General features: G+C 39.7%; 4 protein-coding genes, 4 long non-coding RNA genes, 1 other non-coding gene and 1 pseudogene across 23 annotated transcripts; 7 read left to right on the top strand and 3 right to left on the bottom strand.

Annotated features, from left to right (window-relative positions):
* Positions 1-2,132: 2,132 nt before the first annotated feature.
* Positions 2,133-45,630, top strand: SPC25 (SPC25 component of NDC80 kinetochore complex). Of its 3 annotated transcripts, XM_055379123.2 has the most exons (8): positions 2,133-2,271; positions 3,269-3,415; positions 3,511-3,576; positions 15,305-15,451; positions 16,528-16,632; positions 19,021-19,119; positions 21,152-21,286; positions 45,276-45,630. In XM_055379123.2, exons 1-7 carry the CDS (start codon positions 2,133-2,135, stop codon positions 21,274-21,276), a joined length of 828 nt encoding a protein of 275 aa, XP_055235098.1. In that variant the 3' UTR covers positions 21,277-21,286; positions 45,276-45,630. The 3 variants fall into 3 exon arrangements, with proteins under 3 accessions (XP_055235098.1, XP_063551037.1, XP_004032787.1); XM_063694967.1 differs by lacking the exon at positions 45,276-45,630 and having other exon boundaries at positions 2,134-2,271; positions 21,152-21,812; XM_004032739.5 differs by lacking the exons at positions 2,133-2,271; positions 45,276-45,630 and adding an exon at positions 2,350-2,482 and having other exon boundaries at positions 21,152-21,812.
* NOSTRIN (nitric oxide synthase trafficking) lies at positions 45,622-124,136 on the bottom strand. Of its 12 annotated transcripts, none has more exons than XM_055379119.1 (22): positions 123,977-124,136; positions 123,495-123,565; positions 122,556-122,743; positions 113,401-113,522; positions 112,412-112,479; positions 109,405-109,542; positions 107,934-108,133; positions 98,991-99,076; positions 85,944-86,027; positions 82,440-82,502; positions 82,159-82,240; positions 79,103-79,165; positions 76,310-76,408; positions 67,518-67,643; positions 59,454-59,552; positions 59,232-59,357; positions 55,182-55,290; positions 53,855-53,943; positions 50,984-51,109; positions 49,702-49,816; positions 48,564-48,653; positions 45,622-45,843 (listed from the first exon to the last, which is right to left on the bottom strand). In XM_055379119.1, the coding sequence occupies exons 7-22, from the start codon at positions 107,958-107,960 to the stop codon at positions 45,707-45,709; spliced, it is 1,521 nt and encodes a 506-aa protein (XP_055235094.1). In that variant the 5' UTR covers positions 107,961-108,133; positions 109,405-109,542; positions 112,412-112,479; positions 113,401-113,522; positions 122,556-122,743; positions 123,495-123,565; positions 123,977-124,136; the 3' UTR covers positions 45,622-45,706. The 12 variants fall into 12 exon arrangements, with proteins under 12 accessions (XP_055235094.1, XP_055235092.1, XP_018878254.3 ...); XM_055379117.1 differs by having other exon boundaries at positions 122,556-122,696; positions 123,977-124,129; XM_019022709.4 differs by lacking the exon at positions 113,401-113,522 and adding an exon at positions 59,630-59,788 and having other exon boundaries at positions 122,556-122,696; positions 123,977-124,076.
* A 31-nt stretch (positions 124,137-124,167) lies between these two features.
* Positions 124,168-135,777, top strand: LOC134756650 (uncharacterized). The gene is made up of 3 exons (XR_010129604.1): positions 124,168-124,256; positions 126,574-126,666; positions 135,673-135,777. It is a non-coding gene; the product is annotated as an uncharacterized lncRNA (long non-coding RNA).
* On the bottom strand, positions 135,490-458,328 carry CERS6 (ceramide synthase 6). Of its 2 annotated transcripts, XM_004032744.5 has the most exons (11): positions 457,889-458,328; positions 362,712-362,817; positions 348,970-349,100; positions 279,425-279,482; positions 219,287-219,337; positions 215,323-215,415; positions 195,253-195,381; positions 192,405-192,511; positions 144,827-144,983; positions 144,234-144,257; positions 135,490-141,127 (listed from the first exon to the last, which is right to left on the bottom strand). In XM_004032744.5, the coding sequence occupies exons 1-11, from the start codon at positions 458,056-458,058 to the stop codon at positions 140,975-140,977; spliced, it is 1,179 nt and encodes a 392-aa protein (XP_004032792.2). In that variant the 5' UTR covers positions 458,059-458,328; the 3' UTR covers positions 135,490-140,974. The 2 variants fall into 2 exon arrangements, with proteins under 2 accessions (XP_004032792.2, XP_018878159.1); XM_019022614.4 differs by lacking the exon at positions 144,234-144,257 and having other exon boundaries at positions 457,889-458,324.
* On the top strand, positions 171,636-177,226 carry LOC134756651 (uncharacterized). The gene is made up of 3 exons (XR_010129605.1): positions 171,636-171,741; positions 174,838-175,052; positions 177,025-177,226. It is a non-coding gene; the product is annotated as an uncharacterized lncRNA (long non-coding RNA).
* On the top strand, positions 303,758-303,864 carry LOC115933802 (U6 spliceosomal RNA). Its single transcript, XR_004069657.1, has one exon. It is a non-coding gene; the product is annotated as a U6 spliceosomal RNA (small nuclear RNA).
* A 4,052-nt stretch (positions 458,329-462,380) lies between the features above and the next one.
* LOC129531896 (uncharacterized) lies at positions 462,381-484,172 on the bottom strand. The gene is made up of 4 exons (XR_008677345.2): positions 484,021-484,172; positions 479,264-479,425; positions 478,362-478,540; positions 462,381-462,569 (listed from the first exon to the last, which is right to left on the bottom strand). It is a non-coding gene; the product is annotated as an uncharacterized lncRNA (long non-coding RNA).
* Positions 484,173-485,394: 1,222 nt separating this feature from the next.
* On the top strand, positions 485,395-493,171 carry LOC129531895 (uncharacterized). The gene is made up of 4 exons (XR_008677344.2): positions 485,395-485,483; positions 486,777-486,958; positions 489,226-489,468; positions 492,986-493,171. It is a non-coding gene; the product is annotated as an uncharacterized lncRNA (long non-coding RNA).
* Positions 493,172-668,015: 174,844 nt separating this feature from the next.
* On the top strand, positions 668,016-961,333 carry STK39 (serine/threonine kinase 39). The gene is made up of 18 exons (XM_004032736.5): positions 668,016-668,389; positions 733,797-733,909; positions 748,484-748,592; positions 752,001-752,142; positions 753,942-753,997; positions 775,024-775,133; positions 775,393-775,494; positions 777,562-777,695; positions 786,015-786,063; positions 786,167-786,232; positions 840,527-840,649; positions 840,749-840,778; positions 850,360-850,422; positions 852,170-852,240; positions 898,349-898,401; positions 902,726-902,794; positions 950,643-950,707; positions 959,785-961,333. The coding sequence occupies exons 1-18, from the start codon at positions 668,179-668,181 to the stop codon at positions 959,857-959,859; spliced, it is 1,641 nt and encodes a 546-aa protein (XP_004032784.3). The 5' UTR covers positions 668,016-668,178; the 3' UTR covers positions 959,860-961,333.
* On the top strand, positions 681,392-701,813 carry LOC109025827 (PHD finger-like domain-containing protein 5A; annotated as a pseudogene).
* Positions 961,334-962,567: the final 1,234 nt, after the last annotated feature.

Genomic DNA, 962,567 nt, shown 5'->3' with positions numbered 1-962,567 from the left:
CAAGTGTAACCTGGCATTGACTCCACTTTGTATACTGTACTTTATAGCAATTGTCAGAAAACTTGCTTTCTTAAATCATCTATTGCAGTGTTTGACACAGGCCATTCAGAAATCTAGAAGATTGAAAGTTTCTGTTCAAGAATCTTTTCATTTTCAATATTGTAGGTCCTCAACCTGGAATCTGCAAGAAGAGACTCCTCTTTTGAATTCATAGTAACTTTTAATTTTTCTAATTTTCTCAGTGAATGGATGTTGAAAGTATAAATGTGAATGTCAGCATAAATGTGAATGTCGTAAAGAGAACCTTATACTTACAGGTGGGGAACTTATAGTCTAAACCATGGCATTATTCATGACCATTCCTATCTTTAGCTCTGCCCCCCAAGATGCAAAGTATCTACCCAGCAAGTGTATGTGCAATAGAGGACAATGATCTTTTATCCTTATACCCCATTATCATTCACCCATTGGAGAAAGAATTAAGTTTTCAGGGGAGGAGCAATGGAGCGTTCAGTCTGAGCAAGACTATAACCACCATCCAGAAACACCTCCAGCCTGGGAACATGTGGCATCTGTCTATTCCCCACCCTGAAGAAACCCAACCCTGGGTCACAGACCATATATCCCAGAGAAGGCAGTGCTCAGTTTAGTACCTGGCACAAAATAGAAACTCAATAAACCCTGGTTGGTTTGAAATGAAAGGTATGTAAGTATGGTGGTGGTGGTCATGGTGGAGTTGTGTGAATAATAATGGGTCGGGGGGACTGTTTTCCCCTTTTTAATGCTGAGAAAGCTGAAGGCCCTATTCTGTGTGCTGAGCAGAAAGAAGAGCTGGTTGTCTCTAGCTATCCTTGGGGATTAGAGAGAAATTATTCAGCCAGTCTTTCGGAAATGAAAATTTTGACAAATGACAAACTTCTTCCTCACATCCTGGTTGGGGAGGAGCACTCAAAGGATAAAAAACAATAGACACCCTGAGGCTGCCCTAAAAACAGCACATTGGTAGGGCAATCACTCCCCTCAGCTGAAGACCCAAAGAGAGCAAGAATCTTCACTGAACAGTCTGATAAAGACCAGTGTATAAACCCAGTGAGGAATTCATCAACATGGTGCCAAATCAGCCCTCTTCCATGAATCTTCTTAAATACTGTCTTCACTAATTTGGTACTGAGAAAACCCTAAAAATGAGTACCAGCACTCAATCAGCTGAAGTTCTGAGATGCTCAACTCATAAAATTTTGCTTTAAGGTAAATAGTATCAGATATATAAAATTAGAAGTTCTTGGGAAAATATTTGGAAATGAAAGGAGATTTATCATAGTAAACTCTATGTCTAACTGTATTAATAGCAGTCTCTAGGCTGCAAGGTGACTTTTGGGTATATTGTGAAGTGTTAAATATTCATAATAACTTGTCCTGATTTCATAGGTCTTAATTTAGTTCTTGGATAAAGAATGGCTAATATCTGGTCCTCTGAGAATGTTTTTTACATATTTACTTCTTGTTGGTGTTTGTATTGTTGATGAAAATGAAAAGAAACTAGTATAGTAAAGAACTTTTGGTGTATAATAAGAGGCTTTATTTTCACAAACATATCATAGTCTAAGATTAAAATAATAACTTTGACTTCATTATTTTAGCCAACTTTATTTTCCATTCTTCAGAAAGCATATTCTCTAGGTTCTTTCCCTAGTTTTCTTTCTTCCTCAGCTTTACCAAGAAGGATTCAAATACCGAATCTATGTCACCTTTCAGAGTTTCTGGACAACGCTGATTCCCTGCAGCTTGTCTACTCTGGCAAATCCTAGTTGAATACCTTGTGCCTCATTCCTGTCCTCAAGGAAATAGCAGGTGATTTTGATAGTGCTCTAGTTTCTTCCACTTCTGCAAGATAGTAACATAGTGTTCTATTAGGCCTCAAAAACATTGTTAGAGAAGCTGGGGGAGTAGAAAAGAAGGAATATTTTTGTAAGCAGTAAAAACCTATTCTGAGGACCATCTGAATGTTTCTGCCCACTCACAATTGAAGTCAACTTTACAAGGTGAATACAAAGAAGAGGAAGTATTTCTTGCAAAAGATACGATTAAAGGTCAATATCTATATTTGTTCCAGAAACCTTTATTTGAAGCCGATGAATGACTTGTCGTGGGCGAGCCCTTCGGGTGCTATTAATACTTTCGGGTCACAGCGGAGACTCTGGCTGTTGTTCAGAAAAGAACTACGAATCCCAGAATGCCCTGTTCCCCCATTTTCCCCGCGAGAATCCAAGGGTGAGTTCAACCAGTCCTGTCAAGGAGAGCCTGTGCTATCGGCCAATCAGAAGGCGAGCCTGCGCCTGGAGGCGGGTGGCGGGAAGTGCACTAGGTTTGAAATCGGAAAGTTGGCGGGGCTGCGGGAGCTGAGCCTAGAGTCCGGCTGTTGGCTAGAGTGGGCGCGGATCTGGTGTGGGGAAGGCGGCGGGACTCAGGCCTGCCTGCGAAGGTAAGGGAGTTGGGCGCCGAGCTGGGCTCCTTGGCCCCCCTGTCGCAATAAGGGAAAGTGAATTTGAGGGCGGAATGTGTGTATTTGCGGCGGCGTTTGTGAAATGCGCATCTTGTTGCTGTTTGGGCCTCACAGCCTGGTGGGGTGGGCAGCTGCGAACCCAAAGCGTTCTGGGTTTCACTGCAGGAGGTATCTTTGGTCCTCCTGGGAGGGTTTTAGCGTCGCAGAGTACTGGTGGATCCAGGATTCTCCCAGGACCTCCTTTTACAGAGGATACTGCGGCCCGAGGTGACTTGCATACATCCTCGACGGAACCTACTAAACTCCCACCTTAGTCCCTATTTTACTGTTAACTTTTACTGTTCTGAGGTGGAGGAGAGAGACAGGATGGATGTGTGGGGTCTTATTCTATGGGAGGGTGCCGGCCACCTGGCTATCCTGATGATCTCTGTTCAGAAAGGGTTAGAGTTGGAAAAGGGCTTTCAGAAGTCAACAGTTTTACTTGCGAGAAAATGGACCCAGGGTCATGGTGCGTGTGAGTGTCCTGTGCAGTTACACTTACCTACTAACAAGCTGCTAGAAGGTAAAGGTGTCCTGAATTATTGCTGCACGTTAACAACAGTTAAGCCCAGGTGGCTTGATCTACCCTTGAATACCTAGAATTAAAGATAAGTTGCTATTTTCTAGCAAAGGACAAATTGCCAAAATACTGTATACCCGATTGGAATATGTGGGTGATTTGATTTCAATAACTCTTAAAAAATGCAATATGTATTCTGTTTTTAGCATTGTCCTACATAATGGTAGAGGACGAACTGGCACTATTCGATAAAAGCATAAATGAATTTTGGAATAAATTCAAAAGTACGGACACCTCCTGTCAGATGGCGGGACTAAGAGATACCTACAAGGATTCCATCAAAGCATTTGCAGGTACCTAGTGTTAACTTGTAACATGCTGGTTTTGCTGTTCTAGTTTATTTTTTAGTGTTATTGCAGCTGAATTGAAAGTTCAATTTCTCTTTCAGAAAAGCTGTCTGTGAAATTAAAGGAAGAAGAACGAATGGTTGAGATGTTTCTGGAATATCAAAATCGTATGTGAAAAAGTATAAATCATGGGGTTTTTTTTAGATAAAACATCTTTATCATGAAATCTCTCATACAAGTAAGACAATGTATTTTGTGTACACAAGTGTGTATATGTTGTGTGTATATATATATATACACACACACACACACACACACGTACATGTAGTGGCTCATGCCTGTAATCCCAACACTTTGGGAGGCCAAGTTGGGTGGATCCCTCGAGCTCAGGAGTTGAAGACCAGCCCAAGCAACATGGCGAAACCCTGTCTCTACAAAAAATTTAAAAAAAAAATTAAAAATTAAAATATATATATATACATATATATAGACACATACACACAAATACATACACATTAACACATATACATGTGCTTATATATAGGAATAAACATTGACATACTATACAGTTTAAGAAAGAACATCCTGTGTTACACCTTCTCCCACCTTCCACAACTAACCTATCAATATATTGTTTAGTATTGTGGGGGTTTTTTGTTTTATTTTTTGAGTCAGGGTCTCACTTTGAGACGGAGTCTCGCTCTGTCGCCCAGGCTGGAGTGCAGTGGCGCGATCTTGGCTCACTGCAAGCTCCGCCTCCTGGGTTCACGCCATTCTCCTGCCTCAGCCTCCCAAGTAGCTGGGACTACAGGCACCTGCAACCACGCCTGGCTAATTTTTTGTATTTTTAGTACAGACAGGGTTTCACTGTGTTAGCCAAGACGGTCTCAATCTCCTGACCTCGTGATCTGCCTGCCTCAGCCTCCCAGAGTGCTGGGATTACAGGCGTGAGCCACCGTGCCTGGTGACAGAGTCTCACTTTGTCAGCCAGGCTGGGGTGCAGTGGCATGATCTAGGCTCACTTCAGCCTCGACCTCCTCGGCTCAAGTGATACTCCCACTTCAGTCCCCTAAGTAGCTGGGACCACTGGTGCACACCAGCATGCCTGGCTAATTTCGTATTTTTTGTAGAGATGGGGTTTCACCATATTGTGCAGGCTGGTCTTAAACTCCTGGGCTCAAGCGGTCCGCTCACTTTGGCTGCCCAAAGTGCTAGGATTTCGGGTGTGAGCCACCATGCCTGGCCTCTAGTATTGTGTTTTTGAATGTTATATAAATGGCATTCTCTTGTATGTCTTCTGTCCATTTTTTCACTCAGCACTATACTTGTGAGATTTGTCAGTGCTAAGGTATAAATGCCAGTATTTTTTAAAAGATGAGTTTGTTTTCACGTTGGAAATCACAGCCTGGGGATTGAAAAGCTAGAGTTCTCTCAGCTCTGTTAGTACTCTGACAGTGTTTTTCTCCATATTTTTACTACTATTCTTGCCATCTTATTTCTACTATTCTCCAGGTTGTCCAGAGTAAACCAGTAGTTTTTACTGAATTCTTACACACAGGACACAAACGTGTGTCCACAGTTCAAATTCCACTAGAGATACTTGGTTTAAAGGCACCATGTTTTAAACAATATTAGACTAGAATGTCCTTACATGGGGCATATGTTCTTTCATTTGCAAAATGGGTAGCGTTGACTTACCCACTTTACTCATTGTGTGGCCCATGAAGGCATTTGACTTTGTTACCCCAGTAGGTTATTTGCTACACTTTTACCCATGTTTACTTTCTTTCTTTATTTTCTTTCTTTCTCTTTTTTTTTTTTTTTTTTTTTTGAGATGGAGTCTCGCTCTGTTGTCCAGGCTGGAGTGCAGTGGCATGATCTCGGCTCACTGCAACCTTTGCCTTCTGGGTTCAAGTGATTGTCCTGCCTCAGCCTCCCAAGTAGCTGAGACTACAGGTGCGCACCACCACGCACCACTAATTTTTTGTATTTTTAGTAGAGATGGGGTTTCACCATGTTAGCCAGGATGGTCTCAATCTCCTGACCTCAGGTGATCTGCCCACCTTGGCCTCCCAAAGTGCTGGGATTACAGGCGTGAGCCACTGCAACCGGCCTACCCGTGTTTACTTTCTAATCTGCCCTGAAGCTTCCATGCCCTTCACTGCTTCTCTCATTCCCTCTGTAACCATAAGCAAAAAGGAAAACCACTTTTGTTTGCATGTGTGTGTGAAAGAGTGATATTGAGTTTGGGTTCTTTAAAACTTCTTTGTAGGATCCCTAGGCATTAGAAAATTAAGTTTGGAACTGTCAGTTTTACTGCTGTGAGTCTCAAACTGTGCTCTTAAAGATTATCTATAGTGTGAAGTTATGCTTTATATAGTCTAAAATCTAAAAGCATTATCAATATTTTTCTTTTAAAAATCAGTTTATACTTGGCCGGGCGCGGTGGTTCACGCCTGTGATCCTAGCACTTTGGGAGGCTGAGGCGGGCAGATCACGAGGTCAGGAGATCAAGACCATCCTGGCTAACACGGTGAAACCTTGTCTCTACTAAAAATACAAAAAATTAGCTGGACATGGTGGTCAGCGCCTATGGTCCCAGCTACTCTGGAGGCTGAGGCAGGAGAATGGCGTGAACCTGGGAGGCGGAGCTTGCAGTGAGCCCAGATCGTGCCACTGCACTGCAGCCTGGGCGACAGAGCAAGACTCCATCTCAAAAAAAAAAAAAAAAAAAAAAAAAAGAAATCAGTTTATACTTGAACAGAAATACAATTTACCCAAGTTTAATTAATTCAATGAACATATGACTGCTATTGCCCACCACTAAGGAGACAACAGTGCATAAAGTATAATCTACTGACAATATTGAGGGGGATATAGATAGGGAAACCACAATTAAAATATATTGTTCCAGGCTCGATGGCTCAAGCCAAAGTAATCCCAGCACTTTGGGAGGCCGAGGCAGGAGGATTGCCTGAGTCCAGGAGTTCAAGACCAGCCTGGGCAATATAGTGAGACCTTGTCTCAATAAAAATTAAGGAAAAATTAGCCAGGTGTGGTGGCGGGCACCTGTATTCCCAGCTACTCAGGAGGCTGAGACAGGAGGATCGCCTGAGCCCAGGAGACTGAGGTTACAGTGAGCCATGATCATGCCACTACACTCCAGCCTGGGCGACAGAATGAGACCTGTCTCCAAAAAGAAAAAAAAAAAAAAGATTGTATTCGTTGTTAGAATAATGTAATAGATGCTGTGTGAGGATAGAATCTGGAGGGTTTGATTCTTCCAGTGAGGAATGCAGGATATTTAATAGCTAACCATTACCTTGTATACCATGTGCTAGGCCCTGTTCTAAGCTCTTTGCATATATTGACTCATGAATCCTCACAACAACCCTAAGAGGTATAGATACTGCTTTTAGTCTTACATGTTAGATTTTTATGACAAAATAAGCACAGAGAGGTTAAGCAACTTTCTCAAGGTCAGATAGCTGATAATGAACAGAAATATGATTTGAACCTACAGTCTGATTATACCACACTACTTTGGAGAAAATCACATAAAGGAGGGTTAGGGATGTTCAACAGAGTCAGCATTACATTCTGGGAAGAGGGAACAGCACATGGAATATGGCAGGAACATGAGAGCTTGTTAAGTTCTGGGATGGCTAGAGTACCCTGTGGTTGGGGAGTGGTGGAGAAGTGGCTGGAAGAACTCGTTGGCCAGATGATGGACATTCCATGTTGTGCAAAGGGGGTTAGACTTTGTATTTCAGGAGATAAAGAGTTGCTACAGGATTTCAACCTGGAAAATGATATTGGATTTATATGTCAGAAGAAGCAATCTAGTAATCATGCACAATAAACAGGAGGGGAGTGAGATTGTTGTCCATAAAGAGACCAGTTAAAGGAAAAATTTAGTGTAATAGTACAGGCACATAATGAGTATGGCTTGGACCAGTGACAGGTCTGAAGAGTTAGACTCAAGACTGGGCCTGAAGGTGAGAGTATGCTGTGGTCTAGGATGATTCCTTCTGACATGGAGTATGAATCAGTGGCGATGCATTTACTAAGTGAGGGATTGTAAGAGAGGAGGAGCATGTTTTTATAGGTGGGAAAGAAACATATGTGGGTTCAATTTTAAACATGTTGGGTGAATATGCTGAGTTTATTGTGCAGCAAGTCTTCAGGTGGCGATATCTGATAGGCAATGGATATATTCATCTGGAAGCCAGCCAGAAAAGTGGTCTTTGCTGAAGATAGGGATTTGTGAGTCTTTAGTGTATTTAGGGGGTTGAAGCTGTGGAAGAATATGTAGAGTGAAAGAAGGTAGCCTTGGTTAGTAATAATATTTATTTACTCATTACTGTGTGCCAGGTACTGTGCTAAATGCCTTACATTGACCACCTCCTTCAGTCCTCGTGATAGTTCTCCAGGGTTGGTATCATTTATTATTATTGTTCCTACTTTTCTGATATTACAGTCCCAGAGAGATTATGATTTGCCCCAGATCATCAGATTAACTCCAGAAGACTTACTCATCTTCAGAACATTACATTTCCTCTCCAGTTTGAGAGAGTTAAATGGAAAGGACCAGGAAAGACAGAATTAGTAATTGGAGAACAGAGGAAGTAAGAGAGAAGGTCACCAAAACTAAAAGAGGAGAGAAATAATAAAGGGTGTTGTCAACACTGTAAGTCACAGGTAGATCCAGTAAGGTAAAGATTGAGATAGATATTTTGGGAACAAGAAAGATGGAAGGAATTCATTCACTGACCAAATACTTTTTGAGCTACTGCTGTATACCAGGTAATCTTCTAGGAAAATACTGCAGAGAACAAAATAGCCTAAAGTTCTGGAGCCATAAATTCTAATTATCACAAGAAGGAAGATCATCTATTGAAAGTGAGAGGTATTTACTATGGGCAGGCTTTTAAATTATAAATCCTGAAGTCTGTCTAAGACAGAGATTATCCCTGTTTTACAGATGAGGAAATTGAAGCTCACTGAGGTTAAGAAACTTGCCTAAGGTAGATAGAGGATCTAGGATCGCAATGATAGTGTCTGTGCTCTTTCCATTGTGCTATACTGACGTGCATTGGAGTGAAAATGCAAAGAAGGGTTCCTCAGGTGTGTAGGAGTGAAAGTTTGAAATGTCGGTCCTGGGAATAAGACAGCCTGCTATGTACACATGTAATAATAGTCACACAGCAGGCCAGGTACGGTGGCTCACACCTGTAGTCCTAGCAATTTGGGAGGCCGAGGCAGGCAGATCATGAAGTCAAAAGATCAAGACCATCCTGGCCAACATGGTGAAACCCCATCTCCACTAAAAATATAAAAATTAGCTGGGCGTGGTGGCGGGTGCCTGTAGTCCTGTCTACTCAGGGGGCTGAAGCAGGAGAATTGCTTGAACCCAGGAGGCGGAGGTTGCAGTGAGCTGAGATTGCACCACTGCACTGCAGCCTGGCGACAGAGTGAGACTCCATCTAAAAAAAAAATAGAAAAAAAAATAGTCAAACAGCATCGAGGACTCCTATATTTGTATTGGCCACAAATTCACACAGTTCTTCAAATGTTATAATAAAAACACTCTCATATGTGGTATTTATGTGTCACTAGTTTAAAAGTTTTTGTATTATTATTACTGGATACTCTAACCCCAGTGAATGGGGTAGCCAATGTTATCCCCATTTTACAAATGAGGAAAAGAGTTTCAGAAGTCGTGATTTTGACCAAGATCTTTGGGTAAGAACTGATGAGCTGAATCAGAGTTGAGACCTTTGACTTTCAATCTGGATTTCTTGTGTAGTACAATTCTACTTAATTTTTTTCTTTAAATAGTAGCATTTTTCTTTCTAGTAAGATGTTTATTTTTAAATTATACTTGACATAATATATGATTATGTTCATATTCTTAGAACATACAGAAAAGCAAAAAATATCACCTGTAATGTTGAGAACCATATTTAACAAAGCAACTTTCTAGCTTTAGTTTTTCATGAGCTATGTAGGTTTTTAACGTAATTATGTTCATGGTATCTATATAACTATCTTTTTTTTTCAACTTTGAGAATATTTTACCACATTGCTAAATTGTTTTGAAAATACATTCCATCTTATCGATGTACTATATTTTAAAAATCATTTGCTTGTTAGCCATTGAAGATGTTTTCAGTTTTTCATTATAAATACTGAAAAATAATTTTTATATATAAATATTTGCACGTATCCTATTTCCCTAGGGTAACTTTGTAAAAATGAAATTGCTGGGTCAAAGGAGGTAAATATTTTTAAGGGTCTTTTATTTTACAATGTCAAAAATATTTTCTAGAAGAACCCTAGCATTTTGCATTCCTCTCAATATTAGTTGTTATTTCTGTAAACATTGTTGTAATAAATGAAAATTGAAATCTTACTGTTTTACTTGCATTTCTGTGATTAATCTGAGGTTAAATTATCTTTCATATTTATTAGCCATCTGCATTCTGTGTTTCATCTGTTTATCCCTTTGTCTGTTTTTTTCTTAGGAATTTGTATTTGTGTCTTCCTCTTGAGATTAAAATGGTAACCCATTGTTGGAGGAGGATAATTTAATGGGCAAAGCATTGCCTTTGAAGTCAAGACCTGAGTTTGAATGCAGTCTGTCTGTCTGTTTATTTATTTATTTATTTATTTTTGAGACAGGGTCTCGCCCTGTCACCAGGCTGGAGTGCAGTGGCGTGATCGCAGCTCACTGCAACCTCCGACTCCCTGGTTCAAGCTATTCTGCCTCAGCCTCCCTAGTAGCTGGAATTACAGGCACACGCCACCATGCCCAGCTCATTTTTGTATTTTTAGTAGAGACGAGGTTTCACCATGTTGGCCAGGATGGTCTCGATCTCCTGACCTCATGATCCGCCAGCCTGAGCGTTGCAAAGTGCAGGGATTACAGGCGTGAGCCACCATGCCTGGCCCTTATTATTTATTTTATCCTAGCAAATACAGCTTTGGGCAAGTTACTGAGCTGCTGAGTGTTTTTCCTCTTCTTTTAAAAAAGTAGTAAAAGACGAATTTATTTTGGATTTCAGCACTGTTTAGAGAATAATCTACCTCTTGAACATTGATTTGATATTTCATTTATCATATTAACTTCCTAACTGTGCCAACGTTTGTTTGGCATGTCTTTTATAATATTTAGAAGCATAAAATATCTCTTCATATATCCAGATCAAATATGTGTCTCAGACAAGCTTTGCAGTTTTTTTCAAACAGAGCCTACATATTTCTTGATCTAGGTTGATTCTGAATTTTCTGTTTGTTGCCTCTATAAATGAGATTTTCCTATTGCCTGAGGAATGCTTGTCTTGAGAGATGTTGTTCAAGCACTGAGAATTCCATGCTCACTTCAATTTGGGAAACAGATCATAGTGTATTTCTCTTTTGAAGATTTATGGTATTTAAAGTCTTCATAAATTTAGTGATGGACTAACTTGTTTAACTTTGAGAAAAAAATTACTCATCCTTGGAGCACATATTTACTTGTAATTATGATACTGGAATTAAATGACAGTATAGATAGTTTGGTTTATTTGATACATTTCTAGACTACTGGCATTAATTGGCATTCGATTTTAAAGTGTTTAGATTTCATTTAAGTATTAGTAAAACTAAATCTTTAATTCAGAAATTCATAAGCACATTATAAAGCACCACTTGAGCTCTACTGGCTCTGCTTATTTGACCTCAGTAGCCTCTGCCCTAAGAGCTCTTATGCTTTTTGTGCCTTCCTGCTTTGTCTAGCCCCCTGATTGGCATTTTGGGGACACCATCTCTGTGCAATGGGCCCCAAGTAGCAGCGGTTGTATCTTTCTTCCAACAAACAGAGGAAGAAGTGGCCCTGCCAGGGTTATTCCTTTCCCAGCAGAGAGGTTTGGCCAGGTTTATGCATAGGCATTGTTGTTTTTATTTTGAGCATGTGTGTGAGAAAGGGGTGGGTAGTTGCAGAAGCTGAGTGTTTAAGAGGGCTAGGGCAAGAAGAACTTGTACAGAGAGTGACAGGGACATGGGGAAGGCAGCGAAGGTAGAGAGATTAAAGCCAAGAAGGAGTAATGAGGTGCTGGCCAATATGTGAGACAGATGTAAAAGGCCAGTATTTTGGCACATGGATACCTTCTTTTATTGCACTTCGCTTTATTGCACTTTACAGATATTGCAATTTTTACAAATTAAAGGTTAATGGCAACCATGTGTCAAGCAAGTCTGTGGGCACCATTTTTCCATCAGTATGTGGTGACTTCATATCTGTCACATGCTGGTAATTCTCACAAGATTTCAAACTTGTCGTTATTATATTTCTTGTGGTGCTCTATGATCAGTGATCTTTGACGTTACTATTGTAATTGTTTTAAGCACCATGAAAGACACCCATATAAGATGACAAACTTAATGGATAAATGTTGAATGACTTCTGACTGCTCTGCTGACCAGCCATTCCTGTCATTCTTCCTCTCCTTGGGCCTCCCTAGTGTCCAGTATTGAAATTAGGCCAATTAATAACCCTATAGTGACCTCTAAGTGTTCATCTGAAAGAAGGAGTCATAGGTCTCTCACTTTAAATCAAAAGCTAGAAATGATTAAGCTTAGTGGGAAAGTGTGTCAAAAGCTGAGATAGGCTGAAAGCTTGGCCTCTTGCGCCAATTAGCAAAAGTGCTAATTCAGTGAACACACGAATGGTAAGAAAGAGAAATAGCCTTATTGTTAATGTAGAGAACATTTTAGTGGCCTTAATAGAAGAGCAAACAAACCACAACATTCCCTTAAGCAAAAGCCTAATTCAGGGTAAGACTCTAGCCCTCTTCAGTTCTATGAAGGCTTCAGAAAGATGAGGAAGTTTCAGAAGAAAAGTTTGAAGTTAGCAGAAGTTGGTTCATGAGGTTTAAGGAAAGCAGCTGCCTCCATAAAATAAAAATGCAAGATGAAGCAGAAGTGCTAATGTAGAAGCTACAGCAAGTTATCTAGCTAAGATCATTGAATGAACAGATCATTAAAGAACGGATTTTTGATGTAGATGAAAAAGCAGTTTTCTATTGGAAGAAGATGCCGTCTAGGACTTTCATAGCTAGAGAGAAGTCAAGGCCTGCTTTGAAGCTTCAAAGACAGGCTGACTCTTTAGTGACTAATGCACCTGGTGACTTTAAGTTGAAGCCAGTGCTCACTTGCCATTCCCCAAATCCTAGGGCCCTTAAGAATTATACTAAATCTACTCTGCCTATGTTCTATAAATGGAATAGCAAAGCCTAGATGACAGCACATGTGTATATAGCATAGTTTACTGAATATTTTAGGCCCACTGTTGAGACCTTCTGCTCAGGATAAAAGATGCCTTTCAAAATATTTCTGCTCATTAACAGTGCATCTGGTCACTCAAGAGCGCTGATGGAGATTAGTGTTGTTTTCATGCCTGCTAAGACAACATCCATTCTGCAGCCCATGGATCAAGGGGTAATTTTGACTTTCATGTCTCATTATTTAAGAAATAAGGTTATAGCTACCCAAATAGTGATTAACTCTGATAGATCTGGGCAAAATAAATTGAAAACTTTCCAGAGAAAGGATTCACCATTCTAGATGCCATAGAACATTCATGATTCACAGGAAGAGGTCAAAATATCAACATGAACAAGAGCTTGGAAGAAGTTGATTTTAACCCTCATGGATGACTTTGAGAGGTTCAAGACTTCAGTGGAGAAAGTCACTACAGATGTGGTGGAAATCACAAGAGACCTAGGTTTAGAAGTGGAGCCTGAAGATGTGACCGAATTGCTGCCATCTCAGATAAAACTTGAATGGATAAGGAGTTGCTTCTTATGGATAAGCAAAGAAAGTGGTTTTACGGAAAGGAATCCACTCCTGGCGAAGATGCTGTGAACATTGTTTAACTGACAACAAAGGATTTAGACTATTATATAAACTTAGTTGATAAAGTAGCAGCAGGGTTTGAGAAGACTGACTCCAATTTTGAAAACAGTTCTACCACGGGTAAATGCTGTCAAACATCATTGTATGCTGCAGAGAAATCTTTCATGAAAGAGTTGATTAATGCAGCAAACTTTATTGTTGTCCTATTATAATAAATTGCCACAGCCACCCCAACCTTCAGCAGCTACCACTCTGATCAGTCAGCAGCCATCAACATCAAGGCAAGACCCTCCCCCTGCAAAAGTTTAGGACTTGCTGAAGGCTCAGATGATTATTAGCATATTTTAGCAATAAAATATTTTTAATTAAGATATGTACATTTGTTTTTTAGCCGTAATGCTATTGCACGCTTAATAGACTACAATATAGTGTAAAATAACTTTTCTATGTACTGGGAAACCAAAACATTTGTGTGACTTGCTTTATGGCAATATTTGCTTTATCACAGTGATCTAGAATAGAACTTGCAATATCTCCAACGTATGCCAGTACTTAAAAATAGCACAGAATAGCAAAAACTAATAAAACCAATAAAAACAAAGAACAAAAACGAATATTGCAGCTATTAATATTAGTATAAACATCTATTCTTACCTATGTATTAATCACTGGTGTTATGTACAAAAACTATTGATTTTTTTGGTGTGTAGTACCACAAATTCTGATAGGTTTTCAGTAGATTTTTCTGAGTATTCTAGATAGATGTCTATTGTCTACATATAATGAAAAATAGTTCTTGTTTTTTCCTTATAGTTTTACCAGCTAAATATCTTGTCTTGGCCAGAAACTTCTAGGGAAATATTAAATAACAGTGCTAACTGGCATCTATTTTATTCCTTTTGGAAATGCCAAATATATATTATGAGATTTGAAAGGTTTTTGATTTGTTTCTATCATGTTAAATGTCCTTCCATTTATAGTTAAGAATAGTCAGGAGTGGATGCTGAATTCATATGAAATATCTCTTCAATTCTTATTCATGTGATGGATTTTCCTAATATTACACCTTCACTATATAAAATCCTTGGTATAAACTATGTTTGCTCTTAGTGGATTATTTTTAATGTAACTTAATATTTTATTGAGCATCTTTGCACCTATGTTTTTAAGTGAGATTAGTTTATATAGTTGTGGGTAGAGGGCCAGTGCTATCTTTAATTTTTTGTTTTAGCTTTAGAATTATGCTTACATTGTAAGCTTTGCCTGCCCACCTGTCTTCCTTCACTTATTTCTGTCTTTTGGTATGTTCCGGAATAATTTATATAGCATTAGAGTGAGCCTTTTCCTCAAAGCACTGTTTAAAACCATCTCCTAGAGTTTGGTTGTTGGCCAGGCGTGGTGGCTTGCACTGGTAATCCCAGCACTTTGAGAGGCTGAGGTAGGAGGATTGCTTGAGCCTAAGAGTTTGAGACTAGCCTGGGCAACATAGTGAGACAAAAAAATTTAAAAATCAGCCAGGCGTGGTGTGGTGTGTGCCTGTAGTCCCAGGTACTTGGGATGCTAAGGTGGGAGGCTGCAATGAGTAGTGATTGTGCCACTGTATTCCAGCCTGGGCAACAGTGAGACCCTGTTTCAAAAAAATATAAAAATAAAATAAATATTAGAGTTTAGTTATCTTTGTTGGTAGTTTTTATTTCTGTGCTTATTTGGAGTGGGGAGCTGCAAGGGTCATGATCTTTTGATTTTCTGTTTCTTGGTTTAATTTGGTATTCTCATTTTAAGAAGCTTTTCTGTCTCATTTTTTTTTAAAGATGAGTAGAAAAGAATAGATTAGGTTTTTTTTCTTTTTTGTCTTTTATAATTTTGAATCATTAGAAAATGCTTATCAGTCAAAAGATTCTTTATTAATCTTTATGAAAGTCAGTAAACTTTGGCCCTTTCTTAGATACATGTCAGAGAGCCAAGCATATTCTAGCTAATACCTTGTGCTTCTTACAGAGATCAGCAGGCAAAATAAGCTCATTCAAGAAAAAAAGGATAACTTGTTAAAATTGATTGCTGAAGTAAAAGGCAAAAAGCAGGAATTGGAAGTACTGACTGCAAATATCCAGGATCTTAAGGAAGAATATTCTAGGAAGAAGGAAAGTAAGTTTCCTCTTATAAACATACTGTTCTAAAATGGAAAGTGGTGACGGTTCACCTTTATTAAGTACATCTTGCCTGTTCCAGTTCATTGCTAAAAATGGATTACAGTACCCCAGGGCATAACCAGCCACTCATCTCTGCAAGATGTCATTAAAGTTAACTAACTGGGTTTTATTTTCTTTTGTCTTACTTAAAGGGCCTTCTCTTGTTATTTTTAATATAATCAGTTATAATGAAATTGATAGGAGGTTTTAATTAAGCAGAGTGAGAAATGGTGTCCCTAAATAAAATTTGCTTTGGACAAGCCATAGTGTACTTTATGCAACAAATATTTATTGACCATACATTCTCTGCCAGGTAATGTTAAGCGTTCTTTTTATGCTGCAAAATCTCTTATGTATAAAGAACTTTCATATTCAAATGAATGCATCTTTTAGAAAGGAGCCTTGTTTGCTCACAAACTAGGTAATCTATTCTTCAAATCTGAAAATAGCAAAGTTTGTTTTGTAAATGCTTTTTCTTGTGGAGTTCTTATCCAAGTCTAAATTGTGAAATTATTTTTCTCATTACTTAGGGACTATTGTGCTACTTTAAAGTATATTTAGGGACTATTGTGCTAACTTAAAAAAAAAGAAAAAGAAAAAACTAAACTAGCATGAAATAAGGCTGACCTCTCATAAGAAATAGTTATGTTTAAAGGAAGAGAACATTTTCCCATGAAGCAATTGGTTATCTAGAAAAAAAGCACAGTAGTATAAATGAAGTCTATTTCTATGCCAGCCATACAAATCCCTGGCCTATTTACTTATGCTACTACCTAATAAAGTAAGACAAGGCTTATTCTTCTATCTGTATACATTTTCCTGAGCAGTTTTTCCTTCCAACTTGAATGAACAGAAGCTTCTTTTAGCCAACTTCTTTTAGCTTCTTTTAGGTAGATATAGAAACAATAAATGGAAGCAGATTTATAGGCTTGGCATCATTTTATAGTTGATTTTAAGTTTAAAAAATTAACTCAGTGAGCATTAATTTGCTATTATTTAAAACATTTAATATTGTGTGTGTTTTTTAATCAGCTATTTCTACTGCTAATAAAGCGAATGCAGAGAGGTTGAAAAGGCTGCAGAAATCTGCAGACTTGTATAAAGATCGACTTGGACTAGAAATTCGAAAAATTTATGGTAAGTTTGTTAATATAAATAAAATACAGGAGATTACAAAAGTATGTCTTTTCTTAAGTAGAGGAAAATTTTAAAAATATTTTCAACTAAAATAATGACCACATTAACTTTTTAGAAAATAGGAAAAAATTACAATTTTTAAATTATTCTAACGTAGCTACTGATGCTGTAGTTATTTATCATTCGGTATTTTAATAAATGTATTTTTGGCATGATTGTCAACATGCAAATAATTTTTGTTGTTCCTATCAGCATTGTATTCTGAGCATTTCCTCAGTTGCTGTAGTCTTCATAATGGTAATTTTTAAGTAGTGATGTAATAATTCATTCTATTAATATAGCATAATTTATTCAACCATTTACCTATTGTTTAGCACATATTTTGCTTCTACCAACATTGGGATTCTGCCATTTTTTTCAGTTTTAGAAATACAGTCATCCCCACTTATTCACGGTTTCTGTTACCCATGTTCAACTGTGGTCTGACGATATTAAATGGATGAGTATGGTACAATAAGATATTGTGAGAGGGAGAGAAGCTACATTCATATAACTTTTATTACAGTATGTTGTTGTAATTGTTCTGTTTTATTATTAGTTGTTGTTAATCTCTTTCTGTGCCTAATTTACTACATAAACTTTATCATAGGTATGTATGTATAGGAAAATACATAGTATGGACAGTCCCTGACTTATGACAGTTCAACTTACAATTTTTTGACTTTATAATCAGTTTATCAGGGTGTTAAATGCATTTTTGCCTTACAATGTTTTTGACTTTTGATGTGTTTATTGGCACATAATGCCATTGTAAGTCAAGGAGCATCTGTTTACATAGTGTTTGGTACTATCTATGGTTTCAGGCATCTGTTGGGGTCTTGGAACATATTTCTCCCTGGTGGATAAAGGGGGACTATTGTAAACCAGTGAGCATAGACTTTCCCATTTTCTTTGTATGGTTTTTCATAGAATTGTTTCCCAGAGAGGAATTACTAGGCTAAAACACATGAATATTTTGATGCCTGTTGCATGTATATCACATGTACATCGCTAATGTATGGCAATGTCTGTTGTGTCTGGGCTTCCCAAGATCACTCTCAGGTTTGGTGATTCACTAGAAGGAATTAGCATATAGTCATATTCATAGCTAAGATTTACTGCAGCAAAAGGATACAGAACAGAATCAGCAAAGAAACAATAGCACGTGGGGCAAAGTCTACAGGAAACCTGGCACAAGCTTTCAAGAGTCCTAACCCAGTAGAGTCAAACAGGATGTGCTAATTCCTTCAGCATCAAATTGTGACAACACACGTGAAGTGTTGTCTACCAGGAAGCTCATTAGAGGTTCTGGAAGCTTGTGCCTGGTTCTCCTTGGACTTTACTCCATGTACCTTTTCCCTTTGCTGATTTTGCTATATCCTTTTGCTGTAATAAATCATAGGCCTGAGTATGGCCATATGCTGCTGAGTGAATCCTATGAGTTCTCCTAGTGAATCATAAAAAAGACCACAGCAGCCAAGTTCATTCCATTTTATGGCTGAACAATGTTCCATTGTATGTGTGTACTATATCCATTCATCTGTTGGTGGGCACTAGGTTATTTCCACTTTTTGGCTACTATGAATAATGCTGCTATGAACATTGGCATACAGTTATCTACTTGAGTCTCTGTTTTCAATTCTTTCAGCTCTATACTTAGCAGTGGAATTGCTGGGTCATATTGTAATTCTGTATTTAAACTTGTTGAGGATCTGCCAAACTGTTTTTCACAGTGGCTGTACCATTTTACATTTCTACCAGCAATGTACTAGGGTTCCAGTTTCTCCACATCCTCACCAACACTGTTATTTTCCATTTATTTATTTGCCATCCTACTGGGTATGAAATGGTATCTCATTGTAGTTTCGGCTTGCATTTACATAATGACTAATGATGTTGAGCATCTTTTCATGTACTTAATGGCCATTTTTATATATTCTTTGGAGAAATGTCCTTTCAGATTTTTTGCCCATTATTGAATTGGGTGGTTTTTAGTTGTCGGAGTTTTAAATACATTCTATGTATTCAACCTTTATCAGATAAATGATTGCAAATATTTTCTCCCATTCTTTAGGTTGTCTTTTCCTTCTCTTGATAGTGTTCTTTGAAGGACAAAAGTTTTTAATTTTAACAAAGTCCAATTTATCTAGTTTTTCTTTTGTTGACTGTATTTTTGATGTCATATTGAAACTATAATATATTTTAAAATGAATCTGTAACTTCTGCATTTGGAAATGTTGGTTACATGACTGTATATACTTAGGAGTGCAGATATTGATCAAAGATGGAGTAAGAAAGGGTATCTCCATTGAAAGCTTTGACACACTAAATAGTTTAATCTCTTTTCAGGTGAGAAATTGCAGTTTATTTTCACTAATATTGACCCTAAGAATCCTGACAGCCCATTTATGTTTTCCTTGCATCTCAATGAAGCAAGGGACTATGAAGGTATGTACTAATATCTCCTAACTGGTATTTAAGATTGGCATTCCAAAATGTTATTTCAATCAGCATATAAAGTAATATGGAGGAAAGTAGTAGCTCCAGACTCTATTGCTTCCTTTTTCAGTCTTGCTTCTTGGAGTATAGTCTTCTAAAGGAAGTGAATATAGTCTTGATTTATAGATATTGTCTAAGATCCTTAATAAGTAGCATCTCTTCAGGATGGCACAGTGCCACAGTGTCTGAACAATCTAAAAACAAAGATCATTGCATTTATGTGCAAATATGAATTGTCCTTTTAGATAACTTTTTTAAAAGGTGAAGCTTTAAAGAAAATGGCTGCTTAAATGTGAATATTAGAATTTATCCAAGTAGTTGATTTTAAAATCAAATGTAAAGTCACCAGAATTTAACAATTTATTTTCCCAAAAATACATTTTTGAAAAACGAATCCTGCAAATCTCACACATTGATAATAAAGGTTAGTTACTGATTCTGCAGCTGGCCAAAAGGCCTTTGATTTATAAGGAATATATATCATTGATAATAATGTGAACAAGAAGAGAATAGAAATATATTTATCTCTTGTTTATTCTTCTAATGCCCCTGTACATGTAATCCTTAATTTATTGGAATTCATAAAAATGGTTCTCAGCTCATTACACCTATGCTATCATCTTAAAGCCTTTGTAGCTGACAGACACTCAGGTGAACTGCTGAGCTGGCACAGCGCTGTGCCCTGGTGACTCAGTTCCTATTTCTGGGGAATTTATATTTTGAGAATCTGATTTCTTATACAGATGTTTGGGTTTTTTTCACTCTAGATAAATATCTTCCAATCTAATTAGTGCTAGATTTTAAAAAGCAAGCCCCAAAAACCTCTTATCTAGCTTTTCAGTTTTCTCTAAATTGGATATTCTCTTATGGTATAATCTGATAGTACATGATAGTATATTAAAATAGAATATACAGGATACATTTTGGACCAGATGCCCTTTGCCGTTGTTTCTCTGCTGTGGTCATGGACCTTGTTTCCTAAGCAATCTGTACAAGAGAGCTGGAAATCTGATAATGGGTGAATTTCTTTTCCTTTGACCACCTTCACTGGAGACTTGTCCCAGTGTACCAGCTGGTACAACTACATACAAGGACAATACTGTTATTTGTGACTTTGAGTCTCATTTGATTAATAGCCCCTTTAAATACCACTCTTGGAATAGCAACCACATTTTCTAATGCCTGCCATTTCACTTGGAAAATTCTAGATATTTCTTTCATAATTGTAAGTTATTAAGGCTGGGCATTGAAAACTGTTCTTTTTTCAGGCTGGGCATGGTGGCTCACGCCTGTAATCCCAGCACTTTGGGAGGTAGAGGCAGGCGGATCACTTGAGGTCAGGAATTCAAGACTAGCCTGGGTAACATGGTGAAACCCTGCCTCTACTGAAAATACAAAAGTTAGCTGGACATGTTACCTATAATCCCAGCTACTCAGAAAGCTGAGGCAAAAGAATTGCTTGAAGCCAGGAGGCAGAGTTTGCAGTGAGCTAGTATCTCACCACTGTACTTCCAGGCTTGGTGACAAATCAAGAATCTGTCTCAAAAGAAAAGAAAATTGTTCCTTTTTTTTTTTTTTTAATTCCAGTGGTCAGAAATGAAAAGTCAGTCAGACCAAAGTTTTGCAGATAAAAATGACTTAACAGTTAAAAAAAAAAGTTTAAATAGTTAAAACAAAATATATAAGTTTAAGATGATGGGCAGGGTCATTCTGTGTCACTAAACTCTTCGATCCTTGAGTGCCATCTGTTTAAATTTAAAGCAAGATTATAGTACTTAAGATTTGAATATTTAGAGATTAAACGAAGGAAAGGTCCAAAAGATATTTGGCATAGGAAAATCAAGTGTATCCTTTTTTGCTCAAAGAATTTCATTAAGATGGAATTGACATTCAAACCAGATGAGAGCATCTAAATTAGAAATACTTCTCTGCCATAAAAAAACTCATTCTAATTGTCTTTGATTTCTTTTTTTTTTTCTAGTGTCAGATAGTGCCCCTCATCTTGAGGGCCTAGCAGAATTTCAAGAGAATGTAAGGAAGACCAACAATTTTTCAGCTTTTCTTGCCAATGTTCGGAAAGCTTTTACTGCCACGGTTTATAATTAACGTACAAATAGTGCGTATAAAAACGGTTTATTTTTCTTCTCTATTACGTATCTCTTTTTTTTTCTTGTTTTTATTATTATACTTTAAGTTTTAGGGTACATGTGCACAATGTGCAGGTTTGTTACATATGTATACATGTGCCATGTTGGTGTGCTGCACCCATTAACTCCTCATTTAGCATTAGGTATATCTCCTAATGCTATCCCTCCCCCTCCCCCCACCCCACAACAGTCCCCAGAGTGTGATGTTCCCCTTCCTGTGTCCATGTGTTCTCATTGTTCAATTCCCACCTAGGAGTGAGAATATGTGGTGTTTGGTTTTTTGTCCTTGCGATAGTTTGCTGAGAATGATGGTTTCCAGCTTCATCCATGTTCCTACAAAGGACATGAACTCATCCTTTTTTATGGCTGCATAGTATTCCATGGTGTATATGTGCCACATTTTCTTAATCCAGTCTATCATTGTTGGACATTTGGGTTGGTTCCAAGTCTTTGCTATTGTGAATAGTGCCAAAATAAACATACGTGTGCATGTGTCTTTATAGCAGCATGATTTATAATCCCTTGGGTATATACCCAGTAATGGGAGGGCTGGGTCAAATGGTATTTCTAGTTCTAGATCCCTGAGGAGTCACCACACTGACTTCCACAATGGTTGAACTAGTTTACAGTCCCACCAACAGTGTAAAAGTGTTGCTATTTCTCCACATCCTCTCCAGCACCTGTTGTTTTCTGACTTTTTAATGATTGCCATTCTAACTGGTGTGAGATGGTATCTCATTGTGGTTTTGATTTGCATTTCTCTGATGGCCAGTGATGGTGAGCATTTTTTCATGTGATTTTGGCTGCATAAATGTCTTCTTTTGAGAAGTGTCTGTTCATATCCTTCGCCCACTTTTTGATGGGGTTGTTTGTTTTTTTCTTGTAAATTTGTTTGAGTTCATTGTAGATTCTGAATATTAGCCCTTTGTCAGATGAGTAGGTTGCAAAAATTTTCTCCCATTCTGTAGGTTGCCTGTTCACTCTGATGGTGGTTTCTTTTGCTGTGCAGAAGCTCTTTAGTTTAATTAGATCCCATTTGTCAATTTTGGCTTTGGTTGCCATTGCTTTTGGTGTTTTAGACATGAAGTCCTTGCCCATGCCTATGTCCTGAATGGTATTGCCTAGGTTTTCTTCTAGGGTTTTTATGGTTTTAGGTCTAACGTTTAAGTCTTTAATCCATCTTGAATTAATTTTTGTATAAGGTGTAAGGAAGGGATCCAGTTTCAGCTTTCTACATATGGCTAGCCAGTTTTCCCAGCACCATTTATTAAATAGGGAATCCTTTCCCCATTGCTTGTTTTTGTCAGGTTTGTCAAAGATCAGATGGTTGTAGATATGTGGGATTATTTCTGAGGGCTCTGTTCTGTTCCATTGGTCTATATCTGTGTTTTGGTACCAGTACCATGCTGTTTTGGTTACTGTAGCCTTGTAGGATAGTTTGAAGTCAGGTAGCATGATGCCTCCAGCTTTGTTCTTTTGGCTTAGGATTGACTTGGCAATGTGGGCTCTTTTTTGGTTCCATATGAACTTTAAAGTAGTTTTTTCCAATTCTGTGAAGAAAGTCATTGGTAGCTTGATGGGGATGGCATTGAATCTATAAATTGCCTTGGGTAGTATGGCCATTTTCACGATATTGATTCTTCCTACCCATGAGCATGGAATGTTCTTCCATTTCTTTCTTTGTGTCCTCTTTTATTTCATTGAGCAGTGGTTTGTAGTTCTCCTTGAAGAGGTCCTTCACATCCCTTGTAAGTTGGATTCCTAGGTATTTTATTCTCTTTGAAGCAATTGTGAATGGGAGTTCACTCATGATTTGGCTCTCTGTTTGTCTGTTATTGGTGTATAACAATGCTTCTGATTTTTGCACATTGATTTTGCATCCTGAGAGTTTGCTGAAGTTGCTTATCAGCTTAAGGAGATTTGGGGCTGAGACAGTGGGGTTTTCTAGATATACAATCATGTCATCTGCAAACAGGGACAATTTGACTTCCTCTTTTCCTAATTGAATGCCCTTTATTTCCTTCTTCTGCCTGATTGCCCTGGCCAGAACTTCCAACACTATGTTGAATAGGAGTGGTGAGAGAGGGCATCCCTGTCTTGTGCCAGTTTTCAAAGGGAATGCTTCCAGTTTTTGTCCATTCCATATGATATTGGCTGTGGGTTTGTCATAGATAGCTCTTATTATTTTGAGATACATCCCATCAATACCTAATTTATTGAGAGTTTTTAGCATGAAGGGTTGTTGAATTTTGTCAAAGGCCTTTTCTGCATCTATTGAGATAATCATGTGGTTTTTGTCTTTGGTTCTGTTTATAAGCTGGATTACGTTTATTGATTTTCGTATGTTGAACCAGCCTTGCATCTCAGGGATGAAGCCCACTTGATCATGGTGGATAAGCTTTTTGATGTGCTGCTGGATTCAGTTTGCCAGTATTTTATTGAGGATTTTTGCATCAATGTTCATCAAGGATATTGGTCTAAAATTCTCTTTTTTTGTTGTGTCTCTGCCAGGCTTTGGTATCAGGATGATGCTGGCCTCATAGAATGAGTTAGGGAGGTTTCCCTCTTTTTCTATTGACTGGAATAGTTTCAGAAGGAATGGTACCAGCTCCTCCTTGTACCTCTGGTAGAATTCGGCTGTGAATCAATCTGGTCCTGTACTTTTTTTGGTTGGTAAGCTATTAATTATTGCCTCAATTTCAGAGCCTGTTATTGGTGTATTCAGAGATTCAACTTCTTCCTAGTTTAGTCTTGGGAGAGTGTATGTGTCAAGGAATTTATCCATTTCTTCTAGATTTTCTAGTTTATTTGCATAGAGGTGTTTATAGTATTCTCTGATGGTAGTTTGTATTTCTGTGGGATCGGTGGTGATATCCCCTTTATCATTTTTTATGGCATCTATTTGATTCTTCTCTCTTTTCTTCTTTGTTAGTCTTGCTAGCTGTCTATCAATTTTGTTGATCTTTTCAAAAAACCAGCTCCTGGATTCATTAATTTTTTGAAGGTTTTTTTGTGTCTCTATTTCCTTCAGTTCTGCTCTGATCTTAGTTATTTCTTGCCTTTTGCTAGCTTTTGAATGTGTTTGCTCTTGCTTTTCTAGTTCTTTTAATTGTGATGTTAGGGTCTCAATTTTAGATCTTTCCTGCTTTCTCTTGTGGGCATTTAGTGCTATAAATTTCTCTCTACACACTGCTTTGAATGTGTCGCAGAGATTCTGGTATGTTGTGTCTTTGTTCTCATTGGTTACAAAGAACATCTTTATTTCTGCCTTCATTTCGTTATGTACCCAGTAGTCATTCAGGAGCAGGTTGTTCAGTTTCCATGTAGTTGAGCGGTTTTGAGTGAGTTTCTTAATCCTGAGTTCTAGTTTGATTGCACTGTGGTCTGAGAGACCGTTTGTTATAATTTCTGTTCTTTTCCATTTGCTGAGGAGTGCTTTACTTCCAAGTATGTGGTCAATTTTGGAATAGGTGTGGTGTGGTGCTGAAAAAAATGTATATTCTGTTGATTTGGGGTGGAGAGTTCTGTAGATATCTATTAGGTCTGCTTGGTGCAGAGCTGAGTTCAATTCCTGTGTATCCTTGTTAACTTTCTGTCTCGTTGATCTGTCTAATGTTGACAATGGGGTGTTAAAGTCTCCCATTATTATTGTGTGGGAGTCTAAGTCTCTTTGTAGGTCACTAAGGACTTGCTTTATGAATCTGGGTGCTCCTGTATTGGGTGCATATATATTTAGGATAGTTAGTTCTTCTTGTTGAATTGATCCCTTTTCCATTATGTAATGGCCTTCTTTGTCTCTTTTGGTCTCTGTTGTTTTAAAGTCTGTTTTATCCGAGACTAGGATTGCAATCCCTGCCTTTTTTTGTTTTCCATTTGCTTGGTAGATCTTCCTCCATCCCTTTATTTTGAGCCTATTTGTGTCTCTGCATGTGAGATGGGTTTCCTGAATATAGCACACTGATGGGTCTTGACTTTTTATCCAATTTGCCAGTCTGTGTCTTTTAATTGGAGCATTTAGCCCATTTACATTTGAGGTTAATATTGTTATGTGTGAATTTGATCCTGTCATTATGATGTTAGCTGGTTATTTTGCTCATTAGTTGATGCAGTTCTTCCTAGCACTGATGGTCTTTACAATTTTGCATGTTTTTGCAGTGGCTGGTACCAGTTGTTCCTTTCCATGTTTAGTGCTTCCTTCAGGAGTTCTTGTAAGGCAGGCCTGGTGGTGACAAAATCTCTCAGCATTTGCTTGTCTGTAAAGGATTTTATTTGTCCTTCACTTATGAAGCTTAGTTTGGCTGGGTATGAAATTCTGGGTTGAAAATTCTTTTCTTTAAGAATGTTGAATATTGGCCCCCACTCTCTTCTGGCTTGTAGAGTTTCTGCCAAGAGATCTACTGTTAGTCTGATGGGCTTCCGTTTGTGGGTAACCCGACCTTTCTCTCTGGCTGCCCTTAACATTTTTTCCTTCATTTCAACTTTGGTGAATCCGACAATTATGTGTCTTGGAGTTGCTCTTCTCGAGGAGTATCTTTGTGGCATTCTCTGTATTTCCTGAATGTGAATGTTGGCCTGCCTTGCTAGATTGGGGAAGTTCTCCTGGATAATATCCTGCAGAGTGTTTTCCAACTTGGTTCCATTCTCCCCGTCACTTTCAGGTACACCAATTAGATGTAGATTTGGTCTTTTCACATAGTCCCATATTTCTTGGAGGCTTTGTTCGTTTCTTTTTTATTCTTTTTTCTCTAAACTTCTCTTCACGCTTCATTTCATTCATTTCATCTTCCATCGCTGATACCCTTTCTTCCAGTTGATCGCATCGGTTACTGAGGCTTGTGCATTTGTCACGTAGTTCTCGTGCCATGGTTTTCAGCTCCATCAGGTCCTTTAAGGACTTCTCTGCATTGGTTATTCTAGTTATCCATTTGTCTAATTTTTTTTTTCAAAGTTTTTAACTTCTTTTGCCATTGGTTCGAACTTCCTCCTTTAGCTCGGAGTAGTTTGATATTCTGAAGCCTTCCTCTCTCAACTCGTCAAAGTCATTCTCCGTCCAGCTTTGTTCCATTGCTGGTGAGGAGCTGTGTTCCTTTGGAGGAGGAGAGGCACTCTGATTTTTAGAGTTTCCGGTTTTTCTGCTCTGTTTTTTCCCCATCTTTGTGGTTTTATCTACCTTTGGTCTTTGACAATGGTGATGTACAGATGGGTTTTTGGTGTGGATGTCCTTTCTATTTGTTAGTTTTCCTTCTAACGGTCAGGACCCTCAGCTGCAGGTCTGTTGGAGTTTACTGGAGGTCCACTCCAGACCCTGTTTGCCTGGGCATCAGCAGCGGTGGCTGCAGAAAAGCAGATATTGGTGAACTGAAAATGCTGCTGCCTGATCATTCCTCTGGAAGTTTTGTCTCAGAGGAGTACCCGGCCGTGTGAGGTGTCAGTCCGACCCTACTGGGGGTTGCCTCCCAGTTAGGCTACTCGGGGGTCAGGGACCCACTTGAGGAGGCAGTCTGCCCGTTCTCAGTTGTCCAGCTGTGTGCTGGGAGAACCACTACTCTCTTCAAAGCTGTCAGACAGGGACATTTAAGTCTACTGAGGTTATTGCTGTCTTTTGTTTGTCTGTGCCCTGCCCCCAGAGGTGGAGCCTACAGCAGGCAGGCCTCCTTAAGCTGTGGTGGGCTCCACCCAGTTCAAGCTTCCCGGCAGGTTTGTTTACCTACTCAAATCTGAGCAATGGCGGGCGCCCCTTCCCCAGCCTCTCTGCCGCCTTGCAGTTTGATCTCAGACTGCTGTGCTAGCAATGAGTGAGGCTCCATGGGCTTAGGATCCTCCAAGCCAGGTGCAGGATATAATCTCCTGGTGTGCCGTTTGATAAGCCTGTTGGAAAAGCACAGTATTTGGGTGGGAGTGACCCGATTTTCCAGGTGCCATCTGTCACCCCTTTCTTTGACTAGGAAAGGGAATTCCCTGACCCCTTGTGCTTCCCAGGTGAGGCGATGCCTCGCCCTGCTTCAGCTCACGCACAGTTCGCTGCATCCACTATCCTGCACCCACTGTCCGGCACTCCCCAGTGAGATGAACCCGGTACCTCAGTTGGAAATGCAGAAATCACCCGTCTTCTGCATCACTCACACTGGGAGCTGTAGATTGGAGCTGTTCCTATTCAGCCATCTTGGCTCCACCTGTATCTCTTTTTAAAAGAATTCTCATCCGCTGTCTGCCTGTCGTTCTTTAGTATTTTTGTAACATTCTGTGTGGCATACTTCTTTGAATCACAGTAGTCCATCCTTATCTGCAGTTTTGCTTTCTACAGTTTCAGTTACCGACAGTCAACTGTGATCCAAAAATATTAAATGAGTAGACTGCAGGACAAGATATTTTGAGAGAAAGAAACATTTCATATACATAACTTTTATTACTGTATGTTATAATTATTATATTCTATTATTTATTGTTGTTAATCTCTTACTGTGCCTAATTTGTAAATAAAGTTTTATCATAGATATTTATATATGGGGAAAAATAGTCTATCGGATTTAGCATTATCTAAGGTTTCAGACATCTACTGGGGGGTCTTGTAACGTCCCCCACAGGTAAGGGAGAACTACTGTATTTTAATTAAAATCTTAGGGAAACATAAAGTAAAATATGTTCTTTTAATTAATGAAAGATAATTAGTTTACTACTTTTTTTTTTTTTCTGTAAGTGTCAGGCATGACTAACTTATGGCGGGCACTGGGAATGGAAATTTGTTCAACCTGCAGTGTGTTTCAGTGGTCTCCAAGCTTTTGGACCACTTAATATGGACTCTTAATATTAAAAAATTAAAAGGACGGGCCCAACCTAAGGTTGACAGTTTTTAATATGTACTGGGCAAAATAAACTCTACTATCTTACTATCAACCTAATGTCAAAAAAGTAAATATTTTTACCTTACACCAAGAGAGATCTATAATTAGAATAAAGGACAGTCCTTCACATCAGTAGAAAGTTGGCAGCATTTTGCTAGGATATATTTTTGAAGATCTAAATGTAGAAATTCATTAAACAGTTTCCATTTTGTAATGTTTACCGTTTAATTGTGGTCTGGATATAAGTTGGTCATCTTGGGAGTCTGTTCACCACAGACTAGAGTTCAAATGTCAACTTTTTCTAGGACTTTTTTTTTTTGTCGTCATCTTTTCTGTGTAAGTTTGATGGCATTTAAATATGCTAGCTGTAGTGAAAGCTACATAATACTGTTTCAGTATATCTTGAGCACACCTGAAAGCCATAGAACAATGGCTTCCTTGCCTTCAGTTGCTTCTCCTGCCTTCTCCCTGAATAATCTGGGGGAAAATTCACACTTGTTGCCTGGTTAGTGAGAGTAGGAAGGGAGTTTTAGAGCAGCCTCTCTCAGTGGCTGCCATAGAGGCAGAAAAATGTGATACATTTCCTCATCCATCGTAAGGGTCATAGCCAACACTCCTATAGCAAAACACAGGTTAACAAGAGAAAAACACAACAAATTAATTTAATCCAAGTTTTATGTGACATGGGAGCCTTCAGAAATGAAGACTCAAATATGCAGGTAAAACTGTCTGTTTTTATGCTTATGTTTGACAAAGAATGGAAGAATGGACAGCCATGTAGAAAGGTGATTGGACAAACAGGTGCGATGTAGTGGTAATAAACTGAAGAAACCCGCAAGGCCTGTCTGTTCAGGTCTTTCTTGGTCTTTCTGTGTAGCTTTCCTTCTTCCTGGGCATGGGGCAGGACCCTTATTGAAGGAGGGTCTTATGATATAGAGAGGGTGGGGAAGGTTGGAATAATATTTCTAGGTTTTACGGCTTACTTTGGAGAAGAGGGGAGCCAGAAGCAGGAAGGCAGGAAAAGATCAGAGACCTTGGTTCTGAGGCTGCTTCTGAGGCCTTCTAATCTCTCTTAGTTTAAAGTACTCAGCATGCTAAAGCACCATACTTTGGGGTATCATGTTCTAAGCCCTAACACCACTCATACCTAGGACTTGGCTTAAGGCTTTGCTCATTGGCATATAGTAGTAGAACTTATTTGAGAAGAATGCTATAGCCTGGTGGAGATGTTATCACTGACACGTGCCAGTGTGTAGACCAGCTTTTAGGGACCGTTGATTGGTATTTTCTCTGTAGAGATAAAAGGGTAATAAACTGCCCTGGTGATTGAAATGGGTGCTACTAGCAATAGACCTATCCTATTTCAGCATGGGCTTGTCTGAAGGGAGTATTTTAACAGAGAGAGTACAATAAGCAAACTCCAGTTTTTCCTAGGCAGACTTTCACATTTCGCCTTATTTTTTATATACGTATTTAAATGAACACAAAAAACCATATCAAAACCCAACATCGGTTTTTGTGAACCTAGCTTGATTTGGAGCTCAAATTCTATCAGCAGGATCTGTTTCTTCTGGATTGAGGCTCTACGTGGTAGACCACAGCAATTTCAAACTCATCCGGTTCCTGTAAGTTAGTACAGGTGATCAAGGAGCTAAAATACATGCATTGGGTTATACTAGATTCCCCCTGAAACCCATCTATAAGGGCAGATTAACCTCAATAATTGTGCTAAGAGTGGGATGTTATAGTTCTACAAAGGGAAAGACAGCTTAGATGTTTGGCATTAAAAACATTAGATGACTACCTACAGTGAGTATGTGTTGACTGAATTTCTCCACTTGAAATATATCTACAGTGAACAAATATAACAAAACTTGAGGGAAGGCGTTGTCTCAAAGAAGACTAAAGAAAGGCCATATCTCATATTGCAAACTCGATGACATAATGTTTTAAACGACACAGTAAGAAGGCACTAGGCATTGAGCCAGCTTGCCTAAGCAAGAAGAAATTCTGAAGGATCTCTTTCACCTGCAAGTTGGAGAAATGAGAATTGGGGATGAGAGAAGAAATGGGTAGATCCCCACTTAGGGTCCATTTTTCCTCAAGGAACAGCCATTCTTCACTTCTAACTGGCGGGTGGAATGGGGTCAAGATCTGAGAATGAGATTCCATAGCAGGAAATTCACAAGAGTATAACATAGGAACGACCAGGCACAGTGGCTCACAGCTGTAATCCCAGCACTTTGGGAGGCTGAGGCGGGCGGATCACGAGGTCAGGAGTTTGAGACCAGCCTGACCAACATGGTGAAACCCCGTCTCTATTAAAAATAGAAAAATGAGTTGGGTGTGGTGGCGGGCACCTGTAATCCCAGCTACTCAGGAGGCTGAGGCAGGAGAATCGCTTGAACCCAGGAGGTGGAGGTTGCAGTGAGCCAAGATTGCACCACTGCACTCCAGCCTGGATGGCAAAGCGAGACTCCATCTCAAAACAAAACGTAGGAACCAGCTTTGCTACTGGAATCCAAAGTCAAATGTACAAAGAAAAATACATTATTATAAATAGAGGGCCTTGGGCCATAGAACATTAGACTGATTTGTTTTCTCAACAGGGAGGTTGATTAATTCCAAGATTGGGGATTATTCTGACAAGCCTGGTGAGCTGGCCATCTTAAAATAATGGTTAATACTTTTTTTTTTTTTTTAAGCACTTCCTACATGCCCAGCACTGTTCTAAGCCCTTTACCTCCATCTACTCATTTACATTCTCACAACAACCTGTGAGGTAGATACTATTGATATTTTTGTTCTACAGATAAGGAATACAATGTACAGAGTTTAAATGACTTCAAGTCACTGCTGGTGAGTGTTAGAGCTGACATTCAAACCCAGATGACAAGCTGGCAACTGAATCCATGAGTTTCACCTGGATCTAGATGATGCCTTATTGCCTTTCTATACTCTATTACAGGGAAAGTATGCAAAAACAAAGTTCTTAAAGATTCTAAACAAATTTGAACTTGTATAATATGAGTTTTGTTGTTTCTGTAGAAGTATGATTAAGAAAAAAAACAAAATTGTCTTGAAAGCGGAGGAGGACTATGCTTTGTCTGGATCCTTAGGAAATAGCCTCACTAAAGTGGCAAAAGAGCTGCAGCTCTCAGGGAAACAGTGAGCAGAGTATGAGGTGTTTAGAATCCCAGTGGCTCATTGAGAACAGTCACTAGGGATGCAGACTGCAGTCATCAACCCAGGTCTTTTTGGAATGGTGTGTGAGAGGGCTATTAACTTGTGCATAAGTTTTTAATCTGTTCAAGCAAATATAAAAGCCTTAGGCCGAGCACGGTGACTTAATGCCTGTAATCCTAGCACTTTGGAAGACTGAGGAGGCCAGGAGTTCAAGACTGGCCTGGGCAACAAAGCCAGACCCCATCTCTAAAAATAATTTAATTAGCCGGGCATGGTGTTACGTGCCTGTAGTCCCAACTACTTGCAAGACAGAGGTGGAAGGATCGCTTGAGCTCAGCAGTGAGCTCCAGCCTAGGTGACAGAGAAAGACCCTGTCTCTTAAAAGCAAAACTTAAGTTTTGAAGTTTACTATATACCCACCTAGGGATATTTTGGAGCTGATACTAATATATTAACTTACATTTTAAAGTTGATGCATTATGAAAATTACACTTGAGCTGATTAATAATACATATAAAAGGCAAACAGCTATCTTAGTATACTTGCTTTTTTATATATTATGTTTAAGATGATGTGTCATAAAAATGTAATAATTTTAAACATTTAAAATCTTCCTAATGTGGAAATAAAGCACAAGATACACAGATAAGATATTTTCTTAAGTGGGAAAATATAGGCACAAATATAAGTAACACTGATTGAAATGGAATCCAAATGGGGTCACTCATCTATTCCACATTTTGTAATAAAATGGTACAGGTCTCTAAAATTAAACTCGATAACAAATTAAGTTAAAAAAAAGAATCAGCACAAAATCTACTACAGTGTTCTACTAATAGATCTAAAGTTTCAATTTCCAAGCTAATGAGAATTAGTGTTGGTTATTTTTTCAATTCAGAAAATCCTGTACAGACATAATTAGTTACGTTTCAATTTGTGTACCATGGCGACATTTAGCTCTCTCACCTAGCAGTGTCTGGGACATAGAAGAAGCTTAATAAATACTTATTAATGTTGAACACATTATCAAGACTCAACAGAAAATTATTTGATGGGGAATCAAAATTGCACTTTGAAAAACAGGTGGCTTGTTCAACAATATGTGCAGGCGTGTTGCTAAGGTGTTTGAATATTTTTGGAAGTTAAAGATGGCTTTGCTATTTTTTGAGACAGGGTCTCACTTTGTCGCCCAGGCTGGAGTCCTGAGTAGTTAGGACTACAGGCATGCACCACCACACCTGGCTAATTTTTGTATTTTTTGTAGAGATGGGGTTTTGCCATGTTGCCCAGTATGGTCTCAAACTCTTGGGCCCAAAGGATCCACCCACTTCGGCCTCCCAAAGTGCTGGGATTTCAGGCATGAGCCACCACACCCGGTGAGCAATTCTTGACTCAGTAACATGCTGACAGAGAACAAGTTCCTTTCTGAATAAAGATAAGAGTTTCATCTAAATAGAAAAAGAGTCTATCAGTTAACAGGAGGATCTATATGCTATATAAAATCAGCCCTTTCTTGGTATTGTTAATATATTGTGGTGTGAAATATGAAAAGTGTATGATATGGTGTGAAGAATGTTTCAAGTTTAGACACAAATTTTCCTTTTTCCTTAGCAGCTAGGCAAGCTGGAAGTAGCAGCTGAGGATAAGGTCTAGCAAATGGAAAAACTTCAAGGGAGAAGTTAATGTTTATGAGAATTTTGGAAACAGGCAATGTTTGAGATTCAAATAAATGTTATCTATCTAATGGCAAATCTTGAATATTTTAACTTGTTTTGCAAAAAGCTCTATATTCCGGCACCAACATGGTATTGTGGGGGAAAAAAGTTGAGAATTAAGATGCAGGCCAGTCTTTGCTCTACTACTGAAACTGATACATGACCTTGCGCAAGTTAGTTACCCTTTTTGAGGGTCACTTTTCTCATCTGGCCATACTCCACTATGTGTGGTTTCCCAGACTTGGGGGAATTGAAGAAGATTTTCTTTTATTCCCAATTAACTAAAAGTAATTATCATGAATATTTGTTGAATTTTATGTTTTTCTGTACCTATATAAATTTTCATCTTTAACCTATTAATGTGATTTACATTAACAGGCTTTTGAAAAAAAATATTGAATTAACTTTGCTTTCTTGGAATAAATCCAGTTTAGTCATGTGCAGTCTTTTTTTTTAACACAGTGTTGGCATCAGTTTATGAATATTTTGTTTGGAATTTTTACATCTATAGTCATGAGTAAGATTGGGTTATAATATTCCCATGTATATTTTTCTATTTCCTGAAAAGGTTTGAATAAGATTATTGTTTTTGAACTCACTTATAAAACTATCTGGTCTTCTGGGGATTTTTTTGTAGGAAGAGTTTTTAAAGGTACTCATTGTATTTCTTTAACAGTTATTAAATCATTCAGTTATTGTATTTCTTCTAAGTTTTGATCATTCATATTTTTTGAGAAATTTGTCTTTTTCTTGCTTTCAAATTAATTGGTGTAAAGAATTCATAGTATATAATTTTATCTTTTAGATATCTGCTACATCCATAGCATCTACTTAATTTTTTTTTTTTAAGAGGCAGGGTCTCCCTGTGTTGTCCAGGCTGGTCTCAAACTCCTGGGCTCAAGTGATCTGCCAGCCGTGGCCTCCCAAAGTGCTGGAATTACAGGCATGAGCCACCGCACTCAGCCTACCTTTTTCTTATAATGTTTATTCATACCTTTTTTTCATCCTCACCAAGATTTGCTCATTTTATTAATCGTTTCAAAGAACCAATGGATAGCCTTGTTCATATTCTTCTATTTTGTTTCATCTTTCATTTCTTTCGTTCTTTCTTTCTTTCTTTCTTTCTTTTTTTGAGACAGAGTCTCGCTCTGTTGCCCTGGCTGGAGTGCAGTGGCACGATCACAGCTCACTGCAAACTTCGCCTCCCAGGTTCAAGTGATTCTCCTGCGTCAGCCTCTTGAGTAGCTGGGATTACAGGCATGTGCCACCCGACTAATTTTAGTATTTTTAGTAGAGACAGGTTTCACCGTGTTGGTCGGGCTGGTCTCGAACTCCTGACCTCGTGATCCACCCACCTCTGTCTCCCAAAGTGCTGGGATTACAGGCCTGAGCCACCACTCTCGGCCCATTTCTTTCTTCGTCCTTTTTTTTTTTTTTTTTTTATGTTCTTTACTTTGGGTTGATTATGCTGTTATTTTGATAAAGTTGTAATTAGGATGCTTAGTTTATTAATTTTAGCATTTCTTATTTCCTTGTAGGACTTTTTTATAGCTGCTTTCCCGAAACTACAGGTTTTGATAAATAGTATCTTTTTCATTTTTTATTTCTAACATTTTGTAATTTCCATTAAGATTTCTTCTTGGACCATGGATTATTTAGAAGTACGTGTGTATGTGCATACATGCATGTGCATATATGGGTGTGGGCACACATACGCGTTCTCCAAATGCACAAGGTTTTTTTTCAGTTACCGTTTTCTTAATGATTTCTACATTATATTATGGTCAGATAATTTCCAGATACTTTGTGGACTGCTGCCTGGTCAGTTGTTACAAACGTGTACTTTCCAATGCTTAGGTGCAGTGCCTTTTTCTCATCTGCCTTTAGCACTTACCCAACCCATCTCACTTGCTTAACTCCCATGCAGCTCGGACTTTCCCTGATCTCCTCGATCCTGATTGAAAGCTCTCACTCCTAAATGTCCTCATTACCTCTTGGCATGCTCCTATTACAGCGTTTATCGTGGTGTCTTGTATTTATTTACTGCTCTGCCTTCCTTACAAGAATAGAGACTGAGGGCTGTTTTGAGAAAAAGGACTCATTGTCCTTAGACCTAGTATTTAAGTGGCAGATCTTTTGTTTCTCAACCTCTCCACATGGTAACTTCTATTCATCCTTCAAAATCCAGTTCAAAGATGATTTTTTTTTTTTTTTTTGAGATGGAGTCTTGCTCTGTCACCCAGGCTGGAGTGCAGTGGTGCAATGCCAGCTCACTGCAACCTCCGCCTCCTGGGTTCAAGCCATTCTTGTGCTTCAGCCTCCTGAGTAGCTGGGACTACGGGCATGCACCACCATACCCGGCTAGTTTTGTATTTTTAGTAGGGACAGGTTTTTGCCACTTTGCCCAGGCTGATCTTGAACTCCTAACCTCAAGTGATCCACCTACCTTGCCCTTCCAAAGTGGTGGGATTACAGGTGTGAGCCACCATGCCCGGCCAAGACTACTTCTGGTGTGAGGAGTGTGCTGGTCCAGACACCACACTGGAAGAATCGCTGAAGAAAGCAATTCCCATTTGCCCTGTGTGAGGAAAACTCAATTTCCCCATATACGTGGCACGCTTCTAGGTGCTCCTTGGTATGATTCCTTTTGTTGAGCCAGAGCCCTCCGTTAGTCCTGAGCTTTAAAACCAAAGTTTGTCTCCAACCAGTTCAGTTTGCTTCCCCTCCTAGGTCTGCTTCTCCAATTCCATAGTTCCTTTGAGAAAGAGGTTTTCACCCTAATTCTCTGTAGGTCCATTTACTCCAACCTCAGAGCAAAGCTACTTTCCTCCTATTCCTCTGACCCCCTGACCCAGTTAGTATCCCTTTGGCTCTGCCCCTTCAGCAGGATTTCCCTGATCTCAAACACCCATACTTCCCCTTAGTTTCCTGGAACTGACCTCATATCTGCATAAATACAACCTGGATTCTCTAGCTCACTGGTTTTCTCAATCCTGTCTCCATTGCTGCTCAGCAGAAAGTCCAGGGATCCAGATCCTCCATGCTGGATCACAGCATCCTGGGACCTTTGACATTCCCCTCATCCATCATCTTCAGCTCTATCCAGGTAAGCTCCTTTCTCTCTGCAAAAGGTTTCTGTTCTTCTCTGCTGTGTCCCCACTCTTTGATCCAAGTCTGAGTCCCACCTTCTCATGCCCAGTCGGAGTCCCACCTTTTCATGCCCCGCAACTCCAAGCTCATCTTCCTATATGAGATTGCAGAGGAAACTAGGGTGTGCTGCCATTTGATTTAACCCACTTCTCTTTCTCCCAGCCAGGCTGATTACCCCTCAAGGCCATCAGGGCTTTGGGAGGGGACGGGTTTTATCTTGGGGGAGAACAAAATTAAACTGTGCTCAAATTACTGATGAGTTAAAGTTTTATAATACTATACAATAACATTTATCCCAAACAGAATATTACATTTTTGATGAATCATAAGGCACTTTAAGTGATTAAAATGCCTTTTGTCATTAGGCATATTAATTATTATGGGTAAGTGAAAATGCAAAAAAATGAAATTAGTAAATCTCTCTGGTTGATAGCATGATGAATATGTCAGCTTTTCCTCTACTAGAAAGGAGATAAAATAGAGTAACATCAATGTGCTCAATATCAGCCTCTATGGCCTATATTTCAGGTTGGTAATGGTACTAAAAACTTCCTGACATACAAAACTTATTGGAGTATAATTATGAAAGTCCATTTAATAGTTGTAAAGCACTAACATTAAAGTTATTCTGTATAGGAGAATTCAGCCCATAATTAATGTTCATCACAATATGCACTAAATCTTTCTGGAGTATCATCCCCATCTATCTAATCAGAAAGTTCTTGCCCTACTAAAAAGATACTGAGCAAATCCGCTATATCCAATTATATTTGTATTTCATCTAGTTTATAGTATTTCTTTGAAGCTTAAAAGTTATACGTCAGATGCAAAAAGAATTTGCAGCAGCATTCCAAAACAGGGGAACCATTTATGTTTTCATAAAACACAACTGATGTTTGAAGAAAAAAAAAATCTCTTTCTATGAAAATAACTTTCAAACAGTTTTAGGGTCCAACTACCATTATCATGATTTTCTCCACAGAAAATGGTCTGATGTAGGCTGCAGTCAATTGCTACATAATTTTTTATCCATCAAGGCTTAATGGAAAGAAGTAAGATGAAAAGGAAATATAAATTTAAAATCTCTGTTCATGGTCTAATGGCCTATTATCCAGCCAACTTTCTACTTGCAGAAAGCCTTCATTAAGACACCATTAAGGATGGCATTAAAACTTCTGAGCTTTTCTGGGCTGTAAGTTACGTCTCACATAACAAATTTTACTTGCGCTCCTTCCGCTCTAATATCTGTATGTAAATATCTGTTGTGTTACTTATATCCCGCCATAGGAATGTAATGGTACAGACTTGCAAAATATAGTCCTCAGTTTGAAAAATTTCTTCTTGAAAGTATAAAATTTGATGAATTTTTTTAAAAAAGAGGTCGTGGCAGGAGAGTAATGGGATGGATTTTAATTACTCCTTTAATGCCTGTATTGAAGTTCTAAAGGACAGCCTATTTGGCACAAGAGTAAAAACATACCCAGCACTTTCATCAAGACCATGACCTTCCAATCAATGGAGTGTGTGATCTCCAGGCCAACTTAGGTCATTTTCTGAAAGAAGCTGCTGTAACATTTCTCTCCACTCTAAACTGTTCCCCTTGGAAGTAGTTTCAGGGCCTCGCCTCTCTCATTCCCAACGTTTGCCCATTATGGGTCATTTGAGGAAGTACCATAAATTTTCTTCACCCTAAATATTCCGTTTTGATAGTGAAGATTGGTTTCCTGAACTTTTGATTCAAACTAGAAATCCACTATCATTTATTTATTTATTATTTTTTATTCTTTGAGACAGAGGCTTGCTCTGTCGCCCAGGCTGGAGTGCGCTGGTGCGATCCCCGCTCACTGCAAACTCCGCCTCCCGGGTTCACACCATTCTCCTGCCTCAGCCTCCTGAGTAGCTGGGACCACAGGCGCCCGCCACCATGCCCGGCTAATTTTTTGTGTTTTTAGTAGAGACGGGGTTTCACCATGTTAGCCAGGATGGTCTCGATCTCCTGACCTCGTGATCCGCCCGCCTCGGCCTCCCAAAGTGCTGGCATTACAGGCGTGAGCCACCGCGCCCGGCCGAAATCCACTATCATTTAAAGTCCTTTCATTAGGAAGCTGCTTAAGTATTCCGTCCATAATGATTTAGTTGGGAAGGACAGAATTCCTTATTTCTGAATTGGTAAATGAGGTTTCCAAATGGGCAAGAAGGCATGAAATTTGGGGCACTATCTCCCTCCTAGCCCTTTCCTGTCCACTTTGCTCTTGTTCTCATATCTCCAGCCATCTCTGGCTCACACTTGACCTCACTCTAAGAGCAGCTCTGGTGTTGGGAAGGGGGTATATATAAAGCAACTGCCTGAGAAGATCATTGGCTCAGGATGAAGCCGCATTCTGCCCTGAGGCCCTCAGCCTAGGAGCTAGACCTTTGTCTACAACCCTTTCTTTGGATCTTGTTTTTTTCTTTTTTTTTTTAATTATTATTATACTTTAAGTTTTAGGATACATGTGCACAACGTGCAGGTTTGTTACATATGTATACATGTGCCATGTTGGTGTGCTGCACCCATTAACTCGTCATTTAGCATTAGGTATTCTCCTAATGCTATCCCTCCCCCCTCCCCCAACTCCACAACAGTTCCTGGAGTGTGATGTTCCCCTTCCTGTGTCCATGTGTTCTCATTGTTCAATTCCCACCTAGGAGTGAGAACATGTGGTGTTTGGTTTTTTGTCCTTGCCATAGTTGGCTGAGAATGATGCTTTCTAGCTTCATCCATGTCCCTACAAAGGACATGAACTCATCATTTTTTATGGCTGCATAGTATTCCATGGTGTATATGTGCCACATTTTCTTTTTTGGTCTCTGAGGTATATGATTTGTTTTTATTTCTGTTTATGTAATGCATTTTATATATTATTATCAAATATAAACATATTAAATATTATGTAATATTTATGTTACATATGTATTTATATTACCAAGTCAGCGTTGGATGGGCTCCAGTGTTTTTGGTTACCTCAAGTGAAGTCTCTCTTCTTTCTCTTTATTAATGTCTTTACAAGCATTTCTTTTTTTTTTTCATTTTATTATTATTATACTTTAAGTTTTAGGGTACATATGCACAATGTGCAGGTTTGTTACATATGTATACATGTGCCATGTTGGTGTGCTGCACCCATTAACTCCTCATTTAGCATTAGGTATATCTCCCCCCACCCCACCCCACAACAGTCTCCAGAGTGTGATGTTCCTCTTCCTGTGTCCATGTGTTCTCATTGTTCAATTCCCACCTATGAATGAGAACATGCGGTGTTTGGTTTTTTGTCCTTGCAATAGTTTGCTGAGAAGGACGGTTTCCAGTTTCATCCATGTCCCTACAAAGGACATGAACTCATCCTTTTTTATGGCTGCATAGTATTCCATGGTGTATATGTGCCACATTTTCTTAATCTAGTCTATCGTTGTTGGACATTTGGGTTGGTTCCAAGTCTTTGCTATTGTGAATAGTGCCGAAATAAACATACGTGTGCATGTGTGTTTATAGCAGCATGATTTATAATCCTTTGGGTATATACTCAGTCATGGGATGGCTGGGTCAAATGGTATTTCTAGTTCTAGATCCCTGAGGAATCGCCACACCAACTTCCACAATGGTTGAACTAGTTTACAGTCCCACCAAAGTGTAAAAGTGTTGCTATTTCTCCACATCCTCTCCAGCACCTGGGTTGTTTCCTGACTTTTTAATGATCTCCATTCTAACTGGTGTGAGATGGTATCTCATTGTGGTTTTGATTTGCATTTCTCTGATGGCCAGTGATGATCAGCATTTTTTTCATATGTTTTTTGGCTGCATAAATGTCTTCTTTTGAGAAGTGTCTGTTCATATCCTTCGCCCACTTTTTGATGGGGTTGTTTGTTTTTTTCTTGTAAATTTGTTTGAGTTCATTGTAGATTCTGGATATTAGCCCTTTGTCAGATGAGTAGGTTGCAAAAATTTTCTCCCATTCTGTAGGTTGCCTGTTCACTCTGATGGTGGTTTCTTTTGCTGTGCAGAAGCTCTTTAGTTTAATTAGATCCCATTTGTCAATTTTGGCTTTGGTTGCCATTGCTTTTGGTGTTTTAGACATGAAGTCCTTGCCCATGCCTATGTCCTGAATGGTATTGCCTAGGGTTTCTTCTAGGGTTTTTATTGTTTTAGGTCTGACGTGTAAGTCTTTAATCCATCTTGAATTAATTTTTGTATAAGGTGTAAGGAAGGGATCCAGTTTCAGCTTTCTACATATGGCTAGCCAGTTTTCCCAGCACCATTTATTAAATAGGGAATCCTTTCCCCATTGCTTGTTTTTGTCAGGTTTGTCAAAGATCAGATGGTTGTAGATATGTGGGATTATTTCTGAGGGCTCTGTTCTGTTCCATTGGTCTATATCTATCTCCGTTTTGGTACCAGTACCATGCTGTTTTTGTTACTGTAGCCTTGTAGTATAGTTTGAAGTCAGGTAGCGTGATGCCTCCAGCTTTGTTCTTTTGGCTTAGGATTGACTTGGCAATACGGGCTCTTTTTTGGTTCCATATGAACTTTAGTTTTTTCCAATTCTGTGAAGAAAGTCATTGGTAGCTTGATGGGGATGGCATTGAATCTATAAATTGCCTTGGGCAATATGGCCATTTTCATGATGTTGATTCTTCCTACCCATGAGCATGGAATGTTCTTCCATTTCTTTCTTTGTGTCCTCTTTTATTTCATTGAGCAGTGGTTTGTAGTTCTCCTTGAAGAGGTCCTTCACATCCCTTGTAAGTTGGATTCCTAGGTATTTTATTCTCTTTGAAGCAATTGTGAATGGGAGTTCACTCATGATTTGGCTCTCTGTTTGTCTGTTATTGGTGTATAAGAATGCTTGTGATTTTTGTACATTGATTTTGTATCCTGAGAGTTTGCTGAAGTTGCTTATCAGCTTAAGGAGATTTTGGGCTGAGACAGTGGGGTTTTCTAGATATACAATCATGTCATCTGCAAACAGGGACAATTTGACTTCCTCTTTTCCTAATTGAATGCCCTTTATTTCCTTCTTCTGCCTGATTGCCCTGGCCAGAACTCCAACACTATGTTGAATAGGAGTGGTGAGAGAGGGCATTCCTGTCTTGTGCCAGTTTTCAAAGGGAGTGCTTCCAGTTTTTGCCCATTCAGTATGATATTGGCTGTGGGTTTGTCATAGATAGCTCTTATTATTTTGAGATATGTCCCATCAATACCTAATGTATTGAGAGTTTTTAACATGAAGCATTGTTGAATTTTGTCAAAGGCCTTTTCTGCATCTATTGAGATAATCATGTGGTTTTTGTCTTTGGTTCTGTCTATATGCTGGATTACATTTATTGATTTGTGCATGTTGAACCAGCCTTGCATCCCAGGGATGAAGCCCACTTGATCATGGTGGATAAGCTTTTTGATGTGCTGCTGGATTTGGTTTGCCAGTATTTTATTGAGGATTTTTGCATCAGTGTTCACCAAGGATATTGGTCTAAAATTCTCTTTTTTTGTTGTGTCTCTGCCAGGCTTTGGTATCAGGATGATGCTGGCCTCATAGAATGAGTTAGGGAGGATTCCCTCTTTTTCTATCGATTGGAATCGTTTCAGAAGGAATGGTACCAGCTCCTCCTTGTACCTCTGGTAGAATTCGGCTGTGAATCCATCTGGTCCTGGGCTTTTTTTGGTTGGTAAGCTATTGATTATTGCCACAATTTCAGAGCCTGTTATTGGTGTATTCAGAGATTCAACTTCTTCCTAGTTTAGTCTTGGGAGAGTGTATGTGTCAAGGAATTTATCCATTTCTTCTAGATTTTCTAGTTTATTTGCGTAGAGGTGTTCGTAGTATTCTCTGATGGTAGTTTGTATTTCTGTGGGATGGGTGGTGATATCCCCTTTATCATTTTTTATTGCGTCTATTTGATTCTTCTCTCTTTTCTTCTTTATTAGTCTTGCTAGCTGTCTATCAATTTTGTTGATCTTTTCAAAAAACCAGCTCCTGGATTCATTAATTTTTTGAAGGGTTTTTTTGTGTCTCTATTTCCTTCAGTTCTGCTCTGATCTTAGTTATTTCTTGCCTTCTGCTAGCTTTTGAATGTGTTTGCTCTTGCTTTTCTAGTTCTTTTAATTGTGATGTTAGGGTGTCAATTTTGGATCTTTCCTGCTTTCTCTTGTGGGCATTTAGTGCTATAAATTTCCCTCTACACACTGCTTTGAATGTGTCCCAGAGATTCTGGTATGTTGTGTCTTTGTTCTCGTTGGTTTCAAAGAACATCTTTATTTCTGCCTTCATTTCGTTATGTACCCAGTAGTCATTCAGGAGCAGGTTGTTCAGTTTCCATGTAGTTGAGCGGTTTTGAGTGAGTTTCTTAATCCTGCATTCTAGTTTGGTTGCACTGTGGTCTGAGAGACAGTTTGTTATAATTTCTGTTCTTTTCCATTTGCTGAGGAGTGCTTTACTTCCAAGTATGTGGTCAGTTTTGGAATAGGTGTGGTGTGGTGCTGAAAAAAATGTATATTCTGTTGATTTGGGGTGGAGAGTTCTGTAGATGTCTATTAGGTCTGCTTGGTGCAGAGCTGAGTTCAATTCCTGTGTATGCTTGTTAACTTTCTGTCTCATTGATCTGTCTAATGTTAACAGTGGGGTGTTAAAGTCTCCCATTATTATTGTGTGGGAGTCTAAGTCTCTTTGTAGGTCACTAAGGACTTGCTTTATGAATCTGGGTGCTCCTGTATTGGGTGCATATATATTTAGGATACTTAGCTCATCTTGTTGAATTGATCCCTTTTCCATTATGTAATGGCCTTCTTTGTCTCTTTTGATCTTTGTTGTTTTAAAGTCTGTTTTATCCGAGACTAGGATTGCAATCCCTGCCTTTTTTTGTTTTCCATTTGCTTGGTAGATCTTCCTCCATCCCTTTATTTTGAGCCTATGTGTGTCTCTGCAGGTGAGATGGGTTTCCTGAATACAGCACACTGATGGGTCTTGACTCTTTATCCAATTTGCCAGTCTGTGCCTTTTAATTGGAGCATTTAGCCCATTTACATTTAAAGTTAATATTGTCATGTGTGAATTTGGTCCTGTCATTATGATGTTAGCTGGTTATTTTGCTCATTAGTTGATGCAGTTTCTTCCTAGCCTTGATGGTCTTTACATTTTGGCATGTTTTTGCAGTGTATGCCACATTTTCTTAATCTAGTCTATCATTGTTGGACATTTGGGTTGGTTCCAAGTCTTTGCTATTGTGAATAGTGCCGAAATAAACATACGTGTGCATGTGTCTTTATAGCAGCATGATTTATAATGCTTTGGGTATATACTCAGTCATGGGATGGCTGGGTCAAATGGTATTTCTAGTTCTAGATCCCTGAGGAATCGCCACACCAACTTCCACAATGGTTGAACTAGTTTACAGTCCCACCAACAGTGCAAAAGTGTTGCTATTTCTCCACATCCTCTCCAGCACCTGGGTTGTTTCCTGACTTTTTAATGATCTCCATTCTAACTGGTGTGAGATGGTATCTCATTGTGGTTTTGATTTGCATTTCTCTGATGGCCAGTGATGATCAGCATTTTTTCATGTGTTTTTTGGCTGCATAAATGTCTTCTTTTGACAAGTGTCTGTTCATATCCTTCGCCCACTTTTTGATGGGGTTGTTTGTTTTTTTCTTGTAAATTTGTTTGAGTTCATTGTAGATTCTGGATATTAGCCCTTTGTCAGATGAGTAGGTTGCAAAAATTTTCTCCCATTCTGTAGGTTGCCTGTTCACTCTGATGGTGGTTTCTTTTGCTGTGCAGAAGCTCTTTAGTTTAATTAGATCCCATTTGTCAATTTTGGCTTTGGTTGCCATTGCTTTTGGTGTTTTAGACATGAAGTCCTTGCCCATGCCTATGTCCTGAATGGTATTGCCTAGGGTTTCTTCTAGGGTTTTTATTGTTTTAGGTCTGACGTGTAAGTCTTTAATCCATCTTGAATTGATTTTTGTATAAGGTGTAAGGAAGGGATCCAGTTTCAGCTTTCTACATATGGCTAGCCAGTTTTCCCAGCACCATTTATTAAATAGGGAATCCTTTCCCCATTGCTTGTTTTTGTCAGGTTTGTCAAAGATCAGATGGTTGTAGATATGTGGGATTATTTCTGAGGGCTCGTTTCTGTTCCATTGGTCTATATCTATCTCCGTTTTGGTACCAGTACCATGCTGTTTTTGTTACTGTAGCCTTGTAGTATAGTTTGAAGTCAGGTAGTGTGATGCCTCCAGCTTTGTTCTTTTGGCTTAGGATTGACTTGGCGATGCGGGCTGTTTTTTGGTTCCATATGAACTTTAAAGTAGTTTTTTTCCAATTCTGTGAAGAAAGTCATTGGTAGCTTGATGGGGATGGCATTGAGTCTATAAATTACCTTGGGCAGTATAGCCATTTTCACGACATTGATTCTTCCCACCCATGAGCATGGAATGTTCTTCCATTTCTTTGTATCCTCTTTTATTTCATTGAGCAGTGGTTTGTAGTTCTCCTTGAAGAGGTCCTTCACATCCCTTGTAAGTTGGATTCCTAGGTATTTTATTCTCTTTGAAGCAATTGTGAATGGGAGTTCACTCATGATTTGGCTCTCTGTTTGTCTGTTATTGGTGTATAAGAATGCTTGTGATTTTTGCACATTGATGTTGTATCTTGAGACTTTGCTGCAGTCGCTTATCTGCTTAAGGAGATTTTGGGCTGAGACAGTGGGGTTTTCTAGATACACAATCATGTCATCTGCAAACAGGGACAATCTGACTTCCTCTTTTCCTAATTGAATGCCTTTTATTTCCTTCTCCTGCCTAATTGCCCTGGCCAGAACTTCTAACACTATGTTGAATAGGAGTGGTGAGAGGGAATTCCTGTCTTGTGCCTGTTTTCAAAGGGAATGCTTCCAGTTTTTGTCCATTCAGTATGATATTGGCTGTGGGTTTGTCAGAGATATCCTACCATCCCCTAATTCGGGTTGATCTCATTGGTGTCTTTATTGCCTGTCTTTCTTCTTGGAATTGATCTGTGTTCCTCATCTCCCAGGCTCTGCTTGACCCCCTCATAGGCCTGCTGTGTTCTGTTGCCACCCAAATCCAGAGGGAAAAGACATCTAAGTAAGTCCTCACTGCTGTTGTCTACCAGATAACTCTGACTTCAGGCAAGCAGCTGAACCCACCTTGGACTCCGTCTGTTTCTGTGACACCAGGGGTTATACTGGATCATCTCTAGGGTCTCCTAGAATTTGGAAACTCCTCTAGGAACCAAGGAGCCTCTTCCTTGTCTGTCTCCACCCATCCATCTTTTTTCTGACTGTTTGAAGCTAATAATCATGAATGCAAAGTGCTGTGACATGCAGGTAGAACTCCATCCATTTCAAAAGAAAAACATGTAAAGGTAAGAGCACTTTATTCTTATTTGAACCACACTGTATTGTTGGTTACCGAGTGTGAAGGTAGTATGTTCAGAGTCTTGTTTTATGCCTTTGTAGCTGTGTTGCCAGCATTTGAAGGTAACTCCTCCACATAAGCGGCAGGAAAATGGCCTTTTTTCCCATTCAAAGATCCAAACCACCATCCTTCTTCTTTTTTCTCGTGTATAATCACAATGTCACCTGTGAAAACACAGTTAGACAAATGGGTCTCTGTGATGTGAACACATGCCTCAGCCCGATTGATAAGAGTTTTAAGGAGGTTCTGCTACAAGGATTTACTTGGTAGTGTCATTTTCTGCACTTGATTCAGATGAAGCCAAATGTATCGAACACCTGTCTATAAAGCAGGCATAATCCAGAGGATACTAAAAAGAGTAAGATAATGAACAAGTGAGATATATCATAAAATAATTGTTTAAAGACAGGATTGGCCGGGCGTGGTGGGTGACGCCTGTAATCCCAGCACTTTGGGAGGCCAAGGCGGGCGGATCACAAGGTCAGGAGTTCGAGACCAGCCTGACCAACATAGTGAAACCCCCTCTCTGCTAAAAATACAAAAATTAGCTGGGTGTGGTGGCGCACGCCTGTAATACCAGCTACTCAGGAGGCTGAGGCAGGAGAATCCTTGAACCCGGGAGGCAGAGGTTGCAGTGAGCTGAGATCATGCCACTGCACTCTAGCCTGGGCAACAGCAACAGGGCAAGACTCTCTCTCAGAAAAAAAAACAAAACAGGATCACAGCCAGGCATGGTGGCTGACAGCTGTAATCCCAGCACTTTTTGGGAGGCCGTGATGGGCAGATTACTTGAGGTCAAGAGGTTTGAGACCAGCCTGGCCAACATGGTGAAACCCCGTCTCTACTAAAAATACAAAAATTAGCCAGGCATGGTGGCACACGCCTGTAGTCCCAGCTATTTGGGAGAGTGAGGCAGGAGAATCACTTGAATCCAGGAGGTGGAGGTTGCAGTGAGCTAAGATCACACTGCTGTACTGCAGCCTGGGTGACCGAGCAAGACTCTGCCTCAAAAAAAAAAAAAAAAAAAAAAAAGATCACGTTGGATCATATATCCTTATGCTGCCTGGCTCACTTTCTATTTCTAGGATCATATATCCTTATGCTGCCTGGCTCACTTTCTATTTCTATGTAGCTGATGGATTGTCACGAAACTCTTTCTTGGTGTCCATACTTTGAGGGTTTCACATGCTGGTGTTTTTTATTGTTTGGCGTGTTGGCTGCTATAAGTATGTCTCACCAACAGTCTTAAGATCAAGACAATGTCTCTGCATTATACCTGATTTCACAGGCCAAAAGTTTAACTCACAGCTTTGCACAGAAATGTAACTCCCCGTTCAACAACTTAGACAACTTTAATACAACATCAATTTGGAGACAATATTTTTTAAAGCAATGATTCAAATAAAGAGAATTCCATAGAGAATTGGACAAGAAACATGGCTCTTGTCATAAAAGTAGAAAGATCTGCCCCCTTCAGGATCCAAGAGCTACTTTTTCTTTGGCATCATTCTGAGGTGATTTTTCAGTCTTCCTTTCACTCTTTTCCTCAGCAACTTTCTAAGACAAAGGAGATTATTAACTCCTTTTCTATCTTTTCTTAGTCATAAATCACTATTCTTAAAGGAGATTATTCTCAGTCTCTAAGTTCTGCGTCAGTAAATTGACACAATCTATTAACAAGAATTCAAACAAATAATGATTTAAATAATGATTTCAAATTGTATTGCCAGCTTCCCTAAGCCTCCAATGTCATGTTTCATTTAAAGAAACTACTTAGAATATAAAGTATAAGTAGGCTTTGCAACCAACAGAGAACTGAAAACAAGATAATCAATTTATTGTGAATGATGTAACTTAAATGCTGCATCCATGGGTTCTAGGTGGCATCTGGGAAGTATGTCTTTTATTCACATAAGAAGAAAAGTAATTGCCTGGAGAGATATGACTGGCAAATGCTGCAAAGGAAACACCCAATAAATAGCAAATGTGTGGTGTCCCTGTCATTTGGTACAAAATGTATCTTGATTTTCCATTGGCTCTGGGAGCCATGTCCTTGTCGTGCATAATATTCTTTCTCCCATAACGTTACCCTTTCTCACTAACCCTTCCGTTTCCAGATCTCTCTCTGCATTAGCGCTAACATTCAAACATGGTTTCTAACTGGACACATAAAGAAGGTTGAGGCTGGAGACTTTCTTCTTTAATAATGTTGTGGTTTACATTATAAAGCCACTACATTAATACCTTTCCATGTTAAGTAAAACTCTGTGACACAAAGAAGGGGGTCTTACTCTTTAGACTGGCTGTAAAAAGCTTTTCTGAGAAGTTAGTGAGACCAGCACTAAGCTGGGAGTCAGCTGACCTAGGTTCTAGAATTTGCACTTACTTACACTAAGTTGAGAGAGGAAGTCACTTCACATTCCTGAATGTCTAGCTTCTAAAAAATAAAAAGGTGGGGTACACCTCTAATCACTTTCCATCACTGACATTCTACCCTAGTGTGCACTGTGATTAGGAGCATGACTGTGTTTCCAAGTTCAAATCCTGTGTTGCCACAGCCTGTGACATTAGCCAAAGCACCTAACCTTCCTGTGTATCAGTCTCCTCTGCTATGAAATGGGAATACCAATAAAACCCTCCAAGGGTTTCATGAATATTAAATTGGACAATAGGCCTGCAACAATGTCTGACACACAGTAAACAGAATAAGCGTTAGCTATTATCATTATGCGAGCTTTTGTTTTAGATGTGCTTATCTTTCAAGAAGAGTGAACTGATTTGACATGGTAGTAACTCTTAAGGCTGCCACACTAAGACAGGGTTTTATTCATGCTAAGAGTCTCAATATGGGAAGGCAATTAAAATATTTGAGAATGATTCTTACCCTTTTCCAAATTCAACTCATCATCTTGCCTGGCTTGAAAAGAATATAAGGCCTTGCAAAGTCTGCTGCTGAGCTGGGCTGCACCAGGGGCTGAAATAGATAAAGCTGTAATTACTATGCTGTGTTAGCAGGCAAATGAATATGAGCTGAAGCTCTTTGGTTATTTAACCGTGTGATGCAGAGTTTCAATATATTAAATTTTTCTCAAAAGGAAAGTTTGTAATTTTATATAATGTTCATTCCTTGATTCAATAACCATTTATGATGCACTTTCTATATGTATGGACTGCATATGTTATATAACCAAAAACTATATTATAATACATGAAATAGCAAGTCTAGAGAAAAACATCATTGTATAATAATAGTAATTGCATGCATGTTTTGGAAAACATTCACCAGTTTTGCCATTCAGGTATAAATACGGGATATTTGGGGCATGTGCATGTTATCATCATCCCTAGCTGTGTATGGAACTGTTTCTCAAACAATGCAACAGTGACTCCTTAATATATTGTGTGAACCATAATGTCCTGGTTTTACTGAAGTTCTTTTTTTTTTAACCAATTTCTAATTTAAAAAACTAGACAGTCAAGATTATGGTAATTATACTTGAACATGCAGGGACAGTGACACGTGTGTGTGCTGAAAGATGAAGAGCAGTGTGGTGTGTGGGTGCACGAATGACTGAAGTCAGATGGCTGCTAACAGGAGTTTGTAGGCCATGAGTCCAAACCCTGGCAAACCACCTGGATCACCATGTGTCTCGCAGAGAGGACAGGCTTCTTATGGGAGTTTGGAGGAGGCTATGGAGACAGAGCGACAAAGCTCCTCACAATGGTTTAGGTGTGATTATGTGGATGGCAAATAACAGGCCATTTGAATAAGGTGGATGCCAGTCATCTGATATCTGAGGCAACTTCTCATATTATAAGATACTTTCCCAACCCTCTACTCTTCTTAACTTTTTCCCATTTTTACATAAAGCTACAGAGTCTAACAAATTAATCAGTCCCAATGGAAACATAAATTTCCTTAAACAGATACAGGTCAAAGTGGCTCTGAAACTAAAATTTAAATGTAGCAATGTGCCCTGCCAGTAGGACCCAGGCCAAAATGATTGTGGGCATAGGATTACCTGGAGTTGAAGAACCTGGATTGCTCTGCCCACCAGAAGATGCCTTGCTCACAATATTCTCTAATCTCTTCATTAAAAAAGGCCGAGATATTTTCACATAGCTATGAGTATGCTCCTGTTCAAATGACATAAAAAGTCAGTCATATTTTATAACACGATTATCATAAACATTCATGAAAATTAACTCTTCTGTAGCTGTTTTCCTCAAGTTGTTTTTTCTGTTTTTTCTTTTTTCCTTTTTTTTTTTTTTTAGACAGAGTCTTGCCCTGTCACCCAGGCTGGAGTGCAGTGGCATGATCTTGGCTCACTACAACCTCCACCTCCCGGGTTCAAGTGATTCTCCTGCCTCAGCCTCCCCCGTAGCTGGGATTACAGGTGCCCACCACCATGCCTGGCTAATTTTTGTATTCTTAGTAGAGACGGGGTTTCACCGTGTCAGCCAGGCTGCTCTCGAACTCCTGACCTCAGGTGATCCGCCTGCCTTGGCCTCCCAAAGTTCTGGGATTACAGGCATGAGCCACTGCGCCTGGACTGGAAGTTTTTAAACTGAGGGGTATAAATAATTCAAAGATTTCTAAGCCCTACTGTGTTTCAGTTTTGAGTTGAAGCCTTAATATTTTCACAATTACACAATTACTATACTTTATAGCCTGTGTTTCCAATTCTAACCTGTGTGTCGTCTAGGTCAAATAGTAACATTCATAGCATTACTTTTACAAATACAACTTTAGTTGGCTTAATGCAAGTGAAATGATCACAACCCTGTAAATGATTGAGATTGTTTTCGAGCTCTTGAGCCTTAGAAAACTGTCCCTTCACAAGATGATTACAGTTCCCCCTTCTGATCACTAATAAAAATAGCTACAAGCATTTCAGAGCTGTACTGATGCATTATCTGCATTAGGCACCATCTTAAACAGATGAGACTAATACATACCACAAAATCTTATAATTTAGGTCTGAATGAATATTAAAATTTCAATTTAATAGAAATTTTACTGTAAAAGCACATCCAAAGGATGAAATTCAGGTGTGATGAGAAAGAAGAAATCAAAAGTGTTTTTTAGCTTCTCATAGAAGTTTGGTGTACACAGAATGTATTCGGTTGTGTCTAGCTCTTGTTATTGTGCTCAAAAGAAAAATAAAAACATTTATCTTCTTAACTGCATGAATATTAATGTCACATAGAATTCCTAACACCTTTTTTGCCCTGATGCTACTTTAAGCCACTCCACCCAGCAGGCCCAATCAAGAAATTACAACCAGTCTCCTTAAATGTTACCTTTTCCCTCCACCTGAAGATGGAGTTACTACAAGGATGGCTGGGTTGAGGTCTTTGCTCAAGTTCTGCTAACACTGATGACAGTTTGTAGGAGTTCGCTTCCAAAAGGTCTAGTTTCAAATTGTTCTGTGGATACATCATTTGGCCATGTGAGCAAATTTCTAGTAAATGAGGCACAACTGGATAGGAGTATCAGAATAACTTTCAAAATAACAAAGGTTAGAAAAGTACACATTTAACTCATACAGATATTCACAGAAAATGCCGAAGGAAAAAAAAATGGAGGAATAAACTCTTTAGGCAGTCTAGAGGGAGGTTTTAGTTGTTGAGTGTGTCTCATTCTGTACTCTGGGGGTAAACAGGAAACCTTGGTAATATATTAGTATTTTATGGCAATGAAGAGGTTTTACTCAATTTTCTGCTGAGGGACAAGAAAGGGGATAAATGTTGATTGTAGAAAGTAGATTTTTTGGTGGTCTGCAAAGAAGAAGGTGAGCCATCAGTGCTCAATATTGTGAACACAATTGAATTAACATCAATAGACTCAAATGAAATTGAATGTAAGGTTTGTTTGTTCTTTGAGAAGGTGAGGTCTTATATTACCCACAGAGTTTACAGGAATACTTCTGGAAACTGGGAACAATATTCTAGGGCATTTGAGTATAAACAACATAATAAGTCAAGCTAAAGATACACTCCTAGTCTCTGTCTGTTCTTGATGTGACCTTGAACTAGAAACTTTATAATTACCTCGTCAGGCTGGGTCCAGCCAGGGTGAATTAAATAACAGAATCTAAGCATTGGAAGGGTCTTGCTTATCCAGCCCCCTCCTCACCATTATCCCTCTCTCCCCCACACCTCCAGCGTGGGAATTCCTAACCCTAATATCCCTGACAGGGTGTCACAGCCATGGACAGAAGACGTCCAATTGATGGAGAAAGTCTCTAATCATTGGAGGAATCCACTGCATTGTGGGGCAGGCTTACCTAAGACAAAACTAAAAGCTCCCCCATGCTTTCTACCATTAGACCTTCATTTGATAATCTCATAGAGCACATCTATTTCCTCTTCTATGTGGCCCTCTTTCTGGTCTTTAAAGACAGTATTTAATCTAAGTGCCTCCAGTTTTCTCAACAATTTTTCTTATGACACTGCTTGTGAACATTCTTGATTCAAATATGGCACTTCAAGGACCAAGATACAATGAAATAAGGAAGAATGTAAATAAAAGTTTCCTCATCCTAGAAACCTTCTGTGGGTGACACAAAATCTACCAGTATCACTAGTTTCTGTCTACCCAGATGCAGAGCATGCGTAATGAAATCATGTGGATATTTGGCATTCATCACTTAAAGGTTCATAGTTGCTCCTTCACCAGATCATAAACAAACACCGGAAGTTCCAGGGTCAGATCCTCTCTCTCCTTGTGTCCTCCACTGTGTGCTTCAGGTGAGAGGACCCAGATGATCCTAATACATGTATGCTGGTAATGACAATGACAAAATTCTGTGCAAGGACAGCCAAAGGAATAAATGTATAACCCAATGGCATCAATAGTTAACTAAACAGTTTGTGCGGTCACAGAAAATGTCCTACAGTCTGTTTTATAATTTCATAAAAACTGTAGGCACGGGTCATTGCAGGTATGTTAGACCTCTGTTACCCAGTGCACACAATGCAGGCTATTTTCTTTTACAAGAAGTGTTAGGCTTGTTTCTGCAACAGCACCTTACTCAAGAAAGCCTATCTAAAAACTAGGTCAGCGATACCTCACTGCATCTGTCTTCTTTCACCAAAGAACTATTGAAATTGCCAATCTGGGTACAATTATCAGGTACTTACCTTCACAAGAAAGCTAGGCTATAAGCAAGAAAAACAAAACGCCCAGATTCCTGTACCTTCAAAATACTGCTAAAAAATTTATCTCCTTAAATGATTCTCAGATTAACCCCAGTCCACTCCTGATCTCTAATCACAGCAGAAACCCATATGTTGCACACTGGTGCTATATATCTGTTCATTTTTATTCCTGTGTAAAATTCATCAGCTTTTTGTTAACTATCCCTTTCACTTCCTCTGAAGTGGCCAAAATGTCCATCAATCCCCACGAATGTCTATGGGGCTAGAGTTCACACACTCAGCACAAAGGCCAGGAGGCCCACCTCCCTGCCTCTTCTACCATCTCCCCACCCCAATTCCCACCCTTAAAGAACTTTGCCCTCAAAGTTGCTCCTGGTTTCCCCAGATTTTGCCTCACACCCCAGACTATCCTATTCCCTCTGCAACCACGTCTTTCCTTTCTCCTGTTATTCTCCGATAACCCTGAGATCAGCAGAGGGATGAATGGAAAATACCATCTTAATAAAAATTACTAGTTTTTGAGCTCCTCCTGTGAGCATTGTGCTAGTATTTACTAAATAATATTTCACCCTCACAAAAGCCCCATGAGGTAAAGTACCAATATCCCCATTTTGCAGATGAGAAAACTAAAGTTGACCCAGGTCCCTGTAAACAGCAGAGCTAAATCTAAATACAGGCCTTTCTGAATGCAGATCCTTTGTTTCCTGTCGCTTTTCTTAACTGGGTTAAAGTGCACATGGTTTCTAGGCCCTTAAAGAACGACTCTGTTTGGAGAATACTATTTTAGACACAATTCTTTTCCTAGGACACCAAAGCAAACATTTCTAGGTAGTTGGATTTTTCCAGATCCCTCAAATGACTTATGAAGCTGACCCTATAAGCTCCCCCACTAGATTGTTCTATGTCATGAGAAAGGAAAGGCAAACGAGGCCAAGTGGACCAGAAACAAGTATTCTAAAAATAACCCTTTTCATCACTACATCTAGGAAACTGCACTCTGCAAACATTTACCTCATCCATTAACGCTGCTGTGTCTTTCTGGCTCTTTGCATCAGAGAAGGAGGAGGTGCTGGAGTACGTTTTAAGCATTCGTTCCAGGCCTGAAAATGAAATCATGTTCTCAGTCACCTTTCACACTGTCTCAGTGGGACACAGCCAGGAGTCAGTCGCTCTCAAAGGGAGCCTAGAAGTGATACCAGTGAGATTTTTTTTTTTAAGACGGAGTCTTGCTCTGTCACCCAGGCTGGAGTGCAGTGGCACGATCTCGGCTCACTGCAACCTCTGCCTCCCAAGTTCAAACAATTCTCCTCCCTCAGCCTCTTGAGTAGCTGGGATTACAGGTGTATGCCACCATGTCCGGCTAATTTTTGTATTTTTAGTAGAGACACAGTTTCATCATGTTGGCCAAACTGGTCTCCAGTGCCTGACCTTGTGATCCACCCGCCTTGGCTCCCCAAAGTGTTAGGATTATAGGCGTGAGCCACAGCACCCAGCCACCAGTAGGGTTTCTTAAATGGCTGAGGGAGTCTCTGCAGGTAGTTCTTAATAAATTTGACTGAATGATAAATGAACTGTTTGTTTACCTTTCTCTTCACTTAATGAAATTTGAGAAATGCTGGTGCTTTAAAGCATCTTGATTGTTATTTTTCCAGATGAGATTTTGAAATTCTTTCAGTCGACCCATTCTAGCAATTGCTAACAGTTACACAATGTTGGCTTCTTCTTCATTATGGTATTCACATCACTAAATATTTTCTATCTTGAATTTGCTCTCTAGTATTCCACTGCAATGAGTTATCGTGGTCCATATAAAACAAGTTACTGTGTAGACATCAGAATCACAAATGTGGAGTCGTTTTTGTCATCCTTGTTGCTTTAGAGCTGCTTCACAGTCTGTCTGACATGCCTAACTTCTACGTACAGAATTTAATTCGAAAGGTTTTTACATTGTTTCAAAAGTCAAAAGAAACAAACCAAAAAACTCATCCAAAACTCTCATGCACAGTTGGTTGACCATGTTTTAAACCAAACACATTATCTCTCATTCTAGCCAATTTCAGAAACACAGTTAAAATGCTACATTTCTGAAAACAGTAGTATAATACTTATATAGGTTTCATAAATAGACCAAAATGTGATTTTCCTTTTTTTTTTTTTTTTTGGCATTCTTTTTTCTTCTACTTTTTTTTTTTTTGTTCACACAGCTGAAGTTTGATATATGGTTCTTTAAATGAGAAGACCCCTGCCAAATAGCAAAAGCGATTAATCCTAACTCTGAATGAAACCTCTGAGCATCAGATGGTCCCTTTTCTGGCCATTCAAAGAGATGGTTACACACCTTCCTTGTCTTTTGAGGCTTTTTCAGTGTCTCTCTGCAGTCTCAATAATTTTGGTTTTAGTAAAGACTTTCGTCTCTCTTTATCCATTGCACTGTTAGGATCTTCTTCCTTTAGGAAAAAAGAAGGATGTCTAACAAGGGAGAAGAAGTAAGAGTTGCTATTCCCTGTCCATTCTGATACTGCCACTGGCTGCATTTAATTTTAACTTTATAAAATAAAATTTTTAAGCAGGATAATCTTTAGTTTTACACACATTGTTCTACCTGTTCGAGACCTGATGAATAAGAAAATATTGTCTTGTTCACAACTTGTAAGTCACATGGCCAAGCCCTTTTTAATAGAGCAGATTGTTCTTTGAGGATGGACCCTTGCTATAGCTATTTCATTTTCTTGATAAATCTATTTGTTGTATACTTACTGCTTCCTTATTTACCTTTGTTCAAGTTAGAGTCCTTTAGTGGCCCAAATGTAATATCATGTATGTGTTTCAGGCTATGACTGCCTCAGGAGTGGAAGACATTTTGACTGAGTTCTGTGTTGGCTCAGTACTGGGAAGATGTGAGCTAAAACACATATGCTCTTTCCAGAATGGGTTTATGATTTAGTTAGGCCTTGAAGCATAACATTAAAGAAACTAGCAATACAAGACCACATGCATTCACGAATGGTACAGACACCACGAGTGCAGGCAGCTGACAGCTTCGAGGAGGCAAGAAGACGTAACTGTCTAGTCAAGGAAAGATGGCAAAGGGCACTCCAGGCAGGAGAAATGGCGGGAGCAAAGGGCTGGGGGAGGACTGTGGGAAATGTGTCAGGAACAATAAAGACACCTGTTGCATGAGCAAAAAAAATAGGGGAAGAAAAAATTGTTCAGGGAGTTGAGGCTAGATTTTAGGGCTGATGTAGGAATTTTATCACATAGGCTATGAGGAATCATTCATGATATCTGAGCTTTCACATGCATTATTTCAAGGATTGAATAAAAAAGAACAGGATGGTAGAGTTGGAGTGAGGAGGTTGCTAAACATGAGTGTGGCAGAGGGACAGAAACCCATGGAGAAAGAGGGGAAACTAATGACTCAAGGTGGGAGGGGAGGATGCAGGCTTCGCTGATAAGGAAGGAGAAAAATTAGGATCCCGGCTGAGAGATTACCTTTAGATGGAGCTTCACAAACAAGAAGTGTGAGGATTTAGAGCAAAGGGAATAGCCTCTATAAAAACATATACAGATAAAACTATTTACATATTTTTCATTGCACATTACAAAAGTTTCTTTATATTCTAGGCCAGGTGTGGTGGTTTCCCACCTGTAATCCCAGCACTTTGGGAGGCCAAGATGGGTGGATCACTTGAGGTCAGGAGTTCAAGACCAGCCTGGCCAACATGGTGAAACCCTCTGTCTACTAAAAATACAAAAAATTAGCCAGGGTGGTGGTGTGCACCTGTAATCACAGCTACTTGGGAGGCTGGGGCAGGAGAATCACTCGGACCCGGGAGGCAGAGGTTGCAGTGAGCTGACATCGTGCCACTACACTCCAGCCTGGGCCACAGAGCGAGACTCCGTCTCAAATAAATAAATATTTCTTTATATTATTTATTACATGCAACTCCTGCAACTCAATGGTTGGTTTTATTTTCCTCATTTTACCTGTGACACAGATAAAAGAAGGCCCAAGCTGACCCCAAATGCTCTACCACTCCTTCACATGTCATCCCACAGCTGAGGCGCAAGCTGACATCACACCCCCAAGTAAACTCTGACTAAACTGCTAAGACACCTAGCTAAAACCATTATTCCTTCCCTGTTGAAGGAATGCAAGTCATAACATAGCTCCCATACCAGTCCAAGGCTTCCCTTGGTTTGTCTGGGGACATCTATTGTTTAAACATGTATTTCCAGGGATAGATTGCTCCTGGGTCAATTTCAGGATGGGGTATATTGCCATCATTTAACTCTTACATTTGTCCTTCTCTTCTAAAGATTTGTTAGAAAGAAGGTCAGTACTGGAGGAGGCGTATAAAATTACAGATAACAATCTTTTGAACATGGCATTTATGGTAACCTTACAAATATTTTCACCAGGTCACCAAGCCCTCCAAGTTTTGCACTCAGATTGGTCTCTTTGTTGTCCCTGGTCCATGTAAATTTCATAACACTGGATAAAAACCAGCCTACACTTATTGACAGTGACTATAAAGTCAGACATTGGGGTGCTTTGCCTTAAAGATGTCAAGAAAATACTATTCACTCATTTTGAGACACAGTCCTTTCTCTTAGACAACAGATTCATGGTTGTGAGTTCTGACACAGTGAAGTTTTATAGAAACCAAAAATTTCCCTGAACATGCCAATAAATGAGAAGTCATCATGGCTGCCTCCTTGCACTTTGGTAGAACCCTAGTCAAATTTTCAAGGAGAATAATCCTCATTTTATTGACAAGTTATTTAATAGGGGCATTTTTATTATTCTTCGTAAGAAAATAGATTTATTTTATTGTACATTTTTCCATCTCAGGCCCTGCCTACATTATTTGAAAGAAAAAAAGCGCTTTCCCCATGTAATCAAATCATTTCCACTTCCATTTCTACCTTGTTTCTGCGTTGAACAGACATCGATATTGCTAATATACGTCTCCTTTGCCAGGGTAGGAAAAAAAAGACTCAGTAAAAAATAGCTGGTCATTTGCTGCTGTCTGAAGGATGGGGAAAGGGAAAGCCAATCAGGGTTTACTGCAGTGCCTGATCTAACCACCTCTGCCTTCTACCCTCTTGTTGCCTGATCAGAGGTCCAGGGAGGTCAGCTTTGGCTGTACTTCTAATCCTATGGAGGACATGACCAGTGGGCTTGTTCTCCATATCAGAGAAGAGTGACACCCCTAATCTGAAGTTTGAAATCCTGAATAAAATATGGCAGAGGACCCAGGGAAACGCTATCAGAATTCTTTCTGCAGGTTTTGGTAATTAATAATCAGTTTCTAGAACACTACAATTAAGAATATCAATAGGGGAGCAGAGGCCAAAATCTTTGAGGCTTGACCCAGAAGGACAAATAATTTGCCCCAATATAGCAAAGGGGCAACATGCTTGGGCTCTCACCAGGGACACTGACCAGTTTTCAGCAAAAACACCCACAGTAGAATCACTCAAGTACCCTCAAAATAAGCCTCCGATAATCTGGTCCAAGGTTTTCAAGAGAAGGGACTATGAAAAATACTGATAGTGACTCCCACTTCCTAGAACCCATGCCTTTGGGTGATCTTCCCTCACACCCACCTTTGAGTATGGGCTGCACTTATTGACTTGCTTCTAGCAAATAGAATATGATGAGATGTCACTTCTGAGATGAGCTTACAAGAGATTATAATTTCTTGGGCACTCTGGCTCTGTCTGTCTCGATCACTCATTTTGCGGGGAGTAGGCCGAGACATGGAAAGACCCATATGGCAAGAAAATGATATCTCCAACCAACAGCAGCGAGGACTGGAGGCCTGCCAACAGCCCTGTGAGTCAGCTTGGAAGTGAGTCTTCTGCAGGAAGAGCCTGGAGATGTCTGCAGCCCAACCTGATACCTTGATTGAAGCCTTGGGAGGGGTTCAAAGACACCTGGCTAAGACACAACGGAATTCCTGACCCACATAAACTATGAGATAATACATGTTTGTTTTAAGCCATTATTTTGGTGGGGGTGGGGAGCGGTAATTTGTTGCACAGCAATTTGTGCAGACAACCAATTTAAGCACCACGTGATATACAGTGATTAATTATAGGTCATTGAAACATGTCTGCCTGGCACTACTTTTATAGAAGACCGAATATGACGATTCTGTTTAAAACCCTGCTTGACTTTCTTTACTTCTAGAAAATAAAGACATGTTTCCATTGTACAGTTTGTAAACTAGAATGCTGGGTTTTTAAAATTTATATGGGGTATGAGAAATCATTTTCATTGATAAAACATGATATTTGCTTTCAATTTTTTCAATGTTAAGTCCCTCAGTACCTAAGATTCTCCATTAATGTAACTTTTTTTTTTCCATTTCATACTCACAAAGTAATCCGTTAACAGGAACTCAGATTTGTTTTCTGTAGATAAAATTGCAGTTTCTTCCATTACAGCCTGGATATCTTTTTCAATGTCAATCTTGCTGATGGCACAGTGAATCTGCGTGTGGCACTGCAATGCCAAGGGGAGCAGAATAAGGTTGTCGAAGAAAGGTTTCTGCCCCTTCTTACCAGGCATACCAGAAATGGAGAGATCATCTCTACTCACTGTGGTCAGGGTTTGGCCAAAAAGAGAAATATGTTGGCTGTACTGGTTTAAGTTATTGCATAAAAGTTGAATTCTTTCCTTCTCCAGCTCCAGAATGCTCTGAAAAGAATGAAAATTAGGGTAAGATCAGCCAGTTGTTACGCAAAACGGAAGTCACTCATCAAACACTGACACACCTGAAGACAGACTGAGCAAAGTCTCATGATTAGTCTCTTGACTATGTCATATCCAAACCATAGTGGAGGGAGATTTCCAGGAAGGAATGTGTCTTGGTATCTTAAATCACTCACACACTTTCCCCAGGCTCTTTTGACCCAAAAGATGCTGTGGGTTACCTAAGTTTACGAGGAAGGGGGAGAAAAGAAGAAAAGGAAGCATTTGAGACACAATCATGGATTCCAGAGAATTTCAGTAGAGATGGGGTTTCACCATGTTGGGCAGTCTGGCCTTGAACTCCTGACCTCAGATGGTCCGCCCATCTTGGCCTCCCAAAGTGCTAGGATTACAGGCATGAGCCACCGCACCTAGCCAGGCCTTGTTTTTACAAAAAAAAAAAATTAATTGGGAAGAATTCCAGAGGGTGAAGCCCAGGAAAGCCCATATCCATGTCTTGGAAATGCATTGAGACACCCAATAGTTTTAGAATTGTTTATAGTACATTCAAGGCATTCTGCTAGTCTGCAGGGAAGAGAATGACAGGCCACAAATTCTCTGTTTAAGGAGGTTATTTGACAAGAGAAGAATCCCAAAGTCTGACCAATTTATAATTCTACCTAAAATTAGGCCTGGGAGTCAGAGTCCACTGTTTGCAGGTAGACACATAGCCTCTTTATTTTGTGTGAGATGACAGAAGTTTCATTATTAGACTCACGACTTTTAGATAGGAAGGGTAAATAAGAAAGTGAGGGGAATCACATTTGCTTTGTTAGCTTTTAACATTTTAGAGTCCGGGCACAGTGGCTCATGCCTATAATCCCAGCACTTTGGGAGGCCAGGGCGGGAGGATCACCTGAGGTCAGGAGTTTGAGACCAGCCCAGCCAACATGGTGAAACCTTATCTCTACTAAAAATACAAAAATTAGCCAGGCATGGTGGCACGTGCCTGTAATCCCAGCTACTCAGGAGGTTGAGGCAGAATTGCCTGAACCCAGGAGGTGAAGTTTGCAGTGAGCCGAGATCATGCTACTGCACTCCAGCCTGGGTGACAAAAGTGAAACTGTCTCAAAAAAAAAAAAAATTAGAAAATGTTACTTATTAGACCCATGCCAACTGAGTTGCTGACTGGTGGTTTTACAGAGGGCAGAAAGGTTTAGCAACTAAGCATTGTTATAGAAGGCTGGGTCAGGCAGAGTATTCAGGGAGATTCCAAGGCCATGTGGGGGCAGTGTAAGGCTGCTGGGTATGTGCCCAGGGGAGTTTGGGCTTTGATGGAGATGGCAGGTGTCCAAGACAAAATTCTTCCCATCTTTTTTTTTTTTTTTTTTTTTTTTTTTTTTTGTAAAAACAAGGCCTGGCTAGGTGCGGTGGCTCATGCCTATAATCCCAGCATTTTGGGAGGCCAAGACGGGTGAACTACCTGAAGTCAGGAGTTCAAGGCCAGCCTGCCCAATGTGGTGAAACCCCGTCTCTACTAAAAATACAAAAATTAGCCAGGCATGGTGGCGGGCGCCTGTCGTCCCAGCTACTCAGGAGGCTGAGGCAGGAGAATCGCTTGGACCTGGGAGGTGGTGGTTGCAGTGAGCTGAGATCATGCCACTGCACTCCAGCCTGTGCAACAGAGTGAGATTCCATCTCAAAAAAAAAAAAAAAGAAGAAGAAAAAGAATGAAAGAAAAAAAAAAAAAAGCAAGGCCTGGGCATTCATCCTTTTATCCAGGGAAGTCCAGCTCAGTTGCTCTCATACCCACCATCCCAACTCCTCCATCCCACAAAGAGCACCAGCAATCATCTTTCATGAACAAGGCTTTGGAGAAGTTGGTGGGTAACACGACCATAGGGAAGAAGAAAGATTGGGTATGTCTCAAGGCCCTTGGCAGTGCAAGAGAGGTGAGAATGGAGAGTCACAAAGATCACTGGGTTCTCCTTGCTCACCTCTTGAAATTCCTACAGGAGCCCATTGGCCTGATTCAGTATGGTATTCCTCTATATCCCTGTGTTGTTAATTCATCTATGGTATATGGTGATTAAAATTATTTTAAATTTCTTTATACTTTTAATTATGGTAAAATTTACATAATATGACATGCCATTTTATCCACCTTAGGCATCCATTTCAGTGTCATTAAGTGCATTCACATTATTGTGCAAACATCACCATAATTCATCTCTAAAACTTTTTTCATCTTGCAAAAGTAAACTGTACCCATGAAACAACTTCTCATTTCCTACGCTCTGCATCCCCTGGCAACCACCATTCTACTTTCTGTCTCTACAAATTTAACTACTCTTGATACCTCTTACAAGAGGAATCATACACTACTTGTTCTTTTGCATCTGGCTATTTCACTTAGCATAATGTCTGCAAGGTTCATCCATGTTGTAGCATGTGCCAGAATTCCCTTCCTTTTTGGCTGAATAATATTCCATGGTATGCATATACCACATTTTGTTTTTTGGTATATAGTCGTTTGAACACTGCTTGTAAATGAAAGTAGTAAAAGGCTCAGGCAGTAACTATGAACATCTGTGCCAATCACATGCAACTTTAGCTTTTGTACCAAGTGTCCTGACATTTGGATTGGAAGCCTGGAGCCATGCCCCCATGGCAATCTTCTTAGTTGCCTCTGAAGCTGCCCAATTTTCATACGTCAATGGGAGTCAAATGGATTTGTTTACGCTGGCAGTCCCCTGAGGCTTTCACAAAATTGCAGGCACCAGTCATTTGAATGTGGCTGTCTGCCCTTCTGTCTCCCAGATAAAGGATTAAAGACACAGAATAGCCTATCAAATGTTTTGCTTCTTAAAGGGCAGAATCGATATGCCTCATAACAAATACGTAAAACAAATTCTGCTCAGTTGTTTGGATCTCCTATGTGACAATCTTCAAAAAGAAGAAGTCCTTACCCTATAGAAAAAGATCTAGAAATCAGCTTTTCTGTTTTAGCCTATGAGCAAGAGACAAGAGAAAATAAAAGCCAGGTTTTAGAACATATTGCATCCCTAGTGGGCAGGTGTTTCTTTACTTTGACAAGTGCTGAACCACTAGCATCAATCTGAGACTAGAATAACCAGTGTTCCTTAGCGACATGGTAATGCTTAACAGATTTTAATTACATTTCAGGGAAATCATTAAAATGATCTATGTTTGCTCATAAAAAGAGGAGGAAATAAATTCCACTGTGCAAAGGAGAGATCCATATCTCATTTAATGATTTGTTGCTTTCTATTATCTTGTTCTTTTTATATAAAATAGGTGGTAGAGAAGCAAGGTACTCTGGAGGACCTCAAACTGTCCTCTTGAGGTTCCACAATAGTATATATGAACAAAGTGTGGTCAAGGAGTTATCCAGAAAGATTCAGATTTCAGCAGATTTAGAGCCTGTCTGGGGCCCAAGCATTATGACAATTTGTTCTTCATTCGTTCCTTCCAGTTCTTGCTGTCCTAGCCTTTGGGCTGGTACTACAGGAAGAAGTCAAAGGGATTTTGTTTTCATTTAAATGACTCTCATAGAACTGATAAAAGAAAGATGCTCTTTCTAGAGCAGGGACTCTCAAACTTTAGAATACCTAGACCCCTCTTTATAATCATTCAGAGGCTCTGATTGATTTAGAGGCTCCCAGGTCTAGGGAGGTGCTCAGGAATCTGACTTTTAAGCACCCCAGGCGCTTTGAGACATCGTCCTAGGGCCACAAAGGCCCACAAAAAATACATTTTAAAATCATAATTCTTCCACCCAGAAGTGACTGCTACTAACACATTGATATATTTCAGTCTAGGTATGTGTATATGTATGATTTTATCTTCTAGTTATCTATCAAATTATTCAAATTTGAAATTCTGTTTTTTCCACTTAACTGTACATGTGAACAGTTTCCCATGCCATTAGTCTCTGAAAATACCACTTTAATTATTTCATAAGCATCCATGGTGCAGACGTGTTTATTCACTTAGTCATCCCTTTAATGTTGGACATTTGGGATGTTTGCTGCCTTTAACATGTTTCAAATAGAAACCTGTGTCTGGTTTGTCAGCTACTTCCTCAAGACAGTTTTATAGAAAGGAAATTACCTTTTTCAACAGAGTCCTAGGAAAGAATGAAGCCCTACTGTCCTGAGGCGTCCATTTTATGTAATGAGTTGTCATTCGTCTCATCTAGAGTGGGACTACTCAAGTGCCATCCTTGGGAGAACAGAGAAAACAGCCACTCAAATCATTTTCTGTGTTCTGGGATTTAGAGGAGGAACACTGGTTGAGAAAGGGAATATTTTTAAGGCTCTTGACACATATTGCAGATGGCTTTTAAAAATAATTCCTTGAGTAAGTACTTCAGTACCAAGCATTTGATTCTTTGTAATTCTTGGTAGTATGGTTATTATTGTGAAAAATATAGGTTATTTCTATCATCTGAATTGTTTCTTCTTGGAGGGTAGGATGTGGCTAGAATACAGTATGATTGTGAAGTAATAAGACTAATTTTGACATGTGGTTTGTGGAATTGGTTCCATTACTTATAGTCACATTTGAGGCTTTACAGTATTTCTCACAGTATCTACTACACTGCCTTGAATGTAGTTCAATGCATGTTCTCTGAAGGAATTTGTAAATCCAACCTGTAGAGTAAAAAGGAATAAGAGAACACTTCGTAGGACCCTAAAATGAATTTTTATATTCAGTTTGTACAGAAGAATGGTGAAAGAATGGAGAAAAAATGAAACTGAGAGACCCTAACTGTCCCATTTCCATCTCTCACACTTATAATAAAATTCCTCTTTGAGTCAATTCAGGCTGTTTTTGTTATATGTCTTCATGAATCTAACATTTGACACTTGAGTGCCATAAACATACACAAAATGTGGCATACAAAGAGTAATATGTGAGTCAATGACCTGCTGGTATAGACTGAGTATACACAAGCCCAGGAAATACCAACAACTAAGGGCATCATTATTGAGGGTTCAAGTGAAGCAAGAGTGACTGGTCAGAAGTCGTCTCACGTTGTGGCTAATGGGCTTGAGATGGCTCTCAGGAGGCAGAAGAGACCTCAGAGGAAGGTGGGGTAGGAGAAGCTGTATGAACTAAAAAGGACACGGACTGAAACACTGGTGGCATCCAGCATAGAGGTAGCAAAAATCCAGGATACAAGAGGGGAGAAAGAAAATGCTCTTCCTCAAGGACATTATGATGAGTAGATATTCCATGTGACTTGGATTCTAACAAAAAAAAAAAAAGAAAGAAGGAAGAAAAAAACTAAACTAGGTCTTAAATATGTTTAGAGCTGAAGTTGAAAAATGCCTTTTGAAATGTAAATGAATGTATACCTTGTTACCATCAGGAAGACTGTAAGAAAAGAGATAATTTCCACGATGCTTCAACATAAACACTGGGAATGCTGAGAAGGGGGAGTGGTGGTTGTAGGGGAAAGATGTAGAGGATCTTAACAGGAGGAAAGGAAACTGAGATGAAGGAGAGGCGTAGCAAGAGCTTCTGATAATGAAGATAATCATAGCCTTCCCTAACATATATTGAAGAAGGCAAGCTAGTTATCAGCTACACCAGGTAGGACCCATTTATCTCCCATTGCTGCGATGTAGGTAGAAGGGTGATGAGGATAGAGACACTGAGGTGAAATATTTTTCTCATAGCCCTTGAAGGGTGGGTGCCTGGAAGATGGAGTGGGAGCAGAAATGTCTCTCCCATCTCCTAACAGGGCCATCCAAGGAAGCTGAACTCAGTGGAAAGACCACGGCTTCATCAGGAAGTGATGAGGTGAGGTGAGGCAAGATCAGAACCCAGGTTGCAGAGCCAGATTTCAAATGAATCAAGTTAGAATTTAAATCCCTGACCTTTTCTCATCACCTTCATCTAAAATCTATCTAGCATAAACAAGTAGAGTACCAGGAGCTTATGTTCAAAGGTGTAAATTAAGGAATTTTTTCTCATTTGTTCCTCTCTTTGACCCAAGTTTTCATCTCTCCTTTAATTTCCCCTTTCTTCTCTAATTCTGCATCTATCCTGCTCTGAGTGGTTGAATTGCAAGAGATGTAAATGCAGCCGTTGGGTTTCTGCCTGCCATATAGCCTTTGCTCTCCCAGTTTTCAATGGGGCATGAACATAGTGCAGAGGTCCAGGCTGAATCTTTTTTTTTTTTTTTTTTTTTGAGACGGAGTCTTGCTCTGTCACCCAGGCTAGAGTGCAGTGGCGTGATCTCGGCTCACTGCAAGCTCCACCTCCCGGGTTCACGCCATTCTCCTGCCTCAGCCTCCCGAGTAGCTGGGACAACAGGCGCCCACCACCACGCGCAGCTAATTTTTTCTATTTTCAGTAGAGACGGGGTTTCACCGTGTTAGCCAGGATGGTCTCGATCTCCTGACCTCGTGATCCACCCGCCTCTGCCTCCCAAAGTGCTGGGATTACAGGCGTGCCGCCCAGGCAGAATCTTAAACCATCTCAGGCTCATTGCTTCATCTTTCCAGCCTCAATGTCCTCATAATGTCATGATTAATACAAAACAGAAGCACATGAATGTGCTTAGCACAGCCTAAAAGAGGAGCACTGAGCACCAAGTACTTGTTCCAGGCTGGCCATCAGATCATGGCTTTCTCCAATCGTATCTGCTTTAAACATTTTTTTATAAACTTAAAACAGGTGGGGAAAAATAAAACCAAAATATTCATGTTCTTACTCTCCAGAATTGATAGTTATTTAATTTGGTCATATTTATATAGAGCCTGGGGTTGTACTGCTTCACCAGGGGCCGTACATAAGCTGCGTGGCTGTTTCTGGCAGTTCTGTTGTATTCCCACCATGGGCTCCATTTCTGCCACTGAACACAGGGACAGTCTCCATGTATAAGTTTACAAACACACACATATAAACTCAGTATAGTTTGCGCATGAGTTTAAAAGAATTTTGATTTACACAGATTGTGTAAGTGGTATATTTCTTTTCCTCAACATCATGTTTTTCGAGGTTAATTCATGTTTAAATATAGTTTTAATTAACTTTTCATTGATGGATATTAGTTCACTTTCCAAACGCGAGCATATTTGAAGAGTAATTTTTCTCTTGATGGGTATGAAGATTGCGTACAGTTTTTTCTCACAAGCAATTATAAACAATTCTGCCATAAACATTCTTGTGCATCACTCTTGGAGTACAAATGTACATTTTTCTGTAGGATATATGCCTAAAAAGGGAACTGCTGCAGTAAGTACATGCTTATTTTAGTTTCACTAAATATTAAATTATTCCCCCTACAGGGGTACAATAATTCTTGTTTCCTAACATCCTTACCAACACTTGATATTGTCAAGTTCTAATTTTTGCCAAATAATCTAGCATTGTTTCATAGGTTTATTGATGATTTTGATTTCTCCTTTTGTGATGTGCTTGCTGACATATTTTGCCCATTATTATCAGATAATTTGCCACAATGCCTTCTTTATGTGTCTACTTTTGCCACTGAGATGTACACATCTCAAGCATTGAGATGTTACTTTATTCAGTGCTCTGTATCTCCAGTGCCTAACACAATGCCTGACCTCCATAAGCAATCACTGTATGAGTCATCGCTCATGCCTAAAACTAATTTTGAAGCACCTAACACTTAAGCCTTAATTTATGCTTCACTTTGACAGCACTTTTTGAAGTTAGCTGGGTGCTATCCTGTCCACTAAGAATTAGGAGCAGAAACTCTGGCCAGTGAAATTCAATAAATTGTCACTGGTAATTGTATCCATGGAGAAATTGAAACAATGAGAGGAAATGTGGTTTGTCTAAAGTCACAATATGTGTGATGCTCATAGCTAAGACAGAGGGCAGGTCTTGTCACTGTAATCTGACCTCCATCTTCAAGGTCACACAAAGCTCCACAGAAGAAGAAAAAAATGTGAATATATAACTTACCTGGTAGCAGTTCTCTAGTGTGTTTTCCCATTTCAGTCTGGTAGAATAACCCGCCATGTTTTTTTGGTAGTAATTTTCATCTTCCTTTTCCAACTTTTCAGTTGATTTTGTCAGTTTATTGAGGAGCTAATGTAAAACATCAATGTCACACATTTACTAACACATTTTTGAAAGCCCTTTGTAATTCCATAGTAATAATTATATGTGGCTCAATGATATGTTTCTCACCTCTCACGTAGAGTCATAAACAGTGACTATAGTTGACAAAACCAAAGATCTTTATAAGAAAAAAAGGCATGGCCAAACCTGAAGGAAACCCAAGGGCCTTCCAGTATGATTCCCCCAATTTTACACATGAGGAGATTGAGACCCTTAAATAGGAAGTGATTTGTCTACACTCACACAGTCAAGGAGAAGGTCAAACAACACAGCTTTTGAGAATTGACAGTACAGGTCAAGACTGCAATTGGCTGATGAATCCCATAGTCTTATCTGGTAAATCTTTTGGGCTCCTGCACTTCTTACCAGGTTAGGTAGAGACTTGTGGAATCATACAATTTTTAGAACTAATTTTTAGAATGAGTCTGGCTACTGTCCTATCTAGCGATATTATTTTACTTTTACTATATAAACCCAGAAGTAGAGCTTTGGAATCAAACTTCCAGGATAAGAGTCCTGGTCCTAGCTGCAAACAAGTTACTTAACCTTACTGAGCCTCAGTTTTCTCATCTCTGTGATGGGGATAGGTAATTAATATATACTGGGTTGCTTTGAGAATTCAGGCACATCTTGGGACTCAGAAAACAATACCGCAAAATCAAGGCCTCAGAAGCAGCCTCAGAAGTAAAAGTTTCTCTCTGACCTTCTTCTGCCCTCCTGTCTCTCACTCCCATTCTCCCCTGAGGCTATTGGTAGAAACCAGAATACCTCTTCCCCAAAGAAGGTCACAGAAACCAGAACCTCTTTTCTCCAAAGCTAGCCATAAAATCTAAAAATATTACTCTCACTTTCCCCCTGCCTTTCTGTGTAAAAACTGTCCATAAAGAAATTATCTGACCTACCTTGTCTGACTGTAGGTCATAAGACCCCTATTCCAGAGAGGATCCTGCCCGATTCCCAGCAGGAAGGAAGCCTGCACAGAGAGGCCAAGAAGACTCCAGAAAGACAGCCTTACTGGGTTTCCCCACACAGTCTATTAGCATTAGATTACACCCCTTTTGTACATAATATTTGTACATGGATGTCCATATTTTGTTAAACCTAAGCATAAACATAGACAAGTTCCCCTGTATATTTGGAACTTCGTTCTGAAGGCTCCCATGTCACATAAAACTATGATCAAATACATTTGTATGCCTTTTCTCCTATTCATCTGTCTCTTGTCAGTGATTTTCAGCCAAACTTCAGAGGGCAAAAGGGAAGATTTCCCTTGGCCCTGACATAGGTAACACAGATAAGGCAAATGGCACACTGCCCAACACCTGGCATAGCACTCAAAATTTAGCGAGTGTAATTATTGCCAGTGAAAAGCCTGAGATACATGCCCAATGTTCACTGCAAGTTATGGACAGCTTGATAAGATGGTTTCCTCTCATCCTGCTCCCCAATGATCTGCTGCCTTACAAAGAACCCCCCTCTTGCCCATCACCAAAATTTGTCATTCTGATTACTAAATCTTCTGGAAAATCAGTGTACAGTAATATAAAGCTCCCTGGGCCAGGGTAGCTGAAACTGACTCTCAAAATGCCCAGACAAGTAATTTCATGTTTCTGAGAAACAAAGAAGTTGGATTGCATGAATTATTCTCCAACTTTATATATATATATTTAAAGCATTCAATATCTTTCTTTTTCTTTTCTTTTTTTTTTTTTTGGAGACAGAGTCTGGCTCTGTCACCCAGGCTGGAGTTCAGTGACAGAATCATGGCTCACTGGCTCACTGTAACCTCCCTGTCCCGGGTTCAAGCAATGCTCCCATCTCAGCCTCCCAAGTAGCTGGGACTAGTTTTTATATTTTTTGCAGAGGTGGGGTTTCACCATGTTGCCCAGTCTGGTCTCCAACTCCTGGGCTCAAGCGATCTGTCTATCTCAGCCTCTCAAAATTTTAGGATCATGAGTGTGGGCCATCGCACCCAGCCGATTCTCCAACTTTACTCTATTTAGAAATGACCTGAAATGCTTGTAAAAATTGCAAATTCCAGAATTCTACAAGTAGCAATACTTATTTCATACATCTGTAGTGGGATTAGAAAATCTGAGTTTTGACTATAGCTCCCCAGATGGTTCTGATGCAAATGGTCTTCAAACCATTCTTTAAAAAAACGTCAAAGACCCCCCCGGACTTAGTAGTTTAGGAGTTTCAAGGACAGAGACAAAGGCTGTTAAAATGGACTCTCTCTATTTAAGGGCATTTTGACTAACCTTACAATCATGAAAAACATTCATCCAAAATGTTGAACGTTAATACCATTCACTTTATTATTCCAATTGATACGCAGGCTATACAACTGTCCCCCAGCTCTGATGCATGACCTACACAGGACATATCTGTTTTTTTTTTTTTTTTTTTTTTTTTTGAGATGGAGTCTCGCTCTGTCCCCCAGGCTGGAGTGCAGTGGCACGATCTCGGCTCACTGCAAGCTCCGCCTCCCGGGTTCACGCCATTCTCCTGCCTCAGCCTCCCGAGTAGCTGGGACTACAGGTGCCTGCCACCATGCCCGGCTAATTTTTTGTATTTTTAGTAGAGACGGAGTTTCACCATGTTAGCCCGGATGGTCTCAATCTCCTGACCTCGTGATCTGCCCGTTTCAGCCTCCCAAAGTGCTGGGATTACAGGCGTGAGCCACCGCGCCCAGCTGACATATCTGGTTTTGTATCAAGTTTAATGAACCACATCTGTCTGTAGAAACTCAAGCTTGTGAACATTAACCTGGCAACAGTTCAATGCAAGGACTCAAAGAGAGTCATGGTTATACTCTGCTAAATCACTGTCCTCGGATTCTTATTGAGAATGCTCAGCACCCCAGGAATGAGAACTGAGTTGCTTTTGAGATCACCATTAATATTCATCAGCCTGCACTATAGAGCTGTGGACTAGAATTTTCTGCTCGGCAAATTTACAGCAGATAGTTCAAGTATATATATGAAAGAAGAATGTATACTCATATACACACACACACACACACACACACACACACATATATATATTATATATATATTATATATATTATATATATATATATATTTTTTTTTTTTTTTTTTTTTTGAGACAGAGTCTCGCTGGTCGGCCAGGCTGGAGTACAGTGGTGCGATCTTGGCTCACTACAACCTCCGCCTCTCAGGTTCAAGCGATTCGCCTGCCTCAGCCTCCCGAATAGCTGGGATTACAGGCATGTGCCACCACGCCCGGGATTTCACCATCTTGGCCAGGCTGGTCTTGAACTCCTGACCTCAGGTAATCTGCCCACCTCAGCCTCCCGAAGTGCTGGGATTATAGGCCTGAGCCACTGAGCCCGGCTGTAGACTCCTGTGTTCTTACTTAAGGAACTTCTCAGAAACCTTTACTAAAATTTGTCAAAGATTGACTTCTTTTCGTTTTGTCCCTTTTTTTGCTCTTGGAACAAACATCGCATTCATTTATTCACCAGACATTGAGGGCCTTCCGTGTGTCATGTGCAAGGCTTTAGGAATAGAAAATGGAACAAGACAGGCTCCCTCTCTAGTCAGGGACCCACAGACCATTACCATCTTGTGTGCTGATAGAATTAGGTAGGTACCACTGGAAGGACATCAAGAGAGGCTTCTAAACTAGCCTTGAAATTAAAATGACATTTAAGCTATAATTTGGCTCATAGTAAGTGCTCAAAAAATCTATCTCCATATGAATAAAACTAAAATGAAAGTAGGAGTTGGTGAGGCAAAATAGTATGGCAGGATACAGAAAGATATTTTTTGGTGAAGTTGGATCACACAGCTTACGACGGAGAATGGGGAGAGGTGACGTTGAAGAGATTGGCAAAGTTCAAGTCAGGAAGGGTCTTACAGGCCACATGAAAGAGTTTTTCCTGGCTGGGTGTGGTGGTTCACGCCTGTAATCCCAGCACTTTGGGAGGCCAAGTCGGGCAGATCACTTGTGGTCAGGAGTTCGAGAACAGCCTGGCCAACATGGTGAAAACCTGTCTCTACTAAAAATACAAAAAATTAGCTGGGCATGGTGGTGAGTGCCTGTAATCCCAGCTACTTGGGGGGCTGAGGCAGAATTGTTGAACTTGGGAGGCAGAGGTTGCATTGGGCCCAGATTGCACCATTGCACTCCAGCCTGGGCAACAAGAGCAAAACTCCGTCTCAAAAAAAAAAAAAAAGAGTTTTTTTTTTTATTTATTCTGAAGTCATTGGGAAGCCTTTGAAGGCTTTCGAAAGGAATGATATGCTCAGATTCGAGTTTAAGAAAAGTCAGCTTGGCTTGTACATGGGGAATAGATAGGAACAGGCAACACTGAAAGCAAAGAGACTGATTTGTTGGTTACAAAAAACCAAGCAAAAGATGATTGCGGGCTGAGAGAGGATGTCAGCAGTGGAGATAGACAAAAGCAAAGATATTCAAGAAGTATTTGGGGCTGGGCACGGTGGCTTGCGCCTGTAATCCCAGTATTTTGGGAGGCCGAGGCGGGCGGATCACTTGATGTCTGGAGTTCGAGACCAGCCTGGCCAACATGGCAAAACCCCATCTCTACTAAAAATACAAAAATTAGCCAGATGTGATGGCGCACGCCTGTACTCCCAGCTACTTGGGAGGCTGAGGCAGGAGGATCACTTGAAACTGGAAGGCAGAGGTTGCAGCGAGCTGAGACTGTGCCACTGAAGGATCTGGTTTGAGTTAGAATTGGGAGGATAGGTGGGTGATGATATTCAAAGACACAGAGAACACAGGAATAAAGATTATCTTTGGTAGAAAAAAGTGATGGTTGGATTTTGGATACTGAGTTTAAGGAGTCAGAAAGCAGTTTACAGACTGGTTTGGACTGGAGATATAAATTTGGGTATTGCCAGCATTGATACTGTAGTTGAATCCTTGAGAATATACTTATTGAGTATGTATTATTTATCGAGTACCTGATATCAAGAGTACTGTATCAGACACTGGAGAGACAATGGTGAAGAGAACAGAGTGAGGCCCAGAAGAGAAATCTTCAGAAACTGCAATATATAAAGATCAGGCCAAAAAAGGGAGCCCATAAAGAAATCTAATTTAAAATTTACAGAAGGTAGGAGGAAAATAAAAGCATTAGTTGTTACTAAAGTTAAAAGAAGAGAATGTTTCTAGAAAGGGGAAATAAACAATGCTTAATACTTCCGAGAAGTTAACTAAGGTAGACTTGGAAAGTACCTGTTAGCTTCAGCAATGAGAAGACATTGTTTTCGATGGCAAGAACACTCTTAGTGGAAAGATGGGGAAAGCTTGATTAGGGTGATTTGAAGAGTGAACAGAAGATGAGGAAGTGGAAACAGAGCAGATACCCCTTTCACTAAGATGTATTGTGACCGGGCCCGGTGGCTCACGCCTATAATCCCAGCACTTTGGGAGGCCGAGGCGGGCGGATCACGAAGTCAGGAGATCGAGACTATCCTAGCTAACTCGGTGAAATCCCATCTCTACTAAAAAATATAAAAAATTAGCTGGGTGTGGTGGCGGGGCCTGTAGTCCCAGCTACTCGGGAGGCTGAGGCAGGAGAATGTCATGAACCCGGAAGGCGGAGCTTGCAGTGAGCCGAGATCGCGCCACTGCACTCCAGTCTGGGCGACAGAGCAAGACTCCAGCTTAAAAAAAAAAAAGATGTTAAAAAAAATGTATTGTAAAAAAAAAAAAAAGATGTATTGTAAAAAGGAGACATGACAATATCTGGAGAGGAATGTGAGACCCCATAAATAAGCGTTCCTGTAACTTTCTTTACTCTTGCAAGATGGGAAGAAGATGCAATAGACTATTGGTGCCCTCCCACCAGATTAGGCCATTAGGGTGGAACCCTCATGAATGGGATTACTGCCCTTATAGAAGAGGCCCCAGGGAGCTTCCTTGCTCTCTTTCCACCACGTGAGGATGCAGTGAGAAGTAGCCGGTCTGCAACCTGAAAGAGGAAGCCTCACCAGATAGCACCTGATCCCACACTTCCAGAATGTCTGTTGTTGAAGCCACCTCCATCTATGGAACTTGGTTATAGCAGCCTGAACAGACTATAAGACAGGGGGAGTTATAGAAGGCTGGTGGGGAGGAATCATTAGGGAGGGGGCTGTCCAAGATATGGGAAATATGGGATAATCAAGAGAGGGCCTCTGGGAGGCAGAATGGGATGAGATTAGAGCACAGGATGGAGAACTGGCCTCTCCATTGCAGATATGTAAATGCTATTACTTCAGTAGGCAGGTGGCTGTGCTGACTTCTATTTACTCTGTGAGGTAGGAGGCAAGATACTGTGCCAGGAGTGTGTGGATGGAGGTGTGAGGAGAACGGAGGTTTAGATCAGCTTCTGGTGAGAATCAAGACTGCTGGGCAGGAAACCAGGAGGAATTTGCTGAGCAGCACAGAGCATCAGCTCAGGTGATCATGAGCGCTTCTATGTGAGATGAGAAAATGAATGCCCCCCCTTGGGTGTTCAGCTTCAGGATTAACAAAAGCTGCCAGATTAAGCAGTGAAGATGGCATGGGTGTGTGACAGAGTAACAGCCAAGGTTATGGTTACCAGCTGGAGGAGGGGAGAGAGCACTGTGGACCTTTACTTCCCAGGGAAGCTGCTGATGGGGGTAGGAAGAGGAAATTCACCACTTAGCTGCCATGCTTTTTTCTTTATTATTGCATGACATCAATAAAGAATAGCTTCTAATGAGCACTCAGAATGCCTAGGCAGGTCCTGGCACTGAGTATTTTAACAGACTGGGTTCGCCTCCTCGGAAGCTGCCTCATTATTTAACACTTGTTATGATCATTTCCAACTGTGAAGATTGACATGGAAAGAAATAAGAATCTTGTAAAATCTTGCTAACAACGAATTTAAGTTATTCAATGGATATTTCTTCAGATGAAAGAGCTACTGGTGATGACAATTTTCTCTTCCTTTGTAAGGGGTTTGCAGTGGTGCTGGTTGCATTTCCTTAGTGGGGACTCATCTTTTGTAGAAGATATCGACTATTTCAAAGGTTTTCAATCTGGGACACATACCACAAGAGGGGTGCAAGATAATCTATTGGGGTGTAAGCAGAAAATGTTCATTTTGTTCCTGTACCCCAATATTATTCGTGTTCATTTTGCCTGAAAACACAGTTGTCAAGCTTACTCTTATTTAATATATGAGCCTACACTGGTGCTCACACATGGACAGTTGTGGATTCTGATATGGCCTGGGGGAAGGGTGGGGATTCTGCAACCTGAAAAGCTGCCCTAGGCCCTCACTGTGTTTTCCCTTCCAGCATCTGGGACATGTGGCCATTGACATATACCTGGGCCATGTGATTTTACAGACATTTTCTGGCTCCAGTTAGGTTAACATACACAAAATGCACAAATATCTTAGAAGATTTCTGCCAAGAACCTGTGGATTGATGTTACTACCAACAATTTAACCACAAAGAATCCACAGCAAAATGTCCAAGCTGATGCTCCCACCTCTCCTGGTTGTGAGTTTGTTACTACCCACATGAAAGGGCAAACACTGAAATGAGATCTGACAAAAAATTTGATGAACAAATTACATTATCGAGAAGGCTGGCCAGGGGCGGTGGCTCATGCCTATAATCCCAGCACTTTGAGAGGCTAAGGCAGGAAGATCTCTTGAGGTCAGGAGTTCGAGACCAGCCTGGCCAACATGGTGACACCTCGCCTCTACTAAAAATGCAAAAAAAAATTAGCCAAGCATGGTGGTGCACACCTGTAGTCCCAGCTACTTGGGAGGCTGGGGTGGGATAATTGCTTGAAGCCTGGAGTGGGAGGATGCAATGAGCCAAGACTGCACCACTGCCCTCCAGCCTGGGCCACAGAGTGAGACTCTGTCTCAAGAAAAAAAAAAAAATTATCAAGAAGACTATTAGAAATATGCATTTAAATTTACTATAGTTAAGGCTGAACCTTGCTCCAAGTATACATTTTTCCTGAAAACATTACTTAATGATTGTCTAAAGACATCATGGTTTGCTAATCATTTAAAATATTATTTCATCTTTATCTCATCCTGGAAACATTTCTACTTTTATGCTTTATAATGTTCATAACATATTAACATAATACATAAAGTACTATATGTAACAAACAACATATATATAGTATTTATTTTTACTTATTTGGGGTATTAGCTGAGAGGTTTTTTTAAGATATTAATAGAGTTTCCTTTAAAAAAATGTGGGCATCATTGGTCTCATTTGTCATCTGTCAATAATATTTTTTAAAAATACATGTGGTCCAGGCAAAGTAGCATGCTCCTGTAGTCCCAGCTACTTGAGAGGCTGAGGTGGCAGGATCCCTTGAGCCTAGGACTTTGATGCCAGCCTGGGCAGCACAGTGAGATCCCTTCTATTTAAAAGAATTAAAATAAAGTTTAAAATGTATGTGGGGGGGGTGTGTGTGTGTGTGTGTGCGCGTGCACGCCAGTAATGATTTGGAATCCCCTTTTATGCTCTGTCAAGCTACATCTCTGCAGGAATCCCACAGAGAAGGAGGAATCAACCCGTTCTCTTGTGTTCGTAGCTAAGGGTAGCAAGTCCATCCCTCTCTATGGCACATGCACCCAGCCAGCCATGACAGCTTACCTTCCGCTTCTCCTTCTCAGTCATAGATTGCTTGGAGCTTTCTACAAGCTGGAAAAGTGCTTCATGTTTCTTGGTACTAACCATTAATTTCTTCTTGGCCTAGAGTAAAAAACATACAAACAAGAAAAAAAGGAGCAGAGGCTGATGCCAAGAGAAAACTCTCCTCTTTTGGAACAAAGCACATTCGTGTGCTAGCTTTAACAATTATGTATCCTAGAATCCTCCAAAGGCTGAAACAAAAATGTGTACTTTTAGTTCTTCATTCCCATCCTCACTTCAAAATGTACCTAAAACATCAGAGCAGCTAACACTTTGTCTGGAGAACTCCTGCATACTTTTTCATTATATCGGGTACCCTCAAGAGGATTTTGAATTTTGCTAAATCATCAAAGGCCTGCAAGCCTCCAAAATAATGTTCTAGTGAGCATAATGGTTTTACCACAGAAAATATCACAGCAAACACAGAAGACTGTCTGCATCATTCTTTACATCAACCTAGGCCACGATTGAGATTGTTTTAAGATGTTCTCTTAAAACGTGCAGCAAGGGTCACAATTCTGCTCCCTGATGGCCAAGCCTGAGAGCTGGGCATTTGTCTGGCATCTTGTGAAATGCCCTGCACTTGCTAGAGTTGGAGAAGTAGAAAGAAGTAGGGAAGGAAGGAGCACTCAGAGTCTCCCTACCCTGTTCATGCTGACCCTTTGGAGTGGGTTAGGATTTAGGGGATAATTTCCTAGTCTACATAGTTGAATTTAACTGAAGATGATGCTCCAGAGATAAATTATGCGAACAGAATTTGGTTTAAGTTGGATTTAGCCTGTTCACGAAGTAGGCTGATTGAAAGACTTCGGCTTTTTGCCTCAAGGTTGCAAGGACTGTCAAACCAGATAGTAAAGGAGAGGTCTCTCTTCCTTGGCTTTTTAGCTTGGGAATCAAAGGCAAAGCCTTCTGCCTCCCTCTAAACGTGGGAAGCCTCTGCAAAGGAAAATTAAAGAAATAAGCTCATGGCCCTCTTTCTCCACCTCCCGTCAGCCACATGCCTGCTGGGAAATGAGATTGTGAGGCGTGAATATTTGGTCCTTTAAGGCTTTTCATTAGAGTCTCCCAAATAGACTACTTCATTACTGACATGCTGAATCCCTTGAATTGTAACTGGGGAGAAAATTATTATAGCCCAATAATTTTATGTTCTCTAATTTCGCTGTCACTCTTCATTTAAAAAAATGAAATCTTTTATTTAAAAAAATGACTTGATAGAAACTGGGAAATGATAAAAGATGTTTTTTCTTGGGAGCAATTGCAGCCTCTCAGCATTATTTCTGGCTTTTGATTCATTGTACTGAATTCCTGTGAAAGCTGAATATTTAAGTAAAATGGATTTTTAAAAACAAATCCTTTTAAAGGCCAGGTGTAGTGGCTCATCCCTGTAATCCCTACACTTTAGGAAGCCAAGGTGGGCAGATCCCTTGTGCCCAGGAGTTCGGGATCAGCCTGGGCAACATAGCAAGACCCTATCTCTATTTCTTTAAAAAAATACAAAACAATTCCTTTTAAAGAAAACTCATAAAATCCATGGCAAAACTAAAAAGCAAATGACTGGATACTGTTTCTGGGACTTTACTTTTTATAAAAGTGATTCTCATGAGCATCCTTTTACCATTGTAACTACTGTGGATATAGAAATTCACTTATATCAAACACTTTTTATTAATGTCCTTGGTCTTATGGAGTCAGTCCTCAGTTTTGGCAGAAGCTTTGGAAGTAACACCAAGTTTGCCTGTCTCTGAGTGCGTCTGTCTCTAGTTATTTGGCATCAGTGGCTGTTTACTTGTAAAGGTTCTCTGTGGGCACTAACGCTTTGGAGATGAAAAAGGATTTCAACACTTAGAGAACAAGTCTTCTCAGAAGGGTTCATTGAATCTTGTTAGTAGATTTACTGCTAGTCCTTTCTACCTGAAATGAATTCCTCCTATACTACATTGTTCTAGAATAATCTTCTGTGCATATGGATCCCATCTGTTATTTTCTCTGCTTAAGAACTCATACTGATATGCTCTAGCTTCCCACGCCAGATCGTAATTCCTCTCCTTAGAATGTATTCCCTATTTCCTGCACATATGTCATCTAGCCAACTAAATTTTAAATTACTTGAAAAAAATTATGTCTTAGAATAGTGTTGTGCACAAAAAGTGGACTCCACATACTCATGAAATCGATATATGCATCCCCTTTTACATATCACTACCCACCCCTCACTGGGCCACTCTCACTAATGATGTAGAGATCACTAACACCTTTCTACAAATGAAAAAAACAAAACCCAGGTGGTGTTTATCATTTGCTGTAAGTTACAAATTATACAGAAAGGTAGTCAGTATAATGGAATGATTAAGAGCAGTGACCCTGGAACTCAACTTGTGACAACCATTGGTTCAACCATTAACCAGCTCTGTATCCTTGGGAAAATTACTGAAACTCTCTGTGTCTCCATCGCCCAATCTGTAAAATGGGGCAATGCACAATGACATATGACATTGGGTTGTTGTGATGATTAAACACATAAATATATAGCACTTAGCACATAATAAGTGCTAAATAATCATAGTTAGAGCCACGCACTTCCATTGGTTTGGTGAAAAATATATCTATGTAACAACCAGGTAAAGAAACATTTTTCTCTTCAGTTAGCACTTGAAAGTACTAATGCTAGAACATGTCATCGCATTTGTATGAAAGCAAAACACTTCAATTCTAAAAACTGAGTTTACACAAATGGTATTTGTGGATACTTGCCTTAATTTGCTGATTCCAGTTGCTAACGACAAGATTTGCTGTCTTTTCAACTTCATTGTCAAGCTATTGAAAAAGGAGAAAGGAAACAAAGCTTTGCTTTCTTCTTGTTTAGTTGCTGCAATAGACTAAATGTTTGTGCCCCTAAAATGTATCGATTGAAACCTATTCCCTCAATGTGATGGTATTTGGAGGTGGAGGCTTTGAGAGATGATTAGTTCATGAGGGTGGAGCCCCCATGAATGAGATTAGTGCCCTTATAAAAGAGACCCCAAGAGCTGCCTAGCCCCTTCTGCCATCTGAGGTTACAGTGAGTAAATAGCCACTGATGAACCAGGAAGTGAGCCCTCATCACACAGCTAATGTGCGGGTGCCTTGATCTTGGACTTCCCAGCCTCCAGAACTGTAAGAAATAAATTCCTATTATTTATAAGGTATCCAGTTTATGGTACTTTGTTAGAGCAGCCTGAACTAAGACAGTCACAGTACTAGCTTATCAATCACTATTACAATTCATGGGAATTTCAAGATCCTACAATGGACATATTAGCCAAATTATCTTATCCCTGTGTCAAGTAATAGGACTTGGTAAAATAATTATTTCTAATCTATAAGAATGTAAAAAGCATGTAAACATGTGCAATCATGTGTAAGAGGCCCTTGCATGAGCTGATATTGTTGCTAGTCCCATCACATCATCTTCCACATCAATCCATACAGCAAAAACCTCAACACAATGAAAACTGGTAACAGTCCTAACTGCCAATTTTACTATGTGTCTCCATTACCCCTGAAGTGAATATTGCTTTAATTTCAAAGATATTGAACTCTTAATCATAATTAACTTTTCCCCTTGCTTTTAAACAGCCAAAGAGACAGTAATAATAATGATGAAAATTATCTAGACAACTTCCCAGGGAGATCTGATGTAAGTTACAGCAGAATGTTTTTCCCTGGAACACAGACCCAGCAGATCAGCCATTATTCAACCACTCTGAGATCTGGCGAATGCTACACTTTCATTTTTTTCCAGTTGGTTAAATTTAGAGTATATGGTTCATTGTAACAGACATAATGAAAATATTTTATGTACTATGCCACTTTTGATTTCACATATGTGTCTGGAATGTGGAACAAGGTCACTTTAGAAAATAAAATCTAATCTTTTATATTTTGTGAGAGAGTGGAGTGGGGTGGTGGGGTGCAGTGGAGAGGGGCAATGCAGAAAAGAAGAAAAACAGGACAAGCATTTCGGGGGTGCTCATGACATCCATTAACTAAAGCACTGTGATTAATTGTCACAGCACTGTCCCTCATTTACGGTAAATACTAAAGAAATGCTAATGACTATCATATTATTATGCAGTGTGAAAAATATTTTGTAATCAACGAAATATAGACTAGTGATTGGTTTTTATTAAGTTGGCTTGCAAAGGCAGAAGGTTATATTGCTTGCTAGCAATTCCTATCAAGTTCTGTCCATCACCCAAAACTCTGAATAGAGCATCCATTCTGGTAAAATACACCTATGTACATACAAACATCAATTCCACTTCCTGACCCAGCTTAATGAGTTTGAATAAAATTTTTAAAAATCATTTCTCCTCCATCAGAACTTTCACACCTCTCCTTATCCTTCTGACTTGCCACTGAGGATGTGCTTTATCTGACTGTATTCCCTTGAAACTCCCCCTTAACCACTGCCCCTTCCCTTCACAGGGACCACCTACCACAGCTTACAAACATCTTACCTGCACCTGGTCCTGAAACAAACAGTGACCATAACCCCACCCCTATCAGAGCCAAGCAGTGTTTATTAAACACCCAATTATGTTGCCTGGAAGTAGAGTATAAAGTGCTTAACTACTGAATACTACACAATGAAAAAGAAAAAGGAACACAAATGAAACTGTTCTAGGCTGAGGGCAGTGGCTCATGCCTGTAATCCCAGCACTTTGGGAGGCCAAGATGGGCGGATCACCTGAGGTCAGGAGTTGGAGACAAGCCTGACCAACATGGCGATCCCTGGTCTCTATTAAAAATACAAAAATTAGCCAGGCGTGGTGGCAGGCACCTGTAATGTCAGCTACTCGAGAGGCTGAGGCAGGCAAGTCACTTGAACCCAGGAGGTGGAGGTTGCAGTGAGCCGAGATGACGCCATTGCACTCCAGCCTGGGTGACAAGAGCAAAACTCCATCAAAAAAAGAAAGAAAAAGAAAGAAAGGGGGAGAGAGAGAAAGAAAGAAAGAGAAGGAAGGAAGAAAGGGGAGGAAGGAAGGGAGGGAGGGAGGGAGGGAGGGAAGGAAAGAAAGAAAAACTGTTCTAGAAGGAAAGGCACAGAGAAAGAGTAGAGGATCGGCTATTAGAGGACCAGGTGCCCCTGAAAGGATTGTTTAATTATTTTTCTGTAATTTTTAGGATATTTGAGGATTGTACTCTTTATTACCTTTACATAATACCAAGCTAATAAGCATAGAAAACATCTTTGTAAAAATTGTGCTTATCATTCTCTTATTTATAAATAGAATAAAATTGTTTTAAAAATGCAAAAAAGTATAAAAATGAAATAAAAATAACCTCCAATTTCACCATCTAAAGATCATTCTTATTAACATTTTGAGAAGCTTCTTCCAGTTTTCTCTATACATATATATACATATTCATTTTATAAAGTTGAGATTGTATAAATTAGACTTTTTCATTCTGCTTTATTTAGCAGTATACTGTGAAAAAAATCCCCATGTGATTAAATTCTTCTACAATAAGATTTTGAATCGTTGCAAATTATTCTATTGCTTGAATTTATCACAATTTATTTTGAATGCTTCAGTAGTTTCCAGTTTTTCACTATTATAAGCAATGCTCTAACAAACATCCTTGTACATAAATCTTGGATTTGTATTTTTTATTATTCATTTATTTTAAAATAAATAAAAGTATTTTATTTTTAGGATAAATTCCTGAAACTTGGTACCACTTTCAGATCACCTTTTCCTTTTTTGGGCTAAACACAGGAATCTTGCTTTAAACAAGAAGAGTAAAGAAAGGTTTGGACTCACTGATTTTCTCTTCTTCTCTTGTACATTTAGGACTTGATAAGTCGGTTTTATTGCTTCCAATTCAATTGCTTTGCCAAGTTTTCTGGAAATAAAACAGAAAAGACACATAAGCATAATATCAGGGTTTACATCTACTTTCCAAATTACTTTCTGGGGAAATAAAATAGTGTGTTATGGAACATCTATTCAGTGCAAGTTGGAAGTGGAATATTTGTAGCACACCCACTTTAAATATTTGACTCCCTTTGGAGTTGGAGAAAGGCCAGGGTGGGAGAACTCACTGATGCAGGTCCGCTGTGGATTTCATTCCCTCTGAGGCCCAGGCCCAGGCACTGCTGACACAACTAAAGGCAAAAAAAGTGGGGAACAAAGGTGAGTGTCATTTTCCTAGGAAATAGGATGTGCTGGCTAGAAATACAGCATCGCATCTGATTCACCACATTCAACAATTGCATTCACTTCCCTAACCTTATTTCAATTTCTCTATGAGATTACATTCTGCCAATACATTTATTTGCACTATACTCATTATATATACTGCTTTTTTCCCAGTCATTTTTCATTTAGATTTTCATTTCCTATTTCATATCTGTATAAAATAGAGGAAATGGCCAGGTGTGGTGGCACTGCCTTAGCCTCCTAAAGTGCCTGTAAATCCCAGCACTTTAGGAGGCTGAGGTGGGAGGATCACTTCGGGCCACAGGTTCGAAACTAGCCTGTGCAACACACACAGCGAGACCTTTTCTCTATGAAAAACTTTTTTAAATTAGCCAGGTGTGGTGATGCACGCCCATAGTCCTAGCTACGAGGGAGGCCAAGGTAGGAGGATTGCTTGAGCCCAGGAAGCTACAGTGAGCTATGATCATGCCACTGTACTCCAGCCTGGGCAACAGAGCAAGACCCTATCCCCTGAGCCTCTCTCCCTTCCAAAAAGAAAAAAATAAGTAGTGAAAATAAAATAAAATAGGGGAAATAAAATAGCCAAGGGTGAGAACAGGTTGGTCATAGGACACATAGATATGAAAAAACTGAGACTCAGAAAAGTTAAGTGATAAAGGGCTTGAGAGCTCTGCTCATGTCCTGCTGCTGCTCTTGGGGTTGGAGTCCAGTTCCTGTTCCCTGCTGGGTTTGAGGAAAACAGCTCAGATAGTTAATGGTCCTATGAGCAGTATCTCACTTTAACACGAAGGATAATGCTACCCAGTCCCTCATGGCATAGCGGGAGGATTACGGAGTGTGATGTCATTTTTCTTCCACCGTGGCCCCATGTAGTCTGCCTTCAACAGTCAGGATAGTAAGTCCAATCACATCAAGAAACCTCAGGTACAGAGGCCTGTGTAGATTTTGATGAAGAGGAATGGGGTGGATCTGCATCCTTGCCTTAATCAGAATGGTACAGAGGTTTTGCCTCCAAATGCCTTAGTTTGCATCCTGCAGTCTAAGAATAAGAGAACTAGACCAAAAGATGCCAGATTTTCTGCACATCCAAAGCCAGATACAAGCTTAGGCACAAGAGCATACCTGCTATATACTTACAATTACAGGAGATTCCAGAAAACAATAAATGAATCTCTATTGACAGGAAGCAGATCAGTGGTTGCTTGGAGTTGGGTGGGAAGGAGTGCAAACAGGCATGATAAATGTTTTGGCGTGATGAAAATATCTATGTTTTGATTTTAGTGGTGGCTACACAGGGTATTTACATATGTCAAAACTGATCAAATCATATGCTTAAAATGGGTGCTTATTATTGCATGTAAATTAAAACTCAGTAGAGCTGATTTTTAAAAAAATGAAGTCAGGCACATTTCTGGGTAGAGCATCTGACATTTGCCCCTTGGAGGAGCTGGGTCTCAGGACAGGAACCAAGCATGTGGCCTCAGTCTGTGTCTGAATGGAGATGCTCCCACTTTGTTTTCTGCATGACCTTGGAAGAATCTCTGGCCCTCACTTAACTGATCTTTTAAAGTAGAAGTAACTTGGTGAACACCTGTGAAAAGGCAGGGTAAAAATGGAAAGAGAAGGAAGGAAGGAAGCAAGGGAGGGAGGGAGGGGAAAGAAAGGAAAGAAAGAAAGAGAGAAAGAATTAGAAATAATGAAGTAACAGGATATCTGTAGTACCTAACACAGATTTCGGTATGGATAAAAATTCTCTAATGTTTACTGTTAAATACTGTACTAATCCCAGTTGACCTAACATTCTGGACCTGCCAACTCTTTGGTAGTATTCTGCTGGATGACAGAGCTGCAACACAATACACACACCCCTACACCCCTATACCTCTCATTCCTTAGGAGGCAATTCGAATCAAAAACATAATGGACATTCACAGAGCTTTCGTTCCCTGCCAGGTACTCTGCTAAGCACACGTCTTATATTACCATATTTAATTCTCACAGCAACCATAAGAGATAGGCTTTACTTTTACTTTAAAGAGATCTTGAGAGGTAAGATAAATTTTCCTAGGTCACTCACCTGTTAAGTGGTAGAGTTAGAATTTAAACCTGGGCAGTCTATCTATACTCAACCACTGTGCTATACTGGCTTCACTGTAGTCTACTAAAATACTGTCCTAAAAATAAAAATAAAGCTAAAAGAGCACTTTCAAAGCCACCATTTGTTATTATGGCTGATGCCTAAAGAAGAGTGGAAATTTGAGCTCCAGAAGGCTTCTTTTTTTCCTTTCCCCTTCTTATCTCTTTCATCATCAAAAGAGACCTCTACAATGGCACTGTCAGTTCAAGGGCACGTCTGCATGCATTAGTCAAGAATCTTTGTAGCAAATTACCACGAATGAACTATTTTTGGTATACCAATATCTTTCTTCTCTCCCCCTAATAAAGGAATCTACTTCATTCTTAGTGCTGCAATATATTGAAAAGAATGTGAACCAACACCTTTCAGCACCTAATGTGCTAAGCTCTCCACACACATGATCTCATTTAATATGCCTACACACACACAATAGAGCACATATTATTACTCTGTCCAACAGAGGAAGAAATAAAGGCACACAGAGGCCAGGTTACTTGTCAAAGGTCATAGAGTAGAGAAAACATAGGATTTACACTTCCTGACTCCAAGACAACCTGACTTTAACAACACCACTTCCCAAGTTAAATATCATTACCAAGGCCTATTATGAATGTGGCCTTAGGAGTCATAAACACTGAGGAAGAATCCAGCTATGCAACTCATGATCTGGGTGATTGGGGGAAGTATCTTGAACTTTCTGTCTCAAGTCCTTATCTGTAAACAGGGATAACAAGACCTCTCAAGGGTTCTTATGAGGATTAAATGGGAGTATCAGTAAAGCATTAATACAGTGCATGCACACAGTAAGTGCTCAAGAACTGGAAGCCATGCTTGATGTTATGTACTTGCCATGTTTAGAAGAGGAAGCTGGAATGGAACATGTCACTTTTTACTATTTTTAAGAATGATTTTGCTGGGTGTGGTGGCTCACACATGTAATCCCAGAACTTTGGAAGGCCAACGCAGGAGGATTACTTGAGCCCAGGAGTTCAAGACCAGCCTGGGCAACATAGTAAGACCCTGCCCCAACACAAAACAAATTTAGGGCATGGTCCCAGCTACTCTATATGGGAGGCTGGGTGGGAGGATCACCTGAGCCTGGGGGATTGAGGGTGCAGTGAGCTGTGATTGTGCCACTGCACTCTAACCCAGGTAACAGAGCAAGACCCTGTCTCAAAAAACAAACAAACAAACAAAAAACAAATGAAAAAAAGGGTTGATTTTGCCTTACCTCTGCCACAATACTTACCTTTTTCTCGTGTTCTGTAATGCTTTGCTCAGCTTGCTTGCCAGTTTCTGAAGTCCTTTGGCATAGCTAATTTCCAGGTTTGCCCTGTTAGAAAAGGACTAGTTAAATACGATGTACTGGGCTGGGCACAGTGGCTCACACCTATAATCCCAGCACTTTGGGAGGCCAAGGCAGGCAGATCACTTGAGGCCAGGAGTTCAAGACCAGCCTGGCCAACATGGTGAAACCCAGTCTCCACTAAAAAACGAAAATTAGCCAGGCGTGGTGGCAGGCGCCTATAATCCCAGCTACTTGGGAGGCTGAGGTGCGAGAATCGCTTGAGCATGGGAAGAGGATGTTACAATGAGCTGAGATTGTGCCACTGCACTCCAGCCTGGGTGACAAAGCGAGACTCCATCTCAAAAAAAAAAAATTGATTATGCTGGCTAGAAATCAAGCAAACCAAACACACACACAGATGCACACATGCACACATGTATGCATGAAGGAGAGGTCAGGCTGAAAATGTAATGCCTATGTAAAGAAGAGATGATTTGTTTACTACAAGGATCCTTTTGTCTTTAAGCATAATCCTGAAGGGTATCCAAGAGGATCCTAAAAAGACAGAGGTTTCTGTTTTTGTTTTTGTTTTGAGATGGAGTTTCCCTCTTGTTGCCCAGGCTGGAGTGCAATGGCACAATCTTGGCTCACTGTAACCTCCACCTCCCAGGTTCAAGTGATTCTTTGCCTTAGCCTCTCAAGTAGCTGGGATTACAGGCACGTACCACAATGCCCGGCTAATTTTGTATTTTTAGTAGAAATGAGGTTTCAGCATGCTGTTCAGCTGGTATCAAATGCCTGACCTCAGGTGACCTACCTGTCTAGGCCTCCCAAAGTGCTGGGATTATAGGCGTGAGCCACTGTGCCCAGCCCAAAGGAAGAGTTTTTAACTAAGCTTCTTTTACATCATGCTAATGGGTTGAATTGTGTCTCCCAAGAAGAAGTTGAAGTCCTACTCCCCAGTGCCTGTGAATGTGACCTCATATGGGAATAGGGTCTTTGCAGATGATGATCAAGTTAAGATGAGGTCATCAGGGTGGGCCCAAACCCTATAATGGATGTGTCCCATATAAAGAGAAAATTTGGACATAAACAGACATGTACACAGAGAAAAAGCCATGTGAACATGAAGGCATAGATCTGAGTGGTGCATCTACAAGCCAAAGAATGCCAAAGATTGCCAGCAAATCATCAGGAGGCAGGACAGAGGCACAGAACAAATTTTCCCTCACAGCCCTCAGAACACACCTCTGACTGCCAGCCTCCAGAACTGTGAGACAACACACTTCTGTTGTTTAAGCCACTCATTCTGTGGTACTTTGTTATGACAGCCCTAAAAAGTAATACAACTGGCCGGGCGCGGGGGCTCACGCCTGTAATCCTAGCATTTTGGGAGGCCGAGGTGGGCAGATCACAAGGTCAGGAGATCGAGACCATCCTGGCTAACACAGTGAAACCCCGTCTCTACTAAAAATACAAAAAATTAGCCAGGCGTGGTGGCTCACGCCTGTAGTCCCAGCTATTCGGCAGGCTGAGGCAGGAGAATCTCTTGAACCTAGGAGGTGGAGGTTGCAGTGAGCCAAGATCGCACCACTGCACGCTAGCCTGGGCGACAGAGCAAAACTCCATCTCAAACAAAAACAAAAACAAAAGTAATACAACTAGTAAGGAACAGAAAACTGTCCTACTGATCTCGGGATATTAGCACTAATCAGATTAGCTCTAGATTATAATCGTTGGCAATAAAATAAATTACGATTGGATTAACCAAGCAGAACTTTCTAATGGGAATCGGCAGTGGTAGCCAACACCAGATTTAGAAAATGAATTTCTATTACTTTCTTTGCAGCACAAGGCTCAGTAGGAAGTCCGGGCATGCCCTCCAAAAGCAAACCCCTTGGTTCTTTTGGATAGATTGAATCATTCTCATCTTAAACCTATTTTACCATGTCCTATTTACAGACCCATCTATAGCTAAAATGAGGGCATCTTCATATCACTTTTGACTATAGAGAATAAAAATGTAGGGAATTAAGTTCAATTTATATTATGTTTTCCTTTTTAATATGGATCCTAAGAGTTTTCATTGCATTTTTCAGTCTGTTAATCCATTTTTATTATATTTTAGAATTATTTATGATGTTATTTCATTTGGGCAGAGCTTTCTAATAACTAGTCTAATACCTGCATCTTTTCACACAAATTAACTCCATGGCATAGACTGAGCAAAGAAAGACAGCCCTCTTCTATAAAATGAAATTCAGAGATGATGGGCTATTGATCTATTGCTAAATTACTATTCATTTTTTTTTCTCTTAGTACAGCTGTGCTTTAAGTTGTTTTTACCACTTTTTGTAAGAAAGTCATTGCAGAATGTATGCTAAGGCCTAGCTGCAGAAAACAACCATTTGGTGTCAGAATTTGCCCAGGCATAAGGAAAGGCTAAGGCAAGTATTTTGAGACAATGAAGCCAGTCAATAAATATCTCATCACACTTAAAAATAGATTTCTCTGCTCTAGGAATATGTCCCAGTTGATGGAGAGGAGAGAAAAAGAGTGCTGGTTAACAGCCAGCTGGGAGAGACCATCACCCTTGATGAACTCAGATGCTCTGGAACCCCAGGAGATCTCTACCATTCAGTGGGGGTGGCTTCAGGTACTGTTAAAAAGAAGTTACATGACCTACTTAAAGAGGGTTTTATGAAAATTAAAATGTGTTGAGAGCCCAAGTCTACTAGGGGTTCAATGTCTGGAACGATTGCTGCTGACCTGCAAAGCTCTGCATGATCTGACTCTGGCAGCCTCTCCGATTTCCCTTCCTGCCAGGCACCACTTGGCTGATTCTACTCCTATTCAGTGGCCAACTGCCATCCTGCCTCAGGGCCTTTGCACTTGCTGTGGCCTCTGCCGAGAGCTTCTGCTACATAACCACGTGGTATTCTCCTTTGTGTCATCCCCAACAGGAGCTGCTCGAACATCACTGCCTCAGAGGTTTGCCCCGTCTAAAAAAGGATCCTCGCCACTCTCCCCTTACAGTTTTATTTATGTCTTACTGTATCTTGTATCACATTATAATGTTTTAGTTTACTCTGGTGAACACCCCTCGGATGTGAACAGTTTCATAAGGGTCAAGAATGGCTTTGTTCATTGCTATATCCCTAGGCCTAGAAGAGTGCTTGGCACATAACAGGCACTCAGTATGTATGTCACAAATGAATGAATGAATAAGTGAATGGACTTCCCACTAGGTCTTGGTTGGAATTCTTACTGGTCTCTGCCATAGGTTTGTTCTCACCTCACCACTTTTGAGAACTGTAAATTAACAAGCTGTTTAAATGCAGTCTCTCTGGTTTGGGTGCTCAGCCCCGATGTTAGAGCACACTGCTGTCAAGCACTTGAAATAGCTAGACACATAAACCCTTCTGAGTCCAGGAAAGCTAACCAGAGGGCTTTTTAGGTCTTTTCTTTCCAGCATCGTATTCTTTCTTGGAAGCAGCACAAAGAGCATTAAATAGAATAATGCTTTTTATAATGTTCAGCTCAGTGCTAGGCACAAAAATCATCCTTAATAAATATTAATTCTTCTAATATGATTATTGTGTATCCAGAAGAAATACACAGCGGTGGGGATGGTGTGGGAGGAAGAATCCCGTTTTCTTGTCCGTTGGCTCCAGAACAATCCTGAATGGTTTTTAGCAGGAAAGGTAACACTGTCAGTCACAGCCTCTTCCTCAGAATTCAATTCTACTTTCAGAATGTTCTTGCAGACTGTACAAGGTGTCTCTGAGGCTAAGCAGACCTAAAAAGGACACCAAAAAGAAGTGCTGCTTTCCTTTATGTTGTTAAGTTTATTCCACTTGAGGAAAAAAAAGTTGGGCTTTGGTGGTATGAAAAAGGGGTCCTTGTTCACTTTGAGGTGATTTGGGGCTTTTTTTTTTTTTTTTGGCCAGCTTTTCTCCTGTGCCCCAGTGTTTCTGCCGGCTTTCTCTTGAGCATGGTAGGAAACCAGCCTAAAGAGGTTCAACTACCACACAGCACTTCTTGTGTTGGGAGTCTTCTCTTTACAGACAAGTACCTTAGAAATCTTCAGCAGGGCAGATTTGTGGGTTTATAGCATGGTATACAGGTTAAAAGTTCCTGTATGTTGCACCTAAAGAGACTGTCCAAACAGTGGTCTCCTGACAAAGGTGTTGCCTTACCTTTGTGACATGCTGATGCTTGACCTGTGTTCTCCCTAGGCAAGAAACAGGAACATCCAACACTTACTGGACACTTACAACGTGCCAGGCGTCATTCTGGGTGTTACAGGTATATTTCCTCATTTAATCCCTGATAACCCATGAGGCAGGTATACTCTCTCTACCCATTTCATGGAACGGAACACCAAGGCACAGAGAGTTGGGTCAGTCACTAGCCTGAGGGCACATAGGAAGGAAGCGACGGTCACAGACTTGGATTCCAGCCCTGGGCAGTCTGGCTGGGGAACTGCCTGCTTAACCACACCTCTTTCCTACCTCTGAAGTTTTGGGGAAGAGATTGCAGATGGAGAATTGTGGGAGAAGTGGAACAAAAGGGCTTTCAAAAATTGATACCGCCTCTCACTTCACCTTTAATTGCAGTGTTCTGAATCAGCACAGCTCCTGGAGGCTGAGTAGCTGGAGTCCCAATTCACAGCAGCCTCGGTGCAGACATAACGAGCTTCCAGGCCTGTTCCAAAGGCATCTGTGCAGTTGCAAGGCATTTGGGGGATAAGGAGTGGGGATGTTGAGGGTCTGGCAAAGTGGGAAGGATGGGGACTCTGACAGCAAATGTCACCGAGCTAGCCCTCTGGGCTGGAGTGAGTTGGATGTTGCCTCTCTGAACAGCACGATTGTACCCTTTCTCTGCCTGCAACTTATTGATGACCCCAAAGGGTTTAGAACTAGCATTCAAATCAACCAAGCAAAGCAGGCTGCAATCATCTACTCTTGCATTTTAAATCCTAATGACCATTTTGGGAACCTGAGCAAATTACTCTGCAAGACAGAAGGAAATGAAATGTGATGGGGAGATGGGTGTGGGACAGTGTCACTGTGCACTCTTTCTGCGCAGTTATAACGAAACCTCTCCCAGGCCTCTAGCGCTGAATGGCTTTTATCTCAACAGATGTTAACGGTTAAATTCTTCCCCTGAGAGAATCGCTCTTTTATAAGAAGCCATGTTCCAAGTGGCAAGTGTGAAGAAAGCTGTTATTTTTGTAAGTCAGAATGTTTGCAAATGGAAACAAACACTTCCATGCTTTTCTGTGCACACTTCCACGGCTCTTTCATGCTTCTGGTCTAATGAGGCAGTATATGTATCCTTTCAGGATTCCTGCTAAATAGAAATGAAATGACCTGGATGTTTTCCCAAGGCAGAGGCAGCAAGGCACACCCCACTTAGAATGATTTCTTCTCATCTCTCAAAGGGAGGTGCTTTATCTCGGTTCAAGCTGAAAAAGTACCACATGCAAGGGGAGTAGAGAGAGCTAATCTCACACTGAGATGTGAAATTTTCATTCCCTCATTAAAATAGTCAGAAACAAGCTTGTAAAGACATTGTGCTTAATTCTCTAGCCCTTTCCCATTTTTTTCTTTCCATTCTACTGCCACCATAGCTAATACAACTTAAAATGCCTTCTCCAAGCAATTGTCTTGGCCTGTGTGAAATTGGTGATGCATATATATTTTGATAGGCAACGCAATCTCAGAATATTCCAGTGGTTTTAAAGATTCTGGACCCTGCCCTGTAAATATATACACCTACTATATACCCACAAAAATTAAAAATTAAAAAAAATTTTTTAATATGCTAAAAAAAGGTTCTGGACCAAGGAAGTGACATGCACTGACTTTTAATCCCTTTATATTCGAATTTTCTCTCAGCATGCAAGGCTGCTCAATATATTTTCATTAGTAATAATGAAGGCCAATTGATAAGTCAAAGACTAATGTTTGACTTAGATTTTAAAATAAATTATATTTTTGAAAGAAAAGAGAGATGGAAAATATGTGATTTCAGATTCAATATTTTAGATAAAGCGCTAATTAAAATGTAAGAATGTTACCATGTAATCAATTTTAGACTATCCTGCTTTTGTAAAACTAAGATAATGAAAAGTAGTTTAAAAAACAAACTGTAGTTGCCCCTGTGTCTATGAGGAATTAATTAAAATGGAGTTAAGGCCAGGAGCAGTGACTTGCACCTCTAATCCCATCTACTCCAGAGGCCGAGGTAGGAGAATCATTAAGACCAAGAGTTTGAGACCAGCCTAGGCAACATATCAAGATCCCATTTCTACAAAAAAAATTTGTTTAAAATTAGCCCAGAGCAGTGGCACACACCTGCAGTCCTAGCTACTTGAGAGGCTGAGGCGAGAGGAGTTCCTGAGCACAGGAGTTTGAGGCTGCAGCAAGCTATAATTGCACCACTGCACTCCAGCCTGAGCAGCAGAATGAGACCCCCATCTCTAAAAAACATAAAATAATAAAATAGGGCTAAGCCCTTCTCATGCTTGAAAGAAGCAGGTGACAGAGTCCTCCCTTCATTATAAATTAAGAAGGAATTTTAGTAACCTCAAATTCTTCTGTTGGGATATCACCCATCTTTTAAGTTCCTACTTAGGACCAGCACCAGCTTCCAGTTTGGGGGTGGATGTGCTGATATTTTCTATCCAAACTTCATTGGTATGTCTTTTGAAAGACCATCACAAGCTCCTCTTACAAACAGATTGTATTTAAAGTTCATTACCGGCAACTTGAAAGACATTTTCATATTGAAGCTCTGTCATTGGAGTGGCTGGCTCACTTGCTAGCCCACTGCAGCATTATCGATTGTCTTAATTCTGCTTCCTGAGAACAGTATAAAAAATGCTGAAATAGGAGGATAAGACCTGAATGATGCCCTTCTTGAGTGTCTAGTTTGGGAGTCTCACTGAGCCCCAGCTCACTCTGGCCCAGGGAAAACGTAAGCGATGGCAGCTCTAGAACTTCAGAGCCTAAAGTGTGCATTCATTCCTAAGCTTAGTGCATGTGTGTGTGGGGTCGGGGAGGACAGGGAGTACTGTGGTGAGAGAATTCAGGTAAAGTGGACAAGAAAGGCAGTTTTCCAAGCTTTTCAGCAGGGAAACAAAATTTTATACAGAATCCCACTGTATCATATAAATACCAGTCAAATTGATCTGATTAAAAGGGAGAAGGAATGAGGAGGAAGCAGAGCCCTGCCCACTTAACCTCCTCCTCACCCCCTGAGGTAGCCCCTGCGGGCTCCCCACAAACCCCTTGAGCTATAAGGTTTGAAAGCCACTGGGCTTCATGACTGCTGCTGTCCCTTTCCATAGAGGACCCTAAGACTCTGCAAAGGAGGCTGAACCAGGACTCCCTGAGCATGTTGGGTCACCCAGGGCAGTGCCCAAAACTGCCTATCCACTTGGGGATACCCTGGCACTGAGCCTGGGTTGAGCTGGGTAGGAATCCAAATGTATCATCTTTTCCATATCCCCATCTGTAAATCAGAAATGGAGAGAAGTATGTACGCTGTGGGTTGTGAGATAATTAAAGAGATCAAGTATAAGACACATTTAACACAGTGGCTGGTCTATGGGTTGTACTGAATAAGTGGTCTCTCCTGTGATTTTATTTTTTCTAGCTTTTGTTCAAAATAATATGCTACATATTATGCCAGTAAATGTTTTTGACATACCCACTTATGACTCCTCAAAAATAGCCTAACTTGATCTTCATTAACGTTATGAGTGCCTTCAAGGCACAGTCACTCAAACATGAGTGCCTTCATTTACTCAGTGAGCATCTATTGAATGCCTACTCTGTGCCAAGCCCATGCTAGTCACGTGGGACACAAAGACCCTCAAGGAGTTCAGCCTCTAGGGAAAGAGACAGGCAAGTGAACAGAGAATTACAGTGCAGGGTGTAAGAGCTACAACAGATGCAAGCACTAATTCTGCACATAGAACTGAGGAACATTTTTTTGAGACTGGAGATTGGAGTTAAGGAAGGCCTGCCACAGTGGGATGACTGGATCTTAAAGAATGTGTTGAATGGAGCCAGGCAATGAAGGTGATGAAACATCTACCAGGCAGGCGATACAGCCTGTGCAAATGCAGGGACCCACGTGTGGTGCTGGTGGTGATGCAGGAGTGTGAGTGGGGTGCAAGTGGGGTGGGATTGCAAGTGGCTCAGTAAGGAGAGAGGCAGGGATCATGGGGAGATGGAAAGAGAGAAAGTAAACAGGAAGGCAGAGTTCAGCTCTCGAAGGCCCTTTTATAAAATCATGAGGGCTAAATTTTATCCTAAAGGTCATAGGAGTCTTTGAAGCGTCTTAAACAGGGTCATGGCTACAGAGTGAAAGGCGCATTAAAGACAGGCACAGGGCCTCAGCTAGCCCACAAGTTCAGGTAACTTTGCTTGGATTGGAAACAGGGTCCTCTAAAGGAGCACAGCTCTGTCAGAGTAAAAGGCTTAAGGGGTAAGAGTGGATTAGATTTCTGCCTCCATTCATCCCACTCAGCCATGTGCCTTTGTACAGCATACAAACTCCACGGCTATAAGGCAGCACTTCTAGGCAGAATAGTTTAAGAGAGTTTTGCCAGAACAGTGGAAGAGGCCATAAAATAAAAAGAAAGCTGTGGATCTCAAAGGGGTTTCAAAGAGAGAAATATGGTCTTGGTCATGAGTTGAGATGGACAGAATCATGGATACAGATGGTCCCAGGCATTGAGCTTGATTGGCTGGGCAGCGGTTCCCAGAAGGAGGACCAGCTTTGGAGAAGAGTGGATCAACCCTGTTTTAGACATATTGACTTTGTGGTTCCATGGGACTTCTAGGTGGAGATGTCCAATATGCTGTGATCTATATGGTTTGAAGTACAGTTTAGACATGTTCCTAGTACTGCACATTTGTAAATCATCAATATGCAAGAGAGCTAAAGCTGTGGGAGTTAAGGTCACCCAGGATGATGGTAGAGTAGAAGATTATTTTTCAAATATTTAATTTCAATTTTTTATTGCTTTGTTGACAGTGTCCGCAATGAATCATGGATTGCACAAGTGGCCAACTATACCTCCTTCTTTTATTCTTTTCTTTTTAATGTCCAGAGCAGCAGTTCTTGGCATTTGAAAACCTGATCTTAAACTCCCTTACAGAGGAACAATTGATTTTCCAGTCAAAGCCTGTTTAAACATTAGCTCTGAGGATGCAGGAAGCCAAACATTCACAAAGTGTTTCTGAGAATGTACCTTTGTCTCTTTAAATCTGATCTGTAATTGTATTAAAGTGAATCTGATAACTTTGGCATTAGGCATTCTAGGAGCTACTATGTTTCTCTGGCTAAATCTGTTTGCTACTGCAAAAAAAGAAGCTGAAGTAGCTAATTGGATAAAAGAAGCTAAGCATGACCATGAATTGCAGAATATCCAGGCAAAAGAGTGTTTTAGTAACAACTGTACTTTTCTATCACCACCCAATTAGAATAAGTGCAAGAGGGCAGCTGAGTTTGGAAAGGAAACATTCTCTGGCCTGGCAGCTTGACTGTGGTGCTGCCTCTGGTATCCAAGTGCTAATACAGAACTCTGTCAAGCAGAACCACATTCCAGGAGCTCTTAAGTAAGGGGTCTGGAAATGCATACCTCCAAGGACAATAAAGGCCTTCTTCTCATAATGTAGATATAATAATTTTTAAAAACCCTTAACTATCTTTCATTTATTTAAAAACATTTGTTTATGAAAATAGAGATGGGTTGTGCTTTGTTGACCAGGCTGGTCTCAAACTCCTGGCCTCAAGCAATCCTCCCATCTTGGCCTCCCAAAATGCTAGGATTACAGGCATGAGCCACTGCACCCAGCCCATTTATTTATTTATTCAGTCTGCAAGTATTTACTGAATGCATTTTAGGTGGCAGGTACCCCTCATTCAAAACCCCATGTCCTCCCCTTCACTGTATCTTGAATTATGCTGGCCACAGATTTGCCTTCATCATTGTCTGTCATAACCCTCAATGGAAATGCCTACTGAATATATTCCAAGACTACCATTTTACTTGTCTTATTGGGTTTCCCATTACTTGTCTGTAACCTTAAGTAACAAGATAGTTTCTTTTGAAGAGTAATGGCTTTCCAGGTATTTTTCTAATTCAAGGGAAGGTTACCATTGGTTCACATGTAATAAGCCCACCTTTAAGAGGAAAATAAGGGCAAGGCGCATTTCTAGATAGCTAGTGGGAATCTGCCTTCTATCCAATGTATATCTAGAGGAGGAATTTCTGACTTCACAGAATGGGGAGAGTCAAGGCAAATGTAATCCCAGCCATGCTGTGACCATCCATCCTTGTTGATATGGTTTAATAACCATAACCAACATAATTGTTGACTCAGTTCAAACACACTAGGAAGAGGGAGTGACCTCAGAATCACATCACTGTGTGGGAGAGAAATGATCCAGCCCTGAGAAGTGAAGTGGCCTATATCTTTGCCTGCTAATACACAGAAATGCTGTCTAAAATTATACAATGTGCCACAAATTCATAGATTAATAGAATATTTGTGTCCATTAGAAAAGAGTTCTCCCCAAATGCCATCTCTTTTAGTGTGGACAAGCATCCTTCAGGTTAACTACATGATCTAAAAGCTGAGCAAGGGGAGGAAACTTGAAAGCTCAAGACGAGGAGACACCGCAAATGTACATTTACCAGGAATCAATACAAAGCAACTTTAAAAATGGCTTCTTGGCTAAGGGGAAATAATTGTAAAAGTTTAGCTATAGAAAATGTTCAGAAAAGCATTTATTACATAAATGACCTAATATGTAGCATAATTTTTTTGATCTAGGTAAAATATTAGATCTGTTCTTTGTACTCATACTATACTGTTTTTGTGCAGGAATGTGCTTGTAATTTTGCTAACCAGTAGACTCTTGAGATGTTCAAATTCTAAATTCTTCTCTATAAGGATGTAAAGCTATGAGGGGAGATATCTTTAGCTACCCAAGTGTTTCTTCCCCACTGGATATATTTGTCACTCTAGAATAAGTGAATGGAGGGTTTCACACATTAATAGGTCCAGGGCAGATGGCAGCCCTAGGAAGAGACTTCAAGAAAACAAAAATAAGAAATGAAGGCTCTGACTGTATGAAGAAAGTGGATGTCGGTGGCAAGGTGGGGATATGGAGCGATCTAGAAAAAAGAAAAACAGTGAGACAGGCTTCAAGCAGAGACTCCCTCAGAGTTTTTCAGTTCACTGTTGAGTCTGTTTAGCAGCAGGCATCATCTATTGCCTGTCTTCTGTCTTCACAGCTCTCTACCAGGCACTAATTTTGAACTCTCAGACACCAAATAATTAATGCCCAGATGACTACAACCCACGTTACATGCCTGGCTGATACATGCATAGATTCTTCCTGCTCTGCAGGCACAAGGTGGCTTTCTAATCTGGGTAATGAGTTGAATTCATAGGATTCATACAAATAACGGGCCTTATTTTAAATAATTTCCTTTGGGACTGATAACAATATTTTCTTACAGAAGAAATTCCCTCTCAGATGGCACCTCCCGCTTTCTCTGTCATGGAACCAGAGCCATTTGGCTGTTAGGATAGAAGTTACTTCATATTTAAAATGTTTCTCTTTTTGACTCCTTTTGATAAATCCGGTTTTGTTCTTTATAAAAGTCTGTTTCAGCTCTCTCATATCTTTCTTTGGCCTCATTTATTTGGTGCTGATAAAGCTAATGTTTTCCTTTTGTCTTGACCTTGAAGGAAACCAAAATATTCCTCTCAAAAATGCTGCGGGTTGTTGAGTTTAAAAAAGGTTAAAACAAAGGGACACACTCTGCCCCTCTCTCTGCCTTTCCCACCTAAAGACAGTCCAACACTTGCTTATCTGCTCAGAGATAGTGGTGCCAGAGGATCTAGGAGCAGACTTTACTCTTCCCGTATATTTACCTTCCCACATTTTCCTGCCTTTTGGAAGCCCAAAGATGCTATCTTCTTTGTCCCTGTTAGGATTTCTGGCTCTTTAGTGAAATACTATTTAAGCATGACCCCTAAGCCACTGCCTTGAGAGAGAAATACTTTTGAACTAAGGCCTCTCCCATGTGATGGGTATAGCATGTGTTAATAAGTTTCTGCTTGTTTTTCTTTTGTTAATCTAACTCGTTTTCAGAAGAGTATCTCAACTAAGAACTTGAAAAGTGAGAGAAAAGAAATTATGTTTTCTCCCCTACAACCTACTAATTCAGGATGCAATCAATCCATGGCGTCTTTGGTCTTACGGCACACATTCATTATTTTAAATTTGAAATGGTTTAAACAGTCTTCTGAAGGTCTCTTTAGAGTTGCTTATTACGGAGCTATCTAGAAGTAGGGAAAAGGCCTAAAAGGTCCCTTATAACCAAATTCACTCCTTGGGTTTTCTCATTTCAAGCAGGGCTTTCATAACTTTCTTGACTGAGTTAAATGTGCTCATTTCAGCACAGTGAACAGCTTTACACATGATCATACCTAGTATTAAGAAGACGATGCTGAAAATGGTGAGTTTTCATTCATCCACCTGACAGTGACTAAGGAAATCAAAAGGCCAGGCTCTAAGAGGTCAGCATACAATGATGAGTAAGACTGCCTCTGCCCTTCTAGGGGAGAGAAAAATGTAAATAATTGCTGTCGGTGTGAAAAGTACAATAATGAGAGTATGCATCAGATCCAACAGTGGGCCCCAGGAGAGGGTAATAAACCCAGTCTGAGGAATCAGAAGAGACTTGACTGAGCCTTCCTAAGCTGAATTACTTCCTGCTGTTTCTTGATTTTTATGGCATCCAGTTGATAAATGTGCAATAGGGGAGAATCATTCTTCAAGCAATCTCTTGAGTACCAAAATATAACACCACATTCTGGAAAGTAGGACAGCTTGTAATCACTCCTCCAGTCATATCACTTGCTACAACTAAAGAGGAAGAATCATTTATTGCAAACGTGCATTTTGTACCTTTGCTGAAGAACAGATGTGACCTGTTTGCAGAAATTCTCTCCATTTTGAGAAAACTCCTTTAGGTTCTTGTATACTTTATTATACTGAAAAACAAGAACAATAACAAAAAAAAAAAACAATGAACAGGAAGATTACGAGCAACTCCGAAGATAGAGCACCTATAAATTCAGAAAACTACTATAACCATGACTGTCATTATAAAGGATCGTGCAGCTACAGGCATTTATACCTTTTGGATGAGTTCTTAAAATAAAGATGAAGTCTCTTCTACCTGGATATGAAAGACCCAGGAGAACTTTTCAAAAATGAAGCTGATCTATTTCTCCCCTTGGCCAAATGCAAACAATTCAGCAGTGGGGTGCATTTGGAGTCTGGTTTCCTGTCACCCCTATTGTTCCCAGGAAGGACAAAAAAATACATTCTGAAGGACACCACGTAACTATTTTATGTCCCCTCCTGCACATATAAACTTCAAAATAATATTTCTGGGGCTCATGACAAACCATGAGCCATTAGAGTGAGCCTTTCTTGTCTGAGATATGAAACTGTCAGTAAATAACCTGGTAAGAAAACTTTGTCCTAGTCCTCTCTCTGTCTCATTTAATTCCAGTGAGAAAAATGTTATCATAATGAGTTGAACATTTTGGTTAAACCAAACCGTTATAAATTTATTAATTACCCTTTAAAAATTCATGTATATTTGAATTTATCCTGTGGACACGAGAATTTCCAGTAAAAGTTTTTGTCATTTGATTTAGAACTCCACAGTGTCTTCCTGGAAACTATAAATGTAGACATTGATGACAACAGATTTTAAGTGCCCAAACAGAGAAGTTAAATGTCCATTGATTCTGCAGCTTTTTCTGACACAGAGCAAGTGAATTAGATGATGGAATATCCCAGACACACTCTCTCATGGTTTCCATCTGGGAGGTGCAACAGCAGATTGCATTTTTCAAAATGAGATTTTACATAAGAGAACCCAAATTCAGTATGGATTGAGGGCTGTGCTGTTCTTTGCTCATACAATGAGCCAGCCTATTCCAGTGTTCAAATATCGCCAGCATTCAGTTGGGCACCATATTGAGAAGAGAAAAAGGAAGGAAATTCACATTTACTGAGTGCCTCTTATTGCAGCAGGCACGTTCACAAACACACAACCCCTCAGGGCCCAGAAAGCCATTCAGTCAGCAAAGCACTTGGTATGTGGTGCTAGCAGAGTATCAAACTAAGGACATAGGGTGACAGAGGAGGAAAGACCTAAAGAAATGAGGTAATCCAGGTCCCTACCTTTGAGGATGGAACAAACCAACGCCTAGGATACAGGAACAGTCTTACCATATCCATTTACCCTTATGCAGTAGTTTAACTTTCCTGTGAATTTAACACAGAAAGCTGTGATAGGACTTGGTAGATGTATATTAATATTAGCAAACCACTTCCTTGAAACTGCTTGGGACACAAGGAGAGTGGTGAGGGTGCAAAGCTTTAATGAGGAAATTGCTAATTTCTGAAGCAGAGTTTGTAAAATCCTGTGGCTGCTGGCACCAGTCAGGCACCTGAATGAGTGAGGAGGAGGGTGAGGACCGTGAACTGGTGAGGCAGCTGCTAGAACCATTCTGGCCCATCACTGCCACCTGGAATGTGGCCCAGGAAAGCCAGATCTCCCACTTTGTCCAAAAAAGCTGAAATCAGGATTTGCATCCGAAACATGATTTTTTTTTAATGGTAGCAAACAATTCACAAATTAAAAACCTCTCTGCAGTGTAAACAAAACACACTTGTAGTGAGGTTCCAATTTGTAGCCTCTCATGAAGGAAAAATAATCCTCCTGTCAGAGTCATGAAAGTAAAATCACTATTTGGCAATCAAGCTTTCTAATTTTTACTTCCAATAAATAACTTGCCATACATGAATGGTCTGATACTATTAAGGCCTCCTTCCTCCCCTTACAGCACACTGGGAAAGTTTAAGGGAGTATTTTCAAATTGTGAGAAGACCTGCAGTAAAGAAACTTGTTTAACCTCTTTGTTTACTCCTATGTTACCTAAACATTTCCACTAGATTTCTCCCTAAGCCTTTTGTTTTCTTCTATAATACTTAATAGCATCCCATGAAACACACCTCAGTGTCATGAGAAGAAAATGCCTAAATGTTTAGTGGGGTACATGCTCCTGAAATAAGGTCATTTCTCAGCCTCCCTTACCCTTTGATCTATAACCATGTGACTGAAAGCCATCCAAGGAGATGTGAGGGAAGGTTTTGTATGAGGTTTCAGTAAAGGCTTGTTTGCCCTCTTTTCTTCCTTCTGGACTTGAAAATGAAGGCCAAAGCCATAAAGTGGTATTGAGATTGGACATAATGCATTAAGATCATAGAGTGGAAAGAGAAAAAGAGCCTGGGTCCCTGATGGCTGTGAAGAACACCACACGAGCCCTCAACTCTCTACTTTTGAATTTATTTTATGTGTAAGAAAAATACAATATTGTTTTTTAAAGACATATGTATTTGGGGTTTTTCTAATATGCAGCTGAACATAGTTCTAACTCATACAGGGTCTTTTTGCTTTGAATTATGAAACATTTTTATGTTTCATAACATAATGATACAGAAAATAATAATACACATTATGTACTCACTACCTAAGTTATAGAGATAGTAACACTTTGCTTCTGCTCTCTCTTTAAACAACTATTTTTTTCCTTTTCATAATTTATTTGGCTATTCTGAGGCATTTATTCTAACATATGAACATTTGTCTAATTACATTTCTTTTTAAATCCCCGTTGGGATCCTAATTGGAATTGTATCACATACATATATCAATTTGGGAAAATTGACTTTTTAATGGTGTTTAGACTTTCTATCCAAGGACATAGTAAGTTTTTGCATTTGTTCAAATTTTATTTTATGTTCAATAAAATTTTATGATTTTCTTTATAGGTCCTGTGGCTTTCTTATTTGATTTATTTAGAAATATCTCACAGTATTAAGCTATGGATTTTTATGGATTGTCTTATTGACTTCTCTCCAGCCCACAGCAAAGCAGAAAAAAAGACTCAACAAAAAGCCATGGGGCCTTGTGCAAGAGAGAAAGACCTGGATGCACGCTTATGGAGTAAATTCTTCTGCTCTCAAACACACTATAAAGCTGGGGCTGAGGATGGGAGAAAAGAAAGCAGAGAGATGGATTCGAGGGATTTAGAGTGGGAAGGAGAAAAAGAACCTCCCATTAGGGGAAGCAGGAGTGGAAGGAAGGGACTCTGAGATGAAATGTCCTAAGGGAAAGGCCCTACCAGTCCACCATCACCACAGGATAGTCTGCATGTAGAAGTTACCTGTGGGAGAGAATAAGGGACCCTGGACATCAAGTGTGGGATGGGGGCATGTAGAGAAAACTCTGCTCATAACCAATGTAGAAATGAGTAGAACCAGTTGAGAATTTTTCTATGTGCTTGGGTTACAGGGGCTGCTGCATTTCCTAAACTTGTCAAGCCATCAAAACTCCCTAAGACACATTTTTAAATATTGTCTCAAGGGAACTAGTTTTAGGAGGCTAGACCATGCTGAAAGTTTATAAGCCAGTGATTGAAAACTCAACTGCCTTCAGTGGCAGTGGTGAAGCCTGTGGCAAAGGCATTCACATTCAACCTCTTAAAGTAAGGGGCTGCTGGAACAAAGCACAGTCTATGGCTTCCATTGACCCTTGGGCTACCAGGTCTAGATTTTGGGAGATGATTTTCTGTCATTTCATAGACCAGTACTTTCTAACTTTTGTCCCAAAATGGTGCACATAGCAAATATTTGTACTGGAAGAGTGTGGTAAATGGACAAAATTGTTCCAGGAAGAGGGAACTGGCCCATGGCTTTGCCTTGTACCTCGCTCCCAGCCATACTCTGCCAATTCAAGGGTGCAGAGGATTTGTGTCTCAGGTACACCTGTAACCCACCCTCAAGCCTCAAACTCCAGTATGCCCAGGCACATGCAAGTTGAGAAGATCTTCATACTTGTTGTTAATTTAGCGATCAGATAAGAGATGTGCTTATAAGAGCAATGGAGAGAATCTTTACCCTTGATCCTATATACTATACGCCAAAAATTCCCCCAACAAACCTTGATCCAGATTGAGATAAAGGTGACATCAATAAATAAAAGATTTGCTAAGAATATTTTCATTATCCCAGCATAAACCCTTATTTAGAATCAATGATTCTGTACTTTTCATTATGTACCATCTACTGAGACTTGGAGACAAAAACTGTGAAAAGCAGACCCACTGAAATGCTACAGCAGACTTCCAGAGACCATATAGTTCTCTCTCTCTCTCTCTCTCTCTCTTTGTGTGTGTATGTGTGTGTGTGTGCAGAAAATCTTGGAACTTACCTGCTTTGTGGGGGTGAAATCACTTGACTTTAGTTTTGGTTGTCTCACTCCTACCTTACCACACTCCCACCCACCAGAGAGGACTCTGAAAGGGTTCCATGGAGCACAGTTTGCAAGCCACCAAAGTCTAATTCCCTTATTTACAGTTAAGACCCAAAGAGATAAGGATAACCTAATTAGTTAGAGACAGAGTTGTGATTAGAAATGTTAGGTATGAAAATCAATTAGAGAATCCATCAGAAACAAATACATTTATAAATGGCTAATCTGTATAATCACACTAAGTTTACTCCAAGTTACAGTAGCCTTTAAGTGTTATGTGCAATACAGCTGGCTTCTTGATGTCATTAACCAGCACAAGAAGAAGGGCTTGCTGAGAAGAAGTGCAGTCAGGTGGAAGGCAATTTTGGTGTTCTTTTCCTACCCATCGAGCTTTTAAATATCCTAACCCCCTATCAAATATTCATTCCAGGGAATAATCTACTATTGATTCTACATCTCCATATGAATTCATATTAATATGCTGCTTCTCCTGGGGACCATTAATTATTGGGAAAAAAAACATTATGAGGTTTTTCTCCCCTGATAAAGGGATTTCAGTCTGGTAGTGGAATACCTGGGATCTTCCTGAGCCCCTAAAAAAATAATAACCCCTTCTCAAATAGACAACTGGTCTATCTGACAGACGTTTCCCATTCGGCCATTAGGAAAATGTTTCTTCCCAGCACTTGTAAGCAAATTCTGTTGATAAATATAGCCATTACAAAAAACATTTAGTAATCCAGCCAATCAGCACATGAAATGTTTAGACAGGTGACTTGTAAAGATTATAAAGTGCCTATATCAAGCTTGGCCTACCTGCTCTTTCTGCTTGAATGATTAAGAGGGTTAAATTTAGTTCTAGAAAAACTTATAGAAAAATTTATTTTTATTGATGCTAGTACAGAAGAATTTTTTTTGATTAGTGATGATCCTCACAGTGTTAAAGAAACCATGATATTCCACTTAAATTTAACACAATGAACTTTGCTGACTGCCTTTACTATGCCAGGCACTGTGCTACTGATATCATGTGAGTTCTGATTCACTGGGGGTGATGTTTCAAAGCACTGCCCCTCTCTGAAGGGATTCCATGTACTTGTTCACCATCTGCGTAGTATTTGGAATCCCTGTGGCAGACTGTCATAGATTACGGGATATGGAACATTAAAGAGCATAGTCTACTCCATCCTTTCCTCCTTTTACTTTACACACGAGGAAACAGAGGTCCAAGAAATGTGGAATGGCATGTTACACATCTCATTGATGCACACTGGGGAGGCTGTGGGCCACATGACACCCATGCCATATGCAGCCTCCTTCTGTATTTTTGCAGTGAGTCAGATTCTCCTAGGAGCTACGGACCACGGCACCGGCACCATCTGAGTTAGTGACAGTCATTGTCTGATATCCAGGCTAAGCCACCAAGATGGGAAGCTCAGGTTGGCATCTGAGCCAGGTTACCAACCTAAGGAGCAGCCTGGTGCCATTTCAATGGCCGATGACATGCGGGGAGGGGCTGACTGTGTGGCGCCCAGAAGACTTGCTTTGACAAACCCCTTCCTGGATACTGTATGAGTGTGTAAAAAGCAAAAATTTGGCTACAGCTTGTTACTTGTCCTTGATTTCTATGTGATTGTTTAATAGGAAGGTGCTATTAATACTTTCTTATGATCGGATTCTTTCCTTTGGAGATAATTGGATCCTACTTCCTCGCCTTTCTTGCACATGGATTTGAAGATGAGTTCCCTAGACATATTTTTAGGTTTAAGAGCTAAACCTAAACCTTCATAGGCAATGAAACATCAAGGCCCAGAGCCAATTCTTTTCCTTGTCAAAAACAGAACTTTAAAGATATCTTAAAGATATCTTTTTCAAATAAGTTCTGACACTCTCAAGATTAATCCTACACAGCATTTAGGCAATCTTATGCCACCCTGGCGACAATTTGAACTCAAACACTGACCTTGCTCTTTGAGGTTGAAAGGCCCAGCTATCAGTCTATTTTGCCCATTAGAGCTTGATCTAAAAGAGATTTTTAAATTTTCTCGTACCATGAGCCCTTTTTGTAGTCTCATGAAACCTATTTGATTCAGAATAACATTTTTAAGTAGCGTAGGGTTACAAAGGAAATGAATTATATATTTTTTAGAGTGTATTTTTAAAATTATGATATTATGTGCTTTTTTATTAACATACTAAATTACATGTCTTAAGTATTACCAACATTTTGAAGTCAGGTTGAATGTAAATATTTCCAGATATGTGCAACAACTGTAATGTTATTATAAAATTTCTGATTTTTATTGGTTACAAAGTCACAGACACTACACAGATATTACTAATAGTATTGGGGCTTGTTGCCTATATTCTGGATTGAATAAAATTCTAAATTTCAGTTAGAAATTAGTACAAATAGAGATTTTTTTTCACTGAAGTTCACGCAACCCACTGAGTTCCATACATGGGTACATTGGTGTGGGCCCGGTTAAGAACAGTAGCTAAGCTAATACTTTATGAATTGTGCTCTGTGCAACTCTAGGGACTCGTGGAAGGGGACATTTTGCAGGTGGTTAAAGCTTTGGGTTCTTTTATAAAACTACTTAAATATTTCATGAGGCACTCATTTGCAATCCATTTCCTTGTCTTATTTTGTTCCCAAACCGCAGATTCATCTTCACATAGCATTGTTCCCCAAGTACAAGCTAAGAATGTGCCAGGAAATCAACTTGAACACTTGATTAAGATGAAACAATTGCAAATAAATAAATGTTCTGTGACTTTAGGGGTTTGGAAACCCAGGCTGAAGGGATATCCGCCCTCCCCATGACTCCCGGATACTTTTGGTGGCAATGAGCCCATACAGATGACCTTCAAAGTTTTAGACAAGGACAGGAGTCCTTGGCCCAGCATAGCACAAGGAACTATTCAGCATGCCAGGGAGTGGAGCTTTAGGCAGACACAGAAGTGTGGTTATGGGTTGCCTTGGGGGCTGCTGAAAGAAAACATTTCTCCACGTCTGAAGACTGACTTTGCTGCCTACAAAAAGGATGTTAGACCTTCAGTTTCTTTTTTATGGATTTATTTCTTCTTCTCTTTTTAAACTTAATTAAAGCTGCCCACCATTTCCCTGTCTTCTGTCCATCGCACCCTTCCCTGGTGTTAATTTTCTTCTTTGGTTACTATTAGTGCCAAGATTTTGCTGCCACTTACCCCATCCCTGTCCTGGCCTGCTGCCCCTATACAAAAACATTGAGGTAGGAGTGTTGAGACAGGAGAGGATTTAACAGTTTAGTAAGGGAGCAACCTCAAGGAGAGAAAAATAAATGATAAAAGACTTTTTAAAAATTATTCACAATTAACAATGGAGAGAACACTGAGATTGAAGTAATTAAAGGGGGAAGTTTCACTCTTAAAAATCTATATATAACCATATCATTGGAATTTGTTTCTACATTAAGCACAAGTTATTTCTGTATTTAAAAAAAGGAAAATTAGGCAGAATTGGCTACTATGTTGTCATTATTAAAATTACTAGTCATTTATGAGTTCATCTCATTTAGCTCATCTGATTTTCTGCAATAGTAACTATAGTTCCATTTTTTCCAACCATGTGCTTTTCTTATCCATTGAATAAACAAAAAGGAAATCAATAATCCTCTGCTGATCTTTTTCTTTATGACTTTATCTCAGTGCCCATTTATCTGCCGCCCCACAGTTTGTGTTATCAATACATGAAGGATGACTGCAACCTCCTGCTTATGATGTCACCAATCTTAGCTTTTCAGCCCCATGTGTTGGGATAAAACACTGACCCTCCTTAATTACTTTATTTTCAAAGTAAACATATCCCCCCCTTTATTTTAGCTGCTTCTTATCTCCTAAATTACATCTCTGCTATTGCCGCCAGAGACCTCACAATGTCTTTGGACTTCTGACCAAACTTATATTTTTGGTAGTGCTCCAAACGTTACCAAAACGAACAAACATGGAACAAACATGCTGCTAAACCAGTCTGAGAGCCACTGCAGGCCAGGCAGAGTGGGGAGTCTATCCCTCCTCCTGCAGGACTTGTGATGCTTGACTCCAAAAAATGAGGGTGAAAAGGCACAAAAACTCTCCTCCCTCACTTTATTCTCAGAGCCAAAAATTGGCTGCAGACATTCTGTGTGTTTTTGTATCCACACCACACATGATGTTGGCACCATGGGTGTACGTCTTAAGAGTGTTTTCCAAACAGCCACCATCTGGATCCAAATATGAGGCTTTACTTACTCAAAACTTTTTCCAAGAATATGAGAAGGAAACATGACAATTACCTGCCCTGTCATTTCCTAGAAAAAGCTCTGTTTTTAAACTGAACCAAAGAAAAACCACAAACTTTTGTACCACAGCCAATATCTAAATGTGTTTGGTTTCTGAGTGTCTCAAATTTCTTAAGTTAAAATCCATTAATATACGAATCCACCCTCCACCCTCCTCACACGCAGGCACACAAACCACACTGAGCTACTCACCGGACAATCTGTCAGTGGGTCCCTCATGTTGAAATGTGTCTGGCTTTTGTCCTTTCACCTACGCTCCAGCATTCTGGACACTGTAATCAAGGTTGGGTGTGTCCTGGACTTCCGGGATTCAAAGGGCCTAGAGTACGTCAGTCCTTGTCAAACATTCCAAGGAGGAAGTCCCAGCCCTGGACTTTCATCCCGTTTGTGTCCTGAGAAAGTAAAGAACTGCTCTGGGTCAAGACGGCCAGGGTGAGATAGTGAGAATGACTTCTGTAAACCCTCAGAGGGCAGGATCCTGAGTCCTGAACAGCGTAACATTGAGAGAAGGCAGAGAAGCTGTAACATGTCTCCAATAATTCTTGCGCTTGGTCTGACAGTGCAGGAACACATATCCTCTCAGCCTGCAGTATTAATCATGCTTTTTATTTTCTGTATTGTATGATGCTTTGACCTTTGGGGACCTCATGGACTTGGAGACAGACTGCCTCTCTGAGGGTTAGCTAATTCCTAGAGAGAGCAAACAACTGGCCTGTGAGCACTCCTTTAATATGCAAACCAACAAATCCAGAGCCCAAAACCCCATCATCTCCGTTACCCAGTTCTCAAATACCAAGCCCATATTCCCCCACCCCCTAAATCCCACAGGGCCAGATACCAAACAACTAAGAACCTACACCTATAGAACTATAACTATAGAATGTTCAGAAACAGCTGTCAGGAGCAAAGTGTACATTAACCACTTCTCTGAGCCTAACTCCACACTAGCTCCAGCCCCAACAGGATCAAGAGGCTAAGCTTTCAATGTAAAGAAAAAATTGCCTAGATCTGGCCTCATTTTTCATCACTCAAAAGGGTAGACAGAACAAGAACTCAACCACAGCTTGAGTTCTATTGCATTCTCTGTACCTGTGGTCCCAGTTGCCAATCATTAGATTTCCAATGAATGGCCTATTGATGTATGACAGCCATTTGCTAGACTGTGAGCAGTTCTGTTTGACTGGCAGGCAAGGGCAGGCCCCAGTTTGAAAGGAGCTCCATCAACGCAGTCCAGTGGAACACTTCAGAGTTTAAAAGCATTCAGTTTTCACCTGACTGGCTGACTGAGCCTCCATTCACCTGCCCCTGGTGTGCAGGCTCCATTCAAAGTCCCTAGAAATAAGCCAGTTGCAGTGGCTCATGCATGTAATCCAAGCACTTTGGGAGGCAGAGCCTAGAGGGTCACTTGAGGCCAGGAGTTTGAGAGCAGCCTGGGCAATATAGCAAGAGATTCCTATCTCTATAATTTTTTTTTTTTTTAATTAGGATGTGGTGGTATGTGCCTGTAGTGCCAGCTACTCAAGAGGTTGAGGCAGAAGGATTTCTTGGGTCTAGGGGTTCAAAGCTGGGCAACAGAGTGAGACTCTACTTCTAAAAAAAAAAAAAAAAAAGCTTCCAGAAACAACGTAGAAGAGTCAGGGGACAATTAAGGAAAAGAACTTGCCTTGCAACAAGAGTGGAGAGGAGGGGTCTTTTCCACACACTTAATGTCCTCCCTCTTTGCTTATCCAAAGAAATTGATCACTGGAGGTTACAACAATCTTGGGTAGCTATCACAGGGCTAGAATTAGACAAGGCAACTCTGTATAATAAAAGAAATTTAGGTCAGGCACAGTGGCACACACCTGTAATCTTAGCACTTTGGGAGGCTGAGATGGGAAGACTGCTTGAGGCCAGGAGTTCGAGACCAGCCTGGTCAACATAGCAAGACCCCATCTCTCTCTCTTTTTTTTTTTTTTAAAGAAATTTAGAGACAGGATATAGACTGAGGTTAATAACATGTAACTCAAATTCCCACTTGAGGGGGCTTCTCTGCCCTCAGAGATTTTAGATAAACTTATCCGGAGCCACCGTTCCAGGACTCGGGACAGCTCAATGTTTTCTCTGTGATTCCTGCCCCATTTTTCTTGCTGTTCTGTGTTTCATTTCAGTCCCAACTGAGTCCAAACTGAGGAAATTGGCCTCCCTTGCCAGTTTCCATAAGAAATGCTGTCACACAAAGCCTACTGTGATCTTTGTATATGAATTATAGATTGGTAGGGCACTCCTATCCCCAAACTCCTCATGTGTGCCGTTCCCAGTGGGCTGACTAGCTTTCCCTCAGACCTCCTGGACATCTGCTGAATTAAAATCCTTCCATCTTGCTCCTGTCTGCCACCGGGCTGTTGTAAGGGCAGCAGGGCATCCCGGCTGAATCCAGACTGAGAATTAGAATTTGGCTATTTGTTGAGCTTCTCGGAGGAATGTTTGAATGTGCAAAAAGCCTTGATTTTGGAGGTCAGAAATAGGTTGGTATCATTTATCCTTTGTCACAATAATGCTGTGTAACAAACAGAAACCCAGTGGCTTCAAATGACAGAGACTTTACTTGGTTCGCAAATCTGTAGTTTAGCTGGGTGGATCTTCAGGTGTCCCCTGACCTCACTCATGTAAAAGCAGGTCATCTACACAGGGCTTGGCAGAGCCATGCATCTGGCTTTTCTGGGCAGGGGGCTGGCTGGGAGCTAGCTGTTGGCTGAGGCCGTATTTCATCAGCTGGTAGTCTAACCAGGCTCTTCTCAGGGTATGGCAGAGGAGCCACAAGAGTGAGTGGAAGAGCTCGAGGCCTCTAGAGGTACAGCTTAAAATGGACATCCCATCATTTCAGCCACATCCAGCTGATCAAAGCCAGTCATGGGCCAGCCCAGATTAAAGGGGTGAGGAGAGCTTCCACTTCATAATAGGAGGAACTTAGTGTCCCATTGCAAAGGGCATAGAGACAGAGAGGGGTAGACAATTGGAGTTAGTTTTCCATTCAATTTACTACAATGGCTGCTTAATATTTGTTCTTGAATGACTAGAGAGAAAGCAGCAAGGACAAGGAGCAGGTGGCTGGTATATGTCTTTCTTTCCCTCTCCCCAATCCAGCCTGGGGTGACACGTTTTGAACCTCAGCAGACTGGGGTTAGGAAGAGAAATAAGAGGACCTAAATCATAAAAGACTCTAGACGGATAAGGGCTGTTCTCTCCTCTGACCCCACATTCCACCCTACACATACTCTGCTAAGGAGCACAGCGAAAAGCACCTCTCCTGGGTATGGGTTGTGAGGAGGCAGCAGCAGGGAGAACCTGCTAAGGTGTCTTCAGCCACTGAGGCTCAGGTAGGTGAGGCATCTTGATGAGAAGGATACAGCAGACCGCAGTGAGCACATTTGTCCCCGAGCATGTGAGAATTCCTCCAGTCCCCAAAAATGGCCCAAGGGGACTTTGGGAGGAGGAGACTGAGTTCCCATGTGAGTAAGACGAGCAAAGAATCTTGTAGTTTTGGAATTAACAACCTCATTTGTACCTACAGGTTGATGAGAATGTGAACCTAAAGGAAAAAACAACTGAGGCCAACTTAATATAAGTAGAGTATTTACTTGGGCCAAGCTTGAGGGCTGCAACCCAAGAGCATAGTTTCAAGTGGCGCTGAGCATACGCTCTGGTTAGCAGCAGGTACAAGTAGGTTTTCAAAGGAAAAGAAGAGGAAGAGGAAGCTCCTGAGTTGTTTGCCAAGAATTTCCATGAAAATAACACAAGCTATTGATTGGCTATACACTGTTCTGTGTATCACAAATTCCAGGACCATAAAGATAGCAGATGAGGCAGCTAGTCAGGAACAAAACGCCTTTACATGATTGCTTCTAGGCGTGGGTTCAAGGAGGCAGAGCAAGACTTGAGCCCCATACTCCCCTCTCTGGGCCTGATAAATTTTGCATACCTCATATAGCTCAGACTGCTCTAAGCCATTTTTCTTTTCTCAGGAACTATCTTCCGTCTGTCTGTCTGTCTGTCTGTCTATCTATCTATCTATCTATCTATCTATCTATCTATCTATCGATCGATCAATCGATCGAAGCATCTCCTCCAAGAAGGTATGCCATTCACACTTTCTGAAAATTTTAATGCACAAAGAGTCCTTTTGAGTTCTCTGTTCTCAGATTCGTCTCTGGTCCTACATTTCTGACCCGCACTCATACTCTGGCTGCTTTCCAGCCTGGCTTCCGGTTAGATTTACTGTCTGACCTCTCCTATCCTAATCTTCCTGCTTTCTTTCTCAGTCTCTGCTCAGCATGTGCCTTCCTGGTGTGGCCTCTCTGCAGAAAGAAAACCTGCAACGGATTCCCTTCCAGGGTCTGGCCTGGAAGCTGCTCTGCTGGACTCCAACTTTGACATTTTGTGCTGCCTCTAAGGGGAGTTAACAACATGAGTACGCATTTATGAAGTATTCACAAACAAATATTGGGTGTTGGTAAGCTAGTAAGAAAAAGGAGCCCAAATGTAATAGAAGCTAACGGCAATTCAAAACTGGCCTTGGAAGTTTCTTTAGTAGCCAAAGCGTGCAAAGAATTGGCAACAGCATGAACATCATCAATTGAGACCTAGTTAAATACTTTATGGTAACATGAGCCCACATTTAAAGGACATACCATGTGTCAGGCACCATTCTAAGTGTTTTACAAATACAATTGGCTCTCCATATCCCTGGGTTCTGCATCTGTAGATTGAAAATAATAATTTTAAAAATAACAATAAAAATACAAATAAGTATTTATGACTATTTATATAACGTTTACATAGCATTAGGTATTATGAGTTACCTAGAGATGATTTAAAGTACATGGGAGGATGTGTGTAGGTTATATGCAAATATGACACTATTTTATATAAGGGACTTGAATACCTTTGGATTTTGATATGAGGGGGTATCCTGAAACCAATACCCCATGGATACTGAGGGATGACTTATTAACTTATTTAATCATCACAGTTATCATTTGAGGTAGATATGTATTATTTTGATCCTTATAATACCCACAGGGCAACAGAGGCACAAGGTAGAGATGGGGTCTCACCATGTTGCCCAAGCTTGTCTCAAACTCCCGAGCTCCAGTGATCCGTCTGTCTTGGCCTCCCAAAGTGCTGGGATTACAGAAGTGAACTACCACACCAAGCAACATTAAAAAAAAAAAAATTTAAGGGTAACACTTATGCTAACTTTAATTTTAAAAAAAGAACTGATAGTTGAGATGATGACATGTTATTTTTGTATCTCTAGGATTTTGCTTATGCTGTCCCTTCCAGTGAGAAGTCCTTCTAGCTTTATGTTGGCCCAGCTGACTTTTACTTATTTCCAAAGTCTAGCTTGTGTTGCTTTCCCCAGAGAGAGTGAACTCTTGCCTTTGTACTACTGCTATCCATTGCACACACCTCTTTTACTCTGCTTATCTTATTGTGTTGAAAGTATTAGTTTAGGCTGGGTGTGGCATCTCATGCCTGTTATCTCAACACTCTGGGAGGCTGTAGCAGAAGGGTTGCTTGAGCCCAGGAGTTCAAGACCAGCCTGGGCAAGATGGTAAAACCCCATCTCTACCAAAAATAAAAAATAAAAAAACCAGTCAGGCATGGTGGTACGTACCTGTAGTCCCAGCTATTCAGGAGGCTGAGGTGGGAGGATCACCTGAGCCTGGGGAAATTGAGGCTGCAATAAGCCGTGTTCATGCCACCACACTCCATCCAGCCTGGGTGACAGAGAGAGACCTTGTCTCCAAAAAAAAAAAAAGAAAAGAAAAAAGAAAAAGAAAGAAAGAAAAGAAAAGTATGAGTTCAATGGTCTGCCTCCCACAGTACTCAGTGAGCTCCTCATAGCCAAGTATCTGGAACAAAGTAAGTGTTCAATAAATAATTGCTTTCATTTGATTGAATTAAATACTGAGAGAGTGACTTCATTAGCAAGTTTCTCTTTTTTGGCAAGGCAGGGGATATTGTTTACGGGTAGGCCCATATCCTCAGCTATCAGGAAGCAGAGTTCAAAACACTGAGACAGAAGATAAGTGTGACCTTCTAGGCAGGAACTCTAAAATGGGAAATGGCTCCAATGCACTTGGGAGGCTCTGACACTGATTAAAATGGCCTTGACAAGCAGGAAACGAAGTAGGATTCCGCAAGAATCCCAAGGGGCCACTTAGAGAACTTTCTTGGAGGTTTGTTGGTTAAAAGATATAAACAGATGAGGTAAGGAGAGTCTTGGGACTGAGAATAAAATCGAAGAGTGCCCTAATGTTAAGAATAAGTTTGGGAGAGCTGGAGTCTAGAATGAGCAGAGTTCTGACAAGTTTGCCAAGAACATCTAAGAGAATTTTTGCTATATTCACAGCAAGATGACCGTAAAGGGACAGCCCCTGGGCTTGGGGCAGCTGGCCTGCTGGTATTGAAGACCAAGTGAGCAGGAGTACTTAGCCAAGCTGCTGGGGTCCAGCAGTTAAGGGGTCAGGTGGGAGCAGCTAGCTGTCAGCAGGCCACATCTTCAAGAGCGCTTTCTTCCTAGGACTAGCTATGACATGGGTGACACGTCTTGACACACCTTAACATGTCTTCCGAAGGCCAACTCCCGGTTCTGAGTCCTGGACGACGCCTAGTCCTTGGCCTGTTTGAGCTGACAGAGGAGCAGCAGCTTTCCCTGTTGTCACTGCATGCACATGAGTGCCATGGCAGTGTTTACCAGACATGACATCACTTCCACCAATCACCCTCAGATGGAAGTGTAGAAGCAATCTCATTCTGATTAAGTTACTCTTATTTTCAGTCTGGGATCATTGCAGTGATTAGTTTTCTTAATTTCCATATCTCTCCAAAGCTGAAAGATACATTTCTGAAGCCTTGCCTTAATGCACATATTTTTTAAAAAAATTTTTAAGGGTTTTGGCCTTTGCCCAAAGCCTCAGGATGGAAAAAAGAAAACTATCCAACTTAGAAGCGCTTATGAGTACTTTAAACTGTGGCAGAAGCAGTGGGGACAAACACTATTGCTGTTATTGTTAATAGCCAGCCTAATTTGTAGCATCTAAGGTAACTTTTATGCTCTGTTTGTACTAATTACATTCTGGTTGTAAAAATTGCACAAAATAAGCTTTTTGCCTCATAACACTGCATTGAAATTACTTAATTTTTAAATCTGAGCCCAAATGGTCATAATTAACTTATTATATACATGCAAAACTGTCTTATAGTCAGTGTAATAGGGTTTAATTTTTATTATGCATGTCCAAATTTCATATAATTTTAAAACTCCAGGTGTTAATGGAGAAAGAAGAGGAAACCAGATAGATTAATTTGCATAAAACAAATTAGTATAAATTTACTTTCCCACAATAAGCCCTAGGAAATGAAGACTAATGGACAACTAATTAACAGTCAAGTCATCCTATAGCTGTGATCTATGGCTTTAACTTCCAAAGGAACGCATGAGAACAAGGACATTTTACAAATGCAGATTTGTTCAAATTACATTATATCTTCATTTAATCACCTGTGTTAATATTTATATGCCATTACTTCCATTAAGCTCATCTATGATCAGTCTTACAAATCTCAATTTAAATGTACACTAGAATGTCTAGTATAGAGTCGTTTTAGTCTCCAGGGCACATTATGAGTTGGGCATTTTTGCATATGTAAATAAAGTGCCAACAGTGGGATTTATTCATCTTTTCCACCTTGGTCCCCTCTACACTTTATAAGTAATGGATTTATAGTTATTTCCTATAAATCATTGCCAGGTTATGGAGATGGAGTCTTAGAGAAGAAACAAAAGCATGCCAAATGGTTATTTATTGTGATTTTTTCCTGTGGCAGCAACTGAGAGGCTGGTGGATGGGTGTGGGAAGTGATAGAGCTTTACTCTTTACTGGATTTCCTTTTGCACTTTTGAAATTTTATATGCTGTGCTTGCAATACCTGTTAAAAAGTATTTACTAAGAGCCAGGTGCAGTGGCACACCTGCAATCCCAGCTACTCAGGAGGCTGAGGCAGGAGGATCCCTTGAGCCCAGGAGTTTGAGACCTGCCTAGGCAACATGGTGAGATCCCATATGAATTTTTTAAAAAGTATATATTAATTTTTTAAGCCATTTTACACCCCTGAGACTGAGGGCACCCTGTCCACTCGAACTTAGGTTCAGTCAAACAGCCCTCTGAGTACTTGTTAAAAATCATCCCCTGGGCTGGGCGTGGTAGCTCACGCCTGTAAGCCTAGCACTTTGGGAGGCCGAGGCGGGCGGATCACAAGGTCAGGAGATCGAGACCACCCTGGCTAACACAGTGAAACCCCGTCTCTACTAAAAATACAAAAAATTAGCCAGGCGCGGTGGCGGGCACCTGTAGTCCCAGCTACTCAGGAGGCTGAGGCAGGAGAATGGTGCAAACCTGGGAGGCAGAGCTTGCAGTGAGCTGAGATCGTGCCACTGCACTCCAGCCTGGGCAACAGAGCGAGACTCTGTCTCAAAAAAAAAAACAAACTCATCCCTTTTGTCTTCTTACTCAAATTCTTTAACCTGTAAGTCAGCTCCTCTCACAACTCTTCTGAAATGGTTCTACTGAAAAACATGAGTTCTTTCGTTTTGCCTCTCTGTGGCATTTTACACAATTGATAATTCATTCATGTGTATTCATCCGTTCACTCATTCATTCCGGCATGTCTTGTGAAGCACCCTCTTTGTTCCAGGTATTAACGAGAGATCCAAGGAGGAACAAGTGCCAATCCCTTCTTTCAAGGACAGCTGTTTGATGAAGGAAGGTTATATTACTCTATGATAGATTATGAAGATTATGATAGATATGATGATAGATATGATAGATTATGAAGATATGATATAGAAGAGGTCTTTACAGAAATGTAATGGGAATTACAAAGAGGTATCCAACTCAGCCTAGTTGGGAATGAAGGGAAACACAGAAAATGCTGGTAAGAGATAGTCACACTTGCTGACACTTGATATGCATGTATCAGTTGTGTTTACATAACAGAAACGATTCTGTTGTATCCAGAAAATTATAAATCTCTCAAGAATGCTTTGAGCACACAGTTTGCATGGGACCTTATAGTTCATGAGGCTTGGAAGATACTCAGAGGCCAGATAATGGGATGACTCCAGTGCCATGTTTTAACTTTAACCAAAAGGTAAATAGAGTCACAAAAGGGTCTTTCTTCTCTCCACATAGGAACTTATGCATATTTGTGATATTTAGATTTTGTTTTGTTTTCTTTTTTGAGACAGGGTCTCACTCTGTCACTCAGGCTGGAGTGCAGTGACACGATCTTGGCTCACTGCAACCTCTGCCTCCCAAACTCAAGCAATCTTCCAAGCAGTTAGAGCTAAAGGTGTGTGCCACCGGGCCAAGCTAATTTATTTTTTATTTTTTGTAGAGATGAGGTTTCACCATATTGCCCAGGCTGGTTTCAAAGCTCCTGGGCTCAAGCAATCCACCCACCTCAGCCTTCCAAAGTGCTGGGATTACAGGTGTGAGCCATGGCGCTGGCCAATATTTAGATTTTAGTTTTAGACTCTTCATTCTGATGGTAGTGTAGAAACTCTAAAGAGAACTGAGATAAGGATTAGGAAGAGTGGGGAGGCTGTTGCCAGGAACCAGGAGAAAAATGGTGAGGCCTTAACTAACCCAGGTGGCAGTGGTAGAGTTTTAAAATGGAACAAGCAAGACTGGGTGATGGACTGGATTAAGGATAAGTAATGAGGGAGTGGGAGGAATCTAGAACAAAGCCTAAGTTTCTGGTATCTTCCTCAAAATTCCCTTCTCTATGGCTTCCATGGGAGGGACTAAAGAACAGGAGTTAATGATATAGGCTTTGGAGTGTTGAGAAGTCAAAAGTTGGCCACACTACGAATTAGTATGCTAACTCTGGGAGAAATTTCTTAGCCACTTTGAGTTTCAGTTTCCTGTTATGTAAATGGAAGTAATACCATATATTTCATAGCAGAGTATACATAACGACTGTTCAATAAACATTTACTGTTATTACTGTTATTGGGATCACTTTATTTTTTGCAGAATAAAGATATTAAAGATAATTTTATGGCCAGGTATGCTGGCTCACGCCTATAATCCCAGCACTTTCGGAGGCCGAGGCAGGTGGATCACCTGAGGTCAGGAGTTCAGACTAGCCTGAGCAACATGGCAAAAACTGTGTCTCTACTAAAAATACAAAAAACAAAACAAAACAAATCAAACAAACAAACAAAAAATTAGCTGAGTGTGGTGGTAAGCACCTGTAGTCCCAGCTACTCAGGAGCCTGAGGCAGAAGAATTACTTGAATCCGGGAGGCAGAGGTTGCAGTGAGTCAAGATGGCACCACTGCACTCCAGCCTGGGTGACAGAGCGAGACTCCGTCTCAAAAAATAAAATAAAATAAAGATAATTTTATATTATACATACAAAACACTAAAAAATATAACTATTCTAATTCAAAAACTTACAAAACTCACATGACTACTCACCAAACAATTTAGAATTCTCAAGAAGTTTTATTTAATGCATTTTTTCTTTCACTAAATTTTTCCTTTGATAACTTGAGTCACTTGTAACACTTTATGACTCTTGAAAGTCATAGATGGCATCCTCATTTTAAAAGAATAAACATTTTGCATCTAGAGATCTGAAAATTTTACTTAGGACATTAAGATTTTGAAAACAAATATATTTACAAAAATTAATTCAAGATGGATTAAAGACTTACATGTTAGACCTAAAACCATAAAAAACCCTAGAAGAAAACCCAGGCAATACCATTCAGGACATAGGCATGGGCAAGGACTTCATGTCTAAAACACCAAAAGCAATGGCAACCAAAGCCAAAATTGACAAATGGGATCTAATTAAACTAAAGAGCTTCTGCACAGCAAAAGAAACTACCATCAGAGTGAACAGGCAACCTACACAATGGGAGAAAATTTTCGCAACCTACTCATCTGACAAAGGGCTAATATCCAGAATCTACAAAGAACTCAAACAAATTTACAAGAAAAAAACAACCCCATCAAAAAGTGGGTGAAGGATATGAACAGACACTTGTCAAAAGAAGACATTTATGCAGCCAAAAAACACATGAAAAAATGCTCACCATCACTGGCCATCAGAGAAATGCAAATCAAAACCACAATGAGATACCATCTCACACCAGTTAGAATGGTGATCATTAAAAAGTCAGGAAACAACAGGTGCTGGAGAGGATGTGGAGAAATAGGAACACTTTTACACTGTTGGTGGGACTGTAAACTAGTTCAACCATTGTGGAAGACAGTGTGGCAATTCCTCAGGGATCTAGAACTAGAAATATCATTTGACCCAGCCATGCCATTACTGGGTATATACCCAAAGGATTATAAATCATGCTGCTATAAACACACATGCACACGTATGTTTATTGTGGCACTATTCACAAGAGCAAAGACTTGGAACCAACCCAAATGTCCAACAATGATAGACTGGATTAAGAAAATGTGGCACATATACACCATGGAATACTATGCAGCCATAAAAAGGGATGAGTTCATGTCCTTTATAGGGACATGGATGAAGCTGGAAACCATCATTCTCAGCAAACTATCGCAAGGACAAAAAACCAAACACCACATGTTCTCACTCACAGGTGGGAATTGAACAATGAGAACACATGGACACAGGAAGGGGAACATCACACAACGGGGACTGTTGTGGGGTGGGGAAAGGGGGGAGGGACAGCATTAGGAGATATACCTAATGTTAAATGACGAGTTAATGGGTGCAGCACACCAACATGGCACATGTATACATAGGTAACAAACCTGCACATTGTGACATGTACCCTAAAACTTAAAGTGTAATAATAATAAAATTAAAAAAAAAAGAAAACAAATATATTGATTAAAAATACTCTCAAAGTTACAAACAAATTGCAAGTTCATTACAAGGATTTTTTTTCCTTTTGTCCTGAATAAGTTGCCAGTCTAATGCTCTTTCACCTTCTAATATTTTAGTGTGCATTTCCTTCAAACAAGGATGTTCTCCAACAAAACCAAAATACAACCATCAAAAGCAGGAAATTGAAATGGATTCATCACTACTATCTAACCCTGAGTTCCACCAATTGTCCTGCCTAAGTTCCCCATAGCAACAGGATCCAGTTCAGTATCGTGCCTGGCATTCAGTCACTATGTTTCTTTAGTTTCCACTCTGGAATAGTTCTTAGCTCCTCCTTGGCTTTCCTGCCATTGACAGACTTGAAGACGACCAGTTAATTATTTTATGTAACGTCCTTCAATTTGGACTTATCTGATGTTTGCTCATGATCAGATTCAGGTTTCGTATCTTTGGCAGGAATATCACAGAAGTGATGCTGTGATCTTATTGCATTCATTCACGTCACTCATTTCATTTGCCCCATTACTGATGGTGTTCACCTGATTAGGATGGTATCTGCCAGGCTGCTTCGCTGTAGAGTCACTACTTTAACCTTTGAAGTTAGTAAATATTTTGTGGCGACGTACACCTTGAAACTAGGCAAACACCTTGCTCCTCATCACATTTTCAGTTTATTATATATTAATTTTATCATATGAACTCATAGTTTCCCATTTTATTCAATGCATTATAATTTATTACTAGTATTATCTTTATGGCAAAGTTGCCATAGCATTTTATTATTGCTACAAAAGACAATCAATCATATTTTCAATGAAATATACTCACTGAATGATGGTTCAACACACGAGGCAAAGAGGGATGTCTTTGGAGAAAGCACTTAAAGTAGAACATTAGCAAATTTTACTTCTTGACTAAAACAAGAAAGCGCTAACTCGATCTGTCTGGGGGCCTGTTAGGACTGTTCCTTCTCACTGTGGCCTGACTAAAAACCAGCGGCATTAAGAAAGCATCACATTTCCCATGACCTGTGGGTGCCCCAATGAGGTGGTTCTGCTCTCATAAGCTCTTTTATGAGACCAGTTTTCCCAAGTACTTGTTCAGAAAATATGCTCAGAGCTGGCAGAATGGTTCAGAAAGCTTCTTGAAGGCCCTTTGTTTCTCGGTCTGACTTTCAGTTTGTACCAGCTACTTTAAGCAGTTTCAGCTTCCCAAGGTTACTAGCAACTTCTACTTTTCCTAATATATTTGATTTTCCATGGCATTGGTTGTGATAGTAGTAGCCTCCCAATTAACTGCACCTCCACTTCATACCCTCTTTTTGAATCTGGGCTGGGCTCATGACTTGTTTAATCAATAGGAGGCACACTCCAGCTGATATGGTTTGGATCTCTGTCCCCACCCAAATCTCACCTTGAATTGTAACAATCTCCACATGTTGTGGGAGGGACCCAGTGGGAGGTAATTGAGTTATTGGGGCAGGTGCTTCTTGTGCTGTTCTCATGACAGCGAATAAGTCTCATGAGATCTGATGGTTTTATAAAGGGGAGTTCCCCTATACAAGCCCTCTTGCCTGCAGCCATGTAAGATATGCCTTTTGCCTTCGGCCATGGTTATGAGGCCTCCCCATCCATGTGGAACTGTGAGCGTATTAAACCTCTTTCCTTTATACATTACCCAGTCTCGGGTATGTCTTCCTTAGCAGCGTGAGAACAAACTAATACATCAGCTTATTAATTTTAAGGCACAAAATATCCTAGATTTTAGTTGGTTCTATGTCCTCATAACATTTTCCCATCATTCTTTAAGTACTACTTTGCTTTCTGGCCCAAAAAGATATTCCACACCCAGCCTTTGCTTTCCCTGCCCACCTCTTGGTTCAGCTACTTCTTCAAGGAGCCCTGGTTCCTTTAGTGGAGAATGGGTTTAGGATGGATTTAGAAACCAAGACCTGGGGCGCTAGGTGTGCTCAGGAGGAGCTACTGAGGAGGCATTCTAGGCTCTGAGGTGGACGGTTATGAAATATCTATCATCTATCTATCTTTTTATCTGTGCGTGTGTGTATACGCACACATACTCACAGGTAAATGCAGATACACACTTACATCTGTGTTCATTTTGATATCTACCTATTAAAAACCATACATGGATACTTACAATTTTAATCCAATACTACTAAGTTCATTCGGTTTTCTCCTCCTCCATATTTACACTTCCCTTTTCCAGCAGTGAGAAACTGGCTCCCCTTATTGTTAATATATTTACTCCTTTGATCAATCCTCCCCTATGTAACCCATCTCCCACTGCTTCCACTCTGACTTTCCGTGCTCTGGCTTCTCATGCCAGGCTGCCCCTCTGCAGGGATGGCCTCATCACCCTGCTTGGGCTTTGATTCTTCATGCTTCCTCCTCCAACTCCTCACTCCCACCTTGTGTGGATTCCTCTTCACCCCCACCTTGGGCTATGATTCTGCCAGCTGCACTGTCCTCCTGGGCAGACATCTCCATGCCCAATTTGGCCCCCATCATTCCACTCTGGGCCACAGTGATTCCCTCACCTAGCAGAGATATCTGCTCTGCTCTGTCCTATTTGAGGTGTAGGGACTGAACAGTTCAGGAAGAGAAGGGAAAGGAATGGAAAAAGAAAAAGGAAGAAGAAAAAGTCATCATTATCATCATCTTTTTTTTTTTGAGGTAGGATCTTACTCTGTCACTCTGGCTGGAGTGCAAGTGGCACCATCATAGCTCACTGCAGCCTTGAACTCCTGGGCTCAAGCATTTCTCCTGCCTTGGCCTCCCAATGTGCTTGAATTACAGGTATAAACCACCAAGCCTGGCTGTCATCGTTATTATTTACATCATTTTTTTTCTTATCACTTACCTTTCTTATCACTATTTTCTTTGCTGATTTATGTTCTTCCTCTCATCCCCCAAACATGGATATTTCTCAAGGTTCTGCTTTGGCAGGCAGTGCAGAACAGATCAAAGCTTGGACTAAGTTCTTTGCATCACCACTTTCTGGCTGTAAGACCAAGGACAAAGTTTTTACCCTCTTGTGCTTCAGTTTATCTGAAAAAAATAAAAAAATTAAAAAAAATGAAAATCACAACAGCCTCCAGTATCAGTCTTCTACCTCCAATTTTTGTTAGACATGTCCACATGAAACGACTCTCATCAGCTTAAATTCAAAATGTAAAAATCAACCCATTTTTCCTTTCCAAAACTGAGGCATCTTCTCACAGCTCCTCTTTCTGTAAATACATATTCATTCTACAGGAATTTATTGGGCACCTGCTGTGTAGTGGACACTGTGGCTGATAAGGATCAGCTATAAAAGGTAAGGCCTTTGCCCTCAAGATGATTCCAGTGAGTCCAGTGGGGAAGGCCGTGTGATAAGTGTTCTGATGGAGTTAAATGGTTGTACCTTTTCTTCTCAAGGAAGAGCACCAAATTCCCAAAGGCTAAGGCTTTCTGGGAAGACTAACTTCTAACACAAATTAGTCTTCAAGGCCAAGTAAGAGTTAGCGACATGTAGAAGAGGAGGAAAGAGGTCTCTGTGGCAGTGTAAGCAGCATGGCCAGAGTCCTGGAGCTGTCACAGGCATGGCACATTCTGAGACAGTGTGCATGGGGAGGGATGAGGATGGAGTGGAAGGTCAAGGTCAGACCACTAAGGGGGAGAACAGGTGGTAGGGAGTGGGATGGAGGCTGCCTCACTGCTTCACGCTATGCCCTTTGTCTCAAATGCCTTTCCTCTTTCCACTTGACTCATTCAAATACTATTCATTCTCCCTAGCTTTCTGCTTGAAACCTTTTCTTACCTGATCCCAGAAGCAGCTGTTACGAGCAGCGTTAATCCTTATGGGTCTGCAGCGAACTCAATTCTTAGCTCCTTAGAAGAAAGAATTTGGGGCCGGGTGTGGTGGCTCACGCCTGTAATCCCAGAACTTTGGAAGGTTGAGGCAGGTGGATCACTTGAGGTCAGGCATTCGAGACCAGCCTGAACAACATGGTGAAACCCCGTCTCTACTAAAAATACAAAAAATTAGCCAGGTGTGATGGCGGGCGCCTGTAGTCCCAGCTACTCTGGAGGAGGGAGGAGGCAGGGAAGAATTTGACCGAGGAAAAATAAGGCAGACTGAGAGACTGAGGCAAGTTTCAGAGCAAGAGTGAAAGTTTACTAAAAGATTTTAGGGCAGGAACGAAAGGAAGTAAAGTACACTTCGAGGAGGGCCAAGCTGGCCACTTTAGGGATCAAGTGCCTGGCTTGACCTTTGACTTAGGGTTTTATATATTGGCATACCTCTGGGATCTTGCATCTCTTTTCTCCTGATTCTTCCCTTCTGGTGGGCTGTCTGCATGCCCAGTGCCCTACCAGTGCTTGGAAAGGGCTGCATGCGCAGTGGGTTTACGGGAGTTATACGCATGCTCACTTGAGACGTTCTTCCATTACCAATCTAACGTTCCTAGAGGAAGGTCATATACCAGTTAAACGCCCCCATTTTGCCTCATAGTGCGCATGCTTGAGCCCACTTACCTAACACCTGAGATCTTATTGGGACGCTGCTGATAACCAGTTTCAGGTTTTTTCTATCTGTCGGGAGATTGCCTTTCCCTCGTGCTGGCTGTGACTAATTATTGTTTTAGAGAAATAATGATTGTAACAGTGTAACAACCACCTGACCATCACTTGATGGTCGTCTGACATTCCTGGTTGGGCGTGCAGCCCTCTCCTGGCCTGCTGATGTCTGCCTGACTACTATAACACAACCTCTCTCTCCTCTGAACTTTTCTGGCAATTACTATTCTCACAACATATTTGATATAACGATGATACCAATGTCTTATATCTATAGATTTTATTTTTATTTTTAAAAGCCTTTTGCTGGCCGTGTGCAGTGGCTTATGCCTGTAATCCTAGCACTTTGGGAGGCCGAGGCAGGTGGATCACTTGAGGCCAGGAGTTCAAGACCAGCCTGGCCAATATGGTGAAACCCCATCTCTACTAAAAATACAAAAAAATTAGCTGGGTGTGGTGGCATACACCTGTAATTCCAGCTACTCAGGAGGCTGAGGCATGAGAATCACTTGAACCTGGGAGGCAGAGGTTGCAGTGAGCTGAGATCCCGTGCCACTGCACTCCAGCCTGGGCAACAGAGTGAGACTCTGTCTTAAAAAAAAAAAAAAAATTCTTTAGCGCTAATAACTTCTGCCTGTGGCCTGCCTCCCTAACTGTATTGAGACCCTCTTCAATGTAGCAGCTTTGACCCTGACTTCCTCATACTCCTCACAAAGCCTAACGTAATGTCTCGAACGATTGGTGCTCAATACATTTATTGACTTAATGTTGATGTGCATTTTACTGCTTTCATTAGTGTTCTGGCTCTGTGGGTAAACAATTTGGTACATGTAGCATAGTGTAAACTACTGGTTAGCGTAGTGCAAACTATTTTATAACTCCTCAGAAATGACTTGTAAGTGATACAACTAACAAATGGCAGCAGTAGAAGTGTAGTACATCAGGGCTCAGTTCTATGTACCATCTAGTACCCTCAGCTGAGAGAAAAACAATACTCATTGCTCTTAAAAACTCTAGGGACCCTTTTGAACTCATCTTTGGTGACATAGCTCCAATTAGTCTGAAATCTAACATAGGATTGCTTGATGGCTTGCCAGACAGTAACTAGCACTCTGGGTCAGGAACTTTAGCCAGAGCCAAGAGTTCAGTCCTGATGAATCAAATTAACAGCTATGACTCAAAAAGAGGAGGGCTGGTAACTGCTCTTTTATTTCCTATAACTCAAGTTACAGAAAATAAACTCGCTTTGTAGCATTTCATCTCTCACCTACTACCCACCCCTGGGACTATTTCCCTATGAGTCTTTCAGCCCATTCTTAAAACCCAGATCCCTAAAAAACTAGCGTTACTACCTAGATTGCTTCCATTCTTCAGTCTGCAATGTATTGAATGACTGAACTGCTTGTACTGGTTCTTTTTGAACCTCTGTTCTGGGTTATGTTTGCCCTTGCAAGTTCCCAGGGTTAGATTGAGGAAGGAGATGTGCCCTTTGTGAATTAGACTGATACAGTGAACTTGAAAAATTGAGTTCAGTTACTGATGTATTTGATTTATTGGGGGTCTTCCCCAAGAAAAGCTTCCAATATAGTTGAAAGGACTATACAATATGACGCCAAAAAGAGGGAAGATAGAGATGAAAACTACAGGAGGAAAAACTAGATCTGTAAGAAAAATTAACAGAGGTAGATGAGAAAAAAAGCCAATGGAGAATTTGAAACAGTAGAAATCTTGGCAGCCCACATCTTCAGAAACAAATGCAAACACTGGAATATGTGTAATGAACCAGAAAGAGTACGTGTAAGTTTTGGAATCACTCCGGTCTGGGGTCAAATCTTTACTGTGCTGGGGAGTGTTTGCCAACTGGCTCATCATAAATGAATAAATAAATAAATAAGAAAGCCCTAATTTGCAGCTTTTCTTGCTAATTATACAGTTATTAAATACATGGTCTAGGAAAGTAATGTCCCTGAACACAGATTTGTGAAGAAATGCACAACAGCACATACAAATACACACTTGTATCCCTCATACAAATACAATAGATGTAAATAACTTCAAGAGCATAGATAGTTGAATATAGGGAAATCATTAAAATTGACGTTTTTGGGTATTTATTACCTGTAAATATGTATTTTTTTGAGGCAGGGTCTCGCTCTGTGCCCAAGCTGGAGTGCAGTGGTGTAATCACACCTCACTGCAGCCTTGACCTCCCAGGCTCAAGCAATCCTCCCATCTCAGCCCCCCAAGTAACTAGGACTACAGGTGTGTGCCACCATGACTGGCTAATTTTTGTTTTTTTGTTTTTTTTTTTTTTTTGATAGAGACAGGGTTTTACCATGTTGTACAGGCTAGTCTCCAACCCCTGGGCTTAAGCAATCCTTCTGCCTCGGCCTCCCAAAGTGCTGGGATTACAGGTGAGGGCCACTGTGCCTGGTCTTATTACCTATATTTTAAAATATAATTTTAATTTATAAGTTTATTTAATTTTTTAAAATGGCTGTTTAATGATCAGCTTGCAGAATTTCAGAAAATATAACAATCAGCCCATGCAAGCTGGTATGAGCTGCTTCCAACACACCACTGATGAATGATGATACACTTGATCCTTATGATTGCTGGATTCCATATTTGTGAATTCACCTACTCTCTAAAATTTATTTGCAAACCAAGAATCAATACTCAAAGCATGTGATGGTTAATTTTATGTGTCAATTTAACTGGGCTACAGGGTGCTTAGGTTACAGGGTGCTTAGGCTACAGGGTGCTTAGGTTACATACAGGGTGCTTTAGTTAAGCTATATTCTTGGTGTATCTGTGAAGATGTCTTTGAATGAGATTAACATTTGAATCTGTAGGCTGAGTAAAGTAGATTGTCCTTCCCAGTGTGAGTGGGCCTCATTTAATTCTTAAAGGCTTGAATTGAACAAGAAAGTCTGAGAAAGGAAGAATTTGGTCTCTCTCTGCTTGACTGTCTTTGAGCTGGGACATTGGTCTTCTCCTGCCCTTAGAACCAAACTGGGACTGGAATGTACACCAACAGCTCTCCTACCTCTCAGGTCTTTGGACTTAGACTGGAACTATACCATCAACTCTCCTGGGTTTACAGTTTGTAACCGAAGATCTTGGGACTTCTCGGCCTCCATCATCTTGGTGTGAACCAATCCCCATAATAAATCTCTCTCTCCTTCCCTCCCTTTCTCTCCTTCTCTCTGCACACACACACACACACACACACACACACACACACACACACACGCGTATTTTATTGGTTCTGTTACTGTCGGCAAATCTGTACAGGCCTGCAGCACCCTCAATTCTTGCCTTCTCAGAAGAAAGAATTTGACTGCGGGGGCATAAGGCAGAATGAAAGACCAAGGCAAGTTTTTTAGAGCAGGAGTGAAGTTTATTTAAAAGTTTTAGCGCAAGAATGAAAGTTACTTGGAAGATGGCCAAGCGGGCAACTTGAGAGATCAAGTGCCTGGTCTGACCTTTGACTTGGGGTTTTGTATGTTGGCATACTTCCGAGGTCTTGCATCCCTTCTCCCGATTCTTCCCTTGAGGTGGGCTGTCTGCATGCGTAGTGCCTGCTAGCACTTGGGTGGGGCTGCACTCGCAGTGTGTTTATTGGAGTTGTATGCATGCTCACTTGAGGCCTTCTTCCCTTACCAGTTGAATGCTCCTAGAAGGACATTTAACAGTTAAACTTCACAATTTTGCCTCTTAATAAGCATGCTTGAGCCTACTCACCCAACTCCTGAGATCTTATTGGGAAGCTGCTGATAACCAGTTTCAGGTTTTTTTCTATCTGTTGGGAGACTGCCTTTCCTTGACACCACGTTGACCAATTATTGTTTTAGAGAAACAGTGTAACAACCACCTGACTATCACCTGATAGTCGCCTGACATTCCTGGTTCGGGGGTGGCCCTCTTCTGCCCTGCTGATGCCTGACTAGCTACATACTGTAACAGTTCTGCTTCTCTGGAGAACCCTGATGAATACATGCAGCTTTTATAGTCATCTATGGTGAAAATTTTGAGTCACTCGATGCACACATTCTCAGCTGCGGCTGAACAAGGCGCCATTCTGCCTTCTTCATTCAACTCATGCTGTAAACAAATAATTTCCTTTTTGTAGTCTGTCTAGTGACACAACTTTTGCATCTTTGTGCTTTTTGTTGGTGATTTTGCTGTTTAAAATGGCCCCCACGTGTAGTGCTAAAGTGCTGTCTAGGGTGCTTAATTGTAAGAAAGCTGTGATATGCCTTATGGAGAAAACGAAACCACCTTTGCAAAATAACAGTGAGAAAATTACAACAGTGAAAGAAATCTGATCTAACTAACCCTCATCTTGCTTTTAACCTCCAAACTGCCCTAAATCATTCCTTGGGCTTGGGACAAGCTAACCTTGGGAACATTTAGTTTATAGTTTAAATAATACCCATTCCCCAAAACTAAACCACCCTTTGTAAAGCTAATGAAAGACCACCAGGTTAGGAGAATGAGAGGAGCCTAAATTCTGCTAAGGTGTAGACATAAAGGATTATAAACCATTATTCTGGAGTAACCTCCAGAAGATTTGCAACTTCCCCAATTACTCTTGCAGATAACATCTGTCTTATAGAACCTAAGATTGGCCTTTTGTGATGTCTTTTCAGGTTTTTGCATTTCTGATGACCAATGTCTCCACCTGAACCTGCCTGTGGCCCCACCCAGGTGGTGTCCCTACCCAGAAGTGAATTGAGCACTCACAAGGACCATTTTTCACACCTCTATGATTGCATCACAAACCCATCAGCAGCACCCATTCTCTGGCCCACCAGATTATTCTTGAAAAAACCCTAGCCTCTGAATTTTCAGGAAGACTGATTTGCATAATAATACTCCAGTCTTCCATTCAGCCAGCTCTGTGTGAATTAAACTCTTTCTCAATTGCGATTCCTTTATCTTGATAAATCAGCTGTATCTGGGCAGCTGGCAAAGAGAACCCACTAGGCAGTTACAAAAATGCATGTGTTGATAAGCTTCATTCAGGAATGAGTTATAGTGCAGTTGGCTATGAGTTCAATGGTAATTAACTAATAATACAGATTAAATAGGAAGTCTTTAAACAAATACACATAAAGCAAGGTTATGTATTAATCAGTTGATGAAATGTGACCAGAGGGTCCTGGAAACCTAACCCTGTATTTCTCCTAGGAGTAATGATCCAGCATTGGCTAATTCAGCGCTTCCAGTGACTTTTTAGAACATAACTATCATGAATAACAAGAATAAAATGTATCTACATTTCAGGGGATAAGTGGCTTGACTGAGGCAGTTTTGCACCCAGCATTATGCCTGACACACAGTAGGAAAACAAGGTTGATTCTCTTCTTTATCTCACCTCCCTGGGTAGTGGTGTGATGCTAACCTAGGCAGGGTCACAACTAGCTGTTGTGAAATCTACAAACAGTGAGTATTGCCATTTTTGGCTTCTCTCCTCCTCCAGAGAGGTGCTTTGGAAATTGTTCTCATCCATCAATTCACAGTCCACTAGGTGCCTTTGAACTACATACAGAAAGGTGTTAACAAAACAATGGAAAAGAACTGCCTTTAGTCAGGAAGTTTGCCTTCCTACCTAAGGATCTCCTCTGGCTGATGATTGCCAGTTTCTCATATTTTTTTCAAGTTGCTTTCCTTGAAGTGACCTGGAGGCATTTCCTGTCCCAGATCTCAGCATACTTACAGCAAAACCTTCCACCTCTCATTCTCCATCAGGACTTTGACTTTCTTGCTTGAGGGTTAAATCTTCAGTAATATGTAATCCTTTATATCCTCCCATGGCCATGTGCCCATCTTCCTGCCTTGTCGTGCAATGCAGACACTACTGACACACTAGGAGTTTAAGAAGGCTTTTTCCAGTTATAAATACAAATTTGTATTTGTTCCATTGTTTAGCTCATGTCCTTTCTCTTATTAAAGATGACAACCAATAAGATTACGCTACTCCCTTCTCAAATCCCTGAAATGTTTCCCACTACTCTTAGCCTAAAACTTGCCCTCCTTACCACGGGAATAGGATATGGGCCCTATATGATCTGTCCCTTGCTAACTTTTCAGTCTTATGGCCTGCGCCTTCCTTTTGTTCATTATGCTTCATCCACACTGGCCTTCTTGTTATTCCTTGAATTTAGAAGCACAGTCCCACCTTGCAGCCTTTGTCTTTCAGGTTCCCACTGCCTCTGTCTGGATTGCTCCTATGCAAGATTCCCCCACTGGCTGCTCCTGTCAGTAAGGTCTTAGCTCAGATCACCTGTCCATAAGGTGCCTTTAACCACTCAATCTGAAGAGCCCTGGCAATCACCATGAAATCACCTTATTTCTTCATTACTTTTGTCCTTTTGAGATGGGATTGTTCCCTTGACATTGACCCCCTTTTTGGGCAGGAACTGGCGTGGCTTGTTTCACTCAGCCTGCTGAATGCTGGAACTAGCTGGTTGCTCCTCTCTGGCAAAAACAGGCTTTGTGTGGGCCCTGCAGTGGCATCCGAGTCCCTGTCCTCTTGGCACCCTGGTTCTTGTCCGGCATCCAGGAAGAATCAGGTCATATAAATGGATTGAAGGGTGGTGTATGCGCAGAGGATTTTATTGGTCGATAAAAGTGGCTCTCAGTGGGATGGGGAGTTGGAAAGGGGATGGTGCAGAAAGAAGGTGATCTTTCCTTGAAGCTGCACCGTCTGAAGTTAGTCGCATCTATCTGTAGTCTCCAACACTCTTGTTGCTGCTTCTCTGCTTACCACTCAGCCACCTGTATCCCCGACACTCAGCAGCTTGTATCCCCAACGCTCAGCTGCTTGTGTTGCTCTGCCAGCTGAGTCCTTTTATGGGCACAGGATAAGGGCATGGCAGGCGAAAAAAACAACATTTGGGCGGAAAAATGGGGTCAGCTGTTTTTACTTAGGGCCGAGGTTCCAGGCTTAAGGGTGGGGTTTAGTGGGGAGCTCAGCCGTGCCATATCACTTTGTCACTATGTGAAATTGCCTTGTTTTAAGGGCTGAATTGTGTCTCCCTCCAAATTCTTGTTGAAACCTTAACCTCTATTGTCTCAGGAGGTGACAATATTTGGATGTAGGGCTTTTAAAGAGGTGATTAAGGTAAAATGAGGTCATATGGGTGGGCCCCAATCCAGTATGACTGGATTCCTCAGAAGAAGAGATTAGGATACAGACATACACAGAGGAAAGACAAAGTAAGAAGGAGCCATCCGTAAGCCAGGAAGAGAGGCCTCAGGAGAAATCAATCCTGACAGCACCTTGATCTTGGACTTCTAGCCTCCAGAACTGTGAGAAGATACACTTTGTTATTGAATTTATTTTCTCATGGTTCTGAGCCACCCAGTCTGTGGTATTTTGTAATGGCAGCCCTAGCAAACTAATATTCCTTGTTTATTTTTTAAAATAGACTTTATTATTTTAGAGCAGTTTTAGGTTCACTGCAAAATTGAGAGGAAGGTACAGAAATTTCCCATAACCCTCGTGCCCCCACACTTGCATAGCCTCCCCCATTATCAACATCACCCACTAGCGGTACATTTGTTATAATTGATGATCCTCCATTGACACATAATTATCATCCAGAGTCCACAGTTTACATGAGGGTTCACTCTTGGTGTTGTACATTTTATGGGTTTGGACAAATGTATAATGACATGTATCCACTATTAAAGTATCATTTATAGTAGTTTCCTGGCCCTAAAAATCTATTCTGTTTATTCATCCCTCTCTCGCCTGCAACCCTTGGCCACCACTGATCTTTTCACTGTCTCCGCAGTTTTGTCTTTTCCAGAATGTCATATAGTTGGAATCATATAGTACATAACCTTTTCAGATTGGCTGTTTCACTAAGTAACATGTATTTAAGTTTCCCCATATATTTTCTGTGGCTTGATAGCTCATTTCTTTTTGGCACTGAATAATATCCCATTATCTGGATGTACCACAGTTTGCTTATCCATTCACCTACCGAAGGACATCTTGGTTGCTTCCACGTTTTGGCAACTATGAATAAAGCTGCTATGTATGTATAAATTTCATCCATGTATGGGTTTTTGTGCAGACATAAATTTTCAACTCCTTCAGGTAAACTCCAAGGAGTATGATTGCTGGATCATACGGGAAGAGTAAGTTTAATTTTACAAGAAACTGCCAAGCTGTCTTCCAAAGTGTGTGAACCATTTGCATTTCCACCAGCAATCAACAGAGTTCCCCTACATGCTTGTCAACATTTGGTGTTGTTAGTGTTCTGGAATTTGGCCACTCTGTGACATTTGTAGTGGTATCCCATTGATGTTTTAATTTGCATTTCACTGATGATATATGATGTGCAGCTCCTTGTTTGTTTTTTGCTTCCCTTTATTGTAAGTTCCATAGAAGTAGGAACTTATCTGTCTTATTTATCATTCTGTCCTTAGTGTCTACAATAATTCCTGGCACCTAGTGGGCTCTCTATAAGTATTTTTGAGTGATTGAATTATGCAGCCAGGGAACTGAGCCTTTGCTGTTTATTTTTGGCTCTGCAGATATTTTCTATTATTCAGTAAGTTAAAAAAAAATAAACTTCTTACCTGAAGATGTGCTTCAAAACTTAGTCATGAATGCTGGAGCATAGACCTTCTTGCCTTGTTTCACAACTGTTTCATTCATTCTCTAGTTCTTCATGTCCTCTCTCTTCAGTTCCTCTTAGCTTGTTTCTAGCCACTTCTCTAGTCTCAGTCCTGCATCTCCCTCCCGTGATGCCTGGACTTGGGATGCTGGTGTCAAATCCCCTTATCCAAGCCTGCCATAAAGCCCCTCAGCTTCTGTGCCTGAGGCACCAGTGAGAGAAGCGGAACCCACACAGGGAAATCCTGAGTTCAGAAAGAGTTGGAGACAAAATACTGTCTCCTGCTTGTTTCCTAATAGATGGAATGTTAATTGCTAACAGCTCCCACCTTACTAGTTCTCTTGTAACTGGGTTCATTTGTTTCTTCGACAAACATTTCTTGTGTCCTATTACATGCCAGACTCTATGGGAGGCTCTAGGAATACTGGCTTTATGCTGCTTATTTTGTTTGCTCTCCCGCATCTATTGTCTGCTGTGCACCATGGGAAGCTGAACCCTGTAGCCTATGTCCCCCAGGCTCCACACTGTCAGCTTTCTGCTGAGTCCAGCCAATGCGTGGTATAACAAGGCAGGAAGAGAGAGACATTGGGGTATTTTCTTTCCATCCAGGTTTGTAGCCCCCAAAGAGTGGCCTCTCTTCCATACTAGCCCTTCTCACTGGCCTCTGGTTACAACCCAGGGGTGGTAAAGGCTTCCCATACTTGTTAGCCTCTGGGTGCCTCACTCTCCCTTGTTTGATGTAATCCAGCCCATGCCTCTGTAAAGTCATCCTTTTATTAGTTTTTTCAACTTAACCATCTGACAGTGACTGTTTCCCACCTGGACCTTGGCTAAGGCAGGCTTTATATAATTTTTAAATTTCAGGCTGGGTGCAGTAGCTCATGCCTGTAATCCCAGCACATCAAGGCCAAGGTGAGAGGATTGCTTGAGGTCAGGAGTTTGAGATCAGCTTGGGCAACATAGCAAGACTTCACCACTATGAAAAATTTAAAAAATTAACTGGGTTTGGTGGCGTGTGCCTGTAGTCCCAGCGACTTGGGAGGCTGAGGTGGGGGGGATTGCTTGCGCCCAGGAGTTTGTGGCTGTAGCAAGCTATGATCGCAACACTGCACTCCAGCCTGGGCAACTGAGAGAAACCCTGTCCTTAATTTTTTTTTTAATTAAAAAATTTAAAATTTTAATGTTTAGAAATAATATAACTTTTGTTTCTTCGTGCTCCAGCACTTTGAGAATAATTAAGGGTGTGGGTCCCAGGATCCAGTTACTGTGCTAATTGGTTCTGAGGGACCACCCAGCATCCCAGTAGTTCTTGGTACACAGCTCTCCCCCTTTGTTGTCCTATCATCTCTCAATGTTGTTAGCATTGTTGCCACTGTTCCCACTGAAGCAAGTGCACGGCTGGTGGAAACAGAATTAGGAGGCAGGAATAACAGATGCTTAGGTTGGATATGGCAGCCCCAGTAGTAAGCAATGGGGCCTAGAGAAAAGGGAGTTGCATTTTGGCTACTTGGGAGAGATACTGCTATAGTTTGAATGTCCTCTCCAAAACTCAAGTTTGAAGGTAGGACCTTGTCCTTATGCATGAATGAATGCTTTTATTTCAGGAGTGATGAAAGGATGAGTTTGGCCCAGTTTCCTCTGTCTAGCATGCTTGCTCTCCCATGTGGCACCTTCTGCCATGTGATGACCTTCACCAGTTTCCAGCACCATGCTCTTGGACTTCCCAGCCTCCAGAACCATGAGTCCAATAAACTTCCATTCTTTATAAATTACCCAGTGTGTGGTATTCTGTTACAGCAGCAGAAAGCAGACTAAGACAGATGCTTATAGCATTAGATTATGCTATGTTTATAGAACTGAAGAATTCATGGATTCCAAAAAAGTATATTTTTTCATAGTCTGTATTTTTGTGTCTCAGAGGAATGTTGGTGGTTTAACTTATTAGAATAACTCATGCTTGAAATCAGCATGAGTTATTCTATTGTTGGGGGTGGTTATAATGTTTATAAGATTTTAATAGGGTATCTGCTTTATTTTTTATAATACTTGTGATAGTGGTGGGGTGTCTGGTTGAATTTCAGTGCTATTTTTACGGCTTTTGAGTACTAGATGACCTAAGCTTAGAGCAGAAGAGCAGATTGAGAGACGGTATTTCACAGGAAAGACGGAGAAAGATGGAGAGAAGTTCTAACAAAGTGAGGTACAAACCAAGAGAAGATGATGTGGGCCAAACTCCGATGAGGGGTGCATACACAGAGAAGGGAAGTTTTGTGTTGTGCTTTGGGTGTTTATCCTAGGTGCCTCTTTTAAAATTTTTTAAAAAATAAGCATAACCTGATATATTTCAGATGATCTCTATAAACCATTTTTTCCAGAATAAAGTGCTACATAAAATTTAGCATTGAGGTTTTAATCTTAATTTTCAAAGAGATACTACAGTCTATCCAAGTTCTTTCTCAATGATCACAGTGATACTGGGGGTTGACGAGGCTTGTAACAATCTATGGGATGATGTGAGCCTTTATTAACCTCATCAGGTGAGATGTGATGTTTTACCCACATGAGCTGGTTAGCATTTACAGTAAAGGGCACTTACACTGCACTCTTAATACTTATCTTTATTATGAAAGTGTTTCCAAAGTAAAATGATCCTCATAATAATGATTGCTTCCAGAGATCAAGAATGAATAATTATATTTTCATATAAAAATCAGCAAAACACAATAACAATACATAAAATAATTCTAATTGGCTAACAGTATTTCATTCCATTTCTGACAGAGATGCTCAAGCACTGAATTGTCTTAAGAAAACAAGTAAGGTTTTGTCACCTATCCTATTTCTCACTGCAAGTTGAAAAAAATCAAATCCAAACACCACCACCCCTTCTATGACAACAAACTGCTGTGGAGGTAAATGACTATGTGGGCAAAGAGTTGATGAAAATCATGAGCTTAGGGGCTTTATGAAACTTTGGGAAATCAAACTCAGAGGTTGTTTTCCATTCTTAAAGTAATGAAGCTCTAAGTTAAAGTTTCAGAATCATCACATAACTGTTCCTATTCCATAACTCATTTCTTTTTTTTTGCAGGTAATCTTGTTTTTTTAAGGGTAGTTTCATGATGACAGTTTCAAAAAATTACTGTGGATAAAGAAAAAATTGTCTCAATGAAATAGAATTTTTCACTGAACACAGAAACCATCTCAATAGTTGCTGCTCCCTGGTTTCTAGGCCATGCAACAGACATCAAACTAGGAAGCCAAACTTTCATGGACCTGTGTTAAGAAAAATACACATATATGGGCATACTACTTTTTTTTTTTTTTTCAGAAAAACGGAATTAGGCAGAGAAGGAAGTGTGGGTGTACAACTGATCCACAAGCTATTGGGAAATCAATAGCTAAAAAATGTCAACACCCTGGCTTCCTTTTATCAGGAACTCCAGGAGGCTGAAAGGAATGTGAGTGCATGAGATAAGCAAGACAGATCTTAACGGTCCCCTCACATCCCTTTCTGGGCAATCTCCAGAATGCCTAGTTTTGTGGAGACACCATGTACTATCTGGCTGCAGAGACTTTCTTAAGCCCCGTGTTAGACCCCATGGGGTCTTAGCATGTGGCCATGTGGTAATGAATTCCTTTCAAAGGCTTTGGGTTGAACTCAAGTTGGAAATACCTGGAAAAGACCAAGCTTCTCCTTTGCGTGTCTGCGGATCCTATTAAAAATATTCATGATGCTTTATGTTCTCCAATACAATTTTCTCCATGAAAACAAGCATCAGATATACTACCTCTAAGTATTTATTGGAGGGGTTCCAACAGCCTCGTGGACAGGCCTTCTCAGCAGCTACTGAGTGCCCCCTAGGGGTGGGGAGGGGCCAGTGCACACAGAGGCAAACCACAGAGCCCTTTTGTGGCCTATTATTATGAAGAACTAAAATGTGGCCAGTGAACCAGTCAGTGCTCATCACTACGGGGTACTTTGAGAATGGCACAATTTCATTTTACCAAAAGAAACCTTCACTGGCTCTGGGGACTGCAATATCTTCATTTTAAAATATTTTGCTGCGTTTTCTTCAAGGGCGGCTTGTGACAACTGAACTGCTGATTATTCCTTCCATGGACAGCATGGTAGTGGCAAGTGCAGTAACTGGGCTCATTGCATTTTCTCTTTCCATACAAGTTACTGCAACTGCCATGTGATCACTTTTCCAGCAGGCTGACTTCGATTTGATTTTTTTCTTATTTAAATGTTAGAAACATCTCAGGGCTATTATTATTTATCTACAAAGCAGAAATCAGCCAAAGACAAAGGAAAAAAAGTAAGCTAATCAGAACCTGAAGACCTGAAATACCACATGAAATGTAAACATTTAACTTTTTATTTCCAAAGGATTTCTTGAAGCCTCTCTGGAGATAATGACATCACCACACATACTGATAAACAATCTTTTAATACCTTTGGAATTACTCTTTATAATTTTTATACTTCAAATTAAGAAAACCGCCCAATGTTCAGGCAACTTTGGCATTAACATTTCCAAGAAAGGGACAAAAACAACTACTAATGCAACATCATGAAGAGATTGGGGACAATTGTGGGTGTCTATAAAGCTCTCTTTGAAAAGCTCTTTAAAGCGAACTCAGGTAAACGGAAATGAAATCTGACTTTTTACTTAGGCCAAATAACAATGAGGTTTGAATATAAAATGGAAGATTCAGGCCCTTTCTACCTAAGATGAAGGCATTTAGTTTGCTCAAATTCAAACTCCACCAAATACTCTGAATGGAAAGTTTGGCAACAGAACTGGACATGTGGAGGTTCACCAACCATTTTGATCAAAGGTGATCTGATTTTATCTCACTTCTTGCCTAACCTTTCTGGCTTGTTTACCTTGACTAGATGCCTGTGGCATTATATAATGATGCAGCCCAGCAGAAGTAGGATGCTAATAAACCCTGGGGTAAAGCAGCAATCATCTGCATCTTTACCACATACACTTGAATAATCCAAAATACTGAGAGTTGCTTCCCTATGCTCAACATCCATAGGACCAAATTTGGAAAGGTGAACTGTAGTTGGCTTATTTGCTGGCCTTAGGTGCTCTTATGACCTGTGCTTAGCCATATTTAGCTCACTGGCTAAGAGGCTGAAAAGATTCTACCACCTTCAGGTGTGTGGGGAACATGAACAGGAGGCTGACAAACGAGGAGGGAAGTTTCTGTTGTACCTGGTGAGTGGGTTTTATGAAAGGAATATGGGTGGGGACGAGTCAGTGATATTTTGGTTTTATCACTTTTTGGAGAAACATACATATATATACATAAATAGAACACACGTTTTTATATCATTTATTGACCTGAGGCCAAATTCTACTCGATTTTCTACTTTCCCCCTACTAAGAGATCCAGAAAAGCTATAAACATTAGAGAATAAAGTATTACTTCTTCTGGAATCCTTCCTACATACCCCTTTGTACTCTGGGAAGGTTTGAATGTGACCAGGAAGGAGGAGATATCAACACAGGCTAAGTTAATTAACGAAAAACAGCATTCTGACTAACCTATAGTTGAATTTACAAAATACACTTCAAAGCTATGGCCTGGTACCGGGGGAGGATGAGATACTGCACATATTTTTCTCTCTCAGCCTTATCAGGCTACCACGGGAAAGCTATAGACAGAGATATATTATTCTTCACCATAAAAAGCCTGCAAACCCCATTTTAATCAGCCCTAAAGAACTGTGCCCTAAAATGTAAAATGAAATAAAAAGCTCTGCATAACATAGAGGACTGTGTGAAGTGAATGCCATCAGTTAGAGAGACCCCAAGTGTTCCCAGTTCTCCTTCTAAGTAACTTCTGGGGGGAAAAATGATTGCTTAGATTTGCCTTTGCTAATGACAGACCCCATTTACTACGTTTTATGCAATTCTTCTAAACCTTTAATTTACAAGCTGACCTCCTTGAAATTATTCTTCTGTGCTCGAGTGTCACATGATCTAAACCTGAACACATGGATCTCTAAAGTTAATTTTAGCCATTGAGAGGACTTGCCCCAGACACTAAAGCAAGCTAAATATGTTCATATTTTAATTAAGAAACTTTTACCTTCTCAAAATTTTCAGCTGTAATGTGCTATTACCTTATACATATACTTGCATTTTAGCAGATGTTCTGAAGACTAACAAGTCCTTTTATGATTGTTCTTACAAACTCAACCATCCACAAATTACACTCCTAGACATATGCCTGTTTTGTGAAATAAAATAACAAGGCTCTAAAAGCAGAATTATTTGCATCGTTTTCTCAATAAACAAGCAGATGTATTTCTAAGCCTCTTCAGTTATTACTAAGGACCATAACAGAAACATATTATTTTGTAAATAAGTAGGGAAAGATATAATATTACAGTAAGAATTTTTTGGTTGGGAGCATTCTTTTAACTATTAACCCACAGATTGCAAATTGTGGGCAAAAAGCTTTACTTTTTTCAAAGAATTGAATTAAATGTGAATGGTTCTGAGCAGGATACGCACTCTCTGATGTTTCTGCACACTTGTTAGCATTTCTGCTGTTGTCTTCACAGCCCTGATTCACACATTTATATTATGGCATTTTTGTTTGGGGTTCGTTTTAAGTGATGGCCTTCTTGATTTATGAAGGGTTTTATAATCCCTTTTTCCTCTTACTAAAAGTTAGAAGAAGAGATAAAATCTTTGGCCGACATATGGTTTTCTTATCTGTACATAAATAACACTGCTGTGTAGGAGACTTATGGAAACTTATTCTTCAGTAATTTTCCTCATTGTTGATATTGCCATTGTCCAATAGAATTTTTCATTTTTCCAGAAACAGCCCCATTTGAAAAAAAATTCCTGGAAACCAAAGAAGCATTATAGTGTAATGCTGCTCAGTGTCTGGTAACAGGAAAGTCATCTGGATTACATTTAAGGAGAAAAGCAAAGGGTAAAATAGTCTTTCTCCCATTGGCTTTATTTTGCTCAGCAAAATAAAAACATCAACATCAAGTACTAGATAGGGCTTTTTCTTGAAAGCTGGTTGCATTAAAGTGCTTTGCACTGCACAGGTAATCTTTATCAACTCTTGAAAGATTTTTTTGTCCCCAAATATACTTAACTTCTTTCTTTTATAACATAAGACTGCACTAATTATAGGGTAGTGGCAAAACCTGGCTGAAATCAGTTGCTCTCTTTATGTTATTCCCAGAACACAGGACAAATTCCCATTCTTAACAGTGATTTCCTTGTTTATAACTATGAGCTTCAGTGAATATCCTCCTTCAAAATCAGAGCACTGACCTCATCACAGAGAAAAACAAACAAACAAACAAACAAATACACTCTGCAACCTACAAGGTTAACCCTCAACTAGCTCACACCCATTTAAGAAATCTTGGCTGTGTGCACAAGAAATGAAATCTATTTCAAAGCAATTTAATACAAAACCATTCAAAAAAGTTCTCCAATAACCATCTTCTTTAATTTGAACTGCTAATTGAACATGAAGAGTGAAAATTAAACACCTAGTTCGTCCGGTTTAAATGGTCACTAAGACTGTATAGGCAATTTCAAAATGGGCACTGTAACTAAAAGAAAGCAAACCTATTTAGAGCTGAACGAGAATCTTGCACTGGGTTTTGCTTGCTCTAAGTGACAAAGTAAGCTGATGCTCATAGCACATTGGACTACAGCAAGAGAAAGGGGGAGAAGCAGATGGAGCATCTCCTTCACTGTCATGAGCCCAGTGAGTAAAAGGAGTGAGGAAACCCTCTTTTGTCCACAGATTTACAAATACAAAAAAATAAATAATATTCTAAGACAGTACAAATGCAAATACTGTTCCCTTGTGTCAATTACATACAGCATGCCTACAAAGAGAGAATGGTAATTCTTCTTCATTCACAGACAGGACACATGGCAGTGCACTATTCAAAATGCTTTGATAATCTTAATTTTTGTTTCTGGTGCTGAGATATTATGAAAGGAACTGCATTTGCAACTTATTAAATACTTCCAGGAACAAATAGTTCACTTTGCTTGGGACTTGTAGTTTTGAGTAATTAATCATCCATGGAGCAGGAGCCAGTCAGGAGATACCCGTTGGTACCACTGGTCCCATTGGTGGTTGTCGCAGTGTGGGGATTCTTCCCCGGAGGTTCTGAGTCCTCCTCATCTGAGCTAGACTCAATATCACTTCGATCATCCTTGGACACCTGTGGAGTAGAAGCAGGTGAGTATAACCAGCACCTAAGAAATCATCAAGGTATGGCATGCTAGAAGCACATGCAGTCATACACAAGGGGAAACAGATCCCAATGTTAAAAAACTGAAGAGGATGAGAACATTGCCATAGCAATAAGTTCCCCTTCATTGGAGAGATAAAATGTAGGCGACAAAGTCATTTATGAAGGAATGCAAGTATCATGGAGGGCTAGACTTCTTGACTTCTGTAAGGTATCTTTCCATATTGAGAACGTACTAGACCATGAATCCCACTTTTAATCAAAAAGTAGCATACTGTGTCACTGGAATGGCGTCATAGGAATTTGGTACAAATGGATCAATTTACTCATTGATGATCACATTCTCCTTGAGAATAATTTAAAATCAGCTCTCAATTAACCATAGCAATGGAGATAGTCACTAACTCAGAACATTGAAAAAAAAATTCCTATTTGGCTTTTTCATGCATTGTTTTATGATTACATTTCTATTTTTTGTATGCTATAATTAATTAGGAATTTTGTTTTATATGTCACACAACAAATGGCAGCAGGAGATTTTTTTTTTCTTTTTTTTTTTTTTTTGAGTCAGAGTCTTACTCTGTCACCCAGGCTGGAGTGCAGTGGCGCGATCCAACTCACTGCAACCTCCGCCTCCTGGGTTCAGGCAATTCTCCTGCCTTAGCCTCCTGAGTAGCTAGGATTACAGGCATGAGCCACCATGCCCAGCTAATTTTTGTATTTTTAGTAGAGACAGGGTTTCACTATGTTGGCCAGGCTGGTCTGGAACTCCTGACCTCAGGTGATCCACCTGCCTTGACCTCCCAAAGTGTTGGGATTACAGGTGTGAGCCACCGTGCCTGGCCAGGAGGCATCTTAAGAACCTGCTGGGTGGGGTGAAGCTTGAAATATTTCCTGAGGAAAATCCACTGACCAGATCATCAAGAACTGGCTCCCAGCCAGGCGAGGTGGCTCATGCCTATAATCCCAGCACTTTGGGAGCCTGAGGTGGGTGGATCACCTGAGGTCAGGAGTTCAAGGCCAGACTGACCAACATGGAGAAGCCCAGTCTCAACTTAAAAAAAAAAAAAAAATTAGCCGGGTGTGGTGGCGCATGTCTGTAATCTCAGCTACTCTGGAGGCTGAGGCAGGAGAACTGCTTGAGCCCAGGAGGTGGAGGTTGTGGTGAGCCGAGATCGCGCCATTGCACTCCAGCCTGAGCAATAAGAGTGAAACTGTCTTAAAAAAACAAAACAAAACAAAACAAAAAAAACTGGCTCCCATCCTGCCAAGGCTCTTCAGTCCTCCATTCAATCTCATAAGTCACATGGAGGTCAAAATAAGGTGAGAAGATGTAAATCTATACATTACCATAAACGATGAGAAAAATCCTACTATTTAGCAAGGAAGTAGTTTTTGGGGCACATTAAGAAAATACTGCTTTTAAGATAAAAATAGTTTGAACCTCCTATTCTGTAAGTCTAGATTATGGTAAGCATTTTTACCCAGAAGGCCTTAAGATTCTTGAGTAACTCATCACCGCTTACTTATATTTTTCAGTGGTGTGACAAAAGAGACCTGGTGGCCTCCCTTCATAGGAATTTTCCCAATCTGGTCCTCCTGTGATTCTCTAGGGGGTGGGCTGGGGAGGTGGCAAAGTCTCCTGGGAGGTATGGCAGAATTAACTGGCGCTTTCCCACATCACATCCTGTCTATGCTACCACTACACTCTAACATGAGAATCCTGGACTCCCTCCACCCCTCCCAACTTGAGAAACTACAGTTCCTGTGGGAGAACGTCCTCTCTCTCAGGTGGGTGGGGTCAGGAGAACGTGAAAGCTGAGAACTACTGCTTTATGCCAACCAGTGGTGATGAAGTAAATATCATAAAAGTGAACCTCACTCCAATACCCTTTGAGATGGGACTGAACTCACACAGGCCATCTCCAAAAAGATTTGAATACTAAGAATCCAAAATGGCTAAAGATAATTGAACTTAAACATTGTGAGTCACAAAGCCAGCATTATAGTAAAGTTCCACTATGTTGATAAGTCCATTAGTCATAAATAGAAAACTCCAGTTTTACAAAGTGATTAATTTACATTTGCATGCTCAGTCAGATTTTTTAAATTGCACTTAGAAAAATCTATACTTACGTTACCTTCAAAGAAAGGACAATTTAGAATATCTCAAAATAGCCCAGAGGAAAATAACTCATGGTCAAGATGAATCTTACTATCCCAGGTGAGAGCCTCAAGGGCAGCTAAGATATTCTGAAGCCTGAGATCTAGAATAAAATTAATCATCATCTCTCTTCATAAAGTAGAAGGAATAAGTTGAAGAGCAGGCAACAAGTCTCGTAGAAATAGCAATGCAATTAAGGACACAAGTAATCTAAGCAGCATTCTTGCATATTTAGTTATTGTTATCATATTGACAGTTTTGTGCACGTTGATTAAATTTGTATCCAAATGAGGACAAGGAGATTTTAAAATAGAAATACATGTTCATTTCAAAGAGTGAGAGGTCACAGAGAAAAATGAACTTTAGCTTCTGAACAATTAATTGATCAAAATAATTAGGATTTCTACTAGAGCTGGTGCTGAGAAGTGGCTTCATAGTACACGACTAGATGCCCCGACTTCCCCTGCAGAACAGGCCAGCTCTGTTGACCTTGATGAGTCAGAGTGGTCAGGTGCTGCCATATGGTCCCAGGCAGGTCAGGCCCACAGCTGATGCTCAGGCCTCCATTCTGCAATGTGTTGATCCTCTCCCCCTCCAACTAGTTCTGTTTCTCCTACTTTACTTTGGTCTATTTCTGTCTTTTAGCCAACACATTAAACACCAGTGAAAGAAATTCTTCTTCTCTGTTGGATCATGCAACATTTAGCAGAATACAAGCTCACACCAAAGGGCCCTAACAGAGCTGTCTCTAGTGTCTCTTGCAGCTCACAGAGCTACAGCTCACATGAAGCCTCTAGACAGTGCCAATAGGTTAGACAGAACAATATGCGTGGAAACAAAAGCATCTGAGTGCCCCTCCAACAGGCAAGAGGCACTCAGGACAGGGATAGAGAGAGAGGAAGAGAAACTTACATGTAAAGGGTTCCACTTCCCAGCCTTCCAGGGTAGCAGAAGGAAGAGAACAAACAAGTAAGAAAATGTCACAGAGAATGATCTGGAAAAGTCTCTGCTCTACACACAGGGTGGGGGCTGAGGCTTAGGAAGCTTTATTCGAATCAACCTCAAGTCCACTTTTAACCAAAAAGATTTAAATCTTGTTGGAAGTCATGAACAGATTTGTTTTTCAGTTTAAAAGAGAGGTTTGTTTAAACCGGCATACTGCACCAATCGACCCTTCTCATAAAAGGAAAGAAGTGATTAAATTTCTGTTCAGTATAAATATAATCAGAGGAGGTCCAAGGTTGACAGGAAGAGGGAGAGCGAACACAACAAATAATATATTATTAAGTCTAAAATTACAAATGCATATCATTGGGTGCCATCGCCAGCAAAGGAACACTGAAGACTTAAAAAATGAACTAGAAAAGGAAATGACTCAATTTTTGCTCAATTCTGAAGAAATACTACCAATTTTGATGAAATATGAAATAGTAAATAGTTGATCCAGAGAAATTACAAAAACAAAATTTTTTAAGACATATTGGAAAAAGTGAGTTGTAGCTTACCTTGCCTCTTGAAACAGCTTTGCAAGCTATTTTCACAATCAAGTAAGACCAGAAGCAGTTCAACCCTTGTACTAGCAACAGCAGTAGGTTAAAAACCCACCAGGAAGGGTAAGGTCCAACGATCTCCCAGCTTTCAAATAATGTGGTATTTAACACCCTAAGGCAAAGAAGGAAGTGATTAGTGAATGTGGCATTTTCCTTTGCTTTCCAAGGAACTCTAGTCACTGCATTAAAGCACAAGGTCAACAATATCTCCCGACTACCCCCTCTCTGGCAGGATGGTGTGAAAGCTTGCCAGGTACTTAGAAATGTCATTTCCTGAAGAATTACCCTGGTGGTGTGACTTTCATTTGGTTTTAGGTTAATTAATATATTTTTTCCCTATTCACTTCTTTAAAAATGATAAAATAAATATAACATAAAATTTACCATCTTGACTTTTAAGTGTACGGTTCACTGGCTTTAAGTACATTCACATTGTTGTGTAACCATCACTGCCATACATGCTCAGCATACTTTTCATCTTTCAAAACCAAGATTCGGCACCCATTCTTCCAGCCTGCATCAACCACCATTCTCCTTCCTGTCTCTGTGAATTTGACTACTTTAGGTACCGCATAAAAGTAGAATCATATAGTATTTGTCCTTTTGTGACAGGCTTGTTTCACCTTCAAGGTTCATCCATGTTGTGGCATGTGTCAGAATTTCCTTCCTTTTTAAGGCTGAATTATAATATGTATAAGTCATATTTTATCCATTCATCCATTGAAAGGGAACTTGGGTTGCTTCTACCTTTTGGCCATTGCAAATAATGCTACTATGAACACGGGTCCACAAATATCGCTCTGAGTATGTATCTTTCGGGCATATACCCAGAAGTGGAATTGTTGGATCATATGTTTCCCCCTTCACTTTTGCCATCATTTCTTTCATTAATTTTCATTCATTTTTTTGGTTGTGATTCCTATCTACTTGTAAAAAGGCCTGTATGATCTTTGAAGTTGCTTTTGGGCTTTAAATAAGTGTGAAGAATGCCATTCAATGCCAATACACTGCAAAAAAAGAGATTAACTCCTAAACATTACTTAAGTACAAGCCATATGCCTAGCACAGGGAAAAACACAGTGGAAGTGAGAATATGAGTGAGACCTAGGCTTATATCTAGTAGGAGAGTCATTAGAGGGTCCTTAATTTTGTAAGGTTTCCCCTGGAAAAGCACTGACAATTGAAATACATCATTTTGATGATGCCTTGAAATGAGTATTGGAAGGATTTTTGACAAAAATGATTAGAGAACAATGAATGCAGTCCGGGTGCCGTGGCTCACGCCTGTAATCCCAGCACTTTGGGAGGCCGAGGTGGGCGGATCACGAGGTCAGGAGATTGAGACCATCCTGGCTAACATGGTGCAACCCCGTCTCTACTAAAAATACAAAAAATTAGCCGGGTGTGGTGGTGGGCACCTGTAGTCCCAGCTACTAGGGAGGCTGAGGCAGAAGAATGGTGTGAACCTGGGAGGTGGGGCTTGCAGTGAGCAGAGATCGTGCCACTGCACTCCAGCCTGGGCAACAGAGCAAGACTCCATCTCAAAAATAAAAAATGAAAAAAATAGAGAACAATGAATGTATTTAGTTTTAAGAGTATGTAAGAGTATGTATTTGAATTAGGAAAAATTATTTGAGGTAACTGGTTCTCTCTGTAATCTACCATCAGAACTAGAATGGAACAGCCACCTGGAGCAGATACATAAAAGGCTGGTTTTAGTGCTTTGCTCTGGTCCCTGCCTGTGTCTGCTCCTAAGCACTTGGAAATTGACTCATGTCATCTGGACTCATACTGCTGCCACAGAGAAGCACAGCACCTGCATAATTTTGGAATCATTCTTACTCTCTGCTCTCCTCCTCAGCTTACCCCAGGGATGGTTTGGAGACACACAAGAAAACTCACCTAAGTGCATTTCTACCGCCTGCCACTGCAGCACTTCGCTGGGACAATCTGATTCTACAGGAGAGGCTAGGTGGATAAAACTTACTGGCTAAAGGGAAGGGAGAGAAAACTCTCGAATTTAAGACACAGACCACTCATATAAAAACATAAGACAAATAGATAATTTAAATAAAATAAATTGTGATGAGAGCTTTAAGAGAGGTTAGAAAAGTACTTTGTGAATTAGAAAAGAAAAAAACAGGCCAGGCACGATGGCTCACGCCTGTAATCCCAGCACTTTGGGAGGCTGAGATGGGTGGATCACCTGAGGTCAGGAGTTCAAGATCAGCCTGGCCAAGATGCTGAAACCCTGTTTCTACTAAAAATACAAAAAATAAAAAAAATAAAAAATAAGCCGAGTGTGCTGGTGTGTGCCTGTAGTCCCAGCTACTCAGGAGGCTACAGCAGGAGAATTGCTTGAATCCAGTAGGCAGAGGTTGCAGTGAGCCAAGATCGTACCACTACACTCCAGCTGGGGTGATACAGTGAGACTCCGTCTCAAAAAAAAAAAAAAAGAGAGAGAGAGAGAAACAATTATTGCAGCTGGAATAAGAGATAAATAAAAAAGAAAAAAGGAGAGGCTAGGCACTGTGCCTCACTCCTGTAATCCCAGCACTTTGGGGGGGGCTGAGGTAGGAGGACTGCTTGAGCCCAGGAGTTTGAAACCAGCCCAGGCAACACAGTGAGACCCTATCTCCATATAAATAAAATAAAAATTAACCATGTATGGTGGCACATGCCTGCAGTTCCAGCTGCTCAAAAGGCTGAGGCAGGAGGATCACTTGAGCAGGAGTTGCAGGTTACAGTGAAGCTATGATTGTGCCACTGCACTCCAGCCTGGGCGACAGAGTGAGACCCTGTCTCAAAAAAATAAAGGAAAAAGGACAATGAAAAATAAAATAGACAAATAGGTTCTTCCCCACCCCCGATTTCTGCAACTCCTACTTATAGACTAGAATGAGACTAACAGTTTGTCTTCCACCCTGCCATATTAGTTGTCTTTAAACAGTAATACATAATACACATATGTTAAAATTCTAAAAACAATAGGATAGAGTTTAATGATTTGAATTTTACAAGTCATTAAAAGAATAATACCTCATGAAATTGTTGTATTCACTCTGGGGAAGGGGGAAAATATTAGGAAATCTATTAATATATTATATACATAGGCTAAATTGGTATAAATGGAATGATTTCAACAGCATCAAAGACATTTGGTAAAGTTTAATTCCTCATTGTTGATGTTTAACAATTAGAATACAAAGGACTTAGTGTGATTTTTGTAACCCTTTCAAATCAGCATATTAATAAACACCAGAGTTACTTCCTTTAAAATCAGGAAAACCATGGAAAGCCAGTATAACCATTATTATTTAACACTATTCTGGAAGCTCCAGCCATTGAGCATGGCAGGGAGTCAGAGACTTAATTTCAAATACATAGACATAAAATATCTATAAGTATTTTAAAAACAGCAAACAACCAAAATGTCCCATAACAGGAAACATTAAAAATTAAAAAATTAGTTTTCATTCTTATTCCAGAAATTATTTTTTTTTGCATTTTAAAAATTTATTTACTATAATTTAAGTTCTGGGATACGTGTGCAGAATGTGCAGGTTTGTAACACAGGTATACATGTGCCATGGTGGTTTGCTGCACTCATTCACCCGTCATCTAGGTTTTAAGCCCCACATGTACTAGGTATTTGTCCTAATGCTCTCCTTCCTTTGCCCCTGACCCCCTGGCAGGTCCCAGTGTGTGATATTCCCCTCCCTGTGTCCCTGTGTTCTCATTGTTCAACTCCCACTTATGAGTGAGAACATGTGGTGCTTGGTTTTCCAGAAATTATTAATAAATATTTATTAATAAATACAAGTAATTTGTAAAAATGACTAAATTAGGATAATGCCTATATTCCTGCCTTGTTTATTATCCGAAGAAGCAGTTATCTCTTTAAACATCAGTTTGCAGGCCAGGGGACAACAAGGCTCAACTCTGTCGTGGTGTGGGAGGACTCACACACCTTACACTTTCCTATCTCCAGCACCCTGCAAGACACCCGGAAGTAACATGCTGGCTAGACACGTTTGTTGATTGACCACGTGTTTGCTAATCCAACAATCCAACACATATGAAGAAGAAAGCTCTGGAATAATAAAAATAATTTTATTTCAAAACTAGCTCTGCTTCTTGACATACTACACATATTGATATTCAGAGAAACTTTAGTTCCCTTTGAACAGAAAGAGGTTCTGTGTAAATAGCAACAATGACTGCATTATGCCATTCATTATAAGTTAACCTTTGCTGGATTATAGACTGAGAAGCTTTCTCGCCATTGTGATGCTAGGACTGATGCTACCGCTTGGCTTAATTTGAACAGGATGTCAGAACAGTCGTTGGCGACATGGCATTCACATTAATTTCTGAAACACTATATCAGGATTTATAGGCTTTGCCATGACAATCAGTGGCACCTCTGATTACTTTTGAGATGCTGCTCAAAAGTAATGGGATTTCTTTGAAAATCGACTTGGCTTTCTGTAGAGACACTTGAGAAAATACAATCAGTGCACCAAACGGATATATCTCTCAGTGAGAAGCATGGTAAGAAAAACAATATAGTAGGAATTTATACTAGGGAACAGAGAGAACATATGACACCTGGACTCTAATAAACAGTAAACCCAGGAAAGAGCCTTTGTTTGGCCCAAGAATGTTACAATTGAGGAAACTGTTCTTTTTTTGGACAAACTATTAAAATGGTGACTATAGAATCTTATTTCTGGGAGGTACTTTAGGAGTATGTACTTTAATGATGCCATCACGAACCTATGGTGACAGAGTTCAGGATAGTGGTTGTGATAGTTAATACTGAGTGTCAACTTGATTGGATTGAAGGATGCAAAGTATTTATCCTGGGTCTGTGAGGGTATTGCCAAAGGAGATTAACATTTGACAGCGGGCTGAGGAAGGCCGACCCACCCTTAATCTGGTGGGCACAATCTAATCAGCTGCCAGCGAATGTAAAGCAGGCAGAAACATGGGAAAGGCGAGACTGGCCTAGTCTCCCAGCCCACATCTTTTTCCCGTGCTGGATGCTTCTTGCCCTCAAACATCAGACTCCGAGTTCTTCAGTTTTGAGACTCGGACTGGCTCTCCTTGCTCCTCAAGCTTGCAGCCAGCCTACTGTGGGACCTTGTGATCATGTAAGTTAATACTTAATAAACTCCTATATATACCTCCTATTAGTTCTGTCCCTTTAGGGAATCCTGACTAATACAGTGGTTATCTTTGAGGGAGGACTGACTGGGGTTGGGGGGATCTGAGGGAGGCTGGACACTTCTGTATCTTGATCTGGGTGATGATCACGTGGGTTATACATACATACAAATTTATCGAGCCATATACTGAAGATTTTTTGCACTATATTGTATATAGGAATTATACGCCAATAAAATAAAATGGAAGACAGTACCCTGTGGGCCAAACAAAACACATATGTACAAAAAAAAAAAACCACACAACGTACAGCTTTTGGCTTTAATAATTACTATAATATCAGTGTTCTCCTTAGATGCTTAGATGCAAATGGGTATGGCCTTAAGTATCTTATTTAAGACTACTTTGTTTTTGCTTCACAAAAACAGTTGTAAACTGTTCTGCATAAATGTGTTTATCCCCCACACACATAATAAAGAACTGTATAATAGTTCTATGATAATCAAAGTTAAGATAAAGAACCCATAAAAGGTAAGAATGAGCTAAAGTAAGTACAGGGCATGGCCAAATTAAATCTTACGATTCATTAAAATCACCCGCCAAGGCTAAGCAATTGGGGTGGTCACAGATGAATTTGTATTCAACCTATGGCTTCTAAGAAAATAAATTCTTTTCTTTCCAAATAATAGCATCGAACCTCTACTGTTGCCTAATGGAGAGTACAGAGGCAGAAGGGACCTGAGACCATTTTTCTTTTCATTCATGTTAGGCTCACTTAACCACTAGATGGCATATCATGCATGAACAGTACATACGCACGCGGGTTTGTTCTGCCCAAACCTTTTGCCAAGGGTGAGTCCCAGTACAGAAAACACTTGATCTCCAGGTTATACCCCTCATTCTAAAAATCCCATCAAATGAATGGGCATCCCATCAAATGAATGAAGAGGCATCAGTCTGACCTTTCTTCATCCGGCATTTGACAGAAATGCACCTACAGGGCAAAGCTGTGCTCCATGCATTTCACTGCTGATGCCCTGATACACCTGTGACCACCCCAATATCTTAGCCTTGATGGGTGATTTTAATGAATCTAAGATTTAATTTGGCCATGCCCTGTAGTTACTTTAGCTCATTCTTACCTTTTATGGGTTCCTCATCTTCACTTTGATCATCATAGACATAAGGGATATGTGTGTGTGGGATGCATACATTCATGCAGAACAGTTTACAATCTTTTTTTTTGTGAGGCAAACACAAGGGAGTCTTAAAGAAGATACCTAAGGCCGTACCGATTCGCATTCTAAGCATCACTGTGACTTAAAGCATTATGCTTTCCCCTGCAATCTGAGGACCGCGGTCTCATAATGTCACAGAGCGCAGTGTAAAAAGACCTTCACTGGCATCTTACTCCAAAAAACCTACCTCCAATGCTCAATTTCCCCATTCTCATGCGACTTCCAAGTAAGAGTTTAAATCCATTCTCTGTAATATGTAAAATTAGATGAACATTCTTTCAGACCTGTACATCTTAAATACTCCAGTGACATACAGGCAGCAGCACATAATGGTAATCAAGACGTTAACAATGGCCCAGGTGATCTTACCGTATGAATGGGTTACAGGTGCATGTTTTTGATGATACCATGGCCCTTGGCCATGTCAAGTAACCGCAAATTTGCCTCTGCCGCTCCTCCCCTACCTTAACCAAAGAGTTCTATCTGAGCCTTGGGTTGTATGTTTTTGGAATGATCTCTAAAAAAACCCACAATAATAATTAGACCCAAGTCAAATATCCAGAGCCAAGATTTCTTCTCTAAGGAACAGAGTCAGGGCCTCACTTTAAGGAGTGCTACAGAATGTCAGTGACGATACCTTGAAAAGTAAAATGAACTTTGTGGTCAAAATTAGGGTGTGGTTTACTTCAGAGCTTTTGAATGGTCTTGACTTTGCTTTCCCAGACAGACCTCAGTGTATTTCATGATGTGCGTTTCTCTGGCATATATGTTCATTTGACCTACACAAAACATAAATGAAAGTAGATTCTACCTAAGATGACTAATCTGCTAGCACGTTTTGTCCATTTTAACGTAGATACTGATAGAAATGCATTTAAAATTCACTCTGAACAAAAAACGTGGGCATTTAAAACCTGAAAGTCGGGTAATTAAGTCATGATTACAAGCAACCCTCGTTGTGCTGGTTTTCCTAAGGTAATAAAAGCTCCAGGCTTAAATAACATCTCGGTCAACATCAAGACTATTACAAGGCTGAGAACGATGTTTGCAATTTCCTTCCTTTTAACAAGACTGCCCCCCGGCTGTAGCTTACGTTCTCCACAATACTGGTGTTGATATCAAGTTCCCAGTTTTGGGAGGACAGCTTCTGGGTAGCTTGCAGCATGGGTGCCTAATTATTAGTCACTAATCTATTAATCTGTAGCAAACATGGAAGTTAACTATTTTCTTAATTTTTTTGTAGAGACAGGGTCTCACTAAGTTGCCCAGGCTGGTCTTGCACTCCTGAGCTCAAGTGATTCTCCCACCTTGGCCTCCTAAAGTGTTGGGATTACAGGCATGAGCCACCATGCCTGGCCAGAAGTCATTTCTTTATCCCTGGACAGGAATCTGAACTTGAACATAGACAAATAATCTCTCTTTCATTTAGCAGTGCACATTATAGTTCTATCTGTATCCTTAGCCAACAGGACATGGGGCCAGTGAATTTATTTTTACTTTTAGGTCATAGCCAGGCCAGACTTAGGAACTGGTCTCTTATCACAGGAAGTTTGTAATTGGTGACTTCCTGGCTGGGGCAGATGTTTTTTTTTTTTTTTTTTTTTTTATTCCTCCAAAAGTAGTTGCTGCCCTATTTGCTGTATGTCTGCCTGCATTCTTAATTCTGCCACTGCCTGGTCTACTTACTTACCTACGCTCCTGACCTCCCAACCTGAGTCCTTCTAGGCAAGGCTGTGTCCTTCGGGATGTATCCTGATTCCAACATGCTTGTTTTCAGCCCTCTAGTTAGCTCTTTGTTGCCTATGTGTGCATAAGACAGACTTTTGCTTGGTTCTCTATAACGTCTCTTCCTTGAGTAATTACTATGTGTTAAGAGCTGTGCCAAATATGTTACATATATTGCTTCATTTTGCCCATTCAACATCTCTATAAGATCCTCATATAGCAATATTAATACTAGTTAATACTTATTGAACATTAACTATGTGTTAGGAACTGGGCTTAGGCTTTGTATGTTAACTCATTTAATTCTCATGAAATAAAGCCTATGGGATAACTTCTATTTCTTTTTTTCCACAGTGTGTCCTGTTATTATCCCTATTTTTCATATGAGGACATGGAAGCACAGGGATGTAAATAACATTCCCCAAGTCAGATCGCGTTGGTGGGGGACACTGAGACTTGAAGCTACCTGTCTGCTGGTCTAGGCCGTCAGGCTCTCCCATCCCTTTCTCCGTTCTTCACCCAGGCTTATGCTCAGAGCCGATCCGTCCCCACATTATGATGGAGGACACACATCAATATCTCTGTTCAGCATTTCTGCAGATCTTTCCCTTTGGCCTGTAATTCCCTGCAATGTGTTATCCCTTGGGCTCATAAGCTGGTTTCTGGTAGCCATATGCCAGGCCCTGCCTGCTTAAATAACCCATTTGGTTTTATTTATGTGGTTTCCCCACTTTGGCCCACCCCACTTGACCCTTAAATCCCAACAGAATTGTCTCCATTACTGAAAATTATATAATTCCTTTCATTACTACTTTGTCATGTACACAAAATACTCAAGACACAAAACCAAAGATCTTTTTAAATTCAACTGGGAAATGGGAGTGCCAGCCCTGTGCCCTTTTCTTTGCTTTTCTCTTTGAAAGGACTGAGGCAGATGTGTACCTCTAAATATCCCTTACTTTAAGAAAAGGATAGATAAGGCTGACTCCTGCTAGGCAGGTAGAAACCTAAGAAAGACTCAGATTCCAGGGGTTTACTTTTCCAGTTTTCTAAAAAGAGTATAAAACCAGCCTCCCATCCTCATAGAGGCAGGATGGCAGAAATGGCTCTGAAACCTCCCTACACTTGTGTGCTCCTCCCTGAAGGGCTAGGTTTGCTCATTTCCATTGTAGGATCACTCCTAGCAAGGCCAATGGCAGGCCAAGTGCTCCTGGGCCCAAGTGGGGAATGCTGTCAGATTACCATGGGCTTCCTTACCTTCTTCTCCTTTTCCCCTTCCCTTAGAGATTTCAATGGTATGTTTTGCAGAGGTGAGAAAAACAGAGACCAAACACATACCAATTTGAGGCTCTGGTTGTGAGATTGTTTTAGCTTCAAAGTTTCTGGGTCTAATCAATTAACTCAGTTAAAGTAGAAAATCTTGGTCATTCTGATAATTCACTGAACTCATCTCTGAGGGACTCCACTGACAAGTAGAGAAGGAATTTCTAGCTGCCTGGCAGAAGGAGCCTGTTTACAGGATGGCTATTTACAGCAGAAACACAGAGTGGCTGCTATAGTTACCTGCTTCTTGGGAATAGCTTCCATTTTGGCTTCCTATTTGGGTAGTTGCTGAGGCTGGGACAATTTGTATTTTCTCATTTTAACAATTTAAATAGCAACCTATGGGTGGGATAGGTTCTTAAGCCAGAGGGGCCTGCAGTGGGGTGGGGGCGTGGTTATTGCACTGATCACAGCCCACAGGAGTGTGTGGTTTTGCACATTCCCTAGAGAAGGAAATGAGGCACACAGTATCCATCTTTATGCCTCCATGCTGAGAGTCACACACATGGAGATTTAAAATGAGGATCCCTAGAGATGACTAGAAAGCATGAGTAAAATATGTTCCTAACTAGTCCATTGAAGCATTTAAGAGAGCTACAGCCATAGTAATATTTCCTTCTGTTTGGAAGATGTTCAAAGACTTCATGTTTATTAGATTCAGTCTCATTATTAACTGTAAAGTTAGCAGATCAGATACAATACCAACTTTTTGGTCAGGAGACCAAGATCCTAAAACAGTATTTAATTATCCAAGGTCACAAGACAGAGGTTTTGTTGTTTCTAACCAAAAGATATTATCTTTAGGAATCCCTCTCTCCTTCTTTTAAAATTTACATTAAAACAGAGAATGTGGGCTGGGCATGGTGGCTCACGCCTGTAATCCCAGAGCTTTGGGAGGCTGAGGTGGGATCGCGTGAGCCTAGGAGTTCAAGAATACCCTGGGCAGCATAGTGGGACCTTGTCTCTACAAAAGTAAAAATTAGCCGGGTGTGACAGCACATGCCTGTAGTCCCAGCTACTGAGGAGGCTGCGGCAGGAAGATCACTTGAGTGCAGGAGGATCACTTGAGCACAGGAGTTCAAGGCTGCAGTGAGCTATAAGCATACACTGTACTTCCATCTGGGCAACACAGCAAAGGCCTGTCTCAAAAAAACAAACAGAGAATGTATAGCCTTGAAACAATTTTTAGCAAATAAGAGCTAAAAGGGAGGTTTAGAAGCGATCATGTTCAGGCTGGCAAGACAGGAAGAATGCTTCCCTCTGCTGCCTAAAAATCTCTCGAGAAGGTTCTGGTAGGGTCTTGGCTCTGGGAGAATCTCAGTATTTAACTCTTCAGGGATCAAATTCCACCCATCTTATTTAGCTTGAAGGGAGTCAACATCACCTTAGGCATTGTGTGTGTACTCTGGGTATCAGAGCTTCAGGTAGGCCTTACCTCATCTGCACTGCAGGCCTGGTTGTGAGATGTCTCTACCACATCCAGGAAGCAACAGTTTTCCTAAAGCAATGTATTAACTAACAGGTTCATCTGTGATCATGAAAAAATTTCTGAAAACTGAATATTATGTATTATTTAGTTATGTAAAGTATATATACTCACCTGCATTATGTCCTTTGACCCTCGAAGAAATCCAGGCCCACGCACCTTGAACACACCAACTGGCTGGTGGGTCCAAGAGTTATGCTAAGGAGTATGCTGCTGTTCCCAGGAAACAGACCCTCCTTCCTTCCAACCTCCTTGTTCTCATCTCTCATGTCTTATCTCTGAGACACGGACCCATAGTGCCTCCTGGCTCTCCGGACTCTGATACTTAACACGGGGAGTGGTATTTGATGCCTGGCTTCTCACCGCCCTGACTTCCCTCATGCTGTCTGCTCTAGGGGTCCCTGTCCTGACACTGTCCCCCAAATTCCACACCCCACCCCCCGCATCAAGCCACACCAACTCTTTCCATTTGCACACAGGTGGAGAGGGAGGATGGGAGCAGTTGGGCATGGGGTGGGCGGCAGGAAAGAAGGGGATAAGAGATAGTGTTTTACTCTTAGAGTGTAAGAAATTTCTCCTCTAGCTAGCTGTGTGTGTGAGGATGTGATTTGGCATGGAATTCTAAACATGTATAGATTCTACTGGAAGTGTTACAATACTTTAAAATAAAGGTCTGTTTTTATTTAAATATTGACAAGATTAAGTCTTCACTTTAATCTTAGAAAAATATCCCTGAAAATTTTGGAAGTGCTGCTAAAAAGAGAAAAATGTATCCTAGGCCTGCAGTCTTGAGAGAGATTCTGCGTCATATTATCTTTAGGTTGGCAAGAGAGAGATGGAGTAAGTACACTTTTAACAAAGAGTTGCGCCCTGTGTGCCCCACAAGTTAAGTCAGAGTTGTGGAAACTGAATTGTAAGATGCTCAAAATCAAGGGGGAAAAGAACCCAAATAAACAACAACAAAAAGCCTTAGGAAAGTGAATGCAGATTTAGATAAAATTTTGCTCTTGCAGGCTTCACAAGCATGAAAGAAAAATAACACACATGAAACTATATGCACTGAATAATAACTGATCAAGACAAACATAAACATATCATTCTGTTTAATCAACAATTGAAATAATGTTAACTACTAGAATCATTGCTATAGAATACGATGGCTGTGCCTGGGAATATGGGTGGGAAGTGAGCTTACTCAGAGAACTGACAGTATTGAGTATTACATTTGAACTAGAAGTCAAAACACCTGGTCCTGGGCTCAGTTCTTGCATTCCCTAGCTCTGTGATGCGAGTTATCTTATTTCTCCAAGCCCGTTTCCTCATCCACAAAATAAAAGCCTAAGACAAGATGTTTACTAAAGGTTTCTTAAACTCTAACATAAACGACCTTATGAATTTTTATGTTTTCAGATTTACTTAAAATTTCACTTGTTCTGATTGTTTTCTCCATGGATAAAATACCCCATTTGTATAGACGCATTCTTCTCCGGTGAGTCTTCATTGTTTCTCTGATTTTTAACCTAACAACGAGCAAAACCAAAGGAAAGGTTTTGTTTTGTTTTTACACCTAGATGTATGGGAAAAAGTAAGAAAGTAGAAAACAAGAAAAAAATACAAGATCCCATCTTTGGGAAGGAATCTATGAAGGATACAAGGCCTTGAGCAAATGCTATATTTATGAGATCAAACCACTGCCTCCTGAGCACACTGAACAGTGTGCAGAACCTCAGCTTTCAGCAGCAGGACATTTAAGTCGGATAGCAATGGCTACGGAGATTGCTTAGCAAGCCCTCAGTTTAGGTATACTGTAGCTGCCAGCTACGTGCCAAGCTCCTTGTTCGCACCCCATCACCAGCTTCCACAGGGAACCAGGCAACCAGGAATATGAATACACAAGGACTGGCTGGGTGTGACCTGGCAGTAGACGGGAGAGTCTGCAGCCTTACCTTATATTCTTGTTCAATCCAGCAAAGCTGAAAGCTATCAGCAGCACATTTTGCCATGTTGCTGTCTTTAATTTTCAATTTGCGTGCAAGGCTTGAGGCATGGACTTTATATATAACTTGGTGCCGCTGGACACATTCCAGTGTCAAACTTAGCCTCTCTCTCTCTCTATATATATATATACACACAAACACACACACACACACACACACACACACACACACACATATATGTATTTATTTTTTTAAAAGATGGGGTCTGTTGCCAAGGTTGGCCTCAGACTCCTGGGCTCAAATGATCCTACTGCCTTAGCCTCCCAAGTAGCTGGAATTACAGCTGTGCCACCACCACATCTAGCATAATCCACATGCTTAAGATATTTTCTCCCTGTGACCAGAATATTAAACACAAAAATGACATCTAAAATGAAGCTATCTGGGTACTCCCTCCCTAACCAATGCAATTGTATCCCTGAGAGAGATTTTAAGATAGATAAGACTAGGTACCTACACTCAAAGAGTCTACAAATAACTGTAGGAGACTCAGACAAATACACTGATTACTAAGGTAGAATTATTAAATATAATAGGTGTTCCAAGCAAAGGGAGCATTTTGAGCAAAGGCATGTACAGGCCGGAAAGCAAAGGGTATACACAAGGGATCATGCATAGCTGGACAGGGTACCTGCAAGGCAGCAGTTAAAGGAGAAGTGTTGGCATAATTTTGTAGAAGGTCTTTCTTGCTGGGAAGAAAAGTTTGAACTTACAGTGGAAAACAAAGGAAATCCTGGAAAATTTGGGAATTGGTGGGGGGGACTAGATTAAGGCCTTGATTTAGGAAGAATGTTATGGAAACTGTGGGATGGTTTCCATCAGAGGAGACTGGAGGTGTGAAGACGCTGCATAGAGGCCACTGCAGTTATCTTGGCAAGAGGACATAAAGATCAAGAGCAAGGCTTGAGAAACACAGCTGCTCTTTAAAAAAAAAATACTGCTCAGTGATTATTATAGTCCATGGAAACATGTACTCCAGAGAAGTGTGGAGCAGTGAGAGAGAAGGATAAACAGGAAGAATGAGATTCCTCAAGAGAGAACAAAGCTTGGTTTATTTACTGCAGTGGCACAGGCTCCCATAGCAGAGTTTGCACCCACCTCCCCCTCATCCAGTAGTGCTCTGTCTTCTGGTATCATATCTGGGTCATAACAAAGTATCTGATACAGCCCACACCCCAAACCACATCCTCAGTCTCTTTTCTCTTTAGAAAAGGTGATCAACTCATTGGCACAACTGGTTGCTAGTATTGCAGTAAATAAGTTTCCAGCCATATTCTAGCCTGCAGATTCTTTTAACCTGACACTTCCTGCTATAACCTCTTACTTGTGTTTAGGATAAGTTTTGAGGTAACATGGCTTTTGATCAAAGTCACTGCTATCATCAATATTTAGCTCAGTGACCACACCTATCTTTTGCATCTATAGCATGGAAGCAAGTGAAGGTAGCAAGGGGGAGACAGGTTAAATATTTGGTAATCAAGAAAGTTAAGTGGAATTAACTTTATTTTTATTAAGTTTGTACTGTATGCCCAACACTTCCAGGAGCTATGGAGGATACATAATAGTGAACCTCAAAGAACTTACTATCTATTTGAGGAACTGGGGTTGGAATATAAATTGGCACACTCTATTTGGCTGATAATGTTACAATATGTGTCAAAATGTGCACATCTAATGAACCGTGATCCTCTTTGCAAACATTTGTCCTATGGAAGTAATCAGGAATCCGTGAGAAAATTTGTCCATGAAGATGTTTATTTCAATATTATTTATAATAGCAAGCCACTGGAAACATCCTAATTAATGCCCTAAAATAGGGCATCAAATAATGACTTTTTCATATGGTAGATACTCTGTAGCCAATGAAATTATATTATAGAAGAACATTTAATGAAATGGAAAAATGCTGAGAGTACAATGTTAAATTAGAAAAGCAAAGTTATAAAAGCAGTATGTGCAGGATGATCTTACTTTGGTAAAGAAAAAAGATGTAATTTTAAACACACAAAATGTTAGAAACAAAGATATCAAACAATGAACAGTGGTTATCTCAGAGCTATAGGACTGTAATTTTTTCTTCTTTGTGGTTTTAATTTTTCTACAAAATTTCTATAATGAGTATTTAACTATAATTAACATGTATGTAATCATATAAATATTAGCTTAAATTAAAATTTGAGGAAGCCACATGAGAATGATAACATACAGCCAAGCATTAACAAAAGCCAATAAAGGTCTTAACTGGGACAAAGAGTGCAACAGATTTTCACAGGGCTGGATGCAAGGTAGAAGGTGGGGCTCAGATACCGGACCAAATTGAGAACTAGCTAAAATAGGGCAAGGGCAGAAGCAGCTTTCCATAGGACACGCACCAGTGTGCCATGTCAGTTCGCCATTGCCATTGCCAAGCCAACACCTGGAAGTTAATTGCCCCTCTCCATGACCTGAAGACCCAAGTTACTATGCTTTCCCTAGAAATTTCTGCATAAACTGCCCCTTAATGTGAATGTAATTAAAAGTGGGTATAAATATGACTGCAAAACTGCCCTGAGCTGCTACTCTCTGCCTAGTGGGTAACCCTGCTCTGCAGGAGCACACACAGAGCTGTAGCACTGCCTCTTCAATAAAGCTGTTTTCTTCTACCTCCGGCTTGCCCTTGAATTTTTTTCCTGGGCAAAGCCAAGAAGCCTTGTGGACTAAGCCTCACTTTGGGGCTCACCTGCCCTGCATCAGGTGAGTTTCCAGAAAGCCAACTCTCCTAAGTCTCAGAGCTGCAGAAGGGCAGCCTCACTTAGCCAGAGTCCCAGCTTCCTGCTCCAGAAAAGAAGACAGCTGCCGGAATCACTCCACTTCCCCCATCTGCTCAGACTGTCAAGTTTTATGTGCGTTGAATAAGGGGTGGAGACAGCTCTCAATGAGCATGTGGCTCCCTGGGAGTGCTGAGAAGACAGGAGGCCAGGGAAAAGGAGGGCATACCTGTCGGGGAAAAGGACCTGCCTATATGGGATGGGCTTGCGCATTTCTCACTCTAAAACTGATTTTTAAATTCCGTCTGAACAAAAGAAGCAGCACTCAGATTCATCCATGGTTATGAGTGTGGGGATTCAGATAGCGAAGAGGGGTCAACTTAAACAAATAGTATGCATATTTGATATCCTTTGCCCCTGGAACGTGGGTTTGTTGGCAAGTTTGGAGCTGTCTTTGTCAAGGTGCCTGATATTTAGAGCTTAACAGCTGCCTAGGGACTGTGAAATCTGCCTGGGTTCTGCACTCTTCTGTTACTTTCTTATGTCATGATTTTGGAAGATACAGGAGAGAGAGTGCTTCTGGAAATGATGGGTACAATACCTCAAACCTTGTCTTTTGGGGAAAGGAGGAAATGGTAAGACAGAGGGGGAGGAAGGGATGGGGGAGGCAGGAATCAGGGGGTGGGAAAAGGGCAGACAGAAAGGACACAAGAGATCTGCTTCCCTGGGGCACTGCAGGTGCCTATACCGTGAACGAAGAGCAGGCCTTGCACAAACTCAGCGTGGCATTTAACACCTTCCCCCCCCCCCCCCCCACCCCCGACCACGCCATTTCTGGGATTAAATGTTATACTAATAAAAAGACAAACAGATGTGCCGTAGACCTTGGGAGAGGGAAGTCCCTGTGCAAAACTCAGAGCCTGAGATCTGAAAGCCTTTTCCACCTGTAACTGCCAGGCTGGAAATCTGCCTGATGTGACCAATTTGCTGGCAAGCCTTGGACAGGCACACACAACGCTTTACTGAGGAAGAAAGAAATACAAACACAATTTGACTGAAGCAGTCCCCAGGCCAGCCATTCGGTGGGGGCGTGCAGGTTCAGGAGTAGGACCACAATGAGTTCTTTTGCAGAAGTCACTGCAAACACTTCCAAGTTGTGGCTTTAGAGATGGTGGTTTTATTTAGTAAAATTATTTTTCCAATACTCAAAAGACAGTATACAGAGTCTCAGGGGGTTTCATCTAAAAATAAATTTTAAAAAATTATTTAACTAACAGCACAAGGCACTCTCTTGTGTTTCCACCAGTTATACTGAGTTTAACTGTGCTTATCCATTCAATGTTAATTACTTATTTCCATAGTCTCTGATCATAAATAAAATGGTTACAGTCAACAAGCCGAAGGTAAGACTTCTACTTCTCACTGCAGAAAGAGCAATAGCCAAGGCCACACCTTAAATTGGAGAGGAAATTTATCCTACACACCATTGGCCATCTGAGTGTACAGGGCCTAGCTTCTTGTCAGAAGGTTAGGTGGCATCTGGGTAGCATCTGATGCAGCTTTCACTCACAGATATCACAGATTTTGATGAGAAAATCACAACATATTCAAAGAGAAAAGTGGGCAAAGAATATGAATACAGTTCACAGAAGAAATACAACTGGCTTATGAAAACATGAACAAAATGTTCTCCCATATTAATAATCCAATAAATACAGAGTAAAACAGGATACATGCATGTTGAAGTCTTTGGGCTGAACTGTCATGATATCTGCAGCCTAATTTCAGATAATTTGGCAAATGCGTGTGTGTGTGTGTGTGTGTTTATGTGTGAGCGTGTGTAGGAAGTGCTATTGGTATCATAAGGGCTAACGGTGAGTGCAACTGGGGGTATATGCATATTTACTGTATTTTTTCAAATTTCCTGTGGGTTTGAAAATGTTGAAACTAATAATTAAAAGAGATAATATTTAAGCTATATGATAAAATATACATAAAAAAGAGAAAACACTGTGTTATCAAAAAATAAAGTGAAACCACTCAAATACTTAGTTTGTCAGGGTACAAGTAGGTGAAATCTTCATAGAAAATAATTTGGCTATATATATCCAGAATATCTTAAAATAACTCTCTACCTTCAAAGTCACTTTTACGGTTATCTATCTTTTAAGAAATAAAGGTTACCAACAAAGATTTAAGTTCAAGAATGCTTTCTCAAGACTATTTCTAATGTTTTTAAAAAATGATTAAAAATCCATATCTATAGTGGTAGAACATTATTCATATATTAAAATCATGTCTTTTATCTAGTGACATGAGAACATTCTCACAACTTAATGAAAAGTGACAAAAGATTAAGAAAAAATTTGTTGAGACAGGGTCTCACTCCATTGCCCAGGATGGAGTGCAGTTGTGCAATCATGGCTCACTGAATCCTCCACCTCCTGGGCTCAAGAGATCTTCCAACCTCAGCCTCCTGAGTAGCTGGGACCATAGGCATGCACCATCATGCCCGGTTAATTTTTTTAATTTTTATTTTTAATAGAGACGAGGTCTTGCTATGTTGCCTAGGCTAGATTAAAAATTACGTACAGTATAATCTCCAATTTTCCTTTAGACATTTTACACACATATGTATAAAACATGATTTAAAGTGCGATTAAATGAACATATGCCAAAATGGTAATTAACACTAGGTACTTCTGATTCCAGGGATTTAAAATGTTTTCTACATTTTCCAAATGTTCTCTAATGAGTACGTATTCTTATAATTAGAGAAAATAACATACTTTAAATCTATATAAATGCATATAATCATTTTTTCAAAGATGATTTTATATATATATATATATATATATATATATATAAACCCTTTACCCTTTTAAATCAGTTTGGAAATAGCTATTTGTGTTCAACTCTCAGGTGCAGAAGAGGGGAAGCTGCTTCAGTGCCAGGGCTGAGCATCTTTAGGATTGCACAAGGTGTACCAAGGGGATAAAACTCAGAATTTGAGCCTGTTGTTAGTTTTGGTGTTCACATTCCTATGTGTAAGTATCCTTAGTGTGTCACTCAGATAGTACCACAGAAACAAAGTCAAGCAGAAAAACACCAGACATCAGAAGAGTCTCATCATATCCCTCCACCCAAATCTTCCTTAGATGGAGACCACACTTGGAACGTGATGGCAGAGGGGTGGGATGTGTGCTTTTCTGAAGGTCTGTTAGTGGAGACTGCACATCTTCTTGCATGATCAAGGGCAGTAAAGTAAAATAACAAACTTATCAAATAAGCAGTTGATGATAAGTAGCAATAAAATTCTAAAAGAAAACCCCTTTCATAAAGAACCCAAATTGTTTAGATTCTGTAATTCTAAACCTCATTCCTGCTCCAGTCTCTGGCTATAAGTCAGGTTGCTAAAACCTACTTCTTTGTGTTTCTACAAGGTGCTGGGTGGGGCCTCCATGGGCCCAGGCAAGAGGGGGCAGCTCTGGTCTTTCTCTGGGCACATAGCTCCCATGCGGTGAGGGGCATGTGAGGTCAAGAGGATGTGCCACTGGGAGCCCACTCAACCCTTCTACCAGGCTCTGGCAACGTGAATCTGGGGATTCCTGACCCCTCTTTCTGGGTTTACATTTGCCTCTTCTCTGAGGACCAGATGCGGGTATGCACCATATCCAGTTCATTTTTTACACTGATGGGCCTGGGAGGTGACCCAGAGGCCAGCTAATCTAAGAGGGGAATGTGGCATCCCCACGGGTGAGTATAAGCCCCTCAGAGTGCTTGATGACATTGAAGGTAGGAAGAGAAAGAGAGGGGCTGCCTGCTGGGGACTGGACGCCCACTCTCCCTGAAGCGCCACATTGTGGGGAGGACTCTGGGAGAGATGGACATTCTACACTGAACCCAGACTTCTGGATCATTATATAGGCATATTTCTCCAGGTCTGAATATACTTGATTTAATAGTTGTTAAGTTTGAATTGTAACACAAACATTTAGACATACAGTCTGTGGGTTTCCATTTGTTCTCTTATTCTGGACCTTCCAATTTTAGGGTTGAAGGTCTTGAGTGAAGCATGTAAGCTTTGTTCTACATTTTAAAAAATATTTGGCCGGGCGCAGTGGTTCACGCCTGTAATCCCAGCACTTAGGGAGGCCGAGACGGGCGGATCACGAGGTCAGGAGATCAAGACCATCCTGGCTAACACGGTGAAACCCCGTCTCTACTAAAAATACAAAAAATTAGCCAGGCGTGGTGGTGGGCGCCTGTAGTCCCAGCTACTTGGGAGGCTGAGGCAGGAGAATGGCGTGAACCCGGGAGGCGGACCTTGCAGTGAGCCGAGATTGCGCCACTGCACTCTAGCCTGGGCGACAGAGCAAGACTCCGTCTAAAAAAAAAAAAAAAAATTTTTAAACTGATAAACATAACATGAGATTTTGGAGCATGTACATAATACATAAAACATGCCTACTGAGATGATTCAAAAATCAACTTTTATTCGTAATGGTGCTTTCCACTGCAAAACTCATTTCCCTTTATCTGAATAATTCAGAAATCTGGTTTCTCCACTTCCCACCTGTGTCTCATATGTTTCAAAGAGCCTGTTCAACAGGCTGATGGTTCCCAACCTGCCTGCTCACTTGAATCACCTGCGGAGCTTCAAAAGCAATGCCGCTTGCCACATATCTCCAGAGATTAAAATTTAATTATTCTGGGGTGGAGCCTGGGCATTGGAATTTTTAAACAATCCCCAGATGATTTCAATGTGTAAACAAGTTTGGGAACCACTTCTGTAAGCTTTTCCCCCTTTTGTTCTCTATTTCCCATCAGTACTCATTTTTAAAAAATCTCTAACTTTGAATAACAATTCTGAATAACTTTCTATTGATCCATTCCTGCTCTCAGTAGAGACATGATGATTATGGGTCATTTATGATTGTGTGTGCCTGAATGATATTTATCAGGCAAAATTCAATGTTTTAAATTTTGTCCTCCTCCTCTATCCACTTTATTGAGGACAGCAGAGCCTCAAGCTTTAAAATCCTTAACTTTTGAGGTTGCCAAACATCCCAACTCATAGATACTTCAGGGACCACTCTTTCCTCACCCTCCTTTACTGAGAGCTGCTCAAAGCTTACGCTTATCCTCCCAGGATTTTGCAGACATTGTCTTTTGAAGTGAGGGTCTGAAGCATGCGTTTGTAAACTCCTTCAGACAATAAGTAAAGCCCAACAAAATGGGGGCAGTGTGTTCGTGGGAGCTGATAGCCTGAAAAAAAAAAGGTGTACTTATCTCCACCCACATGTAGTTCATATAAAGAATGATTCCTAACCAGAAAACAGTAACAGGCCGGGAGCGGTGGCTCACACCTGTAATCCCAGCACTTTGGGAGGCCGAGGTGGGCGGATCATAAGGTCAGGAGATAGAGACCATCCTGGCTAACATGGTGAAACCCCGTCTCTACTAAAAATACAAAAAATTAGCTGGGCGTGGTGGTGGGCGCCTATAGTCCCAGCTACTCAGGAGGCTGAGGCAGGAGAATGGCGTGAACACAGGAGGTGGAGCTTGCAGTGAGCCCAGATCCCGCCACTGCACTCCAGCCTGGGCGACAGAGCAAGACTCCATCTCGAAAAAAAAAAGAAAAAGAAAAAAGAAAACAGTAACAATACAATTCCTAAAAATTATCTTTTTTTGGTGGTGGTGGGGGGTGGGGTGGGACAGAATGTGGGGAATCAAGTAAATTTCTATTCAAATGTAAATGTATTTTAAAAATTTTGTGGCCCACTGTATGTTCTAAGCACACACTTAGTTGGATCCTGTGCTGGATACCTAGTGAGTGAATGTTTGTGATTCGTAATTCAGTTACAATGACCTGGGTCATTTAACATCCATGTTGTTAAAGAGAGAGCAATGTTGATTACAGACTTTTACTTAACAAAAATATTCCCCTTTAGATTCAGTCAATACCATCAAGTTTCCTAAGATGTAGCATCAGGCTTATTATGTTTAAAACACTAGAGAAGGTTAGATAAAATATTTTCATGTCAAGTTTTTAAAAAGCAACTCTTTTTTATTTTTTTGAGACAGCGTCTCGCCTCAGCTTCCCAAGTAGCTGGGACTACAGGCATGTGCCACACACCTGGCTAATTTTTCGTATTTTTTGTAGAGACAGGGTTTCGCCCTGTTGCTCAGGCTGGTCTTGAATGCCTAGGCTCAAGTGATCAGCCTGCTTCAGCCTCCCAAAGTGGTGGGATTACAGGCGTGAGCACTGCGCCCAGCCAAACAACTCTTATATATAAAGCTCCAACTAGTAATTCATTCTTGCTTTGCCTCAAGCTGCCTCTTCTGTCAGGTGTGTGTGTATATATACATACGTGTATATATACACACACACACATATATATACACACAAACATACACATACATATTATATATATTATATATATATATATATATATATATATATATATATATGAATATAGACAATAATCTTCCATCTTAATCACTCTTTAACTGGGAGTGTTAGGGTCGGCCCCAAGTAGTGTGAGGCTCTGGAGCAAACTATACCTTCCTTACCTAAGATATCGATTCAAGTGAAAAATCAGTCCATGTGGAAAAGCAATCGAAATTCCAAATAAGCAATCATTCCGAGGAGATAAATATCAAAAGACAGCAGGGACTGGTTCTACTGTTTAGCGATGCTGAAAAATTTCAGGGACGCTCATAATCATTAGAATCAATTCTTCTGCCTTAAGTCTTCTAATGACCCCCCACTGCAATTAGAATAAAAACTCAAACACCGTATACAAAGACCCACAACACACCTAATCTGCTCCCTCTTCTACTTCCCCAGCCTCAATGCTTACATTCTCCCCTCCTGTCCATCAATCTTTCTGTTCTAGGGCTAGACCAAGGCCATTCCCACCTGTGGGTGTTGGTATTAGTGGTTCCCTCTGCCTGGCCTCTTTATTTTCCTTTATTGTGTGTCTATTTCATTTTAGATATTTGCCCACAATCTTACTGCCTCCCACTTTAAAGCATAAGTGCAATAATCGCGTGCATTTGACCTGCTTTGGATCTGCCAAGGCACTTATGTACTCTTTATCAAATAATAGGTGCTGATAATGGAGGATTCCCATTCCAAGCAAAAGGACAGCCAGCAGAGCTCACTTCAGCAGCCCAGAGTGTCCCTGGTGGCTATACCAATTGACAAGCATAGACCAAACAGGGCTATTCCTCACATTTCTCTTGCAATATTTATACCCATACACATAATTTTTGAGTAAACTGTTCCATGATAATTGTATTTGGCCTGTTTACTGCCAAGACTTTAGTTTTAGCAAAAACTTTAGACATGCAACAGAAAAAAGAATAAGAACATCAGGCTCCTGAAAATAAAGTTATTAGAAAGGCAAAAAAGGGGATGAAACATCACATTGAGACTAATACAAAGTGACTTTAGAAGCCATTTAAAGTGAACAACATAACATGCAGAACTGAAGCAAACTGCAACACCAATGAAATGTTAACGCAATGTATTTTTATCATTCACTGTGATTGTTTTCTCTCTGCAGAGTAAGACAAACAATAGTCACGTCAAAGCTCAAATCTTTTCCCCTGAATACTCTGAAGTTGGGCGGGACCTCAATGACCGTGGAGCTGCCAGCGACATGCTCATTTTTTGAAATGAATACTATACTGAAACTGATGTTTTCAGATGCCACCTGCATAACCCTGGAACTTCTGTTATTTCCATGCTTCCTGCACCAAGGAATCAATACTCAGAATGCTACTGTTGCTGCTCTCCACATGTGGACAGTAACATCTATGGTCTTTTCATGTGAATAGCAACACATCTTTACAGCATGCCTGCCTGAGCTAGGCCCTGTGGCTCTGAAATAAACATTTTCCTTACTTATTATATATATATGAGCTCTGGTCTCATTACCAGCATGCTTCATCACACAGTCAACATCATGCTCATGATTCTCTAATTCGAGCTTGTCCAACCTGTGGCCCACGGGCTGCTTTGAATGCAGCCCAACACAAATTCATAAACTTTCTTAAAACATTGTGGGATTTTTTTTAAAGCTCATCAGCTATTGTTAGTGTTAGTGTATTTTTTGTGTGGCCCAAGACAACTCTTCTTCTTTCAAAGCGGCCCAGGGAAGCCAAAAGATTGGACACCCCTGCTCTAACTGGTTTTCTAGCTAAGTTTGTCTTTTTTTTTTTTTTTTAATTCTCCAAATCCATACATATAACTGCCTGCTTGGTGCCTCCTCTTGGATATTTATGAAGCAACTCCAAAATCAAACTCATATTTCCCATAAACCCTATTCAAAATAACACCACTATCACTGCTATTATTAATCATCATAGCTCCAGAGATACACTGTTGCTTTTATCCCCAATTTTGCAGCTCAGTAAGAGGTTAGAGCGAGTAGATAATTCGTTCAGTCATATAGACAGAATGGTAGAACCAGAATTTGAAGGCATACAGGGTTTATCCAGAGTCCACGTTGTTAACCACCATCTCCTTACCACAGTTCATGGCTTCAGCTCTCACTGAGTTACTTAAGTCAAAACTGCAGCATCACTCTTTCTACCTCTATCTCCTTTACCCATCCCCTCCATAACCAATGTGGCTACATGCCCTGTCCATCTCCTGAATTCCTCTGGAAGCCATTTACTTCTGTCTACCACCACTACTACCACTCTACTCTAAATAATGACCAACTCCTACTTAGGCAGTAACTGCCATAGGCTTCCAGTCCCCATTTAGACCTTGTTTCAAAGTGATCATAAACAAAATGACAACATGAGCAATGAAATCATGTGGCAATATTTTGTCAGAAGGTGGTCATCCAGATAATCTAGAATATGTGTATTTAAAGAAACTAGACTACTGTGAACAATTTCAGAATTCTTTCTTAATTCCTCAGTAGGTCTGTGATGCCCCAGGCGCTGAGTTAACCCAGCCTCATTCTTCAGACAGCAGCTCCAAAGTCATTCATCAGGGAAGAAGCATTGCCTGACCCTCAGAAAAGGTTGGATGTTAACAGCAGTTGATACGTCTTCATAATGCTCACCACATTGTAACCAGGTGATTCATGTCTCTGCCCTCCTAGATAGAAAGCTTCATAAGGGCAAGGACTGAAATGTGTGTCTTTCCCATCCTGGTCTCAATTACCTAGTAGTGTTTGGCAAACAGTGAGTTTTCAAATATTTGTAGGATAAATGGAATTTTTCTATAATTAGAATGGCCTTAATATTTTCTAACTCTGAAGATAATACATAACATGTATTTATACAGAAAACGTTAAGAAAGTAAAGTCATTTCTATTTTTTCTTCATATTGTGCTTGGTGAATATTTATTTTCACCTGCTGTGTAACAACTTTGTGTGAAGTGCTGTTAAATAACATGTATCTAATGAAAAAATCCATGGAATTTTCTCTCATTATGCACCAAATATGCATCAATTCTGGAAAAGACTCAGCACTAATTTTTCCCTTGCTCTTTTTTTTGCCATACTGAACTTTACAACATCAGCTCCTAATTGGACCTGGAGAGCTCAAGGAACATCCCCTTAAATGTTCCTTTCCAGGCTGGGCGCGGTGACTCATGCCTGTAATTTGGGAGGCCGAGGCGGGTGGGTCACCTGAGGTCAGGAGTTCGAGACCAGCCTCGCCAACCTGGTGAAACCCCATCTCTACTAAAAATACAAAAATTAGGTGTGCGGTGTAATCCCAGCTACTCGGGAGGCTGAGGCAGGAGAGTTGCAGTGAGCTGAGATGGTGCCATTGTACTACAGCCTGGGTGACAGAGCGAGACTCTGTCTCAAAAAAAAAAAGTTCCTTTCTTCTTCATACCACAGAAGGCAGTGGAGTCAGTTGCATCATGTCATAATTGAGGATTCCACTATTTATGCTTAGCAAAAAAATAAAATGGAATAAAATAACAGCATAAAATAACAAGAGTAAATAAAAAATAAATTTAATGTGGGAGACTCCATCTGCCACTCCTCTTAACTCACTTGAAATAGGGAACATGAATCTTCTGCACCCTTGGCTTGTCTCAGTGCTGACCTTGCTTACCTTTCTTAGTGAGATCATCTTGTTGCACACATGGTAAATTTAGGAATTTTCATGGAAATTTTTAATATGCTCAATTTTTACCACATGACCAACCTTAGACTCTATTCCCTGAGTAAGATTTTGTTCTGCATTGTATCCTGTTCTTCCCTCTCTGCTTTTGCTCATGGTGTGAGCTTAGGGTGGATGTCCTTCTTCCCATTTACTATTTATTCATTCTTCAAGGCCCAGCTCAAATATCATTTTCTCAGTTAGACCATCATCACTGCCTGGCTCAGAATTCATCAAAACTTCTACTGTAGCCTGGGTGCAGTGGGTCACGCCTGTAATCCTAGCACTTTGGGAGGCCGAGGCAGGCGGATTACCCGAGCTCAGGAGTTTGAGACCAGCCTGGGAAACATGGTGAAACCCCGTCTCTACTAAAATACAAAAAAAAAAAAAAATTAGCTGGGTGTGGCAGCATGTGCCTGTAGTCCCAGGTACTCGGGAGGCTGAGGCAGAAGAATTGCTTGAAGCCAGAAGGTGGAGGTTGCAGTTAGCCGAGATAGTGCCGCTGCACTCCAGCCTGGCGACAGAGTGAGACTCTGTCTGAAAAAAACCCCCAAAACAAACAAACAAACAACTTCTACTGTAAAATTTTCTACCGCTGTTTACCACTTCTGGCTGTCTGCCCAATGTTAGAACTGGACTGCAAGCTTCTGGAGCACGGGTACTACATTCATTTTGTATCCCTGTTGGTTAGCCCTGTGCCTAAGCTTTTTACGATTTACATTTGGTACTTTAAAAAATCATGACATTTTCTTTGACCAACAACTTATAAAAAATCTGTGATGCAAACTCCAAGTTATAATGTTCCATTTTATGCTTACTTAGAAGTCTATCCCTCAACAGACTACTTACTTAATTTATGTAAATTCTAATCAGAGGAATGAGAGGTAACAATATGATAGAGTTTTAAATTCTCTGAAGTTCTAAACTTCCATAGTCTTAAGCACTGTTCATCTACAACAGTGTTAAAAAAGTCATTATATAACAAGAATAATTCAGACGCATACCAGAAACATAAAGTGACTATTTTCTGTTTGGTTCCTGGTAAGTTGCCATTATTTATCATTTAATAATCACCACCATCTGTGATTTAAAATCTTCACACCATCCACCAACACTGAATCGCAGAGCCAAGCTGATTCACACCTCTTCCTGTTGGTCACATGTAACAAGCCCTGTGCTAATAGCTGTAAGCAGAAAGCAAGGCCTGGACTACCACGCCCAGCTTCATTTGTCACAGAGGGAATCCTAACTCATAATTTGAGTCTCTCACCCTGTATATAAAATAAAACTATTTCATTTAAGTGTGTAACCTTTATAATTGAAAATTTCAAATATACCCACAAATAGAAAATAGAATAACAATTGACCTATTCAATACACATTCTTCAGCAGCTTTAATAATAATCAACTCATGGTCAATGTGTTTGCATCTATACCTCTCTCTCTATATATGTACAGATATCTCATCTATACATATTTCAAACTCTTAAAAAACACTCACCATAATGCCATTATCACACCTAAAGAAAATAACAATAGTTCACATTCACCTGTTGATGCCATCGTGAACCTGCTGCAGAAATGGCTGTCACTAAATATTTCCCAATAAATAGCTCAAAAGCTGTTTATAAACTGTACATATGATGTTCAACTATTACAATGGCACTTTTAGGACAAAAGAAAACTGCTCATTCCCTGAATGCTGCTTAATATTGAATTCAGTTTTTGAAAAGAAGATGCACATTATATTTCTTTATTCACATACAAGACACAGAGCAAAATCCTTGGCATCCACGCTCGCATTTCAAGCTCAACAGACACTCTTCTTTTTGGTCCCTGCCTAGAGTCATAAGCATGGATAATTTCATGCAGGATTTCAAATGTGTATCGGAACAAAAGGTTTTAGACACTGCAGCCCTTCATTTTATAATTTCACGTCACCCCTAATGAATTTCCCATGAATACTGGTATTAAAGAATTTGAAAGAGGTAGCACTTTTTAAAAAAGCGAATGTCAGATTTTCAAAAGGATGCCGCAGAATTTTTTCCTTACACGTTAGAGAAAAAGGACATTTATGTGACTAAGTGTCTTTCTGCAAGCCAATATTGAATTTTCCATTGTTGGTGGCTCAGTCTCTCCTGGGAGGCACTTAATTGAATCAGTCTTGAAAGGTTTTCATTGTGTTTTTCCTGAGACCCTCTTATGTATTACAGACACAACTGTAGTGAGTACAGCTCTAATGGAAGATGCTGTCATCCTAGTCCTCAGTCTGGCCTCTATCACAATTGCTTGTGCCTCTGAAGAGGCTGGCATGCTATCAGGAAGAGGTCAAGGTAGACAGAAGCAGGAAGCAATAGCTCTTCACAGGAACGGATAAAAAGTGGTGGAGACAAAGAGATGGTACAGCCACCAATGGATCCCCTTAGCACAAATTCTAGACAAATCCACCGAAAATAGAGTCAGATCCACACATTTATCAGACAGGGACCAGAGGCGAGAGAGCCTAAGAGAATTTCATCACCGTCTGTGAGGGCGAGGTAGGGTGAGAGTAAAGGGGAAGGGCAGGCATGAGTGACATGCTGCCAGCAAGCCTGTCGTGCACTGCCTGCCATGCCAGGGCTGTCCTTATACATGCGTCAGCTCCATCTGAAAACCTGGAAGGAAAATGCTAGCCATCACATGATTCTCTCTGACTAAATGTTGCAGCTGGATTATTCTTCACCTTCCCTGTTCTAATTTGAACAGTCAGACATTTCTCAATTTAAGCCTTTTTCCCTCAAAGAATCCTCCTCTATGTAGGTACCCTTATCTAAGGCCCACCTATGGCCAGGCACTGGAGGCTGAGGCAGGAGGATCCTTGAGGCCAGGAATCCGAGACCAGGCTGGAAATCATGGTGAGATCCTGTTGCTACAAAACATTTTTTTTTCTTAATTAGCTGGGCACAGTGGACACGCCTGTAGTGCCCGTGCTTGGGAGGCTGAGGCAGGAGGATCCCTTGAGCCCAGGAGCTTGAGGCTGCAGTGAGCTATGATTGTGCCACTGTACTCCAGCCTGGGCAACAGAGCAAGATTCTGTCTTTAAAAAAAAAAGCCCACTTGGGTCTGATAAGCCTCATTGTGTACATATATCAACCATCGCTTTCAAATGAAATAGACACAGTGCTATACAGTGCTTTAAACCTTGAGATACTTTCATGTGCATATTTACTTAATATACACAAAAACTCTTTACCAAGGAAGGCCTTATTACACTTACTTACAGTGATGGTAACAAAAGTATGAGAAGAGTGCTGATTTGATCAAGTTTACTAAGAGTAAATTAATACCAAAATCAAAACACCACCATGCCTGGTTAATTTTTACAGTTTTTCATAGAGATGGGGTCATGGGGTCTTGCATTATTACCCAGGCTAGTCTTAAACTCCTGGCCTCAAGCAGTCCTTTCGCCTCAGCCTCCCAAAGTGCTGGGATTACAGGTGTGAGTCGCCCCACCCAGCTGCCTAGAAAAATATTTCTTTCTTTTTTTTTTTTTTTTTTTTTTGAGACAGGGTCTCCTTCTGTCTCCTAGGCAGAGTGCAGTGGCACAATTACAGCTCACTGCAGCCTCAATCATCCAGGCTCAAGTGATCCTCCTGCCTTAGCCTCCCAAGTAGCAGGGACTACAGGTATGTGACATCACGCCTGGCTGATTTTTTTTTTTTTAATTTTTAGTAGAGACGGGGCCTTACTATGTTGCCCAGGCTGGTCTTGAACTCCTGAGCTCAAGCAATCATCCTGCCTCTTCAGTCTCCTGAAGTGCTGGGATTGTAGGCATGAGCCACCGCACCTGGCCAAAATACTTCTTAAGTGCTGTTGGTGACAAAATCTCACCAGCACTTCATACTCTGTACTCGGAAACGGTTTCATGTCCAAGGATCACACTCATAGAGCCCTGAAACGGTCTGATTATATTTCCACAATCTAAACAGAAGAAACAGAATTAGGGTGTCAATCACACCCTCTTACCCCAGAAAAAAACTGTTCTTGTATAAATTTTTAGGAAGCAGAAATGACTAAGATGGGTACAATTTATAGGCCTAAATCTAGCATTAACCTTAATGGATCAGTTGCTTATTAACTTTTTTTTTTTTTTTGCAGGGGTGTGGAAGTAGTCTGTTAAAAGTATTAAATGGCATGAAGTTGTATCAGCACTGATAGCTGCAAATGAGCCTGGCACGGAGTTAAAAAGTCCTACACTGAATGAATAATCAAAGTGCCAATACTGTTCAATTGAGGAGGGGTGAGACATAAGATTAGTCTTGCAAACCTAAAGGACACATACTCAGTGAAGAACTGGTCCACTTGAGAACAATGTATGTGTTTAAATGCTTTGAATCTGTGCTTGGATGATACTTTATTTTTAACTCCTGTGGCCTAATATTTATTTCTTAAAGATTGTTCTACCTTATGCTTAAGGAGCTGAAACTCTATAGTGTCATTTGTCAGGACAGTGATTATGTGCAAGTGGGAGAGTTTTTTTAAGTCAACAATAAATGTCTTGCACTGTGAAAATAGCAGCTTGACTCCCACATTCATTTAGTAGCAGAAGGCATGAAATGAATTGGCCTTTTTGAATTATTTCCGAAATGTGCTCCAGATGCATATAGATAGAGCACTAAATATAAACCTAGTTGCTTTTGTTTTTGTCCCATTGCTAAGCAACTTTTAAACCAAAGTGATATAGAATGAGTTCATCATCACTGTTCTTCAAATTTAAGTCTGTAAGAAAACAAAGCCATGTATGTTCCCAATATACAGTCTGATTAACTGTTGACTACTGATAGATGGCCAAATACAGCCATGCTGATGTGTGTGTGTGCATGTGTGTGTGTGCGTGTCTGTCTGTCTTTTGTTCCCGATGGATTCGTTCATCAGGTTCAGTGTTAGCTTCCTATTTATAGTGGCATAAATGGTTCAATGTTAGCGTCCTATTTATAGTGGCATAAATTATACCAAGGACGTGTGCCACTCAGATCTCCCTGCAAGACATTTTATCTCTCAGCTGTGATGGGCACAGTTAGCTGACAGCCTCCAGCGGCAGTGCCCTCAGAATCTGCCCCAGGGTGTGAGCCAAGGCATGTCTTTCCTGGGCATCTCCCAGCCAATAACTGATGGTCAGCTTATTTTTTTTTCCTTCTATACACTGCAGCCTTTTTAAACAAGTAGTCTACGTCCACTATCTCTTTTTGCTCACGGCCCACACCTCCTATACCAGAATCCCTTGCATGGATAATTCTATACATTTTTTTTTTTCAACTAGAAGGTCACCAACCCCCTCATGATTGCCAAAGCATAACATCATAAAACTTTTAGAGCTTTTAGCTCTAAAACTTTTAGCAACTGAGATTTATTCCAATTCTCCCATTTTATGGATGAAGAAGAGAACATGTACAATTTCACAGCGACTGGTAATTTCATTTGCCTTCATCTGCTCTGCAGTGTTTGATACTGCTGACCCCTCCATTTTGAAGCAAAGTATTGGCAATCTGATTTTTCCCCTTAATGGGTTCAAGAGAAGGCCTGAGAAACTTTCCTGACGATAAGCCACATTACGCATGGGAAGTGATCACTATCACATGTGTCCATTGCAATCCAGATTCTTGGGCAAGACCCTTGTCAACCTTTACCTGCTCCTCTACCATCATCATGTTTCCAGAATTGTCAGAGGCTTTTGTTACGACTGGAAAAACTCCCTAGAAACCTATTCAGTCTTCCTCCTGTGCTGGAGTTGAGCTGCTTATCTCTTAACTTTATATACTCGTCTACTGTAAGATACGCATTTGGTTAAATGACGGCTCTAGTAACTGACATACCTTACTTTCAAATTTTTCTCCCTTTTCTCCAATAAAAGTGCATTACTTTGTACTGCCAAGAAGTTTTCAGATGTAGAAGCAATAAGGAGCAGCAAGTTGTCGCTGCATACTGGGAACAGTGTTAACATGAAGGAAAATTAACTCTCTTTCCTCTTCACTAAGGGGAAAACAATCTCCATCTGTTCTCAGGTGATGTGGAAATCCACTTAGCTGTTTTTCAAGGTTCTCAAGATACTGGTCCAGAGAAGCGTATCCTGATTCTAGTTCTAAATGATAACATGAGAGTTTTAAGGCCTATTTGTTGTACCAAGACTCTATAACCACAAAAAGTGCCAGCAAAATACAGTTTCAATGAAACTGTTAGGTTTTCACGTAAATGCAATGAAGTTGTTTTGTCTGAAATCTCAAAACCATTAAAGCCCTTATTTATGTGATAAACACATTCCATTTTATTCCTTTTATTGTTTTGCAGCAGGAAGCAAGTGATAATCTCTCCACATTTAATTATGAAAAGAAGCCCCATGAACTCATGGAAGCCACTGGTGTGATACTTATCTGATGTAGATCATAATAAGCACAACTCGGCATCACTGTATGTTTTTTTTACATACGTAAATATAGCTATTTGATATATATATTTATCTATCTCTTTGCATTGTTAACACACAACCAAGCATCACTTTATTTGACTTCTTTCTGGAAAAAAAGCAGGCCAGAAGATAAAAATAAACAATGACCCTACTTGTGTATGTAGTTATTTTCAGAATAAAGCAATCTTTCATCATCTTCCCCAAACCTTTGAAGGATGGATAGAGAGCAAGTTTTAAAAAAAGGGAGAGAGAAAGAGTCAGAAAAGCCACAAGTCAGTTATGTCTGGTATGGGTTGCCCAAAGGCCAGTCCCCTACATACTATGCCTGAAAGAGAGTTCAACCCAGACAACAGCTGTAAGGGACAGCATGTGGGGTGAGAAAATAATAGAATGGAGGAGAATTGGGTAGAGTATGTGTGCTCAGGAGAAGAGAGAAGTTAAATAAGTATTACTTTGGCATTCAGAATATTTTTCCTTGATTTGGGGAGAAAACAGTAAAAAGGGTTATACTATATTAGATTGAACTAAGTAAACAAGCTATCAGTCTGGGGAGGGCCATTTATGAAGGTGAATTCGAAATTAAGATGCAGAATAAATCACACAGATGAACTGCAAGAGGCACCAGCACCAGGTGCAAGGGACTGAGCACATAAAGGGAGAATGAGATGTGGTCCTAGCCCTGCTGGAACTCACTCTTGAATGGAGAAACGTGACAAGGAAAGGAATGATTACCAAACAATTCCATTATAACAGTGCTTCAGGAAAATGCCATGTGACTGCTACTGAGAGTAGGGAATTTAACATCTACTTAAATTTTTTAATGGGATGGGGGAGACACAATTTGAAATAAATGCAATCATATGGCTAGGAAAGAAGAAGGGGGTCAAGTGCCATGAATAATTCATTACTTAGAGAGACATTCAAGCTCTGTTTCTTCCCTACCTCTTCTCAGCAGCTTTAACCTATTTTGTGAAGCAACTGACTTATTTCTCCGATATATTGTAGACTTAATGTATAAGAAAGGGTTCTGACCATTTTTTATGACATGCTGACTTGGCAAATTGTGCTCCTAACATAATGCAGTGTTCTAGGAAAGGGAAGTAATTTAAGGAACTTGTACACAAAGAAAAATTCCTTCAGTGCTTCACACATCTTCTGAATTCACTGAAGAGACAAGGAGTTTGTTATGAATTTGAGGTTGGGCACCTAATTGACAACACAGTAAACCTGATGAGAAATCCCCAAGGGTGGCTGGGGATGACTCACCAGGTCCCTCATGCAGAATTTAAAATCGTTATGCCAGAACTCTTCCTTGGATGACTGCATGGAAGGGGCAAGATAATTCCCCACCTCCTGCTACTTCTCCTTTGTCCCTCCCTTCCCATGGTCAAATGATATTTGAACATCACCTTGAAGTATTCATTGCTGTATGATGATGTTTTCCCTTCAGTAGCATACAAAAGATAAAATACCCTTATATTTCCATGAGATAAAAACTAGGAAATGTGGTATACTAAAATCTTGATTAATGGAAATACTCTGGTTAACTCAGTGATAACTAGAAATTTTTCCTTATTTTGTTTTGTTCATTTATTATTAGTCAAAAGGTATAATAAAAAGTCACTGAAAAATATTTTACTATTATTTGATGGTTCAACAGTCTTGTGCTGCTTCAGATTAACATCAGTTATGACTGCAGAGCACGACAGAATTAGCAGGTAGGAGGCTCGTTTGGAACAAAAGTGACTCAGGGCACTCTCTGGATGTTATTTTGGGAAACAATCCCAAATATTTCCCTATTTAATTAGCATACACTACTGGGTAGCAGAATTACAGCTAACAGACAATTCCATTTCATTAGATGCATTTTGCTATATTTATATTTCAATTACAAAGACCATCTAAAAATATTAAGTGATTAAAACAGTACTTCTGTATCTCTCAGAATTTAAAAGCATTTGGAATTGTTTCAGTCTGGTCATTCTTATATGGAATGTATGCAGAATCATTTCTTTGAACATGTTTCCAATGGCCTTTTTGAACAATTTTAATAAATATTTTCATGAGTCCTAGATTCTACATTGCTTCATAACTTCGGAATAACTCATAGATCACAACACAATGTATTAGTCGCCAAACAAATCAAATTAAATATTTATTTTGCAATGTCTCTTTAATGCATGGCTGCAGACTGTGTAGAATATAAAGTAGTCCTAAGACACAACTGTTCGTGAAAATTATATGTGGGTTTATATGCTGTCCTTTCAAAAAAGTACTTAAGATAGTTACATTGGGTAGCTGCAACTTGCCCTGAGAGACATGGAGCTTGTTACGAATTTGAGGTTGGGCACCTAATTGACAACACAGTAAGCCTGATGAGAAATCCACAGGGTGGCTGGGGATGACTCACCAGGTCCCTCATACAGAATTTAAAATCTTTATGCTAGAACTCTTCCTTGGACGACTGCATGGAAGGGGCAAGATAATTTCCCACCCCCTGCTATTTCTCATTTGTCCTTCCCTTCCCATGCTGCCCTCTCTCTTTGCTTCACTCAGGAGCCAACATACAACACACAATCATCAAAGCCTCAGACCAGGCTGCTGGTCACAGCTAGCCAGAGTTTGCATTTTAGTAGATCTACTTGTTTTGTGATTTTCTTTAAATACATTTGATGCTTGTATTTCCAATTCACTGACAATCTACTTTATAAACTGAGCATTTCTGTTTTATGACCAGTTGTGGATAAAGGCAGGACTTATTAAACTTACTAAAGGCAGTACTGTTTCCATCTGATCTGTTTCTATCTGATCAAAACAATTCAGCGGCTGGGATGCTCCTGCTTTTGAAAGCTACTAAGTCACTGTTGTCTTTGTCTTCTTCGACTGGGCCGATTCCGTATCATAAGGAAAGATGCACATGGGCTGCAAAGTCTCAGTCGTCATTGTGCCAAACTGCAGGGGAAACGCTAAAATTTCATTCTCCATTTAACAGATATTTATTGACGGTTTTTTAGTGCTAGCTGTTCCTGGGCACATAACCTAATCAATATCTACATCCCCAACACCCACACTGTGCCTGATGCCCAGCAGGCTCACAGTAACGTGTGATAAGCAGATCGATAAAGAAGAAATGATTCTTTATCTATGAGGAATTTATGAAGTGTTTGCTCTCTTGCCTGGGAAACAAGACACAAAGATATCAAAAGTTAAATGATAATATATGATAAGACATAGCCCCACAAGGAACAGAAGGATTCTAGGGATGCCAATGATCCTGTGGTTCCGTCTCCTTGGCAACACTGCCATCAGAGGCATGGAAGAGGTTCTGCCAATGAAAGGACACAGCCAGCGTGGCCTGCTCTGATAGCACCACAGAACCCTGCACTCTGGGATTCTGCAGGGAAGGTTTCTAGGATGGTTCTGGTACTGGTCCACACAGGAAAGAAGGCAAAGGACAGGCACATGGCAGTCCAAGGCTGAGCTTAGGACAGTTGGGAGGAAGCTCAGCATGGATGGGAGTGGAAAGTTGGCAGGAGAGACCCAAGACCAAAGTCAGGGAGGTGATGGGAAGTGAGGATGGAGAGCACTAGCCTGGTATATAACTGTGCTGTATAACAGCCTAAGCAAATAGAAACATAGTTGACGACGGTTCTTCATCTGCTCTAGGATTTTCCATAAAACATCAGTTCTCTCAAGTAAGTGAGATGCCTGGTCAAATACACAATTTTCAAATCTCGGTCCTAGCATGAGACTTTATTACGACACTCAGATATTTTTAAAACAGATGAAATGGTCATAGTGAATTTTCTCCCTAGATGGTAAACACATCTTGTAATACCTTGAGCAAACAATCTTTTTATTTGTTCTCTTCCTCCAGCAAAGGCTTCTCTGCAGGGACTGGGAAGGAGGGAAGGAACACTTAAGACATTAATTCTGTGTAGAGAGCGTTACTAGGACAATGCACCTTTTTTTTTTTTTTTTTTTTTTTTTTTGAGACAGAGTCTCGCTCTGTCGGCCAGGCTGGAGTGCAGTGGCACAATCTTGGCTCACTGCAACCTCTGCATCCCGGGTTCTGGCAATTTTATCCTGCCTCAGCCTCCCGAGTAGCTGGGATTACAGAGGCGTGTGCCACCATGCCCGGCTATTTTTTGTATTTTTAGTAGAGATGGGGTTTCACCATGTTGGCCAGGCCAGTCTCGAACTCCTGACCTCAGGTAGTCTGCCCTCCTCGGCCTCCCAAAGTGCTGGGATTACAGACGTGAGCCACTGCGACTGGCCGGCGACAATGCATTTTTTTGTTGATTCAAGTCACAAAAGGAAAAAGCCTACTTAATCGAGAGCATATTCTCCCTTCCCAATATTAAGAGTAATTGCCTGAGGTCAGGAGTTCGAGACCAGCCTGGTCAGCCTGGTGAAACCCCATCTCTACTAAAAATACAAAAATTAGTTGGGCCTGGTGGGTGCTTTTAATCCCAGCTACTCGAGAAGCTGAGGCAGGAGAATCACTTGAACCCAGGAGGCAGAGGTTGCAGTGAGCTGAGATCGCGCCATTGCACTCCAGCTTGGGTGACAGAGCAAGACTCCATCTCAAAAAAAAAAAAAAAGAGTAGTTGCATGTTTTTTTTTTTTTTTGCCTAACGTGGACAACAGTTTTAAAGACTATTCCAAGTCTGAATGTATTTAGTACTTCACTCCACCCACACTGCCTTATTATTACTCAAGAGACTAATTTTTAATGGCTTAGCCAGAGAGTTGGCAAGTCTCTTCTACAAGAGACCAGAAAGCAAATACTTTAGGCTTTCTGGGCCATAACCCTGTCACACCTACTCAGCCATGCCACTGTAGCATAAAGCAGCCAAAGACAATATTAATAGATGGGCAAGGCTGTGTTCCAATAAAACTTTACTGATACAAACAGACAGTGGGCTGCTTTGTCCTACAGGCCATACTTTGTGGACCTCTGGTCTAGCCCTTCAATCCTGAAATTACATTAAAATTTTTATGTTCATCTGAAAGAGACATCTCAACACACATTATTTCCATCTAACCTCTTTCACATCCTGTGAAGGTATTAAACAATGCTGATAGATGTAAGAATTACTAAAAACACACCAAAATACCTTATGCCCAAAAGATATCAGGTTTCATCCTTCAAATCTTTCTAATATATTTAACATAGACCAGCACCAAGGCAAATTTCAGAGCAAATTTGTCAAGGGATTGCATGAAATGTCAGGTTTCTCAAATGTGTGAAGTCTGAGACTAATCTGTTCCTTATCAACAATTCAGAAAAGCATATAAGCCATGCCACTTTGGTAAAATACATTTTGAAAAATAAATCAGATAAAAAGCTAATCTTCTCCTATATGTCTAGATGAATTTCAAATCTTATCATGGAAAATGGTAAAAGGATGACTGAGTCTCCTCTGTAACTTTTTTTTTTTTTTTGAGATGGAGTCTCGCTCTGTCTCCAGGCGGGAGTGCAGTGGCGCGATCTCGGCTCACTGCAACCTCCACCTCCCAAGTTCTAGTGATTCTCCTGCCTCAGCCTCCTGAGTAGCTGGGACTACAGGCGCATGCCACCACACCCGGCTAATTTATGTATTTTTAGTAGAGATGGGGTTTCACCATGTTGGTCAGGCTGGTCTCAAACTCTTGACCTCGTGATCTGCCCACCTCGGCCTCCCAAAGTGCTGGGATTACAGGCGTGAGTCACCATGCCCAGCCAACTTTTTTTTTTTAATTGTAGAAATCTTCAGAGAGAACAAATCCACAGATAATTCCCCTACTTTTCAGTGAAGAGAGCAACAGAAAGCAACATTCTGAGAAGGCAGATGCTTCTGTCTGAACAGTAGCTGACCAGTAAAGGTATGTATTTGACTCTAACCCTCCTGTAGCCAAGGCCTTGGCACTTCATGGGACATGACTGGAGATGTGGAAAATCATTAACTGGCCACGGGAAGAGGTTCTGGCGACAGTGGTATGCCCATTCACTTGGGATTTGTGAGAATATGGCAAACTGGTACAGTTTCAATATTACATGCTCACTGAGTACTGAGAACAGAAGCCACTAAAATGAGACAGTTTAAGCCTCATAATTGGACAGACCATTTTAGAATTTTATTTCAGATGTATCTGTGGTTATGATTCCTTAATATAGACTAGTAGGAGGTTATAAAATGTAATAAGAACTTCTGACCACTTGGCTATAATGGGAATTTATATCTTTAACAATAACAGCACATTTTGAAAAATGCCTAATATTTATAAAGAATTTTATAGTTTATAAAATACTATTACACTTGATCCTTAACATTTTTGGTAAGGTAGGTAGAGTATTTACCATTATTTTACCGATGAGGACATAGGTGCAGAGAAATCACACATCTGGTCTTCAGACACTGTGGGAGGAGAAATGTGACTCAAAACAAGCAGCCTTTCTAGCCACTGTACCATGCCACTTCTCTTTCAGCATCTTTGTGAATTTTCTCCTTTCTTTACCGGATTCTAATGTATCACTGATAGATGATAACGTTTGCAATATGTTATCTTGACTGGGGCAGAACGACAGAGGCAATCATTTTTAAATGACCATTTTTTATTGAACTACCACCAAAAATGTATCTCATCAAATGCTTTATGGCCTTAAATAAGAGAATATTGTATTGTAGAAAGGACAAATGGAACATAGTAAGCACCTGTTGAATTGAACTGATATTAGGAGACCAGAGTCCAGAGAGCCCGGTGAATCACTGACTAATTGAATCTGCTTTCTCTGTGTATTAAGGGAGAAATTGCACCTATCTTTCTTCGCAAAGATTTAAGGAAATCAACTAAGAAAATGGACATGAGACCATTTATAATTAAAGAGTACCTAATTCACTTAACAAATACTGAGTAGCCACTGTAAGGCACTGTTGATGGATGTTACAATGAGTTTGAGTACAATCTATGCCATATTAAAACCACAGCTTTTACGGGAAATTGTTAGGAACGTAGAGATTACACATAAGTGGACTATGAGAGAGAGATGCAGATCAATGAAAATTGTAACAGCTTACAATGATGGGTAGATTTACTCTCAAAAAGGATCAGATCACTGACTGTGTGACTACAAAGTAAAGGCTACAATGCATAGATTTTTGAGTTGAGGAGAGCTAACTAGACATGACTTTCCAAAAATTTAAATACAAGAGAAAATATTTAAACTTTTATTTAACACTTTGAGTGATGGCAAGTAGGTGGGGCACCAGTGATTGCTTGTTTGATAATAGTAGTGCAACATGTATCCAATATATACCATTGAAGCTTTTGAATACTGACTACAAACCCAAATCTTTAAAAGTATATGATAAATAAAGACTTGGCTAAAATTTGATCTTGACTACATACAGCACCATCTGGGAAAAATAAGTATTTGAAAAAGATATTGATATGAAAGTCTGTTGTTAATTGTATCAACAGTGAAACTACCTGATTCTACAGATGTCATTTAATAAAGGAACAATCAAATTATTTAAGGATGTGTTAGTGAGAGGTGACAGCGTGCTGGCAGTCCTCACAGCCCTCGCTCGCTCTCGGCACCTCCTCTGCCTGGGCTCCCACTTTGGTGGCACTTGAGGAGCCCTTCAGCCCACCACTGCACTGTGGGAGCCCCTTTCTGGGCTGGCCAAGGCCGGAGCCCACTCCCTCAGCTTGCAGGGAGGTGTGGAGGGAGAGGCACGAGTGGGAATCAGGGCTGCGTGCAGCGCTTGCAGGCCAGCTGGAGTTTCGGGTGGGTGTGGGCTTGGCGGGCCCTGCACTTGAAGCAGCCGGCCGGCCCTGCTGGCCCTGGGCAATGAGGGGCTTAGCACCCGGGCCAGCGGCTGCGGAGGGTGTACTGGGTCCCCCAGCAGTGCCAGCCCACTGGCGCTGCGCTCGATTTCTCACTGGGCCTTAGCTGCCTTCCTGTGGGGCAGGGCTTGGGACCTGCAGCCTGCCATGCCTGAACCTCCCACCCCCTCCGTGGGCTCCTGTGTGGACGGAGCCTCCACGACGAGCACCACCCCCTGCTCCACGGGGCCCAGTCCCATCGACCACCCAAGGGCTGAGGAGTGCAGGCACACGGCGCCGGACTGGCAGGCAGCTCCACCTGCAGCCCCGGTGGGGGATCCACTGAAGCCAGCTGGGCTCCTGAGTCTGGTGGGGCCTTGGAGAACCTTTATGTCTAGCTCAGGGATTGTAAATACACCAATCGGCACTCTGTCTCAAACTCAAGGTTTGTAAACACACCAATCAGCACCCTGTGTCTAGCTCAGGGTTTGTGAGTGCACCAATCGACACTCTGTATCTAGCTACTCTGGTGGGGCCTTGGAGAACCTTTATGTCTAGCTCAGGGATTGTAAATACACCAATCGGCACTCTGTATCTAGCTCAAGGTTTGTAAACACACCAATCAGCACCCTGTGTCTAGCTCAGGGTTTGTGAGTGCACCAATCGACACTGTATCTAGCTGCTCTGGTGGGGCCTTGGAGAACCTTTGTGTGGATACTCTGTATCTAACTAATCTGGTGGGGATGTGGAGAACCTTTGTGTCTAGCTCAGAGATTGTAAACGCACCAGTCAGCGCCCTGTCAAAACAGACCACTCGGCTCTACCAATCAGCAGGATGTGGGTGGGGCCAGATAAGAGAATAAAAGCAGGCTGCCGGAGCCAGCAGTGGCCACCCACTCAGGTTGCCTTCCACACTGTGGAAGCTTTGTTCTTTCGCTCTGCAATAAATCTTGCTACTGCTCACTCTTTGGGTCCACACTGCTTTTATGAGCTGTAACACTCACCGCAAAGGTCTGCAGCTTCACTCCTGAAGCCAGCGAGACCACGAGCCCACCGGGAGGAATGAACAACTCCAGACGCACCGTCTTAAGAGCTGTAACACTGACTGCGAAGGTCTGCAGCTTCACTCCTGAGCCAGCGAGACCACGAACCCACCAGAAGGAAGAAACTCCGAACACAACCGAACATCAGAAGGGACAGACTCCAGACACGCCACCTTAAGAGCTGTAACACTCACCGCGAAGGTCTGCAGCTTCACTCCTGAGCCAGCGAGACCACGAACCCACCAGAAGGAAGAAACTCCGAACACATCCGAACATCAGAAGGAACAAACTCCAGATGCACCATCTTAAGAGCTGTAACACTCACTGCAAGGGTCCGCGGCTTCATTCTTGAAGTCAGTGAGACCAAGAACCCACCAATTCCGGACACGTTAGGAAGGAATTCCTACCAGATAAATCCTGAGAGACCCACTAAATATTTGATTATTTGATAAAACTGGTAAAGCAGTAAGACTCTTGATATAGTAAACCTATTCATATGTTTGCTCAGGTTTTAGCAAAAAGATACGTAATTACGGAAGAAGAATGTTGTTACAGAGAACAGGAAATACAGACATTATCTTGGCTTCTAGGATGGTCATATTATGAAGTTACAATTTCAGAGTTTCATATGTTAGTAAAATGTGAGAAGATGATGCTTCTACAAAGATTACCATCACGCGTACCTAGAGGAAACTCATAACAGTATTAACAAGATTATTTCACAGTCATTACATGACATAATCATACAAGTACTGATTCAAAATAACAAGGTATTATTAAGACAACTGGTAGAGAAAACTACATTTTGAAGAACTGATGTAATGTTCCCAGATGATTTGATACAATAAAATTCAGAATCAGAAAAGACAAGCATGAAAGCCAGAGAAAAATGTGACTGAAGGAATTTACAGTGTTTATCTTGATGAAGATAATAGGAAAGGGGGGAGTAAGAATTTTTGGATTTTTTTGTTTTTTGAATACTTGCTGGGCTGAGGTACAGAACAGGAATTAGACACTGTGTATCGTTCCAGGGTCAGAACTAGGACAAAAAGGCAGAAAGTATTGGGAGGTAAACTGTGACAGCCTGGGGCGGAACTCTCTAATAATGGCCACTGTGTGCAACTGGAAGGGACTGTCTTTAGAGGTGTAGGGTTTCCTTCTACTGGAATTATTCATGTGGTAGCTGAATTATTTGACAACAAAGGTCTCTTCCCCCATCATATTCTACTTATCTCTCAATCCTGGAAAGACTGTGAACAAGAAAAAGCAAAGCAAGGGATTCTGTGGTGAGGCTGTGGGCAGTGTAGTGATGGGCAAGAGGAGGAGTTGCCACTTTCTTTATCCTCCCCTCCAAAATAGGGTCATTAAACAGGTCAGCAGGGCCAACAGCAGCACAGAGTGGATATAAAAATTGCACTTTCTGGGGTAAGCCATGTCCTAGGAACAGCAAGGCCAGGCATTGGCTGGAACCATCTACACAGGGATGCCACAGAGGACAGTGATATCATCAGGAAGGAAGAGTGGAGAGATCAGTTTTGGTGACCTGTGTGTGGGAGGGTTGCATCCCAGATGTCCTCTGGACAGAAATAATCAACACTCCCTTGGATAGCATCCCAGCTTGGAGAGGAGAAAGGGCTGTGCAAACGTGTCTCACCTCCTGGCTTATTAGACAGGATGAAGAGTTCCCAGGCAGGACGAATGAGTCAACTTAGGAAGCAGGCCACAGATAAAATATAGTGTGATTCCAAGAGGTGGAAATGAATGAAAGCCAGTAAAGGGCATTAAATGAGGAATGTGACAAACATAAGTTCGCTTCGTTAGAGTTACGTGCTGAAGATGATCATAATAAAAGCAATAGCCAATCGAGAAATGGTGTGGGGATGACTGAATATCCACACACACAAGAATGAACTTGGATACCTACCTTCCACCATACACAAAAATCACCCCAAAACACAGCATAGGCCTAAATGCAAGAGTTAAAACTAGAAAACTCCTAGGAAAAAAAAATACGAGTAAATCTTCATGACCTTGGATTTGACAATGGTTTCTTACGACATCAAAAACACAAGTGACAAAAGAAAAAAAATAGACAAACTTTATCAAATCTAAAAGCTTTATGCTTCAAAGGACATCATCAAGGAAATGAAAGACAACCCTCAGTAAGGGAGAAAACATTTGCAAATTATATATTGGATAAGTCCTTTATATATAATATACATTATTATATTCATCATTCAGATATATAATCGTGCATAAACTTTTACAACAATGAAAAGACAAATAACCAAATTACAAACGGGTAAAGAATTTGAAATGCAAATCAAAACTACAATAAGATACCATTTAATACTCACTAAAATGAATACAATACGAAAAATCGTAAGTGTTGGCAAGGAAGTAGAGAAAGTAGAACTCTCATACATTGCTGGTCAGATGTAAAATAGTGCTGCAACTTTGTAAAAGAGTTTGGTGGGCTGGGTGCATTGGCTCATACCTGTAATACCAGCACTTTGGGAAGCCTAGGCTGGAGGATCCCTTGAGGCCAGGAGTTCAAGACTAGCCTAAGCAATGCAGTGAGACCCCGTCTCTACAAATAAATAAATAAATCAGCTGGGTATTGTGGCACATACCTGTAGTCCTAGCTACTCAAGAAACTGAGGCAGGAGAATCACTTGAGCCCAGGAGTTCAAGGCTGCAATGAGCTATGATGGCACCACTGTAGCCCAGCCTGGCCAACAGAGCAAGACCCTGTTTTTTTTTTTTTTTTAAACACTACCAAATGTTCTTTTTCTTTAGTTTTTGTTCTTTTTGTTTAAAAAAAACCAAAAAACAAAAACAAAAACTAAAGAAAAAGAACATTTGGTAGTTCTTCAAAAAGTTAGAGTTACAATGTAATCCAGCAATTCCATTCCTAAGCATATGCCTATGAAAATTGAAAATGTGTGTTCACACAACAGCTTGTATACAAACATCAATAGCAGCATTATTCATAATGGCCAAACAATGGAAACAATCCTGAAGTCTGTCACCTGATGAATGGATAAATAAAATGTGGTGTATCCACACAGTAAAATATTATTCACCAATAAGAAAGAATGAAGTACTGATACAAGCTACAACATGGATAAACCTTGAAAACATCAGGAAGCTGAAAGAACTGTTACAAAAGATCGCATATTGCATGAAACCATTTATATAAAATGACCACAAAATGTAAGTTCACAGAGACAGTAAGCAGGTTAGTGGTTGCCAGGGGATGGTATGAGGGAAGAATGAGGAGTGACTGGCAGCGCAATAGGTTTGTTTACAGCAGCATCAACACAAATACATCAGTAATGAATGCATTGTGCTATGATGTTGTCATAGGAACTTTTTAGGTCCATTATAATCTTGTAGGATCACTGTCATATATGTGGTCCATCACTGGCCACGAAGCATAGCTATATGGTACATGACTGTATTTCGGAAGCTACAATTTGCTTATGGTGAGGTTAAATCTTTCTATAATTTTGTCATTTATATTTTTCGAACCGTACTTATTCAGAGCCACTCCAAATACTTCTATTGAGTTACTGTTCTTTTTTTCTTACTCATTTCCTAAGAGGTCTCTCTTTTCACGTTAAATAAATAATCTCACTTAACAAGCCAATACTTACATAGCAATTACTATGAACCTGACATGTTTCTTAGCTCTATAGAGACATAAAATCACTTAGTATTTACAACAATGCTGTGAGTGGGCATCATCATCATTCCTATTTAAGAGATGAAGAAACTTCAGCACAAAGGTGTTAAGCAGTGGAGGCAGGATTTGAACCCACACACACTGGTCCAAACGTCCCAGCTAACCAGTATACTATCCTTACTTGTACGGACGCAGCAAACAGCAGACTTAAGAATGTCAATCAAGATACTCGGACCCCAGAAAATGTGTCGAATCTGGTTACTGTGATAGTTGTTCTTTTCTGGAACTGCACTGTCCAATAAGCTAGCCACGTGTGGCTACTGAGCACTTGAAATGTAGTTAAACTAAATCTAGATGTGTGGTAATGTGAAATATACATTGAATTTCAAAGATTTAATATAAATTAGAAGACTGTAGATACTCAAAACATTTTAATATTAATGTGTTGATACGTTAAAATAGTATTTTGGGCCAGGAACGGTGGCTCATGCCTGTAATCCCAGCACTTTGGGAGGCCGAGGCAGGTGGATCACTTGAGGTCAGGAGTTTGAGACCAGCCTGGCCAACATGGTAAACCCCGTCTCTACTAAAAAAAAAAAAAAAAAATTAGACCGATCCTGGTGGTGCATGCTGTAGTCTCAGCTACTTGAGGCTGAAGAATCACTTGAACCTGGGAGGCAGAGACTGCAGTGATCCAAGATCACGCCACTGCACTCCAGCCTGGGCGACAGGGAAAGACTCTGTCTTAAAAAAAAAAAAACTATTTTGAATATACTGAGTTAAATATGTTATTTAAATGGATATCACCTTTCATCTTTAAAAAAAAAAGAACTTTTAGTATGGCTACCAGAAAATATTGTATTACTATAAAGCCTGCATTATATTTCTTTTGGACAGGGTTGTTCTAGAAGGATGTATTGTGACTGGAAGAGAAGTCTGGAGGAGCAGTGCATGGTTCTTAAAAGGCTAATCATGGTGTATGCTGTCTTTGAGGACCATGGATTGCTGATATAACAGAGAATAAGCCAAGTGTTACTAAACCCATCAATTACCAATATTCTGATGACTCATGATGAATTCAAATATAGTCAAGAGGAACCTGGAAGGTATTGTTGGTGAATCCAAAGAAATGGGTTGAAAACAAAAGGAATATAGGGCAGGGGAAATAATTTTGTTTCTTCTACCTAAAGCACAGTCTTTGAAGGAGAAATAGGTCTATGAAATGCTTCTTAAAACTAAAGTCTGATCTACCTCCATTACACCTTACCCTCTACAGGTGAGTCACTATTTCACACACACAAATATATTTGCTATAATGTAAAATTTAGCCAACAGAGCTCCTCAGTAAATACAACAAAACTATTTAAATATTGATAATCCATCTATATTACCTATGTCCAGTAAATATTTGGGAAAAAAATTTATAATCTCTGGCCTCCCCCACCCCATACCCCAAATTATAAACTGGAATATTAAAAGGACCTGTAGGAATTCAACTGTAAATGCCCCAAGGGCAGCCCTATGTCTAACTGAATTATCAGCATTACCAGTACCATCCCAGTGCTGGTAATGCAGCAAATGACCAGTAAATTTTCACTAAATACACACAAAAAATGGCAGCTCACTGGAATTTTAAAGTCCACACCTAAACAATATGGAAAAGGCAAAGAATGGATATTCTAGACTGGTAAGCTTACTGTTGTAGATGGCTAATCACACAGATGGGGGCAAGTACTTAGAATGAAGACCCAGGAGTCAGCAAAGGTTTTCTAAAATCTGACTTCACATTCTTTTTCTGACTCTGCCTCTACCTGTGCAGGGAGTGACTCAACAGAGTAAATCCTGAATTCCTTAACACCTCTGACAAAGCTCTTTTATATACCTTAAACAAGGTGGGGAAATAGCAGGCATGACGATCTAACAGTTAGAAGGCTTAGTAATGAGTAGAAAAATCATACAGGAAGATTGGTGTTTGGGGGACTGAGGTCAACCTAAAGAAATTCTTCAGGGGTGGACCAGGAATCCCTCTTGGTCAACATTTTTCTTCAGTAAGTTGGAAGAAACATGAAAAGCATCTATTTGCCAAGTAACACAAAGCTGGAAGAGACTTTGGATATAATTCAAAAACTCTATTTGGTTAGAATGGTATACAGCTAATGAAAAGAATTATTTAGGATAGTGGTTTTCAAACTTTAACATGCAGCAGAATCATCAGGAAGGCTTATTAAAACACATTGCCAGGACTCATATCAAGAGTTTCTCACTCAGTGGGCCTGGGGTGGGGCCAAGAATGTGCATTTCTAACAGGTTCTTAGGTGATGCTGCTACTGCTAATCCAGGGACAACCCTCTGTGAACCCCTGATACAGGAGATTCCTGTCATATACTTGTTTGCAACACCACTGTTTCTTTCTTAATTCCAACCTTCACAGCTGAGGTTCTTGAGTCATATTCTAGACTAGTGCCTTCTATGACAGATGGCTTTCTGTGGCTTCAGAAGCCATGCAAGCCACATCCTTTTCCAACTATCCTGTGGAAATCATTAGTAAAGAGTGCAACCCTCTTCTGGAAGAAGAAATCAAGCAGCTTCTTGAGGTATTTCCCCTCCCCCCCAATATATTTCAACCTGTAAATATTTATGGTAAAATTCAAAAGGAAAATGGTTCAGAAAGCTTATTTGGAAAGGGTGGCTCTATCAGGAAGGAGACTGGCATACTCACCAGAGAGGAAATATACCCAGTCGTGTGGTGATAAAAACCACGGCAAACATAACAAACAGGAGATCACACATTTTCTGAAACTTGGCATAATTTGCCATTTTGGCAGCCTATGAAAGAAAGGAATATGATATATTAATGTAGTTAAACTGATAATAAAAAGTTTCTTTCAATATGCATGAATCTCCTATAAGATATACTTACCAGATTCATAAAATTGCCTGCATTTTTATGCATTTCAGCCTGCGACTGAAATGTCATACATCATGCACCAGTATTTATAAATTACCCATAAGTTGAATGAAAGGCAGCATTAGCCATAAGTAGAATTCCTGACTGTTACAGATTTAATAAAATATTCAGCAACCTGAAAAATTCATTTGTATGGTTGATTTCAGAAAAACAGAGAGAAAAATAAGAGATTCTTGCATCATAGATGACACTAGCAAGCCAGAGACACCAAAACAGAAATCTGGCCTAACAGTTCAAACAGAAGTGCTGGACAATCCTTTAAACCTTTTTATGAATCTCAAATACTGGGGCCACAAACTTTATATAGAATATATGGAGCCTTTCTGCGTTTTTCTTCCTTTCTCCTTAAAATTATAGGTTTTCTTTAAACAGGCACAAGGAGTACTCTGGGGAGATGCTTTTCTGGCTTATTCTCATGAACTTAGAAATGAAGAAAGTGTCAAGATCATGTCATTTCAACTAATCCATTTAGGTAGAATTTTCAAAGTTACATGAATGGGTCATTTTTAGATGAAAGCCACTAATGTTCAAAGGGTCTGTGAAAAGTACTCTCATAATTTATGACAGTGATTTAAGTGAAGACTTTTTATATTATAAATTAGTCTAGGGAAGAAATCACATCCCTTTCTCTACCATCTACTTTTTTTACAGATGATTCTAAAAACAGGTGAGACTGAAAACAATTTTGCTTAATCATCTCTTTTTACATTTTTGCATAGAATTCACAGCACCTACACACAGGGTTATAAATTGATGATGCCTTCTGAATTTATAACATTATTTTCTACTTCTTGGAAACTTAAATTAACTGAGTCAGATTTGAAAAGATTGTTGACATTATCCACAGAGGCTATAATTTAAAAGCTTTAAATAAAGCACAAAGCTATGAGAGGAATGTATTCCTAAGGGGAAATATCTATTAACTGGGTGGAAGTTAGGATTATAAGCTTTTAATTTCATGAACACTTCAGGTGTAACACCATAAATTATGTTAAAAGGTACCTTCTACCTTCTCCTGGCTAGGTAAATCATGAAATTTTTCTTTTATATTTTTTCACCAGTATTCAAGAAATAAGCTTTAAACACAAACTTTTCAGAAATGTCTAGGCCATAAGATAACATGTTGAGGAGCTGACAGGTAACCTATCTCATTAATTGAATACTCTACGTGTTATTTATTTTATAATGTTAAAGAGAATCTAGGTGATGAAGAACATTTGTTTTTAAGCCACATGACTGAGATTTCTGAATTTTTTTTTCTGGATACAAGTGGAACTTGATTAGAAATTTTTTGAATCATGGCACTACCAAACATCATGCCAGCCATCTCCACAGGCAATGAAGTTGGCTAATTGTATAGGATTGATTGTACAGCCTTAGGTTGCAGCATAAATTTCTACATTCAAGCAAACTTCAGATTTAACCAAATGGTAACTCATTTCCAGGGGATTGCCCTTATACTAATTATATTTATCCTACTAAAAAATATGCTGAATAGAGGTTAGCTTGAATCACTTAAAAATCATAGCAACAAATTATCGTTGGACTTACCTAGCCCATTAGGTCTATTTTTCTGTTTCATAACACTAAAGGACCAGAGTTTTTAACAAAATGCTGCATATACCTCAAACCTTAATTGCCTTTATGGTAGATTCAAATTTTATAGCATAGAATTCTGCTTATATTGCAATAACAGGTCATTATTTGAGGGCATGTCTAGTCTACATTCACAGTATAGTAAATGCTTCAAAGGTGGCAAAACAAAGCACTTAAAGCAAAACGGTGAGCCTAAAGGAAAAAAAAATGAGAATTCAGATCAGATTGTAAGAACCATTTCTACATAGGCTTTGTACTCTTATAAGGTAATTCTGACCAGTTATATTAATTTCTTAATATAAAATGCAAAGACTTTAATTATGAACATTAGTGAGTATGACTCTCCACAGGAGCCACAGTTAAAAGTAAATATCACATCACAGTTTTCCTTGGGATTTTACCTTTTGAAATATGCTAGAACATATTTATTTATTTTACCACTTTAAGAATTCTAAATAATAGTAACCAATTCATATGTAACCAATATTTCCACAGATATTCCTTATACTTACATATATAGAAAACATAGTTTCTACATAAAATTTGCAATTCATATGCCCTTTTCACTGTAAAAACCTTAGGTAAATATGTATTGGCAATAAAAACGATGACCCCTACTTAATTTTACTGGGATGTATAGTTTCCATTAGTAACTAAACTGAGTTTTACAAAATTTCCCAATAAATCAGGTTAAAAGTTACAACACACAAAACAAAACCTAATCAAATAATGATTTTCCTTTGTAAAATCATTCATTTCTTAAGTATAGAACAGTAAAGGTTTTCAGCATTTTATTAACAACTTTTTTTTGTATAAAAGTTTACATACTAATTTAGAATCTCATTTTCACCAGCTTAACCTACAAAGAAATACTCTGCAGTTTCAATGTAGTTCTTTACTATTGTACCCAAGCACTATCTAGCATAACATTGAAGAGCTAATGAGATTGGGGACTTCCTAAATTTTGGATTTTGTACTCTTAAAGATGAAAGAAAACTTTTACCTCCAGAAGAGCATCAGCTGAATCATGAAGACAAAGGACCAGCGTTCCTACTCGGGCCATATTGTTGACATATGAAAAGGTAATCAAGAAAATAGATACAAGGTGGTGCAGGAACATAATGCCAAAGTCCTTGAGGAAAGAAGAAACATCCATATTAGAGTTTAGCAACATCACATTTCCATTTAGCCATTCAGCCACTGAACCAGTATTTACTGAGAACCTCCACAAACCTAGCACTGAGGATGAATAAGGTATGAATAAGGTATAACTCTTATCCTTCAGGAGTCCATCACGTGTTGGGAGAGACACATAGGAGATCAGTGGAAGCCCAAGATCAAGGCTCTGGCAGATTTGGTATCTGGAGAGGGCCCACTTCCTGGTTCACAGATGGTGACTTCTAGCTGTGTCATCATATGGCAAAAAGGGCAAAGCACTTCTTTAGGGTCACAGGAGATAGGAGGACATCAGTGACTACCAAGAATGCGATAAATGCCAGGACAAAGACCATATCACAAAGAGTGCTTTGTACCAAGCCAAATAATTTGAAGCTAAGTGAGAAATCACTATATAATTTCAAGAAAAGAAGGGCACTACTTGCATTTGAACTTTAGGAAGATCTTTGGGGCAACTGTACAGGTTTAACTGGACCACTTCTCTGACTACTAATGAATGGGGCTTCGGAAGGTATTGGCTGTGTCTTTGACCAGAGTGTGGCATCTATGAAGGGACAGTAGGTTAAGGTCAGAGGAAAAGGGCATCGTATGGCTCCCAGCCTGGGCAGTCCACTGCCTACAGAAGGGTTGATAAGCCACATAGCAAGGTTTAAGGTGGTGCTGTGGTCTAAATATTTGTGTGCCCACCAAATTCATGTTAAAATCTTAATGCTCAAGGCGATAATATTAGGAGGTGGGGTATTTGGGAGGTAATTAGGGCATGAGGCCAGAACCCTCATGAATAGGATTAGTGCCCTTGTAAAAGGGACCCTAGAGAACTGCTTTGGCCCTTCCACCATACAAAGACACAGCTATAAGGCACCATCTATGAATCAGGAAATGGGCCCTCATTGAATACCAAATCTTCCAGAGCCTTGATCTTGGACTTCCCAGCCTCTGGAACTATAAGAAATCAATTTCTGTTGTTTACAGGACTCCAAATCTACAGTATTTTGCCACAGCAGCCCAAATGGATTAAGACGGGGGTGATTGTTTTCTGTTATCTCAGATTTCTTGGAATGTGCATCTCAGTGTTAGCATCCTTCTCCCAGAATATGCCTGTTGGGATACTCAAATAAGAATCCTACCATGTTGGCTTTTCTGATAGGACCTACACAAACAAGCTCTGAATTTTTAAAAATTGTTTTATGTTAGATTCAGGGGGGTACATATGCATGCTTGTTACTTAGGTATACTGCATACTGGTGGGGATTGAAGCCCTGAATTTTAATCATTATCTGTCCATAGACATTAGAAAAAAATATATTTTGCAGAAATAACAGTAAATTGACCATCCTTATTTTGGTCGGCTTCAAGGGAACCTCGTCTTGGCCTCAGTGAAGATTGTTTTTTTCTGATATTATCTCCTGACCATCTGGACATGGTTTGTTGTGATATGGAATTTCTGTTGCTTAGAAATATAGTATCTCTTTTACTCATACTTTTATCTAATCTATATATCTCTCTCAGAGTAAGTCTGAATTTCTTTGAGACTTAAATGCCAAGACTGACCCTAATGTTGCTCTATTTGAAGCCTCTGGAGGAAGAGGACTATTCCCCATAGACTCTTCATCTAGGGTAGATTTATTTGAATCTCTCTCTCTCTAGGGGAGACAGCAAGAAAATGAAAAGCATATCCGAAAACTGACGTATGAGCACATCGTGATTATGAAAAAGCGCAACATGTAGGTTAAATCTAGGGGAGTAAACTTAAATTTTTATCTTGAAACGTCAATATTCATATGGCCATTTATTCATTAAAAATAGTGATTGAGCATTTACTATGCTCTAGACAGTTCTAGGCTTTGAGGATGAATAAGTAAGCAAACTAGACAAGTACTTTTGCCCTTGTGGAACTTGTATATTCTAGTAGGGGAGAACAGACAAAAAATATAAGTAAATGATCTCTTATAGTAGAAGGTAAAAATGTGCTATGGGGGAAAAAGAAGCAATCATGATAAGAAGGGTGAGGAGTCCTGGTTGCTGGGGGAGATAGACTATAATAGTACACAGAGGGGCTAGACCAGGGCAGGCTTCTCTAAGAAGGTGACTTAAAGATGATGAGGAAGCTAGTCTTACAGAGAGATGGGGAGAAAATATTCAAGCCAGAGAAAACAACCAAGGCAAAGGCATTATCTGTCACACTCTTTCTATCCTGATGTATTCAAGGAATAGTGAGGAGGTGAGTGTGGCTGGAGTCAAGCAAGAAGGAGAGACGTGTAGAAGCCAGAGCAGCAGCATTACAGATTTTAAAAATTAGTAGCTTCTTCTTATCTATTACCACTATTTAAAAAAGATATTTTAACTTTGTTGAATAAAAAGTAATCACACTACTATTTAATCCCTGATATGTAACCGTTCTATGTAGCATTTGTATTCAGATATAAATTGGGAAGTTAAGGGTCAAGAATAAAATTATTTCTGGGGTTGTAAGGACTTAATTTTATCTATCATATTGGAATAGGTACAAAGCACTTATAAGTACTCTCTAATACTACTCGTAGTCATGAAAATGAAACAGGGCTAGGTTTTTATTCTTACAGATGTCTTCATAAACTCCTTCCCACAACATTCCCTTGGGACTATTCCTGTTTGTTCTGAGAATCAGTGTGGGTGACAGTGCTAAGGTTGGTGGATGTTCAGCCAAGCTGAACATCTGGTTTACAAAGGCAACAGAAACTAGATTAGGTAGACTTCTCAGTTCCTTGTGAATTGGACTTAATCTTCTACCCAAGGGGAAGGAGGAGGCCCCTAGTGGTGTCTCTTTTTCTGAACTGCCTTGTACTTTTCCTCTGTAACCCTTTAGCTCTCATGGCTCCTGCCCTGGTTCCTGATTCACTGGGTGACAGCCACTTTCTTCTGGACCCCCACTTACCTATCCTGTACCCTCACTTACCTATCTACCTTTCCACAACTCAGAGAGGCCTCTGTCTCTAATTTCTATTCTCCAATTCAGTTATTATTTTTTTGTTTGGTTTGTCTGTGGTTAAGGCAATTTCTATTTTAAACATAAGTGCAAGAATGTTAAAACCAGGGTCTTATCGACAGGACCAGACTACTGAAAAATGTAGGTGTCTTGAACAATTATGGAACACCTATTTCATAAGAGCCAATCTGTAATCCAACTCTTATTAATTTTGTCATTTTTGGTAGGGGTAATTTCCTAACTATACATTTTTTTTTTTTTTTTTTTTTTGAGACAGAGTCTCGCTCTGTCACTCAGGCTGGAGTACAATGGTGGGATCTCAGCTCACTGCAACCTCCGCCTCCTGGGTTCAAGCCATTCTTGTGCCTCAGCCACCCAAGTAGCTGGGATTACAGGTGTGAGCCACCACGCCCAGCTAATTTTTGTATTTTCAGTAGAGACAGGGTTTCACCATGTTGGCCAGACTGGTCTTGAACACCTGACCTCAAGTGATCCACCTGCCTCAGCCTCCCAAAGTGCTAGGATTACAGGCGTGAGCCACTGAGTCTGGCTATCTATACAATTAAGAGACTGGATCAGGTTATTTTTATCCTGTCAATTCTATAATTCTAGGCTTCATAGCCACAGTGATTAAATAATACTTTAAGTCTTTACTAATTTCATATTTGTGTATATGTGGCAGGGAGCGAGTGTGGGAGAGCCCACACATGCACCCTCTTTACTTAGCAGCTGATTAGCTGGTGATGTCACTACAGGTTGGTGTTTCAAAAGTCAACTTCAACTACTTTAATTGCTTAAATGATTCTGTCTACAGCTTAGTGAACATGTCCAGAGGTTATTTTCTACCCTGGAAAGTGCCTAACATTTATGGACAACCATACATATTGATTTACTGCTAGGATAAACAGTATATTAGTTTCCTAAATGAGGTCAGATAATTTAAGAAATGAAGTGCAACGATTTCTCTTATTTTCAATTAACCTAGTCTCCAAACAGCATGACACATTGATGGTAGATTCCACTGTCAGGGGAAACGTGCGTCTTCCAACAGTTAATTCTAACTGCCCATGGCAGAACTGAGCATTGAGAATGCAGTGGCCTAAGAACCTACCACTATATTCCTTCCTCTAGACTCACATTTACATCTAGTTCTCAGCTCACTGGCAGAACAGAAATGATGACCATACTCTGAGTTTAATAAGTGATTATGTACAGGTGCAACTTACCAGTTTTACCTACTTCTGCAATTCTGATGTCTTTGCAGCTAGTACCTAAGGTTTTCTTAAGTCATTAAAGTTAGACAATACCAAAATGCCTTAGACATACAATAAAAATTGTACTGATAACATTTTCCACTGAAAGATAAAATCTGTTCTCTCCAAGCTGTTATTAGATTCCATCATGTGGAGTATAGTGTTCTACCAGATAATAACTACTTCAAAACAATGGATTCATTAACGTAGAGCTTACCTTTCAACTAATATTTTAAACTGTTTCCTAAACATAATCAAATGAAAACACAAACTGCTTAATTCAGAAATTCACTGAGTTTATATTTGCTATACTTAATACACAGATTTCAAAGTTTAACCAGCTGAATACCTAAAAAGAACAATATTTTCCATATCAGCTCTGAATGATTGCTCTTGGCTCACTGAAAGAGAACAAGGGTTTTTCTCTATTTAATTTTAAAATGAATAAATATAAATTGATTAAAACACTTATGGAGGATTAGTACCATTTTATAATTAAGTTTCCTGAGATGTATCTGATATAACGTCAGTAAAGAACCCAATGGTCTTGCAAATACAGCACGGCTCCTTCAAAAACAAGAGCCTTGTTTTTTAGACAAAATTTGCTTTGTAAAGACGTTTTTTGCATATAAATCACCTGGTCCTAGAAAACATTTGTTTTATTACTGAAGGACTCACAGTTATGCCCATGGCAGAAGACCAATTTTCATTATAGTCCTATCTGTATGAATATGAAAAAAGAATGAATAATGGATGTCACCTTTTACATTTCTGCTTCAGAATGCATTATACACAATAAAATACCTTTAATAAAGGTCATGTAATCATTATTTTGTGTGTTACTCACATCCTCCTTACCCAACACATTTCTTTGAGTAGGCACTGAATCTGGTCCAAATAACCATTTTTAAACAAATTGCCAATTTGGATTTTATCAATGCAGGGTGGAAAACTTCCGTCCTTATATCTGCAACTGCTGAAAGTGATTAGTGCACACATAGACACAGTCATGGCTGAAAGAACACTAGCATTTTAGGTTGAAATGTTTTCCTGCATTTTCTATAACTGCAATTAAAGAGAGAGACTGTGATTTCTTATTGGTCTTCAGACTGAAGACTGATGCCAAAGCCTTTATTCAAAACAGACTGGCCTGGACATGTGCTTTACTTGTGTCCTCAACCTCCTGCCATTCTACCATATTGTTTCTGGACATATTCACAGCCATTATCAAGGGCTCCTTCTAAGTTCCCTGCTTGATATTTACCCTAATGTTGACCTTTATTTCAGTAGCTTTGCCTATGTTAATTATCAGAGACAAGGGGGAAAAATCAAACATGGTCTTCACTCAAACTTAATTAGAAGTCTCAAATAAAAGAATTCGAGGAAGAGACATCCATTTTAGTATTAAAAGCTGGTGAGTTAACGTTGTTTTTTCCTTATTACATTTTCAAATAGCATTTAGGGAACCTAGGAAAGTTTCTTAGTCTGTTCTGTGTAGCTTTCACATCAGAAATTCCTGGGTACAGGTAAAATTCCAGCTACCTGGGCTCCATCCCCAACTGTTAGAATGAAAATCAGCATCGTTAATTCGGTTCTCTAGGGGAATTTTACGTACAATAAAATATTAGCACCAAACATCCAGAGGGATCTACCTCTCATTGAGACACAGATCTGAACGTCTATATAATGGAACTCCCTTCACAATGATCAAGCTGTATAGAATCTCTGAAATAATATTGTTTTCAGGAGGCACTACAAATTCATCTTGATGTACATGCCTTTACAAAAACAAAATTCACCCATTTTTCATTAAAAATAATACATACACATACATAAACAGGAACTGTTCCCCAAATTCTCATTGGCTGGATAATACATTAATTTTATGCAGTGTCTTTTGGGAATAATTTTTACAACTGATTAAGAAAAAACAGTGAACCTCTTTATAAAGGGAATTTAGAAGAGCAAGATTTTAATTAAAGGCTGATTTAGATGTGCACAGACATGAGGAATATGAAATACTTCTGAAGTGCAAGAAAAAAGGCTCTTCTCCCTCAGATGCAAATGACGCATATTAGGTTCCCTGAATTTAATAAAATTAATAAGTCTGTAATCTAACTAATATGAATAGAAGTCAGGTAATAGCACCAGGTTTACTCAATGAACTGATTTTCAGACTGTCTAGGAAACAGAAGAAGAGCAGCATAGCTTAAAGCTGATTTCATTTTATGGCAACTGCAGTAATAATAGAAACCCCTCATTAAAAAACAAACAAAAAACAGTTCTCTTATTTGAAATTTCAAGGCACATACAAATGTATATGAATTCTTACAGAGTAACATGCTTTTCTTTTTAGGGATCAATAACAAACAGTTTTCCTTTCTCTCTTGTGATTTTTCTGCCTTGGCATAAAACTCAGAATGCTGGGGTAGAAGTGGACTTTAAGCATGTAACTTGGCAACATGCAAAAGAGAGTAGCTACTCAGTCTCCATCTCCATTTTAGAATGAATAAACAGATGGAGATGGTGAGGATTTCAGACAAAATTTACATACACCAAGAATAATCATAAGCAGCTTTTCCATTAAGGGAATATAAAAATATAATAGCTTCTCAGCCTTTGGAGATGGGTAAAGTCCTGATGATCAGGATGAATATATATAAAACCTCTTAAACAAAGAAAACCAAAACCCCCAAATGGTATACTAACAATCTTAATATTAAAACTAATGTGTGCAAATAAATCACAAAATACGTCCTTAAGGCAAAAATGAAATGTAGTACCAGAAATTCACATCAGAATAATTTGCTGCTTTGTCCTGTCTTACGGTGGTTTCTAGAATAAATAGCAGTACAACTTCTAAAGCTTTAATAATTTGGTTAAAAAACAAAACAAAGAAATAAAGGACTAAAAAATTGTGTAGGGTCTTAAGACAATGGCTAAATAATGAAAGTATATTTGGGGTGATTTATAGAAATCAGTTGATTCTGGGTCTCTCCCCATTAGGCAATTTGAGGAGAATCATAACCATCTCTTACCAACTTATGATGTGAAGAGTTCACATAATGTACAATCTCCCACAAATTATTTGGTTGTTCTATTTCAACTGGCTTTGAATTTTGGCTCACTATAAGAGAGTTGGTTAAACGGACCATTTAAAGAAAGATATTTCACATAAGGCTCTTCGAAACTCTAACTAGAACTCACTTTTTTCTTATGTATAGCCTATGTACCCTAAGGTAAATATTTACAGGAAAATCTGGAAAGGAATGAAGAACTGTGACTTGTTTGGGAAATGTTTGTTCCATTATAAGGTGGAGGAGTCCTGGCAGGAATGAATCAATTATTCCCTTCTCCAAAATTCAGTCTGTGAATAAAACTTCATTCACATTAGATCTAGAATTGAATCTACTTCAACACTTTTTTCCCAATAGATTACAGATTTTTCTCCCTTTGGACTAAATGTATACACATTTAGGTCCTTGAGGGGGATAACTGTAACGCACAGACTTCATTTTAAAAACACCAAGTGCCATGAAATTAATTGGTTTAAAGATGTTGAATTTACTATGGTTATTATCAAAATGTTTTTAAAATGTATACTGATGTGATTTAAATATCTCTACTAGCCATTCTCAAATCTGACATCCCCACTGTTCATCAAATATGCACAACAGGCTATCCTACTTTACAGCAAAGATAGGCAAAGGGCCAGATGGCCAGATTTGGGTTTGCAAATAAAGTTTTACTGGAATACAGCCACGCCCATTTATTTTCTTATTGTCCATGGCAGTTTTCTTGCTATAGTGGCAGAGTTGAGAAGCTGCAACAGAGATTACATGTCCCTCAAAATTAAAATATTTATTACCTGGTCCTTTACAGAAAAGCTTTATGCCCTGCCTTAGAGTCACATCAAAGGACATATGGGAAAGCATCATATTGGAAAAGTCATATTATCTAAGATGTGGCAATGGCATAGGCTCATGGCTAACTTCAACACATTTGGGTCAGACCAAAAAATGTGTCAAGAGATTTAATTTTCATAGCTGTCCTGATGTAATCCATTAAATATTACTCTCAAAATTCAGATAAACTATAAAGAAAGAGAACCATCAAAATTCTCATGATCAAGTATAACCACAGCTTTAAAATAATTTGAAAACCAAGGAGACTTCACAAGCTTTTAAAAGTAAGATGCTTCTTTGGATTCAGTATTATTTTCTCTACTGCTAGATGTGCCATTACTTTATGGCTTCTAGAAACATACAGAAATGAAATAACCATTGTATAAGCAGAGTTTACCTAATCTTTCTCCTGTGCAACATTTATGGCCCCATTTCAAGATCAAGAACTCATAATCTTGTCTACTGTGAATTATTTAGTTAATATTTAATCTTTAATTGATTTTATCACCATGGAAAAGGACACAATAAAATTTTATTTGCACAATAGAAAACAGTAAGATAGTGCTGTTGATTAGCTTCTGATGGGCCTGGCCAGAGCATGGAGCTTGATTTCCAATGCCCTGGAGTCCTCCTTCATGCCTCCCTTCCTCTCCCCATCAAAAGCACACTCTCCAAATGCACTCTGCTTTCAAATGATGTAGATAGTTTTCTTAATTGTACATATGTCTTTCTATTCATTGAACTTTAGATCCTCAGAAGCTCTCTATCACTACGAGCCTTGCTAAATCACAAGTGCCTGGAGATGAAAGTCTTTAGACACACCTTCTGGGTTCTGTTTAAATTACCCTTGGCTCAGTCACACTAGTTTGCACAGCTTTTAATGGGGAAAGGTCACTTCTGAGACATTTAAAACATACTCAACCTAACAGTCTTAAGTGATGCAAGGGTTAGCAGAATTAACTCTCCATTTTTTTGCTGTTGTTGCAATAACCCCTGGAACAGAGACATAAATACCCTTTATGATATCAAATAAACCCATTCAGGCTGAAAACATCCAGAATGATCAGCAGGGGGAAGATTGTGTTCTACTAAAATCAGAAACATCCCAGGACTCAAAAGCCATCGTCCATTTACTGTAAAGGTCTCGAGGCCTAAATTGACAATGGGTAACCAGGGACTCAATTTTGTGCTTTAGACAGAAGATGGGAAAAGTCTCCTTCAGGTCAACCAGGTTGGGATGGTATGTAAATTGTCAGGAGGGGTTTGGGGAACTCTTGTCATCATCCTCAGCCTTAACCTCCACATTCTAACTCCTCTTTCTTCAACTGCCTGAGCTTCCTACTCCCAACCCCTCACAAACATACAGAATTCTAGCTGCAGAATTTCCTGGAAGCTGCTTCTTGTCTCTATGCAGACCTCTGGCCATGCAGGTTTGTTTTTGTTTTCTTCTGGCTGTGATGCTTGCGTTTTCTCCTCTTTTGGCTCCTGGCCCCATCCCACCTTGACTACCTGGTGAATTCCTATTTACACTCTGATTTGCCTAATTCTCATGTGCCAAAGGCTCTTCTTTCTGATATTGTCATTTATTCTTAACAACAACCCTATAAAGCAAGTATGACTTTGAAACTCTATTTTACATAGAAACTGAGGCATGGGAATGCCACATCATTTTCTCTAGTCACACAGTAAGGATGGGCTAAGCCAGCTCTAAATCCAGTTGTGTGTGACTCCAGAGCTCAGGTATCTAACTACCATAGCAGGTTGCTTCTCAGAAACGGACGTGTGAGGAAAATGACTCTGAGGAAGGAGGGAGGAAAGAGGGGACACTTTGGAAAACACATATAAGTGAGAGACTAACAAACAGAACAAGGTCTACTCCTGGAAGACAGGAAGAGATGGGGATCAAGAACAAAGGTGCAGCCGGGCGCGGAGGCTCACGCCTGTAATCTCAGCATTTTGGGAGGCCGAGGCGGGCAGATCACGAGGTCAGGAGATCGAGACCATCCTGGCTAACACGGTGAAATGCCCGTCTCTACTAAAAATTAGCCGGGTGTGGTGGCACGCGCCTGTAGTCCCAGCTACTTGGGAGGCTGAGGCAGGAGAATCGCTTGAACCCGGGAGGTGGAGGTTGCAGTGAACGAAGATCACGCCACTGCACTCCAGCCTGGGCGACAAAGTGAGACTCGTCTCAAAAAACAAACAAACAAAAAGACCAAAGGTGCAAGGGTGAGCCTTGAGTGGAAGGGGTGCCTCTTTTCAGAGGCCAAAGGGAAGGACAGATGAACGGGTTTGTTCATATTTATGGGGATGGAAAGTGAAGGAGTTCACCACTTCAGGGAGAGAGACAGAGCTATAAACAGCCAAAGTGGGTGTTTTCCCAAGGCCCCTAGAATTGACTTGAGAGAAACTCCCCATGAGAAGCTGAATGACCAAACCTCCCAAGGGCCAGCAAGACCTCCTGAGAGAGGTGGGACTCCTGAGGACCCGAATTTATGTGCCCAGAGCCCGAGACCAGCAGCACCGCGTGGCTCTCTGTAATGCTGCAGCCCTCTGCAGCACACTGGAAGAAGAGGCTCCTGGTCGTCACTCTTCTGCACCCTGAATTGCAGTATGTGGCTGAGTCTATGAGAACCAGGGCTGACTAGTGGCTGGTTATCTGACCATGAGATCTAAAGATGTCTAAGAGCCTCTCCTTTGACAAGGCACTTGGATGCTTGATTGCCAGCGTAAGCCACTACTGAAGGCAGCCTTTGAGTAAAATCCCATAAAAATTACCCCATGAAACACTTCTTTTCCAGACAATAGTTCTATTGTTCTTCCACCAGTCTGCACATGGTACTGGCTTGCAATACTTTGATCACAAATGGTAGCTTATTAAAATGAGCTGCTCTTTTTCCCTGCTTATATTCTGAAGACACAGCAGTGAGAAAGAAACAGGACACAGGCCTAAGATTTGGGAATATCTACCTCAGAGGAAACTGAACTTCAAGGGCAGAATATTGCAATTCCAATCATGAGAAGTTGCATAAAAGAGCAACTTTGCACCTTTGTGAAAGAGAGGTGAAGCGGCCCTCCTGACTGTGTCTATAGGTAGCAGGAGTGAGGTTACAAGGAGAGAAGCCTACATCAATCCCCATCCCTGCCAGGGTGATCCGATGCCATCTGGTGTGATTTTAGCTTTTCAAGCAAAGAAAGGATATGCTGATGCAATGTGAGGCACTACCTGGGAGTCACTTTTTGTTTGTTTGTTTGTTTTTTGAGATGGAGTCTGGCTTTGTCTCCCAGGCTGGAGTGTAGTGGCGTGATCTTGGCTCACTGCAATCTCCGCCTCTCGGGTTCAAGCGATTCTCCTGCCTCAGCCTCCTGAGTAGCTGGGATTACAGGTGTGCACCACCATGCCCAGCTAATTTTTTGTACTTTTAGTAGAGATGGGGTTTCACCATGTTGGCCAGGCTGGTCTCGAACTCCTGACCTCAAGTGATCCGCCTGCCTCGCCCATCCAAAGTGCTGGGATTACAGGCATGAGCCACAAAACCTGGTATGGGAGTCACATTTTTAGGAAAGACTTAAGAATATTCCAGAGCAGCCATTCTCACACATTTTGGTCTCCTCTTCAAAAATTATTGTGAACACCAAAGAGTATTTGTTTATGAGGGCTATATCTATCAGTATTAACATACCCACTGTTAGAACTGAGAAATTTTTAAAAATATTTAAAACACATTTATTTATTGTAAACAAACTCCATTACATGCTAATACATTTTTACTAAAAATTACATTTTCAAAAAAAATTGGTGAGAAGAGTGGCCTTGTTTTCCATTACTGCAAATCTCTTTAATGTCTGGCTTAATACTAGAGAGTTGGATTCTCATAACTGTGTATACATTTAATCTGTTGCCAGATGTTGTTTGGGTTGAAGTATTTGGTGAAAACCCAGTACCATGATAATACATAGCTGGAGAAGGAAGAAGTACCTTAATAGTACTTTCAGATAGTTATGGATATTCTTCTTTGGCACCATACTAAAATTTGTCAAGTCAGATATTCTTAAAAGTTGGTTGTAATATGGAATCTAAAACCATATCAATAAACTTTTTATATTCTGCTACATTAAAATCCATTGGTCTGTGAATGGATCTTTCACTCATGCATGATTTTATAACATCATGCATTAGTTATCTGGAAAATATTGGTTCACTGAGTAGTGATTTTTTAAATAAAATATTTTTGAAAATCACATTTGTTAATATCACTACCAATCTCATCAGAAATGTAAAGGATTGACAGGCTGTCAAGCTCCTGCTGGTACACATAAGCTTTCCAAAAATCTAATTTTTGCTTGAAAGCTTGAGTTTTATCACTGACCACAAATAATGTCAGTTGCTTTCTTTGAAACAACGTGACAAGCTAATTTTGTGCATTTTCTAGACAATGTCTGTCAAATACACAAGTTGGAATAACCACAGTTTATCATTCTTTCAAGTAAAAATGGGGTTCTATGAAAAAAAGTTCAGTTCAAAAGAAAAAGAACTGTGTTTTTCTTAAGACAGACACCATTGCATACCTATTTCCAATTTCATCACACACAATATTCTTTTTCAATATATACTCAAGAAGAGAGGTTTAATAAAATTAATACTGTTGGCCCTCCATTATCCATAGGTTCTGCATTCATGGATTCAACCATGAATTGAAAACTTTTTAAAAAATGGACGGTTGTACCTATATAAATATAAAAATAGATGGGTGTGTCTGAATAAGAAAAATGGATAGTTGTGAACATGTATAGAATGTATAGACTTTTTTCTTGTCATTATTCCCTAAGAAATACAGTAAAACTATTAACATTGCATTTACCTGGCATTAGGTATTATGTAATCTAGAGATGATTTAAAGTATATGGGAGGATGTGCATCGGTTGTACAAAAATATACAATTTTATTTTATTTTTAATTATTTTTATTTTATTTTTTAGCGACAGGGTCTTGCTATGTTGCCCAGGCAGGTCTTAAACTCCTGGGCTTAAGCAATCTGCCCGCCTCAGCCTCCCAAAGGGCTGGGATTACAGGTGGGAGTACCACAACTGGCCAAATACTACACCATTTTATATAAAAGACTTGAGCATCCATGAATTTTGGTATCCTCGGGGGCGGGGGTTGGTGATCCTGGAACCAATTCCCCATGGATACTGAGTACTGAGGGACAACTATAGTTTTTACTGCTTCATCAAGAACATTCTCAGGTGAAACTGACATTTTTTTCTTTCTGCAAGAGTGTGGCATGAAGAGTACAATGACTACTATTAGTAGTAGTTTGGTGCCACCATCAGCAATTTTGCCCATGATTACTTTTGCATTCTCAGTGAAAATTTCAACACTGGGAGAAAGGCAAATGACATCTTAGCACTATTATAAAAACAGTTTTGCCCTTGCAGACCTCCTAAAAGGGCCTCAGAGATTGTCAGGGATTCAAAGAGCATATTTTGGGAGGTACTGATTAGACAAATTATTTCCAAATATTATCCTAGGAAATGATAACTAGCCATATTATTATTAACATCTGTGCCAGTCAGGATAAGCTAAGATACGCAGCAATTACAAAGTCCTTAAAACCTCAGTGGTTTAAAACAAAGGCTTATTTCTTACTCATTACATGTTATCATTGGTTGGGGGCCAGGGACTCTGCTTGCCTGAGGCACTAAGAAACCCAGGCTGACGGAGCAGCCCCCATCTCCAGTGTTACCAATCACTGTGCTAGAAGTGGGAGCCCTAGAGAGTCCATGCCGGCAACTATAATACTCCAGCCCAGACGCGGCTCAAATCAATATTGTTCACAGCCCACTAGTCATATGGCCCCACCCAATCACAAAAGAGGAGGTTGGCTGAGAAGCACAATCCTGGTGTGCCTGAGGGTGAAGAGCTGGCAGTATCTGGAGTGCCTTAATGACTACAAGGAAAGGCTACATTTATTGAGCATTTATGATGTGCCAGGCACTGTTCTAAGTACATGTACTACTTATTTACTTATTTACACTTAAAACACACCCATAAGGTAGGTTATGTGAACTCCATTCTTTGGATCAGGAAACCAATGTACAGAAAGGTAAAGTAACTTGCTCAAGGTCACATCGAATTAGGAGTGGTGCTGGGCAGGTAGACAAACTCCAGAGCTCATGCTTTTAACCTCTAAGCCATATTGCACCCATAATAATGTTTTCCCCAGTCTAGGACAAAATGACAAAAATAAGGACTTTTACTTAATGATAAATTTAAAGGATTGTCCTTTATTACAATATGTAACCTTTCTCCCTTTCTTCTATGTGAAAATGCCCTTTCCTTTATGAATCAATGGTGTTCATGGTAGGTGCTTTTTGACTTTCCTTACTGGGTCGTTATGTGCCACGTACTGTCTAAGCTCTATTTGTCAAGCACCGTACACTACATAGTTTCACGCACATTATTTTACATAATTCTGTTCCATGCTGCTTCCTCGTAAGATTAAAACATGCATTTTCCTTTCCCCTAAAACTAACTGAAGCAGGCAAGATCTGGAGCATGACACGGCCCCCAAAGGCATCTAAAGCACTTACAGTAATGGGCTCCAGTTATTCTCCGCAAAAAGTCAGCAGAGAGCTAACACAAGCTCATCAATAAGTTTCTTGCTAGACTTAATCATACCTCTCTCTGTCAGGAATCTTTTATAAGATGTAGTGTTTCTCTCGGGTTTAAGACCAAAAGGGCAACAAGTTGATTTCACCAGCTGGGCCCTGGAACTCTGCCAGGGATGCTTCCCTGAGAAGGACTCTGAACATGAGCAGAACTCATTGGCCAAAGGCCCAGGCCTTGAAGCCAAACAGCAGCTTAGTTAAAAGGGACATAGGGCTTAGACATAAGCAAGCTGTTCTGAGCTCCATCGCAAAAATATTTATTAGCTTCCTTTGGAAATTTTAGATGGCAGTAGAAATGTTCATTGTGAACAGGTGCTAAAGGATAAAATTTTAACAAAAATTAAGCCTTGGGAAATAAAAGATGTTTTAAACATCTTTTATTTTTCATCTAATCTTCCCTTTGGGAAGATTAATAGTATTTCTCATCACTGACCAAATAAGTACCAACTCTGGAAATGATTAAAAGTGAGGCAATGTGTTCTGTCACCATGAAGATGAAAAGTTCTCCCCTCATTTTTAAACTTCAGATTCTATATGGAAATACAGCAATTTAAAAAAAAAGGTGCCAAAAAAGAAGAGTTTATGAATACAAAAACCATTTTAGAAAAATTCATGAACCAAATAAATCAAAATAAGTGATTGTCAAACCTATTTAAAGTACTGATTCTAGAAGTCTGAGGCATGCATTTGGAGCCAATGTTTATAAATCCTGGTCCCTGTTTGAAAATGGCCATTGACACTCATTGTCATTTAATATGGGAGCCAAGAAACATTGTGATAACTCTTCTATTAACAACCTCATGAACGTCTTCTGAAGTTGATTTCCAGACTGTATTGCCAATGGGTGTCTTCAAACATCCCTATCCCATCATAAGGAAGCAGGCTGTTTTTAGAGGGTTCAGTTAATAGTTCCAATACAGAAGGTGGAGAGCGCATCTGGCAGACAGAATGTGCCGTAAATCCTCACTAATGGCTAGAACAGCAGGTCTTCCAAATGGAGGCGTAATAAGGATGGAACTGCCAAGGACCCATGGGGCCATTCAGCAAGATGCAAAGGGGAAAAGCAAGCACTGCAGCTCCCTAATGAGAGATGGCAGCAGAGGAAAAGGCCTTCCTAATTAAAACCTGTGCCAAGGAATAAGCATGCCTGGTAGCGGCCAAATTCCCATTTTTGTGCAAGAAACAAGAATAAACCAGCTGCATCAGGAATGTACAAATCTAATCTGACCAGCAGAAGACAAGAGGAGCTACCTATCTAAAACATTCTATTGATATTGACTAGCAAAAAATATACAATCGATTTCTAAACACTGACAATATATACAGACCTAGGATCAATTCCACAAACTTTACTATAAAATTATCCCTTTTACAGGTGTTTTCCACTGATGTTATATATGTTAAAGTAATACAAAATGATACACTTCAATCCCCCAAAATAATTCACCTACGAAAATTATTGAGATAACAGTCATTTGGCTTAAAGCAATTGATATGGTTTGGATCTGTGTCCCCTCCCAAATCTCATGTTGCAATGTAATCCCCAAATATGAAGGGGCCTGGTGGAAGGTGATTGGATCCTGGGTGCAGTTTCTCAACGTTTAACACCATCCCCCATTGGTGCTGTCATCGGGATTGTGAGTTCTCTTGAGATCTAGTTGTTCAAAAGTGTGTGGCACCTTTCCCTCTCTTTTGCTTCTGCTCCACCATGTAAGACATGCCTTGCTTCTCCTTCACCTTCTGCTATGATTATAAGTTTCCTGTGGCCTCCCCAGAAGCCAAGCAGATCCCAGTATCATGCTTCCTGCACAGCCTATGGAACCGTGAGCCAATTAAACCTCAAACCTCTTTCCTTTATAAATTACCCAGTCTCCAGTGTTTCTTTTTTTTTTTTTTCCTTTGAGACAAGGTCTGGCTCTATCACCCAGGCTGGAGTGCGGCGGTGCCATCTTGGCTCACTTGGTGCACAACACCATATCTGGCTAAATTTTGTATTTTTTATAGAGACAGGGTTTCGTCATGTTGCTCAGGCTGGTCTTGAACTTGTGAGCTCAAGTGATCCACCCACCCACCTCGGCCTCCTAATGTGCTGGGATTACAGCCATGAGTCACCATGCCTGGCCACAGGTACTTGTTTACAGCAGTGCGAAAACAAACTAATACAGCAATAAAGACATCTTGAGCCCTGCTGGCTCACTGCAAAGCCACATTCCACATGTGATGAGAAAGCTCAAGCTAGTGGAGGGACTTGGTTACTTTTGGTATAGCAATGTCTTACTAGGACTAGGCTTCTGGAAGCCAAGGACAGCTATTCCTGCTTTTGACTCTGGATGGCACCTCTAGTTCTCACTAAGCAAGAGAAGGACTGATAAAATGGCAAAGAGCTGTTAAAAGCTGACTACCTGTAATGTCAGGAGCATGGCAAGGCAACGATTATGTATGTGTCTAATCTAAGAGTGAATCACAGGGCTCTGCTTGGTAAGCCTAGCCCCTAATTCATTCCTATATTGCATGGCCTTGAGAAACTTACATAAACTCACTCTGTGCATCAATTCTCCCAAGTTAAAAAAAAAAAAAAAAAAAAAGGAAGAATGTTCTAGCTCTCTGTTATATAAGAGTTTTACGTGACTACCTGGACAAAAGGTCTCCTCAAAAAAGAAAATAAAATGCAACATGAGCCTCGCACAGTACCTGGCACATAGAAAATAATCAGTCTACATGTATTGACACTACATGACCAAAGAAGGCTCCCTCATGTCTTCTCTTCTCAAGGGAGAAGAGACTCCCTTGACATACCATCACTAAAGAGTCCGTAAATGATTTCAGAAACCTACTCGGAGTGTTGGGTGCAATGAGTAAGGGAACCACAAATTATGGGTGTCAAAGAGTCATCTGTTATGCCCAAGCTCGCTTTGACAGAGACCACCTACTTCTGAGAATCAGCTGATATATACCATATTAAGGGCCTTGTAGCCGTATAAGTCAGAAAAGATAGCTTTTTGCCAGCCAAGTAAGCCACTGCTGTAGGATGGTGGAAGGAGCATATGTGGGGAAAGGGGACTTGGGTAGTAAGTAGTAGGCCCACAGACTCCCAAATGCTTTTCAGCTGCCACTTGGATACCAGTTTGCAACTTAGCAGATTACTGATTTAACCAAGAAATGATACATTACAGTACTGTGCTCCATCATAATGTAAAGGAACTGATTTTGCTTATTCATTTACCCTCAACTTACTGATTCCCACGATGAGCAGCTACACTGATAGTCATGGGGGTGCAAAGGCGAACATATCTTGCTTGCTGGGGACTAAATGCTTGTGTCCTTCTCAAATATATATATTGAAACTCTAACCCCCAAAGTGATAATATTAGGACATGGGGCCTTTTGGCAGAAGCCCTTGTGAATGAGACTCATGCCCTTTCACAAGGAGGCCTCATAGAGCTGTCTTGCCCCTTCTACCATGTGAGGACACAGTGAGAAGGTTGTCATCTATGAGAAAGTGGGCTGTTGCCAGACACTGAATCTGCTGGTGCCTTGATCTGGGGCATCTCACCTTCTAGAACCGTGAGAAATAGATTTTATAAGCCACTCAGTCAATCTGGCATTTTTTTGTATTAGCTGAATTGGATTAAGACATTGCATTTTATCCTCCACGTATTTGAACTTTGTCTTGAAGGTTTTAGAAACATAATTCTTAGGCAGCAGATAAACAAGAATGACTACTTAGATAGGAAGACTGTTTAAGAGGCTACATAATAGAGTGGGCAAAAGGAGAGGGAACTGTAAGTTTGTCAGTGACATTAAGGAAGAAGGTATACAGAGTGGCAAAAACGAGAGCAAAGGAAAACGTCCTGGCTGACATGACTTTTGGTTCTAAGGGTTACTGGAGAAGAACAAGACTAGAAGAGCATGTCTTCAGTCAGGAGCACTTTGTATGTAAGGCTTAGTTTCATCATTCATAAAATAAGCATAAATAATAAAATAATCAAACTGGACCTCTGATTTGTTGTCAGGACTAAATGATATAATGTACAAAAATAACACAATATACGTTGTGTATCCCTTACCCCAAATGCTTGGGATTAGAACTGTTTTCTTTGGATTTTGGAATGTTTGCATTATGCTTACAGATTTGCATCCCTAATATAAAAATCTAAAATGCCAAATGCTCCAATGAGCATTTATTTACTTTCAGGATCATGTTAACACTCAAAAAGTATCAAATTTCAGAGCATTTTGGATTTCCAGATTTAGGGATGTTCAACCAGTACTATCATCTGTGACTACAGATGTGGAAGTATGGACCCAGAGAGAATGTGGGGCAGAAGAGAAACATTTCAGAATTCATGGCATGTAGGTTATGGTTGGAAGTGTCAGGAAGTATCAACTCAATCATCCAGGGAGATGGCATCCTGTAATTCAGGTCCAGAACTCTGGTGCACCCAAATATGTAGAGCATGGGGCATTAAGACAAAGGACAGCAAAGTGACTTTGAGGGATTAATACAAATATGGTGTCACAGAAAAATAAGCAGTAAAGAGCTAGAAGTGCCAATTCTGCCCAGAAGCTGGTAGGACGAAAGCCAGAATAAGTGGATTTAACACGTAAGGGGTCACACAAAAGCGATTACAGTGGAGGGGATAGGTGGAAACCAGATCACAGTTCACTGAGGAATGCTGCATTTCCGAGACATATTTTGACACTGGACAACCCTGCAATTGGGGAATTAATTCTGTAGGGTTGAAACACTGAGACTTTACTCTCTCCCAGGAGCTACAAATAGAATTCTTGCTTTTTATTTAATTTGGAGAACAGAGGAACTTGGGAATTAGATTGAGAGAAAATCATTTCTATGGGGATTCATTGCTACATTATTACATGGAGAAAAGAAAGCTGAGTTTTAGGGGATGAGCGAAGAAACAATAGAAACAAAATATAAAACAGCACAAACAAAAATAGAGAACTTTCTGTAATAACGCAGCAAGTCGTACTAACCTAGGGCTGCCAGGAGAACAGGGGTGAGTGCCTTTGAGAGTCTACACCCACCTGCTAAGGGCCATTAAAGATGCATGCTTGCAAGCACTTTACGACATAACCGCTCTTACCTTTCTTTTGATATCAGTGAACTGAGAAAACATCAAAGACCAATAAAACGACAGCTCCAGGATGTAATAGTAGTGAAGGTCAGTTGTGAGTGGCTGAAGGTGAAAGAAAAAAAAGGAATGATTAGTAGTTAATAGGGAACCCAATTTGTATCCCAGACATCTCAAGCTCACTGCTCAAAAGTAACATGGTCTTGCACCTGCACAAAGGCAGTTCCTGTCCTATTCTCTTGGTAGATGATAGGGCTTTGAGGATAACTTTAATCCACAGCTTGATGATATTACTCTCATTTCATCTCCGACTCAGAAAGCATTAATTAGCACGAACATTTGGGACTCAATTCATTATTCAGTTTAACAACAGCATTTATGATTCTTTGTCACAAGTATCTGCAAGATTCCTTAAGCAACCTGAAAAAAAATTCTAATACAGACAAAGAATAACCCTGGACAACTGCTGCTAGTATAGGGACAAGACGGTAGGTGATAGGAACTGGAATGCTGTATGGGTCACCGAGGCATAGATTTAAGTTCCGCATTAATCAGAAAGCTCTTTTTTTTTGTTATTAGAAAATGTTCAGTACATTTCAAATATCAGAAAGAATTATTCAAAAATATTTACCAAAAGGTCAAAGGGACAGGAAGGCTGCCAGGAGATACCAGACTAGGCACCCAGCCAGGATATCGGATCACGTCTCAGCTCTACAGCTTAGCAGGTATAAAACTTGGGTCTTAGTTTACTTATTTGTAAAATGGGAGTGATACCTGCTTTAACTGCCTCAGAGGCTCAGGGTCGGGGGGAAGCTCAGAGAGGCAGTGGGAGTCAGGAATATTTATTTTGCACATAATCCCACTAAAAACAAGAGAGTTTTCAAAAAACATTTTTGATGAGTTGTTTTTAATTGTTATATTGAGTTGTAATGAAATGTCTTGCTTTATTGAAATGAATGAAAAACATTTGAAACTCATCACACAAACAAGTCCATACCCCTATACACAAGACAATACCATATATGGTAAATATAATTGAAATGTAAGTGTCTTGTACACCAATAGCAGCATAATGAATGACTATCAGGAGAAGCTGGCACTCACCCACTCTACGCATGGGAATCACGGAAAAGTTGTCCTGCATAGATCTTTGACAACAAAATACACAATGGGACAGGATACTAGAACCGGCAATCCTAAAGTCTAAATGACAATGAGCACTACTGTGGACTGAAAGTTTGTGTCCCCCTAACATTCATATGATGAAGCCTAATCCCAATGTGACGGTATTTGGAGGCAGGGCCTTTGGGAGCTAATTAGGCCATCAGAGTGGAGCCCTCATGAATGGGGTTAGTGCCCTTAGAAGAAGGGATATGAGCTCTTACGGTATTCTCTTGTAGCAGCCTGAACTGAGACCTAAGCATCAATTCAGCATCTCCCTGAGTAGAATACACTTCCTACTGAACTGTCCTTGTAAAACTTGAAGGCATTAACGATGAAGAATGGATATTCAGGGCAGATGGATGGCTGAAATGAAGTTTAGAAAATCGGGCCCTGGCTCAGGACCCTTTGAGCCAAGGGTAAATTTTAGTTTTAATGATATTCTCTTACTTCCACATCACCACCTGGGGAAAGGCCCCAGAGGAATTATAAGGGCAAGTCAGAGAGCATCTGGAAACCACAGAGTTCATCCCATTATAATAATTACTATGTCCGAGGAGTGCTTTGCAGTTGACAATGCTCACTCACATGTTAATTTCTTTGATTCTCATAAAAATCCTATAAAATTAGTACTATAATTCTAGACCTAGATTGTATAGTTGACAGGAAATTGCTGTCAGTTAATTCAGGTTAAGAGGCTAAGCCTAGGTCTCATAGCTAGTGAGGCCCCATGACCACCAACTAGGGTATCTCATGTCCAACTTGTGCTTCTTATACCAAGCTGTACAAGGTTCAACTGAATGCAACTTCACATTATTTTAAACTTAGAATATACACATGTATATGAAATTATTTAATATGTAACAAATAATATATGTACTTATATAAAATAAGTGTATCCTTAATAAAATTGAAGTAGACCACTAATTTTTCACCTAAATGTCTGTTCGATTATCTATTTAACATATATGCTAAAGATACCATAAATATGTCTCATAAGCATGCTCAGTCTTTAAAAGTGCCCTTAAGGCTAGAGACTGACTTGGAACAGGAATCTATATATTTACATAGGCATGCTTACACACAAAGTACTATAACTGCATACATAATAATTGTATGCTATTTAGTTCCCCCCCCACACACACAAAGAAATTAGCTAATATTCTTTATTACTATACAGCATTTTCAAAGATGCACCGTTCCCATGAGAAACCATCAATTTGCCCTACATTTTGGGGGCTATATGCTGAATCATACAGAAGACAATCTTGATCTGAGTCTCCACAGATAGCATCTTGCCTTCCATACGCGTGGTGTTTCCTCTTTTTAAAAACATTACTATCTCCCAGACCCCCCAACTTTCATGTTGAATCTACAGTGCTGTGAAACCCTCTGCAGCTACAGTATAGACCATAGCTCTAGCAACTCATTTTCTCAGAAATAAGCAATTTCTCAGCTCCAGCCATGAACATGAAAGTTATCTGGACTAAATTACAGTTAGAAAGAAGAGTAGGTATTACATTTCATTTGGCACTTGTGTGTACTTTCATAAACAAAAATGTAGACATACATGGATTTTGCTACTCACTATACCATTACAGGACACAAAGAGCCTTATGTGACAATGTTCCAAGTACGGTAAACAGCAGTTGGGCCTGAGGATTACAATTGTGTAAAATAAGCTATTGGTGTCAACATTGCTTTAGTCTCTATCAAATATCCTCTGAATGCTCAGCTCTCTTGCCATGTTCTATTGCTTATTTATAGTGTTTTCTAATGTGAATAAACCACTCGTAAGAGATGAAAATGCCAACTGGAATTCCATTTCAATGTGTCCTTAACATTGAACTAGCTCAAGGAGTATCCAGTGCCAGTCCCCACCCTCTGCCATGACGCTAGGTGTAACAAAGAAGACACAGGGCAAGCCTGCTCCCCATAGGACTGTGCACGCCCCAAAGACCAAACACCTCAACAGACAACCCAAAGAAACCCCAAACAAAAAACCTGAAGTTGCTTATTATAATGTTTAATATGTCTCCTCATTCTGTCACAAAATACCTAGCTGCATTTGCTTCTCTTACATAATATATCCCAACTGAACATGGAGTTATAGAAATTTCCCAGCTAGAAACTTTCAGACAAGTCCCAGCTTTTTAAACGGATCTGGGGATCCCAACAACACATGCTTATATCACTGAATTCATGGAAAGATGCAAAGGTATGCCAGTGGGCAGAGATCTAAAATGCTTCCTTTCTGGGATATGATTTTAATCTCACTTTCAATGATGCTGTTTTTAGTTGCAGAAATAATCCTTCCACATGTCATAGTACAAGCCCATTTTTCTGCACTCAAGGAAATGGTGCTTGATTTACATATTTGGAGGCTGCTTCTAGGTCACAAAGTGAACTGAACTCAGTGTACCTGCTCTAGCCTCACACTTGATCTTTCCCACTTGCTGTTGAGGCAGGTCTGCACTATGTCAACAGGATTCCAGACTTACCTCAGTGATTAGAAGCAGATCAGCTGTTAGGAGCAGGAATTTTCCACCAGTTGAACTAATTGATCCTATTCCCTTGTAAATGTACTTTCCAAGCTGACTCCATCTGCTAGGGCAATCAGGCCTTGATTCTGAACTTCACTAAGAATAATGCAAAAATTACTATCCTCACTAGATCATGTCCAGCACTGATCAGCAGGAGTGGGGCCAAAAATGAAGGTGGTTGTCCAACCTGTTGGGGCCTGCCTGAGACCATGAAATTGACCGAAGGTAGATACTTAATGTGTGTAAAAACCCAGACGATAATGCCTCCTTACCTGATAGGGGTAGTTGTACCAGCAATGCCTCGTATTCCACAACCAGGGGGTCTGAAAAAAATGACAAAAAAAAGTTTACATATTTTAGAACATGGATAAGAGGATAAAAAAGGTTTACAACAGGCTCTTGCCCTAATATTTTTGGATTTCAATAATTTACCTGTGTGAGAATTGACAAACTTTAAAACAGCTAGGCATAGGATATTAAAGCAACTAGTATCATACAATATATTCTCTCTTGGTAAGTTAAACTCAACTGGTAGTATTTTAGGCTGCTTTTGGGATGCAGTTCTAGCTGGTGTTTTTTCTATTTTGCTGGTCACTTAGACATATTCCTGCTACATAACCAGCCTCAACAGCAGGGCCCTGCAGGGGTCTCACAGAAACCAGATATAAATCCTCCATCTCACTCTTATCTATAAACATTGATGACAGTTAGTATAAACCGCCCTGAAACTCCTCAGACTCAATGTTTACCAAGCGACATTATTCATGCCTTGACCAGGGTTCAGTGACATGCAGGTATACTTCTTAAGAAGGACACTTAAGACTAACCCTCACAGCACATGCCAACTCCTGACCTGTGATCCACGTCTTTTTATGACAAAAAAATCATTCTTAATTTGAGGGCAATTACTTGCCTTATGACACAGTATGATTAGGAAAATCTAAGTGTACACACAGATTCCAAACATTTGTAATAATCAGGGAGGGGTTGGTATGAATTCAAACAGACAGCCGAATTATCCAATAAGACAGCACAAACTTTCTCATAGTTTCAAAATAATTTCAAAAGAAGTATTAATGTTATAATTCTTTTGCATCCCTTATCCACAGCTGTCAGCACTTTCTGATATACATCTATATACATTTGATATACATCTATATGTTTCTTAAGATTAATCTGCCAACATCTTCATCAGCCCTGTATCATAGGAATGAGGACAATTAGCTTCAGGTGGCTAATATCTGCTGAGTCCTCCTTATGTCCTATATACTTTTAAAGGCTCCTACACATATTAACTCATTTAATCCTTATAGTAGCTACTAGTATTTTTCTTATTTTATAGATAGGTAAATGGAGGCCCCGAGTCTGTGAATAACTACCTAGGTTCAATAGCTAGGCAGTGCCAAAGTTGAAAATCAAACTCAGACTCTTTGGTCCCAAACCCAAACATAACCACTGTGCACCCTGTCTCTGAGTCTGATCAAACTAAACCCAATCTCAAGGTAGGGAGTCAGATTCCTGTACAAAGCCATGCACTGCCCTAAACCTAACTATGTTCCAGAATCTTTACATTTCCCTTTCATTCAAGCACTATTCATTTTCTTTCCGAGATCTTAACTAGGCTCCTGATTTTGCCTTTTGCTCCCTGTTCAACACTGTCTGTATCATGTAATTTCACTGCACTTAACTTCCTCAGTGTCTGAGTTGTCTGTCTCCTCCATTTCTCTCAACTATAACATCAATGTTCATTATTGACCTCACAGAGTGATTGTGAAGATCAAATGAGAGAGTGTGCATAAAACTACTTGGGAGGCTTCCTGTGTTTTTACAGTTAAGTCAGCAATATGTGTCCATTGAGGAAGATGTAAAAAATAAAGAATAAAAAATAAAAATAATTTAAATTTTCATCACCATTAACATTTTGATGTATAGCCCATTTTTGGTCTTTTGTTCCTATGTAATATAAACATGATACAGATCAATTTACTTTTAAATACCCATATATATGCAGGTTTTTAAAAATGTGGGTACAACACAGCAACATCTATTTTAAAGTACAAATGTTAGTTATTGTCGTTCTCTCTGATAAAGTTGATTATCTCCTCAATTGAAAGTCCTTGAAGGAAAGTTAAGTCATATGCATGTTTATCCTCGCACCACAGACTTCCAAGTTCACAGTTCAGCACTCATCTACTGAATGCTAATGAAAAGGAATACAGAATGGAAATGCAAGGCCTCATGTTCATCTAAATTTATCAGTCCCAAGACCATTGGGCATGTGTGTGCTTGCCCCTAAGGATGCAGCAGTCATCTCTGCCACTGTGCCCATCCCTTCCAGTGACAGGCAGGAGGGCAAGGTATAACTCTAAATGATGCAGAAAAATCCGTCGTTCAGAACTTCCCTTCCTTTGTGAGCTTCTTGGCTGATTAGTCTTCTAAAACCCAGGCTTTTCTCTGTGTGCATCAGATGTGCATCCCCTAGATCTGCTTTCATTGCATGCCCGATGCCTGACTGAACTGCAGAAACAGCGTGTAAGTGTCTGCCTCTTTTTGGGCTCCTGTGCACCGGAGGCAGGGGCGCAGACCTGGATACCATGAATCTGATGAAGCTACCAGGGCCCAAGTTCAGCTCACAAGTTTTCTGGCCAATCATTTAGGAATATATTCTTTCATACAGAATGCATGTTCACATATACCCCTCACTCTGACAACGTCAGGTATTAATATCACCTTCCATATACGCACAGTACATTTTTCTAGGATCTTAAATTAAGTTATACCCCCCAAACACTGTGAGACAGCAGAACAAATATCTTTCCCAATTTATAGATAAGAAAACCAAAGTCCATGAGTTGATTCTCCTGATTTCTTATAGCTCAACACTGGTGTATGAATCTGGATTGGCTGTTTATAATTTGGGGGCATAACTTCTTCTTTTTTTTTTTTTTTTTGAGACAGAGTCTCACTCTGTCGCCAGGCTGGAGTATAGTGGCGCGACCTCTGCCTCCTGTGTTCAAATGATTCTCCTGCCTCCATTGATAAAAATTTTCCAGTTTTTTAGAATCATTTCCACATTCATTTGATGTCAAAATCCATATATTCTATCACACAAATTATAGGACAGTAATGTAATTAAGAACTTAAAAAGATGAAATATTTAGACATCGTAGAGGAATGGTGATTAAAAATACACTAAAACCCCTCAATTTAGAAAGTTAGGCCTAGCATCTCCCTAACTAATAATAAAAGCTCTGTACCTAGGAGGTTGCATGGCAATTCAAGCACATTCTCCAGAAACAGAATGCCTTTTTCACATGACGTTACAGCATCAAGGAAGTTTATCAAGGTTGGAAAATCTGAAACCAAATTTTGGGTCAGTCATTGTGGCTCACATCTGCAATTCCAACACTTTGGGAAGATGAGGTGGGAGAACTGCTCGAGCCCAGGAGCTCAAGACTGGCCTGGGCAACACAGTGGGACCTCATCTCTACAAATAATGTGAAAATTAGCTAGGCACGGTGGCATGTGCCTATAGTCCCAGCTACTCAGGAGGCTGAGGTAGGAAGATTGCTTGAGCCTGGTGGGGGCCAAGGCTGCAATAAGCCATGATTGTGCCAGGCATTCCAGCCTGAGCAACAGAGTGAGACCCTGTCTCAGAAAATAAATGTTGTTCTTATAACCTATGATTCACATTATTCCTTCTCACACATGTACACTTAAATCATGTTATGAAACATTTCACAGATTTAAAGTATTTTACACGTGTCATCTCATTTAATTCTGACAACAACATTGTAAGCAATCAAGATAACGTCACCAGCAGAGGCCAGCAGACACCATTAAAGATTTATAAAAGAACATGCCAGCTCAGAGCTTCACCAACTGTTAAAATGCAGGCTGAGGTCTGGGCTTGGGGATGAAATTCTGCATCTCTAAAGCTCCCAGTTGATGCTCATGCTATTAGGCCATGGACCACACTTTGCAAGTAGTAAGGTACTAGGGAAAAGCAAGAAGGCTGATTCCATCTTTTTGGTATTTACCATGTATCAGGCACCTTGCTAAATACTTTGTTAAGATATCTCACAATTCAATATAGATAAATGAATTAATGAATTATTTCTAATCTTTGCGAGAATCATTTGAAGCAGAAGAACCACTGCTAGTAAAGCAATAGCTAAAGATAAGCTTCTCATCCAGCCTCCTTGGCTAGTACAATTCTGGTGGGAAGCTCTGGTGGAAGCAAAGTTTGTGTGTGTCACTTGGGGATGGTGCCCCTAAAAGGTCAGTGTATGAGTTCCTCTCACCCTTTCTCCATTCCTATTGAAGGGAGATAATGAAAACTGAAGCAGTCACCACTGGCCCTGAAATGGAAGTTTCTATGGAGTCTGGTATCAGAAGTCTCCCACCAGCCCTGATCTGCTTCCCTCTGGATTGCATGTATGAGATAAATAAATTCCTATCATTTCTCTCATATCTAAGCTAGTGTGTTTTGCTTTACTTTTATATACAGTAGCATAGCCTGTATTCTAATATTAATACATGCATCAAGGTAAGTATCAATTATTTTGTAGACAGTCTCAGAGAGGAACTGTAATTAATTAAAGGCTACGCAGCTGATAAGTAGAGAAAGTGGAAATCAAACCTAGGCCAGCTGGGCTCTTCCACTGTGCCTTCCGCTGGGTACTCTGGGTGAGGAAGAAAGAGTAATGAAAGAAAAACATCACAAGCATTTGGAATAGATTCCCCCAAATGAGCTATTACCTAGAAACACTGAATTTTAGGTTTAGAAAGGACCTCCAAATCCTGTAATCTACAGAACAATCCACAGGTCCAGATGGGTAACCAGTTCTTCTTACTATTACATAACTCAATGGTTATCTCACTGACAAGATCCCTTAGGCTTCCTTCCTTAATTTTTTTTTTTTTTTGCCTTGGTTAACAGAAATTGCGTCTTTTTATTTATTCATTTATTTATTTTTTGCATCTGCCCTAATCACTAACATGACTGTATTTGAAGATAAGGCCTTTGGAAGGTAATTAACATAAAAAGAGGTCATAAGGTTAGAGTCTTAAACCAATAGGGTTGGTGGCGTTACAATGAGAGGAAGAGAAAGAGAGAGATTTCTCCCCCTCCATGCGCGTGCTCAGAGGGAAGACCAAGTGAAGACCGCAGTGAGAAGGTTGCTCTCTGCATACTCGGAAGAGTGCCCTCACTAGACGCCAGTCCTTACCAGACCTTATCTGCAACTTCCAGCCTCTAGAACGATGAGAAATTTCCGTTGCTCAAGCCATCTAGTATGCGGTATTTTGTTACAGCAGTCTGAGCTGACTAACATAGCATCATAAGAGAACTCCTCATAAATGGTGCTTACTAGCTATTAAATGACACGTCAACTAATTTCAATTTAAGAAGACTTATAAAATGTCTGAAGAAGACTAAGACAGGATATATCACAGTGGATGAGAAATTACCTCCAACTCTCTCAATCTAAGCCACAATGTATAATGGGATTTTTCATTAGCTTATGTGCCTCTTCTCCCAGAGGCATCAATTGAGACATAACTCAGCAGCAAGCATATCCATCAATAACATTCCCTTGGGAGGCATCTGTGGCTGTTCTTACCCTGAGCAAACCTGATCCTGGCACCAGGATAGGAGCCAGAAGTGCTGGTGCAGGTCAAGCCTTCATCGACATTTTGACCATACACATAAGAATCGAGTGCAATTTATTCTATGTTTTTTTTTTAAGAGAAGGGTAAAGAAGCATCTTTAAGTGTCAGTAAATCTGCTCTTTCATCCAGTATCTTCTTTTATTGGCTGCATTACAGAGGTTTCATTGTGAACAGAAGTCAGAAAAACAGATAAGGTCTGATACTTTACCATCTGCAATTATCATGTTAGTGCAAGCCTAAAGAGATAGCGATTTTGAAGCAAGGACCAGAGAAAAGGATATCTGATTAACCAGGCAAGTGGTCAATGGTTAAATAGAAACATAAATCACATACATACATACATGTGCTTTTTTCCCCTCCAAGAACCAGTAGGTATCTGCAGCTGAATAAACAGTAGTTTCTTTGAATTAATAACTATTTTGATTTAAGAAAAGAACAAGAATCATAAAACATATTAAAAACATTTTGTTGCCTCATCAAAGATGTAAAAGGTGTGTGGGCATTTACTCGAAATCAGCATCTTGAGGCAAATTTCATCTTTTGCTATTTCCGTGAAAACTCTTACCTAGCTTTCACAAAGCCCAGCTGATGCAACTAGCAGTCAAGGAATATAGTCTAACAGACATGTGTTCTCTATGTAGTTGGATTATGTTTAAAAATACCAAAAACCTAGATTCTTAAACTACTTTGACACTACTTTCACTAAAACTACTCTGAGAAAACACTCACTGAGTTATATTTAAACCTTATGCCTTTTGCTTACATTGAGGATTTACTCTAAGAAAAAAACATAAGAAAAATGCTTCCATGAATTTATACTGGAAACGTTTACCCTAAGTCCAATGTCTAAGTTCCACAGGACATTTTTGCTTCAAATTTAGTCCAAGGCAGGAGGAAATACTTCCTTTCTGTTAATGCTTAGCCTGTTTCTTTGTGCCAAGTGATAATTATGTTTCCCCATTGTTATTAATACTTTTCCACCCTGGTTTTGAGAAGCTGAGATCTAATTCTAAAGCTCAGTCATAGCAAGTGTGATCTGTGATTGCCTCTCAACATCTTTGCTTATTTCTCTTTTCATGTGTAATTTTCAATGTTCAATATCTATATTAATTTGTTACCTAAATATTGAAGATTCTTTTAAGAAAGTGTGTTATTAATTTAAATGAATGTAAATCAAATCAATTTGAGATGATAATCTACAATTTTAATTGGATACACATTATAAAATAACTTAGAAGACAAAGAAATATTTCATATTTTGTGACTTTACAAAGATATAAATAAATTGTGTTTGGGATGAAAAGAATGAAGCCAGAAGTCTCTCAGCCTGAAGAAACTCCTGATTAGTGGTGAGCAGCCGAGAGCACTCCCAGAATGCAAGAGGTGCCCTTTCCTCCTTTCCTGGGACAGTAGACATGTGACTATAAATCTACCAAGCACAGCAGTAACCCCTCCCTAGAGGCCTGTGGCATCTGCATTAGCCTTGAAAGTTCTCCTGATGTGGAAATGTAATTTGGACTTGACCCCCTGGCATTCATTACATAAAGAGTCCTTCATATTGATCAGGCTTTAAAAAGGATGCTAGTCCTCTAGACCTGGTCTAGCATGTGCCTTTACCACATTCTGCAATCAATTTAGTAAGTAACTTTCAGATCTGTGAAGTATATATAGGTAGAAAGAGTTTTTTGGAGATGGGCACTCAGGTCACAGGATTTCCAAGAGGGTTCTATCATAGAAACAAGCAGATGGAAAATGTGAGTGGCATTTCCATGGCTTCTTAAGCCTTTCAGCCAATAGTTCTCAACTTCTGCCTCTTTTCAGCTGAGGGTCTCCACACACATCTAACAGTCACCGTGGTACACTATGCACACTACAGCTCAGGGTAAGAACGCTGTGATTCTCAAGAGTCTGGGGATATGGCGCTTGAAAGACCACCTCTCCCATTTGTTCTGATGTGGACTCTCCTCTACACCCAGCAAGAATCACTGCAAAGTAAAAGAGACCAATCAATTCCATGTTTAGAACAGGAATTAGGGAGAAAGAGACCAGGTATAGAAAAGAAAAGATGAATGAAAAAGAGGTAGAAAGACCTAGAGGGAGGGAAACGGTGAGAATGTCAACACACGGGGAGAGAGATGTGCAGGCCAATGTAGAATCTGACAATGAAGCCAGTGACAGTGGCTATTAAGAAGCACAAAATTAGTCAAAAAAACATTTTAGAGAAATGATTGACAACAGACAAAGGATTACTATTTCTAATATGTAAAGAGCTCATAAAAAGTGATTAAAACATTTAAATATCCAATGAGAAAAATGGGAAGAAGATACAAACAGGCAACACATCAAACAAAAATATGTGACCAAAAGCACATGTAAAAATCACAGATTAAAGCTAGACAGAATTTTTTATCTGAGAGTCTGACAAATATTTAAAAAGGTTCATACCCAAAGGTCACTTATATACTTACAGGAAAACCAATACTCTGCAAACTGGAATAACCTTTCTAAAGGGTAATTTGGTAACATATATCAAGAGTCTTTAAAATGTACATATCTTTGACCCAGCATTTATTGTAAAAAATTAACTAGACCCATATATAAAGGTATTGATACATAGATATCTATTATAATTCTATTTACAATAAAAATTAAAAACATATCCTTGACTTAGCATTTATTATTTAAAAATAATTAACTAGACCCATATGTAGAGGAATTTATACATCGATATCCATTATAATTCTTTTTATAACAAAAATTAAGATAAATCGGATTGTTCAATAATACAGGGTTGACGTTTTCTTAATTTGGGATTCTCTAGAAAGAGTCACTGAGATAAAGACCCGGATGTAAGCTGCTTTGGAGAAAGTAAGATAGACAAAGGAGAAAAACCAATACAATTTTCAGGAATGAGCTGGTTACTGCTGCAGGCAACTGCATGGGGAGCCCCTGCAGAACCACATAGCATGGATCTTGTAACTGTCTCAACACAGGACAGGGATGCCGCAGCATTTATCCACCAACTCCCACCCCCCATTGTGAGAGTTGTAGTATTAACTCCCCCATTTTTCTAGGTTGTGTCTTCCTGTGTCTAGATGACCTCTGCAGCTCTGGAGAAAGAGCAGAAATATGGCCCAGCTTGTATGTCATGCGGCATACTGTCAAGGGTGCATGCAACTGCTCACTACCGCTATGCTAAAACCAGATGAGCTACGGAAATGTTAACAGGCACATTCATATTTTAAGTTAAGATCTGGTTACAAGAAAGTATACAGTGTACTTTACGTTTAAAGTAGATATATATTTAGACACACACACTAAAAATGCCTGGCAATATATTTACCCAAAATTGCTTAGTGGTAATCTCTGAGTAATAATTATTTCAGGGGATTTTTATTTTTTCTTATGTTCATATATTAACTATTAAATTACATATTGTCATAGCTGTAATTTTTCTGCAATGAACAAGTCTTATCTGGATAATAAAAAGTCAAGTTTATGTAGTTTTAACAGGTCTTATTTCAAAAAACACACTGGCAAACTAAAAATAGAACTACCATATGATCCAGCAACCCAACTACCGGTTATATATCCAAAGGAGAGAAAATCAGTATGTCAAAGAGATATCTGCATTCCCATGTTTACTGTAGCACTATTCACAATAGCCAAGATACGGAATCAACAGATGAACAGATTTTAAAAATGGTATGTATACACAATGAAATACTATTCAGTCATATAAAGGAATGAAATCCTGCCATTTGTAGCAATATGAATGAGTTTGGAGGATATTACTTTTAAGTGAAATAAGCCAGGCACCGAAAGACAAGTACCTCAGGTTCTCACTCATACGTAGAAGCTAAAAAAGCTGATCTCATAGAAGTAGAGTGTAGAATAGTGGTTACTAGGGGATGGGCAGGGTAAGGGGAGGTGGTTAGCCAGAAGCTGGTTAGTGGATACAAAATATAGCTAGAAAGGAAGAACAGTCCTAGTACTCTACAGCACTCTCAGGCACCTATAACTAACAACAATTTATTGTGTATTTTCAATTAGCTGGAAGAGTGGGTTTTGAATGCTCCCAACACAAATAAATAATACATGTCTGAGGTGATAGATGGCTAACTACCCTAGTTTCATCTTTATGCATTATATACATGTACTGGACTATCACACCGTACCCCAAAAATATGTAAAATTGCATATCAAAAATAATAAAAGAATGAGAATAGTTTTAAAAAACCCAAATTGCTCTATATTTATAAACAACATTAATAGTGTTAATAATACATTGCCACCCTCAAATTATTCAATAATTCTAATTAACTTGAAACTAATAGTTAGCACAGGATATAGCTGCTTATATGTTGACAGTGATATTTCAAGTACAAACAAATCATTAATAATTCTAAATTCCCAATTAAGAGAAAGTAGAATGAGAGAAATAAGATGAGCAAATAACAGAGAATAAAACCTTGTACGCAGTAGAGTGATAATTAACTATTCTGCCACCCACCCAACTTGCTCTCACCTTCCAAGATCCCCATCAGTCCCTTCCTTAGTACTTATCAACCCATTTGCCTAGGCCTTAATCTATTTGTGCTATTACTGCACGCTTCTCATTCACACATTGTTTCAAGTATTAATTGAGTGCCTACCATGCATCAGGTACTAGGCTGGACATGAAGATGCAATGGACAAGCTCTCCATTCTCAGGGAACTTAGCATCTCCTGGGTAACCAAAACAATTACATTACATGCTACAGCAGGAATAAACACAAGTGGTAAGGACATAGTACATGAAAAGACGGTCCACTTTGTGCTGCTATAACAGAATATCACAGACTAACTTGTAAAGAGCAGAAATTTATTCCTCAGAGGTCTGGAGGCTGTTAGTCCAAGATCAAGGCACTGGCATTTGGTCTTGTGAGGGTCTTCTTGCAGCATCCTCACATGACAGAATGCTGAAGGGCAAGCTACCCAAAGGCTGTGTGAAGCCTCTTTTATAAGGACCTAAATCCCATTAAGGAGGAAGGAGCTCTCATGGCCTAATCTCTTCTTGCAGGTCCCACCTCTTAATCTCATGTGGCAACACCTGAACTCTGGAGGGGACACATTCAAATCACAGCAGCCTTGGAGGGTGGGGTGGGAGGGGAAGGCTCCATGAGGAGGGGCCGGGTAGTTATAGACAGAGGACAAACAGAATGTAGTCAGTGAGCAGATGGAGGAAGGGAACTGCCAGATGGAGGGAAGAACCTGTGCTTCCCTATAGCTCATGGACCAAGTCATTTCTCCAACATCATCTTTTTCCTTATCATCCCTTTCCTTGCATTATTCTCCAGATGAAAAAAGTTCAAATGCGTCCTCCCTATTTTCAGCTGAGAAGGTGAGACGCCTGTGCCTGGATTTCCAGGCTCCTGCCTGCTTGGCAGACCACTGTGACCATGCACGACTAAGTCCACTCTTCCCAGCCAGCATCCCCTACTCTCCCCAGGCCAACTTCTTTGTGTTCTATTCATTCCTATCTCCTTGCCGGAACTACTCAGACCCCTCTGTCTTTCTGCCTCTTGCCCAATCTTCCAGGCTCCAATTTGCTGGCTTTCTGCCTCCAAAAATGATTTTAAGCATTTGTGAGTCTTTCTCTCCACAGAACTCCAGACTCTTTGAAAATGCCGTAGTTCGTAAATTACTTCCAATATTTAAGAAGTGCTTATCATGTTTCCCTGCAGTTTCATGCTCTTTGGTATTGATTTTCCTAATCAATCATCAATGTTTAAAAAGACTTCTAAGCACATAGGAGGCTGCAGCTTAAAGGATATTGCTCATAAATAAGAACAATGTGGATCAGTGAAAAGAGGCAAGTAACCAAAGGGTAAACTAATATTTATTGGCCCTTTTCTTGATGTCAGGCACTATATAAGTCCCACTTGTAGTTTCAGGCATTGCTGTATGAGATGCTCATCGTAAACCTCATAAACACTATAAAGAGAATTGACAGCGTTGGCCAATGACCTGATTCCAAGCCTCTCTGAACCATGTCCTATCTGTGTATGAGCGAGGTACTAATCTCCCTGAACAATATTTTCAAATAAACTGTTTTTCATGACTAAGATACAGTTTTGTCACACAGAGCAAGAGATTATGAGTAGAAGCCACAGATGAGAAAGAGAGAAAAGATGGGGAATTCTATTTTAACAACCCCTAATAGACACATCTGGATATACATACAGTCTCTTTATTTTTTAATTGACACATTGTAATTGTACATACTTATGGAGTACAATTTGATGTTTTAACACGTGTAGATATTGGATAATGACCAAATTAGGGTAGTTCATATATCCATCACCTCATGCATGTAATTGTTTCTTTGTGGTGAAACCACTCAAAAGCCTCTCTTCTATTTTGTAATATACAATATCCTACCGTTAAGCATAGTTGCCCTATTTTGCAATAGAGCCCCAGAACTTATTCCCCCCATCTAACTGTAACTTTACACTTGTTGACAAACGTCTCCCCACCCTCCCTTCCCAATCTCTGGTAACTACTGCTGTAATCTCTGCTTCTATGATAACTTTTTAAAATAGATCCCACACGAATAAGATCATACAGTATTTGTCATTCTGTATTTGGTGTATTTTGCTTAACATGATGTCCTTCAGGTTCGTCCATATTTCTACAAATGACAGGATTTCATTCTTTTTCATGGCCAAATAATATTCCATTGTGTATATATGCCACGTTTTCTTTATCCATTCATTCAATGGACACTGAGGTTAATTCCATATTTTGGCTATTTTGAATGTTGCTGCAATAAACATGGGAGTGCAGATATCTCTTTGACATACTGATTTCCTTCCCTTTGAATACATACCCAGTAGTGGATTGCTGGATCATAGGATCTCTTTACTTTTAATCCTATGAAAACGTCAATTATTCCAAGGAGTTGATGCATATTGTCTTTCCAATTAGTGACTAATACAAAGGTCTGTCTAAAGAGCCTTTGTGTTCCTCCCAGGGATTTTTACGAGGGCTTCTGGAGCCATGCCACCTCCTCAAGGCTCCCAACCCCCACCAGGAATGGAGAGCTGGCAATAAAAGTGTAATTACTGTGTACAGACAGGTCTTCTCATTCCTATATTGAACAACTACTCAGGGGGGAAAGAAACATATTATAAAGGTAGAGGACACATGAAAATAAAACAATGGACTTAAAACAATAAACCAAAATCTTGTTCTTCCCTTGTTCCAAGGTAATGGGTTTTTCAGCTGGAAGTCTGACGATCTAGCCAGCCAGTGCTTCTCAGCCCCCTTGCAGTAAGAAGCAGGTGTGCTTCCTCCACATTTCCCTTTCCAGCCAGTGGGAGCTCAGATGAGGAAGGAATCTAGCTCCAGTAGGCCTGACAGTACCTCAGGCAGCGATTCGCGAAGGGCCATCTGCAGATTTTTGAGGGTCCCTGAATCCAATTTAGGAAGGTATGAAGTCAAAACTCTTCATAACAATAGTAAGACGTTTGCCTTTGTCACTGTGTTGATATTTGTACTGATGGTAAAAAAGCAATGGTGCTGCCACACTGACTTCCACAATGGTTGAACTAATTTACACTCCCACCAACAGTGTAAAAGCGTTCCTATTTCTCCACATCCTCTCCAGCACCTGTTGTTTCCTGACTTTTTAATGACTGCCATTCTAACTGGCATGAGATGGTATCTCATTGTGGTTTTGATTAGCATTTCTCTGACGACCAGTGATGATGAGCATTTTTTCATATGTTTGTTGGCTGCATAAATGTCTTCTTTTGAAAAGTGTCTGTTTATATCCTTCGCCCACTTTCTGATGGGGTTATTTGGTTTTTTTCTTGTAAATATACCCAAAAGATTATAAATCATTCCACTATAAAGACACATGGCTGGGCACGGTGGCTCATGCCTGTAATCTCAGCACTTTGGGAGGCCGAGGTGGGCAGAACACCTGAGGTTGGGAGTTTGATACCAGCCTGACCAACATAGAGAAACCCTGTCTCTACTAATAATAGAAAATTAGGCAGGCGTGGTGGTGCATGCCTGTAATCTCAGCTACTCGGGAGGCTGAGGTAGGAGAATCACTTGAACCTGGGAGGTGGAGGTTGTGGTGAGCCAAGATCGCGCCATTGCACTCCAGCCTGGGCAACAAGAATGAAACTCCGTCTCATAAAAAATAAAAAAAATGAAGACACATGCACATATATGTTTGCCGCAGCACTATTCACAATAGCAAAGACTTGGAGCTAACCCAAATGCCCATCAATGTTAGACTGGATAAAGAAAATGTGGCACATATACACCATGGAATACTATGCAGTATAAAAAAGAGTGAGTTCATGTCCTTTGCAGGGACATGGATGAAGCTGGAAACCATCATTCTCAACAAACTAACACAGGAACAGAAAACCAGAGACTGCATGTTCTCACTCATAAGTGGGAGTTGAACAATGAGAACATATGGCCACAGGGAGAGGAACATCACATACCAGGGCCTGTTTTGGGGGGTGGGGGAGAAGGGGAGGGATAGCGTCAGGAGAAATACCTAATGTAGATGATGGGTTGATGGGTGCAGCAAACGACCATGGCACATGTATACCTGTGTAACAAACCTGCACATTCTGCACATGTATCCCAGAACTTACAGTATAATTAAAAAAAAAAAATCTCCAAAAAAAGAAAAAAGCCCCAAAAAACAAAGCAATGGTGCGTAAAACTGCCGGAGGCTTAGCAGGAAACAGGACAGTGGCACCAAACTCTACTCATGGACACTGTCTTCTTCACCAGCAGACAGTCGCGATTAGAAGGAAAAAGTTTCACTGATGACTATCCTTGATGAAGCATAAAAGTCATTAACTTCATTAAACCTCTACCCTCGAGTAAACATCCAGATGATGGAATGAGAAGTACACATGCAGCACTTCTGGGGCAAAAAAGTGGGAAGAAACTTGTGTGATTCTCATTTGAGTTGCAGGCTGAACTAGGCACTTTTTCATAGAGCGCCATTTTGATACAAAAGTATGACTGACAACGTGTGGTTTTTCCGAATTAAGTACTTGTAGACATTTTCTCAAAAATGGACAAACAGAGCCTTTCACTTCAAGAAAATCAAATGACAGTGTGTGCTGCCAATGATAAAATTCAAGCTTTTAAGTTAATATTGTTAGTATTTTGGAAAACATGTACAGTCCACTATGAACCTTACATCTTCCCAATAGCTAAAAATTTTTCTGAGGGGATCAATAAAAACATTAACAAATGTGGGTTTTTAATATTCCATAATGACATGTGTAAACACTTGCAAGATCTCTGTACCTCACTGGACCAGTAAGTTCCAAATGACCAACGCATGATAAAAAACCGTGTATGGGTGAAACAGCCATTCAAAGGAAGAGATAGATTAATAGATGTTAACATTAACTGTGTATAAAAAGTCCACTGACATTAAAAAAAGACTCCTTGTTGGCTTTTGCTATAGTATCAAAGAAGAATATTTATAGTTTTCTGGAAAACACATTAAGATACATCTACCTTTCCCAACTACATATCTTTAAGTCCAGGTATTCTTCACATACTTCAACCAAAACAACACATCACAACAGACTGAATGTAGAAATAGGAATAAGAACCCAGCTGTCTTCTACTAAACCATGTATTAAGAAGAACTGCAAAAATCTCTAATTTTTTGTTTTAGAAAATGGTTATTTTGGCCGAGTGCAGTGACTCACGCCTGTAATCTCAGCACTTTGGGAGGCCGAGGTGGGCAGATCACAAGGTCAAGAGATTGAGACGATCCTGGCCAACATGGTGAAACCCTGTCTCTACTAAAAATACAAAAATTAGCTGGGCATGGTGGCTCGCATCTGTATTCCCTACTACTTGGGAGGCTGAGGCAAGAGAACCGCTTGAACCCAGGAGATGGAGGTTGCAGTGAGCTGAGATCGCACCACTGCACTCCAGCCTGGCAACAGAGCAAGACTCCATCTCAAAAAAAAAAAGAAAGAAAATAGTTTTTTCCAAATGTCATTTATGTTACCATGTAAAACATTTATTATTATTTTGTTGTTGTTGTTGTCCTTGTTTTTTGTTGTTGTCCTTGTTTTTTGTTTTGTTTTGAGACAGGGTCTCGCTCTGTCACCCAGGCTGCAATGCAGTGGCATGATCTTGGCTCACTGCAGCCTCGGCCCCCTGGGCTCAAGCCATCCTCCTGCCTCAGCCCCCCAAGTAGCTGGAACTACATGTGCATGCCACCATGCCCAGCTAATTTTTTGTGTTTTTTGTAGAGGCAGGGTTTCACCATGTTGCCCAGTCTGGTCTTGAACTTGTGAGCTCAAGTGATTTAACTGCCTCGGCCTCCCAAAGTGCTGGGATTACAGGCATGAGTCACTATGCCCGGCCTATTGTTGTTATTTTAAAATAAGGTCATGTAAACTGGGCGCGGTGGCTCACGCCTGTAACCCCAGCACTTTGGGAGGCTGAGGCAGGCGGATCACAAGGTCAGGAGATCGAGACCATTTTAGCCAACCTGGTGAAACCCCGTCTCTACTAAAATACAAAAAATTAGCCGGGTGTGGTGGTGTGTGCCTGTAGTCCCAACTACTTGGGAGGGTGAGGCAGAGGGATTGCTTGAACCCAGGAGGTGGAGGTTGCAGTGAGCCAATTACGCCACTGCACTCCAGCCTGGCGACACAGCGAGACTCCGCCTCTAAATAAATACATAAATAAATAAATAAGGTAATGTAAATTCCTCAACTTTAATTGTTTATACAATAAATACCAATAGATATGACAAATAGCTAACATCAATAACATAAACAAAAGCTATTTAAGATCCTGTATAATTGTTACAAGAGTAAAGGGTTCCTGATACCAAAAAGTCTGAGTACCACTGCCCCAAGGATGGCAAATCAAGAAAAGAAAAAAACCCGTCTCTGAATATCATGTGGAGCTGAGCTGCTCTGCTGGCCTAGGCCATTCAGAGTGGGGCTGTGACACGAGGCAGAAATGAACTTCTCTGTCCCTTAAGCCACTGTGCCGCTACGTTTCTTTGCTACATTACTGATTCATCCTGACCAATTCAAGGTACATATGGCAAGAACTCCAATTCTCAAGATGTAAGTTCCTTCAAATATATTTGCCAAATAAATAATATTCAGAATGTGCAATGTCACATCAATAGTATCCGATACCCAATTAATGTACACCCTCCCTCAAACTTCCTAGCCAAAAGCCAAAACTAGTATCAAGAAGCCAAAAACCAGTCAAATCAAGTTGAGTGTGGGAAGACTCTTTTTGTTAAGGTTAGCAATACAGAAGTTTAATTAGACAATCCTTAGCTGTGGAAGAGGAAAAGGGATGGCCTTTGAGATAATACAGCTTAATCAACCTTCAGGATTTTCACAAGTCATCTATTTTTAAAAATGAATTTATGTTGAGTTAAGGTCTAGCTATTTTAAAAAATCATCATCCTGAGGACACTTTGAAGCAATTATATAGGAAAAGATTGAAAAGCCAACTCTCTCTCAAAAACATATTAGACACTCTTGGCTTGACTTTTCTTGCATATGAAATTTGACTTGCTTTTTTAAAATGTTATCTTGTCATTATGCCTGGTTACTACATCTGAAAACCCACACGTAACAGGTCACAGTGTATGAATCATGACTCCAAACATATTAACAGTTCTCTATTTCCCAAACTCATATCCTAGGAGAAACTCCTAGTCATCTGCTGTCTAGAAATGATCGCATATGGCCATGGAAGACATATTTTACGTAAGTGAATATATTAAAAGAAAAAATGTTATGCTGTTATTATTTGAGAATGCTACAGGAAAATACAAAATTCAGACACGTGCAAAGCAGCCAAATACTGGTAACATTAAATTATTTAAGCAGTGAACACCTCCTGTATGAATGGCAGAGGAATCCAGAGTAGAGAGACAAAAGTTCCTTAATTTCCCAATCCCTGCAATTACTGAAAAAGCAGGGAATAGGGAGGAGCAAACCAGAAAGGACACTGGAGCCCCACTCTCAGGCCTTAGTCTGCCATTAGCCAGCTGGGTGACACTGAGTAAGCCAATTCTCCCATCTGGCTGCTCATGTATAAAATTAGAGGCTGGACCAAATAATTTCTAGAATTACTTCAAGCCCTAAATTTCACCACCACCTTTTTTCTCCCAAAAGACAAATCCTGGTTTGTCATGCTGACCGTGGTACTGACCGACCCCACGAATGGAAACTTGACATCACAGGGAGACCTCCCTTTTCCTTTTTTTTGGTAATAACCCAATTTATCCAGTGTAATTTAGACTTTTTGAATCACTGATAATATTAAGCCACTTTTATTAAACACAATCAGGGCATTATTAGTAATCAGGACAATAAAAAGCTCGTTTTGTGCAATTTTGTAATGTTGGAGTAAAACTCATAAAGTGAGTAATTGCTTCTCAATGTGTCCTCTATCTGTGAGGCTAAAGTTTTATATTATGTTTGGTATTAAAAAATAAAATTTTCTGAATTAAACACTGATGAAAATTTGATGATAATAATTTAGGAAATTAATACCCACCCTCTTCATAGCTACTTTCATATATTAGAATTCAGAATGAAATCTTAATTTGGTTTATCATTACTCAATACTAATAAGACAACTGGTCAAACTATGTCCTTCAAATAAACAGCACATCCTTATTTATTGTTTATCCCCTGATTTAGGATAGAGAAATTATCCTTTGAGTTGCTCAGTTAATTACAAGGAAGGAATTGATCTCTAGGCAGTTACGCTTTGATAATCAGTTTCTGATTTTAATCAAGCTTGTTTTGCTGTTTTCCCAGCTTCTCATCTTCCAAAATTGTGTAATCATTTTTTGGGGGAGGAGCTGCAAGATACAAGTAGGACAGATTAACGCAATTGAACTATGTCAAGAGGCTGAACCAGCAATACAGAAGAGATTTGCTGAATGTAAGATAAAGCTTCTCTCTGAATGAATCAAGAGAGCTCTTAAAAACACTGAGACAGAAAGCCTTTGTGATTAATGAAACTAGGATGATATAGAAAATGTGATCTCAAGTTATTTCTCCATTTACTTAGAAACAAAAACTAGATGGCCAAGTAGCCACAGTCTACCACTGACCAACCTATATCTATGAAGTAGAATACACTAAGTAGAACTAGGCCTCTCTTTATCTTCTGTTGTATTTTTGGAACGCTTTTTTGTTTTGTTTACCCCAACATCTAATAAACTTCTGACTTTGCTGATGTCTACAATATTAGCCCAATAATGTTTACATTCTTGTAGTTAGGCTCATACTCTCATGGGGTTTCACTTATTACTTGCCAAATACCTGATTCTTCAGGTATATATACTATACTTTTCAGAACCTGCCTGTGCAAACAACTGAAAAACAAGATTATTACTGTATAGAAACTGGCAATGTTGGAAAAGGACATGAAGTTGAAACAAGCTGGAGCCATCAGCCTTTAGGCCAAGGTATACAAATGACTTCATAACTTCAATCTATACTTCCAAGGGCTATGATTCAGAATGTATCCATGAGGCAACCATTAAACGGGAAACAGGCAAGAGACAATGACACTGTACTCACTCCAACTGAAACAACTTTAGTAATTGAGCTGAGATGACACACTGTTCCATCAACTTTGAGAAGTATTATCTAGAAAACTTAAATGAAGCTAAGGTGTAATTCCACTTAATAGATGCATCATTGAGTTAAATGACAATGCTATTTTAGACCTTCAACTAGCATTTCTAAGATACTCTAATTGAAGGGGTTTTGCCACCATAAAAATATTTTCGACTGTATAGAAATAGCCCAGTTTGGAGTGCTTAAATATTACTAGTCACCAATTCAATAAATATATATTTTATAATATAAGCTGGGTGAAAATGTATCAATTTAGCTTCTGAGTCTAGGACATACATCCTGAAAGAATGACCCCATTTTCATATATCATGAGTTGCAAACAGAAATAACAGATATCTTTTACCTAACAGTATAATAGGATTGTATTATATGTAGCTACTGTGCCAGCAAACAAATTTTAACCAAAGATAGAAATAAATCCACTCATTGTAATATCAAACTGTTTTATAATGAGACTCACGATTCACTGTAATTTTGTGCCTGGAAAAACTAAGAGGACACCCAAGAAGAGGAAAATTACAGTCTAAACAGGAAGTAATCAAAAACTGTCTAAATATAGGGAAAATTGGCATCTATAACAAGCTCCAATAGTAACAAGATGTAACTAGCTATACCATGGATTTCCTTAAGCTTCAGATTATATTTATTTAAATGACGCCACTTTAACAAGTGGTATAAAAATAATCAAACTGAACGCTGGGACAATTAAGTCCCTAAAATATTCTCACTTACTCATTCAAGAATATGCATGTGGCCGGGCCCAGCGGCTCATGCCTGTAATCCTAGCATTTTGGGAGGCCGAGGCAGGTGGATCATGAGGTCAGGAGATGGAGACCATCCTGGCCAACATGGTGAAACCCTGTCTGTACTGAAAAAAAATACAAAAATTAGCTAGGTGTGGTGGCATGCACCTGTAGTCCCAGCTACTCGGGAGGCTGAGGCAGGAGAATCGCTTGAACCCAGGAGGCAGAGGTTATGGTGAGCTGAGATTGTGCCACTGAACTCTAGCCCGGCAACAGAGCAAGCTTCCGTCTGGGGGCGGGGGGGGGGGGGGGGGGGGGAAGCATGTATCCAGCACCTGCTCTGTGCCAGGCAGCATTACAGGTACTAGGAATTTAGGAGTGAACAAAACCAAACAGACAGAAAATCACTGCTCTCACAAAACTTATTTTCTAGTGGAGGAAACTGCCAGTAAACAAGAGAAATAAGCAAAAACACACAGTATTTTGTAATATAATGAAGGCTAAGGAGGACAGCAGGTAGCAGGAAAGGGGCATATGAAATGTCAGAGGGTGTGCAGGGAAGATGATATTGATAGCATAGCCAGGAAGGCATCACTGAAGTAGTGACCTTTGAGCAAAAGCCTGAAGGAAATCACTATCATTGTAACTTTCACTTTTCTGTTTTGACTATGTCGTTTTCTAGTTTCTACCTTCATTTATATGTAAATAAGCCATCCACACAGAGGAAAGAAGGCATGAATAAGAGAAGACAAAAGGTAAACTTGCCTTTTAACTGGCAAAAAGTTCACCACTGCTTTCTCCATTTCTAAGTTTGTGTGTCACCTTGTGAGTGCTAAGTCGCATCCTTAGGTGCAGTCTTTGCTAATTCATGGGTCCTGGAAAGAGCTCTGGGATGGGGATAATTAGACCTAGGTGGTGGGGGAAGGGGATGTGACTAGAATTCAAATTTCTCAGGAGGCTGGTATTCTCTGGTAAGTTGGAAAATGAAAGGGAAAAAATGCAGACAAATTGTTTTTCTGCATGAACCCCTTAACTACTCCTTCATTTAAATTGACATCATATCAGCTTAAAAAATAGTGTGATCTTCTATTTCAATTCTCTGCTCTATAAGATAGCCATGGTGATTATCCATGAAGTTTTATGAAGTCAAAAAGAGCAAGAATTTTAAAAGTAAAAACACTGTAGGAATAGATGTCATTGATTTTATTCTTTAGATCATCCCAATTGCAACATGTTTTGATAACAGAAGACAAACAAAGTAATATAAAAATGAATCCGATGGATTATACTGATAGTATAATCAGGATTCTGAAGCTCTGTTTTTACATCCAAGACCCATATGATAAACACTTAATTCTTCAATATGTTTGACCAGTGTGTCTAATCATTCTGGTCTTTGAAGAAAATCTGCTGTTCCTATAAAACACATTCTTCTGACACAGTCGTGTATGTTAAGATATATGAGTTCTTATGACAATCTCCTAATTTATGTCTCAGAGTAACCTGCGAGTATATAACTTTATGCAGTGGTTGTTATTCCCGGGAAACATTTGATCAAATGCTATAAATTCACAAGGGCAATGATTTTCAACTAAGGTGTCATATGAGAATCACTTTTACTTTTTTTAACTTACAAGTTCCTGGGTATCTGAGACATGAGACACCCAATAACACCAGTAATAACAGGTTTATTTTGCTCAGTATGAAGAGGGTGGCTTTATCTATCTTAAGCAGAGCTGCTTGTCCTCCTCCTCTAATTGCCTACACCAACATCATTCTCCCTTCTCTTCCATAATTATAGAACCCCAACATTAAGTTGAACATACTGTCTCCTGAAAAAGCAAAGATGACAATTCTCAGCCTTCTTGCAGTTAGATAGGGCCCTGTGACTCAGTTCTGGTCTATGAAGTGAAAATGGTGTGTGGAATGTCCATAAAGGCTGTTTAACAAGAGATGACTTAGCTGGATAACAACTTTTTAGCTATCTACCTTTTCCTCCTTTTGGGGAATTGTTTCATTGATGTGATGGCTGGAGTTCCAGCAGCCATCTTGCACCAGGAAATAATCTGGAAGATAGAAGCTGTGTACCAGTGTGGTAGAGCATAAAGACACAGAGTCCCCATATCCTTAATAACATAATGGAACCATCATATCAGACTTCAGACTTCTTTAACATGAGAAATAAACTTTTTTCTTGTTTAAGCCACTATGACTGATTGACTGTTATGTGTTCCAGACCTAATCCTAACTAATGTACTAGAGAGGAACAGCAAGGGACATACAAAGTCAGATAAAGATTTCAATGGTTTACAGTACCCATCCTGTGAATTTCTAATGCACTGACATTTTCCCCCAATATCTCAAAAGTCATGCATATGTATAATTCTAGCATATAAAAAAAATCTAATAACATTTCAGCCCCATATGCTGAAGAAATAAAGTAAAATAATTCACCTGAGCTCTGTATACTAAATAATAATTAGCATAGTTTAATACTTCTAAATTGATAAAAGATTAGAGTTGCAGCCTGGCACGGTGGCTCACAGCTGTAATCCCAGCACTGTGGGAGGCCGAGGTGGGTGACCTAAGGTCAGGAGTTCAGGACCAGCCTAGCCAACATGGTGAAACCCCATCTCTACTAAGAAAAATAATTAGCTGGGCATGGTGGCAGGTACCTGTAATCCCAGCTACTCGTGAGACTGAGGCAGGAGAATTGCTTGATCTCAGGAGGCAGAGGCTGCAGTGAGTACAGATTATGCCACTAAACTCCAGCCTGGGCGACAGAATGAGACTCTGTCTCCAGAAAAAAAAAAAAAAAAAAAGATTGAGTTGGAAGTGGAGTGCAAGCAATGAACTAAAGCTCCATTCACAGAAGGACTTCTTAGGACATGCTGTCTTGTTGACCATGGAATAATGGATAAAGAGGAGGTAAATATGATCCCAAGATCTCTAGCTTGGGTGACTGCTGCAGATGGCGAGACCCATAGATAAGATGAGGAAAATCAGAGTAGGAATAATGGGGTTAGGAAAGAGAATGAGTTTGGTTTTGCCATTGAAGAGCATTTGAGATTACCTATGGGATACAATGCAAAGTCAAGAAGAAAATTAGAAAAGACACTGGTAATCCAGGTTCACTTGTTCTTCTGCATTTGAAAAACATCTGATGATTCCACACCAATTACTCAATAAAGCCCGGGCTCCTTATCATGATTTCAACGTGAAATCGATTTACAACTTACGATCTGCCCTCCACCTACTTTTTCAGATTTGTCTGTTAACATCTCTGTCTCTGCCTACAAGGCCCCACCAAATACCAATATTATGCTCAAGTCACACATGACTGTTCAGAGGTTCCCCCAAACAAGCTTCACAGAAGGTCCCTCCATGCATATTTCTTTCACAATATGTATCCATTTTACTTTAAATATCTGTTTACCTGTCTGCCTCCCATACTAGACAGAACTATTTGAAGGTCTAGCCTATTATCTTGGATGTAGTACATTAAAACTGATAAGCACACCAATACTTAATTAACAGAGGCTCACACCCGATACCTATATTTTTGCTTCCTCCATTTTCCTTATCTGGAACACAGAAAGGAATCAATGATGACTCCGAGTTGTCAGGGCTGGGTGAATAATGCAGTAGTGTCATCCATTAGAGAGAACATATTAAAAAAAAAAAAAGATAGAAAAAAAACCGCCAAATAGCCAACAGAAGCAGAGAGCTTTATACAAGAAAAGAGGAACAAATACACTCAAGTCTCTGATAACTTTTATTTCATGTGACAAAACATATCGAGTGCAGAATTGATAGCTCACATTTGGTAAAGGCAGGCAGGAGAGTGTGACATGGAAGAAGGCTCAAGAGGCAGGGCTGGGCTTGGATGGATAAAGAAAAGCACTACAGGAAACCTCTCTAAGCCACCAGAACACAATGGCCACTTTACCTATAAAACAGAGCTGAGGTGCTGTGCTACTTGTTCACCCTCGCCTGTGCAAGAAACTGACAAAGTGCACAGGCAGATAAGATCTGGGGTTTTCCTGCTTAAAGGTTTTCTAAATGTCACTAGGACAGCATGGATCATCCACTTGTTCAACACAGAAAATCCCAATCCGAAATATATTGCTTTGCTTCTCTAATCTATAATGAAAAGAAAAAATAAAATAATGACAAGCTATAGTGTAGAAAACAGAGGAGCCTTATCCATGTCATATATGAAAACTTTTGCCAGCTTTTTGTGACATACATCTTATTTTTGGTGAGAATTAACAAAGATTATCAAATGTATGTAGATTACCTCTTAACTGGCATGATATAGCACAATATAAACACAAGATATGCATTATTAATATTACGACATGCTGACAGCATGAGAACTCGTTTGAGCCCTTGAGAAACAGTGTCTTCTTAGTTTATGAATATCTCAGGCCTTTTATACACAGCATTGGAATATGGTTTTAGGAGACTCCAAGAGAGGAGAACCTGAAAAAGGAAACGTGGCACCACTCATGTATGCCTCACTCAAATTTAAACTGCTTCTCAATGTGGGTTCTCAATGCAGGCCGTTTATAAAGACACAATGAAAATGAATATTGTTTGACCTAGCAATCACACTCCTTGGTATTTATTCAAATGAGCTGAAGACTCAGGCCCACATGAAAACATTCACACAAATGTTTATACCAAAATATTGAAGCAACCAAGATGTCTGTCAGATGAATACACTGTGGTATATCCACACAATGGAATATGATTCAGAGGTAAGAAGAAAAGAAGTGAGCCATCAAGCCACAAAACAGACATGGAAGAAGCTTAAATGCATACTACTAAGAGGCCAATCTGAAAAGGCTACATATTGTATGATTCCAACTATATGACATTCTGAAAAAGGTAAAACTTTGGAGAAAGTAAGAAGATGAGTGGTTGCCAGGTCTAGGGAGGAAGGAAGGGATGAATAGGCAGAGAAGAAAATTTTTAAGGCAACAATGCTACTCTCCATGACAGTGTAATGGTGGATGCATGTCATTATACATTTGTCCAGATCCATAGAATATACAACACTAAGAGTGAACCTTAATGTAAACTACGCACTTTAGCCAACAATAGTGTTTTAATATTGGCTCATCAACTGTAACAAAAGTACCACTAATAATGCAAGATGTTAATAAAAGGGAAAACTGGGGAGTGCAGGGGTCAGGGGGTGATGATGGCAGGGTGAAGGGTATATGGGAATACTCCATATTTTCCATTCAATTTTTCTCTAAACCTAAAACTACACACACACACACACACACACAGTCTACTAATTTTTTAAAAAAATTCTTAAAACCTCCAAGTTATTTAATAACATCACTTTGTCAACAGAAAATGTGAGCAGCTTGGAAGATAATATGCCATAATAATTCAGAGTATATAACTTCTTGAGCTAGACCTCTTGGGCTCAAATTGTAGTTCGTTCACTTACTAGTTGCATAATCTTGTTTTAGTTCAGTGAGAGTTTACTGACTACTGTATGTCAGTCACTGTGTAGGTATGTGGTATACGGCAGTGAACATGTAAAGATACTTGGCCTCACAGAGCTTATATTTTACTGTGCAGAGCAGGCAAAATAAATCAACAGATAAATACAGTAAGAGAGAAGGTGATGAGCATGTTGGAAAAATGAAAATGGAGAGAAAGTTAAGGGGGAGATTAGGTTACTAGGGAGGGCTGGGGAGTATTTCCTCATCTGTTAATGAGAGATACAATAGTTCCCACCATCTGAGGGTGCTGTGTGTTCCATGAGATCTCCCATGGGATGAGCTTCCACAAACAGCACTTACCTGGCTCAGTCAGCAAAGGCAGCCTCTTATTACAATTATTGCTAAGCAAAAACTTAAGTAATTGGTAGTAAATGTTTCAATAACTTATGTTATACCCACCGTATTTCAATTCCTTATTTTTTTTTTCATAAAATGCTAGAGCAGAAGCTAGTATCATGGGAAGTCTAAAATTTAAATACCTTAAGAGACTCATACACTTCAGGATAAATGAACACTTGTAGAATTTGTGGCTGTTTACCAGTAAAAACCATCTTTTCATTTACCTTTCTCTTCACTTCTGCCAAGAAATCTCATATATGATTGTTGAAGGATCCTAGAAAAGATGTCGCAACTGTGTTTGTGTAGGTTAGATTTGGCTGCAAAGAACAGAAAAACTCAAAGAAACAGAGGCTTAAGACAAGGTAGGCATTCATTTGTTTTGTAAAAAGCCTGGAGACAGTGATCCAGGGCAGGTATCATGGTACCATGATGTCATCAGGGACCTGGGTTCTTCCTGTCAGAGGTGTGTGAACCAGAGTAACTCCATCTTAAATAGGAGCTGGGTAAAATGAGGCTGAAACCTACTGGGCTGCATTCTCAGATGGTTAAGGCATTCTAAGTCACAGGATGAGATAGGAGGTCAGCACAAAATACAGGTCATAAAGACGTTGCTGATAAAACAGTTTGCAGTAAAGGAGCTGGCCAAAACCCACCAAAGCCAAAATGGTGATGAGAGTGACCTCTGGGCATCCTCACTGCTACACTCCCACCAGCACCATGACAGTTTACAAATGCCATGGCAACATCAGGAAGTTACCCTATATGGTCTAAAAGGGGAACCACGAATAATCCACCCCTTGTTCAGCGTATCACCAAAAAATAACCATAAAAATGGGCAACCAGCAGCCCTTGGGGCTGCTCTGTCTATGGAGTAGCCATTCTTTTATTCCCTTACATTCTTAATAAACTTGCTTTCACTTTGCACTGCGGACTCACCCTGAATTCTTTCTTGCACAAGATCCAAGAACACTCTCTTGGGGTCTGGATTGGGACCCCTTTTTTGTAACCCTCCCAGCTCACTGCCCTGCCACTCTTTAGGTGTAGACTTAGTCCCTAACATCCAAGGAAGCTGCTAGTGCCATCACATCTATGTGGAAGGTGCAGGAAGAGATAAGGAAGGGCCTCCTGCTTGCCTCTGAGGAGACTACCCAGAAGGCCATCCCCACAACACTTCTCATGTATGTTATTAACCACCAAAACATCCTAGCCCTTGGCTGCAGTAAGGCAGGGGTTGTCGAGTTGGCAGCTGGGTGTGCAGCTAAGAAAAAAAGGAGAATGGGCTCTGAGAAGTAATAGCAGCTGTTCAGAAGGGCGAAACACAATGGCCATCCCACTTATCTGGCTGAATGGAGCACCCAGAACTCCAATGGAAATGCAGAAGGAGCCTTTCTGTTTGCAACATTTTTATATAGTTGCTGGGAGAAAAGGGAATTGATGTTAGTTGCTGACATATTACTGAAAAGCAGTGAAGAGCAGCCATTTTTTTTAACTGACCCAAATTCTACCAAAGACCAAAAAACAAAGCAACAAACAAACAAACAAACAAAAAATCACCCATAACCAATTCCAATAGATTTTAAGACTGAAGAAAAATTTAGAGATTTTTTTAAAGTGTATATTACATATAACACTACAAGAATACCTATGGCGAATCTACATAATGTTTTTTATGTAACTGTTGAAAAATTTTTCAAATACCATATAATAAGTGAAAAAGCAAAGTACAATATAATGTGAACTATACAATATGTATATGAATGATAGTAAAGAAATCAACCCAATTTTAGTTTTCAAAATCTCTATATAGAAAATGTGAATTTAAAATTATAGGGGCTGGGCTCTGTGGCTCATGCCTATAATCCTAGCACTTTGGGAGGCTGAGGCAAGAGGATCACTTGAGGCCAGGAGTTCAAGACCAACCTGGGCAACACAGTGAGACCCCTCTTTACAAAAAATAAAAAATAAAATTATAATAGTTTTTTTAAATTCTGCATTCCAGTAGTAGTTCTGAACTGCTTGACTGCCTTTATATTTTCCTATGACCTTTTGTGTATTTTAAATTTATAATCTTTAATCATACATAATTTCAAAAATCTAAAAGGCATGAATCATCAACTGAACTAATAATGCATTTTTAAAAGTACTATCATTTTTAAGTTTGGAAAAAGAAAAAAATACACTGTGTTTAACTGGATGGTGATTTGGAAACAAGAATGAAAAATCAGTAGCTCAAAAGCATCAGGTTCTCAAAGGAAGAGAACCACATGGTGCTAAATGAATGCAAAACAACATAAACCTCCTAAAGATCTGAACTCAAGCGGGTCCTAGCTTTACCAAGATACTAAAGGTCTAACAATAGGCTCCATTCACACTGGATTCCAGGCTTTCATTTATGACTGGGATAAGATAAAAAGAAAAATCTTCAGCCTTGTTTTGATATTTCTGGTTATGCCTGACTTCTCTTCATGGCAAAGATGAATCATTTTAATAGCTACTAAGTAGTTACTATATGCCAACAAGATGTTTGGCAGGAAGCTGCAAAGACTTTATACCACATATTGTACGCTGTGGGAAGCTAGGCTGCTGGACCCCAGCTCTCTGGGTCTAGCTTTCTTTCCGGGGTTCGTTTGTTTGTTTGTTTGAGACAGGGTTTCGCTCGTCGCCCAGGCTGGAGTGCAATGGCGTGATCTTAACTCACTGCAACCTCCGCCTCCCGGTTTCAAGCGATTCTCCTGCCTCAGCCTCCCGAAGTAGCTGGGATTACAGCTGCCCGCCACCATGCCCAGCTAATTTTTTTGTGTTTTTAGTTGAGACGGGGTTTCACCATGTTGGCCAGGCTGGTCTTGAACTCCTGACCTCAGGTGATCTATCCACCTTAGCCTCCCAAAGTGCTGGGATTACAGGCATGAGCCACCGTGCCTGGCCCTTTCCAGGGTCTTTGTAGGTACAGCTGTTCCCTTCAGACACTGCCTGTCTCCAGCCCTCACCAGTGATACTCTTCCTTTTACAGCAACCCCTCCTCTCTCCATTTTATTTAACTGTGCAATTGTACTAGCCAAAAAAGACTACTGTATGAAATCCAGAAATTGTTTAACATAAAATATAACAAAGTATGTGAAATGTATTGGCTCCAAAATGGTTTTTAAGTTGGTTAGAAAAAGTATATTCCAATTAGCAAAAATAAAAACAAATGCCAGGTTTATAGGAACGGAAAACTGTACAAAATTTGAAAAAAAAAAAAAAAAAGAGACAGCCTTGAATGGTATACCAGGGCTCAAAGGTCTCAGCTGAAGATAATTATGACCGAACACTCAGTATTGTAATAGTCTGTCCTGATGCTCTGTCAACCATCTATTAGAGCACAGAATACTCTTATTTAAAAGAGACGGCAATATGTCTGTAAGCCAATCTACTTTCATAAATCTTTTGGTATAAATTGTCTAAAAGTTATCCTTTGACTCTTAGCAATACAAGAAAGAATCGTTTCTATCAAAATGCACTACCAATGTAACATTTCTATCCAGTACAGCTGCAAGTAGCATTCCTTGCAGACATTTGCACTGCATCCCAGTGGGGAGCCCGGGAGCCAGGCAGCTTTAATGCTTCTGTATCTTGTTACTTTGTGTATCTGGCTCTCCCCAGGGATCCTAGTTTTCAAAGGTGCTAGTGATTCTTAGTTAAATACCCCTGTCAACTTTACATTGCTTACCCTGAATGCATGAGAGAAAGACAAAAATCTACTTCTCAATCTTGAGAGAAAATATCAGGCACTAAACTTGCTCTTGGAAAACAATACCCCTCTGAACTACTAATGAACCACTGGAGGAAATATAAACAGAAGATAAGAAATGTAAAGTGTCTTCCCATAACCTTAAATGAGGAGAAAGGTTTTGTCGGAGATGAAAAATGTGATTATGTGAATCACTGTGCTCCTTTCCACTTATTGCCTATAACTCATAAATTACAGCCTGTCTACGAATGGTACATTTGGTACTTGGGAAATTCTTTATAATTAATAGGCCTCATAATTCTCTAGCTGCTAGTCTAGCAGGTAATCTTACATGCCTAATTGAAATGACTTCCTAATCTTCATTCCATTTAAAAATATAATTAGGAACATCAATGATAGTGAGTTTAAATAAGCCTTTTCCTAACATGTTCATTCTTAGGATACAACTATACTTGGATTTCGTTTGGCTTCTCTTTTTCCCTTTTCTTGAGTCACATGTACATCCTCCTGGGACACAGATACTGCTAAACTGCTGATGCTAAGAAGCAACTCAGGCTGTCCAGGCTGTGTATGAACTGCCCCACCCCCTCCCGTCTCTCTGCTCCCCGCTGCCACTCCAGATAGTAATTCCTAAGGATTTGTTGTCCGCACATAAAATGCACACTTCTTTGTTCTGTTACATTAAAACCAGGAGGCATTTCTCATTATCATGCCTCTATGTTTAAACATCACATCTCAATGCATCCAAAGTATACTCTAGGAAAGAGATGATCAATTTGGAAATTGCTTCTGGGCCAAATATTTTCTTTCCATAGTGCAACAAACTTACCTTTAAAAAATGAGACACAAATTTTCCTTTCAAAAGGATTCAAAACCAAACTGAAGCCAAAAGAAAATAATAAAAAAGACTATGCGATAGCAAAAAATTGTGTGAAATTTTTAGAGGAAAATGGATATCCAAAGATAATGATGGCACTGCTACTGTTTTTCTCATAAAGAAGACATGTTATTTAAGTTTTTTTTTTTTAATTCCAGTGAACATATTTTAAAAGTCACAGGTAGTGGTCAAAATATATTTGGAACAAATTTTTTCTTACCATATGTTTGTTCTGTATTTCTTACAGAGTTTAGAAGAGTGTGAAAACATTTTTCTATTTCAGCCCTTGGGAAAAAGCAAAGCATCACTGTGACAAAGCATTACAACTTCTAGGTGAAAACATTACCAGGGCCCTTATAAAAAAAGAGAGACTGTTAGAAAGCAGGAAAAAACAATGCCTCATTAGGTGATAATTAGCTAGGCATGGCATGGTAAACAAGGTGAGAAGTTTCTCTAGAATCTCCTTTATTTGGAGAGGTGGGAAGGGCAGAAGACTGGAGATAAAGCTAGGTTTTAGATTCTCTTATATTTGAAAGGTTAAGGGCAGAAAGCATAACTTGATGGCAGTGTCCATAGAGCTCAACCCAGTGCCCCTACATACAGGCCGCTTGATAGATATCTGTTGAACGTTGTGCTGAGTAAATTTCTCAGCCAGCCATGTGAACATGTAGAGAATTTTCATTTATATTCCACAGTCACTTAAGGATCCATGTCCCTTGCTGTTATAGTGGCAACAGAAAGCATACACTCACTCCAGGCACATTTCCACGTTTGTATTCCATTTGAATTTTCTCCTCTCTTTAGTATAAAATAATCTGTTTTCTTGATTTTGCATCATAGTGCAATACTCAGGATCAATTTTAGCTTTTTAATGGAATATTTCCTACAAAGAAAATGGCATTAATTTCTTCATCTATGTGTTCTTCCATCTGGGTGATTGACTTAATTTTATACTGAATGCTTGCTGTGTGCTAGTCAGTGTGTCAGGTACCAGGGACATTGTAATGACCAAGCCAAGCCACCATCCAACTTTGCAAAGAGTTCATGGCTTAGGTGATTAAAAAAAAAACAAAAACAAAAAACAGACAATACAGACAATATGATCAAACGGGTGTTATAACTAAGATAAGGTACCATGGAAATATACATGTGGAGTGTTAACATTGGATACATTGAAGAGATGGGAAATAATGGTTGGGGATTAGTCTTAACCTTTCTTTTCTTTCTACATCTTATGATAATTTACCTAGTTAAAGTAGAAATTTAAAAATAAAAAAGTAATCTGATGAACAATATGTATTAGCATGATTCCATTATTTAAAATAACATACATATATTTGTTTATGCATAAAACATTTCTATGTATACAAGAAATTAGATTTCTAGAGAGAAAAATCTAGGGGTAGGAAATCGTGTGAGGGAGAGAAAAGGAGATTGTTGTTATTTTCATGCTCTTTTGAACTATTTGAACATTTTCCCACATGCATTAATAACTTTAACTTAAAAATGACTTTTAAAATATGGAATTAAAAGAAAAGTGAAGGTAGTGACAAACTGAAGGCAAGGTTGACAAAATCATAATAACAAACCAAGCATGGGATACAAATATGATTATTAGCTTTCTAGTGGTCAACTGTAAAGAAGAAAATTCATAATGTCTAGGAAATAAAAGCAGAGCAATTCGCTCAGGGAATTTACCTATTCTTGTCATTCAGAGCTGAGAAAAATTTCTCCTAGAAGTCCTCACAAAGAGGATACTGTGTGATACAGGGTATCCTGATATTCTCACGATATCCAGTGACAGGTTTCACAAGACTTCTTCTCATAATTGCTCTCGATAGAAGCTGATGGCACCATGCCAAATGTAACTCACAGAAGCATTTCTGAGGGGGCCCGTCTAATGTAAAAGACTGGGACACCCTGTTTAATAGCATGACTCTGGAACCAGACAGCCTGAGTTCAAATGATGGCCCCACCACATAATGTGCTGTAAGAACTCAGGCGAATTACTTGACTTTTTTTCTGCCTCAGTTTCCTTATCTACCCCCTAGGGTTTGGTGAGAAATAAATGAATTAATACATATACAAATTTTAGCACATTGCCAGTCAAAGGAGGCAAACACTCAATCCATGTTAGCTATTTACACAATTATGCTTGACTTTTCTGTCATCTGAGGCTTTACTCGGTCATCAAGCACGCCTGATGCTGGGGATGACTATGGTCTTTGCTGGCTAGGTGCAGACTCCCATGCCTTGGCAGAGAGTTCCCTCTTCTGTGGAGGGTCAGGAGCCTGGCACAGAGCAGAGACTAGAGAGGATCACCTACAATCTAAAGAGAATAATGGAGTAATCACAACAAAGCCAGGGTATTTCAGACAAGTGCTCTGAATGTGTTCTATCATAACAACGCAAAGGCCACAGAGGCCTCAAAATTTGACCAGGCAGGGGAGCCGAAATCTACTTCCTTGGGATCTCGTCAAGGACCCTAAAAAAGAAAACCTGTTGTATAAAGTTACTGATACTATGTTTACATTATTATTTATATTGAGTATAAACTAGGACTAGGTAGGCATTGCTCATTGAATTCTTAAGAATAAAGCTCTTAGGTAGGTCCAATTATTATCTAATTTTACAGATAAGGAAACTGAGGCACAGAGAAGTTTAGGTAATTTGCAACACGTCACACATCTAGTAAACAACAGAACCAAGACTCAAAAGTCCAGCCCACTGGCTTGGCACACTATCTTAATTACTATATTGTATTATATTGAGAGGTGACAGCGTGCTGGTAGTCCTCAGAGCCCTCGCTTGCTCTCGGCACCTCCCCTGCCTGGGCTCCCACTTTGGTGGCATTTGAGGAGCCCTTCAGTCCCCCACTGCACTGTGGGAGCCCCTTTCTGGGCTGGCCAAGGCCGGAGCCCACTCCCTCAGCTTGCAGGGAGGTGTGGAGGGAGAGGCACGAGCAGGAACCAGGGCTGTGTGTGGCGCTTTCGGGCTAGCTGGAGTTCCGGGTGGGCGTGGGCTTGGTGGGCCCCACACTCGGAGCAGCCAGCCAGCCCTGCTGGCCCCGGGCAATGGGGGATTTAGCACCCGGGCCAGTGGCTGCGGAGGGTGTACTGAGTCCCCCAGCAGTGCTGGCCCACCGGCGCTGCACTTGATTTCTCGCCGGGCCTTGGCTGCCTTCCCACGGGGCAGGGCTCGGGACCTGCAGTCCGCCATGCCTGAGCCTCCCACCCACTCCATGGGCTTCTGTGCGGCCCGAGCCTCCCGAACGAGCGCCACCCCCTGCTCCACAGCGCCCAGTCCCATCGACCACCCAAGGGCTGAGGAATGCGAGCGCACGGCGCAGGACTGGCAGGCAGCTCCACCTGCAGCCCCGGTGCGGGATCCACTAGGTGAAGCCAGCTGGGCTCCTGAGTTTGGTGGGGACGTGGAGAGTCTTTATATCTAGCTCAGGGATTGTAAATACACCAACCAGCACCCTGTGTTTAGCTCAAGGTTTGTGAGTGCACCAATCAACACTCTGTATCTAGCTGCTCTGGTGAGGACATGGAGAGTCTTTATATCTAGCTCAGGGATTGTAAATACACCAGTCAGCACCCTGTGTTTAGCTCAAGGTTTGTGAGTGCACCAATCGACACTCTGTATCTAGCTGCTCTGGTGAGGACGTGGAGAACCTTTATGTCTAGCTCAAGGATTGTAAATACACCAATCGGCACTCTGTATCTAGCTCAAGGTTTGTAAACACACCAATTGGCACCCTGTGTTTAGCTCAAGGTTTGTGAATGCACCAATTGACACTCTGTATCTAGCTGCTCTGGTGGGGCCTTGGAGAACCTGTGTGTGGAAACTCTGTATCTAACTAATCTGATGGGGACGTGGAGAACCTTTGTATCTAGCTCAGGGATTGTAAAGGCACCAATCAGCGCCCTGACAAAACAGGCCACTCGGCTCTACCAATCAGCAGAATGGGGGTGGGGCCAGATAAGAGAATAAAAGCAGGCTGCCCGAGACAGCATTGGCAACCCGCTCGGGTCCCTTCCACACTGTGGAAGCTTTGTTCTTTCGCTCTTTGCAATAAATCTTGCTACTGCTCACTCTTTGGGTCCATGCTGCTTTTATGAGCTGTAACACTCACCGCGAAGGTCTGCAGCTTCACTCCTGAGCCAGCGAGACCACGAACCCACCAGAAAGAAGAAACTCCGAACACATCTGAACATCAGAAGGGACAGACTCCAGACACGCCACCTTAAGAGCTGTAACACTCACCGCGAGGGTCCGCGGCTTCATTCTTGAAGTCAGTGAGACCAAGAACCCGCCAATTCTGGACACAATGTCACATACCACATCAGTTAAAAGCTACAAAACTTTCACCAAAAAATTTATAAAGCTTACTACAGAACAGCCTTGCTCTCTGACAAGGTTTAATTTAGGCCCCTTCTAGATAGTAACACATTAACTCCCTATAAAGGAATGCCTGTTCCACATCATTAGATCAATGACTTCCTTGGAGTAAGTGGCTGCCACCATCCAGGCAGAATCTCTTCCTAACCCTCTAGGACCTATTTAGGAGGAAAGCTTTGAGAAGACTAAAGAGCAACAAGCCCACAAAGAAAGATGTGGGCTTTCCTCTTGAAGGTCAAAATGCATACTATCTGTATTTATTTTTCATAAGTTTATCATGTAATATTTGAGGTTTACAACATGATGTTATGGGATACATATAGACAGTAAAATGGTTACTACAATGAAGCAGATTAACATATTTATCATCTCACACAGTTTCTTCTTTGTGCATGTGATAAAAGCAGCTAAGATCTACTTATTTAACAAAAATCCCTAATATACTATTAATAACTACAGTCCTCATGCTATACATTAGGTCTCTAGACTGGTTCATTCTACATATCTGCTACTTTGTATCCTTTAACTTACCTCTCCCTATTTTCCTCCTCCTACCCACCTACCCCCTGCTGTTTTATTCTCTGTATTTGTATATTTGAGCTATTTTAAAATTTCACATAAGTGAGATCATGCAGTATTTTTCTTTCTGTGTTTGGCTTATTTCACTTAGGATAATGCCCTCCAGGTCCACTCGCGCTGTGGCAAATTGCAGGATCACCTTTTTAAGGCTGAATAATATTCCACTGTGTGTACATACACATTTCTTTACCTATCCACTGACAGACACTGAGGTTGTTTCTATATCTTGGCTATTGTAAATAATACTGCAAGGAGAATGGGAGTGCAGGTATCTTTATGAGGTGGTGATTTCATCTACTTTGGATATATACCTAGAAGAGGGATTGCTGTGTCATAGGGAAGTTTAATTTTTAATTTCTTTAGGAAACTTCACACTGTTTTCTACAATGGCTGTACCAATCTACATTCCCAAACCAGTGTACTAGAATTCCCTTTCTCCATACCCTTGCCAACATTTATCTCTTTTCTTTTTGATAAAAGCCATCGTAAGAGGTGTGAGGTGGTATCTCATAGTGGTTTTCATCTATATTTCCCTGCTTAGTGATATTGAGCACCTTCTCATATGTCGGTTGGCCATTTTTATGTCTTCTTTGGATAAATGTCTGTTCAGGTCCTTTGCCCACTTTTAAAAATCAGGCTATTTGTTTTCTTGCTGTTGAGTTGTAAGTACTGTCCTTATTTATAAAGGCTTCTGTGCATGACTGTACTCTACTGGCCTAGCAACTAACTTAGGATAAGAAGGCTTAGGTTAAAGTCCTGGTTGTACATGAGATGTATAAAGAAGAGACCTTGGTCAAAACAAACTTCCTGGTCTTCAGGTACTTCATCTACTACAGTGTTCTTGAGATTATCAATAAGACTATATTGCCTTGTTGTAAAAGTTAAGTGTTCTATAAAACCATGAGATAAGCATTGGGATCATCATTTATCTTCAAGTAATAGGACTCGAATAGTCATGATATAAAATATTACTTTTGTACAAAATTCTACTATTAACCGATGGCCAGAGAATATTTAGAGCAGGTTTTGCACTGGTGTGGCCAACATGATTCAACATGGCCAACAAGATTCTATATGCTTCTGTAGGTCTTACCTTGTGAATTACAGTATACATTTTTGGGTTTTTTGTTTTGTTTTGTTTTTTTGAGACAGAGTTTCACTCTTGTCACCCAGGCTGGAGTGCAGTGGTGTGATCTTGGCTCACTTCATCCTCCACCTCCCGGGTTCAAGTGATTCTTGTGCCTCAGCCTCCTGCGTAGCTAGGATCACAGGTGCACACTACCATGCCCAGCTAAAATTGTATTTTTAATAGAGATGGGGTTTCACCACGTTGGCTAGGCTGGTCTTGAACTCCTCAGGTGATCCACCTACCTCGGCCTCCCAAATTGTTGGGATTACAGGCATGAGCCACCGCACCAGGCCTACGACACACATTTTTAAAAAATATACAGTCAGCTCACAGGCCCTCATGACAGACACTACCTATAGCCTTGACTTTAGCAACACCTATTTTAATAACTAAAAACAAAATCTAAATCATTTTACCTAATATTTTATAGGATATTACTATATCAACTTATAATTTCTTTTCCTAGGTGCTGATGTCTTTTGATTCCTGAGATGCATGAGGAATCTCAGTTTATCAGTTTAAGTGCTTAGTAATCTAAAACCAAAAGTTTCAACTTTGAAATTCATTAGGAAGATTATATATTGAGGGAGACGCATTACAGAATGGCTGATAATCAGCATCACCTCAGCCCAAGGTCCTTTCTTTCCAATATTAATATGGTGCCAAAAAGGCCATCTGACTAGCACTTTCAAGCAGATGATTTTCCAACTATTTATTAAAGAGAAATATTTTCCATGTCCCAGGGCATATTGCTAAGACAGGGATTTGTAAGTTCCAATTCATTATTGGTTTTGGCAGAATTTTACTGTCACAGTTGTTAGTGTTGCTGGCAGCAGATACCATTTCTCTGCTGCAGCAGTCCATAGAAGAGATGTCCTAGATTAGCAATAAAAATGAAGGGAGGCAAATAATAGAAATGGAGATTTAAAGGCAGTCATGTGGAGCTGATAAACCTCAGGATGGAAGAGATAATTGAAAACAATAACTCACACATATCTAAGATAATTAAACAAACATAGCACACCAGAAAATATCCTCAGGTCATGTAATTTTAACATAAGGTATTTAAATCTTAAATCTCTTTCAAAGGAGAATTAGAATCCTTCATTGTGTTGCAGGAAAAAAAGAATTCTAGGTATGCCTGAATGTCCTTGTTTTATGAATAGTTCCCTGATGCAATCAAGATGGCCATTATCTGTGTCAGAGCCATCTAGTTGAAAAATGACTCCTATCAAGAAAAGTGGAGCAGCCATTGGAAATGGTAGCTGTGGAGAGCCCACTGGGGTGCAGCCTGAGTTTAAATCTCTTCCCTTCAGGGTTTCAATTGGAAAAATAGTCATTTACAAACACAATGTCAGCATATTCTATTTTTCTTCGGAGGGACCTGCAGACCTTTAAGTGATTTTAATACTCATGACAATACTGTTAAAAACAACAACAGAAACTTTGCTTCATATTTACTGTACTTCCAATGACCTGATAAGACTATTGCCCAGCTACCTTTAGAGAAGCTAGACTTCATGTGCATATTATTCACTTCATGTACCTGAATACACGACACGTATAAATGCTGATTGTTGGACAAATATATCTATGGAAAAAGAATACAGTCAACAACTTGCCACAGACTTAAAATGGGTATCCTAGTTATCTCTTCAACATGACTCTTCATTTACTTTTACAAGGAATGAAACTGAATGAATGTGAAAGAGCACGTGTCTGTGCATTGGTGAGGCTTCCAGACGTGCATGAGGAAGATCGTGATTTTTTTTAAGACAGAAGCAAAAAGCTCCTTAGTGGGGAAAGGGCCAGATTTCCCAGGATGTTTTTGTTGTTACTATGTAGTAATAAATTGGTTTATTCTTGTCTCTTATTTTTCCTACTTGCAAATAATCAAATCCGATTAAGCTTTAAATACAAGTAATATAAGGAAAGGTTAAAAAAAAAACAACAATTCATTAATTTTTCCTTTTTTTTTTTAACACTTTTCCCCCTTGGTTTTAAAAAAACTACTTATTTATTTAGCAGCTAAGGGCTTAGGACTTAGAAACCATTAATGAATTATGCGGTTTATGTTTGAGTTTCCAGATTGAAAACAAAGGAACACAGCTCAGGTGTTGGCTACGTGGCTTAATCCCTAAGATCAAGCAATAAATTAGTAACTGAACTAACATTTAGCTCTTGAAATTAAACTTAGAGTTATTCATAAACTTGTTCCTATCATTAGCTGGTACTCCATTTTTAGAGGCAATATTTTGAGAACCAACTTGAACAGAGGCAAAAATCCGGAGGTCAACTGGCAGCAGGGAGGGAAAATTATGAAATTAGTGAAGCTTCTGGCCACAGACCCACTAGTGACCCTAACGACTGATTTCCTTGAACTAAGTTTGCTTACTTGATTAGAGTCGTAACAGCCCATCAGCAAATGTGACTGCAATTTACAATACTGACAAGCTTTTTTTTTTTTAAGTCTTAAGGTCTAATTATGTAATGGTTGTTGTGAAGCTGCCAAAAAAAAGGGAGTGGGGGGCAGTGAGAGAAAGAGATAATGTATGAAAAAGAGATTTGTAAACAATAACACATAGCACACATGTGCTTTACCAGCTAATAAATTATCAATCACTATTGTAGCAGGGCCTTGCCTTATGAACTGCCTGGTAACTGAGATACTAGCCACGCTTTCAAAAGATACATAGTTGGAAAAAGTGATGAGGGCTTAGATATGCTAGGCCTGGCTCAGATTAAAGTTACTGATATGGTTTGGCTCTGTGTCCCCACCCAAATCTCATCTCAAATTGTAATCCCAACATGTCAAGGGAGGGACCTGGTGGGAAGTGATTGGATCATGGGGTGGTTCCTCCCATGCTGTTCTCGTGATACTGAGTGAATTCTCATGAGATCTGATGCTTTAAAAGTGTCTGGTGGTTCCCCCTGACACCTCTCCTGCACCATGTAAAATGTGCCTTACTTCTCCTTTGCCTTCAATTATAATTGTATGTTTCCTGAGGCCTCCTCATCCATGTGGAACTGTGAGTCAATTAAACCTCTTTTCTTTATAAATTACCCAGTCTCAGGTAGTTCTTTATAGCAAGTATGAAAACAAACTAATACAGTTACAATCTTCTATTTCCCCTTTGCTTTAATTCACAGAATTAATGTGTAATATAATTGTCCCAAAGGCTACAGAGGATACAGTTAACATGAACATAAATGACTACTTTGGAAAATAAACATATGGCTTGGTTCTAATAGTTCATCCATCTTTAGTGACTAAACAAGAAAAGGAGGAGGAACTGCTACCTTCACAAGACATGAAAACCTAGGTAAAAATGGAGCTAAGATTGCTATGTCAAACTGCCCACTGTAGCATGCATCACTGCACACCCCTTTGTAATCTCAAGTGTTCCTATATATAAAAAGTTAGAAAATCTAATTATCACCATTTAAGAAAAATTTCAGCACAGATTTACTGTTTGCCTTAAGAAACCCTCTTCATTCATTTATAACTAGAAACTTTCTCTCCTGACTTCCCTTTCTCTCACCACCCAATCTCCTCAAAGCTACCCCTCACACTCCTGCCCACTCTCCAACTGACAGAATTTCCACAATCCTAAAAGCAAAAGGAAAACTTTTTACTTCTATATTGTTCAAGAAGAGTAATGCTGATAAAAATGGGATATAAGAAAACAAATAATTGTTGATGCTTTTATAAAGACAATATTGTATGACAGTAGGAAAAACAAAATGCATATTCAAAACTGCACAGAAATACTGTGAAAGATTTTAATAATAATTGAAGGGGTATATGAATGCACCATGTAGCTGCCACCAGCGCAGATCTAGTGGACTTCTGGCAAATTTCATTTAAAAAAAAAATTTCACCGGAAGTCAGATAAGATAGATAAAAGCAATCAGATACTGCCTTTGGAGTGTAATAAATAGACAAAGGGGGCTGGGAGAGTACTTCAAGTTGCACGAAGATCTCTCTATGAATTAATTTGGTAGTAATTTAGAGGCTTCAGGAGTTGGGCTATTTCATTTAAAGAAGGAATCAGTATTTGTTGATAGGGCCAAAGAAATGTAAAGGATTTAACAATTGATGAGCCACTCTCAATGTTCAGAGCAGGAGGGAAGGTTGTAGTAATAAATTCCCAAGCTCTGTCAATGATGTGCTGGTGAATGGACAGAGAGTAATAGAGTGGAGCCACCTTTCCCTCCAGCTCCCTCCTGGGACTGTTGGACACTCAGGCATTTGTGATTCCTGTCCTTCCCCTCCTCTCATGAGACACCAACTCCGGTGTCTGCAAGAAAGCAAAAAGAAAAAACAGGATATACCAGACCCTACCCAAACAGAGGTTTCTTTGGCTTCAGCTATCTATTCCCCTGATGTCAGAATTAAACCTGGAGCAAGTGAGCAGCTACAGGTAAAGCACTGCTACGTGGAACAGCAGCTCCTCCTCTGTTTTTGTGTTTGTTTTTTTTAAGTCTCACTTACCTATTTCTTTTTTCCTCTCTCTATTTGTTAAATTTGTCTCAATTCTCAATATACCTTACTTAACATGCCATCAGTTTAATATCATATACCTCTTAGATAAAAAGCAGATCTAGTTCAACTATTTATAGAGTATTGATGTCCAGGAACCATCCTTGAGGGGCTTACAGTAAGTTTGGGGAAGCAAACAGGGAACCCTGTGACAAGTACAGTCACAGACTCTTCAGAGTCCTCTACAGGGGAAAAGAGTGTGATGGGGTAGGGGAGGGCAGGAACTTGGGATAGCCCAGAGGGAGGAGGGGAGGGAAGGGAAAGGAGGATGGAATGTGAACAAAGACTTGTGTAATCAGAGGGGTAAGCCAAGGTAGGAAGGGGTGATAGCACTTAGGTCTACCAGTGGCAAAACAGAGCTGCTACCGGGGGATAAAGCAAACCTTTCCCATAACAAAGTGAAATATTATTCTTTCTAGTACAGCCAAAGCTTTTCTTGGTTAAAAAAATACAGAAGGAGAATTTCTGGACACTGCATACTACATAATTTTAGTAGAAATTAAATACTTTAAAGGCTAAAAATATTTTAAAAATCATTCCTTTCCCATCTCCTGCCATAAATTATCCACATTAAGACATAATACAATATCATGGGATTGGTTTGTTTTTTAGGGGTTGACTTCACACTGAGATGGAGTATTTTTACCAAGAGAGGTCATTTGACAGTGATGAATGTGGATAAGGAAGCCCACGACCTGGGGCTGATGCCAGCTCTGTCACTTAAAGTTATATCACCTCTCTGAGACTGTTTCCTTCTGTTTTAAGTGGAGTAATAACACAGACCTCGGAGGGCCAGGGAGAGGATCAAGGAAACATCACGCTTTAGGACTAAGCACAGTACAGCTTGAGGCAGTATCCTGAGGAAGCCCATGGCTGCTGCAGCTAACGATCCATCTTTCTCTAAAATCAGTTTCCTTCTCTCCCCTAAGTACCATACAACTAAAGTATATTTAAAATTATTTGTATTAGGATATTCAGCGCCTAAACTCAACATTGGACCAAATGAATCTGATAGAGTTCTACAGAACTCTCCACCCCAAAACAACAGAATATACATTCTCCTCATCATCACATAGCACATACTCTAAAGTTGGCCATATAACTGGTCATAAAACAATTCTCACTAAATGCAAAAGAACCAAAATCATACCAAACATACGCTCGGACCACAGTGCAATAAAAACAGAAGTCAAGACTAAGAAAAGTGCTCAAAATCATGCAATTACACGGAAATAAAGAAATTAAGGCAGAAACCAAGAAGTTATTTGAAATGAATGAGAACAAAGATAAAACATACCAGAATCTCTGAGACACTGCTAAGGCACTGTTAAGAGAGAAACTCATAGCACTAAATGCCCACATCAAAAAGTTGGAAAGATCTAAAATTAACAACCTAACATCATAACTGAAAGAATTAAAGGAACAAGAACAAATGAACCCCAAAGCTAGCAGAAGACAAGAAATAACCAAAATCAGAGCTGAATTAAAGGAAATCAAGACATGAAAAGTGATTCAAAAGATCAACAAATCCAGAAGTTGGTTTTTTGGAAAAAATTTATAAGATACACAGGCCACTAGCTAGATTCATAAAGAAAACAAAAGAGAAGATCCAAATAAACACAATTAGAAATGACAAAGGGGATGTTACCACTGACCCCCTCAGAAATAAAAATAACCATCAGAAACTACTAGGAACACCTTTGCGCACACAAACTAGAAAACCGAGAAGAGATGGACACATCTCTTCTGGACACATATACCCCCCAAGACTGAACTAGAAAGAAACTCATTTCCCGAACAGACCAGTAACGAGCTCTGAAATGGAATCAGTAATAAATAGCCTACCAACAACAACAACAAAAAGCCCAGGACCTGATGGATTCACAGCCGAATTCTACCAGATTACAAAGAAGAGTTGGTACCGTTCCTACAGAAACTATACCAAAAAATTGAGGAGGAGAAACTCTTCCCCCAAGTCAATCTATGAGGCCAGCAATCATCCTGATACCAAAACCTGGCAGAGACACAACAACAAAAGAAAACTTCAGGCCAATATTCTTGATAAACATCAACACAAAAATCCTCAACAAAATACATGCAAATCAAATCCAGCGGCACCTCAAAACGCTAATCCATCATGATCAAGTAGGCTTCATCCCCGGGATGCAAAGTTGGTTCAACATACGCAAATCAATAAATGTGATCCATCACATAAACAGAACTAAAGACAAAAGCAACATGATTATGTAAACAGATGCAGAAAAGGCTTCTGATAATATTCAACACCCTTCATGTTAAAAATTCTCAGTAAACTAGGTATTGAAAGAACATACCTAAAAATAATAAGAGCCATCTATGACAAACCCACAGCCAACATTATAATTATACTGAATGGGCAAAAGCTGGAAGCATTCCCCTTGAAAACTGGCACAAGACAAGGATCTCTCTCACCACTTCTATTCAACACAGTATTAGAAGTCCTAGCAAGAGCAATCAGACAAAAGAAAGAAATAAAAGGCATCCAAATAGGAAGAGAGGACATCAAAGTATCTCTGTTTGCAGACAACATGATTCGCTATCTAGAAAACCCAAAAACTTGGCCCAAAAGCTCTTTCAGCTGATAACTTCGGCAAAGTTTCAGGATACAAAATCAATGACAAAAATCACTAGCATTCCTATACACCAACAACAGTCAAGCCAAGAGGCAAATCAAAAAAGCAATCCTATTCACAACTGCTATAAAAAGAATAAAATACCAAGGAATACAGGAAGGTAAAAGATCTCTACAATCATAATTAGAAAACATTGCTCAAAGAAATCAGTGAAGACACAAACAACAAAACACCCTATGTTCATGGATAGGAAGAATCAATATAATTAAAATGGCTGCACTGCCCAAATCAATTTATCGATTCAATATTATTCCTATCAAACTACCAATGACATTCTTCACAGAACTAGAAAAAGCTATTTTAAAATTCATATGAAACCAAAAAAGAGCCTGAATAGCCAAGGCAGTCCTAAGCAAAAAGAACAAAGCTGGAGATATCACGTTAACCTGATTTCAAACTATACTACAAGGCTACAGTAACCAAAATATCCTGGCACTGGTACAAAAACAGGCACATAGACCAATGGAACAGAATAGAGAGTCCAGAAATAAGGCCACACACCTATGACCATCTGATCTTTGACAAAAACAAGCAATGGGGAAAAGACTCCCTATTCAATAAATGGTGCTGAGATAACTGGCTAGCCATATGCAGAGAAGACTGAAGCTGGACCCCTTCCTTACACCATATACAAAAATCAACTCAAGATAGATTAAAGACTTAAATGCAAAACACAAAACTATAAAAACCCTGGAAAACAACGTAGGTGATACCATCCTGGACATAGGAACACACAAAGATTTCATGATGAAGATACCAAAAGCAATCGCAACAAAAGCAAAACTTGACAAGTGGGATCTAATTAACTTAAGAGCTTCTGCACAGCAAAAGAAAATATCAGCAGAGTAAACAAACAACCTATAGAACGGGAGAAAATATTTGCAAACTATGCATCTGACAGAGGTCTAATATGCAGGATCTATAAGGAATTAAACAAATTTACAAGAGAAAAGCAACCCCATTAAAAAGTGGGCAAAGAAAATCAACAGGAACTTTTCAAAAGAAGACATACATGTGGCCAACAAGCATATGAAAAAAAAAAGCTCAATATTGCTGATGGTTAGAGAAATGCAAATAAAAACCATGATGAGATACCATCTCACACCAGTCAGAATAGCTGTTTTTGAAAAGTCAACAAGTAACAGATGCTGGCAAAGTTTCAGAGAAAGGGGAACACTTACACACTGTTGATGGGAGTGCAAATTAGTTAAACCATTGTGGAAAGCAGTATGGCAATTCCTCAAACAGCTAAAAGCAGAACTACCACTTAACCCAGCAATCCCATTACTGGGTATATACCCAGAGGAATATAAATCATTCCACCATAAAAACACATGCATGTGAACGTTCATTGCAGCACTATTCACAATAGCAAAGACATGGACTCAACGAAAATAGCCATCAATGACTGACTGGATAAAGAAAATGTGGTTTGTATACACCAAGGAATACAATGCAGACAGAAAAAAGAACAAGAGCATGTCTTTTGTGGGAACATGGATGGACCTGGAGATCATTATCTTTAGCAAACTAACACAGAAACAGAAAACCAAATACCACATCTTCTCACTTATAGGTGGAAGCTAAGTGATGACAACTTATGAACACAAGGAAGGAAACAACAGACACTGGGGCCTCCCTGATGGTGGTGGGTGGGAGGAAGGAGAGGAGCAGAAAAGATAACTATTGGGTACTGGGCTTAATACCTGGGTGATGAAACAATCTATAAAACAAACCCCTGTGATAATGAGTTTACCTCTGTAACAAACCTTCACATGTAGCCCCAAACCTAAAATATAAGTTAAAAGATTTTTTTAAATAAAATTATTTTTATTTTATACTAAGCATAACTTTTTTAAAAAGGCAAAATAAGGAACAGGCTTTTCTCTCCCTCTCCAAAAGCAAACTCAAAAAACTATATTCATTATCTTCATTAAAATATGGATGTACCTTTTTTCACCCCTCTCCTGCTAAGTTAGAGACTCTAAATGAAAAAGTGCTTTCTCATCTCTGTGGAAAAAGGAAATCACAAAAAACCCCACAGTTTTGCCAGTTAGTGAGTAGTCATTCTTCTTGGGTAAGGTGGGATGGAGGGAGAACAGAATAAACCTTTTAAAAAATTCCCCTGTCTTTTCTCCCCCTTTAGAAGTTTCTCTCTCTCTCTCCCCCCCTCCCTCTCTCTCTCTCTCTCTCTCTATATATATATTTTAGATGCAGTCTCGCTCTGTCACCCAGGCTGGAGTGCAGTGGTGTGATCTCGGCTCACTCAACCTGCGCCCCCAGGTTCAAGCAATTCTCCTGCCTCAGCCTCCTGAGTAGCTGGGATTACAAGTGTGCACCACCATGCCTGGCTAATTTTTGTATTTTTAATAGAGACGGGGTTTCCCCATGTTGGTTAGGCTGGTCTCAAACTCCTGACCTCGTGATCTGCCCGCCTTGGCCTCCCAAAGTGCTGGGATTACAGGCATGAGCCACCGCGCCCAGCCTAGAAGTTACTTTTAATACGTTGAGAACATGCTGCTTATCTCTTCTTTCTCTTTTTAAGTTCAGTCTTACCTCTTCAGTGCCTGGTAAGTCTTCCTAACAAGGAGGAAATTGTTTACCTGCCTGAAACTGGCTGTCAGCTGACTTTTCTTGGGTATGCCTAACAAAATCTGCAAGTGATACACAAGAAGCTGTTTCACCTGCATGTGGACCAATGCCAAGGACAACAAGGAGCATGGCTGCTACAGTGGCTAACACAGATCTCCTTGCCTCCAGTCTTTGTGAATTTTAATTCATTCTGCACACTGTGACCAGCTTTCCTTTCTCCAGCTCAATCATCTGTCATTTCTTTATGCTTTCCCTACTAAACAGAAGTTGAATGCTTGACCCAACCTTTGTTCATCTGCCTCACTTGCCTCTCATCATTCTCATATCTGCTGCCTCCTCTCTTCCCCATCCCCAAACACAACTCTTCCCACATTCCAGACTTACCACTTTCTATTATTCCCCTTCACCTCCTTTCTTCATCTTCCTGAGCTGAAGCTTCCTTCATCCTCAGTCACATGCTCAGTTCAGACTTCCCTGAGCACCCTATCTGAAATCCTCCCTCCCTCTTCTGTAATCCTAGACATCTATTTTCATCATCACTACAGCACTTACCATGTGCTGCCTGATGCCAAAAATACTTGCAAGCAAGTCATATCTTCTATTAGCCTGTAAGCTGTTTAAGGATAAAGAATATGTGACCTTTCCACAGAAAGATTTTTATGCTATATCAGTTCTTAACAAAGTGGCATTTCCCTCTGGATATACTAGCGAATGCCTTCTCAGAGATCAGGAGACACCAGTAGGAGACCAGTATGGTATGGTAGGCTGAATAATGGCACCCAAAGATATCCACATCTTAAATTCTGGAACTTGTGAATGTTACCTTATATGGCAAAAGAAACTGCAGATGTGATTATGGACCTCGAGATGAAGAAATTATCCGGGCGTACAGAAAGGAGACAGAGGGAGGTTTGACTACAAAAGAGAAGGCGATCTGATGACAGAAGTAGAGATTAGAGTGATAGATTTTGAAGATGGAAGAAGCTGCCATGAGCCAAGGAATACAGGCAGCCACTGTGAGCCGAAAAACGCAAGGAAAGGAATTCTCCCTCCTGAGGGAGATGGCAATAATGATCAACTGGTATCAAGACGTAAACTCTAGTTTTAGTTTCTACACTCCCATCTAAAGGGCTACAATAGTTATAATAAGTGATGTATAGAATGGTGCATTTTTGGTGGTAGCATTCAGTAATCAGAATCTTGCCAGTCTTTGACAAAACATCATGCTATCAACACTTCTTGTACTACATAGAAATCAAGTAGAGGAGTCCATTCTCTAAAGTCAAACAACTGGCCAATAAGAAAAGGTAAGTGGGGAATCATTTTCCTGCCTAGCCCCACCCAACAACAACAACAACAAAATTATAAATTAGGTTTATAGGGCTCACTCAAGTTGTATCCCATAGCATTTGGTAATTTTGTTTTTACAGTTTTTTTTTAATAATTCACATGAAATCAAACTAATTAGCAAAGTATCACTTTATCAATTTCTTTATAGCTTCAAGTACTAGCTTAAGTAAAAATTGAGGTGAGGATGGAAGGGGCTGTGATTAGGAGGAACAAAGTAAACAGAGCTAGTTCTTGCTTCATCCTTCAGATAGCAGTGATGCGTGCACATACACACATGTGGGCGGAACACTGCGGTATAGTTATTACCTCCGCCCATTCGGATCTAATAGCTAGTGCCAAATATAACTCTTCCGCCAATACTGAACATCATGCATCCTATTAAGAAACTGTGCACATGTACCCTAAAACTTAAAGTATAATAAAAAAAAAAAAGGAAAAGAAATATTAAATAGCCAAGTGATCAATATACAGGAAAAAAAAAAAAAAAAGAAACTGTGTTATGATATCACATCATTTACTCTTAACCCCCTAATCAAGGGTCTGCTATGGAGAGGAACATGCATCCACAAAGTAGATCCTGACAATTCACGACAAGGCTATCAGCTGTGGAAACAGAATACGTTTACTTATGCTGTTTTTACTAAGTGTCCTCTAGTATGCAAGTCATTATAAGCACAATTCCTAGAATATTATCAATTAATGCTCCCAAGCAATATGGGCCTTTACTGTATGCTGGAAAGAGAAGGCAAGTGAAATGCTAAAATGGTTATGCTCCATTCTGCAACTTTCATTATACTACCAGGAAAGCTTGTGTTGTGCCAGGGAGAGGCAAGAATACCTGATCTTCCATTTTGAGGGCCCAAGAGTCAGTCTGATACTCCCTGATTACTCTGTTAACACTGTAGTAATGGAGACATCATGAAGCATCCTTCACTCACTTCTTAGTGGTGGGACCCTGGATATCAGCCACCACAGCTTCACTAACCAGATCACACATGTATAAGTGTATGTACACACACACTGTCCTTTAAACACAAGACAAAAGACAAAAATACTGGAAAATTCCCAACTAACCAACTATTCAGAACTAACATTCTGAGGGTAGATCTTTTTTGTGTTTTTGAGACAGGGTCTCATTCTGTCTCCCAGGCTGGAGTGCAGTGGCACGATCATAGCTCACTGCTGCTTCAACCTCCTGGGCTCAATAGACCTGCCCGCCTCAGCCACAGTGTCTGGCTAATTTTTATATTTTTTTGTAGAGACGGCGTTTTGTCACATTGCCTAGGTTGGTCTCAAACTCCTGGGCTCAAGTGATATGCCTGCCTCAGCCTCCCAAAGACCTGGGATTATAGGTGTGTGCCACTGCCCCCTGTCTACAGTAGATCATTTTTACTGCTAATTCCACATACATTTTTTAAAAAGGCAAAGTAATGGGAAATAGGGTAACAAGAGATAATGAGAATTCTCACTTAATTACTATACCATACTTGATTTTAGTCACTAAAGTTCTTTTCCCCAAAAAATTTTTAACAAAATTATTACAAAATAGCAAAGTGGCATTTTTTTTTTTATTCCATTACTCAAGTATGAACCATCTATTTGGCTGGATATCAAGCGCTATAGGAGATTCATGCGGGGTATGAGGCCCTGCTGTGAGCAGCTTACAAAACTGGATGGAAATAAATTTGAGATGAAAGCACTCAGACATGATACTTCATACTTAAGTACTGAATTATACCGTATGATAATAATGATAATTCCTATTTATTGAACACCTCTCGTGGCTCAGGGATGAAACAAGGTGCTTTACATATATGCAAAACAACCTTCCAACCTATACACTAGAGATTTAAAGGGCTTAACATTATAGGTGCTCAATGGTGAGGGGATCCACAAAGAACCTGGGCTGGTAGGTTTTAGGTAAAGGTGAGGACAGTCATTCTATGTACGTGATGCTACATTAGCAAACCCTGAGGAAGCCATGCATCCAGCTGCCTGGGACAGGAATGTGTGGGGCAGTGGAAAGTCTAAAGACTAGGTGACAGTTTTATGCTTCATTTGCTTTTGTCAAAGTTGCTAACGTCCAGAGGAAAAGCTGGGGACTTTGTTCGGTGCAGTTTCTATGGGAAGCCAGGGAAGAACTCTCAAGAACAAATTGGTTAAACTGATTACAATCAGTTTAATTGAAAGACACGTCTAAAAAAAAATGACATTTCCGGTACAGTAATACTCATCTGGTATTTGAAAGTAAGGCAAGTGGTGCAGAGAAGGGTGAAATGGGGCGGCTGGGAAGGACAAGTGGTCTGAGCAATCATGTCGCCTGTGAAAGGGTTAAATGGTAATGAAGGAATAGTGACATCAGCATCTGGTGGTTAAGCTCTGCTGGCCAGGATTAAGGATGTAATTTTACAGCAATCCATGGGTGGATTGGGCCAAGGGATGGAGGAAAGATCTGAAATGACTCTCCACCATCATCTTTAGTTCCCAACTCCACTCAATCACCACTCTGGGTATAGGGAGGAAGATGGAAAGAGAATACAGACAAGACATGGGTTAGTGGTACAGAATGAGTTAATAAGATGAGAGACTATATATTAAGGTCAAGGAGAAGGAAAGTGAGGAAGCCCTTTCCACACAAACACCAGGTATCTTTTAGAATGAGGACAAGCAGGAAAACTCAGCCTTCTTTGGCTAAAACGTCCCATCTCCTTAATGCAACATTCCACTTATCACAAAGCCTCATATTATGTAAGTATTTTTAGACAAAGCTTAACTTCTCTGCTAGATTACAAAATCCCTGAAGGCAGGAGCCATAGCTTCCTACATCTGACACCACGTCTTGTGCATAGATGCTTAATAAATGTCTGCTAAATTGAATTAGGCTCCCATGTTACTGATGATACCAGGGAAAAGAAGAGCAATAATAGCCTTGGCACCACAAGGTTAGTGTCTCAGACTGTTTCATCCATGGTGCCCACAATCACTGCTGTCATAGGATGGGTGCTCAACAGATACTTAAAGAAAGAATGAACAAATGAACAGAGATCAGTATCTCCCACCAGTATGAACAGAAGCTCTTTGGAAATAGCCAGGAATGGAACACCCTTTAAATCCCAGCTTTTCCTACTTTAACGCTTTATGCCCACATTTCCATTCAGCAACATGCAGGGACTGCTTTGTATGGCAGCTATAGGATTAACAGACGCTATTAAGTTGTTAAGGTAAAGTACACGGTTCTAAGGGCACAGAAATTTGATGCATGTCTAGATATGTAAATACTTACATCACTATCCATATCGAGAACATTGCCAGCACTCACTCCAGCAGGCTCTCTTTACCCCACTCAGGTAAAACTACCTCTATCAATATAGATTAATTTCTAACAGGGAAAAAGTTATTTTATCCTTTTCACTCTTTGCTTCCTTGTAGAAGCCTACATTTCTTGGGCACAAAATGGTCATCTTGTCTGTGCTTTGGAATAATCATTCCAAGATAACTAGTATCACCAGATTTTTGACTAATAAATCCTAAGCAATGACAGCAACGGCCCCTGTCAAGCAGGCCTATTCTCATGTGCATTAATAAATGAGAAGGGAGGCAAACATAAACAAAACAAAGCACACACACTAAGCCATTTGTCCCACCTGACAACAGACCCAGTACCAGATACTCCCTGAACTAGAGTTCCCCTGGAACCACACACAGAGCTATAATCAGAGCATGAGCTGGTCCGATCGGAATTCCTGCTGCTCTGCTCCACATCAAGTACTTGTGCTAAGCACCCCATCCCCATCCCAAACACACCCAGACAAGATGAGGCCCTTCCCTGCTGGGAAAGAACATTGGCTTCACAAGCAGAAGTAGAACATCTCATTACTTCCCCCAGAAAGCTGTTCTTAAGCAAAGAACATCTGGTTTGTTTCACTATTGTTGTTGATGAGGAAAATGTTCTATTATGGTGATCATTGTATGTGAACACCATTAGCTTTCAGATTTTAGAAAAAACACACTTGAGTAATGCTTTCCTTGCTAAATTCAGTAAATCATTTTTCTTTCTGTCTCAGAGAGGTCTCTGATGATGGTTCAGCTAATGCAGAGTGAATGTGCAGGTACAGATTTTGATACATGGATCAATACTTCCTATCAAATTACCTGAATCTTCTGGGAGTTACTAGTTTTCTATTTCCCATGGTAGAAACAGGAGATGAATACTAATGCAATTCCCTTCTCAGGCACTGCCTCCGGCCAAAGGAAGCCTGTAAAGCTAGTTTTGTCACAGCATATAAATTAGACCAATGTTTTTCATAGTCAAGTTCAACTCTAAACTTTTGAGTAGAAGTCTATGCCTTTAGGGGACTGTCTAATAATGAAAATCATATTTAAGTGTTATTTTGGTAGACTCTGACATGCGTTCTTTTTTTTCTATTTCTAGAGTTTCTACAAAGTTGCTATGTTATCAAGTGAGCTGAAAAAATAAGATTTATGGTTTTATAAAACACCAAATCCAGAAACTCTTGTATAATTACAAAAGAGCAAGAACTCAGAAGGCAGCAGCCACCATTTGCTCTTGGAGTTCAAGGAATCCCCAATATCTCCCCCAAAAATCTATATTTCGGCTTTATGAAGTCCTAAAGTCTGTATACCTCACAGCCTGAAGAAAGCTGTCAATCTGAAATGCCATTCTCTCAAGACACAGCCTAAACACAATGCAGCGACAACATGAGGAAAGGCTTCTCAATGCTCTTTACAGAAAATTTTATAAAACCAAAATCAAAGTATTGCATACCATTAAACAAGAAGCCATAAGCAATAATCTCAGTGCTGATGAAATACCTTTATCATCTGAAAAAGTTTTTAATTTATCCTGGGCAATAGACAATGTCAAAGTACATTTCCTTAAATGTCAAAATATAAAGTCCAAATTAGCTTCAAAAAAAATCCCTGAATTGAATTTTTGTTTATATATTTTAATTGATATATAGTAGTTGTACATATTTTGGGGGTAATGTGTTTTATTTTTGATACTTTTTTTTTGATACGATGTGTAATGGTCAAATCAGGGTAACTGGGATATTCATCACCTCAAACATTTTTCTTAGTCCAACCAGTTTCTTAACGTGAATAGTATATAGATGGTCTGCTAGTTACATTGCAGAAAATAAATTCATAACATAGAAGGAGAGAAAAAATTGTTCTGTGGAATGATATCAACTTGTGTAAAAAGGAATTTCTATACCCAGTCTGAAAATTAGGAGACGATTTCTTATGAGATCCAAAACTATCAAGAAGGCAGCAACCACAGATTCTCAGCTTTGCTAGTATGAGTTCAGCTGAAAGTAGTAGATAAATAAAGCAAAACAGTGAGAACTAGGCAAACATAAACAGCTGAATTTTTTTTTTTGACCAAACATTTCTATTTCTTCACCGTTTAAATGGAATTCGACTTTTAATTTTTATTTCCTCCTCTTTAAAATTCACAACCTCATGTTCTTTTATGACCCAGGTATACCTAATCCTATGTATGGTCTTTTCCATTCCAATTCCTACATTTTAGAGTTAATTTTATTTAATAGAAAATAAAGAATTAAAGATATATTGAAAAAAACCTCCAAATTTCTACCTGTAAAAGGAGTCTTCATTTTTACCTACTGCTGTGATTTACCCATTACATTACTACCACAGTAAAACACATACATGAGATTGTTACTTTCATGTAACATTCTACTAAACATTTTAAGAATAGTTATAGTTTTTCTCAAAAAGATTGCATGTCATTTTGTCACTTTGATAATTTAATTAAAATATTCTTCTAATATGAGACATTAAGTTCTGCTTTGGATTTGCTATTTTATGTATGTGTATATATTCATATACATTTAGTGAATATCCATCACCTCCACATTATCCCAAGTTGTAATAAGCAACTTCACACATTCACACATCCATATTTTGTGTTCCTGTGTAATTTTTTCTTTTTTTTAGACAGCATCTCACTCTATCGCCCCAGGCTGGAGTGCAGTGGCAGGATCTCAGCTCACTGCAACCTCCGCCTACTGGGCTCAAGCAATTCTCCTGCCTCAGCCTCCTGAGTAGCTGGGACTATAGGCGTGTGCCACCAAACCTGGCTATTTTTTTTTCTGTATTTTCAGTAGATACAGGGTTTCACCACGTTGGCCAGGCTGGTCTTGAACTCCTGACCTCGTGATCCACCCGCTTCAGCCTCCCAAAGTGCTGGGATTACAGGCGTGAGCCACCGTGCCTGGCAATTTTTTATTAAGGATAAGTTCATAGGAGTTGGAGTGCCAGGTCAAAATATAAGAAGATATTTAAGGTTATTCTGCATTACCATGCCACCTTCCAAGGAGGTGGGACCAGCTCACCATACTTATGAGCAATTTCAAATTCTTTACTGAATTATGGGATATGAGCTGAAAGCCATTAGTTAGGATAGTCTACATTACTGATTTTAGAGACGAAGCAATTAAATCCAAGAGAGATTAAGAGGCTTGCGTAAAGGTCACGAAGCTGATTAATGGCAGAATTCAATAACCCAGGCGTTCTGACGGCCTCTGCAGGGCCTCACAGTCACATTATCCTTGGTTTCTCACTGGCCTTGGAATGCCCTCTCAGATAGAATGCCAGCCACAAGCCAACACAGAAGGAAAATGAGGTAGGGTAAATGAAAAGGACGAGGAGAATCAGAACATATGCAAGAGGGTAGATGTAGGTAGAAGAGGGAAAGGAAAATGCAATAAGCAGCAGCACTGAAGAATTTGCTTTCATTATTCAAGATCTTTTTGTTGCAGATGTTTACCTATTTGTAAGCATCGAAGCACAGCCAGGACAACGGGTCTTACGGAGTAGGAGGCAGCAACAGAACAGTATTTTTCATGTGAAGGGATGACAATGGACTTACACAAATAATTCCCAGCAGAGACCACCTCTCTTTTCCCATCTTACAGATGAGAAAAATGAGCTTTCAGAGAGCAAAGGTTCCATTAAGTATAATGAGCAGGGTCAAGACTGAAATCTCAATCTTGACTTCCAACTTACCATTCTATACTGATGTGACTTTTAGTTTGCATTAGTAAGGTAAATTTACTAATAAAAAGTTACTTAAACTGCTAGCTTTTTAAAACTTATCTAAGTTGTTGTTGTTGTTATTGTTTTTAACCTAGACAGTCCAAAGACAGCAAAACAGGCTTCCAGTTTTGCTTCGGGCAAGTCAATTCATCTTTCTGAAATTGGTTTTTGTTTTCTGAAATGGGAAATTTGGGATAGGTGATCTTTAGGGTCCCTTCCCAATGTTAGTATTATATATCATGTGCACTTCTTATAGAAGTATTTCATGGGGGTCATTTTCATTAAAACCAAATTTAAAGCCTCCTTAAACAGCAACATAGTCCAAGCAATTTTAAGATTTTTAAAATGACACAGAGAACAAAATCTTAAATGGACTCATATTCTAATGGCTAGACAAATTCTATTTTCAGTCTCAAAATAGGCAAAAAAAATTACAATCTTGTTCCCATTTCAGAAAGATTCCAAACTAAGCAATAAACAAAAGAGAACATCTCAAAGTATGAAACCAGGGAACACTTCGTGGCTTTGTGTGTTGAATTTGAGAACACCGCATGAACAATGAAAGGCTGCACCTTAGTTCAGGTTGGATTCAGAAAGTCTAAGGGAATGGGCAAAGGACTCAGTCTGATGGGGCACTCCCAACCACAGGTTTTCACCCAGCAGTTAGTCATGAAGTCAATGTAATGGGGCAACCTTCATGTTTTAAAAATGTAACAAAATAGGTTATAATAAGATTTATCAGAGTACATTTCAGAATGCAGCAATATGAGACAATTGGGCTAGTTATTGAGATACTGCTGCCGGTCTCAGAGCAGAGACTGTGCAAGCCGCACTTCTGCTGGCTTTAAGGAGCTGGTGCCTTGCCAAGTTGAGCTTCTTAGAAGCACTTGAGGAAGGCTGGAAGGCTGCAAGAGGAAGATAGGACTTGCTCCTTTCTGTTTTGCTTCTAGTTCTTGTCATCACGTTCATCCCCTGCCTCCACACCCACCCAGCAGTGTGTCTTCACTCCAGCAGTAGTAGCAGTTCATTCCAGCAGCAGCAGCTGGTTCCAATTTGTAGTTTTTCCACATTCCCAGAGCCAAGCCCCTCATGCTCCCTCAGGGACACCAGCTGGTCAGTGTCCCCTTGTCAGAAGTCTTCTCTGGCTCCATGGCTCTTCCTTTGAGCCTCTATATTCTGTAATCCCCTTGTCCTCACAGTGGCAGTGCCTTCCTGCTATTACTACCTCCACTATACCTCAGTGTGGTGCTAATGGGTGAGGGCCAGTCCTTGAAATGTCTGTAACAAGTCCACAACAACATAAGGAGCTTACACTCGAGGTAAATTAACTGGATCACTAAGCACACTGTTTTCAGCTAACTTTTCTTCATAGATAGACTTTTTCAAAAATCAGGAGGAGCTGCTTTACATTCAGGTGCAAGCTTCTTATCTCATTGCAGACTGGTAGTAAACAGTAGATCAATTTACTTTGAGCAACACAGGCTTGATGGTTCCCTCTGGTTAATGATTCTTTATATTACAGTCACTCCTAAAATTAACTTCTGGGGTTTCTATCTCCTATGGACCCCTGACTGATATTGAAATTAGACATAGGCATATCTTGAGTAACTTTTCTTTTACATACATGCGTGTGTGCGAAATGAATTGTGATACAAAATGTACCACATGTGTTGGGTGTGGTGGCTCACACCTATAATCCCAGCACTTTGGGAGGCCGAGGCAGGCAGATCACCTGAGGTCAGGAGTTCGAGACCAGCCTGACCAACATGGTGAAATCCCATCTGTACTAAAAATATAAAAATTAGCCTGTCATGGTGGCACACGCATATAATCCCAGCTACTTGGGAGGCTGAGGCACAAGAATCGTTTGAACCCAGGAGGGGTAGGTTGCAGTGGGTCAAGATTGCACCACTACACTCCAGCCTGGGCGGCAGAGCGAGACTCCATCTCAAAAAAACAAACAAACAAACAGACAAACAAACAAACAAAAACCCAACATGATCAGACATGTAGTTTATAAGAAAAAATAGAACCTAGGAAAATGTGTTAATTTGTATGCGTACACTGTCTGCTAGGACTTCAGAGCACCTTAAGTATTTCTAGGTCTTCTTTAACAAAAGTATTTGACTCTGCTAATTATAATTATGAGCAGACTCTCTTATATACAGCAATTATAGAAGAAGACTATATTGTCAGGCTTACTTTCAACTGCTTAAATATTTCCTACCAACACAGCAGTAACTTTACTGAATAGTTCACTAACATGTCTGTAAGGTTGTTCTGTAGTGTCTACTTCCCTATTTTTTAGGGTAGAATAGGTGCTTATTAAACCACCATAGAAAATGAGACACAACAGGCTCATCTGACCTAAAGACAGAAGAAAACCGATCAGTGCAAGCTGTCAGGGATTTTTCTAACAGCACATGTAATAATCCATATTTTTGATTCTAGAAGTAAGAGGCAGCTGTAGCCTCTAACCTCTTAAAATGGATCCTGGTATTATGAGAATTTTCCTACTATACTTTTTGGAAGAATCTGAACACAAAGACAAATTTATGCTGTATTGATAGAACTATGTGCTTCTTATTTTCTGAAATTTAAGGTATTATACAGATTTGAATTACCTTGTTTTGATTATTTCTGATGCAGCATCTTTAATTTTTTTTGTCTCAGTTTAGATGGGCAAACATATTGTCCATTCCAAGAAAGTTAATACAAATATTTTAAAAATATACATTAAAAGAAGTATTTAAAGTTCTACAAATAAGCAATAATGATTCAGCTAGGTCAAGTCTGCTACCCAAAGAAGGAAGTCACTCAGAAATCATGCTGAGGTTAGGGCAGTTAGGGTAGGCTTGCCAACTGGAGAGAGCTCTGGAATAAGAAAGAGGAGCATGTGTTTCTTGTCAGGTTCAGCCTTTAATAAACTGTGTGACCTTCTGAATGCCACCTACCCTCTTCTGGATTTCTGCCTCCTGAGCTGTGAAATGAGAGGGTTGGACAAGATGGCTTATGAAGTCCTCCAAAGCTATTTCAGTCAGATGAATTCTATGTATGCATTTCTACTTCACATTATGATTAAGACTAAACTACACAGCTCATCAAAAATTGAATGCTGCTTGGATGGAATTAAAGAAAGAAATTCCCACACAAATTAATTCAACAAGAAGAACAATGTCTAGTTCTTCTTTCCTTTCTTTTTTTAATTTAAAAAAAAAAAGCATTTGTTATAACCAGAGGCAGTTGAAAGGAAATTGGCATAAAACTGGTCTAGTTTAAGAAAAAATAATTTCCAAGGAAACACTCTACTGACAGTTCCTCTTACTGCCTTGTGCAGACTCATTGAGGACTGGTGGATAAAAATTATTCTCATTCCATTCCATTTGTTTAGGGACAGAGTGAACCAGAGCTAAGTGTCAAAGTGTTTCCTGTTCTGATGACAGATAACCGCATTGCCGTATGAGAGCTAGAGAGGCTATATCCAGCAGGCCTAAAGGAAAAGAGCAAAAACGTGCTCATTCTCTCTTTCCTTTCTCACCAGCAAAGCCCCTCACCAACAGAACCAGGCATGAATTCCAAACCTTGACCTTAGTTAACAACCTGACCTTCCCATGAAGCACACCTCCTCCACATCAGCTGAAATTCCATCCAAAGCTGTTTCCTCTTCCAAGGTAGTAAAGTTATAAGCACAAAAGCTCTATAGTCATTCTATTTTTTCTAGATAAGTAAATCCGAAAACTAGAACAGAATTCCAAAATAAGCCGTTTAAACCATGTTTATTTACTCCAGTTGAGAATTTCTTCATACACAGAAACCCCGCAGAGTAAAACTCATCCTTATAAATCGATTCAAATGGCCTCTGGGCCATATGGTCTTATTAAGTGAAAATAAGTGCAGTTACCAAAGGAAAAGACTACAAGTAAAAAACAATCCTCTAAAAAAAATATGATAATGGGAAACAACCACTATTTATAATAGAATTCACCACAGTCGGACAATATTTGATAACCCAGATTTTAAAATCTTAAATGTATTTAAAATTTCCATGTCAATATTTACAAGATTAATAAGGCATGAAATTTGGTGCATTCCCAATTTTAAAAAAAATTCTGTAATAAATAAAGATAACACTGATATCACTTTGGAGGCTAATACTATAGAGAACTTTTAAAAATAATTCCCCATGTTATGCCAAATCACTATTGTTAATATGTGTACGACTATAAGAAGATAGGCCTTCATAGGGTTTTATTTAAGGAGTCTAACCCGATAGTAGTTCCAGTAAGAACTGAAATAACCTGGAAAGACTATAGCAGCCACAAGGAATTACTTTCATAGATTCCGGTCCCTCAGTTCATGCAGGATTATAGTAAAAGCAACAGCAGGGGAAATGATCTTATGAAAGAAATGAAATTTTCCACCAGCAGTTAGGGCTGCCCTGTTAGTAACTAGGCGAGAGAGAGAGAGAGACAGATATTATATATATCATATGTAATATATAATTATATAATATATAATAAATGTATAATATATAATATATATTATATAATACATAAATATATAATATATAATATATATAATATATAATTAATATATAATATATAATATATAATAATTAATATATAATATATATTCTATATAACAAATATACATATATTATATACAATATGAAAATATTTATATATAATTATGTTATATATAATATAAATATATAATATATGATGTCATATATAATATAAATATAAATATAATATAAATATATAAATATAAATATAAATATAAAATATGCTATATATTATATAAATATTAAATATATATTATATATTTAATATATATATAAAATACATTATATATTTAATATATAAATATTAAATATATATTATATATTTAATATTTATTTATATAATATATAGTTTATATATTAATATATATATTTTATATAATATATATTATATAAATATATTTATATATTTACATAATATTATATAATATATATTTATATATTTACATATTATATAATATATATTATATATATTTACATAATATTATATAATATATATTATATATTTTTATATATTTACATAATATTATATATTATAATTACATATATACAGAATATTATATAATATATATATTATATAATATATGTAGTTATTTCTACTGGTGAAGAGTACAGTGGTAATACATGCTGCAACAATTCATGTTTTCAAATTGTGTGATGTAGAAACTCTAACTTCTTTCAAAGCATCAGATGGATTTTATAAGCTTCCTAATGCCTGAAAAGTAATAAATAACCCACTGGAGTGAATATGGGACTTAGCAACATCCAAAATATTTTTGTAAGTCAAATGAAAATGCACAAATAATTCTTAGGAAGCCTGATATGATTACCTAAAATATTATTACAGTCACACATTAAAAAAAAAAACCAGGATATAGACATACACTTACATAAGAATTACGTAAAATATTTTGAGAGAACCTACCTTTTTCAGGAATCTGACTCCGTAGGTAAATACATAAAGGTAAAATGAAAATCTCCACCTGTAGAAGGTTAAAAAAAAATTCTGTGACATTCAGTTTATATATTCACAGCATATATTGACATATGTAAGGGAGGGAAAAGAGTTCATTAAATTAAATTTGTCCCCCTACCTCAACTAAGGATTAAACTTAATGAGCAATTTCAGTGCTAGCTGAAGCCATACACTGGTATACATGGCTTACAGAAAATATTTTGAGTATTATATTCATAACTTAATTTTTTCATTGTTAATTGCAATATTTGCCCAATTGCTCATCTTCTCATTCTCCAACATGTGAACTTCTTCTTGTTTATCACTCATGAAGGGATATGATTTGATAATATGAAGGTATAATATCTGAATCAGACAAATAATTCAAAACTAACAGCTGGAGTTAACTGAAGTTCATATTTGTTTTAAAAGAGTGAATATTTTAAAATTAGGTAAGAATTTCACTTTGTCTTTTAACAACTATATCAATATCTTTGTGGATGTTGCTAAAGGAAGGCATATAGAATCTAAATAAATCAAATTACAACTATAAATGACAATTTTATACCATGCCAAACTTATGGTCTAGCTGTGACTTTCGCTTCTAATGAAGAAAAATGTTTAAGTTTTCTTTTGATTTTAAATGATGGAAATGTTTTAAGTCTTTTAAAATATAAGATATGTGTGTGTGTGTGTGTGTGTGTGTGTGTGTATACTTATTACAAAAAACTCTTACTCTAGTACTAAATTCCCGATTTTATTTCTTGTACTTCTGAGTATGAATAGCTACGCCTTTTAAAGTTGGCTGGATGTCACTAAATGGCATTCCTGATATCATAAAAAAAAAGTTATCTTGTAAGAAAAGACAATTAACTTATTGTAGTATAATAGTTAAGGGCTGGGCGTGGTGGCTCACACCTGTAATCCCAGCACTTTGGGAGGCCAAGGCAGGTGGATCACAAGGTCAGGAGATCGAGATCATCCTGGTTAACACGGTGAAATCCCGTCTCTAATAAAAATACAAAAAATTAGACAGGCGTAGTGGCGGGCGTCTATAGTCCCACCTACTGAGGAGGTTGAGGCAGGAGAATGGCGTGAACCCGGGAGGTGGAGCTTGCAGTGAGCCGAGATCCCACCACTGCACTCCAGCCTGGGCGACAGAGTGAGACTCCATCTCAAAAAAAAAAAAAAAAAAAAAGTTAAGAACTTAATTTTAACTCCATCTCCATTACCAATCTCTCAGTGGTTATGGGTGAGAGTGATAACAAGTTTCTGTTGGTTGTACAAATTCTAGATCAAAAATTAAAACCAGGGATATCTTCATGGGTGTGTGACTTAGGCAGTCACATAAGACTTCATGCTTGATTTAATGCTTTGTTACCATCTTGAAATTCTTAACAGTTGTTGAACAAGGGACCCAGCATCTTATTTTGCATTGGATTCTGCAAATTATGTACCCAGTTCTGGTCAAGACAGACTCAGCTAACTTTGGGCAAATCTGTTAATGTCCTTTGATCTCAGTTCCATCTCTATAATGGGAGAGTGGGTTTGTGCTATAATGATGCCTCAAGGATTTGGTAGCACAAGTATTATCTCTACTTCTCTCTAGTCCCTCCCAATCCTTCCTGTATGGAACTAGTCTACTTCATGCATTTGCCTTGTCTGGCCCCTGGAGGCAAATGAATTTGCCACTCCGAGATTAGATTATTTATAACAGCTGTTTCAGTTCTAAGACCCTTGTTAGTAGGTAGTGATCAGGCAGTTTTTATGTATAAAAAAGTTTTACAGAAGTCATTGGAATTCCTACCATCATTTATGTATCTACATTTTATTTAATCACTAAAATGACCCAGTTTTCATAACACATAGATTCTATTATAGGAACACTGATGCCTCCATCATTTGAATAGCAACTTGTGATGAATATTTACGAGGCAGAGTTTATTTCCACAAAATATCTGCAGAAAGCAAAATTTTCAAGCATCTTGCAACTTGAAAAAGCACTTCTTTAAGTTGTGGAGTTTCATATGTTATTGTTTTAAATGCTAGCTACCAGTCCCTGATATAGTCCCTCCCAATCTTCTACTAAGATACCTGTAAAAGAGATAAATAATAAAGTTCATGCGACCATGAAAAGGAAGATATGACCTTCAACCTACTGCTAGAATCAGGGAAGAATTCTTATAACAGAAAAATAATGAAATTAGATGTAAAAAATGTGATTAGCAGCGAAAAGCCACAAGCCTTGAAGGAAGTAGGGAAATCTTCATCTGCATATCACCCTGTCTCCACTTTCTGCCATCTTGTATAGAAATGCAAAATCTGTATCAGTCGGAAACTTTGCCCTTTACCACAAATGATTACGTACATTTCTTGAGGCAGCAACAGAATCTCCCACCCCATATCTTAGTGATGGCTACTTTCAAAAGCCAACTGGGAAGAAGGAGATGCACTGTGAAATCTGGCAGTTTCAGTGACAGAAAGGCAGATTTAGGGACAAGATGACCTATGAAGGTACTGCATTCTGGAGGTTGGCGTTCTTACACAATCCACATATAAAGCAACAAAGAACAAGGCTATTGGAGATAGCTGCTTTATATGAAACTTTCACTGAAAATGGGGCCAAGTCTATAGACATCAACCTGCTTCAAGGTCAGAGATCTAAAAGAGGACTTTTACTAACAAACAGGAGGAGAGAGAGTGGGGCTGAGGGCAATCCACACATCCCCTCTGTTAGCACATCTAGATGAATATCTCTAAATTCGGGAATGAAAATAACAGCTCAGTGTCAGCATGGGAAAGTTGTAAGTCAATAAAAGACTGCTGGGTAAGATAAAGAGATTATAGGTGGAATAAAGGAGCATTGCACAGAGTCTGAAAAATGAAGTGCAGCATTATTATCCACTGGAGGGGAGGAACATAGATACACACAGTATAAAATTAAGTCATTTACATAGAGGGTAAACACCCCCATAAGGCCAGAGAAATGAACCAAAGATGAAAAAAGATCCTAGATCTGGAAGACTAGAAAACAAATCTAATTATAGTTGTTTCTGAGGAAATACAAGAACTAAAATAGAATAATCAAAGACAAAAAGACTAAAAAAAATGTGAACTGAAAAAAAAGACAGACAACTAAATTGCATTCCAAACAATATCAATTCAAAGCGATGTTCTGACAAAAATGTTGAATCCTAGGTTTAAAATAAAAAAAAAAACTTCAGTGTTCAAGCATAAAAACAACAAGTCAACACACATAAATCAAATGAAAACAAATCACCACCAAAAGAACAAATACCCAGTTGGTCTTACAGTTCTCTGCTGTATTATTAAGTGCCAAAAGAAAGGGAAGACTCAATCAAAGAAAGCTTCTGCCAGGCAAACTTCCTCTCATTTGCAGAGGAATATATGAAAAGTATTCTCATATATTCAGAGGCTCTAAAAATAATTATTCATTAACCTTTATGAAAAAATTACTTCAGCCTATTCTGACCCACCAATATACAAACAAAAAATAATATTTCAAAAAGTATAATTCTAGCATAAAAAGACTATGGTTAGCAACATAAATCATTGCCCTAAATTTCATTGCCAAATTAAATGCTCTTGTTTTTAAGGGATAATTTAATACAAAATATTTAGCAATAATAATCAAGGGATGAATTCTTAGATTAATGAAAATGAGGAAAGGAAGCATTAAATTCATTCTTACAGGAAAATTTCAAAAGACTTCTTTTGATAACAGAAATAGACTAAGACTAGTTCTTTAAACACTTAAAGATTACTCTTGGTTAAACAAGGTAAATTAAACACATAAATTTACCTCTGTGTCTTTATGAAAGTACCACTAAACGGGCAAAAGAGGGATTTTGTTCAGTAAAGCACAAACTCCCAGGGACACAAAACTGGAGTGAAGACAACCACCCTGTTTCAGGGCCTGGCAAGCTGCAGGAGGGGAGGAATGTTAGCTTAGCTGTGGAACCAGAAGTTGAATCCTGAACGATCTGTGGAGGATGCTCAGAAGGACCACCAATTCCCAGAAAGACTCCATATAAGGAAGCAACTTTGTAAGACCAGTATTGGAAAAAGAAGCCTAGGGATTAGCCTGTCCAAAGCCAGACGCCTGGTAAGTGGAAAAACTGGGACACAAACCTAGCAGTGACTCTAAAGCCCTCTCTCAAATTCTACAGAATTAGAGCACCCTGCTTTGCCTAGAGACGTCAATGTGTTCCACTACATTTGCTTGGATATGGAAGGCTTTTATATCTTTCAAACCTGAAAATTAGAATAGGAAGCTAGTAAAAACTACCACCCACTGAATCTGGTTTATTGTCCTTACACAACAAGGTTGAACAGGGCTCTTTGTTAAAATCAAGACTACTAAAATGTGCATTTGAAGCAGGAAATCAGAGCATTGAGGTCTCAGGTCTTGTTGCCAGGTGTCACCCAAAAGGCAAGGGATTGTAAACTACAGAGGCAGCAGAAGCAGGGGAATCATCCAGAGCAGCCACCACCCCGCACGACTCAGCACATGTTCTAGGGAGACCAGGGCAGGCATACGAGGGCCATTTGATTTACAACTTTTATATAGTACTTCCTCTATCCCCTGAGTTCTTCTAAGCACTTTACAAATAGGAAGTCATTTAATGAAACTGTTCCACACAACAAGGTAGGCACTATTATCAACATCTTTATTTTTTTTTCCCCTGATGAGGAAATGAGCACAGAGTGGGCTTAATTACTTGCTGAAGGCCACACAGCTAGTAAGAGAGAAAGTAGGAATTGGAAATTAGGCTGTTTGGTTCCAGCATCCAAACTCTTAACCATTAAGCTATGCTACTTCTTCCTGATTTTATACCTAAAAATGGAAGACAATGTATTCAGCTAAAATGATGTTTCTAACCTGGTGGATATTAGTGGATGCTGCATAATTGAGAACTGTCTCTACCCTGATGAATGAAAACTGACTGCTTGCAAATCTGGGGATAGAAGAGCACCGAAAAGACGCTTCTTTTCAATACCAAGGTAGCTAAAACAATATTAAGCTTATTAACAATTATTACCCAGAGGGTTTTTCTCTGTCCTACTCACTCACCTCTCTCTACCTGCTGAGCCACTGTGGCTCCTTCAGGATTTATGTCAAATTCTAGTTGTTCCATAAAGCCACCTTTTCTGGATGCTGCAACATGGAAAACACTGTAATTCTGACTTGTTCTTTACCTCCTCTCCTTCTCTTTGATTACAGCCACAAGCCTTTGAATTGCTTGTGAGTTCCAAGTAGAGTAAGACTGAGTTTTATTTATCTTTGCATTTCTGACCACAAACAGTGGCTTGCAAAGAATAGTTCCTAAACTGACATCTAAATTTTTATTAAGAGTACGAGTGCTCCTTTTATTTACTGACTTTTAAGTATATTTAAACCACAATAGATTGAATAATTTATCAACTACTTCCAGGAACTGTGCAAGTATGAACAAAAAAGGGGAGAGAGATGACATATATTGCCAATCCAATTTCTAACGTGATCAATCAATCTGATAGAAATTTGGAATAAAAAATAGTCAACTCTGGAATGGTATAGCTAATGAAAAAACTGTTATTGCGTATAAAACTAAGATACATTGCTAGAGCACCAAAAAATCAGTATATGGTTCTTTTGATTCTGAAATTGATTTTATTAATTGAGACATTCTCATTTCAGCTTTTCCATCATCTAAATAAAAAGATTAACTAATTTATTATCAAATACATGAAGAGAGGTGAAGTATGGCTTATACCTATGACATTAAAATTTTTCTTTCATAAAATTTAACACAATATAAATCACTGCGCTGTATCTTACAAATTATTACAAATGAAGTGAAATTATACAGTTGGACAAATGAGCAGAATATATTTAGGAACAAATATAGACTTCAATCTAGTGTTACTTTAAAATACATAAATCACTTTACCTCTAAGAACAAAGTAGATTAAGTGCCTATTTTTCCACTCAAAACTCAGAGCTTTCATGAGATACGAACAAAGCTACAAGATAGACATATTACACTCATTTTTATCAGTTTTCCAGTCAAGTACAATGGAATTTATGAAAACCTTCCAATGAGGTTTCCGTATTATATGTGACACATTCCCTTCCACAAAGTTTGGACATGAAGTAATTGTGGATTCAAGTTTGATAGAAGTAGTCATCTTTGTGAAGTCCTTTTACTTATAGTAGGTTCTCTTGGGGTTGGGGGTGTCACCTATTTATTTTTACAAAACAGTAACAGCTGGCATTTCATGGGTACTTACTTTATACCTGATACCATCACAAGAGTCTTACATATATTAACTCACCTATATTTTGTAAGAACCCTGTGGGATAGATACACTGTGCCACTATCATTCCCATCGTACTATAAGATGGCAAGTTTAAATTACTTGCCAAAGTACATGGTGAATTTGGGATTCAAATCCAAGCAATTTGACTCCAGAGATCATGATTTTTACCACTAAATATTAAAAATTTTAGCACATAAATTAAAATCTTATTTTGACTATAAATACCATTACTCTGCTGCTACCATCTCTCAGTTCCTTTTCTATGCTAAGGTAGGAGGGCAAATAAGACTTTGTTTACTCTTCATTTCTCTAAATAATGTAAAGCACACACTCAATGTGAAATGACTTAGCTAAAATCCTATTCAGAGCTGGTGTCATGAATGTATACTAGCAGAAAAACAGCTCACTGAATGCAATGATTCGGTCTTACAGGTGTTTTACAGGAACATCAGTATATTTCTGTCCACATAAATCAGAGGCATCTAATCCTGCACTCTTAAATTTTCTTGAAGCAGACATTGTTCTTAACAGCCTAGGTAGGGTCCCTAAGAGCCCATCTATGACCTTATTCTACAGATAGAAGACCCATGGAATTGTAAACTTTTCTACATTTAACAAGTAACTTTGTGAAAGAAAACAGGTGTCCCCATTTTTCACACCAGGTCTCCATCGACATCTTGGGGTCCTGTGACCTTAAAGTCAAGACTAGAAATGGGTAACTATGCCACAAGTGTCAGAAAAAAACTCAGATACCTGATATACTGCCTATTTTTTGAGTATAGTATTCTTTAGTGTATAAATATCAAATTTTACAGATTAAACTGACATCTAAAGTTCTTAGAAGTCACCAGCTTCAGCCTTTGTTTGTTTAGGTAGATTGGTGAAATTTTGATTTGTGGAACAAAATATTCAATTATTTTGCATTTAATAAGTCTAACAAAGCCATCAGACATATTCAAGCACATTAATGATTCAGATACAAAATTCTTTCTCGTCCCATGAGCTTTTAGCCAAAGTGTCTCTCTCCAAAGATTGTAACACGGCATTTTTTTTCCTGCTTTACTGAGGTATAACTGAAAGAGAAAATTGTATGATGTGAATGTGTACAACATGATAATTCATATACAGATACTTGGTGAAATGATTCCCATAATCTAGTTAGTTTTAAACCTGGGTCACCTTACTGTGCTACATATTAGATCCCTGGAATGTATTCATCTTATAACTGCAAGTTTGTTATCTTTCAACCAACATCTCCCTCTTTCCCCCACCCCTATCCCTGATAATCACTATTCTACTGTTTCCATGAGTTCAACTGACACCACATTCTGAAGGGAGGAACGGGCTTGAAGTCTTGGTTAACTGATTGGTTTCATCTGCAAACACTGTTAAAAAGTTGTCACATGATTTTTAGGTCAGTAGTCTCCTTTTCGAGCTGTTACTGAGACACTGACTTTATTACTTGAGTTCAATGGAGATGTTCATCAACTGGGGAGGAAGCAAATTGACTGTAGTTTGAAAAACATCCCATATGTCTTAAACAATAAAATAAAGGTGAGATGACAGATTCCTTTTTGGAAACTCTGACATAAAATCTAAATTTCTAGAGTAGCTTTCAAGCTTTCATTAGTTTAAAGAAACTAATGTCCAAAGAAATATGATAGCTAGGGGAAAAGATGTTACTCATCCGTTAGACAGGTTATGCAGACTTGAGTTCTTGCTTTAAGACAAACATTTCCTGAAACTATTTCCACCTCCATCAATAATTAACTCTGTAACTCCAAATAGTTTTCTTCATTTGCTTAAGGCTCAGCTCTTTCTGTTTGAAAGGGAACAGAATTATCAATGCAAAGTCTTTGAGGTTGGAGGTAAGTCAAACCCATTCACCTATTCACTTTTCATTCTCCAGTCAAAGGTGAACTTAATTTGGGTAGAAGAGTCTTCATTAAATCATTGATTCAAAAAATACATTAGGCAGTTATGGAAAGTCTGATGATTTGCAAAGGAATGCTATATGTCTCTCATATATATGCATATATATAAACACACATATATGTAGTATAAACACAACAAGAAAATATAAACATTAAATTCAGGATAGACATTACTTTTGAAGAGTAAAGAACAGAGAAGGTATACAGCAAGCTGGTCCAAACCACAGCCTGCAGGCCACATGCAGGCCAGGATGGCTTTGAATGCGGCCCAACATAAATTTGTAAACGTTCTTAAAACATTATTAGATTTTTTTGTGATTTTTTTGTTAGCTCAATGACTATCCTTAGTGTTAGTGTATTTTATGTGTGGCCCAAGACAATTCTTCTTCTTTCAGTGTGGCCCAGGGAAGCCAAAAGATTGGACATTTCTAGGGTATATGGGGAGCTTTAGCTGATTCGGTAATATTTCCATCCTTTAAAACAGCATCAAATATTACTGGGTGGGTTTTTATTGTATTAGTCTCTGTGCTTGTTACATTTTCTCTGTACTGTAAAATATTTCATTATTAAAAGACTCTGTACACAAGAATTATGCTCACTCAGAATGTATTAAATGACTACTTCTTTTCCTTCTCTCATACTTAGAAATGTCATATGACTTGTTCTTTACACCATCATTCCAACCATCCTTTTCTAAGCATCATAATTAATTTTCCTGTTTTCCTGTCATTGTATTCATGCTTTTAGGGCTAAAATTGCCATTGGAAATGTATCAGATATTGTATGCATATATAGTTCTAAATCCACCACTATGTTCTATTTCACAGATTTAACTTTGATTTTGTTTTTTAGTGCTTTGGTCATAGGCTCCATTAACAGCTAGCCCATATTGTTCTTTACTGGGATCCATTCTTTTCTCTCCAAGTTGACTACCCTTGTCAAGCACCCAGCAAGGTAGAATTCAGCACCAATGGTATCTGTCCCTTCCCATTAGTCTTCCCAACATCAGCCCTAGTCCCTACAATCTATTCAAAATACATCTGCAAAAAATTCAATGTCATTCTATTAGGTGAAATTCTGCCTATAAAATACCCCTCATTACTTCTAGAATTCCCCTGAATATACACTAATCTTATAATTGTCAGCTTCAAGTCTATTTACACTCATTTGAATGACGAAAATTTGTGGGAATCAGAAAAAGATAAGCAAGAATTTTCCAACTAACAATTGTCTAGTGTAAGGATAAAAAAGGGAATAAAATATTGATCTATTGTGGCCAAAATTAAATTCAGTCAATATGACTTCGGAGCATGCACTGGCAAAGGTCACAATTCTTTAGTGTGTGCTTCAAGCAAAAGTAGCCAAATGTTTATTATTATTTAGAGTCAAACTAATGTCATGTGTCCCTTGAACATCAAGGCTCTATGCAATTTTTTTCTTATCTGAAAGCAGACTGAAGACAAAAAGTCACTTCTTCAGCACTGATACTGTGATTGCAAAGGAAAAGAGAAAACTAAAGCCAAAGTTCTTAAGTTTTCAAAAAGCATGTACATTTGATTTTAAGAAGTGAATTTCCCCAGCTGGGCAGATTGCTTGAGCCCAGGAGTTCAAGACTAGCCTGGGCAACATACTGAGACCCCATCTCTGCAAAAAATATAAAAATTAGCCAGGCTTGGTGACATGTGCCTGTAATCCCAGCTACTCAGGAGGCTGAGGTGGGTGGATCACTTGAGCCCAGGTGGTCAAGGCTGCAGTGAGCTGTGATCACACCACTGCAATCCAGCCTGGGCAACAGAGCAAGACCTTGTCTTAAAAAAAAAAAAAAAAAAAAAAAGGTGAATTTCCCCTTCTCTATTACCCTGTTTGGTGTCAGTTTTCTGCTGCAGGCTCTACTACATGTCTCATAACAAAACACGAGACTGAGTAACAGAACTTCCACAGGGATGAGGTAGAATCCATCACTTATTACTAAATCCATATCTATTAACAATAGAGTAAAATGTCTTTAGTTTCTTTATCTGACAATGGGGACTAAAATACCTAATTCTTAAGGTTGTTAGGGGAATTCGATGAGAAGAAAAAATTAAATTAAATTAACATGAACAGGAATGGATCCTAGTTGGCTGAGAAGGCTCATTCTATTTTTTTTCTTTTTTAAAAAAATTTTTTGTTTTCATAGGTTTTTGAGGAATAGGTGTTACTTGGTTACATGAGTAAGTTCTTTAGTGGTAATTTGTGAGGCTTTGGTGCACCCATCACCCAAGCAGTATACACTGAACCCAATTTGTAGTCTTTTATCCCTCACCCCCTTCCCACCCTTTCCCTGAGTCCCCAAAATCTATTGTGTCATTCTTATGCCTTTGCATCCTCATAGCTTCCACTTATAAGTTAGAACATACGATGTTTGGTTTTCCATTCCTGAGTTACTTCACTTAGAATAATAGTCTCCAATCTCATCCAGGTTGCTGCAAAGGTCATTAATTCATTTCTTTTTATGGCTGAGTAGTATTCCATCATATATATATAAATATATATATGTGTGTGTGTGTGTGTGTGTGTGTGTATGGGTAGTGGAACCAGCCCAAATGCCCATCAATCAACGAGGGGATAAATAAACTGTGTCCACTTGTTGATTGATGGGCATTTGGGCTGGTTCCACATTTTCACAATTGTGAATTGTGCAGCTATAAACATGAGTGTGCAAGTATCTTTTTCATATAATGACTTCTTTTCCTTGGGTAGATACCCAGTAATCGGATTGCTGGATCAAATGGTTCTACTTTTAGTTCTTTACCATAGTGGCTATAATAGTTTACATTCCCACTAGCTGTGCAGAGGTGTTCCCTATTCACCGCATCCATCTCAACATCTATTACTTTTTGATTTTATTATGGCCATTCTTGCAGGAATAAGGTGATATCACATTGTGGTTTTGATTTGCATTTCCCTGATCATTAGTGATGTTGAGCATTTTTTCCTGTTTGTTGGCCATTTGTATATCTTCTTTTGAGAATTCTCTATTAATGTCCTTAACCCACTTTTTGATGGGATTGTTTGATTTTTTTTTCTTGCTGATTTGTTTGAGTTCTTTTTAGATTCTGGATGTTAGTCCTTTGTCAGATGTATAGATTGCGAAGATTTTCTCCCACTCTGTGGGTGCTCTATTTACTCTGCTGATTTCCTTTTGCCATGCAAAAGTTCTTTAGTTTAATTAAGTCCCAGCCATTTCTCTGTTTTTTCTGCATTTGCTTTTAGGTTCTTGGTCATGAAAAACTTGCTTAAGCCAATGTCTAGAAGGGTTTTTCCAATGTTATCTTCTGGAATTTTTATAGTTTCAGGTCTTAAAGTCCTTCATCCATCTTGAATTGAGTTTTGTAGATGAGAGATGAGGATCCAGTTTCATTCTCCTACATGTGGCTTCCCAATTATCCCAGCACTATTTGTTGAATAGGGTGTCCTTTCCCCACTTTATGTTTTTGTTTCCTTAGTTGAAGATAAGTTGGCTGTAAGTATTTGGCTTTATTTCTGGTTCTCTGTTCTGTTCCATTGGTCTACGTATCTATTTTTATACCAGTACCATGCTGTTTTGGTGACTATGGCCTTATAGTATAGTTTGAAGCCTCCAGATTTGTTCTTTTGCATAGTCTTGCTTTGGCTATGTAGGCTCTTTTTTGGTTCCATATAAATTTTAGGATTGCTTTTCTAGTTCTGTGAAGAATGATGATAGTATTTTGATGGAAACTGCACTGAATTTGTAGATTGCTTTTGGCAGTATGGTCATTTTCACAATATTGATTCTACCCATCCATGAGCATGAGATGTGTTTCCATTTGCTTGTGTCATCTATGATTTACTTCAGCAGTGTTTTGCAGTTTTCCTTGTAGAGGTCTTTCACCTTCTTGGTTAGATATATTCCTAAGTATTTTATTCTTTTTGCAGCTATTGTAAAAGGGGTTGATTTCTTCATTTGATTCTCCACTTGGTCGCTGTTGGTGTATACGAGAGTTACTGACTTGTGTACATTAATTTTGTATCCAGAAGCTTTGCTGAATTTTTTATCAGTTCTAAGAGCTTTTTGGAGGAGTCTTTAGGGTTTTCCAGGTATATAATCATATCATCAGCAAACAGCCACAGTTTGACTTCCTTGTTACTGATTTGGATGCCTTTTATTTCTTTCTCTTGTCTGATGGCTCTGGCTTGGATTCCAGTACTATGTTGAAGAGAAGTGGTGAAAGTGGGCATCCTTGTCTTGTTCCTGTTTTCAGAGGGAATGCTCTCAACTTTTCCCCATTCAGTATTATTTTGGCTGTGGGTTTATCATAGATGGCTTTTCTTACATTCAGGTATGTCTGCTGAATGCCAATTTTGCTAAGGGTTTTAAACATAAAGCCATGCTGGATTTTGTCAAATGCTTTTTCTGGGTCTATTGAGATGATCGTGTGATTTTTGTTTTTATTCTGTTTATGTGTTGTATCACATTTATTGACTGATGTATGTTAAGCCACTCCTGTATCCCTGGTATGAAACTCACTTGATTATGCTGGATTATCTTTTTGACATGTTGTTGGATTTGGTTAGCTAGTACTTTGTTAAGGATTTTTGCATGTGTGTTCATCAGGGATATTGGTCTGTAGTTTTCTTTTTTGGTTATGTCCTTTCTTGGTTTTGGTATTAGGGTGACACTGGCTTCACAGAATGATTTAGGGAGAATTCCTTCTTTCTCTATCTTGTGGAATAGAGTCAATAGGATTGGTACCAATCGTACTTTGAATGTCTGGTAGAATTCAGCTGTCAATCCATCTGGTCTTGGACTTTTTTTTGTTGGTAAGTTTTTAATTACCATTTGAATCTCACTGCTTGTTATTGGTCCGTTCAGGGTGTCTAATTCTTCCTGATTTAAGCTAGGAGGGTTGTATCCTTCCAGGAATTTATCTATCTCCTCTAGGTTTTCTGGTTTATCGGTGTAGAGGTGTTTATAGTAGCCTTGAATGATCTTTTGTATTTTTGTAGTGTCAGTTGTAATACCTCCTGTTTCATTTCTAATTGAGCTTATTTGGATTTTCTCTCTTCCTTTCTTGGTTAATCTTGCTAATGGTCTATTAATTTTCTTTATCTTTCCAAATAACCAACATTTTATTTCATTTATCTTTTGCATTTTTTTTGTTTCAATTTCATTTAGTTCTGCTCTGATTCTGGTTATTTCCTTTCTTCTGCTGGGTTTGGGTTTGGTTTGTTCTTGCTACTCCAGTTCCTTGAAGTGTGATCTCAGAATGTCCGTGTGTGCTCTTTCAGACTTTTTGATGTAGGCATTTAGGGCTATGAACCTTCCTCTTAGCACCACCTTTGCTGTATCCCAGAGGTTTTGACAGGTTGAGCCACTATTGTCATTCAGTTTGAAGAATTTTTAAATTTCCGTCTTGATTTCATTTCTGACCCAATGATCATTCAGGAGCAGGTTATTTAATATCCATGTATTTGCATGGTTTTGAAGGTTCCTTTTGGAGTTGATTTCCACTTTTATTCTGCTGTGGTCTCAGAGAATGTTTGATATAATTTCAATTTTCTTAAATTTATTGAGACTTTTGTGACCTATCATATGGTCTGTCTTGGAGAAGGTTCCATGTGCTGATGAATCAAATGCATATTCTGTGGTTGTTGGGTAGCATGTTGTGTAAATATCTATTAAGTTCATTTGTTCCAGGGTATAGTAAAAATACATTGTTTCTTTGTTGACTTTCTGTCTTGATGACCTGTCTAATGCTGTCAGTGAAGTACTGAAGTCCCCACTATTACTGTGTTGCCATCTATCTCATTTCTTAGGTCTAGTAGTAACTGTTTATAAATTTGGGAGCTCCAGTGTAAGGTGCATAAATATTTAGAATTGTGACATTTTCCTGTTGGACAAGGCCTTTTATCATTATATAATGTTCCTCTTTGTCTTTTTTAACTGCTGTTGCTTTAAAGTTTGTTTTGTCTAATATAAGAATAGCTACTCCTGCTCGCTTTTGGTGTCCATTTGCATGGAAAGTCTTTTTCCACTCCTTTACCTTAAGTTTATGTGAGTCCTTATGTATTAGGTAAGTCTCTTGAAGGCAGCAATAGTTGGTTGGTGAATTCTTCTCCATTCTGCCATTCGTATCTTTTAAGTGGAGAACTTAGGCCATTTACATTCAATGTTAGTATTGAGATGTGAGGTACTATTGCATTCATTATGCTATTTATTGCCTGTATACCTTGGATTTTTATTTTTTTTTCCTAAATTGTATTTTTGTTTTATAGATCCTGTGAGATTTATGCTTTAAAGAGGTTCTGTTTTGATGTGTTTCCAGAATTTGTTTCAAAATTTAGAGCTCCTTTTAGCAGTTCCTGAAGTGCTGGCTTGGTAATGGCAAATTCTCTCAGGATTTGTTTGACTGAAAAAGACTGTATCTTTCCTTCATTTGTGAAGCTTAGTTTCACTGGATACAAAACTTTCGGCTGATAATTGTTTTGTTTGAGGAAGCTGAAGATAGGTCTCCAATCCCTTCTAGCTTGTAGGATTTCTGCTGAGAAATCTGCCGTAAATCTGATAGGTTTTCCTTTACAGGTTACCTGGTGCTTTTGCCTCACAGCTCTTAAGATTCTTTCCCTCGTCTTAACTTTAGACTACCTGATGACAGTGTGCCTAGGCGATGATCTTTTTGTGATGAATTTCCCAGATGTTCTTTGTGCGTCTTGTATTTGGATGTCTAGGGCTCTAGCAAGGCCAAGGAAGTTTTCCTCGATTATTCTCCCCAATATGTTTTCCAGACTTTTAGGTTTCTCTTCTTCCTCAGGAACACCGATTATTCTTAGGTTTGGTCATTTAATGTAATCCCAGATTTCTGGCAGGCTTTGCTCATTTTTTCTTAGTCTTTTTTCTTTGTCTTTATTGGACTGTGTTAATTCAAAAACCTGTCTTCAAGCTCTGACACTCTTTCTTCTGCTTGTTCGACTCTATTGCTGAGACTTTCCAGAGCATTTTGCATTTCTTTCGTGCATCCAGTATTTCCTAAAGTTTTTATTGTATTTTATTTATGCTGTCTATTTCACTAAAGATTTCTTCCCTCATTTCTTCTATCATTTTTTTTTCATTTCGTCAAATTGGACTTCACCTTTCTCTGGTGCCTCCTTGATTAGCTTAATAACTGACTTTCTGGATTCTTTTTCAGGTCAATCAGGGATTTCTTCTTGGTTTGGATCCATTGCTGGTGAGCTGGTGTGATTTTTGGGGGGTGTTAAAGAAACTTGTTTTGTCATATTTCCAGAATTGTTTTTCTGGTTCCTTCTCATTTGAGTGGGCTATGTCAGAGAGAAGGTCTGGGGTTCAAGGCTGCTGTTCAGATTCTTTTGTCCCATGAGGTGTTCCCTTGATGTAGTACTCTCCCTCTTTTCCTAGGGATGTGGCTTCCTGAGAGCCGAGTTGTAGTGATTGTCATCTCTCTTGTGGATCTAGCCACCCAGCAGGTCTACCAGGCTCTGGGCTGGTGCTGGGGGTTGTCTACACTGGGTCCTGTAATGTGAACCGTCTGCAGATCTCTCAGCTATGGGTACCAGCTCCAGAGGAGGTGGTGGGGGGGTGAAATGGACTCTGTGAGGTTCCTTAAGTTTTGGTTGTTTAATGAACTATTTTGTGCTGATTGGCCTCCTACCAGGAGGTGGCGCTTTGAAGAGAGCATCAGCTGTGGTAATATAGGGAGCATCAGGCAGTGGATGGGGACCTAGAACTCCCAAGAGTATATGCCTCTTGTCTTCAGCTACTAGAGTGAACCAGTAAGGACCATCAGGTTGGGGCAAGGCTAGGCACGTCTGAGCTCTGACTCTCCTTGGGCAGGAGTTGCTGCAGCTGCTATGGGGGATGGGGGTGTGGTTCCCAGGCCAATGGAGTTATGTTCCCAGGAAGATTATGGCTGCCTCTGCTGTGTCATGCAGGTTGGTCAGGGAAGTGGGGGAAAGCCAGCAATTACAGGCATCACCCAGCTTCCACACAACCCAAAAGGCCACTGTCACTCCCACCATGCACTCCACAACAGCACCAAGTTTGTTTCCAGGCAGTGGGCAAGCAGGGCTGAGAACTTGCCCCAGGCTACCAGCCTCCCAGCTGTGAAAGCCAGCTGGGCTCTTTCAATTGCCCTGACATACCAGTCACACAATGCAGACATTTAAAATCATGCCTCATCTCCTGGAGTTTTAAGTTGTTTGTAAAGAAAATACAAGTATGTGTAGACACAGATGTTTATACATGTGTATATGTTCACACATATGCATATGTACATTTTGAAAATATGTGTATACACATGTTTGTATGCACATATGTATGAAAGTCAAATCCATGTATGTCAAAGATCTCCCATCCAATTGAAAACAAATGTAGTTGCACAGACTTCTGACCAATAATTTGTATTTAATATTTGAGAAGATGCTCTTGTTCCTTCCTCACTCAGTGAAGGGGCCATAATCAGCCTAACAATCTGTCAATGCTTAGATTTTTCCAATAAATGCCAGTGAACTTGCACTCCTGCATAAGAAAATAAGCCATTTCACAAAACCCAACCCCATTACAATGCACACAATGAAGTTCTTAGCTGACTGGCTGATGCCATATGAGCTGCATGCTGATTGCAAGAGTTGTGAGTTGCTCACACATCAGCTATATTCATACTGCAGCACCTCATGTTCTAAATAACAAGGGCCCTTTTTTCACTAAGAGCATGGGAAGACAGTGAGACTGAGCTGCCCACTTGAACCGAGCATCATGATTTCTGGTCCTAGCCACTATTACATGGTATTACATATTGACTGTAAAGCTATACTTAGAAAATGAGCAGCATGAAACAATGGGTGAACATGAGATCATGAGGTTGCCAAGCAGGAAACACTGTAGCCACAGTGTTTACACCTATGATACTCACAGGGTGATCCTGGGCAAGTTTAAGTGTCTCTTCTGGAGAAACAATCAGACCATTAAGTTCTCTTGAACTCTTATATTTTGAGTCCAAGTCCTATATTAGTTAAGTCTTGTATCTTGATCCTGCAATATTTGACACAACTGGCCATTCCACCTTGTTTGAATCACTGCTGCTGTGCTCATTCCCTTTCTGTCCCAACCCTCTGCTTCTCTTGCCTTGTGCACAGACCACCCTTGGTCTGTCAATGCCAGTGACACCTGGGGTTCCATCCTCAGCCTTCTTTTCACACCACGTGCTCCTGCTAGGTGAACTCACCCACTCCCTGTATGCTGGGCAATCACTGCCTCTAACCATCTCTATATCCCTGGACACCCAATGTCATTTGGACACCCAAACGTCGGCACCTGAGGCTCAAAATCCAAAAACAAACAAAACATATTATCTTTCTCCCAGGAATCCACTGTTTCTTCCTTCCATCTCTGTCAAGGACACTATTCTCCACTCAATGTCCCAGGTCCTTCAGTCTTCCTTTGCCTTCAACCCCCTTTATCCCAGGCATCAAACCTCAAAGTTCTGCATTGGAAATATCCCTTTCATTTACTTCCTTTGCTCCATTCTCTCAGTCTCTTCCCTAGCCCAACACACCTAGTCTTTACCTTTCTTCAAGAGGTAGGCTGGCATTAGCTGAGTGCCACAGCCAGACCTGTAAGCCAGGCTGTCAATTGATTAATCATGACAGAGCAGTCACAAAGTCCAGACTATTTGCTTTGACATGAATGAGAGTTACTCCTCCTGCAGAAAAATCTACATAAGAGGTTGCCTGCAAAACACAGAAAAAGAACAAGAGGAGTTTGAGATCTTAAGAAGTGCTGTTCAGACAGATGGCCTAAGGCACTGTCACCAAAGAGCAATTCTTACATATCCAGAGGCCAACACTCCTAATCCCCCAGTGCTTTAATATTCTCGCCAACCTGAAACTCAAAATCTCTGCAATAGGCAACCCATATGATGTCTCTGTGCCTCCACCCTTTTCTTAGCTGGGTAAAGCTAATCAACTGTTGCTCTGGCCTAGCCTGGGATAACCTCTTTAGGGAGACTAGACAAATCTCATTCTTGTTTCACCATATGTGAATTAAACAAAACAACACAAAAAAGCCTTAACCCTGAGTTTTCTTCTTCGTCCAACTCAACCTTTCATGATCCTCCTGCAGTTTTCTCTGGTCTCCACCTCCCAAGAAGTGTTTATCCCCATAAGATATTGTTCTAACATTAAGATAACATATGTTATTAGTCATCCTTTAAGTGACCAACAATCAGTTGGAAATTTTCAACTCTGAGTGAAAGATCTGTGTCTTAAATCTTCTACTCAGGACTGGCTCTCAGGAAGCTATGTTCACTCAGCCTGGGCATGAAGACTTCCTCCACAATTTCACACAGTCTGTTTGATCCTGGGCACTCCCTATGCCTCTTTCTCATCTGCAAAATGAAAATAAAACCACCTACATCAAAGGGTTAGAATGAGGATTAAATGAGGCAATACTTGTAAAGTATGTAGAACAGCATTCAACACATGGCAAGGGCTCCGTAACTCTTAACTATCATTACTATTTTTATATAGCTGGCTTATGACGTGCACCCAATAAATGACTTCAAGTTTCATGAGTATGGGCCAGTGCCAATGGCTAGACAAACTACCAACTACAATATGACTCTAGGACAGACATCTCCTATTAGATTTGAAGAAGACACAAGTGTAGAATGAAGGAGGGCTTCATTCTTACAAAGTGGTTAAGCGGTAGGTCACGTAAATGAGAGACTCTGTGTTGCTTTTTTGTTAAATTTATGTGTCAGGATTTGGCTGACTTCTTACTTTTCCCTTGTTTGCATTTTTAAAGTTATTTAATGTTTAATATTATAAAACCACTTGAGATTGCTACTAACTAAATCTGTACTTTGTACAAGCAGCTCTGAAAATGTTAAGTGTAAAATTTAGTAGGGCTGGAAAGTGAAAAGTACAGCAGTGAATTTCCATGGCAATGTGGTGTTATAAATAAGACATGATACACAGATAAATCGACCAATGAAGATGTACAGATGAACAAAGTAAGTATGTTTATTCATGGGTTTTAAAATCTTTTTGTATTCTGGTATTTTATAGCCACAAAATTAAATAATCTAACCTTCAAGGTCATCATGTAAGACCTTTAAACTGAGTCTCTAAACAAAAGTTGCAAACTTAAATCTCTACAGGGTCTAGTCAGGTTAAGGCAATTGAGGAGCTGGTTAAACTTGGCTCTCAGAGTACTGAGATGAATGGTTATTGGCACACAGTTTCTATGCTGATAATGCCGGGGAATGCGGCTATTTCAATACCCCACTGAAATAAGGGCTGGTCAAATGTCAAGAAAGAAGGCAAACTCAAGTGTTGTCAGATTTTCCCCATTTTTTCATAGAAAGCTGAAAATCTGATGTTTTATAAGACATCAGACTTTTTAGATGCTGGTGATTAATCCTATTAAAAATAAAAATCAGGCCAGGCACACTGGCTCATGTCTGTAATCCCAGTACTTTGAGAGGCTGAGGTGGGCATATCACCTGAGGTCAGGAGTTCGAGACCAGCCTGGCCAACATGGTGAAACCTCGTCTCTACTAAAAATACAAAAAATTAGCCAGGTATGGTGGTGTGTGCCTGTAGTTCCAGTTACTCTGGAGGCTGAGGCATGAGAATTGCTTGAATCTGGGAGGCGGAGGTTGCAGTGAGCCAAGATTGCACCACTGCACTCCAGCCTAGGTGGCAGGGCAAGACTCTGTCTCAAAAAATAAATAAATAAAAAATAAAAATCACACAGGCCAAATCGTGCAGGCTAGATTCAACTTGGGGCTACCAGTTCACAATCTGTGCTTTAAACTCTTTAACAGTATAACTATAGTATGTGGCAGAGATGGGTGGGATGGTCTACTCTTCTTACACTCTAAACTATATTCCATATAGAATGAAAGTCTGCTTTCCTGAAGCATAGAATTTTCATAGGGAAAACTCACTCTTGCATTAAATTATTAAATAATAATCTAATGAACTTTTGCTCAGTTCTCAGTCTGGAAAATATCTACGAAATAAAAATGAAATCAAATCAAATAAATTCTATTTGTTATTATGCTAACAACTGGATGGCCATTCATTAAGATATACCGAGGATTTAGTAAATACCAAGACATACTACTAGGTGCTGGGAATATAAATATGAATTAAGTCAAAGTCCTTCCCTCAAGGGGCTGACAAGCTAATCTCCAAAGCTGCTTCCCGATGGATGGGCAACAGCTGTAAATCTAAGGAAGCCTTACCTATTCTAAAAAAATCAGTTGGCCGGGAGTGGTGGCTCACGCCTGTAATCCCAGCACTTTGGGAGGCCGAGGTGGGTGGATCACGAGGTCAGGAGATCGAGACCATCCTGGCCAACATGGTGAAACCCTGTCTCTACTAAAAATACAAAAAATTAACCAGGCGTGGTGGCGGGCGCCTGTAGTCCCAGCTACTTGGGAGGCTGAGGCAGGAGAATGGCATGAACCCGGGAGGCAGAGCTTGCAGTGAGCCGAGGTCGCGCCACTGCACTCCAGCCTGGGCAACATAGCGAGATGCCATCTCAAAAAAAAAAAAAAAAAAAAACAGTCACATCTTTTGTCTTCACTCCCAGCTTGTGACAATATTTGGAGTTACCTCTATTTTCAAGGTCAACCTGCCCTAGTGTCACTGGGAAAAAAATGCCTGGAGAACTCAGTCTTTCCACATCAAAACTGTTAAGCCCTGTTAAAACAGAGATGGTGTCCCTTCTCACCCCTTCTCTGGGTAAGTGGCAAGGAAAGAGTGGTTGAGTAGAGAGGCCGAAGAGAACAAGGCAGAATACAAACCTCAAAGAAAGTTCCTGAGAGCTAAGTAGTTTTCCCAATGTCCAAATCCTCTCAAGACTTTAGAGTAACACAGAGCAGGAAAAAATGGGCAAGGCTTCGGTGGCTCTCAACAGGGGACTGTCATTAAAGGTATGAAGGTCCCCACTCCATGGCAGTGGAGGAAGAGCTCATGGACATAGGAGCTGAGGGTGACCAGGCCCTTTCTGGTATTGTTCTGAACCTAAAAAGGACTTGGAGCGAAAAGATTCTTGACATTATGAAACATTTATCAAGAATGAACTATATTCTTATATTTATCTTTCCTCTTCTAGTAAAAAGCACAATAAAGGCAAATCAATGTTCATACTTTGAGAAACAACAAAAAGGAAATGTAATCCATCCCACTGTCAAAGATTTCATCATAAGATTTTTTTAAAGTTTGAAAACTTATAAAAGAAGGGAAGCCAGGGGTGGTGACGACTCACAGTCCCAGCTACTTGGGAGGGTGAAGCGGGAGGATCCCTTGAGCCTAAGAGTTTAAGACTGCAGTGGGTAGGTGGGGAGGCAATCAGTAAGAAATTTCCAGGCTAGGCTTGAGATAGAACCAACCATCCAAGATAACCTCTCCCTACTGATGCCTTTGAAGTCACCTTTGACAGATGCACCCTAAATGGAAAATGAAGTAAACAGATACAGGCAGCAGGTAAACCTGGCGCTGCCTAGAGCTCTAGCATTGTGTGGGTATCCAAAATATTCAAACTACCTAAAGAGGTGACTAACCCTGACAGTGACTCATTGGAGGAGTTCCACAAACTCCTACAAATCTCAGCTTTGGAATAAAATAATCAACATGAGAAAAAAATATTGGAAATCTCTTCTATGTTACGAATTCATAACTCATGTTTCAAAATGCATTGCCCTTCAAAAGATACCATAAATAAAAGGCAAGCCATAGACTAGGGGAAAATGTTTGCAAGTCATTAAATCCACAAAGGATTTGTATAAAGAACTCTTAAAACTCAATAGTACAAAAATAAACACAACTTTAAAATGTGCAAAAGATCTAAACAGATATCTACCAATACATAAATTACCAATATTCAAATGATAATGCAACATCATTATTCAAAAGGGAAATAAAAATTAAATCTATAATGAGATATCACTTCACACCCCACTAGAACGGCTATAATTGAAGAGATAATAGCAATGTTTTTGAGGATGCAGTGAAACGGGAACCCCAATACACTGCTGGTGGGAAGATGAAATGGTGCATCTTAGAAAGTTTGATAATTTCTTAGATATTCATGTTCATATTTCATATCTCTAAATGTGAATTTATCATATGACTCAGTAAGCAATTTCTCTTTTAGGTAGCTGCCCAAGAGAAATGAAGACATGTCCAGGCAAAGGCTTCTATCTGAATGTTCACAGCAGCATTATTCATAGTAACCAAAAAGCAAAGACAATCAAAAATACCCACTCAATGGTGAATGGATAAACAAAGTGAGGTACACCCATTCAAATGAAGTACTCATATATTCTCTGAGCTGTATGAAACTCAAAAGCATTATGCCAAGTGGAAGAAGTTAGCCACAAATACCACATATTGGGTGATTCCACTTATATGAAATGTTCTGAAAAGGCAAATCTATTGCGACAGAAAATAGATTAGTGGTGGTTGCCTGGGACTGGGAGTACAAGGGAGTGAAAGCATATGGCCTGTCCACAGTTGCTCTGTTTGCTCCACAGGGAACTCAGCTCACAATTGAGGTTCTCTCTCTGATGCATTCAGAAGGATGGAACATACATTAAAGAACAGATAACTGATACTCAAGATATTTCATGATAGAAGCAAACACTGAGGTAATGTTCCATTCCATGTGAGCCCAGAGCCAACTCCTTCATACGGGGAGGGTATTCTGTAATTCTCTTCTCTTTGTATGCTTCCAAAATAGATTGTAATGACTACTGATTGGTTTAAAATTTTGCAGCAAACCTTTTATACTTTCTTTATTAACCCCTGAAAAGACTGCAAAAACATAAGACATTTCTATTAAGATATACTAGTTTTGGCCTGGCGCAGTGGCTCACGCCTGTAATCCCAGCACTTTGGAAGGCCGAGGCAGGCGGATCACAAGATCAGGAGATCGAGATCATCCTGGCCAACATGGTGAAACCCCGTCTCTACTAAAAATACAAAAATTAGCCGGGCATAGTGGCATGTGTCTGTAATCCCAGCTACTTGGGAGGCTGAGGCAGGAGAATCGCTTGAACCAGGGAGTTGGAGGTTGCAGTGAGCTGAGATCATGCCACTGCACTCCAGCCTGGCAACAAAGCCAGACTCCATCTCAAACAAATAAACAAACAAAAAAAAGATATACTAGTTTTGATTACTGAGAAGAGTAACTTAAAATAGTTTTTTTAAAAAGTAATGAATTATCTCTTATAATCAAAATAAGGAAAGATGTTGCAACATTATTCCCTAGCAAGGGTTAGTAAATTTTTTCTAGAAGGCCAGTTAGTAAATATTTTAGGATTTGTGCACCAAGAAGAAAAACTAAGGATATTATGTAAGTATTTATATAACCATTTAAAAATGTAAAAACCATTTAAAAATGTAAAAACCCGTTGTAATAGTCCATTGTTGCATTGCTATAAAGAAATGACTGAGACTGGGTAATTTATAAAGAAAAGAGGTTTAATTGGCTCATGGTTCTACAGGCTGTATAGGAACCACAGCAGCATCTGCTTCTGGAGAGGCCTCAGGAAACTTACAATCATGCCAGAAGGCAAAGGGGATGCAGGCACATCTTACATGGCCAGAGCAGGAGCAAGAGAGAGAGGGGGAAGGTGCCACACACTTTTAAACAACCAGATCTCATGAGAACTCACTATTGCAATGACAGTACCAAGGCAGATGATGTTAAACCAAGAGAAACCAACCCCATGATTTTCTAATCACCTTCCACCAGGTCCCACCTCCAGCATGGGGATTACATATCAGTATGAGATTTGAGTGGGTACAGAGATCCAAACCATATCAATCTGCCCCTGGCCCCTTCCAAATCTCATGTTTTCCTCACATTTCAAAATAAAATCATACCTTCCCAACAGTCCCCCAAAGTCTTAATTCATTCCATCATTAACTCAAGACCACAGTATGAAGTCTCAACTGAGACAAGGCTAATTCCTTCTCCCTATGAGCCTGTAAAATAAAAAAAAAACTTAGTGTGCTCACTTTGGCAGCAAATATACTAAAACAGGAAGGATCCAGAGAACATTAGCATGGCCCCTGCACAAGGATGAGACACAAACTCTTGAACCATTCCATATTTAAAACCAACAACAACAAAAACAAGTTAGTTACTTCCAAGATACAATGGTGGTATAGGCATTGGGTAAATACTTCCATTCCAAAAGGGAGAAATTAGCCAAAAGAAAGGGGATACAGGCCCTATACAAGTCTGAAACCCAGGAGGTCAGTCATTAAATCTTAAAGCTCCAAAATAATCTCCTTTGACTCCATGTCTCACATCCAGGGCACACTGGTGTAAGAAGTTGGTTCCCCAGGCCTTCCTTGGGCAGCTCCACCCCTGTGGCTTTGCAGGGCTCAGTCCCCATAGTTGCTCTCAAGGGCTGGCAATGAGCTCTGCAGCTTTTCCAGGTGCAGGGTCCAAGCTGCTGGTGGATCTACCATTTTGGGGTCTGGAGGACAGTGGCCCTCTTCTCACAGTAATGCTAGGCAGTGCCCCAGTGGGGACTCTGTGTGGGGGCTCTAACCCCACATTTTCCCTCTGCACTGCCCTAGTACAGGTTCTCCATGAGGGCTCTGTCCCTGCAGCAGGCTTCTGCCTGGACATCCAGGCTTTTCTATACATCCTCTGAAATCTAGGTGGAGGCCCCCAAGCCTTAACTCTTACACTCTGTGCACCTGCAGGCTTAACACCAAGAGGAAGCTACCAAGGCTTATGACTGGCAGCCCTGAAGCAACATCTCAAGCTGTACCTGGGCCCCTTTGAGCCATGGCTGGAGCAGCTGGGATGTAGGGAGCAGTGTCCCAAGGCAGGGAAGCAGGGTCCTGGGCCTAGCCCAGGAAACCATTCTTCCACTCCTAGGACTCTTGGTCTGTGATGGGAGGGGGTGCCATGAATGCCTCTGAGGCCTTCTCCCCATGGTCTTGGCTGTTAGCACTTGGCTCCTCTTTATCTATGCAAATTTCTGCAGCCTGCTTGAATCCCTCCCCTGAATATGGGCTTTTCTTTTCTACCACATGGCCAGGCTGCAAATTTTCCAAACTTTTATGCTCTGCTTCCCTTTTAAATATTACGTAAGTTCCAATTGGATATCATTTCTTTGCTCACACATATGAGCACAGGATGTTAGAAGCAGCCAGGCTACATCTTGAATGCTTTGCTGCTTAGAAATTTCTTCCACCACATACCCTAAACTATCATTCTCAAGTTCAAAGTTCCACAGATGCCTAGCAGCATCACAATGCCTCAAAGTTCTTTGCTAAAGAATAACAAAAGTGACCTTTGCTCCAGTTCCCAATAAGTTCCTCATATCCGTCTGAGACTTCATCAGTTTGGCCATCTCTGTCCATATCACTATCAGCATTTGGATCATAACCATTCAACAAATCTCTAGGAAGTTCCAAACTTTCCTCATCTTCCTGTGACTTGTTGAACTGGGTAATGGGCAGACATTGGAACAGTCTGGAGGGCTTCTTCTGAGAAGCCCATTACCCAATTCCAAAGCTGCTTCCACATTTTCAGGTATTTTTTTATATCAATACCCCACTCTCAGTACCAATTTTCTGCATTAGTCCATTCTCACATGGCTCTAAAGAAATACCTGAGACTGAGTAATTCATAAAGAAAAGAGGTTTAATTGGCTCATGGTTCTACAGGCTGTACAGGAAGCACAGTGGCTGCTACTTCTGGGGAGACCTCAAAAAACTTACTATCATGGCAGAAGGCAAAGGGGAAGCAGGCACATCTTACATGGCCAAAGAAGGAGCAAGAGAGAGAGAGGGGAGGTGCCACATACTTTTAAACAACCAGATCTCATGAGAACTCACTGTAGCAATGACAGTACCAAGGAGGGATGATATTAAACCATGAGAAACTGTCCCCAGGATTCGGCCTCCTCCCCAGGCCCCACTTCCAGCATTGAGAATTACATTTCAACATGAGATTTGGCTGGGGACATAGATCCAAACCACATCACCCTTCTTATTTCACACGTCATACAAAAACTGGCAGCAGGCCAGATTTGATTGACTGACCCTAGTTTACCAACCCCTGACCTACACACACTTTAAACACACACACACGTATACAACTGCTCAACTTCAATCTGTCTCTGTCACACACATACCCTACCCTACAAATATTTTTGAACACACTTTCCTGTGGCAATGTAGAATTATACCCTTGCAAAAGTTGTGTTTTTGAAAAGCATAACCTTTCAAGTAGCTAAAACCTACAGTGGAAATTGCTTATAATTTTCAAGTCAGCCAGGAAATAGGGTTAAGGGAAAAGGACTAAAATCAAGTATATCTTAATTAAGGATGGCTCCAAGGAATGTAAAAATATTTAAATCTTTGTTTTGTCTTCTCTGACAGATTGAGAATGACTCCCTCAAACATATTTTTCCTTCTAACACATTTTCATTTGAATATCAAATCATATCTAATAACAGTTCTCCATAATTCCACTGCAGAAGTAAACCAAAAATTTTTATTGTTTCACTACTGATCTCAGGCTCTAGGTCAATAAGATGTGGAGATTCAGAGCTAGAGACAGACTTGGATATAGACTACGGACTAGAGAGAACATAATCAGCCCACAAACTATGCTCAACTGCCTAACTCCATTTCTTACACAAACCTGGCTTTAGGACCAAGGGGCTCCTCAGCAGACTCTTCAAGCTCCTAACAGCCATGTTTCTTCAGGCATTAGGCCAACAACTGTAGCATAGTTTTAGTTTTTAAAGACATTGCATCATGGAAGCTATAATTACAATCAGGTCTCCCACTGGCAGCTGTAAGAGAACAGGACCTTCCAGGAGGCTGAGCTACACCTGTAGCCGCATCTGAAAGATGTTAAAAGAGCATTGGAATGCCTGCTGGGAAGGCTACAGCCAATGCACAATAAATGGGCTTCGGTGAAATCTGGTATGGCCAGTTTAATCATGAACATTAAAATCTCTTGTAAAATCAGGGCATTATTAAGCTAAATCATCCTTTGATTTTTCAATTGTTTCAGAATCAATGCCCAGATGTTCATCTACCTACATACCTATTGATCGTCATTCTCTGTAGTTATTTCCCATAAAGGCTGCAAATATTCATTGGGTTGCCTAGCAGCTCTTTCAGATCCCTCACTTACCTCCCTCACTGCACAAGTAGCCATCTAAGTCACTCAGGGTTATTCCATGGGGCTGCTAGAAAGGGAAATGTTCAAATATGAAAGGAGAGTCCCATTTCTTCCCATCACCAATGAGGCCTTGGGGCACATACCACTTCTCTTTTTACAAAATGACAAGATACTCAGCAAAAATATCATGGTGCTACAAACATCACCTGACATTTAAAGGGCAAACCCAAGGAGCAGCAACTGAGTAATAAAGAAATCAGGAACTCTGAGCTTCTGTTTCTCCTTCCATGGAATGAAAGATCATTGTTACAGGCTCACTACACAGGGAAGCTGATAATTGAGCTATGTAGAGGCAGATAATCTATACATTTCACAAAATGTTAAGTTCATGGAATAAATTAGCTGCAACATGTTTCATGCTGGTTTGGAGACTCATCAGTGCCCCCAAAGAATTTCCCTGAAATGATGGCACTACAGGAACCTGTATTTTTGAATGGTGACCTGTTCAGGACTGAGAGGCTGGGGCTGGGAATAAAACACTGTCCAAAAACCAAAGAGTGGCTACTCAGGTCAAACCCCAAACCCCATTCCTTTATGCACACACAAATAACCACCAACCTGAACTTCGCTTGATCAGATTTTTCCCTGTTTTTGATGTCAAATCATGAGGTTAATGAATTCAAGTTCATTTATACCCACTGACCACTCTGCATGCATAGATACTTATTATTCTTCTCTTTCCCTGGGAGCAAACTACATATCTACATTATTCATTTAAACTCTCTGAATACTAACACTGCATAATTCCGGCTGCTCCAAAATGTAATTTAACTACGTGTTCCTGTGTAAAAAGTCTATCCACATAGGTAGGTAGATCTGGGTGATTTTTTAAAATTTATTAAAGCTGTAAAGACTTGGATTAAAGCTATTGCCTCTATCAATGGGCCAACATCATTAAAGTACTTATACATTTAGCAAAAGTACTAAAATTATAGACAGAGTCCTATACCAGGCAAATATTTCATGTATCTTTATCTTAGTTGCACTCAGACATATTTTTTAAATACTTATATGTTCCTTAATTTTTGCTAAACTGATTTTTAATATCACTTGATCTGAAAAAAATACTGAAAATCAATTCCCTTACATTTTCTAAAAGAGAGAAAGAGAAAAAAGAATCGGCCAATGCTTATTTGTGCAATACCCTTGCTATCTGCAACCCCCACTTCTTCTATTACTGCTGAAATACGTGTACAGCATAGTGACTGCCTCTCAGAACCCTGTCTAAATTAACTTTATTGACTTGGTGTTTCATTTAAGGTGTTTATGATTTTTGTGGTCTCAAAGGGCAGTAAATTTTACTTCATCTGTGCTTCCTTTTCTAGAAGTCATGTAAAAATATTCTACTTCTGTATTTTCAAGTTCAACACTGCATGCAAATATAAGATCTATGAATAAAATTTGTTTTTTAAGGGTATTAAGATAAGGCCAAGAGGGCTGGGCGAGGTGGCTCATGCCTGTAATCTCAGCACTATGGGAGGCTGGGGTGGGCGGATCACCTGATGTCAGGAGTTCAAGAACAACATGGCCAACATGGTGAAACCCTATCTCTACTAAAAATACAAAAATTAGCCAGGCATGGTGGCACACACCTGTAGTCCCAGGTACTCGAGAGGCTGAGGCAGAAGAACTGCTTGAACCCAGGATGTGGAGGTTGCAGTGAGCCAAGATCACACCACTGCACTCTAGCCTGGGCGACAGAGCGAGACTGTCTCAAAAAAAAAAAAAAAAAAAAAAAAAAGATAAGGCCAAGAAACTAGCGTCCACCTGAGAATGTTCAACATTCTCCTCTATGAAATGAGATGGCTGGACTATGAAAACACTAGTGCTAGAAACTGTTTAATCAGAATTCATCATTGGTCTTTGTCTTCAGAAAGCAGAGGTCCACAACCAGCAGATGAGCATGCAATACTATTGATAAATGCAAATTAAGTTTAATTTAAATCATGAGTTAACATCACAGAGAGAAACAGATCTGTTGTACTGAGAGTCACAATTATACAGGGATAGGTTCAAAATTGTTTCCCAGATTAGGCCGTGACCTTATGTGGGAGACTGTGTCAACATTTTTTATGGAATTCTAGGTGGTAAAAGAAAGCCACCTGTTATGTCAGCTGACAATGTATATTTTTATCTACTTTTGTGAAATGGTGCACATCTATCCAATTTGCCTGGTTGAATCACAGGGCGTAGGCTGAAGTGTAATAAGTACTGAGTGGTGGGGAGTGTGAGGAAACTGATAGAGAAGCCTTGGATTCTATGGTAATCATTCTGCATTGGCTCTAGAGGGTAGTGGACATCAACCCATGAGGTCTGTTAGGATCTAATACTTTTAGATGCACTGAAAATATTTTGTAGTTTATTGGTAAATAGAAATCAGGTGGTGGTTAACTTTGCTCAATACCATAGAAAAGTAGGAACTAGACTTGGCTACCACTTACATGTGACCATTACCAAGGCACTATTAGATCAATTTAATTCAATCCTAAGATTTAATGAGTACAAGCAACTGCATTAGATACCATAGGAAATGGAAAGATGCCTTTAAGGAATGTTTACAGTCTAGAATCTCCAGTCAAGAAGTGAGATGGAATAAATATACAAATAACCACAACTCAGGAAAACACACAAGGTAAATATTATCAAGGTGTCTTTAGGTTTCAGGGTGAGTGAGATGCCAAGGGGTTGAACTGCAGAAACACTTCTAGGTTAAGGGGATATATGAAAAGGGTCTGGGGCAAGGATATAGATTTTCAGGGATTTTCCTCTTGCTTTAAGAGAAGTATGGTAGGCCGGGCGTGGTGGCTCACGCCTGTAATCCCAGCACTGTTGGAGGGCGAGGCGGGCGGATCATGAGGTCAGGAGATCGAGACCATCCTGGCTAACAGGGTGAAACCCCGTCTCTACTAAAAATACAAAAAATTAGCCAGGTGTGGTGGTGGGTGCCTGTAGTCCCAGCTACTCAGGAGGCTGTGGCCGGAGAATGGCATGAACCCGGGAGGCGGAGCTTGCAGTGAGCCAAGATCACACCACTGCACTCCAGCCTGGGCGACAGAGCCAGACTCCGATTAAAAAAAAAAAAGAGAGAGAGAGAAATATGGTAGTTTACAGCATAATAAGTTGGATAGTTTACCCACGACTAAGCGGATACTACTGTCACCTATAATGTTTATGGAGAGAAAGGAAAGGAGGAAGGGGGAGGGAAACCAGGATATATTAGAGCCTTCAGCGTCCAAGTTACAAATGCTGCTGTAACAACCCAAGGAGGTAAGCATCACTGTATCACTGTAACCATATCATCAGTCAAATGACTCTTAGGTTTATTAAGGGGAAGTCAGATTTTACCCCCAGGTGATTCTGACATCAAAGGCCATTCTGGTCTTATGCTTACTACTAGTGTATCAACCTCCTTGAAGGCAAATAGCTCATCTCTACATCACCAGCCCTACTTCCTCTTTATATTTGGAATTCCATAAATATTTGCGACATTTAAATGTCCATAGTGAAGCTCAAGACAATATTCTTAACAAATTAGGTACTTTATAACCTGGAAGGATTGATAGATGGTCCTCAAACTATATATATAACCTCAAGCATATATAAAACCAACATAAAGCTCTCAAATGTTACACAGATCTCAAATGAATGTCAGCAAATGATCTCTTTCCTGAAGTTATCTCTCAAGAACAATGTTTTCTAATCGGGGTTACTAACCTACTTAAATTCAGAAGTCTTTCAGGACAAGATAATAAACCCTAGCACTCACAGTTGGATTTACTCCGACAATGTTCTTTTTAAAATGAGTTGATATTTCCTTTGTTCTTTAAGTGTACCTGCATTCTTATTTTGGGCCAGAGAAAAAATGCAAATAGAAAAATACAGAAAGGATAAGAATTTACTGCCCTTCTTCAAAAAGAAACAAACTATGGGAAGCATTTCTAGGATAATCACCTCAAAAATACACTCATAACTATGTTTTAGATGTCCCTGGAAGGAAAAGGAGTGAGAAACAGGATTTGAGAGGATTTGGGGGGAGAAAAGAACCACACAGAGCACAACTGTACCAAGAATATTCCTCCACCCAGAGAAGCAGCCTATTTTCTCATGCTCTGCAAGGTAACCTGAGTCAATTTGCTTAACCTTTCAAAGCAACATTTCCTTAAATGTTGAAAACAGAGTTGGCAGAAGAGTAGGGTATGCCTCTAATGCCCTAGCCTACATCTCAGAATTGTTGTGAAGATGGAATTAAACAATGCTCACAAAAGTTCCTTGAAAATCACAGAGCTACACAAATGTCAAGTGCTGTTATTACCACAGCCTGCTTCCTCTCCTGAGCCTCTTCTGACACGTGTTTCTCTTGCTAGAGAGGCAGAAAAGGTCTCCAGAGAGGTGAATTAGTTGTGACCATGTTCCAGTAAGATTCTTCTATACCTGCTCTATCCAAACTTACCAGATTCTAAAAAGAAAATGTTCATATTAATTGCTCTATGTTGTATCACTGCAATATCTGACACCACTTTAAACAGAAATTAAGATTAAAAAAAGATTAAGGGATAGCTCTATATTGCAGAACTGAAGATTGAAGACAATCTTATAAGCTACGTTATTAAATTTTCTTTCTGTACTGGTTGGGGAATTGGGACCTTTTTTTCATTAATCCTGTAGTTTTATTAGATATGATGGCATTATATTCTTGGATTGCCACATATTAATTATTTAGGGTTTACGAGTACCATGTGATAATCATTAGGCTATTTAAATTTCCCATATTCCAGTAAACCACAATTTTTTTGCCCCTTGCCATTATTTTTTTTACCATCAAAAATATATAGGAATGCATAACAAGGAAATAAACAATTTGGCCAGTAGATGTGGAAAAGAAAAAAAAAAGAAAACTCTCTGGTTAATTACTATGCCACGTATAAACTGAAGATATGTTTTCTCTTCCCCCCAAAAACGAGGTTGCCATATATTCAAGTCATTACAGTCTCTTATTTATAGACTACTCTCTCAAGCACTTTATTTAGAACAAAGAAGTATTCTTTGAAGACACTCAAATCTGAAACAACTTCAATCAATGCCAGTTTGAGATGCTCAAGAAGGTCAGCTGATGCAAGCAGCTATTCTAACGGAGCAAAGAAATTTAACAAATAATTAAGGCATTATCTCTAGGGTGGTGACTTCATAATTGTTTGTATTAGATGTCACTGTAAACAAACCTTTTAAAGATCCCTCTTAAGGGGAGGACAGAAAAGAGTTACACGTGGAAGATCCTCAATACACACCTATAGATAAAGGACAAAAAAAAAGTCTGAAAGAGAGGCAAAGAGTGCTAAGGCCTGAGTTAACATTTACAGAAATAACTTCTTACATGGATTCCAAACACAATAAAGTCTATGCAATTTAGACGGGAAGGAAGAGAAGGCACTCTGGCACACTGTCCTAGATGACTCTGAGGTAGCTCCTCTGACAAAGACATGATGTCAAAGGTGCAAATACAGGCTTTGAATAAATTATTTCATGAAAGTAAATAGGAAAAGCATTATGTCTAAATAAACATATTAATGTTATTAATATACATATCAATTGTTTCATCTCTAAAACTTTACATATTCAAGGTGGCCCAGAATATTTTGTATCATTGGGAAACCGGAGGATGTGTCTTATAGCTAAGGGCACCCTACCTTCAACCATCTATGGTTATCTGGGAATTGAAAAAAGTAGAAGCTTGTATGGCAGATGCACCTGATGGCAATATCTTAAGCATACCCTGAGAATGACCCTGTAAGGCAGACACACCTGAATGTGTCTTCAGAGTTCTGAGCTAAGGAATCCGGGAGTGGCCATCCGACAGATTCATTACTTATTTATGTGGAACATCTGAACCCCTGGCCTGTCCATGGAATGCGAGTGTGCAGGGGAAAGATCCTCTTTGTTTTGGATTAAGTGGAGGTTGCCAGGCAGAGGTTGTTAGAGGCTGCTTTAAATATTATATAAATTGTATACTTTTTACAAGCATGCAATTTATATAATAAATAATGCTCTACTGTCAAGCCTGCTGTCACCAGACTGTCCCTGTATCTAAGTTCCCTCCAATAAAACCCTATGTCTTGTTCACTGGCTGCAGGTCTCTTCTTCAGCCTCAAACCTGGCGCCATCCCTACTGAAGTCAATGGGGGCCTGACACGACAAAGCTAAACTCATAGCAGTGTGAAAGTGAGTCAGAGATTAGTCAGAATATTGACTTCAATGTTCACCAACTGGAGTTCAAGAAGCAGGAAAGACGCCATGAACACAGTATTGTATTTTTAGAGAGAATAGGTAGAGTATATGCACTTTTGCTACAATAAAAGGATTCTTGCACTCAGTTTATATTAGAGCAAACAAAAAGTTTCATGAACTCTAAGAGCATTTGCTCTTAACTCCAAATTTTGTGCATCAACAAAGGGATGGGAGCCGGGCATGGTGGTTCACACCTGTAATTCCAGCACTTTGGGACGCCAAGCGTTCATGATCAGCCTGGCCAACATGGTGAAACCCCATCTCTATTAAAAACACCAACAAATTTGCCAGGTATGGTGGCACGCACCTGTAATCCCAGCTACTCGGGAAGCTGAGGCAGGAGAACCACTTGAACCAGGGAGGTGGAAATTATAGTGAGCCAAGATTGCACTACTGCACTCCAGTTTGGATGATAGAGTGAGACTCCGTCTCCAAAAAAAAAAAAAAAAAAAAAAAAGGGATGGGGCCCTGAAACAATGATTTAATGAATGAAGGCAAGTAAAAAAGCCACTGTACTGAATATAAGCTTTTCTTTTAATCTCACATTTTCCCACTCATGTTACGTTCTGCCAAAGCCATTCATCTACATTTCCCTGAACAATTTCTGGAAGGAGGCTGGGAAGCCCAGTAAAAACTGCACCAAGAAGACAACAACCCCTCCCCCCAATCCCCCACCCACACACATAATCTGGTCTCCACCCTATTGAGGTCCCATTCCACATGACCCTGTGATCAGCAATAAACTTGGTACCCTCAATAAGATCCAAAACCAAAGCCACTCATCTTATAACCACAGAACCTCTTCTCTTTGTGGTTCATGACTAGGATCCAAGTCTACTAGCCAGATGCATAAACATTTACAAACAAATATTGAATTTTGGCAGTTTAATAATAATTTTTATTTTTATGCCTTTTTTTTTTTTTTTTTTGAGACAGGGTCTCGCTTTGTTGCCCAGGCTGGTCTTGAACTCCTGGGTTCACATGATCCTCCTGCCTTGGTCTCCCAAAGTGCTGGAATTACAGGCATGAGCCACCACGCCTGGCCTAATAATAATTTTTAACGTCTTGCCAATTTGGGCACCTTTCCTTTACATCTGGGAGAAAATATGAAGTCCGCTTAAGTCTACTTACATTGAACAATAAGATCTGCCAAAAAGAAAAAAAACATACAATTCTTCTTTTTGATCTCCACAAATCTTAAATAACTATGTAAACAGCAACATAACTTTTTTCCAATTATAAGGCAATATTCATGTGAGTCAAACATTAGATGTTATTTGATGTCTGTATAAAGACAAGGTAAAGATGATATCAATTCAAACCATTACAATTTGCTGCAATACATCTGAATGTATAATGAAAATGTTAAATGAGAGATACTCTTCATAAGTACCATCAGCCTTAAATTTAAGTTTACATTTTAATGCTGTCACTAAAATCAGCAAATTAAAATTGGTATTATACATAATCCAATGTAAGGAGATTCAGGATTAAAAAAAGAGAATAAAGAGATAAAGGAATGAATGCAATTGTGGTATTTATACCTTTTCTTTCAATCACTGATTTTTACACTCCCCAAAGTGTCTCAACATTCAATCTAACCTTGGTCCAAGAACTCTCAAGCAAAAACCACATGAAAGGGAAGTGTGGGCTAAAAGCTCAGACTAAACAATAAATAATACTTTCTTCAGACTGAAAATATTCTCCCAAACATCTCACCATCTGAAAGTCAGGAGCTGGGAGTGGAATTATTCTGTAGCACTGCATAGGATACATGTGCTCCTTGTCCTCTTACGTAATGCTTCCCCCAGTAAAAGCCACAGAAATTGGGCCCTGCAAACTTTTTAAAAAGCAACCATGAAATGCTTTGAGTGTTAGGGTGCTTCTGTCTCTTCAAGACAGAGGGCTAAACTCCAATAGAGGGCAATGGTCACTTTCCTTCATGATGCCTTCCTGTACCTGAGAGTCAGCTGCAAGTCAGTGCACCTGCATCCTCACAGCCCTGAAACAGCACTAGGCAATTCTCTTAATCTCAAAGAAAGGAAGTGTATTCCTCAGATTCACTTTGAATCAATCAGCAAACCACCATATATTCACTGAACATAGCCTGAATACACAGGCAGTCTAGCTGGGGGAAAAACAAACACTAAGATACATGAAACAAGTAGAGAATAATTCTAAAGAGTGGCTAATGGCTAAAATTAGCAGTGCTCATTATTAGTTCCGCAGGGGCTCAGGGAAGAATCTCTGGAGAGATTCACGTGAGAAAGAATAGTAGAAAGGGCTCATGGTAATAACATGACCTGAGTTGGGCTTTGAAGGGTAAGTAGGACTTACACTGGGGTGGAAAGGAGGTATCCCAGAGACTAGACAATGCTTGGGGCAGGCAGGCATGTAGTAAATATTTTTTAAATGAATAATTTTTTTTGAGACAGGGTCTCACTCTGTCATTGAGGCTGGAGTGCAGTGGCATGATCACAGCTCACCACAACCTCAACCTCCCAGGCTCAACCAATCCTCCTGCCTCAGTCTCCCTAGTAACTGGGACCACAGGCACATGCCACCATGCCCGGCTAATTTATTTGTTTTTGTAGAGACAGGAGTCTCCCTATGTTGCACAGGCTGGTCTCAAACTCCTGGGCTCAAGCAATCCACCTGCCTTAGCCTCCCAAAGTGCTAGGATTACAGGCATGAACCCATGAATGAATTTAACCATTATAACAAGTATCTTCATTTGATGAATGAGTCACTCAACAAAGAAGCACCAAGTAATTTACATAAGATACTAATAATAAAGGATCAGGAAATTTTATAAACTCTGCTTTAGGAATAACTCTTATAAGTATAATAATAGTATTTTCACAAAGCATAATTACTCTTAATGGGAAAGTATTCATGATGTTATCTGTATATGAAATGAAATAATCATGAATATTAACATAAGCCCAAAGATACAGGATCTAAAATAATTTTGAAACTTTTTAAATAAAACAAAAACATTACATAGTTGGTAAAAGTTGAAAGTACAACCAAAACCAATGTAGCAATATCATTCCTGGTGCTTGTTGTCACACAAAACAGAGTAACACAGTATTCATGGTCATGGTTAAGGCTGGTTCAAGTTTGCCTGGCAACAGGCATTACTGTGCTAAGACAAAGGAGACCTAGTTTAGGGTTCCCATGAAACGCTAGAAACTTTATGCAAACTTAGGAGATAAATACAGGTTATTCTAGGAAAAATGTTTTATTAGGCTCTAAAAGGAAACTAGAACCTTTGAAAAAGTTAAGATGTTTTAAAAAGTTTTGTACTATCAAAAAAGGGGGAAGAAATTTCCAGAATCTCCTGACCTGTCAAAAATTCTTCACAGTTAAACGGCTTATAACAAGTGACAGAGAATGGGCTAATATCTTCTATTATGTGCACAGAAAGACTACTATCTTAACAGGGAGAAAACAAAACAAAACAAAACACTCAGAAATTCAAAAGTTGGAAAGAGGCAAGTGATGATCATGACAGCAGGTACATGATGCCTCTTTTATCCCCTTATTTAAGTCACTTTGCCACTTACGGGATTAATCAAGAAAACTGCGGTTTCCAAATTGAGAGTACTTGCAGACTGGGCATTTTAATTCCCACCAGGTACTCATGACAAAAAAGCTGTGGTCAAATGATGTGGCAGGCAGAGCAATGGCCCCAATATATCCACATCCTAATCTCCAGAACCTGTAAGCATATTACCTTACACGGTCAAAGAGACTTTGCTGGTGGTGATTAAATTTAAAATTTTGAGATGTGATATTATCCCGATGTTTCGGGTGAACCCAATGTAATCACAGAAGTTCTTATAAGGGAAAAAAGGAGGCAACAGAGTTAGAGGAAATAGGAGTGTCATAGAGAGAAAAAGATTGGAAGATGTTATGCTGCTAGCTTTCAAAGTGGAGGAAGGGTCAAGAAGCCCAGGTGGACTCTAGATTAAACTAGAAGAGGCCAGGGAACAAACTCTCCTGTAAAGTAATACAGCTTCTGCAGAAGTAACACAGCTAGGTTGACACCCTGAGTTTATCCCAATGAAACCACTTGGACTCCTGGCCCCTAGAACGGTAACAGAATATATTTGTGTTATTTTAAGCCACTAAGTTTGTAGTCATTTGTTGTTACAGCAGTAGGAACTAATATACATAATAACACCCAAAAAGGGCCACTTTCATGAAGTTGTTATTAGAGGAATGGGTATTTTTTGTCATAATATTGATGGTCTCCCAATCCCTTCTTCCAACTCACAGCAGCATAACAGCTGAGGAAAATCCACCCCTCCACCCTGCTGCACAGGGGTAAATGCCAATTAGTCACTGGGCACAGTGAGCTTCCACTGTTCCTGAAATTGCTCCTCCCCACTGCCCCCAGCCTTTCATTCCTGCTAATTCTGCAGGGCACCACACCAACAGCCTGCCTCCACCCCACGCTGCATGCTGCTGGTTAACCTGCTTGATTTAATCTCCTATCAAATACCTTTCCTGCTCAAAACCCTCAGTGACTGTCATGGCTGCCCCGGTTAAGGTTCTGCTGCTGGCTTCCAGAGCCCTCCCCACTTGGCCCCATCTGCTTCTCTAGCCTCACCTCCCTTTCCCCACGTCCTGAGCTCCAGCCAGTGGGGCAGCTCAGGCTCTCCAGTGCTTTCCTGGGCTGTGCCTCTGCCCACAGCTGGAAGAGTCTTTCCATTCACCATTTTCTGCTACTTAAAATTCAGTCCACTCTCTCCAGTCTTTCTGAAACACCACCTCCTCCACTAAGCTCACATATCCTTAAAAACATTGTTCACTCACCCCATTTGAAGCCCTATGGCTTCTGGTAAGTCAAGTACGTGTAATAATACACATTCCTCCCATTTGGGGCATTTATTTTATTCTCATCCCCCCTCCTAAATCCAAAGTTCCATCAGAATTGTCTTATATGCAATTCTTTGATACTCAGTTGAAAGTTGGCAACACAACAAAATGAAGAGTTGGGCACCCTGAGGCCCAATTATGAAAAGAATGCCTCAATCCTGGTATTCCCCACTCTGATCTATCTGGTAACCCAGCATTGAGGGTCCATGCGGAGATTCACTCTATTCCATTAGAAAGGGATTGTACTTCTCCCTCCACAGTCCCCTTCTCAAAAATCTAACGAAGTTTGAGAAGGTCCAGGTTACTCTTCCTTTTGAATTATACTCCTCAGAAATCAAGAATTCCGTACTTTAAAATATTTCTAGAATCTGTTTTTATGCATCTTTATAACAATCAAATTAAACCAAGGAACACCCCAAAGGTGAAAGAAAGTCTTTTGCTAGGGCACTGCAAGAGCCAATAGTTAAAATAAAATTTAAATGTCAGTGAAAAAGGAAGCTCTACTATGAAAAACAATGAATTTTCTTCAATGAAGGTTTTAGTGAATAAATAATGTTGACTTGAAGATTAAGTCTAATGTTAAAACTAACGATTGTGTAAACATTAGTTACTCAGTATTTCAAGGGTGAGACACACATTGTATGCTAGATAGCACTATTAACCCAAGTTATTTAAAAGTATGATTTTGTTTAAATGCCAGTAATCTCAATTTGGGTATCAAACTCTCATTCTGTCAGTCATTTTCTGCAGCTAACAGTCTAGGGAAAACATGAAATTTCATGATGTGGATGGTGAAGCCATTTGGGCTATCTTCTAGAGACAAAGAGAAATAGCACTAACAGTACTATGTAGAGAATTTTGAATAATTTAAAAGTCATCTTTATCTTTTTAAGAAGTTTATTTTAATCCAGTAATTAAATTACTTGGACTCTATTACAAGGATAGTCCAGAATACAGGGGGAAAATATACACAGAGGTGTTTACAGCCCTATGACATTTGTAATAATAAAAGACATATTAAGACTAGTCCTAGATAATATTATAATAGTTAAATAAACCTTGGGACCATCCAATAGATGCAAATTATACAGCTATTGAAGCAAGCATATATAAAGAGATGGCACTAACATGGGGTGTCAATGCCACACGAGGCAGCAAGATGCAAATCCCACCTGTCTCTCTATAAGCAGAGAACATGACCAATTATCTGGATTCAGTGTTTGTGGTAATTCACCTTCCTAGTTATGGGCTTTGGGCACGTTATTCCAATTCTCTATTTCTCAGTTTCCTTGTCTATAAAATGAGAACAAAAACAGAACCTACCACAGATGGGTACTGTAAAGATCACACAAGTTAATCAATGTATTAATAGGATGCTTAATCCAATGTCCACCACTAATAGTACACATTTAAGTGTAGTGCTTTACAGGAGACAAAATTGTATACGTAACATGACCCCACAACTATATTAAAAAACAAAATTATACATTGAAAAATGCTTTCACTAATTATACTAAAATAGTCTTATTTAACTTTATTTTCTAAAATTCTCTAACTTTTATATACTCTTACATAATGGTGGTAAAAAAGCAATTTTACTTTGAAACTTCACTTCCAAGTGGCTTACATTAATAGGAATATCATGTCCCTGACATACACTAGAATTACCCACAATGTATATTTATAAATACATACATACATACATACGTGTATATAAGTCTGATAGTTTATTTCAAATATCGTTTTTATTTGGTAGTAATTTTTCTCTGATAACATTGTTTACATGATAGCCTAATTTAAATTTGTTACTGAACCTAAGTTTAAAATGGCCAAAAGATCAAATTAAAGCATAGCCTTTAAACCAAAGGAGAGGCTTCACTCTTCTATTTATTTTAGCTATGACCATATCCTCTCCTAGTTGCCCAGGTGAAAGGAATTTCACAGCAAGAACACACTTGGTAATCTGGACAAATGCAGTGGGTCAAACATCTAGCTGATATCTTGGGTTCCCTGAAGCAGGCTATGCCCAGCTGAAACCTCTCTTATCAGTCAACTGAGCACTTCTGGAGTCTTCTCTCAGGTACTGTACTGGTTTAACGAATTTCAGGCAGCCAAGGACTTTTGTCTAGCTAGGTCTTCATTAACTCGTGGTCTGTGTGAGTCAGCTTTTCAGTAGAGGCTCAAACACAAAAAAAGTTCATTGCCTTTTTACCCGGCAATACCATTTCTTGGAATTTATTCTGAAAAAGGAACTATAAAATATGCACATAAGAATGTTCCTTGAAGCCCTCTTTCTAATGGTTATACCAATAAAGCAATAATTAGCAAGTTAAATTTCTGCCAAATGCCATCACAAGTTAGAATGAGGTACATCTATATGTAGTGGACTAGAATGACATCTTTAATAAATTAAGCAGAGTAGAAGAAGTAGTATTAGAACAAATGTAAAGCATGAACTCTTTAAAATTATATTTAAAAAAATACATGTAAAAACTAGAAATACACCCAACATTTGGAAGGAAAGACACCAACATTTTCAGAGATTAATTAGAAGGCATGCATGGTATTGGAACTGGGTAAAAAAGCTCACTTGCTTTCACAAACATTTCTTTATTGTTTGAACTTGCTGCATTGTTATATAACGAGGGAGGCAGTCAGAGCAGGGGAGTAGGAGCTCAGATCCCAGAACCATGCTACCTGACTCAAATACCAGCTCCAATTCTTAGCAGCCAACACCTTTATACCTGTTTCCTCTTCTTTCAAATGGAGATAACATGACCTATCTACCTCTTATAATTTAACAGACGAAATAAACTAGTACATTTAAAATAAAGCCCGAAACTCATAACTATTAGGATGTCTATTATAAAAGAAAGAGAAGGAAGGAAGGAAGGAAAAAAAACAAAGTAAAAGGTACGGGCAAGAATGTACAGAAATTGGAACCCTTGTTTACTGTTGCTGGGAATGCAAAATGGTGCAGCTTCTATGAAAAATATGGTGGTTCTTGAAAAAGTTAAATAGAATTTCCATATGATGCAGCAATCCCACTTCTGGGTATATAACCAAAAGAACTAAGCAGGGGCTGTGCGTGGTGGCCCACAACTGTAGTCCTAGCACTTTAGGAGGCCAAGGCAGGCAGATTGCCTGAGCTCAGGAGTTGGAGACCAGCCTGGGCAACATGGCAAAACCCTGTCTCTACTAAAGATACAAAAAAATGGCCAGGCGTGGTGGCACATGCCTGTAGTCCCAGCTCCTCAGGAGGCTGAGACAGAAGAATTGCTTGAACCCGGGAGGTGGAGGTTGCAGTGAGTGAGATCCCACCATTTCATAATAGAACAAGACTCTGTCTCAAACAAACAAACAAACAAAAGAACTGAAAGCAGGGTCTTAAACAACTATTTGTACATCCAGGTTCATAAGAGGATTACTCATAGTAGCCAAGAGGTGGAAGCAACCCAAGTGCCCATCAACAAATAAATGCATAAACAAAATGTGGTATATACATACAATGGAATATTCAGCCTATAAGAAGGAAATTCTGACACCAAAACATGGGTGAACCTTGAGGACATTATGCTAAGTGAAATAAGGCAGTTACAAAAGGACAAAAACAGTGTGATTCCACTTATATAAAGTACTTACGGTCATTAAATTCATAAAAACAAAGTAGAGTGGGGGTTATGAGGGATCTGGGAGAGGGAAAAAATGGGAAATTAAGTGTTTAATGGGTATAAAATTTCAGTTTTGCAAGATAAAAAGAGTTCTGGAGATGGATGGTGGTGATGGTTGCATTGTACAACAGAGTGAATGTACGCAGAAGCCACTGAATTGTACACTTAAAAATGGGTAAGATGGTAAGTTTTATGCTATGTCTATTTTGCCACAATTAAAAATACAAAAGGCCAGGTGCAGTGGCTCTTGCCTGTAATCCCAACATTTTGGAAGGCTGAGACAGGAGGAACACTTAAGGCCAGGAGGTCGATACTAGCATGGGCAACATAGAGAGAGATCCCATCTCTACAAAAAAAAAAAAAAAAAAAAAAAAAATAGCCAGGTATGGTGGCATACATCTTCAGTCTGAGCTGAGGCCGGAGGATCACTGAGCCCAGAAGGTCGAGGCTGCAGTGAGCTATAACTGCGCCACTACATTCCAGCCTGGACAACAAGAGTGAAACACTGTCTGTAAAATATAATGAAATAATAAAGCACCTAGAGCAGTACTTGCCCAGAGCAGGAGTGCAATAAATTTTGGCAAGAATAACAATGTTATACTACTATATCATTATGATGTTCTACTTGTTAAAATGCAATTTAAGAAAACCATACATTAAAATGAAAAGCCCTCAACTTCTTTAAAAACTTACTATATTATATATTAATCATATTATATATTAATATTTATATGTTAATTGTATTACATATTAATCACACCAACTTTGCCTGTATACCATATGCCTTCACTGAAGCATTTTTTTTCTCAAACTACTCCTTCCAGAAAGGCAAAGCGGGTTTTTCACAGCCAGGAGCTGACACTTAGCAACTACCTCTGGCCAAAGGAAACAGAGAAGAAAAAGCACTTAACACAATCATCACTTGACATTGAGGCAGAGGCCAAGAAAACGTTCATTACACAAAGGCCCTTGGCAAGGAGCAGCACTGCTCTGCGCTTATTTTCAACTCCATCTCTGGCTCCTGAATTGGTGTAACCAACACATCATCAAAATAATCATGTCATACCACTTGGTATGCTACCCTGTTCAGTAACTACCACAGGATATGATCTCCTCAGGTCAGCCCTGGTCATTTGTAACACAATTTCATGAAATCCACAGACGGGCAAATCTCAAAGTGTAATATGCATCTGAGAATGAAGAAACCAGACATAATGATTCCATTTCAATAAACTTTTATTTTGTTTTACTTTATATTTTATTTTATTTTATATTTATTTATTTTTGAGACAGTCTTGCTCTATCGCTCAGCCTAGCGTGCACTGGCACAATCTTGGCTCATTGTAATCTCTGCCTTCCGGGTTCAAGGGACTCTCATGCCTCAGCTCCCCTACCCACCGCATAGCTGGGACTACAGGCGCACACCAACATGCCCAGCTAATTTTTGTATTTTTAGTAGAGACAGGGTTTCACCATGTTGGCCAGGCTGGTCTCAAACTCCTGACCTCAGGTAATCCGCCCACCTCAGCACCCCAAAGTGTTGGAATTACCAGCATGAGCCACCATGCCTGACCTCAATAAACATTTATTAAGGACCCCTAGTATATATCAAGGAATGTGCCAAGAAATTTAACACTTTATATTATTTAAATCTCACAATGGCCCTCTGAAATATGTAACATTCTTCTCACTTTCCATGACAGGAAATTTGCTTAAAAAATTAAGGGATTTCCTCAGGGACATGTGCTTATCAGGGGTACAGACAGAATTCAAACCTGAATTTCAGAACCGTAAAGCCAATGACAACGTGTGAAACTTATGGACAATAAAATGAAAAAATGGACCCCAAACAATCATTTTATCTATGTGTCTAGTGTTGGGTAACTCCACAGTTAAAATATTTCCAATAAACACAGTCTTTGCTATATTTGAAGATCAGACAGCCTTCTGAAACTTCCCTCAAGGTACACAAGGAGGAAAAACAATAAAATGCACACCTCTTATATATACTTGGGCAAAATCTAATTTGCAATTATCTTCATTTCCACTGAAAATAACATGGCTTCCACCAAAAAAATAAATGAGGCATATTTTATACAAATGCTTTCAAAGGGTGTTTTATAATGGGCAAAGGAAAGAAATGTTGTTTTAGTACTGATTTTCTTTAATTGTAAATCAAAGTGTCATCTTCGACTATCTAAAAGACAGCACTACAGATGGTAAGCTTCCTTTTTCCTTTTTTTTTTTTTTTAAGGTATCTTACCAGCCCCGGCAATATCACAAAACTCCATCTCTAAAAAAAAAAATACAAAAATTAGCCAGGTGTGGTGGTGCAAGCCTGTCGTCCCAGCTAACTGGGAGGCTGAGATGGGAGGATCACTTGAGCCTGGGAGGTCAAGGCTGCAGTGAGCCGTGATTATGCCACTGTACTCCAGCTGGGGTGACAGAGTAAGACCCTGTCTCAAAAAACTAAAGTATCTTAACCTGCCATTAGCAAGGATGGCACTCAAGATAACGTATATTGCAGAATCTAAATGCCCTAGTTGTGCAACATTTCCCTCCCTAGTTGTGCAACATTTGAACTTAAAGAAATCAGGTTGAAATGATGCCCGGAAGGGGAAAGATGTCACATAGGGAGACGTGGCCCAAAATTTGTGAAGGACCAGCCCACCTATTTTTCTGATGGACTTCTACTCTGTCTTTATGAGCTTCTGGTTCTTCCTTCTGGCATATCCATGATCCACATTCTTCCCATTTATTTCAAACACTTTTCTTTTTTCCTCAAACCCTACGGTCAGAATGTAATCATAACAATTAGAAAACTTCAGTGGTGCTAGGTAACATCTATGGAGCATCTGCCACACCACAGGCATGGTGAAAAGACCTTTCCCTATATGATCTGCCTTCCACCTATGTTGTACATGAAGAAAGGGAGTCTTACTGAGGCAGAATTGGCTTGGCCAACATCAAACATCTGGTAAGCAGAAGGCTTTAGTTCAGATCTGTCTGACTTCGTAGCCTGAGCATTTAATCATTAGACCATACTTTTCAGGGAAGAGACAAGGATAGCAGAAGAATGTAGAACATGAGCTCCCTGGGGAATGACACCATGCCTTGTCCATCACTGTCTCCTGCACCTATTGCCCAGCATATGTTATGTGCTTGATGAATACTGTTAGATGAATGAGTGAAGGAAGGAGGGTGACCAAGAATCTGGTCTTAAACTCATTCTATCTGGGCCCAGGCAGGTGCTGTTCATTCAGCAGCCTGTAAGCATGAATCTCCACTGCTATCAATGGCTGGGCCCCAGAGAATCAGTGAGTTGTGTGTTTCCTGACATGGGTCAAGGAACACAAACCATTTGCATGCTCAGTACCACTTCAACTGGAAGAATCAACCACCTGTTATAGCTCAGCAAATATGGAGTTGGCATTTCTTTTTGTTAAATCCTTAAGATAGGAGATAAAATCCTGCTAACTCTTTCTGCCATCTCTTTCAATGAGAGCTCAAAAATTGACAATGAGTGCAGCCATAAATCCAGAGATAATATTCACTTACATATTTTCTACTTCCTCCAACCATTTCACAGGAAACTAATCCAAGCCTTGCTCCTAACTACTTTGTGTCATAAAACAAAACACAAACAAAAAACCCCACAATTTCTTGCAGCCATTTTTGTTTGTTGATGTCTAGAGTTAAAAAAGGAATTTGCCCCAAATTCTCCATATCAAGTTGCCAATGAGTACCTCTCAATTTCAGTGAAAGGATGCCTTGAAGTATGTGCATAGATTTTAATTCAAATAGTGTTATCAAACTCCAAGTGATTGGTGGCCCACCATTATCTGTTTTGACAGAGTCGTTGGGATAAACTGATGTTAGGGAAAAGGTCTACAGTGAAACGGGGAAATTGTGTAAAAATAAATTAGGGAATGTGTGGCCAAATTTAGTCTCAGTGAGACCCACAGAAGCTGTGTGTATGTGCACATACAGTTTGGTCATGGCTTACTAATCATGACAGCATTATGTCTGTCTTTCTCTCTCTCACACATATTACACATACAGATTCCACTGTGAAGTTTTTCTATGTAGATAGATATTACTGAAAAACCAACAGCAAAAGGTTTGTTAATTTCCACAGAGGGGTATCACGTAAACAGCAAAAACATGGGAGTTGAGAAACCTAAAAAACATTTTTCTTTTAAAGATACAGTTTCACTGCAGCTCACTGGCAGTATTCATTATGTCTGTGACTCAGCTATAAAAAAGGCATGAGCAATACCTGCATCTTTGGAGAAAGTTAATCTTAAAAGCAGCTTTGATTACTCAGGAAATTACTTAGGAAGCATAGGCATTAGGGCCAGTCACACACAGATCCTGACTCTCACTACATATCGTGGGTAAACTGCTTAACCTTTTAAAAATTAGGGTAAAATCATCTACCCAATGAGAGTGTTGGAAGGATTAAATAAGATGACTAAGGAAGCGATCTTGGTACATTCTAAGTATTCAGTACATGTCAGTACATGTCAGATGCTGTCATGATGGCAAAAGGCCAGGTCATGATGGCAAAAGGCCATTACAATAATCACCAAACAGAGAATATTCACAAGGCCTCGAAAAGCAGCCAGCACAGAGTCAGCATTCATTTTATTGAATGATAGAATGAATTCCATATCCATGGATGACAAATAATGATACATCAGAGCAGGAAGGCAAATAAAATTACAGGAATAAATGGACCCTGTAGCCTTTCAACTAACTACAAACTCCAGACAACCTAGTCCTCTAAAGGTCCTGCTTCATGCTCATTATCTTCTTCTCACAGTTCAAACAACCCTGACAATATTAAGGGATGGCATTTTAAAATTATTCTCTAAAAGCCTAATGACTGGTTTGGTCTAAGACCCAGGGAGGCCACCCAAGAGGCCTCAGCTCATAGCATGTGGTTAAACTGCAATCTACTCCTCAAATTCAAAAGAGAAAGCAAATGAAAAAGAAGCAAGGAAAGCTAAAAAGATTCTGTAGTTGGCTGAAAAATGATCTGCAGTTAGGCTTTGCCCCTATCCAAATCAGAGTGGGGCTGTTTCTTGAATGTCAGAACTGAAGTGTCTTCTTCTCTCACACTTTTCTTAGCTCATTTCCCAATCACTTTCTTGGTGGAGTCTCTCTTTGCCAAAAGGACATGCCTGTCAATCAACACACACTACTTATTTGTACCTGTCTCGACGCCCTCCCCATCACTATCTATTCCTACACCACACTGTCATTAGTGCATATTTCTAAGGTTCAAAATTTTACAAGATTCTTGTCCTATAAGAGCGATTTTCTGCTTAACACTACCAAATTGATCAGTCTGTGCTGTGTATATCAACCATTCCCTCAAGCCAGCCAAATTTGATTAAATGTACATTTGTCTATGCATTATTTTGTGACCGCAAGCCTTGCCTATGTTGTTTTCCGGCGCATGTTAGGCAACTGTCTGTTTGTCAGTTATTACCTACTACATACCAGACAACAATATAGGCTAATCTATAGCTTTCATGTCTTTCAAAGGCCATGCCCATCAAGGCCCCTCTATACCATAACTGTACACTGTGGGTGCTTGGAAAGGATGGCTATTTCACTGGCTCACTATGAAATCATCAGCTATTTCACTAGCTCACTGTGAATCCAGGCACCTAAAGCTGTTGTATGTAAGCAATTTCAGTAAACTGCTGCAGTCAAATTTGGGAATTGCACTGGACACAAGGTCAAACTGACCTTGTTTAACTTCACATCAATATTAAAATAATGCATCACGTAAAATAAAGGTGTATGAAAATTCTAGTTTTCAAAATCCTGACTGACCACATTTGAAACCTTATGTTTGCATAGCACACATTTTTTTTCAGTACTAGATGATAGTTATTAAATGATTTCAGGTCTTATTAATACTTCCTTTCCCAGACACAGCAGGCTAGGCTAGTCAGACAAACCCCTTGCTCTCTATTTAAAACAACTAAACTTCTCAACTTAAAAAATATCCTTAAAAGCATCAGAGGTGACAAGATAGTAAGAAGCTCTCAGGATAAAAATCTAAGGGAAACTAGGAACCGAGAGACCTAACTAGAACACCACAGTTCCTTCTGGCCCAAAGGCATCTCCACCATGAGTTAATCTGAGTTTCTGTTTTGGCAGCCCCTGGAGGAAAGGGGGAAGAATCTAAGCCCAGCGCCTACCTAATGTGGAGGATATTATAGAAGACACTGTGCATATTAAGCTGGGACCCCAAGATATAACATCCATAGGATGAGTGTGTCCCATACATAAACCCTACCTCTACCCCCAATTCTGGGAAACTTCAGGGATGGTTGCCTTGACACTAAGCAGAAGAAGAGAAAAAGGGAAAGGAAAATAACACCATGAGAAGTTGTGGTAAGAGACCCACAACTGTGATCATGACCAAGGTGGTTACAGTCATGGGGAGTTAGCCCAGGTGGGCCTGGGAGTCATGGTAAGTCATGTGCTTGGTCTGGGGTGATCCTGGGCTGGGGTATCATCCATGCCGGACAGGAGCATAAGCATAAACTCTCTGAGAGAATCATCATCTTCCTAGGCCTCAAGATTCTCCCTCCTTAATATTTCCTAAGAACAAAGAGTAGTACACAATTAAGCACACAAGGAAAAACAGGTTCCATGAATCAGAATCAGAAACACACCCACAAATACTGGAACTGTCAAATACAGATTGTAAAACAACTATGCTTCCCCTATGTAAAAAAATAAAAGACCAATAAAAGGTATCTGCAAAGAACAGGAAACTATGAAAACTGAACAAGCAGGTTTTTAAAAGATGAAACAGAACTTTTATAAATAAAAATATATATTAACCAAACTAAAAACTAGAAGGAGAAGATAATAAACAGAAATAGTTAAAAGGGAATTAGTGATTTGAAAGATATGTCAGATGACATCTAACATATGGCCAGAGAAACAGAAACAATGAACAACATGGAAGGGAAGTTAGAACTCACGAGGGTAGTGAGAGGATCTAAAATACATTTAACTGTAATTACAGAAGACGAAAATAGTGAGAGTAGAGAAGAAGCAATATTTAAAGAAGTAATGACTGAGAATTTTCCAGAACTGATAAAGATAGCAATTGGGCCAGGCATGGTGGCTCACGCCTGTAATCCCAGCACTTTGGGAGGCCGAAGCAGGTGGCTCACTACAGGTCAGCAGTTCAAGACCAGCATGACCAACATGGTGAAACACTGTCTCTACTAAAAATATAAAAGTTAGCCAGGTGTAGTGGCACTCACCTGTAATCCCAGCTACTTGGGAAGCTAAGGCAGGAGAATTGCTTGAGCCTGGGAGGCAGAGGTTGCAGTGAGCCAAGATTGCACCACTGCACTCCAGCCTGGGTGACAGAGTAAGACTCCATCTCAAAAAAAAAAAAGATAGCAATCCATAGATTCATAGATTTAAGAAGGCCCAGAGAATCTCGAGAGGAATACATATATTTTTAATTGCAATACAGAAAGACAAAGACTAAGGGGAAAATCTTGAAGCCTACAGGGATAAAAAGGGCATTATCTTCAAAGGAATGAGAGTGACTATCGCTTCTCTGTGGCAAGCATGTAAGCAAGAAGACAGTGCGATGATATAATCATTATACTGAAAGGAAATAACTGCTAGACTAGAATTCTATACTCAGAGAAAAAATCTTCAAGAATGAGGAAGAAATAAACTCATTTTCAGACAACAAAAACCAAGAGATTTCATCTCTAGCAGGCCTCAAGGATCTTCAGACAAAAATTAAAGTGATTCCAAATGGAAGGTCTGGGTACAAAAATGAATTAAAAACAAAAAAAGTGGTAAATATGTGTGCAAATCTTTAAAAAATTGTCTCTGTTGTTTAAGGTTAATAATGTCTCTAAGATTAAAAACACAGAATAAAAGGCATGACAAAAGTAACTTAAGTCAGAAGAGGGAACATGGAAATAAAATACTCTAAACACCTTGGATTTTCTAGGAGGGTAAAAGAGGGGTCAGCATTGGATTTTGATAACTTAGGTATACCCATTGTAATTTCTAGGATAGCCACCAAAATAACTAAAAATTGAGTCTATAATTTTCAAAACTAAAAGGGAAAATGGAATCAAGTCAAGAAAAGGGAGAGAAAGAACATAAAATAGGCAAAAATAGAAAGCACAAAACAAGATGAAGATGTACAAGCATTTAAAAATGATTATATTAAGCACATATGAAATAAGATCTGCTGGAAAAAAAAACAAATGTGTCCGGACTGAATAAAACAAAATCCCACCATATGTTGTCTATAAGAAACACATCTAAGCACATTCTACTTGTATTAGGTTTTTAAATAGGCAAAACTAAATTATAGTGTTTGGGAATACTTGTTAAATGGCAAGGATGTGAGTCAAACTAAGACAATGATTAGCGCAGAAGTTGGCACAGAGTATACTTCTTGGGCGGAAAAGTGGTGTTGTGATTATCAAGGGGACTATGGATTGGGGGGCACTAGGGAGATGCAGAAAGTTGAAAATGTGGAGCAGAACGTTCCAGGATGATGGGAAAGCAAGCGCAAAGGCCAAGAGGCAGGAACGAGCCCAGCAAGCAGAGAGCACCTTGACATCACTGAAGCGCAGCGAGAGGAGCTGGGAGAGATGAAGTCAGGCAGGTCCACAGCCCAGATCTGGACCATGAAGAGCCCTGCAGGCCAGGGTTTCCAGATTGGATCTTAATCCAGAGCACAGCAGAGAGGGGGAGGGTTCTCATGGGAGCTCCAGGTGGGTATACCTGTGCCAGGCAAGGGTTGGGGTGATGAGTAGAAATCTCAGAGGAGAAAGGGTGCCTAAGCTAGACTTCAAAGAAATGAGTAAGAATCAAACGTAGAAGAAAAGGGGGTGTGGAGGTCCCTGGGGTGGAATGCACAGAGAACTCTGAGCAGTTCATTCTTACTAGAGCATGGCACGCAAGGAAGGAATTGGAAAAGAAGTATTGGTGACTCTGGTGGACTTGAGGCCACAGAGAACTAAGAGACGGGATTTTTTAAAAAACAACTTTGCAAGCTCTAGGTCTCTAACTTGAAAGCCCCAACCCATATTAAATACATTACCTTGAATCTATATCCCATATGTTCTATCTATAAAAAAAAAGTGAGGGCTGCTCTCCAGTGCCCCCCCCAACTCCATGGGCTCCTTGACAATCACACCACCACTTTTCCTCCCAAGAAATATACACTATACCAAAGTCTTCAAAATAATTTTTACAACTTTCCCTTTAAGAATTAATATCATAAGAAGATGGCAGAATGTGTACCATTGTCAAAGCTGTATGATGGATACATGGGAATTCATTATACTATTCTCTCTTCTTTTGGGCAATCAAAATTTTCATAATAAAAATAACCGAAGGAATTATTTTGTTCCTGTTCAGATTAAACCTTTATTATATTTAACCAAAGGAATTGTTATTTTGTTCTTGTTCAGATAAAAACTTTATTATATTTATATATAAGTCTCTGATTTGAGTTCAGCCATGAAATCATATCTTGTAAACAGAGACATTTAATAATGTTAGGAAAAAAATTTTGAGATAATTATCAGAGGCCGAGGATTACTTTTTAGGCACCAAGAAAATTTACACCCATAGGATTTTACAATGCATCCCTTATGGTTTTTATTTGCTTATTTGGTTGTCTTTCAAGTAAAACCTTTTTTTTAAAGCAAGAAATCTGGATCTAAAACACCTAATGAGGATATAATATGCAAAGTATAAAGAGAAAAAACTAGAAAAGAAATAAAAACATGCTGCTTTTTTTCTTTTCTCTCCTTTCTCTCTTATTTTTATACAGCTTTAGAAAACTGTCTGGTTGGCTGCAGGCATATCTGGATGTGCTTCCTGAAATTAAAAGCATAAATTAAATAAAAACATCTAATGCATCAAATCATCTAAAACTCAAAAGAAATTCATGTGGCAGCTTAAGCATCTTCAGTATGTGGCACAGAATTTCTTAGGAGAGAAGGGAGTTTAGAATGGAACATCATCCAATTTAACAAAAATTTACTACCTCAGCAGTTTACTGGATAATGAACTAAAAGACACAAAAGTACTTTATGAACATGGTAACGTTTTCCTTCAAGGTAGTCATATGCAAAGTAGGCTCCATAGGTTGGTTTTACATCCTCAGTATCTTCAAAAGCTACAGACTGACTGAGGGACATAAGAGACCTGCCCTCTCTCTTCCTGTAAACAATGTGGAAATGATAAAAAAAAAAAATGTTTACTGGTTGATATCAGTTCCACAGTCTGGTCTGACAAATGCCTGCAGCTAATCTGCACCAAATATCTGAGCGAGGGCTCCAAACCTCTCAACCCTGCTTTCAACCTAGTTTCCCATTCCTATAGTGATTCATCACGCTGTGAAGGTTCCACCCCACTCCTGGGCTTTTGAACTGGGACACAGTGACTTGTGAGTGACCGCATCCTACGGGCACCTACACCTCTTATTCCCCAGAAACGACAATGTACTTGTGTCCCTCGCCCTCACTATCTGCCACCCACATGCAGATAGACATGCCAAACAAAGAAATTAATCAATACACCTCCAGAAAATTGTTTCACACTTTCTCCCCACTCCTCAAAATGCTAATACTTCCTCCTCCCTCTTCACTCTCCTCAGATGCCCGTTTCCTATTTCACTGGGATGACGGAGACAACCAGGAAAGACTTACCTGACTCTGCCTCCCTATGCCCCTGTCTGGACTTCCCTCCTGTTACCACAAATGAATGCTCCGTGCTCCTCTCTAAGGCAACTCCTGACTGTGCTCCACACCCCAGTGCCTCCTGCCTGGGCAAGGCTCGGCTCTTGCCATTTCTCTCCTCTCAGGCATCATCCATTTTTCCCTCTTTGCTGGATCATTCCCATCAATATACAAACAAGCCATCATTTTTCCCTTGTTAAAAAAAAATCCTTAACCCCAAATTCCTCCTCTAATGACTATTCTCTTTTTCTGGACCTCTCTTTTATAACAAACCTCTCGAGAGTTCCCACATTGCAACTTCTCTCCTCCATTCTGTCTTAAGACCTTCCACCCAAACTGCTCTTGGCAGACACCAAATGACTTGCATGTTGCTACATGGACCGTGAGTAGTGACACAGCCAACGATGTATGTCTTCTTCTCTTGGCCTCCTCACTCACCTATCTCCTTCACAACCTCCTTTATCAGCTCCTCCTCAATTCCATAACCTCTCACACGAGGCTGTCTCAAGCCTCCATCCTCAGATGTTTCCTCTACTTACCCTCACTCTCTTTGAGATCTCGCACCGTCTTGAGGCTTTACATGCTATCTATTCACCAACAACTGCCAAGTCCACACCTCCTCCCTGAACTGCGCATTCACCTATCCAGCTGCCTACAGCACTCCTCCGCATAGATATCTAATAGATACCTCCAGATTCACATGACCAAAATCAAAATCCTGGACTTCTCCCCAGGTTTGCTCCTCCCTCACGCTTCCTCAACCCACTCAAGGGCAACTCCTTCTGTCTAACTGCCTAGGCTAAAACCCAAGCGTCATTCTTGAATTCTCACTTTCTCTCATACCACACAACCAATCTCTCAGAAGATTCTGTTTATCTTCAAAATAAAGTGTAATCTGAGGCCTCCACTCAAACAGTTCATGAAAAACATATGTGTATGTATGTATGTGTGTGTGTATAGGTGTGTGTGCACACTTGTACAGAAGGAACAGAAAAAACATCAGAGCAAGTATGGCATCATGTTAACAGTGGTGAATCTGGGTGGGTTTATACAGGATTTCTTTATACTATTCTTCAAACTTCTCTATAAGTTTTCAAAATAAAAAAATTGTTTCAAAACAAAAAAATTAAGAGAAATTTAACGTACAAATCTTGATTGGACTGTATCTGGAAAGAAATAGAAATATAAAAGAAATCGAAGGGAAGATAATGGGGAGAACTTGTCTACTGTGTCCTTCCCCAGTGAAATGTAAACCATATCCCAAGCACTTACAAGACCGCTGGGCATACAGTAGGCACTCAAAATGTATTTGGGCAGTAAATGAAACAAAGACATTGCAAACCAAACCTAGGTGCTGGGTTCTCAAAAAAGGATAAGACTGGCTCTTTGTCATGAAGGAATTTACAGTCTGCAGATAAAAAAGAAATGTTAAGTAAGAGCATTGGGCTGTTGCCATTACTATTAAAGGGGCACACAAATGAGGGGACCATCAACTCTGCTTGGGAAAAAGAGAATGGGGGTAGGAGGCATCCTTCATGGAGCAGGGGAGGCCACACAGCTTATGATTTGCTCTCCTCTGATGTCCCTGTCTCCTATTTCACTGGGATGATGGAGACAACCAGGAGAGATTTACCTGACTCTACCTCCCTATGTCCCTGCCTGGACTCCCTTCCTGTTACCACAAATGAACGCTCTGTGCTCCTCTCTAAGGCAACTTCATTAGACACTAAGTACCGTTCCTGGCATAGAGTCGTCACCCACTAAATATCCACGGTTTCCTAAATGAAGGTGAACTGAGTCTTAATGGAGAAGCAGGTATTTGTCACAGTAGGGGAAGGGCATCCCAGGTTGGGGCAGGTGGGCAGAACTTGAGCAAAGGCCAAGGGGTGAGAAGAAGCATGGCAGCCCCACCTGACAGCACAAGCCAGAGAGAAATGGATTGTTATAAATTCTCATAAAATTCTTAGGAAAAGAATAAAAACTTGTTCAAGAAGGGAGTCCACGCAGAGAAGGCCCTTCTTTGCTTCAGAGGCAATCACAGTGCTACTATAGTGCTATCACTAGTATAATAGCTAACATTTATTATGTGCTTACAAGGTGATATGGTTTGGCTCTGTGTCCTCACCCAAATCTCAACTCAGAATATAATCCCCACATGTTAAGGGAGGGACCTGGTGGGAGACAATTGGTTCATGGGGGCAGTTTCCTGATAGTGAGTGAGTTCTCACGAAAGCTGATAGTTTTAAAGAGAGTGAGGAAGTGGTACTTCCTCACTCTCACTCTCCCCTTCCACCATGTAAGACGTGCCTGCCTTGCTTCCCCTTGCCTTCTGCCATGATTGTAAGTTTCCTAAGGCCTCCCAAGCCAAGAGAAACTGTGAGTCAATTAAACCTCCTTTCTTTATAAATTACCTAGTCTCCAGTAATATCTTTATAGCAGTGTGAAAACGGACTAATACATAAGGCACCAGTGCTCTATGTGTTTTGAACAATTCTAATGGCCCCATTTTAAGTTCAAGGTACTATTTTGACTCAGGTTAAGTTTCAAGAAATCGAGGCTGAGGAAGCTGGTCAGTGCTAGAGACAGGCAGGTAGAGCTGGCAGTCAGAGCTGTCCTCTTGGCCTAAGATAGAAACCTCCCAGTTCTACCACAAGGACCTCACCCTACTGTTTAGACAAGTAAGGAACCACAGTTTCAAATTACATGCCACTTTAAAAGTCAGAAAGCCAGAAAATCGTGTTCTCAACAAGAAGCTTTTCTTTAAAGAAGGAAAAGAAGAAGAAAATAAAACTATGAGCTTTAACTCCTCCAACAAAAATCATCATATCAAATCTGCCAAATAATCATACCTTCAAACATTTGGGGATTTAATAGAAACAAAGCCCAGATAAAAGGCATGGTACTAATGTATACCCAAGAGTATTAAGCAAGCTTAGAATGGTATTATTTGATTAGGTAGGTGAATTCAATTCATTTTGGCAGCCCTTAATACTAATTGAATTGATCAAAATTAATTAGTTTTCTTGAGCTCTGACTATGTGTTTGGCAATATCACAGGTGCTTTACATGAATCATTTTATTTAATCACTATATTAAATAACAACTTTATCAGGTTTTTAAGGTTATTGCCTTGTTTTATGGATAAGGAAATGAAGGATTGTTTGTTCATCCTAAGGATGATGATAAAATAAAGAGATATTACCATTTACGTATCAAGGGAAGAGATCCTGTTTTTCCATCTAGCAGCAAATACAGAACCCAGCAGATAGTAAATGCTTTACACACACACACACACACACACACACACACACACACACACACACACACACACAAAAGCTTATTGAGCCACGTAGTATTGGAAAGAAACAGAAAGAACAACTTACTGTCATGGAGTAAGAGAAGCTTTTGGGTTTTAATACGCCAAAGATTTAGCCAGGATTCATGTAAACGCTTCATAATTCCAGATAAGACAATATTTTATTTTTAAATCAATCCAGTGGAAATGATGCACATAAGTTCAAGTCTTATTTCAGAACTAGAATCAATAAGAACTGAAATCAGTTCAAGTTGGACACATTTCCCCGACTAAAATGGGAGAGAAAACAGTAGAGCAATACTATCTCAATGAATAATGGAAGGGAAATACGAGTGTCCACTGAAAAGTACATCTAAAGGACAACGTTAGAAGAAATTCTGCATTTGGCTACTTCTGGAGATCTGTTTGGACCTATCAACTAGTGCTACAGGTGCAGTTTTAATCCCTTCCTACCTTCTCATAAAATACTGCATAGTCTACATTCCTCATACACTGAGAATTTCTCACTCAGTTTCTATTTTTCTGCAAACCGTATCCCAGTCTTCAGATCACTTAGTGGGACCTAACACAAGCCAAAACCACTCCTACTATTGGGGCCTGCTCCAACCCCTCACCTACTCCTGCTCCACCCCCAGCCACCCACAGAGAAGGAAAGGAGAACTGAGAGAAAGTTCCATGACAGATCTGCATGAAAGCTGGGTTCCACTGATAATGAGCACCAAAGGTCCTAAATAAGGCATTTCCAATCTCAGTGACTCCCGGCACCTAGAACAATGATAAACACTGCAAGGCTTAATGGTATATGTGCCAAGGTTGGAATGTCTGGCAGAATCCTACTACAAGATGGTCACTTGTCCCATGGGTATCACTAGATAAACACTGTTCCTTTGAAAAATAAAAATAATATAAATTGTAATATAACCCACTTAGCCTATATACTTCAATAGTAACTCTGTCCCCCAAATCTATCATAAAATTTATTCACAAGAAGCTCTCTACATTGACCACTTCTTAGATTTGTTGATTTCAAATCTGGTTTGCTACCCAACAAGTACTCACTCATTTGCAATATGATGACTCAGCCCTGTCCCCAGGGAAAGCTAGATGCTCCTGTTGCTGTCTGCTAAATTATTGTGCCTGATTCCTCTTTAAACTCTGAGCACCAGAAAACAGTGATTTTATCCTTTTTTTCCCCATAGGTTATTGGGGTACAGGTGGTGTTTGGGTACATGAGTATGTTCTTTTGTGGTGATCTGTGAAATTTTGGTGCCCCAGTCACCCCTTTTTTCTCCATTTGGTCCATGTAACCATCATTGAAAATTCAGCAGTGTCACCTCCTCCAGAAACCCTTTCCTGCCTCCTCCTTCCTCTTCTCAGTCTTCCCTAGGACCATTTGAAAGAATAAACTCAAGCTTTCTCTAATTAGAGTCAGGCCTCTAGTCCCTAGAGATTCACTTCAATCCCTGAAGTCCAGTTAATTGACTCATTCACTGGACATTTTGGGGGGCCTTACAAAGCACCAGACATTGTGCTGAGTGGTGGGGATGAAAAGATAAATAAGACACAGTCCCAGAACTCAAGGCATTGACAGTCAAACAGCAGAGATGGATGCAAACAGCGAACACGGCAAGTCTCCAAGCGCTCTAGTAGAGAACAACTAAAAGTGCAATATGGGCGGCAAGGAGAAAGCAACAAATTTAACTCCAGCCCTTCATAAGTTGGAGGTGGAAAGGAAAGAGAAAGGAGGCTGTCATGAGCAAATAAAAGACCAAACTGCCCCCTTTCCATGTTTGCTCTGCAGGCAGTAAAATAATACATTATTTTCTATTATATAATACATAATATTATATATATATATATAAAATATTATATTATTACTGAATTTCTCTAACATTGTGCTTCAGCTGGGTACAAATCCCAGCTCTGCTGCTTAGTAGCTGTGTGGTGTTGGGTCAGGTATTCCACCTCTCTTTACTTCTCTTTATTCGTGGGTGAGAAGAACTTTTAATATCTAATATATTACAAAGGATTGTTATTTAAATGTAAAGTCTCCATCACAGCATCTGAACTGTATAAATACCTCAATAAATACTTCTTTCCCCTCCCTTCTCAGGGTCTAAGTCTCCTGCCAGCATTAATGGCCACTACATCTGCAAGAAAACCTATTATACACTAATATGTAAGCTGAAAATACGCAACTTCATTACAACTGTGGCTAAAGGCATACAGGAGTTAGAGAACTTTGCAGAACTAAGGAATATGGCCAAGACTTGAGCCTCTAATGTCAATTCTGCTGTTAACCTTGGCCTGTGTGTCATGGTGTACCAAGTGTTTAATGCTGCGACATCCCCTCAATCACAGTATATCCTCCATGGAACAGTACACTAGCTTTTCTACACAGTTGAACCCTAACAGCAGTAAACAGCCTCCCTTGTTCACTGCTAGGACATTGTAAATAGGCAATATAAAAAATAGTGCCCAAGTCTACAGTAATTTGCCAGCAGCTCACCTTGCAGTCAATAATAACTGAATTGTAAATTTAAAAATAATTAAAAGAGTATAATTGGATTGTTTGTAACGCAAAGGATAAATGCTTGAGGTGATGGATACCCCATTTACTCTGTGATCTGATTATTACATGTGGCATGCCTATGTCAAAATATCTCACATACCCCATAAATACATATACCCATTTATGTACCTACAAAAATTTTAAAAATCAAATAGAATAAAAGTAGTTGGCTCCAATTGCTTTTAGTTAAGTTTCCTATCATGTGGAGGGCTTATTATGAATTTGGATATGGGAAGGCCTACAAATAAACCTCACAAACCTACTTCCAATAGTCAATTGGAATCTGCTCAAATCATTCCAACTTGAGAAGTGGCTTGATACCCTGTTACTTAGTCCAAATGCCCATCCTCCACTACCACCATCTTATGCACAAACTCCTTCACCTTACATTCCTAGGTGTTATATTCAAATATCAGGAGCCATGTGCAATGCGCCAAGTTTTAGGACAAATAGACAAATTAGCAATGGTTGAAGATTCTTTTAATCCTTGCCAGGATGTGGTTACCATGAGCTAATAACCGCAAGGCGAATAGCCAGGAGGAAATCAAACACTCCGGCTCCAAGCAGAAGGCACCTACCCCTATGACAATGGGAAGTGACTGCAAAGGAGGGAGGGAGGAAGCATGAAAGAGAAGGAGAGCAAGAGAGGGCAAGCCAGACGGGATTCCCAAGAGGAAGTAACAGAGTGCTTCCTTTTCAACAATCTAAAATGTAATTCTCTTGATGGCAAAGTAAGATACAAGGCCCAGAATAACCCATAACTGGAGCCATAAGGAAGGGGCCCTAGAAGGAAACCACTTTGCTTGAGTATTACAATTGATGGCTCCCTGTAAGATATTAAATAACTTTACCAATGCGCAGAATCAATTGTCCCTGTGAGTTCTGCAAGGTCAGAAATTGTTGCTTACTCAACTTTGCAACCACATTTGAAAGGGAACCAAGCACTGAGAGATGCACATTAGACAAACATCCCCTCACTTAATCCCAAATGACTTTATAAATAGTAGCTATTATTCTCCTTTCACAGAAGAAAAATCTGGGGCTTGGCAACATTAAAGGACTTGCTAGGGGTAACAGAGCTTGAGCCAGACCATGAACCAGGTAAATTCGATTCCCACTCTCAAATTTGTTCAAGATCAGTTGCCTCTTGTACTTCTCCTGCACACAGGAGGTAACCAATAAATATTACATTTAAGAGCAAACTCCTGTACCCAGAAGTCACGCTGACCTCCTAAGGCTGATCAGACTGTTCAGGCCCCAGCAGAGGTGGCTTTACTAGAGCCAGCACCACAGAGGACCAGGCTTTGTTCCTCTGTCCCTCCTGGTAGAGGCAAGCTGTGTCCTCTTCAGAATCACCTGGGTAAATTTAAAATCTCTGAAGTTCAAAGACATTCACTGTGTATTCTGACATTTCTCATGTGGTGCTTCAAAAGCCCTGGCTTCTGGAGGCACAGTGGGCATCACTCCCTACTGAAGTAGGACACCTTTCTTCATCCACTTCTGCCACATTGCTACACAGTAGCAAGCCAAAGGTGCTGAGGCTCTGAACTCGTGTTGGTTTTTCATCTTTTTCTTGTGCGTGAGTAATGCCCAAGTTGATAGTCCTGTGAATCCACATGGATTCTGCCTCCTTAGGGTTCCACAGAATCAGAGCTTCATCCTAAATTGAGAATCTGCTCTCCTTGCATCTTCTTGGATCTCTCCTCCTCAAAATGATCGACATCAGAGCCACCTCTCTTAGGTAGCATGCTTGTGGCTCTGAGGAAGCCATGTGGCCAGGGCATGGCTGTGACAGACTAATAGCTGTTTGCTGCTGCTCCTGATACCCCAAAGTGAGTAACAACAGAAACCGACGACCTTCAGGCAGCTGACACTCACTACCCCCATACCATGGGCAAGACATCTTTCTAAACACTTTATTTATATATATTAATTCATCTAATCTTCACAACAACCCTATGAAGCAGACACTATTAATGTGCCCATTTTACGAATCCAGTGGCCAGCAACCCTCCCAAATACCCGAGAGGTTTTTATCAGAGAGAAGACTCCAATGCAGACTCCCAGGCTCCACAGCCCACTGCCTTCACCACCATACTGACCCACTGGTCCTGCTATCAGGCTTGTGGTAAAAGTGTGAATGTCTTCTAATGTGAGCCTAACACGGATTTCATATTTGCTTATATCTGATTTTGTCTGCCAGAAATACTAGGTGAACACAGAAAACTGAACCAGGCTGAACTGAATGGCCTAGGAGTATATATGCACACACACGTGTGCACGCGCACACACACATTCACACTCTCTTCAAATATGTCCAAGCTACCTTAGTCACACCAGTTATGAGCCACACCCATCTGGTATTGCAACTTTCCCTCTGATTTCAGGTCTTCCTCCTTCCAGCACTTCACAATAACTCACCGCCACCCTTCTGACATTGTTACAGACTGAACTGTGTGCCCCCAGAACACATACGTTGAAGCCCTACCTCCCAATGTGACTGCCTTGGGAGATGAGGCTGTTAATAAGGTAATTCAGGTTAAATTAGGTCATAAGGGTAGGACTCTTCCAATATGATTGGTGTCCTTATAAGAAGAGGAAGACACACCAGGGATATGCACACACGGTGGAAAGGCCAGGGAAAGAAGGCCCTGGAGAAACCAAACTTATGTCACCTGGGACTTTTAGCCTCCAGAACTATGAGAAAATACATTTCTGTTAAGCCACACAGTCTGTGGTATTTTGTTATGACAGTCTGAGCTAACACAGCAACAGCCACTACAAGCAAATGTTAGGTCTATTTCAAGGTCAAGTGCCATATTTATTGTAGTAGCTATGTATTTCTTAACCATTTAATGTGTATAAAACTGCTCCTGTTTTTATTAGGTTCCTAGCTTATTTTCAAAGTGTCACTGATGAAATTTCCGAGTGTTGTGTCCCTAACCCATTCTTCTCACAAACCCTAAGTTATTTTGTTTTGTTGTGCGATTTTGCACAGCGTGGCCATTTTTAGGAATGCAGCATATGTCATATGACAGCACAAGTGACTATACTACTGCCCACAGGTCAATGACTTACAGATCCTGAAGATGAAGCATAAAACATAACCTTTCTACAGCTGTCTTCAGGCACTCTGATGAGGCTGGTTCTATTAAAAACATTTCAAGAAGGGCAGGTGCCAAGTACAGACACACATGATGTGTAAGCATTGGTGTGGGCACCTGTATAAAATACGACACTGTATAAGCTGTAAATGATAAAGGATGTATTTCTGGATGGTATGCTTTGAAGTCTTTCCCCCTACAATTCTGTATGAACATTATGTGGACTTTTATAAATCCTCTACAATCAAAATCAATTATAAGGATTTGCATGATTCTGCTCTAAATCAGAAACAAATAACAACTTTTAAAATACATTAAGCAACAACAAGAAATAGTACGTAGGTTCAAAAATAACAGACTGGGTTAAATAATAATATGAGGCCTTAATAAATTCAGTTATTCCTCTACATTCTGTCCTCTTTATTGCCATCCAATTCCATGTTGAACAAAATTATTGGAAAAAAATATTATTTAAAAAGCCTTTAGAAATTTAGACTTTACATAACAACTAACAACTCAAATGTAGGCAGACCACAGCAGTAACTAATGTGCAGCCAGCCTGACCAAGGTATGGCCTGTCTTATATTTTTAGCAAAAATCTCTTTTCCTTAATTAGCCAACACACATGCATTAGAGGCCTAGCCATATGCCATCAAGGAATGTGTGAGGCTTGTTCTAAATGGAAAACCTGAGTTCACCGGCCACAGATGGTAGGTCTAGAATAGAACGAGGGGGACAAGGTTTCAAAGGCTCACTCGAGGCAAAAGAGCAGACTGTCCATAGTCCGGTTCATCAATCTTCAGAATTTCTGTAATGAAAGCAATGCTGCCTTGAGGATACTAACAGCTTTGAAGAGTGCCTGGCTAGGCTAAATGAAACTGCACACCATCAAGGCACCATATCCCAGGAATACTGGAGACAGGCACACCAATTACAGAACTATTCACATTTTTCTATTAAATGGCAAAACTCTGAGAAATGGATGACTGTGCCTAGCACTAGGAGACTATATTCTCTTCCTTGAAACTCTGAAAGAACCACAAATAGTATTATAACCCTAAAGCAGGGTTCTGCAAACTATGGCTAGAGGGCCAAATCCAGCCTGCCATCTGTTTTTGTATGGCCCATGGGTTAAGAATAGCTTTTATTTTTTGTAATGTATTTTTTAAAGATAATACTTTACGACACATGAAAATGACATATTCAAATTTCAGTATCCATAAATACACTTTTACTGGAACACAGCCATGCACATTTGCATCATCTCTGGCTGCTTTTATGCTGCAGCAGAATTGTAATTGCAACAAAGTCCATATGATCTAAAATATTTATTTCATGGCCATTTATAGGAAAAGTTTGCTGACCTCTGTCCCAAAGCTAAAACTGACCTGAATACATCCCACAGATATAAAACTGTTTAAGGTAATAGTCTTGCACACCAAGACATTCACTGAGCAGTAACTTGGACTATAACAATGTACTTTGAATGACGGAAGTTGTTCTCCAAACCAGGGACTGTTTTGTATTAATGGAAAATAACCACAACTATCACCATAACAGAAACAAAACAACTCAACCCTGTACTTTTCAAGAACTAGAGACTGTCCACCAATTTTATGATTTTTTCCCCAGACTTATAATCAGCATCTACACACTGCTGATCATGTATCCTAGTACTGAAAAAAGAAAGATGCCATTTCTCTAGAAGATAATAGTTTCTTATTCCCCCCTTCAAAAACTGCATTCATTATGAGGAGAATTTTGGCAGTAAATTTTGTAATTGATGCTCATGTCATGGTCTGATAGAGAAAATAATCAAAATTGAATTTTCTCTCTGGCAAAACTTTGTCCATCACCAGAGAATGGAATATATGGAAATGGTTTACAAATATTCAGGGTTTTTTTTTTTTTTGCAAGTAGGTGGCTGTTTATGAAAACATGTTGAACATATTCCCCATACTATTTCCTCAGATAAAAGACTGATCTGAAATAAAGGAATATGAGAGACTCAACTGCTTGTTTCCTATATGACCTCACTTCCCTTCCCCTGTCATCAATTATTAGGCTCCACTTTCCATGAAGGTCGCAAGATAGCACTGATAATTTATAAACAGCTGTAAAAACTGCTATTTAGATTCAAGGTGACCAAGTTAGTAGCATGAAGGCAATTGGTTAACCCATTCATTTTTCAATGATGAATTAGCTCGCGTTCAATGGAATCACAAACTAAGAAAAATCACAGGGCTTCTTTGCAGAAATAATCACAGTTTCGAAAGGGTCCCAGGTTTTGATGAGTCTGCTGCCACTATACAGAAGCATACAAATATGGCAGCATTGGGGGAAAGTTTTAATCAGTATCAATTCTAAAATGGAATTCCTAAAGAAAAGGGAATCTTAAGCTGTCATCTTACTCAACAAACTCCGTAACTTCAGCAGCACAGGGAGTAAGCTGCAATTCAAATCACTGAGTAGATTTTCAGATTACATATGGGAGATTCATCTTTCCAATCTTTGAGACTGCTTAAATAAAAGCCCTGTATTATATTTCCTCCCAGACCCATGCTATGAAATGTACTGCACGATACTCAAAAATGATGAGCACAGGCAGGGTCCAAATGAAAGGAATGCCATTTATTCTGACATCTTATCTCTGCTTCTTCCCGTTACATCCAGCAAATATTTTTAATATCTTATTTATTTTATATTATCCTGAGTGATAAAAACCCACCACTTGGATGCAATTGTCAGAGAAGGATGATACAGCTTCCCCCAGCCCAAAGGCATAATCCCAACCGGCACCTGCTTCCATTCGGAACCAGTTGCTTCTCAAATGTCTCACATGACATCTCATTTTTATAAATTCTTCATTCTCTCTTGAAATTCTCTATTTCAGTTGCCAATAAGAATATGAATGCTTCTGGAAGAAGTATTCATCAAAACTGACATGACTGTGAATGACTGACTTCAAGCAAGAGAAAAAAAATCATGTCAATGTATTAGCATTTTACTCGCTAAACAGCTTCTACTCATTCCATCTGCATGTAATGTGTGTGCCAGAAATTGGACATGCCTGCAGATGCTTACAAGCTTACAAGCTTACAGTTTGGCTTGCATACTGGTGCTATTCCACACTGCTGAAAGATGAAATACAATTATCCTGAAGGAATTCTATATTTTGAAAAATAGGAACTTATATAATAGAAAAATTATATAGATTCTTTACATTTTGACCCTCAGGCAACGAGCTCCAAATTTGTGTTCTCGTTTACTAATTTCACCTTTTAGTATTTCTGAACAGCAACTGTCTTTCTTCTTAACCAGGGATGTGTGTCATAAGCACTTGGGGCATTTTTTTCCATGATATACATGTTCAGACTCCACCTGAGTCATCATCCTGACACCCTGGGATGGGGCTCGGGCACATGTATTTTGAAAACATCACTAGGTGATTGCGAAATGCATCCTTAGTTAAGAACAACTATTCTAGATCTTTTTTTATATAGGTAAGTAAGTATGACACACACATTTGCATACACAGACCACTATAATTCTACTTTATCCCTCACGGTGTTCTCTAAATGTTCTCCTTTGCCATCCCATTCTTTCCTCTGCATTTCTGTCTTTAAAATTGTCATGGAGCTTTCCATAGTCAGGTAATTTTCCTAGACAAATTTTATGCTAAGGCAGTATACATTAGGCACTCATTTATAAGGGCAAAGTGACAAATGAGATCAGCAACTCTTTCCAAAACAATGCCATTTTAACACACAGTCATAACAAATTATTTATTTGGCAGAGTCCTGTTGAGAAATGAAAGAACAAGATGTGACCCTGTGGTCTTCAAGCAACACAGAATTGGAATTGAAATAGATAGGCAAGTTAAGTAACCACATAAGGCAGCATGTGATTCAGGGTTAAATTCCTAGTACTCTAAGGATGCAGGGGTAGCTGTGCTCACTCCAGCCCCAATAGTCAGGCCACACTTCAGAGAGGGCCTGGGATTTGAAGAATGGTGAGGGGATAAATGCATAAGGCAGAGGAAGTTCCTGGCCTGGAACACCATACACAAGGCAGGAAGGAAGGCGGCACAGACAGTAAAAACACAACCCTCTAGAAGGAAGATGTCATTTGGGTGACTGACATTAAACAAGCAAAAGACAGGTTCTAGTTATCAGGCTCAGGGACCTAATATTTATCCTATAGTTGCCTTAAAATCATCAAAGTTTTAAAGTGTCACAACATGGGGATAGTAGTATTTTAGAAAAATAATTTGGGATTTTTGGTAGCAAACAAAATGTCTATGTGTATGCAAGATAAAAAAAATAAGGAGACATATGAAAGCATATTGGGCTATAATGGCGAATTTACAAAGAATTAATAGAACTCAGTGGCTGATTGACTTGAGTTTCCAGCCTATGACAAAACGGAAGCATAAAAACAATAGGAAAGATAAAGTCAGGAGTGGAAGCAAATTAGAACTGCCAGTTGGAGCTGGCAGAACGATGCCTTAGAAGAAACATCTGCACTGTACACATGGCTTTGGAAGAAGCTGGTGAGAGGAAATGATTTTAACACACAGAATGGAAGGTAGAGTAAGGAAAATATGAGATTGAAGACTAAATCTGGAGTGTCATTAACACATTAAAGACCACACAGCAAACACAGAATAAATGATGCAAACAAAAGACCTTGGAAAGGCAGGAGAATCTAGTGGCAACTCAGAAACCAAGGAAGAAGAGAGTTTCAAAACAAAACTTCATCAATACTATATCATACAGCAGAAAGATGAAAGGCCACTGACACTGACCCAATTCTAATCCCAGCAAACCCCCTGTGCACCCCAACCTACAGTTGATCTTTTTCCTTTAATCTTCACTGACTATCCATATCAATCCTACAACACACATATCTGGTTATTTTCTTTTTTTGAGATGGAGTCTTGCTCTGTTGCCCAGGCTGGAGTGCAGTGGTGCAATCTTGGCTCACTGCAAGCTCCACCTCCCGGGTTCATGCCATTCTCCTGCCTCAGCCTCCCGAGTAGCTGGGACTACAGGCGCCCACCACCACGTCTGGCTAATTTTTTGTATTTTTAGTAAAGACAGGATTTCACCATTTTAGCCAGGATGGTCTCGATCTCCTGACCTCATGATCCGCCCGCCTCGGCCTCTGAAAGTGCTGGGATTACAGGCGTGAGCCACTGCGCCTGGCCCCATATCTGGTTATTTTCTAATATCTATCTTTGACCTACACATACTCAGATATTATGTCTTATTTCCATAACACTATTACAAGTTTCTTGAGGGAAGAAATGATGTTATTTTATGCACCATCTCTTCCCCATCATTGTGCCTCCACATTGCCATACCACTAGTAATCATTTAGAAGCATTTTTAATTGATTATAACTATGACTGTCTTATTTATTGTGGTATGCACATAATGACCTGTTGAATTCACGGAGAAGAGAGAGACACTGCTCTAATGTTAGTACTTGCTACACAAAGTGTGATCTATAGACCAATGGCACCAGCATCACGTGGAAACTTGTTAAAAATGCTGCCATCCCAGACTAAGTACATCAGATTCTGCATTTTAACAAGATCCCCAGGTGACTGATGCTTATCTTAAAATCTCAAATACAATAGTATTTGAGAGAAACTGGAGTAGACTCAGCATAGTAGGGGCTGGCACCAAGTTACCAAAGAAGTTAGTCAGAGGAGGGAAAGATGGCACATGACTTTCAGCATGTAGACATGTGCTGAGACCCAACTTCACCCTTGCTCAGACTCGTGGCTCAAAGCCAGAGCCCAGGCCCTTTGGATATATGGCAGGGCCAAGCTGGGAAGCAACTGTGGCTTTTGACCAGGAGCCCAGATACATAAATCCTTCTCCCATAAACTGCCAGTAAGTTCATTTATTGAGAGGGCTTTGCTGATTGTATCCACCAGGTTGGAGATACTGGAAGGCCACTGTCTCCTGCCTGCCCCTGGGAACTGAATGTCTCAGTATAAAACCCGACTATACATTTGTTCAATTCTGAGATAGGAGAAAAACCGCCCTATGGTGGAAGGCGAGACATGTTTGCAGCAATGCTGCCTTGTTATTCTTTACTCCACTGAGATGTTTGGGTGGAGAGAAACATAAATCTGGCTTACATGCATGTCCAGTCATAGTACCTTCCCTTGAACTTAATTCTAACATAGATTCTTTTGCTCACATGTTTTTTGCTGACCTTCTCCTTATTATCACCCTGCTCTCCTACTACATTCCTTTTTACTGAAATAATGAAAATAATAATCAATAAAAACTGAGGGAACTCAGAGGCTGGTGCCGGTGCAGGTCCTTGGTGTGCTGAGTGCTGGTCCCCTGGGCCCACTGTTGTTTCTCTATATTTTGTGTCTTATTTCTTCTCTCAGTCTCTCATCCCACCCGACTAGAAATACCCACAGGTGTGGAGAGGAAGGTCACCCCTTCACACTGAAATACTTTTTTCACATAATTGAAAGCCAAAGCTGAAAATGCAGCTCCAACCCAAAGAGAAAGGGCCTGCAACTAAGAGAGTTACGCCGAAAGCACTATTGTTTAAATGACCAGATGTCAGGAAAAAGCTCCCGAAAGAAGAAATTGAGGAACTGTTAGAAGACATAGGAACAGTTACACCCAAAAGATGAAGACCACATACGGTAATGACTCTCCAGGCACATCTTCCCTTTGTTGGGGATGTTCTCGATGTTTCAATGTATTTTTCTCTGGTTTTCCTATAGGTAAGTGCATGAAGTATCACTACTTCAAAATATCACTGTGCTGGAAGAGCTCTCTGTGGGTCCTTTAATATATTTAACAGCTTTACTGATATATAATTTATACACTATATAAAGTTCACATTTCAGAGATGGAAGAGACTTCAATTCCATCCCCCAACTTCAAGCAACGCTTCATTAAACTCACCCAGAAATATAATATAGCCATTTCTTAAATCTCCAGGAATACAGAAGATTGTCACGACCCTCTGATAATATATCCTAATATCTCAGTTTTTATTAGTAGGAAGAACCTAAGTTGCCTTTGCCTTTATTAAAATTCAAACTATCCACATCTATAAAAGTAACGACTTTTAATGCTGTATTTCAAAGATGACTGATTAAAAAGACCATTGTAGATCCTTTTATAATATGCTTACTTTGTAAAAACTCCATTAAGAAGTGAACTTTATTTACTGTATCCAAAGTGGAAGTCACAAATTCTTACAAACTACTGTTTCCTGTGTTTTTCCTGAACTATTTTCCCACCAGACTGCAGCTTTTTAAGGGCTGCTGAAGCCTGCACAGATCTGTTATTTTTCACCTCAGGGTTGGCATGAGTACTTAGGCCTTTTCTTTCAAAAAGAAAAACAGCAACTTACATGCTCTCACAGAACCTCGTCAGCGTGCTTGGCTTCTCCTGATTGCGTCTTTGTCGAAACCAGCGCTGAATGCTTCGAACATCCCAGTCCAGTTGCTTGGAGAGGCCTTCCAATCTCTTTTCATCAGGATGCTATGAAACAAGGTACCAGAAAAATAATTTTCAATCCATTTTCATTTTCACTATAAACAGATCTGCCCTTGTCTATATCTGAGAGGTTTTTTTCCCCCTATTGTTTACTATCTGCTACTGAGATTTCTATATTTACCTCTGAGGACCGAGGCCTTCTACTAGCAGCATGAACAAAAATAACCACTAGGACAAAAGAAGTTACTCATGAAACAACATTTAGAAACATGAATCTTGCTCTAATGCTTGCACTTCTCCTCATCAGCAATGTGCTTCCCGAAGGGCAACAAAGATTCAATGGAACATCCAACAAGCTGAGTCAGCCTCATCAGCCTTCAAAGGAAGGGAGTCCATTGAAGGTAAGTTTGCGAAGAGGTATCATTCAAATATCTCACTTTCTCAACAACAACAACAACAACAAAAAATGCCACCCAATGATCACATATCAGGATAATGTAGTAGAGACAAAAAGCATGGAAAAAAATCCCAAAGTGCCTTATTTAAGCCTAACGTACCATTTTATCAAACACAGTTTATCTTTCTTCCCCTTCTCATATCCTTTGTCCCCATTTTTCACACATTCCTCTTCTATTCGTTTTCTTGGTCATCCCTTTTTAACTGTATCCCACATCAAGTCTTTTACTAAGACTATGCATTACTTGAAAAAAGTACGCTTGGTGAAGCGGCAAGAGATGGCCCTGAAATGACAGGCACTTGTTCAATTCCTCACTCCATTGACCTCTCTGAGCCTCAGTTTCCTCATCTGTAAAAAAAGAAAAGGTTGTTTACCAACCTAAATTATATTGCAACAAGAACCAAATGTGAAACTGTATGTACAACTCAGTAAATGTTAATTTTCCTCTTTCCCATCTGATATGGTTTGGCTATGTCCCCACCCAAATCTCATCTTGAATTCCCACGGGACCCAGCGGGGGAGGTACTAAATCATGGGGGCAGATCTTTCCTGTGCTGTTCTCATGATTGTGAATAAGTCTCACAAGATCTGATGGTTTTAAAAAGGGGAATTTCCCTGCACAAGTTCTCTTTTGTCTGCCACCATATGGGACATGCCTTTCACCTTCCGCCATGATTGTGAAGTCTCACCAGCCATGTGGAACTGTAAGTCCAACACATTTCCTTCTTGTTGTAAATTGTCCACTCTCAGGTTTGTCTTTATCAGCAGTGTGAAAATGGACTAATACACTATCCCTCCCCTCTATTCAATGTGTTAGAGAATGTCTAACCAACAATCACATGAGGGTGATCTACTACCCAACAAAACTAAGCCACGTGAGCTCCATTCCTTTATTATATCTTTGCTTAATATTAACTATGTTTATTTAATCTTTCTTTGATTTGATACTAATGCTTTAATGTTAGTGATCAGGAAAAATAGGGGTAAGGAGAAGGCACCATGACCAAACTTCAAGTAATAAGGGTGAAATATATACATATATATATATATATATATATATATATATATATACACACACACACATATATATATACACATATATATACACACACACATATATATACACATATATATATACACACACATATATATACACACATATATATATATATATACACACATATATATAAAAAATACCTTCCTAAAAGCAGCTCAAGCAGCTCAAGGGGTCAGTGCTATGGACTGAATGCTGAGCTCCCCAAAATTTGTATGTTGAAACCCACATGCCCATTGTGATGGTATTAGAAGCTGGAGCCTTTGAGAGGTAATGAGATCATGAGGGTGAACCTCTCGGATTAGATTAGAAGTTATTAGAAGAGACACTAGAGAGCTTGCCCATGCTTGCATGCTCTCTGTCTCTCTCAATCTGTTCCATGTGAGGTTACAAGAGAAGATGGCCATGTGCCAACCAGGAAGAGGACCTTCACCAAGAGGTCAGCCACATCTGCATGCTGATCTCAGAATTCCAGCCTCCAGAACTGTGAGAAATAAATATTTGTTGTTTAAGCCACCCAGTTGATAGTATTCTGTTACAGCAGTCAGAACTGACTAGAACAGACACACACCCAGAAAACACAGCAAATCACTTTAGGGTACAAAATGTGCTGACCTTGTGCCTATGTTATTTGCCAACTTTGGGGTTTTTTGGGGTTTTTTTTTAGTAGTAGTAACGACACCATCTACACTCACCTTTGATGTCTCTCTTAATCAAAAATACGGGAAGGAGAAAAATCATTGCCTACAATATACCCTGGCTACACCATTATCCTAATGGAATTCATTTTTAATTTCAATTTATTTTCTTAGTTTATTAATAAAGAAAAAATTCATATGGTGCAAAAATTTAAAATTATCCAAAGTTTCACCTTCCAACTTTGTCCTGGCTCTTTCAATCCCTATTCTCCCCTTCTTGTCAGATAACCACAGTTATTATTAAATCAGTTTCTTATCAGATAACCATAGTTATTATTAAGTCAGTTTCTTTTTTTTTTTGTGACAGAGTCTTGCTCTGTCGCCCAGGCTGGAGTGCAGTGGTGCAATCTCTGCTCACTGCAAGCTCCACCTCCTGGGTTCACACCATTCTCCTGCCTCAGCATCCAGAGTAGCTGGGACTACAGGCGCCAGCCACCACACCCTGCTAATTTTTTGTATTTTTAGTAGAGACGGGGTTTCACCATGTTAGCCAGGATGGTCTCAATCTCCTGACCTTGTGATCCACCCGCCTCGGCCTCCCAAAGTGCTGGGATTACAGGCGTAAGCCACCGCGCCCAGCCTAAATCAGTTTCTTTCCAATATTTATGCAAATATAAGCAAACTTGAATATATATTTTTGTATCGCCCCTTGTCACAAAAATAGTTCCATACTACAGACATTTTTCTGGGCTTTGGGTTTTTTACCTTACAATGTATATTGCAATATTTCCTTTTCACTATATATAGAACACCCTTATTCTTTTGTACAGCTGTAAAGATATACCATAATTTACTTCTCCATTCTGCTATTAATGGACATTTTGCAGCTTCTGAGCTTGTTCTATAAACAATGCTACAATAAATAACCTTACCTGGGCCATTTTATACATGTTTCTCTCTAAGTTCCTGAAAGTGAAAGTTGTAGATCGAAGGGGTCTATGCATTTGTAATATAATTTTGAAATTGAAAAGTTATTCTTACTAGTGATTTTACCAATTTATACTCACAAGCAAGAGTGCCCATTTTCCAAAGCCTCTTCAATAGACTATGATATCAGACGTTTCCATTTTTTCCAGTCTAATACATAAAACAGGATCTCAGTTTCAATTTCCTTTTTATGAGAGAAGCATTTTATCATGTGTTTCAAAAATCAACTGTATTTCCATTTTTTTATGAAGAGTATATTCATATCTACTGCCTATTTTTTCATGATTCCTTGGTATTCTCCTTGTTGATTTGTAAGGCATCTTCATTTGTTAGGGTGATTAAACCCTTCTCTGTACCAAAAGCTGCATACTTTTTTCCAGGATGTCATTTGCATTTTAGAATTTGCTTATGATGTTTTTTGCTTGTTTTACTTCCAGAAATTTGATAAAAATATATTTGAATTTATCAATCTTTTCTGTTATAGTTTCTACATTTGGAGTCATAATTAGCAAAGCCTCCCTCATTCCCAATGTTCAAAAGATTCTCCCAGGTTTCCTTTTAATAAATGTAGAGTTTTGAATTTTATATTCAAATCTTTAGTACATTTGGAATACATATTGGTATTGAGTATGAGGAATGAATCTAACTTTATTTGTTTCCAGATGGCTACTCATATACCATTCATCTTTTCCATCAAAAATCCAAATCTTTTCTTCCATTGGTCTCTTTATTAATGCGCCAGTACCAGTACTATACAGTTAGTTTTCTCAGAAATCTTTATACTTTTTCTAAATGAATTTCAGAATTAGCTTATCTATTTTCAAAATAAACAAATGGTCACACAAGGAACCCTGTTAGTATTTTCAAGAAGATGATACTATTTCATTAAGATCATAACATAGGGTGAATTAACATCTTTATTTAATTTGTCTTTTGTGTCCTTCAAGAGTGCTTGAAAACTTTCCTCATCCAGGTCTTGCACATACCTTGCTATGTTTATTCCTAGCTATATTATTCTTTTAGGTTTCTACTGAGAATAAGGTACTTTCTTAATCTATTATTATTTATTTTATTTTTTGAGATAGGGTCTAACTCTCTTGCCCAGGCTGGGTACAGTGGTGCCATCACGGCTCACTGCAGCCAGGATCTCTCCATGCTCAGGTGATCCTCCCACCTTAGGCTTCCAGGTAGCTGGAGCTACAGGTGTGCACCGACATGCCTATTTTTTTTTTTTTTTTATTTTTTGTAGAGACAAAGTTTCACCATGTTGCCTGGGCTGTTCTCAAACTCCTGGGCTCAAGTGGTCTTCCCACCTCAGCCTCCTAAAGTGCTGAGATTACAGGTGTGAACCACCATGCCCAGCCTCTTAGATCTTTTAATGCTTATTGTTTGCTTTTATATATGTAAGCTATTGGTTTCTGGTTATTAACTTTGTACTAAAATTTTATATCTGTGGTAGTTTTTCACAAGATTCCCTGCATTTTCAGGTACATAATAATATAATAGCATATTACTGAAATGTAGGCTCCACAAACAAAATAAATTTTTAGTATCCTTTTTCACTGATTCCTAGATTATAGCAAGACTCAATAAATACTTCTTTATGTATGAATAATTCTTCACAATAGCAATAGTTTTGTCACCTACTTTCCAATTTTTATGACTTTATTTTCTTTTTCTTGCTAGTTCAATGTAAAATTTGGCACAATATAGAAATATAGATATAGAAAGTAAGGGGCAAGGTTTGGGACTATGATACAAATACATCTGTCATGTAGCAGAAACCACCTATCCCCACTTAGACAATTTATTTTAATCAAAAAGATGTCAGGTTTCAGCATCCATGGAGTGTGATGTATTTTTCTCGTTAGATCTACTCATAAAATGAATTATATAGATTTTTATATCCAATTATAAATAATTCTTTTAATGTGTTACTAGGTTCAGTTCACTAATTTTTTATTTAGGATTTCTTTATCAATATTAACAACAAAATTTGGTCTCTAGTCTTGCTTTTGTTTTTTAATGAAATTTTTGTCAGGCATTGATGTTAATGTCTTATTGTTACATTAAAAGAGAGCTGGATGGGTTTCTTAATTTTCTATGCTTTGATACAGTTTAAGAGAATTATCTCCTGTTAAGAGTGTGTTAGAATTTTTTGTGAGATGACATATTGATTTGCTTGACTATAGTAACCATGTCACCATGTGTAAATATACTGAAACATTGTATTGCACATCTTAAATATTCACAATAAACAAGGAGAAAGAGCACATATCATTTTTGATATTATAGGTATGAATTTAGGCCTTTATATCTTTAAAATGCTAATCACCTGGGCAAAGAAAAAAATATATACCTACATGTTCAATAAATGCTTTGGGTTAATGAAAAACAAAATCTTTTGTGAGAGCATCTGAGCCTGGTACTCTTTTGCAGTTTAGTTCTTTTAATTTGATCTTTACATACACACACACACACACACACATACAGAGTCAATTATACTTTCCTAGAATAAATTTTTTAGTCAAGTTTTTCTATTACATCTGCCCCACTCTCTTAATTTTCCTGTTTCTGTGGTTATTGATCATAACGTTTATTTGTGCTTGCTTTTTTTTTCTTAGTCGATTTAGCTGCCTTTGGTAAAACAAAAATAAATAAATGAAGGATTTGGGGATTAATTTTTTTTATATAAGTTAAAATTATAGTTTTGCTAACTCATTGATTTTAGCTTACCGTTATTATTTTCTTCCTTCTGCTTATCTCCATTCATTTTGTTGTTCTTGTTCTAATGTTTAACCAAATGGCTATTTTTTTCATATCTGTATGAGTTTTCAATGAGCACTTTTGCAGCATAGCACATAAAGATAGCACTTTCATTACCAATGTTTTCTAAATATTCTGAAATTTCAATTTTACCCAAGAGTTAATAAGACAGTATTTATAAATTTTCAGGAGGAAGAGGTTTTGTTTTCTGATTTTTCTGTTTTCTAATTTCTGGTATTAAATCATGCCTAATTTTTAAAAATTATAGTTTTTTAACATAATACAGCATCAATTTTTGTAAGTATTTAATAGCTACTTGAAAAGAAAGTACAGTCTCTACATTCAGAATATAGGATTATAAATGTACCCCCTTAGATCTTCCTAATTATGCTCCTTAGAATTTCTATATTCTATTTTATATTTTCTCACTGACTCTATCACACCTCAGAGGTAAATCAGAATCTTTCTATTGTGTTTCCATTTTTTCTTCAATTCCTTTTTGTGAATATACAGACACACTAATATTTAATACATATATGATTCATAACTATTTTATCTTCATCATGAATTGTATCCTCTGACAATAAAAAGCCAATTCTTCCTTTCATTTAATGCTTTTACAAATCCTACTTTGTTATTTATATGTGCCTGTATACCTTCACCTATGCTCTTATTTTCAACATTTATTACTACTTTGTCTTAAGGTGCTCCTCACATGCTTTTTTCATGACTGCATTGTTTTTCTATGGCTGCTGTAACAAAGTTCCCTGAACAACAGAAGTGTATAGTCTCATGGTTCTGGAGGCTGTTAAGTCCCAGATGAAGGTGTTGAATGGTTTGCTCCTTCTGAAGGATGTGAGGGAAAAATCTGTACCAGGCCTCTCTCCTTGGCTTGCAGATGGCTGTCTTTTCCCTGTGTTTCTTCACAGCATCTTCCCTCATGCCTATCTCTGTGTCCAATTGTCCCGTTTGTATATGGACACCCGACATATTGGATTAGGACCCACCATAATAATCCCATTTTAACTAATTTACCTTTGTAAAGATCCTATCTCCAAATAAGGTTACATTCTGAGGTACTAGGGATCAAGACTTCAATGTATACATTTTGGGGAGGAAAATAATTCGACCCATACCAATAACCAAAGCCTGAATTAGTTTTTATTAGATGAATTAAGTCCATTTATGTGTATTAATATGATTATAAGTTTGTTTATTCTTTCTAATTATGTTCTACTTTCCATTTTGATGATTTTAAAAAACATTTCACTACATGTTTTGTTTTTTTTTTCCTTTTGGGAGTAATTTTTGTTCTGGTGGTTATCCATATGACTCTCTCTTTTCCATCTCTAATAATTCAAATGAGCAATATTTAAAGTAGCCTTATTTCCTCCACCTCATCAAAGTAGCCTTATTTCCTTCTCCTCCACCACCCAATACTACAATAGTCAATAATATTATCTTTCTTAGCATTTACTCTGGTACTATTAAATATGCGTATACTTGTAATGATTTGCCAGCTTTCACTGATATGCTTTGACTCCCAACTCTGAGAGATCATGCAATCAGTGAACTGATTCTGCCTCCCACCTTCTTCCCCTTCTACTCAGTTATTGCTGTATCATTTCTACACTGTGAGAACCCAGAACATTAACATTCTGTCTGTCACCATTCCTTAGATTTCTTTCTTAGTACTACAGTTTAAATATATTCAAAACTTACAAACATTCCAAGTGATCTCTTGGTCAGCTAAAATTAATGATTTAATAGAGTCTCCTCAAGAAAGACTCATGGAATAATATCCCTAAATTTTTTCATGTTCAAAGATGTCTAACATGATGTCTATAACCTTTACAGAGTAAAAACAATTTGGCTAGATATAAAATTCTTAGTTCACATTTTCCTTGGGAATATTGAAAATGTTACTATAGAAAGGCCTACAATCACATAACATTTTCCCTAAAAAAAGAGATCTGATTTTTTGCCCAGCTGCTCAGTGAAGTATTTCTTTACTTATTAAGTCCAGCAACTTTAACAATGTAAGTTTTAGTGTTGAACTTTCTGGGCCCATTTTCACTATATTTTTATTAACATATTAAAATAAACCTCCATTTATCTTAGGAAAAAATCTTGAATTATATCTCAGAAGTTGTTTTAATTCATTGTTTTATTTTGCTTTTCCTTAAGGGATTCCTATTACAGAGATGCTGGATCTGCTTGGCCTATATATCCATTTTGTTGCTCTTTTTGGTTTGTTTCATTTAATTCGGTTTTATTCTTTCTATCTTCCATATTCTTTGCTGAGTTTTCTGCAGTGACTAGTGTTTCCTGCCTTATTCCCAATTTTGTCTTTTTTTCTGTGATGGATTTGGTACTTTTCTCTGAACTCTACCAGCTCACATTCCACCTCCTCTTGTTGACCAACTATTTCTTTCTTTAGTTCTTATATTTCTTCTTTGTGATCTTCCTTCACAGAGTTACTGCTTCATTTTTTTTAATTTATGGTAAAATATTTAATCACAGTTTTCATTTGCCTCTTTAGCCTCATTATTCTAGTGAAAATTTTGTTAACAGGAGTTGCTATACTTTCTTTTTATTGTCTTTGATATTGTGTGAGTTGCTTCTTTATTAACCATCTTTGAATTAGTTGAATTTTCTTGACCTGCTACTTCCAGTATGGGGAGCAGGAAGGATGCTCTTCCAGTCTGGCTGCCATGAAGGGAGATGGACTCCTGAAAACATACCCTCCACGTGGCTTTATGTGTCCCTCCTCCACTCTTGCCAGCCTGGCTCACCTGTTCCTGCACCTATTGTTGCAAACAGTAGGTGGTTCTTTTGTCTTCTCAACTCTTGAGAAGTGCTTTTGTGCTGGCTTTACTGACACCCACCCCCACAGGGCCCTCCAGACACACTTCACGCTTTTCACTTCCTCATACTTGGTTTCTGCCCAATCTAGGTAGCCTTTATATGTTTTGAAATCTAGAGATATGCATCTCCTAATTTGCCAAATAAGACATTTGTGAGATTTTCTTTCATTTTTTTTCTTTCTTGCTCTGTGTTTGTGTGTGTAGTGTGTGTGTGTGTGTGTGTGTGTGTGTGTGTGTATACTCTGTATGTAGGGTGGGGGTTTCTTATTGTTCTTTCCTTATTATTCTCCGTAAGTTTTTTTGAAAGATTTCCAGGCAAAGAAATGAATAATGGAGACTCACATAAACATTCATATATTACAAACACCTAGGTTAATATTAATAACATTAATCTTAACCAGTACTGGGAGGTGAAGAAGGAAAGTATAAAATAAAAATGAAAAGAAATAGATTATTGAGGAGAATTAGGAAAAACAAATTGTAGGAAATCTGCCTATCACTTTAAAATTTACTCTAACATACCAAAAGTTAATTTTATTATTTCCCTGGATCATAAAACTTGGCTTTATACCTGACATATATTCTCACCCCCATGGCTTAAGCACTGATTTGATTAGAAAAGTTAGGTAGTTAGTATCATAGGTATGTACAAATAATATGGTAGGAGAATCCCCAAAAGTTAAAAGCATATTTACCCAGATAATTCTGAATATAACCAGTTAAGAAACAACATAACCAGTTAAGAAACATGAGCTCAAAAATATTAACTAAAGAGAAATAATCATTCTGTTCATTTGAATGGGTCTGACAATCCATAATTGTAGAAGTTTTGGTCCCATTCCAATACAGTTGAGCAGAATCTATAGAAACATGACGTAACACTCTACATTTTAACCCTCAGGTAATCTTAAATGCAAATCAAAATATGGGAACCAATGAGACAAAAGATGCTATATCATTTACTGAATGATTTACATGATTATTTAATCCTCATGAACGCCTGTGAGATGGTTATTCAAAGATTTTTACAAATGAGCTTCATGATTATTTAACCCTCATGAACGCCTGTGAGACGGTTATTCAAAGATTTTTACAAATGAGCTATCTACAGCCTAGCGACGTTAAGAAACTCACCCAAGGCCACAATGACGGGACACAGCAGAGCTGAGGTTCCAACACAAATATCCAGGTGTAAGTGGCTCAAACACCAAGACTTCTAATTGACATTTACAATAGGAGTAGTTTCTATAAAGTGTTTATAAAATTTTAGACAGGGGATGGGGGAGGAGAGAGAGACAGGCAACAGGAAGACAGGTGTTACTTCAAAAGGAAAGACTGCTACAGAATATATAAGGGTTCAAATTTTTCAGCTATTAATAATTTCACAAAGGAGAACCAGACAGGGCATGTGACCTGTGCTGTCACACAGGGACCCCCATTCAGAAGGGTCCACATTTGGGGTTGGAAACCCTGCAGTCACCATCTTGAAATTCTTAACAGTTTTATCATGGAATTTGTGCTTATTATAACGAAGTCCAATGGGGCAAAGGAGCATGTGCCAGGAGCTTGGATTCTTGGCTCAAACACAGTCCCACCACTTCCGCCAGATGTGTGTGTGGTTGCCCAGTTCCTCATCCCCTGGCTTGTAGCACCCACCAGCCTCCCTGTCTCCCCACTTCCTAGTGACTGCTGCTGCCTTCAGCCCCCAGTAGAGGGCCGAGTGCAAACACAGAGAGTGGGGGGTCGAGTTTCAGAAAGGATAGAGGCAGCTACCCCAGTGCATGTGGTGGGCGACTCAGTAGGGCTGAGCCTTTTGTGTACCCCTGGATCTGGGCATAGAGGTTGCAATGCATTTGAAGGTCACTCATCACCCATGGGTTGGGGCAGTGGGCCTGGAGAGAGGCCTGACTGTATTTCTCTGCTCCCCTGACCAAGGTACAGTGTGTCAGCCAGTGGCTGGAGAAAAGGGAAACCTGGCAGCTGGTGGGTCATGTGCACACTAAGTCACAGGGTGGGGCCACCAGCTACCTGTGAGGGTCTGCCCTTTCCCCAAGAGTCTCCCCATGCCACTAGGGAACATGACATTACACGACAAATAAAAAACACCTTGACCAGGCATGGTGGCTCACAGCTATAATCCCAATACTTTGGGAGGCTGAGGCAGGAGGATTGCTTGAAGCCAGGAGTTCAAGACCAGCCTGGGCAACATAGTGAGGCCCTATCTCTACAAAAAACTTTTTTACATTAGCCAGGTGTGGTGGCCCACACCTGTAGTTCCAGCTACTTGAGAGGCTGAAGCAAGAGGATCATTTGAGCCCAGGAGTTTGAGGCTGCAGTGTGCTACAGTTATGCCACTAGACTCCAGCCTTGGCAACAGAGTGAGACCTTGTCTCAAAACCAAAAACAACAAACAAAAAAACACCTTGACAAGTAGAGAAAGACTGAGGGAGGAAGGAAAAAGCTTTATGTTTTTGTATGCTTAATGGCACTTTTTTTTGTGCTTTTTGAACAAGGGGTCCCACATTTTCATTCTGTACTGGGCCCCACAAACTATGTAGCCAGTCATATACAGAGATTTTAAGGGTACGTCTCTCACACTTGAAGGATTATAATCATGCCCTTCTACAAAAAGGCAGCTCAAACCATGGTAAGGCCAGGATACTGGATGATCATTCACACACACACACAAACGCACACTTTGTTCAAGCTCTCCCAAGTCCTGCCCCTTCTATTCCAGTCAACTGACTGGTTACATTTCATATCACAATTAAGACCGGAGAACTACAAAGAATACAAGGGAAAACAGTTCCAACTTTTGCTGCATTTATATTTTACATGACGCTTCTGTTTTAATCATGTAAAAACCTCCAAAGGACTCACCTTGGAAACTAAAAGAATATGATCATTCAAATTAGCTAGAAGCAAGTATTTGTTTTTGTTTGTTTGTTTGTTTTGAGACAGAGTCTTGCTCCATTGCCAGGCTGGAGTGCAGTGGCGTGATCTGTGCTCACTGCAACCTCCGCCTCCTGGGTTCAAGCCATTCTCCTGCCTCAGCCTCCCGAGTAGCTGGGACTACAGGCACCCGCCACCACGCCTGGCTAATTTTTGTATTTTTAGTAGAGATGGGGTCTCACCATGTTGGCCAAGGTGGTCTCGATCTCTTGACCTCATGATCTGCCCGCCTCAGCCTCCCAAAGTGCTGGGATTACAGGCGTGAGCCACCACGCCCAGCCAAAGCAAGTATTCTTTAGAAAAGTCAACCTGGCTGCAAAATCTTTTTATTACCTTTATGGAGGAAATTTCTCCAGTAACTGTAAAAAACATAAGGCAAGGGAAGTGAAACATCCACTGCAGGATATTTAAGGAGAGGCATCAAATGTGGAGAAAACAAAAAACAAAATTAAAAAAAAAAAAACCTCATTTTATTATTCATTTAGAATACTGTACATTTAATGTACTTAGAGTAGTTCACAAAGAGACTCCAAATATGTTATAATCACACTTACAAATGAACCTGAGAAGTCCCTACACACCTGCTTTTTTAAGAGGGAAAAAGTTGTTTCACTTAAGTAATTTGATACACTAAATGAAAATGCAAGCTTTTTCTTTATATTTTTTTCTTTTAAATACCGTAAGATATGTGTCCCTTCAGACAGGAACCTGGCAATCTGAAATTACCCCATAAAAACCATCAAAAGAGCTTTTCCTAAAATTCCATTCATTCTTCTCTTCTTCCTAGCAGAGATATGAAAAACACCTGGTACTTTCTTAATTTTTTGAGGGAAAAACATTTTTAAAAGGACAGAGGGAAAAACTCTAGAGAATTTTGGAAGAAATGAAGACCATAAAATAGATAAAAGTGTTTGGATATCTGAATTAATAGTTGTAAGACGAGATAGCTAGTACAAATGGCTAGAAACACAAATACCAAGAAAAGAAATAGAATTTGCTTAATTCTGTCAAATCACATCTTGGAAGTCTGGGTAATTCTCCCAGAAAAATGAAAGGGAGAAAATGAGCCATTTAATATATGAACACACAATACTTCTCATAGAATGTTGTATTTCTCCTGATCTTTTCTTCTTTCTTGTCCAAACAAGAATGAGGTAAGATACATAAAAACTCGGTAATTTGCTTTATTTTCCTATGGCCTTCAACTGAGGGTTTCTGACTTCCAGCTTTCTCCTCCCTCTTTGTTCTGAAGGAGATCTGAACTTGGGACGGGGGCAGAGGCAGGAGACGTGGTCTCTTCTCCCCGCTTCTCTCCCGCTCCCTTCTTCCCACTCCTAGTTTGGGCTTCAGCTCCCACCAGATTGAGTATCTCCTCCCTTTTCTTCTCCACAGTGAACCTATCTCTTCACTTAAGACTCTCCTGACCCTCCTTCTCCATAACTTCATGGTACAATCTTTTATCCTGCAGTTATGCCTTCTTGTTGTTTTTGTTTACATTTGTCTACTTATCACAGCTCCTAGAATCTATGGACAATGCTACAAGCCAAGAGGTCCCTTTTTTCGCACACACATAAATCACATTCTTCAGCTCTACCCAGTCACCTCCACAAAGTCCCTCCCAGCCCTCATCTTGCTTCTAGTCACATCTTGCTTCACATGTGATTAAAAGAGGCACAGAATTAGACTAATCATTATTTAGTCAAGACTATTCTCAGGTAAGCTACTAAAAATCAACTTGAGCGTAAACTACCAGGTCTAAGACAAGCCCATCTTCATTCCGCTTCTACTATGCTTGCATTCCTTCTGACAACATCTTCTCCGGCATAAGGCTAGGCAAAAGTTCATTCTCCAAACCCAGAAGGGGACAAACTGAATGACAGCAGGCTGAGAATGGTGACCGGGGACAATCTATACCCCAGGAAAGGACAATCCTACCTTTGTAATTGCAGTGAAGACCTTTTCCAGAATGGCATTGGGCGGAGCAATCTGTGGTCCATTGGCCTGAATGTTGAGGGCTATGGCGCACGGTTTGGCTACAAATCTAAAAATTACAAAAAGAAAAAGGTAGAAGGTCAGAATTTATCCTTTCTATGTGATTCTTAATGCCACCAGTTACACATTACTCAATTATCCCAATAAAGTGTTGGTAGGATTTCATGGGTGTACATTGTCAACACTCCTGTCAGTACTGTAAGGCAGACTTAACCGTTTTTCTCTCTGTTAGCCCCCAGCAGTAACATTAAAAAAGAAATCCTTTTAAAACATTTAAACCCTCCAATCCTCAAGTTCTAATGAGACAAAGCTAGAAAGACTATGAGATGAAAATATAAGTGTATAAGATAGAAATAAAACAATGATTTCAAAATGATATAACTTATACTCTTCTTACACAGAGCAATAGTCATGTCATATTTTTACTGTGAGAAAACGTTTACTAAGCATCTAATTATGCATGCAGAGAGAGCGCTTTGACCACCCGTAGTCATAATCTTGGCAATTTTCGTCTCTATAATCAAAGTGTGCTAAATTCAGCCCCAATCCCTTATGGCTTCTTAAAATTCTCTGCTTTGTGGTTATTTGCTTGTTTCTCATAAAGAGTAATGAAGGATGTCAAAGGGCATGATGTCCCAGACAAGATGAAAAGTCGCAAGTGTTTATGAACATCCACAAAACTGTTTTTATCCTAAGCCAATGCCTACGTCAAGAGGAATGGGAGGACTGAGGCTTCTTTCTGGTCGCATTTGCTGTGTGAATGAGGTGCTGAAGGGGAGCAGGTGAAGTGCATGGGGCCCCAAAGGTGTGGGGACATTGCTAATAAAACTGTGTAAAAAAAAAAAATTAAAAGTTGTTTTAGACTAAATGCTCAAGAAATAAAACTCTGTAAATATTCATTTTCAGTAGTAACATTTAATATTTTCTACCAATACAGAATAATTTCATATCATGTGAAAGTATTACCCAAATTAATTCACTGTTAGTCAAAGGCAACAATTGATAAATATGCAAAACAGACCATAATTAAATCTTAGATGAAGCTTCCTTAATAATAGTTGATGAGATTAAAGAACAGTAGACAAAGGTTTTTGTTTTTAAAGTAGGACCAATGAAACTTACATATAAAGTACCACATAATATCCTACTGGGTCCTATTTCAAGTAAAAGTGAAGAAATTTATTTAAACAGGAAAATGGAACACTGTACACGTGCAAGCCTAAACCAGGAAAGATAAGACACAGAAAATGCAGCGTAATACCTGGCACACTGGGCTCTCTGGGACAAAGTTGGGAAGAAAGAAGAATCACCCCTTCCCGATATACAAATCCTCTAGAAACTGGAGTTTTCCCCAAATTTCTACATTCTGAATTCTGTTTAATGTAAAATTTTCTGAGCTGCATTACCTACATCCCTACCTTCTTGGCAGTAAGTATAACCTTTTCCTAACGACTCTGGCCCTTCTCTATAAATGATAATCATGGGGCTATGGCTATAGTGATGAAAGAAGGAATTTAGTGGGCAATGACCACAAGACAGAGTCTAGAACTTGTTTCCTTGACAAGGTTTCCTGCTTTGTGGTTATTTGCCCCTCATCATAAGGTACAACAGAGCGGGGTGAAAAGACATACGGTCCAGCAAAAGCAAACAGTAAGACCACAAAATGCATTTGGTGTGAAGGACACAACTGTTCCAATGGTTTCCTTCTAGTCTTTCCAGTTGGACTCCTCCCCGCCCTCCCTCATCCTCCCCTTCCCACACCTCTGACACATTGTGTTCACATTCCCTTCCGACTTTGTCATCATCATCCTTGTAACAGCCTGCTGTTCCAGTACAGTCTTCTTTCTTCATCCAAATAGCACAGAGTCTCAATGCAGAAGCTGATCATTTCCTCTTTGTATGCCCTGTGACAATGCCTGTGCATACACAGGAGGGGGTCAAGACATTTAATCAACTGGTTGTCTTCAGTAAATATGTTTCGTTGTTGCTATCATGGTGTTGAGTGCTGCGGACAAGTTAGCAGACATTCTCTGTGTGCCCTGTCACAATGCATGGGCAGGCAGTAGGGGAGTCAAGAAATTTACTCAACACTGTCTCTTCAACTTCCTCACCTCTGTTATCAGCCAAAAAAAAAAAAATCAAAAAAAATTTTTAGTATTTGTTATACAACATAATGTATACATCTCTCCTTCTCTTTTTAAGCTTCAAACCACTTTTAAAACTCTATTTTCTTTAAATTCCAAGAATGAATGCAACAGCATACCACTTAATTGACAACTTATCAAATTTCAATAATCAAAATTATCAAATAAATATGATACTTTGTTAACATATTTTTACAGCAATGTCCAAAGGATAGGGTGGGAATTATTTCTGCTGCTATCTGGCTATGGAGACTTAGCTACAGGAATTAATCTCTCTCTGCCTTAATCTCCTCATATGTGAAAAAATTATTATAATTATATATGTACATGTATGTGTTTCTACAAATACATGTATGTATTTAAAAATCATATCATAGAGTCTCTTTGCCTAAAATGTTTGACAGGAGCCATGGGTAAGGTTTCATATCATAGCATTTACAAACCATGACTTTCCTGGGCCCAGCGGTTCACCAGCCTCAGCTACACTGAAACAAGCCATGTGTATTCAAGTTGTGAAAGTATACCAAGCAGAAGCAGAAAAAAGAGACCAGATGTCAGGATAGGCACTGAAAAAAACCAGGCACATCTGGTCGAGTAACCACTTGCCCCAGTTTACCCTTCGTCCAACTGTTCCCAGCACCAAGTGCACTGACAAAAGTGTCCCCCGTCTGGTATTTTGCCACAGTTAAAAGGAAAAGCAGAGGGTACCATATGGACATAAAATTGTGGTGACTCTCATCCTCAAACCCCAGGCCTGGTGCTGGTCCACAGTGAGTCCACACCAGCAGTGTGATCGGGGTCTAAGCTCATCAACACCTGGCCTTCTCTAAGGGCCCAAACCTTTCCAGCTCCCCTATCCAACCCAATGGCCCCCCAGAATGCTGTGGCCACACTTCCCACAGAAGAGTTGGTGTAACATGTGCATCCCTCTCCTGTGTGTGGGGCCCCCAAGTGAGCAGGACCAGGCCTTAATGAAGTCCACATCTCCAGAGCCCTGTGCACAATCTCATTTAATCCTCCCTCAACCAGATGAAGCGGGATTACCATTATCCCCACTTTGCAGAGAGGACCAGAGATGTCAGTGGTCTCTACTTCCAGGGAAATGGAAGCAGAAGACAGTATATTTCTTTCCCAGAAGGGTCATTGTTATAATCAGCTCCCCACTCCGATTCATTGGACAGGCTAAGCCCCAAAATCTGAGGATGCAGAAACAGACAGTGAGAGAGAGAGAGAGAATAACAGACAAACTTAATAGAATTTAACTCAATTTAAATGTTGAAGTCCGTTAAAGTTTAAATGACCCATGGTAGGCATGTGCATAAATCATCTTTCTTTGAACGATGTCATAGCATCTTTTCATTTATATGCCTGGCACACTGTGGGTACTCAGTGAGTATTTGATGGATGAATGAATGAATAAAACAATCAAGTAAAATACAATGGCAGGTGCCCTTACTATCTTTTCCAAAGGGGCTGTGCATTTTAATTTCCTTGAATATCCACATGTACTCAGGGTCATTTGGGACCCAGAAGGTAGGAGACTGACCACTCCAACTCAAGAAGCCACTTCTTTAATACTTATTGTCCCTAGAATGTCAAAGTTGCCTGTAAGAGCACTTGCGTAGGCTCTACCAACTCCTCACTAGGTATGCTCTTTTTCAACATAACCCATACTGGGAGCCAAACACTTAATTTACAAGATTTTTTTAAAATTGCATAAGATAGGCAGAAAAAGTGAACCCCAAATGAAAGAAGAAAAAACAAGAGCATGTAATTCTTATCAAATAGGTATTACTGATTATATGAAAATATAAATTTTGTGTTTATTCTCCAAAAAAAGGTGTGAATCACATTTTTTTTCAGAGAGCATATTTAGATACAAAATAAGATCCATGACACAACTACTATAATTTTATCACTGACTATCATGGTCCATTAGACCATGTAAAAAACTGGATTTTTTTTTTAATGCTGGTTCTAACATAAATAAGTTCACAAAGGCTGTCTTTCATAACATTTTGAAAGAAAGAGATAGAGTCAGAGAGAGAAGCAGATTGATGGGGGATGGGGGTAACACAACAACAAATGTAATAGTTGAAAGGAAATATGTGCTTTCAAGCTTTGATGGTTACCTCTATAAGGAAATGCTCACCTAATTACTTTTTTAATCAAAGGCGGCAACACCACCTTCAAAAGATCAAACATCTATAAAGTACTTTCATGTACTATATTTGAAAGTAAACATAATAAGGATGTAAACTTTGAAAAATACTAGTCTCAGTTAAAAAGCAGAGAAAAAACCTAAGACACTGCTACTTTTCAATTCTATTTGGCAACACGTATTTGTATTTTAAACATGAGGTAAACATCTCTGCACAAAGTACTGAAGAAAGTACTGGGCAGTAGTGTGGTGAGAGATATAGTCAAAACGTAAAATGGGCCAGATACAGTGGCTCACGCCTGTAATCCCAGCGTGTTGGGAGGCTGAGGCAGGCAGATCACATGAGGCCAGGAGTTCAAGACCAGCCTGGCCAACATGGTGAAACCCCATCTCTACTAAAAATACCAAAATTAGCCAGGTGTGGTGGTGCACACCTGTAATCCCAGCTACTCTGGAAGCTGAGGCAGGAGAATCGCTTGAACCCGGGAGGCAGAGGCTGCAGTGGGCCAATATTGTGCCACTGCACTCCAGCCTTGGCAACAGCACGACTCCATCTCCAAAAAAAATAACGCCCCCCAAAAAAAAGAAAACCATGAAATGAACCTTGTTCTCAATGAAATTTACAATCTGGAAAGGTGGTTATTAAAAAAAATAAACATATGTCATTGTTCTAATTACTTTAAAATATTTAATCATCTCAAGTGGGTAGCATGGCCAGAGACTTTTAGTCCTTTCAAACTGTAGCACTTCCTATGCTTTCCAAAAATAGTTGGGATGCTGTGATGGTGGCTACACAAACCTACACATGTGATAAAATTGTATAGAATTAAATCTCACACATATATAAATGAGTACAAGTATTAATAAAACTGGGGAAATCTGATTAAGATCGGAAGATTGTATCAATGTCAAAAGCCTGGTTCTGATACCATACTAGAGATTTATAAAATGTTACCATTATAGGTAACTGGGTAAAGAGTACATGAGATCTCACTGTATTATTTCTTAGAACTGTATTTGAATCCACAACTGTCTCAATAAGGATTTCAATTAAAAATAATTGAAAGGGACATTCTCTTTTTGTTGTGTAGGAATGAGCTAATGGATTTCACAACATATGAACACCACACTCTCTCCACCCTAACAAAAACAAACAAACACTACCTGAGGGCTCTGGAGACTGAAAAAAAGGAAACTGACTTTGGGGAAGTGTCCAAGTTGGAGCAAGCAACCAGTAAAGAGTGACCTCTCTGTTCATTTATGTATTTATTCTGCAGCTCTACCCTGAGATCAGACACAGACAGAGCAGCAAGCAAAATTTTGATAGAAAAACACAACCTCCTTCTAGCTGCAGGAACCAGGGAAAAAAGCCTGGGGAAATCAGAGAATGACTAGAGAACTATAGAAGAGACAATGCCAAAGAAGCAAACCCTAATTCTGTATATAAACTAAGCATGATTCTAGCTGACTTCTGAACCATGAATGTACAAGGTAAACTGAATGCAGATAGGAGCTAAGGTTTAAAGAATTTATCTGAGACTAAAGCCACTGTCCACTGCAAGCATGACAGGCTACAATTTGAGTCTAAGTAAACTGCCTATTAACAAAACATCAACATTTTTGAAAGCAATGTAAAAAAATCCACCATCTCCACAAAATAACTCTCACCATGCCCAGGATACATAATCTAATAGGTTGATGAAGAACAAGTAAAATATGATCCACTCTAAGGAGAAAAGACATGCAAAGGAAAAACTCAGTGAACCTGAACCATGCAATCTGAAAAAAAAAAAAAAGAAAGAAAGAAAAAATGGAGAAATAAACAGACTTTGAAGACCGGTAGAACAATTGTTCAAAGTCTAACACGTGGGTAATTAGAGTCACAAGGAAAAAGGAGACAAACTAGGGGGAACAATATTAGAAGAAATAATAGTCTGTAACTTCCAAAATCTGGTAAAAGACATAAACATACTGTTACAGTTTGGGCGTTCCGTGCCCACCAAACCCCATGTTGAAATTTGATCCCCAATGTGAAAGGTGGGGCCTTCTGGAAGGTGTTTGGGTCATGGGGGCAGATCCCTCATAAATGGATTGACGCTGTCCCTCAGGGGTGGGTGAGCTCTAGCTCTATGAGTTTCCACAAGAGCTGGTTTATTAAAAGAACCTGGCACCTCTCCCTGCCTCTCTTGCCATGTGATCTCTGCACATGCCGGCTCCCCTTCACCTTCCATCATGAGTGGAAGCAGCCTGAGGCCCTCACCAGATACAGATGCCTAATCTTGAACTTTTTCAGTCATCAGAATCATGCGCTAAATAAACATGTTCTTTATAAACTGCCCAGCCCCATCAGATATTCCTTTGGAGTAACACAAAACAGGCTAAGACATACAGATCCAAGGAGCTCAAGAACCCTACAGAGAAGTAAACTGTAAAAGAAGAAAACCTACACAAAATACAGTCAAACAGATGGAAACCAAAGATAAAAAGAAAATATTGTAATTCACCAGACAAAATGGCTCACTATATACAGGGAAAAATAATTTGAAATACAATGCTTTTCTCATCAGAAATTATGAAGGCTCAACGACAGTGCAATAACATCTTTAAAGTACAGTTATGCATCACTTAACAATAGGGATACATTCTGAGAATCACATGATTAGGTGGTTTTGTCTTTGTATGAGTATCACAGTGTCCTTACACAAACCTAGATGGTATAGCCTACTACACGCCTAAGATATATGGTATTGCCTATTGCTCCAAGGCTACAAACCTGTACAGGACATTACCATTATTGTAGTGAATAGGCAATTGAAACAGAATGGTACTTGTGTATCTAAACATAGAAAAGGACTCCATCTGTCCTGCTGTCCTGTGAAGAAGGTGCCTGCTTCTTCTTTGCCTTCAGTCATGATTGTAAGTTTCCTGAGGCCTCCCCAGCAATGCAGAACTGTGAGTCAATTAAACGTATTTCCTTCACAAATAAATAAACATAGAAAAGGTACAGTAATCATAATCTTATAGGACCACTATTATATATGTGGAGTCCCCTCCAACCCTCCACCCCCCATAATTAACTGAAATGTTGTTATGCAGCTCATGACTATACTGGAAGCGGGAAAAAAAAACTGTCAGCCAAAAATTCTATGTTCAGCAAAATATCCTTCAAAGAATGAAAGTGAAAAGGAAACTAAGGGTATTTGTGGCCTCCAGATTCCCATTTCAAATATGCTAAAGGAAGTTCTTCTTTAGGTTGAAAGGCAACACAACCAGATGGAAACTTAGATCTTTACAAATGAATAGAGCATCAGAAATGACAAATATATTGGTAAATACAAATTGCTTGCAAGGTCTTTGAAATTAACCACAACCAATTAATAACAGATGAAACAGTTAAATCCAATTATGAGAAATAACATATTCCCACACCAAACTGTGCCAGAAAAAAACCTATGCATAAGTAAAAATTCAATAAAGGAGAAGTGGGGAGAGGTAACTGAGTCAACGCATTGCTGAACTACTAACACGTCCTTGGTTACCAATATTCGTCAGGAATGGTGTGCCGTGGCTAGCATCAGAGTAAGTATTATCAATTTAAAACTGACCAGAACAATATAGACTGATTTTGAAAGCTAATATGCAGGTGCATGTTTAGACATACACACGTGCATGTGCCTGAGTGAGCAGGCATAGGTGCATGACTGTATATTGTTAAATCCTACCTAAGACAAAACTGTTTCAAGAAAACAAATATTTAGTGGAATGAAGGCCAGGATGGAGAAAGGGGACTGCTATTTATTGACAGATACTATATGCCAAAAGCTTTGCAATGTTTAATTCTTTTTTAGATCAACAATAACCCTTTGAATTAAATATTTATTTCATTTAACAGAAATATAAACTAAAGCTCAAAGAAGTTAATGAGGGTGCCCAAGGTCTTAAAGGTAGTTAAATAGCTTAGACAAAATTTAGATCCGATCAATCATAACATAATCTATTAATAAAAACAATATTTTCCACACTCCCTAAAATAAGAAAACTAAATTAAAGAGGTATTGTTAAAATACTTGTGATACGGTCATACACTCTGCTCAGTAATCCCACTTTTAGGTATTTATCTAAGACAATCTGTCAGACAAAGAAGAAAGGCCACAGATGTAAAGATTTTCACGCACAATTATCTGCAGAGGGAAAATGGCAAATAGCTTAATGAGTCACTACAAAATGACTCAGTGAGCATCTATTATGTATCAGCCCTGCTCTAGGTGTTGGGGATGCTGCAGTGAACAAAATCCCATTTTTATGGAGCTTACATTCTAGCAGAGGGAGATTAAAAATAAACCAAGCAGTGTATGCTATGCCAGATGGTTAGAAGTGCTAGAGAGAAAAATAAAGCCTGCTAAGAAGGACAGGGCTACCTAGGTAGGGCTGTCATTTAAAACAGATTGGCCAGGGAAGACCCCAATGAGAAAGTACATAGAATCCTGAAGGAAGTAAGGAAAGAAACTAGAAAGATAAGTGGGGGAAGGAACAGCAGCTAAGGATGAAGGCTCTGAGAAGGAGTCTGATTGAGATGCTGAAGGCATATCCAGAAGGCTAGAGAGGCTAGTATAGAGTTAGTCAGTACAGGAGGAGTGAAGTGGGGTCAGAGAGCAGCAGGCAGCCACACACAGTGCCTTCTAGGCCATTTTAGGGACTTTTTTTTTTTTTTAGTTTTTACGCTGAGTGAGGTAGGAAGCTTCTTCAGGACCATGTGAAGAAAACCTAATTGATTTATTCTGTCCTAAGAGAATCACTAGCTCCTCTGTTGAGAGCAGACAGAAGGGGAACAAGGATGGACACAGCAAGGCTAACTGGGAGGCTGCGGCAATTATCCAGGCCAGAGGTGGTGGCAGCAAAAGAGGCAGTGAGAAGTGATCAGATCCTGGAACCATCCTCAAGACTGGACTCACAGGATCCAGTGATAGACTGAACATGGATGGGATGAGGCAAGAGAGGAATAAGAGGTAACAACAAGGTTTTGCCCTGCCATGGGGGTTGGGCTGAAGTTCATGACTTCAGTGTGAGGCCTGGTAAGTCTGAGGTTATGCTTATTAGGCTACTAGGCTTATAAATGGAGATGTCCAGTAGGCAGTTGGATATGCTAGTATGAAGTTTAGGCTTGGGCAAGGGATAGAAATTTATTTTCATCAACATATAGATGACATATAAAGCCATAAGAACAAGGAAATCACCTGGGAAGTGAGTATAAATAAATATGGGAGGAGATTCAAGAATAAACCCTAAGGTGACTCCAATGTTTAATGTCTGAGTACAAAGAAACCCCTGAAATATTATATAGCTACTGAAAAGGATATTTACATAAAATATGCAAAACATGAAAATCTATAATACACTGATTTTTTTAAAGCAGGCTATTTTATAAAAACTATAAAGTATGTGGTAGAATAAAATCTGAAAAACAACACTTGCTGTACCGGAGGAAATTAGCCACTCTCCCTAAAATAAGAAAAGTAAATTAAAGACGCATTGTTAAAATATTTGTGATATGGTCATACACTCTGCTCAGAAATCCCACTTTCAGGTATTTATCTAACACAATCAGTCAGACAAAGAAGAAAGGCCACAGATGTAAAGATTTTCACGCACAATTATCTGCAGAGGGAAAATGGTAAATAGCTTAATGAGTCACTACAAAATGACTCAGTGAGCATCTATTATGTATCAGCCCTGCTCTTTATACTTTGCTTTACACTTTGCTCTTTCTTTATACTTTGCTTACCATGTTTTTATTAAACAAAACTGCATCATACTACATGTATTTATATTTGTGTTTCCTTTGTTCTTGAGTAATAATAAAGCCCATGTGGAAAAAAGGTGGCACAGCTTATAAAGGTATAATTAATCTTGTGGTGAAAGAGAACTATGGACAAAGCAAAGGCATTTACAAATAACACAATAGTCCATGTTCTCCAAGAACTCAAGAAATGTTTATTGCCCATCAAAATTCTACTATTTTCATTTTTGTAATTTTTGTGAATTTTAAAAGCAGTGTATATTACATCAAGTGTAGAAGTAACAAAAAGCACTTGTAATAATATTAAAAATCACAAGGAATGCTATCAAAGACAACCATTATTAACATTTGAACTTTTTTCTGCTATCCCTCCCCCACATGCTACCAGATCTTTCTTTATACTTTGCTTACCATGTTTTTATTAAACAAAATTACATCATACTACATGTATTTATAATTTGCTTTACTTTCCTACTGTGAATATTTCCCTCAGAAAATTACATATCCTGGTAAGGCATGGTATTTAATGGTTACAAAGACTTACACTGTTGTTCTTTTTTTGTTTTATAAATTTTGTTGTGTATATTTGAGGTGTGCAACATGTTATAGGATACATATATAGTAAAATGGCTACTATAGTGAAGCAGATTAATACATCTATCATCTCACTGTGTGTGTGACAAAAGCAGCTAGAATCTACTTATTTAAAATAAATAGGTTTATTTATTTTATTAAAAAATCTCCAAAACAACACAATGTTGTTAACTCAGGCCTCATGTACATTAGATCTCTACGTGTGTTCATATTATATTGTTGTTCTTATTTCTTGCTATTGGGACTATTCTCTAAGAAAATAGCCACTGGGCCCTTTCTGACAGTACAGAACTCTGATCAAAGTCCCACCATGTTGTTATGATATCAACGATACAAGCAAAAGTGAATCTGAAGAATTAAATTATTTAGGTTGACCACTAAAATACTCTGTCATCATAGGATAACTATCCATTCTTCCAACTGCATTATCTCTGCCACTTGAACTTAGGATCACTTTTGCTAGCTAAAGCTTCAAGAAATTAACCATAAAGTTTTGAAGACGAAAATTTCCAGACTCTTCTACATCCTAGATTTTCACATTTTTAAAGATTTTTGATGATCAACAGAAAAATGGGCAAAAGACGTTAAGTAGGCAATTTTCAAAAGAACAAATGGAAACATCAATAAACATACAACAAGATATTCAGCCACATCAGGAAAATGTACCAAGACCATTTCATGCCCATCAGGCTGAGTTTTATAATGTGAAATATAGCCAATGATTTGGAAAAATAAGAATACCAATAAATTTATCATGTCAAAGTTTAATTAAAAATGCACACGAGATATAAAAAGGTAGTATACAGAAATAAGTAACAAATGACCAATAGACATATGAAAAGATGGTCATCCTCATTCAAAAAAAAAAAAAAAACTGGTATCAAAACATTGTTGGGCAGGGCCAAGATGGCCGACTATAAACAGTGGCGATCTGAGGCTCCAATCAAAAAGAACCATAGTAAGCGTGTGAATCCTTCACCAGCAACCAAGGTATCCACGTTCTCTCATCAGAACTTACTAGGAGGCTGGCATGATCCACGGAGAGGAAGGAAGAGCAGTGTGGTATGGCGGCCCACCTGAGAGCCAGGAGAACCATCTCCCCCCAGCCAAGGGAAGCAGTAAGTGAACATGCTACCCAGCCAGGGAATCCGTGCCTTTTCCACGGAATGGTGCAACCCATGGATCAGAAGATCCCACTCGTGAACGCATTCCATCAGGGCCTAGCATCCCAACTCCAGAGCCACACGGATTCTCAACAGCCCTTCAGCTGGAATCTGCTTAAGACTACTGAGCTCCCAGGGGGAAGGGTGACCAGCACCACAGCTGCGGCTGCCTGCTGTCTAAGCCATATGAGCTCCTTAGGGGAGGGGCAGCAGCCAGCACTGGGACTCACACTGCTTAACATGCTAAGCTCCCTGGGCGGGAGAAAGGCAGCATCTATCACTATAGCTCCAGGCCATGCTTTTCCCCTGCTGGAGTCAGGGAGGCTGGACGGCTTGTGTCCCCGACAGCCCAACACAGCGGCTGTGGCAGACTGCAGCCAGAGTGCCTCCTCAGGCCTGATCCTCACTGGGTGGGGCTTCCCTGCAGGAACTCTAATAACTCCAGCCAGAGGCTCAGGGACAGAACACGGATCTCCTTGGACCTAATCTCCTAGTGGGAGGGGTGGCCGCAGTCTCTGCGGACCAGCAGACTTAGCCTTTCCTCCTGGTAGTTCTGAGGAATCTGGGCAGCCCAGATGACTGTGTTTCCCCACAGTGAGGCACACCCCTTCCACCAAGGGACAAAGTGCTTTGTTAAACGGGTCCTGTTGTTCCCCATGCCACCCAACAGGGTGAGACCGTCCAACAGGGGTTGTCAGGAACCCTTTACAGGAGTGATCCTACTGGCTTGAGGTTGGTGCCCCTCGAAGTCAGAGATACCAGAAGAAGGAGCAGGCACCCATCCTTGCTGTTCTCCAGCCTCCTTGAGTGACACCTCCCGACACGGGAGCGAGCCAGATGAATAGGGCCTGAAATGAACCCCCAGGGAACTGCAGCAGCCCTGCAGAAAATGGACCTGACCATTGAAAGAAAAACAAACAGAAAGCAACGACAACAGCATCAACAATTAAAAAAAAAAAAAAAAAAGCCCCAAAAAAACTGCATCCAAGGGTTAGCAGGTTCAAAGATCGAAACTAGACAAACTCACGAAGATGAAAAAGAATCAAGGAAAAAACACTGAAAACCCAAAAAGCCTGAATGACTCTTCTCCAAATGATCGCAACGTCGCCCCAGCAAGGGTGCAGAACTAGACGGAGGATGAGATGGACAAATTGACAGAAGTAGGCTTCAGAAGACGGGTAATAAAAAACTACACTGAGCTGAAGGAGCATGTTCTAACCCAATGCAAAGAAACTAAGAACCTTGATAAAAGGGGAGAGGAGCTGCTAACTAGAATAACCAGTTTAGAGAGGAACATAAATGACCTGATGGAGCTGAAAAACACAGCACAAGAACTTAGTGAAGCATACACAACTATCAATAGCCAAATCAACCAAGTGGAAGAAAGCATATCAGAGTTTGAAGACCGCCCTACTGAAATAAGGCATGCAGACAAGACTAGACAAAAAAGAATGAAAAGGAATAACAAAGCCTCCAAGAAATATGGGATTTCGTAAAAAGACCGAACCAATGATTGACTGGAGTACCTGAAGGACATGGGAAGAATGGAAACAAACTGGAAAACACACTTCTGGATATTATCCAGGATAACTTCCCCAACCTAGCAAGACAGACCAACATGCAAATTCAGGAAATACAGAGAACACCACTAAGATACTCCACAAGAAGATCAACCCTGAGACACATAATTGTCAGATTCTCCAAGGTCAAAATGAAGGAAAAAATGTTAAGGGCAGCCAGGGAGAAAGGCCAGGTCACATATAAAGGGAAGCTCACCAGACTAACAGCAGACCTTTCAGCAGAAACTCATCATACCGAATGGGCAAAAGCTGGAAGCATTCCCTTTGGGCACAAGACAAGGATGCCCTCTCTCACCACTCCTATTCAACATAATATTAGAAGTTCTGGCCATGGCAATTAGGCAAGAGAAAGAAATAAAAGGTATTCAAATAGGAAAAGAAGAAGTCAAACAATTCCAATCTATTCCAAACTATTCCAGTCTATTCCAAACTATTCCAATCTATTCCAAACTATTCCAATCTGTTCCAAACAACAGAAAAAGAGGGACTCCTCCCTAACTCATTTTATGAGGCCAGCATCATCCTGATACCAAAACCTGGCAGAGACACAACAAAAAAAGAAAATTTCAGGCCAATATCCCTGATGAACATTGATGCGAAAATCAATGCAAGATATACAACAAGTATAAGATGCAAGATACACAACAAGTATAATATTCCACTTGTGTAGGTACTTTTAAAATTTGTTATCAGGAAGAGTAGTGAGAAACTGTTAAAGGCAATAACCTTTTAGGGTTAAGACAATGTGTATTTCATACTTTTCTGTACTACTTTAAATTTGTGCTTATATACACTTTATATTTATTTTAAAGGTAAATAACTTAAATGCTTTCAATGAATATTTAGTAACATAAAAAAATGCTCAGAAATGAGAGAAAACAATGTCTATCTGGTCACTATTTATTTACATATAAATTTCTGCCATATAAAAGAAACTGAAAATATATTAAAAGGTTACCTGTATTTGTTGCCAAACAATGGGATTATGGCTTACTTTATATTCTTTAAAAAATGTTTTTCTGTATTTTTCAACGTCTTAAAATGAGAGTTCAGATTTTTAATGCTAAAAATTAAAAGTAAGTATTGTTAAAAATAGAGATGAACAAGATGGTCTCTATCCCAGGTAAGACTCAAAACCTCAATGATACAAAAATCTAACATGGAACGCCCTGAGACAGCTACAATTTAGCTAACTCCACGGGGCTCTTCTAGCAAAGGGCTCCACTGTGACTGAGACAAAGGAGAAAACAAATGGAATAAAAATAAAAGGCCATTTTTAGTACCTGTTCAGATAGAAAAAAAAAGGATGGCATTCAAGGCAATGAGAACACCAAAAGACATGAAACTATGCAACTAGATGAAATTACTCCAAAAAAAGTGTTATCAACACTAAATAAATATAGTTAAGAGAATCTCTGATGCCACCAGAAAAGAAATTGCTTCTTCCTGGGCCTGGAGACACCACAGAACTTCTCTATTTTCTCATCTACATAACGAAAATCATAATTACACTCTGTTTCATGTTGGGATTTTCTAAATCACTGGCACCTTGGGAGCAACTGGAATGGGACAGAGATAGGGGAGGATGGCATGCAGAGTAGTGTGCAGTAAGAAGACAATTTTCTTCTTAGGAAAAATATGAATTGTTCTCTAGTAGCATCATATAGTAGAAAGAACAATTCCTCTGGTGCAAACTCATATCCCAGGTGCACCTACTCTGAGCCTAGATTGTTGGAAAGCAGTTTAATATTTCTGAACCCTAGTTACTATGCTTACAAAATGAAGACAATAAAATCTACCTGGCAAATTTTGTCTGAGCACCTCTCACAATGGAGCCCAAATTTGGAAAATATTCAGCAAGTGCTGGTTCTCCTTAAATTTTGATGACAAGAAACATACTTTTCACACATCAGAAGGTGCCCTCGTCTGTGGTGGTCACTGACCTTTTTTTTTTTTTTTTTTTTTGAGACAGAGTCTCGCTCTGTTGCCCAGGCTTGAGTGCAGTGGAGTGATCCTGCCTCACTGCAACCTCCACCTCTCAGGTTCAAGCAACTCTCCTGCCTTAGCCTCCCGAGTAACTGTAAGTATAGGCACCTGCCACCATGCCTGGCTAATTTTGTATTTTTAGTAGAGACGGGGTTTCACCATGTTGGTCATGCTGGTCTCAAACTCCTGACCTCAGGTGATCCACCCGCCTCGGCCTCCCAAAGTGCTGGGATTACAGGCGTGAGCCACCGCGCCCGGACAGTCAGTGACTTTTAATGGGAAACATGTTATGGGAAGAGCATAAGATGCACAGATTTGTGAAAGAGCCAGAAAACTTCCAGCTTACTATGTCATTTGGTCCAACTGCCTTTCTCCAAGCCAGATTTTTCTCTAGAGAGAGCATTCAAAAACTTCCTTTAGGCATGAAATCTCCCTGTATGTTTCTTTGCAATTTCCTGTGAATCTATAATTATTTCAAAATAAAAAGTTGTTTTTTAATCTTCCCTAAGTGTCCTATTTTAGTTTTTCATCATACTCAAAATGTTCTTCCTGTGTCATTCCTTCTTGCTGAAATGTAAACCCATTTCCTCTTTTCTCAGTCCTCTAGAGAGATGGTGCAGTCTATAACCTCCTCAAATATTTCAAAACACAGATTAAGTCATCTTGCATTCTTCTCTCTTCCAGAATAAACAGCCTGAATCCTATAAACCTTTCCTCATCCATCTTTTTCTTTTCTAACTTTAATTTTTTTAAATTAAGGATTGTTTTCTGAATCTATCTTCATTTTATTATTTTTAAAAAGTGGAAAAGACCCTTAGACAGTGGTTGCTTTTATTAATAAATAACCATTGGCAAAGGCTTTTTGTGGTAGTAGTTAAAAACGATTCACAAGAAACTTTCTAAAAATCATAGCTTAATCTTAAATAGCAGTAATAAACAGATCAGTCAGTCTAGTCCATACCAACCTCATCTGAGGAGTTGATCACTTCAGATCAGAGACCAAAAGGCCATACCAACCTCATCTGAGGAGTTGATCACTTCAGATCAGAGACCAAAAGGCCATCACATTCAAAACCTAAGAGCTGGGATCCTTGGAAAGTCCAAGGTAATATGAGAAATGTCAAAACTGCCGCTCCTTGCTACACATTTCCAGGATTCTAGGAAAAAGTACCCTAGACTTAAGATATTTCAATATGAGTTCACTTCAACTATTAAAGAAACACAGAATCTAGCTGTTAAAGGATGAAGCTCATAAAATTCAAACAAATTATGTCTTCATCTTAAACAATGAAACATATGTTCCTGTATTTTGCATAAAACCAGATGTAAAAAAACATCAAATTGTAGAAGAACAATTGCATGGTATGTATTTATATATGAAAATACCCTTGTCGAGAAAGTCTTTAAGACATTACCACTATATGTTAGCCAATATTTGCACAGTATTGTGGTACTTGTAAAATTACAGTAATTGTCAATGAATCTTTTGGGAATCTGTAATGTCTGAGTAAGGCAGTATCTTCTCTGCACATGGAGAATGATACTGTCTGCCCCTCTCATGGAAGGATATAACTGCACCCTCACAGAATTTTGCTGTCAGCCATGCCACTGTACCTCACTGAATGCGATTTGGCAACTCCATCTCTAACTGCTGCTTCCAGCACAGCCTGTCAGCTTTTGACATGTCACACAAATCTGAAGTGCCCTAAAATTCCCTTTAACCATACCCCTCGGCATTCTTACAGACACGTTCCCTGTCACTGCCCTCAGGCAGCTCACTCTGTGTGGGGGCCTGGGGCTCCCTTATCATTCGTCTTCCTCAGATGACCAGCCAAGAAACACATAGCTGCGAGAAGCAGGCCTTCAGCGCCTCTACACAGACTGTCTTATAGGCCCCTGTGACTGCTGGATTTGTCCAGAAATCCCCAAATTGCCCCTGAAGCTAAATGTCAGGTCTTGGGGGTGGGGGTGGGATTCCAAGCCTTCCTGTAATGCATTAATCCTTTAATTCCATTATATTTTCTAGGTGCCTTACAATTCACCAAGTCCTTTCACATTTGATCTCAGTCAACCCTCAAAATGTCCCTGAGGAATAAGCAAATAGATATTATCATCACTGCTTCACAAATGAGGAAAAGAGTCTAGTGTTTCAGTAACTTGAACTAAAAACTGAAGAGGTGAATGCCAATACAGATTCCTGTCATTCTGCTCCAAGGACTGAGCCCTCTAACATTTCTGACTTTGTTGAGTTGGTGACACATGTTTATGAGTCTGTGAACATTCCTTTTGGCCTAGATATTAACACTACAAGGGATTATCCATTGGTGCCTCAAAACCCACAAAATTTGGTCATCAATGATCAGTACCTGGTTTTACTCCTGATCTACCACAGAAGACTTTTGGTTGTATGCAGAGTTTAATGAGGATGAGGCCTTTTATTTTTCTGGTGGATTACTGATAACAGAATGACTTTATAGAATTTCAAAAAACAGAGTCACCAACTCCATAAAGGTTTTCATTAAAACTCATGGTCTCTTAGTATGCTAAAACTCCCCCCAGAAGAATCTGACAGCCTAACACCACTACTTACCATGTGCCTGTTTCACAATCGAGGACGACTGGGAACAACAGAAAGAATGAGACAATGACAGTAGAATCCTTCACACTGACAGAAATGGAGAATAATTAAGAAAGTTGATTCTCAACATCAACAAACTAGTTTGTCCACTATAAAATGGTAAAGTTGAATGAGACAGCACATGCTCCTGGAACAATGGATGCCATGACAGAGTGGCCCTCATGATGGCTTGGTCTCCATAACCCCTCACCCTATTATCACTTAACAACCCCTACAGTCCCAGCAAACTCCTTTATATAGACAGAGATCAAGTCTGATGATGGCATTACAATATTATTTCATTGTCACAATCATTTATTTGAATTCAAGGCCTTATACTTTTTACAAGTACTTTCAATTCTCTTAATTTCATTTAACTTCACAATCACTATTACCTAAGATTTAAAGGTGAGGAAACTGAGGTCCAGAGAAAGTAGTACTCCCAAACCTATTAGAAAAGCTGTTGCTAGAACACACAGCTTCTCTCATTTGGCTGCTTTCTCCTGTTTTTTGTTTGTTTGTTTTCCTCATATTTGACATGCTATCCCAGCAGTGACTCATGCTATAAAACTATGAACCTAACAAATTTGTTTGCAAATTCCTCTAGTTCTTCTACAACTTCTGCCTAACTCCCTTATGTCAGCACTGGGCAATATCTGTTCACAGTACATGCTTCAATGTAGCTTAGAGGTTACTCTCCCAAAGAGTATTGGTCAGGATCTAGTCAGGAAAACAGAAACCACAAATTATTTTAACAGACAGAATTTAAAATAAGAAATAGTTAAATTGATATCAGAGTACTAAAAGACACAAAGGAAACCCTCAGATGTCACAGAGGAGGTAGGAACAGCCACCTAGGGCTGGGAGGAAGAGTAGGGATTGGGGAAGAACCCAGACCCCTGATGAGGGGGCAGCCCCCCACTAGAGATGCCTTTAAGAGATTGCTGGGGAAAAGTCAGAAACCAGATCAATCACTGAAAACAAAACACTCCTGCTGGGTGTAGAACAGCTGCTGATGAAATAATTTTTAGGGCAGTGAAACTACCTTCTGTAATACTATAATGGTAAATACATGGTGCAATGGTTTGAATGTGTCCCTCAAAATTAGCGTATTGAAAACACAATCCCCAATGCAACAGTGTTGGAAGGTGGGGACTAATGGGAGGAGTTTAGGTCATGAGGGCACTACCTTCATGAATGGGTTAATGTCATGTAAAAAGGGCTCATGGAGGCTGGGCATGATGGCTCACACCTGCAATCCCAGCATTTTTGGAAGGTCTAGGTGGGCGGATCACTCAAGCTCAGGAGTTCGAGACCAGGCTGGGCAACATGGCAAAATCCCATCTCTACAAAAAATGCAAAAATTAGCCTGGTGTGGTGGTGCACACCTGTAGTCCCAGCTACTTGGGAGGTTGAGGTGGGAGGATTGCTTGAGCCTGGGAGGTGGAGGGTACAGTGAGCTGAGATAATGCTACTTAACTCTAGCCTGGGCAATAGCACCAAACTCTAAATCCAAAAAAATGGATGGCGGGGGGGCCCTCAAGGAAATGAGTTCACTCCCTCTTGCTCTTCTGTTCTTCTGCCATGGGAAGAACGGCATTCCTCCACTCCAGAGGATGCAGCCTTCAAGGTGCCATCTTGGAAGCAGAGACTTGGCCCTTACTAGCCACCACACCCGCCAGTGCCTGATCTTAGACTTCCCAGCCTATAGAACTGTGAGAAATAAATGTAATTCTTTGCAAACTACCCAGTGTCAGGTATTTTATTACAGCAGCATAAAATGGACTAGGACACATGGCATTATAAATCTGTATAAACCCACAGAATGTACAACACCAAGAAGGAACCCTAAAGTAAACCATGGACTTTGGGTGATAATAATATGACATAGGTTAATCGACTGCAACAAATGTACTCTCTGCTGGCAGATGTTAATAACAAAGGAGTCTACACATGTGTAGGGACAGGGATATGGGAAATCTCTGTACTTTTCTAATTCAATCTTGATGTGAACCTAAAACTGCTCTTAAAAATAAAGTCTATTTTTAAATAAAGAAGAAAAATCCACTGATGCTAAGGGGATACTTTCAGGAAAGGAGGCAAACAGGATAAGCATGTCCAGTCTTCCTCTTCCAGCCAAGCAGCCTCCCTCTAGAACCTTCGGTTGACAGAAACTATAGGGAAGAAGCCGGCAAAGGAGAAACATGGTTTTAGAGCCTCAGCCCCAGTGTCACAAACAAAATATGAAGGATGGATTTGGAGCCAAGAGATGATGGCTTAATAACCAGCACAGAGTGTTCTTCACGTGTTCAAACGCTTCAATCTGGGGATGCTCCTGCCAACTGGGCATCTATCTTCACTTGCTTTTTATAGCACAGGCTAATACAGAATTTGTTGAAGGCTGCTGGATAAGAAACTAAAGAGATACTAACTGACCAGGACATTTATTTTCTCCCTCTCTCATTCAAAACCTTCTGCTGTCGGGCCACTCGCACAGGGTGTGGAAACATCTGCATTCCAAACAATTTACTGTTTGTATTAAGAAGCCTCATTGTATAAAAAGCAGCTAAACAGCTTTAAAGGCAAGCTGTCATAGGTTCAAATCCTGATTTGATCACTTACTAGCTGTGAGATATTAGGTTAGTTTACCTCCCTGAGTCAGTTTTTCTGTAATACAGTTATATCACCTGGACCATATGGCTGTTTAAAGAATTAAATGATACACTGGTGTGAAGTGCCTGGCACATATCCAGGCAAATGCTGGTATTCTTCTCTTTGTATGAGAAAAATAACATATCAATAAGTTAAAGAGCTATTAATAATCAGCTTTTCTTTTTTGAGCTCTTCATCGTGTACTTCCAGTTGGTCTATGAACTGCTTGTGCTTCTAGGAGAATATCCCCTCAATGCCAGAAAACCTAAACAGCAATGGAAACTCACAGGATTAAAATCAAAGAGAAGCTCAAATAAGAAGCCTTAGAGAGCAAACTTTGAAGCTAACAAAGGCAAAACACAGCTTACTCATAAGGAGCAAATAGGAGAAAACAGAATGAAATATTCACTTGGCTCTTAATAAGGAAACATGCATATCCTCTTGGGGGACATTTTGTTTTCTTAATGCAAATTTGCATAACCCAAACAATGGATATAAATCCACATTATTTTTTAAAAGATTAGTATTCTCTTGATTTATTATAATCCTTAAATGGCCACAACCCTAGGGGCATCATTAGAAAGCACACTGAGTGGACATAATGGTATTAAACTCTCAAAATTCTTTGATAGGAGCATTTATGAGAAATAACCAAATGTGCAAGTAAATATCAAAGCTCAATTAAATTTTTAAAATGAAGGTCATTTCCATTTAAAGCTCAGTGGTAGACTCAATCAATGAGGCATTTTCCTAAGGGGCAACAGCTCATAGAGTGACTTAAATGAGTTCTTATTTAAAGACCTGCAGAGAAGGGTCATAAAATGCTAGTAATGATGGCGTGATAATTGTAAGAAAAGGGCATTTTACCATAAACATTTTTTTGAAAGGCAAAAGTCAACTTTTTCTTTGTCCCCATTAGGGACTTACCAAAATAAAATCATTTCACAGGGGCTTGGCGTTGTATAGGACTTTGAATACCCTCTGGCCCAAAAGCCCATTGAATGTTTATATTTCCTCAAGCCTCGTCATCACTGACAAGGGATTATTTACCCCGTTACACGAATTGTGACCCAAGAACCACAAGCATTGGTATTTTCTGGTAGATATATTAAAAATGCAGACTCTCAGGCCCAATTCTAGGCCAACTCAAATCAGATTCTGTGTTTTAACAAAAATCCCCAAATAACTGCCACACACAATGCAGTTTGAGATGCTGTACTTCGTCCAGTGTTTCTTAAGGTGTAGTCTCCAGACCAACAGCCTCAGCCTGAGAAGCAGATAAAAATACAAATTCTGGGGACCTGTCCCAGCCCTACTAAATCAACAACTCTGGGCGTGGGGCCTAGCAACCTGGGTTTAACAAGCCCTCCAGGTAATCCCGAGGCATGCTGAAGCTTGAGAACCACTGCCTTGGCCTGGACTTGAACAGACTGGCCTTAAGGAATGAAGGAATTCTCTAAAGCAGCCCACACTGCACCTGTGGGCAGCACCCTAAGGAAATTCTTCCTTAGAACTGAATCTAAATGTCTCTCCACAGCTCTGCCAACTGAGCCTTTCCTACCAAGAGGAATAAAGACAAACTTTCTTCCACATGACAATCCTACAACATCCAAAAATAGCTATGATATTATGCATCTTTTTTTCTTCAGGAAAAATGTCCACATAGCTAGAGATACAGACATAGACACAGATATATAGTTTAGATACATAATACACAAGGAATATAGTTAAAATATATATTAATATATACTACAATTAATTTTATTAGCTATTATAATGGCATAGTCACCGTGTGAAATAAATCCTTTTTAAAGAGAGATGTGTAAGTACATATCACATACATAAAACCCCGTATTTACTAAAAGAAGAGTAAAATGATCATCTGTCTCATTCTAGAAGTCAAATACCAACGATCAGAGCTACAGACACTAAGTTTTTAGCAGCCACATCATTCACTAGGCTTATCTCATCCCAATCCCCTGAGTGCTACAGCAACAATAATATTATTGTTTATCATTTTGTTACACGGATTTTCTTTCCACAAATGCCCCTTTTTGAAAGGTGACTTGGGTGTCTCAATTCCGTCTCTATCTGAGTCTCCATTCTCATTTCAGCTTGACCCCAGTATGGAGCAGCACTGAGCTATCTGGATAGAGACTTCAGAGAAGACTGAGACTTAGCTCCATTCCTTTCACAATCACCACGTCTTTTTCCTTAATTTCTTCCTATATAGCAAAATTAGCTCAATGACTTCTCTAATTGTATGGAAAATAACTTGGCATGGCTTATTAAACATCATTCAAAATGAAACTAATGTAAGTCATGAGCATTCTAAGCCTACCACAGTTCATTAAACTGCATGATATTATCACATCACACTAAGAAAGTTGGAGCTGTGACTCAAGGTCCTTTGAGACTTCCTTTTGCATAAAACACACTACCTGCTTCTATAGGTTACAAATAACAGATGTCAGACACACACACGTACTCAACATTCAACTTTAAATGCAGTCCAGGGTGGCCCTTGAATGAGTGGAACATGAAGGGGAAAAACATCAGCATGTCTACTGGAGAAGATAAGTCTATTTGCAGGAGCGTCCAGCACTGCAACTGGCACAGAACAGACAAGTCTGAAGAGGACACTAAGTTATATTTTCATCCATCTACTGCTGTCTAATGCAGCATTGCAGCAACCACCATGGCATGTGTGGGCTGCAAATACTTCCCAATATGCCCACTGATTACTCTCCTAGGACACCTGCTATACAAACGCAGGGCTTTAGTCTTTGCAGAGGTCTAAAGGCCACTGCCTGTCCATCTACACCTATTGAAAATGTCAGTGAATATCACAAATAATATCTTCTCCAAGATTTTCTTGAACCTCCACGCGTCTCTCCAAATCTTCCTGTAATAGTGTTGTATTTGTCACCTCCTTGACACTGTAGTTATTCCACAGATCACTACAGCCATTTGGTTATTGGCCTTCTCTCCACCAGCAGGTAGTGGGGTCCCTAACAGCCAGAGCTTGCTCTTTCTACTCTAAAAGTGCTGCACGTGCCACTGTCGTACACAGTGCGGCTCTTCCACCCAACGACCACCTCTCTTTCATTCATACAAACAAAACACCCCTTTTATTTGGAAAGGGTAATTCTGAATTATGATTCATCTCAGACAATCATGAAAATCAGATTCTTACTCTCTAAATATCTGTTTTCTCTGTTTCCCTAGCAGGTATGGAGAAGTTTACTGGGGGTACTAGAAAGGACTGAAAATAATCTTCTTCCCTGATAAGAGAACAACTGTTCATTTTTCCACTCAGCCTTTAACTTCTGCTTCCTTCCTTGCTGTAAAAGATAATGTTGTTTGAAGCAGGGATAATGGGATCAAGAGGTGACAAGCTTAAGGACAAAACCCAAAATGGTAGAGCAGAGAGGCAGAAAGGCTCTAGGTCTCCATGGCTTTGTAAAGCTAGTGCAGCAAAACCAGAACAACTGACCTACATGCTTCTGTTATACAAGATCATCAGTTTTCAGCTAGTCAGTATCAATCAGGTACTGTTACTTTCAGCCAAAAGCATTGCTAATACAGCTATCAATAGTATCATTGCTGGCACATAATAAATGTTTGAATATTTATTCAGATATAACTATCTAATTGAGTTTCATCTACTTGAGTAGTTAGAAAACACACAAAAGTTCTTGTTATCTCATTGCCACCATTTTCTCTCCCTTTATTCAAAATTTCAGGGGCCAGGCACAGTGGTTCACACCTGTAATCTCAGCACTTTGGGAGGCCAAGGCATGAGGATCACTTGAGCCCAAGAATCCGAGCCCAGCCTGGGCAACAAAGTGAGACCCTGTCTCTACAAAAAAGTAAAAATTATTTAAAAATTAGCCAGTTGCAGTGGTACATGCCAGTAGTCCCAGCTACTCAGTGGGAGGGGAATGAAACTGGAGGATCACTTGAGCCTGGGAGGTCAAGGCTGCAGTGAGTCATGATTGTACCACTGCACTCTAGCCTGAGCAACAGAGCGAGACCCCGTCTAAAAAACAAAAATTCACCTAAGTTACAAGGAAGAGCCAATTCCTAACTTCAATGAATGCTAACACTTTTAGCTTACTAACTAAATTATTTTTTAAATAACAGGGAAATTTGTTCAGAAGAAATTACACTTGCAGTAACAAAGAGAAAAAAATTTTTAATGTTCAGTATTAAGTGAGCCCTGCTTTAAAAGGTAGTTTATAAATTACAAAATAGCCAATAGTTTATCCTAAATGAAGTAGCTGGGCTATATTAGAAACCACATAAAAACCTGCAGTTCTTCAGTTCTCTACCTGCATCCACCCAGTTCTCTACCACCTGTGCCTACTACACAGATCCCCAAATCTGTGTAAATTATAATTTCCATAGGTTTGTGACTCATTTTCAGTATTCAAGACCAATGCTATAAAACTATATCCAGACCTATATAGTCTGGTAAAATTTTCCAGGAATCAAAACCAAAGTCACAAAAATATATCATTTGCGCAATAAATTTTCCCACTGTGTTCTCAAATCAATCACTACCCAGGCACAGGAACCTTAAAGATACTACATTTACAAAAATAGGCTTTCAATGATGGAGGTGGAAAGGCAATAAAAACCTCTACATGCCTCTATTTTACTTTTGAAAAACTGCTTCTAACAAATTATAAACTTATATTTCCATTCAAAGACAATTATGTTCAGTGAAGCCCCTTAGGGCCTGAAGGTTTCTAAAGGCTATTCCATTTCTAATTTAGATCTTTCCACTGTTCCTGTCAGAAATGAAGGCTCTCTCTTGGCTCGCAGACCTTGGAAATCTTTGCAGGGGAAGCTCCCAAGCTACTGGCAGAATTATTTTCAACTTCTGGCCTTGCTAATGTCACTTATTAGTTTAACATGACAACTTCTCATCTTTCACCTCTGACTCAGTGAGAAGAACCCAAGACGTCTGTCTGGAAGTGTCTCATTTCAAATGCACCCTAGAAGCTGCATTAGGAACTCACTGAACTGCCTGGCGCAGCTCTGTTACTATCACCATCTCCTGCTCTGCCCCCTCCCTCCCCTCCTCCTCCTCCTCCACTTCTTCCACCTGGAACTTGGCCAGTTTTTCAAAGCCAGGGACACACCCTTTATCTCATGGGATCTTCATGACAAATCTATCAACTCATGACGAATCTATCAAGCTTACAGGGTAGGCGTTATCTCTCTGTTAGAGAAGAGAAAAATGCAGTCAAATTTGAAAAGTCAAATCAATAGGAACAAAAAAAGGGCTCTGGTTTCCCCACTGTCCCACACTGAGCATTAAACTGTAACGTTTCACTTACAGAACATAACTCTATCAGGCTTTATTAGGCTGGTCCTGACCCCAGCTTTGGAAACCATCTGGGGTCTCTTCTGTTACTTTCCAGTATTATCACTGTACGGCGTTGTCAGTCTCAAATTCTATCAGCTCAGATTTATTCTCTGAAGGTAGAATCATTAAACCAATTCTACCAAACTTGACTTAGTAATCTATCAAAAACAGAAATGTATATGTCTATAAGAAATAGAATACAGCATTTTCATGCTTTCATAAACATAAGCAAACAAATAATATTAATGTTGCAGGGAGGAGAAGAGTATAGAAGTCTTTCCAAAATTTATTTACAGTATTTAATTCAAAGTATACCAGTTGAGCGTGGTGGCTCACATCTGTAATCCCAGCACTTTGGGAGACTGAGGCGGCAGATCACTTGAGGTCAGGAGTTCGAGACCAGCCTGGCCAACATGGTGAAACCTCTTCTCTATTAATAATACAAAAATAAGCTGGGTGTGTTGGTGCGTGCCTATAATCCCAGCTACTAAGGAGGCTGAGGCACAAGAATCACTTGAACCCAGGAGGCGGAGGTTGCGGTGAGCTAAGGGTGCACCACTGCACTCCAGCCTAGGCAACAGAGTGAAACTGCTTCTCAAAAAAAAAAAAAAAAAAGTATATTGTAAATGTTAAAGAGTTAAATGTAAGAATTTAAACTATAAAAATCCTAGAAGAAAACCTAGGAAAAAGTCTTCTAAGACATTGGTCCAGGCAAATAATTTATGACTAAGTCTTCAAAAGCAAACGCAACAAAAATAAAAATTGACAAGTGGGATCTAATTAAACTAAAGAGCTTCTGCATAGCAAAAGAAACTATCAATAGAGTAAACAGACAACCTATAGAATGGGAGAAACTATTTGCAAACTATGCACCCAACAAAGGAGTAATATCCAGAATCTATCAGGAACTTAAACGAATCAACGAGAAAATAAAACAACCCTATTAAAAAGTGGGCAAAGGACATAAACAGACACTTCTCAAAAGACATACAAATGAGCAACAACAAACATATGAAAAATGTTCAACATCACTAATCATCAGAGAAATGCAAGTCAAAAACCACAGTGAGATAAGATCTCACACCAGACACAATGGCTATTATTAAAAAATCAAAAACTAACAGATGTTGGTGAGGTTGCAGAGCAAATGGAATGCTTATACACTATTGCTGGGGATGCAAATTAGTTTAGTCCATGTGAAAAGTGCCTGTGGAAAATTTCTCAAAGAACTAAAAATAGAATTATCATTTGACCCAGCAATCCTACAACTGGGTAAATACCCAAAAGAAAATAAATCATCTACCAAAAAGACACCTGCACTTGTATGTTCATCACAGCACTAGTCAAATAGCAAAGACAAATCAACCCAGATGCCCATCAACAGTGGATTAGAAAAAGAAAATATGGTATTAAAAGTAATGGCAAAATCCACAATTACTTTTGCACCAACCTAATACACATACACCATGGAATACTACACAGCCATAAAAAAAGAATGAAATCATGTCCTTTGCAGCAACGTGGATGTAGCTGGAGGGCATTATCCTAAGTGAACTGTCATGGAAACAGAAAACCAAATACTGCATGTTCTCAGAAAACCAAATACTGCAAGTGAGAACTAAACATTGGGTACACACAAACACAAAGACGGGAACCATAAACACTGGGGGTTCCAAAAGGGGAAGGTGGGGAGGAGGGCAAGGGCTGAAAAATGACTTATCCAGTACTATGTTAACTACTTGGGTGACAGATCATTAGAAACCCAAACCTCAGCATCACACAATAGACCCATGCAACAAAACTGTACATGTATCCCTTGAATCTAAGATTTTAAAAAAATTTTTAAAAGAAAATTATATCATAAATGTCTATTGCTTTTTTATTTAAGACCACATCCCTTTAAAAAGGAATCTCCTACTCCCCAATATATTTTTCTATATATGGCAGAGTATTGCCAAGAACCAATATAATTTATGATATATGGTCAGGAAAACAATTTGAAAAATGCTACCAAGGCCAGCATTCTAAGGAATATCAACCAGCACCAAAACATTAACCCATATTTATGACGTACATAAAATTACTGTTCAATTAGTTAAAGATCCTTATTGCACACCTACAGCAGTGATCCTCAACACTGCTCCACAACACAATCTCCTGGAGGATTTTGAAACATATTATGACTCAGCTCAAGTGGGACCGGGGCACTGACTTTGTCAGGAGCTCCCCGGGCAATTCCAGTGTGCAGCCAGGCTGGGAACTGCTGACTGTGCAAAATGCTAAGGAGGTGGGTGGGCGGAGGGCCATGGGGAACAAAGACACTTGGGAGAGATGCATAAAGGAGGAAGAGAATACCAACGGTCAGCCTCAGAGATGCACCCATCTGTTAACAGAGAAATGCAACTTAGAAAGACATCAGCTCTGCAGGGAGAGAAACCGATCCATTTTCAATGTGTCAGTATTAGTGACAGCTGGAACTGTGGTGGCTGCAAAAAGACTAAGTGGTCAAAGGCCCCTACAGACACAGCTGTAGGAACACTAGGCAGAGAGGTATTGGTTGAAACCAAGGGATCATGTCAGAGAGCTTGGAGAGCTCTGTGTGAGTACCCAGAACTGAGCCTGGGAGACGCCAGTCATATAAGGGCAGGAAAAATTAGGGAGTGGGAGGAAGGAGAGGCAGGAGGCAGGAAGAGAAGAAGACAAACATATACATAGAGATTTCTAGCAAAGTACGGAGTAAGTCATTTAAGCATTAGCTATGAAATATTCAGAAATCCCATAGATTTCAAGAATCATTTATTACACATAGGCAAAGCTATTTTCCTATGCTTGGGTGAAGTGCTTTAATGACTATCTTCCTATATAAGTAGTTCAAATACAATTTCAGAAGACACTGAGCCTATGCTATTGTTAAGAGAGGAATAAAAAAGTATTCCCCCACCTTCTAGGAATTTATAGAATTGCAAGTACAAACAACCAAAAAACAGTTTATAATCAAATGTTAGGTTGTGTAGTAGAGCCAGCTCGGTTTTACAGCACAGAGAAAGAAAAATAAAACTTACTTTCAGATTTGGGCCCTAAACTAGATTCCCAGCGAAAAATAAGTGAAAGATAACAATGTAAACAACAATGACTAAATTATGACACATCCTTTAATGTCCTTTAAAACGGTTATGTATTTTCAAATCACCAACAGTCACTCACTGCAGAATTAGTCATGAGAAAAATCTCTGCTGTATCGCCATCATACACTATTGTGCCATTTCAATGATTAAGGGCACGCATCTTAATTTTTTCTCTAGTCTAAAAGGAATGTGCCATCTGTATATATCCGCCAAATAAAATATGAAAGGAATACTTTCCCCTCCAAAATTTTAGAGGTTGTCTTCCAACAAATAATCAAAAAGGGAGTAATCTCTTACACTCTCAGATCCCTGCAGTTTATTTTTATGGTTTTTTAAAATTAATTCCAGTTCCAAGAAAAAATTTTGCAGGATTTTTAAGTTAAAAAAGATAAGATGCCTGTGTCTCTTTTTTTCCATGGAAGTTGAGGCTACTTTTGCCCCACTAGCCAAAACCAAGAGGCATTAAAGGCTTCAATAGCCCTTTTAAAACAGTAGAGACAGCTTTAGTTCCACAACCACACCATCCACTTGTTTTTACTTTTATTTTTTTATGTTTATTTTATTTTATTTTATTTTTATTTATTTATTTTTTTTTTTTTGAGGCAGAGTCTTGCTGTATCGCCCAGGATGGAGTGCAGTGGCATGATCTCGGCTCACTGTGACCTCCGCTTCCTGGGTTCAAGCAATTCTCCTGCCTCAGCCTCCCAAGTAGCTGGGATTACAGGCACGCCCCACAATGCCCAGCTAATTTTTGTATTTTTAGTAGAGGTGGGGTTTCTCCATGTTGTCCAGGCTGATGTCGAACTCCTGACTTCAGTTGATCCATCCAACTCTGCCTCCCAAAGTTTTGGGATTACAGGCATGAGCCACTGTGCCCGGCCTCTGCTTGTTTTTATAATCATCCTCTAGATCCCAACAGTACATCCTCCTAAGAGTAACCTTCCCTGAGAAAATAAACTGTTTCAACAAGAGACCCAGTTCTGTCCATTTGGGCTCCTATAAGACTCTTCCAAATCAGGTGTTCCTCTTTTCTCCAAATCATAAGATTTCCAGAGTCCAAACAACACCCATTAAACATTTGGCTCAATATCCTAACATTAATGAGGGGAGGAGAAAGCCTCAATGTATACTTTTTCTTGTCCATTTTAGGACAAAGCCCTATATTTGGACAGACTTGTGATCAAGAGTGCAAAACTAAAAGATGCCAGAATCCAACTGAATATAAAAAGAGACTTCCACAAGAATTGTTCAGAAACTAAATGGGCTGCTGTGACACAAAGAGGCAACATGTAGAAAGCATAAGAAAAGGTAGAGGCTTCACACATGGGCCGGTTTGGTTTTCAGTCCCAGCTCTTTCCAGGCCTAAGGTCACATATCAAATAACAACTCTTAGCTTACTTTATTTCTAATATGGGAATATTTACCGTAACAGCTCCGGGCTAGCCGCTCCGCCAAGAAACTTACACCTAGCAATTCGTTTAATCCCCAAAATAACTCTAAAAGGCAGGTACTGACTACAACATTTCTCATTTTATCAATGAAGGCACTGTGGCACAGGGAGATTGAACAACTTGATTTCAAAGTCATATGGCAAAGAAATATGGCACTGAGATTCCTTTAGTCTTGCTCTAGAATCTGCTCCCTTAATCGCTATACACTCAAAAAATTGCAGCCACTATTGTAATTTATTATTACTGACATCAAATAACATTATTATTTATTATATGATATTACATAGTATATAAAATTGTTATTAAGCTGCCTGATGCTGGACATGTTCCAGCAGAAGTTGGAAACTCCCCTAAGTGATCTATAGGGTTCTGTTCTACTCTATGACTTGATTCCATGGTGGGTCAGTCTGGTTCTCTGAACTGCAGAGGAAGATGTTATGACATCTTAGCCCTGTGTTCTTCCCACAAGCTAGGCCCACCAATCCCACTTCCACGTGGCAAACCTCTATCCAAGGAAAATGTAAGTGGTTTTGAATATTCTGGAAACTACCTGCAAGAAGGAGACTAAAGTATTGAAAATGGAAGCTTTGGCCCAGTGTTCCAAATTTCAAGATGGAGCTTAAGCTGTCAATACAAACATTTGCTGAATTCTGACATTCCACCTCCATTTGGAGAATGTCCAACAGAAAGGGTTTGAGTTCTTTCTTTTCCATTCTTTTATACTGCAAGGCACAGACATCTCTATGAGCTGGTGCTTCTCAAAAATGTCACCAGAGATAGGATCCCAGAAAGCTACAGAGTAGTGTCAGCTACAGTACAGACAATTTCTCCAACAAAATTGCCTCGTTACAGATTCTCTTCTTGGCACAACAAGTACTTTCAAAAATAGTAGCCCAATTTCACAAGCAAGTTGGAACCCACTGATCCTGACTTCTAAAATACCGCATTCCTTCTGTTGCTAGTAATGCTCAAAATATGCCTCTTAAAATTACTTGTCAAAGTCTCCTTTTAACAGGGCCAATTACTTTTCTCCTGAGACAAAAGCCTGAGAACCAGAAGCCTAGGAAAATGAATTGATCATGATCTTGCTGGCATGTTTAGCAATGAACTTAAAGTGGTCCCCACTTTCCACATCAATTCCCCTCCCCACTTGGTGATGAGAATTCAAATGTTCTCAAAGATTCTGGGCCAGGACCATCTTTAAAGTTTAAAGAATTTTCCTTTTTTTTTTTCCCACAGTGACTACATAGTTAAATTACCAAAATTACACTTACGGAAAAGGTCAAAAGTTACTTTCTTAATTTACATGCCGGGCTTGGACATAGGTGATTAATTTGAGCAATCCAGTTATGTTTTTGTGTGTTAATATGTAATTGGCAAAAAATACATAATTGTTCATTCTTAACTATTAAATTGTGGAATATGTTCTCTTGCAATTCTTAAAATATAGACAACTGAACTATTCAGTAAAATAATTACATGAGTCCATGTTCATGGCAGTAACAATTTTAAGGGTTAAGGAGAAAGTCTAAAATACTAAAATCTCATTTTATTCCTATTATCTAGCTTCCAATATCAAAAACCAATTACAAAGAAATTATTTTCTCATTACACACATATGCGTGTGTGGATACATACATTACTGGAATCCACTCATCATGGTGGAAGGAGCTCAGAACTAAGACCCAGGTAAGCTCTGATCTGTTTCAGATGGTGCTGCAAAGTCAGTCTTGTTATGCTGGCCGAGTGAACTATATGATTCAACTTCTTCAACTGTGAAAATAAGGTACTGGATGATCTCACAGGTCCCTTCTAATTCTATAGCCATTCTTGAAAGTTCTCTATCTTCACCAAAGAAATTAATTTCTACTGGAAATGGACTCATTTTCACTTTCTAGTGCTCATTGCTCCTCTTTATCTGAGCAGTTGTTTTCTAAAGAAAAAACACCCCAAAGAAGTATGTCTAACCCAAGGGAGGCAAGTTCTTCTCTCTCGTCTATAACATCTGATTTAGTGGTTTGGAGGAGCACATTTGGCGAGCAATGAACTCTTGCTAATAAGTAAACCTTCCCCAAAGCCACTTGAATTTGCAATCATGTCCCATATTCTAAGGCTTAAAAAGGAAACCTTATGTAGTGTGGGGGGGGGAAGGTGGGGTCCCCCAGGACTGACAGCATGTATCTCACCTGTGCCTTTTTCTTGGCCCTATCCTGAATTACTTGTAATCAATAAATGGCTATTATAGATGGTTGGATCCAATTAAATCTAGGAAAAACAAGCCATATTAGAGGTGAAGCTGACAGCAATGTAGAAGGAACAGAGACACACTAAGGAAGGGGGCTGGCATGAGGGAGCAAGTCTGTCTCTCCAGCAGTACTCAGATAACTACACTTCTTTGGGAAATTTGTAAGGCCATGGGGAGCAAAGAAGGGTTTAAAATTTGGCCTGACAGACTCTGACTATTCGTAACTAAACTGTCAAAAAGCTTTCAGAAAAACATTTAATTTTTTCCAGACTCCTCAAATGAAATGGTCAAGAATGAAAATGGCAAATAACAACACCGTAAATTACTATCATTTATTTCCCTTTTCTCCATAATTTTTAGAAATTGTGCTTGAGCATAACAAGGTAGTGTCAAGCACAGGGTTTTTTTCACTTTGTATTTTGGGCATAACACTTCCTAGGGAGCAGCAGAATAGGGACGAAGAGAAGGCAAAGCCGAGGGGAGGTGGTGAGATTTGGAAGAATGACCTTTTCTCTCTCTCCCTAGCTCTGGTCCAGCTCCACCTCGCAACCAGTTCCAACGGCCTCAGGAGCAACAATAAAAGGGAAAACAGAGAGAGTAAGAGACAATGAAAGGTAAGGAAGAGAAACCATTCCTTAAGTGTCAACTGCTATAGTGATTTCTTCCCAAAGACTGTAGTATGGAAAGGGAGGTGGTGCTAACTTTAGAGCAGAGAAACCTGGCAAACACTGCATCAGCCAGGTGAGCGGGGTCAGCATCCACGGTGGTATATGCCCTCGACATGATGGAGTGAGAATGGCGTGTCACCTCTGTGGTCTTCCTCCCCAAACCCATGATCTGAGTCCAGTCATGGGGAAAACATCAGACAAACCCTAACTGAGGGACATTCTACAAAATACCTGACCAGAACTCTTCAAAACTGCTCAAGTCATAAACAAGAAAAGTCTGAGACACGTCACAGCCAAGAGGAGCCTAAGATGATGTGACTAAATGTAATGTAGTACCCTGAATGGGACCCTGGAACAGAAAAAAAGACATCTGGTAAAAACTAAGACATTCTGAATAAAGTATGAAAGTCATTTAATAACAGTGTATCAATATTGGTTCATAAATTGTAACATGGGCTACACTAATGTAAGAGGTTAACAATATAGGAAATAATTAGAAGGATAAATGGGAACTCTGTGCTAATGTTACAAATTTTCTATAAATCTAAAACTATTCTAAAACTAAAAGTTTTCTAAAAAACTCAACAGACCTCATTCTTGTACACACAGCTCACAATTAACATTTTAGTGCCCCAATCTCAAATATACAGGGTAACCAAGGAGAACTGAATATTTGAGGAGAGACTGCAGAATTAAAAATGAGAGAAAAGTATAAACCAACAATAAAATGATCCCCAGAAGAAAATAACTGTAGAGGCCAGGCGCAGCAGCTCACACCTGTAATCCCAGCATTTTGGGAGGCCGAGGTGGGAGGATCATGAGGTCAGCAGTTCGAGACCAGCCTGGCCAACATAGTGAAACCCCATCTCTACTAAAAATACAAAACTTAGCTGGGCATGGTGGTGGGCGTCTGTAGTCCCAGCTACTCTGGAGGCTGAAGCAGGAGAATCGCTTGAACCTGGGAGGCGGAGGTTGCAGTGAGCCAAGATCATGCCATTGCACTCCAGCCTGGGTGACAGAGCGAGACTCTGTCTTTAAAAAAAAAAAGAAAAGAAAAGAAAAGAAAATAGCTGTAGAAAAAAATCATTAATTGGTACTCTCATAGAGACTCAAGAAGATACTGCATCCATGATAGATGAGAAAGGATCTTTGAAAAAGGAACAATCAGAATACATTAAAATATCTTGAAGTTTTAAAAAAGATTATGATGACTGAAATGTCACAAGAAACCAATAGGTTTGGAAAATAAAGTAAAGAAAAATCTCAGGATATACAACAAAAAGATGATGAAGTGGTTTTAAAAATATGAAAGAAAAAGAATTTAGGGAGATATGTGATGAGACTGTCCTGTATCTTTTTTTTTAATCGTGGTAAAATACATACAGCAAAAAATTTACTGTATTAACCATTTTTAATTATACAGTTCAGTGATATTAAGAATATTCACACTATTGAGCAACCATCACCACCATCCATCTCCAGAACTCTTTTCACCTTGCAAAACTGAAAACTCTGTGCCCACTAAATAGTAACTAACCATTTTCCTCTCCTCCTAGCTCCTGGAACCCAGCATTCTACTCTCTGTCTCTATGAATCTGACTATTCTAGGTACCTTATATGAGTGGAATCATACAGCAGTTTTTCTTTTATGACTGCCTTATTTCACTTAGGCTAACGTGCTAAGGGTTCAACCCTTGTTGTAGCATGTATTCAAATCCCCTTCCTTTTTAAGGTTGAATGATATTCCTGTGTGTGTGTGTGTGCACGCGCACGCGCATGCACACATATGAGTATGTATGTGTCACATTTTGTATACCCATTCATCCACTGATAGACAAGTGGGTTGCTTCTACCTTTTGGCTATTGTGAATCCGTTATCTTAATTATGGTGGTGGTTACACTACTAAATGCATTTGTCAAAACTTATAAAACTGTACACTAAAATGAATAACTGTATGTAAATTATACTCCAAATTTTTTAAACTTTAAATACAAACGGAAAAATAAGAAAAACAGGATTGAGAAGTTCCAACAAACTAGAAAGAGTCCATTTTTAGAAAAAAGAACAGAGATTATAAAGACATTTTGAAAGAAGTAACACCAGAATATAGCCCAAAGCTGAGGTTTCTAAGTCCTCAGCCTAAAAAGGCCCACAAATGCTCAGCACAATGGAAAACAAAACCAACTCTTGTCCAACACTGGGAAACTTCAGAACACCAATAAAACACACAGGAAAGAGAATCAGACAGGGAAGACTTCTCCTCAACCACAAAGGAAGCAAAAAGACAACACAGCAATGGCTTCGAAGTTTCAAAGGAAGGAGGATGATTTTCTGCCCAGAATCTTCCAATTAGCCAAACTATCAATTCAATGGGAGATGATGGATAAGAAAAGTAAACAAAAGGAAAAAATACAAAAACCCAGAACATTTATTTTTTAAACTTCCTTTTCCAGGAAGTTATTTACAGATGTGCTCTAACAAAATGTAGAATTAAATCATGAAAGGAGAAGGTACAGGATGGAGTAAACAATGGATCCAACCAAGGAGAAATGGAGACTTAAGAAGATGGCTGTGTAGCATATGCAGAAAATCAATTACTCCAGATTGGGACAGGAGAATGGAAAGAGGCAGCAAGAATAAAGGAGATTTGAGAAATTTAGCATTCTGAATCTGTGGAGAGAGATATTACAGCAAAGTGATAAACAGTGTGGGCGCTATATCCACACAACACAGGTTCAAATCCCAGCTCTACCACTTAGTGTTTGTGTAGCTGTGGACTTTGCTTAGCTTGTCTCGATTCCTCAATATTCTCATCTAAGGTTATTGTAAGGTTTTATTTTATTTTATTTTACCTTTTATAAAATTTTATTTTATCTTTATTTTATTGTAAGTTAGTTAATGCACATAAAACAGTTAGAAATTACCCAGCACATTGAGCCCTTAATAAAAGTTGGCCAAGATGATAGTAATGATAATGGTGCAGAAAGCAAACAATATAAATTTTAAAAACTCACAGACTCCAGGAAAAAGAAAAAAACACTGAACAAGAAAGGAAATGTAATCATAGCTCTTGGTTTTATAAAACAAATACTTATTGATGACAACACAGTCACACTTCACTTAACGATCAGGGCATGCTCTGAGAAATGCACTGTCAGGCAATTTTATCGTGCAAACATCACAGAGTGTACTCACACAAACCTGGAAGGTATCGTCCACTACACGTCTAGGCTATGTGGTCTGCCCTATTACTCCTAGGACACAAATCTGCATAGCACATTACTGTACAACACAATGGTATCTGTGAATCTAAACACATCCGAATATAGAAAATGTATGGCAAAATATCTGCTTATAAAACATAAAAGATGGTACATCTGTTTATAGGGCACTTACCGTGAATGGAGCTTGCAGGACTGCAAGTCGCTCTGTTGTTTTATCAGCAAATTATCTTCTAACAAGCCTCTGGGTTCTGTTAACTAAAATGTATAGACTAAAACTACTGTCTAAACCACTTAATCCTTATGGAGGAATAAAAATGCTTTTTTTTAAATACTTGGGATCAGATTCTAGGCTTTGCCAGAATCTAATCCTATGTATCAGATAACTTGGTTTTTTTTTTTTTTTTACCAATTATTATAAAATATCAAGTACTGCACCTAATATACTACTGATTTTTAAAATTTTTCTTGTGATTATATTTTTTGGGCATGTTATTGTTACCTGCTTTTTATACATAAGGAAATAAAGAGATAAACAGTTTGGAAACTAAAACAACACAAATCTAAACATAGCTGTCTTCTGTGTTTGTTTGTTTATCGTAGAGACAGAGTCTGACTGTGTTGATCAGGCTCGTCTCAAACTCCTAGCCTCAAGTCATCCTCCTGCCTCAGCCTCCCACAGTGCTGGGATTACAGGCGTGAGCCACTGCACCTGACCCTATTATTGTCTTCTGAAAGAAAGCCGCTGGTCTGGCCTTAATGCAGTCTTTCTTTATGTTAAACTGTACCAGTATACCAAATACTCTACAAACACTGAGATTCATCATCTATTATATAATTTCATCCATTATTTAGAATATATAGACCACAAGAGCTAGACCTCAGACATGATTAACCCGACATTCCCATTCATAGATGAAGACTGAGAACTAGAACACAAGTTTCTCCCAGTGCCAGAGCTACTGAATGATGGAGGCAGGAGAGAATGCAGGTCTGGCCACCGCTATCCTTCCTAAATGTCACCTGATTCATAGACCCATTGTTTTTCAATATAAAAACTGGAATAAATGTGGGGAATTTAAGTGGAAAATTAGGGCTGTAAATATTCACAATGTGCTCAACAATGAAACTGGTTGTCTTAATGGCATTAACTTAAAGGTGATTTTTAGCTTAGGTAATTTTACAATAAAAAGAAAATGGTTATTGCTCTCCATGGGTTTTACTGCTGTTGTCATGTTATGAAAAGTAATTCAGGATACATCATTTGGGGTGATACTGTTTAAGAATGTTTGAATTTGTGTCCAATAAATGGAGTATTTGGTCAAATCAGCAGGGACCTTTAAGAAGTCAACTGAGGGTATAGACTCAACCCTTAAATTAGAAGAGAGATTCTGCCAAGAATGAATTAGTCTGAACTCTTCTGTAGCCAGTATGAGTACACAAAAACTATGGCAATAGAGAAAATGGGATTACCACTTAAATTACCATCTGAAAAGTAAAACTCCACAATTAACTCAAGATAGATAAGAGACATAAAAAGTCACCTAAAGGACAAATTGGCCCCCAAATCTAAAAACACTTAACAGTAATCTGACTTCAGACACTAAGATACTTTTTAAAATTTAATTTATTTTTATTATACTTTAAGTTCTGGGATACAGGTGCAGAACGTGCAGGTTTGTTACATAGGTATACATGTGCCATGGTGGTTTGCTGCACCCATCAACCCATCATCTACATTAGGTATTTCTCCTAATGCTCTCCCCTCCCCTACCCCCAACCCCCCCGACAGGGCCCGGTGTGTGATGTTCCCCTCCCTGTGTCCATGTGTTTCCATTGTTCAACTGCCACTTAGGAGCGAGAACATGTGGTGTTTGGTTTTCTGTTCCTGTGTTAGTTTGCTGAGAATGATGGTTTCCAGCTTCATCCATGTCCCTACAGAGGACATGAACTCACCATTTTTTAGACACTAAAATATTTTAAGAAGGGGTGCACTGAAGGTGCTTAATAAAGGATGGAAGATTAAAAGGAGAGGCAGTGGCTCCAAGACAGAGATAAAAGTGTTCACTCAAGCCTGATCTAGGGAGAAAGTGAACTTGACTTAAGAGAATATGTTGGCCTGAGGATGCAATTAACCCAACCTTTTACAGATCATTCATCAATTTTTAACTTAGCCCAACCCAACTGTTTCAACCTAGGAGGCTTTGCTATTTTACCCAGATTTTGCTGATTCTTTCAGGGAAGCAACACTAGGTGCCCTAAAGTTATACATTTATTCAAACACAGAGTTAGACAACCCTATTGTAAATCAATGTTTTCCAAACTCTGGCCATCAGTTGCTGAGAAAGGATTTACCAGCTTACAGCATCATCCTTTTCCACTGTACAATTAGAACTCAGTGAATCAGAAGCAATCACAGAATATGGACAGACAAAAGCAAATAAAAAATCAAGAACTCCCTTCATGCTCAGTGATACAACTTTAAATAGGTAACTGTCTAAGAATAGATGGCATGACTCCCATATCAGCTCATTTTTAATGTATGTGTTAAATATACTATTACCTATGCTTAAGGTACAGTTAGCAATTTGAAATATCTAATGGTTATAAATCTGAAAAAAAACTTTCCCAGAGAAGAAAGAGAATGAGGAAGGGAGGAAGAGAAGAGGAAAGAAAGATCTTTCTCAGAAAAGAATGTCAAGTAATAAATGTAAAAAGAATGATGAAAATAGTAGAAAGCATCATTTTGCTATCATCTTAGGGTGGTTGATTCAGGTGGAAGTTGTCATTGGATGTGGGTGGAGAGAGATTTGATAAGGAACAAGATGTTGGCAAAACCTTGGAAGACCTCCCCACAAAATACTAATCAATTACAAAGAGGGAAACAGTAAACCTGGCATACACTAGCATGACCAGGTGATCCATATCACCACCAAATGGAAGGACAAGTCAGCATCTTGTGCCTTCAATGCAATGCTCTTAGAGGAACACAGCATCATTTTTGAGCATTCCACCAAGAATGCATTAACTGAGCCCAGTCATGAGGAAACACCAGAAAGATCTATATCCTACTTAAAGGCCTATGTGCTTTAAAACTGTCAAGGATACAAAAGACAGAGAAAGACTAAGGAACTTTTCCAGAATGAAGAAGTCCAAAGAGACATGAAAATTACATGCAATATATATTCCTGGGCAGGATCCTGGACAAGATAGGAAAAAGGCCTATTGTTGAGTTCACAATGATGACATTATAAACTGAATGACAGTGATGTACCAATGCTTATTTCCTGATTTGGACTGTTGTATATACTGGTTATATAGAAGAATATCTTTGTTTAGGGAAAAAAGCATACTGAAGCACTTAGAAGTGATGGGACACGATGTCTACAGCTTGCTCTCATAAGGTTAAGGAGCAGACTAAAGATCACACACACACATGCATACACACACACACACACAGTGCACACATGGGGCAAATACAGTAAAATGTTGATAACTGGGGAACCTGGGAATACAGGAATGCTTTGTTCAACTTGGCAACTTTTCTGTGTTTGAAATCGTTTTGAAATCATTTTAAAAATTAATCCACTAGGAAAATATATGTTATTATAACCTATGCCATATATTTAATTGAAGAGAAGGATATCAATATGAAAACTGGCCAAATTTTTTAAGCCACGAACATTTAATAATATGGAAAGTTAGCAATCTAATTGCTACAAATCTCCTTTAAATGACACAATGCTTTACTGCTTGTGAAAGTTACTACATCTCTAGCCTGCCAATCAGATTCTCTTTACTGAGAAGTTTGAATGAAGACAAAAAGTGTCATTTGGTTAACAGCATCAGAAGCAGCAAAAGTGGGAACAGGTTATCATGGAGTCCCTATGAAGTCTATTCTACGAAACGTGTGAGTCTCTCATCAATGGGATTCAGAGCTTTGCAAGGGCAGGAAGTTGCTCCCAGTCTCTGTGCTGTTATATCCTGATGTGTCTCACTCAATTGTAAAGTACTCTGTAAATAGCATGCTACCAATAGTCAAATACCAAAAGGGGCTACTATTCCTTATAGAAAGTCCGTAATACATGTTCAAAAAGATGTACAAAATATTCATTTAACAATAAGTAAATGAACAAATAAAACATCATAATCATAAAACAGAACTGCTCTACAGGAGTTAAAACAAATAACTTTCACCCATATCAAAGGATGAGAAAAGCAGGTTATACAATGATATAATATGCATCATTTACGTAAATGTTAAAAACTCTAATAAAACAATACTATATTTAATTCATGAATATAATAATAGGCAGAAGTATAAGAAACAGACTAGAAGGAGAGGCACTGAATCCATTATGAGTGTTTGAATGTAGAATAGAAGTGGGGAATCAGACTGGAAATGGACCAAGTAAATCTTATCTGTAATGTTTCATTTCCTTTACAAAAATAAATAAATAAATAAACAGACCTAAAGTAGCAAAATGTTAGCAATTTTTTACTCTGGATGGGGTACAAGATGCTTGTTATATAATTATGTTGTTACAAAGGGGCTTACTCATAATAACAACCTACTGAATCATTTCCAGGCTATGCAATTTAACAAAAAATAATGGCACATGCCTAGGGTCTAAAGTTAGTCCTGACTGTAGAGTTAAAAATTGTGAACTGACATGAGCTAGCAGAAACTTCACATCGAGAATTCAGTTCCTGCAGTGTCTGATGGGAGATTTTTAAATGAATGTAATTCTGTTAAATGATTCGAAACTTTGCAAACTGTTGTTAATTTTTTCAAAGTAATTTATAAAATTAAAATGATTCATCCACTGCTTTCTTCTGAAAAATAATTGAATAAGTAATTGGCATGCGTCAGTTTCCACAATGACAAGCTAATGTTTAAAATTGTCCAGCAAATATAAAGACAGCCCTCTAGATTTTAGCCTTAAAATGCTAATTTAGACGCTCTAGAGCAAGAGGCATGATTGGCACCTACTTAATTTTATTACCTACATAAACTACCACACTACACTCACCACGTACAGAATCAACCTACCCATAAGCACATATGGTGCAAGTGCTATGTGGCCACTCCAGCTTATCCTTTATTGGAAGGCATAGGTTTATATAAATAATTACCTATCACTATCTTATTACTACAGGGGACTTACAGCACTATAATAAATGATCCTTGACTTAGGATCTTATCACCTGCTATGGCTTGAACGTTTGTCCTCTCCAAAACTCATGTTGAAATTTTATTGCCACTGTATAAGTATTAAGAGGTGGGACCATTGAGAAGTAAATAGGTCATGAGGGCTCCACCCTCAGGGGTAGGATTGGTGCTATTAAAAAAGGGCAAGTTTGCCCACCCCACTTGCTCTCTCTGTTGTCCTTCTGCCTTCTGCCATGTGATGACACAGCAAAAAGGCCCTTCCCAGATGCTAGCACCTTGATATTAGAATTCCCAGCCTCTAGAACTGTGAGCCAATAAATTTCTGTTCATTATAAATTACCCAGTCTCAGGTACTCTGTTTTAACAGCACAAAACAGACCAACACTTCACTTACTTGGAGAGATTAAAAACACATAAGAATAATTGTGTGCTAAGCGACAAAACTGATTATAAGGGCAACCAGTAATTAAGTAAAGAAGAAGTTCGTAGTGGAAACATGATGAGAGAAAACTGGCAGAGAAGATAATGAGGAAATTCCAGATAGCAGGAAGCGTATAAGCCATTTACAGAGGCAGAAATGAATATAAGTGATAGAAGACAGGAGTTGAGCCTGATACACACAAGCAAGTTTATGGGACATGATGGGATATATGGTTGGCCAGGTAGAACTGTAGAGATTGGACCAAATGCTAAGCATATGGTAAGTCTTTAGTTTTTAAGATGGGGTTTGACTTGAAGATAGGGTTTGACCTGATGATAGTAGAAAAGTAGGATAATACAACTTTCTAAGGGCTCACCACATCACTGAGGGTAAAATCAAAGTCATAGAATTACTACATGATCCAGCAATTCCAATTCTAGGTATATACCCAAAAGAACAGATGCTGGCACATCCATGTTTATAGCAGCCATCCATGTTTATAGCAGCATTCTTCTCAATAGACAAATACTGGAAGCAACTCACATGTCCAACAACAATGAATGGATAAACAAAATGTGGCATATACATACAATGGAATATTATTCCATCTTAAAAAGGAAAAAAATTCTGGATATATGCTATAACACAGATGAACATTAAGGACCGTATGCTAAATGAAATAAACCAATCACAGAAAGACAAATATTGTAAGATTCCACTTATATGAGCTATCTAGAATAGTCAAATTCATAGAGGAAGAAAGTAGAATGGTGCTTATCAGGAGCTGCTGGGAGGGAGAAATGGGGAATCACTGTTTAATGGGTACAGGGTTCAAGTTTGGGATGCTGAAAAGGTTCTGGAGGGAGGACAGTGGTGATGTGGTTGCACAAAATTTTTTTTGATTTTGCTTTTTTCTGAGACGGATTCTTGCTCTGTCTCCCAGGCTGGAGTGCAGTGGCACATTCTTGGCTCAGTGCAACCTCTGCCTCCTGGGTTCAAGCAATTCTCCTGCCTCAGCCTCCCGAGTAGCTGGGATTACAGTCACGTGCCACCACATCCAGGAATTTTTTTGTATTTTTAGTAGAGATGGGGTTTTATCATGTTGGCCAGGGTGGTCACAAACTCCTGACTTTAAGTGATTCACCAGCCTCAGCCTCCCAAAATGCTAGGATTACAGGCGTGAACCACTGCATCCAGCCACATAATATTTTGAATGTACTTAATATAACCTAATTTTACATTCAAAAACTGTTAAAATGGTAAGTTTATGTTATGTATTTTTACCTCAATTTAAAAAAATAAGTTAAAAGATGTCACCTTTTTATGAGTTCTTCCTAACTACTTCACTTTAAATTGCAGACTTTCTCCCTAACTTCTTCCCAATCTAGCACTTCTTACCATCATTCCTCCTCTGCCATTTTTTTCTTTTGCTAACAACAAACATAGATATTTCTCTACTTATTTAGTTCGCTGTCCACTTTCCTAGAACGTAAGCTCCCGAGGAGGCAGGCAGCTGCCTGTTTGAATCCCCAGTGCCTACTACAGTGCCTGGCATATAATAAGCATTCAGTAAACATATGCTACATAGATTGTTTCTGTTATGCCAGAAAGACTGGAGTTGAGAGAGGCTGGAACCAAAGTTAGCCACTCTTAGGCTATGGCTGGAATCCAAGAATAAGACAGCAAGGCTGGGGATGTGGAATATCTGTTATAAGAGATAAGAAAGTCCCAACCTAAAAGATGCCTTCCAAAAAAGGATCTATAAGAATTTGCAAACAGGTTGGGAAAAAATGAAACAGAAAAATGTGTCAGGATGGATTTTATTTTGAAACAAGAAGAATGAGAGCACCAATAAGATAAATAGGGACATGGAGCCAGTTTTAAGAAAATATAAACCAACACAGAGTAGGCATGTCAGGCTAGAGGTAAGGATCTGTGACCCACACCAAAGGATGGCTTAAACCAAAGGAGTAACAAATTCACCAAAAGAAGATGTACTTAAAAAGAAAGAAGGGCAAAGGGTGGCGGGCATAACCTGGGTGAACACTGTGAACCTAAGATAAAATTCTAAGCCCCTAACCACTGAATGAACCTACTGATGGCCAAAGGGACCCCAGAGTAACCTTGAAAACTGAGTTCTCAGTGGTTGGCTGATATCAGTGGTAGAGTCTTTTGAAAGGGCTGGTTTCTGTTTAGCCTTTAGGGAAGAAAAGAGGGAGGGAGAGAGGAAAGAAAGGAGGGAGGGAGGGAGGGAGGGAGGAAGACAAGAAGGAGGGGAGGGAGAGAGGAAGCTAGCCCAGGAGGATTTAAATCTTTATTGACCACAATGGGGAAAGTCTGACATGCCTAAGCTAGTTTATTTGTGAGCACGATTAGAACAGAGAGGGTTCCAGACCTCTCAGAAGCAGTGGAAGGCCTTTTTTTAATTGGTATTACAAGAGCTCTAAATGCAGTCAGGACTCTGATAGCCTCCTTCAAGGAGACAAACTGAAAGTTCAAAGAATCCAATTTGAAACTTGACCAGTGTATTCAAAAACTTGAGAGCCTCCCTGAGTTAGATTCTAACCGTGAGATAGAGAAAGATGCCTCATCTCCTATCTTCCCCTGCTACTGCCCCTTCTAGGCTGGCCACACCTTCTCCTGCTCTGCTGTCTTCCACTCTTTCTGAACTTCCTTTCTTCTCTTCTATCCCCGAGCAGCCCCATTCCTTTTACCCTCCCTTGAAATTTCTTACTGCTGTCTTTCAAGCTGCACAAAATACCAGAGCTGGGGGAAAGGGGAGACCTATTCCCTTCCTCCTCAGTCTAAAACTGATCTCATATCTATTGTCAAAAACTTCCCAAACCCCAAGACAAACTCATTTGAATCTGAACAATATTTTAGTTTAATTATAAATGTCTATCAGCCAGAACTTCCCAATGTTTATCAGCTCATTTTAATGTTGGCGGGAAACATTTTAGCTAAAGAATGGATAAATCAGGTGGGTCGGACACGCCTGGACACTGATCTAGTTTACAGAAGAATAGGCTCTTAAAAAGGCTGAGGAAGTGATTACAGAGCTGATTAAGACTATCTCAGTTAATTTTGCCACATCAGGTCGACTGGAAGACTATTCAAAGATGTATTCAGAAAAGGGATGAGCCGGTCTTTGATTTTCTCAATTGATTTGAAAAAAAACTGTCAGACAGAATTCAGGCATCAAGGATTTAAACAATCACAGCCAAGCGTTTCAATTTGCTTTTTCTTTCACAGCTCAAAGAGACCCTTAGAACTCTAGTTCAACAACAAGATGCTGACTGGACCTCTAGAAGGCCGCATGAATTGGCATCCATATCTGACCGCCTCTCAAAAAGAATAGAAAAGGAGAAAGATATTCAGGCAGCGAGGACATTCAAATGTCAGGAAGAAACAGCAAAACTCATGGCCCTACACATAAAGCAGCTCAGGAGCCTTCTGCCAAATAGCAGGCCCAATCTAAGGGGCAAAAGACACAACAGTGCCTGATACAAAAGAATGCTCTTTATTATTTTTGCAAGGAAGCTGGTCACTTTAAATGGGATTGTAATAAATACAAAAAACAGCTCCTAAAGAATAATCCTGATTGAGCTAGAAGAAACCAATTATTTCCCCAAAGCAGACTGACACCAGACCAGTTCCTTACTTCATTACAAGAATAGGGGTACTGTGGGGAGACAAGGGGAATTTTCCCTCTAACAAATTAATTTAATTGGGAGAAATTGATCTTTAATAATTGAACAGTCTGAGCCCTAATAGATACTGGGGGCCATGCTTTCAGTACTTAATTCCAACTCTTTTATACATCCCCACCCAGGAGTAACCAAACCATATAAACGGTCAGGGTCACTCATCAACCTATGACCACTTTTAAGTCAGCACTGATCACTGATCTGCTGGGTCCCCTTGCAAGTATCACAGTATCTTGCTTGTTCTCTCTGCTTCTATCTATCTGATAGGGAGAGATTTCCTTGAGCAGCATCAGGCTCATATTTCTTTTTTTTTTTTTTCTTTTTTTTTTTTTGGAGACAGGGTCTCGCTCTGTTGCCCAAGCGGCAGTGCAGTGACACAATCACAGCTCACTGCAGCCTTGAAATCCCAGGCTCAATCAATCCTCCCACCTCAGCCTCCCAAATAACTGGGACTACAGATGCATGCCACTATGCCCAGCTAATTTTTTTTTGCATTTTTTATAGAGACAGAGTTTTGCCACGTTGCCCAGGCTTCTCTCTCTAAATCCTGGGCTCAAGGGAATAGCCCGCTTGGCCTGAGCCACCACAGGCGTGAGCCACCACATCTGACCAGGCTCATATTTCTTTTTCTCATTAGGGAGATACCATTCTGCAGGTCTCTCCTTCAGAAACCGTATCAATTGACCTTACATGTCTTTCCCTTGTCTGTCGCTAATTACTCAGTTGCCACTCAGCACCTGGCTGTAAGAGAACTGCCTGATACACTTGGCTAAATCTAACACTGATGTAGGTCTAATTCACTCAGCACCACCTATTACCATACATTTAGACCCCAACAAACCTCTACCTAATGTAAGGCAGGGTCTCCTCAATCCTGAAGCTTTGGCTGGTAGACAGCCCATTATTAATGATTTCCTCTCCAAGGGATTCATAGTCCTTTGCACTAGCCCCTGCAGCATGCCCATACTGCCTGTCCAGAAACCAAATGGAAAGGGATGGAGGTCTCAAGACCTAAGGGCCATTAACAATATTGTTATACCTCAGCACCCCACTATGCCAGACCCACATACAATCCTAACACACCTTTTGACACTTGATGTTTCTCAGCTATTGATCTCAGTGGCACCTCTTTCAGCATCCCTGTCAACCCAGGAAGTCAGTTTCTCTTTGCCTTCACGTGGAAAGGCAAACAGTTCACCTGCACAGTCCTTCTCCAGGGATACAGACTGCCTCACTTGTTTTTCTCACATTTTACAAGCTGATTTAAGGGCATGATCTTCCCCCACAACTCTACCCTGTTACAATGCATTGATGATTTCCTTTTTTTTTTTTGTTTAAATGGGATCTCACTCTGTCACCCAGACTGAAGTGCAGTGGTGCAATCTTGGCTCACTGCAGCCTCAGCCTCCCAAGTAGCTGGGACGGTTGGTAGATGCACACTAAAGATCCAGCTAATTTTTGGAGAGATGGGGTCTCCCTGTGTTTCCCAGGCTGGTCTTGACTCTTGAACTCAAGCAATCTGCCTACCTTGGCTCCCAAAGTGCTGGGATTACAGGCATGAGCCACCATGCCCAGCCTGATGATTTACTTTTATGCCTCACAAGACACTCGTCTTACTGACATACTTCACTTGATCCACCAGCTAGCCTTTAAGGGACACAAGGTCTCTAAAGACAAGCTGCAGCTTTGTCTGGATTCTATTAAGTTTCTTGGACACACATTAACCCCTTTAGGCTTAAATACTGACCCTTCTCTTTTCCTTTCCTCTCCAGACCCCTAAGAAACAGCTTAGAGGGTTTCTTGGACTTGCAGGATACTGTAGAACTTGGGTCCCCAACTTGTCTTTGATGGCACAACTTCTATATGCTTTGTTTAAAGTTTCCTCCCCTGACTCCCTTATTTGGACCCCAAAAACTAACAGGCCTTCAAAGACCCAAAAGGTCAACTCACCTCACCTCCCACTCTAGGACAGCCAAATTATGATCTCCTCTTTTCCCTTCTTGTCCATAAACCAGAAGGAAACACCATGAGAGCCCTAACTCAGCCCCACAGGAACAGCAAGCGGCCAAGTGGGTATTACAGTCAACAAGCAGACTCCATAGCTCAAGAACTGCCACCTGTTTGAGGGCAATTGCTGCCATTTCCACCCTCATTAAGGCTACCAAAACATTAATAATGGAATTCCCTCTCACTATGTATTCCACATTCTCACCTCTCACCACACTAAGCATCTTTCAGCCAGTCAACTAACCTGCTAGGAGATACTTTTCTTCTCCTCCTCTTGTAACCTAACCATAGTTTGTTGCAGCCTCCTTAACCCTCTTATCCTCTTGCCTTTACCTGAAGAGGGTATCTCCCATGACTCTACTGCTTTCACAGACACTGTATTAGTCCATTTTCACACTGCGATAAAGAACTTCCCTGAGGCTGGGTAATTTATAAAGAAAGAGGTTTAATTGACTCACAGTTCCACAGGGGCTGGGGAGGCCTCAGGAAACTTAGAATCATGGCAGAAGGGGAAGTAGGCACATCTTACATGGTGGCAGGCGAGAGAGAGAAGCAAGAGCAAAGGAGAAAGAGCCTCTTATAAAACCATCAGATCTCATGAGAACTCACTGACTACTACGAGAAAAGCATGGGGGAAACCACCCCCATGATCCAATCCCCTCCCACCAGGTCACTCCCTCAACATGTGGAGATTATGGGGATTACAATTCAAGATGAGATTTGGGTGGGGACACAGAGCCAAACCATATAAGACACCCTTCTCTCACCCTGCATGGACTTTTAAGAGACTCCCTTATCCAATCCAGATTTTATCTGGTACACTGATGGATCTTTTTTCTCAGAGACCGTGCTGGTTCCTATTGGGCAGGCTATGTGGTGGTCTCTCTGATAAAGACCACTGAATCAGGCCCCATGCCAGGGGCCAGATCTGCCCAACAAGGGGAACTACATGCCCTCACTTGGGCCTGCCTACTGGCCAATGATAAAATGACTAATATTTATATAGACAGCAGATGTGCCTTTGGAGTTGCCCATGATTTTGGCATGCTCTGGAGACAGAGGATTTTTAAGTTCCTCTGGACAGTCTATTAGAAACAAAGATTTTGTTTTGGCCCTCTTGGATGCCATTCAGACTCCTTGAGCCCTAGCCAATATCAAAGTCTAGGGACCTTCCCTTGACAAGACAAAGGACAACAAAGACAACCATGCTGCAGATGAAGCAGCCAAAGCTATCACTTTAGCGATAACCTGTGAGTGACTTCTTCTCCATTTATGGCTACTTGACCATCTACCTCTCTTTCTACCTCTACTCCTCCTCTCCCTTGTTCTCTTCCTTATCTAAAGATGTCCTTTCCATACTCTGACTGTCTCACAAAAGACAGTTTCAGAGTCTGAAAGACGGAGGTAAATAAAACAAAATTGTTCTTTCTACCCCCGAGACAAAATTATAGGAAGGTCCAAATGAACATCCAATTTTAGCCAGCACTCTGCAAAGACAGATTTTAATGTGACCCATTGGAATCCAGACAAAATGATCCAACAAGGTAGACAAAACTATTGGGGACTTTGCCCAAGTGTCGTGTCTCAGGTATACAAACTTCGCAATGTGTTGCCCCAGTACAACCCAGGTAAGTCCCTAAAGCCCCCTCCAGGCCAATTCTCACTCCCCAATGGTCCACTTGCTATCTGGCAACTTGATTTCATTCAGCTACCATCATCCCATAGTGATATGAAAACAAATATGTGCTTGCAATGGTTGACATGTATTCTCACTGGGTTGCAGTTTTCCCTTGCCAATAAGCCACAGGTCTGCGGGCGGCCAAAATACTACCTAGGAAAATCATTCCTATCTGGTGTGTTTGAACTTTGCAGTGATAGGGGAACTCGTTTCACCAGCCAGGTACTGGAAAGAGTTTGAAAAATCTGGCCCATTCTACAGCATTTTCACTGTGCCTATCACTTGCAGTCCTCTGGGCTAGTTGAGCAGATTGATGAAATCATTAAGACAGCTGGTCTGGCAAAAGTCACAAAAACTTTTAATTTTGTCCTGGCCTAAAGCCATTTCACTGGTACTACTGATTCTGCAGTCCACTCCTACCAGAGAACATCGACTCTCTCCTTTTGAAATTGTTACTGGTTGGTCCATTCCCTCAGACCAAGGAATATTTCTTCGACCTCATTATAGGGGGAACTCCTGGCTTATTGCCAGGGGCTCATAAAAGCTATAAGGATCAACCACCACAAGGTGGTAGAGTCTTCTTACAGCTTCCATTCAGGCCAAAAACTGCAGCATCACGACCTCCAACCTATTGACTATGTATACTTGAAAAGGTATCAGTTAAAAGACTCCCTCCAGCCCCACTGGAAACAGCCTTATCAAATATTGTTAACTAATCCTTGCGCTGTTAATTTATAGGGAGTTGACTCCTGGGTAAACATATCTCATCTGAAAATGGCACCTACCCCTGCTGAATCACGGATATTGATGCTGGTATCTAACACCAAACTCAAGTTAACCAAAGCCTCATCCTTGGGCTCAAAGAAAAGGCAACAATGACAGTGAACTGCCTTCATAAGACTCTGGCCAGGCCTGTATTCAGATAAACACTTATACTCCCCTTCTATTGGCTATCACACTTGGTGTTTCAGGTTTAGGAATTTTTACAATTATTGTTGCCTTATGTAAACGGGGAAATACCCACCACCATCTTCTAAATGCCTAGCCCTACATCTACTTTATAATCGCTTTAATTGTTATAAAGGAATTCTATATATGGTAGGCCACATTGTGGCAACCCCATAAATCCCAACATTTAGATACCCACAGTTAGTTAAAATACTTATAAACTCCCCCCAACACACACACTGTCAAAATTAGACAGGATTCATGACCCTTTTCTCTGAGGACACTGTTATTTCATTTCTTGTAAGTCAGGTGCTCTTTTACTTCAAAGATAATCCCCAAAGCTTGTCTGACAGTTCCCTTGAGATTGTATGGAACCTGCGGTTTCTCCTTTGGTTTGAATTCTTTAAATAGTTTTAATGTTTGTTTCCCTTTCTTCCTTTGCTCTTATGGCATTAACAGCCTTCTCCCTCCTCCTTGTAATTGTCCCCCTAACCCAATATATGAAATAGCATGATAATTCTCTGGTTAAACTGTCCCAAAGTGTTGCCACCAGAGGAAACATTGGATTGTTGGATGTGTCCACAGGCTTCCTAAATCCATTCACAATAAACATCTGCCATTAATAATATCCATCATGGACTTTTCCAATTTCCCTGATGTCACCAGTTACCTGGACCAATTCCATTCCTTGTCAACTTTCTGGGTACAATTGCTTGCACAGCCAAATATGACCACCCCTTGTTTTAATTTGTCTCCTGTTACTAATGCTGTACATTCATTCTATACCTTGAGACCCTCTCAATCTATGAATTACTGGGTAGACAAATGCAGTCTAGATCAAGCAAATAATGTAAAACTTCATCCCCATTATGCCAACAATACTTATATTTAAAATGTCATATGAATGGATTTTGGAAAGCTTGTGAGAGAAGCGACCCATTTTTTAATTTAGTATTGTAGGCACTTCCTATGAATGAGTCCATCAAAGAACATACTCTTGGGGGTATCACTTGTGATCCCCCAGATTATGTTTATAAGTGGCATAGGATCTGACCCACCCACACTAGGGTAGCACACTGCTGCTCTGACAGCCTGTACAAAGGTTCTTGTTTGTTGGGATACTGAGCAGCCCCCTTCTCCATCCAGCCCAATAATGAGAGGTTTCCTGCTTTCCACAGACTAAAAAATGAGTTACCAGGAGGATATCAAAACACCTGGTGGCAGAGCCTTTCTGGGTATAGCAGTTCCCAGTTACGGGGTTTATGCAAATAGAGACATGATAAGAAATCTATTGGCCACCCTAGGAAAAACTGCCGATGAAACCACAAAACGTATTGCAGCACCACAAAAATTGAGTCAAGAAATTTAACTCAAGTGGTTTTAGATCACTGGGCTGCATGAGATTTTCTTCTAGCCAAACAAGGAGTCTGTGCAGTGACTCAAACCACCTGTTGTACGGACATCAACACCAGGTGAGGTAGAAACCTGTACAGAAAAAATTTCCAAACAAGCCAAAGGGTTACAAGGAGTACCAACTACAGATTACAGACCCCCTCAATGATCTTACAGCTGGCTCCCTACATATTTGGAAATTGGTTTGGATCCACCTTGCAAACCCTTGTCGTAAGTGTGGTAATGTCATAACTCACCACTTTGTTCCTTTTTCTGATGATCAAAATGCTTGTGTTCTATATAACTAATTATTGCAAGTCTGTACCTAAAACCAAGTTTATGGTGGCTCAACATGAAAAACATATAGATAAGTCCATTTCGTAACCTTGCCTTTTGGCTTTGGTTTCGGCTCTTATATCGCTCAAAAAGTTTTAAGGGTTACTTAGTGCCTGCCCACCTCCATTCCAGTCTGGCCTACAATATTTAATTGGCTGTAGGTCTTTTGGCTCTAAGTCCCTTGACCATAGGGGTCCCATCAAGGGACAGGACCTGGGGCAGGTAGCCACATCACTCTGGCAATGTTACAGGACAAAATAAGTTTGGCCATCACTGTTGCCTCTGACAAATCTCAGCCAAAAGGGGGAGAATGTAAACCTAAGATAAAATGCTAAGCCACCACCCTACTGAATGGACCTCCTCTTGGCCAAGGGGACCCCAGAGAAACCTTGAAAACTAAGTTCACGGTCATAACGAGATGTGGGGGGGAAGTCAGACACACCTCATTATACCCCCTCCTCACTAACCACAATTAGGCTTTCCTCCCTCCCTACGGGCTAAATAGAAACCAGCCCTTTCAAAAGACATCCCCACTGATAATGGACCAACCACCTGACGCTGCCCATCCCTTCTGCGTTTCAGCGCAAGGACTGACCAGCACTCCTTCCTGGTAAGAGACCACCAGCCACGGCATGGTTCTGGCCAGTCTACGGAGGACGCACACAAATGGCTATTGTGTCCTTTGCTTCATCTTTTGATATAAAGAGCCTAACTGTAATATATTTACATGTTAAGTCTCCACTCCCAGGTGACCGTGGGACACATGTTGCATACACGTTAGCCTACTGCACACGTGCAGGCCACCCTCTCGTGAATATTCATAGCTCTCCCATAACCTGCTGAATATGTATACCTGGCCACCCTGCTTGGTGTAAGTTCCTGTTCCTTTTGCCCCTCTTTGGAAGCATTGCTTTTCAGTTTCTGCCAGAGGCTCTGCTTCCTGCCTGCAGGTTGTGGTACCCTCTTTTAGAAATAAAGCCCTCCTTTCCAAATTTACAGATTTGTGATTTTTTTCAGTCAACAGCACATACCAAAAGGCCAGGATTCAGGAGAAAGAGAATAAAAATCCAGCATTAGGATGACAGAAGTCCAAGAAGATGTGGAGGGGGATTAAAAAGGAACAAGTGCCACTAAATTCGACAAAGAGGTTATCAATAACCTTAGAAAAGGGTTTTAAATGTTGGCAAACACTTTAGCAATATGACTATTTTGGGGATTGTGGTGTTTACAAAACTGAAGCTTACTGATAACAGCGTTTTACATTGTGGTTCTTCTGCCAGGTAAGAAATGGGGCCGTGAAGATGCTGGCTAGAATAGCCTATCAGGAAGAGAAATGCAGGAGGCTTGGTATCAGGAGTCTTCCTTTGAAGATCAATGGCTGTTTTCCATTGTTATTAGTAAGGGTCTGCCTAACTGGTCTTCTCCACTTACCCAAGCATCTTAAGGTTCTGATATTTCAGAGCCACCTTCATCTCCAGTCTCGATTTTATAGCAGTCTCCTAACTGGTTTTTCTGCATCTCCCCTCTATGCAGCAACCAAGAAGGGAGCTCATGTCACTCAATTGCTCAAAACCTACTAACGGCATCCCATGTCACTCAGAGTAAAAGCCAGGGGCTTCCCAGGGCTTCCCAAGGCCCTCTGTGATGAGCCAGCCACCATGTCACCAACTTTGCCTGCTCCTGTTCTCCACCTGCTCACCCTGCTGCAGCCAAACTGACTCCCTCTCCTTTTCCTGGAACAGATTATGCAGGTACTGCCATGGGGCCACTGCACTTACTGTTGGCTCCCTCACCTCCTTCAGGTCTCTGCTCAGAGGTCACCTTACCAGGGAGTTCTTCCCTGACCACCTACATGCAAGCTCACCTATGGTATTCCCATTCCTCTGTACATACAAGTACTTAGGTATCTATCTTTCTTTCTTTTCTTTCTCTCCCTTCCTTCCCTATTTATTTATTTATTTATTTATTTATTTATTGCTGTGGTATTTATCACTACCTGACACATTTTATTTTCTCATAGTTTACTAACTGCCTGAAGCACACAGAAGGTGCTCAGTCAGTATTTGTTGAATTTGAAAATCCAAGTTAATTCCTTCTAGTCGGACTAGACAAAACTGCTTCTAACACATAACTCAGTCACCACCATTATACTTTGAATATCCCTTCTGTCTACCACACTTTCTTTTTCTCTAAGAGAGTATTCTACTCCTTTCAGAGTGATCCTTTCCAGGCTACCCAAGCCCCCTATGAACTGTGGTTCAAAGCAGTTTACTTACACTTGAGACACAGTGATGAATTATCCAGGTCTGCTTTTCCTGCCTAGGCTAGATTAGAAATGGCAGAATGGATAGAAGACTTTTAGAGACAGGTATATTGATGGCATTATTTAAAAGCCTCACTATCTAACACACATTTTTCAATGTTGATAGTGACGGCTGCAAATTGTCAGAAAAATGTTAGACTAGGTACATCAAACTCTGCTTGTTAGGCATGAAGCTGAAAGTAGAATTTTCATTTTAGAATTAAATGGAAGCCCCAAACTAATCTAGAAAATTCCTACATCAATCATGTTCACTGATCATGCTAGAGATTCCTTTAAAATCTAGAGCTACTACTAGAAACAAGATGAGCAACATAATATAAGTACTCTACAAATAATGATGATATCTTCTATCTTGTACTTTCAGGTTTATTAAAAAAAATTAAATATATTTCATGGGACTCCCACAGCAACCCTGTGAGTAGGCAGGTAAGAAAGTGTTGTGCTCACTATCAATTTGACACAGAATTATAGAGCTGAACTCTGTGTGCGGGTGTCCCAGGTGCTGGTGATAGTGTGGGGACCCAAAAGACAAGAATCCCCTCTCACGGAGCCTGATGTCTTCCTATCATTTTCGCCTTAAACTCAGACCACCCGCTTATATCTAAGTATAAGGCAATCTCTACTCTAGCTCAAATCTTTAGTTGTTTTACATACAATATGTTACCATTTTTTTCTACAAAAAAAAAAGAATCATGACTTCCAAGTTCTCTGTCAACCAAATAGCTTTTAAAACTACTATACTAATGTCATTGTATAGGTATCAAATGATATATGTACAAGATTATTCACTGTAACAGTCTTTGTATAGGAAGATACTAGAAACAACCTAAGTATCCTTTAGTGGGAGATTAATTAAATAAGTGAAATACTAAGCAACTGATATATAGCATGTGGCACATGTCTGTGTGCACCAACATGGGATAATCCTCAAGATACACAAAGAGTGAAAAGAACCCAGTTCAGAACAGCATCTATTGTGTTGCATGCAAGGTTGCAGTGGGGACCAAATAAAGCATGTGTGCATGTGCTTGTAACTGCAAAGGACACAAATAAATAGTGGTTGTCCCCAGGGAGATCACCTGGGTAGTTGGGAGACAGGGTGGGGATGGAGACTTCAGTTGTGGGGAATACCTTTTTGTACCTGTTGAATTTTGTAGCAGACAAATGTAAATAAATAACCACTGTACCAGATAGGTGCACAAGGGCAAAGTCAAAATGGAAACAATCATGCCCCCCCCGAAAGGAGAATGAGACAGATATGACACTATATGTGAAAACACACTGGAAACTAGAAAGGAGCATGCACACATGAGTCATCACTACCTTGGGGAAATAACTGCCATTTAATTTTCTCACTTTCAAGTTTCAGTGCTCTTTACACTATTGTCCAAATGCAAAAATACTGCTAGATGCCCCAACCACGTTCAAGACTTACAAGGATTGGCCCTTCACCCTCCTGGGAAGTTTTGTTTGTTTGTTTTGTTGTCTTTGTCATTTATTTGTCTTAACAGGTTTGTGTTTGCTTCTCCACCTAGACTTTGAAGCAAAGATGGAACCAAGTGGACCTGAGAGACAGGGACAGTCTGAAAGCAGAAAACTGCACTGTGCATTTTTACAACTCCGACCAGTCTTTCTGATCCCTGTCAAGCACCCAAAAATTTAAACCTCAGGTGACTATTGTTTTGACTTTAAATAAAACACTTTACTTTTGACTGAATGTTGCACAGGTTCAGCGGAGAATGGTAGAATAGAAAGGAGTTCAATTTTTTAACATACTCCTCACCGCTTCCATTGCTCTATCAATAAACTGCTATTAATGACTTTGACTAGGTACAATTCACAAACATGAGAGTCAGACTATCACAAGTATAAAGCTATGTTTTTTGGTTAATATGTTCCCAATGAGGACAATTTTGTTCATGGGAGTTCAGCCATCCCTTGGGCCAAACTATGTGTCAAAGCAAAGGACTGCAATATTCTACCCTGCATGGCAGATGCACCTGACAGCAATAACTTAAACATACCCTCAGAATGACCCTATGGTCTAAAAAGAATGTGTGTTCAAGGTTCCAAGCTAAGGAATCCAGGAGTAGCCAACCCAGAGATTCATTCCTTATCTATAAGGAACATCTGAACCCCTGGCCCACCCCACAGAATGCAAGCCATACAGGGAATCAAAGCCCTTTGTGTTGGGTTAAATGAAGATTGCCAGGTGGAGGTCACTAGGGGGAGAATGCTAAGTGAAAAAGCTATCGATATTCCATGCTTTTAACAAAGGGTAGTGGTTCTCCTATCCAGCCTGCCACCACTGGAACACCCTGTATGTAAGTCCCCTCAATCAACTCTATGACTCGTTCGCTGGCTCTGGGTCTCTTCTTCGGTCTCTTGAACATGGTGTCATCCCTAGTGAAGTCGATAGAGAGCCAGCAGGACACACTCAGCTCACTGGAAAAGGCTGACAAAGACCCATTTATTTTTTCCTTTGAAGATATTGAGAAACTGTTATTTATTTAACAAGCATTTACAGTGTTAGATATATGTTTTAATTTAAATACTAATTTATTTGATCCTCATCATAACCCAAAGAGATACACACCATTTTTATCCTCATTTCACATATGATGAAACTGAAGCACAGAAAGGTTAACTAAGTAGCCCAGGGTCGAAGAGCTAATAAACACGGAAGCTGAGGCAGTCTGAGTCCAGAGTTCGGGCTCTTAACCACTACACTCTATAAAAGGCACAGAGCTAAGCACTGGGAATCTACCAGGGAGCAAGACAGACCCCATCTCTGTCCTCTCTGGATCTTACCTGCTAGCCAGGAAGGACTGGTAAAGAGCAGACCATATTAACAATGTAATTACAATTGCCAAAATGCCACAGTGGAAAAGTGATGGGGCAGCTGCACTAACACAAGGGTGAAGGACAAGAGAAACATTCCCTGAGCCCTCGACGATTCCTCCTACAACACTGGAAAATAACGAATAATATTCCATTGTAGAAAGGAGGCTCTTCTGGCTTAGCAAGAAGAGGTGAAAGACAGAGGCAGAATTCATCCTTAGTCTGTGCAGTCTTGACACCAGTCTGGCTGTTAGAAAAAACTTTCTCCTAGATCGCTTCCACCTGTCGTCATTGTCATCTTTTTGCATTATATGTTATATATAATATATTGATATATTAATGTATATTATATTAATATATTACATTAATCTGTATGTTACATTATGAAAGGTTTAGGTATTTGTATTTATGTGGGTGTCTCACCAAATGCAGGAGCCTGGTCTTATCACTTTGACAATAATCACCTAATACCAAGTACTCGCCCACAATAAGACTGTAATACACGTGGGTTATTGGTGTTCATCTAAAATTGATTCCTATCATGGTTGATCTGAAGGCCATATTACATTGTTAATATGGTCTGCTCTTTACCAGTCCTTCCTGGCTAGCAGGTAAGACCCAGAGAAGACAGAGATGGGGTCTGTCGTGCTCCCTGGTAGATTCCCAGTGCTTAGCTCTGTGCCTTTTATAGAGCGCAGTGGTTAAGAGCCTGAACTCTGGACTCAGACTGCCTCAGCTTCCGTGTTTATTAGCTCTTCGACCCTGGGCTAGTTAGTTGATCTGCCCTATCTTGGTAGCTGAGGAGTTAAAAAAGTGAGTAGACAGGAGGCAGAAGAATAAACATACATCTCATGACTTCATTCCAAGAGCCTGTTAGGTGTTTTCACAAGTTACTTTATTTAAGTGGCTAGGAGAGATCAGATGTTTCAGATAAGGTGGATCTGAGAAGCTACTGGGGCTGATTTGAAAGAAAAAAAATTTTTTTTTCATTTTAAAAGTACAATAAGGAAAATGGAATGCAACCAAAACATCCAGTTTCAAAAGAAGAGAAATTTAGCATAAAAAATTATGTTTGCAAGGAGTTTGTAACAAATGGAGAAAAATTTATATTCTAATAATCTTCACATATTCAGAGAAAGAGCAAAGAATGACAGAAGTATACATTCTAAAAACAAGTAATAGTACTAATGGATCCCATTAAGAAATAAAAAGAAGAAGATTAAGAGGAAATTTTAACACTCATTGTATATCACTCAATTGTTTCCTATACATAATTTAAAAATTAAAACAAAATTACATTTAGAGTCATTATGTATAAAAATGGTGAAAATGCTTAAGCTATAAAGTTACTGTGACAGGACAAATTTTTTAATACAAAATAATTTTAACTACATATTCCTCTCCCAATAAAAGAAACTAGAAAACTTAAATGTAAGACCTAAAATCATAAAAATCTTAGAAGAAAGCCTAGGCAATACCATTCAGGACATAGGCATGGCCAAAGACTTCATGACTAAAACACCAAAAGCGATGGCAACAAAAGCCAAAATCGACAAATGGGATCTAATTAAACTGAAGAGCTTCTGCACTGCAAAATAAACTATCATCAGAGTAAACAGGCAACCTACAGAATGGGAGAAAATTTTTGCAATCTATCCAGCTGACAAAGGGCTAATATCCAGAATCTACAAAAAACTTAAACAAATTTACAAGAAAAAAACAACCCCATCAAAAAGTGGGCAAAGGATATGAACAGACACTTCTCAAAAGAAGACATTTATGTGGCCAACAAACATGAAAAAGAGCTCATCATCACTAGTCATTAGAGAAATGCAAATCAAAACCACAATGAGATACCATCTCACACCAGTTAGAATGGCAATCATTAAAAAGTCAGGAAACGACAGATGCTGGAGAGGATGTGGACGAATAGGAATGCTTTTACGCCGTTGGTGGGAATGTAAATTAGTTCAACCATTGTGGAAGACAGTGTGGCAATTCCTCAAGGATCTAGAACTAGAAATACCATTTGACCCAGCGATCCCATTACTGGGTATATACCCAAAGGATTATAAATCATTCTACTGTCAAGACACATGCACATGTATGTTTACTGCGGCACTGTTCACAATAGCAAAGACTTGGAACCAACCCAAATGCCCATCAATGATAGACTGGATAAAGAAAATGTGGCACATATACACCATGGAATACTATGCAGCCATAAAAAAGGATAAGTTGATGTCCTTTGTAGGGACATGGATGAAGCTGGAAACCATTATTGTCAGCAAACTAACACAGGAACAGAAAACCAAACACCACATGTTCTCACTCATAAGTGGCAGCTGAACAATGAGAACACATGGACACAGGGAGGGAAACATCACACACTGGGCCTGTCGGGGGGTGAGGGGCTAGGGGAGGCGATAGCATTAGGAGAAATACCTAATGAGTTGATGGGTGCAACAAACCACCATGGCACGTGTATACCTATGTAACAAACCTGCACGTTCTGCACATGTATCCCAGAGCTTAAAGTATAATTTTTTAAAAAAAGAGAAGCTAGAAAACTTGAACACTATTAACCATAGTTCCATAGTTAACCCTAAGGAGTCAGTTTCTACTTTCTTACTTTGTCTACTTTCCTATTGTTTAAAGTATTTACAATAAGCATTTATCACTTTCATTATTGAAAAAAAACAAAGATTAGAAAAGAACAAATAGCACAGAAAATATACTAATATGATAAGTGGCAGGATTACAGTTGTTTTGCCGACTCCTAAATATAAAGTCAAATATAAAGAAGCCAAGATTGTCACTTGGAAATGATTAAGTTCAAAGTAAAAACTAAGACTCTGCTTTTAATGAAAAACAGCCAAACGTGGGCGCAAAGCCCTACATGAACAAAGGAAGAAGCACTCCTGAGTTTTAAGTATTTTTAACCTAATCCTCTTTCCTTCCTCATATTCTTCTTTTGCAGACGTGGTAACCCTGTTTTCTTTCAAACAGTCATTTGGAAAGAGAAGCTGACAACGGCAGTTTGCTGGAGCCAGGTCACAGACTCCATCCTCAGCGTGACTGTCAACTGCCTGCAGACGATGAGGCTCTTCCCTCACCTCTTTGGCACTCCTTGCTTCTAGGCTTCCCAGTTCTTTTGGGACTTTCGTTTTTCCCCTCAGAAAATGTTACCTGCCTCCCCAAAGTATGAATACAAAGTACATCTCACAAAACAGTGAAAAGAAGAAAATTGCTGTTTTAAGTTAGCCCGATGTCAAAGTGTCACTTGGTAGTAAAATATGGATCTTCTTTGCAAACTCTGTGGGAAGGTCTGTTGACATTATACACACTATCATCATATATTCTCTCCTTTGAGGTATAGACGTACTTTGTAAAGCAGAAACAAAAGAAAAGCAGGGAGCCCCGGTTCCTCTCTGATAGTAAGCCCAGTAGAGCCTCTCTCTCTCTCTCTCTCTCGCTTTTTAAAACTAAAAGCTCTGGCCACAAAAAGAGCTGAGTGCCTGGGACAGAGATGAGCAACAAAGGGAAGTATGGGTTGTGACCTGAGTAAGAAAAGTCATATCCTGTAAACTTAGCAGAAGCATGTGCTCGATACTCAACAGCTACCAAAATAATACAAAGAGCAACAACTGAGGACTGAAATGTTAACAAGGTGAATTCTGGAGGAGTCAAATGTAAAGAAATGATCTACAAGGATATGAGTTTCCAGTTTTATTTTTTTTGTTTTGTTTTTTCTTTTATTCTGGCAGCTATGTCCTGGAGCAGGACCCAGTCACAGAGCCCCACTATACAGCAGAGCAGCAGGACAGCAGCCTGAGCCACTCATACTCCAGGAAACCCAGTCTTTATGACCACAGGAACCTAGAAAAGGAGCCCTCACAGACCAAAGAGGATGGGGGAATCACGGAGAGAAAGAAAATGGAGAAGGGAATCCCCTAATTCTGAACATGAATCAGCACAATTCCTGGCTTCACCCTAAGCTGTGCATGCATGACACAGATCTAGAACAGTATAGCAACAGCTGTAAGAACTGAACTAAGTCTAGAAACCACTGCCCCTGAGAGGCACACACGGGACAGACCCAGAGTTGCATCGCAAAGGCTTTGAAACCTGAACTGAGATTAGTACCACTTGCCACAAGAAGGTGAGACAGAAATACAACCTGAATCTAGCTGGGTTTATTGCCTGCTAAAAGAAATTTTAAAAGATCAACATTATTCAGAAGATTAGAACAGGACCCAGAATCTATACCACATAACATACACAATGTCCAGGATACAATCCAACATCATTCCACATATGAAGAACTAGGAAAATATGATCAGTTCTTAGGGAAAAAAGCAATCAGATTCCAACTCTGAGAAACCCAAACGACAAATATTATAAATATCCTCCATGGTGATATGGAATGAATGGAAAGACAGAAGTTCTCAACAGAAAAATTAAAACTAGAAAAACAAGTGCATACTGTGGAAATAAAAATATAATATCTGAAATAAATTCATGGGATAGCTCATGTCAAAATATATATATAACCGAAGAAAGAGTAAGTGAACTTGAAGAGTCAGTGAAATGATCCAATATGAGGAACAAAGAAAAAAAATTTTGTTGAGACAAATGAGCTGAGCCTCAAAGACCTGCAGGAAAATATCACAAAGTTCTAGCATTCATGTCACTGGTTTTCCAGAAAAAAAAAAAAAATTGGTGGAGAAACTATTTGAAGAAATAATAGCCCAAAACTTCCAACTTATTAAAAGACACAAATTTACAAATGCAAGAAGTTCACAAACCCCAAACAGAATAAGCTCAAAAATAGTCACACTTAGCCAACTGCTTAAAAGCAAAAATAAAGTATTCACAATGGCTAAAGTTACACATTATTACAGAGGAAGAATGGTTTGAATTACTGAAAACTTCGCATCAGAAACCAAGCAGGCAAGAAATCAATAGAAAAATATCTTTAAAATGCTGAAGGAAAAAAATCCACCAACCTAAAATTCCATATCCATCAATAACATCCTTCAGGAAAGAAAGCTAAATAATGGTATTTTTAGATGGAGGAAAATTAAAAGTATTCATTTTCAGCAGACTTGCTCTACAAAAAGCTAAGGAGCGTGCTTTAGGCTTAAGGGAAATAACCTCAGAAAGAAATTGGAATCTTCACAAAAAACAGAAATAATAAATATCTCAGTAAATATAGAAGACTACTTTCCCTTAAGTTCTTTAAAATTTATATGATTGCTGAAAGCAAAATGTGTAACACTGGTGGGGTTTCAATGTATGTAGATGCAATATACATCATGATTATAACCTACAGGTAAGTGGGGAAGGATAAAGGAAACTCTATCATAAAGATTCTACATTTTACTTAAAGAATACAACATTAACTCTTGAGTAGAGTGTGAAAGTTTTGGTGTATTATATTATAATTCCCAGAGCATTCACCAAAAAAAAAATTTTTTTAAAGATAGCAAAATAGCTAATATGGAATATTAAGAGGGAATACTAAAAAGATTCAAATAACCCAAAAGACAGAAAAAGGGGGAAGAAACAAATAACTGAGGGAATACACGGAAAACAAATAACAAAATGGTGTGTCTAAATCCAATCATGTCACTAACTATATTAAACAAAAATGATCTAAACACACCCATGAAAAAAGATTTTTCAAAATTACAAGAACCAACTATATGCTGCCTACAAGAAACCCATTTTAAATACAAGTCCTACACAGATTAAAAGTAAAGGATGAAGAAACTATGTTATATAATAATCAAAATAAATCTATTAATACATTAATATATAGATTGGCTATATTAATTTCATCCAAAATCCTATTCTTGTTTTTCCCAATTTTTCATTCCTCTATGCTAACATATTTATACATAGTGGCTATTCCTTCTTTACTCAGAAAACCATTACCAGAGTATTAAGCTGTGTTCATCAACAATTTATAAAATATTATCAACATATCCCTTCACTTTATGAACTTACCATCTAAGACAATATTAATGCAACAGTTATTTTAAAAACAAAAGCAAAATATAGCAAATAGATCTAAAACACTGCATGTTTGACAAAGGTGCTAAATTCCTATATACCCAGGATTGTATAAGCTTTAGGAATGGCATGGCATCCTCACTAACAGTTACAACTGGGCCAGGGTAGTGGTTAATGCCTGTAATCCCAGTACTTTGGGAGGCCAAGGTGGGAAGATCACTTGAGGCCAGGAGTTCAAGACCAGCCTGGGCAACATGGCAACACTCTGTCTCTACAAAAAAAAATTAAAAAATTAACTGGATGTCATGGCACACACGTCGCCCAGCTACCTGGAGGCTGAGGCAGGAGGATTGGTTGAACCCAGGAGTTTAAGGCAGGATGATTGGCTGAGCTATGATTGTGCTCCAGCCTAGGTGACAGAATGAGACCCTCTCAATAAAAATTAAAATTAAAAAATTAAAAGTAATAGCTTATGTGGTTTAAAGAATACTAAGGAAAACACATAAAAGTAGCTTAAGAAAAAAATATATTTTCAGAAGCAACTAAATGTAGATTTTGGGTAAGCAAGCCTAAAGTAAGCATAAGGTTATACAGTATACAGATAAGCCTCTTATAATTGTATGAGACTTATAAAGATTAGCAATAGCATTAAATGGATCACTGAGTCTTACACCTTGACGAAAATAATGTTTTGGGGGTTATACTTGACAGATGTCCTTCCAATTAATATTTTGACCCAAATATGCTCTCTATGAAATTGCAGCCTTGGAGGCACTCCACCTCTCTGCCAGTCATTTCTTTAAAATAGTAGAGGAGAGAGACAAGGAGATTAAGCAAGGGAAGGAAAATTCTACAATGGAAATTCATCAGTTGTCTAAGACCCATGGATCAGAGTCTTCAATGAAAACTGCAGTTATAGTTAAAACTAGAGGAATAGATAAACAAGGAGAAAGAATAAAATGAAGACAAAGAAAAGAACTGCACCCTGCAGTACAAGTGGATCATCAATACCCTTCCTCACCTTGTGTGTTTTAACATACATTTTGTGATGTGATTTAAAAACAAAAACAAAATCATTCTGCTGCAGGTAAGAGGAATATTATTTCTATTTTATAAATGAGGCAACAGACAAAAAGTGCTTTATCAATATAGCACCCCTCACTTTTATGATGCAGTTCATTCCTGGAAGTCACACTGAAAAAAAAATCATTAAGTGGACTATATGGAATTTATTAAATTCATTTACTAAAATAGGTTTGACATTAGCAGTGAAAGCTAGCAATGAATAAGTGGATAAGGACAAGGAGATGTGAAATGCTGGTCCTTCCTTTCACTGTGTCACAAGGAATGTTTGGAGGAGTGAAATGCTAACTACACAAACAAGAAGAAACCTTCAGTAGTCATGGGTATAAGCACTGACCTATATTATTAAGATAAGGAGGATCAACACAGGAGGAACCCAAAGCAAGTACTACAAACTTGCAATTAAAAAGTAAGGCAGTAGAGAGTCTAGAAACAGACCCACACAAATACAGTCAACTGATCTTTGACCAAAGAGCAAAGGCAATTCCGTGGAAAAACAATTGTCTTTTCAACAAATGGTTCTGGAACAATTAAACAGCCATATGCAAAAAAAAAAAAAAAAACAACAACAACAAATCTAGACACCTTTAACAAAAATCAGCTCAAAATGGATCACAGATCCAAACATAGAATGCAAAAACTATAAAACTCCTGGAAGATAATAGAAAATCTACAAGACCCTGAGTTTGGCTTTGACTATTTAAAATACACAAGACCAAAAGCATAATCCAAGAAAGAAAAAAATCAGTAAGCTGATCTTCATTAAAATTTAAAACCTTTGTTATGCAAAAGAGAATAAAAGGACAAGAGAGAAAATCTTTGCAAAACATGTACCTGATAAAAGACTACCTGGTATCCAAAATATGCAAAGAACTCTTAACAATAAGAAAACAACCTAGTTAAAGAAAGAATGGGCAAAAAATCTAAACAGACACCTTGCCAAAAAGGACATACAAATGGTAAGCATATGAAAAGATGTTCAATATCATATGTCATTAAGAAAATGCAAATTAAATTGATAAGATACCACAGCACACCTAATAAGCTAAGATCTAAAATACTAAAACAAAAAATGCTGGTGACAATGACAAGCAATGGAAACTCATGCACTGTTGGTGGAAATACAAAATGGTACAACCAGTTTGGAAAACAGTTTTGCAGTTTCTGATGAGACTAAACATACTCTTATTATATGATCTGGCAATCAAGCTGCATGATTGCCAAACCATGCTAGGTATTAACCCAAATGGGTTGAAAACTTATGTTCACAAAAACCTACACACAAACATTTATAGCAGCTTCATTCATAATTGCCAAAACTTGGACACAACCAAGACGTCCTTCAATAGGTGAATAAACTGTGACTTGTTTATCCGTAAGGTGGAATATTACTCAGCCATACAAAATGAATTATCAATGGATGAAAAAACATGGGAGAACCTTATTGCTAAAGTGAAAGAAGCAAATCTGAAAAGGTTACACACTGTATGATTCCAACTAAATGAAATTCTGGAAAAGACAAAACCATAGATATGGTAAAAAGATCAGTAGTTCCAAAAGTTCAGTGTGGGGGGAGGCATAAAGGGATAAATAGATGGAGAACAGAAGGTTTTTAGGGCAGTAGAACTATTCTGATAGTGTAATGATGGATATACCTCACTATACGTTTGCAAAACTCATAGAATGTACAACACAAAGAGTGAATACTTATGTAAACTATGAACTTTAGTTAATAATAATGTATCCATTTGGCTCATCAACTGCAACAAAAGTACACTAATAAAAGATGTTAATAATAAAGAAAATGTGAGTGTAGGGGAGTAATGTGGAAACTCTGTACTTGCCATTCATGTTCCTGTAAACCTACAACTGATTAAAACAATAATCTATTAACTCTTCTTAAAAAAAAAAAAAAAAAAAGCAAGGCGGTGTGTCACCTTTTGTGTTTTTGTATCTTACTTAAGGGTCAAGATTTTTAAATGGCACCAAAGGACATTTTCATTTTCTCCAATTTCATAAGCCTGAACTGTATTATGAGGCAAACAGCTGAAATAGAAAACCACCTAATGAGAGCCTGCCTACATTTTCTATGCCTTCTTTTCTCATTAACTTCCAATATGCCTAGTTATTCATTTGTTTATTTTCATAAAGAAGGTACATTCTGTTCCACTATGAGAGAATATGAAGCGTTATTTCAGTCCCCAGAGATTTATCTGTGGAAACAGCCCTCTTCACATCCCCTTAAAGCTGGACCCAGGGCAGCTTCCAATGAGTATTCACAAGGCTGAAAATACCAACATATCAGGACTTAAATGCTAAATGCCTCTAATGAGAAAAATTTGGAATGAAAAGACACTAAAGCCCCTGTTCTAATCTGAAGGGAAAAAAACCCATACATACTTACGTTAAAACACAAGTGAGCATAAATTCTCCCCACAAAACACCATCAACAAGCAGTTCAGCATTTCCAGCTGTTAAACAGGAAGAGCACTCAGTTCAGGACACTTAATGATTATGTGTTTATGAAGGTACATGTCACCTTACCAGTGTGGTTACAGTAGACAGTTACTTTCTTCCCTCCTCAAGATTTGGAAAAAAAAAAACAAAGCCAAGCGCAGTGGCTCAACGCCTGTAATCCCAGCACTTTGGGAGGCCAAGGCAAGTGGATCACCTGAGGTCGGGAGTTCAAGACCAGCCTGACCAACATGGAGAAACCCCGTCTCTACTAAAAATACAAAATTAGCCGGGCATGGAGGTGAATGCCTATAATCCCAGCTACTCGGGAGGCTGAGGCAGGAGAATTACTTGAACCCGGGAGGTGGAGGCTGTGGTAAGCTGAGATCACGCCATTGTCCTTTAGCCTGGGCAACAAGAGCGAAGCTCTGTCTCAAAAAAAAAAAAACAGAAAAAAAAAAGAAAAAGAAAAAAATTGGTACTAAAAACAACAGCATTTTTGTTGTATTCAGTGACATGTAGAACTTCCTCTTGATTGTGCTTTTAATAAGCACAGTCTACCTTTTAGCTTTGAACATACTGGTACAATATTTTGAATACACAGAGATATTCTATACCAGTAGTTCTCAAAGTGTGGTCCCTGGACTAGCAACATCAGCATAACCAGGGAACTTGTTAAAAATGCAATTCAAATCCAGAACTACTGATTCAGAAATTCTGGAGGTGGGACCCAGCCTTCTGGTCTCATGAGCTCTCCAGGTGACTCTGATGCCCAGTGAAATTTAAGAGCCACTGTTCTAGATGTTCATAAATATTTTCTCATTAACTTCCAATACGCCTAGTTATTCATTTATTTTTACAAAGAAGGTGCATTCTATTCCACTGTGAGAGAATATGAAGCATTACTTCAATCCCCAGGGATTCAAAGTTGACTGGACGAAATTTTTGGTGAAGTCTGGCTCCAGGGAGCTCCTCGTGCTCATAATATTAGAATGGCTAGTTAAGTATTTCATCTCTTGATCCCTGCTTCCCTACCATGCAAGGGCAGGACATTCAAGTGTTCCTTTAAGTCAGGAGAAAGACACATATTTGATGCCAACTCTGAACCAAGTCTGTTTTCTCGGTTAAAAAAAAAAAAATCAAAGACTCCCTCTAGAAAGAGATTGGCCCTCCCTCAACCTCCCATTTTGCACAGAAGAAAGCTGAAACTCGGAATTTTGAGTAACCAGTAACCAGTATCCAGTCCAAGATGAGTCAACCAATAAGCACACAGAGCTTCCACTCTACACTCCAAGCAAAGCGCTATAAGCGTCTTCAGAAAGAAAAAAAAATAGCTATGTAATCGTGGATGAGTTATTATACCTCCATGAGCCTAATCTCCACATCTATAAAAAAAGAAGTAAAAATAGTACCTACTTCACAGACTTTATGTGAGGATTAAATGAGATAGTCTATGTAAGGCTCTAAGAATAGTGAGTGGCAGTAGCACAGCTACAATAAATGTTAACCATAATCTTTGATACTGACACCACCACCACTACAGCTATTAAAACACTACTGCCATTATGAACTGGGCATTTTTAAACCTATTACTGTTTCTCTTTACTCCTGCCTTCAGACTTTTTATACTGTCCAGACTATCACATGCAAGAGACATGAACTCATTATCTTTTGGGCTATGATGGAATTTACAAGAGATTAAACCACCAGTACTTAAGAGATGGCTATTTTATTAGCAGCTATTCCAATCATTAGACACTTACTTTTTATTTCGATTTAGAGATGAGCTCTTACAAAGATAAACCCAATAATTCTAGTACACAGCCTTCATCCTGCAGAGCTTCTAGAAATTCAAGGAAAACAAAAGGCTTAAAAATAAGCCTGCAAACTGAAAAACTGCCTTCAGCTCCGTGCCACTGCACTAATCAAAGATAATGTGAGTCCCCCAGTTGTATAAATGGAAAACAGAAACTTTTCTCTCAGCAAATCCTTCCAGATAGATGCCTGATTGCAGCCCTTTGAAGTTGACGCAGTTGAAATCAAATTTTTTGCATGAATTATGCGCTACAGCAGAACAGAAGCAAGACCACTCATAATATGCCTCATTGTGTGAGAAAGCTGAAGGCACAACTTGTACTGTGCATTTTCTGGGAAGCCAACATTCCTGAACTAGGTGAGAGGCACATGGTGAGAGGTTACTTTAGCTTCTATGGCTACACAACCCACAAGAGCTAATGGCTTCAACAACTGCACAGACTCACTCACTTGTCTTTTAGTGGCTTTGTTCCACTAACTTCCAAGTCCATTGATCTAGTCCACCATAACTGATTTTAATCCAGTTAGTAAATGGGAAATTAGCATGCATTTAAATTCATTTCAATTAAATCAAGATAAACCCAAGAAAAGCTATTTTAGTTTCTAAGGTCCACTAACCATCATCATTCAAGATTTGTCCAAGTCCAAATTTAAAACCTCATTTAATTTTTTCCCTAAAAGACTATGATTCAAGTTTAAATGCCATAATTTATTTCAGCACTTGTGCTCTAACTACAAATTCTACAAATCAAAATTGTTCATATTTACTGGATTTATAAGGGTTCCATAACAGAACTGTTGAAAGTCTTTGAAAAATGTTTTTAAAGATTTCCTCTGAAGTTATTCAAAAATTCAACCTAAGCTTAAATTGCTGTTTTCTAAAGGGAAATAACTTCTAAACCAAAACTACTCCTAAATCAAATGTATTCATGCTGGAACTATTTCAAATTCATCAAGACACAAGAGGATAATAGATGTTCATATTTACATAGGAATGATTTCTTAGCTCAATAAGTAAACCCACATTTGGGAGAAACAACTGGTCTTTCAGCTAAGCCATGATTTCAATGTTATTCCTACTTACATAACAGATTAAGCATTTATTTCTCAATACTAAAGTCAAAAGAAACATTGGGCATTGAAGAGCTTTATGATATTCTAAAGGCCAGCTTCAGATCTGGAGCTAATGAAGACGGGTCAGGAATTACCCAGGAATTACTTTATTCACTCTATTCAGTGTTTACACCTAGAAGCCCCAATCAGCTGCAAATGATCCGACTTGACCAGGAAATCAAAAACTTTCTGAGCACAGGCAAAAAAAGTTGCTCAGTTGCAAAGTCAGCTTGAGGCTGATGACCTGTAACTGTCCGTTTTTTTTTTTTTGAGATGGAGTCTCCCTCTGTTGCCCAGGCTGGAGTGCAGTGGCACAGTCTCAGCTCACTGCAAGCTCCGCCTCCAGGTTCACATCATTCTCCTGCCTCAGCCTCCAGAGTAGGTGGGACTACAGGTGCCCGCCACCACGCCTGGCAAATTTTTTGTATTTTTAGTTGAGACGGGGTTTCACCATGTTAGCCAGGATGGTCTCGATCTCCTGACCTCGTGATCCGCCCACCTCAGCCTCCCACAGTGTTGGGATTACAGGCGTGAGCCACTGTGCCCGGCCAGCCTGGCCAACTGTCCCTCTTTCAAACCACAAGCTCCTCAAGGATCCTCTGCAGATGCCTCTCTGCGAGTCAAGCCCAGGTTGGTGCCCAGCAACTTTCAGAGTGATGTTTCATTTCCTGCATGCTTTCTCTACATAGCACCAGTAAGCCTGGACTTCTAGCCCATGATAGAAGCATGCCCCTAATTCCCGGCTATCTTTCTAACATGGACTCCACATGCTACTCAAGACTTCTACCCACAATTTATGTCCTCAACAGACTCTGGCTTGTCTGAGGGTTCCAACATTTCCCTTTTATTCTGACTTAGATATATGTCTACTCTATTTCACATAACTTTCCCCAGTTCTAGGTTTTCACCCTAAATTTAGTGGCTCAAACCCTAATATCTGGCTTCAAAAAAACTCAGCAGAAGTTCAAAAGCATTTCTATTCCTCCAAGCTCATATGTTCTTTTTCCTACACTAGGCTGAGGTCCCAGATGTCAGTTCTCAGACACATTAGTGGCTCTAGATATGCACTTAAAGCAAATATAACCTTTAACGGTAAATAAAGAACCCGGAACTTGGAATTAACATATGCGTTTCTGATGCTAGCTCTGCCACTAAGATCACACCACTGTATGATCTTGGATGAGTCATTAACTCTCTAGGTCTGTTTTTTTCATCTCTAACATTAAGAGGTTTTATAATTTCAAAGTTCTCTTCCAGCTATGAAATTTTATTATTATATTCTGCAAAAGTAATTGTCAGATTAATTCCTAGACATATAAAGACATATAAAGGTTTAACACATTATCTATTGTTATTTACTCTGCCATTTCTCCTCTCCATTCGTGTGGACAACTGAAAGTCAATTACGTATGCTAAGGCAAAGACATTGGGGAAGATTCCCTATACTTTTACTCCACTGGCATATCTAGATGAACAACTTAGTGCCCTGCTGATTAAAGGACTCAAAGACTCATCCATATCCATTTCTCTCACAAGTTTAAAGAAGCAAAACCCATTGGCTCCTACCTACTATGGGCCAGGGATCCAGTTAAGCACTTTACTGCCTTAATTCCAATCCTCACTATTTGAAAGGAAAAAATGATCACCATTTCACAGGATCAGAGTGGTTCTTTAGCTTACCCAGCATCACAGCTCTAACAAATGCTGGTGGAAGAATTCAAATGTAAAACCTTTGCTTAGGACAGGCACGCTAGTAAAGATCAGAAAAGGTATTAAGGCCGGGATTCGTGGCTCATGCCTGTAATCTCAGAACTCTGGGAGACCGAGGCGGGCGGATCACCTTAGGTCGGAAGTTCGAGACCAGCCTGACCAACATGGAGAAACCCCGTCTCTACTGAAAATACAAAATTAGCTGGGTGTGGTGCCACATGCCTGTAATCCCAGCTACTCAGGAGGCTGAGGCAGGAGAATCACTTAAACACAGGAGGAGGAGGTTGCAGTGAGCCGAGATCGCGCCATTGCACTCCAGCCTGGGCAACAAGAGCAAAACTCTGTCTCAAAAAACAAAACAAAATAAAAAAGAAAGGGTATTTAACATCTCAGGCTTGGGCACAAGTGATCGCAACACTCAACCTGCCTGCCATACCATAAGCATGCATTAAACTTTCTATTGCATTTAACAGTACTTACATTGTGCCCTTCCCAAAAGATAGAAAGAAACGGATTCTCCTAGGAACGGCTTCAAATTTGTCATATGTGAAAAAAGAAAATAAAGTCTATAATTTAAACATTATATATACACACACACATGCATATCTACTTGCTATATTTAAAAATCTAGTTAGAAATGAAAATATGTCAATGACCCTATCATTTTGAATAAGTAAACATAAAATGGAATAAATAAAAATACAGATGAAAATAAATGGGAAATACAGAAGTCATTTATTTTAACTCAGAGTTTTAAACTCTGTCTCTAAAAATGAATAGAAATTAGTACTAACTAGTAAGATAAATTATAAAGTTACAATAATTAAAATTGTCATCATATGCTAGAAATTTAGAATATGATCGAGGTAGCACTTCAAATCAGAGAAAAAAATATGGATTATTTAATAAATGATGTTAGGACTATTTGCCAGCCAACTGGGGGAAGAAAACAAAATCTGGAGTTCCCATTTCTGACACCAAAATTAACGAAGTTCTCATCTCTCACACTAAAATTAATTCAAGATGGCTCAAAAATTTAACAAAAAACATAATGAAATATTCAGAGAGAATTTTTGTTAAACATAATAAATAAAGTAAATGTTTTTATCTCCAAGACCTCTTGAGACCTAAATCACTAAAGATTAAATTAAACAGGGTAAAATTCTAAAAGGACTAATGATGATGATAACAGATAAGAGATGTCACCCAAGACAGAAGGGCCAGGGTAACTGATTAAGCCAAGTGGAGATAGCTGAAGCCTAACCAGCGCCAGTGATAAAAGTCTCCAGGGATGGAAGTCAAAGAAAGACGTCTTACACTTTCACATGCACAAGAATCACCTGGTGATGCCCAGATTCCAAGTCAACAGATCTGGGGTGGAGCCTGAAGTGCTGCATTTCTAACAAGCTCCCTGGTGATGGGGCAGAGGCTGATGGTCTATGGTTCACACTTTGAGTAGAGAGGCTTTAGACTAGAGAATGCCAGAAATGTTTGACAACTGTAGGCACCAGATACCTCTGGAGGGCAGGGTGTAAAGTTCAGCTGGAACAGGATACTGGTCCAAAGTCTGTACAAGGAACATGAACACCTCCAGATTGGGTCCCCGAAACCAGGTGACTGCTCTCCCCAGCCCCAGCAGAGAGGGGTGGTTTACTCCCGGGAAGGTTGAATCACAGAGGACCTGGCTTTTGGGACACTGAGTACAGTGACCAAAACAGGACTAAGATAAATCTTCATCTCACTGCTCAGCTCTCAGAACAGTGGCGGCAGGCTTATAACCGTCAAGCAGGCTAGAGAAAAGCTGTTCTCTGGGGAAACTGACTAGTTCAAGAGAAAGTACTCTGAGGAAAAAACAAAACAAAGCAAACAAACAAAAAAAAAAAACCCTGAATGATCAGACTACATAAAACTTGAAATCTTCAGCCAAGGAAAAATATCATGAAGTCAAAAGACAAAGCACATAAGCAAATATTCTCAGTATACATGAAAAAGAGCATATTTCTTTCTTTTTGCATAGGAAGCCTTTATAAAACAATAAACACTCCCAAAAAAGACAAAAACATTAATTCGTGGAAAACTAAATACAAGTGGCTTTAAAACATATAAAAATGTGCTTAACTTCACTTTTAAAAAGCGCAAGTTAAAATAATACCATTTTTCACACAGTCAATTGGCAAGCGTTTGCAAGTTCAATCATACTGTTAGAAACTTTCCTTCAGTGAGCAGAAATATATAAACAAGTACAATCCCCTAAGGGGACAATTCTCCAATATCTATCAAAATTCAAACAGACCCAGCCACTTCACACTAATAGAAATTTAAGGTAATTCACATGGAAAGAAAGATAGACATACAAAAGTTGCCACTGTGACATTGCTTTTAATATAATAGCATATGATTGGAAATGATCTCAAGAAGCACTGATAGGGGAGTGGTTAAATTATGATAAATATATGCATTTTATATGCTATATAAAATGTTAAAAATTCTACACAACCATTTACTAGAAAAAAGTTGACTTTTCAATATTTCCGTAAAAAGATGTTCAAGATATAGTAAGTGAAAAACGAAGTGCAAATGAGCTTATATAGTTGTGTTAAATAAAATGTAGAGATACATTGCTATGGACTGAATGTTTATGTCCCCCCAAACTTGTATGTTGAGGCCTACAACCCCAGTGTGATGGAACTAGGGTGTAGGGCCTTAAGAACCACCATGAATGGAATTAGTGCCCTATGAGACTCTCTCTCTCTCTCTCTCTCTCTCTCTCTCTCTGTCTCTCCCTCATTCATTTCCTCCCTCACTCTACCATGTGAGTATACAAAAAAAAAGACAAAGAGCCTCTGCAAACCAGGAAGAGGTGCCTCACCAGACACTGCATCTGCTGGTGCCTTGATCTTAGGCTTGTCTCCAGAACCATGAAAAATAAATTTCTCTTGTTTACGCCACCAGTCTATGGTATTTTGTCATAGCAACCTGTGATGGTTAATTTTGGGTGTCAACTTCACTGGATTAAGGCATACCTAGAGAACTGGTAAAGCATTATTTTGGGGTATGTATATGACTGTGTTTCCAGAGGAGATTAGCATGTGACTCTGAGCAAATTAAATGGGGAAGATCTGCCCTCAATATGGGCAGACACTATCCAATTGCCTGGGGTCTTGGATAGGAAAAAAACAGAGGAAAAGGATTTCCTGTCTCTCCTGGAGCTAGGACACACTCTTCTCCTCCCGCCTCTGGACATCAGGACCCCAGGCTCTCCAGCCTTGGGACTCCAGGACTTACAAAAGCAGTCCCCACTATGTTCTCAGGCCTTTTCACTTAGACTGAGCCAAGGTACTGATGCTGCAGGGACTCCAGCTTACAGACAGCCTATTGCAGGACGTCTCAGCCACCAAGATCATGTGAGCCAATTCCTCTAATAAATCTCCTATCTAATCTATCTAACATATTTATCTATCTATCATCTATCTATCCATCCATCCTATTAGTTTTCTCTGGAGAACCCTAAGACACAACCCTAAGACATATATACTTGAACATGCATAGAAAATATTCCAGAAGGCAGTTGCAAATGGTTGTCTCTGAGGAGAGAGTTTTATCTTTCATGGTATACTCTATTTTATTGTTTGACACTTTTTTACAATATGCATGCATTGATTTTTTTTTCTTTATTAGCTTCCTTCTCAAAGAATTACACAGAGCAAGGTGATAAAAGGGTGATTAAAAAACAAAAAGAGGATGCCAGAGAGGAGCATAATTAATGCACTGGCTGGAAGCTGCCATTCCTTGTTCTGTCCAAAAACTGGTTTGAGGAGATAGGCTAACCTCTTTTGCAACTCTTTCTCTGTACCTCAGAAACAGAAACAATAGTAATAATACACAAGTTTATTTTAGTTTGTAATTTTGAACCCTTCATCTATTGTGATCATTTATTTCATAAACATATGTCATATATTTGAACCTTTTCCAACTTAGTGCCTTAGGCTTACCTAGCTAACAAAAATAGTGAGCCCAGACTTGCATGTGAGAGGGTAGTTGTATTCGACATTAACAAATGTCTGATTCTAAGCCTTGAAGCCACCATGTTGCAAGACCAAACACGACCCACAGAACACAAACACTACCACACTGGGGCAGGAGCCAATAATCTTGAGAAAGTTTGCCTGCTGTAACTAAGCCTAACAGCCTGACCTATGAGCCAATGTGCTTTATATCAATTTTCTAAAACCAAGAAATATTATTAAGAAACTAGCTACTTCTAGTAAACTTAACGGTTTCCCAATTCAAACCCTTGGATACAACTTCCATAAAATACCAATAAAAATATTATATATAATCACTCCTTTTTCACTAAACTATTATTACTGCTAGCCTTATTGTTTATACATCCATTAAATTTAATCATTGATTCTACATTTATGGTCTTCCTCTACCCTGTCATTTCACCAAATCCATACGCAGTAAGTTCTCTACCACTTTGAAGCTGTACATTTTTATGAGAAAAAATAAATCCCACGATATAAAATTGCTTTTCAAAAAGTTACTTTTAAAAAGCCATCCTAGAATGTCTTTATTCTTAGAGACATTCTAGGATGGCTTTTTAAAGATCCGTGCTCAACTACTCACTGGTGATGCGTCATAATAGCTGCGATTTACTTTGCATGCTACAGAAAAAATATGATAAAATGTTAATAATCATTGAATTCTGGTGGCAAGAATATGAGCGTTCGTGGCACTTTTTTTTAGCTTTTCTCTATATTTGAACATTTTCATAAAAGTCAAAAAATGTTAATACATGCCATCCTATTGGTATAAAAAAATAACTTTTCCCAAGTAGACAAGCACAATGAGATAATATGATGACTAAAAGGTAGGGCGGGACAGGCAATCAACTGTACTGAAGAACAACCTAGTTCTAGATTTAAAGTCTTTTTGAGTTCTCAATTCATAGTTGTTGCTGAATCTTGGTTACTTGTTGCTTGTTTACATGCTGAATGAAAATGTTTCTACCATCAGAATAGCTTAATCATAAGGTAATTCTTCTGATAATAAATTATTAGGAAGCCCCATACAAGGACAGATATTCTTCATTAGTGATTTCTTGTTCAAGGTAACTTATGGTTGACTTTTATTTGTTGTAAAGGAATATAACACAACACTCACCATTCCTGTTAGCTAAGTAACCCTAAGGAAATGAGTTGGGAAGGATGAAATATGTTTGTTAAATAAATGTTTGCGATAGATGTCGCAAAGTTCAAAGTATAAACTTCAATTTCTCACTGTATTTTATGATTATCATTCCCATTTCTTTAAAGAAAGAGTGGCAAAATGTCTTGTTATGGTATTATTAAATTTCCTTCCTAACCAGCATCCCAACCTTCTGTTCTTCGGAAAAGTCATCATGTTAAAATAGTTGTTTTCTTAATAGATTAAGTTTACCAAAATTACATTCTATTTGCTGCAGGATAAGTCATGGTTGGGAGGACACGAGGAATGGGTTTCCTCATACTGCGCTGGTAGGGATGTCAATTGGTATAATTCTTCTTGAAAGGTTTTCAATGCATTTATCAAAATTTTAACTCTGCACATTCTCTGATCCAGCAATTCTACTTCTTTATGTCAGTTTAGGGAAAAATACCTAAATACAAAGAAGTCTGTATAGGAATGAAGTTACTGCATTGTTTCCTATAGCATTTATGGAAAAGCCGTTAAATCAACTAGGAAACACCCACATAACTAGGGGATGCTGTGCCACCACATTAAAAAGAAAATGGCTCTACATTCACCAACATTGGAAAATCCCCAAGACATGGCCTTACGTGGAAAAAAGACAAATAAGTTTCAGAGCAAGACTCAGAATATACCATTCATATTTTCTTTTGTTTTTTGAGAGACATGATCTCTCTGTGTTGATCAAGCTGGAGTACAGATTCACAGGTGCAATCATAGCTCACTGCAGCTTTCAACTCCTGGCCTCAAACAGTCCTCCTGCCTCAGCCTCTTGAGTAGCTGGGACTACAGGTGCGTGCCACCACACCTGGCATCATTCATGTTTTAAACAAACTTTATCTTTCCATATACATACATATGTAGGCAAATCATTGAAAAAGGTCCAAAAGGACATGTATATCAACTATTAATACTGGACACATCAGGGAAGAAAGTGAGATAGAAGAAACAGTGAAAATGGAGAACTGGCTGTGTGTTTTTTTTATTTTTTTATTTTTTTCGTGTATTGGGAGTTTCCTAATGAGACTATAGACATATCATTAGTAATTTTTAAAATAACTGTTAAATCAAGAGGTATCATATTCTAAATATTTCAAACACAATTTTGTAGCATTAATCATGTTAGATATTGAAACATTTTTTAATCCACAAATTAAAATTAATGCCCTAGAAACTAACAAACGGTTACTGCTGACACAATAATGCACTAAGATTTATTATATATTGTGTCATTACATTTCTAAGAAAACTGAAAAGAATTCAGAATTTCCATTTAAAACTAGCCTGAAAAAACAATCATCTTAAACATGAATAATTTGGAAGAATGTTGTTGTGCCCTTTTTGTAGCGATATTAGGACTTAGTAAAGTGATTATAAAACTGAAAAAAATGCAAACTGAGATAGCAGCACAATAAAAGGGTAAATTTTTTTAAGATTACAGAAACATTAAGAACAAAAGAAAAAATTTAAACAAACGAGTGAAAAGATACATGGTAGGCAGGTGTGAAAAAAATTAATAAAACCACATGGAAAAAACTAATAATATTAAAATGATTATAGACAAGATGATAGACATGAAAGGCAGACAAAGGAAATCTAACATATGTATAACTGATATTCCTGGAGAAGGATAAAAGGAACAAAAGATAGATCCAAAGACAGAACAAAAAGCTTAAATAAGAAAAATTGAGATGAAAAGATATATGTTTTTAAGGTGAGCATAATGTTTCAAATGCAAGCACTGCAAATTTTAAAGACATTATTTGCAAAACAAAGTATTCCAATGTCACAAACCAATACTTTGTGTTCAAAATATCTGGTTTTTTCAAATCCAAAGTATCGGATACCTTTGTTTCCATTGTCTCAAATGACAAATTGAGTGAGACCATCTATATTCAAGGAACAAGATCCAGTTTGTCAACAAACTTATACACCTATCCTATTTAACATCCTTAATTTATCTTTTAAAAAGAAAAAGATGTAAAGATACTGTATTTTTGTCTCTTTACTAGCGCCTATCCTTATAAAACAGTATATTAATCAAATAAGGTGGAAAAGAAAATGGATGTTCTGACTATGGCCTTTCTCTTACTTTCTCACATTCTGACATCCTCTTCCCATTCCTTTTTCAGTAATTTCTTTATTAAATTCGATGGCCAAAATACCAATCAGATTTTGTACATAAACACACACACACATATCTAAGCATGAGCACAGACTTAACACAAAGAGAAGAAAGAAGGTTCTATTGGTAATGACAAGTACCAGAGCTTCTGTCGTCCTCTATAAGGAACCTACTATTCCTTAAGTGGAATAGTGAGTTTTGCTGCATAAATTAGGCCTTTCCTCTTCATACTGCAAACGGTTTTTAAAGCTTCTGGGGTACCAGTAATGTTCTGATCCTTGATCTCGGTTCTGATTAATGAACACATGGTGTATTCACTTTGCTGTGATAATTCAATGAGCTGTACAAGAAGGTATACTTTTATGCGTGTTTCAGTATGAATGCTATACAGGGAGATTAAAAAGTCTGCTTTAGAAAAAAACATAGCATTTTTCTAACAATGCCATAGGAACATTTGCTAAGCAAGTTTGAGTGCTGGGGTTTAGAGCTAATACCCACTAGGGTATAATGGTGACTGAGTCAGCGTTTCTCCAAGATGGAATTTTAAGCCCAACTCAGGAATCTATGCTCCCTTTCATTGTGCACACATGGGTCAATCAGCGTCTGCACTCACACTCTCATCTACATCTCTCCCTCTCTCCACAGATTCGAACTGGGCCTCAGAAACAAAAAGACTATGTTCGACTTTACCCGCAAAGATAAGTGTAACCTCTTCTCAACACCCAAAATACATAATCATATACTATTTACTTACTTTGGCAGTTCTCATTCAGAGCAGCAGCCGGACTCTTAGGTTGGCTTTTAAAGTAAGGTGGAAGTTTCTAGCAGCTAAGCACATTCAATTTAGAAAAGCTTTAGACAATCTGAAAGGAAAGAAATTCCTTATATTTGACCCCTGAATAAAGAATTAGTTATTGGCTGGAAAGTGGAATGGCGATTGATGGAGAGAGCGGCTACCCAGGTCTGGTTCTGCTTTAAATGCAGTATTTTTGTCTCATCTTTAACTCTGACAAAGGGGGAAACAGCTTACCAAAAAATAAACAGTTGTTTTAAATTGTGGAACCACAATAACTCAAATTTATTTCCTTTTTAGAAATCAGAAAAACAGCCTAAAACCATGACGTTATCTTTGAGAACAGAAAGAACATTTATTTTATGCTATTACATAGTTTTTAAATGCCAAAAAACTAAAAAGTAGTATGTAATAAATAACATTAAAAGAGTAGCAAAAGTTGAGGTGAAAGCTCTTATTATATATGCAAGTGGATTTGCCCCAAATTCATTATTACCCTGGGAAATGTGAGAACAACAGACCATCTGGTAACCAGGGCTCAGGGCCAAAAGGTAAAAGGGATCCCCTTCCCAATGAGGAGATTCCTTTTACCCAGGACATTTTTAAGACAGAGTAGGTTCTGGCAAAGAGGGGAAGGTAAGAAGATGTGAAAGCACTAGGCAAATAGGATTCAGCAGTCAAATAAGCGGTAAGCCACGGTCCTAAATTGGTTTACTTGCCTTCTGCCCAATCTTAGATGGCTTGACACTAACCAGGTGTGGACAGCCTGGGGCAGGGACATCACAGGTATTGACACTGGTAAGCCTGTTTGCCTGCTTAGAGACCCACAGCTAACGCCTGCCTCTGAGGGAGGCAGCCTTGGGAGGAGCTGGAATTTCCTAGCACTGTTCTCATTAAACTCTAAGATATAGTTTACTGGCATGTTTATTTCAGGAGCCTCATTCTTCCAAATAAACTATACCTAATGCTAGCAAAAGTAAGCTTCACACATTGTAAAACTCAAAACTATGAACATAAAACACATACACAAAACCACTTGACTGCCTGAACCCTCCTTAGAAATCCTGTCTGGTTAACAACCACCACCTGCATATCTGTTTTTGTTCTCTCCCTAGTCCCTTTGCAATTCTGCAAGCAGCCATTTAAGTGTGGGAGCTTAACAAGCAAGACTTAACACACACTGGGTGAAGGTAGAAGGAAAACAAAAAAGTTTATGGTCTCAGTAACACAGGCATGCTAAGGATGAATTAGCACACCAGGAACTGACCCTGGCTATCTACAGACACAGTTCTGCCCTCAGAAGCTCCAACCCACACTTAATGGGGAGCCTTTTAATCACCTTTTTAAAAAGCCATGAAATGTGGCACAGGGACAGTGGGGGCAGGCAACACCCCTCAGTCACCAAGGAAGCTTCTTCCCACAAACACTCTAAGTCACCCTTAGGGCGAGATAGAGAAGCCATTTCTTATGGTGCAATCATAGTTCATTGCAGCCTGGACCTCCTGAGCTCAAGCGATCCTCCCATCTCAGCCTCTGGGGTAGCTGGGGCTCCAGGTGCATACCACCATGCCCAGCTAATTTTTTTTCTTTTCTTTTTTTTTTTTTTTTTTTGGTAGAGTTGGCAGGGTCTCACTAGGTTGCTCAGGTTGGTCTCAAACTCCCAGGCTCAAGCAGTCCTCCCAAAGTGCTGAGATTACAGGCATGAGTTACTGTCCTGACCTCAGGATGGGTTTAATAGGCTGAGCAGTCAGGTAGAGTGACCAGCTGTTTCAATTTTCCCTGAAATGGCATTTCCTGAGACAATCTCAAATCAGGATGAAATGGTTACTCTATAATGGCACTGCCAGGGTTCCAGGTCAGCCAGGCTCTGCCAGGACCTGAGTGAGTGGCAGAGCACAAGTCACTTCATTCATCTCTTTAGGCTGCGTATCTTCATATCCAAAGTGGGAGGTGGAGTAGTATTTTTATCTCTGCCAGTATTTCTCAAAGTGTGGTCTTCTGGTCACCTGTGCCATGAAAGTGTCTGACAGTGGTATTGCAGTTGTGGGGGTGGGCAGGAACAGTGTACCCTGGTAGGGAGGAGTATTTTATCACTTCTATCAATTCTGTGTTAATAACTGGCTTCACATGGTGCCAATAAAAGACTTTTAACCAATTTTTTTTTAATTCTCTACAGCTAATACATCACCTTACTGTGTGTACCCAAAGCAGATCACTCTGACCATTCCCCACTTCAGGACACCACTGTTGTCTGACCCACAGTGGACTTGTAGATCTCTGAATCAGTAAGTTTCAATTTCCATTTTCAGTAGAAAGTCTATGACCCTAAATGATGACTGAATTAAAACAGGGGCAATTTTTGGTAATTTGTCGTTATACAACATTGTGGTTTCATCTTAGCCTTACTTCCTCATTTAATAGACAACCCACCACAAATGTCCTCTTTCATCACCCTAATATGTCTCTAACAAAGCCTTAAGAAATGAGCAGGTTTGTTAAATTATTTACATGGCTAACTACTTACAAATTATATTTAAACTATGCAGAGCTGGAAAAGTGCCTATAGTTGAAAGCAGGTGCAAATTCCTTCTGAACTAATTTAGTCAGGCTAGGTTCGTCACATTCACACCAATGGAAGTTCCAATTTGGGGGTGCAGGTTTATTTCTCTTAAAGAAAAAAAATACATACATATATTATTTTCAGCTAATTTTGAATGTTTCCATTTTCATAAATGTGATCCCAATGTCACTAGACTGAATTTCTTTTTTCTTAAGGATCAAATTAAGATAATCCACTAGGCTTAAAATTCTGAAAGAAATCAATAAATGTCTGTCTTGAGGCTGTCCTATTTCTGGGAGGCTCTTATTAGGAAAAATGTTTCTGAGCTGTCTAAATATTAATGTACACCCTCAGCAAAGTGCATTACATGAGTGTGAAGTGGACAAAGCCCCATTCTTCACTTAGCTGCTAGGGGTGTTTTCTGCCAGCTACAAGAAGAAGAATCAACATCTTCCTCAGAGGAAAAAAAGAGACAGAAGGGAAAAGAGAATAGGGAAAGTAAAACTCTGTACACAGACAGCCCTAACTAGGGAAAATGGGGATCTATGCAGGAATGAGGTCTATGGTACATGTCTGTGATGTAAAGGTAAGGCCAGTGAAGTCCCATTTCTGAAAATAAGAGTTCCAACAAACACTCAGAAAGTGATTGTGTGTGTGAATAAACCTGAAGAACAAGTAATCACTATTTCACTGAGCTAGGCATTGCCCTAAACACAATGCAAACATTATCTCATTTAATCCTCACAGCAACCCTATGAGTTTCAGATGAAAACTGAGCTTGCAGAGGTTAAGTAATTTGCCCCTAGACCAGTAGCTTGCAAGTGGCAGGGCCAAAACACAGCCCAGGTCTTAAGTCAATATAAATGCCAAACTTGATGTGTGCCCTTACCAGTGGTCAAATACCCAATCAATTTTCCCTTGAGACTGCGTGCAATAAACAACTATCACTGGGGCTAGACCAGGGGAAGTAGGTGGAGATATCTGCATATCACTGAAAGGCAGCTTCCAGAGAAAACTCCACCCAGAGGGAGACCATCTTTGGGGTTGGGGTCTCTCTCCAAAGGCACAGAAGCCAGAGCACAGGCCAGGCTCTCAGTGGCACACAGCGGCCCCCCACTTGTTTAACACTCCACCATTAGAAATGGTTTTCCACAGGTCCCCAGTATACAACCCACATCATTAACTGTTGAGAAGAAAAGGCTTAAAAGCATCCTCCTCCCTAAACCGGCACAATGCTGAAAAGATTGGGGTTTCAGGGCCTGTCTAAAACTCTAAATATTTACTCTTCAACAGAACAAGTAAATCCTCCAGGTCCAGCATCAACTGTGTAAACAGGCCCTACTGCTTCCACAAGTTGTACCATGACCCCATGTCCTTGGGCCCCCCCACACATATACCCATTTATTTTATTTTAGAAAATCAAATTACAGAACAGTATTTCTCAAGCAGGTACTAAATACTGTACTCTGGTATCAATTATTTTCTACACAACGTGTATTTTTAAGAACCAGGTTTCACTGAATCCCCTTATGTACATTTTTGCAGAGAGTGCTCAATACTGCAAAGTGGCATATTCTCCATTTTACAAGAGAGGACACCAAATTTGAGAGAATATGTTGTCTATTACTGCACAGGTGATAAACAGCACTGTTTGAATTTAAACCTGAATTCTGTAATCTTTCTGATATCCCACCCATTTTCCTTTCAATTCTAGCTAGAAATAAATATACATGTCTATTAATTGCAATAGATATACAAAAGAGCAACACAATTTAAATATACTGTTATCAAGTCTATCCATGCAAAGAGGTACACACACCCACTGACATACAAAGCCCTTTTAGTCTCCCATTTTCCATAATGCCCAAATGACTGATTGCTTCATTCTCAGTTTTTCTTCACTCAAGCTATTGTGTGCAAAACTGCCACTGCTTAAACCACTAAGTCACTTTATTCTGCTTTGAAATGGTGAGCTATTAAAACAAGATCTACAGAGCCACTTAGACTAGCTGGCAGCTTTTACTCTGATACTTGCCAAACTGTGTCCCTGGACAAGATTTTAGATGGTTTTCTAAACACCCTCCCCCACTCTTAACTCTATGCTGCTCCTCTTCTCTCAGACTTCCCTGTGTCTTTAAGAAAGGGTCTGTATCAGTAATAATAAGAAAGGAGGAAGTGACAAAGGAAGAAGAGAGGGAAGGAAGGTGGGGGAGGAATCGAGGAAAAGAAAGAAAGAAAATACAATCTTAATCACAGCTTCAGGAGAGCAACGGTAGCTTTGTAACCTGAAAACCTCAAAGATAAGATGTGACATTTATGTAGACAATGGCGAGTTACAAACAAATGTTATTCTTAGGTCACTGTGTGCAAAAGGTTACCTAGTGAAGGAATGCATCTCTCCTGCAATTAAAAACCATTTGTGTATCTCTAACCTCAACCTTGTCAAAAACAAGCCCCACAACCAAATTCTAAGTTATAATAGTAAAAGCGAAAGTAGGAATAGAAGGCAGGAGTGGTCCAAGAGAAGCCCACTTTGAAGACCAGTAGAGAGAAAATGGAAGTTCTCCTTTAAAAGAAGAAAGAAGAAAAACAGCACTGCCCAAAACATTCTTACAGATGAATTACGGAAAACAGTATTTTGTACAATGACCAAACATTAAACTTCAAAAACTACTGTTGAATAATATGTACCTGACTGCTTCTAATCAGATTGTTTTTATAATATGCAGCATTTGAGAAATATCATCTTTAAATACTCAAGTGTTTGAATCATTTGCTTGTAAAATGCATGGAAAATTCAACTGAAAGCTAGGGAGGAAGGTGAAATCTGATCTTCACTCACCCAGAGCTTCCATAGGATATACCTGTGGCCTAGGCTGCTAAGGAGAGTTTTATCTCATTATCCTGGTTTGCTTTAAATGGATTGTGTACTTACCAGGGTGACTTGACTTTAATCCTAGGCTCCTCTGAAACTATGCAATGTGCTTTTCTACAGACACTTTGCTCTCCTCTTCTACACATGCAGCCAGTTTACTATTATTAAGTTGTCATATTAACAAATGGACTTGAAATGATATGCTCAGTTCAAGTGCCTTCTAAAAAAAACGGGATACTTAAGAGCTCTCTGGGTTTAAAACCTTCCTTCTATCACCCCTCGCCTCCCACCCACCTCTGCCAGACGATTCTGGAAAGAAGAGGTGCTCTCCTATATTTGAGGGGAATTAAGCAGTTTAAAAAAAAAAAAAAAGCAGTGCTTGATGAAACTGAGATAAACAGAACTGGGATGATGTTCCTAACTAGAAAAATGTCAAGCCAAGAAAATGAAGGCAGTAATTTCTAGTGACCTTTCAAGTCAGCAAATCTTCTATTTTTTTTAATTGTGGTAAAATACACATAGCATAACACTTACCATCATAACCATTTTTAAGTGCACTGTTCTATGTCATTAAGTACATTCACATTGTTGTGCAACCAGGACCACCATGCAGGACTCTTTCCATCTTGCAAAACTGAAACTCTGCACCAACCTCCAGCACCTGGCAGTCATCACTCCACTACCTGTGTCTATGAATCTGACTACTCTAGGTACCTTATATAAGTAGGATCCTACAGTATTTGTCTTTTTGTGACTGTCTTATTTCACTAAGCATGTCTTCAAAGCTCATTCATGCTGTAGCAGAAATTCCTTCCTTTTTAAAGATGAATAATATTCTATTGTATGTTGCTATGGTCTGAATGTTTGTGTCCCCCCAAAATTCACGTTGAAACCTAATAACTAAGTGTGATGGTGTTAGGAGGTGGGGCCTGTGGGAGGTGATTAGGTCACAAGGGTTGAACCCTCATGAATAGGATTAGTGACCTTAGTGAAGTGGCCCCAGAGCCACCTTGCCCCTTCCGTGATGTGAGAATACAGTAAGAAAGTGCCATCTGTGACCCAGAAAGTGGGCCCTAACCAGATAGTAAATCTGTTCACACCTTGATCTTGGACTCTCCAGCCTCCAAAACTGTGAGCAATAAATTTCTCTTGCTTATGAATTATCCAGTCTACGGTATTTTGTTGTACCAGCCCAAACAAATGGAGACATATGTATATGCCACATTTTGTTTAGCTGTTCATATATCAATAGACACTTGGGTTGCTCCCACCTTTTGGCCATTGTGAATGATGAACATGGGTGTACAAATATATCTTTGAGACCCTGACTTCAAATCGTTTGGGTGTACACCCCTAGAGGTAAAATTGCTGTATCATATGGCAATTCTATTTTTAATTTTTCGAGGAACCTCCATAGCAGTTGCACCATTTTACATTCCCACCAACAGTGCACAACAGATCCAATTTGTCCTAACCCTAGCCAACACGTGTTATTCTGTTTGTTTCTTTGTTTTGACAGCAGCCATCCTAATGCGTATCTCATAGTGGTTTTGATTTGTAGTTCCCTAGTGATTAGTCTAATAATAAGTCTTTTTTTGTTTGTTTGGTTTTTTTGACATGGGGTCTCACTCACCCAGAATTTAGATAATCCATTACAGGAGTAAAGTAGTTTTTTTTTTTTTTTAGTTTAGGCTCTATCCCTCTTTCCCTCATAAAGACCCATTCAATCTTGATGCCTCAGTCTTCCTCCCAGCCCTTTCTCTCTGCCTCACTCTCCACAATAAAGTGTTCATATCAGTCACTTCATCATCCTCTTGAGTGTATTCCTTCCACTATTTAAAATCTGAGAAGCTCCCTTCCTGATGATGGTGACTTAGCATGTGGGGAAGAGTCGGGAGGAAGAAATAAATAAAAGAGTATAAGGCCAGGTGCAGTGGCTTATGCCTCTAATCCCAGCACTTTGGGAGGCCAAGGCGAGCAGGTCACTTGAGATCAAGAGTTCGAAACTAGCCCGGCCAACATGGTGAATCCCCATCTCTATTAAAAATATATAATCCCAGCTACTTGGGGGGCTGAGGCATGAGAATCGCTTGAACCTGGGAGTCAGAGGTTGCAGTAGCTGAGATCACACCACTGCACTCCAGTCTGGGGTACAGAGTGAGACCCTTGTCACACACACACACACAAAAAGTATAAATATGTGACCAGAGAAATAGACCACGATAAGACCACTCCACATTAAGAAGTAAGAAAAAACCTGAAGCCCACCAATTTCTTACAGAAAAAAGATAAAAACTACATCTCCTCATCCCCATATGAAAATATACCTGAATTCACAGAAAATTAAATACCAATTATTAATATTTGAAATAAGTTTATCATAAGCAATATAAGAACACACATTATAACAGTAACATTTTTTTCAATTCAAAGCAAAAAAATTTTTTGTTTTGAGACAGGATCTTGGTCTGGCGCCCAGATTGGAGTGCAGTGGCGTGATCTCAGCTCACTACAACCTCCACTTCCCAAGCTCGAGTGATCCTCCCACCTCAGCCTCCCAGGTAGCTAGGACTACAGGTGAGCAACACCACACATAGTTAATTTTTGTATTTTTTTGTAGAGACGGGGTTTTGCCATGTTGCCGCAGCTGGTCTCAAATTCCTGGGCTCAAGCAATCCAACCTCCTCAGCCTCCCAAAGTGCTGGGATTACAGGCATGAGCCACTGTGCTCAGCCTCCAGATTTTTTCCAATGATAATAATCTGTATTCTGATAAGGAAATACGAATGGGTATAATCTTTCTGGACAACAATTTGGCAATTTGTATCCATCAAGAACACTAAAATATTTATCCTTTTGGGCTCAGAAATGCCACCTCTAGGAAACATTCCTTAGAAAATCATCAAGAATTAAAAGACTTATATAAACTGGAAATGCCCTAAATATCCAACAAAAATATGAACACTGGTTAAGTAAATTATGGTATAACCATAGTGTAGAATAGCGTATAGTCATTAAAAATATTTTTGAATAAGTTCAATTACATGGAAAGTATTCAGATTATATCATTAAATGGCAAAAGGCTAAATATAAAACCATATATATACAGTATGATTTAATGATATTTACTTTAAAATAGGAGACACCAAAATTGTTAGATCAAGAAACCTAGTTCCAAATTCCTACACTGCTATTTTAAGTTATATAAAGTTAAGTGTATTTCCTAAATTCTCAATCCTAAATTTCATCCATAAAATGGGGAAAAATTAGTATCCACCTTACAGGGCCTGACAGAGGATTAAATAAAGTAAACCATGTAAAGTAATAAACTCATTAAGGAATAAATATTAGTTGTTACTATTGTTTTCAAAATTTTAAAAGTTGTTCATTAAAAATGGCAGTCATTCAAAATAGTCAAACATCAAACAAAATAAATGGTAAGCACCAAGTCATAGCTTCAGACCATGCACCCAATCATCCACAGCATTAGTAACAAGAAACCCCAAAAAGACATTGCAACAATCACCCTGACCGGCTGCAGTGACTCACACATGTAATCCCAGTGCTTTGGGAGGTCGAAATGGGAGGATCACTTGAGGCCAGGAGACCAGCCTGGACAACAAAGCAAGACCCCATCTCTACCAAAAAAAAAAACTAAAAATTAGCCAGGCATGGTGGCACCCACCTGTAGTCCTAGCTGCTGGGAGGATGAGGTAGGAGGGTTGTTGGAGCCTCAAGGCTGTAGTGAGCTAAGGTTATGGCACTGCACTCAAGCCTGGACAATGGAGTGAAGCCCTGTCCCAAAAAACAAGTAAGTAAATAAAAGAATCATCGTTTTGTGTTCAATCATGCTACAGTATAGATGTCAATAAAGATTATGGTGTCAGGAAAGAGAGACCAAAAAAAACTTATGAAATCATTTTTAAAAGGTGGCCAGGGGGAAGAAACCAAAGAATAAAATCTTAAGAATAAAGATTCTCAAGGCATTGCTAATATGAAAGGATCACTGTGCTATACGAGGTGATCCTGTTTACCTTTAAAAAAAACGAAATGAAAAAATGGTTCCTAAGAAAAATTAAGTGACACAACTAGACATACAATCTGGAACCCCAGTATTCTGACTCAAAAGTGTTTAAGAAATTAATCAAAAGAAGATAAGCAAGGAAAAAAAATAATAAAATTTTGAGAGTCCCGAATATGTAAGAAATAAATAAAAAATCTGGTTTCACCTGGTGATAAGAGGAAGAAATGTAAGTGTATGCAATAACATTTGAAATTTTTAATATACAACATGGGCCTAGGTTCTAGTGTTCACCAACAAGGTTTAATCAGGTTAGTAAAATACAAGAGGGCAGCCTGAGGATGGTGCAGCAATGTCTGACAAAGCCATGGGACTGGTATGCTGATGGAGGAAACTCACCTGAAATCCCATTTTCCCTCTGCTGCCACCTGTCCTTCCCCATCACAGAAGAGCAACCACTTCTGACACACTTTACAACTAGGAATCCAAGAGAAAACTAGCCCTGTCCATAGAGAATTCAAATATTTTCAACAGAGAAGTCATAAGTGAACTCAGGGTATTAATTTCATAATCCTAGATGACATTACATCATTGTGATAATTTAAAGTTATCTCACCTACCTCCTCCACCATTCTAAGGCACTGCCCCTTAACAGTAATGTTATGCCTTTTACCCATAAATTAACCTATAACAAATAGCCAAACTACTTCACTGTGTAAATTCAAAACTTTTTATTTTACTAGATGAGAAAACTGTACTAAGTTCTGCAAAGAATGCCAACCCTCTGATTTTAGGTTGTTCTCCAACAAAACATCCGCTGTCATTCAGAAACTATGAGAAGCTATTTATGTCTGCAGACCACTTTTTTTTTTTTTTTTTTTTTTTTGAGACAGGGTCTCACTCTGTTGCCCAGGCTGGAGTGTAGTAGTGCAATCACAGCTCACTGCAGCCTCAGCCTCCCTGGGCCCATGTGATCCTCCCACATAAGCCACTGCACCCGGCCTGAAGCCCACACTTGCCTCACACACTAGTCTCTGGCAAAGCAGGTATCCATAGTTTTAATGTGAATATTGCCATATAACTTAACAAGCTAAATAAGGAACACTTATAGGGTTAAACATCCAGCACTGATTGCATGAGAAAACCATGGTTGTATGCAAGTTGTTCCCAGTCTTTTAAAATATATCAGATCAGTCTCTTCATTACAAGGTACACTATAGGAACACTGAGGAACAAATTCCTTCAGTAATGAACCTCACCTGACACCCCCACTGTTTCCTAGTAGTCATTCACTCACTCCCCTCCTTTCCCCCTAAGTACCAGCAACCAGGAACACGCTCTCACACTCTCTCTCTCGCTCTCTCAACTATCCTAGAAGTCCTCACCCAAGGCTAGTGGACAATAAATCTAAAAGAAAAAGCCTGCTGGCCAGACATTCCCTCAGACACAACTGAGACCCTGTCGTTTCTTGAAGGTTTGGGACAGCAGATCATTCTTGGGCTGAGTGAGTGAAGCCAGACTTTGCTGTCAGCCTCCCAAAGGATGACACTCCTCACATAGCCTAGCATTTTGAGAGCCAGTCTGGCAGGAATTAGCTTCTCATTCTTACCCAGTCATCACAAGAGGTGCCAGGCCTACTCTGGGTTCTACCTAAAAGAGGTCTAAGGAAACGGAACAACTGCTTTCTCTATAGAATCTTTGTTGGTTATTCTGAAATACTGTAGCTTTTTGGAGCATAAATGATAACAGCCCAAATGATTCTTTTGACTCAAAACACAGCTGAAAAATACAAGAAACAAAACCATTGACTACAATATTTCTGTGGAAAAAAAAAATCTCTTGACCAGGTGCAGGGGCTCACACCTATAATCCCAGCACTTTGGGAGGCCAAGGTGGGCGGGTCACTTGAGCCCAGGAGTTTGAGACAAGCCTGGGAAACATAGGGAGACCCCATCTCTACAAAAAATTACAAAAAATTAGCTAGGCCTGGTAGCATGCACCTGTGGTCCTAGCTACTCATGAGGCTGAGATGAGAGGACTGCTTGAGCCCAGGAGGTGGAGTTTGCAGTGAGCCATGATCATGCCACTGCACTCCAGCCTGGGTGATGGAGGGAGAACATGTCTTAAAAAAAAAGAAAAGAAAAAAAAAGACATTCAGCTGCTTCAAAGTTTCATCAGATAATAATTAGTAATCTTCAAGCACAGACGATCCACAGGAATCAAAGAATCAGGAGGGTGAAAACAATAAGTTACAAAGGCCATTTGCCTCAACACATAAATGAGAAAATAAACAGAGATAAATTAGGAGGCTGCCCCAGTGTAAGTTTTGACTAGAATTTGAGTGTTCTGATTCCCGATCTATACTTCCTGCATCTCTCCTAAATCCACAGCATTAAAGTTAACATTTGTAACAATAACCCAAAGAATTTTTATTTCTAAAGAGATTCAGCACAATTTCCACATTTATAAATACCACAGCAAAACACATTTTTGAAAAAGTGAAGTTGGAAGAAGCATTTATTATAGTTCCTGAGAATGGCTTACTGAATCTAAACAAGCATTAAATCAAGAAAATTCATCAAATAGATGACAATGCTATATTATTAATAAATAACATTTTGTTCTTTGTGATCAAGTTAACATAATATAACGGTATACAATTTTTATTCTAAGAGAAACAGCCCAGTTGGGGGGAAAAAAAAAACCCACATACTTTACTCTGTCAATCAATTGGTCGCTACAGTGGTCCTGGTCCTTACCCGGAGTTAAGTATGGTATAAAGGCTATGCTAAAAACCACCAAGCTTTGAGATCTTCACAGACTCAGCCAAAAGTCATTGACCTTAGGCTGCCCCATTTTTTACCAACCATGCTGGGCTTCCATATTGCTGTCCATATGCTGTCATAAAGTGACATGTTCTGGTTACCAATGCCTCCACTATCAACACCACAACAGCCAGGATGAAAACAAAAAGAAAGGACTGTTTAACTGGGCAAAGCCCATTTCAGTCAATTCTCTGATGTTTCTCTTCGTAGAGAGAAATACCTAAGACTGAAAAGAAGGCATTCAAATTCACGATTTTAGCCTCAACAAGGACATTACTGACTTCACTTAATGTAAAATAAAGACTTGGATAATCGGGTATTTCTTAGGTATGGTCTCAGCTTTGAAATAAATGACAAAGCATACAAAGAGAAGAATCTTGAGAGAATTATTCCTATTACAAAAGCATTTCATTCTACAAAGGGATTCACAACAGGCTTTTAAAATCATCGTATACATTATAGAATACTGCAAAAGAAAAGGATGTATATACAATATGCTAGAAGGCCATTGAATGTGAGTTGTAGCAGTGATGATACTGAATGGTTCTGTTTTATTGATTCAGGCCCTTGATGGATGCTACTGAGATGAAGGTCACAGGTTGGATCCCAGAATGTGTCATTTAGTTTTGAGAAGAGGAGTAACATGCAGAACTTCTAACTCTAGATACAACTAAATTGTGGATTTTCAGAGAATTGAGAAGGTCTGAATGGTTAAAGACAGAGCTATCATAGGAAGAAACAAAGTAGACAGTCTTCCAAAAGTCAGTAGCATTCTGTGACATATGTGCCATATTGGATTATTATTCTGAACATTAACCGTAAACTTTCACTTTCCATACAGGCCATTAAATCTCTTCTATTTAGATCAATGGCCTGAAGGAAACTGACCAACTCACTTTATATCAATATGAGGACATTTGCTGGGACTGACTATTGAAAGCAGCTCACCCCTCTATGTAAACTGTAAGTCGAGTCATGGGATTATGGAAAAAAAGAAAATAAAAAATGTTTAGAAAGAGGAAAAATGAACTTCCAGTTTTCAACTATCACATTAGTGTTTATCTTTTTAAAGGCAGAGACAATCTAAGTACAAAGCCATCTCCATTCTAACAACTTAATTTTTTTAAACACAGTGAACAGCCTGGAATCAGCATAGAGAAGGAGGATGTCAGAAAATTCAGCTTTTTGTGCACAGATCATGCTTTTGTTCTCCAACACATAAGACTGCACATCTCTTTCAAATGCATTATCTATCTAAAAGTGAGCCCAGCCAGAATTTATCAGACACAATTTATCAGAATTCAGCAATTGTGTGTAGATCCCCTACTATGTGCCAACATAGAGCAAACCTGCTATCCCTGAGTCTGCTTGTTTTTGGAGAGCCTGCAAAACTGTATAGAGTTCATATTTTCTGTAACCAAACATTTGCTCTAGAGGTAACTCTACACCTGCAAACACACCCACTTTTTCACAGCACTGCTGTGACTTTTTTGATCCTTTTTTGTATAGGATCAATGACACATCTGTATTAGATTCCAATAATTTAAACATAGGTCTTTAAGTCTGTTGCTTTGTGCATGTCAATTTCTGCAGGCGAACAGCTGACTTCGTTTTCAAGCAACAATACTGTCCGGTGAAAAATACACCTTCCTGAGACAAAAGATACTTTTTGTCCCCATGAAGCTTTGTTGCCTCGTCCAGCAGCAAATGACTCAAAAGACGCGTTCTGCCACCCTCAACAGTGGTTTTCAGGCAAAGAGGAACAGCAAATGAGGTACCAGCAAAAGCTTAAGAAACAAAACCAAGGTGAGTTGAAGGCGGGGAAGAAAGGCGGAGTGGAAGCGAGAAATGCAATCTAAACTCTACTTTATGATCTAAGAAATTCAGCCTTTACTGATGAATTGGGCAGAGGAAGGGGAGGGTACAAGAAAGGGGAAGACAATATTTTCTGTTACGAAAAAAAAAAGTGTGCTGCTGTCCTGGTTTTCTTTCAGTAGCACCCAGAGAATGCATGGCAGGCACAATCTAGTTTCGCGACGAAAACGAATTCCATGAGAATAACACAAGTTTGTATGTGACACAATGGAGATATCCAACCAAACCGAGGAACTATACAATTGCATGACAATTCCTCAAAATTTTAAGTGCCTTCGAGTACCAAAAAAGAAGTTTATGATTATTCACAGGACAGGGTTATTAGTTTAATATCACCATTTTGCAGGATGTGGACCCGTCCTGTCATATCCTCTTTTAAAGAAACCGCTAATAACCTGAAATGCTATTATCCCCTATTTGCCAGGACTGTGGGCCTGATAGTTTCACGGATAAAAACCAAACAGCGACCAGAAGCCAGGAAGTCCCTGGCGAATTCTTTTGAAGCACAACCCCTACAATCCGTATGCCGGAGCATAAAGATTGAAGTGTGCGCGGTTCCTCCTCCCTCCGGGCCGCGCGTCCGGAACGTTCCTGGCCGTCAGGTGGGTGGCGCGGGCCCCGGCGGGAAGCCCTGCCTGGCAGCCTTGCGTGGCGCGCCGGCGGAGAGGGGCGAGCCCCGCGGAATGCGGCGGGTCCCAAGCCCGACCACCGCTCACCTTTGTTCGCCTGCCCTTGCCGGGAGGAGAGCAGGGCCCAGGAGGAGGGTAGGGGGCGACCCTAACGCTCCGCGGCTCCTCCCCGGCGCCCGGGAGGAAATCCGTGGCAAGCCAGACCCTTTCTGGCTCCCAGAAAGCCAGCGGGGCAGGGGGGTCAGCAACCCCTCCCCGAATACAAAGGTTGGGAGGCGTGAACGCGAGCGTTGGGGGCGCGGGGGCGTGCGCCAGAGAGCGCGCGAGTGTGTGCGCGCGTGTGTGTGCGCAGGGGGAGGGGAGGAGGGGCTTCAGCCCTTCTTACCTCTCGAAGATGAGCCGCACCATGAAGATACAGAAGGCCAGGGGAAAAGCGAGATAGAGGTCCTCAGCCTGCGGGAAGGTGGCCTCCTCCGTGTTCTTCAGGTCCGCCCAGGTGACATTGTGCGGGAGCCAAAACCTCTCGTTCCAAAACCAGGCTAAGATCCCTGCCATCTTGCTTTGTCCACTCCTGTCCTGCGGCACCCGCAGCCCGCCAAGCTCTCCACCGCGCAGGGCGCCCGGGGATGCGCGCCCGGCTGGCCCCGAGCCTGTGCCGCTGCCGCCGCCGCTGCTCCCGCCCGCCGCCGCCGCCTCCTCCGCGGCCGCTGCTCTCGAAGGCTCGCGGCGAGCCCCGGTTCTCTCCTCCCTCTGGCCGCGCTGGGGAAAGGGGCCGCCTTGCCCGTCACATGGCAGCTCGGGCCGCCCGCCCTGATTGGTTCGTCTTCGCGTCAAACAGCGAGGCACACACGCGGCCAACTCGCCCACGCCCGGAGGGCAGGGCGCAGTCGCTGCGCCCTGGGCGCAGGGGCACCGCTCCGGGGAGTGTCGCCCGCCCCTGCTCTCACCGCTCTTTCGCTTTGCGCTTAGGGCGACGACCTGAAGTCGACCCCCCAAATCCGCCCTAGCCCCCTGGCTGGCTCGCACATGCTCAGAACGCTGGCTCCTGCCCCGCTGGGGTTTCAGGGCTCTCAGTCCTCTTCCCGTGCGCCCGGAGGCGGTGGGTCAGCAGGTAGGGGCTGCCGCCAAGCTTCAGAACCAGCCCTGCTCCAGGAGGACAGCAAAAAAAAAAAGGGGGGGGGGGGGGGTAGGGGCAAAGAGCAAAGGAGGAAGTGGGAGGGAAAGGATCCTCCACTCCCGCGCTTGGAGAGGCAGGGTGAAAAATCAGGAACTGAGGCAGGATGGTTTGGCAAGAGCCTTCTGCCTCTGCCCCACGCCTGCCTTTCCCCAATCTTTGACTTTCCGGCCTTTTATACTGCCGCTTCTCATCAAAGTAGCTCCCCCAGGGAACAAGCCCCCCTATATTGATTTATGAGGTGGTACAAAAAATTAGGCACTTAATTTCTATTTGATTATTAATTGCTACTTGATGACGATGATGATGATGATGATGATGATGATAGCAACTGCAGCGTTCTGTAAAACCACCCCTCTCAACTAACCTCTCTGAAAAGGCTGCTAGACCACATTTTGACCTGGCACATCATGAGAACCTCCACTGTGCTACTCGGCAGGCTCATTATTTCTGCCTTTTGAATCTGAAACCTTTAAGGCATTAGGCCTGTGAGGCCTAACCCAGGCACCTTCCCTCCCGCAATGCATTTCCCCATTGATACAGAAGCCATGTGTGAATTCATTCCATGGCCCATGTATACATGGTTCTGAGGCATTTTTGTTCATTTTTCTCACATTCATTTTCTGCCTGGTGCTGCCAGTAGGCTATACTAAACCTTTCCAGTGGGCATATAACCGCACACAGACACACACACACACACACACACACAGAGTTTCTTTTACTCTTCCTTCCCCTCTTTCCACTCTATCTCTTGAAAGTGAAACTGAAGAATGGCCTATACTGGTGCTTCCAATTTCTCTCCCCTCATTTTCTTTTGAACTTCCATTTGGACATTTGCCTCCTCTGCTGCAGTGAAACTGCCCAAGGTCACCTGTGATCTTCATGCTGCTAAACACAAAGGTCAGTTCTTATCTTAGTCCAGGCTGCTTAGACTAGGTGGCTTAAACAGCAGAATTTGTTCCTCACGGTTCTGGAGGCAGGGAAGTCCAAGATCAACATGCAGGCAGATCCAGTGTCTGGCAAGGATCCTCTTCCTGGTTTGAAAACAGCTGTTTTCTTGTGTATCCTCACATGGCAGAGAGCACAGAAAGAGGAAACACAGATTAGTGCCCTATCTTCTTATAAGGGCACTAATCCCATTCATGAAGGTTCTACCCTCATTAGCTAATTACCTCCCAAAGACTCTGTCTCTGAATACTATCACATTGGGAACTAGGATTTCAGCATATGAATTTTGGGGGACACACACATTCAGTTCATAGCAGTTCACAACACCTCTGTCAGTAGCATTTGGCCCAGTTGTCAGGTCGTGTGTCTTAAAACATTCTTGACTTGGCTTCCAGAAACCTCACTCTTCTGGGTTTCTTCCTCCTTCATGGCCATTTCTTCTCAGTCTCCTTCCTGGTTACTCCTCACTTTCCTAACCCCCAGAAGTTATAGTGGCCTAGGAGTCAGTCTTTTTTCCTCTTCACTTTTCTATCTGAATGTATTCATTTGGTGATTTTATCCAGTCTCGTGGCTTTTAATGACATCTGTATGCCCTCCAATGTCATGCTAATAGCTCCCATATTTATATCTCTAGCCATGAACTTTTTCCTGACCTTCTGACTCTTAAATCCACTGTCAATTTAACACCACCACTCAGATGTCTAAAAGCTATCTCATGACCAAACTATTAATCTTCCCCCTGAAATCTCTTCCTCCTGTAGTCTTGGCTCAAGCCAAAAATGTGGAGTCATTTTTTCCCCTTCTCTCTTTCTCTCATACCTCCTTTCTAATCCATCCCAAATCCCGTCAGCACCATTTTAAAACCATAATCTCACCATCTTTCACCACCTCCCCTGCTACCATCTTGGTCCAAACAACCAATACTTCTAATTCACATTACTCCAGTAACCTCCCAACTCCCAGTTTCACCCTTTGCCCCTCTACAGTCTATTCTCAGCCAGTGTGATCCTATGCAAATTTGTCAGATCACCTCTGGGGTGAAAACCCTGCTTCTTCCTCATCCCTCCCAAGTGAAAGCCAAATTATTCCAATGACCTGTGATATTTGGCTCTGTATTAACTCTGACTTATTTACTCTTCTCTCTCCTTCACTCTGCCTGAGTCCGCACTGGCCACCCTGCCCTTACTGGGACACACCAGCTATGTCTTAGAGCCTTTGTGCTTGCTCTTCTCTGTCCCTGGAACTCTTTACACAAACATCCATGTTTGCTCTGTCCTGATGTCATTTTCTCCCTGAAGCCTTCCCTGGCCACCCTAGTTAATCTACATCCCTCAATCCCCACCACCACTCTTCCTATCTTGCTTTGTTTTTCTCCAAGACACTTACCACCGTCAACACAAGATATATTGTACCTATATCTTCATCAATCGTCCACACACACATGCACTAAAATGTAAGCTTCAGAAAGTTAAAAGATTTGTATTTATTTTATCAACTGTTCTATTCCTAGCACTTAAAAAAAAAACTGCCTGGCACATAGTAGATACTCAATAAACTATTGAATAAATGAATCAACATTACTCCAACCCCAAAAAGTCTTCTCAAGGAGAAGAAAAAAAACCTGAATAATTGTGTTAAATATTTATATATCCATGTTAGACTCGTGTGTAGAAGAGTGTGGGCATAAAGAAGGAATTGGTCAATTCTGGGGTGAGGGAGGTGAGGTGTCATTGAAGTGAGTCTTCATTTGGGAGTAGAAGTCGCCATCACCACTCCAGACCATGTGGTGAGCTTCTCAGTAACACTGGAACATGCCTTGGCACCAGCTGCATTCTCGTAGGCCATATACAGAGGTTTGTTAAGACCTCTCACCACCTTTGTGTCCGAAAGTCATGTCATGACATGTCATGACACGTCAGAGCCTGGCCTTCTGGGCCAGCCAGACTTCTTCTGTGACTACCCCTGGTTTCTCATGTCACTCCTTCCTGTATGACCTGATAGTACCTTGCTTCCTACTCCATAGCTTCTGTGCTCTCCAGCAGCTCCTTCTATGTCCCCAAGCATGTATAATACTGTTGGTGAGTTAATGCCCTGGGATCTGACTTTGATCATGGGCAATGAAGACAGTAAGTACATTTTTATTCCTTTCCTCCCTACCCCTCGGACACACACAATGGCTTCAAACAGCCTCTCTGAAAATAATCCCCTGATACAAACCCATCATTTTATTTCAAGGTTGTGACCCACTCAGTAATTCACCCCCTTATATTTCCTCTCCTCTTTCCCATCTCACTCTCCTTTTCTCTCATTCCTGCTTCCCTGAAACTACACTTCCCTGGAACTTAGAAGCTAAATAGGAGAACAAAAGATAATGTGGCTCTCCCATTCATCAACTTTGAGAAGGTGGTGGGATTTCAGGAACATTTTGAAGGGTGAGTTTTGTTGGACAGTAAAAGGAGGATTTAGTACTTTCTATGAATCTTCCATAAGTTCCTTTGTTTCTAAGAGCGTGTTAATACCCTCCTGTGTGATTTGTGCATCAACAGTACCTGTCTTGCCTCTGTCACTGACTGTCATGAGGCTCACATAAGATAACATATGAGAAAGGGCTTGTAAACTATTCCTCTCTATACCCATGTACAGTTCAGCAAACACCTACTCCTCATCTGTCTAGTAGAACTCCTCCAGCCAATGCCCCTTCCTACCACTTTGCATCTAAACGTTTACGCCAGAAACATATTAGAGTAAACTATCATTCCAAATATGATCACATTTTATTGATCCAGGGATGGACAATTGGCCTAACATGGCAATAAAAGCCTTTCTCAGGTGTTGTGAGTCGGGTCAAGACAGTCTTTCTCTGGATGCTTAGATTCAAGGATTCCAACTCAGAAGCTGTTGGCCCCCTTGCTTCATTACACAGCTAGAAAAAGCAGAAGCTAGTCTACAACAAGAGAAAAAAAATAAAGCAGACCTGTAGAGTTAAGACCTGTAGAGTTAAAGGTAAGAGACACACAGGGAGTCCTGTTGGCATTGGAGCTCCAGGTTCCATTTAATATCTAGGGGCCAACTACCTTCTCATCCTTAGGTTCTGTGAAACAGCCTCATAGCTTGATAAATTCTGCTTTTGGGTTGAGTTGCTGCTATTTCAATTTGCAAAAAATCCCACTATCCAAGACATTACTGTAAGAGCACATGTCTTTTTTTTTTTGAGAGATGGGGTCTCACTATGTTGCCTAGGCTGGAGTGCAGTCCCACTACTGATGAGCATGGGAGCTTTGACCTGATCAGTTTCCAGTCTGGGTCAGTTCACCCCTCCTTAGGCAACCTGGTAATCCCCTGCTCCTGGGAGGTCACCATATTGATTCTGAACTTAGTGCAGACACCCATTTGGCATAGTGCACTATAGCCCAGAACTCCTGGGCTCAGGCAGTCCTCCTGCCTCAGCCTCCTTCCCAAATAGCTGGACCACAGGTGCATACCACTGTGCACAGCAAGAGTACATTTCTTTAACACTATCCTGAGCTCGGCTGAGGCCCCAGGGAAGTTAGTCACAGGAGGGGGATAGCACAGCATACCTCCCAAGAAAGCTACTTTGTAAATGTACAGGAAAGACTTCTAATTGGTGCCCCACGAAACCAAAATACAATTTATGCATCAGACTAATATGTAGCCCAGTGAGAAAGTAAGTAGCTGGTCGGTAAATACAAGGGACAAGGCAAGAGAAAAGGGGAGAAAAAAAATGTGTTCAGGGGAAGTGACACCAGTTACACTGCATATTAGGAAAGCATGCTTTGTTTTCTGAATAGAAAACATCACCTGAGAATACACCCTGATTTCCAAGCAACTGGAAAATATCAACAAAGCTGGGCTTTATCTCTCATTCTCAGGTCCACACCCAGGTCTTAATTTGAGTTCACATTGTAAGCAGTCTCCACTTTTTTTTGTTTATTTTGTTTTGTTTTGAGACAGAGTCTCACTCTGTCGCCCAGGCTGGAGTGCAGTGGCGCAATCTCGGCTTACTGCAACCTCCACCTCCCAGGTGGTTCTCCTGCCTCAGCCTCCTGAATAGCTCGAATTACAGGCACGTGCCACCACACCTGGCTAATTTTTGTATTTTTAGTAGAGACAGGGTTTCACCATGTTAGTCAGGCTGGTCTCAAACTCCTGACCTCGTGATCTGCCCACCTCGGCCTCCCAAAGTGCTAGGATTACAGGCGTGAACCACCGCGCCCAGCTGCAATCTCCACTTTTTAGATGCAGGAGATCAGCCAGAAGTTTGGATGAATTTCCACTATGGGTTGCATAACACAAATTTATATAGTACTTGTTCTACAAAAAGAACATAAAAGCTATTTGGGGAGCAGGATGTGCTCACATGAAAAGCTAGATACCAATACATGCCAACACCACTGAAGATGGCCCTCAACAGTATGTGACAAGTGTGCAAATACTGCAGACAAGAAGCGCTTCCTGCTCAAAGGAGGAAGGAGACATTCTGTTTTGAAGAGATCAAGGGAACTTCAAGGAAGACACAAAAATGAATCAGACTTTAAAGAATAAGTAAGATTTGAAAAGGCATGATCAAAGGTAGAAAGTGAGGAAGATTTGCTGAAGGACAATAAACAAAACATTGCTGGCACTCCAGATTACAAATGGCCTTTAGGATGAGGCAAAGGAATACTTCTGTTTATTTAGTGAGAACTGTATTTTATCTCTGATCATAGCAATAAGCATGATGCCTGGTACACAATACACACTCAACTATTGTAGGTTTTAAAAATATATACAAATAAAAGTTATTTGTTGCTTAAAACACCAGGAAAATACTAAAGGTAAGCACTCAGTTTAAACACACAATTCATTGATTTTAAAGGAACCTGGTTGTCACTGAGAATAATATGGAAATATTGCTAAATTTTATTTGTACAGTTGTTTTTCATAAGTGTAAAACCTCCTTGCTGTGGTTGGCAAAACTGTCTTAAATCTACACTCATTTTTGTGGTCCATGTACTAATCTCTTGAGTTTTCATTTATACAATATTGAGTGGGAGGTGGGGAGGACTGGTTTGGGCAAGAAATAAGCAGGATTTAGCCCCACAATATGAAGATCACTGATAGCAGTGCAGAAAACGCAGCCTCTCCTGCCATCTTAACATAAGGAAATGAGTATTTAACTCACAGCATTGGAGTTAGGCTGAGTTAAGGTCTGTAACCCAGACGGGAATTGAGTACATGTTATTGCTGGAAGTTCTCCAGCAGGACTTGCTCCCTCCTATGTTTGCATTCTTTCATACAACCATGTCCGATGTTGAAGATCTTTCTCCTCCCTCCTTTATCTTGACAGTTTCTACCTCTGGAAAATCTTTTCTAATACTGACAGCCATCAATTACTCTGGTATTTCTCACTAAACCAAATCACTGGCTAGATTTTCTGACTTCTCTCTAATAATCAAAATCTATTTAAATGTTAATGTTCCCCTTGCAACTTTCTTCAACTTATTAATGTTGTGTTAGAATCACATTAAAATTTTAACCATGCCAAATGTGTTGCAAGACTACCAAAGAAAAGTGAGAAACAGCTAGGTTGATCTGACTGTGGGCTATCCAGTTAGAGATTAAATTCACCTAGTTATATATCTGTAACTTTATGCATATGTTCAACCACCTGCTAGACATAATCGGCAATGATGGCATTCTCTGCATATACATATAGGTAAATAGCATTTAGGGGGCAGGTGTCTTTTTCTGTTTCCTGCTGCTATAACATAATACCAAAGACTGGGTAATTTATCAAGAAAAGAAGTTTATTTGGCTCATGGTTCTGGAAGCTAGGAAATCCAAGAGCATGGCACTGGCATCTGGTGAGGGTCATCGCATGGCAGAAGGGATCACATGACAAGCAAGCACATATGAAGACAGAGAGAGATGAATGGGGCTGAACTTACCCCTTTTTAAAATCACGAATCCACTTTTGGCAATAACTAATCCACGCCCAAGACAACAGCATTAATCCAGTTGAGGGCAGAGCCCTCATGGCCTGTTCATCTCTTAAAGGTCCATCTCTTAATATTGCCACAATGGCAATCAAATTTCCAACACACAAACTTTTGGGGACACATTTAGATTTATGAGCCAGAATGCCTAAGTTCTACTTTCCGTTATGCAAAGGTTTTTATAATCAAAGAGAAACAGAAAAGCAATTATCTGGCCAATTTATGGGAAGAGTAAATAACCTGAAATATTGCTTGAAATTATTGACTTTATATAGAAAAAGAATTTCAGGACTGGAAGGGACCTCATATACCAATGAGTACAATTCATCTTTTGTGATCATCTGAGCTATGACTAAACATCTCTGATGGCAAGAAGCTCACTACCTCACAGAATGACCCATTCTATTTTTCACACCTATGACTATGAGAAAATCTGTTAATAAAGACAATGATCTTGCAAAGCCCAGCAAAATCATCTTAGTTTTCAAATTATAAAATAGGAATAGTATTTTTGTGTTGGATAGATGGATCTAGAATTCAATGACAGGATTCACGTCTAGTATCATCACCTTGAACAAATCACAGCACTATGTATTTGACTAATCACTCCTACATGAAGATATTAGGAATATCTCTGAGTTATACTCCATGTCACCCAGGGAATCCTTGCCTCTGAACAACAACAACAACAAAAGTCTAACTTGCCTGCAGAATTATCAACCATTTGCCTAGTGAGTTCGGATGAATTTTGTGCTATTTTTGGTCAGTTATACTTGAATTTTTTTTGGTTTGGGTTTTTTTTTTTTTTTTTTTTTTTTGCAGTGATGGAATCTTGGCTCAATGCAATCTTTGCCTCCCAGGTTCAAGCAGTTCTCCTGCCTCAGCCTCCCAAGTAGTTGGGGTTACAGGTGCCTGCCACCATGCCCAGCTAATTTTTGCATTGTTAGTAGAGATGGGGTTTCACCATGTTGTCCAGGCTGGTCTCAAACTCCTGACCTCAGGTAATATGCCTGCCTTGGCCTCCCAAAGTGCTGGGATTACAGGTGTGAGCCACTGCTCCCAATCTTGAAAAATTTTTTAACAGATAGGCATCATAGAAATCATCAATCAGCAGTGTTGATTCAGAGAAAAGTGGAAACTTCTGAAGTTTAAACTCTAAGATCTTCATGAATTCTACAGAACATGAATGACCTTATAGCATATAGTTTTCTGTATAGAATAAAAAATGTAAAGACAAATAGAGAATAGAAAGGTCATGTCATATGTAGAAGCTGGGTAGTTTTCTAGGCGCACTCATTTGCTGAATTACTTTATGCCAAACAGTAGTTTTAGAGGACAGGCAATTCATATTCATTCCACAGCAAGGTTAGAAGTTACCATAAGTCATAGACCTATTGGGTTGCTCGGGAAGGATTATAACTGTAACTATCAAATCCTTGGAAGCCAAGAATGTGCCATGTTATTTAAAAGTAGGGATTGCAAACTCAGATGACTTCAGGAGCCAGACAGGAAACAAAATAAACAGGCCAGGTAAAAGAAAATATTCATGAACTGAAGATTTTACAGGGATTCAAATTCTCGTTTCTTCTTCCTTCTTTTTATCTATTGGCCAGTGTTTGCAAACTTCAGTTACTTCCTTGTGTTCATGGCTAAAGACTGTATTCATTTAGGAGACCATATTTTTAAAGGAACACTTTTTGTTTTAATGGAATTTATCCAATGAATAACAATCACAATGGTGAAGGATGTGGAAATCCTGAGGAGATGTTTAGTAACCATGTTAAGAGTACCAACTTTGGAGTTAAAAAGAAAATGTAGGTTTAAGGGCCGGATTTTGCCAGTAGTAATGTATTTTTCCTTATAAAATCTACTCCAGCTCTTGAAACCTAGGGAATCATATTGTTACCACCTGGGCTTAAAGTAAGATTAAATGAGATAATGTAACATGTTTAACATTTAAAAGGAGGAAGTTATTGTTATTATGTATTGTAACAAATTGGTGAACATTTCATTGTTTTAGGAAAAGAAGACCCAGACTTTGTTGAAATAATCTACCTTTAAGGTAGGCTGAGCCTTTTAAATCTGGGAATGAGTGACTGTTATTTCTGAGATGAATAGAAGAATTAGCTTTTACTGGGCAGAGAAAGTGAGGAACGAAGTAAGGAAGGGAGAGATAAGGGGATGGAGGGAGGTTTCAGAAGCCCATGCATCTACTGTGGGATTCTTCAGGATGTTTTTGCCACAAACCTACTATAAACATCTTAAACACAAACTGCTTAGCTCCAGTGTCATTTTGTGGAAACCTGTAAAGAGACTGGGTTTTGATATTGGCAGTTTATACAAACAAGCAAATTAGAGAATGTAACCCGAAGAAAATTAGAAAAATTATAAAGCTGGATTTTGAATCTCAGGAGACCAAGAAACTGAATTTGAGCCATGTGTAAGGAATAGGTGGGATCCACAGGGACAGCTGTATTCCAGTTATCCTGGGAACCATGGAAGAAACTAGAGAATAAAAGATTCTTGGGAGACCTGATATGTGTGTTCCAATATTGTAAGGTCTCTTGGGGGGTGCAATTTTACCTAGTCTCTATAGGTGGAGAGGGCAGACTTTAGGACAATTTGCTGATGTAACTAAAAGGCTAATTTTATCTTCATAGAAGAAATGTGCAAAGCTGGCCAAAAATGAGTCAGCAGCTACATCAACCAGTAAATGTCCTGTCATGTGAAGTGTTGAGGTAGAGGTTTAACTGTTAGACATGTGGGGGAAGAGGTATTCCTTTGTAAAAGTGACTTGGAAATAGACATCAACTAAGTTCCCTTTAATATTTTGGAGTTAATGTAAAACACCATGGAGGCCGGGCGCAGTGGCTCATGCCTGTAGTCCCAGCACTGGGAGGCCGAGGCAGGTGGATCACAAGGTCAAGAGATCAAGAACATCCTGGCTAACACAGTGAAACCCCGTCTCTACTAAAAATACAAAAAATTAGCCGGGCGTGGTGGCGGGCACCTGTAGTCCCAGCTACTCCAGAGGCTGAGGCAGGAGAATGGCGTGAACCCAGGAGGCGGAGTTTGCAGTGAGCCGAGATCGTGCCACTGCACTCCAGTCTGGGCGACAGAGTGAGACTCCGTCTCAAAAAAAAAAAAAAAAAAAAAAAAAAAACACCATGGAAAGGAGGGCAGGAATACAAAACAGAATCTGGAACTCCTTCTGTTGGGAGGAAGACATGTACCCTAATAATTTCCTTTTTCATGTGCCCACGATGTGGAAATTTTAATCTGCATGCTTTTGAAGTTGATCCTGTTCAGCAATTTTATTCTAGGGATGCTTTTCTCATCCTCAGAGACTTTTCATTAACCATCTCAAAAGGGAGGAGATTAAGAGCCTAAAAGAAAAATAAAAGCATGCAAGAAAATACAATAAAAAAGGAGATACAGGAAGCAGTACAAAGAAATACTATTAAACTATTATTGATCTATCATTTGAAGGTAACCAAAATGGATTATTTTAATAAGATTAAAATTACATTTTAAGATTATTTTATACCCTTATGTAATAGCATCATATAATGACTTAATTTGTAAGTTCATATGGGATCTTTGAGTAATTTTAAACAAATTCTTTCAACACACATTTATATCCTTAGAGAATGACTAATGTCCTTCAGTAGGCATCTCTGGAACAAATTTAGATTATTTGAAGGGGGCAAAAATGAGGAACATCTATATCAGAATAAGCACTGCTGTGCCACAGAATTGAAAAAAACAAACTTTCTCTGGCTTGATGCATGAAAAGGTTGTTTCTCATTCATACTACATGTCCAGTGTAGATCATCAGGGGTCTCATTTTAATCAATCAGAGATTCAGGGTGGCAAAAACTCTATCATCTCAGGATGCACTTTCATGATTACCATTATAGAAACAAGAAGCATGATAAATCATGTACTGGTGCTTAAAGCTTCTACCCGTAAGTGACATTGCTTCTCCTGTTCACATTTTATTGGCCAAAGCAATTAACATGGCCAGGTCTAACTTCAAAGTGGGACATGGATATTCAAAAGAGCTACTGAGAAATCTCAATTTAAATGGATTCATATCTTGGTGCTGTGGCTAACAGAGAACACAGTATAATTTAACAGTTGAAAGCATGGGTTCTCAAGTCAAATGCCTGTGTTTGGAGTAAGGGCCCCTAATCACTAGTTATGTGACCATTGGTAGGTAAAAATCTCTATGCCTCAATCCCTATTAAAGAGGTTCAAAGAAAACAGCACCTACCCGGTAGAATTGTTGTAAGTTTCAAATAAGATAATGAATGTAAAGCACATAGTGTAACACCTGGCACGTGGTCAGTGTTCAGTAAAAAGTGGCGTCAGTCATTTTGATGATGAGAAGGAGGAGGAAAAAGGAAGATGCAGAGGAAGAGGTGGAGGAGTTGTGTTTCACCTACAGATCCTGGGCTGCAGTGCTAGGATGGACTTCAGTCTCAGAATTCATTCATTCATTCAACAAATATTTACGAAGCTCAATGCCAAGAGTTAAACATATAATACTGAGCAAAAGAGACACAGTGCCTGCTGTTTTAGATTGTATAGTCCAACCAAAATTCTATGAAAAGATATGTAGCTGAGGCAGAAGTATCCCCATTTCTAAGATGTCGTCATCAGGGCACTGTCTACTGTTTCATGCTTAAATCATCTTGCCTTACATATGTCTGCCTCTTGCCCTCTGATTGCTTGTATAATCATACCAAAGGCTTACCATGGCATTCCAGAACCTTTATTGCCTACTGTCTCTACCTAGTGGCAGGTTTGCTTATAAGCCTAGATCCCCATGGTATCACACTTCTTGGCATTGCACACATGGCCTAGCCTCTTGCCCTTTTCTGCCCTGTTCTGCTGCTACCCAAAAATTTCTAGTTACACAAATCTCCAATAACACAAACTGGGCAATGCACTAATACTTTAGGACATCTTCTGTCCTATGTTTCTCCTCTCTTAGAGGGCAGATGAAACAAAGATGAAACGAAAACATGGAGAAAGAAAAGACAAAGCAGGAGGCAGTTACTCTCAGACAGAAGCATGCTCAAAACTTAGAGAAATTTTAAAAGCCAAAGAAATAAGTCACTTTTTTCTTTATCCTACATCAAGTCCTAAAGCATCCAAAAGGCCCTATCATACGTTCCTAGCTGCCTACAGGATCTCAGTGGGGGAAAAAAATTAAAGGGTTCAGGCCATATAGTTGTATTGGCAGTACCTGTTACTTGCCAGCTTCCCTTCCTTGCACTTTGAACATTTCTGTGCTATTTTTAATCAAGGGAAGTTCAACACCAGAAATCACTCTGCAAAGTCTGAGAACCAGTGATGCTAAATCAAAAGACTATATTCTTCCTTTCCCTCAATGGTTGATAGAGTTCAAGCCCATTCTCGTGTGGATCCAAGAGAGTAGAATCTCAAAGGTAACTTTCCCTTGCAGTAATCGTTCATCATTAATGTTGCCTTCAGAAGTGCATCTTAGGCAAATGTTCATATCTAAGTCTAAAATAATCATTACCTGGCAATCATTAACACATATGAAAGTAATCTCTACGTGCTCATATTTGAAAAGCACATATAATTTTTAAAGTCTTCCCCTAAAATTAAAAAATATATTAATCTACATAATAGCCAAACAGATTAGCCCACTTTCATTGTTAAATTAAATTCAATGTAGCATAGATACTTTAATAGGAGAATCATATCGTAAATATGCCAAAGGATTAATTGATCTCATTTAATTGAATCTGAGACCCATAAACTATAATACCTTGTGCTGCCCTAATTGCATGTGATGTTGTAAACGATCAACTCCATGTGATGGATGTGTCTAAGCTGAGATGTATCTATTTGTCTGGCATTTTTATGATCTCTAATTTCACTTAAACTTTAAAATGCCATTAAAATACAGCATAATCAGGATTTGGGAAAAAAACAAGCTTTCAAAACTCTGCACAGATGTGGGTTATTAGGTTTAGGCACTCTGAATTTACCAGCTATATATTCAGAAGACTTCCCCAGTGATTGCCACAGAATTATTAACAAAATCCAGAGGCCCCGGAGCTTCTTAAATGCTTATGAATGATTTGGCTTAAAAGGCTTTTGCAGTCCTCATTTGCATAGTAAAACTGGCTTCAGCTATAAGTTTAGGGAGAAGTTTTAGAAGCTCTGACATGGCAAGTTGCCATGAGAATATTTTCCCTGTGGGGAAACAAAACTCGAATGTGCTAATTAAGGGTGCTTAATATACTTCAAAATTAATTCTTTGTTACCTGCGGTGGTTTAATTATTCCCTTATGGAAAGCTTGAATATGCCCTGCATCTTTAAGTACCAGTGGGCCACACATTGATACTAAGTCAACAGCCACTTTGAAAGTATTTCTTCCACTTATTGACTACAGGGCAGTGGCAACAGAGAAAAGGACTTTAGATGTCACAATAAAACAGTAAGACAAATCTCCACTGGTGGTTTGCAAAATCGGTTTCATTGATCTCATCATACCTCAAATAAAAGAACCTTCCAGAAAAAAAGGTCTTTATAGCAATAAAAATGAAGGGAAGGAAAAAGTTGTGATTAACACCAGGCAATTCTAACTAATCTCCAACCAGCAGGAGCAGCCAGCCAACCCTGACACTTCCCCACAAGCAAGTAGCCTGCCCTGTCCACAGAAGAAAAAATCAGACATTCTCGGAGGATATTGGTTGGACTCAGAGATAATTAAGCATATATGAGAGTATTTATCTTAAGTAAGAGACTTGAGTATTACCCAGGTAACTATTGTTTCTTCTGGAATTCTTGCATCAGGGAGCTCTATATAGTTATGGGACACAATAAAAAGCTCTAAATGTTCAGCTCTAAATGTAGGTACAAGTCATGGGCTCAAACATGACTTCCTCTGGCGGCAAACTCTGACCATATAATCTAAAGTTGCTACCTAATCTATCAAATTACCCTATGTTATTTTCTTCACATAGCTCATGGCCATCTGAAATCTTCTTGTGGGTTTAGTTATTTACTTGTTTGTTCTTGTCTTCCCACCACAGCATGTGGGCTTGGGGACAGCAGGGCCTGTCCTGGTCACTGTTCTACCCCATGCTTTGGGCAGCCCTTGGCAGCTGGGGCTGTTCAGTTAATCATTGTTAAACGAGTGAAATGCAGGGTTATTGGGAGGTTTTTTATGTGAAACTTACTTTTTTCTAACAATCAATAAAGATTTATTCTGGAAGCTGAGCTAGGACAGTGGCTGGATATCCTGTGTAGGCAACACGGGCCTCAGGTATTTAATCAGAATAACTGTGTGTGGACCCAAAGTCACACGTACACAGGCAAACTTTCGCACTAAAACTGGCCATCTTAGGTGAGTTGGGCCAGAATCAGTCAAAGTGTAGTCGAAGTTGAGCATGTGGCAGGATTAGCTAACAACACTTGCAGTGTTACTCATTTTCCTAGGCTGGAATCTTCTCAGCTCAACCCTCATGTGTGCTGTCTCCACACAGAACCTTCTCATTTTTGGTAGATTTAACGAGTGCTCATAGACTACCCCTTAAATACTTTAAGAACAGGAAAATTCTACAAAGCTGGGCTTGGTGGTATGCAACTGTAATCCCAGCTACTCAGGAGGCCAAGGCAGGGGGATTAGTTGAGCCCAGGAGTCCTGGGATGTAGGGTGCTATGCTGATCAGGGTGCTATGCTGATCAGGTGTCTGCATTAAGCTTGCTTCCAATATGGTAAACTCCCTGGAATGGGGGACCACCAGGTTGCCAGAGGAGGGGTGAACTGGCCCAGGCTGGAAATAGAGCAGGTCAAAACTCCTCTGCTGATATAGTTTGGCTCTGAATTCCCACCCAAATCTCATGTCAAATTGTAATCCCCAGTGTTGGAGGCGGGGCCTGGTGGGAGGTGATTGAATCATAGGAGCAGTTTCTAATGGTTTAGCATCATCCCCCTAGTGCTGTCTCATGATAGAGTTCTCATAAAATCGTGTTGTTTAAAACTGTGTAGCACCTTCCCCTGTCTATCTTCCTCCTGTTCCTGCCATGTAAGATATGCTTGCTTCCCCTTCACCTTGCACCATGACTGTAAGTTTCTTGAGGCCCTTCCAGAAGGAGAAAACTGTACAGCCTGCAGAACCATGAGCCAATTAACCTTGTTTCTTTATAAATTACCCAGTCTCAGGTATGTCTTTATAGCAGTGCAGGAATGGACTAATACACCGGCTGATCAGCAGTGGGACTGTGCCTGTGAATAGCTACTGCACTACATCCTGGACAACATAGCAATACCTGTCTCTTTAATAAAATATTTAAAATTTTTATTACTAAAAAAAGAAAAGAAAATGCTATAGACTGCTTCAGGGAAAGATGGACAGCTCAGTCAGCAGGACCTAAAATGGGCAAGCTTAAGTACTGACACACATATAATTCATGTTAATGCACGCCAGTTTTCCAAACCTGGAGGTGTTTTCCTCTATGGCTGGGACTGAGTAGACAAGTTGAGGAAGCTCCATAACTTCCTTATATTCAGAGTGCAGGGAGGTCAAGTGAGGCTGCATTTGTAGGTACCTAGTCAGGCATGAGCAGGGCAAGAGAACGCTCCCCACCACCACCAGGAATGTCAGGCAACTATCAGGTGATGGTCAGGTGGCTGTTACACTGTTTCTCTAAAATAATAATTGGTTGCAGCCAGTGCCAGGGAAAGGCAATCTCCTAATAGATAGAAAAAACCCGAAACTGGTGATCAGCAGCTTCCCAATAAGATCTCCGGAGTTGGGCCAGAGAGCTCAAGCATGCTGATTAAGAGGCAAAATGGTAGAGTTTAACTGGCATTTGACCTTCTAGGGACATTTGGCTGGTAGGGGAAGAACACCTCAAGTGAGCATGTGTACAACTCCAGCACTGCACATGCTCCTCTCCCAAGTGCTAGCAAGCCACTGCACATGCGGATAGCCCACCTCAAGGAAAGAATCACAGGAAAAGGAATGCAAGACCCCGGAAACATGCCAACATATAAAACCTCAAGTCAAAAGTCAAACTGCACACTTGATCTCTCCAGTCACCAGCTTGGCTGTCTTCCAAATGTACTTCCTTTCATTCCTGCTCTAATTTTTTTAATAAACTTTCACTCCTGCTCTAAAACTTGCCTTGTTCTCTCCTTCTGCCTTACACCCCTCAGTTAAATTCTTTCTTCTGAGGAGGCAAGAATAGAGGTTGCTGCAGACCTGTACAGATTTGCTGCTGATAACATACTTTAATTCTTTGAGGCTCCTGGTATATTAAAATAAATAATAACAAAATGGCTCTACAGAATTACAAGCTGGCCATTTTAGAAACTTCCTAATTAACATTCACACACACAAACACAATGCAATATAATTGTGCCATCATCAGACAATTATGAAATCTATTTAAAACACACGAATTATAGAGCACAATGGGTAGTATAGACTAGCACATACACTTCAGGCTGATAAGGAATGTCTTCTCCCTCTAGAGCTGTCAGTGATTCTCGGGAGTTCTAGGACCCATTCCATTTTGACCTACATTGGTAGGGTCAAATGTCTACATCTGAGGCACGTGGTAAGCTTAGGAAGTCTAGGCCAAATGCCCTGCGCAGGCGTCTACCCTGGCCCCTGGGCCGACCTGCCTCCTAATGTACAGAAGTCATAGTTGCACTCCAGTTACTCTCTTCTTCCAAACAATGTCAAAGTGTTTCTTCTACAGGCTTGGTGAACAGTTTGCATAGGTTTGCATGTAGGTATTATCTCTTAACTTACTTAAACATGAGGATATGGTTTTCTATGCCTTCTATAACCCCCCTAATTCAGCAGTCAACCAGTAACTGTTTTGACCGGTGGACTAACTTTTAAGCTGCACACCAGAGCTACTCAGCGCCTGAGGGTAAGCATGGCAGCCCACACGGAATTAGACAGTTTATAGGCTGTTGTCAGTTTGAAAAGAGAAATTTTCACTGAGGTAGAAAGCCTGCTTTATTTTCTCGCAATATCTGATTCCACCTACTCTAATCTAGTCGGCAGCACAGACAGAGGCGTCTGCTCAGGCTTTACAAGGTTAGCCAAGGTAGAGATTATATGGGCATTGCAGCGATTACTTTTCTGGACTCCAGGCCATTCTCACAAAGGCTACTTAACAAGGATGAGTGTCTTCATAGATCTCAGTGAAGAAGACCTCTACAGTATCAAAAAAGAATAACAAATCATTTGGAAAAATGTCATGTCTTAGGCTTTCCATAAAGAGAAATTATTTCAATTGTATAAAGCTAAAAATACAAAGATAAGCAAATGTAATTGAAGAGGCCAGGAAAAGGCTATAACTGTGAAATAACCCTTCTCCCCACCCTTCCCTCTCCCAGGTCACTTTCAGGACTGTAGTGGATTTGCTCTTCTCCCACACACTTTCTCCCCTCTTGGAAACCTTTGCCTTCCCTGAGAATGGCTGCCAGTGGTCACCATCTGGCCTCTGGTTGAGAATGTAAGCACAAATCTCAGCCTTTTTCCCCACCATTGGAATATACCTAAGTAACATGAGAGCCACATGAAAGCCAATGCCACTAAAAATCCAACCCAAGGAAACGAAATAGAGCACTGGAGGTGAAAGATGAGTCTGGCCCTCCCTTTGGGGTGCCCCAACCAGCTTGGAAGTATGCAAGGTGGATCCAAAAATCCTGTCCGCTAGAGGGGGTTACAGGAGCTACGTGGTATTGAAAACACCTAGATAATTCTGCCACTCTGCACAAAAGCCTCTGAATGGCTCTCCCTGTCCACAGGACAAATCCAAACTCCTTTTGGACAAGCGGGGCCCACCACAACTGACTTCCCTTCTCTCTTTCCTGATCCATCTTTTGAGGCTCTCACCCAAACCACCTAACTTTCTATCCATCTCCTGACAATTCAACCTTCTTCTCTCCATACCATGCATTTTAACAGACCATTTGTCCTCTTTTTTCTTAATATGATTTCTCCGTTTAGAATGTCTTTCCCTTTTTTTCTTTTCTACCTATCAAAATTGTATTTATAAGTTATTTCCATTGCAAAAACCACATTCTAGAATTTTCCCTAGATCACATCAGGGTTAGAAGTAATCCCTCCCTACTTGGTGATCCCAGAGAACCCTAAGAGCCCTCCCTACCATGCATGTTGTCTTCCCTATTGAACCCCTGGCTTCCTCAAGCAGGAACAGGATCTTATTCCATTTCTATCATCCCAGGACCTAGCGTGGATTTGTGCACACAGTGAGTGTTTAATAAAGTTTGGGCTAATTGGATTTCTTAGGAAAACAACAGCTAACAGCTAATTTGAAGCTGGAGACAGTTGATATAAATTATAGAAGAGTTCAGGAGTAAAAATACTTGGGTCTATTAATAAATCCCAGCTTCACGTCTTACAAGCTGTGTGGACTTGGACAACTCTCAACTCTCAACATCTTTAAACCTGAGTTTCCTTATCTGAAAAAAATGGCATCTTTTCATATACATGCCTAACAGTATCTACCTCATCTAGCTGTTGAAACTAGATGAAAGCATTTAGCACTGTGTTCAGCACTTAGAAAGAATTCAATGCATGTTACTTCTCTCCTCCTGCACCTTCTCCTTCTCCCTTTTCCCCTCCTCCTTCCCCTTCTCCTCATTATTACTATCACTACTATTACTAGTAGTATCCTAATCCCATGAGGGAAAGGCCAGCTGTGGAATGTAGAGTCTTCTGCTACCTCCCCCACAGCTGGGCTCCCATATTTGAGCTACATCTTAGCAAGAATTTTTCTTCTTGCAAAGAGTTCTGAAGCTGTGGTCTTGTTATCTCACTAAAGTAGAAAGAAGCCTGGGAAAACTTTTTTTTCACAGCTTTGAGCAGTGTACAAAAAGAGAATTTGTTTTTGAGTTAACTCCTCTTTTGTTTAGGGAAAACTACCTCACTGTTCTTCGAGACATCCAAATGAAAAGGAAACGTGCACCCATTGTTTTGGCAGCAAAGTGAGGTCACCTATAACCAGAAGACCCGTGTTTAGCCCTAGAAGTCAGAGGTTATGTTTGGTACATAAGTTCTTGTGTTATGAGCTGAGCTTTCCCTGTAGACTTTGTTGCAGTTTTTTGGTGGAAAGGAAAAACATAAGTCTTCCTAACCCTTGTAGAAGTAAGTTTGGACACCCAGGCTGAATTATGGCCTGTCCTAGATAGCATAAGGATAGGATGGGGTGGATTCATTTGTTTTTTTTTTTTGAAACAGAGTCTTGCTCTGTCGCCCAGGCTGGAGTGCAGTGGCGTGATCTCAGCTCACTGAAAGCTCCGCCTCCCGGGTTCACGCCATTCTCCTGCCTCAGCCTCCCGAGTAGCTGGGACTACAGGCACCTGCCACCATGCCTGGCTAGTTTTTTGTATTTTTATTAGAGACGGGGTTTCACCGTGTTAGCCAGGATGGTCTCGATCTTCCGACCTCATGATCTGCCCACTTCGGCCTCCCAAAGTGCTGGGATTACAGGCGTGAGCCGCCGCATCCGGCAGCTGCTTTTTTTTTTTTTTTTTTTTTTTTTTTAAAGACAGAAATTAGCATCAGTGAAAGGAAATGAGAATGACGTGGAAATGAAATGGAAGGATCGGCTTCCATGGACCCTGTCATTCTCTGGGAAAGGCAATGCTACTTCTCTGCCTAGGTGACAAGAAAAAGTGTGGCTCAGAGTTGGTCTTTGTTCCTACCTTTGTGCAAAACCAGTTCTCCTCTGGCTCCCCCAGCTGCTCCTGTAGCGAGAAGACCCAGCTCCCTTGTCACTGATGATCTCAGAAGTCCCACCATTGGCAGAGGAAACAAAGTCAGGGTATCTGTCTCGCAAAGGACAGATAGGTTTGTAGGCACATAAGACACACCTCTTTAGGAGCTATAGAAATAGCGAGAAAGAAATTTTAGGGAAAACGGTAAGATCAAGGACTTGAATTATTAGAGGCTTCAGCTCTTGTAATTTGGACATTAAAATAATCGTGATCTTGTATTACCACCCCCACTCCAGGTTTATGAAGTCTGTGGCATACTTTCTATAATAGAAATTGAAATCTATTATTTTAAATTTATCATTTCTTTAAAAATTTAAAGCTGGAAAGAATTTGGGTGGGATATAGTATAACACTGATTTTTTTTTAAAGCATGGATTCTGGACACCAGTAGATTCCTATCTTGGCTTTTCTTTTTACCAGTTGCATAATCACAAGCAATTTATTTATACTCTTTAAGCCTCTGGTGTTTCATCTATAAAACACAAGTGTGTGGCAGTTTATATTTTCCAAAAGACAGCTGCACCAATATATATTTCGTGCCACATGCTAGTCTCATGAAGTGATGTTGATATTCCTTCATCAAGAGATGGGGTCTGTATTCCTTTCCCTTGAATCTGGGCTGAACTTTGAAACTGGCTCAATAAAAGGATGTGGCAGAAGTGATGACTTCCAGCCAGGGCTTCTGCGTGGTACTTTCTCTCTCTCTCTCTCTCTCACACACACACACACACACTCACACACATTTGCCACTGAAACCCAGTCACTATGGTGTGAGGAAGCCCAGGCCACATGGAGAGGCCACATGTGGGTGTTCCAACTGATATCCCCACCTAGACCCGTAGCTGATAACCAGCGTCAACCAGACGTGAGTGAATGAGCCTTCAGAACTTTGCAGTCTTCAAGTTCTCCAGCTGAGCCAGACCTCATGGGGCAGAGATAAATTATACTTCTTATGTTTCATCTGAATTCCTGACTCACAGAAGCCGTAAGAGCTAATAAATTAATAAATAAATTTATATTTAGTAAATAAATTAATAAATAAATTTATATTTAGTAAATAAATTAATTTAATAAATTAAACCATATCTAATGCATGGTGGTATTATGAGGATTGAACAAATAGTATATGTAAGTGCTCAGTAATGTTAGATATTATTATTATTATAAAGGCAGCTACTAAAGGTAAAACTTGGAGGTGAATGGGGGCTGTCAATATATACCCTTTTCTGGCTCTCTTAACAGATAACTGGGGGAAAGAGAAGTTGAAATGGAAGAGAAACCAAGTTAGAAGATAGTTGCCTGTGGGGTTTGTGCTCGAATCAACAGTCATGTGTAGACTTTGTTTTCACTCCTTTAGAAAAGGCCATCTTAAAGCTCCTGTAACCAGAACCTCAGGATAGAAGAGAGAATATATTTGTTTGGGGCCACTATCATGTCTGGGGGCCTCACAACTCTTAGCCCACCATCCGGTGGCATGCACCAGTCTTTAACAGAAGCTCACTTCTGTATGAAATTATAATGATCTCTCCAGTCAGTTACCCTCCAAGTAACCTATCGTGCTGATCTAATATTAGTTTCCTGGAATATTTCAGTAAGATATCAGCATGCCATAAAGCCCTTCTGTAAATCCATATGGCTTTAATGGGAACTTGGCCAAATGCCAGGGAACTTGGCCATATGCCAAGCTTGTCTTGCGTCACTTGGTAATTGCCACTCTGTCATCCTCAGAGTTTGGTCTAGTTTCCAGAGCCATCCATAATTTTGATGTGGATACATGTGGACCATTGAATATTTTGGGGAGGTTCACAGTGATTAAGGATTTCAATCAGAAAACGAAAGATAATGGTCCATTTTTACTTCTAACCTTTTATTTCCACATGCAAAAAAAAAGGTTATCAAATGTTAGAAAGTCATTTATGGAACAAGGACAATGAAAATCAATTGGAAAGTATAGTTTTTTTCCTCTGCTCATGAATATGTACTGTGTAGAATCTGGGATTCATTCAGATTATAAGCCATTATTTTATAAGCAGTGATGCGAAAGGAGAGGAAAGGCTTTGGTGGTGGTGTCTCTGGCACAGTAGCTAAGGAAATGACTTTTAGGTTAGATGTCATTTTAACATCCCTTAAATCATCCTTTAACCTTGCTGACGTTCACATCCTAGTAAAATTAGATACCGCTTATTAAGTGCTTTTTCTTGTTCTAGGCACTGTACTAATTTATCATAAGAGTTGAGATGTCATCCAAAGCCTGCCTTGCCCATTACACAGCATTGCCTCTCTGCTGCTGGCTGAGATCCCTTCTCCACTCTGTGTGTCTAGAGGCTGCCACCATTCAATGCTTAGCTCCAGTGTCACCTCCTCTCAGATGGCTTTCTGTCCACCATGCCTCTCTGTGTCTGCCCTACCACATATACAGGACATACTCCCCCACTCCTCTCTAAACTTCTATAACAATGCTGCCTAATAGAAATAATGTGAGCCAAAGATGCAATTTTGAATTTCTAGTAGCCACGTAAAAAAAGTAAAATGAAACAGGTGAAATTAATTTTAATATATGCCTATTACTTAACCCAACATATCCAAAATATTATCACATTAACATGTAATCAGTATTTTAAAATTGAGATGCTTTGCATTTTTTTCAGTAAATCTTTGAAATCCAATGTGTATTTTACAATTAATGGTGCATCTCAATTCAGACCTCATTTCAAATGCTCAATAACCAATTAACTGGCAATTATTCTATTGGATGGAGCAGTTCTATAGCATTCAGCACGTGTTATTTCCATCTTATTTTATGTACGTTTCTCAAGGTCAAGAAATGGGGGAACTCTTTTATGTATTTCCCAACATTGCTAGAGTACTATGCCTAATAAATGTCTGAGTCAGTGTGAAAGTCAAGAAAACAAGTTATTGTGCCATGCTGAATTTCTAGAAGGGAAGTATCTCTACCACATCAAGGCACAGGTAGTTCTCACAAAACGAAAAGCATTTTTGCACAGCAGAGCCTGGGAAGCTGCAAGTTGCTCTGTGGGCTGAAAAACATCCTTGAGGTCAAAGTTATGAAACTGACAAGGACAAAAAAGAAAGACTGCACTGGGGGCTGTGAAAACAAGGAGACAGAGACAAAGCACCCGGCCACTTTCTTGGTTAGCATTTAAAAAATGAAAATGAGATGAACTGACAATGATGAGAGGGTACTCAGCTGCCTGAAAAGAACAGAGAAATAATTGACACTTCAATGTAAAAGGATTCTTTAAAGCTCTCCAGTGTGGCAGGCAGTTGAATCACATCTTGAGCAAATATTTCCAGCATATAAAGGTGACATATTTGAAAAAAAAATACTATTCTTTTTGGTCAACTATTCCTTTTGGTCACTCAGATTATATCTGGTTGACTCAAAATAAAACAGGTAAAATCCATTTTTTAAAAGAAAAGTTATTAATGAATGTTCTAAAAAGTTGCCCATTATTTTCAGTTTTTTCTTTTTTGCAATGAGCAGCTGTTAAACTATGAGAATCCAGCTTCAGAGTATATTTATTGTATTGTTTGCAAATTTGTATTAAACATTGCCCTGGAGACTACGAAAATTAGTAACATATCCTAAAATACTTTATGTGGGACTTCACTGTTCACTTTTATATGCATTATCTCATCTTGATTAAAATCTCCAGAACATTTTCTGTCACTCCCATAGATCTTCTGTCAAGGATTCTTGAGTTGATAAAATCAAAATTGCAGACTGTTGATTTGAAACTCATGTTAATTTATACAGTTTCAAAATGATGAAAACTCAGTCTTCTTTAAAACCATAGCTCCCCTTTTCTATACATACATCTTTTAGTACACACCGGTCGATTCAATGTGGAAAATCCTCAGATGCTGGCTTTGCATGCTGAGATAATAGGGTTTTGAAAGGGCATTTGACTAACGCACTTTGATTTCCAGCAAAAACATGTAGTACGAAGATTGTCACCAGCCAAGGACCACTAGTAAAATATGATAAGGTTCAGTTTGTTTGTTTGTTTTTTAAAGTCAAGGAGCATTCTAACCCCAAAATGTCATCCTCAGAATGACTGTCATTCAAGAGGAGGCCTGAAACCAGTAAGAAAGCCTTTAGGCACTGTTGTCTGGACACTGAGGCTCCATCTGCAATATGCACATGAGCTGGCTGAGGACACCTTGTCCTGGGGAGTCTTTTTGTGTTCTCACCACGAGGCCAAGTAGCTCACACTGCCCAAAAGTTCACCAACTGTAATTTGATGATTGGTAACTGAAAAAATAGAGTATGATGGTACTTCTTTTCTCTTTTTCAAATCTTGTGCTAATTTATATTTAAATCCTTCTAAGTATTCAGAGAGATAAAGCAAAGCTCTCTTCCCTCACATGGCCATTAAGAGCAGAGTGTGGATTGCCTCACTATATGCTTTTTACACCCAATAAAGCTTAGAGAGAAACTGAGTTCCCAGGAGCCTGAGAGTTGATAGTTTTAAAACCCCTCTCATCAGCATTTGAAAGGTGCCATTGAATTTTCAATCAATATTAACCCAAGATGTTATGGTTGTGAGAATACAGTCATTTTCTGAGGGCATTTATGTATATAACTAACAGGAAGGAAAGTATTTTATCTTAAAAAATTGAATAACGTTGAAAATTCCACACTGATGGATCTTTAGTAACAGGTTTGGGAGGGGATAGGCTGAAAGACTGTGGGAAAATAAGAGAGGGCTTTAAGGTCATGGTCATGGTACTTGTTCATTTTTATAACAAGTAATTTAGACTGTCACCATGACTATCTTGAAATAAAATTTAAATGAACTTAAAAAATTGAATATACTTTCCTAATGGTAATATAAAGGAGAAATAAAAGGGAACCAATTTGAGGAATACATAAAAATATGTCTACCATATACAAGTGCTTGGCCAGGAGGACAGTACAAAATACACAATGAAGGAGTAAGATGCTTGTGGGACTCACAGAATCTGGGAAATGAAGAGGGTAACACTCAAGCTCTGAACCTCAGGTGTTGCCTTGACAACAACACATGCACCGTTGCCATCTTTAAAGATGTGACATCTCTAAATAGCAAAGACCCTTGGGGGAGCTCCAAACCAAATGCAGTCTTCCCTCAAAAAGTCCCAAATATTTTGTCTTTGTATGTAAAACAGAGTCAGATTCTAGACTCAGATAATTATAAACAGTGTTTTTTTAACCTGGGGACATTTTAAAACGACAGGAGATGACAGATAATTTTTCATTGTGTGTGACTGTCCTGTACATTGCAGGAAAACTAGTATCTCTGCCCTCTCCCAAATGTCAGCATTGACTCCCAAACATTGCAACATCCAAAAATATTGCTATAAATTCCTCTGTGGGCACAACCTAGGAAGAAAGAAGGCCCACTAACCACGGCTGGAGGCAAGTTTCTAAAAAGACAAGCAGTAAGAAATTCCCAGAGTGGCCTTGTATTGCATTTTAAGCAGTTACTATGCTGAAATCTCCTATTTTTGGCCCTAAACCTTCAGCAAAGCTGGAGAATCAGTCTTGGAGATAAGTAGCCATAAGCAATGCCCCATATCACACCGTGAAGTTTGGTGAAGACTTTGCCACTCCTACCACAGAGCACAGACCAATCAGTGTGCCTAGTTGCCACTACTGCTAGACTTTCTGCCGTCATTGACTCAGGAAACCAAACGCAGCTCCACAGGCATCACCCTCAACTGCCTCACGACTGCTGGGTCTCTGCTTCTCCACATCCCTGGCGTCCACAACCAAGTGGGTTGAATGCATCTGATTGGCTCAGCTTCTGTCACGTGCCCTTGTCTTAACTGCAGGGGAGGCTGGGAAAATGTTCAAGCTTCTTCAGCTTCTATAGGCAGGCTCTGCTTCCCTCAAACTTAGGAAAGGGCTTCAGATGTGGAGCAGCCTAAAAGAATGGCACATGCCCACTCTAATTAGCTGGCCAAATTAGTTCTACAGAAGAGAAGTACCATGGGATTTTGGAGCAGAAAGTGATGATTCTGAGGAGGCTTTAGAGGAGGGGAGATTTGATCAAGTCTTGAAGGATGAGAAAGTTGGTAGGGTTGTAGGTAGGGATACGAGAAGGATTTCGAGAGACACATATGGAATGACAATATTAAGAATGCTGAACTGGGGAAAACAAATGCAAGGTTAGGAATCCAAGTTCACCAGAGCTGAAAGGTCAAGGGGAGTCGGTGAAGGACAAGACTGGAAAGGACAGGAACAGCACTGGGGAGTTACGGAGGGTTTGACGACAGTGCTAGGAGGTAGCTCTGAGCTGCTTGACAGGGGTATTTGCATATCTTTTGTATTCACTTGCACTGCTTTATCAAAAAATAATGTCCTTGGCAATTTGAATCCCAGTCTTTAAGATAACACATCTGTGTTTATGAATTACCAGGAGTCTTTTTGTTTTTTGTTTGTTGCTTTTGTTGCTGCTTGTTTTTGTATTCTTTCTGGTAATGGGACTAACTCCATTTTACTTTGAATTTGTATTACACTGTATCCACAGAGAAATTTCACAAGTGTCTTTTACATTATTTTAACAATCACCCCCCCACCACCTACAACTTTAAATTAAATATCATGATCCATTATTTCCAGCATTTGTTGCCCACCTAACATGTGCCAGACTCCTTATTTAATGCTTTCACCAGGATATTTAATTTCATCTTAAAATTATCCTTTAAATACAAAGACATAGGATCTGAGAGAGTAAGTAATTTGCCCAATGGCACCCAGTTAGGAAGTGGTGGGATAGGGGTTCTAACTCAGTTCTGCCTAATCTAATTCCTGATTGTTTCTCCCAATCAGAATGCAGTCTGAAATGATGCTCTTTTTTAGCTCTGTGCTAGCAGGAAGGTCTGTGATGTTTGCAATAAAGCCATTATGAAGTCAAGAATGGAGGTTCCATTTTTAAAGAACTCAGAGAGGGTAGATCTTGATTGACATCTCATCTGGGGTCACCTGGTCTTCAACTGAGAGATCTTTTGGTTCGCCACGGATGCCCCTTGCAGTTATGGAAGGTAAGTATAGTCTTTAAGCCATTTTTGCTTGGTTGTCCCAACAACCCTGCCTTGAAGTGATATAAACTACCTTCCTTGGAACAACCTTGGTGGTACCAGGTACTCAGGTGCTGCCTATTTGGTGCACCCTTGTGCAGTAAAGTTACACCTGAAGGAATCTACTGCACTCTTGCCTCATCTTCTGAACCAAGGGCTCCAAGTCCTCGAGAGTAGTAAGACAAACCAACATCCGTGGACTAGAGGTTATGATGGAGAAACAAGGGTAAGTGGAGTCCAATAATAACAAGCTATTTTTGTGCCCGCTTCATCCTCACCCCACCAAAGCTTGAGCAGAAACTTTATGATGTGGTCCATTCAGTTTAACCTCTAACATTTGGTTTCCCTTTTTTTTTTTTTTTCCAGTTCACTCTTTGAGAGAGAGATAAATAAACATTAAAATGTAAAAAAAAAAAAAAAATCAGCAATGGAAGGAAAAAGGAACAAAAAGCAATCCATTGGCATCAAGCTTGACTGGACCACTCCACTGCTCTGCTGCCATTAGTGAGCCTGACCCTGCAGCAGGAGTCACAGACTCACCACTCACCTCAAGTCCTCACTCCCTGGACCCTCAATCTACACATCACTTTGTCTTTTATTTCCCTGAGAAATACAGGCCATCAGTTTGCAGATCCCTCCTTTCCCCTTACCCTGCAAATCTCCATCTATTTGGAAAAGTGTGCCTCCTACATTCCAAAGCTAATCCCTCCTCCTCTATCCCTAATATCAGCCCTACCTGCCTTCTTCTGTAACTTGCTCCATTAATTACCTCCCCTCTCCCCCAGGTCTCCCTGCCTATGAACATATTCAAGGACATCATACCTTAAAAACAAACAAATGTCGGGCACAATGGCTCACACCTGTAATCCCAGCACTTTGAGAGGTCAAGGCAGGAGAATCACTTGAATCCAGGGGTTCAAGACCAGCCTGGGAAACATAGGGAGATCCTATCTCTACAAAAAATATTTTTTTAAAAAATTAGCCAGGTGTGGTGGTGTGCACCTGTAGTCCCAACTACTCAGAAGGCTGGGGTGGGAGAAATATTTCAGCCCAGGACGTCACTGTGCACAATCGCTTTACTTCTTTTTCCCTTGCTATGGACTTGTTGAAGAGTAAGCCTTCATGTACTGTTTCCTCACCTTACATTCACTCTCAACTGGAGACAATATAGAGTCTTCGCAGATGCAGCTTTCTCCAGACCAACAATGTGGTTAGACATCTGGTTTTTCATTGTTGTTGTTTGATTTCTCTGACTAGCTTCCCTGACCAGAGGTCGTTTTGAGTTTCCTTCTCTGGAATTTGACCACTGAGCAGAGACACATAGGACAGAAGTTGTGAATGCTGAGTCATCAATCAGCATCACTGGGAAGAAAAAGCCTCTCAGTTTCTTCTGCTGGGACTCCCAGAGCTGGAGTATTTTCTGCTCTTCCTAAGGCCTGGTAATTCAGCTCTTTGTGAAACTGTGAGCTTTACCATACCGTTCCAGTAGCAACCTTCTTCTTTTTTAAGTTCATTGTGGGGAATAGGGAGTGATGGCTGATGGACATAGGGTTTCTTTTTGGGGTGACAAAAATGTTCTAAAATTAAGTGGTGGTGATGGTTGCACAATTTTGAATATACTAAAAACCGTGAATTCTAAAGTTTAAATGGGTGAATTCTGTGCTATATAAATTGTATCTCAATGAAATTACTAATATTCTAAAGCCTCCCAAGTGCCTTAGATGTTCAGTGAGTGTTGAAAGCCAGTTATTTATCACATCCTTAAGTCCTGCTACCTATCTCTCACTCTCTAAGTTCAGTTTCCTCTTTGGTTTGACTTGGACCAATCTGCAACAACTCTTGATGTTTCTTGTAAATTCTATGACTAACTCCCAGAGCTTCTGCTGTCTATCTGATACGCATTTAGCTTCTCCTTTCAGGCCTCAAACAGCATGTTTAGAACAGAACTGATCTTCTCCCCAACCTGCTTTACCTTTTCTATTTCTCACTCAGTTACTGGCACAAACTTCTCCATATATGTTTAAGAAGACCTCTACTTTGACTTTCCCTGCTCCCTCTAACTTACATCCAATTAATCAAAACGTTGTATCAGTTTTATTTCTGAAACAATCTCTCCCATCTTCCTTATCTCTTCATTCCACTGCCAGGTCTGAGTCCACCCTTTACTATTTTCTGTTGGATTAAGGCAAACCTCCTGTAAAGAACTGCCCTGTCTCCTGCAGTCTCATCCTCCAGTACCCCTTCATGCCTACACTGAAGTCCTCTTCCTAAAACAGGAATAGGGTTACCTCACTCTCCTCCCCCAAACCTGTTAGTGGCTCTGCACTGAGTACTGGATCAAGTCTAATGTAATGAGAAGGCCCCATTCAATCTGGGCCAAACTTTCCTTCTTAGCCTAGTGTCCTCCTATGCCCCCTGCACAGACCTTAGCTCCAATCACACTAACCCATGCCATTACCTGGACACACTGTGCTAGTCTACACTCACGTGCCCCCAGCTCACACCTCCCCTTTTCCTGGAATGCCATGTCCATATGGCCTGGAGAATGACCTAAAGTTAGTGCCAGCAGAGAGCTTATCGGTAGTGGGGCAGATCACAGGGGAGAGCAGGTTTTGGAGCTAGGGTGAGGCGTCAATGAGAAGAAGGGTGATTTATTAAGAAGTAAGCTCATTTCAAGCCATACACCTGAAACCTGACGCCCAAAGAGGAGGCAGAGAACCAATCAACTACTGATACAGTTTGTGAGGCTGGAGACTTGAGAGAACAATAGGCTGAGGCAAGTGTAACCAATGGATTAATTCCTTACCAATCTAGGATTCCTGGAGCGTGGAGTGCTCCAGGCCTGGTGGCACCAAGACTTTAAAAAGAAAAACCATTAAACAGTGAGATTTGGTCTCTACACAAAATTTAAAAATTAGTGTGGTGTGGTGGCACACAACTGTAGTAACAGCTACTCAGGAGGCTGAGGTGGGAGGATCGCTTGAGCCCAGGAGTTTGAGGCTTCTAGGAGTTTGAGGCTTCTAGGAGTTTGAGGCTTCTAGGAGTTTGAGGCTTGCTATGTTGCTCAGGCTGACCTCCAGCTCCCGGGCTCAAGAGATTCTCCCGCCTCAGCCTCCTGTGTTGTTGGGACTACAGGCACGCACCACCATGCCCTGCTGGTTAGCTGTTTTTAAAAATTATTTTTAAAGCATCATTAAATTGCTCATACTGAAAAAAATGGCTTGGATACTTTAAGAAGAATAAGACAGATTTGAGCATTCAGCAATAATAGCTGAACTTCCAAAGAGACTATAGCAAGCTGGTTACTAGGGAAATTGTTTTTTTCCTTACTGAAAAAAAATCCTGTGTTAATATATCATTTTAGATGTGTAATGTTTAGGGGTCCTTATTGTTCAAGGAATATAAAGTAAGAGGGGCAGTCTCTCATTGTATAATATAAAACAAAAAAGAAAAAGTATTGATCTCAGAGAGAAAGTAAAGGTTACGATGGCAATTAACACTTCATAGTAGACAGGTGAGTGCTATGTGGGTTTCAGCCATTCAACACCTGGAAAATGTGGCTATCAAATGTAGAACATAACTTCAACAGTTTCCTGAAAGCAATGAGGAGAAAGCTAGTTGAGTAAAGATTTATAATACAGGGGCTTTAGAGCAACGTTTACCGGACTTGTAACTTGGTGTTTCTTCTTTATTCATGTTGTTACAGCATGGTATTAAACAATTTATTTGGATATAAAATCAGAGGACTGGGTCTTATATCCCTATGCTACTGCTTAGTACTTGTGTGACCTTGGCCATATCACCTAACCTTTCTGTCATCTGTAAAATGCGGCAAATAAAGACACCTGCCCTGCTAACCTCAAAGACCTATGGGGAACATCAAAAGAAGTATTATAATAATGTGAACATATTTAATAGCAAATTATAAAGCAGGATGCAAATATTGGTTGTGAGTATGCAAAATTTACTGATTAGCAAATGGTTAAATGCTTTATACAGTCACTTATTACTTAACGACTGGAATACATTGTAAGAACTGATTTTTGTCATTGTATGAACATCATAGAGTATACCTACACAAAGCTAGATGGTATAGCCTAGTTTAAATGGAGGCTATATGGTCTACCCTATTACTCCTAGTCTACAAACTTGTATAGCATGTTACTTTACTGAATACTGTAGGCAATTAGAATACAATGGTAAGTATTTGTGTATCTCAACATATCTGAACATAGAAAAGGTATAATAAAGATATAATATTACAATCTTATGGGACCACTGTTGTATATGTGATCCATCGTTGGCTGAAATATGTGGTGCATGACTATATTTTAAGGATATGTTTTTATAGTGAAAACAAAATTCACTTCATCAGAAATTTATTTAAAATAAATAATATTTGTAAATTATGGGCACCAGCCTTAGGCACCACCTGATGGCAGTTAAGAATAATGCAAGTCCATTGCCTTGCAACAACACAAGTGCCACAGAAAAGTAAGGTACGTAGAATATCAGATTCTGAGAACCCCAAACAGAGGCTTAGACTAAAATGAGCTGAAATGGGAATTGGCATACCTAGTATTGAAGCTAGAAAATGCATCTAGGATTTGGTGTTCTATGAGCTGCAGCAGCCAAGCCACTGCTTGGCTCAATTGTAGCTAAATTAGAGGAAGAAAATCATGCCTTTTATTTATCCTTGACTCCCCACTGACCAGCACAGTGCTCAAGAAATTTATTAAATGAAAAAAGAATCAGAAAAAAAATTAAAGGAAGAAAAAGAGGAAGGAAGAAAGTTAGGAAGGGAGGGAACATATCTTAAAAGAAACTGTAAACCAGTCTGTTCTGTTTTTTTTTTTCCCCTCCTAGTTGCCAATTGAAGTTTCTTCTTAAAAATAACCCTATGTCAACTGAACTGAGTTAAAACGTGCTAACCTGGGATAGATAAAAAGAAACATTATGTCTCTATAGGTTCTTTGTGATGAAACAAATCCGCCTCAACCCAGAACACTAGCAAGGCGTGGGGTAAAGCAAATAAGACCTAAAAATTTTGATGATTTGTAGAAGATAGAAGTTCACAGTTCAGCAGTTCCTTCTTGCTTGGGATGATCTTCACAACACCAGCCCCCAAATGGAAGGGTAACTAACTGCTCCAGTTCAGTTGGCTACCTTGTGAGGCTGGCATCCATTCCTAGCAAAAATGGGCAGAAATGGGGAAATGCCTCACCTTAAGACCATAGCTTTTCACCTTGACCTTCCTCTATTTTATCTACTCCAGAAGGTCTCCACCAAGCTCCCAGCAGCACAGCATGCTCAAAACCTGACATATCCATGATAACTTTTCACAGCAGTGTGATGAAATTTGAGACACAAACCAGAAATGTAATGTGATCACCCACATCATATCAGCCTCACAGGCAATCAAGAGCTTGGCTTCAATTACAAAATGAACTCCAGAAATCTTCCAACAGTTAGTCAATCCCAGCCTTTCACATGAAAATGTATTTAATTTACATAATACTGTGAAGAAGGTATTGTTATGATCCTCACTTTGCAGCCTATGGAAGTAGGGATTAGTCCTTGATGAAGAGTAAGAAGATATATGTACTTTCAAAAGTGATTTAATATGGAAACTGGAAAAAAATTATAAAACATGTAATGGAATCCTAAATAGGATACTGATAAGGTTTGGCTCTGTGTCCCCACCAAAGTCTCACCTTGAACTGTAATAATCCCCACGTGTCAAAGGCAGGACCAGGTGGAGATAATTGACTCATAGGGGTGGTTTTCCCCATACTGTTATGATAGTGAGTTCTCATGAGATCTGATGGTTTTATAAGGGGCTTTCCCCCTTTTGCTCAGCACTTCTCCTTGCTGCTGCTGTGTGAAGAAGGATGTGTTTTCTTCCCCTTCCTCCGTGATTGTAAGTTTCCTGAGGCCTCCTCAGCAATGCTGAACTGTGAGTCAATTAAATCTCTTTCCTTTATAAATTAACCAGTCTTGGGTATGTCTTTATTAGCAGCATAAGAACAGACTAATACAGATACCCAAAGTCATTGGTATTAGGACAAAGGAGCAGAAATTCATAAAGGAAAGACAGAGACACATAGAGATGGCTGACTTTTTTCTTAATGCCAGGTTTTAGAAATGAAAGTATTTAAGGCTTTGATAATATATATTATCAAATTATATTTCAAAGTGTGGTAATAATCTACAGTCCTTCCCAAAAGTCCTGAAAATGTTTATTTCATTTCATTAGATATGATACATTTAAAAGTCCTTAAACCTTGATACACAAGAGTATATACAAATAATTTTGCACTTTCTTCAACATTTTCTTGTATGTGTGATAAATACATTTCCTATTCTGTGTATTATCATTATGGTTTTTATACTTATCATGTTTTAATATTTTAAATTATTTTATAACAAACATATTAACCTTTAAAAAGAAGACAAATGTAGACTGTTTTTAATTACATTCTGCATTAGAAACCATAAATATTTTAGCATTCAAATTCATGCAATCGAGAAGAGTCTTGAAAAATTCTGTAGGTGTTCAAAAGAAAATATAAAGAGATTGGAGAAAAACTGATCTCAAGCAAGAGAGAGAATAAAAATCACTCATAAGAAGTATAGGTGTTCTCATGGCTAAATTTGGCAGTGGTGGTAAAAATGGGAGGTGTAGATGAAAAGATTTCAAATAGAAGAAATAATCAAGAATATATCCTTAAAACGCTGAGTTGTAACATAAAACTGAAATACCATTATATAGGTGATTCTATTTTGCAACCAGAGTTGAGAACCACAGATCTCATTGATTTATGCAGTCCTTTCCATCAAGAACCCTCTCTGACTTTAAATTCAATGTATCAGTACATTGATATTTTATCACATCCACTTCCTTTCTGTCTGTAGTCACTTTGGATGGACAGTTTACACAATAATTTGTAGAAATAATAATAATAAAATCATGTGGAGAAGAGTTTCCACAATAATTTTTGGAATTCAATGATTTTGACATTACACATAGTCTTAATGGTTTGATAGAAACAAATGTGTGACTTGATAAAAGATCAGCTGATCTCATGAATTCTTAAACACAGCTCTTTAAGGAATTTTTCCTTTTATAAGGAATCATCATCTTAGAAAAACAGTTAAGCTTTTAATATCATTGGGCTTGCTATTATTTTTAGTTCATGAATTTTTTTAAAAAAATTAGAAGTGAATTAAAATTAATGGCAGAAATACCTTCAAATACTTTCACACTGACTAATCTGAATGGGGTTAGGGACAGATGACAGCAACTCAAAATGACACAGAGGAAGAAACTTCAGACTTCCTGGGGATTTTCTGGTAAACTCTGACTAAAAACTAACTCCTCTGATTGTGCAGCAATGTTCCCCGCTAACATAGCCTTCCTTTTGGACTACCAGCCTTTTTTTTTTTTTTTTTTTTTTTTGAAACAGAATCTCACCTTGTCACCCAGGCTGGAGTGCAATGGCATGATCTCAGCTCACTGCAACCTCTGTTTCCCAGGCTCAAATGATTCTCCTGCCTCAGCCTCCTGAGTAGCTGGGATTACAGGCGCCCGTGGACTACCAGCTTTTTAAGTGGACTTTTTAGCCAAAGGTCAAGGGAAACTACCCTCTTCCTACTGGGGTTCAAATTGATTAAAATGGTTTGCTTTGAGTTTTGTTGAAGTCTCTTTATTTTCTTTTTAAGATTATGTTAAATTATAAGCCACATTGGCTTTCTTTTTACAGGTAAACTTTTTCTCTTCTAGATTTCTAGACGGCCTTCCCCCACTTCGCTTCTTTCTCTGCCATTTTCCTCCCCTCTCCCGCCTCCCCAAGTTAGAAGAGGCTGACAAAAAGAGGCTCATCAAAGTTAAATGTTGCCAACATAAATTGGTCCCTCTTCTCTTCCTTGATGTGACTGGTCTCTCAACCTATTGATGGCATCCAGTTCCAACTTTCCTCTTCTCATTTGGGACATTGGGAGGAGAGTAGTCTCTATTTTTAATAACAAAGTAGTAAGTATGTAATGCCTCTCTTGACTGTGCAAAAGACCAAAACTGGAGAACATTTTATGCTTTGATTTTCTTTCTCTTTGTTATAACTTAGATAAATTATCTCTTGGGAATGGAATGTTCCAGGCCTTTCTGTTTCATCCTCTCTTAGTAACAGTGTATCGTTCTGGGTTTACAGGTGAAGAAAATATCATCAAATGACAAATGGCCATAAAGATCTCTCACCCAGATTATGTAATGGTTTTACTTATGCACCAAGACTGGAGGCTCTGACTTTTTAGAGTTTTATAATCCTTTTAATAACACTTTTTTTCATTTATAGAGAACTACAATCAGGCAGGCGGAGTATTTTCTGATTGGGATGAGTTCATAAGACGTGTACATTATGGGAATTATAAGATTGCTCCACCTGCGTCACATCTGGACCACCTCTGGACTGAGCTGTAGGGATGCAGGGAAACCCTGCTAAGTGTCAGGCTGCACCCTGTCCTGCTGGTGCCCACGCCTAGACCCTCATTCCATTGTTCACAGAATTCTATGCCTTGGGATTTTGTCTCTACTTGTCCAGAACTCCTAATTCCTTCACTCTTCCACATTCTAGGTCCTCCTCTATCAATTTAAGTACCAGATCCCTGTCAGCTGCCTTCCCCAGACTTTAAGTCAGGAGCTCAGTTTGATGGCAGGGTGTATGTTTCCAGGTATGGAAGGGTCATGGGGGAAGCCACCACTCTCTCTGAATATATTCCCCCCAAATGGCGATTATTCCAACAATTTCTCAAAGTATATGTTAACATAATGATTTTTAAGGCTTAGTAGAAAAGCCCTTAAAGAAGTGAAATATGAGAATGAAACACGGCAATGAGATCATGAATTGAATAGAGAAGGGAGTTGAAAAGTTCAGCCAACCCATCCCTTCTGCACATCCAAAAGTAGGGTTCAGTCTGGGGGACTTTGTGTGCTTGGCTTCACACAAGAAAGAAGTCAAAAGCGATCTGACAGAAAAAAAGCAAGAGGAAGTTGAATGAAATAAAGAAACAAAGGGAAGACTGCTCCATAAGCAAAGTAGGGCTACCCCATAGGCAGAATAGCATTGTGGGCTGCTCACTGGTTATATTTGTGATTACTTCTTGATTATATGCTGAATAAGGGATTGATTATGCATGAGTTTTTTGTAAAAGGGGCAGGGAACTCCCAGAACTGGGGTTTTCTCCCCAGTTTAGACCATTCAGGGTAACTTCTGAGTGTTGCCATGGCAACTGTACACTGTCATGGCACTGATGGGAGCGTTTTTTAGCATGCTAGTGAATTATAATTCGTGGATAATGAATAGTGAAGGTCACTTTCACTCCACCTTGGTTCTAGATGGTTTGTTTATTTATTTATTTATTTTTGAGACAGAGTCTTGCTCTGTTGCCCAGGCTAGAGCGCAGTGGTGAGATCTTTACTCACTGCAACCTCCACCTCCCAGGTTCAAACAATTCTCCCGCCTCAACCTCCCAAATAGCTGGGACTGCAGGTGTGCACCACCATGCCCAGCTAATTTTTGTATTTTTAATAGAGATGAGGTTTCACCATGTTGGTCAGGCTGGTCTTGAACTCCTGACCTCGTGATCTGCCTGCCTCAGCCTCCCTAAGTGCTGGGATTACAGGCATGAGCCACTGCCCCCGGCCTGGTTTCTTTATTGTTATCCTCTTAGCAGCAGGGGCTTGTGACCTGTTGTTTACTATCTCCTGTCTTATCAGTGGGGTCATGTGGCCTGTTGTCTTGGAGACTATGACTGCCAATTCCTATCTCAGTTCTGTGGGCTGCCAGGCTCAGTCCAGGGTGGATAGACCAGGTACAAGGGTCTGCTCTGAGCATCTCACCTGCCCGAACTCATGGCATCTTCCTACCCTTCCCTGCTTTACATCATCCTCTCTGAACTTGCCTCTTCCATCCTGTTGACTTGTGGTATGTGCCATTCCACTACAAATCCAACCAAAGTCACACTCTTGTTCCCCTCAACCTCTTGCCCCACAACTCATAAGACACAGTCATTCCTTTAAACTGGGCTATAGTCTGGTTGGAAACCCCCATGAGCAGAACTTAAAACAAGGAGGGCAGGAGAGATGGCAAAGGAAGACTGTTTGGCCCTGACTTCTTATTCACAAAGAACTCATAGATTTTTAGCCTGATCTTTTATTGCGGCATTACATACAACCACAAAGATAATGACAGGATTAAAAGACAAACATATTCATCATAGAAATTTACATTTTTGTCTTTCATATGTCTACTATGATTTCATATCTTTCATGATTTGTAGCTGATGACTAGCATACTTACTTTTATTATAATTTGTATCAAAAGCCTATTGTTAATTGTAAATAATATATAATCGTTGTAGGTCTATTTTGCTATTTCATCATTTTTAATATGCTAGAGCCTCAGAAAAAAAAAAAAAGAGGCGGCCCAAATTTCTCTTGTTTTCTGAGTGGCTCTATAATAATATGACAATATATGATGAGCACTATTGCTACTCAGAATTTGAAGTTAGCATGGACTGGCATAACAGAAGATAAAATTCAGGAGAGATGAACTTTTGTCTTTCCCTCTTCTACTGTTATTATGCCTTACCAGAGATTTTCACCTTTTTGGCCTCTTACACAAAAAGAATGTAGTATTTTCTTACCACTGACATCTTACCTAAGCCTCAAGGGAACTGGCACCTCTGCTTCATTTGCTATTTACTCTCGGCTCACTAATGCATCATGCCCATGCTCTGTTAGCTGGAAGAGTCTGAGGAGTTGCAGGAAGGAGTCTCTCGGGGTAACTTTTCTCTGTCCTCTCTCCTACCCACCCTTCCACCCCCACCACAACCAGAATCAAGTCTTTCTAAAAGAACTCAAAGAATTCCCCACAATGAACTTGGCTTTCAGACCCTCTCTTCTGTTTTTCTTTCCATACCTAACCAGTGCTGTTCAGAAAAGTGATCTGATTATTCTAATCAGAGACCTTTTAGAAAAGAAAATTCTAAAGACACTTTGGGCATTTGATCTGCATATGTACATTGTATGAAAGCAATTTATAAGTACCTTTTTAAAACTTTGCTTAACTGTGAGAGATTCAAAGGGAAAAAGTTACAAAGAGTAATACAGCAGATGTCTTATTTGGCTATTTTGAATTACACATTTTAAATATTTTGTCCTGGGACCTGGCATGGTACCTCACGCCTATAATCCCAGCACTTTGGGAGGCTGAGTTGGGAGGATTGCTTGAATGCAGGAGTATAAGACTGCAGTGAGCTATGATTGCACCACTGTACTCCAGCCTGGGTAATAAAGTGAGACCCTGTCTCTATAAATCAATCAATCAATAAATAAATATGTTGTCTCATTGGCTCTTAATCTTTTATTTATTTAAGAAATAACACGCTACATATATAGATCAGTGTTCTTTAAACCCTATCTCCAGGATTATTCCCTCCCCACTTTCCACACCCTTCTCTACTTGTGTGTTTGAAGAGTTGTCTGTTTTCTTCCAGTCTATTCTGGAAGAGAATTACATTAATCTCCATGTAGTTTTACATATATCTAAATATAGATATGTATACCCATACTTATGTACACATATATACTATGTCTGCATTTTAATGCTATGCATAAGATAAAAATACATGTAATATTTTCTTTTTTTTCTTTTCTTTTTTTTTTTTTTTTGAGATGGATTCTTGCTCTGTAGCCAGGCTGGAGTGCAGTGGCACGATCTCGGCTCACTGCAACATCCACCTCCCAGGTTCAGGCAATTCTCCTGCCTCAGCCCCCCAGGTAGCTGGGATTACAGGTGCCTGCCACCATGCCTGGCTAATTTTTGTATTTTTAGTAGAGACAGGGTTTTGCCATGTTGGCCAGGCTGGTCTCGAACTCCTGACCTCAAGTGATCCAACTGCCTCGGCCTCAAAGTGCTGGGATTACAGGCGTTAGCCACCGCGCCCGGTCATATTTTCTTTTATATATGGTTAATATACATAAACAGCATCATCTTGAATGTATCAATCTCTATCTTGCCTTTTTCAGCATTGCTTTTGGTGTCTATTCATATTAATATTTATAAAGTTAAAGACCTTTTAAACTACCACTGAATATTAAATTGCATGGATCTAATACATTTCATCCCTTCATTTCCTCATTGATGGTCATTAAGGTTTTTCCATTTATTTACTGTTAACAGTGCTTCCATGAATATCCTTGATGTTTCTCCTTTTTGTAATATCTGTGTTTTTCTAGAGAGTGTACTGAGACATAGAATTAATGGATTACAGGATATGTATATTTTTAAGTTTACTAGATGCTACCATGTCATATTCCAAAGTGTCATACCAGTTTCCGCTCCAGTTTCTATTGTCTTTTTAAAATTAATCTGTAGGACTTCTATATACGTGACGTGAATATTAATCCTTTGCTAATTATTGTGCTAAAAATACTTTTCCCAGTCATTTGCTTTTCTTTCAACTTTTTTCATAGTGTCTTTAACTATGTGGACGTTTTAATTTTAACATAGTCCAACTTATCATATATTTTTCCTTTTGACTGATGGTTGTTGTTTTATTTAAGAAATATGTAACTGTTACATTTCTTATTCAAAAATTGCCTTGACTATTCACGTACTTTGACTCTTCTTTATGAATTCTGGAATTAGCTTGTCAAAATTTCTGAAAAATTATTTTGTAATTTTTATTGGAGCGTATTGAATTTATTGATTAAATTGAGAAGATATTTTTAATAATAATATGTCCTTTCAGTTTTATTTATTCAAGTTGTCTTAATATGTCCTTTAAAAAAGTTTATAATTTTCCTATAAAAATCCAACTTTTGAAAAATTAATTTCTTGGCATTTTATACTTTGTGCTGCTCTTTGGAATGATTTGGTGTAAAGAAGTTGGTATAAAAATACTATCGATTTTTTTAAAATTTATTTTTTATGTTTTAAGTTTTGAGACAGGGTCTCGCTCTCTCACCCAGGCTGGAGTACAGTGGCAAAATTATGCCTCACAGCAGCCTCAACCTCCTGGGCTTAAAGGATCCTCTCACTTCAGCCTCCCGAGTAGCTGGGACCTCTGGTACTCACCAACATGACTGGCTAATTAAAAACTTTTTTTTTGGTTTGTTTTTGTTTTTTAGAGTTGGGGTCTTACTGTGTTGCCCAGGTTGGTCTTGAAGTCCTGGGCTCAAGTGATTCTCCCACTTTGGCTTCCCAAAGTGCTAGGATTATAGGCATGAGTCACCACATCTGGCCTCACTGAGAAAATTTTGCTGAGTTATCTTATTCATTAAAATAGTTTTTCCACTTCTTGTCCTGAATCTTGATAAGATTATCATATCATTTGCACATAATGACAACTTTGTCTCTTTCAGAAATGAACAATGTGGTTAACTTTTAAATTTCCAAACCACAATAAATTGAATAATGCTTAGTCTAACTGATACATTCTCTAATATTTTTACTGCTTATTTTCTACATTGACTAGGACTCCTAGGACAGTATTGAAAAGTTATGGTCTCCTCACTCTAATGGAACTACTTTAAAAGTTTTATCATTAAATCTATTTGCTGAAGGATTTTTAAAAAATATTCTTCTCTTATTAGGTTAAGGGATTTTCTTATTTTCCTAATCTGCTAAAAAAAAATTCTTTTCATGAGTAAGTGTGTGATATGGTTTGGCTATGTCCACCCAAATCTTATCTTAAATTGCAGCTCCCATAATCCCCACATGTCATGGGAGGGACCTGGTGGGAGGTAATTAAATCATGGGGACAGGTTTTTCCCCAGCTGTTCTTGTGATAGTGAATAAGTCTCACAAGATCTGATGGTTCTATACAGGGAACATGCTCTTTTGCCTACAGCCACATAAGACATGGCTTTGCTCCACCTTTACCTTCTGCCATGACTATGAGGCCTCCCCAGCCACATGAAACGATTATGAGGCCTCCCCAGCCACATGAGGCCTCCCCAGCCACGATTATGAGGCCTCCCCAGTCCATTAAACCTGTTTGCTTTATAAATTACCTAGACTCTGGTATGTATTTATTAGCAGTGTGAGAACAGACTAATATGGTAAATTGGTACCAGTAGAGTTGGGTACTGCTGTAAAGACACCTGAAAATGTGGAAGTGACTTTGGAACTGGGTTACAGGCAGAGGTTGGAACAATTTGGAGGGCTCAGAAGAAGATAGGAAAATGTGTGAAAGTTTATAACTTCTTAGGTACTTGGAGGGCTCAGAAGACAGGAAGATGTGGGAAAGCTTGGAACTTCCTAGAGGCTTGTTGAATGGCTTTGACCAAAGTACTGACAGTGATACAAACAATAAAGTCCAGGCTAAGGTGGTCTCAGTTGGAGATAAGGAACTTGTTGGGAATTGGAATAAAGGTCACTCTTGCTATAGAAAGAGACTGGCGGCATTTTGCCCCTGCCCTAGAGATCTGTGGAACTTTGAACTTGAGAGAGATGATTTAGGGTACCTGGCAGAAGAAATTTCTAAGCAGCAAAGCATTCAAGAGGAAGCAGAGCATAAAAGTTTGAAAAATTTGCAGGCTGATGATGCAGTAGAAAAGAAAAACCCATTTTCTGGGGAGAAATTCAAGCCTGCGGCAGAAATTTGCATAAGTAGCGAGGAGCCAAATGCTAATCGCCAAGACAATGGGGAAAACATCTCCAGCACATGTCAAAGATCTTTGCGGCAGCCCCTCTCATCACAGGCCCAGAGGTTTAGGAGGGAAAAATGGTTCCTTGGGCCAGGTCCAGGGCCCTCCTGCTGTGTGCAGCCTTGGGACTTGATGCCCTGAATCCCAGCCACTCCAGCTCTGGCTAAAAAGGTCCAAGGTACAGCTCGGGCCATGGGTTAAGAGGATGTAAGCCCCAGGTCTTGGTAGCTTCCACATGGTGTTGAGCCTGCAAGTATACAGAATTCAAGAATTGAGGTTTGGGAATCTCTGCCTTGATTTCAGAAAAATGTATGGAAATGCCTGCATGTCCAGGCAGAGGTGTGCTGCAGGAGTGGAGCTCTCATGGAGAACCTCTGCTAGGGCAGTGTGGAAGGGAAACATGGAGTGAGAGCCCCCACACAGAGTCCCCACTGGAGCACTGCCTAGTGGAGCTGTGAGAAGACAGCCACCATCCTCCAGACCCCAAAATGGTAGATCCACCAACAGCTTGCATCATATGCCTGGAAAAGCTGCATACACTCAACACCAGCCCCTGAAAGCAGCTGGGAAGGGGTCTGTGGCAAAGCCACAGGGGCAGAGATGCCCAAGGCCATTGGAGCTCACCTCTTGCATCAGTGTGACCTGGATGTGAGACATGGAGTCAAAGAAGATGAGATCATTTTGGAACTTTAAGGTTTAATGACTGCCCTATTGGGTTTTGGACTTGCATGGGGCCTGTGGCCCCTTTGTTTTGGCCAGTTTATCCCATTTGGAGCGGGTGTATTTGCCCAACACCTAAACCCCCATTGTATCTAGGAAGTAATTAACTTGCTTTTGATTCTACAGGCTCATAGGTAGAAGGGACTTGCCTTGTCTTAGATGAATCTTAGATGAAACTTTGAACTTGGACTTTTCAGTTAATGCTGAAATGAGTTAAAACTTTGGGGTACTGTTGTGAAGGCATGATTGGGATTGAAATGTAAGCATATGAGATTTGGGAGGGGTCAGGGGTGAAATGATATGGTTTGGCTGTGTCCCCACCCAAACCTCATCTTTAAAACTAGCTCCCATAATCCCCATGTGCTGTGGCAAGGACCCAGCAAGAGGTAATTTAATCATGGAGACAGGTTTTTCCTGAGCTGTTCTCATGATAGTAAATGAGTCTCATGAGATCTGATGGTTTTATAAATGGCAGTTCCCCTGCACATGCTCTCTTGCCTGACACCATGTAAGATGTGCCTTTGCCCCTACTTTGCTTCCTGCCAAGATTATAAGGCCTCCCTAGCCATGTGGAACTGTGAGTACATTAACCCTATTTTGCTTTATAAATTACCCAATCTCTGGTATGTCTTTATTAGCAGCGTGAGAACAGACTATACAGTGTGCTTTATAGAATGTTTTTTCTATAGCCATTGAAATAATCATTTGAAAAATCAACTAATTTCATGAACAATATTGATAGTACATAGATTTCTGCTACTGATCATTATTTTATTTCTGGAATATATAGTACTTTATCATCAGCACATGTTAGATTCAATTTGCTTATGATTTATTTAGAAAGTTTGCATCTGTCTTGTTTATTACAGAATTAAAAGCAGTGCCTAACTGTGTTCCATTTAAATATTTGCCTTTAATTTTGCTACTTTGACTTATTACGGATCTGAGAAAATAAATAAAATATCATTTCTTCAAGGAGAACTTCTCCAAACTCCAGCCTAAATTAGATCCCTTTTAAACCCTCTCATAGCACCCTGTATTATAATTATACACTTATCTGGAAAGTTGTTTATTGACTGGGTTATCAACTAGGCTTTAAGTTTCATAACAACAGGGGATTCCATCTATTTAATTCACTGCTATAATCTTAGTGCCTAACCTGTGAACAGTATGAGGAAATTTCAAATTGAAGTTTCTAGGAAAATTGAATTAAAAGTAGATCCGGGCAAGATGGCCAAATAGGAACAGCTCCAGTCTGCAGCTCCCAGCAAGATCAACACAGAAGGTGGGTGATTTTGCCATTTCCAACTGAGGTATCCAGCTCATCTCATTGGGACTGGTTAGACAGTGGGTGCAGCCCACAGAGGGTGAGCAGAAGCAGGGTGGGGCATCGCCTCACACAGGAAGTGCAAGAGGTCGGGGAACTCCCTCCCCTAGCCAAGGGAAGCTGTGAGGGACTGTGCTGTGAGGAACAGTGCATTCTGGCCCAGATAGTACGCTTTTCCCACAGTCTTCGCAGCCCATAGACCAGGAGATTCCCTTAGGTGCCTACACCACCAGGGCCGTGGGTTTGAACCACAAAACTGGGTGGCCCTTTAGGCAGACACTGAGCTAGCTGCAGGAGGTATTTTTTTTTCAAACCCCAGTGGCACCTGGAGCGCCAGTGAGACAGAACCATTCACTCCACTGGAAAGGGGGCTGAAGCCAGGGAGCCAAGTGTTCTAGTTCTGCAGATCCCACCCCCATGAAGCCCAGCAACTAAGATCCACTGGCTTGAAATTCTCACTGCCAGCACAGCAGTCTGAAGTCAACCTGGGATGCTTGAGCTTGGTTGGGGGAGGGGGGTCTGCCATTACTGAGGCTTGAGAAGGTGGTTTCACCCCTACAGTGTAAACAAAGCCACCAGGAAGTTTGAACTGGGCACAGCCCACCGCAGCTCAGCAAAGCCGCTGTAGCCAGACTCCCTCTCTAGATTCCTCCTCTCTGGGCAGGGTATCCCTGAAAGAAAGGCAGCAGCCCCAGTCAGGGGCTTATAAATAAAACTCCCATCTCCCTGGGACAGAGCACCTGGGGGGAAGGGGTGGCTGTGGGCACAGCTTCAGCAGACTTAAATGTTCCTGCCTACTGGCTCTGAAGAGAGCAGCGGATCTCCCAGCACAGTGCTCAAGCTCTCCTAAGGGACAGACTGCCTCCTCAAGTGGGTCCCTGACCCCCATGTATCCTGACTGGGAGACACCTCCCAGCAGGGATCGACAGACAGCTCATTCAGGAGAGCTCTGGCTGGCATCTGGCAGGTGGCCCTCTGGGACAAAGCTTCCAGAGGAAGGAACCGGCAGCAATCTTTGCTGCTCTGCAACCTCCACTGGTGATACCCAGGCAAACGTGTCTGGAGTGGACCTCCAGCAAACACCAGCAGACCTGCAGCAGAGGGGCCTGACAGAAGGAAAACTAACAAACAGAAAAGAATAGCATCAACATCAACAAAAAGGACATCCACACAAAAACCCCATCTGCAGGTCACTAATGTCAAAGACCAAAGGTAGGTAAATCCACAAAGATGGAGAAAAACCAGTGCAAAAAGGCAGAAAATTCCAAAAACCAAAACGCCTCTTCTCCTCCAAAGAATTACAATTCCTTGCCAGCAAGGGAAAAAAACAAAACTGAGAATGTTTGATAAATTAACAGAAGTAAGCTTCAGAAGGTGGGTAATAACAAACTCCTCCAAGCTAAAGGAACATGTTCTAACCCAATGCAAGCAAGCTAAGAACGTTGAAAAAAGGTTAGAGGAATTGCTAACTAGAATAACCAGTTTAGAGAAGAACATAAATGACCTGATGGAGCTGAAAAACACAGCATGAATACTTCGTGAAGCATACACAAGTATCAATAGCCGAATCGATCAAGTGGACGAAAGGATATCAGAGTTTGAAGACCAAATTAATGAAATAAAGCATGAAGACAAGATTAGAGAAAAAAGATTGAAAAGGAACGAACAAAGCCTCCAAGAAATATGGTACTATGTGAAAAGACCAAACCTACATTTGATTAGTGTACCTGAAAGTGACAGGGAGAATGGAACCAAGTTGGAAAACACTCTTCAGGATATTATCCAGGAGAACATCCCCAACCTAGCAAGAACGGCTAACATTCAAATTCAGGAAATGTCTAACATTCAAATTCAGAACACCACAAAGATACTCCTCAAGAAGAGCAACCCCAAGACACATAATCATCAGATTCACCAAGGTTGAAACGAAGGAAAAACTGTTAAGGGCAGCCAGAGAGAAAGGTCGGGTTACCCACAAAGGGAAGCCCATCAGACTAACAGTGGATCTCTCTGCAGAAATCCTACAAGCGAGAAGACAGTGGGGGCTAATATTCAACATTCTTAAAGAAAAGAATTTTCAACCCAGAATTTCATATCCAGCCAAACTAAGCTTCAAAAGTGAAGGAGAAATAAAATCCTTTACAGACAAGCAAATGCTGAGAGATTTCGTCACCACCAGGCCTGCCTTACAAGAGCTCCTGAAGGAAGCACTAAAAATGGAAAGGAAAAACCGGCACCAGCCACTGCAAAAACATACCAAATTGTAAAGACCATTGACACTATGAAGAAACTGCATCAACTAATGGACAAAATAACCAGCTAGCATCATAATGACAGGATCAAATTCACACATAATAAAATTAACCTTAAATGTAAATGGGCTAAATGCCCCAATTAAGAGAGACTGGGCCGGGCGTGGTGGCTTATGCCTGTAATCCCAGCACTTTGGGAGGCCGAGGTGGGCAGATCACAAGGTCAGGAGATCAAGACCATCCTGGCTAACACAGTGAAACCCCGTCTCTACTAACAATACAAAAAATTAGCCTGGCGTAGTGGCGAGTGCCTGTAGTCCCAGCTACTCGGGAGGCTGAGGCAGGAGAATGGCGTGAACCCAGGAGGTGGAGCTTGCAGTGAGCCGAGATTGCACCACTGCACTCCAGCCTGGGCGACAGAGCAAGACTCTGTCTCAAAAAAAGAAAAAAAGAAAAGAGAGACTGGCAACTTGGATAAAGAGTCAAGACCCATTGGTGTGCTGTATTCGGAAAACCCATCTCTGTGCAAAGACATACATAGGCTCAGAATAAAGGGATGGAGGAATATTTACCAAGCAAATCGAAAGCAAAAAAAAAGCAGGGGTTGCAATCCTAGTCTCTGATAAAACAGACCTTAAACCAACAAAGATCAAAAAAGACAACGAAGGGCATTACATAATGCTAAAGGGATCAATTCAACAAGAAGAGCCAACTATCCTAAATATATATGCACCCAATACAGGAGCACCCAGATTCATAAAGCAAGTTCTTAGAGACCTATCACACGATAATAGTGGGCGACTTTAACACCCCACTGTCAATATTAGACACATCAAAGAGACAGAAAATTAACAAGGGTATTCAGGACATGAACTCAGCTCTGGACCAAGTGGGGCTAATAGACATCTACAGAACTCTCCACCCCAAATTAACAGAGTATATATTCTTCTCAGCACCACATTGCACTTATTCTAAAATTGACCACATACTTGGAAGTAATTTAAAATAATTACTTTTAATATAATTTTAAAATTATTAAAAAATAATTTAAAAGAACTAGAGAAGCAAGAGCAAACAAATTTAAAAGCTAGCAGAAGACAAGAAATAACTAAGATCAGAGCAGAACCGAAGGAGATAGAGACATGAAAAACCCTTCAAAAAATAAATGAATCCAGGAGCTGGTTTTTTGAAAAGATTAACAAAATAGATAGACTGCAAGCCAGACTAATAAAGAAGAAAAGAAAGAAGAATAAAATAGGCACAATAAAAACTGATAAAGGGGATATCACCACTGATCCCACAGAAATACAAACTACCATCCAAGAATACTACAAACACCTCTATGCAAAATAAAACTAGAAAATCTAGAAGAAATGGATAAATTCCTGGACACATACACCCTTGCAAGACTAAACCAGGAAGAAGTCGAATCCCTGAATAGACCAATAACAAGTTCTGAAATTGAGGCAGTAATTAATAGCCTACCAACCAAAAAAAGCCCAGGACCAGACAGATTCACAGCCAAATTCCACCATAGGTACAAAGAGGAGCTGGTACCATTTCTTCTGAAACTATTCCAAACACAGAATCCTCCCTAACTCACTTTATGAAGCCAGCATCATCTTGATACCAATACTTGGCAGAGACACAACAAAAGAAAATTTCAGGCCAATATCCCTGATGAACATCGATGCGAAAATCCTCAATAAAATACTGGCAAACCGAATCCAGCAGCACATCAAAAAGCTTATCCACCACGATCAAGTCAGCTTCATCCTTGGGGTGCAAGGCTGGCTTAACATACGCAAATCAATAAATGTAATCCATCACAAAAACAGAACAAATGACAAAAACCACATGATTATCTCAATAGATGCAGAAAAGGCCTTCAATAAAATTCAGCACCCCTTCATAATAAGAACTCTCAGTAAACTAGGTATGAATGGAACGTATCTCAAAATGATAAGAGCTATGTATGACAAACCCACAGCCAATATCATACTGAATGGGCAAAAGCTGGAAGCATTCCCTTTCAAAACCAGCATAAGACAAAGATGCCCTCTCTCATCACTCCTATTCAACATAGTATTGGAAGTTCTGGCCAGGGCAATCAGGCAAGAGAAAGAAATAAAGATTATTCAAATAGGAAGAGAGGAAATCAAATTGTCTATTTGCAGATGACATGATTGTATATTTAGAAAACCCCATCATCTCAGCCCAAAATCTCCTTAAACTCATAAGCACCTTCAGCAAAATCTCAAAATCAATGTGCAAAAATCACAAGCATTTCTATACACCAATAATAGACAGAAAGCCAAATCATGAGTGAACTCCCATTCACAATTGCTACAAAGAGAATAAAATACCTAGGAATCCAACTTACAAGGGATGTGAAGGACCTCTTGAAGGAGAACTACAAACCACTGCTCAGGGAAATAAGAGAGGACACAAACAAATGGAAAAACATTCCATGCTCATGGATAGGAAGGATCAATATCATGAAAATGGACACACTGCCCAAAGTAATTTATAGATTCAATGCTATCCTCATCAAGCTACCATTTATTTTCTTCACAGAATTAGAAAAAACTACATTAAATTTCATATGGAACCAAAAAAGAGCCCATATAGCCAAGATAATCCTAAGCAAAAAGTACAATGCTGGAGACATCATGCTACCTGACTTCAAACTACACTACAAGGCTACAGTAACCAAAACAGCATGGTACTGGTACCAAAACAGATATATAGACCAATGGAACAGAACAGAGGCCTCAGAAATAACACCACACATCTACAACCATCTGGTCTTTGACAAACCTGACAAAAACAAGCAATGGGGAAAGGATTCTCTGTTTAATAAATGGTGTGGGGAAAACTGGCTAGTCATATGCAGAACACTAAAACTGGACCCCTTCCTTATACCTTATACAAAAATTAACTGAAGATGGATTAAAGACTTAAACGTAAAACTTAAAACCATAAATACCATAGAAGAAAACCTAGGCAATACCTTCAGTACATAGGCATGGCCAAAGACCTCATGACTAAAACACCAAAAACAATGGCAACAAAAGCTAAAAGTGACAAATGGGATCTAATTAAACTATAGAGCTTCTGCACAGCAAAAGCTGTGAACAGGCAACCTACAGAATGGGAGAAAATGTTTGCAATCTATTCACCTGACAAAGGGCTAATATTCAGAATCTACAAGGAACTTAAATTTACAAGAAAAAAACAACCCTATCAGAAAGTGGGCAAAGTATATGAACAGACACTTTTCAAAAGAAGACATTTATGTGGCCAACAAACATATGAAAAAAAGCTCATCATCACTGGTCATTAGAGAACTGAAAATCAAAACCACAATGAGATACCATCTCACACCACTTAGAATGGTGATCATTAAAATGTCAGGAAACAGGCCGGGCACAGTGGCTCATTCTGTAAACCTAGCACATTGGGAGGCTGAGGTGGGTGGACTGCCTGAGCTCATGAGCTCAAGACCAGCCTGGGCAACACGGTGAAACCCTGTCTCTACTAAATTACAAAAAATTATCTGGGCGTGGCAGTGTGTGCTCGTAGTCCCAGCTACTTGAGAGGCTGAGGCAGGAGAATCACTTGAACCTGGGAGGCAGAAGTTGCAGTGAGCCAAGATCGTGCCACTGCACTCCACCCTGGGTGACAGAGCAAGACTCCGTCTCCAAAAAAAAAAAAAAAAAGTCAAGCAACAACAGATGCTGGAGAGGATATGGAGAAATAGGAACGCTTTTACACTGTTGTTGGGAGTGTAAATTAGTTCAACCATTGTGGAAGACAGTATGGTGATTCCTCAAGGATCTAGAACCAGAAATACCATTTGACCCCGCAATCCCATTACTGGGTATATACCCAAAGGATTATAAATCATTCTACTATCAAGACACATGCACATGTATGTTTATTGCAGCACTATTTACAATAGCAAAGACTTGGAACAACCCAAATGCCCATCAGTGATAGACTGGATAAAGAAAACGTGGCACATATACACCATGGAATACTATGCAGCCATAAAAAAGGGTGATTTCATATCCTTTGCAGGGACATGGATGAAGATGGAAACCATCATTCTCAGCAAACTAACACAGGAACAGAAAACCAAACACCACATGTTCTCACTCATAAGTGGGAGTTGAACAATGAGAACACATGAACACAGGGAGGGGAACATCACACACTGGGGCCTGTCGGGGGGTGGTGGGGTAGAGGAAGGATAGCATTAGGAGAAATACCTAATATAGATGATAGGTTGTTGGGTGCAGCAAACCACCATGGCACGTGTATACCTATGTAACAAATCTGCATGTTCTGCACATGTATCCCAGATCTTAAAGTATAATTTAAAAAAAAATTAGCCAAGTGTGGTGGTGCACGCTGGTGATCCCAGATATTCAGGGGGCTAAGGTAGGAGGATCACTTGAATTCATCGAGGTTACAGTGAGCCGTGTTTGCACCACTGCACTCCAGCCTGGGTGACAGAGTGAGATCTTATCTCAAAATTAAATTAAATAAATAAATTGAATTAAAATTAAAAAATATGAACTTCATTTGTCAACATAAGTTAGTCAAGTTTAATCCATTATTAACTGAAGAAAAATGGGTGCCTTTTAAAGATTTGATAATAAAATGAAGTCCAAAGGAGCCAAATCAGGACTATAAGGTGGATGCCTAATGATTTCCCATTGAAGCCATGGTAAAATTATGTTTGTTTAATGAGAGGAGTAAGTAGGAGCATTATTGTAGTGGGCAAGGACTCTACAGTGAAACTTTCCAGGCATTTTTCTTCTAAAGTATGGCTAACTTTCTCAAAACACTCTCATAATTAGCAGATGTTATTGTTCATTGGCACTTTAGAAAGTCAACAAGCAAATGCCTTGAACATTCAAAAAACTTTTGCTGTGACCTTTAATGTTAATTGGTCCACTTTTGCTTTGACTGAACCACTTCCACCGCTTGGTAGCCATTGCTCTGATTGTGCTTTTTCTTCAGGATTATACTGGTAAAGCCATGTTCCATTCCCTGTTACAATTCTTCAAATAAATGCTTCAAGATCTTGATCCCACTTGTTTAAAATTTCCTTTGAAAGCTCTTCTCTTGTCTGCAGCTAATCTGGATGCAATGATTTTGGCACTCGTCAAGTGGAAAGTTGGCTCAACTTTAATTTTTCAGTCAGAATTGTGTAAGCTGAACAAGTTGAGATGTCTATAATGTTGGCTTTTATTTCTGCTATTAATAGTTGGCTCTCTTCACCTAAGTCATGGACAAGATCTTTTCTTTGTAAATTGATGTGGATGGTCTGCCATTGTGCACTTTATCTTCAACATCATCTCATCCCGTCTTAAAATTATTCATTTGTAATCTGCTGATTTATTTGGAACATTGTTCCCATAACCTTTTTGTAAAGCATCAATAATTTAACTATTCTTCCACCCAAGCTTCACCATAAATTTGATGTTTGTTCTTGATGTTTGTTCTTCAAGTTTAGCAGAATTCATGTTTCTCTGATAAGGGCTCTTTTAAAAGTGATATCTTAACCTTCTTAGTGCCTAAAACTAGATTCTCTTTAGCCATGCTATAGCAAGTTAGTATGAGTTTATTTTGTTGCAAAAAAAATTAAAATCCATGCATTATTTTTTCATAATATTCATTTCCCATGAACTATTTGAAGACCCCCTCATGTATAATAGAAAGCTTTAAAAGTATTTGTGGAACACATAAATAAATAGCAATTTGAAATCTGGTAATGTGCCTGGGTCTTTCTCGGTTTAAAAATTTCCTAATGCTCCTATAACAACCCAATGTCCCTTACTTACTCCATTGCTTTTCTCAAAATATCTTTACCTGCTTGAACTGACATGCCAAAGGGTATGTTTGAAGTCCTTAAGACTGGATAAATTCCCCGTGATTCTCCTCCTCATCCACTGCCCTAGCACATCATAAAAAAGTGGGGCGTTTTCTAAAATTAGAAACCAAGTGTTACTCAAATAAATGTATTATCCAGAGAGTATTTTCTTATAGTTTTCATCCAAAAGAAAATGTATAGTCACTGGCTTAAACAAGTCCTCTAAACCAAAGCACAATGAGGCAACAGTTTGTTACCCAAGAGCTGCCAAATGCCAACTTTTCAAGACCAAAGATAAGACATGCTAAAGGTCAGTTCTGGGTGGGGAACTCCAGTTCCCTGGGGATTTCCATAATCAAATATAGGAAGGTAGTTTTTCACATCCCAGCTCTTTGGAAGGGCCAAGAAACTCTATGAACAGGAGTGAACAATTCCTGTTTTTCTGATTCTCCTTTCCCACCAAAGATTCCTAACTTTCAACACAGTTGCTGAAGCTTAGGTGAGTTCCAGTGTTTAACAGGATACTAAAGGTAATCTCATTATTTGCCATCAATTACATCTTTAAAAAAAAGGTTCCAAGGAATTGTCAAGACATATTTTTCTGATTTCTTAAAAATATATATCTCATAATGAAGAAAAGGAACAGTTACATTTTGCCTATAGTGACATTTTAAAATTAATTAATTTTACTTTACTGTATTTATACTCAAAAATAATTTAAGGTACTTACAAATTTGTTTGCACCAATTATTAGGCTACCAACAGTGGTTAAATCTATAAAATGCACTGATAATATAGTATCATATTCAAAGTTTGTCAATTTTACAATTTAGAATTTATAATCGAGTGCTCAGTAAGTTTCCATTCAAAGGGTAATTTTTAATGAATAAATTAACTTTGTTCATAGGCAAAAATAGAATTTGAACTGGGCACAGTGGCTCATGCCTGTAAACGCAGCTATTCAGGAGGCTGAGACAGGAGGATCCCTTGAACCCATGAGTTTGAGGCTGTAGTAAGCTATGATCGCAACACTGCACTCCAGCCTGGGGGACAGAGTGAGATTGTCTCTTACAAAAAAAGAGAATTTTGTGACCCCCGCCCCTGCCCACCAGAGAACAACCCCCTTTGACTGTAATTTTCCATTACCTTCCCAAATCCTATAAAACGACCCCACCCCATCTCCCTTCGCTGACTCTTTTCGAACTCAGCCCGCCTGCACCCAGGTGAAATAAACAGCCATGTTGCTCACACACACACACATAAAAAAAAAAAAAAAAAAAAAAAAAGAGAATTTGCTTATTAAAAAATTTGCCCTTTGAATTACAACTTATAGAGGACTTACAATGTGTTGAAAACTATTCTAGGTGCTGGGTATATAAATACATAAAGAGAATATATTCCCTGCCATCATGGACTTGAGAGACTAAGAAGGAAAGGGATAGTTTTGTACTGTGTTATCTTAGCTAAGATGAAACCATATTTCTCAGAACTTTCTTTCATGTATAATTTTGGTTTCCTGATGATCACAAGGTACATCAGTTTGAGATTTGGAAGGTAAAGGGAAGGGAAGCAAGAGCACTGAAAGTCAGTACTGGGTACCAGGGGCTGCTGCAGCTCATACACATTGTCACTGAGCTGCTGGCTCACCTCGTTGGTAATGGGGCAGCTGGCCAGCATCCCCTCCAGTTTCTGCCTGATCTCCTCCTTCAGCTTCTCTTAGTCCCACTCCTTGCCTCTGGTGGTGAGCAGATGTATGTGCATTTCCATGGTGAAGGCCACCGGATTCTTCTGCAGCTTTTCCCCATCAAGTTTGCAGATAATGAGAGATAGGCGTGGGTTTCAGTCTCCTCCTGGGTTCCTGCTTGCCCTTGGTCTCCCCAACTTCATGCCTAAATTTCCTCCTGACTGCCAGTTCTGCTGACCCATGGAGACCTCAGGCTCACCACCAGAGGCAAGGCAACAGCCTTCCATAGATTTCTTCACCAGCACACCCAGTGGCATAAGGTTTAATCCCTATAATCTCTAGATATATATCAAGAGAGTAGGGTGGTTCTACCTCTCTGATCAAATCTGATACAAGGAGATAGACATTGATCAAAGAATCATACAGTGTACTATACAATTACCAATTTTGTTAAGGGATTTGAAGAAAGAGTATAAGCTGGAATGAGACAATATAGATATAGTGCTTTTAATTGGAAAGAGCATGTCAGGGAAGACCACTTTGAAGGAGTAATATTTTAGCTGAGTTTGAGTAGATATTAGCTAAGTCATGAGTTATACAAGAGGAATGGTGTGTGCAGGAGTTCTGAGGTCTGCCCCTTTGGGGGAAGTAAAAGAGTATCACAGTAGCTAGGGTAAGGAGAAGAGGCAGCATGTATTAAAGAAAGCCCAGGCCATTGGGTTCCTGTAGTTTACTGTCTTGAGGCTTCAATCAAGGGGGATTTGACAGGATTTGACAGAAACAGGCTTTCTGTTTTTTAAAAGATTACTCTGCCTGCTATATAGAGAAAATAATCACATATATTTGAAAATTAAGACCGTTGAGAATGAAGCATTTTCTTTTTTTTTTTTTTTTTTTTTTTTTTTTTTGAGACGGAGTCTCGCTCTGTCACCCAGCCTGGAGTGCAGTGGCGCGATCTCGGCTCACTGCAAGCTCCGCCTCCCAGGTTCCCGCCATTCTCCTGCCTCAGCCTCCGGAGTAGCTGGGACTACAGGCGCCCGCCACCACGCCCGGCTAATTTTTTTGTATTTTTAGTAGAGATGGGGTTTCACCATGTTAGCCAGGATGGTCTCGATCTCCTGACCTCGTGATCCGCCCACCTCGGCCTCCCAAAGTGCTGGGATTACAGGCGTGAGCCACCGCGCCCGGCCTGAGAATGAAGCATTTTCTATAATGAAAAAGAAAATTCATTGAGAATTAATGAATTGGCTATAAAATTCAGCATTTCTCTGCCTCTTGAAATAAAAATTACATACCTGTCAAAAACTCACAACATGCAGGAAAATAAAGAACTACCCCAGAGTACTCAAAGTCTGATCACCAAATGTGTGAAGGACGGTGGCTTAGTTGTTATTCTTGATGAATCATATTGCCATATCATAGATGCCTTTTTCCCTTCACACTTTTGGCAAAGTCTGAGATTTTGAAACAAGGGAGGCAAACTACAGTTTAAAGATTCTGACTACAACAATGAATTAAAAAGAGAAGGTTATTGGAACCCATGTTAAAAAAAAAAAACATGGGAGTCTCATTCTAACAGACCTCTTTTCAAATATCACTGGATCTGTCTCTTTCCATCAGATCTTGAGTTAGCCACATGCTGATTATTGTGCCTGCAAAAAAATAAATCTCATTCTCACAATTAGATGCTTTTCATCACCTCTGTTGCACTTCAGATTTTTCTTATATATTTTTATTCCTTCTCAGAAAGGGGGTTTGGAGCCATAATTCATCAGTATCAAGTTTGAAAACTATATTACAAATTGATTCTTTGCTAGTTTAAGTGGCCAAAAACTGAGTCATATAAGGAAAAATTAACAAGGGTGGTGATGATAATGATGATGATAATAATAATGATGGAATCTGGAATTGCTAAGAGAAGGCTGGCTTAAGAACAAGTTTTACAAGTGGAAAGGCTTAAAGAAAACACAATTATGAGTTCAGGTTGTTTGGTTTTCCCAAGGGAAGAAAACTGATAATAAAGAAGTCTGATAAGGACTGAAAAATAAAGAGATAAGAAGGAGGAGGTTATTACAGTGGGACAAATGAGTAAAAGGGGTGTGGCAGTGGGAATAAAAAGGAGAGAAAATGCAAGTCTTTTAAGAAGTAAAGGTGAAACTTGGGACAAGGTGGCCATCTAGACACAGCCAGGAAGAATTTCTCCCACTGAGAGAGATCAGAATATTGAGCCGAATGACATACTCCAAATAGATCTTCAGAGACAATGTACTAAGAGTGGAGAGAGAAATGATGCAGACACCAGGGTTGAAGCTGGAGGAAGCTGGGAATTCTGCATGGGGTTGCTGAGCACCAGGACTTGTTCCTGACCTTGAACGGCTCCCAAAGAAGGGGCAAGTGAAATAAATGTGGAGCATCCCACTGACACCACAGACCTCTGGGATCCTAACTACAGGAAATCCCATGACCCCAGTGGACATTTGAGTTGGCAGGGGGCACTGCCTGGAGAGTAAGCAGAGACCGAGCTTGAATCTACACAAAGCCCAGGTGGTTTGGTGCAGGGACAGCTGCAGCAGAACATGGCCATAGATGCCCATCCCCCAAGGTTCTCCAAACTCCTCTAGGTGGTCTTGGTCTTTATTATGTGCTAGACGTGAAGAGAGCAGGACTGTCTTTCCTGTGGGAATGGGCTGAGTCTGATCTTCCTGCCCCCCTGTCTGCTGGTCCCTCCTAGAGCGCCTGCCAGGCTGTGCTAGCTCACAGCATAGATTCAGTCATTGTGCTGAGCACTGTTGCCAGCAGCCCCTGCTGCCCTACCAGAGCACTTTTACTGACAACCCCTGCCACAGCATGTTCACTCATGACCCCCACCCTGCCCCACTGGAGTGCATTTGACTGCAGTCCCCAACAGAGCACTGTTGCCAGCAGTCTGGGAGTACCTTGGCCGACTCCAGCACAGCTAGTGCTTGACCTCAAGGGGCCAAAAGAAAAAACCATAGGCTCAGTTCCAGCCCCCTTGTGTTAAAAACTACACAAGCCAGAAATGCAAAGCTGAGCTTTGGGTCTCTAAAGGCATCCAGAAATGAAGCCTTTTCGCTATACCTGACTTGCCCACATTCAAACACTCAAGGACAATAAAGATCACAAAAATAGAAGGCACCATCCAAAGGATAACAACTTCAAAGGATAAAGGAACATCAGCCCTCACAGAGGAGAAAGAACTAGTGTGAGAACTCCAGAAACTCTAAAAGCCAGAGTTTCCTTTTCCCTCCAAATGATCACAGTAGCTTCCCAGCAATGGTTCTTAAGCAGATAAAAAATGTCAGACATAGAATTCAGAATCTGGGTGGCAAGGGAGCCTAATGAGATACAAGAGAGGTTGAAACCCAATCCAAGGAAAACAGTAAATGATCCAAGAGTTGAAAGACAACATAGCCATGTTAAGAAAGAACCAAACTGAACTTCTGGACATGAAAACTTCACTATAGGAATTTTGTAATACAACTGGAAGCATTAACAAGAGAATATACCAAGCAGATGAAGGAATCTCAGAGCTTAAAGACTGCTCCTTTGAAGCAACTTAGGCAGACAAAAATAAAGAAAAATACTTTTTAAAAATGAACAAAACCTCCAAGAAATATGGGATTATGTAGAGACCAAAACTATGACTCATTGGCATTCCTGAAAAAGAAGACCAAGCCACTTGGTAAACATATTTGAGGATATAGTCCACAAAATTTTCCCCAATCTTGCTAGAGAAGTCAACATGAAAATTAAAGAAATTCAGAGAACCCCTGTGAGATACTATACAGGATGACCATCCCCAAGATGCATAGTCATCAGATTCTCCAAGGTTAACATGAAAGAAAAAAATCTTAAAGGCAGTTAGAGAGAAGAGGTAGGTCACTTAAGGGAACTCTATCAGGCTAACATTGAAGCTTTCAGCAGAAACCTTACAATCCAGAGGAGATTGGGGGCCTATTTTCAGCATTTTTAAAGAAAAGAAATCCCAATCAAGAATTGCTTATCCACCACACTAACCTTTATAGGAGAAGAAGTAAAATCCTTTTCAGACAAGCAAATGCTATGGGAATTCATTATCATTAGACCTGTCTTAGAAGGGGTCCTAAAGGGAATGTTAAACATGGAAACGAAAGAATGATACCTGCTACCATGAAAACACACCTAAGAACATAGCCCATTGTTACTGTAAAACAATTATACAATGAAGTCTACATAACAACCAGCTAACAACACAATGACAGGATCAAATCTTCACATATAAATATTAACCTTGAATGTAAATGGGCTACACGCCCTACTTAAAAAGCATAGAGTGGCAAGATGGAGAAGGAAGCAAGACCTAACTGTCTGCTGTCTTCAGGAGACCCATCTCTCAAGTAACAACATCCATAGGCTCAAAGTAAAGCAGTGGAGAAAGATCTATCAGGCAAATGGATAACCAAAAGGAGCAGGAGTTGCCATTCTTATGTCAGATAAAACGGACTTTAAACCAACAATGGTCAAAAAAGGACCCAAAAAAAGGCATTACATAATTATAAAATGTTCAACAAGAAGACTTAACTAGCCTAAATATATATGCATCTAACATTGGAACACCCAGATTCATAAAACAAGGTCATAGAGATCTACTAAGACATTTAGATAACTGCACAAGAATAGAGGGAGATTTCAATACCCCATTGATAGTGTTAGATCATTGAGGCAAAAATCTAACAAAGGTACCCTGCACTTAAACTTGACACTTGACCAACTGGACGTAATAAACATCTACAGAACACTCCATCCAACAACAGAATAAAGATTTTTCTTATCTGCATATGGCACATACTCTAAGATTGACCACATGCTCAGCCATAAAGTATATCTCAATAAATTTTAAAAAACTGAACTCGTACCAACTACTTTCTGGAAACATAGTTGAATACAAATAGAAATCAATACCAAGAAGATCTCTCAAAACCACACAATTACATGGAAGTTAAAAAACCTGCTTCTCAATGACTTTTGGGTAAGGAACAAAATTAAGGCAGAAATCAAAAAATTCTTTAAAACTAATGAAAATGGAGATACAACATGGTGGAATTTTTGTGGCATGGCTAAAGCAATGTTAATTGGAAAATTTATAGCACTAAGCACCTACATCAAGAATTTAGAAAGATCTAAAATTAACAATGTAACATTACACCTAGAGGAACTAGAAAAACAAGAAAAAAAATCCCCAAAGCTAGCAGAAGAAAAGAAATGACCAAAATCAGGGCTGAAATGAATGAAATAACATACAAAAGAAATCAGTGATGACACAAAATAGAGAATCATTCCATGCTCATGGATAGGAAAAATCAATATTGTTAAAGTGGACATACTGCTCAAAGAAATTTACAGATTTAATGCTATTCCTAACAAGCTACCAATGTCATTTTTTATAGACTTAGAAAAAACTATTTTAAAATTCATGTAAAACCAAAAAAGAGCCTAAATCACCAAAGCAATTCTAAGCAAAGAAAAGCCAAGAGGCATCATACTACCTGACTTAGAACTATACAGCAATCAAAACAGCAGTATACTGGTACAAAAACAGACACATAGACCAATGGAACAGAATAGAGAACCTGGAAATAAAGTCACACACCTATAACCACCTGATCTTCGACAAAGTTGACAATAACAAGCACTGGTGAAATGATTCCCTATTCAATAAATGCTGCTGGGATAACTGGCTAGTCATATGCAGAAGATTGAAACTGGACCCATTCTTTTTATCATATATAAAAATTAACTCAAGATAGATTAAAGATTCAAATGTAAGACCTTTTAAACTATAAAAGCCGTAGAAGAAAACTTAGGAAATACCATCTGGACATAGGTCCTGGCAAAGATTTCATGATGAAGATTGTGGCAAAAGCAATTGTAACAAAAACAGGAATTGACAAAGAGGCCCTAATTAAACTAAAGAACTTTGGCACAGCAAAAGAAACTCTCAACAGAGTAAACAGACAATGTACAGAATGGGAGAAAATAGCCACAAACTATGCATATGACAAAGGTCTAATATCCAGAATCTATAAGGAACTTAAACAATTCAACAAACAAAAAGCAAATAATCCAATTTTAAAATGGGCAAAGGACACGAACAGTCACTTCTCAAAAGACGTACATGGAGCTAAATACATATGAAAAAAATATTACCACTAATCATTAGAAAAAATGCAAATCAAAACCATGATGAGATACCATCTCAGATGAGTCAGAATGGCTATGATTAACAAGTCAGAAAACAACAGATATTGGCAAGCTTGTGGAGAAAAGGAACATTTACACACTGTTCGTGGGAAAGTCAATTTGTTCAGGTACTGTGGAAAGCAGTATGGAGATTCCTCAAAGAACTTAGAACTACCATTTGACCCAGCAATCCCACTACTGGTATATACCCAAAGGAATATACGTTGTCCTACTAAAAAGACACATGCACCCATATATTCATTGCAGCACTATTCACAATAGCAAAGACATGGAATCAACCTAGATGTCCATCAACAGTGGACTGGATAAAGAATATGTGATACACATATACAATGGAATACTATGCAATTATAAAAGCAAAATCATGTCCTTTGCAGCAATGTGGATGCAGCTGGAGGCCATTATCCTAAGTAAATTAACACAGAAAGGAAAAACCAAATCCTACATGTTCTCACTTATAAACAGAAGGTGCACAATGAATACACATGGACACAAAGATGAGAACAATAGACACTGGGGACTACTTGAGGTGGAAGAGTAGGAGAAGGGCGTGGGTTGAAAAGCTACCTCTTGGCTTCTTGGCTACTATGCTCACTACTTGGGTGACAGTATTATTCATACAACAAATCTCATTGACATGCAATCTGCATGTAACAAACCTGCACATGTAACCCCTAAACCTAAAATAAAAGTTGAGAGAGAAAAAAAAAAAGAAGTAAAGGCAATATGACTTGGAGTCTGACAGAACATGAGCAGTATAGGAGGAATATGTCTCGGGAACGACGATAAGGGTGAAACAGGAGAACGGAAGAGATGTTTTTTATTTCAAAATAATTTCAAATGTAATGTTACTAATAAAGAAGGTGCTAACTCCAAGTGTTTTCTGGAGGTCAACAGATGAATGGAGACTCCTTTAAAAATATAGCTAATTTCTATTTTTTTAGGCATTCAGATGCAGTCAAACTAATTCAGCCTAGAGATTACTGAAACCTCAGATACCTGAGAAGGAGAAGGCTGTATTTTTCAGAGTAGAACAACACAGGGACATAGTCCCTTAAGGCAGGATAGGAGTGGCTTTTAATTGGCTTTGGCTTTTCCTTTTTCTGTTATGTTTGTGGCCCTGGTTTAATTAATGCAACTCAGAATGGAGTTGTCTTGATAATAGCATCACTGGTACTTTGAATCTTTGTATTCACTTGAGCACACACGCAATTATATCTAAGACAAATAGTAGTATACGAATATGATCATGCACTTGGGTATTCTCTCTGTTGAGAGTATTCCTTTGATATAAACTGTAACTTGGTTTCCCCTGAAGGCACATGTTCTGGAGGAGGAAGGGGGTGAGAGAAGGATGGTATTTGTTGCCAGCCTCTACCTACTTCCTCTCTCACTTTGTACCTCCTGGAATTCTCCCTAACATGTCTGGGCCCTTCTCGGCTCTTGAACTCTGTAAATAGGAGAAAAGATTCCATTATTTATGTAGTTGGCAAGAGAAAAATAGCAATTATTATCTGTGATGAGAAACTACTCAGATGGGGGAGCTGTGAACATTCCATTACTAAGAGTAATAAAAGGTTGAAAAGCTAGGGCTACAAGTCATGTTTTTAAATTGTAAAACATATTATTCTGTAGTTTGTTTGGAATCAGTTACTGAGGGATTATGGCTCTCGACTTTGGGTCCCAGAGAGGAAGCCTTAGGGGCTGGTAGAATGTGTTCTACAGCACATGCTCTGATTCTACAGAGTTCCTGAAAAGGGACTTTATTGGCACTTCCAAATGCTAGGCATTTAGGTTATTTTCTTTGTCTTTTAACACGAAAATGGTTATCAGTTCCAGCCCTAATTCTCTTGTAAGGCTGCCACAGATGTTGAAAATCCTTTTAAATATTATTAGGTTGGTGCAAAAGTAATTGCAGTTTTTGCCATTATAAAGAATTATCAAGTAGCTTCTTTCTATTCTCACATTTTTCCCTTCAACTAATACCTGCACAAATCACTATGTTGCCTTAAAATTTTTTTTTATCTTTGGAAAGACCAGAACTCTAGAAAATCTGGGAAATTCTTAATCAAGAATATACGAAGAGTTAGAATTTAATGGGTGCAAAGCTTCAGTTTGGGATGATGGAAAAGCTCTGCAGGTGAATGGTGGTGATGCCTGCACAACCATGTGAATAGACTTAATGCTACTGAATTGTACACTTAAAAATGGTTAAAATGGTAAAGTTGATGTTATGTATATTTTACCACAATTTTAAAAAGTCAAGCCCATGTTTGCTTCAGGAAGTTGGGAGTAATTTGGAAAGGGCCCAGCATTACTCTATTTTTGTTCTAGTGATGTTCAGTCTGGACAGTAATTATTATGCTTACCTTTGTTTTATTAGAGCATGTAATTGTGTTATATTTTCCAATAAAAAAGGTTAATTAAAAAGTTTTTTAAAAGACTGTCCTAAGTGGTAAGAATTATGAGGCTTTGGAAAGTCCCTTCTGCTCTGGGCCTCATTTTTAATGTAAGATGAATGAGTTAAACTAAATGATCTTAGAAGCCTTCCAGGGGCTAACATTCTGTAATTGTATCAAATTACTGCTTGTGAATGAAATAACCACAAAAAGCAGAAACCGAAGAGTATAATTTATTTTGGCTGTGTTTTCCTTCAGAGAAATTGAAAAATCAAAGGAATAAAAAAACTGAGGGCAAGAAAACCCACTGGCTAGTAAGAAACATGAATTTGTCTAAAATATAGCCTAAGTAAAGTTGATTGCTCTAAGATACAGAAAATGAAGTGAGAGGAATGTTTGTCACTTAATCTAAGGCAGCAGGGAGAAGAAAGCTCCACACAAGATTAGATGGGGTGGAGAAAAGAGTCAGGCATGCCTGAGTTGGAGCAATGAGAAAGGCCTTGCGCCATCTTGGAGGAAGAGGCATTGTAGCTGCAAGTATTTGCACTAATCGCTTTCAAATGCAGAATTTCTAGTGCCAGCTTTCCTTCCACACAAAACCATCCTCCTCTCCATAAATCTTTATTTTCCAGATTCATCCAAAAAACCTTGATCCCTGATGGATCATAAACCTAAGTGATGTCTTTCTTATAATTTTCCCATTTTCCAAAAATCCTACTCGTCCTTTGAGGCCCACCTGAAGTCTTCCCCATCCTTGGAAACTTCATAATCACACCATCCCTTTTCTTAGGTTTCCATGACACTACTGTCTCCTGCTTCTCCTTCTCCTTCCTTGTCCCTTCCTCTTTACTTCTTCCTTGACTCCACTTTCTTCTCCTATCTCTTACCAGTGCACCTAATGTCCCAAAATCTCATTCAGAAATATACCATGTATTGTCTCAGAGTTTTGCCAACCCAACAAAAGGTTGGCAAAAGAACCATGGCATGCAGCCCATTAACTGTTTTTATAAATAAAGTTTTATTGGAACACAGCCACATTCTTTATGTTTTGTCTATAGCTGCATTTGTGTTTCAATGGCAGAGGTGAGTCATTGTGACACATACAAAGCCTAAAATATTTACTATCTGGCTGCTTATAGAAAAAGTTCCCCAACTCTTGCTCTAATGAATTAAACTGTTAATATTTCTTTTCAATCATCATCTTTTATTGTCTGTGTTTTATTTCTCCAATTTGAGGACAAGAACCATGTCTAATATGCTTTTGTGCCCATTCAGAGCCCTTCTCACTGCCTTAGACTTTGTACAATCTCCACAAACACTTATGACGGAGGGATTGTAAAACTACCAGCGCTTTTGCTGTTGTTGAAATAAAATTGTCTGAGGTGGAATAATACCTTCTCCTAGCTCTCCCCTTCAGGATAGCTTATTCTCACCTTTCCAACCTTCCAAAGCATTAGTATAGTATGGTGGTCAGGCATGGGTTCAGGGGTCAGAGAGCTTAAGGTTTGCATCCTGATTCTCCATCTTGCAGCCATATGACCTTAAACAAGTTCCTCAAATTTTCCAGGCTTCACCACTTTATCCATCCATTGGTAATAACAATAGTAGCCTATCATAGTGTTGTGATTTTTTAAACTTTTTTATTTTTAATTTTTGTGGATACATAGTAGGTGTATATATTTGGGGGTACATGAGATGTTTTGATACAGGCATGCAATATAAAATAAACACATCATGGAGAATGGGGTATCCATTCCTTCAAGCATTTATGCTTTGAGTTACAAGCAATGCAATTACAGTCTTTATTTTAAAATGTACTGTTGTGAAGATTTTTAAATAAAATAATGTAATGTATTTTTAGTGTTAGGTATGATTTCTGGGACATAAATAATCAGAATATGGTTGACAATTGTGATTGTCCTATTATAATTACATCTTGTCCCCTTCCCCCACCCTTTTTGCCCTTTTCTCTAATCCAGTTTTTTAAATGGATGTGTTTTCTCTATATTGCCTGTTTCTTGAATTATACAGTTAGAAAGTTGGGGTTCTCTTGGCAGCAAAGAGAGGCTGGCAATAGACAGATGGATTCCCGTTGACTTGCTTATCTTTTTTTTTTTTTTAATTGACAGGGTCTCACTGTGTTGTTCAGGCTGGAGAGCAGTGGTGTAATCATAGCTCATGCAGCCCTGAACTCCTGGGCTTAAGCGATCCTTTCACCTCAACCTCCCAGGTAGCTAGGACTACACGTGCATACAACTATGCTTGGCTAATTTTTTGACTTTTTTGTAGAGATGGGGACTCACTATGTTGCCCAGGCTGGTCTTGAACTCCTGGCTTCAAGTAATCTTCCTGCCTCAGCCTCCTAAAGAGCTGAGATTACAGATATAAACCACCATGCTTGGCCTGACTTGGCTTATCTTAATTCTCTTGCCATAGAAAAGCAACAACTGTTTTTGCTTAGTAATCATTTCAGAAGCTAAATAAAGTTAATGAATGGTTATTGAAAAATGGTAGCCTACTAGGGGATGAATGAGGTGTGATGACTTAAGAAGATGAATAGCATATTTTGCACTCAATTTGTGAGAAAATACAGATACAACAGAGCTAAAATAAACATTAAAAGCAAACTTGAGGCCGGGTGCGATGGCTCACGCCTATAATCCCAGCACTTTGGGAAGCCGAGATGGGTGGATCACGAGGTCAGGAGATCGAGACCATCCTGGCCAACGTGGTGAAACCCCATCTCTACTAAAATAAAAAAAAAAAAAAATTAGCTGGGCGTGGTGGCACGTGCCTGTAGTCCCAGCTACTTGGGAGGCTGAGGCAGGGGAATTGCTTGAACATGGGAGGCAGAGGTTGCAGTGAGCCAAGATGGCACCACTGCACTCCAGCCTGGTGACAGAGGGAGACTCCGTCTCAAAAAAAAAAAAAAAAGGAAACTTGAAGGAAAATTAAGTCTCCAAAAGCCAATGGAATGGGAAAAGCCAGTGAAGCAGTATTTCATTTTGATGATAGCATTATTTGACAAAGTTGACTACTCTATTAATAATAATTTATCAAGCACCTTCTATGCGCTAGGCTTTGTTTCAGACGCTATGCATACATCAACAAAATTAATCAGATAAAAATCCTTGCCTTTGCAGACATACTTCTAGTGAGGAGAAAAGAGAGTGAGAAAAGAGAATGGTATGTTTGCATTTTTAAATAGGATAGTCAGGTGACATTTGAATAAGGATGTGAGAGTTCTGAGAGAGTGAACCACAGGAACATCTGGAGGGAAAACATTACAGAGGGAACATACTGTACAAATACCCTGAGGCAGAAGTATATCTGGCTTGTGCAAGGAACAATAAGAGACCAGTGCACAGGCTAGAAAGAATAATTATATATAAAGTAGCTAATCTCTCTTGAGCCTTTACTCTGAACATTCTTCTAAGCACTTTAACAAACCTAAACATTATTACATATAATCTTCAAAAAAGTCACGTAACATAGGCAAAGTTATTCTTTCCATTTTATAGATAAGTAAATCAAAAATGTTAAACGGTTGAACAATTTGCACAAGATTACATAGCCAGCAACTGTTGGAGTCAGATATGTCTGATTCTAGTGCTCATCTCTTTGTCGCTATATCTTTGCTGTCTCGGAGGTCAAAATGGAATTAGCTCAATTCTGTTTCCCATCTGTCCAAACTGCTTATTTTTTTGTTGTGACCTCTTTTAATCTTTAAAATACCTTTAGATTCATTTTAAACTAAATTCAGAGCTTAAAATATTGGCCAGCTTTTTCCATGTCCCCTTTACCACCTTGCAACATTTCTGGATTCTCTCCTCTTCTTTCCCATTTTAATTTTCCATTATTTTAGCAGCGCTGCCTTTGAGTACAAACCAGTTCAGTCTTAAGGGAAAATCTACATACCAGAGAACAACCACATTTCTAGCCTTCTTCCTCCAGAACAACTGATGTAAGGTGGAGCCTTTTGAAATATTTATTATTTTGTGAATATAGGACATTTTTGGATAACCATACATGGAGACATCATTTTTGCAAGTTATTTTGGTATATTCCTTTTCCTTCCTGCTTTAAAAAAAATGTGGTTTTGAGGATTCACTTCACCCTTTTACAGTGTTACTTCAAAAATGTTATATTCTTAACTCTGCGTATCCCCTTCTTAATCAAATGCAAAGTCTATTAATAACGAAGCCAAGAAACAGTACTGAAATTTTGAAAGTGTGTTCACCTTCTGTCCACTAATGAATTCTTTTATCAGAATTTCTATGAGCATCATACCTGTCCAAATTAAACCTTTCCTTCTCTCTTCAAAGAAAACACAAGAGGATTGAACTACTTCTTTTCCTCCTTTGACATATATAAAAGATTTTCTCCTGGCAAAAGTGTATGTCAAATTTCAAACCAAAATCAGAAAGACAGAATGTTCATTTCTCTAGCAGGTTATAAAATCTCTGAACTAGAAAGACAAGAATCATTACAAGAAATACATTAATTCTTTTGCAATCGTATCTGAACTGAAACAGAGAAAAGAGTAGAAAACTTGGATATTTTCCCCATAAAGAATACTTAAAATTAATAGTTATCCAGGTACAGGTATTGTTGGAATGGGCATTGAAATAGATAAGAGTAGAGAAAACTGTGTTTCAGGAGTACTGTTTTTTTTTTAGTTTAATTTTATTTTTAATTGATAAATAGTAATTATACATATTTATGGGCTACAATGTGATGTTTTGATATGTACATACATTTTGTAATTATCAAATTAGGTAATTAGTATATTTATTACCCCAAAGAGTTATCTTTTTTTTTTTCGAGACAGAGTTTCACTCTTGTTGCCCAGGCTGGAGTGTAATTGGTGATCTCGGCTCACTGCAAACTCCACCTCCCGGATTCAAGCAATTCTCCTGCCTCAGCCTCACGAGTAGCTGGGATTATAGGTGTGTGCCACCATGCCTGGCTAATTTTGTATTTTTAGTAGAGACTTCTCCGTGTTGGTCAGGCTGGTCTCCAATTCCTGACCTCAGGTGATCCACCCACCTCGGCCTCCCAAAGTGTGGGATTAAAGGCGTGAGCCACCACGCCCAGCCTAAGATTTATCATTTCTTTCTAGTGAAAATATTCAAAATCCTATCTTGTAGCTATTTTGAAATACATAATACATTGTTATTACCTATAGTCACTCTACTGTGCAATAGAACACCATATCTTATTCCTCCTATGTAATAGAAACTTTGTACCCATTGACCAACATCTCCTCTTTCATTTTTTTAACCCTCCCTCCTAGCCTCTGGTAACCACTGTTCTACTCTCGGCTTCCATGAGGTTAGCTTTTGTTAGAGTTCACATAATATGAGTGTGAACTCATACCATAAGAGAGAATGTGGTATTTGTCTTTCGGTGCCTAGCTTATTTCACTTAATGGCCTCTAGTTTCATCCATGTTGTCACAAATGATAGAATTTCCTGGTTATTTTATGGATGAATAATCTACTGTGTATATATGCCACATTTCTAAAATTCATTCATCCAGTGATAGACACTTAGGTTGTTTCCATATCTTGGCTATTGTGAATAATGCTGTAATAAACATGGGAGCTCAGATATCACTATGGCATACTAATTTCAATTCTTTTGGATATATACTCATTGGTGGAGTTGCTGGACCATATGGTAATTTTATTTTTAGTTCTTTAAGGGGCTTTCCTGCTGTTTTCCAAAATGGCTGTACTAATTTAATTCTGACCAACAATGTACAAAGTTTCCCATTTCTCCATATTCTTGGCAACACGTGTTATCTTTCATCTTTTTGATGATAGCCAGTCTAACAGGTGTGAGGCATTAGCTCATTGTAGTCCTAATTTTCACTTCTCTCATGATTAGGGATGTTGAGCACTTTTTATTTGTCTGTTGGCCATTTGTGTGTGTTATTTTGAAAGCTATCTCTTCAAGTTCTTTGCCTATTTTTTAATAGGATTATTTGTTTTCTTCTTGTTGAGTAGTTTGAGTTCCTTGTATATTTTGGATATGAGCCTCTTACTAGATGTAGGATTTGCAAATACATTCTCCCAATCATGGGTTGTCTCTTCACTCTATTGATCATTCCTTTGCCATGCAGGAGCTTTGTAGCCCAATGTAATCCCATTTGTCTATTTTTGCTTTTATTACCCATACTTGAAAAAAATTATTTCCATAGGTTATTGGGGAACAGGTATTGTTTGGTTACATGAGTAAGTTCTTTAGTGATTTGTGAGATTTTGATGCACCCATCACCCGAGCAGTATACACTGCCCCCCATTTGTAGTCTTTTATCCCTCACCTCCTTCTCACCCTTTCCCCCTGAGTCCCCAGAGTCCATTGTGTCATTCTTATGCCTTTGCATTCTCATGGCTCAGCTCCCACTTATGAGTGAGAACATATGATGTTTTGCTTTCCATTCCTGAGTTTCTTCACTTAGAATAATGGTCTCCAATCTCATCCATGTCTCTGTAATGCCATTCATTCATTCCTTTTATGGCTAAGTAGTATTCCATTATATATATATATATATATTATATATATTATATATATATATATATATATACACCACGGTTTCTTTATCCACTTATTGATTGATGGGAATTTGGGTTGGTTCCATGTTTTTGCAATTGTGAATTGTGCTGCTATAAACGTGTGTGCAAGTATCTTTCTCGTATAATGACTTCTTTTCCTCTGGGTAGATACCCAGTAGTGGGATTGCTGGATCAAATGATAGTTCTACTTTTAGTTCTTTAAGGAATCTCTACAGTTTTTTGGTTTTGATTTGGATTTCCCTGATTATTAGTGATGTTGAGCATTTTTTCATATGTTTGTTGGCCATTTAGATATATTCTTTTAAGAATTGTCTATTCATGTCCTTGGCTCACATTTTGATGGAATTGTTTGGTTTTTCTTGCTGATCTATTTGAGTTCGTTGTAGATTCTGGATATTAGTCCTTTGTCAGATATATAGATTGTGAAGATTTTCTCCCACTCTGTGGGTTGTCTGTTTACTTTGCTGATTGTTCCTTTTGCCAGATGAAAGCTTTTTAGTTGAATTACGTCCCAACTATTTATCTTTGTTTTTATTGCATTTACTTTTGGGTTCTTGGTCATGAAATCCTTGCCTAAGCCAATGTCTAGAAGGGTTTTTCCAATGTTATCTTCTAGAATTTTTATAGTTTCAGGTCTTAGATTTAGGTCTTTAATTCATCTTGAGTTGATTTTTGTATAAGGTGAGAGATGAGGGTCCACTTTCATTCCCCTACATGTAGCTAGCCAGTTATCCCAGCACCATTTGTTGAAAAGGGTGTCCTTTCCCCACTTCATGTTTTTGTTTGCTTTCTCGAAGATCAGTTGGCCGTAAGTATTTGGGTTTATTTCTGGGTTCTCTATTCTGTTCCATTGGTCTATGCGCCTATTTTTATACCACTACCATGCTGTTTTGGTGACTATGGCCTTATAGTATACTGTGAAATCAGGTAATGTGATGCCTCCAGATTTGTTCTTTTTGCTTAGTCTTACTTGGCTATGCAGGCCCTTTTTTGGTTCCATATGAATTTTAGGATTGTTTTTTCTAACTCTGTGAAGAATGATGGTGGTATTTTGATGGGGATTGCGTTGAATATGCAGATTGCTTTTGGCAGTATGGTCATTTTCACAATATTGATTCTACCCATCCATGAGCATGGAATGTGTTTCCACTTGTTTGCGTCATCTATGATTTCTTTCAGCAGCGTTCTGTAGTTTTCCTTGGAGAGGTCTTTTCCCTCCTTGGTTAGGTATACTCTTAAGTATTTTATTATTATTTTTGCAGCTATTGTAAAAGCGGTGGAGTTCTTGATTTGATTCTCAGCTTGGTCGCTATTGATGTATAGAAGAGCTATGGATTTGTGTGCATTAATTTTATATCCAGAAACTTTGCTGAATTCTTGTATCAGATCTATGATCTTTCTGGAGGAATCTTTAGGGTTTCTAGGTAAACAATCACATTATCAGCAAACAGCGACAGTCTGACTTCCTCTTTACTGATTTGGATGCCCTTTATTTCTTTCTCTTGTCTGATTGCTCTGGCTAGGACTTCCAGAACTGTGTTGAAGAGGAGTCATGACAGTGGGCATCCTTGTCTTGTTCCAGTTCTCAGAGGGAATGCTTTCAACTTTTCCCCATTCAGTATAATGTTGGCTGTGGGTTTGTCATAGATGGCTTTTATTGCATTGAGGTTATGTCCCTTGTATGGCCGATTTTGCTGAGAGTTTTAATCATAAAGGGATGCTGGATTTTGTTGAATGCTTTTTCTGCATCTATTGATATGATCATGTAACTTTTGTTTTTAATTCTGTTTATGTGGTGTATCACTGTTATTGACTTGCGTATGTTAAACCATCCCTGCATCCCTGGTATGAAACCCACTTGATCATGGTGGATTATCTTTTTAATATATTGTTGGATTCAGTTAATTAGTATTTTGTTAAGGATTTTAGCATCTGTGTTCATCAGGGATATTGCTCTGTAGTTTCCTTTTTTGGTTATGTCCTTTCCTGGTTTAGGTATTAGGGTAACACTGGCTTCACAGAATGATTTAGGGAGGGTTCCCTCTTTCCTTATCTTGTGGAATAGTGTCAATAGGATTGGTACCAATTCTTCCTTTAATGTCTGGTAGAATTCTGCTGTGAATCCACCTGGTCCTGGACTTTTTTTTGTTGGTAATTTTTAAATTACCGTTTCAATCTCACTGCTTGTTATTGGTCTGTTCAGGGTATTTAATTCTTCCTGATTTAAGCTAGGAGGGTTGTATCTTTCCAGGAATTTATCCATCTCTTCTAGGTTTTCTAGTTTATGCACATAAAGGTGTTCATAGTAGCCTTGAATGATCTTTTGTATTTCTGTGGTGTCAGCTGTAATATCTCCCGTTTTGTTTCTAATTGAGCTTATTTGGATTTTCTCTCTTCTTTTCTTGGTTAATCTTGCTAATGGTCTATCAATTTTATTAATCTTTTCAAACAACCAGCTTTTTATTTAATTTATCTTTTTTATGTTTCAATTTCATGTATTTATGCTCTGATCTTGGTTGTTTCCGTTCTTCTACTGGATTTGAGTTTCATTCATTCTTGTTTCTCTGGTTCCTTGGGGTGTGAGCTTAGATTGTCTGTGCTCTTTCAGACTTTTTGATGTAGGCATTTAGGGCTATGAACTTTCCTCTTAGTATGGCCTTTGCTGTATCCCAGAGGTTTTGATAGGTTGGGTCACCATTGTCATTCAGTTCGAAGAATTTTTAAATTCCCGTCTTGATTTCATTTTTGACGCAATGATCATTCAGGAGCAGGTTATTTAATTTCCATGTATTTGTATGGTTTTGCAGGTTCCTTTTGGAGTTGATTTCCAGTTTTATTCCACTGTGGTCTGAGGGAGTACTTGATATAATTTCACTTTTCTTAAATTTATTGAGGCTTGTGTGGCCTATCATATGGTTTATCTTGGAGAAAGTTCCACGTGCTATTGAACAGAATGTATACTCTGTGGTTGTTGGATGGAATGTTCCGTATGTATCTGTTAAATCCATTTGTTCCTGGATATATTTTAAATCCATTGTTTCTTTGTTGACTTTCTGTCTTGATGACCTGTCTAGTGCTATCAGTGGAGTACTGAAGTCCCCCACTATTATTGTGTTGCTGTCTACCTCATTTCTTAGGTCTATTAGTAATTGTTTTATAAATTTGGGAGCTCCCATGTAAGATGCATATATGTTTAGGGTTGTGATATTTTCCTGTTGGACAAAGCCTTTTATCACTATATAATGTCCCTCTTTGTCTTTTTTAACTGCTGTTGCTTTAAAGTTTGTTTGGTCTGATACAAGAATTGCTACTCCTGACCCACTTTTGGTGTCCCTTTGTATGAAATGTCTTTTTCCACTCCTTTACCTTAAGTTTACGTGAGTCCTTTTGTGTTACGTGAGTCTCTCGAATGCAGCATTTAGTTAGTTGGTGAGTTCTTATCCATTCTGCAATTCTGTATCTTTTAAGTGGAGCATAAGGCCATTTACTTTCAATGTTAGTATTGAGATGTGAGGTACCATTCCATTCGTCGTGCTGTTTGTTGCCTGTATACCTTGGTTTTTCTTTTTTTTTGTTTGTTTTTTAATTGTATTTTCATTTTATAAGTCCTGTGAGATTTATGCTTTAAAGGGGTTCTGTTTTGATGTGTTTCTAGGATTTGTTTCAAGATTTAGAGCTCCTTTTAGCAGTTCTTGTAGTGGTAGCTTAGTAGTGGAGAATTTTCTTAGCATTGTTTGTCTGAAAAAGACTGTATCTTTCCTTCATATATGATGCTTAGTTTCTCTGGATACAAAATTCTTGGCTGATAATTGTTTTGTTTGAGGAGGCTGAAGATAGGGCCCAAATTCCTTCTAGCTTGTAGGGTTTCTGCTGAGAAATCTGCTGTTAATCTGATAGGTTTTCCTTTATAGGTTATCTGGTGCTTGTGTCTTACAGCTCTTAAGATTCTTTCCTTCATCTTAACTTTGAATAACCTGACAACAACGTGCCTAGGTGATGCTTTTTTCTATGCATTTCCCAGGTGTTCTTTGTGCTTTTTGTATTTGGATGTCTAGGTCTCTAGCAAGGCGGGGGAAGTTTTCCTCAGTTATTCCCCTAAATATGTTTTCCAAACTTTTAGAGTTCTCTTCTTCCTCAGAACACTAATTATTCTTAGGTTTGGTTGTTTAACATAACCCCAGACTTCCTGGAGGCTTTGTTTATACTTTCTTATTTTTTCTTTGTCTTTGTTGGACTGGGATAATTCAAAGGCCTTGTCTTCAAGCTCTTTTGTTCTTTCTTCTAATTGTTCGATTTTATTGCTGAGACTTTCCAGAGCATTTCGCATTTCTATAAGTGTGTCCATTGTTTCCTGAAGTTTTGATTGTTTTATTTATGCTGTCTATTTCCTTGAATATTTATTCCTTCATTTCTTGTATCTTTTTTTTTTTTATTTCCTTACATTGGGCTTCACTTTTCTCTGGAGCCTCCCTGATTAGTTGAATAACTAACCTCCTGAATTCTTTTCAGGTCAATCAGGGACTTCTTGGTTTGGGTCCACTGCTGGTGAGCTAGTGTGATTTTGGGGGGCTGTTTATGAGCCTTGTTTTGTCATATTACCAGAGTTGGTTTTCTGGTTTCTTCTCATTTGGGTAGGCTCTATCAGAGGGAAGGTCTACGGCTGAAGGCTGTTGTTCAGATTCTTTTGTCCTGTGGGGTGTTCCCTTGGTGTAGTACTCTCCTGCTTTTTACTATGGATGTGGCTTCCTGAGAGCTGAGCTATAGTGATTGTTATCTCTCTTCTGGATCTAGCCACCCAGCAAGTCTACCAGGCTCTGGGCTTGTACTGGGGATTGTCTGCAGAATCCTGTGATGTGAAACATCTGTAGGTCTCTCAGCCATGGATACCAGTACAGTGCTTGGGGTGTCTCCCGGGTCCTTCAGGAGCAATCCACTTCTTTTGGAGGGTCTGTGGGTCCTGTCAGGTTTCCTGATTTATTCCTGCAGTCGTTTGAGAGAAAAACCATGATGCCAGCCTCCACATGCTGCTCTGTCCAGCCAAGTCAGAGCTGCAAATCTTGCCTGTACTTTTGAGGTCTTATCCAAAAAGTCTTTGCCCAGACCTATGTCATGGAGATTTTCCCCTATATTTTCTTCTAAAAGTTTCATAGGCTTGTGTCTTAAATTTAAGTCTTTAATTCATTTTGAATTGATTTTTGCATATGGTGAGAAATAACATTCTTCTGCATGTAAATATCCAGTTTTCCCAATACTATTGAAGAGAGTGTCCTTTCTGCATTGTGTGTTCTTGGCACGTTTGTCAAAGATGAGTTGGATGTAGATGCACAGATTAATTTCTGGGCACTCTATTCGTTCCATTGGTCTACGTGTCTGTTTTTATGCCAGTACCATGCTATTTTTGGTTATGATAGCTTTGTAGTACATCTTGAAGTCAGGTAGTGTAAGGCATCCAGTTTTGTTCTTTTTGCTCAAGATTGCCTTGCTTATTACAGGACTTTTGTGGTTCCATGGGAACTTTAGGATTGTTCATTCTATTTCTGTGAAGAATATTATTGATATTTTGATAGGGATTGCCTTGAATCTGTAGATTGCTTTGAGTAGTGTGAACATTTTAATGATAGTAATTCTTCCAATCCATGAAGATAAAATATTTTTCCATTTATTTGTGTCTTTTTCAATTTATCTCATCAATAGTTTATAGTTTTCAGTGTGGAGATATTTTACCTCCTTGGGTAAATTTATTCCTAAGTATTTTACTTTTTTGGCTATTGTAAGTGGGATTGCTTTCTTGACTTCTTTTTCAGATAGTTCACTATTAGAGTATAGAAATGCTACTGATTTTTGTATGTTGATTTTGTATCCAGCAACTCTACTAAATTGATTATTTCTAACATATTTTTAGTGGGGTTTTAGGGTTTTCTGTATATAAGATCATGTTGTCTGCAAACAGGGACAATTTAGCTTCTTCCTTTTCAATTTGGATGCCTTATATTTCTTTCTCTTGCCTGATTGCTCTGACCAGGACTTCCAGGACTACGTTGAATAGAAGTGGCAAAAGTGGGCATCCTTGTCTTGCTCCAGATCTTTGAGGAAAAGCTTTCAACTTTTCTCCATTCAGTATGATATTAGTTGTGGGTTTGTCATATATGAGTTTTATTGTGTTGAGATACATTCCTCCCATACCTAATTTGTTGAGCGTTTTCATCACGGAGTGATGTCGAATTTTGTCACATGCTTTTTCTGCATCTATTGAAATGATCATATGGTTTTTGTCTTTCATTCCGTTAATGTGATGTGTCATATTTATTGATTTTCACATGTTGAACTATCATTGCATCCCTCAGATGAATCCCACTTGATCATGATGAATGATCTTTTAAACATGCTATTGAATTTGGTTTGCTAGTATTTTGTTGAGGATTTTCACATCTATGTTCATCAGGAATATTAACCTATAGTTTTATTTTCTTGTTGTATCCTTATCTGGTTTTGTTATCAGGGTAATGCTGGCCCACAGAATGAGTTTGGAAGTATTCCTTCCTCTTTAATTTTCTGGAATAGTTTGAGTAGAATTGGTATTAGTTCTTTAAATGTTTGGTAAAATTCAGCAGTGAAGCCATCAGCTCCTGGGCTTTTCTTTGATGAGAGACTTTATTACTGATTCAATATTATTACTTGTTATTGGCCTGTTCAGATTTTTTATTTCTTCATGGTTTAATATTTGCAGGTTGTATGTGTTCAGAAACTTACCCATTTCTTGTAGGTTATCCAATTTGTTGGCATATAATTGTTCATTTTACTCTCTTATGATCCTTTGTGTTTCTGTGGCATCAGTTATAATGTCTCCTTTTCATCTCTGATTTTATTGATTTGAGTCTTCTCACTTTTCCCCTTAATTATTCCAGCTAAAGATTTGTAGATTTTATCTTTTAAAAAAAATTGTACGTTTCATTGATCTTTTGTATTTTTCCGTCTCTATTTCATTTATTTCTGCACTTATCTTCATTATTTCCTTCTTTCTATTCATTTTGAGTTTATTTTTTATTTGTTTTTCTAGTTCCTTGAGGTGCAATGTTAGATTTTTTTATTTGAGGTCTTCCTTCTTCTGTGATATAAGCATTTGTTGCTACAGACTTCCCTTTTAGAATGGTTTTTGCTGTATTGTGAGTACAGTTTTTGAAGGAAATTTTTCTTTAAAAAAAAACTGAAAAGACTTAACTATGTTGACCAAATTTTTGAGATTGATGATATGAATTTAAATGACAGAAAGTCAATCTGTGGTATTTGTTTCCTTCAGAAGCTAAAGGTACATTTTCTTTTAAAATTATATAGAAAAACCAGGCACAGGGAGTAACCAAGATCACTGAATCATTTGCTAAGTGGGAGCAAAGTGGTTCTTTAGTCATGATAGGCAAGATGCCTATGGAGATGATCTGGCTGAACTCTTCATTGGAAACCATTTGAAATTTCTTTGCTTTCCTAAAGGGATGAAATTATTGAGAGATATTCCTGAATAAATATGACTTTATACAATTTCTTCTTCATTCTTTTACAGAAATTTTCAAATAAATACAAAATTAGAGAGAGTACTTTAACCCTCAGAACTCATTATCCAGCTTCAACCACTATCAATGCATGGCCAATCTTGTTTTATTTATACCTCACCTTCTTAATAGCCTTCCATATAATTTTGAATCCAATTTAAGACAGCAATTCAGCTCATCTGTGAATACACAATTTTTTCTTAAATTTAGAGTTGTCATCTGAAACATGCAGTAAATTAACATTTAAAAAAGTGCTGATGGTCCCTTTTGTATTTAAATGTGTTTCCTGGTTCCCTTGACTCACCATAGCTTCTAATGTTAGTCCAAGAAAGATAAGGGCAGTTTCAACCAAGACTACCCATTAGTTTTTTGGAGAAAAAGTTAAGAAACTAAAGATTCACTATCCGATGTAGTGGACATATATAATTATTTTTGTCCGCCTATCATATGAATACCCATTTCTGTCTTTGGAGACTTCTTCCCTTTGAGGGTTCATGGAAGACAGAGTCTATTTCCTACTGTAGGAGCTGAAAATGCAGAAGACTCTTGTTCCCAGCTCCCTTGTATGTAGGGCCATGGCCATAATTGAGGGTTAGCCACTGAGACACACCTGCTCCAGATTTTATTTTTATATTTATTTTATTTTTTGAGAAAGTCTCACTCTGCCACCCAGGTTGGAGTGCAGTGGTGTGATCATGGCTCACTGCAACCTGGACCTCCTAAGCTCGAGTGATCCTCCCATTTCAGCCTCATGTGTAGCTGGGACTACACGCATCCACCACCATGACAGTCTAATCTATTTATTTATTTTTTTATCTTTTGTACAGATGGGATCTCACGTTGCACAGCCTGGTTTCAAACTCCTGGGCTCAAGCAATCCTCGCAGCTCAGCCTCCCCAAAAGTGCTGAGATTAACAGGTGATATGGTTTGGTTCTGAGTCCCCACTCAAATCTCATCTTGAATCATAATCCCCACATGTTGGGGGAGTGGCCTGGTGTGAGATGATTGAATCATGGGGGTAGACTTCCCCCTCGCTGTTCTTGTGATAAATCTTTCACAAGATCTCAGCTAGGTGTGGTGGCTCATGTCTGTAATCCCACAACTTTGGGAGGCTGAGGTGGGTGGATCACCTGAGGCCAGGAGTTCAAGACCAGCCTGGCCAACATGGCAAAACCCCATCTCTATTAAAAATACCAAAAAAAAAAAAAAAAAAAATTAGCCAGGAGTGGTGTCAGGAACCTATAATCCCAGCTACTTGGGAGGCTGAGGCAGGAGAATCGCTTGAACCTGGGAGGCAGAGGTTGCAGTGGGCTGGGATTGTGCCACTTCATTCCAGCCTGGGCAAAAGAGCAAAACTCCATCTGAAAAAAAAATAAAGGAAAGAAAAAGAAAAAGAATTTTCACAAGATCTGATTATTTGATAAGTGTGTGGCTTTTCACCTTCACACTCTCTCTCTCTCACCTGCTGCCATGTAAAACGTGCTTTGCTTCCCCTTCACCTTCCACCATGATTGTAAGTTTTCTGAGGCCTCCCCAGCCATGTGGAACTGTGAGCCAATTAAACTTCCTTTCTTTATAAATTACCCAGTCTCAGGGTATCTGTATAGCAGTGTGAGAATGGACTAATGCAATGGGCATGAGCCACTTCCCCCAACCCTACTCCAGATTTTAAAGGGGAGTGGGTGACCCAAAACAGTGGAAACAGAGAAGGCTTGCTGTGGAGGCAGTGGCTTTGGCAGCCTTGCCCATTTCTTGGAGGTGGGACTGGAAAGAGCAGAGAGGAAGCCTTGCGGGCAGAAAGTGGCAATGGTGTGAGTTTGATGTCAGTGTATAGACTAGTGATAAGTGCTCAGCAATGAAGTCAGTCAGAGACCAGTTTTGATTACAGCTGGGTGCTAGCTGAGTGGTTTCCCAGTAGGCTTTTCAGCTCTGCTGGCCATTCTTTAAGCTATCCAATATCCTGTGACTAAATTATTTTCCATGTAACCAGTAAGTTTCTGTTTTTGCTATCAAGAATCCAGACTGATACACTTGGGAGTTTGTGCAAAATTTTAAGGCATCATCTCAAAGGCACCCTAAAACATAACATATTTATTAAAGAAGAAATAAAGAGAAGGCCAAAAATTACTCAAAGGTCACCAAAAAAGCCAGTACAAATACATCCCGGTAGCAGTCTGAATAGTCACAGAACATTTTTAAAGAGGCCATAAGGTTTTCCCACTGCATTTCACTTGAACTTTTTGGTTCAGAGCATTGTTGATGTGTAAGGATGTTCATCAAATGTTGACTATAGTAGTATAAAAAATGGGGAAAAGGTCACCTTAAATATCACCAATTGGATTGGCTACATTAAAACAAACTATTCAACAATACCTGTCCTCATTGCCACAAAAGTTAAAGGTGAAAATTCATATGCAGGCTTTAGAAAATTGTCAATGACACAATGTTAAGTTAAAAAAAAAATCAAGTTAGAGAGAACAGTAGTCCAAAAGGTAGCCCCATTGCTTCAAGTTGTGTGTTTGTGAATATGTATAGAAATAAGAACACAGCAGAATTTGCTGTTGACTCTCAGTGGGGGGGTGGGAATAAGAAGATAATTTGTTTGGCTTTGTTTTTTCATTTTTTAATTTTTGTGGTTACTTAGGTGTATATATTTATAGAATGATAAATATATTTATACATGAGATATTTTGATATGGGCATGCAATGTGTTATAATCACATCAGAGTAAATAGGGTATCCATCACATCAAATATCTATTCCTTGTGTTACAAACAATCCAATTATAATCTTTTAGTTATTTGAAAATGTACAATTAAATTGTTGTTGACTATAGTAACCCTATTGTCCTAGCAAATATTACATCTTATTCATTCTTTCTGTTTTTTGTAACCATTAATCACCCCTTCTGGTCTTCCCCCACAAAACCCCACTATGTTTCCCAGCCTCTGGTAACCATCCTTCTACTCTCTATCTCCAGGAGTTCAATTACTTTAATTTTTAGCTCCCATAAAAAAGTGAGAACTTACAATGTTTGTCTTTCTATGCCTGGCTTATTTCACTTAACATAGTGACCTCCAGTTCCATCCATGTTTTTGCAAATGACAGGGTCTCATTTTTTAATAGCTGAATAGTACTCCATTGTGTATATGCACCACACATTCTTTATCCATTTATCTGTTGGTGGACACTTAAGTTGCTTCAAAAACTTGGCTCTTGTGAATAGTGCTGCAACAAATATGGGAGTGCAGATATCTCTTTGATATACTGATTTCCCTTCTTTTGGGTATATACCTAGGAGTGGGATTGCTGGATCCTATGGTAGCTCTATTTTTAGTTTCTTGAGGAATCTCCAGCCTGTTCTCCATGGTGATTGTACCAATTTACAGTCGTACCAGCAGTGTACAAAGTTCCCTTTTCTCCACATTCTCGCCAGCTGTTGTTATTGCCTGACTTTTAGGTAAAAGCCATTTTAACTGGAATGAGATAATATCTCATTGTAGTTTTGATTTGTATTTCTCTGATGATCAATAATGTTGAGAACATTTTCATATACCTATTGGCATTTGTATGTCTTCTTTTGAGAAATGTCTATTCAGATATTTTGCAATTGGATTATTAGATTTTTCTCTTGTAGAGTTGTTTGAGCTCCTTACATAGTCTGGTTACTTAGCCCTTATCAGATAGGTAGTTTGCAAATATTTTCTCTCTTCCCTTTGTTGATCATTTCCTTTGCTGTGCAGAAGCTTTTTAATTTGATGTAATCTCATTTGTCCATTTTTGCTTTGGTTGCCTGTGCTTATGGGGTATTACTCAAGAAATCTTTGCCCAGTCCAATGTCCTGGAGAGTTTCTTCAGTGTTTTCTTAGAGTAGTTTCATAATTTCAGGTATTAGAGTTAAACCTTTAACCGATTTTGATTTGATTTTTTGTATACAGTGAGAAATAGGAGCTTCATTTCATTCTTTTATATATGGATATATATATCCATGGATATATATCCATATATCTTTTATATATGGATATATATATCCATATATAAAATGCATCAGCATTTTATAGTTTTCATTGTAGATATCTTTTATTTCTTTGGTTAATTCCAAGGTATTGTATTTTATTTGTAGCGATTGTAAATGGGATTGCTTTCTTGATTTCTTTTTCAGATTGTTCACTGTTAGTATATAGAAATGCTATAGATTTTTGTATGTTGATTTTGTATCCTTCAACTTTATTGAATTTGTTTATCAGTTCTAAGAGTTTTGTGGTGGAGCTTTTAGGTCTTTCCAAATATAAGGCCATATTATCTGAAAACAAGGCTAATTTGACTTCTTCTTTTCCAGTTTCAATGCTCTTTTTTTTTTCTCTTGTCTGATTGTTCTAGCTAGGACTTCCAGTACTATGTTTAGTCACAGTGGTGAAAGTGGGGATTCTTGTCATGTTCCCAATCTTAGAGGAAAGGTTTTCAGTCCCTCTTCCCCACTTCAGTATGCTACTAGCTATGGGTGTGTTATATATGGTTTTTATTATGTTGAGACATGTTCCATCTATAACCAGTTTTTTGAGGGTTTTTATCATGAAGGAATGTTGAATTTTATCAAATGCTTTTTCAGCTGAATTAAAATGATCAAATTTTTTTTCCTTCATTCTGTTGATATGATGTATCACATTGATTGATTTGCATATGTTAAACAATCCTTGCATCCCAAGGATAAATCACACTTGGTTATGGTGAGTGATCTTTTTAACATGTTGTTGAATTCAATTTGATGGCATTTTATTGAGGATTTTTTTGTCAATATTCATCAGTGATATTGGCTTATTGTTTTCTTTTTTGATGTGTGTCTGTCTGGTTTTGGTATCAGGTTAATATTGTCATGATATAATGAGTTTGAAAGTATTCTCTCCTCCTCTATTTTTCAAATAGTGTGAGTAGGATTGGTATTAGTTCTTTAAATGTTTGGTAGAATTCAACAGTGAAGCCATTGGATCTTGGGATTTTCTTTGCTGGGAGACTTTTTATCATGGCTTCAATCTCATTACTTGTTATTGGTCTGCTCAGGTTTTGGATATCTTCATGGTTCAATCTTAGTAGGTTGTATGTGTTTAAGAACTTATCCATTTCATCTAGATTTTCCAATTTATTGGCTTATAGTTGCTCATAGTAGTAGCCTCTAATGGTGCTTTGAATGTATGCAGTATCAGTTGTAATGTTTTCTTTTTCATCTCTGATTTTATTTATTTGAGTCTTCTCTGTTTTTTCTTTATTATATTGGCTAAATGTTTATCAATTTTGTTTATCTTTTCAAAAACCCAGGTTTTTTTTCACTGACCTTTTGTATTGTTTCATTTCAAATTCATTTATTTCTACTTTGATCTTTATGATTTCTTTTCTTCTACTAATTCTTGGTTTTGTTTGCTCTGGCTTTTCTAGTTCTTTAATATGCATTGTTAGGTTGTTTATTTGAAGTTCTTCTCTTTTGATTTAGGTGCTTATAGTTATAAATTTATCTTTTAGTATGTTGTGTTTTCATTATCATTTTTTTCAAGAAATTTTTCAATTTCCTTTTTAATTTCTTTATTGACCCACTGGTCATTCAGGAGCATATTGTTTAATTTCCATGTGTTTGTATAGTTTCCAAAATTCCTCTTGTTGATTTTTGGTTTCATTCCATTGTGGCCAAAAAGAATTGATATTATTTCAATTTTTAAAATTTTTTTTATACTTTAAGTTCTAGGGTACACATGCACAATGTGCAGGTTTGTTACATAGGTATATGTGTGCAATGTTGGTTTGCTGCACCCATCAATTTGTCATTTACATTAGGTATTTCTCCTAATGCTATCCCTCCCCCAACCCCCCACCCCCCAACAGGCCCCAGTGTGTGATGTTCCCTGCCCTGTGTCCATGTGTTCTCATTGTCCAACTCCCACCTATGAATGACAACATGCAGTGTTTGGTTTTCTGTCCTTGTGATAGTTTACTGAGAATGATGTTTTCCACCTTCATCCATGCCCCCACAAAGACATAAACTCATCACTTTTTATGGCTGCATAGTATTCCATGCTGTATATGTGCCACATTTTCTTAATCCAGTCTATCATTGATGGACATTTGGGTTGGCTCCAAGTCTTTGCTATTGTGAATAGTGCCACAATAAACATACGTGTGCATGTGTCTTTATAGTATGATTTATAATCCTTTGGGTATATACCCAGTAATGAGATCGCTGGGTCAAATGGTGTTTCTAGTTCTAGATCCTTGAGGAATCGCCACACTGTCTTCCACAATGGTTGAACTAATTTAATTTTTAAAATGTTTTAAGACTTGTTTTGTGACATAACATATGGTCTATCCTTGAGAATAATCCATTTGCTGAGAAGGATGTGTATTCTGCAGCTGTTGGGTGAAATGTTCTGTAAATATGTATTAGGTCCATTTGGTCCATAGCACACATTAAATCAGATGTTTCTTTGTTAATATTCTATCTAGCAGATCTGTCCAACACTGAAAGTGGGGTGTTATCTCCAGCTATTATTGTCTTGCGGTCTCTCTTTAGCTCTAACAATATTTGCTTTATATAACTGCGTGCTTCTGTATTTGCTGCATATATATTTACTGTTGTTATATCCTCTTGTTAAATTGACCCCTTTGTCATTACATAATGACCTTCTTTGTCTCCTATAGTTTTTGTCTTGACAGATATTTTGTCTAATTATAGCTACCCCGATCTTTTTTTGTTTCTATTGGCATGGAATATCTCTTTTTATATGCCTTTATTTTCAGTCTATATGTGTCTTTATAGGTGAAGTGTGTTTCTTGTAGGGAACAGATCACCAGGTCTTGTTTTTTAATCCATGCAATCACTCTGTGTCTTTTGATTGGAGAATTTAGTCCATTTACATTCAATGTTATTATTGATAGGTAAGAACTTGCCCCTGCCATTTTTTATTAGTTGTCTTTTTGTTTTGTGGTCTTCTCTTCCTTCTTTCCTTCCTTCCTGTCTTCTTTTCAGTGAAAATGATTTTCTCTCTTGGTATGATTTAATTTATTGCTTTTTATTTTTTTGTACCCATTTTATGTTTTTTGATTTGAGGTTACCACAAGGCTTACAGATACTATCTTATAACCCATTATAAGCTGACATAACAACTTAACACTGTGCATAAACAAACAAGTAAAAAGAAATCTAATAAAAACTCTGCACCTTAACTTTGTCCTCCAACTTTTAATAAACTTTTTGTTATTTCTATTGCAATCTTATTTTACTATCCATATCTTGATAAGTTGTTGTAGTTACTACTTTTGACTATATCATCATTTAGTCTTTCTACTTAAGATAAGCTTACACAGCACAGTTACAGTGTTATAATATTCTGTGATTTTCTGTGTTCTTACTATTACCAGTGAGTTTTGCACCTTCAGATGATTTCTTATTGCTCATTAATGTCCTTTTCTTTCTGATTCAAGTACTCCCTATAGCATTTCCTGTAGGACAGCTCTGATGTTGATAAAATCCCTCAGCTTTTGTTTATGTGGTAAGGTCTTTAACTCTCCATGTTTGAAGGATATTTTCACCAAATATATTATTATAGGGTGAATTTTTTTTTCCTTCAGCACTTTAAATATGTTATGCCACTCTCTCCTGTCCTGTAAAGTTTCCACTGAAAAGTCTGGGGCCAGATGTATTAGAGCTCCATTGTATGTAATTTCTTTTCTTTTGCTGCTTTTAGCATCCTTTATCTTTTACCTTTGGGAGTTTGATTATTAAATATCTTAAGGTAATCTTTTTTGGGTTAAATCTGCTTGGTATTCTATAACCTACTTGTACTTTGATATTGATATCTTTCTCTAGATTTGGGAAGTTCTCTGATATTATGTCTTTGAATAAACTTTCTACCCCATCTCTCTATCACCTCTTTAAAGCCAAAAACTCTTATATTTGTCCTTTAGAAGCTGTTTTCTAGATCTTGTAGGCATGCTTTATTGTTTTTCACTCTTTTTTCTTTTGTCTCCTCTGATCGTGTATTTTCAAATAGCCTGTCTTCAAGTTCACTAATTCTTTCTTCTGCTTGATCAATTCTGCTATTAAGAGACTCTGATGCATTCTTCAGTATGTCAATTGCATTCTTCAACTCCATAATTTCTGCATCATTCTTTTAAATTATGTCAATCTCTTTGTTAAGTTTATCTCACAGAATTCTGAATTTCCTTGTCTGTGTTATCTTGAATTTGAGTTTCCTCAAAACACTTATTTTGAATTCTCTGCCTGAAAGGTCGCATATCTCTGTTTCTCCAGGATTAGTCCCTGGTATCTTATTTAGTTCATTTGGTAAGGTCATGATTTCCTGGGTTGTCTTGATCCTTATAGATGTTTGTCTGTGCCTGGGCATTGAAGAGTTCGATATTTATTGTAGTCTTCACAGCCTGGGCTTGTTTGTGCCTGCCTTTCTTGAGAAGGTTTTCCACAGCTTGAAAGATATTGTGATCTAAGCTATATCTGCACTTGAGGGCACCCCAAGCTCAATAATGCTGTAGTTCTTGCAGACTCCTTAAGGTACTACCTTGATCATCTTGGATAAAATCCAGAAAAATGTTCTGAATTAGTAGGCAGAGACTCTTGTTCTCTTTCCTTACTTTCTACCAAACAAACAGTCTCTCTTTCTCTGATCTGGAGTTGGGGGTGGGGTGACACAAGCACACCTGTGGCCACTACCACTGGGATTGTGCTGGGTCAGACCCGAAGCCAGCACAGTACTAGGTCTTGCCCAAAGTGCACTGTAACCACTACCTGGCTACTGCTCATTTTCTCTCAAGGCCCTGAGGCTCTACAATTAGCAGATGACAAGCCAGCCAGGCTTGAGTCTCTCTCTTAAGGGTGGCAAGTTCCCTTAGGCCCCAGGTAGGTCCAGAGGTGCCGTCAGAGAGCCAGGGACTGGAGTAAAAAGGCTTAGAAGTCTACTTGGTGTTCTATTGTATGGTGGCTAAGCTGGCACTCAAACCATGAGGAAGAACTTTTTGTTCTTCCTTCTGCTTTTCACAGGCAGAGGAGCCTCACCCCAGGGCCATCACCACCACAGGCCCACGAGAGTACTGCCAGGCTACTGCAGATGGTCCTTTAAGGCCCAAGGGCTCTTCAGTCAATTTATGTTGAATGCTGCCTGGGACTCACCCTTCAGGGCAATGGGCTCCCCTCTGTACCACAGCAGATCCAGAAATGCTGTCCAAGAGCCCAAGGCCTGGAACTGGGGACCCCCAAGGAGCTGTTAGGTGCTCTGTCTCACTGTGGCTGACCTGGTACCTGATTTTTGGTTCTTATAAAGGTAGTTTTTTGTGTAGATCGTTGTTAAATTGGTGTCCTTGCAGCAGGGGCATGATTGGTAAAGCCTTCTATTCTGCCATCTTGCTCTACCTCTCTCTCAGGAGATAATTCTTGTTTTTCATAAGCTGTGTGTTTCCTAATGCTGCTGTAAAATTTGCCACAAATTTAGTGGCTTAAAATAATACAAACATATTCCCTTATGATTCTGGAGTTCAGAAGTCCAAAATGAGTCTTACTGGGTTAAAATCAAGGTGTTGTCAGGGTTGTGATTCTCCTAGAAGCTGCAGGGGAAACTCCGCTTCCTTGCCTTGTCCAGCCTCTAGAGGCCACCTGTAATCCTAGAATCATGACCCCTTACTCCCTTTTCAGAATGCATGACTCTAACCTCTGCTTCTGTCATCACCTCCCTTTTTCTGACTTGGATCTTCTTGCCTCTCTATTTCAGTAACCCTTGACATTACACTGGGCTCACCTGGATGATGGAGGATAATCTCCCCATCTCATGACTCTTAATTTAATAATATCTACAAAGTCCCTTTTTCCATGAAAGGTAACATATTCACAGATTCTAGAGATTAGCATGTAGCCATCTTTGGAAGGCCATTGTTCTGTCTACCACACTATCTGAAAAACAACGTTATTAAGAATATAATTTTTCTAGTAGAAGTCCTTGTTATTCTTTTTTATTTTTGAGATGGAGTCTCACTCTGTTGCCCAGGCTGGAGTGCAGTGGTGTGGTCTCAGCTCACTACAACCTCCGCCTCCCAGGTTTAAGCAATTCTCCTGCCTCAGTCTCCTGAGTAGTTGGGACTACAGGCACCTGCCACCACATCTGGCTAATTTTTTGTATTTTTAGTAGAGACAGGTTTCACCATGTTAACCAGGTTGGTCTCGACTCCTGACCTCGTGATCTGCCCACCTCAACCTCCCAAAACGCTGGGATTACAGGCGTGAGCCACCATGCCCGGCTGAAGTCCTTGTTCTTAATAGTTTAATAGTTTATTTATAGGCAGAAATAATTCCCACAAAGGTTCAGGCAGAGTGCAATGTTTAAGCCAAGTAGATTAGATGATTACTTTTTGTTGCCTTTTAAAAAAAAAAAAAAACAACAATGTTTATTTCAAATCCAAGCTAATTTTGGAAATAAGTGAATTTGTAGTCCTCTGTATCTCCTTTCTTTTCACCACCATGGCTTTTTTCTACAATAGTTACATTTTTTTTTTATTTGACAAAATGTTGTTCGATACAGTTATGGTTAACATTTAACCCATTTTCTCACTTGTTAAAAATAGACACTATGCTAAGTGTAGCTAAACATATGACAACAAAGCCCATTAAAAATAAATAACAAAGGTGATAACTTTTTAATGATAATTTACCAAATTTTAGTATGTGCATTAAATTAAAACAAGAAAAAGCTGAGAAACTATAGCAGATTGGAGGATTCAAAGGAGACGTGATGACTAAATGCAATGTGGTAACCTGAATGGGATCCTGGAACAGACATAGATGGAAAAAGTAGTAAAATCTGAATAAACTCTGTAGTCTAATTTAAAAAAAAATTAATGTTTGCATTAAACATACATTGCTTTCGATGCCTTTAAACCTTGACACCAATGATAAATAAAAGGATGATTTCTACTTCAAGTGTGTCTTGTATTTGAAAACAAATTCATGATCAATGTATTTTTGTTCAACTACCTGTAAATGCTAATTGTCAGGAAGTTTTTCCTGCACTGTGAAAGGATCCTCAGTTTTTGTTGAAATAATATTAAATCTACTTGCCCTGATTTGTAAAATACTTCACAGAAAAATACTGATGATAACCTCTAGAGTCAGAGATGCTATCTACAAGGATGAATGTGATTAACAGGCCTGGGAAATCACCCAGCTAGGAAAAAAAAAAAAAAGACAACATAGCATTCATTTGTCAACCCACCTTAAAAGCAAATGACAGGAGCAATTTCTCTTACTTCTTTACTAGGCCAACATGAATTCATGCTCATTAGCGGGTTGAGTGCGCAATGCCTTGCAGGTGCTCTTTTGTAATACGGGAATATTAATTAAGTCTTTGCACAATATCCAGTCACTAATTACTATTTAGCTCCACTGGTTCATATCTCAGAGTCTGTGCGTTACTGTTTTCTGGGTTCAGCCAGCCTCCTTTGCTTGGCAGTATTTCACATTTGCCTTCACCTTGTGTGTTTCTAACCATTTCGCTTGTGTGGATTATTTTTCAGCCTTCACAAAACCTTAGCTGTATAGTGGGGATTATTTTGAGTACATTGAAAACCTGTTAAAAATTCTCTCTCCACCTCCTCCCACCGCCTACCGTTTTCACGTTGTTCCCAATGATATCTCGCCAACATTTTAGTTTCCTGGGAAACTTTATGAAGACCCTTTTCTGAACTATATAATCTTGGCAGACATAATCATAATGTTAGTAGGTGGGTCTGCTTATCTGAGAAAGAAATGTAGGGAATGGTTTAATCCACAGGAGAGAATGTACTTGTACAAAAGATTTCTAATTAGAACATTTTCCTTCCAATGGTAGAGTAGTTAGGGGGGTCAGGTATATATAGAAGTGTAATTCCTTGAAGATTATTGCTTCATAGTTTAGGCTATCCCTGTGTACTCTAAGCAACTAACCAACTGGAATGATTTCAGAGCTCTGAAAAGCTACTGGCCCCATATATTTTTCTGACTCAGGTTTAGAAGAACTGCTTCTTACGGGCTTTCTGGTAAAGATGTTGTTTTTGGACCACTAGCACATTTAGTGGTACTAGTTAAACCTATTACCATTCATGGTTATCAGATAAAGAGTAGCTCATAAGGGAATGAGAACTCATGACAGGTTATTTTTTGATGGAAAGGACCTATTGGGGGAAGTAATAGAGAAAACTCCAGAAAATTCCCAGGGGTCAGCAGAGTGCAATCAGGTAATCTGGTCGTTCGAAGTTCCTTTTAAAAAAGGGGGATGCAGGAAAGTTTTAGAAAATGCTGCACAGTTTCCCATATAAATATATGTATGCATCATCTTACAAGGGTTCTTATTAAGTATTTATTTGCTTATGGTCCTATTAAATCATTTGGTGTCAGTGACCTAAAGCAGTTTTTCACATTTTTATTTTAGTGGTCAAAATCTTTTAAATTAAAAGTTGAAGAGATTCCCAGTGTGCAAAGCAATTGAAAACAGCTCTTCTGATGGAAGAGGGTTGGAATATCAGACTATTACGCCTCCCCACAGCACTCGGCCTCTCCCTTGCATCCCAAAAATCCCTGAGGCGGCTTCCTGATTAAGTGCTATTAAAGTAACAAACATCCTTTGAAATGATTCAGTGTATTCAATAGATTCATGACTGGAACTACCATTTTGGAAAGAAAAATCACTCTTCATTAAAGTTGGCAAAGATGAGAAATTGCTGATAGACCCACAACATTAATTTATTCACTCATCTATTATTTCAAAAATATTGATAACTTGCTATATGCCAGACACTTGGCAAGCCCTGGAGATACAACGTGACCAACTAGACATGGTCCCTGCCTTGTGGAATTTACATTCTAATTAGGAATAAGCTATGTGCAGCCACATGCATTGTTTGAAGGGATCCTTTGCACAAGTTGTTCTCCCTGTATCCAACCACGCTTTACTCAAAGCAAATTTTTCCACAGATAATATTTTAGATGTGTCTTATGATAACTTGCTCATGCTGTACAAAGTTCAAACAGTTACCTAGGTAGGGGGAAAGACAGCATTTGAGAATATCATTTGCAATATGTTGAAAGATTGCCAAAGCACGGCCCAATCTCAAAGCACATTATGATTCTGTGGTCAAAATGTTCATGATTAAAGGGAGTTTTCCATTCATCCTACTTAATATTTCTCAGTTCAGTTCATCTACGAAGTTCTTTGGGACATTTAAAATTTATTCTCTGAATGAACTCAAGCCACCTCAACAGCTGTTTTCTTTTAAGCCTTTCTCTTCTCTGTCACCAACAATCATAGAAAAGTGGAGACCCAGGTTTCCGTACACTATGATCTCAGGATGCTGTACCAGGCAGGCACACTGGCTTTCATCACCGCTGCTGTGTGTGCTCCCAGGGTCTGCTCCAGGAAGACTCTCTCGCTCTAGGAAGGTCCAAGCACTGCATCTTTCTAGAGTTGCCAGAGTCCGTATTTTATGTCATGCCATTCCTCCTCGCCACGGACTCTGCAAACCCACACATTGCATCTTTTGTTTCAAAAATGTTCCATAATTTTTCTTTTCTTTTTTGAGAAAAGGCCTCACTGTGCCACCCAGGCTGGAGTGCAGTGATGCAATCATGGCTCACTCCAGCCTTGACTTCCCAGGCTCAGGTGATCCTCCTAACTCAGCCTCCTGAGTAGCTGGGACTACAGCTGTGTGCCACCATGCCTGGCTAATTTTTGTATTTTGTGTAGAGACAGGGTTTTACCATGTTGCCTAGGCTGGTCTGGCATTCCTGGACTCAAGCAACCTACCTGCCTCGGCCTCCCAAAGTCCTGAGATTACAGGTGTGAGCCCCATGCCAGGCCCTGAATTTTATTTTGATAATCTCTGAGATTGCTAGAACCACTGGAAACTGCAGCACCACAGAGCCAGAAAATCAGTGGCATGATACCAACTAATGTGTAAATAACACTAGTTTACAATTAGTTATCCACTATTAACTTGATTTTCACGGCAACACAGTGAGGAAGACATTCTCGTGATTCCCATCTGACAGATGGAGAAACCGAGCTTCAAAGATGTGAAGGATGTTTAAAGTCAGATTTAACTGGGCCTAAACTCCAAAGCTGGTTTTCTGATATCAGAACCTAGTTGGATTGGTGCACATGCCTGTATTTCTGGACATTTGGGATCATCCCAGGCCTCAGGCTTCCATACTTTCCTACTTTGACACTCCTGAGAAATCTCATCCGAAAGAAACTTCAATCTTGGCTCTTAAAAGAGAGGGTAGGGTAATAAGAATAATTAGAAGAGTAATTAGAATTGCGCCATAAGAAAGAGACAGAGTGGTCTGTTCACACCAATGGCTGGCTGACTTGAACCGTAGAGTGGCACTGCTGCTTACTGCCCCTGTGCAAGGACACGCTCTGCCTCCCCTGCCTCCTACAGCATGTGTCAGCTGCACAGACCTTCTTTCTGTTGCTGCAGCATACGAAAGCTCTCTCCCACCTAGGGGTCTTCACACGGCTGTGCCCTCTGCATCCCGGGACCTTCTTGCCAGCTCATTCCCATTATTCCTGGTCCCATTCAGATGCCAGCTCCTCAGGATGCCTCTTCTGCTCACTCTGTATAGCCCAGCCCATTACACTCTGTCCTGTCACCTTTGTTTATTCTCCTCAAACTACTTACTGTCTTTAAAATTAGCTTATTACTTTTTTTAGAATATACCATCTTAAGCATTTTAAGAGTACAGTTTAGGCCAGTGGTAGCTCACACCTGTAATCCCAGCATTTTGGGAGGTCAAAGCAGGTGGAATGCTTGAGCCCAGGAGTTCAAGACCAGCCTGAGCAACATGGCAAGAGCCCATCTATACAAAAAATAAAATTTTAATTAGCCAGGCACAGTGGCATGCACCTGTGAGCCCAGCTGTTCAGGAGGCTAAGGTAGCTGAGGTAGGAGGACGGCTTGCACCTAGGAGGTTGAGGCTGCAGTCAGCCATGATTGTGCCTCTGCACCCCAGTCTGAGCAACAGAGTGAGACCTTGTCTCTGAAAGAAAAAATGAGTGTACGTTTCAGTGGCAATAAGTACATTCACATTGTTACGCAACCATCACCACCATCCATCTCTAGAACTCTTCATCTTGCAAAACTGTGTGCCCGTTAAACAAAAGCTCCCCATTTCCCAATCCTCCTAGCCCCTAGCAACCACTCCTATACTTTTTGTCTTTATGCACTTGGCTGCTCTAGGTACCTCATATAAGTGGAATCATGTGATATTTTTCTTTTTGTGACTGGCTTACTTCACTTAGCATGATGTCCTTGAGGTGCACCATGTTGCAGCAGGTGCCAGAATTCCCTTCAAGACTGGATTGTGTTCCATGGTATGTATGCACCACATTTTGTTCATCCATTCACCCGCCAATAAACATCTGGGCTGCTTTCATCTTTGGCTATTGTGAATAATGCTGCCATAAACATGGGTGTACAAATATCCCTTTGAGGCTCTACTTTCAATTCTTTTGAGTATATACTCAGACGTTGAATTGTTGGATCATATGGTAATTCTATTTTTAATGTTTTGAGGAGCCTTCACACTACTGCCGCATTTTACATTCCCATCAGTGCATTACGGTTTTGATTTCTCCACATCCTTCTCAACATTTATTTAGTTCTGTTTTTTTTTTAATAGTAGCTATCCTGATGAGTGTGAGGTGGTGAAATTAGCTTCTCATCTACTTGTTTATCAACTATTTCTATTTACTAGAATAATAACTAGGAGAGCCTTATTTATGCAACAGTGTTTGGCATGTAGACGATCAATAAATATTTTTTGACAGAACATAGGATGATCAGCATACTTTTTCATTTAATTTTTAAATGAAAATTTAAAATTTATATATATACGTGTGTGTATATATGTATGTTTGTGTGTGTATATGTATATATATGTGTATATATGTATATATATACATGTATATATATACATATGTATATACGGAGAGAGAGAGAGAGAAAGAGTAAGGTTTACTTGACAGGTAAGTCTCTCTCCCCTTGCCCCCAGCTACCTAATTTATTTCTTCAGAAGCAACAACTTTTACTAATGTCTCATGTCCCCTTCTAGAAGTGTCCTATAATTATAGTCATGTACACTCTTTTTTTCATACAAATGGTAGCTTACTGATTTATGAGCAAAATGTGGATTAGGAGCCAGACTAATGGGCTAATTCTAGGGACACAGGCCAGAGTTCAGTCCTCAAAGTAAGAAAAGAAACCAGTAGATCAGAGTCAGGAAGGTGAAATTGCACCAAGGCTCAGGATTAGAGGCCAGAACAGGCAGTTGTTCCCAGGCAGAAAGGAAGATTCTTGCATGTGTCACATACATCCCTGCCTGCAACTGGCAAAGTCTTCTCTCTGTCCCTTGTGTACCAATTTACTTCTAGATGTCTCCCCTACCTGCCAGAGAGCAAGCCCACATGGCAGGATGTGCTGTGAGCACATGGTGACTTTGGTGGAGGAGTTTGAGGTCATGGCACAATGTTGAAGTGGAATTATCCAGTGATGGGGATGGAAGTGGTGAGAGTGAGTCTTGACTAGAGTTAATGACTTGGGTTGTCATCTATACAGAGGGGGTGGGTGCTAAAGTTTATGGGCAACAATGAGCCTTCTAAAATTAAGTGTGATCTGGGCATGGTGGTTCATGCCTGTAATCCCAGTGCTTTGGGAGGCCGAGGCGGGAGGATCACTTGAGGCCAGGGGTTTGAGACCATCACTGGGAACATAGTGAGATCCTGTCTTTACAAAAAAATAAAATAAAATAAACCAAAAATAAATAAATAAATAAAGTGTGTTAAGAGAGAAGAGCAACAAGCAAAGACTGCACCCTGCCAATGCCCACTGAAATCAGGAAGTGAAAGAGAAATTGTTGAAGAAAGAGGAATAATCCTTATCACCCTCTTGGCATGGGCACAATGGTGATGTTTCTTCATTTAAGAATCTCTAAGTTCACTCTGAATCACATGAGATTTCCTTTTAAGTATTTCCAGTAATTTATTCGCTAATTTATTTGCACGGAAACCAAATGCTTTCCTGGAAAATTGGTCTGTAAAAATACGTCACTCTTCAGGACAGTTGATCCCACAATTTGCTAATGAGGAGCAAGAAAGAAGTAGTGTGCCCCCTCCACAAATTGTATTCTTAACATGTTCATCTGCCCAAGTACTTGCCGTATTTCCATTTTTTTCAGTCTTTCTTTTATTCTTCAACCTATTTTAAAATATGACCTTTCTCTTAGGACTTAACTACTCTTTTTTTAACCTAAACCAAGAGTTGCCCTATCCTCTGCATTGCAATGTCATTTTTATCTCTGTAGGTGGGAAAAATCAACTCTCTAGGATGTTCAATTAAGTTTTTCTTGGTTTGCCTATAAAAGCTATTTGAGGGTTTCTCTTAGGAACACCATCCACAGTAGCTTGCTTATACCTTAGAATAAAACCTCTGAGCTTTCAAACTTCTCTTTCCCCTCTGCTCTCCTGTTTCTTTCAGCCCCAAATATGCAATACCGCCTTCTGAAAAGCAGGCAAGTCTCTCATGTGACACCTTCAAATAATGCAAGAAGTGATCTTTTGCCCTAAAAGAATAAAGAGAATTCTGATTCTTTTTGCTGTTTTACAATGAAATTTCACCCTTTGCTTTCTATTTATGGCTTACCAAGTCTCAATGCCATATTGTTCTTTGAAAGAGAGCAAGAAGGTAATTCTGAATCCTAGTAAGCCCCACATAGCACATATTCGGCCTGCAAACTCAAGTTCTAGGATCTAAAACCCATTAAACATAAGTCTGTGACATACAGAGAAAAGAACAACAGCAAAAAAAAGGAGCCGAATTATTCTCAAGAAAATACAGCTAGGGGAATAGTTTTCAAAAATATTTAAGTTTTCATATGCATCTATACCATCTTATTTTTATTCAATCTGCTCTTATTGACTATTTATCATGTGCTAGGTACTTTGTTAATGCTGGACATATAGAAATAAATAAGTTTCATAGAATCCACCTGGTTAAATAAAGAAAATGAGCTTGACCTTTCCACGGAGTAAAGTATGTATGATACTATTGGTGTTACGGAGTCCCAAAAGGATAGAACTGTCAAGTGGAATGGGGCATTAGAAGGGAAATCTAGGTCAGAAAATCAATCTAATGGAAGAAGTATGTCAAGAAGGTATAAAACTCTGTGTGAAATTCAGAAGGACATTGTGGCAAGGTTATATTTAGTAATGGAGGGTTGGCAATTCCTACTTCTGCTAGAAGTGCCATTCTTCCCACAGGGGAGTATCTAGTAAATCCTTGGCTTAGTTTATTGACAATTTGTCCTTCATTAAAGTAGGGAAAACAGTGAGAAAAACAGCTATGCCAAACATGGTTCTGGCCAGCATAAAAGACTGGCTGGGGGTATGGAAGAGACAGAAGCCATGAGGAAAAATGACCCTGTCACATAATGTTAAGGAAGGGGTAGGAATTTTTGGTGGGTAGACATTTCCTGGGACTTCCCTGAGGAAGTAGCTCAAAGGATGTTTAAAAGAAATGGAGGCATGATCCATTGCCTGAGACTAAGAAGGAATATGGCTAAAGAAAGATTGGAGGTTCTACAAAGCAAAATGTTGACAAGATCATCATAAATGATCTCAAGTAGAAAGAAAATGGAAAGCCAATATAGAGACCAATGCACGTACATAGGTACTCTGAAGAGTTCTGTTTTTGACAAGCTATCTGGAAAAAAAAATGCAAGCAGGGACACAAAACGAAGGGCACCAAAAAGTGACACAATCTTGTTAGGGAAATAAGAATCAGCCTACAATCTGATAGGGCAAGATACCAATTTGATACTTTAACTCTGGTGTCTCCCCACCTCAACCCCCCAACCCCCATAATTGTTGCCTTGTACTCCTCCCTTAACAGCAAGCTAGACACAAGGCACCTGCCATCTCAGCAGAGGACCATTGAACACAGCATACAACCAGGAGAAAAATTAGTCCTATCCTGGGGCCTACATTGTTTTAGAGCTTGGTCAAGATGAGAGATACCCCCAGACCCCATATAATGATTGCCATATTTCTATGAGAAATTCCTATGTGTGGTGAGGGGAGGAGTTGGAAGTGGGTAGGGAGTGGTCTTCCAGATTGCATCTCCACTCCCAACTCCTCCCCCACCACACACAAACACACAAGAACTCCACGGCCATGGTGAAGAGACTGTGCAAGAAATCAAGGTGTTTGACTTCTTTTATTAAGAGCCCTAGGGCAGAAATGATGGGCTATGGAGACATCACCACCTATCACAAGTCATTTTAGATAGTTTCAATGGGAAGGTCCCTCACTGTGCTTTATTAAACCACAAATCAGCGTAAATTCTAGACAAAGGAATGTCTCATAGAAATGTGGCAATCATTATACAGTCTCTTCTATTTTTGCAACATATGGATGTTTGTCTTCTGGAAAAGGGGTTTACAGATCTTACTATGACCTACTTTAGAACGATAGTCAACATCATAAATTGATGTTATTCTTTTCCCAAAAAATAAAACCCTAATCATATTAATTGTGTAATAGTTTCTCTAGACTATTGTTCAAAGAATGAAGTATAATTGGCTTAAGACATTGATCCTTCCTTCACGCAGAAAACAGAGCTCATGCCCAATAATTGCACATGGGCTGGATTTGCACTGGTTTCACTGTGAAAGAGAACTACTTAATGGTTGGATGCCAATGTGAAAAGAAGCGTCTAGTGGTATCTCAAAGGAATTTATTCTATTTTTTTTAAGTTTAACAACGACTGGGATAAAAACATGGAAAGCATAAAGAACTGTAATATACAAGCAAAATAAAGCTGGTGGGAATTGCCAATATTGCAGACAGTAGAATCAAAATATTAAAATGTCTCAACTGATTGGTAAAGTGGGCTGAAATAAATAACAACTAAGAAAAAAACATAAAGTCTCACATTGAGGCTAGAAAAAATACATTTTTTTCAAATCCAGATCGTGTAAAAATATCTTAAGAGCAGGTCTCATGAAAAAATGCTAGGTGTTTACATTGGCTAGAATGTAAACATGGATGAGATCAAAAAGATCTATACATTTTATTTGCAGTGAGAGGGGATCAATGCACTTGAAAGGTACATTAATGGAATACTGATGTCCACATCCAGGGCAGTACTTGTCTCAACTGTGCTTTACCATGATCACAATTCATTGGGGTGTTGCATTTAATTCTTTGTACCTCATTTCAACATTGACAAGCATTTAGAGTTGGGCAAGTAGGATTGCTAGGAACTAATTTAGTCAATTTTTATATACCCACAGCCACTCTGTAAGAAAGGAACAGCCCCTCTCCGATTCCATGTAGTCCTGGTGAGATTATCTGTCATTGTACTCACTCTAGCCTATTCTCCAGAGTGATTGCGCCAGGCACTGAATGTGACTTATGGATATTAAAGGCTCCAGAGTTTTTCATCATTGTTATTATAGGCTATAAGATGTAGGCTTGGGGCAGCCAGCCATAAACTTTCTGGCCATAAGGAGCCTGTTGCCAGCAGAGGAGAGTGAGGTCAACATGCCTGGAGAAGCCAAGATGGTGGTGTGCTGAAGCCAACTCATATTGGCTCACGAGCATCACCTGTTAAATTTTCAGGAAATTTTATGAGCTGGTCATTAAAGACAGCCATGATTAAAAAGCAAATTATATAAACTTACAACTAAATAAATTATAATAAAAACAAAGATGGTACATATTCAAAACTCATTTCCTAACTATTTGACTGCATTTTATTATTATCTATGTTCCTGGGGTTAGTTATGCCTTTTGTTATAAAACAACAAAAAAAGTTTTTTTGGAACTTATGTAGTATTTTGGTGGAAATGCTACATAATGGTGTTTTACTGCACAATTTTTTCCAGTTCTGTGTTCAGTGGCATTTACACTGGCAGCTTGAAATTACCCATAGTGGGAATATTTATACCATGAAAATTTTCAAACACTACAAGGCTTAATTTATTATTTTGTTGGTTTTCTAAACCAAAGATCCACAAGCTCTTTTTGTAAAGGACCAGACAATAAACATTTCAGGGTTTTCAGGTCATATAGTCTCTGTCAGAACTACTCAACTGTGCCATTGCAGTGCAAATGTAGCTATAGACAATACATACACAAAGTCAGTGTGGCTGTGTTCCGATAAAACTTTATTTACAACAAACAGACAGCAAGCCAGATTAGGACCACAGGTCATTTTGCCAATCCCCTATCTAAAGTTAACAGTGATGGAAAAATTGTTAATAATGCAGATTAAACTTTAAAATGTATCATCTCTAAAGATGCTACATAAATAGAACAAAAAAGAAAGAAAATCTTCTATTATCCAAACACTATTATCTGGTTGAGCAAAGTTATTAGTCTTTGCAAAAAAAGTAAAGTTCCCATATATATCTTTATTGTTTCACTTTCTTTTTTAACTGTGTGAGTCTCTGTGGGCCATAACAAAATATCATAGACTGGATGGCCCAAACTACAGAAATTTATTTCTCATGGTTCTGTCCAAGACCACAGTGGAGAAAGGTAGGTTTCATTCTAAGGTCTTCTCTCTTGGATTGTAGGTGGCCTCCATCTCATTGTGTACTCACTCAGATGACTTCTTCGACTCTGAGAATTCTCTCTCCCTCTTCCTCTTCTTTTAAGGCCACCAGTTCTATCAGATTAGGGCCCCACTTTTATGACTACCTTTAACTTAATTACTTCCTTATAGGCCCTATCTACAAATACAGTCTCCTTAGGGGTTAGGGCTTCAGCAAATAAATTTGAGGGGGACACAGTTTAGCACATAGCATTGTCTTGCTTGTAAATGAAAATATCCGCTAACATTCAAGTCAGAATTATACTGGTTTTTCAATAACAACCATATTTGTTTATAGATACAAGAGTTGAGCAAAAATAAACAAAAGTATCCAATGAGAATAAGTTAGCTGTATCAAATTTACTTAGAGTATTAGATATTATTCTTTGTAAATTGTGCTATACATTCCTCATATTAGTAAAATTTATAATAACTTTGTGTATGTATGTACGTACATACATTTTTCCCCAGAGACTTAGTTGTTAAACATTTACCAAACCAACACAAGCAGAAAACAGTAAAGAGAAAGATGAGGAAAGAGCCCATGAAACAGCATCTGAGCCCTTGTTTGTAATTGGCAGCTCCACCCTTGTACTTTCCAGTTATATGAGCAAGTAAATTCTTTTCATTGTAGTTTCTTAAAGCTAATTTTAATTGGATTTCTGTCAGTTGCCTCCAAGAATCTTGACTAACACTATGTGTCATAGACAAGTTCAGGGAACCAATTTTTTTTTTTTTTTTACTTTCTCTCTCCTCTCTCTCTCTCTTTTGAGTGCTGAGAGAGGTTTCTGTAGGCTGAAGATCCAGCCCACATTTTTAAAAAGTCAGATAAGTCTTTAAGTATAAGAGATTAATAAACTCTATCCTGAAACTCTGGATTTTGCATTGCTAGCTCTACTGCTTCTCTGACTCTGCACTCATTTTCACTTTCACGAAAAGGTTCAAACTAGGTGTGGTGGCCCATCCCTGTAATTCCAGCACTGTGTGAGGCCGAGGCAGGAGGATCTCTTGAGCTCAGGAGTTTGAGACTGGCCTGGGCAACATAATGAGACTTCATTTCTACTAAAAATTTTTTTTAAATTTTTTTGGTTAATGCCTCAATAAAGGGTCACTTCTGAGCCTTGATTCTCATTTTTCACCCAGTTCTGCAAATGAGTATCTTCCCGTTCTTGCACCTGATTGACTTGCCTGGTGCCAGTACCTTTAGGACTGGCCCTGCCTTTTCCTTACCAGATGCTCCTGGATGTGGCATTTGCACCCGAGACTCAGCTGCTGGAAGACAGTATGCCCTGTGCTGCCAGGTCCATTAGCTTCCCAGCAGCCTGTTTCCAATTTCCCATAGCAGTGCTTCTGTGGGGATGAGCTCTGCTGGTCCTCTCTGATGTAAATTGCTGTTCTCAACAACGCCCTCCAATCTGTAATGTGGCCCACTGGACACAGGATTCTGCCTGCCACAGGAGACCCCTTCCCAGAGTCTGCGGCTCAATGGAGCCCACCCAGCTGACTCTCCCCAGTAAGGCCCTTCCTTGCAGAGCCAACTCCTCCCAGGCCCCTGCAGCAGCTGGTCAAGCCAGGCCCTGACAAATCTCTTTTCAAAACTGCAACACCTGGTGTCATCTTGTGCTGAAAACAGAATCATATGCTGCAGTTTGGAACCCAGTTATGTGACTGCCTTTAACTTAGGACTGAGAGTTCTGCTTGAACACACTGAGAATAGTTCTGCCTGTGAAAAAGACAATTTTAATATTCCCTAAATTTGTTGTTAAAAAACAAATTGGGCTGGGCGTGGTGGCTCATGCCTGTAATCCCAAATATTCAGGAGGCTGAGGCAGGAGGATCTCTTGATCCCAGAAGTTCAAGACTGCAGTAAGCCATGATTGCACTACGGCACTCCAGCCTGGGCAACAAAGCGAGACCCTGTCTCAAAAAAAAAGAAAAAAAAAAAGATGATGATGCTGGGAAAAAAAATTTTCAATAAAAATGATGCTGAAGGGGGAAACAATCTTTAACGGATAAGACTCCTTCAAGATCCACAAATATAATAATGTAATTATTACAATTGAGAGTTTCTTTCTCAAGCCATATAGGATTTCCACTGGGGATTTCCCCACAGTAATGGGATTTCTCTTAGTTTTTCCCTGGAGCAGCTGTGCTCAACCTTTTTTGTACGACAGCTTACTTGATAAATGATATTTAAATCTGCAACACTCCCACAGGCATGTCCAGATTTTAATGAGTCAAAAACAATTTGTGTGTGCAGAAATAAAGTGCTACAATGATTTTTAATGGCCGGAGCTATTAAATGTAGATCAGTAATAGACAGGCAAGACTATCAGCTATGTGTAATTTCTGATACATTAGCAATCATTCCATTTTTTCTCCCACTCAATAAAGCATTATGGATTTTATTATTATTATTATTATTATATTATTATTTGACACAGGGTCACTCTGTTGCCTAGGCTGGAGTGCAGTGGCAGGATCACAGCTCACTGCAGCCTTGACCTCCCCAGCTCAAGTGATCCTCCCACCTCAGTCCCACAAGCAGCTGGGACTACAGGCACATGCCACCATACCCAGCTATTTTTATTTTTTGTAGAGACAGGGCCTCCCCGTGTTGCCCAGGCTGGTCTCAAACTCCCAGGCTCAAGCGATCTGCCCACCCCGGCTTCCCAAAGTGCTGGGATTACAAGAGTGAACCACCGCACCTGGCCAGGCACTATGGATTTTAGATTATTGAGAGTTGTTATTCTGCAGAGTAACCTTGAATCCATTCGCATGTATCTTTTTAAGTAAAATATTTGCAAGCTTGAGAACTCTGGCTCCCATCAGTTATACTAGTCACTGTGATGCACCTCACAAGTGGCTGAGAGTCAGCCTTGGGACATGGGTCATCACATAACAAAGGGAAAGAAGGGGAAAAGGAACAAAAGCCATTTTGTAGGAAGTAGAACAAGGTGGGGAAGAAAATAGGGGGTAAAAAAGAAAAAGAATTTGGAAGGAGATGTGGAATGTTACAGCACCAGATCATTTGACTTCCCTCAATTTAGCAGCTATGGTTTAAAAGCAAGAAAAGCAAATCGACTTTGTCCTTTATCCAGAGGAGTCACAAGTCTGGGCGCAGGGTGAGAAGATGGCCTGAGTTGGGGCCAGCAAGTCCTAGAACTTCTTGTGAGTATGAAAAGTAAAAAAGAGAGAAGACACACTTTTGTCAGCCAGTCTTAAGTAGCTAAAATGCTTTCCTCCACCTACTGAGAAAAAAGTTAGGATTCACCATTTTAGCATAAAATACCCTCACTTATTTTAAAATACATTTTCTAGAAATTCCCCCTTTCAAAGCAAGACATCTAATTTGAAAGACTCATATCACAACTTTCAACTATAATATAAATTAAGTGATTTGGTAGGAATTTTAACATTAGAACACGGGTACATTTGACAATACTGGCAGGAAACAGCTGGCACACTCAAAGGGGTAATGAGAGAAGTTTAACAAAGGGGCTATTCACAGAGGTGGGAGCAGAGTCAAGAGGAAAACAAGGGGAGTGAAGCACCATGAATTGGCAGCACTGGGCAGCCTTCACCATCATGAAACCGAAAGGGACCAGGGGAGGAGAATTGAGCCGATCTTGAGCACAGCTGCAGAGCTGTGGGAGGGAGGGGGTGCCTGGCTGGAGCCATGGCTGAGAGCAGAGCCCTAGCCAAGAACAAACAGGCAACGAGGGTGCAAGGGGTGGTGGAAGAGGGGCAAGATTCAGGACCTCATGGTGCTCACCATTGGCTAATCCCAATCAGAAGCCAGAGGGCAAGAGAACCAGAGTGATGGAGGCTCCGTAGGCCCTGAAGAGATGGAGAAGACAGAGAACGTGTTTGAAGATGGAGAATAACCTGCATAGGGAGTTTCTGCATAGCCTTCTCCCAATTCTTCTTCCTGCCTCTTCATCATGCTGAACAGTCATTGACAGTGTGAGTGGAAAGGAAGAATTGGCAACCTATGCTCTCTAGAATTTGCAACACTCACCATTCTGATTTGGGGCACACTGCTCTACTAAAGGGGAAAAAAATTACACACAAAATAAAGATATCAGTAGGTTCAAGAGGTAACCTAGGCAGTCTGGATCAAAATTTGGTGCCTTGTTTCTAAAGCATAAATGTGGTCTAGACATATGGTTTTGAATAGAATCTGCTTCCTACAGACAAAAGGCCATGAAGATCAACAAATTGTTCTTAACTACTTCCACTTAACTTAATTGCATGAGGCCGCATAATCTACACAGCTGAAGAGAAGAGATCTACTTACAACTTGGATATGGCTTTCTTTGTTCATCAACTTTGAAAAGGCTTAGAATAAAGATTGTTTTTTTCTTCCAGTGAATTTCAATATGTCAAAGAAGAACTCAGCTTGAAATGAATAAGCCCCAGTAGGTTTTGCTTCAATATAAGAATTAAATGATTTTATTCTGATACCTAGGCAATCTATAAAGAAGTCGCAATTTGATGCCTCGTGCAAAATTTTACTTTTTTAAGACTTGTTGTTCTACTTGTATCTTTCATGATGCTGAGAGAGCAAGTAAAAGGAGGCTGTGCTGTTATCCAGACCTGACAAGTCTTAATTCAAATTTCGTTAATTACACACATAACACATTTTTATTATAAAGTTTATAATATCCAGTAAAAAGTTGTAGGTGAAAAAACAAGTTCTAAGTTCAAATATGGTTAGGATGTACTTGATTAAACAAATATAAATGAATTTGTTGCTATAGAATTTCTCATATCTGTCATATTCTAACATGATGTATTTATACAAGGGGGCTAACGGGTGCAGCCTTCCCAGGCTTCCTTGACCATCAAACACTTGTGTCACACATCATCTTGTAAGACTAATGTTTCATAGAATTAATTTTTGAAGCACTCTCTTAACAGGAGGTCTCCAAGTTCCTATTTCTGTACTAACAGTGTATAAATCCTGGCATTATTAGTGGTGAGACTAGGTTTTTAGGAATGTCTATGGGCTGATGGAAGCATCTCCTGGCTGTAGAATCAGAAGAATTAAGTTTATTCCAAACTTAGTTGCACTTGATTGTACTACTCACTAGCAGAGAGACACTGGGTAAATCAACATGACTTTTCTGAGACTCAAATTTCCTCATCTCTAAGAGAAATGATCCTAACCTCAATAGGTCTTTAAGGTTTTCAAATAGCTTAGGACTTCCACAAAACATTAAATATACCCCTACCATATGATAAGACTTTCTACTCCCAGGTATTTATTCAAAGAAAGAAAGGCATATGTCATATAAGAATGTTCATGGTAGCTTTATTTGTAATAGCTAAAGGTAGAAATTACTCAAATGTCCATCAACACAGAATGAATAAACAAATTGTGGTATATCCATACAATGGAATATTACTCAGCAATGAAAAGAAGTGAACTATTCATACACACAACGACATGGATGAATCTCAAAATTTATCACCAGTGAAATAGGTAAGACAAAAAACATACATACTATACAATTTTATTTATGTAAAGGTATAAAAAAACTAAACTATAGTAACAGAGAAAGGATCTGTGGCTTCTGTGGTTGCCTGGGGACTAAGGGAAAGGGGGCAACAGGAAATGGTGGGAGGGGAGAATCACAAATGGGATTATGAGTAAACTTTTGGGAATGACAGATGTGTTCACTATCTTGATTGTTGTGACAATTTTGTGGGTATATGCATAAGTCAAAATTTTTCAAATTTTACATTTTAAGTACTTGCAGTATATGAGAGTTTGGGTTTCTCCACATCCTCCTCAATATTTGGTGTGGTCAGTCTTTCTAATTTTGTTAATTTAATGGATATGTGGTGATATCCATGATAGTTTGAATTTGTATTTCCATAATAACTACAGATGTTGAACATCTTTTCCTGTGCTTATTTGCTACCAATATACTTTCTTTGGTGAAGTGCCTATTTAAATTTTCTTCCTTTTTCATTTGGTTTTTTCTCTTATTGTTGAATTTTGAGAGTTTTTAGATATTTTTGATAAAAGTTATTTATCAGATACATGATTTGCAAATATTTTCACCCAGTATGTGCTTTTGGTATTTTGTGCAAGAAATCTTTGCTTAACCCAAGGCCGCAAAAATTTTATCCTATGTTTTCTTCTAGAAGTATTATAGTTTTTGGATTTTACACTTAGGTCTATTGTTCACTTTGAGTTAATTTTTGTATATAGTACAACATGTGGATCAAAGTTCATTTATTTTGCACATAGATATTCCTTTTTTTCCAGAACCATTTGTTGAAAGGCTACATTTTTGTCCAAGAACTGGGTTTTAAACTTTGTCAACAACCAAGTTTTCATTTATGTTTGGGTCTGTTTCAGGACTCTATTCTGTTCCCTTGGTCTACTTGTCTAACTTGACTCCAGTACCACAGTATCTTGCTGTAGCTTTATAAACTTTGAAATCAGGTAATTTTTAGTGTTCTCAACTTTTTCCTTCTTTTCAAAATTGTTTTAACTAGTCTAGGTCCTTGGTATAGCCATATAAATGTCAGAATCAGCTTGTCAATTTGTACCAAAAAAGTGTGCGAAGATTTTGATTGAGATTGTGTTTAATCTATAGATCAATTTGAAGATAATTTTAACTTAGCAATATCAAGTCTTCAATACCATGAAATCTTTATTTATTTAGATCTGCTTTAATTTATTTTGGCAATGTTTTGTAGCTTTCAGCATATAGGTCTTGCACATATCTTGTCAAATTTACATCTATGTATCATATTTTTATGCTACTGTAAGCAGCATTGTTTTATTTAAATTTCTGATAGTTTGTTGCAGGTACATAGAAACGCAACTGATTCTTGCTTGCTGATCCTGTATCCAGCAACCTTGCTCATTTATTAGTTTTAGGAGCTTTTTAAGATTTGCTCAGATTTCCTTTGTAAGCTATCACATTATCTGGGAATAAAGGGAGTTTTACTTCTTCCTTTGCAATCTGAACATCTGTTATTCTTTTTTCTTTTTTTTTTTTTTTTCATTATTGGCCAAGCTAGAGTCTCAAGCACACTGTTAAACAGAAGCGGTGAGAGCAGACATTCTTGTCTTGGTCCTGACCTTAGTGGGAGAGTATTCAGTATTTCATCATTAAGTATGATGTATGCTACAGTTTATTTCATAGATTCCCTTTATCAGGTTAAAGACATTCCCTTCTTATCCAAATTTGCTGAGAGATTTTTAATGAGAAACAGATGTCATGTTTTGTCAAATGCTTTTCTGTGCCTATTTGGTCTGTTTATATGGTGAATTACATTAAGTTGATTTTCAAATGTTAAATTCTTGGATTCCTCAGATAAATAGCATGTGGTCATGTTGTAGCCTCCTTTTTCTAAATTATTACATATGATTCCCAAAGTGGTTTTTGTTTTTTTTTTGTTTTTTTTTTTTTTTGAGACGGAGTCTCACTCTGTCGCCCAAGCTGGAGCGCAGTGGCCTCGCTGCAAGCTCCGCCTCCCAGGTTCACGCCATTCTCCTGCCTCAGCCTTTCGAGCAGCTGGGACTGCAGGCGTCCGCCACTACGCCCGGCTAATTTCTTCTGTATTTTTAGTAGAGATGGGGTTTCACCGTGTTAGCCAGGATGGTCTCGATCTCCTGACCTCGTGATCCGCCCATCTCGGCCTCCCAAAGTGCTGGGATTACAGGCGTGAGCCACCGCGCCTGGCCAGCACACACCTCTGTTTTAAAGTAAAAAGCACAAAACAAAGTAAATCCAGAAAAGGATTGCTTTCATGTGCTTTCTACCCCATTTCCTCCCTCCCTATATAAGAGGTAATTGTTTTTGTCAGATTTTGTCTCATCCTTTCATTGTTTATTTTTGAAAATATAAGCAAATACAATTATATAGTTCCTTAACCAAAAGATAGCACACAATAAACACAGTTCTGCTCTGCTTGTAGGTTAGAATTTTGATTCCTGTTAAATTGCAACTCTTCTAGGAAAAATAAGGAGGTGCATGTTAGATAAAGAGGTCCATGTTAAACTATCACTAGTTTCACACTTCAGTAGAAATTAGTTTCCTTGTCTTTTTTGAGAGCTGGGAAGTGTCTGAATGAGATTGAAAAGTTTCCTTTGAGAATAGGGATGAATTCAGGAATCTCGGAGCGTCACAGGCAAACTTCACTTTTACTTGGCATCAGAGGAGTGGGAAGGCAGGTGCTGGCAACCTGTTGAGGTGGCAAGGCTGCATGCATGAGTGCTCAAGTGCTGGCTTATACAGTATAAATCCAGCTACTTTCATTGTTATAAAACTTCTGGCCATTGGAGGGGGTAATTAGAGTTTTATGTTTTAGTTGGACTTCCCAGCTGAATTAAATGTGGTAAGGCTGTGCTTATCACTCTTGTGAAAGTCATTTCTACAATATTTACACAAACTCTATGAGACTTAAATCTTTTATTGATTTTCTGTTTGTCTCTGATAATGTTTCACTGAGAGGAAATGACTGAGATCTTGGAATTTGCGACTTTATCACATGACTGTTCCCAAAGTCATGAGTTGTTGTTGTTGTTGTTGTTAACAAACCTCTTTATTTCCTACAATAAGTATATTCCATCTTGCATTTGCTTTAATAGATGAGAGTTTCCAATGTCATTAGTGATTTTTAGCACTTTATAGCACCATCATATTTTTATAACCAAGGCCAGGGAGATGAAAGGGGTATTGACAATATTTGTTGGCATTTGTTGTTGTCTTTGTAACCAGAACTGCCTCTTTTATTCTGTGCTTTTTCTAATTATTTCTGGTTATGATAATGTTTTTCTTTGGCTTCTAGGGGGAAGTATGTAATGATGTTTGTGACAAAAATAAATGTGATCAACTGGTAAAAACAGCCTGATGTTGTGTCTTCAGTGAATGTTCCCACTAGCCAGGCCGAGCTTAAGGTTAGTGATCCCATGGCACACACAACCTTCAGGTAAAGCCAACAAGGAAGAAACGAATTCAAAACAGTGTAAAATAGTATGGAGCCAGCACTTTCTATTCTATAGAGAGAAGTAACCTCAGAAAAAGACTATGGCAAATGACTAGGGCAACCCCTTATGTCTTCACATCGTATTCCATCCTCTATGATGAAAGAGCAAAGTTACTTGAGAATGGAGCATAGTTAGAGGATGGAAAGAAATTTAAGTGTTCCCGTTCAATGCTGCTTTACATACCTGCATTTAAAGGGTCTCGAGACTTTTGACCTGCTGTAATGATTACTGTTCCAGTCTAATTGGTTGACCACTAACATTTGCGACCTACTATACTTACCTGGATAACAGGATCTAAAATAATGGTCCCAAGCCACAGTTTGTCTGTAGGAGCTATTGTGTTACATAATATGTGTGTGCTGAGTTAGTTTGGTGATTCATGTATAACTGATTGTGGTTATAATCTAGTAGGAGATTACCAAAGGCATAGGATTTGGGTCATAGAGTGGAATGAAGAGTCACCATATTCTCTTCTCAAAGATAATTTAGAATCAGAGAAGCCAAGTAAAACATCTTTAGAATCAAACAAACCAAGTAAGAGCAGAGAATCTGTACTAGAGACCAACAGCCTCCAAAAGAGACGACCAAAGTTCTCCCTGACATGTCAGAGACTTGAGAATGAGTGCAATTCATACAAAAGAATTGGCATCCCATGATCCAACCTAAAGACAGGAAGTCAAGTCCTATCTTGTCCACTTACTCTTGTGTGTCCTTGAACAAATTGCTATGGAGACAATAATCTCTGTCTATTTCACACGGCTTTTGTGACAAAGAAAATGTATATGAGAGAGAAACGCTTTACGCTGTAAAGTATTACAGAACTAAAAAGACTACCTGAATGACCAGAATGTGAAGGAAGGGGAAGAAGCATTTTGAGTATTCCTTTTTTCCAACCAATATATTCTGTTGATCCTAATGACAACTCTGGTGCTCTTAGCTTATTCTTGCCCCACAAGCACAAAGAAACAGATTTAAGGGTGTGGGATAGTTCCCTGAGCCCAGCCTTCCTTACAGGAGGTCCTTAATCCCTTAGGTGGGAACATTTTTTCAGAAAAAGACTCTCCTGAACATTTACTGACTTTCCCTATGGCCTATTAAGTCTTAAATACATATACTGTGGGGCAGGTCAAACATTCCCTTAAATTCTTTCAGCTTCAGAATTATTTAATGTGACAGTCGCCATGATGGCATCATAGAGCCACCCAATGCCCACGCTGACTGGACCTCACCATTCCGCAGCTCTCTTTAGCAGCTTCCTTTAATAGCTTAAATCTACCCCTCAGGAACTCCCAACTTCCCTTTAAATGTGATTAAATTTTGTATTTAATTGTTTAATTATTTTTAAACTAATTTCTGCCTCTAGGTGTGTGGTCAACTAAACAATCCAAAAACCATGTAGCTCCACAATAATCAGAAATTCTGGATCCAGTAAAACAAGTCTCCTTTAAGACATGGCTGAATGCTGGAAGAAAGTAAAGAAAGTTCCTGGAGTCAAAAATGAAGTGAGAAGGAAAAATTAGAGCACTGAGTACGTGCATGTATGCTAGAGCCACTCAGGGTGGGAGTTGCCTGGCTTGGCCACCTAGAGGCTTGGATTAGAATGCTCAGGCCAGGGCAGAATGTGAGGCCTGGAGATACAGAATGCTGGGTGTTGGAACTGCAACCCCTGCAGAAATCCTGGTCCTCGGAAGGGCTATACTCAGAGTGAGGGAATGAATCAGGAAATGCAGCCATCGGCTCAGGGAGACAATAAAGGTGATTTTCTATCTCAGTGGTCTGGGCTCTAGGGGAAAAGTTTCCCTTGAGAGTTTGTAATCATGGGTCTGTCATTCCATTGGTTCTGAAAACCTCTAAACTGAGAAATAAACATAAACTGAGATGGGGGCAGTAATTCCCCTCGGGCAACTAACAGAAACAAGGGCAAAACCTTCCTGATCTAGAGGATTAGGGTTGTCCAGGCCCCTCGGGATTCCCTCCAGCCGTTCCTGCATTTCAAGATGCATGCTCTTCAGCTCTTATTCTCATACTTTTCAGTTCCAATGACAACTCTTTCAACAAATTTTTATAGGAGTTTCCAGAAACTTCATCCTGCTCATTTTTTTCTGTGTTCTAACATGTCATGTTTCATTTAAAATGTATCCTTTTCCTCCAGTTCAGACCTAAAGGTAATACACCAGAAATTGTCTAATGTGTGGTATAAAATAGGACCATGATAAAAAAAAACCAAAGTAATAAAAAATTATATTACTGTAATAATTTATTAACGTCATATCACTATAATAAAACTTTTATTATAATAACAACTACAGTTGAGTATGTCTTATGTGCCAAACACTATGTACTAGACACGCACACTCCTTTTTAATCCTGAGGAAATCCTGGGATAGGTTCTAACACTACCCTCCTTCTACACATGAGGAGAAAGAGGCTTAGTAACTTACCCAGGGTAAAGGAGCTGGGAAGTGGTCGCAGAGCTGGCAATGTGTTATCACCAAAGCCAGGATTTAAACCCAGCCCTATCTACCTTCAATGCCCTTGCTTTAAGCCACTAATCCTCCATCTCTCTTAATACTAGTCCTGGTAGGGCTAGTTCCCTTGTTAGTGACTATCACGCGCTTGAAAGTGTTTGAAGCGACCTAATATTCCTAGGATCCTTACTTCTATAAACATTTAAATCACAGTTATTTTTCCCAAAGATAGATTGTCATGGGAGAGGGGAACAAAGACTAATGAGGAAGGCACAGGCAGGAAGCGGGCAGAGGACCAGAAACAAAAGCAAAGATAGGAGTGGGTGGGGACACGGGAAATTTCTTTTGCTTACTTCACAAGCTTACAGCCGACCTGGCCTGGCAGGTGACAAGGTGCCTCTGGATGACACAGCCAGGGATTCTTCTAGGCCATGAAAATGTTCAGTTGCTTTTGATTTCTTACATTTTTTTGAAGGTAATACTAGATTTCTGAAACGGCTCTCACCGACGCGCCTTTGTTTCTCCTGGAGCCGCGGCTCCGCAGCAGAGGACACTTGTGTTTGGGAAGCCTGCCCCCTCCTGGATTAGTGAAATCTTACAGGCCAGGTTTCCAAGCTCTCCAGAATTAGATCTACTGTGTGAAAATGTTTAAACTGTCGTTCAGAGATTTGAGGAAAACAAATAATTTTTTTCATATGATTTCCCTGAGATTTTTGGATTCTTCTCATATAAATCTTTAGGTGTATTTTATGGATTTTGAAATAATACCCACCTAAAAATCCTGAAAAAATGTTTTAAGGACCCAAAGAGATAATAATAACAGCAATAATGGTAAACATTATATTCAGTGATTTCTATGTGCCAGCACTGTGCAAAGTACCCTGTGAATAATGCCAGTTGCAGCACTCACCACCACCCCAAGAGACAGGTTCTCTGCATTATTACCCCCCACCTTACAGAAAGCCTCAAAGCAGCAGTCCCCAACTTTTTTTGGCACGAGGGACCATCTTCGTGGAAGACAATTTTTCCACAGACCAGGCAGGTGGTCGGGGTGGGAGTGGTTTCAGGATGAAACTGTTCCACCTCAGATCATCAGGCATTAGATTCTCATAAGGAGTGTGCAACCTAGATCCCTCGCATGCACAGTTCACAATAGGGTTCACGCTCCTATGAGAATCTAATGTCACTTGCTGATCTGACAGGAGGCAGAGCTCAGGCAGTAATGCTCATTCTCACCAGCCGCTCACCTACTGCTGTACGATCCCGTTCCTAAAAGGCCACAGACTGGTACAGGTCCGCAACCATGGGGACCCCTGCAAACTGGAGATCTTCTCTACCGCCACCCTCACACACCCAACCACCCGTAGGTTGGGAGCCCCTGAAATTCTTGAACTGTCATGCCATCCTATTGACCACACTTGATTGAATCAGAAATAATCAACCAAGCTGAGTTACTTGGACACTTTCTCCTGGGAATTTGGAAGCAGAATGAAAATAGCCATCAGTCTAGGCTTGTCACTTGAATGGAGGTCATCAAACATCAGGAGCCCACTGTGGAAGAGCATGTGCTGCCACGTGCATGGAGAAGCAGAAAAAGATAACCAGAAGAAAGAGAAAAGAACAAAGGGGAAGCACAGAAAAAAGACAACTTCCCTTTTCTTAGTCCCAGTACCCCGTGCGGCTCCCCTGCTGGTTACACTGATCTGGCTACTTGAAATAGGTTTGTTTTTGTCTATCAAAAAAAAAAAGTGTATATAACTAAGTCGTGTGAGCGGTAATATGTAAAAGTGAACCAAATCTACTGTTATAATGGAATAAAATCTGAAGTTAATATGGCACATTGAATGATGTGCATAATTTTATTGTACTCCATGGCAATTAGGCTCTAATAGGGAGCAATTAATGAAAATGACTATAATTATTATCATGTCAACAACACTAAGCCAAGTAATTCCAAAGTCAGCTGTAGGGAGGAGGAATTGGAGACAGCAGGAAGTTGTTCTGGGGTTCCTCGGAAGAACCTGGGATTTAAAAACCAGGAGACGAAGTCCCCCACCTTGCCGCTCACTTCTCTAGCAACCATCACCCAGGAGGACTCCGGAGGTCCCAGCTAAGAAGCTGTGAGCCTCTAGCTACTCCTCGCCACTCTCCTTTCCCTACTTCTTCCCTTGCTGCTTCTCCAAAGAGGAGTCCTGAGGATGATGGGTTGTGGGGGAAGGGCTGCATCTGCTTGAGAGGCTGTCTGTTCCTCAACACTGGATTGGTGAAAGCTGGAGCACAGAGAATTGGAAGCTGTTTTAGAAGAAGTTGCCAGCCTACTTTCTGTGGTGCATGCCTCCTTCGGTCTATGTCTACCCTTGGCACAAAGCATCATCAACATGGTCCAGAATAGCTCAGCTGGGATCTGTGTTGAGGATGGCGATGAAATCCTCATGGCAATAAAATGCATGCAATGGCCTGGCTTTGCTCTCTGTTCCATGGGCAGCTGCGGCTAGGAGTGTGACACATGGTTGAGGTAGGACTGGATTGGGTTGTTGAGACTGCTGCATCCCAACCAGATACCATCATCTCAGTCTCTTTTCCATGGACGTACAACTAACAAAGACCCCTCAGAACAGTCAACGAAAGCCAGATCCTAGACATCTAGGACATCCTAGTTTGACTTAAAGTAACCAGCACTTAGAAAAATCCAGTGACTGGAAGTATTCTGTTTTCCTCCTTCCACTAAACCAGTACCTCAGTCTGAACTTCCACCAATTTGTGCATTTGTGTTAGTAAGCAAATAAGTATCAGCTATTTTACATGTATTACTTCCTTGAAAATGGTTGTTTTTTTTTGGTTTGGAGGTTAATTAATATAATTAATTAACTGTGATCCTGGCATAAGAGTAATGGGAATGGTATGGAAAGAACCAAGAAAGGTTTTTCTGGAGTTATTCAGTACACATTAAGTACCATGTGTTAGTCATTGTGTTAGGTCCTGGAGGAAAAAAATCACAAAACAGAGCTCTACTTTTTTTATTTTCAGATGCAGTCTCACCCTGTTGCCCAGGCTGGAATGCAGTGGCACCATCCTGGCTCACCACAACCTCCACCTACTGGGTTCAAGCGATTCTCCTGCCCCAGCCTTCCAAGTAGCTGGGACTACAGATGTTTCTGTATTTTTAGTAAAGATGGGGTTTCGCCATGTTGGCCAGAGTGGACTCAAACTCCTGACCTCAGGTAATCCACCTGCCTTGGCCTCCCAAACTGCTGGGATTACAGGTGTGAGCCACCACACCTGGCCAGAACTCTACTCTTCAGGAACTTAGTGCATCAGGTACTCAACAGTAAGTAGCGTGATGACTTAGGGGCAGGAAAAAAGGAGGCTGTTTCTATCTTGGAACATTTTAATAACCTCCGAACATTTTATACGGATAAAGCTGGGTTAAAACAGATATTAAGAGGTGCCTAGGAGAGAAAGGATCGGGGTGGGAACTGGAAGAAAATTGTAGGAAAGGGGAGGGTTGTTATCTTGGAGCTGGAGATGGCTTCGTCCTAGTGCATCTGAGGGCTGTTTTTAAATAGTGTCTGTCTGAATCATTCCTCCACCCTCCACCCTTCACTTTCCACCCTCCACCCAACCCTCTTCCTGAGTCACCCCGGCTGCCATTTCTCATTCTGAAAGGAGAAAGAGGAAAGGATATAATTTGTATCAAATCCCTACAAGCTGCTAGGATACATTGGTGCATTTCCTTTGGAACATTTCATCTACACATACCACAGTGCAATGGATGCGAGTTCTTCTGTGTAAAGATGGGGAAACTGAGGTGCAAAGGGGTAGGTAGCATGACTCTCCCCTTATTACACAGCTGGTAAGAGAAAGTGCCATAATGCAAACTCACATTCTAAATTATAACTTTATCATTAATAACGACTAGAACATGCATGCTGCTTTTTTTTTAAAGTTAAAAAAAGAAGCAGGTAAGTGTGAAACATAAAAGTCTTTCCTTCTCTACATTCCAAAGTGTTTGGGGACACATCCCTATACAGTTTTTCTTGCATCCACAAATGTGTACTTATATATGTGACATATAACTGTATATGTGAACATGAAAATTTTGACATAAAAGGGCATTCTAACCATATTGCTCTACAAATCACTTCTGTCACCTAATGCTACATCATGGATATCCTTCCATAATGTCCACATCTTTACATTTACTTCATTTTTCTAAGATCTATATGAAATTTAATAAATATATATTAGGTAAGCATTTTCTTATTGATGAAGACGTCTCTGTTTTAAGATTTAATATTAGTGCAGTATTTAATACTAGTTAAAGTATTCTCTGTATCTGAGTTTTAAAATTTACTCAAATGTAATGCACAGGAATTCTGAAATGGAAATTTAAGTATCCCTTTCTCTCACCCTCCATTCCAACTTCCATTCCCCAGAGTTGCGATGTTGCTATTGTTGCTTTCGTGTTTTTCTTCTAGTACTTAACATTTTAACTTTAAATACGTATAGTTCTTGATTTATCTGTTTTAGAACGTATCCGTTGTCTTGCCTCGATGACAGCTGAGTTTACCATACTTTTTTTTTTTTTTTTGAGAGGGAGTCTCACTCCATTGCCCAGGCTAGAGTGCAGTGCCACAATCTCGGCTCACTGCAACCTCCGCCTCCCAGGTTCAAGCAATTCTCCTGCCTCAGCCTCCCAAGTAGCTGGGATTACAGGTGCCCGCAACACGTCCAGCTAATTTTTTTTATTTTCAGTACGGACAGGGTTTCACCATGTTGGCCAGGCTGGTCTCGAACTCCTGACCTCAGGTGATCCACCCACCTCGGCCTCCCGAAGTGCTGGTATTACAGGCGTAAGCCACCACACCTGGCCAAGTTTACCATACTTGTGCTATCTCTACCTCTTTCTTTTAAATGTTAGTCATATTTATAATTTTTAAATTATTCAGTTTAAATTTGTACTTTTCTATAGATATGTCGTGTGATTTGTCAAAAAATTTAAATTTTTGACAAAATGTCTTATGTACTTTGTCAAAAAATTTAAATTTTCAAAAAATGTAAAATCCAATCTCAAAAAATGTATTCTGATTATGTAAATATTATATACTATAGTTCCAAGAAGTATGATAGGATCCATAGGAAAGGAGACACTGTCCTCTGTCACTTAACCATGCTGGCTGCTTGAAGGAGAAGGATTGAGATCTAATGGCTTATGCTTTCATTTCTTTTCAGTTTCCTCCTAAGCCATACTGGGCTGCCACTGTTCTTCATATATCAGGTTCAAGCTGATGGATCCAAGCCAAAGGACTCCATATTCTCCAAAGCCTATAAGCAGAATGCTGGTGTGGTGTGGGGGGGGAGGAAGTTCCATTGTGTCCCTACTGAAGGGACACAGAAGTACCAAAAGGGTCACTGAACTGCCAGGTACCAAGTGGTACCAGGTGCCACGAGGCTGCCAAAGGCAGAGATGGGCCAAGCCATCAACTTCAGCTGAGGTTGAGACATGGCATCCATAAATGCCAAACAGGACCATACTCTATGCAGAGAATAAGGATCAGAAAATCAAGTGCAAAACGGGAAGTCTCCCTAGAAGCCACATGTGCTGATTCAAGACACCCTTATTCTCAAGCCACAGTGTTACCTATTCCCTTGCCCCGAACACCCAGATACCATTTTGGTGAGGAACAGGAGAAAGGAAAAGGAATACAATGTAAAAGGACTGTTTGAATCAGAAGAGACTGACATATTGATATTTGTCCAGTTCCATGGTTTCTACCCCACACCCAATAAGAAAGAGGCTTAAGAGGAACATTAGTTCATGAGACTAACTGGCTGTTCATTAAACCCACAGCTGGACTACATTTTCAGCCTTCCTTGCAGTTAGGTGTAACCATGTGAATGGATTCTGGCCAATAAAATGTGAGTAGAAGTGGTAGATCCCATTTCCTGACCTGTTACACAGAGACCTCCCATGCATTATCCTTTATGTTCTTCTCTTTTCCACAGTGATCTTGGAAACCATGTATTGAAGATGGTGAAGCCACAGATGGAAGGCACCTGGATCCAGATTTAAGAGTTGCCTGCCAATCAGGAACACCCTTTTTGAGCTTTGGGGATGTGTTTTAGTTCTCATATTCCTGCATAACAAACTACTCCAAATTTAGTGGATTAAAACAACAATTTATTATAATCCCTGTAAATTCTGTGGATTGACTGGGTTTAGCTGGGTGGATCTCACTTGGGGTGACTCATATGATTGCAGTCAGATGTGGGCATTTTTCTTTTAATTTTTATTCACTGCCTAGATCCTTTACTGGGCCCTGGGAAGTACATTATTAAGAATTCATATTTTTGGCTGGGCACGGTGGCTCACGCCTGTAATCCCAGCACTTTGGGAGGCCGAGATGGGCAGATCACAAGGTCAGGAGATCAAGACCATCCTGGCTAACATGGTGAAACCCTGTCTCTACTAAAAATACAAAAATGAGCCGGGCATGGTGGCGGGAGCCTGGTAGTCCCAGTAACTTGGGAGGCTGAGGCAGGAGAATGGCGTGAACCTGGGAAGCAGAGCTTGCAGGAGCCGAGATTGCACCACTGCACTCCAGCCCGGGCAACAGAGCAAGACGCTGTCTCAAAAAAAAAAAAAAAAAAAAAAAAAAACATATTTTCAGGCTGTCTCTGTTTCCAGGACCTCCATCCCGCGGGATTGGAATAGTCTGGAGATATGCAGCTTAACCAGCACTTTTAGGAGCTTTATTCCTCTTGTTAGTTCTTCCCATTTCCTAAATCCCTAAGAACCTAGAGAATAAAGGTCAGTCTCTTTGTAGACCTAATAGGTCTAAAACTCAGCTCAAGTCAGAATGGCTCCCCAGGAAACTACCAGTATCCTTTTAAAGATGACACTTTCCAGATTCTGCTTAATGAAGTGCCTGTTTCTCTTCTATATTGAGCACACGCCATTGTTCTGATGCTCTGAGCTAGGTCTTCACATAGTAGCAGCGATAAGACTTCTCTCATTCATTCATTCCACAGTCTTTTTACAAGAGTGTCCGGAGCATCTGCTTTGACATTTCAGATTTTCTGCTAGGAGCACAACGTGTCTCCCTAGTTTTACCTGAGTGTAAGCATGACCTGGGTTTTGTGTCCACTGGGCACATTTATATAATAAAATCTTAATATAAAACTTCCAAATATATTCATTTCCTGAGATTTATCTTTCGCCTTAAAATATCAGCATTCTTCATATCCTTCATGCACACACTAGTACTTCCCCTTGAGCAAAGCCTTTCTTTAGCCTGTAGTGATTTCTGGAAAGTGTTTGGTGCAAAACATTCTCTTCCATCTGAGAGGCAAAGAACCTTTGCATTTAGTCTCACTCTGCCCAGCACTGTATTTCACCACACATTTAGGAGACCTACTGCTTTACGAATCACTAGGAGTTTGAGAAGTCCATTGTGTCCCTTCAACCCTACCCTCCAGAGAGGATAAAAGTGAAGCTGCTTTATTCAGGTGAAAATTGATCTTATTTCTAAAGACCATTCGGGAAGAAAAGTGTGACAATGAGACTGCTCAAACACTAGCATCATCTTTTGCTGTGGTTGTATTAATTAACTGATTGACCCACAATTTTTCAAACCCAGAATCCTAATCACAGAATACAACCACCTCCCTTATTTTTGGCTGCTTTGATCTTAGCCACCCATTCTTCAAACTCTCCACAGGAGCTCAGCTCCCTTACTTAAAATTCCCAGCTCATGTTTTTTTTTACGAATACTGCAACAGTGATACCCTTTGCCTGGATGTATTTTTCCTCCCCTGGTCATGCTCCATTTTTATCCTCCTTGAAAACAATGCTAAAACTGATCTGTCTCCAACAGCAAACCATCCAGGGAGGAACAGGAGCTGAGGAATGAGCAGGAATCTGTTCAAGATCTGGTTAGCTGCTGCCTGGCTGTATTACCAGACAAGCAAAGACCAGAAACCTACTCTTCATTTCCTTCATCTGCAAAGTAGGATTCGTGCAAATAACAGAGCCTACCCCACTGGGCTTGTGCTGCAGGCACACTGGCCTTCTTTCAGTTCTTGGAAGCATCCTCTCCTACCACAGGGCTCTTGCAAAAGAGCTGTTCCCTCCCCGTGGAACATGGGGCCCTTCCTCCATCCTTTACTCTGGTGAATGCCCTTTTTTCCTGGATCAATTAAGTTGACACTTCCTCAGTGATGAGGCCAAATGTCCCTTTCATGCCACTATGTTCACTCTCAGGGCACTGATCACAGTTCCAAATTTATATTGATTTGTGAGATTATTTAATTAACAGCATTCTTCTATAATAGACCATGTGTTCCATGAGAGCAGACACATCTGTTTTCTCTCACCAGTTTATCTCCAGCACACAGCACTCAATAGATATTTGTGGAATAAATGAATGAACATAAATAAATGAGTAATAGTTGTGCAAATAAAGGAGACCGTGCAGGCCAATCATTAGCACTGTATTATTAATAGTATCTTTTCCAAAGCAGCATTTATAATAATAATACCAACTATAAGGATCACAAGGACTACAGGGGTAAAGTATATGAAAGTTGTTTTTAAAATATAAAGCACTAGACAAATGTTAGCATTTTGTAGTCATTGAAATCTCATAGTTCTTTTTCCTGCAAACACCACAGTGGTTCCCTGCACAGCCATCTAATGCATATCTACACATGGAGATGCCTGTGCTTCTGTCACCTGTTATGTGCCTGGTTTGCCTATTGAGTAACTGTCCTCATAAACAAATTATAAGCCATACAGCAATGGCACCACTGTTTGAAGAGGTGACACATTTTAAGGAAGTGGCTGTCTTAGAACTCAGACACTGCAGCTCTTGTTATGGAGTAGGCTTTGTCGTGAGAGAGTGAGGCAAGGAAAGAATTCTTGAAATTCTTGAAAGGATGCAGGGCTGGGGAAACTGAACTGGTGATGGTAAATTTTATGTGTCAATGTGACTGGGCCACAGTGTGCCCAGATACTTTGTCGAATACAATTCTAGGTATTTCTGTGAGGGTGTTTTGAGATGAGATTAAATCAGAAGAGAGAATAAAGCAGGTTGCCTTCCCTAAGATGGCTTCTTACAATCAGGTGATGGTTTGAATAGAACAGAAGGCTGACCCTGCCCTGAGTAAGAGAGAAATCCTTCTGCCTGAGTCCATTTCAACCAGGACATCAGCTTTTTTCCTGCCTTTGGACTTGAACAGAAATGTTTGCTCTTCTGGACTCTCAAGCCTGCTGGCCTTTGACAGAAAGTCCACCATCTACTGTCCTGATTCTCAGGCCTTCAGATGTGGACTGGAACTAGACCATCAGCTCTCCTGGGCTTCTAGTGGACCTGCCATGCAGATCTTGAGACTTGACTGCCTCCATAATCACATGAGCCAATTCTTTATAATAGTAATGATCATAATATACATACAAATACACACACACACATAATTGGTTCTTTTTCTCTGGAGAACCCTGACTACTACAGCTGGTCACAGATGCTGCTCCCAGGAAGGGCATTTGTGAAGGCCAAGCTCAGGACCCAAAAGCAGAAGCTCATGAGAAAGGGTTCAGAAGTCATCGGCACTGGCGCATGATCTGGTAGATGCTGCGGCATGAACACAAATGGATCAGGTTCAGCTCCATCAAGTTGCTCCTAATGATTCAGTCAACCACAGCAGGACTCTCACCAGTGGTTGAAGTCACAGGGACTTTAGGAAAAGGGGTAATTGCACATTAGAGATAGCCTGAAACTCTGACAATCCTCCCATGAAGAGATGGAGTCTTTGTCCCCTCCCCTTGAAACTGGGGCAGACTCTGTGACCAGTAGAATTTTTCAGAAGTGATGTTGTGTCAGTTTCTGAGCCCAGGCCTTACAAGACTCACAACTTCCAAATTCTGTCTCTTAGAACATTCTCTGAAGAAGCCAGGGACCATGTAATAAATCCACCTACTCTGAGACCTTCATGCATAAGACCAAGCCGTGACTAGGTCCTGAAGGGTGAGCCTAGGTTGAGAGAGTGAGACGGAGAGGAGCCAAGGGACACCAACGTAATGGACATGCGAGTGAAGAAACCATCTGAAGCCACTGCATTTGGGGGCAGTAGGTTATGTAGCAACAGATAATTGAAACAGGGGTTAACTGGCAAGAGACAGGAATCCAAGCCCAATCCTGCTTTGATAAGGCTGGTGAGGTTCAGGAAACTCTATAGACCTAATGGGAGATTGGTCTTTTAGGTAAATTCTCAGGCCGACCACTAAGGAGGAAAAAGCTAAAAAGATGACCCAAGGTTACCTGGCACTCGCATTTCCTCAGACTCTGGATATGCAGTTAACACAAGCTGGCCAGAAGGTGGGGCTAAGCCAGTTGCTGCACTTCCTGGCCATGCAGGTGAGGAACTGTTAGAGACTGAGCTCAGCTCAAGGTAGAACCAATCAGGATGCCAGCTTGGAGTGAGGAGGAGGAGGGAGGTAGAGAGAGAGAGCACGAGTGAGCGCGAGAGCGTACAGGCATGGGGCATTGTATAAAGATTAGGGGAACAATATTAAGATCTGTGAGTTCCAATAAGCTTATTAAAATAAATTAGCCAGGGCGTAGTGGCGGGCACCTGTAATCCCAGCTACTCAGGAGGCTGAGGCAGGAGAATCGCTTGAACCCTGGAGGGGGAGGTTGCAAGGAGCCGAGATCACGCCATTGCACTCCAGCTTGGGGGACAGAGCAAGACTCTGTCTCAAAATCAATCAATCAATCAATCAATCAATCATGTTTATAAGACTTGGAATATTTATATATTACTACTAATTCTTTTAAATTACTAGTGTATTGAAGGCAACAATTATACTTAGTCTTTTTATATCCTTCACAAGGTAGAGTTCATATGTTACAAAGTTGAATGTGATTTTGTTACCAAAATCCAAGTTTCTTTTGTCCTCTCTGAGCATCTCCTTGCTTCTGAAAGTCTCAGCAGTGCGTGAGACATGAAACAGAGAAGTGCAGGCCACTGAGATCTCAAGGGATCAAGTTATTTATATGAAGAGCAGGAAGGGAGAGAGACTAGTTTAGTTCACAGTATTAAATGGAACTAAGAAAAAATAAAAGTTTTTGTGCAGCCAGCCTGGATTATTTTGTTTACTAATCTACTATAGTCGTTTTCATAAAATGTTTAATTACAGCAAGACACAAGTCTAATAACATTTAAAAGTAATATAAAATTAGCCAGTCCGAGATTCCAGATCCAATACATGCCAGTTCTGTGAAGAGTCTGGTTTTCGTTTTGTTTCGCCTGTCCTTGTTTTGTTACAAACCAAGTTAAAAATACAGCAAGGAGCTTGCCACATTTAAAACATTAGAACTCCTTAGAAAAAGAAATGAAATCATGCATATCTCACACTTAGGGAATTATTTATTTCCAGCATGAAGACTCTGGAGACTTAGGGGTAATTCTCCTGGATTTTCACGGGAATGTACCTTTCCCGCCAAGCACTACTACCTAGTTGTTTCAAGTAAGCAAATATTACTGTGTTTACGAGACTAGAAGATTCACAAAGTCAGGCTGTATATACATTAACTTTTTAGATGTTCATCACATGACCTAGTAGAGTAAAAGAGACTATAAGAACTTCATTAACTTGGTTGAATCAACTCAATTTCAAGGAAACCCTTTATAAATCACTGATTGTGATGTAACTATACTTTATCACAGTAGCTAAAATATGCTTTTCAAAAATTTATCTATTTATTTATTTTGAGACAGAGTCTCACTTGTCACCCAGGCTGGAGTGCAGTGGCGTGATCTCAGCTCACTGCAACCTCCGCCTCCCAGGTTCAAGCAATTCTCCTGCTTCGGCCTCCAGAGTAGCTGGGACCACACACGCACGCTGCCATACCCGGCTAATTTTTTGTGTTTTAGTAGAGACGAGGTTTTGCCGTGTTGTCCAGGCTGGTCTTGAATTCCTGAGTTCAGGCAATCTATCCACTTTGGCCTCCCAAAGTGCTAGAATACAGGCGTGAGCCACCACGCCCAGCCTCTAAAATATGTTTTTAAAGAGTAATTTTTCTCTTATTTTGAGCCACATAACTGCATAAAATGAGACTTAATAATTCTTGCACTGAACAATATTAATGATTTTTCTTGTTACCTGAGAGTAGTACTTCGATCATTGGGGTTTATAAAACCTCACTAAAAATATATGCTCACCTCTTCCACCCAATCAGATAAACAGGCAATAGCATTTGATCGTACTTTCAAATACAGTTAAGGTCCACGATAATTCAGCTAGTTCTCCTTGGTAGTAATTGTATGCATTCTTAAAATTCTGTGTTTTATAAATACAAAAAAAGGAAAAGTTGAGGAAAAACAGAAACACATTCTTTGAAATTAACTATATAGAGTTTACTAAAAACTAACAAATATGTATTAAAGATTAAGTTTCTCTCCTCCTCTGCAATGATTATATCCTTACAGATTCCTAAGGTAGAAAAGTCACTGCAAATAAGAAAGAATTTGATTTTAAAGTTTTAAACGATTTTGTGAAGTTCATGAATTCTGCGGATCAGGAATTCAAAAACCGTTCAGCAAGGATGACTTTTCCCTCTTTGCAATGTCTGTGGCCTCAGCTGAAAAGACTCTTATAACGGGGAGCTGGAATCATCCACAAGCCTGTTCACTCTCACACATGGCATCTCAGCCAGGATGACTAGAAGCCTGGGTCCAGCTGAGGCTGTCGTCAGAGAGCCTCTTGACACGGCTGGGGCTTCCTTATATTACAGCAGCCTCAGAATGCTCAAAATTCTTTTTTTTTTTATTTTACTGATACGTAATATTTTACATATTTATGGGCTACATATGAATATTTGTTACATGCATAGAATGTATAATAACCAAATAGGGTATTTGGGGTATCCATCACCTTAGATTTTATTTCTATGTGTTGGTAACGCATTTCAAGTCCTCTCTTCTAGCTATTTTGAAATATACAATATATTGTTTTTAACTGTAGATACCCTAATCCGCTATCAAATATTAGAACTTACATCTTCTGGCCGGGTGCACTGGCTCACACCTGTAATCCCAGCACTTTGGGAGGCCGAGGCGGGCAGATCACCTGATGTCAGGAGTTCGAGAACAGCCAGGCCAACATGGTGAAACCACATCTCTACTAAAAATACAAAAAATTAGCTGAGTGTAGTGGCGGGCACCTGTAATCCCAGCTATTTGGGAGGCTGAGGCAGGAGAATCGCTTGAACCCAGGAGGTGGAGGTTACAGTGAGCCGAGATCACACCACTGTACTCCAGCCTGGGTGACAAGAGTGAGATTCCATCTCAAAAAAAAAAAAAAGAACTTATATCTTCTATCTAACTGTATGTTTGTACCCATTAACCAACCTCTATTCATTCCCCCTCTCCCACCCTCACATGTTCCCCTATCCCTACTATCACTCTATTTTCTGTCACCATGAGAACAATTTTTTTAGCTCCCACATATGAGTGGGAACATGTAATATTGGTCTTTCTGTGCCTGGTTTATTTCACTTAAGGTAATGACCTTTAGTTCCACCCATGTTGCTGCAAATTAACATGATTTCATTCTTTTTTATGGCTGAATAGTATTTCATGGTATATATATATATATATATATATATATATATATATATCACATTTTCTTTATCCATTCATCCATTGACAGACCCTTAGGTCAATCCCATAGCTTAGCTGCTGCAATAAACGTGCAAGTGCAGGTAGCCTTTGATATATTGATTTCTTTTACTTTGGGTATGTACTCAGTAATGGGATTGCTAAATCAAATGGTAATTATATTTTTAGCTTTTTTTTTCATTTTTTAAAGAAACGTTCTTGCTGTCACCCAGGCTGGAGTGCAGTGGTGTCATATACTTCACTGAAACCTCAAATGCCTGGCCTCAAGCAATCTTCCTGCCTCAGTCTCCAAAGTAGCTAGGACTGCAGGCATGCACCACCACACTCAGCTAATTGTTTTACTTTTAGTAGAGATGGGGGTCTCACTAGGTTGCCCAGGCCAATCTTGAACTCCTGGACTCAAGCCAACCCTCCCAAAGGGTTGGAATTACAGGTGTGAGCTACAACACCTGGTCTATTTTAAGATTTAGTTTGCTAGTATTTTGTTGAGGATTTTTGAATCTATGTTCATCAGGGATATTAGTTTGTAGTTTTCTTTTTTTGTTGTAACCTTGTCTCATTTTGGCATCACAGTGATACTGACCTCATAGAATAAGTTAGGGAGAATTCCCTCTGCTTTAATTTTTTGGAATAGTATCGGGATTAGTATTGGTTATTTATATGCTTGATAGAATTCAACTATGAATCCATTTGGTCCTGGGCTTTTCTTTGTTGGGAGACTTTTTATTACTGATTCAAGCGCACTACTTATTATTTGTATGTTCAGGTTTTCTATTTCTTCCTGATTCAGTCTTAGTGGTTTGCATGTTTCTAGGAATTTATCAATTTCCTCTAGGTTTTCCAGTCTGTTAGCATATAGATGTTCATAATTGTCTCTAATGATCCTTTGTATCCTTGTGATGTCAGTTGTAATGTCTCCTTTTTCATTTCTGATTTTGCTTATTTGGATCTTCTTTATTCTTTTCTTGGTTAAGGTGGCTACTGGTTTATCAATTTTATCTTTTTGAATAATCACCTTTTCATTTCATTGATCACTTGATTGTTTTTTTAGTCTCTATTTTATTTAGTTTTGCTGTGATCTTTATTATTTTCTTTCTTCTGCTAATTTAGGGTTTGATTTGTTCTTGCTTTTCTAGTTCTTTAAGCTGTATTATTAGGTTAATAACTTGTGATCTTTCTACTTTTTTGATGTAGGCGTTTATTGCTATAAACTTTTTTTTTTTTTTTTTTTTTTTAGACAGAGTCTGGCTCTGTGGCCCAGGCTGGAGTGTAATGGCGCAATCTCGGCTCACTGCAACCTCCGCCTCCTGGCTTCAGGTGATTCTCCTGCCTCAGCCTCCTGAGTAGCTGGGACTATAGGTGTGTGTCACCATGCCCAGCTAATTTTTGTATCTTTAGCAGAGACGGAGCTTCACCACATTGGCCAGGCTGGTCTCGAATGCCTGACCTCGTGATCCGCCTGCCTTGGACTCCCAAAGTGCTGGGATTACAGGCATGATCCACTGTGCCTGGCCTAAACTTCCTTCTTAGCACTGCTTTTACTGCATCCCACAGATGTGGGTATGTAGTGTTTCATACCAAACATTTCCATTTGTTTCAATACTTTTTTTAATTTCCATCTTAGTATCTTCATCAACCCAATGGTCATTCAGGAACATGTTATTTAATTTTCATGTGTTTGTATAATTTCTAGAGTTCTTCATGGTATTATTGAGTTTTAGTTTTTTGCTTTGTTTTTGAGATGGAGCCTTGCTCTGTCACTGCGATCTCGGCTCACTGCAAGCTCTGCCTCCTGGGTTCACACCATTCTCCTGCCTCAGTCTCCTGAGTAGCTGGGACTACAGGCACCCACCACCACGCCCGGCTTTTTGTATTTTTTTTAGTAGAGACAGGGTTTCACCGTGTTAGCCAGGATGGTCTCAATCTCCTGACCTCGTGATCTGCCCACCTCGGCCTCCCAAAGTACTGGGATTACAGGTGTGAGCCACCGCACCCGGCCAAGTTTTGCTTTTATTCTGTTGTGGTCTGAAAAGACACTGGATATGATTTCAATTTTTAAAAATTTGTTGAGACGTATTTTTTGGCCTAACATATAGTCTATCCTGATGAATATTTCACCTGCTGATGAAAAGAATATATATTCTGTGGTTGTTAAATAGGACGTTCTGTAAATGTCTGTTGGGTCCATTTTGCCTCAAGTCTAGTTTAAATTCAATATTTCTTTGCTTTCTGTCTAGATGATCCGTTTATTGCTGAGAGTGGGGTATGAATCTGGGTACTCCAGTGTTGAGTATGTATTTATTTAGAATTGTTATATCCTCTGGATTGATCCCTTGATCATTATACAATAAGCTTCTTTGTCTGTTTTTTTAAACCTTCTTGACTTAAAGTCTGTTTTCTCTGGTATAAGTACAGCTACTCCTGCTTGCTTTTGGTTTCCATTTGCACAGAATATCTTTTTCCATCCCTTTACTTTCAGTCTGTATGTGTCTTCACAAGTGTGTTTCTTGTAGGCAGCATATAGTTACATCTTTTAAAAAAATCCACTCAGCTGTCTATATCTTTTAAGTGAGGAATTTAATCCATTTATATTTATGGTTATTATTGAGATATGAGGTTTTGTTCCTGTCATATTGTTAATTATTTTCTGGTTGCTTTATATATTCTCTGTTACTTTCTTTTTCTCTTATTGCCATTGTGATTTAGTGGTTTTCTGTAGTGGTACCTTTTGAGTCCATTATCTTCCTCATATGTGTGTTTGCTTTACCAGTGAGTTTTATACTTTCATGCTTTTTTCATGATGGTAAATATCAGTCTTTCACTTACAGGTTTAGCACTGTCCTTGAGCATTTCTTTTAGGGCCAGTCTGGTGGCAATGAATTTCCTCAGCTTTTGCTTGTCTGAGAAAGACTGTATTTCTCCTTCATTTATGAAGGATAAATTTGCTGGATATAGTATCTTTGGCTGGCAGTTTCTTTCAGTACTTTGAATATATTACCCTATTCTCTCCTGGCCTGTACAGTTTCTGCTGAGAAATCCACTGTTAAGTCTGATGGGGATTCCTTTATGGGTGACTAGATGCTTTTTTCTCCTGCCATTTTTTAAAATGTTCTCTTTGTGATTGACTTTAAACAGTTTGACTATAATGTGCTGTGGAGATTACTTTTTGCATTGTATCTGTTTAGGGATCTCAGAGCCTTCTGATCTGGATATATAAATCTTTTGCTAGGCTTAGGAACTTTTCATTTAATTAAGTAGGTTTTCTAGCCTTTCATTCTCTCTTCAAATTCTGGAACCCTGATGATTAGAATATTTGGTTGCTTTATTGTGTCCAATATGTCATGAGGCTTTGCTTATTTATTTATTTATTTATTTATTTATTTGTCTAACTGGGTCATTTAAAAAGACTTCTCTTTAAGTTCTGAGATTCTTCTGCTTGATCTGGTCTATTGTCAAAACTTTCAAACATATTTTGTATTTTATTCAATGAATTTCACAGTTGCAAAATTAGGTTTTTTATTTTTTATTTTTATCTTTTGAGACAAGGTCTCGCTCTGTTGCCCTAGCTGGAGTGCAGTGGCATGGTCACAGCTCACTACAGCTTCAACATCCCAGGCTCAAGTGACCCACCCACCTCAGCCTCCCAAGTAGCTCACCTGGGACCACAGGTGTGCACCACCATGCCCAGCTAATTTTTGTATTTTTTGTAGAGATGTGGTTTCACCATGTTGCCCAGGCTGGCCTCAAACTCCTGGGCTCAACAGATCTGCCCACCTCAGCCTCCAAAAGTGCTGGGATTATAGGCATGAGCCACCATGAGTGGCCCAGAATTTCTGTTTGGTTCTTTTCTTATGATCTCTTTGGTTAATTTCTCATTTATATCCTGAACTCTTTTTCTGATTTCTTTATATTGTTTTTCAGAATTCTCTTGTATATCACTGACCTTCTTTAGAATCAATCATTTGAATTCTTTTTCTGGGATTCATTAATTTCTTTTTGATTGGGATCTGTTGCTAAAGAATTATTGTGTTCCTTTGGAAGTGTCATATTTTCTTGCTTTTTGGTTCCTGTGTCCTTATATTGATATCTGCACATTTGGTGTAACAGTTGCTTCTCCAATTTTTTTGAATTTGCTTTCATGGGGAAGGACTTTTTCCTGAAGATGTATCCATGATGTTGGTTGGGTAACACACTGTCTTTGATTCTTGGTGTGTGCAGTAGTTTAGTCTCTGTATGATTTCTTCAGCTGTAAACAGTATTAGTAGTATCTGTAATTTCCTCCATGGCTTAGGGTGCAGTTATTACTGGAGACTGTGGTAAAGTTTTGCTGGGGCCTGGGACAGCAGGTAGGCCAGTCTTTGAGCCCCAGGGGTGGCAGTGGTGGGTTGAATGCACCTGTTCCTGGATCCCAGGGCTGCATATACTGGCACTTATATTAGTGGACCAAGGCAGCCCAATTTTTGGCCTCCAGGTGGCTTACTTGGATGCTGGTAGTGGTAGCAGTGGACCAGGCAGGTGGGTTCTTTAGCCCTTTGGCAGCCAGGATGGTGTGACAATGATAGTAGCAGTGGTATGATGACCACTGGATCCCAAGCTGTGTGTGATAGTGTTGTCAGTGGCTGAGACGGGCTGGGCAGACCAGTCTTTGGGCCCACAGGTAGCACATGCAGGCAGGTGCCAGCTATGGTGTTAGTGGCTCAGTGAGTAGGTCCAAACTTGGGGTTTAGTGAGGAGTGTTCTTGTTCCAGTCATGTGGACTGGCGTGGACAATACCCTGGTCCCTGGATTGTGTGCTCTGGCACAGTGTGTTGGGGGATCTAAGCTCAGCCAGATGGGCTTGTCCTCAGGCTCTCTGATTGTGTGTGCAGGCACCAGCCATGGTAGGCTGGGGCAGAGCAATGCCCAGGCTACTGGCAGAATGGTCTGGTATGGACCACAAATGACTGCACTGCTGCCCTGCCACTGGGGAGGGTAGTGCTGCCTTCAGTGGTGAGTAGCGTAGGCCAGCAGGTGGAGAATGCACACACCACTCATGCCAGCAGTGCCTGCACCTCAACACTTGCTGCAGAAGCCAGTGCCTCACTCACATCTCAGTTGTGGGTGTTGTAGCTTGCAGTTGCTTATGCCTAGGCCTTGGGGGCAGCAGCCCATGCTTCACTTGTTCCTCAGATCTAGCGCTATTGGGCCCCAGGATAGTACACAGCCCACTGGAGGTAGGGCTCTCAAATGACACCTTGCTGGAGCTGCTTATGTCTCAGAGAGTGTGTGGGACCCAATGCAAGCACCCCACCGTGACCCAGGAGCCAGGAGCAATGCCATCATACAATCTCCTGGCAACTCCCTATGTTAGTTTCAGGGCTCACAAGAGTCTAGGGGATTTCCCATGGCTAGGATTGCAAAAGTCCAAAGCAGAAATGTAGACCACTGAGAATTTCTCATTTACCCTTTCCCAACATTGAGGAGTCTCTCTCAGCTTCTAGCCAATTCCAGTTCAGCAGATTGCTTCACTTTCTTCTCCTTTCTTGCTTTAGGTAGTTCCTGTCACTTTTCCATTGAATTCTAGTGTTCTCTCTCGGATGATCTATTCCAAGTGTAATAATCTCACAATTTTGGTTCTTCTTAGTAGAAGAGGTGAGTACAAAATGTCTCTAGTCAGCCATCTTTGAGCCCCTCCAGAAAGAGCACTGTATTCAGAATTTATACATGGCTCCTCAGGGCTCCAAGAGTATGTGTTCATTGAACAAGGTGAAAGCTGCATGACTTTTATGATATAGCCTCAGAAGTTTCACAGTCCCACTTCTGTCATACTTTTTGATCCAAGCAGTCACAAGCCCACCAAGATTCAATAGGTGATGACATACTTGTCACCTTTTGATAAGAAGAATGTCAACAAATCTGTGACCTGTTTGAAAATCACTACGATCATGTTTTTCCTCCCCTTACTTAAACGTTTAAATATCTCATCTGCCACCTATATCAGTCAGGATACTGCAGAGAAACAAAGCCAATAGCATGTATATATGTGTATACATATACGTATGAAGAGAGAGAAAGGGATTTATTATAAGGAATTGGGTCATGTGGTTATGGAGACTGGCAAGTCCAATATCTGCAAAGTGGCTGGCAGGTTGGAGATCCAGGAGAACCTGTGTCCAGTTCGAATCCAAAGGACGGTAGGCTGCTGTAGAACCAGGAAGAGCTGATGTAGATGAAGTCCGATCTACTTCCTGTAGAACCAGGAAGAGCTGGTTGTAGATGAAGTCCAAAGGAAAATCCCCGCTTGCTCAGGGAGGCCATTTTTTGGTTCCACTCAGGACTTCAACTTACTGGATAAAGCCCACCCACAACCTGTTCTAATCAAAGTCCACCAATGTAAATGTTAAGTTCATCCAAAAACCCTCACAGAAATACTCAGAAGAATGTTTGACCAAATATCTGGGTACCCCATGGTCCAGCCCAGTTGACACATAAAATTTACTATCCCGCCACCTCTATATCACATTCCTAGTTTTAAAAATACCTTAAAACTCATTTTATTTTATTGCCATGTATCAATAATTTGCATATTGAGTTTTTTTTTTATTCCTACCTTTCTGGTTTCATTAGAGGTTGGAGTCATGCTCCCTAAATTTCTACTTGGAGTGACTAGAGAGTCACATATACTCGATCTTATAATTCTTAGTTCCAAAAGAGTTCACAGAAATAAATATACTAGAATTATGTAATACACAAGTTTAAGCTCTGGAGGAATAACCTCTGCGGTCTCCAAGGTTAAACCATCAGAGAGCAGCTGACATGATATCTCCACTTAAGGTCCTAATGCAGACCCTTGTTCACATTTGTTATCCTGCTTCCGCCTCTTCAACCCCCATTATCCTCATCTCTAGTCTCTTTTGTTTTCTGCAGGACTATTTCCTGCTTCACATTAACTAATACTTATTATAGAGAGCTCTCAGTCAGTCAATAATTGTACAAAGTTCAAGTCATAAAATTCAGGCATTCTGCTTCAACTACACAAAGTTCACTTTCTGTGTTTAAGTTGCTCTTTCTACTTCTGCTTCTAGTAATTATTACAGAAAACATCCAATGCAAGAATTGCAGGAGAGTAGACTCTCTCATGTAGCTGTCTTTAAAGAATGTACAGAGCCCCAGATGAAGGCTTCTGTTAGGCTTTCTTGCAGTTACAGCAATGTCATGAACATATGGTCTTAGGTAGGTACTGATCTAAGTGGTACCTGGAAAACTCTCCTATTAAGCAAAACCTTACTTCCTGTCTCACGAAAGACTTTACTTCAGAGGGCTATTTTTCCCTAGAGCTGAGATAGAGTTGTTTGTCCTCTAACATCTTTGGAATGCCCTGGGCTAGATATTAAAGTGCAGATCCCTGGACCCCACCTAGACCAACTGAATTGCATTCTCTAGCTGGAGGGCTGCTTCAAGAATTTGCTTTTCTTTTTATTGTGGTAAAGTATACATAACAAAAAATTTACCATTTTAATTTTTTTTTTCTTGAGATAGAGTCTTGCTCTGTCAGCCAGGCTAGAGTGGCAGTGGTGCGATCTCATCTCACTGCTATCTCTATCCACTAGGCTCAAGGGATCCTCCCACCTCAGCCTCCCTAGTAGCTGGGACTACAGGTGTGCACCACCATGCTCAGCTAATTTTTAATTTTTTTTTTGTAGAGATGAGGTCTCACTATATTGTCCCAGCTGGTCTCAAACTCCTAAGCTCAAGCGATCCTCCCACCTCGGACTCCCAAAGTTTTGGGATTAGAGGCGTGAGCCACCATGCCACTCATACACTATTTGTTCTTTTGTGTCTGGCTTATTTCACTTAACATAATGTTTTCAAGTCTCATCCAAACTGTAGCATGTGTCAAATTTTTCTTCCTTTGTAAGGCTGAATAACATTCCATTATACGTATATACCACGTTGTGTTTATCCATTCATCCATCAGTGGACATTCAGGTTATCTCCATATGTTGGCTATTGTGAATAATGCTGCTGCGAAAATGGGTGTACAAATATCTGTTAGCATCCTTTTCATTTATTTTGGGTATAAACCTCGAAGACATTGTATATTTTTAACAAGCTTCTCTAGTAAGCTTCTTGCCCTAAATTGTGATAGCCACTAGTTTAGAGGCTTTGCTAGTTGTTTTGTCAAATCCTGTATAGATATTTGTTTAAATTTATTTTAGTTTAAAGGAGAATAAAACAAGTGGGGTTTTGCACCATTTTTTTTCTTTGGCTAGTCCTTTTTCCACATCCATGTTAAGGATCTAAAATCTTGGGTCTTGCCCACTACAAAATCTCCTTTGAATCTTATCCTTTTCCAGGTTATTCTCAGCACCAGGGTCAAAGTGTCCTCCCTAAAACACCTCTCTCATTTCTCAAATCTACCCCACCTTCTTTAAAATCCATTCGCAGTTTTCACAGCCTAAACAGTAAAACCAAAACTCTTTAGCATGACTTTCAGAGCTATTCACCATGAGGAGGCTCCACTCATCTTCTCAGTCTCATCTTCCTAGAAATGCTACATTCTTGCCTAGGGTTCTCAAAGTATGGTCTGTTAGAAATGCAGACCCGGCCAGGCACAGTGGCTCATGCCTCTAATCCCAGCAATTTGGGAGGTTGAGGCAGGGGGATCATAAGGTCAGGAGTTTGAGACCAGCCTGGCCAACATAGCGAAACCCTGTCTCTACTAAAAATACAAAAAATTACCTGGGCGTGGGGGTGGGTGCCTGTAATCCCAGCTACTTGGGAGGCTGAGGCAGGAGAATCACTTGAACCTGGGAAGCAGAGGTTGCAGTGAGCCAAGATCACACCATTGCACTCCAGCCTGGGCCACAGAGCCAGGCTCCGTCTCAAAAAAAAAAAAGAAAAAAAGCAGACCTATTTCATTAGAAACCTTGAGGGCGGAGGCAGCGAGGAGGAGCAGCCAGATGTTTTTAATAAGCCTTCAGGTGACTCTGGTAGCCAAACCACTTGTAATAGTCGTCCCCAAACACTTCTCTTACCGCCAGCTGAATTTCTTCTCATATTATCTCCGCCTGCCAGGGATTACTCTCCCTTTCTGCCCATTCAGATCCTGTGTGGCCTCCAAGCCCCAAGTCGTTTGCTACCTTATTCATACAGCCACTGCAGAATTTCCTGTTAGAAATCCCTTTCCCAGCTTTGGACACAGATGCGTCCCCCTACCCTTTTTTTTTTTTTTTTTTTGAGACAAGGTTTCACTCTATCAGCCAGGCTGGGGTGCAGGGACACACTCACTGCAGCCTCAACTTCCTGGGCTTTAGCAATCCTCTCACCTCAGCCTCCCAAGTAGCTGGGACTACAGGCATGTGCCACCACACCCAGCTATTTTTTTTATTTTTGTGGAGACAGGCTCGTACTATGTTAGTCTCAAACTCCTGAGTTCAAGCGATTCTCCCACCTTAGCCTCCCAAAGTGCTGGGATTACAGACATAAGCTACTGCGCCTAGCTGGATGGTTCCTTTTCTATGAGCCATTTGGCCATTTATCCTGCACTAACTCCTCTGTGTCTTGCACATAACTGGTAACGACTAAATTTTATTGATCTGAGTAGATTTGATTTACCGCTACTGGATTTAAAAGGCAGCTGAGGAACTCAAACTATAGCCCTGGTCCCTTCAGACCTGCTGAAGCTCCATATTTTTAGTATACTCCCAAGTTATCGATAAGGATAACAAGACACTTCCGACAGAAATGCAGCCGTGATTTACCAGCCCTGAACCAAAGGTGGATAGTGTGAAACGGTGTGAAAGTCAATTAGGTAGCACCCAGATGAATGTTCATTTCAGGAAATGAGTGAGGCTCAGCTGTAGCAACAGATGAGGAGTAGGGTGGAGAAGACAGATCCTGCCTGCATCCACCAGAGGGAAAGGAGAGAACTAAAACACAGGTGCGAGCCTTTTGTTCTTTGGCGCATTCCCTGTGGGTTTATGGAGATGTCTGGGAGCACTTCCTTTTTCTTTCAAGCTTTATGACACACATAATCTAAAACGATGGGGCAGCTTCCTTGCGATGACTCAAAAAGGAATAAGTAGTAAATTTCATGTAGGAGGGTCGGCTAGGTTCAGTTAGACTTGCTACAAAGCCTGTGAGAAGAAACAGTGGGAAAGTGAGATTTCATTTTTCCCCGAGATGCTGAAGAGTCTCCGTATCCCATAGGGAATGCTGTAATGTGTTCGTAATGGGAATATCTATCTTTATGTTCAAGTGTTGCCTAATTCACTAGCAAACAGGGAGGGAAATGCTTTTCTACACATAACTCGATAAGAGGATTCATTAGAAATACTGTTTTAGAATTAATGAAATGCTGAATGATTTTCCATCCTTCTTCTTCCTAATAGTTGGTTAATGAGGATGAAAAGCAATTATTTTTTATAACACATTTTCATGTAATCGGTGGCTAAGTGTACTCAGTAGAGAATAATGAATATACCAGTTTGCAGTGAGTTTCTTTGAATGGAAACAGTAGAACTGGGAAGACTGTGGAAAATTTTACCCTTTAGGCTACAAGCACAAATTTTCCTCCATCAATCATTATATGTGATTTCCAATATGTTCAGTATTGAAAGTGGGTATTATTATTCCTTTAAAAAGGCATAATTCTTTGAGATCTCTGCATTTGGGATGAGTTTATAGTGTTGCTGCAAATTTGAAGGCTGAAAACAGTGATAGGAAAAACATGTTTGTTTTTTAAAGTTGGCTATTTTTAGCTATGTAGGCTAAATGAAAAGGCAATCATATTTAAAATTATGCTACCATGTTTTTCTTTGATGTATGAAAGAAAGCTGTTCACTAAATGAAATTCACAACTAGTCAGTGCAGGTGGGGGCAGGGAACTTTTTAGTCTAAGAAAATGCTTCAAATCTTCTGGCCAAGATGCTCATGAGGAGGACAATCTCCCAGTGTTTACAGACTGTGATCACAACTGCCAATAATCATTTGGAACCTTCTAGGAAACTACTCTGGTTTATGTCCCTGAAGACTAATTTCTAGCTTCTAGAAAAAGGTGTCAAATGTACACTAGAATATTCAGACCACTTACTAGTTTCTGTTGATCTTTTTAATATAACTATTTTCATAATTACATTTATATCACTTTAAGGCTCTCCTTTCACCCTCCCCACCCAGCTCCAATATTCTCTTAAAGTTCTTTCTGCTGTTGATGGAGAGTATTCTGCCTGGGGAAGCTGTCTGATTCAAAGCCAAGTTTGGAGTTGTACAAAGGAGGGTCCATGGGTGTTTACTGCAGATGTAGGGGTCAAGGGAAAGCTTCTCCTCTGCCTTCTGAAGGTTTGCTGAAAATAAACTCAAAATAGGCAGATTAATCGGAGAAAAACCTGGACTGAGTAGTTTGGGTTTCATTTACTGAAAACAGCTTCCTGTCATGCATCAAAGAAAAAAAAAGTGTAGCATAATTTTAAATACAAATTTGTGGATGTACATGGACACAGAAGCCTTGCAAATATGAGACTCAGAGAAGGGCCAGATTATTGAGGCTCAAATACCCTCTTCATATTGTCACCGCCTTCACAATATCGTGACAGAGAAATCTGACATAGCCGACTCCATCTTGCTTCTAACCTCCAAGCTGTTCTTATTCATTCCTGGGTGTAGATCAAACTAACTTGGGGAGGGATTTAGTTTTTAGTTTAACCTTAAAGCAAGGATGATAATAGCCCTTCCCAAAACTGCCCCCTTCTTGTTTGGGGACCAAAACCACCTTTATAAAACCAATGAAAGGCTACAAGACTAGGATTATGGGAATGGCCTGAACTCTGCTAAAATATGGGTGTAGTTAAAGGATAACCAGCCATTGTTGCCAGAGGTCACATCTGTTTCTGTAGATAGCATCACTATTTTAAAACCTAAAATTGGTGTTTGAGGTATTTTTCAGACACTGCATTCTGATGGACCAGCTTTCGCCACCCATACTGGTAACCCATACCAAGAAACTGGCTTATTTGGTCTTCTGATCCCACCCAGGAATTGACTCAGTGCAAGAAGACAGCTTCAGCCTCCTATGATTCCATCCCCAACCCAACCAATCATCATTTCCTACCCCCTAGACCCCTACCCACCAAACTATCCTTGAAAAACCCTAGCCTCTGAATTTTCAGGGAAGCCGATTTGGATAATAAACTTCCGTCTTCCACATGGCTGACCCTGCATTAAACTCTTTCTCTGCAGCAATATTGCTTCTTCAGTAAATTGACTCTATCTGTCTGTGCAGCAGGCAAAAAGAACCCATTGGGTAATTACAATAGAAGAGAGAGAAAAGAGGGAAATGTGGCAATTTTAAAAGGTAATAAATAACTTTTAGAAAGAATGAATGGACTCAAGAGGCAGATGTTATCTTGGAAATGATTCTCCTAATAAACTAAATGAGACTGGCAAGTTATGGGAAGGTGGGGGGCAGAACTGCACTGTGAACAAAGGGTGTCTTATTATATAGATAAAGTCTCCCAGATAATCTTTCAAACCTTCTCTTAGAAAAATAAATGAAAAGTCTGCCAGGGTGTGTGGACAACTGTTATTAATAGTTTCTTCTCTTCTCTGGTGGCGAATTTTTCCTGGTTATTTGACAAGATTACTAGGGAGAGGGTCTTAAGACAATTGCATTTCTTTTGGAAAGAAATTTCCTTAGACGAAAAAAATTCCAAAGAGAACCTCTCCCTGTGCTTGGGGTGGGGGAGGAAACGAGAAGATTAGAAAGTTTTTTGATTCTAAGGCAGCTTCTAAGGCCTTCCAATTTCTTTTCATTCAAAGTAGTCAGCATGCCAAAGCTTCAAACTTGGAGGTATGCTCTCTCTACCACAACATAGGTGATAACAGAACAGCACTGGCACTGGTTTCTTTTCCTTCTAGAAGGGAAAATGGATGACTCCAAGAACACTGGGATTGCCAGATTGTCATTTGAAGATATCAGACCTTCTTACAAGGTCTCAATTTGTATTCATTCTTTCTATGCAGTTTTGCAAAAGAGAACATAAGTTTGTTAACTTTGTGAATTAATTCCAATAATGTTAACTTGAGTTGTTTTCTTTTTCCTATTTAAGAAATAATTTGAATTTCTTTCTCCCTCCAAATCTTTTTTTATACATCATTCTTATCTGCTTTTCCCTTTAGACATGGCCATCTCTGATGACAAACAGTCCTGTAATAAATCCTCTGTTGGTCATCAAATAGGAGGATTCAGAGAGACTCTTACCGGGCCAGGTGTCAACCTGCTGCATTCCAGCAGCCTGAGAATCTTAATTCCAGTTTGTGAAGTTAAAACTTGACAGTGACATTGTGAAATCGTGTTTTACTAATGACTGTATTGGTGATTCATTTGGTTCCTTGCATTCATGTGCCCTGCTTTGCAAATGCAAATGTACTTTTCATAACAATATGTTTACTTCTTTCTTTAATATTAATAAGAAGGCACCTGGTCCCTTTCCCTGTCTCTATCTTTCAATTACCATAACAATCTTTCTAACTTAGACCACATTTTTTTTTTTGAGATGGAGTCTTGCTCTGTTGCCCAGGCTGGAGTACAGTGGCACAATCTCCGCTCATGGCAACCTCCATCTCCCGGGTTCAAGCCTGCCTCTGCCTCCCGAGTAGCTGGGACTATAGGCGCATGCCACCACACCCACCTAATATTTGTATTTTTAGTAGAGACAGGGTTTCACCATGTTGGTCAGTCTGGTCTTAAACTCCTGACCCCAGGTGATCCACCCACCTTGGTCTCACAAAGTGCTGGGATTATAAAGCATAAGCCACTGCGCCTAGGCTTCAGACCATTTTTGTTTTTCCCTTTGTACTGCCCCCACCAGCATGTCCCATATATTCCCTCTTACATAACGCTCATCAAATTAATCTTCCTAAATTGAAGCTCTGTCATATTTTCCTTGCTTAGAAACCTTCAGCTACTCTCTCTCTCGCCTGATATACTTACACTGGTATCTGCGTAATTGAGCTTTAACCAATTTTTCCAATATTATCCCCAGCACACTCCCCCAAAACTTTTACTGCCTTCAGCCAAAGGAAACACACTAGAGCTTTCCACATCCTCATTTTTGCTCATACTGCCTAAAACACGGGTCAGCAAACTATGTCCGGTGGGATTTGATCTGCAGACTGTTTTTGTACAACCCATAGGCTATGAATGGTTTTTACCTGTTTAAAAGATGAAGAAAGTGGAAGAGGTAGAAGAGGAGCAAACTAAGAATATGCAACAGAGACTGAATGTGAGCCATAAACCTTAAAATACTTATTATCTGGCTCTTTACAGAAAAAGTTTGCCAATACCTGGCCTAGAAAACACCCTTCCCTCTCCTAGTGCTGCCATTAAAATTGCATTTACTATTGTAGGCCTGTGCTAAACACAGCCTCACACCATCCTCCTTCTACTCAGCTGCCTAAATGTCTCCTTTCTTCAAACCCCTTGGGGCCTTTTTGGGCTCTTTTAGACTTCTTACCTTTCTCTGTTGTGCTATAATTATATGTGTAAGTTTTTATTAAGTGAAAGCTCTCTGAGGATAAAGACTGTTTCTCATATTTAAAAAAATATCTTCCAGTATTGTAGCGTCTAGTAAAGTGAGTTATAGACCAAATAAACTTGGTAAATATTTGTAATTGAATTCAGTTAGGGTCAAATATAAGCCATTCCCTGGGTTCCTAAAAATGAGTACAAGTTTTCTTTTTCCCTGGGCCTCAGTTTGTGTTACTCCAAAGATCACCATTCACTGAACCAAGGAGACCCAGGATACAACATGAGGGTGAGCCTGGAATTGAATGAAACCACAGGTACTGCCTGAGATCTGGCCAAATGAAGAACAAATGCAAGTTGTCAATATAAATTATAGCAGCTCCTAGAAATGTCACTACTTACTCCAAAATGCTGTTGTGTTTCTGAGTTTACTACTGTAGAGGCAGAAAGGTGTGATACCTTCCTCACCTGTCATAAGGGTCAAGGCCAACACTCCTATAAGAAAGACAGGTTAACAAGAGAAAAGCATAACAAACATATTTAATTAATGTTTTACATGACATGGGAACCTTCCGAAATGAAGACCCAAAGACCCAGGGAAAACTGTTTTTATACATAGGTTTGTTGAAGGATGGACAGCCTTGTAGAAATGTGGTTGGAGAGAAGGGTGTGATCTAATGGTAACAGACTGAGAGGGGAAACCCAGCAAGGCCTGTCCAGATTCATCTTGGCCTCTCTGTGTAGCATTCCTTCCTCCTGGGTAGGGGGCAGAAGCCCTCTGGAATGAGGGTCTTCAAGAGAGAAAGGAGGGGCTGGCTGCTGTAGCTCATGCCTGTAATCCCAGCACTTTGGAAGGCCCAGACGGGCAGATCACTTGAGGTCAGGAGTTTAAGACCAGCCAGGAAAACATAGGAAAACCCTGTGTCTACTAAAAATACCAAAACTAGCCAGGCATGGTGGCATGTGCCTGTAATCCCAGCTACTCAGGATGCTGAGGCAGGAGAGTTGCTTGAGCCCAGAAGGCGGAGGTTACAGTGAGCTGAGACAGCGCCACTGCACTCCTGCCTGAGTGACAGAGAAAGACTCTGTCTCAAAAATAATAATAATAATAAATAAAATAATGAAAAAAGAGAGAGAGAGAGAAAGGAGAAGGGAGAGAGTGACCTTTCTAAGCTTTATGGCTTGCTTTGGGGGAGGAGAATTCTAGTTTCTATATCCTACAATGGGGAAGAGGAATCTGGTTCCTATGTCTCGCTTCCAGGAAGAAAGAGGGGTGGAAAACAGGAGGATGACAGAAGGTCAAAGATACCTTGTTTCTGAGGTCCTTCCGGTATCCTTCAGTTCAAAGTACTCAGCATGCCAAGGTGCCACACTTTGGGGGTATCATGCTGTGAGCCCTGACGCTGTTTAATAACAAGGTAAAGGATTTGCTACACTTGATGTAAGTGATTGATTTAGATAACTCCTTGAATTTTATGTTGGAATTTGGAAGTTTAAGTCATGGATTTATAAGGATCAAAAGTTTACTAAACCAGGTACTCCATGAAGTACACTCTATTAGACAGTAAGTTATAAAAATATTTGGTAGGAGTTATGGCATAATTTGATAATATACAAAGCCAGAATATACAAGTGGGAATCTGAGGTTACGTGACTGACAAGTTGTTAAAGAGATATGAATGGGGCTGACCTTCCAAGCCAGCATAAGTTTGGTCATTCATTGGATTCAGTGCATGTCAGTCATTTCTGCTCAACCAATAAGTATAGGAAGCATCCTTCAGATAGAAAACAAACATAGTGAGTGGTCCAAAGAGGGACATGGACTTTGAAATAAGAAAAAAGAAGCTGACATGTTTCAGACAGATTTCAGGGAAGGCAACATGGTAATTAATATGAAGATCTAATCTCATGTTAGTGACAAATCCATCAAGGACACTACATACACACAACCAAGATGTGAGATCCAAAGATAATATGTTAGGAAAACATGTCATTTAGGCAGAAGCGGAGCTTATATTATAGTTGAGGAGGAAGAAAATTGTTGAAGCCAGAAATATAGTGCCCAGTTTCAGGTGTAAGGAGTGAAACAATGCCGTCATCAGATAATAGCATCAGAAGTTAGAAGGTTGGCAAGATCTTGATAGTTAGAGGGTGGGGCAGGACAAGATAAGTGGATATGGATGAGGGCTATGCTGGTATGAGGGTGTCAAACATATGGTGTCACCTCCACGGGAAAGAATTTGCAGACAAAAATCATTACTGCTATGGTTTTAGTGTCCCCACTAAAACTCAAGTTGAAATTTAATTGGCATTGTAACAGTATTGAGAGGTGAGACCTTTGAGAGGTGGTTAGGTCATGAGGGTTCTGCCCTCGTGAAAGGATTAATACCATTATTGCAGGAGTGGGTTACATATCATAGAAATGGGCTCCTGATAAAGGGATAAGTGTAGCCCCCTATCACACTCCCTGTCTTCCATGTTCTCACTTGCCCTTCCACCATGTTATGAGGCAGCAAGAAAGCCCTCACTGGATGGAGACCATTCATCTTGGACTTCCTATCCTCCAGAACTGGGAGTCTAATAAACTTCTTTTCTTTATAAATTACCCAGTCTGTGGTATTCAATTATAGTAGCAGACTGTTTTCAGACTAATACAATTACAAAATGGGGATCTTCTAGTGAAATTGCATCCAGACACTAGACTAGGCCTCTAGAACTTCAGACACAAATAATATTTTCCAAGGTAACCACAATATCATTGTCATGCCTAAAAGGATGAACAATTATTACTTAATATTATCTAATACCCAGTCTATAGTCTAACTTTCTCCATTGTCTTTAATAAAAAGCAAATTCTTCACATATTTCTTATGGTGACATATTTCAGAGACTGTAATGGAGCCTAATGTTTATTGATTTTATGTTCCATCTCTGAGGGCTGCAAATAAATATTTTCAGAATCCCATGGTGACAGAAGCAGTAACATGATGTCATATCTGAGATTCTGGCAAGGGCAGTAGCTGGACTGAAGTAATGTTTAATGGAAATGCAAGGGAGAAACAGGGCCAAAACTACATCAGGATGAGTAGTCAACTATCTACAGAGGGCTGCCTTCAGGGTAAAAAAGATCCTCCTCTTCTAAACTTCCTCCTACAACTCCTCCACCTATCCCATCTGTTAAACCCTCTTTATTACCCGGCTTGAGCAAGGACAGACACTTTGAGCAGCAGAAGGTCCAAATTTGGCTACTCTGGCTGGCACTTGGAAATGTGGTTTCTTTTCTCACCCCGTGATCTGCTCTCCTGCCTTCCTGTTCTAAGGACAAGTTCATGTTCTAAGCATGATCCATTTGCTTCTGGGCTCACCCTTTACTCCTCTACTCTGACATTCTGACTCCTTCTCATTTTTCCTCACACAGTTCCACTTCCTCTGGCTTAATTCCAGATACATCTGATTTTGAGTTCTCCACCTCTTTCTTCATTGTGTATACCTCCTGCTCCTTAATAAGTGTCCCTGTGGTTCCCACACTCCTACAGCTGAAAGACCTTAGTGTATGCTTCCAACTACCTCAATGCCTCTTGAGGCCCTTGTCATAGCTAGTCATGCACAGTGGGTCTTGCTCCACTGAGATTCTTTAGAGATTTGCATGCTCCCAAGATAAATCTCTGGGTATTGCTCCACCCCCTCTACAACTATGACCTTCATCACTCCATGTGTGTTATGACATTTTTGAGCATTGCTCAGCCCATGGAATTATCAAGGACTATAAACAAGGCTCTATCCACAAAGATAAAATAGGAATCAAACCACCAAAAAGGCATGCGGAGGACATAAGTGGACTTGACTTTGGGGTACATTTTTTTGTTTCTAGAATAAAGAAGTACATTCAGTTTGAACAACGTAAAAACTTCACAAAGTCAGAGAGACCCAGAATTACAGGCTCACTATCTTCATACCATTTCAGCTGTGGGAGGGGCCCTATCAGCTCTCCAGGGCCCACTTCAACACTATAGGAGAAAATTCTTATTGGGCCACATTTACATACTCCTGTGTTCTGTTTCTTACTATGTCATTGGGCTTACTTGAGGTTTCAATACAATAGGCTTGATCAGAGCCTACCATATAGCTTCTATGATCACATCTATTTTACAGACAAAGCAAAAATAATTTAAGAAACTTGCATGAAAGACATAGCAACTATACAGCTAGAGAGGTCATTTGAACACAGATAGCCTAACTTCACAGTCCATCCTCATGACTTTCCTTAAAATGGCTCTTCTGTTACTGGATGGTATAGCACATTAGCTTATTGGTACCTATTAATCAGAAATAGAGATTTGATTAGCTGCCTTGAAAAATGAAAGAACAAGTACATTTTGGTAGAAAGAATCTATAAGAGGAGCGTTGCCATGGAATGCCTTCAGTGATGGGGGAGAAAGGGATCTGTATGCCAAATTAAAGTATGTAAAGGAAGATACTGAGTAGCAACTTCACAAATTTGCCTAGAGCCACATCCAGGATGGAAAAGGAAAGGCAGCCAAGATAGTGGGTGGGAAAGGATTCATCTAACAGATAAGCACACAACTTATAACTCACTTTCAAGCTGAGATTCACTATAGACCTATAACATATAACTTTATTGGCAGTTCTAATAACCCTTCTATGGTAGCCAGACTCCAAGAACACCAAAGATCCCCACCTCCTGGTATTCATACCCCTTGTGTGGTCAGTCCACTCCCACACTGAACAGGGCTTACTTGCATAACCAAAAGAATGTTGCAAAATGACAGAGCATGACTTCCGAGACTAGGTCATAAAACACATTATGTCTTCTAACTTGCTCTTGTGGATCACTTGCTCTAGAGGAAGCTTGCTACATGTGGTGAGGATGCTCATGAATGAAGTTTCCTGCCAATTACCAGAAAACACTGAGGCCTCCTGCCTAGAGCCACATGAGTGTGCCATCTTGAGGCTGATCCTAGAGCCCCAGTCAAGCCTTCAGATGACCGCAGCCCAACACCTTGACTACAATGTCATGATGTACCTTGAGCTAGAACCACCCAGCTAAGCCACTCCTGAATTCCTGACCCACACAAACTATGAGATAGTAAATGTTTGTGTTTTAAGCTGCTAAATATGGGGTATTTTTGTTATGTAGCAATAAAAACTAACTTCTTTGTTTCTGTGTTCATTCATTTGATCCAACGAATGAATATGGAGCTCTTTTGCCTCAGTTGCAAAGCAAGGTACACAGTACTAATACGCATGGATAGAAAGAAACAGCTGTATCCCAGACTTACGGGCACATGCAGGCAACTCACAGCCTTAGTTGAGGTAGGGCCCCTATTTCCAAAGAAGCTACATTTAAGACACTACTACCAGATAAGTGAGGAATACCCTATTTTTAAAATATTTTAGGAAAAGAGATTGTACTAATTATCAGGGAATTGTTTTCATACCTCATTCCTTCATTTAGGAAGCTTATTTTACCCCTTAGGCAAAATTCTTGCTATTATTTGAGTCCCTTTATTCCTATCACTTCTTTGGTGAAGACAGGAAACATACTGTATAAGAAATCCATCACTGACTTCAAATTACCCACCTCAGTGTCTAAGTAGTTAATTTTTAAAGGGCACAGATCCCACTGTGCTAAGTACAATAGAAATAAATAATGTATATCTATGTGTTTCTCATGCACTTGTCCTTACCCATATTGTATGGATGAAAGATTTCATCAATCTTATTTTGGACTTAGAGACCAAGCCAGTCATGCACTGTTATTAACTTTTGGAACAAATATACTTCCTTCAGTGCATAATTCTTTTTAATATTCAAACCCACAGGATAAAACTCCTAAGGCATCAGCCTGAATTTCATAGCATTTGTTTACTCACATATCCCCTTGGTACATTTCTGATATATGACTTTCCTTCTTCAGTAGCAGGCATTTTAAATTAAACATGATTTTGCATGATACTTTTCTAGACTATATATAGACTTGCATAGGCTTTGTATTCTTGAATAAATTATTGTTACACTCGTGACAAATCTCTCAAACCGCTATATTAGAGAGTCTGGGGGAAAATATCATATTCTTTTTTAAGTTAGCTGTAAGTTTTCATCGGAGTGGAAAATACTTCATTGTACAAACCACTAACTAAATTTAAATTGTAATTCTTTTCAAACATGTTCTTCCAGACTCGGTTTTTAAAGTATGTTTACTAAAACCCAGGTATGTCAATTGTTTATTAAAAGACCTTTTTATTACAAGTTGTACAAATTAGACTTCCTAAATATGGTATTTTCCAAATGAAATATCTTAGCCTTTTTATCACAGAATCAAAAACGAATCACTTTTCTTCGCAGATTCACTTCAATTACCTCAAAATTATATTTGGCCATTGGATTTATTTCTGAGTGGTCAGACATTCAAAAAATAATTTTAGAGAATGGGTGCCCAGTGAGTGTCAGAGAAGAAAAACGAATCTTTGGCACCTAACTTTAGTTCTTGTGGCAGAGAATACAATTGTCCTATATGAATGTGCTTCTAAAAATAACTGTGGGTAAAACTGTGGCTCTGTGGTAAATTAAAGTATCTCCTATAAAGATGATTGAGCTTTATATATATATTTAGCTTTTGGGATGAGACAAAAACCGGAGTCTGTTGGATAAGACTATTAACCAAACTCAGTCCTGTTTTAGTTGAAGGCAAGTTATCAAAGAGATAGTCTGAAGAAATCATGTGAGTTCACATTTATTTTTAATTTTCAATTTCTATACACAGTAAGGTCTTCTTTTTAAGAGCAAAAAAAGCACATTTCATAAATGAATCAATTCATGGAACAGCTCTGTGAGACAGGTCATGTTGACAGAAAGATGGGGTAAGGAGGGGTGGAGTGTGGAGACTGTCTCTCTGCACTCAAAATTCAGTGTGTGTTAATTTTGGAGAGAAATTATTTATGTTACCACTGCAAATGTTTAACTTATAAAAGCCACACTGTGGAAGGGGGAATGGCTGATGGGTTAGGCTCATCCAGCAAAAATATCTGGTTCTCAAGTTTATAGCAAGCTTTTGTTTTGATAAAAGAACAAAAACACATCTTTTTAGTTTTTTTAAAAAATGCCAGATGGAGTGTTTTGCTTTGTTTTGTTTTTTTAAAGAGGAGTCTATTAAACTGACATTTAAACTCAGAGTTCAGGAAAAAAGATTCATTCTAGAAATGAAGTTTGGTTAATTTCTTTCTTAAGGAATAATTAAGGCCAATACTCTATCTGCCCAATACAGTAGTTACTAGCCACATGTGCTATTTAAATTTAAATTATTTAAAATTAACTAAAATTGAAATTACTTAAAATTAAGTAAAATTTAATTTTCAGTTTCTCAGTTACATGTGCCACATTTCAAGTGTTCAACACATGTGGCTAGTGGCTACCATATTAAACAGCACAGATAAAGAACATAGGCAGCTGTAGTCTAATAGCTCACCCCTGAGCTTTTGTATAAATAGCCCACATTTAGAAATACTCCAGGAGGCAGAAAAAGCTGGCAGAATAGAAGCCTATGCCCTTTGTCTTCTCTGCAGGAACACCACATTTTAACAACTATCTGCACACAGAAAATCACTGTCACAAGAGCCAAAAATCAGGTGAGAAATCATAGTACCTGGTTTTAATTTCATATCACTAAAAGAGGCATTAAAGAGAGTTGGAGAGACAGTCTTGAATCACCAACACCACCCCTCCCCCATCCCTGGGCAGCAGCTGTGCAGGGTGTAGAGTCTGTGCACTTGGAGGACTTTACATTGAACTCACTGCTGCCCTGTCATAGAGGAAAACAAAACCATGCTGGGTTCAGCCAGCACCTGATCAAGGGTGGGACATTTGGACCAGACCTAGCCAGAGGGGAATTGCCCATCTGGTGGTCAGAACTTGAGTTTCTTGGCAAGCCTTGCCACTGCAGGCCAAAGTGCTCTTGGGTCTTAGGTAAACTTGAAAGACAGTCTAGGACATGAGGCCTGCAATTCCTAAGCAACTCCTAGTGTTGAGCTGGGCTCAGAGAAGAGGACTAGGGTGACCTGGTACCTCACCAGCTGGAACAGGTAAAAGAGGGCTTGTGCCACTCTTTCTTCAACCCTAAGCAGTGCAGCTCACAGCAATGAAAGTGACTCCTTCCTTTTGCTTAAGGGGAGGAAATAAAAGAGTAAACAGGACTTCACCTTGTATCTTAGATACTAGCTCAGCCACAGTAAGATAGAGTACTGGGCAGAGTTATGAGGTATCCCCCCATTCCAGACCCTGGATCATGGACATTTATAGACACACTCTGGGAACCCACTGGAAAAATGGGAACCCCTTGCCTTGAAGGGAAGGACTCAGTCCTGGAAGGATTAATCACCTGCTGACTAAAGAGCCCTTGGGTCCTGAATAACCAGCAGCAACACCCAAGTAGTACACTGTGGGCCTTGGGCTTTGAGAATGTGCTGAGTTCAGGTGTGACATGGCACATTTCCAGGTGTGATAGCTACAGTGAAAAACTCCTTTAGACTCCTTCCATTTGAGAAAAGCAGAGGGAAAGTAAAAGGGACTTTGTCCTGTACCTTGGGTACCAGCACAGCCACAGTGGGGTAGAGCAACAAGCAGGCTCTTGCAGTCCTCGAGTCCAGGCCTAGGCTCTTGGATAGCATTTTAGGGCCTGCCCAGGGCATGAGGGTAGCCTACTACCCTGAAGGATGAGTCCTGGTCCTTGTAGCATTCACTACAAACTGACTGAAGAGCCCTTGGGCTTTAAGTGAACATCTGCAGTGGTGTGGCAGAATACACCCCCCACCTCTGGGCCTGTGGTGGCAGTGGCCACAGGGAGATGCTCCTCTGCCTGTGGAAAGGGGAAGGAAGAGCAAGAAGGATTTTCTCTTCTGGTTTGAGTGCCAGCTTAGCTGCAGTAAAAAAGAACATCAGGCAAAATCCTAAGGTTTTTTACTCCAATCTCTGGCTCTCAGACAGCATCTCTGGACCTGCCCAGGGCCTTGAGGAACCTGTTGCCTTTAAGGGAAGGGCACAAACCTGGCTGGCTTTACCACCTGCTGATTACAGAGCCCTGGGGCCTTGAGTGAACGTAGGTGGTAGCCAGGCAGTGGTTACAGTGGGCCTTGGGTAACCTCAGTGCTGTGCTGGCTTCAGGTCTGACAAAGTACAGTCCCAGCAGTGGTGGCAACAGGGGTGCTTATATCACCACACCTATGGTTTCAAGTGGCTCAGCACAGAGATAGAGAAAGAGAGAGACTCCATTTGTTTGGGAAAGAGTCAGGGAAGAAAACAAAAGTCTCTGCATGGTAATCCAGATTATTCTTCTGAATTTTATCCAAGGTCACCAATGTGGTACCTCTGTGAGTCTGCAGGAACCATAGTGTTATTGGGGTTGGGGACCAAGTTGCTTTGAGTACCTGGAAAGCCTTGCCAAGAAGACAGACACAAACAAGCCCAGACTGTGAAGACTTCAATAAATACCTAACTGACACTTAAAAACATCCACAAGCATCAAGACCATCCAGGAAAATAGGACCTCACCAAACAAACTAAATAAGCCACCAGGGACAAATTCTGGAGAACCGAAGATATATGGCCTTTCAGAGAGTTCAAAATTTCTATTTTGGAGAAACACAATGAAATTCAAGATGACACAGAGAAGGAATTCAGAATTCTATCAGATAAATTTCACAAAGAGATTAAAATAATTGAAAAGAATCAAGCGGAAATTCTGGAGCTGAAAAATGCAATTGACATACTGAAGAATGCATCAGGTCTCTTAATAGCAGAATTGATCAAGAAGAAGAAAGAATTAGTGAGCTTGAAGGCAGACCATTTGAAAATACACAGTCAGAGGAGACAAAAGAAAAAAAGAATAAAAAAGAATGAAGCATGCCTACTAGGTCTAGAAAATAGCCTCAAAAGGACAAATCTAAGAGTTGTTGGGCTTAAAGAGGAGGTAGAGAAAGAGGAAGGGATAGAAAGTTTATTCAAAGGAATAATATCAAAGAATTTCCCAAACCTAGAGAAAGATATCAACATTCAAGTGCAAGAAGGTTATAAAACACCATTTGACCCAAAGAAGATTACCTCAAGGCATGTAAGAATCAAACTCCCAAAGTCAAGGATAAAGAAAGGATCCTAAAAGCAGCAAGAGAAAAGAATCAACATACAATGGAGCTCCAATACATCTGGCATCAGACTTCTCAGTGAAAACTTTATAGGCCAGGAAAGAGTGGCATAATATACTTAAAGCACTAAAGAAAAAAACCTTTTATCCTAGAATAGTATATCTGGTGAAAATATCCTTCAAACATGAAGGAGAAATGAAGACCTTGCCAGACAAACAGAACCTGAAGGATTTCATCAAAACCAGAACTATCCTATAAGAAATGGTAAAGGGAGGTCTTGAATGTGAAAAAAAGAAATGTCAATGAGCAATAAGAAATCATCTGGGTAAGACACAGTGGCTCATACCTGTAATCCCAATACTTTGGGAGGCCAAGGTGGGTGGATTGCTTGAGAACAGGAGTTTGAGACCAGCCTGGGCAGCATGACAAAACCCGATCTCTTCAAGAAATACAAAAATTAGCTGGGTGTGGTGGTGTGTGCCTGTGGTCCCTGCTACTCAAGAGGCTGAGGTGGGAAGATCACTTAAGCCCAGCAGGTCAAGGCTGCAGTGAACTATAATCACACCACTGCACTCAAGCCTGGGTGACAGAGTAAGACCCTGTCTCAAAACAAGCAAACAAACAAACAAAATCTGAAGGTACAAAACATACTGGTAATATTAAGCTTAAAGAAAAATACAGGCCAAGCATGGTGGCTTATGCCTATAATCCCAGCACTTTGGCAAGTCAAGGCGGGTAGATCACAAGGTCAGGAGATCAAGACCATCCTGGCTAACACGGTGAAACCCTGTCTCTACTAAAAATACAAAAAATTAGCTGGGCATGGTGGCACATGCCTGTACTCCCAGCTACTCGAGAGGCAGGAGAACTGCTTAACCTAGGAGGCAGAGGTTGCAGTGAGCTGAGATCATGCCACTGCACTCCAGCCTTGCCAACAAAGCAAGACTCTGTCTCAAAAAAAAAAAGAAAAAAAGAAAGAAAGTTAAAAAGAAAAATACAGAATATTATAATACTGTACTTGTGTATAAACTACTCCTAAGTAGAAAGACTAAATGATGAACGAATAAAAAATAATAACTACAACAACTTTTCAAGACATAATAAGACCTAAAGAGAAACAGCAAAGAACTAAAACGTCGGGGGATGAAGTTAAAGTACTGAGTTTCTGCTTTGTTTTGTTTTGGTTTTTGCTTATTTGTTTATACAATAAATGTTAAGCTGCCATCAGTTTAAAATAATGGGTTATAAGATAGTATTTGCAAGTCTCATGGTAACCTCAAACTGAAAACCATACAATGGATACACACACACAGAAAAAGCAAGAAGTTAAATCCTATTGCCAGAGAACATCACCTTCACAAGAAGGAAGGGAAGAAGGAAGAAAAGACCACAAAACAATCAGAAAACAAATAACAAAATGACAAAAGTAGGTCCCTACTTATCAGTAATAACATTGAATGTAAATGGACTAAACTCTCCAACTAAAAGGCACAGAGTAGCTGAATGAATGAGAAAAAGACCCCATGATCTGTTGCCTACAAGAAACACACTTCACCTATAAAGATAAACATAGACTGAAAATAAAGGGATGAAAAAAAATATTCCATGTCAATAGAAACCAAAAAAAGAGGCAGGAGTAGCTATACTTATATCAGATAAAATAGATTTCAAAAACAAAACAGTAAGAAGAGACAAAGAAGGCCATTATAACGATAAAGGGGTCAACCCAGCAAGAGGATATAACAATTGTAAATATGCATGCACTCAGCACTGGAGTTCCCAGATATATAAAGCAAATATTATTAGAGCTGAAGAAATAGACCTCAATACGATAATAGTTGGAGACTTTAACACCCCACTTTCAGCATTAGACAGCTCTTTCAGACAGAAAAAATCAACAAAGAAACATCAGACTTAATATGCACTATAGAACAAATAGACCTAATAGATATTTACAGAATATTTCAGCCAATAGTTATAGAATACACGTTCTTCTCCTCAGGCACATGGATTATTCTCAAGAATAGACCATATATTAGGTCACAAAACAAGTCTTAAAACATTCAAAAAATTGAAATAATATCAAGCCTCTTCTCTGGCCACAATGGAATGAAACTAGAAATCAACAACAAGAGGAATTTTGTAAACTATATGAACACATGAAAATTAAACAATATGCTCCTGAATGACCAGTGGGTCAATGAAGAAATTAAGAAGGAAATGGAAAAATTTCTTGAAACAAATAATAATGGAAACACAATATACTAAAGCCTATAGGATACAGCAAAAGCAGTGCTAAGAGAAAGATTTATAGCTCTAAGCACTTACATCAAAAAAGAAGAAATTTAAATAAGCAACCTAATGGTGCATATTAAAGAACTAGAAAAGCAAGAGCAAACAAAACCAAAAATTAGGTGAAAAAAATAATAAAGATCAGAGTAGAAATAAATGAATTTGAAATGAAGAAACAATATAAAAGATCAATGAAACAAAAAGCTGTTTTTTTGAAAAGATAAACAAAATTGACAAATCTTTAGCCAGACTAACAAAGAAAAAACAAAAACAGAGAAGACTCAAATAAAATCAGAGATGAAAAGGGAGACATTACAACTGATACTGTAGAAATTTAAAGTATCATTAGTGGCTACTACGAGCAACTATATGCCAATAAATTGGAAAATCTAGAGGAAACGGATAAATTCCTAGATGCATAAAACCTACCGAGATTGAACCATGAAGAAATCCAAAACCCAAACAGACCAATAACAAGTAACAAGATCAAAGCCGTAATTAAAAGTCTTCCGGTAAAGAAAAGCCCCAAGACCTGATGGCTTCGCTACTGAATTCTACCAAACATTTAATGAAGAACTAATATCAATCCTACTCAAACTATTCTGAAAAACAGAGGAGAGAATACTTCCAAACTCATTCTATGAAGAAGGTATTACCCTGATACCATATCAAGAAAAGAAAACTACAGGCCAATATATTCAATGAATATCGATGGAGAAATCTTCAACAAAATACTAGCAAACCAAATTCAACAATACATTGAAAACATCATTCATCATGAGCAAGTGGGATTTATCCCAGGGATAAAATATGGTTCAACATATGCAAATCAATCAGTGTGATACATCATATCAACAGAATGAAGTACAAATCAATATAATCACTTCAATTCATGCTGAAAAAGCATTTGATAAAATTCAACAGCCCTTCATGGTAAAACCCCTCAAAAATCTGAGTATATATGGAACATGCCTCAACATAATAGAAACCATATACAACAGACCCACAGCTAGTATCATATTGAATGAGGAAAAACTGGAAGCTTCTCTTCTAAACTCAGGAATACAGCAAGGTTGCCCACTTTTACCACTGTTATTCAACATAGTACTGGAAATCCTAGCTAGAGCAATTAGACAAGAAAAAGAAATAAAGAGCATCCAAGCATAAAAATTAGCCAGGTGTGGTGGCATGCACCTGTAATCCCAGCTACTCAGGAGGCTGAGGCAGGAGAATCACTTGAACCCGGGAGGTGGAGGTTGCAGTGAGTCAAGATTACCTGGGTGACAGAGTGAGACTCCGTCTTAAAAAAAAAAAAAAAAGCATTCAAATTGGAAAGGAAGAAGTCAAATTATCCTTGTTCACAGATGATATAATCTCATATTTGGAAAAACCTAAAGACTCTACCAAAAAACTCTTAGAACTGATCATCAAATTCAATAAAGTTGAAGGATACAAAATCAACATACAAAAATCCGTAGCATTTCAATATGCCAATAGTGAACAATCTGAAAAAGAAATCAAGATGGTAATCCCATTTACAATAGCTACAAATAAAATACAATACCTAGGAATTAACCAAAGAAGTGAAAATTCTCTACAATGAAAACTATAAAACTCTGATGAAAGAAATTGAAGAGGACCTTGAAAAGATATTCCATGTCCATGGATTAGAAGAATGAATATTGTTAAAATGTTCATACTACCCAAAGCAATCTTCAGATTCAATGCAATCCCTAGCAAAATACCAATGACATTCTTCAAAGAAATAGAAAAAAAAATCCTAAAATGTATATGGAACCACAAAAGACCCAGAATAGCCAAAGTTACCCAAAGCACAAAGAACAAACTGGGGGAATCACATTACCTGACTTCAAATTATACTACAGAGCTATATAGTAAACAAAACAGCAGGTTATTGTCATAAAACAGACACATGGACCAATGGAACAGAATAAAGAATCTGGAAAAAAAAATCCACACCCCTACGGTGAACTCATTTTCAACAAAGGTGCCAAGAACATACACTGGGGAAAGGACAGTCTCTTCAATAAATGGTGCTGGGAAAACTGGATATCCATATGAAAAAGAAGGAAAACACTAGGCTCCTATCTCTCAAAATATACAAAAATCAAATCAAAATGGATTAATAACTGTATTAGGGTTCTCTAGAGAGACAGAATAGGATACATGCATGTATGAAAGGGAGTTTATTAAGGAGAATTGACTCACACGATCACAAGGTAAAGTCTCACAATAGGCTGTCTGTGAGTTGAGGAGCAAGGAAGCCAGTGGTGGATCAGTCTGAGTCCCAAAACCTCACAAGTAGGAAAGCTGACAGTCCAGCCTTCAGTCTGTGGCCAAAGGCTGAAAGCCCCTAGCAAATCACTGGTGTAAGTCTAAGAGTTCAAAAGCTGAAGAACTTGGAGTCTGATGTTTGAGGGCAGGAAGCATCCAGCATGAGAGAAATGTGAAGGCCGGAAAACTCAGCAAGCCTGCTCTTCCATCTTCTCCTGCCTGCTTTATTCTAGCTGCTCTGGCAGCTGATTAGATGGTGTCCACCCAGAATGAGGGTGAGTCTGCCTCTCCCTGTCCACTAACTCAAATGTTAATTTCCTTTGGCAACACCCTGACAGACACACCCAGCAACAATACTTTGCATCCTTCAATCCAATCAAGTTGACACTCAATATTAACCATCATAAAGATTTAACTCTAATACCTCAAACTATGAAACTACTACAAGAAAACATTTTAGAAACTCTCCAGGACATTGGACTGGGAAAAAATTTCTGAAGTAATTCCCTAAATGCACAGGCAACCAAAGCAAAATGGACAAATGGGATCACATCAAGTTAAAAAACTTCTGCACAGCAAAGGAAACAATCAACAAAGTAAAGAGACAACCCACAGAATGGGAGAAAATATTTGCAAACTACTCATTTGACAAGGGATTAACAACCAGAATATATAAGGAGCTAAAACAACTCTATAGGAAAAAATATAATAATCTGATTTTTAAAATGGGCCAAAGATTTGAATAGACATCTCTCAAAGGAAGACATACAAATGACATACAGACATATGAAAAGGTACTCAACATCATCAGAGAAATGCAAATCAAAACTACAGTGAGATATTATCTCACCCCAAATAAAATAGCTTTTGTCCAAAAGACAGACAATAACAAAGGCTGGCGAGATGTGGAGAAAAGGGAATCTTCGTACACTGTGGTGGCATAAATTAGCACAACCACTATGGAGAAGAGTTTGGAGGTTCCCCCAAAAACTAAAAATAGAGCTATCATATGACCCAGCAATCCTGCTGCTGGGTATATACCCAAATGAGGGAAACGAGGATATTGAAGAGATATCTGCACTCCCATGTTTGCTGCAGCCTCCCAAGTAGCTGGGATCACAGGTGCCCGCCACCATACCCAGCTAATTTTTGTATTTTTTTTTTGAGATGGAGTCTTGCTCCGTCGCCCAGTAATTTTTGTATTTTTAGTAGAGATGGGGTTTCACTGTGTTGGCCAGGCTGGTCTCAAACTCCTGACCTCAAGTGATCCACACACCTCGGCCTCCCAAAGTGCTGGTATTACAGGAGTGAGCCACTGCGCCCGGGCAAGAAAATTTTATTCAGGGATTAAAAGAGTACAGTTAACTTTAAAATACTTTTTGAGTAAGCAGTAAAATTTGAAAGATATATTTAAATTCCAGTAAGTCATAATTTTTATTAGTAATTTTCACATCTATAAGATCTTAACATAAATAGCACATTTGTAAATATTGACTTTTTTGTTTACCAAGTTCTAAATGAGGTTTTTCAATTCATTTAGGTAGGTTTGATTTGCATTGCAAATAACTGATTTCTCTATGTGGTTCTATGCGTAACAGACTTTGTATATGTGTTAACATTCATGGCAAAAAATAGTTCCACTTTCAAATGAGTTAACCCACCTTCAAAATTGCAATGAGAATTTTTTTCTTGACTTAGATTTTTGAAAATAGTACTATTAATTTAAAATATTTCCATTATTGTCATAAAATGGCTTTTTAAATGATAGTGTTCTGAAATATTTGACTCATTTCATTTTGCTTGCTCTTCTTAGAAATTTAACTCCTTTATTTTATAATTATAAAATTATGTTCATTTCTGCATATAGATAAATCATGTCACAATTTACAAATGCATCAGATTTGTATAATATGAATAATGTTTCACTGCTTCCTTACTCTTCTACTATAATGTTTTCCAATTCTCTGTAACCTATCTGTTATGGGTCACTACTAGATATTTTCCTCCCCAGTGCCATATCAAAAATTTGAACTGTTCAATTCTCTGGTTTCCCAGAAGAAAAGCTTATCAATATATGTTTTCAGGTCAGGTGTGCTGAGCCTCACTCCACCCCACCCTATTATTGCTCTGACATCTAAATCCTGGTTTTAGTTACAGGACATTGATGAAGATAAAAGCCAAAACAGCTACAGAAATTCTTTTAAATCTTAAGTTTTTCCCTAGAATTTACAAAAGTAAGCATTATTATCTCAGCTATATCCACATATTCATACAACAATTCAATTTTGTGTACTATTGAGACTATCTGATAAGTAAATTCAAAACTAAAATAAAGGTGAGATATGAAGAAAATTTGCATACTTGAGCTGGCTGTTGGGCTTTGCTGGATCACCGGATGGGCAGACTAAATGCATGCATGGGGCATCAAAGAGAGAGAGAGAGAGGAAGCTAGGTTCCACTTCAATGAATTTATCAGAACATTGCCACCTTGAAATCCAGAAAGAAACCGTTTATTTTCCCCTAAATGTAAAATTTGTATGTTCTGGCTGAATATCATTTTTATTTTTAGACATGTGTTGGAAAAAGGGTACCAATTTGTTTTCAATGCTTAGAGGCTCTAAAAGAGACAAGCTTAGTGGCTATCATCCCACCCAGAGGAGATATAATTGTACCATCATTTCAGGCCACGTTGCTCAGGCAATAGTGCATTTCAGTTCTGATGTAATCAATATATGTTCTCAGCCATGCCAGCCAGGGACTCAGAGGAAAGAGAATTCCTGAGGAATTAGTGCTCACTACCCCACACATACCCCTGGGTTTCAGGCCACTATAGAGATGCCCTTAGGTATTCCTGACAAATCAGGTCTGTAGTGTCTCTGCTGTTGCTGGAAGAACTCATTCACAGATCTTGCTAATGTACCACAGCTCGGCTCCTAAGGGATTTCACCCACTCAGGCTGCGCCAAGTGGGGAAGGTGTGAGTACACTGGGTCACCCTTTTCTGCAACTAGCATGCCTGTGTTTCAATGAGCACTTTCTTCTCCTCTGTTAGCTGCTACTTTCTATCTTCATCAGTAGATTCTCAACCAAATAAAATGAGCAATTGTCCTCTGAGGGCTTTTAACACACATTAAATTCTTTTTTTTTTTTTTTTTTTTTGAGACAGAGTCTTGCTCTGTCACCCAGGCTGGAGTGCAGTGGCATGATCTCGGCTCACTGCAACCTCTGCCTCCCAGGTTCAAGCAATTCTTCTGCCTCAGCCTCCCAAGTAGCTGGGACTACAGGCGCGTGCCCACCACCCCTGGCTAATTTTTGTGTTTTTAGTAGAGACGGGGTTTGACCATATTGGCCAGGCTGGTGTCGAACTCCTGACCTCATGATCCACCTGCCTCGGCCTCCCAAAGTGCTAGGATTACAAGCATGTGCCACTGTGCCTGGCCACATGCATCAAATTCTATGATTGATTTTATGTGCTGAAAGAAAGTTCTGTCTCCCACCAAGAGTTCAAAACATAGTCACTTTCCAAGTCTCTCAACCTTCAACCCCGTAAAAAAAAATATAAAATCTCTTTTAGCAAAACAACCCAGAATGTTGGTTTTATTTAAATAGACAAGAACAATGTCTTAAATGAAACTATTGTGATGCTAGCAAAAGAGACAAAGAGTTTTTCAATCCAAGTAACACCAGGGATGTGAATGGCCACTTTCCTCCTAAATTCTGGTCTTGGTTACAAGATATTTATGATACGAGTCTTATACAATGAATGCAGGCAATGATTCAGTTGACTTAATCTGGCAAGATTTTCCTTACGCATGATTATGAGTTTGGGACTTGAGCCAGCAATCAAAAGGGATTGTAAATTTAAATGATTACATCATCTAATAAAGTCTTATTTTTGGCTAGGACAGAGGCACCTTCTTCAAAATTTATTCCGAATACATTAGAGTCATTCTAGCTGTGTGACCTTGGGAAAATTACTTAATCTTTCTGCAGCTCTGTTTCTTCATCTGTAGAGTGAATAAATTATAATATCTACCTCATGGGCGTATTGTGTTAGTCTGTTCTCACACCGCAATCAAGACACCACCTAAAACTAGGTAATTTATAAAGAAAGGAGGTTTAATTGACTCACAGTTCCACATGTCTGGGGAGGCCTCAGGAAACTTACACTCATGGTGCAAGGCAAAGGGGAAGCAAGGCACGTCTTACACAGTGGCAGGAGAGTGGAAGCACACGGGGGAATCTGCTACTTTTAAACCATCAGATCTCCTGAGAGCTCCCTTACTATCAGAACAGCATGGGAGAAATTGCCCCCGTGGTGCAATCGCTTCCCACCAGGTGCCTCCCTCTACAAGTGGGAATTACAATTCCAGATGAGATTTGGGTGGGGACACAGAGCTAAACCATATCATTTACTAAACAAGTTAACATATGTAAGGCATTTTGGCTCCCTGGCACAGGTAGAGTCTATATTAGGTATTATTATGATTACTATTGCTAGTATTATTAGATTGATAGAGTGAAGCTGAAAAGATTTTACATTTATTTGAACTCATGTAATTATCTAGCTAATACAATTTCCACTTAAAGAATTTTGAAAGACATATTTTGTGTATTTAAACATTTTCCAAATAACTATCTTAAATCAAATATAAACCCCTTCAAGGAATAATTTCTTTTTAGAAGAAAAATATTTTGCAAATGAATGCCTTATCTTTGGAGGATGAAGGTAGACCTAAAAATGGGAGAGAGAGGCTGGGTGTGGCGGCTCACACCTGTAATCCCAGCACTTTGGGAGGCCAAGGTGAGTGGATCACCTGAGGTCAGTACTTTGAGACCAGCCTGGCCAACATGGTGAAACCCCCTCTCTACTAAAAATACAAAAAAAATAGCCGGGGGTGGTGGTGGGTACCTGTAATCTCAGCTACTCAGGAGGCTGAGGCAGGAGAATTGCTTGAACCCGAGAGGTGAAGGTGGCAGTGAACCGAGATTGCGTGGGTGACAGAGTGAGACTTCATCTAAAAAAAAAAAAAAAACCAAAAGTAAAGACATACAATGAAAAATGTTGATATGAGCTCATAATTACTACTCGGGCCTTAAAGTTTTGTTTTTCATTGACCTGCATGAAGGTAGCCGCATTTAAATACCTTGGAGATTTCTCACATATATTTTTTGTTTACCTCAATATCCCTTCAGTAATCTAAAAATCATTTTAAAATACTCTTTTAAGTTATAAGATATCTCTTGGAAAAATTATTTCTGTTTTAAAAATTAACAACCTTAGAATGTATGCTGTTTGCCATGACAGAGTGTTGGTACTAGACTAATTCTCCTGTGGTAAAACACTAGAAAACTGGGGGAAGGATCTGAAACAACTGTCTTCAGATACCGGACTGCAGGCAGCACAGGACCAGTATCCGTGAAAGAAGGAAAACAAGCAAAGTAAATCCTACATTACCTAGATTTGTCATGTAGAGGCACCCTCCAGGCCCTCTTACAGAGAGTGCAAACTGAAGCAAAGCACAGGGTCTCACTGAGCTAAAAAGACAGATTTTAGGGAGGCTGAAGTGGCTGGAATTTGTGGCATGCAACTACACAGAATAAAATCTCCAGAAAGCTTCAGAGCAGTCCCTTTGAATCTTGGCTGAACATTAATGTGTGCATGCATAGAGTGAGACTCACTGAGGCCAGGCAAACAGAACTACCAGGGAACTTTAAACTGAAAAACCACTAAAGTTTCCACAGGACTGAAAGACATTCAAGATCTGTGCTTGAGCCAGACTGGAGAGACCTCCTTGAACAACTGGACATTTAGCAGAGACTCCAGAAAGGCCTTGCTTTAAGACCAGGGGAAATAACCTCTACAGCATAGGTTACTATACACTTGCCCTACTAAAGCTTTAAAACAGACCTCAAAAGGATCAACAAGGGCAGGGCGCGGTGGCTCACGCCTGTAATCCCAGCACTTTGGGAGGCCAAGGTGGGCGGATCACCTGAGGTCAGGAGTTCAAGACCAGCCTGGCCAACATGGTGGAACCCTGTCTCTACTAAATAATACAAAAAAATTAGCTGGGCGTGTTGGCGGGCGCCTGTAATTACAGCTACTCGGGAGGCTGAGGCAGGGACAACTGCTTTAACCCGGGAGGTGGAGGTGGCAGTGAGCCGAGATCATGCCGCTGCACTCCAGCCTGGGTGACAGAGTGAGACTCCATCTCAAAACAAAAACAAGAACAAAAAAGAAGGATCAAGGGATCAGGAGGCTGTGGCAGGATGACTACTTGAGCTCAGGAGTTCAAGTCTAGTGTGGGCAACATAGTGAGACCCTGTCTCTTAAAAAAAAAAAAAAAAAGATCAAGAGACTCTGCAATAAATTAACTATTCATAAGGATGAAAACCTAACCTTCAAACAAAGAGAAAATTCTTACACTCAATAAGATGACATTCATAATAGAAGGCATAAGATAAAAATTTACTGGGAACTGTAAGGAAGCAGGAAAATGTGACCCATAACCAGGAGAAAATCAGTTAATAGAATCAGACCCAGAAATAACAGAGACAACAAAATGAATAGAAAGTGACTTCAAATCAGTAGAATTAACATAATTCAAAATTTAAGAAATGCATGTATAGGATGAGGAAAGACATGGACACTATAAAAATTCACCTAGTAAAATTTCTAAAGTTGAAAGTTAAAATATCCAAAATGAAAAACTCACCAGATGGATTTACTATTATATATTGGATGCTGCAAAAAAAGAAAAGAATAAGTGAACTTGAAGACAGGGCAATGGAAACTACCCAAATAAGATATTATATTTGATATATGTATGTATGAATTAAAAAAAAACAAGAAAGAAGGGAAAGCTCTCTCTTATGGTAGAATACCAAACACTGTAATAAATGTAGAAGGAATAGTGGAATTAGAAAATAATCAATTGACAGCCATCACAGTAATAATTTTTTCAGGCAATAATTATCAATGGATGATAAAATTTGTGGGCAAAAGCATGGTGAGAAACAGGATATTTACAGAATCTCAGAGTACCTTTCCTATAAGACACAAATTAATCACATAAGGGAAGCCATAAATTTAGAGTGGAGAAACCTAGCAGTGATCAGGGGTATCACCATTAATAGGACAAATTGATATCTTGTGCCTCCTGAAACAATGACTGAGACGGACATAACATTCCTTCTTTGACATTCTGCCAAAAATGCTTACTGATCAAATCATGAGGAAACATCAGACAAATCCAAATTGAGAGACATTTTAAAAAATGACTAATAATGCTCAATATTCTTTGAAAGTGTCAAAGACAAAAAAACAAAGACTATAGAACTATTAGAGGTTAAAGGAGACTAAGAAGACATAAGTCAATACAAAATGTAATCTTGGATTGAAACGCAGACACTGAAAAGGACAACATAGAAATTTACTAAGGCATGTAAATTACATGTTATTATCAATATTAGTTTCCTAATTTTGGTAACTGTACTATAGTTATAATGTCCTTGTTTTAAGAAAATATATAATGGAGAATTATTAAATATGTAATAAAATATATAATTTAGTATTTAGACATTTTAAAAAACCAATGTAAGTCACCATATTGACACATAAAGGAGAAAAACTATATGTTTATTTCAACATATCCAGGAAAGGTACTTGATAAAATTCAATACCCATTTATGATAAAATAAAACAAAACATGATAAAACAACAACAAAACCCAAAAATTCTTTGCAAACCAGGAATAAAAGGAATTTTCCTCAATTTAATAAAAGTTATCTGAAAACTCTACAGCTAACAACATAATTAATGGCGAAATACTGAACGCTTTCCTCCTAGGATCAAGAACAAGGCAAATATATCTGTCCTCACTATTTCTATTCAATGTTGTACTGAAGCCAAGAAAAATTTAAAAACATACATATTAAAAGAAAGAAGAGTATCTTTATCACAGACAGCATTAATAAATGAAATCAGCATTGTTGCAGGACAATATCAATATAAGAAAATCAACTGTATTTCTATATACTAGCAACAAACACCTGAAATTTGGAATTTTACAAGGTATCATTTACAGTAGCATCAAAACCCTAAAATAATTGGAGTGCATTTATTAAAAATATATGCAAGATCAGTGTACTGAAAACTACAAAATATTGCCAAAAGAAACTAAAGACTAAATAAATGGAGAGGTAATACTATGGGTTATGGATTGGAAGACTCAATATTGCTAGTATGTCAATTGTCTTCAGGCTGGGCACGGTGGCTCATGCCTATAATCCCAGCACTTTGGGAAGCCAAGGCAGGTGGATCACTTGAGGCCAGGAGTTCAAGACCAGCATGGCCAACATGACGAAACCCTGTCTCCATTAAAATTACAAAAATTAGCCAGGTATGGTGGTGCATGCCTGTAATCCCAGCTACTTGGGAGGCTGAGGCACAAGAATTGCTTGAACCTGGGAGGCAGAGGTTGCAGTGAGCTGAGATTATGCCACTGCACTCCAGCCTGAGTAACAGAGCAAGACTCCATCTCAAAAAAAAAAAAAAAAAAGTCAATTCTCTCCAAATTGACAAGGTGATTCTAAAATTTTTACAGAAATCCAAAGCACCTAGAATTGCCAAAATAATTTTCAAAAGAACTGATATAGGACTTATGCTATGTGATTTCAAGACATTTTAGAGCTACAGTAATCAAGATAGTATAGTATTGATATAAGAATAGATATATAGATCCTTTGGATGGAATAGAGAGTCCAGAATCAGACTTGTATGTATGCAGTCAACTGGTTTTTTATAAAATCGTGCTGTACATCTTTCCTGTAAATAACTTCTCACTACTTCTGGCAAACACTGATCTAATTCCTATCACTATGAGTGAGTTTTGCCTGTTTAAGAATTACTTACAAATGGAATCAAAGAGTACAAGTATAGACTACAACTGAAAATTCAAGGGAGTAGTTCTGAATTCAGGCAGTGCTCAATTAAATGAATAATATATCTTTTTGTTACCTCTGCCTTCTTCTGATTACTTCATTCACAGCAGGTTTTCTTTAATGATGGCAAATATGGCCACCAGAAGCTCAAGATTTATATTTTGTTTAACAATCTCAGTAGAGAGAAATTACTTCTTTTTATGTAGTTGTAGCAAAAGTCCAAAGTCTAATTTTTATTATATTTACTGGGAATATGCTTACCCTTGAACTGTGCCGGGGCATGAGATATGCTGCTTAGCCAAGCCAGGGCCTAACTCTGGATCTAAGAGATGGATGACTCCAGTCCCCCATGAACCACAGGGATTCAGACATAGGAGTAATATTATCTTCAGGTATTTTCTCAGGATGATAAGCCAAGCATCCTGGATTCCAGTTCAGGGTTCACTCTACCACAATACTCTGCTATAATTCAGCATTTGGAATCCTGCATCATGTCCCAGAGAGCCACATGGCTCTCTGTTGCCAGAATGTTGTGATGATGTTCTATGGCTCTTCTACCAAATCGAGTAAGGGTGATGGGGCTCAGGCTCTGTGGAATGGGTGGGACTGTCAGTGGCAGAGCTGATTAGATAGGAAAGGACAGTGTCATTGTGGGGACTGGCAAGCAGAGTCATACCATCTTTTATGTTCTTAAAAAAATACATTTAGAAAAACTAAGCACAGGATAAATGGACCTGATCGAGGGAAAACAGACAATTTCTAACCATTTTTGATCATTTCATCTCAATAAGAACAATGAATGTGAAGAGAAAAAGAAAAGAAGAAAAATGGGAGGTTAGAAAATGATGCAGAAGAGCACAATTTCTTACTCAACATATCATTGACAATGTTGGCAAGCAGTCATTTTCAACTGTCAAAAATGTAAGTAGAACAGCTCACTTAGGAAAAGGGAAGGCAATATTAGTAAGCCTAATCTGTCAATCAATGCTTGCTTGGTTATTTGTAGAGAGATGCTGAGATGAAATGTTTTCAAGTAGACAATATTTATATTTGCAATAAAATTAAAAACCAGGACTGTGAGGATATTCTACTTCTATGCTTTTCTTAGGCTATTACATTTAATAAGCTGGAATTATATTTTTATATTTTTTGGCTTTTAAAGGAAATCTGTATTTTATCATGGAAATAGAACATAAAGTCCACTATTGGATGAATTATTTCCCTCTGAAGAGAGTTCTTATTATTTCCAGCTTTATATACTATAAACACAGATACTGGCACTCTTATTTCAGGCAAGAAATACTAGGGGAATATATATATGTCATGAAATTACAAACTCCACCATAAGTGAATTTAAAGCCAAATGATTTCATAGAACTGCACCATATCTAGGAGTCTATGTGGAAGAGAAAAAATATTTTAGACATTAGAGGGAATGGTTTGGCCATTTCAAAACATGACTGCAAATTATCGGAGAGCCCTTCTATGGAGTAATGGCATCTGTGTCCCCTCCACTTGAATCTGAATGAGCTTGTAACTGCTTCAACCAATAGAGGTCAGATGTGAGGCTGTGTGACTTCCATTGCCAGCTCATGAAATCTCAGAGCTTCTGTCTTGATCAATGGAACACTTGCTCTCAGAGCAGCCATGAGTAAAGACCAACTATGCTGAGGCGTTGGTAAGGCCACACATAGGTACTCCGGTCAACAGTTCCAGCTGAGCCAAGACACCAGTTATATAAGTGAAGCAGTCTAGGACCCTCGGACCATCAACTCAACACCACTGAGTGACCTTCATTGACACCATGTGGAACAGAAGAATCACCCAGCCAAACTGCCGAAGTTTGTGACCCCCAAAATCACAAGATGTAATGAAACAGTTTTTGTTTTAAGCCATAAAATTTTGAGATAGTTTGTTATGCAAACAAAAGAGGTGCCATTTTAGAATGAATGATGTAATTACTTAAAAAAATAAGAACTCATATTTCTTAATAATGATAAAAGTCAAATAATCCTATAAGAAATGATAATAAAGTGATACCACTTTTTTTATATTTTTATTTGCTTTCAGGTATTTGAGGCCTTATATAATAAATACCTTGGATTTATAAGCAGAGTGAATTGAAAAGGAAATGCAAAGAGAAAATTTAGTAAAGTGTCTTAATATAACACACAATTAAATGAAACATCTACACACATCCAAAAGGCTAAATAGCAGATTGTAAGTTGTCTATATCTTATTTCTTCTAATTTCATGAAAAAGAAACAAGCAACAAGTAGACAAGCTGATATCATTTTATTGAAAAAAATCAGGACATTTCAGGCCTTATCACTGTGACAGATTTTTAGAACCTTCATTTTAGGTGAAAGATACCAGAAAATTATTTATAAGTAACTGAGAAACAACAAAGACCTAAAAAAAGACAGCTATACCTTCCACATCCATAGCACTGCGCATTGGCAGGAAATGTTTATGTCCCTGAAGACAAGATTCTGGGGGTCAAAAGGAACCCACAGAGATAATTAAAATCATCTCCAGAAATGTTTTAACATAGAACATATTTTTTCTAATCTTTTGAACTGTAGTTACCTCTTTTCTCACAGACTATTCGTTTATTTTTCAATCTGAAAATGAAGTTGAATCCACTGAAACTTAATTTGTATTTATTGAACTTGGCTTCTTAATATGAAATGCAATACTTATATCAATGCCCATGTGAAACCCTCTGATGTCCTGCCATTAAAGCATAACAAGTTAACTAAACACGTGAATGCATAGAAGTAAAAGCCAAAAGATAATACTTGTATGGTATTTTTCTGTTAATCAGAAAATTGAAAACAACAGAACACTCAGAAGTCACTTCTGTTTGGGTTAAGGATGATACCAAGGATCAAAACAGCAATCTCACCATGAAACAAACTGCCTTAAATGTAGAAGGGATACGATGCATAATCGTAGCACTGAGTTGATTAAAAATAACAGTGGCATGTTGGTGGGAGTGTAAATTAGTTCAACCATTGTGGAAGACAGTGTGGCGATTCCTTAAGGATCTAGAACCAGAAATACCATTTGACCCAGCAATCCCATTACTAGGCATACACCCAAAGGATTATAAGTCATTCTGCTATAAAGACACATGCACACATCCGTTTATTACAGTTATTCATAACAGCAAAAACTTGGAACCAACCCAAATGCCCATCAGTGATAGACTGGATAAAGAAAATGTGGCACATACACACCATGGAATACTATGCAGCCATAAAAAAGAATGAGATCATGTCCTTTGCAGGGACACGGATGAAACTGGAAACCATCATTCTCAGCAAACTAACACAAGAACAGAAAACCAAACACTGCAGGTTCTCACTCATAAGTGGGAGGTGAACAATGAGAACACATGGACACAGGAAGGGGAACATCACACACCGGGGCCTGTTGGGAAGTGGGGGGCAAGGGGAGGGATAGCATTAGGAGAAATACCTAACGTAGATGATGGGTTGATGGGTGCAGCAAACCACCATGGCACATGTATACCTATGTAGCAAACCTGTACGTTCTGTGCATGTATCCCAGAACTTAAAGTATAATAAAAATAATAATAAAAAACACTGACATACACTAAAATCCTGATTTAAAAGCTACCAATATGCCAATACTATAATTCTCACCTCCAAAAGAACAGTAAGTTTTACTTATGGAAGTTTAGTTATAAAAGCTAATATTTATCACATTTTACATTTAGATTGCTTCTATTTGGAATTAATATGACAGATGTTTCTTAATAATAAGACATTTCATAGAATGTATATGAACACACAGCATCCCAATTATTAAAGATTAAATATACAAGTTTTGGTTAAGCCACTAAAGATATTACCAACATCATGGTCCCTTGCCCTGAGGTCATGATCTTTCAGAGACCCTGGAAACAGAAGTGAGAGATGTTGGGCATTTCTTGCACTCATACAAGGTTGTTGAAATGTTATCGACCCAAAGAGCACACCAAGCCTGACTCAAAAGTGAAAGCTTCTATAACAACGTTATAGATGAGTGCCTACCAAATAGCACCACATTTTCTTCAGGCTCCTTCTGAAACCAGTCAGCTTATCACCCTAAATCTCATAACGAATAACAGAGGGAGGGGAAGGCTGGTGATGACTGATTTTTTGGGGGCTCTAAGCATTTTTATGGAACTCAGGGATGCACACTTCTGTCAATGAGGTCACTCCAACAACTTCAAATATCTCATGGTTCCCTGGTTTTAGATTAAAAAAATATTAATAGGGGGAGAAGAGCCATAGGTAGTTACAGTCTCTCAGGGATTCTGCAAATCTTTAGTTAGGACAAAGAAAAAGAGGGCCGGGCACGGTGGCTCACGCCTGTAATCCCAGCACTTTGGGAGGCCGAGGTGGGCGGATCACAAGGTCAAGAGATCGAGACCATCCTGGCTGACATGGTGAAACACTGTCTGTACTAAAAATACAAAAAAATTAGCCGGGTTTGGTGGCGGGCGCCTGTAGTCCCAGTAGTCCCAGCTACTTGGGAGGCTGAGGCAGGAGAATGGCATGAACCCAGGAGGAGGAGCTTGCAGTGAACAGAGATCGCGCCACTGCACTCCAGCCTGGGTAACAGAGTGAGACTCTGTCTCAAAAAAAAAAAAAAAAAAAAAAAAGGAAAAGAAAAAGGGAAAACAGGAATGAAATAGAATTTAAAGTTTTCTATCTGCCAACAGGGTTTTCTCCAATTCCGATTTAACATTAGGCCTGTAATAGGGATGCAATCATCCTTATTTAATAAGTTTTTTCTTTACTCTTTATTATTTACTCAGTGTCAAAAAATCTCAAAGCATCTTTAGGAAAGTTCTGGCAAAAGCTTACTGGCTGGGGACCATGCAGGAACCCCTGGGACTCATCTCTATTGCTGGAGTTGAGCCAGCCTGAGGAATGAGCCTTTTTGTGCTGCGACCTCATCTTAGCAGCACTGTCCGACCATTTATGTTCTTCCCTGGTCACTGCCGTGAAGAGGTCACCTGGAAATGGGAGCTCTGTCCATCGTTCATAATAAATTAGCTTCACAGAGTACCCAAGAGACTGAGGAATTCGAATTCAGAAATTCAAAAGGGTGCGTCTCCTTAAACTCTTTAAACCAAATTCTAACGTTGCTCTTCACAGACACCCTCTATTCCAAATATCATATATTCTTCCCCATATACCAAGATAATATTCTATTAACAGGTCTTCATGAAGTCCTGTCACCTGTCCTTAAATAAGGAATCGCGATGATAAAGAAAATAAAGTGAACAAATAAGAAGAGAAATATTTTAACAGAGATGTCCTTAGAACTAATTCTCTATGAAAAATATTTATAGGATTTTCAACTGACGGACACTCTGACATGAAAACCTGGCTTAAAGTGTTGACAACATTGTTTTATAACCCAGCATAGCCCGTTTTTATGGTAGTTGTGTGATGACGCACATTCTCTGACTCTTTCATGTGAGGGAACAAGAATGCCATAAGCCACTTCACTATTTCATTTGTAAATTTCCAATGAATTTTTAAATAAGCTTTTTCACAAACATGACAGTCATTTAACAGAAATAGCATTCTAATTTAAAAGTATGACTTTTAGAAGCATGCAGGTCATAAAGAGAAGCTGAGATGCCTAAATTGTGTAATAATAATTGAAACTCAATTTTTTTTTTTTTTTGAGACAGACTCTTGCTTTGTCACCTTGGCTGGAGTGCAGTGGCACGATCTCGGCTCCCTGCAACCTCTGCCTCCCAGGTTCAAGCGATTCTCCTACCTCAGCCTCCTGAGCAGCTGGGACTACAGGCGTGGGCCACCACACCTAGCTAATTTTTGTATTTTTAGTAGAGACGGGGTTTCACTATGTTGGCCAGGCTAGTCTCAAACTCCTGACCTCAAGTGATCGACCCACCTCGGCCTCCCAGAGTGCTGGGAATATAGACGTGAGCCGCCGTGTGTGGTCTGAAACTCAAATTTTTAAACAAGGTGATCCTACGTAATCTGTAAAATAGGCAGTGTGCCTTTTGTAGCTCTCTGCAAGTGACAAAAACCTAGTTTAAGCTCAAAGGGGAAATTATTGGTTCATGAAACCTAAAGGAGGTTTAAACCGGCACAAACACATGATATTCACTGATGTAGCTGGGCCTCAGGAACAAATGTACAAGGAAGTCCCCCGACTAAGACATTTTGTCATCCATTTTTGCTTCTCTGAGTGTTGGTTTTATTCTCTGACGTAGAGCACTGACTTTCTCTCCATTAGAAGAAGAGTGCATCGCAGTTTCCCTAATATTGTATCTTGTATCTTCCACCACGGAAATACAATCTTAAAGCTCTCTGAGTTTTAACTGGAAATTCTTGAGGACTTTGGGACCTGGTCCAGTTACCTGTGCCCAAAGGGACATGAAATTATAATTGAGGCAGCTTTGACTAGGTGCCTACTCCAGACCAAACTTGACCAGGAAGGTAGCATCGTATAAGGACAGCACCTTGTTTCAGAAATGATTAAATGTAGAAAAATTAGAAAACTCACATGATTGGAAGCTTGCAATTGTTCAGGGGATGGGGGGCGGGGTGCTAGATAAATGTAACAGATACTCATGACACTCACTCAATCCCAGGGACATTCCTCTTCAATGCCTTCCACTATCCATCCACTTTCCCTCAATTCTTGTCAATTTTCTTTCAAGGTCCTTATACGCATGTTCATGTCAAGGGTGCCGATGAGTTTTTTAAAAGCTCTATTTTGTACTTTGGTAGTTAAAAACTGTGCTTTTAGCCAGATGTGGTGGCTCACTCCTGTAATCCTAGCACTTTGGGAGGTCAAGGCAGGTGGATTACCTGAGGTCAGGAGTTTGAGACCAGCCTCACCAACATGGTGAAACCCCGTCTCTACTAAAAGTACAAAAAAATAATTAGCCAGGCATGGTGGTGTGTGCCTGTAATCCCAGCTACTTGGGAGGCTGAGGCAGGAGAATCGCATGAACCCGGGAGGCAGAGGTTGCAGTGAGCCAAAATCCCACCACTGCACTCCAGCCTGGGCAACAGAGCGGACTCCTGGGGTGGGCTGCAGTTTCAAGCTATTGTTCTCAGACTCCCGTAATCTTAGGTAAGTCAAGTGACCAAGTTTATGATAACTCTTTTGATTTTTGCCTTCCCAAGATCAGACTCTAAACTCAGAAAACAGGCTGGGTGTAGTGGCTCACGCCTGTAATCTCAGCACTTTGGGAGGCTGAGGCCAGCAGATCGCTCGAGGTCAGAAGTTCAAGACCAGCCTGCCCAACATGGTGAAACCCCATTTCTACCAAAAATACAAAAAAATTAGCTGGGCATCGTGGCACACACCCCTAGTCCCAGCCACTTGGGAGGCTGAGACACAAGAATCACTTGAACCCAGGAGACAGAGGTTGCAGTGAGCTGAGATCATGCCACTGCACTCCAGCCTGGGCAACAGAGACAGACTCTGTCTGAAAAAAAAAAATTGAAAAATAAAAAAATAAACTCAGAAAACAAAAACATACAAGAAACTCCACTTTTTTTTTTGGATGTCTTTTTCACCCAAAACTATCTTTGAGATCTCCCAAAGAAGGGACTGTGGAAAATCACAAAGATTTGTTCTTTCATCTTATGATGAGAAGAATATTGTCAACATTTAGGCTCATTTTATACTCCATATTTCTCTTCTGTTGCTTTTATTTTCCCCCCTCCCCCAAGAGATGGTGTCTTGCTATGTGCCAAAGCTGGATTCATACTCCTAGGTTCAAGTGATCCTTCCAGCCTCCTAAGTAGCTGGGACTACAGGTGTGCACCACCACGCTAGGCCATGTTGCTTAATTAGCTCAAAACTGCACTAAGAATTTCATGAACAGAGTTGTCAAATCACAAGATACTTAATATTGGTAAAATGTGTTTAATATAAATGTTTCAGAGATTGTGCACTTTCCAGAAAGAAAAAGAAAGCCCTGGAAAAGTATCAATGCCTTCACTGTCCATGATATATTTTTATCTTTAGGAGACATAATGATCACTTCCTTATGTGACAGTAATAGTAACTGCAATAAAAGACATTCTCCTCCATTCTAATTGTACTGGTTATTGTAATAAATTAACAACAGCCAATTAGTTGTGCCATTACAAGTAGTTCTCTTGTCCCCTAATGCTGTCCTGAAGGTTCTGCCACAAGCTATGAGATGAAAATTGGGCCTTCAATAAAGCAGTGTCGAGCCTCATGTGAAGAGCCACACCCTTCAAAAATAAGCCTCTGGCTGCTGGCTTTTGAGCTGACAAGACAGACAACTTTCAGACTATACCCTAGGACTGAGTTGACATTTCCAGGATTCTTTTTAGCCCAGAAGCAGGTGGCAGACTAATGATTCAAAATCCAGGGGTATAAGAATTAATTACATAGAATAGCATGAACTGATAGAGATGTTTACTTGTACTGGGTTTATTGGAAATGTTATTGGCATTATATGTATGTTCTATATTCGGCTCATATGTATACATGGAAGTCCCTTTTCTTTCTTCTTATTTTATCTGTAACTTTCTGTTTGGCTAAATAAGAAAGCATATTCAAAAGAAGCAAATACTCTTACTGAGCATTCTTATTTTTCATGGCAATATGGTTATTTGCATATGTTCAGTGAGAATGTCTCGTGCCTTTGCTAGAGAAAAAATGGAACATTATTTGTGCAACTAAGGCTAAACCTGATGTACCATACTTGTGACTAATTCTCTGCACTCAAGCATAACAAGCTCACCATTAAGGAACCAGAGTTGTACTTTTATGTGGAATCAATGCTGTAAAAGCCCTTCCAGGAAAACTGACTTGGTCTTATTCTATGGCTTTCAAGATCCCAGCCTCATAGGTAGTAAGCAAGCTTGCTCCTTAGCAGGCCAGGAGCTGTCAAATTTGGGGGTTCTTGAGCAGAGAGGAATTCACCCAAACTATAGGTAGTGCATTGGAGAGTCACACGAACTTGGTTTTCTAGCCTTAGAATACAAAAGCAAATAATAGAGGCCTTTAAAAATCTATAATGACTTGTAAAAATATCTGGCAGAAATTCGCTGGCTTCACTCAGTTGTAGTTGCTTAATACTCTATGGCTCTAGATTTGCTGAGCAAACTCAAGGGAGGAGGCTCGTTTGGTTAATTAACACTCCTCACTGCCTCTAGGTAAATAATAAAGCCAAAACACAACTAGATTAGACTTTTTTTTTAAGAATTATTTTTGGAGATAATTTGTTAAGAAAGGGAGAACGTAAAGAAAGGGAGGAGGCCAGGTGTGGTAGCTCACGTCTGTAATCCCAGCAATTTGGGAGGCCAAGGCAGGCGGATCACAAGGTCAGGAGTTTGAGACCAGCCAATATGGTGAAACCTCTTCTCTACCAAAAATACAAAACTTAGCTGGGCGTGGTGATGGGCGCCTGTTGTCCCAGCTACTCAGGATGCTGAGGCAGGAGAATCGCTTGAACCCAGGAGGCGGAGGTTGCAGTGAGCAGAGATCGTGCCAGTGCACTCCAGCCTGGGTGACAGAGCGAGACTCCATCTCCAAAAAAAAAAAAAAAGAAAAGAAAGTGAGGAGAAATGTTAAGTAAAATTATCCAAAACATACATATTCATTTTTAAAATGTAATTGCTATTGAAAGCTTTTTTTTTTTTCATTTGAGATGGAATTTCGCTGTTGTCACCCAGGCTGGAGAGCAGTGGTGTGATCTTGGCTCATTGCAACCTCCCCCTCCGGGGTTCAAGGATTCTCCTGCCTCAGCCTCCTGAGTAGCTGGGATTTCAGGTGTGCGTCACCACACCTGGCTAATTTTTGTATTTTTAGTAGAGACAGTGTTTCGCCATGTTGGCCAGGCTGGTCTTGAACTCCTGACCTCAGGTGACCTGCCCACCTCGGCCTCCCAAAGTGCTGGGATTACAGGCGTGAGCCACCGTGCCCAGCCTGAAAGCTTTTATTGCAAAATAAAATGGGTTATGAAACAATAAAACAAAGGGTTATACTAGAGAAAGATTGTTCAGATTACCTAGGACATTTTACAGTAAGAATGCTCAGCCTCAATTTCCCATAGATATTTCATGTACACCTAAACCATAATTTCCCCTATTTCCTACCAGTCCCACCAACTAATCTCCTGGTAGCTTTATGCATCTGGCAAGCGGCAGATAGCGCAACCAGCTGGAACACCAGGTGACTGACTGCAGTTTTGGATAGTTTTTTCATGTCCACAAGAGGAAAGGAGCAATTCGCTTCTTGTACTAGTCACTTATGTCAGGATAAGCTTCCTTGTATCAGTGGGCACCCAGCATGTTGTTGTTTAAAGGAGATGATTGTTACACTGGCTGCAGGAAGGGTCTGGAAGATTACTACTAGTCATCTTTCAGATTTAACCACACAGAGAAGTGAGAACTCTGCTCGCTGTACATGTAACTCTCATGTAGAAGTTGGATGTGCATGATAAGCATCTACCAACCCTGTCCTGGCTTATTATCATGAAACTTTAGTAAAAATGCTTCATTGAAAATGAAAAATCAGAGATAAATGTTAAACCAGGCAGGATATGGCTCTCCAGGGCCAGTGGGGACAGAGGAGCTCCCTAACCATTCTGCCCTTATGAGAACCTTCCAATATCATTTTCAAAACTTCAGCCCAAGGCCTTGGATGTACAAAGATCAGTCTGGGGACTCAGTTGGGAGGAGAGATTTAAGAGAGCTAAAACACACACACAAACACACAAAGACAAGGGGTCAGGGGAGGCCGTAAGTACGGCTGTTGTTTTGTTTTTTAATTTTTTGACCTTGTGAGGAATGCAGCAAAGTGAAGATGAAGAAAAAAAGAGAGAGAGAGAGAGAATAGAGATGAAGGTTGAATGAGATGGAAGAAAATAGGAGCCCAATCTGCAGAAATGACAGTGGGACTTTTTTTTTTTTTAAGCACAAGATTGTCTGATAGCATTTGAAAAGTGTTTGTATTACTCTTAATGCAAATCTCTTTATTCCTGTATACCTTCATAGAGTCAGATATGCTCATGAATGTCTTGTAAGTTTTCTTTTTTATTTTGTTTTGTTTAGTGAAAATTAAGAAAAGTTTTTGTCTGGGTTAATAAGAATAGCACCTTTATGATGCTGAGATGATCCTTAAACCTGACGTATTCAGTGGAAGGGAGTTTGGAGCCAAACCAGTCTCCTCATTCATATAAATCTTGGGGAGGGCACTAGGTTTTTAAAAGTGCTTCAGATGGGGAGAAGGAGCTTGCCAGCTGTGGGCCTGTTTGCCTGCAAATACTTCCTTTAACGTCTTCCCACTCTTTTTGGGTACTGACCGGGGGTGGCTATAAACCCAATTTCCCAGGCTCCATGGCTGCTGTTGACAGCTGGGTTCAGCCAGTGGGAGGCACTAGAGAAGCCAGGCTCCCTCTGCCTTGGGAAGTGCTCTTCCAGCAGCTGCAGGGGGAGGGGAAGGAGGGATCCAGGTAATCAGGCCCAGCGTGACAGCAGTCACCCTCTGGTGACCTTGTGCCCCTATACTACCCCCTCCTCCTTTGGTCCCTCCAGCTTGAGCATGGTAGAGGCTTCCTGATGTTGCTAATATTTAGGTTGCTTTAATGGCCACATTTTGACATCTTAGCTTTTTTATTTCTGTGGGTAGACAATTCTCTGCATTAAAGATGCTCTAGTCTAAATATTCAGGAGGTTTCTCTTTCCAGGTTATACTTAGGCTGAAACATCAGTTACCACATGGATTACATAGCAAAACAAAAAACCTGTCTGTTGTACAGACTTTGAGAAATTTCCACAAAATAGACTGCAGGTGCCACACAATTGTGGGTAGGGCTGTCCCAACTCAATGCACACCACATGTGAAAAACAAGTTTAACTTGAAAGTAAATAAGAGTGTGTCCTTCAAGAACAACACTGACATTCCCCACTTCATGCAGGAAGGGCTGGAGGCAAGAGGGGTTTCAGGAAGTCTGTGTGGGCCCAGATGAGTCCAGCACTTTCTACAGGGAGTTTTCCTCTAGCTAGGTCTGGAACAGAATATGCAGGTGCCCTTGGCTGTGCGGAAATATGCTGCCCCGTTAAACTGAATTTCTATTAAGCATCTATTTATAGAAGAGAGTAAACACCCCGTGAATAAAAGACAGAGAATGGTAGCAGCACGAAGTCTCTTTTCTCTCCTCCCAAGCATTTGGCTCTGGTCCAAACTCACATATCCTGCTCCGTAAAACAAAGTGCCTTGGTTAACCTAACATTATTCCTTGAACAGTAGTTTAGTGATCAACTAGCTTTTGTTGTTGTTGTTGTTTGAGACAGAGTCTCACTCTGTCGCCCAGGCTGGAGTGCAGTGGTGAGATCTCAGCTCACTGCAACCTCTGCTGCCCGGGTTCAAGGGATTCTCCTGCCTCAGCCTCCCAAGTAGCTGGTATTACAGGCACCTGCCACTGCGCCTGGCTAATTTTTTTTTTTTTTTTTTGTATTTTTAGTAGAGATGGGGTTTCACCATCTTGGCCAGGCTGGTCTTGAACTCCTGACCTCGTAATCCACCTGCCTTGGCCTCCCAAAGTGCTGGGATTACAGGCGTGAGCCACCGCGCTCTGCCCGAGATCAACTGGTTTTAAACATACAAATCCTTTGGGGATTTTATCTCAAACTTTACGTTTCTTAACAAAGAATTCCTTCCAAACACATACAATACTCCTTTTAAAGGAGGTCTTGGTAAATGCATTTCCTGGATTAGATTGTATTATTGATCTCAATTCCTTACCACGTCCTGCAACTACATTCTTTTCAAACCCTTGATGTCAGTGGACTGTCTTCCCTTCCCTTGATTTTGAACTAATTATAGGACTTGTGGCAAGTGATACTTGGGCAGAGTGCCGTGTGCCTGTTCTGAGCTTAAGCCATAGGAGACCATGAATCTTTCTGCATTTCCTTTTGCATTTCTGCCTTCACCCTGCTAGCCCACTGGGCCAAAGAGAGTAAGAAACAAGTGGAGCAGAGTTGCCCCATCAGCTGATCCACAGGCTTAAGAGCAAACCCAGCCAAGATTAACAGAGCCAGCCATCTAACCCAGCGTAGATGCCAACCCCACTACCCAGAAGGCACATAAACAATAGTAAATAACTATGATTTTTAGCCACTAAGTTTTGGGGTGATCTGTTATGCAGTGGTAGATATGTTACCCCCTTATGTATTGGTAGCTCAAACACCTGCCCAGCTGGTTCACCCCCAATCTAGCTTGCATTTAGGTTTACACATGGTAAGGATAGCAGTGTCAGGAAAAGAGTAGGGACCCCACTATGGCTTACTGCTAATGAAGACAACTGTGTGAGGCAAAGAAATGGGATAGTGGCCCAGCTATCTTCATGCTGCTGCAGGGACATAGTATACAAATATCCTGCCATAGCTCCCTCTGTATATATTTCCAGGGAATTTGGACCGCTAAGCCATGTGAAAAACACAATGACTATAACATTACGTGTTCTAGATCTAAGACTTTGCAACAGAAATCCACATAGAGAGACGAGGCAGAATTGGTTCCAACACCTGACTGATATGAATTATTTATGGAGCTCATATAAGTTTGGTAAACGTGTAAGAGTGAATCAAAATGTTCCATGCTTAATAAGAAATACGTAGTAGATAGAATGGTAAATTAATTAACACAAATTCAGGGAGTTCATTTACAGCTTAAGTTTGGTAAACATGTAGTATTGCCTTTTAAACGTAAGTCTCTGAAGGACATGTAAAGGTTACTTACTGTGGCTGGGATTATCTGGAAGACCAAAGTAGAACTACCAAAGCAAAGCTAAAGCTAACTGAACTATAGCTGTGGATACCAGAACACTTTTGGCTTGGAGGTAGTAGCTGGGAAAAATAGATCTTCTGCACAGGTGGGGGAAATGCACATCCCAATCTACCCACCTGCAAGAAATGAAGCACTCTCCTTTCAGTTCAGTAGTTCATTTCTTGCAGGTGGGTAGATTGGGCGGTGCCCAGAATACTCTGAGAAGTAACCTTGTTCTTGTGAAAGGGTGGAGAACTTGTAGTACGCTTAGGACATGAGGATAGTAATATTTAGCATCCAGCTGTTGTGAAGATTACTTAAATGGCATGTGTGAATCCTTTAGAACAAATCTTGTCTTATAATAAATGCACAATAAACACTAGCTATTGTGATTAGCAGTATAACTAGAATCTCTTCTTTAGGATGATGGGAGAAAATCATCAGATATAGAAACATATATAACATTTTGAACAGCTGCAGCCAATCTGAATCATCACAATAAGTTGTTCCTGAAGAAATAAGAAGTTTGGAAACTTCTAATGTATGCTTTCAACAAGATTGATAAAGACAATACATTGATAAAACTATGACACATAACCATGAAAAGGAAAATAATTGAGAGTAGGAAAGAGCTCTTGGAAATGCAAATCACAGCTGCTAAATTATAAACAATAAGAAGAAATAAAAGCAAATGAAATATGATAAAACTTTGATCCAGGGAATTAGGAAACATGTTCAAGAAATTTTCCCAGAACTTAAAAAGACAAATTCAAAATGATGAAAAAAAAAAAAAAAGGTTAGATGCCAGGATGCCAGAGCACTAGCCCCTGCTTGTAGTCCTAGCTACTCAGGAGGATAAGGTGAGAGGATCACTTAAAGCCAGGAGTTGGAGGTGATAGTGTGCTATGATCACACCTGTGAATAGCCATTGCACTCCAGCCTGGGCAACATAGCAAGCCCCTGTCTCAAAAAGCAAAAAAAGAAAGGTAAATATGTTTTCATAAGTTTAAAGATCATTTGTATTTCTTTCTGTTCATATCCTATGCATGTTTATTAATTAGGCTGTGAGTGTTTTGCTACCTAATTTCTGGCAACCCTATATTGGAGAGGGAATCATATTTTGTAGTGTTAGCTGCAAAAAATTTTCTAATTTATCACATATACTTCTTAAAATTATTCTAGGCAATCAAAGATTGGTCCATAATAAAAAAATTGAAATATGGACAGTGTAGTTTAACCATTAACAAAATAAAAATGTCAAATCACCAAAAGGGGAAAAAAACAAGGATCCTAACACAACATAGTAAATAATTTTTTAAAAAACAGCAAGAAAGCATAAAATATATAAAAAAAGAAAGGAAACCATGTATATCCATTCCTTAATAAATACAAGTAACTCGAAGTTAAATAATAAAGATCTTCATATTGAGTCAAAAAATCATGTCCAAGTATAACTTGTTAATAAAAAGGTAAAAATAAAGTTATGTGTGAGAGTAAAACAAAGGAAAAGTGGCATTATTATTATCAAACTAGAAATTGAGAAAAAGATCATTAAATGGAACAAAGAATCATCTTATATTGATTAAGGGTAGAATACACAACAGAAATACAGTATTAATTTCTATAAGCTAAATGATATAACTTTAAAATATGAAACTGACAAAACCATTAGTGGGAATATTTAAACATACCTCCATCTGTTTTTATATATCGAGTGGACAAAAATTAAATAAGAAAATAGAGAAACTGAAAAAGCAAGTATAAGTACAAAGACAAATTTTTGAATAAACTCTGCCAGAGTTCAATTTTTCCATATGTATGAGTGAATCAAAATGTTCCATGCTTAATAAGAAATACATAGTAGATAGAACGGTAAATTAATTAACACAAATTTAGTGAGTTCATTTACAACTTAAGTGAGCAAATTAAATTTCTTAAAACAAATATTTTAGTAATGTACTGGTAAATATTTTACAACCAGCTCTCTAGGGTAAGAAAAAAGCTGTGATTTTTAGCATTTGCCTATTTTGGTGGTGTCAATAATATTCCTACTCTGGCTGATTTCAAGCTAATAACATGAAGTCACTGAAAGCAGAGTTGGGAAGATATATTCCTCACTGGCTTTTGCAGGCTGGTGTGAGTAGGCTTTAGTACACAACTGATACATTTAATGACAAGTGAGCAAGCACATTTTCCTATAATGAACAAGTCTAACAAGCCTTCTAGTCACTGAAGCTTCATGGATAAATGGTCCAGTCTTGGGAGACACAGCAAAAACTTTATAATAAATAGTTAAGTATTACAAAAATCCACTTGCCTTTATCATGAAACATAAAAACAGAAACTGATTATAATGCTAACAAAAAACAGAGAACATGTAGATTTAAGACCAAATAATATCACTGCTACCCATAGCTAATCTCTGATGGTGTTCTTTGCTTATAGTATCTCCGTGGTCACCAAAATGGAAATAAAAAGTAAGAACAATTTCAACTTATCACTTAAGTACTTATATCTACAGATTATTCTCTTTTCAAAGCTTCTGATCAAATTGTAACCTGAAGTCTATCATTTTTTTATTCACACACACACACACACACACAATTATACTCTACTGAGTATTCATTTCCTTTGAATATGAATTCTTGGTCAATATGTTATTTAATAATCACAAATTGTGAAAAAATTGAGAGAGGACATGATGAGATTGAACTTAAATATATAGAAATATGGCCATAAATGTCTACATGATTCTTTTAGTTTTTTGGTGGGGGAGGAATACGGTAAGGGAAGAAATTTAAAAAGAATCATGTAACAGATGTGGAAATGATGAGTAATACCTATCAGGAGAGAAATGTTTTAGGTTGATGATAAGCACATAAATGTATTTGCTTAGAGGGTTTATAAGCATTTAATTATGTAATTATGTACACAAGCATATTATGTACTATGTGGCAACAGAAACAGAATGTACTAAATTAGTGGATTTATGAGAGCATGTCTTGGTCAATTAGATGTTTGAAGGCATTGACAGGATCTGAATGTTTACAATCCTGTAACCACAAAAACGAGACAGTTGGAGTTCGTCAGGTTGGAACAAAGGGTTCCTTTGCTAAGACTTAACTTTTTAGATACCTCTTCTAATTGCCCCACTGATTTAGTTAAGATTAGGTTCAGCTGGCTGGGCGCGGTGACTCACGCCTGTAATCCCAGCACTTCGGAAGGCCCAGGCAGGCGGATCATTTCAGGTCAGGAGTTGGAGACCAGCCTGACCAACATAGGGAAACCCTGTCTCTACTAAAGATACAAAAAAATTAGCCGGGCGTGGTGGTGCATGCCTGTAGTTCCAACTACTCGGGAGGCTGAGACAGGAGAATCGCTTGAACCTGGGAAGCGGAGGTTGCAGTGAGCTGAGATCGATTGAGCCACTGCTCTCCAGCCTGGGCGACAGAGCGAGACTCCATCTCAAAAACAAACAAACAAAACAAAACAAAACAAAACAAAACAAAACAAAACAAGACAAACAAAAAAAGATTAGGTTCAGCTGCAAATGACAGAAAACCCGAACTAACAATCACCTAAACAGGAGAGAAATGAGTACTTCTTTCTTGTAGAGCTCTAGACAGGTGGTCCAGAGCTTTCCATGGCAAGGCTTTCCATGGTGACAGGGACCTGGACTCCTTCTACTTGCTTCTTGTGTGTGGCCTTAACTTTATGGTGCCAGGTATGGTAACTCATGCCAAGCCACCAAATGGAGGAAAGGGAGAATGGGAGACAATGGGTGTTTGGGAGCTGTCTGGTAAGGAAGGTTCCTGGAAAGTGCCACACTCTACCTCCTCCTAAATCCCATTGATGACAGAATTAATCTTAGCTGCAATAGAGGCTCAAAAATGTTCTATTTATTTCTGACTTCCATGGACTCAGCCAAATATTTTATTATTGTGAAAGAAAAAGAGAAGGCATGTTGAGGTACCCCTAAGGTACTGATACTTGTTGCCTAAATACCAGTGATTAGAACTACCAAGAAGATCCTACTACTGCTGATCAAGGAGGCTTTTATCCATGTAACATATTAAAATGAAAAAAAGTATATGTGCATGATATAAGTGCTAATTATGTGTTTTATGGAAGGATTCACTAAGACGGAGGATTTTAGTGAAATATAGGAGGCTTTTGAATAGAGCAGCAGGTGAAATGAGATGAGGAAGGCTTAGATGACAAGTCATAGAGACATTCTGGGTCGGCTTGCTCAAGAGCACCTTGAGTGAGTCACCTGTTAATTAGTACAGTGCCATTTAAAGTTTGTCTATTGACCAGTAGCAGCACCATCACCTGAAAGTTTGTCTGAAACGCAGCACTTGAGCCCCAACCCAGACCTAATGAACAAGAATTTCAGGAGATGAGGGGACAGGAATCTGTGTTCTAATAAGCACTCTGGGTGATTTTTAAGTGCTAAAAGAAGCATTGTTGTAGTAGATGGGCTTGAGCAATATAAATAATCTTAAGTTTTAAAAATCCACCTTGCTTGAACAATGTAAACACACTAAGTTTTAAAAATCCACCTTGCTTCCCTCATAATCCTTGTATATGAGAAAACATTAGAGCTGAATACAGAAGTCAGCGTTAGTAAAATAAAATGGAATATTTACATATTTATGAAATAAAAACTTTCTTACATTTTTAAGAATAAATTATTTCCTATACCCCCATACATAGAAGTATTTATTTATTCATAACTACCAACTGACATTATTCTTGATATGGGAAAATTAGACACATTCTCATTAAATCACAAGCAAGATATCAATACAATCATTATTTTTTACTATTGTCTTTTCAGAGTTAGCCAATGCAATTTGTCTCCAAATCAAAATAAATATGATAAATACTAGAAAGGATGGTGTAAATTTGTCATTACGTATAAATCATATGATTGTCCTATTTTTAGAGAAATAAACTTGCTTAAAGAATCATGTAAGGCTGGGCATGATGGCTCACACCTGTAATCCTGGCCTAAAGAAGGCTGAGGTGGGCAGATCTCTTGAGCTCAGGAGTTCAAGACCAGCCTGGGCAACATGAGGAAATCCCATTTCTATAAAACACAAAACAAAACAATACAAAACAAAAATTAGCCATGTGTAGTGGCAGACGCCTGTAATCCGAACTACTTGGGAGGCTGTGGTGGGAGGATCACTTGAGCCTGGGAGGTCGAGGCTGCAGTGATCTGTGAATATGCCACTGTACTCAAGCCTGGGTGACAGAATGAGACCTTGAATCAAAAAGAAAAAAAAATCATGTGAAAACTGGGGAAAAACCTAGCACTATAAATATGCCAATTTTCCAAAGTCTAATCTAGGTAATTAGTGACATTGAACCAAAATTTAATTTTAAAAATACATGAAACAATCTTAAAGTTCATCGATGAGCAAAAATACCTATGAAAATTTTGGGGAGAAAACTGAGATCTTGGTTTACCATATATTATATGCACAAAAAAAGAGAAGGAAAATAAAACATTGCAGTACTCAAACCAGAATAGGAGGGCAAAACAATAGAACAAAATGGAAAATATATAGAATACATTATTTGTATATATACAAGTATATACACAAATATTTGTGTATATACAAATATTTGTGTATATACAAGTATGTACATAAATATTTGTGTATATACAAATATTTGTATATATACTTGTATATATATACAAGTATATATAGTATATATACTATATATACAAGTATATATTGTATATATACTTGTATATATAAATACTAATATTTGTATATATACAAGTATATTCAAATATATAGAATCAGATGTATATATATACATATAATTTAATGTATGAAAAAAGAAGCATTTCAAACTAGCAGGGAATGAGCAGCCTAGTCAATAAATGACACTCTTCATATGCTTTGACCCAGTAATATGTGTATAAAGGGATATCCCAAATACTCATAAGTATATTTTTAGTACATGACAATGGTGGCATTTTAGAGTGAGAAAAAATATCATTTACTGACTCCATGGCACAGGGATAATGGGTTATATTATCTATTATGTGAGAAATAAAATTATGTTCCTGTCTCCTATCACATAAAATAAAAAGACTAAAACATTAAATTATTTAATGGATGAAAATGCAAATTAAAGTTAAAATAAGATACTGTCTTAAACTTATCAGATGAGAGAAAGTTTGGTATCACACTATGTTGGTGAATGTGTAGAAGGAACAGAAACGTTAAAATATTATTTGTAATGTATAAATAGTTCTCTAGAAGACTATATGGCAATATCCATAAAAATTTAAAACACTCATCCTCTTTAATTCAATGCTATCAGTCAGTCAGCCTTCTCCAGAGAAACAGACTCAGTGGAATACATGTATAAAGAGTGTTATTTTAAGGGATTGGTGCAGATGATTGTAGGGTCTGGCAAGTCTAAAATATGTGGGGCAGGCCAGCAGGCTGAGAATTCAGGCAGGAGTTAATGCTACAGTGTTAGGGAAGAAGTCATCCTTTTTCTGAAAACCTTAGTGTTTGCTGTTAAGGCCTTCAACTGATTAGATGAGACCCATCCATATTTTTAAGGGTAATCTTTGCTTAAAGTCAACCGATTGTAAATATTAACCGTAATATCTTAATAGCAATACCTAGATTTGATTAAATAACTGGATACTATAGCCTAGCCAAGTGACATATAAAACTATCACACTCTCCAATCTTCATTTTTAAGAGTTTACACTAAAGATATACTTGCACATATAAAATTTTGTATTTACACACACATATGGAAAATCTTTTGCAGCATTTTTTATGATAACAAAAGACTAGGAACAATCTAAGTGCAGGGAAACAGAGCTGGTTAAATACTGTGTATACTGTGATGAAATAATAACTGAAATATTGTTAGGTTAAAAAACAAGATACGGTTTTGTGTGAAAATATCTTTAAAAGGAATTCATACTTGTATGTATTTAATATGCATAGACTATCTCTAGAAGTATATACAAAAACCGGGTGGTAAAGTAATGGCTAGGATAGAGACTCACCTTTTACTTGTATAGTCTTTGCACCTTTCAAATTTTGAGCTATATATAAATGACTATGTTAAACATTCCCAATATTCATTAATTAAAAAGTAGACTGGCTATGCATCTCCACAATGGCTAAAATTAAAAAGACTGACAGTGCTAAATGCTGGCTAAGATGTGGAGTAAACATAATTCTCATGTACTCTTGGTGGGACTATAAAATTGTACAACCATTTTAAAAAGTCTTGGCAATTCACTGCAAAACTTAACATATACCTACCCAAGAGCCTAATAATTTTACTCCTAGGTGTTTACCTAAGAAAAATGAAAGCATATGTCAACAAAAAAGACAATTGTACCAGGACATTCATAACAGCTTTATTTGCAATAGCCAAAAACTAGAAACAGCCCAGGTGTTCATCAGCAAAAGAATGGCTGAACCTATTGTGGTATATTCATAGAATGGAATACTACTTGATAAAAAAATGAAAGAAACTGCTCCTAGATGCAACAGTATGGATAAATTTTAAAAAACATTATGCTGAGTGAAAGACGTTTTTAACAAAAGACTACATATAATTCCATTTTCATAAACTTCTAGAACAGGTAAAATCCATGATGGAGAAAACTAGAAGAGTGGTTGCCTCTGAAGGGCAAGGTAAGTGTTGACTGAGAAGGGAAGGAAGGCATTTTCTGGGGTTCATAGTAATGTTTTATAACTTAATAGAGGTTTGGGTTTACATGTTAAAAACTTATAGAATGATACACATAAGATTTGGGTATTTCGTTGTAAATTTCACCTTAAAAATCTTAAATATTGAACTCTAATTAATTATATGCATGCACAGTTAGTTTTTTTTTTTTGCCTATCAGGGCAGGAAAGTTGGTTTGTTTTCAATGTAAATATATAGTAGTGGCTAGGACTCAGTGAAATGGGCACTGTTATACACTTATTAATGGGAATGTTAATGTGCAAATATGTTTATTATGTCATTATTCATAATATCAATTAATTGGAATTGATTTTTTAAATTGACAATATTTTAAAGTTAATGTAAGATGGAATACGAAGCAAACATTTCTAAAATTGTAGAACATCAATTGCAAGGAAACATGTTCAGGGATGTTTTAAAATAAAAATTTTATTTAAAAAGTGAATACATCAAATTGGACGGGCGCAGTGACTCACACCTGCAATCCCAGCACTTTGGGAGGCCATGGTGGCAGATACATCACTTGAGGCCAGGGGTTTGAGACCAGCCTGGTCAACATGCCGAAACCCTGTCTCTACTAAAAAATTTTTAAAAATTAGCCAGGTGCAGTGGCACACGCCTGGAATCCCAACTACTGGGGAGGCTGAGGTATGAGAATCGCTTCAGCCTGGGAGGCAGAGGTTGCAGTGAACGGAGATCATGCCACTGCACTCCAGCCTGGGTGACAGAGTAAGACTCTGTCTCAAAAAAAAAAAAAAAGAAAAGAGGTCGGGTGCGATGGCTCACGCCTGTAATCCCAGCACTTTGGGAGGCTGAGGTGGGCGGATCACGAGGTCAGGAGATGGAGACCATCCTGGCTAACGCAGTGAAACCCTGTCTCTACTAAAAAATACAAAAAATTAGCTGGGCGTGGTGGCGGGCACCTGTAGTCCCAGCTACTCAGGAGGCTGAGACAGGAGAATGGCGTGAACTCGGGAGGCGGAGCTTGCAGTGAGCTGAGATCACACCACTGCACTCCAGCCTGGGCGACAAGGGGAGACTCAGTCTCAGAAAAAAAAAAAAAGAAAAGAAATAATAATAAAAAAAGAAAGAAAGCAAATATATCAAATTATATAAAAACGTTTCTATATTTAGAAAATGTACTGGTAACAGATAAACTAAAATTTTACTAAGGTTATTTTACAGTAGTATACCATATACTATTTTTATTCCTCTTCCTGCATTTCAGTACTATTCAAATTTTCTATAATTAACATACATTAATTTTGAGTAGAAAATAGAGTGCTATTCTTGAAAGTAAATAACTCAAATTTTTGTAGGAGTCAGAAAATTTAAAGAAAGTTAACTGAGACTAGTAGTTAGCCGTATAACAAGTCACCCCAATACATAGTCTTTAAAATAATAACCATTTATTTAATTCATGATTCTGTGGGTCAGTAATGTGGGCTAGGCTGAGCTGGGTGGTTCTTCTGGTCTCAGCTGGGCTAATTTACATGACTGTGATCAGCTTCTGGGTTGACTAGGAATGGCTCGTTGTTGGCTAAAGTGTCTTGGCACTCTTCCACGTTGTTTCTGATCTCTAGCAGGCTGTGTACATTGTCACTCATCAAGTTTACGGAAGAGCTAGGGGACATGTGCAAGGACTCTTGAAGTTCAGGCTTGAAACTGGCAGGTATTGTTTCTGTAGCATTCCATTAGCCAAGGCAAGTCGCAAGACTAGTCCAGATCCCAGTAGTAGGAAAAGAAACTCCACCTATTAATGGGAGGAGCTGAAAAGTTACGTCATGAAAAGACTTAGATATGGAGTATGGAAAAATTTGTGGCCATTTTTGCAAATCCATTACGTCAAACACTAGTCCTTGTATTATATAGACAGATAATATACCAAATGTTAAGGAAATAAATTGTATGCAAAGATCCCTGCCTGGTATAAAAATAAAATTAGTGGTAAAATTATAAGTAATCAACCAATTTATATATAATTAATTACAAAGCTAATAATACAAATGTGTACTTTTTTTTTTTGAGACGGAGTCTTACTCTGTCACCAGGTTAGAGTGCAGTGGTGGAATCTCGGCTCACTGCAACCTCCACCTCCCGGGTTCAAGCGATTCTCCTGCCTCAGCCTCCCAAGTAGCTGGGACTACAGGCACGTGACACCACACCCAGCTAATTTTTTAAATTTTTAGTAAAGACAGGGCTTCACCATGTTGGCCAGGATGGTCTTGATCCCTTGACCTCGTGATCCACCTGCCTCAGCCTCCCAAAGTGCTGGGATTACAGGCGTGAGCCACTGCGCCCAGCCCACAAATGTATACTTTTATAATAGTTATTCAACATGGCAAGGCACAACTTACTATTTCATTTTTAGATCTGGAAAACCTTAGTCATGTGAAGTTTAATGGGCCTGATTCATTTTAGAAAAAAAAAAGAAATGTAGGAAGCAAATGTAAGAATTCAAAACCAAACAAAAACTTCAAGTATCGTCCGATTCATTGTCAGTCTCTAATATTTGTATTGAATTTCTGCCAGTTTATTTTTCCCTAGTCATGTGGAATTCTGATCATTAGAAAATTTAGCTAGCTGAATGAATTTACATGCACAATACATTTACACACATGGGCATGTATACACACACACCACACATCCCTACACAAATTCTCCCCTTCCTAAGAGTTAATATACTCTATGCACATCTTTAAACTCTAGCCAATTGAAAATGTTGGCATAGAAACGCTGTAGAATTCTAAACTAGTATCCTTTCTCGAGAATGTCTAGAAAACTATGTGGATACATACACGTAGAAAAATATGTATGTACAGGTTTATACATAGTTACAATGATTGAAAAATCCAGAATTTTAAATCTAGAGTGTACCTTGGAGATCATATACAATCATAGTTTCATACAGATGTGATAACTGGGATTGAGGAAATGAAGTGAGTGATTTAATAAATCTAAAATGGTAATTTCTGAATAAAAGGAAGAATTTCAAGAACAATCTATAGTAGATATGGTAGATTCGTGCTTCATATTTATCCCATCTTCCTGTACTGCGGAGGCTTGTAAGGAATATGGCCATGCTTTGGTCAAGGATAGACCAAGGTAGGATGTTTACATCCTGCGTGACTTAGCGAGTTTAAAGTACAGGCATATAACTCCACTTGTTATCACAGCCATTTAGCCATAATGGGAAGGCTACCACTTGGCCTAAGCCTCTATTGTCTGTAAAAGGCATAATTGCCCTCTTGATACTATGCAGGTGCACTGATGCCCAGAGAGAGAGAGCCAAAGCTGTCCATCTTTGCAGATAGACAGAGGGGAGCCAGGACACAGCTCAGGTCACTTGTGCCCAGAGAGAGAAAGAGTTAAGCTGCTGACCCTGAAGGCAAGGGAGAGCCAGCTGTGCAGCTACATGTGGGTGTCACCGGACTAAGTAGCCGAGACAGGGCAGACAGTATGAGAAATCAGTTGATGAGAGCTGCTGCTGAATAAAATCATCTTTCACCTGCCCACGACCCCTGAGTGTTCTTTCTGCTCATCCACCCACTCTCTTGAACCTCAGCATGGGCTGGAACCTGACCCTGAACATGACATTTGGCATAATCATGAAACTGACAAGGCTGGAAAACTAGTAACTAATAACTACACTTCCCAGACTCTCTTACAGCTAGGATTCTGGATGTGATTTAAGATTAACCAATTCATTTTCTCAACAGAAATCATATTGTTCATGCTGAATTGATCCACAAGGTCAAACAGTCCAGCTTATTATGCAAAATTTTTTTTATTTCTTTTTTTCTTCTCAAAAAAAAAAAAAACAAAAACGGGATACATGTGCAGAATGCGCAGGTTTGTTACATAGGTATACGTGTGCCATGGTGGTTTGCTGCACCTATTGACCTGTCCTCTGTGTTCCCTCCCCTCACCCCCAACCCCCCACTATGCAAAAATTCTAAAACATTTGTGAGATTGGGTGCAGCACAAATAATTGCTTGATTACTCATTTTATTCACTACACTTTGCTGTGAACAACTTTGGGCTGGTCCTTAAAATCAGAGCCATTCTGATTTTCTAAAAGAAAAAAAGCAACTGGAAAAGAAAAGAAAACTCACCATCGAGGATATTCAAGAGTGTGACTCCCGTTCTAAGGGCAATTCTGACAGAAAAGATTCAAAATACTTGGGGCAATACTTAAAATAACTACATAGCTCCCAATGTGACTTACTTAAATAGAACAATGCTCTCTTAGATTTTGAAGTTTTTATTTTAAATTGGGTTTTATTGCTGGATAATTACATCATTTATACCATGTTAATCTGTCAATCAGGGATACTTAAAAATCTTTCAACTACCCTCTCCCACTCCAATAGGGTATTTCATGGAACAGTAGAACAATGGAAAGAACATTACTGTTAAACTGATTAGACTCTCACTTATTAGCTACAAATATTGTTAAAGTTATTTCTGTTTTCTGGGCCTCAGCTTTCTAACCTGTTAAACGCAGATAGCATGTTGTACTTGCCTAATTAATAAAGTCGCTGACATATAGTTTTTCAATAAATATTAGCTCTCTTCCCCCCAGCTCTATCTAATTATATACAGTAGTTTTTCAATAACTGTTAGCTCTCTTCCCCCCAGCTATGTCTAATTAGGGCTTTACTGATAGACCCAGAAGTAGCAATTGGAAACAAAACTGTTGAGATTTCAGAAGTACTGGTTAAGAAAGATGTATGTTTTACATTGGGAAGCATTTTCTTTTACCAATACCCATGATAAAAAGCAAAATCTGAAGTTTAATACTCAAGGAAAAAGTGTATAAAAATATATTGTTGGAGTTTTGCAAAGAACAGGATCTATTCTAGCTAGTTAAAAGGGGAGTTATTTATTACAGGAGATTAAAGGACTTTCAGATTTTGGAGAGGACTAAAGGGTCTGTAGTGAATAACATGAATAATCAAGTAATCATTTGTGCTGCACACAATCCCACAAATGTTTTAGAATTCCTGCATAATGAGCCTGACTATTTGACCTTATGGATTAATTTAGCATGGACAATACCATTTATGTTGAAGAAACAAATTAATATTGCCTTCTCTTGAGATTTGGATAGGCATACTTCCTGAGATCTTTAGGTTCTTGGAGGAGTTTTTTATTCAAGATTTTGGAATATTTTCAGGTCATGCTGAAAATATCAAGTTTCCCCGGGTTTCTATTGTACTCAAAAACATATTACTTTGTCCAGTTTCTCTTGAAAGTTTAGAATAAATGTCAAGCCATCTCTCTTTCTGCTCATTGCTCCACATGCACCACACAGTCTTCATAATACCTTTGCTTTTCCTCAAATTTTCCTTCAAAATGAAGCCGCTTCATGGCTTTTAAACACAAGAAAAGATTCTCAGCTTCCTTCTGAATGAGAGAAACAAAAATCAAGCTCCAATCATATTTTTTTCCTCCTCCCAAATGGGCAAAAGTCAAGAAGCTTAAAAACTGAGGCCGAGGCGGGCGGATCACAAGGTCAGGAGATCGAGACCATCCTGGCTAACGTGGTGAAACCCCATCTCTACTAAAAACACAAAAAATTAGCCGGGCCTGGTGGCGGGTGCCTGTAGTCCCAGCTACTCAGGGGGCTGAGGCAGGAGAATGGCGTGAACCTGGAAGGCAGAGCTTGCAGTGAGCTGAGATCGCACCACTGCACTCCAGCCTGGGCGACAGAAGGAGACTCTGCCCCCCCCCCCCCCCAAAAAAAGACTGTGGTATGCTGTAAAAGAAACCTTTGTAAATTGATAGGAGTGTAAATTAGTACAACCCCTATAGTAAGAACTTTGCCACTCTCCTTCTGAATTAAAAATGCACATACTCTTTGATCCAGCAATCCTACTGCTAGGAATTTTCCCATAGGTATACTTAGACATACTCAATATCATATGTGTACATATTCATTGCAACCCTGTTTGTAACAGCAAGAGTCCATTAAAACAGATTTGGCTAAATAAATGGAATATTAATTAGCTCTTAAAATAATAGAAAGTTCTGAAATGTTCTATATCTTGCTTTGGACATTGGTTACACCTGTGTATTCATTTGTCAAAATATATCACACTGGATCTGTGATGCTAGTGAAAGTAAATTATACTTCAGTTTTTAAAAAAGGAAACATGGACAGTGTAGAATTGGGTTAAAAATCATAGGACTCCATGAAACCTTTTTAAAGACAATAATTATGTTAAAAAAATGGGCTATGCGTCAGTATGTATAATATATTACTATTAGTATAGAAAAAATATGAACGTAATTGTATATGCATAGAGTATCTCTTGAAAGATGCAAGAATGGGGTAATAGTAGTTACTTCTAGGAGAAAGAACCAGGTGGCTGGAAGATAAGGGATGAAGAGAGAGTATTAATTTTTACCCTATACTCTTTTCTACCTTTAATTTTTATTACAGTATATGTAATAAATACTTAAAAAGAAAGTAACTTTTACGAAACTCTTGGCCAGGCGCAGTGGCTCACGTCTCTAATCCCAGCACTTTGAGAAGCCGAGATGGGCGGATCACAAGGTCAGGAGATCCAGACCATCCTGGCTAACACGGTGAAATCCTTTCTCTACTAAAAATACAAAAACTTAACTGGGCATGGTGGCACGCACCCGTAGTCCCAGCTGCTTGGGAGACTGAGGCAGGAGAATAGCCTGAACCCGGGAGGCAGAGGTTGCAGTGAGCCGAGATCATGCCACTGTACTCCAGCCTGGCGACAGAGGGAGACTGTCTCAAAAAAAAAAAAGAAAAGAAACTCTTACTCTAAATTTGTCATTAGCCAGTACTCCCATGGTTAATGGCTTATTTGAAAGAACAAACCTCTAATTCTTTCAGTAGATTATCAACCCTTTGGACTACTGGCATACTGCTTTCCACCTCATAGTAAACATTCTTTCTGTCTTTTAAAAGATAGTCCAGGCACAGTGGCTCATGCCTATAATCCCAGCACTTTGGGAGGCCAAGGCAGGAGGATAAATTGAGCCCAGGGGTTTGAGACCAGCCTGGTTACCATGGTGAGACCCTGTCTCTACAAAAAACAAAATAAATGGGCAGGGCATGGTGGCTCACTCTTGTAATCCTAGCACTTTGGGAGGCTGAGGTGGGCAGATCATGAGGTCAGGAGATTGAGACCATCCTGGCCAACATGGTGAAACCCCATCTCTACTAAAAATACAAAAATTAGCTGTGTGTGGTGGTGCGCACCTGTAATCCCAGCTACTCAGGAGACTGAGGCAGGCGAATTGCTTGAACCAGGGAGTCAGAGGTTGCAGTGAACTGAGATTGTGCCACTGCACTTCAGCCTGGTGACAGAGCAAGACTCCATCTCAAAATAAATAAATAAATAAATAAATAAATAAATAAATAAATAAATAAATAAAATTAGCCAGGTGTGGTGTCATTCACCTGTAGACCCAGCTACTTGGGAGGCTGAGGTGGGAGGATCACTTGATCTCTGGATGTTGAGGCTGCAGTGAGCTGTGATTGCAATACTGCACTCCAGCTGGGGTGACAGAATGAGACCCTGCCTCAAAAACCAAACAAAACAACAACAAAAAATGGTGCCCAAAATTTCTTTTTGTTCACAGGATCTTACCTCCGTAAGTCTTTCTTTTAGTGCAGCAAATATCTCACATGCAGAGTTAAATTCATACAACATCTATGGGAACTAGAAGATGGGCCAAAAATGTTCATGAGAGATGAATAAATAATGTTCTTTATTTCTGCATACAGCTAGATAAGGCAGTGACTGATCTACTTTAACAGCCCTGCCATAGGAACACAAAAGAGTAAGCCTGCTACAATTGTCAATATGCAAATAATGTGTGCATTCATGACTTAAAAATAACACGGAAAAATAGTAGCTTTTTTTCATAATTGACTTTCATGTTTTTATGTAATTTTTTAAAATCTAAGTTAATAAATATGAAAAAATTGTTGGGTTATCTATTGAAATATATTTCAAAGTTCTATAGTATTACCTGGCCTTTTCCATTTTCTTGAATTCTTATATACGCCACTATCCTTTGTATTTGAAGAAGGCTTGATTTAAAGATTATTCACTATTTGACCGAATTAACTGTTCCATTTAGCTAATGAACCATGAAATACTGTCACATAGCTTGTACTTGATTTTGGGGAGGGGGGCAAACTAATACACTATTTATATTGATTATTCAAATTAACAGTTACTTTAGCACTTTTAAAACACAGATTAACAGTGACTATGGTTCACAGAGTATTGTGAAGGGTGTATAAAGGTAGTTTTGGAGCTAACTTTTAAAATATTTTGATGGAGAAACAGAGGCACATATGGAACATTTATCTCTAAACTGACAATCACCAACAAATTGTTTTAAAAAAGAATACTTCATTCTTGGAGATTGTTTTCTGGCTATCTGTAGCCTTACTTCCTGGCTTTAGATGGCATTGAACTGCATAGCACATCAGTAGTCATTTTAATAATTTAATTAAATTAATACAATTTGGTTAAAAATGTTTAATTTTAAATAACAAATGCATATGCCTTTGTGAAGAGATAGAGAAGTGCTGTGCAGAGTTAGAGCAGATTTGAATCTTGGCTCTGCTGCAGGTGAACCAACATTAAGTTTCTGTTTAAATTACTTAACCGATTGTGAAATTCAGTTTCTCCATCTGTTAAAAATATACATAATGTAATCTCCATCATCTGGTTGTAGGTGAGTATCCGGTGAGACAACATATCTAAAATACTTACCACAATGTCTCCATAAACTCTAACTATTTTTATTAAATTGTTGTAAGAGGAAATGCTTGGAATTGTAGAGCTTCCTGAAAATCATCCTAAAGCAATATATTAGGATCCAACCTTATCTTTGTTATAAGGATTAAAATTTCATTCATTCATTCGGTGATTCATTCACATGTGGGGTTCCCAAAGACAAAATCACATTGATGGCTCCTTTAAAAGAAAATAAAACCTTTATATTAAAAAAAGCTTAATTTTTGTGGATAAAGCTGATTAAGGCAAGAACATTCTCCCAAAATGCATCATTTTAGAATCCTTCTTAGATTAACACTGTATAAAGTCTAAACTGTTTTCAGTGGCTCTTCCATCCCAGTCTGCTCTTTTCTGCTGACTTCAGTGGTCTCTTTACCCAGCCCAGGCCATGAGAGAATGGTTGAAATAGGACCTTTTGGCCAAATAACTTGAATTTCTAGTTTTGGAGTCTTCAAGACAAAATGGCAATCTTCTGCATATGGCAATTTTTTTCTTATCCCCAGGACACAAATTATTTGTTTACATGTCTGTTTGCCCCATTAGATGTCAAGCTCCTTTGAGGGTAGGGACATTGTCTCATTCATTTTTCCATCATTCCCCACTCCCATGCAGAAAGCTTACACATGGTAGTTGGTAGATGAAGAGTTTGTTTCTTTAAAATAATGCACTAAATATTATTTCTTCCTAACCATTTTGATGAAAAAAATAGTTTACATTAGGCCGGGCACGGTGGCTCTCATCTGTAACCCCAGCACTTTGGGAGGCTGAGGTGGGTGGATCACGAGGTCAGGAGTTCAAGATCAGCCTGGCCAACATAGTGAAACCCCATCTCTACTAAAAATACAAAAAATTAACTGGGCGTGGTGGCTGCTACCTCTAATCCCAGCTACTTGAAAGGCTGAGGCAGGAGAATCGCTTGAACCCAGGAGGCGGAGGTTGCAGTGAGCCGAGATCATGCCACTGCACTCCAGCCCGGGCAACAGAGCAAGACTCCGTCTCGAAAGAACAAAAATTTAATAAAAATAAAAAATAGTTTACATTAGGGTTTCCTCTTGGTGTTGTACATTCTATGAGTTTAAATAAATGTATAATGAGATGTAGCCACCATTATAACTTCATACACAGAATTTTCACTTCGGATGATAACAATGTGATGTAAGTTCATTGATTGTAACAAACATATCACTCAGGTGGGAGATGTTGATAATGGGGGAGGCTGTGCATGTGTCAGGGCAGGGGAGATATGGGTTACCTCTGTACCTTCCTCTCAATTTTGCTGTGAAACTGAAAGTGCTCTAAAAAAATGAAAGTCTTTTAAACAAATAGTTATTTCACATTCTTATTTCAAAAAGGCTTTGTATTAGTCAGGGTTCTCTAGAGGAACAGAACTAATGGAATATATATGTGTATGTATATATATAAAGGGGAGTTTATTAAGTATTAGCTCCCATGATCACAATGTCCCACAATAGGCCATCTGCAGGCTGAGGACCAAGGAGAGCCAGTCCGAGTTCCAAAACTGAAGACTTAGAGTCTGATGTTCAAGACTTAGAGTCTGATGTTCGAGGGCAGGAAGCATCCAGCATGGGAGAAAGATGTAGGCTGGGAGGCTAGGCCAGCCTCTCATTTCACATTTTTCTGTCTGCTTGTATTCTAGCTATGCTGGCAGCTGCTTAGATTGTGCCCACCAGATTAAGTGTGGTTCTGCCTTTCCCAGCCCACTAACTCAAATGTTAATCTCTTTTGGCAACACCCTCACAGACACACCCAGGATCAATACTTTGTATCCTTGAATCCAATAAAGTTGACACTCAATATTAACCATCACAAGTCCACCGCATGTCAACTTGAACCCATACAAATCTCCTGAGATCATACATAATCTTAAAATAAAGACAATAATAAGGTCATAATTACGCCTAACATAATACAATTACGCTTCGTACAACTGGAAACGCACCAGTCCCTAACCTAAATACTATTACATGAAGTTAACAATACTTAAATGCTGATGTGAAGTCGATAAATCTTATGTCACATGATAAAGGAGAAAGGAAATAAAAAGTTATTTTCTTGGTACAAGTTTATACATGCACAAACATGTTTTTAATAAAAGAAGGAAGAAATACTCATGACAATTAGAGTCCTTGGTTCTGCAGCTGGTCACATGGTTGTAGCTGGTACTGATGAATACCTTCTTCTACTACCCATTCTGTATTCCCTTTGCCCTCAGCAAGCACCTCAGCAGGTCATGATTTTTCTCCTAGTGGAGTGACCCAAACCTTCATTCCTGAAGGGTCTGGGACATTTGTAGTCCTGCCTGGATTGGGCTGTTATAGTTTCCCATTGACCTTAATTGCAGGGAATGGTAATACCAAGAGATGCCCTAATGGATCTCCTATATTCCATGCATACTCTTCCTTACCTTCATTATGGAGTAGTGGACTGATTTCATCTTGATTGTCTGGGTCAATCACCCCAGCCAACACTGTAACTCCCTTCTTAGCCTGTTGACTTAAAGGTAGGAGGGGCCCAAAGTGTCCAGGTGGCAATCTTAACTTCCAGTTTAATGGAATCATTGTTGTGTCTCCTGGTGGCAGCATTCCTCCCTCTGGAACTAAGACCACTAAGCCAGCAGAATGTAGTGTCATGGGAACAGGAAGCAAAAATTTTGCTAGTGGGTCTCTAGGGGTGACGGTGAGTTGGTGCCACTTCCACTTCCACCCCTTGATTCCTGGACCCGTGAATCCTGGCTATGGCAGAAACAGTACCATATATTGGATGCTGATTCAGAGCATACACGACCTTCTGGAGAACTTTGCTCCAGCCCTGCAAAGTACTGTCACCTAGTTGGCACTGTAATTGTGACTTCAAAAGGCCATTCCACCATTCTATCAATCCAGTTGCTTCAGGATGATGGGGAACATGGTAAAACCAATGAAGTCCATGAGCATTAGCTCACTGCCTCACTTCTTTAGCCATAAAGTGAGTGCCTTGGTCAGAGGCAATGCTGTGTGGAATACCATGGTGGTGGATAAGGCATTCCGTGAGTCCAGGGATGGTGGTCTTGGCAGAAGCTTTGTGTGCAGGATAGGCAAACTCATATCCGGAGTAAGTGTTTATTCCAATGAGGACAAACCTCTGCCCTTTCCAACCAGGTAGCTGGCTGATCACCTTGAGGAATGGTGCCATGTGGAGGGCTTGATGTTGGTCTCTGCTGCTGGCAAACTGGGCACTCAGCAGTGGCCGTAGCCAGCTCAGCCTTGGTGAGTGGAAATCCATGTTGCTGAGCTCATGGGTAACCTCCATCCCTGCCACCATGGCCACTTTGTTCATGGGCCCATTGGGAGATGACAGGGGTGGCTGGGGAAAGAGGCTGAGTGGTATCCACCAAACGGGTCATCCTATCCACTTGATTATTAAAATCCTCCTCTGCTGAGGTCACCCTTTGGTGAGCACTCACATGGGATACAATATCTTTACAGTTTTTGACCACTCAGAGAGGTCCATCCACATAACTCTTCCCCAAATTTCTTTGTCACCAATTTTCCAATCATGCTTCTTCCAAGTCCCTGACCATCCAGCCAAACCATTGGCTACAGCCCATGAATCAGTATATAATTGCACATCTGGCCATTTCTCCTTCCATGCAAAGTGCACAACCAGGTGCACTGCTCAAAGTTCTGCCCACTGGGAAGAGTTCCCTTCACCGCTGTCCTTCAGGAATGTCCTAGAAAGGGGCTGTAGTGCTGCAGCTGTCCACTTTCAGGTGGTGCCTGCATATTGTGCAGAGCCATCTGTGAACCAGGCCCTAGTCTTCTTTTCCTCTGTCAATTGATCATAGGGAACTCCCCATGAGGCCATCTGCGCAGGCTGGGGGAGAGAAGGCAGGATGGCAGGAGTGGAAACCATGGGCATTTGAGCCACTTCCTCATGTAACTTACTTGCGCCTTCAGGACCTGCTCGAGCCTGATCACATATATACCACTTCCATTTGATGATGGAATGCTGCTGTCCATGACCCACTTTATGGCTAGATGGGTCAAAAAGCACCCAGTTCATGATAGGCAGTTCAGGTCCAATGGTGACTTGATGATCCATAGTCAAACGTTCCGTGTCCACCAAAGCCCAGTAACAGGCAGAGCTGTCTCTCAAAAGGAGAGTAGTTATCTGCAGAAGATGGCAGGGCCTTGCTCTAAAATCCTAGAGGCCTCTGCTGTGATTCACCTATGGGGGCCTGCCAAGGGCTCCAAAGAGCTTTCCTATCTGCCATTGACACCTCAAGCACCATTGGATCTGGTGGGTCATATGGCCCAAGTGGCAGAGCAGCTTGCACAGCAGCCTGGACCTGTAGCAGAGCATTCTCCTGTTCTGGACCCCACTCAAAACTTGCAGCCTTTCAGGTCACTCAATAAATGGGCCAGAGTAACACACTCAAATGAGGAATGTGTTGCCTTCAAAATCCAAATACGCCCACTAGGCATTGTGCCTCTTTCTTGGTTGTAGGAGGGGCCAGATGCAGCAACTTATCCTTCATCTTAGAAGGAATGTCTCAACTGGCCTCACACCACTGGACCCCTAGAAATTTTATTGAGGTAGAAGTTCCCTGAATTTTAGTTGGATTTATTTCCCATCCTTTTGCATGCAAATGTCTCACCAATAAGTCCAGTGGGTCTGCTACTTCTTGCTTACTGGATCCAATCAGCAAAATGTCATCAATGTAAAGGACCAGTGTGATATCTTGCAGAAGCAAAAAGTGGCCAATGTCTCTCCAAATAAGATTATGACACAAAGCTGGAGAGTTGATATACCCCTGAGGTAGGAGAGTAAAGGTATACTGCTGGCCTTGCCAGCTGAAGGCAAATTGCTTCTGGTGGGCCTTATGGACAGGAATGGAGAAAAAGGCATTTTCCAAGTCAATGGCTGCATACCAGGTACCAGGAGATGTGTTAATTTGCTCAAGCAATGAAACCGCACCTGGTACAGCAGCTGCAATTGGAGTAACCACTTGGTTAAACTTATGATAAGCCGCTGTCATTCTCCAAGATCCATCTGTCTTCTGCACAGGCCAAATGGGACAGTTGAATGGGGATGTAGTGGGAATCACCACCCCTGCATCTTTCAAGTCCTTGCTGGTGACACTAATCGCTGCAATCCCTCCAGGGATGCAACCCACCATAATGGCCCTCACCCTACCAGTCAGGGAGCCAATGTGGGGGTTCTGCCAGCTGCTTAGTATGTCTCTGCCAGTTATGCATTCTGGCACTGGGGAAATGACCACAGGATGAGTGCAGGGACCCAGTGGACCCACTGTAAATCGGACCTGAGCTAAAACTCCATTAATTACCTGACTTCCATAAGCCCCTACTTTAACTGGAGGACCACAGTAATGTTTTGGGTCCCCTGGAATCAATGTTAGTTCAGAGCCAGTGTCCAAAATGTCTGATAATTTCCCTTTCCGCAATGCACAGTTACCCTGGTAAAAGGCCAAATGTCTACCTGGGGGAGGATGGGAGAAAGATTCACTGCATAATTTGTTGGTAATGCAGTAGGGTCCTTCCTCAAGGGGGCCCAGCCTCCCCTTCAGTCAAGGGGTTCTGGGTCTGTAAACTGGCTCAAGTCTGGAAATTGACTGAGGGGCCATCATTCTCTGTTTTTATAATTCAAATTAATCTCTTGTCCATTCCACCTAGAAGTTTTCTGCTCATATAAATTAAGTAGGAATGCAGTAGGCTTCCTATCAATTTCATTTCTAGGTATAATGTGATTAATTAGCCAACGCCAGAGCTCTACACAACTCAGACTATGCTGATGGCTGCTTTGCCTCTGCTGTCCATTTCGGTAGCTATGCCCACCTTGCCTTTGATGGTTGAGTGTCTCCACTTGGCCCCTGACACCTTGGGATCCAATCATTCTCATTGTATTTAAATTTTGTAGTTGAGTGACTGTGGTTCCCACTGTTAGATCTGTCATACAGAGAAGAGCAATTACAGGGCTCTTCAAAGATGCAGGTGCTGCCCTCACAAATCTATTTCACAAGGTATTGGTCAAGGGTATATCTTCTGGACCTTCCCAGCTAGGATGAGTAGGTCTAAAATGACTAATCCACTCCACCATCCCCATCTCCCTAAGCCTTTGGATCCCTTCCTCTACATTAAGCCAAGAGAGATGAGGCATTTCCAGCTTGCTCACAGTGGGCCATCTTTTAATCCATATTTTAGCTAGCCAAGCAAATAAACTGTTAGAACCTTTTTTAACTCCCCAAGCTGCAACATTAAATGCAGAGTCTCTACTTAGTGGACCCAAATCAATAAATTCAGCCTGATTCAACTCTACGTTCCTTCCACCATTATACCACGCCCTTAATATCCAGTCCCATGACCATTCTCCAGATTTCTGTTTATATAAATTAGAAAATTCAAGCCTTTCTTTTCCAGTGTAGCACACCTCCTCATGGGTCACACTCTCAATCTCACCTCTAGGGGCCCACCAGGGCTTTAGTCTAGTTATAGGTCTAGAAGCAAACAGGGGTGTTGGGGGTGGCTCCTGAGGAGAATCAACATTATCTTGCCTGGCAACTGCCTCAGGGGAGGCCATCACTGTTGCCTTAGGCAGCGCAGGGTTTATCTCCTCAGACAAAGGTGGAAAGGCTGATGGCAGAATGGGTGGGGGAGGGGATGTTGCCACTACTGGGGATGGGGAAGCTCTTCCTTCTGGCAAAAAAAGGCTCATCACGCCAGGTGCGGTGGCTCATGCCTGTAATCGCGGCACTTTAGGAGGCTGAGGCAGGTGATCATTTGAGGTCAGGAGTTCAAGACCAGCCTGGCCAACATGATGAAACCCCGTCTCTACTAACAATACAAAAATTAGCCAGCCGTGGTGGTGGGTGCCTATGATCTCAGCTACCCAGGAGGCTGAGGCAGGAGAATCACATGAACCTGGGAGGCAGAAGTTGCAGTGAGCCAAGATTGTGGCATTGCACTCCAGCCTGGGTGACAGAGTGAGACTCCATCTCCAAAAAAATAAACAATAAATAAATAAATAAATAAACAAAATAAAAGGTTCATCAGAGTTTACTAACTCAAAATCAGTGTCCCCAGCTTCATCAGGGTCCTCCCACATGTTCCCTTCCAAGTTGCAGGGTCCCATTATTTTCTGATCAATGCCCTCACTTTAACAGTAGACACCAAGCGAGGATGTGCATGCACCTTTCATTCCAAGTCAGCCACTTGCATGATAAGGGCTCTTGTGTCTGTTTTTCCACAATTTCAGCTCTTTCTCTACAGAAGATAAGACTCTCACTCAGGGCAATCTTAGCAGATTTGAGGCTCAGTATCTGCTTCTGAAGCTGGGAGATAGAATCCATGAGTTCATCATTTTCTTTCATCACTTTGTCCATTGAACTTAGGAGCAACCAACCAGCTTCATTATGTTCCTTGGTTCACCACATATGGTCAAAGGTATTAAGTAAAGAGTCACTAAACTCCTTGCCTCTCACGAGCAATGAATCAGGAGTGTCAAATGCATTTATATTGCATAACTCTCTAAGCAGTTCACACCAAGGACTATCAGTGTTCTCCATACTATTAGAAGTAGAGTCTGTAGCATTTCTGGGTCTAATCATATTAAGCAGCCAACTCCAGAAACCCAAAATCCAATGAAAGAACTCCATCATTAATATTCTGTTCCTCTAGAACCATTCCTGGTATCAAAATCTGTATTAGGATTCTCTAGAGGGACAGAGCTAATGAAATATATATATATATGTGTGTGTGTGTGTGTGTGTGTGTGTGTGTGTGTGTGCGTGTGTGTGTGTGTGCGTGTGTGTGTGTATATAAAGGGGAGTTTATTATCAATTCACATGATCACAAGGTTCCACAATAGGCCATCTGCAGGCTGAGGACCAAGGAGAGCCAGTCCAAGTCCCAAAACTGAAGAACTTGGAGTCCGATGTTCGAGGGCAGGAAGCATCCAACATGGGAGAAAGATGTGGGCGGGAGGCTAGGCCAGTCTCTCATTTCACATTTTTCTGCCTGCTTATATTCTAGCCTCACTGGCAGCTGGTTAGATTGTGCCTACCTAGATTAAGGGTGGGTCTGCTTTTCCCAGCCCATTGACTCAAATGTTAATCTCCTTTGGCAACACCCTCACAGACATACTCAATATCAACACTTTGTATCCTTCAATCCAATCAAGTTGACACTCAGTATTAACCATCACAGGTTTACTTCTTTTTGTCATTTTGCTTTAATTTTCTTTTGTTATGTCTAATTCAGGAAAGCCACCATGACCATTGAGCCTTTTAAAATTGCCACCCTGTTGGGAGCTCTCTGACCCCTGTGCTTTGCTAGTTGGTGTGGCTTTCACGTGTCACAGTGATGTTCTCAGGGCTACCATAGTTATTTTCAACTCTGGCTAAACTTTTGAGTCATCTGGATGCCTGACTTCTACCTGCAGACTATAGTTTAGTAGAATGCAGGTGAGACCCAGGAATAAGAATTGTTGACAAGCTGCACAGGTGACTCTGATACTCAGCTAGGCTGAAGAACACCTGGATCACCTGCGCCTTACTCTGGGGACAAGCAAAAGGCTGTTCTTCCTGGTCTGATGTAAGTATGGGCTCTATGCCCATTAAAACATGCTGTGCAAAGTCTGCAAATAGTGCTCCACAAGCCTGATGTGGACTACAAACGTTTTGTTTGTCCTGCAAAGTATTATTGTTTTTATATTGTGAAATATTTCAAACCTACAGAACAGTGGGGATAATGTCATAAAACCTGACACACCTACCATCCAGTCTAACAAATCTTATTATTTTGCTCTATTTATTACACATTTTTATTAAAGTAATAAAACATCATAGATGCAATAGAAGCCCTTTGTGTACCTTTCCCCTTCCTTCCTTCTCTCCCTCCCTCTCCAGGGATAACAACTGGATTTGGAATTTATCATTCCAATCATTTTTCACTAAATATTTATTCAAAGACTACATTTAGTGTTGTTCTCTTGTTTTTAAACATTAAGTGTATGGTATCAGATTCTGTACAGTATTTTATAAAGATGGGCCAATATTTTAAAGCTGAGAAATTTCACATGAAATCAGATTTGTTGGCTTCTCTTGAAACAACAGGAAGGTCTGGCAATGCGGGACTAGCTTTCTGGCAGGACAATGTGCCTTACTGGGCCAAGACTCTTTGGTGTGACATGGTCCCACTAGTCACGCTGTGTAGACATATGTGCATGCACCTGGACTGTGTCTCCTTTGATGCGGATCTGGCCCCTGATACTGAACTTCCTTCCACTCCAATTCTTTTCTCTCCTCAAGGCCATTTCTGCTGTCCTTTCCTAAGTGCTAAATGCCAAAGTTGTCTGCCTCTCACTCTTATCTCTTGCTGCCTCTCCTTCTGCTCTCTCTTTTCTCTGGTTTTCATTTTTATTTTCTTGCCATGCCCTGCCATTTCTTTTCTTGACTTTAGTACCAGAAGGACCTGGGTTTGTTTGTTTGTTTTAAAGACTTCGTCAATCGATAGTAAAAGAAGTTATTTTGACCAGTAAACCTGACCCATCATAATACATCTCTGTTACCTCTGGTTTGCATGATTCTCCCTAGTTTTGTTTTTGTTTTTGTTTTCTTTTTTTTTTGAGGTGGAGTCTTGCTCTGTCACCCATGCTGGAGTGCAGTGACACGATCTCAGCTCACTGCAACCTCCGCCTCCTGGGTTCAAGAGATTTCCGGCTAATTTTTGTATTTTTAGTAGAGATGGAGTTTCGCCATGTTGGCCAGGCTGGTCTCGAACTCCTGATCTCAAGCGATCCGCCTGCTTCGGCCTCCCAAAGTGCTAAGATTACAGGCGTGAGCCACCTCACCTGGCCCACTCTCGCTAGTTTAAGTGTTACTCACATGTTTTGGAGCTCCAGAAGCCTCGACACTGGATAAAGTGGAGTTTCACTAGGTTATATAGAGTTCTTAAGGGCTGAGATCCTTTTGCCTATTTTACCCACAGCAGTTGGCAAAGTGCCACACACTTAATCCTTAAGAATGTATTTATAGAATGAATGAATATTAATTAGTTAAATTGTGTTTTACTACATACATCCTTTTTAATAAGCCAGGCCAGTCCCTGGCTCTCCTTTATTTTTCAGAATACATGCAACCCAAGATGTCTCTCCAGATGAAGATCTGAGCCTGGCAGGGGAGGCCCGGGGCAGAGATAGAAGAGTGTTTAGGGCTTATGGTGGTTTTGGTGGGAAGTTTTTTTGAATAGAAAAGAAGTAAAAGGCTTTCAGACATCCTTGGTATTTGTAAGAATCTGAAGGTGAGAGGGATAAACAAAATATTTTCAGAAAGTGCTGTTTCATGTGTAATGAATGGATTCCTCTTGAAGTGGTTCTTCAACAGAGATTGCACTAAAAAATCAATTGCTTTAAATTACACTTTTATGTCATTCTGCCTGGGATGGGACTATCAGGCTTTAGACAGATGACAGCATGAAAGAAATATGTATGCCATGTAGATGACTATAATGCCCTCTGGTGTTTTAGCCAAGGGCAATCCTTGCTAAATATGGAAGTCTTCCCCTACGGGTAGAGATAGTAGGGCTTCTAGTGAGTACTCTATCAGTACCCAAATCAGGGTCAGAAACTTCTGAGATTAATAAAAAGACATTAACTGTCACCAGAGCTATTTTGTGTGTAATATAAAATGCAATAGAAAGTCAATTTCAATAGCTGGTTGGGAAATAAATGAAAACACGTCTGGAAGTTATAACTCTTATAAATTTAACCCATTAAATCCATGTGATGAATTTAAAATGCAATGTCTCTGCAATAATTCAATCTAAAATAAATCCTCTTTCTGTTTATTGTTGGGAAATAGGTAGTAATGACACCTGAACACTAAATTGTGCTAATCCTAATAAAATTGAGTTACACCAGCTCTGGACTTTGGGTAATAGCATTAGTTGTGTCAGTGGAAGGCACATGACACTTCTGTTATTATGTTCAGTGCGAGATGGCTTGGTCTTCAAAGTTGGAAAGGGTCATACATTTTCAAATGCATTTTTCAGATGGACATTTGCTGTCACTGCTGAGAATTCATTCAGATAGTTACTATGTTTGCAGTTTTCTTCTCATTTACAATAATATTAAAAGCAAGCTGTAAAGTCCACGGCTTTGGTAGACAGTCGGTTCTAAAGCAGTGGCTAATTTTCGTTTTTTTTTTCCTTTTTTTCTTTTTTTTGAGATGGAGTCTCACTCTGTCACCCAGGCTGGAGCGCAGTGGCATGATTTCGGCTCACTGCAACCTCCGCCTCCTGGGTTCAAGCGATTCTCCTGCCTCAGCCTCCCAAGTAGCTGGACTATTATAGGCGTCCACCACCATGCCCGGCTAATTTTTTTATTTTTAGTAGACGGGGTTTCGCCATGTTGGCCAGGCTGGTCCGAAACTCCTGACCTCAGGTGATCCGCCCGCCTCAGCCTCCCAAAGTGCTGGGATCATAGGCATGAGCCACTGCACACAGCCAGCAGTGGCTAATTTTCATTAGTGCTCATTGCTAAAGCCAGTTCAAATAAAATGCAACTGGCTAAAGAACAAATCCCATAATTCCACTGTCTAGTTTCCTAAGGCTTCTGAAAGTTGTCAGAATCAAAATGGAGTTGTGGCGAAAACCCTGACAAGTAGAACTGAGAAGGACAGGAAGGGAGGGCTCTCATGCACAAAAGGCTGCAAAAACCACAACCTTGCAAAAAGGCCATTGCAACTTTATACGCACACATATAGGCACACAATACTTCTGTGAGGACGTCTGCCCAACAACTGCCCAACAACTGTCCAGCCTCAGACTGGTATTACCCCTGTTATTCATCCTTGTAGCCAAGGATAATTATCTGAAAACAATTATTGACTCCTCATTTTAAAACAAACAAACAAACAAACAAAAAACCTTTATCTCCCTGAATACCCACAGTTTACTATGTACGAGAACCCTATTCCAAAATAAGCATCATTTTCTTTTAGAGTCTCCTTCTGTGTTTGTTATTTAGGTTGACAGGCTGCTGCAACCAATACACATACTGGGGGGCTTAAAACAACAGAAGTTTATGCTTTCACAATCTGGAGGCTAGCTGTCCAAAATTAACCCTTGGCAGGGTTGATTTCTTATGGGAGGCTCTGAGGGAAAATCTGGTCCTTGTTTCTTTCCTAGCTTCTGGAGATTGCCTGCTATTTTTGGCATTCTTGACTTGTAGACACATCACTCCAATCTCTGCCTCCATCATCACATGGCATTCTCCTTGTGTGTGTGTGTGTACGTGTGTGTGTGTTTCTATTTGTCTCTGTGTCCAAATTTCCTCTTTTATTATAAGGCTACCAGTCATTGCATTAGGGCCCAGACTAATCCAGTCTTTGCCTCTGCAAATACTCTATTTCCAAATAAGTTCACATTCCCAACTACCTGAGCTTAGGACTTCAACTCTTTTAGGGGACATGATTCAACCTTAATACCTACCTTCCCCTGAGACTACTACCCCTGGGCCCCCTAGTCAGAAATTCCGGAGCCATCCACTGTACCACTACAATGTGTGTGTGGGTCAGGCGTGTTGCCCATACCAGCTCATTTAATTCTTACATAGCTCTTACAGTCCTGGGCTAATTGTCCCAATTTTAAGAAAACAGAGGCTCAGAAAATTTAGACTACCAGCTAGAAAGTGTAGTACAGGGATTTCAATTCAGCCATGCCCTTTCCATCATGCCCTACCATTACCCTCATTCAAAAAAAGTTTGATCTTTGTCTTTGGAAACAATTATTATAACCCAAGTCCAGCTCTTTCACAACTTTTCACTCAAACAGAGTTACCAAAATAGTGGGTATGAAACAGTTGGCCATGACAAACAACGGTGATCGATTTTCTTCAGACCTTAGAATACCTGACTATTTTCCACCATGCAATGATGGTGCTTTTGTGTTAGATTACATTTTAGCCATGGGAAAATGATCATCTGTCAAGACAACCTCTCACTTCTCCCACGGATGCATTTCTAAAGCATTTTATAAATTGCATTTGTGCACATCCACTTTTTTAATGCATTGGGGCAATTTGACTTTTAAAAGAATCTTATCTGTCTGTCGTCAAGTTCTATTTCTCTGCTCCGTAAGTAATTTTTAAAGCCACTTTCCTCATCATTATCCTCCATATAATAGCTAATATTTACATTTCTCTAACTTGACTATTGCAATGGCTTCCAAATAGGTCTCCTTGCCTCCAATTTCCTCCTCTAAAATCCACGCTTGACAGTGCTGACTCATTCTGATGCTTAAAAGCATGTTTTATGTATTTAAAAAGTGTTATATTAACATTTAACAAATATTTACTGAGTGTCCTCTGTGCCAGGTGTTTTTCTAGGTACTGGGATACAGCAGTAAACCAAAGGAACAAAAAATCCTGCCCTCAGGGAGCTTATATTCCGCAAAGTTCATTCTTGTAATTATATATCTTTGCACTACATATTTTGCTACGAATCTTGGCAGACAGGAATAATGATGATGATGGTGGTGGTGGTTTCCATTTTGTTAAACTTCTATTATGTGTCATCCATTATCCTAAGCCATTATAACAACCCATGTGGAAGCTATTATTGTACTGATTTTTGCACAGGAGAAAACTGAGACTCAGAGAGTGAAGTAAGTCCAAAGGCAGAGACTTAAAAAAAATGAGGCTAGGCATGGTGGCTCACACTATAATCTCAGCACTTTGGAAGGCTGAGGTGGATCACCTGAGACCAGGAAGTTCAAGACCATCCTGGGCAACATAGCAAAACCCTGCTTCTCCAAAATTAAATACAAATTAGCTGGGCATGGTGGCACACACCTGTAATCCCAGATACTTGGGAGGCTGAGGAAGATGGATTGCTTGTGCCCAGGAGCTCGAGGCTGCGGTGAGCCATGATCATGCCACTGCACTCCAGCTTGGGTGACAGAGCAAGACCTTGTCTCTAGAAAAACTGTTGAGCTGGGCACAGTGGCTCACGCCTGTAATCCAAGCACTTTGGGAAGCCAAGGTGGGTGGATCACCTGAGAGGTCAGGAGTCTGAGACCAACCTGGCCAACATGGTGAAATCCTATCTTTACTAAAAACACAAAATTAGCTGGTGTGGTGGCACACACCTGTAATCTCAGCTATTCAGGAGGCTAAGGCAGGAGAATACCTTGAACCCTGGAGGCAGAGGTTGCAGTGAGCCGAGATCGTGCCATTGCACTCCAGCCTGGGTGACAAGAGTAAGACTCTGTCTCAAAAAAATACAACACAAAACCCAGTCTCTACTAAAAATACAAAAATAGGCCAGGCGCAATCGCTTACGCCTGTAATCCCAGTACTTTGGGAGGCCGAGGCAGGCGGATCACAAGGTCAGGAGATCGAGACCATCCTGGCTAACACGGTGAAACCCCCGTCTCTCCTAAAAACACAAAAAAATTAGCCAGGCGTGGTGGCGGGCGCCTGTAGTCCCAGCTACTCAGGAGGCTGAGGCAGGAGAATGGCGTGAACCCAGAAGGCAGAGCTTGCAGTGAGCCGAGATCACGCCACTGCACTCCAGCCTGGGTGACAGAGCGAGACTCTGTCTCAAAAACAAAAACAAAAAAATAAATAAAAATACAAAAATTAGCTGGGCGTGGTGGTGGGCGCCTGTAGTACCAGCTTCTTGGGAGGCTGAGGCAAGAGAATCGCTTGAACCCGGGAGGTGGAGGTTGCAGTGAGCTGAGATTGTGCCACTGCACTCCAGCATGGGCAACAAGAGCGAGACTCTGTCTCAAAAAACAAAACAAAACATCGAAGGCTAGATTTGAATCCAGTACTTTCTTTCTTCAAGGCGTTGGCCGCTTCACTACACATCCTCTCTTAGATGTTCAAAGGGTTTATGAATAAATAATGGAACTCTACGAAATCTCTTTGTAATACAAATAACCACTGCAATAATCTGTTTATAAAATGAAAATGTTGTATACTTACTTCACCTAAAGCATTATTTACCCTCCAGGGGACATTTGGCAATGTCTGGAGGCATTGTTGATAGTCACAATGTCAGCAGCAGGGTTGCTACCGGCATCTAGTGCATAGAGGCCAGGGTGCCTTCGTCTGCTCTGGCTGGTATGACAAAATACCTTAGACTGGGTAGCTGACAAACAACGGAAATTCATTTTTACAGTTCTGGAGGCTGAAAGTCCAAGATCAAGGTGCCAGCAAATTAGGTATTTACTGAGGGCTTGCCCTCTACTTCACAGCTAATGCCTCTAGCTGCATCCTCATTAGGTGGAAAGAGTCATCAAGCTCCTTCCGGCCTCATTTATAAGGGCACTAATCTAACTCAGGAGAGCTCTGTCCTCATGACCCAATCTCCTGCTAAAGGCTCTTAATACTATTACACTGCCGATTAAGTGTCAACATATGAATTTTGGGGGGACAGAAACATTCAGACCATACCACAGGAGAACAGACCTCTACAACGAAGAGAACTATCTGACACAAAACAGCGCTGAGACTGAGAAACCCTGACACATCATGAAGCAGTTGGCTACACTTTAAAAACATTTAGACCCTTATTTTTCCTTTCTATTTTTAACATCGCTCACTGAATGTACTCTTTATGCATTGAAATAAACCTTGTTTATATTGTAAAGGCACCCGCCTCCATCCCCATCTTTCAATTTAAATTTAGTAATGGATTTTCCGGGAAAAGTGCATATCAGTTAAATACTTTTAAAAAACATATATTTCTAAGTTTTAAGTACCATTTTACCCAATTGTTTACAGAAACATTAACTCTAATGCTTTTGTATAATTTTAAAATATTATTCATATTCTGTTCTTCATTTATAAAAATGATGCCAAAGAGCAATGCCAGGGGACATTCTTCTTTAAACCGATTTACTGTAGAAATGATGGATGTGCACTGAGTCATCCGCTCAAGCAAATCTTCATCCTGGTAGCCATTTGGAAAGCGGTTGACTAGAGACCGACATGTAGTCTGTGACTGGGGAACAGTTGTGTTTTTTGTGGGATACTAATTGATCTGTGTTTGATTCAATTCTGTGATATTGATCTTGACAGCATCATGTTTTCCTACTAAGTCCCAAGAACATTCCTGGTCTTCATAATCCCACTTCATGGTTTGAAAGTCAAAAATAGAAATTCATATGACAAAATGGAAGTCATATTCATTTGATCATTTTTCTTTTCCTTTAAAAACAGTCCTTAAAAGTTCTTTGGGGTAGGGTGGAGGCAGCACTTGAAAGAGGTCAGCAGCCATGTCTTGGTATAAAGAGCTCCCCGTTCCTCACAGGCCTAGAATTTGTTTATGAAGGGCTCTGTTTCTTGACAGACATGACAAGACACAGTTTTTGAAGTCCTCTGCATCAAAGAATGTACACTTAGTTCAGCATGAACTTCTGCTTCAAGACCAGAGCGAGGTAGCTGCTTTACTCCAACTTTTGTAATGCTCCAAGAGATTAAGTGCCCTCATCTTCAGTGGACATCAATGTTTTGATTAGACAACTAACTTTCCTAATAAATTTCTGGGCTTCTTCTGAATAATCTTTCAAAAATTTTAGTGAGATTTCTGTACATACACTCGGGAGACAAAATCATGATATCCCTAGAGTTTTTATTACATCCTCATTATTCTTACCTATTTCTTCAGCAGTCCTAGCAATGAGAACCAGACAAGATCATCTTGGCCAAACGACCAATACTATTGGTTTACTGCCCCGTTTCAGTTGGAGACAAGAACGGTGGATCCTGGTCACCTCCACGGAGGGAACACAGAGAACATTCACTGTTAAATGTGACACCTATAATTAGGAAAATCTATGGTTTTACCATAGCAGTTTTACAGACGAGGTTATTTTTGGGGTATTGAAAAAGCAGCAATTAAAAGTTTCCAACACAGTTTATTCATGCCCCAATAAATTATTTCCCCACCAAGTATACGCTCTTAAAGAAACGCCTGATGTCTGGCCTCAGTGTCCTCACGGGCTAATGTGGCAATTATTAAGGGTGTAGAATTTGAGCAAACTTTCTAAACCTCTCCTGCATGTCTTACTCTAATTCCACAGCCCCTTAAATCGCCTCCCTGGGATCCAAGCGGCTTGGAAAAAATGGAGTCTGAACAGCCAGAGACCTAAGGAATCAAGTTTCATTTACTAAGAAAAACTAGAAGGACTGCGATTAGATTAGGCAAGGTGGGAAGGGGATACCGGCAGGTAAAGCGCCGGAAACTTACAACTTGGGTTATTTTCTAACTGGCGTCTTGCAAAGGGACACCGTGTAGGTATCCCGCTCGTCAACTTGTAATGAACTTCAGGTTCTCTTTGGTGGCAGGAGAATTCTGAATGTGAGAACCTGGCGGCCGTTCAACGACCCCGCCCTCGGGGTCCCCAGGGGGCGTCCTCCGGCAAGCCTGATTGTCTGGGACGAAGGCGCAGGGCGAGCAGGGAGGGAGGAGGAGAACCAGGGCCGGTGGCCCCGAAAGCACACACAAAGCGGCCTGACTCCTTTGGTGGGAACTTCCCCGGCCGCCAGCGGAGCGGGAGCGGGAGGGGGCGGCGGAGCGGGGGGCCGGCGGTTCCCCTCGCCGAGGCGGAGAACAGCGCGCGCTAGGCTCTGGGCGCGCGGCGAGCGCAGCGGCCGCCGCCTCCTCCCTTCCCCGCCTCCGCCGGCGCTGCCTCCTCCCTCCGCCCAGCTCGGCCTCCCTTGCTCCCTCCCCTCCTGGCTGGCTTCGGCGGGGACGGCGGCGGCGGCGGCGGCGGGCGGGGAGGGCGTGCGCCGGCCGAGAGGTGTCGGCGGCGAGGCAAAGGAAGTTTCAAGTGGAAGGTCGTCCGTCGGCCGGCGCGTCCTCCTGCTCTCCTCCGCAGCATCATGGCGGAGCCGAGCGGCTCGCCCGTGCACGTCCAGCTTCCCCAGCAGGCGGCCCCGGTGACAGCGGCGGCGGCGGCCCCGGCGGCCGCGACAGCAGCGCCGGCCCCGGCAGCTCCCACGGCCCCGGCCCCGGCCCCGGCCCCAGCCCCGGCGGCACAGGCTGTCGGCTGGCCCATCTGCAGGGAAGCGTACGAGCTGCAGGAGGTTATCGGTCAGTGCGGCGGGCGCAGCGGGTCCGGCACAGGCCGGGCGGGAGGCGCGGCCGGGGGCGGGAGGGGGCGCGGGATGCTGGGCTAGCCTGCATGCACGCCCTGGAGACAGAGAGGCCGGCTTCGGGGCCTACCGGCTTCAACAGTTTTTTTTTTTTTTTTTTTAATTTTTAATGTATTTGTTCGTTCTCTGAGCGCTGGTGCTGCAGGAGGCGGCGCGGCGGATGTGACTCGCACTGCAGACGAGCCGCATGCTGCAAACTTTTATCTCCGGGATCGCCGGGGCGGTGGAGCGGAGGACCCGGCGGCGCCGCCGCATCTCCCGCCCCCCGCGTGCCGGGACCGCAGCCCGTGGCCGGTGGCCACGCGGACAGGCAGCCGCGGGTGGGGTGTGGTTGCGGGGGCGCCGCCCTGGGTTTCCATGGCCCGGGGGCCGCGTCCTGGGGGACTCTGCGGGCGCAGCCGCTCCTCTGCCTCCCGTCGTGACCCTCTCGTCGTGGGTAACGGGGCCACGTAGAAGCCGCAGAGGCCCCAGTGTTTTCCTGAGGCCGGGGAGGATGCTGGCCTCTCTTCCTGACAGCCGCCACTCCACGCCCGCCTTGCAGCCCGGCTCTCCGCGCCATTCGGCGCTCCCGGGTACCCGCCTCCCTCCGTGCCAGGGTGCGCCGCCTGCCGCCCAGTCTGGCCCCCCGGGGAAAGCGGGTGCCCTGGCCTCCTGCCCTGCACCGGGCCGATGCTTCCCTCTGTTTCAGGCCGAGCTGCAAGAGTGAAATCCGAGGCTGCCGGTGATCTGCTCTCTGCCTTTCGATGCCTTCTGGCCGGCTCACAAATATCACCTTATCTTACATTTTTAAATACCTGGCAGAGTCGCAGGGCTCGGCGTTACTTTTCCTTGGGCCAAGCACATGAAGGGCCAGGAGATTTGTTTTGTCCCTTCACTTAGAACCTTCCCTATTGGATCATCCAGTTTGAGAGTCTTGTCACTTAGGGAAGCCTCCAGGTTAAGTGGGCCCTCAGCGTCTAACCTTACTGACGCAGGGATGGGATGTTGCCTTCCCAGAATCTTGGTATATAAGTACAGCGATGAAAAAGGAGTTCAGAATATTTATCTTAAGTATTTTTTCTAACTTTCACTTCAAAAAATTCTTCACCTCTTTTTAAAAAAATTAAAACAGATATGAAAATTTCACTAGGTGTTTAAATGAGCCTTTATCACCTGCTATTGTGGAATAAAACAGCATAGACGGAAATATATATGTAAATATATACATAAAAATATGTGAGAAAATGTTGGGCAGGTCAGTAACCTAGGATATATACAAGCTTCAGATAACCTGTAATAGGCATCTGTAGACAAAATTCTTTGAAAACCCAGATCTTTCATAATTTTTGACCAAAGACTCTATAAAGGGATGAGTCTTCATGTCACTGCCTGAAATAGCTTCAGGGGCTTCTCAAAGCCTGGAATATTCCATGGAAACCTCTTTAACCTGGCATATAGGCCCTGTACCCTCAACCTGCCTGCCTCCTCCCATTGTCTACTCTTCAGTGATTGCTTTCTGAATACACCGCTGTGTTCCTCACATCTGGTCTTCCATTCTTTGCTGCCTTGCAGAGGCTCTTGCCTCCTGTGAGTGCCCATCTTTGTGTACTAAATCTCACTCCGCTTCCAAGGTGAGTGTGAATATTCCTTGAGAAGCCTTCTGCTTCTTTCAAGGCAAAATGCCGTGATTTCTTCTGCCCCTCTTTTTACAGACCTCATAGCATGTAACCTCATAGTTGTTATTTGCGCAACAAGATCTGAAGGCCTGCTATGTCCCAAGCATTGCCCCACTTGCTAGCAATATAGAAATTAACAAAAGTGATCCCTGCCCTAAGTTGTTAGGAGACATAGGGAAAGGATCCTATAGGATGTGATGAGTAAGTGCTGGGAGAGCCCGAAGGAGGGAGTGACTGCCAGGAGAGAGAAGGAAGCAGAGTATTTCTTAGTAGAGGTCATAGTTGAGCTGGGTTTTAAGTCTGAGTTTGTAAGGTGCTTAATTATTTCCGCTGTTGCCTTCACTAACCAGCTGTGAACTCTGACAGGAAGAGGTGGGCCATAAAAGTTGAATAATGGTATCTGCCACATAATTCTCCATAGAGTCCATAGGATTGGGAGAAGTTATAATCAATTTATATACCTACTTGGTCAATTATTAGGGTTAAAATACAAACGTTGCCTTTTGAAAACAGTATTTTTTTGTGAACCAATAAAATCTTAGTTTAAGTTGAGTGGGATTAATGGCGGGACTTCTTTCTGTTTGCAGTCCCAGCAGTGTTAATTATGGTTGGTCAGTTTAGTGGAAAAAAAGAAATTTACCTGAGGAGTTTGAGAACAAAAACACCTGCTTATTCTACCCTGACTTTTGCGCATTTGCATTGTGGGAAGGGCTTTTCTACATTTAAAGTTTATCTCATATTTTCCCAACTAAAAGAGAAAGAGTTGGCCTGTGTGGAGGCCCTGTTATTGAAAAATCAAATTGCTGGAATAGGTTTTTCGCAAGGGCTTAATGTTTATAAGGAATTACAAACCTGTTTCCATTTAGGGTTTAATGCTAGTTGAGAGATTAAGACTGAACTTGTGGTTAAGCACTTTTGCTTAAACATTACACGCAGAAGTTAGCAGTTCAAACACTGAACCAGTTTCAACATGAATGCCAGTTGACAGCCTTTGCTTCTACCCGCCATACGGCAGGTGTCATATGATATGACTCCAGCAGTGTGAACTGTGACCAGCAGCAGGAGGCTCAGATGTGCCTGAACAGAAAACCAAAGGAAGCACCGTGTTTTAACTTTCCAGCGTGGCACGGGCACGGAGGACTTTTTCTTCATTTCCTTCTGGGCAGAGTTTGGTCCTCCAGGATTAAGAGAGAATAAGTTTACTAAAATCCAAACAAAGCAGGTTCAGTTGTTTGACTTCAGTTTTAGAAAAATAAACACAGGATTTTGCAAACCTAAAAATAAAGTTTTCTCTTTATTGTATTGTTGTTCTTGTGTTTTAAAAGGTCAGTGGAGAAATTGTAATGCTCTTAGGAGTATTCTGGTTCAGAAGTTTATTCATGACCTGGAAATAATGTAAAATCGATCGGAGGGAGCTTTATATTTACAGAGGGGTTAAACATGTTGGAAATTATTAAATTCCTTCTTCCAGCCATTGATGTCCTTGTATTGGTAGATTTCAAATATTTCTGTCTTTTTGGAGGCTTTCTGACCTGTTTATACTCTTCAGCCTTGTTAATCTTTGTTCCTTACCTCTCTAAAGAAGGAATTTCGGGGTGAGTTGAGCCCCCAAAGGTAGGTACCCCTACCTTTAGAAGTATAAGGGGCACTTAAAGCTATGCCAGTTGAAAACTTTGTTTATTTGTTGGTGGTATTAATAATATTACCTAGATTTGCTAAACAGGGAATGAAAGTGAATCATATAAGTGTTTACTTGGCCATCCGTAATGGAATGGAGCAGCCTCAATGAACTTCTCATTCAAAGAATTGTAGTCATTGAAGTACTAATTTCTGTATTTGAATCAGGTGATTCCAGCAATGTTGTTATCTTTGCTGAATTTCTTCTGAGAAACACTAGACTCCTGCCTCAGCGTATGTTTGATTTTCTTAGGGTTTTTGCAGGATGCACCTTTCTTTATGTAGTTATATACTAGATTTCTCAGCATTGCTTCACTTTTGTCCCGGGTGGTCATTTAGAATGACCTAAAAGTAACAAATTGCCATCTTAGTCAACACGAAGAATTTGAGTTCTAGAATCCTGGACATGGTTTGACAGAGGGTTCCTTTGAATGCTTTATTTCTCTCTGTGAGGCATTGTTTATCCATTCAGGTGCGTTTTACTCAGGTCCAGGTAATAGCACATATGGCCAGGTCTTTAAGGAGCAACAGCCTCTCGTAAAATGAGATTGTAAATAGCCCTGGGCATTCCCACTTTGCTCTGTGCTCTCAGAGTTTCTGTGGATTTCTATGGTTTGGGGGTTAGAATTGGTTTTTATAGATATCCTAGAGGCCGTTTGAGGACAGTGGTACCTTCGCTGGCGCTAGGGTAACGGAGCCGGAGCACTGAGTGTGTTTTCTGATCTCCCAGACCTTTACACCAGGCTGCCTTGCTGCTGCAGTGGGTTCTTTGATCTTGATTAGTTTGTTGTTGTTTTTAAAATACTAAATGATGCCTGAAATGCTTTGTCTCAAGACAGGGCTTTGATTTTCATTTCATTTCACTTTTTTTTTAATAAATAGAAAAATGTATATAGAAATGTTCTTTTGTATTTTGTATTTTTATTTTTGATAAAGGGTCTCACTCTGTCACCCAGGCTAGAGTGCAGTGGTGCAATCATACCTCACTGCAGCCTCGAACTCTTGGGCTCGAGTGATCTTCCCACATCAGCCTCCTGAGTAGCTGGGACTATAGGTGCAAACCATCATGCCTGCCTAATTTTTTTTTTCTTTTTTTATTTTTAAGAAATGGGGGTCTCACTATGTTGCCCAAGCTGCTCTTGAACTCCTCAGCTCAGCGATGCTCCGGCCTTGGCTTCCCAATGTGTTGGGATTACAGGCGTGAGCCACTGTGCCTGGCCTCTTTATATATATATATATATATATATATATTTTTTTTTTTTTTGGTAAGAGTCTTGCTCTGTTGCCTGGGCTAGATTGCAGTGGCACCATCTCAGTTCACTGCAGCCTCTGCCTCCTAGGTCCAAGCAGTTCTCCTGCCTCAGCCTCCTGAGTAGCTAGTATTACAGGCCTGGCTACTTTTTGTATTTTTTGATAGAAACAGGGTTTCACCGTGTTGGCCAGGCTGGTCACGAACTCCTGGTCTGAAGTAACCCGCCTGCCTCAGCCTCCCAAGTTGCTGGGATTACAGTGTGAGTCACTGTGCCCGGCCTCTTTTGTATTATTTTTATTGTGGTAAAATATACACAACAAAAATTGTACCATTTTAACCGTTCTTAAAGTGTGCAATTCAGTAGCATTAATTATATTTACAAGAAAAATACTCTTTTAAATGTGCTGTCATGGGGCTGGGGGGAGAGATCTCAAGATCTCTCTTGAAACTATGGTAAAGTGACTGCAATCCTTTATTTATGCATTTGATTTTTAACTAGTGATATTATGAATTCTTCCCTGACTTTTATGGTTTATTGTATAGTACATTTTCTGATGGTGTTTGAAAATAAGTTGCAGCAGTGCCGGCTCTGGAGTCTGACAGCCTGGCCTGTTTCATGTCCTGCAATGGCGGTCACTGACGCTGCGACCTTGAGCAAATGACTTAGATGTGTCTGCACTCAGTTTCCTCATTGGTAACATAGAGATGATAAAAATAGGGTTGTGAGGAATGAGAGAATGTAAAGCACTGAGAATCGTGCCTGGCACACAGCATGCTTTCAATTAGTCTTAGCCATAACTTCTATAGACTTCATTTGCTAATCAGATGCAAGTTATCAGGAGAGAACACAGTCCTATCTTTGGCAAGATTCTGGAGTGGCTTGAAGATTTCTGTGCTATGTTTCTAGCAGGGAGGAAGTGGGAAAGAGAGGTTGTTCCCTACTCCCACTCTTCTGCTGGGCTGCTGGAAGGGGCTTACAAGGGGAGAGGCCCCTGGGGATCTGGCTTCCCCTTGCACCTCCACTGCTGTGGGAGGAAACTGAAGAGACCTGTGGAGCTCCTGGCAATTTGGACAGCTCAGGGGTTTAGGTGCCAAATGGCCCTCTGACAAGTGATGAGAGCATCCTGCGGGAAGGTTGCTGAAGAGGAGCAGCCCATTGTGAGAGGGCTCCGAGAACAGCCTGCTAGGACTGCACTTTTCCTCCACCTCTGAGTTTGCCCAGAGGCTGCCATGCTGGCAGGAAATGCTGCTGACTAAAAGAAATGCTCCCTGTGTGTCCCAGCCAGTGCGAGGACAGAGGCCTTCATTTTCAGATAAAGTCATCACCATTGCTTCCCTGTCTCCTTCTTTCCCTCTTTGCTTTTCCCTCAGTTTATAAATATTCTCAAGCCTGTCTCTTATCTTTAAATGACAAAAGAGAACAAAACAAAACACTCTCCCTACTTCTTTCTCCTCTGGCTACTCCGTTATCTCGTTTCTTCCTTTCACTGCTAAACTGTTGGAAGGAACCTCCCATTCCCTCTCAGCCCACTGCAATCTGGCTTCTGCCCTTTCCCTAAGAAACCCAAGTTACTCTCTGAAATCACTGTGACTCTTCTGTGGCCAGAGCCAGTGGACACTGCAGTGCTTCTCTCTGCTCTCTGCAGGGTTAGGTGCCATCTTTCATTCTCCTTTTGGAAAGGCATTTGCTTGAGCTTCCATGTCATGCCTTCCTTCTGGACTTCCTGTACTCCCTTGCCTGCCCCAGATGCAGGATCCACATCTCTGTCTGTCTGAAGCTTCAATTATCGCATCAAATGCTGAGGGTCTTCCTGACAGTGTTTGGAGTACCTTTTTAATGTCTTCGTTTGAATGTTTCACAGGAACTTCATACAGTTAAACTCATTGTCTCTCCACCCTGGCCTCAGTCCTAATCTTGTTTCTTCTATATTCATCTTCTTTAGAGCCCTCAAGGGCAAAACCTGCTGGCCATCCTATACTTTCCTGTCTTCGTCCATCTCTCACATCTGTTTGGTCACCAAGTCCTAAATACTCCACCTCCTTGAGATCTTCTTTGATTTGACTCTGACTCTTCATGTCAGCCACCACTGGTTTAGTTCAGGCCCTTATCGATTCTTATTTAGATTATTGTAATAATTTCCTAACCAGGTTCCTTTTTTCCATTCTTGTTTCTGGCTGTAGTGTGCATTGCTACCAGAAAGATACTGCTATACCAAAATTCTTGATCACGTTGCTCCCAGGCTGAAATGCCTTTAGTAGCTCTCCCGTCACCCTCAAGACTTAATTTGAAGCACAGTGTTTAAGGTCTTTTGGGAATTGTCTCTTGCCTCCCTTTTCAGCCACATCTTGTCATTTCCAGTCTCAGGACAGACTCTCCAGCCAGTGGGAACCTTTTGCAGTTGCTGAAATGCCTCTTCTAGGCAAGATTTCCCTCTGCTTGGAATACCATTCCAAGACCCTTCCCTTCCATTTTTCATCTATGTAGCAAAGAGCTCTGTCTTTTCTTTTAAATATTGCCCTTATTGAAGTATAATATGCATGTGGAAAAGTGTACATATAAAAAATGTATATCTTGGTGCATGTTCATGAATTGAATACACCATGTAACCGGCACCCTGACTGGGCCTCTCTTCTCATACCCTGAACAAGTGATTTCTTGTCACACAAACAATCTCTGCCTCTAGAGCCCCCCTCCCCCCTTGCCCTTCAGGCTCTGTTGGGTCTTTCGCTCCCTGGCAGTTGTCACACTGTCTGCAAATTGTTTTTTCCTTGCCAGCCTGGCTCTAGACTGTTAAGTCTTCCTTGAGGACAGGGTCTCTCATCTCCATACCCTGTATGTCATAATAGATATTTAATAAATGTTTTCAGGATGAAGGTCTGAGTTTTGGGGATAAATACTCCTTCCTCACCTTGTGGAGGAGGAAAATTGCCTGACGTCTAAAAATTTGCCTCACTGGATCCTGAGGATTTGATCTTGCCCGTGGTTAATGATGGTGCTTATTTAGTTGCGCTTGGGCCAATCAGCTTAAAGGGCTCTGTAGAAATTAGCTCATTAATCCTCACAGATCAAGAGTAAGCACTTTGAGTGCGTCCACCTGCCTGTGTTGTGGAGGTAGGCAGGCAGAGGCCTGGCTCTCCTGAGGTCTTAGGACTGAGAGCTGGCCTTTCTGGCTGGATTAAAGGACCCAGAGCTCCCTGCCACAGTTCTGGCATCCGTAGACATTGTAGGGTGGAGTGGGGAGGTCCCACACTGCCCTTCAAAAGCTCTAGAGCTTTCTTTTCTTTTGTATATCAGTGATCTCTCTCTCTTGCTGTTCATGTATTTATATATAACACTCACCTTGAAGTTCTGTGGAGCCTCTTCCTGTGTAGGAATCAGGGCTGCTGGAGACGATTAGGGATGCAGGTGAAACACAGGAGCAGAATTGCAGAACAAGTGGCTTTCAAAGGTTGTTAGGATGGCAGGAGTTCTATTTTTATAAATTATAAGGGACTGACATGATAGGATGGCTGTGGTACCTGCTAAGACCATAGAACCGGGTCATTCTAATAGATGTTATAATTCCTTTACAGTGTACTTTTTGGGAAAGTTTTTTTTTTCCTATTTAAATAAAATTCTCCATGTAATCATGTGAAGTCATACATTTTCCTCTAGGATAGTTTTGTTTAGATTATACCAAAACAGCTCTTAGTTGAAGTGATTCAAGTGTTTCTTTTTTCCCTATCTGCCATTAATTGGCCAAGTTTTTGATACTAGACAAGAATTCAATATATTAATTAAAAAGGCATTTCAGACTTGGCTTAACTGAAAAGCAGAAGAGAAAAATCCTTTAGAGAATGGATTGGCATACTTTATTTCTAGAGTCGATTTAGATAAATACTTTGGAATCCGATGTGAGTAAATGATATGGTTCACATTTCTTCTCACTTGCCAAACAGTTATTTGAGAATAAACTCTGGCTTAGCTTTAAGAAACTTCTTGAACATTGAGGATTGAGATTAATTGACCTTTTAAACTGATTGTGTATTTTGATATATGGGAAAACATTTTAAGATAGAAATGGTAGAGACCTCTACATTCATATTATCCCTGACTTTATTTTCAAACTTCTTCCAGGTAAGTGGCATTTAGTATAACTCTCAGAAGCCTAGTATTGGGGGTGCTCATGTGATTCTTCCCTTAGGTAAAAAATATATATTTTATTGACATTTATGGGTTTAGGTTTCTAACCTTTAGTTACCACTGGAGCTATTTGTCAGAAAAAACTAGATGGAAAGTAGAGGTGGATGACTTTCTGCCCTGTGAATGATATATCTTCATTCGGGGAGTATTTTGGAGCCAGTGACCTGTGACAGTTGTGAGACTTCTCATAATCATTCTGTGGATGGTTGGGGTCTTAGAAGAAGTAATGATTTTGTTTTGAACTGGTTGCATCAGTTTGAACCAGAGTTTGTACCAAGGGTATTTCAACTGCTTTATTTCCTACTCTGTTTAGTCTGGGGATTGAAAAAGGATTACATTTTGGGTGGGTTGGTGCCTATTGACCTATCCTGTGTAGCTTAGATTTTAATTTGAATCATCTGGTTCTTTCTTTCTCTCAGGCAATGTCACTATCTCTGTTTGTTTAATTATGGGGTGACTCAAGAAAGCAAAGGAAGAGGAGCAGCAGACGGGGTTTCCTGGGGAAGGAATGGCAGGTCATGGCTGGCTTTTATAAGTAAGTTCCTAAGTGAGAAGTGGTACAAGAATAAAGAGAGAATTAGGAAATTTAATTTTAGAAGAGACCAAAGGAAAAAAAATCCATCCCAGCTGCTTTGTCTTGTAACTGAAAACTCTCTAATGGCCAAAGTTGAAGAAACTTGCCTATGGTCCCAAAGTCCTTAGAATCCCAGGCTCCAACCCTTCATGCTAAAAACTCTCAATAAATTAGGTATTGATGGGACGTATCTCAAAATAATAAGAGCTATCTATGACAGACCCACAGCCAATATCATACTGAATGGGCAAAAACTGGAAGCATTCCCTTTGAAAACTGGCACAAGACAGGGATGCCCTCTCTCACCACTCCTATTCAACATAGTGTTGGAAGTTCTGGCCAGGGCAATCAGGCAGGAGAAGGAAATAAAGGGTATTCAGTTAGGAAAAGAGGAAGTCAAATTGTCCCTGTTTGCAGATGACATGACTGTGTATCTAGAAAACCCCATCGTCTCAGCCCAAAATCTCCTTAAGCTGATAGGCAACTTCAGCAAAGTCTCAGGATACAAAATCAATGTGCAAAAATCACAAGCATTCTTATACACCAATAACAGACAAACAGAGAGCCAAATCATGAGTGAACTCCATTCACAATTGCTTCAAAGAGAATAAAATACCTAGGAATCCAGCTTACAAGGGATGTGAAGGACCTCTTCAAGGAGAACTACAAACCACTGCTCAATGAATAAAAGAGGATACAAAGAAATGGAAGAACATTCCATGCTCATGGGTAGGAAGAATCAATATCGTGAAAATGGCCATACTGCCCAAAGTAATTTATAGATTCAATGCCATCCCCATCAAGCTACCAATGACTTTCTTCACAGAATTGGAAAAAACTACTTTAAAGTTCATATGGAACCAAAAAAGAGCCTGCATTGCCAAGTCAATCCTAAGCCAAAAGAACAAAGCTGGAGGCGTCACACTACCTGACTTCAAACTATCCTACAAGGCTACAGTAACCAAAACAGCATGGTACTGGTACCAAAACAGAGATATAGACCAATGGAACAGAACAGAGCCCTCAGAAATAATGCCGCATATCTACAACCATCTGATCTTTGACAAACCTGACAAAAACAAGCAATGGGGAAACGATTCCCTATTTAATAAATGGTACTGGGAAAACTGGCTAGCCATATGTAGAAAGCTGAAACTGGATCCCTTCCTTACGCCTTATACGATTAATTCAAGATGGATTAAAGACTTACATGTTAGACCTAAAACCATAAAAACCCTAGAAGAAAAAAACCTAGGCATTACCATTCAGGACATAGGCATGGGCAAGGACTTCATGTCTAAAACACCAAAAGCAATGGCAACAAAAGCCAAAATTGACAAATGGGATCTAATTAAACTAAACAGCTTCTGCACAGCAAAAGAAGCAACCTCAGAGTGAACAGGCAACCTACAGAATGGGAGAAAATTTTTGCAATCTACTCATCTGACATAGGGCTAATATCCAGAATCTACAATGAACTCCAACAAATTTACAAGAAAAAAACAACCCCATCAAAAAGTGGGCGAAGGATATGAACAGACACTTCTCAAAAGAAGACATTTATGCAGCCAAAAGACACATGAAAAAATGCTCATCATCGCTGGCTATCAGAGAAATGCAAATGAAAACCACAATGAGATACCATCTCACACCAGTTAGAATGGTGATCATTAAAAAGTCAGGAAACAACAGGTGCTGGAGAGGATGTGGAGAAATAGGAACACTTTTACACTGTTGGTGGGACTGTAAACTAGTTCAACCATTGTGGAAGTCAGTGTGGCGATTCCTCAGGGATCTAGAACTAGAAATACCGTTTGACCCAGCCATTCCGTTACTGGGTATATACCCAAAGGATTATAAATCATGCTGCTATAAAGACACATGCACACGTATGTTTATTGTGGCACTATTCACAATAGCAAAGACTTGGAACCCACCCAGATGTCCAACAATGATAGACTGGATTAAGAAAATGTGGCACATATACACCATGGAATATCATAAAAAAGGATGAGTTCATGTCCTTTGTAGGGACATGGATGAAGCTGGAAACCATCATTCTCAGCAAACTATTGCAAGGACAAAAAACCAAACACCGCATGTTCTCACTCATAGGTGGGAATTGAACAATGAGAACACATGGACACAGGAAGGGGAACATCACACACCGGGGCCTGTTGTGGGGTGGGGGGAGGGGGGAGGGATAGCATTAGGAGATATACCTAATACCTAATGTTAAATGACGAGTTACTGGGCACAGCACACCAACATGGCACATGTATACATATGTAACCTGCACGTTGTACACAGGTACCCTAAAACTTAAAGTATAATAATAATTAAAAAAAAAAATCCCAGGCTCGTGATTCTGCCCTAATTCAGTATTTTCTTCCACTTATATCACATTGTTTCCTTGTTGGTGGAAAGGCACATGTTAGAAATATTATTGACTCAGGCCGGCCGTGGTGGCTCACGCCTGTAGTCCCAGCACTTCAGGAGGCTGAGACAGGCAGATCACAAGGTCAGGAGTTTGAGACCAGCCTGGCCAATATGGTGAAACCCCGTCTCTACTAAAAATACAGAATGATTAGCCGGGCATGGTGGCACATGCCTGTAATCCCAGCTACTCGGGAGGCTGAAGCAGAAGAATTGCCTGAACCCGGGAAGCGGTGGTTGCAGTGAGCCAAGATCACGCCGCTGCACTCCAGCCTGGGTAACAGAGTGAGACTCTGTCTCAAAAAAAAAAAAAAAAAAAAATTATTGACTCAATAAATTTTAAGGTACTACTAAAAATTTTTTTTTTTTTTTTTGTTAGAGATGGAATCTTACTGTGTTGCCCAGGCTAGTCTCAAACTCCTGGTCTCAAGTGATTCTCCTGCCTTGGCCTCCCAAGGTACTGGGACTACAGGCATGAGCCACTGCATCTGGCCTATGACTCAGTAGAGTAAAAATATGTCTGAATAAATAAATAGAGTAGAAATATGTAGGAATCAGTAAAAATCTTATGTCTTTAGGGGCATTAAAATGATTTTTATTTACTTATATTTATTTCTTCATCAGGGCATGTTTATGTAACATGTAACCAGGTTATATGTAAATGTACAATGTCTTCATTTCAGCCATCACCTTTTGCCTGGTCTATTACAGTAGATTATGTTTTTAATCTTTGGTTATAATCTGTCAGTGAGGTGGAGGAGGGTGTGTGTTGTAAAGTAAGGTGGAGGAACAGGAAGTTGAGGGTTGAAGAAAAGTACGTGAAATAGACATACACCATGACTGATCATTAGTTGGAGAGAGATGGTCCCTTATGCGGGGCTGATATTTTATAACAATCAGAGCAGCAGCAGTGTTCCCAGAAGAAAGGGGCTAGCACCACACTGTCCAGCTTGGTAGCCACTAACCATATGTGGCTATTTACATTTAAAATAATTAAGTAAAGTTAAAGAAATAGGATACAGTCCTTCGGTTACACTAGCCACATTTCAAGTGCTCAATAATGAACTGTGGCTACGACTGCCTTACAGGCTAGTGCAGATATAGACTGTTTCCCTCATCGCAGAAAGTTACATGGGGTGGTGCTGGATGGTAATTTCTCGGAAATGTTCAAAGACTGGCTAAATACTGTTATGATGGCTGTAAGTAGTGTGAGGCCACCTTTTAATAACATGCAAAGGTATTGCCACTGACTTAGTACAAAAAGGAGACAGGCATCACCTGATTTTTAAAAAATGTTTTGTTTTCACTCTGCCTATTTGCAAGCTAGTCAATTCATCTCTTCAGAAGAAGAGTATTCTTGTGTGTGGTGAAACAGATACCCCTGTCGACGTAGGAAAATAGTTTTGAAGTATAAGTTTTTATCTTACTGACTTACCTCATTTTGGAAATGTTCTTGTGATGACTAAACACAGATTCTGTCCAAATGAAACCCGATATTTTCAGAAATATAATGTGTCATTTCTTAAAAAAGATCATTTTAGAGTCTTTTGGTTGGATATCGTAGTCAGAATCACTTCAGTTTGTCTTATGTTATGAAGAAGGGACTGATTATAAGGTTTAAAAAATGAAATTACAAAGAAGTTCTGAAATTAACCCTAATTAGGAAAAATAATACCAAAATTAATTTCAGTCACTTAAACGGTGAATTTGAATCATAGTCCCTTCTTTTCCTTTGAGTTAGAAACATTTTGGGATTTGAGTGAGTCAAGGATTAATAGTTTATCCTAAGTTATAGATCACAAAGCAAGTAAAACATCATTTAAGCCAGTTCCTTAATAGAAATTCTAACTCAGCAAGCACTATTTGGGTAGGATACCTGCTCTTTTGGGAGAAGGAATTAATGGCTGAGGGGTGGGAAAAAAATCTGTGTAGGGAGATTAAGTGGGTTTAATTTTGGGCAACTCAGGAACAGTGTGTACTTTCTCACATTTAGTGTCTCTTGAGTGACCGGAGCTGTAACAGAGAATGTTTTACTATGTAATCCCTTTAAAATTTTTCCTTGTATATGCCCTTTCAAGTTTCTGAAGTCTGAAACCCAGTGCCTGACCTTAAACACAAGTTGTTGTGGAAACATTTTTAATGTGGCACCTTTCCTGAGGAGTCAGGTGGCTGAAATAGGACTAGGGAAAAGTGTTTCTGTGTAGTTTCAAAATGTGATCATTAGGATGAAAGTAAGAATAGTAATATTTTTGGCATAAGTCAAGATCGGGGCTAGAGTGTTTAGTAAAGTAAATACCCATCAGTTGTTTAAAAAGTGACGATCTCTGATCTCTAGGGCCAAGCGATGATGAGCCTCTCAGTTCATCTATAGCCATTTTTGTGATTGTCTTCATAAATGCTGCAAGACTTTCTGAAGGCTATAATTTCATGTCCTGTTCTTTTTTTTTTTTTTTTTTTTTTTGAGACAGCATCTCACTCTGTCGCCCGGGCTGGAGTGCAGTGGCGCGATCTCGGCTCGCTGCAACCTCCGCCTCCTGGGTTCAAGTGATTCTCCTGCCTCAGCCTCCTGAGTAGCTGGGATTACAGGCACCTGCCACTACGTCCAGCTAATTTTTTGTATTTTTAGTAGAGATGGGGTTTCACCATGTTGGCCAGGCTGGTCTGAAACTCCTGACCTCGTGATTTGCCTGCCTCGGCTTCCCAAAGTGCTGGGATTACAGGAGTGAGCCACCGCGCCTGGCCTTCACGTCCTGTTCCTTAAAGCCCATTGGAAATAGATAATATAGGCAGCTTTGTAACATATTTTTGCTTAAACAGTCTTTATGGAAAAGGAGGATAATTGAAGTTCCAGTGACTAGGACAGGTAAAAGTTACAGTTGGATGCTTGTTTTGTTTGTCTATCATATTAAAAAATGAAATTATTTTTAGCCATATGTAGTTGTTTAAAATATTTCCTTGTCTGTTGGAGCTACCTGGAAGAAAGGGAGTGACAAAAATAGGAAAGATGATCTTTATGAGGTATGACTGACCTTAAATTAATCATATCAGAATTTTTATGTACAGAAAGTGTTCTTTCCTTCAGGGGGATGTGTGGGAGGGTGTCCATTTTTACTTTATAGCTACATTTTATATTAAATGAAAACTTAGATCTTTTGCCGCAAGCAGGCTTATGTTGCCATCGGAAGACTATGTGAAAAACGTGACAGCAAGTGTGTGATTTGTGACTCCTGTGTGCGTCCCTGCACTCTGGTGATGTGATGAGTGTAACTGTGGATCTTACCAGGGGCACTGTGTGGTCTCTGGAGGTCCTGGAGTCTCTGATGCCTATTATTGTAAGGAGTGCACCATCCAGGAGAATAGAGATGGCTGCCAAAGATTGTCAATTTGAGGAGCTCTAAGATCTCTTCTGTGAATGCAAAAAATATGGCTACAAGAAGAGGTGATTGGTGGGTGGCCCCTTCCTCCCCCCACATCAAGCTGCTGCAGCTGCCAGAAAAGATGCCTACTATTACCAGCAGAGAGGGAGCGGAGCCCAGAGCATCACCAGGAGTGCCTGCTAGTATGCTGGCACTTTGCCACCCCTCCTCTCCCTTCACCCAGACACGTGGTAGGGATGGAAAAGGATTCTTCACAGAGCACTCTGGCACACTGTATCAGAGAAAAATTGATAGATTAGTTAGTGGTTTTTCTTGAATTCGAGAAGCAAAGATCTGTTCTCCATATTGATATGTTCTCCCTCAACCAAGATCTTCTAAAAAGAAGTAATATTTTAGTCTTCTGCTTGAGGAGTTGACTGTGAAGCTACACCCAGTGAAAAACATGTTCTTGCAGCAGCTCTGGTGGCAGCTGTCCTTGAGGAACCTTCGGTGTGTGGTGGGAAGCTATCAGAATAAGAAATGTAGCCATTTAACACTTAACCATTTAACATGTTTTAACACTTATGCTGGTGTCATGTTATTTTCCTTCTGAGAAATTGGAAATCCTTTCTGTTGTTATTATGTTAACAAAGGTGGTGGTTATTTTCTGGTAAAAAACAACAGCAGCAAAAAACTTAGCCATTTCTGTCAGTCCTCCTATGAAGAAATGAGACTAATTTTCTAAGGTGACATTAATTTGCTTTTAAAATACTTCCAAAAATGTTTTAAGCAGTGGTATTTGTATTGGAATAAGTATGTAACCTTACAAAATGACTCTTTAGCATGACAGTGCTGTTAGTTGTTTACCATCAGTTTTGTTTACTATTATTTGTAGTAAATTCTGGATCACTATTTCATAGAAGTGATAAGACTAGGACTTGGTTGGAGATTACAGTGAGCTGTTGGCATAGAGGTAGGGATTGCAAAAGTAAAAGCTGATGGTGGCTGAGAGGAGTCTGGTAGGGTGGTGGGTGGGATTCTGTAGTCAGGTCTGTGAAGCCAGGGAGAAAATGGACGAGCTCATTCCGAAGCAAAGACTACTACACAGCAGCAAGAGACCTCAAACCTGAGCAGGTCTGAGAAAGGGGGAGAATAAGAACTTGGGGGCATTTCCAAGTGTACAATTTGCAGGACTTGACAAGGGGTCAAGGCAAGGGAATTGATAGGGAGAGAGTAATTTTTCCAAGGATGATTCAGCAGCAGCCTCTTGTTGAGGTAGGTGCCTCTTTTGAAGTTTTGCCAGCGAGGGTGCCTCTGACAGACTGAAAGGCTCGGTTCTCTCATCATGGATTCTGACATTCCCTGTATCAGCTATCTATAGCTGTGTAACAAAGCACCCCAAAACTTAGTGGCTTAAGGTAAGGACCATTGTACTTGCTTATAATACAAGTTAGCAATTTGGGTTTGGCTGGGCTGGGCATTTCTTCAGTTTGGGGTCAGACCCATGGTCAGCTTGGCTGGGGCTCTTTTAAGATGGTCTCACTCGCGTGTTGGGTGGTTGGTGGTGGCTGTTGGCTGGCCCTCACTTTCCACTGATTTCTCATCCTGGAAGAAACTTGCCTGTACTTTGTTTCTTGGCTGCAGCAGTGTTCTAAGATAGTGGGAGTGGAAGCTGCAAAGACTCTTGAGGCCTAGTCTTGGAAAGTCACACAATGCCACTCTGCCACATTCCTTGGGTTGAAGCATATCACAAGGCCAGCCCAAATTCAAAGGGAAAGGAAATAGATTTTTCTACTTTTTGGGAGGAGTGGTAAAATCCCATGGCAGAGGGATATATATACAAGGATGGAGGAATTCTTATTGCCATTTTGCAAATTCCTTGCCACAGCAGCTCAATTTAGCACAAGGAAGATGAATATACAATATTTGTCATTCATCTAACTTTTGTTTTTCACACGTATTAGGGGAAACTATTACCCAACTACCCTTGTGTACACTCTCTTTGTTATAGTGCCGTTGATTATAGGTTTCATAGACTAATTTGCTGTATGAACTAAGCATCAGAGTGATTTTTGCTATAGAAGTGGCTTCAGGAGTATATCGCTTGCTAAACAATCTAAAGATGTTGATTCCAATGTGATATTTGAAGGGGAGGGAGGGTGTGTGTGTGTAATGCTGATCCTTTTTTAGCCTTGAGGTGTTTTATTCCAGACTGACTTTCTTAAAACTCAACACCACATTAAAAATATAGATTGTTTGCATGCATATGTATTTGTTTCTCCTGCCACCTACAAGTCATGAGCTAGATTTGTCACAGCCCGAAAAATAACACGTTGTCTGTGCATCACTCAATTTAAAGGTAGATTTTTGCTTAATTAAGAAAGTTTCTTTACTTTGAAGTCAATCCAGCAATATTTTATTCCCCGTTTCACAGTTTTTCAAAAAGAATTGCTAGCCTATTAGGATAGAAATATTAGAAGCTTTGTAATAGTTACTGACAGAATTACAGAGTTTGCCCCTTCATTTTTTTTAGTTCTTGTTTTAGTTTTTTTTGTTTTGTTGTTTTGTTTAGAAATAATAGAAGGAAGGGAGATGTACTGTTATACCTTTTAATTTTTTTTTTTTTTTTTGAGTCAGAGTCCTGCTCTGTCACCCAGGCTGGAATGCAATGGTGCGATGTCAGCTTACTGCAACCTCCGCCTCCTGGGTTCAAGCAGTTCTTCTGCCTCAGCCTCTGGAGTAGCTGGGATTATAAGGCACCTGCCACTACACCTGGCTAATTTTTGTATTTTTAGTAGAGATGGATTTCACCATATTGGCCAGGCTGGTATCTTGGCCAGGCTGGTCTCAAACTCCTGACCTTGTGATCCACCTGCCTTGACCTCCCAAAGTGTTGATATTACAGGTGTGAGCCACCGCGCCTGGCCTATTTTACCTTTTATTAAGTTGTAAAGTCTTTCTGGTAAAAGCCCTGATCATAAAATATTATATGCTTTTAGATGTGGGAAGAGGGCTAAATGTTATCTTTATAAAGTTAGAGATTTAAAGGCTAAGTGACCTGTTTATTACATTGGAAGACAGGTCTGGACGTGGGATTAGAATTGTGGAGTGTCCTTCCTGTGGCTGGCCTGGGTTCCTTTCTCATGTAAGGAAAAAGCACTGAGAAAAAGATGTTATCTGGATCTCTGAGGTTATTAAAAATTCCAAGCTTATTTAATTAATTTATTTATTTGAGATGGAGTTTCACTCTTGTCCAGGCTGGAGTGCAATGGCGCAATCTTGGCTCACTGCAACCTCTGCCTCCTGGTTCAAGTGATTCTCCTGCTTCAGCCTCCCAAGCAGCTGAGATTACAGGCATGTGCCACCACACTAGGCTAATTTTGTATTTTTAATAGAGATGGGGTTTCACCATGTTGGTCAGGCTGGTCTCAAACCCCTGACCTCAGGTGATCTACCTGCCTCAGCCTCCCAAAGTGCTGGGATTACAGGTGTGAGCCGCTGATCCTGGCCCTATTTTAAACTTCTCAAATATTATACAAACAATAATATAAGGTCATTGTAGAAAATTTATACAACACTGATGAGTGAAAAGGAGGAAAAGTAACCTCATCACCCAAGGCTAGACACTGTTTGAATTTTGATGTAGGAGTATATATTTACATGGCATAGGACTTTAAAAAAAAAAGTGTAAATTGATATTTTTAGAAATGTCTACCTTTTTTGTATTCCCAGTACTTTCACATTTAATTTGTTACAGCAAGTAAAATAAACTAGTCTTAGATTAATACTTGCTTGGCAAAAGTGATTTTATTTCTTGAGATTTTGGCATACACTGACAAGCATGCCTTATGATTACTGCAAAGTGTGTTAAGTGTATTTTTTCTCATACTTAAATGTTTTCAGAATCACGGAATACATCTAATACAATCTACTCTTAATGTCTGTGTTACGACTTAGATTTCTTAGGAGTATCTATTATACTTTGCCTTTTGTCTTCCAGATACTATTGGATCACCTTATTCTGATATTTGGCACTTCGTTGATTGGTAGAAAAATCGTTTTGGCCAGGCGTGGTGGCTCACGCCTGTAATCCCAGCACTTTGGGAGGCTGAGGAGGGCGGATCATTAGGTCAGGAGATCGAGACCGTCCTGGCTAACACGGTGAAACCCCATCTCTACTAAAAATACAAAAAATTAGCTGAGAGTGGTGGTGAGTGCCTGTAGTCCCAGCTACTCAGGAGGCTGAGGCAGGAGAATGGCATGAACCTGGGAGGTGGAGCTTGCAGTGAGCTGAGATTGTGCCACTGCACTGTGAGACTCCGTCTCAAAAAAATAAATAAATAAAAAAGAAAAATTGTTTTACAAAAAGTTCTGGCACAGAGAGAAGTTAAGAGTCAGTAACTTTCTTACTGTTTGTGGATGTGTTTGAACAGAGTAGTGACTTTTGGATTTCATGGTGACTTCGTATCAAACCTAGAGCTGGCAGCATGAGGATTTTCTAGATGAATTAAATATGTGGTATCTTTTTGTAGAACTAGCTGTGTGATTTCATGCGGATGTGGGAGAAATGAACAGGAATTTAATTTGATGATATGAATGTTGAATTTTGTGGTCCTCTAAATTTTAAGGATTTTGTAGTATTTAGAACAAAAGGACAAAATAGCTTTTGGCATGACTAGTCTTTATTTTAAAAGTTTTTTAAGTTACAAATGTATAATATTTATGAATCAAGTAGATGAAAATAACTCCCAACTTTCATTGCCCAGAGATGGCCTGTATGGCCAGTTTGGTGTGTATCCTTGCAGATGTTTTTCTATGTATACATCTACATAAAGATTTTTCCAAAATGTAATAATTTTACATGTAATGTGGGAACTATACGTATTGTTCTGCAATCTGTAAATTTTACTTCTTCAAAGTAATATATATATATTACTTGGGTATTTTACTTCTGTATATTTTCTGTAAATATTTTTAGTAAAGTATACACATTATAAATATTCACAGCTGTCATTCCAGGCGATTTTTCAGAGATCCACCTCCTTTAAAAATGCCTATTCTGGATCCATTGCTATTCTATGAGTGCAGCTGAATTTACTTAACTAATTCCTTTATTGATGAACTTATTGATTGTTTCGAAGTCTTTATTATTTCTGTGGGATAGATATCCAGAATTTCAGATGGCCAAGGCCAGTGGTATTGTATTTATACTTTTGATAGATACTGTGAAAATTTCTTCCAGTTGTACTAATTAAATGCTCGCTTATTTGCTCCCATTACTGACCTTAAAGGTAAGAGGGAGTTATAGTGAGAAGGCGTCTTGCCTTATTCCCGATTTGACCCAGACCTAAAATATCTAAGGTCAGGAGAAAATGGTGGGTGGGGTGAGGTGGGGTGGGATGGTTGGGTAATTGTGGATTGGAAAAGAAAAAATTATTGCCTCAGTTTAGGGAATGAAAGTTGCATCACTTATGGTCTAAAAAATGAAGTGTGATGAAGTTTATTTGTATGAGCAAATTTATGGAAAGATTTTTTTGAATTGGTGGGCAGTCTGGATTGTAGAATATAACAAAATTGGTTAATCTGCCCTTTAGGTTGTAAGGAACAGGGACTCACTAAAATTACCCAAATAATGGGGCATTCTTTATAAAGGTAGATGTGGGAATAGGGGGACAGGAATCTCATCCATAATCCTGGGTTTTCTAGCATCCCTGGAAAAGTTGAGGGTCTCAGTCTTGGGAATTGCAGTGAAATGTCTGCATATGGACTGGGAAGTGGATAAGACCTCAGCAGCAGGAAACTTTGGCTCCTCACTCTTCTGGATCCTCTAACCTTAGTGTAACCGGCCAATCAGCATGTGTTTGCTTTGCTCATGCCCACCTGCTTCTCTGGCTTTCTTACCTACTATCTGTGCATGTCTTCTCTGTCGTGTTGTTTCTACTTAGTCAGAATTTTGGCTCATTCATAGCTCCTTATGGCCCACCTAGCTTCTCTCTTCTTCCCTGTTAGCCGCAACTATGGCTGCTAATTGCTGGATTCTGTCTGTATTTCCCAATCTTAATCCCAAAGATTGAGAATCTAGTTTTTAGTGAGTCCCTTCATAGAACACCTGACTGCCCTAAACTCAGACACCCTCCTTGGAGAAGGGTGTAGCATCGGAAGTTCCTGCCTGGGAAGGAATCACAAGTGTGGCAGGCACCACTAGTGAGTGTTTTATGTAATACTGCTCTTAGGTAAGTAACTGGTCACGAAACAGAGACGACATGTCACCCCAATCAGCAAAATGTAATCCTGATCTAATGTACTTTCTTTGTTAAAATATATACTTACAATGTGTTTAAAGAGCAGTTTATTGTTTTGAGTCAATAAATAACTTTCTTCCCTAGGAAGAACCTCCCTTTTCCCTTATGGATTGTAAATTGGGAAATCTTATGCCCAGTTTCAGTTGTAAATTGTCTTAAATTCTGAAATAATGATGCCCAAATCCTGAGATATGGTCTGGTCTTGCCTTTTCTGCTGGATTTAAAGTACTATGAAGTAGTTCATCCTGTTTATGTAATGGTGATAAAATTCTGAAAAATATACCTGGAACCTGATACTCTTTGAGGAACTAACTTTCCTATGTCAATAGTTTTATCAGCAGTATCTTCTCCATGGATATTGAGAAGAGAATCTGATCCTCCCAAATTTTATGATGTATTTGGTGGTCCAGTGTTTCAGAGATGCAAGTTTGTTAATATCCTCTGGAAGATTTCTCAAGGTTGCTTTGTTTTCCTCTTGAGGGTCACTATTAAGTATCCCTTTTTGCCCTGTTCTCTTCCTCCTGAACCCCATTCTGCTTCACTTTCAAAATGATGGCTAGAGGGTTGGATGTGTCCGTGATCATGAACTGCTGAGTCCTAAACTTTGGTGTCTGTGTCCCTCAGAACCTCAAAGGGCAGTTTCCCTGTGACTTTTTAAAATGAGAACTATGTTCATAAAGTGCTGTCTTAGTTTCAGATCACTTGAAATGTAATCTGATTTGAGAGACAGTGTTTAAGCTCCTGTTTACCAAAAGGCTGTTTTGATTATCATTTTGCAGGAATTGTTGCTGGGTAAAAGACAAATGAACAACGTACTCAGAAGAGATGACCAAATGGTCTGATTTCATGTTGGAAAGTTTCTTCTGGTGGTCTTGAATCTGCTTTTTAATCTCCTTAAAAATGCCTTTTTAGCACATAAGCAAAATTAAACATTATTGTTTTATTAAAAACTATGCAGTGCTCCTTATTAGTTAGGAGAAAAATCTCTTAAATCCTTTTTGTTAAGGACATGTGTAATTTAAGGCTTTCATTTTGACAGCCTGGTTTCAGCTGACAGGTATGTTAATCTCTATTTGATTGCTTTGGTGAGGAGTTGAAAATCACCTAATGCCTGGCTTAGTGTGCATTTGTAAATGCGCTTTCTTTTGGTTTTCATTTCATGCAATAATGAAATGAATTTTCCTACTGTTATTTTGTTATAGATTGATGGTTTATCTGATTACCAGATTTAAATAAACAGTTGAACCATATTCCCTTTGACTATGTCCCCTTGTTTATCCTTTTTTATTTGAATGCTGATGGGTCTTTATAAGCATTATTATCAGCATTATTATCAGTACATATGTATGTATAGAGCCTCTTCATCAGTTATCTTGTAGCATAACAGTGCTCTAAGAAAGCAATTTTTTTTGTTGTTTGTTTTTTTGGTTTAAGAATTTCCTATTCTTTTCTATTTTGGTTTAATTTTCATTACACTCTTTTCTTTCTCCCCTTATAGGTGCCAAAGTTTATGTGAATATGATTATATATAGAACATATGACTATATATAATCTTTTTTTCTTTATGTTTACAGAGGCAAAAGATATATTTGTGTGTTTATGTGTGTAAAGTAATACATGACAAAAGAAAAATTGTGTGTAATAGAAGTAATTTGACTCTGGGGAGAATTTTACTTTATGTTTTGAGGTAGAGCAACCTTTAGAAAAAATATTCAAAGTCAAAATTCTGGGAGGGATTTTTTCCTCCATACCAGGAGGACTTTTAAAAGCAATTCAAGTCGACCAGATAATTCTGATACAAACACTTATGGAGCACCTGCTGTGTGCCAAGGACTGGACCAATTACTCAGCATACTTGATGCCTGATCCGTTCCTCATTCCTGCGAGGGTTGGTGTGATTATCTCAGTTTTACAAATCAGGAGGCAGAGACTTGGATGATCACAGTCAGTTGAAGGTCACGCAGCTGGATCTGAACCTAGTCTTGGCTGTTTGCAAAGCCCTCACCCTTGCTATGGTCCTCTTTGCCTCCTTCACTTTTGCTGTCTGACCTAGCTTTATGATTCTCAAACTTCAGGATAAGAAGTGAATTTTCTTTTTTTTTCTTTTTTTTTTTTTTTGAGACGAGTCTCACTCTGTCACCCAGGCTGGAGTGCAGTGGCGCAATCTCGGCTCACCGCAACTTCCGCCTCCTGGTTCAAGCAATTCTCCTGCCTCGCCCTCCCGATTAGCTGGGATTACAGTCACGTGCCACCACACCCGGCTAATTATTTAGTATTTTTAGTAAAGACGGGGTTTCACCATGTTGGCCAGGCTGGTCTTGAACTCCTGACCTCAAGTGATCTGCCTATTTCGGCCTCCCAAAGTGCTGAGATTACAGGCATGAGCCACCGCGCCTGGCCAAGAAGTGAATTTCTAGAAGAAAGGTCCCTATTTTTAAAGTAGCATCACTTGGCTATTGGAGGAAACTCCAGGCAGACCCTGGTTCAGAGCCCAGTGGCATCATTTGCTAGCTTTATGACTGAGAGCCAGTTACTTGGCCTCAGTGTGTTTTGTGGTGTTTCAGCACCAAATCTGGACCGTGATATTGGCCTTGCAGGGTTGTTTTAAGGATTAAAGATCATGAATGTGCAATACATAGTAAATGACAATGATGATTATGATAATAGCAGTTAGCACTGAGGAGTTGTTATTACTTGTCAGCTCCTGGGCTAAATGCATTTCATATTTAGCTCATTTAGTCCATACAACAACCCAATGGACAGGTATTATTGTCTCTGTTTTACATGGAAAGAACTCAGTGTGTGAAGTCTCTTGTTATTTATATTTTCCACATCAGTGTACCCCTGCATTGGTATGGCTAATTGAGAATTCACTGACTAGAGAATTCACCGTCATTCAATAAACATTAATTAAGCACCTCCTATAGGGTAATTAAGATAGATAAAAGTTCTCTTTCCAAACCTTATATTTTAGTGATTACTTTTTACCTATTTATCCTCTAACTGGTTTTATTTGTGGTGTTAAAGAGGGATTAATCTTATGGTAGCTTAAGTACTTAAACATTTCACATACAGGGAAATCATGAATGGAAATGCTTACTTTCCAAACCACTTTTTATGTGTCTTCAAAATAATTAATGCTACTACATTGGTAAAAAGGCTCAGAAGATATGAGGAGATGAGGAATCTTCTAAAAATACCCTCTTACTACTCCTCTCATTCTTTCTTCCATCACGCAAAGTACCTAAAAATGCAATTGATAAAATAAGTTGCATAAAGCAGCAATCCTCATGGCCTGTCATCTCTCCAGAGCAATGATGGGGACATTGGGAGGTTTAGAAAAGTTATTAGCATTAATGCTAAAGTGCTGACAGCTGAAAAGAGCACAGAGGAATTCTGGCAGTGGACTCACGGTTCATTATAGCAGGGAGAGAGATTCCTACACCAAGTGAAAACACTGTAGGGTTTCGCTCATGTGCTTCCCACCATTGAAACCAGACTGGAATATTCAGCCAAAACAGCAGACTGTTAGATATTTAAAAGAAGGAAAAAAGATGCAAATACACTACTCTATAAACATGCCTGTCATCTCCTGGCTGGTAGTGCAAGGCACCATGTGGGTTAGGAAAGTTCTTCCTTCCATGTTAGAGAAAGTGGAACCATACTTATTAAATCGTGAAACAGGGTGGGAAGAGTGGAGAGTCTATTCTTTAGAAAGACCTGAGCAACTGTGAGCTGGCTGAAGGTCAGAATTTAAATCTCCCTGCTTTTTCTTGACCAGACGATGGGTTAATTATCCTCCATCTCTTTATTCGGTCTTTGTTGCGCTCCGGTGAGTGCCAGCGTTGCTACATCTTGGTGATCCAAAGAAGAAGTGCCCTTTACGGTCTGACCTTGAGGAACTTGGAAAGTCTGCAGGAGAGAAACAAACAGGGAAATGATTATACCCTTTGAGGTAATTCTCTGGTGGAGGTGTGGTAACTAATCGTTCCATCTCCAAAGTCCTTCTGTCTTTCATCAGTAGCATGTTATATAGTTGTACTGTTGATCCTAAAGGAAGGGATTTCAATTCCAACTTGGAAATTTCAGCCATCTATTCTGTCTTGCAGACTAGTTGTCTTGTTCCAAGATAGACTAGTAGTGAGAGACAGGACTAATGTTTTCATACAGCTTTGCAATTTTGTTCATAAAAAGTTTTTGAAGTTTAGTGCTGCCTATACAAACATGGGTTAAATGCTAACACTAACTGAATATACATGTAAGTGTGTGTGTATTTGTTTTTTGATATGCATGTATTAACATAATGTTCTAACTTGTATGCAAACTGTGGACTCTGAGACAATCAATGTTTAAACTTTCAACAAGGAAGAGAAATAACGAAAAGAAACAATGGTTTTTTTGTTGTACCCAGTAACTAAATTTACCATTGTTTTAAGAACTTGACAAATGACCACAGGATGTGAATTTAGTCGAGTTGTGCCTTTTAACAAAGGTATCCTAGTTATAGTGGAATTTTTTACTTCCTATCATCCTGCTCATGTGTTCACTTGCCTGCCTCTTCTGAAATCACCAGCAGTTCAGTATGACTTAACCAAGTAAATGAATTACTGCAATGCAAAAGAAACCAACCCAGGAAACAAAAGGAATCACTATTATTTCTGACTCTGTCTCCTAGATCAGCATTCGAAGCCAAAGATTTCCACCTTTTACTGGAAAAATACTAAATGAAATGACTCACTTTAAAAAAAAATGACCCCTGCAATGCAGCCTAGTTTTAATTGAAGGTGGTATTTAACTGAAAGTGAGGGCAGTGTGTATAATCTTAACCTCAGTCGGACACATGTTCAATTATATTATCTTTGACAAAAAGTTTTTATTTCATCCAGAAGAAACTAAGCAAGCATTTAATGGAGAACTGTTAGGAACCAAAATTTCCCTAGAAATATTGCCTTTGATTTTATGGAATATTTTTCTTGATGCAATTGAAATGACTTGCCTTTGATTTTGATATCTCTTTTGGCATTGACTATACATGTCATCTCTTTGGGAGAGGAGAGCTGTATCCATGTTGTTAGTCATCTCTTCCACCTATCAGTGCTCTATTAATCGCTGCTCTGCCAAGTACTTTTTACATGCACATCTCGTTTAATATTGATATCAAGCTAATGAAGAAAATGAAGCCGAAAATTTAAAATATTTGCTAGGGTCAAATTGAGTTTCTCGCTCTCCAGAGTCTGTAAATCCCCTCTTAACCATTATGCTGTGCTGCTTAGAGTGGTTTTCTCTTTGCCCCAGGAGAACTCTCACTAGATAAACCAACAGCATATTCAGTACATGTGTGTTGCTTCTCAGCAGAGAAGTTCTCAGCTTTGTTGGGCATTTGTTGCTGTTGCGAATTGAGTTGTTTAGTTTCCTTTCATTATTGGCACATGCTTGTGATCCCAGCACTTCGGAGGCTGAGGCAGGAGGATTGCTTGAGGTCAGCAGTTTAAGACCAGCCTAGGCAACATAGTGAGACCTTTATCTCTATTTATAAATGTATATATTATTCACATTAAAATTTGTTAAAGAACAACTTTGATTATCATCATTATTCAAATACTCAAGCAAAGGAAGGCTCTTCATCTCTTTCCTTGGACAGTACCTCATAGCATGCCATTATGTTTCAAGGTGCATTCTATAGTAAGATGAGCAGATAATGCTTGGATGATAAAGTTTAAAGTAAACTTGTAAATCAAAATTTGCAAAAAAAAAAAAAAATAGATGATAGCAAGAAAAGTAGGTTAAAGGAACTTGACGTCTCCTTTTTAATATCAAGGTAACTTGTCAGGGCCTGGAAGACATCTATCAAGTTGTGAACACTGTCTCATCTTTTTAAATGGTGATTCTAATAAATGGCTTTTTTAGTTTCTAAACCTGGACCATTAGACAACATTGAGATTGGTAGGAGAGCAATTGTGAGACCAGAGTTTTGTTGCATTGAGAGGAGTGCTTGCTTGCCCCAGACCACTTGGAGAGAAAGTCAGGAATGGGTTAGATATGTTTTCTTTTTCTTTAGCTAAGGGCATCTGTCTGACTGGCATTGGGTTTGGACGGTAGAGGGATAGAGGAGACCTACACACAACTCTCTGTGATTTAGTAGGAGGCAAGGAAGTAAAAGAAGTCACAGAAAAGCCTCCCTCTCCCTGAGGAAGTGAACAGAGATAGAGACCTCTTCCATCCAGGGTAGGAAGTCCCCATAGTGCCTGACTTATCTGTATTCTGCTAGGCTTTTGAGCAGTAAATTGAGAGTTAAGTGTATGTGGAAAGTATCTGAACACACCGAAAATATCTGAAGTTTTTTTTTTTTTTTTGAAACAGAGTCTCACTCTGTCACCCAGGCTGGAGTGCAGTGGCACAATCTTGGCTCACTGCAACCTCCACCTCCTGAGTTCAAGCGATTCTCCTGCCTCAGCCTCCCGAGTAGCTGGGATTACAGGCATGAGCCACTGCGCCTGACCCCCTGCCTACTTTTTAGAGTGCTATCATCTCACTTTTTCTTCCTTAATATACAAATTATGTGAATCTTTCAAGGTTCAACCTAAATGCCCACCCCAAATTCTTGATTCATATGATTCTTAGGGAAAATCACCTGTAGCTGTGTAATGTAGCAGCTTGGGCATAATTATAGCTTATTTCGTCTGGTAGCTTTTTAAGTTCCTGAAGAATAAAAAGCATGCCTGTCCTGAGTTTTATGTAGTAAGATTTAACACGGTTCGTACCACTAGTTGGGAGCTGGTTGTTATTTGTTGAATGGGTGCATGAACTTCTGTCAATCTTTTGATTCTCCTAATAGCTTTCTCTGTGTTTAATTGAGGCTTTCCCCACATCTTTTTCAGAGTCTAGACCTTTTGGACTCTGCTTTTATTTCTTACACTTGATTTTTTTGGGGGTGGGAGAGGAGTGTATTCTGTGTTCTTCTGTTTGTTCTCTATGGCTGGAATTACTTTTGGAAAGATGTGACACTGTTTCGATTTTGTCTCTGAGCCTTTTTACTCAGACAAAATCACAGGAGTTTCTCTCAGGACAGTCATGTTCTTTAGGTGACTTGGCCCTTGCTCTAGCAAGCCTACCTTGGTTGAGCGTTTGGCTAGGAGAAGTGGGAGAGCAGTTGATGCAAATACCGCTGTCGTATGACCTGACCCTGGTATGCATGGTGCTGTGCCCTATGGTCACTATTTTTGATGATAGGACTTTGTCCAGTCAACTTAGCGGAAAAGATCATACATGTTGAACACTGCGAAAGTGAACTTTCCCAAGATATTCTTTTGGGGAATTTCTGAGCTTTTGTGGTTCTTTACAAGTTACTTGTCTAATTTGTACATTCACCTCTGCTGTCCCATGGGCCTTGGCAAGTGACAGTTGCAGTGCCGATGTTTCAGAGTAGAGAAGCTTTGTTAGAGCGTGGGGTTATCTGGGAACTCTCTTCCAATTTATGTGGTCTAGTTCTGTTTAAATTCTTTCTCCATTACAATTCCCGTTAGCAAAAGTTATGCCAGTAATTTCCATTTATTGCCTCCTTAATGGTGACATGGTGTTAAAAGATGTTTATATGATCCTACATATCTTAGTACTTTCAAAATAAAGAGACTGTTAGTGATTTACTGCTAGGAGGCTATTTCTGTCTAAATCATGATAACATGGACGTGATCTTAGAATTAGTAGTTATGCTTTTTTCTTCCTCCCCTCCATAGGAGATTATGTTTCTAGGGCTGGCTTTACTATTAAATATGTCTACAGTCAGTCCTCCATGTCCATGGCTTCTGCATTTGTGGATTCAGTTAACTGTAGATTGAAAATATTTGGAAAAAAATGGATGATTGCATCTGTACTGAACACGTACAGACTTTTTTTCTCGCCATTATTTCCTAAATGTTATAGTATAACATCTATTTACATAGCATTTACTTTGTCTTAGGTATTACTCTAGACATGATTAAAGTATACAGGAAGATATGCATAGGTTATATGCAAATACTACATCATTTTATACAGGGTTCTTGAGCATCCATGAATTTTGGTACCAATCCCCCATGAATACTGAGGGGCAACTGTATATATTTTTTCTTTTGTGGGAGGTGGGGCCAAGGATAGGATAATCTGTGATCCTCACATAATAAAAATATTCTGAAATGTCAGTTTATATGATTCTTTGATTTTTCCAGATCTATATTTCTGTGGTATAGGAAGGTAATAAAGGTTATGATAAAGAAACAGAGTATTCCCCGTCCTGCATCCGGATACTGGCCTTTTTCTGATGGATAGAAATCGGGGTTTTCTAATTCATGCTGAATCTGAATCTCCTCCTCCAATAATGAAGGTCCATAGGAAATTCTACCAGGTGGATCTGTAATGGAACATGTTCCCTGTGTGATTTAAGGAATTCAGACTCATTACTTTCTAGGCACCCTTGGTGGAATGTTCTTCAATAACATGGGAGAGTGGGATGCTTTTGAAGACACAGGTAGAGCTGCCGGGAAACACGTAATCACTGATTTTCGTGTTGTGAGTTTATTCACGTCATGAGATAATGGCTTGTGGAAATACAACCCTGGCAGGTCTGAGCAGTCTTCTTTTCCCAACAGAGCACGTCTGCTTCTGCTGAGAACCTAGGACTAGAGCTCACCATATTCCAAGCAGCGCCCATCTGGGCTCCTGGGCTGGCTTTTAAAAAAGCCTTGTTCCTAGCAGGTTGGTTGGGTAAAGCTTCGTGGTATGGGAAAGGGGCAGGTATGCAGGTAGTCACCAAGCTGAGGAGTGCCTGGCACAGAGCCGGTAACCAAGACCTCTCAGGAGATGAAAGTCCGCTGCTGTTCATGAGATCATCCATGCCTAAGAGGTGTGGCGGTGGCATTAGCCTTGGCTTTAGAAAGTTGAAAGCACACGAATAATGTCTTCTTTTGAAGGTGGCTTATAACAATGTTTCTTTGCCTAAAAACTCGTATTTCTGTCAGGTTTGCTCAAGCTGAGGATGGCGATTTGCCACTTCATTAGATGACTCACGTCACTGAAAAAAGACATTTAGCCCCTTCTCCTGGACTGTCCAAACCTAGGAATTTCCTGCAGGAATGCCAAGGAGATCTTCAAACAGCCAAACACAACTTTTGCCTTGGTGTGCAGGCGTGCTTCTGTTTCTGTCAAAATAAATTAGGCTGCTAAGTCGTAAATTAGGAAAATATTTTGCTACTTGTGTTTCTTATTTAGCAAGTAGAATAAATAGCTGGCCTCAAAACAAAACAAAAACCCAAACCAACCTCAAGTCGATTGACAGAAGATGATTCTGCCTTTGCCAAGAGTGAGGACGTACCTTCTCTGGGAGACAGGAAGCCTTCATCTGTCTCCCTCTGATTTGACTCAGTCCTTACCTTCCATGTACCTCTGGTCAGGTCACCTTGCCCATTTCTCCCATTGCCCCTCATATGGGGTTGGGGTTTGCAGGCCTAAGGAGGAAGCGCCCGGGAGGCCTATCCATATCTGAACTCTGTTTCCTGTCTCTCTTCCACCAATGTGAGGTTTCTCCTCACATTGCTTTTACCCAATACATGAAAGATTTCCTTTGTCAAGCTTATTGGAATGCCCTGTGGGAGGGATGCTATGCAAAAACATAAATGTAATGCATAACTGCCCAGTCCTTAGAGATGCTAGAGCATCCTTGGCACCTTCACAGACCCCACTCTCTGGTCAGTCCCTAGAGAGCAGGGTGAGGTGCACTTGAGAGGTGGCTTTGTCCTCTACCCCAGTACCATGGTCCATGGTGATGACCTTTATCCCAGCTCTGATAAAAGGCTATTTTAGGTTTTCTAAAATACAGTTCCTCACCTAGCCCAGAAAGGAATATTTCCATTTTCCCCCCCTTTCCTCTTGTCTGATTCTTTCCAGCTGCTGTTCCTTTACAAATGTCAGATTTGTTTCTCCTGTGTCACCTCGAGGCAACTGACATTCGTGACTAATTATTAGAAAGGGCAGCCTTTTAGTTTATTTTGATGAAAAAGTCTCAGAGAACTCTGATACACTGTATTTGAGCAGGTGACATGTTGATGTTTGGGATTTGGGAAACAGATCCAGCAAAAGTAGAGTTTTTAGCATGGTAGCTGGAGGAGTCAGAAGGTCCAAGGAAAGCTTCATGAACTTATTTATTACTAACGCCCTGTGTATTCTCTGAACTAATTCCAGGCTTGTAAACTTAATACCAAACAGCCAGGCCAGGTGGTCACGGGGCTTACGGAAGGGTCATCTTGGAGCAAAGAACCACACAATGAACTCTTATCCAGCTAACGTTTTTTTTCTCCCCTGTAAAATCAAATTAAATCAACCTCAGTTTGGAGGATGTGGAAATGGGGGGAGAGTATGATTGGAGTCCTGGCCATTTGGTAATGCCAGTGGTTTGTGGGAGCAGTCTGGCTATGAAGGATGCATAAAAAACAACTCTACAATTTAAACTTATTTCAGAAAAGGGCTTTTTGTTTGGCACACACTGTTGCAAGCCATTTTTGATCCTTCATTGTGAAACCTTCATTCATTGGCATATTATATAAGGTCAGTGCAAATACCGTGTTGAAAACACATGGATCATGGTACATCCCTAGAGCTGTAAAAGAGACTGATAAAAGATGGTATGTACTAACATGAAGAGAGCTCCAAGATATATACTACTGGGTAAAAACAGCAAATGACAAAATGAAGAATAGAGTTGCTACCAAAAAGGGGCAGCAAACCAATACAATCTTTTGGATTTCCAGTGTAGAGGAAAATCTTACCTCAGTTCGTGGCACACAGTTATCAGTGGTCTGGGCAGGACCTTTTTCAGAATTATCCTGTACAACATTATTTCTTGACTTTCTTTTATCCTTATTCCCTTACTCGTGCCTTTCCCCCGTAGTCAACCTTTTGAATATTTATGTATATCCTTTGTATATATTCTTGTAAAACATGTTATTGTTTTACATGCTTCTTTTTCTGAGGTGTAATCCACATAACATAAAATTATCCATTTAACAATTCATTGGCATTTAGTACATTCACAACGTTGTTTAACCATCACCTCTGTCTAGTTCCAAAACATTTCCACCGTTCCCCATACCATGAAACAGTTACTCTCCATTTTCCCTTCTCCCAGCCCCTGGCGACCACCTGTTCTGGATATACGTCATATCCAGAATACAAATGGAATTAAACAGTATGTGATTTACCTATTCTGGATACACTATCCAGAATATAAATGGAATTAAACAATATGTGATCTTTCGCATGCATGTATTTTCAAATCAGTCTTTATTGAGATCTAGTTTACGTAGATAAAATGTACCCACTTTTTAGTGGACCTTGTGTTTTTGTTGTTGTTGTTGTTGTTATTTTTGACATCTTTCACATTTGCTTACAGCAAGCCCACTAGGCAGGCACCGTCATCACCCTGTTCTGCAGATGAGGCTTGAGGCTCAGGGATGCCGAGTGACTTGCCTGGGATTGCATGACAGCTTAGGATGTGGAGGTGGGCAGGCTGGCTCTAGAGTCCATGCTGCTCCACCACTGTTGTCCACCGGCCTCTCAGGTCTTCACGTGGGTGATTTCAGAGCCTGCCTTTTTCCACACAACATTATACTGTTTATCAGGTTGATAAAAAGTGGCTATAGAATATTCTACTATTCGTATATACCGTAATTGAACTACTTAGCCTTTGATGGATTTTTAGGATGTTTCTAATTTTTGTTTGTCATAAACCGTATTGAAAGGAACATTAAGGACTCAAGAAAATTCTAAAGTCATATATATTCATTATAGAAATATGAGCAAGCAAGGAAAATAAGCTAAAAACATATAAACATTCCCCCCAAGGTTAACTGCTCTATGCAGTTTTTCACATGGTGTTCCAGTTTGTCTTACACTTTTTTTTTTTTTTTAAATATGACTGGCTTTTGTCACCCAGTCTAAGCTGGAGTGCAGTGGTGTGATCTTGGCTTACTGCAACCTCCACCTCCTGGGCTCAGGTGATCCTCCCACCTCAGCCTCCCGAGTAGCTGGGAATACAGGCATACATCATGATGCCCGGCTAATGTTTTTGTTTTTTGTAGAGACAGGGTTTTGCTATTTTGCCCAGGCTGGTCCTCTGTATATTTTTTTTTAATAGGAAAAAATCACTTGAGAAAGGATGATATCATAAATGAAGTTTTGTAATAGAAAGTTTATAGTATACTGTGAACATCTTTTTATCTAACAATAGTGAATATTTACTAAGTGCTTAACACATGACAGGGACTATTTTCATGTTTTACCCTACTCATGGCAATCATTTGAGGTATGTGGTTATTATGGCAGATGAGATTTGTGTATTTTTAAATCTACACAAATAGTTTTGTGCTCTAGCACTTAGTATTTCTCACTTTCTAAATTCAGCGCTATATTCTTATGATTAATCCATCTACCTTGTTAGACATTTGCTGTCACCATGGGTTTCCTTATCTCTTCTTGCAACTCCCAGTTTCCACACACAGCGTTGCAGGGAACATCTGTGAACATGCACTCATGGATCTGTGGGTCGAGTCACTGGGAGACACATCCAACAACAGGATGAATGGATCATGGGATATTTATGTACTTAATATGACTAAATATTGGCAGAGGCAGATTCTCCTCCATAATGGCTATCCTGGAGTCTATACTCTTATGCTTTATCTTTTTTGTGGTTTCAAGGATGTATGTATAAATGGCTAGGAAAAAGGACCAGAAAGAGATATACCAAACCAGTAACACTGGGAACATTTACAAGGAACCCAGGAGGGAGAGGATGATCGGAGGACCCTTAGGCTGTACTGGTCATGATACGATGTGTTGTAAGGACAGTGTCTTCACGTGTAACTTACTATTATAATTTACTGTTTACAAAAAAGGTCTGAAATGTGACCTTTACCTGAAGTTTACAGGGCTGTGCTATGAACACATTTCAAGTTGTGAATGCCTGGGTTAAGGTTAGTCATGGAGCATGGAATGAGTTCTTTGCAGCTTAGTGCTCTTTGAGGCATGCTCTAAACAGTTATCAGGTTATACCAGTGAGCCCTTTTCAGACATTTAACTGAGGTTTCTCACATCTCACATGGCTCAGAGAGGTTGAGTAATTTTCCCAGGAGCACAGGGTCAGGAGGGTTGGCCAAGGCAATGTGGAGAGGTGGGTCAGAACAGGCAACTTCATGAATGAAGGCTTGTTCAGGAGGGCTTGTTGGTCTGTACTTAAGGCTGGGGAGGAAGTCGGTGCTCTTTCCCTACAGGTGAGATGGGGAGGAAACATTCTCAAGAACAGTAAGTTTCAGTAGCTTCCTTATGCAAACACTCCACGGAACGAATATATTCATCTGGTCTGTTTGCTAAGCACAGGGTATTCAGATAATCTTTGCCTGACAAGCTGCTTTTGTTTCTGTAAAAGGAAGGTAACAGGAAGGTCTTCAATTTACGACTCAAGCTTTCTTCTTTCACCTCTTCTAAAGTGAGAGAAACAAAGGTTCTGGATGACTGGATGAGATATTTTTTAAAGGTGCCATTCAGGTTCCTTTTGGGTATTAGTTTCAACTGAGATGTCTCATTCTTTCTGTGGAACTAAAACGAATAATGATCAGTAAGTCATTTTTGAAAGTAACTGTGAGAGAGTGGGGCAGTTAACTACCACCTCTCCATTCCCAGCACCTGGTTACGCACACCCTGATTATGGTATAGACTTAGTTAATAAGAGAACCAGTGAATGTTTGTGTCAGAATTTTGCTTTCAGAACCAGGCATAGGAATTTATACATGAACGCCCTGTGCAGAAAGAGGAGGTGTTTGCACACAGCTACACTGACAGGTTATTTTCCACTCTTGCACAGTGACTAGTACAGATTCCTCTCATGAGCTCCTCAGAGACGTAAGACAGGGCGTTGATGATGCTTTATCAAGTAGACAGTATGTTTGCTACTCACAACTAAGTAAAATTAAAATATAAGAATAAATTGGAAGGCAGATGCAGATATAAAGTCCCATCTTTAAGGCAGGAATACTTCCTACCATCAAATATTACCCAGAACTCACTGGTTTAGAGGTTGAAGGCACAAAGCATGGTTGAGAAGGCTGAACTCCTGGCCTGTCTCTTCACGGGGTTGGTGAACTCTGGTAAACTCTAGAACAGAAATGACCCTTATAAACAGGTGCACATATGTGGTGAGTACCTGATGAATGTGTGCTGACCAATAAATAATTAATACTACTTCCTCTTGACTCATGTGTTTGAAATGAAGAACAGTCACTCTAGTTGCAGTCTATACTTGTGTGGAGCAGGGAAGTTGAGCAATACATCCATATTTAGTAACACTCTTGAGATGAGATAGATGGGGTGGGAGAGATAACAGTCATTCTTTGCCTTTTGGGTGGATCTAAGTTAAAATATTTTTATTGTCTAGATTTATAGCTAATTAATAATTTTTTTTTGCCCTAGAATATTGAGGGTGCAAGATTTTAAAGTTGGATTTAGAGAAACTGAAGTTTCAGTTTGTTTATTGTGATTACGTAAATAGAGAAAACAGACTAATACGTTATACTTTCTCTTTTTAACCATATAATGACTACTCACCATTGAAATTTTGATGAGCATTTTTTTGCCTTATTTCAGAGAAAGACAAGTGAAATTAAGTTGTATATTATTTTGTGTAGATTGTTTCTTCTCCAGTGTTCCTGCTGAAAACAAAGAGGAGATTAAAGATTTTCCTGTTCAGATTTTAAATCCGTTATTCAAAGTTTGAGGCTGGGCGCGGTGGCTCACGTTTGTAATCTTAGCACTTAGGGAGGCCGAGGTGAGAGGATCATTTGAGGTCAGGGGTTTGAGACCAGCCTGGCTGACATGGCAAAACCACATCTGTACTAAAAATATAAAAAATTAGCCGGGTGTGGTGGTAGGTGCCTGTGGTCCCAGTTCCTAGGCAGGCTGAGGCAGGAGAATCGCTTGAACCCAGGAGGCGGAGGTTGCAGGGAGCTGAGATCATGCCACTGCACTCCTGCCTGGACGACAGAGCAAGACTCCGTCTCAAAACAAAACAAAACAACAAAGTTTGATAGTTTGCTTAACTAATGGGAGTAGGTGTCTTGATGTGTGTGCAGCTTGTATGATCCAGGAACTGATAATGAAGTTTGCAACATCTCTAAGTTAGAAATTTTAATGAAACCACAACATATTTTCTTTCATAGCAATTCTCTGAGCCAGCGTTTCAAGAAGGGGTGGGAAAAAAATGGTGATAAATGACCTTTGAGGTGAACTTTTGATATTTGCATTGCAGTTCTTTGGGTTTACACTTTTAATTTTTAAAATTGCAGGTGACATTTGTGAAAAGTGTCAGTTTCCAGTATGTTCACAGTAGTGATAGTATGACCCTTAAAATAAGTAAGCACATATATGCCTATTTTATCAATGGATGTCTTCAGAGTTGGTGTGCCATTTTTGCAGCATGGGTGAGAATTGAGGTTTTTCTAATTACATGAGTTTCTTTCTTTCTTTCTTTCTTTCTTTCTTTCTTTCTTTCTTTCTATTCTTTCTTTTCTTCCTTTCTTTCTTCCTTCCTTCCTGCCTTTCTTCCTTTCTTCCTTTCTTTCCTTTCTTTCCTTTTTTTTTTTTTGAGATAGAGTCTCGCTTTGTCACCCAGGCTGGAATGTAATGGTGATCTTGGCTCATTGCAACCTCTGCCTCCCAGGCTCAAGCAATTCCCTTGCTTCAGCCTCCTGGGTAGCTGGGATTATAGGCGCCTGCCACCACGCCCGATCAGTTTTTGTATTTTTAGTAGAAACTGGGTTTCACCATGTTGGCCAGGCTGGTCTCGAACTCCTGACCTTAAGTGATCTGCCTGCCTCGGCCTCCCAAACTGTTGGGATTACAGGCGTGAGCCTCCGCGCCCAGCCTAATTACATTAGTTTTTTTCTTTTCGTTTGTTTCTGAGACAGAGTTTTGCTCTTGTTGCCCCAGGCTGGAGTGCAGTGGTGCGATCTCGGCTCACTCCAACCTCTGCCTCCCGGGTTCAAGTGATTCTTCTGCCTCAGCCAACCGAGTGAGTAGCTGGGATTACGGGCATGTGCCACCACGCCCGGCTAATTTTGTATTTTTAGTAGAGATGGGGTTTCTCCATGTTGGTCAAGGCTAGTCTCAAACTCCTGACCTCAGGGGATCTGCCCACCTCCGCCTCCCAAAGTGCTGGGATTACAGGTGTGAGCCACCGCGCCAGGCCTTACATTAGTTTCTTATAGTAAGAGAAAGATTTCAAAGTTATATATATCTAAGAATACACCTACCTTCATAGTTGAGCTTTTTTCCCCAAAATACATGTTTTTCTGGTGGTCTCTGTATTTTCCATCACTTTAAAAAAATCTAACTTATTAAAAGTTATTTGACTTTTGCTTAAGACTTTCATCATCATCAGTAAAAATTTATGAGACTGCTTCTGTGCATTTGCTTCCTACGGGCCTAGGGGTGCAAAGGAAAGGGGTAGAATCTAAGATTCTAGGGTTAACCAAAATCGAAGGTTTGTAGGCTTCTCTGAATTTAGGTGGAATAAGGTGGAGAATGTGATTCTGGGTGGTATTGTGCTATCCTCGGGATAGCCACTAAGCTCGTTCTACCAGTCAGGCTGGGCTGAGCTATGGTATGGTAGCAAACAACCCCACATCACAGGAGATTAGCACATCACAAGTGTATTTCTTGCTCTTGCAGTTCCCTGTGACTGTGGGAGATATCTTAAGTCAGCTGTCCTTCCTGCAGCAACTCAGTCAGCTTCAGTCTTGTGGCTCCATCCTCTTATCTCTAGCAGCAGGAGGGGAAGAGTTATGGGAGCACTGCTCAGGGGCTTCCCCACCTCAGTGATGGAGAGGTGCTCATCGTTGCTCACATTTCTCTGGCCAGAGTGAGTCACGTGGTCCTGCCTATTGCAGGGTAGTGCAGTGCTTTTGTGCTCAAGAAGGAGACATTTGTAAGCCCTAGTAATGTCTATCACATGTGTCTAAATGAGAATTGGAATCTTGGAGAAGACATTGGAACTAGAGATGAGAATGTGAAAGATGTTATGTACAGAAAAGAAAATGGTGGAGTGGATTCATAAGGGAAAGCACATAATTACGGAGGGTACAGTTTTGCATGATGGTGTCTCTGCATGTATCTTTATTCACAACCCAAGCAATATGCTACCCTGGACTAAAAATATAAGGATAGTCGTAGCCACTGTCAGAAAAGTCAGAAAGTTTCTGTTGGTTCTGTTGTTGATTTGTGTGCTATGTGGACATTGTCTGCCTCGAGAAGTGTACTTTCACTTGATCATTTTAGGGTTATATAGTCCAATAGGTTAGCAGATCCTTAAATCTTCTTGGTGACAGGTTGTATTGGCCAGAGCTTAGGTGATAAGCTGGTGAAAATGCCTAATTTTAAATCTCAGTGGGATTAGGAGAGAGTTTATATATCTTCTTATACATATTAAACATTATGAGGACACTTTCTATTACGTTTTTTCTCAGGAGTGTTCATTACATGACCTTGACATTGGAATGTATGACCATATTTCTGCTCCTATCCCCAGAACATCTCCGGAGAAGGAGCCTGCTGAGTCAAATGATGAGCCAGTTTCTGTGGGTTTTACTGCCCTGGTTCTTCCTCTCTGATCTTGCCTTTCCCACTACTGTTCTTCCTTCTTAGCTATTCTTCCAGTTTACTCTTCCCTCCACTTTGGCTTATTAAGGTGTGGACTTTGGGAGTAGACCGACCTCAGTTGGGATCTCATTCCTGTGATTAGCTCTTTGACATTGGAAAAATCACTGTCCAAATCTCAGTGTCCTTATCTGTAACATGAGGCTAAATACTTGTAATTTATGCAAAAACACCAGACACGGTACCTGGTATGTTTTTATTGCTCAGTAAATTTTAGTTAACCATTAGCATCATTTTCATGTTCATTTCAAGGCTCATCTCAAATAATTTTTTCATGATAGCTTTAAAATTTTTTTTGTATTTCACCAAGGCTGTGGATATGATTTACTTCATGGAGCTCAGAAATCGCTTTATATCTCCTCTGACATTTCGTATTCTTTGTGTGTGAATATACTTGAGTACATCCCATAGGGCAGTGGATATCCTTTCTTCATTGCTGTATCTTCTGCATTGCCTTCATTTAGGTGGTGCAAATGATAGGTACTCAAAGTTGAATTGAGTCAAAATGAGACATAAGGGTGGAGGCCTATCATATATTTATAAAGCAGTCCACCTGGTTGAGTGAATTCTCATAAGCTGGAAATATAACTACCCTCGGAATAGTATTCAGTTACTTCCCTCGTTAGGGTGTGTGTATGTTTCTCAATGTTTATGTAATTGAAACTGCAATGCAACAACAAAAAAGGAGAATTAAAGAAATAATAAAAATAATGCAAATGTTATAAAAGACAATCACTATCATAGGGTAGCAGTTTACCAGAACTCAGAGGAGACCTTAGTGTGATCTTGGTCATTTATACTGCTGAAAAGGTAGCTTTCATATCTTTATGCTCAGCTGCTTGCAAGGTTCACAACTTTGGGATTGGTTCTGCATGTGTAAAGCTATGCCTGATAAGGCAAAAGAGGGGTATAAATGAATCTCACCTGAAATTGGAGTCTTGTACAGTGAATGGGTTTACCTGGAGTTGTGCTCATATTGTGAACCCAGCTTGTTTTAATGGAGGTTTCCATTAGTCTTCCTGCCTGTGTTCTCAGGGTATTATAAGAAGCATGAAGATGTGTGTGAGCTTTCTCTTCCTTAATCACTTGAAATTGATCACTGTCTTTGAATACTGGACCCTTAAAAATATCCTTTTAAGAAGTCCTTATTTTTTCATTTCTTTAATTCTCTGCCAGAAGTCAGTGGAATATTGGGTGTCTGTTTTGTAGATCCATACACCATAAAATGTTAAAGGATGTACTATGCTGAGAAAAGTACTCCCATTTTATATTTAGGGATTATGTGATCTGCCCAAAGTCACACAGGGAATCAAGAGTCTAGATCTCAGCCGGGCGTGGTGGCTCATGCCTGTAATCCCAGCACTTTGGGAGGCCGAGGCGGATGGATCACCTGAGCTCGGGAGTTGGAGACCAGCCTGGCCAACATGGCAAAACCCCGTCTCTACTAAAAATAACAAAAATTAGCTGGGTGTGGTGGCGGAAGCTTGTAATCCCAGTGACTTGGGAGGCTGAGGCAGGAGAATAGCTTGCATCCAGGAGGCGCAGGTTGCGGTGAGCTGAGATCGCGCCATTGCACTCCAGCCTGGGCAACAAGAACGAAACTCCGTCTCAAAAAAAAAAAAAAGAAAAGAAAGAAAAGAAAAAGAGTCTGGATCTCGTTTCTGCTGCAACACTTGACTCATCAGGTGTTTTTCTGTGCTTGTGCTAGAAAGGTAGGAATTGTGCTGTATGCACTGCATGTGGATAGATATGCCAGCTGTGGGCCTATGTGAAGGCAAAAGGAGGCCCTCATGAGGACATTGCTGTCAGCGATTGTGGTAACTACAGAGAGTATGCTATGCTTTGGTGGTAGACCAGATGAATATTATGGGACTAGTAGAGTTATATGAATTGGGGGCTTTGATTTGAAAATCTGTTTAAAGGGAACTGATTGCTAAAACACATTTCGTTGTTTTTCTTGCCTTAATTGCCAAGATAAGGGATTATAGGATTGTGTTCTACTGAGACACTTTTTCGAAAATTTGCCACTAAGGGAGTTGAATTCATATACAAAAAATTCTTTATAATGTATTATAATTGATATAATTTTCTTTATTTTTAAATTATTTTTTATTTTGTTGAGACAGGGTCTTGCCATCTTGCCCAGGTTGGAGTGTACCATCATGGCTTACTGCAGCCTTGAACTCCTGGGCTCAAGCTATTCTCCCACCTTAGCCTCCCGAGTACCTGAGACTGCAGAGACGTGCCACCACACCCGGCTAATTTTATTTTATTTTTTGTAGAGTTGAGGTCTTGCTGTACTGACCAGGCTGGTCTTGAACTCCTGGCCTCAAGCAATCCCCGTCCCTCCCCACCTTCCTCAGCCTCCCAAAGTGTTGGGATTATAGGCATGAGCCACTGTGCCCAGCCCATATATAAAATAATTTTCCATAGCAAGTAATTTAGATTTGGCTTCAGAAATTTTATTTTTTAAGATTTAATATTATAAAGTAATTTTTTAATTGCAATTCAATATATGCTCGTTGAAGAAAAATTGGAAACTACAGAAAAGGACAAAGAAGAAAGTAAAAGTCACTCATAGTGGTATCTTCAAAAGATAACCACAATTAATATTTTGGTGTTTCCTGTATACTCACAAATTTGCAATTAAGTTGTACATAATGTTTTATAACTGGTTTTAATTTAATATATTATTCATTTTCTCCTTCTAAAATGAATGCAGTGTTATTTAAAAATTGCTTTCAACATTTTCATTAAAAATTTTCAAACATGCAGCAAAGTTAAAATTGGTACTGAATACCCATCTCTCCATCACCTATATTCTACCATTAATATTTACCATACTTGCTTTATCACTTACCTATTCATCTCTCCACCCCCTCTATTCATCCATTGATCCATCTTGTTTGTTTTTCCATACATTTCAAAGTAAATTTCAATGCAGTGTATTATGTTTAACCAAGCTGGTTTGCCTTCTTAATTGTTTTTGGTTTACACCAGTATACAAAGGAATTCGTATTCTCTGAGCATATACAACTGACAGCCCAGGGAACTTGTGGAGAGTATTTTGTTGGGTGTAGTGAAAAAGGACATTCAGGGATTTAAAATTTGCCTTGGAATAGAGTTAAATGTATGCATTATTAGCATTTGAGATAGCACAAAAGAACCATTAAAAACGATCATCTCCTTTTTACCTGCTGTTACGCCTAATTCAGACTCTAGCATGGGGACAAGGAAAATCTTTAGAGGGAAAGAAAAAGCTGCAGAAAGAAAATCATACTTTCTGTAGCTTTCCTCACTGCTAGAGACCTCAGTGCTTGGTAGGTTGTGAACATGGATTGACTTGTTGGCAGGAAAAGCACTTCAGAATCGTTTCCTCCAGCCTACCAGTGGGACAGTTCAGTCCTAAATGTCTTGTGGATCCAGGTCTTGCCTTCCCTGGGCAGGGGGTTGAGGGACTGTTGGTCTCGTCTGTAACTTGACTCTTGTTTCTGATGTGGCTAGATTTCCCGCCAGTTTACCGGGTCTTCCTATGTGAATGACAGATTCTTTCCTTTGTATTGGCAATGGTTGGTGGAGGATGGGGAGTGAGGTGGTGGGATAACCTTGGTGGGCTGAGGAAACCCCTGCTTGTATCTCTCTACCACCTCCTTTTAAAGTTGCCTTAAGGTGCCTGTCCCACGGGGTGCGGCAAAGTAGGGTGACCTCGCTTTATGTGCAGTTCCCAGCATAGCACCTTGTGTATTTAGGCATTTAGTAAATGTCCCTTGACAAGTAGACCGTCCCTGTTAAACCCTCAGAATCCCTGTAGTTGTTCTACTTTGCCACCTAGCACCTGGTGCCTTTCACAAACATTTCAAGAACACATATCCATTCTTCAAACCTTATAATCTTAACTGTGTTTTCAAGTGGCTGGAGGCCCTTAAGATAGAGCAGCCTCTGTGTTTTTCCCCCTTTCTTTTCCCATGTTTCACATTCCAGGGTGTTCAGTCTCACTATCACGTCAACACCATTTTAAGTGATAAGACGACTCAGCGCTGGCTGGGTGCGGTGGCTCACGCCTGTAATCCCAGCACTTCGGGAGGCCGAGGTGGGTGGATCACCTGAGGTCAAGAGTTCAAGACCAACCTGACCAATATGGTGAAACCCCGTCTCTACTAAAAATACAAAAAATTAGTGGGGCACGGTGGCGGGCTCCTGTAGTCCCAGCTACTTGGGAGGCTGAGACAGGAGAATTGCTTGAACCCAGGAGGCAGAGGTTGCAGAGAGCCGAGATTGTACCACTGTACTCCAGCCTGGGCGACAGAGTGAGACTCCGTCTCAAAAAAAACAAGACTCAACTCTGACGCTGGTGACAACTCTGACATGTTCTTTCTCGTAAACTCTACCTTGGATAAAGCACCTTCCTAGGAGTGGGTGTCTGTGGAGCCCCAACTTTATATGACCAAGGCAAAATGATCCTGTTTTTTTTTTCTTTTGTCTTCATCTTTTCTTTTTTTTTCTTTTCCTGAGGGCAGTTGATTCTTGGACATCTTAGGCAGATTATTTTGTTTTTGGATAATCCATGTTCCTCCATGTTTCCTTCAGGCAGTTTTAGTTCTCCATGACTGAGCTAGCCAGGACCTTAATGGGTCGAAAGGATGTCTGGTTCTTCCTTTACCCCACTCCCCTTTCTCTTTCTTCTTTCAGGCAGAACCCCTCTAACTCTTAGAGCTGTGGTCCTCAGCTGAGGGAGATTTTTTCCTCTCTTCCCTGAGCCTCTGAAACAGTTTCCAGTGTCTGGAGACATTTTTGGTTATTGCGCCTGGGGAGATGTGGGGAAATGCTACGGCCGGGGATGCTGCTAAACATCTGCAGGACACAGGACAGTACCTCACAACGAAGAATTATCCTGCCCAAAATGTCCGTATTGCCAAGGTGGAGAAACGCTGTTCTACTGATAGAGGTGCTCTGTTGAAAGTCTTCCTGTCAATAGCATTCTGTAACCTCCACGACAGCATTGCACTCATCAGTATATCTGACTTGAGTCCTGCATGCTTCTGTTTGTTGCTCTTAAGGGGAAATGGAAATGCACACTCACCATACTCTGCATATGATCATACTCTCCCAGCTTCGTCTCAGTTCACTTTTAAAATTTATTGTTTTACAGCCTCTTTACTCTTTTTTTTTTTTTAATCTCTCTAGATGTTTCCCAGATTCTTCACATATTATGTTTCTGAAGTTGTAGTGACCCAATCCAGGCACAGCATTCTAGGAGTTTGGTCGCTGCTGCAAATGAGGGAAGTGGTTGTCTTTGGGCTGGGGTTGGACAGAGCATCATGACCAACCATCTGTAAATGACCACTAGGAAAGCAAGAAGCAGTTATGTCTCCTGCTTGTTAGAGGGAGTCATGTGGAAGTAAAACTTTTTCATGTCAGAGAGACCTGGAAACAAATCTTTCTTCTGCCACTTAAGAAAAGTGTGACTTTGGGCCTTAGTTTTCTCAGACATAAAATGGGGTTAAAATACTTCATAGGGTTGTCAGGAGTATAAAGTGAATGTGTCTGTACTGACGATAAGTAGCACGTGTAAAAAGGGACTTTGTGTTTTACTGTACTGTAGCCATGATTTCTGTTGGAGAAAATAGAATTCTGGGAAATATAAAAGTATAGTTTGAATTTGATGATGGTTTTTCAAATGTTACTGTGCAGAAGAGTTCCTGGGAGCTTGTTATACATGTATGTCCTCAGGTTGCATTCCTAGACATTCTGTGTAGGAAGTTTGGCTGAGTCTGGGAATTTGTCTTTGTCACAGTAACCCAGTTGGTTCTGATGCAGGTGGTCCACAGATAACACTTGGAGAAATCCTGGCCTTATGGCAACCAGGTGAGCATGTAGCAGGGGCGGGGGGCCCAAACTTCTCAGGAAGCCCCAGCTCTGGCTGGTTGTTTTCTGTTTCTCTGGGCTCACTGACAGAGAATAATCTTTCAGAGCTCTTTCAAGCAGGACAAAGCTGTTCTTTGTTCTTGCTTTTAATGACAACTAGAGATATCTTTTTATTGGATTGTCTCCTTGAACATTATTTTGACTCAGTGTCCTAAGAAGTCTTTTGGGAACCAGCTTAGGAACTCAGGGTAGAGAAATCTCCTTGTTCATTGGCTGAGGGAATTGTGACTTGGGGTGAGGAAGGGCAGATTAGAAGGGGGGTGGTTTTGATTCTCAGTGGGTCTTGGAAGGGTTTGGGAACCAGAAGTGAAACATGGATAGGATCCCTCCTAGCTCTAAACTGAATTCCTTTAGGAATGGGATGAAAAATGGCCACATTCCTACTACTCGTAAATTATTGGTGTCTAGTTTATCTCTTCTTTCATTGAATTATGCCTGGCAATCTATAATATTGACTGCTTTGTGATTTTAAGGAGTTTCTTTTTGCAGCTGTGGTTTGAGGGGTGTGAGGCCGGCTCACTGAGTGGACCCATGATGGCCAGAGCTTGCTAGCTCCTGAAATGAATGTTTGTAATTTCCTGACATAGGGACAAAATAAATGGCCCAGGCCTGCCCATAAATATGCATCAGTGCTTCTCTGTGCTGGAATGCTGGGTCTGCGTGTGTTCTCAGAGGTCTCTTTCTGTGGGACATGCTCTACCCACACCTTTCTGCCAGACACAGTGTCTCACTGCCAGCTATGGTTTGGCCTCTGCAGCATGGGCTGCGAATCTAAAATATTTAAAAAGAAAATCTCAGAAGGAATGTCCCATCATATATTTAATAAATGAAGGTGTGAGGTAGAAATTAAAAGTCCACTGGGGAGTGTAGTTGGAAAATGTAAACCATATGAGATGTGCCTTTAAGTTTGAACTCCTTGTTGGCAATTTTCTGCCATGAGAACTCCCTTTAAAGTCCTGTCGGTTGAATTTAATGAGTTCTAAGCTGTGAATGTAAACCTTAGATGAAAAATGTGAACCCAAGAGCTAGGTTGTTCTGGGTTGCTAATTTTTCCACCCCTGCATTTAAGATGTCTGTCAAATAAGTCTTAATGTACCTGAGTTAATAATAAGAGAGTGTTCTGTCTGATGATTATGGGCCCCTGAGCCCATTGGCAGGTGGACATTTCTGTGGATTTCATAAAAATAAAACTAAAGGCCATATAATTCTTTATAAACCGAAACAAAAAAAAAAGGTAAACATGTAATGGTTAAATGGTAGTGAAAAATGAGAACGTGTTTAACAGAATAGATTTTTAAGTTCCCATTTTATTTTATTTTATTTTATTTTATTTTATTTTATTTTTATGTTTTGAGACCAGAGTCTTGCTCTGTTTTCCGGGCTGGAGTACAGTGGTATGATCTTGGCTCACTGCAACCTCTGCCTCCTGGGTTCAAATGATTCTGGTGCCTCAGCCTCCCCAAGTAGCTGGGGTTATAGGCGCATGCCACCACACCTGGCTAATTTTTTATTTTTTTTTGTATTTTTAGTAGAGATGGGGTTTCACCATGCTGGGCAGGCTGGTCTTGAACTCCTGGTTTCAAGCAATCCACCTGCCTCAGCCTCCCAAAGTGCCGGGATTACAGTTGTGAGTCACCATGCCCGGCTTAAGTTTCAATTTTAACTGGTGGTTTCCTTGGAATATGCTTCTTTTAGGGTTGAGAGTGAAGTAAGATAGTAGTTTGGCATGTATGTGTCTTGTAAGTTTAACGTGTGCTGATCCCTAAGGCTAATTTCATGGCATTTAATATTTCCATGGATGTTTTTGTCTAATCACTCATAGCCTTTCCCACTTCTCATGTGTTTTGATGTATAGTTTTTGATGCATAGATTTTAAAAGTTCATGAAAATGTTACTTCAGTGTTCAAGAGATAGATGAAGGTGAATGGAAAATGGAACATTATTTTGTTGGCCCTATTTGGTCATTCTGGTTGTTGCTGGAGAATGTGAGAGATTGTGATTCAGGTCAGATACTATCTTGAAATCAAATATGAGTTCCAGATACTCTTACAGCCCAAATATTTCCAAGGCTTTGCTGACAGCTTAATTATTTCAAGCAATATTTGATATGGCTGAAGACCTGTTGTCCAAAGAATTTGGATGTCCTTTTGGGCTCTTTTTTCAATGTAAGCCTTGCCAAAAGATGTGAAAATCTGCATTGATATAAATGTTAAAATATGGCCAGGCATGGTGGCTCACGCCTGTAATCCCAGCACTTTGGGAGGCTGAGGCGGGCGGATCACAAGGTCAGGAGTTTGAGACCAGCCTGATCAACATGGTGAAACCCCATCTCTACTAAAACACAAAAATTATCTGGGCGTGGTGGCGTGTACCTGTAATCCCAGCTACTCGGCAGAATTGCTTGAACCTGGGAGGCAAAGGTTGCAGTGAGCCGAGATCGTGCCACTGCACTCCAGTCTCGGCAACAGAGCGAGACTCCGTCTAAAAAAAAAAAAAGTTAAAATACAGGATTACCATTTCCTTTTACAAAGTAAATTATCATGGAATTCCTTGAAGTGGCACTTCTTCATTTGTGGCTGTGAAATACAATACAATTTTGCAAAACGGAACAATTTTCCCAGTTTTCCAGGATGGAGTCCAGTTTCTCCTGTGATGGTGTCTGATCTGTAGATAGACACTTCTTTTTCTTCTTCAGGTGTTCTCCTAAAAGGTTGGGACTCACAAGTTAAGGTTAGCAAATAAAAACAGGGAAGAGGTGACGTGCTGCTCCAGGGCTGTTTGAGAGTTTTCATAGAGAGGCTGCTGCTGGCTTTCTTTTGAAGCTGAGAGCAAACCTCAGTGGTTTTAACTCATGTCCACCGAATGGTGTAACCCCCTAAGTATTAGGGTATAAGGAATATAGGATTTTTCTTTTAAACATTGCCTGAAGCCTGAAGTCCCTGAAGTTTCCCCTGCCCCCTGCTACTTTTAGCATTGCCCAAAATACGATGCCATAGCAAAGAATCTGGAGACATCAGGGAAACTAGCAATTGCATAAGCATGTGAAACTTTTTTAGATGTGCATTCAGGAGTTAGCAAGCCTTAAATGAAAGACACCTTTAGAATACAGTATAGTAATCTCTCTCCCTGTAACATTTATCTGTATGTTATATATACAGTTCTAAATTTACTGAAACATGTTTAAATATAGTAAACTGTTTTAACGTAAAACTATCCTTAAAACATTCAGAGAGTTGTCTCTTGAAGCGTTTCATCTGTGAACTCTTGCCAATAGCACTTAGCCACCTAGTGAACGCTGAGTCTTCGGTGAAGTTACAGTGCCAGTGAGTGCAATGTGCTAAGTCCGTATTTGATTTGCCAGTGAGGACAAATGCACACACTCTGGTTTAGATCAGATTCAGATGATTTCCTACTGTGCTTTGTGAGTCATTCTAGTATCATCGGTAAATAATTCCTAAATGAAATCTATGTATTTCTTTTTTACTTACTTGGTTTGGGAAGTCATTGACAGGTGAATGATTTTATAAGCAATGTAATGAGTTGCCAAATACAGCAACTTTTCAAGACACTTGAAGCTTACAAACTTGACATTGTTTTAGCTTTAATTTACACCAAAGTTGGGTTATCCCTTTGAAATTATTACACAACACTGAGATAAAGGAGAATTCAAGTGCTCAGTCTTAGGGCTAAAGGCAATAGTTTATGGTTCAATAACATATTGGGATGTTGTACGACAATTAATGTAATTATTAATAGGTTTTAGAAACATGAAGAGTGTTTGGGATCTAATTCTCAGTGACAATAGCAGAATTGAAAGTCATAATTATTGTGGCTATAAATGTGAGTACATTCATGTACATGTGTGTGTGAGTAAAGATTGCAATGGAATATGCATCATGAAAATAGTTGTGTTTGGGCAATGGGATTTCTAACACACTTTTTGTCATTGTTGTTTAGTATGGTTTTATTTTTACCTTTTTTTTTTTTTGAGACCGCGTTTCATTCTTTTTGCCCAGGCTGGAGTGCAATGGCACAGTCTCGGCTCACTGCAACCTCTACCTCCTGGGTTCAAGTGATTCTCCTGCCTCAGCCTCCCAAGTAGATGGGATTACAGACACCCACCACCATGCCTGGCTAATTTTTTTGTATTTTTAGTAGAGATGGGGTTTCACCATGTTGGCCAGGGTGGTCTCAAACTCCTGACCTCAGGTGATCCGGCCACCTCAGCCTCCCAAAGTGCTGGGATTATAGGCATGAGCCATTGCACCCGGCCAGTATGGTTTAACTTTAAGGAACAAGTTAATTATTTCTTTTAAGCCTTTACGAGAAAAAGAGTTGAATGGAAAGAATACCTACAAATACTGGATATTTACATATATATTTTTTAGTTATATGTAACATTTCTTTATAGGAGGGCAGTACACATGAATACCCATTGTAAGATGTGATTGGACAGTTCTTTCCCCCTGAAATATCTCTTGAACACGGGGAAGCACATCCCCTTCTCGGTTTTTATTGTTCCTTCCCCTGCATCCTCACCCTTCCTTGTTCCTGATGTTGGAGGTTCATTGAACAATATGTGGCAGCCCAAGGCTTTCAAATTGACATCTGGAGCACGCAGAACATATTCTGGTGGATGGGCCAGCATTGGCAGGGTTTTGGGATGGATGAAGAGAGAATCAAGGCCATTCATTATAAAATGGAGTGATGATTATAGTAGAGGCGATTACATATTTAGTTTTAGTACCTAAATGTCTCCTCCTTTGCATTTAACTTCCAATCTATCAGCAAGTCCTGTGGCTCTACGTCCAAATATATTCTCAAATCCAGCCACTTTACTTTTCTTCTTCTCTACTTTGTCTACCCTAGCACTTGCCATCGTTGATTCATGCCTGCACATCTACAGCAACACCCTAACCAACCAGGCTGTACCTACTCTTGCCCTGCGTACAATCTTATCTACACATAGCAGCCAGAGTGACCTTTGTACAATGTAAGCCAGATTCTGTAATTCTTTTTTTCAAAATCCTTTCAAGTACTCACCTTGGTCTACAGGACTCTCTCCCTGTGTTTAGTCTCCTGCCAACCTGTCCTACCACCTCTTTCCACCTGCCTCTTAGCTGACAAGCACCAGCCACACCGACTCTGTCTTTGTCCCTTGAGCTCTCCAAAATCATTCCTATCTGAGGCCTTTTGCCCATGCTGCCCTTCATCTTAGAATGCTCAGATCTTTGCATGGTCAGCCCCTTCTTGTCAGCCCACATGTCACCACCTGAGAGAGGCTTCTCTGACCACCATAGCTCAAGTATTGTCCCCACCAATTTTATTTTTGTCGTAGCACTTAACTGCAATCTGAAATTATTTATATTACCCTTTTTTTTTTTTGAGACAGAGTCTTGCTCTGGAGTGCAGTGGCATGATCACAGCTCACTGCAACCTCTGCCTCCCAGGTTCAAGCAATTCTTCTGCCTCAGCCTCCCGAGTAGCTGGGATTACAGGCATCCGCCCTGCTAATTTTTTTGTATTTTTAGTAGAGATGGTGTTTCACCATGTTGGCCAGCCTGGTCTTGAACTCCTGACCTCAGGTGATTCACGTGCCTTGGCCTCCCAAAGTGTTGGGATTACAGGCGTGAGCCACCACACCCAGCCATTTATGATACTTTTAAATCCATATCCCCTCTCACATAAAATGTAAACTCTAGGAAGGCAGATGCTTTTTGCTCTGAGCTTCCTTTCTACCACCCTAAATAGCACATGGCACATACTAGAAGCTCAGTGAAATATGTTCAATGAATAAACAAGTACATATTCTTCATTATTGTATAAGATGTAAATTGAGGTGATCATGTAAACCATAAATTGAGGTTCTTTGCAACTCCAAGATGCTATTATTCTTAGTGTGAGGAAGGCATTATTATAATTATTACACATAATCAGTAGATCATATGTGTTTGATAACTTCTTCCCACTCCATTCCCATTTATAGTGGTAGAATTCTTTTCTTTTCCTTTTGAAATGAAGTTTTGCTCTTGTAGCCCAGGCTGGAGTGCAATGGCACGATCTTGGCCCACTGCAATCTCCACCTCCCAGGTTCAAGCAATTCTCCTGCCTCAGCCTCCTGAGTAGCTGGGATTACAGGTGCCCGCCACCACGCCCATCTAATTTTTGGATTTTTTAGTAGAGACGGGGTTTTGCCGTGTTGGCCAGGCTGGTCTTGAACTCTTGACCTCAGATGATCTACCGACCTAGGCCTCCCAAAGTGCTGAGATTACAGGCGTGAGCCACCTTGCGCAGCCAATAGTGGTGGAATTCTTACACTCATCCATTCATTTTGTTCTTGTTACTCTAACTGGATGGACTTAAGTATTATCTTTGGCATGTAACAAAGTGCAGCTAATTGACACATCAGGAGACTGAATCTGAATCTTGGGCTTTTACAGAGATTGAATCTGAATTTTGGGCTTTTACAGGATTTTCATTCACATACTGTAGCTAGTAGGCTACAGCTTAGAGTTGAAACTGAAAAGCATGGCCACCGACCAGACTTTATTAAATTATGTGCAGGAGAATTATCTTGGCAGCAAATGAGGCAAATCAATGGTAGGTAACTGTCTTTTGGTGGTTTTGTTTTGAGACATGGTCTTGCTCTGTTGCCCAGGCTGGAGTGCAGTAGTGCCATCATGGCTCACTGCAACCTCAACTTCCTCTGTTCAAGCGATCTTCCCACCACAGCCTTCCAAGTAGCTAGGACTACAGGTATGTGCCACCATGCCTGGCTAATTTTTAAAAAAATTTTTGTAGGGACGGAGTCTCATTATGTTGCCCAGGTTATGTCTTCTGAGAGCTTAGAGTTCAAGGTAGAAACGTTAGTTACAAAAACTTGACAACGAGGATGTAAAAGTGAATACTTCCTATCATTTGAGTAAATGAAAAAGAGAGGAAATAAAGTTCATCTGTGAAAATGTCAATTTAACAAGTACTTATCAATCTAATCAGCCTAGCTGTTAAAAAAAATGTAAATGTGTGACTGTAAGTCATATTGAAACTCATGCTATCCTAAGCAGCTCTCCATCTGCTTCTAGTTAGAGATGTGTCATACATCTGGCGACCTGGGCCTCAGGCTGTAAGAAAGTAGTTTCAATTAAAAAAAAATCAATACTTGTAATGGTTTTCTTTCTTATAATATCATACCCAGTAACTTGTATAGGTTGAATTTAGACATAGCGTTATAAAGTTTATTTAATGTGAGTATGACTGGAGGCTCAACATAGGTTGAATAAAAGCAGATGCAATCAGCTGGCTGTTCAGCTTTGTTTATATCTTTACCCATAATGTTTGAGGTATCATGTTTTCTGGATTAATAAAATAAATTTCCAGATAAATAAAGTCCAACTTAATTTCAACCCTAGGTGCTGGAAATAATTCTGAAATTTAATTATGCCTTTTCTACTAATTTCTACTAAGGCAGGCGTTGTCTTCATCTTTCATTTGTAGTGAATTTCTGAAAAACCCACCCAAAAAATCAAATAATAAACTTACATGTTATGAGATAGAGGGAATGTTGAATCTTCATTTTTGTTTTTATTTTATTTAATAAATTAATTTATTTTGAGACAGAGTCTCACTCTGTTGCCCAGGCTGGAGTGCAGTGGCGTGATCTTGGCTCACTGCAACCTCTGCCACCCAAGTTCAAGCTATCCTCCCACCTCTGCCTTCCAAGTAGCTGAGACTACATGCCTGCACCACCATGCCCAGCTAATTTTTATTTTTATTTTGTAAATAGAGAAGGGGTTTCGCTGTATTGGCCAGGCTGGTCTTGAACTCCTGACCTCAAGTGATCTGCCTACGTCGGCCTCCCAAAGTGCTGGGATTACAGGCATGAGTCACCATGCTAGGCCAAATCTTCATTTTTGAATAGCCCAATACACATACATTTCTGAATTATTATTCTTTGGAGTGGATCTGCTCCTTCTGGATGCTTGCAGGCGAGTGAGACCCTTCCCAGGCTGGCAGCTCTTGTCCCTGACGCCGAGGCATCTGCTTTTCCATGCTTCAGGCCTCCTTTCCAGTTCCTTCCATAGGGGCCTAAACTCTATTCCCTTATTAGGAGGTGGGTACCTGGCCCCTTCGGGGATAATTTAGGGAAGCTATGCCACCTCTGTGGTAGCAACTGAAAATGTGGCCCATGGACCAGCAGCATCACATCACCTGGGAGCTTGAGAAATGTAGAACTCACCCCCGTCCCATACTAACTAAATAAGCAGCAACGTTTTCACAGCACACCCAGGTGACCCCTTATGTTGTCTCCACATCTTTCAATACAACACAGTCCTAACACTTTAGCCCTCAGCCCCAAGACTAAAGGAGGGAACATTCTCCTGATGTCCTGCCAGGCTCCGACTCATGGTATTGTGGGATCTGCAGGTGGCCTCGCTTAGGAGAAACTCTGGGCTGGGGCTGCTGGAGGCAGAGACTGCAGCATGCTGCTGCTTCCACCGGGGCTTAGCAGGTGTTCCGTGCCCTTCATGAGGGTGTGTCTTAATTTTCCTTCTCACTCAATGATGTTCTCAGGGCCCCCTGGGGTTGCCAAGACACTGCTTTTCACTGCACTGGACATTTGTGTTCCTGCAGTTCATATCCTCTTCCCTTGTGGCTCTTATTTTCTGCCATCATTTCAGACTATGGCATCGTGCCCCTGCTTCTGGGTGAGAGTGTGTGAAGAGAGGGGGAAGAAAGACTTCTACCATGCAGAGAGTGATCTGACTTCCTGTATTGCGGTTGTAACTTAGGGGAGGGCCTCAGGTTGTCAGAGGAGACAGGAAAAGCAGGAGTTGGGTTATAAGTGCAATCAGATCAGATGGAGAGGTGGCATTAAAGTGAATGAATTTTCTTTTCCTGTGTCTGTGAGTAGGAGAAATGTTTTAGTTACTTGCTGCATCATGGATGTGGTAGCCAGGGCTGTTTAATTACCTGAGAAGTGGGGTTAATTGTATCTTGAACAGTGAGTCACTTTCCTGGCATAATTTTCTCTGTGCCCAATCATTACCATATAAAAGTTGTCAGTGCTGGCCCTCAGGAGTGGGATTTGAAGAGGGGGAGTTAACAGGAAGCTGGCAGGAGCTGGGGCTGAGTGGGAGCAGAGCTGATCATAGGGAGGTGGGGATAAGTAGGCATTTTCTCAAAAGGTTGTAGTGGACCTGGTTCTAGTTTCTATCCAGGTGTCTGGGATAATCATGTGGATACTATTAACCCCAACAGTCAGCATTCTTAAACACTTCAGTGCTAGACATGTACATTTATATTATTATGTTTACATGTATAGTCTCATTTAATATTTACAGCCCTCCTGTGAGGTAGATGCTATTGTCATTTGCTTTTTGTAGTTGAGCAATGTGCAGCACAAAGCACACAGGCAGCTTGCCCAGGGTCACATAGCTTGGGGCTGTGTGACCCCAGACCCTCCGTCATAACCATCACTCAATCCAGAGGAAGTAGATTGGGGTGGAATGGGGCGGGGTTTGGAAGTACAGAGCGAACATTTGGAAAGTGTTAGATATTAAAAAGGATCATTTTAGGAATTGTGTTGGAAAACAGAGTGAAATGAGAATTTTTTTAAAAAGCCTGGCTATTGTTAATGGAGCTTGAAAAAGCCCCAGCCTCGTTTTGGAGCTGGTGGAGGTCACACTCCCTTGGCTCCTTATTAAGTGATTTCCTCTAAGCTCCAGATAGACCTTCCTAGAATCTGCTCGTGGTATTGGGTTGGTAGTCAGCAGACCTCCTTCCATGTTCCTTCTTTGCCTGCTGTTTCCCTGTTAAGCTGTGCTAATGGGGGCACCAGGGGAATTCTGGAAGGCTGTGGGAGGGAGAAGGGGCACGCTTCATCCTGTTACTGTTCTTGTCAGCTTAGCTTCGGAAAGGGTCTTTCCCTCTGCCAGCAGTAATTGGTTTCCATTTCCAGTTTCCTTCTACCTCTTGGAACCAGCCTTCTGCCACCCCCGAGATGCCATCCCAGTTCCATGTAGACCTTCAGAAAGGGCTCCTCTTCAGAGGTCAGGGTCCCAGCCCTGCAGGTTTCCTCCTAAATGTGTAGAGTCTAATAACCCCCACCTCCTCCCTTTGATTCCTACAGTCCTACCCAAGGAGTGGTATCTGCTTCCTACAGCTTCCTGAGTAACTCTGTGTTAACTCAGTCTTTTCCATTCTCTAGCACCTGTTGAATAAGATCTTCGTATTAAATAATATGTCGCATTACATAGTATTGCCTTCATTTTCCTAATAGCCGCTGACTGATTAATTTCCCCAAGCCCTAGAATCCTGGCAGAGGTGTGGCAAGAGAAGCTGATACGCAGGAGGGAACCATGGTTCTCAAATCTAAGGATATGGGTGAATTGCTGGAGAAGCTAATTAAAAATGCAGATCCCAGGCCTCCAGTTGCAATAATTGTGATTCAATAGGTTGGATATAGGGTTAAGAATCTGCTTTTTAAACAGACATCTTAGGTGTGGCTGATGTAGTTATCCTCTTCCTGAGGCTTTGAAAAAATCTGCCCAAATCCAGGGCCTTCCCATGGGGTTATTTCTTGACTCTGGAGTTGTTGTACTGGGGCTTAGACACCAATTTTAATTTTTTTTTTAATAGGGCGTGGGCTGTGGATATGCAAATAACCTTTGATTGAAGACCACCAAGGTTGTATATTGCCCCTGGAGGCTGAAAATCCAACCCTTGTTTAGCCCACAAGCTCTGATGCAATTAGCTGGGAGAAAAGAGCTTTTCCCCCTAACTAGGTATTGTCCGCATGTCAGGCCCTGCACTCCGTTGTGTCCAGTCAGAGGGATTCCTTTTTCTTATTTATGCAAAGCCAACGTGCCTATAGCTGCAAAGAAGGGATGGAGTGGGACTGACCTGGAAGTAGGGACTGGCTCTTCTTTTTGCATATAGAGCCCTTCCCATTTACAGGTGGCTTGAGGTTGAAGCAGTAAGGAATCAGAAGCCACCACCACACCATACATATTCAAACCAGGACACTTGTGCCTTTTGGCCTTGCCAGTGGGTGTATCCGTTTATCTGTGTGAATAGCAATAGACATTTCTTTGTGGAATGTTTGGCTTCCATTTGGTTGATTTAATCAGTAAAACAAGTGGGTTTTGCTGGGAGGAGGTGGATTATCCCTTCCAAACAGAACAGGAAGTTTTTCAATATTGCCAGATCGTTGGACTTTGAGTTTGCAGGGGGCAAGGACTTCAAAGTGACCGTTTACTGACTATAAAAGTCAGATTTTCTCTGTAGGAGTGTGTCCAGCCTACAGTCTAGTGCCTGATGCAGTGTTCCCTGACACGGATTTCGAGGGCTGTTGTGGGCTCTTGTCTGTCCTTCATGTTGTTGTTTAGTGTTTTATATCATCTCTCTATGCTCACATAGAATTATTGAAGTCCCTAGTTTATATTAGCCTGCCACATTTCGTGTGGCCCTACATGCTGAGCAGGGGCCAGTGGATTCAGTTTTTAAAAATTGAAATTCAGATGGAACATTGCTCTTCAGAATGAGCTCTCCTATGAGACCTGACTTTAGAATTGAACTGGATGTTCTGCAAATCAGAAATGCCTGAAGGCAGAGAGCTTCCCTAGGCTTGTACCTTGAAGTTAACTGCCACATCCCCCACAGCGACCTACTTAGAGATAACACATTGAGTAAAAGTGCTCTTCCCCTTGCTTTAGGTTATATAGCCCACCAATGCCTGCTCTCCTCTGTGTAGACCCAACTTGGAGCACACTTCACCTGCCTTGTCTGCTGGTGTCTTCCCCAGTGATGGGCTGATGTGCATTCCATTCACTTAGCCAACACTCTTGGAGGCCTCCTGTGTTCCAGGTGGAAGGGCTGATTCTAGGAATAATAAGGCCGGAGGAGACCGCTCCACAAGCATAGAAGTTCTAGGATGAAGTAGGTAGAGAGTCTCCGCCTGGGAACGGTGAGGAAGTGACTAATTCTCCTTGGAGTTGTTCAAGAAGGCAACATCTCAAGTGATTCATTCATAGCTCGGGCGGGCTAGGTTGTCCTCTCTTCTCCCTATACTCCCGATCAAAATGAAGTAATCTTTTTCTTAAAAGGTAAACAGCTTCACTGGCAGAAAGGTTATGTGTTTTACGCCAGGTTGCATGTTCGTCAGTATCAATATTAGGACTAAAATCCTACAATAGAGTTTTAGCTTTGAGGGGCTGAACCTCTGAGTAAGTGCTCTTGAGACTAATGTTAAATGTTTTTGTTTTTGTTTTTAAACCGGCAAGCAATCATATTCCCAGAGTGATTTTTAAAAAAATCTATTGTGTTTCATTAAGAAAACAAAAATGCCTAGAAGTAAATTCCAATATTAATCACGTTGAATTAGATGGAAATTAGAGTCTGTTCTTTTTTAGCTCCTTATCTCACACATGCAACTCATCTGGTGGCTGGCTTGAATTTACCTAGACTCCCTAATAATAATTTTCATTATCATTGAAAGTTATTACAATTAGTAAATTATTGAATTTCTTTATATTAGGTATCCCAATCCACATACTTTCTGTATGTTCAGTAAGTGTACTCACTGTAGGGTTTTTTGGTTTTTTTTTTAGTTGTTGCTTGAGATGTAGCTTGTGGTCCAAGGTGAGTTTATTTACATTTGTTCTGGTTTGATTCCTCTATCTCTTTTAAAATCAGAACCGAGGACTACTTTTTATTTTTCTGTGGTATTATCAGATGGTTCTTGATGAGGTATATACAAGGGCTGCTTGTCTTCAGTGAGGTCTGAGACCTCTAAATGTTTTAACAGGCTTTTTCAGGTAAGATAGTTTATCCAGGTCAGTGGTGAAACATAAGTACATTTCACTGAGTGGCCATTAATCCACCTCATCCTACTGTTTGCTTTTTATGTTTTATTTTATTTTATTTTATTTTTTTGGTAAGCTCTAAATCTTTTCCAGCAACCCTGGAAGGAGGCTCTACTAACTTGTTCTTTTGACGGAGGCAGAAGGACAAAACTCAGTCAGCTTGGTGGTGACACAAGCCAGGTCACTTAGGAGGGTCACCAGTTTGTAGCTGCCTTGAGAAACATGGTCTTGCTGCACTGGGCTCAGTGGAGGCGAGCGGTTTGTGCACTGTTATCCAGACAGGCCAGCAGGAGCGTCTGTTTTATAAGTTAATGCGTAGGGCAAGTTGTGTGTGTCTCACCGTTACTGTTCTTTGTCTTTGACTTGAGATTGCACTGTGCACATGTTCCTGCCACATAGAATGCACCAGATGACAGAAGAGTCACTGTGATAAGGTTTTCTTTCTGTGTGAAATAGTAAGACGAGGAGGATGGTGACATGTAGTAGATCAGTTTGGGTCAATGTGCCGAGTACATGCTCATACTATGTTGAACCATATGACATGAACATTTTTGATGTAGAAAAATGGCAATTTCACACTTGCAATCTAATAATTTAAAATTGGGACCATCAAGTAAGGAAGGGTGTACCTTTGAAGGCAAATAGCAGTAACACACTCAGGCAAAATAACAGTCTGTGGTGAACTTTTATTAGACTCACAATGCTTTTATAATTAAAAAATTAATCGTCAACCTTATTATATTAGGAGATGTCACACAGAATTCTGGATTTTCAGCCTTTCTGCAAAATTCTGACTGTCTTGCTATGCCAGGTCAGCGATCTCAGATGGTGACAGTTGGCTGAAGCAGAGTGGCACTTGTACTCCTGTAGAGCTCACATGTGTGTCCATTCGTCCAAGTCCTCTCCTGGCCAGCTTCTGGTCCTCATGTGACTGACTGGCCTGTGGGCTTTGAGGTTGGACACATGATATAAATAGAGCTCAAAGAGTAAGCTGGGGAAAGGCAGGATTAGAATAAATCAGCTGAACCAAAGCCATTTGTTTTGTTTACTATCCATCACCAGCTAGCACCTCTAAAAAGAAAGCCTGAGCCCACTCTTGACTCTGTTCACTGGCAAAGGACAGCTGAGCATACTTAAGGAGTTCTTGCACATGCTAAGAGATGGTCAAACTCTTATTAAAGTTCCAACTTTGTGCTTCTCATTTAAATATAATATGGTGATTAGAACTTCCTTCCAGAGGCCATAACTAATGTTACAGGATAATGTGATGCCTTGAAAAAAATCTTGCCATTTATGGGAAGGGGTTACTGGACAATTGACGTCTTAACTTTAACATAAAGTTCTTATGGACTAATTTTTTTTAAAAAAGTACTAGATGTTTATTGCTACATTGTTCATATGTGGATGAAAACTAGAAATAAAGGGGATACTCATCAACAGAAGGAGGGCTGAATAAATTATGGTACATTAATACTATGAAATATTACGTGGTATTAAAATGACAGATTGACAGGACACCAGTTGACCTGGAGGGATTTCCCTAAGGAGCAACGCTAGCTAAGATTTAATTAGTGCTTACTATGTGCTAGGCACAGTTTCAAAGGCTTTTTGTGTGTTAACTCATTTAATCCTCACAACCACTCTATGAGTGAAGTAGCATTATTGCCATCTTACCAATGAGGAAACTGAGGCATGAAGAAGTTAGGCAAGTCATCCAAGCATAAGCAGTTAGTATGTGGCAGGTCTGGGATATGAACCCATGCAATCTGGATTGACATAGATATTTTAAAATAACTTTTTTTTTTTTTGAGATGGAGTCTCACTCTGTCACCCAGGCTGGAGTGCAGTGGCATGATCTCGGCTCATTGCAGCCTCCACCTTCCGGGTTCAAGTGATTCTCTCACCTCACCCTCCTGAGTAGCTGGGATTACAGGTATGCACCACCACGCCCGGCTAATTTTTGTATTTTTAGTAGAGATGGGGTTTCACTATGCTGGTCAGGCTGGTCTCAAATTCCTGACCTTGTGATCCGCCTGCCTTGGCCTCCCAAAGTGCTGGGATTACAGGCGTGAGCCACCATGCCCGGCCTTAAAATAACTTTTTAAGGTTAGATATCAAAGTGCATTATACATGACAATCTTTGCTATGGAATATTAATTCACAGCTGTTTCTGAATTGGATTGTCTCTTATATTTTAAACTCTTACGCTCATCGTGCTGTATCAGACTTTAGAAATCATTTAGTTCTTTGGTTTCCAAATTTAGCTCTCCTAGCCTCTCTTTTAAGCCAGTCAAATCTTCCTGGTGCTAAGCAAAATGAAACTCAGTTCTGACCCTGAGCCACTTTGCCCTCTTTTCCCTTGGGTGCCATATGAACAGTAGATATAGTTTACCTCCTTTATGTCACAGATGGAGAAATGAGTCCCAGAGAGAGAGCCTAACATTTATTGAGTTGATGTTTTCCAGGGATGTGAAACATATTATGTTATGAAGCCTTAAAGGTGTATTTTATTATGCCCATTAAGGAAGCTGAAGTCTAGATAGCAGTTAGGTCGAAAGTCACAGAGGGAATCAATACCACGTTTGGATAGAATCCCTGTCTAACCTTCTTTTCAAGGCTCCTACTAACCTAAGATGGGAACTACAATGAGCTACCAGAGGCCTTTCAGTTGAATCTTGCCATTTGCTGTTGACTTAATCAGGAAGCTTCTAAGAACTTCTAATTAGTATGGCATTCTCTGCCATAGGTGTTAGTGGAAGAATGACTTTGAACAGACATTTCAAGGCTTTTGTATTAGTCTGCTTGGGCTGTTGTAACAAAATACCATACACTGAGTGGCTTAAACAACAGAAATCTATTTCTCACAGTTCTGGAGGCTAGGAAGTCCAGATCAATGTGCTGACCACTTCAGTTTCTGTTGGGCTCTCTTGCTGGCTTGTAAACAGGCACCTTCTCGCTGTGTCCTCATATGGCAGAGAGGGAAAGTAAGCTCTCTATTGTCTCTTCTTGTAAGGATACTAATCCTATTGGACCAGGGCTCTGTCCTGATGACCTCATTTAACCTTTAATTACCTCCATAAAGGTGGTAATTATCTGTTAACTGTATCTCTAAATATAGTCACATTGGGGATTAGGGCTTCAACATAGACATTTTAGGGGAACACAGACATTCAGTCAACAACAGCATTTTAGTCATCCCTGTTAACTTCTGCAGAGGAAGTGATCCTATAGAAGGATTTATTCCACTTGAAGCAGGAATGGTCACCTTTGGCACTTTATTATCTAGTGAACTGCCTGCTACATGGCAGGGATTTAATTACTGTTTGTTGATGAATTAATATAAGCAAATATCTTTTTGCTGCTTTTTTTTGTGCCTAAAGTTTTCTTGGAGCTGTTAAGCGTGTTCTTTCACATTTAGTGATCAGGTAGTGATGTTTCAAAAAGGTTTTGCTTTGGTAGGCTCTAGGAACATTGCGTCATGTGATGGAAGTACCACTAAATTAAGCATAAAGGAGTAGGTGCCATGTAACAGAGAGGGCAAGGAGAAGAAATCACGGAAAACCTGGGTTAAGGAGAGTTGCTGTTATTAAACAGAAAATTTAGGTGTGAGCTTTGTGACAGGACAAAAAAGGAAAATATGATGTGACGTATTTCTTATTATCTGTTAAGTTACTTGGGAGGAAGACATTTTTACCCTAGCACTAAATGCAAAGAGGAAGTTATTGTGTGAGTCATGGGAGTAGGGACTTTGAACATACTGTTGAAACTGCATTTGACAACAGTAGTGATTTTTGCAAAATAAACACTGTAGTTTTTCATGTTAATTTCACATAGACCTTAGTGAAATGCAAAGTTATAATACTAAATTATATTTCCATGAAATATTTCTTTGGATAACTGAAAGTATAAAATGCAGGTATGCAGTGTTCTGGTTATTTACCTTAATACCAGCAGCAGTACAGAGGGGAAAATGAGAAGAGGTGTTAACTAAAGGAAAAATCTGCATCATGGTAATGAACGTGAGCAGTCTCTTACCTCTGATTGCCATTGACATAATCACTATCTAAAACTTCCAAGTAGCTGTTCTTAGTCGGGAATTACTTAGCAAAAGTGAATTGAGATAGAGTGACTTAAAAGAGTGAACTGAAAAGATTTAAAGCCGTGCCCACTTAACTTGTGCATATGTGCATACAGGCCATAATCCTATAGAATGATTTATTGCACTTGAAATAGGAGTCAGGAATAAAATGAGAAATTCATAAAATGTTAAGAACTCTTATTCCAAAAGGGGTGCATGATACTTCATTGAAAATATGCTACTAATGTTAATGAGTCATGTGTCAGTATCATATATTGTTCAAAATAAATACAAGGTGCTGTTCAGCATAGTAACTGCTCTTATTTTATTTCATGTTGCTAACACTTGTCCAATTCCTGTATTTACAAGCCCCACATTTTTTAGCTTCCTCTTAAACTAATCAGCAAAGTGCATAAAAACCCTTAAAGCAAGACAGTCTTGGTATTATTTCTAAATGTCCTTTAGAATTATGCAGTTAGGTCACCTCCTTTCCTTTCAAAGCATGGATTTACTCTAATCCTGGGAATCCTAATCTAGTACTAGCAGACTTCAAACTTTTGATCATCACTTACAGTAAAACATGTCATACTAAAGCTTGGGCGTAAGTGAAACAAAAGTTTCATAAAGCAGTTTTTACCCTTAGTACATTCTGATGCTTCCCTTAAACAATGCTGGCCTCCACCCAGTAAGTTGATTTCGTGACCAGTGGATCCTCACTGGCAATTTGAAAAAACACCAACCTGGTGCACAGAATGGTAGATAAGGAATAAGGATGCCTAGGGTCCTAATCCTGTGCTTTCCAATTGCTGCAGGAAACACATCCCTATCCTTCACAAGACCCTGTTTTCTCATTCATAAAGTGAGGGGGTTGGACTTGATGCTCTCTAAGGTGCCTTTCCACCTTTAACTTTGTTCTTGGTCTCTTCTATAGTTGAAGGGAAATCTTTGGATTTAGAGTAGAATCTCCCAAACTGTTTAATGAATGATTAAATCCATCCATGTTGTGACAATGATCTCAGGTCACAAAGCTTCATAATTCTGTCTAGAGATGAGAAGTAGCCAGTTGTTCCTTAGTCAGCTGTAGTTGTAAAGCAGTAACAATTCTCTAGTTGTAAAGCTTTAATAAAAGATTTTTCTCACCACCTACCCCTCCATGTTTTTAGAATTCTTATTTTTTGTTCCTTGGAGGTTAGGAGACTTTTACTGTCAAGGACTTAACTATGAGAGGTATCTCTGTATTACATATGCTTGTTTTGTCCTTTCTGGGAATTAATTTATTCTTTCCTGTTTTTGAAACTCCTTGATTTGTGAATGTTCTGGAATGTAGATTAAGGATGGAGAAGCTGAGCTGGGGGGAGATTTATTGCAGGTAGAGCTGAGGATGGTTTCCCACCAGCAGCTAAAGATGTTAGTTGATTTCTCTGCTGGGTACCAGGCCCAGTGCTAACCAGCTGCATAGCACTTTCTCTGCGGCTCCCTTCAGTGATAGTGTCTTGTTCCGGAGACTGGAAAATATACTTGGCTATCAGCAGACTTTTTGTATTGTTTGGCTCTGCCATCTGGACCATTCTGGATTGAACCCAGTGGGCTGTGATCTGCAGGGCCAGTGAAGCCAACCTAGTGGGACCTGGAGTAGCAGCCAATGGGGTAGCAGCTGATGGATAAGCAGTGAGATTAGGGAGAGGAAGGCCCTTTGAAGCAACCTGACCATAGCACTCTCTTCCCAAACAGCTCTAGCCAGTGAGGCTCATGCAGACCCTCATCTGGGTTGTTTGTCTTCTGTTGAACCATATAGGATGGAAGAAAGTTTTTTCCTAGCAAGGCCAAAACAAGTGAGGAAGGGAAGCATGTACTCTGGCTTGTGGGAAGCAGAACAAAAGCACACATCTCGGAGTCTGGCAGGCATGATGCTGATACTGGCTCAGGTACTTATTAGCTCTATGTGACCTTGGGCAAGTTTTCTGAGTCCCGGTTTTCTCACATGTAAAATGAGGCTAGTAATAAAAATGTACAGGCTCATAAGGAGTCAAGTGCCTACTGTGCAGTGGGTGGTCAGTATGTGTGTGTGGATTTTCTTTCCCAGTGAACACAAATTGGGCTTCCCTGGAATGGTAGTCTTTAAGTTGGAGACCTGGGTTTGGAGGAGTAGGGTGATCTGCTGGGGTTGCCAAGTTGGGGGCCAGACCTGATGATGAGGCCACAGGGCAGAAGAAAGGGCAGAGCTTCAGCCCTGTAAACACCCATTTGGGCCCTTCCTTGGGGTGGGAAAGCCCTGATTCGCACTAGAAATGTCATGCCTTTCTATCACATAAATTAGGAAGGCTAATACTGATCTCTCTTGTTGCTAAATACTCCCCTGCTTTCCCTTTTATGATGCTATTTGATGAATCATTTGAGAAGTATTACCTGAAGAAAAACTTTAGGGAGAAAGATTGTCACCTCTGACCACCTTTGCACAATCCTGAGTGCAGGCTGTTTCTGTTGTTGGCTATCTTGCAGTGGTAGAGGATTTATGTGATGAGAATGGCATTTTTGGTATTATTTGCAGAATTGAGATGCCTTAACCTGAAAACCTTTTTGCCCCTGTGGAGTATAAAGCCGATTAGGAGTTCTTTTGTGCTCTGCCGCAAATCATTACATGTCTACATTTTGCTCTTATAAAATATGGATAATGACATGACTCTGTCTCTTAGGAGTCTGAGTGCATTAGCTAATGATCATGAAACCTTAGAAATAGAAAATTTATATGAATGTCAAGAGCTTTTGTAATTACACATTTGCATCATTTTGCTTGGCATCCTTGAAAGTTGTGCTTTCAACATGAGAATACTAGGGTTGATTCTTGTTTTTCTCATTGTGGAGCAAGCTCTGAAGAAATAAGCCCAAAGAGTGTTCAAACATCAATTATCTCAGCTTCTCATGAAAGCCCTGAAGTAGCTTAGACCAGAGTGGTTTGGTTTGGTTTGGGCTGAGGTGGAAGAAGAGCTTGAGATATTTTAAAGGCACTCAAGCTAGAAAGTACCAGGAACTGAGAATGGAAATGGCTTTCATGCAAGGTTGTATGTAGATGCTCATGTCCCTTGTCCCCTGTGTCCTCAGACATACATTGTCTGGAAAATGCAGGTTTTTTTTCTCCTCCAGATAATTATTTTAGGATTTAAGAAACTCTTTAAAAAAAAGATGTCAAATGGTAATGTTCTGAATACCCTGAGTAGAAGAGTTTAAAAAAATTGATCTTTAGGAAAATAGTTACAGATAGTAACCTCACAGTGTGCCATTTGATCGCTGATATTGTTTTTATTTCATTGCAGGCAGTGGAGCTACTGCTGTGGTTCAGGCAGCCCTATGCAAACCCAGGCAAGAACGTGTAGCAATAAAACGGATCAACTTGGAAAAATGCCAGACCAGTATGGATGAACTATTAGTAAGTAACAGTGCAGGGAATACCTGCTGGTTGCTTTTCTTAATCTATAGGTATATGGGGATGGTTGGGAGAAGAGCAAGGTGTTATCTCCAGTTTTGACATATGCATTTCTTGGAAAGCAGCCCCTACCACTTCCTCCTCCCCAGATTAATGGGACTGTACCTTATGATTGTGTTGTATAATGAACACCTTCCCTTGCTTTGAGAAACAGTATTTTGCTCAGTTCGAATAATCCCAAGGTGAGAATGGCCTCAGCGTTGGCACTCCACTTGCTGTATCAAGGGCACACACTGTGGCGTGACCTAACATGACAGGATTACTGACTGCAGTTTTGGATGGTGAGCTTCTGGCCCTCCATCTAGAATGTGTGACACAAATGGAAGTTGTCCCCCAAACTATTTGTTGGTCATTTTAGCTTTCATAAATTATAGCATCACACAAATTTGAGTTATTTTTTTTTAAATGCTCTGTAGCTTGCATTTGGCTAATGAGAGGAGTTTGTTTTTCTTAACGTGGCAATTTGTACTTCTTATTCTAAATGAGTACTTTATATAAATAATTGGAGCTTGTCAGTGTGGATATGACTATAGTAGCAATGGTTGGTTGAAGGAACATTTGCTTTTGGCTTAGCTGACTCATTATTAAATGAACAGCTTGGCAAACGGTTATTAGTTGCCCGGCAAACTGTGAAGGGTTTGAGGGTTTAATCTCATAAATATCGTTGTTGTTCTACCGGCCAATTTTCTTTTTTTCCCTTTTGGCCATTTATTTGAGGATAATAGAAAACTGCAGTGGAGGAGTTAACTGATTGGTTATCCCACACTAATCCCAGTACAAATATTAGTCCAGTAGCTCCATACAAGCTACAAAGTATAATGACAGTTGGCTGCAAATGAAGAAGCCTTTTGTTACAGTCTACATTGAGAATGGAATGTCATTAACAACAGCTTTTTGTCTTTACTCAGAATATAGCTTTTATTTTAGGCTTAATTACAGTACACTATAGTATAAATTAAGTACAAGGATAAAGCTGTACTTTTCCAGATCTGTTTGGCCTTACATTTTAAATTAGGCTACACAATGCATAGATTTCATTGGGTTTTATTGAAGCAATGGATTGCCGGCTAAAACTCAGAATAGAACCAGGGCTTCCACAATTTAATGTTAATTTTTGAAATTTGCATACATTCAAGGCTTTTAACAGCCTTGAAATTTCAGCTGTGCTTTGCTCTTACTGAAATTCCTGCTGCATGCTACTTGTCTGTTGCTTGCTATCTTAGTGACCAGTAATATTGTGCCTTTGTCACCCAACCAGTTTTCAAGGTCACTTTCTCTGAGTTGGAAAATGCATTTTATAAACTGTGGGGAGAGTTGGGTCCTGCTTCTGCCACTAAACTTGTTTTCACTTTAGTAGAGTTACACAACAGCTCTGCGCAATTTAAAAAGAGTTGAATTGGAAGTTTTCTTCTAAGATCCCTTTAGGAATCCTGAAATTCTGTGGCTATGCATAAGTGTACTTTAACATTTAAAAAAAAATTTGGAGTATGCATTTAAATATATGTACTGTTTGGATGTATCACTCAATAATTTGCCAATGATAGTTGTGTTTTTGTTTTTTGTATTTTTTTGAGACAGAGTCTCACTCTGTTGCCCAGGCTGGAGTGTAGCAGTGTGGTTTCGGCTCACTGCAACCTCCGCCTCCTGGGTTCAAGTGATTCTCCTGCTTTAGCCTCCCGAGTAGCTGGGATTACAGGCATGCACCACCACGCCCGGCTAATTTTTGTATTTTTAGTAGAGACAGAGTTTCGCCATGTTGGCCAGGCTGGTCTCGAACCCCTGACCTCAGGTGATCTGTCCGCCTCGGCCTCCCAAAGTGCTGGGATTACAGATGTGAGCCACCGCAGCTGGCTGATACTTGTGTTTGATTGTGGTATTCTGTTAGAGGTCTCAGCCATTTTTTTTGCCATTAGCAGAATATTGATACAGAATATGTGTAAGGCTTGTGTGTACTTGTGCCTGACAGTTCTGGAGCCTGCCTTCTGGTTTGATGCTATGGTCTCTAGTTTCTACCAAGCCCTCAGTTGCCCACAGCCTTCACGTTTCCCTCTGCTGGCGTTTCCTCCACAGTGTCCAGTGATGGTAACCGTGTAAGCGTCTGGGTGGAGGTCAGCAGGGAGGCTGGTCATTCTGGTTTCTTTCCTTTGTTTTCCTGGAACCAGTAAGCATAGCAGTGTCATTTGGAGCTACTTGTAACTTAGGTAGAGCTGTCTATCTAAGGACTGGTGCTTTTGTGGCTTTGTGCTTTGCTCCATTCGTCTGAGGTCTTAGGATTTATGAGTTTGCTTATTAGGAGTTAATTTATTTTCTCATTCTTATTTTCTTTCCTTAATGCCCGTGTTGCAATAGAGTATAATATATTTGCATTATTTATTTTTCATTTTATATTGATTTATTGCTTTGATGTTTCCTTACCCTTGAATCTTTGACCTTTTGGTGTGTTGATATATTTAGAGAGGGGGGAAATGGCTATGGTTCTTTAGGATGTTCAACTCCCAGGTCGTTTTCAAACAAAAATAAATAGAATTTACAGAGTATAGCCTGCCTGATTTGCCAGGCTTCTGTGGCCCAGTTATTGGCACATGAGATCGTGTGGAGCACAGTTGCTGTCATCTTTTCAATGTCTAATACTGCTGTTGCTTGCACTTTTATTATTTCAGAGGGCTCACATTTTGGCAGTGTTTGGACATCCGGTATCCTAATAATCCTTTAATTCCATGAGTATGTATTATATACAGGTCAGTGCACTGCATCATCTCACAGACTATGCCATGTGTTAACTGGAAACCACTAGAAGAAACAATGGCCACTGGGATCTCTTCTTGTGAGAGTGTTATGTCGTAGAAATCACAATTATCAACTATTTGTTGGCCACTGGGACATGTTTCTCCCTTGATGAAACTGTATCACCTCCTGACCCCCACTCCCAGCTCAGCCCCCACTGACTACCTATCCCCGTCCTGTCCCCACTCCCTTTGTCCCATAATAAAGGGGGATTTACACACACAGGTCAGAATTGATGGCACACAACAGTTTTAGACAGCTGGTCCAGAACTCGACTTCTTTATGTGGTAGGGGCTGTCAGTTGAGTTTCCTGTAGGTCACGGAGCTGGATCCAGGGTTTGCTGAAGAAGGAGTCAAGGGGTCATCATTTCTGAAGGGAAGTGCTAATTACAGTGTCAGCTTCTCTGTGAATAAGGAGAGGAAAAGAAGTGTTAGATGAGCTCATTGGTGCTAAATAATTGATGATTCAGATTTATACTGTTGAAATGAGTACTGTAATATTCCGTAAAGATAAGTTAGTTACAGATCAAATAGGCATTTATTTATTTATTTGGTAAATACTGAGTTTCTGTATTATGCTTAAGCCCACCAAAAGGATGACTTTTGGGTGTGTATATGAGAGTACAAGGCTTTATGCCCACTAAACATTCATTTTAGTTTAACAGCAATTAGATTAGAACACTCCCAAATAAATGTTTTTCTTGGTATGATATGAATAGGAATTAATCTAATCCTTTTTTATTTATTCTTTTGAATTTTCATGTATGTTTTGGAGTTTGGCCTTTTAACTGTACTCTGATCTCTGAAGGTATAATGATCTTAGTGTTTAGTTTTCCAGGAGCCAAGGATATGTTCCGGTTTGTTCTGTATTCCTTACTGTGCCAACATAGATGCTTTGATAATTTCTGAAATTTGTTAACCCCACATTTGTTGTTAACTGCACATTTGTCAAGCCCATGGTGGTGTAAATGACTAATTATAACTAGTTTAATGCTCTCTAGGAGATACTTACAGTTTTAGAGCAGAACTTGTTAACACCAGAATTATCAAACCCCCTTAGATGCTAGGCACTGACTTCGGTGATGGGAAAACAGAATGGATTCCTATTTTGGGGGGAGACCATGGACTAGTGAATGAGTCTCTTCATTTTTGTTTTGGGTTGGTGAGATTTTTGAACTAAGGGATGTTTTTCTGGACCTTTTGTCTTTATTTGCCCAGAAATGGTTTAGCAGAGACTAGACAGTTTACTTTTGTCTAATATGTATTCCCTTGAGGGAGTTCCTGCTTTCCAATAGGAATTTAAGATTTGCTCAATGGGTCTGACCCATTGTCTTGCAAACTAGTATATTCTGTGTCAAGATGGCCTTGAGGTTTCCTGCAAGAGCTTGGCTCTCTGGTTTGTGATCAACCTCAAAGGCTAGGGATGCTACCCTGGGGCACTCTTGACTTCCCTTAAAATCCATCACGAGTGCTTTTTCTTGAAGTCATGTGTCTTTTCAGCCTCTATCACCAGGTGACAAAACGAACTCCATAAATATAACAGTCCTTCCTTCTATTTACCCTAACCCCACTTCTTGTGATGTTCAGGTTACTCTACTTTATTCAGGGATTGATGAACATTTTGGTTCATCACCTTATTTGACTTTATGACTTTTAGACTTTAAATAGATCCCTTTCAATTTTTTCCTATTGCCTCAAGTTCTCATATTTCTAGTCTGCCTTTGGTACCCATTCACAGAAAATTCAGCCTCATTTGCTCATTCCTACACATACATCAATGCCATCAAAATTTACAGTTTAATTCTCAGGGGCAGGAGAGTCATAGGAGAAATCATGGCCTGGGGACAAGGCAAAGCATTTGTGTCATTAAAAAAATGAAAGAAATAATTAAGTGATTACGTTGTGAAATTATGGAATGCTCGTTCCATAATTTCCATATGTGAATTCCATATGTGAACAAAGTCATTTCAAGAAAACCCTGGCTATAAAAAAGTGATGAATGTTGATCCTTTGATAGAAGGAAAGGAACTCCCTGGGTCAGGGGACTTGCTTTCTTTACTTGACTCCCCTGTAGAACTGCTCATTCTGGAAAAATCAGTTTCACCACTGGTCCTTATTTGTGTGATGACAAATTCTGGCAAAATTTTATTTTTATTACCCAAGTGCTATGAATCTATGTATTTAAAAGTATATTAACAAAACCCCCTTTTCAATTCACTTAAATAAAAATACTAATTACTAGCAAATCATGCATGGTAATTCAGGATAGAGTCAAGTCTCTTTAGCATTATGGTATGATAGCAGAAATCTACTGTAAATTCATAGATTTGGGTACACAGTGTATCATTTTTTTCTCCTATGAACATAATGAAAGAGTTTCTCTGTCATTCAGTAGTCTTCAACTGGCATCTGCTTTTTTCTTCCTGTATCATCTTTCTCTAGGGATTTTGGTCTAACTCACTGACAATATTTATAGATAAAATCAAGAACTTTTTCCTCAGAACAAAGCCACTGCCCTCATTTTGCTTTCTGCTGTAGCGTTGTTTTGTTGTTTTTCCTTTCTCTTGATCTACTGTTCACTCCCTCCCTCACCTCCCCTCCCCATCTCCCTCCCTCTCCTTAGAAAAATGAGTTAGCTATGATTTGTGGGTTATTGGAGAATAAAGCTCTAGATATCTTCGTGGCTTGATGATCATTTGAGAAGAACTGTTATTCCTAACCATTATCTGATGCAGGTCGCTCTCATCCTTTTTAAATTAAAAGATTTGGTGACCTCTGAGCAGTTCCTCCAGTCAGAAGTTTTTTTTTTTTCTCTTCCTTTTAATTGAGGTTTAAGGGGGGGGAAAAACTCTCAAAACCTTGTTTGCAGTGTTTTAGCAAATTTATGGAATTATGTTAATACTTTTGCAAAGCTTGTTTATTCTAGAAAGATAGTGATTAAAAAACTTCCATCTTTTTAATTTGACCCTAAAACAATATAATTTTGTATGTGTGTGTTTTATCGCATCAATGGAAGTATGTTTCCATTCTTTTTGAAGTTAAGAATTTTCTAATTAGTAAATTAATAATTCATATCCTAGCTCATTCATCATATGTGGTAACAAATTGCATTTAGCTATTTGTTGTAGAGTTTTTTATATTAAGGATATAGCATTAGCATGCAAGCCTACTTCACTGAATATAGTATAGTTTTGAGCATTTCAGGTTTCAACCATTAAGTTTTGTTCTGTCATCTGTCACTTGCCACTTAGTTTTGTAATTATTTTAATATATTTTGTAGTACTATTTCGAGCATTTCAAGTCCCGGCCATTAAATTTTGTACTATTATCTTTTTCTTGCAACTTAGCTTTGTAACTATTTTCACATAATTTGGTGTTTATGTTTATCCAGGTATAGTCCAAATGAGGGCAGGATTGGAAATAGAAGATTTTTGGATATTTCGAAAGCACAAAAACATTCTTAACGAATTGGAGAATAAATACTATACTGTATATGCAAAACTAACATTTTTAGAGCACTAAAATTATATTAGCTTAGGAACATGTATAATTTGGTTGGAGAAAACAACTTTTATTTTTGGAACATCAAATTTAAAAGTTATGTAGCTTATTCGGATACTAATTAAATATGCTAATTGAATTTACTTTTAATTGTTTTCTACATTTGTTAGAAATAGCTCATTAAAATGTCTAACCTCTCATGCTTTTTTTTCAAAAAGTAAGCAAAAATTAACATTGCAAAAACACTTATGTTTTGGGGCTTATATGTTTTCAGTAACAGGGACCCAGCACATACTCATTTTCAGAGTAGGAGAAAATGGGGAAAACATGCCCAGATTGAATATAATTTTAGTTACATCTCACTTTTTAAATATCTCATTTTTGCCATTCTTCTAGACTTCAGGAAAATGTTGCTTAGGTTGAGACAAATGCTTTAATTCTTTCCTATGTTATTGTCGTTCTTATTTTGGTTATTTCCATAATTAATTAAGCTGTTGCTGAAAAAGGAGGGCTGTGGAATCCTCAGGAGGAAGGTTGGAGAGTATTAAGAGGAGTCTGCAGGAGGATTGTTCCCTGGCAGAACCCCAGATGGCACACAGTATCCAGGGTGCCACAGGGGATACCACAAAAAGAAGACACATTACACCCTACATTGTCACTGTGTGGTGGTGAACCCAAATACAGCAGCAGTGGTAAAAGTTGGCTTCTAGGTTTCCAGCAGTACAATTTGGCTGACAAGAAAAGTTATTCCTGTTTCTGTTTCTGGTTTTTTGGGTGGTTTTTTTTTTTTTTTAAGAGATGAAGGATTGCTATGTTGCCCAGGCTGCCCTCGAACTCCTGGGCTCAAGTGATCCTTCTACCTCAGCTTGTTGAGTAGTTGTCATTACAGGTGCATGCTACCAGGCCGGCCATCTATTTCTGTTTTTAATGACATCTTCAGTTTGAATTTTTTCAGTATTCCCAGTCACAATTTCATGGTCAAAAAGCGATTGTTCATACCTGAGTGTGAGTCTAATTCTACTGTGGCACCCTCAGCACTTTTAGAGCCCAAAAGACATCATTATTGTTTGTTGAATAACTTTTTTAGCTAACTATAAAAGAAAATGGCATCTTCCTATTGAGTTTTCATATAGTATTTCAATATCACTACTGTATTTTTTGCTTTCTCCCCCTTGTTTCATTTGAAAAAAATAAGTGGCTTCTTCACTTCCAAGCAAATTTTAATTTTTTAGGACAGTTTTTGCAGAGCACGCAATTTCATGACATTATAATGAAGCAAGTAGGCCTTGGGATATTCATTCTGTTCCGTTAGCAAGTAGATGTTTGCCCATTGGGATTTCTCTGCTACTTCTGAGAGATTTTCCAGACCTTCAATTGCCCTGACACTTTACACTTTTATAACTGCTTCTCCCTAGTTTTAAAAACTTCTCTACAAACACCAATTAAGGCTATCACAAAATTTACGCTTTCCTTTTCCTGATTTCTTAAAAATGTTTCTATTTCTTAAAAATGTTTCTCTTTCTTCAAAATACCTAGTTCCCATTTGTAAACCTGCCTTCCATTGGACTATACTTGGTTAAACTCAGATACCAAATCACATGAAGATAATTGTAAAGTTAAGTGGCAAAGGACATTCGTTGATTGATTTGTAAGTGGTACAAGACAAAATGTTTGGCTTCCTTGAATAGGTTTTTCTCTGCTGGTACTTTTCTTATAAAGGAGGCAAGAGTTTGCTGTATAAATGGTATATCATTTTTTGCAATTAAAAGAATTCATGACTGGGCGCGGTGGCTCACACCTGTAATCCCAGCACTTTGGGAGGCTGAGGCAGGTGGATCACCTGAGGTCAGGAGTTCAAGACCAGCCTGGCCAAAATGGTGAAACCCTGTCTCTACTAAAACTACAAAAATTAGGTGGCACACACCTGTAATTCCAGCTACTCAGGAGGCTGAGGCAGGAGAATCGCTTGAACCCAGGAGGCAGGGGTTGCAGTGAGCTGAGATTTCACCATTGCACTCTAGCCTGGGCGACAAGGAGCAAAACTCCATCTCAAAATGAATAAATAAATAAATAAATATAAATATAAATAAAAAAAATTCACAATGACATTTTCATGATTGAAAATGACAGTCCAGAAAAATACATTGCTCTTCTAAGACCTTGTTAATCCTGTTTTTCCATGGCTTGGTTGACGTTTGAAATCGTTGAAATTTGTTTTTGGTTAAACCTGCTACTTAACAGTATTTGGTTATTTGTGAATATTGATTAGGTTACCTTTCATAATGCTGCTAAAAGAAGTGCATGCTGGAGAATGACTTTCTGAAAAGTGTTTTTATTTAACAAGATTACTCCTATACCATTTAAAGAATTCTTTAAATGTTTCGAGGGTATTGCATACATTTTACAGATGTATTTGGTCATCTCTTGCATTTGGAAGTAGATGTTTTATTTGATAATATTTGTACATCATACATAGATTACATTGCAGTGGGGAAATGTGCCTGGGAGCTACATGTTTCTCTCACCATTTCATTGAAAGAAAAATACATTTCAGCACTTAGCTCGCAAGTAGGGGTTCTAAGCTGTGGCTGCACATTAGAACCACCTGGGAGCTTCTGAAAATGTTCATTCCCAGGCTGTCTCCTAAACCAATTTACAGCAGCCTCCCTGGGGCCGGGACTCAGGCGTGGGTATTTGTCAAAGCTCCCCAGGTGATTTCAATATGCAGCCAAGGTTGCGATCCATTGCTTTAGAATAAAGTTAGAAGTATCTCCTCAGATTTAACTGCATACAATTTTGGAGCTTGAGTAGGTTTGATTTCTTAACTAAGTACTTGAGTAGGATATTTTGCCATCATTATCAGATAAAGAAGAATTTATTTAGGATTTACATAAGTTGTAAAATATGCAAATTTGGTTAAGTATAGTTTAATATTTTGAATTCAGAATCATTTAAACTCTTCCCTTTCAGTAACAAAATCTCTTTCCTTTTAGTGTTTTATGAATCTCACGGTCTTAGGAACAAAAGAAATCAGGTTTTAACTTTTTCCTAATTCTTATATCTTTAAACTTGTACTATTTCTCTTTGTTCTGAACCCTTTGCATAAGTATCTATTTAGATAACTTATTCCGAAAGAGTTTGAGGCAGTTTACCAGGATACATGAAGTATGACAAGGTGGTATAAATTAAATACAGGGTGAATTAGGAAAAACATGGGTTGAGACAATGTAGAGGTTAAAAATTCATGACCAAATGACCTATCCATGCATTACAGCAAACTCCTTGAGCCAGTGGGGCCAACAGATGTGTCCTGTGACATTTCTGTTGGAAAAAGTGAGGGCTGCTGCCATAGTCTGTCTCTGTGCCTTTGAGGCTTAGTCAGGAATTGGGACACTTGAGATTAGGGCGATGTTCACACGCAACGAAGAAACTGAGACACTGAATAGACTGAATTAACTTTGAACATTTGTGTTATGTGCTAGGCATTCTGCAAGGAGTTTTATACATCTCATTTCCCCTTCCTCACAATAATCTCATGTAGAGAGTAGTAATCTCCTTTTACAGAAAAGGAAACTGAGGCTCAAAGATGTTGGATAACCTGCGTAGGTAATCAAGCCAGTAAATGGCAAGGCCAAGCTTCCAAGCCAGCTGTGACATAGAGTGCGGCCCTTCTGTAGTAGATCCTGGAGGATCAGATCCTTGATAGTCACAGTTCCTGATTGGCCTCAGTACTATTTGTAGGAGAAATAATGTTTTTTTTGTGTGTGTGTGGGGGGGGGGGGGCGCAGAAATGAAAGGCCATATAGCAATATGAGAAAATCTCTTATTATATTTAGTTATGGCAGGGTACAGTGGCTCACAGCTGTAATTTCAGCACTTTGGGAGACCAAGGAAGAGGATTGCTTGAGCTGGGAGCTCGAGACCAGCCTGGGCAACACAGTCAGACCCTGTCTCTACAAAAAATTTTAAAAAATTAGCTGGACGTGATAGCATGTGCTCATCACCCCTGCTACTCAGGAGGCTTGAAGTGTGAAGATTGCTCGAGCCAGGAAGGTTAAAGCTTCTGTGAGCTATGATTGCGCCATTGCACTCCAGCCTGGACAACAGAATGAGATTGTCTAAAAAAAAAAAATTAAGTTTTTTTTTTCCCTTTGTTTTTTCAGTTCTATTATTTTTTGGGGGAAGGGGAAGTTTTTTCCTCCCAACTCCTCATATTTGTAGGGTAGGATACTTTATTTTGTATTCCTCACCACACCTAGCATGCTGCACGTAATGTCTGGTTTGGCAAATTTTGCAGGGCTGGCATAACAGCAGTGTGTGGGTGTCCTTCTTTGATATGTCTTTCTTGCACATGGCTCCCTGCAGAGGGGTGCTGCTGTGGCTGCCACTTCAGTTCTAGCAGATGGATAGGGGATCTTCCATGCTACCCCATTTTAAGGTTGGTCTTCCCACTCTTGTGAAATTTCACTTGTGATACATTTCAGATGGAGCTGCATGAACAGCTCTGTCAGCCTCAGAGAAGATTAACTACTGTGCCATAGCTTGGTTTGGCGCTTGTGACATGTCTAAGTCTCATTTCCTAGGTTTCCAAGGGAGCCACTGTGTTCAATTCCTTGACTATATTTTTGGCAAATGTGTTGCCTGCATTTCAGAGTTCTGTAATTTCTCCCATCTTTGACCTCGTGGGATTTTTGTTTGTTTGCTTGCGTTTCCTTTTTAAATCTCAATGAAGTTTTTACACTTTTCTGTCTTTGTGAAATTCACACCACTTTAGTACAACAGTCTCCCTTATTTCCAGCTTTGCTTCTTACCCCTCTCCTCCAGTTAGACTCTCCTCCAGTTAGACTCAGCCAGGCAGTACTGTCGGCCAGACCCTCCACTGGGCACTTTTGACACTGTCGGCTTCCTTGCAGTCATCTGTGTCCCTCCTCTCACATCCCCCAACCTTCCTCTCTGCCTTCTTTCAAAGCTCAGTCTACCACTTTGCCACTCAAAGTCTGGTTTCTGGGCCCACAGCATCAGCATCACATGGAAGCCTGCTAGAAATGCAGATTCTCAGGCCGCACTGCAGCCCTTCCGAATGGGAATCTGCATCTTAGCAAATTGCTGAGGTGATCTGCATGCCCATCCAAATTAGGGAAGCACCGCTTTAACTCACGCTTCTGCCTTGGGTTGTGACCTAATTAAGAGAATAGGATGTGAGAACCCATTCATTCTGTCGAAAGAATCAGCTAAAACATTTTTATATTTTCAAGTTGTTCATCTTTAGGCAATAGTTTTGTCATTTTTAGGGATAGGGACAAACAAATGTGCTTGGTAATGAATGTCTTTTCCTAACCATATGAATGCGGTTAGGGCATTAGCAGAAGCTTAGATAATTTAACTGATAGATTGTTACCAAGGGAGCGTTCAAATAACACCCGTCATTGTTTTGAAAAGAATGGAGGGGATAGTTTTGTGGAAAGATTTCTAGTTTTCAGGTTTTTAACTTTCTTCTATGTGGAAATATTACTTATCCTGGGGATCAGTGATAGCACAGGTCATATCTCAAGACAGAGCGACAGGTGTTTCTCCCTAAGGCGAGTTTCATCATGTCCTTAAGCATTAATGCTTGTGGAAAAGCTGCTGTGCAGGAGAATGGATGGTGCAGGAGTTGGGGACATGGACCCCCTAGCCAAGAAGTGAAGAGGGACGGCTCAGCTGCATGGAAGAAGAATGTGACTTTGAGTGATCAAACTGATGGAAAGCCACTCTCGGGCCCCCTGCCCCTTCTTTTACCTGTCCTTATACTGCTCCTGTGGTTGTGTTGGTGTGGCAGTATCTGTGACCCCTCATCCCCCACTCATTTAAATTCTGGAACCTTTTAATGTCCAGATGGTGTCTCTAAGACTCAGAGTTTTGAAGGAATAGAATTTGCTAATTTATATCTATAGGTTCTACAGGTTTTCTAAAGGAGTTACACACACACACACACACACACACACACACACACATACACATACACACACGCTCACTGCAAAGTCAGAGAACCTGATACTTTGGGTGGGAAGTGACACTGGCCATCTAAATGCAAAGGGCTAAAAAGTGTGTTTTTCTAGGCTGACTCAACCTTGCCTTCAGTGTAAAAGAATTTCCTTTTGTATGACCATTAGTTGTTTTGTGCATTTTGATGAATTATTTAAAAGTTTGGAGTTACAGCACTAGAAAAGCATTCACTTACATTTAGAGTGCAGCTGCATTTAAGAGACATTGTTCTCATTTCTTTGAACACTAGGCATCTGTTTAAACTGGACCCTACCTAATGCTACAGACCTTCAATGGGAGCCATCCCCCCACTGAGCAGATGCTATTGACTTGAAATAGGAGTGGCCAGGGCAGTGTTCCATTTCTCCTTCAGAAGTGTCTTATGGCATCAGAACCTAATACCGGAAACAGATGGAAACTGAACCTCAGGTTTCAGATCTTATTCAAAGGATAAGAGTTGCTGAATTGAAAAGTGTCAGATTTAGAAAACCTGTAATCAGTCAAATGGATGAGGGGAATGATGAAGGAAAATCATTGTTATATACTGAGAAGAAAAAAGAAAAATTAGTAGTTTCTAAGGAGTTTATCTTTGGTTAAAAGCACTTCATTTTTATTATTTTTTAATTTTTTTTTGAGACGGAATCTTGCTTTGTCACTCAGGCTGGAGTCCAGTGGCACGATCTCAGCTCACTGCAACCTCCACTTCCCAGGTTCGAGTGATTCTCATTCCTCAGCTTCCTCAGTCACTGGGACTACAGGCGCACACCACCACACTCAGCTAATTTTTTTGTAGAGACAATGTTTCCTCATGTTGGCCGGGCTGGTCTTGAACTCCTGACCTCGGGCGATCCGCCTGCCGCGGCCTCCCAAAGTGTTGGGATTACATGTGTGAGCCACTGCCCCCAGCCAAAAGCACTTTAAATAAACATATATGTTAAGGAGCGTATGAGTGTTACATATTACAGAATTTTGGCCAAGTTGTTAGATATATAGGATCTTTTTAGTAGTATGAGGAGTAGGCAGTACTGGACAAGCAAAGATAACGTCCATATTGAGATGTTCTGCTTGGGTAACTTTGAGTTAATGTGAAGCTCATTATTATTGAATATATTCATAGGATGCATAAATGTACCCTTCTTTCATCAATACATAATGGCAAAAATGAGGTTTCTTTGATCATTTAGGTTATTCTTGTCCTTTTTATGGCACCTTGAAAGTGAGTTACACTGGTCTGGTACCTTTGATTGAGAGTTACATTAGACTGAAGCTTTTATGGGAGTCATCCGACAATAACTTAAAACGAGAAACTGAAATCAATATGAAACTGAATATTCCAGAAAAATGTGGTTTATTGAAAGTTTCCATTTGTTTTATTTCCCAGCTTTGTTGTTTTATGTCTTTATATAAAACAACAAAGAATAAAATATATTTTATTCTCTGCAGCAGTGTTTCCAAGATGTGACCCACAAAGCATTCTTTTCCTGCTCTGTTAATATGGATTAAACTATGGCAGTTTATCTGCTGCAGGACTTCTCAGAGCCTTTGACAGTACTAATATTCCCTGTGATTCTTTTAGAATGAGATATATTATCTGATCTTTCCCAAGCTTATTTTACTTACCTGCCGCTCTCTTCCCTGCCACCTCCTTTTTTTAGTTAATGGAATGTCTACTGTGGCAGATAGCTGGGAAATAATACTGTAGCATTTTCAAATGTATTTTCTCATTTACCATCACAGCAGTCCTGAGAAACAGGGACAGTTTTGTTGTCGTTTTTTGGATGAGGGAGGAGCTAAGATCCACCAGAGTTCAGGCTGGCACCAGGATGCAGGTGTCCTAGTAACTCACCCAGTCTTTTATCTCCCTGTCAAGCCTTCGGTTCAGGTATGAGGCTCTTAGTCCTATGTGTCAGGGCTCTCTGCTGGCAGAGTTGGGGGGTCATCTGGGTGATAATAGTGATCTGAAGTTCCTATGTCTGGTAGCTGGCCCACAGGGCTCTGTGGTCTCCTGTAGAGAACTTTCTGATCTGAGTTGATAATGTGGGTGAGAGAATTGGTCCTTATATACCTTCTTTGAAGTAATGGCTTAGGCAGCCCCTCAGGTAGGCTTTCGAGTAGGAAAGTTACCCAGGTACTTAACTGTGATTCACTTGTGTTTTGCTTGCCAATTTTCACCCCATGGTACTATGTCATGTTTTGCTCTTTTTATAGAAAGAAATTCAAGCCATGAGTCAGTGCAGCCATCCCAACGTAGTGACCTATTACACCTCTTTTGTGGTCAAAGATGAACTTTGGCTGGTCATGAAATTACTAAGTGGAGGTAAGTGGATTTTGTTGTTGTTATTTATTTGCTTGTTTTCTCTCCTTTTGTTGGAACCAGCATATTGGAGAAGACTTTAGATTGAATCCTTTCTCTCCTGTGTTTGAAAGTTTGTTTGGTTTCTCATTGCCTAGAGGATAATGTCCAGATTGCTTCACATTGACCTTCAAAGCTTTTCATAATTTTGCTTAACTTCCGAGAATGTGTATATCCTCTTCTCCAGGTATGAAATGCCCGACCTTCTAGGCTGAGAGGCAGCCCCCGGAATGTGTTATGTGCTCTCATGCCTTTGCCCCTGACCTGTCCTCTTTCTCAGCCTTGCATCTCTCCTTTGTTTTCCATGTGCTCAGGCCTAAAAGGTCACATCCTCTCCACAGTCACCGCTTACTCTTCAAAAAAGTTAGCCAGTCCTTTCTCCTTGAGTCCTTTCTTTTTAACATTGTTCAGGTCCTTAACACATTGCAGTTTGCTGAATTATCCCAGTGCCATTTATCAGAATGTTCTGTGATGATGGAAATGTTCTGAGGTGCTGCTATCTACTTTTTACTAATCCCATGTGACTCTTAAGCACTTGACATGTGGCTAGTGTGACTGAGGGACTGAGCATTCAATTTTAATTAACTTACATTTAAATCACCTTGTATGGCTCCAGTATTGGACAGTGCATATTTAGGTTGTGGACTTTGTGAAGATTGTCTAATGCACTTTGAATTCATTGAACTTGGCACCCAGTAGGTGCTCACTAAATGTGGTTTCAGTTGACATGGGGAGAAATGTGTGCTACATATTCACTTGCAGTGTTGATCGGAAATGGCACTATTCTCATCCTATCGTTGCATTTGGGAAGGGAAAGTCACTTCCTCTCTCTAGCTTCAGATCCCTGCAGTGATGCAAGCCATTGACAATTTAATTTACAAGGTGCTTTCACATCCTGTATTTTATTTCTTTTAATCTTCTAACATCACTATCAGAGAGGGAATGATAATGATAACCGTTGCCTTTTTTGAACACTTACTCTGTGGCTAGATCCTGTCCAAGGCAATTTACTGACCTTATCCCATTTAGTGTTCACAGTATCCCTGAATGGCCTGTGTCACCATCCCTGTTTCTCAGAAATTACACCAAATTTCAAGGGAGTTTAGCAACTTGCCCAAGGTCACACACATAGTAAATGTTGGTGCTGGAATTTGTGACTCTAACATCTGTTGACTTAAAAATTTGTATGCTGTGCTGCAAGTATTTACACCTTCGTTTTGCAGACATGGGCACTGAAGCTTAGAAAGCCCAAGTGATTTCCTTGGGAACACCCAGCATACCCACATCTCTGGTGTGTTCTCTTTCGAGGGCTTGATTCTCTGTGTATCTTTCTGAGACATGAAGTATGGTTTAGGATCAGAGGAGAACATTTTGCTGTGCCTGGACAACCCAGAACTAGCATAGCAGAATTTATATGATAGAGCCTGTTTTAATCTGCAGATGTCGAGGGAGGTGTTTTAATGTTTTCCTTTTTTAAAAAAGAAACTCTCTTGGATCAAGCAGAAGCCCAAAAATGAGATGACAAAGGCATTGTAATTGGCTTGGGTCTGCTTGTGTAGGTCTCGGTGGGGAGCCCTGGAGAGCTTAGTTCTGTTCTGTTTTCAGTCTTCCTCAGTCTTATTAGTCATTGTTTCCTTGAGTGCCTACTTCAGTTTTTAATTAAAAAGAAAAAAAGAAAAAGGAAGCCTGCCAGAGCTGGACTGCAGTATTGAGTGCTGGGACTGCCCCTTTATTCAGCAGAGGAACTTGCGCTTTGCCAACAAGATGATCTTAAGCCATTCTCTTTTTGTGGGGTTCCACCAACTCTGAGGAAATGAGAAATTCTGGTGACTTGAGACCCTGAATAGTCCCAAATGCTCTGCTCAAGCTGAAGATTTTACCTTTTGCTTTTATGAAGCTGAGAATCTTCTGTTTTCTGAGGAGGATCTGACAGAAAATTTCTTTGTCTTTTTAAGAGTCCAATTTAGCCTCTCTGGGCTTTAGGTAAGAACAGATTTTAAACAGGTTTCCACAGGTAAGGACGTGGGCAGACGTGGACTCTTGTTCATTTTTCTTTTAGCAGGACAGAAATGCATGCATGCCTGGTATGGTATATCCTTATACAATAAAAAGAAAATGTTTTTGGAATTATCATTTTTTAAATGACACAAAAATCTAAGAGTGAACAAATAAACGGAGTTTTTTTTTTCCTCTGGGGAAAAATATGCATTTGTTTTCTTCTATTTCATTACATTGAATCTCTTAATGAGGGGCAGGCAGCTGTATCTGATGGGGAAGCTCAATCCTCTTAGTTAATTATAAAGAGCCTAGAGCCAAATTCAGGTCCTGAGGTAAGCCGTTTGTTAACTCTTCAGAAATGTCAAACCCCCAGGTAATTTTGGCTTTTAAACTGACCCAGGGGTTTGGAATACTAATTAATATGTGTTGAAACATGAATTCACAGTGCCAAGGATACTAATCTGTATATGGTAACAAAGTATTAGGTATCTGTTTGTTTATTGTAAGTGTTAGTACCTCAAATATATCAGGTAAATGAAATAAAGATCAGCCAGGCTCAGTGGCTTATGCCTATAAGCCCAGCACTTTGGGAGGCCAAGGTGGGCAGATCACTTAAGCCCAGAAGTTCAAGACCAGCATGGGCAACATGGTAAGACCCCATCTCTACAAAAAATACAAAAATTAGCCAGGCGTGGTGGCACGTACTTGTAGTCCCAGCTACTTGGGCGGCTGAGGTGGGAGGATCGCTTGAGCCTGGGAAGTTGAGGCTGCAGTGAGCTGTGATTGCTCCACTGCACTCCAGCTTATATGACAGAGGCAGACTCTGTCTCAAATAAAAAAAGAAAAAGAAGGAAAGAAAATAAAGATCATGTAGTGTCACAGGAAGGAATCTTCCGGTTATAAGCAGAGGTCTAGAAACAACATGCTTCTTTCCCCCTTCCAACTGTGATTTAGGTCCTCAAAGAGTGTGTTTTTTTTCTCTCAGCAGTTCACTTCTGCCTTTTCTCCTGGCCTCATACTGCTTTCTTTGTCAGTTCAGACTTTTTGCACCCTCTTTGGAGGGTTGCTCTTAGGAATTTTTGTGAGAAATACTGTAACCAGAAAAGGAACCAACCATGGAATGGCCATGAACAGCCTTCTGGTCCCTGACCCAGAATCCTTCTTGTTAAATTCACACTGAAAGTGCTCTTGCAAACTTGGATTTAGTGTTTTTGGTCATGGGGCCCCCATTCAATTGTTTGTTTGCCTTGGGAATATTTGCATTAAATAAAGCCCATATTTTGATGTTTCTATTAAATTTTATACATAATGGAGTCTTGTTCTGAAAAGGTGATGAAGGTGCTTATGTTTTAATTCTTCTGTTTGTCTACTTAGGTTCAATGTTGGATATCATAAAATACATTGTCAACCGAGGAGAACACAAGAATGGAGTTCTGGAAGAGGCAATAATAGCAACAATTCTTAAAGAGGTTTTGGAAGGCTTAGACTATCTACACAGAAACGGTCAGATTCACAGGTATGACCTCTGCAGAGATGTTTAAATTCAGATGTTCATATCTTCAGCCCTAGTTTGTAAAGAATGTTAAGGAAACACATGTTGCAGGCAGGTATTGACATTACTTTAACTTAGGCTAAATAAATGGGAAAAAAGTACTTAAGAAAGAAACAAGAGAATAAATTTTGATGAATTATATTGGTATCCTTGGGATTGCTTCAGTTGCTTTCACTGAAATAAGAGTGGAATCTAAAAAGGACTACATGGACTCGTTTAAAAAAATCAGTTTTGGTAACTACTCTTGATTTATACTAGTTGAACTAGACAGCATCTCTATCTTTCCAATACAAGCAAGACTATCCAAACATTGTACTATGTGAATTATTTTTGATGTGGTGGTGAGAGGGAAGGAAGAGGTACTCATCTTCTTTTGTGACATAAAATGTTAATTCTTTACATAGTCAAATCACATAGAATATGAGTGCTTGATGTTTCAAGTGAGTGAGTGCTACTTGGGCTCTTAGGAATTATTGCAAGTAAATAGCCATTTACCAGTAATACTAATAATGTAATTCTCCTACCCTGAAATTTATATTTAATTATTTCTACTATATTTTTCTTTTTCTTTTTTTTTTTTTGAGACAGAGTCTTGCTTTGTTGCCCAGGCTGGAGTGCAATGGTGTGATCTCAGCTCACTGCAACCTCTGCCTCCTGAGTTCAAGCAATTCTCCTGTCTCAGCCTCCCGAGTAGCTGGGATTACAGGCATGCGCCACCATGCCTGGCTAATTTTCGTATTTTTAGTAGAGATGGGGTTCACCATGTTGGCCAGGCTGGACTGACACTCTTGATCCCAGGTGATCTGCCCACCTTGGCCTCCCAAAGTGCTAGGATTACAGGCGTGAGCCACTGTGGCTGGCCTATATTTTTCAATAATTAGAAAAAAGTTACTTTAGAAATCAAATTTATAAATTGCAAATTGTCATTTTTCAAAGTACTAAGATTACACAGGTTTTATACGGTGAAGAAATATAATATCTATTATTATAATTAGTATTTATAATCAGTCTTTCACCAGAGAGAAGTTCATTTTTCAGAAAGAGAATTAAGTTGGAATTGCACCCCAAATTTAAGTGGAAGTAGAGGAGCTTTACATAGACTGGGCTTTAATACTTGATAGAATGACAGTAGTGTGAGTTTATGGGCAGTGTCTAACTCTGAAGCATAAAATAGAGAGTCTACTTACTGATGATTTAATTAAATTTGGATAATTATTTCATGGAAAATATTTCTTTCTAAAATCCTAACTCTCCCCCATGAGTAAACTATAAAATGACAGGTGGATCCTTATATCTTTTTTTTTTTTTTCTTTTTTTGAGACCAAGTTTCACTCTTGTTGCCCAGGCTGGAGTGCAGTGGCACGGTGTTGGCTCACTGCAACCTCCACCTCCCAGGTTCAAGTGATTCTTCTGCCTCAGCCTCCCAAGTAGCTGGGATTACAGGCACCTGCCACCATGCCCAACTAATTTTTGTATTTTTAGTAGAGATGGGGTTTCACCATTTTTTCCAGGCTGGTCTCGAACTCCTGACCTCAGGTGCTCCACCCACCTTGGCCTCCCAAAGTGCTGGGATTACAGGCGTGAGCCACTGTGCCCAGCCTATCCTTATAACTTTTAAAATCTGTGCTATAATCTTAATATTTATGAAATTATTATGTCAAAGAGCTGCATTGTATGATATGTTTTAAAATCTTCCTGAGTGAATCAATACACTATAAAGTCTGTACCCTACAATTTATTTTCTATTGTTTTTTTTCTAATAGGGATTTGAAAGCTGGTAATATTCTTCTGGGTGAGGATGGTTCAGTACAAATAGCAGGTAAAGCTGATAAATAGAAAAATTTTTTACTTGATTACGGAAGTGTTACAGTTTCAAGGAATGTAGAATCATTCCTGAGAAATGAATAAATGCATGTAATCTCTCTTCAGAATGATATTTACAGAATGTTTGGGTCCGAAGGATAACATATTTTCCTTATAGTTTTGATAAGTCATTAGATCATCCTGTGAAAAATGCCATTTTAGTACATAGCTTTTTGATAAAGAATAATTTTATTTTCAATTTTATTATGTTTTCTACCTTTCACATTTTATAATGGTAATACTCATATAACTTCAAGAAATGCACTTGTAAAAACGTTTTTCAATAGGTTTGAAAATTTAAAACATCATACACATCAATTAAAAACTAATTTATTTCTTAAGAGGTATCTGAAAGAATTGTGAACGTTAAAAATCTAGGCCTTATTTTGTTTTTAACTCTGACCCAACATGGCTATTCTTCACAAAGCTGGTAGGCTGGGGATGCAACGAATGTCTTTTACATGAACACGCAATATCAGGTGAGCACCTTTCGTGTTCAAAGCCTCTATTTTGTTATTGGCCCTAGAGTAAACTTAAAGGCCTGGGATAAGATGTAGCCACGCCCATATTAACTCTTGCTTTACCCATGTCGTTGAAAGTCTGTCTCAGCAATCCTTTTAGCTTTCATGGTTTCTTGGGGGAGTGTTCTTGGCATTTTTTGGCTAGACAGTCATTCCCTCTACTGTACTGACCCTGTCATTGCAGAGAAGAGTAAGATGAGCCCACTTGTACCCATCACCTGGTTTCAATAATTATCAATCTTTGGCAATTCTTGATTCATCTGCCGCCCCCCACCACCACCCTCCGACTCTGGTGCCTCTCCTCATCATGGATGCTGGATTTTGTTCTTGAGCCATCTGAGTTAGTGCTTTGTGTGTGCATATCTTGTCCTCATGAGTGGACCTTATCCCATAGGCTAGGGACAGTTTGAAAAGGTACTTCAGTTAAACAAGTCACAGCTAAGAAACATCTGTGGGCAAAAATTTCAAACTGTCCAGCCGCAAGCAGTCTAGTTGTTCATAGTGCAGGCTCTGGTGTCAGCTGACGTGATCGAAATTCTGAGGCCACCGCTTAGTAGCTGTACCACCTTGGGCAAGGTACCAAACCTTCTTAAGACTCATTTTCCTTAAAGAGGGGTAAAAATATAAACTGCTTCATCTTCTTTCATGAAATCAAGGTCCAGTGATCTTAACAGTGGCCAACACATAATAGGCAAGCAGTAAATATCAATAACTGCTGTTCTACCATGGCTGCTGCTGCTACTGCTGTTGCTACTATTACTACTATTACTTCTGTTACTACGACTAACAGGATCACAGTGATACTCCCTTGCACTGACTGGAGATCATGTGACCCTCAAATTGTCCTGCAAGAGCTTCAGCTCTGAAGAGAGTTTATGACTTATCAAAAGGTAATACTTATTAATTATGGAATTTGGAAGCTAACTTGCCATTAATCTTGCTCTAAGATGATAAGGAAGTACAACTAATTTTCTGTTTTATGATGAAATGATGATTTCTCACTAAAAGGGTCAAAATAGCAGTGAACTGCCTTTGAAATGTGGAGGCTGGTCAGCCCCTGCCTTATTCTGTTACTTGGTCCTCTGCCAGTCATCTCATCCCATTATTCTTGTCAGATTAATGATCCGAGCCTCTCCCTGAGCCTTCTGGAACACATTCTCCTTTTCTTTTTCCCAGTAAGAATCCCCGAGGTAAGATTTCCTGGCTTTTTCCTTCCATCACAGGCCTTTGGGTTTTTCCTCACTGCTGAGGAGTCTGTTGTGACCCAGTACATGCCTGCACTGTGCGGGCTGCTGAGTTCAGAAGGGCTCAGGCAGGAAGCCCCTGCACAGGGTAGGTGCGGGAATTAAGTGAATTGATGTGTAGAGAGGGCTGTGCCTTTTCTGTGCCTGGCATGTGCTGAGGACTTTGTGTTCCAGCCATCCGGGGCTTCCTTGGTATCTTTTTGAGTATGCGACTTCATGCTTGTGTAATAACACAAACTGGAATGCCCATTTCCCAGATGTATGGTGGCTGCTTGACAGGCACCTAAATGTACAGCTTCTGCATCTCTGGAACTATCGCTTTCTAGAAGTCACATTTAATTTCTCCCATATTCTCTGACCTGATCATAACATCCAACTAATACAGTATTTAAAGTTTGAATTTTTAAAGTGTTCACTATAATATAAGGTTATTGCCTTAAAGCATTTTTAATGTCTCCTTGGAAAGGTAGATGTTACTGCTGTCCTCATTTTATAGGAGATTGACTTTCTTGGTCAGGTACTTGGTTGCTGCCTGAACAAAAATGAGGACCAGGAGTCTCTGGGTCTTTTACTGGCATCCTTGTCGGTGGGTGAAACAGGCGAGGTCGGGGGGAAGAGTGGAACGTGGAGACTCAGCAATGGCAGGGGTGAGACGGTCCCTTTTTGTTGCTACCTGGACAAATAATACATTGTTTTTACCCAGTCTGTTTTTGCTCTTTCCCCTTTGTATCTTTATGCCTCTGAGGCCCTGTAGTTTGAAATAAAAGTTAAGCAGGGGAGAAGTTAAGTTTGCATTTATTTCTTTGAGTGTAATATACATTGCCCACCTTGAGAGTATTATTGTGTGCACTGTTTTTAAGAAAGGGCATTTTTGCTATCCTAATAGAAAACATAATGATTTTTGTTTTTTTTAGGGGAAACACTCACTTTTACATATGTATAAATTCCCTTTTTCAGAACTTTTTATCAGAAAACAGAAGATTAAAGGGCCTGATTTAGACCATGAGAAACCCTCACTTTATTATGCAGCTAGAAGTGTGGTGGATAGGATAATGAGCCTGGTTCTGTTTAACACAGTCCAAATTATCTGGGAAGAATGTACATTTCTATTGAACGTGGGTATAAAATCAGGAACTAATGTGTCTTGAGTGCTTCCTGTGTGTCAGGCTAGGTTTTGGATTCTGAATGCTTTGAGTCTCATTCAGTCCTCAGCACAACTCCATGAGGAAGGTACTATTGCATCCATTTTACATAGGAGAAACTAAATTACGGTGGGGAAGTCAGTTGCCCAGGTCACAAGTATAATAAGCAGTGTATCCATGCTTTGGGTTTGGACAGTCTGACTCTAGAAACTGTCAACTCACATCTGTGGGATTTCCAGGAGGAGGACCTTAAATCTGGATTTAAATGACCTCACTTCCAGATGGAATATACCCCAGCGATCACTAGCTCTTCTGTGTCTCTGCATAAATCGATTCCCCTTTGGGCCAGGGAACATATTCAGCACCTTCTTCCTCCTTGCTCCTTCAGGTTGAAACACAAGGGTGTCCCTGGTAAGGTTTCAGGGGATAGGAGAAGCAGCCATCTAAGCGTCATTTGGTATAGAATTAAGCTCAATAATGACACCACACTCTTTTCAGACTGGAAAACTTCAGGTTTGATGTAGTGAATTAGAACCTGAGGACAGCCTACTCAGGGTTTAAGAGAAAATGCTTTCCTTCTTACTGTACCTTCTATGCTTAGAGGTCCAGTGTGTGTAACTTCCTGATAATCAACTTGGATGCCTTGGAAAATGTAATAGGTTTTGCTGCACTGTGTGATAGAAGGGGGAGTGGCTACTCAAAAGTCATTTTCTTCCCACGGCATAGCATTTTATCTTCCAATTTGATGCCCTGTCATATTGTGAGGAAGAGCTTAGTGCTTTGGCAAATGACTAAGCCTGTTTGTCCAGAATTAATGAGAGACACTATTTTGAGCAAACAGAAATTCATATGAAACAGATCACTTTGAGGTGGTTTCTGCTAATCTTTTTAATCTAAGATTTAAAAAAAATAGTGGCTACTCTTGATGTTCTATAAAAATGTTGATTTCAACACCTTTGATTTATAAAGAACTTTGTAGAAGCTTACTACTACATTATGTAAGGTAGATCTCATGCTCATTTTCACTTACGTTTACCTTTTAGGTGTGTGTGTGCTCTGGTTTGAATTTTGTGTGCCCTCCAAATTCATATGTTGAACCCTAATCACCAATGTGATGGTGTTAGGAGGTGGGGCCTTTGGGAGGTAATAAGATCATGAGGCCTAAACCCTCATGAGTAGGGCCAGTGCCTTTATAAAGAGGCCCCAGAGAGCTGCCGTGCCCTTCTACCATGTGAGGACACAAACAGAAGGCACTATCTATAAACAAGAAGGCGGGTCCTTACTAGATAGTGAATCTGCCGATGCCATAATCTTGGACTTCCCAGCCTGCAGAACTGTGATAAATAAGATTTTGTTGTTTTTAAGTCACCCAGTCTAAGGTATTTTTTTATAGTAGGCCCAATACACAAAGACAGTGCTTATGTGTGTGAATGTGAATTTCCCTTCCCTGGTTTTACATAACAGAAATAAAAACCGGTACTGAGCAAAAGCAGCCTGGAACTCTAGAAAGTTACCATCAAACTGCCTCACGTATGTGCATCCATTCAAATCAAGCTTATGCCCTGGGTTTTTCACTGTCCAAGGCACATTGGTAGAACTTTGGGTAGCATCTCTTATTTACTGGGAGGGAGATAATATCCTTATCAGCCTTGAATACATCTTCATTTTAAGTCTGCATCTTGAACACTGAAAACCCCATGACTAAAAGTGCTAGGAAAACATGCAATGAAACTTAACTTGCTTCTGTCACTTAGACGTTATCCATTAAGGAGCTAGAGGAAGATGGGCAAGGTGGTTGAGTTTTTACACCCATAGCTGCTAGGTTCTTTCATTTTCCTTCTGTGGTCTTTGGCCCTCATAAAGTGCACTTTGATGGGGAGGGTAGGGGTTTAAGAGTTATTTTTTGTGTTGTAGGGAAGAGAGGCTGCTGCTTTGAGCAAGGCACCCGAGCAGCCCTGGAGTCAGCTTCTGATTAGTGTGGGAAAGCGCTGAAAGCCCCGGAGGCATCCAGTCAGGAAATGATGTCATCATATTTATGAGCACCTTGGCCCAGAGCATGGGCTCTGACACCAGACAGCCATAGTTCAATCCTGGCATTGCTCCTTCTAGCTGTGTAACCAAGTTATAGCTTTAGCTTCTCTGTGTCTCATTTTGCACGTTTGTGTAATGAGAATATACTACAGCATTAAAGGAGTTAAAACACATTTTATTTTAGAATTTGCTAACTCATTGCTTTCGTATTAAAATTGGGATGGTGTCCTCTAATTACTTAGGGTGTGGTAAGCTCACGGTGGCTAGGGAGGTGCGAGGCCTTAGGCACTCCATCTGACCTGCTGCCATGTTGTTTTGCTCTTTTCTTTTTCCCATCAGTTTCCTCAATATCACCAGAGTGAAGAATCTGCAGTGTAGATCTGACTGTATCTTCCTCTTGCATAAATTTTATAAGCATTGTTGATGGAATAAAGCATTGTTGATGGAATAAAGCTCCAGCTTCCTACTAATGGCAGATGAGGGACCTGCCTGTTTTTCTGGTCATGTCTGCAAGTGCTTTCTGCTGTGACTTGAAATGCTTATAGCTTCTTGTTCAGGGTTCCCCTTTCTTACCTGAGTAACTTCATGACTTATTCATGGAGAATTCTTTCCTTGAGAAACCTTTCATGATCATTTCCTCCACCATGCCCACCTGCACCGGGTTAAGCCCCTCACCCTGGTGGTTTGCAAGGGTTCTGGCCATACTCTAGCTAGCCTACGACACAGCACTGACATTGGGCCTTTACTTTCCCATCTTCCCTTCAGACTGGATACTTCCCAGAGGGAGAAACTGTGTTGTTCATCGCAGCATTCCCAGATGGTACCTGATACATGGCAGGTGTTCCTGAACTTTGGGTCAGTGCACTCTGCCTAGAGGCACGCGAGACACCCTGTCTCAGCGGCAGGTTATGCAAGTACATGTGCCTGTTGGTGGCAAAGGGAACAGATGTAAGGCATAGCTGAGAGTTGAAATGAGTAAGAATATATCAGCTTAGCAGGGAGGGAGGCAGAAATATTTTAAATATTTAGGTATGTATACTACTGCATATTTTAAAGGCTGAAAATAGTTTTTAATGGGGAATATCACTTCTAATTTTGGACAAGCACTGCCCTAGCCTGCAAGCCATGAGGCTAAAGTTAAGGAAGAGTGAAGCAGAGAACATGAATGAAGAGGCACTGGTTATACTCAGAAAATAGAATACACATGAAAATTAAAATCTGTTGGGGTGGGGGGGTGCAAGTGCTTTATAGTGAACCGAAATATTTGTTTTGAGTTTCAGGAACAGTTTATAACTATGTGAATTATGGTTTGATGAATTATGACAAAATTCTCATACATGAATTTTTTTTTGGCATAAGTGAATAAGGACAGTAAATTAATGTGGCTCCCTGATTTTTGGTATCTCGACAAATGGTAACATTTGATAAAAGCTCTAGAATGAACCAAGAATATAGTCAGTTCTGGAAACTGAGTTTTTCATTCCAGCTGCACACCATCAGTGAGAAATACTTGGGGAGATTGTAAGCAGCTTCTCATGCTTTAACAGCTGCTAGCAGTTGTTTGAGCAACAGCTTAAGGAAATGTTACTGGGTGAACCCGGTGGAGGAGAACCACTTTGCTCTACTCCCCTGCTGGAATTTTTGCTCAGCTCTGCACGTTTAGCTGCAGGGGGGACAGGGTTGAGCTTCACAGAAGAGTGTCTAGGGGGGCATGAGGCAGATGGGACTCAGTCTCCCTCCTTCCCTTTCTTTTTTCCTTCCTGTAAGGGCCTGCAATTCATTATTAAATTAAATTTCACATATTACCAAATGCTACGGAGGTCTGCCTAAAATAAGAGTTTTTAGACTTGAAAGCAGAGCAATTTGGTCCTTTGCTTATTTTTTCGTTTATTTTTCTTTTTCCCAGAACCTCCATTTGTATAGCCTGCTCCTTCTATGGGAGAAAAGGTAAACATTAGATGTTTGGTTTCAGTGTATCCTCAGTGGTTAGTTGACAGGTATTTATAGAGCATTTGCTATGTTCTAGGCACAGTCCTCTCAGCTGACACAGTGGTAAGCAATGGAGACATTGTGTCTACTGTCATGGAGTTTATAGTTTAGGTGACACATTAAACAGTCAACTATATAAATTTAAAAAATGTGTTAAGTGTGAAGGGAATGCCTATACCTGGGGAACTTAAGTTATCCACATTAGGACTAGTTGAATAGGTTGTAATGCGGATAAATTTTAAATATGTATTGTAAATAGGTTTTGGTCAATAACATCTTATAAGTTACTGCATGTATCATATGTTGATTACAGATTTTTAGGACATTTAAATAGTGTTAACCTGTGTTTACATTCTGTGGAATATGATTTAACACTTGATTGTATGTAGTACACTTGAGGACACAGTAGCCAGTCTAGGCCCCCGTGGTCATTAACTTACTGTCCTTATCCTTTGCTGGCCATAGTTTGTATCACCTGTAAAATGATGTGCTTAGGGTCTCAAATTTCCTTTCAACTCTAACAAGTGGATAACTTCAATAGAGAACTCTATGACCCTTGTGCTCCTGAACTGTGCTTCTCACAGTCTTTCCCAGTTCTTTTAGTGGGAGAACCATTCTTCTATTGAATGGGCCAGAAATCTTGATATTCCTCGATCCTTGTCGTTCTCTTGGACCCTACATCCTATCCAATATATTAGTAAATCCTGTGGTTGACCATATTTCATCAGCTCCCTGCTGTCATCCTGGTCCACAGACCCATCAGTTCTTGTCTGGATTATTATGGTGGTCTCCTAAAGGGACCTCTTCTTCTGACTTTGCCCCTCTGTGGTCTGTTCTCTACATGGCATCCGGATTAATGCTGTAAACTAAGTTGACTTGTATTATGCCTTTCCTCAAAACCCTCCAACCCCTTGCCATTTCAGAGTGAAAGTCAAAATCCTTAAGGTGGCTCGTGAGGCCTTACAAGATTTGGCCCCTCATTATGTCATTGATTTCAACTCTTACATCTTCCTCTTCAGTCAAATCAGCCTCCTTACCTTGCATGCTGCTGCCCCGGGATCTTTGCATGGGCCGTTCCTTCTTTCTGGAATACTCTTTTCCTTACCTCCTTCAGATCTTGGCTCAAGTGTCACATCAGTGAGACTTCCAGGCCTCATATTGTAACCCCCCCACCCCATATTTTGTATTCCCTGCCCTGCTCTGTTTTCTTTATTGTACACATCAGTGTACTCTCTATCAGTGGCTCTCTCAAGGTGTGCTCCTAGAGCAGCAGCAGCAGCATAAACTTGATAAAAATGCAAACTCTTGTGCTCTCCTACCCTAGACCTTCTGAATCGGAAACTCTAGAGGTAGGGCCCAGCAATCTGTGTTTTAAGAAGCCCTCTAAGGGTTCTGAAGCAGGCTGAAGTCTGAGAACTACTACTATGTATTATATTTTGTAATTTTGCTTTCATCTGTATTTACCTCTCCCCCTTACCCCTGCCCCAACTTAAAAGTCAGCTCCGTGAGAGCAGGGGTTTCTGGTCTACAGTCCCAGTACTTAGAACTGGAAGTGGCACTTAGTAAGATCTTGGCAAATAGTTGTCAAATGAATTAATAAACATCTGACTATATAGTAAATTTAGATTAAAAGAATATTGAGCAATAGTTCAGTGACTCTTTAATGTTAGGAGTTTTCAGTGTGAGGTTTTCTTTTATCACAGATTTGGAAATCTGCAGATTCTTTGAAGATTCAACTAATCCTTCTGAAAACTTTGTAAAAAAATGGTGTGCATTGTTTCCTTAAATACTTGTAGCAACTGGAGTTGTGTTATTTTAATCTTCTCCCATAGAGATCATATTTTTAACATGTACAGATGGGCTATTGTGGCTTAATGGAGGCTTCTGATAGTAGGGCTGGTTGAGTGAAGATTTGTTTAAAAAAGATCACCTGCAGGTATATGAATATTGCATTGGAAATTTAGACTTATTAATATTTGATCTAAGTTGCTCGTGCCTGTCTCTGCAGATATGGCCGGCCAGGAGCCCTCGCTGACTTTAGAAGCTTGCCTTTGGCTTGGGAAACAATAATACCTGTATAATATACTTACCTGGTGCTCTCCTTACAGCAACTCTGTCAGTTCAGCACAATAGTTCCTTCAGATGAAGCATCTGAGGACTGCTGAGCAATTGTGGACTTGTTTAAGGTCATTCTGAAAGTCATAAAAGCATTTCACTCTCAAATCTCCTCAGACTTCACTTTCGCTTCTTGCCATTAGGTTTCACCCCTACCCCACCAATATACTTCTTAACTCTATGCCTTTTGACGGTTGAGGAGCGCCGGGGCTCAGTTCCTTCCGTTGTAAAGTAAGGAAGGTTGACAAGATGTTCTCCAAGGACCTATCTTGCATCAAAATGTTCAAATAACCCTTCATTAGCTGCAGTCACTTAAAGACATTCTCAGTACTATTTTAAAGAATTCAAATCAGAGGATTATCTTGGGCATAGAGAGGAGAGTAAGCCAAGCCTCTGTCCTGTGGCTGCTTTTACCAGAGCGTCTTTAAAAATAGTCCTCCCACCCCACATTGGGGATCCAGGGAAGAATGGATATGTGGTGTGGGAATTATCTGTGTTTTTCCTTTGTTCAGTGTAATTATCTTATTTAATAGAAAGTTGACTACTAGTGAACTCTTGAAAAAGCTGTCTCTTGGCCTGGAACCTTCAGCACAGCTGGGCTGGGACTCCTGCTCCAGCCTTCCCCTCTGTTGCTGCTCCAGGTGTGACCAGTGACTCTACTTCTTACTGAAAATTCACCTGCTTCGGGGCAAGGGTTCTGTAGCTCTGACATAGACGGGCAGATTATCTATGGTTTGACATTTTGTTCAACTGGTCCTCTCCTCTGCTGTGGCTAATTGACTGTATCAGTCAACTGAACTTTGAGCCAAATATAATTGGCATTGACCACCACTTATTCTTTTTGTCCCTTTTAAGCCTGTGGTGTCTTCATTGAGAGAATGGCTGAGGAATTGGGGAGGGAGTAGCAGCTTCTGTGTTTTTACCAGGAATCCTGTTGAATTTTTTTTTTTTTTTTTTTTTTTGAGACTGAGTCTCACTCTGTCGCCCAGGCTGGAGTGCAGTGGCATGATTTCGGCTCACTGCAACCTCCACCTCCTGGGTTCAAGCGATTCTCCTGCCTCAGCCTCACAAGTAGCTGGGACTATAGGCACGTGCCACCACCACACCTGGCTAATTTTTTGTATTTTTAGTAGAGATGGGGTTTCACCGTGTTAGCTAGGATGGTCTCGATCTCCTGACCTTGCAATCCGACTGCCTTGGCCTCCCCAAATGCTGGGATTACAGGCATGAGCCACCGTGCCTGGCCTGAATTTTTCTTTCTGTTTTTCTATCGTGAATTGATTTGATTCCTTGTAGAAGGTGCAAACGGTGTAGCCTATTTGAAGGAAACTGGTTGATGGCAATGTCAAGAGTCTACATATGAGACCCCAGTCATGGGAAGGCTTGCTTCTTTGTGTTTCTTTTATTTTAAAAGATGAAACTCTACCTTTATGGACTGTCTTATGATTTCTTCTTTTGTTGTCAGAAAAGGCTGTGAAACTGTCATTCTCTGATGTTTCAAAGAAGGTTATGACTACTGCTCCCTCATTAATAGATAGGGAAGATGGATTTGTCTAGAGCATTTGATAAGTGACTCTCTAGGGCCCAGACTCAGGAAATACTATAGGATTATGTTTTTTTGACTGTGAATGACTTGGACACCGTGCCATGGTTGGGGCCCATGGCATATAGAGCCAAACAAGGCCATTGAGCACCATTTGCTTTCAAGAAGGAATAAATAGAAATGAAAACCAGGATCCTGATGTGGGGTGAGGGGAAGGGATTGGGTGGGAGTGAGGGTGTCAGAAGAACCTCTTTGGTTCTACATGGTTCCTCTTGGGGTACCAGGTTCTCTCCCAAGCAAGATGGGTGGTGTGTCCCAATATGTAGTGGTGTGTGAATAACTGATTACTAATAGTAAAGTGCCAACATATTTATTGACTTGCTTAAAAGATAAGCAAATTCAAGGTTATCACTCTAATAATATGATATCAGGTTGGTGCAAAGGTAATGCGGTTATTGCCATTGCTTTTAATTTAAAACTGCAATTACCTTTGCACCAACCTGATATCACCCTTACACAATTCATTAGAGGTTTTCACAAATGAGAGAGAAAGGAGTAGTGCCACATAAATCTGTGCAAAGAATGTTTACCTATAGCCTCTCTCCCAGTACCATCACACCTGCAGTGAGCAACTGTTACTGATAAACTGTTAGTAAGTATTGTGATTATAAATTATTTTCATGCACTTAACAAAGATTTCATAAAAATCTGTGTATTCCCAAAGAGGTGTGTCATGTGTGTGAATTTATTCTACTGCACATATGAGACACAGTTGAGAATCGCTGGGTTAGACAATTCTGTGTGGGATATGATTTATGTTTTTAGAATTGCCCTTGGACTAACTGTGTCATAAGATACATGAACATGCACACTTAACTACTTTTTTCCTGCTACTCTTTCTCGACTGCCATGGTTCTCTTCATCTGAGAGGTGAAAGAGGAACCTGTGGAGTTGGCTGTGCGTTGAGATCTTCCAGTCCCACTGAATCACGCCATAGTGCCTGCTAGGAGGACAGTAATCTAGAGTAGTGCTTCTCTTCTTCGATGTGCGTTCAGTCAGCTGGGGATCTTGCTGCAATCCAGATTCTGATTCAGTAGGTCTAGAGTGGGACTCAAGATTCTGCATTTAAAGCCTCACAGGTAATGCTGGTCTGGTTTATGGACCCCACTTTGAATTACAAGGGTCTAGACTAGGATGTCGAACTTACTTCTGTTTCCTATTTTCCTGGAAGTGTGCTATTTTCTTTGTTGTAGGTTTATGTAAATATAGCCCCAGCAGCAACTACTGGCAAAAAAGCGAATTAGATTCTTCTTGCAGTATGTTTTCTTCCCCCTTGAGATGCCTCTGCATTTACTTATTTTAATTTGTGCTTCTGGCATGAAAAGCCATGCTTGATACTGGAGCTGTTTTAAAATCCAAAATTGCACTGTGTGCTAAACAGTTTTCTTGCTAATTTTTTACCAAGTCCTTTTGGGGATTGCAGTGACTTTGGCCTCTGATGCAATGGTTAACCCTTAGCAGTCAGGAAGTGTGAATCAGTGTGGCTAGACTGAGGAAAGGCAGGAGACTATAAGAGTTAAGAAGGCTTTGGGTACAAATAACAGAGTACTGGTCTGAAAGGAGATTAAGCAGCAGAAACGTGAATTATCTCACGTAGCAAGAAGTCTGGGCATTTGGTTTCAGAGTTGGTGCAGGGGGCCTAGAGATGTCACAGAGATCATGGACTCTTTCCTTCTTCCCCTTCTGCACTGCCAGTGGGGATTGGGCAGCACCTGCCAGCATGGGCTGTATCACTCCCATACATCACATCTTCATGGGCTGTCATCACTGCCAGCATCACCTCTTCACATGACCATTCTCAAACAGGAAGGAGAATGGGGAGCAAAGGAGCCCTGTAGGATGGTTCTTTTATTCAGGAGAAAAACTTCACTGCAAGGGCCTGTACTGTATTACCTTTGGATCTTACAGGTCAGGACTAGGGCAGAGCCACAGACCATTCACTGGTGAAAAAGAACCGTATGCCATTATTGGCTTAGATCAATAAGGTGAATCTCCCAAGGCCTGGCAAACAAAATCAAGATTCTGGTAGGAAAGAACAGGATATGGATGTTGGGTAGTCAGCCAACAGTGTGTGCTCCAAGAACTGATACTGAGAACTTATCATATTCTAAGCTCCTCATGGTAAAGCTTGAGGACCTGTTGCTCAAAGAAGGAAACGAGCAGGGAGTGTCATTGGGACTTAACATTCAGGCCTGTTCAATTTTAAAGCACCTCTTTGGAGCGGAAACATGGCTCCTTTGTATGCACTGTGTCTTCCCTTGCAGCCTGTCTTCTTTCTGTTAGTTTTAGGGATTATTGATGGCAGACTTACTAGAATCAGGATCCCACAGTATGCCTCTGAATAGGGGCCACATATGTTACATCACACACGTTGCTATCTGGCCTCTTTGGCCGTGGGTGTGCTGGAATACCACTATAATAATAGAAGGAAAACTACTCCTATGTGCAAAGTGGCATTATTTCAAGAAGGAAGCCAGCTCAGTGAGTGTGGGTGGCTGCTGCTCCAGGTCTTGTTGCATCTTGACTTGTCCTGCTGAGCTTTCTGCTCTGCTTCTTGCTCTGAGCTATGCTGTGTTCTGCTGAGCACAGCACAGGTGCCCAGAAGTGCAACGTCCACCTGAAAGACTTAAGTTATCCCTCTGCCTCCTTTGAGTCAGGACAGCAGAAAGCTTTCTCCTGCTTTGGATTGCAGGGTTTCCTAGTAGGTTGGAGGGAAGGGGTGGCCCTCCCAGTTTGCACTCAGAGTTGGCTTTCAGTGCCCAGAGGTCTGGTGACATTCTGATGATGGTCAGGCTCCAGGAAAAAAGTTGTGCCTATTTCCTCTATAAACAAAAAGAAAACAAACAGAAGAATTAGTATCCAAAGGCTGGATTTAATTATACATAAACATAAAGCAGAAATGGTGATTTGGTCAGTTAAAGGAGCAAAAGCACTTTGCTAAAGTATACCATAATTGAATAAGCATTGCAATCAGAAGGAAACAATACTAGAATCCTGTTGGCTTCCATATAAATGCCGAATTATGGCCTAGGATGAGCTTTCTTGTTATTCTCAAATGCCCTGGAGGGAGAAGGATTTTGACCAGAGAGTGCTATGATCAGAAACTGCACTTTAGGAAGATTAATCTGGATGTAGTAAGTAAGTCTGGATTGCAGTTGGAAGAGGCATGCCTCTGATTCTGTAACTGCTAACTGCTAAAGCCCTGACTTTCCCTGGTCTGTGTTTTTCTTCTTTCACCAAGAAAATCGGGTGAAAGGGCCCTGGGAATTAGCAGCAGAAGATGGTGCTTTTAGTGCTGAGTGCAGTATACTGGGCCCATTAGCATGTTTCTTGTATTTATGTTGTTTAGGTCATGTCACAGTCATTCTATTTTAGTTAATATATTCCCCCATGTTAGCTCTCACTGCAAGTCCAGGATTATGTCTAAATCAAAACTCTGTTAGCCTGTGGTATCTAAACCCACACCGTGCATGTACACAATTGTGCACACCCATGTGTACCGGGCATAAGTAGGTGCTGCACCACTGACACACATCCTAGTACAAAAATAATATGAAAATAAGGAAATACATGGTTAAAAAAAAAAGCTCTCTTTAGTCTGTTCCCAACAGAATTAAGAAAATATTTGCTTCTGTTTTCTACTCATTATACAATTTGCATAACTGAAGTCACAATGTACTTCTTTAATCATCCAACGTTGGTGGTATAACATTGTAAGGAAACCTGTGGGACTCGGGAAGGCCGGATGCTGGCAGCCCTGAAAATGTTCCCGGGTGTTTAGAAGAACATTTCAATTTTGTCAGTCAAGTCTTGAGAGTCTCTCATGAGAAAAAAACAACAACTGGGAATCAAACCAAATTATAAAGAGATAGGTTTTCATGATATAAATATGACATTTAGGATTAACCAGTGAACCTCAAACCAGTTTTTCTGTGTTGGGTAATCACAACTTGATCTTTACTCAGAGAAGAGCTTAGGAGTTGTGGAATCTTAACCCCATTATTGCATTTTGCATTTCCTTCTCAATAAAGAAAAATACACTGAACTTTCCAGAAGAGGAGACTAGGGCTAAGTGGTTGACTCCTTTCTGAAGGACTGTGAATTTTATTCAGACCTTCAATAACTTGCTGTGTGTTCCTTGGCAAGTCATCTAATCTTTTTATTCCTTCCTCTTTTCTTAATTCCAATATCTACTAAATCATCGTATTTTCTTAAGAATTGTTCTAATCCTCTCCATTTCCAACCTCTCTATTCATATACAGGCTCTGTTGATTTTGCTCCTGGGCTATGGTTGTGGTCTTCTCTGCTTCTAGTCTTTTTCCTTTCTTGAACATCCCTGCATGGTTACTTTTTCCAAATGTTGTTCTTCTCTAACGAGAGAGGGAACAACAGCTGTTAATTGAATCAGGTACAAATTCCCTTACCTGGTGCTCAGACTCTGTGGTTGGTTGGGCCCCTCAACAATCTCACCCAGTACTTCCCTGCTTTTAAAAATAATGGCCTCTGTGGAAAAGAAGCTGCTTGTAGGAAAGAACTCTCAGGGTCCCCTGAAGCTATGGGGGCTCCTATTGCTGCAGACTCCCACCCAGCCACTTAGACATCAGTGTCTCTTTTAACTCATTGTAGCTATATTTTAGGAAGCTCTGAACTCTCAAACATTGATCCCGTTACTCTCTGATCAAAGAGAGTCAATGTTGTTCATGCACAACTCAGGTTCCTTTTCAAAGAGAATAGCAGATACTGTAGAAGTTTGAGGTAGGTGAGGCTTGGGTACTCACCCACAGCTTCCCTTACAGGTTTTAGAGAAATCAACTTTCAGACCAAATTTTGCCCTTCATTAGCAAGCAAGCCCCTAAACAGTTCTCACAATTTGTTCTGTAAGCTCAAGGAAATCCCAGTTCTTTTTCCTCATAGGTGAATGAAAAATTCATTAGAGGCAGACATGCCAAGATTCCAGATGCAGTTTTTGTTTTATCCTTATACTTGCTATTAGGAATCCAACCATCCACAGAACTGGCTGGGGTATAGTCTACAGTTGGGCTGGACTGGATTGTTTTATTCTGTTCATGCAAGAGTAAGGAGTATATCTAAAATATTTTAGCCGCTCTCTGGTGCTAAGAACCTTTATTTTCAGCAGTGAAAGCCCATTTCTAACATGTATCATACCTCTCAACAGGTCGCTGTTTTCCCTAATAATAACCCCTTTGGACAGTCAGTCACCTGGCTTATGCTCATCTATATTTAGATTTGGATAATAGAAATACTTCCAGCAGCTGCCTCTGGCATCCTGAGTCGAGTGCTATCAGAACCCCCCCCAGCACTGGACATTCCTGGTTAGAATGCCAGCTGACCACCTAGGTTGTGGTATCACAAACATAATATCACATGCCATATGTTGAAGTATTTTAGGTACATTTTAGACATCATAACCACACAGTTGGCAGACTTTAGTTTTGCAGACTAAATTAGGCAGGAGAAATCGCTTTTCCAGTTTTTAAAAAATGAATTTGTTGCCAACTACAGTAAGAAAGGGAGCTTTCTCATAAAGATTCCAATGTTTGGCTTTTTTGGGAAAACTGGGATATCCAGCAATCCTGGGTCTACATTTCTCTAGGGCAACTTTCTTCTGGTGCCAAGCAGCAGGGGCCTGCCTTGGACCTTGGTGGGAGGGTGCTGACAGTGGGCTCCAGGGCTTCACACAGGGCCCAGCACTCCTAAAGTCTCCCGTCACAGAGACTAAGTATCAAGGGCCCTTGTCACTGAGACTGTAGCTATTGTTTTTCAGGACCCTCTTTTCTCCATTGTATTCCTGCCTGGCTGCTGTAGGTGTTTTGAGTTTTTGACCCTTGCAGCTGTCAGTTTTTCTTCCTGGCTCCACACTTGTGCTTTGCTCATGCCGTTTCTTTGTCTGGAATTTGTTTCCTGTTGGACTTGCTCATCCAAGTCTTCACCTCATCTTGAAGGTTGGCTCCAAGACCCACTTTGGAGATAGTCTTCTATGACCATTATGGTTATAGCTCCTCTGCTTCTACACAGACAATGTAGTATTTGATTTTATACATCTTATCCTACTTAGGTGGGAATATTCTTTTTTTTTTTTTTTTCTGAGACAGGGGCTCACTCTGTTGCCTAGACTGGAGTGCAGTGGCATGATCATGGCTTACTGCGTCCTCGACCTCCTGGGCTCAAGCGATTCTCCCATTTCATCCTCCTGAGTAGCTGAAATTACAGTTGCATGCCACTGCACCCACCTAATGAACTATCATGCCCGACAAATATTGTTAAAGTCAAGAAACATGTCTTCTCCTATTTTATCTCTGCCACTGTAAAATATTTATGCTTATCCCCTCAGCCTACTTGCCTTGCTTATGAAAAGGCAGTGAGTAGCTTATCGATCTACCTAACAGTTGTTATAAAGAATAGTCATACATGGTAAAAAAAAAATGAGTCTTATAAATATGTAAGTAATATAAAAATTGAGGCTCAGCATGGTGGCTCATGCTTATAATTCCAGCATGTTTGGAGGCTGAGACAGGAGGATTGCTTGAGCTCAAGAGTTTGAGAACAGCTTGGGCAACATAGACCCCATATCTACAAAAAATAAAAATAAATTAGATGGGCATGGTAGCACATGCCTGTAGTCATAGCTGCTTGGGAGGCTGAGGTAGGAGGATCGCTTGAGCATGGGAGGTTGAGGCTGCAGTGAGCCATGATCATGCCACTGTGTTCCACCTTGGGCGACAGAGCGAGACTCTATTTCAAAAAAATAAAATAAATAAATAAAAATAGGCCTAAATAAGAAGCCCAATAAGGCCCAGAAAGTTTAAGTCTCTTTCTGGAGTCATACAGTTGGGTAATAGTCTAGCCTTAGGCCTAATCACTGTTAACACTCAGATCTTGCCCATTAGTCCTGTGATGTTTCCTAGTAGATCTGCCACGCTCCAAATGAGATAACCATACCTGCAGATCCTCCTCAAGGCTTAGTAGCATTCACACATCAAAACAAGACCATGACCAATGTTACTGAAATCAAATTGCGCAAAGGTGATGAATGCACATCAAACTACTCACCAAGAGCCAGGGTGCCGGAGATGCTGTGTCATTAACAAGGTCATGCAGAAAGCCTTCTGCTGGTGCACCTGTTCAGCATGGAAGGTTGATGTACCTAGACGACAAAGCATCATGTGCAAGGGCAATGCTGGTGAGGCCAAGGAAGTGATGGGATCAGGGAATAAAAAGTAAGTCATTCAGTAGGCTGGAGCTTACTGTCTGAATCTGAGAGTAGTGATATAGGTTTACGTGTTATGCTGAAGGATTTTGACTTTTTCCTGAGGGGACAGGGAGCCTTGAAAGACTTTTTTTTTTTTTTGAGACAAAGTCTTGCTCTGTTGCCAGGCTGGAGTACAGTGGCATGATCTCAGCTCATTGCAACCTTCGCCTCCTGGGTTCGAGCGATTCCCCCGCCTCAGCCTCCAGAGTTGTTGGAACTACAGGCGCGTGCCACCAGGCCCAGCTGATTTTTTGTATTTTTTAGTAGAGATGGGGTTTCACCGTGTTGGCCTGGATGGTCTCGAACTCCTGACCTCGTGATCCACTTGCATTGGCCTCCCAAAGTGCTGGGGTTACAGGCATGAGCCACTGCTCCTGGCCTGAAAGACTTTTAAGGAGGGCTCAGGCCTGTGACATAGAAAGGCCTGGTTGCTGGAGCCTGGATCTGGGGAAAGAAGGGAGATGGGAACTTAGGAGGCTGCTGCAGAAATCTTGGCAAGAAGTAATGGTGAATTAAATGAAGGCAGTGGCTGTGGAGGAGCAAAGAAGTGGATGGATTCAGAAGGTCTTAGAGCCTTTTTGTTATTAGGATGACAGCATTATTTGTTGTTGTTGTTGTTTTTCTTAAAGCAGCTTTTACCCATATCCTGCAGTTATTCCTGGAGGCAGGGAGATGGACTGGCTAACTTTATGTGTAGCCTTTGATTCTGTGTTTCTGGAGAAATGTCTGTGGTTTTGTACCCAAGTGAATCTGGCTGCATTCCCTTTGGCTGTATAGATGTACCCCTTAGGAAACAAGGACAGCTTTTCACTGTTACAGCTCTGCCACCTTGTTCTAACTGTCATATGCAAGCTATCTCAATATAATATACCAATTTTTTGTTTATATAACATGAGCACACTATGTACTTTGCTCAAAATGTTCTGTTACTGAGTACATATAATCTATATACACATCAGCTGTACATAGGAGCAAATTGTATATTTATTCTGTAGTCATAGAGGGAGTAGATGTTAGGATTGGTGTTTTCTGCTCCTGAAATTTTTGTTCTGAGTTTTAAAGACATTTAACCATCTGTTTATGACTTTAAAGTGAGTGTTCAAAGTGGAGGCTCTGAATATATGAATCATGACAGATATATTGAAAGGGTATTGTCAATAATAAATGGCTACCATACATCTTTCTCAGCTGTTTTCTAACTTTTTAAAATGTGTAATGTAAGCAGGTAGTATTTTTAAGGAAGTGGAAATATATCTAATGTTAACTATGGATTTTTACCTGGATTATGTCTTTTAGGAAGAGACTTTAGGGTGCAGAGTTGCTTCAATTGCATTTAAAAGAATCAATTTTTCCTTAAAGCAGCTTTTACCTGTATCCTTAATTTATAGATGATATGTATTTATTTCATATTATATTATAAAATCATTTTAATAAAAATGAAATGTTGGATCCATCGTTGAACTTCTTTTTAGAAATATAAATTAAGTTGAAATTAGTAGCTTTAAAAGCTTTATCATATATATTTTTTCCAGCAGATATAGTGGATGCTTACAAATATTTTAATTCACCTAACTCTTCTCTAAGAGAAGGAATTGTATCTTCTCCCACCCACAGGAGACTGACTGGTTCCAGAGATTTCTTTTCACAAGACTTCAGTTTTCTGGCTGCAGTATAAGAATTAAAAGGGCTTTAGAGTTGAAACATATATGCATATTAAGTTATATAGCAGTTTAAACATATATACTTTTATTCAATATGAACATGAGAGTAGCAGTTGGAACAAAGACTCCATTTGTCAATTTTCATTCCTTTTATTTGTATTTGAAATCCTGTTGGGAGTATGAGTAAATTTAAATATAAATAAAATGCAACATCGAATGTATTTCTACTCAGGAAACCAGTTACAATGTTATTAAGTCACAATTACATAAACTAACCTTATAGGCTTACAGCAAATGCTAATACATTTTGACCTTGGTTTGTACTTGAGGGTGTTTTTTGGTAATTGCTGTCACCCTGACAGCCAACAAGGGGGACCAGCAAAGGAAAAGTATATGAGAGCGATTTGCAGGGGCTCAGACTGCACAGTGCGCCGTGGTGTTTTGATGTGTTGACTACCTGTTTTTATTACTACCCACCAGCTCGCTATCAAGCAGTCCTTGACCTGGCTATCATTGATAGGTACACTAGGCTTGAGTAATTGGTACTTTAACTTATCAACTACTTTTAACCATTGTGTAAAAATGAAAGCAAGAATAGTGTGTTAATAATTGCCAGGCATTCCCTTCTGTACTGTACATACAAATAGAATTTTTACACATGTGCCCTTATGTATATATAGGTTGAGTATCCCTAAATCAGAATATGTGAAATCTCAAATGTTCCAAATTCTGAAACTTTCTGAATGTGAGGTGACATTCAAAGGAAATGTTCACAGGTACATTTCAGATTTCTGGTTTTCGAATGAGGGGCACTTAACTAGTTTAGTATATAATGCAAGTATTTTAAAATGAGAAAAAATCCAAAATCTAAAACATTTCTGGTCGCAAGCATTTCCAGATGCTCAATCTGTACAGTATGCCTAATTAATTCATCTTCTTATAAAATTAACTTCTAGTATATAATGAGTTAAAGTTAAGAAAAATATTATTTATTTGTGCAATCCATTGCCTCTGTGCTTATGAAAATTGTCCAGAAAATCAATCTTTGCTGACTAAGCTTTTTTGCATATGGACAAACTCAGGCATGTTGGCCTTATATATCTTATCTTTATATACCTCAGCTAAAAGCTAAGACCCTTTATATTTAATTTGGTTTGCTAAGCTTTTGGACCGGCAGGCTTGTGGACCATTACCAGCGATGGTATTCTCCAAGGCGTAGGGGATAGCAGAGGGCAGGTCTTCCTTTTTTTTCCTGAGAGAGCACCGTAGACATGTTTGGAATAGTTCCTCACCACTGTACACACACTTTGTGTAAAGCTCACAAAGAAGAGACATGCTCAAAAAATCGCAATTTATAAGCAATAATATCTTACATAAAATAAAGCTGATTTTTTTTTCCCTTTCAGATTTTGGGGTAAGTGCATTCCTAGCAACAGGGGGTGATGTTACCCGAAATAAAGTAAGAAAAACATTCGTTGGCACCCCATGTTGGATGGCCCCTGAAGTCATGGAACAGGTAAAAAAACAAAAAAAAGTGACTTTTTGATGGACGTAGTACAATCGTACAGATCATTAATAAACTAACATTTCATTTGTATCTAGCATTTTAGTAGAATGCATCATGTAACTAAGATTTAATTCTCGATTGCTAGCTAATTAGCAAACTAACGTGAAAGTTATACATCAACAGCTGTGGATTTCTGACATGACATGGACTTGATGATGTGTAACATGCCTGCTGTATGATTGTGTTTTTTTCCTGCTTTCTTTCTTAGGTGAGAGGCTATGACTTCAAGGCTGACATGTGGAGTTTTGGAATAACTGCCATTGAATTAGCAACAGGAGCAGCGCCTTATCACAAATATCCTCCCATGAAAGTAATTACAATTGGAAATACTACGTTGGGGTTGAAATGTGATTGGACGGAATCTGTTTTCTAATTCTCTTCAACATCTTCATTCTTCTCTTAGACCCGAGGAGAATTAATGGAGGAACGCAGCCAAGTTGAACGTTGTCTGATTTTCTCAGTGGACAGAATAGGACAAAAGTAGCATAATTCCCAGCTTTGAAGCTTGCTTTATAGTCTCAGCAGAGTTGAGAAAATAATGTGATCAGATTGGTTGATGGAGGTTGATAGCTATGACAAATGCTGGTCATTACTCTTTTGATAGCAGAACAATGCCAGGTTCCCAGAGAATATCTCAAAATAGATTATAGTGATGTCATCTCTGCAAATGGGTTTCCCAGATTTTCAGGGCTTTTTTTTTTCTTTCTTTTTAAGTGGACTACAACATTTTTACCCCTGTTCTCATAGTGTAATGTTGGCAACTGATCTGATATAAGTGAGCCACAGTGTTTTTAGGATGCTATTTTCACGTTTCTGCTCTTCTTTTAACTGGCTTATACCTCATTATTTCTCTGAGTTTTGAGATAGTGGTATCAGGGCTTATTTACCCAACTGGATTTTGTTTTGAGGCTGAAATAGTTTAGTGAAATTATAATACTATTTTACATAGAGTATGGTCTATGATTGTTTCATGGTTACTGGAAAAATTTGGGAGGATTTATTTTAAAAACCCGAGAATAAAAAGTGAGTTTTACTGATTAAAAGAAGTAGTATACTCATATTGTAGAAAGTTTGGATGTGCAAGTCAGACTAAAGAAGAAAAACAATCATCCGTAATCTCATCAACCAGACAGTCTCTACTAAGGTTTCAGTGTAATTCATTTTATTGTTTTATATATACATATATATATATATATTTTTTTAACATAGTTAGGATTTTAGTGTATATGTGTGTGTGTGGGTACATATACCGGATTTTGCTAGCAGAAAATTTAAAATTGAAGCGTAAACAATTGAAGTGACCTCTTGGAGAAAAAGCACTGAAGTAACGCTGAAGGATTTTTTCTTTTATTCAGTTTTTCTTTCTTCGTTTTCTTTCTTTTGCCTCTTCTTAGTGTTTCCCACCTGAATTCAAAGTCGCACTTGCTTGTCCCAGCCTGACATCCTCTAGGACTTTTCTTCAGAGTTCCCAGTCCCCCGCTTTCTCCTGTGGGCTATTATCCTCCACAAACAATAAGCCGTCACTTTCACGCTTCATCTATTCACACATCTGAAAGTGTTTGAAAAGAGGCTTGACATGTATAGCATTTGCATAAATTAAGGCTGAATTATGCATTAATGAGGTTTATTGATTGTACAGGCTAGTCGTTTTCTGCACTTTCCATTTTTTTTAAAGCAAATAATTTTGAAGTTAGTATGAAAGAGTGGAATTTTTGCCTTTTTGATTTAAAGTTGTATTTTATTTTGTTTTGTCCCCCTCCAAAAGCAGCAAGGACTTTGGATTTGATGACAGTTTTTAGCAACTCAGTTATATTCTGGCTATCCTTCAGTGTCTTGCTCTCTCAGCTTTGCCAAGCCTTTTAGCAATTTTCTGTATGTTTTCTCATTTTTTTAAAGGAAATCATGTTACCTCCTGGGATGTTGTGGTTTTATTTTTAGGGCTAGTAATGTGTTACAGAACCCTTGAGTACAGGCAGTTCCTTACTTATGAATGACCTGTACACATGAACAGTCACTGCCTCTCTGGCCCTCTCTCTTCTCCTCCACCCGCTTTCCCAACCAGCCTGTGCTGGAGCTACGTGCTCCTCAAGGCAGTACACGAGCCAGTTCCCAGAAAGCTCTGTCCGGGATCATTCTTAACACATAGAGCAAGTTTTGTAAGTTCTGTCAATGGAATAACAAAAAGGTTAAAGGGGGCATGAACACATTTGCAGTGGTAATGAATACTTTAAATACACAGTTTCTGCAAAGTTAAAATCATGGGAAAGCACTTTGTATCTAATCAAGGATGGTTTTTTACACTTTTATGAAAAATTCAAAACTAGATTGTAGCAATTGCTATACTGAGATTCTGTCTTCATGTTTGTTTCTGCTGCAGGTGTTAATGTTGACTTTGCAAAATGATCCACCCACTTTGGAAACAGGGGTAGAGGATAAAGAAATGATGAAAAAGTACGGCAAGTCCTTTAGAAAATTACTTTCACTGTGTCTTCAGAAAGATCCTTCCAAAAGGTAAGTGAAACTTAGTGGATGAGTTAATGACCTGGTTTGAGCCATGACAAAGCTTTGTTTGTAGATGGGGAAAGGCTTTGTGAGGACACTGGAAAGGTATTTCTTGTCTGGGAAACCCTGCTGTGGTCCCCAGATTTCCAACCTGTTAGTGAAAGACAGTGTGGGTCCAAGAGGGAAAGAAGTGGGTGAAGAACAAAGGAGAGGCAGAGGAAAAATTGTGGCGTTAATAAGATTCACTGTGCTTGTTAGGTGTGGGCTCTGTCATCAAAGGAAATGAAGTAAAACAGAAATCAGAAGAAATTGGCAGTGCTGCATTCAGAAGCTGAGCTAATATTCTTCACTGTGTAGGTTGAACTGACCTCTCAGGATTTGAATATCCTGCTAGCTCCAGTCTAAACTAGGCAGAGCTATTGAATTTTGCATGAGCTTCCTGTTAGTTGCAGAACAAGTTGTTGGTGCTGTTTAAAAGATTATCAGTAAAGAAGATTAAGGAGATTTTTTACCTTAAAAAGATTAATCATGCAAACAGAAGCAAATGGCTTAAATTAACATTAGTGTTTCCTATTTATTCTTGGGTTATTGCCCTGCACTGTAGTGTGTCTGTTTTCTGAGTTCCTTTTCTTCCTTCTTAATTTCTGTGACTTTGAAATATCCTGGTTAGTGATCATGGAGCCCACTGTTCTTTGTCACCTAGAGGAGATTGTTAATTATGTGAATGGCCTTGCCTGGGTAAGGTCCCTTTGTGGGTTCTTGGTTGTATGTGGTGTTATCCTAGCATAGACCAGGAGAGGCCTCTGAGAAGTTCCTATCTATCCTAATCCACCTGAGGATCCAATTTGATCCTTATATTTTAAAACGTAATAACTGACTTCTCTTCTGAAATTTTCTTTTTCAGGGAAGGACTCTGCTGTTAGAAATGATTCCTTTATTTTGATCTTAAATTTTTATGAAACTTGTTAAGCCTTTACACAGTAACTTACAGTTTGAGTAGGCAAGCCTTCTCTAGTTTAAACACAGTTTCCATAATTGTACCCATTCTTTGTAGCTGCTCACTTCATTCCTTTACATTTGCTGAATTTGCCTTGAATCTTTTCCATATCAATCACTTTTCTCATGGAGCCAGGAATGAAGACTGCTATTAGCCATCTTGAATTATTTATTGTAAAAGGGATGATTATTTTGTCATACCTATGTACTATTTCTATGTAAACATCTCATTTGCTATTTATATTTGATTCGTAGGGCTTGTTTTCCTTCCAAAATTTTTTAATCTTTCATTGAGATTATTTCTTCAACCTCCATTTGGGTGAAATGCTCTTAGATTCTAATTTTGTTTTCCAACATTTGCTTATCTTCCCCTTGAATTTGGTGTCATCTCCAGTAAAATTTTTTGACATCTTCAAGAAAACAGAATTTGATCCTTCATAGCGCAGCAAGAGAAGTTCTTGTCTTTCCAGTTAGTACTAGGTTATTACAGATGGTCTTCCTGATTCTTGAACGACAGTAATTGAGATTCCACCTAGTGGTTGTGATTTGTAATGTCACACAATTCCAGTTTTTTAAGAAAATTGTTCTGTAGGGTAGAATCGTTAGTGTACTTAATGATATAATAGTATATTTCTTTAGGAGATTTGTATGTGATTTGGTCAAAACAAATTAGATTGACATACATTATATTTAACAAACCATTTTTATTTCTTTTTTTTTTTGAGATGGAGTCTTGCTCTGTCACTGGGCTAGAGTGCAGTGGCGCGATCTTGGCTCACTGCAACCTCTACCTCCCGGGTTCAAGTGATTCTCCTGCCTCACTCTCCCGAGTAGCTGGGACTACAGGTGTGTGTCACCACGCCAGGCTAATTTTTTTTGTATTTTAGTAGAGACGGGGTTTCACTCTGTTGGCCAAGATGATCTCGATCTCCTGACCTCGTGATTTGCCCGCCTTGGCCTCCCAAAGTGCTGGGATTACAGGCATGAGCTACCGCACCCGGTCCATTTTTATTTCTTAATAATCTTCAAAGTCTTTCTGGATTTTATTCATTATATGAGCTTAAATATCAGGTTCCTTCTATTCCACCAAAAAAAAAAAAATCCTTTAGAAGAGCATCATATACTATATATTCAAAATCTTCAAATCTTTCCTTCAGAGACCACTCTCTTAAAAACACTGTTGATGTACAAAGTATTAATCGTTTAAGGTCTTCTTTTAGATATTTTCTCCGTAACTTAATTTGTTCTCACTATTGTGCAATTGTTCTCTATACCAAGCAGCTGTAGACTGTTAGTGGCACATCACCTTCCCAGGTAGCTCTTTCTTATAATGAAAAGACACATAGGTTGAGTTTGGGGGGGAAAAATCTATGCAATGTAAGAATGGAAAAAAGCAACATTGTTGAATTACTTTTTAGACAGGATGCAATTTCAACATATGAATTCATGACTAATTTGATAAGTAAACATTGAATTCCTGCACAATAATAAAAGAAACCAAGAATATTTTCTGCCTTTGCTTTTGTCATTGAAGAGTTCTTGCCCTTCCTCTGTCCCCTTTCTATCCCTCTTTTTGTGCTTGGTTCAGATGCCACATCCTCCTAGAGTTACATACCTGTAGGTGGGATTCCTAGCTCTACTTTATCAACATCTGCATGGCTTAGCTTTCTTGTCTGTACAGTGGGCCTTAAAATACCCACTTCATAGGATCGCTGTGAGGATGGGAAGAGAGAATGTGCTGTGGGCACTTCAAACACATAGCACAGTGCCCAGGGAGTCTCTTAAGTACTCATGAGATTAAGATTGCCATTCATTATTTGCCTTTTTTTTTTTCTGACCAAGTGGAGTTGTTGAAACTTTTATGCAATAACTACAGTATGTTGAAAATATGTCTTTTGTAGCACTTATTACACTGTGTACTCTTATTGATTTACACACCCCAATTCCTCAAAAGTTTATAAGTGTTTTTGGGAGAACTTTTGCCACTTATCCTTATATCCAGTGTCTGGTCTGTATTATATACTCAGTACCATTTCTTGAACAACTGGAGATTGGGAGCTTGCAATTTGGAGGTGATTTGGACCCATTGAAGAATGTTTCATAAACAGAAATCAGATTTGAGTAGGTTGAAGAGTGAATGCAAAATTTTTGGCAATTTTTATTATTTCTCTTGCCTAAATGTAGATCATCTACCTGTAACCTGAAAGTTTACTGGTGCCAAAGCCCTGGTATTGTTGAGTACCTCATGAGTAATGAGTGAAAAAATATTGCGAGAAAACAGTGACCAGGACAGATTCATTCATATGCATCAACTCTCAGGCCGCTGAGAGTAGGCTGTGTTTTTTTGTCAACGATGAGAGCTCATGGGACTTTCCTCATAAAAGGGAGCTGGGGTGTTGCAGACCTTTGGTTCGTCTGAGTCTGTGTTCTGCATTGACGTAGACAGAGAGTTGCTTATATTTGCATACCAGAACATCTTGCTATTCCTTAAAAATAAAAGAGCCTTAATCTTGTAGACTACATGCTTTGTATGGCTAGCAACTGTAAAAAGAACCAACTTTTTTTTTTTTTTTTTTTGCAACAAGGGGGATGATGTTGCATTGATAAATCCTTAAGAAAGGAATATGACTTGAATATTTCTTTTGTGGGGAGTGGTATGGGGAGGAAAGCAGCTCTGCTTGAGGTCAAAGGGCTGTTGGAACTTATTAATGCAAATTGTTAGAACTATTTAAACTATATCATATTCATCTTGAATCTTTTGAAAATTATTTTAAGTCTCAGTGGACTTTGGTTCATCCATATGTATTAGCTGAATCCTTTAAGAGATTTTCTTCTGAGAATATTGTTACTTGCAGACTGCTGCATTGTTTTTAAGGATTTAAAATTGAATCATTGTTCAAAGCCTGGACCATTATTTTGGTTGCTGGTAACATTTTAGCATTTCTCATAAAACTGTTTGTACTTACATTATGCTGAATTGTTTGATGTTTGCTAGTGACCATGTAAGACGTGACTGTGCTTGCAGAATTTTCTTCTGTAATACTCAGCTAAAAGGTAGGCGGTACTGGTGGTTCCACATTAGCCAGGCATTGGTAGTTGCTATGGCATAAAATAAAAATAGATAAATGAGAAAATAAAAACCAAAAAAACCCCTAAAATCAAATGGGCAGCAGGACCTCAGCTTTTCTCACACTTCCTATCACTGTCTTCCCTCTGTCATTTTCTTTTTTTTTTTAGACAGAGTCTCGCTTTGTCACCCAGGCTGGAGTGGAATGGCATGATCTCGGCTCACCGCAACCTCCGCCTCCTGGGTTCAAGTGATTCTCCTGCCTCAGCCTCCTGAGTAGCTGGGATTACAGGCGCCCGCCATCACGCCCGGCTAATTTTTGTATTTTTAACAGAGATGGGGTTTCACCATGTTGGCCAGGCTGGTCTTGAACTCCTGACCTCAAGTGATCCGGCCTCCCAAAGTGCTGGGATTACAGGTGTCAGCCACCGCTCCTGGCCCCTCTGTCATTTTCTTAATTTCTTCCAGTTCCATTCTTTCATTCTTTCTCATGGAGATAGTTTGGCATATGTAGGATTTTATCCCAAAGTGATAAACACTTCAGCTGATTTGAGCAAAGAGAAACCTCTAATCTGCTATTTAGTTATTCTCTGTGTAAAGTTGGAATTACCTATTACTTAACAATTAAGCCGATAAAAAAAGAAGGCGGGTTGTTTAAACCAATTCTATTTTGTTACCTTATTGTGTTTTTATACTTACTGATGAAGGCTGAGAGTGGAGTGGAGTGCAGAGAAAGGAGTTTTCTTTGCAGCATGCTTTTCCCTTTTACATTTTTGGTTACCATGGCAATGACCTTGCTGGAGAAGGCAAAGTATTTTCCCCGCCCCATATCTCAAGGTATCCCTGGTACTTCCCAGCTTTCTCTCTACAGCATCCTACACTTGACCCTTCCTGTGTGGGGAGGAGGATTTTTGGTTGGGGGATGGTGCAGAAGAGACAGGGAGGCACTTTGCCTCCTTACGTTGGCACTTCCTCTGTCCTCTTTTTTTGCTAGCACGAGTCTCATTTTCATTAAGTCTTTCTTCTGTTTCCCGCTGTATTGAACAGATGCATAGATTTTGGTGCTAACTGAATCTAGCTCCAGGAGTTGTAGTGCTGTGTCCAAATGTGTAGCAGCATCACTTTCCCCCATATTTGATTATAGTATGAAATTGAGCTGTAGCAGTTTCTGTTCTGTGCTAGGTATTGGAAACATACAAAGGAATTCTATGAGGTCCCTGCCTTGGAAGGGCTCATATCCTAGTGGAGTGAAGCAGGAAGACATAGGAACAGAAAAATACATGATGGGAATGTGGGTAGCATGGTGCATGAGTGCCAGTAGGGAGCAATGCCTTCTACTTGCAGGAACTAGGAGAGGTATCTTTGAAGATGACATTTAAATTGGCTCTTGACTGATGAGCGAGGGTGTGCCAGTTGGTTATGAAAAATTTGGAAGCAAGAAAAGCAGTGTGTGCTTTGTCACGAAAGATCAAGAGATGAGTGAGAACATCGTTGCAGTTGAAGGGTGGCATCTCCGGCGGGTGTGGGGAGATGAGGATGGAGGAGTCAGGGCCTAGAATACTTGCTTCTGTCTCAGGCCACCGAAATGCATCAGGATAGATAAAAGAGGATCAGATTTTTTTTTTTAAGATGCTAATTTGCGAAGCAGTGGGGATGGTGGATGATGGGTTGGAAATAGCAAGGGAGAAGTAGTGAGACACTAGCTGAGGGGCTGTTTTATTTAACTATATTAGCCAGAGATGATGAGGGCTTCAAACAGAACCGGGGCCTTGAGTTTTTTCATCATTCTGATTTTCTTAGGGTTCTTTTCACATTAAAAAAGTTAAATCCAAGTTATTTTCTATGCTTCTTAGTTTTTAAAATGTTGTTTCATGTTGTGAGGTTCCCAAACATGACATTTTGGTCCATTTCTGAGTCCAATGTAGAGTGGTTCTACTACATGTTACCTCAGGAGCCCTTCTCCTTCCAAGGTGTTTGAATGTGCTGCTGCCCCTCTTGCCGTTGAGCAGCACACTGCTCTTACCTGCTAGATTGTGACTTGTTGGAGGATTATTTATGTCTGCCATCTTCATTATAGTATGCCTAGCACCTAGCATAATGCCTGACAAACAGTGGGTGCTTAGTTAATATTTACTGAGAGAGTGAAAGGATGAATTTGGAATAGCTAGAGGCAAAAACATCTGCTGGTGATCAGGAAGAGTATACATTAAAATAACAACTAGAGTTGAATCATTTGAAAGAGTTATACTGTAGTGTTTAGTTCTAGGGCCTATTTAACAAGGTGCAGATTCATGGCCTACCTGTTGTTTAGACCCTTAGTTACTCAAAGCAATTAGCAGATAGATATGGAGATCCAGGGTTCTTTGTCATGTACCTACCCATAACCAGTGTTCCACTTGAAATCTGAGGAAAAAAGCAGTAATGATTTACACAGAAAATTTCTTTGCACAGAAATAGTTTCTGGGGCCCCTGTAGACTTACACAGTTTGTGTACTGATGCACGTAATGACATTTTCTAATTCTTTCTATGCTTGGGTTTGATCCCTGGGAATATTTTAGTGGAGCTTCCTGATTCCAAAGCAGCAGTTTCCAATTGTTTCAAGCATGAGGATTCCTTTTCAACTTGCCCCGCCCCACCCCCTGCTACAATATTATTTGTGCGTTTGGTAATTGTTGCCTAAGATAATACCTAATGATATTCAATAATGCATCCCTCCTCCTTTCTCTCCCAATATCTTATTGTGAAACGTTTAAAACATATGGAAAAGATGAAAAAGTAGTGCATTGTTTACTTCTATACCATCACCTAGATTAAACAAGTATTAACATTTTCTATAATTGTGATATCTATGTTTTATTTGCTGAACTCTGAAAGTAAAAGACTTAATACTTTAGCTTGCATTTCTTATAAACAAGGACATGTTCCTACACAACTACAGTACTTTTCCACACCTAAGAAAATGAAGAGTACGTTCCTAAAATTATCTAATATTTAGCATATTCACACATCTCTAATTATTCCCAAATGTCCTTTATAGCTTCTGTAGCTTCTTTCTCAAGCCCAGGATCCAGTCCAGGGCTGTGTGTTACATTTGGTTTTAATGTTTTGTAAAGTCTGTTGAGTCTAGAACAGTTCCTTCAATCTCCCGGAAAGAGATCAGGCCAGTTGTCTTGCTGACCAACCCTATACTCTAGTTATTTCATTCTTTCTCATGGCTGCCTTTTTGGAAGGAACTATTGATGAAGGAAGCTATTCTTTGTGTAAGAATGTCAGTCAGTAAACAAGGAAGATAGAAGTAGGAACTCAGTATTCTGCTACTTCCTATGAAATAACTATTGAAGGCAAAGATATGAACACAATTAGCAGAAAGGTTTTCAGGAACAGGATATTCATAAAATGTCAAAGTATTACCCAACAGAACACTTGCTAATTGCAGTGGGGGAAAACATGACCTTTGCAAGGGAGAGATTTGGTGCCTGGGGACTGATGGTTAAATTTAGCATCACTAACAGTGGAATGACCTAACAGGACCTGCCTCTGAGGTGCTGCTGTAAGAAGTGTGTGCCATCATCTATGAAGTATTCTTGCCCCAAATGCTTAATTAAATCTCTTCAAGCCTTCAGACCTAACTTAGAGTTTACAGGAAATATGGGCTAGAGAAGCAAGTTGAATGACGTCATGAGGAAATAATCACACCATCTGGTAATGCTTCTAAATGAATTTGCATTTTATTAATCACGATCACATTTACCTTCACCTGGCAAACAGCAGTCCATATGCACTTGAGACAGGTTTATTGAGCAGGCAAACAGAGCGTGGACACGATGTGTGGACCCCTTGCAGTACCTGCTGCTCTTGGGGAAGCATAGAGCATAGTAGAGTATACTTTCTTTGACAGGGTCATATGGTAGCTTGTATGGTTTCTTAATAAATATAGAAATTTAGCTCACAGATGTGTCAGTCTGCCCCCTTTTAGAAACACTAAATTCACTTAGTTAAGTGTAAGGATGAAGGATGGAAAATTGATTACGCCCCAAGCACTTAATGTACAGGAGTTTATGTGTTTTGCAGTAGAGGTATTTGGAAAGAACTGGAAAATTGGCACTATTTTATTTGGTGCCAGCCTGTGATTAATTTGGTTCCCAGTTTTGCTATTCCTAAAATTGGTCTTCCAGAAATACTCTTAAGGTTAAGTTGTTTCATCAAGGCAGTGCATTTATTAAGTGGTCATTGTTTCAACTCTAATTTATTATTGATCTTTCAGGCCCACAGCAGCAGAACTTTTAAAATGCAAATTCTTCCAGAAAGCCAAGGTAACATGCTTAAAAACCCAAGTAAATCTGCTATTTTTGAAATCACTGTGAATTTATATGTATCATATTTGATGTTAAACTGTTGGGAATATTTGTTTTGCAGAACAGAGAGTACCTGATTGAGAAGCTGCTTACAAGAACACCAGACATAGCCCAAAGAGCCAAAAAGGTAAGTGCCATTAGCCTTCATGACCCTGTAGGAACCAATCCCCAGGGAAATGAAACCCATAGAAAAATTGGAAAAAGATTTCCACATATGCAGGATATACTATTCAGAGGCTATATCTCATTAGTGATTACTCAGATAACTGCATTTGCCTTTTCGTTATCTCAGCTGGTTGTTATACATTTGGGTGTGGAAACAATTTGAATCTCAAATGATTTCATTTTTCGCTTTATCAGCTTTGCTTAAAGAAGGTCAGAAAGGAGGGGATGTGATGAGGTTTAAATACTGGAGAGGTAAAATATCCTTGAACGTCTTTCCTTTGGGTTTTACAGAAGAGGCATGCTCACTTTTTAGATACAGTTTGTAACAATGAAGATAAAAAGCACAACTTTTAATGGTTTGAATAGCTGTGAGATAGCATTCTTTCCTCATGAAAGACCTATGGTCCCTTTTTTAGTTTACCTTATGTTAACTAAATTATGGTAATGATTAGCTGAACAATTTTCCATTCTAGGTTTTAGATTTCTAAAATGGCATGTATTTGTGTATTTATTTATTTATGTATTTTTCCAGAGACTTATTTATTTGTAATTACAGATTTCATCATGATATGAAACCTAATACAATTTAATCTCTGGTTTGGTTTAGTTTGGTTTTTAAATTGTATTAGATATTTATAATTAAAAATATGTATATAGTCACATATTTTAAAAAGGAGGTTCTTCACCCCCATTTACAGTTACAGAGAAAGCTGACATGAATCTGTGTTGTCTGTGCTGTAAATAAAAATGGCAAAGAAATGTGCTTTAGGGACTGTATCTCATCTTGCCAAGGTATACATAACTGAATATTAAATTCCAGATACTGCCTTTTCTAAAATATTCTGTAGAAAATGCATTAGCTGATGCTTTAGAATTGTTTTAAACAGATTTTCAAGTGGACTTTAAGAAATGTCCCACTCTGTGAGGGTATCTGAGCTTCTCTCCTGACCAGAAGAATTCTGTGGGGTGGGCTGGTTTCTGGGCTGTGGCTGGGGAGGATTGATGTGTTGACTTTGGAGATATGAGCCCAGTTGGTCTCTGAGGGGACAGGGAGCACTGAGCAGACAGTCGATCAGAGTGGAATATCTGAAGGGGAAGCACAGAAAAGCTAAATCTTCAGTTTGAGGGCACCAGAGTTTGAGGACTGCTATCAGAAGACTGAAAGAGATGCCTGGAGAGATTCCCAGGAGTGTTGGAGTCTGGCGTGGGGTCTTTTGATCAAGTATTTAAAATGTCAGCCAGAGTTGAGAAAGCTGTTTGAAAGCCATTAGCTTATATAGTACATGTCCTCAAAGGACTTTTTCTTTTTCTTATTTTTGGGCCCACACGTCTTTTGCTGGAAGTGTCATCTGATCCCATCCTGTTAGCTGGTCCCTGAGAGGTGTTTTCTAGGCTGCTTTCTCTCTGCAGCTTTGGCCTCACACTCCAGCTCCTTGTTAAGTGGCCTGCCAGCCTCCCTATCACAGTGACTCCACAGGGCCCACCTTCCCTCCCAAGCCTAACCTTCCTGTGCTCTGTATTTCTTTCCGAGCCCCCCAGCCTCAGAACCCTGGGACTATATGTGAGCCCTCTTCCCCTACCTTGTCTTCCCCATCTAACCACTCTCCACATCTTCCCTATGATTCCCTCTGCAATTTTGGTTGAAACCTTTTTCTCCACTATTTTTAACTGGACAATTGTAATAAATTTCTAACTGTTCTCCCTCCATTCCCCCTTTCTATTCTTTCTTAGGCATTTCTAACAAGATTTAACTTTCTGGTCTTGGTTGCTCAAAAGTGGTTTCCAAAATTAAACAAAAACAACCAGAAGAGCAAATAAATGAAAAAATATAAATTTAAAAAATAGTTCCTGTCTAATAAAGACCAAGATCCTTAGCCTCGAATTTATGGCACTATTTCAACTTCCAGTCTTATATTCTAACCTCCAGCCAAACTGAACCATCTGTGGTTCCCACTGTGTAACCCATACTTTCCTTTGGAGCTTTTTGAAATTTGAAAAAATGAAGAATCTGTTCAGGCTGTAACCTTCATTTCTTTGAAGAAAGAAATTACTTGGCTGGGTGTGGTGGCTCACACCTGTCATCCCAGCACTTTGGGAGGCCGAGGCAGGTGAATCACAAGGTCGGGAGATCGAGGCCATCCCGGCCAACGTGGTGAAACCCCATCTCTACTAAAAATACAAAAATTAGCTGGGCGTGGTGGTAGGCGCCTGTAGTCCCAGCTACTCGGGAGGCCGAGGCAGGAGAACCACTTGAACCAGGGAATCGGAGGTTGCATTGAGCTGAGATTGTGCCACTGCACTCCAGCCTAGTGGCAGAGCAAGACCCTGTCTCAAAACAACAACAACAACAAACAGCAACAAAAAACTTATTACATATTAGTGTGCTGTGCATTCCAAAGCCCAGTTTGCATCTATCTTAAACAATAAGCAACTAGAGTTTCGTGAGATGTGATTTTTCAACCATGTCTTCTGCCATTTACTTGCTCTTTGCTTTTAGATGAACCTCAGGTCTTGTTCCATCATCCATCCCTTCAAATGCAAGGTGGCCGCACAGCTCAGTGTCACATAGGAGTGAAGGGAGAATGCGAATTAGTTCTTTAAGCATCCTAGAGAAAAGAGAGTGGCCTGTTTTGCTGTTATCCTGGCTCTCTAGTTTCATAATATTGGCTGTTTTCCGATCATAATTCTAATTTTAATGAGCAATTGGGTTATCAGCTACACTCCACCCCTCACCTGTAGGTTCTTTGGCATACTCTGCCCGGGACAGCATCGATCATGGCGCATTTCTCATTCATAGTAAGTGCCCACAAATGTTTACTGACCAAATGATCACATGCCAAGGAAAAGCCCTTTGAAACTGTTTTCCACTCATTTGAACCCCCACAATGCTTGGCATACACGTGTTCCTAGGATTCCTGTTAATAGTGGGTAGTCTCCCCGCAAGCCCCGCTCTGGCTTGTGATTCTGATAAACAACCATGATCATCCTTATGGGAAACTTCGTGCAGACATGGCTGCTGGAAAGTAAATGTGATTTTAATCACCCTGTGCAATGAAATGAAAACGTTTATTGTAGGATTCTCTGCTTGTCTTAGGTTGTTCCAGTGTTTAAGTAACTTCTGTTTAAGAATTGGTTCAGGGGAGTCGTTAATTTATTTGTTCTTAGACTGTCTTGATTGAGATCTCAGCCATTCTCCTCTTCACTATGGCGCCTCCCAGTTGATCTTGCTCTCGCTTCTGTGGTATAGATTGCTCCTCAGAGGCTACTCGTTGATGTTGATCCACTGATTTTTGTCTTATCAGTTCGCTGTTTTTCAAAGAGAAACAGTCCATTGATACATGAGTGTTTAAATGATACCTGGGCCTGTGGGCAGGGCTCTTGGGCATGGAGGCAATCATGTTGATTAGAAATTTGCTGTCATAAACAGCATTCTCTTCTCCTCTCTTCTGCTAACCAACATTAAGAGATAATTTTCAATGTGCATTTTTCTTTAATATGAACAATTTTCATATTTCAAGGAGAAGAGGGGCTGGTATTGTGGCTGTTCTTAGAAAGCCCCATGGAGCCCACCAGTGCTGCCCTTTAGCAGGAGAGAAGCAGAGGCCCGTCATACTCATGTTTGGCCAAAATCTGATGTTTTTGTTGGGAGCCACATAATTCCACGAGGGTAGGTGATCTTGTCTTCATCTGGATTGACTCCTCTAAATCACGAAAAAATAGAAAATGGAAAAAGATCAACATGGCCTTTTTGGTAATTTAGTATGCAAAACAATTTTTTTTTTTGGTGTGTGGTAATTGTAGAAACTGAGGATATTTATTTTCTTTCTACAGGCAGAATATTTGGTCCATTCTGGGTTCTTTTGCTGACAGTGTTGTTTAGGGATCATCTTGATTTTCTTTGGCTTTAGTCTGAGGGACCCAGGCATGTGGTGAAGGGTAATATAAGATTGGATGTTCCTGGACCTCAAGACACTCTATATATTCTAAATGAGAACATGCTAGTAATGACCCATGAGAACAGAGCTAAGTGCAGCTGTATAACTTTTTTTTTCAAGTTTTCACTATCTTTGTGCATGAGAATAAAAGGCTTTGTAGCCATCGCTGCCTCTCCTGTGACTTTCTGAGGGGCCTGTCTCCAGCCATCTCTTGGGGTTTGAAAGCTTAACCATGTGGTGTTCCATCTTTTACTGTACTGAATTCATTAGATGGGGAAGGGAGTCAATGGTTCGGTTAAAATTGAATGTAGATGGTTAGGGCTGTGTGCATCTTCTTTTTTTTTTGGATTATCAAAATCAGTTATTATTATATCCTTTTCTTTGTATTACAGACAGTATCTTGCTATTTTTACCCATGTTTCACATCAACTCTTTTGTTTTATTATTATACTTTAAGTTCTGGGATACATGTGCGGAACGTGCAGATTTGTTACGTAGGTATACATGTGCCATAGTGGTTTGCTGCACCCATCGGTCCATCATCTACATTAGGTATTTCTCCTAATGCTATCCCTTCCCTAGTCCCCCACCCCCCTGCAGCAGACCCCGGTATGTGATGTTCCCCTCCCTGTCTCCATGTGTTCTCATTGTTCAACTCCTACTCATGAGTGAACATGCAATGTTTGGTTTTCTGTTCCTGTGTTAGTTTGCTGAGAATGATGGTCTCATAATCTGTGTGCATCTTCTACAGGAACATTTAACCCTCAGAATTGGCTAATGTCTAAGTTTTATGTTAGTGATAACATACTTGAGGCACCACACTCACACTCATATTCATATGCTTTCTGTGGCTTTCTAAAACCAACATATGGGTTGGGCGCAGTGGCTCACACCTGTAATCCCAGCACTTTGGGAGGCCAAGGTGGGAGGATCACTTGAGGTCAGGAGTTCAAGACCAGCCTGGCTAACATGGTGAAACCCTGTCTCTACTAAAAATACAAAATTAGCCAGCCGTGGTGACACTTGCCTGTAATCCCAGCTACTCGGGAGGCTGAGCAGGAGAATCATTTGAACCCGGGAGGCAGAGGTTGCAGTGAGCCAGGATCGTGACACCGCACTCTATCCTGGGCAACAGATCGAGACTCCGTCTCAAAAAAATAGAAATAAAAAATATAACCCACATATGGCAGGACAGAGGGCAAGGGGCTCGTAGCTATGCAAATGTCTGAATGCTCACTGCTCATCCAAAAAACATATTGGCCATAGGGAATGAGGAGGAAACATGTAATAGGCAGTTCTTTCCCTTCTTATGGTTGCCTGTGTTTTCACTGGAAGTAGATTTACTGGAGGGTTATTGCTTGAACTTTCTTAATCATGAAATTAAGTAAGCAATTAACTAAACAGTACAATGTTTAGTCATTATCAGAAGGAGGTAAAGGGTATCACATCGCTGCTGTCTTTGGGTGGAACCGCTGTGAAGTGGAAAAACTGGGATGTTATTTGTGGGTCCCAGAATTTCTAATATTAGGCTATAAGATTGGTTTCATGCCAAGGCCCCAAGGCCCTTGGCCCCACTGGATCCACTGATATGCTTAGGAATCAGTGGGTAGGAATATTTCAATTCACATTTATTTAATACTTATAAGTGTTGAGAACTTGTCCTGTTTGTTTTTACCTTTTTTTTTTTTTTGAGATAGAATCTCGCTCTTTTGCCCAGGCTGGATGAAGTGCAATGGCGTGATCTCCGCTCACTGCAACCTCCGCTTCCCAGGTTCAAGCGATTCTCCTGCCTCAGCCTCCTGAGTAGCTGGGATTACAGGTGCCCGCCACCATGCCTGGCTAATTTTTATATTTTAGAAGAGACAGGATTTCACCATGTTGGCCAGGCTGTCTTGAACTCCTGACCTTAAGTGATCCTCTGACCTGCGCCTCTAAAAGTGCTGGGATTACAGGCATGAGCCATTGGTGCCTGGCTTGTTTTTACTTTTTCTTATGAAATAATTTCAGACTTACAAAAAAGTTAGAAAAATAGTGCCAAGAATTTTTGTATGTGTTTTCTCTTACTCTCTATTTTGAAACATTCCACAGTAGGTTGCAGACAGAATGCCCTTTACCTCTAAATATACTTCACTGTATATTTCCTAAAAACAAGGATACTCTCTTACCTAACAACAGTATAGTTTTCAAAATTAGGAAAAGAACATCGATGTAATACTATTATTTTTTGGATCTTATTTGAATTTTGCTACATTTGCCAATTTTCCCATTCATGTCATGTATCTGGTCCAGGATTCAGTTCAGAATTATTGAGTTGTTACATCTCCTGTAGTCTCTTTTAATCTAGAACAGTGTTTCTTTTCCCAACTGTGACTCCTTTGAAGAGTATAGGCCAGTTATTTTATAGAATGTCCCTCCATTTAGGTCTGTGTGATATTTCTGAATGATCAGATTCAGTTTATGCACTCTTTGATAGACATACCTCAGAAGTGATGTTGGGTTCTTCTCTGTATCATATTAAGAGGCACATGGTATTGATTTATTCCTTTACTGGTGACGTTCACTTTGATCATATGCATAAGGTGGGACCTTCCAGTTTCTTTATTGTAAACACAAGTATTACTTCTTAATAGGATGGATTTATTTACATTCACTGATTACATTAAACATTAAAAGATAAAGTGAATATATTTACTGTATTGAATCATTAATCTTTTTTCAAGGAAACATTTGTACTTTATGTCATGGCTGTACATTCATAGGCTATTAATGAGGAATTTTATTAATAGATAGAATGATAGAAATCTTGTGTATAAAAACACCTTGTTGGCTGAGTGTGGTGGCTCACACTTGTAATCCCAGCACTTAGGGAGGCTGAGATGGGAGGATTGCTAGAACCCAGGAGTTTAACACCAGCCTGTGCAACATGGCAAGATTCTGTCTCTACAAAAAAAAAATTTAGCTGGGCATGGTGGTGTGTGCCTGTGCTTCAAGTTACACAGGAGGCTGAGGTGGGAGGATTGATTGAGCCCAGGGGGTTGAAATTGCAGTAAGCCATAGTCACACCACTGTACTCCAGCCTGGGTAACAGAGCAAGACCCTATCTCAAACAAAATCAAACCCAAAATGACAGTAGACTGGATAAAGAAAATGTGGTACATATACACTATGGAATACTACACAGCTGTAAAAAAGAACAAGATCATGTCCTTTGCAGCAACATGGATGGAGTTGGAGACCATTATCCTAAGCAAACTAGCACAAGAACAGAAAACCAAATGCCTCATGTTCTCACTTATAAGTAGGAATTAAGCACTGAGTAAACATGGACACAAAGAAGGGAACAATAGACATGAGGGCCTACTTGAGGGTGGAGGATAGCAGGAGGGTGAGAATCGAAAAACAACTTACTGGGCACCACACTTATTACCTTGGTGATGAAATAATCTGTACACCAAACCGCCACAACACGTAATTTACCTGTAAAACAAACCTTCACATGTGCCCCTGAAACTAAAATAAAAATTTTACAAAAACCAAAACAATACAAACCACTTTGCTAGCAGATGTAGGCAGGAAGTGGAGGTGCACCTGCTGCCCCAGTCTCTATGCCTGGTCTGGAAACAGCAAGAGCTATATCTATATCTTTTGTTGGGTGAGCTGCTTAATCTCTCTGAGCCTAACCTGTAAGGCAGAGCTGACAATACTTACATTGTGTTGCTGTGAGGATGAGAGATGGTCTGTGCAGGATGTCTGGTGCTGTGTTTGACACATAGCAGGTGCTCAGTCAGCAGTGGCAGTGTGATTGTCATGTAAATAAGGAGAATGATTATTGTGGCTACGGAAGACTGGACATTTTAGAAGTATGTAGTGAAATCAGGAGTGAAGAGAGTGTCCTGTAGGTGGGGTGGGGTGCAGATGGGTATTGAAGGTTGTTTCTGCATTGCCGTTAATTTGGGTGAAATGGAGGAAAAGCCTATGGATGCCTACAGAAAGAAGGAAAATAATTACAGTAGTTAGTTCATTGCCATTGCCTATTCACCTGTCTTCATGTTTTCTTTTCTGATCCATCAAGGTGCTGGCAGTGGGTGAGAACCAGGGCTTTCTTACACTACAGTAAACCCTCCCTGCCCTGAGAAAGGGCGTGTATGTGTGAAGAGCATAAGAGTAGTGAGAATTAAATACAAACACAGCCAATATTCTTTCACAGCTTTCAGATCACTTTCATTTATGTTTCCATATTTGTCCCAAACAATTGTTCTTGAAGACAGGTAGAGCAGGTGTTACTGTCACACTTTACAGATGGAAATGTGAGAGGTGAAAAGGACCTGCCCAAAGTCACATGGCCAAATAAGCAGGAGTGAACTCCAGTTCTTATTCTCAATCTATGCTCTTTCCACCAAATCATACCTCAGAATGAAGAAGAAGAGAACGGAGAGGACAGGAAGGAAATATAGATGGAGAAGGTAGGCAGAGTTAAGTGGTGTACACAGGAAAATGGGAGCGCATTTGTCATTCTCAGAGTGAGTCGGCCACCATTTAAATTGTGTGAGGAGGATGTCTGTGCTATTCACAGGCACTAGGAGATGCTACAGGCACTAGGAGATGCTGCAGGCATCATTGCAGGAATCTGGGAAGTTTGCCAGGGTTCTAGCAGGTGTAGAGGGAAGGAGGTGACAAAAAGACTTTGGAGATTATGTTGGGGGGAGAGATGACTAGTGAGAGTTTGGTTAGCATCAACAGTTGTTAGATACTGTCAGAAGCTCAGCTTCTCACTCATGAAGTGGCAACGGTAATAATAGCTATGTTTGGGAGGACTAAATTAGGTAATACATAATATAATAGTGGTTGGGACAAAATAATAAGTGGCACAGGTTATAGCAAAATTTTTTTATAATCACATATATTGCTTTTATTACTATAGTTATTATAGTCAAGATTGTTTTTGTAACATTTATGATTGCTGCCACAGCTGTGGGCACCCCTGCTGCTGTTCCCATTTCTGCTGCTGCTAGAACAGCTGTTTCCATTACAACCACTGCTACCAGTAGTGGGCACTCAGGTGCACGTGATACAAGGACATAGCACAGACAGTGAAACTCACCTTTCTGTGAAGAACGCACAAACGTCACAAGACATGCAAAACTCAAAGAGTAATAGAGAATAAGCGCTTTGGTATGTGGGCATAGCATCTGTGCTACAGCTACAGGAAAGGTCATGAAGCTGGTAGATGGGGGACGTGTGAAGGGGGAAGAGAGAAAAATGATATTTATTGTGCACCTTTATGCATCCTGCTAGATGCTTACGTCACATTTATCTCAATTACTGCAGCCATACAACAATCAGTAAAGTTCTGAGTATAAGATATGTTAAATAGGTTAGGCCAGAGGATAAGATACATTAGACTATTAAGAATGATTTTTAAAAAGCTATAAATATTTTGAAATACCAACAGAAAAGGAAAAACCATCTATTAAAAGTGAGTTAAGCTATCCCTAAAGGGTTACAGGATTTTAAAATTGAGAAGAACCACAAATATCTCCTAGTTTGCCATGCTTATGTGTACAGGCATGAAAATTAAGGCCTAAGGAGGTCGAGCCTTAACCAAGGCCAACTGCATCATCATGTCCTAACAGAGTCCAAAGCCAGTATCCCAGTTTGTTACCATTTAGTTTCTTCTTTTGGTCGATAAAGAGGGAAAATTACCCTGAGTTTCTACAGAATTGCTTTTTTCGCCTCCTGGAATCTTATAATTAACTTATAAAATATCGAAGGTTATGCATTATCATTAAAGCAGAGAAGAGAGAGTGATTTCAAATGCTTGATGGAATGATGTTAGTTTTGTTCCAAGTTTTCCCAGTAGAGGGCAGCAATGGGTTTTAAGTCTGTGCCATTGTGGAAAGCTAACTGAGCAAAAGTTTTGGCTTTGTCGAAGGTCTCAGACTTGGAGTTGAGGGATCAAAGGGGTGTTAGGTCCCTACTGAGCCATGAACACGAGACACCTTAGTCAGTTGGGGTGTTACTTTACTGGGCAGGAGATTGAAGGGTGATGGTTTAACGACTTTTCACTATTACTATTTTTAAGTTATATTTTCTATTAGCAAATCAAAGCAATCTACCATTTGCATTTTACATAATTCATGTCAGAAACAAACATCTCAATTTTGAAGATGGGATTGGAGAGCTTCCAGTATTTTGTGGTCTCAAGCTATTTTTAGAAAATTCTTTGGTTTCTGCAGTTCTCCTTAGAGCTTGGTAAATACGGGTAGAGGAGAGTCAACATGTACAATAATAACAGTGAGGGAGAAGTGGACCCACTTCCGCAGTTACCGTGCATATTATGGGTTTAGTATAAAATACTCCCAGTGATCCACATAGGCCTGAGTGCACATGTCCTCTCCCCACTTTGTGTTTCCTTTTCCCATCCTCTCGCTTAAAACCGACCATGTGCCTTGGGAATAAATCTCATTGAGGAACTCACATGCTCACAGGGAGGAGGGCAAGGGTGGTTGTGGATATTATTTTTCCTATTTTAGAGCTGAGAGAACAGTAGGCCAGAGAGGTTAAAGTTACTGATTTCACTGGGGCTGTTACAGGGACAGGTGTTCACAGAGTGTGAGCTCATTGGTGTTTTCACTGCTTTTTTATTTTAAATGCATTGCTTTTTAGTTATTTGAGAACTGAGAGTTCCTTTGGTCAGAAAAGAGCTTTTGGTCACTAGGGGGTGCTATTAGAACAGTTCATTGACTAAGAATCTGGACAGGAATTGCTTACCAGTCTGTAAAAAGCCTTGCAGCCATAGATTTTTTCCTTTTGCTCTGTGTCTGTGGCTTGACTGGTGTTCGCGCTGCGGGTGAGTTAGGCAGAGGTGAGGGTAGAGGAAAGAGCAAGGGGGAAAAGCATCTTGCAGAATTACTTTCAATTCATTTGGTGAATTGAGGTTTTTTTTTTTTTTTGAAAGCGTATGTTCTGGGAAAGTGACTCCTTTCTGGTTGCCTTTGACTGGGAGCTGAGAGGATCCACTCTGGAAATTGTAATTTGCTGATCCCCATTTAGGGAGAATGTCTTTATTTTTAGATTGATCTTAAAAGACAGTGAGCTGTGTAAACTTTCACAGACTTGGAGGTCCAGTTTTGGATATTTAGAAATAATGACACATACTCTGAAATTATTGTAAGAGATACTGTTTCTACAAATTTAGTTTGTAGAAAACTAATTGTTACTGGAAATCACATCCAGTTAGATTTGTGAGGTCTGGATAGTCTTCAAACATATTATGTGCTTCCTTTTTGCCTTTGGGAAATTTGCTAACTTTTCCCAAAAGCTTGCATGCATGAGCTAGCTTTTCTGGAACTGAAGTGGCATGTTACTTGCTGAGAGAAGCTCCTGACTGCCTCCTCCTCCTCCTCCTCCTCCATCTGTCCATGCAGTGCTCCCCGAGCATCCTGGTAACCTACTAGGTGCTGACCTTCCCTTCGGTAGGTGGCCTTTATTCAGCCTCTCAGCTCCCTCTAATCCTAGTGTACCATTTCTTTCCTTTCTTCCGAAAGGAAAAGAATTTGGCTAGAGTTGCGGAAAAACTAATATAAAATATTATTAGTAAATGCCCTTTTAATCTTGTCAAAACTCTACTATGGTTGTACTGTCTTTTCTCCCTGATTGAAAACTCAATGGCTTCTTGTCATTAATAGGATAAGATACAAGTTCCCGCCACTTATAAGATGAGGTGCACATCACTTGGAGGTAAGGGATCACTCCAGGGTCCCATGGTCTGTGTCTCCAGGCTTTCTCTCAGCCACGGGCCACCTCGGCCTTCAACACATCTTTACCAAATTAGATGTGTTTGGTAGTTGTACTTTTCTACCAGTACACTCCTGAAATCCCCACATGCACCATGAAGGCCTCTCCCTACACTTATATCTCTCCCAGCCTAGCATCTTTTCTGTGAAGCTTTCTGATACTACCCTCCCAGCACCCCAGGAGGTTCATCAGTCTGTTCTCTGTACTACTCCTTACCTTGAGCTTAAATATGTTGTTGCACTTGGTGTCATTTATAGCTTACTTCCTGCTAGTTTTACCTTCTGTAGCCTACTATCAATTCTTGTGGAGCATGGATGGTGTCCTTTTATCTCTGTGTTCTCAGTACCCAACATAGTATTTTGGTCAATTAGTAACTGTTTTTCAAATTGAAGTTTAGCAAGCAAGATGGTGATGAGGATCGTCTTCATGGGAGCTGGTGTGAGAGTGCAAGGGGAGGTAGAGGAAATCTGCTTTTAGTTTTAAAAAAGAATAGTTAAGATATTTTTCAGCTGGTGCTGTATTCTTGTATTTGAAGTCTGGGACTCAGGGTTTAGCCGACCCTAAATTTAAAATCAACTTTGTTAGCACCAACTTGTTGAGAGTCTTGAGTGAGCCATTAACTTGATTCACCTTTGCCACATGATCATAGAATAGAATGGTTAGATTTTATTAGGTAGTAATTGTGAATTATGCACTTTGTATTATTTGACAACAAAAATGTCATCCCTACCACTCAGCATATATTGACTATTATCATTTTCTTCTCTGAGCCAGGATGCACATACGTTTTCCTGTTACCTGAAGCTGCATTTAATTAGGAAGATATTCCAAAAATAGCTTTAAATTAGGTTTTAGTACGCTCCACTTTTGGATTACCTCTTACTTATTTCTTCACTTAAGAGAAATAATTTAAACTTTTTATATCATGATCCTGCAAGTCTTTAAAATGAGTAAGATGTTTTGGAGTAGGGAAGGTGAAGGAAATGGAAAGTAATGGAACTTTTATGCATCACAGGGAAAGGAAGGGTTCTATCATCTGTGGGAGGAAGGCAAATGTTTGCCCCTCTGCCCTGGCCTCTTAGGTTGTGGTCATTCAATCACAGGGAATGTGGAGAGGCCAGCAGGGGGTGTGGTACATATGTTTGAGACATCATTGTTGGGGGTCGGGAGTCCGCTTGTTTTAGGCTAATCAAATTTGATTGACTTAACAGAGATTCAGGGCTCTGTTTATTTTAAAAGGCCAGAAATATCTTGTTTTTAAAAATTTATTTTTTTACTTTGAAATCCAGTAGTTCTAAAACAAATTAAAATTCAAGGGACTCGATTAAGGTTGCACTTTGATATAGAATTTTCTAAGCTTTCCATTGAATTACTTCTGACACATTCAAATACCGATTTAGAAGAGTGTCTAATGACTTTTAATTTTGTTCTTCACATATAGACATATACAAAATAAAGGCGCCCTTGTACAACTTTCACAGCAGTCATAGAGCTGGGAAATGCAAACAGTAGCCTTTAATTTAACCCAGATTGAAAAGGCCAGTTGAAGTTGTTTTGGGTGAGGGGTGGGCTTTCTCTGTGACTTTGTGGAAAGCTGTGAGAGGCAGATGAAGGAGAGAAAAGCTCAGGAGTAGCTCTTGGTCAGGAAGCTGGGACCATAAAAATCTATGCTTGAAGGTTAAGACCAAGCTTTGGCTCTTGAGACAGACTCCAGCCAGCCCTGGCTCTACCAGCCACTCATGGGGTAACCTTGAATGGCAGCTGAGCTCCCCAGTGCCTTGTCTGTGACATGGGGACTGTTCAGTGGCTTCTTGTTCTTCTTGGGCGAAAACTAAAATCTTTAACCGGGGTTCCAGTGCTTGGCATGGTCTAGTCCCTTCTTCACTCTTCAGCCTTGTCTTGCATTCTCCACCCTCAGTTCTCTATTGTCCACTTGCCCATAGCCCTTGTCCATGTTGCTCTTCCCCCTGGAAGTGTCAGCTCTTCTCATCCTGAGCAGACCTCAGTTTCAGCTCAAAGAGTCATTTCTCCAGAAAACAAAGTTGGAATCATGCCATATTTATTGTCCTGCAATCTGCCTGCAGTTTCATTTAAGATATACCTTTGGACATCTTTTTGTGTCAACAAACGTAGATTAGCGTAATCAAATGGCTGAATGGAATTCTGCAAGAATGACTATGAGAATCAATTTTTTCTTGATAAATACTAGATTGTTGCCAATTTTAAAATTGTTAACCGCACTGGGATGAACATCATTGTACTTGCATTATTACATAGATGTTACCTATTTTGTTAGTCTATTTCCTAGGAACAGGATTGCTTGGTCAAAGAGTATATGGTTTATAATTATTGACACATATCACCTTACATATGTTTAAAGTGGGAGGTGTTATGTTTCAAATCCCAGCCTGAGTCTCAGGTCCATCATCTGTAGAATAATATATTACTTAAGTATACACCCATGCACATGGGTGCATGCGTATATATGCTTAATTCAGTGCCTAGCATATGGTATTTAATATTATTTATTTTTGGCATTGGAATGTTATCCATGAACACTTACTTTATTTCGTTTTTTTCCTAGATCTACAGTTAGCTGTTTTGTAGAGAGAATTCCAAATCTTCTGGCGGTTCTGCAACCTTGAGACTTTCAGTACTTTAGGAGAGATTAGATTATACCAGGTACTTCAGGCTAATTGACCTAGAGCCTATTATGTAGATCCCAGCTTAGGGTCCTGAACTCTTGCGGCCATTAAAGTTAGGTAGGAGAGAGCCGTTGGTACTAAAACGTATTGAAGCCGTTTTGTTCTGCAGTCTGTTCTTGGACACAGACCGAGTGTGCAGTGTTACAAGGTGTTTTGCCCATTACTCTGTCACTGTAATCTCTTCTGTCCAGAACAAACAAGTGATAAACCAGCTGCCTGCCTGAAAGTAAGACCACGCCGTTTTCATCATCCCCTGGCTTCTGGTTGTAGATGATTGTTATGAGGTCCGATGTCAGCCATTCATGCAGTGCCAGGTGTTGGTCATGACCAGTGCCTACACTCAAGGACAGCACTGCAGTTTCCATAATCCTATGATCTTAGCCATTCATAACTTTTAGAGTTGAGAACCCTATTTTTCTTTTTTCCTGAATCATTGCATTGTTTTTAAAAAGAACATATAACCTTGAGATTACAGCCTCACTGGCCCTGGGCTGGTTTTGAAGCTCATGTAATCACATGGCTTCTCTGAGCCTCGATTTCCCCACCTTCCCAACCTCCAAGGGTTTTTATGAAGTTGAAATGTGACAATTTATATGAAACACTTAGGCAGATTATAACAGAGATTCTAAAAATGCTTTTTTTGCCTTCTTCTCCCTTCCCTCATTGTGCGTCAGGGAACATTTTGTAAGGAAGGAGTTGTGTATTATACAAGTGAGCATAAGGAAGTATTCAAATGTCGTGAGAATTGTCTTTCATTTTCTTAAGGAAATTATTGTCTAAGGTTAGTGAATTTCATCTTGCTCTTTCGTTCTTCCTTCCTGTCTCTGTAGAGCACAATAACCCAACAGCTACAACCTCGTGCTTTAGATAAAACTGTTCTTGCTCTTCTGCCAACATACACAGTCCTAGAAGTTTCCTTAAGGACTCTGAATTACTGAAGCTTACTTGGAACTCTACCATTTATTTTTGTTTTAATTGTATGATTTCTGATTTCTTAATTTACTGATGAATTTTTAAGTTGAAATTAGAAAGTTAGCCTATTGAGTGTATTTTTTAAACAGTTACAATGAATGCATCTGTTTGAACAAAGTAAACATTTTCGGTAATAAATGACATCTGAATCAGCTCGTCTTCCTCTGAAGTTGTCTGTGATATGTTATGTCTATGGGGTCTCTCCTGCTTTTCTCTTTACCTTATCAAGAGATATTTGCCTGTCCCCCTTCTCCTGACAGAAGCTTCATGCCTAGTTCAGTGGTTCTGAAACTTACTGTGAGATACCTGGGCCCTTTAACCAGACATTCACATTCTATAGGTCTGGGGACAGGATTCAGGACTCTGCATTTTTAAGAAGCAAGCCAAGTGAGAGTGGTGCGAGTGACTGAGACAGCCTCTTTGTCTTGTCTCCTTGTTGGAGAGGAAGCCATATTGCTAAGTTCACTTTACAAAAAGAAAAATCTGGTAGTCCTGCCATGTGATTATATAGCTTTAACAAAAATGCCTATATTTCACAAGCTACTTTCCTCTCTTTGCCCACTGGCCCACCTCACTGTCATTTATAATTCTCTTTTTTCACTCTGAATGTCACTGGAGCAGCCCTTCCTAGTTGTTGCATGTAATATGTATCTTATCTGGTAATATTCCATGTGTCTTCGCTGTGCTACACCGTGTGAAACAGAGCTGCAATATTTATCTGCTTAAACAATGGCCTCTTTTGGTATTGTTTGATAGGTCTTATATTCATTATTAAAGTGGGCATATCTGTCTCCAGAGAGCTCTGACTTTACTAGCATTATTAATGTGGCACTCATTTACCATTGACATTATGCTCCTTTCTTTGATGTATAATAGAGGGGGGGATGTGACATTCTAGCTTGTGGAGGAGGCAAGGTGGATGAATGAGCCTTTGACATATCCTGGTATGGACATAGAATGGTGTGGAGAGTTTCTATTTAGACAATGGAGAAGAGGGCTGGGAAACAGTTTAGGGCTCATTTTATAGGAGAGTTTCTAATCATGGAAGCCGGGCAAAGATGAAATAGACTGGAACTGCAATCATAAAGGATCTCTAGAACTGGAAGATACCCTATTTGTCCTTTCAACCAGAGCTTCCCACCCAGTGACCAGAGCACACTGGTGGACGGTGAGTAGGTATAGTGAGCCAGGAGAGTAATCCCCTAATCCCTCAGGGCAGCTGGATGAGGCCTGGGATGAATGACATTCTGGGGCCAGTTGCTGTGAATCACTTCATCATTTGATTCTAGTATGCTGTATAAATATCATTTTCTATGTGCGCCATGAGGTAGACAAAGGTTGTAAAACAATGGTCCAAACCGCTGGTATTAAAATTCTGTGAACCACTAAAAAAATCTTACTGGAAGTTCAAAATTTTGAATATAGGGGTTGTATTAGTTTGTTTTCATACTGCTATAAAGAACTACCTGAGACTGGGTAATTTATAAAGAAAAGAGGTTTAATTGACTCACAGTTCCACATGGCTGGGGAGGCCTCAGGAAACTTAAAATCATGGTGGAAGGTGAAGGGGAAGCAAGAGGCATCTTACATGGCAGCAGGAGAGAGAGAGAAGGGAGAAGAGCTACACACTTAATCAAACAACTAGATATTGTGAGAACTGTGTCATGAGAACAGCATGGGGGATACCACCCCCATGATCCAATCACCCCCGACCAGCCCCCTCCGCTGACCTGTGGAGATTACAATTCAAGATGAGATTTGAGTGGAGCTGCAGAGCCAAACCACATGAGGGGTTTTTGAAGAACCTTAGGAGTCCCAAGAGTCCAGTGTGAAGACCACTGCTCTGAACCTGTCCTCTTGGAGTAGAGAGGAGATACTGAGTTCTGTAGAGATTGAATGGATTTTTAATAGGTGACTAAGATCTGGATTTCCACTTTTGGCTCCTGGTTCAGTGTTTTTTTTTTTTTTTCTTTAAATGTTGCTTAAGCTGAAACTAGATGGTAAAAATAAGAATTAATGGATTGTAAGTTAATCAAAGAGCAGGGACCATCCTAATTGGTCCTCGCTCTTCAATGCTTAACATGGTGTATGCCAAAATAGTTGCTGAGTAGTTGTAGGTCAGGTAAAATGACTGTGATGGGACTTATTTTGTCCATACTGGGAGGTTGGGCCAGATGTGTTTCAAGCTTCCTCCAATAAAGATCCAGTGAGGTTTTTATATTTATCAGTATTTGGATGGAGGGTGGGCAGGTTTTTTTCTGCGGAAATTGAGAATAGCAAAAGCTCTTACATTGCATATCACATTTAAGCTTCCAAGAGCCTTAGGAAGTACAGAGGAATTGAAAAGTGGAATGCAAATTGATATTGCAAACTTTTATTTGAATTTATAAGGAGAAAATTGCTGTATTTGTAATGAATTTTGCTTGTTTTAGACTATTTTTCCCCTCACTGTATACATGTGAGAAGTAAAATAAGTTGGGTCATTTTATCAACAGCACAGAAATAAAGAGAAGATCCTAAAATCAGCTAGAGAAGTAAAACAGACCACCTATCAGGTAATAATAACTAGACTGACAGCAGGCATCTGAGTAGCAACAACCAGTGGCTGAAAACAGAGGAATAACTTGATATCCTCAAAGTATTGGGAAAAAGTTAAAATTTTCAAGATTGAGGATAGTGAAAAGACATTTTCAGATTAACAAAGCTGAGAAAATTTATATTTAATGGGCCTGTATTAAAATAACTTTCAGGACGATGGAAAATGAAAATTAACAAGCTAAGCATCTAACTTGAATTAGAAAAGAACAATCTTAATCTGAAGAAAGTGGAAGGAAGTTGATAAAGGTATGAACAAAAATTAGTGAAATTTCAAACAACAACCAAAAGGATATTGCAAATAAATTATAGCTTCAACAGAGATTTTTAGAAACCTATAATGAACTATGAATTACTGTATGCCAAATGTCTAGACAAGATGGATGAATTTTAAGAAAAATATAACTTACCAAAACTGAGACAAGTGAAAAAATAGAAAGATGAGTAGTCCTGTAAGACCAGGATTTTATTATTTGTAGTTTTTATTAAATAAATCTAACAAAAGGTATATAAGAATTTTAGGCAGAAAAAGTATAAAATTTACTGGAAGACATTGAAGAAAACCTAATAAATAACAGAAAAACTTTGCTCATGGATAAGAAGGCTCAATATAGGAAGGACACCATTTATCCCCAAACTGATTGGTAGAGTCAATGCTGTTCCAAATTAGACTTTCCACAAAGATTTTTGAGAAACTCAACAAACTGATTCTAAAATTTATTTGAAGATTTTAGGCTCAAGAATATACAATGTAACTCAATAAAAACATTGTGATATTAGGGATAGACAAATGATAAAGGGAATCAAATAAAGAACCCAGAAGTAGACCCTCAGGTATAAGGAAAACTTGATGTATGACGGGGATGTATTATAGATCTGTGTGGAAAAAAGGAGGGACTATTCTGTTAAGTAATAGTTCCGGGATGAGATGTACAATCTATATGAAAAATAATTATTGGCAAGGCACAGTGACTCATGCCTTTAGTCCTAGCACTTTGGGAGGCTAAGGCAGGAGGATCTCTTGAGGCCAGGAGTTTGAAACTACCCTGGGCAACATAGCGAGACCGCATCTCTACAAAAAATAAAAATAAAAAATGAGCCAGGCATGGTGGCATATCCTTATGGTCCTAGCTACTGGGAAGGCTGAGGAAGGAGGATTGCTTGAGTCCAGGAGTTTTAGGTTACAGTAAGATCTGATTGCACCACTACACTGCAGCCTGGGTGACAGAGCAAGACCTTGTCTTCAAAAATAAATAAACAAAAATAAATAAATATTTTAATCTCACACCATACACACATATAACTTCATTCCTAACAGATTAGAAACTTAATGTAACAGGCAAAACTTTAAATCGTTTAGATAAAGAAAACCTATTGCTTTGGAGCTCAGGTTTTTTTAAATAAGAGTCAAAGGGTCTATCTATAAAAGAAAAGACTGTTAAAGTGACCCGCATTGAAATTAAGGACAACTGTTCATCAGAGGATACCGTTAATGTAATAGAAAGACAAACCTCAGACTGGGAAAAGACATTTTTAAGACACACGGCCAACAAATGATTGGCATCTGAAATAAAGAACTTCTTCAAATCAGTAGAAAAATGAACATAAACACACAAAAAACAGGTACTTCCCTGAGGAAGAAATATGAATGGCTCAGGATTATATCAAAGGATGTGCAGCATCATTAGTATTTAAGAAAATGTATATCAGAAAACATGTTCCATTTTACCCCTAATTGATCACCAAAAATTAAGAGGCCTGGTAATACCATATTTTGGTCAGGATGTAGACTTGTCACATCTCTTATAACAGCTGGTAGTAGTGAAAACTGGCAAAACTGGCACAACCAATTTGGACAAGAATGTGGCAACTTCCTGTAAAAGGTATTTCTGTATCCTGTAGCCCCACAATTTTTCGCTTCGAGAATTCCATATCCAGAGAAACTTTTGCACACCATGCCAGCAGATATTTGCAAGAATTTTCAGAACAACAATGTATAAACTCAAGAAAATAGCCCAGATGAGAATGAGTAAATGCTGTCTATCCACACATTAGAGTATCATACAGCAGCAAAAATGAACAGCATAGATGACTTTCAGAAATGTAATACTGAGTGAAAAAGAGCAAACTGTAGAAGACTGTAGTCAGAGTGATACTATTTTTGTAAAGCTAAAAAATAACACTAAGTGATGTCCTATTTTAGGATATACATATGAGATAATATTTTTTAAAAGCAGGTAAATGATAAACACAAAATTCATGGTAATGACTGAGGCTAGGGTATGTGCCATGTAGCAATATTTTAAGTTGGGTGTTATTGTTCCAGTTCATTACTTACATATATAAATGTATGTTGTTTGTATATATTGAATATTACATCGCAACAACATGAAGAGTCAGACTTCCAAGGTTCCAGTCATGAGACTCTGTTCAGTAGAGGTTCAACAAAGGGCAAGGTACCTAACCTCTTCAAAGCTCAGTTTCCTCACCTGAAAAGTAGGGTGGTAACAGTACCTACACATTGAGTTGTTATGACTATTAAATGGGACACTCCACAAGGATTAAGTTAGTGCCTAGTACACTAAATTTACAGTGCAGCAAATTTAGCTTTTGTTATCTTTTTCTTAAAGCATGAAGTGTGATGGTCTGTACTTCCCTTGGAATTAAAGTAGATAGTGTTCCTGTGCAAAATGCACTTCTAAACTGATGATACGATAGAAATGAGGTGTTGGCAAGATGAATTGAAATATGCGTGAATATTGCTTATCGATTCATTGAGAAGGGTTAGTGAGTTTAGTACAGATTTCTTACCTATGACAGACCAAACAAGAGGCCTGCTGAAGGGAGGAATGACCTTTATGGACTCCATGTCTGTGAAATTCTGGAACATTAGCAAAAGTACCCCATCATTTCTTTTTTTTAAATTTTCTTTTCTTTTTTGAATTTTGAGACAGGGTCTCGCTCCGTCACCCAGGCTGGAGTGCAGTGGTGCAGTCGTGGCTCACTGCACTCTTGACCTCCCAGTCTCAAGTGATCCTGCCACCTCAGCCTCCCAGGTAGCTAGGACTACGGGTGCATGCCACTACGCCTGGCTAATTTTTGTATTTTTTGTAGAAACAGGGTTTTGCCATGTTGCCCAGGCTGGTCTTGAACTCCTGGGCTCAAGCGATCTTCCCACTCCAAGTGCTGGGATTACAGGCATCATTCATTGTACCCAGCCTATGTTGTTTCTTGCCTGCAGTGAGAGAACACTGGAGAAAGGCAGTTTTTCAAAAGTTTGTCACAAGTTGTTATACCGTCGAGTCAAGACATCTCCCAAACTGTGCTCTTGACATAGAGGTAATCACAATTACAGCAGTTATGATTTAGGCTTAATAACCCCAGAAAACATTTTAGAAAGCTTGTTGTTCCAGTATACAATTTATAATGTCATACATATTCTGTAGTAAGTAGAATTTTGCCAGGGTTTTTGAAACAGTTGTTTTGGAATTAGGATGAGAACATTTAAAATTTGGTTGGCTTGGAAATGATTTGACCATACATGTTGAGAATCACTAACTGGATTCCTCGGTAATGCCATTAGTGATGCGAAAGCAGGTGTCCGTATAAAGTGAGTGATTCTTGAGCTCTTTACCCAAAGTTTAGGACACTATAAACATTTTTCACATGTGTTGTCAGAGGACACAGTCACTATGAACAGTGTTACAGTAGCTATTACCACTTGGTGAATTAATAGGGAATGTGAAAATGAGTAAATTTTCCAATAATGTCCCAGAGTTTGGGTCATATTCCCATGCATTTTCATTTTACTCTTCAGTGTACCTGTGAAGCAGAGAAAAGGCTGGCTATTTATGGGGTGGTCTGTGTCTTACAAAGTTAAATAGATGTGAAATGATATTTTTAAGGTCAAGTAATGAGTCAGTCCAGACTTCCTTTATGTGATGGCAATTCCCTGATAAGAGATATTTGAGCTAATTCCATATTTAAGTGCTTTACAGAGGATGACAAACAGAAATGGTGCTTGTCATGCACTAAATATAATTATCCTAACATCTTTTAGGAGAGGTATTTTCTTTTAAGAAGGCACATGACAAGTGAGGTTAGACATCCTTCCGGGAAACTCCAAATTCCCAAACCTGTCAAAGTATTTCCCTGCATCAAGGTGTGTTACAGAAAAGTCGTCTAATTCAAGACTAAAGGTTTTTATAAGACCCATTCATCATGTTGTGAAGTTATTCATATGGGAATTAGGACCAGAAGAAAGCAAAGTTGAGAATATTTGAGAATAACACCTGAGGATAAAATCGCAGTCACCTTCTGACTTTCGATTTAATAGCTATGAAGTTAACTAATGATTACTTTAAAAGCAGGAAGTATTTTGTAAGCAGTGCCATTAATGCTAAGTAGATGTTTGTTGTAAAATAACCGAGATGATTTTTTAAATTTAAAATTATGTGACATGAAGCAACCACCCTTCTCCAGGAGACTAATCTGTTATAAAAATAGCAATCTTCAAAACATTTTTTGATTAACAAGTTTTGCTTGAATGAGTTTTATATTACGTATTCCCTGTAGTTCTAGATTATATCCACATACTATATATACACATAATACATACATACGTATTTATGTATACATATATGTATGTCTACATAAATGTTTTTTCTTTGAGACAGGTTCTCACTTTGTAACCCAGGCTGGAGTGCAATGGTGTGAACATGGCTCACTGCAGCCTTGACTTCCTGGGCTCAAACCACCCTTCCACCTCAGTCTCCAGAGTAGTTGAGAATACAGATGCACACCACCATGCCCAGCTAATTTTTCGGTACATTTTGTAGAGATGGGGTTTCTCTATGTTGCCCAGGCTGGTCTCCAACTACTGAGCTCAAGCGATCCTCCTGCCTTGGCCTCCCAAAGTGCTGGGATTATAGGTAATGAGCCACTGTGCCCAGCCTGGATTATATTTTAAGCTGTACCCCACATGTAACTAATATAGTACATAATCTGTTCTTCTAAATTTTAGTTTTAATATATGTATATATAGCCAATAGGAGAAGAGGTATGAATAATAGCCATAACAGTAACACAAGTAATAACAATAATTATTAAGTTTAAACTAAGTCAAAGATTGCGCCAAGTGCTTGATCGATATCTTTTCATTGAATCATCACAGAATCCCTATAAGGCAGGTACTGTTATATCTCAAAATTGCAGATGAGAAAACTGAGGTGCATAAAATGTAAGTAATTTATCCAGAGGCTCACATCTGGTAAGTGTTAGAGCAGGGATTTGTACAGAAGCAGTTGATGCAATCTTGCCTCCTGACCGAGTATCATTACTTTAAAAACATATTGGAGTCAATTAGCTAGGCGTGGTGGTGCGCACCTGTAGTCCCAGCTACTCAGGAGGCTGAGGCAGGAGAATCACTTGAATCCGGGAGGCGGAGTTTGCAGTGAGCTGAGATTGCGCCACTGCACTCCAGTCTGGCGACAGAGCAAAACTTCGTTTCAAAATATATATGTAGGAGTCATGATGTATTCCTGTTTTCAGGGTTTGTACACTAGGACTGCAAGGTAACCCTGCCTTAAATGAAACCCTCATTGTTCTTTAAGGAACACAAGAGTTCTTATCTTGAATTGCAGTGCTAAAGTGAAGTTCTGGAATAAATATAGCCCTTCATTAGGGCACAGCCAATTTCATTTCTCCCAGAATTGGAGTCATTTTTCACACAAGGTCTTGCCCTTTTGGTTATTAATCCTGAAACTCTGGCTTTAAAAATCTCAATTAAATGTGCATGCAATCCTTCTAAAAGACACAATTGGTATTTCCTATGGATATAAGCTTCTTTAAGAAATGGTGTTTGCTTATTTAACATTTTCCCTTTAATTTTCCAGGGTGTACAGCTGCACCTTGTCCACCTGAGCTTGCATTTGAAATTGACTTTCGAGCCCAGGCTCCCTTTCACAAGGCCCTTTCTTCCTATGCCAATTAGATAACATCACACTGTGGGAATTTTCTGAAGTGGGCCCCCTGAAACAAGGGGGCCTGCCTTTCAGATTGTGTCTGATCTACAGACTTTGTTGTTTTATCAAATGACTTCCAGTTACCTGCATGGTCTGGAGCTGGTTCTGAATTTGTTGATCATTGAGTTATTTTGTCCCTAAGAGAGCACAGGCCTTTTGTTCCCAGTGAAGATTAGGTTGGAGGAGAGTGTGGAGAAGCTGTGAAGTTCATCAGACTGAGTATGGTGGACTGAGTTCTCTTTCATTCTCATACTAACAAACTTTCAGGCAAAAACTAGAGGTTATTAAAAAAAGAAGTGCTTTGAAAATTCAACCTGCCTAACCACTGTCAGGATCACCTTTTTGAAATTGTTCTTCACATGTTGTTTATCTGCTCAAATATGAACACACAGTCTTAGTATTTATTCATTTTAACTCCAAAAGGTAATGTGCTGTGCAGTTCTTTGTCTTGCTTTTTTTCCACTGATTATATTTCCACATCTGTACATGATTTCCTCATTCCTTTTTATTACTACCTAATGTACTACTGGGTAGGATATACTATAATTTATTTAATCTGTCCCTTGTTGGACAGCTAGGTGTTTCCAAATGTTTGCAATTACAAACATTGCTTCATTAAGTGTTCTTGTGTATGTGTCATTTTGCATGTGTTTAGCTTTTTCAAACTGGAAATGCAAGGTCAAAGGGTATATACATTTGTAATTTGGGTAGATACTGGCAAATTGTCTTCCAGAATGTCATGGTTTTTAAAACCCTCATCTCTTACTACTCACCAATCAGAATGGTAAGCTTCAGCTACAATGAAGCCCTAATGAGTGGCCCTGGAAAACATGATGTAGATTTTTACCCCTACCCTCATTTTCTGAAAATATTCTTTCGTTCTATCCCATTCTATACCTTGTATCCTACCCACCCGTAAGCATGTGCAGGTGAACACACACTCATACATACACACATGTAACTCCCCCTATGGGCTCACACCTTCACAGTTCCTGTTGCTTTTCTTTTCTGAATTTTTGTGGTGTATTCACACTGTCCTTACTTTGACAATCTTATACTGCTTGCAATAATGGTTTCTTTGGCAATGTCTTTTTCTTGTTGTGAGTTCCTGCTTGATGACTAGGCCAGTGTTTTGCATGTTGTGGGATTTTTTTTCCTAATGATTAGAGGAAAATAGATTTATTCTTCTGGTAAAAATAATACTTATGAGAAAAAATTAATTGGTAAATAAAAGTGCTCAGATATGTAAACATTCCCTCAAATACTGCCATCCAGGAATAATTACTCTTAGTGTTTCATTACACATCCTTTCAGCCATCTCTTTATGAATGTTATGTACATATATATCCCCAGATAGGTGTGCACAGTTTTACACGTGACCTTATACTATTCCGACTATTGGGTACCTTGCTTTTCTTAGACCTTTCCCCATGTCGGCTGGTGTGGTTTTATATAATTCTTAATGGCTGTATGGTAGCTGTTTCTATGCACATACCATAGTTCAACCAGTGCTGAACTGATTGACATTTGTGGTTTATAGTTTTCTGTCTGAGTGAATACAACTTTTGGCATTAGTGCCTAACTCTTTAGATAAGTTAAAGTCTTAGAAATGAAAGAACTGTTTTAAAGTGTAGATATACAGATTGTGAGATCTAAATAAGTAATTATGAAAGAGAAGAAAGTTTACAGAAATGTTGAGCCTTTTTCTTAGGAAGCTGTCAAATTCAAATTGGTATTCATAGCCTCCGGTACCACCACTCAGCCATCAAAAAGTGTTGAGAAATCTTACACATATATAAAAGAAAAAAAATGTTAAAGAGATAGTCTAAGAGAAATAACCTTTCCATGTATTCATGAATGTGCAAAGAATCATTGCTTTCTTCCTTTATCCTGCTGGGCCCTAACTATCTTTCTCTTTCCCCAAATTATTTTGGAACGCTTGTGTAATTTAAAATATAAAAGCATTTCCCCTCCTACTAAGGTACAAAGAAGGGCAATGTTTTCTGTTTCTTGGAGAATAGTTTGCTTAGGAAAATACACAGTCTAATGAAAGGGTCCGCAGCTGTGGGCTATTTTGAAGCCTACTTGAAAACATTTTGATGTGTTTATTTCTTTACTACTCTATTTCAGAAAAGATTTGAGATGGCTTACAAAGATGCAAACAGTGTAGCTGGGTAAAATTTATTTGATAAATGCAAAAAGGAAGGTAAAGGAACATAAGGATAAGAAAGTAAATAGAAAGCCAGGAGTGAGATTAGTTTACGAAATACACATGAAACAGGAAATTGTCATCATCAGCAGTCCAGAATGCTTGAATGTGGGTGATTTTTTCTGGTGCAGCCAAAATATTAAGTTCAGTATACTTGCTCAAGGTAGACCTCAGATGTGACCCTGAGCCAGTGTGACAGGGATGTAGCCTCATCATCCCTGTGATTGGAACACAGACCTACACAGGAGTCCAAATAGTCCTCATATTGAATCCAAAGAGAAAATTCACCCAGAGAAGATATTTTTTTTTTTTTTTTTGAGACAGATTTTCGCTCTGTCGCCCAGGCTGGAGTGCAGTGGCGCAATCTTGGCTCACTACGAGCTCTGCCTCCCAGGTTCATGCCATTCTCCTGCCTCAGCCTCCCGAGTAGCTGGGACTACAGGCGCCCACCACCACACAGACTAATTTTTTTTGTATTTTTAGTAGAGGCGGGATTTCACCGTGTTAGCCAGGAAGGTCTCAATCTCCTTACCTCATGATCTGCCCGCCTTGGCCTCCCGAAGTGCTGGGATTACAGGCGTGAGCCACCGCACCTGGCCGAGAAGAGATTTTTAAACAGTATAAATTCATGGTCCCAGAATGTCATAGCTGGAAGAATCTTGAAGGGCTGGCTTGTACAGCCTTCTCAGAATTTGTGAGACCTTGTAGTTGTGCATTGAAATGGGCTCTGGAGAGTACAGAATCTGCATATAACTTTTATCTTCAATCAGTCACTGAACCTTTCCAATCCAGTTTCCTTGTATACCAAACAGGAATACGGATTGGTTTTTACCTCATAAGATCATGCAAGGGAGGGAAATGCTAATGAAAATCACAACAGGATACTACCTCATACCCGCTAGGATGGCACTAATAAAAAAGATGGACAATAGCAAGTGTTGCTGAGGATGTGGAGGAACTGGAACCCTCCCATGCTGGTGGGAGTATAAAATGGTGCAGCCACTTTGGAAGACAGTCTGGCATTTCCTCAGAAGGTTAGCATATGGCCCAGAAATTCTACTTCTAGGTACAAATGGAAGAGAAATGAGAAGGTATGTCCATTAAAAAAAAAAGTGTACATGAATGTTCAAGGCAGTATTATCCTTAGTAGCCCAAAGTGGACACAACCCAACTGTCATCAACTAATGAATGGAAAGAAAGACCCATATTGGATGATTCCGTTTATGTGAAATACCCAAAACAGGCAAATCCATAGAGATAGAAGTAGATTAGTGGTCGCCTAGGGCTGGTGGGTAGGGGGAAATTGGGGCATAACTGCTAATGGGGATAGGAGTTTCTTTTTGGGGTGACAGCAACGTTCTAAAATTGATTGTGGTGATGGTTGCACAATTCTGTGAATATACTAACAATTGACATTCCCATTTTTCATAGTTGAGTTTTACGGTGGATTATCTCTCAATAAAAATGTATATATTTTATTTTAATTTTTAATTTTTATTTTTTTTTGAGACAGAGTCTTGCTCGGTTGCCCAGGCTGGAGTGCAGTGGCATGATCTCGGTCCCCTGCAGCCTCTGCCTCCCAGGTTCAAGCAATTATTGTGTCCCAGCCTCCAGAGTAGCTGGGACTATAGGTGCACGCCACCATGCCTGGCTAATTTTTGTATGTTTAGTAGAGATGGGGTTTCACCATGTTGGCCAGTCTGGTCTTGAACTCTTGGCCTCAAGTGATCCACTTGCCTCGTCCTCCCAAAGTGCTGGGATTACAGATGTGAGCCACAGCGCCTGGCCAATGTATATATTTTTTAAAAACATAGCACAGTTCTTAGTGTAGTGCAGTAAGTAGTATACCAAGTAAGCTCTCAAATGTAGGCTTTTTCTTTTTCTTTTTATTATACTTTAAGTTCTAGGATACATGTACAGAACGTGCAGATTTGTTACATAGGTATACATGTGCCATGGTGGTTTGCTGCACCCATCAACCCATCATCTACATTAGGTATTTCTCCTAATGCTATCCCTCTGCTTGCCCCAACCCCCCGACAAGCCCTGGTGTGTGATGTTCCCCTCCCTGTGTCCATGTGTTCTCATTGTTCAGCTCCCACTTATGAGTGAGAACCTGCAGTGTTTGGTTTTCTGTTCCTGTGTTAGTTTGCTGAGAATGATGGTTTCCAGCTTCATCTATGTCGCTGCAAAGGACATGAGCTCATTCCTTTTTATGGCTGCATAGTATTCCATGGTGTATATGTGCCACATTTTCTTTAACCAGTCTATCATTGATGGGCATTTGGGTTGGTTCCAAGTCTTTGCTATTGTGAATAGTGCCACAATAAACATACGTGTGCATGTGTCTTTATAGTAGTATGATTTATAATCCTTTGGGTATATACTCAGTAATGGGATTGCTGGGTCAAATTGTGTTTCTGGTTCTAGATCCTTGAGGAATCACCACACTGTCTTCCACAATGCTTGAACTAATTTACAGTCCCACCAACAGTGTAAAAGAGTTCCTATTTCTCCACATCCTCTCCAGCATTAAGTTTTTTGTAGATTCTGGATATTAGCCCTTTGTCAGATGGATAGATTGCAAAAATTTTCTCCCATTCTGTAGGTTGCCTATTCACTCTGATGCTAGTTTCTTTTCCCATGCAGAAGCTCTTTAGTTTAATTAGACAAATGAAAAGGCTGAGTGAGGTGACTCACACCTGTAATCCCTCCACTTTGGGAGGCCGTGGCTAGAGGATCGCTTGAGCCCAGGAGTTCGAGACCAGACTGGGTAACATAGCCCAGGCCTCATCTTTAAAACTAACTAACTAAATAAATAAATGAAGACACTGAGGCTCAGAGAGGTGAAATGACGTATCCTAATCATGTGGTTACCTTTGGCTAAACTAGAACCCAGATCCCCTGCAGTCTAAGTCTGCACGCTCTTCCCCAGCAGCACAGTTACAAAGGCTGGCAAAGTGTCTACTTTTTTTTCGAATGTGACCCTCCATCGTTTTGACTTTGATTGGCCTTCCTTTGGTCTTCAGCCTTTCTGCTGTAATGATTTCAAGTTTCCCAATTGTGAGTGCAATATAAACCTTGAAATAGTCTGCAAAACTTGTAATTAGCCATGATAAACTGTATGAAAAATTGATTCGTGGCCCTGCCTGCTATTGATTTTTGAGATACTTATTAGCCCATCTAAGAATTACCCAGGCATTTTGCTTTTTACCTTTTTTTCCCATGTGGCCTGTCTTTGGCCCTTTGACTTTCAAATTGTTCCACTTGAAATAGGCTGGACAGATGGGTCTCCATTTCAAAAGCAATGGAGACTCTTGTCTCTTGAGTTTTCTCAGTAGCAAGCCTGGCATAACTTTTTGAAGTTGCATTGTTGCTATGAAGTGAAATTTGGATCTCCTATTATGGTTTTTTTCTGGTATGTTTTTGTTATGCTGCTGAAAACATGCTTTTTTGTTCACTGCACATGGGCATTGCCAAATTATTGTGACATGAAGAAATTCTGAAGGTCAGTATCAACCTGGTATTCTCAATTCAGTGAAACTGACAAGATTTTGTATAACTTGAATTATATTAATTTTCTCTAAACTGGTGTTAAGAAATGTATGAATTGTCACAACCTGAAAAACATGTATGTTTAACTTACATTGTCAAAAGTTTAGTCCCTTATAGGTACAGCTGAGGTTATTGACAAATACTATGGTAAAATTTAAGCTTTCTGATAATTAGATGTCAGGAATACCCAGGTTTCCAGAATAGCTTTCTCTTCTTAGAAGTAGTTAGGGAATGAAGCCATAGGACTCTTCTTGGGACCATAAAAGTAGCCACTTGGTAATAAACATTAATAAAAAGCTAACAAAGAAGTTAACTCTTCAACCTAACAATCCCTTTTGTGTTTGGATTGGTGATTTCGCTCTCTAGATGTTAAGAAACACTCTGATGTATTAGATCACTATTGATGATCATTATCTATTGCTGCATAACGAATCACCCCATCATTTATTGGCTTAGCTCAGCAACAGCCATTTTATTATTGTCTCTCTTGGTTCTGGGGCTTGGCTGGGCTGAGCTGGGCAGCCTTTGCATGGGCTCTCTCATGGCGTTGTACCTGTGAGTGACTGGTGGCTTCTGAAGGCTTGCCACTCACATGGCTGGAGGCAATTGTAGATAGCCATTTGCTGGGACCTCAACTGAGATGTCAGCTGGACGCCTGCACCTGACCTTTCCACATGGTCTCTCCTCCTTACAGTGTAGTCACTGGATTCCAAGAGTGAGCTTCCTAAGGAGACTAGGCAATGCTCTGTGGCCTGGTATGACGGAGCCTTGGAAGCCACGTAGCTCCACTTCTGGTGTTGTTACAGGCTTCGCCAGATTGGCGGGGAGGGAACAATAGATTCTACCCATCAGTAGTAGAGTGTCAATGATATTAATACATTGTTGGAAGAGTGTGTGAGATGGGATATCTTTTTTTTTATTATTTTGAAAAACACAATCTTATGCAGTCACTTTTTGACTTAAAGGTAATGTTAGGAAGAGGAAACAAGAAAAGAAAGGAGGAAAGGAGCCCCAGAGTTTGGTAGCAGAGTGACAACAGTCAGCTGCAGATGGCAAAATTGGGAGCAGAAAATAAAAGCAGGGGATAGCACAGTTCAGATGGAGGTGTGGGAGAGGCAGGACAAGCAGCCCCTGTCAATAGGGTGTCCCTGATGCTTATTGGGCTGCACTTGACATTGTGGCTTTGACGGTATCCCAGTCAGGCATACGTGGTGCATTAACTGATCACGTTCAGCATCTGGGAGGCAGTGGGGCCACTCTTTTGTTGCTGTAAGAAGCTGGCCAGGGTAGCATATGGTAAAGTGCAATAGGTATAAAACCACCTTGTGATATGGATTTCTAGTCTTCCTTTAGAGGGAAGTAAAGGATGCTAGTATAAAACGATTGTGCTGACCTTGAAGGAGAAAATGGGCACTTGCAATTGTCTTCTCTCACCCCCTTCCCATGCAACAGATATTTGATTATTAAAAGTACATGTGCACTTGATTTTAAAAATCCTCAAATATTTCTTGGGTGCCGAAAATATGCTAGGCACTAGCTAGGCGCTATTCCAGATTGCATATTTGACTAAAGAAGAATGATAAAGAAGAGTAAACCTAGTGATTACTTAGTATTGTTTTACACAGTTGTTTCACTTACCCCATATGATTTCTAAGAAAGGGTTAGTGTTCGTTTGCTATGAGGCTTCTAGAAAATCATTTAGCTTCTATTAGACTCTGTTTTACAGACTCTATCTGTAATACCTATTTGTGTGGCTCTTGTAAAATTAAAAGCACACAGGAAGTATTTAATAACTGCCAAATATTTTTACCTTTTAGTTCCTTTAAAGGTTGTGATTCAGTCAAATGTTCTATAACAGAATCACATGATATACTTGGATACATTCAAGCATGTAACAGTTGCATCCGTTTATTCCACTAGTCTTCTTCGTCTTCTTTTTTTTTTCTTTTTTCTTTTTTTTTTTGAGACAGGATTTTGCTCTGTCACACAGGCTGGAATGCAGTGGCATGATCATAGCTCACTGAAGCATGCACTCCTGGCCTCACGGGATCCTCCCACCTGAGCCTCCTGAGTAACTGGGACTACAGGCATGCACCGTCATGCACGGCTAATTATGTGTGTGGGAGGGGGTGTGGGGGGAGATGAGGGCTGGCTGTGTTGCTCAGGTGTGTCTCAATCTCCTGGCCTCAAGCCATTCTCCTGCCTCATCCTCCCAAAGTACTGGGATTACAGGTGTGAACCACCATGCTCAGCCATTCCACTAGTCTCAGTTGAACACCTGGAATGGGCCAGTTAGTGAGCCAGGTGCTGGGGATTCAGGGATGAGCAAGTCAGATAAAGTCCTCCCCTGTAGAACCTAAATGAGGTGGGCTCCTCCATGAAAAGGTGTGGCAATGCCTAAGACTTGGTAAAATGGATACATGAACAAGTACAGTCAACTGGGCATTTGCACAAGGGGCACTTTACATACCACATCTGTCTGAAATATTAAAGGATTTTAGTGACTAAAAAAGAGCCATGATGTAGTAGAACTCTGACATTTTCAAAGCAGTCATCTCCAAATGTGGCGTATTGCCTGAATTGTTTCAGAGTGTTGGTAAAAGTGATATACTTGGTGGTACTTGCCAACTTTAACCCTGGGTTGTGCTAGGAAATGAAGTTTAGTAGGACAAGGACCCGTAGTAGTTTGTGTTAAGAAAGGGCCATAGAACAGTAAATTAATAGCGTTTTCTTCTCTCTCCTATAGTATTTTGGGCACATTTATACCCATTGAAAGGCAGGTTTTTTTTTCTATGCTTATTGATTTAGCGTATCTATTTATAACAGTATAATTCAGAATATAAATGTGGAACAAGTCTCATAAGGAAGTTTATCTTTAACTCAGACATTATATCATTAATACTTCAAATCTCATTATACCATTATAACCTGAATGCTACATTTTTCTTCCTGTATGGAGAGCTTAGGGAAAAATTGTGGCCTGATGTCTTCATCCATTCACTTATCATAGAGTACATAATGATCTCAAATATCCAAAAATGGTTATATTCAGCTGCGTATTTCTAAGAAAATAGGTAGGTCCACAGCAGGTTTTTAAATTCCACATACTTGGGTGTAGGACACAGGGATTCATTCCCTGAGAGTTTTTGAAGCTGAGGAGACGCCTGGGTTTTGTTTTTCCAGGGTAGAATTCAGTACAAATCAGCAATTGTTGAACACGTACTAAGCTGTGGGTACTGGACTGTTTCACCCACATGATCTCATTTATCTGCATAATAACGTGATGAGGTAGGTATTATCACTGTGTGTTACAGGTGAAGAGACTGAGACTTCATGGTTAAGTCATGATGACTAGCAAGCAGTCAGGTTGGAACTTAGTGTCAAAGTCTGATGCAGAGGCCTTTTGTTGGTAAACACTGTGCTGTACTGTCACCCAGTGGAAGAATTCTAATCACATCCTTGTTCTGGTCTTTATTTTCTAAATTCTCTGTAATAAACACGAATCAATTTTAAATTGAAAAAAAATCTCAGCCAATATAACTTAAAATAGGTAATGCAGTTAGATTGCAAAAACATATATTTGTGTGTGTGGTATGAAAATATAAAACTACATGAACCTGAACACTGTAACCCTATGTTTAGCAATTATGTAGATATTATAATTAATGCTTTTTAAAATGCAATAGGCATATGGATATTAAGGTTTCTGCTTCAGTTATTTTTCTTGGGAAAATAACACCTATTGATTTAAGATCCTTAGTCCCAGATTCTAAATTGATTTTCTTATTTCATTGTCAACATAATTGGGGATTTGTCTTTCAACAAAAGAAAAGCAAAGCATAGTCTTCATCTTGGTAGACATTTATGTATATAGGAAGGTCATAGGTGATTTTTGAGGAAGTTTGGTGATTAAAGAAAGAGATGCCCTGTAGTCCCAGCTACCCGGGAGGCTGAAGCAGGATAATGGCGTGAACCCGGGAGGCGGAGCTTGCAGTGAGCTGAGATCGCACCACTGCACTCCAGCCTGGGCGACAGAGCAAGACTCCGTCTTAAAAAAAAAAAAAAAAAAAAAAGAAAGAGATACACGAGTGGCTAGCAGATTCAGCGCAGGCTTTTGATGATAGTGGGGATTTGAGTATTCTTTTCTTCCTTTTTTTCCCCTTCAATGCCACAATTTTATTTGTGATTGAAGGGGAAAAAAAGTGTTCTGGGAGACTAATTGTAGATCATTGAATCAGAGAATTGAAGATTGTTCTTTAGACCTCTTTGGAGGTCTTTCCTTAGTGAGTGTTGGGTAGAACTCAGAAATCTGCATTTTTAACACGTGACCTAGGTGAATTTTATGATCAGGCATATTTGAGAACTGGGCTAGAATAAAGCTTGCATGAAAAAATGCAGTAGGAAGTTAGGTTGTAAAGCTGGATCGAGTCCAGAATGTGGAAGCCTTAGATCTTAAGCCATGGGGTTGGGATGCGGTGCTGTGAGCTGTAAGGAGCCCATGACAGGTGCCTTGTAAGCAGAGAAGCAACTGTAGAAGTTGGCTCAGGAGTGAACAGTAGAGGACAGTCTGAAGGAGGAGATCAGGCTGGAAGAAGCTGTTAAAGACAGCTAGGCCTGAGGTGATGGGGGTCTGAACTAGAACTGTGGCAGAGGCATAGGACAGGGGACAAGTGACGTTGAAGTGCTAGGCTTGGCATAGCCTAGTAAGTGATTGGACATGGAAGGCAAAACAGAAGGGGGAAGACAACTGGAAGGATTTGAGGCTGTATGAATAGGAGGATGGTAGTACCTTTTCTGAAACTGGTGGGAACTGGAGGGGGCCTGTTTTGCAGGGAAGGTCAGGAGTTCATTAGGACGCATTTGAGTTTGAAGTTCCATTGGGATTTCCATTTGAAGGTGTCTTCTCAATGGAGGTGATTGTGGAAGCCATGTAATAAGATTGCCACAGAGGACATGACAGAGAGAACAACGGAGTCCTGGGGAGTCCTGGGGAGTCCTGGGGGAACAGTTACAGGAACAAGTGGAGGATGCAGAGAACTATGAGAGGAGGAAAAGAAAGTGCTGTCCCGGGAACCAGGAAGGTGAAGGTGATCAGCAGTTCTGAATGCTGCAGAGAGGTGAAGGAAAATGAAGACTCACAAAAGGACATTGGATTTAGCTTGTTTTTCACAGTAAGAGAAAAAGTTGGACAGTCAGAATTAATGAGTGAAAGGATGAAGAACTGCAAGTGGGTGATTTTTCAAAGTTTGGTTGTAAAGGGCAGGAAGACACACATAGCTTGGGATGTGCAGAGGCTTCTGAGGTCAGTGGAGACCTGTGTCTATTCAAAAGTTCAGTGTGGAGGGGGAGAAAAATATTGAAAATGCACAAAGACAACTTTTCATTTGGTGCACATTTATTGTTCATATATCAAGTACCAGGACTGTGTCAAGGCTACAAAGATAAGACTCACTCTTACTCTGTAAGTAACCCAAGAGAAGAATGAAAGTTGGCAGTGTGAATTTGAGCCTGGATGACTGGGAGGGTAGTGGTCCCCACAGATCAGGGGAGGACTTGGCCTGGAAACAACCACTGAGCATCACGATGAATGCTGGGTTGGAATGGCGCACAGCATGCTGGGGAGGGCTGGGGAGGACCCTGTGAAGGACTTGGTCTTATAGTTGTCCTGTGTAAGATATGTGGTAGTCTTCCTTCCCTAGAGGCGAGGAGGCCCATCTCAGGTGGAGGGACCAGCATGGGCAAGTACTTGCACATGTGTTGGAGAGTAATTGTTTGTGTGATTGAAATAGAGGGAAGATATGCAGAGGTGGGCAGGAGCTAGAGCAAAAAGTGTCCCTGTGTCTTGATGAGGAGATTGGGCTTTCCCCCCACCACCCACAAATGAGGAGCTGTGATAAGAATTTCAGCAGAGACATGCAGTGACCAGTTTGCCTTTAGAAAGAGCTCTGAGGCAGCAGTGTGGCAGTGTGTTGTGGTTTCGAGGGATAAGACTGGAAGCAGGGGTCAGGTTGGTGGACTGGTAGTTGGCAGACTGTGCTGTGCAAGTGAGGATAGGTGGGAACAAAGGCAGAGCAGGCAGAGAATAGGTAGAAGAGATATTTAGGAGGCAGGGTTGACATGACTTATGGTTTGGCTGTGTCCCCACCCAAATCTCATCTTGAATTGTAGCTCCCATAATCCCCATGTGTCGTAGGAGGGACCCGGTGGGAGGTAGTTGAATCATGGGGGTGGGTTTTCCCGTGCTGTTCTTGTGACAGTGAATAAGTCTCATGAGATCTGATGGTTTTATAAAGGGCAATTCCCTTGCACATGCTCATGTGCCTGCTGCCATGTAAGATGTTGCTTTAGCTCCTCCTACGCCTTCTGCCATGATTGTGAGGCCTCCCTAGCCATGTGAAACTGTGAGTCCGTTAAAGCTCTTTTTCTTTATAAATTACCCAGTCTCGGGTATTTCTTCATAGCAGTGTGAAAATGGACTAGTACAGCTTAGGTCTTGAAAGATTTTCATGGAAATGGGAGTTTGAGAAGATGGTGAAGGGTAAGGAGAGCTTTATGGAAAAGCTCAAACTGACTCCCTGCTTTCTGACTTACAGACTCTTTGGAAGATGGGAGGAAACATTTCCTGGGAAAGATGCTGAACATTCTGAATGTGTTGAGCGAGAGATTCTTGCAGGGCTTCCAGGGGGAGATGCACAGGAGACCAATATGCATGTCTGCAAATCACAGGAGAGGGTGGCCTGGAGAGAGAAACATGTGTGTCCAACCATGGGAGTGACAGCTGAGAACATTGTGTGCAAAAGATTCCGTACCCTGGGAGTGTGTAGCCTGCACACAGCCTCTTAACTCAAGAACTGATTCTCTTCCGTGTTCTGAATTTTCTGAGTGCCTTTTGCCCTTCTGCTTTTAGCCATCTACAATGCGGCCATTGGACTCTTATTGGGATTAGGCAGAAAAAGAAAAAAAAAATGATGGTACTCAAATATACTTAGTTTTACTAACGATGAGCAGATGTGATGAGAGGATTAGATCGTTAGATAAAGAAGCTTAGGTCCTGCAGTGTGACCTCGGTTACTTGTGAAACTCAGTTTTTCTCAATACCTGTTCTCCTCTGTCTTACCATGGATTCTGAAGCTTGAATTTTTTAAACTGTATTTTATCTTTATTCACCGTGTGAGAATATACATATACAGCTATGTTATTTCTTGTTTGTTTTTAAAATCGGTGGCTGGCCCTTGTTAGGAAAATAGATCAATTAGAATACATAGTCTTTGAGAACCATTTACAGGTAAATCCGTGTTATTTATTTTGCTGCTCTAGCAGTCTTCTGTTAGTATGAAATGAATTAACAAGATAGAATTTATGGCCCTTTTTAGTATTGAATTCGATCACAGTTGAGACATTGCCCCTGAAATAAAACTCCTGTCTGGAGCATTTTTACAGTGGAGCTTCCATTATTGCTTTCCTTGAGGACTGAGAATTGTCCTGATGATGTAAGGAACAGGTGTCTGATCCCTGTGAAGATGGTGTTTTCTGTTAGCAATAGGAAAACACTGACGTTCCTACTCCGTCCTTTTGGCTGAAACAGCAGCATCTAAATCGGAGCTTGTTTAAGTGGATGTGATGGCTCTAAGAGAGACCCTGACAACAATGGTTATAGATTTCAGAGTGTGGACCACATTTGGATTTTGGGGGGATCCAGTTTTGAATAAGTAATCTGAAAAAGTCATTTTTGAGACAGTAGGACAAAATTGAACGTAGACTGATATTAGATTCTAAGGAATTATTGGTGATTTTGTTCTTTGGGAAAATGATATTGTGATCATGTTTTTAAATTTCCTTATCAGAGAAGCATGCTGAAGTATTTACAGGTAAAATGATACGATGTTTGGGATTTAGTTTAAAAATACTGAAGCAAAAGAGTTGGAATGTATAGATAAAATCAGATTGGAAAAATGTTGGTAATGTTGAAGGTGAGTAAAAGAGGTTTGTTATCCTATTTTCACCTTATGCATTTATGAACATTTCCATTAAAAAAAAAGTAACAAAAATGAATGTAGTAGCCAAGAAGAAGAGAAAGTTGAAGGTCTGTTTTTCTCTCATTTTGATACACAATGTCAGCGTGTCACACCTGTCAGTCTTTCTGCACATAGGGTGATAATCTTTCTGCCTTTCTGATCCAATAACTGAGGAATCTGACACCACAGCTAAACAGTTTGTGTGATGACAACACTGTCCCACCAGGACTTGGGGCAGCTTTCTGGCAGTTCCTATCTCATCTCCCTCAGAGGCTCTAGCCTCCAATGGGAATTCAGGGGATTGCTTGTCTCCTTATATTTTTGTGATTTTTGAATGAGAGAGACATGAGAAGATAACTTGGGTGGAGTGAGCTGTACAGATGGAGAGAGTAGAAGTTTAAATGTGAGGCATGTTTCTGCATAGGGACCTTGTGATGCAGTCATTGGCTCTTCTTTCCTACCAATTTAAACTTGTGCTGGAATCAGACCCTTCAATCTTTCAAACCAGAGTGTAAGTCTATGCTGTATCGTGTGTGTGGGTGTGCACCTGTTTGTGTTTCTATCCTCACATCTGAAGTCTCTGCCCTTTGCAGACAGCATGATAGTGAAATGAGTTGATTACAAGGGGAAAATGATTTTAGTGAACCAACATGGGTCTGTTTGCTTCTTTGATAGCAAATAGCACGATAGGATGTTAATATGTCATCTCAGAGGCAGATGGGCCCATCTATTTTGATCATCAGCTCTGTCATTATTTGGCGTTTAGAACCATGCCTTTCCTCGCAGGATCTTCAAGATACTTAGAGGAAGGCCCAGAGTTTTCTTGACACCAGCTGCTGCTTTGCTTAAGCAGATGGAATAAATTAAGCCCCTCAGCCTCCCTATACTCATCACTATTAACCACATCCCCACAGCGAAAAGGCCGGTGATGGCAAAAGATGGTTGTTTTCTGAGGACATGGTAAAATGCCTTTGAGTCTCAGGGTGAGACTCTTGGTCCAGAATGTTCCTGTGTCTTACGTTTTAGCCTAGGGTATTTATTTGACTTGTTCAACCAATATTTCTACAGTACCTGTTGTGCACTAGTAGTGTCTGTGTTGAGTGCTGGTTCACAGAGGTGAACAGTTTCAGAGCAAGGTTTTCTGTTGACTGCTCGAGTTTCAGTTATGTTGGATATGGGGAACTAAAGGGTTTCAGAAGCTAATGGAGTCCTTTTTACTTTTCTTTTTCTTCATATCCCTTCAGCAGTTCTAGGATACAATGTCACTAGCTCCTGACATCCCTCTCTAAGGGGAAAGCATGAGGGAAGATGGGGAGAAGTTTCCTTGTGGTGCAGGTTTGCTCTGGCAAGACCTTCTTCAGGGAGCAGAAAATTGCTATTCATTCATTCATCATTCATTCATTCAACGAATGTATGTTTGGTCCCTACTAAATGCAGGATACTCTAAATACAGGGACACAGAACAGATGTAACTGCATCTTACTTGCGGGATACATGCTTTCCCACTTCCAAATTTTCTTATATGCTAGAACATTTTCTCAGTATCTTTGGAATTTTGTAGCAAATGCCACCTTAACAAAAACAACAGTATCCATTATTCTGTAGACAGAATGTAGAAGAACACAAACTCAGCTACCTCTGAGAGGAATGGAAAAGCAGAGTATTAATAAACATGAACTCATATCTTTACATTACTATGCATTCAAAAACTTAATGGCAGTTTCATTGACCAAACCAAATAGCTTATTATAACAGTGAGTCTTCATTCCAGAATTTGTTGCATAAAAATAAAATATTAGACCAGGCGCGGTGGCTTATGCCTATAATCCCAGCACTTTGGGAGGACAAGGCAGGTGGATCACCTGAGGTCAGGAGTTCGAGACCAGCCTGACCAACATGGAGAAACCCCGTCTCTGCTAAAAATACAAAGTTAGCTGGGCGTGGTGGCGGGCGGCTGTAATCCCAGCTACTCGGGAGGCTGAGGCAGGAGAATTGCTAGGACCTGGGAGGCGGAGGTTGCGGTGAGCTGAGATTGCGCCATTGCCCTCCAGCCTGGGCAACAAGAGCGAAACTCTGTCTCAAAGAATACATCTATTAAAAAAGGTAGAAATCCTAAGTTGTTAACATGTATTGCAATAAATGCAGGTGAAAATAAGTTGACATTCTTGATTTGACCATATTGTCATGTTAAGGTTTTAGAAATATTTTTCATTTTTTAGTTCTTGAAAAGTTATTAGGCAACTTATCCTTCCATTGAAAGTCACATTTTTGTACCTTGTTTAGAAACAGGAAGTGATTACTTATACTTTCTGTTTTATCTGCTTCCATGTTGTTTGTGTTTTTTAAAAGAAGTATGTTTTTAATTTTTAGATACTTCTGTTTTGACTGACAGTGTAACTCATAATGATAAAAATTCAAATGATGCAAAACCTTTACTGGGCGAAGAAGGCAGGGAGAATGTTGTTGCTTTTCCACTCCTGATGTTCCTTTAGCAAAACATTCTAGGACACTCTTTGCCTAAGAACTTACCTGATTAGTGAATTTGGAGGTAAAAATCAGGCACAAAAGTGTGGCCCCACCCCGTCTTCCTCACTTTCTCCTGGAGCTGGCCTGCTCACCCAGGGAGGTGCCCTTGGTCACTGAGGACCACCGGTGTGAGGGAGGAATGTGCTGATTAACATCGCTGGAGAGCCCTAGGGTAGTCTCTTCGAAATCTAGAGATCAGTTCCTCAACTGAGAAAGAAAGGCTGTTTACTCAGTGTTTAAGCCACAATCTCAGATATCACCTTTATAAGTAATAAGGGTGATTTTTGGTCCTTTTATGCTTACTGGTCTGATTTCTAAATTAGTTTAGTGATAGGAGGAGAGAGGGTTATTTATTGGGCCTCCTTGAAGTGTACAACATGGTGAAAAAGTCTCCAACCCAGTAGGCATTACCACATCCTGTAAATGCTTCCCAAAATGCTATGTGCATATACGAACATATCTAGAAATGTGTATGTGTGCCTCTCCTCATTTTCTTTTACACAGTGGTGGATGCTGTTCTCTATTAGCCTTTTCTACTTGTTATATTTTGATGGTCTCTGATACTTGTTACTGGCTACATACTATTCCATAATATGGATTTGAATTAATTTTCTAACCAGGAAGAATAAAAACATGCTTCTATTTGAAACTCACACTATGATCAACAGTGAGGAACTGTGAAGTTCTGCTGCTGGGGGACAGGATAGTAACTGATTTCTGTGCCTCGTTTTTCACATGGAAGAGGCATATCATATATATATCTCTCTCTATGCAGGTGATAGACTTGACTTGGTCCTTGATAATGGAGACCACACTGAAAATTGACTATGTATTGACCTACTTTTTCAGAGAGCCTATTGCTGCCATTTATCCAGGAACTGTAAGCTGAGTAATAGACCAAATGTATCTTTAGGGCAGTTAGTAATAATTTTTATGAAGGAACTCCCTTGGTAGTGACATTTAAAAGTTATTCTGAAATGTTTGCATACATTTGTATGTTGAAAAAAATCAGATATCTTAGTGAAATTAGAATATTAGGAATATTTTCTATATTACATCTTGTGAGTCTGAATGGAGTTTCCATTCCACAAAAATCAGTGCATTTGAGTGTCTTTCCAGGTTTTTTCTCAGGTCATTAATCCCTAAGCAGACGTAGTTCTTGACAGAAGATTTTCCAAGATGGTGGTGTCGATTATATTTCTTAGACCTAACATAAATGCTGTTTAACCAGTAGCTAACCCCTGATCTTTATTTCAGGTATCTTTGTAAGGTAAGAATTTAGTCTCTCTTAAGTTATGGTAGTTCATACCATCTTAGTTTTCATTTTTTGTCCTTTCAGTTCAGTTTCTCTTAATATTTCACTTAGAGACATTAACATATTCTGTTATGGGGGTATTGCTCTTCTGCTAGCTAATTTGCCTTTTGTTTATAAATACCGATAGCGAGGCTGCTGGATTTTAGTGTATCAGTCAGGCTTCAACAGGAGAAACAGAACCAGTAGGAGAGACCTATAAAGAGATATATTGCAAGGACTTGGCTTACTTGATTTATGGGGGCGGTGTAGGCAAGCCTAACATTCCCAGGGTAGGCTGTCAGGAAGAGCAAGCTGGAGCTCTAGGGCACAGCTAAAGCTGTTGTCCCCAGATGGAATTTCTTCAGAGAAGCCTTATCTCAGCTCTGAAAGCTTTTCCACGTATTGAATCAGGCCCACCCAGATTATCAAGGATAATTTCCCTTTACTTAAAGTCAATTATGGACTTAATCACGTCTAACAAATGCCTTCACAGCAATGCCTAGCTTAGTGTTGGAGGGAGTAACTGTGGGCAGTAGCACAGCCAAGCTGACAACTAGAACTGACCATCGCAGTGTGCTTCTCTGTTGCTTGTCAGAAATCTTCTGGTTCCAGCCCTGCCTGGAGCCATATTTGGTTGGCTGTGTGCTTCTCTTTCTCTTCGCCACCCCTCTTTCTTCTGCACATAAGCTAACTCTTAACTTATTGCTGTATCCTAAGCAACCTCGACTCTGCTCTGGAGCCAAACATTTGGTTTCTGCATTTTCCTTTGGTCTTACATGATGTGTGTTTTCTCTTCTGTGCTATTTGTCTTACCAGGACAGAGTGTTCCTATTGTTCTCTTTATTAGCTAAAGTTACAGATCAGCTTGGCACCCTTTCCAGCAGGAGCTTTAGTTTTCAAAGACAATAGTTGCAAAATTGGATTCTGCTTTCGTGGCTCTTAGCTGTTGCCGTTGTTCTTTGTTGCCCTCACTTGGGGAAATGCCATATTGGAGGTTTGATAGGACTGATGCAGAATAAGAAATCTAATTGCTTCTCTGTGCTTTGTGCTGCCTCCTCAGAATAGTTCCCTTCCAACTTCCAGAACATTCTCTTTCAAGACATTGCCCTTTCATGTTGGGTTTCCAAAGTTACAATATTCCATTCTCATTATCTGAAGAGCAACGTTTGTCAAATTTGCTTCTCTTCCCATTAGAAAATATTCAGGCATTATAAGGAAGTTGCTATAAATGTGTCTTTCACCAAACTAGCTGAGTATTTTTAATTATCATTATTAAATTATAAAGTCTTTGTTTCTCTAGAATTTTTTTCTAATTGCCTATAAAACTTTTTCATATCCTCATTCTTTTGTTCTATTCCTTTACATTATAGAAAAAGGAAATGCCTAATTTTAGCAGAACTGGTAGAGCTTTAAATTCCAAGAAGTCAAAAAAAAATGTTAATGGGAATCACTGACTAAAAGGTCCAAGATTTAGCTCTTGCCACTTGCCTATGATTAATAGAAATGGGCATTTTTCCTCTTGGTAAATTTTAGTGTATAATAACATAGTCAGATGGAGATACTTTGTAAGTATAAATTAAAATCTGAATGTTCAGAGGCCTAGAGTATACACAATTAGAAAACATGACTTAAAGTGTGTGGTAGAGTCTGTTATCTGGTATGACAAGGGCTGCCAAATATGACCTATTAATTTTCAAAGAATCACTAAGTATACAAAATGAAAACATATTCGGTAAATCCCTTATCACCATCGTTATCCTGATCATCCATTTCTGTGTAACAAATCACCCTAGACCAAATGGCTGAAGACAGCAGCAGTCCTTTAGTAAGTCTCCCAGTTTCTGTGGGTCAGAGATTCAGGCTGTTCAGCTTCTAGTGTCATGCCACTGCGTCAGATGGTCAGGTCACCTGGGGGCTAGTCTGGGCTACCTCACAGCACAGGAGTCTGAAGGCAGTTGGAATGCTTACATGACACTTAAAGACTTCAACCATTGAGTATTCCAGTGAGCAAGATAGATGTTACATCACCTTTTCTGACCTTCCCTCACTTCTGCCTCATTTCTGTTGGTTATAGGTAAGGCACAAATCCACCCAGATTCAAGGAGAGGGCATTGGACTCTGTCTGTTGGTAGTGAAGTGGCAAGATTCTTGGACATGTGGGGCAGGAGATATTGTCACGGGCATCTTTGGAAAAAACAATTTGCTATCTGTCTACGCTCTGGCCACAACAGCTTACATCTCTTCCATGTCTAAAATATGCTCTTGAGCTTTTAAGACTCTCCAAAAGTTTCATCCTGTGGCAGCTCCAGGCTTAGGCTCAAAATCATGACCTTGTCCTCTAAATCAGATCTGGGTGCAGAGGAGGCTCCTCAGGACTGGTGCCATGGGCACAGCTCCTTGATTTTTCAGTCTTAAAGCCTGTGAACTAAAGAGACAAATATCTGCTGGACATACACTCAGGATGCGGCAGGAGGACACACATCTTAAAGATTTGCTGCCCAAAAGGGGGAAAACGGGAGCACACAGGTCCATGGCAGTTCTGGAGTCTAGCCAGGCGTGGATGGCCAGCTCCTTGATCAGGGCTCTGTCCAGTTTTGCTGTTTTCTAAGGCTCTTGGCTACCCTCTCAAGTTCTGTTCTTTAAGTCATCCTTCTTTTTCCACAAGAAAGAGTCAGTATTTGCAGCTAAGGAGCCTTCTCAGACTGCTTCCTGCCAGCAAAAGTTTAGGATCTGAAGGCCTCTTTTTATTTTGTATTCTGTTTCTTTTTGTCTAACCTGGCAGTATTTTGTAGTATGGTATCAAAAAAGGTAGTGGGTTTTCTGTGAATCTTGTTGGGTTCACTCCATTAGTGAAGATCCATGACCACAAGATGCTTTGTCTACCATGGGTTCCCTGTGAGACAGCTAAGGGGCAGTGCCCTGTGATTCTTGGAATCCCTGTTATTTAATGCAGAGGTTCTGCAGCACAAACTATTAAGATCCTCAGAAGGTGTTAGGTATGTTTGAAGGTGTCTACAAGGCACCACCTTAGACCTTTCTGAATTCTTAAAAGGTTGTACAGTTTCACCCTGGGTTTGATTTTTGCTCTGAAACCATTTCTTGGCTCAAGAATTGTTTGATGTGTGGAGAGATTGGGAATGAGAAACAGGTTTATATTTAACAGTTTATTCCTTAGCTCATCTCTCTCTGCTCACATCTTATAGGCAGTGAGCAGAACCCAGGTGTCACTTTAAGTGGCTGCCTGGAAATCTCTTTAGATAGATCATTGAGTTCATTAGGTGCATTTCTGCTTCCCACTTTACTGTAGATGTCAGTGTTGCTAAACTCTCTGTCACCGCACAACAGGATCCTCCTTTCCTCTAGCTTCCAGGAACATTTCCCTCACTTTTCTTTAAGCCCTCACTGACAACCTTCTTAAAACAACAGTCATTTCATTATCTCGCACCGTTGCTATGTGTCAGGCATTCAGAAAGGGCTTGTCCTGACTCGGGGTCTCTCGTGCTTGCTGTCAGCCATCTTGGAAGCAAGTCTGATTGTCATAGGGCTAATTGTTGCTTTAAGTCACTCAGTTTTGGGGTGATTAGTTACATGTCAGTAGTGACTGGAGTGATTAACATGCTGATTTCTTTCAGGCCTTTGTTATCCTCAAGTCCTAGCACATCCTCTGCTCTGCTTTCAGAAATCCAGATTTTCTCATTCTCCCTTCCCCCCACCATGCCCACCTGAAAGCTTTCCATGTTTTCCCATTGTCTGAATTCTAAGCCTCTGACTGGTGTACAACAGGGGTGTGAACTCACAGGCCAAATTTGTCCCGAAGACATTAATTTTTAGGCTGCACAGAGAAAGTTTTTTTTTTTTAACTTGATATGTTAACATTAAAATAAGTCAAGAGCATTCACATAAAAATCAAAATTATCCACTTCTCTAGAAGAATCAGAAGATCTGGCTATGCTGGGGCTGTCTCCCTGTGGCAGCCGTCAGTCAATGCTGGGTGCCTTCTTATGGTAGGACAGGTGCTCCTCAGGTCACCCAAGTCCTCACTTGGCCAGCTTTTCCTTTGCATTTTCTGCTTGCCTCCTATAGGCCTTTGAATTTGCCTTTCTGATTGTACAAGATTCTTTACACAACTTTTCCAGCCTTGCTCTTAGCCATTTTCTTAAACCAACCCCCTAGATCCCAGCCATATTACATGAGTCAGTAGAATGTGCTAAGTTTTTGCTTTCTCTGCATGCTGGGCTAATGCTCTAGCAGCTACCCTTCCATACTGTCTCTTGATAGACAGTCATCCTCTCTTCTGCAGATTCCCATGATTTGTACCTTTTTTATAGTATTTATGTCTTTTAAAAAAAATTTCTAGCTTAAATGTCTGTCCACCTGTCTGGACTGTGAACTACTCCAAGGTGTAAGATTTTGTTTTGTTCATCTTTGGTCTAGAACTTGGTAGACGAAGGTAGTTAGTCAATAAAACTTTGTTGACCAAATGAAGTAAGAAGTGATTTTTAAAAAATGTCTAAAACAAGCTCTCTGCCCTGAAGGAGTATACAGTTTGATATGTTATGTGTCCAGTGTAACACAAAGTAGAATGACATAGAGGTATAGGCAAAATTCCAATTGGATTGACAAAAGCTTCTTAGCTTAAAAAAAAAAAAAAAAAAAGGAGAATGTGGAAGGGCAGATCAGGCCAAGGATGTAGGTAATGCATATGGGAAATGGTAGAGTCACAAAAATATGTGACATGTACATAACTGGATTGTAGGGTATCTAAAGGGATGTGGTAGAAAATATATAAACAAATAATTTGGGGCTGGATTATAAATAGATAAATAGATTTGGTTGGGAGAAGCATTGAGGATATTCATGATAATAGCACCTGTCATGTTTTGAGTGTTTATTATATGGCAGGCATCATGTTAGGAGCTTTATATGACCATGCCCCTGGTGAACATGATGGCAATGGGGGTTGGGATGAGATTCGAAGGCATTAACTGAGACAACACTGGAGAAGTGTCAGAATGAGGCTGGAGATGGAGGATTAACAAATGGGTTGGGGGTGGCAAACTCAACTTTGAAAAACAGATAAGGTGTTTATATCCAACAGAACACTTGGAAAACAAGACTAAGAAATGCAGTTTCCAAGGATTTCAATTTAGATGAGGTCAGGGAGGCCATGGAGAAGGTGTGTTCACTCAGGGCAACAGTGTCTAGTGAGCTGAGAATGTGTACTGGGCTGGGAGCAGTCACATTTATCGTGGAGGCAGAGCAAAGAACAGTTGGAGGACACAGAAGGACAAGAGAGGTAGGAGGAGAAATATTGTGAACACAGATTTGGAAAGAGCTAAAGGAAAAGAATGGAGTTCAGCAGTGTCTACAAGACAGTGTTATGGCCACAGGGAAGAGCATTGAATTACACTATTAGGAAGTCATTAAATCTCAAAGGGAGAGAGAATAGCATTGGTGGCCTAGTAGGGACAGATACCATTTTTGCACGGTATTAAAGTGTGAGGATAAGATAGGATGTGAGGGCCACAGTTGGAGACTATCTTTAGCAAAACGTTGACAGTGAAAGAGAAGAGCGATGGAGTAATTCTTAAGGAAGAATGAAAATCAGTGGGGTCCCTGGTGCTCTTTTGGTAGAGGTATAAGAGAGACTTAAGCACATTTACAGATGATGTAGAGGAGGCAGGGCCTGGCTATAAGTGTCTTGAAGGAAGGAATAAGTGAATAGATACATGAGGAGTGCTCCCAGAGGCATTGGTCTTGTAAAAAGAAGGAATCCATTGTCTTTGCACACAGCAGGGAAAGAGGGTGAGAGTGTGAAGTTTATTAGGAAGATAGGGGCTGTGAGTATGTGTTAGTATGTTTTTGCGCTGCTGATAAAGACATACCCGAGACTAGGCAATTTACAAAAGAAAGAGAGGTTTAATGGGCTTATAGTTCCATGTGGCTAGGGAGGCCTCACAATCATGGCAGAAAGCAAGGAGGAACAAGTCACATCTTACATGGATGTCAGCAGGCAAAGAGAGCTTGTGCAGGGGAACTTCTCTTTTTAAAACCATCAGATCTTGTGAGATCTATTCACTGTCAGGAGGACAGTGTAGGAAAGACTTGTCCCCATAATTCAATTACCTCCCACTGGGTTCCTCCTGTGACATGTGGGAACTGTGGGAGTTACAATTCAAGATGAGATTTGGGTGCGGACACAGCCAAACCATATCATTCTGCCCCTGGCCCCTCCCAAATCGCATGTCCTCACATTTCAGAATCAATCATGCCTTCTGAAATGAGTCAGAACTCATTTCAGTATTAACTCAAAAGTCCACAGTCCAACATCTCATCTGAGACAAGGCAAGTCCCTTCCACCTATGATCTTATAAAATCAAAAGCAAGTTAGTTACTTCCTAGATACAGTGGGGGTACAGGAATTGGGTAAATACAGCTGTTCCAATGGGAGAAATTGGCCAAACCAAAGGGGCTACAGGCCTCGTCCAAATCTGAAATCCAGTGAGGCAGTCAAATCTTAAAGCTCCAAAATGATCTCCTTTGACTCCATGTCTCACATCCAGGTTACGCTGATGCAAGAGATGGGTTCCCATGGTCTTGTGCACCTCTGTCCCTGTGGCTTTGTAGGGTACAGCCTCCCTCCCAGCTGCTTTCATGGGCTGGCGTTGAGTGTCTGCGGCTTTTCCAGGCCCACGGTGCAAGCTGTAGGTGGATCTACCATTCTGGGGTCTGGAGGACATCAGCCCTCTTATCATAGCTCCACTAGGCAGTGCCCCAGTAGAGACTGTGTGGGGCCTCTGACCCCACATTTCCCTTCTGCACTGGCCAAGCAGAGGTTCTTCATGAGAGCCCCACCCCTGCAGCAAATTGCTGCCTTGATATCCAGGTGTTTCCATATATCCTCCTAAATCTAGGCAGAGGTTCCCAGTTCTTGACTTCTGTGCACCTACAGGCTCAACAGCATGTGGAAGCTGCCAAGCCTTGGGTTTTGCACCCTCTGAAGCAATGGCCCGAGGTGTACCTTGGCTCCTTTTAGTCATGGCTGGAGCAGCTGTGATGCCAGGCACCAAGTCCCTAAACTGCACACAACAGAGGGACCCTGGGCCCAGCCCAAGAAACCATTTTTTTCCTCCTAAACTTCCAGCCCTGTGAGGGGAGGGGCTGCCACAAAGTTCTCTGTCATGCCCTGGAGATGTTTTCCCCATTGTCTTGGTGATTAACATTTTTTTTCTGGAGAAGGAGTCTCACTCTGTCGCCCAGGCTGGAGTGCAGTGGTGCCATCTCGGCTCACTGCAAACTCCGCCTCCCAGGTTCACGTCATTCTCCTGCCTCAGCCTCTTGAGTAGCTGGGACTACAGGCGCCTGCCACCACGCCCAGCTAATTTTTTTGTATTTTTAGTGGAGACGGGGTTTCACTGTGTTAGCCAGGATGGTCTCAGTCTCCTGACCTTGTGATCTGCCCGCCTCGGCCTCCCAAAGTGCTGGGATTACAGGTGTAAGCCACTGTGCCAGGCTGGGATTTTCTTTTCTATCACATCGTCAGGCTGCAAATTTTCCAAACTTTTATGCTGTTTCCCTTTTAAAACTGAATGCCTTTAACAGCACCCAAGTCACCTCTTGAATGCTTTGCTGCTTAGAAATTTCTTCCACCAAATACCCTAAATCATCTCTCTCAAGTTCAAAGTTCCACCAATCTGTAGGGCCAAAATGCCACCAGTCTCTTTGCTGAAACATAACAAGAGCCACCTTTGCTCCATTGGATGGACTTGATGCTCTCAGGGTAGCAGAGGAAGTTATTTTAAGTGATTGGGGCTGGTGAGCTGAGGCCCTACTGTAAGCTGCAGTAGCAGAGAGAGGAATGGAGAGTTGGGGGTCTGACTCCTGCTCTTACATCTCCTAGTATTGTCACCTCCCAGCTGTATGAGCTTGGGCCATGGTTTAACCTTCCCTGTGTCACAGTTTTACCTCTAAAAATTGGGGCAGTACAATCATTCTCAGCTCACAAGCTACTATGAAGATTAAATTAGTTAATACATGCAAAATCCGTAGAACATAGTACCTAACATTGTATGAATACCAGCTAGGGGCAAGGGGCTAGGCTGGCAATGAGGGAAAGTGTTGTCTAGCAGTGTTTCTCAAACTTGAATGAGAATATGACCCCTGGGGGATCTTGTTGAAAAGGAATATTCTGATTTTGTGGGTCTAGGGTGGGTCCCAAGATTCTGCATTTCTAACAAGCTCCCTCCCAGGTGCTGCTGTTGCCCCAGTCTATGGGCTTCACTTGGAGGGGCAGGGTTGTAGCAGCACTGATGCCCCATCTAGGAGTGGCTGGTGGTCATCTGTAATGGCACCAGGCATCATGTGCACTTGACTGGTGCTCTTCTTGGCTGGCAGTTCAGGATTAGAGAGTACATGTTGGGGCTGATCCCACGGCTTGCTTTTCAAGTGTGGATTGGATAGGAAGGTTCATCTGGCCAGGGACATGGGGACATTGAGTACTAGTAAGTGCAGCATCTAGAGTCAGCTGTGGGTGCCAGGCCTTGCATGCTGAGGAGTAGAGCCGGGAGGGGGCTGGTGGAAGAGCAGGAGAGGACCTAGGCTGGAGAGGACAGTGGGGCCAGGCAGTAGGTGTAGGATGGAGGTGCCGAGAGAGGTGGTGGTCAGAGAGGAGCAGTGTCAGTGTATAAACTATGGAGACAGTAAAATATTTATTGCTAACGTCTTACTGAGTCACATTTTGTTAATTTTTCATGATTTAGAAGGCTTTTTGTCTGCTTGGCAGTGCCTCAAGTACATGATAAACAGCAATTAATTAGAAATATTTTTTATACTTCTCATCAGTAGTATGCCTGGTAACAGGAATGTCACTATATGTTGCTTTCTGCTGGTGCAGTAGGTTCTTGATAGGTGGACGTGAGGCTGGTGGGCTCCCTGGATCACTCGGGTTTCGACTGTAGTCAGCATGCCGTATGTTCAGCAGGTGGAGGAGAGGCTGAGTGCAGGATTCCCACCGAAGGGGTAAAAATCACTCCAAGGAGATTCCCAAATGCCATTTCCAGGGAGAAGTTAATGTGGCAGTGGGAGAGGCTAGTGGGTGCTTTCTTTTTTTTTTTTTTGGACAGATGGACATGCCAGATTGAGACAAAGTCTACTAAGTTTTGGTCAGTATTTCTTTGGGTCAGTAAATTCTTCTTTTGTTCAGTAGAGTGTTAGAGTCACACACCTGCATTTCTGACACATTTAGCATGCTATTGTAGAAACTTTACCTGGTGGTTCTTCACATCCTTCCTCCCGATTCCTGTGTCAGGGGCCAGGTGCCTCCTTTGAGTTGCATGGGGACGGTACAACTGTATTTGCAGATTTGCAGACAGCTCCTGTTTAGAGGTGCAGCACTGGAGTGACAGGTCAGACCGCTCTAGGGACTGTTGTCCACATTGCTGCCGTCTCCTCTCTGTGGCTGCTCATCCTAGCCCTGCCCAGTGGCCACCTACATCTTGCCTGGTGGCCACCAGCACTGGCCAGGAACCATGCTTCTCCTTTGTTCATCTGGCTGAGCCTGCCTTCTTTTCTTGTGGGAATCAGAACTTGGGTTCATTTATTTAATGGGTTTTCATTAAAAATAACATTTAGAGAAAGAGAAGAAAATATAAAACGTTTTCTAACCTCACTACTGCCAACTATGACCTGAAGAATTTGTGAGATTATGAATTCCTTTAGGTATCACTTAAACTGAGCTTGTTTCTCTGAGAAGCAATGGATTTTTTAAAATCCCTGACAGAGAAAATAGAGAATAAATTCTTTCTACCACCTCTTGGCTTTACTAAATGAGCAAATCATTTAGTAGAACAAGAGCAATGTAATAATCAATGAAATTAGAATTCCAAGGGTAAATAATCTCCATTCTCATCATTGGGTGGGGGGGAAGATGGAAGCTTTTCTGCACTTTTTTTTTTTGAAGTTTTAACTTTGTAAGGTATTATTCAATTCCCGAATAAGACCATTTGCTAAACTGTGTGAAACTTAGATGGCTCTGAAAGATAAAAGTTGTTTCTCATCATCCCTACAAACTCCCTACAAGGATGTAACTTTGTAAAATTGATTTCCCATCTCTTTGGTAGACGTCAATGTCACATAAATCCACCATGAAACCTGGGTTTCAAATTATGCTGCAAGTTTATTCCTAGGAGTAAGCTGAGGGGACATTCTCAAAGACAAGTTAGCATTCTTATTCTAGTGGCAATTTTACCAATACTATTCCCTACATAGGTTTTTGAATGTTCTTTCTCTTAATTTGGTCAACATTTATATATTTATTTGTTTAACCAATGTTTATTGCTTAAAGGCCCATCCCACCATTTCTTTCAATGTCTAGAGCTATAATCCTAGACATTTTGTTTTATCTTTCTCTCTTCCAGCAAATAAAACAAACAGAGAGAGAGCCAGGGCTCTAAAATAAAATAAAAATGGGAGAAGATGGGCCATTTTATTGTTTATAGTTGGATTCTGCTTGTGGAAATGAAACTGACAGAGCTTGTAAACATAGAGCCAGAGGGGGAAAGGATGTAAACTAAATTTTAGGATGTTAATCTAGACTCTCTCTGGAAAAGAAGATTTCCTTAGTGTAATCTCTTGGGTGAGTACTTAAAGAATACTAATTCATCAGCTATCCTTGGGTTCTACAATTTTAGTAAAGACAGAGTTTTATTCTGTGTCTGATAGATAATTTTACTTGTTTTCTCACTTCTTAGTTGACAGTATGTTTTGTAATAAATGTGGCTTTAAATTCTTCCTTTTCAATGTAGTCATTAACATATGTTTCTCTATGTTGCTACCACCATGATCAGCATTGCTAAGAAAATAATTAGTTTTATTGTATATGTCAACAGAAAATTATTTTCTCTTCCTTTAGCTATTTCTGCAGGCATTAAAGTGAGCAATCTGTTCTGCAAATCCTGAAGTGCGTTTTGGCATTTTTTCTATAGTACTTTGCCAACATCTATAAGCACCATTAAAATCACCGTCATTAGAAAAGACTTTTAGAGCAACTCAGAATGCAAGCAGAAGAAATATCTGATGCCAAGCCCAAAAGAGGTTTTACTAAGTACTATTTCAAAGATAAATTAGTTAAAAAGAAAAATTTAGGGGGTAGGGGTTGGAGAAAAAAGCTTTTTTTAAAAAAAATGAGCATAACTATTTGCAATTATGAAAAAGTACTTTGTACTTTCTTGCTGACTTTCTATGTTGGAGCTCAAATCTTCTAGACCAACTGGTCAGGATTACTTTTACAGGTTCTAGATGGTAAGGCCCTCAAATCAAAGCCAACCCCTATCATGCATTTTTTATGACTTCGCATTGATCTGACATGTATACTAAACTTAAATATTTAAATTTAAGTTCTGTGTTGTTTCCCTTGGTTTTACTGAAGCTCCTGTGATACAACTAAATAGTGTCTATTATAAAAAGTAGGCTTTCTTCACATCATAGTCTTTCAGTCTTCAAAGGACATTTTTAGATAACTTCTTGCTGGCGGTTATCATTCAGTGGCATAAGGAGAGTCACATTTGAGTGGGAGTCTAAGGCTTTGTTTCTTGCCTTGCTTTGCCTTCATTACTGTGTGATCTTGGGTCACGTTCTGGGCCTTCATCTCCTCATCTGTAAAATGAAGAGGTTGGACTAGATTGTCTGGAAGCTCCCTTTCCACACGAAGTTTCTTTGAATCCTTGGACCACGGCTGTTGCATTCACATCATGTTCATCTGCTACAGTGCTTTGTTTAATTACATCATAGTACATTTTTTAAGCAAATTACTTTGGTCTCAGAGGCTCATTCTCAGTCATCCTGTCCTTTTAAAAGTTTTGCTTTTCCAACCACAAAGACATTTGGGAAAGCTTGCCCTACGGATTACATCTCTACCCTAGCTCAAAACAATTTGAAATAATGAGGAAGACTGATCATAATCTAGACACTAGCATGGCTGCTGATTATCAAGCTGTGTTCCTAGCAATCTCACAAGTCTCATAAGTGCTACAAAGTGTGTTAAGAATGGTCTGGTGCTGTTTTGTTTTGTTCAAATAGGTTGAGCAGAATCCCGGGGAAATAAGCGTAATTCTCAGGTTCTGCAAGAGAGTGAGGTGGCAATAGAAGGGGGTGCTTTGTTGTCTTAGGTTTTTAGATTGCCAATACCCATGGTCTAGTATGCGTCATTAGGCTTCCTGATTTCTCTGCCTTTGCTCAGTCAGCAGGATGTTGCTTGCATGCACTTCCTTAGGCAATTTGATGCCTACCACATGGCCTTTTGTATATGGCAACTAATAAAGTGTTAACTGAAGTAAACATGAAAAATGAGCTTGGTCCTTAATTGCGTATATGTGCAATGTTCTTCCAAAATATTTTGTTCTTCATGTATATAGTAATGCATTTCAAAAAACACAGCATTTTTGGAAAGAGGATGAGTTTGGGAGTCTGGAGGCTGTGTAGTCTTTTTGGATCTTAACCACTAGCTATCCCTGGATTCACAGCCACTCAGGTTGTTTTCAGGTTTGTGTGTATGCTGTATAACCCAAGTTGCAGCACCAGTGAAATGGTTCACATTTGACTAGTGAAGAATTGTGTGGGCTTGTTTTGATTCAGGTAAGAAGAGTTCCTGGGTCAAGTGGTCACCTTCATAAAACCGAAGACGGGGACTGGGAATGGAGTGACGACGAGATGGATGAGAAGAGCGAAGAAGGGAAAGCAGCTTTTTCTCAGGAAAAGGTAAATGACATCGTTGACGATGAGCTAATCTGTGTAAATTTTATTTTTGTGATTGTGTGTGTATATATATATATTAATGGATACATAATTGTTTTACAGTCACGAAGAGTAAAAGAAGAAAATCCAGAGGTGAGCTGTGGCTATTTATTTATTATTTTGCCATTTCATTCCTTTCTTGCGGTATCAGAGTCTGATCCATTTAGGGGAGATGCTTCAAAATCTCATGGAGTAGAAAGAAAAAGGAAAGGCACGTGGACTTTGCAGCTCCTAATTCTGTCTGAGTTACTTTGGGCTGAATAAATCGGGGCAAATTACTTTGCTTTCTGAGCCTGTTTCCTCATCTGTCAAATGAGGATGATCCCAGTACTTATAAGAAAGTCGCCATGAGGGTTGGCAAAATCCCGTACACAAAACCCTCCATGGAATCCTTGGCACAGACGAGGTAATCCATTAATTTTAACTCTTAGGATTACTGCCTTTAGAAAACATAGTAACCATACAGGCAAAATGTCTTCCATGTTTTTTGTTTGCAATAAAGTAGATATTAAAATGGTTAGAAACTCTTGGTTGAGTCTGTTGGTCTTGGTTTTTAAATCTTCCAAATACCTTAGTAGGTTAAGGAGCACTCAAAAAATTTTAACAGCTTCCCTTTGAGGCCTGGTCATCTTTTGATTAAGAGATCATATTTGATTTACTTCCTCCATTTGATTAATTATCCTAATGCCTAATGACTAATGATAACTGTAGTTCACAAGACCTGCTAATTCTCCTAGAGGAAATTTGAGCATATTTAAATAGCTCCAAATATTTTTACAGACCTAGTAATTAATGTATACCTTAATAAATTCTCATTAAGAAAACAAAATCTTTGGACTACAAACGATATCCATCCCAATTTTTTTTAATTAGCAGACATTTCCTTTTGATTAAATGTAGTACCTCTCATCGTGGAGTTTGAAGTGGCAGTAGCCAGCCTGGGTCTTGTAAGGAGGAGGGCAGCAGAGCCACAGGCCACCCTTTCTTCTCCTTTTCTTTCCTCTCATCCTTCTCTCTCCATCTTGCATGCCATATGGATAGGCCTTTCCTAGGCATTTTTCAGCTTGCCTGCCTCCCCATGGTAGCTCTCCTTCAGATTTTGTTTTCTCCTATGTTTATCATTTAATTCACCTCTCAGTTTCATACATAAAATATAAACTTTGGCCAGGTGCGGTGGCTCACTCCTGTAATCCCAACGCTTTTGGAGGCCGAGTCGGGTGGATCACGTGAGGTCAGGAATTCGAGACCAGCCAGGCTAACATGGCGAAACCCTGTCTCTACTAAAAATACAAAATTAGCTGGGCATGGTGGCAGGCATCTGTACTCGGGAGGCTGAGGCACGAGAATTGCTCGAACCCGGGAAGTGGAGGTTGCAGTGAGCTGAGATTGTGCCACTGCACTCCAACCTGGGTGACAGAGCCAGACTTCACCTCAGAAAAATATATATATAAGCTTTGATCAGAGACCTCATCCCCCTTTGTTAGGAGCAGTGGTGATGAGCCCCACATGGAGCACATTGACTACACAGATGTTGTGCTAAGTTTTCAGAATGATCTTAACCATGTATCATGAACTCTATTTCTCCTTCCTTTCTCTCATTTTATCTAAGGTGCAGAGTCTAGGCTTTTCTGCTATTTCTAAGAGTATTTCTTACTAAAAGTGTCAGTTCTGCTGAGAAATAGAACAACATAACATGGTTAAAGTAGCATCATTGACTCACAAAACATTTGTTGTTCACCGCAAGAAATCTTCATTGGACGATATCCATTGGATCCTGCTTTGCTAGTAAGGCTTATGGGTGCAGGTCATAAGGATTTAGGATAATCTCTTACTGTGTGCTTGTTGAAATTGCTCTGATAGCTGATTTGTTATTTGGAGAATAGCAGTATCTTTTTGGCAAGAATATTTTCTGCACAGACAGGAAGGGAAAGACTATGTAGCGTGCTGTGAGTTGATCTTCAGGCATCAGTACTGACCTTCTTAAGTGGGATATGAAAGTCATAGGTGGTTTACTGCAGCACCATATATCTGTTAACATATTGATTTATAATTAAAGAAGCATATGAATAGAACTCTTATTTCCGTGAAAGGATACATGTGTTTGAATGTAAACACTTCCACCAAATTTTAGGAGTAACAGGCCCCACCTGCTATTGCACAGCTTCTCAGGCTAGTTTTTTGACACCCGTTCCTTTGACAGCCTTGACATTTGATTATCTTGAGCTGTATTAAGAGATGCTACAGTGATGCTTCCTGTGTCCTTTCAGCTTTTAATTAAAGTATCCCTCTGATTTGCCAACTACCCCAAACTGCTTTCTGTAAGCCAAGCATGAAGTATTTTATTTATCTATTATAAAGGAAATTAAAAAGTGTTAAATATGTAACTATTCAGCAAATATGTATTATGTCCCTACTATGTGCCCTGTCTTAGTAGGTTTAAGGGATACGTCAGTGAGAAATACAGAGCAAAATCCCCGTCCTTGTGGAGCTCACGTTCTTATGGGAGTAGGTAAACAATATGTAATAGCCTTAATAAGTAAGTAAATTATGTGGTTTGTTACAATGGAATAGGAGTGATAGAAAGAAACAGAATGGGATGGGGGCTTCAGGGAGTGTGGTGGGAAGTTGTAATTTTAGATGAGTTGGTCAGGATAGGCCTTACTGAGAAGAGACATAGAATAATGATTTGAAAAACATAGGAGAATGACATACAATAAAAACTGAAAGACCACTTTTATCCTGCTCCCCTTTTCACCCCTGTAACTATCACTTTGTTCCACAGAAGTCATCAGTTTGAACAGAGTTTTCTTCCAGACCTTTTCTGTTTCTTTCCATACTAATATGTTCATTAAAAAATCTAGCATGTCATTTTTAAAACATGAATGGAATTACAAAAACTAGAAAATATTTTTGCAACTTGCTTGATTGTTTTGGCAATCTTTCCACCTTAGGAGCTATAGATCTGCCTCTTTTTTATTTCCCGGCACATAGTATTGTATTAGATGAATGAAAATTGTTTATTTAACCATTTCCTTCTTGGCAAGCACTTAGGCTGCTATTACAAATATCATTCCTTTAACTTTTTTGTGTATGTATTTCAGGGGGCACATAGATAAGTAAATTATAGGTACTTAGAATTGTGATTATTTTATGTGTCTGCTGATTTTGAATTTTTTTTTTTTTTTTTTTGAGATGGAGTCTCACTCTGTTGCCCAGGCTGGAGTGCAGTGGCGTGATCTTGGCTCACTGCAAGCTGTGCTTCCCGGGTTCATGCCATTCTCCTGCCTCAGCCTCTCCCAGTAGTTGGGACTACAGGTGCCTGCCACCACGCCCAGCTAATTTTTTGTATTTTTAGTAGAGACAGGGTTTCACCGTGGTCTCGATCTCCTGACCTCGTGATCTGCCAGCCTCGGCCTCCAGAAGTGCTGGGATTACAAGCGTGAGCCACCGTGCCCGGCCTGATTTTGAATTTTTGTAGTTTCTATCAATAGCTGTACCAGTCAATATATACAGCTTCTGACAGTGCACCTTATACCTGTAAACATCTTTGAGAGTGAAAATGCTTATCTGTGCCAAATAACACATTTAAATGCCAGAGTATTTACATTTTAATAAGCTTTTTCATGTTTGTCATTACATTGCAATTCAGTTGTTTTTTGACTATAAGCCACTAGAAGATTGAGATAGTATTTTATGAAAAAAATGAAAAACATGGAAGTTTGTGTTTCTTTTGCATCTAGTAGACACTATACATGTTCACTGATGACATGAATTGGGTATGCACTGCAAGTCGAATATTAAACAAGTGCATGAGTAGGCATATAGTATTTATGAGTAGGTCAGAAGTGATTCAAGGGATCAGAAGACATATAATTGAGGTGAAGTTCAGAAAAGTAGCTTTGTTAGTACCATGTTTAGACAGAGTAAGGTGCTACAGTAAACTAGGGATATTTTAGGAAAGCTTAATGAGTGAGGGGCTATTTGACCTCCTAGGAAGTATGAGGTAGAATGACCAAGTATTACAGTATTAATTGAAGAAGACTGAGAAGGCCAGAGTGGGATGTTTGTCAGAGGGACACTGAGAAGATCCACCTCATCCTGGGTCATATTTGGAGATCCTCCTAAGTCCAAGAGAATTTCCAGTATAATCTGTAAGATTTTAGAATTGCGTTACTTATCTTGGGATTCAGATCTGGCTTGAGATTCATAGCCATCACATTGAAAAATTGGCCCTGTGTTCCTAACCTGATATTTTAGAAATATCAAAGTATTAAAAAAGGATGAGTTCATGTCCTTTGTAGGGACATGGATGAAACTGGAAACCATCATTCTGAGCAAACTATCGCAAGGACAGAGAACCGAACACCGCATATTCTCACTTATAGGTGGGAATTGAACAATGAGAGCACTTGGACACAGCATGGAGAACATCACACACTGGGGCCTGTCATGGGGTGGGGGGAGGGGGGAGGGATAGCATTAGGAGATATACCTAATGTAAATGACGAGTTAATGGGTGCAGCAAACCAACATGGCACATGTATACCTATGTAACAAACCTGCACGTTGTGCACATGTACCCTAGAACTTAAAGTATAATTAAAAAAAAAAAGAAATATCGAAGTATTAGTCACCCACTAGTAATTAATAATTTATAAAAAGTAGATAGCTCATCCTTGTTTCATTTGTTTATCATCATATTCTACTTGGTTGATGGAAGGCAGTGAAGACTAAATGTTATTATTAATAATATTAATTAAACAGATGTTTAATCTGTGCCTGATTTCCACGTGGAACTGTGTTAGGCACTGTGGGAATTTCATAAAAGTAAAGACAGCCCGCTAGCTGGATGCTTTTCATCTCTTTGGGGGTCGGGGAAGGGGTGGTATTTGCAAGGACAGTTTCGTTAGGTAGTGTTTCCTAGCTTATATAGCTTCTTAGGTTATATAAAACTTTTCAACTGTTATCCCATTATTGATCTTCTTTTGACCAGTGGTTTTGGAATCTCTTTTTGTCAAAAATAATAAGTACATGTTTTATGACTTTCTGTCAATTTTGCATTATATCCTAATTTTCTACATAAAAAGTCAAATTGACTTTATCTTTAAATTTATAGTTTCATTTGGGTTCATTTAACTGAGGAGGGCATTTGCTAAGGCTTCTATTAAAGTAACACTCTTTTTTATAGTAGCATCTCACTTAGGTGACATGAAAATAAACAATTCACAACCCTGGCTGGAAACCTTTAAAAATGCAATGTCTAGACTCAACCCACAGATTCTGATTTGGTAATTTGGGGTGATGTCCAGGCAACTCTGATTTTTAAAAAGCTGCTCACAGGATTCTGATTCACAGCTAGGATCAAGGACTGGCTAGGAAAACTGCACAAATCCCTCAGAATCCAGAAGTCCAGACTGGAATCCAGGAAGCTGGTGTGCTCAAAATTCCTGAAGATTTGTTTTAAATGTCTATCAGAAATTTCCAAAATAAAAATAAGAAAAAAGAAAATGTTTCAGAAATCCCTTGGGAAAGTTGTGTTTATTTAATCAAGGGTAATGAAGCAGGTGGGAAAGGTTTCTGGCTGAAGCCCAGTAGGGCTCACAAAAGGTATATTGAAAAGGTTTGTTATCAAGAATCTAGACTTGGCTAATTATGGAAATATTTCTGTTTCCTAATTCTGGGATTTTGCTCTGAGGAGAAAATACATTTGGTATTTAAATTGAGTTAATTTTATTAGAGATTAGACGCAATGTGAAAACTAATTTTTTTCCTTATATTACTTATTGCTATTGTCACATGTCATTTAAGACTGCTGTTAGCTTTTAAAAATTATTTCTGTGGGTCAGGCTCAGTGGCTCATGCCTGTAATCCCAGCACTTGGAGGCTGAGGCGGGTGGATCACCTGAGGCCAGGAGTTCGAGACCAGCCTGGCCAACATGGTGAAACCCTGTCTCTACTAAAAATACAAAAAATTAGCCGGGCATGGTGGTGTGCATCTGTAATCCCAGCTACTCAGGAGGCTGAGGCAGGAGAATCGCTTGAACCCAGGAGGCGGAGGTTGCAGTGAGCTGAGATCATGCCACTGCACTCCAGCCTAGGTGACTGAGTGAAACTCCATCTCAGAAAAAAAAAAATATTTCTATGAAAACATGTTTTCCAAATGCCTGTGAGCTGTCAAACGTGTTTGTTCTATACCCATATGGAGATGGAGAGAGAGATTTAACTTCTCCCTCCACTTTTATTATGGTTATCCTTAGCCATCACAGACTGCTTTAACCTGATATTTTCATGATACCACTTTCTAAAAGGTGTTGTTATTGCAGGTGACTGCCCTTCTGAGTAGTTGTGAGGAAAGATAGATATGTTATCAGAAATCCAGAAATCTGCAATATATCTGAAAATGAACTTTTGATTTTGGAATAATTTTCGATTTATAGAAGCGTTGCAGAGACAGTGCAGAGTTCCCATATACTCCTCATGCAATCTCCCCCACTGTTGATTTCTTATGTATTCCTGACAAATTTGTTACAACTCAGAAACCAGCGCTGCCATGTGACTGTCAACTAAGCCCCAGAATTTGTTCCCATGTCACTAGTTTGCCTACTAGTGTCCCTTGTTTTTGCCAGGATCCAATCCAGGATAGCACATTGCATTTAGCTATAATATTTGCGAAAACAGGAAAGGAGTTCATTAGGCAGAGCTCTACGAAAAATTGGAAAGCAGATGTTGTCTCTTTCTTGTCTCCATTCTGAGATCTTTTCCTCTCTTATCCTGTCCTAGATCCCCATCAGGGTCTATTGCCATGGTGGTGTTCAACATTAATCCATTGTTCTTGCCTCCTCCTCTGATATGGTTTGGCTGTGTCCTCACCCAAATCTCATCTTGAATTGTAGCTTCCATAATCCCTACATGTCATGGGAGGGACCCAATGAGCGGTAATTGAATCATAGCAGCAGGTTTTCCTATGCTGTTCTCATAATAGTGTATAAGTCTCATGAGGTCTGATGGTTTTATAAAGGGCAGTTCTCCTGCACACACTCTCTTGCCTGCTACCGTGTAAGCTGTGCCTTTGCTCCTCCTGCGCCTTCTGCTGTGATTGTGAGGCCTTCCCAGCCATGTGGACCTGCAAGTCTATTAACCCCCTTTTTCTTTATAAATTACCCAGTCTTGGGTATTTATTCATAGCAATATGAAGCCGGACTAATACACCTTCCCATCAAAACACTCATTCTCTCAAATGTCCATCCTATATCAAATTGTTTAAAAGGAAATGAAAAACCCTGATAAATTGACAGCTGCTTAATATGTTAGCTTTCTTACAAGTTTTTACACTTAGAAGAGTATACCCAAAAGACCATGCCCTAATCCCATAGAATGGATCTGTAGTGGTGACATTTGGAGGAATGCAGTTCGTTGTCAAGGAAGATGTTTTGTACAGTGGCTTCCTGTATTAGGCCATCCTTGCATTGCCACCTGAGAGTGGGTTATTTAGAAAAAAAAGAGATTTAATTGACTCACGGTTCTGCAGGCTGTATAAGCTGATGCTGGCAGCTGCTCAGCTTCTGGGAAAGCCTCAGGGAGCTTTTGCTCATGGTGGAAGGTGAAGTGAGAAGAGGCACATAATTTGGTGAAAGCAGGAGCAACAGAGAGAGTGGGAAGGGGGTGCCACACACTTTTAAATGACCAAATCTCGTGTGAACTCAGAGTGGGAACTCACTTATCACCAAGGGAACGGCCCAAGCTATTCATGAGGGATCCACCCCCATGATCCAAACATGTGCCGTCAGGCTCCACCTCCAACATTGGAGATAACATTTTTTTTCTTTTTTTTTGAGACAGAGTCTCACTTTGTCACTCAGGCTAGAGTGCAGTGGTGTGATCACAGCTCACTGCAATTTTCGCCTTCTGGGTTCCAGTGATTCTTGTGCCTCAGCCTCTCAAGTAGCTGGGACTACAGGCGCAAACCACCACACCTAGCTAATTTTTGTATTTTTAGTAGAGATGGAGTTTCGCCATGTTGCCCGAGCTAGCCTCGAACTCTTGGCCTCAAGTGACCCACCCACACCTCATCCTTTCAAAGTGCTGGGATTAGAGGCATGAGCCACCGTGCCCGGCTGAGGATTACATTTCAACATGAGATTTGGGTGGGAACAAATATCCAAACTGTATTCTCTCCCTGTCCAGCTCTCCTATGCATCTCTGCACATTTTCTGAGGAATTACCATATTGCTGTGCATCAGAGTGGAGGCTGTGGTCCCCTCGTTGTATTCAGGGTTACACCTACACAGTAAGGTTGCAGGGTGTGTGTGGGGTTCCAGCCCCCCGCCTAGTTGATTAGCCCTTCATCTTGATGATTGTGCAGGGCAGGAGATGGGTCTCCCCAGGGGAAAGAGAAGTTTTCACCTCTTAGTAAATGCCACTAAGGTTTTTCAGGTTACAGTAGTTCTTTGACTAAAGGAAGTCACAATGCTGTTTATAAGTACTGATGTGGCCTTTGGTTGTATCACAAATTTAAATTAAGATTGTGGAATCACCCTGAAAGATTCTTTGCAAGAGATCATTTGAAGTAGGCCCAGACCCTCTGGCTGGTTAATGAATACAGGTTGTTTTGTTCCTCTAACGTAGTCATTTTCCCCTAACATCTTATTGTAAAAATAAATGGAGCAACATTAAAACATTTTATAGTGAATGCCGTATACCTATAATCTAGGTATCATCATTACTGTACTTGCTCTATCACATATATCCATCTATTCATCCTTCAGTCTATCTTAACTTTTTGATGCATTTCAAAGTAAATTGCAGACATCAATACACTTTTCCCTATTACTTCACTACCACCATAGTTATTTTGGAAGAAGCATGGAGAGTAAGAATTTTATGCTCTTAACCTTTAGAAAGCTCTTCTCACAAATAATTTTTGATGATTTCTGATTTAGAATTGATAGTAAGTTTAGAAATAGGAGATCCTTTTTGTTCATTTTCATTGCTGTTTCTCTTTGAGGTTTTTTTTTTGTTGTCGTCGTCGTTGTTGTTTTTTGTCTTTCAAGTTTTGCTCCAGGGCAGAGTTCCCAAAAGTAGAGCTCAAGGCAAAAATAATTTGGGTGTAAACTTAGAGTTGGGTTTCTAACTTTGAGAGAGGAGTATAACCTATCACTTTAGCATTAATATCTTTTAAAAATGCAACTATCCTTATGTATTTTTTAAATACAGTGAATAATTGCTCATAGTTAGATTAAAGGGGCAGGTTTTATTAACCCCAACGTCTTTTCATTGAGGGTCCGTTAACCTTAGATGAAATTATGCAAAAAGAAAAAATTATCCTAGGACATCTTTTGGTTATCAAATTTAAAACATCAAATAATTCATGCCTTTTCACTTTAGCTTAGTGGTTCTTTAACAGTATAATGAGGGTTATTTGGGGAACTTGGTAAAGACACAGATTCTCTTCCATCTCTGTGGAATTCTGAGTCACAGGCCAGGAGGGGCCTAGGGGTCTTTAACACTTGTCCTAGGTGATTCCAACACAGGTAGTCAAAGAGCCACACTTTGGTAAATATTGCTTTATGATCGTTTGGAAATTATTGGGTCTGATAATTGGGACTTAATGTAACCACACTCACCGTGTCTCCCTTTGGCTTTCTTGAATGCTGTAACGGTGGCTCTCGTAACAGATCGCAGTGAATGCCAGCACCATCCCCGAACAAATACAGTCCCTCTCTGTGCACGACTCTCAGGTACGTTTCTCTGCCAGTCATTCCATTTGAGGTGCTTTGTAGACAGATCCTTTAAAAAACCAACATTTTAGAAAGACAATTTCAAGGTAGTGCCTCCAAATCAAGGGCTTATAAGCTGTCTTTTTAAATAGGTTGCTATTGACTGTGCTTTGTGGGACCTCCAACCTTTAAATGATAGGCTCAAGAGTGAGAATTGATTACCAGACTGCTCCTGAAATTGCTGGTACTGTGGAAAAGAAGAAAAGGAAAGAAAATGACACCATTCTGTTATATTCCAGCCACAGAACATTGTGGTTAATTGATACTTTTATGTTTTGCTCCTGGTTGGATTTCTGTAACCTGTTTTCATAATTCTGTTATCATTGAATTTTATGGGCCAATTCGTCTCTACAACTTGCCTTGTAAAAATAATAGTCCAGTAACTGTGACATGCATTTATAATGCATATTTATTAAAGTTATGGGACAGAAGATGTGGCTGTGAGCCATGGTGGGAGGTGTTGAGGGATGCTGAGCAATCCAGGGAAAGGCCTAGGGGCATAGAACCAGAGCACAGGCCTGCATTCTGGTTCTGCTGTATAATTAACAGGCAAGCCCTTTTGTTCTCAAAGTGGTTGTACTATAAAGCGTCACCACTGTCAGGATCATAATTTTCTTTCTTTCAAACTCTGCATATTCAATTTAAATTCATTTCTGTTTTACTTGGTCTGTGTTTTATAAAATGGCCATATATTGGAGAGATAATTAGAGTGATTTTGTTGGCTTCAGGAAGCCTGTTTGAGGTCAGATACCTAATGCGGGGCCCTTATTTTATAGCTTATATGTAGAGGGAGTAAAGACTTGCAGAGGTGAAGTGGCTCCCCCATAGTCACACCACTAGTTAGAGGCCAAGTCAGGATTCGGTTTAGGTCTTTACACTGTATCAGGCAACTCAGTAAGAGACCTTGAGATAAACTGTAGGGATTGGTTGAATGATAAAAGGCAAGTTAAGAATAATAATGGATCAGAGAGCAAAGAGAGTAAAGGAAACAGGAACAGGGATTAGGATAACTAGTACTGTAGAGCATTTTATGACTCACTTTCATCTATATCATTTTATTCTCCCTGCAACCTTTTACGGCAGGCGTTATTCAGAGAATGGCTTGCTCATGGTTGCATTTCAGGTCAGTGGCAGCGCCAAGTCTTGACCTGAAATGCCTTATTTTTTCTACTCCAACAATAAGGTCTACTTATGCCCCGGGATTCCCTGAGAACAGGGAGAGGCTGTGTAACCATGGAGACATTCATGGTTAATAATCAATATTCAAGAAAATGGGCTCTAGGTGAGAAAGGCAGGAATGATAAACAGTGGCTGAATCTTCTGGGCCCCGCCTTCCTCTGCATTGCAGGGTTTAAGGTGCCCAGCCTTTGTGATCCCCAAGTTTCAATAGTAACAGTCTATGTGTGGGTTGTGAGGTGCCATTTTAGGTAGCTGGACTTTACTACAGCTTATACAAGTTGTTTATGATACCCATCCTAGAACTGAGGCTTTCCATATGAAACATTCATATCCACAATTGTGATGGGAATTAGGCACCATTACAACCTTTACATGGAGGTGTTACGATGCCAAAGAAGGCCTGCGTGTGTAAAGATCTAGTTTTGAAATTTCCAGAAAGAAATGGCTATATGAATCAAGTGATATTGTGATTTTATTCATTCCTTTCCTGATACAGTTTATAACACTGTTTGCTGTTTTCTTTTTAAAGGGCCCACCCAATGCTAATGAAGACTACAGAGAAGCTTCTTCTTGTGCCGTGAACCTCGTTTTGAGATTAAGGTAAATAATACTGTTGTTTATTCTGCATTGTTTTTCCTATAGTACAATTTTTTAAATCTCCTTCGTTAACTTTTCATAATATTAGCATAAAATAAAATCGTTAGCTTATCTGATTTCCCGAACCATGAGTGTATGCTGTATTCCCAGGGCTAATTGTGCTCTTCTAATTGCTTGCTAAAGAAGAGTAAGAAAGAAAAGCACCATATGAGTGTGTCTGCAGGCTCAGTGTACCTTTCATTATGTTTTATTTCCTTGCCTTTTCCTTCTTTGGTTTTTTTTTTTTTCTTTTCCTTTTTCTTTTTTTTACAATGTAAGATCACAGTAAGAGATTTTTAATGAGTTTCTTTCACACTTCAGCAGTCGGTCTCTGACAGAAATAAACCATGCTTGTACTACAGGTTGCCTGTTCAGAACATTTTTCAGTGGCAAGTTTGATCAGCCACTGTGGAGAAATGACAGATATATTTTGAAAGAAATCTCAGTCTTCTAGGAAATGGATACAAATATGGTGCCTGACAGTATGGTCTTTGTCTGCAGTCGTGTGAATGAAAGCGTTTTCTGTTTTAAGGATTTTTTTTTTAATTATTTAAAGGTTCATCTTTGTGATGTTCTTTGCTAAGAATTTGATATCTCAAGACAAAACTGTTTAAACTGAATTATAAACAGCTTAGTTTACCAGTTCTATCAGAATACTGTCACATCTTTGAAGATGTTTTAAAAGAAGTTATACATATGTTCTTCTGACCATTAAACAAATAAAGCACGTGCATATACTAGGCATTTTCTGAATTGTAGCTACAAAAAGCGGGTTCATCAGCAAGGTTAGTTTTTGGCCACTAGGGATTTTCAGAGTTGTAGCTACAAAAAGTGGGTTCATCCTTAAGGTTAGTTTCCACCCCTCTGAGTTATCATAGTCCATCTAAGTAGACCATTGGCACCATAATCACCCCTCACTTCCGATGGTCATTTATAGTCTGCATTTTCACGTATTTGTCAAGGGAACCTCACAGTAACCCTTGGTATGATTCAATTCAGAGTTAAGAAGTGAAATTATCACAAGGCTGTTTTCCTTATATTTGACAGTAGCCTTGATTATTATTCACAGTTCGTGAATTTAGCAATCACTAAAGAATGAGGTAGCCCATTCCCTTTTTGTTTGACTTTCGAACGAGGTACTTCTTTCATTTATATTTTACTTGTTCAGTTATTCATTAATTCAGCCCATATTTATGAGGAGCCCACTCTGCGCCAGGAGCTCTGTGCCAGCCTCATGTTGTCATTGAGATGCAGTAGTGAGCAAGACTACCAAGGTTTTAGTCTAGCCCACTGAGCATGCAGTGTTGGAAGTGACCTTTAGAATCCAACAGTCTAATCGCCCACTTTATATATGCAGGAATCTTTTTTTTAGTGTCCCTGCTGGATGTTTACCTAGCTTCTGTGCATACTAAAGCTCACGTTTTCTCCATGATGGCCCCTTTAATACTAAATAAAAGCCTTAATTGATTGATGGTTCTTCCTCCTCCTGAAGATTAAACCGACTTTTCTGTTCTGGGCTCCTATGGGCTGTAATTCTCCCCTTTAGTGCAAATATCAGACTGTCTGGATAAAAGTCTCCTGGAAAATGTGTCAAAACACGTACTACTGAACCTTAACTTTAGATATTATTTTGCCCTGGGTACTAGAGCAATATAAGACAAATGTGTTCCCTTATTTTTCTGAGAGCCATTTGTATATTTGCAAGGAATGTTCTTCTCTTTTGTTAGACAAAATACTATAAGAATCTTTAGCCTTTTTCTCATGATTCAGTTTCTATATTGCTCTTGCAATCCTAGTTGCTCACCTTTATTAATATTTAGTCTGTATCTGCCTTTGTTATATTTTCTCTTGTGGGTATAGGTTGTTTTCATAAGCTTGTGGCTTAGATCACTAGTCCTACATGATGCTCCAGGGAGAAAGGGTTCTATGTTCAAATAAGTTAAAAAACAATGCACACTATTCATCAATCTGTGCATGTGCACACACATGCACATACACTTTTTTTGGAAATCATAAGGAATGTTAACATTAAATATTTTAAGAAGTTCTACAGGAAGATAATTTGTTTAACTTTCTTTAATCTAAAACCTGTCTGACCTCATAACTCTTTTTATGTGGTTATTTTGTGTTCCTTTTGTATGTAGTGCCCATATTTAAATACAGGATTCCAGATGTGGTCTGAGCAGGCTGGAATACAGTATTAAGATAATGTGGGTTTTTTTTTTTTTTTTTTTGTAATCCACACTCTATATTTCTCCTAAATCAGCCTGAGTTTTCATTGCCTTTTGAAATATCCATGCTCATGGGTGACATGTTCAGCATGACTCAGCAGCCAAACAAAACAGCTGATTTTTTTAAAGGGCTACCAAGCCTAATTCTGAAGTGCAACTCTAGATAAAATTTATCATTTATCACTAATAATTAACCTGATAGTTTTGATGAATTTCTTGTCCACTGTATGTTTCAATCATGACCATCAATGTGTCATATTCCAGTGTTTAAATGTATGTCCATTGCCAATCTGATTAACCTGCCTTTTAATCTTTATCCAAAACATTGATTAAGGTGTTCAGTAGTTTGAGGGAGAAGAGTCTTCTGACATCTGTTGGAAACCATTCACTGTCGGAGTGACTTTCAGTAATGAACTAGTGTTCTTTGATACAGTTGTTCAACCAGCAACAAATTCAATGCCTTTTAATGTACATCTAACACAATTATTCAGAAGGATATCATAAAGGGATCTATTATATATGTTGCTGAAGTTAATATGTACCACATTAATGGCATTTTCCTGAATCTAATGACATAGAAACACTTTCAAATAATAGAAATGTATTTTAGTATGACTTATTTTCAGTGAACACTTGTTGATATCTAATGGTTGGTACATTTGTCTAGTTAGGTTGCCATTTAAAAAAATACCATAGACTAGGCGGCTGAAACAACAGAAATGTATTTTCTCATAGTTGTGGAGATCAGGATGTCAGCATGGCTGGTTTCTGGTGAGGGCTCTCTTCTTGGCTTGCAGCTGTCTGTCTGCTTACTGAGTCCTCACATGGTGGAGAAGGGAGTGAGAGCAAGCTCTCTGGTGTCTCTTGGGTCCCACTCTCATGAGCTCACCTAAACATAGTTACCTCCCAAAGGCTCCATCTCTAAATACCATCGCATGGAGGGTTAGGGCTTCAGCATATGAATTTTTTTCAGGGTGGGCCACGATTCAGTACATAGCAGTTGGTGTACTTTTTTTTCGCTAAATATTTACAAGCTAGTTATTTAGACTATTACTTTTCATATTTGTGAACTCATGAATCTCTCAGAAATTATTGTTGGAGTGGGGTGGAAAGCGGGGGGATGTCCTTGTACTTCAGTTTGAGAAATAGCCTTTGAAAGTTCTAAGTTAAACAGTATTACTTTTTTGTGATCACTGTGTTCTAAAGTAAATGAAAATGGTAAATACATTCATTCATTCTATAAATATTTATTGAGCACTTACTATGTGCATGGCATTGTTCCAGGTGCTGTAATGTACTAGTAGAAAAAAGAAAAGGCAGACTTCTTGCCCTAAAGGAGCTTACATTCTAGAGCCAGGGAGAGGAAAAATTCAAATATTCAAATTGCATGTATGATATACCAGGTTGTCTGAAGGAAAAGGTATGTCAGGAGGATAGAAAGTAAGGGGGATGGTATTCTATATTATAGAAGGTATATTAGATTTCTGTTGCTGTGTGAAAAGCTATCACAAACTTAGCAACTTAGAACAGCACCCATTTATTATCTCAGTTTCTGTAGGTTGGAAGTCCGGGTTCAGTTGAGTGGGATAGTCTGCTCAGTGTCTCGCAGGCTGAAATTAAGGCATGCTCATCGGAGCTCATGGTGGTGCTCTCCCAAGCCTTTTTGGGCTGCTGGCAGAATTTAGGTCCTTGCAGTTGTGGACTGAGGCCCTGAGCTCCTATAGGCCACAAGCAGTTTATAACATGATTCTTGCCCTTTCAGGAGCAGCTGTGGACCATCTCCCCTACGCCACCCTCACCCCCAAGGCCTCGGTCTTTCTGTTCAAGGTTTTTCACCTGATTAAGCGGGCCTCACCTAGGATAATCTCCCTTTTGATGAACTCAAAATCAAACTGATTTGGAACTTTAATTACATCTTCACCTTTGCCATGTGACATAACTTAATCGCAGGAGTGACATCCCATTATAGTTATAGGTCCTGTTCATACTCAAGGGAAGAGGATGCTGCAGGGCAAGTTCACTAAGGAATGGGTTTATTGGGGTCATCTTAGAATTCTGCCTATCACAGAAGGCCTCTCCAAATAAAGTAATATTTGAACAGATAGACCCCTATTGGAAGTGAGGAAACAAGCCACGAGGCCGAGCAAACAGCACTTGCAAACGTTTGAAGCAGGAAGCATGTTATAAGCAATTGGAAAAGCAGCCAAGTAACCAGTGCAGGCAGAGCCAAGGTCATGGGCACAGAGAGTTAGCAGGGGCCAAATCACGTAGGGCTGTGTAGCCTGTGGTGAAGACTTTGGATTTTACTGTTAGAGGGCAGAAAACCAGGAGGCCTGTGAGCAGAAGAGTGATATGATCTGAATAAAATTTTAAACAGCTGCAATTGATTTATAGAGAACAGACCATGTAGAGAGCATATAAGGTGGCTGTGAGAGTCCCTAGGCAGGCTACTGCCATGACATAGTGAAGATGATGTGACTTGGACCAGAGTGAGGATTAACGGAAGTGGTAAGCAATTATTGGATTCCAGGTTGGGGAGAAAGAACTTGATTACTCAAGGTTTTGGCCTGAAAGTATGGAGGAATGGAGTTACTATTTTTTGAGATGGAAAAGAGAGTTTGAGTTGCAGGTTGGGATGGAATAAAGAACTCAGTTTTGCACATGTTAAGCTTGAGTTGTCTGTGAGGATGTATCAGGTAGGGATTTGGATGCATGATTTCAAAGATGTCTCGGCTAGAGATGTAAATTTGGGAACAGTTGGTGCCTATGGCATTTAAAGTTATGAAATGAGTGGAATCATCTAGGGAGTAAGTGAAGGTAGAGAAGAGAAGTGGGCTGGTACTGTCACAGATGTTGCATAGGTAAGCATCCACTGATTGAGAGGGAGAGGCTGGTGAGGTAGAGGAGAGAGTGATGTTCCTAAAAAACAAATAGAGGAAGTGTTTGAAGAAAGGAGGAGTGAAAAGCTGCATCAAATGCTATCAATAGATCAAGTATATTTGCAAAATGAAGCACATGCTTGACCTTGGCAAGAATATTTTCAGTGGAGTGATGGGGACAAAAGCCTGGTCCAGCTGGGTTCAAGAGATTGGCAAGAGAGAACAGGGGATAACAAATAGACAACTTGTTAGTACAGATAACTCTTGTGAGAAATTCTCAACACAAGGGATCAAAACTGTGGAGTGATAGCTCAATGAGAATATTGGGTAAAGGAAGATTTTTTTTTAAAAAAGCGTGTTTACAGGTGAATGGGAATGATTCAATAGAGAAGGAAAAATTGAATGAGGGAGGGGACAGTGCCAGACTGATGTTCTCAGATGGGTGAACAGGGATGATCCCCAGACATCCGTTAGATAGGAGAAAGGAGAGGTCATCTCTTGGATGGTGCAGCTACCATCAGGGGAAGGCAGGCAGGGGTGGCAGGTAGAGGTGCAAGGAGACTGTACCTTGCCTGGAAGTCTTCTTCTGTTTCTGTTTTCCCAGTAAAACAGGGAATGTCATTAGTTGAGAGTGGAAGGAAAAGAAGGTGATGGAGGTTTTAGAAGAGAGGAGAATAATTGTGTAGGAGAGCAGGAGAGTAAATTTTCTAGGGAAATGCAGAAGGATTAACAGGCTGGAACAGGGATCACTGGAGGTTAATAATGACCCAGCATGTAAGTGTCTGTGTGTGTGTGCGTGCATGCGCGTGTGTGTGTGCATGTGTGTGTGTGCGTGCACATGCATGTGATTATAATTAAGGAAACACAACATTGAAAAACATTCATAGAGGGCCAGGCGCAGTGGCTCACGCCTATAATTGCAGCACTTTGGGAGGCCAAGGCAGGCAGATCACTTGAGGTCAGGAGTTCGAGATCAGCCTGGCCAACATGGTGAAACCCTGTCTCTACTAAAAATACAAAAATTAGCTGAGTGTGGTGGCGCATGGCTATAATCCCAGCTACTCAGGAGGCTGAGGCATGAGAATTGCTAGAACACGGGAGGTGGAGGTTCCAGTGAGCAGAAATTATGCCACTGCACTCTAGCCTGGGTGACAGAGCGAGACTGTCTCAAAAAAGTAAGTAAATAAATAAAACATTTGTAGAGGATTCTGTGAGCATAGCCATGGGCCACCATCTTAGAAACACTGTTTAAGTCATAAATAAATATGAGTCATAGAATTGCTGTCAGGCTGATCTCTTGTGTGCAAGGTGGCAGTCCCCTGTCCTCTTCTCTCACCCCAGCACCCCTCAAAGGTCTGACTTCCTTCTTTTATAGCCTTTGAAGTTACAAGCTCTTTGAGTATCAAAAACCCACTATCCAGTATTGTTCCCTGCCACACAATTTGTTCATACCCATTCCCCATTTGAAGTCTACTTTGGATCATTTGCATCATCTCTGGGCCTGAACAAGCTATTCTCTAAACCATCCTGTGTGATAGGGAGCTGGAAGGCTGCTTTTGGCTGGTGTTGATCAGATTTTTAAAAATCCATGCCCTCTTTTGCGCCTTCCTCATTTGTTTCCATCTCCATTCGAGACTCTGATAAATGTGAATGCATTTGTACATATGCATATCTACATGTACACACACATATATGCCTGCATATGTTACACATACACGTATATTTGTATATGCCCTCACTCTCTGTGAATCACTCCTCAATGTGATGCGTGGCTGCCGGGTATTGGGAAGTAGTATGCTTGCATTTCTTATCCCCGAGCCTATCTGGGCATGACATTTATGTGTGTTATGCTCCACAGGCTAGTAGGTAGGAGACTTTAGTTCAGGCCAGCCCTTCATCAGTTCTTAACGAATGCTGTGTGGGTGGCTGCCCTCTCCACCTCTTGGAAAGGTCACTGTGACTTTCTTTTTGACATAGCATTTTACGGCCCTACCTGCTGGGAACGTGGCTTCCTTCCTCACTGCACACCCCTCCCCCTCCCCCCGGAAGCTCACCTTTATTCTGTAAGTAGGAAACTGGGAAATATTTTCCTTTTCAAAATGTCACACTCTAGGAGAAAAGACAAATATGTTGTGGCTACAGGTAGTGTATTTCTCCACTATTTATTTATTCCTGGAGATCATAGGCAAAAGTCTGAGGAGGCAAAAGGGTAGTTTCTTCCTTGAAAAAAATATAGTGTTGCTTTAATTTGCTGTTATATGCAATATCAGAGAACAGGGTTAAACCTTAAGGCTCAATGTTAAATGCTGGAGATGGTTAAAATGCGGATTTATCTTTTTCTTTTATGTTTTTTGCAAATTTTTTTTGTCCATAGTATATATGATAATGTCATCTATGATATCAAAAAAATTGAATTATCATAAAGCCAGTACAAGATAAGGAAATCCTCCTAAATGCTAAACTCAGGAGAAAAGTACCAAGTGGGCCACCTTGTAATTTATATACTGTCAGTAGATGGTAATACAGTTTCTGTTTTGAGTCAAACATTATACAAATATTTTTCCATTAGTATATTTTTCATCAAATAAAATAGTCATGCATTTGGCACAAAACATGTTTATTAGAATCAGGCTCAGTGATTTGGAAAATGGTAAATCTATCACTTAAATTATTAATTCCTTTGTATTAGATGCTGTTCATACTTTGACAGCTCAGCCCTATGGATGGCATTTACAGTTTTGCTGAAGGCAGCCCTGCCAATTGCCATACATAGATATGCTGGTCTGGTATGTCCCGTCAACTTGCTCATCATGAATTTACCTTGTTATTATGTAGCAGTATCATTGGACCTTGAGAGACCAGTTAAAGACCCCAGATCAGCACAGTGGCTTCCTGCTGGTAGGGAAAAATGATCTCTAGCATGGGATACTTACTTTAACTCAGCATGACAATTGTTGCATAATTCAATTTATTATTTTAGTTTCATTATTAAAAGATGCACTTAGCTATTTGTAAAGAATAGACTTAGTAAATTATGATTTCATAAAGAAAGCTAAATCTGTTAGAAACGATGTTGACCATTGTTTTAGCATGAGTATGCCAGAATTCTAATTCCATCATTATTCAGGAGGAATTAGAATTCTTAAACTGTTCTCTAGCCTATCAAATAGGGTTATTTGTATAATTCTTACCAGTCAAGTGGCTGGGAGGTTTGATTAATTTTTTCCCTGAAAGGTTAAATAGTGTAGGCATAGTGTTCAGTTATGCAATGCTTTTTTAGTACATGTTCGTTTTTCCCTCCACAGCAAACTACTTATTTACTGCTTTCTTTGTGCAAGTCTTTGTTGAAAATTCAAAAATGAATAAAGCAAGGTTTCTCCACTCAGAGAGCTTACCATGTAGGCGGAGAGATCAGATCCCGCACAAGTGACCATAATATAAGGTAGAAGGTGATAAATGCAGTAAGAAGAGAGATAAAACTAAGAAGCTATGGGTAGTTAGAGGAAGGTGAAAGCCCTTTTGTTTGGATGTTATCTTTGGTATGCTTGTTCCCATAGTAACCAGTGGTGGTGTTTTTTTGTGTGTGTGTGTTTTTTTTGTTTTTTTCAACAACCAAATTTTGAGAAGAGTAATGGATAGGACGAATCCAGGGTCAGTGTCATGCTGTGGTCTTTGGTAAGGGGTTTACCCGTCTTAACTTATTTCTGAAAAGACCACATTTGTTTTTCAGTAGAGTAGTATATGTTATTACGTGGGTACCAAATTAATAGAAATACAGTGCTTTGATCCAAAAAATGTCTGGCATTTTACTTCATTTTTTGGGTGTTCTCTTTTGGTTGTTTTCTTTCCTTTGAGAATTTGAGTCCCTGATGCATATCTTGGCTTTATTAGTGGTATCCTTCAAAAAGATGAAATGCCTACTATGTGCCAAGCATGATGATAAGCACGTTGTTTGCTGTGTCTTGTTTAATCATCATAAAACCACCATAGCATCCATCCTATTGTTACCAGAATTTCACATGTAGGAGATTAAGGTTTAAAGTCATGAAATAATTTGTTTAACACCGTAAAGCTCACAAGAAGCAGAGATGGGTCTTGAAGCTAGGTCAGTTTAACATGTTGGTCCTTGTTCTTCTTCCCTGACCCTGTGGCCTTGCTCTATTCAGTCCTGCTTTGAATGCAATCAGAAACTCCTGTACTTTAGGGATTGTTACATTTACCTGTCTTCCCATTAACGTTTCACATAAATATTCTTTTAACAATGTTTCCCAACAAACTCATCATTAAATGTTATGACAGGAATATTGGAAAATATTTTTCTTGGAGGAGATGCTAAAGATGCTGCTGCAAATAGAAACTGGCATTTATCGTGTTTTAATAATTTTTTAAGCACTGTCACATCACTTGCTTGATTTAGTTTTTCCTTTCGTCCTACATTTGCTGCTGACAGATGAAACAGAAAGATTGGAGATGTTAAGTGGCTTTCCTGCAGTCACAGCTGTAATTCTCCAGCTGGCTAGCATCTGGGTCTTCTAACACTAATTCAATGTTATTGATGATATGGTATAGGGAGATAGTATACATATAGGTGATAGAGGGTCGTGTAAGGTGTTGCCTTTGGCATATACAAAATCCTTCTGCTGGTAAACATGCTAAAGGAAAGAAGGTTTGTATTCAGAAAAAATTGGTATAAGGGAAGCAAAATAGAAGAATGAAAAATCATTCATTCTGCGATAATACTGTGTTTTCCTTGACAACTGAGCAAGAGGACATTGTGAGTACAAATACTTTCAGCAATAGAGGATGCATAGAGTTCTTTAAAGATATTCTTTATTTTCAAGCCGTAAATGGTCATCTTAGAAATTCAGAAAGTCAACATAAATTAAAGAAATAACATCATCCATAATCTCACCACCCAGAAATAATTATTAGCCTCTTGGTAAATATTGTTCCAGACTTTTTTCTACATACATGTTAATGTAGATTTTTAATTTTTTAAATGTTATTGTATAAACTTTTTATTTTATTATAAAACAACACATGTTGTTTTCTAATCTGCTCTGTTTATTTTGGTAGTATGTCCTGGATACCTTTTCATATCGATGAATACAAATCTATAGAATCCTTTTTAATGGCTTCCTTATATTTGGATTGAATGCGCCAAAACTTACATTACTGAAAAAGTGTTATTCGATATTGAGGGAGTTCCCAGTTTTTCAGTATTGTATCATATAAAAGGTTAAATGTACAAGAATGGTGTTTGAAAACTGCCCAGTAGGAAAATCTCTTTTAGCTTTAAATTTTGACCTTAGTGAAATGCTCTTAGACTTTGAGAAGCCTGAAGATACAGAACTGAGTAAGCCCAGTATCAAAGCACATGGGGATTACTTAGGAGCTGGTTCTGGCTCTTGGGTCAGCAGAGGTTGTCATCATCTGTGTAGCAGCAGACACCACTTCCTTGCTCTGTGTTGGTGCTGAGTTCTTGCAGCAGGGTTTTAACGAGGTCCCTGCACTAAGAAGCTCCAAAACTGAATGATTTCTTAATGTAAGAGGGTTCCATTTTGAAGCTGTTCTTTTGGATACTTCCTTCGAAAGCTTATTCTTTAAAGAATCCTCCCTTAGCTGCTTGCTGTGAGCACCCAGGAGTTAGAGGAAGTAGCCTGTGTTGGACCTAACAGTTGGAGGAGATGAGAGATCACCTTTGTGCTCTGTGAGCCTTACACAATGGCTAGCATGTTAAAGATCCTGAATAAATATGTACTGCACAGGTGCCAACTGAATGATTTTTAATGAAAGGCGTATTTTACAAACAATATCAAGATGCTTCACAAGATGCTATTTGCAGCTCTTTATTTTTGACATTGTGGTGGAAACATATACAGAAAATACTCCTTTGCTAGATCGCTTTTTTTCCAAGGCAAATTAATCCTTTTGACATAATCTCCTATATTTTGTTCTTTTAAATACTTTTCTGTTAAGACAAAAATGGACTTTTTAAGGTACCTACTATTTTAAAGATATTTTCTCTGCATGCTTATCTGTATAAAGACATGAAAAGATTCATGAGAATAGAGCAAAAGTTCATAGAAGGTGTGGAGAGTCCTGGAAACATGACCAAACGATCAGTCCGGCAGGCAAGAACTGCAAGGCAGGTTCTGTGTCAGAGAATAAAAGAAGGGATGCTAAACAAGGGCCTTGCGCAAGCATTCCCAGCCCTCCATTGAGACCCAGCTGTGTTACTGTGGCTTGGCACAGTGTCTATTGGCAGTTCCCACCTCTAGGTCTCAGGACAAACTCTCATCGTTCACATTTGAAAGTGTGGATGTGCTATGTTTCTATCCACAGAGCCTTCTTTGGTAAGAGGTTTCCTAGTTAAAAAAAAAAAAAAGTCTTCCTCATTCTTTTTTTTCCACTAAAAGAAGAGTGAAGCCAAACACCTATCAGCAGCTAGAGGATGGAAGCTGGCCTGCCTCTGTGGAGCTTACCATGGCTGTCTCTCTGAGGCAGGGCATTTTCAGGGGAGCTCTCAGGTCAGAGAAGTGGGGTGAATTGTGCCATGTCACAAGACTAGTCAGTGTCAGCCCCAGGAGTCAAATGCCAATATCAACCTTAAGAGTAAAGTAGAGGGGGCTGGGCGCTGCGGCTTGTGCCTGTAATTGCAGCCCTTTGGGAAACCAAGGCAGGAGGATCGCTTGAGCCTAGGCATTTGAGACCAGCCTGGGCAACAAAGTGAGACCTTGTCTCAAAAAATTAAAAAAGAGTAGAGTGGAGGGCCTCCTTGCTCTCCTCTCATCTTAAGTTCCACAGCACCATAGCCAGGAGTCAGTCTTGCATGGTAGACCAATTGTTTGGTTATGTTTTGGGGACTCGTGTGTCTTCTGTGAACTATTGCCTCTTTCTCATGAGCCTTTTAATGTCATTACACAGATAGGCGTGAAGAGAAAATGTCTTAAAAATAGTCAGTACCTTAAACAGCTGTTTTTGGTGGCATTTAAGTCAATGTTAATTACCTGATACCTTACCTGGTAGTAGCCTGAAATTTTAACAAATGCCTTTGTATTTTAAGTTATCCTTCCTGTCGCTGTGCAGAGCCTGTCTCCCTCATCCTTTTTTATATTCCACCTTTCCTGGCTGCTGATGAGGTAACCTGCTGCTCTTAGCATTCTAAAAATTCTCCTCTCCAGTTTTATTAGGGAAGGTTGTCTCTTAGGACTTGTCCTCTTGATCAGAGATGAATAATTCTGGAGACTGTTTGCAGAGTTATTTCAGTTCTCCGTTACCATATCCCTGAAGATAATGAGTGGTAAGATTTCTTCCTCGAGATACTGAGTCTTGGAAAGGTAACAAGTATATTTCAGTTTGGGGACATTCTTTGCATTAACTTTTCTTTCCCGGTTGAAACCAGACTTCTTGGAATGTAATTTAAACTTTATTTTGCAATCCCCAAAGTGCTAGAAAACTTTATTCTCCTTTGTAAAATTCATACAGTTGTTAACTGGTGGTATTGTGGGAAATCTCTGCTGTCCGGTGAATTTCATTGGGTGGCCTTTGTGTTAGTTTTCTATCACTGCTATAACAGATTACCATATACTTAGTGGCTTAAAGCAGCACAGATGTATTGTATTCCAGTCTGTAGGTCAGAAGAGTCTCAGTGGGCTAAAATCAAGGTGTCTATAGGGCTGCATTCCTTTCTGGAGGCCCTTGGGGAGAGTCTGTTTCCTTCCCTTTTCCAGCTTGTAGAGGTAGCCTGCATCCCTTGGCTCCTTCTGCCATCTGCAAAGCCAGCAGCTTAACATCTCTCTGGCCTTGCTTCTGTTAACACAGAAGCAAGATCTCTTTCTCTGACCACCAGGAGGGTTCTCTGCTTTTAAGGACCCTTGTGATTAGAATGGTCTCACCAGGATAATCCAAAATAATCTTTCTTCACAAGGTCCTTAATTTAATTACATCTACCAAATCCCTTTTTGCCATGAAGAGTTAACTTATTCACAGGTTCCTGAGATTTGGCTGTGGACATATTTGGGAGCTATTATTCTGACACTAAAGAAAGATTTTAAGTGTCTCTCCTTATTCGTGGTATATAATTTCTAATTTTTATTATGCTTGCTTCCTGGTCCCACATTTCTTGGTATTACAGGGCCTGATGCAGTGCCTGTCACATTCCTAACATTCAGGCTTCCCTGAAGTAGGGCAGTGAACTTTCATGAGCTTGGATTATCATTATGGAGCACCTTTGGAGTGCCCAGTGTACGCCAAATGTTACAAAGAAGATACACATGTGTGTGAAGCTTATTTTCTTCTATGTTTTGAGACAATCATATGGAAGTATGAAATTGCATATTATCCCTTTCAGCTGATAAGAGGGATTACTTAAAAGTACAAGGTAATTTGGAAGGTGTGCCTTCTTATGAAATCTTTCAAGTAGAGATCTGGAATCTGTAGTTCCCATGTAGCCCCCTCCCTTAGAATCGGACACCCAGTTCTCTCCTGATGTACATGAGTAGTGTGTTTCTAACGCTTCACTATTACAAACAATGCCACCTTACACACATCTGGGTATTTCCCAAGGAAGAGTATGAACACAGACACAAGTCAGGCAAGTGCAGGGCACAGGCAAGGAGAATTGCTAGTTCTCAGTTGGTGGCTGGAGTCATAGTTACTATTGTGGATAGCATTTACTGCTGGCTACTCATATGCAAGGCAGTGTGTTAAATGCCCACTGCCTTGTTTCTTTTACTTCTGACAACACTGTGAAATAGATACTAATGTTATTCTCCTTTACAGATGAAAAACAACCAAAGCACAAAAGTTAATTTACTTGCCTAGAGAGTTAAACACTCCTGTTTAGTACCTGAGCAGCAATTCTAACTTGTGTTATCTGATCCTGGTAGGTCCTCATTTAAATGATGCCCTGGATAGCTTCCAATGAAAGAAAAGTCCAGAAATATTGATTGGCAGATACTTGGTTAAGGATTTTGTGCTAGGGAATTGGGATTTTCTTTTCTAGGCAATGGAAAGTAATAAAAATATCTTTTGGGTGACAGGAGGCAACCTGGTAAGAAAATTACTAGGACTTTTGTTCACTCAGAAATTGGAGCTTATCTATCTCTCTGCCTCCATTCTTGTCATTATCCAGCATTAGCTGTGTGTTCTAGATGTTAGGTGGTAGCCGGGAGAGAATTGATTAACTCAGGGGAGTCTTCATCTTCTTCAGTTCGCTTTCAGAGATCCTGAGTCTTGTGTAGTGCTTATTTCACACTGTTTTTCTTTGACTGTTACATCAACTGACAATCCAACGAGCATCTGGGCAAAGGGCTGGTGGTTTTACAAGGTACTCAGTGGCCACTGGTTATCAGAGCTGTCACTTGTTCCTTTTGCAAACGGTGATGAAAACCATCTCGTCAATAGCATTAGGCATTAGGCATTTGCCAGATGATGCATTAGGTATTTGCCAGAGCTGACCACATTTAGTCTGTGTGATGCTGTTGAGGGTATTACATGGGTAAAGGAAGGTCTGGGGTCACTTCAGAGGCATTGCAGAGCTAGGGGAACGAGATGATATGACCATCTGGATATGGCGCCTAGCTTTGATGCCAGTAGCTGATGTCAGGTGGCGGGGTTGCTAATTACAGAAGGTAGCTAGAGAACCTGAAGAGTCAACAACAAAGGTGGTGGAAAGAATAAAGCAAGAGCCAATTATTGGAGGCTTGAGTGGTTCGGGTAGTGTTTTCTAGCAGGTTTCATTTACCCAGGTCCTGTACTGTCCCTGGGGCCTGCAGATGACCTCTTAGAAGTGGCCCAGTTTGGCCCAGTGTTCATGAGAGACAAGAACATGAATTTACCTGAACTTAAAAAGCATAGGCCGGGCCGGGCCGGGCGCGGTGGCTCACGCCTGTAATCCCAGCACTTTGGGAGGCCAAGGCCGGTGGATCACGAGGTCAGGAGATCGAGACCGTCCTGGCTAACGTGGTGAAACCCTGTCTCTACTAAAAATACAAAAAATTAGCCGGGTGTGGTGGCGGTTGCCTGTAGTCCCAGCTACTCAGGAGGCTGAGGCAGGAGAATGGCATGAACCCGGGAGGCAGAGGTTGCAGTGAGCCGAGATTGTGCCATTATGCTCCAGCCTGGGCAACAGAATGAGACCCCTTCTCAAAAAAAAAAAAAAAAAAAGAAAGAAAAGCATAGGCCAAGAAGGAGGTAGCAAATAACTGTATTTTAGGGAACTATGGCAAAATAAAACCCATCACTTGATAAGGATCTTAATTTAATCAGAATTTTGCTGCATGGAGTAACTAGAGATTATCTCCTGAGCTTTCACCCTCTGGGCCACATAGAAATGGGACTATCAAATATAAGAACTACTCTTTTAAAAAATTTTTAGAAAATAAAACTCTGCGCCGTCGTCATCTGGTAATCTGCTTAGCTCAGTGAGTTTCCCCAGTGAGGTAAGTAGTTAAGCAACTTTAATCTCCAAAAGGAAATATGAGTTTTGGTTGAGTTTTTAATGGATTTGGATATGGAAGATGCTGTCAAGCATACCTGGCCACAAAGTATTAATGTAAATCCTCTTTAAAACCCTTTGACTCATTTTTATTTGCAGAGATACGTCTTGTTTCATAAAAGCATTGGAGGGCTTCTGCCCTGGGTAAGAAAGCAAACCACCTTTCTGACACAGAGGGCCCTGGGGAGGAGGTTTGGTCTCCTGTCCCCATAAGTTTATACTAATCCTTTACCTCGGAGCATGCTGCAGTGGCTACTTGAAGATGACTTTTCAGTCCCTACGTGGAGAATTTACCAGCATGCCCACCAATGGCCTTTGTTGTCTTAATGGAGAAGCTCTGGGGATTTTGTAAAACCAAACTTTGTATGTTTGTCTGGAACTCGTTCTAGAGTTCTTGCTGTGGAGCAGATACAAGGTCAGCTCAGTCAAAAAGCTGATGGGGTTTTTGTCCTTTGATCCTTTCTCTTTTTATGGTTTGATTTCACCATTTTGCTCCCTCCCCCGAAAGAGAAGTCTTTCTCTGAGAATGTTCAAATGAATTATTAGGCCTCTAAAGCACTTAAAATGAATGTGTATTACCACAGCATGGCTATACCATTTTAAACTCTAACATTGTAAATCACACCGAGGATCCTAGTCAGATTGGCCTTTTGACTACATTAGCCTAGCTGTTCTGTTGCAGGGAAGTGTATTGTTTGCTTATAGAGTATTTTTAGCAATATCCAAGTAGCTAAGAAGAATCTTTTTTTAATTTCTTAAAACATTCTGTCTCTTTTACCTCTTTTCTCCAACATCTGAAAGAAAATGGGGAACTTAAAAAATATCAGGGCTAAAAGATATTTAACAATGCTTCATTCTTTTTTTTCCTTTTTTTTAAGTTGTTTTTTCTTCATTCTTTTTTAATCAGTTTATTGTACAATCTATACTCGCTGGGTAAAAACAAAACAGAAGTTTTATGTTTCTTTAGTTACTGCCTTTAAAGAGTTGTCAGATCTTCCCTTCCCATCTTTTAATGGCATCTTTGGCATTAGGCCATAATTTTCCTGTCACTTGGAATGTAAAAAAGTTTGGTTTAAGCTTCCATTTATTATGCAGTTTCACCTTTATCCCCTCCCATCACCCACCTGACCCCTCTCCCTGAGGAGGGAACACAGTTACCCTTTCTCCCCTTTTTGGGTTGCTTTTTCCTCTTGGTTGCCACTGCTTCTCTAAAACTAACTGGCTGCCAGTGTCCTCTGAGGCCGGTGTCCAAAGGCCAGCTCTTCAGTGGTGATCCTGGTGGGACTCTCTGAAGAGATATAGGCCAGCTCTGCTTCCTTTCACCTAGGGAGGTGAGCAAGTGACTCACCTCCACTTGGGAGGAGTGGGGTGATGGCAAGATGGCTTGATGTGGGCCACCTTCCAGGTGACCCCTTCACCACACCAAGACACGGGGGTAGGTGTGCGTGGATGCTGAACGGCTGCTCCTTCTCTGCACTCTGCCGTGTCTCACTAGTTTTCTTTTGTTTGTTTGTTTGTTTGTTTGTTTTGTTTTTGAGATGGAGGAGTCTCCCTCTGTTGCCAGGCTGGAGTGCAGTGGCACGATCTTGGCTTACTGCAACCTCCACCTCTCAGGTTCAAGCAATTCTCCTGCCTCAGCCTCCCACATAGCTGGGACTACAGGCACGGACCACCACGCCCAGCTAATTTTTTGTATTTTAGTAGAGACGGGGTTTCACCATGTTGGCCAGGATGGTCTCGATCTCCTGACCTCGTGATCCGCCCGCCTCAGCCTCCCAAAGTGCTGGGATTACAGGTGTGAGCCACCATGCCTGGCCATCTTGCTAGTTTTCTTTTCCTTGCTCAGGCAGTAGGGGTAGGGTTGATCGATATGTCTGCTCCCTAAGCAGGTATTGATCTGGGGAATGAGATGCCAGCCTTGCCTCCTTGCCCACTCCTTTGACCTGTGGAGTACCTCTCTGGGGGACTCCTGCAGTTGTATTGGTAGTGGGGAGCCTCAGTACACACCCTAGACCAATAACTCGTGAGGGTTCCCTATCATTCTTCACCCCTTCCCCATATTTTCTTTATAAAGATAGGAGTTGGAGGAGTCAGATGTCGTGGTTGGGGCTAGCATAGCCATTTTGGCCAATTGTTAATAAGCCTTAAAGGAGTAGCATGATATTTGCATCAATCTTTAGAATATGGGGTAGCTAATGCCTGGTTATTTTTAGCTTAGCATCCTAGGAACAGTGCTAGGGTGACAGGAAAAGATTCACCTAATATCCACTGTCACAGTCATTCATCTCTAAGTCTATTGAACTCCTGCTGGGCAAGTTACCATGGGAATATTCTAAAACATAAACTTTGTCCTTGAAGGATCTTATATTTTGGTTTAAAAAAATAAGGTTATAAACAGAGAAAATATTGAATAACCATATAAGACAGCATGTGAAGAATTGTTCAAATAAATTAAATTGAGAATAATGGTGTCATTTTTCAAATATCAGTGTCAACTGGGGTAGACGGCTAAGACTGCCTCTGGCCTGCTGTGGGGGGTGTGGGGGTGGGTGAGGCAGGGGGCCTGAGTGTTTCTGTTCTAGAGGATGCCTTCCAGCTCTGTTGTGTAGCTTCTAGCTGTGCTCTGCAGATTAAAAGAAGAGGAAACACCCAGGGTGTGGGAGGAATGGAAGAAGAAATATGAAAATGTACCAAGGCACAGGTTTAGGACTAACTTGATTTTTTTTTTTAACCAGATTAAATTTTGAGATAACGTCATTATATTCTTGTTTATAACTTTTTTTTGGTCACTCATAAGATGCAAATGAGCAATGTTGGGTTTTTGTTTGTTTGTTTTTTGTTTTTTTGACTTGTGCCTTTACTTTCAACAGAAGTTACAAGGAGCTTGCTGTTCACTGAATGCTTTTCTTTCTCTTCTCTGTTATCAGGTTGATTCCTCTTCAGTATAGTTACTCATTTTTTCCTGTACTTACCTGAAAGGAGAATGTAATTAACCACTCTCTTTGGCAGTGGGTCTGTTGGAATTATTACCTGTTTGGCCCTTAGTCATGGTTGGTTGGTTTGCATTCTTGGTCTCCTTTCCCAATCTTATTTGTCTTCTGTGACCCTTGCCCAGCATGCAGTTGGCCTCTCCTTCCACTGCAGACAAACAGGTCTTCGCTCACCTTCCCAAAAAGCTGTCACTGGTTCCCTTGGGTTTGCCTCACCACAGTGCAACAAAGTGCATGAATTTGGGTATTTGTAGATTTGGTGCAGTGTACGTTTTAATCTTCTTCTTCTCTTTTTCTAAACTCCTGGTCCTTTTATACTTTCCTTCCTGTTTCTTAGATAATTATTAGAGGCTGATCTTTTCAGTGTTAGCATCTTTCTTATAAACAGCCTTTGGGTCATATTTCAGTATTTTATCACGCTTACTTTAAGGACAAATCAAGCTGATGCCCAGTAACCTCTCTTAGGCTAGAATTGACTTTATGATGTTCAGTAAATCACCATGTTTAAGGACTCCAAACTTATTGTAGTGGCCTTGGACTTCAAGTTGCATATTGAGTGATAAGGAAAGGACCATATATCTATTTTTCCATCCTAATCTCTACTATGTTATTGGTGTTGAAACTGTAGAAAGGTCCATTGAGTCTAAGGTTACCTTAAAGGGAGGTTATCTCTGCTGTTAAAGTGACAATACCCGTGATATACTCAACAGTATTGCAAGGATCTTCCCCTTTCTCTCAAAAGTCAGCTATTGTTATTTACTTGTGCTGCTGCCCACTTCATGAAAAAAAAGGAGCCATATAAAAATGATACATTTTAACATGTTGCAGAGATGAACAAGGGCTTTCACACAACCTCCCCAGAGAAAGGAATAATAATTATTTTGATAAAGTGCTGTTCTATTTGAGAGGTTGCTTTCCACTAGCTAAATCCTCAATAATAATGCCTACATCTATTATTGTTCTAATATAAAGAGTTGCGAGTGTAGGGAATTATTTTTTATAGAGAGATTCTCACTCTAGGGAATTTCTATACTGGATAATCTGCAACCTCCTGAGTGCAAATAAAAAATGGAAATTAAAATCCTCTAGCTTTGAAGCATACATAATAAGGCTGCTGCAAGTACGAAGTCAGAAATTGTGAGATGATCAAAATCTTCACAGAGTAATATGTGCTAATGACAAAGTTCAGGTCAGAAACCAGGAAAAGAATTGAGAAAGGGCTATGGTTGTGTTAGCAGCCGCCTACATCTTTGTTGGTGGTCAGAAATTGTGCCTGTGTTGTACTTTTGACTTAGTTGTAACCTATTATATTCCTCTTTGCTGTGTCACTGCTGCAAGGAGAATTTGCAGAGAAAATTCACATTTGCATTGCTTCTGTGTTTCAAAATTTAGAAGCAGCTGCAACATGATTTAATCAAGTAGGGAAATATCGTTTAACTACATTTTGGGGGTTGTTTGTTTGCCTTTTTGCTGTATATACACACTTAATTGATTCTGTTACTGGGGTTTGTATTTATTTTCAATTTAAAAATTAGGAATCATCAGTCTCCAGATTACTTGCCTCTATTAGTTATTGATGAGTGATTTTTTTTTTGCCATCAATAAATAGAACACCTCAGATTAATTAATTCCATTTGTTGAATTGACCTTTGTTTCAGACACTGTTCTGGGGGTATAAAATGAATAAACCAAGTTAAATGATAAAGGAAAACATACTCTGATTTCTGAGTAAAAGGTGGGCTTTGAACTGTATTTTGTATTCATAGCCGTCAGTCAGGTAGTTGAAGATTGACTGGGTAAAGTTGGGCGGTGGGGACGGAGGGGCCAGGTAGATAATAGTTCTTAACTGTGGGTGTTAGGGACCTAAAAACTCAGATTAAGCCTGTAGCTTCCCCCTCCTGCCCCCACCAAATACATATTTAACATTCACGTAGTATTTTGCAGGTGGTTTAGATAGGTTTACTGATCCCCAGAAACCCATCTATGGACCCTGCAAAGCTCCAAAATTAGAAGGAAGGTGGCTGGGTGCAGTGGCTCACTCCTGTAATCCCAGCACTTTGGGAGGCCAAGATGGGTGGATCACAAGGTCAGGAGTTCGAGACCAGCCTGGCCAAGATGGTGAAGCCCCATCTCTACTAAAAATACAAAAATTAGCTGAGCATGGTGGCAGGCGCCTGTAATCCCAGCTACTCGGGAGGCTGAGGCAGAGAATTGCTTGCACCTAAGAGGCAGAGGTTGCAGTGAGCCAAGATCATGCCACTGCAATCTAGCCTGGGTGACAGAGCGAGACTCCATCTCAAGAAAAAAAAAAAAAAAAAAAAAAAAAAGGAAGGAAGGAAGATAGAATTAAGATCCTTCAAACCTGTTGTTACTGTTTTTCCAGGAATGCCCAGACTCCATTGTAACCCCCCCTACCTTTGAACTGGGCTAACCGGACTTAAATAGGAATTGTGCCGTAACCTATCTCTTTGTTGTTTTTAATATACAAAGTAACAGTAGAAAGTTAGGTTGAGTATGAAGATGATTTTTAAAGGGAGGGCTTTTCCGTAGAGAGATGGACAGAGAGATACCCTAGAAATATTTAGAGGAACTGAAAGTTGAGTAAGCATTGATGTAACCACATGATATAAATGAATGATTTATTTTTACCTTGCCTTGTTCCAGAGAAGATTTAAGGTGACTTACAGTATGAAAGCATAAAGTAGGTGAAGTAAAATGAAGCTAAAATGAGATTTTAAAAATATCTTGAGAGTGGAAGGAGAATTGGGCAGGGAACCCAGAGTGATATAATTACAATCACTGAGAAGAAAATTTAGCCTTCAGCTTGTTAGCAACCAGGAAATTATAGTTGTCTATTTAGTCCTCCTCTCTTGACAAAAGTAGACCTATAGGATTAAAAGATTATATAGCGAGGCAAGCTTTTGCTTGAAACCAAATTCAAGCAGAATTTATCTCTTGGTTCTTTCTATAAAGAACTTTGGATAACATGGAAGAGAGCTTGACCTACTATTGCAAAAAATGTTCTTGAGTTATTTTTTCTTAGATTGACACTCCTTAGAAGTCAAGGGCTTGTCTTCATTGAATTACAGCATACAACATAAAGTAATTTCTTCAGAGCCTAAACCAAGTTCAGGTCTGTTTTCTTTCCACTGATCAACTCTGAGAGGAGATCTTGAGCTTAAAGTTAAGGAAATGTTTTTAGCAGGGAAAGAATAGCAGTTAGTCCAAGTTAGGAGTTCTGACCACCATCTAAAGTACCCATTTGCTGTATGTTGACTGAAGGGAATTCTTAGGTTTAGAGATCAGATGAGTAACTAGCAGCATTACCATTCTCATTGGAAAATTCAAAAATCTGATGTCACCTAGACAGACGAGCCTCCACTTGCAGACATACTGTAGAGAAGGAACTTTGGGGATAGATCATGCATTTTTTTTTTTAAAGAGCCAATAATTCTTTCCCCAAATATACAGTGGACAGCATACTTGTAAACCATACAGTATAGGAGAAGTGATATTAGCCTGGGCAAATTACTTTTCAAGTAGGTGTGATCAATGGCTTCCTTTCCCATAAACCTAGTGTATCCTTTGGAACTTTTATTATTTTAAATAATATAATAATATTTTATAATAATAAATAGAATAATATTATTAATACCTCTCCAAGAGTTGGACTTTAGGAGTTGGAAGGATTGCGTATTTTTTAATTATAGCAAATATTTCTCACCAGCAATAATATTAGTTTTAGCATATTAATGTTAAACTTGTTAAAAACACAGCTCCTCCTGGACACACCTGCTGAGGTTAGATCCCATGATCTTCTCCCTAGACGGTAAGCTCCAAGTGGGCAAGGACCAGGTCTATTTTGTTTACTTCTCTATGTTCCATGCCTCGCACAGTGCCCTTGATTCCCATAATGCACAAAATTTAAAGAGGCATGAGTATGGGACCTGTGTAACTTTATGGGTTAACAGTTTCATGTACTAAAAAAGAGAGAAACATCACTTTATGTAATTCAGTGACTATTTTTTTAAGTGCTTACTCTATAACAAGGCAGTGCTGTATTAAGTGTCAAGGGAAAAGAACCCTTAGCTTTGGAGAGAAGATAAACATATACAAAGATAGTTTCAATGTTATGGGTTAAGTCCTTGATAATCCTGGGGTTTCAGAAATATAAACATTTTGTCAATTAAAGGTATGAAGATGCCATATGCTTGTATTACTTCCTTATGAAAATGAAACTTCATATAATTATTAATTAAAGTCTATATTTCACTTAAAATTCTAGGTGAAGAAATCTGGATAAAAAATTTATTGGGAAGGATTTCATGTTTTGAACTGTTGTCCAGTGAGGTTATATGGCAGTAATTTTCTCCAGTAGGGAATTCCTAAAGTTATCCCATTTTGAAGAAGGTATGTATTACATTTTTCATCCACATGAAGAAGATTACACTTGAGAACTTAGCGAAAAGCATTTGTTGAAGCCCATTACTCAGGGCAAGAGCTACCTAATTTTTGTGATTTATCTACTATGACGCTTTTCAACTTAAGGGTTTATATTTTCCTTTTTTGTGTAAAAAGAAATACTTGGAACCTATGGAAATTTTTTTGGCATCCTTTTTGATTCAGCCCTTTTGTGGTTAGTTTTTTCTTCCTTTATTTTTTCTATATCTGTCCACCTGTACATTTATCCAAATATATATATATATACATATATATATAGAGAGAGAGAGAGAGAGCAACAGTTTTATTCTCAATGTTAGTAATATAAAGATGAACAAGGCAAAAACCACAGCATACAATCGGCTCACTGTGAGGAAGTCATGGAGTAATTTGTAGATCAGAGTGCGGTGTTGACAGGCATTGTAATGTACAGGATGATTGAGGACCAGAGCACAAAGATGGTACTGAGTTCTACCTAGAGTAGGGTAGGGAGTCTGAGGTAGGGATAGAGAGGCTCAGGGAGGCTTCCCAAGGGAGGCAATGCCTGAATGGGACATTTCTTATTTGGTTGTATAATATATCAGCAATACTTTTATCTAAAAGTAAATTCCTGGGTGGTGAATAATAGGTTTCTTACCTTTCTTTTAGCCTTCTGATTTTTAAAATAAACTTAATTGCAGTATAATTTATATATAATAAATTGCATCCACTTAGTACAGTATGTTTGATGAATTTTGACAGCTGTGTACACCCGTGAAGCTATCACAGTCATCAAGATACAGAACATTTCCTTCTCCCTGAGAAGTTTCCTTGTGTCCCTTTTGCAATCCATTCCTCCCTCCACCTCTGGCAAAGGCAGTCACTGATCTGCTTTTTTCAAGCTTGGATCAGCTTGAATTTTATAGACTTTTATATGTATTCATTTGTGTCCGTCTTCTTTCACTCAACTATTTTGAGATCTATTTTGTTGCATTCCCTTTGATTAAAGAGGAATATGGATACACCACACTTTGTTTACTTAACCTGTTGATGGACATTTGGGTTTTTTTTCAGTTTTTACTGTTATGAATAATGCTGCTATGAACATTCATGTATAGTCTTTAAGTGGTCTATATTTTGATTTCTCTTTGAAAAATTTCTAGTTGTACAATGGCTGAGTTAGGTGGTAGGTGTGTGTTTAACTTTTTAAGGAGTTTTGCAAAGTGGATTTTCCATTTTACAGTCCCACCAGCAGTGTATGAGAATTCTAGTTCCTCTACATCCTTGTTAATACTTGGTATCGTCAATCTTTTTAATTTTAGCCATTTAAATAGGTGTGTAGTGGTATCTTATTATAGTTTTAACTTTCATTTCTCTGATTAGTGACATTGAACCTTTCTCATGTGTTTCTTAGCCATGTCTTCTGTTCCAGATCTTGTTTCAGTATTTTACTGGATTGTCTTATTTCTGAGTTACATAAATTCTTTATATAATCTGAATGTAAGTCCTTTGCCAGATACATATGGATAATAAATATTTTTCTCACTCTGTGGCTTGCATTTTGGTTTCTTAATGGTATCTTTTAAAGAACAAAAGTTTTAAATCTTGATAAAAAATTTAAAGTATCTTTTTATGATTTCTATTTTCTTGTATACTATTTAAGGAATGTTTACCTATCTCTAGGTTGCGAAGATTTTCTTCGTTTTTTTCCTATGTTTTCTTCTGAGGGTTTTTTTTTTTTTTTTAAATCATTTTAGCCTTTACATTTAGGTCTATGGATATTTTAAGTACTTTTTGTGCAGTGGTGTAAGGCAAAGGTCAGTGTTTTTTTGTTTCCTTCCAGATACACACTTGTGCCAACCCCATTTGTTAGAAGATCTGAACATTTGTAATAAGTTTTATTGTCATAATAAAAGAAACACTTTTTCGTGGGCTTGGGGGGATGCAAAAAATAAACTCAGAGGTAGTCTCCTACCTAAGCAATACATGTATTAACATTTTGTTCTTTCTTCCAAGCACTTTCTCCAAGTTTACATGTGTGTTTTTAATTATACCGTAGACTCGCTTTGTATCCTAGTCTATCTAACTGTAGGTAACATTTCTCCAAACGTTTCAGATTTTCAACTAAACCACACCTATTTCACTCTGTGTGTTTGTTTGTCTGAATCACTGACAAAACACATTTACATAGTGTAAGTTTTAGTTCAATTCTCTGCCTTTTCTTTTAAGTCTTTTGCTCAAATGATGGTGAGTCATTACAGCACAGCTTCTGTTTCAAATATTAGTGGATCTTATTAAAGGAACTCTTTCCCCCTCATTATTAAAGTAATATATGTTCATCAGAGGAAATTTGAAAATGCAGAAAGTTATAAAGAAGAAAATGATTACCCATCGGACCATCACTCAGGAATAAGCATAATTAACATTTTGGCATATTTCCTTCCATTTCTTTTACTTTGCATATATTTTTTATTGTTCCCATTATACTATATATGCAGTTTTGTGCCATGCTGTTTACACTTAAGATTACATCTTATGGTTATTTTTCTTAGGATGATTGTATCTTGTGGTAATTTTTACACTTAGGATTGCATCTTGTGGTTGTTTTACTGTAGTTTATTTAAGTGTCTTCCTATCACTGGAGACTTAATTTGGTTCCAGATTTTCGCCACCATAAACAATGACCTAAAAACTGGTCTTATACAGAAAACTGTCAGATTTCTAATTATTTCACATCATAGATCATTGATGTTGAATTGTTAGGTCAATGGGTAGGTATAACGCTCTTAAAAATTTGGAAACATTGCCAAACAACTCTCTCAAAAGCTAGTATCAATTTATACTCTTGATGGCAGTGAAGAAAGCTCTAATAGACTGAATTCTTGCTATCATTTGGTTTCGTCTTATCATTTTGTAATCTTTGCTAATTTAAATTGGTAGATTAGAAAGTAATGATTGAATTTTGTATTTTGCATCTTTGCAGAGCCAAATCTCAAAATACCCAGGTGGACAAAGTGAGGGAGGGCACAGAAAGACCTTTTGGTAGTTACAGGGTTTCCACGCCCAGTAAAATAACTCACTCTTATATAAAAAGACATTGATTTTTCTATTTTTACTCTAAAAGAATTCACACCACGTCCCAAAATGTTCATTAGTCATAACAAAGCAAGCGTAAGGCTTTCCCTTGAAATGAAAATGTTTATTATAATAGCAAAGAAAGAAATTAGGTTATTCTGAACGTATTTGTTCTTAGTGATTACCTGCTGAAGTCCAGTGGTGATTGTTTCCTTTTTCGAGTAACTCTCAAATTATCCCTTTATAATGAAATGCTGAGGAGCAGCCTCTTCCTACAAGTCTCTCTGTCTCTTTTCCTTTCTCAACCTCTCTCTGGAAAGACTTGGAGCATGCGCCTACCCTCACCCTTGCTCTATCATTAAGCTCTAGGAATCCTGTTGCTACGTTTCCTTACTGGCTTTTAGAAAGCAGAAGCAGGTATCTGAGTGAAGCCCTTGACTTCTGAGCATGCAATGGGTGCTGCTCCTCTGAACCTCATCCAGCCAGAGATATCTAGACAAGTCTGAAGCTCTGTGTTGCCTTCGACCTTTAAAATCTCTACTCCTGAACCTATTGTCTAATTATATGGATAAACATTTTTAATCTTACCCAAAAACAGTAAGCCCATTTCTAGAGAGAGCTTACAAGAGCGGTTGAACTGCTATCCTTTTCTCATCCTTAGGGCCAGAATGAAGATAAATTAGGTTTCTGTGATGCCAGGCAGCAGTCAGTAATGTGGCACCTGTTTTCCTCCAAAGGCACATCATGACATGTTTCTGACTCTGACGGAGTCCTTGTAGTATATCCTCCCAGAGGTTAAAAATGAATAGAGTGATTGGGGGTCAGGAGCCCACTGCCTTAGCCTTCTTCACCAGCTTTCTCTTTCAACCATGGCCAGCAAGTTTTTTTTTCCCTGTATGGACTCACAGTACTGTGGTTTTGGTATTGGCACCCACGCTGATTTGGGCTAATCCCAGAGAAAAATATTTTGAGTTATGCATTTTTCTTTGGTAAATCTGGCCATGTCTGACTTAATGTAAGAAATCTGCAAAGTAACATTGAAATTCCTCAGTCATTCCTCTCCCCTCCATCTTTGACAGACTCACGTATTCACTGTGTTATACATTTATTTACCCGTTAATTTTAGGAAATGTGAAGGCTGGGAAGTCTTGGTTCTCTTACTGCTTGCTTTATAGTATAAGTGTCTCCTTTGTGCTTACCATGTGTTATGTTCAAGGAGAGGGTGCTGAAGAAGGAGAGTGGCAGGGTGTGATGGCATAGGGATTTTGTAGGTAAAGAAAGAGGCATTCATGGTTTCAACAGCTGAGATGAGAATTATCTTAAGGACAGCACATTAGACACCTTTGCTCACCTTTTCCTGCTCACCCACAAAGTTTCCTTCCAGCTCTGAATTCCATGATTGATCATAACCTTACTGAGCACAGTCAATATGGTACTTTGTTTCTACGTGGTTTCTCTTTTGGAGTCTAACACATTGCCTTGTGCGAAGTATTTGCCCTGTATGTATCTGAGCCGAACGGTTTTTCTTCTTCTTTCATTTTTAACTCACCCATCAGTGTAACATGTCTTACTTCCTAGATGGACTTGATCACGTCTACCTAATTAAATGCCCTGTTAGACATTCTGCTGAAGTTTAAAAAGGTACAGTTTGTATATATTTTTACATATGTTATTTTTGTTAGAGAAAGGGAAGGAAAAACTAAAAGAAGATAAAATTCTTTGATTTACTTTTAATAACTACCCTTTGGGATATTTTAGAATTGAAGTAGTAGCTATATATTTGTTTTTAATTATTATTCTAAAATTGAAAGGAACTTGTAAGCAAGCATGTTGGTGATGACGTGTCAGGTGCTGAAGTGAAATTGAATCATCTTTTATGTCCCAAGCAAAGCAAGAGCACCATCACAAACATCCTTATTTCCATCTTTTAAAACCCCTCAAAGGCAGAAATCTTTTTTCATTCATAACCAGTCAAAAGCATGAACAACCCTTCTGGATACAGGAGGTTCCCAGGCCAACCTCAAATCATTAACGACCAACTTTGATATTGGTTCCAAGTCTTTCAAATACATGGCGGTTTGGCAGTCAGATACAAGCTCTATTTTTGTAAAAAGCCTTTTCACTTCTCTGTTCAGGTCATTTTTAAATGTTTTATTAATGACCACATCAACAGGCTGAAGGAGGTCACTATGCTGAGATGCAGGTAAAAATGAGTATTATGGTTTTTTTCTCCCAGTTGGCTCAGTGGGAAATCCTATTAGTGCTCTAAGAAGTTATATAATTAGCATGGTACCCGCTGCTCATTTGTTGAGCCAAACTGGTTTTTAATGTTCAGAATACAAAACATGTCAGGGCCATCTTCATAATGCTCTCTGCTGTCACTGGTTGCCAGGAGCGTTTCTGCGTGACCGATCCATAATAACAGCGATGATGAGAGCCACAATTAAATAGCACCCTGTGTTTGGAGCACTGGTCCTTCAGGTATCCCTTAGTCCAGTGAGTTCCTGAATGCTGGAGAGTGTGTAACATCAGTGTCATGTGTGCTCTGTCTTCTGGTGCAGAGGAAGAGAGTTACCAGCAATGGTGGCCAGCCACTGGCAAAATGGGTGCTTTTCTTCCATCCCTTTTTTCGTCAGAGACTTCCTCTGATTTGACAGGATCACATACTTTAAGCATGTTTCAGTCTTCTATATCTTCTAACTTCACATAAACTGGGCTCTTTGATTTCACTAAACAAAGCCATTACTTTACTTTAAATTTATTTATAAGGGCAACAATTATTAGATGGATTATCAGAAAACTTCTCAGATTCTCGTGGGCTTATTTCACTCCCTGACAATTATCAAGGTAAGTCAATCCCAGTCTCTTTGTTTCAAACCCCAAGCCAGAGTGTCAGTCTCCACCTCCACATGGTCAGGACCTGTTTACTCAAGCAATGCTGGGCCGCTTGAGGACGTGCAGGGGCCTGCCTCCCCCAAATCTTGTTATGTATGTTGGGTTCATTGTTAGAAGCTGCTACAGGACTCAGTGGAGGATTTGATACCTACACTCTTGTTTAGGATAGGTGAAGGGATGAGACAGAAAAGATCTCAGGGCAGGGACTAAGATTGGACTTGTAAAACACAACACCTAAAGATTATACATATTGCTGTTGATGTTTTTTCACTGATACTGAGTGCTTGCAGAAGGCACTGTCCATGCCTTCTCCTCATAGTTATGCCATGAAGTAGTTCATGTCACTACCTTATTTTATAGATGAAGAGAGAAAGACTTGGAAAGTTAAGTAAATTGCCCCAAGGTCTCATAGCTCGTCAGCGTTACAATCCGTATTTAAACTCCAGAATGTTATCTCCAGAAACCAAGGTAGGACAGGCTGAGTCGGCCTAAGCAACCAAGTACTTTGTGCTCTCCTTTGACTCCTCTTGATGAAAGGATAGGAAAGGAGTCGGAAAAGAGGCTGTTACAAGGAGTTATGCTCCCCTGCCTTCTCTGTTCAAATAAAATAAGTGTATTGTACACTTCAGAACAGCCTGAAACTCAGTGCACAGGTGGCTCAGGAACAGCGTTTTAGAGCCATAAATGTAAAGCTTTTGTAGCCACCCAGAGCTCTGCTACATATACCAAGGCCAGAGTAGGCCACAGCTTCTATATATTGAGTCTTGTCTGAGCTGAACCCACCATCCCAAATGTTGACTGTTGCCTCACTGCTCAGGAGGAATAGTTTCGTAGCCGGAAGTCTCTTCAATGGAACAGAGCCCTTTACCTTTCTTAGATTTTGTCCTAATGCGATATTTCCTCTATTGAGCATAGCTCTGACCTGCAAAGCACCTTAAATGCTCTCAGCCCAGAAACTCTTTTTTTTTTCTTTTTGCTGGTGTTACTTGAGTATTTATTAAGGGTTAAGGGTTGCTGACTTCCGTCCCTAGAAATGTTGTCAAGTATCCTTCATTTAATATACTGCCATGCAGCAGGTAAGGATGACTATTGTATCCCTTGATTCAGTTCAACTTCATGAATATTTATTGGGAATGTACTTATGTTGGCAGACCCTGTGCCAGGTTCTTTAGGGGAGAGAGACTACCCAACATCTTAGCTCCTCTGACCCATCTCTTGAATTCTGTGTATTTGCCAAAAAGGCTTATAATTGTTAACCTTTACCATCCTTTTATTTTTCAAATGAACATTCAGCAACTCGACTTCTTCTTAAACCAAATAATTTTCTTAAATTAAAGTTGACAGAGAATCAATGGTTATTTTATTTTGCCTCAGACATAGAGGAAAGCTCTCCTATATGTTACCCATCGGGGAAAGGGCCCTCTTATCTTTTCCTTCAGAGCTTCTTTCTTCTCTCCAGTCGCAGGGGCACTGTTTTTTAGGTTTTTGTTTTGCTTTGTTTTTTTGTACCTCCTTTCTGAAAAGCACATCTGTCACTTTACTGTGAAGAGGCAAATAGCAGGTTGTTTGCAGGATGCACTGTATATACACTTCTGAAGAGTGAGAACTTGTCTTTGTCCAGCCTGACATCCTTTATTAAATTTTTACTCAAGAGGTCAGGAAACATAAGTTAGTCTTAAAAACTTGTCAGAAGTCAACGGTTTAGGTAAAGGACAGTCATTGAAGAAACCATTATGAAGGAAATTGTTGGGTGTATCTTTTTCATTAGTTATTCTTAGGTATGGAAAACACATTACCCCCACAGTCTTGTTAAGTCCTTAACTTGGTGGTACAGTTACACCCCTGGGTGTTGCTTATTCAACATTCTCAAAGAACAAGTTTTTCAAATCATCCAAATGTGAGTTATGGCTCTAATCATACAGATTCCATGACTCATACACAAAAATCAACTTTATTATTTGATAATCACACGGCATGTGTTTAAACACTGAGGAAAATGTTTTGAGCGTTTGAAATAAGATTACATATTATACCAGTCTGCTTTTAAGTCTTGTCCTTGGATATATCCTTCATGGTGGAGTTGACATTGCACCATTGAAGACTATACTTCATGAATAAGCACAAGGGTTTTTCTACTTTTGGCAAACTTCAGGTGCTTGGAAATTTCCAATTAGGGTGGCTGGTATCTATGCCAAGTGATTGATTTCATTTTATTTACTTTATTTGGAACCGTTGAAGGGATGATTTCTTCCCAAACCATTGTAATAATGAGTGGTATAAGTTAGTGTTCCAGAGGCCGAGAACAAATTTAGTTTTTACCAAAGGGACAAATGTTGACTTTTAAATATTTGTCAGAATCAGATAATATATTAGTTTGCTAGGGCTGCCTTAACAAAGAACCACAAACTGGGTCGATTAAACAATAGGAGTTTATTTTCTCATTGTTCTGGCGCCTAGAAGTCTAAGATGAAGGTGCCCAAAGGTTTAGCTTCTCCTGAAGTCTCTCTCTATGGCTTGTAGAAGGCCTTCTTGCTGTTCTTATGTGATCTTTCCTCTGTGCGGGCACATGTCTGTGTCCTAATCTCTTCTTATAATGACACCTGTCCTGTTGGATTAGGGCCTACCCTAATGATCTCACTTAACTTTAATTACCTCTTTGAAGACCCTGTCCCCAAATACGGTCACATTCTGAGGTACTGGCTGTTAGGCTTTCAACATGAATCTGAACTGTGTGTTCAGCCCATGAGAAATGAGAAGGGAAAAGGCTTCATGTGGTGGCCACTTCTCAGGGCCACTCTGTGTTAATAAGAGTTGTGCGGGCAGAGCAGCAGTGGGGCTTAAGAAGGGTCATCCCTGGGAAGCAGATAAGGCTGAGCTTCAGATTTCCCTTCTCTCACTTGAGGGAATCTTCAGATTTAAAAAGAAAATAGATTTTGTAAAAAACTGACCTGGAAACAGTGTCAGGTATTTGTCGTCTCTTTAAATACTGTCATGCAAATCATACCCCTTCTGGTACCCTTGCCCTTCTGGGAGATGTCACCCTAAAAGGGGCTTTCCAAGCTCTGCTCTCAGCTCTCAGGCACCCACTCCGCTCTTCTCCAGGGCAGGCCAGAGGAGTTTCAGTCCTGTGAGTGTTAGTCATTGGAGAACCACGTAACCCCAACCTCCAAAAACAAGCAGATGCATTTTTTTTTTCTTTTTGCTTTGAGAGAATCTTTGGATTTTTGGTTTGTTTAGACATTCTGCATGAAAAGTCCTGTCCTCATCCAGTCTCCTGGCAAGTGTGCCCTGATGTGTTCTCGTGCATGGATGTTTCCTTCTGATATACATTAACAACCTAGCAAATGCCTAGGAACAATGTTACTTTCTGTGCAACTATGTATTTTATAAATAATCATTTGCTGAAGTAATTTCAGAAAAGTTGAACTTGAGGATTTATAGTGGCTTTGCCCAAGGGTCATTCATCCTAGACTGTAAATGCAGTTACTTACAGGCCTTTTACCTGAAGTGGATCAAAAGGGGAAATACTTGCTCCATCTCATTCATCATCAAATTTAATTATCTTGCAATACCACCTGTGGAAAAGTCAGGGGGATTCTGCTTACATTTCTACCCTGGAGGACACTGGCGTTAACACTTCTTATTAATTAGTTCTTCACAGTTTTTTCCTTTGATGAGTGATTATTTTCCTTTTAAATTTGCTAATCTTTAATATAATTTCCCCTGGATTCGATTACACATATACATTAATAGTAAAATTACAGGAATAGGAAAATTAAAGTATGTTTCTATTTCTGTGATTTCTTGGCTAAAGTTTAAAGAATGTATTGTCTGCTCACTTTATATTTTTTGTGATTTATGCTGGTTCTCTATGGCTAACTCACTTGATTAGTCACACACAATCTTTAAAACTTTTAAGCCAAAAAAATTACTTCTTCCCTATTCTGAAGCAACAAAATTGGGAGATTATTATTATTATTTTGAGACAGAGTCTCGCTCTGTTGCCCAGGCTAGAGTGCAGTGGCTGGATTTCGGCTCACTGCAAGCTCCGCCTCCCAGATTCATGCCATTCTCCTGCCTCAGCCTTCCGAGTAGCTGGACTACCGGCGCCCGCCACCACACCTGGCTAATTTTTTGTATTTTTTAGTAGAGATGGGGTTTCACCGTGTTAGCCAGGATGGTCTCGATCTCCTGACCTCGTGATCTGCCCACCTCGGCCTCCCAAAGTGCTTGGATTACAGGCATGAGCCACCACACCCAGCCCAAAATTGGGAGATTTAGCTGAGTACCTGTCCAAGGTGTTGGCCAGACACAGAACTTCCTTTGGAAGTTGCCACATCCTGCAACCCACTCTCTTAGGTGTTAGCCACCAGCTTTCCAAGAGAGGACATAAGCCAGTCTCCTGCATGTTCATGGTAGAATGTTACTTCTGCTTCCTACAGATGGTTTAGCTAAGGGGAAAGATCTATGTCTAATCAGTACATAGACTTTCAGACCCCTTCAAATACCCGTCGGAGAAAGCAGTCATGAAATCGCCCTTTGTAGCACTTGACAAGACACTTTTGGGGCCTCAGGAAGAAGTGTGTATAGGCCATCCATTTCTCCAGGTTCTTTGAGCTCCCTCTGTTGAGGTAAATCATCAGTAAACAATGTACTTCTGATGTATTATTTCAGCTCCCAGCAGAAATGCCATCACTCGGGCAAGATTTAATATTGTGTCTTCAGCACCTGGGAGAAAAAAACTTTCACCGTTTGCACCATATGGTTGAAGACATTTATATGAAAAAGGTTTCTGTCTTTTGTAACATAAGTTGAAGACATTACTCAGTGTCCCTTATAAAGGGTCTTCCATAATAAAATTTTCCTTGAAATTAATGCCAAGATAAACAAAATCTGCCTTGCATGTTTCTCTTTTGATGAAGTTAGAACTATACTATGCAACAGTTTCCCTTTTCTGCCTTAGTTTCAGGCAAATAAAGCTAAATCCGGTGCTCAGTTGGAGTAACTGACATCTCAAGTATGTACTGATGTCTCTTTCTGCATTCCTTTTAATTAATGTCTGTTATTTTTAACAACAAAATGTTCAGTTATATATTTAGTTTAATTTTGAAACTATTTAACATCCTTCTTGCAAGAATTAAACCAAATAACTAGTTGGCAAAAACCATAATTGTCCTTAATAGTTAGAGTTTGTAACAGTTTGTGCCTTAAAGATATAAACTTCTATTGTCTTAAAAATGCATTTATCTCAGAATGTACCAATGTGTGCAGCTCCACCCACCTCGCCATATACTGTTCAGTTTGTATAAATACACCTACTAAGACATGATGTCTGGGTCCCAAATGGACACATATTAGGTTCATGTCTTATAGATGCCTTTACATTCCTGTTAGAAAGGACTTAGCATGTTGGTTTGGGAGCCTCATGCATGGGAGAGAGGTATACATCACAGAGACAATGATGAGTCTGTGAGTTCTCTGCAGTAAAACCCACCACACCCTAAACTTAAAGGCACAAATAATGTTAATGAAGGCTGGTCCTGTATCAGTTGATTGAAAAGAACAGTGATCTACAGAGACCGTTACATAGTAAGCATGATTAACATTTTTTCCTGCTACAAAAAAAGTGTGAACTTTGACCAGACTATCATGTTTCTGCTCCTACCTGCCATTAACATGAGTCTGGTATTTATATGATTACTCCTTTTCCCCTTTGCCCCATAGGTGAAAATAAGTTCAATAAATATATTCACTAGACATCCTAAATGCTGAAAATGGCTGCTTGCTACATGTGACCTTATAGTTCCATAATCCTGACAGGAAGCAGCACCCTTACACAATGACCTGTTCTCTCCTGATTTACTATAGCTGGGATGTAACACAAGTGACTTTGTGCTGTGTAGGTGAAACATTCTTAGAATTTTATGTATTCAGCTCTGAAGTAAATATGACAAAATATTACCATTTTTAAAATTCTGGATGGTAGGCACATGTGTATTCATTGTATTACTCTTTGCACATTCCTGTATGTTGAAATGTTTTTTATAATTTTTGAAACTATTATATAATAGAGAAAAAAAAAAGAGTCCACCATGGTTGTTTAGGTTGAAGAGTGGGTAAGGTTAGGGAGAGGAAACAGCCATGCCCTTCACCTGGCAGGCATGGAGATTTTCCAGAGGATTCTGTCAGAGAAAATCACCTTAACTTAGTTTGGATTACTTCTAGATGAAAACTCTTTTTCGTAGCTGGGGAAGAAGTCTGTTATTTATATTTCTGCATGCGATTTATTCATGTGTCAGCCCTGGACTGAGTATTAGAGATGTCTCCATGAAAGGCTGACATGTGCACTGCTAGTGTCGGTGTCAGCTGTGTGAAATCCTATGCAGCCAGACTGTTTGCTCCCTGCAAGCTGCAAACCTAAAACGGTCCTTCAGGCTGTCAGGTAGCCAGCGGGAACTGTCAGAGTCTCAAGCCTGAGGTTCCAGTTGCAGAAGAACCTGCAGTCAACCAGTGTGTGAGGCCAAATTCTTTAAAATATGTAGAGATATCTTATTTGAAGAAAACCTTGTGCGTATTTGTGTATGTGTGTGCTCATGCACACACGTGTGCATGTACGTGTGTGTACATACATGTGTATGTGTACATGCATGTATGTATATCACTTAGTCTCTGCTTTTGTTGTTGTTAAAGGGAACAGTGTGACTTTCTGATCTATTTGACATTGATTTGGGGCTGTGTGATGCTGCATGGCTTGATGTAGACTAGAATTCCAGATGCTACTAACTACATTTTCTAGGCCAGGGGCATATTTCTGCATGTGTAGAGGTGCACGCTGAAAGGAATTTTCACTTTTTAGAAGACTCACTGATCCAAAAGACACTTTTGCAGTAAGTTAAATGTAAGGGCAAGGGTTTGGAGGGGAGGGGAAAGTATGTGGTTCAGTTATTATTCTCACAGCCTTGGAGCATATGGCCCATGGTAGCTGGAGATACACACATCCAGGAGAGCTTCGATTTCGGTCAAGGCTGTGGGCCACAGTGCTGATAGGTTCAGCAGTGGTTCTCAACCTTTAGAGCCACAGATAGAGGGCACAAACTGTTTCCTTTCCCCTACCTTACCCACCCTCCAACCTCAACAAACTTAGTGGTTCTTTTTTCCTCTAGTATATAATACTTTCAAAAATTATAAAAAACATTTCGACATATAGGAATGTGCAAAGTAATAAATGCACATGTATCTACCATCTAGAATTTTGTGTGTGTGTGTGTGGAGACCAGATCTCACCGTGTGTCCCAGGCTGGTCTCAAACTCCTGGGTTCAAGTGATCTTCCCTCCTCAGCTTCTCAAAGTGCTGAGATTACAGGCATGAGCCACTGGGCCTGACCTAGAATGTGTTAAATGGTAACACTGTGTCATATTGACTACAGAGCTGATCATATACATTTTAATTTCTGCCATCATATCAATCATGGAAGACAGTTTCCCATCTATAGTGCCTCTCACTGCATGCAGCAATTCTTAACTGAGTGCAGGGGTATAACTGGGGGAAAAGTCTTCCTTTTAGAGATTGCACCTCCCCTCACCCTGCCTGCAGTTTGAGAGCCATCAGTCTAGAATAAAGAGCAGTGGTCTAGAGGTCCTGAGTCCCAGGTTCTGTTGTCATTTCTGCCATTAATGGCTCCTGGCACAAACCTGACACCTAGTAGGTGATCAATAATGATTTATGGAGAATGGCATGAATTAACCAGCTGTGTTATCTTAGGCAAGCCACTTAATCTCCTTGGCTTCAGTTTCTTCACCTAAAGAATCAGAGAAATGGATTAGGTGACCTCTAAGGCCTCTTTCAGTTGTAAAATTATATGATTCTGTGATTGGACCTTTACCTCAGAGGAAGATTAATTTGACAGGAGTGTGAAGGATGGATCAGAGTGAGAGCCAAGAGAGGGGAATACACCTTTCTCTGAATTAGTTCAGGATTTCCTTCGCTACTAGTATTTTTTAAGCACTTCCTTACATTGTTTTTCCCTGTAGTTTACATAAACTGACCATCATTTTCTGCAAAGATCGGAAACTTGTTAAGGACTGGAACTATGACTTTTTCTCCCTATTTCTATGTGCCTCAAAATATAAGGCCTAATAATGGCTTATAGCAGTAGCACAGAGTTCATACGGTGTTTTCACACAGCTTGTTAAATCTGCGAGGGAAGCATTATTTCCCCTTTTTACTGCAGAGGAAACCGAATGTTGGAGAGGTGAAGTGGCTTACTGAATGTCATTGCTGGTAAGTGGATTAACTCCAAATTGGGCTCAGCTGACCAGTCTTCAATTCCCGACGGAGTCTCCAGTTCTGACGTAAAGACACTGCCGTAGGAAGGCCCCGGGATGAGCAGGGATACTGCTTCAGAGCAGCCGTCAGCTTGGCCACAGGAAGCTGCCCCTTTCACTTCGTGGCCCTTTTATTTCTAGCCTTCGTTTGTAGGTTCCTTCTGTGTATCCTCATATTGCCTAATCTTTTCATGTCTCATTAAGTACAACAATTTTCTCTGAGGGCTGCACATTCGTCTGCCAAGGACTATTCCCTGAATAGCAGCTCCCTCAACCTTTTACAGCCCTTTTTCCTGCTGTTGTATGTCTTTAGCCTTAGCAAAAGCCATGTATACATGTGTATATGTGAGTGCATGTGAAATACTCTTTACTTATTCAGTCATTTCTTCTCATCTGTGGTAGACGATGGTGGCCTGACCTTGGTCAGTAGCAGTGAAGTTTGAGAGAAACAGATGATACGAGAACTCTTACGGAGGTATAACCTACAGGTCTTGATAGTGGGCCATCACCGTCATTTACTGCCATAAGGAGCTAAGGAAGGGAAATGTATCTGAGAGGAAAAGTGATATATTCCGTTTTGGAGATGCTGTGCCTTTTGGTGTCTTTTTGGACATTGCATTGAGAGATACCATATAGGTAGTTGATAATGAATTTTCAGCTCTGGGGCAGTACCTGAGATTGAGTTATGGATGTGGAATTAATCATCAAGGGAGAGAATGAGAAGGGGAAATGGTGAGGGATGGAACATTAACACTGAAGAGACAGCCATACAGAGGTAGAGGAGTGTTTGGGGCACACAGAGAAAGGGCAGCTGGGGGACTGGAGGCGACCAGAAGGAGGTGGTGTTACAGAAGCCAGGGAGAGGCACTTTATAAAAGCCAGACTTGTAAACTCTGCATTCATTCATCTATTCAACAAATATACTATCTGTGTACCCAGTAGGCGGGTAAGGGATGTGCACTGGTGAAGATAATGGGTAACATTTTTTAAAGTTCCAGCTTTAGTTCAGCTCTGTTGTTCAGACTGTGATTTTGGATCTGTTCTTTATCCTTTCTAAGCCTCAGTTTCCTTGTCTCTAAAATAATAGAGGATAAGAGCAGTTCCTGCTTTAAGAGTTGCTTTGAGTTTGGAATGAGATAACATATGTAAAACATCAAGCATGTCCCAGCAGATAGGAAATGCTGTTGTCTTAGTCCATTCGTGCTGATACAACAAAATACCGTAGACTGGGTAATTTGTAATGACCAGCAATGTATTGGCTCTTGGTTCTGGAGGGTGGGAAGTCTAAGGTTGGGGGCTGCACCATCTTAATGTCTTCTTGCTGTGTCATGCCATGGCAGAAGTGCAAAGAGAGGATGAGAGAGAGCAAAAGATTAAACTCACAGCCTCAAGCGCTTTTAGAATTGGCATTAATCCATTTGTGAAGGTGGCGCCCTCATGACCTAAACACCTCTCATTAGGCCCTACCTCCCAACACAGTCACATCAGGGATGAAGTTGCCAGCACATCCTTTTTGGGGGGGACATTCAAACCATAGCAGCTATGAATTATTATTTCCCCCTCTCACAGTTGAGGAAACAGGTTACAGAAGGCCAAATAAGTAGTGTGTGGTTTTGAACTCAGATCCCCATCTGCACGGGTCACATTATCTCCTCATCCTGCCCCAGGCGGCCTCCTCGTGTGAAGCAGAAGTATCTGCCCAGCTCACTGGGAGCCACAGTCCATCCATTTCTTCTCCTAAGACTGTGGGGATGGACTTTGGTTTGGTGCCCAGAGTAGGACAAGAGGCAAGCTGAACTAAAAATGATGTCCTGAGCAATTCCTGGCTTAGCCTTTTTAAAAGGCCCCCTTCCTACTCCTGATAGCGGGGAGATAGTCCAGGAATTGAGTGTGTGGGTATACCTTTGAAATTCCCTGGACACTAACAGCTGCACCTTCACCTGGAATTTCGGGTAAAAGTAAGGAAGAAGAGGGCTGTTGATGAGAAATCCTCTGCTGCTTAGGAGGGAACAGCTGCTCCTGGGTCCCTGGGAAACACTATCCCTGGCACTCTTACAGAGACCCTTGGTGGTGTTGCCAACCTCAAAGCTTGGGGAAATAGTTGCCTTTCATCTTCGTTTGAGAGCATCCCTGCGGTGGAGGGTATACAATGCCAGTGACACTTACTGTTTCTGATGCTCTTTGACAATGAGTGGTCTTTGGATTTCTACTGCTTTAATCACATCTGGGTCTTAGAGTGTGAGTGCCCTCATACTGCTGCTGGCATGGGCTAAGAGACAGTAATGTGAGGCTGAAGGATGCAAATAGTTCTGAGCTGGCATTTTGGCTTTGGAGCCCTCCAGGAGCAATAACTCTGTCAGATTGTCCTGACACGGTACATTAAGAGGTGCAGATAAAAGCTACATCCTGTAAAATATATACTTCAATCGCACCTGCCTTCTGCACCTCCACCATTGGGAAGGGATGGGTGTCCGTTCGTGTTCTGCATTACCAGCCTCTTAGCCAGCTGCCTCGTTTGATTGTTCATTGTGTCACTTGAAGATGAACTGAAAGAACAAGAAGAAAAACTTTATTCATGCCAATCTGTATCTCTGAACTTCTCACGTTAAATAGACATAGCAAAAAAAAAAAAAAAAAGTTTGTCAGCACTGAACATCAATTACTAAACATTTTTTTAAAGTCAGGCTGGGCATGGTGGCTCACACCTGTAATCCCAGCACTTTGGAATCCTGAGGTAGGGGGAATCACTTGAGTCCAGAGTTCAACACCAGCCTCAGCAACATAGCAAGACCCTTGTCTCTACAAAAAATTAAAAAATTAGCCAGGTATGGTGGCACTTGCCCATAGTTCAGGCGGCTCAGGAGGCTGAGGAAGGAGGATTGCTTGAGCCCGAGAGTTCAAGGCTGCAGTGAGCAACAAGTGTGCCACTGTACTACCTGGGCAACCAAGTGAGACCTTGTCTCTAAAAGAATCCAAAAAATGAAAAAAATGAATTTCAGTTTTATAAGTTTATGAATTGTGTTTTCTTTTCGTTAGGTTTCTGTGGCTTTATTTTTCTTTCCCATGATTAATTTCTCCAATGCCTTCAGTCTGTGGGTCTGTGTATCATTTATTTGACTCTTTTTAGTAGATCCTTAAAAAGAACTTTGAAGTTTACCATTTCAGAAAACTTCATCCCCAGAAATTGGTTTATTACTATCAGCAGAAGTTATATTTTATATTTGCCCTCACTAATGAATGGTAATAGACTGAATCTGGCCCACACATTAGTGTGAACATTTTAAAATTAGTATCAACAATTAAAACTATGGAATGTCATATAAAATTTCGAATTTCTTTTTTCTCTGACAAATCTGAATATTGAGCAACATTGAGTCCAATCCTGTCTGGCCATAACCTGCAGGCACTGAATAGTGGTTGTCCCCTTTAGATGGGGAAGAAGCTTTCCAGCTGGCACAGTCCCCACATCTCCCTGGTTATTAATACATTCTGATTTATTCAAAGTTCCTGCAATAGTGCTTACAAATGGTGGGTAAGAGCATAAATGGGTGCAACTTAAATGAAGGGGAATTTCATAATTTGTGTCAGATTACAAATGCATATATCCTTTGACCAAACAATTCACCTCTAGACATTTATTTTTATACTTATATTTATGCAAAATGACCTAATAATAAGGTTACTTATTGAAGCACTGTTTACAAAAGTGAAAGATTGGAAACAGTCTGTTCATAGAATGGGAACTGGTGAAAAAAGGCTGTAGCATCCCAGAGAAAACTATGTAGTTATAAAGAAAAGAATGAGAAAACTCTCTACAAACTAACATGGAGAAATTCCAAGATGGTATTATGTTAAAAGAGAGGCAAGATACAGAACAGTGGATATACTATGCTATCATTTGTATTCAATATATATGTATATTTGCTAGTACATGCATAAAACATCTCAAGAAGTATGCACCAAATTCATAAAACACTGATTGCCCCTGGAAGGGCAACCAGGTAGTTGGGTGACAGGAGTGAGAGGGCCAATTTTCACAGAATATTTAATGCCCTATTGTACCTTTTAATTTTTAAGCCATATGATTGTATCACCTACTTAAAAAAAAAATAAATGTCCTTTCTGAGTTCTGTATGTATTTGCATTTTCAGTGCAATGAGCTATAAGAGGCTGTACCTTACCAAATTTAAGAGTTTTTATTTTAAGATTAAAAGGATTTTTAATAAAAATTATCAAAGGCAGCCGAGTGTTGAAACTGTTACTCTCAAGTTTTTATCATTTCCTCTATAAAGTTGCTCAGACTTAGTTTCTGGCCTTAAATCATACCTATTTTCAGCTTCCCTGAAATCAAGAGTGTCCTGTGCCATATCAATTAAAGTAAATGTACTTTCAATTAAAGGTGTTAAGTATGAGTCTGAAAAGATTAATTCTTTATAAAAAGATGACCTTCAGTAGTTCGCTCCAATTAGGCATTTTTCCAACTATATTTCATCTTGATGGGACAAGTCTACTACTCACAATCAATCACTGTGATCTTTTCAAAGGCGAGTATTTTAGGTTCAGAGTCATAAAAAGAATGACTTGACTACGCAGCCTCCATAACTTGAACCACAGTTGATATAGGCAGAGATTATAGGTGTTGGATATTACTTTTTGTGTTATTAATATTTGAAGCATCAGGATATGCATAGTGATATTCTGGGTACAGTTCTTACACCTCTCTTCTCATGACCTTACTAAAATAAATATATTTAAATAAGACTGATGGAAAGGAAGAGAGGAAATGAACAATGACACAAATTAATGTCCAACCAAATTCCTCATTTTTTCCCTGTCATTTTATTATTAAATACATTATAAATACTTGCTTTCCTCATGGTTGTTTTCTTATTGGACTACTTTAGTTTGAAGTGAATCATTGCTCATATACAGCACATAAAACCAAGACTATTAAGGAAATGAATGCTTGGTGATTGTTTTATGAGAACATGCAAAATCTTGGGGAATAATATTGCTTTCTCTTAAAAGTTAAAGGAATTGAGCATTTCTGTTTGTATTTGGTACCTTCAGTATGGAATTATTGGCCTTCACTCTGCCATTCATTAAATTTGTAAACTTGGAGAAGCCGTTGAACACAATCATGGAAAAAATGAAAAACAAATAATACCTCTTTGCATATCTCAAAGGTTAATTATTGGAATTAAATGAGACTATATATGATATATAATAAATGATTATATATGATACATAATCTCATTTAATTATATATAATATATACATATATATGTATATTATGTGTACATGCATATGTGTGTATGTGTATACATTTATATATTAGTGTTACTTAAAATGTAGTCCAGTGACCCTGGGAGTCTTTGAGACCCTTTCAGGGAGCCCATGAGGTCAAAACTATTTTTATAATAGTAGCAAGAAATTACTTGCCTTTTTCACTCTTTCACACATATTCAGTGGAATTTTTCAATTCCTGTCTCTGTAACATTCAACATTGCAACAGCTTGCAGAAACAATTGTAAGATTCGAGCTATCCTAAGCCTGATATTACAGAGGTTTGCAAAACTGTGAAGCAACGGACTCTTTTTCACTGACTTGTTTTCATTTTGAAAAGGAAAGTAATTTTTCATATAAAATTTATATTGACATATAATGGGGTTGTCATTTTCAAATTAATAAATTTTTTTAAATTGTCAATTTTAATTTCTAATATAGTAAACTTTGATAGATATAGTCCACATAAACAAAATCTCTTTAGGGGTCCTCAATACTTTTTAAGAACATAAAAGTGTCCTAAGACCAAAAAGTTTGAGAACTGCTAATATATATGAAAGCACTATGTAAATGTGCAGTGGTGACATTGGTAGTTTATTAAGAAACTTTGCCAGGCGCAGTGGCTTACACCTGTAATCCCAACACTTTGGGAGGCTGAGGCAGGCGGATCACTTGAGGTCAGGAGTTCAAGACCAGCCTGGCCAACATGGTGAAACCCTGTTTCTACTAAAAATACAAAAAATTAGCTGGGCGTGGTAGCACACTCCTGTAGTCCCAGCTGCTCGGGAGGCTGAGGCAGGAAAATTGCTAGAACCCGGGAGGCAGAGGTTGCAGTGAGCCAAGATCTTGCCACTGCATTCCAGCCTGGGAGACAGGCGACAGAGCAAGACTCCATCTCAAAAAAATAAATAAATAAAAAGAAAGTTTAAGCTATTTAAACAGTGCAGCACACAAACCATCCTCCCACCGCAGGCACTGTTGTGAATGGTACACTCCACCTCCAGGGCAGGGTTCTTTAGTCTGGGGTCCAACATGATTTCTAAGTCCTCTGCAGTTACCTATAATTTTGTGCATAAGTTATGTGCGGTAATCCCTCCATATCTTCGCAAGGGTACGTTTCAAAACCACTGTGGATAACTGAAGCCAAAGATAGTACTGAACCATCTATGCAGTATGTTTTTCCCTATATATACGTACTTATGATAAAGCTTAATTTATAAATTAGGCACAGTGAGAGGTTAACAACAAGAACTAATAATAAAATGGAACAATTACAACAATATAGTGGCATAAAGGATATGTGAATGTGGTCCCTGTCTCTCAGAATATTTTATTATACTGACATGGGTAACCGAAACCATGAAATGTGAAATCACGGATAAAGGGGGACTGCTGTATCTACTTTCTTTTAGGGTGAGGATCCACAATTTTCACAGTTTTCAGATTTCCACAGGTCCTAAAATAAGCACAGTTATAGGAACTGCAGCAGTCCCTGGTCCCATTTTAGCCCTGAGGGGAGTAGTGATAAAGTCAAGGTTGGGGAAACCTGAAGGGAGATACAAAGTTCAAGGTCCAAGGCTCTCATATCTGGGTGTGGGCTTGGACGTGTCTTGAGTTATTGGCCCTTTACTTCTCCCTGTTTTGTTTATGGAAAGGTGTGAGACTTGGGCTGGCTTTCTAGACACTGAGGAAAAGGGCATTCTTTCAGCAAGTGCCATGCCCTGTGCATCCTTGTGGGCCTCCTCGCTCTTAGTGTGGTTGGATGTGGTAGGACATAAAGAACCAAAATCAGGCTGTGGACCAAAAAGGGCCCAGAGACCAGCTTCATTGTGGTTTGGGCACGGTTCACAGAGACCAAGAGGTTTTACACAGAGCTTTACAGTGCGAATGCTCAGTTTCCCAGCTCCTCAGGAGGATGTTCAGGGATGGGTATTCAGGCCATCTCTGACTCTGTCTTAGACACTTTCAGAGGCTCAGCTAATACTAGTTCATGTTTCCTACTGCAATTTCTTTCTTTCTTTCTTTTCTTTCTTTTTTTTTTTTAAATGAGATGAACTCTTGCTCTGCCACCCAAGCTGTAATGCAGTGGTGTGATTTTGGCTAACTGCAATACCTGCCGGGTTCCAGTTCTCCTGCCTCAGCCTCCTGAGTAGCTGGGATTACAGGGATGTGCCACCACTCCCGGGTAATTCTTGTATTTTTAGTAGAGGTAGGGTTTCACCATGTTGGCCAGGCTGGTCTCGAACTCCTAACCTCAAGTGATCCACCTGCCTCAGCCTCTCAAAGTTCTGGGATTACAGGCGTGAGCCACCGTGCCTGGCTTCTACTGCAGTTTCTGAAGATGTTTTTATTAACCTTAATTCTAGCATCTGTTGATACTTATAATATTTTAGTGTTCTTACAAGAATTTGAAACTATTCTAATTATAGCTCACTGCCCCTTATTATCATTTCTTAAAATTAATTTGAATGGAAAACTTGTGTCTCAGATATTTATGTATTTCATATCTCCCCAGTGCCATTTAATTTTTAAATTGCATATACATGTATATTTTTCAGTTTTGTGTAAGCCTTTACATTTACTTAAAGTTTTATATATTCATGGGGCAAAATGTTGCAAAATTGCCCACTGAATATATAAAACTTTTAAATTTAGATAAAATTTTAAACTACCAAATGCATACCTTTTTCTTGGCGTTGTGCTACATGATTTAATGTGTAGTGCTTCTTGAATTCTGTCACCGAGACCGTCTTCCCTGTTTGTTTCACTTTTAAAAATGATTTAATAAAATAGTATTTTTCAAGAAAAAATATGAAAAATGCAATGGATACCATTTATTTTAGACTAAAGGCTTCTGAAATTTTTAATAAAATTATATTGGCCGGGTGTGGTGGCTCATGCCTGTAATCCCAGCACTTTGGGAGGCCGAGGCTGGGGGGATCACCTGAGGTCGGGAGTTTGTGACCAGCCTGACCAACATGGAGAAACCCCATCTCTACTAAAAATAGAAAAAATTAGCCGGACATGGTGGCACATGCCTGTAATTCCAGCTACTCGGGAGGCTGAGGCAGGAGAATAGCTTGAACCTGGGAGACGGAGGTTGCAGTGAGATCACACCATTGCACTCCAGCCTGGACAACAAGAGCGAAACTCTGTTTCAAAAAAAAAAAAAAAAAAAAAAAAAAAAAATTAAGGTTTCCTGTTTAGTGCAGATTTTATAAAATGAACATTTTGTTTTTGGAATTTTGTGATATAAGCATGTTTATATAAGGTAAATTCAATCAAATTAAACAAATCTCTTCATTATTACTGTCATAACTATCTTTTCCAGTTAACAAAATACTTGGAGGTAACCTCAAACTGTAAAATGTTATCCACATGTTAGTAGCATCTTGTGAAAATCTGAATACATGTAGTTCGACTAAACTCTGCTTCCCTAGACTTTAATGTATTATATGTTATGTATTTCAGAAACTCCAGAAAGGAACTTAATGACATACGATTTGAGTTTACTCCAGGAAGAGGTAAGTTTTAATTGAAGTTATTATTTTATTGCCTCAAAGAGCATTGCAGAAATTGATTACAAGCATGTGGTTATAATCTGCTATTTAAAACTGCTTTGTTTAATAGTGAAGGAAGGAAGGAGAGATAGACAGAAGGAAGGACTTTTGATACTTCTAAGGATTCCAAACCAAACCACAGCTGACTACATGAATCTCAGTGACACATGCGGCACAGTATACATACCAATATAAGTTAGATATATTAGCTCAACCATGAAAATAAGTATTGCTATGGTAATGCAGGCCCTAAAGGAAATGATGGTGAATGTGATGAGAAGCATACCACAGTCCTAATGAGGGTTGAGCAGCAGTGGGATCATACAAAAAGGTAACATACTTTGCTTCTGTGATCTCAGCTCAGATTACGTGAAGCCTCTATTGGGGAGTGTTTACTAAAATTTTGAAAACTCTGAAGTACAAGAACTTTCTAGCTTGATAGCTGGTCCATCAGTAAACCCTTTGACCCCCTCTGCGGTTATTACCTGCAGGGAGACACAAACTCAGATGTCCACAGAAGCCAAAGTGAATGGTGAGCACTTCAGGAAACTGGAGGATTTCCTATCTTATTTCACTCATGTTCAGTAGTGTTGTTTTTTTTTTTGAACAAAGGCCACCAGCCAAACAAAATATTCCTGGGCAATACTTGGCCATAGGCTTACTGGTCCCTGATTGCTAGTCTTCTGTAAATGCAAAGATTTCAGGATTCCTGGTATATTTGAATTAAACTAAAATATGAAGTATCTTTTAAAAATAAATGTACAGGCCAGGCACAGTGGCTCACACCTGTAATCCCAGCACTTTGAGAGGCTGAGGTGGGTGGATCACTTGAGGCTAGGAGTGTGAGATCAGCCTGGCCAACATGGTGAAACCCCATATCTACTAAAAATACAAAAACTAGCCGGGTGTGGTGGTGCACAGCTGTAGTCCCAGCTACTTGGGAGGCTGAGGCAAGAGAATCACTTGAACCTGGGAGGCAGAGGGTGCATTGAGTCAAGATTGTGCCACTGCAGTCCAGCCCGGGTGACAGAGCGAGACTTTGTCTCAATAAATAAATGGACATAAGGCCCTGATGGATTTGCTAATTGATCTTTCTTTCCGGAGGTATCTATCTTTGACAATTTAGAGTTGGTTTATGAAATTGTACAGCACCGGCTAGTGTTGTCAAAAAGCTGTCTGTTTTGTCATAATATAAAAATATTGACCAGGCCATGCTGTGATAAAATCTAGTAATTATATAATAAATGTTTCAAGTACAGCAAGTAGAAAGAACAGATTCTTATTTTAAGATTGTTTCTTTTCATCTGATTGTTTAAAATTGACTATGGCAATGAAAATCAATTTTAATTTTAAGAGGTAACAAAGAAGTGAATATGAGCTCAGGACTTTTGTGGGTAACATGGCCCTGTCAGCATTACTGGACCATTGGCACTGGCTTTGGCAGCCGCTTTTGCCACATTTAGATTAACAGTCCCTGCTTCTGTTGCACAGACAGAACCTATGGCATTGTCTGCCTAATGACAGCCGGCCTTCGCTGGGCGGCAGAGCACAGGCCCATTATTAAAGGAAGCGATGTGCATATATCACCACACCTCTGTGACTATTGATGCTGTCTGTATTCTAGGCTTTGCTTACAGTAAATCTGTGTGCAGTTCACATGCATTATGCTTGTGCTGTATACACATGTGAATAAATATATATGACACAAAATGTATAACATAAAATATTCTCTTTCCTCACTTGAGGACAAGCCCTTTGTGTTTAGTGTGCCCCATGTGCTCTGGAAACCAGAAATTAATACATGAATATTTATCCTGTTTAGGCACCAGGGATGTTAAACAGCTTAAAGAAAAATAGATTACTAATGAAACATGAAATAAGTTATTTCACACTTCTGTTCTAAACTACTACTAGTATCTTACTTACATGCATACAAAATAATTGCCTAATGGCACAAACGCAGATATGGAATATTTCTCATTTCGATCAGCCAGCAGTACCTGTTTGCCATTTTGGTATGACTCATCTGGTGCCCAGGAGTCCTGAAAACAGTAGGACATGCTGTATGCTTTAATCATTTGGGAATGTCAATCATTTTGGTACTGTTTTAGTGCTATCCCTCAATGCATCTTTGATTATTTCATTTTTGGCTACATTCTGTGATTATAGCTCCTTACTTAAGTGTAAGATCTTACTGATACTTTAGAAATGATGGGTAACACATCCAGATGCTTCAGCAGATGACCAATCAGTAGAAATATAATGAATGACTACCTGCTATCTGCTCAGTGCCTACTAGGTGATAGGCTCTTTAATTCAGTTCACTTATTTCCCTAAAGATTTGGGTAACATCCAGGAAGATGCCAGTTATGAGGCTGAATGTTCTAGGAGCTTCAGAAAGCTAAATCATGTTCAGAGTAGAGCCTCTTATTATGCTACCCCAACTTCCATTATTATGGGATCATTTTATCATGAAGAGACTTTATAAGGTGTTTTTTTTTTATTTTTTTATTTTCTTTTTTAAAAAATAGACAGGGTTTCACTCTGTCACCCTGACTGGAGCTCTCTGCAGCCTTGACCTCCCAGGCTCAAGTGATCCTTCCACCCAGCCTCCCAAGTAGCTGGGACCACAGGTACATGCCACCATGCCCAGCTAATTTTTTACGCTTTGTAGAGACGGCGTCTCCCTATGTTGCCCAGACTGGTCTGTAACTCCTGGGCTCAAGCAGTCATCTCGCCGTGGCCTCCTAACGTGCTGGAATTACAGATATGAGCCATTGCACTGGGCCAAGGTGTTTTTTGTACTGCTGGCAAAAAGGGCAAAGCCTAAGACAAGCTCATCTTACATGGAACTTTATAGTTTAGTAAGATTCCTATATATTTCTTTGCCATTTACTTCATTTTATTCCATTTCATTATGACTTCATTATGAAATGGAATCAGTAAAATGGCAGAATACCACAGTTTCTCTGGAAGTATAAAGTGTAAGATGTGTTTCAAATGATCTTTGGCTGCTGCATCATCATCATAGTTACCATTTATTGAGTATTTACTATGTGTCAGACACTGGGCAAGCTCTTTAAACCCCAAGAATTGTGAAACAGAAATGTACCTCCAGCTGCACACTCACGCCTATATGCACACATGCAAACACATATACAAACACACACACATATACACACACACACACACACCAGCCCACTTACATAGTCACCACATCTGAAGCACAGATGAAGTAAGGAAACGCAGTTTATGGTTAGGGCAGCTTTTGGTGTCACAAACCACAATTTCGTTTAGATGCTCATTTGATTTAGCAGCTGTACTTTCAGGTGCCCCCTGACTTTGGAAGACATTTCTGTCAAACCCCCATCTAGAGTGTTACAGCCTGCTGAGCCAGTTTCTTCTTATCAAGCTACAATTCTAAATATTTGTGAGAATATCTGAAGTCCCTGGGGACCAAGTCAGCTCCCTTGAACCGAGTCAGCTCCCTTGTAAAAACGTGGGGGCTTATAACAGTTTTTCTGAGCAACTTGCAATTTATCAATTTCTCTTTACAAAGCCTTCAAATAGAAGATTACAGTGTTACCATGTTCATTCGTAACCTTTCAATTAAGTAATTCCAGCTGTATTCACTTGCTGCAGCCTCTTTAGTCCCATCCTTATGAGATTGCGAACTCCTGTCACTTATCATTGAGAAAGTACGGTATTTTATTCAACCACATTTTTCTAAGACAATGAATCTGTCGCTATCAAATGATCAATGTCATGTTAAAGGAGTTTCTTAATAGCATACATTTAAATTGCTCATCTTAATAGTCCAACAAGCTCATAGGCTGTTTGTACAAAATACAAGGTTATATCAGATGCTACCCATTCAACCTTTGCTGTAAATTCACTCCATAGCTACTAATGATAAAAAAGGATTGATGATGGTGGGTGGGATTAACCTTGGCAGGAAAGAAAAGCAGTGTCATAGGGAACAGTTATAACTTCTGGAGGTGCATTTGAAGATTAATTCAGATAGTAGCCAGAGGGCACAAGTTTTTTAGTTCGCCAAAAATAGAAAAAATAATTTTGCATAACTTCTGTTGAATAAATAGCAAGATGGAAATGGCACGTGGCAAAATGTATTTCACGTTGCTTCTGATTTTCTCCTGATAGAGTCTGAATTGTTGAATTAAAACTCATGGGCGATTTTAGTAAATGAAAAATATATATTTTATATTGTACTTGGTTGTTGATTTTTATGTTATGGTTACTAATACGTATTCATTTCACATTTGGACAGATACAGCAGATGGTGTATCTCAGGAGCTCTTCTCTGCTGGCTTGGTGGATGGTCACGATGTAGTTATAGGTAAATTGTTTTTTAGTATGCACTGTCATTTTGTTGGTATATAAAATGGAAATGTGTTTGGAAGCAAAAGTGTTCATTAAGGAATAATTCACTCTGAATATTTGAAGAATTCTTCTTGAATTCTTATCTTTTATGTAGAAGTATATTTAAGAATCATATTTGGACGGGCGCCATGACTCATGCCTATAATCCCAGCACTTTGGGAGGCCAAGGTGGGTGGATCACCTGAGGTCAGGAGTTAGAGACCAGCATGGCCTATTTGGTGAAACCCTGCCTCTACTAAAAATACAAAATTAGCCAGGCATGGGTGGTGTACGCCCGTAATCTCAACTATTCGGGAAGCTGAGGCAGGAGAATCGCTTGAACCTGGGAGGCCGAGGTTGCAGTGAGCCGAGATCACGCCATTGCACAACAAAAGTGAAACTCCGGCTCAAAAAAAAAAAAAAAAAATCATATTTAATTTTCTTTTTTTCAAAAGCTCTTAATGTAATCCTGTCTCATATATCTGGACATGATTTATCCAATGAGGAGCCTCATTTATTGGAAATATAACAAAGAACTTAGAAGACCCAAAAGTCCATGATGTAACAAAAATAAGATGCTATAAATTCTGTGCACTAAAGCATAGGAACCTCTGAGACCCTTACTCAGAGTTTCTATATTCTCTTTTTGGACACAGTTCTAATAAACTTAGAATTCGTTTTTTCAGCCCTCAGCAATATTCATTATAAAATCTCAGGTTTGGATGGGAACTTAAAGATCATTCAGGCTGGTTCTTTCACTGTATAGATAAGGAAATGAATTCCTAAAGAGGTTCAGTGGTGTGTCTAGAACCATGCAGCTGGGTTGTGGCAGAAGGATTTCACTTTGAAACTGTGGGTCTTTCTACCTCCTTTAGAATCATAAGATAGCTGCACGGAGATAGGGGAGCCTGCTCAACATAGGCCTGCTGATAGGAGCAAGCAACCACCCATAGACCTCCTGACAAAGCAAAGGAGGCAGAAAAGCTCTAGGAGGCAGACATAGCCATCTGAGACGATGTGTAGCCTGGTTCCGCCTAGGGTGAGGATGAATAACTCCATGCTCTTCAGCAAGTTCTGACTTTATAGAGATTTTATGATGTATTACTGTATAATCATAATAACCCTAACTAATCAAGATTAGTTAGCATATTAATAATTATGTTAATTATTAATTATATTAACTCTAATAATGTATTACTCAGGGGAATATATATTATGATAGTGCCTTATTAAAAATATTCAAATCAAAACTGATTTTTGAAATGACATGCTCCCCTTAAATGATATGGTTTATGTTTGTTTTTGTTTTTGTTTTTTTTTGAGACAGGGTCTCACTCTGCCACCCAGGCTGGAGTGCAGTGGTGTAATCTTGGCCTACTGCAACCTCCGCCTCCCATGTCCAAGCAATTCTCGTGCCTCAGCCTCCCAAGTAGCTTGGGACTACAGGCGCGTGCCACCATGCCTGGCTAATTTTTGTATTTTTAGTAGAGACAGGGTTTTGCCATGTTGGCCAGGCTGGTTTCGAACTCCTGATCTCAAGTGATCCGCCTGCCTTGGCCTCCCAGAGTGCTGGGATTACAGGCGTGAGCCACCACTCCCAGCCCCTTAAGTGATATGTTTTAATTTAAAAAATAACTTATTCAAAATAAGTCCTTCCCCAATAATGCTAGAGTATATGACTGAGAGGGAGTTTAAGGTAGATACACACACCTATCAGAATAATTTGTTCCTAGTAACTTTGGAATGTAAATCATTACAAAGTGAATTATTTTATGTAAATAAGAGTAATTGAGTTTATAATGGGCGATTAGAATTCTGACTAAAGACATAATATCCAATATGTTATTTATATACAAATGATATATCATAAATGCAGATACAAAGATACCTTTATAATTAGAAAAAAATAGGTTTTTTCCCACTGGTTATACATCAAGTGTACACACTGATTTCACAATGAAGCTCCAACTCCTTTGCCAAGTGGCTCCATACAAGAGGGGACACAGACATATTTTAAAGGGAAGTGACTTAACGTGCATTTATGTGGTGTGAGTTGTATTCCCTTATATATCTTGTCTTTCACATTTTCCTTTACAATCTTGTGAGGTTTAAGGCCAGCTAAGTTCTCACCTAAATTTTCTAATCAAATGTGAGAGGGAAGCTGAGAAAAAAGATTGATTCAACTTTGGTGTCTACTTTAAATTCTGTCTAAGAATTCATTATGTTCACCTACCAATTCCTTGATGAAGATGAACACTCTCCTTCATTAGAAAACATAAGTATACACTTTTGTGTCTTAGTTTACCAGAAGAAATAGAACAGTTAATTAATGGCTAGATCAGGAGACCCTGCAAAATATATTTTCCTTGAAGAGAGCTATGGTCCATATGCTAAGCATCCAGAATAGAAAATTAATCAGCAAGTGAAAATAATAATCAAAAACTTCTTTGAAACACCTACTAATGTCTCCTATTGGGCAAGAAGCCAAGGATCAGATTGTTCTTTTATTGGAGTTGATCCTGGCAGGTGGCTAGGAACACAGAAAATAAGAGAGCTTCACGGAAAGGCATTAGGTCACATCTTCTTTTAAGCATAGTCCTTGCTTCAGACCTACAGTCAAGTTTAATGTACTTCTTTTTTTGCCCCAGGCCCAGCTGAAGTTAGGAAGGTTTTATTGTTGTTGTTGTTGTTGAATTTTTAAAAGGAGGAAATTAAGGCAGACTTCATGTACAACTTATTGAATATATTTTAAATACAATATATAACCATAAAGCTTTTCTTTTTCTATGCTTTAGTTAATTATTCTTCCAAAAACTCTTCAGCTTGCCTTTTTTCCCCTTCTTGGAGCTAAATTATTTCTATTTAGAGAGTGTTGGAGTAAGAACAGGCATATCTAACTCTTTGATATAGTAGCACTTAAAAATGCCTTACATGGACATCACACTTAAGTGTTTACAGACAATGTTTATGTATTTCATTTGATCATCACATCAATTCTATAAGGTAAAGAGGACAGGTTGTTTTAATCACTACATTGTAGACTGAAAACTGAGGTCTGAAGAAGTATCTAGACTGTTGCAACTGGTAATGTTCCTTGCGCTTGGGTCTTGTTGACTCCCCAATGTTGACACTTTGCATATAATTTATACCTTCACCCTTAAAAAGTGGATCCAGGTAATTTTAAATTATGGTGGTTCTTGTGTCCCCTGGGAGAAAAATAGCTTTCCCTTGTTTGTTTTTCCATGGACCAGTGGATGTTTTCTATTTTAATTGCTGATTATTTGACAAACTAATGTATTTGATCTTGTTTCCTCTAACCAATCCTAGCAAATCTCTACTCCCTCCCTCCTCATCTATTTCCCTCTTTACTAGGTATGTCCCACCAGCATATGAATATGTTTTTATTTCTCTTATCTTCAGAAAGCCCTGTCTTTACCCCACCTCCCATTACAGCTATTTCTCTCCAACCCCTTAACAGCTAAACTTATCAAAGACAATTGCCCTGGCTTTGATTCCTTTCTTATCACTGTCTCTTAAATCCACCTCAGTCAGACTTTTCACCTTCCTACTCCACTCAAATTGTTCTTTTCAAAGCTGTACCTGGGGAAAACACACCTGCAAAAAGGAGTGGCAGATGCACAGGTAGGTGTGGCTGGAGTGAGGAGAGAAAGAAGGAAGGTAAAGGACACGTGGTCTGTGAATGGCTGCCATGTTCCTAAACCTGAGGCTCATCCTCAGTCCTTATCATGCTTGACCTATTGGCAGTATTGGGCATAGTTGACAATGCCCTTCTCCAGGATAAGCTTTTTCACTTGGTTTTAAGTCTCCAACCTCTCGTTCTCCCATCTTACTGGTATTTCCTTCTCAGTCTTTTTTGTTGGTTCCTCCTCATCTCTCTAACCTATAAATCTTGATGTGTCCAAGGACTCTTTCCTTAGATCTCTTCTCTTTCTCTACTTGCTCCTTTGCTGATCTTATCAGGTTTCATGGTATTAAATACCTTCCACTCTTTAACTCCCAAATTTATATCTTTGATCTAGACTTTTATTTTGAATTCCAGACTTATATTCAGCTCCCCTTTTAGCGTCTTCACTTGGAAAGGTAATAGACATCCAAGATTTAATCCACAGCTTCAAAATCCAGCCCCTGGTATTTCTTCCCAGCCTGCCCCTCCAGGAATCTTAGACTCTTCATAGGCATCATCTCCACCTTTCCAGGTGCTCAGGCCAAAACCCTGGACATTGTCCTTGACTTTTCTTTCTCTCATATTTCACATCCAACTCATCTGAATGTGCCCAGCATCCTGCCTTTGCTCACCATCTCACATCCCATCATGTTTCAAGCCCCTCTCAGCTCCCAGTTGAGTTCTTGTATTCATCCCTTTGCTGCCATTCCAGCTTCTGTGCTTGCCTCCCTTCAGCCTGTCCTCATCTCAACAGCCAGAGATCCAGGTAAAGTAAACCAGGTGCAAAAGGCCACATATGGTGTGATTCTTTATATGAAATGTCCAGAGTAGGCAAATCCATAGAGTCAGAAAGCAGAAGAGTGGTTGCCAGGGGCTGGCAATGAGGGGGGCAGGGGAGTGACTACTAAGTATGGGGTTTCTTTTTGGGGTTATGAAAATGTTCTGGAATTAGAAGTAGTAATGGCTGCACAACCTTGTGACTTTACTAAAAACCACTGAATTGTGCATTTTAAAGGGGCAAACTTTATAATATGTGACTTTTAGTTCGATTTTTTAAAAGTAAGCCAGATTGTGTTCATAGTTCAATCAAAACTCTGCAGTGGTTCTCTACCCACAATCGCCATGGCTTCCAGTCCTCTGCACTGTGTCCCCTCTCACTTCTCAGATGTCTGTTCTCCTGCTCTTCCCCTTGCTCACCCCACCCCAGCCATCCCAGCTGTTGAACTTGCTCTTCTTCCAGGACACTCCTTCTTTAGGGCCATATATGCCTACCCCCTGGTGCTTAAATATTACCTCACAAAATGGTCTTGAGCAGCCTCATTAAAATCGCACACCATCCCCAACTCTCTACCCTCTTTCTTATTTTGTTATTCTACCTAATCTCTCCCCATTCAATAGCCTGTATGTTTCATTTATTTATTTTGTCAGCTATATAGGACTTCCCCTTGAGCATCAGTTTTTTAAGGCTAGGATTTTAATCTGTTTTGTTAATTGCCACATTCCCAGTGCCCCAAACTGCATTTCACATAGTAGGCCCTCCATAAACATTTGTTAGAGATAAACAAATCCCATTTTGATATATATAGATATATCATAACATTTACTTTAGAAACAAAGGATACTTTGAGTTATAGGATTCCAGTGTTTTAAGAATTTTGCTTTCAAGATTGCAAAATTCAAAGTGTTTGCAAATATGAAATAAGTTCACCTGAGGAAAGCTGTGTAAAGAAAGAGTCCAGTTTATATAGAGGTTTGAATGATTTCTTACATGTGTATTTTTTCAGCTTCTATAATATAAAATAGCTAACATTTAAATAGATTAAAAATCTGTTTCTTTCCCGTCAGCATTTTCTTTTGAATTGGAGTAAATGCTTACAGCATTGTGAAAGGCTGAAAAAGCAATAGCATGTGTTGTGGAGCAGTGAATGTTATGAGTTTTACTAGAATATGGCAAACACAGGTTACAAAAAGTCTTCAATACCTAGCTTCAGGGTAGCCTGCCTTTAGTGTGCCGACCTTCGCGAATCAGAATCTGGATTGAAGAAGGGCCAGTATAGTGACATGAAGTGATTGCTTTCGAGCAGAAGCAAAGCAGTGCAGAAATGAAATGTGCTGTTTGTAGACTGAAATCATAAACCCACTTGACTTGTGCTTAAACTCAGCACTACCTTAGGCAAGAAACAGGAAACATTTTTAGGCTTTGTGTAAATAGCCGTTGATAAGATTGGCAAGGCCTCCCGGGCGGGTGTCGGTTTAAAAAAGTTTGCAAGATGAAAAACTAGAGGACATGCATGCATAAATTTGCTTATCTTGCCTGGCTGGGTTGGCTGACAAATGGAAAGAGACCAAATCTGAGTCCCTATTCTAGTTGTTTCAGAGGATTCCCAAGGATGAGTGATAGTGAGACAGCAGAGAAACTCCTTGTTTCCTTTGCTTCCTGGTGAAAAAACAGCCAGCAAGAAATAAGTTTTCTCTGCAATGGAAGCACAGGGGAAAAATGCAAAACACAAAATTCATATGTACAAAAGAAAACAAAAAGTCTAAGTTCTCTCCAGACTTTGTGATATAAATTTTTGAGGAATTAGTTTAGTAAGTTTTAGAACCTCAGCTATAGAAGAAGGAACACCAGTGGGTATGTTAGGCTAAGCAGTTATGTGGCCTGCTTACCGACTCCTACAAAGCTGCTGAACTTCAATCTGCACGGCTCAATACAGAGGCCAGGGTTTGACTGTGTGTATACACCGGAAGAGAAGCTGCTTGACAGATGCCTTTCAGAAATGTACCCACTGACTGCCCTTTGCTGTGTTTTTATACCACCCTTCCCTAGCCTTATAGCAACATATGTCTGTTTCCTTTAAGTGGAGTTTAGAACCAGATGTTGGAATTTCTGTTTCCTGAGAAGGGAGCTGTGTGCCTGCATTCATTTCTGTAGTTTTCCTTTGACGGATTTTGAGCGTCACTGACTAGTTGTCACTGGAAGGAAAACTTACTTTAGTGATAGATGTTCCCAAAGCTCTCTCACTAGACTTTTGGACTATTGTTCATGCCCCCATGAGATGCTGTTTTCCTGCACATGAAGAATCATGTTTAAAACCTGTCTGCCTGCAAGACTTACCATACATGTCACCATCATGAAGCCTCCTCTGCTGCCTGACACCCCACTCCTTGCAGTTTGGAGGACAGCTTTTCCTTGTCTAGAATGCCAGAGAACCATATTTTTACCACCTCAAGACGTATGGCTTTCATCCTGCTGTACTACTGCGTGCTTGTCTTCCTTTGTGTGGAGGTTGAAGGCATCTTTAGGGCAACGCTTGTCTTCTATTTTATTGCATCCCTACCATTGTTGACACACATAGGCATTTAATAAATAAATATGTTGGATAAATGAATACATTGTATGCCATTTGCAAATTCAGTACTGGATTATTGCATGAATTGATGATTTGGATAATGTAAATATTGTTGTATCTTCCAAAAAAGAAATAGTAATTCACTATGATTGATTTTTTTTTCCTCTCTTCCTTTTCCCACGTTTCTTTCCTTTCTCTCAGAAATTGAATTGTCACATGACTTTTGAGTCTGGTCTCTTGGGAAAGGAATATGGTTTGTCTCGACAGCCTTCTGGCCAGGCATGGTAGCTCACACCTGTAATCCTAGCACTCTGTGAGGCTGAGGCAAGTGGATCACTTGATGTCAGGCGTTTGAGACCAGCCAGGCCAACATGGAGAAACTTTGTCTCTACTGAAAATACAAAAATTAGCTGGATCTGGTAGGGCACACCTGTAATCCTAGCTACTCAGGAGGCTGAGGCAGGAGAATTGCTTGAACCTGGGAGGCAGAGGTTGCAGTGAGCTGAGATCGCGCCACTGTACTCCAGCCTGGGCAACAGAGTGAGACTCTGTCTCAAAAAAAAAAAAAAAGAGGGCCTTCTGTCCCCTAGTGCTTGATAAGGTTAAGTATTCTGAGTGTCTCTCAAAGTATGAGCTGTGAGATGCCTGTCTTATCTGGGATGCTTATTAAAAATGCACATTTCTGGGTTCCAGCCCAGAAATATAGCATCAGCTGTCTTTTGGGCATAGAGTGTGGAAATTTGTGTTTTCAACAGGTATCCCAAGTGATTCTCATACACACTGGAATTTCATAGTCACTTTATCTTTTATATTTTAATTTTTTTTTTTTTTGAGATGGAGTCTCACTCTGTCACCCAGGCTAGAGTGCAATGGTGCAATCTCGGCTGACTCCAAGTTCCGCCTCCCAGGTTCACACCATTCTCCTGCCTCAGCCTCCCAAGTAGCTGGGACTACAGGCACCCGCCACCACGTCAGGCTAATTTTTTTGTATTTTTAGTAGAGACGGGGTTTCGCCCTGTTACCCAGAATGGTCTCGATCTCCTGACCTCGTGATCTGCCCGCCTCAGCCTCCCAAAGTGCTGGGATTACAGGCGTGAGCCAACGCGCCCAGCTCATAGTCACTTTATTTTATGCTTATAATAATCTTTGGAGATGCCTTCAGCTCATTTCATCATCTATACGTTTTTCCCAGTCTCACTAATCTCCTTTGCTTTTCTGCCTTACTTGGTTCTCTGCTGTCTTTAGGAGTCTGTTTTAAAACTGTGCCAGTTAACTTTTAAAAATTGTGTTTATGTGTATGAATGGTGTAGATGCCACATATATGGCATTGGTATAAATTTTTACCAAAATGAGTAGTTACAGTTTTGATTAAAACTAACATTGCTGCTCAAGAGGCAGTGGATCCTCCAGATGGCCTTCAGCTTTTATTTCTCTACAAAATGGCAAAGTACGCTTAGGCTCTCAAGTATGGGAGCAACACAATCTCTCTGCTCAGTCATGAGCATATGGTTAGATGTGCGAAGTGCTCTGTTCTTTCTGCTACAGTCAGGGATATTTAAGTCTGTTATGAGTGATCCACAATTTACTGAGCAGCAGTACACTTTTATGATGAAAGTCTTGGAAAACAGTGAACATATTTCATCTCATATTCATTTCAGTGATTATGCTGTGATATTCACTGATATTGACTTTCAGTGAAGAAAAGCATTCATTATTAAAATACTGCCTTTATTACACAACTGTACTATGATTTTGAAATGGTGACAGGGAATAAAGGAAGAAAACTCCTTAAGCCCTTTCTGGGTTTAGACAGGCTTGTGGTTACTTGAATTATGTCAGTAAATACAGCTGACTGATTCCTGATTAAAAGTTGTCTTATGTGTTAAGTTTAATACCTTAGGGAATTAGGACTATAAGTACTTTGGGGGTGCTGTGCTGATTACTTTTCTTATATATTTTTACCAGAAATAAATGTTGACCTGTTAGATATGACATAGGGTTTCTATTTTCAAAAAGGCACCGCAGCCTATTTGATTGTAACTCATTGCTCCTGGTTTCCCAATTATCTTTTCTTTCTTTAAAAAAAGTCTTTACTGAGATATGATATTTATTCCCTAAATAGAAAAATTGGACATTAATATTAAAAGCTGGCAAAATTATGTTTTAAATATTCACAAATGATAGGCTGGACTATCTAATATAAAAGTATCATCCGTGTTATATAATAATTCTAATTCCATTCAGATGAATGACTACCATTTCTAGATGAATTAAGATATTCAGCAGTTGGGGCCAGGCGTGGTGGCTCAAGCCTGTAATCCCAGCACTTTGGGAGCCCAAGGCAGGTGGATCAGGAGGTCAGGAGTTCAAGATCAGCCTGACCAACATGGTGAAACCCCATCACTACTAAAAATACAAAAATTAGCTGGTGGTGCGTGCCTGTAATCCCAGCTACTCAGGAGGCTGAGGCAGGAGAATCGTTTGAACTCAGGAGGCGGTGGTTGCAGTGAGCCAAGATTGTGCCACTGGGCTCCAGCCTGGGCGACAGAGTGAGACTCCATCTCAAAAAAAAAAAAAAAAAAAAAGATATTCAGCAATTGAACTCTTGAGAGGTGGTAGAATCACAGTGTTGCTTTAAACATCCAAAGAGCTGTTTGCTCTGCAGAATGCTGGGAAACCAGGCCCAAATGAATGTGCAGTGAGAGCACACGTGCACAAACACACACACACAAACGTAAGCACAGACAGAGCACACAGATTCAGCATTAGTTTGATCACACACCTAAGGGTTACATATATTTTTTGAAGTTATTTAAGAACAATTTATTTAAGAAAGACAGACTAAAGTAAAATGCATAGAATTCTTGCTTTGACAGAATATCATTTTTTAAATCTGATAAAAGCACAAGAGAGTGCCCATACTCCTCTGCGCCAAACTCAGAGGAATTAAGCAGAGGAAAGAATTCCTAGAAAAAAGAAAGAATTCCTAGAAAACTAAATCAGAAGCTTGAGCTGTGATGTCCATTCATAGGATTGAATCCTCTGCCAGCCCAGCCACTCCCTGTGCTTATCTATCTGCAGATTCTAACATAGAATGACCAGCTCTCCAGGGAAATGTTGGTAGACCTGTCATTTGTAAAGAACTTCCGATTTGGGGATGGGGGAAAGGAGTGATTGAAAACCACCTTTCAAAATGTGGGCAAATGTTATTTCCAAGAAGTTCTAGCATAAAATAACATCTGTAATTTCCCCAAAGACGTTCTCAGTTTCTGTGTCACATGATTATGACTCATTGCAGCAGTAAACCACACTGTAAGCCCTGATTTTCTAATTAACTTTGTTACTTTGTATTTAGTTAGGAGTTGTATATCCTCTTTAAAACCATTAGTACAGAGATAGAATCCAATTAAGACCTGTACTTCACTTCACTTGGGTGAAACAAGAGCTTGCCAGTGGATTAGTCGTAGATATCTACTAAGTCAGTAGAGTCTTGCTTTTTTCAATTACTTTAGATTGGCTTGTTTTAATTTATGTTAATCTGTCCTTTAACTCCAGAATCAAATATGCTTGAAGATTACACTCAGTCTCACCACACTTTCTGATCAGTCCCTACTTAAGACAAAAATATATTTCTAGTGGAAGTAAAGTAGGCTTACTTTGGTGCAGGAAACCTAGTCTTTGTGATGACTTAGATTTTTCTAACATTACCAAGTGTGTAGGATTTAAATTAAATGTCTCTTTTGTTGAACAGTCTACTTGTTAACAGCCTGACAGGCAAGTCTCCCAGTCCCAGATGAAATCTCTCTGCTGTTTTTTTACTTCATTGGTTAAAATAAAAGAGAAGTCACTGCCTCATGATTTCTTATATAACAGGTAATACTGCTCCTTGTTTGCCCAATCAAAAAAATTTGAAAGTTAAGGAAGAAAACTAAATCCATATATTTTTTATTCATTGTGGGCTTATAATCACTATTTTGGCTCCATATCTAATTATAATCTTAAATTTGATCCTGCATCTTATATTAGGTTATCTTTTTTTTTTTAAAGGACTTTCTTGCCAATCCTAAGAAAGCCTAGTTCTTAATCTTGCACTACTTAAGTTTAGCATCCAAAAGGTTGTGTAAAAATACATTTACCCCAGATTCCTTTTAAAACAAGGAGAGATCTCGACTGGTCACCTGCTGATAGATTTAGAAACTTGTCCTTGTCATCAGGTTTATGCTCTCCCCATTGTATCATCAACATCTGTGCCCAATTTTGTTCTCTGTTTTTTTTTTTTTTGGTGTCTTTTCGAATTGATATATCATAGTTGCACATATTTGGGGGATACATGTGATATTTTCCAATTTCGTTCTTGGGCTAATGTTTTTCAGAATCACCCACTATACTACATAACCCATGGTAACCATTCCATAAAAGAAAATTTTCTTGCCAGATTCTGTGTCTGCTGAGCTATAGAACCAGATAGCAGGAATTCATAGTCAGGAAACCATCTGAACAGCTTTAGGTGCAAATGCATGGGCCTGGCCAGTGTACCCTTCTGACACAAGTAAAGAGGGAGCTGTCCATTAAACTTGAGAAATAGATTTAATGCCTTAATCTTTATCCTTGTAGAATTTGGTCAGCGATGAGAGGGTTGTTACTCAAAATCAGACCATCAGATTCAAAGCATCTTTTCAGTAATACACCCCTTGGAGGGCTAATTTATTACAGTTTCTGAGACTCCTTACCAGTTTGTGATTGTTGACTGGATTTTTAGAAAGTCATGCTCATGGCTCATTTCTTCATTGGCTGAATAGATCTGGGGTCAAGATCGTGCTGTCAGAGCTCTGCACTTTTCTTGTCTTTCTGCGATATGTAGGGTCAGAAGGACAAGAAAGGACATCTGAATTTCTCAGCCACTGCCCTGACTTTCCTTTCAGGGTTGACTATCAATTCCTCACATATCCTTCTAACTATTTTGCCTCTAATTCTTGTATTTGTTCATGGTATTGAGTAATAAGATGAGAGTGACATACAAGGTGAACTCAGTGTCTAATAGAAAGGTAGAATACAGGTTAGAGGACATGATTTGGACAGCATTTCTCCGGGGAAGCATAAAAATGCTATCGGTTATTCTGACTAATGGGCTTCTCAGCCTCTGGCACTGTAGGCTTGCTGGAGCTCTCAGGATTTCTTTTAAAAAGAAAAAGAAAAGTTGGCTCTTTTCTTTAGTGCTCATGAAAATTTTTATTAGATAAGGAATGAGTATGAGAAATTAATTTTTGATATTTTTTCATGATGAACTTTTTATGTCAAAAATATAGAACTCTGCACTTAGAATAACTCTGAACAGTGGCTTTAGGGGTTCAATTAGCAATAATTAAATGTAAGTTTAATCTTATAGGCATAATCTGAAATATCCATGCAATTCAACTGTTTGCAGGCTGAATAGTGATTAGCCAGTAATAACACGTATTCCCCTGAGATATTATTGGGAGTCCCCAAAGGGATGTCCCAGGGGTCCTTAAATGACTTTCTTAGTGCTGGTTACCATGTGGTGGTCTCACTAGCTCCCTGCCCAAAAGACTGCTTGAAGAAGCCTCACCTGTATCACCAGCCAGTATGAGGACACCAGTGCCCACAAGGGGAGTGCTGCTTCCAGAAGGTCACAGGGCACTACCTGTGTGGGGCCAGAGTGGTACCTGCTTCCGTGCAGAAGTAGGGGGAGGAGCCTTCTACCGCTCTTTGTCATCCAGGCCCTTAAGCAACTGTACTTCATTCATTCATTCAATAAATAAAGCAAGCATCTCGGGCCGGGCGCAGTGGTTCATGCCTGTAATCCCAGCACTTTGGGAGGCCGAGGTGGGCGGATCATGAGGTCAGGAAATCGAGACCATCCTGGCTAACACGGTGAAAACCCATCTCTGCTAAAAATACAAAAAAATTAGCCGGGCGTGGTGTCGGGCGCCTGTAGTCCCAGCACTCGGGAGGCTGAGTCAGGAGAATGGCGTGAACCCAGGAGGCAGAGCTTGCAATGAGCCGAGATAGCACCACTGCACCCCAGCCTGGGCCACAGAGTGAGACTCCATCTCAAAAAAGATAAAAATAAAATAAAATTAAATAAAGCGTCTCATCTACTGTGGTGCTGAGTACACCTGATTAACAAAACAGGGTCCTTGCCCTCAAGAAGCTTGCAGTCCAACTCGAGAGACAGACCTTAGACAAGTCAGTACGCAGGTGTCAGTGAAATTACAAATTGTGAGAAGCATTCTGAAGGAAAAATGATGTGCTATAAAAAAAAGACAATAATGAAAAAACATGGGGTCTTCATCTAATTCAAGAGCAGGGGAAGCCCCTCTGAGGGAGACATTTGAGTGAAGTCGTAGATAGGCATGTGTAGAAATAATGGATTTTGTAAAAGCTGACCAGTATGGCCAGAACAGGCAAATGAGGAGGTGGGATTGGGAATAAGGATGGGGAGGGGGCAGGGGCCAGATCACAAAGGAGCTTGTAAAGAGCCATTAGCCATAATGACTTGCGAAAACTGAATCCTAGTGTTTCAACTCGATTGGGTCCCTTTGTAGTTAAAGTATAAATCTTGTGCCTCTCTAGCCTTTTTCCTCTCCAAGAGGGCAAATAAATGCTTTCCTTCAGACACATTTCATTAGACTCCTTTGCTGCCTAAATTTGATTTTCGTTTGACTGAGGTGAGTAGGAACCACAGATAGACAAGCAAATCGTCCTGGAAGACTTGAGAAATAAAAGCTGAGATGATGTCCCAATGTTCTGAGTTCATTTATGTGCAAGGACATTGAAAAGCGATTTGTAATTTAATGTTTGGGGGCCAGGAGGACTGCAGAGATACCTTCCAGTAATTCTGAATCCAATTATTTTATCAAAAGGAAATTAGGATTCCTAGAAAAGGCAAAAAAAAAAAAAAAAAAAACCCAAAAAAAACACCAACTTAGGCATTAATCACGGGCATCTTCTTTATATTAATTGGTAACCAAAGGGCCTTCACTTCATGTACATTCCCAAAACAGATGAAATATATTTCCATTTCATAATATTGCCTTATTCTCACACAAATTATGGTGTGGCTAAGGTAGCACTACACACAAAGTAGAACTATTATCATTATAATAGAGTACAGAATACGTAAAATATTCGTGTTCATTGGACTAAAGCAAACCTGCCATTTCAAGTCCATTAATTGCAGTCGAATTTAGTGAATATTTTTTCAGGGACTAACACTCTAACTATCTAAAGTAAAGTGAGCGTTTAAGTGGTTTCATGTTCAGAATGCAGGTGCAGTAAAGTAAGTACTTGTTTACCTAACCTTTGTCCGGGTGAACCGGATAGAGGGCTGGGGCAGTGTTTTCCCACAGTGGCGATTTCTGGAGTGGGAGTGTTTATGTATTGGTAAAGCCATCTGATAGTTCTGGTCATTCCTTTATTTTTTTTTAACCTTCCCTTTAATTGGGTTTATTCTCTATGTAATATTTTTAAGGGAAAGAGCTTTCCAATCTTTTGAGGAGTAGAGGTAACAAAAACATAGAATGGCATAGAAATTATTATACAGCACTGTAGCCTCCATTAAATAACATCCCCCACAATTCGTTAAATTGCTGGTTTCAGATTGGTTGGTTATGGCTGAATTTTAGTAAAATCGGTTTTTCTATGTCTTGTGGCGTAGAAATTCTCATACAGCACTGTAGTCGCCATTAAATACCATACCCCACAATTCTTTAAATCACTGTTTTCAGATTGGTTGGTTATGGATGAATGTTAGTAAAATCAGTTTTTCTATGTCTCTTTTGAGGAGCTGTATGACTCTCCATACTGTATATTACTTTTTGTGATTAGCTTTTAAAAATATCCCCATCTTATTTCTTAGACTTTTAGGATCTGAAACTGCTGTAGAGCTATGTGATGTAGGGAAGGAACACAGGTTTTAAAATCAGATGGCTGCAGGTTCAAATCCCAGCTCTGTCAGTGAAGATATGTGACTTGGGGAAGTTAGTTCATCTCTCTAGGCCTTCAATTTCTTCCTTACCCTAGAGTGACCCACTTAACTCATGGAATGGTTATGAGAATTACTGGATTACATGAAGGGGTTAGTGGGATGCCTGGCCTCCAGGAGGCACTCAGTAAGGGGCAGTTCTTCCCTCTTTCCATTTTGAAATCAATTCACCTGGCCTCCTATCAAACATCAAGCTTCTTTTACAAAATACCATATCAGTCAGAGAATATAAAGCCACCCTGCAGTTTCCCCAAATACAGTGAGACCCAGATTCCTGGCAGAGAATGGAGGTAGAAATTCCACGTAGGGAAGAATGACTGAACCGCTGTTGTCCTACTTATAGTCCACAAGATTCACTGTGTTTGCCTCTGCCACCTCCACACTAGCAGTGGGAAAACCTTCTCCTATTATTTCTCTGGCACAAAGAGAGCTGGAAAGTAGTGTAATAACAACTGAATAAATACAGACACTCAGAAGGGTGTAGGCAACTAGATAAATCTGTCTAACCAAATAGTTCACTTATAGTGAACCTGGAGGTAAGTCTAGGGTTACCTCCTGGTTTAGTTTTCTGCGTGCTTCCCAGTAACTGAAATGACCCTCTCTTACTGCCTGGGAGGACCATCCAGCCTCAAAGTCTAGACCTAAGAGGAGAGTCCGAGAGAGAAATGCAAATCCCCTTGTCCTCCTCAGGCTCACCCTTTGCTCTGCAGTTCCTTAGTCAGTGATCTACCTCTTTGAGTTCTAGTTTCTTTGCCAAACACTTACCTCTTTCTTTGATACTTGATAACAAGAATCTCCACCAGTTTCAGGGGGAGTCTACACTACCTCAAGTAAACTCATACTTCTTTCCCATGGAAGAGCAGCCATGCTTATAGGCCTCAAGAGGACAACCCAGACAGGAGACAATGCAATAAGCCTGCTATTTCTACAGAGGACTAGCCAACCACCATGAACTTGACCCACCGAGTTAGGTGATGTTCTAAATTCCCTGTGTAAAATGTACCCATGATGCCTGGGGGGGCGGGCTGGACGCTAAGCTATGAGAGATGACATGTTAGTGCATCCTCCTTCATAGCCCCATGGCTGCCCCTGCCAGGTAGGTTCTAGGTTTAACAAACTCGTTTGTACAGACTTCTTATAATGGTGTCATTTAATAAACTGATAAAACATGAGTTCAGAAAGTGAGTTCTGTCTGCAAAAAACAACTGAGATGCTTTAGAAAATCTTGATTTGATAAAGGCAAATTATTAAAAACTGTTGCTAAGTTAGATATTGGAAGGATACTGTGAGAAAATAGAGACATTTTTTAAATCTAGGATTTTTAAAATGTTCTTGGCCCTACATCACAAGAGTGGATAGTAAATTTAAAACATTAAATTTAAGCTTTATTTGTATCACAGTTTTATTTTTCCCTGCTTAAACTGCCTGTGTCTTTTACCCAAGCAAATACCACTCCCACTTCATCAGATAAGAGTATTTCTTCTGTACATATTAACAGGACCAGCTACATAATTTGCAGGGCCCAGTGCAAGATGAAAATACAAATTCCCTTCTTCAAAAATTAAGAATTTCAATACGGTGACAACAGAGCATTAAAGCAAGCCCAGCACCCTCTGAGCCTGGGCCCCATGTGTCTGCACGGGCTGCAGGACATGAAGCTGGCAACAGCAACAGACTAAAGGGCTGGGAAGGAGAGGTAGTTTCACATGTCACCCAGCTCTCTGACAATTTCTGGTGCCAAAGAGTTTCCCCTTGTAAGAGACACCTGTTCATTGTTGAATTACTGCTTGGAAGGGCTTTATACCGAGCCTAAATCCATTCTCCTTTAATTTCTGCTCTCTGATGTAGAACATACCTAATCCCAAAGCCGCACTTAATCTCTTCTTCTTAATGTACCTTTTTGGGTGGCAGTATAGTTTCTAAAACCACCTCCATCTTCTCTCTCTTGATACTCTCTGTTCTTTCTGTATCCTTCTGATGGGCAGTGCTCACATTATTATGTATAAACTCCAAATTCCTGATGTGGTATGGGAGTTTGAAAGCTTGGGGACTCCTCATGAAAATACTGTATTGGAATTTTGGATAAACTGTTTTGTTCTGAACTTAAAGAAAATCACTTACCCTGTTTAAAATATTTTAAATGTTTTGGCTGGGTGCCGGGGCTCACGCCTGTAATCCCAGCACTTTGGGAGGCCGAGGCAGGTGCATCACAAGGTCAAGAGATCGAGACCATCTTAGCCCACATGGTGAAAGCCCGTCTCTACTAAAAATACAAAAATTAGCTGGGTGTGGTGGCACATGCCTGTAGTCCCAGCTACTCAGCAGGCTGAGGCAGGAGAATCGCTTGAACCCGGGAGGCAGAGGTTGCAGTGAGCCAAGATTGCACCACTGCACTCCAGCCTGGGTGACAGAGCGAGACTCTGTCTCAAAAACAAAAAACAAAACAAAAAAAAGAAAAAAAATATATATAATATATATTTTAAATGTTTTAGTGATGAAATCAAATATATAGAAAAGTGTAAAATACTGTAGACTTCATGCAGTCATCATTGAGATTTCATTGTTGCTTAATACCTCTCCCATCATCTTTGCAACTCCTCTTAAAATATTTTTCCATCTGGCTTCTACTTACCCAATTTACTGTTATTCTGTATTTATATAGTTGATTTTTGTGACCTGAAGGATTTAACTTTGTTTGGGCCCATCCAGAGTCTCTGTAGCTGTACTGGAGACTTCTCTCCAGGGAGCCCTAAAACTAAAACCAACTCTTTCTGGCATAATTTTTAAGTTTATTAAAATTCTATGAAATGAACCTCGAAAGCATTATGCTAAGTGTAAGAAGCCAGACACAAAAGGTCACGTATTATATGATTCCATTTATATGAAATATCCACAATGGTTAAATCCATAGAGATAGAAAGTAGATTTGTGGTTGCTGGGAGCTGGGAGGAGGTGGGAATGGGGGAGTGACTGCTTACTGGGTACACAGTTTTCCTTTTAGGTGATGAAAATCTTTTAGAACTAACTAGAGGTAGTGGTTGCACAACATTTTGAATATGCTAAATGCCACTAAATTGTTCACTTAAAAGAGTTGATTTTATGCTATGTGAATTTCATCTCCACACACACACAAAAAACAAATTCTATGAAATAATATTTAAATGTTTGCATTGTAGCATTGTATATACATATTAAAATCAGTAGTATTGATTTTTTCTCTTTTTCACTGGTAACTACATCATGAGTATTATTTTCTGTATACTCAGTTTGAAGTACTACTACTTCTTTGAAGCCAGGAAGATGGTAATTGATGGTGGAACAATCCTTATAGATACACTTTGTATTAAGAACCAATTAAGTTTATATTATATTTGAGATGGTGGTTTTATTTACTCATAACAATGGAAAATTCTGTAACTCAGTAGTAGTGTCTTGGGTACCGATATGTACTTCCTTTACATTACTTAAACTGTTCACTGGTTGGTATAAGACTATATTCCAGAATGACATATGAAAGTGGTTGGAGCAAACCCAGAAAGTTTTCCTTTAAGGAGACTCCATTGAAATGTCTCTTGGACCCAGGTGTAAAAATTGCTCCATTTGCCCTTAGCCTATTAACATCCCTTTCAAAATGGAATATATCATTCCTAGTATGTGACAGTATTTTATGAAACTTAAGAAGACAAAGAGAATCTTTTCTTCTAATTCTGTATGTTTTTATATGAATGCAGTCAATGCCTACCAGAAAACCATACGTTGTAAAACTTGACTCTTAACATTTTGAAGAATTGGAATGATTCTCCAGGAGAAACTGCACTTTCAATTAGAGTGGTTTAAGCTACAAGTAACAGAAAACTCTGTTCAAAATGGTTTAAACAAGGACTTTAGCTCACATACTGGATATCCAAAGGAAAGGAAGGTTTCAGGGTTGTTTAGCATCTCAGTGGTATCAGCCAGGACCTGGGGTCTTTCCTTCCCTTAGCCCGGCTCTCCACAGTGTTGATTTTATCCTGAGGCTCATTCCCTTCATTCCCTTCATAGTCTTAGAAGGCTGCCAGTGAAACGGTGCTGCATGTTTCCTTGAACTCCTGGCCTCAAGCGATCCACCCGCTTCGGCCTCCCAAACTGCTGGGATTACAGGCACGAGCCACCACACCTGGCCAACTGCATGTTTCCTAATTCACATTTGGCTTTTAGTGATTCTTAATAAGGAGCAAGAAAGTTTCTCTCTTGGAAGTCCCCAACAATCTTCTCCTCCCCTGTGATTGGTCCATACTGGCTTATGCCCATCTCTGAACAGGCACACTGGGGTGGAAGGTTGAGTCTCCATGAGCCCATTGTGGGGCTTCAGCTGTAATGCACACCGCCAGCTCTATAATACTCTCATTAAATAGTCTTAGAACTTTTTAAATGTCTTACATAAATCGCTCATTCTGGGTGCAGATGATTCTTCAGAAAACTTATTACGTTGCTTTTATATTACGTCACTGCAGTGTAGCATATCTTTCAAATGTGCTATTGAGATGTGCTATTTGCAGCCCATTTTCAAAAGCTAGGAATATTAAAGCGGAGAAGAAACCAAAGCTTGCTTTCATTGGTGCATGCATGTCGTTGGTGAGTGTCTCAAACTTAACAGGAAAGCAAAATCTAGATTGTTTATGCATTTTATTTTGGATTATGTATGCTATATGTGTTTATTTTTAATAGACAAATGGTCTTTTATAGTTGGTGTACCCTTGGTGCTTCATTGCTGATTATGTTGTTTTGTTCCATTTTCTTAACTATATTTGGTATGCAGAAATTCAACCTTAATTATATATTACAGGTTTTTCTTTGACTTTAAACCATGACTCCTTTTGTTTGAATATGTTAAAAAGATAAATCTCAAATTGTGAAAAACTGAGTTTTAAAATTACTTTAGCCCATATTTTCTATCTCAAGTCTTAATTTAACACAGTTCTTAAGGAATGAACCTAGGCACTCATAATTGAGTGCCTCTTTGCCTGTGGAATTCTTTTCCTCTGTTGGCTTACCAAAATTGACATTTGTTGAGCTTCAAGTTTTACCACAAAGCCTCTGAACCACATTAGTCAATAATTCATCCCACATCCTTCTTTCTGCTCTGACCCCAGTTCCAGACAGTTTCTTCAAGTTTTTGCTATAGTGCAGAGGTTACAACCTAGTGGCCTACAGCTCTGATCTTGCCTGCAAATGGTTTTTTTGTTGTTGTTGTTGGGGGGCGGGTTGGGGGGGCTGCTGAACAAACAAAATTTGGGGATTATCTGACAACAATTGAAAAGTGGGAGAGTTGACATAAGAATCCAGTTCTGGCTTGTCTTGGAAAAATCCAAAGATCTGAAAACAATTTTTGGCATAAAATCCTGAATGGCAAAAATTCTGTCCCCTCTTCTCCAACTGAGTTATGTTATCTCCCAGGCCCCTGAAGACTTTTGAACTTCAGACTCCTTTAGAGTGCATTAGTGCTAACTGGTGCCATCCTGTTTTCTTCCTACAAGCAGAGCACGTCATCTCCGCAGACCTAGATAAAAGCAGTTTAAGAATATTTCTGTAAGCAAAAAGACAAATATGATTGTTCGAGCCGATCAGGCTGTAGATGTAAGGCTCTACAGCTTTTTAAATATTCCTGTCTTCCTGATAACTCATTGGAATCACCAGCATCCTTAGACAAGACCTTGGAACAGCAGAAGAATTCAGTGTTCACCTAATTGTCCAGTTTTGGTAAAGGTTTAATACAAGATCATTAGGATATAAAGTCCTAACCCGTTTCCTCTAAGGGAGGGGAAGTCGTATATCCAGAAGGATTGACTCCATGCCAACTGTGAGGGTCCTTCCTGCTGATACTCAGTCTCTAATATGGATTCCCTGGTCATTTGTTAAGACTTTATTGATAGTCCTTATTAATACTAAACTCAGTATGTGCTCCCCTCCTAAAATGTACAATTGCAGCATTGACCTACATACTGTATTCATAGGACTGGATAATAAAACAGCAGCAACATCACAGGGTGTTCTTGCTCAAAGATGATTACAGTGTCATCCTAATGTCCCCTTATTGCTCTTGAATATTCCCATTAACCCAACTCTAGGACCTCTTCCACCCCCATCAGATAAATTCATTTTACAGCTCTAACTCATGTGCCTTTAGTCTTCTCTTTGGGCAGACTCCTTAGGTCACCCTCCATTCCCTTTTAAGTACCAGGGTGCTGCCCGGGGCTGGGTATTCCAGTGTTATTGACAATCACAGGCATACAACTTAATGTTCTCTTCTTGGCTTAGTTTTTCCAGTCTGATTTAGATGTGTATCATGACCAGTCCTATCACTGGGGAAGGGTGTAAGTTGAAAGAAAGCACATGTGTGCTTTCAATAGTGACTTGGTTGGCCATTACAACATTTTTGTGATGAATAGGGTTTTGCAGACTAGCAAGCTTTGAAAAGTGTTTGTATCTGCCAAACATTCCCGTGTATCGGGTGTTTGTTACTTTGCCCAACTGGGTAATCTGGATTGTCCCTAAAATTGAAGCTATTTACACCATTTTACCATGACATCCCATTGAAGTCCAGGTTCCTAGTGTGTCTTTGCCACTTTGGGCTCTATTTGAGCACTGTGGCTAGTAATGCCTGGTGAAATGTAATTTTGGGGAAATATGGGTCATTCAGTGACTTTGCTGAGACAGAGTTCACCTATCACAGGACTAAGCTCCATGTACGCAGGACTTTGTTGACCAGTGAATCCTAGAGCACTGGAATAATGACTAGTGCCTAGTAGACATCCAATAAATATTATTGAGCGAATGAATTGTTGACAACTTAAAACATACTACTGTACATATTATAAAGATATGTGGGTTCTTTTTCCTGTTGGGTTTTAATCAAATTGCTGGCGTTTATTAGCAGCAAAAATTGGGGTTCTGCATTTGCACTGTTCAGATTTATAGATTAAGCAGGATGGGCATTCCAGAGGTTTCTGTCTTCTAGAGTTATGTCTCAGAAACCAGAAGCTGGATGTGCAATCGCTTTTTACTACATTACCCAGGCAAGAATTAATTCATCATTTTTATTTCACCATTTCTCGTTAAAAGTCTAATGCCAGTATCTTGTTCAGAACAGTGCCAAATTTCACCTTCTGCTAAACGAAGAATTGGATATCTGTTTGAACAGCACACTGTAGACCTATGGCAGATTGACTCTTTGGAAATAGAAAAAATATATATTTGACTGACCTCCAGCCAGCCAGAAATAAATCCTCTGCGTAATCTTGCCAAAATGTCATTTGGTTGTGAACAGGGCCCTTCATTTGTCTTAGGAGAGCTTGCGTATCAGGTACCAGGCCACTGCAGGCTTTTCTGCTCTTCTTTTTTCTCCCAGGCAGCTGCATCTTTGATAATGTGGATTCGTGAAAAAATCTCATTGTCCTCCTTACCTGTGTCATGAACTTCTTTCTCACCTTATTGAATTATCTGTTGAGTCAGGAAGTTTTTTTTTTACAGTTTAGTTTCTAATAACCATTTGATGATGATGATGATGATTATTATTGGTCGTTTTAGCCCTTGTGTTATAGCTCACATTAAGTTCTCTTCTGATGCCAACTGGAAATTTTAATCTACCATTACTAAGTTTAAAAATATGTTCACTTTTGCATATGGGTAGACAACTTTAATCATGATTTTTTTTTTACTGCTTATCACTGTTAGCTTAGCCATGCTTCTACTCGGTGATTGATGTGTTTTCTTTTTTTAGTTCAGAATTTCCTGCAATTTTTAAAATTTCCTGTCTATAATGTGTATAACATTAATAACACTTAATTGGACTAAGCGATATTTCATTTTTACTTTTCTAGGAAAAACATCCCTTATTCTGGATATGTAAATAGGGATGAAGACTTACAAACCTAATGTTCTTTTTAAATTTCTTGATTATTCTGCATTTAGAGTCGAAGTCATCAGCTTGGCCCTGCTAACTCTATCACCCACTGCTGTCTGGCTGTCCTCACCTGGGACCCCTCAGGTGCCAAATTTACCAGCTCTCTTCCAGCATTGGTTGAATATTTAAAATCTTGATTTCATTTATCTTGTTCTTGCATACAAATGAAATGAAATTCCTGAACCAGGTACAACTGGTTCTTTGGAGACAATGGACTCCATCTGAGAATAGCTATTTAGTGAAGACAATGTTCATGATAGTTCATCTTAAGGATCTACTTTGTGATGTTCTTACTAAGTGTTGGACTTTTAGAAGCCACCATGTGTAGTCCCCCATTCACCACAGTTTATTATTCTTCATTTTGGGGAATGACTAGCATTATTGCTTAAAGGATGCCCCAGGTGCGTACAGACCACTGGGAATGAGCTTAAAGCCCTGAAGCAGCTGATGAATGTGGAACATTGATCACCCACCTCATCCCTACCCTGGCCTAATCTTTCATCTGTACCAACCAATGGCAATCTATATGGAGAAAGAAAAATAACAGCAAGAGATGTAAGCTGGGAATGCCACTCACCCTTGTTCTGTGGGGGCTGAGCACTCTGGTTTGGGGCTTGAGGATGCCTTCAACACCTCTCTTGGTTGAAGCTCTCAGTCACTGATTGCTCTCGATCTATCATTGTTGCTGCCCTTCCCATAAAGCATGACTGAGCAGGCAGATAAGCTGCCAGTCTTCTCAGTCCTCTTTGTTCCGTATGCTTTCTAGAGGCATGTTTCTGAATATACTCAAATACAGTCATTTTTTAAAGGTGGTTTAACTGTGGTAATGATCTCAGGAATTTTATATGTAAATTTCTAAACTGAACATTTAATGTAAACTAAATCAGCTCTATCACCACCTTTGATTCCAGAAACACTTTTTTTTTTCTCATATTAACAAGATAAAGCCTTCACCTATGGAAGAAGGATTTTTTTTTTCTTAAAGCAGGATAAAAGACATGGAAGCATCCACAACAAAATAATCCTCAAAACAGCTTTGCTTTTCTACAGCTTTAACTGGGACCAGCTGTCAAATTCTTGAGTGTTGAGGTGTTTGAAAAACCGTGGCTGAAAGGCACTAAGATCAGAAAGATGATGGGATTTCATGTTGGGAAGCATTAGCCCCAGTTCTGTCTAAAATGGTCTTGCTAGAAAACATGGAGAGCTTTTTGATGTGTGTTTCATTCTCTCTCGGTTCACTATTTGGGTCCCCAAAGGGATCTTCATATATGCCTGCGACTTCTTTGCAGGAAAAAAATCAGCTTTTACATGAGATAGAAGTCACACTGGCCCCTGCTGTCTGATATAGGGGAGGGGACTCCATGCATAAGGGGCACCAGCAGTGCCTCTCTAGTCCTAATTCTTATTTTAAGCACCTGCCTTAAAAGCAGTAACAATCTATTTTAAGGAGGTAAATGCTATCTGAGAGGCAGAAGGCACTGTGGTTGTGTATACAAGCACCAGAGAGCCAAACTGCCTGCATTCAAATCTTGCCTCCGTCCCTCCCAAGCTGTGTGAGCTTGAACAAGTTGCTTCATCTCTGTGTGCCTCCATTTCCTCTGCAAATGGAGCAAATACTAGTTCCAACCTCATAGAATAGCTGTAAGGATTAAAATTTGATACATAAATTGCATAGTAAATCTCAGTAAATATGTTACCATTAATCATTAATAATAGTTTTATTTATTCTGAACTGCTTTATTACCCTGGTTTGTAGGATTTCTCAAAGTCAAAATGAGGAACTGTCAACTCAGGGACTTGCTCAACAGTGAAATTAAAATCTCATTAAAAGGACCACAGATAGATGGGGTTATTTGGGGGTTATTTGGAGGTTTCGCTGTTCCTTGGGTGGCTTAGTACAGGACTGGTCTTTGAACTTAGCACAGTATGGTCTTTGTTAAAACATTAGGATTTTGCCAGCTGGGGTTTCCTCTGCCATGCCCTTCCTAGGATTTGATTAGAATTTCAAGGATCATCTTAATGATCTGTCTTATTAAATGATTGGACAGCCATGAACAGAATACATCAGCGAGAAAGAGAAGTATTATATATATATTTTTCGTCCCAGCATTAGTATATCCTATTTTTTCATGAATACTTTACAGCCTTCCATAGTTAACTTTTCTAAGTATACTCTGCCACCATAGAGGTTTCTACGAAGAGGGGTGATGCTATCACAGAGTTTTAAAAAGCTTCCGAGTATATGCATCCTCGATTTTCTCACAGTTGGCTAATCTAAATCTGTAAATCCTCTTCTTAACACTCTAAAAGTATAGGATTATGATAAGCCAGAGAAAAGGGGAAGGGGAAGGGAGGGTGGCAGTTTTGTAGGGAAACTACAGTGGGTCTGGCACTGCATTGTCTTTGCTCGTGCCCAGTCTTTTGAACTATGAATTGATTGTAGTTAGAAATCACAGCTTTTCATTTGATTTCTTCCAATGGGAGGGAAAAGCCAGTCCTGCCCACAGTTAATGAGATCTTGCTGCCTCAAATAACATTGGAATAAGCAGTGCTAACTTGTTCTCTTGGAGACTACACATACAGCCCACAGTCTTGTTGGCCCTTTTCATTGCTGTCAAACATTCTTCTGATTTTTACTCCTTAGTGCATTATTGATGATCATCCCTAAGTCAGCACTCTTTTCTGGCTCGTCTTCTGTCTTTTGATTGCTTGTGACTCGTCTTCGTACTCAGCCTCATTACTGCACACTGCATGAGGCCTTCTCCACATCCTCCTGCAAATGGCTGCCTTCCCTAAGGTAACCAACAGCTTTATTTACATGGGTAGGAAGCTACCTGCACCTCATAATGACCTCACGGTGTTCCTTTCTTGTCTGTTTTCTTACCAGAAGTGTTTGGTTTGTCTCCTTCTGTTTTTTATTTCCCAAATCAATGTGACATCGATTTCACTCATTTTTACCTGTTACTTATCTTAAAAGTCTAAATCCATTTCTGGTGCTCAGGTATCTAAGGCTGAAAGACAGCAAATTGGTATCCTCTCTCTTTATCTAAGAGGGAAGGAATGGAAATCTGAAAGTCAAACACTTTTTTTATGTTTCATATGCACGTGAGGAACTTGTGGTATGTGACCCTTTTATAAATATAAAACATTTCTGAGAGTTTGGTAATCTACAAGTTTAGGAATTGTAATATCATTGCAAGGACCAAAGCAAAAATTGTAGTAGCTGTTCCCTGGATTGCTTTGGATCAAAATTTTTCAGCATGATTTAATTCCCCTCTAGTCCTTAGAGCCCAGTACATCCTCACTGCAGGCTGTCTTATTTCTCCTGTCGTTCTTTCAAATAATTTCTGATAACAGTAACCAAAAAAACTTTTTGATAATCATCACAATTGTAGTTGGCATTAAGGGCAGTCAGTGTTCCTGAAGTGTATGTTTAAGATTGTCTCTGCTTCCCCCACCCCAACTAAGATTGGAATTTCTAATAAATCACTGTGTTGTACAAGTTGGCAGTGCTGGCCATGTACATATAACAGGTGAATTCCAACCTAGAGAAATATTAGTGGAGACTTAGAAAAACTGTGACTATGGACACTATGATACAAGTATTTGGCATATTCGGAATTTCCTTTCTTCCCAAAATACCGTGTTTCGTTTAATGAATAAGATAGACATGCAGCCCATTACAACAGCCAGTCTTGGGCTGCTAAGAGTTTTAAGTATAAGGTTGTTGTTAAAGCTGTTGAACTTTTAGGATATCTATTTCCTTAAAATGCCTTCTTACGGCTTGTGGTACATGTTGAATAAATGTTTTGATTTCCTAATGCATGCAAATTAATATTTATTATTATTTAATATTAGTAATAGTAATGCATATGTTGAGTCTTTGAGACTGTGTCTTAGTATATAAATGGCCACTTTTCCCCTAAAATAATGTCATGCGCCCACCAAATTCAGTAAGGCTAGTGGTTTCATTAAGATGCACTGCCAGGTAATGAAGCTGTAGCCAGTGTACTATGGAAATAGGTAATGAAGGAAGATTGGAACTTCCTTCTGTAGACATTCTCAAATGTAGGATGAACAACTTCCTCTTGATCTCAGATGATGTACAGATATCCTGCTTGGTGAAGAAAGGATGGAGTTGGGAACCCTGGCATGACCCTTCTAACATCAGGACATATTACAAGCTGCTTTTCCACTGCTAATTTTATTCATGCGGTGTTGTGTGAAACAAACAAGTGCACAAACAACAAATCAATTCAGAAGTTCTTCCCCTGAAGAAAGGTTTTTTCCAGTGTTGTTTGTTTATCTTCTTTGCAATAATAACTCTTCCTTCTTCATTACCCTGGTGGTAAGAGAACAATATCAGGGAAGAAAAATGAATTCCCTGATAAAGTATTTCTTATCTGTTCAATTAGCGCAACTAATATAGTGAGATACAGTGATTTCTCAATTAATGAATCATCTAGAGAAAAAGGTCTACATATGGTTAGTTGCATTCAAACCCATACCCCATGCAGGCAGGTGTCTTAGAATATATGAGACAGAGCTGCCTGCATGAGAGTAGTAAAGCCAGGTACTGTAATGTCCACTTTAATTTGTCTCGATCCTGGCAATGTACTTCATTCATTTTTTTTACATTCTATGTGAGAACATCATTTTATGTGGATGGTGTTCATGAAGACTGGCTGTATGTGCATAAAGCTTTTCATTTGAAAATGTATTTTAAAAGTTAATTTGACCTATTATAATGTTATTTGACATTCTAAATAATATAATACAAATATTTATTATTTTAAGTGTATTTTTAAAAGTTAATTTGACTTATTAATATGTTGAGTCCTAATCAGCAAATCACACAACTGTTAAAAATATTTTATGTTTACAAAGCCAAGCCAAAATTTTATATTTTCCCCCCCAAACTTTGATATAAACACTAACATTTTTTAGCATGTATAAACATCATTATTAACCAGTGTCCTATTAAAACTCCTTTTCTATGATAGAATGTCTGTGCTTTTAGGTGGATAAGGCCTAGATGATTGGCCTCTACCAGCATCCTCATCTCTGTCCCTGATGCCCAGCTTCAGCCTCGCTCCTGCATGCTGGACCGCTTCAGTGCAGCTCTCAGACTTGCTCTGTGTCTCACATGCTCTTTGGCTACGTGGAATGCTCCCACTCACCCAGCAAGCTCCCATTCCTCATTTAAGATGTAAATTGAGTGTCACCTCCCTCTCGAATCCTACCCAGAACTCTCCAGGTGGTTTGCCTCTGTGCTGATGTTGTACCTTGTTCCTGCCCCTCCAACAGCACTCATGAGAATGTGTTGTAATCATTTGTGTATGAATCTGCCTGTATGAGATATAAGGCAAGATTTGCATTACTTGTGTTTATATCTCCTCAGCATCTAATAGGAACACTAGTTTATGGCATATACTTGTAAGAATTCATTTAATAACTGAATAATGATAGTCCACATATTAGAACACACACCTGCTTAAAAAGTAAGTCATGGATCTTAATAGGCAACAGCTTGAATTTTCCTCCTATGCAACCACTCACCATGCCGTCCCGCTCACCTCCCCAATCTTGACCCCCAGCACAGAGGGGCCACATTCTCTGTGGTTTCCTCACAAGCTTTCTCATGATAAAATGTATAATCTGAAGGTAAAATGTATAATCTGAAGGATCTTGAATAAGTACTACTGCCTACCTCCCTTGGAGAGTTGGAAACAGCAGAAATTAGGATCTAGAAGGCTTTGTGTATTCAAGTTGGGATGGGAGCAGGCACAGAAAGGTAGGATGACCTAGCTTAAATCCATATTTCAGTTTAGGGAGAAAGACTTGGGGCATGCTGTCAGGATAGGAGTGATCCATTACAGAGAGTGCTGCATTCCCAGCATCCAGTGTCAGAGAGACAGATTGCAGAAGGGACGGGTAAGGATGTCTCAAATTCAGTGCACCTGGATCAGAAGGCACACTAGCATGCCTGAACCCTTAATAGTCAAATTTTAGGAAAAGAGAAAGGCTCCATCCCTCCTTTCCCCAATAAAGGAGAATAATTTCATCACCACCAGTTTCTATTTCCTATAATTTCCTTCCTTCCTTCCTTCCTTCCTTTCATTTTTTTTTTTTTTTTTTTTGATGGAGTTTCACTCTTGTTGTGCAGGCTGGAGTGCAACGGCGCAATCTGGGTTCAAGCGATTCTCCTGCCTCAGCCTCCCAAGTAGCTGGCATTACGGACATGTGACAACATGCCCAGCTAATTTTGTATTTTTAGTAGAGACAGGGTTTCACCATCTTGGTCAAGCTGGTCTCGAGCTTCTGACCTCAGGTGATCCACCCGCCTCAGCCCCCCAAAGTGCTGGGATTACAGTCACGAACCACCGCACCTGGCCTATTTCCTACAATTTCTATGCTATGAAGTACATTCTTCTATCCATAATGAGAGTTTAAGGCTCAAGTTTAATTGCAGATGCCTAGAAGAGTTAACATATTATCCTCAACAAAAATATGCTGCTAGGTTATTTTCATTCGTCCATTCCATAATTATTTATGTGCACCTCCTAAGAGCTAGACACTGCGCTCAATATTGGGTGTACAGCAGTGAGCCAAATGGATTGTGTCTCTGTCCTCATGCTACCTTGGCCTTTACTAGTTTGAGAAGGGAAAGAATTTTTAAAGCATCTAATAAGGTCAGGAAGATTACTTCTGTGAGATGGGGTGAGTAACATAAAGTGAAAGCTGGAGATCTGAACACAAGCTTTTATAACTTCACCCCGATCAGCTCTACCTATCTTCATCTTTGTGGGGGGAAAATAGCAGCTTCTGAAAAAGTGCTTCCTATTCTTGGCTACCAGGTACTCCCAGGTCTTTCATTTGTTAATTCATCAGTGCCTATTAGATGCCAGCTCAGTGTTGGGTAGTGACTGAGAATCTAGAGGTGACAGATGGGTCTACTGTGAAGGAGCCTCAGTCTAGCTCCCTTGTAAGTAGAGTGACCACATCAATTTATCATCCAAACTAGGCCATTTCTGAGAGTGTAGAATAAAAAGGCACCTCTTGCAGAGTGATATAAACATACCTCCTGCAGCTGTGCCTGTTACATCACCTTCTTAGGGAATAACCTATCAAAAGTAAGTGCTGCCTCTTGAAGGAGATTCTGATGCTTCGTCAGCCAACTTGTGTCTCCTGTTTTTGGAGGGGTCAGTGCTATAACTGTAGCCTCCAAGATGGGTGGAAAATATTGACAGACATTTTATGTAGGTTACATGCCTTTCTGGAGAAAAAAAAATCAGCACTTAATTTTTTTTATTAGAATGCACTTTTTAAAAGTTCATTGGTGTCAGAGGGGTTTAATGCAAACTAAAAGGATGACTAATCAAGAAAATAAATAAATAGTTGTAGACTTATACCATACAACAAATATTGGGACGCCTATAACAAGAATGTTCAAGCCGACTTCTCTGTGTCCTGTGGCAGGACTGGTCAGACTTTGTATACAGATTTGATGTTTACTAACCTCTCATTTCACAATGACTCCACCAACTGTATCTTGCAGGCTGCCCAGTGGGTCTCAGCTCTACTAGCCAGTATCTCAAGTTTCTGGCAAAGATGTCGGCACTGAATATTTCTCCCACCACCACCCTAACTAGAAACAGTTAGCTGCCCATGCCACCCTTTGTGTTATCTGCAAGATCTCTCTAGGTTGTCTTTCAAGGAGAGGTGTGACTTACCTTGGATCAGAGAAGAAGGATGATGGCAGTGGCTGTGGGAGGGGTAGAGGAAGGAGAAGGTTATTGGGATGATCTTTCAGATTTAATCATGTGTTAAAATGAGACCTTTGCACAGTGAAATAAGATTTGAAGCTGGAGGTACAAAGTAAAAGTCCGCCAAACCCATCCCAGCTTGTTTTCTTGCAGCAATTAATAATAATTTGTTTAAAATTTTAAAATACAAGACAAATGTTAAATTGAATACGACACCGGGACAAGAGACTTTTTTATGAAGCATTTGATTTTTTTGTATTCCATAAGTTCTTTTCACTTTCCTAGAATTCTTCTCTTCTTCTACCACTGATTGTGAAGTTTCTGCAAAAAGTTCCCCTTAAACATTTTACCTTGTTAGAGAAACTATATAAAATACTCAGCCAGTTTTCTTATACTTGATCCAAACCAATCCATCAAGAATGGGAGAAGGAGGAAGAGCAGGATAATATTATTTGCAGAAAAGTCTAAAGCAGTGCCACTTACAGTGTGATCCCTGCACTGGCTTGAGCCACATTGTCAACCAGCTACATTATTAAGCACGTTGTACAGTTCAGCTGACTTTTTTTCTTGGTAGCAAGACTTTCTCAGTGAAGGAAGCAATGGTTGACTTACATTCTGGTGCACACTCCATACCTTACGTGGACCTGCAATGAATATTTTGACAACTGGCTACTCTGAGTTTTCACTGATCTAAGGCACAAATAAGGTGATTTTCTAAAGTCTCATATTAAATATTATAAACAGGATTAGATTTCAAGTCTTTCATTTTTTTTTTTTTTTTTACTCTGTGGCCTAACCTAGTGTGAAGTCTTAGTTCACATCCTTGAATTGATTTGATTTCTTATTATTCAAGAAGTGAATTATTCACTCTTACTCTGTACCTTTCACTGGCTGTTAAACCTTTACTTTAAAGGTTTTGGAAATTACTACACATTAAAAAAAAGAAGAAGAAGAAATGAAGATAAAACCTTTAAAGGTTTTGGAAATTACTACACATTTAAAAAAAGAAGAAGAAATGAAGATAAAACCTTTACTTTAAAGGCTTTGGAAATTACTACACATTTAAAACAAAACAAAACAACAAGAAATGAAGGTAAAGTAGATGTCCTTCCCCAGAGCAGTGCCGCATAATATAAACAAAGGCTTAGCTCTCTCCTCCTCCACATGACTGGCCACATGTGTGAGAGAGCCTCTGCTTGGGACTGCCACCGTGTGCTGGGCTCACAGTCCTTGCAGTTTCCCTGGGCTTTGTGCTTATGCCAGATGGCTCTGCCTCAGTCGGCTGCGTTGGCCCATAATTTACGTAGCATTCCTCATATCCGTAGATTTACTATCTGATTAATTTTAACTTTTCCAAAGCTTTTCCCCATCCAGAAGCCACTAGGTTAAATCTCAAGCTGTGTGTGTCCTGTTAATAGGTGACTATCAAAGCACCTCTCTATAAAATGGATCAAAGTAAAGTGAGAGTGACGGTACGAAAAAGTTGATCCTGGGAAGTTATGTGTTGCCTTTTCTTTTCCTTTGGCATATTTCTTCTCACTGATTAGAACTTTTCTGGAATTCACATGGTTCATGTGACAAGATCGTAAAGAGAGCTTGAAGCTTATTTCCATAAGTGTTTGTTTTTTAATCAAGTGATTATATGCATTGAAGGAGACACAAATTATTTCTGATCTTATACATAGACTATATTGCAGAACATTTGGCCCACTGTTTTCATTTGTAGTACTAGCTGCATGTGAGCCTTCCCCTCAACAGTGGTTGTGAGATTGTCATTAGAGTCCTAGAGTATTTTGGCTTATATGCATATCATCTTGTTAATATTTCCAGAATGTGCTCCTGGTTGTAAGACTCTTCTCTTGGCATCCAGACATGTAGCATAAGTAAATAAGACCTTCTTGCTGTAGGCAGAAAAGACCTGGGAAGACTTTGCTTTGTGCCTCTAGAAATCAAAGTTGGGTGGATTCCCTGTGTCATATCACTTCTTCCCTCCATGATGTGATCAGTTCCTTCTCTGCTTTATTTAATTATATTCAAACTCATGACCTACACACTTAAAATCCATAGAAGAAAGTCAGGGTTTCTGAACTGTACAAAAAGCTCTAGCACACTTTCCAAGATGCAGAATGATGCTGCTTGAGCTATGCCTGATGCCTCTATGTATGTTTTATTCATCTACTGGATGACCTGCAAGAATGCCTGATGGGCACTCTTGGAACGTTTTACCTCTCAGATTAAGAAACACCTGTGTTTCCCTAATAAAAACTTCTGTTTCTTTTTAGAAAGAGCCTTCTACCTAATTCAGCAAAACCATACTTGTATTTATGGGAACGTTTAAGACCTTTATTGTCAGAAAGTAGCCCTAAAAAGACTTCACCAAATATGCACATGAAAAGATGCTCTATTAGAGAAATGCAAAGTAAACTTATTACAGGATACCACAACAGAGTTATTAGAATGGCTTGAATTAAAGACTGACCATACTAAGTGTTAGCAAGTGTGTAAGTTCTAATGTACAGAACTCTCATACACTGCCGGTGGGAATGTAAAAATGGTACAATCACTCTGGAAAACATTTTGGCAGTTTTTAAAAAATTAAAAATACTTCTATCATGTGATCCAGCCATTCCACTCCTAGGTATCTACCCAAGCAAAAAGAAAATGTGTATGTATACAAAGATTTGTACATGAATATTAATAACAGCTTTTTTGTAACAGCAGAACTCAGAAATACCCAAGTATTCATCAAGAGGTGAATATGTAAACAAACTGGTATAGCATACAATGGAATACTACTTAGCAATAAAAAGGAATGAATTATCGATCATGTTCCATCATGGACCATGATCATATGTTTTATTGCTCAATAAAAAATAATCATGATCAATAATTTATTCCTTTTTATTGCTAAGTAAAATAATTATGATATGTGAGAGAAACTAGATAAAATGGGTATGTACTAGATGATTCTGCTTGTGTAGCATTTAGAAAACGTAAACTAATCTATAGTGACAGAAAACACATCAGTGGTTTCCTTGAGAAGGCAGCAGATCAGGAAGAGGAAGATGGGAGGAATTACAAAGGGACACAGGAAAACTGATGGACATATTCATTATCTTGATTGTGGTGATGGTTTCATGAGTGTGTACACATGTTCATACTCACACTTGAAAAACATGCAATTTGAGGTATGTTAGTTATACTTCAGTAAGGCTGTTAAGCAAACAAAAAGCCTCATCCCTAAGCTGCTTACATTAGTATACGAAAAGATGTTAGGAAGTGTTTAGGAAAGTAATTGTTAAGATTTCAAAGGACGTGGCCCCACTGATAATCCAGTAAATGCCATGAAACCACTTTTGCAAAAATTATTAGGAAATTATGACAGCGGAAGAGATCAGACCTGACTCCATCTTGCTTCTAACCTTTAAGCTGTCCTTGTTCATTCCTGGGAGTAGGCCATTAACCTTGGGATGGAATTTAGTTTATAGTTTAACTCTGAAAATTTTGTTTCAGAGTTAAAGCCCTCTCCCCTGCACCTCCCAAAAAACCACCTCTTGCCTGGGAAACAGTCTGCCTTTGTAGGATTAGCATATTAGCTACAAGATTAGAAATTATGGTTTAGGGGCCATGCAGCCTCTGTCTGCCAAGAGTCTGAACCACCCCAAATTGCTCCTGGGAATAACATCACTATTGTAAAACCTAAGATCGGTGCTTGAGATATTTTGCAGACCCTGCACTCAGTGCACCAGGTGGCATCACCCAGACTAGTAATCTGGCTCAATGAGTTTTGCGATCCCACCCAGGAACAGAAGACAGCAACCTCACTTCAACCCCCAATGATTCCATCTCCAAACCAACCAGTCAGCACTCCCCACTTCCCAAGCCCCTTCCTCAGAATTATCCTTAAAAACTGCAACCCCAAATGCTGTAGGAGACTGATTTGAGTAGAAATAAAACTCCAGTCTCCCACACAGCCAACTCTGTGAATTACCTTTTCTCCATTGCAATTCCCCTGGTCTTGATAAATTGGCTCTGTCTAGGCAGTGGCCAGGGTGAACCCACTGGGCAGTTACATCCATACACCCTCTCCCCAGAAATGTGCACACAAAGTTTTGCCCACAATTCAGAGGGTTCCAAGACTGAAAACCTCTGGTTAAGACACCTATAGAATTCTTAATCATTTTTAAAGAAACAAAGTACTTTTCAACAGCTGTGGCTGCCACTCAACAATCCCCTTTGTTTTTTGTTTTTTCTTTTCCGAAGCAAGTAAATTAATTCTTACCTTCAACTCAGATGAATTCTGGGTATTCCTGGTAAACATGACTTTATTTCAAGTTTAGCCATTTTTCATATAGCATTGTTATTTCTACTTTCTTCATCCTCATTCTGAAGAGAAATTAAACTATAAGCTTACCAGTACATCACCTCTGTAAGCTAAATGAGGATACAGTTTTATTGATTACACCACTTCATTGCTTTCAAAATGAGCAATAATCACATAATGATTATTGGACACTTCCCATAACATAATGATTATTGGACATTTCCCATTACCACACTTTCAGCTAGTTCATAAAACTGTACCTTAAACACATTAAAGGAAATTCAGGATCAAAATACCAATTTTATGGTAATATTTTAAAGGACAGATCCAGTATCAGCCAGTTTTGTTATGCCAAACCGAATCAGACATTTGCACTAGGACCAAATAATACTAATAAACTGGAATTTACCTGAACTGTAAGGAGAATGGCAGGTGTATTTCTATGTTTTCTTTATTTCTCATACATCCCTTCTATATGTAAATAATACTAATACTCAAGTCTGTTTGACATTTTAGTCTTAAAGTCTGCATATCCATAGTACCTGTAACATTCCTAGAATTGTAACCATCCCAGTGGGTTCTTCCTGCCCACTGCACAAATAAAGGCCACAGCATTGCAGTAAAAAAAAAAATAGTTTTATTGACATGAGACTGGCCACGCCACACAGGAGAAGGAGTTATTATGCAAACCAGTCTCTCTGAAGGCTTGTAGGCTAGGGGTTTTTCAAAGACAGTTTGGAGGAAGGGATGTGGGTGGGTAGAAATGGGTGCTTGCTGCTGATTGGTTGGGGCAGAGATAAAATCATAGGGGGTCAAAGTTGTCCTCTTGAGCTCACTTGCTTCTGAGTGGGGCCATAGGAGCAGAGGTTGGTGGGTCCAGGTGGAGCCATGGGTGTCAGACATGCAAAAAACCTGAAAATCTCAAAAGGCCAACCTACAGTAGTGATGTTATCTACAGGCATGGCTGGCAATCATTTATTTCTGCACCTTACCAGAATTCAGGCTCCTCTTCTCCCCCTAGCCTGGTGGTCTCTCATTAGTTTTACAAAGGTGGTTGAGCTTTTGAGAAGGCCTGTTATCATTTAAACTATTAATATAACCTAAGTTAGCTGGCCTAAGCCCAGAAAAAATTAAGGCAGCTTGAAAGCTAAAGGCAAGAGGAGGGGTTGACTAGATCAGATCTCCCTCTTAATAATTTTTGGAAAGGCAGTTTTAGAATTTTTTCTAACTACTGTTTTTTTCACTATCCAGAATTCTAATTCTAAGTGAAATCCCAGGAAAATTGCATGTAGTATACTCATTTCTTTTAATTGTTATTTGCACTTTTATAAATTTGATCATGAGAAATATCTTCTAAGGTGACTATACTGTGTCCTTCCCTATAGGCAGAGTCTTAGGGTTTCCGAGGAAAAATTTGGAGAGCCATAGATTTCTATGCAGATAGTTTTTTGAGGAGTTCTTTTAAGATCAGTATCTGTGAGGGAATAAAGGAAGCAGAATTTGGCAGATAGAGTAATTGTGTTTGAACTGCAGCAAATGCCTCCTTCAGCAAAGGGAGGAATGAAGCTGAGATGACCCTTAGCGTTGTCCTGCCTTGAGGCGATGGGGCCTTTTTCCTATCATGACCAGTCCTTTGAAGAGAGGGCATGACCTTGGCTAAGCCGGCTTTCTGTGGTCATGGAGAATTCCCAAAGAAGAACTAAACGATGGTTACCAGCCACCAATAATGCCAGGAGATGGCACTGCAAACTCCACCTCCCAGGTTCGCGGCATTCTCCTGCCTAAGCCTCCCAAGTAGCTGGGACCACAGGCACCCACCACCACGCCTGGCTAATTTTTTGTGTTTTAGTAGAGACGGGGTTTCACCATGTTAGCCAGGATGGTCTCGATCTCTTGACCTTGTGATCCGCCCACCTCGGCCTCCGAAAGTTCTAGGATTACAGGCGTGAGCCACCATGCCCGGCCTACAGTCCACCTTTTGCACTACTTGGATCCACCTGGGAATGGTTCTTCTGGATTGGTTGATCTCTTTTCCTGGGGGGGAAATTGTAAGAGGGAAGGTTAGTAATGTGAGTTATAGTCCTTACACCTGGTCTTGAGGCCTCTCTGATACTCCTCATCCCCATCATCTACCTTCTATTGTAGATTTCCTCTGCTAGTCTCAGTGGGTTATGTGGTTGGGGTGGCCTAGACTCTCATCCTTGAAAAAAACCGAATGAAAATGGTCAGTCTTTGAAATCATGTTCGCCTAGGATATGATACCAAATACTCAACTGAGGTGAACCAAGAGTAATTTATTTGCATTTTGTCTTTTCCATGATGAGTCATAAAATGCAGAACTTTTAATAACAAAAGCTTTAAAGACTCAGGAAGGACAAGGTGGCCATCATGGTTCTCCATGAGTCCATGCTTAATTAACATTAGACATATTAACTTTTGAATACCAGTTGTTTCTCCAAATTAGGTGCATAGCACTGATAACTGATGGGTTACCATAGGTAATTTGACTTAGACCATGGAGTTCATTCAAATTGTATATCTAAACAATTTCAATATCAGCTGATTTAGCATGAAAATCAATTTTTGTTCTACTTCAGTTAGCAATTTTATAACCCAGTCAGTCTTTTCATTAAAATTCCAGGAATTCTTACCCAGTTTGAATGATGTGATTCTAAAGTTATTAGAAACCTGTATTCAAGAGTGCTTTTAGGGTCCTTTCCATCCTTTTGTGAACCTCCTAAAAGACACTATACTCTAGCATTTTGCATGCTTGTGAAGTTTTCAGAAAATGCATGAGCATTAAGCACTTAACCGTGGAAATGACTTTAAATAGTTATAGTTAAAAGCACAATTGACAAATTTAGTTATTTCTGTGGTCTGCAATAACAACATAATAACCATAATTACGATTGATAGCATATACTCAGACATATTAGAATTTTAGAAATCCCATACAATTTTGGAACATATATTAATATCATTCACTAAAATATAACCTGAAGAAGATTAAACTTTTTTAAAATTTTTGACAATGCTTCCTATGTAACTAAACATGTTAAATAATTGCTTGCCTTTCTTTTAGATGCTTCAGGGGCCCTCTGTAGCATCTCAAAGTTAGAGGTCAGAAAAGACCATTTTGAAGCTGAAATTTGATTTTGGAAAGGCTATCAAATATATTAAAGGCTTAAAACACTTGGTATTATGAAATAGAATTTCAGGTTACCATAAGTCATTCATTTAGCCAAAATGATGACTCAAAAAATTTTTAAAGGCAAAAACTTTTACTTGTTGATAGAGGGAAGACTTAGCTTTTCAAACAGTCTGTCTCTTTGCCTTCTTTTTTTGTCAGTAGTTTATTCAAAAGGCAAACAAAAATATTTTATTATCTTTTAATATTACATGAAAATTTGTTTAAGAGAGAAAGCCAAATTTCATCCTTGCATTAGTGTACTATTAATGTCCACCCCAATTTTTAATAAAACCTTATAGACAAATCTTTCCAGTCTTAATCAGTTTAACCATAAGGTGAGATTCTCATAAACCTTTTATAACCCTTTACAAATTTTTGTTAAAGAGCATATTAGTACTTTAAGAAAATCCTGTTTGTGCTTTTATTTCAATGTTCAGTTTATGGAAAATACACCTTTAAATTTAGTCAATATATTCACACACAGAATTTTTTTACATGATTAATTTTTGCAGACCTTCCATAACTGTTCAAACCTTTAGCTTATTCTTACTTAATTTAAAACAATCCTTTAACCCTCTAAATTAGGCAAAAATTTGCATTCCTATGCCATCTTACAGTCTTTTACCACAAACGAATTTCATTCTCCTCACACACCTTGCATGTAAAACCATTTTTTCAGTAGTCTCAATCATATGTTATAATGGTAACTCAGCAACATTTACTTTTGATGCATAAATTTTCTTTCACAAATCTTTTCACGACTTACACAGACCATGTTTGGACTTCTTGACTTGTCCTGAACATCCCTGTTTTTAAACAGCCAATTATTTTACTTTAGGACAAGAATTTACTATACAAAATCCTTTCTGGTATAAAATCCATTTTCTTTATAACCTTCTTTGCATAGCTAGGGGGCATGGCTAATTCTGAATGTCCTCAGGCCTTATCTAGAATCTAATGCTCCAAAATAGGTAAACTGAACAATTTTCAAAAGCCTAAGAAGCAGTTTATGACCTTAAAGCATTTAGCAAACCTAATATCTGACCTGCCTAATTTAGTCCAAATGTCTTTATTTTACCAATAATCTTTAAAGCTGTTTTTATTTCCCAAAGATTACTAAAGTTACATGGACTAAGACATTACAGTTTTTACTTTTCTGACAAAATATTTAAGCACTTATTTTTCTGGAAGCCAATTAATTAGAGCTCTTTTATATAAACATTACACACATAACACATATAACTACACAGACAAATTTTTTATTTGTCAGTTTTTAATTTTTTAAATTGGATTACTGGCTTTAGGGTGGAGTCCTTGGAAGAACAGGGCCAGGAAAGCATGCAGTTTCTAGGGCCTAATAAGCAGGCAGAGCTGGAAGGCAAAACAGCTGCCCAAAAATTAAGGGTCTTATTTTTATACTAGATCTTGGATCCCAAAAAGACCAGAGCCTTCGATTTTGAGGGAGATTTATCCATATCTAATTCCTGGGGTTCCATGAGGAAAACAGATTTTTTTCCAAATGGGGTCTCTGGCACCTCCTGTTTTTCCCAAGGAGTCCCAGGCTGTTAAAGCTATAATATCTACTTTTTATTAAGCTGACTTTCAACTATAGCGCTTTTTTACAAAAAGTCCTTTTAAATCTTTTATTACCCAACCCTGGCTAGCCAAATGGCCAATATTTCTGTGTTCAGAAAAAGGAAAATTTAGGATGGTTCGTGGAGGGGAAGAGAATTAACAAATGGTAAAGGCCACACAGTTATCATACCAGAAAGAACTCATTCCTGAAGCCAGGAATTGAACCCTGAACCCGGGCCGCCATTGTGAAAAGAGAAAGCAAGGCCACATGGTTACAAGGTCAAGCTCCCAAGAACCTAACTGACCAGTTTGCTGGGCTGTCTTCATCAGCAGGCTTATGGGGTCCTAGGCACACGTTTTATCCTAAGATACCCCTCTTTATGGCAGAACAAAGCACAAAGACACACAAAACACACCAGATTTACTATAGCTCAAGATCAGCCTCAGAATTCTTTTCTTGTGGTAATTAAAACTTTACAAGAGAGATAAACTGTGACTTTTACCACTCATTAAACCAGTTTGCACAGAGAGAGGCCAGAGTCTGACTGGTAAGAAATTCTTACCCTTTTGCCATCATGCCAGGCTTCTGGGTTCCCTTTCCCTTAGCAGCCCTAGTGACCCTGCTTGCCACACTGTAGCCCTGGGGCCAAGCCACATCATAAAGGAAAATCATCTTTTTTTTGTTTGTTTCATCAACCACAGGCAAAAAGCCTCTCAATTTTGCAAGTTGCTGCCCAAGGCGTTGCATGGGGTAACCCAATTAACATTTTTTGTTCTGGCCAGAGTAAAATACATGAGACAAAACACAGACATCAGCCACTCAGCATTGAACTGGCAAGGCTCAAACTTGCCCCTGGTGGGGCCCTGTCATGTTTAATCCATTTTTAACTGAGAGAGACTTTACTGAGGGGAGGGCCTCTAACCCTATCCCTTCCTTTACTCAGGTAAAATGTACCTCATTACTTATCCAAAGTCAGCCAGTTGGTGCTGCAGTCTTTTTCCTTTGTATTGGGATAGTAACTAAGCTGAAAGATTAGCAGATTTAATTTTTCATTTTTAAATGCACTTCCATGCATTGCTGTTTATTCAGAGCATTCCACAGTAAGTTACCTTTAGTAAGCCATTTCTGTAAGACTCCACTGCTTTCTGTACCTAATGTATAAGCATGAAGGAACTCAGTTTTTCAGAAATTAAGGATCTCATTTTTACCTAAAATATTGGCTTTTCTCTTGGGTTCCCTTGATTAACTTAGCAAATAATTTTTTTCCTACCTACGTGCAGAAGAAAAATGAAACAAAGGGGTAGAACACAAAAATCCCCACAAAATTTTAAAAGCCAAATTTAACACCCCTACAATATTATCATTTGCTACCAGTTTCTTTCTGACCTAGTCAGATGTAAGAGGCCTCTAACTGGATCCAGGCCAGTTAGTTACCAGATTAAATCCATTCCTAGACCCAGTCCAGTTTGTGTCATGACTTCCAAACCCAGTTTGGATCAGATATTTGCTCAAAGAAACTCAGAGAACTCAAAACACAAATCCACTGGACCTCCAAAATCTGAGAGAGAACTTACCCACGATCTCCAGCCGCTCCGAGAGATTAGTGGATACAAGTGGGTCCTGCAGTTACCTTGCATGTTCACTCAGTGCTCCTGGGGGTCATTAGAAGCTCTTCTTCAGATCCCACTTCTGACACCATCTGTCAAAAGAAAAATTTCAGCCAAATTAAATTTAAAGGACTTTAATTGAGCAATGAATGATTCGCAAATTGGGCAGCTCCTAGAATCACAGCAGATTTAGAGAGACTCCAGGGGTGCCTTATGGTCAGACAAATTTATGGACAAAAAAAATAAAGTAACATACAGAAATCAGAAGTGATGTACAGAAACAACTGGATTGGCTACAGCTCAGCATTTGCCTTATTTGAACACAGTTTGAACACTCAGCAGTGTATGACTGGTTGAAGTATGGCTGCTGAGATTGAGCTTGTTACAGGCGCATACTCCTAAGTTAGGTTTTCAATCTTGTCTGCTTATTAAGTTAGGTTGCAGTTCATCCACAAGGACTCAAATGTAGAAGTACGGAGTCTTTCTCAGGCCGTATTTACTTTGCTTTAACAGGGCAAACGAATAGGATTATTGCTTAGGAGACAAACGTTTGTAGAAACTTTCCAAAACAGGAATAATTCTTCTTTCAGAGAGTCTCAATTTGGGGTTCTTAGTGTCTTAGAATCCTCTAAATTGTATGCAAACTTTTGTGAGCTTGTGCCTGGGGAGAGGGCCTTGAGAATATTTACCAAATACAGTGTACTAAACATTGTGCTGGGCACTGATATCACAAAGATTCATTTTTCCATATATTCATGTATTCAACACAGATTGATATCCGTCTGTGTCAGGCACTGGGAGCATAGTAGTGAACAAAACAGTTCCTGTATTCATTGGAGCTCATTTTCTGGGTATGTGGAGTTGGTAAAGGGCCACATCCAGAAATAATGTATAAATATATAGCATATCAGGTGGTGATAAGTGCTATGAGAAAGAAAAATTCTGGGTAACGAGAGAGTGAGGGGATGGTGGGGGTGTTAATAGGGTAGCCAGGGACATTTGAGCAGAAACTGAAAGAAAGGGAGGGAGGCAGTCATGGAGTCGTGGAGGAAGAACATTTCTGGGAGAGGGAATGGCAGGTACAGAGGTTCTGGGCGAGCCCCTGCCCTGAATGCTCCAGGGTCAGCATGGAGGCTGTGTGGCTGGAGCAGGAGCAGCAAGGGAGAGAGTGGTGAGGGATAAGAGGAGAGAAGGAGCAGGAGGCCTGATCAGATGGGTTTGGTAGACCATTGTAGAGACCATGGCTTTACTCTGAGATGGAAGGCCAACAGAGGGTTTTGAATAGATAAGTAACATGGTCTGCCTACATGTTAGAAGCCTCCCCTGCCCTCTGGGTGAAGTCTAGGCCATTGAGGGATCAGGGTGGAAGCAGTGAGACCACAGGCTACTGGACGAGTCTAGTGGCAAGTTGGTGGTAGCCTCAGTTGGGGAGCAGCAGCGGAGGTGGTGAGAAGTCATTCGTTTCTGCATATGTGGATATATTTCAAAGATGAATGTTTTACAGAGATGAATAAGATTTTTTCTGGGTTTTCAGAGTTTGAATCTAGTGGGGAAATCAGATATGTGACAGATTATTTCAGTACACAATGATAAGAGTAGGGGTAGAGAGCTGGAGGAGAATGGAGTTATGGAACCTTTCCTGGGAGGATTCAGGGTAGGAAATGGCAAAAGATAAGCTGGAGTGGTTGGCTGAGGCCAGACCGTGGAGGGTCTCATTGACCATGTTAAAAATTTGGACTTTATCCCGAAGTTGATGGGAACAGTTAAACAGCATTGCTCAAGGAGGTAACACACTCCAATTCTCAATCTAGGTTATCCAGTAACTCTGGTGAGTATTAGAAAGAGGGCTCGGAGGAGGTAAGACCAAAGGCAAGGTAAACCAGATAAGATATTGCAGTTGTCCAGGGCAGAGAGGAATAATTTATTAACCACTTGCTATACATCAAGCATTATTCTAAGCACTTTATGTGTGTTAATTAATCCTCAAAACAAACCCTATCAGTGAGGCACCATTAATATCTTCATTTCACCAATGACCAATGCATGGCCTTGTGCAGAAAGAGGAGGCTAAGTGAACTTCGTTCAGGAAGGTCACACAGCTGTGAGCAGGAGGAGGATTTGAACCCCGGCACTCTGGCTCAGGAATTCAGGTTCTTATACACTGTGCTACAGTGCATCCCATGAAGATAAGAGCCTGGAGATTTAGGGAAAATAATGGGGTGAATCTTTTATTTTGTCCCAAACTGAGTTAGTAAGTTTTCTGTATGCGTGGCTGGATTTCAAAGAAACCTAATTAAAATAAAATTTTAATTTTATATTAGTGTTCTAGCAGTATCCATAAGAAGCCTACCCTCGTACCATCTCCTTTTCTCCTTACTTAGAGCTTGGATTGTCTCTTTCTTTGCAATCTCATGCTGCCTTTCTGCATCAATCTATTCAGGGTGTCTCTTTGGATAAAACAATATTTTGAAGTCATCACTTTGTCAGGTAACCCAAGACCATGCTTTTGTCTAATGTTAGAAATTTCTTACTATTGGAAGTAGTACATTAGACTTCGTGTTCATTGGTTCTCTTTTCCCCATAGCTTGTGTTTGGAAAAAGCTAGAATTAAGTGAATTAACTCACTGTTACCAGAACATGGGGTTGTTGTGAAATAAGCTGGTATCTCAGGAAAAAGTGTATCTTTTGACTGATTACTCAGAATATAGACGTAGACTGTAAATAGTCATATTTACAGTCAAAATGTGAATAATTTCTCAAATAACTTAAAACAGAACTAGTATTTAACCCAGCAATCCCATGACTTGGTGTGTATCCAAAAGAAAATAAATTGCTCTACCAAAAAGACACACACATAGTATGTGCATCACAGCACTATTCACAATAGCAAAGATATCGAATCAACCCAGGTGCCTGTCAACAGTGGATTGGGTAAAGAAAATGTGGTACATATACAGCACGGAAAACCACACAGCCATGAAACAGAACAAAATCTTGACATTTGCAGTGACATGGATGCAGCTGGAGGCCGTTATCCTAAGTGAATTAACACAGGGACAGAAAACCAAATACCGCATGTTCTCACTTGTGAGAGCTAAACATTGAGTACACATGGATACAAAGAAGGGAACAGACACCAGGGCCTACTTGAGGGGGGAAGAAGAGAGGGAGGCAAGCGTTGAAAAAGTATTGAGTACTATGCTCAGTACTTGGGTAACAGGATCAGTCATACCCCAAACCTCAGCATCACACAATACACCTAGGTAATAAGCCCGCATATGAACCCCTGAATCTGAAATAAAAGTTGAAATTATATTTTAAAAAATGTAGAGAATTTGAATAGTGCAAGGAATGTATACAGAAAATAGTGTCTGGAGAATGCCTGACTTAGTTTGCCAAGAAAGTGTCAGCTCTGCTGCCTTGCCTCCAGTGGATTACCCCTAGGATGATCTTATTTCCTTTTCTGTTTAGATTCAGGGAAGTACTGAGCATCAGCGTCTTTTCCGTGTGGCTGTTAATGATATTGTTACAGTTTCATAAAGAACAATACTTATCATACCTTAGGCCAAATGTTCTCAAAAACAAAAAAAAAGTAAATAGAAACTTCCAGCCCTGACAGGTATTCAAGCCTAAAGTATGATACAGAGAAACAAAAAAATAGAAAAAAAATTAATTGTTCACATAAAGATACCCTGTAGGGACAGGCGGGTGGGAGGAGTGTTGGTAAAGCCCTAGTGACAGGGCTTGAGGGCCACAGTCCCTGGGGGCCTCAGTGCATATTATTGGTGTCCCTGTTTGCCCAAATGACAGAGAGAGTGTGGGCTGGGAAGGGAGGGACTAGTTCAAAGAAGATAGCACAATGTCTGCTGCAGAAACCAAGGGGCATGAGTTTTATTTGGGAAAACCAAGAGGGATTTGAAATGAGTCAGTGGCTACTGAGCAAGCAGGGTTCAGAAGTCCCACATTTTCCAGAAACTCGAGTGTCTTACAACACGAAGGTCAGTGTTCTCAGCACAGGCTCAGGCAGCTCTAAAGCAACAGCCAGCCCTACCCAGCCCTTCCTTCTCAGCTCACGTTCCAGGTAAGGAGCGTTTTTATTTTTGAAATCCAGGTGCACAGTCAGGAGATGGGAGGAAACAGTGACACCCATCTTTTTAATGAGCATTGCTACTGGAAAAGAAATTAGCATCACCCTGAATTTTATGTGATGTCAGTTAAATGAAGGTGTTTTATAGCACTTTACAACAAATTAGAATCAACCAAATTGAAAATAAGCCTAGCAGCTGGGATAAGTAATCAGGTAAGTGGCCAGTTTTGCTATTTTTACTTTGAGCTGAAGACAGAATTTGAATTTTTAATGTCCCAGAGGTGTGAGATTCACAACTGGGGAGTGTGGATTCTGGGATGATTGTTTAAGATGCAGGCAGCTCCATCTTGCCCTTCGGTCTCCAAGTTGCTTGACACATTCCCTGGAAATTGGCCCTTGTATATATACATGTACACCAGAGAGAGGGTTGTGAATTAGTGTAGGCTAGAGCTCTGCTTTTTTGACTGAACATTAGAGAGCAGACTGGAAATAGATGACCCAGAACAAGGCAGTAAATCATCTACATTAACCGAGAAACTAATGAAAGGACTGAAATTTATACGAAGAATTTATGGCCACTCATGAAATCAGCCCAAATCAGAGGAACTATTAGAACACTTTGATGTTTTAAGAAAATGGGTACTGTGTTCATTTGCTGTAATTTGCATGTAGTCAGAATGCCCTGACATGATAAATACTGGCTTTGGTGGACAGGATTTTACAGCAGAGCTTTGCACTCCGTGAGCCAATGTTTCTTGCATAAATGACTTGATGATTTTAGTGTCTAAAATATGTTCAGAAAACTGTTGAAAGGCCACAGGAAGCTTTGCGATGATAACTATTCTGGAATTGGTGCCCTGGGGTGTACCTGATATGTGTGTGCTTGCTTATGTGGGCAAAAGAAAGAGGAGAGAAAGAGGAGGCAGATGGGAGGAGTGTTGGTAAAAATGAAACTGCAGATCACTCAGAATGGAAGTATTAAAAGGGCAACAAATGAAGATAAAATGATGCTTGCAATTATGGTTTATAAAGAGAAATAGGCCATATTGAGTACATAATTTTTCTTTTTTCTCCTCTGCAGCTGATGGATTAAATGAAATAAACTAATCTGCAGAAAATCCATGTATCTAGGTTGTTGTCAGTCGACCTTAGAGAAAATTAAAACTTGCACAGATTTCTTACTACTTTCTACTTAAAATTTTTCTACTTGAAACACTTTTCTCAAAATACTTGTATGTGTACTATTTTATCTTAAAATGTTTTATCTTAAAAAATTCAGGTAACTTCAATACCTAACTACTGAAGCAGCAGATAATTTTACTCATAAAAAAATAAAAATGACAAACACGACATTCTCCCATAATTTCTTCAGCAGTAACTTCTCCTTCCCTAAGCAATAGCCCTTATTTGACTTTCAGGACTTTATACTTCAGGTGTGGCCATGGAAAAAGTAAGTTTTAAGTTTCCATCATCATTAGCTTTTGATAATTCTGTTCATTAGCAGTACCCTGAGCCAGAGGAGTAAGCAGAAAAAACTGACTTCTCTACTGGGGTATCAGATAGATCATTACACCGTGGAGAACAAGGACAGATCTCCAATGAATCCAGCTAATACTGAAAACATATCTGCAGCACTGAGCTCCAAACTGACAGCCTCTACTCTAGTGCTTGACCCTGTTCGGCAAACTTGGGTATTATTCAAGGTGGCACTTCCCTGGTTTGACAGATCATTGTGCTCTGAAAGCCTTAAAACATGCGCTTGAGTTGTAGAGGTTATCCACTGTATTTTGTTGCCTTGATAAAAATGGGTTCAGAGAATTGAGTGAATTTATAGGACAGGGGTTCAGATGTGATGACCTTCTATTTCCAGAGAAAGGCTTTGTTGTTTTTTTTTTTTTCTCCCCACTACCTCTCCTCTTTGTTTTGTACTGCCCTCTCCTGGCTAATAAATTTCTTAGTAATGAATATTTAGAGAAGCCAAGTGGCGGAAACACTGGGGGCTGCTATCATTTCTACTTTCCGTTAGAAATTTCAGATTTTATTATATGAAATGCAGAGTTGACATACAGTGATTAATTCAGATGTGCATAGATACAAGATTGCTGAAATGATATCAATTGTTGTAGAAAATATCTGTATGAGAGTAATTTGGTCATTTATATGGACTTTGCAATGTTTATGAAAAATGATTTTGCAGTTTATTGCATCATTAGTCAAATTTTCTGAGTCATTGATGTGAAAATCCACTGTTATTGGAAATAATTTGGAAACTTTCTATGTTTATATTTTACAGTGGCTGCTAATTTACAGAAGATTGTAGATGATCCCAAAGCTTTAAAAACATTGACATTTAAGTTGGTAAGTGGAAAGTTATGGAAAGAAGGAGGTAATATTTTGCCATGCTGTGCCAGCAGGGAATAATAATCTAGTTTAATAACCTACTCTGTAATTTTGCTGTTGTTGTTTTCTTTTAGAATCAATTTTTGCATTTGGAAGCATTTGACTCTGCAACATTAGGGAACATTTTCTGATTGTGACTGGAAATTTCCTCTTCTATGAGCGTAGCTTTTTCTTTTATCATCACACCTTTGACTAAGAGTGGCCATATAAGAATCTTGAAGCCTAGATCATTTTGCTTGCAGTTTGTATTGCAACTTGACCATAAAGACAAAATTACACTGAATTCAAAGCAACACTCTTAATAAAGCTTTCCTAAGACAAAAGCCAAGTGGTTCTAACTTTTAAAAATAGAGGCTGATTGTTGTAGAAATGGTTTAGGTAATTGGAAGCAATTGTAGAACAACTCACCAAAGGCTGGCGAACAAAGACACAACAATTTACTTCCACATTTCAAATCACAGTAACAGATTTTTGTAGAAAGGAGATATTTCAACAGTTATTCTGCACTAGTAGATTGTAAACTTAAGTACTAGGTGGCCACAGAGATACAGAGTGCTGGACATTCTGGGGTCACTGTGAGACCAAGATGGTGGTGGTCAGAAATGGAGAGAAGTCCAGATAGTCAAAAGTGACCGTTTTCCAAAAAATTTTAGCAAACAGTACATTAAGGTACATTTTAAAAATCATAAGTTAATTTTATCAAAGGCTGGTCAGAATCCCAGAAGCAATTTTAGATCTAGACGACCAACACTTTCCTGTGCACAACATATATTGATGATCTTTTTTATATTTGTGAAATTAAATGGAAAATGTGGGTGACCAAAAATGCTAAATGATTAGTTACAGTAAATGTGAGCCTGGTGCTAATTAACTTCCTGGGTCTTACTTCCCATCTAATTTTAGATAGCTAGGCTGTGTGATAAAAGAAAAATACAAAGATTTTCACAGAAAAGATATATCTGAAGGAATTCTTTTTGCTTTGATAAGAAACATTTTATTCAGATGTAGAGTGCTAGGTTAACAAATAGGAAAATCCCTCTTCTGGTTTGGGATGACACTGTCACCTCTTAATGTGTTTTTTTTTTTTTTTTAATGTGAGAGTATATTGATGAGAAAATGGCAGCCTGTGTCAGCATTTCAAGCCAATATATGTCCCTTTATTCATTTTTTTAATACCACCTCCAGAACATTTTCCTGATTTGTAATATGCAAACAGAGATAAGAGTCTGAAACTCTCATGCTGGACTTTTCTCCTTTTATTATGAAAGAGGAACAGTAACCCTGGCCCTTTCCTACTACCGAAGATTTTGTGAAAACAGCCGCTGTACAATCTCTAGGTAAACCATAGGAATAATGTAAAACTCTCCCTCATCTCCTAATCAGCTTATATGTTTCTTAAATTCTCTCTGGATTCTGTCCTCTTCCCTGCATCTCCGTTTCCTGCACCCAAGCAGGATTCTCTCATCTTCACAAACTAATCTTCCTGCCACCAATTTGTCAGCTTTTGGCTCTGTTTACCACCCTGTGCCTGTAGCCAGAGTAATCCTCCTACAATCCCAAAATGTAGTAGACACAGTGTCTCCACTGCCCTATTGTAAACCGCACACCCAGGACAGGCTAATGAAGCCTGGTCTGCACCCACTCCTCCAGCTCTCCTGCTTTACCATTATCTCTGGTAGCAGGCCCATTTCACATCTCGGGAACCTCGGGCTCGCTGGGGTTGATTTGCCCAGGATCACACAGTGATCACACAGATCCTGAGTCTGGAGGCTGCAGACTCACCCCTGGTCTAGCCTCAAAGCCCATGCTCTCAACAGCCATTCATTCTTGGAGGCAGACCCCTGCAGCCTTAGGGTTGTACAGTTTTCTGTCATTTTGTAGATTCCTCATTTTGGATGACTGGGTACATTTACATTGGCTGGGACTGAATCTACATTGGCTGAGACTGAATCTCCTTTGTACCTTCAGCAGATTGAGTAATAGTGGCCTGTCAGGCACAGGAGAGTTTTGGAAACAAGTCCATGTTTTCCTTCCCATTACAGCTTGAAAATGTAGTAGTGTGGTGTTCACAGTAAATGGAAATTGATGGCTTATTCTCCCCAAAGATAAAGATGGTTAACGAAAACCACACTCAGGAGGGACCTTATTTCTGTCACTTAACTTTCTGTCCAGCCCTTGTTAGGCCCCAGGAGGGTTTCTTTGTTGCTATCAGCTGCCAGCTGGTTTGAGATCCACTTGACAGAGCTAATTTGAACTGGTTTTTGGCCTGATCTTGTGTAGGACACTAACATCCCGATAAACTGCAGAGATTCAAATGTATTTACCTTCATTCATCAACTTGGTTATTTTATTCAGGAATAAAAGATCAAAGTATTTCAGCAGGGTTTTTCCTCGTAAGCTGCTGCTGTGCATGGTCCCTTTATCTCTCAGCTGTTTATCATTATTTTAATCTCAGTGCCTTTCATTACTTTTTAAAGGAAAACGTCAGGGGCCTGAAAATTGTCTAAAGAATGGCAGTGTCATGATACTGTGGTTCTTTATCTCCCTGCACAGTGGTTTCACTCAGGGGAGCACTGGGACACTTTAAAAAATTAATGCCTAAGGCCGCAGGGGTCTGCCTCCAGGAATGAATGGTTGTTGAGAGCATGGGCTTTGAGTCTAGACCAGGGGTGAGTCTGCAGCCTCCACTGTGTGATCCTGGGCAAATTAACCCCAGACAGCCTGGGGTTCCCAAGATGTGAAATGGGTCCTGTTGTAGGACCTAATGTCTGGTCTTACAACAGATATTCTGATTTAACTGCTCTTGGTGCAGCCTGGGCTTTGGGAATGTTAAAAGGACTTCATGGTGGTTCCAGTGTTCAGCAAACCCTGAGAAGCATTCCACGGGGAAGATAATAAGTAAGATTTCCATTGTTGGTATGGCCAGGGGCTGGGAGATCAGATTCTTCTCTTCACTTTTAACAAAGTGGTTCAGGCATAGAGGGCATTTCAGCTCAACTATTATGTGCTTTGAGTTTGATGTATTAGTAGTGTTTTATTGTTGTAAGCCTTGAGACAGGTCTTTATTTTTAAGCCATTTTTGAATGGACTACTTGGCAGTTTTGTAAGTAGGTGAATCTTCCTGCTTTCAATGTGGAATTTTTGAAATTGCATTAGAAAAACATGAAATAAGATACACTTAATTTGCCCTTGAAGATAGAATACAAATTTTGAGAACATGTAATTAACATCTAATTGGTACACATTAACATGAGCATGATAGACTTTAGTTACTGAAGTTTAATAGCATTATATGTATTGCAGATAGAAATTTCATAAGCATTTTCACAGTGACTAAACGGACTTATTTTTAGAGGTTCTTAGCTTCTGCATAATTGGAGGCTGTATGACTAAGGCAACATTTTGCCAAGTGCAGGTAAAGTCAAGCCTGAAATGGGGTAAAAACTACCTAAGCGTTTTAACTTTCTCCTCCTACTGAAGGGGTAGAAAAGTGAGACAAAGATCTTCAAGGAAACTTCCAGTTCCAGAAGGTCCACGTCTCTGTGCCTCCTACTCCCAGCCTAAAAGAGTGGCTGTCCACATGTGGCCCCCAGACCGACAGTGTCAGCTTCCCTTGGGAACTGGATTACAGTGTAAATTCTGGGACCCCATCTCAGGACTAAGGAATGAGAATGTCTTGCGGGGTGGGACACAGGCATCCGTTTTAACAAGCCCTCCAGGTGATTCTGATGCAGGCTGAAGTTTGAGAACCAATGCTTTAAAGGAAACTTGTAGTTTCACACTGGGAAGCACTGGGATAGACGAGTAGTTCTCAGACTCTATGGGTGGGGCGGGGGCACCTCACACTCTCCTAGTGATTCCAAAGTGCACCCGCATTTGGGGTGGAGGCATTCCTTTTCAGTGACGCCAGGTAACCATAACTTCAGCTCCTCCATGGGGTGCAGGCCACACCTGCTGTCATGGCAGGAGGGGTGAGGAGATGGGGTGTTCAGGAATCAGAATACACCCTGAGTAAGAGCGTGCATGATGTCATACACTGTCACATTAGGTCCCTGATAATGTATACATTTTCCTTTGGTAGGGGAGGCAAACTGTTATCTCTGCCTTCTTAGGGGTTTTTGGCTGGGCCTGGAAGTAAACTGACATAAAACAGATTAACAGGAGAAAAGCATACATCTTTATTTAACCTAAGTTTTACATGACATGAGAGGCCTCATAAAGAAATGAAGACCCAAAGAAGCTGTTAGAATTTAGCACATATATTGAGTTGGATGAAGCAATAAATGATGAAAGGGGGCAAGGCAGTGGGGGGCTGGGACGAGGTTTCATTGTGGAGAAGTGACTAGGAACACGAGGATGAGTTTAACAAGGTTTGTTTGTGTAGATGTCTGTCAGGGGCTTCAGCTCCCCGTCTGTGGTGATCAGAATAGCTTTCTTCTTCCAGGTGCAGGGAGGAAACCTTCCACATGGGAGTTTTAACTCCTGCTTTTAGGAAAGTCAGAGGGCCCTTCCTGCATCTGCTGCTGTTGTTTTTTAAAGTGTCTTTAACGCAAAACCATGAAATAGAAGAGTGGCATATTTTGGGGTAGCATGTTCTGAACTTCTCCATCACTTTGAAATTGAGGCTCACAAAGCGTGGGCCTCAAACTTCTGAGTTTCCCTGAGACCCTTCTAGGGGATCCTGGATGTCAAAACTCTTTGTGACTTGCCTTTTCCACTGTGTTGACGTTGGTGTAAAGCCACGGTGGGTAAAACTGGTAATGTCGGCACACATGCAGCAACATCAGACTGCACTAATAGTCACTGTGTTCCTCAGAACCAGGCACTGTCACTCAGTGTAAAAAAGCAAAGCCAATTTCACTTGAGAATTTTCCTAACAAGGCAGGAAACATTATTGACTTTATTGAATTTCAGATACAGGACACATCTTTTGAGTGTTCAGTGTGATGAAGTGGGAATCCCTCCTTCATTATACGGGTGTACATTGATAGTCTTCAGGAAGAGCACTTGTGAGATTGTTTGGTTTGAGCTTACCTACATGTTTTTTCTTTCTTCATGAAACATCATTTTTACTTGAAAGAATAGCTGACAAACTGTGGTTTTTCAGACTCGGATATTTGGCAGACATTTTTTTCAGAATGAAGAAAGTAAGACTGACACTTAAAAAAAAAAAACAAAAAACTGATGGCCGGGCGCGGTGGCTCATGCCGGTAATCCCAGCACTTTGGGAGGCTGAGGCATGTGGATCACGAGGTCAGGAGATCGAGACCATCCTGGCTAACATGGTGAAACTTCATCTCTACTAAAAATACAAAAAAAAAAAAATTACCTGGGCGTGGTGGCAGGCACCTGTAGTCCCAGCTCCTTGAGAGGCTGAGGCAAGAGAATCGCTTGAACCCAGGAGGCGGAGGTTGCAGTGAGCCGAGATCACACCACTGCACTCCAGCCTGGGTGACAGAGTGAGACTCTGTCTCAAAAAATATAAATAAATAAATAAATAAATAAATAAATCTGACAATATTTGTTGTTGATAATAAATTCAAGCTTTCAAGCAAAAATAGGATTTTGGAAAACTTGTATCGCTACTGTAAGCTTGACAGTAACCCAGTACTTAAAGACTTTTCTGATGAGATTGGTGATGGGTGATATTAATGGGTATGATTTGTTGACATTGTATAATGAATTGTTCATATTGTATAATGAAACATGTCAACATTTAGAAGATCTGCATAAGTCAGTGATGCTTAAAGTCATGCATGGGTAAAAGATCCACTCAAAGTGCAAGGTAGACCAATAGATTTTAAGGTAACAGGGTATGAAAACTTCAATACTGTGGGTTCAGAGTGTACATTGCAACTAACGTTAAAGAAATTGCCACTTGGAAAGTTCTAGTGCAGTAATAAATGATATCCACAACTATTTGGAAAAGCTATCAAAATACTCTTCCCTCTTTCATATATATTTGTATGAGGCTGGATTTTTTTTTCATGTACTTCAAGGAAAACAGCATAAAACAGTAGATTGAATACAGAAGTAGGTATGAGAATCCAGCTGTCTTTTATTAAGCAAGACATTAAAGAGGAAATGTAAAAGTCAGGCCACTCTTTGAGTTTTCTTGCAGTGGGTAGGGGAACTATGGTTATTTTCCATAAAGATTTTATTTATGTTTGTATGTAATGAGTTTATTATTGTTAAGTTCAATGAATTAGTAAAGGAATATTTTTAAAATGTTTTAGTTTTAATTTAAGATAGTATAATTAACTTATGTAAACCTATTTTATGTTTTTAAATGTACTGTTTATATTATTACTTCAATATCTTGACATAATTTCAAATAATATGTTTAAAATACTTTTTAAATCTCTCAGCTTTAATTTCTAAGACAGTCAGTCTAACGAATATACATAAGCAGACACTTTTCGGAGTCCTCAGTAATTCTTGAAGAGTATCAAGAGATCCTGAGACCCCAAAGTTTGAACATTGCTGTTTTGAAGGGTCATTGGTTCCTTTCTCTGAATTTCAGAGTCATTTGCATATCACCCTCATTTGTGCTTTGCAGGCTGAGAGAGCCCTGGACTCAGCAGTGAGAGCCCAGGTAGCAGAGGAAGGAGGGCTGAGCACCTTGAAGCAAACACAGCCAAAGGTCCTGGCCATGAGACAGACATTTCAGTGTAGCTATGGGAGGCACTGAGGACCCAGGGTGGGTAGGGACTTTGTGAAGACTCCTTCTGTGATGTTCTCACCGTAACCACTGGTTTATCACCTACTCTAGTAAGTTCTCATTTCCATTACTCTTCACAAGAAAGGATTTAATATTCTCATTTCTAGTCAGTTCAACCACTATTGGATGTTGTAGTTTTATTCTAGTCATTTTAACCTCCTGATATTCACATTGCCAAATTTCTGATGAAGATTTGAAGTACATTGGTGTACTTCACATTTGGCAATCTGACCTTTTTGTCGCCACCAGCAGCCATAGTTTGTCTTTGGATGTTTGTCAGTTGGCTGTTAATTACACAGGTTGTCTGCCATTATTCAGTGGGTTGAGTAAATGATGTTAACAAGAGCTACACATGAGAGAAGGGATGATTTAGGAAGGTAGATAAAGAAACAGTGATAACACAAGGAGAAAATGGATAGGGAAGGTGAATATTACAGTGTCAGTGTGACACCACCAGAAATATCTCAGCCAAAATGCCCTCTATGCCTGTACTACTTTGTTGAAAGTGATAAGGAGAAGAGCATTTCAGACCTCATCGCCCCTGTCAACACAAACAATGACAATTTTACTTCACTGAACATCTTTATCTGTCAGATGAAACCAGAGATATCACTGGATAGGTACAAAGTAAATTCCTTTCTTTAAATACTGATTAATATTTTTATCCTTTAGGCTAGTGACTTTTTTACATAAGCATAACTACTTACATAGGATGTTATTTTAAAGATAATCATTTGAAAATATTCAAGGTACAAACATTATAGTTAGCTGCTTATTTAATAGAAAATGCTAGAGTTGATGCTGGTTTTCTGTACTGTTTTTTTGAACAGTTCAAAAAACAGTACACTATGAACAGTACAGTTCAAAAAACAGTACAGCACATATTCTAAATGTATACAAGCAGTGCTAAGCAGCTTAATTGTGGTGATTGGAAAGGGCACTTTTCCATGGGAAACTAATTGTTGTGACAATAATTTAGCAGGAATTAGGCTCTGAAAAGGGTTGTATGATCCTTTGGTAATTAATTGCCCATTCCCAGTCATTCATCATACTTTTTTCTCCCCTCCTTGTTGTTCTTATGTAATGTCCAATTCTGATTTATGTACTATAGGATGAGAGGCAGCTTAGAATGGTGGATCTGAGGGGGGCGGGGGGGAGAGAGAGAGAGAGAGTGAGTGTGTGTGTGTGTGTGTGTGTGTGTGTCTGTCTGTCTGTCTAAAAGCAAGCAAGGGGGAGAGGTCACAAGAAAAATGAAATAACTTATTAATTAGGACCAGTGAGAGGTTTGAAGGGGAATGGCTTCTTTTTTTTTTTTTTTTTTTGAGGTGGAGTCTCTCTCTGTCGCCAGGCTGGAGTGCAGTGGCACGATCTCGGCTCACTGCAACCTCTGCCTCCCTGGTTCAAGTGATTCCCCTGCCTCAGCCCTCAGCCTCCCGAGTAGCTGGCACTACAGGTGTGTGCCACCAAGCCTGGCTAATTTTTTGTATTTTAGTAGAGACGGGGTTTCACCATGTTGGCCAGGATGGTCTCGATCTCCTGATCTCATAATCCACCTGCCTCGGCCCCCCAAAGTGCTGGGATTACAGGCGTGAGCCGCCACGCCTGGCCAGGGCAATGGCTTTCTTCCAGTTCTTTCTGATTCTGAAGTAAGAAAAATAAAGTATTTGACACACCATAATTTTCGCCAATTTTAGGCAATTAATATGTCTGAAAATATTATAAACAAAATTCTTTTATAGAAAAGAATTGTTATAATACCTTTCCCTGTAAAACTTATTCACTGGTATTTATATAGCAGTTCTTTCTAATGAGCGCATCGCAGTACTTGGTGATGACTTTTTCCTGGCAAGTTTCATAGAAGAAATGAGTTTGGTAAAAACTAAATTACTCCTGAGTGACCTGTTAGATCTCTTCTGCTTATTTTCATGTTGTTTTCAGAATGATTACTAAGGTGATTTAGTTAGAAAGTATATTTAAAATAATTTTATTTAGTTTTTGAAAAATTTGTTTGTGGTTTCTTAGCAGTGGTGTTTCACTGACTGTTCCAAAGCTTCCAGCCTGGGCATGGTATTTTAATGGATAACAAATCCCTTCCCACCTCTGTTCTGTACTTCATAGCATGATGGCCACAGTGCTGACAGCACTTAGCTTCCAGTAGTCATTCAAGAGAGTGGCTGGCGTCTCTCTTCTGGAAGAAATGGGACACATGGTCCCATACCAACTGTGCCTTTGCTTAGATCTGCCATCATAGGAACAAGACTTTAACAACCAGCAGCAGCAAACCAGCATTGAGGCTTTCTTTTTCCCTTTTCAGGCTTCTGGCTGTGATGGGTCGGAGATTCCTGATGAAGTGAAGCTGATTGGGTTTGCTCAGTTGAGTGTCAGCTGATGTATGTCCCTTGATGTCACCCTGATCTGTCATGTCTCACCCCCACCCCTACTCCCTTCAACCCTCCCTCTTTCTGCCCATTTCCTCCCAGCCCCTCACTCCCATTTCCTAGCAAAATCAGAAGATTGTGAAGAGGCCGGCTTCAACAAAATGGGATAAAAAAATAATTTTTTAAAACTTACAACCCTCCGAGTTCTGCTTTATTCTCTAGCAATCCACAGTACAAGAACAAGCAAATGCCACAGCTGCACGACTGTTGCTAATTTTTCCAAAAGCTATTTAATATTCTTAGCAATCAAATTGGATATCCCTTAAGTGAAAAGAATCTGAAATACACTCAGGTGGTCTTATTTATTGGCAACAAAAGGAATTTTCTATCCAGAAGCCTATTTCTCCTTTCATTGTTGTTATTTCTGTTATAATACTTTAATTGTACATCTGACAATACTGCCTCTTTTATGTTGTATTTAGAAATTAATATACTTATAAAATTAAGATTTATTAGCCAAACTTGAATTCTAGTTTTAAAACTGACTGTGAATTTTATTTTTCATATATTTATGCATTACACACCTTAGCTATAAGAAAAAAAGGGTTTTGATTATATGCTTCTTGCAGTTAATCTCGTTATTTAAACAAAAAGTTTTGGGTCTATCTTTGGAGTATTTGTAACTTCTAAATTTTGAAATGACTGAATTAGGAATTTGGATGCTTATTCTTTTAGTCTGTTTGCCTAAAAACCAATTTACAATCTGACTGTCTCTTGGGAGAGGGAGGTGCCTTGCAAACTTTCACATTAAGAATGTGCCTGAGGCTGCTTTACTCTGGAATAGTCTCAGATCTAAAATTTCCTCTATGTAAGGTGGCATATGTTAAGTTTTGCTTCATTGGACCGTTTAGAATGCTATGTAAAATGTTGCCATTCTGTTAGATTGCTAACTATATACCCATCTCTGATTTGGCTCTCCTTAAGTGATAGGATTTGTTATTCTAAAGGTGATAAACTTGACAATATCAGAATCTGAGTTTTACTTGAAATTTTGCAGAATACCCAGGTGGAGTGAAAATTGGAAGGGTTTTGTGCAATGACTAAAAGGTAAAACGCTGTTAAGGTTCAAGAATAAATACTTTCAACCCAAGTAGCCCTCTGCTTGACTGTATATTATGGAACTAGTAAACCTTAGGATTTTGAAAATTGGAGTCTAATCTTTCAGGGAGGTGGGCTCCCAGGATGGTACCATTGCTCTTTCCTAGCTAACCCTAGATATGGCAGCTCTTTAATGTACTTTAAAAAGCAAATATATATTACTAAGGAAAAAAAGTTATTTATAATTGCCTTGTCATAATTGTTAAGGTGTTCTAGAGCCATTTGCATACAATTTAATGTAATTTCATTCCATTCTATTGTTTACACAACGATTACTCGAAGATGACTGCAAAGGTAAAAGGAAAATAAAAGTGTATTGCACAACGAGATTGTTTTGCATTGTTTCTTTCCTCCTTTAGATATCATCTGCATTACTGCAATGGCATTTAGCACTTTCATAAAATGCCCAGTAAGAGTTAACTAGTGAAAGTGCCCTAGAGGCAGAGTGAGGAGGCATCATGCATCCAGTACAGAGAACTGGGTTTGACAAGTAACTTGAATTAGCATGAGGAGAGAATGAAAGGCAAACATTTCTACTCCATATAGACAGATGTTCTTCAAATTAAAACCCCTATAGGGCTATAGGGGACAAGAGAGAATAATTCCTTCCAACCACTTCATTCATTTTAATGCTGTTAGTCCCTGAGGCTCAGAGTGGTTGAATGACTTGTCCAAGGCCCTTTACAGGACTACTTGCAGAGCTAAACTCCCAGGATCCTCATTTCCTGACATTCAGAGCATGTTCTTTACACTCTTCTGTACAACTTGTGGGTGAAAAGACAAGACCCTTATCTTCTACTAAGAGGATAAAATGTACATGAATAACTGGAGGACTTTGCAACATGGAGACTAATCAAAAATCTTTCAGAGGGGTGGACTCCCAGGATGGTGCCATTGCTTTTTCCTAGCTAACCCTAGATATGGCAGCTCTTTAATGTACTTTAAAAAGCAAATATATATTACTAAGAAAAAAAGTTATTTATAACTGCCTTGTCATAATTGTTATATCATTTAATATCTGTATTTAAACATGGTTATAAATATCATTTAATGTCTGTATTAAATTTCCACCCATATTTTCATATCCATCCTAATGGCATTTGAGGTAGTTTGCATACATTCATACAACAGGATAGAGATGTAAAAATGCATAAAGAAATTAGGATGAAGCGACAATAAGAACTGGCTTACAAGATGAATGCAAGGATAAAGTTAGTACATAAAAATCACCACGAGGGCCTATATAATTGCTAGAATACACAGATGTGGACTAGAGCTTCCTACCCACCATACTACCTTAATTCCCAACTATGCAGAGCAATCTACAAATTCAGTATAATCCTTATCAAAATTTTTAAATTGTATTACCCACAGAAATATGAAAAACCATCCTAACATTTGTATGGAACCACAAAAGACCCTGAATAGCCAAAGCAATCTTGACGAAAAAGAACAAAACTGAAAGCACCACACTTCCTGATTTCAAATTACATTATAAAGTTATAGTAATCAAAACAGCATGGTACTGGTATAAAAACAGACCAGTAGAACAGACTAGAGT

The sequence above is a fragment of the Gorilla gorilla genome, chromosome 11, assembly GCF_029281585.2.
Source record: "Gorilla gorilla gorilla isolate KB3781 chromosome 11, NHGRI_mGorGor1-v2.1_pri, whole genome shotgun sequence".
Classification (NCBI taxonomy): Eukaryota; Metazoa; Chordata; class Mammalia; order Primates; family Hominidae; genus Gorilla; species Gorilla gorilla.
Note: the sequence above shows the minus strand (reverse complement) of the source record. Positions and strands in the feature narration are given on the sequence as shown.

Excerpts from the sequence above, each read along its gene's own strand:
- NOSTRIN (XM_019022709.4), bottom strand. The coding sequence starts at position 107,960 with ATGAGGGACCCACTGACAGATTGTCCG. Across the intron at positions 59,789-67,517 it reads CACTAGAGAACTGCTACCAG|GTAACCCACAGCATCTTTTG; the intron begins GTAAGTTATATA and ends TCGTAAACTTAG. Across the intron at positions 51,110-53,854 it reads CAGCAGCGTTAATGGATGAG|AACAATTTGAAACTAGACCT; the intron begins GTAAATGTTTGC and ends ATGTATCCACAG.
- CERS6 (XM_004032744.5), bottom strand. The coding sequence starts at position 458,058 with ATGGCAGGGATCTTAGCCTGGTTTTGGAACGAGAGGTTTTGGCTCCCG. Across the intron at positions 192,512-195,252 it reads CAGCTGATGCTCTTCTGGAG|GCTGCCAAAATGGCAAATTA; the intron begins GTAAAAGTTTTC and ends TTTCTTTCATAG. Across the intron at positions 141,128-144,233 it reads GGAAGTGGAACCCTTTACAT|GTGTCCAAGGATGATCGAAG; the intron begins GTAAGTTTCTCT and ends TCTACTCCACAG.
- STK39 (XM_004032736.5), top strand. The coding sequence starts at position 668,179 with ATGGCGGAGCCGAGCGGCTCGCCCGTGCACGTCCAGCTTCCCCAGCAG. Across the intron at positions 850,423-852,169 it reads TCTCTGTGCACGACTCTCAG|GGCCCACCCAATGCTAATGA; the intron begins GTACGTTTCTCT and ends TTCTTTTTAAAG. Across the intron at positions 898,402-902,725 it reads TGAGTTTACTCCAGGAAGAG|ATACAGCAGATGGTGTATCT; the intron begins GTAAGTTTTAAT and ends ACATTTGGACAG.
- SPC25 (XM_055379123.2), top strand. The coding sequence starts at position 2,133 with ATGAATGACTTGTCGTGGGCGAGCCCTTCGGGTGCTATTAATACTTTC. Across the intron at positions 15,452-16,527 it reads ATATTCTAGGAAGAAGGAAA|CTATTTCTACTGCTAATAAA; the intron begins GTAAGTTTCCTC and ends TTTTTTAATCAG. Across the intron at positions 16,633-19,020 it reads AGAAATTCGAAAAATTTATG|GTGAGAAATTGCAGTTTATT; the intron begins GTAAGTTTGTTA and ends ATCTCTTTTCAG.